This window comes from Canis aureus, chromosome 1, assembly GCF_053574225.1.
Source record: "Canis aureus isolate CA01 chromosome 1, VMU_Caureus_v.1.0, whole genome shotgun sequence".
In the NCBI taxonomy this organism is placed as follows: Eukaryota; Metazoa; Chordata; class Mammalia; order Carnivora; family Canidae; genus Canis; species Canis aureus.
Genome location: NC_135611.1, coordinates 35,857,795 through 37,011,227, shown reverse-complemented (window position 1 = coordinate 37,011,227; position 1,153,433 = coordinate 35,857,795). Strand labels below are relative to the sequence as shown.

General features: G+C 38.1%; 7 protein-coding genes, 4 long non-coding RNA genes, 2 other non-coding genes and 7 pseudogenes across 62 annotated transcripts; 8 read left to right on the top strand and 12 right to left on the bottom strand.

Annotated features, from left to right (window-relative positions):
• Positions 1 to 45,491: 45,491 nt before the first annotated feature.
• On the bottom strand, positions 45,492 to 47,394 carry LOC144283281 (aurora kinase A pseudogene; annotated as a pseudogene).
• A 95,127-nt stretch (positions 47,395 to 142,521) lies between these two features.
• LOC144312864 (uncharacterized) lies at positions 142,522 to 212,555 on the bottom strand. 8 transcript variants are annotated; one of them, XR_013378515.1, is made up of 7 exons: positions 212,280 to 212,555; positions 192,681 to 192,741; positions 188,180 to 188,364; positions 180,111 to 180,196; positions 176,297 to 176,418; positions 174,348 to 174,487; positions 142,522 to 144,774 (listed from the first exon to the last, which is right to left on the bottom strand). It is a non-coding gene; the product is annotated as an uncharacterized LOC144312864 (long non-coding RNA). The 8 variants fall into 8 exon arrangements; XR_013378493.1 differs by having other exon boundaries at positions 176,297 to 180,196; XR_013378503.1 differs by having other exon boundaries at positions 176,297 to 180,196; positions 188,180 to 188,287.
• A 66,629-nt stretch (positions 212,556 to 279,184) lies between these two features.
• UTRN (utrophin) lies at positions 279,185 to 784,605 on the bottom strand. Of its 11 annotated transcripts, XM_077895964.1 has the most exons (75): positions 784,135 to 784,604; positions 777,356 to 777,526; positions 679,183 to 679,244; positions 662,735 to 662,827; positions 661,217 to 661,294; positions 660,782 to 660,874; positions 660,298 to 660,470; positions 657,829 to 657,944; positions 656,583 to 656,743; positions 651,958 to 652,161; positions 650,858 to 651,039; positions 649,989 to 650,139; positions 648,624 to 648,743; positions 646,686 to 646,787; positions 643,142 to 643,249; positions 642,676 to 642,855; positions 641,634 to 641,803; positions 637,381 to 637,504; positions 634,160 to 634,247; positions 628,627 to 628,868; positions 628,284 to 628,464; positions 625,752 to 625,897; positions 624,871 to 625,083; positions 613,271 to 613,381; positions 612,450 to 612,605; positions 608,553 to 608,723; positions 606,542 to 606,721; positions 601,818 to 601,952; positions 600,061 to 600,210; positions 598,632 to 598,793; positions 598,046 to 598,174; positions 596,758 to 596,931; positions 594,906 to 595,061; positions 588,762 to 588,932; positions 581,720 to 581,899; positions 578,880 to 579,008; positions 578,401 to 578,571; positions 574,875 to 575,036; positions 574,372 to 574,509; positions 569,514 to 569,705; positions 568,479 to 568,651; positions 557,322 to 557,472; positions 555,877 to 556,052; positions 551,912 to 552,047; positions 549,810 to 549,959; positions 546,562 to 546,637; positions 538,481 to 538,695; positions 535,607 to 535,724; positions 532,198 to 532,403; positions 530,579 to 530,733; positions 517,970 to 518,159; positions 434,001 to 434,173; positions 422,271 to 422,427; positions 394,735 to 394,864; positions 374,006 to 374,274; positions 368,373 to 368,519; positions 365,810 to 365,888; positions 362,410 to 362,470; positions 348,420 to 348,481; positions 346,692 to 346,766; positions 339,818 to 340,019; positions 333,878 to 333,963; positions 329,093 to 329,250; positions 327,417 to 327,583; positions 326,390 to 326,501; positions 310,334 to 310,470; positions 305,140 to 305,178; positions 304,849 to 304,914; positions 303,723 to 303,788; positions 294,623 to 294,781; positions 293,993 to 294,233; positions 290,826 to 290,934; positions 289,521 to 289,613; positions 283,574 to 283,596; positions 279,185 to 281,205 (listed from the first exon to the last, which is right to left on the bottom strand). In XM_077895964.1, the coding sequence occupies exons 2-75, from the start codon at positions 777,432 to 777,434 to the stop codon at positions 281,197 to 281,199; spliced, it is 10,299 nt and encodes a 3,432-aa protein (XP_077752090.1). In that variant the 5' UTR covers positions 777,435 to 777,526; positions 784,135 to 784,604; the 3' UTR covers positions 279,185 to 281,196. The 11 variants fall into 11 exon arrangements, with proteins under 11 accessions (XP_077752090.1, XP_077752051.1, XP_077752060.1 ...); XM_077895925.1 differs by lacking the exon at positions 283,574 to 283,596 and having other exon boundaries at positions 784,135 to 784,605; XM_077895934.1 differs by lacking the exons at positions 283,574 to 283,596; positions 784,135 to 784,604 and adding an exon at positions 783,524 to 783,669.
• Positions 408,446 to 408,552, bottom strand: LOC144289315 (U6 spliceosomal RNA). The gene has a single exon (XR_013357264.1). It is a non-coding gene; the product is annotated as a U6 spliceosomal RNA (small nuclear RNA).
• On the top strand, positions 673,704 to 673,832 carry LOC144289592 (U4 spliceosomal RNA; annotated as a pseudogene).
• LOC144312813 (barrier-to-autointegration factor) lies at positions 722,998 to 723,768 on the top strand. The gene has a single exon (XM_077895904.1). It carries the CDS (start codon positions 723,086 to 723,088, stop codon positions 723,353 to 723,355), a length of 270 nt encoding a protein of 89 aa, XP_077752030.1. The 5' UTR covers positions 722,998 to 723,085; the 3' UTR covers positions 723,356 to 723,768.
• Positions 784,606 to 798,871: 14,266 nt separating the features above from the next.
• LOC144312804 (uncharacterized) lies at positions 798,872 to 839,503 on the bottom strand. 5 transcript variants are annotated; one of them, XR_013378441.1, is made up of 7 exons: positions 839,188 to 839,503; positions 834,021 to 834,080; positions 828,253 to 828,308; positions 819,943 to 820,128; positions 819,701 to 819,827; positions 804,450 to 804,506; positions 798,872 to 800,016 (listed from the first exon to the last, which is right to left on the bottom strand). It is a non-coding gene; the product is annotated as an uncharacterized LOC144312804 (long non-coding RNA). The 5 variants fall into 5 exon arrangements; XR_013378439.1 differs by lacking the exon at positions 819,943 to 820,128 and adding an exon at positions 834,890 to 835,010 and having other exon boundaries at positions 839,188 to 839,500; XR_013378434.1 differs by lacking the exons at positions 819,943 to 820,128; positions 828,253 to 828,308 and adding an exon at positions 834,890 to 835,010 and having other exon boundaries at positions 839,188 to 839,494.
• On the top strand, positions 801,642 to 802,331 carry LOC144312801 (glutathione S-transferase P pseudogene; annotated as a pseudogene).
• TRNAL-UAA (transfer RNA leucine (anticodon UAA)) lies at positions 839,185 to 839,266 on the bottom strand. Its single transcript has one exon. It is a non-coding gene; the product is annotated as a tRNA-Leu (tRNA).
• Positions 839,504 to 860,088: 20,585 nt separating the features above from the next.
• STX11 (syntaxin 11) lies at positions 860,089 to 904,973 on the bottom strand. 15 transcript variants are annotated; one of them, XM_077895795.1, is made up of 4 exons: positions 904,406 to 904,553; positions 886,049 to 886,157; positions 863,083 to 863,158; positions 860,089 to 862,088 (listed from the first exon to the last, which is right to left on the bottom strand). In XM_077895795.1, the coding sequence occupies exons 3-4, from the start codon at positions 863,084 to 863,086 to the stop codon at positions 861,220 to 861,222; spliced, it is 873 nt and encodes a 290-aa protein (XP_077751921.1). In that variant the 5' UTR covers positions 863,087 to 863,158; positions 886,049 to 886,157; positions 904,406 to 904,553; the 3' UTR covers positions 860,089 to 861,219. The 15 variants fall into 15 exon arrangements, with proteins under 15 accessions (XP_077751921.1, XP_077751913.1, XP_077751926.1 ...); XM_077895787.1 differs by lacking the exon at positions 904,406 to 904,553 and adding an exon at positions 895,424 to 895,622; XM_077895800.1 differs by lacking the exon at positions 904,406 to 904,553 and adding an exon at positions 894,792 to 895,382.
• Positions 904,974 to 912,619: 7,646 nt separating this feature from the next.
• Positions 912,620 to 913,059, top strand: LOC144283222 (large ribosomal subunit protein uL24 pseudogene; annotated as a pseudogene).
• A 31,202-nt stretch (positions 913,060 to 944,261) lies between these two features.
• On the top strand, positions 944,262 to 945,001 carry SF3B5 (splicing factor 3b subunit 5). The gene has a single exon (XM_077895753.1). It carries the CDS (start codon positions 944,391 to 944,393, stop codon positions 944,649 to 944,651), a length of 261 nt encoding a protein of 86 aa, XP_077751879.1. The 5' UTR covers positions 944,262 to 944,390; the 3' UTR covers positions 944,652 to 945,001.
• A 29,024-nt stretch (positions 945,002 to 974,025) lies between these two features.
• Positions 974,026 to 1,084,157, top strand: PLAGL1 (PLAG1 like zinc finger 1). Of its 9 annotated transcripts, none has more exons than XM_077895645.1 (5): positions 974,026 to 974,152; positions 1,035,653 to 1,035,689; positions 1,061,665 to 1,061,738; positions 1,076,947 to 1,077,431; positions 1,081,807 to 1,084,157. In XM_077895645.1, exons 4-5 carry the CDS (start codon positions 1,077,280 to 1,077,282, stop codon positions 1,083,044 to 1,083,046), a joined length of 1,392 nt encoding a protein of 463 aa, XP_077751771.1. In that variant the 5' UTR covers positions 974,026 to 974,152; positions 1,035,653 to 1,035,689; positions 1,061,665 to 1,061,738; positions 1,076,947 to 1,077,279; the 3' UTR covers positions 1,083,047 to 1,084,157. The 9 variants fall into 9 exon arrangements, with proteins under 9 accessions (XP_077751771.1, XP_077751786.1, XP_077751760.1 ...); XM_077895634.1 differs by lacking the exon at positions 974,026 to 974,152 and adding an exon at positions 1,011,423 to 1,011,759; XM_077895679.1 differs by lacking the exons at positions 974,026 to 974,152; positions 1,035,653 to 1,035,689 and adding exons at positions 1,078,934 to 1,079,124; positions 1,080,626 to 1,080,739 and having other exon boundaries at positions 1,059,653 to 1,061,738; positions 1,076,947 to 1,077,096.
• Positions 1,022,313 to 1,024,185, top strand: LOC144311847 (serine/threonine-protein phosphatase PGAM5, mitochondrial pseudogene; annotated as a pseudogene).
• On the bottom strand, positions 1,025,071 to 1,025,515 carry LOC144283167 (small EDRK-rich factor 2 pseudogene; annotated as a pseudogene).
• LOC144312746 (uncharacterized) lies at positions 1,060,872 to 1,069,536 on the bottom strand. The gene is made up of 3 exons (XR_013378327.1): positions 1,068,595 to 1,069,536; positions 1,068,079 to 1,068,244; positions 1,060,872 to 1,062,276 (listed from the first exon to the last, which is right to left on the bottom strand). It is a non-coding gene; the product is annotated as an uncharacterized LOC144312746 (long non-coding RNA).
• Positions 1,075,986 to 1,128,341, bottom strand: ZC2HC1B (zinc finger C2HC-type containing 1B). 7 transcript variants are annotated; one of them, XR_013378311.1, is made up of 12 exons: positions 1,128,146 to 1,128,290; positions 1,126,012 to 1,126,133; positions 1,118,472 to 1,118,533; positions 1,115,191 to 1,115,310; positions 1,114,533 to 1,114,671; positions 1,095,180 to 1,095,319; positions 1,092,713 to 1,092,809; positions 1,088,610 to 1,088,789; positions 1,086,414 to 1,086,498; positions 1,085,832 to 1,085,944; positions 1,084,867 to 1,084,948; positions 1,075,986 to 1,076,092 (listed from the first exon to the last, which is right to left on the bottom strand). XR_013378311.1 is itself a non-coding variant. In XM_077895713.1 (9 exons), the coding sequence occupies exons 2-8, from the start codon at positions 1,126,052 to 1,126,054 to the stop codon at positions 1,086,428 to 1,086,430; spliced, it is 672 nt and encodes a 223-aa protein (XP_077751839.1). In that variant the 5' UTR covers positions 1,126,055 to 1,126,133; positions 1,128,146 to 1,128,288; the 3' UTR covers positions 1,085,751 to 1,085,944; positions 1,086,414 to 1,086,427. The 7 variants fall into 7 exon arrangements, 2 of the variants coding, with proteins under 2 accessions (XP_077751839.1, XP_077751852.1); XR_013378321.1 differs by lacking the exon at positions 1,075,986 to 1,076,092 and adding an exon at positions 1,076,378 to 1,077,249; XR_013378325.1 differs by lacking the exon at positions 1,088,610 to 1,088,789 and having other exon boundaries at positions 1,076,012 to 1,076,092; positions 1,128,146 to 1,128,288.
• Positions 1,128,342 to 1,128,352: 11 nt separating this feature from the next.
• LOC144312749 (uncharacterized) lies at positions 1,128,353 to 1,132,170 on the top strand. Its single transcript, XR_013378328.1, has 2 exons — positions 1,128,353 to 1,128,597; positions 1,131,229 to 1,132,170. It is a non-coding gene; the product is annotated as an uncharacterized LOC144312749 (long non-coding RNA).
• On the bottom strand, positions 1,128,935 to 1,142,513 carry LTV1 (LTV1 ribosome biogenesis factor). The gene is made up of 11 exons (XM_077895622.1): positions 1,142,336 to 1,142,513; positions 1,141,186 to 1,141,317; positions 1,139,187 to 1,139,360; positions 1,134,593 to 1,134,680; positions 1,133,356 to 1,133,494; positions 1,132,740 to 1,132,995; positions 1,131,208 to 1,131,335; positions 1,130,106 to 1,130,245; positions 1,129,775 to 1,129,827; positions 1,129,406 to 1,129,606; positions 1,128,935 to 1,129,276 (listed from the first exon to the last, which is right to left on the bottom strand). Exons 1-11 carry the CDS (start codon positions 1,142,336 to 1,142,338, stop codon positions 1,129,166 to 1,129,168), a joined length of 1,425 nt encoding a protein of 474 aa, XP_077751748.1. The 5' UTR covers positions 1,142,339 to 1,142,513; the 3' UTR covers positions 1,128,935 to 1,129,165.
• A 1,560-nt stretch (positions 1,142,514 to 1,144,073) lies between these two features.
• On the bottom strand, positions 1,144,074 to 1,145,725 carry LOC144311207 (SWI/SNF-related matrix-associated actin-dependent regulator of chromatin subfamily D member 2 pseudogene; annotated as a pseudogene).
• Positions 1,145,726 to 1,153,433: the final 7,708 nt, after the last annotated feature.

The window sequence follows — 1,153,433 nt, the reverse complement described above, 5'->3', positions numbered from 1 at the left end:
TCTGGCCTTTGTGCTATTTTGTCATGATTTTACCTCTATTTATGTTATAAACTCCAAAATCTAGTTATTTTTGCTTCTAAAAGTCTATTATCTTCTAAATTTCTTCAAAATATATGTTTTCTCCTTCAAATGCTTTTCATTCCTTTGTGTAGATCAAACTTCTGGTAATATTTTTTTTTCCTCCTGAAAGATTTACTTTTTAACATTTTTCCCAGTGGACGTCTGATAGCAATAAATTCTCTTAGCACTTTTATGTCTGAAAAAGTCTTTGTTTTTATATTATTTTTAAAATATGTGTTAGCTGGATATAGAATCTTAGGTTGATTGTCTTTTCCCTTTCAGTACTTTAAAGATATTCCACTATTTTCTTCTGGCTTGAGTGGATTTCTGCTGACATTCATCTATACTTCACATATCTGTTTGTTAGTTTTTTCTCCCTGCCTGGCTAATTTTAACACTTTCTCTTCAGCACTGATTTAAATGATTTTATTATGACATATCTTGTGGTTTCTTTATGCTCCTTCTGCCTGGTGAAATTTGGTGGCTAATCTGGACCACTAAGACAAAAATTCCCAAAAAAAATCTATCCAGTGCCATGTGTATGAAGATATTTTTCCACTCTGGCTGCTGGAAACAGTGACTTTCCCTCATCCTATGTGATTTCTTAGGGAATTCCTTAAAAGCTTTTCCTGCTCCTCCTGTGACTTTTTCCCATTGACTCCTGTAGTCCCTTGCATGCAAACATATGTCAGAATTCTACCAACACTTGAGATGACCCCTTTGCAGACCTGCCTCACACTCTAGCTTCCTTAGATTTCCAAACTCTGAGCTCTTTCTTTTTCCTTCAGTTTAACTGCTGGGTTCCAGGCATACTTTAAAAATATATGTTAAAGTTTACCTTTGTCACTTTCCTGATTTATTTTTTCATCTACCTGATGTTTCCAAATCTTTCTTTGAGGCCTCTGGGCCCGTAGACTCCAATACCTTTCTCTTATGTCTTCAGTGTAGTGTGTGACTTCTTAAATATATATATCTGACAATATAGTATGATGAAATATAGTGGATTGGAAGAATTAATATTGTGAAAATGTCAATGCTACCCAGGGCAATTTACACATTTAATGCAATCTCTATCAAAATACCATGGACTTTCTTCAGAGAGTTGAAACATATTATCTTAAGATTTGTGTGGAATCACAAAAGACCCCAAATAGCCAGGGGAATTTTAAAAACAGAAAACCATAGCTGGGGGCATCACAATCCCAGATTTCAGGTTGTACTACAAACCTGTGCTCATCAAGACAGTGTGGTACTGGCACAAAAACAGACACATAGATCAATGGAACAGAATAAAGAATCCAGAAGTGGACCCTCAACTTTATGGTCAACTAATATTTGATAAAGGAGGAAAGACTATCCACTGGAAAAAAGACAGTCTCTTCAATAAATGGTGCTGGGAAAATTGGACATCCACATGCAGAAGAATGAAACTGGACCATTCTCTTACACCATACACAAAGATAAACTCAAAATGGATAAAAAGATCTAAATGTGAGACAAGATTCCATCAAAATCTTAGAGGAGAACTCAGGCAACGGCCTTTCTGAACTTGGCCACAGTAACTTCTTGCAAGATAAGTCCATGAAGGCAAGAGAAACAAAAGCAAAAATGAACTATGGACTTCATCAAGATAAGAGGCTTTTGCACAGCAAAGAAACATCAACAAAACTAAAAGACAACCTACAGAATGGGAGAAGATATTTGCAAATGACATAACAGATAAAGGACTAGTATCCAAGATCTGTAAAGAACTTATTAAACTCAACAGCAAAGAAACAAACAATCCAATCATGAAATGGGCAAAAGACATGAACAGAGATCTCACGGAGGAAGACATAGACATGGACAACAACTACATGAGAAAATGCTCCTCATCACTGGCCATCAGGGAAATACAAATCAAAACCACAATGAGATACCACCTCACACCAGTGAGAATGGGGAAAATTAACAAGGCGAGAAACAACAAATGTTTGAGAGGATGTGGAGAAGGGGGAACCCTCTTGCACTGTTGGTGGGAATGTGAGCTGGCGCAGCCACTCTGGAAAACTGTGTGGAGGTTCCTCAAAGAGTTAAAAATAGATCTGCCCTACGACCCAGCAATTGCACTGCTGGGGATTTACCCCAAAGATACAGATACAATGAAACGCCTGCACACCTGCACCCCGATGTTTATAGCAGCAATGTCCACAATAGCCAAACTGTGGAAGGAGCCTTGGTGTCCACTGAAAGATGAATGGATAAAGAAGATGTGGTATATGTATACAATGGACTGTTACTCAGCCATTAGAAACGATAAATACCATTTGCTTCGATGTGGATGGAACTGGAGGGTATTATCCTGAGTGAAATATGTCAATTAGAGAAGGACAAACATTATATGGTCTCATTCATTTGGGGAATATAAAAAATAGTGAAAGGGAATAAGGGTAAAGGAGAAAAAATGAGTGGGAAATATCAGAAAGGGAGACAGAACATGAGAGACTCCTAACTCTATGAAACAAACAAGGGGTGGTGGAAAGGGAGGCGGGCGGGGGTGGGGGTGACTGGGTGATGGGCACTTGGTGGAATGAGCACTTGGTGTTATGCTATATGTTGGCAAATTGAACTCCAATAATAAAAAAAAAGGAATCAAGTGTTCCATATTCCAAAATTACTCTTCTCTCCTTTCTGCAATCAAAAGTATCATTCTTTCTATGGGGATTGGAAAAAACAGATCCAGTCCAAATTCAAGATGGCAATAAAGATTGGTGATTAAGAGGATAGGCTTTGGAGTCAGACTCCCTATGTTGGCATCCTGACTCTGCTACTCACAGAAATGTGGCTAGGACAAGTTACTTAATCACTCTGAGCCTCAATCTGCATTTGTAAAGTAGCAATAATTATAGGTACTGTCATAAGGCAATGCAAGGGTTGAATAACAATCTATGTGAAGAATTTAGGACTATGCGTAGTATAACCATTACAGTGGTATCAAGTGTTAGTATTAATGCTCATGTAGTATGTAACTGATAACCCTTGGTAATTTTAAAAGACACTTACACTTTGAAAGGATGTTTATTAATTCAGATAAACCTCAAGTTAATCAAAGGCATGCCTCTTTTTCTTTTGTACTATTCCACTTTCAAGCAGCATGAATAAGGAACATCACATGGCAGTTCAATCTTCCCTGAACATTTATCCTGTGTGTTACTGTGTTTGGGGTCTTCAAGACCACCCTCAGAGCTGAAGATCTACTAGGAGGGCCAGTCCTACTCGTGGCTCTGACTTTTTATAGTGAAAGGATATAGAGAAAGATCAGCAAATAAAATGAAAAGGCAACTTACAGAATGGGACAAGATATTTGCAAATGTCTTATCAGATAAAGGGCTAGTATCCAAAATCTATAAAGAATTGAACAAATTCAACACAAAAATACAAAAAAATCTGGTCAGGGAATGGGCAGAAAAATGTGAACAGACATCTCTTCAAAGAAGACATACAAATGGCCAATAGATGAAAAAGTGGTCAACACCACTGGGCATCAGGGAAATACAAATCAAAACCACAATGAGATACCATCTCACACTGGTCAGAATTGCTAAAATAACAACTTGGTAAACAACGGATGGTGGTGAGGACATAGAGAAAGGGGAACCCTCACACTGTTGATGGGAATGCAAACTTGTATAGTCCACTCTGGAAATAGTATGGAATTTCTTCAAAAAATTAAAAAAGAGCTACTCTATGACCCAGCACTTGCACTACTAGGTATTTATCCAAAGTTAACTACAGGGAACAAATTGAGGGTTCCTGGAGGGGTGGTAGGTAGCTGAGGGATGGGCATTAAGGAAGGAACTTGAAGCCTGATGAATCACTGAATTCTACCTCTGAAACTAATAATACAGTATATGTTAATTAGATTGAATTTAAATAAAAAATTTCAAAACAAGGATCAAGAAAAAAAAATCAGCAAAGGGAAGAGTCAGACAGGCAAAGTCCAGATGAAACCACGTCTAAACTTCCACCACTAGAGTCACGCAGGATACTCTTAGTCCCCCCAGCTTTGAATTGTGACATCTTGTCTCCCAGAGAAGCTTGTTAGAGACTCAGTGCCCAAAGTTTTTATTGGAATCTGGTAACTATCAACCATGTACCCAAATTCCAAACTCCAGTAAGGAAAGCAAGCATTCGATATAAATCATATTGTTTGTACAAATAGTTTTAAGTAGAGTGAAGCAGGGCAGCCCGGGTGGCTCAGCGGTCCAGCACAGCCTTCAGCCGGGGGCATGATCCTGGAGACTTGGGATCGAGTCCCACGTTGGGCTCCCTGCATGGAGCCTGCTTCTCCCTCTGCCTGTGTGTCTGCCTTTCTCTCTCTCTGTGTCTTCATGAATAAATAAATAAAATCTTAAAAAAAAGAAAAAGTACAGTGAAGCATTGTCTTCACTTAGAGAAAGTTTTATAGCAGTCTAGAGAACTATTTACCAGCCAAGTTACCAAACGCCAGTCAAGACAAGTCTTGCAAGTAGACTGTGCGGGTAGATCTTTTTGAGAATAGCAATATCTCAGATCCTTCTGAGAATAATATGGCAATGCTATATTAATTCTTCTGCAAGTTCTTAAGTCAATTTTTTAAGGCTTTTGACCTTATCAAAGATCCTCCGAAATTCCCAACACCTGCAGTATCAGCAGGATTCTGGGGAAGGGCTGGTGAATGTATCTAGGATTATCAACATTTTTTCATTATAATTCCAACCTAACATGCTTATGAGTCATAAACTGCTGCAGATAGTTTTCTTCATGTATCACTGTGTTAGAGGCAAAATTTAAACAAAAATAAGGGCTACTACAATAGCATTACACTAGGTATTCAGAAATACTTTTGGCAATCTCTGTCTCAATTACTAATTATCAGCACTTGTTTGTTTTTATAATTGCGATTAGAAATAATGGTATTGTGCTGTTCATCTGAGGTTGAAGATTTATGCCAAAAATAATGCTTTTATTCATTTATTTATGAATATCAACTACTTTGAAAATAAGTTTTTTCTTTACCTATTGACATACAATGAAGAAAGATATTTATGTGATACATACCTATAGGATTGGATCTTTCTCCATAGCCCTGATAGCAATACATCTCTTTCTAATAATTGGGTGAGAAAACTTTATGGAGTCATCTCATTCATCACACTAAGATCTATGGCTTAACAATGTTCTTATTTGTCTGGTAACTGATTCCATGAAAATGCATTTCAAGAAAAAAAAATATATATATATTCTTGGATGCAGCTGAGATCATATTATGGTGGATTAGCATGTGTAACCAACCTTGGTCTGGATGTAGAAATCAATAACTATAATAAATCTTATTTTTTAAACTTCATATGTCTGGAAGTTTAAAACCTACATGTTTGAACAATTCATAGGTTCAATTCAAAGCTCAAATAATTAATAGCTCACATGTTTAAACAATTCATAAGTCAAAAATATACACACATGTCCATGCCCGTTTTTTAAATTTCTAAAAACATTGTAAATTGATACAATATTCCTATCCAGCTGTATTTGGACTCTGCTTTCAGTGGCTTCTATTTTAATTATTTCCTTCCATTTTAATGTTTAAACTTTCTGCTTATACATTAATTTTAAAGATTTATTTATTTTATTTATTTATTTGAGAGAGGGAGCACATGCAAGAGAGCACAAGTAGGGGAAGCAGTACAGGGAGAGTGAGAAACAGGTACCCCACTGAGCAGGGAGCCTAATGTGGGGCTCTGGAATCATTACCTGAGCTGAAGGCAGACACTTAATTACCTGAGCTACCCAGGTGCCCCTCAGCTTTCTTTTTTTAAGATTTATTTATTTGATGGGGGGGAAGGGCAGAAAGGAGAGGGGCAGAGAAAATTTTAAGCAAACTCCATACCCAGCACAGAGCCTGACAACAGTCTCAATCTCACCACCCTGAGATCATGACCTGAGCCCAAACCAGGATTTAAATGCTCAACTGACTGAGCCACCCAGATGCCCCACCTTCCTGCTTTTCAAATACATATCCTAAGGCTCTAATTTTTCCTCTAAATGCTATTTTAGCTAGATTGTTCTAGTTCCGATGTGTGGCATTTTTGTGAAAGTTCAGTTTTGTCATTGTTTATTTTTACAATTTCTTCTTTGACCTATGTATTATTTAACCATCTGGGTTTTACATTTCCAGACATAAGCAGATTTACACCAGTAAGTATAATAACTTACTGGTTTCTAAATGAATCACATTGTGATCAGAAAGCATTGTCCAAATTAGACTAATTCTCTGAAATTTGCCACCTGCTTTATATCTGAATATGTGGTCAATTTCATCCCCAAATTGTATCTCTCAGAAATACTGAACTACTTCCTATCCTCTCAAAGTGCCAAGTTCTCCCACCTGGAATTCTCATTCCTTTGCCTGGAATTCAAAACCTCTTCCTGGATTCAGTTCTTTCTTTCATTACTCCTAAAAAGCCTCCGTGAATCCTGCTAATTAAGTTAAACACTCCTTCCAGTTGTAATTTGTGTTTACCTTTCCTATAACATCCATCCCCCATATCAACTTTTCTTCTACTGTGTCCTACCACTTGCATCAGGACCACCTAAATTGCTTTTGAACTATACAGGCTTGTGGTTTTACCCAAGCATGTTCAATTAGAATCTCCAGGAGTAGGGCTCAGAAACCTTCAATTTTATCAATTTGACATTGAAGTTTATTTTTATGGATATTTAGGGTGATAACCACTTAGTATATTATAATCATTTGTTGATTTTTCTATCTTCCCCTAATGTTGTTTGCTTATTTGTTTATGACTAGGTCCCCAAACCTAATACAGACTCATTATGTCGATAAATAAAAATAATAATAAATGTGATACACATTTTAAGTAACAAACCAGGCAGTTATCCAAGTGGTATGATTTAAGGGAAGGTTACTTTCAGTCTTGCATTGAAGTCTGGGCCATTCTACCAGCTTTTACTACTCTGAGTGAAATGCTAACACCTCTATTGAATATAACTGGTCAAACCAATTTTAATGATTTGTTCATGACTTCATGGAGCCTCAGAACTGTAAGAGACCATTTAGTATAAACAAGTCAACCCCTGTCATTATATAGATATGTAATCTGAAAATGAAAGGTACAACTGCTTGTCTGAGATATTTAGCAAGAAGATGGGACTAGAGCTTTCACTATTTATTCATGAACAAAGGAGATGAATAATGAAGAATCCTTGGGAAGAAAGGGAAGAGTGTGAGGAAACACCAGTATAAAATCTGCCTGATTTTTATTTGTAAGGATGTTAAACAGGACAACCTGTGAAACTCAGATGAGAGTTTAAAAAAAAAGAAAAAAAAGTCCAAATGAAGCTAATCCACTAAGGAAATCAAACATTGATATATTAAGTCAAAAATTCAGAAAACTTAAGATATAAATCTTTTTGTTTAAGTTTTTCTGACTTTCACCTCCATTGTAAGCAACCAAAGTGAAATTACAATCTGAAGTATTGCTACACAGTTGGGATAGTAAAGTAACAGCTAGAAGAGAGAAAATTGAATACCACTTTTTTTCTTTGGTTTCAATTAGTGTAGGTTTCATGTGGACCTGAATTAATTTTCCACAAGTCCAGTTAAACAGGAATGCTGATTCAATGAAGTTTTACCTGGTTAGGTATTTTTAATGTTATACGTAATCTCGTTTCTATTTCTCTTTCCTATAAAATGTTCCACCAGATGGCAGTAAATGCACCGCCTATTCTTTTAAAAATGGAAACAACCTGCTGAATTAAAACAAATTTATCTCCATGTGTTTTGTAGAGTTAAATTTTCATTGGTGGGAGGAACAATGGCAGAAAAAAATAAGTAGATTGAATACTTTATATGTTAAATTAAAAATACAGTCATAAGCCCAATGACAAAAAATTAAAAAGAATCAAAGTAGAAAATACAAAACTTTGACCTTTGTAAGAAAAAATAAAAACTATAAACGGAACTAATAAAAGTGAAAAGGCCAAACTGAGGGTTGCTGGAAGGCAGGGGACCTCTGGGGAATGGGGTAACTGGGTTATGGGCAGTTGAAATGAGCACTGGGTGTTATATGCAACTGATGAATCACCAAATTCTACCCCTGAAACTAATCATACACTATATATTAAGTAAACTTAATTTAAATAAAAAAAAGTTTTTAAAAAGGGAAAAGGCCAAATCGGTCACATGTTGACTACATTTTAGTAAAGTGTTGCCTCGTTATACTTGGTAAATTCTGGTGTCTGAATTAATTTCACTTGTGAGAATTTTTGTTTCTCCTTAGCCCAACCAAAAACTTCAGATAATAGAAATCGCTGAGTCTTCCAAAGCCAATGCAATTAACGTATATCTTCAATCTCTTTTAATTGACTGAAATCGGTCAACAAAATTAAACTTCAATTCCACCCATTATTACAGCAGCACATAGAAGAGCTTTCTTCTCCAAACTGAATCTGAGTCAACACATTCCAGAATTGTCAGAGTGGACCAGTACAATCATAGATTGCTAATTAACAAGAATAGCATTTAGAGCAAAAGAGGGAATAGTGTAGTCTATTTACATAGGTTGAAATGCACCTGAGGCATTACTTTGGGCCTGCAATTTTAAGGCAAATTGAAAAAGTAAAGAGCATTTAAAGAACGCAGACCACAGTCTGTATATACTGAGCAATTGTGAATGTTATATCCACAGGAAGGAACTATCTGCAAATATACAAATGACTGTTGTGTGGAAAAAGAATAAGACCTTTTGGACGACATCAGAAGATAGCAAAAAAACCAGTAAGTGGAAAGGAAAATCTCCATGGGACAGAAATGAAGGAGAAAGAATGCCAACACAGATGGGATTAAGATGGGACGAGGAAGAAGACTGATTAGCCCCAGAAATTGGCCCTAATGACCAAAAGGACCTACTGGGACAAGGATGGAGTTTAAGATTCTTGGATCCCAGAGTGGAGTAGAGAGTTGGAATAGAAACCTGTGCATAAATCAGAAACTTGGAAGGATATACCCCCAATAAAAGAAAAAGAAAGAGAGAGAGAGAGAGAGAGAGAGAGAAAGAAGAAAGAAAGAAAGAAAGAAAGAAAGAAAGAAAGAAAGAAAGAAAGAAAGAAAGAAAGAAAGAAAAGAAAGAAAGAAAGAAAGAAAGAAAGAAAGAAAGAAAGAAAGAAAGAAAGAGGATATGCCCTAGAGAAAACTGCTCACCAATTCAGAGAGAAGTTTATCTCTGCTTTGGTAGAAGGAAACTTCCAGAGCTCAGGCTACTTAGACTTCTGCTGTAAGAGAGAATATTCTCTCATCTGATGCTTCCCAGAAATGTGGTTTGCTGCCTCAAGAGCTGGTGAGCTCCTCACCATTTGTACCATGGAAAACACTGATTTTGGCAGAATCTTAAAACACTAGTCAGCATCTGGCAAAGAGGCTCTTTCAGTGGAATCCTTGAAACACATTCATAAATACACTTTTTAGCTTTTGTTAAATGACAGATCGCATAACATAGAGAAGTTTCTCAAGCTGTATTGAGCCTATGCCATTGTTGGAGTCAAAGCCTAACCTCTAAGGAAGAGGAAACAAAGCCTTGAGTCAACTCTAACATTCGATTGCCTTCTATTTTGAGCTGCAGGTGTTGCTCTTTGTAAAAGGAGGGAGAAGGTACCTGATGCCCACATGCTCCTAACTTTGATGTTGAATAATTTATCCTCTTCAGCTACATTTAATTAATTCTAACATATTTATGACCATAATAATTGCTCCCAAGTATTGTATAAGAACTAAGTGTGTGCCATGAAACATACTATGCATTCTACTTTAAAAAATTCTTTTTTTCCTCAGAAAAACACTATGAGGAAGATTTTATTAAGTAGATGAAGAATTCAAAGTTTAGAAAGGTTAAAAAGTTTGTCCACAGCCACAAAGCAAGTAACAGGCAATTTGAGACTGAGTGAGGTCTACCACAAAGCCCCAGCTCCTAAGAGACAGGTCAAATAACCAACCAGGGGTCTTGTAGACTTGATGTCAGTGACAGAATGGCTGAATAGAAGACACTGAGAAACTTGAACTTGCAGATTTGAGGTCTCCACACTGGAAATTCTGATTCTGAGATAGGGTCCAAATATCTTATTTTATTATCTCCCTTGGTGATTCTGATGTACACCAGGCTTTGATAACTATTGCAGGAAATATGAATACATATTTCCCATGAATTGGCATAGACTTACTGTCACTTTTAGATCTGGGATTATTTTAAATGCTTGAGAAATTACTAAAAACTCTTAAGCCCAGAGAAGCTGGTGAGCCAAACTGAGGATAAGCTGATAGACACAAACTGCTCGCAAAAAACAGGATTTTAGGTTTAACGATGTTTTAAAACACTGTATTTTACACCTCCATTGGAGAATGACAGTCTACTGTAGGACCTGAAGACTGACATGTCCTGCATTAAAGAAAACTGTCTAATCTTATTTAATCCAGGATTTCCCCAACATAGTTTACCACTAATTTCTCTCTTATAGCACCTCTTAATTTCACACTTATCAAGGTTCAAGCACATATATTCAGGGAGCTAGGGAGTAACCACTGTCAGGATATTCTGACTTTCTGCTGTGTAAATCCTTTGCTCCTTTGACCTTCTCTTCTACTAGGCTTATACTTTTCTATCCTTGCCGAGCTACCAGATTTCACAATGACCATTCAGGTCTGCCACACTCTTGCCTTCCACATTGCCCCTAGCTGTTTATAAATGGAATTGGAAACCTCCAAGGTCTTTAAAGCCTTCTCAGTCAGCATTTCTGAATTCCAAATATGGGAAAAATGTAAATGGAGACAATAATAGGCTAGGAGTTTGATTCCACCTAATATTGTCGTCAAATATTTAAGAAACAGTTCTTTTTTCAAATATTTAAGAATCAGTTCTGAGAAAAAGGAAGATTTGTCCTTTGTTTTTTTGCAAGGCCCATAACTAGACCTTTGCAAAGGGACTTTGTACTGACCACCATTGGAATGGAATGCCCCACAAACTAGTAGTGAGTCACCCAATTCTTGACATAATCAAATGGTGTTTGGATGACCATCCCTCAAAGTTTCCTTAAAAGAGATTCTTGTAAAAGATTGGGCTAGATGATCTAATTCTAGAAGTCTAATCTTTTTTAAAAAAATGTTACATTTTAAAAATGTACATAGAGCATCTGCTGTGGGTGAACTGATTAAATCATGCATCCAGTGGTCTAACACAATTAGCATGGCCTAGCACGTAACTGAAGCAATGACATACCAGTATGACTGTTTAAATATTCAAAGCCAGAGTCAGTAAGGACCTCTGAGGCTGGGGAAATTGTGTGCTCCACTTAAACATATGCCCCATACTCAAATGAGTTTGCAAGTTTCAATAATTTAGCCATTTGACTAATGTATTGAAAAGGCATGATAGGAAAATTACATGAACAAGCTTGTACATGGGAAAAGGTAAACTATTTAAATGGTCTATTTTAAAAACAAGTAAAATAGAATGCTCGTTAATAAATTAGGTATTGTGTGATAGGGGAGGCACTGTCATACTTTGTTTCTCCTTCTGGGAAAGTATTCCTGTATACAATACAATAGTGGGAATAGGTAGTTTGCCGTAGAAATCAGAAATATCTCCTACTGTAAAAAGGAGATAAGCTATTGAGATCTTTTTGCCTATCATTTACGAAGGAATTAGCTATCGATTAGATTTTTGCAAAGTGAACGTTTTGTATCAGGTAATTTGAAAGAAGATAAAAATCACCCTGTGATAAACTTAGTTGTGCTACTTTGTTCAAAAGCTCAAAATTTTATGTCCGATTTAACTTTGGCAAATCATCAAGCAGCTCTTAGCAGACTTATTAATAGAATTTTGCTGTGGAAGAAATTGATGAGGTTATACAAAAAAAATTAGTAGCAGAAAAAGGAAAAAAGGAAAAAAATACGATTCTAGAGCCTTATTTCTGGAGAAAAACTGCCTATCATACCCTTAAAAAGTGATGGACCACCTTTGTTTAGAAAAAAAAATCTGGTTAATTCAGTAGTTAATTTTCAGTCAAAAAAGGGGAAAGAAGGCAACAACATGTCACCAGCAAGAGTTAAATGCCATAGGGATGAAGATAAAGGAAAATTAATAACTTGAATCTGTGACTAACTCGGATACTCTGAATGTGCTGGGTAAGTGTCCCTGGAATGCCTTGATAGGGAGAGATGATAAAGGTTAATGAGCTCCTTGCGTACAGAGGTAGATCTTACTCACGTTCATATTTTCATAACCTAGGGAAACAGTAAGCACTAGATAAATGCTTGTTGAATAAATAGATGGATGATTTATTATGCTTTAAAGTTTAAATATAGAAATAAAATACTGGACAAGATGCCTAGCCAACAGAGTAATTCAAGGGTTTATCAACAGAGCAAAAACTGAAGGGAAACAGTTTAAAACCTGAATGAGTATTTTTCATCATTGTGAGATCTTGTACAAGAGAAAGAGGATCCATGGAATGGGAGGAGACAGAAGAAATACATCAATTTCCTTATTTTTTCAGGAAAAAATAAGAAGTTTTAGAAGTGTTTGAGAAGTTAGGTTGAAGTTATCACTCTTCTTTCCTCTCAAATTAGAATAATCTTAAAAGAATTCAGTCATCTTTGTGAGTATCTCAAGTCTAAAACTCTTATTAAAGTTTGCTTTATTGGGGCATCTGAGTGGCTCAGTGGTTGAGCTCAGGTCGTAATCCTGGGGTCCTGGGATCAAGTCCCACATCAGGCTCCTTTTGGGAAGCCTGATTTTCCCTCTGTTTTTGTCTCTGCCTCTCTCAGTCTCTCATGAATGAATAAAATAAAATCTTTAAAAATTTTTTTGAAGTTTGCTTTATTAAAATACACTTTAATTTCCAAATTATTTTCAGAAAACTATGAATTCAGATTCTTTAATGAAAAAGTCTAGTTATTTCGTTTTGTTTTAAAATAATAATGTCTACCAATTTAAAATGAGTCAGATAAAACATATATTAATAAAATATGAAAAGGCAATTTATTAAAATTTAATAGATGGCAAAAGTTTTCATTATCTCTAGCTTGTTTTTTTCTTAAATATCCATTCTAATCAGCTAGGGTTTTTTTTACACAGCATTACATCTTATCTGTAGGCCATACAGCTAATAAGAGAAAGAGAGTCTTTTTATAGATTTTCTATACTTTTTCTTTGTGCCATTATCTAAGGCCAGGACTACACTGGCCAGACAATTCCAGAAATCAGTTAGTGATAATTCAGAAGCAAGAACTATAGCTACTCCAGGGACTGAGGTTAGGGACATTTGGAATCAAAAAGTGTTCCCTGAATTTAAATATCAGTTTAGGAAGCACTTAAACCAATCTAAATGAAAGTTTAATGAACCAAAAATGTTCTTAATATTCACCTCTAAAACTTTATCTAAAATGGGTATCTTGCTTCCTATTTGGAATAGCTCAAGTGTCTAAAGCTGACACCCTACAAAGTTAGAGATGGGCCAGTAAGCTGACCTGGAGCCTGACTCATTGTGTCCTCTAATCAAAGTAGTGAACACAGCACAAACTCACATCTGCACTTTATCTAATACAACCTGCAGATATTACCCTTCTTTCTTTTTATTACAAAATGAGATTTTTTTTTCTTTCTTCAAATTCTGATTTCGAGGGGAGGGGAAGAGTTTTCCGTTTTCAGTAGTACTTGCTATATGCCAGGCACTGTGCTAATACATTAAGTTCATGACCTCATCACACACTTTACCACTACTAATAGTTATTATCCCTGTTTTACAGAGGATATTGAGGCCTGATAAGATTGTCATTTGGTCAAATTATTGGAAAACAGATGTTTTCCCCTGAAAATAAGTTTTGGGAATTGATTTGAATTTTGGGAAATGTTCTGTATCTTTTTTTTAAGATTATTTATTTATTTATTCATGAGAGAGAGAGAGAGAGAGAAGCAGAGACACAGACAGAGGTAGAAGCAGGCTCCATGCAGGGAGCCCCATGCAGGACTTGATCCTGGGACTCCAGGATCACACCCTGAGCCAAAGGCAGACGCCCAACTGCCAAGCCACCCAGGCATCCCTCTCTCTCTCTCTTCTAATTGGTAACATTTCATACCTATCTAATGTGCTCGCATACAGAGTTTAAGCAGATCATATTGTAATGATTGTGCAGGGGTGGCTGACGGCTTGGATTAGATTTGAGGCTAAACCAGGTCTGTGACTACATCGCTGGGGAGACTTCGAGCAGGTTCCATATCATCTATGGACTTTACTTTCCCATAAATCAGAACACATTACACTTTAAAATCTTTTCCAGCTTTATGATTCTAGAACTCTGTGCTTGTTTTTTTTTTTATAATTAAGTTTTCTTTTTCTCAATTATTAGCTCATCCATTCCATACTCACATGGCATGTTTCTATCTGTACCTGTCACACTGCTAGTTTAGAAATGATCACATAGGTAGTACTCACAGACCTCAGACACATACTAATATACAATAATGAATTCTGCTACCTATAAATGTGACAAAATTAGACCATACAGATGCATAAATTGGGAGGAGGCTAACAATTATACACTCTGGAGTATTGGTTCATAAACCACATTTGATGATTTCTATAATCCTGTGGAGTACGTATCATCCTACTACCTAAATGAAGAAATGAGACTCACAGAGATTAAACATGCCAGGATGATTCAAACAATGAATCACTACTCCACTGGTTGGTCATGTTCTTCTAACTTAACAAATTAATTTCCTTTCAGTATATCATGTTTTCAGCAGCACAAACATATGGCACTTGTTGCAATTTGGATTCAAGAGTGAAAGACAGAAGCAAGAGTCATGAGAGGTGCATATCCAAGTTATATGAAGCCAGAAATGTCTGCAGCCGGTGGTAAGTGAAGGAAGCCATTGGGCTTACATGGTCATCAAAAGGGTTCCCAAAAAACATTTTCTGAAATAACATACAACCACCACTAGAAGAATTTAGGCTTCTTTCTAGCAGAGTCTAAATGATAGACATTTCTTCTTTTCCCTGCTAAGATCCCTAAGCAGATAGTGACAACTAGAAGATCTAAAGCCCTAATGTGGATGACACATTTATTAGGACCTCTTGAACTTCATCATGTCAGTTAGGTGGGATGCGGAGGAAGCAGAGGCTTGATGAAGAGCCAACCAGATGAGAGAGATGCTGACAGCTAGAAAAACATCAGGTGCCCAGGGAAAAGCACCTGCTGGATTTGAAAAATTCTCACTGCCACACCAAGCATTCTCCCTCCCATTAAAGACACAAACCAGCTTAGCAAACTTAAACCATTTAAGACAGTTGCATGTGCTTTCTCCTGTTAATGGCTATAAAGAAAAGTGTACTGCCAATCTTTAGAACTTTCTTTAAGGGCTACAAAATTTAAAGAGAAAGATTATCCCAGTGAAATCTCTTCTCTGATCATGGAGGATGTTTTGAAGCTGTCTTGGAAAGCCTTTGTGAACTAGACCCCAAAAGGGACACCCAAAATAAAGGTGGCCTGACGACAGCAGACATGTCTCTTGGTGTCACCTCAGCACAACCACCCTCTTGTTCTTCACCGGTTCAGATAGAACTCTGGCCAGAAGATTTATTTTACCCCCAGAAAAGGCAGAAAGACAACAAATCAAGTTAAGATGATTCAGTAAAAGCCCTTAAAGAGCCTCATTTATACTAAATTGGTGCTGAGGAAGAAAATGTTGCTTTCAAAGCCTTATAGAGAGCTTCTTACCCCCGGGCAGGCTCGTAGATGGAGATAATCACCTCCAGCTGACCTATAATTACCTAGTTTGGACTAAATCCACTCTGATTATGTACCACCAAATGGATTGAACTGAAATTCAGATTTCCTAAAAATAAAACAGCTAATGACCCAGAGCAAGTAATAGTCTATAGATGATTCATCATAAAGACTAAACTTAGCTAGATTACCATGTCTGCTTACCAGAGCAGTTGCTGTCTTGTTTTCATGGGTATGAAATTTCATCTTCCTCGAAAATGCTTGAAAATCAGCCATTTTGTTGAAAGCCACATGTATCTGAGAAACCAAAAGATGGCTTTCTGAACCAAAACTGGCCCTCTAGCCACAGGCTACTGCCACAATTACAGCAAGCAGTGCAGATAGCAGATGGGATTGCTCAGCCACAGTACACTGAGAAGGAAAATCACCATTCCACTAATGCACAAAATTTTATTACCCATCAGACAGATGACGGCTGTTACTGACTTACCACTGTGTGTGGACTCTGTATGCTTGGAGGGGAGGTGACACTATTAAAGACACAGTCCTAGCCCTGAGAGAGCTCCCGTTGTAATTAAACAGACAATGGAGAGGGAACAAAGTGTAGCAGGGAACTACAAGGAGGCTCTCCTCTCCAATTTACCTGCTGGGTGAATTAGAGTATCAGTAAAAAGGGAGTGATATTAGAATAATAACAATTATTCTTTAAAAAAAAGTTTTTAAGATTTTATTTTATTCATGAGAGACACACACACAGAGAGAGAGAGAGAGAGAGAGGCAGAGACACAGGCAGAGGGAGAAGCAGGCTCCTCACAGGAAGCCTGATGTGGGACTCAATCCCAGGACTCTGGGATCATGACCTGAGCCAAAGGCAGATGCTGAACCTGGGTGGATGCTGAGCCGCCCAGGCATGCCTCTTTTTAAAATTTTTATGGAGATATAATTAACACATAACATTGTATCAGTATCAGATGTTCAACATCATGATTCGATATTTGAGTATATTGCAAAATGGTCACCACAGTAAGTCTAATTGACATCTGATGCCAGACATAGTTACAATTTTTTTCTTGTGTTGAGAACTTGTAAGAATAATGTCCTATTTAAGATGTAATTTAAGATCAATATTTAATACAAATATTGGTTTCCACTTATCAGAAAAAATGATAAATGTTTACTGAGGGCTTAAAGTCTCTTGTGTTTGAATTCCTCTTTGCCCCGTCCTTTTTGCCCAGTTCCCTTTGTTGGCTTTTCCTCTGCCCACACAGGGTGGAAGCGTCAATAAAGGTGCTTGGTGGAGTATAATTACTAAAATCTTGTTCGTTCTAAAGCTAGGTCATAGAAACCTAAGGCAAGCAACATTTTAAAACACATTCCTAATGAGGAATGTTCTTCAAAAACATACACTGGCATTCTTTTGTTACTGGTCCCTTGTGTTAACTGCCAAAAGTAAGGAGAAATGAACAGATGTGATGAGCAGGTGTTTGCACAGGAGATGAAAAGAGAAGGATCTCCCTTTGGTACACTGCCATTCCATTAATTGAACATAGTACACCGTACCCACACTCGTTGACCGAGATCCCTCTTTCTAAGGATGGTCTTCCTCCATAAAAAAGTTCTGCTTTGCTGTTAAACCCTGTTGAGATTGGCCAACTAAGTGTCACAAGAAATGAGGTGACATCTTTAAAACTGGAGTGAAAAAAAAAATCTAAAATTTATAAGATAAGAGCCTAGAATAATGGGAAAAACAATATAAATATTTTCTGAGGTTGTTTGTAAACATGCCAGGAATATTTTTATATTACATTTCATTGTCAGTCTATTACATGTGACCAATGGTTGGTATCATTTCAAAAATGTATTGCAATGATTTCCAAAGGAAGAAGACACCTCCTACTTGGAGACACCTCCTACTCAAGTCTGGGAAGCTAAGTTCTGCATCAAGGACAATTCTCTTCCATAGTAGACATTTTTTGCGTCTGAGATCTTATGCACTCATGTGTTTACAAAGTACATTTTGTATCTGGTTATTTAAAAGGTAGTAGAAACCTAATTCAGTGGGAAAACGGAGGTAGAAAATCAAATTGTATTTTCAGCTCTGCCAACTACTCTATGACCAACAAATACTTTTTGACCCAACAAATAAACCCGCAAATGACCTTGAGCAAGACACCTAATCTTTGTGAGCCTCGGTTGCTACATCTGTATAAAGGGAACAGTAATATTTGCTCCATTATTTTACCTCTCTGGGCTGTTTTGGAGACAAATAGGGGAATAGTTGAGAACACAGTGTCCTTCAGAGTAAATGTTCCATCCAAATTTTTCATATTTCATATTTTTAATAATGAAAAATGTGTTGCTTATGACAAATAAAGGAAGCACCTTAGCCCATTCTCGCCTGATTTTTCCAATCTGACATGCATCTAATGTAGTGGGAGAAATGCTGTTAAAAAAATACTAACCCTTCTCTGAGAGCTCTGAATAATAAACCAAAGGCTATATGACCTTTCAGCCCTCATAACAGCATGAGGAAAGGCCATTTTATAACACAGAGGAAACAAAGTGTCACAAGTGTATGAGTAATGATAGAATCCAAGGACGTTTTATTTTCAGCGGCTCTGTGTACTCTCTCTCCTTTAGTAAAGGCCTACCACTTATCACTCTAATAGAGTAAGTGAATTATTCCCCAAAATGGAACTTTACTTTGGCATTTCAGGAGGCTACAAAATGCACAAGATAGTAAAACAAGTAAGAAAGATCCTACCATCTGAGGTGCTATGTCAACATAATTTACTATAAGACTTACACTTGCACCATTACCTTGACAATTACCAGGGTACGGAGCTATGTGTTAACCTTCTGTAGCTACCATGTTCCTTGCTCTGTTTGAAAATGCCCAGGACAGTGCTGGAACATAGTAGTTTTTTAATTAAAATTCATTGACAACTGAATCTAATATCTTATACTTTCCTCCTTAACACTCTTCTTGTGTTGAAAGTCAGCATTCTGAAAGATCAAATTTCAGTGCTCATTCAAAGAAATTTTCATACATGGAAAACCTTTGGAGAATTTAATATGTACAAAGGTCATGAAATTGATAGATTGAACAAAGAAATTATCTGTGTTGTGGGAAGGAGAGCTGCAAAGTAGATGACTTAATCACTCCTATGCTTTAACCTCACATGGAAGAACTCCTCCCATGGGTCTAAAAGAATGATGCAGAAACAGGGTAGCAGCCATCCCTGCTCAGAGCCCAGATGTTACAGACCCTGACCATCCAATGCTCAGCGATGACTAAGGAGCTGCTGGGATGACAGCCCACAATAAAGGAGGCAAGTGCCTCTGGCTGGAGGTAAAGGCTCTGTTTCTCCTTTAGCCCTTCCCAACAGATGCTCAGGTCTTTCATTTTGCTATAAACATCAGGTTTTTAAAATGTAGATTTATTTTATTTTGAGGTTTTAATATTTTGTTTAGTTGTATTTTAATCAGGTGACTTCTCTGATATTGATGATTTTTGAAATGTCCATTCCTGTTTTTACCATTGCCTTCTTTTTTATTAGCACATGTGGATTTTGTTATTTTAAGTGTTAAGACACTAAGAAACTCAAAAGTAGATCTGCATTAAAAAATCCCATGATAACCTCAAGTTCTTCATCTTTTTTTTTTTTAAGATTTTATTATTTATTCATGAGAGACAGAGAGAGAGAGAGAAGCAGAGACACAGACAAAGGGAGAAGCAGGCTCCATGCAGGGAGCCTGACGAGACAATTGATCCCCTGACTCAGGATCCCTGAGCTGAAGGCAGACGCTTAACTGCTGAGTCACTCTTGGTCAAGATCAAGAACAGGCGTCCCAAGTTCTTGATCTTGATATAAACAGAGGGGAGTGATCCCCCCAGATCCACCAAGACATGATGGAATTTGTAGGGTGAAATATGAGAGAATGATTTAAAACTTATGATAAATAAAGCACCAAAATGCAAGGGCACTACAGTCAGGATTCATTTGCAATACACCATGGGCTGAGCTGACATTAGATGAGCTTTCTGAACTGACCATCTACAATCCATGAATGTTTCTCAGAGTATCAAATGCAGATTAATAAAAATCACTGACAAAACAAGAAACAACTCACCACCACTTCTCAGTGCTTGCTAGCCCAAATAAATTAAACAATGACAGAGAGGACAATTTTAGTGGTTGCCTCATGTGAATCAGGGTGAGTAGCGACACTGAAATTATAGTTTTCATACCCATATAGGTTAAAATGGGAATATTCGGACCAATTACCATCAGTGTTTGGAAGGGTGGGGAAGTGAGGTTTAGTTTACAAACTTATTAAAAAAAAAAAAAAAAAAAAAGACTATCCCCAGTGTCCTTACTAACACTGTAAACTTTTATCCTGTGTTGGCAATTTAGGTCTTGGTGGACTTTAAAAAAAAAAAAAAACAGCAGAAGAGCCCCTCTGCAGTAGATAAGACAAGTAATGGGACAGGTGGCTCACGGATAGTTCACAGTTTTAACCTGAAGGTCCTCGTCAGCTCTCTATGCTTCACCATTTTTTTTTCTTTTTTCTTTCCATGTCTCCTCCTTTGTTTTCTATTATCTTCCCCACCCACTTCTTTAATACACTGCTCTTGTAGGCTCCTTGATCCCTCCTCCCTTCTGGCCAGATGTTTACTGAGCATCTACAGTATGCCAGCCCCATCTTAGATTCTGTGGCATAGAAAGGTACAGAAGACACATTTCCTGTACTCAGGGAGGCACTGTTGAGGGTGAACATGATCCCCTTTAATCCTCACAAAACCCTGTGAGGTACCTGATATCTTCCCATTTACATGTGAGGAAACTGGAAGTCAGAAACGGAGGGAATATGTCCAAAGTCACACAGTCAGGGTGAGGCACAGTGGACACTGAACCAAGGGGCAGCCCCTTAGCTTTTCCGCCAGGACTCAGCCTCATGGATTTCCTGCTTCACTCTGCCCTTGCTCCTCACTACTTCCCCAGTGGTCTTCCATTCTAACTTCTGAGCATTTTCCTTAGCTTTTCCCTTTGGAGAAGTCAGGCATTTTTAACTGATAAGAGTCAATTAGTTTTCAATCTAGTTGTTGAAAGCCCTATGAAAACAACAAAATTTGGTGTTGTTACAGCCTTCCACAGGTGATCATGAAAACCAGACCTTAAAGGGGCTTAGAGAAAATTATATCCATTTCTTGAAATTATACCCACTTCTTCAACCTGCCTAATTTTCCCTTGTCCTGTTTAATCTCTTTAACACTTATTGGCATGGGAATTGGACCCTGATTCTTTTTTTTTTTTTTTCTTTTTTTTCTTTTTTTTTTTGGACCCTGATTCTTAACTCAATATCTTCTGGTACTTTCTCTGATTCCATTTTTAAAAACTGAAGCAGATAACAGGTGAGGAAAAGAAAAGAAATGAAAAGAAAAAGAATGAGGAGGAGAGAGAGAGAGAAAGGGAGGGAGGACAGGAGAAAGGTAGAGACTACGTTTTCCACAGAAAGAATAGATCTATTCCCCTATCATGCAACTTTGCTGTTAACCAATCACAGGGTATGACCATTGAAATAACTTTCCACAAGAAAGCAGGGGGGGAAATTTTTTGCTAGCAAATTAATGAGGCAAATAAATAAATATAAATAATAAAGTAAAATAAGATCAAAAATACCATTCCAGAGGAAGGAGGGGGAAAATAAATCAATCTCTTTGAATCAAACTATATAGGAAAACAGTCCCATTGGAAACAAATAGGCCTGTTACAGAAATTGATCACTTGGGAAACAGGATAAGGGAAAAGAACAGAAACCAGCAAAGCTTACAAAGTAATGAAACTCAAGTGTAGGGTTAACATTTACCTAATCAATACCTAACACCTCAGATTAATGAGGACCTGGCAAGAGTCTTACTTTTCCATATCACAAACACCCAATTGGGAAGGATGTGAGCATCAGTCAAAAAATGATAACAACAGAAGAGAGTCAAACTGCACCAGGTTCTTAGTATTAAATAAAAGTAGTTTACAGAAAGCACTGCAGCCTGCCCACCTCCTTCCTCAGTAAGAAAAATAAAAAGGCATTAATATAAAAGTTCATCTGTGAAAACTTTCTATCAACAATCACAAACCACACTATAAACAAAACTTTCTATCAGTATAAGAGTCTAGAGGTGGATTAAAAACAAATAACAACAAAGCCTTATCTTGCATTCAATCTGCAACCAAATAAATGATATAAATAGGATGCTTTTAATAGCAGATTGCAAAGTTTTCCCCCTAATGCATAGCTTTTAAAAAATCATTACTTTTCTGGCAAGCACTCTAATCTGATTATGTCTTTTACCTTACTTCTATCTGGATTTATCCTAATGACATATATAAACAAATAAAAATCAATCCATTTTATAGCCTTAGATAATTAAACTATTTAAGACTTATGCAGAATTTTTATTAATTTTGGTTCTGAAATATATATTTGGTTAATAGAATTTGCAGCGAATTATATGTAGAGAGGAAGAAAGTACTTTATCTCCATCAAATAATAGAAGCACATCCATTTGTTATTTTTTAAATGGTGACAGCAAAATCAATTCTAAGGGGGGAAAAGGAAAATGAGATTCTGAATTTCTCACCATACCTTCTAGTTCTTCTTGACACACTAATTAGTCTCCCACCCTCTTTTCTTATGCCTTACAGGACATTTGCCTGGAGGAAAAAACGAAACTGGCAATACAGAAGAGTAGCAGTGACTAATGAAAAGGACAAGAGAGAAGTGACAATCCCTTCGAATGGAGCTATTATCTACTTGCTTGTTCAGGGCTCCAGGCCTTACTGTTCCTGCATTTTTAATTGTTTACGGAAATTCCTATGGAGAGCTATATACTTTCCATAGCTTCATCCTTGGAAGTTTGGTATTTGTACAATTAAGGATGGTGTGTGATTTCTGTATAGCATTTTAGGACTATAATTACTCATCTCTGAGACTCAAGAGAAGAGCTATTAGGTATCCTGCCTTCATCTTGTGGAGTAGAGAAGAGAATTTTTAGAAGTTTTGAATTTCAAGTATAAATGGCAATCAGATTTCCTGATAGCTTGGAAAAATAGTTACCTGTGCACTTTAGGACCAAAATGTGATAGTTTTAAAATAATATAAGGCATGAGTTTTCAACTAAGGGAACTATTTGAACATTTATATTTTTAGGGGTCTCTGAGACAGCACAGAACTAGAATTTGGATTTCACTAGAAATTACCCAACTCAGGAAAGCATGCAACTGAACCTATCATCATCAAGAACTGGTAACCAACTAACCATAAGAAATGTCTCCATTATTATATGTCTCAGACACATTTCTTCTCTACCATAATTTTTTTTCTACCATAATTTTTTATTCAAATGCCCTGTTACTCTCCTGAGGAAAAATAAAGCAGGTTTAAAATTTAAACAAATATGTAAAACAAAACAAACAAACAAAAAGAAATTCCTTCCAGCTATTTATTTTTATCTTATCTACATTTTCCAAAATTGACCAAAGAAGTAATCTTTTTTTTTTTTTTTTCCACTACAGTAAGGTCTGGAGTTATTTATGCCTGTTAGAATTCTGAAAAATTATAAATAGAATTAGCAGTAGCTAAGATATAGTTTTAAAATTTAGGGTAAAAGCATCAAAGTGACATTTAGGACCTAAAATCTGGGGGGAAAATCTCGTTGCTGTGGAAACGAGAATAGATGCAAAGCCTTAAACTTCTGTATCTAAGGACTGATTCTGACTTGAGATTAATTCTCTACACCCACTGTTGAACTTGAGAACACAAAGCATGAGCTTTACCAAATGAACATGCAATACACTAGAATATTATGAGAGATATTACAAAATATAGTAAAAATATTATAAGAAAATGAGGATGTTGGCCAGGAGTTAATTCTTAAATTTAGGCTACCATTTCTTAACAAACATCTCTCCCAGATGACTACATATTGTAAGATAAGTTGTTTCAGTAATTTTTTTTTTTTGTCGTTTAATTTTTCCAATATATTCTCTCACAACCCATTTTATTCTACCTTTCATTTAAGCATGGTCAGTATATTCATGCGGTCTTTTAAAAATATTGCTTCTTGATTATCTAAAACAAATGCTCTACATGTTTTAATCAAATAGTAATCTAAATAGAACAATTCCAGCACTTGATAGACATCAATAAATACACATTGAAAGGATTTATGAATGAATGAATAAATTAATTAAAAAATGAATGAAGGCTTTTTGGTAAAGATTTGTACTTTTCTAAATTGCAAATTTAGAATCACTAAATATATTTACCTAAACTGTTGGAGCATAGACATGTTAATCTGTTGTTTTTTTTTTTTTAAAGATTGTATTTATTTATTCATGAAAGACACAGAGAGAGAGGCAGCGACACAGGCAGAGGGGGAAGCAGGCTCCATGCAAGGAACCCAATATGGGACTCAATCCCGGGGCACCAGGATCACGCCCTGGGCAGAAGACGGTGCTAAACCACTGAGCCACCCGGGCTGCCCTTTTAATCTGTTTTAACCTAAAAATGAATTCTCCTTAATTTCTTCTCTATTGAAAAAAATTTTTTTAAATTTTTATATTATGAAAAATCATGTGAATAAAAGTCTACAAGAACATAAATGTGTAGTTTAAAGAATAATAATAAAATGAACACACATGAACTCAGCAGCAAGATTAATAGAATATTAGCAATATCTTTGAAACCCCTCTGTGGCTCGCCCCACTTAACTTCTCCCCTTCAAGTGATCACAATCTCAAATATGATTTATCATTCCATTATTTTTCTTCATGATTCTGCTATCCCAGACATTATATTGTAATTTATTTTCATGTTTAAATTCTAAGTATGTGAAATCACACTGTATGCAATCCACTCAGACCAGCCTCATTTACTTGCATTACATTTCTGAGATACATCCACATTAATATGTATAAATTTAATTCATTTACTTTTGCTGCTATACAATATTGTACAATTGTATGAAGGGAAAAGCCAACACTGTTTAACCATTCTTAAATCATGAGCGTTTGAATCATTTCCAAGTTTTTGCTTTATACACAATACTGCTGTGAAGATTTTATACAGGTCTCCAGATACTCATATGCAAGAATTTCATGAAGGTGTATATATCTAGGGGTAGAGTAATTAGATCACAGGATATGTGCATACTCATATTTATTAGGTAATGTCTAACTGTTTTTCTAAATTTACGCTACCTGTAGTGGGTGAGAATCTAACTGCTCCATATCCTCTCCATAAACTTGGAATAATCAACTTTTCATTGTCTAATATGATGGTATTGAAATATTATCTCATTATGGTTTTATTTCAGTTTCTTTTATTAATGAAGTTGAGCATCATTTTGTACATTTATAGGTTGTTGGTATTTCATTTAAGAGGTATTTCCTTTTATCTTCCTATTGTTGCTAAAACACATTACACAAATGTAGTAGCTTAAAAGAGCATAAATTTATTATCATAGAGTTCGTGGGGTCAGAAGTTTGAAATGAGCCTTGTGGGGCAGAAATCAAGGTGTTGCTAGGTCTGTGTTCCTTTCAAAGGCTCTAGGGCAGAATCCATTATCTTGTCTCTTTTCAGCTTTTAGATTAGACATATAAAATATGGAATTCTGGGGATCCCTGGGTGGCGCAGCGGTTTGGCGCCTGCCTTTGGCCCAGGGCGCGATCCTGGAGACCCGGGATCGAATCCCACATCGGGCTCCCGGTGCATGGAGCCTGCTTCTCCCTCTGCCTGTGTCTCTGCCTCTCTCTCTCTCTCTGTAACTATCATAAATAAATAAAAAAAAAATTTAAAAAAAATAAAAATAAAATAAAATATGGAATTCTTGCAACTTTCCATAAAAACATTTTTTGTGTGTACTGTGCTGAATCTTTCATTTTTTAATCACCATCTTTAATGAACATTTGCCCTAAAGTCTATTTTGTCTGATATTACTATAGTTCTACAACCTTACTATGGTAAGTATTTGCTTAGTGTCTTTTTCAAACTTTTACCACCAAACTGCCTGATTTCTAGTGTTTCCAATGAATATTTTGAATACTTGTTAGGTTTTTTTTTTTTTCATCTACTTGATATTCTTTGTCATTGTAACTGGATAGGTTGGACCATTTATATTTATTGTGATACCATGTTTGTCTTTATTTCTACCATTTAATCTTGTGGTACTGATCATTTTTTTTCTTTTTTCTGTGTGTGTATGTGCAAGTGCATATGCATGCATGCACACATACATGTATATATGTGTGTGTGCTATGTTCTTCCTCTGGATCAGTTGAGGTTTCTTTTTTTTCTTTTTTTTTCTTTTTCTTTTTTTTTTCTATCCATTTGTCCCCTCTATTTGTTTGGCTGTGTTTGCTATTTTTTGTAGTTACCCTAGATATTTTTTTAAATGAAGTTTTTATTTTGGGATAATTTTAGATTTACAAAGAAGTTGCAGAGGTATTACAGAAAGTTTTCACATAACCTTCACCCAGTTTCTCTTATTGTTAACATTTTATATTACCATAGTACTTTTATCAAACTAAGAAGCCAACATTGGGTGCATTACTATCAAATAAACTTCATGTTTTACTTTGATTTTACTAAAACCCTTTTTATATTGTTGTTCCAGTATCCAGTTAAGGCTTCATATTGTATTAAGACCCTGGCTCTTTTAATATGTATACTTAACAAAGTTTAAGCTTTATCAATATCCATATACACTTCTCAAACTATCTAAACAAATTTGAATATTTTAACTTACATCACTCACATTTCCAGTTAAATGTTATTATGGTTCCATATTTTAGTTCTAGCCTTTATTATGCCTACAAAGTAATAATTATTATAGCTATTATATATATCTCATGTTTGTTTCAATTTACCCATACATTCACCAATATATTTATTCACCTTTCATATACTCCTGTTAAACACTCTACCTATATTCCTTTAGAGTTTCCTGAACTTTGGCCGATAAATTAATCACTCTTTGTTTGCTTCTGAATGTCTTTATTTTACCCTCATTAATGAAAGATAGTTTTCCTGGGAATAAATACTAAGTCAGCAGTGATTTTTTTTTCTTAGCATGTTTGAAGATATTATTCTGCTGTCTTTTGGCATTTGTTGATGATTTTGAGAAATTAGAAATTCATGCAATTTTTGTTCTTCTTTAGGTGGCCTATTGTTTTCTCTGTCTTCTTTGAAGATATGTTTTTCTTTTATATTCAGTTACTTTATGATAATAAGTCCACATTTGGATTTTTTCCCTATTTGTAATATATCATATATATATATTTTTATCTTATCTATCACCTTCATAAGCATAGGAGTTAATCTGTCTTTCATAATTTACTTTACCTTGTCTTTTTAGATCTGTATGCTGGATTCTTCAGGTCTATTTTACAGTTTACTCAGTTTATCTTTAGCTATGTCTCATCTATTTAATCTAGCCATAGGATTTTAAATTTATTTTGCATATTTTTAATTTCTAGAAGTTCTATTTGATTCTTCTAATTTATTAGGTTTTTATAGTCTTGTCTGCTCCAATTTGAAAGCTTCTTTTCAATTTATTTAGATATATTCCATAGTCAGTTTACATTCAACTTATGATAATACCAGAAGTCCTTGGGGTTCTGTTCTTATGTCTCTTGTCTCACCTATTGTCATGGATCCTTGTGTGCTTTATGATTCTTGATTGTGGGCTGATACTTTCCTTAGAATTCTTTGAAGACTGGGTATTTTTTCCAGAGGTAATTTATATTTGCTTGTGTCACTAGCTTGGGATCACTTCCAAACATGGGCACCTTTAAACTTAAGGTTTTTCCAATCATATAGATAGAATAAGTTAAAATCATACATCTTAATGAGGGCTGGATTTAGTTACAAATTCTCAGATAAGATTATTTTTTCCTCTACCTCACATCACGATAAAGGTAGTTTTCTTGCCTTGTCCCTCTTCACACTGAGCTTTCTTTCTTACATTAAGATTATAATTCTCTAGGGTTTCCATCTTTATTAGTAAATCTTCTTAGGTTATCCAACTGACATAGTTCTGAGGCCTTGTATCCATCCTCTTTACTTGTATAGCCTTCAGATGGAAAGCTCAAAATCTCAGTGCAGATAATTTCAGAATAAAAGCTAGCATCAATACTTGCTTGCCCACCAGCATTCCTATTTAACTTTGGTTTTGCCTCTGCATATTGTTTCCTTATTACTAGTGTTTAAAAAGATTTTCAAAATATATTTTGTTCAGAATTTTACTTGGTTTAGTCATAAGAGTCCTTCAAGTTATCTATTTCATTATATTGACAGATATAGAAATCCTGGGATCCCTGGGTGGCTCAGTGGTTTAGCGCCTGCCTTTGGTCCAGGGCGTGATCCTGGAGTCCCACGTTGGGCTCCCTGCAAGGAACCTGCTTCTCCCTCTGCCTGTGTCTCTGCCTCTCTTTCTCTCTATATCTCTCATGAATAAATAAATATTTATTTTTAGACTCTGTTTTTACTTCATAGGGCAGTTTCCACAGCTCTGCTATGCAATTTGGAATAATACAATTTATGAATGTACCTTCCTCTCATTTTATTTGTATTGGATAATGTGTATTAATTGATGTTTAATAAACAATAACACACAAAGTGAAATATAGCCAACTTACCTAAGACCTGTCTAGAAGCACAGTATTTAATTTAGACAATTGGGGAAAACTGTGTCACTAATTTTTCATCAGTCATAGTGTAAGACCAGGACCAAACCTGATTCTAAGCACATCACTTATTTGTCAATCACAAATCATGTACAAATTGCTACAGCACTGACTAGCACAAAATGATGTAAGTAGAATAAGGGACAGAAATTGAAAGTAGAGTGGAAAGCTGAGTAGAAAGCTAACTATCAATAGTGTGTTTATATACTTTGGTTTACATTATATCCTTATACCTTTGGACATTTTACTTTTGACTATTATTTGTGAAATCAACCAAATAAGTTATCTTTTAGTTTCATAGTTTTTCTGAATCAATGATCAGTTTGGACTACAAAATTTAACTCTAACATTTTCTAAATCTATTTCTAAATATCATCGATCAAGAAGATTGCTGTTGCTTGTCAGAACTATCCTTTTCCAGTCTTTAAAGCTAACCTTATTTTGCCCAATTGTTGACAATTATTAAAAGCTTTCTTTCAAATATGAAGGTGACAAACTAAAATAAAAAAATGTTGTTGCTCCTTTAACACATACAAAAAATTAACACTCTGATTGCCTACTTGTAGATCTGCTCATAATTTTTGGATACAGCAGTAGCCCTAGAACTGTGTGTACTATGCTAAATACTCATAAAAGTAAAATTCTGGTCTTGTTGACCACAAATTTTGTCATCTACACAAACCACTAACAACATTCCAATATCTGCTCTCTACAAACTTTATTTGGCCTTAAATGTCTGTAACCAAATGACATTGGACATCTGGATTCCTTTTAGCAATTAAGCAATAGCTTATGTGAATGACCACAAACTTCCCACACAGAATCTTAAAACATCAAACAGTCTCAAAAATAAAATAAGCCTATTTATTGGGTGTTACAGGCAAAAAAAAAAGAAAGAAAAAAGAAAAACAGAAGTGACGACAATCACCAAGCCCTTATTCACGTACTCTTGGTCCAAACATTTTGCTCTTGTGGTGTTTTTCTACAAATTGGATGTAACTGTAAACAGATTTCACGCTGATAACTCCTATTAAGCTGTAATTTGGTAACTGTTGGACAATTTTTCTCAGGAATGTTTGATCTTAGACCAAACAAGATAAGCACTCAGTTGCCCCATCCCTGAGTTAACTGTTCTTTACAAGCAGGCATGGTCATGAGTGATCATCTTACCTAAGTTGTCAAAAAAAAAAAAAAAAAAGTTATTTCTCATTGATTAATTTTTTCTAAGATCTATTCAGAGAATTGAGGGTCTATTAATTATTTGTTTAACTGATTTATCAGACATAAAAATAAATATATCCTTCCAGTTAAATATTACTGACCAGTAACAAATAATAATATTAACAAATATTATATTTGATTTATTATACTTTTAAACCAAAATAGACTCAATATTTACTCCTAAGTCAGCCTAAATTTTATGACTCTTTTTCTATAATCTTAACAGTATTCTATGAAATTCTCTCCTACCAGGTAAGAAAAATTACAACCAGAATTTTAAGAAATCTATTCAGAGGTAAGAAGGGTAGGCAAGTAATCAAAAAGGAGTTGGACATTTGAGGTTCAAATGACAAGGAGATGAAGAGGAGTCATTAGTAGAAATAAGGAAGTCATGAGAAGAAAGTGAGGGTAGAGAGAAGGGGAAGAAAAGAAATTATTTTTTTGATATATTGATTTTGAATTCATAATGCTGAAGTGAAAGGAATCAGATCTAAAATTAAAAACGAAATGAGTACTGCTAAGCAACGCAGGTAATTCAAAATCCAAGAGCAAGTTGAAATATTAATAAATCTGACAATATAACCATGAAAACTTGTGAATGACAAGAAACACCATAAGCAAAGTCTAAAGACAAATGACATATTGTATATAACAATTTTGGAAACTTGTAGTAAAGAGCCAGTATCCTTAGTACATGAAGGACTCCTAAAAATTGAGAATTAAACACACACACACACACACACACACACACACACACACACACATGAAAAATAAGCAAAAAATATGAATAGGAAAGCCACAGAACAATCAATACAACTGGCCTTTACACACAGAAAACAATGATTAGCCTCACAATGAGAGAGATACAAATTTTAACTCACTAATAAACCATATTCTACCTATGAGATTGGCAAAATCCATAATCTCTTTTGATAAAACTGTGGGAGAAACAAGTACTGTAATGCATTGTTGGTGAGAATGCACAATTACATAACTCACATGGCACAAAATTTGACAAAATATAACCAAACTACATGCATATTAATTTCTCATTGACCTAGCAATCCCACTCCTCAGAATCTCTATCAAAGATATAGTAGAAAAACATGATATGAGGAATATATCATATAAATATAATATATGGAAATGTTATATATTAATACTCTCCATGTCAAATACAAAATATTAATATGGCATATCATACATAAATACCTAATTAATATTTAATATAAAATGCTAATATAGTATAACATTAAGCAGTTATACATAGAAATTTATGGTCTCCCTTTTGTTATGCAAAAGTTAGCAACCTATAAATACTGTTCTGCACTTGCAGGGACTATGGAAAGAATTTAACTTTTTTTTCACCTCTTTGCTCATCTAGTTGTTTTCAGAGGCAGGCCACATTTCCCCCAACACATTCCAGTTCTACAGTGTTTTATACTCAACCTCCCAGGAATAAAATCCAGGCTTCTTATTGCTGAAGCCTACAAGAAAAATTAATTCCTGACATATTGTCGTGTATAATACATCTGGAAAAGCAAGCTAATCATGGCCTCAATGAAATGTTGGCAGGATTTTTACTACCGCACCATTAATGCCTACAAGTGGGGAGAACATATGTATTAATAATTAGAGAAATCTCATATGGGATGACATCATCTACATATGAGCTGAAGTATATACCCCTATAAAATAAAACCAAGTATTTTTCTGGCAACAATCTAACTCATTAAGAATCCTAAATCATATTGCCTGGAAACCTGAAAAAAAAATCCAAAAAGTTGGCATACAGATCAGCTTCATTAGTTCCCACTTTACTCACATCCCTTGTGACACTTAAAGTATGGTAATATTTTTATATGCTACAAAGGAACCTGAGTGCCCAACGATATGATTTGTCTCTATTTGTGGTTGTGTTTAGTGGATTGTTTGGGGTGTTTGGTCAGCCAGTAAAGGTGGAGAAAATCATACTGGTAAAATATATTTTGATAGGTGATAATAATGAACTAAATCAGAGAGCTGTTTTATGGTGGCTATTAGACAGAACTAAGTTGGTATAATAGAGTGAAATATTTAAATACTACCAGTTTTCCCCAGTGGTGATCATATCCCAAACTTTGGGGTACCATCCAACTTCAAGCCAGGTAAAAAGAGGATACCCTTAGGCCATACTAGTCTCTCAATAAAAATTCAGTTACTTGGCTCAGCCCATCATTCGATCAGTAAGCAACCAGAGATGCTTGTGTTCCATTATACTGGTGGCTAAATCACATGACAACTCTGGAATTGGCCAAATACCTGAGTGCATTTCCTGCACCTATCACTGAGTAGCTAAATGACCTTTAGCAAGTTGGTGAACTTCTCCATACACCCTTTCTTCCTGCTCTAAAATAGGAAAATAGTAACTATCTCACAGGATGAAATTAGTGAATATATGCAAACATTCCCCTCTATTCTAAACCTGCCCTTGACCAGAATATCAGGCCTGAAAACACTTATTTTCCCTCCCAGGTGTTGACTTTCTTGGGTTTCATTTTCTTTCCATAGAATAAATAGCTAATTAACTTGGAAATAATTTTTTAAATCACATTTCATATTTTATTATCATTTTCAATTTCTGACAGATGCTTAAAAGTTGGTTCTAACTCTAAAAAGGATTTTAAACTCTTACCTCTCACACATTAAAAAAATAATAACTTTTAGCGCACCTGTATCGTATGATTGTTTACTCATGCTTCTTTTAGAGTGTTGAGATTTAAATAGATCTGTCTAGGGCTTAAGCCCAAGCATAATGGTAGGAATATAGTAGGCCAATGAATAAATGATTTGAGAACAGATGGGCTTTTCTAATGACCATAAAATAATTTTATCAAAGTTATAGCTGAAAATGCCTCTGAGCATGAAAGGCATGGATGCCTAGTTAGTATATCAAAGGAAAGTTCTCTATGAGGAAGCTCTCTTTAGCACTGTTCAGCAAAACTTGTTGGATAATAGATATTTCATGTCTGCACTATCCAATACATCAACCACATAATGACTATTGAGCACTTGAAATGTGTCTAGTGTTACTGAACAACTAAATTTTTTATTTAATTTTAATTAATTTTAATTTAAATATTCATATGTGGCTACTGGCTACTGTATCAGAAAACACAGTTCTATTTACTTCCCCCAAACCAGAACCCCTCCCACCTTCACAGGTTGTCTTCTGTCTCCTATGTTTATTCAGTTAACAAGTACTACCGATTTTTTATTCTGATGTATATCTGTAGCTATCTTTCTTTTTCAGTTTCCACTGTCACCAGCTTGTCTAGGATCCCTTCAATCTATGTCAGAGAAACTCAACAGTCTCCAAAAATGTTCTTGCTTCTAGACTTGCCAGAGTATCTTTATAAATTATCAAATTCATTACTGCTTAAAATCATCTTTTGCCAATAGGATGAAAATCCATGTTCTTAGCTCGGGCTTCAAGACTATAGAATAATCCAACTTTAAGGTCTAATTATGGCTTGGCTTGAGAATTCACTTCCAAGAAGATGAGTCTTACTAGCCTCCCAAGAAAATGCCATGTTTTATATCCTCTTATCTCCTGTTTATCCATAATTTTCCCTCTGTCCTTCCATTTTTCACATATTACTGTATTCCAGAGTCCTCTATGATAGTTTATATTATAAACTATTGTTTTTATTATAACCTGTAAAAAGAAATTATTTAACATGGCTCTATATGATATACATTGATATTTTCTATGCTACTGTACTTTATTTCTTTTATAATTCCAGTCTTAAATGGCTAAATTGATTTCAGAGTGATGGCTGTTCTGGAATGAATTGCGCCCATCCAAAATTCACATGTTGAAATCTTAATCCTTAGTAATGCAAAATGTAACTATTTTTAATGAAGTGATTAAAGTTAAATGAAGTTATTGAGGTGGACCCTAACCCAATATGACTGCTATCCCTACAAGAAGAGGACATTAGAACACACACACACATGGAGGGAAGATCATGTGATGACACCGAAGGATGATGACCACCTACAAGCCAAAGAGAGAGGCTTCAGAAGAAAGCAACCTGCCTACATCATGATCTTGGACTTCTAGCCTCCAGAACTATGAGAAAATAAATTTTTATTGTTTCAGCCACCCACCTATTGCTTTTTGTTATGACAGACCTAGCAAGTGAATACAATACCTTAATGGGTTGAGATCTGTAGTTCAAAAAACATTGCTCTATGAGCGTTTTCTCAACTCCTGCCACAGATTTTAATGACCCTACTTTGTAGCATTTACTTTCTCTACTGCTTAGGCATGTAATTATATACTACTATTTAGTTTTGTGTGTATGCCTTACTTCCCTATCTTTAAGTTCTTTCATGGGGGATCCCTGAGTGGCTCGGCGGTTTGGCGCCTGCCTTTGGCCCCGGGTGTAATTGTGGAGTCCCGGGATCGAGTCCCACGTCGGGCTCCCAGCATGGAGCCTGCTTCTCCCTCCTCCTGTGTCTCTGCCTCTCTCTCTCTCTCTCTCTGTCTATCATAAGTAAATAAATAAATCTTTTTTAAAAAAAGTTCTTTGATGGTATAATACCATCTTCTGTTTTGTTTCATAGTTATTCAACATATTTTTATTCAATTAATGAGATTGTTCTGGGTTTTTTCAGGCAACTGAGCAAATTCTAATCACTGAGGGGTACCTGGGTGGCTCAGTTGGTTAAGCATCTAACTCTTGGTTTCAGCCCAGGTCATGATCTCAGGGGCATGAGATCAAGCCCCATGTCAGGCTTCACACTCAGCACAGAGTCTGCCTAAGATTCATTCTTCCTCCCCCTTGGCTCTTCCCTCTGCTCAAGGGTGTGCTCTCTCTCTCTCTAAAATAAAGTGAATAAATAAAATATTTTTTAAAAAATCTAACCACTGAACACTGTCATTTTCCTTTAAAATCATTTTTTCATTTACCTGTCTTCCAACATCTCCATCTAAATCAAGGATAGCAATGTGCTACTAAACACAGCGTCCTATCTCTTCTCAATAGTGTGCTTCAGGCAGCCACTCCTAGTCCACCTACACTGCCCTCTGGTCTAAGTGAAGAAACCAATGATGGGGCTAGACTTAATAGAGTAGAGATGCAAGGATATTTTACATTCTCTCATATCTAAAAATAATTTTATTTAAATTATTATTATTTGATTTAAGATGAAACTATCTTGCAGCCTTTGCCCCTTTCAGTTTCAGCCTCTGCAGAGTCAAACCTGCTAAAGAATTACATATATATGCTCTCTGCAGTTTCTCACCTCCCATTCTATCAACCCACACCCATCTGGCATCTTTCCCACTATCCACTCAAAGAACTTTTGCCAAGGTCACCAATACTCTATGGGAAACAAATCTTATAGAGAGAGTTCTGCCCTCATCTGTCCCACCTCCTGGCAATACTAGACATAGCTGCTCTCTATACTTGAAACATTGTCCCTTGAATTCTATGATCCCTCTAGTTCCAGTTTTCCTTATACCAACACCAGCTAATCCATCTCAGTACTATTTCCCAATTCCTCATTTGCAAGACTTCTAAGCACTTAGTTCTGGGTTCTCTTCACTCTTTCCTTAATGATATGCATGTCAGATACATATATATATGTATATGTATGTATGTATTATATAGCTTATATGATTCATATATTGTAATTAATTGTTTTACAAAATAATCATTTAGGAGTCTATATGATTCTTTCTGATATTTTCTATTTTACTACACTATATCCTATTTTATTTCATTTTTTAAAAAAAATATTGGTCATAACCCACTAAATTGATGTAATACGATAATGAATTGTGACTCATAGCTCCAAAAACACTGCTTTTCCTGTGACTTTAAATACCATCTCTATGCTAAAGATTCCTAAATTCATCTCTCTCCTCTCACTTCCAGGTTTGTGAAACCAGCTGCCTACCTGCCATATCCGTTTGCCCATCTTGTAAGAAAATCAAATGTAACCTCGTGAAAATTGAGGTCCTTACTTTTCCAACAAATCTTTACTTTTCCCAATTAGCAAGTGACACTACTTTGAACCCAGCTGATCAAGCTTGAAAACTCTGGGTGGACCTTGTTTTCTCCTCTCCTTGGTTTCCCTGACTGACACACAAAACAGGATATATGATCAGGTCTGGTCAAGTCTGCAGAGTTTGAGATCATCATCAGGATCATTGTGACAACTGGGATCTAATGTCAAGCTATGACCTTTTCCCTGGAATTACTCAAGGCCACTCTCACTTCCCTGTGTTGCAACAGCTGTTTGTACCAGCCTGTCAGGGCAGGACAAATCCTTCATGGGTCATGAGTTGGTAGTTCCCTCTTTCTATGAGCCCCCTGGGTCTGTTTCTGCTCTCATTGTCTCATGGTGGGTGGAGCTGGAGCCGCTCAGCTAAGGCCTTGCTGACATGCAGTTCTTCAAGCCTGTGCATTTCACCCATTCCTTTCTTCTAGCTCCAAAGCCAGCCTTTAATTAGTAGCATAGCCTGGCTGTTATAAGAAGAGGCTACAGTGAACTACCTTCACCTGGAATCTGCAATCAGGGACTAACTGACAGAGACACACTGAAATGATTTATTTTCTACACTTACCTATTGACCAAAAATAGATTTTTAAAAATTGTTTATAATGCCTCTAGTATTAGCAGGGTCTCTGCAGGTTGGGTGAAGCGAGGCTCCTTCACACTCTCCCTGCCTCAGTGTCTTCCTCTCCCCTCAGGCTCTGCCTTCCCTGGGACTGATAGCTTCTGTTTCTCTTCCGCTAGTAGAAGGTTCCTCTACTTTGTTCAGCTTCAAGCTGCTGAGGTAGAAAGGAGGAGGAACAGAGGCAAACTGCACATTGGTTGGTTGGTTGGTTGGTTGTTTTCTTTGTTGTTGTTGTTGTTGTTGTTTCCACATTCTTTTAAAACCTGTGAAGGGCAGCCCAGGTGGCTCAGCGATTTAGTGCCGCCTTCAGCCCAGGGTGTGATCCTGGAGACTCGGGATCGAGTCCCACGTTGGGCTGCCTACATGGAGCCTGCCTCTTCCTCTGCCTGTGTCTCTGCCTCTCTCTCTCTCTCTGTGTCTTTCATGAATAAATAAATAAAATCTTTTTTTTTTTTTAATAAAATCTTTAAAAAGTAAAAAACCTGTATGAAAAGATGAAACTAATCTATGACAATAGAGGTCTTAATAGATATGGAGGGTTATGAACGAGAAAGGGGTTGCAGGGAGAGGGTTTTTTTGGATGCTGGAAGTGTTCTATATCTGGACCCTGTTGCACAGGTATGTGCATATATTAAAATTCACAGATCTATGTATCCTTAGCATTCAAGCATTTTGCTGTGACCTTGTTATACCTCAATACAGAGTAAAAACACCAAAATCCATGAAAACTGTTATAAATATTCCAGACCTGGGATGCCTGGGTGGGTGGCTCAGTGGTAAAGTGTCTGCCTTTGGCCCAGGGCGTGATCCTGGAGTCCTGGAACAGGCTCCCTCATGGAGCCTGCTTCTCTCTCTCTGCCTGTGTCTCTGCCTCTCTCCCTCTGTGTCTCTCATGAATAAATAAATAAAATCTTAAAAAAAAAATTCCAGGCCTAATTCCACACTAATTGTTATAAACTTTCTACATAGTTAAAAGAATTATCTTTTGTTAGTGTGGTAAATTTAGTCATTATTCATACAGCAAAGCTAAACCTAAAAATGCCAAAACGTTTATAAGATAGGAAGTGACTTCAAAGGGATTGGCAAAAAAAGAATAGGTTAAAATTTAAAAATTCAAAGTGAAATGCTGAAGCTCAGGATGGATTCATAAGAATAATGTATTTAATATATTCAAACATACATTGGAAAACAGTTTGGAGATTCCACAAAAAAATTAAAATTAGAACCACCATATGATCCGGCAATCCAACTTCTGGGTATATGTCCAAAGGAAATGAAAAACAGATATCGAAGACATGTCTGCACTTCCATGTTCATTGCAGCATTATTCACAATACTCAATATATGAGAACAACCAAATGGTCCATCCATAGATATAGATAAAGAAGATATGTGTGTGCACGTGTATGTAACAAATACTGTATGGTATCACTTATATGTGAAATCTTAAAAAAAAAAAAAGAAAGAAAAGAAACCAAGCCAAATTCATGGAAAGAGAGGTAGGAAAGTGGTTGTTAGAAGCTGCTGAGTAGGAGAAATAGGTAGAGGTTGGCAAAAGAGTACAAACTTCTAGTTATAAGATAAATAAGCCCTGAGGATCTAATATATAGCATGATGACTATAGTTGATAACAGTGTATTATATAATTGAAATTGCTAAGAGAGAACTTAAATGATCTCACACGCACAAAAAGGTAAATATATGAGATGATGGATGTGTTAATTAAGAAGATGGTGAAAATCCTTTTACAGTGTATGCACAATATATGTCAAATCACTACGATGTACACTTTAAATATCTTACAATTTTTGTCAATTTTATATCAATAAAGCTGAAGTTAATTCTTAAAAAATTATGTATATAAATTTTTAAAGCATATATTCAAAAGAAAGCTAAATTATCCTTAACTTTTATCAAATTAAGCATTCCTTAAAATTTAGCTAAAAACAATGTGTTCAATGTAATATTTTTTATTGAATATTCAAGAAGAATGCCATTATTAAAATATTCATGACAAGAATATTCTCATCATTGTATACATTTGAGAAAATTTCTTTCTTTTAAAAGATTTTATATAAACCTTGGGGCTCCTGGCTGGCTCAGTTGGTGGAGCATGCGACTCTTGATCTCGGGGCTGTGACTTCCAGCCCCAAGATGGATGTAGAGATTACTTTAAAATAAAATCTTTTTAAAAAGATTGTATATAGACCTTTTGTTTTGTATTTTTGTCTATTCAAAGAATTTCCATTCAACAAATGGATATTTCAGCAAGTTGGTTTTTGGTGAATTGTCTTCAAAAATTGGCCCGCTTTTGGTTGAAGCTTAAGACTGATTTTTAAAGCTGTTGAAATGACTTTCTAGTCCCCAGATGGAGCCACCCCTGCCCTGGTGCCATGTCAGCAAATTGAAATTTAAGTAACTTTGGTGTCCTGCTGGCTGTTCCACTTGTCCAGAAACACACCATATCTAGTCAGCCAATTCCCAAACATCTCGCCAGCTCTGGGCTCTATACTCACTTCTTTCTTCTTTATTCATTTTCTAATTTTCTCTTCTTGGTTCCTTATTCTTTATCCTAAAAAAGCTTCCTGCCTCCTGACCCATTTTGCAGTTCTCTGAACCTTTGGGAATGGAGACTGCCTGCTTCATGAAGTGTTAAATAAAGTGTGTATCACCTAAATTGTCTTCTTTAATCATTTTTAACAAAGTCAGAAACTGCTGTAGTTAAGCAAAAATTAAAAGTCAACTTAGATTAAGTTAAGCAACAACAGGTAACGCCAAAACCAAACAGGCAGCCTTCTAGAAGGAAATGAAATGTTTTGGAAAGAGAAGTGCAGGGAAAGACAAGAATAAGAAATAATGAGGAACTATGTAATTAATTGGGGGAAGGGGTAGGTGGTGAGCAGCAGGACCTAGACCAAACAGCAGACTTCTGGTTCCCAGTCAACTTTGATGGTTAGCGTAAAGTCTCTCCCCTCCACCCTGCGATAGAATTTCAGCTTCTAACAAACATCTTTTGTCAGCAGAGGAACTTCCACTGCAGCCAGGCATCGACCTGTTCCTATTGGGCAGGCCCAGGATTTGGTCTGTATTATTCCCATCAGAGAGGTATAAGGAGCCAGTGCTTCCCAAGGTTGGAGTCCTCTCTGTTTCCCTCCCTACACTTCCTCTGCTTTGTTTCCACTTGTTTTGGTAGCCCTTTGATTTATTTTTATCTGGCATTTGTGTTCCTGTTCTGTTCTCCTTGTAATGATGATGTGATCTCTAAGAAAACAAGAGGGAAAATAATGCTCCTTACAATCACTGTTTGGTCACTTTTAACAAAAGCATCAAGATCAAGGAAGGAGTTTTTATCTAAAATACTTCTTGGGTCTCCTGGGTGGCTCAGTCCGTTAAGCGTCTAGCTCTTGATTTTGGCTAAATTCATGATCTCAGGGTGGTGAGATTGAGCCCCATGTCGGGCTCCCCACTCCGTGGGGAGTGTGCTTGAGGATTCTCTCTCCCTGCCCCTCTCCTAGCTTTCACACAGGATCTCTCTCACTCTCTCTCAAATAATCTTTTAAAACAATAGTTCTTAATTATAATAAAATGGAATTCTGTGAGGGAAAAGCATCTTGTTTCAAAGTACTCAAACAAGCAAAAAGCCTTTTAAAGTTAGAGTAGAAAAGAAAGAAAGAAAGAAAGAAAGAAAGAAAGAAAGAAAGAAAGAAAGAAAGACTAGAGAAAAGCTGCAGGGAATAAATTTCTGGATGGGAGACAAGATCCCACCAAAGTGGGTCTCTCACTGATATGCCCTTCCACCAGACCTCAGGAGAGCACATCATCTCCCTTTAAAATTCTGCTTCTAATTCTCCTTCCCTCTTGTCAAATTAGAAAATTAAAAAAGTATTTCCTCCAAAGGAGTAAATGGTGTCTCATCAACTGAGACTAATGTCCATGGAAGGATAAACCCGAGGGGGGCCATCCTAAGAACGCTTCCTATGAGTGAGAACAAGAAGAAAGAGGAGGCCACACAATGTGGGCTCTCTGTGCTGTGCCAGTGATTCAGCACAAGGTAACTAGACTCATTCAGCCTATCAGGACAGATAAGTTAGTGAAGAGTAGGCTGACAGTTCAAGTCCTCCAAAGTTGTGCCCTGGACATTTTTCAAAGACCTTTGATGAATTCACACCAGGTATAGACTGATGAAGGTGACATATTATCCGTACAAGGACACTTGCCTGTATTTTCAATGGAAGTTGGGGGATCTGAAGGCTGGCCAGGCTGAAATGAAATCTCATTCTGGGAACACATGCAGTCCTCTGCAATCCCACAGCCCAGTAGTTCAATAGTGATTATTTCCATTTTTAACCAGACCTTGCTGTGTTCCTTTTTAAGGTTGCAGAGCCCAACAATATATAAAATGATTGATCAGTCAAGCGATAAAACAGTTTGCATGTCAACAAACCAATATTCTATCTTGCTTCCCTTAGCACACTTGAGATAAAAATTCCTCCCATGGGAATTTTAATTTAAAAATGAAAAGACCCATACATAAATTAAATGTACCCAAAAGCCCCCCAAAACATAAAACACCATGATTTTCAAAGTGCAATTTCCTAGTCCTATAGTAGTTAATGTCTATCAAAAATAATTTTAAAAAGACAAATCCAGTGATACAAACAAACTTTATTAACACTTCATGAAGCAGACAGTCTCCATTCCTAAAGTTCCAGAGAATTACAAAATGGGGCAGGAGCAAGAAACTTTTTCTGGATAAAGAATAAGGGATGAGGAAGAGAAAAATAGAGAATGAATGAAGAACAAGGAGGCAAGTATGGAGCCAGAGTTGGTGTGGTGTTTGAGGATTGGCTGACTGGACATAGTGTGTTTCTGGTCAAGTGGAACAGCAAGAGGGATGCCAAAGTTACTTAAACTTCAGTTTGCTGATGTGGCACTGGGGCAGGAGTGGCTCCACCTTGGGACTAGAAAGTTATTTCAACAGGAGGCAAGACTGAGATGAGGTTTCAAGGTAAACAAACAGGACACGGGATTTCCATAAGAGGCAACCGTATGTGCAAAAAGACAAAACCCTGAGTGGAATGTGTTTTGGGGAATTTATAAGTTTTTTCTTTTTTCTTTCCCCTTTGCTGAACTTAAAATGCAAAACTGGGAAAAGAGGTTGGCAGGCTAGGTAGTGGCAAGATCATGAGAAGATGGGTCAGACAATAAGACATGAGTTAGATAAAGGATCTAATAGAATCAGCAGGAGGAGAGCTGGTGAGTTGGTTGACTATGTCAAGGATGAGGGCCATGTCTCATTAGTCTCTATATCCCTAAAACTGAGCATGGCTTCTAGAATATAGATGCTCAATAAATATGTATTGAGATGTAGATTCTATCCCTGCTCTATTAAGCAATTCATTTAATAACTATATACTTTTAGCTTCTTCTTGTGAAAATGTGAGAACGGACTGTGTGTCCTCAAGATCAAAGGAGTAAAAAAGCGTGAGAACACTTCATAAACTAAAAGGAAAGAAACCAATACATTATTTTTTTTATGAGCTGGGGTCAGAATTGTTTGCAGAAGGGAACAGAACTGGAGATTGTCTGCAGAAAATATGAGGAGAATGCCTTCGTGTTTTTCTTATTTACATGCAATTCTCAAAGGCTTTCCTCTCTTTTTGGAAAGCATTTTTAAAAATCTCTGGGGTAGACAGAGGACAAATGGTAGACAGGACAAGAATCCTTTGTCCTGAGCTGTACAGTTAGTGTCCTTCTGAAAATGATTCTTCCCACACAGGAAGTGATCCAGCACATTGTGGCAGGTGCTGTGGATGTTCCGTCTCTCCCTTCCCAATACTCACTGCTCCCAAATACACCCACGGCTTCTTGCTGCCAACTTCTAACTTTTAGCTCAAGGGTTTTGTCTGGCTACAGAAGGGTGCTCAGTTTGGTTGAAACTCAGGCTCAAAGTTCCTTAGTGTTAATACTGCCTCTCTGGCAGTTACCCTCAACCAGTGATGGAGTAGATTTTGGTGGATGGGCACCTTAGCTTCCTCACTTTTTGGAAAGGAGAACTCTGTACCATGGTTTTTACAAAGTAGCTCAGAAGTTTCCTGAGGAACAGAGTTTCTACAGTCTCTGCTCATTACACACGGTATGTGTATTGACTTCCTTCCATCCCTGTTTTCTTTTCCCATGCTTTTGTCACTGCTTCCTAGCATCCTCTGGCAAAGAAATGTGTGTACCCAAATCCTTGCCTCTGGCTCTGCCTCCAGAAAACCCAGTGTAACATAACCCACCCTCCACAAAGTACCTCTTATGTTTTAATATATAATGTATTAATACATATATATTTATTGCATTATAATTATAAATAAGTATAAAAGATAAAATAAACATATACAAAATGAAACATATCAACTAATTAAAATAGTATAAAACTAAGTTCCTATTGACTCCTGCACAAATAGACATTTTTCAGATTCATAAAGATCCTTTAGTGCAAAGTTGTTTTACCAAAAGAGCCAATGTGCGTCACACCCTACTCCAGGTGCTCTCCATCATAGGAAATTATTTCAAGAGCATCCCTCCTCTCTACTTCCAGGGGGGCCACTGGGCATTAGGTCAATGTGCTGCTCCCTGGGAGGGTGTGCGGTGGTGGCAGCCAGGCTCCTATCTTCATGAGGATGCCAGTCCTGCAGACTCAAGCATGAGATTTATCACGAATGACACAGGTACTTACACCCTCAGCACCGGAACCTCAATCTGTCTCTTTCCTGGAGTTTCCTTTCAGTCACTGGAAAGCAAAGTACTGGTTCCTTGTCTTTCTCATTCTCCTGGCTTTGAAATGGCTGATTAAATGAAGAGAGACTGTCTTTTATCAACATTCTGACAGCCATGTCAGAATTGTTCCTCAAACCTTATTACTGTTTGATTTCTAGCTTCTTCCCCAATATTGTTTTCCACATTTCAGAGAATAAATTAGATACAATTTTCACTGTGGCTTGAATATACTCTGCGATGTCAGAGCTAAAGCTTGCCTCCTTACTGGGAAAGCAGGCCCTAGAGAAATGAAAGACAACCACAGAAATAATTTACCACAGAACTATGTCCAAGGGAGGAAAAATGCCATCGAGGGGATATTAGAACTTCAAAAAGTGGTGCTCATTTCAGCAAAGGGAATTAATTCTTTCGTGCACATGAAATCTCTCAAGTTATAATAATGGGTGATTATTAATAACGAATAAGCTCTAAGAGGTAGGTTGAGAGGGAAAATAGATGCAAACTTGGGCTGACCCCATGTATGTCTCCTGGTCATTTCAGCCACTTTCCCCATCAGCCCTGATGGCAGAGTAATTCGCACTGACTGGGAAGCAGTGGAAGTGATTGCATCACCTGCTGTGTGACAGTCCAGGCATTTGGGGTGAGAGTGCACTTGCTTTGTGTAAAGACCACTGGCAGCCTTTCAGAAATCCTAGCTCAATTTGAAAATGGGCATGGGAACAATATCAATGTAGGTCAAACCAATTCAATAACTGACCCTGGGTGAAGAAATTAGAAGGGAATCCGTTTTGGCAACAGAACATTTTCAAATTAGAGGGTTGACTTTCTCATGGCAGCCTCATTTGGGGTTCTTTTCCATTTGTGAATCATTTATTTTACTGTATGTTTCTGCATGATTAATATAGTCCTAGTAAATTGTCCACCAGGCATTTTACTTGTCATATATTCATTCATTCATTCTATAAATATTTATTGAGGGCATACTAGGCTCAAGGCACTATCTAAAATTTACCTAATAGAGAAAATTATTGAGGACATGGACTTTGTCAAATATAAGGTCATGGTAAGCACTGGGCTAAGTGATGAATAGCAGAACCCAATAAGCTTAGTATATACCACATACACTTGTGCTCTCTCTCTCTCTGTCTCTCTCTCTCTCTCACACACACACACACACACACACACACACTTGCAGAATCCTGCACATTCAAGGTCAACATTTAAGTAGCAAAACAGTAGAAAAACACCTCGGTGACTTCTGGGAGCTAAGAGGTCTGAGGGGCTAGCTAGCCTGATTCTGCCAGTGGATTTCCATTTACTTCAGAACATAAATTCACCTCTCCCCACCTCAATTTCCTAAGAAGGTGGAAACTTTGTTACTTTTACCACTTTATCCTCAGCTCCTAGAATAAGAGAGTAACACTGGAAGAGATCAATAAACATCTCTTGAATAAATAGATAAAACAGTTTGATTTCAAATGGCTAGGGTCTGGGCTAGGCCACAGCAGAACTGGAAAGACTTATTAACTGTCTCTGGCCTATGGCCTTCACTAAAAGTAGGCTTAGTGACCTCTGTTACCCTTCCCTTTATTCCCAGAAGCAAATCAAAGAGGTATCTTGTCACTCTGCAGTTAAGGATTCATGAGCCCAAGGAAAAGAAAAGGCATGGGGAGATATTTGCCCAAGTGCCTTGCACAGAACTGGTCCAAATGTTGTGTGTAGGGAGGATAGAGTGGGGTTGGTGTGGGGAACTGGTTTTGGTGGTGATAGAAAAAATATCAGTTCAGGTCAGTCTAAGTTGTTTCTTAGGATGTCAAAGGAATAAAGAAGCACTGAGTCAAAATATCCAGTGACATCTTTTCTGATTCCTTTGTGCCAACTTAAGTGTTATTTTCTCTGTGATTTTATTGCATTTTGTATGAACCTCTTTTATTGCCAATATTGTAGTTGATTATAAACATTTGTTTGCATACTTCCCTTAAGGTTACGTGTTCACAGGGACTAAAATGCTTAGCACACAGCAGATGCTTAATACATGTTTGTTGGTAAAATATACTACCTTTGCTCTTATGAACATTCGTAAATATGTTACTTCATCTCTACATTAACATTTAAAAGTTTAGTTTTATATTTGATAACCTTTCCTGCCAATGAATTTATTTATTTATTTATTTATTTATTTATTTATTTATTTTTAGAAGTCTTTATAAAAATCTTTATTTTAACATTTAAAAGAAAGAATCACATGTTCATCCTGACAGCTTTACCAGATTTGGCCACCCAATAAGTTACACACACGTAGGTACTTGGAAGGTTATTGCACGCCTCTTTCACTGATGGAGTCACGGGGAGGTAGCCACTCTCCCTGCAGTAAGACCCAGAGTGGGTCCTCCACAAGGAGGCCTGACTCGAAACAGGCTGTGGGGAGGTCCAGGTGAACCTCACCTCCAAATTGTGAAACTAGTGACACTCCCACAATTCCTGTGGATACTTTCACTCCAGAGCATACTGTTCACTTAAGTAGACTCGAGTGGGGAGGCTGAGGTGCTACCTGCACAGTAGGCCTTTGTCTGTAGTGCCCTCTGTCATGGGCAGGCCTGCCTCTCAGATTTCTCCCCCTGCACAATCCTTAAGACTGTTTGCTAGTTGAGTCTTTGCTTTTTTGGCTACTTGACGGTTTTGAGGAGTTAGCCGTGATCCATGGGTGTTCAAGTACATCTCTGAGAGTTGGCCTTTGGCTGGGATTATGTTTCAATAGTCTTGAAATGAGATCCCTGGCTCCCTCTGGCAGGAAGTCAGGGAATGTGAATTCAACCCGTGATATTCATTTGTAGGTCTCTTGGTATATGCTTGCCTCAAAAGGAGGCTTCCCAACTAGAAATTCATAACAAAGAACCCCAAGGCTCCAGAGATCCACCTTCTCATCATGCATTTGGCCTTCAATCATCTCTGGGGGCCAATAATCCAGGGTGCCATGCAGGATGGTTCTCCTGGAGGATGGAGCATGTACTGATCACCCAAAATCTGCAATCTTAAGCTCTCCAGCTGATCCAAGGAATAGGTTCTCTGGCTTAATGTCTCTGTGAATGACTCTCTTTGAGTGACAACAGTAAGACAGGGCATCTGCCAACTCTGTGATATAATAGCAGTTCTCTGCTCATCAAACTTTGACAGTTTCTGAAGTTCTCTGTAGACAGCTCCAAGAGATGCATATTCTAGAATTAGGTAAACTCTGGTAGCATCATGGAAATAACCATACAGCCAAAGAATATTTGGATGCCTAAGGTGGGACTGTATTTCTACTTCTCTTCTCAGCTGATGCTCAACTCCTGCTTTCTCCAGTTGAGCTTTAAGTAATACTTTAATAGCCAAGATAAACTTGCTTTGTTTTTCCCTTGCCAAGTAAACATTACCAAACTTTCCTTTACCCAGTGGACGACCAATTTCAAAATCTTCCAAAGCCCATTGCCTTTTTATTGATTCTTCATTTTTTCTGTTTTGTTGCCAGTTCCTTTTCAGAATTATTTCCAGGAGCTGATGACGAGGGTTGCTCATTCTTTTGGGTATTAGTCAGTGACCTAGAGACAGGACGAGGGACACCAGTTGCCTGCAATTGCTTCTGCTTCAGATTCTGAGCCGGTTTATGGCTGGAGATGAGCTTTTGGGTTTGTGGAGGAACTCTCTGGGAAGAATTTGAAGGACAAAAGGCCCACTGGGCCTGGCCACTATTTGCAGATGACGGATTCTGTGAAGGAACTTGCTGAGTCACCAGAACACGTTTTGGACCATCACCAAGTGCAATTGTAGTCTTAACAGGCCCTGCAACGCAGTTTTCTTTAGATTTGTCCATGATGCCCGTCAGCTGCCTCCGACCCAAGCCCTGCCAATGAATTTAATGCAACTTTTTTCACAAAGCAAGATAGGTATGGTATGTCCTCTGAGATATTTCTCAACTCACTCCTTCTTCCATTGAAATGACTAATTACTTCCCCTATACCTCTCAATAGTTGGTTCTTCAGGTCACCCACAAGACACACATCATGACTTAAAAACCCAAATACTGACTTACCACAAATGTAACTTGGATTTTTTTCTGTTGCAACAATACTGTATTTGCAATAAATAAAGTCAGAAGGAAAGAAAATGTTGTTTTCATTACAGAGAGTGTTTCCCCCACAGTCAGGAAGTGGTTATCAAGCTGGTTCATCAAGAATTGTCATTGAACAAAATGAATTGTAGGCAAGGAAACAAATCTGTAAAGCATAGCACAATTGGCCGTCTGCCAGTTTCTACAGAAATAGCCTCTTTGTACAGTACTTCAACTTATTTAAAATAAGTTTTATTTAAATGAATCTTAATACATTACAGGGCATTGTAAGCACGGAAGGGAGCACCAAATCAACCTGTTTGTTAATTTATTTGGCAGCAGGCACTATTACTAGCTAACGATCAGTTCCAATGTCATAAGATTTGATGCATTCTGTCCAAGTGTGATTTCCTAGACAGAAATTCTACCTGTTGAAGGTCATGCACCTGGATGAGAAAGCAGAGCAGAGGCTCTGCTTCCCTGCCAAAGGGTTAGGTCTCCTAACTCTGCCTACTTTACTTTAGGTCACTAGGGATTCTCTAACCTAATTTTCTACCCGAGTTCTCTGGACTAGTTCACTTGGTAACTACCAACTCCCCTGTCCTGTCTTCACTCCCTGGTGTCACAGAGAATGGCTCAAATACATGTTCTCTTTTATGAGCAGGGACCTCTGCAGAAGAAGTCAGAGAGTCTTTGGTCTTAGGACTTTGAACTTGACTAAAATGACAATAAATGAGCTATCTTTAAGGCTGGGCATTGCCAGATGACCACTTCTTTACTTTATATATGCAAATCATTTTAGACCCAGAATGAAGGCCTAATTTTACCATTTATTCATCAGTTTCATTTAAACAGCTAAATGTTCCAAATCTTAGATTTTTAAAAAATCTCATGAGAGGCAGAAGCAATATTATTTATTGTAAAAATTATATTCCATTTATCATTAGATTTTTTACTAGTAAAGAAATATTAAAATATTGGCAAACTATTCTATTCATTCAACAAATCTGTCTTGAAGACTTATCATGAGCTAGGCTACATGCTGGATTCTTTAAATACAAAGACTGTGCCCTAAAAAGAACTCACAATCTATTAGAGGCAGTATAAGCCAGAAAATATGTTATGGAGTAATAACTACTGTGGTAGAGTAAAGATGAGAACACTGAGAAGGGACCTTAAATAAGTTTCTCCTGAGTTTCTATCTTGTGACATGGTCTCCTGAATATTTTACATATATTATCTCACTGTTGAAAGACCTCACATCATTAAGGAATAACAGCTATTTTCAAAGCAGTTCAGGCCTTAAGAAAAATATTTCCATGCACTCATATAGAATATGCATAAGCAATTTAGAATTAGGTGATCCAGGTAAGAATATATACTTATTCTTTGTCCAAATGAAGAATAGAGTAAATGGGTAGAGAGATAGAGAGAGCTGGAGACAAAGAATTTGAGAAAGGGGTTGCTGACAACTCTGGGTAATGTAATAGCTAGAGCATTTTTATTTACATAAAAAGTATGTATGCCCTTCCCCTCATAAATAATAGTATTTATCTAAAAAGAAAGAGAGACCAAGCCAAGTAGAAACTAGTTAAAAATAAAAAACAAGGTAAATTTGTCTGGGGAAACAATCTGTTTCCACCTGTCCTTCACAGTCTACCATTAAAAGACATTATTATCTACTCATAACATATGAGGATGCTGGGCCTCTGAATATTACATGATTTATCTAAACTGACTCTCAGAACCAGAGCTAGAATGTGAATGCAGGTTGTCTGACCCAACTACCTATAATTTCCCTTGGTCTCTGAAACTGTTAAAGCCAAGATTATATTGGGAAAAGACAATTAGGGGTACCCTGGGAATAAGTCAGAAAAAAATATTCACCTGCAGCAGAGATGAGATAGACAAAAACCCCCAAATTGCTGCATTTCTGTTGGCTTGCTTTTGTGTGCTCATTTCTGGGCATATATTTGGTATTATAAAAACTGTTGATGCTATAACATAGAATTAATGAGACTGAAATGATAAAGTCTGGAAACAATTAAAAAGAGATGGATTTCATTTAATAGTAGCATGTGAAAATCTATAAAAAATAAAAGTGGCAGGTTTTTTAAAACCAAGTTTATGCAATAAGTAAAAGAAAAAATATTTTTCACATTCTACTGATTGTAGCAATTCTTTATGAGTAATCATGTAAATGTAAAATCACTCCATTTTTCCCCTCTGTTCCCTATCTTACAATCTGTTACATTGATTTTATAATCACTTTCTAATTGCTAGTTTTCTTTAATTGGCTGGTGAAATAACTAGTAAACTCAGCCCTTGTAGTGAAAGTCTTTAAAATTAGGAACTCTCTTCCCCTGGCAATGACATGATGTCAATTCAGACTTCTGAATTTTTGAGTTGTTGGCACAATAGTTGTTTGCTTTGTAATCTTTGTCAATAAGACAGCTCTTAACTTTCAATTAAAAAAAAATTTCTGACATCTTCCAAAGTATCTCCATAAGCTCCACATAGCTTGTGGATTATTTCCAAGATCCCTGCATTGGTATACAATTTTTGCCTTCTGTTGTATATTACCTTGTTTTTCCATTCAAAATGTAATTTCTTTGCAGAGAAGCAAAAGTCTTGAATAATCACTTGAAGGTGAGTAGTTTGACTAATTGTAATTATGTAGTATTGGGAGAGAAAAAACAAACAAACAGAAATTGAAATTTGGCTTCCTGTTTCCCAGACTAGGAATTTCCATATTTCAAGAAAGCCTTTTTACTTATTTGCTAGAATAGCTGACCAGGTCTTCAGAAAATGTGAATTATCAAAAAGATTTCTAGGATAGAAACTTGCAGCTTAAATTGAACTTCTCTATCTCTCCTTGAATGGATTGAATTTAAGAGGTCTCCCCTTCCAATGGTCTTGGAAATACTGAGTACAGGGCTTCCTAGGTGTGTGCCTTTAGTAGGTTGTTTAGATTTCAACTTAAATTGAGATATGCTTTGTGCTATTACTGCTCTCTGAAAGTCTTAGGTAATAATATCAAGGGCCTTTTAGTGCCTGATATGTGGAGACTGGAGGGTAAGTAAGACCTCATATCAACCTCCCAAGAAGAGAGTGGGAGATCTTTGGGGGTGGAACATTCAACTTTACCATACCTGGGAAGAAAAGACACTAGCTCTGAGGTTGCAGTTCAGATACAGTGAATAGCTGAACTCACCTACAACCCAGAAGAGAACTGCAGCTCCAAAGGTGATGTGATGTGGGCCAACCGTTGGCACACTTTGAGGTAAATCTTAGGGTACATAGAAGTGGTTAAATAATGAACAGTTTGGACATCTTTCTGATGTGTTTCTTAAGCTCTTACTGCAAGAGCTTCAGATGCCACTCTTGTGTTGAGATAGGTGAATTGTCTCCAGGAGCTCTTTGAGGATAGCTACAGAGGATGCACAGTGTGATCAACTCCCAGTGACTCTAATGGAGGCTGTCATGGTGGTCATGACTACACCTGTAAGGGCAACATCCAGGCTGAATAGATCCTCCATTCAAAAATGGAAAGATGATTCATCAAGGACTTTGCAATTGCTGTATAAATTTAGGGCCTTTATATATATCAGGAATTAATTGGGACAAGGGTTTGTCCATAAGACACTGGAATCTGTTAGAAATTTTCTAACTACATGCTCTTATAACAAGAAGAATACACACTAAGCAAAGAAGAGTAAAAGATGCTTAAAGAACCTAGGCCAAAGTCGGTATCAAGGACAGCAGTTGTTGTATATAAAGGTAACACTTAGCTCTCATTCTCTTGGGAATTAGAAGCGTGAGGGGGGGAAGATACATGTAGGGTATCAGAACCTTTATGTTAACCACAAAGTAAGGGCAATAACAAAAAAAATAACAGTTTAGCAAATATGCATGTTTCTCTAACAGTTAATTCAAGTGCATGGCAAATGAGAAACTTTGACTTTCATGAATGGTCTTCTAAGATATGAAGGAAACAATAATTTTTGAGAAGTTGCAATCGGTGGGAATAAAGGGATTAAGAGTTATCTGGGTGAAAATTGGAGGAGACTCTATGTCCTTTTTCTAATTCCCATCTACTTAAGTTTGCAATTCTGATAACCAAATACAATCAATACATACTTCAGGGAATAATCGTAAAATAATTTTACTCTGATTAATCAATTAATATGTCAATTAGAGACCTAAGTTTTAATAATTCAGAGCTCACAGTTTCTGTAGGAGTATTTGTTAGTAAATCACATGGAATGTCCCTAACCCAAATATTATATTATATATTTTGATGCTGGTGTGTGTGTGTGTGTGTGTGTGTGTGTATTTATATTGGTGTGAATCTTAGAAGATGGATAAATGAATTTTTAAAAGGCAGGTAGGTATGGATGAAAAAAAGAAGTGATTGAATGAGATCATACCACACAATGGCCTACTTTAACTTCTGATGCTAGTAAATAAAATATATTTGAAATATCTGGGAAACCAGCCAGATAAAAAAATATTGAATATATTTTCAAGGTTTTTTTTCCCCTTTTTTAAAGGTTAGTTTGAGGTTTATAACAAAACATCCACACAGAATAAGAAAAAAATCAATCAATCATACAGATGCTGTGTCTCTGGGATGCAAAGCATCTGGCCATGGCTGAATGACTAATTTTCACATCTCCTCCCTCTTGAAACATTTTACTCAATATTTGAAATCATGCAGATAGGGCTGAACTGATAAATTCCATAGGATTGCAACATAATCAAATGAAGGAAGAGATAATGTCAGCAAAAACATTTTGTAAATGGCAAACAGCCATATAAAGAGGGTTGTTTTTAATTAATGATCCTCTTTGCATTAACCATAAGCAGTAATAGAAACTAGGCACAGTTTTATCGGCAGCTTTCTAATAGATTCCATTCCTCTGTTCCGTCCTTACCTGCTGGCCCCATGGAAATGAAAACAAGGAAAAGTGCTGAAGATGAGACTGTCAGGCTGTTCCTGCCTTACAGGACTCCTACATTTCTGTAATAGCAGCATTGGAAACATGCTTCCTTTGTGCTATGTTTATTGAACAATTTTTGAGTACAGTAGTTTGAAGCCTGAGGTTTGGGATCAAACAGAACAGAAGTCGTCTCTTCTCAAAAGTGAGACCCAAGACAGGCTATTTAACTTCCCTAAGCTTTAGCTCTTCCCCTGTAAAATGTGGAGGGGAGAGGGGGATCAGTTGTTATCATGTATCCTCCTCCGTAGGGTGCTGTGGTAGAGCTTTTGTATGTGAATGCTGTTCTTCAGTAGTGAAGTGGAGCTCTGCAAAGCCCTCTGCGCCTTGAAGGCACACAGAGTCCTGTTATCCACACAACAATGATTACATTACTTTCAAATAATGTAATCATTATTTACATTATTTGGGGGTGGGGGGGTGGGGTGTAACTCTATTCAATACCTTTGCTGTTTCTTAAAATAGTCTAAATCAAGCAACATATAAAAAATTTTAAATTTAAGGGAAAAAAATATTCAAGGGAAGAATTCCTGTTCTGCTTTCAGGTCCATTTCTCCAACCGTCAGAGGAAATTATGGCAGAGCAAAAGGAGTAGAAAGGGAGCAAATCCATACATCTAGTACCTTGAAAGTGTCCACCTGAAAAATAGAGTCCTCAGTGTTCTGGGAATTCCATCAATATGGCCGTGTGTCTAGCTGCCAGGTGCCCTTTCCATTTCCCAGGGCTTAGGCTCTCCACCTCTCACACAGACATCATTCATTCTGCCTCCTTGCCTCAGGCTGTGGATGACTGCAGCTAATACACCACACCACCCACCACTGTGGTTACTTGCAAGTTCCCTTGAGGCACATTCTTGGTCCCTGCCTCATTCCTGAAGGCTTCCAGTGGGACAGGAAAATCCACCTCTATCTCCACCTCATGGGTTTCATATGACAAAATAAATACTTAATGATACATCAGAGGCCTTGCTTTTGGATTACATCATCCCTCTCCCAGCTTCCCCAACACTACTCTTCATACTCCTACAACTGGGGGTGACTGTGGGCCACCTCTAAAGAACAGAAGGCATTCTCCAAGAAAACTTGCAGTCTTGAATGTGCACCTAAGATTTCCCTCAATTCAAATGCAAGTATTTTAGGGAAAGTGATAGATAGCAAGGCAGATAGTTATAGACCTAGATCTAGAGCTGTACAGATGTGGATATATGGCTATAGATACTAAATACGGTTATGGCTAAAGTTTCGATTGTTTTCTGCCTTGCCAGTTATGAGCTAGGTCAGGGTGAAGAAGGCTGCTATGTGGATGAAGTGAGGGCATAGTGGCCTTTTCAACATGGTGCTGGGGTGGTTCTCTACATGCAGGCACGGAAACTTCATTCTTGTAGCCCAAAAGCTCTCTAGACTCACAAGAAACTGGGTTCACTGTTAGACTGTTAACCTATTACTCTGACTAGATAAGCCTTGGAAATAAGGTGCAGTGGCTACATGTTGAGGGCTACTAAGTGATACATGAAGGTGCATGGTAAGGAAACCACCAAAAGAATATTTGCCATAAAAATATTTGCACCAAGCCAATATATCCTGTTGTAGTTTACCCTTGTACTCTAAGGATACCTGTATCTCAAGGACAGGGTGGCTCAGTGTGAGACGACTCTGATGAGGCATTTTAGTTCCAGGACACGTCCTCTGCTCTATATGGCTCTTCTGTAAACTAGAGCTGGCCCCTGTATATTCCATTTGGTTTTCATATATATCTGTCTTTGTTGCTCTAGTCAACATGTATCCATCTTTTTCCCTTGTCCTTAACATTTTGTTCACTTTGAAACTGTATGTTAAAACAAGGAATATACACATTCATCACTCAAACCTGTGGCTCTCCACAGATTTCATCATAGAGTTTAAGAATCGATTATGATTGCACTAGTTAACCTGATTAGTGGGACTATTTTCATTACAAAGACTTGGACTTTTAACCTCTTAACTTGGTAGGCATATTTGAGCAAAATGATTTGTGTATTTTCTATTCTCCTTGGGAAATGAGAGCATGTTGGGAGATAGGACCATGGTGATGGCAATCTATGAAAAACAAAATAATCCAAATGTCAATGGAATACAGAGATTCTGAAAACAAAGGGTAGTTAAGATATTTACTCAAGGTCAGGAAGCATATTTATTGTAGAGCCAAGAATAGAATATCACCTAACTCCTTGGCCAGAGTCCTATGCAATACATCTCCCTGGTCAATATTTCTTATCTTGCCACGAAGGACAGTAGACAAACCTGTTAAACATAACAAATGTGGGTCCTGGTGCCTTGGCTGTTTACTTGAATTTACTTTCATCCTTAAAATCTCCTTGTCAATCCATTCTCAAGAGTACATCAGTCTTAAGGTTTTTGCTCCTTAAACTTCTATATATTTATGAAGTTAAAGGAAATAAAGGCAGGCAGATCTCATCTTACCAGTTAATTACATGTATGAAATTTTATGTAATTTCTATCCCACCTCCAAGGCACAGTTCAAATACTGAACAATTATTATTATTTTCTCTTCAAAATACCCAAATTAATTATTCTATTCTCCGTAATCCCATAATTCTTATATTTATTTTCATTATCTGTGTCTTTATCGAGTTTCTTTGAACACAGGTGATTTTTCTTATTCATATCCACATCCCTAGTTCTTAGTAATTTCTTGTCATAAGTATGACATTAATACACCCTAAGAGAAAAATGTCTATATATACTTTTAATATTTTTATTCTAGTTTCCATTATATTTCCAAAGAAGCATCATAGCAGACAGAAATGGAAATCCAGTGATGCAGCCCATAATAAATAGCACACTGAAGGCTTTCCAGTGTTCACTTCATGTGCCATTTGCTGTTGTAATTGTACATCAGGGAAGGAAAATCCCCTGGCTCTCCCAGTGGTAGGGTGGAAGGAGCTGGGGAGGGGGCATAGCAGAGGAAGGCAGAAGGCCTCTATGCCTTAACGGTTTATTCATAACAGATGGGGTAGAATGAATTATTCACTGGCTACCCATTGTTTTTTCCTGGGAATACAAAAAAAAAAAAATTCATAAGATTCAAAGGAAAAGATGAGATGGAGGGAGTGGAAAGGGCTTCACACAGTTACCAAAATTTCAGGATTGAGACTCACCGGCAGGGTCAACATGTGCTTAACTTACTTCCAGGGTTTTCAGGACAACTCCAGAACCACATGGACACCGCTGGGTGGTTCTTGGTGCTTTTGCGGACTTGAGGGAGCTGTTATGTGGAAATAAATTGTGACTCATGTCTGGGGAGGGAGCTAGAAGAGGTTGTCAATATCTAGCAGCAGGTCTGAGAGGTGAATGCAGAACTGAGGCAGGGGACAAACCAAGAGATCAAAAGTAGATTGCCAGCCTGAGTTCTACAGAAGAGAGTAATTTGGAACATGAAAGTGCACAAAGTTGGATGCATAGTTGTTAGTCTGTGTGTTGATCTGTTTATCTGTGTATGTGGGCAAGCTTTGTACACATACAACATGTGAGTATATATGTTAGGACATGTTAAAATGATTTTAAAAGACAGTTAGGTGTGAAAAAGAAACTTGAACACTTTGAGAAGTGGACAGTCTCCATTCCCAAGGGTCCAGATAACCACAAAATGTGGTAGGAAGTAAGAAGCTTTTATGGAATAAAGAATAAGGAATGGGGGGTGAGGAGGAAATCCCAGGTGGCTCAGTGGTTTAGCACCACCTTCAGCCCATGGTGTGATCCTGGAGACCTGGGATTTTTTTTTTTTTTTTTTTTTTTGAGACCTGGGATTGAGTCCCACATCAGGCTCCCTGCATGGAGCCTGCTTCTCCCTCTGCCTCTCTCTCTCTCTCTCTCCCTCTGTTTCTCAAGAATAAATAAATAAATCTTTTTTAAAAAGAGAATAAGGAATGGGGAAGAGAAAAATAGAAAATGAATAAGGAATAGGAAGTGAGCATAAGAAAATTAATAAGGAACAGGAAGTGAGTATAGAACCAGAGGTGGCTTGGCATTTGAGGACTGGATGACTGGCATTACTTTGTTTCTGGTCAAGCAGAGCAGATATCTACAGAGACACCGAAGTTACTGGTGTGGAACCTCTGGCAGGAGTGGCTCGGCTCCATCGTGGGCCTAGAAAGTTATTTCAACATTCATTCTTGAAGGCTTTCCTGACTCCGCAGGCAATTCTTTGCTCCTCAGCAGTGTTCCCATTGCACTGTATAAATCACATGAAAATTATTTTATTTATTTATTTATTTATTTATTTATTTATTTATTTATTTAAGAGAGAGAGAGCGATGGCACACCGCTCCCGCCCCTCCCCGACGGGGAGAGGAAGATACAGACTCCCCAGTGAGCAGGAAGCCCTCCTTGCAGCTTAATCCCAGGATCCCAAGATCATGACTTGAGTCGAAGTCAGACGCTTAACTGACTAAGCCACTCAGGTGCTCCCACATAAAAACCATTTTCTTATTGTTTGTTTGTCTCTTTCTTTTCCCCTGAGGGTTTGAGGAAAAACTTGTGCTTTTCATTCTTATACCCATGGTCTTAGTCCTAATACGTGTAAATGCAGGAACCACATTTCATACAATATCAACTGTCAACAGATGGTTTAGGGGCTTAGGAGCACAGTCTACTTTTTCTTGTATTCAAAACTATAATTCACATAGTTGGGACATTTGGGAGATCTTACAGGATTAGAAAATCCTTGTTCCTAAATCTGAGACTGTAGAGAAGAATGAGAAGTCCCAGCTGCCATGTGTGCATATCTGTGAACCCAGAGCCACATCCCCATGCTCTTTGTACTTTATAAGGAATAAAAAATTACACATTCTAGTGCTGCCTCTGTCACTAGGTAATGAAACCTAGGTAATGAAATTTGATCAGCCATGAAGCCTTAATCTCTAAGGTCTTCCCCAGCTCCAAAGTTATTTGCTGAGGCAATTTCTGGTTCTGCTTTGACAGAATATCTGATTCAGGGCAGCTTTCCTGCTGAGGAGATCTATAAAGACTGAATAAAACTTTTAAGAAAGAGCTGTTTGAAGAAAAATGGAACAGCAATGAAGGCAGTCAAGAGGTTAAGGTAAAAGATCTGGAAAGAAGGAAGGAAGTTGCTCCCACTATTCGTCACCATTTTCCCTGTCTAGCTATTTCCTGGTTCATGAATAGAGCAACAATCAGACTGAGCAGAAACTGGTGTTTTTGGCACCATGAAGGTTTTGGCAGCCATAAGATCAGGGGTTAAAAAAGTATTAAATACTTGAGAGGTCATGATCCCCAAGAAAAGATAACCTCAAAGAAATGAACTTGATATGATACATATGATGATATCCTACATCATATTCTTCCTCAAGGTATTTGCCTAATTTTGAGGGGCAAGAGTGGATATTAGGTAATACAACTGAATAATAATACAAAACGTGGTATAACATCATTTGTATGATGCAGCTAAAGCTATTCTTAGAGGAAAATTTATATCCTTAAAATGCATATATTAGAAAAGAAGAAAATCTGAAAATTATGTAAATGTCCATCTTAAGCTGTTACGAAAAGAATGGCAAATTAAATCTGAAGAAAGTAGAAGAAAATGATACAGATAATAATAGAATTAAATGAAAGAGAAACAAGTATATAGCAGAAAAAGAATTAACTAAATCCAGAGTTGGTTCTTGAGAAGAATAATAAAATGAGTAAACCCTAGTAAAATAGCTTAAGGAAAAAACGAGAGTAGGAACAAATTATAAATACTAGTAATAAAAGTAGTATATAATTACAAACCTTATGTATGTTAAAAATATGAGATTATGCTATAACTATATGGTAGTACATTTGAAATTTAAATAAAGTTTCTTGAAAAACATAAATATCAAAACTGACACAAGAAATCTGTACTATACATATACTATGTCTATATATAATATATATATCTTTAATACCTTCCAATAACAACAAAAAGTTCTGGGCTCAGATAGCATCTGTAGCAAATTACTTATCACATAGACAAAGTACAAAATTTAACAGAATAGAGAACCATGTATGGTTATTTAGGAGAACACTGACAATAAAGGGCAACCAGGTATCCATATTGTAAAATTAGAATCTTGATCTCTACCTCATATAACACAAAAATATCATTTTTCAGTGGCTTGAAGAATAAAATATGAAAGGTAAAACAATAAAATTTCTAGAAAAAAGACAGAAGAATATCTTCTTTATTTTGAGATAAGCAAAGTTTTCTTAGAGCATAGCAAGCACTAACTCTAAAGAAAAAGATGGATAAATGCAATGCTATTAAAGTCAAGTTCATCTGTTCATCAAAAAACATAATTAAGAGAATGAAATGGCAAGTTATAGAATGGCAGAAGGTATTTGTAATATGCATATCCTAAAAAGGCTTTGTATCTGAAGTATAAAAGAACTCTTATAGATAAATAAGAAAAAATAAACAATTTCAAAAGAGTTGCTAAAATTTTCTCACACAGCTGGTAGGGATGAATATTGGTGTAATTACTCTGGGAAACTATCACTACCTATGAATGCTGAATTTATGAATAACCTATGACTCAGCAACTCTACCCCTTGTACTATGAGATCCAAAAGACCAAAGAGATGTGAGTAAGCAGGTTCCTAGCAGCATTAGTTGTATTGGCCAACATCTAGAAACAATTCCACTTCTATCAACAGCAAAATAGATAAAGTGTGAAATATTCATATAATGGAATATTCTATAGCAATGACAATGAATAAATTACTGCCATACAAGCAATGTTTAAATCTTACCAACATAACATCAAACAAAAGAAGACACCAAAAAGTACACAGTATATAATTCTGATTATAACATTCCAAAGCAGGCAAAACTAATGCATGGAATAAAAGTGAACAGTAGTGGTTTCCTTTGTGGGGAAACAATTACTGGGACAGATGATGAGAGAGGCTGGTAGCAGTCTGGTATGCTTTGTTTATTGATTTACTGTATTTATTTAATAAAAATTCACTGATGTAGTAAACTTAGGATTGTGCATGTTTTTCTATAGAAATGTTAAGTTTCACTTTCTTTTTTTTAAGTAGGTTCCATGGCCAGTGTGGAATCCAACATGGGGCTTGAACTGACAACTCTGAGATCAAGACCTGATCTGCAATCAAAAGTCAGATGCTTAACAAATGAGCCACCCAGGCATTCCTTAAATTTCACTTTTAAAAAATGATTTTATCTATTTATTTATTTTTTAAGATTTTATTTATATTCATGAGAGACTCAGAGAGAGAGGCAGAAATATAGGCAGAGGGAGAAGCAGGCTCCATACAGGGAGCCTGATGTGGGACTCGATCCTAGGACTCTGGGATCATGCCCTGAGCCAAAGGCAGACGCTCAACCACTGAACCACCCAGATGTCCCTTAAAAAATGATTGTAAAGAATGATTTCATGTTGTTTTTCTATTTAATAATATATACAACCAAACTCAAGAAGTTGGAAAAGAAGGATGAGGGAAGTAAATTGGCATGCAGCTTCTGAAAGCACCAGAAGGCTCTAGGACTGATCACCTGGCAGTCCAGGATTTGCATAGTTTATGCCAATGTGTATTTGAACAAGTGGAGCAGCCGGGCAGGCCACCCAGTGTAGATAGAGCATAAGGTTATATTTTGAGGTCATGGAAGTTTCACTAACCACCCTTCTTTCCTCAAGAAAGCTTAGTTCCCAATAACTGGTTACAATCCCTAAAAGTCATACCAGGAGGTTAAAATAGTTATGAAATATGGGTCTGAGGATTCTTAACTCTAAAGAACAAACTCTAAATGGTTACCGGGGGGCGGGGTGGAAGATGGGTGAAATAGGTGATGGGACTTATGGAGGGCACTTGCCGTGATGAGCACCAAGTGATGTATGGAAGTGCTGAATCACTTTATTGCATATTTGAAACTAATATTACACTGGATATTAACTGGCTGGAATTTAAATAAAAGCCTAAAAAAGTGGGTCTGAAGTTTCCAGTAGAATTTTCTAATTTTGTTTGTTCTTTTATTTGCATGAAAATCTTTGAATACTCTGTCATTGTAAAAACTGAGTTTCTTTTTTGCATGGATGATCCACAGGTAAAAAATATTCTCAGAGAGTAAGACTTAATAATTTCTTAAAATAGTATTTGTGGGTCTCTTTAAATCAGGCTTCATATTCTCCAAGGACCAGAAGAAATTTTTTTCACCTATAGAAGGACTGTCTCCAGACTGCTGAAGCTAATATAAAAATTAAGCTACCCAAGAATACTATTTCCTTAACTATCATCATCAATTATCATGTTAGCCTAGGTAAAAGGTCAGCAAAATATTCTCCAAGGAACAAATTCTGGCCAGCGTCAGTTTTTGTAAATAAGGTTTTATTGAAAAACAACCATGTCTATTTGTTTACATATCATCTGTGATACTTTCAAGGTATAGCATCAGCACTGAATAGTTGAAATAGAGACCATTTTAAGTCCATAAAGCCTAAAATATTTACTATGTGGTCCTCTACATAACAGATTTGCCACTGGCCTAGATTTATGTGTTACCTTTTTATCTCAGGAGAAAGAATAGTCCCATGAGCATAAAATTTAAAATATGAACTTTTAAAAAATGTTGGCATCAATTAAGTTGATAGAGAGCTATCAGAAAAGTCTAGACAGAGTAAACAGCATAGAATCAGGCCCTTGTGCATGTGGAGAGCAAGCAAACCCAGCAACCATTCTTGATTTGGAAAAAAGGTGGTACCTTCGTAGGTTAAAAAAAAAAAAAAAAAAAAAAGTCTTATTGGATAGAAGTGTTTCAAAGGGTATGGTTTTCTTCTTGCCCTAAATGGTATATTGAACATGACAACTAAGTGAGATATATGATCCTTAATTGAATCTTGGATTTAAAAAATGGGTAAGGGATGTTATTGAGATGAATGTAGAAAGGTTAATATGGGCTATAGGCTATGTAATAATATAAAATCAAGGCTAAATTTACCAAGTTGATAATTGTTGTGTAGTTTTATAAGAAGTCCCTGTTCTTAGAGAATACTTGTTGAAATCTGTATTTCATGAACTGAAAGTTCATGATTATCTGCAACTGACATTAAAATAGATCATCAAATAATCAGAGAGTGAAAGAGAAATTGAATGTGACAAAATGCTAACAATTAGTGAATCAGAGTAAATGACATATGGGTGTTGATTGTACTATTCTTGCAAATTTTCTGTAGGTTTGACATTTTTCAAAATAGACCATCAGAAGAAAATCTTTTAAAAATAGACATTGAAAGATAGCTCCAATATTTCAGAAAAGAGTGAGAGAGCAAAGACAAAAAACCCTAATTTTTTTACTGGGAAGCTAAATTTGTTATCAGCAAATTTATTTGGATATTCACACATGATCATATTTCTATCTCTCTCCATCTTTTTTTTTTTTTAACTAAGTTTTAACTCAGGCTTCACTGCATCCCCAGTTGCTTCATCTGATTTCCTGAATACAAGAAAAAATTATGTTAAATATTTTCCCCAGGAAAACATTATACATGTCACACATGAATCTACCTAAAGTACTCATTATAGCCATATCCCTCAAATAAATATTTCTTTTAGTTACATCTCTGTTTTAAAGTCTTTTGAGGGGATGCCTAGGTGGCTCAGTGGTTAAGTGTTTGCCTTTGACTCCGGGCATCCTAAGATCAAGTCTCACATCGGCCTTCCTGCATAGAGCCTGCTTCTCCTTCTGCCTGTGTCTCTGCCTCTCTCTCTGTGTCTCTCATGAATAAATAAAATCTTAAAAAAAAAAAAAGTCTTTTGGGGATTTGTCACATTATGTGACACAAAAGAAAAGATTTACACACCAGATCCAAAGGAATCTTCAACACATGTCCCTCATTGCTTCTCAGAAATATAGTGCCATGTAACCTTGGAAGACTGACACATTTAGAGAATTTAGAGAATTACCAAGGGGAATACAGCTAAGTCTGGCATCAGAATATATGTTGTTGCCAACTGCTGACAGATATTCCACATGGGGTTCAGATACTGTGACTTTGGTATGAATCTTGAAGAGTATTTGAAAGCCTATAGTTTTGAGAAAAAGAGGATTTTTCCCAATGTCTTTCAAAGCAATCCTTACATGTTGGTGTGTCCACTTATAAAGAGAAATGTATTCGCCAGCCTCTCAGATGTCAATCATCCTGTTAGAGGAGGGCCCACTGCCCAGGTAGCTCAGACCTCACTCAGGTTGTTAAAGATAAAAAACAGGTGTACCTGGATGGCTCAGTTGATTGAGCATCCGACTCTTGATTTCAGCTCAGGTCATTGTCTCAAAGTTGTAGCTTCTGATTCGGGCTCTGAGCTGGGCGTAGAGCCTGCTTGCGATTCTCTTTCTCCCTCTCCCTCTGTCCCTCCACAACCCCACGCCCCCTTTAAAAAAACACACTCTAAAAAAATAATAATAATACAGGCCAAAATGAGTTCTTATTGGAGAAAGAGGAGCATTGGCAGAGAAGTTTTAAGTGGAGCTGAGTGAGTGTAAAAGCCCTGTGAGCATCTAATAAGGCTACGACTGATAGGTTGCTTAAACACACCAGGGAGCCAATACATCAGAAAGACAAATTCTAGCCTGCCCCTGGTATGATTATAGCATGGGCAAATGGGGCCACAGAGTCATAACATTAAACTAGCACCACAATAAAAAAAAAAAAAAAGTCAATGGTGTTGTGTTATTTCACAGCTCCTGTTCATGCTCCAAATGTGAAGTGAGCAATAATCCTAACGACAAACATTATTTTAATGAAGTGGTTGGCAATGTGTATCCTTTCTGGGTTAAACTAATGAGAGCATTTCAAGGCGATTTACTTCTTTTTAAGACAAAGGAAAGAATCTTTGATCTTAAATATGAAGTTTGTGGATTTGTTTTAAACCTCCAGAAATTATCTAGATAAGATCTAAGTTGTTTGGAAGTAGGTAGATAGAATAATTATAAAAGATGCCATCTGAACTCCTGCTCATTTGCCAGCTCCACTGTGGGATGAATAAATCATAATGTTTTTTGGTGGCTCAGAGCTAATTCAAACAAGCCAAAAAATTATGTGGCTTCTTCAAAGTCGACATAGATGTCAGAATAACAATATCACTCTTATTGAAGACTCAGTAAATCAGGTTGTGGGCACTAATTAAAAGGAAGCCATAGAAAATCATCATTTAAGTTTCCTTCCCTACTTCTTCAGTCATAACGTCTAAGTTCAAAACACTTCCTACCTCCCAATGCCCCTTCTTTTTTTAAAGAGCTTCCAAATCATAGATACTGTTTTTGACTTATATGGATAGGCAATGAGATTAGGAAATTAGTCTCAAAGTCTTGGGAAGTACAAAATACCAGTGAAGTCATTATTTGCTTTTCCAAAGTGAATCCTCAAGAACAATTATCACCTCAATCAAAGAAATAAATTTGAAATTCTAAACCCTTCATCAGAAGCCACCTACCTCTGAATGGCAGACTTTGTCAGCATCCAATGAAAGCACATACAGACCAAAGTCTATTTAGAATTGCTTGCCCTGGATAAATCTCTACCCCGAGCTAATTGTCCTCATTATTGGAGAGGAAATGAGAACTACTAAAAAAAGCAAGACTCCAGGGGTGGGCTGAGTGGCTGACTTCCTTAACAAAATAGTCTCTGTTTTGTTTACAGCTCAAGCTCAAGGCAAAGGCTTGATTCTGATGATTTACCATATCAATAGCCTTGACTGCAGAATTCACCCATTCAGGATATTCATACCCCATTCACCAAACCCTGTCCTATCTAGCTTGGAGCCTTGTACAGTACTGGCACTCATGACATGTTTAGAGAAATTATGGAAGGTGAGAAAGTGGGAGTGAATGCGTGAGTGAATAAGGAAATAAATGCTGAACTGATATGTAATACAGTGGCTTGAGAAAAATCATTCACATCAACAAGTATCAAGACTTCGTTATAAAAATCTAAGGACTGTATAGCCATTTGTAAAGGGAGATTAATTGTGGGTGGTATATTAAAAATACATATATTGTCTCTAGACATCAGAAAGACAAAGCCTAGAAAGCTGTGTCTGTCATTGTTGTCAGTTCAGACAGTGCCAGGAGCCGAACTAAGAAGAATTTTCATGACTTCCCATCATGAAAAATTTGGTTTGCATGACTAACTTATCTCACGAGGTCAGATCACTGCCCTTGACTTCTGAAGGAGATGCCATGTTCACCAAGCTCTAAATGGGTGGTAGGGAGGCTACTCAAATCAGAGAATGACCAAAAACCCTTCCCCTACATTCTTATTCGTGTTTGTTCTGGGTTGGTTTGTTTCTTGTTTGTTTGTTGTTTGTTTGTTTTACAGAGTCTTTCACTCCTTGGGTAGGCTGCTTTCTCATCAGATATGGTGTTGATGTTTTTGTCCAAAATATTTTATAAAGGTCTCCCATAATACTTCTGTGCAGCAATTTGCATTTTTCAGCCTGAGAGTTGTCTGATTTATTTTTCTTTGCTTGGTGTTTTGGGTTTCTTCTGTTTTATTGTCACACAGCACCTACACTATCTGGTAAGTCTCTTTAGAAAAGCCACAGAATCATCAGCATTTTCTTTTAGGGAACATACTGGTAATTGATCGAATATGGTTTTCTATGCAGTTGGGAACAGCAGAGAGAAGATTGAAGAATCCATACCTGAAGCTGCCACCTAATAGTTTTGGCCATGACTGATGACTTAAACTCTGAATCTCCTTCACCCTAAATGGTTGAGGGAGAGGAGGAGAGAGAAGAAGCATGAAGAGAAGGTGGAGGCTCCTTTCCTGTCTTACTCATTTTCAGGAACTATTATGGGGATCAACTAAACTGTGAAAGGATTTTGAAAACCAGAGAAAGGCCCTACCAGTCTTGATGGGTTTGCTGTAAATTTCCAGGCCTTACTCATTCCCAGCCATCCACGTCCTCCCCCCTGCTGGTGCCTACTGCTGACTTTTTTTTTTTTTTTTTTAATGTTTGGTCTATACAGATAACTGAAATTCCTCCCAAATTTACTTTGTCAGGCAGAAGGTCTGTAGCTTCTGAATTGGTCTATGTTCTTATTTGGGGACTGAAGTGGGACAGGGGAGAGGTGACCTATCCTTGGGGTACTTCAGATAGCTCTTAATTGAGCGTGGTGGGCAGAAACTCACCTGGATGTTTGGGTCAATACTTTTGTGGTAACAGAAAGACTTTATTTCAAGGATGCTTTTGACAAGTGACCCATACCCACATAGGACCAAGTGGCTTTTTTCCTCTCCAAGTACAAGTGGATAAGAACCTCAGCTCATCAATGTCCACAGCCATGTCCCCACTGCATGAAGACATCATTCTGAGGGAAAGAAGCTTGCCTGCAGAGAGAGTATATGGGACAGACTGAGAAAGAGTGGACTGGGGGTAGCATTACCTCTGTGTTTTTCCATTTAGTTTCACAGTTTAAAAAAAAAAAATAAAAAAAAAAAGCAGGTTTGATTTGGGCTTCTGTTATTTGCAACCAAGAAGCCTGGCTGGTGGAACATTTAAGTTTGCAACACTTAAGAATGGAGAGAGAGCACGTGGGTGACTCAATCAATTAAGCCTTAAGCTCAGGTCATGATCCTGGGGTCCTGGGATAGAGCCCCGCATCGGGCTCCCTGCTCAGCCAGGAGTCTGCTTCTCCTTTTGTCTCTGCCTCTTCCCTGGCTTATGCTCTCTCTCTCTCTTTCTCACTTACTCTCTCAAATAAATAGAATCTTTAAAAAAAAATAATAAAAGAATAGAAGGCTAACTGACCTCTCTCTTGTGCTCACAATCCAGATGCAATCCATCAGCAAATCGCATTGCCTCCTTCCTCAGTGGATGTTCGGGACCCCAGAACTTCTCACTACTTTGAGAACTACCCCATATTTCTCGTCACTGTCATCCCCTGGATTTTTGCCCCCTACCTGTTTCTACCCGTACTCCATTATGCTCTCCTCACCATGGCTAGAGTGAGCTTTCTTGGGACGCCTGGGTGGCTCAGCAGTCGGGCAGCTACCTTCAGCTCAGGTCATGATCCTGGGATCTGGGATCCAGTCCCCCATCAGGCTCCCTGTGAAAACCCTGCTTCTCCCTCTCCCTATGTCTTTGCCTCTCTCTCTCTCTCTGTCTCTCATGAATAAATAAATAAATCTTTAAAAAAAAGAATTAACTAAAAAATTAAATAAGATAGTCATTTCTCCAATCAAAATGCACCAATGACTTTTCATCTCACTCAGAATAAAATCCGAAGTCCTTATCATGACCTCTAAGGCTCTTCATAACTTAGCTTCTTCTGATCCTTCTGACTTCATCTCCATTATTCTGTCTCATACTCTCTGCACTTTATCCATACCAGCCTCTTTAATGTTCCTAGAATACACTGAATAACCCCCCCGCTTAGAGCCTAAGTGACCTCTGTAGGGTAGGCTTTTCTCCCAGACAGCTGCACACCTTACCCCTACCTTTCAGTTAGATCTCTGCTCCCATGTTACCTTACCAGAGAGGCCTTCACTGCCCATCCCAACTAAAATAACATAATCCCAATATCCCCTGCCACCATTTCAACCTCTACTCTCTTTACCCTGCTTCATTGTTTTATAACACTTACCACCATCTATCATATTAAACACAGACTTGTTTATTGTCTTTCTCCCACTGAAAAATTTGTGAACACAGGAACCTCAGCCATTCTGCTCACTGCTGGATCATCAGCATGTGGAACAGCTCTAGGAGGACTCTATGAATGCACTGCACAATGCAAATGTATGTGTGGGTGAGCAGATACCTGTCATCATTCCACAGATGAGTCAATCTAAAGGTAACTGGCTTAGGAAAGCAAGCAGGTGCAATCAGACATCCATCAGCTATTGCCCAGCCATCCTCCCGACTGGCCCTGGGGAACCCAGTCACTTTGTGGACAGCAGGAGTGATTCGGCTCTCAGGAGGTCTGTCCAAAGAGGATAGTGGCACTAAGACCACCAGCCTACCCAAGTGACAGTAATGACTGGAATAGTAACAATCAGAAGAGCCAATATCCCTGATTGAGCACTTTTTTTTTTTTTTTTTTTTTTTATGTCAGGCCTTTTTCCAGTGCTTTGCTTTTGTTAACTTATTTTATGGCAACAACAGCCCTGGGAGAAAGGCCCTTATACCTATCTACCGTTAGGAAATTCAGTTGCAAGCGGGCTAAATAACTTGCCCAAAGTCACAAAACTACTTAGTTGCATAGCGGGGGTTTGAACAATGACACGTGGGTTCACAAAACTGGGTTATTAACCACACTGCCACTGGCGTGCAACTTTTTTTTTTAAGATTTTATTTATTTATTCATGAGAGAGGCAGAGACATTGGCAGAGGGAGAAGCAGGTTCCCTGTGGGGAGCTCTATTGGGGACTCTACCCCAGGACCCCGAGATCATGACCTCAGCCAAAGACAGATGCTCAACCACTGAGCCACCCAGCTGCCCTGGAGTGCAAATGTTCTTTACCATGACTTATGGTTTGAAATGTAGTTCTCATTACCTCTTAGCACCCGTGTGCATGCCGTGCACGCACGCGCACACTATAATTAAAGTAAAAGCTTCACAAAACGATACATATGCTCTCATGGATTATGACAAGCGATACAAAAAGCAGTGCAACAGAACCCATGTGAGGACCTCTCCACGCCTCATCAGCCCTCCTTCACCTCCAATCCTGCTTTTAAACATGTTCCAGGGGTGAATGACCCTTAAATCCCCGTGGGCTCAGAATGAAGGGACTATTGGACAGTTCACTCTGTAAGGAAAAGGACAAGTCCAGGAGGACCTGCCTAGAGAGAGAGGAGGAAATATGAAAAAAAGAATAGGATAGAGAAATGCAGCTCACCTACTCCACCAATTGCCTAAGTCTGTCCCCATCCTGCACATTGGAGAACCTGCACATTGACATGCTTCAGAACCAGGAGTGAGCCACTGTTGTAAATACAAAGGTTGCTGCTGAGGCTTGTTACCATCCTGCCAGGTGGACTGCAGCCCGCTCCCTCTCTGCCATCCGCAGGGTGACGTTATCACAAACTGTGGTTCCTGCCGGGACAGGAGGTTTCAGCTACTTTGCGTCATACCAGTTAACTAATTCTGGTTTTGTCCTGCTGTACTTAGCATTCCTACTAGGTCTTTTAAATATCTTAACTATCTTTTTAATCTCTCGTATGTGTGTCTTAAACACTTTATAGATGGACACTTTAAAAATAACTAAATAAATGATGAACACCTAAATAGAGTAACCATTTGTTTTTTAAACAACCCTTGGCTTTCACTAGTATAGTCACTGTGTTCCCTAAGGTAGTTTAAAGGTTCTTTTTTGGATGTTCTAGAAAAAAAAAAAGATTAGTCCAGGTATTTTAAAAAATTTTTTATTTATGCATGAGAGGCACAAGCAGAGGGAGAAGCAGGCTTCCTGCAGGGAGCTTGACATGGGACTTGATCCTGGACTCCAGGATCACACCCTGAGCTGAAGGCAGATGTTCAACCACTGAGCCACCCAGGCATCCCCGGGTATTTCTTGATTTTGTTCTTTTTTTAAAAAAAGATTTTATTTATTTATTCATGAGAAACACACACACACACACAGAGAGAGAAAGAGAGAGAGAGGTAGAGACATAGGCAGAGAGAGAAGCAGGCTTCACGCAGGGAGCCTGATGTGGGACTTGATCCCAGGACTCTGGGATCCTGCCCTGGACCAAAGGCAACACTCAACTGCTGAGCCACTTAGGCGTCCCCTATTTCTTTATTTTGAAGTCACACTTTTGATGTGGATGGCCACGGACTAGCTAGAGTTACTAAACCAAACCAAGCTCGGACTTGTGTCCCTCATTTACTCCTAAGGCTCGGGAGCCCAAAGGGTAAATAATTGGTTGACGCTTGAGAAAGGGCTTGAGCAATGGTTTCCGGAGCTCGCTTTTACATGATCACCCACATAATACAATTGATATAATGTGTTCTAGCCTAGTGGTAAAGTTAAATACAGGTCTGTGCTATTCTTACTGGTCTGTTAATCATATCCATTGTCCTTTTGAAAGTGTATGCACCTAGAATAGCATGTTTATCTATTAACTAGGACCCTCCTGTGTCAGTAGGGTCTGTCACGCATGTGGGTATTCCTTTATTTTTGTTCTGCTTGTGCTATATAATACCGTAAGAACCCTGAATAAAGTTGACACTGCTTGGACATCATCCACTGTGTCCCTCCTGTCTCCATCTCTTTACTTTTATTTTCCTCATCCCCTTACCCTCGGGACCCTGATCGTGTTGCTGCAGAGCACGCAACAATTTGAATGACAGCTGTAAATGAAAATATTGGGATATATTAGTAGTCTTTAGAATTCACCTTCTTAAAGGTTGGCCCCCAAAATTAAATCTACTTGGAAAAGTTTTATCTATTTGTATCTATGGCTTTTGACCCATTTTCAGCTGATTTCATAAAAGCATTATGAGGGCTTCCAGAAACCCCAAATCCTGATTCTAGATACCATTCACAAGTACTGTTTTGTGCTGCCTCATCTTTTCCTTTTTTCCTAATACTTCACCACCCACTTTAAATTCCCAGGGGACCTTCTTAGAAAACCAGTCCAGCCTGATCCCCAACTCACAGCTTGCCTCTGAGTTTACTAGCACCCTGGGAATCTAGTCCCGAGTTTAACCTGATTTCTTTTGTAAATATGTAAAGTCTCTTGGAAAGATTATTTGAAAGCTCTAGAATTAGCTCTTAGGTTATTCTTCCAAAGTAGATCTTAGAGTGCACAGTGAAAACTTTAAACATCTTTGTTGCAATTCATCTTGGAGCAAAAATGTGTGGTCTTGGAAAGAATGAAGCTTATAACATCATAAGATCAGAGTTCATATCCCAGAGCTACTGCTTATGAGCCATGTGACCCATGGCAAGTTCTTCGGGTGTGGTGAGCCTTTTGTGTCTCATCTAGAAAATGGAAGGCAAAAATACCTACTTTACCATGGTGGCAGATATTAGCAATATTGCATGTCAGGTACCTGCCAAGCGGCACATATAGACAGTAGGGTGTAGCCTGGTGGTGAAGAGCACAGGTTCTATAACAAGCCCAAGTTGAACACTTTGTCCACTGCTTAATGATGTGGTTCCTTGAGTAGGTTATTTTTTTGAGATTTATTTATTTATTTTGGAGAGAGAGAGAGAGAGAGTGCAGGGGGAGGGGCAGAAGGAGAGAGCATCTCAGACAGATGCCCCACAGAGCACAGAACTGGGGCAATGGGGGAGGAGGGGTGTCTCAATCTCATGACCCTGAGATCACCACCTTAGCCAAAATCAACAGTCAGTCCTCAACCGACTGAGCTACCAGGCACTACTTGAATAAGTTATGTCATCCCTTTGTATCTCTATGTCTTCAACTATAAAATGAAGATTAAAACGATAAAAGCATCTAGATCCCAGAGCTTTCATTATGAGGATTCAAAACATTTTTAAACAACCAAAACATTTTTTAAAAAATTGTGTCATATAGTAAACGTTAAATAAATGCTAGCTATTACATTCTAATAATTAATAATACATATCCCTTGATATGCTCCAGGGATAACTTCAAGGATTTGAATATTTTCTTCAAAACATAGAAATTGGATTTTTTTTCCCTCCCCAAATAGGCATCAGAAAGGAAAACACTGAAGGAAAAATTCTTCTGCATCTTGTTTATGTGTTTGTTTCCTGAACATAAGACCATTAAAATCATTTAAGCTTATAGAACGTTAAAACATATATTAGGCCAAGGGAAATGCTGATGCTGAAAACATTTGCTTCCTTTATGTTGCTGGTTAAATAAAAGGAGCGTTTCCCTTGGCCAGTGAAATATGCTTCCTCAGAGAACTTGTGCAAGATTTATTACCCAAATGCCCTGGAATGTTGCCTCTGCATAAATCCAGTGTATCCTAGGGGCATAACTGACAGCAGGAAAAAAACGTTTTAGCAAAAGCTGAGCTTAACGTGTACTTTACCTTGTGATTAATAATTTAACTAGTCTCCCAATTTTTTTCCCCAATTTTTGAGAAACATGAGAAGAAAAGTTTTATTGTGGGTATGACAAGGTGTAGTTAAGCATGAGTAAAAGCCAAAAATATATTCGCCTTTTGGTAGTGATGACAATGTCCTAGGTTAACTGAGTTAGGACAACTAGGGAAAATTTTTCATATTTGTTTACTTCCATCACCATAGTATACATTTAGGATTTTAAAAAAATATTGTCCTCTGGTATGTTGTGAGTAGCAATAAATAGAAGAATCAAGTGAGGCTAAGAAGGAAAAACTAATCTTGTTAAAAGCTGAGAAACTAAGCTCATTAAAAATATAAACTATTATCTTTTGTGTTCTCAAATTACATGCTTAATGTTATCAGAGAATTATTACCATAAGTTGAAATGATTTAAAGCAGTGTTATAAGCCAATATGTTGTTTCACAGCTGTGTAGGTTTGACACTGCATTTGCTTCAATCCTATCTAGACCCTGGAGAATGGTCTGTATGATTTTGGAAGGTCCCTATCTGGCCTAAACAGCCATGGCTCTATTTATAATGAACCTGAAAAAGAGTCTTTACGTGGACGGTGGCCAACGAACTATGAAGTTCTATTCGGTACAGGCTTAGGATACACTGAACTGTATCATAAGACCCATTTACCTTTAGAAAAGCTCTCCTTATTTCCTTCTGGTGCTTCTACTCTGGTCTCAGAGAACCCTGCCACTTCTTCAAGTACCTAGCAGAAGCTCCAGACCTGACCTTGTGAATCTACTGGGATAGCTGATGCAAGCTTAAACATTTAGGTAAGACTTATTCTGTTTCAGCTGTAAAAAAAGGAAAAATTAAAAAAAAAATTCTAGAGAAACATGATTGTAGATATTTTGGCATAACAAATATCAGTTGCTTTCTGGGGCTCACAGTAACTAACTCATCCTCTTTCTGGGTCCATGTCCACAGAGTATGTACATGTACCATCACATCCTCCCAGTCTCCTGAGAACACAGAGCTAGATATTTATACTCTGTTTAGAACAAAGAGAACAAGACTCAGAGAGACAAAGGTAGTGCTCTCTCTGCCCTACCTAAGACCTATGTTCACAGTCTTCATTTTTTTCACCTGAGAACTTCTTTCTTCTCTGGTAATGGACATCAGGAATGACTATTCCCTTAAGAGGGGCCATAAACACTGCAAAGGGAAAAAGCCATATCCTTATGGACCTAACTGAACAGCCATAGCTCAACCCATTGTAACTCTTGCCCAAGAATGGGCATAGCATGCATATTTTATTTCATTTTTATACTGTCGCCTTTATTTGAATAATTGGCCTCTTCTAACTTATTGATTTTACCTTCTAGATGGTAATGCCTTGACTACTTTGGAAGGACCGAAAAAGTTTGGCAACTCTAGCCTGGGAAATAAATTTCAAAAACAACTTGTTATCAGGCAAATCTTTGTACCTATTACAACTTATTTGTTATTAAGTCATAGTGCTATGCATAGAACATTTAATATAAGCTAAACAAGTCAGTAAAAAAAAAAAAAATAAACTTATTTTTACCAAGCCATGACAGCATTGCATGCTGAAGGAAACTGGTATTTGGGTGGGAAATACCAAGTTTTGGATTTGCCTGTCATTTCAATGCCTCTAAACAGGCATATAAGGCAATATCGAAAAATCAAAAGACTGAAAGCCTTAGTATCTATAGTCTAGATTCCTATAATATTCAGATCTTAAGGACAAGTAAAAATGATGTATATAGAAGTAAATCATTTGTAGCTTACAAATTATGGCATGAATAGAGGAATATTATTTTAACTTGTGGCATTCTCTGTATTTTATTTTTTATATTTCATTATATACTACCCATCATTAAAATATAGGCATTAAGCCCTAGCAGTCAGAAAAACATGACTCAGAGAAATACACTTAAGACTACTTCATGAAACTTTGTGCTTTTTAATTTTTATTTTTTTAGGCTGGAGAAGTTTCTACTCTAGGTCTTGCCTGGGATGAAATGAAATTACACTGAAAATACCATTATATGATTATTTATACCACAGGGGAAACCTGGAGACAATTCATAAGAAAGAGGGAAAAAAGAAATTAATTCATAAAGTTTCTAGATGTACTTTATAATTGAGGTATATTATGAACTAAATTGTAGCTTGCCGTTGTTCCTTATTATGGTTTCTGATTCATTTACTTCTGGTTCATTTGCTTGTCATAAATTCTAGAGCCCCAGAGGTACTGCAAGTGCATTGCTGAATTGCTTTTTGCCACAGTAACCTTTTATTTAACTGCTTAAAGCATATATTTTTATGATGCTGGTTTATTTGGGGATAATACCAAGTAATTCAGACATAATGCAGACTCAATGGCAGCCAATGAACTTTGTAGAATTCAGATAACTACCTACTTCTTTAGCTCTACTTCCTCCCTAAATCTTCCATCTACCACTTCTCTTTACTGCCCTCACTGATCTTTATCACCAACACTTACCCCTGACCCCCTTTGGAGGCAATGAAACTTTACATAAAATGTTCAACCAGAGAGAATTCTTTCTTCATTCTTTCCTGCCCTCCTTCCTTCCTTTCTTCTTTTCCTTCTTCATGCAATAAATTTGGAGAACCAAACCAAATGTGACAGATACTATGCTACATCTAATGGGTACAGATATAAGTGTGACACAGTCTGTACCATAAAAGATTTTACAGTCTGAAGGAGAAGACTGACCTTACAACATATTATTATATCAAAATGGGAAGATGTGTGAATTCATTGCTGTGGGAGCAGACATGGGCCACATCACTCTGCTTGGAGATGAGGGGGACTGCCTCTCAAGATTTGGGGAGTTTGAGCCAGTACAAGAGCTGAAAAGGTTGACCAGGGAGAGGACCTTGGGAGATTCCCTGTAGCAAGGAAAATACAGTTCATCTTATGCACACTAGAGGTGGGCAAACATGGCCCTCAGGCCAAATCACCATCCTACAACCTATTTTTTTACAGTTTGGTTGGAACACAGCCACATCCATTTATTCAATTTTGACTTTGACTGCTCTCATGCTACATTGTCGAGTTTAGTTGAGACAGAGACCATATGGCCCCCAAAGCCTAATTATTTACCAGTTGCTTCTTTATAGAAAAAGTTTGCTGACTTCTGCAATAGAATAATGCTTTCAATTCTTTCTCCCCACATCATGGTGAACAAGGAAAATGATAATATTTGAACAGAAACTTAGGTTGAACAGAGACGCTGTTCCTTGCAGCCAGGCCAGAGCTCTGAGCTACTCAGAGCCCCCTGTGAATGGTCTCAGGCTGGAAGGATGGTCAGTATTTCAGCATGTTGGGATCTATTCTTGGCCATGCATTGGGAAAAACTGACCTTTGGAAAGAGAACTCACTAAAGAATATTCTAAACAAGAATTTACATATGTAATATTAAACCAGGAAAAAAGAAGATATTGGAAAATTCAAAAGTAACTTCTTTAGGGAAGCCCGGGGTTCAGGGGTTTACAGTTCTTACCAGCAAGTTGAAATCCACAAAGCAAAAAAAAAATAAATAAAAAAGTCTTCATTTAAAACCTTTTTATCTCATAGTATTTTACTAGGCTCTGGTGGAAAACAAAGACACAGATAGGCCTGACGTTACAAAGCTTGAGTTAATTGGTAGAACAGGTTATCTGGAGAAGAGAGGCAGCCGAACAGACAGGGCGATATCTGCAAAGGGACAAAGTATAGCTTGGACCATTCTAGCCCATGCTTCCCTCGGAAGACTGGCAAAAGAGTCTCTCATTTACATGGGAGAAGAGGACAGATGGCCTCCAACTCTGGAAGCCCTCTGTGACTGATGCTCCTGATGGGGATAGAACCCAGAATTCTGAGAAATGCCAGGAATTGCCTTTGCTGACAATCAGAAAAGGGCCATGACGTCATCTCCACTAGGCAAGACTAGCTGCTCATATTTGTGACTGCTGCCTATCACATTGCCAGAAATTTGGTCCTCAGAGGTTCTAGCTTTAAGAATCTCTTAATAAATTGTAAACACTCCCAGCCCCAGAAGTGTCAGAGCCACTTTCATCTAATGTCTTTTTGAAGTTTCATTCACTCATGAAAGATTTATTGGGCACCTTCACTAGTCCAGGTGGTGTGCTAAGCTCTGGGGACACAGAGCTAAATCCGGTGGCTCCAACTTCGTTGAGAAATAGCTAAATCAGGCTCTATAGGAATAAGACCCAGGATAACTGCTGGAGATGTGTGTGTGTGTGTGTGTGTGTGTGTGTGCATGGGTATGCACATGTGCACATGCGTTATGGGAATAGTGAGGACTTTAGACGAGGGGCAGAAACAGGTGCAGAAAGCATGTGTTCCAGTGACAACCTTCAGTCACTTCATACTTTTTCCTCAAGCTGTCCCTGTATGACAATTCTTTTTATAATATCACAAGAAGCAGCACCACTGTGCCTCACATGCCTGTATGACGTATTTACATATTTCCTTTAATTTTGTCTCTGATGCTCAGTGACTAATTTTCCATTTCAAAGATCTGCTCATTATGACAGCAAACCAGGAAAGCAACAGAAAGAAGAGCAAGATTCTTATCAGAACCAACTGATACATAAAGCCAAGCTGGCATTTTGAGCAATAGCTGATGCACTCCTTGGTGACACAATGGCCTTGGAGGTGCCATTCTGCATTTCCATGACCTTCATCATTCCATTCTCCCTTTATAGCTGCCCTGCTCCTGGTTTTCAGAAGATGAAAATGAACTGGCCCAAAACTGATTTCTCAAAGGGTAATATCTTGGTAACTTTTGAACAACCATTTCCGTGACTTCAAAAATAATGTGTCATATAAGCCAGGGTGTGCCTCACTTACAGGTCTTTTCAACTTTATTCATTTGCATTCTATCTTCACTGTCCTAAGACACATAAGATGCATTCTGATTCCCAGCTCATTTCTTTGTTGGGAGTAAATCTGGTGTCACATTCCTTGCAGATGTGGACCATTAAGGCTAGATTGTTTTCAGGATTATTTACCTGATAAATGACTTCCATCATAGCCCAGCAATATAACCAATCCTTTATATTATTGCATGGTTAAAAAGGGAGAAATTTAAAGTCTTCACCAGCATAGGTGATCATCCAGTTCAATGACTAAATTTATTCTATTAAGATATAGAGCAAAGCTTGGAAATGTCATCTGGTCTTGAACCTTAGAAGATATCATTGCATCTGATTGATTTGATGTAGTGCTTTTTCCTATACTCAAAAGATGATAGAAAACCATGGTGGTATTTACCTTTTTCTTGCAAATAGCTCTTGAGATATTGCTACTCCCCAGGGCCACCTCACTAAACACTTTTTTCTCTGAATTTGTTTTTATAACATTGAAGTCAATTCAGCCAACACTCTTGGGGAACCTACTACAGTATGTGCCAGGTATTAGACTAGGCACTAGGAACCCAGCAATGTACAAAGTGTTTCTACCTTCTACTTTCAGGAAGCCTGGCAGGCATTTCTATATACATGTATTGCCAAATAATCCCTGTTTGTGTCCATCTCTGCTCAGATCCTCTCTCCACCTTTCTCAATCTTCTGTACCCATAAAAGCTGACCTATAGGAGTACCATGATGGTTAATTATATGTATTCACTTGGATTGGTCCATTATTTGTTCGAATGCCAGTCTAGATATTGCTGTGAAGATTTTTTTAGAGAAGATTAACATTTAGATTTTTTGGAGAAGATTAACATTTAGATTAGTAGACTTTTAGTAAAGCAGATTATCCTCTATAATGGTGGTGGGCTTCATAATCAGTTGAAGGCCTACAAAGAAAGACTGAGGTCCTCTAAGAAGGAAGGAATTCTACCTTCAGACTGCCTTCAGACTCAAGACTTGCAATATCAGCTCTTCCCTGGTCTTCAGTCTGGCAGGCAACTCAATAGATTAATTAATTGTGATGAAAAATTCTTTAAAATATATTTCTCTCTCCTTTTCTCTTTCTCTCTCCCTCCTCTCTCCCTTCCCCCCATGTATATACATTGTGTATACATCCCTGGGCCCCCTATTCTCAGGCTTTGGATTTGATTTGGTCAATAGGAGACACGAATTAGAGGAAAGAAGGAGAGTGAGGTATTCCCTGGCTCTCTTCCTATAGGACCACAGGTTGGCAAGAACTGTATCCTTCCTACTTAAGATCATGGCACCTGTCTGATGGCCCTTTCCTACCCTAATGCTCTAGGTCTCTCTCTGGGTCCTGGAAACCACTCTGTTCTCTTACACCTTCAGGCCTAGAGGAAGAGATAGTTCTTACAGTTGTTTATTTGGGGTTATTCATTATACTTTGTTAGTATAGTTCAATCCCACTCATATATAAATAGTTCTTTCACCTAAATCCTCTTAAATGTGTCAATTTGAGTGTCCCAGCTATTTACTATTGAGACTGTGACTCTGATTCAAAAACATCCAACAAAATACTCTTTCTTCTTCTATATAAAAAAGTAGTTTTGGAACATATACTGGGATCCAATGAGTGGACCACTATTTACTGGTGTCTATGAATTATTTATGGGTAAATTCTCTTTGGTATGAAACTGTTTATAACCAAAGATTTTTTTCAAAAAGTTATAGAGCAGGAAGGAAATTTATTAAATATCTAGTACAATCCTGATTCCACCCCAATTGCCACATTGAGAAAATTAAACGTCAAAAGCTGAAAAACTGCACAAAAGTAGTCAGTGTTAGAACTGATTCTAAAACCCACTTAATTTTTTTTAAGATTTTATTTATTTATTCATTCATGAGAGACACAGAGAAGAGAGAGGCAGAGACATAGGCAGAGGAAGAAGCAGGCTCCATGCAGGGAACCCGATGTTGGACTCAATCTCGGGACTCCGGGATCATGCCCTGAGCCGAAGGCAGATGCTCAACCACTGAGCCACCCAGGAGTCCCTAAAACCCACTTTAAATATAAAATTGTTAAAGTAAATTCTATGTCTTAAAATCCATGACTTCAAAAGGTAACGAGGTAAGGAGACTTATTTAGAAGTCTTATTCAAAGTCATTCTGCACATAAAAGGTCTCACTGAAGAGCTCTTGCTCATTGGATGAGCCAACATGGTATGTTATTCTGTTTTCTCTAGTTACAAGTATTTAATCCCCAAAGTATTAGCAGCACACCCTCTGAACACAAGTTGCATATTTATCTGCACAAAGACCCATGACTGTCCCAATGCAGTGGTCTACACCTGCCATGATCAGTACAGTCAACAGATAATAACATACATTCTTTGGGTGGCAGGCTGGATGAGTCAGGAAAACCACACAATTATTTCTATCAGAGTAAAGGTCAGTGCCATTGATCTTGTTTATCAGTACCAGAAACTATCCTAACATTTATAATTTGGATAAAGCTATCCATTATGAACCAAATGTTTGTGCCTGGTCCCCTATTCATATTGAAATCCCAACCCCCCAGGGGATGGCATTAGGAGGCCTTTGGGAGGTGATCCTGTCATGAAGGAGGAGGCCTCATGAATGGGATTAGTGCCCTTTAGAGGGCTGAAATTCTTTTAAAAGCAGAGTTCAAATCTGCCAGTGCCTTGATCTTAGACTTCCTAGCCTTCAGAACTCTGAGAGATAAAGATTATTTAAGCCACCCAGTTTTGCTACAGAGCAGTTTGAGTGGACCAAGACAGCTGTCTAAAATAGAAATTGGTGGGGATCCCTGGGTGGCTCAGTGGTTTAGTGCCTGCCTTCAGCCCAGGGCATGATCCTGGAATCCCAGAATTGAGTCCCACATCAGGCTCCCTGCATGGACCCTGCTTCTCCCTCTGCCTGTGTCTCTGCCTCTCTCTCTCTCTCTCTCTGTGTGTCTCTCATGAATAAATAAATAGAACCTTTAAATAATAATAATAATAAAATAGAAATTGTTTCCGAGGCACCTGGATGACTCAGTCAGTTAAGTGTCTGCCTCTTGATTTCAGCTCAGGTCAGGACCTCAGGGTCATGAGATCAAGCCCAGTGTCAGGTTCAGGCTGGGTGTAGAGTCTGCTTAGGATTCTCTCTCTCCCTCTGCCTCTCCACCCTGCTCACACATCCTCTCTTTCTCTCAAAATAAATAAATAAAATTAAAATATAAATTGTTTCTGGATATGGATGTTACTATAGCTATAATAGTTTACATTTGGGCAATCTCCCTTGTCAATGTTTTCAGGAATTAGGAGTAAATACTCATTAAACTATAGCATAGTGAAGTAGGCTTTTCTGGAGGCTTATAAAAAATTTTGTCTAAAAGAACACAGCACTATCCACACGTAATTCTCATAAGGCACTGAGCAGCTCACAGGCAGCCCTGAGATATTCCTAACTATCTTGCCTGGATCAAAATCACTGAAGCTGAAGCTGCTGTACTATACTTGTTAATCCCCTGAACCAGGCCACTCTCCTTTACTGTAGAAGCAAGGACTTTTCTGGCTTCTCACTGGCTTGAGGGAAAAAGAGTTGATTTAGATTTAGATAAGGCTGAGAATCCACCTGAGCCCCAAACCCCACAGGAGGCTCTCCCAGCCATGGCTCAGGAACCTGCATTTCAAATGCCCTTTGGAAAAGGGGGGGAAACTCCAGCTGAGCTGGTAATATTGGCTCCTCGCCTTCCCTTTCTCCTCCAGGGCCTAACCATTCCCACCTCATACTTTTTCAGGAGAGATTAAATACTTATAACTCTATTTTTAGTTAAAATATATTTTGTTAGCTCCAATATGTTTCTTCCCAGACACCAATATGGAAGTGAGTTTGTGATTTATCCTTAGAGTCACAGGTTAGCAGGAATGAGAGTTTCTGAAGCTGACCCTCTTCAGTGCAATGTTTTATGTGTTTGGGGGAAATAAATGCATAGTCACCTAACATAGAGAAAATGGCCATTATCCTTTGCTTCTTCATCCCCAGGCTGCACAGGAAATTTACCACTATAGGTATGTGATTTTTGCATTGTGTGAAACCCAACACATGTTCCAGGAAGATAAGGACTATACCTATGTAGTTTCAAATGCTCTACTGAGGCAGGAAGGCAGGAAAGCAGTAAGGCAGGAAGGAGCTCATATTTCACATACAACTTTTTCATCTGACCTTTATAAAAATAAATGACCGTTGGAATGGGGCCAAACCAATGTAATTGTCCCACTTCATCTTACAGAAAGAGAAGGAGCTCACATGTGAGGAGTGCTTGTTATGTGCTGGATGTTTTCATATATTATCTAATAAAAATATTGGCTTACATTTATTAAACTCTTTTGTCAGGTATTATGGAAAACATTTTACATGTATTCTTTCATTTAATGCTTACAACATGCCAAGTACTATTTTTATGCCCATTTTAACAGAAAAAAAACCCTCACACTACCATCAGTGTGAGGGTGACAAAATCAATCACCATCAATTTATAGAACTACTCAGAGTTTTAAGACTATGTAGAACTGTTTTCAAACAGAACTAAACAAGAAAATAGAGATAGGTATTCTATTACTCATTCAAAATCAAGCTTCCATTTAGTGGTGGGGACAAGATGTGAACCCAGTTCTGCCCAAAGCCCAAAATCCATCTAGCGTACCATCTTACCTCTTGAATTCAGACTGAAATCTACATGTTTATATTATCTAAACAGTGCTGGATGGATGGAGCCTTGAATCGCAGTGTTCTCTGGTTAGCCATGCTCCTACCTCACTGGCTCCTGCCCTCATCCACATGCAACCAAGTCTATAGGAAGCTTAATTTTATCCTCATCTACACAGTCCCCTCATTGGCACCACTCACTTTGCCTGTCTTCTCACTATCTGCTTCAAGAGCGTGATGCCCAGGATCCAAGGAAGGAAGGTTCCCACAGATGGTTAGCATTATTGCTCTACGGTAGAACTCTAAATGTATAGCAATCTTGGCATTTCTCATGCATTTATTCCACAGACATTTATTGATATTCCAGTATGAACTGTGAAGGGTCCTAAGGCTACAGAAATGTGTGTACCCTGGTAAGACCTCTTCCCTACAAAAAACTCATTGTCCAGTGTAGAAATATACATGCCAAGCTAATATGTATGAGTAAGTAAATGCCATAGAGGCTTTAAGTAAGTCTAGGTGCTGGAAGTTAGAGCTAGACGGAAATAGACTGAAATGAACCCTCTAAACTTTCTTAGGGGGGGTCCCAGAGGAATTAGCAACTAACCTGAATCTTGAAGGAAAAAAAAAGTTTACCAAGCCTTAAAAAAAAAAAAGTATCACTCAGGCCCTAACATGTACAAAGGCAAAGATGCAAAAGCAGCCCAGCAGATTCTGAAAATTATCATAGTTCCATGACCATGACAGGACAAAGGGAGACTGTCAGGACCTTGTTATGTAAAAAGTTTTTGATGGTATTTTATAAGCTACAGAATCATTAAATTAAGAAACCAAACTCCTAGCTGCAGCTCAAGTGGATTGATCGATCAATCACTAGTTCTGCTTGAGAGTTTGATGTTGGGTCTAGGAGACTGAACTGCAGGACCTACTTCATCTCCCTCATCTAAACTTGATGGAAGGGGCCAGACTTTCCAAGGCTTCTCATCCTTTCAATCTGCCTACTCTCCCAGTTCAGGTGCTCACAGGCCACACAGCGTCACTGGCTAGGCTCTCCTTCCTCTCCCCTCCTCCCAGCAATGCTTTGAATCTAAAATAAAACCATCTCTGCCTACAGTGAATAATTACAATAATAATGGTATTTCTAAGAGTATTCTGTCTCTCTCCCTGCTACTGTCCTGTGGAGGCCCCAGGGGACTGATAAACTCAGCAAATGTTACATGATGTGAAAACTAAATCATATATCCCAAAGCTGCCTAATGAGGTTACTTTGGAAAGGAACACCAAAGAAAACAGAAATCAGAATGCCAAGAGGCAGAGAAAAGAATGTTTCATGAGTTACATTGCTGACACCCAAAGGCAAAGGAAATCCAGAAGGACAGCAGATGCTTAAAGTTATCAAAATCATAACAGTTACTTAAGGCAGATCATCCCATAGGTGAGAATATAAATCAGAATAACCTTTTACAGATGCAAAGCCACACAACACTGAACTTTTTCCAAATGTTTTCACAAATATCTTATCAGTTGAGACTCACAACAGTCTTGCAGAGAATACATGCTCCCAGCAAGTAGGGGTCAGGGGGTAGAAGAGTTGCTTATGGTCATGTGAACTATGAATGGTAAAGCCTGGACAGACACAGACCCTCTGCCTCATGATCAGCATTCGCATGATGAACTGAGTTTTGCTTTTCTCCCCTGGAAGAAGCTTCTATTATTTCATAAACATATGTTAGTGCTGATTATGTGCAAGCGTATAGAGATACTGACTTATTTAACCGGGATAACAACCCTGGAGGCACAGAGAGACTCAGTAACTTGCCTGAGTTGTCACAGCTGATAAATAGCAGAGCCAGGATTGGAACCTGCGCAGTCTGATTCCAGAGGCAGTGCTCTTAACCAATTGCATTATGCCGCTTCTCTGAGTCCATTGATACACCCTGTTCATAACCATGGTTTTTAAACAAAGAAAAATGGCTCATCTGTATTATTTGCTAACTTTCTAAAGTCAGATTCGCTTTTTAGAGGTTACATCTTTGAAGTTCTTCAAAGTCAGTGCATTTTAATGTCTTACACCAGAGGTCCTCAAAGCCTTTCCATGGGATATGTGACGTTAAACTATTTTTATAATCATATCAAAATATTAATTGCCCTTTTCACTCTAATTCTGTAAGCAAGTGCACAGAAGAGTTTTCCAGAGGTTACCTAATGAGTGATACTGCAATGATTGAATGCAAAGGCAGATATGATAATACAACTCTCATCCTTTAGGCCAGGCATTAAAGTAATTTGCAAAAATGTAAGCCAATGCCACTCTGCTCATTGTTATATTTAGGAAAACTGATTTTTTATAAGAAAATATGTTAACATGTAATAGGTTTATTGTTATTTTCAATATATTTTATTGAAATATATTTTCAATATATTTTAATTTTTTGTTTTAATTTCTAATAAGATAAATATCAAAAGACGTCACTCATATAAACTAAAGCTAGTTCCTCAGTGATTTAAAAAGCATAAGTAGCTTCTGAGAGCAGGAAGTGACAACTCCTGTCCTAGACTGTTTAAAATTTATCTTCTTAGAACCTAGTAGGATGAGCTTTAGGGTAGAGTTCATAAATTATGTAATATTTTGGAAGCGACACCTTTAATGTCAAATCCATGCCTACCCACATCTTTATTAATAAGAAAACTGAGGCCAAAGTTGGTTAAGAGCTTTCAATATTTTATTCTCTAGAAGCAAATACTTTTATCTCTTTGGATTGTTTCTTGTATTTATAATCACATTTCTAAACTAGATGTTTATACTTCTGTTTCTTGGCTTTTTTACTTTATACTCTCTTCTTTGACTTCCAACTACAGATAATAAGGATTGAGCCCTTGCTTCATTCAGCTATTTCTTTATAAAAATCTACCCCAAAACATAAAAGCTTAAAATGCCCATCAGTTATAATCATTCCTCATAGTTCTTTGGTTCTGTGAGGCTCAGATGGGCTCATCCAGGTGTCTCAGGGCCCTTCATGTGGCTGCAGTCAAACGGCACCTGAGGCTGGAGTCATTTTGAAGGAATCATCCTCAGCATTCACATAATCTGATTTTTGCTGCAATCGTTTACATGGCTGGAGGCTGCTGCATCTAAAGCTTGGGGCCCTCTATCTATCATTCTACATGATCTCTCCAGCATTGCAGTCTCAGGGAAAGCGGACTTCTTACATAGCAGGTGAAGGCTCTAAAAGCAAGAGTACCCAGAAAACCAGATATAAGTTATATGGCTTTTTCTGACTAGTGTCTGGAGTCATCTAGCATCTAGCACTGCTTTGACTGCATTCTGTTGGTAACAACTGGGTTATAAGGCCAGAGGGAGATTAGACTCTATCCCTGGATGGGAGATTGGCAAGATCACATAGTAGCAGAGCATTTGGATGGGAAGCATTGATAGGGCCATCCTGGAAGAATACAATCTGCCGCAGCACTTATTCCAATCTGCACATGCCTCCTCTGTCTTCTCAATATTCAGTGTTTGCATTGTTGTATATTATCACCATGTCGGTGTTCTCCATGCTTAGCCACACAGTATACAATGATTATGTCACTTTTCTTTTACATAATTTCACTTTTTTAGAAGTTAATTAAGTTAATGATTATACTTTCTCTCCCCCCTCTTTTTTTTTTTACTTAATATCTGCTTTCTCATCACTAATTCCTTCCCAAATTTTCAACAGAACTGGGAAAATCACCATTCAGTGTAGTCATTCACATCAGGGAATATTACAAGTCTATTTTTTCCCTTTCTGAGATTATTCCTAGAGCTTTGCTCCTTCTAATCCATTATATGCCAATTTCTCTCTCTGGTATTCTGTTGTCTTCAGAGGGACTTCCATTAATCATTAGCCTGTGCCCTTTCTCCTCTGTTGAATCCTCTGTTTTATGGATGATATGTCTTCTTTGTTGATTTATTTATCGCATAATTATTTCATTAGCTTGACCAGAAAGACTTTGTGAGAGGTAAAAGTTTTTGAGATCTTGCTTATATGAAAATGAGTTTATATACATTTATTCAAGGTTATCCGGATATAAAATTCCAAGTCAGAAAGAATTTTCCATTGGTGTTCTTAATGTCATTATTCCATTATCTTCTAGCTTCCAATATATTATTAAAAAGTTCAGTGTCAGTCTGATTCACAGTCCTTTGCATGAAACTTAAATTCCCCTCTTCTCTTCAGCTGTGTTCCAAAATAGCACGTGGTGGAAGACCCATCTTATTCATTCTGCTGGCCACGTAGTGGGCCCTTTTAACATGAAATCATGTTCTGTACTCTCTTTGATAACCACCTCCAATCACCACCACCACCATCTTATCTATTATTTATTTTTAAAAGTTCTACTCATCAGATATTATACCTTCTTGAATGCTCCTCTAACTTGTTCTTTCTCCTACTTTCCATCTCTTAATATTTTAGCCCCACTTTCTGGGAGAATTGACCAACTTTTGCATTCCATTCTTCTCTTGATCTCTTTGAAATTTCTACTATGGTATTTTTTATTTTCTAAGAACTTTTTCTTATCTCCATTACTTTTTAACAGTATCATCTTCTCAATTAAAGAAAATATCTTCTCTGAAGAATATTATTTATAGGTTTTTAAATGGCATTAGTTTTCTGTGGTTTTTTTCCTTTTCTTTTTTTATTTCTTTTTACTTTAGTGTCTTTCATGTTGAAATCTTTCCTGAAATCTCCAGTACCCTGGGTTGTTCATTCATCTTTGGGAATGGGGCACTATAAGTTTCATAACACTACTCTGCATAGTGATTATAAGGAAATCAGGATTTGGGAGGGAAGCAGCTACCCAAATGATATCTATTGCTCTTTTCTCCTTGGCTGGTCAGGAAAAGCTGAAAGTCATAAATATGGTTGCCAGCACTTTGGGAATAAGGTGGAGAAGAAAGGGTGGGGTATAAGGATCAACATAAATTTTGTAGGCTTTTGTTTAAACTCTAGTTTTTTAGCAAAACTTTACTCCTGCCCTTTAGTTTTCCAGGGGTTACATGCTACTGTTTCTTGTTTTGATTTTTTTTTTTTTTAATTTTAGCTTGCTTTTTTTGCAACTGGAAAAAAGTTTTAAGTTATACCAATTCAACGCACAGCAGTTTTGTGTAGAGACAAGAATATGTTTGAATGGACAAACCACCGATTTTCACCTGAATGATGCTTTGATAAAGTCATGATGATAGGTAGTCAAACTAATGAGAAAAACATCTCTTTCAGAAAAGGGTGCCTGTTGTTGACTATGGTAAATGCCACTCAGGAGGAATAAATGATATAATAGGAAAGGCTTTTGATGATACTAGATTTAAGGGATGGAAAATATAATAGTTACAAAAGATTTTCCCAACTAAGACTTAAAACAATCCAGCAGCTGAGCTGTAGTTAGAGAACCAATTAACCTTTGGCTCTATTTAATAATATCTGATAATATTGTTTGTTAAGCTGAAAGTAGTTGAGAAGTAAGGAAAAAAAGAAAGATATGATCAAGTATGATTTTTTCCTCTGAATACTGACTTTATTATGTTTTGAAAAGTTCCTTTATTGAGGTATAACATACACAAAAGCACACTAATTACAAGTGTACTTTTCATGTATATGTGCCTCTACAATCACCATCTTGTTAAGATAGAGAACATTCCCAGAACCTCAGAAATTTGCCATGTGCCCCTTCCCACTCAATACCTCACTCAGAGGTAGTCACTATTCTGACTTCTAAATCTATAGTTTAGTTTTGCCTGTTTTTGAACTTCACAAAAATATAATCACACAATTTGTACTCCTTTGTTTCTAACTTCTTTCACTCTTACATTATATTTATGAAATTTTTACCATCATGTGTGTCTGGAGTTTCTTCTTGATTTTTTCTATGTAGCATTCTGTTATATAGATATTCCACAATTTATTTATCCAGTCTTATTGATAGATATTTTGGTTATTATTTCCAGTTGGGTTATTATGAATAAAGCTGCTATGAACATTGCTGCACATGTATTTTTGTGAGTTCATGCATTCATTTTCTTGGATATATATCTAGCAGTAGAATTGTTAGGTCAGAGATTAGGCATCTGCTAAAGGAGATGCTGCCAAATTGTTTTCCAAATGTGATTGCCATGTTCTTTGTTCTTCACTAGCAATGTAAGAAGGTTTCAGTTATTCCACTGCTTCTCTGATATTTTCAAAAAATATCTATTTATTCCCTCAACTGATTTTGCTCCATCAAATTTAAATTAAGACCAATTGACTGAAGTGTCCTGATTTTAACGATTTATAGAAATCATTACACAAAGGACAACTTTGTGTAAAAGAACCATTTACTTTCTGATGGTTAGGTCACTTTAAATGCTTCCCATGCAACTTTTGTGCTTTATGTAGGTCAGGCACTTTCTACTCCCTCTAAAACCATTTTCAAGTTTACTGTTAATTCCCTGAAGTATCCTTGAATACTTTTACTTTATGCTTCTCACAGAAGAACTTTTTGAGACTAAATAATAATCATCACATCTAAATCACTATCTGTCAACAAGCTCCTTATTTAGTTGGTCACCAAGTCAATATTTTATGTTGATTCAATTACTTGAAAGAATATGGAAGAAATTGTGATATATTGACTGAAGGAGAGATTGTAACTCAGGTACCAAGAGTCTCATAAGACTTGATAAGATTGCTTAAATATTGAAGGGGAATCATTCCTATAAAAAGAATTCTGCAAAATGAAGATGTGTCCTATTATCTGAGAGAGATTATTGATTCCATATCCAAATTGACATGTTATTTTTATTGCTCTTCTTCCCCACTTTACATATAAAGCTGTAAACCTGAATTTAACTCCAATAAGAGTCTTATTCTTTTGTTTTTCATTTAGGTTGTATGGACTCATGAAGAAGAAGAAGCTACTTCGATCAAATTGAAACTTTATTTTTTTTAATTTTTTTTTAAGATTTATCTATTTATTCATGAGAGACACAGACTGAGACAGAGGCAGAGACATAGAGGGAGAAGCAGGTTTCTCACAGGGAGCCTGATGTGGGACTCGATCCTGGATCCCAGGATCATGACCTGAGCTGAAGGCAGGTGCCCAACCGCTGAGCCACCCAGGCGTCCCTGAAATTGAAACTTTATTTATTTATTTGTTTGTTTATTTATTTATCAATTTTAAAAAAGGTTTTATTTAAATACTAGTGAGTTAAGATATAGTGTAATATTGCTTTCAGGATGTGATTCATCACTTCATAAAACACCCAGTGCTCATTACAACAAGACTCTCCTTAATATCCATCACTCATTTGGCCCATCATCATCGCACCTCCCCTGGGGAAACCTTCATTTGTTCTCTATAGTTGAACTTCTATGGTTTGCCTCCCTCTCTTTCCTCCCCCTTCCCTTGTGTTCACCTGTTTTGTATCTTAAGTGCATGTAGGAATGAAATTACGGTGTTTGTCTTTCTCTGATTACTGTATGTTCGCTTAGCATAATACCCTCTAGTTCCATTCATGTTGTTGCAAATGCCAAGATCTCATTCTTTTTGATGGCAGAGTAATATTCCATTGTATATGCATAGCACATCTTCTTTTTTTAAAAATAAATTTATTTTTTATTGGTGTTCAATTTACCAACATACAGAATAACACCCAGTGCTCATCCTGTCAAGTGCCCCCCTCAGTGCCCGTCACCCATTCACCCCCACCCCTACCCTCCTCCCCTTCCACCACCCCTAGTTCGTTTCCCAGAGTTAGGAGTCTTTATGTTCTGTCTCCCTTTCTGATATTTCCCACACATTTTTCTCCCTTCCCTTACATTCCCTTTCACTATTATTTATATTCCCCAAATGAATGAGAACATACACTGTTTGTCTTTCTCCGATTGACTTACTTCACTCAGCATAATACCCTCCAGTTCCATCCACGTTGAATCAAATGGTGGGTATTTGTCGTTTAGAAACGACAAATGGCTGAGTAATATTCCATTGTATACATAAACCACATCTTCTTTATCCATTCATCTTCCGATGGACACCGAGGCTCCTTCCACAGTTTGGCTATTGTGCACATTGCTGCTCTAAACATCGGGGTGCAGGTGTCCCGGCGTTTCATTGCATCTGTACCTTTGGGGTAAATCCCCAGCAGTGCAATTGCTGGGTCGTAGGGCAGGTCTATTTTTAACTCTTTGAGGAACCTCCACACAGTTTTCCAGAGTGGCTGCACCAGTTCACATTCCCACCAACAGTGCAAGAGGGTTCCCTTTTCTCTGCATCCTTTCCAACATTTTTGGTTTCCTACCTTGTTAATTTTCCCCATTCTCACTGGTGTGAGGTGGTATCTCATTGTGGTTTTGATTTGTATTTCCCTGATGGCAAGTGATGCAGAGCATTTTCTCATGTGCATGTTGGCCATGTCTCTGTCTTCCTCTGTGAGATTTCTCTTCATGTCTTTTGCCCATTTCATGATTGGATTGTTTGTTTCTTTCCTGTTAAGTTTAAGAAGTTCTTTATAGATCTTGGAAACTAGCCCTTTATCTGATACGTCATTTGCAAATATATTCTCCCATTCTGTAGGTTGTCTTTTAGTTTTGTTTACTGTATCCTTTGCTGTGCAAAAACTTCTTATCTTGATGAAGTCCCAATAGTTCATTTTTGCTTTTGTTTCTTTGCCTTCATGGATGTATCTTGCAAGAAGTTACTGTGGCCAAGTTCAAAAAGGGTGTTGCCTGTGTTCTCCTCTAGGATTTTGATGGAATCTTGTCTCACATTTAGATCTTTCATCCATTTTGAGTTTATCTTTGTGTATGGTGAAAGAGAGTGGTCTAGTTTCATTCTTCTGCATGTGGATGTCCAATTTTCCCAGCACCATTTATTGAAGAGACTGTCTTTTTTCCAGTGGATAGTCTTTCTTCCTTTATCGAATATTAGTTGACCATAAAGTTGAGGGTCCACTTCTGGGTTCTCTATTCTGTTCTATTGATCTATGTGTCTCTTTTTGTGCCAGTACCACACTGTCTTGATGACCACAGCTTTGTAGTACAACCTGAAATCTGGCATTGTGATGCCCCCAGCTATGGTTTTCTTTTTTAAAATTCCCCTGGCTATTCGGGGTCTTTTCTGATTCCACACAAATCTTAAAATAATTTGTTCTAACTCTCTGAAGAAAGTCCATGGTATTTTGATAGGGATTGCATTAAATGTGTAAATTGCCCTGGGTAACATTGACATTTTCACAATATTAATTCTGCCAATCCATGAGCATGGACTATTTTTCCATCTCTTTGTGTCTTCCTCAATTTCTTTCAGAAGTGTTCTATAGTTTGTAGGGTATAGATCCTTTACCTCTTTGGTTAGGTTTATTCCTAGGTATCTTATGCTTTTGGGTGCAATTGTAAATGGGATTGACTCCTTAATTTCTCTTTCTTCAGTCTCATTGTTAGTGTATAGAAATGCCACTGATTTCTGGGCAATGATTTTGTATCCTGGCACGCTACCAAATTGCTCTATGAGTTCTAGCAATCTTGGGGTGGAGACTTTTGGGTTTTCCATGTAGAGTATCATGTCATCTGCGAAGAGGGAGAATTTGACTTCTTCTTTGCCAATTTGAATGCCTTTAATGTCTTTTTGTTGTCTGATTGCTGAGGCTAGGACTTCCAGTACTATGTTGAACAGCAGTGGTGAGAGTGGACATCCCTGTCTTGTTCCTGATCTTAGGGGAAAGGCTCCCAGTGCTTCCCTATTGAGAATGATATTTGCTGTGGGCTTTTCGTAGATGGCTTTTAAGATGTCGGGGAATGTTCCCTCTATCCCTACACTCTGAAGAGTTTTGATCAGGAATGGATGCTGTATTTTGTCAAATGCTTTCTCTGCATCTATTGAGAGGATCATATGGTTCTTGGTTTTTCTCTTGCTGATATGATGAATCACATTGATTGTTTTACGAGTGTTGAACCAGCCTTGTGTCCCGGGGATAAATCCTACTTGGTCATGGTGAATAATTTTCTTAATGTATTGTTGGATCCTATTGGCTAGTATCTTGTTGAGAATTTGTGCATCCATGTTCATCAGGGATATTGGTCTGTAATTCTCCTTTTTGGTGGGGTCTTTGTCTGGTTTTGGAATTTAGGTGATGCTGGCCTCATAGAATGAGTTTGGAAGTACTCCATCTCTTTCTATATTTCCAAAGAGCTTTAGGAGAATAAGTATGGTTTCTTCTTTAAACGTTTGATAGAATTCCCCAGGGAAGCCATCTGGCCCTGGACTCTTGTGTCTTGGGAGGTTTTTGATGACTACTTCAATTTCCTCCCTGGTTATTGGCCTGTTCAGGTTTTCTATTTCTTCCTGTTCCAGTTTTGGTAGTTTGTGGCTTTCCAGGAATGCGTCCATTTCTTCTAGATTGCCTAATTTATTGGCATATAGCTATTCATAATATGTTTTTAAAATCGTTTGTATTTCCTTGGTGTTGGTAGTGATCTCTCCTTTCTCATTCATGATTTTATTAATTTGAGTCTTCTCTCTCTCCTTTTTAATAAGGCTGGCTAATGGTTTATCTATCTTATTAATTCTTTCAAAGAACCAACTCCTGGTTTTGTTGATCTGTTCCAGTTCTTATGGTCTCGATTTCGTTGAGTTCTGCTCTAATCTTAATTAACTCTCTTCTTCTGCTAGGTGTAGGATCTATTTGCTCTCTTTTCTCTAGCTCCTTTATGTGTAAGGTTAGCTTTTGTATTTGAGTTCTTTCCAGTTTTTGAATGGATGCTTGTATTGCGATGTATTTCCCCCTTAGGACTGCTTTTGCTGCATCCCAAAGATATTGAAATGTTGTATCTTCATTCTCATTAGTTTCCATGAATCTTTTTAATTCTTCCTTAATTTCCTGGTTGACTCTTTCATCTTTTAGCAGGATGGTCCTTAACCTCCACGTGTTTGAGGTCCTTCCAAACTTCTTGTTGTGATTTAGTTCTAATTTCAAGGCATTATGGTCTGAGAATATGCAGGGGACGATCCCAATCTTTTGGTATCGGTTTAGACCCGATTTGTGACCCAGTGTGTGGTCTATTCTGGAGAAAGTTCCATGTGCACTTGAGAAGAATGTGTATTCAGTTGAGTTTGGATGTAAAGTTCTGTAGATATCTGTGAAATCCATCTGGTCCAGTGTATCATTTAAAGTTCTCGTTTCTTTGGAGATGTTGTGCTTAGAAGACCTATCGAGTATAGAAAGAGCTAGATTGAAGTCACCAAGTATAAGTGTATTATTATCTAAGTATTTCTTCACTTTGGTTATTAATTGATTTAAATTAATGATTTAAATAAATGATTTAAATAAATTGAATACATTGAAGTCACCAAGTATAAGTGTATTATACTTATACCAAGTATAAGTGTATTATACATTATAAATAAATTGAATACATTGAATACATAAATAAATTGAATACATTGAAGTCACCAAGTATAAGTGTATTATTATCTAAGTATTTCTTCACTTTGGTTATTAATTGATTTAAATTAATGATTTAAATAAATGATTTAAATTAATAAATTTTAGTTTATCTGATATAAGGATGGCTACTCCTGCTTTCTTTTGAGGACCATTTGAATGGTCAATGGTTCTCCAACCTTTTATTTTCAGGTTGTAGGTGTCCTTCTGTCTAAAATGAGTCTCTTGTAGACAGCATTAGATGGGTCCTGCTTTTTTATCCAGTCTGAAACCCTGCGCCTTTTGATGGGGTCATTAAGCCCGTTCACGTTCAGAGTTACTATTGAAAGACATGAGTTTAGTGTCATCATGATATCTATTCCGTCCTTGTTTTTGTGGATTGTTCCACTGAACTTCTTCTTAAAGGGGAATTTTAAGAGTCCCCCTTAAAATCTCTTGCAGAGCTGGTTTGGAGGTCACATATTCTTTCAGTTGCTGCCTGTCTTGGAAGCTCTTTGTCTCTCCTTCCATTTTGAATGAGAGCCTTGCTGGATAAAGTATTCTTGGTTGCATGTTCTTCTCATTTAGGACCCTGAATATATCCTGCCAGCCCTTTGTGGCCTGCCAGGTCTCTGTGGAGAGGTCTACTGTTACCCTAATACTCCTCCCCATAAAAGTCAGGGATTTCTTGTCTCTTGCTGCTTTAAGGATCATCTCTTTATCTTTGGAATTTGCAAGCTTCACTATTAAATGTCGAGGTGTTGAACGGTTTTATTGATTTTAGGGGGGGATCTCTCTATTTCCTGGATCTGAATGCCTGTTTCCCTTCCCAGATTAGGAAAGTTTTCAGCTAGAATTTGTTCAAATACATATTCTGGCCCTCTGGCCCTTTCGGCGCCTTCGGGAACCCCAATTAAATGTAGGTCTTTCTTCCTCAGGCTGTCGTTTATTTCCCTTATTCTATCTTCATGGTCTTTTAATTGTCTGTCTCTTTTTTCCTCAGTTTCCCTCTTTGCCATCAACTTGTCTTCTATGTCACTCACTTGTTCTTCCACTTTGTTAACCCTCATTGTTAGGACTTCTAGTTTGGATTGCATCTCATTCAATTGATTTTTAATTTCTCCCTGATTGGATCTAAATTCTGCAGTCATGAAGTCTCTTGAGTCCTTTATACTTTTTTCTAGAGCCACCAGTAGCTGTATAATAGTGCTTCTGAATTGGCTTTCTGACATTGAATTGTAATCCAGATTTTGTAACTCTGTGGGAGAGAGGACTGTTTCTGATTCTTTCTTTTGAGGTGAGGTTTTCCTTCTAGTCATTTTGCTCAGTGCAGAGTGGCCAAAAACAAGTTGTATTGGGAAAAGGAGAAAAAGAGAGGAGAGAAAGAAGGAAAGAAAAGAGGAAAAAAAAGAAAAAAAGAAAGAAAAAAGAAAAAAGGAAGAAAAAAAGAAAGAAAAAGAAAGAAAGGGAAAAAAAGGTTGGAGGGAAGCAAACAGAAATCAAAAAGCAAAAAAATAATAATAATAATAAGAAAAAAAAAAAAAAACCACGGGGGAGTATCTTCCGATTCTGTATACTTTAAGTCCCTTGTCTTCCCCTGGAACTTGTCCGTCTAGCTGGTCTTCTGGCGGAGGGGCCTGTTGTGCTGATTTTCAGGTGTTAGCACTTGGGGGAGCTGCTGTGCCCCCTGCCTGGTGTAGGGCTCAGTGGGGGTTGTTTACCCCGTGAGGCCCCAGGAGGAACAGCCCCAGTGGCGGGGCCAGCTCTGCAGCCCTGGATTCAGCCCCCGCAGTAACTCCAGAGCTCTCCGTCTGCAGGGCCTGGAGGCTCCGGGGCGGGGCCGCTGATCTGCTCAGCTGGGGCAGGAGCGTCCTTGCGGTCCTGTGCCCTCCCGGCCTCTGCCTGTCCCGGGGGGAGGTCGAATCCTGGGCTGTGTCCCGGCGCCCTGTGCTCCGCAGCCTGCGCTGTTGGATTCGTGCTCCTGCCCCGCAGCCCCTTCCGCGCGGAGCCTCTTCCTCTGCCTGAACCCCTCCGAGCTGTCCCGGGTCAATGCGTGTGCGCGCTGCAGCCCTTAGGGAGCTCGGCGCACTCTCCTGGGCCCGCAGGTGTCTGTTAGTGTCCCCGGGAGCCCGAGGGCATCCTCGCCCTCCTGGGTCCTGCTCCAACTCCCTGCGAGCCCCTTTCCGCCCGGGAAGGTCGGTGCAGCTCCTGCTCCTCCGGGACGGGGCTCGCCTGCTCGCCTGTGGACACTTGCCCCGGCCTCAGCCCGGCTCCTCGCGGGCCCCTCCCCCTTGGAGGCCTTTGGTTTCTTTATTTCTTTTTACCCCATCTTCCTACCTTGATAGAAGCGCAAACTCTTCTCACTGTAGCATTCCAGCTGTTCTGTCTTTAAATCTCAGGCCGAATTCGTAGATTTTCAGGATGATTTGAAGGTTATCTAGGTAATTTGTTGGGGACAGGTGACTTGGGGACCCTACTCTTCCACCATCTTGCCCCTCCGCATCTGAAATTGAAACTTTAAAGCATTACGTAGAAATTGCTGTTAAAGGTGAACTGCTCTATCCTTTTTAAAAGCATATTTTATTGATATATTCAACATGATCAGAAAAGGTCACACAAGTAATTCTTCTTGAGCTTGTATAAATAACTGTAAATATTGAAAGGAAAATCTCATGGCAATATCAAAGTGTCACCAAGAAATAAGCACGGTTGTGTCTTGACAAGAGGTCAACTAATTCAAAGAAAAAATATTACAAGGCCCAATTTGCAATCCTAGCTTTTAAATTTAGCAATTTGATTTTGTCAGCATACAGAGGCTAAATCTGTATCTTAGTACTAATTCGTAATAAAGCAAGCTCACAAAAGACTTGTGCTAAACCAGAATTATAATTTGTGAATTAAAAATGAGAAACATAACTGTTTTAATGCCTAGAACACATCAGCATTTTCTGTGCATTTTCTCCCAGCAGACACAAGTGATAATCATGAAACTGTCTCATGAGCAAGGGAGTTTGTTAAATGTTTCAATAGCACCAAGCTTTGGTAATTCAATGCATATGTTTCCATGGAGAGAAGAGTGAAGGATACTTTGTCCAGGGCATCCCCTCCTCTAGTTAAAAATAAAAGAATCTAATTTAGCTAGCTTAAGCAGTAGAACTACTTGTGAGATGACATGAGTTAGTTTATTCAATCTTCAAAAGGCCAGAGGCTTGGAGACTACAAGCCAAGGGCAATACCAATCACACCATGGGAGAGGATGATGCCTTGCTTCTGTCCCTGCTGGACACAGACACTGCTGCCCACACTGCTGATGCTGAGCACAGGAGACTCACCCACTGATTCTAGGGAAAACAAAACAATTCCACTACCTTTCATGCCAGAGTAATTGGAATTTGCTGAGGACTTGCTTCCTCAAATTACATTCTTCTAATGCAAGATTTCATATGGATGCATTTGATTGGTGAAGCTGAGGTCCCCTGACTGTACCCTAACTACAAGAAAGGCTGGGAAAGTGAATTTCACTGGGAAAGTGTTTATACCTTTCTCATATATCTTAATATGAGAAATTTTTAAAAGATTTTATTTATTTATACAGAGAGAGAGAGAGAGAGAGGCAGAGGGAGAAGCAGGCTCCATGCAGGGAGCCCAATGCGGGACTTGATGCCAGGTCTCCAGGATCACACTCCGGGCTGCAGGCAGTGCTAAACTGCTGCGCCACCAGGGCTGCCCTTAATATGAGAAATTTCTCAAACATTAGAAGTTAGGTAGCCATAAAATATGACAAATGCTGTTGCAGAGGACATTGCCACGTTTGGTTAACCCTCTCTTTGTTTCTATGTGTCCATACTTTGTATTTCATTCTCTTTTATTATTTTTAACTCATTTTTTATTTAAAAATTAACTAGTACTATTGCATAAAATCTGGAAAACATACTGAAGTGTCAACAGGAATCTCAAAAGTACAGTCTGAATATCACTTTATTCTTCTCCTTATTGCCTATGTAGGTTAATCTCTGTGCCTGCTTCCTCTCAACTCCCCTGGTGAAATTTAAGGCAGGTTTTATGATATTTATTTTCATTCTTAAATAATAAAAATGGGTCCTTGTCACTGTTAGTCATAAAAATCACCTCATTGCAGTAATTTAAGTGCATAGGTCTGTGTAATAATAAAAATCCTAAGGTTTTGAAATATATAAAGCTCCTTTCTTCTGCCTATAGTGATGGGAGAAGGTGGTTGACTCCTTTCTTTTGCTTCCAGCCCTCACATTCCCATCCTCCACTGGCTGCATTGTCTGGTGCCTCTAAAATCAGAGAGGCAGGGGCATCTGGGTGGCCAGTGGTTGAGCGTTTGTCTGCCTTTGGCTCAGGTCATGATCCCAGAGTCCTGGGATCCAGTCCTGCATCAGGCTCCCCACTGAGAGCCTGCTTCTTCCTGTGCTTTTGTCTCTACCTCCCTCTGTGTTTCTCTCATGAGTAAATAAAAACAAAAATCTTTAAAAATAATAATAAATAAAATAAAATCAGAGAAGCAGAAGGTGGGAGGAGAGTCCAGAAAAGCCTGCCCTGAGTGATCCCAGTGCCATTGGTGATGGTTTCTTCCACATCTGGTGGGTGAGGAAAGTTGATCTTTGCCTCAGCAGTACTCTTCATGGGTTCTAGTGAGGGGAGACCTCACTAGAATCACTAGACTGTGCTTTTTATACAGGCAATGAGTTTCCTTGAGCTGGCCACTAACTTTTCTTCCCATAACCTCTTAAGAATCCAGCAGTCTCCTCCTCCAGCTACCCTTCAAGTAGAGGATATAAGTCACCACCAATGTCCCCAGGGTAGCCCATTAAGCAAGATATAGGAGCATCCTTGCCCTGCCATTGGTACTTACGAACCCAACTCTCAGTGCAACCCTGTCCCTATCCCATGCCAACTCTGTCAATTTGAGCCACAGCTACTCACCTGTAGATTCCTTCAACTTCTGTCTGATACTGTCTGATACTGTCTGAAACAATGGTGATATGCAGGAGGTCTTTCAAGTGTTCTTTAATAATCTTCTATCTTGAGGTTTGAAGAAAAAACTCCTCTGCTGCAGGAAATTCCTCTCCCTGATCAAGTTCTCTTGCATATTTGCAAACTTCTAAGGCATTTCATCTTCAATACCTTAATAGCCAAAATGCAGGATACCAACAGCCCTGAATCCACCTGTACTCATATTTGGGGCACCTTTTCTCAAAACTGAAATAGAGTCCCATTTTAATATACTTTTCATGCACAATCCTATCTGTAGTAGTACTACCATTGGAATAAGCCACTGTCAATTATTTCCTGCATTTCTTTCTAATCTCTTTTTCTAAGCAGCTTAGTTTTTCAAACTGATACCAAATTTTATCAGATGCACATTTCCAAGTTTTTTAAAATTAACACTTTATGTTAACATCTTTTTTACATCATTACTCTTCAGAAATACAATTTGAAAAAAAAAAAAAAAGATGAAACTTCACTCACGATAACTCCAAACTGGAAACAACTCAAATATCCCTCAATAGGTTGGATGAACGATTTTTGATATATTCATAAAATGAAACAGTGTGCATCGATGAAAATGAGTGAACTATAATTACATTCAGCATCATAGAAAGGAGGCACAAAAGAGTGTGTAATGTACAACTCTCTACAAAAGTTAGAGAACAGGGAAATTGTAATCAATGTAAACAAAAATGGCAGCTACCTTTGAGGAGTGATACTAAGTAAGAGGCAATATGAGAGTTCTCTGATGTGCCAAGGGTACTCTCAATCAGGATGGTGGTTATGAATGTATATAAAAGTTATTGAATTTTGGATTTAAGATTGGTGCACTTCATATGTGTTAGAGCTCAATTTAAAAATTATACAATGTGCAGGAAAAATATGTTTTGATTTTTAAGGGCTTCATGTTATTTCCTAATGACCTTTTTCCCATTTAAAAATGTTTAATGTCTCTTTTTCCAGAGTTTTTGACTTTAATATGAGGAAAATAAGCCTTTGTCAATCTTTGAGTGTATATCCTATTCCATGGGAGACATTATTAGATGTGAAATTACTGGGGAACTTGGATGGCTCAGTTGGTGAGGTGTCTGCCTTTGGCTCAAGTCATGATCCCAGTTTCCTGTCCTGGAGCCCAAGCCCCCATTCCTCCCCCACATGTGAAGTCAGGCTTCTTGCTCAGTGGGGAGTCTCCTCTTCTCTCTCCTTCTGCCTCTCCTCACCATTTGTACTCTATTGCCCATTCTCTCTCTCTCTCTCTCAAATAAATAAAATATTTTTTTAGGAAAAAGAAGTGAAATTACTGGGGGAGACATGAACACTTTAAAATATCTTAATGTGTATTGTTGGATTGCTTATCAGAAAGGTTGCACCTTTGACTTCTTTTTTTTGCCTTATTGCTGAGGCTAGGACTTCTAGTACTATGTTGAATAGCAGTGGTGACAGTGGACATCCCTGTCTTGTTCCTGATCTTAGGGGAAAGGCTCCCAGTATTTCCCCATTGAGAATGATATTTTCTGTGGGCTTTTCATAGATGACTTTTAAGATGCTGAGGAATGTTCCCTCTATACACTTTGAAGTGTTTTGATCAGGAATGGATGTTGTATTTTGTCGAATGCTTTCTCTTCATCTATTGAGAGGATCATATGGTTCTTGTTTTTTCTCTTGTTGATATGATCAATCACATTGATTGCTTTACGAGTGTTGAACCAGGCTTGCATCCCGAGGATAAATCCCACTTGGTCATGGTGAATAATCTTCTTAAGGTATTGTTGGATCCTATTGGCTAGTATCTTGTTGAGAATTTTTGCATCCATGTTCATCAGGGATATTGGTCTGTAATTCTCCTTTTTGGTGGGGTCTTTGTCTGGTTTTGGAATTAAGGTGATGCTGGCCTCATAGAATGAGTTTGGAAGTATTCCATCTCTTTCTATCTTTCTGGACAGCTTTAGTAGAATAGGTATGGTTTCTTCTTTAAACGTTTGATAGAATTCCCCTGGCCCTGGACTTTTGTGTCTTGGGAGGTTTTTGATGACTGCTTCCATTTCCTCCCTGGTTGTCGGCTTGTTCAGGTTTTCTATTTCTTCCTGTTCCAGTTTTGGTAGTTTGTGGTTTTCCAGTAATGCGTCCATTTCTTCTAGATTGCCAAATTTATTGGTGTATAGCTGCTCATAATAAGTTTTTAAGATCATTTACATTTCTTTGGCATTGGTGGTGATCTCTACTTTCTCATTCATGATTTTATTAATTTGAGTCTTTTCTCTCTTCTTTTTAATAAGGTTGGCTAATGGTTTATCTATCTTATTAATTCTTTCAAAGAACCAACTCCTGGTTTTGTTAATCTGTTCCACAGTTCTTCTGATCTTTATTTCATTGAGTTCTGCTCAAGTCTTTATTAACTCTCTTCTTCTGCTGGGTGTAGGATCTATTTGCTGTTTTTCCCCCAGATCCTTTAGATGCAAAGTTAGCTTTTGTATTTGAGTTCTTTTGGCAAAGAAGAAGTCAAACTCTCACTTTTCTCAGATGACATGATACTGTACATAGAAAAATTAAAAGACTCCACCCCAAGATTCCTAGAACTCATAGAGCAATTTGGCAGTGTGGCAAGATACAAAATCAATGCCCAGAAGTGGCATTTCTATACACTAACAATGAGACTGAAGAAAGAGAAATTAAGGAGTCAGTCCCATTTACAATTGCACCCAAAAGCTTAAGATACCTAGGAATAAACCTAACCAAAGAGGTAAAGGATCTATACCCTAAAAACTATGGAACACTTCTGAAAGAAATTGAGGAAGACACAAAGAGATGGAAAAATATGCCATGCTCATGGATTGGAAGAATTAATATTGTGAAAATGTCAATGCTATTCAGGGCAACTTACACATTTAATGCAATCCCTATCAAAATACCATGGACTTTCTTCAGAGAGTTGGAACAAATCATCTTAAGATTTGTGTGGAATCAGAAAAGACCCCGAATAGCCAGGGGAATATTGAAAAAGAAAACCAGAGCTGGGGGCATCACAATGCCAGATTTCAGGTTGTACTACAGATTTCAGGTTGTACTCAGCTTTGTACCACAAAGCTGTGATCATCAAGACAGTGTGGTACTGGCACAGAAACAGACACATAGATCAATGGAACAGAATAGAGAGCCCAGAAATGGACCCTAAGCTCTATGGTCAACTAATATTAGACAAAGCAGCAAAGACTATCACTGGAAAAAATACAGTCTCTTCAATAAATGGTGCTGAGAAAACTGGACATGCAGAAGAGTGAAACTAGACCATTCTCTTATACCATACACAAAGATAAACTCAAAATGGATGAAAGATCTAAATGTAAGACAAGATTCCATCAAAATCCTAGAGGAGAACACAGGCAACACCCTTTGTGAACTTGGCCACAGCAACTTCTTGCAAGATACAACCATGAAGGCAAGAGAAACAAAAGCAAAAATGAATTATTTGGTACTTCATCAAGATAAGAAGCTTTTGCACAGCAAAAGAAACAGTCAACAAAACTAAAAGACAACCTACAGAATGGGAGAAGATATTTGCAAATGACATATCAGATAAAGGGCTAGTATCCAAGATCTATAAAGAACTTCTTAAACTTAACAGCAAAGAAACAAACAATCCAATCATGAAATGGGTAAAAGACATGAACAGAGATCTCACAGAGGAAGACATAGACATGGCCAACAAGCACATGAGAAAATGCTCCTCATCACTTGCCATTAGGGAAATACAAATCAAAACCACAATGAGATACCACCTCACACCCGTGAGAATGGGGAAAATTAACAAGGTGGGAAACAACAAATGTTTGAGAGGATGTGGAGGAAGGAGAACCCTCTTGCACTGTTGGTGGGAATGTGAACTGGTGCAGCCACTCTGGAAAACTGTGTGGAGGTTCCTCAAAGAGTTAAAAATAGATCTGTGCTTGGGATTTACCCCAAAATACAGATGCAGTGAAACGCCGGGACACCTGCACCCTGATGTTTATAGCAGCAATGTCCACAATAGCCAAACTGTGGAAGGAGCCATCGAAAGATGAAGGGATAAAGAAGATGTGGTCTATGTATACAATGGAATAGTACTCGGCCATTAGAAACGACAAATACCCACCATTTGCTTCGATGTGGATGGAACTGGAGGATATTATCCTGAGTGAAATAAGTCAATCAGAGAAGGACAAACATTATATGGTCTCATTCATTTGGGGAATATAAAAAATGTGAAAGGGAATAAAGGGGAAAGGAGAGAAAATGAGTGGGAAATATCAGAAAGGAAGACAGAACATGAAAGACTCCTAACTCTGGGAAATGAACAAGGGATGGTGGAAGGGAAGGTGGGCAGGGGGTGGGGGTGACTGAGTGACGGGCACTGAGGGGGACACTTGATGGGATGAGCACTGGGTGTTACGCTATATGTTGGCAAATCGAACTCCAATAAAAAAAAAATGAAAGGTTGCACCATTATGCATGCATACTTCCAGTATGAAGCTGTGATTCTTTCACTGATATGCATGTTCACTTTCTAGTATGTACCCATCAGCAACTTTAAAGCTTTCCAGTATGCACCACCTATCCTATCCAAAGCTGGTTGTCTCCTTGATTTAATTTGTACTTCTTTGATAATCGATGCTGTAAACATCTGCTGAATGAATATGAAGTGTGAACATGAATGTGAAAGTACCTTCTTTGCTTGTGACAGTATGTCACTCATGGAGCAGAATGCAGCCAGGCTGAGGCCATCATTCTATTCTCATGAGATGAATTATACAAATCTTAGTAAGAGAAACAGAGACAAAGTGTAATCTCTTCTCAGGCTGCATCTTTTCACAAAAATTTTGAGTCTGTGCAACTTCACCTTTCTTTTTTTGGAGGACTGAGGAATTGTACTTCAGTGTTCAAAAGAGAAAGAAACATTGTAATTGATGATATCACTAAATGCCTGTTTGGCCTCAAAAGAGATGGGTATGTCCCTCTGGAGGAAAGGCTGTGACCATTGTCCCACATAAGATGGAGGAATAAATCCCTAGTTCCTCTAGAACATTGAATGGGATTCCTAGAAACGGTTACCATCAATAGAGGACTGAGAAATCAATTCAGGTGATATTTTATTTTAACTTAATATTATATTGGGGAGAAAAATCAAATAACTTTGTTGAAAAACCCTTCAAACTGATGTCTATCTCAAAGTTCTGACATTTATACTTATAGCTCTATAAAAAGACTCAGTTAATGTGGGTCCAGGCAAGAAGAGACCCTCTTTGAGATTTAGACAAAAATAACAATTTCTAAAACACTTATTCTCACAAATAAATTCTTCCTAAAGACTTTAAAATCATTTAAGCTTTAAAAAATCATATAAATATAAATTGTAATAGTGTTACAATATTTATTTAAGAAGAATTGATACCTTTCCAATAGTGACTCCTTCCATCTAGCTAAAAGGTACCCCCAATGTTCTTTATGTCTTTCTCAAGCTTCTGTAATTTTCTTCATATAAAACCTTTTTATATTGGCTCATAATTAGTTAATGGGTTTGGGGTGCAATTATAAGTGGAATTTTTTTCCATTATATTTGCTTACCAGTTGTTCCTGGTATAGAGAAATATTGATTTTTGTGTATTTCTCTTAATTCAGGTGGTTTTGAACTATTGTTAATTGAGAATCTTTCACTTACTTCACTTGGATTTTCCAAGATAATTTTGGTATTTGGACCCTGATGGTAGGTCATTTTATTGCTTAAGATGACATAGACTCACTCTGTTCTGACCCATTCCATGCTCATTGTTACAATTGTCCTATTACAAAGTTGGTTAGCCCTTGCTGTGCTCACCCCCACATTCAATACACATGTGTGCATACACATACACATAATCATGCCAAAACAATAACTAGGAGACTTATAATATGACAGTGTCAGAATATTCTTCATCCCTATAGGGGCCAGCTTCAGGGTAAAGCTTGATCCAGTAGCCCTGACACTGTCATCAAGGGCCTGGTTTCTCCATCTCTGTATTCTGCTAGTATCTGTTTTATCACAGCCCACCCCTGACCCACCCTGAGGCATCCACTCTATCCTCCAAGAGCTCTAAGTTTTCTTCTTAGGAAGCCGAAGCAAATCAAAAGCAAATGAAAACAGAATAAACCACAAAAAGCAACAACAGAAGTCACAGTGTCAGTTCTGGACCCTACTTTCTTTTTTTTTTTTTTTTTTAAATAATTTATTTATTTATCTATTTATTTATTTATTTATTTATTTATTTATTTATTTATGATAGTCACAGAGAGAGAGAGAGAGAGAGAGAGAGGCAGAGACACAGGCAGAGGGAGAAGCAGGCTCCAGGCAGCGAGAGCCTGACGTGGGATTCGATCCCGGGTCTCCAGGATCGCGCCCCGGGCCAAAGGCAGGCGCCAAACCGCTGCCACCCAGGGATCCCTGGACCCTACTTCCTTACATTGTCCAAAGAAGAAAGAAAAGAAGCTTCTTTCTTTCCTGTAGAAATTTCTCCTTGGTGGCTTCCCCTATAAACATCTCACATTGAATTCTGTCCACTGGTATGACATGACTATCCTTGATCCAGTCAATCAACTGAAAGAAAGAAATACACTGATAAGACTCAAGACAGTCATGACCCATTGCTGGAGACAGCAGTGAGGTCAAAACCATACCCTTGATGGCTGAGAATGAGGGGTGTGACCAAAAGAAATTAAGGAGGGGGCAGTGAATGCTAGGCAGCAAACAACAGATATTCACCTCAGATAGTAGGTGCTAGCTATAATTTTGTTTAGTTCCTATACCCTAAAAATCTGTACTTACACACTCCATGCTGCCTTAAGGCAGAGTCCCTTGCAAGAATTTCAGTTCCCAAATGAATGCTTAATTAGTATTAGTTTTGATGTGTTTCTGACCCCATTTCCTATCTCCCCTCTTTCAAGGAACTGAAGACAGAAAGCTTCATAACAACAGGGCCTTTGAATTTTCTCTACATCGAAGCCTCAGATTAAAAGCACTATCTCTAATATGCTACAGTTCTCAAAGAACCACCTTAGTGCAAGCCATTCTCTACTACTGAATATCTAACTCCCAGATAGAATCACCCTCTCCCCTACTCCCATGGGAATACCTCTCCGTATAAAGAATAAATATGCCTTTAAATAAGAGGGCCAACTTGTTCATACCCATACCCAATTTCTACCTTTACCCTGAAGATGCCACCAATTCTTTCTAGGTGTTACTATTCCCTCTATGACACAGAACCCCACTCCTCTAGACTCCTGTACCTTGCTTATTTATAATCCTTTCCCATGGGTTTGTGCAGCTGATTTTGAACAGACCTTATCTCATTATTATTATCTGATCTGTCTACGTTGCCTCTACAATGCTCTTGACAGTGCTATAAACACTCTAGGCGCCCAATAAATACTTTTAATGACTTGAGAATTTTATTCCCTTGGAAGAATGGTATGCCCCTTGAAGAGGAAAAAAGCAAACTGAGATCTTATCATATATATTTCCACAGACTATATCCTATATTAGCCATTTCTTAGATTTTAATATGCAAACTTCATAAAACACATGTATCTTTAAATACAATGTTTTCCTGTCATTTCTGATAAAGGAAAAAAAATATACTTAGGTTGTTAAAACTCAGTACGGCATTATTAACGATAGGATGTGCAGATAAAAGTCTTAAATTACATCTAAAAAACAGGAATTTAAAGGTCATGGGAGTGTCCCTACTGTTGCCGATGCTGAAAGAGTAGATCCTAAGAGAGGACCATGGCGCAAGGAGTCATGCAGATGAGATGACAAACATGCTGGTATATAGTGGAATATGACAAGAATCCTGGTTAAAAACTTTTCCTCTTTTAAAAAAAGCAAAATTGGCTATTTATTTTAGTGTTTTTGCATCCTAAAGTCTCAGTGAGTTCCCTGAAGATTTATTTCAGTATCAGAAAGGTGGTGCCCCTTTACCAGTTTCCTCTGAGTCTGATATTTGCATAAAGTTGCCCCTTTGTCACCCAGTCACACCAATGCCTCACATTATCTCCTTCTGTAACTCTTGACAAAAAATGTCTTCAACTGTTCTTTCCAATTCTATTCTCAACTTTCTTCAAGCTGCAAATGACAAGTTCATTATAAGAAGTGAACTTTTTATTGTAAATTTGTATTTGGTTTTTTCCCTAACAACTATATTTATTGCTGTGTATCCATTTTATACCTTATCACAAACATAATATTTATGACATGGAATTAAAACTATACATGTTACTGCATACAAAACATTGTGCACAGCCTTACTAAGTGTCCAGTGATCAGGAAGAGATGGTTTAAGCTTTTTTTTTTTTTTTTGAGTATAGTGGAAACACAATGTTCGTTTCAAGTGTTCAGTATAGTGATTCTACAAGTTTAACACAAGTGTAGCTGCCACCTGTCCCAATCCATCACTATTATAATATGAAATGGCTAAGCTTTTTACTCCTAACCTGGTAGTTAATTCTAACTAGATATTTTACTGGGCTTTAATTACATTTTAGGAAACTGGTTGGTTGGTTTGTGTTGACATGTAATATATCATAATTGTTTTTTAATAATGAGCAACATGATTTGGTTAGCATTTTCATACAAAACAATTTCTCAGGGACAGATTCTTATAATCATCATTAAATCATGTTAGACTGGAAAACCTTTTTTCAGCATTTCTGAAGCTCTTACTATACTCAAAGCACAGAGCTAGGTGATATGGAGAAGTCAAGGTGATTATTATATGAATCCCTCACCCTCAAACAACCCCAGAATAATATGAGAGATAAACATCTATTCATCAAACCACAGTACAGGTCTGATTGTAGTAAGTAACAAAACTGGAGCAGAAACACAGCTGTTTTTGACCAGAGGGATGCAATAATTCTGATTGGGACCAAGGATAGAGGTTGGACGATGAAACCTGTAACTGTCAAGTTAAAAAAGAAAGTTTACAAGCATTGGCGAATGTGTTTGTGCATATTAACCACAGCATCAGAGCTGCAAAGAGAACTATCAAATATGCCAAATTTTCACTTACCCCAGCAGTATTGGGATGAGGTGAAATTTTGCATTGTCTGTGAAAAGGGAAGTCTGTTAGGAAAACAAACAGGGTAAGTAAGAATATGAATGAGACATCTACTGCCTAAGCAAATAAAGTGCTTGGATTATTTTTAAATTATACATTAGTCATATAACCTTGATCAAGAACATAACTTCTGTTGGATTCATTTTCCTCATCTACAAAACTGAGACTTGAATTAAATGATTTCTGAATGTCTCATAAGGTCAAAAATGCTATGATAACATTATTTGCACATAATTCAGCAAATTTTTATTGAGTGCCTGCCATGTATACAATGCCATGTGCCCTGGAAAATAAAAACTAACATAATGCACAGTCTCTGACCTCAATAAACTTATAATATTTATGGAGAAGTCCATCAGTGTCGGACTATATGTGCCTAAGTACCAAAAGGCAGCCTCCAAATAAACAGTTTGGGAATTGAGAGAACAGAGGGTCTAGGAACCAAAGAAAGCATTCTGGAAAGAAAGTCTTAAATATGTCTCAAAGGTAGTCTAGCATTTGAATAGGAAATTAGAAGGAAAAGGCATTCAACCACTATATCCACCTCCCACGTGTAACCAAAAGCAGCTCCAAAGGGAGTGTATAGAAATCATTAAAGCTCCACATCACTGTTTGGAAAATACTACCTAATTATTTCAGAAGTTAACCATTAAATGTAAATATCTATCCATTACAACAATTAGTAAGGATTGGCTTTCAAAGCTTCTGTAATATATTAACTTACATTTTGTTATTTCTGTGCATGGGTTCCTAGTTTTATATAGTCATCAATTCAAACTCTGAAAATAAATCTATAGTCTGAGCAGGAGCAGTCATGATGAAAACCTTAATGCCTTATTTCCAGTGTTTATTATTAATGACAATAATGTCTGTTCAATGATTCATACACCTTCTTCCCCCAGTGCTCATGGCTGCAATTATCACAGGTATTGTCATTGGGCATAGTATTCTATGAAGTGTAATGGTCTTCTGATTGTTATATTGTAACATGTGAATAATGTACTCCATCATATCATAGACTACCCTTTGTGAGAATATGTTACTATTACTTTGATTAGATTTCTTAGGACAAAAATGAAATTTTAATATCAGAAATTCTTTTAGTTTGACACAATGACTCATTCACAACACAATAATCATACATAGTCATTGTACATGGCAAGTTGAAAAACTGGAAAAAATGTAAAATTAACTACATTTCTTTTGTTTAAATGTGCATTTTTAAAATTCACCAAAAATGAAATCAAGTTATGCAAATATTCTGTAGGCTTTATACAAAATGACAAAGATGTCTACTTTATAACATACATACTCAGTGTTGTATTTCTTTAACTCACTGCCTGGATGGCCAAATCCTTTGTCTACCTTTCCCAAGTACTTTGTCGACTTAGGACCAATTACTTCTTATCAATCTGTCTTTTCCTATAACTTTGTAAATCATCACCGTTACATACACCTCTAGAGATTGTGAAACAAGGTAGTTTTTTAATCTATTTGAAAAAGGTCTGGGGGCACTTACCTGTTCATATTCATATAGATGTATCACTAGGTATTGTGTAGATCCAGCAAAGTTGATTAAATTCTACCTTAAGGGAATATGCACCATGAGGACAGGTCTAGCTAATGGCTGGATCACACTAATTATCACAACAGATTCCCTTCAAGCTCTGAATATATTTCAAGACTTGGCTCTAATTCTCAATTTCTGAACCATAAATCCACTTTAGAAAAGTTAAGTGGAAACTGAAGACCAAGATTTCAAAGGCAAAGATATTTAAAACCCCAATACATCATCTTTGATAGAATCCTTGGCCTCGTATCTAAAGAATCCTTGGCCATCATAATTTCTAATTGGAGAGGAAGCACCAAAACCCTTTTCTCTGGATAAAAGGGAATCTTGAGGATTAGAAAGAAATTTGAGAAAAGTGCCATTTATCTGAACTGTAGAAACATTGTCAATATATGGCTTCATCAAGAGGAGCGGTAAGGGGGAGAGACATCTAAAAAAAAAGAGAGAATCATGTACTTTTATATATTAAAAATTGATTTTTTATTTCATAAAAAGTATGACTAATATTTGTTAAAAGCAGGATTATAGAGTTCTTATGTAAATGAAATTTGGTAGAGTATTGAAAGAAAAAAATTAGTTCTCATTATTATCATACTGTTTGTGTCAAAAAATTCAGGAGCAAATAAGACCACAGATATGTTTTTGGACAGAGGTAGAACAAGAGTTGAAGAATCTTCCATCATCTCCACCCCATCTTACCTGGGATGAGAAGGCCCCATTCAGCCATGAGAAGACAGGACTTGTAAGAGCAGATAAAAGCTCACTGACATCCAACCAAGATACCCAAGGACTGGACTGAAAAGGCACATTAGGACTGAGTAAGGTCTTTGATCAGTTTGGTGTGTCCTGAGGGAGAGTGTGAAAACAGTGAGTAGCAAAGGGTTAACTCTGCATGGGAAGGGTTAGAATAGGATAGAGATTGTCAACAGAAGCCTAGCATTATGGAAGGAAGGAGCATTTATCTGAGTTACTTTCTAAAGAAAGGCTTACCAAAAAGACCCTGTGTTATACCAGCACTTATTCCAAATACTCTCTGTTCTGGTTCCAGACACTTAGGAAGGAATCAGTGAAAGGGCAATTCAAACCCTCTTTGAAGACTAGTGTGAGTTCAGCTGAGGAAGATGCACAAGGATGTAGCTCTTTGCTCCATGGACATCTGGAGGACATTGGCCAAGAAGAAGTGTGCCTGTCTGTATTCATCTACCCAGCCTGGTGGTTTCTATCTGATATCCCAGCGTCTTCACTATTCTCCTACACGGAGATCCCTAGGAATCATCCTCCATACCTTAAAAGCCTTAATGTATAGCCTACATTTCAGTCTATTTGGTATTGTTTAAGCAAATCTTAAAACAGCCAAATCTGAAGATATTTTAGAATAAATTCACATGTGATAGGAGTTTGAACTGGGTTGCTTCTTTGTTTGAGTAACTATCTTATAATTTTACTGGGTAAATTCAGGGTTCTTTTCAAGAGCTTTCTCATCTTGTGTAGGCATGAGGAAGAAGAAGTAACAGGAGGTTGAGGTTGAGGGAGGAAATCACAGCACAGGCCCATCAGAATACTTTAGCCTTAAAAATTCTAATGTTCCAAAGCCTGTACAAAATGGGGTTTTGCCCTCTCTAGGTAAGATGGTGCTCTAACTCTTACTTATTGCACTGAGCTGGAAAATCCAGAGCATCAAAAGATAGCCAGGAGGGTTTCACTGAGCCTTTATTTCTTATCAAATGTAAAACCAATTAATATCCAAAAATAACTTCCACTGCATCCCTCTGCCTGGAGATTGGATTCTTTATCCAGACCATCTTGAACACATGTAGGGAATTTTCCAATGTACTTCTTGACACAAGGGCTAGCACAACTGCCAACAGTCTTTTTCCAGAAACTTTTTCTAAGTCCAGCACATTCTTTCTGAACTGGCTTGCATGGCTTAGAGGGGTGGTAGTATCTTTTTCTTCCCCTCTATGCCACCCTTGACTGAGGATCCTGGATGTTGATGAGTCAAGTTAAAAAAAAAAAAAAAAGGAAAAGGTCTCATTCATCCAGTTCCACTGGAAAGATCACTTCAAAACAAGAATATCAGAAGAAAGAAAAGAAAAAAAAAGTAAAAGAGGGGAAAGGCCACAAAAGGAAAAAGAGAAGAGCAAAGAGGAAAAGCAGTCTTCCCCCCTAATACATTTAAGATCTCCAAAAAATAACTAAATCTTTGGCCCAGGCCATTAAATTTAAAATTTTGGTTTTGAAAATTATTTGGCCTTCCTTGAAATTGGCTATATAATTATGCTTTGCAACAAATCACAGCCTTTTCCATATAGAATGAATGAATGAATGAATTGAAAAACAAATGCCACATTTGGGTGCTGGTAAGTTTCAAAACAATGGCAAGTGATAAAATATGGAGTTGTTTGGAAGGTAAATGGCACAATCAATCAGCTTCCCAGGGGTCATTATCATCTAACATTCTTACATCAATGACTTAAACACAGGTTTTTACACTGAAGTCTCCAGTTTTCCAAAGCTGCCTCCCTTTCGGGTCATGATTCTTAACCTTGTCACAAATTTGATAGAATGCTCATGCTACCTAGAAAAAAATGAACAAATGCACAAATATCTAATACTTCAGAGGGTTTCTAGGCTCTCTGAAGCCCATACATTGATTCCCTAGGGGCCTGTAGACATTTAGCTATTGACACTTAGGCAGCCACATTACCTCTGGAGATACTTAACACCTTTAAGATTTCTGTAATGGAGACCTGAGTAATGAATTACTAGCTCTGATTCATTTGAAAAGCCTCAGTGACTTCCCTTGGTGCAAATGTGTCTTTGAGATAAGATGGTGGCATTCTCCTCGGGAATGGAGGGACATCACCCTAAATGCCAGTAACCAGATTTAAGAACTACATCTGGTATCACAATAAAATGAGTGGTAGGACTGCAAAAGGATGCACATCACAGATACTAAAGAATATTCTTCAAAGTCTATTGCCAATAGACTTCAAAGTCTATTGCCAACTTATGGACAGAGAGTTTCTATATACTTAACATCATTGGCATCATTGGAATTCTCAAGAGTTACAAATATTTTTCATTTTTTATTTTTTAAAAATTTTTATTTATTTATGATAGTCATACAGAGAGAGAGAGAGGTAGAGACATAGGCAGAGGGAGAAGCAGGCTCCATGCACCGGGAGCCCGATGTGGGATTCGATCCCGGGTCTCCAGGATCGCGCCCTGGGCCAAAAGAAGGCGCCAAACCGCTGCGCCACCCAGGGATCCCCATATTTGTCATATTTTAAACACTACAAATATGTATTATTACATAACCAATGCAGATAAGGTCTTAATAGAACTGTTTAACTTTAGCACCAAATCTCACTTTATAGTAAAAATACACTGCTCAACCGCCACGACAGGGTTTTAACTATATTCATGTATTATATTGACACTAAGCAATGAACTCAATAACATAATATCTTAAGTCACTGAAAGCAAGAGTACACACAATAAATAGGAAAAGAAAGGACAGGTAGTGAGCCCAGAAAAACATCAGAGGCAGAAAAATATGGAACTCTGACACTTTGGACCCTAGAAAAAATAGACAGTAAGACATGAAGCAAGATTTAATATCTAGATTACATAAACTAAAAGAAACATTGTTTAAAAAGAGAGAGTATGGATTTATTCTAGAGCTAGGAAAGTGTGATCTATATAAGGAAAATATCAGCTTAATCCCCCAAAACAAACTCAAAGTCATTATAAAGCACTCAACAATTTTTTGGAAGCATCAATTTAACTTGTACTCTAAGGTGAAGTTTAGAATTGAAGAGCTGACAACCAAAATTCTTTCTGCATGTTGGTTTCAGATTCCATATCTGAAGAAAACCATCTGGCTTTCTTTACTTATGTATGCAGTCTTTTCTGATGTGGCACAATTTACTTCTGCTTAATTTTGTAATATTCTTTTCTCCCTTTACAGCTTTCTTTTCAAGCATGCCTTAGAGAACAACATTCTCTAGAATATTGCTGAATTGCATGGCTTCTGAGATTCTTGGGGAAACATTTTGTTGTTCTTGCTATGAGAAAATCTTTGAGGAGAGCTATTAGCATAGTACATTAAAAATAATAAATATTTATTGACCCAAGTGAGTGGGAAGCTAGTCTAGATTTTTCCTAACATTTTATACAAGAATATACGGCTCTAACATCCATAGGTTAAAAACGTGTCCCTGGTTCTGGGGGCTTGCAAGCCAGCTGTCAGAACAAAGCAGATATTATATGTTGGGGAGTAGCTGATTAGTGTCAAGTAAGTAGTACATACAAGTGCAGAGAAATCAGGGGATCACACAGCGTTGGGTGATAACAAGAAGTTTCAAGGATCAGGTAAGAATTTGCTCTTTCTGCGTGAATACCTGAAAAAGATGGAGGTGGATGAAATACATTGATTATGATGACAGAGACCTTAAATCCCATTTCTTACTCAAATCAGCTTATACTCTTGGTGGCAAGTTCCACGCATCCACCCAGAGACCCAAATTCTAATCAAATTTTAGGAACTGAACAATCAAATTTACACTTCCTCACTCACTTGGTATAATAAACACAACATAAGAGGAAAAATAAAAAGACAGTGGGAAAAGATGTAAAGTGCATATTTAATTGTAATCTAGTAGCCATTTTTCCCTTCTCAGGTGATGCTAAGTAACTGGTAATACAAGGTGATAGTGACTTAGGTTTTTTGTTTAGAAGTTCAATAAATTTGGTGATTCATTAACATGCTATCCTACTATTAGTGTACTAGTATTTTGAGACTCAGTGAAAACAATGGTTTCACCACTTACTTTATGATAATAGATGCTAGCATTTTAATGCCAAGTTTTCTCACACAACCGTGACCATCTAATAAGTGAGTAATGAGTAGACATGGCTCTGGATAGAGGAATTTTCAGAAAATTCAACAATATTCATGAAGACTTAAAGAAGATAGGGAAATAAATACACATTTTCTGTGCCCTACTGCTACCTTTTGGAGTTTAAGTTCAGTCTGGTGATTTTTGGTTTTGACCCAGAATGAATACAGCTGGCCTATGGAGTAGGAGCAAACGGATTCAGAAAATTCAATGAGTCACAAAGATATACATAGACTCCATGTATTGGGTGTATATCCTAGTTAATTTCTAATAAGAAAGTGTTTAGAAAACAAACTTAGTTAAAAGACTATGTGATTATGTAATTAAAGTATTTGGCCCAGAAAGGTCTTTCACTACCATCATTAAGTAAAATTTATTATGTTTCAAAGGGGTGCATGTATAAACTAGAAGCAAGAGGGCAAAATACGATTCTAACTTACACTTCCTGCTCCCCTTCTCCTTTCTTGGTTTCCCATCTTCTACCATCTGAGTAGTGTAAACCTCAGACCCCATAAACTATAAACCCCCTGCAGCTGAGGCAACAAGGTGGCCTGGAAGCCACAGGCACTGAACTCTTATAATCTCTATTCTTAAAACCCAAGGCTAAAAGTTGTTCTAACGAAATCTCTTCAATCTGGGAAAACAAAATCAAATAACACTAGCTACTGACATCCAAAGTCAATGGGATTTACAGGATACTATTTTTAGGAGGTTATGATTTAGAGCATCTCCCACAGTGGGGAATGAGGTGATGGGCATTTCCAACTCGCTCCCAGGGGATGGTACTGCTGTTGGTCTGGGGCCCTAACTGTGAAAACCACTGGTCTGCCAATAAATTCCCTTCCTCCTCTCATGGCTACCTGCCCAGACATCTCCAGATGTCCTGAATTCAGGCACAGTGCTATCTCATCCCGTCCACAAAAACAGACTTGCATGGTGGTACATCTATAATAACTTCCCATATTTATTTTGATAACAGTACAATATATTTCCTCAAATCTCACTAATATTTTTCTCTATGATGATTAATTTTTGAAATTAGAAGTGACAAACTCATCAGAATTCTAATTATAAATTTATGCTTAGTAAATAATGTTAGTATGATTTCACTCTTATTCTCTCTGGCCCTCACTCCCAAACCTGCCTCTTTGTAAAATGTCTCAGTGGGGAAAATGAAGCAGCTTTTTCATTCTCATGGAATCCTCGCTATTCCAAAGACATTTGAATGCAAGGAAAACAATGATAATTCTGTCCTAGTTCTACTTCACTTGTAGACCAAGAGTTCATACAGTATTGGAATATTCTCGATGGGTCATTGTCTAATACAAATTTCAATTCATTTCCTTTCTGTGCATCTAAAACATTTGCTTAGATTCTTAATCTCCATATTAATTCAAAAATACATATAAAAACACTTTGGAAAGCTAATAATACGATATAATTTTCTAGTGGAGACTTGTTGAAAGAGAGTAACCACCTCAAGCTAACTTAGAGCAGTTCATTTGTTTGTGTATATCTGGAGATTCAGGAGGAGTAGGTCTCTGGTTCAGAGGCATGTCAGGGAGGTACATTGGGCTTCAACCAGAGCCAGGAAATGGAAAGTAGGCATATCAGAGACTCTCTCTTATTCTCTCTCTCTCTCAGCCTCTCATCATGTATGATGCATTTTCCCCTCCTTTCTTCACTAACCTTACCCCCAACTCCAACCAAACACTCATTCTACCCAACCTTCCCTCTTGGCTCCATATAGCTTAATTGTCCCTGTTTTTCAAGGTCCAAACTTTACCTTTACAGCAGGAAACAATATGACCCCAATAATCTCAGGCCCCCACTCCCCAACTAGATTTTCTTTCCTCAGTAGTGTCTGTTGCCATCCCCAGCAAAAATGTTAGGCTAGGCCAGTCTTGCACAGAACAGTGGGAGCTACACCAATGGAGGACAGAAAGTAGATTGTACAGAGAGAGAAATGGAATGCAATGCAAGGCTACCAGCAGCCTCAGTCAGAGCACGGCAACAGTCCAGAGTTGATCCAAGTGGGGCAAGATACAGGGTAATATGCCCCCATACTGTCAGTCCCTGAATACAGGCTGCCCCCGGAAAGAGGTGTGACTTTGGGTGAGCCCATTTCTTTCAGCTGAAACAACTCTCACACAAGGCTGACAGCTCAGGGCATCTCACAGCCTTCCCACCAGCTGGACACAAAGTCCTTTATTCTTGAAAGGCAATGGGGCAGCACAGCACATCATTCACCACAAGCTATTCTTGAACCATTTGAATCCATTTCTTCCTATAGGTTCTGGGAACAGCTCCTCCAAGATTTGTGCAGATATCTCTTAGAGGGAAGCTTGGAAGAGGAAGGCTAATGAGAAGAACTGGACCCTCCTCTGCTAGAGTTGGTCTCAATGCTGTGACAGATGGTCTTTGTCTCCCTCCTCTACTACACGGTCTAGATTCCTCTCAGCCTCAACCAGCACTCCTTCTGGTCTCCATAATTTTCTTGACGATATGACTTAGACCCTATCCCTGAGATCTTATCACTGTGTCTTTGCTTGATTGTGGGTTACTGTACTTCTCTATTTATAGTCAATGTAGGACAAAGAAGTACCAAGAAATACCCAAGTGAATCACTCAGGTGCAAGATGTATTCCTTCATGCTTCCATGTATAACAGCAGCCTCACTCTCCTCCTGATCAGCATCACTCTCTCTACTAAAATGGAAATTCATCTTCTTACCTACTATTCTTTGACACAAGGAGCCCAAACACTGAGATGACAGATTTAGCTTATGATTCAACGAGACTTTTGCTGGAAATGCTTTTTTTTCCCCCTTTGATGAAAATACTTCTCTTTTGGGATCCCTGGGTGGCTCAGTGGTTTAGCACCTGCCTTTGGCCCAGGGCATGATCCTGGAGTCCCGGGATCAATTCCCACATCAGGCTTCCTGCCTTGAGCCTGCTTCTCCCTCTGCCTGTGTTACTGCCTCTGTGTGTGTGTGTGTCTCTCATGAATAAATAAATAAAAAATCTTAAAAAAATACTTCTCTTTTGAGACAAGAATCTCTAAATTGACAGGATAGGAAGCACAAATTTCCCAAAAGGATCAATGGGAGTGATAGCTTGTGGGGTAACTCCTATTTCCTCCACACTTGGTCCTTGAACTATGTATTTCACTATTATGGACATAGCACCATCAAAAGGTCTTTGATTCAAAATATTTTGTCCTGGAGAATGAAGTCCCATCCTCCTAAAGTATTATTTTTGAGTTTTGTCTTCAGCTGGGCCTTTAACAGGCTGCCCCTCTATTCTACCAGGCTGGCAACTCCTGGGTAATGTAGTATGCATTATGAACAGTGAATTCGATGGTCATGGGCCCCCATCTGTACCTCCTTTTCTGTAAACTGTGTCTGTTGTTCTGATACAGAGGGATCCTTGCTTGGGAATCAAACATTCTATAAGCCCCCGAATAGTGGTGCTAGCCAAAGCCTTGCAGGCAGGAAAGGCAAACCATCCTTATCTGCAATATGTGTCTCTTCCTATGAAAGTGAATCACAGCTCTTTCCATAATAGAAGGGTTCAAATGTAGTCAGAATGTGCCACCCAGTAGATACCGGTCTTCCCAAGGAATGGTGCTATATTTGTAGCTTGGCTTTGGTCTCTGCTACTGGCAGTTGTCAGGGCTTCTTAAGAACTATTGGGCCTGTGTAGAACTTACATCCTTGCGATCATGGCTATTCATTTCATGCATCTATATATAACATTGGAGTGTATATGGACAAAAGCTGGCTTATTTCAAGGACAAAAGCTGGCTTATTTCAACACTCTCTCTTGTTGTCCAGTGCCTCTTCCATGGTAGATATGCTCTGGTGGGCATATTGGTGTACTTTGTATATCTTTATACTTTGTGTTCATACCATATGTCCATTCATGTGCCTCTACTCCAGATTTCCTTGCCCCTAGTCTTCTACTCTTTTGCCTTCCAGGGCCCAGGCAAGACAACTAAACCATTCACCACTGCTCATGTGTATATGTTTCATACATTAAGCCACAAAGTAGGAGACCAGATGTACTGCTTGAAACTCTACCCATTGAAAGGACTTTTTGTCACCACCCTGTTTCAAAAACATGTCTGAATAGTATGTTCTATACTCTGGTACTGTAGTGCAACTACTGTCTATTTTCAGCTGAACTTCCTACAAACCATACTTGGACTTTTTCTTCCTCTGTTTGCTGGTATAAAAGATGACCCGTGAGTCTGAATGAGAGACTGAATGAGAGATCTTGGGTCAATATGGGTAGAGAAAGTGGGTATCTGGCCTACATGCCCATCCAGATTGCTTGTGTCCTTGGTCCTGTTTATAATTGATTCAGATGAACATCTTCTATCCTATCATCTAGGTTAGTTGTTAGATGTGCTCTACTTTACAACACAGTGGGCCTGATGAAATTCAGCTTATCATGCACAGTTCTGTCCAAATGAGTACTTGGTGCCCCATGGTCAGATATTCTGTCTCTACTGGGGCCTGGTGATAGATGAGCAGCTGTTTTTCAAAAGGTGTATAATTCTCTGCTTCACATGACATATTCTTGCCCCAAAGTCCTGTGAACTTGCACTGTGGTTTCCCCTATTTGAGACTTACATAAACTCCACATGGTATATTTCTTCACCAGTGGTATCTCATACCACAGGGCCTGTAAGGTCATATGGCTCCAGTGGCAGAGTATTCACACTGCAGCCTTAATATTCTGCAGGACTCTTTCTTGTCCTGGGCCTAACTCAAAGTTGGTAGCCTTTTGCATCACTGAATATATAGGTCGGAGCTGTGTTTCCAGATGTGGGAAAGTCTGGAATAATAACTTGAAAAGACTTACAAAGGCATTGGGTTTTCTTCTTTATGGTAGAAATTGTAAAATAAATAATGTCACTTAATTTGGAGGAGGGGTATGTTGTGGAGAATGAAAAGTGTCCCTGAATGTTTGTTGGCCTTTTTATTTTTTATTTTTATTATTATTTTTTAAAGATTTTATTTATTCATTCATGAAAGACACAGAGAGAGGCAGAAAGAGAGGCAGGCTCCCTGCAGGGAGCCGATGCAGAACTTTATCTCAGGATTCCATGATCATGACCTGAGCCAAAGGCAGACGCTCAAACACTGAGGCACCCAGGTGCTCCTGTTTGTTGGCTTTCTTCTCCTTTCTCTAGAGTACATAAGTCTTTACCAATTTCTACAACCTGTTAGTCATTTCTTGCTTATTCATTCTGTTTAGCATGATATTATCAATACATTTGGCCAGTATAATGTTCTAGAAGATGTTCATCTAGTCTATATTATGACAGCTGAAGGGAAAGTCAACAGAACACTGGGAAAAAATGATTAACACTACCGTCCAGTCAAACAAATACAAGCTATTTCTGTTCCTTTTTGGATAGAAATGAAAAATAATATATCTGATTAATGGCCAAATATTATATACTTGGAACTACGTTAACACAGTTTGGCAAAGATGCCACTTCAAGTACAGTGGCTGCAACTGATCTATTACCTGGTTGAGTTTGCAGTGATCCATTGTCATCCTCTAGGACTCATCTAGTATTTGCAAGATCCAGATTGGTAACTTAAGTAGAGATATGGTGGAATCAACACAACTTAATTCTTTAGGGCTTTAAGAATGGCACTAACTGGGATCCCTGGGTGGTGCAGCGGTTTGGCGCCTGCCTTTGGCCCAGGGTGCGATCCTGGAGACCCGGGATCAAATCCTACTTCGGGCTCCTGGTGCATGGAGCCTGCTTCTCCTTCTGCCTATGTCTCTGCCTCTCTCTCTCTCTCTCTCTCTCTCTCTCTATCATAAATAAATAAAAATTAAAAAAAAAGAATGGCACTAACTTCTGCCATCTACCCAAGATATTTTTTTGGGGGGGGGTCATACTTATTAGTTTAATAATAAAATATAGAGGATAGGGGAAAGTTTCAGGGGCTCTCACTTGGCCATCCCTACTTCAATAATTTTTACCTCATAGGCTAAGAATCCAATGTGATCCTTGGGCAGGAAGGCAGTTGGGTATGGTAAGGGGTTGCGCCAATTACCAAATTTGTCTATTCCAGTTATACATTTTGGCGCCAAGTAAATGAGCACAAGTTGTTCTGTGGACCCGCAGGACCCAGGATAATCTGGGCAAGATCCCCATAATACTCCTACTCTAACAGAGAAGGAGGCATGATTATATTTCCAGTCTCCAGGAATCAATGCATATCTTTATCCAGTAGGCCTCAAAATGATTAGGCACTCCCTTTCCTCAATATACAATTAATTTCACAGGTGGGCATTAGGTGCCTTTGAGGGCATACTAGGGAAATTATTACTAGCTACATTTGGCCAGTATTATATGGCCTGTCCTCCTGGGGACCCAGCCCCTCTTTCAGTCGATGAATTCTGGATTTGAAAACTGTCTCAAGTCCAGAAACCAAGTAAGAAATTATGATATTTTATTGAATTATCTACTCACAATCTCCTGATCATCCAACCTGATTTCCTTTGCACAAATTTGAGAACACTTGTTGACTGCCCATCTATTTTGTCCCTAGGTATGCTATTTTCTCTTAACCATCTTGATAACTCTCTATGAGTTAGGCTCACTTGCTGGTTACTCCAATCTTATTCTTAATTATGATAACAGAGTCCACCTGACTTAAGATGGTTAAATATTGCTCTCTGGCTTCAATGTTGTTTTGGGATTCTGTGATTTTAAGTGCGCTTACAAAGTCCAGATCTGCCTATTGTCAGCCCTGGCTTTCTCTGTGATGCTACCTGTGTCCTCACCAGTGCATTCTTTATTGCTTTGGCAAATGGCATATTATTTAGGCCTTCCCATGACATATGGTCATCTAATAGAATTTCTAGAATTACATTGTATATCTGCTCTAAACAAGCCCACCTTTGTGAAGTTTTAATTCCTTCTTTCACTACTGGTTAGGACAATTCTGGCATTTCTACCTCATTTGGTGGGGGCCATAATTTTTCCACACTTCCAGGAGCCATCTTAGCAGAACATTCATGGCATCTCCCGGGTGCTTGCAGGGTATTAAATTACGTATTCTGGGAGAGTGCTCTCATTAAATTAACAAATTCTCCTAATCCAAATTTATGTCCTACCACCTCTTGTTCTATTACTCTTAGAATACAGTCTCACGGGGCACCTGGGTGGCTCAGTGGTTCAGTGTCTGCCTTTGGCTCAGGTCGTGATCCCAGGATCCCAGGATCCCAGAATCGAGTCCTGCATCAGGCTCCCCACAGGGAGCCTGCTTCTCTCTCTGTCTATGTCTCTGCCTTTTTCTATATGTCTCTCATGAATAAATAAATGAAATCTTAAAAAGAAAATACAGTCCCACATGTACTCTTCTAGCTCCTAATAGCCTGTATTGTCTCAGTCCTACAGTTCCTCTAGGGGATGTAGTCCCATTCCACCCCTAGAAGGCCTTGTATGTCCCCATCTTTGACTGTAATTACTGGCTTAGTAGTTCAGAGGGGCAGACTCTGAGGGGCATATATTATCTTGCAAGAGAGAGGCTTCTTCAAACAAGGAGAGAATGCTAGCTTCTCACCTCCATAGGCTCAGAGGAACCCAATGACGCAAGATTGAAAGTCACATTCAACTCAGATATTTCCCTTCCATATTGTGAGTCCCATTCTCTTCCAACCAGGGCTCTTACATTGGTATGACAGACCAGCCTTCATTTGGAGTTTACCCTTTTTGAATCTCAATTTCTTTTTGACTAAAGTCTGGAGTCAGACTTCTGCTTTCTCTGCATTTAAACTGAAGGAAATGAGAGCCTCTTTACACATTACCAAGGGATCCCCTGGCTTTTACGCTTGGCTTTTATTGCCAGTTAATCACTCTTAGCTTTCCATTATCTTTTTTCAGAGTGCAATCTTATCAATAGCTACCCAATTATACTGTCCTTACAGTTACTATTTCTCAAAAGCCTGATACATGACACCAACTAAAGGCACAATTCCCTTTCTTAAGCATATCATCCCAATTGACCACCAGTGAACATTTAAATATTCCCCTGTTATTGCCAAGGTCTCCCTGTATTCCACGGACAAACAGTTCCATATTCCAACTGGGTGGTAGGTGATCTAGCTTCAAAATTCCATCTTAGCATGTGCTGTCTTGGATCTGGCACCCAAATTCACACTTTGATATATCTGGAAAGTAGATTTTGACATGAAGATTAAAATGCAAGCTGTTTATTACAGAAGGGTTGTGTTTCAACACCTGTGCAAGGGAACAGAAAAAAACAGGATTGGCCCAAGGAAAGATTGAGCTGTGATGAAATCCCAATGAAAGCATTAGCTGACCTCAAGGGGAGACCTACAATTTGGATGGTTGAGTTGACCTGGTCAACTCTTTATAACACTGTATTAACTAGTCTTTGGATGTAGGCTGCCCCAGGAAAGAGGCATGATCTTGAGTAAGGTGTGACCTCAACTGAGACAATTCCTAAGAAAGTTTGACAACAGAGGGTCATCTTCTGTTAGCCTTTCTGCAAATAACTGCTCTGCTCTAGCCTGGATAAAGATTCTGGGCAAAACCATAAAACACGGGCTCTATACAAAATTAAGTAAGTAGCCTAAGAGTTGTTATGATTATTATTACTGTTTTTTATAAAATCATATGACTTTGGGATACTTTACTATTCATGAAGTATTTTGAAAAATTGTATTTTTCCTCACAACATCTTTGGGGTGGTTAGGTTAGATATTATTATCTTTAATTTATCTTTAATTTATATATTTGAAAAAAATCTAGGCTCAGGGAATTTAAACTAATTCCTTTATTAATAAAATTATTACCCATAATTTGATGTGGATGATTTCACAAATATCAAACATTTGATATTAGCATAATTATCAAATGATAAAAAAAACATAATATGAAGTCAAGAGTGCTTTCCACTTTCTCACTAAAGATTTTTATATAATAAATCAGATAGATTCAATAAGAGTATAACTTCAAATTTACCCTCTGGAATACGTGAGTGAATTTTTTAAGCTTTTCATTACAGCTCTGATCTTTTACACCAAGGAATAATTATAAGAATTGACACTCAAGAAACAGGCCAATCAGTGAATAAGAAAAGGGGTTATTTTTAAAGTAAGAATTCTTGATAGTTCTCATGGGCTACAGGGAGGCATCTCTTCAAACTCTGAAATAAATATCTTCTCTGAGAGCTTAAAAAATCAATGCTTAAAAAATTAGAAAAGAATTAAGCAAATTCATCTTCAAAAGGAAGACTTGTACTTAGGCCCACAAATGTTAACTATGATCAGAATGAAAATATAATTATATCTAAAGAAAAATAGTTTGCCATATAAAATAAGGTTAGTTAATCATAGAGGAGGAGAACAAGCAGCTTCAACAGCAACCATGGCATTATTGAGCCAACTTTGTCCCCACTAGAGTGTGTCCAGCCCAAGAATTGACTGTCCAGGCCCAGTGGCAGACATACTCAAATAGTGAAGATAGATGTATTAGGCCATTTTCTCTTGAAATTATCAAACATTTTTATAAAACTGAACCTCTGCTAATGTTGGTGATGATGGTGTTAAAATTCTACTACTAGTTATATTCTACTAGTAAAATTCTACTACGTGGGCTCCTTGTGCCTCCCTTGCTCCCCAAAACAGATTATCAAGCAATCATGCTTTTTTTTGTATGGCAGCCAGAACATTTGGTGAAACTCCCTAGCCACTGAAATTTTTAGACTCCCAGTTTTTACACTCAGTTTGTTCTTGGCACCTAGAAAGGAGGAGCAATAACTATCATGAGGCCCATATGGCAAGAGAAGGCCATTTGCTTTGCATGGACTGATGGATGGGCTTATTCCAGAAAGCTTCAATTTCCAGGTGGAATGACAAGCCAAAATCTGTCATTCTCTTCTGAGTAGCCAGAATTTTTTTCACAACATCCAACCATCACAAATATGTTCACCAATGGACTGAACCTAGGAAAAGTCTGCAGACAATCCTTTCCCTCAGAAAGCTCCCCTTTCATTGCAGCCTCATCAATGATTCTATTAACTAGAATCATAACTACAATATCCCAACTGTACGGCTCTTCCTCCAGCTCAGCCTCAATACAGTCAGATCATGCTGTATTATCAGCTAAGCCTTGGCAAGAACTATCCTACACAAGTTCTTTCACCATCATGTTGCCATAGATATTTTGGTGGCTGTAGTGTCCTTTACTGCCTTTAGTAGTAAGTAGTATCAGTGGCTGTGGTACAGAGTCAGCATCTCTAGCTAATGATGACTGGATATCATCCACAGTTCTTGGCTTTCTCAGCTACAACCTAAGTCTCCTGAGGAATTCACCAGAATCCTCGGGCTACTCTAACATTTTTCACCAAAAGTGAAGAAGAGTGATATAATAAAATAAGCCAATCAAAAAAGGAAATATTTATTGCTTTCTTTTTGCTGCCTCCTCTATACCTTTTGATTTATAATTCTATTGCTTTGTTTTTATTAGGGTGTGATAAATATACATTTAATACTGTCTCTTCGCTTTGGGTTGTGAGGTACTCAAAGAGCTATAGAAATAAAAACACACAAATGAAAACAAGGAAAGGTTATTTACTCAGAGCTTGCTATAACAAGGGAGTCACCAACCATCACTTGTATTTGGTAGAAACTCACTTGTGGGCAAGGGAGGTGGGAAAGCTTTATAATGCCAAAAATGGAAAGCTTCAGATATGCTCTGATTAAAGGTTGGCATAAGGAAGCAAGAGGTGAGCTAAATAGAAGTGGTGGATCTTATGTGATTGGTTTGTGGAGTATTGAGTCTTGAGTCTTGGTCTTGAGTTGGAAGCAGAGGGAAAAAAATAGGAGACTGGTAAGTCAATTACCATGTTCTGGGCATTCTGGACCAATCGCTGCAGAAATTGTAGGTCAAAATTCTATTATCATATGAAGACTTATCATTGTCATTTTTTTTAAATTTTTTAAAAAAATTTTTATGATAGTCACATAGAGAGAGAGAGACATAGGCAGAGGGAGAAGCAGGCTCCATGCAGCGGGAGCCCGACGTGGGATTCGATCCCGGGTCTCCAGGATCGCGCCCTGGGCCAAAGGCAGGCGTGAAACCGCTGTGCCACCCAGGGATCCCTCATTGTCAGTTTTTATATCAGTCTCTCAGTCTCCTGTTTTATCATCAACTCTCTTGCAGAAAGTTGACCAATTTAGTAGAAGATAGATGTCCATATCTTCATTATATAGGGATTGTTTCATCGTCTCCATACTCAATAGTATCACAAAATCTTCTTGATCTTTTTGTTATAACATCATAGCAATCATCTGACTAGGATATGCAGAAGCATTTAAGACTTGGTAAAATATAACAAACCAGTATCAACCACTATCACAAAAACGAGAATAACAAATTGTCCCTGAAAGATGATTCAGAACTAGGAATTCAGTTGCCTAACCACGGTTGAAAGAATAAATCCTATATTCTATGAAGATCAGCCTTAGAGAGCCAAGTAGATTTTTCCTTAAGGACTTTACTTATTTCTGTTCTACCTTCCTTTTTTAAAAAAGATTTATTTATTTATTTAGTTAGTTAGTTAGTTACTTATATATTTATTTGAAAGAGAGTATGTGAGTGGGGTGAAGGACAGAGGAAGAGGGAGGGGAAGAGAGAGAGAGAGAGAGAGAGAGAGAAGCTCCAGCAGACTCTCTGCTGAGTGCAAAGCCCGACTCGGGGCTCAATCTCATGAACCTGAGATCATGACCTGAGCCTAAATCAAGAATTGGATGCTAAACCAACTGAGGCACACAGGCGCCCCTATTACACCTTCCTTGTACCCATTTCATTGATCCAAATACAGCAAGGTGTATAAGCAATGTCACAGATGCCTCAGGAATTAGCAAGAAACAGCAATACAAACATGTATCACTACTTATGCCATCCATTTGTAACTGATCTGTTTTCCATCTAAGGCAGAGATAGTATCATTAATAACTTCTTTTATTTTTAAATTTAAATTCAATTAGCCAACAGATGTTTCAGCCATCCTTAGTTTCAGATGTAGTGTTCAATAATTTATCAGTTGAGCATAAAACCCAGTGCTCATCATATCACATGCCCTCCTTAATGCCCATCACTCAGTTATCCCATCCCCCACCTCCTCTCCAGCAACCCTCAGTTTGTTTCTTATAGTGAAGAGTCTCTCATGGTTTTTCCAAGTTTCCTGGAGTCTTTTCTGTTTGTCTAATTTCTATCATTGTGAATATTGCTCTGTTTGTATAAATAGTAATTCTTCCAGGTAGAGTGAATAATTCCTTATTTAGGAATTTTGCATTAGGAATTATGCAAAATGCATATTTTGCATCTAATTTATAAAATTATTACATATAGAATTTCATTTTTATTCAATTATAATTAAAATACTTGTCTTCAGCCTTAGTGACTTATATAATTAAGTTCTCAGTGTATAGAGAGTTCTCAGAGTACTATTCCTAAGGTAAATGAGGTGTTGGTGTGGTACAAACAAGATTAGTGTCTTGGCCACAAAAGAAGTATTATCCTGTTGGGACACATGGGGATCCAGGGAAAAAAGAGACATTTATGACACAAAGTTGGAACCAAGACATTACATCAACTGAATTATATATTTGAGTCTCTATTAGTCTTTTTCAGATGACAAGTATTTGGCCCATTGCCCTTCAAAGTTTGCTGAATTAAAATTTAGAATTACCTAGGATGTGATCAAGAGATTGTAATAATTGGTTCTTTTTCTGGAAGAGGACACTAGCAATGTCACAGGTTGATTTTTCTTAAGGTCATCTATTTATGTAGGTGCAAGTGAAAATGTGACCAGCTGTAACTGTCTATGGTCTCACTTGATGAGACCAGAATTGCCCAGAGGTTTTGATCATAGGGCTCTGGTGGCAGATGACATATCTAGCAGTCAGTAACATTGAGGGGAGTGGATAGCATTTGGGATAATTTAAAAATGGCATTAGAGTATGCTTTAACACTATTATTAGGAAGGAAGGGGAAAAAAGGGTCACAGGTAGTAAAAAACCAATGGCTTTTAGAAAATGAGAGAAAGAATGAATATATACAAGCACATCAAAAACAAAGTGAGAATTAGACAGATGTTTGGGTCCAATGTCTTGGGCACTGCTATCTGAGGTCATCTGCTTGTTCCAAACTTTTTGAGTTAGAGTTTGCTTCTGAAGATAAGCTGTTCTAGAGAATTTCTGAGAATTCTCACTTCAAGTTCCCCTATTTTTGTCCTACCCTTATGATTTTTCCAATTGTGTGGAATTCTGAATCATCTCTTTATTTGCAAAATGTGAACCCAAAATTGACTCCCTGGAGTTTCACTGCTGTATTTGTTGGTAACACTTCCTGATAAGGTTACTTCCAGGAAGGTTCAAGAGTAGGTTTTCTTTGGTGTGTCTTATAATATGTGAAATCTCCTGATTGATTACCATAAAGAGGCTACGTGGGAAGATGTTGTTGACAAAAGGGAACGTGTATAGCATATGAGTCCCTTGCAATATTTTGTCCTATCTGCATGTAGCAAGGAGGAATTTAGATTTGAAGATGTAATTACTAAATGCATGAGTCTTCCAGTTATTGATGTGTCCCTAAGGGAGTGGATCAAGTGAAGAACTAATGAGAATACCATTGGCCAAGGGAGCTCAGAGGTTTCTGAAGATTCTTCTAATTTTAATTTAAAGAAGCCTTTGGTTCTTTCAACTTTTCCAGAAGATTGAAGATGGTAAGGACAGAATAGCTTGTGGGAAAGGGGTAACACTTACAGAATTCTTTTATATTGCTTCCCATATAGTGTGTATCTTTGTCACTGGCATAAAAGTTGACATGTAACAGGTTGAAAACAAAATCAAGCAGCTTTTTAACAAGTTCTGTAGTTTTATATGAAGGAAATGCTTCAACTCTTCCTGAAAAGAGATATGCAACAACTAAAAAAAAAAAAAAAAAAAAAAAAAATCAAATCCCATGGAAGTAGAAGCTGGATAAAATGTATTTGAGGGTGTTCAAATGGACCTTGAAGCTTTGGTTTCTGACCGTGTCCTACCTTTATAATTTTCCCAAAATTATGTTTTTGTGTTTTTGACACTGGACCCAAAAATAACCTCAGCCACCTTTTTAAAATTTCCCACCAATGTTGATTTAGGATGGTAACCAGTTTGTACCATGATGAATGGCTTCAGTGGCTTCAGGCCATTTTAGGAGCACCAAATACTATCTGCACAAAGAGTGCAATTGGATTTTTCTTATTTTACTCTTACAAAAGTGGAGCCTTATATAGTATTTTATAACGGATTCTTTGAATCCCTCTAGAAATTAATCTCTTCAGGGATTAGATAGGATCATAACCTATCTATCATAATGCTAGAGCATTTCTTTTTTCTTCCATATTATGTCTTTTTGCATAGGCTGAACCCCTTAAAATAGTCAACCTCTCTAGGAAGTAGTAGTACATTTAAAATTCCCTCAACTTGTTTTTCATTTTTGATGGGGGTTCTTGCCAAAGTGAGAGACTCCTTTCGTTTTCAAAATATCGCAAAGTAATGTACTACTCCAAAACTATATATATCTATCTGACGTATGTTTACTCTCTGGTCTTTGGTTAGTTGACAAGCTCTAGTAAGTGGTGTAACCTCTTCATCTTGGCTGATTTTGCCCATGGTACAGAACTATATATATCTATGGTAGGGGACTGTAGTTTAAAGGAGAACTTAAATTAGGGATAGCATATGATATTCTATTTGATAATTTTCAGTTTCAGTTTTGATGGTATGACCCATCAATAATTAGGCCAGAGTTCTTAATGGGAGTTTCCATAAATCTGATCAGGGTACAAAGAGTTTTCCAACTGAGGTAAGACAATCATGAGTCTCCCCTTCTTTTGGAAGGAAGAAGAAAATGGTGGGATTCAGGGTGTTACAATGGAGAACAGTAATGTGAGAGGGAGAGAGCAAAAGAATTTCATAAGAAGCTAATTGGCTAGCTGAAAAATGCTGTGTCTATACACTGATGTCAGCACTGATGTCTATACTTCATGAGGAACCATGAGGCCACACAGAGAGCCTAGCCAGCACTGACAAGTTTTACAGAAGCAGCTACCATGTCAAGAGTGAGCTTATGGTAAACAATAGGTTTTCGGGATCCCTGGGTGGCACAGCGGTTTGGCGCCTGCCTTTGGCCCGGAGCGCGATCCTGGAGACCTGGGATCAAATCCCACGTCGGGCTCCCTGCATGGAGCCTGCTTCTCCCTCTGCCTGTGTCTCTGCTTCTCTGTCTCTCTCTGTGTGACTATCATGAAGAAATAAATAAAATCTTAAAAAAAAAAAATAGGTTTTTGCTGATTGCCATGAAGTTGAGTCAGAACTTCAAAAGAACTTTTTGCAGTTAGTGATGCCTAAGTACAGCTGTTAAGGAGCCCTCTTTTGGTTGCTGAAGGCCCATTAATGTTTGAGCTTCCTGAAGAGAGTCTCTTGCAGCAGACTTAGTCAATTCCTAAAGAGATGTTGCAATTTCAGTGAAATTTAGCACCCATTATCTACTATATCCAGCAAAATGTAGAAAATCAATAGTCATTTTTTGAAGCACCTAAAATAAGTTTAGGTTATCTTTACTGTATAAGGAGAGTGCTTTTTCTCTCATTATATAGATCATACTTTAAATAATGAATTGTATTTTAGAAAAATTCTAATTTGTCTTTTGAAATTTTATGTTCTTTTCCTGCTAAGACTAAGAGAAAGTAAATTGCATTCTCTTTACAGGCTTCCTTGTTCCAGAGAACTAAGTAAGAGGTCATCCACAAATTTTATCAGAACTGAGTCACAAGGGAAATTTAAGTGTTGATTTGAGGAAAAAACTATGGGGTATGATTGACCAAGTATATTGTTGTCCTTTTTCAGTAAAGACAAAATGGTACTGGTAATTCTAGTGTAAAGGCATACTGAAAAAGGTTGAACAAAGCTCCAATACAGTAGAGCAAGTAGCTTCAGCTAGAACTGATGACAGGATGGCATTCATATTAGGTATAACCAGGAAGTAAGGGATAACAATTTTATTGACAGCTCTGAAGTCTGACCAAATTGATATCCTCATCTGTTTGGTTTTTTTACTGGGAGGACAGGTGTATGTAGCATGTATGTAGGCTGGCATGTAAATGAGAAGGCCTGTATGTGTAAGACTTTTATTTACAAATTTGATCCCTTCTTTTGCTTCTGGCTTCAAGACATATTAGGGAAGTTTGGATAATTGAGGATCTACTTGAACTTTAGTAGGTTCTGCTCCTTTTATTTTTTTTATGTATGTCAGCTGAAGTTTTAGTTCAGAGTCAGTTATGATGTGAAGATCTTTTATCTGAGCTATGTATCAAATATAATGGAAAAGGTAAGACAATATCCAGAAAAAAAACATGACTTGATTAGAGGCAACCTCTGAAACATCAAGAAACGGTCCCTTTGGAGTGCATTTAATAGTACAATCTCATTTCTAAGTAAGTCTCTGTCTATTAAATTTGCATGGGTGGAGCATGTGGGTGGCTCAGTCAGTTAAGTGTCCAACTCTTGATTTTGGCTCAGGTCATGATCTCAGGGTTGTGAGAATAAGTAAGCCCTGAGTCAACCTCCATGCTCAGCAGGGAGTTTGCTTGAGGATTCTCTTTCTCCCTCTCCTTATGCCCCTCCCCCTGCTCCTGTTCCAACTCTTTCTCTCTTTTCAAAATAAATAAATCTTAAAAAAAAAAAGTGTGCAGGAGTGCTGTCATAGGTCAAGGAGGAATGTTTTACAGTCTAGGGCCCAAGGGTTACAGTTAAAGACTGGGAGATAGGGAACAGCTGTGGCTATTTGAAATACCTACCATTTGACTGGTATGTTTACTCCTTGGAGGAGGTTGAGCAAACATAGCATAGTTTAATGTAGAATGAGAAATATCTATATCTCCCAGTAATTGATGAAGTGGGCCATGCATATTTATATTTAGTTCACCTTGAGTGTTTATAGGTAAGGCAGGGTATTTGCTTTTTTCTTTCATTGAAGTATCCCTCAATCATCTAAATTAAAAGATTTTTCTTTACCTAGGTTTGTTTTTGTTTTCATTTTGTAAGATGGAACTGCCTTCTTTTCCAGTGTCATTTTTGTTTACATATATCTACAAGCATTCTTGTCAGTAGAGTGGGAAATGGGCACCTATTTGATCCATAGAGTCTTAAAATTATTTGGGGTTCCATCTCATTTTTGTTCTAATGCCCTTCAAAAATGTTTTCAGGTATAATTCAGGTAAAGGGACAATTTTCCATTCCAATTTCTGCTTTTCAATTAGATCTTCAATTTCATGCTGAACTCCATTGTCAAAATGAAATGAAAGGACTGCCTTTTATTAAATTCCCAAATAATTTTAGAAGGTATTCTCTAATTTTTCCAAAAATCTCCCCTGATTTCATCTCTTTACTGTTTGTGTGACTAAATTATAGTTCAATCAAGTCTTCAACTTAAAAAACAATTTTTTAATTGTGGTAAAAAAAACACACAACATAAAACTTAACCATCTCAGAGGGCCTGGGTGGCTTAGTCAGTTAAACATCCAACTCTTGAGGCACCTGGGTGGCTCAGTGGTTGAGCATCTGCCTTTGGCTCAGGTCATGATCCCGGGATGCTTCTTCCTCTACTTCTCTCTCTCTCTCTCTCTCTCTCATAAATAAATAAATAAAATCTTAACAACAATAGCATCCAACCCTTGATTCTGGCTCAGGTCATGATCTCAGGGTTGTGAGATCCAGCCCTTCATCAGGCTCCTCACTCAATGGCGAGTCTGTTTGAGACTCTCTCTCACTCTCCCTCTGTCTCTCCCCCCACTCACACACTCTCTCTCTAAAATAAATAAATAAATCTTAAATTTAACCATCTTAACCATTTCTTGATGTACAGTTCAGTAGTGTTAACTGCATTCACATTATCAGGCAATAGATCTTCAATTGATTCTTATTGGAAAAATTTTAGCTTTTAGAAGACTTTGCCCTATAGGGATGGGGGTGGGGGTTAGTCTCAAATTTATTGTGGGAGAAGAATCCTATAGTTCCCTTTAAATTAGTCCAAACACCTTTTGGCATTCAGAATTTAGCATCTGAATTTCCAACCACATGTGTACAATTTAACATAGATCAAGTAGTCCTGGGGCATATGCTCCCAAAGAATGTTAAGTTCTTCTATGACTACTTGTTGGTCTTGTCTGGGTTTAGGGAATCCTCAGTTATAACTCTTGATTTAGTTTAATCCCATGGTTTAAATTCAACAATGGCTTATATGCATAACTTGAAGAGAAATGGATATTTATAGGAAACTGGCATTTGGATTCTTAAGAGAATCAGTGGGATAAGATTGGTGAGCTAGATAAGAGGAAGAGAAGGAAAGAGTCAACAGAGGCGTAGAAGAAGAAATCAGAAAGGTAAAAGAGAAAAGGAAGTGTTGGAATAGAGAGGCAATTGGAGGACAAGGATAGGGAGAATTTATTTAGGAAATGAGCCTAATCTTTCATTACATGAGTTTATCAATTACTCATTATTGTTGGCCAAAGAACCTTATTGTTAAGCAATTTTTGATGAGAATTTTATATGGGAGCCTCTGTCAGCAAACAATAGGCTTATAGGTTTATGCCTATGTTCTATTTAGTGATTCTCATTCTGATTACAAAAAAATCTTTTAGACATACAACACAAAATGGAAGCACAAAAGAGAGCAAAACATATAAAAATGAATGGTCCGATTCCACCAAGGATGCCAAAAAACTGGGAATCAATAAAAAAAGTCAGGCACCAAAGTGGGAATAAATCACCAAGGAACTCAATGTAAATCAGACATAGGCTGACTTAACCACAGTGGCATGGGTTCAGTAAGCCTCAAGCAGCAAAGCACAGGGACCTCCATAAAATCACACCTGTTCAAACAATTGATGGGCAGTGCAAAGCAGATACCAGTGGAACCTCCAGGGAAACTGTGGATATAAACAAAGACCATCCAAATGAGAACAAATAGGCTTCTTAATCAGAGCTTACTATAGCAAAGGAGTCAGTCATCATCACTTATTTTTGGCAGAGTCTCAAAGGCTGGAAAGGAGTGGAAAATTTTATAAGCAAAAAAGGAAAGTTGCAAGTAGGCTTTGATTGGAAGTTTGATGACATGAAGAAGCAGGAGTTAGGCTATCTAAAAAGCAAGATGTCTTATGTGATTGGTTTGGGGAGTATAACTGGCTTTTTCTTGTTAGTCCTGAGTTAGAAGCAAGCACAAAAAAGTGGAAAGCTGTCATTCATAGACCAAGTTCTGACCATTCTTGGCTGATTGCTGCAGAGGCAGTGGTTTGACTTTTCAGGTCCATTGCTGTAGAGGCGGTGAGTCAAAGTCTTATTATTATATGGTCTTTCCACTGCCTGTTTGTATATATAGTTTCTCAGGGAAAATCCTGTTTTGTTTTAATTTTTCTCACTAAGTTCTAGCCCCTATCCTGGGAAAGAATAGAAGCTCCATAAATATTTGAGAAGAAGAAAAGGATTGAGGGAGGGAAGTAAAAAGCCCAAATGTCAGTAAACTCTAAGTATGGTTAGCAAAGAGAGGTATCCATGTGAGAAGAAATGCACTGAAGTCTCTCTACAAGGTCTTGGGTAACATGTTTTCTGGTGGCATCGCTTAGCAGTGGCTCACATTGAAACAGCAGGAGAAAACATCAATATCGTGTGCAGCAGTCCAAAAAGATGTCAGTTAGAGGAAGCTACTTGGCATCATGTGAAAATAAAAAAAAATCATAATGATTGGCAAAAATTTTATCCTCCAAGGCAAAGGGATGGTCTGGAAGGTGATGTCTTTTGGAACCACCTGCTCATGTGTCTTCTCAACCATTTATCCCTGAAGAGTAAGTACTGCCAGAAACTTGTAAAATTTAGGGATAGAGAAAAGTGACCATTTATTTCCAGATGAAATTTTGTATTGCTCTTATAGGTACTGGAGGCAGACAGGACGTTACAAGAAATTAGTCCAATTCTTAAGCTGTGGTCGTGTACCTACACATGTGTACAACCCGCAACACACATACACACTAGAGACAGAGAATTTTAAAAGGTTTCAAAATTACCTGAAGAAAAACGGTTATGGGCTCCTTAAAAAGGAATTAAATCAGTGCCTAAGGTATTTGTAAGAGGCCAAGTTAAGGAGTTGGAAGTTAGCCAGGAGAGGTTAGCAAAGAAATAAATTGTATGTTAATTTCAAATTAGTATTTATACCAGTTCCAGGCTTCAAAGGGCAAGAATCTGAGAAAAAGTAGTCAGAGGAGGAAAATTATTCATACTAATTGAAAAAGGACAGTCTTGAAAGATTCACAGCAGCATGGCAGGCTCCTGGGATTGTTGTAATCTGTCACCTGCTTTTAGCTGAGCTGTGTGGAGCAAAATGCCATTTATTTCTCCTGGGCAAAAAACTGAGGAGCTGGGGAGCACCTTGAAACAAGTGATGATCAAAGGCATTCAAGAAATTTTTGGTATCACTCAGAGCCAAAGGAAGTTTTGATACCTGGCATAGCCCAGAGCTATCTCAAGGTATTGGACCTATAAAGATCATGACAAAAGTCTTAAGAGACATGTAGAGTAGGAGAGGAAAAAAATTTTCCTCTATCCTCTTGAGTTCTGGGGGGAAACTTCTGTAATAAAAGATATTAACAAGAGAAAAATAAACAAGTTTATTGACAACTATGTTTCATGTACACATGGGAGACACCCAAGGAAAACTGAGTAACTCAAAGTGATGGCTTAAAACTCCAGCTTACAGAACATCTTCAACAAAGAACATAAATCTATAGAGAACTGACAGGAGGAAAGAAAGCAGTTTTTGGCTTCCAATGGTGGCAAACTATGGGAAAGGAGATATATGGGAGGAAATCAAAGGTAGATGAAGACTAGTTAGCAAAGTTACAGGTTTTTTGCTGTTTCCAACTCAATAGGGTCTAAAACTGTTTCCAGTAATTAACTTTAACCTTTGCTGGTACAGAGAAGAAGAGAGACACATCTAACTTCTGCAAAATATATTTGGGCAAATGAAGGGTGAGAGGACAGGGAACTTTCCTTACATCTGCTTCTTCTCAATTGCATTCAGCTCAAAATAATTCTTATGCCAAAGTGGCATATTTTGTGGTGACATAGTCTGCTACTCTTCTTAGGTAAAGGATTCTGCATTCTGGGTTAATCAGTAACCCCCAAAATTCATATCTACCCAGGACTTCTGAATATGACCTTATTTTGAAATCAGTTCTTTGCAGACATAATCAAATTAACATGAGTTCAAAGTGGATAAGGATGGGCCTTAATCCAATGACTGGCATTCTTTCAAGAAGAGAAAATTTGGTGCATGAGAAGGCCACGTAAAGGCAGAGGCAAGGATGGTAGTGATGTAAGCTAAATAATGACAAGGATTACCACAAACTCTAGAGGCTAGGAAAATAAATGGAAGGGCTCTCCTCTGGAGGCCTCTGAGAGCATGGCTCTGCCAACACAATGATTTCAGATGTTTAGTCTCCAGAGCTATGAGAATATAAATTTCTGTGGTTGTAAACCACCCATTTTGTGGTAATTTATCACAGCCACTCTAGGAAGCTCATATAGGCCTGAGAAGAAAAGTAAATCAAAATTCAAAAATGGATAGCAAGTCAATTCAATAGGTATTTATTGTGTATTTACTATGCCCTAAATCAAGGTTGCAAAAAATATGAATATACCTATGACCAGATCCTGGTTTTAAAGAGCTTAGAATCAGGGGTGTCTGCATAGCTCAGTTGGTTAAACATTTGCCTTTTGGCACAGGTCATAATTCCAGGGTCCTAGAATCACCCTGTATTGGGCTCCCTGCTCAGAAAGGAGTCTGTTTCTCCCTTTCCCTCTACTTCTCCTCCTGCTTGTACTCTTTCTCTCTCTCTCTTTCTCTCTCAAATAAATAAAATATTTTTTTTTAAAAAAAGAAGCTTAGAATTGAATAACTTCATAAAATAGATTTAAAATAAAATCATTTTATGATAGCAAATAGCCATTTTTCACCCATCAGGTTGGGGAAAACTTTATTGATAATAAACAGTACATGTGGCAATGCGTAAGATAAGGGGAATGTAAATTGGTACAGCTGATTTTTAGAACAACTTGGCAATAGCTTTTACATTTTTAAATCTACCTCCAGAAGTTCTTCCTACTAATAGTATTTTTATGAGTAGACAAGGATATTTACATTCACTGGCCATGTGCTTTTCATAGTGCTCTGCACTAGGATGACTATAACAAAAAAAGATAAATATCATCTTTAACATCAGGGACACTTATATTCTAATGGGAGACATGAACAAATAACAAACGAACAAATGTGAAACAAAGGGCTGAAAGATAAGATTAAAGCTTATTTGTACTACTGAAAATTTAGAGACAACCTAAACAATACTAAAAGAATTATTGTATAAACCATGTATATCCATATATGAAATACTGCTTAAAAAGAATGATGTACACTTCCCGTTGTGGATTGAATTATATTCCCCCCAAAATGTGTGTTGAGGTTCTAAGCCCTAGTACTTGTGACAATGATCTTATTTGGAAATAGAGTCTTTGAGGATGTAATTAAGATGAGTTAAGGTGAGGTCACACTGGAGTAAGGTGGGCCCTTAATCCAATATGACAATTGTCCTTATAAGAAGAGGAGGAGATTCAGAGACAGACATGTGCAGAGATGAGAGCACCTTGTACAAACACAGACACAGAGAGAAGACTGCTGTATGACCACATGAGGATGGAAGCACACACGAGAGATAAGAAGCTGCAGGCCAAGGAAGGCCAAGAAGGTTGGCAGCCTCCAGAAGCCAAGAGAGTGTGGTTCTGCCAACACCTCGATTTTAGTCTTATACTTTCCAGAACTGTGAGAGAAAAATGAATAAGAATAAGAAAATAAGAATAAGAATAAGAATAAGAATAAGAATAAGAATAAGAATAAGAATAAGAGCTGTGTTGTTTTAAGCCACTCAAAAAACAGTTCATGGTATTGTTATGGCAGCCTTAGCAAACTACTACACTAATATAACTATGGCAGTACCTGGCCAGCCTCATACATAGGCTCTGAAACAACAATAGAATCCCACTCAAACTATATTCTTAAGACATCCCCCTCCCTCCACTGGCACTAAGGATTAGCCTTTCCATTAACGTGAATGATGTGTTTTAGCAAATTTCAAGGCATTTCTATAGAAAACAATTGACTGGATTTTGTTCTATAATAAAAATGCAGTGGTGCCTGGGTGGCTCAGTCAATTAAGCATCTGGTTCTTGATTTTGGCTCAGGTCAGGATCTCAGGTCTATGAGATGGAGCTCCAAGTTGGGCTCCACCTAGTTGTGGAACCTGCTTGGGATTCTTTTCCTCTGCCCTCTCCACACTCCCCTTTCTCTCAAAAAAAAAAAAAAGAAGAAGAAGAAGAAAGAAGAAAGAAAGAAAGAAAAGAAAGAAAGAAAGAAAGAAAGAAAGAAAGAAAGAAGAAAAAGAAAGAAAGAAAGAAAGAAAGAAAGAAAGAAAAAGAAAGAAAAAGAAAGAAAAAGAAAAAAAATGCAGATTCAGCCCTTGACATTAAGAGGAGATGGGGGCCCAGAAAGAAGTTTATTGTTCAGACCTCAGAACTACGGTCCAGGCTCCCTTGTTCATCTGAGTTCAGTTTTCTCAAATGTAGGCACAGTCCTGCCCACTACAGAAATTAGCTCACCACAAGTCTCCAAAATGCCATTTAAATATCTCCATGTTTCATCCCTCTGATTCACCTCAACTTTCCATTTCTCAGACTTTGGTGTTACCTACAAGTTGCGAGCGTTTTTGGAGTCTTCTAGGTCCTTCTTACCACCACCGCCAGAAAGATGGCACTGTAAACAGGGCAGAGAGGCCCAGGTCAGAGGCCGTAAGGTGTGTAATGAGTGCCCAGAAAGCCCTTGCTCACACGAGCACACTCCAATGAGCTGATTGCCACATAGTCAAAATGCTCTTATGTCAGCACAATCCTGTCAGGTTAGCAACATAGGCCACAGAATGACACAAGGAAGAGGATGAAAGTTGTGAGCACTTGGCAGTGGGCTGCTTTATGAAATGACTTATAAACTATCACAGAAAAAAAAAAAAAAAGAACTTTAGGACAAAAAGGTACAGTGCAAATTATCTGGTTTCTTGAGCAGCTCTGGAAAGAAAAGTACTCTTTCTGAACTACTTTTTTCTCCGCCTTCCCTCAGGATTCCTTTCTCTTTCATAATTAAGAAGCCAACGTGAAGCAGCGGGAAGGACAAGCGTTGGTGGGGAGGTAATTACTAATAGCAGCATCAGTGCTGGACACTTGCTGGAGAAAAAAACCTCTGGCACTTTTACGTGTAACAAATCTGTCATCAGTGAAGCCTTCCTTGCTAGTCTTCCAAACACTAGAAAAATAATTATGGTAATGGAAAAAATTTCACAACCATTTCGTGAATGAAAAAGGAATGACTCTTCTTTTACCCAATATTTTCCCAAATTAGTAGTTTATCCCCTAGGGGTGGAAATTGACTTCTATTTTCTCCAAAATAATCAAATAAAACAATTTCATCTGGTTTTAACCCTTGAATTTTAATTTTTTAATAATTTATAAAGCCTGGAGCTGACTGTCCCTGAGGTTAATTCCTCATGTGGCTTCCACATTCACCTGTATAGGTCTCTTTCCAATACCGTGTGGGTATGTGGTATGACAAAGAAAAATTGCACTGGATGGAGTTAAATAGACAAGGAAAACTTTTTTCAGGGTTACCACAATAGGGTTCAATACTATCACATCAGGGGAGAGAGATTAAATGCAACTCTGAGTACAACCTGGGACAGATGAGGAGTTATAGCCAATGGACAGGGTAAGAGAGTGGGTAGAAAATGATTAAGAGGAATTTGGTTTGGTATCAAGGGTGGAGGGAATCCTGCTAAACTGACTTGGCAGGATTCTTGTTGAACCGGATTAGCAGGCCAAGGACAAGACCTAGTCGAGAAGAGGGCTTATGGGAGCTTGACTAAAGTTTGATCTAGGAATGAGAGCCCTTGTCAAATGATACACCCATGTAGCTTTCATATTAACAGACTGTACGTATTAGCCCGAGGTCTGAGAAATGAATCAGATTTCCCCACGTTTTTGTGTTTGTTTATTTACGTTAGGTTTATTTGCCAACTGTTCCAAAGGGTATAATTTAGGAATCATCCAAATCATTTTTACCAATTAGTATTTGTGAATTTATATAAAGGTGACACTTAAAATAACTGATATGCTTATATCAATAGTAACAACACCATTAACCAAACCATTAGCATTAGCTTCATGGTAAGGTTGCTTTGTTTCTTGTAATTCAATGGTTATGATACATCATGGAGGAAAGGAAGACAGAGCAGACGTCAATCAGGAACAGGCTTTTACCGGGTGCACACCTGGTGCCTGGTAAGACTACCTCCTGGAAGCCTCCAAAATCCTTCATAAGGAGAGTCTCAGACTCATCACTTGACTTGCTCAAGGTCAAGCGTAGAAGCTAGGATTTGAAGCCAGACCTGTCTGACTCCAAAACAAGATTCTTTCCATTATACCAGCACTTCCCAAATACCAGCCCTTGGACCTGGGCCAGCTCAAAATTAAGTTATAAGCTGTCAGAGGCAAAGTGAAAAATATTAGGACAATGTCACAAATTTTTTTATAAAAGAAAAATTCACTTTAAACTACTGTTCTTTTTTCTCAGATTATGGCCTACTTCTGCTGTGAGAAATGTTCTTTCTATTACAAAATGATAGAGGTTATGGTGATAATTATTTGCTTTGGGTTTCTTTAGCATCATTACTGGATAAAATTTAAACTTGGCCAGGCTTTAATGGAATCTGAATGTTTTCAATATTTTGGCCACTCATGGAATTCCAGAGCCTGGGAACCAGGACTGTAGGAAAGGGGATTTAACATGGAACATAGAGGAAGAGGGCGCCTTTGCATCTTTATAGGTTATTCCCCCCATTTATTCCATGTTCACATCAACATGTGAAATTTGGAGAGATCTCACTTCAACTTAAAGTTAGGCTCTCTAATTGTGACCAAGCCATCAAGGAACTAGAGACAGACAGCAAGGGAATCGTTCTGAAGAGAGTGAAAAATCAAGACCATACTAAAGATAGAAGAAAAACAGCAATTGGAGAGTCCAATGGTAGGAAGAGAAGTCAGATTGAGAAGAAATATGTACATTATTGCTCATGCAGAAAAGAAAAGGAAAATCCTTGTCCTCTGTGGGATTCATCTGGTATTATACCTCTGCAGGGTTTTACCCGCTGAAGGGACACTTGCATTCATTCGTGAAGGTACATCTTTAGTGAACAGGCAGCAGAAAAGCAACCAGAGTAGCATTTCTGTATGTGCAGAAAGGTCTTACTTCTCAGGTTTCTCACAGGCCCTTTTGAAGGGTACTGGACCTCTCTGACGTAAAAGGAAGTGTTCTATTTTTCACTTTTGCCCACTTGCTTACTTGAAGTAATAGAGGGAAAAAAAAGAAAAAGGTTCTGTTTCCTACCTAACCAAAAGGAGGCTTATTATAGTGTCATGTTTAAGAGCATTACAGTTCAGATATTTGAGTGTATGTAATGATCCACGTTCAGGGTGTAACTCAGGGCAACTCTCTAATCTCTTGGTGGCTTTGTTTCCTCACTTGTAAAATGTGAATAATCATATTCCCCACTTAAAAGAGTTGTGGGGAGAATTATGTTCAGTTCCACATGGACCTCCACATACACTCAACAGTCAGCTCTCAGTATGTGCATTATATTTACTACAAGTAAGATAGTTGAGCAGGTCCCAACTCTGAATAAATAATAAGCACATATCACTAAAGAGAGCCTATTAACTAAACTTGAATTTAAAAAGTGAAAAATCAGTGTTCACTTATATCAGCAACACATTAACGATATATGTAGTACTTCTAGCTATTGCTTTGACTCTCCCACTGATTGGCAGCTACCAAAGACTAGTGATGACTCCTACCCTCCCCTAGTTCTCCTCACTCCAGAGACTCAGTCAGACCTGTCTGACTCCAAAGACCCCCAGAGATTCCACATCAGAGGGGGCAGGGTGCAGTGGTTGGCAGTCTGTCTCATGAGCCCCAAGGATTTTGGGCAACTCTAGGCAGTGAAAGGCATTGTCCAAGGGTCAATAACCCTATACTTAAATTGACTCAGACTCTGAAAGAGGGAATATTATAATAAGATGAGGGCCAGGGCAGAAGTATCCTTGCTGAGGCTGGTCAGCTACCTCAATCCCTATCCTAAGTTTTGGGTGGACTTTTTTAAGGGAATCCACTTTCCAAAACGTTTTCAAATTCTGGATCATTCTTCCAAGTTGATTCCTAGTCATCCTTTCTTACAGCTACTGGATTATCTCATAAAAACATAACCTCTATTTCTTTTTAAAATTTCATATGAGTTTATTTTAAGCCAAGTTTTCTTTTTCTTATTAAATTTTTTCTTTCATTGTAAAGTTGATAATCCTATTAGTGTTAAGAGATTCCTGAAATGAAGTTGTATTACAACTGCAGGACATCTAAAGCTAGATCTCTGAAGTCAGTGGTCGGCAAATGATGGCCAGCTGGCCAAGAAGGCCTGCAGCCTGATTGTGTAAATATACATTTATTGGAACAATCATGCATTAATTTACATATTCTCTGTAGCTGCTTTCACACTAAAAGGGCATAATTAAATAGTGGGGATGGAGAATGTATTTCCTGCAAAGCTGAAATATTTACTACATGAGATGTCAGAGAAAGCTTTACTGTCAGACCACTATGACAAAAGTTGGTTGTCTCTGAGAAAAAGTTGCCTATTGTCATGATTATTAAGTAGTCAGTTTTGCCCAAAATTTTCCACCAAGATAGCAACATGTCTAAAGGAGATCTGACACTTGAAAATATTTTCTATTTTAATGGCTCAAAATGAAACCAAAGTTATGATCTTCCAATGGGAATCACCCAGGATCTTCTACTTAAGCATCCTCTCCCAGAAATGACCTTCAATTCATTAGAGTTGAACACCTGAAAAGCCATACTGGGGGTAATTTTGGTGGGAAAATAGGAAGATGTGACATTCATAAGTCTAGATTAAATTTAGTGACTGAAAAAAAGTCCTCCAAATTTGAAAATCTTTGAAAGAAAATATAAAGAACAAACTAGTTTAAAACAAGTAAATAAGGTTCCTATCCCCTTTCTCCTCACAAGAAGCTAACTGTACATCCAAGTGGATTCAACAGCAATATTTGTGAGCCAAATATGAAACCAAATAATAAACACTTGGTGTTAATTTGCATTAATAAAAGAAACAAATTCTTGACAGAGAAATAGGCAGAGGGAGAAGCAGGTTCCCTGCAGGGAACCCAATGTGGAAATCAGTCTCAGGATCCTGGGATCACGCCCTGAGCCCAAGGCAGATGCTCAACCATTGAGACACTCAGACATCCCAATAACAAATTCTTGATTGGTTTGCTCCAACTGAATAAGAGGCAAAGTTTGGGAAAATGAGAACACAAGACAGAAGGCTGGAGAAGCTGTTTCTGGCTCCTCACGCAAAGACTTCAAAATTTTTTTTAAAATTAATTAGATATATTTCATTTAAAGAATCAGAGAATATAATGTTTATTAAAAACAAAGCTTTCTCATATGTTTTTTGCTGGTTTCATACTCTCTGGCCACATGCTCCATGCATTTTCCCTTTCTGTGTGTGGATTGTGTATCGTCAGGCCATATACATTCTGAATGATGTTTAGCTTTCCCTGGCTTTCCTTAATTCAGTCATCAATAAAATTTGCCATCCAGTTAAAATTGTCACATCCCTTGCAGAAAGCAATTTGAAAAAGCTTTTTAAGAGACACAGAATGTTCACAGCCTTTTGACCCAGTTATTCCACTGCTGGGAATATATCTTAAGGAAATAATTCAGAAGAAGGGAAAAAAAAACCTCTTATTAATGAAAGAATTATTTATAATGACAAAAAAAACCCTTTATATCCAAAAATAAGAGAATAATTAAATTAACTGATACTTCAACTAGAAGAACTGTTAAATAGCCATTAAAACAATTATGCAAACTATGTAACAACACAGAAAGTATTTATGGTATAATGTTAACGCAGAAAAGTAGAATGTAAAATTATATTTGCATTGTGATTACAATGTGAGAAACAAGCTCTGCATATGAACTAATACTGGAAGAAACACAAAATGATTTTTTTTATGAATTGAAACATAGTATTATTTAGGATGGTAAAATGGAGGCTTTATTTCGCTTTTAGCAAATGTTTATTTTTATTGTGTTGTTTATAAGCTTAAAAATGGAGGAGAACATTTTATTCCTGCCCCGCTTCCTTTTGCCAGTTAAAATAATTTTGGAATTTATCAGTCATGGTCCAGTTACAAAGAAGAGAAACCATTCTGACCAAATGAAGCAGAATGGCATTTATTACAGAATCAAGGCAATGGTTAGAGAAATAGACAAGGCTGAGTTGCCAGGGATAATTCTCAAGGCTATACCATAGAACTGGGATCCCAAAAGGGCTGCTTCTCCTGCCATTACCAGCAAGCAACTTGCAAAACTGAAAAGCTCTGCTCATATCTGTTAGCTCCAGGAGGAGAACATTGCCTTTGTATGATCTGCACCAGTGAGATGGAGCTTCATGCCTTCTTCCTCTCACTGTGTAAGCCAGTTCTGAATTTAAGTCTTGGATAAGTGAGTCAGATTGATGGTACCTAAATCACATGCAAAATGCTTTACAGCTTCCATGGTATAGCGAAGCACTGAAAAGGGATTGACCTAGAGAGTGAATAAGCCAGTCTCTAGTATGTGCCACATAGATTCTCAGATAAAATAGAAGACTCACAGTTAAATTAAAATTTCAGATAAACAACAAATGATTCTTTGTATTTCCCAAATATTGCAAGGGACATACTGATACTAAAGTTATTATTTATTGCTTACTTGAAATTCAGACATAAATGGGCTTCCTGTAGCTTTAATTGCTAAGCATGGCAACCCTACTGCCATGGAAATCAATAAAAGCTGAAGTTATTCCCAATTCATTCAAAGCTTTGGTAATATTTATTCTCAGTTAAAGATTCCCTCAATAGAATGGCCCCAAATACTTAATGAAAACATTTTCTTTTTTAAACCAATAAACATTTTCTGGTTCTTTATAATTTCTCCCAAAATTGGAAGCACACAGGTGAATGTCAGTGAGACTCTTGTTACCAATAAGGTATATGTTAGATTCTTGTTATCAAAGAGTATCAGGGCTGAATGAAACCCTAGAGAGAATGCATTCCTTAGAGATAATTTTTCTACCTCTTTTATTAACACACAAGAAGTCAAGTTAGAACAGAGTCACAGTTAGGATCCAGGGCTCCCAGATACTACCTTTTTCAGTCAGGAGTCTCCAAAAAGATTTCAGCTGTGATTGAGATTCAAGTGAAAATTGCTCCCACAAAAACATAGAATTTGAATTAACCTTTCATGATCTTGAGTGCAAGAGAAAGCATGAGTTGCCACTTAAGAACTGTGGTAGTAAAACCCCTGGATCAGGGATGGCCTGGAATCTAACCATGATGTGTCACTACTCAACTTGGTAAGCTTAGGCATGTGATAATTCCTCCAAATCTCAGTACTCTCAATGCTAAAATGAGGCCATTAATATTTTTCCTGTTTCCTTTACAAGTTTGCCATGGGGATCAAACAATCTCATGTCTGCGAAATTTCCTGAAATGTAAGAAGAACCACAAAAGAAGCTTTGCTGAGTCTCACGATTGAAAATTTCTAAAGTTTAAAATATTCAATATTACAACCATTGTCCATCTCTGGGGGTGCTTATCATATGCAATAATTTCAATTCTTGCTTTTAAACTCTTGAGCAGAGTAGATCTCAGTAGTGACAGAAGCTTAAAGTAGAGCTGGAGTAGAAAGAAGATACATATTTATTTCTTGCTCAAGTAAATGAACTCTGGAGGTTAGTGGTCCATGGGACTCAATCATCCTTAGGGACTCTGGTTTCTTCTATTGTGGCTCTCTGTCATTATCATTGTAACAACATCCCACCTCATGGCTCAAGGTGGCTGGTCAGCCTTCAGCCATTACATCGTTTCAGCCATCAGAAGGGGAAAAATTTTTAAGAGGGCATTCGCCTTCCTTTGAGTTGAATACACTTCCTGGTGTGGAAATACCATTCTTACACCCCATTGCTGTAACTTCATCGAATGGCTGCTACTAATTACAAAAATAGAGAAATCAAGTTGTAATTTAATACAGCCATGTGCTCATCTACAAAACAATGCCTCTATAGCTCAGAGCAGTCAACATTCTCTGTCACATAGGTAAAAACCAAACATTTTCCCACCTTAGTTTGGAGTTATCTTGGTTTGGTTTGCTATAACAAGCTATTGTAGGCTGGATGGCGTATTGAAAATAGAAATTTATTTCTCACAGTTCTGGAGACTAGAAATCCAAGATGGGGCTGCCATCATGGCCAGGTTCTGGTAAGTATCTTCTTTCAGATCGCAGATTGCCTTCTTCCTTTTGTATTCTCTAATGGTAGAAAGAAATTGGAAAAGCTCTCTGAGGTCCCTTTCATAAAGGCACTAATTCCACTAATGAGGACTCCACTCTCATGTTCTAATTACTTTCCAAAGGCCCCACCTTTTAAGAGCATCACATTGAAGGTTAAGATTTCTGTATCTGAATTTTGAAGGAAACACAAACATTCAGTCCATTGCAGAGAGTAATTCAGTTAAAAAATAGAATCTTTTGGGACGCTTGGGTGGCTCAGTGGTTGAGCCTCTGCCTTTGGCTCGGGGTGTGATCCCGGAGTTCTGGGATTGAGTCCCAAGTGAGACCCCCTGCATGGAGCCTGCTTCTCCCTCTGCCTATGTCTCTGCCTCTCTCTCTCTCTCTCTCTCACGAATAAATAAATAAAATCTTAAAAAAAAAATAAGTAGAATCTTCCTTTAAAAAAAATTAGAATCATTCTTAATAATGCTGACTGGAAAAGTCAAATTAAAGCTCTAGTTGTAGGGCACCTGGCTGGCTCAGTTGGTAGAGCACGTGACTCTTGATCTCAGGGTTATGAGTTCAAACTCCATGTTGGGTATAGAGATGACTTACTTAAAAATAAAATCTTAAAAAGCAATAATAAAAATTAAATAAAGTTGTTCTAATCATATAATTAAATTATTGTCTAGCTAGATTATAAGCTCTATATAACAATAGCACAATGCTTGCCACATGTCTGATCATTTATAAATATTTGATTAACGAATGGAAAAAAATAGCTATTAGAGGGTAAGAGAGAGGAATCACAAATTTTATCTCTACAGAATCCAGGCTGCCAGCAATGAAATTATTTTAATACTGAAAACTGAAATAGAAAAAAAAAATTGCAAAACTGCTCTCTGACTCACAAAACAGATTAAACTATACCAAATCATGACATGCAAGCAAATTATCTAAACTCAAATTCCTACCTTATTCAGACCCATGTGTGCCATGACAAGCCACAGATAAACTGATCTAACTTTGTCTGGATTCATAAAACTTCTGACTGTTTGAAAAACTCTCTCAGTCACAAATTCTGACCAGTCCTTGAAAAGCTCAGCCTGTGATCAACTCCAGCCTGCAAGAATCTTTCCCTAACTCACTTTTTGGGGAAACATTCTACAGTAATCTTGCTAAATATCAATAATAACACTAATAAATTTAACTTTGTTTGATACAGGTGTGTTATTAGTGTTCTTTGATCCATAGCAATAGACCATGTTTATTAAATGTCATTGCATATTATAAATGTCTGCTTTCATAGATTTTTCTTGAGCAGTAGACATGTTTTCATGTTGTATACTGGACAAACTAAAATCCTTTCTGGAAGAAGATAGCATATAAATATGGATAAACAGTGTGAAAACTAGAAAAGCTTTTTCCCAACCGAAATTATACGTTCTTTGAATTCTCCCTGACAAAAGAGAAAAGAAATGAGCTAAGACACGGTATATGTTCAAACAGACAAGGTCAGGAGTGAGAGAGCAGGTACAAGGAAGAAATATTTTCAAATCACTAATCTAGTCAACAAATATTAGTGCAGAAAAATAGAAGTCAGATAAATTTTATCTTTTGAAAAAGTATTGTATGCCAGTGCATTTGGTATTTCTATAAGGCTTAAGGTCTTATAACTACACAGCAATTGGTCTCAGGTTTGGATTCAGAAAACATTCAATATTGTACAATTGAATTTTGCTTCTTATATGACTTGGAGTATATATTATCTGAGGTTTAATTATCTAGTTTGTAAAGATATAATGTTGCATTTAACTTTGGATATTCAACCATATGGCTGTCTTTTACATAACTCAAATATACCAGAAAGTTATAATTTGTATCTGTGCACTCTATTATGTATAATCACTGCATACATTGTGTACTGGTGATATACATATTACTATGTATGATTGTATACACAAAATCAAGTTTATTTTACTTTATGAGCAATTCACATGATTTTTCTCATATAGTTGTGACTACATGCAATATTCACTTGATGTGCTGATTCTACAAATGAATCATCAAGTATTTTTTTATTCTACTGCAATACCTACCGCACAGATGGGTTGTTTCGAACATCAAAAGAAAAAAATGACAAATCTGTTGGCACACAGTTGGTTCCCCATTTTGTTGACTAAATCTGAATTTTTATTCCTAATACCTAAGACAAGCATATTTTAATGATACAAACAGTAATAGAGTCACCTGGAGAGCAAAGAAAATGACAATATTAATGACAGTCACCTAACTACACTGAAGGCCACCAGAAGATGGCAGTCTCATTTCTTTAAGGCACAGGATGACACTAAAACAAATGGTTGGGACACAAGATGACAGATAGCGTGGAAGATGAAATTGTTCAGGTCACTGCTGGCTACTGCCTGTCAGCATAATTCTTTCTCCAGGTGAGGCCAATGAACTCTTTTTTGCAGAAAGTGCCAGAAACGGAAATGCCTGATTTTCAATGCTATGGATTTTTGCCATGAAAGATTACATACAGAGAGTAACAAAGAGTTCACCATTCATCTGAAGCTTCTTCACCACTGGATTTTTTCTCATGTTTCTTGGCATGTTCCTCTTTCATGCTGCATCAGTATACGGGAGTGCTAAGATAAAACTTAGGGCATTCCTCGGTTTGTTTTGTTTTGTTTTGTTTTGTTTTCCTAGACTCATTGACTTACAGAGAAAATACTGTGGTTAAGAGGTAACACTGAGGCCAATTATCCAGTCATATCTCCATTTTTCTTTTTTTTTTTTCTTTTTTTTTTTTTAAATATCTCCATTTTTCAAAGAAGGTACCCCAACCTGAAATACATGTAAATCAAAAAAATATATGTTGGTGAACTCCCTTGCCAGCCTGGAGGAGTTAGACACTAAAGCAGCAGATCAGGCCTGCATGCTATCTGTCTTCTAAAACTCTCTCAAATTGATCTTTGTGACTTTCAGATGCACCACCATGAGCAATAGGCTGAGCAGCACAAAGAATTCAAAAATTCTAAATTGAAGTTCTAGTGTAGTTACCCTGCTCTTTTATTTCCTGTCTTTTTGATAAGCTGCTTCTCTCCAACCTATGCATATAGAACAGGAACAATTTGATTTGCCCTTGAAGAATCCCTCCCCCACCATAAAAGAACATTGGCATTATCCACATTTTCCCAATGTGGATTCATGTAATGCCATTTTTTTTCAGTTCCATTTTGAAAGCTTAGAGAGTGGTGAAAGGTCACATTAATAAGCATAACTATTTAATTTCCAAAATTAATGAGTGGAGCTGAACATATTGAATGCATTGTGTTAGACTATCTGATTCTTTTGGAATTACTCTGAAACTCAGAGAGGGTATGATGACCAAATGGTGCTAACCTAATGATGTTTTCATAGGAGGCTATGAAAAGAAAGAAACAAATATTGCAGAATGCATAGACAATACTGTTTCAATTTGTTGATGACAAAACACATTTCATCTCTATTTGTGAGTAGACTTTGCTATGAAGTACTAGCCAGATTGCTAATAATTAAAAACTTAATGTGTCTTCAGTCATTACAATAGAACAGTGATGAGAGGTTGCAAAAAGTATGTGTATTCTGTTTTCTGTATTTATTTGGGGAAAGGAAAAATCCCTATAACAGTAAATTGAAAAACAGTGCATATGATTATGCTGGGTCTTGAGGGAAAGTTAAGATATTATTTCTCAGTGTTTGCCAATGATGTTCCCCAATAGAAAAATGGCCCCCAGAGGATCTCAGGCCAGTTCAGATACCCTCCACCAAACAAGTATATTCCTAGTGCTTATTCCAATTTCTTGTCTCCCCAATATCTTTATAATAAGCTCACTTCTTGGGATCCCTGGGTGGCGCAGCGGTTTGACGCCTGCCTTTGGCCCAGGGCGTGATCCTGGAGACCCGGGATCGAATCCCACGTCGGGCTCCCGGTGCATGGAGCCTGCTTCTCCCTCTGCCTGTGTCTCTGCGCCTCTCTCTCTCTCTCTGTGACTATCATAAATTAAAAAAAAAAAAAAAATAAGCTCACTTCTTAAAAAAATTAGTAATTAAGAGCTTACTTATCTATGTGCCCTTTCTCCTACTTGTTAGATTCTGGGTAACTGGCCCAAAGGGCCACTTGTAGCGTTTGGTTTGATTTAGGTGATCTAATTGCTTTGACATCCTGCATTGAGATTACTTTTGTCACCCATTTCCTCCTCCTATTGCTGCAGTCTAGGCACATGGGAATGATTTCATGCATTCAAATGATCACCAGCATCATTAAAAAAAAAAAAAAAAAAAACAAATCAGTTAATGGTCTAAAGATGTCCTTTTCTAATATATTTATGTCAATTGCTAATGATCCTTAGAATTTATTGAGAAGCTTCTTCCCTTAAGATTTTGAAATGATGAGCTTCTGCCCTGCAGCAATATTTGCCGCTTCAAAGTCCATATTGAGGTGTGGCTAATTCCTATCTTTGGATGGGCTTTTATTCGCCGCCATCTCTGCAACGGAGAATGGATCAGACCTACACCTGTTGCCCACCATGCATAAGATGTTAAAAGAGGTGCTCTTTAGCCCCTAAGGGCTTTCTTTTTGAGATGAATTAGATCTCACATAGGATTACGATATTCATTCATCCATCCCTGGCTGAAAAATGCAGACTGAATTTTCTGGCACAAATTCATCTTCAATTTACTTCATTTTATGCTAATCCGGAGCTCATCCTCTTATCCGAAAAATGAAGAGATCAGCAAATGTTAAAGATATTTTTTTATCAGAGGTAGACAGCCATTGTATTTAATTTTCCTTTACATTATACACACTGCATTATCCATTTAATCCCAGACACACAGAAGATTTGCCAATGAGTGATTCTAGCTGACAAGTATGGTAAGACTCGGTTTTCTCTACTTATTCTGTTATTTAACACAATTGGGTGAAGAACAAATTCAGATCATAAAACTTAAAACTATAATAACCATCACAGCTTAATTCATATAAGGTTTCATTTAAAGGATCATACATATTTTCCTATGTCCTCATTTATTTTCTCTAGTCCTCTAGAATGTAGACAGGAAAATGGAATTAATTTTGATTTCTATTTTTCTGATTGGCCTTCCATGGTGCCATTTAGTTTACTTGACTTGCAGTGGTCATTCATTCACAGTATGGTATTCAATCAATATTTATTGAGTACTCACTTCATGCCAGGAAGTGTGCTACATCCTGGGCATAGGAGCCTCAACAGAACAGACACAGTTCCTACTTCTGAGGAGCTTTTGGATGCTCTTCTAGTCAACTGGAAATAAATTCTAGAGGTTTAATTTCTTAATTTTTGGATCATTTCCTTGTCCAATAAGATGGGATTACCTAATGGACTTAATTATTGAATTAAGCTTAATTATTTGACGTTTACTCATCTCTCAGTAGGCTGTTTCGGCAGAAAATTTTCAGATATTATTAATGTAGAAGCAAAAACGCTATGAACTATGATCTTGTTGTAAAAGTACAGTTCATAATCTTGGTTACAGGGTTTTGTCATTTATTTATGGTTTTGTTACTTATTTAAATAAAAATGAGGAAGTTTTAATTTTAATTTTCTTACAGGAAAATTACAAAATATCCTTGGCTCAAAAACCTTTGTCTTTTTTTTTTTTAAATGCGATATCTTTTAAGAAATACCTTGTACATTATAGCCAGTTAGTGAATGGCTTTTTGAAAGAACGTAGGATCCATGACAACAGAGACTTCACCACATTTATTCACTTTGCTATCTCCAGCACATAAAATAAATAATGCCTGGAACATAGTAGGCATTATATGCCTACTAGATACTGGAAATAGCGAAGTGAATTTATTCATATTTAATGAATGAATGGCCTCATTGATAGCAAAAGACTAATTTGTGCTGCTTAGGGAAAATAATCACATAAAATTCTTCAGTGAAGAATGTTTTTGTAATAGTTTTAGTTCACTGATTTTATTGTAAATACTGGCTTATTTAGATTGATTCAAACCAGTTTGAGCTCTCTATTCTGCTTTTATGTTCCAAGCATTTTTTCCTCTTTTCTTTCTTACTATTGTAGAGAAAACCACTCAGAGTGATTTCATTGCAAGTAATCTGTCTTTTCTTTCTGGCAGCTTTTAAGGTCTTTGGTATTGTACAATTTCATTACAATGTGATTACGTGGAGATTTCTTTAAAAGGAATGCATCCTGCTTAGGTGCAGCTGACCCTTGAATAACATGGGTTTGAGCTGTTCAGGTCCACTTTTATGAGGATATTTCTTTTCAGTCAGTACAGCACTGATTGACTACTAAATATCATTTACACTACTGTAAATGCATTTTCTCTTCCTTATGATTTTTTAACAACATTTTCTTTTCTCTGGCTTACTTTATATTGTAAGAATACAGTATGGAATACATATAGCATTCAAAATATGTGTCGATTGACTGTTTATGTTATTGGTAAGGCTTCCAATCAACAGTAGGCTTTTGATGGGGATCGCTGAGTGCTCAGTGGTTAAGCACCTGCCTTACGCCCAGGGTGTGATTCTGGAGTCCCGGGATCGAGTCCCACGTCGGGCTCCCTCAATGTCACTCCGCCTGTGTCTCTGCCTCTCTCTCTCTCTGTCTCTCATGAATAAATAAAATCTTTAAAAAAAAAAAAACAGTAGGCTTTTGATAGTAGAGTTTTTAGAGAGTCAAGATTTCTATGTGGATTTCAAAGACACAAGGTGTCAGCACCCATAACCCAATCATTGTTCAAGGGTCAACTGTATTTTATAGATTCATATCTCTTTTCAATTCTGGAAATTCTCACTCATTGTCTCTTTGAATGTTGCCTCTCCATTTTTTCTATTTTGTCTTCTAGATACTAGTGGAATGTATGTGACAGCTTCTCATTCTGTTCTCCATCCTCTAACACCGCTTTCAGATTTCCGTTTTTACCTCTTTTTGCTGTATTCTGAAGAATTCCATTATGTCTAGCTTTTAGTTCATAAATTTTCTCTTCTGTCTATTCTTTAACTTATCTATGAAATGATTCATTGCAATTATATTTTTTATTTTCAGAAAGTATATTTTGATTCTTTTCTCAACCTGCCTGCTTTGTTCTACTATCTTATTAATTGATCATAGATTTATTTCATCTTTCTTTTTTAGAACTATTTGTATTATACCTTTAAGAAAGTCAGATGAATCTTGATGTTCCATTTATAGTTCTTGGGGGACCTAATTTCCTTTCTGTTAATTCCAATGACACCTACTCATGTCCTATGTAGAGAGCATGGCTCTACTGAGAGGATATGCATTTGCTTCATTCAGTGTTCCCTGGGGACTATGCTAACATGCACGATCACCTCCAGTGTTCTCAACAGGTAAACATTATCTCTTCAAAATACTGAATGAAATGGGGCCAGGCCTTGGGTTACAAACTCTCAAACAGGGCTTTTTTTTAATTCTACCACCACCAAAGCAAACATAGGTAGTTTTCCTCATAGTCTAGCTCAGCTAGTAAGTTATATACATATTTTTTCTTAGTTCACCCTTTCACCAAATGTGAGGATACTGGTTGTACATGGAAAAGTTCTTTGATTCCCCCACCTTCTGGAGTGCAAGTCTTTGTCTACCACTCCAAAGGGCAATTAAAATCTGTCACAAAATCCACCAAATGCCCCTGAGAGAGCTCAGTGCTTTGATTTTCACCTTCCTCTCAGGGATTTTCATTTTCTAGCTTCAAAACTCAGCCATACAATCCAAGTGTCTTGTTAAATTTTGCCTAGCAACATTTGGTGTGTATGTGGTGAGGAGTAGGGTAGTAGAATACTGGTAGGTCATAGTGCTAAAAATAAAAGGCTTACAAGCTATTTTTAACTCTCCTTTTTCATTTTGCTTTTGGTCTTGACTCACATTAATCGAAAGCTTACATTTGCATCTGAGTTGAAGATAAAGAAAAGATGGTAGGTAAACTTATCCCAGGAGCCTGGCAGGACATCTGTACTGCTTCCAGAAAAGACTGTAACTTCCAGACTCCCCTCCCAATGGCACTGCTGCTTGCATTGCAGGGAGTGACTGAATTCCAGTCTCTACATAAATGTGTGTGATGCCACTGTATCTTTATTTCCTCTTTTGTTATATTTCTGTTTACTCTTCCAGTGTCCCCTTGTCTTGCATTCCTCCTTGAGTCAAGGACTTTTTCTTGAGAAAAAGGATCAGATCTCATCCATTCTGAGTAGAATGAAACATTCATTATGGGACTGAGCCACTGATGAGGAGGGTAGACTTTGAAGTCTTTCAAAGAGACAAAACATTCCTGTTTTCAAGCACTTATTTTTCCCCTAACCAATTTCCAGTTAAAGAGCATGTTTTTGTTGTTTGAATGGAAGCTATGTGCTTTAAAGATAGAAATAGCAGTGAAAATGAGAAAAAACAGTCTTTAAAATCATCTTTCTGAATGGAAGTGGCCTAACTATTTTTGCAGAGGAAAGAGAAAAGGTGGCTCAGGAGGAATATGAAGAATGCGTAGAGAAATCTGCATATTTATCTTATTCTTAGACCACCTCTTTTCGACTCCAGCTCTCCTCATATTTATGGACAAAGGAAAGGGCGAAAAGAAAATTTAAAGTCCACATGATGTGCAGGCTGATTAAAAGTGAAAGCCAGATCTGCTGACAATTGACAAAAGATCAGGGAGTCATTTATTTAATTGGACTCCGAGTGACAAGAAGGTGAGATGATTATCGGAGAGATGAGTCTTTTGTTCCAGCCTAACAGTTTAAGTCATTTCAAATGGAAAGGGAACTTTTCCAATTTCTCTAGGACACCAGCCTGAAGAGGTTTTTCAATATTAATCCAGGTAATCAGGGTCAAAAATACTATTTGCCTCTCTCGCAGAAAGAAGAGATTATGGGCCACCGAGATGGAAGGGTTGGGAATGCTGAAGGTATTAACTCAGCTGCATGTCAATGAGATACGGAGAAATGAATACTCAGTCTTTGCAGTTGGCTCTTCTCGTTTTGTTCACTGATTTAAAAATATAGTTCAGAGGAGATACTCCCAACTTCCTCCCCATCATCAGCATAACCTGCAAAAGAATTTAATTTATACCTTATAACAGTGAGAATTCTGACCCAGGAGCATTAGGGTTCTGGTAGAGAAAAATTGGATACTGAAAGCAAGCATAAAAATGTATTTTCATTTTCTTTGTATTAGATTTATGAAAGAAAAAAAAAGAATTAAGTTTGACTGAGTATCTGATATGTGCCAGGCAATGTGCAAATCTCATTACATATTTCATTACATTTGCACAATAAACTTGTTGTAAGAAAATATCTCAACTCTTTATGGTGCTAAAACACCTTGAAGACACTATTATTCATGTCTCCAATAGTTTCGTGGTCAACTTAAAGATAAAGAAATAAAGAGTTTACTCCAAGTCAGAATGATGTAATGGTTTCTGAGCAAAAAATGGCTGCCTTCAAGAGAATGTTAATGTTTTTAAGGTAGATTGCAACACTAGCAATTCCTAATAGCTAAGGGACACTTTCAGAAAGGGGGAAGCAGTGACCCATAATATAACCCTCTTGGGACAGGTGGCACACGTAGCCATGCTAGACAAATTCATTTCTACAGTGTAGAATTGGAATACAACTGGATAGGCTAGAGTCAAGATAAGAGCAAATAGAAATTTTGAAACACACTGCTATTCAAATTAAATTTTAGTTATAAGTAATACATGAATCTGGGCTCCTCAAGGAAAGATGGGTGAGGATACCATCCTCAAGCCTTGGCAGATGAGGATAGTATTGCACAGGCTTAATGGAAGTGGCTAGTGTCTGGAAGGCTCCCTAACACTCACCAACTGCCCTGTTCCAAATGAGCATAGTTCTGGAAAGATGAGGACCTATAAAGTTATCCGATAAGACCTATATTACCGGGAGAAGGGAGAATGACCAGATGGTAGCCACACTGAGGCAAAGACACAAAGGAGTCCTCCTTTCTTCTTTATAAGTTGTCTATTTGACCATCTGCAGAGGTGGAAGGCCAGATGGACCCTTACCAGAGGTCTGTCCCCCTGTCATATCAGAGAATCTTACATTTTGACATGGAAATAAGAATACCCACTGGACAGAGACAAGGACTCTGAGCATGAATTGTCCAGGGGGTAGAAATCAGCTTCTCTTGATGTTAAAATATTTCTTACACTGCAGTGTATTAATATAGGATTCCTGGAGGGCAGGGGTAAGACCAGCAAACTACTTTCAAGAAAAAAGTGGCAAGTGTGATAAAAGGCTTTTCCAGGACAGAAAATCTCAGGAGGGTGAACCTTGGAGAACACAGGCAACAGCTCAGCAAGAAGAAGCAGGGCAAGAAGTTGATCATTTTCGATTCCTTCACAGGATGCAGAGGTCTATGCTGTGACTAGGAAGTTTCTTTACACAGAAGTCAAAGGCTGGAGGCACAACCTATTTGATCAGTTCATGTCCTAGTGCTTTCCTGAGGCCATCTTTGAATCAGATCCAGCTGTGCTAACTCTTGCAAACTGTTGGACAAGACTGCAAAATTTGGTTACCTGTCACTTAATATGTCCCACCTGCTAACAAAGTAAGCCAGCATTTTCTAAACCATACCCCTTGGAGGGTGTGTGTGTGTGTGTGTGTGTGTGCATGTGTGTCTACTAGAAGTTATATGTAAAATATATACATGTTATGGGAAATCCAGCAGTGAGGGAATCAGATTAAGTTCATTTAAGTCGATGATTACCAAACTTATTCAACTGTAGCACCCATTAAAAAACAACTAATAAAATCTCTTGAAACTTCATTGGTCATAATTTAATAAACATAGTCAAGTGGATAAGAGTATCATTTTTATTCTCTAGAACAACTAGAAACACTACTTTGTCTCTTTGTCTTATGCGTTTTGCTTATCCATTCAGTCATCAAATTTTTATTCAGAGCAAACTATATGTTGACATAATAATAGTTGCTAGATAACACATAGGTAAATAAAAAAATATGGGTCCTGCCATTTGGGAATAAAGAATAGGCATAAAAGATATCAATTGATTACTAATAGTATTAAGTGCTATGATGAGAATAAGCAAGATACAGAAAAGAAACAGGCTCAGAAAAATACTGGAATGGTGACTATTCTTGAAGAAGGTAATGGAGCCAACCATCAGAAAGCTAGGAGCAAAGGCTTATAGCAAAACAGCTAAAGCTGGATGACCCCAAGCAGGGTGCTATTTCTATTTTCCACACTGAAATTATAAAACTATATTTCTGTCTGTTGCAAAGGAGTCTCATTATTGAGAGAAACTTCCAAATTCAAGAAATTGTCTTCTTGTTATTCTACAATCCGGGAAGTAAAAAGTAGGATATTACTTTTTTTTTTTACGATTTTATTTACTTATTCATGAGAGACACACAGAGAGAGAAAGGCAGAGACTAAGCAGAGGGGGAAGCAGGCTCCATGCAGGGAGCCCGATGTGGGACTCAATCCTGGGACTCCAGGATCATGCCCTGGGCTGAAGGCAGGCGCTCAGCTGCTGAGCCACCCAGGCATCCCAGATATCACTTTTAATATAAGTTTCCCACATTATCTTGTGCTTCTTATCAAGTTAGTTATCAAATGTATTACTTGTCCCATATCCATTTACCTTGATAGATTCTATGTTAAAAGAGGATAAAGACCATGTCTGTCTTATTCAACATCCTACTATATAAAAGATGCTCAAAAATCATTTGTGAGATAATTAAAATAATTTATTTTTATAAATAAAAGTCTTGGTCCTTCAGCCACGTGCAGAAGAATGAAACTAGACCATTCTCTTACACCATACACAAAGATAAACTCAAAATGGATGAAAGATCTAAATGTAAGACACGAATCCATCAAAATCCTAGAGGAGAACACGGGCAACACCCTTTTTGAACTTGGCCAGAGCAACTTCTTGCAAGATACATACATGAAGGCAAGAGAAACACAAGCAAAAATGAACTATTGGGACTTCATCAAGATAAGAAGCTTTTGCACAGCAAAAGATACTGTCAACAAAACTCAAAGACAACCTACAGAATGGGAGAAGATATTTGCAAATGACATATCAGATAAAGGGCTAGAATCCAAGATCTATAAAGAACTTCTTAAACTCAACAGCAAAGAAACAAACAATCCAATCATGAAATGGGCAAAAGACATGAAGAGAAATCTCACAGAGGAAGACATAGACATGGCCAACAAGCACATGAGAAAATGCTCCTCATCACTGGCCATCAGGGAAATACAAATCAGAACCACAGTGAGATACCACCTCACACCAGTGAGAATGGCTAAAATTAACAAGACAGGAAACAACAAATGTTTGAGAGGATGTGGAGAAAGGGGAACCCTCTTGCACTGTTGGTGGGAATGTGAACTGGTGCAGCCACTCTGGAAAACTGTGTGGAGGTTCCTCAAAGAGTTAAAAATAGGGCTACCCTATGACCCAGCAATTGCACTGCTGGGGATTACCCCAAAGATACAGATGCAGTGAAACGCTGGGACACCTGCACCCCAATGTTTATAGCAGCAATGTTCACAATAGCCAAATTGTGGAAGGAGCCTCGGTGCTCATCGAAAGATGAATGGATAAAGAAGCTGTGGTCTGTGTATACAGTGGAATATTACTAAGTCATTAGAAACGATGAATACCCACCGTTTGTTTCAACATGAATGGAACTGGAGGGTGTTATGCTGAGAGAAGGAAGTCAATCAGAGAAGGACAAATATTATATGGTCTCATTCATACGGGGAATATAAAAAATAGTGAAAGGGATTATAGGGGAAAGGAGAGAAAATGAGTGGGAAATATCAGAAAGGAAGACAGAACATGAGAGACTCCTAACTCTGGGAAACGAACAAGGGGTAGTGGAAGGGGAGGTGGAAGGGGGGCTAGGGTGACTGGGTGATGGGCACTGAGGGGGGCACTTGACGAGATGAGCAGTGGGTGTTATACTACATGTTGGCAAATTGAACTCCAATAAAAAAATATACAAAAAAAACCTTGGTCCTCAACAAAGAATTTAGGTAAAATGCAACAAATAAAAAATACTACAAATTTACCACAAATATCTTCCTTTTGATTGATGTAATCTTTGTATTCAAAGTATTTGCTTTACTTTGTTTTTAATGATGTAACTTTTATGTGTCATTGATTTGGAACACAAAGTTCAAACAGATAAAACATGATTATTAATTTATTCAATATCTAACAACATCCTTAAAAATATGAGTTGATAAAGCCCATTTTCTTTATTTGGAAAACTATTTAAGGTGATTAATGTGCATCAATAATCTACAGTATAGGATTATAGTTGCATTTATGTTATATGCTGGGTTCTCTGTAAGTAAGAATATATGATATTTCAAAGAAGGACCAATGATTTGAATAAAAGTCACTTATATTTCAGAGTGAAAGTTTGGATAACAATAAAAATAACATAACGGCCTGATTTTTAAATTACTCTTTCTAGGGAAACTAAGACAAAGACAAAAAGGAACAATAAAGGAGGAAAGTTAAGAGTAATAACAGATAATTTAAGCTAAGAAATTGGTCTCTTTTGTGTTCAATGGCTCCCTAACAGAATACATGCTTCTGAGTCATCGTCAGACTATGCTGCACCACTGTCGAACAAGACATTTTTTCTGAAGACTCATTCGCACTTCATAGAGAGTAGCCCTCTCAGATCTTCCAGATAAAAGAAATCTGAGAAGGTCTTTTTGATTCCTTTGAACAGTCTGATATTTCCCTAGAAATGGTGTTTTGTGATACAATGATTCCTTCCAAATCTTTAACAAGCCTCCTAAATGAGGGCTTTGGGAAAATGAGGCATACAAGCAATGTATTTAAAGATGGCACCAGCTAAGCTCTGAACAGGAGAGGCTGATTTGGTACTTTTGGTATTTTGTCATGTTGCCTTCTTTCCAGATTTCCACACAATTCACTGCAATTCATAGGGTAGGAGAGCAGACTGGGATCTGGGGCCATGAATAAAGTATATGCAAACTGCTATACCTAGGCATGAGCAGATGGCAGGATGAGACACAAACACAGACAAGGCGAGGGAAACATTGACAGTGTTCATGTTGCCTTAAAAATGAAGCTGAGAAATCCACAGCCAATTATTGTGACATTTCTCCTCAGCCAAGTAACCAAGTGAGTAATAAGAGAATGAATGAACACTTAGGGGAAAAGATGTCTAATAATTAACAAGCCACTCTGCCATATTAGAATTGAACTATACTAACTGATTAAAAATACAGTCCTTTTGTAGAATCAAAAGTAAAGCAAACATATTTGGGGTTTCCAAAATTGCCATAAAATAAACAGAAATAATTCTGACAAATATCATAGGTCTGGAACTTACTTTTTTGATGATGCAATAGTATGTGCCTACATGTGAATGTGTATACACATTTATGCATAAATTATATATGTGTTGTATGTGTATATATATTTATAATCCCTCAGACTGTATTGTGATATCCCACCTGTCTAGACAAACATGTGGTCTGTATACACTTTTGCTACCATTTTTTCCCTTAATCTTATGAGATGCATGGTGTTAAAACTCAGATGTGGAATTTCAAATTCATTTGTGTCCTGGGAAGCTAGAAATGCCTGCGTACTCGCTCAACAATCATCTGTCCTCCCCACATATTTCTTTAGAGATATATCTATAAGAAAATAAATCTTAGAGTATGACTCATCCATTCCAGCAGTTGAGCTAATAACTCCCAGTAGTTGAAAAATATCCCCGATAGCAAAGCTGCCTGTCTAAAAACTGTGTTGAGCACAAAGCTCAGGCCTTGAGGGCCAAATGTGGTGTTTTACTAACTCCTCCCAAACCTGATTCTTAAAGCTACCACGTTTGTTTATTTCTGCAAAGAGAGAGACAGACAGAAGAGCCAGCCTGCCCCATAAGAGCCTGGCTCTGACTTTTCCTCTAACCTTTTCTGGAGAGGATGCAAAAGGTTCAGGCCCTGGAGAGAACTAGAAATCTTTCATGTATTTTTGAGCACATAATCATTCTGATCACCCATTGGAAGGTGGCTTGGAATGTTGGCCTTTTGCACATCTAGATGCTTTCCTTCATTAGGAAAGCTGTCAGAGTGTAGGTGATAACACAGAAAAAGGACAGGAGAGATTTACAAATAAAATATGAAAAGTGGCTTTCTTTTGGTGGTGAGATTATATTTATGTTCTGTATTTTTTTGTACTCTTTCTATATTTTTCATAGTGGACCTATGTAATTTCTATAAACAGGAAAAACATTTAAAATCAGATTTTTCATACTGGTTTTGATTTTTAGTTTATGGTCATGTTAAAATGATATTCTATGAATCTTAGGAAAGACATTAGGGCTTTTCGTTGGAGTTTTACTTTTGATCAGGCAGGGAAAGAGAGATTGATATATTCTTTAATTCAATAATATTAATAGGAATCTTTTGTAAGGAAAGGAGTTCTATGGGTTCAAAACTTGGCTTTGTCACTATTTACCTGCATACTTCTTAATCTCTTATGTAAAACAGGAATAATGGTATTTTACCCTCAAAAACATCATAATAATTATGATGCTTTATCAGCTGCTTAAGTGATTGTTTGGTGTCAAAATATATGTCCTCAATACATCTCCTGCTCAAAACTGTAATCATTATCAGCTCAAATCTAGATTCTGCCCTAGTGTTTAAAGTCTTATATAGCTGTACAAAATTTGTCACTTAGACCTTTCAAAATCTAAGCAGAAATTCTTGCTTTGTAGCCTCATTCTTTACCATCCATGGTGCACAGCACACCCACACCCAAGGAGCTCAAAGAGCTCCTGATCCACCTCTACTCACACCCAGGCCTACCTCAAGGTCAAACTCCTTGTCCAATCTCCTGCATCAGACCGGGATCCTCAAGGGCTGGCAAATTGTCATTGTATCCCCACCCTGTATCCTGCCCTTCGTGAAACAGACATTAGATGCTGACAACTTGTATTTACTTTGGTTTCCAATGTGTCTTTTTGCTGATGAGCCACTAAGTAGATCCTCAGTAAATAATTATTCAATGGAAAAAGAAAAGAGCTCTAATTTTGCAATCTTATCAGTGGTTATGTTAACTAAAAAAGCCTATTTAAGAAAATATTTTCCTGGAAAAAAGGAAATAATTCAAAATTCTTTTTTTTCATTGATTTCATCATTGGACTCATTCATTGACTTCTGCAGTTACAGAAATTTGTTCATAGCAAACAGCAAAGTATAGTTCCTGACATCAAGGAGTTCACAATCTAGTGGCTGAGATCGATAAACTGGCAATCATTAAAAAATTATATATATATGTATATATATATATACACACACACACACAATAGATATATATACTTATGTATGTGTATATACATATTGACATACCCACACACAGAAATACACACACAGATATAAGGTTAGGGACAAACTGAAAAAAAAAAAATTTCCAGAATAGATGATGTTTAAGTTGAGTCTTGAAGAAGAAGCATTAGCTTGGTATTCTAGAAAGGAGTAGAGAAAAAGATCTGTCCAACAAAAACGACAGTATTTGCAAGTCTACCAAGCTGTGAAACACTTTGGGGTATTCAAGAGCATTCCGCTAATTCAAAATAGTTGAAATATGGAGCATATGTGAGTGTGACAGAAGATGGATCTGGGATAAAGTCACAAAGATTTGAAATGTTCATTTTAAAGAGATTTAATTTAACTCTTTGGGCAATGGGAAGCCATTAAACACTTAGAAATCTCAAAGTCACTTTAAACTCAATGTATCTAAACTCAATACATCTAGTTTCCCTCCAAAACTTGCTCTCATCTGGTGTTCCATATTCCAGTGAATGTCACCATCATCTGTGCTGGTTCATAAGCCAGAAACATAAGTGGTATCCTTGATATTAAATTGTCTTCATTCCTGTATTCATCTTGTCCCCATATCACTATGAAAATCTCTCTTTGATCCATCAGTTATCTCCTCTTCCACTATCACCACCCTGGTCCAAGTTGTCATTATCTCTCATCTGGCCTATGGTGGTAAAGAACTGTCCAGACTTCCCAAATGTACTGATTCTCCTCCAACCTGATACAGCAAAGCCAGATCTGTTTAAAATGTAAATCTAATCCCACCTTGACCATTAAACATGGTCAAGCTACTACTTTGCAAAGCTCTTTGTGATGAAAACCAAAGACCCTAAAAGCACCCATAAGAATCTGCATATTTGGCCTTTGCTACCTTTCCCAACTCCTATTATCCTGCTCTCGGCTTCTCTCAGCGATTCAAACATACCACATCCTCCTACCCCTACCCCTGCTGCACATGCTGTTCCCTCCATCTGGATTAAGCTCTCTTTCCCCCTCCCTGTTTCTCGCCCCTCCTCCGTTATCAGGCTTCACTTTCCTGACATCACTGTGTAGGTCAGTTTCTTTTGTTATATATTCACGTTCTTGCATGTGAATACTTGATTGTTTTGGATTCTTTTTTTTTTTTATCACTATTCTATTTCTAGGATCAAAGATAGTGTCTGACAAATAGTTGGTGTTCAATCTTCAAAAATAATGAATGAATAACATTAACAACTTGTGTTCTAAAAAGTCTATGACAATCACAATGTGAGAAAACAAGTTTGCATGAACAAGATGAAAGGTAAGGAGAGGGTCAAGAAGTAAGTGTCATAATCAAGCCAGAGATGATGGTTGTTTGAGCTGCACATGACAGTCAAATGGAAAGGGGAGAGCAAATCTGAATCCTATCAAGTAGTTAGAATCCTCTTATGTGGGTAAGATTTTATGTTGAAACCAGGACATAATCTATAAGTTTGAAGGAATTCCTAGATGGCTGGCACAGAAATATTTAGATGCTTCTAGATCTTTGGATCAGGAATTTGGCCTCAAAGAAGAAAGTTTGATTTCTTTTAATGTATAAGTTTCTTTTAACAACTATGAGAAAGTATCCTAAAGTAAATTTAAGTTGGTTGTGTTTTGCCAGTATTGATATAACCCCTATTTCTGCCTCCATACACTTTATTGGCCCCTGATCTAAGTAATTCAGCTTGACCCCACTGGGAATGGGAAATGACTATTACCAGGATGTAGCCCACAGCTTCAAAAATATGTCAGCTCTGAGGACCTAGAGCTTTTTATGTCATAAACAGCTTACCCTAGATGAATAAAACGACATAAATGTGCCCAATGTCTTACAAAAGACAAAATTATCATAGCACAGTCTTTGGCCACAATGAATTCCTGAAAGAACATGGGAATAGTAGTCTATTTCAGAGACCTTGGAACAGAAAAGTCATCTTCCTAATTTTTAAGAAAGAATTCGATGGTTTGGCTATGACAGCTCCATGTTCTCACTCTCAACTATCCACACGCATGAGTTAAGCTTTTACACACACATCTCCAAGAACTGGCAGTGTGCTTTGTAGCCCAAGAATGTGCTATTTGCAGAAATTTCTCTTTCACTTCAAGTGCTTCTCTGTGAATGGGCTCATCTTCTTAAATGTGGAAAAACATTAAGGCCATTCAAAGCACTCTGCAAGATATCTATTAGGGATGCAAATGTGCAGGATATGGACAAAACCAGTAGCTCTACTTGTGAAACATTTGAGTTAGGGAAATTTAACTTAGAGAGAAGCGCTGCTACTTTCCACTTGAGAAAAGTTCTTAATTTTTCATATCTGCATATTCTTCTGGCTCCATTTCCTCTCTTATCCCCAGATGTGGTGATGCATTCAGTCCTTGGCATTCTAACTTTCTTATTTTACACTATGTACCTAAGAGCTCTTACTCCCTTTTTTGGCCTCCTTAACAACTCTTTCTCATTGACTTCAAATTTGCATCTGCTTGTCTGAGATTTAGTCCAAAATCTCTAACTGCATACTAGAGATTTCCAATTCAAACTAAAGATGCCATCCATCAAGCTCATTATCTTTTATCTACCCTCCCATACACAGAAACTTTTTTTATCATTGGCAATAAACTTAGTGCAGCCTTCACTTAACACTTTCTAGGCTGTCTCCTTCATATGATTACCAAGTGCTATTGACTCTCCTACCACACCCCACTTCTCTCTAACTGACCCTTGTCCACCAGCATTTCCTTAACCCAGCCTACCAATCACTTTCTCTGCTGACAGCCTTCAGGATTTCTTGCTCTTTGTCCTCAAACACTCTCTCCAAACTGCTCATCACTATGTGGGACCCTTCATTCTCACCAGGCTATCTACCACGAGCTCCTTAACTTCCCCAATCTCCACTCTCCCTGTAAGTATCTGTGACTTTCTATTTCCAAATAAGCAGTTCACATTTTCCCCAATGTGTTTCTTCCCCTGTGTCCTGAGTGATCTTTTTGCTCTTTTCCCCAGAATTTTATTCCATCATTTTTCCTCTTTGATTTCTTCATTTTCATTCATGTAATAACCATTGTTATTTTCCCCTTTGTCTACAAATATTTTTAGATTTTACTTATCTTAAAAGTAAGACAACAAAAAAGGACAACATGCTGCCTACCTTATCATTTTAACTGTTACCCTAGCTTTGTCTTTCATTTCATTTCTATAATCACATTCTCTGTTATTTTTAAACCACTTAACCACTTCGCAAGGGTAATCAGCCATCACATATTAATAAAACCACACTTTTCAAGATCAACAATGACCTCCTAATCACCAAACTCAGTAATCGTTTTTAGTCTTTCTTTTCCATGACTACCCTGTATTGCTTAGCATTTAGCTAATTTTTCCTTTTCTATTTTACCTGGTTTTCATGACATCATGCTCAATGCTAAGCAGACCCCTTCTATATCTTTATGGCTAACTTTTCTCATCCTTTATTGCTTCTCTCGTAGTCTGTCTCTTTGTGTCCCCAAGTTTTCCTCCATAATCTTTTATTGTTCTTCATCTTCTACAAATTCTCCCTTGTTCATGTTTTCTATTGCAATTGTTTCAACTTCAGAACTTAGTTCTATGGAAACAGAATATAGGGGTACTTAAGTTTTTGGTCCCCAGTCCCAGTGCTCTTCCCTCCTTTAATCAATGATTCATTACCACCTTATTCTCCCAAATTCTAAATGTCTAAAATCAAACTCATCTCCACCCAAATGTTTCCACGTCTTGCATTCCTTTTTGTTTGTAGCAGCCCCAGAATTTTTCTAGTTCCCCATTTACTAAGTGTACTAATTTAACAAATATTTATTAAGTTCATATTGTTTAAGTTTCCAAACACCAGAAAGTACTCAAAATGCTTTAAACAGATGGAATTTAGGACAGAAAATTGGTTGCACAGGTGATGGGAGAGCTGAGAAGCCAACCAAGGGATAGTGAGACAACACATAGAATAACACCAGCTAATCTCAGCTAGAAGACTGAAGAGAGGAGGTTTTGATAGAAAGCTCAAGATTTAAGGTCACTGGAGCAAAGCTGCAGCCAAGGCAAAAGCTACAGCAACAGAGAAGATGCAGCTGTTGCCAGAAATGCTGTTTAAAGCAGGAAGACAGAAAAATACCCTTGATTTCTTCTTGTCCTCCAACCAGCTAGTGCCTCCACTGGTCAAACCAATACCAGTAGCCATTATACCCTGAAAAATGCACTCCACAGACACAGGGTGGGTTATACAGAGCTAGTCAGAAAGGAACTGGGAATGTATCTAAAAACAAAACAAGCCAAAGATGTGTCATTCTGCATCCATTCTGGAATTCCATCGTATTTTACTCTCATAGAGCACTATCAAGGTTTTACCTAACATGTTGCAACTATTCTTTGTAGATAGTCATTCTCAACGCCGTCTCAAAGAAAGGAGACACGAGTACATCAGTCCTTACATTGTCTCAACAATTCAGGAACTCCAGGTAATATGCAGTCATCTACATCTATCATCTATTTTGGATATGGCTTCTCATTGGTCTGCCTAATGACTTGTGAACTAAATTGTGAAGTTAAGCACCACCAGCCTCCCTTTACAATAAAGAAGAGAAAGGAAAGGGTGGGGAGAAATGATATCCACAGCTCCTGAAGTCCCCATTTCTGTAACTGGTGCCAAGATCATAGCTGATTTTTTTTAATATAGCAACTTTATTGAGATATACTTCAGTCTAATACACAATTCACTCATTAGAAATGTATAATTCAATGATTTTTAGTGTATTCACAAGGATGTGAAACTGTTGGCACAATCAATTTTAGAACATTCTCATTACCCCCAAATAAACTTGTATGCATTAACAGTCATTCCCCACTTCTTCACACCCCTTGTTGAAGATCACTTCACTTTTGTGACGATCAATTCAAGTCCAGCCACCCCAGCTTTCAGGCCCTCCTCCGGATTCTGAAATTGGAAACATTTACTGTCTGGACTACTCATTTGGATTCCCTATAGTGCTATTCATGTTTTTATGTATATGCTCTGTCTCCCTAATTAGATTATAAGCCTCTTAAAAACAAGCCCCTTGTCTTGACTGAAGAGATGGAAAACATAGTTAGAAGTGTAGCTGCCTCGCTGAATTTAATCCTTTTTTTTTGTACTTTGATTAACTCAAGTTACTGAGAACTTTTCCCCTAACAGGGATTTTTTTCCCTTAATCATTTCCCCCAAGAAAATAATTCAAAACTGATGGAATAGATTTAACCGATAAATTTAAAGAGTTTTGTTAAAATACAAAAATGGGACAGATAAGGAAAACACATCAGAAATTATTTGTTATTCTCAAATATTGCCTATAGGCATTTAAGATGTGCTGGAAACAAAGTTTCTTCTACACCAGCATCATAGTGTCTCCTCATTGTAGTATATAACAAAAGGTGATATTAAACCTAATATCAGAGGGAACAAAACTTACTCATTTCTTCTAATAAATGTTAAATCTACAAGTTAAACATGATGTTAGATCTAGTGCACTTGTTAATTAATTCTTTAAAAATCTATGGGGCGCCTGGGTAGCTCAGTCAGTTGTGTATCCTACTCTTTTTTTTTTTTTAAGATTTTATTTATTTATTCATGAGACACAGAGAGAGGCAGAGACACAGGCTGAGAGAAAAGCAGGCTCCATGCAGGGACCCCCCCTGGGACCCTGGGGTCACGACCTGAGCCAAAGGCAGAGGCTCACACACTGAGTCACCCAGGTGTCCCTCCAATTCTTGATTTCAGCCCAGTTCATGACGTTGTGGTTGTGGGATCAAGCTCCAAGTCAGGCTCCATGCTCAACGGAGAGTCTGGGTAAGATTTTCTCTCTCTCCCTCTCCCTCACTCTCAAATAAATAAATTAAATATTTAAAAATAAATAAATAAAAATATATAAGTACTTTGGAGCATCTGGGTGGCTCAGTCAGTGAAGCATCTGACTCTTGATTTCAGCTCAGGTCATGATCTCAGGGTTGTGAGATCAAGCCCTTCATTGGGCTCCATGCTCAAGAGAGAGTCTACATAAGATCTTTCTTCCTCTTTTCTGCTCTACCCTCTCTCTTTCTTTCTAAAATAAATAAATAAATAAATAAATAAATAAATAAATAAATAAATAAATCTTTTAAAAAATGTATAAATATTTGTATGTGGTTTTAAATATATGTAAAGATAACTTTATATCTGTTTTATGGGGACTCCTGGGTGGCTCAGTGGTTGAGCATCTGACTTTAGCTGGGCGCATGATCCTGGGGTCCCAGGATTGGGCCCCATATCAGCTCCCTGCATGGTGCCTACTTCTCCCTCTGCCTGTGTCTCCGCCTCTGTGTGTGTGTGTGTGTGTGTGTGTGTGTGTGTGTGTCTCATGAATCAATGGACAAAATCTTTAAGAAAAAAATTGTCCTTATTTTTAAATAAACATCAGAACTCTGGATAAGAGGGCACCTGGGTGCCTCAATTGGTTAAACATCTGCCTTCAGCTCAGGTCATGATCCCAGGGTCCTAGGAGTAAGCCCCACATAGGGCTCCTTGCTCAGGAGGGAGCCTGGTTCTCCCTCTCCCTTGGCCTGCCACTCCCCCTGCTTGTGTGCTCTCTCTCCCACTCTCTCGCTATCTCTCTCTCTGTCAAAGAAATTAATAAAATCTTTTTTAAAAAAAGAACTCTGGATAAGTAAACTTTCTTATCTTTTTCTTTTCTTCCCCCTTTCCTTCTTTCCTTTATTCTTTGCTCATTTTTCCCCCTTCTATTCTTCCTTTCTTCTTATTCCTTCAAATTTCCTTAGGATGACTTTGTCCAATCTTATCCTAAGATTTTTGGGGACAATCTTGATAAACTAAGAGAATTAAAATAACTATAGAGGAGGAAAAAAGTCTAAATGAAATTGGCATCAGGTTTTCTCCATTTCTGTATCTTACAGTCACCATTAAAATAATAACAGTTCATATATCCTTCTTTATATTAAACTCTGAAATAAATCCTTATATTGAACAGTATTTTGAAATATAAAGAATTTCAAATTGGACAATATCAGGTAATATTTCTATAGTACTTTGTGTCTCGAATTGCATGCATATTAGGGATATTTCATGATTCAGTAGAGAAAGATATATAAATGAAATAATTACGAGGCACTGAGAAAATTGTTGGACAAAGTGCCATGGGATCACTAAACATGGTCCTTTATTTCGCAAGTATTTCTGAATGCCATGTTTGTGCCAGGTACTAGTCTAGGTGCTAGGGATACAAATAAAGTATTTTCCCTCAAGAGGGAATACAAAATGATTAATACAAAATTCCTTTATAGTTTGATAACCAATTGCCAGGTTAAAGGTGAATAAAGAATGTTATGGAAGCCAGAGAATGGACCTAGAACAGAGAGGGAGGTTTCAAGAGTGCTGGGAAAACTGTTATAAATAATTTACCCCAGAGTGGCATCTTAAATGATGAGTAGAATATACTTGACCTATAAGGAAACAGGTGTGTGGAGAGAGGAAGGGTAAGAGAAGAGCATCTCAGGCAGAAGGGACTGTGTATGATCTTTACAGAGAAATAAACAGTGTGGTACCTTACAAGACCAAAAACTGGCATCTTTGAATATCAAGGTGCTCCTGAGGAATTTGGAGGAGATAAGATGCAAGTAAAACTGAGAAGCAAATGAGAGCCAGGTTATGGAAACCTGTGCCATGCTCAAGACCTCAGATTTCATCCTGAAGTCAATAGAAAGCTGTTGAAGAAATAAAGGAGAATATTATGATCTGCTTTGGGTTTTAGAAGAATCAGTCTACTTCTGCAGTAGAGACAGGATATACTGGTGGATTGAGAATTGGGAGAAAGTTAAGGAGGTAGAGGGAGATACATGAAGAATCTTTGTTGCAGTTAGATGAGTGCCTGAATCAAGGCAGCGGCAATGGGGATGGGGAAGATAGTAAGAAGGTTGCAGGGAGTTAGCCTAGAAGCAAAAGTGCTTGTTCTAATTGTGCGTAGAGAGTAGAGAAGACAGGAAACTTAGGACTGTAGGACTGTTCTCGTATGTCTGGTTTGTGCAACCTGTAAAGAATTGAGCAGAAGAATACTGGTGGGGGGAGGAAATGAGCTAACTTTTCAACATACTATACTTTACATACTAAGAGAACATTAATAAAAAGGTTGTTGCTGGGTGTGGCAGGGGGACTGATGGTGAGATATGGATGAGATCACTAGAGAGAAGTTAAAGAGTAAGAGAGGAAGGAGGAAAGCTGAACCAAAATAGGGCCCCAAGGATTACCAATATTTAAGCACCCTGCAGAGGAAGAAAGGGCTAGTAAAGGGCAAATAGGCAAATAAGCAGTGAGCAGAAAACTAGAGAGTCTGATAGAACCATATGAGTAGTTTCAAAAAGGAGCAATTGATAATATCAAATGCCACAGGGAGACATGTACATTTGTTCCTTTATGTTTTTTCTGTTTTCTACAATTTTTCCACTCCCAGTCTGTATTTTAATAAATAAAAACTCTAGTACATAACCACATCACTCCATCTTTATCCAATCCTGATAATTATTTTATTATTTACAAAAATCTATTTTTAAAGCCATGAGGGATGACAAAATTTGTGTTTTAGAAGGTCATTCTGATCGAAAGCAGTTTGAAGGCTCTAATAATAGTCCCAGAGCTGATAGAGAGGAGGGAATGAATTTAGCAAATATGCTGCTAATTGAATTGATAGAATTTTATATTTAAATTAGAGGGAAAGAGTGAATGAGAGTAAAGAGTCACAGATGTTTAGAAGTATCAAGATGGAGGGGCATCTGGGTGGCTCAGTCAATTAAACTTCGACTTCTGATTTCAGCTCAGGTCATTGTCTCCGAATCCTGGGATCGAGCCTGGAGTCAGGGTCCATGCTCAGCAGGGAGTCTGCTGGAAATTCTATTTTGCCCTCTCCCTCTGCCCCTCCCCCGTGCTTCTCTTCCTCCTTCCCTCTCTCTAAAATAAATAGATAAATCTTTTTTATTTTTTTCAGATTTTATTTATTTATTTATTTATTTATTTATTTATTTATTTGAGAGAGAGAGAGAGTACAAGCCAGGGGAGGAGCAGAGAAGCAGACTCCCAAATGTGCAAGGAGCCCAATGTAGGAGTCTATGTCAGGACTCTGGGATCATGACCTGAGCTGAAGGCAGATGCTTAACTGACTGAGCCACTTATTTCTTAAAAAAAAAAAAAAAAAAAAAAAAAAAAGTATTAGGCTCGAGTATCTAGAAAAATGAGATTTGAAAAACAATGTAGGCAATGGGGTGGAGAAGGGAAATGTAGAAGGTAGTAAAAGACAATACAGCACGTTCTCTGAAGTATTCTCTTTGCTTTTCATTCTAGACATACTCTGGTAGTGATTGGTGCCCATGTTTATGGATGAGTGCACCTCATGATAAGCTTTACCCAATAAATTGTGAGCCAAAGAAATTTGCATCCCTAGTAGGCCAAAGTACTTCCTTGCTTATGTCAGATTATCTAGAGCTCTTTTTCCTCTTGTCCATATTTGAATCCACAGCTCTTCATGCAGTCTTAGTTCTTGAATGACAGCAATGAGAAAACTCCTCTGCAGACCAACAGTAGACACATAACAGGAGTGGAAACTAATCATTTGTTGCTGAAAGTCACTAAGTCTTGGGGATGTTACCTCAACTTAATTTAGCCTACCTTGGTGATGTGCTCCCTAGGTGAACTCATGGACTGCCATATCGTTAGCTGTCACATGTGCACTGATGAATCCAGATCCACAACCCCAGCTTTCACCCCTGAAATCAAGATCCTTATTTCTAGCTGACACATTCATTTCAAATCAACCAATCTAAAATTGAACTCAGTAATAGTGATTACATTTTTTCTAAGCGCTTACTCTGTCCCAAGTCGTTGTCATAACTTTTATATAAATTATATCATTTCATTCACACAATAATCTCAAGAGTAGATGCTATGTGAATCCCTGGTTTAAATGCTAAATCCCAAGGGAAACAGGATGTTTTGTTAAAGGAGATGGAGAATGTGCAGTTAGAAAGGTAGAAGGAGAACTGAGAGGGCCAAGGGAAAAGGAGAGTAATAACCAACATTGAATACTACAAAGAAGTCAAAGAAGGTAGGAATAAAATGATTCCAATGCTTTGTAATTAGGAAATTACTGATGACTTTTGGAGGACATCCATACTACAATGAGGTACAGAGCAAAGGAGAAATGACATGGAGAGAGCGAATATGAAAAACTCAAGAATTTTGGAGGACATCCATACTACAATGAGGTACAGAGCAAAGGAGAAATGACATGGAGAGAGCGAATATGAAAAACTCAAGAATTTTAGCCAAGGGAAAGAAGGAGATAAAGTATTAACTTTATTGTATTATTTTATTATTTAGGCTCAAGGCTGAAAGATTTAATTTGGGGATTGTTTTTAGAGACATAAACATGAATACAGGCTGAGACTTTAAACATATGAGACAGAGAATGAGAGAGTTGGTGATGGTGCAAACTTCAGGAAGCACTAGACAGAAATGGTACCAGGGGTCAGGTGAATGGTTCACTGTTAGATGGAAAGTGAAAGTTCCAGTCTTCTGAAGTTGGATAAGATAGTACAGCAGTAGAGGTAGATCTGGATGGAAGTCACAATTCAAAACAGCTCATTTGGGGCATCTGGGTGGCTCAGTTGGTTACGTGTCTGACTCCAGATTTCAGCTCAGTTCATAATCTCAGGGTCTTGGGACAGAGCCCCACATCCAGCTTCACAATCAGCACAAAGTCTACTTGTCCCTCTCCTGTGCTTGCTGCTCTCTCTCTTTCTCTCTCTCTCTCGAATAGATCAATAAAATCTTTAAAAAATAAAATAAAATAGCTCATGTTAATAGTACCCAAGATCCTTGTTAATATGGCAAGGCCATCTACTAGAATTTAAGAAGCAAGGAGCAGAAGATACACTTAAATACATTTTTGAACTTTGAGAAATAATGAAGTTAAAAAATAGAATATTGGGGCAGCCCAGGTGGCTCAGCGGTTTAGCGCTGCCTTCAGCCCAGGGCCTGATCCCTGAGACCCGGGACTGAGTTCCACGTCCTGCTTCCTACATGAGCCTGCTTCTCCCTCTGCCTGTGTCTCTGACACACTCACTCTCTCTCTCTCTCTCTCTCTCTCTCAAATAAAAAAATAAAAAAAAAAATAAATAAATAAATAAATAAATAAATAAATAAAATATTTAAAAAATAAAATATTAAGGATGCAAATTAGAAAATACTTTTTAAGAAAACAGTAAATCTCATAATGAGTGAAGAGTCAGTGCTGATTCTTGGCCATAACCACCTTCTTTTTTTTTTTTTAAAGGTTTTATTTATTTATTCATGAGAGACACACAGAGAGAGAGAGGCAGAGACACAGGCAGAGGGAGAAGCAAGCCTTATACAGGGAGCCTGATGTGGGACTCAATCCCAGGTCTCCAGGATCACACCCTGGGCCAAAGGCAGGCACTCAACTGCTGAGCCACCCAGGCATCCCCCATAACCACCTTCTATTTAATGTTTCATGAAGCTATGTAGAGCAGGATGATTGGAGCTTACAAGTAATCTTGAACTTTATTGTTGCCAATAGTTTTAATTTCCTCTAGGAATAAACCTTTTATTAGAGCTACTGATTTGTCCCCAACGTGTGACTTAAGTGGCTTCTGAAATTGGGAAGAAAACCAGTAAGGTAGAAAGACCACTGAACAAAGAACTAGCAGATACTACCCCTAAACCTAGTTCTACCACCAGCAAGTCATCATCTCCTGAAAACTGCCTCACTTCTTCACCTACGTAATTATCCATAAGTCCATTCCAGTTCTAGCTGCTTCTATTCCCTACCAGTTCATGTACCCATCTCCATGTATAGCGAAAGGCTTCCAGCCCTTTTAATAGAGATAAGACTCAAAGGAGCAATGCATTTTGGATAAATCCCAAACCACAGCATTAGTCTTTGCTAACCAAGAACTTGGTCTTTTAACTGTAAATATGTCCTCAATGGTCCCAAGAGATCATGGATCTGAGGACCTTCTGGCACATGTGCTGGCTGGCAGAAGCATTGAAGTCAGACAGGCTCCCGATGGAATATACAAAATTGAGTATGATCTATTTCTGTCTGTGTGGCTGTGAGTAGTATGTGGTATGTGTATGTCTGAGTGTGTGTGTGCATACGTGTGTGTGGTATAAATGTATACCGAGGCATACATTAGTATGACACAAAATGCTATAATAAATAAATCCTACAACTTAATATAAAAGCTGTTTCTTCTCTCTCGTGTAACAACCCAATTCAGGTGTTCCTAGTTAGTGAATGTTTTCACCTGTATTCAGGAACCTTCATTCCTGCCATCTCATGGCTCTGCCATTCCCTAAGGTCTCAGAGTTCACTGCATCCAGGCAGAAAGGGAAAGGGCAGAGAAGGCAAGCCCACTTCTTAAACCAGAAATTATACATATCTCTTTTTTTTTCAGTTTCTTGATGAGTACTGATCATATGACCTCACCCTGAAGCAATCAAGACTGGTAACAGCGACACTCAACAAGACACCATTGTTCAGCAGTATGATAGAAGGTGAAGCATAAATGTTTATGGGCAGTAACCACCTCTGCACAGTCTGACCCTCTGGTGCACCCTTTCCCTACAAGTAAAACACACTCACTGCTTCCCTAAATTGGTCATCTCAAAGTCCCATCCAGGCACCATGTCTGGGACAAAGGCCAGGATCCCTTGGTGACATATGGTGTTTGGGGATAGGTGTGTCTCCTATATACCAGTGACCCATAGTTCAATTAAAATTTCCTTGTGTAAAAGGGAGAATGGGAGATTTCACAGTAAAAAGCAACCATTCCAAGAGGAAATAAAGAATCTCTGCCTTAGCAATGGAAAAAAATTTGCACTTGGACTCTGCCTCTGTTTATTCTGAGGAGTTTCTTTCTATTATACTCTATGGTCACCTTTGAATTGGGCATTGGGAAGTGTTCCCTTTTGGGGGGCTACACAGTTTCTTTAGCCCATATCCTACAGGTAAATTAGTAGTCTTCTGGTTGACTTATAATCACAGGCTTTTTTTGAGTCCAGGCTTGTGATGACTTTAACAATACAATTCCCTCAAAAACTTACTGGGCTTCTGATCCACTTGTTTCTATTTAGCTCCATGTGCCAAGAATCTGTGACATTTTATCCAATACTGCTTAATTTCATGGTCTTCTTGCCACTATGTCTTTCTTTCAGCTCAATGGTAGTAGCCTCTGTGAAGTCACCTAAAAAAAAATAGATGTTGATGGGAAGTAAATGTTCTTAATAAGTTCTTAATTAGTCTTAATTATAAGGTTTCTGCTTTACTAAAAAAAAATCACGAGTCTTTGTTCAAACTTCTTTTCCTTTTCGTTACTCAGTAATGAGCACTAGATATTTCCAATCCAGAAAGTTTCCAAATTTTGACGATCTTTCCTGTTATTTCTGTTCAAAGTCTCCAACTCTTGCCTAAACTCATCTTCCAGTTTCTGGTGGTATTCCTTGGCATGTGGCTGCATCACTCCAGTCTCTGTCTCTGTGGTTATGCAGCTTCCTCCTCATTTGTGTGTGCATGTATGTGTGTGTAAAATTCCTCAGAGACTCCCTTCAGTATTTCTTTCACTTCCATCATGACTAATATTTGATCACAAAACTCCACCCAACTCAGAATTGTCCACAGCTGAAACTCACAACTTAAAATAATGAAACGTAGAGCATATTCAGGGCTTCCTGTGAGGCTACTAGTTCCAGAATCCATATTAGTTAAACAGTTTCTTATTTCCTTCTACTGAAGAAGGTGTCTTTCTACTCTTCCATGCCTCAATGCCCCCTTGCAGGCTTTGGGAATTTATCAGATAAAATTGCTCACCCTGGCCTCCCACTAAAAAATCAACAAGGAGAGGAGTTTTAGGGACAGACCTCTAAGCTGTGTCCTTGAGTGAAACAGAATGTCATTCCAACTCTGTGGCTGCCTTATTAAGGAGGTAAAATACAGGAGTGGGTTGAGACTCTGGGAAGAGAGAGAATGGAAAGAACACCTGCTTCTTGTTCTGTTGTCTCTATTTTGGCAAAGCAAACAAAAGCCCAAGACTTTCATATACATGAGGTTGCCTTTGTTGTAATATCTTGTAAAATAAATTGAATCTTTAATGTGCAGTATGCTTCCTGCCCCCTCCCAAACTTTCACTATCAAGAAGACACAGTATCAAAGGACTGTACACACTCAATTTCACGAACCAATAAACACAGCTTTTGCATTAATTACCATTTTCAGTTCCTTGGAAAGGAGTGACAGCAGTTATCAGGAAGATGTTTATTATTGCTAGGCTTTATCTGATGGAAATGAAGTCCTACCAGTCACAAATTGAAGATTCCCAAATAAGGACCAGCTATCAAATGAGAGAACAGGGCTGGCTGCTTCCAGATAGCTCGTCACATTTTTATTAGCAAGAACAGGCTACAAATAAAATTTCTTCTTTGTGTAGCTTTCTCTCCATTGGATGCTTAACTCAACAGGATGCCAGTATTTCTAGTTCTGACTCTGACTCTCAGTTCAGATGTCTGTTGGTAATGATCACACCCTGTGACCCATGCTCTGGGTCATCACTGAAGGATTCAGGCAAGGCTTAATCTTGCCCAGGCTGGATCAGTCAGAGGCTGTCTCCTATGCCTACTGGCAAGGCCTGGGGACTGACATTCACTTGCAGCTGAGTTGAGGTCATGGCACAGGTGAAAATAGAAATAGTATTTATTTCTGCTTCTGAAACTCCAGTGCTGCACTAGGACCTTCCCTTCCATATTTCAAGGGCCATTCAACCCTTCTTTTCATTTTTTGAGCTTCTCTAATATCTTTCCAATGAATTCTTTTTTTCTTTAAGCTAGAAATAATTTTTTTATGTTTCTTGCAACCTAAAGAAATCAAATTAATATTTCCTTTGGGATGTAGCTGAGAAACCACCAAGCTGATTATATTTTCAGCTAATTATATTTTCAGCAAAATAAGCCTTAAATCCTCCTGGAGAAAGGTCTCAACATTTTCAGTGTATGTATATTACCTTCTCACTCTCTCCTCACTTCCGGCTCAAAATTTATTTTTTTCAAAGGACTTGAAATTCATTATACTCTTTCCAGAGACTTGCCCTATTTCATATCAGAGTACAATTGGAGTCAGGGATACCTGGCAAGAGATAGAGTGTTAACTAGAGAACAGGGTTAAAGAGACTCCTGTGTTTTGGATGCTTATCCAGAAACTTCTGACACACCCCACCCAACACCCCCTACTCCCCAAGGCAGCTTCACAAAATATTCCACTGGCACCTCAGTGGAGTTCTGGCAAGAGCTACAAGCATGGTACCACAGTATCTTCTGTGCCATTCACTGAGCCATGGCCATGCCCTTTCCAATGAGGTCTGGATCTTAGTTCTGAAGGATCCTTTCCCTGGGGGCTCTATCTCAGCCATTACTTTCACTATTTTTATACTCTTTGGAGTTTTTTCCTTCCTAATAGCCAGTCCCTCATTACAGTAATCCTCTGTTATAGAGTACAGTTTTTTATATGAAACATCTTTAATAATTCCTGTGTAGTTTCTATATTCTAGTTAGACACTGACTGGCAGGTAGCATTAGCATCATATATTAATATGGTGGTTAGCTTTACACATCAACATGACTGAGCCATGAGATGCTCTGATATCTGATTAAACATTATTTTTGGGTGTCTATGAAAGTGTTTCTGGAAGAGATTAGCATTTAAAGTAGATGATCCTCCCCAGCGAGGGTGGACATGATATCTGTTGAGAGCCTGAATAGAACAAAGAGGCAGAGGAAGGATGAATTAGCTCTCTACCTGATTACTTGACCTGGGACATCAATCTTCTTCTGCCTTTGGTGCTTCTGGTTCTCAGCTATTGAGGATTTGGGCTGGAATCTACATCACTGAATCTGTCTCTCAGCCCTTCTAACTACACCACTGGCTTCCTGGGACTCTAGGTTATAGGTGGCAGATCATGAGATTTCTCAGCCTCCATAATCATGTGGGCTGATCCCTTATAATTAACCACATTATACATAAGTAAATATAATATAAATTCATCATTTACCATTATTTGTCATAAACCAATCATTATCAATAATATAAATAAATAAAAATCATTTTTATATATCTTATTGGTTCTACACTTCTGAAGAACACTGACTGATATACTCATTTTAGGGATGAAGAAGCTGAGATTCAAATAAGGTAAGACCAACCCATGTAATGACCTATATAATGAATTTCCTTTTTAACACATTTAAAAGAAAAAAATGTATGCATAATACATAGATCTCTGTCTTCTTACTTAAAAGATATAAAATATAATGTTACTTTTTTGGGGGGAAAGAATCAAGGAATACAAAGTTTATGCCCCTATACTCAGTGGAATGGATTGGAATTTTTACGTTTAAAAAAGTTCTTTTATGTTTAGATTCAGAATATTTTGCCACTTTTCATGCTGTCAGGATGTGTTTTCTTCTGAAATTATAACTGGTGCTTTTGCAACTGTAAATTCTTTTATCTTCTGCTGTTTACACTTTTTCCATTGATATAAGCTAATAACACAATAACTAACACATTAGAATGAGAGCAAATAGGCTTTGAATAAAAATATGAATTACTCCTTAAGAACTTTAGGTGTTTGGCATATAATACTTGACCTCTTATTTGAAAAAGCATAATGCTCTTTTTCAGAGATTATAAAAGTAACTTGTTTTCATTACAGGAAGTTGAAAAATCAATCAAAATAGAAAATTTAAATGATAACAATGCCATTTCTTGGTGAAATAACTTGATTTCTATATCCCAAGGAAGCTAAGGTGGACTCCTGGCCCTATCACCATTCTGTGTCTGTCTGTCACAGCCCACTTGAGACAGGCCTTAAGAAGACTCTCTGATTTGCAGGAAATGTGACTCTTCATTCCTGCAAGTTTGACATCTCTAGAAAAAAAAAAAAAAACTATTCATCAGTCAGCCTCTCAAAGCCCCAGAGAATCCAAGTCTATGGGGACAATCACAAGGCAGAGAGGTACACCCTTTCAATGTGCCAATCCCACACTAATTTGCTGTCCTTCAACTTGTGGCACTTTAAAAAGCATAAAGTCACCCTTTTATTAGATAAACATATTCTATCCTTATGAAAAGAAAAGTTGTTACTTTCAATCTTAAGAATTCAGTTGGATTATAGCTAATCCTGGATCAGTGGTTCCTATGCATATAAAACTATTAAGAAAAAAATTGTTCCGCCTTGGTGAAAATTAAATGAAAATGTTGCACATGGTGGTATCTGATAAGCCTTAGGAAGAAACATCCTGCTGACACAAGTCTATTATAGTTGTGTGCTGGAAAGATAAAGGATAGAAGGTGAGAAAATAGTAACATTCCTCAAAAACAGGATCACAGTGAACAAAGGGAAATTGATAAAAGATGATCCCGGTGAATAAAAGGTCTCTCAAGTTTAGGTCTATGGGTCCTGTCTCATTATCTCTACTGAGCATCAGCAGTGTGTTCCCTAAGATATTTAACTGTTAACCATGAAGTTTCTGTTTAAACTCTCAGGAATATAACCTTCAACCACAAAGCACATAAAATTCACAAAAAGCTCATACAAATTTTTGATTTATGAACTAAAATCCATTCCCATAATTTATCAAAGAACACTCCAAGCCTTCCCCTTGAAAGCCGTTTTTATTTAAACATCATTGACTACCTCTGTTAAAGGGATAACCTTACACCTCTGCATCTAGTTTTCTCCTTGAAGAGGTATGCAGTAAAAGGTGTCTGCAAAGTCTAATCTAAATACACGAAAAGAAGACCACTTTCTTCCATATTCCTAAGTACTGGTCTGCAAACAACGATTCACTGGTCTGTAGAGGCCTGAAGAAAATAAGGAAATGGTACGTTCATTCAACAAGAAATTATCAAGCATCTATTTTGGGCCAGGTTAATAGCTTTTTCTCCTAAATGCTAAATATATTTAATTTTATAGACATCTATTTTGATATCATATTCTTTCTACTGCTTTGGGGTTAAGATGTGGTGATGAAAATGAAAATGAAATTGGCTCTTTTAAGCACCCTGAATCGGCAAAGTAAAATGTTAGCAGCCCAGCGCCAGTAACCCAATGTGTATTTACAATGTTACTCCTCCATGAAATCCAAACTAGCTACAACCATTGATTGTTCTCCTACCCCAACTATGTCTATTCATCACTATACCTCTAACATCTAACCTGTGACTCCCAACTTATATTTATTCAATCAGTGATTACTGACTGGATGGATGGATGGATGGATGGATGGATGGATGGATTGATGGATGTGTCCATCTGTTTGAGCCAGACAATTCACTGATTAGAAAAACCCAGTGGGGCAGCCCCGGTGGCTCTGTGGTTTAGCGCCACCTTCAGCCCAGGGCGTGATCCTAGAGTCCTGGGATTGAGTCCCATGTCGGGCTCCCTGCATGGAGCCTGCTTCTCCCTCTGCCTGTGTCTCTGTCCCTCTCTCTTTGTGTGTCTCTCATGAATAAATAAATAAAATCTTAAAAAAAAAAAAAAAAGAAAAACCCAAAGTTGGACTAAATCCAACTTTGCTGAAGAAATTTAGTTTTCCTGACTGAATCAGGAAACCAGTTTGTGCCACATGTACCTAAGTGGTTCACTGTCCTTCACTCATCAACATCACCATCATCATAAGGTTGTCATTATTATTATTAATTGCTCAGCATATGCTGTCACTCCTCTATGTACTTTGTGTGTAGTAAGTCATTTATTCCTCAAAAGGAATCTCTAAAGAAAATAGTTTTATAACCTCATTTTACAGAAGAAACGGGCTCACCAGAGAAGATAAGAAATGTACTTAACTGAAGGAGTCCCAGATTCCATTCTTAATGACTTCATTATGCTGCCTCCCTTTTACAAGAACTGTAAGAAAATAAACCAGAAGGGAGTACAGAAAATTCAGCAGTGACTTCCAGTGCTCACACACCAACCTCTGTCTCATGTGGCATGATCTGCAAGTTCTAACTCATAGCAATATAATCATAACATTAAGTAATGTTTATATTTATTTCATAATGTTCTGATATTAATTATAACATCTCACCACATTTTATTTATTTTTTTTAAATTTTTTTCTCACCACATTTTATTTCCAAATTTCCTTCTGCATTTTTTAGGCACATGCCTCAGAATACATTCTATTCCCAAGCCTGGTATTATGTACTGTTCACAGTAGGCACTCAAAAATATTTTTTAATTCAATTAAATTATTTTAGAGTTGCTAAGATTCAGATCTCACAAACGCATTCTGTAAACCCACACGACCAAACTGGATGGATTGAGTATGAAGGTTTAAAGCACAAAGAAGCAAAGGGACAATTCCTGACATAATGGAACACCTTGAGGGATTAAAATAAACATGTATAGAAATCACCTGAGGCTCTCAAAACTTGATAAATTATGTCAGCAAAACCAGGAAATACACCATCTCTGACAAAGCATTGAGCAAATCCTCATTATACAATACTTTCTTGGTGCATTGAAAGCACACCATTAACAGCATTTAACCAATGGCTGTTCAAAGTTATGTAAATTATTGCCATGACAACTATTTCTTCAGCAATAAAATTATGGAAACCACAATTTCCCTGGCAGATAGAAGAGCTTTATCATTTGCTATTCAGAATGAGTTTAAATGTTCATTCCTCGCAGTCATCAGAGATAAGACACCTGTGTGGCAAGGCAGCCACCTTCTAACTTGGAAACGGGGGTGCTCCAGAAGAACACAGGAAGTAGGCTGTTTTAATTGCAGGAGGCTTTGTTTCCCAGAGGCAAACACAGAAAAGATGGTGGGAGTTCCATGCATCTCCACAAATGCCTAAATTACCCATAATTTGGCTAAAATGCACTACAGTTGGGAGGAAAAGAGGAGAAAATACTGTGTTTTATTCATAATTGAACAGCAGAAAGAAGCAAGAAAGCGGAGATAAGAAAGTCAGTCTGAAAAAGAACCTCTAGAAGTATCAGAGCTTCGAGGCTGACCACAATGGTTTGTTATTCTACTCTGTCCATGACATTCATCTCCAGCCACTCTCTCTAACCCTCTCTGCTCATGTCTCACAGACGTTTTCTCTCTTCCTCAATCTTTGCTGGCTCCTGTGAGCTCAGAATCTCTAGACATGCTGCTCCTTCTGTCCTTAAAGCTCCCCTCCTCCACCCATCTTCCCCACATCACACAGCTGCTCATCTTCAGATGTCAAACTAGAGGCCCATGCACCTGACAGTGGGCTCTTCTAAAGTAACATAGCATCCTGGGCTGGGCATTCATGCATTTGTCTCCATAATTACTAAAAATTATAATTTGTTACTGAGTATTCCTTTTATCCCATCTCCACAGCTAGACAACTAGCTCCACGGGGACCCTGTCTATCCTGGTCACCTCTATGACCGCTATTACATATTACATAGCATACCCTGTATTCAGTAAATATTTGTTGTCTTCATGTATTTTTAAAGGAACTTTCCCTTTTCTTGATAAAACTGTTATGTTCACATGATCCTACACCTTGCAGTGGTTTGAGGAGATTGTCTCAGAAATGCAAAAGAAGAGGAAAAGGATTTTCCTTAGATGCCTGAAAACAGAGACCTTAGATTTTTCACAGTGGAATAAGCAATGGAAAAAAATAGCTAAAAGCAATGGACAAACACATACCCTGCACTTTCTCCTTTCAAAGGAAAGAAGCAACTAATAGGGAAGAATCTGTTGATTTATACAATTCCTCGAACTGACCAGAAGGAAACATCATGTGGGGAGCCTAAGGCTGTGCGAATCAGAGAGGGGAAGAGGGAATACTGAGTAAAATGAAGGCAAGACATATCTGTCATTTCGTTTGTTTAGCACAAACACAAATTGGAAGCTTGTAGCTCAAGAAATGACTTCTCAGGGAAGTATTCCTTTGACTTGACAAACACTGTTTAGCTTATCTTATTTTTTAAATCTCATTCATTGAATACTTTTTTTTCCCCAAACACCTGCTATGTTACTAGGTCCTGAGCTAGGTCTCAAAGATACAAGATTAACATGATAAATTCTGTAGGAAAACTCATAATGAGTGAACAGGACAAATAATTATGAGGCAATGTCAAAGTCCTGTGCTGAAACTGAATCAATCAATAAATCATTGCCTGGGCTTGCCAGAGGGCAAGAGGAAATGAGAACAGGGTCAAGAGAGCCACCACTGAGCAGACATGGCTTTTAAGCTGGAAGTGAGAAGAAAAGAAGTTTGTGTCTGGGACAGGGAAGGAAGGCACTCCTGGATACAGGTGGGAAGAGTGTGTGCGAGGTGGGGCGGTCCCGAGCACCTGGCATGTTTGAGAAAAAAGAAGTGGTTCTCTGTGGCTGAAATAGAGAACATATATCATGGACCAGCAGTCAATGAGATTAGGCTGGATCTTGAGGAGACTTAACAAATCATGAATTTTAAATTGCATAAAGACTAATGATATTTGAAATCCTTTTAAACACAGACACATTCTTTCAGGAAATCTTATGCTGAAGTCCAGCATATCAATTAGAAAATGACAGCTCTTCTGGGCTCCTGAGTGGCTACCCACAACCTTATCTCCCACTACCATACAGGGTTATTCTTTAAAGCCCAAAATCTTTGAAAACAACACCAGTGGACAGCACAGAATCATTCAGGCAGAGCAGGTGCCCCATAAATAAACCAGTGAGAGTCACATGATCAGGTAAGGTCTTCATTTATTGCTTTAATTTTTGCTTTTGCCATGAAGAATGAACAGGAGACAGGAGAGGAGACTGGCATAGCAAGGGGAAGGCACGCTTATTAATAAGCTGAATGTGGCAGAGTGTTACCCAGAGGAAGAGCTTTTGTTCTGGTTGCTATTTCCCCCACTCTCCCTGACATTGCCTCTCTCTGGGAAGTAGGTGATTGCTCCTAAAGCAGAAGTCATCTTCTGATCTTCCCAGCTGAAGTGTGAAGCACAATGTGTTCTAGGCAAGAAGGGAGAGTGGTCCAAAAAGGGGAAAGGGAGAAACCTTCACATTGGAATGGAACTTAAAATGAGAGTGATAGACCAAGGGTTTCATGGATGTGAAGCTTATACAATTTAGTGAGTCTCCTTTAAAAAATAAAAAAATTATGGGTGTGCCTGAGTGGCGTAGTCAATGGAGCATCTGACTTGGTTTCTGCTGGGGTCACGATGTCATGGTCATGAGATAGAGCCCCCCCTCGGGCTCCACGCTCGGCAGGGGATCTCCTTCAGAATTCTTTCCTCTTCTTCCTCTGCCCTTCCTATTCATTCTCTCTCTTTCTTTCTTTCTCTCTCTCTCTCTCATATAAATAAATCTTTAAAAATTTTTGAATATACAATTAGATTTAAAAATAAATTTAGGAGGAGAAATCATAGCAGATTATAAATTTTAAAAGCATTTAAAAAAGGAAAACATTACAAATCCATAAATATAGTAGCTTTACTTGTACAACTACTTTTCTTAAAAGAATTGTCTCACACACCTATGTGAAACTGCTTTTGCTTACACTTTTCGGCCGCATACTCTTCAATGATTTTTTCATATGACATTTGTGTATTTTCAATATAAAAGGTGGATAATTCAGTATTTCTTCTAGCATGGTCCACTGAATTTTGCAGTATCATGATCTTTATTTAGGTTTAGAAGCATTTCTTGCAGCTCTACACTCCTTTTGGTAAGATCATGTAAATCTTTAGAATTGTCAAATTTAGGAAATCTCTATCAAGTCTATATTTTATATATGAGCTGGAGGATTTCAGGTCATTTCAAGCTTTGTTTTTGTTTGTTTTTTTTTGGGGTGACCAATTTTAAATACTCTTTCAGTGATGATTCCTACTGACCCATTTGGCACATCAATGTCTTCACTGTAGGGTTGCATTATGCATTTACAATACAGTCATCGAAGTCACTATTTTATGTCAAAATGGCAAGAAATTTATATATATTTTTTAGGTTTTTTTATTTATTCATGAGAGACACAGAGGCAGAGACATAGGCAGAGGGAGAAGTAGGCACCATGCAGGAAGTCCCATGTGGGACTCGATCCTGGGACTCTGGGATCATGCCCTGAGCCAAAGGCAGATGCTTAACCGCTGAGCCACCCAGGTATCCAAAATTGGCAACCAATTTAAATCTTTTTCCAATGTGTTCATATGAGTCACTCCTCTTCTCTAATTGGATTATCAAGCAAGCCAAGGGCATGTTCATTATCTCTGCTTATCACTTCCTCTCATAGAATCTTTGGTTGACAAAAGAATTAAAAGTATTCATAAGGTTTGAGAACTGTAGCATACAATAAGGTCACCCAATCACATTTGATGTAGACTCAACAATAAAGTAGTAATATTTGGTATTTTATCTAGATAACATTTCATATTTACACATTTTCCCATGATTTAATTCTGACAAATGATTTGCAATAATTGAGTCACATTTGCTTTTTCATTTTGACATTTTTCAGTGTGCTTATACAGAAGTAAATCAAATACAACAATTTGTTAAAAAAAAATTCCCATGATTTCAGTAATTATCATTATTTAAAGAACACTATTTTTCATTGTACCCTCTGAAGGGCAAATCCTATTCACTTTAAAATGTAATAGGCATAACTACTCTTTTGAATGCTTAAAAATAATACAAACTATTACCAATAAAAGTGACTCTTCTTTCTTCTCTGCTCTTCAAGGTGTTCATGTTGCACATTTGTATTTGATTGATGTGTCATTCAAGTACCTCCTTGTCTAGAAAGTCCTCCTGACTTTCAGGAAGTTATGTCTGACTCATTGAAATACTTTCTAAATTATACAATATATACAACATTGTATCTTGGATGCACTACCTGGGATTTTATAGCAGTTTGAACATTGTTCTTTTTGTTTTTGCTGTTGTTGTTCATATTTACTTAAAAAATATTTCTACTGTCTGTTGTACATTCTGTTTAATTCCCTATAAATATAATGAGGATCATGCTTTGGGGGGAAAAAAACAACTACTTTCTTTATAAAACAGTGCTAAAGTCAATTTACAAAGCCAAGTATGGAATTTATCAAAGTCAATGAATTCTCCCAATAAAGTTGTTGAAATCCCTGTGTGCTCTGATGGCCATACAAATTTTTAGTTTTGGTTGCAGTAAGAGAGGTTCAATATGCCAAATTTTGTCTTTTTGTACCAAATTGTCTTTTTTTTTTTTTTTTGGTAAGATTTATTCATTTATTTCAGAGAGAGTGACAGAGAGTATGTAAGTGTATGTGAGGTAGGGAAGGGTAGAGGGAGAGAGGGAGAGAAACTTCAGCAGACTCCATACTTAGTACAGAGCCCCATGCAGGGCTTGATCTCACAATCCTGAGTTCATGACATGAGCCAAAACCAAGAGTTAGACACTTAACTGACTGTGCCATCCAAGCATCCCTGAACCAAATTGTCTTTTGCCAGAATTGTCTCTGTTACATTTTTGGCTTCCACTAGAATATTCTCTTCCCATAGCATCCAGATTTATATATAATTAATAATTTTGGATAATAATGTATGAAATTATCCTAATCTGAAAGTAAGGCATATAAAAAATTTATTTTTAGTCTGCTGCCTTATTATAGTGAGCTAGCTAGTTATATGATATTTCCGTTAATTATCCAATTACATAGATTAAAACATTATTAAGTACACTGATAAAACTAATATATTAAACATTATAGCATTAATATAGTAATATATAATTACTATTAGTGACATATCAATGAATCTAGTTCTGTCACTAGACCATTTATTTCTTGAGGATTTCTGCTATGTTGGTAACAATTTTGTATGCCAGTTCCTCTGGAACCTCCAGGTTACTTCAGGGCAATGTACCTCAGATATACCAGGAAGTGAGCTAATATGTTGGGATGCATAAAACATGTGATTTCACATAGAGGAGTACTTAGTATTTAAAATTCTGCTATAGATTCATGCTCTACAAATGCAAAAATTCTGATAATGTTTTTCATTATTTTCAATTTAAAAAGAAAAATATATGTTACATTTATAATTATATAATGCATCAACAGATATTTCCTTTTAGAGAATGTCCTCAAGAGGCATCAGTAGGAATTACAACATTAAACACCTGATGACTGAGAGAATACCCCACGGACTAGCTTCTGGCTCTAAACATTTCAAACCTTATTTTTCCTCCAATACCCACATATTTCCAGTGTCTCAGGATAGGTTCATATATTACAACCAATCTCTGGTCCTATACCATTGTTTTACAATGCTGAATGAGTCATATATAGGGAGGGTCCCTGGAAGCCATTCCTACGCTCTACCTACAGCTGGCAATAACACAATCATATGTGGAAGGCACTGAACAGGATCTACCCTTTGACAGATGAATGGATAAAGAAGATGTGTTGTATATACATACAATGGAATATTACTCAGCCATCGGAAAGGACAAATACCCACCATTTGCCTCGACGTGGATGGAACCAGAGGGTATCATGCTGAGTGAAATAAGTCAATTGAGGACAGTCATCATATGGTTTCACTCATATGCAGAATATAAGAAATAGTGATGTGTGATGAAGCTGAATTCTTGGCATCGAAAAATATCTCTTGCCAAAATGAGGCATGGAAGCCACATAGACACTGACTTTTAAGGCCCTTAAAGGCTTGGAGTATTGCATTCTAACAGGAAACTAGAGGGGCCACCTTGAAGTTAGGGTTAGGTGTTGTTACTCTTCTCATTGTGGTTGCCACTGTTGTTCTAGAATAAACTGGAAAATTCCTAGTCACCAACAATGACCAGCTTCTCACCAGCTTGACAAGATGGAGGCTCAGGATAGACTTTATTTGACAACAGAGCAATATGACACATCTTGCATGCTCAGATTGAGACTGTGGTTGCAAGTCCACAACCATTATTATGTCAATAGTCCGTGAGAGACACTTATTTCTAAAAGCCATCCCAACCATCAGAGAGCCAGTAACAGACCTGTGTCATTATAGACGAGGTGTGATACTAGCTAAAGAATATATTAAGGGCTTTATTTTCATTGACAATAATTTCAAAGACAGTCCATGTCACCTAAAGATTGCAATTCCTATTCTCCTTTGCAGACACAGTGTAGAAAGTGAGTGGCTTTAAGTTCTGTAGAACATCTTATTTTCTTCATTATTTAGGCCAAAAATTGGGGTAGAAGCATGTCACGTTAGGGTACAGTATTCTGTCCTGATTGGTTTTTCTCTACTGCCCGCTTCTGCACAGTAATCAGCGACCCTAACTGGTCTTGGACCTACGTAAAAATTTCTAGGCATAATCACCATGTTTACAAAATGTCCTGGTTTCCAATCAGCACTCAGAGAACAGGGAGCATTGCATTCGTGACCTCTGCAAACTACTATTACAGAAACTAATGCCGGGTAAATAACCAGCTCTCTGAGAATGATCTCACTGAGCTGCGTTCCTAGCACTGAATAAAATAGAGGTGCTATCTTGCTGACCAACCTGAAACATGAACTCTCTTGAACTATTCCAGCACATGTAAAAATCATTTTGATCTGTGGCTTGTACGAGGCTGTGAATGAGTGTAAGAATGGTGAGGACTCGGAGAAGGAACAAAGGGGGTGACATGCACACTGCCACCCCTACTTCCTGGAGGAAAAACAAATTGTAACTGTCTGAATCAAAATAAACAGTGCATCAAAGAGGATGTCAGAGATGTTTATTTTGAAATATAAGTCTCAGTTCTCTTCTGCCACAGGGTAAAATTGTATTGATTTTTCATTCAGATTAAAAGGAAAGCTATGAGTGTTTTGTTAGAACTTAAAGAATGATGACATTGCAACCTTTTCATTTCCCAAGGGAGACCTACCTTTAGCACCTAGAAGAAGTTCTTGTCCTTGCAAATGTTTTGGTCACTCAGCCTATAATATTATGCTGCATAAACTGGCATCTGGAACTCACTGCAGGTCCTGAGCAGCTGAAGAAATAGATGGCTTGTGGTTAATCAGTCCATGGTTACTCTCACCTGGTGCCACAGATGCCTCAGGCTGGTACCTGAAAGAGCACGGCTCAACTGAGAACTATTTTTCTCAAAAAATAGCACTCTTCACTTCTGTGTGGACTTGCTGATTTGAGGTCAGGCGCCTCCATCAAGAAGGTAGGAGTGTGCACAGCTGGAGCTGTGTCATGTCAGAGCAATGGTGCTATTCCATTGCTCAAAGCACACCATTTCTCATGAGGCATCGTGGGCAAGAATGGCTTAATCAGAGATCAAACCTCAGCTTACATCTGAGCTCTGTTGCTTTGTGACTGTGCAAATGGCTTGTCCTTCTGATTCTCAAATTCTATTTTAGAAACAATCCCAGTGCTTTCCTTTTATATTAGATAAGATGATATATGCAGAATGCCTGGCTCATAAAAAAAAAAAAAAAACTCGAAAAATAGGGCTAATATTATCTTCCAATTCCAGATAGGAGTTGGTATGATTTTCAGCTTTGATTCATCCTTTCACCCATTCTGGCTAATAGTTACAACTTACTCATAAAATATACATTGAGCACAAACTCTGTGCCAGGTGCTATACACAGAGTTTATAGTGCCAGGGCACTAGGGATACAGCAATGGGCAAGACACAGTCCCTGCTTACTGCTCTGCCATGAAGAGCCAATTCAAGGCATGTCTGAGTAGGGCAAGCTCTTATATGGTGTGTGTTCCTCTTCTAGTGACAGAGACATCCTCACAGAGACCTAAACATAGTCATCAGAAACAAATCATCCACTTGAAATTATTTAGAGCCAAATAGAGCAAACAGCTTTGTAGATTAAAAAAAAAAACACACACACAGAAGACTGCAATTCAAATAAATACATAAACTCAGCTTTGCAGTCTTGAGGCATCTCTTCAGGAGTCCACATAAAGAGGTAAGATTTCTGCCTCCACATACTTTCCTCTCACATGGTTCAGAAGCCCTGCTAACATGCATCACGCCATGATGCCATTAAACACCCGATACCTCTGGATTTTGAATCCATGCTGCTCATTGTCATTCACTTTCCCATGAGGCTTAACTGCAGATGGAGAATTCCTCCTCACACAGACCTGAATGCTGCAGGCAGCATGATCAAGTTAGATTTCTTATCACAAATTCATAAATTACCATTTAGTTTCTTAAATGTGGACATTAGTCCATCATTGAACAAATTTTACTGAGTTCCTGCAGTGTACGAGGAGATGCAGGTGTGGGACATGAGAGCAAACAAAGCAGATCAACTGTAGAGATACAATCTCAGTTCCTCTCCTTCTCTGCAGGACTAGGGTCTTTACAGTAATATAGTGACAGGGATATTTTCAGCATTATGGGACAGTCCCACCATGTGATCTTATCAAATTTTAAAAGTTCAAGGTTTATGCCCCAAAAGTATAGCTATTTAAGCCTGCAACTCAATCATTCAACCAATAACAGTTACCTAGTAGGAGTCCAGTTTTCCTAAGATTCTCTCAAAGATACTGAAGAAATGAAGAACCAATCAGTGATATCTGAGAGCTAATAATATCATCACTGTTTAAAAACTGACCATCAGGGCAGCCCGGGTGGCTCAGCGGTTTAGCGTCTGCCTTCGGCCCAGGGCATGATCCTGGGGTCCTGGGATCAAGTCCCACGTCGGGCTCCCTGCATGGGGCCTGCTTCTCCCTCTGCCTGTGTCTGTCTCTCTGTGTCTTTCACGAATAAATAAATAAAATCTTTAAAAAAAAAAAAAAACTGACCATCAAGAAACAATAAGAAAACAATTAATTAAAGTGTGCAGTGTTGTCTCTAAGTAAAAATGGTGTTTAAAGAAGAACATAATTAGTTTGGGATGAGAGAATTTGTCATCCTTTCATGATTTCAAATGTGAGAAGGTTTGAGGTCTTCTAACCAGTGGGCTCAGAGTTAGCTTTATAGGTCAGCCCTCTCTCTTCTTTCCTCTCTCCCTTTTTGGCATACCTAAGAATATGAATTTCAAGATCTAGATAGAGAAGGAAATAGAATTCCCCACTCCAGCCTAGAGCTAATCCAGCCATTGGTCAGAGCTCTCCATTCATTGTAGCATCATTGCTTTCCATTACTGATAAAACTATACTTCATTTCTTACTCATTGTTTTGTACCTAAACTTAAGTGGCCAGAATATTAGCACCCCCAAACCCCTGAACATACTAACAAAAGTCTTCTTTCAAAAGATGTGATCTTGGGTTGTTTAACTAAGAATGTGAACAGTGAGAGAGGCAAAGAGAAGATATTCCAGAAAATGGGGAGAACATGCAGAACGGTTAGGAAGCAGGAGTGAGTGTGGTATACACAGGATGTGGCGGAGAGCCTTGACAGGGTGAAAAAAAGGTGCACTGTCCCTTTCACTGAGCTGCCTGGGCCCCTGAGAGAAGAGGCAGCAACTGCACTGTTAGCAAGAATCAGCCTCAGCCACAGGAAATCTACAAATCCTTGATCTTGTTTACCCCAGGCAGAAGTATGAAAAATAGCAAGTTTATCTAATATGTTACACTTGCTTGGTATATTGGGTTGTTAAATGCTTTTTCATATTTGCACTCTCATTCACTCCTCAAGATAAAGTTCTGGGATGGGTATTTTAGGCAAATAAGAGATGGAGACACAAAAGGGTTAGTTATTTGCCTGATTCTACATGGCTTGTAAGTAGGGTGACTATATCATTTACTTTCTAAACCAGAACACTTTTGAGAATGAGAAGGGGTACTCTTAATAGCTACACTGAATAGCAGGTGTAAATCAGGACAATCTTGGGAAAACTGTCATTTATTGTCCCTCTCCACATAGAGGGCAGAGTATGGACTTGAGTGTAGAGCTCCAGACCCCAAGTCTGAGGTTCTTTCCTCTCTACTGTATCTGGCCTTTTGATCTAGTTGAAACTAAGACATTCTTCTGGAAAACAGCACCTAGTCCATCCTAGAGTGTGTACTGTTTAAATTATATATGTTTGCAAAACGTAGTTAATTATAAATGTTTGCAAAATTTAAACCAATCCTAAATGATGTTCCATGAAAGTCATGGGTGTTTGATTCATACAAATGAAATAAACTGAGCCTTGATTGCAGGTAATTTGGTTTTATAGAGAAAAACCAAGGGGAATATAGATTTAATGGATTCCATTTTACACATGACAGAAGAAATTGGACACAAGATTTCATGCTATGGCCAGCAATTCATGTGCATGAAGGGAATCTATACCGAGGATGTATGTGTAGGTAGGGAGCTTGAATTTTTCTCTTAGACTTGTGAATAGAGTGACCATATAATTTATCATACAAACCAGAACACTTTTGAGAGTGTAAGGGGGTTCTAATAATAATTATATCAGGAGAGCAGATATAAAGTTGGACTGTTTCTAGAGCAAACTGAGATATATGGTCACCCCTTATAAGGGGAGGGAGAACATTTTCTGCCTCACTCAGACTGTAGAGCTCTAAATGGGGGAAAATAAACAGTGATGCCTACCTCACCAGTCCATCTTTATTTTTAGAGTAAAGTTATGGTTAATGAGAGTTTTTCCAGAATATACAATATTTCCTTTTCTTTCAAGTTAATATACTGGGGCAGCTCTGGTGGCGCAGTGGTTTAGCGCCGCCTGCAGCCCAGGGCGTGATCCTGGAGGCCCGGGATGGAGTCCCACGTCGGGCTCTCTGTATGGTGCCTGCTTCTCCCTCTGCCTGTGTTTCTGCCTCTCTCTCTCTGTCTCTATGAATAAATAAATAAAAATCTTAAAAAAAATAAATTTCCTTTAAAAAAAAAGTTAATATACTGCCCAGAAATCTGATTTCTGTAATTGTAGGAAGAACTTTGGATGTCAAAGCTACTATAATTCCTGGAAATGTTTTTGATTGCAGATAATGCAAATATTTAATTGGTACATTATTTAATATTTATTTACTTATATTATTAATAATGTCTGCCCTAGATCATAACAATGTTACATAAAAACAACTATTTCATTCAATAATACTGCTGAATGATTTTTAGGAAATACGCTACCAAAGATTGAGGGAAATGACAAATTGTTGGATTGAACAAGCAGATCTATCAACCCACAGATTAACCTAATTTGTATATAACAATACCTAAGTCAGTACCAATTTTTTCAGTTTTTCCATTCTTAAAAAAGTGAACTTTAACCCAGAAACCATTCAGTAAAATATCAACAGGAAACCATATTAAAAAGACAATTTTGATATTGATACAATTGTTGAAACTGGGCATCCTTTACACATTTCTTTTAATATGGAGCTCACTTTGGTTATATTATCTTGGAAGTATGGAAATAGGAATATTCTACCCCCAGAACAATTTTCAACGACAGCTCACCTGGGTCTGATCATCCCAGAACCTGGAGCAAGCATCTCACCAATTACATTCCTGGTAGCCTCTGGAGAGCAACAGAGACATGAGTCATTCAACTCCATATTTGATTTGGACCAAAGTATGATCATTGCCTGTGCTTCATGCTGCCACAGGGCACATAATACTGCTCTGAATGCTTGCTGCCAATGTGCACCCAAAACATGCAAGATTCAAGTATAAATAGAATAAGGAGAAGGAAATAGCCCCCAAACACTATGTACCCAAAATACTGAAGTGCAATAGAATAAGAAGATACAGAAATAGTCCCAAATCAGCGCCGCAGTGAAAATAGATGTCTAGTATAATTATTATAGGGATTATAATAACTGTCCTTATTCCTTTTTGTGTTTCTTCTATCAACTTTAGCTTGAAATACTCAGTCACTGCCAGTTTTCTTGAAAGTTGATGAGGGGTCTCTGACTCACAGAACCTCCACTATTCCAAGAGCCAAGAACCCAGGAAACTCTTGCCCCTGAAGCACACAACAATGTGATCCTGGTGTTTTCCTGGTGTTTCACATGTCAGATGCACTCTAATGTTTACGCTTGCAGAGATGTTTGTTAGTATGTGTTCTTGTTAACCTCTGAAAAAACAGCATTGTGAACTTAGTAACATATAACAATGACCATCCTACCATGCTTACAGATTCTGTAGGTCATGAATTAGGAAGGGGCACAGTTGGGACAGCTTTTTCTCTGCCCTCAATATCTGGGGACTTAGCCAGAAAGACTTACATGGCTGGAACAAGATATATCTGGAAGAAGGGGAGCCATTTATAAGATGGCTTCTTCACTCATTTGTCTGGCAGGCTGAGATGACTTTGTTCCACTAAACTGATGAACAGAGAATCTATCTGTCATTTTCCATGAGGCATATGCATCTCACACTATGCAGACTGGATTCTGAGTGGGAGTGTCCCAGAGAGTCCTAAGAAGACCAGGTAGGAGCTACACAGCACTTTCTGATGTGGGCTCAGAGATCACCACTTAGCTTCTAGCTGCAACTACTGAAAAGACATAGACTCTCACCTTGATATTTTGGGGTCATATTTTAAAACTGCCATGGATGATATTAGCAAGCATGTCCTTTTTCCTTCATCTTTGTCCTGACTTGCATTTGGGTCTAGCCATTGAAACCACCACAATAAAAGCTATAATAAGCCCTATCTTAAGACATTAAATGAGCTGAGAGATGATTTGTATAACAGAAAGAAAATTGTTGCCAGTAGTTTTGCCACCTTGAAGGTATGGAATTAAAACCATACTGAATCCAAATCACCAACTCAGAACTACAGTGGAGCAGATCCATGTAGGTTCTCCCACTTTGTCTTGTCTACTCCCACTACCAGCAGAGCTTCAGGCAGCTATAGACCAGCCTGTTGAGACATTACTCCAAATCCAGGGACAAATACAATTGCCACTTCTTAATTAATCCCTATCTTTAGTCTGACAGCCAGCAGGCATTTGCCTCTGTTTCTCTCAGGCCAGTTTTGGGATAAAGATTACATTCTATGAAGACAAATAGTTAAGTGGTTCCAGAAACTTACGTTGAGGGAACTATTACTACAGTCTTCATTCCTAGTTCAAGACCCTGGAATTTGACAATCTTTTGGTTACTCATAACACTTTGTTCTTGATGGTATTTGACCCCAGGTTTTAATGGTGGTAGAAATAGTCTATTTCCTTTTTCATCCTGGTCATAGATAAGAATTCCAGAAAACCATAAACAACTCTTTCCCCACTTCTCCCTTGTTTTTCTCTCCAATCTAACCAGTAGATTACTGGTTACTAACCCAACCCTATTATTCTTGGTCCCAATAAGTGGGCAGCTGATGGAGAAAATAAGACAACTGCATATATTCATGATTCAAAGGTTTGTGGTTCCTACCAATTCCAGCTCTTCCCATTTCTATCTGTATTGTTTTGTGCAACTACTTCATCCAATTTCCCTATCTGAAAAATGGCAAGAAAAATAATATCTATTTTCTATAGTCGTGGTGAAGTTTAAGTGAAATTATGCATGTAAAGCACTTAGCATATTATAAATATGCAGTGAAACAGTAAATGTTAACTGTTCTGAGCTATTATGATTCTAGAACCAGCTGGAGTTGATGATTTTAACTTTTCTGTCTCCCATTCTGCATAATCACAATATTGAAACTTCATTTCTCTCCTAAATCTTTACCATTTCCATGCTTACTCTCACTGATTGCTTCTGAACATAGAAAGAAAAATCTTTCTCCTCCTGGAACCCAGACATTCCCAAAGCTCCAGATTGCTTAGGGTTTAGAGTCCTGGGCAGTAGGATATGGCTTCCCAACATGTGCCTTTTTCTCTGCTGCACCTTTCCCCACATATATGTACAAAACATGTAGTATGACAAACAGACACAGAAATTGGCCTGGACTTTATTAAGAACTGCCACTCCCCTGCCAAGCTTCCCCATGAAAAGGGCCAACTCGTACTAGAGATGGTTTCTCAGTGATTCATACCACCAGGGATCTGGGAACCAGACCAGAACTTACTATGTTGATAGTCTTTTCCACAAACCATTACACGTCAGAGTCCACACTTACCAGGAACAATGGATAAGATTCATTCCAGCTCTAATTTCCTATTATTATAATGTTTTAATTCCTCTGAGCTATGATCCATGATATTCTGGAGCTCACTTGTGCTGGCTTACAAGGGCTAATAACTTTTCAGGGATTTTGTGAGCCAGTTGTTAAAGCCATTATTAAAAATTACATTATGCAAACTTACGTATTAAATGAATCATATTAAAAAGAAACATAACAAATATCCCAAACTCATCACATCCTCATTATTATACTACATTTTTCTATTATTTATGCCTTTGAGGTTATTACACATATTCCATTTTTATGGTAGGAAGAATATATGACGAGGTGCAGCTGTGCATCTCTTCAGCTCTGCAATCAGTAATATTATGTTGGTAGCTTTAAATTGATCATGGTAGCTACCAGTCAGAACCTGATTTATTCCTTTTTCCATTGTCTAGTCATGAGAAGTAATGAAGAAAAATGTTAATGTAGATTAAACTTGTATCTGTCACCATTACAATGCAAGTAGCACAAAAAAATTAAGGACTGTTCTCCCAAGATTTGAAGCAAAAAGGTGCTGACATCATTGATACACTAATGAAGTTTTGACATACATCTTCATTGTTTCACTTTCACTTTGGTCTTGCTCATTAATGTAAATAGAAATATCAATCATCACTCACTTCAGAACAATACTTATTCATTAATTACAACTGTAGGTTGGCTACATACTAAGAGTTTAGCAAAATTCAATCACATCAGTCTGTAAGAATCAATTGGCTATATGGAATTTATAATAAAGATTATTGTGTATTTTATTATTATTTGTCAGTTGTGTGCTACACATCGTTGTATCAGTAAAATTTATAATACACTTATATACATATATAAGTGCATAATTTTTTTTCGGAGAGCCTGTTGTTAAACACTCATTAGCACACCATTGGTGCTGTGACTGTTTCTACTACTTCCTTATAGAAGAGTCAGACAAAGTTCAGAGAATTAGGATCTATTTTCAAATGCCATATGTAGGGGATTCCAGAATTCCCAAGGTATTTATCTTTCTTTTTTCAAATATTTATGATGGCATCTTTTGCTTCATTCACCACCTGACTATGATATAATGAGGCTGCTGTGTAAACAAACAGACCAGAGCCCTCGATTTACCTAAGGAAGAAGCCCTGGATATAGGATAAAACTAAAGCTCTGGGAAGAATCAGTTTCTCAGCACCTGCCTTTCTTCTTGGTTGTTGGCGATGCATTAGAAGAAAGTTCCATGCTGGATGCCATGGGAGAGAAGGCACTGGATCTCTTCCTTCTCTGGTCTGAAAGGGCCACTGCCACATTAAGCCAAACCCAGTGATACAAGAAGCTCTTTCCACCCTTGCCCCACTATGAGGCGGCAGAGAGCCTAGTAGATTCCACCTAATCTGAGATTGTGTCTGGTTTATGCCCCAAGTATAAACGAAGATGCAGATTGGGACTGATTGTACAAAGGATCTCATGTGCATCTCAGCTCCCAACTACTTGGGCAACATGTATAATAACAACTCCATGGAGATGCAAAGGACAAGCTGGAATAACTCAGCCATTAGAGAAGACAACATATTAAGAGCCAAGGAAAGCTAAAGTTATGTAGTTGAAAAGAGAAAACTCAGAGGGACATAGTTATAGCCTATAGATTTTTCCAAGGTTACAATAAAAATACAAGAAGAAAATTGTTGGTAGTATGAATTGGGAAGAAATGGAGATTCAAAGGGAAAAAGCTTTGCGTTTGATTACAGAAAATCAAATCTTTTTTGAAGAAAAGCAATCCTATAATTTGTCTTCTAAGTTGAATGATTTTTCTTTTTAATAGGTATTAAATAATGCATTAAATGGTTGGATAATTCTAAGAAGATTATAATAAGGAACTTTCAAAATAAATGATGTTTTCACATGAGTATGTTTATCATGATTTTATGCCAATAGATTATATAAATATGTAGGCTAATATTGAAACTATAACTTTCACAGGTTCATTGAATCTGTCATCATTATTTTTCCTAAGGATTTTGCTTGCACAACAGTGATAGAAACTTGCATTTTTCTGCCTTCTATTTTTCAAGATCATAGACTTTTTGTGTATAATTTCATTGAGTCAATCAATTGGGAGCATAGATTAGATTTCACTAATCTACCACCAACCATACAACTTAATAGGAGTATCCTATTTGATGACATGGGCATTCACAACTTCTATAAGGATGGTTTCTGGTAGAATCTCTGAAAGGATATGCCTATTCCCAAGCTTTTTGGAAATAGGCGCCTTCCCACATGGAAATGAGTAAAAATGTTTGACGATTTTTAAATAGTTGGTTATAAATAAGATTCTTGATTTTATTTTTGAATGTCAAAGTTATAATTTTTTTTTTAGGAAAAGCAGTTCAGTTTGAAAACATTTAAGCCTAGGTTCTAGTTTAAATTTAAATGATATCTTTGTTTAATGTTCTGGAAACCCACAAGTGGAAGGCAACACAGGAGGCACCAAGCATTTCACAGACCTCTCTATATCCTAAACTGAAATGTTTGTGAAAACCGGGAACATGAGGAATGTACCTTAGGGCACTGGATGAACTTCTAGAGTTCAACCACTTGCCATCAGTGACATATATCTCAACAACAAAACCAGGGTACTGCCTTTACTATAGAACTGGTCCAAGGGATTCCACATTCTTTCTTAGCAATCCTTACTTAAAGTTTTTCTTATTTTGTCTAATCTAAATCTTAGATGTAATATTTTCTACTTAATTCTTTGGATATTCTTTAACCATATGGGATACGAAAAGAAAGAAGAAACCAATTACCCTTCACATACACATTTCTTACTGTATTTGGAGATTACAGTCTAATCTCTTCTGGAAAGAAAAATGCATTTAATTCTTGGCAATCACATGGGGTGAGTCTGACATTCTCAATGTGTGCACATTCTCGGTTTCATGACACTTCCATTGCTTTCACAGAAGCCCTAACATTTCATTGGTTGGGGTCTTAATTATTGCACAGGGGCCCAGCCTACATTTTGGCACAGTATAGAGCAAGAGGCAACAGTCTCCAAAGAGTAAATATCAAAATTATTATATAACTGGAAGAAATGGAATATCCATCCTCAAGAAATTATCCAATTCACCACCGTAAAATTTCCTCTAAGCCCGTGTGTACTAACTACACTCTGGCACATGGCCAGACCAAAGTTAGCTAGCCTAAGAGAACATTACACATTATCTAAGATAATACTTGGAATAAATAGTTCTCTTGCATTCTTATTCAAAGGAAGATTATGAACTTCTTCATAATTCCCCATAACGTGTTATGTGAAATAAGATTCTAGCAAGGACCAAGGCTATGAGCCATTATCTGAATTGCTCCAAGCTGTATTTCCAGTGTCAGAGAGCATTTTTATTTGAAGTACTGCCTAACTGAAAGGAGCTCATAAGCATCTTGAGCAAATGCTAGAAAAGCTTATAGAGGATATTTAAATCTTCATTATTTAAATGAGGAACGATTTCTTCTCACCCAAGTCATTCGGAGTTTCTTCGTTTATTTAAGGTTAACGTGCTGCAGGGGATCTGGTCATGTGGATTTCTCAACCAAAGTAAAATAAATTGATGTAAAGCTTTTGCCAAAAATTTATTCATGAAATATATCACTAATTTATTGAGTAAGTTGGGCACAGTTGTATATGAAGAGGGAAGAAAAATAAATCTTTATCCTTTCTCATGTATGCCTTTCTTCATTCTCTTGGGACATTTCTTAGAGAGATTTCATAGCATCTCTGATGGTTTTCAGGAAATAATAAACATATCATCTTTAGATATATAAAAAAAGCTAGTCGTATCTCATTTCAATCTCTCAACTGATACAAAGTTTTTCTGGATCCTCCGGCCTGAGCCTGATTCAGGTTCAAAAACCCATAGAGCAGCAGGAAGAGACTCCGTCTGGTTCCCATTTGCTCCGCTTCCCCACTCACTGTCCTCCAATTCACTATGCTGTCGTTGGTGTCGGTGGAAAGGGGAGTAGTGGCAGAAGGGTGGAAAAATAAGGAGTAAAAAGGCTCCCTTGACCATGACTGTAATAATCAGGTCTTATTCTAATAAGGTCTTACTGGGTTTATTTGACTTCCATTTTCCATCCCATGAAACATTTACTCAGTCTGCACTCTTGCTGTGTGGCACACCTTCATCTACAATTCCCTGAGCTTGAAAGTAATGCCTTTGAAGTCCATCACATTCTTTCATGGCTACTGGAAAGACCATGGGTCATACCCATCCTGTGGCATACTCACCAGTATGAAAAAAGAGGGCTCATTACTCTTAGCTTGAAAACAGGGCTTCTTTCCTTGAAAATCTGGAAATATGTTCCAGGGATGCTTAGGCTGCTGGCAGAAGTGAAAAGACCAATTCCTGGCACTTAAAGCAATTGTTAAAAACATATGTAACAAGCATTTACCAAAGGAAATTCCACTTTCTGCAGGTATATATTAGATATAGGAGAGACAGAGAGAGGGAGATAAAGAGAGATGGAGAGAAAAAGAGAAAGAGAGAGAAAGAAAAATATGGTGAAGAGAGGGGGCTTCACAAAGGTGAAATGAAATTTTTGGACAGAGGCAAAGTGAGGAAGAGCTGTGTTTGTTTAACTCCTGTCTTTAGGCTTGACCCAAAAAGCTGAGCGAGGAAGGGGGAGAAGTACACATCTCCTTAAGCAAGTCATTGCAAAGAAAATAATGGGCCAGAATTATTTTTCTGCCAGAAATGGAACTCTTCAAAATAAAGGGAAAAAATATTTTTCAGATCCTTCCATTTTGGTAAACACATTAACTTTCACAAAATTAAAAAAAAAGAGAGAGAACAATCTCAACAGCTGAGCAGAATTGGTTGGTAGGGAATTGACCTGGCATGAATTTTACTGGCAAGGATCAGACTTCCAGGATGATTTTACTTAAAAATTCTCAATATATCATACATGGAATTCTAAGAGATTCTCTTGAGTTCCTACTCTGTGTAAGGCAGAGGGTTGTTGGAGGGGATAATCAGAATATAAATGCTATGAACATTAACTCTGGGAATCTGTGAAGAAGTTATGACATAAAGAATATTTAACCTTTTCCTTCTTGTCTTCAGACATTTCCACTTTGTCAATGTAAGAGACAAAACTTTACATCTTGGATCATTCTAAATCAAAAGCTTTTGAATATATTTAACACTTAAAAAAAAAAGAAGGAGCTGGAAAGGAAATGAAAGAAATATGGAAAATGAGATCAACAAATAGATTCAATAATTTACCATCAGAAGTTTCCTCAGAGCTGCCAGTAAATCTCTACTTGCAAAGTAGACAATTAATATTTATGAGTGAGACATTGTAGTGTGTGCATCTGCCATTGCTTGGTAATTCACTTAATTTCTCTAAGGCTCCATTTTCTTACACTGTGCTGGAATCAATTAACCCCATTCCCTTGGGAAAGGGGAACTGAGTTTGTTGTGGAGAAAGAAAGGATTTGAAATTTTAAAAAATTAATCGGAAATGGTTTATCCTTCTTTGACAACAAAAAGAAACAGACTTGTACCTAGTAGAGGCTCTGGTAACCTGATCCAAGCTCAGAAAAGAGTCTAAGACCCTTACAATAATGCCAGAGTTTATTGTTCTCAAGGGGGTTAGGATGACTGCATAAGAAATTTGAGTGTATTATCACAGAGTAAGTTTGGGCTGTGGCAGTGTGAGCCAGTATCCCAGGTAAACTTGTGAGGAGATTGGCCTGGGTATCTCTGGTTGGGAGATTGCAGTGGATTTGGAAATTCTCAAACCATCATCATTTGCAGGACTATGGCCCATAGTCTCTCCTCTGAATAATGAATGATGGAGCAGACAAAAACTTCTTGAATTAATAATTGGACTAAGGTTTAGGAAGGTAGAAATGGTGGTGGGAGCATCTCTACATGGAGAGTAGTGGAAATTATCAAGGAAAGGTATGGAAGACCAGAGAAAAGGAATTGATGGGAAAGGCAGCATAGACAGGAGAAGGGCAGAGATGAAGGAGAACAGGAGAGAAAGTTTTCCATGGTTCACTTTCCTTAGAAAGAGATTCCATCCCCTCTGAAATTTGATCCTTAGAAAAACACTTCTTCAATCTCCATCACAGTTAGGTGTGTGATGGATTGGAGAAGACTGGCAGATTGGTGACAAGAGGAAGGGTGATACTCAGGGGACAAACCTTCACCTGCCCCCTCATTCTCAGAGGCTTAATCACAGAGGGAGCTGGGGAAGAACTCCTCCATCCTTACACCATCCCACCCCAATCCTGGGATTTTCTAGGCAATGACATTCAGGAGCTCAGAGTAGAGAGTCTCATAGAACTGCAGCAGCAGAGAAGACCCCACTGACCCACATGGCTGCCCGCCATGGTTTAGCACAGGCAAAGACTTCAAGACCAGAATAATAAATCTTCAAAGTACACTGTGAGCATGCAATGAGACCATAGAAATATGAATGCTTTTCATTCTATAAAGTGCTATACAAATAAAGTCTTATTTTTTTAATTATGTACTATTAACTCAGTTACCTATCTTAACACAAAATTATTGGTCTGGTCTTCTGTCTCTAATACCAAAGTAATTGTCTTAAATGCCTACGTATTACCATTCTGAGTTGAAAGCCACCTTGGATTAGGTATATATTCTCTATTGACCAAATAGGCTTGTCCCCAAGGTAGACTAGAACAGAGTGTGAATGAACATCTGAAGTCCAGAGTATAAATAAGGAGCCACTATGTTCATTTACTGACCTGTTTTGGAGTATTGTTGTCACAGACATTGCAAGACCTACTACAGACAAATAAAAAGAAAAGAACAATTAGTGCCTTCAGGAATTCACAGTCTCGGGGAGGAGACAGACTATAATTTAGCTGAGTTTAGGACAGGATGTGCTGTTTTAGAGGATCACTCTTCTTAGGAGCAGGTCAAAGAGAACATTATATTCCAAGGAGTTGTCCTGCTGTGTGCACAGCAGAATCAGAAAAAACAAAAACAAAAAACAAAAAAACCTCTGACTATATGCCCATGAAAAGAAAGCTAAAATTAATTGCCTGGTGATTGAAACGGCAGGTCTGTTGTTGCTGAGAATTACATTACTTAGAAACTCTAGGCTGCCAGGAACATAAACCTATTCGAGAATATGGCATGCAGGGGGTGAGCAGTAAAATAATAATAAATACAAGAAGACAGAAAACAAATCTGAAACATACAGAAGTGGTATTATGGTTGATTTGAGCTTAGGCTCTAAATCATGCTACCTACATTTGAATTCCAAGTTCTATTCCCCATAAGACCACTATGTGACCTAGGGCAACTGATTTAACATTTCTTGCCTTGGTTTTCTTATTTTTAAATGGGATTAGTGGAAATACTTCAAATCATTGTTCTGAGGGTAAAGCAAAAATTCTTGAAAAACTCTTAAAACAGCTCTGGTGAAAAGTGAGGGATCAGTAAATGTTATTCGTGATCAGTGTTTTGTTCCTAGGTTCCAGGAAAAGCTAAATGGAAGAATCCTTGGGGAGAACAAAATCAGTTTCAGTCAGGCAAGCCTCAGGACGTTTGGAGTATCTTGAACTGATAAGTCATTGGGAACCTGAGTGGTGCTAAGGACCAAGCTATTTTGCTTCCACCCCTGACCCAACCCCATCTGAGCCACAAATCTGTTTTCACCCAGTCTTTACCACATGATTCAGCTTTGCTCCTTGATTCTTTGTCTGTGGACTCTTTAGTTGACCTCAATGCTTCTACCCTTTCAGCTTCTGCTTACTCATGATGTTCCCATGCTGCTTTCTCTCTCTGTGGCATTCACTTTGCCTCCATACCTACTCCCAGTTTCCTCTCTATTTTACACTCAAATTTTCTAAGAGAGAATCTAACTAGTCACTAATACCCTTGTCAGGCAAAATAATCCTATCAGTTATTTACTAGGTGTTTGGTAAGTGGGCTCCCTTGAGTTGGGCGTCTGCTCCTGGTGCATTCAATAGTGGCCATGATGAAGGCATCAGGTGGAAGAGTATGGTCACCTGGATAGAAGGATCCGCTTAGGTCTGCTTCTTATTGAAGGACTTAGATCAGAACCTTCTAGAAGTGGGTAGGGGCTACCTGAAGAAGTATGAGGCTTGAATTCTAATTCACCAGTATACCTCCAACCACCACCCATCAGGAAAAGTTAATCAAACTTTTTTTTTTTTTTTAAGAGAGAAAGAGAAAAAGCAGGAGAAGGAAGCAGGGGCAGAGGGAAAGAATCTTTTTTTTTTTTTTTTTTTTAAGCAGATGCCTTTTTTAAATTTTTATTTATGATAGTCACAGAGAGAGAGAGAGAGAGAGGCAGAGACATAGGCAGAGGGAGAAGCAGGCTCCATGCACCGGGAGCCCGACGTGGGATTCGATCCCGGGTCTCCAGGATCGCGTCCTGGGCCAAAGGCAGGCGCCAAACCGCTGCGCCACCCAGGGATCCTCAAGAGGGAAAGAATCTTAAGCAAGCTCCACGCTAAGCACACAGGGCTCGACCTCTCAACCCTGAAATCATGAACCAAGCTGAAATCAAGAGTTGGACGCTTAGCCAACTGAGTCACCCAGGTGCCTCCAAACTTTTATAAGTGCACAAACACACCATAAAATATCAAAATCTTCTGATAAATTTAAAATACAATAACTAACAATGTTAAAACAATTCTTAACCACCATATCTACTGAATCATAGTACCTATGTTTTCTTTCCTCAAAGAATCTATAAAGCTGTAAATTTTTGTCAATCCCTGCACAATGTAATTTTGCTTCTAGTAAAATGAAATGATTGTACTATATTGATCTTGACAATTGCCAGCTCTGACATTCTATGATCTATGGCTCTCTGTACATGTCCTGTGCTGCAGCCTACTTCTGACTTTTGTGGGATCCAGAGCAAGAGTGCAAATGGAATTCCATGTCACATGACATAGCATACTATCACAGAACAAAAGTTATATAAATATGGGAAACAAAGAGCTAGATGAAGTATGTTTGATAACTTACCTTTCAAAGAAGTGGGAGACTAGATTTAAATTAAAATTCTTGCATTCCTTAGAGTTCTAGAATTCAGCAGCCCCTCCACACCCGGGCCCCTCAACCTACAACTGGTTTCCTCTTTCCTTGTCATACTAGGCTGTATCTTGCATGGTGAAGAGTTTTGTGTACAGGCATGCAGACATCCCAATTCACACATGCAGCTGCGTTTATATCCCCCACCACATCCCCTCATTTCCAAAACCATTGCTCGTTGGCCATGCCTGGGACACAGGTATGTGCACACTGTCAATAGTCTGCTTAAGGAAAACAAACTTGGAAATATGGGGGTCCTAGGTACTTCATGTATGGTCTAAAAGGGGGATAGACAGTTGGCCCCCTGAACTCCTCATTTGATAGGGAGGGAGTAGCACAAGGGAAGGCCAAAGGAGAGTCCTGTAAAGCATGACTTTCCAAGCAGGGATCCTCTTTTCTGTGTCAAAGAAAGGTACTGCACTGCCCATGACTCCAGAGCCTACAACTATCAAATTAAGGCAAACAAGTTACCAAATAACTGTTTTGTCCCTAATTTATTTTTCTGGCCTTGAAATTCTGCACATCTAGCACTGGGTGATATGCTATATGTTGGCAAATTGAACTTCAATAAATAAAAAATAAAAAAAAATAAAAAAAGAAATTCTGCACATCTAACCTAATAAAACAATAAATAGAAACATTTTAGAAAACAATAGGTTTATTTGGTAATCCCTTGTTTGCACTCTATTGTGTTCAAAGCTGTCAGAGAGAAACTTGCTTTGTCTCTACAGTAATAAAGATTCTTCAGGTTCTCAATTTTATTCCCTTACATCTAACTATGGAGATCTCATAAGGAAGGGAAAAGGTGGCCTGATTCATGAGATTTGACTTTTCTTAATGAAGGCCCCTCATTTGGGATGCCTGGGTGGCTCAGCAGTTGAGCATCTGCCTTCAGCTCAGGGTGTGATCCCAGAGTCCCGGGATCGAGTCCCACATCGGGCTTCCTGTATGGTGCCTGCTTCTTCCTCTGCCTGTGTCTCCGCCTCTCTCTGGTCTCTCACGAATAAGTAAATAAAATCTTTTTTTTAAAAAGGCCCTTCATTAAATAATCTTAAAAGGGGAGTACATTTTAAGATTATGGATTCTTTGTGTGTTATTATATTTTTAAAGAAACCTTCCTGTCAGTGTGAAAACTTAGAAAACCACAGAGGAAATAAGCATAAAAGTCAATGCATGAGATAATGACATTAATGATAGTTAACATTTATTACACATTTACTAGGTGTCTAAATACTTTATGTGCATTATCTCATCTAACCTTACATGAATTAAATGAGGTAAGTGTTATGATCCTCATTTACACATTTCTGAATTATGAATTCCACAAATGCAGAAAAGAGGTTACATGGTTTGACCACAGTAATTTGGAGGTGGTCACACGGGATTCAAACCAACTCTGAACAACTCCAAAGTCAAGATCCATAACTATTCTCAATGCCCATGAAATGAAATATATTCAAACCACTCCTGGCCACATTTCACCCTACTGGCAAAAGCCAAGTCATCTGAAAATATTTTGGTTTTGCTTATTTGTTTAAAGTAACATGTTTTACGCACAATTGAGTTCCTGTGTCATGCATGGGTGCAGAATGAAAGGAAGTATATCTTTAAACTCAAATCAGTGGAGACTATCCCAGGATGACAAATCCGTCTATTATTACAGAGCGCAATAAAAATTAGGAGAGCCCCGAGGGCCAAAAAGTCTGAAAGCCTGCTGTATTCACATTAAGACGTTTCAGTACAACTTTTTTTTTTTTAAGATTTTAAGTCACCTCTACACCTGGCGTGGGGCTCAAACTCACAACCTTGAGATCTAGAGTCACAACCTCCATTGACTGAGCTAGCCAGGTCCCCCCAAACATTTCAGTATCTTAACATTTAAATGAGTCCACCTATTAATTATTATTAATACACTTACACAAACAGGCTGAGTACCATTCTTTATAGTTTATATTATATATATTATATATATATTATATTATTAAACATCTATTCTCTAAACTAGATAAAGAAGTTCTACTTTCTTAAAAAAAATGGAAGTAGAAGAAACTACCCATTAAAAGAGAAAATTTTGTATCTGCTAATGCCACCCTGGATAAAAGGAAATCATTTTTTCCCTAGCTTTTGGAATTACTGACTGAATGTTGAAATCCTAGAGAAGTTCTACAAATGGTATGTTTACTTTGCTTTCTTGGTGAAATTATGATGAGTCCCATGCTTTTGCTCCATGAGCCCACCTGCCTCGTCAGGCCTTGGATCCCTTTGCCAGTGAGCTTGCTTTTCTCTGTAGGCAATGCCTGCCCTCTCCTTTAAAAATAAGTCATTTAAGCCTTTAATATTTGGATTACTGAGAATTTGCTAAAATGTATTTGATAATTGTTCATCACATCCCTACTTTGTGATAAGCACTATTCTATCTCTGAGAATAAAGGAGGAAATAAAAGAGACAAAGATCTTACCCAGTGGACATGCTCACATTCTAGTGACAGACACAGAGAACAATGAAATGGGTATGATATACAGGTGGCAGGTGGTAAGAAGTGCTGTGCAGAGAATAAAGCAGGGGAGGGGTAGAGTGAGTGTTGGGAGAGGCAGGTTTCACTTTTATATAGGGTACCAGGGAAGGACTCACTGAGAAGATATTGGTATAAAGGCATACCTGAAGTTAGTAAGAAAATGAGACCTGTGTGTATTTGTGGAAAGAGGGTTCTGGGCAAAGAGAACATGTTCAAATGCCCTGGGGTGACTTTGTATATACACTTGCTAGGGCTGCCAAAACAAAATACCACAGGCTGGGTGGTTAAACAGCAGAAATTTTTTTTCTTACAGTTCTGGAGCCTACATGGCCAAGATCAAGATATCAGTAGGGTTGGTTTCTTCTGAGGCCTCTATCCTTGGCTTGCATAGTGCTGCCTTCCTGCTCCCTCTTCACATGGCTGTCCCTCTGTGCATGGCATCTCTCTGTATCCTAATATTCTCTTCTTACAAAGACACCAGTCTAATTGAATCGGGGCTACTCTAACAGCCTCTGTTTAACTCAATCAGCTCTTCGAAGATTCTGTCCTCATATAAAATCACATTCTGATTTCAACATAACAATTTAGGAGAAGGAGGGGAAACTCAACTCAGTCCACAACAGTGTGTAAGCAATGTTTTCGAGGAAGAGTGAAGGACCGTATGATTGGAGAGACGTGACCTGGGAGCACAGTATTCAATTAGATCAGAAAGGTTAAGTGGGAGAAAAGTCAGATTGTACAAGGGCCTAATGGCCATTGTAAAGACATCTCCTTTTATTTTGAGTGATACGGGAAGTCACTGGAGTGTTTTGAGCAGAAGAGTAAAATTATTTCACATGTTAACTTTTGGTTATAAGAGGCGGACATGTCTCCTGAGAGAAGGAGAAATCTCATTCAAATTAGAATGCTCATCTTAAGGAAGTCTGGGGCAAAACCTGTGTTGATTTGGACCTGATCTATTTTTGCTGAAGAACCTGAAAATTTGGTTTTCACTGGGTAAACCCCTTCTCAGAAGCCCTGCTGATGGATTCTTGTTCTTCTCCTTCTCCTTGTAGACTGTCAGATTTTGCTCTGTTGATCTTAAGGCTATGCTACTGGGTGAATACAAATTTAGAATTGTTACAGCTTTGAGTGAATTGAATTCCTTTATCATTGTGAAGGGACTCTTTATCTCTAGGAATGTTTTTGTTTTGTTTTGTTTTTTTAAAGATTTTATTTATTTATTCATGAGACACACACACACACACACACACACACAGAGAGGCAGAGACACAGGCAGAGGGAGAAGTAGGCTCCATGCAGGAAGCCTGATGGGGGACGCGATCCTGGGTCTCCAGGATCAGGCCCTGGACCAAAGGCAGCACTAAACCGCTGAGCCACCCAGGCTCCCCTTCTAGGAATGCTTTTGTCTCAAAGTTGTTTCATTTGATGCTAATGTAGCTATGGTAGCCTTCTTTGGGTAATATGTGCCTGATGTGGTAGTCATACTTCTGGTTTGCCGAAGGCCTCTGTTCTCCTTCCTTTGGGTCACAGATTAAGACTGTACTTTGTGGACCCTTCGTGATTTGTTGAGCTATGGCACAAATTCCAGCAAGTGATCTGTAGATGGAAACAAAGTGCCTCACTTTCAAGAAGGAGATGTTAGACCCTCCTGCTATCATTATGATTAGCCCAATTCAAGGAAATGGCTGTTTGTCATCAGGGCTTTGAAGGCAGGAGACATAGGAACAGAGCCCTAAGTGATTGGCAATAGGCATGAGTGACAAATACATGCTTTTGTTTTTAGCCACCGAGATTCTGGAGTTGTTTGACACCACAACAAACCAGTCAAAACTGATATATCTGGATATCTTCTTTGATTCTTTTACTTCTGATCTTTCTCTATTCCAGAATTTCTGAATCTCAGTGCTATTGATATTTTGGGCTGGATAATTCTTTGTCATAGGGACCTGTCCTATGGCAACACTGGTCTCTGCTCACTAGATACCAGTGGTGTTCCCGTCCCCTACATGTGACAATCAAAAATGTCTCCAGACGTTGGCAAAACCACCCCTGGTTGAAAACCATTGCTCTAGCCTTATGTTTGAGGGATTAATTAGAGATCACTTTATAAATTTTCTTTATAAGTTACTTTCTAAATTTATATAAATTATACATTACTTTTAAAGTAACTGTTGTTTTCATTTTCTCACTCTTCTTTGTCCTATTAGTTTACAAATTATATATTCTCTATACTAGGTATCATAACATGCATTCTTGCTACATTTAAGGTCAAGCTTTTCCATTACCTAAAGAATACAAGCCTCTTTGAATGATGTAATTCTGGTCATCCCCTACTAATTTATATTTTAGTTTTGTCCAATATTTTGGTTTCATCTTGTTTTATAACACCACAAATTAGACGTTATTATTTTATGAAGTTAAAGTTTATTAGATTCACACCATATTTACCATTCCCCCCCCCCCCCCCCGCCCTTGCCATTCATGTCTAGATTTCAAACTTTCCATCTGGGATTATTTTCTTTCTACCTAAAGCACATTCTTTAGAATTTCCCTTCACACATATTTAGTGTGATAAACTCAATTTTTAATCTTATTGAAAATGTCTGTATTGTGCTCTTGTAATTGAAAAGTAGTTTCTTTCATTTAGAGTTCCAATTCTTAGAATTCTAAATTCAGGAGTTTTTATTTTCTCAGCATATTAAAGATAATATAAAAGTCATTTTTCATTTTTTTTTCTCGTCAGTGAGCCACTAACCCTCTGTCCAACTACTTTTCCGTTAAGGTGACCAACCTTTTCTCTCCACACATTTCAGATCTATTCTTTGTCATCTCACTCTCTACCACGATGTGGCTTTTTATTTTCCATTCTGGTAATTATGGATTTGAGATTTGATGTCTTTTGATAATTTTCTAAATTCTCAGATATCATCTCTTTAAATATTTATTTTTCTCCATTTTTCTATATTGTCTCCTTCTGGGATTAGATATATATTAGAAGTTACCACTCTCTGTTCCAAATGGATTAACAGCTTTCTTTTTCTTTCCAGGATCATATTCTTCAGAATCATATTCAATTTTCTTGATTCCTTCTCTAGCTCTGTTTCTAAACCTCTGTTTAGATCTAGCATTCCTTGAATTTTAATTACAATGTTTTTAGTCCTAGCATTTAATTTTAATTACAATGTTTTTATTCCTATAAATTCCAAAATTCTTTGACAGTATTTTTGTCATTTTTATAGTTTCTTGATCTTTGCACATATTTTGATAGGTCTCTTCAGAGTCTCAAATCATGCTGAAGATATTTATTTCATAGTCTCAGTCTGAAACTGTGCAGATCTGATACTGGTAATTCTTATTCTTGCTCATGGTGCCTTGCTTCCTTGTAGATTTTGTGGGGGGGGGGTCTTTTATTTATTTACTTAGCTGGAAGGTCAAACCTGAAACTACTTTAAATGAAATTTTTACTTAGCTGGAAGGTCAAATCTGAAACTACTATAAATGACATTTTTGGTTTGAGGTTTTTAAACCCACCTGTGGGCAGGATTGTGATGATCAATTCTCAGGAAGGGATACTTTTCCTTCATTGATAACCAAGGTCTAGACAAGCATTATCCCTAGATGTTTCACTTTTGAATATGCTCAAAAATCTCATTATTTTTATGTGATATATTATTAGTATAATAGGAAGATATCAAATTTGGAGTCAAAGAGAGCTGTTCCCTACTGTTCACATATACTATGGCAAAACTTAACTTCTATGAAATGTAGATGATAGCGGTTACTTCACAAGTCTACCATAAAGACTGAATGAAATACAGGTGTATGTAATATCAGGCACATAGTAGGCCCACAATGTTAGCTTCCTTATTTATGGAATGCTCATGTTTTGCATAGGTCATCATTTTTACACAACATTTACAAACAAATCTTTCTTTCCCAGTTAAGAAATAGGAGAAACTATCTTAGTCTCCCTTCTCTTTTATCACCTTTATTCATGCAACTTGCCTTCTATTTGTAATGCTCTAGTTACTGACTACAATTTTATCCTACAACTAGTTTTATCCTTCTAGAAGTACAATTTTATCCTTCTAGAAGTACAATTCCTACATTGGCATAAGCAATCAAAGTAAAACATTAATAAAATAAAAGTTATTCCTCCATAGGGAGTTGTGATGAAAGAATCACACACACAGGCACACACAGATCTATTTACAATTTGCCTATTAAACTCTGTAAAAACACTTGATTCCTAGACATCAAAAAATCAGATTAATTTGGTTTGGGGGTTTTTCTCCCCTAAGTGTAAATCAAACAAATATCATCCCTGTGGATTACTGTAGGAGACATAGTTAAAGATTTATTAATTATTACAACTCTTAAATTTATGACAAGTATTCCAAAAAATGGAACTCCTCAAATTAGATGACTTACTCAGAATTTTCCTTGGCATTTAATTTTAGAGGGCAGGATCAAGTAAGGAGAAAATAAACTCATATTAGTAATTTAAATTCCAAGAAACAAAATTTTCAGATTATGTCTTTGGGTCTATAAACATTATTCCAATCTTTCACAGTTTCTGTATTTGCAATTATAATTCTAGAAAATAAAAACTAATATTCATAGCATGGAGATATGGAGAATTCCACCAGTTCAAGGAAAAATGGATTATTTCCATGGCATTGAATTTACTAAATAAGAAGAACACACATGTTCATATTAGAAAGATCTCTACCTAATGTTAATGCATTAATAAACACTAATATATTGCATATTTATAAACACATAAAATACCATAATCTACATCATATCTTTTCATTTGCATTCAAGTTTCAGAAGAGCTAATCATGAAAATTGTCAAGATCCTGAATTCTACGATAATAAGAAAATTCTCTCCCTCTTTACAAAGAGGAGTTTTGAGCCTCTGAGCTGTGAGATGATAGAACATCTCTGAGATCTTCTTCAGGAGCTGGAACACAGCTGCCTTTATTTTAAGAACAGAAGCTCTCCTCTTCAGAACTCTAAAGGGCTTGGTCACCATAGCACTAGATATGAACCTAAATGAATTAACTTGCCACAAGCATCCTTCAGCTTTCAGGAGTAGTAGGCCAAACCTTCTTTGAGAAAGTGGTACCCTTTGGATATTCACCTTTTGCACTAAGCTGGGGACACAGTCAGCTCTGTTTTTGGAATGTACTGATGCTCTGCTTTGTAGTGTCGCTGAGAAATGTGCCAGGCCACATCCAAGATCATTCAGAGGAAGAAAAGTGAATTCATAAAGAAGTCTGCCAACTATAATACTTTGATGGATGAGGAAAAAAAAAATCTTTCAACTTACCCTGAAATGGTGATTGGTTTACTCTCTGAAGCATGAGGACCGAATTTTTCTTGCAATTTTATTTCTGCTAGAGTTCTGCTGTTGCCTTTTTACATTAAAAACAAATCCCCTTTGTTAAGCTTAAAATATTTGTCTTCAAGGATCTTCCAGCAATGCAGTTTCATCATAGAACTATCTCAGCATGAGACTAAAATGACTAAGCTCATGGTTACCAATCATTCAGTCATCAGAAAGTATTTCTTAGCCACCTAATTTGTGCCAAACCCTAAGCAAGGAATAAAGTTAGAGCAGTGTCTGGGACAGAGACAACTCCTAACCTCATGAAGTCTGTAGTCCAATAAAGACAAAAATAGCTAAATAATTACAATCATGATGATGGTTATAAAAATGTACCAGGTGCAGTAACAAAATCACAGGCCCCTACCTTTGGAGACTTCAGACAAGGAGTTTCCTCTTAAGTAACATTTAATCTAAGACTTGAATAAAGAGAGGAAATTGGTTGTATAAGTATAGAGGGAGAGGTGTGCCAAGGAAAGAAGCTCCAGAAAGGACGAGCAGCTTGTACAATTCAAGGAACATTGAGAAGGTCACTATGCCTGGCACACTGTGAGCAAAGCGTGGTGGCAGAAAACAAAGCTGGTGGATACATGTCATACACTGTATGACCTTGGAGGCTCTTTTAAAATGTTGAGCATTACTTTAAGAGCACTGGGAAGCTTTGACGGTTTTAAGCAGGAGAATTAAATGACCAGATTTTAATATTTTAAAAGATTGTTCTGTGCTCTGAGGTTTGTCCTCAATGCTTAGAAAGAACAAACAAGTCTCCTGTCTGGGCTTAAAATGCAGGCTCAACGCCAGCCTGCAAGGATAGATTGGGCAAATGTGGGTGCTTATCACAGGGCAACTCATCCTCACTCTTAGGAAAACAACTTTTAAACGTATGATGCTCTGACGGCACATAGAGTCATAGCCTGGCACAGCTGTTTCTCCCAAGAACAGAAATCTTACTTGCCCTTCACTGACATTGACCAGCACTGTGGATATAATAAAAATCTTCTTTTGAAGTTTTAATGGTCTGTTCTATAACTCAGGTCATAGCCCATCTTGCAAATAACTTTCTGTCAAAAATCAGGCACTAATACATCATTAAAGAGACTATATTCCTCTGCTTCAATATTTGGGCCAAGAAATATTTGGGCAACTGATCTTTGGTCCATATCCCAATCTAGTGCTGATTTCTTCCAGCCTCAGAAGCTGGTGTTTATTCTAACATTAATTAGAAAGTGTGATTTGGATCATGTTGGACTCTTTAATATACTGTTTGAGGAAAGAGGTGATATTTTGTCTTCCTTCCATTGATCCCCCCGCCCCCCGCCACCCCACTACCCTCTCTCATCTCTACTCCTGAGTCCAGTAGGATACCAAAGTTTTTTTTTTTAATAGACTTTATTTTTAGAGTAATTAAAGGTTTATGGAAAAATTGAACAAAATATACAGAGAGTTCCCTTAAGTCCTCAGTCCCCCGACCAAGTCTTCTCTATTATTAGATCTTACATTAGTTACTATTGATGAAACAATATTCCTATATTACTATTAAGTAAAGTCCATCCGTCACATTGAGATCCACTCTTCGTGTTGTATAGTTCTATGAGATTTGGCAAATGCATGTCATGTACCCACCATCACAGTAACATACAGAAGAGATTTATTGCTATAAAAATTCCTTGTTCTCCATTTATTCATACCTTCCCCACCCCACCCCCACCTTGAGTTGTGGCAACCACTGATCTTTTTTAGTGTCTGCAGTTTTGTCTTTTTCCAGAACATCATATAGATGGAATCTTATGTATGTAGTCTTTTCAGACAGGCTTCTTTCATTTAGCCATATGCACCTAAGTTTCCTCTGTGTCTTTCTGTGGCTTGATAGCTCTATTTTTTTGCTGTGTAATATCCCATTGTGTAGATGTATCAAAATTTGTTTATCCATTCACCTATTGAAGAACATTTCAGTTGCTTCCAAGTTTGGCAGTTATGAATAAAAACGCTATAAATATCCATATGCAGGTTTGTATGGATGTAAACTTTCAACTCATTGGGGTAGATACTTAGGATCATAAACACTGGATCATATGGTAAGACCATGTTTAGCTTTGAAAGAAACTGTCAAATTGTCTTCTGAAGAGGCCATGCCATTTTTAACTGGCACAAGGCAGGTACCATCAATTTCAGTCTAGAGATTCTCTGTGTCGGGGCTGGCATCCTGGGGAAAAAAACATGGGATTTCGAAAACATAATACTTATTCTACTCCCTAGAAAAGTGCATTCTCTGGATCCCTGGGAGAGTCAGGCACACTGTTTTTCATTTCTTCCTTTTTAATATAAAAAGGCCTTTGCTTTCTGTGGAGTCAATTTCCTTTATGTCTCATTCTCCTAGAAAATGCATTGCTCCAATTATGCCCACTTTTAAAAAGTCTCTTCTAAAAGTCAAAAGGCTGTTTTCTTTTTCTTTTTTTTCCCAGCCAGCTCAGACATAGAGTTTACTCTCACTGAAGCTCTGATGAGGTGGGAGGACTTTCTCCCATGTGCTGGGTTATGGAACACTCTCCCTGGTGGACTTAATCTAATCCAGTCCACTGAGGCCCTTAAACTGGCCAGCCGGTTGTCATCACTAATTAAAGAGAACATTTTAACGTCACTTCATGAATGATTCACAGACATATCACAGTGTCCTTTGTATTTGCAATGGCATTGGATAACAGAAGTGAATGTACTTGAAGAATGTCCCAAAGCTCATCAGTAACTACTTTAATCAATATTGCTTTTTTTTTTTTTTTTTGCTTGGCCTTGGCCTTATCAGGTCATCTTATCCTTGAATATGGAAGATTTTTGTCCCATTTTGCACTATTTACTTCTAAGTAAATCATCCTTTCACCATGCTTTCCCTAAATTTCATAATTTCTGCTTATTTCTATATTCCTAAATTCTATGATACATTTTTCCAAGCCATTTACCTAAATTATAATTGGCCATAATTAAAGATTTTTTTTCATAATTAAGGATTTTTAATGAATCTTCAATGAATCAAGTCCATGAGGATTTTTAGGGAGCTGAAGAGACATGCCTGAAAATCATCACCAACTAGGGTCTCACAAATTTTTCATAGCCATAATCCAGAAGGCAAAACAATTACTTGGCATCAAGAATAAGAGTTGTATTACTCTACTTTCTCCCAAGGATTATCTCAAGATTTTAGTCTCTTTATTTCTAATGCTAGAAGAAAGTAGTTGTTAAAAAGAACCTTTCTAGGGCACATGGGTGGCTCATTAGTTTAGCATCTGCGTTTGGCTCAGGTCATGATCCTGAGGTTCTGGGATAGAGCCCTGCATCAGGCTCCCTGCATCAGGCTCCCTGCATGGACCCTGCTTCTCCCTCTGCCTATGTATCTGCCTCTCTCTGTTTCTCATAACTAACTAACTAGCTAACAACTAACTAACTAACTAACTAACTAACTAAATAAATAAATAAATAAATATCTTTAAGAAAAAAAAGAACTTTGCTTGCTCAGAAATCCATGCCTCTCAACATGAGCACTATAGGGTAAGGAAGAGTGTCACCAACTCTTTTGTGATATCTTTTCTTAACTCACTTTTGCCTAGATTGACAGAGAGATTAGTGCTTGGACCACCCCTTCCATTTACCTGGTTTTCCCTGCTACTAAGAAAAAACAACCCAGGCGTTTGGTATATCCTGACTATACTTCAAATAAAGGGAAGCATTTGCTTCACAAATGGAGTATGACTTGCCCCTTGATGTTTGGGGTGGATGTTGGGGTCAGGAACAGAAGAAACCATGCAGGGGAAACTCAGATGTTTTGCTAAGCAGCCTTCCTTCATCAACATTATTTGTGTTGTAGCTATAGAATGTATCTCTCTTGACAATTTTCAAAGGTATGGTGGGACAAACAAAAAAGGAATCAATCCATAGAAGGGACTCTACTTTCAAAAGGTTGTTTTATTAATATGTGTTCAATACATAAACTATCTTGAATTATCAATACTTAAGCAGAGTATCTGACATCCATTCTTCAGGTTATACTTATATCGAATCTACAAAGTCAGTAAAACAAAATACAGTGATAACAGCTTCTTTCCCTGAGTTCACCATAGATTTTCTGTCCCGGGATTAGATCTCTAGAATTCTGGAGCTTCAAGCCATGGCTTTATCAACTAGACCAATGAGCTTTCCAAGTTCTAAAGAAGGAGAAGGTAGAAAATAAGCCTGCATGACAGGCTAATAGTTTGTGAAAAATAAGCACCATATAAAAGACTTGGGTTAAAGGAGGACAGCCACCACAGAGAGAGGCAATAGAGGAAAACAAGTGAGGATGGGAAGAGATTTAAAGAGGGCAATTTCTTCTACCATCACTGAGCCAAGAAGGCACTTAAAGTTTACAAAAAAGAAATCAGTGGCTTCTATTCACAACTTCACAATTTTGGGATTCCAGCTGACCCTTCCCTTCTCCTGTACCCTAACTACCTCACACGGAACTGCAGCCCAGCAATGATACCTTTATGCTATGGCATTGTTATTCTATGGATTACCATGCACATGCATCCAGTTAAAGAACAAATCTTTAGGGTCAGAGTCAATCACACTTTTTATAATTCCTCCAAACCCATTCTACTTGGTAGGAAAATGGGACTTAAGGAGGGTTACCAATTGGTCCAAGATCCCACAGCTTCTAGGTGGCAGGGTGAGATTTAAGATCAGCTCTGGGTGGCTGTAAGTCATCTGTAGCACCATGTCTTATGTAAAGGGTAGTTAGTCAGCCAATATTGTTTGATGGACTGGGTGATAAGAGAATGAATGAAGTAAAAAAAAATTAAATCTAAAAAACTAGCAATATGAGAAGAATGTTTCTATTACACCTCAATTTCATTTTCTGGTTCATTTAAAAAGGACATGGGAAGGGGTCCAGGCCTGGATATAAGAAAAGCGAGCATTTCTTTCTACTTCACCAAAAACTTAGAAACCTTCTTTGGCAAGTCATCGAACCCCACATGCCTTTGTTTTTCTAGAAAAAAATGAAGACATAGCCCTAGGCCAGTTAATTTAAGAAGCTTAGATGACCTGCACTGTGCCACACACTAAAATATTGACTGAGTTTATACAGCATGTATTCCAAAATTCTTGATTATTTATTTTTAAAATAGATACATAAATAAGAGAAACAATAATGGGGTATAACATGTTCCACTTTAACTGACTGCCTGAGTGCTCACTAAAGGATCTTAGTAGTAATCCAAAGAAAGATCTAGGAGTCCACCTGCAGCTTGGCTGCAAGTGATGAAATTGGACCTATTTAAATATGGGCTGTCAGTCCTGACCCCCACACAGAGCCTGAAAGAATATGACTGGTAAAAAAAAAAAAAGTGTGCTATATAGACACAGAGCAACTTATTGCTAGTACTCAGTTATGTTGAAGACATATTGATAAATGCCTACCATGTGCCAGGCACTATGCTCTGTGTTATATATACAATAATGTATGAGATGAGGTTCTGCCCCCAAGAACCTTACAGGAAACCCGCCTGAATCCCAGGTGACACAACAGTATTTTTATAGATTAGAGTGAAAACAGAAATAAGGGAGGAAGCAGAAATGAAGAAGAGAAAGTTTTGAGACTTGAAGCGTAAGGGGCCAATAGGGGAAGGCATAGGAGCAGTGGGGATAGCATGCTGTGGGGACTGAGGCATGAAACACATAGTAGATTTGAGTAAGAACAAATAGTTGAGTGAAGATAAAAAGACCTAAGCTATTTTGGGAAGGTAAGGAGCAAGGATTGCATCCAGGGAGGTAGGGAACAGTGTGTGAGAGAGAGGCAGAGACTATATTATGCAAGACCTTATAAATCTGATAAAAAATTTAGGCTTTAACTTGAAAGCCATGGAGATTAAAGACAGTGCATTTTAAAACATTTGTCTGGCAGAGTTGTAGAAACAGAATGTAGTAATTGCTCATTAGAGCTTTGAGGGTCTAGACTGAGACTTTTACAGAAGAGGTTAAGAACTATAGGCTAAATGCCAAGGTGGTAAAATCTATATGATATGAAAATCAATTGAATATGAGTAGATAAAAATAAGTAAATTACATAGGTGAGAATTCATCTCAGGTAAATGGTTTCAATAGTAAAATGATAGGGGATGCCATTTACCAAGATAAGCAAGGTACATGTGCTGGGATGAGATAAGATGACTGTTAGACACTTTGTAGTGCTTGGGAGATGGAAATCCAAGCAAAGAAGTCCAAGCACTTGGATACACAGCTCTCCGGTCCAGGGACCCAGGTTATACAAGTCCACAGTTAAAACTTTGAGATCAGATGCCATCATTTAGACAGAAAAAATAGAGTAAAAGAATAAAACTCTAATAACAGAACTCTCAGAAATAAGGGGGTGGGCAAAGGGAATGAAGCATCAGGGAGGAAGAAAGATAACCAGAAGAGAGTGGGGTCCCAGAAGGTCCTCACAGGAGGAGAGAGTCTACAGTAGGAAGAGTCATCAACAGTATCCAATCTCACAGGGCTAATGAGAAAATATATTTTATTTGTCAAATACAAGGTGTAAACATCTATTTTAAGGAGGAGAGTTATGGGTTCTAAAAAAATATAGACAGAAAATAGAGACCCCTTTTCAATAGGCTTGGTTGTAAAAGGGTGCCCTGATATAGGGCTTTATGTGAAGGAATACAGGGTCTGACAGAAGGGATAATTTTAAAGTGAGAACACCTTTAGCATGTGCATAAGATGCTCAGAAGACAGTGAAGAGAATAAGTTTAAAAATAGAGAAGAGGGGTAAATATAGAAGAGATGGAAAGGATGAATGAACTCAAAATCAGCCATAAATAGAAGCTTCTTTTCCTAAGGCTAGAGGGCAAGAAGCACAATGTGAGTGAGCATTAAATTTTTCCTCTTTATATCCCACTTCAACTTCAATTATCTTTGAAAGGTAGATAGCAGCTTCTTCACCAGCTAAAAGAGGAAAGAGCTGGTATAGAAAAAGAAATTTGAACAGTGTGGTTAACATCTGTGATAACCATGGAGTGAATGGGAAAGGAAACTGACTAGAGGCAGATGAAAGTCTTGATGAGTGTATAAATGGCCCATCTGAAACTGGAGGCCACTAAGTAATCCTGGTGCCAAGAACTCAGGTGGGGGATTTTCTCTAAGGCGAGATTGATTCAAGATTTGTGTGATGGACAAACAGAGGTAATCATTAAACACATAGGGAAGAGTTTGGTTGAAGTAACAAATTCTGAGAACTGCTTTGAATAGCTAAGAAAGTGAAAAATCATAGGAAGAATGAACAGGAAGAAAAAAAATGAATTGAGGTTTTGGAAATCTCAATGATGGCAAAGAACAAGCAAGGATACCATTTATGTGTAACACACGGGAAGGATGAGATGAATTTATAAAAGGAACATTACTTTTGGCTCCCATTTACTCTTTAAACCTGTGGGGTAAGGGCAAGGGGTAGAATGTCCTCTGCTCCTGGGTAAGCAGACTCGAAACTCTTCTGTCCTTTCTCAGGTAGTGAACAGCTCTATAGATCCTTTCATTCACAGACAAGCCAGTAATCAAAACTGTCCAGTTCTATATCAGTCCACAATTCAATTCCCATTAGAAGGCGAGGCTTGTCTCTCTCCTTGTCTTGAGTCAGAGCTTGTTATAGGTGGGCCGTCTACCACTTGGAAGGGGTGTGGTTGGCTTCTTCTCTCTTTCTCCCCACCCGCTAACTGCTTCTTCAACCCTTGCCAGAATGAAAGTAGAGCCAGGTGAAAGGAGGAGTAGGGGGGATTGGAAATTTCTGATTTGACTATTCCTGTCTAAAGCTGGCTTCATGCTCTCTAAATCTGGCAAGTATTTAAAGCTTATTCTTTTCTCAAGGGCACTTTTGTGCCTTCTTCACAGATCCTCCTTGTGGGCCCCTCTGATTGCAATCATCGTCATTCACAGGGTCCTGTGCCCAACTAACTACTCTTGATTCCCCTTGAGTTTACCATCCTGCCTTTTCACTGGCTGGCTCCTCACTGGCAGGCCAACATCTCTGTAAAAGAGAGGAATACACAAACACACACACACACACACACACACACATACACACACACATACATACATATAAATACACGCAATACAGTCTTATATATGCTCACATATTTATTGCATTTCTTCCTGTGAATTCAAGTCACTGTCTGATATTTCCTTTCAGCCTGAAGGAGTTCCTTTAGAATTTCTAGTACGACATGTCTGTCAACAACAAATTTCCCCAGTTTTTATCTGGAGATAGCTTTCTTTCACTTTTGAAAGAGAATTTCTTTGGATACAAAATTCTTAATGCACAGTTATTTTTCTCTTCATTTTCTCAACATTTTTTTTGGACTCCATTGTTTTGGATGAGAAGTCAACCATTCATTATATTGAAACTCCTCTACATGTAATGAGTCACCTTTTTCTTGATACTTTCAGTACTTTCTCTTTGTTTTTATCATCCATCAGTTGTACCATGAAGCCCCAGAATTAGGTCTTTTGTGATTATCTCACTTGACATCTGTTGAACTCTTTGGAATTGAAAATAACTGTTTTCTTCAGATGGGGAATTTTTCAGCCATTATTTCTTCAAATACTGTTTTCTCTTTCCTTTCTTTCTGGGAGGCCCATCACAAGTATATTAGTACACTGACATTATCCCACCAGATGCTAAGACTGTTCGTTTTTCTTCCATCTTTTTTCTCTCTGTTCTGCAGATTTATCCAATGTCAAGTTTACTAATAATTTATCTTGCCATCTCAAATCTGCTCTTGAGCCCACCTTGTGAATTCCTCATTTCAGTTTTTGCAATTTTTAATTCTAGAATTTTATTTGTTTTTTCTTTTTTAGAGTTTCTATTCTCATGTTTTCTGTTTGCTGAGTCATTGTTATAGTCTTTTTCCCTAGTTCTCTGAGCATATTTATAATATCTGCTTTGAAATCTGTCTATGAAAGCCCATAGATGGGCCTACTAAGGGTGGGTTTCTATTGTTTCTTGAGTGTCTTTCCTTGAGTAAAGTAAGGGTCACATTTTCCTATTTCTGTACATGTCTTATAATTTTTGGTTAAAAACAGGACAATTTAGATAACCAATTATAGCAACCATGGATTCTGTTTTATTTCTTTGAGATTTGTTTTCATTTGCCTGGATATAAATGGCAATGCTTGCCTGCCCACAATGTGCACCTACTGATGATTTGGTTCACTTTTCTCAATTTTTATTGTTATAGGTCATCTTTGTGGCTGCATAGCTTAGTGATAACCCAGTAATTTGGGTTGATGCCTTCTGCTTATTGATCTGTATATGGACTGGCAAGAGTAGTTCATTTATTCATTCTTTCTTTCTTCTTTCTTTTTAAAGATTTTATTTATTTATTTGAGATTGAGAAAGCCAGAGACAGAGCATGAATGGAGAGGGAGAGGCAGAGGGAGAAGGAGAAGCAGACTCCCCCACTGAGCAGGGAGCCCCATACAGAGATCAATCCCAGAGCACTGGGATCACAACCCAAGCCACAGGCAGATGCGCAATGGACTGAGCCACCCAGGAGCCCCTGGCAAGTACCTTTCAAGTTGCAGCAATTTCTCAGGTCTCTTGATTTACAGTTTCTACTGCAATAAAGCTGGGATAAATAGTTTCCTAGTAAATAAAGGAAGTATGGAGAGCTTTTCAGTCCTTTAATAGATCTTTCTTTTCCAGGACTTCCTCAGCTAGTCCACTGCTCACCTTAACTAGGACCACAAGCCTGGGCAAATAAATGTACAGTTCTTCTCTACTTATTTTCTGCCAAATTTTTCAGTTTTGTTTGACATGGCTATTGATTTTTGTCACCTTCCCCAAATAGATTCTGTCCCATCTGACAATAAAGCTGCTGGGTTTTTTGACCACCTCCTAGCTGGTAAAAAGAAAGAAAGAAAGAATTCTTTCAAATTCTGTCCGGCTTGTTTGAGAGGATTCACCAGTTTTTTTCGTACTACTGTAATTGGAAATCCCTTTAAAGCCCTTTAAAAAATTATCTCAGGCTGACATTACCTGTGTGGGCTCCACATTTGGTCCCTAGAATTCATGCTCTCTGATCTGCAGGAAGGCAGGTAGTACTTTACCAGATACAGTCCACTTCCATGCCACCAGCCACCTTAGCTTCCTCAAGCATGAACTAAACCTCATGCATCTGTGTCCTACACCTTCAAAGATTCCATACCAAGCTCTCAATGTAATCTCATTGGAGTTCCTCTCACTAGATTTGGGATTAGGAAGCACTGCCCCCTATACACACATGCTTTTCTCTTTTGATAGAACAATCTCAAAAGGGTGGATTTCTCCAAAGAAATCCTCTCCAATTCTCTTTACCTTCAATAACTGAACAAGTTTTAGAACTTCAGTGTGGTTTAAGAGTGAATTCAACCATAGTAGTTTGAGTTAAAATTCACGTTTGAAGGAGGCACCTAGCACTTACTGTCTTTGGCCTCAATTAACATTGAGATAGGAAGAGTCCAATTTGGCATCTTGTTACAAGAGTAGTCTGATGAAAGGTTTGCAAATTTATAGGTAAGATTAGGTGACAAAATATATTGTAACATGAGGGCTCTTGTATTTGGGGCTTGCTTAGCCCAAAAGGAAAGTGAGTCTTCTAATTTAGGTACCTTCAGTTTCATCCATTCTCAGAAATGAGTTGACATTTTCCTTTCCTTATTCATGCAGACTGCTAATTAAATGAAACAAAAGTGACCACAAACATGGGAAGTTTCATTAAGAGGCCCCTGTGAATACTCAATTATGCTAGTCAAAGGAAGATATTGTAGGAGGGATATTATGTTTAGAGAGATTACAGTGTTATTAGTATCTTATTTTGGCAGCCAGAGAAATGATAGCATCCCTTAATGTATCACTGTCCTTAAGAAGATCAAAGGAGAAGAGACCTCTCTGCTTGTCTTTTTCAGAACTTCAAAGAGATTTAAAAATGGAAGATCTTAGTTGTAATATAATAAACAACAGATTATAAGAATCTAATAATCCCTGTCCTCACTTTAATTTTACTCACTTAATAATTAATTATTAGGCAAAAGACAAGAGCCATATCTCTAAGGAAACAATGCCTCAATACTGCCAATGTTGATCAAGAAAGATTTGTTAGATGAATGCCATCTCTAGCTTCTCTAGGTGTATCTTCAATCAAAAAGAAATACTTCAAACGAGGAATCATCTATATGATCTGGACATAGGTTGTGGGGAGATATCAGGGAGATGACACACACATTCATAACAAGCACATTAATTTTACACAGGAATAGTAATGGAATCAACTATGTGCTTGGATAGTTTTAGCACCTACTGAAAACATTAAGCACTGTTGGACTAATTTTCAGTGTCTCAGTTTTTCCACATGAATAATGAGGGGCTTTAACTAAAATCACAGATGGGAAATGAAATTTACTCACTAAAACTGGATGGCAAGCTACATGAATACTACAAAGAAAAGGATTAAAGGATTTAAGAAAAGGATTTGAAGCTATGTAATAGTTTAGTAGAAAAGTGTACTCCAATGTCTTGGATAGGTGATGTTTTCCATCAAACATGGTCAAAGGATAGGGAAGCAGTGATTTAAATTGCAATTTTGCCATCCTTAGAAATACATATGAGGATTATTTTACTTTAACATTCTATGATTCTATAATTCTATGCTATGCTCTGTATTATATCTTCTAGAACAAGGCAGTCTATTTGTGCAAAGAAATAGACACATTCCAAAGAGAATTGAGGGCCATACTGGTTTCAGTTGTAAATAGATTAGTCACTTATTTATTTGAAGAGATTTAGGGAAAGCAAGTGAATAGAAGTTCTCTTGCACCATTAATTCCAGACATATTTTGCATGGGTCAAATATTTGTATGTGCAATCACCCCAAGGAAACTAACTCACCACACCAAAATGTAATTGAAAACTAATGAACCTACCTATGCATTTTTAGTGAAATTTTCGCTTTGTAAAATGCTTTCACATTCATTTTTCTCCTGCACTGTTGTTATTTCACAGTAACCGTCTAAGGCAAATATCTTTATTCTTATCCTTATTTGGGGAAGAAGCTTGGTGCCTAGTGAGGTAAGTATATTGGTTGCCCAAGACTTCCTGGCTAGAAATGATAAGCGATGGCACCTGAATGGAGCATATTTGATATCCAGTCCAGAGATTTTTATACTCCACCACAGCTAGTCTTTTTCACAAAGCAGTTTTCAGTAAGAAGATAAGAAATGGCATTAAAGCAACAAGTATTGGAGAAGGCAGGATGGGAAGCTGATGGTGATGATGGAGTCAGATGTTTAAGGAAGAACAGAAAAATAATCAAAGTCTCTGAGCCACCCAACTGACTCCATTACTATATCTTAACATTGTTTACCTTGATTTTAAGACTCATATAACCAACCACATCTCCACAAGAACTCTTGATTTTCAGCCCACCCTCCCATCCCAACAAATCTATTCTTTCCATAGTGTTCTATATACAGCGACAGGTTACTAGCCTGCTAGGGCTGCCATAACAGAATACCACAGACTGGGTGATTTAAACAACAGAAATGTATAATCTCACGGTTCTGGACGCCAGAAGTTAAGAACAAAGTGCCATCAGGGTTGGTGCTGGGGAGAGGTCTCTTTCTGTCTTACAGATGGCTACCTTCTTACTGTGTCCTAACATGGTCTATTTTCTGTATGAGCATAAAGAAAAAGAGATCTCCAGTGAATACTAGTCCAATAAGATTAGGGACCTACCTTTATGAACTCTTTTAACTTCAATTACCACCCAAAAGGCACTATCTCCAAATATAGTCACATTGGGAGTTAGTAATTCAACATATAAATTTGAGGAGAACACAATACAGTCTATAACCCATAGCGTAACTTTTCACCTAGTTGTTCAGGCCAAAATACTAGTAGTTACCCTTGGTTCCTCTTTTTTCCTCACGCCACACATCTACCCCATCTACCTTAAAATATATTGCTACATCAGTGACTTCTCACCTCCAGAACTACAACCAAGACCAAGCCACCTGATCTTTCACCTGGACAACTGTAATACCCTCCTTGCCAAAACTGGTATCCTGCCCAAGGAGTTCTTTAAACCTGTAAATTAGCTCACTCCTCTTTTTGAAAACCATTAATGACTTTCCATATTACTTAGAATTCAATCCAAACCCCTTCCTGGGGTTAAGATTGTCCTGAATAAGCTAGATTTTGACCATATCTCCAAAGTAGTATCTCCCTTGCTCACTAGGCTCCCCAGCCACACTGGTTCTCTCACTGGTCATTGAAAATTCAAAATCATTCCCATTCCAGAGCCTTGGTCCTTGTCTTTCTCTTCCCTGGAATGCTCTCTTCCAGCACTGCTCGTGGCTCACCCTTCATATCATTCAGGCCTCTACTTAGACGTCATCAACTTCAGAGGCCTTCCCTTACAACCCAAACCAAAACAGTACCTAGCCCTCAAATGATCTCAACCACACAGCTCACTATGTGCAGGAACAGGACTTTGCCATCTTAAGAAACTGTTGCTCAGAAACATTAATCTGTAGATAATGTTATTGCTTATTTTAGGAAATCCTCAATATCCATTTGTAAGCAACACCAGAATTAATTCAGGTAAATTCTTAGAGCAACAGACTGCTCATCTGGGCTTATCAGAGTTTCCTCTTCAAAGCTCTCTTCTAAACCCAAGCTTCTTTGTGTATACCAATCCCAACGAGGCCTGATATTGAAAAACCTGCCTTACACCAGACCCTCCAAACTCTCATGATCCCACTTCCTTTCTCCATGTTGGAGGCAGTTTCTGACATTGTCAAGGTACAGCTCTCCCTTTCAGCACTGAAATCACAGAGATGGTTACTCAGCTTTGCTTTATCAGGTTATTTTGATGATTTGGGAGAGAAATTGGCTCTTGAATCTGGACACTTTCTTTCTACTTATCATGTGTAATTTTTATTCATATCATTTACTGCTATCAGTTCATATATAGTCATTTATTTGTTGCCCATTTATCTTTCACCTAAAGTAGAGTATAAGATCCATAATGGCAGGGATCTTTTTTTTTTTGTCTTACTCTCAGCAATATTTCTAGCAACTGGAACAATGTCTGGCACACAGTAAAATCTCATTAAAATTGTTAAGAATGAGTGAGCTCTGTATATTTGCCGAGCCAGAATCAGGAGACAAGCAGACACAGAAATCTATCTAAATTCAGTGAGATGAACAGTATTTCTCAGTACCTGGAAAGATTACAGAGGCTATAGATTCTCCCTGGGAACCCTGCACAACACTGAACCACTAAGCACAGATGCTATAGGTGACACAGGGCTGCTCTCCTGGGGATTCCAACCACTCTGGTACCCTTGGCCCACCTGAGCAAATGTAAACTTCCCAGCCATCTGCTATATCTTCCTGTTTTACTGTCCTCTGACTCTTTCCTTCCACCTAAGAAAAGGGGGACATGACAAAGTTGGGTAACCAGAAACATTTCTGGTTCTGCCTATCCTGTCTCCTGAAGTTTCTTCCTATATCAAACATACCCAGCATGAGGCTGTATAAGAGATGGTCACACATTGAGAAGACCATGTATACTAATGCTACAAGATAAAATATAGGATGCCAACTTAAATTTTAACTTCAGGTAAACAATGAATCACTTTTTAAGAATAATAGGACAAATATTACATGTAAATAATAATATGAAAAATTAATTTGTTTTTTATCTAAAATTCAGATTTAACTGGGAATCCTATTTTTTCTTATGTTTTTATTTATTAGAGAGGAAGAGAGAGAGAAAGAGAGAAAATCTTTTTTTATTTAATTTGCCAACATATAACACCCAGTGCTTATCTCATCATGTGCCCTCCTTAATGCCCATCACCCAGTTACCCTATCCTCTCACCCACCTCCCCTTCTGCAACTCTCTGTTTTCCCAGAATTGGGAGTGAGAGAGAGTATCTTAAGCAGGGAGACACAGAGCCTGACACGGGGCTCAATCTCATAGCCCTGAGATCATAACCTGAGCCAAAATCAAGAGCAAGATGTTTAACCAACTGAGCCACCCAGGCACCCTGAGAATCCTATGTTTTTGTGTGCACTCTGGCCAACTTAAACTGTATGCTTATGAACAGGCACATGTAATAAATACACATAGACAACTGAATGCATGTCCTCATATTAAGGCTGATTTAGGTTATCATTTTTTAAAAAATATGGTTTCCCATTAGGATACCATGAGAATACAGCACGTAGAACCACATGCCAAACCAATTAAAGGCATGGTCATCTCTAACTCTCCACCTAGGTTCCTGTGAAAGAATAAAAGCATATCAAATCAATGCTATGTGGAAATAAACAAAGACCACACTAATGAGAACAAGCAAAGGCTATTTATTCACAGTTGCTACAGCAAGAAAGTCAACCATCATCACTTGCATTTTGGCAGAAACTCAAAGGCAGGCAGAGGAGTGGGAAAGCTTTATAGGGGAAGAAAGAGATAGCTTCAGGTGTGCCCAGATTGGACGCTGTTGGTATGAGGAAGCTGTAGCCAGCCAACTGGAAGTGGAGCATCCTTACGTGATTGGTCAGGGGTACATATTTGGCTTCTCCTAATTAATCCTAAGTTGGAAACATGGGGAAAAATTAGTGAAACTATCCATTACTGATCAAGTCCTGAACATTTGAGGCTGAATGTTACAGCAGTGGTTGATTGACTTCCTGGTTGTTACTACACATAATGGCCTACCTTCCTACAAGTCTGACATATAGCAGACTGGCCTCCCGGGCTGACTATTATAGATAAGCGGGTTGGTTTCCTTGGTAACTTGCTGTAAGTTGTGGGTTCTATTTTTATTTGTGGTAGTACCATTGTCTGCAGATTCAGTTCCTCAGTATGAGGCTGCACTATCCAATATGGTAGCCACATGTGTCTATTTCAATTTAATTAAAGTTAAATAAAATGTAAAATTCAGTTGCTCAGTCACATTAGCTACGTTCCAAGAGTTCAATAGCCACAGGTGGCTAATAGACTGCTGAATTGGGTAGTAAAGGTAAAGAACATTTCCACCATGGCAGAAAATTCTATTGAACAAAACACTTTCATAAATTTGTTTGTTAAACTTTCAAACACCTCTAGGAAAACATGAAGCATCATTGTCACCTTACTGGAAAATTTCCACCTTCTCCATTCTCCCTGAGTCTCATTTATTCTGTTTTCCCATAACTACAGTCTCCATTCTTTTCCTTAATTCCCAGACTGTGACTTTGCCCTCTCTTAGGCTTTCCCAATTTGCTGGGTTGATATTCTCCTTTTTCACAAATTGTTTTGAAAGTCACTCTAGTGAGTCCTTACGGAGTTTTCTGACTAACTCTACTTTTCTAGAAATTACCTTCTTCCCTGCTATCCACAAGGTCATGCCAGAAACCAACACATATCTGTATAGTGTGTCAGTCCATGCCCACACCCTCTGGTCTCATTGATTGGATACCTGACCCAGCTGGGTAATCAGTCTCTTTCCGGGGAATTGGAAAGCAATTGTTTAGTCTGAGTGAGCAAGAGATCTTTTCTCCTAGTGGGTCACCAGTCTGTAATAAGTAACTGTTACTTAGAAGTAGGAAGCACCAGCCATTTTCTACCAGGCCATGCAGCAAATAAGAAAGTGGTACGAGAGAGTAATGAAACATATGTCCAAAGAAAGTGACAGAAATGAGAGATGGAAAAAGGGCTCTCGGGGTTCCCTACAGCACTGCAATCTTTAGTTTTATTCCTAAGATTCAGATGCTTATTACCCTCAAATTCAATGACTTTGTCCATTATCCCTTCAATAAATTTTCTTTTTTTTTTTTTTGTTTAGAATAGTTTGAATTGATTTCCTGTTATTTGTAAGCAAAAGAGTCCTAATCAATATAAACTGCAATCAAAAGAATTTAGAACTTGCCTATTTAGGCCCTTTCTCCTTCTCAAAGCATCACATATGAGCATCGAGCCCTTCTCACTGCTAGCTGGTACAAGATATGTTATGTCTAAGGGCTAGTCTCTTGAAAAGAAGTGAAGGAACGCAGTACATAATGTGCAAAATGAGACAAACCTATTTTTAGAATAAAGTCAGTTCAATTAATAATACTTATTTCACAAGTCCTACCAGTAAAAAAAATGGAAAAGGGAAGGGAGGATAGGCATTTTCTGCAATATTGTTTAAGTCATTAAGGTTCTATACTCATTTTTGGAAAATAGAACAAATTAAATTCTTGCATTTTTAAATCTATTTACTATTTATTTATTCAATAAATATTTATTGAACCTCTCTTATTTTTGGATACTATGAAAGACATTGTGATTTCTCAAGAAAAATTTGCAGAAGTAAAATTCTGACTTTTGTATAATTACAAGGTGAATACATGTCAAAGATTTTATTCAACTTATTAATGAGGTAACTGTTAGCAACCAATCCATCTTATATTACTTCATATCTCTGCACAGTGTGGGCCTCCGAGCACTGAAATTGCCATGCTACAGTGAAAGGGAATATCTCCTTTTTCTCTGCCAGCAGCATTTGCTCTTTACATTTTAAGGATATTCCATTTTAATTTGTTTGCCTCTTTTAGAGATATCTGCTCCCATTCAGATGAATAAAATCATTCTTAACTCTCCCAGCACCCAACGACGTACTTTCCAGCATAATCTTCCCTCCCTTCAAAAAAGGATAGAATATGTTTACATTCTAAGTAAAAAATAATCTCTCTTACTTTAGGAGGAAGAGAGGTAGATACTCTAGCTCCTATGTAAGCTCTGAGAATAACAATTTTGGAATTTCTATCCTGTGGTATAACCCCCCTGTGCACTCTGGCTCTCATCACATCACCTACTGAGGTGTTGGGCATGAGGACCCAATGCCATGCTGCTATTGCTGTGAATAACAAAGGTGTGACATCCTATTCAGAGTATGATATTTCTGCAAGTTAAGAGAACATCTCAGATCCTTCACAGGTTCTTTTTTTTTTTTTTTTTTTTTTATCCTTCACAGGTTCTGACTTTGTGCTAAAATGTTAAAAAACCGGTTCAAAGAAGTGTATGTGTGTGTGTGTGTGTGTGTGTGTAATCCATGCTCATTTAGATTTTATAATCAAGCATTCTGTAATTAATTGATTAATAGATGCATAACTGGTCAGTATTCTATAAGGCAAAAAAAATGTCATGTTTGGGCTATTACCTTTTTAATAAGGCATACATAAGTTATCACAAATTTTTTGCAGTCCTGTGGACAAGAATAATTTTCATAGCTACCAGTTTTATGTAAGTTCTGCACATACAGAGCTCTCAAATAGCTTAGTAGAAAAACAATCAAAGATGCAGACCCTTAGAGAGTCAGATCATGTTTAGAGGATCCACTAGAAAAGGAAAGGACATCCAGTAACCTCTTTTTACACATTTTCAAGTCCTAGACAATTTTTCCCTATAAGAGCAAAAATAGGATCCTGATCTTCTGGAGCACAGTCTTGTGAAAGAGATTGATATTAATCAATTAATCACAAAATAGCTGAATAATGGCCAATTGATCAATAATTTAAAGACGTGGTATAGAGTGGCATGCGAACATATTATGGGGAACCTGATATGGTTGAGAGTCAGAAAGTAGCCCTTACTAAAAATGCATTGTCATAGGCCAAGTTTTTATATAAAATACTTTCTAATTGTGGTTAAATGCAGGTGATATAAATTCCAAATATACCATGATATAAGGCCAAAAGTAATTCTTCCTCCCACCCGGAGTCCCCAGTCATCCTGTCCCTCGTCTGGAAGGACTAGTGTCAATGTCTGGTATATCCTTCCATTATACTCTATTCATATACATATACATACATGCATACAAGAATACATGTATACATTTTTACACAAATGATAGCACATTAAAAACTATATGCAAGACACTGTTCTTATTTGCTTCCATTTAATAATAAAATTACTTTGTTTCAGTACATATAGAGTGCCTTATTCTTTTTAAGGACTGCAAAAGTGTCCATTGAAAGGATGTATCATAATTTATTTAATCCGTTGGATCAATTTTCAGTTGAAGAAAAATATTTATGTGTAAGATAACTTTAACTAAAATCTATGTATGGTTACTCATTTCACATGTAAGATTCATTTTTACCAAGGTTGTAATTACCCATCATTTTTGTGAAAAAATTACCAGGTTCCTTTGAAAAGATGTTGGCCGGAGCCTGGTAATCTTTCTTAGATTCCAAATTACTAGCAGAAGGTCTTGAGTGTTTGCTTAAATTCAGTTACTTGGAAAATTCGAATGAAAAATACAAGCCCAATCTGGTTTGAAGGATTGAGGTAATAATCATTTCAGTGGCTTTGTGGTTTTATTCCCCCAAGTGCTAGGAGCTCTTCAGAATCTGAGACACATCTTTCCTCCCACCTTCTACACAGAGTATGGTCATTTAATCTACTTATCTATGTTAAGTTTCTAAGTAAGATTTTATTTGAAGACAGGAATTTTTTTTATTTGAAAAAAAAAACAGAAAATTATAAACTATAAAACAGTGTAAAAATATAAACTATTGCTGTTTTTCTATTAGGACAAAAATGCAATCATAAAGAAAAACAGCAATGCACTTACAATACCAGCATAGCCACAGATGCTGCAGGGATAGGATAGGGCATGGAGTGCAGCAAAACAATCCTATATCCCTCTCTGAGATTGAGTCAGTTTGCAAAAGGTAATCTATCAGAAGCCACTAAAATAGATCATTTAATGGAGAAAGCAGGAATAAGAAATTTGATCCTGGTTTGATTACTTCAAAACAAAAACCTGAGTGGTAAATGCTCCAAATGAATGGCGTATGCAACTCCCAATCAAGTGGTAGGGGCCTACATAGAATCCTTGACAGGGTATATTTTCAGTAGCCTCTGGGCTTGACCTTATTTTGAAATACTGCCCTGCTTAACCTTTTCTTGGGAAAAGTGCACTTTATCACAAACACAAACTTGGCTTAAAGTTTCTATAGATGAGTCTCTTTTGACCAAGCATTATAAGATATCTAATTTTTAAGATATGGTATCATTATGTGATATGCAAGTTATAATATCAACCTTCCACATGTGGGCAGCACCACACAAAAACATTTCCAATCTATCAGATCAGGTGACCAAGCATGTAGAAAATGTATAAAAATATGTACACAAAAAAATCTCTTCTGCACGTCAGCCATTCAAGAAGCTATGTTGTGCCCTCCCCTGTGCCCAGCACTGTCAGGCACTAAAGATACAGAGGTGAAGGAGACACAGGCCCTCCAGGAGCTCAGTCTTTGGCAGAGTAACAAGCAGATGCTTAAGAAGGGCAACCATCCAGTGGGGAGAATTATTGGACTTAACACAACCAAAAACAGGAGTCTAGAGCACCGACATGTCATTGAAAACATTATACTGCTTGACTCTGCTCTATTCTGCTTCCACCTATCCCCTGAAATAACATTCATTCATCTTTTTAAACCCTCAGCCCAGCCATACTTTGGGCTAGCTCTCAAAAAGGACTTCCATATTTCTTCTAGTTTTGCAACTGGTGTTACTTTTTCTATTACATTCTTTCATTTGCTATGGGTGATGTAATGAAACATTACTGAATTTCGCATATGGTCAAGCTCCTTTTTAGCCCAGAGTTTGCCCACTTATTTTCTTAATTTGTTTCTTAAGAGATACTAAGAATTTGAAGCAATGACAGTTTCAGTTTTACCGTTGGCTTTCTGATCATCATATCTTCCCTTTTATTTCTTTTTCTTATTAAAATGACCAGGACTTACAGTCTCAGGGTAAGCAAGAGCGGGTGTAGCAGGCATGGTGTCTTATTCCTGAATTTAATGGGAATACACTCTAATAGTCGACCATTGAACATCATATTTACTTTTGATATTTTATATCCTTTACCAGGCTAAGGCAATTCCATTTTGCTCTTGGCTTGCTAAGAGTTTTTATTGCTACCAGATTTATCATTAGTTGATGTTGAACTTTATCAAATGCTTTTTTTCTGCAAGTGGTTCATTATTAATCTCCAGGTAATGTAGAGCATCATATTGACAGATATTCTAATGTTGAACTACCATTTCATTCTGCAATGGACCAACTTGGTTATGATGATTATTTGTAATACACTGTTAGGTTCAATTTCCTGGCCTACAATTTTATGTCTTGAACTGTTTTTTTCCAGTTTTTATATCAAGGTAATAAAAATAAGTCAGATAGTTTTATCTTTTAAAATATTTTTTAGGCACATTTTTTTAAAGATACGGTTTAACTACTCATTAAAAACTTGCAAAAATTTGCCTATAAACTTGGCATGGTATTTTTTTGGGTGGGTGAATAGGTAAAGGAATAAATTTTACTAGAATTTGATTTTTCTAATGGTTATTAGTCTATGCAGCCTTTCAGTTGCTTTTAAGTCAATTATGCTAATCTGTCATTTTCTTTTAAAAATGTTCATTTCATCCGTTTCCTATTTTTTCCATAAACAATCTTGTTTCTCTTGATCTTAAAAAAATCTGATCCTTATGTTAATGATTTGCTCTCAAGTTCTTATCGGATGGATAATAAATTCTTGACAACTGACCAGTTCAGTTATCTCTGTGGGTCCAGCCAATATTAACTAGCCTGTGTTTACTGCCCCCTACCGGTGCTAGGAAACACTGGCTCTTTCCAAACTTCTCAGTGAATGTTGTATGACCCAACTGCTGTCCTATGTTTTGGGACTATGATACCCAGAGCTTCTTTAAGGGGATTTTTAGTCTTCAGCTAGAAGAAGCAATGTGGCTTCAGCCCAGAGAGAAAACTGTTTCTTCCCACTTCTGTGTTTTGCATTTGCAATGGCTTATTGATTCTTGCGAAGCGGGTCAAAGGCAAATTCATACATTTTACCAACAATATGCAGATATGCAGCTAAACTGTGCTTTATGTGCTACATTTTGAATTTTAGTTTGAGTATTATGAAGAACAGGGAGCTCTTAAGTACTATTTGGGAGCTATTTGAAAGTCTAAGAAGGGCACTCCTTTGTGTGACACAGTTAAAAAGACTAGTGATCCTAATCGAAACATAATCAACAAGAAGGCAGTATAAAAGTTCTAAACTGGACCCAGAGAGAAGCATTTCAGTTAGAATATTTAATTCATGGAAACAGTCAATCGAAAACAAACAATAAATACCTGCCTAGATGTTGACGGGCCAGAATTTCTTTCTTCTTCTGGAAAACAAAGAAAACAAAACAAAATATTCCACCTGCTTTCTTGAATTGAGTATAGGCCAACTTCAAAACTCCTTCTTCAAAACCACTACTATTTCCTTCAAATACAGCCCCTTAATCTTTCCCCCTTACTCACTGGAGTCTTTGAGGACCTGAATGCTGGCCTCAATCTCCACCATTCCTGCTGGCTTGAATGATATCAACAAACATTGTTGACATTTCCTAGGTTCTTGCTGTTAGTTCCAATTCTTCTCTCAACCCTACCTTAGCCATGCAACTCAGGGCCACACCTCATCAACAGAGCTCACCATTTCTAATGTATCATCTCCTAACTTCTCTTTCAGACTCTCAACTTTGTATTTCAGGGTACGCTGGTAACTCCAATGCCATAATGTGTTGACTTTGCGGAGACCACCAGTAACGCCATGTTCTCACTGAATTATAAAATGCTAACATCCTCACTTCCTATAGCTATTTGGGGTTCAGGGCAGAACCAACACTGCTAATGCCTTTGCATCCCTCTCCTTCAACTTCCATCAGCAACACTCAGTTCTAGTGGTACCTGAGCAACTTCCTGCATCTCACCGGCACCCAGTCAGCTTGGATGAGCCTGGAGAAATTCACACAGCTGGTTTCGATGAACTCACCTTCATTTGCTTTTTTCTAATTTTTTTTTTCACCACAAATCTCAATTGGACAATTAACTTGGCAAAATAGTTCTACTATATAACCTTAATAAAGTTTATCCGGCTCACTTCAAAGCGATTATGCTACATCTTCTCTTCTCCTCTAACAAAGCCTCTCTTCTGACCAAACATTAGTCAGGCTCCTGAAACCCCCCTTCTCAAATAGGCCTACCTGGCCTGGTTTTAGCAAACACCCTGCTAAGTCAGTTTAGTGAGAATCTCTCATCTTTGATATCAGATCTCCCTCAATACCTGATCAAATTCCTTATCCTCCATCAACCCCCTCAGTGATGTATGATCCCTCTCACCTTCAGCAGGAATCCTGTTCACTCAGATGAGTGAGGACATCCCCCCTCCTCCACCCTTGATGTCTCCTCAGTAGTTTCTATCCACTGACCCCACCCCAAGCCTGCTTCTTGGTTTATCAATCCCACTTGTTGTTGTCGATTTGAAATTGAGTCCAGCTCTATACAGAAATCTCTTTTCCCTTATTGTAAGAGTTCCTGATTGAAATCTGTTTTTACCACTTTAACCACTGTGTGGCTTTGGTTTTCTTTAACACCTCTCATAATTTATCATCCCATACCCACATTCTCCGTGCTCTCAGATGATGGTGGCCCTGGTTCACACCTAATACTAAAATAGTTACAGTAAGTGCAGAGCAGACTTCTGCAAATTATAGCCCGCAGCTCAAATCTGGTCCCCAGCTTCCTCTCTCTACCTATGAGCTAAAAATGTGTTTTACATTATAAAATGACTGGGAAAGAAGAGAAAGAAAAATTATTTCATGACACATGAAAAATCAAATTTCAGTGTCCATAAAGTACTTTTCATGGAACACAGCCGTGCTCATTTGCTGATGTTGTGTCTGATTGATTTCATGAGGCAGCAGCAGAGCCGAGTGGTGGCAACTGAGACAGTCTGGCCTGAAAAGTCTCTAGTATTTACTATCTTGCCCTTGCAGAGAAACTTTGAAAACTTCTGGCCTAGAAGAAGTCCATTCTCTCACTAACCTCTTAGTGCTTGACTCATTCTTTGATTGCTTCACTATTACAACAAAAGAAATACTCCTCCTCCAGCCACCACTATCCCTCCACTTACTGTGTACAGTCTCCTTCTCAAGGATGTCATTTGTACAATTAACTAACTTTCTCTCTCTTGTTAATCTATTCTTCTCTGATGGGTTATTCCAACTGACATATAAACACACTTTAAATATCAACTAAACAAAAAGAAATCCTCCATGACTTCATGTCCCCTTTCAATTAAAAAAAGAAAATTAAAATTAAATTAAAACAAGAAATCCTCCATGACTTCATGTCCTCTTTGCATCTCTTCATGATGAAATTTCTCCAAAGGATTTCTGGCTTCACTGTCTCTAACTCCTTCCACCATTTTCTCTCTTCCATCCACTCCAATAAAGACTTTTATAGTTATCACTGTCCTAGAGCAAACCTTCTTAAAGTCAGCAGTGACCTACATCTTTCCAAAAGCCAAGGTGATATCTGCACTTTATTCCCACTGAAGTATCATGTCAATTCATCAAAACATAGATTTTTTTGTTTTTGCATTTTATTCTGTTCTGTAGCCAGTTTTAAGCTTTTCATAGCAACGATGCTTCATCCATATTTATATGTGAGTCTTGAAATTTAAATTAGGAAATGTCTTTAATGTCCTTTATTACAATGGTTTATCAAGTATTATAGTATTTCTTGAGTATGGTGATCGTTTTGTATTATGTTCCATTAGCCCAGGGAGATCACAATATCTCTTATCAGCCTAGGGATAGCATCTAGGTGAAAAGAGACAGTGCTTAGGCCTGTGTTCACACAAATTTCAAATTTGAATTTATACTATCTGTTATCTAAGAAATTCTAGGGTGAGAAATCAACAGGAAAATTATCACAAGATGGTGATAGTCCATATATGGGGAAGGTTACCTTCTCTGGAAGAAGTTACCTTCTTTAAGATACACAGGGCCCCACAAATCATGCCCCACCAAACATGAGCTCACACACAAGGAAGAAATTTTTCACAGGCCGAAGCCAGCAGGCAAACCAAAAACAAACTTAATGCCCTAAAAACCTAAGATAATAGAATTGTCAAAGATAGTTTCAAAATTAAAATGATTAAATACTTACAGTGGAATTTAAATTGGCTTATAATTTAAAATCTCAGTTGATAAGCTAAATACTAATTAGGCACTGCTAAAGAGATCATTAATAACATGGAAGAATGAGCTCAAGAAATTAACCCACATTCATCAGAAGAATTGAACAGTTAGAAAATATACAGAATGTGAAGATGCAACATACATTTCTTCCATTTAAACATTGTTTCAGAAGAGGAGATTAGAGAGATGGGGAAGAGATGAGAATTTTCCAGCATTGATCAAAGATATGAATAGCCAGAATAAGGAAGCTTTGGCTTCATTAATCCAAGGCAAGATAAATAAAATCTACAACTAGTAGAATGAATATATGGTATACCAAAATTGTTTTTTTAAAGAAAGAATATATTTTTTGTTAACACAGATTGAATTAGGGACACCTGGGTGGCTCAGCGGTAGAGCATCTGCCTTCAGCCCAAGGCCTGATCCTGGAGTCCCGGGATCGAGTCCCACATTGAGCTCCTTGCATGGAGCCTGCTTCTCTCTCTGCCTGTGTCTCTGCCTCTCTCTCTGTGTGTCTCTCATGAATAAATAAATAAAATCTTTTTAAAAAAACACAGAATGAATTAAACTAGAGATATATCAATGTGTATAACTGAAAGCAGAAAAGAATAATATCTTCAGATCATTGAGAGAAAATAATATTGTGTGTTTAAGATCTTATACAGACCAACAAAAAATGAAGGTGAACAAGAAGCCATTTGGATAGATATGCTCTAAATAAATTTACTTTAACTACTCCAGGAAAAAAAGTAAAGTGGAGCAAGCCTAATACAACCTATTCTAAGCTACACACTCTGTAGCTCTCCTTGTGTACATTCATAAGAATGTCTCCAAATTACATACCATACGTAGGATTGCTGGTCACAGCTTGTGTTCGTTTTCTATTTTATTACATACTAGAAAAGGAATTATGATCAAATTTCAGGTAAATGTGGATAAATCTACATAAGGATTAACTACATAAACTAATAATTTTTGTAATGATAAACAGCAACACGAGAATGGATAAATAAATAGCATTAAACTCTATACAATGGAATACTACAGAGACATTAAATAGAATGAAATGGATGCATAACATATCTACATGAATAAATCTCAAAACACCATGTTAAGTGAAAAAATCAGAATAAATATTAATACATATCATATTATACAAATTAAAACAAATGTGCCAAATATGTATTTTATTTGGATATATATATAATAGTAGCATTTGGTTATGTCCTATATATAGGAGGGGTGACAATGGAGAAAGGCCATTAAAAAGACCTTAACTGTATCTACACAATGCTCTTTTGCTGTTTAGTTTTGTTTTAAGGAAAAAAATAGAAGCATATGCTAACCATTATTAATTCAACATGGCAGGAATATGGGTACTTGAATTATTTTTACCATTCCAATTTTTAAAATTTCTTAAATATATATATATGTGTGTGTGTGTATATACATATATGTGTGTATAATATATAAAAATATATATTGCTGATATATATATATGATATGTATATATCAGCAATGAAGAATCCTCAATAAACTTTCATGAGAATCTCCTACAGCAAGGCTGACAATGTATCTTTGAACATTTTAGGGAATGAAATATGAAATAGTTTGAACTTTCATTTACTTAAATACACATTTCAAATTACATAAGAAATTATAAAAGGAATTGCAAAGGAAACATTATTGCTTGTGCATTCATACTTCATCTTTAAATTTGTTAGAAGTATTGGTGTTTGGGGCACCTGGGTGCTCAAACAGCTGACTCTTGGGGATCCCTGGGTGGCTCAGCGGTTTAGCGCCTGCCTTTGGCCCAGGGCGCCATCCTGGAGTCCCGGTATTGAGTCCCGCATCGGGCTCCTGGCATGGAGCCTGCTTCCCCCTCTGCCTGTGTCTCTGCCCCCCACCCCTCTCTTTCTATGTCTATCATGAATAAAAAAATAAAATAAAAATAAACAGCCGACTCTTAATTTTGGCTCAGGTCATGATCTCAGGTTCCTGGGGTCAAACCCCAAGTCTGACTCCATGCTCAGCATGTAGCCTGCTTGAGGATTGTCTCTCGCCCCACCCCCCTCTTCTCTCTCTCTCAAATAAATAAATAAATCTTTTTTTTTTCAATTTTTATTTATTTATGATAGTCACACTAGAGAGAGAGAGAGGCAGAGACACATGCAGAGGGAGAAGCAGGCTCCATGTACCGGGAGCCCTACGTGGGACTCGATCCCGGGTCTCCAGGATCATGCCCTGGGCCAGAGGCAGGCGCTAAAACACTGCGCTACCCAGGGTTCCCTGAATAAATCTTTTTTAAAAAAGAAATATTTGAAAAAAAAAAAAGAAATATTTGTAATTTTAAAATTTAGTTCACTGTTTCTGGCCAAAATACAATATTTAGTCCCAGAAAAATCACTGATAAATTATGAAAGTGAAACAACCTTGCTATTTAGATGCTGCTAGAAATTACTCAGTGTGCCGTTTTTTATAGGAAGGAAAATAGTATCTCCTTGCTTTCAGGCATACTTGTAAGATAACTGGAAATGAACCATTGACAAAAGCCAGAAGCTAATATTACTGTCAATTGGAAAAATAGGAGGAAAAGTGCATTTATTCGAATAGGGGCTCCAAATCTCATACTGCAAGTGATTTTTAGACAGACACAATTTGTTTTCTGTACCTAGAATGCTTTCTTTCAATCCAAAACTATTGCAAATATTTTCAAACTATACCTTACTGTTTCCACATTAAGTTTCAAGTAATAGGCAAAGGGACATAACCAGATCTTAATAGCCCTTAGAATACATACATGAATGTAGGCTTATATAGAGATTTCTTTAATTTTTATATTAACAAAAGGCACATTTTGGATGTTAAATACAATTTTAGTGAGTGTGATTATTGACCTGAGTATTTTAAAATTTGAATGTAGCCATGTGACTAATACATAGATTATCCATGCTGGAGCTGGAATCTCTAGTGTTTTACTATAATGAATCTCTGTGATTTTCCTGTAAGTATATTGTCATTGCTAAAGAGAATGAAGACCTTAGAGGAGTATTTGGGATCTGAACAGGATGAAGTCTCTGGAGGCATAAAGGAAACTATGCTGATTATGAGAATCCCTATATGTGAGAATCCCATCAGTGCTTTAGCAATAGAACCAAGTAGTGGTATTGGTCCAGTAGGGAATTGTTGCTGAGAGAAGCATGATGATCATCTCTCCACAGAATGCAAAATAAGAGATAAACAAGAGCCTGCGGTTTTGCTTCTTTTCCAAAATTTTCTGGTTTCAATATGATATAGTAGAAAGAAGTCTTCTGAATACATCAGATAGAAATTTAAATTCTAGCTCTGTCTGTCACATAGCCTGGGACTTTGGAAGTACTTTGTCTCATTGTATATTAGTTCCTAACTCAGTAAAATGATAATTAGAATCTCTTCCTTTTAGCATGGTTATGAAGACTAGCAGCATTACGAACAAGGTACCTAGCACATACTAGGCATGCAATATATGATGGATGTGATAATAAATTTTTGTTGAAACTGTTTTTCCAATTCTTTTGAAATTATAGTTCTTTTTTAAAGATTTTATTTATTTATTCATGAGATACACACAGAGAGAAAGAGGCAGAGACACAGGCAGAAGGAGAAGTAGGCTCCCTGTGGAGGAGCTTAATGTGGGACTAGATCCCCAGACCCAGGATCATGCCCTGAGCCAAAGGCAGATGCTCAACCACTGAGCCACCTAGACGTCCCAAAATTATACTTATTTTATTCTGCATTTGATGTGCTAAATCAAATCATACATGGTACTCTGCAAAAAGATACATGAAATATGAATGAGAGCAATATGGTGATGGCCACTGATGGTTTGCTGTTGGTGATAGTGATATTTCTTAGAATATTTAGGGCCAACACCTGCTCTTTGTGAACAGATGGGTTGGAAATCAAATGTGTTGTCAAGAGAACTAATCTCAGAATAAGAGACATTAATCCTATCCTACCTTTTCAAGACTTAGACCCTCACATAGATCATTGGACTTTTGGATTTGTTCAATGCAGTTGTTTTAGTCTAAATACCTACTTTCTGTTTCAAATATCTGGAGTCAAGATGACAGATCACTTGATTTATCAATCGTTTTAGTCAACCATTTGTAGGCATGCATATTGAGGTAACCAGTTTAAAAGGTGAAGTCAAACTATCATTTGGGCACTAAAATAAAGAAAAGTAATAAGAAAATTCTGCCTCTGGACATAATGGAGAAACTAATACCAAAAGTATTCTCCCCAACAATTAAAAACTGGAAGAAGTATATGAAATAGTTACCTTCACCAGACAACAAACAGCATTGAACTGTGATTCCTGAGAAAGGGAATCAAACAAGGTAAGCATTATAATTGCTCTGAATTTCCGCTTGGAAATACTTTCTCTACTGGAGTTCAGGAAAGAGAAAACAAAGAATAACACAGAAGTCTTGCTACTTTGAGAAGAATCAGTGCTTTAGAAAAAAATCTCAATGACTTGAAAACAGCAATATATACTCTGCAAACTGAAGCACAGAGAGAAAAAAGACCTAAAATAATTTTAAAAGACCTGCTCCTTAGTAAGTTCTGAGACAATATTCTAATCTGATAGACTGTAATTGAAGCTCCAGAGGAAAGGGATGGGCACAGAAAAACATTTGATTAAATAACATACGAAAAAAATTCCTGAATGCAATGGGAATCATTGATACACAAATCCAAGAAAATTAACAAGCTAGAAGTAGAAGAAACAAAGATAAACTATATCAAAACACATTTTAATAACACCACAAAAATCCAGTGATACAGAAACATTATAAAGCAGCCAGAGAAAAACTAACAAATGCAGATTTTATGTCAGAAAAAATGGCAAGCTAGAAAATAACAGTATATTTTTAATTCCTGAAAGAAAACACTGCCAATCTAGAATTCTATAACCAGCAAAAATGCCTTTCAAAGGTTAAGTGAATCATGTGGGATTTACCCCAGGAATGCAAGAGTAATTTGAAATGTAAAAATCAATCAACATTGTACTATACTGTATTAATATAATGAAGGAGGGGAAATGCATCAACTGAGGTTGATGCACAAAGAGCATCTGACACAAAACATTTGTTTAAAATGCTAAACAAACTGAGACTAGAAGGGAGTTTCCTCAAATGATAAAGCACATCTGTGAAAACTCATAGCCAACATCATACTAAATGGTAAAAGACTGAAATCTTGTTCTCTAAGATCAGAAATAAGACGAAGATGCTCTCTCTCACCACTTCTTTTCAACATTGTACTGGAAATTCTACAAAATTATAAAATGTTGTTGAAATAAATTAAGGAATATGTAAATAAATGGAAAGACATCTTGTCTTCCTGGATTGAAATACTTAAATATTAAGATGACAATACTTCTCAAAGTGATCTACAGATTCAATGCATTTGTTATGAAAATGCCAATGGCCTTTTTTAGCCATTAGGGAAATGCAAATAAAAAAACACAAAGAGGAGTACCTGGGTGGCTTAGTTCGTTAAGCATCAGATGAGGTCATGAGCTCCAGGTACTGGGATCAATCCCTGTGTTAGGCTCCCTGCTCAGTAGGGAATCTGCCTCTGCCTCTCCTTCTGCCCACCTCCCCCCTCATGCTCTCTCTATCAAATAAATAAATAAAATCATTTTTTAAAAACCACCATGAAATGCCATTTCACACCCACTATGGTGGCTATAATAATAATCTTTTTAAAAAGAAAAAAGAAAAATAACAAGTGTTGGCAAGGATATGGAAAAATTGGAATCCGCATGACATTCCTAGTAGAAATGTAAAATGCTGCAGCCACTGTGGAAAACAGTTTGGGGGTTCATCAAAAAGTTAACCATAGTAGTAGCATATGACCCAATAACTCAGTCCTTGCTATATATTCAAAAGAATTGAAAACAGAGACTCAAACAAGTATACAAGAATGTTCATACCAGATTGCTTATTACAGCCAAAAGATGGAAACAACCTGAGTGCCCATCAATGGCTGAATGAATAAACAGATTATGGGATGTCCATATACTAGAATATCATTCAGCTATAAAATAAAGTTCTGTGAAATTCTACAACATGGATCAGCCTCAAAAATATTATACAAAATGAAAGTCATGTGTTATAGGTCAATATATTGTAAGGTTCCATTTATATGAAATATCCAGAATAGGTAAATCCATATTTTTAGTGTTGCCAGGGGCTGAGGGTCAGAGGAAATGAGGGAATACTGCTTAATGGGTACAGGGTCTCCTTTGAGGGTAGTGAAAATATTTTGAATAAAATATCTGATGGTGAGATAGCATTGTGAATATGCTAAGTGCTACTGAATTGTACACTCTGAAATGATTAAATTTATGTTGTGTGAATTTATCTTAGTAAAAACAGGCAAAATTTGAAAAAGAAGAAAAAATTTTATCAAATACAAACTAAGATAATTCAAAAAACTCTAAGATATTACAAAACTCTCAAGTTATTACAAAAACTCTCAATAAACTAATATTAGGAAACCTATACAACTTGATACTGTGTGTGTATCTGTGTCTCTTTGTGAGTGTGTGTGTGTGTGTGTGTGCATGAAACCCAACAGTTGGCTTTATACATAGAAAAAGCCTGAACTTGTTTTACTTAAAATCAAGAATGAAGAGAGGCTTTTATTTTCATCATTTCGTATTCAACATAGTTCTAAAGAGCCTAGTCAGTGCAATAAGGTAAGAAAAAGAAAAAGCACATGTATTGGAAAGAAAGAAATAAAACTTCTCTTTTTACAGATACATAATCATGTGAGTAAAAACTCATAATGAAACCACAAATACAAAAAACTAATAAATGAATTTAGCAAGGCACTAGCATACGAGATATATATTGCATTTCTAAATACTATCAAAAAACAACTGGGAAATGAAATTTTTAAAAATATCAAGGTTCATTTCAGAAAAGCAGCAATAACATGAAATAGTTGGGGATAAATTTAACAAAATATGTACAAGCTTCCAAGAATGAGTGAGTACTTAATAAAACTGCAGGGGCAGAATATTTTTTCCACGATGTCTTTGTCATTTCAGAGAACCCAGGGCACATTTTTTCCTGGCAGACATACAGAAGCAAGAGGAAGGGAGGTTGTCTTTGTCATAAAGCCTTACATCACCTGATTCACAACTACCTCATCAATTAGGAGGAACTTTCAAGAAATCCCCAAGAACAGAAATCAAAGTCAGATCCAAGAGAAATTTCTAATTCATCATGAAAAAAGAAACTTCAGAGAATCAGTTTGGGCTGTGAACAACAGTGCACAGGACCCTAAATCATGCTTTTACTCAGACACACTCAGAGTATCTTTCTTGAGCATTATAAATAAAAAATGAGGGCTATGGCAATTCAGGAAGAAAAACCTCTGAGTCACTTGCAGAAATAAGAGATACTAACCGACAACAGGCTTTGACCTTCACTTAGTCTTGGAAACTTCAATGACTGAGCCCCACATTGCTTACAGCACCCCCTTGGCAAATAGAATTATAACTATATCAGGATGAAAATAGATTCCTGCCCAGTTCTTCTTAAAGGCAGTGAGGAATTTTTGTTACCCAGAGAAAGAATAAATTATTTTATCTCCAATTGAGAAATTAGTTGATTTAGGGCTTTATAGACATAGAGCTGATGAGGCTACTTATTTAGAATACATGTTTTAAAGACATGATGAGAGTCTTGAGGGTTCTAAACAGAGATGTTACTCATTCCAAATGATTCAAATCATTGCTTGAGGGCTACATGGGTAAAGAAGGCAGGGCTGGGCTTGACCCAGGGGTCAGAATCATGGCTCTGTCATACACTGGACCTTGGGGAGGTCACTGGATCTCTTTCATCTCATTTTTTCATCTACAAAGCACTCTTACTGGACTGGACTCAGTATAGAGGGAACTGGGAACCTGCAGGCTCTAGGCCACAACATGTAGGAGGGTTGCATGTATTGAACCTGAGATCATCGGTGAAAGATGGGGCTGCAGTTGTAGAGGGATAAAGAGGTATAGCTCACAATGGAGGTTGACTGCCAGGAAATTTCCATAGACAATTGTGTGGGTAATCTATGGAAGGTTGGAATGGTTTACAGGATCTGACCCAGTAGACAATTAATATTACCACTCAGGATCATGGTGAGGCTCAAACAAGAGCATAAGTGCTTATTACAATGGCTGTCACAAAAGAATATTCGGGAAAAATATTCAGGTGTTTTCTAATGGCTGAATTGTGTCACACACAAATGCATATATTGATACCCTGACCCGCTAATACTTCAAAATATGAATGTTTTTGAATATCAGTCCTTTAAAGAGGTAATTAAATGAAAACGAGGCCATTAGGTTGGGTCCTAATCCAATCTGACTTATATATGTATATATATATATATGTATATATGTATGTATACATATAATATATAAGTATTACTTATAAGAAGAGAAAATTTGGGCACACAGAGACACTAAGGATTCCCACCTATGAAGGAAAGGCCATGCGAGAACACCAGGAGACAGTAGCTGTCTGCAAGCCAAGCAGAGAGGCCTCAGAAGAACCAAACCTGCTGACAGCTTGTCTTGGATTTCATAGCTTCCAGGCTGTGAGAAATAAATTTCTGTTGGTTAACCCCCCCGCAGGGTGGGGCAATTCGTTATGAGCACCCTAGCAAGCTAATACAGTTTCAAGCCCATGTTCAAGAATATGAGCTACATGTTTAAGCTATGGGGAATACGTATTTGTAAGAAATGTAAGGAACCCAGAAGAGAGCCTTTCTCATTGGCATTGTGGATTCTCTATCAACAAGCAATAAAAAGAACATTTGCTAGTGCTTCTATCAATAATATACTACACAGCACATAAAATACCATACTCTTTAGAGAGTTGAAAGTAGTAAACTGAAGTTTGCCTTCTGGGGAGTTATCTAAGGCACAAAAGATAAGAATGGAGGACAAAATCCAGATATTGTTTCATGAAATGCTCATAATGGCCTAGAACATTAAAAGGGTCGGGATATGGGCAGCCTGGGTGGCTCAGCGGTTTAGCACCGCCTTCAGCCCAAGGTGTGATCCTGGAGACCCAGGATCGAGTCCCGCATTAGGTTTCCTGCATGGAGCTTGTTTCTCCCTCTGCCTGTGTCTCTGTGTCTCTCATGAATAAATAAATAACATCTTTTTAAAAATAAAATAAAAGGGTCGGGATATGAGCATATCCCCTGAGCCAATCTCCTGTCCCAGTGTGACCTAATGCTATGACCAGGCTTGCCCAGTGGCATTAGGAATGTGAGTGTCTTTTTCATCTTAATCGATGGAATGGTGGACACAGAGAGCTCTGATAAATCAAGACAAGAGAGGGAGGTATCAGAAGAACACATACCAACAAATGTCCTGCTTTTATTTAAACAGAGGAATAAAGTAGATTTTGGCATCCAAATGCAGGTAGGTTTCTGTTGCTCCCTTGCAACACATACTAGAATAGAATGATTTCTGCTTTGAATGCCAGGCTTTTAAAAGAGGACAGAAAGAGTAAATGGAACAATTAGACAGAGAAAGACCCCGCCGGGGAACCATGGAGATAAGAGGTTGGCAGCCTCCTTGCTCCAAGGTTGTAACTCTGTCAAGGTTCTCTTGGAGGAGAGCTGGGGAGAGGAGAGGACGTCACAGATGGTCCCAGCGCAAGGGCAGTCCTGGGTCACTTGAGACGGCTCCCTTAGGGGAGAAACGTCTGCTTCTTGTGCTCCTGCTCTGAGTGTGCCCCAGGCTCTCTAATCATGTGCACCAACAGCATAGGTGGAACACTGGAGGCATCTGGCATTTTCCAAACCAAGTGTGGCTCGTGGAAAAGCCACCTATCCATCATCTGTCCAGCCTGAGGGATAACTAATTTCTGTGAACCTGAGGGATGTTCCTTTAGAGGAATGTAGGTGACAGAAGCATACAAATGACCTGTTTACAGATGTCAGTGCCAAGCGGAGCAGGCGGCTAGGTGGACAGCATGAAAACGTTGACAGATTTTAATATCTTGGTGTCTAGCCATGGGAATGTGTACACAGACTCACAGACTCACCCGCGACCTTGGAGGGGCATTGTCTCTGTTCCTTGGTCTTCAAACAAAATAAACTGTTGTCTAGCTCTGTAGAACAGCACTTACCTATCATTTCTTCTTTCATTCTCCGCTTTAACAGATGTTTGTAAAGAGCCAACTATGTGCCAGGAGCTGGGTTAGGTGCACAGTATTCAGTCATGTACAACTCCAGCTCCTCCCCCAGGGTCACTGAGAAACAGCCAGAGTATCTAAGGGCCATGGGGTCTTCAAACAAAGTGGGAGCATCTTTCTTTGTCTGGGAGGAAGGGGGATTTTAATAGACCTGAAGTTTAATAGATTGAAGATTTAATAGATCTGAGACATCCAATTTTAAAACTTCCAGAATGGGAGAAATCACAATCTTCAACAAAACTGCAATAGCTGGCTCATCTGAGAAGCATAATCACTTTCCTTTTATTCTTTCTCCAGTGGGCCAATCCTCAGATTCAAGAACATCCGGTCTCTGTGCCTTGTAACAGGCATTATATTCCCCCTTATTGGTAAACCAGCTCATCTCTCTTCTCATCTCGTCCACCAGAATAGCTGCTGAGCAAGGAGGAGCATGTAGAGGAGGTTAGGGCTGATAGGGGAGAGAGGCTCATCATTTCTAGCCCTGTGGGATGGCGCATGGACAGTGGTGAAACAGAGCCAATGGCCCTGTTCCAGGCTTTGACCTAGAGGTGGAATGTAGTAATAAATAAACCAAGGGGAGTGATATGAGCCCACAGGATTTTGCACTTGTTCACATTTGGATTCTGGACAGATCATCTGGAGGCTGCCCTCACCTCATGGACAAGTGGCAGAGATCCTCCCCTCCCCCACCTTGAGTTACAATTCACAAAATTATAGATACTTAAAGTGTACCATGTAAGTGATTTGATATGCATATCCTTTATGAAATGAATACATCTGTCACTTTTTGGGGGGTGAGAACACTAATGATCTACTCTCAGCACATTTGAAGCAGTACAATACAGTATTATTAACTGGCTCACTATACTGTATTCCAACCCTGGAACTTATTCATCTTACCTCCCTGAAGTGGCCTCAGAAAATACCTCAGTTGACCATGAAAGGGCCTGCCATAGGCCTGTCTTGGTAGGAACAAGGGAGCCAAACAGAAGCTTGGCAGGCCTATAGTTTCAGCAGAAGCTGAGGGAAGACCAATTAAAGAGCCCTGACCAAGCCAAGAAAGATGTAACCATGACTTCTAGCAGCCTCCAACTTCCGACTATGAATGACAGGAGAGACTGTAGCAACAAACCGTGCTCTAGAAACCAGAGAAATCAAATATAAGAACCCTTTGCTCTGCTGGCAGGAAGTCACAGGAAGCCTCTTCACACAACCAGATGCTATCCTGGGAAAGGGAAGGGAGGGGAGGAGATGTGAAAGACCAAACATTTAACCCAGAAGGACTGCTTTAATTATTGAATCAGTGAAAGGATGCTTGCCAATATATTCAGGGGTGACAAAATTTCAAGTGATTTTCACTTTCTTCTTAGTTTTATGTACTGTTTGGATTTTCTTCAATGAGCCTGAATGATTTATCTAATCAGAAAAATATGCTATGTTTATCATATTAAGATTATTGGATTGGACAAATCAATTATTTCCCTCACACATACACACATACTATTTCTCCCACTATCTAGTGGGTGGTGGGTGTAAAAATGATCAGTAAGACAGGAGAACAAAAATTATAGTTTCCCTGAAGTCTCAATTTTGGGTGAATAAATTTGCACCACCTTCTGCCTCCTAATACCAATAGCCACACCTGGAATTCTGATCCTGTGCTGTCGCTTTGTTGACTTATAAAGACTCTGAGCCTTTATCCCTCAGAGACAAACAATCCTATGTGTCTTACTTTCCCACAGTTCTGACATATTTTCTATTTGGTCCTTATTTATCTTTCCCACCATTTATAGGTTCTCTTTGTTGAGATAAAGATTAATCATGTCTTTTCGAAAAGAGAGAGAGAAGGAGGGAGAGAGGGACCAGGTTCAACAACTGTTTCCTTTGCTTCCTTTGTCATCTTCGCATGAATTCAAATATAGTTCCTACTCAACCTGCCTAGTATCCTTTAACTAAATTGCCCATGACATTCAACAAGCAAAAGGCAGGACTCCAAACAAAGGGGTGGAGCAAATTAAACACAGAGGGTCTAATTTAAGTCTCTACAGAAACTCAATGACAGCAGTAAGTCAGCCCTTTAGGGCGAGCAGAATGAACAGGAGAAAGGAACAAAGTTTTAGTAGATCAAAGAGAGTTTGCAAAGTACAAATAAAAATAAGAAGAAATGGAAGGAAAAGAATACTTTTTCCCCTGGAGCAGTGGGATAGAGAGGGGAATACCAGAAACCCACACAAGAAGTGGACCCTGACTTCTCTGGCTGGATTTTGCAATCTATCCATAATGGACAATGGCAGCCACTCTTTCCACAGGCTGACCAGCCCTTCCTTATAAGTTCTCCAATTACCCCCCCCCCCAGTTCTCTAGGGCTGGGGGGCAGAAACCTGGGTAGCACAAGTTCATGACCAAGTGCAGCTAGTTTGGATCAAAGGAGAATGCTTTTCTTCCAGACTTTCATTTAAAATTACTTCTTCCACACCCCAAGTCACAAATGGCCCTTTTGCCATTGGTTTTATGCTATTGTTTTTTTTTTCCCTTGAGATCCAAATGTTCTTGCTTGTACTCTCACCCCCAGCCTGTTTTCCCATTTTATAGGAGCACACTTTGGTTCCTAGTCCCCAGTTTCTACTGGATCTGGTTGAGCACCAGCCTCTTTGCCTCTGTCTGATTCTTTTAAGTCCTCAAGATCCATTCAGATCCTGTTTACCACGGGGCTGAAACTACCTGCCTCATTACCTTCCTGAAAGCAGCTCCAGATTGAGCATTCCAGTTCATTGCAAAACCTAAAAAGGTTCTCAACTGGTAGTGATTTTTGACCCCAGGGGACATTTGTCTATGTTTGGAGACATTGTCAGTTGTCACAACTCAGGGGAGTTGGTTGCTAGTAGCATCAAATTGGTAGGGAATAGAGGTGCTACTAGACATCCTACAATGCTCAGGACAGCCCCACCACAGAGAATTATCCAGCCCCAAATGCCAGTAGTGCTGAGCCTGAGGGACTCTGCTCCAGAGGAATATTTAGCCCTCAAGGGCCTTGGTAAGGTCCCTCCAAAGAAAGCTTTCTAGAACCCACCCCTCCAACCCATCAGCCAGATATCCCCCTCCCTTTTTAAAAAATAAAATGAAATTATGGCATTGAAGAATGGAAATGTTGAGATGACCTCATTTTACAGATGCAGTGTTTGAGGGCCCAAGGGAAGATGCTGCTCTCCCAAGGTCAAACACTGAGGTTGGGCTGTCTGGAGCCTAGTGCTCTGTTATAGCAAAACTTGCCATTCATCTACCTGGCAGGCATTTTATTCTGAGAAAGAAATTAGGTTAGCTTGACAGTACCCACTCTCACTCTGAATAATTCTGCCCTATGTTCTGTTGTCTTCAAAAGACATACAACTCCATTCTTCTAGCAGATTTCTGAATTATTTCTAAATTATTTGACGTCTATATCTTCCTCTAATATAGAGAAAATACTACTGTCATTCCCTATACATCTGGATTGTACTTCATTTAATTGTACATTTCCCTCCGAGGCAACATTTCCACTGGATTGATTCTTGCACACTAAGACACTCACCGAGGTGGGGTAGCACCGCTGCTTTGAGTTTAGGCTGTAAGCTGTGACACAAATTTGGATTCAGCATTTTGCGAGTCATTCATCTTTTCAGTTGTGGTAATAGAAACTTAGACTATCTTAAGCCTGAAAGGGCATCATTTAGTTCACTTATTTGGGAAATCCAAGATTATCGCCGGCTTCAGGAATGGTTGGATTTAGGGATTGAAACAATGTCATCAGAGTTTATTTTCCCTTTCCCTGTTTTCTTCTGCAGACTTTATTTAAACCAAGACTCTCTCTCCATGTAGCAGAGGTGACCTTCCAAGCTGCACCTGCTCCAGGCATTCATGGTCCATACCCGAGGTTTCTTTGTTCCAGCCTACACATTAGTCTCTGCAAAGGTCTCTGTTTAACCTTACCTGGTAGAGAAGTTGGGTACTCGTTTGATAGTCAGGCTTATCAGAATCACATGGAGTAGGGAATGGGGAATTTAAGCAAAGGAAGCATTCAGAGGCAGAGCAAATATATTTTTTAAAAGATTTTATTTATTTATTTATTTATTTATTTATTTATTTATTTATTTATTTATTATTCATGAGAGACACAAAGAGACAGAGGCAGAGACACAGGCAGAGGGAGAAGCAGGTTCCAGGAAGGGATGTGGGACTCGATCCCAGGACTCCAGGATCATGCCCTGAGGCAAAAGCAGGCGCTAAACCGCTGAGCCACCCAGGGATTCCAAGACAGAGCAAATATTAACCACACCCCTAATTTGCTAAGTTTTGGCACAAATATATGCTGTGAAACCATCACTATAATCAAGATAATGAACATATGATTTTCCTCCAAAACGTTTTCTTTGTGTCCCTTTGTAACTTCCTGCCTCATCTCTTCCTACTCCTCCACCCCATCCCTCTCCATGGGTGAGAAATAATCAGCTTTCTGTTACTATAAGTTAGTTTCTAATTTCTAAATTTTAAAAAAGTTGGATCATACAGCATGCCTTCTCTTCTGACTTCTGTCAGTCACATAATTATATTGAAATTCATCCACATATGGCATGTATCAATAGTTCATTCCTTTTTATTATGAAGTGGTATTCCATTGTAAAAATGTCCTGTGATTTGTATATGCATTCCATATTGATGGAAGTTTGGATTGTTTCTAGTTTAGGGATATAAGTGAAGTAAATTGTGTCACCCAAAAAGATGCCGAGGTCTTCATCCCCAGTACATGTGAAGGTGACCTTATTTGGAAATAGGGTCTTCGCAGAGGTAACTAAGCTAAGGACTTGAGAACGTACTCCTTCATTGAGAGTGCATCCTAAATCCAATGACCAGTGTCTTTATAAGAAAAGAGAAGAAATATTTGAGGATATATAGAAGTACAGTGAAGAAGCCATGTGAAGACAGAAGCAGAGAACCAAGCTAAGCAGTCACAAGCCAAGGAATTCCAGGAACCATGACAACCTGGAAGAGGTAAGAAAGGACCCTCCCCTAGAGCTTTAAGAGGGAGTATGGCCCTGCTGCCATCTTGATTTCAGATGTGTGGCCTCCAGAACCATGAGACAATGCATTTCTGTTGTTTTAACCATCAAGTTTGTAATAATTTGTTGTGGCAACCCTAGGAAACTTATATGGGCCTATTACAAATAAAGCTTCTAAAGTTCTTGTACAGTTTTTTGTGTGAGTATATATGCTTTCATTTCTCTTGGATAAGTACTAGGATTGAAATGGCTGGGTGATATGGTAAGTGTATATATATAATATGCTAAAAAAAACCTGCCAAACTGTTTTTCAAAATGGTTGTATCATTTTATATTCTCAATAGTGTATAAGAGTTTCAGCTGCTCCCTACCTGTAGGAACACTTGGTACAGTCAGTCTTTAATTTTAGTCATTTGATAGCTTCGTAGTGGTATCTCATTGTGGTTTCAATTTGCATTGTCCTAATGATTAACAGTATTAAGCCTCTTGGACTAGCTCTCTATACATACACTTTTTTTTTTTTTTTTTTGCGAAGTGCTGTTTCAAATCTTTTGAAACTCACAAATGTTACATATAAGTAATTTATCAAAAATGTATTTTGCAAATAGTTCTATTCTGTGGCAAGTCTTTTTAGCCCCTTAACAGTGAGTTTATAAGAGCAGAGAGTCTTCATCTTGATAAAGGTTAAATTAGCAATATATTCTTTTGTAGATTGTGTTACTAGTGATGTCTAAAACATCATTGTCTAACTCAATGTCAAATATTTCTTGTATCTTCCTTCTAGAGGTTTTACATTCACAACTCTATTTCATTATGTGTTCACTTTGTTATATAGTTTCAGGTTTATTTCTTTTTTCAATATACATATCCAATTGTCCCAGCACTAGTTGTTGAAAGCCTATCTTTTCTCCTTTGAATTTTCAATTGACCACATATGTATGAATCTATTTCTGGATTCTATTCAGTTCTTTTGATCTATTGATCTATCACTATGCAATATCACACTGTCTTGATTATTATAGATTCATAATAACATTTGGAATAAAAAATAAGTCCTCTATTTTCCTTTTCAATGTTACTTGGACTATTCTAGATATCTTGCATTGATTTCCACATTAATTTTAGAATAAACGTATCAAATCTACAGAGAATCTAAGTTGATCTTGATTAAAATTACTTTGAAAATACAGATTAATTTAAGGACAGTGGACATCTGGAAAAATGAATCTTCTGATTCATGATCATACTATATATATCTTAATAGGTATAAAGCTTCCTTAATTTCTTTTTTCAAAGACATCTATTTATTTATTTATTTGACAGAGTGTGTTTTTAAGCTTCTTTAATTTCTCTCAGTAAAGCTTTATAGTTTTACATGCACAGATCTTACACAATATCTGTTAATTTGATCTCTAAGCATTTTATATTTCTTATGCCATGTTGAATGGTATTGTTTCTTAAATTTCAATTTCCAATTGTTATTTGTCTAGAAATACGGTTGATTTCTGTAAATTGATCTCATATCCTGCAACCTTGCTAAACTCACTTTTTATTTCTAGTAGCTTTTTTTGTAGATTTCATGTTTTCCTTACAAAAGATCATGACATCTATGAATAAAGACAATTCTCATCTAGTGGTTCAACTGGGGAAGAATTCACTTCCAAGAACACTTAGGTTCTTGAAAGAATTCATTTGGAGGTCACCTTCAGCTGCAAGAGGTGGCCTCTAATTTCTTTCTACACAGGTTTCCTCAACACGATTGCTTACTTTATAAAACTCACAAAAAGAACCTCTGGCGTGAGTCTTGGAAAACAGAAATTTATATGATGTAACACAACCACAGCAGTGACATCCTGCAGACTTTGTCATAGTCAGGTAGTTAGAAACTACATAGGTCCTGCCACATTCAGGGGGAAGGAATTCTACAAAGATATGAATACTGAAAGGTGCAGATCATTGGAGATCATTAAGGACCTGTCTTCTAAGTGTTTTGTTCTTAGGCACAAGAGCAGGTGCATGTATGTGTATGTGTATGTGTGTGTGTCTGTGTGTGTGTTTCCTAACTAGAAGGAGAATGATTAGCTCCTCTGTAGTCATTTCTGTTTACAAATCTCTTCTCCCTGTTTCATCAGTCCCCAGTTAGTTTTATTGGTCAATTTGACTAGGCTTACAATGCCCAATTATTTAATCAAACACTGATCCAGGTGATCCTGAGAAAGTATTTTGTAGGTGCAGTTAACATCTACAATCAGTTGACCTTAAATAAATGAGATTACCCTCTATAATGTGGGTGGACTTCACCCAACCACTAAGCCTTAAAAGAAAAACTGAGGTTTCCCAAGGAAGAAATTCTGCCTCAAGACAACAGCATCAGCTCCCGCCTAATTTCTAGCCTTCTGGTTTTCCCTACAGATTTCAAACTTGCCAGACCCCACAATTATATGAGCCAATTCCTTAAAATAAATATTTTAATATGTACAAAAATATTCTATTGGTTCTGTTTCTCTGAAGAACTGTGACTAAGACACCATATATTTGCTGCAATTTTAATCTACTGTTAGCTTCTTTTTCATTCTTTTCATGTTTGGGGGGTTTAAAACTCTAGTATTATTTCAGTGAAGGCTTTCAAAGTAAACTGTATGCCTCTCTGTGCTCAATCTTAAAGTGGACATCAAGATAAAGATTACTTGGTTAGTTAAGATTTGAACCTCTAATTACAAATGTATTACTCTCATGTTTTTAAAAATATTTCAAAAGTCTCTTTGGACTTTTCTTAAAATAATACTATTTATATGGAAAAATGTGAAAGAAAAAGGCAAAGGAAAACATTTATGAACAGATACAGCATTCTAATTTCCAAATAAATCTCTTTGACTTTTATATAGGAAAAGCAAGAGAGAAAGAAACACAGGTAGTTAATAGGTACCATAATTCATTCAGAATGGCCAGCGATAATCAGGGAGAAGCAGATGGCAGCTTTACTCTATTTGATGTGATACCCTGAGGAAATTTCATTTTCTTATTTTTTTAAATGAAAATCCAAGTTCATGCCAGTCTTTCTGCATATGTAATGTATTCATAGGTGAGTATGAAAGTGTTAAAAAGTGAAACATCTACTAGACTAGCAATTAGCCCAGTCACTGCTGCTAGTGAACAAACAGGGATAAGAAAGCACTTGCTGGTCAACATAACCAAATGAACATTACTAAAAAATGGCAAGATGACTTTAATATTTCAGTCAGGTATGGTTTTTCTCTACCACTGAAAAACAGAAATTAATATATATATATATATGCCTTTGTTAGAATTAAAACAGAAAAAAGAAAACCTTTTATTAAGGCTTCTCTGGGCATCCACAATGACTGTGTCAGGCATGTTTGCAGGCATAGAAGAAAGTCACACATCTGTCTATTCCAGTATTACATGGATTTGTGCAGTAGCGAACAGGAAAAAAAAAATAGCTACCCACGCAGAAGTCTGAAAATTTAACAATTAACTGAGATACAATTTTGTGCAATATTGATATTTACTAAGTTCTTAGCATATAGAAAGCACAGTTCTAAATTATTTTCATGTGTTATCATAGTGTCTTCTTATTTCTAATCTCTCTTGCTTCAGACTCTCCTTAGCATCGGTGATCTTAACAGAGTATGCTTATCAGATCATACCAGCTCCCACTTTATTGGTCCTGTTTCATTTCTGCTTCAACTCCAGGGACATTATGATATAACTGTCATTTTCCCATTGTGTTTCACTTTATCTTAACTTTCTATTAACTTTGTCTACTTGAGTTCACACACATGGACCCACATCTTTAACTCTCCTTTACTCACTCAGCTTCAGTACTATTCAACCTTCATTATAATCCATTTTGGACTGATCCCTTAACATCAAATTAAGCATTAGCTTTTTGCCACAACAATAACTTTTAACAATCATGATTGAACTGATTATTATAGCAATTGTCCTTATAATTTGGATTATGGCAGTTCACAGCCATTCCTTGGTTGGTGAACTTGACAAGGATTCCTTGATTGTTATGTGTTCAGAGTATTACTATTACATGGCATTCATGTGTAAGGCTTGTCTCTGTTAATAAGCCAGCCAGAAGAGAAGAGACATGAAACAATCAGAGCAAGTCATAAAACAATAAAATGTGCTGAGTTTAATAAAATTCTTCCCTTTGAAAATTTCCTACTGCTTCTTCCCCGCACACCTGCTCCCGAGTTCCCACAGACTATTTTTCTCCTCTTGCCCCATTCTCATCTATGCAGATTTCTCTGCAGGCATTTCCTTCATCTATTTATTCTGTCCAGTTATGAGATCTTGCCAAAGTGGATACTTGGGTAGCTCAGAACAGTAGCAGACTCTTAGTAAATATCTTAGAAACGACAGATGTAGAAGTAATGATGGAGGTATGTCCCTAGTTCCTCTTTTCTCTTTGGATGTTTCCAGGAGAGAAGGAGGGAAAAAGAGACAAAGAAAGAGAGAGAGACACAGACACACACACACACACAGAGAAGTTGCCTCTCATAGTCTTGGCTCCGGACAGTATGTAAGCTCTCCTGGGTGGTGGCTGAGTGTTTTATAGGAACAATATGTGGATCAGGATTTTTAAATTCATTTTTAAGTTCATACATCATTATTCCCTTCTTCTATGCTCCATGATGGCATTTGAGAGATGAACACTTATATAACATGAAAATAAAGGACTTGGGGACTTGTTTAACATCCTTATATACTCCAATATGGCTTAATATTGCAGTACCCAAAACTCTAATTTAGGTTTAACAAGTAAAATATAAACATAAATAATTATAGTCCCTGATCTTTTCTGTTTCTCTCTTTTTCTATGCTGAAGAAAATATGCTATGTTAGTTAAGAAGATAATGACATTAGGCTTTTATTTAATTTTGATTTGGACTATAACATAATTTTCTCTTTTGGTGTTGACATATTTAAGAAAATTTAAATATATATTTGCTCTTGGAGTCTGTAAGAGAGAGGTTGGTAACCATATCGAATATACCGAAATTCCTGCTCTGTCCCCAGATTCTTTCTGAAGGGAAGAAGTAGTCGTTGATGGGACCAGAGCTAGACCTCCACTTCAGGGCAACCTGGTCATAGGCTAGGCAGGTCCACTATGAGGTCAAGAACAAAAGGTGCTGCCAGGCAGACCACACAGCCTGTCTCTGTATGGGATTCGGATAGGGCACTAAGAGCAAATAGGCAGTGGGTAGATAAGGAAAGACATAAAAATAAAATACACGAAGATAAGCAGAAGCAAAAGAGTAGTACAGTCATAGGGGTAAATAAGTTAGGTTGGCCTGGAGGTGCCTTGAATCTTCGGGCACAGTTGTCTGGTGTCCCTTAGTCTAGTCTCTCCTCATGCCATTGATCTGATTGCAGCTCTGTTGATGGAGGAGGCTGTCAGTTAGCTCTGGACCATCAAATGGCCTAAACCAGTACACATTTTCCTATGCGTTCATTGTTGTGCTAGCCTCTCAAATCTGATAATTACTTTGGGTGTAATGCAGGAGTCACTACTGGATATCTATTCCCACCTGTGGCCTTCCGTATTTGGAGAAACCTGAGAAATGGAGAGAAATCCTCCAGGAGGCTCCTGGGAAGTGTTCTTATCCCAAGAAAAGGCTACAGGAAGATGTAGTCTCCTTTGCTTCTGGTTGCTGGCGTGTCCAAGAAGGAAGTGGACGCTGAGGAAAGCAGAGACAAAAAGGACAAACAGGGTCTTTGGAGATAGACCTGAGCCATTAAATCAACCTAAAGCCAATCTGACTCCTTGCCTTGCCATTAGTCAAAATGAGAAGTCTTCTACATTTAAACGTGTTTGAGTTGAGTTCCTATTACCATGTAGAAACTGTACTTGGAGTTTTGAGTTTCCCCTTCCTTTCAGTTGAAGATTTCTTACAATGAAGATGTTGGAGAAATCTGGTGAGCCATTGGGGTTTTCCTATGATAGGGGAAGATTTTAAACAGAAGTCCTGATATTTCAGGCCTGGTTCCCATTGCAGCAGGAAACACAAGTCAGCTTCTGGTCCATATCTTGACCATTGGCCTGAGGCTCCAGGAAATGAAAAAGAGTGAGAGGGTTGATGTCAATGGAACACTCGGAGAGGACCCTTGTCTGCCCATATCCCTCCTACTGCCCAGCCATTCACTTAGATCTTCCATCCCAGGATCCCGGTAGGGATTATGTTACATTCCAATGATATGACAGCCCCGAGATAAGGAACATTTCCAGGCATCTTTATGCAAATGAATTTGTGATGTTTTTCTTTAGATTGAGTTTTCAAATGGAAGAACAGAGAAGGGGAAGGAAACAAAAGTCCTGATAAAGAGAATGTCTTAGTTCGCTAGGGTGGCCATAAAGAAACATCACACACTGGGTGGCTTAACCACCCCAAACTTACTTTCTTATAGTTCTGGAGGCTGGATGTCCAAAATCAAGATGCCTGCAGGTTGGGTTCCTTCAGAGGCCTCTCTCCTTGGCTTGCAGATGGCTGCCTTCTCCATGTGGCCTCACACACCCTTCTCTCAGCATGCCCACACCTGGTGTCTCTTTATGTGCCCACATTTCCTCTTCCTAGAAGGATACCAATCACATTGGATTAGGACCTACCCCAACAGCATCATTTTATCTTGCTCACTTCTTTAAAAATCCAGTCTCCAAGTTCAGCCACATTTTGAGGTCCTGGGGATTAGAGTTTCAAACAATGAATTTCAGGGGACACAATCCAGCTCATTACAGGGAAGGAAAGGGTTTGTTGCACCACTGGAAAAAAATCCTCCATGGAATCCTTCTCTGCAACATTTAGGAAATTCATGCCCATTTGGTACATGAGAACCCAGGCTCAGCTCCAAGAATTCCTCATGGTCTGCACTCTTCCCCATGTGCTCAGCCTGCGTGATGCTTCCAAAGTGGAGTTGGCCTCTTGGCTCAAAAACACATGGGCCATTTTAAACTCATATTTTTAACAATAACCACTGACAGGCTTGCTGGATTTCCATCCCTGTTGAAAAGTCATGGGCTCATTCTCTGACTGATCAGGATGCTGAACTCCATTAAAAGTGTCAGACTCTGAGGACTCCCACAGTTCGAGTCAAGCAGGTATTAGCTCCACACACTGGATAGTGCTGTTCTTGTGAATATTTATCAAAGCAGATGAGCCATGTTTAACCACATGTCTGTTTGCTTGAAAATCTCTGTCTTCTGTGTCAGCTAACATGCAGGGATATCTACCAAGGATTCCCATGAACACAGCAGGCTGACCTTAAACTCTGTGAGTTTTAGGAAAGCAATGGGTATTTGCTGTTGGCCAACCAGAGTGAACATTTCCAAAACTGTCACTGTCAATCACACAATGAGACTCCTGGGGCTGTCTCATGTCATTTGTATCTGGGAAACAGGTAATTAGTCATATATGAGAGCAGAAAAGGAAGAGATGTTTTTATCAATTATTTTCCAATTTCCAAACACTTAATGTTGTTTCATCCATATTTGCAATGTTGTATTTTTCCTCTTGGGTTTACAGTGAAGTGTTTATACCCTGGCATAATTGGGCTTTGACATAACCAGGAAATCTCTGTCGTATCCATCTCAGGTGGTAGGGACGAGGAGATGCATTGCAAAGTTTCAGTGAGCAGGGCTCAAGGGCAGGCAGGCCATCTGTAGGCTTCCTCTAGTCTCTTTTCTTTCTCCATGTCTATCTCACCCAATGTTTTGGTGTCCTCCACTCCCCCATCCTTACCATTAAAACTGTGAGTCACATACAGCTTCCAGTCATACACCCATTCTGCTTTCTGCCATCATGAAATGTTTGAAAGCCTAGTGACACATTTACCATGAAACTGGGCTTTCTTTATTATTTTTTTAAATTTAAATTCAATTTCCTAACATATAGTATAATACCCAGTGCTCATCTCATTGTATACCCCTTTTAATGCCCATCACCCAGAAATTGGGTTTTCCAAATAACCAACAACTTCATTAGAAAAGCCAGTTTCTTTCCAGTTACCTCCACATTAACATCTCTAGGGGTTTCTACTGTATCCCCAGTGCATGTGCTGGCTGGAAGGATAAAACCTGAATGTATCAACTCTCTTCCAGGGAAGCATTCTGTCTCCTGCAACCCCTCTATCCTGCTGTGAGTGGACACCGTGATAAGGCTGTTCCACCCACATGATGGCCCTAGAGGGGGAGAAAGAACATCCTTATTCCCATAATGTAAATTCTAATTTCTGATTAAGTATATTTAGTGAAGAGTGGAGATGAGAATGTATGAGAGTGTATGAGACAAGAAGACTCCCTGAGTACCTCTTGTCTACTGAAACTGAATCATAACACTTCTATGGCAATGAACCTGAATTGCTTGATATCCGTTTCTGTCACAACGTGCCTTGGGTTTCTGCCTCCAAGGGAATGTGTTCATTACAGTGAATAAAAATGTGGAGCAGGGGAGGGGAAGTGATATTCTTGTTCAACCTCATGTCTTGCTCCATCAAGTTTTCATTTTTTCCCTGATCTATCTTTTTATGGAAAATTAATAGGGACTGTAATTACTGTTAGAAAGAAAGAGGTCAGAACCACTCTTTTGCTTGCAGAGAGAGCCTCAGAGGCCAAGGAGAGGCATCTGACCAGAGACACTGTTTGCCACTCTCTCCTCTGTTTTAGAGATTAAAAGCTGGTTAGCGCTATTCACCAAGAGAAGGCACAAAAAATGAAATTGGCCCCTTAACCGTCAGGAGTCAGAGAGGTGCCTCTTATCCTGGTAGGTAGTTCATTGCAAAACTGCCAGTCCTACATACCTTAGGCCTTTCTGTTTCTATTTTTCCAAAGTTTAAAATGATGCAACCATTTAAGATGCTATACAGAGGAAGAAACTGAGGACAAGCCTCAGGAAATTGCTGCAATTAAAAGATGAAGGAGGGTAGAAATATCTAGGAAAATGATGTGCCATCTCAGACTCACATTTGTGTCCAATCTGCTCCCTGTGTGTCAGAAAAAGTTATAGGATTCCATGCTTGCTGTAGCCATGGAGCAGAATGGCAGATGCACTAAGCTCAGGACCTACAAGCCAGCCAGCTCTTTCAAGGTACGTTGACTGGCCAACTGATGGTCCTCCCTGCAACCTGACCTGACTCTTGTTCTTCAGTCTGCCACTGCGGTCTCAAGCTTCCTGGGAAAGCCAACCAGGAGGAAGCATGAAGCTGAGGACGAGAGAGGGGGATTAGGTTGCAGTGACGATATTTTGGTAGGCACATACCTCCAAACTCCACTTGGATGTTTAAGAAATGTGGGGCAACTTGGCTCTCTTTCTTTTTTTTAATATTTTATTTATTATTATCATTTTTAAATTTATTCATGAGAGACAGAGAGAGACAGAGAGAGACAGAGAGAGACAGAGAGAGAGAGAGGGCAGAGACATAGGCAGAGGGAGAAGCAGGCTCCATACTGGGAGCCTGTCATGGGACTCAATCCCAGGTCTCCAGGATCACACCCTGGGCCAAAGGCAGGCGCTAAACTGCTGAGCCACCCAGGCATCCCTGGTTCTCTCCTTCAATTCATGTGGTTTGAATGTCTACCTTGGTTTTTGTAGGTCAGTTTAACTCACATACTTAATCTTAAGGCCTGTAAGAACCTAGAGCCCATACAGGATTTCTCCCAATTCTTGATGTTTATGCTGCCTTCTGCCTCCACCTTGTATCTAGGGGAGCCACTTATGTCACTGCCAAGGCAAAAAGCCTCACCTTCACCTAAGTCCATAATAGATGTCTTCATGTCACACCATGTGTGAGGATGTTAACTTTACTGGAGGTGTAGGGACTCAGGGAAGGGTCCTATCCCACAATAGGCAGCCTTCAGCAAATCCTCCTTGACCTCAATGACATTTTTCTGTCTCCTTCCTTCCAACCCCTTTTCCAGAATAAAAAGCACATTTCTCCTTTCATCTTGTATAGAACAGTTGTATTTCTTCCAGTAGACCATGAAACATCACTACATTATCCCCAAGCTCTGCCAGGGTATTGTTCCAAATACGGAAACAGTTCTCTTCTAAAGGGAAATTCTGATGTCAGATGTCTATCAGTTATATTGACCATCTCAGAAATGGCATTTGTGTTTCCTATTGCTAAAGAAGGGATAGAAAAATGAGGCACCAAAGTGGGGAGTCGGGGGATGGAAGTTAGTTAATTAAAGTTAGTTATCTGTTACCTAACCAGACTTTTCTCAGGTCTTATGTTTTCCTGTTCTAGGTGTTAGCAACAAATGGATTTTCTAGAATTTTGTGTTTTTATATTGAGACACAACCTTGGAGGAACAGTTGTTGGGTCACCAGGTCTTAAGCATGACCTCCCTTATGCGTGCCTTACCACTCTGCTCTCATTTGAAACAGTGCTGGATGATTTTGTGGCTCCCTTTCAAAAGTGCCATCTGTTGATTGCCATCTCTCAATGACTACTTTGTCAAGCTCATTTTCTGGTATAACAATGAATTTGGCTACTGCAACCAAGTGGTGGACCATATGGTCTACATGGCCTCCAAGGAGTAAGAGCAACCTAGATCACCAGCCCTAGTGACTGGTGGAAGAAGAAGCAAGAGGAAGAGACAGGCCCTCAGTTCTGGAGAGTATGTATCCCAACTCATCCCCCAACACCCTGAGAATCTCTCAACCTCCACAGTTTCCATCCCAGACCCCCTGAACAAGGGGAGGGGCTTGTGGAGCCCTGCCTAGTCATGCACCATCAATGAAGTATACTGTACCCAGCATCACCGCCCTAAAAGTGCCATCTATCACATATTATGTTAAGTAAAATGCAAATTAACTTCATATTGAGAAACTGTTGTCACTGCAGGGTCTGAGACATATCCAAGGGTTAGGAAACATACATTTAAATGTGTTCTCTTGCATTCAAACCATACATTTCTGAGAAGTGCCTCTCCATTAGTCTGCTCAGACTGGCATGACAAAATATCACAGACAGGGTAACTCAAACCACAGAAATTACTTTTCTCATAATTTTGGAGGTCAAAAATCTGAGGTCAAAGTGCTATCAGGGTTGTTTCTAGTAAGCCCTCTCTTCCTGCTTGTAAATGGCTGTCTCCCCCTCTGTATTCACATGGCTTCTTCTCTATGCATGCGTCGGGGGAGAGAGAGAGATCTTTGGTGTCTCTTCCTCCTCTTATAGAAAGGCACCAGGACCACCAGATTAAGACCACCAAATTAGGACCTCGTTTAACTTTAGCCCCTTATAAGCCCCTTATAAGCCCCATCCCCAAATACAATCACATTGCAAGTTAGTTCTTTAACATAATGTATTTTGGGGGAACACATATCAATCCATAATACCTTGGATCAAAGTTCTCCCAAATGGGACAACTTCAAAAAGTGGCCCTTTTGGTCAAAACAGCTACCACTATTCATAACACAGGTGATTTCTGAGATAAAATCATACATAAGAGTTTTACAGCTTTAAATGCTTTATAGATTTAACATGTTTTATAGCTTAAAAATATCTTTAGAATCATTATCTCATTTGGTCATTAGAACCATAAAAAAAAGGCAAGGCAGTAAGGTAGACTTATACTTACTTCAAGATGGAGGAACAGGCTCACAGAGGATAGCTGGTCTTGCTATCACCAGCCACCTCTGGCTGGTGAGGTATGGAGCTGGGTTGGAGTCCATATTCTTAGCTCTACGATGTTTCCAGCACAGGATTTATGCCTCACAGTGAGGCCCAACATGCACACATTTGCACAGAAACCAAAATAAGCATTTTCAAGAACATAGAAAATAAGAAGATAGCATCAGACACATTAAAATGTTTGCCTTGGTAGTAGGGGGAGGAGAGAAGGAAAGAAGGAGACTCCATGTCCAAAACGTCTCCAGTGTGAGGGAGTTGGGGAAGGCACCTGAAATATCCATCCAATCTGCCTTATCTGAGCCACCATCTTGTAATAAACATAAAGAAAAACTTGGAATTTTGCTGAGAGCGATTGGCATTTCCATACCTTATGTCACAGTGTCCTTGCCTCCTTGAAGTTTTACCGTGATTGATGCTGAATTATCTGTGGCAATCTTACTTTTTTGAGAGGCCGACTTCTGAGGTGAGAACACAACTTTGGACCAAGAGGCATGTTTAGGCTCAAGGCGCAGGCCCTCCTGTTACCTGAGAAGGAGCCATGATGAACAGGTTCTCTTGCCTATAAGATGGGACCAAATTACCCACCCTTAGGATTTTATGAGGGCCAGAGCAATGTGTGTCAGGACTCTATCATGAGTGTCTGACAACATAGACAATAAAGGCAGAGTTTGCTCTTTTAATTTCAAGTGAAATGTCAGGGAAGACTGGATTGATATGCTTAGAGGTGATGTATCTTCCCAAGGCCCACTGACAATTAAAAAGTGACCAGATTTAGTGACCAGTTTTACATTGGGGAAGCCCCATATGAAAGCATGAAGCCATGAAGTTCTGTGCTTATTAAATATTCTCCATGATTAAAGGTATTTAAAAGAGTTTAATAATAATAATAGCACATGTTCTTTCTCAGTTTTTTCAGAAATTATGTTGTCAAAGGAATTATCCCATGATTCACTGAAGAAAACAGCGAGTTCTTGTTAATCACAAAGAAAATGGTGACCTTGGAGCAAGAGATGGTCAAATATGTAAGTCCTGTACTGCTTGGAGACTTACTAACTTTTAAAGGTAGCTAGGTAGGAAAGACTCCTGTTCAAAGGATCACAGAGTGCTTGTTGTGGGCAACAGGAAAACTCCTATTTTTAAAAGAAAATTACTTTCTCAGCATTAGAAACCTCCATCTTTCCTTACTGCTTTCCACAAGACTTAATGGTAAATAGGAGTCCCCTTGAAATGATTGCAGCAAATGAGCATTATAACTTCTATGTGGAGTTTTTTTGTCAATGAAAGAATTAAATCAAACTCTCCTTTGCCTTTGAGTGTGTGTGTGTGTGTGTGTGTGTGAGAGAGAGAGAGAGAGAGAGAGAATGAAAGAGAGAGACAGAGAGACAGAGTTAGACAGTTACTAATAGAATGAATACAGGTCAACTCTATTCGAAAGAAGATCAGAGTCCCCAAAGTGAAGTTTCAGAGAGGCTTCCTCCTTTGTTAACTGTAAAGTAAGCAGATACAGAGCTTTCTTAAATTCCAGGCTCCTCATGAATTATGGAGATTGACTGAAAGAGACTATTAAGATTCCAGATGCACTCTCTCTTGCTCTGGGTTTAACTTCTTCTCTATCTTGGCACTCTGCCCTGCAGACCAGAACCCTCTGAAATGGACATCACATCTTAAAGGAACTTCCTGTGTCTCCACTGCTAATCTATGGTTCATATTACATTTTCCTTCCCTTTCACACTTCTTAAACGAGTTAATATGGGTCAGTTCCTATGATCCCCTTTTCCAATTAGTCCCCTGCAATCGGTATATACCCTCCAATAAAATGTACTTTTAAAGTTTCTAATGACCTCCACAACAATTTTCATATCTTTTCTTGATCTATAAGTTCCTTGAATGCATTGGAAATCTACTTTCTCATATCTACACTTCCTCCTTCAAAAAGTTTGTGGACTCACATATTCTCATTTGCAAATCCCAAGTCATAACCTTGTTGTTTTTGCTTCAGTCTCAAATATTCCATTGCATGGGTTCAACTTCTAGATCTTTTGATGTAATGAGTTATATAAAAATTTTGAAATGTGTTCATTTTATATTTTTCATGTTATGAGAGTCATAATTTTTCTTAAAAACAGAAACTCTCAAAAAAAAAAAAAAAAAACAGAAACTCTCCCAGCCTTAGTTGAGTTTCTGATTGGCTTCTTCAGTGCCTGTAATCTTTGGACCCCAAAACATCCAGAAGAAACATGGTGATCTGTTTCAGTGCAATTTGATTCCCCCCTACACGAGTGGCTCTCAAATTTGAACCTGTATCAGAACCAGCAAGATGGGTGGACTCAATCCCAGAGTTTTGAATCAATAGATCTGAGGTGGGACTCAGGAATTTGTAGTTCTTACAAGTTCCCTGGTGATGCTGATACTGATGATCCAGGGACAACACTTGAGAAGTGCTATCTGAAAAAAAGTAACTCTAAATATACGAACTATATTACTTAGAAGGATCATCTAATATTATTCCAAAGATGCTTTGGAGTTTATCAATAATAGCTTTTTTTCCCTCATAAATTTGACAACCATTTTCTCATTTGATTAAAGATTTCTGGGTTTTCTCTTAAATATATTAAGCCACTGTTCCCACTCCCTTCACCCAAAATCTTTTTATTCAAAAGTAAGTCAACAAATGTATGCATTGTGTTTCTAGTTTGAGTTGGTAAAGTCAGACAATCCCTTTTGTTCCCTACCTCATCATGCCTCATCCCTGGCAAAATAAATTCCCTATCCTGTTTCTTAACCCTTGTCATGAGGCTTCCTCAAGTTCAAAATGTAAAAATCACAATGTAACCTTGAATAAATGTTTTTATGATATAGAAGATGAAGGTAGAAGATGAAGATGTGTTATTTCAGCTCTATTAATCACATGATCACTGGTTGATTTTAATATCAACATTGCTAAGTTTGCAGTCTATTTTTATCAATGATATGATAGTTGCATATGCAGTCAATTTGGGGTATAACTGAAATGAAGTGTAAAAATATATCTCCAAGACCAATGCATGTACAGCTTACTGCTTATGTACTTTTGCTATTAGGCTATCCTCACTAACATAACTTCAGCATGCCACTATAGTTCTTTGTCAACATGGTTTTACTATTTCAGGAATTTCTTGCCCAGGAAGATAAATGTTGCAAATAACCCCATTTGCTTACTCCAGGAGGTTCCCAAAACACCATTTAAATGAACATCAAAGCATTCAACTCTTCAATAGATAGCATTAGACATCTGTTGTCTCCTCATTGTTCTTTAAAGCCTATGACTTAAAATCTTTGCTTTGCTGTGTCCACAAATCCTAAACTATGATATCATGATATTTATTCAGGCCTAATCAAATACCTGCACTGAACGATTCACTATAAACCAGGCTTCAGAACTTCATATACATGACTATCTAGGACTTTTCAAGGAGAGCTCTCATTCAAAAGAAATAAAAATAAAGTCAGCTTTGTATTCACAATAGATTATTTTAGTGGGTTGTTGTTTGTTATAGGGAGCCAGAATTTGACGATCTTGGAGTTCTCATCAACATTCTACTTAGACTTCCTTAGTGTAGCAGCCCTAGGCTTTTGACTAGGAGATTGCTACTCTGTTTTTGGCCTTCTGCTAGGAGAATTTGTTAGAAATATAAATTCTTAACCCTACCCCACCTCCATCCCCACCTCCATCCCCACCTCCATCCCCACCGTCAACCCCACCCCCAAACCTATTCAATCAAAAACTCTGGTGGTGAGCTTCCAAAATGCTGATTTAACTTTCAGGAAAATGAAACTCACTTTAGAAATGCTTTATTATCTGCATAAATTTGACCCAAAAAAAGTTTTATTCTTGTTGCAAACTGCTTTAGTACAACTCCTCATTTCTATCTGTCTTTGTCACTTTGGTTGTACATTTATAAGAGAAAGTATATAGAAAAAAGATACCAATAAATCCCTTCATCAAACTGGCCCTTGGACTGAGATGTTTAGAAATTTTCTTGTTAGAACTTAACCTTTGAACAAATTATCCTGATCACTTCTCACACCTAGAGAACTTTCTTCAGTCTTGATTTGCTTTGTCTATGGGAGTCCAGTTCTGTGAAAGATCCCTTCAAGCTTTCCTGTCTTCTGTGATTAATCAGAGATGGCCTGGGTTTCAGGCTGAGGGGTCAAACTATGAGGTACACAAGCCCCCCTTTGACTGACTGTTCCCACGGGTTTTTCTCCCTCCACGCATACAACTACACACCCTATGGCTGGGTGTCCAGTCCCCACATTTTTACACTCCAATTCCAAATCATGAGTTTTACTTTCTAAATGACATGGTTCACCAAGGATAATCTAGAATTACAGTAGTCACTTTGGGGGAACTTTCGGTATAATCAAAATTGTTCATTGGAGAAGCCCTGTAAAAACACAAAGGGAACATAGTGCAAACACATACCATCTGCAAACTTAGATTGATATAAGGAAATATCTCAAAGAAATTCCAATCCAAAATCATGTTTTTAAGAACACTTTCAACCAAAGCAAAAGAAAATGTGAAAAATGTAAAGTTCTCTCCCTCTTGGATTTCTTCAGATCACAAGATGAACTTAATCGCTTTTATTTCTTTTCCACCACAGTACACATCTCTCCTCTATGGGATCTCTCCCTCTGGCACTCTCCCCTTGTTGCCTGGCTGGTCAGAAACCCCCAAAGCTCAATTAACTCTTGAAATTAAAGTACACGCAGAGCAGGAAAAACCTCTTACACTTGGTTTTAAGTCCAGGTCTCACTCTGGGCTGAAAGCCATTGTCAAACAGTTTCCAAACCCTATATAACATAGAAGGAAATTTGCAGAGGAAGGCAGGAGAGCTTCAGAAACCAATAATCCAAGGCTTCCAGGTTTACAACAATTAATGGGTGCATTAGTGGGAACTCAGATGCAAAAAAATTAGGAGAATAAACCAGATTGGGAGGATCTCAAGAGCAGCTGAAAAGAGTCCTAATTACATAGGGATCTAGAGAGGGTTAGAAAAGATGGAAGCACAGGGCACAGCTGTCTGGTGGCTAGCTCCAGAGATTTTCCATTGAGAATGGATTGGGCTATGATACAGTCTCAAAGGCAAAGCAAGGATGAGTTTATCTGGTACTTCAGAAACAGGCTCTGTGCTACTTTTAGGCAAAATTTAGAAGTAGATCTTGAGGCAGATGTGACCCTGCCTTTCTCCTCACTTTTTGTTAATAGTCTTAAATGAGAAAGAGGGAATTTAATATGAGAGGAAAAACTAGAATGGTTAATAGCCCCATTTCCAGATCTTCAATACTTTGCCGAATATTTTGAAAAAGAACAAAACTAGAATAAGACTCAGGATGAGGTGGGTGGCCACCTGGGTGGCTCAGTGGTTGAACATCTGCCTTCAGCTCAAGGCGTGATTCTGGTCCGGGGATCAAGTCCCGCATCAGGCTCCCTCCGAGGACCCTGCTTCTCCCTCTGTCTATCTCTCTGCCTCTGTGTGTGTGTGTGTCTCATGAATAAATAATATTTTTAAAAAAGACTCAGGATGAATATGTGGTTTTACAGAAAGCAAAAACAAAAAATTAGCTAGATGATCCCATCCGTCTATGTGGGACAAGATCATCTTTTGTATAGACACAAAGCGTAAACAAAATGTTACTTAACAAAAATGCATTGGATAAAGAATTATCTTGTTAGCCAAGAATCTACAGGAACAAAATGTAGTAACTAATCAGTAGAGGTGGTCTGGGGGGGAACTGTGTTAGCCTCAAACTTACAGGGAGAAATTTCTCTAAATAATAGAGGGAAACCTTGCAAATTTTTTATTGATACAGGTGCTGCAATATCCACCTGAGGTTGTACCAGTTATACAACCTTGCCTTTGGAGTGAACTATTAGACTATATTAAAACAGAACACAGAACTATTCGAATACTCAGGTGGTGGGTGTCTGCTTCTAATATCTTCAGACACGCCCTGTGTCCCAGTCCATAACCATCGCCCTGGGGTCTCTAACCAAGGAACATGTTTTCCTCCTTAATGAACATGCACACCTGCTAGCTTCATAAAGAGTAGTTTACTGTGCAAATTGAATTGCCAGACTAAATATGCTAATAGTTCTTTTCTGAAATTCCTGAGGGCCCCCATTCATCCTAATGGCATAACGAATTTGGACAGTGATTTCCAATGTCTGTGTGTCTAAATCAAGCCCACATTGCAGATCTCAAGGAGATACTCGACTTCTTGTGAGCAAATATTCTACTCATATAGATAGCATTACTGGGGCTGGGCCCATCAGGGTTGAGACTGTCCTGTCTAAATGTCAACTCAAACTCACATGATAGTTTCTCAACCAGACTGAAAGATAGACTGCAGCTGATAGCCAAAAGTCTAATAATATGTCATTTGCAAATATCTTCTCCCATTCTGTAGGTTGTCTTTGAGTTTTGTTGACTGTCAGATAAAGGGCTAGTTTCCAAGATCTATAAAGAACTTATTAAACTCAACACCAAAGAAACAAACAATCCAATCATGAAATGGGCAAAAGACATGAAGAGAAATCTCACAGAGGAAGACATAGACATGGCCAACATGCATATGAGAAAATGCTCTGCATCACTTGCCATCAGGGAAATACAAATCAAAACCACAATGAGATACCACCTCACACCAGTGAGAATGGGGCAAATTAACAAGGCAGGAAACAACAAATGTTGGAGGGGATGCGGAGAAAAGGGAACCCTCTTACACTGTTGGTGGGAATGTGAACTGGTACAGCCACTCTGGAAAACTGTGTGGAGATTCCTCAAAGAGTTAAAAATAGACCTGCCCTACGACCCAGCAATTGCACTATTGGGGATTTACCCCAAAGATACAGATGCAGTGAAACGCCGGGACACCTGCACCCCGATGTTTATAGCAGCAATGGCCACGATAGCCAAACTGTGGAAGGAGCCAACGAAAGATGAATGGATAAAGAAGATGTGGTTTATGTATACAATGGAATATTACTCAGCTATTAGAAATGACAAATACCCACCATTTGCTTCAACGTGGATGGAACTGGAGGGTATTATGCTGAGTGAAGTAAGTCAGTCGGTGAAGGACAAACATTATATGTTCTCATTCATTTGGAGAATATAAATAATAGTGAAAGGGAATATAAGGGAAGGGAGAAGAAATGTGTGGGAAATATCAGAAAGGGAGACAGAACGTAAAGACTGCTAACTCTGGGAAACGAACTAGGGGTGGTAGAAGGGGAGGAGGGCGGGGGTGGGAGTGAATGGGTGACGGGCACTGGGGGTTATTCTGTATGTTAGTAAATTGAACACCAATAAAAAATTTAAAAAAAAGTCTAATAATAGACTCAGCGCCTTGGAGCATTCCTTTTAACACTGGTAGCATCACTGTTAATAACCCAGATGGAATATATATTTGTCCAGGCCATGAGTATTGTTACTCCCTGATGCCCTGTAGTTACCAAACCTAAATACTATTTCCTCTTAGGTGACTCCTAGAAGGCATCCACTGTACACCAGTACATCTGTGTTCTGCTTGTTTTGTGTCCCTTTAGGTCAAAATAATCAATAATTGTTGCCTTCTCCTAGAAAAATCCACAATATACCTGACTGCTGTGGCCAAAAGTACTATGAAATCTCCCTCCTATTTTTCAGAAGTTTTTCAACTGCCAATTCTATGATCTAAATTTCCTTGGGATTCTATTCTTATCCAGTGTGTGGACTACCATTTTTTGTGTTCTTGAGATGCGGTGAGCTCTAAGATTGATTCCATCCCTCTGCTTACTGTTTTAGCCCAGAGGCAGCATAAGATTTTGAAAGAAAACTTATAATTTTGTCAAAGTAAAGTTCATCACCTAGAACAAGGTTTATCCCAAGGAGGTAAATTTCTTTCTCTTAACAGGCTTGGCCTTGCCGAACCTTCCTAGCACAGGAACTGAGAGATGATGAAGAGGATTTTTGAACCTCACTGGCTACTGCAGTTCCTAGCTGTTCTGAAACTTCACATCACTGTGTGACTCAACCAAATCCTCGATAACCAACCCCTTCGGGATTCTAAGGACAAACATTCTTTTCTTGAGGTACAATTAACTCTTCAAAAACCTCCCACTCAAACAAAAACAAAAACAAAAACAAAAAACAAAAAAACAAAAAAACAAAAACAAAAAAACAAAACAAAAAAAAAACCTCCCACTCTGGGCCTTACCTAATTATCACATGTTTGTCTAATTATATATAATATGAGATATTTGAACAAGGCCTGGGTGTTCTGACCCAACTTTTTGTGAATCATCAGATCCCAACAGTGTACTACAGTTTCTCTCTTGACCTGGTGGCAAAAGTCTACTCCCCTTGCTTCGGGCACTAGCACAACAGCTAAACTAGTGGAGGCTCTATAACTTCCTTTTTTAGCATCTCCTTCAAATGGAAATCCCTCTGGGGGGCGGGATTCTTTGTTGCTCATTGAAAATAAACAACATCTCTCTGCAAGTAGGCTTATCTCCTACAAAATCCTATTCTTTTCTCCCTCACATATTTCTATACATCATTATAATGCTTTGAATCCTGCTACTCTTCTTCCATTATCTTAAAGAAGGAGGCACTTATGACTGTCTCGCATCTGTTTGCAACCTGTCTAGATCCTTGAATAGCTGCTAGGAATTACTTTAGAAAATCAAGACTTAGCTTTTAGCTTTGTTTGTTGATGGGATAGATCTTAAGACTGAAAAACTGAAGAAGAAAAAAAAAAGGATAAGTACAGATGGTTCAAAATAGAGTTGCCCTGTAATATCGACCTCTAAAGTGAACAGGTGCTATATTAGAGAAAGAATGTTGTGACTACAGCTCTGTAGACCTTTTTGGTATCTAAAACATAACTAACAAATCCCAGGATGCGAACAAAGAAATTGCAAATTTAAAGATTTTTTGCTAGTAACTCCATTTATCTAATTCTGTAGGCTTGTCAGATGGGTGATAGTACCCACTCTGTGAGTTTAGTTTGGGTACTCATGGTTCCTGGCTGAAAACTGGAATGCAAACTCTGATTACCAGCCTTTTCTTGCTATTTGTCTGGGTTACAATGTTCATATCTGTGATCTCCAGAGGTTTGCATACTGTGTGTAGCTGTGATCCCATCTAATGATCCAACAAATCCGGCAAAAAGAACGAGAAAACAGACACTCAATGGCAGTTGAAATGACCACACTGGAAACATGACCCTTGATTATGACACCTCAAATTGCGGTGAAGCTGTGGCTTGATGTTCTCAGAAACATGAAAACCATGATATCTAAGTCCACTTGGCTTTGTCTACAGGGTCATGAATTTAGAAATCCATTGTCTTCACTAACATAGTTTTGGTGTTCCTCTGCCTTCCTCATTATGATTTTATTAAAACTTCATTGTTTGTTCCAGAAACTTCCTGAAAAACTTAGTATGTGAACATCAAACTATTCAGTTCTTCAGCAGGCAGCATCAAACAACTGTATTCCCCTACATTCTTCAAAATTCTTCCCTGAGAATGTTCACCTTGTTATGCTTTCCAATCCTAAACTATTATATTATCCCTGTTCTGCAATCCTAACCAAGACCTTTCTTCTCAGAGACACTATGAGAATTCTGTCAAGTAGTATTTTTTCTCCCTTACTACTTTTACCAAAACAAACAAAAAATTACTTGACTTGGTCTTATCAACAGGTTATTTGAGGAAGCAGCAGGCCTGTATAATAGATTCCTGAGTATGGTCTAGAAAGTTCATTCAGTAGGTCTGCGAAGGGCCTAATCAGATTTCCAGTGATTCTGAAGAAGGTGATATAAGGACCACAGTTTAATACTCTAACATCTAGTTGCATTTATCCTTTCAAAAACTAATTAAGATTGACTTAGTCAACTCATTAATCTTTGACGCTAGACTAGTTGCAGTGGTATATACTTTAGTCCCTCTGTTCATGGGTTTGGCTCTAAACTGTTCTGGTTCAGGAACTCCACTTAAACAATTTATCCATGGGAGATAAAACCCAGGAGCTCTGATGCTTGATACCTAATCTCAAAAGGATCTGTTCACAACTAGTGAACGTTTCTAATAACCGTTATTTAGGACTCCTCTTCTTATTATGAATAAAATGTAGGAAATAAAATTAATAATCAGTACATGTTTACTTAATACATAAAATGAACAGATTTAAAGAATAATTCAAACAGTTTGTGACAATTTAGAGCATTGTGTGCTCAATACACTAAAGAAATAGAGTTGGAAAATAATTCAAATAGGTTGTGACAAACTAGCACTTTGTTTTGTTATATATATATTAAAAAAAAAAACGCTTATGAATAGGTCTGGGTGGAGGGAATGAAAGTTTTTACCTGCATGCAAAAGGATCCGGACTTCAAAAGGAAGGAACTATTGGAAGAGAGGAAACAAATGGTATTTATAACTCTACTTATTACAGGACAACCACATTGTGATTGGATAACATTCTGTTTTAGCATGAACCAGAAATTCCCCCACCCCCCCTTTTTTTTAAGATTTTTTATTTATTCATTTGAGAGAGAGAGAGAGAGAGAGAGGGTAAGAGCATGAGTAGGGGGAAGGGTTAGAGGGAGAGAGAGAAGCAGACTCCCCACTGAGCAGGGAGCCTGATGTGGGGCTTGATTCCAGGATTCCAGGATCATGACCGGAGCCAAAGGCAGAGGCTTAACTGACTGAGCCACTCAGGCACTCCAGAAATTCCCATTATTAATTAAGAAAATAAATAAAAAGTGGGATCTCAGGAAGCAGTATTTGGATACCCCAGCCATGCCTAAATCCTGTTGTTTTTATAATTCATACCTGGTTTAGCATGTGCATAGCTCATCTAGGAAGACATGGATTTTAGAAATAAAAATAATTTTCCTCCAGAAATAGGTTTTCTGAGCCCAAGATAGAGCTAAGCTAAGGGCAAACTGTCTTAATTCTTACCTATGCTTTAGCATATCTCTATAATGATAGGAATATGTTGGTTGTCATCCGAGGTTACTTTCTTGAATTAATATGATTATTTTACTATTCACTTACCACTTCTCTAGATTTCATGGGATCACCACCCATATGTAGTTGCAAGATTAAAACTTACACATCAATTCAGCATCCAAAGTGTACACTGGAGGATGTTAATAGGTAAGCAGCAAAAGGGTTCTGTTGTTAAGTGCTTTAGAAATGCAGAGTGACACATAGGCAGGTTTCTTCAGGATTTCTAAAAACTTGTAATATGTTCATGTGCACTGTGAATCTTTAAAGGGTGTTAGAGCATGCAGTGCTTCCCAAATTATTTAACTAGGGAATCTTTTTATTGGGGAAATGTTGCTATATCCAGTGCATTTTTAGTGGTCATTGTGGTATCTTCTTAGGACTCTAACATCACTAATATGTACATTGAGAACATCCCAGTGAAGTTAATATGGATCTCTATAAGTGGTGGTAAATTTCATGTTTTCCTGTGAGCTATATCTCTGTATTTGGATACGCATCCTGTGGGGTCCAGAGTACACTACATGTTTTTATAGGGACCTATCCAGCTCCTGTTACTATTATTGTAACTCCTTGCTTACTATGGGGCTTACCATCGGATTAGGAACTCCCTAAGGCAGGGATTTATTTCCTAATTCTGTCTGGCAACTTAAGCAGTGCCTCCTCACACATCCTAGGCGCATGGATATTTTGTTTTTAATGCAGTTATAGCCACATTTCAAGTCAAGGCAAAATTTTGATCCATGGTTGATCCTAAGACTCCTCTTTACACTTTTCACTTTATTAACTCATCATTGACATTTTGGGGGGATAGTATCAAGGCTGCATTTTGTTTGATACTAAGCAGCACCATATTTTAGGCATCACTGACAATATAAACCTGCATAGTGTGGGTGGAACTGAGAGAACAGGATACAGGAGGATCAGTGGTGGGGGGTGGGGTGGGTAGGGGTGAGTCTTTGAAAGTGAAGTGTACCCGTAGACATCTCCACTGGTATGTGTGGCTGTCCACAATTTGCCAGGTAGTAAACATGGCTCATGAGATTCACAGGGTAGAATAATCAGAATGTTCTAGATTTTGATAGGCTCACTTCGGTCAGATTTATACTAGAATGCCTCAATTCCAATAGTTTTAGAATGTCATTTTATTTTATGTAAATTAAAAAAATAATTGAAGTAAAAACTTAAAAATAAGTATTTTAATACTTTTGAAAAGTAGTCTTAAAAAAGTAGTATCAGGAACTGATTGTAATTATATCCTATGGCAGCCTGGGAACTCATCTCATTTAATTACAAATTCAACATTTGTGCTTTCTAGAAGAGGACAGAGCTAGGCTGAGGGCAAACTGTCAATTAATTTTTCCTAATTACTCACATACAAAATTCGAAAGAGTACCGAAAAAAATAAGCTGTCTGTAAAAGACTATCTGAAGCAGAGCATACACTGCAAATATTCTAAAATATGAGACTGTGTCACCAATTGGAATGCCTTCAAAATGAGATTAGTGCCAGGTTGGTTAACTTTATAAAAAGTGCAAATGAATTACATGTTTCTAAACAAATGCTTGGCAGGGGCACAGTATCACATGTGCCTACTCATTTGGTCAAAGTGAAGAATCTCCTATGTATTGTGTGCTCTTCCAATTTAACAATTCATTTTGAGCAAACCTTGTGAGCAGTTAAAATAGTATCGCTTCTATTTCATTTCTCATCTAGGTTTTTTTTCTTTGGTGTTATTTTTTCTAATTTTAATATCAGCCCCGAGGTCCCTTCCCACTCAGAGAGTTTTGGACACAGACATGCCAAGTTTTCCTACTTGTGTCTCTTTTTGAAATTGGATTGGTAGCCTGAGGAGGAGGGACTTATCTTGACCTTTGTTTTAAAAGAATGCTTCATACGAAGTCCACCCCCTTCTCATTCCACTGAGACAGTGTACATAATGCCCAAGGAAATGGACACTTTGATATTTTGGCCTAAGTCCCCTGCTTTACCTACCTCGAAGTTCATACAGTGAAACCTTTGGTTCACTGATGAACCGAAGTTCATACAGTGAAACCCTCTCTGTAGCCACACCCTCAGTGACTCTGTAGTTGCTCTCATAAAAGAAGTGGGATCTAGTCCCCAAACCTAACTTTGCAATTTGCTTTGACTAACAGGACTTAGGCGATGTGGTGGTGTGTCACTTCTCAGCAGAGCCCTCCATTTGCAGCTTGGGCCACTCTATGAGAACATACCCAGTTAGCCCACTAGTGAGTTAAAGAACCCAGACAGATTGCTGCAATCATCCAGTCTGGCCACACCACACCACACCACTCAATAGCCAGTCAACCCAAGACATATGGGCAAGTCCAGCTGTGAGCAGCAAAGTCCTGCTGAGGTCAGCTGAACCTCACATCCTATGAGCTAAAAACCTGCTGATTGCTGAGGTTTTATAGTTGCCATACTGATTATCATGCCCAACAGAAAACTCATACCCCAGGGAGTAGACAGCATGACTGAGATTGGCTCTTGGCCTCCATCAAGGGCTCACTCCTATCACTTATTTAATGTCACATCACAAAAACACTAGCTGATTTTGTATGGCAATGAAGTTTTTGGATCCTGCCTATAGTGCTGGGTGGTGTGGTGTTAGTGGTGTTTTACTGTATTTATATTAAATTTTCAACTAATGAACTCAGAAAAGTCCCTGAAAAAGCTGGTTAACTGAAACAGTTAATATGGGAGTGGGTAGGCAGGGAGATATCCAAGAGCAAACTACATTCTTTAGAAGTATTTGTAGAGGGACACCTGGGTGGCCCAGTCGATTGAGCATCCGACTCTTAGTTTTGGCTCAGGTCATGCTCTCAGGGAAATCGAGCCCTGCTTTGGGCTCGCTGATCAGTGGAGTCTGCTTGAAAGTCTTTCTCCCTCTCCCTCTACCCCTCGTCCCCCATATGCTCTCTCTCAAATAAATAAACCCTTTTAAAAAAATGCTCATATAATCTCAAAGGCAGAGAGAAGTAATAAGCTGAAGTCTTTGTGTAAAGACAAAACATTTTCTTCTGTCCTTATTTCCATTTTCAAGACTTACTCAATAGGTCACTAAAACTCAGCAACGGTCTCCTTAGGAATATTTAATGGGACTATTACTTTGGGGTAGACAGGATGTATAAAATTTATGTTCATTAGACTATATCCATTTTATTTTAACAAATTACACGTTTGGGGATTTTTCTATTTCATATATTGCTTTTACTTTTAGAATCAAGTAATACAGTTCTCACCACTATTTGCCATGGGATGGCTTTAGGAAGAGATTAAAGCTAGTACCAGAATGGTTAAAATTCAGTGCACATAGAAAAAGCACATTATTTAAGGGCAGGAGGCTAAAAGTGGATTTGGAAGAGTAATCAAGTAAATACCAACAGCACCTAGGTTATTAAAACAAAAGCCCAATAGGCTTCACGTACATGTTCTTAACAGCGACATTATTTCTTCCCTATCCATAAGCTTCCATTTGTAAAGGAAATTGAGAATTATATAAAGAAGAGAGAAAAGAGGGACACGGGAAAGAATGAGACAATGAGAACAAGAACAATGCAGTAGTGTGTATGACAGAAAGTAGAGGAAAACATGCAGATTTATCAGTATAAGGCTTTTTTGTATTTTATTTTCATGAATGTATGCTCAGAACTCATCTATCAATGAACACAGCTGAGGAATATCAAAGTCATCTTGTGTTAAAATTACTTTTATTCAGGATGAAAAATACAACATGTGACCAGATTAGATGATAGTCTATGATTAGTTCTTTACCACATATTTCAAAAGAACTACATACTTATTTCCCCTTGTTATTGTGATATATTTCTTTTTTATTTATTATTACTTAGAAGGTTACAATGTAGTGTTTTATGTAGTTTTTCCTTAATAGCAGAGAGAAGACATGTTACACACAATTACAAGCAGAAAAAAATTAATACATATCTTTTCAAAGTAAGAACAAGGAAGACACCAAATCTACAACTTGTAGTTCAGAGTTCAGGGAACGTTTTTTCTTTAAATAGGTGCTTTTCTTGGGTTTGATGTGGCCTGATAAAAGCTCTAGATTTCGCAGACTGCAGCGGCATAAAGCTATTTCCAACACAATGGATGAAGATGGATCTGAGGTAGAAAGGTGGTCATGGCTTTCCTCTTATATAAAACAATTTTCTTCTCAAAATATCTATGCTGCAAATAGACACCCTTGCCCCCCAACCCACCCAACCTATTCTAAAAGAATAGCAATTTCTAACTTTAAGCCTCCTTCTGGCCAAATCCCAGGTCAAGAGAACCCAAAGTTAAAATGTCCTGATGTTTTAAATACACATATGCTTGAATTAAAACACATTATTTTCATTTTTTTTTTTTTGGTTTCTCTACATTTGGTAATTACATGTTTCAACTGAATCAAGTAAATGTTAAATCAGAAGCTGAACCAAATAACTAACTGAATGTATTCAAAGGTACAGGCAAGGGTACCACCATCTAAGTATTAATTTCATTCCTCTGTGGAAGCAGTGACATAGGCGTTTGATAAACATCCTTTCCAAATATACTGATCAAATGAAAAGTAATAAAAAATGTAATCATTCACCCAAAAGGTAAAATGAAACATGCATTAAATTTGTGTTTGCTGTCAGAAAGAAAACAACTGGAAATTTCAAGGATTACAAATGGCTTGAGTATATATAAACAAAAATAGAAGTCTCTTCAAAGGGAATGAAAGACAAAGATGTGTCCTGGTAGCAGAAATAAGTAAAGGTCTGCTGGATATTTAATGGTGAAAATCAAGATCTAGCAACTAAGGAAATGTTATCCTATGTTTTGTTTCTGTGTCAAAATGAAAATATACTTAAATCCGGTAACCTTTGGTGAAATAATCTTTCAGATTATTATAATCCTGCTTTGAGTCTCCTCTATCATATATATTGGGACATGAAATAAATAAAGAAATCAAGACCTACTTACATAGAGCAGGGAAATAAAATGCAGGAAACAAGTCCTGATAGGAATACCAGGTAGGCCCCATAGGACTTTTATTGTGGTTATCCAAGTGGTTACTAAAGAAGTTAAGTATATGATGTCAAATAAAGTTTAGCAGTACACAGAGATGTAGCTTAATTCATATACATAAATATTTGATTGAAATATATAAACTTATTAATTTGGCCAAATCATGGAAACAAATACAAGGAAATCCATTTGGTCATGTGGCTGATGAATTATAAATAACCAAGACATAATGGTAAAAGAGTGGAAAAAAATAAATGAAGTTATTGTACAAGGTTAATATGAAGGAATGTAAAAATGTAACACGGTTTTCTAATTCTTATGCAATTTTTGTCATGGTTATTAAAAAGAAGGTATCATATTATAAAGCCCCCACCCACTTTCCCAATGCTGAATACAGTATACAAATCAGTGACAAATGTATTACCATTTCCAAATACCACTCTGTTCATTAATTTACAATTGCATAGAAAGGGAGGAAGAAAACAATAAACAATAATATATGGTTATTATAAAAACAAAATATCCTTTTCTCTTTGGATAGTCAGTGTTTTACTCCTTCAGTAGAAGACACAGCGCTCAACAGCATGTTTCAAGGAGCCATGGAGCTTCTGATTAAATGGAACTTGGAATTGGCATTTGCTGCAAAGGGCAATACTGTATGTCAGGAAATGTTGGTTGGCTAGATGAACACTTCACATTGCCTGCGGGAGGGGAAACAGTACTGTCAGAACAACATTTACATAGAACATTACACGTAGTGGAGACCTGTCAACTCTTCTGAAAGGGCTTCTTTCAGAACTAGTCAAATCCCATTTTGCTGTGTGTGAAGGGGACCCTCTACAGCTGTGTGACTTTTGCTCCCTGGGATGAGGTCTTTCTCTTTCATCCTGAAGGCATCTAGTCTGCTTTTTATCATTGCAGCTGATGTAGAGGACGTTTGGAAGACTTTTCTCTTGCCCAAATTGGAAACCAAGTTAAAATCGAAAGCACTTGGCTGTTTCTTGCTAGAGGTACCATGGGTGAATGAATTAGGCTGGTGCAAGCACCCTGTCTCTCCCTGGGGAACTGTGGGAGGTCTACTGCTGAGGGGGGATCCTTGACAATTTCAACTGGTCTCCAACTCATGCTGGGGTCCAGACAAGAGGAATGAAAGACAGGACTCATCGTCTAAAGGTGTGTAGTGGTGCCAGTTAATGGACCAGGGCCAATATCCATATAGGCCAGAGAGGATATAAATCTGGGCTGCACTTAGACAACTGGCATCAATCTTTTGAAGGAAATGTCAAAGAGCAGGATCCATCATCATTAAAATCATACCCTTCACTTCTGAATGCATCCTCCAGTTGCTTGCTCCCACCAATATCTGGATCTCTCCTGAAGATACAGCCTTCTCCACAACCTTCTTATACTTGACTATTTTTAATCTCCCATACTTTTTATATATTGGATAAGTGCTTTCTAGGTCCATATACTCTGTTTTTTTCAGGCCTTTCTCTCTCTTCCCTCTCCCCTACCCAACTTTGAATCTCACGCCATCAGACTATATCACCCACTGTGCAGTTATCTTCTGACCCCTTGGGTCACATTCCTCTACTTTTGAAGAATGGCTCACTGTCACCAAACAAAAACTATATTTAAATCTTAATGACTTCAATACCCACAGAGATTAAGTCTTCAGAACTCTAGCCTCTCAGTTCCTCGAGCTCCTCTCCTCCACCCTTGTCAGCCACTCAAACTTTCAAATGGACCTTGCCAATACCTCAACCCCTCCAACACTTCAATTTCAATCACCCTGTCTTCTGACAACTACCTCTACCTTCCCATTTACTTCCATTAGGACCCCAACTCCACCCACCCTTTGCTACCACAAGCCATTCCTCCTCCCCCATTTTCTTCTGTCTCCTGCAACTACAGTGTCATCACTTCTTGCCTTACAAGCTTAGATGCCTGCTTCAATCAGTATCAGCATGCCTCCCTTGAATTGTTATTGTACCCTCTCGGCCAAATCACAACTTCAACTCTGGTTAAAAGCAACCCTCAGCCAACCCTGGTGCTTGTGCTTATGAACTTGAATGTGGCCATGGGACAACACACAGCCCTGCAGACCGGCCTCACATTAAATTCATATGCAGGCACCATAAGTCATGCTGAATGCCACCTCACAGTCACACGACTTCCTTGCCGACCTCCTGGTCCCCAAGCAGGTAGGGCACATCCTCCAGTCTCTCCTCACACCTCTGACACCCCCTCCCATCCTCACTCTCTGCTGAAGCCCTGGCTTCCGAGTCACTGAGACAGCACAAGCAATTTTCCTCACTGAGGTGAAGTCCTGCCATCTCTGGAGTTCTCACCTCCCATCTGCTAATTGATTTGAGATTTCCTTTTTTCCCATCCAGGTTCTAAAGACCACTTGTCTGTGCTTCTTGTTAGGACCCTGGCCCCTCATGCCATGAAGACAAGAGCACAATCAGAAGGTTAAAGATTCATAAACAAGTTCATGAAAGAACATGTTCTCCAAAGATGTGCTGAGGTCCTGTGGCTCCCTAGTGCTAAGAGGACCAGATAAGGAAAACCCTGCAAGGTATAAAGGTACAGCTGCCCACCTTTCTCAGCAAATTCTTCCCCTCCCCTCCTCAGTCAACTTTTAAAAGAAAAATCAAAACCTGAGCCTCCTCCAAGTAACAAAACCACTTCGTGTACCGCTGCAGTCACAGTTTTTAAGTCGACGGTCTGTGACAGCTGCCTTAAGTACATATCTGGGAGAGCGGTGGTCCCCCAAATCTACCCAGGGCGACTCTGCACAGTATGCATGAGGCCAGTAAAATGCTGTTAGAACACAAAGGATCAGGCACCAGGTATTTTGGGGCATCTGGAAGAACTGGCATGGGAGGGGCTTCTCCCTCTCCAGACTGACCAACTGTTGTACGGAATTAACTAGCATTTAAAGGTCAAGCAAGTTTACTGTTTTACACGGGGAATAATGTCTGGCACTCAAATCAAAAGCAGAGAATCTGCTCCCTCTGGGTTATAATCAGCAGCACCTGAGCCCATCGACCCACTGACCCTTACCTGTGGCCTGCTGGGGAGATTGGCTGAAAGAGAAAACAAAAGAAATCAGTGGAAGGTGCTGTGGCTGCCTTGCTGGCTCCCCCTGTCAGGCATGCAAAAGTGGGGAATGCACAGCTCCCAGCTGTTAAGTGGGTGTTAATAAGAAAATACGAAACAGGGATGCCTGAGTGGCTCAGAGGTTGAGCGTCTGCCTTTCGCTCAGGGCATGATCCTGGGATCCAGGATCGAATCCCACATGGGCTCCCTGCATGGAGCCTGCTTCTCCTTCTGCCTATGTCTCTTCCTCTCTGTGTCTCTTGTGAATAAATAAATAAAATCTTTAAAAAAAAAAAAAAGGAAATACGAAACAGGTTTTGGTTTTTCTTTCTTTCCTTTTTTTTTTGGCTAGATTCTTTAACAAAGACTAGTTTCTTTTCCCTAGTTTCTCATATCCTATGTCCTTTAGGATATAAACATTCTACCAAAACATGCAAAACATATGCTGGCTCTCAAGTATGTACACCAAAGCCTTCACTGAATAACTAGTTTTAAAAAAAAAAAAAAATCTTAAAATTCCCTGTTGAAATCCTGCCCTGGATTTGGTTTATGTATCCACACACAGCAAGTTCTGCCTATTTTGCTGAAGAGCACAAATTCGGACTGACAGGTGATCAGGGAAATGAAGGGGCAAGCATCTTCAGTCTCTACCCCCTTGGCTCATCCTGGCCCCAAAGGCCTAGGAAGCTGGTGGCAATGTGCTTGCCTCAGACAAAGGGCTGGCTGGCCTCACCCCCATAGTCTTGTGGGCACCTAGGCTAATCACTGTGCTATGGAGGGGCCCAGTCAAGAGCACTGGAGAAGCTGGAATATGGTGGCCAATTCGCCTTTGTGGCTGAGTTGCTCCATTGCTTCCTGGTTACAGAAAGCACGGCCAGCATAGATGATTCAGTGGGCATTGTAGCGGGGGGCACAGGAAGTGGGTCTGGGGATGTTCTGCCTCTCAAGGATGGCAACATCTGCTCTGCGTCAAATAAGAATCGTCCCTCATTATCTACCATGTTGCACTCCTTCCATCTCTCATTTTTTTGTGTGCTGAGGGGGGGAAAAAAGACATCCATGACCACACAGTGGGTGCTCTGTGAGAACAACAGAATGAACAAGGGCCTATTTATGATGCTTGGAGGGAAAGTAGGAGCACCCATCATATCTGGGGAAGAATGAGGCTAAAATCCAGCCTAGTTCTACCAGATACATAAGTTACAGCAAGAAAACACAAGAGTAGACGTGCTTCCCACTAAGTTACACCTAGGGAGTGCTCCGTTGCATTACTATTAAGTACACCAGAGCTACTTACACTTCTCTTCAGCATAATGAACAGCCAAACCCAAACCAAAATTGAATCCATTTGCTCCAAATCAGCATCATTAACCCTACAGCTATTTATTTATTTGAAGTAGGCTCTACACCCAGTGTGGAGCCCAACATAGGCCTTGAACTCACAACCTAGAGATCAAAGCCTGAACTGAGATCAGGAGTTGGGAGTGTTAACCAACTGAGCCACCTAGGATCCCCTAACTCTACGGCTTTTTACCAAATAAAAGGCTATGAGTACTCCACCGAACAAACTGTACAATCTATTTCTAAGAAAAATCAGGAAATCCTTGTGTTTTAGTAGGTTTTGAGTTTATGATGAATGTCATTCAAGTTTAATAGACATGGGCAATTCACAGTGAAAATTTGCCTGTAGATAAAAAATAATTTTAAAAGCATTTGAGGTGCCTGGGTGGCTCACTGGTTGAGCATAAGCTTTCGGCTCAGGTCACGATCCTGAGGTCCTGGGATCAAGTCCTGCATTGGGCTCCCTGTAGGCAGCCTGCTTTTCCCTTTGCCTATGTCTCTGCCTCTCTCTGTGTGTCTCTCATGAATAAATAAATAAAATCTAAAATAATAATAATAATAATAATGGTCTGTCAGCCAAAAATACTCAGTATTAGTATCCTGTATATTTGGATGACATAAAATGAAAAAACTGAAAGGATTTCACATTAAAAAAATTAGGCAGTCTGAAAAGTTTGGTATGTGTATTAGTTAATGGGCAACACAGTGAAAATCCCTTCATTAACGCCTTGTCAGGAAAAGATGAAAATGCCTTCCTCTCTGCTCTGAAACTTATGTAAATAATTAAAAGAAGACTTTAAAAGGCCATAATTCAAGGATGCTATCAGGAACAACTGGGATATTAATTTGAGACAGAAATTCTAAAGTGTTATGTGCTATAGTATACAGACCCAGAAAAAAAAAATGCCATGTTTAAGTAGGCAATTCATGCAATTACGATTTATGAATACAGTTTCATTATAATTCCAGGATTGCCAGGAGTGTAAATTCACTTGTGACCATGCTAATTTTTAATCCACAAAGGATCAAAAGTCAAGATTAACATGCAGATCAATGCATTGTATGCTGGTGACAAGCAGTTTTAAAGTTCTCATTAGTAACAGGGGCTCAGGGGATTGGTTTGGCATTGGGAGAGTGCCAATCTGATTTGCTTAGAAAAATCCTCCAAAGGTGGTCAGGAAGCTTTGGGAACGCAAAGGTTTATTAAAAGATTTGCTAGCTGAGCAATTTAAAAGGGGCCACAAAGAAAATGAATCCTACAAACCTTCTATATACTACCCAGGGAAACTTTACCAATTAAACCTTCCAGGTTAGAAAATACAATTATTCATTCATTCAATTCAGAACATGAACAGGGCACAAAGTCTAAATCAGGTGCTATGTCTATTCTGTACCAATTTTTAAAAGGTTTAATAACTTTAGATGCAACTAAAAATATGTATCAATTTTATAAATAAGTAAACTAATCTTTTATTTTTAGGGAACACTGTTCCTTATCTTGGAGAGTTTTTTTATTACCAAAGCAAAATACAGGATATAGATATGAACAAAATCAGACTAAACTCAAATAGCAGAACTTCAGAAACCAAAAATAATAAGATTGAAAAGTCAGAGGATTCTTTTTTTTTTAATTATTTATTTATTTATTTATTTATTTATTTATTTATTTATGATAGTCACAGAGAGAGAGAGAGAGAGGCAGAGACACAGGCAGAGGGAGAAGCAGGCTCCATGCACTGGGAGCCTGATGTGGGATTCGATCCCGGGTCTCCAGGATCGCGCCCTGGGCCAAAGGCAGGCGCCAAACCGCTGCGCCACCCAGGGATCCCAAGTCAGAGGATTCTAAAATACCCCACTCATCGTTTCATATGTGGAAGGTACCTGAACTCTTCAAAATAACAGATGACCAGTAATGGTCATGCATAGAAAATTATAATTCTGTTAAGTATCTGTGAATATACAAACTTAAGACTATGAGAACATGGGGCCAGCGTCCCATGAAGAATTCTTAGTGCTCCACAATCCACCTTCACGACACAAAAGGGCACGGATGAAGAGGGCACCAGTGCAGAGTAAGAATTCAATCTGTCATGAAGGTACCACTGAAGGTATACACTCTGCTCAGGAACCAATAGCATCTGTTAATGAGATTCCAACCAAAAGGAATTTTATATGTACCTTTAAGGGAAGCCATGAAATTAGATGAACATAATTTTTTTTTTACTCGTTTTGCCTTATAATTATGATTATTATTTATATTCTCCTCTAAAATAAGACAGATTAATCTTTTATACTATCTAGATACAAGAATATACTAGGAAAAAGATTTACGTGTCACTGCTGTATGACAAACTTAAAAAAAGACACATCATGAATTTCTAACATAATGTTAATATGGAAATTCTACATCTATGGTCACTGTAAAGAATTTAATTAAATACACATAAACATAATTAAACATCCTAACTCTCACTGCCAACTGACTTTTACATTTGAATATGTCTATCACATTTAAATACAAACTTCTAAACAGACTTTGATTTACCAAATTTGTTCTTAACTGATAATTAATGTATTTGGATTTAAGCTGAACTAAAAAGTAATTTCATTTACCAATTCAATCTTGAAATTCTATCTTTTATCATGACCATGATGAGGTCTTATCTAGCCATTAAGTAACATACGACTCTGAATCAAAATCTCTAAAAAAAAAATCCAACTTTAATATAAAATATTTAATCTGCTCATCTACTGTGGGTATTAAGGGCCTAGAATATATGAAACAGTCTGATAGCAATATGGTCTTTGACCTCTTAAGCCTCTGTGAGACTTTAGATGGCACATACATCTGCACAAGTGGGCACATGTGTTTTGGGGAGTAGGGGGACTGACATACAGTAAATACAATTAAGGAAACTTTGAGAAGTATAATCACAGATAATAATTGGAAAATGACACATTCTCAAATATAAATATATTTATGTGCTTGTGGAAGCTGTACTATGTCCCTTAGGCAAATACTTCTGAAAATTCAGGGAAGACTATATTTCAAATAGCTATTTCCACTTCCTCCTAATGATGGCATTTTTATAAACTGTAGAGTTGTATAAGTTGAAGCATATTTTTTAATGAAGTCAATATATCTTATTTAAATACCTGCCTGGTAAAGCCTTTTTTCATCATTTAGGATGGTATTTTCTGGGACAGTATGAAAAAGAGTGACATAATATGCTGTTTTATATATGTACCACCATATATAAGATATATATGAGAAGTTGTTTCATATATATGGTACCAAATATAATATATATTATACATAACAGTAGTATATATACATGCTAAAATCTTAATTTAGTGGCTGTCTAGATTTAAAATAAATTTGAGAGGAAATCACCCTAAAATAAATGATATATTCATATTTCTTTAAAAGATTATTTAAAATAAACTGTGGCATCAAGTAGTATGCATACATACAAGTAAGCTGCTTCTGTTTGAAATAGCATAAGTGTTTCTGGTGAGAGCTCAGTAGAAACTGTGAGGTGACAAGAGGCTAAAGTCAAAAAGTTTGGGGGAAAAAATCAATAAATAACATTACATAATTTCCCCTGGGATTTCAGCTGCTTTCTTTTGATTATTTTCTGGCTCTTGATAGTTCATATAGAAAAGTCACAGGGTCATAATCTGTGATGCCTTCAATTATTTGGCCTTTATGCAGTGATTGTTTTATTCCACAAGGAAAGAAACCAGAAGAAAGAAAATCAAAGAGAAAAAAAATCCTGAAGATAATCCCCTTGCAGAACTGAATCTGATGACATCAGGGAACAATGTGTGAAGAAAAGAGAGTGAGGGGTAGCCCCGGTGGCGCAGCGGTTTAGCGCCGCCTGCAGCCTGCAGCCCGGGGTGTGATCCTGGAGACCCAGGATCGAGTCCAACATTGGGCTTCCTGCATGGAGCCTGCTTCTCCCTCTGCCTGTGTCTCTGCCTCTCTCTTTGCTCTCTCTGAATGAATAAATAAATAAATCTTAAAAAAAAAAAAAAAAGAAAAGAGAGTGAGGCCACCTGGCTAGCTTAGTCGGTGGAGATGCGACTCTTGATCTGGGGGTTGTGGGTTTGGGCCCCATGTTGGATGTAGAGATTAGTTAAAAATAACTTTTTTTTTTAAAGAGGGAATTACATCAGAAGAAGCTATTTTCATGCTTTGTTTGGTATGCTGCCGAAAGCTCTTTTTTGAAATAATAACACATTTCTTACTATAGTTTGTGCTGGAGAGGGGTAATTTCTTACAAAGGGGCTTGTTTCATTTGCCGTCAGGCTATATCATTCATAAGGGACAATGGAACCTCTCAAAGAACAGGACTATATCACTGCAGCCCAGTGATGTGATGGCATTAAGCTGAGCTTCATTTGCTTTGTCGACACATAGAAAGTTTGATTTATTTCCAAATAATATTCAATCCTCTTTCTAATACTGGTTTTTGCTATCCTACCAAAGAAGACAAAGGGCCCCAAGCAGGAAAAAAGAAATGGAAGGGAACGTCGTAGTGGTAGTGTTAGGATCTCTCATACTCACGGCAGCAAGATGGAAATGTACTATTGATCTGCTCCATAAACTCTGTGAGGTCCGTGCTGGTGTCATGTGGGGGAGCCAGCAGGTCCTCGGCCACTGCCACAGCAGAGGAAAAGAAGAACAAACAGTTTTGAAAGAAATGCCCAGCCATCTACCAAAACCCAATGTTGGGAGAAAATACTAACCCTAGCCTCTCAATATCAACATGAAAATCATTCTCCTTGAAGAGGACAATTTTAGGGAACACTACCAAAACCATTTTTGTATCACTTTGTTGGTAATTTCATATAAATAAAATGTATTAGATGTTTCTGTTGGAAGATTCCATGTGCCAGGGGAAAATTTAGGAGTGAAAAATAAGTAATGCAGTCCCATTACTTCAATTTATTAAATGGAATTCCATTATTTTGCATTCCAAGTGTTTTTTCAGAGAAAAAAAATATTCTATCAGTTTTTTTTTCCCCTTCTTTCTTTCTTCTTAAAGAGTGTGGCATGGGCTAGCTTATATTGCCACAAATCTAGAAGTATTTTATAAGATACTTTTTACTTTGCTGTTTTTTATTCTATAACCAATAGCAAACTAATTCACTTATTTAAAACAAGAGAATATTGATATTTTAGTTTTTTTCTGATTAATATAGTAAAAGATATAAACAAATTAATTTGGTTAAAATGTGTGGTCCTAAGGGGAATTTTAGAACTTAAATTTCATCAATAACAAAATGTCATTCCTGAATGCTGGTTGACAGAGTCCTTCCTAGCAGCAGTGGCAAGCCCCTTTTGGACCAAGGACGGGCCGAGTGAGTGAGACCTTGGTTTCAGATGGGGACAAGGAAGATGGCAATATCTATAGGATAGAAGCTAGCATGGAAAAAGCAGACTATTCAGTTTCCAGACCTGGGCAGAGAAACCCATCCTTGATATAATATACTTTAGGATTATATTCCAAATATGTACAAATATAAATTTTAGAGACAGAATATTTACTTTAAAAAAATCATTCTGAAGGCAGAGCAAAAATCAAATTATTGCTCATCTCAAAAGGAAAGAGCACTTTTTTTCATCTTTTGCCAAAATTCAATCCACTCTGACACATTATATAAGCAAATGTATTATAGATTATTATTCTAAAATGTTTGCTTTCTGGATGTTGTTAAAATGTCTTTGTATGCAGCTGCACACAAAGAGAATATGAAACTCCTTTATGCTCTAAGGCATGGGTGAGTAAGAAGACTATTTAAAATGAAATGGCAAAGTGCAGAGCAGAGCTGGGGAGGGGGCGGTTAGCCAGGTCCTGGGGACACCAACCTGCTTGGTGGAACTGTGGGTCAGGGTCAGGATCCAGCGAGTAGCTCAGAGCAGACTGCTGAGGTGAAGCCCAGGGGGAGACGCCGTTGATTCGGGAATCCGATTCAGGCTGCAATCACATTCAGAAGTTAAAGCAGGGAAGGATTCAAACAACTGCTAAAGAAAGCATTTTCGGTTCTTACATCTGTAGATAATTAAATCATGTGGGGTTCTTTGGCCACAGAAATTTAGAATACACGTTTTCATCAGTTTGGCGGGCTCCCTAGTACTTTACGTGAGTACTGAGTGATCTGTCTCCTTCAGTTTGGGCTCCTTGAAGAGCTCAGTGGGTTAGAATGTGACCTTTACCAGTGTCAGTTTCATCCCTCAATTTTTCTATGATTTTTATGTCAACCAAGTGAATTTAGAAACAGGTTGCATTCATCTTTTAAAAAGGAGCACTGGGATCCCTGGGTGGTGCAGCTGTTTGGCGCCTGCCTTTGGCCTAGGGCACGATCCTGGAGACCAGGGATCGAATCCCACGTCAGGCTCCCGGTGCATGGAGCCTGCTTCTCCCTCTGCCTGTGTCTCTGCCTCTTTCTCTCTCTCTGTGACTATCATAAAATAAAATTAAAAAAAAAAAAAAAAGGAGCACTGCTTCTCATACAGTAAATTTATCTAATTTCAAAATCAGCTAATTTCTTTATTTAAATTAATATTTGAAGGCAATACTGGAAAGGTAAGGACACAATTTTGGATTCACATGCTTGAATTCAAACTCCACCACTCAGAACCTACCTAAGTCTGAACAAATTTTATAACCTTGTGTGCCTTGGATTCTTTACTTAGAAACTGGGGATGGTAAAAAGAGTGCCTGTGCCAAAGGATTCTGTGAGGAGGATGATCGGTTAGTATTTCCACAGAGATTAGAATACAATCTTACACACAGTAAGCATTTTGTAAACATGCTCTGCACAAAGCTTTGAAATGGTGACAGACACACTGACAAGTATGTGTTCAAATTACAAAGTGTGATCCATTTTACAGAGAAGGCAGACATTACAACATTTTTGATGCCAGTCTTCCCATTCAATTTATATTCGTTGAAGTCTGGTGCTTTCGCCCGTTTTTTACTGTCAGGTGATTTTTCCATCTACTTCTGGCATTCATGCTAAATCATTAAGAAGAGATAAGAGGCCCACAGTCTGGGATATACAGAGCCATTTAGATATCAGCTATCTCTAAAAGCATTACTGTGCAATTCTGAAGGCACATGAGCCATTAGGCAGCTCTGTCTAATGGGATGGAGAGAGTCAGGGGGAGGGGAGTAGAGAAGCAGAAGAGCCGTTAGCTCTCCAACAGGCTATGGCAAATAAAGCTTTTGAGCACGGCTTCCCTCCGCAGTGATTCTATCGCTGCACTAGGTTAATAATAACACTTCATATTTTAAATCAGAGATTTCAAGGAAAAATTCATCCCTTCTACAGCCACCATGGGGAAACTTCAAAAACACGGGGCTTGCAATGTGGCTGTTCCAACGTATGTGACCAGCACCAGAGAAGACTCAAACATTCCAGAGGGCTTCAGGAAAGCTCGAGGGGAACTAGTGTTTTCTAATGATGCTCAGTTTGGAGGTCCAAAGCAAGCCTTCCTTAAAACATTCTGACACAAATCCTGAAACAGTGACAGATATATACAGAAAAGTATATGGTCAAAAGGGGTGATCTGTGGCCTGCTGTGTAGGTAATGCAGAAATCACGCTGTTCTGGATGAATCTGACAAGTTAAAAGATACTGACAGCAACTGTGACAAGATGGTTTTCTGACATTTGAGAAGATCACTGGAGGAAAAGTTGTTTCGGCCTCTGACTGGATAAATCCTTTCTGGAGAAAGGCATGGCCTATTCACTGCCTGGGGCCCCATGCTACACAGGCCAGAGGAAACGGCGAAAGACAACATGAATGGTGATGTCAGGGATTCTTCAAGAAAGATAAAGTCTAGCCCCATCTGTGGGGATTACCCAATATGCACCTGCTACCCAGGCATCTTCATGTCTAGTTCTCTGATACAACTCCTATTCTTTAACTGCTAGATTTAAGCAAGTAGCTAATTCTCCATAGTGTTGTGTCTTTATGTGTGATACTATCTTGCTGTATATTATACTGTCTTGTCTCCGTCTCTAATAGGACTGCAAAGCAACAAGAAGGAAAAAAACTACGTTTGATGCTTCTTTTATATCCCAAAGAAGAGTGTTTTTCAAAATTGTGGGCTATTATCCCCTGATGAGCTATAAAATTGATTTGGTAGGTACTGACCCAGCATGAAGAAAGAAAAGAGGGAGAGATGAAAAATGGGAATGAGGGAGGGAGAAAGAGAAACGAGAAACACAGGAAGGAAGAGAGGAAGGACAGACAGAAAGAGGAAGGAAAGAAACTTAAAAAGATAGAAAATAAGGGCAGCCCCGGTGGCTCAGCGGTTTAGCGCCGCCTTCAGCCCGGGGTGTGATCCTAGAGACCTGGGATCAAGTCTCACGTCGGGCTCCCTTCATGGAGCCTGCTTCTCCCTCTGCCTGTGTCTCTGCCTCTCTCTCTCTTTCTATGTCTCTCATGAATAAATAAATAAAATCTTAAAAAAAAGAAAATAAGAGACAGCATTTTTTATAATGGCAATTATTATGTTGTATTCATCATGCAGGTATACATTCATCATAATGTAAATTATATTTCTTACTGTCAGAAAAGTGTGCCAACAACTGCCATAAAACATGGCTCGATGTTAGGAAGTGATAGCTGCTCATTAATAAACATCTGTCACTGAATTTCTTGAAAAGACCTCACTGAAAGGAAGGCTGTAGTATGAAGAGCTCCAATGGCTTCCTTCCCCTTAGTCTCTACAGAGTTCCCACATGTCATTTATGCAGATGTATGTTACAGGGTCTTTTCCCTTTAAATATTCAGAACTGGGTTAGATTTCAGGGTTATACAAGAATGGGAAATTCCATTTTAAGTGGGGCAAGCCCACTTTTTGAGCCTGTGGAAAATATGATGCTTCCATCTGAAGAGCCTAAATTAAGCACGGAGGTGAGAGGCTGTAGGGGAGCCTCTCTGCTGAAGCTGGGACCACCCCCCGAGACAGACGGAGCTGAGGGTGGGGGGCACGGGTGCCACATTGAGTTCCACACACTCTACCTGCTCCAGCAGCTGTCGAAGGCGATGGAGTTGAGATTCCAGCTGCTTATTATGATCTTCTAAAATCTGCATCCGAGCCTCCAGCCGCCCTTTGTGCTGCCTAAGGAGTTTGGCTTCTGCGATGAGCTCCGAGTCTTCAGACGTGTGGTGAGGAGATACAACAGAGTCTGGAGGTGACCCGACAGGGAGACCCCTTCTCAGGTGTTGCTCCTTCAGCTGCTCATATTCCACCTGCAGGTTTCTAACGCAGAGAAGGAAAAATTGGAATTACCATTGGGTGCATCGTCTTCTCTCTGAAACTGCCCACGAGCTCCAGATTTAACTGAGGCTACTTCTTTCTTTCTAGAAACATTCTTTCTAAAAACATTTCTTGACAGTGAGATGAGTACGCATGAACAAAACTATAGCTTTAAGCAAGTGTTCTGACAGACACGGTCCAGGAACCCTCACATGTGTGATCACAGTGTCCCAGTTTATTAGTCTCCTCTAAAACCTGGACTCCACCTTGATTTCTTAGAAAACACCTCTGAAAAGAGAATGGGTAGGGATCATACTGAAGTTATTATTAAAGAATTTCCCTTCAGAAGTTTGCCCAGGGGGACTTAGCTTCTTCTCCCAGGTTGGGCGCACCTTTGTTCTTCCTCCAAGTCGGCAATGATCCGCTCCAGTTCTCCACGTTCTTCCCTTTCTACCGACTTCAGGATCTGAGCTGGACTCTGGGGCTGGCTGACTGGGGACTCCCCTCCAAGCGTCTGACAGTACTGCTGGATGAGGGCATGCTCGTCCTCCCTAGGGAGACAAAACACACACACACACACACACACACACACACACACACACACACACATATGGAGGCTCCCATGTGGGTATGGATGTCTTTGGATATTAGGGAAATAGAAATAATGATGATGGGGATGGCTGCTGGGCCAGGTTTGCCTTAAAGCTCAAAATCCCTCTAATGTACCTCTAAAACTCTAGGAAGATATTTATCTAAAAGGTACGTGTACTCTACATACCACCATTTCCTGTTTTGCCTTAGGCTAACATGTACATATGACAAACCTTAGAAGAGATTCTACTCAGCAGAAGTATCCAAGAAGGTACACTACTTAAACAGTTAATATAAAAGATATGTTAGGCATAATCAGTAATTGAATGCCAAAAGAGTAGATTAAAAGACTTAAAAATAAACTGTATATCACCAAAATTCATATGTGGAAACTTCACTTCCAGTGTGATGGCACCTGGAGGCAGGGCCTTTGGGAGGTGATCAGATCATGGGGGTGGAGCTTCACGAACAAGATTAGTGTCCTTAGAGAGTCTAGAGCGATGGCTTCCCCCTTTTGTCACATGACGACAAAGTGAGAAGAAAGCCATTTATGAACCAGGAAGAGGGCTCTCACTGGACCCCAAATCTGCTAGTATCTTGATCTTGAACTTCCAGCCTCCAACTCTGTGATAAATAAATGTCATTTCTAAGCTGCCCAGCCAATAATATTGTGTTAAAGCAGCACAAATGGACTAAGGCCTAAGCTGATTTCACCGTCTTTAGCATTTGGTTGAAAGCCATTTTGTCATGCTTTGTTAACCCACAGAATGGAAGAATATAATCCTCAGATTCTTTCATCCAAAGACATAGCAAAAATTATGATTGTAGATATTTATAAAATATCTGCAGATATTTTACTTGATTTATCAGCATGTCTTCACTAGGATCAATCATTTTGCATTAAAACAAGAAACTACAGTTACTTAGACTCTCCTACTTTTCTAACTACTTGTCTAATGAATCAGACATATCGATCATGTGGTCGAATGTAACAACTGACAGAAACAGAAGCATCATAAAATAGACAAAATTGATACAATCTTGAGAAGGAAATGTTCAGCAGCATGCCTGGAAGACCTTCTCTTTTTTTATGGGGAGATTCAGTTGGATCTCTCTATAGTCATGGAAAGGACAGACCTCCTGGCTAATGCTAGCTGGATGCTCTAGCTGTGGAATATATACTTTAGCAGATTGGACCTGGTCTGTTTTGATAGTGTTTGGTAAACAAATCCTAGAATCTATGGATTTATAGGATAGGGCTTCAGAAAAACATGTAAAACATGTAGCTCTTAGGGTATAAAATGGAGCTATCTCAAGATGAACCAGCTCCTCTGAAAGTGATGTAACTGCAAATGTCGCTTTAGAGACCTCGTCTTGTCACACTGGGGTCAGAGCATACCCTAACGCAGTCAGAAAGAACCTAGTGAGCTGTGAGGGCAGTCTGGGACCTCTTATTTGTGCCCTGTGCCTAATGAGCAACACTTGATACGAGGTAAGCTCTTTGATTCTTCTGAGTCTGATTTGAAATTGCAACACTGTGTGATCACAGTTTCCTATGTGATATAAAGGGGACTTGAAATTGCCTCTGAGAATTAGTGAACTCATAGAAAAGGTTTGTCCTGAGCATTGAGAGCAGAATGATATGATGAAGCAAAAGAGAAAGATGAGTGTTATGCCTGCAGAACAGCCAAAGCAAAGGTTCAGATAAACTACTGATTGATATCTTTTGCTTCCTTAATTGGTAGCCTCTCCTTCTCTCAAAGTTCTACATGGAGAGAGTGTGTGTGGACATATATTTAGCAAAAATAAAGGTCATACACTTTACTTAGGATCACAATATAAACATCAATATCTAACCTCACATCCTTCTACTATCAACTTCAGATGGGAAGGAGTAGGACCTTTACCACTCAGTGAGAAACTGGAAATAAGGAACATGGATGGGATAAAGACTGAAATAAGCTATGGCACCAACTTTTGATGACCTTTCCAGAGAAAATGCAGTGAGCTGAAAAACAAAGTAGCTTCTAGAAGAATCCCATGCTTATTCCTAACTTTAGAAGGATGAGGATAAGAGGAGGGAATAGGTATGGCATCACTGCAGAGCAGTAGCATTTAAAAGCCCCTGGGCTGCACATGTAGCTAAATCAGATAGAAATGTGGCAAGGGTATGTGTGACAGGTGGCCATTTTCCTGATGGGAAATATATGGTCAATAGCCTAAACTTAACTATTATATATTTATTTAACTAGGCTCCATACTCAGTGTAGAGCCCAACATGGGACTTGAACTCACAACCCTGAGATTAAGACCTGAGCAAAGGATCAAGAGTTGATGCTTAACTGACTGAGCCACCAGGCGCCTGGCTAACCCTAGCTGTTATGAAGGGCAGAAGCTGGCTACAGGCTAATGTATCAACATGATGCAACACCAATTAGCTGCTAAGGTTGGAAAGACTTTAAGTCTGTGATCTTTATCATTGCCAGTGTTTGGAGGCATTTTATCTAGTTCAGGTGGAGAGAGAAGGCAAAGTAAGAGAGGATTAAAAAATAGAGAACTAATACATAGAGAGGAACAATAAAAGTATAAAGATACAGTGGACATAAAGTAATAGCAAAGTAAGAGTATAACACAACATTTTGTAAATATTTCTCAGGCTGAGACAAAAAAAGTATGGAAACTAGAAAGACTGAGTATCCCCCCCCAAACAAAAACAAAAGAGAAACCCTCATGAAATTTCTATATTTTAAGGATAAAGCATCATAAGCAATCAACCAGAAATCAAACAAAACAGTCACTCTTGCAAAAGGTTTAGCCTCTCTATAATATCCAGTTTCAAAAGGCTAAGGAGCAATGTCTAGAGTCCTAACCCAGCCATGCATGTGACTAGCCAGATCATGCAAATGCGCAAAAAGAACAAGCAAGAATAATGCAAAATAAAACAAAAGGAGATACTAATCTCAGGTATTGCAATAAATAAGAGGTAAACTGATTTCACTATGGTTATTTATTTTTTTTTAAGATTTTATTTATTTATTCATGAGAGACACAGAGAGAGGCAGAGACACAGGCAGAGGGAGAAGCAGGCTTCTCACAGGGATCCTGATGTGGAACTTGATCCCTAAACTGGGATCATGCCCTGAGCCAAAAGCAGATGCTCAATCACTGAGCCACCCAGGCATCCCCTCACTTTGGTTAAAAACAGTCATATGATTCCTATAAACAATTCACGTAAGGGAAAATAAAGGACTAAAAGTAAAAGTTAAAAAAAATATTTAATGTGGACAGGAAGAGCTAAAGGAAAACTCAAGTCCCGTAAGCTCTCTGGTGGGTCTATGACTTGATAATGGATCCTAGCTAGACCTCCTCCCCTGTCACAAGACACCATCAGACCACTGATGCCCTTAGAACATTCATTCCAGCAACTATCTGACTCAGGTACTATACTCAGTGCTCGATATTAACACCAACTAAATTTTTGTTTTCAAGATTTGAGGACTAGCCACAGTGAAACAAATACACACACAAACAAGTCAAAATTAGATCTGAGATACATTCTATTGTAAACATTGACATGTTTACAAGCGTCATTTCTTCTGAGGAGCTGACGGTTTAATTTATTATTGTAATCACCATAATCACCACCATAATTACACTTTTTCATTAAGGCATCTGAAAGGGATATAAGGCAATTTCTAAAAAAAAAAAAAATCATTTATGTATAACATATAATTTTTGCCTTGTTTCTCAAGGTTATTAGGCCTAAAACTTAAATACAAAAATAAATACATTCAAGTTCTTAATTATATGTAGTAAAAACCAAGAGTATACCCTTTCAATACAGATTTCATATGAAGTACCAAATGAGGGCCTTTAAATGTCATTAGTACTAAAATAGAAAAGGTTGCAAAAATATAAGTCTGCACCACTGAAATACCATTAAATGGAATATAATTATATTATGTTTAAGTCACTCATAGTAAATACTATCTAGATGACAAAATTAGTACATATCAGATGACAAAAGAACTGTGAGTCATTCAATGACCTTTTGAAAGTAGGTAAGACATAAATAAAAATAACAATAATTTCCTTCCTTTCAAAGATTGTTCTGTTCCAGGATTCAGAGGTGCAAACAGCGATGCCAGTGCAAACCATACCCAAGTTTGATCTTTCCACATCAAATAGTGTCACTCAAGGGCAGATAGCAGATGGAGGGAGACATCCTGATGGCAGTGGCCTAAGGATCTATCCTTGAGTTCCTGCTACTGAGATTCCCCAGGACTATCCTGGCTCCTGTTTCTGTTTGAGTCATGGATGTTCAATTCCTCCTTCGAAGAAAATTAATATCCTCAAAATTGACACCTTTTTAAATCATCCAGAGTCAGACTTTCAGGAGGAAAGGGAGCACTGAGAATTGGGTCTGTGTGGGGGAAGAGCTGTGAAACTGACTCATGTCTAGGTTGGGGAGGCAGCAGCCTGTGATGCATGGGAACGAAGCAGCTAATTAACCAGCTTCACCGAAGATGAACACTGTCGGGAGCCAGGGAATTGGTTCCATAGACCAATCTGAGGAACAGAGAAAGGCTCAAACTGCAGGGTAGGATGACTGCTTTTGAAGACACAAATGACTAAAAGGACCTTGGGTAACTTAGAATCACAGGTTCAAATCTCAAAATTCACACCTGAAAGCATAAAGATTTCTTTTATTACCCACTGCTGACATCATCCCAAACCACATTTAGGAGATCAGCATTGGAGGTAGTGAATTACAAACTCTTTTAATTAGGTCTGCACTATGAAGCTGAAGTGTGGATAGAGAATGGACAAGTCTGGGCCAAGGAAAGTGATGAACTCAAAGACTGTGGATGCTCTGACCCTCTTCATCCCTGCCCCTATGGCAGTGCTCCTATCTGGGAAGCCCTCCCTTCCCACGCAGTGGAGGAGCAACAGGTCAGAGGTGGTCAGGAGTGGTCAGGAGGGCCTGTGTCTTGAACCAGGCTGCCTGGGTCTGAATCCCACTACTTACTGACAGCGAGACCCTAGGCAAGCTCCTTAACCTCACAGGGCCTCCTCAATGTACTCATCTGTAAAATGGCAGTCACAGAAACAAGAATAGCACCTCCAAGGGTCCTATGAGGATTAAATAAGCAAAGGTGGGCAAAGTGTTTAGAGCAGTGCCAGGCTCCTAATATGCTATTCATGGAGGGAGAGATGGTGGTTGTTTTTGAATCATACCTTTTGTTAAGAGAAACCTAATATTTTTATTACCTATTAGAATAACAAAACCACCATTCAAAAGAACTTGGAGGAAAGGTCGGGAATTCAGGAATGAGAAAAATTCTAAAATGTACTTTAGAAATTTGCTAATACTTTTTTTTTCTTTTGCTTAAGTCATTCTGGGTTAGTTTTTCATTTTAGCCAACAACAATACAAGTTGCTAATATTCTGAAGCTGGTTGCCTCAAGGCAGACCTCAGACTGGAGCAAAAGAGCCAAGGCTTCCTTAAGAAGCCACCGAACCCTTGCTCACAAGCTGATAATACTGTCAAGTGGTATAGAGAACTGTCTGTCATCTATAGTCGCAGGATTGTGTCATGACCATTTCAACACTGGAGCTTTACGAAATTTCCAAAGAAGGCCAAGGTTAGAGTATGTGGCATACTTCCTGCTTCCACAGTAAGATGGTGTAGGAAACAAGGTGAGAGCAAAGAAAGAACAGCACAGCATCCTGATAAGAGCAGTGAAGATGTCTTCATGTATCTTGTGATCCAAGGTATTCAATTATTAGATGAGAAACACAGAAGGGCAGTCAGAGAAAGAAACACTGGGGCTTGGTTGTTAACCCTCCCATCACAAATTCTGAGGAGTCATTAGCCCAAAGGAGGTAAGAAGCATCCTCATTGTAAGGTTCCATGCACTGGGAGAAAAGGTATTTATGGTAGGATGTGCAATACTTACTTTGTCAAGAGTACTGGCTAAAACGGAAATGCTTAAGGAAATATTATAATCTCCCCATCTCAAGATCCTTAACTTAATCACATGTGCAAAGTCCCTTTTGCCACATAAAGTGGCACATTGGGCAGCCCGGGTGGCTCAGCGGTTTGGCACTGCCTTCAGCCCAGGGCGTGATCCTGGCATCCCGGGATCGATTCCCACGTCAGGCTCCCTGCACGGAGTCTGCTTCTCCCTCTGTCTGTGTCTCTGCCTCTCTCTCTCTTTCTTCCATGAATAAATAAATTTAAAAAAATCTTAAAAAAAAATAAAATGAAAAAAAATAAAAATAAAAAAAATAAAGTGGCACATTCATAGCTTACAGGGATTAGGATGTGAAGTTATTTGGGGGGGTCATTAATCTGTCTATCAAGTCGGTTGAGTATTTGACTCTTGGTTTCGGCTCAGGTCCTGATGTCAGGGTCCAGGGCTTGAGCATTGGGCTCTCTGCTTAGTGGGGAGTCTGATTCTCTCTTCCTCCCCCTCTGCCCTTCCCTGTTTGTGTGCTTTCTCTCTCTCAAAATAAATAAATATATCTTTTTAAAAAAAATTCCCTTCCCATGTTCTTCCTCTATAGAAACATCAATGGACTCTCCTCTAGCCAGCACGATTCATAGAGACAGTACTTACATCAGTAAGTAGTTACAGTACTTACAGTCTTACTTGACAGTAGTTACAGTAGACTTTTACAGTACTGGGTGTGTAGCAGTGGCATGCTGATAGATTTAACAAGCTTTCCAGGGCAGCCCCGGTGGCTCAGCAGTTTAGCGCCTGCCTCCAGCCCAGGGCGTGATCCTGGGGTCCCTGGATCGAGTCCCACATCGGGCTTCTGGCATGGAGCCTGCTTCTCCCTCTGCCTGTGTCTTTGCCTCTCTCTCTCTGTGTCTCTCATGAATAAATAAATAAAATCTTAAAAAAAGATTTATTTATTTTTTTAAAAAAATAAATTTATTTAAAAAAAAAAAAACTTTCCAGAAAATAAATGAATAAAAAGGCCCTGAATTGTAGCTTTTGCAATTTCTATGGCTTAAATACTTTCACCAAGGCCAATTTCAAGCTAATGACTTTACTGAAAGTAGAGTTTGGAAAAGATACACAGTGGAACACCAACTGACAAATACAATAAATTACCCCAGAAAACATAGATAATAGTAAAATGAAGTAGATAACTAGGGCATGATGGGGTTTGTTTTTTTGTTATCATTTGAATCTAATTTATTTAATTGTAAGTGTATACAAATTAATTTCTATAAATGGCTGTGTTTAATGAACAGCTTACGAACTTTGGGAAAAAGGTAACAACTGGCTCTAGCACACCACTGCACTGTAGGTATATAATAAATATTTTTGAACAGATGAATGAGTTAATATAGCTAATGACAGTGTATTAAAATGTATTCAGCTGTTAGTCATCTGATTACTTTTTCTCAGACATCAGTGTTAAATTTTAAAATAGAGTTTAAAATCCTTGAAGTAGGATGTACTAAATTTGAGCATTACCTTTCCTCCATTCACAGGGCGTGACAAACTCATTTTAAATAATTTAAATTTGGTTTTAATTATTTTGGTTTTAATTATTATTTTTTATTTCATCGAATTCAACCTTGTGGAAATTACATTGATTTAGGGAATACTCAAGTCATCTAACTGCTTTTTATAAAATACATACTAGTAGCTAACTATGAAACAAGCATTATAAATATGCTATTATCTTGATTTGGGAATTGTTTCATATTCATAGCACATGAATAATAATGTATAAATCACTACTCTATTCTTGTAAAGTATTAACATGCTAATGTTTGAAATTTAAAATTGAAAAACCTCCAGACATTTTTATTTGTAAGCTTAATGGACAGTAAAACAGTTTTTGAAATATTGATAGGGAGTCTATAGTAGACTGCTTCAGGTACTGTTCCTTGGCTCTCTCCATGTCTTTTTTTTTTAGTATAAAACACCTGAGCACTATGTTCTGTAATTTCCTGGGTTGCCTTCCAGCTCCCACCAGATCCAAACAACAGTGAATTTACCTAAGTCAAGTAAACCTGACACTACTGAAATCTTTTAGACATCACACAAAATAAAAAATGTTAATTCCAAGGAGGGGGAGCAAAAGGGAAGAGTTCCAAAGCAAGATGACACATAGTAGTAGGATGATCAGAGATAAAATATTTGCCTCGTTGGGACCCTGGGTGATTCAGTGGTTGAGCATCTGCCTTTGGCTCAGGGCATGATCCCATAGTTCTGGGATCAAGTCACATCCAGCTTCCTGCGGAAAGCCTGCTTCTTCTTCCTATGTCCCTGTGTCTCCTTCTCTGTGTCTCTCATGAATAAATACATACAATCCTTAAAAAAAATTTGCCTAGAAAGTCTTTTTAAGTATTTTTCTAAAGTCAACGAGACTTTTCCTGGTTGCTAATATAATAAAATACTGGCAGAAGAAATAACACTTTTCCATGAAGCATGGGGAGAATATGTCCAAGCCTGTGTGGTTCAAAGTTGTTAAATGGCAGGGATTATAGAGAAAAAGTGAGCCAGCAGAAGGAAGAGGATTCTATAGAAGGGCATGTATTCTGTGGAAATACATTTGTTAAATCCACAAGAAATATACGACAAATGGAATTAATATCTATACCTGTAATTCTAAATAGAACAATCTAATCTTCCTGAGGCAAATTAGTTGGCAAATACAGGATTTTTTCATTAATTTCTATGAAACAAAATAAACATATCCCATTTATATTCTCATGGCTTGAAAGCATAAAATCTGTCTAGACATTTTTGTAACCACACTTATCAATTTTGATTGGGATCAAAATTCAGAGCCACCACCAATGAAGATTATTCCCGACAGCCGTGACACAAGAACTCACCTCCCCAGGCACCACTTATTTCATGATTTACTTACACACTTCCTGTGGTAGAGCTGCTGTCAGTGACGAAAGATCCATTAGTCCTTTCCATCTGGGCCAGCCTGAAAAATGAAAATAAAGACGTTCCCTCATGTGGTTCCACAGAGCATGGTCAACTGTGCTACAGTCTCTAGTTGTTCTCAAGTGGTCCTAATTGTGACAAAATATGAAAAGGTCTTTTTAGGTCTCCTAAAAAGATTGGGAACTTAAAAGAACATCTAATGTTGAGTTATGTTTCTATCACACCTGCCTTAAAGCTTGTAGGCTTTCATCTTTTACCATGTTACATAGACTTCTAATTAACTTAGGCTCCTCACTGATCTCCTGCACCCTGCAGTGGGTCTCCATTCTCATAAATCTGATTATGCTCCTCTCCTGTCTAAACACTCACTATGACTCCCCCTTTACCTGAGGACAGAATCCAACTCCTTAGCAAGTGGGCCTTCATTATTGGATTTTGGCTTCTGTTCCTTGACTCCTCACTCCTTTAAACAAACCATGTTCTTTCTCAGTTCATTGCTTTTAAGTATGCTTTTTCATTAGTCTAAGCCTACCTTTTTCCAGAAATTCTATCTGGCCAAGACTCAGCTCATATATTATTATTTATACAATACTTGAACTAACCTTTTTAGGAATAGCTAGTTGCTAGCACCATTGACACTTCTATACACTTCTGAAAGTTTGTACATGCCATCAAAACCTGCCTATACTCTATACTGTTTAAGGACTCTAAAATAAGCCTCTATTAAGAAAGCATTAGCATAAATTTAATTACATGTTTTAATTCACATGTGCACCATCTCCTGAGAACACTTTCTGTTCCTACTCTCATTCATCGAAATGAGTTACATTATCTAAATCCTGCTTGTCTAGCATATGGATTCTAATGAGGTCAATAATCACATCCCATGGAGATTTACTCTTCATAGAATGTACAGCAGGTGTTTGGTAGATTGGAAATCACAACATGGAAAGATGAGAGCCCAGATTCCAAATAAAATAGAGTCAAGACTCTTGCAAAACATCTCTCAAATCAAGGCATGTCGATGACATAGGATTCATACAGAAATAGATACATTTTGGGTGGCAGCGCAGCAGAGGACTCCTCTCAAAGCCTCTTACCGTGTGGCATACTGTTCTATTCTGGAATGGGTGTCATCGTGAAACAGCTGAGGAGACTGTGATGGGCTATAAAGGAAAAAGCAAAGAAATAGTTTTATGCCCAAATATTGATAGATGCTACTATTAGGAATGTTAGCTTAGTTAAATAGTGAATTTGCCATGCAAACAAACCATGAGGATTGTTACCCAGGAGGCAGACTATTCTTTTAGCTCAAGAGTTGCATAATCACCCCCATGCTAATGACACAGATCAGAGTACCAACTCCTGCAGATGGAGCTGTGAATACTCACTCATAGTGCTCCGGCCACATGCTGATGAGTGTGACAGGACTGCAGAGGGGGAGAGGGAAACAGAGGTCACAGAGCTAGCACTTGAGAGCGGTTTCAGACAAAAGCAGTGGGCGGGGGGTGGGGTGGGGAGGACATTCTCCACTGTCTTCCACTCTCACGTTTGGTTGCCCTGAGGTGCACCACGGGGAATCAAAAGTAGCAGAAGTCCCTGTTTATTCTAGAGAAGATGCTGTGTACTCAAGTGCCTGGAGGGGCTTTTCACAGATATTACAGGATATTTGTTACAGGATAGCAAACACATGTCTAAATAGTCTCATTGAAAAAAGGAAACAAAATGTGCTAAAATGGCTTGAAAACATGAAATAATTTTAAAGATAATGTTCCATAATATAGTGAGGGATGATGCAATCAGATCTTTATTTTTCCTGAAGAAACCTGGTCAGAAATTCCAAAGACTACATTAAACACTAATGGCAGAATTGCAATAAAATGAGATTTCTTTTCTGATTCTTTGTCCGGTTTTAAATGTAAAAATGCAAATCCGAGAGTGCACAAAGTATCCCCTCCTCCCAGAGACACTGCAAAAAGATTATTTTTTTGCAAAAAGATGCTACTTAGATTCTCTCTCCTACACCCAGCCAAAAAAACTTCAAATTATCAATAAAGCTGAAAGTGACTACATGATGCTATACTTTTTTCAAACATATTTTCTTCCAGAAGTTCAGTCAATGAAAATGATAAGGAAACATGTTCTGCCTGAGTTGGGCCTGACTCTGGAGATTGATCCTTCAGTATGGACTCCGAGCCCTGGGGACCCTCCAACCTCAACCACTGCCCAGAAATCCTCAAGTCTCCATGAAATATCTCTTGAAAACAACTGAACATAATGAAAAACCCTATTTTTTTTTTTTTAGGAGAGTGGGGGGAAGTACTGATGAATGTGGGAATTTAAAAGTCTAAGGAAAATTAGTTCTCTATTTAATTAAATAAATAAAAGTCTCCTATACAAGTTCATGTTGACAGAAACAAAGAAGGAATGTTTAAATTATTCTAGATCCACGTGATCCTGTATTTCTATTATACACAGAAACTTAAGAAAAAGTTAACGATCTCATTAGCTTCTACTGGGAAGTACAAGTTAATGTCTGAATAGCAAAGATTAAAAGGAGATGAAGGGAATTTTACTGGGCTGAAAAAGAAAATACAAAGCCCTACTTTCAAAAATAGGCATTTATCCAGACTGTGTTTGTCAGAATATCTGTAAATAGATTTAATCATCCACATACCTGCTAGTTACGACAATGAAACAACACAGCATTACTCAATAGTCATTACCTTTCCTTAACTCTGAGATGTGGATGTTAAATGTCAAGTGAATGACTGGTTATACACTTTCCAAAAAACAGTAGCTACTCAAGAGAGCATTTCTAAAATTCAAGTGTAACTACGACATCTGCAGCAAACATTAAGTCCAAAAAGAATATGTATTTTTGATCTTAATTGAACTCGGAAAGGCTTTGTGAAACTGCATGATTGGTTCTTGTGAAGTTATTCAGTTAGCACAAAAGTGATTCATTGAACTAAGATAAGAACGGCAGAGGTATAAAGCTGAACGGAAGTTCTCAAAAGAAAGTTTCTTACATATTGAGAACATTTCTAAGAAAAGAAATAAAGATTAAAAAAATCAAGCTTTAGGCTTCATTAACTTCAAAGTATTTTGATTTGTAGAAGACAAAGGCTAAGTGATAAATTTTCTCATTTAATTCTGGCAAAAACAAGGCAATATCCCCACTGCATAGAGTTTATAGTTAAAAGAGGGTTCAAAATAAGACACAGTCCATAATGTGGCCCATCCCTACTTTCCAGAAGCAGGGACTGAATGCGGTGTTTTACTTAATCGTACACTAATATGCAATGAATTAGACTCTACTAAATATACTTTTGAAATATAATCCACTCTTTCCTTGAAGAACTTCATGATTCTTTCAATGCTTTAGGCTTCCAAGCCTTTTGCCTTCTTCAACCCATTTGCACCATAGTAGGTGGGGTTCCCAGTGTGCTCTAACATATAAAACATTCAAAGGCTCCCTACTATTTTCAGGATAAAATCCAAACATCCTTGGCATGACTTACAAGGCCCTTCATTCTATGGGTCCTGCTTCCCTTTCCCTCTCATTTCTTGCCATGTTTCCCAGCTTCCCTCCAGTTTCCAAAAACGATCTTGGGTCTCTGGGCTTTTGAAAATACATCCCTTGCCTAGAAACTCTCCCTCTCCTTCTCCCACACGAAAAACCCTGAACGTCTGGCCCTATTAATCTTCTAGGTCTCAGCTTAGCTGTCATTGCCTCCCAGTCCAATGTTCCTACAATCACAGTTACACTTAACAACACTTGGACCATGAAACTTATCCATTCCACTTCAACCAATACGAGGCAGAAGTGTCCATTTTTACTTTTTTACTCTTTAGGGAAACCAACCTACCTTGCAGCCAATAATAATCTCTCCCAATTCTCAAATTACTTTTGCTTAGGTTTATTTTCAATGGTTAAGTCTTTAATCGAATTCTACTCATTTATTTTTATTTATTTTTTGAAAACTCTTGCACACAGTTACTAAATTAATTGAATAAACCTAAGCATGGGTTTGTTTAGCTCCTTTTAGTTATGACTCATTTTTCTCATAAATTCCCTTTATGTATGCACGTATAATTACTGGAGAGGGGATAAGATACTACATTTTGCAGGGATGAAAGAGAAAGATGCAAAAGGAAATTCTAATCAGCTTCATAAATAACTTCAACACATTTACCACTTGACTGGTTTTTCTCCAATGTTCTCCCACAAATAGGAGAATAAATGAAATCAAACTTTACTACCCACTCACATAAATTGTTACACCAGAAGATTAAGTGGCCCTATACTGGAAAGGGCTCAGCAGAAAAATGAACTATACTGACTTTAAGAATGCATTCTAGAATTAAAAAAAGAAGAAAGCCTACCCACTCTATCTCATAAATCTTTTTCAAAAAGCAACTTGTGGCATCTGATTTAACCTTATACTACTTCCATTCTTTCTCTTGTTTTCCTCTCCCTGGAAATGCTGGTAAGTTCATGATGAATATGAAGATGAAATGAAGCATATTCAGAATTACAGCCAAAAATCATAGCACAAAATTATTTGCTATGCTTTTCTGTTCTTTTTCACTTTAACTGTGTCACTCAGAATAGGATGATTGATGTCAATGATTATTTTGACATTAAAAGGCAAATTACCCAAAATGCTTAAAAGGAGTATAAAAGATCGATCTGCCTGCACGATTCATATGAAAGATGTAGACTTTTGGGACACAAAATGCCAATGGTTTATCCTAAGAATGAAAGGCACATCACTAGTACAAGCCTATCAAAAATATCTTGTAAATAAAAGCACTATGTGATAATTCTGTGCTTCAGGCAGCTAGCTATTCTGAAGGTTAATTAGATCTGATATCAAGGGAAGTAAAATTGTGCCTTTATCATGAGGTGTTCAGCAGTTAAACTATATGTTAGATAGTAAAATGAACAAGAGTGTAGCACCATATAACCATTTGAAGAAAAGGAAAAAAATATACCCACAAAACAAAGAGAGAACCAAAAATCGACTTTTTCTTATGGATTTAAAGTAAATGAATAGCTCTCCTTAAACTGAAATTTCTCCAATAAAATTTGTTCAGAAGTGTACTGTGCAAAAATAACCAGGAGGCATAATATTTTAAGTGTACACAGTTTGATATCAAGCAAAGTTATCAAAAGGAATTTTTTTTGTATGCTTTAAGTGTGTGTGGTATTTTGAGATCTATCAACATATACTGTTGTGGACTTATTCTCTATAGAGGGATCAAATATCTACTGTGCTTTGGCTGTGGTCTTTCTTCTTCTTAGAAGCTCCACAAATCAACAAAAAATACATACAATTGTACACAAATGCAGCAAAGTCAATGGTCTGCAAATCTATATGGAAAGAAAATCCAGCCCAAATAGTCTATCCCTCTATTTTGACATCGTTGAGTCGTGGACTGTTATAATACTAGACCATGACTGCTGTCTGCATCTCTTGTACACACAATAAAAGGAACTGAATTTTGAAGATTAAAGAAAGACGGATTTCACAAAGATTGCATTCAACACACATTTTATGTATCTCACTACAATTTTCTCTATTGGAGAATGTAGAAAGTTTCACACTTCACACCTCAACTTTTCTGTAGTCATTTGGGAGGGTATCTTTCTGTAACTAGAACATCACTATTTTTATGACTAGGCACTTTGCTAATGATTAGCAATAAAAGTTAATTTTTCCCAAGATTCAAGCATAAGAAAATTGCCTCAGCAGGTGTATTTAGGCTGAGATTTAAAAAAGTGATTCAAAGACTTAAAATCAGATCTGCTTTGATCCTGATATGTAATTGTTTAATAATTTAACGTTACTTCTTGCATTTCTTCTGGCTTGCTTTAAAAATTCTTTCTCTTTTCATTTCAGGTTATGAATTGTTATTTTTTCTTTTCCTTATAATGCTATCATAATTTTGTTACCTTGAGATTGTGTTTCATTTATGCTTATAAACTCAAGTTATATACTTAGAAGAAATTTTGTCTGTTTTATGTCTCATATAAAGCTATCTCATTTTGCTGACTTCATGTTCAAGACAAAAGTTAGAAATATAAGATTTTGATGAGATTTTAGCACAGAGGTATCTGAAATAAGAAATTCAAAATTATTAATAAATTTACATTAAAAACGTAAAATAAGTAAAACATACTACATGAAATAGCAAAATATCCTTACAGGAGGAAAAATGGAAAATAAATAAAATCATGAAACAGCATATAACACAATTTACTTTAAGTATTTTTAAGAGGAAAAGAGGTGACCAAGGCCAAGGTTGAACACACAGTAATACATACTTTTAAGATAGAGCAATACATGCAAAATTAAACCTAAAATTTTACCTGTGGTATTTTGTCAAAAGCAAGCAGTAAAAATTCATGTTATGAGGACTGATTCTAAGTTCAATTTACCTCCTTAAAAATGAAACATTTTACCAAAACACAAACTCTTTCTGGTATCAGATCATTTCTCTTGTGTCTCTGACATAATAACAGATGATGTCAGAGAAGAGAGTACAAAGAAGTTTTAATATTAAAATTAAACTTACGTCTCTAAGTTGTCACCTTCAAGTACTGTCTGGACAGGCAGGTAGCCAAGCCGAGGATGTTTGGCAAAGTATTTCTTTGATCTGAACTTATTCTTCAGCACCTTTGTGAAGTCTCGTACATCTTCCCCAGATGTTGTCTAGGAAGTTGAAAAAATTATACTTCTCTCATTAAAATGGAAGGAGAGATCTAGCTACAATAAAATTTGAGCAGATATAAATCAACAGTTTCAGTAGCTTTATGTATTTTTGGGATAACAAGTCATGTCACGAAATCACAACCAGGACTCATTATTATTAAATATATCCAGCAATCAGTTCATAATTTTTAAAATTTTCTGTTGAAAATAAACCGTAACTAGCTCATTTCCCCAATATTTAAAAAACTAGGCCAAAAAGTAAAATTAGTTTTGGTAATTTTACTGGTTGCTTCCTATTAATAAAAGAGTTGCAATTGCTATTAAGTGTTTAGGCATGATGAAAGATTCATATAATATGGTTTTAACTAAGGTGAGTAAGTAAGGGTGAGTATATAGCTCCTACTGACTTCACACGAGCCAGCATATGTTAATGTCTGGAAAATGAGAAAGTAATAAATAAAAGAGATGAACAGGGTGACAATATTGTAAGGAATATTGTCGAGTTTGTCTTTCCCAACTATACAAATATATAATTTTTTGAAACAGACTTAATTTGTCATGTTACTGTTTCCTTAACCATTTCATGATGATTTAGGGTTAGGTGGACCAAAACCTATCCCTATTTCATCCCTTATTCCCATCCCATGAACTGTTCCCAAAGCTTCAGTTTCTTACTATCACCAATTCTAATTTTTATTTGCAATATGTTATACAGACACCAACTTTAGTCTTTCTAAAGAGGAATATAAAATATTTATTATACCTGCAGAGAACTAAATTAAAACCTTGTTTGTCTGATTCCCAGTTGGCTATTCAGTCTAAAAACCTGGATAGACCTCACTCCTATCACTTTACAAAACCAAACGAAGAGAACGCTTCGATAATAACAAAACAAGTGCTAAATACACTCCCCAGTCAGTCTTTTCCTTCATGACAAGCATGCCCAGGACTCATACAAACTTGGTTTGCAAACAGAAGCTTAAAAAATATAATTATTTTTTAAAACAACTAAATTCTGAGTCAGCCCTTATGTGGTTTTGTTGCCTTCCATCTGCTCTCATTCTACCTACATGTGTCTGCTTCTAGCACACAATTAAGAGAACTTCTGATTCTCTAGGCTTGCAGAGAAGAGAGGAATAAGCCCAAGCTATTTATAATTAAAGTTCATCAATTTCCATTTTACTAAAAAAAATAAAAAAATAAAAAGCACAGCAAGGACCACTCACATTATCATTGGGCCTTACCATCAGACCCATGTCAAATCTTTTTCTGAATAACTCAAAATAAACTATATAATGTCCATAGTTATTTAGGTACAGATCCTTCCAAAGACAAAGAAGAAGTATAGAAAATAAGCTTTTAGCAAAAAGAAAAAGAATCCAAGGCGCTCCATAGGGGAAAGTGTTGCTAAGAGAGACAATGGCTTGGAGGTCCTAAGATCTAACCAGATAGAACAGGAAAAATAAGCAGAATAACATTTGGGAGTAAACAAGGAAATTTTTAGAGAAGGAATGTCTGGGACTGAGAATAAAGCCAAAAGGACACATCACCTACTGTAAAAGGACATTTGGACCTCTGGCAATGGGTTTCACAGCGGCAGATCATTACATTTATAGGTAAGTTCTCCCTGAATGTTTTGATAAAAAGAAAAAAAGGGAAGAAGCTTTCCATGATAGAAATAGAAAGAGAAGGCTCCTATGCAAAGATAAGCATTTATGACTCCATTTATTTTTATGTCTGCTCTTAACACATTGTTAATATACAGGGAGATAAGGAAGTACTGGCCTCCGGCTCCACATCCAGCTGTGAATAAAAAAGTTTTTACCACTTAGCCCTGTGGTTTTCAAATCGTACCCAGGCTTTCAATTCAGGCAGTCCTTGAGTGGGGTAGTGGGAGAAAAGGCCATGTGAGCAAGGTACCACGCTACTTGCCCTGCCTGCCTCCTCCAGGGCAGTCTACAATACAGTGCTTTTTATATATTCATGGGGTTAGGCAACCATCACCTCAAAAAAGAAACCCTGTACCCATTCGCAGTCACTCCCACTCCCACCTTAACCCTATCTCCTCTCCTTAGCTCCTGGCAACCACTAATCTACTTTCTGTTTCTATGGATTTGCCTATTCTGGACATTTCTTATAAATGGAATCATACAATATGTGGTCTTTTGTGACTGGCTTCTTTCACTTAGCATAATGTTCTTCTAGCTTATCTATATTTAGGTTTCAACATGAACTTTTGCTTGGGAAAAAAATGACACATCATCCAAAAGTACACGTCCAATTCCACATCTAACATTCTTTAACTAAATACATTCAAGACATGGAAGAACAAAGCAAAACCAACTGACCAACCGACCAACCAACCAACCAGCTACCACCAACAACAAAAAACTCATCTCCCACAAAACAAAAATACAAAGAAACAAATAAAAAGCACCTACTGGCCTCCCCAAAAGTTATAGCAGGGGCTGAAGTTATTATGCTGAGGGAAGTAAGTCAGTCGGAGAAGGACAAACATTATATGTTCTCATTCATTTGGGGAATATAAATAATAGTGAAAGGGAATATAAGGGAAGGGAGAAGAAATGTGTGGGAAATATCAGAAAGGGAGACAGAACGTAAAGACTGCTAACTCTGGGAAACGAACTAGGGGTGGTAGAAGGGGAGGAGGGCGGGGGGTGGGAGTGAATGGGTGACGGGCACTGGGGGTTATTCTGTATGTTAGTAAATTGAACACCAATAAAAAATAAATTAAAAAAAATTTGAATTTGTGATAATGTTCAAATTTAATATTTGAAAAAAAGAGTGCATTCTCATACAGAAAAAGCATATTTTTGTTTCCTCATCAATTTTCATATTGAAGAGAAAAAAAAGCTTTCACCAATAGTTATAATCTAAAGGCACTGAGTTCACTAATGCCATAAACTTTCTGCAATATTAAAAGAAAAAATGAAAGTAATTCATCCCACAAGAACTAGGTGTTCTATTCAGGTTAGCAAAATGTAATTCTTTAGTTGAAGGAGAGCTAAGAAAATGATTTAAACCTATTTCTCACCAAAAAAAAGTTAAAAGATATTTTTACATATTTGGTCTAATTTGCTATCTAATGACAGTAGCTAATATCTATCTATTTCAAAGCACTAGAGCAATAGTTTGGTAAAAAGCAAAAAGGAAGACCACCCACCTACCGTAATGAATATAATCAAATTCAACTCAATCTTCATGCTAGGTATAATGCTTTGTTCGTTTTCTTTTTTAAGCAAATAACTATTGATATTATGATCTGAGGATGAAATGGAATGAATCACTCATTACTACACAAATTATCCCACATTTTAAGTTAATCAAGTATTTCTTGAAAGACCAGGTTTTTATTTATTGCTATAAGAAAAGAAAGAAGGAGGACAAAAGATTTTGCACATCTCATCATATGAGACAAGGGTAACATAAAGGCATAGAACTCTGCACATTATAAACAGCTTTCCTTAATTCTCATTTTACCATCAAGAGTGGTGAGATTAGCATCACTTTTTTTGATCCCTCTGAAAGCTTGCAGGGATTCAGACCTACAAGTCAGTAATGAAAAAGCTGCTCTTGCACGCCTGGGTCTTTTTCACTATACCAGCACTATATCCCTTCTCCTAGAAAAACACAACAGTTCTAGGTTTTGTAAGAGAAAGAGCCCATAGCCATCTACTAAAATACTATTAATTACTACATTAAGCTACCCATTAAGCTGAGTTTTACCAAGTTTATATTGAAATGTCATTTTATGACTTTTTTTTTTTCATTTTATAACTTTTAAATTGCATGTCCAAGACATGTTAGTGTAAGCAGAATTAGGGGGAAAAATACAAGAGAGAGAAAAAAGAAAAATTAAAATCTCTTGCTCTTTGACCACCTAGCAATAACCTTGACTGTTCACCCTTCTGTTGTCTCCATAATAACCATTTTCCTCATTTTTTATAAGCAACAACTATCTTGTATTTAAAAAAATAAATTTTTCACCCCAAAGTCTATCCCTATGTGTTGTAGTTCATTTAAAAAAATCTGATATATTTTAACTCACTTTGTAGATTCTCCTCCATACTTGCCATTTCCTTATAGTTCATCTGTTGGAAAACACAGGCAAATTGACCTAGCTAGGCTTTGCGGATGGCATATGTTTGATGCAGTTCAGCATGCTCCTCAGTCCTTTGGATATCCTGCAAACTGGCAGCTGGATCCAGAGAATGCATCAACTTCAGGTGTGATCTGGCAAGACTATCAGTAGTGTCTGGTTATCACTCTTTTGTGATCCTAGCAGATTTCATGTGAAATGAAAATCTAATGGGGGCTTCAAAATGATGTCAAATGATGTCAAAATGATGACATCCTAATTCTATCATTCATTTTCATTTATTAATTGAAATAACTATATAAAGACATGTCCCCTTGTCTGCTATTTGGCACACTCAGGAATATAGTTTATTCAGGAAAGGCAGGATTACATGTTTGATTTTCCCTTTTATTGACCAATTTCTGCAGTAACACATTGGTTTCCTATTATCCCCCAAACATAACCAATTTTTAAAATTATTTTCACATGTTATTATGAGCTCATAGCTTTTTAACATATTTAATGGGTTTGGGTCTTGCAATTATTATCATTATTGGAGATCAAATTGTCTTACCTTTGGCCAGTAGAAGCCCCTTCCAGTTAGCCCCACTTTGTTTAAGCTCTACAGGTAACAATATATTTAATGGTCTCTACCTATTCTTAGGATGTTATTTCCTTGGTTATTTTGGTTGTCTGAAGCCTGGTCTCTAATAAATCTTCAAGAAGTGCTCATAGGACCAATATTACCTGAGTTCTTGTATGTTGATGATAATTTTCCTGTGTCCTACTAGACAGTAGAAGGCTGGTTTTTCTCAATATAAAATCCTTGGCTCACATGCTTTTTCCCTGAGTTTCTAAAAAAAAAAAGTCCTTTCATTTTCCTTTTCATATGAAGCTTTGCTATTATTTGATCTTCTTTCCTTTTTAAGTCATGTTGTTCCTTTTGTTTATGACTGGAAGATTTTTTTTCTTTGACTTTAAAATCCAGCAATTTTATCAGAACATATTATAGTATCAGTCATTCTGAGTCAATGTTCTCAGGCATGTGATATACTCTTGGTACATAGTTTTTCACCTTTTCCTTTCTGGTGGGGAATAAAGTTTTTCTTGAATTTTCATTTTTATTTTATTTTTTTAATAAATTTATTTTTTATTGGTGTTCAATTTACCAACATACAGAATAACACCCAGTGCTCATCCCGTCAAGTGCCCCCCTCAGTGCACATCACCCATTCACCCCCACCCCCGCCCTCCTCCCCTTCCACCATCCCTAGTTTGTTTCCCAGAGTTAGGAATCTTTATGTTCTGTCTCCCTTTCTGATATTTCCCACACATTTCTTCTCCCTTCCCTTATATTCCCTTTCACTATTATTTATATTCCCCAAATGAATGAGACCATATAATGTTTGTCTTTCTCTGACTGACTTACTTCACTCAGCATAATACCCTCCAGTTCCATCCACGTCGAAGCAAATGGTGGGTATTTGTCGTTTCTAATGGCTGAGGAATATTCCATTGTATACATAAACCACATCTTCTTTATCCATTCATCTTTCAATGGACACCGAGGCTCCTTCCACAGTTTGGCTATTGTGGACATTGCTGCTATAAACATCGGGGTGCAGGTGTCCCGGTGTTTCATTGCATCTGAATCTTTGGGGTAAATCCCCAGCAGTGCAATTGCTGGGTCGTAGGGCAGATCTATTTTTAACTCTTTGAGGAACCTCCACACAGTTTTCCAGAGTGGCTGCACCAGTTCACATTCCCACCAACAGTGTAAGAGGGTTCCCTTTTCTCTGCATCCTCTCCAACATTTGTGGTTTCCTGCCTTGTTAATTTGCCCCATTCTCACTGGTGTGAGGTGGTATCTCATTGTGGTTTTGATTTGTATTTCCCTGATGGCAAGTGATGCAGAGCATTTTCTCATGTGCATGTTGGCCATGTCTATGTCTTCCTCTGTGAGATTTCTCTTCATGTCTTTTGCCCATTTCATGATTGGATTGTTTGTTTCTTTGGTGTTGAGTTTAAGAAGTTCTTTATAGATCTTGGAAACTAGCCCTTTATCTGATCTGTCATTTGCAAATATCTTCTCCCATTCTGTAGGTTGTCTTTTAGTTTTGTTGACTGTATCCTTTGCTGTGCAAAAGCTTCTTATCTTGATGAAGTCCCAATAGTTCATTTTTGCTTTTGTTTCTTTTGCCTTCGTGGATGTATCTTGCAAGAAGTTACTGTGGCCAAGTTTAAAAAGGGTGTTGCCTGTGTTCTCCTCTAGGATTTTGATGGAATCTTGTCTCACATTTAGACTTTTCATCCATTTTGAGTTTATCTTTGTGTATGGTGAAAGAGAGTGGTCTAGTTTCATTCTTCTGCATGTGGATGTCCAATTTTCCCAGCATATCTTCAATTTTTTTCCTATCTTCAACATCTGTCATTTTCTCTTGGATATTTCATATTGCTCTCTTCATTTCTTGTTAACTTTCAGAGTTTGTCTCTTATCTACCTTCTATTTCTCTCAAAATATTTACCTCTCCTGTTTATTAAGACTACAATTAGTCTTAATTTTTGAAATGATTTTTCTTTTATTTCTAATTCTTCCCTGAGTTCTATCACATCGTTTCCAAGATTTTCCAGTTCTGATTTATGTGTGGGATCATTTTCTTAAGCTTATTTTGCAATGGTGGGTTATACCTTTGACCTGTTCAAGGAGCACATATTTCTGGTAGGCTTTACTACACTTATATTTTTTGGTTCTTCTATCTTTTTTTAATAATTGCTTTACATGAGATTTGATCTTGATACTTTCTGCTGCTGAATTTTGTCATTGTTGTGAAATTAATATTCCTAATTCAAGAAAGCTTTGTACAGTTCAGGAAACCTTCTCTAACTTCATAGGGTTCCTTCTTCTTTTGCTATCGTGGGGTATTCAAAAATAGGGCAGTTGAGTTTGGGGATTTCCTGGTCCTATTCCCTTGCCCTACTTTGGACTAGATCATTTCTTTCATCTCTGTTGACCTGCTATGTTAGTGTCATTCCTAGCAGTTTATCTAGTCTGAGGCTCTTTACCGGAAGGAAGCCCTAGTGGGTTGGGTCTAAGGGCTCCAGAAGCTCAGAGCACCCCCAGCACCTTCAGATCTTCCTCTCTGGGTGACTTCTAGGTTCACAGCTCTGCTCCCAAACCAGCTCTTTGAGCTTTCCACTAAATACCTGTTGTCTGTTTTAGGGTTCTCCAGTTCTCACGCACCTTGCATCCTTTCCCTTCCTTTTAGAGATAATAGTATCTTCATGCAGGTTTTGTGGCTGATGGTGGCTTGTCAGCACCAGATTTATTTTGCAGATATCTTATTACCTAGTTTTATTGTAAATGTTGCCCAGGGGTTTAGTTTTATTATCTAGTTGCTCTCTTTTTATGTAACTGATTTAGAAATGGGAAGAAAATGACAAGGACAAAAGTTTTTGAAAAATTCTAAAGCCACTTCTACTGCCATTTCCCCTAAATCCTTCTGGCTTGATTTTTAATAAGCACATAAGAACTCACTTATCCAAATGAGGACTGTCTTTCAAATTGTCATTTTTGGAAAGCTCATTGAAGCTGAGTCATTGTGAAAAACATTTTAAAACTAAACCTACATAGACAAGTGGGCATGTGAATACTCAAAATTATACTTCCCCCCACTATGCTGCTATTAAGTAGCACAGAGATTATGATGAAAACTTATTTGGATAATAAAAAGTAATTAGCTCTCAACTTGCATCACACCGACTAACACAAATGAATGCATAAAATATAAAAACATGTTGCTGAATTACAAAAGCTACCCTGGGGTAACTCTATGCATGTAACTCCTTACCAAAGTCTTAAAAATTTTTGTGCAAGCTGGTATCAGATGATTTTTCACTCAAGGTCTATTTTCTAAGCCAAAGTTGGGAGTATTTTAAATTTTCCTTCATTTTATTCCTTGATTGAGGACAAATATAGACATCATATAGACCAAATTTAGAGTTATCTTTCACTTGTGTTTGTATATCTACATATAAATCCATATGTATTATTATATATATCCCTGTTCATGTTTTAAACTGTATATTCTTATTGTAAATGCTGACATCTATGTATTATTGAACTTCAAAAACATGGATATGTGACTGAGAGTCTTGTCCTTCTCATTAATGTGAATTACAAGGAGCTACAAGGCTAAAGTACAAAAAAGTCTAGAAGTTAGGAATGTGAACTCTCATAGTATTATAGTCAACTAGATCCTTGAATACATTGCTTTACTACTTCAGCTCACAAAATTCCTCCTAATAACACAAAAGAGCCACAAAGCAAAACGTAAAAGGGACTATTCACAATGATGTCAAATAAGCCCGAGGCCAAAACATCCAACTTCTAATTACCTAGCAATTTTAGCAAAACACCAAAACAACTGCAAATAAATAAGCAAAATCATGTTTATCTAAAATCTTCCCCAAATTCCTCTAGTTAGCTCATAACTTGGGTGGCAATATTCTCTAATTCTTTAACAAATACTCCTAACATTAGAGCTTTAACTGTTAACTACAAAAATGAGTAACTTTTTGACCGAGAAAAACAAGGAGGAAAACCAAAAATATAAGAAACAACACAGTCATTGGGCACATGAGTAGAATAATTAAACACTACCATTTGGATTATGCACAAGTGCAAAAATCACTATTAAACAGCATCATCATTAGAAAGATTTATTTCTTAAACACAGAAGTCAATAATCCCAAGTGGTATATGCATACTTCTAAGGAGTATATCATTATCACAGGACTTATCTTAAAGATGTTCCAATATATTTTTTAATTGCAAAAAAAACTTCTCAGGATTGAGCTAAGTTTCACTGATGTCAAAAGTTGAAATTCAGATACACTGAACTCCATGAATGGATGAAATAAGTCAGACAAGCTTGGAGTCTTTCAAGTTCTAATGGAAAAACATGAAACTAAAAAATTAGCATTAACAGAATCACCATGGGGTCAAAAATAAGTAGGGTAATAAGGCAGCCAAAGGAAAATGGATATCGTCCAAACCTCAACTTAAGAGCCAATGACACTCTCTAAATTATTCAACTTACTGGGAACACAGGGTAAGGTGAGCAAGAACTGAAAAGCTACTTCAGCATGCTGAGGTCAGAGAAGTTGCAATGATGCTGCATCTTTAGTCTGCTGGCAAACATCCCAAGTCTCATCTGAAGAAGCAAGACTGCCAAAAACAAACTACACTAACACAATGTAGAGCTTTCCAAAGAATGAACCAGCATTTTCTTATTTTTGATTTTTATACTCTTACAAATACACTGATGCTGGGAACTGGACTGAACAACTAATTCTAGTTTTTCCCTTTGTTCATGCTTGATTCTTGCTAACAACATATAGTTTGGAAAGAAAAGACGTGATTTCACTTTTAACTTTAAAAGGAAACTTTTTGTTTTTTCTTGTAAGAAAATAGATTTTTCTACAGTTTCTAGAAATGCTGAAAATATGAAACTTTGGTTTATTTCCCCATATATTTAATCAATATTGGCAAGAATATGCTTGAATCTGTTGCTTGGAAAGTAACACGTACTTGCTTAAAAAATACAATACAAATGTGTTTTAAGTGTTATTAATGTAACAAGCTGCTTCCCACAGAGATACATTTTTTCCTGTCCTCCACTGTTCTTAACAAAATCTCAATGAAACTGTCAGCTGTAAACTAGTCCTGCCCAAACCTTGCATATAAGCAGAGAATTTTGTAATGATTCCACTCCATTAATTTGAATGCTGGGAATAGCTAACATTGCTGACTTTTTCAGCAATAAAATTTTGCAAACATCCCATCTCTTCTCCCTAAGCTAACACCTCTCAAACCATCTTCCTATTCCGGCTCACCCTTCCCGTTCCTTGTACCTGTATTTGCCAACAAGCGAGTATCCTATTACCTTTCCCCATTTCTTCTCTTCTCTCCTGGACCACTGTCCCTCACCAGATGCACACAGTCTCTGCTTAGTTACCTTTCTTTCCCCACTATCATGGACTCTGTGCCCTTTGATGTATAAACACACTCTACTACATCTTGTTCATAACTGTGGCTTCAAAACCTTCTCCTTTGACGAATCTGGATGCTCCTGTGATACCATATCTCCCCTACCTTCCTCTCCATGATGGGCTGTATAATCTCTTCCCCCACCAAGGCCAAGAATAAATGAGGTTTACAGCATTTTGCCCTGAGCCCTAGTCTTCTCATCAATGAAAACCAATGTGCCCATCCACTCTCCTCTTAGACTGTACGTGGCCAGACAAGCTATCACCTGTCATTTCTAGAGACATACTATGATCTTCTAAATGCCATCTCAGCTCAGAATTCTTCATGTTCCACATTAGCCACACACACAGGGGTAAGTTCAAACCTCAGACCTCATCTCAACTCAAAACATTATTCGGTTCCAAATTTCTAACTTGGAAAAAAGCCTGATCCTTACTCCTACTTCTTTAAAATGAACAAACCTCTTCAACTTCTTTTGGGATTTATACAGTATGGGGACAGTTCAAAGCAATCCTGGTATCCCAGTATCATTAATGCCTTTGTATCATTCATTCCCTTGGCCTTCAACTATATCCACCGTCTTTTAACTCCAAAGTGACTGAGCAAGTGCAAATCCCTGCCAGTTAACTTCAGATCCACCCCTGTGGCAATATAGCAATCAATTTACTCATGTCTTATTGACTCATGCTTGCCCCCAGTAGCAATTTGAAACATTTTCCATTCTCCTTAATATTTAACCCTATCCAGCTCTCTCTCACTGGTAGCAATTGCATAAACTCTTAAAATCATACATGAAACTCATCATCCTCTCGCTCTAGTTTAAAGGACTATCTTTCTTATGTGCCCTAACATAAAAAAAAAATGTGTCTAACATCAATTAAGTTTTGGTTATTTGCAACAGAGAATATAGGCAATTTTTAAAAAGATAAAATTAGGATAATTTTAATTATGAAATTTAATGATTACAAACTCTAATTCCAATAAAAAAGAAATTTAGGGGCACCTGGGAGGTGATTAAGCAGCTACCTTTAGCTCAGGTCATGATCTCAGAGTCCTGGGTTCAAGCTCCAAGCTGGGGCTCACTGATCAGCAAGGAGTCTGCTTCTCCCCCTCCCTCTGCGACTGCCTGGCTGCTCATTCTTTCTCTCTCTCTCTCTCAAATAAATAAATAAAATCTTTATGTAAAAAAAGAAACTTAAAATCTGTACAACTTTAATATAAAATGTCACTATTTTAAATAAATAATAAAGAATCCCCGAGTTCAAATGTAGAGGTCACAGGTAACAATATACATTTTTGACTGTTATTTTAATCCATAAATTCGGTCAATTTAAAAAATACATAGTCTTAAATTTCTCCACATAGAGGTCTTTTCTTTCCTTCATTATATTTTCACTGTACCTCCAGTCCCCAGCAAAATGCCTGTACAATTGGGTACTCAACAAACATAACACTCCAGCAAGCATACAGGAAACAGTCTGCTAATGCACCAAATTGTGTATATTTCCCCAAGGGAGTAAAATCATTAAATCCAGGCCACCAACTTTGAACAAATCACCTTTTTTCTAAGACTTGGTTTTCTCTTTAAAATGAGAATGAATTAGATGATTGCTTGATCTTTCCAGCTTTAATATTCTATAATTAGTGTTTATAATGTCAGATATGAATTCATTTACGTTTTATGAGCCAGGCTTTAACTAAGCATAGTAAAAAAAAAAAAAAAAGATAAAGAAAAAGAGTAAGATTCATTTCTGTCTTAAAGGAGTTAAAAAGAGAGTAAATGGGAAAAACACATGGAAAACAATATGAGATAATATACAATCCAGTGCTAACTGGTGCAACAGAGGCTATTGTTGGAGACCACATGGTGAAGAAGCACCCTTGGAAGGGAAGCCAGAGGACATTGGGAAGATTTTATACACACAGTAAGAGTCAAGCTGTTTTTGTGAAGGGGTGGGATTTGTAGGGACAAAGAGAGAGTGGTGACAGAGATTAAACAGAATCTATGTTATGTTGGCTGTTTTAGATGAACTCTTACTGAGTCCAATCATAAACTTCTTAAATGTACAAAGTTGGGTTATAGAATAATGGAATAAAATAGGAGCTTAAAAAAAGTCATTTTCGGGCAGCCCCAGTGGCTAAGTGGTTTAGCGCCGCCTTCAGCCCAGGGCCTGATCTTTGGAGACCCAGGATAGAGTCCCACGTCAGGCTCCCTGCATGGAGCTTCCTTCTCCCTCTGCCTGTGTCTCTACCTCTCTGTGTGTGTGTGTCTCATGAATAAATAAGTAAAATATTAAAAAAAAAAGATTCTTCTAGAGAAAGAAGAATTCACTTCTATGTATAAACGTTTTGCTATCAATTTCATAAAATGCCTTCATAAATTATGATCAAGAGTTCACACACCATTAGTCTGCTTACATCTAAAGACAAACATTGTCACAGCAAGCTGATATATTTGAAGAAATATTTCTGGAGCTTTCAGGGTTTAAAATAAGGCTTCAGAAAACCTTTAACAATAGACACATTGAGATTCAGCCGAAGAAGGAAGTGAAAGGGGAAAGAAATGAAGTCAGTAATATAATGAGAGAACCATCCCAGCCACAAATGGAGATCCCAGCACTATGAGAAATGCAAACACCAAGATCTGTATGGAAAGGTTTGATCCATTTACTTGCAAACGGTGCTTATTATCATTGTATTGAAAAACTCACGTTTGAGTTTCTCTTCTAGGGCAGACATCAAATGAGTTTAGGGAATATTGGGTAAAAGATGAAATATATATATATATATATATAGGATAAAAGATGAAAAAAATATATATATATATATAAAGTTTACTGAAAAGAGAGTAAAATCCAAAGAATGCTGATGAAAAGAAAGAAAATTGGAAACTCATCAATGTAGTAATTCGTTACTATTAAATTGGAGTGTACCATTCAAAAATTCAACTTACATATATTTCTAGCTACTTTATCAAAAGTTGTGAGGTCAAATGCAGAAAATAACCTGTCATAAGATGATTTATGAGTAGGTTGCTAATTAAGATCACTATACAAACTCCAGAAAGGGGCAAAGGACCTCCCAAAGAACATCTACAAAAAAGGAAGCCATCCCTTACAACGCAGGATCCCTTACAAAGCTGTGATCTTAGATATGACAACAATGACTCTGCAAAATCTATGTAACAAGAGGAGCTTTGGGTAACCTACAGATGTCATTTTAAAATGACAGTTTTTATGCATCAGTGAAATGCATCAACGTATCAGTGATTTGCAAGCATGTCCCAATTGGCCAATGACTAATGTTGAAGAGATGTATATTTTGAATTGTGTATTTTGCAAAATCATTAGGAATCATATTTAAGCGCAGGAAAAACCGTAATTTTAATTTTATACATCTTTAAACATATCGTCACATTTGTGTACATCTTTAACATATATTTACTTTGTGATTCTTCTGTTTTGACCTTAGCTCTTTATAATCAGTTTCCTAAATGCCTACTTCTAATCATGTAAATATTAATGCTATATTTCTCCCAAATTTCTTACATCATCCAGCAAGGTTCTGTACAATCTGTGCCGCCTTTATGTTTCATCTCATCTCCTACCACTCTCCCTTTTGCAGACAGAGAAATTCACCCATTTTTTTCTGTTCCCCCAACATTCCTACCTCTTTCTTTCCCATCTGCATGGGTGTGTGACCTGTGCAGTTACAGGGATCTCATACTAACAAGTTCCCTAAGTTTGGCTTAATGCTCTGCTGTTGTCATCTTAAAAGCTACAGACATTCCAAATAAGGGGTCCACCTCTTCCCTGTGCTCTGGGCACTTCAAATGACATAGCTGGTGCTACCTACTGCCCTCTCCTTGTGGAATCTGCTCCATTTTTTTCTGTGCTCCAACCATGCCAACCTCTTTCCCATGTCCAGACTTCTGTGTCTCTTTCTTCTCTGAAATACCTTCCTACTAACTTGTCACACAGTTGCTTCTTTCTCATCCTTCAATCTCAACTCAAATGTTAACTTCTCTGGCTGACCTTTCCTGATTTCTTTATCTAAAGCGCCTCCTCTAATCTTCTATCTCATTACCCATTTATTTCTTTTAAGGCGCTTACTATAATCTGTAATGATCTCATTTATTTGTTTCCTTGTTCCTTGTCACACTTTCCCTCCACCTAAATGGAAAGTAGCAGGAGAGACGGTAATCTTGTCTACCCTGGTAGTACACTGATGAATTAAAGCTGAGAATAGTGTCTGACATAAGCAAGTACTCAATACTTATTTGTTGAGTGAATAAATATGTTAATCATAGTAATAAATGGTGTTTCATAAATTTTCTTGGGGGATTTTTTTCCTAGTTATCATGCACTATTTCATCTATTATAATCTATTATAATCTCACAGCATTTTCTAGAGATTTCCTCTTCGCAAATGCAGCACCTATTTATTTGAGATAAGATACCTAAGATGGAGAGATTTATATGTGTATGTTTTATAAGTATTGCTGTTTTTCTGTCAATTTATAATCCCAAAAGTAACTCAATTGCTTAAACCTAAAGAAAATATACAACTCTATGAATAAATTTTGGTTCACTATTTGAAAGTAAGCTAGAAAATAGCTCTTTATAGCAAATGAAGATAACTTCAGAAAAAAATAGCTTTAAATCAAAGGAACAAGACTTGGTATCCAATGCTAGTGAGATTGTAATAGAATCAGGATATTAACAAAATGTGGTAATAATGTAAAGTAGTATAAGTATATTTTGGAAATAAGTTGACATGAAGAATTATGGCCATAAAAATACTCATATTCATTGACCCAGATAATTTATTTTCAGTGTTTTATTCTATGGAAACATAATTTATGCAATATAGAGAAAAAGCTATTTTCACAAAGATATTCATATGATTGCTGTCTGTAATATCCGAAAATTGAAAATAAACTTAAGTGTCCAAGTAAATTTGAGGGAGTGGTTGGATAAATTTTAGTAATTTACTCAGTTAACTAGGGGGAACATGTACTATACCACATGTTCAGTGATTAAAGCAGGATTGAAATAATGCAAATACAGAAATTAATCTTGACAAAATAAGAGATTTGATTTGATTTGATTTGATTCAGGAGTCAGATTTATGAATTTTTTACTTTCTCTGTTTTCTACTTTTTGCTAATATAAATATATTTAATTATGGAAATGTACTTTAACTGTCTAAAAGAGACGGTTTCTCGTCACACAGTATCATTTTCATTGCAGACCAGTGTAAGTTCCTAAAAAGAGTTTGCTACCAAGAAAGTTAAGTTTAAAATCAAAGCACAGATGTAAACAAAATGTAATAAATAATTTTTTCTGAAAAAAAGGATAATTAATTATTCTGTTAATGAATTCAACATAGAAGTATTTGTTTAAAAGAAAACAAAAACACAAAAAAATTAGTTAAATAATCTTAAAATTGATTTTTTCCATAAAAATTTAAGTCTAAATACACCAAATAATTTTGATGTTAATTAATACAAAAGCAATATGTCATTAAAAAAAAAAAACAAACAAGAAGGACACCTGGGTGGCTCAGTTGGTTAAGTATCCAACTCCTGATTTTGGCTCAGGTCATGTACGATCTCAGGGTGGTGAGATGGAGCCCTGAGTCAGGCTTCCCACTGGGCATGGAACCTGCTTAAGATTCTTTCTCTCCCTCTCTCTCTGTTCCCCACTTCTCTAAACAACCAAACAACCAATCAACCAACCAACCAACCAACCAAGTGGCTCAGTACTTACAGGTATACAATATTCCACCATTGGGTAATGTAATTTGTGACCTTTTGCCGTTCGACCCGAAAAAAAGCAACTCTGGCAGACATCATAGTTAAAATGCTTTAGGCTTCTATACCTAGAGGAAAGAAAAGAAAATTCATTAGCTTGCATGCCTAATTTTAGTCCAAATCATTCGGCTGTGGGCAGGAATGCCGTTTATCCAAATCACCATGGAAATAAAGGTAGATTGGTCACAAAATGTAGAATTTTCTTTGTATCTTAGCTCCAAATTAGGGCCAAGAAAATCTTGGATTTCACAAGGGAAATTAAGTAACCCACCTCCCAAGTGAAAAAAAAAAAAAAAAAAAAAGAAAAGCAAATTTTTGAAATCCAAGTCTCTAAAGCATTTTGCCATTATTTTCAACATTATGAGAAGACAAATATTCATGTCAGACATTTTTCTGTAATGTATGAAAGCGAATGCAAATGGCAGAGAAGGAGAGTCATGTTTATTAGCTTGACACATCAGATTTTTAAATTACACTGTCAATAAGAAATGAATCTCAAAATTCCCTGACAAAGCTTTCTCCAGTGAGAATGAATCAGGGTTAATTGATTTCACAGCAAACTTGGGCATAAGTAACATAAAGAAATCTAGTTACTTCTCACTATTTAAATGTTGCTCTCTGCTTACTAAGTTTGACCCCAAAGGCCTTACAACATCAGCAAATTCCATCAGAGCCATATATGTAAATTGCGTCATACAATTATTATGCATGAACATTTCTGGAATCTACGTAAATAGAAATTCAGAATAATCTCCGTTTCTGGAGCCAAGTGGTATAGATAACAATAATAATAAAATAAGCTTCATGTAGTAATTATAAGAAGGAATGCCATTTTCAGATAGATGGAATATGCTAAGATTCTCATTTATTGAGGATACAAACCCCCAATGGAATCAGTGGGAAGGGATGGTAAATGTATACTGAAATTATAACAACAGAACAGAAAATAGTCTCCTGCTGTCCCTGGCAACAGATCATCTTACCTGAACCCAACTATTGGACATTCTTTACAGATGTTGCATTTAGCTTGATGCTTTGCAGTCTCAGCTGCAGCCACTCGGTGTAAAACTGGCAGCCAAACCATGGACTGTGGTTCCAGACGCATCCAATCTATAAAATCTTTTACGCTTATCTCTGGCTTATTGTTATTCTGGTAAAAAAAAAAGTATATATATATATTAAAAGTGAAGAAAATCTCTTCATTGAAATTGCAGCAGGTATTGCTTTATAATCTTCTGAAAATCTGTATGAAGTGAAAGAAAAGTTATAGAACTCTTTCCAGGTCAGTTAAATCACAAAATATTTAAGGTTCTTAATGGAGAGAAAAATCTAGAATTTAAAATCAGAAAAAACAAATAATCTTATAAGGAAGAAGAAAAAAAAATCCCATTGCCCTCCCTAATAGACTCAGATTAAAAACAAAAACAAAAAACAAAACCCCAAACCACATAATTCAAGGTACTATTTTCGCATAAATATTTTAATCCTATAAAACTCGTTTATCTAAGTAAAAATTTGAGAAAAACTCATTGGTAACTTCCCAAACTTGAAGGTCATTACAGATGCTAAATAAAAACTATTATTTCTGTGTCCTGGTCCACCCATTACAACATCATACTAGGAATATATTACTATGAATATATTTGGCAACATTTCCAAATTTATTATGATTAACTGCATTAAAGTCTGAATCTCTCTTTAAACCTAATCCTAACTAATTTTCATATGTGCAAAGTTAAATTTGTAACATCTTTCTCCCACTTTTGTCAAGGTCACCCTATGAACCAGTACATGGTAGAACCATATTTAGAATTTTCATTTGGTATTTTTTGTATTTCTAAAACAAGTAAAAGGGCCATTATAAAATGTAATAACCCATAACATCAATTCTCCTTAAAGAGATGGTGTGAGCATTTTTTTTTCTCAGCAACAATAAATCACTGGATATGCTTTGGCAAAATATCTATAGCTTTTTCCTTTATGCATACATATAACATCAGTAGTAACATTTCCAGAATGCTTTTATATGCATTAAAAAGAATTTGGGGGTTTGTATGGAAGAAAAAACCCCAATCAATTATATAACTTGGTATGTGGTTATACTTTCATGAACATCATAAGAAGACAGAGGAGATTCAGGTGAATACAGTAGGAACACATACTGAAGCCCTTCACTTGAAGGGCTCAGAGAAGGATTTTCAGAGAATGTGAAATAAGCAAAGATCAAAAGAAAGAATAAGGATTAGCAGGAGAATAGAGTTTGTAGGTGAAGAGTAAGAAAGAATATACTAAACAAAAGGCACATGTCCAAAGGTGCTAGGGCAGGAATGAAGGAAGTAAAATTGCCACTGGAAACAGACAGGAAGGAGATGAGTGGTAAAAGGTGAGGCCCAGGGCAAAGTGAGGGTCAATCACAGCAATCTAGTAGCACATTTTAAAGATGTGGCGTTTTATCCATTTACAAACAGTAAGTCTCCTTGAGAAGGTTGCTATTCCTTGAATGAAATGTGTTTGAAAAAATTTAAAACACAAACTTACTGGGATGGTACCCAACATCTTCTACAATTCAGTTCTAGCACAAGTTCCCTGTTCCAATTCTCACAACATCCTCAACACCATTCCTGATACGTTCTACATACCAGCGATCCTTCTCGTTTACCTGTTGGAAGCAGCTGCGAACACTGGGTTCAATATTACTGCCCCCAAAAGCTGCTACTTCCCCCAGCTGCCGAGGGATCTGGATGGCATCATGAAGTAACAGGCCAAGCTGCCTCTGGTCACACATTTCTGTCGGACCTGCCACCTCCTTAAAGAGATCTACAAAGAAGAGAGCCCAGAGGTTAACTTCCATCTGCCTAGACTATTCTTTTATGTAAATGATATCTTTGGTTTTGTCAAGTGAATGATGTAGATTTAAAAAAAAAATTATGTGGACATGTATCACATGAGTTATTTAAATTTCATGTAAAAGCAATCCACTTTCTTATAGAAACAAATATTTTCTGGAAAGGAATTTCCAGGTTTTAAAAACTTAAAAAAAAATCACACAAATTCTAAATGCTTTTCATGTGAAGTTTAATGAGAACAGAAAAAAAGGAGAGTAAATATGTATTTGGTCCTAAAAATCATTCCTAAACAATACTTGGTAAATAGACATCAAATGAAAGTCTATCATTTTGATGTATTTTTCTTTTAAGGGAAATAAAGCTAAATCTAACACTGCCAACAGTGAATTTTCAAACAACTGAACCAAGCTCAGTGATACTGACATAGTAATCATAGTGAAATGTAACTTTAAGTTTACACAGAGAAAGTGAATCCAAGTAAGATAAATTTAATTTTTATTATCATTTGTTCACTTAGATTTGGTCAGAATTCTGTGTTTTTCTTTTTTCTTCCTTTCATAAAAATTTGAGTACAGTTGACACACAATGTTATATTAGTTGCAGGTGTACAACATAATGATTCAACATCTCTGTACGTTATGCTATGCTCACTACCACAAGTATAGTTACCATCTGTCACCATACAATGCTGTTACATTACCATTGACTATATTCCCTATGCCATACCTTTTATTACTGTGATTTACTCATTCCATAACTAAAAGCCTATATCTCCCACTCCCCTTCACTCACTCTGTCTACCCTTCACCCTTCTTCCCTTTGTTAAAAATAAGACTTTCAAAAAAAAAATAAAAAAAATAAGACTCTCATAGCCAGAAAATATTTATTTAGGACTCTTATGACTCTTGTTTTAAACCCACTGCTAGGAAGAGACCTTCTAAGTAATAATGCTCTCTATACAGAGAAGTACACATTTCAGTGACATGAATCATGTCAAATTTTCCTCTTTTGAGGAAGACAGCTATACCACTCTGCCACAGTTAAGGTAAAGCTACACATAAAACACAGAAGAAAAGATTCTTTAACATTTTGACATACTTCTGAATTCTGATAAAAGTTCTTATTTTCATATTATAGTCAGAAACAAAGAGGAGTATTAGGATGTAGGAACAGGTCACAATCTAAAAATCAAGTTCCAACAAATCAACACAGAAGAGATGCAAAATGCATTCTTGTAAATGCATTTTTTGATGAGGCAAGAAAGCCACTCAGCTATAAGCAAGAATGTCCAGCAGTTGGTAGAATGTAACTAAGGGATATTCTCAAGAAGGTGCTAAGAGAGAAGGAGGTGTCACCAGGGTCAAGACATTGACATTAGCCATTGCAAAATCACTGTGCAGATGGATACCAATTGAACCAGAATAGCACCTATGCCATTGAGTTTGGAGAGCAAATTGTCTTCAATATTAATCTAACAATGGAAATAATAATGAAGTGTTCTGATATCACTGGGGAAATCAAAACTAAAATCAGAGTTGCTAAGGACCTCAAAATAAAAAACAAAACAAAACTCCAGAACATTTCCGGAGTCTCAATACTTGCAGGAAAGTTTAAAGATTTTAACCCAAAGGATGTCTTATTTAATTAAGTACTAAAATGGCATACTTCATGGATTAAGATAAATATCAGAAATTCTCATTGCAGGGCTTCTGCTTTCTTTGCCATAATCTGAAAATTTATTGTTGAATTTGCTGGTATTTGTAGAAAGTATGTCCATTGTATTACGAGTGCGTGAATACTGGTATGCTGAAATATGCTCCTCATTTGAAAATTATACCTTTCAGACATATGTTTGAAGGTATGTATACAGATAAAAGAAATCTTTATATATTATATTTGGTTTTGCCCTATAACTACAGTCACCGTGTTATAACTCTTTCTTTTGGTCTTAGCTTGCATTTTGATAGCCAACTTGAAAAGGAAGGGAGGAGAAATCATTGATCTAGGAAAACAGAACATTCTTATATTTTAATATTTATGGTATACTTTGAGAGTGAATTTGTATTTGTTTCAGAGTAAGATGAGCATCATGATGTAACTGTTACCTTTAAGGAACCTACATTCTTTCAGAAGCACATGAAAACCCCAAACTATAAATGATAAAAAGTCCTTTTTAAAATAGTGCTACAGTGATGTTTTTATTAACATTTTTCTTTCCCACTCATTACAAAAAATAATCTTTTTAGCTTTGAAAATGATTATCTTTTGACAATTACGATGTTGTAGAGGATTTAAATTTTGGATAAAAACCAACCAAATAAAAGCCTTCTGCAAAGCTTCTACTAGGTTCTGACTCCCATCAAGGCACCTCACCTGATCTTACTATCAGCTTTTTGTTTCATACAAATCCCACATCTCTTATCACTGACATTCTTGTCAAACTGTTTAAGAAAAACAAGCCATCATGATCTAGACTTAAAATTCACAAATTACCTCACAGACATCCCAGAAAATAAGTTTTTAAAAACTTATGTCTGTTCACAGAAGACGCTAAACTTAACTAAGTTTATAGGACCTGGGATCAAATATCCTCTTGTGGCAAATTAACAAGGCAGGAAACAACAAATGTTGGAGGGGATGCGGAGAAAAGGGAACCCTCTTACACTGTTGGTGGGAATGTGAACTGGTGCAGCCACTCTGGAAAACTGTGTGGAGGTTCCTCAAAGAGTTAAAAATAGACCTGCCCTACGACCCAGCAATTGCACTGTTGGGGATTTACCCCAAAGATACAGATGCAGTGAAACGCCGGGACACCTGCACCCCGATGTTTATAGCAGCAATGGCCACGATAGCCAAACTGTGGAAGGAGCCTCGGTGTCCAACGAAAGATGAATGGATAAAGGAGATGTGGTTTATGTATACAATGGAATATTACTCAGCTATTAGAAATGACAAATACCCACCATTTGCTTCAACGTGGATGGAACTGGAGGGTATTATGCTGAGTGAAGTAAGTCAGTCGGAGAAGGACAAACATTATATGTTCTCATTCATTTGGGGAATATAAATAATAGTGAAAGGGAATATAAGGGAAGGGAAAAGAAATGTGTGGGAAATATCAGAAAGGGAGACAGAACGTAAAGACTCCTAACTCTGGGAAACGAACTAGGGGTGGTGGAAGGGGAGGAGGGCGGGGGGTGGGAGTGAATGGGTGACGGGCACTGGGGGTTATTCTGTATGTTAGTAAACTGAACACCAATAAAAAATAAATTAAAAAAAAAAACAAATATCCTCTTGTTTTTCGTCTCTCCACATTCATGAAATATCCCTACCACTCTCCCCAAAATGTTATGAATATATTTTGTGAAGAATCATCTGGTGAGGGATGCCTGAGTGGCTCAGAGGTTGGGCGTCTGCCTTCAGCCCAGGGTGTGATCCTGGTGTCCCGGGATGGAGTCCCACATCGGGCTCCTGGCATGGAGCCTGCTTCTCCCTCTGCCCATGTCTCTGCCTCTCTCTCTCTCTCTCTCATGAATAAATAAAATCTTTTTTTTTAAAAAAAGAATCATCTGGTGATACACATGATAGGACCAAGTTACCCAGACTTTATGAACAAATTAAATCAGAAAAACTTTACAGTAGTTAAAAGAGTTTAGAGGCACAGCAGCAACTGCTACCATTTATTCAACAGCTGTGATTTATAGGTACTTTTCACATATTATCTCTAATTGCTTTCAAAGCAAGAACTATTGGCTTCATTCTTCAGTTGAAGGAAATCCATTCTGGAGGCTGAAATGTGAAATGTGAGTAATATTGCCTTTTAGCTGGTGGTCTTTAGTGGGATCCTGTAATCCCTAAAGTCACTCAGCCACTAAGTGGCAAAGCTGAGATTTGAAGGCACGTCTCCTCGGCTCCTGAGCCTATCCCTTTCAAAATGTCAGGATGCCTGCCCTTTGTTAACTGAAAGCTAAAAGGATACCACTGATTTATTTGGTGAATAAGGACAAACAAAATTTATTATTTTCTCATGTTATAAAATATAATTCTTTGCCAAAGCCTGTAATAGTTCTAGTCCATCTCATTTTTTTTTTCCTGAGGGGGCATTAGAAGTACACAAGGTTCTATAATAAAGAATAATAGGAAAGTTCTAGTCCATCTTAATTTTTTTTCAAGCAGTAGAAGTACAGAGAGAAAGACTCTTGGGCTTTAGAGTCAGAAAAATCTGCATGATCTCATTCTACTCCCATAATTTATTGTCTCTGCAGCCATTGATGAGATTTTTAACCCATCTCAGAATTAATTTTTTTTAGCTGGAACACGAAAGTCACAATGCCTACATTCTGAAGTGATTATTCTAAGACTTAGATGAGATATAATGTGCAGTTGGTTTTCACTTCATTGAGGCACCTTGCCTCATTTCACACAAATCCACATCACTTCTCACTGAGACCCATTGTCTAGCCCAGGATGTGTCTAGTAAGGGGTAAAAAGAATAGAAATTGTTATTACAAGTAAATCATATAAAGGAAACCTCCAATCAATTGCTATTATCATTAATATTACTAAAAACACAATTGTACAGGAAAAGTCTTACATACATCTGTATTTTTCTTCTAAGAGACCTTTGGAAAGAGACATCAATCCAATCTTCAGACTCTGCACTCTTATTTTTCCAGTTCGACCCCTATAATTGTAAGAATTTCAACACGTTAGATGTATTTAAAGCTGTAGATAGGACAGTAATTGTTTCTGAATATCTGTTTTCTTGACGGTAAATTACTGAAAGATGATTGCACCTTAGAGATGCAAATTTTCTATTCACTTTGAACAATTAATTTTAAACCCATACCATAATTTCATGGCATGTTTTAATAGCATGTTTGACCCAATCTGAAGAATATAGAGCCTGAAGTCACTTTACATGCAATACATGAACTTGGAAGAACAAATAAAAGTAAAATGAAAATGATAATTCCAAAGCTGAAAAGATATTTTTGGAAATAGTATGAATTAAAATCTATCTGTTAATAATCATAAATGCAAAATTTAAAATAGATAGCAAAAGGTATATATAATATGCATGTGGCTTAATATAGCGAGAAAAATATGATGTATCTAAAAACAAAGGTACAAAATATACAAAAATTATAGAAAATTAATGTACAGAAACTATAGAATGTACCAGAACTACAAAAATGTACAAAACTACATGTACAAAAACTATATAAAATTAACTATATTGAGGGCTAATAACTTGTTAGATACTTTAAAGCTGTTGTCTTCATTGGTCTCTGTCAATTCAGTTTTCTCAGGTTACTATTTCAATTATAATAGATGGTGATCTTAGACAGGTGTGAAATTTCTATTTGGGGAAGACTCAAATTATAATTAAATACAAAATGTATTAATTAATCAACACTAGGAAACAGCTTTGTACTATGCCGACGAGAGACCATAAGTTGACTAGAAGAAAATTTTTATTTTTAAAAGCATAGAGCTGTCTTTATTCCTGTTATGTGTCAAAGTATTTCTAAGTTGTCTACCAAATGTCCTAATGTATTAGATCTTGGGGATGGAGAATGGGAAATGCAGAAACCACAAAAATTGATAACCTGATCTTTGCTAAGGAGCAACACACAATCTAGAAAAAAAGTCTTTCTTGCTATCTTTATTATTTCATAGTCAGAATCTGCTTTCAGTTTAGGTTTTTAACATTAATTTTTCTCAAGACATGTTTTCAATATATAAGTACAGTATACTTCATACCTGTATCTAATATCTACGTAACTTTATCATTAAAGTTGATAAATCATATCATTTAAAAGTTGATAAATATCATTAAAGTTGATAAATCATATCATTACATAAAATTTAGTAACTCATGCTATCTAAAAAACAGATAAATATTTGTGTCATGTCATTTTAATTTTAGGTGGTATTTTTGTCAAACTGTGTTTAAATCTTGTTCTTATTGATATTCCTACTATTAATACTAATGGATATCTTCTATTCTCAAATTATAAATATGCAGGTAAGTTTCTGTATATATACCATGACATATAAGTTATAAAATAAATAAAAGAGAAAAACATGCTGAGATCAGTAAAATGTATTTTCAAAACAGTCACTTAATAGCCTAGACTTTATAATCTATATGAAATCACATCCAATAAACTTATTAAACCATTAATATGCATGTGTGCAACATTCAAAAGTGACCAATGAAATAATTAATACTTAAATTTTTAAATACATATAGCCATTATAAGCAGAAATCTAAGTTAATGTACTCATTCCAGTTTCTTGCCATTATAAAAATATTTTCAAGTTAAACTGAGCCATGCTACAAATTGTTTTTCTAGTTTACATTTTTAAGTGTTTCCTAATTATCACCCCAAAATACACCATGTCTGTTTTTCTTCTCTCACGAATCAAGAAATTTTATTTTCTGGATAATCAGGCAATAGAGTTACAGAAGATAGCAAAAGGCTGGTAAATAGACTAGCACATGGACACAGGGAAAGACAAAGCAGTCCCTTAAGGGAAAAAAGATAAAAATGACATGTATTAGAGGATAACCTCCAGACTATGGTGACAATAGAAGAAAGGGGCATCATCAGGAAGGCTACTGAAAATGTCAATCATCCAATCATCACACCATTAGCAGTTATGAAGGTTTACTGTGGTCCCAGCATTATTCTGTGTACCAGAAGGACCAGCAGAAAAGTTAAGGCACAATTCCTACCCACGATAAGGTCACACACAGCTAGAGAGGAGGGACAAAAAAACAATGGGAAATGCACAAAAAACAGGAGAGCAACCTTTATGCATGGAAATAAACAAGCATAAGAAAGTTGTGGCTGACTTGTTATTAGTCTCATAACATTTGGTAGAGGAGATAAGTCTCAAATCAAACACTGAAGGCATGACATAGCTGGACTGTCCCTAGAAGAGAGTAGATTATTATAGGAAAAACATGGGCAAGGGGACAAAAGCAGGAGTGGAGCACCAGACACTAGATGCTTTCAGGTGCGGGAAAGACTTGTATTAAGGCTAAACAGTTGATAAAGTAGTCCAGGTTTTACCATCTGGAACCAGATGATAGAGAGCTCTGATGTTAAATAAGACATCTAGATTTGAAAAAGAAGAGGGAGGCAAAGAAATTTATTAGTGAGTGATATAACCCAATATTTAATATTTGGTCCCTGATTGTCTTCCAAAGTAACTCCTGAATTAGTTTAACTGGAAAAATATGTATCTTATAAAATTATATCCATCTTGGCATAGTGAAAAAAAAAACACTGCAGTAAATGAGGTTAATATTTTCTGTAGGGACAAAAATATTTAAACCAAGTGTTCCAGACTATTGCTTTAAATCATGATTTAAACATTTTTTATTTCTATTAAATTTAGAAGGAAGATCAGAAGTTAAGGCATTTTAACCTGGGAAGATGAAGACTGAGTGAGGCTGTGAACTCATAGATGGAATAAATTTTATCTTTATAGTTTAGAAAGCCCTTTCTACATATATTAGTTCATTTGCCCTTCACAAATATCTTATGTATGGTAAGCAGAGTAGATATCTTTACCTCAATTTTTCAGATGAGAAATTGAGATGCCAAAAGTTGAGTGGCTGCCAAGGTACAAAGCAACCAGAATCAAAAATTTGGATTCTCATCATTCACAACAGAATAGACTTTTTTTTTTTGGTAAAATTCAGAGTATTAGGAGTTGGATACATGTTAAAACTTGAAAAAAAATAGTAAGCTTAATATAACTTATAAAGTACTATGTTTCTTAGATATGGCAATATGGAAGAAATAATCAAGTGATTATTAAAGAAACCAGAGTATTAATTCCCTATCTACCACTAATGTGCAAGAAGTGGCTATGGATAAATTGTCTTATTTCACTGGGTCAATTTCTTAATCAGTAAAATGAAGAGAGCAGAGTAAAATGAAAAGGGCAGAATGGAAGATGGAAGGTCCTCAAAGTCTTCTCCTTTTAGAATTCTAAGATCTCCTGTGTATGCATCACTCATTATTTCAAGAGCTGTTTGAATATACTTCAAGAACTCAAAGTATCAGCTCTGGCTGTAGCATACTACACAAAGGCAGTCAAAAATATATAGTTAAATAGTGAATATCAAAAAAGCTGAATGAATGGAAAGGTAAGATCGTAGTACTATTTCCAAGGTTCAGAGACTTCTTAGGGTCCAAAATGTTCTAATGCTCAAAGAAAACTAGTAACTTGAATAAGTCTTGTTTAGATAAATTATGGTTGTTACAGAAATTTGGGTAATCAACTCTGGCTATCTGAGACTGCCATCATATGATTAGCTATATTTTTTCCCTTTACGTTAATGCATGATATTCCTCTCTAGGACAGAACACTAGACTGGATGCATACAGCATTCTGATCCAGCATGGTCTTCACTATATTTCTTTGGCATGGAAGGGAAATAAATCTTAAAAGCTATTTTTTTCCTTTAAAATGGAAAATTTCAAGAAACTGTCTAAATAAGAAACAGTACCTCAGTGTAGCATTTCCCATGTGTTCACATTTGATGATGGAAAGTGGAAATATGCCAACATTTGATTCCCTAAAATATGAATCACAACATTTCACATTCTGCTTCCTTCACAACTAAGTGGCACTATTCCCTTCGGGCTGTCCAGTGAAAACAACATATGTGTGTGTGACATGTTATGAGTTAGATTCTCCTAGAATTCATGTGTTGAAGGTCTAACCATTTGGTAACTCAGAATATGATTGTATTCAAAGACAGCGTCTTTAGAGAAGCAATTGACCCAAAATGAGATCATGGGGTAGGCCCCAATCCAATGCAACAGATATTTTTATAAGATAAGGACACAAACACACATAGAAGACAGACCATGTGAAGACACAGGGAGAAGATAACCATCTCTAAGCTGAGGAGAGAGGCCTCAGAAGAAACCAATCCTGTTGACACCTTGATCTTAGACTTCTAGTGAGAAAAATTCCTGTTATTTAAGTCGCCTAGTTTGTGGTACTTTGTTATGGCAGCCCTAGCAAACTAATGTAGGGTGTTTGAACTAGATGAGGGTGGTTTAACATCTTCTCCAGTTCTTCCTGAAATTATTGCTCAAAACATCCACCTCTACCATGCCCTTATAGAACTTAATGGAGTTCTCAACCAAGTAATCTATGAATGTAGCATTCTTCCTGGGCCCTCAAATTAAGTTATAGTTTTTGTAGTTAACACATTCAATTGACCAACTATCTTGGTGAATTTACTATATAGAAAATGTTTTTCTTTTTGAGGTATAAAAAATTGAAGATCAGCTAAATAGTGAATTAATGCCAAAGCCATATTTTATTCTAGAAGGATAAAAAAAGGATAAAATGAAATGTATTAAAAGATACCAGACAGGGATATAGTAAATCCCACATTCATTATTATAATTGAGATTTATGCTACCTATCTGTTCTTCAGTGACTTTCTTAAGAGTCCTCTAGCACATGGTGGCTATTTAATTATTTAAGAAAAAAAAAAAACAACTTTGTTGTGACATTTGTGAATATTGAAAGATAACAAACTTTCTAATCAAAAGAATAAACAATTTTAATTAAATCATCCCTAAAGCAATTGTCACCATTTACTTCTTATATGGAATCAATCCACTGCTAAATACATGTGCATGTATAAACTATCACCTATCTTCTTTCTCTCTAAATCAAATAAAAGGATGACAAACATAAATTTTCATGCAGCTAATTAATAGAAAATAACTTTTAGGTTCTGAAAGAAAATCAACAGTTCTCATTTTCTTATTTCATCTTTGCATACTTTAACCCCCTACCAGAAGAATGAATAATTCCTAATGTTTTAGAAATGTCAGCCCACAGCAGGTCTTTCTAGAATTGATTATTTCACAAATGCACTGTCACATTAAAAAAAGCCAAATTAATGGCGAATGAGTTACGTTGCAAGTTGAGAGTGCTCTTTATGTAACAGTGAGCATCTAATTAAATTACAGATATTACAGTGTCTTATAGCATAAATTATTTAAAACACCACACATACACATAACTGCTATTGCAATAAATAAAGATAATACCAAAAGATAAATTAAATCCCTTTAATTGCCATTCAAATTGCTCTTAAGTTGTCATACAAAAATTGCAGAGTGGATTATTAGGAGCCAGTCAATTATTGTAACCCATAACAACAAATATAAATTTTTGTCTTTCAAAAGAAGAGAGGAGAAAATAGGACTTATTCATATTAGGTTTCCCCTAGCCAGCGTGATGCTACAAATCTGACAACATTTATAAATTGAAGCAAAATCTTGAAGTAATAGGTGGACATGCTTTTTTGTTATGTTGTTGGTTAAGAGCTCAAATTTTGGAAAGTCCTTCTTTTCAACAATTAACGTAAATATTTCCACTATGAAAAGTACTTTGAAAGTACTTTTTTAAAAACTCATTTCAAAATTGAGACATTTTTGCATTATCAATATATTTCATTCAATGATTATAAAAATGCAACTTACGTGTCATACACATTGAGCAACCAGTTGAGACACATATCCACACAGAGTGGAACGTTGACCAGATCCTTATGCATTTGTTCAAGACCATCATAAGTTGTTGTCAGACAGTTGATGACATCTGGAACGCTAAGAAGCTGATCATTTTGGTTCAGTTTGTGCTGCTTGAAAACTTCATTTGTTGTATTCAACTCTAAGAGATCCACTAATCAGGTGAGAAAAAGGAATATGCACTGTCATTACATTACACAACAACACTGCAACAGAAACATTTCTAATCTTAAATCTTTAGCTTGATTCTTCAACTTAAGAATCTATCCTTTCAAGCTAATTTCAATTTTTAAAGAAATAAATAGCATTTCCATTCTTACATTTCTAAACACTTCTTTTATTTGTATCTCTTATTTTCATGCTTTTGCATCTAAACTCTGTTACTTTTCAATCTGATCCCATTTTTTTTTTTTCTCTTTGGAATATCAACTCTTTCCACTTTCCCTTTTTGGCTTTCCTCTCTTTAGGCTCTTTCTACTTTTAAATATAGGAAGGCATAAATAAATCTAGTCCAAATAGTAGAACATCTAAAATATGACACGGCTCTTCTCCTAACTCCTGAGAACAGCCTGCTCACCCCCTCCCAGTCATTCTTTATACCACTGCCAAACTAATCATTCTGTTTCTCAACATGTACATCATGGTATACAAAATTCGCTGAAAATGTTCAGTTAAAAAAATGGGTCCTGTCAAAGTAGTTCTCTATTGCTTGCCAAACAAACTTGATCTAGAATGCCTTCCCAGTCTGGCCCTAACCTGGTTTGCTGCCCATGATCCTTTGGCATAGGGGCCATTTAAATTACATGAGATTTGCAGCCGTCCACAGTATAGGCCCACATCCATGGGTCTTCATATATTTGCTCCCACTTTTACACTTCACATGCAGAACATTTATAGTGGGACTGGCTGGTACTAGAGCAGAGTGGGCACAGAAGGACAAGCTGGGGCTCCTGCTCACAAAGATGGCCAGTCAGAAGAAGAGGTTAAGCATACCACTGATAACTTTACTAAAAGGAGTGAAACTGCAACAAAAATACATAGATTTTTTTTAAAGTTTTATTTATTTGTTCATAAGAGACACAGAGAGAAAGGCAGAAAACATAGGCAGAGGGAGGAGCAGGCTCCATGAGGGGAGCCACATGCAGGACTTGATCCTAGGACCCTGGGATCACGATATCTTGAGCCGGAGGCAAGACACTTAACCACTGAGCCACCCAGGTGCTCCAGAATACACAGATTTCTATTGCCACAGGGGAGTAGAAGAAGCCCAGAAAAGGCTCCCTGGGCAGGTGGGGATTTGAAATGGGCCTTAAAGAAGAGAAGAGGGATGGCTTAGTAACTGAGTGTCTGCCTTTGGCTCAGGTCCTGATCCCAGGGTCCTGGGATCGAGTCCCACATCAGGTTCACTACAGGGAGGCTGCTTCTCACTCTATGTCTCTGCTTCTTTCGTGTGTGTTTCTCATGAATAAATAAATAAAATCTTTAAAACATAATAAAGAAGAGAAGATACAAGAGACCATATAAAGCAAGGAAAGAATTCCAGGAAAATAGAACTGCCTAGGAAAAGACAAGAATTCAAGGAAGTCTAGGAGGCTCTCAGAAATGACAATGGCAGTATGGACAATATGTGGCTTACACATGGGTGGCATTGGTTACAGTGAGGCAGACACTTGTCATGAAAGGGGAAGGCATGTGTTGCACTAGGGGAGATCCTCAAAAGCCAGAAGGAAAAGCTTAGACAAAAAAGAAAAAAACTCACATAACCTTTCTTTTTAATTAACTTTGAGTTATTCATTAGCTAATGGAAAACAGGGAAATAGTAGATGATCAAATCTAAAGATATGGGTTTGGAAAATTATAGAACCCATATGAATTTAAGTTCTGTTCACTGAAATTCCTGCTTTATAAAATGTTTTCCTTATCTCCACATTTAACTCTTTTTGAAGATTTATTTATTTTTATTTTAGAGAGAGAGAGAGAGAAAGTATGAACACAGGGAGGGGCAGAGGGAAAGGGAGAGAGAGATCCTCAAGCAGACTCCCTGCTAAGTGCAGAGCCTAACACGGGGCTCCATCCCAGCACCCTGAGATCACGATCTGAGCCAAATCAAGAGTCAGATGCTTAACTGATTGAGCCACCCAGGTGCCCCACCATACTTAACTTTTCAACATTAAAAGAAATAAGCTTAGGGGAACTTTTTAACATAACCAACTATTTCCTCCTTGACTGATATAAAACTATCCCCTCAAAAAAATATAAGAACATATTTTGACAGTTAAATAAAATGAATGGCTTCCTTTGTATTTCTCTATTTTTAACCACTGAATAACCACTCATTTTGAATTTTTAAAGATGCTTATGAAATGTGTCTACTCTTGCTACTTAAATACCATAGAATGATCTATTTTTTCAAGTGATCTGTAATGGAAAAGAACTGCTTTAAAGTTACACAGATTAAAATTATTTCTAAAACAACTCAATAGGGAAGACTTTATAAAAGAGAGAGAAAGAGACAAATTAAAACACAAGTCTGGATAATAGATCAATCCATTTACATCCAGTGTCAAATATATCATTGGTAAAATTTCAGCTAAGTATGAAAATAACTTGTGTAAGCTTCCCATGAGTTAGAGACAGTATCAGAAAAAGCTAAGAACCATCTGGATCTTCAATATCATTTTTACCCCACTTCTTGGCACTGTATACCATTTTAGATTACAAACTGCCAGAGGGCAGGAGCAAAATTCAAACTCATCCTTCACAGGAGAAGTGCTTCATGGTGGTAGCTACAGAACTATAATTCCACAGAGTCACAAAGAAACATATTCAACTACTGCCAAAATGCTCTAAGTTTTCTGAATTCCAACACTAATTATGCCAACAAATCAGCACTGCTATTGTATCCACACATGTCATAAAGAGACAAGAGACCAAATTCCAAAAAGACTGTTTCCTGAATCGTGCTTGCCCTTGCATTTCTTCTAGAACGGCCTCCTTTGTGATATACTTTGTAGCTGTGACAGTAATTTGCCATATCTCACAGACTATCATTTCTTTAGTTTTTAGTGATTTACTTTGACACTTTGCCTTAGTGCCTAAGCCAGGCATACATCCTTCCTGAAATGTGTCACATTTAGGTTCCTTTAAAAAACTGACTACATTTAAATCACACAAAATTATGATTTTCTCTTTTCAAGGGGAGACATATGACAGCTCAGTCATGTGGCAAATGAAACAAACAGCAGAATCATTTTCTAACTGACTTTCAGGCTTTCTCTTTAATCTCACATATGAGGCACAGGGGATCGAGTGGAAATGAATCATCATTCTCCTGTTCTGCAAAACCACACAGTTTAACACTTGACCTTGGGCTTCTAGAACCCTTATATTCTTGAATTGTTTGACCATTCCTTCTCAACACTCTCCTACTTCCTCTTCCCCAGACATGTCAGAAATACAGGTGGTGCTCAAGGTCTTGTATCAATGTCCCTTCACTCGGTACTACTGATACCCTCACTCTTTCAATATTTCAGTAATTCCTTCTTTCTGGATGGCTCCAGATTGTTTCCTCATCCCCCATCTCCCGTCTAAACACCCAATCCACATTCCTGCTGTTCTGTTCCCAAAAAGAACTATACTATTCTCTTCTGGGGACCTCCATCTTCATATGTTCCAAATAAAGGTCTTGACTTATTATGTTGCAATCCAGTAATGGTGTTACCATCTTCTATGGACCAGGAGTCTGCAAATCCTGAAGTGTGCTAACATTCTCCTTTCACCCTCTGCCAGTTATCAACTGGCAAATCCCCCTTAGTCATCAGTTCTCCCTCCTCCTTACAAATCCTTACTCTCTCCTCCCTGCTCCCACCATTTGCCAGCTTAGCCCCTGTGATTTTTTTTTACCTGAACTATGTATTTGTCCCTGTTCACTCGGTCCTTCCTTTTGCCTCAGGTATTGTCTAAAGGAAACATCTGCATCTGGGCCTATCTCTGAACTCCCACAAAACAGAAAATGAGTCTATGAAAAACACTGCAAATATTAAATGAAACATTTTGAGAGACTGAGGAACAAAAAATTAAAGGAATCAGAAAAGGTTTTGTGAAAGAAAGTACTGGCCTTCCAAGTGGATCTAAACTGATTTTGAGGACATTTCTGAATCCTGGACAGATAGCTCATAACCTACTCCATTCAGACTCCACTGCATTCCCTGAAAACCATCCACACCTCTGATGCTGATGTATAGAAGTCCCTTTCTTCTTACCCCTGGTTAATAGCCATGTGCCTAAATCCTGTGTGAATTTTAAAGCCTGGCTTGTGTGCTTCATACTCAAGGAAGCTTGCCTTGTTCGCGATGGCAAAGACCATTCCATTCTGAGGAATCCACTGAAAGCATGTCCATGTGTAACACGCTATCTCTAAATGGACGTTTCTCAAGTGTGGGAACCAAGCCTCTTTACACAGTCTTATCTCCTGCACAGTCGTGGCATCCAATAAATGAATGAACAACGACAGAGCAGTGACTGCACACCCTCTACACTAAGACCGTGTGCTGGGTGGGGGTTTAGACAAAATGAGACGACCCCTGACCTGAGCCGTTCGCAGTGGAGGTAGGGCACTCCTCCTGACATTATCTATCAAACAAAGGCAAGCATATGGCGCTTAGGTGAGAAACAGTCGTTACAGGCAATCATAAAGTTCTGGAACAATTGGAGGCAGGTGGGATTAGCTTGTAAACATTTCCAAAAGAAGTAAATTTTTAACAGTGTCTGGAAGGAATAAAGGGTTATGGACCTTTGCAGAGGAAGGGTCAGGGCATTTCAAGTAAACAGAAAGGGTGGAAGGAGGAGGAACAGATTAATCATGAACAGGTGAGTCAGCAAGTGATCCAGAGGCCTCAGGCTGATGGGCCAGAGGGGCCGAGGCAGAGGTGAGGTGAAAGTGAGGCCAGGTGGTTCCAAACACATCACCTCGAATATTTAAAACCCAATGCAACCCAGCCCTTTTCTTACAGTGCATTTCTTTCTTTTTTAAAATATTTTATTTATTTATTTATTTACTAGAGACACAGAGAGAGGCAGAGACATAGGTAGAGGGAGAAGCAGGTTCCCCACAGGGAGCCTGATGTGGGACACAATCCCAGGACTCTGGGATCATGACCTGAGCCAAAGGCAGATGCTCAACCACGAAGCCACCCAGGCGTCCTCTTAGCCCTCATTTCTAAATGTCATGGAGCTTGGAAGGAGGAGGTGTTCCTCTTCTGTTCCTTTCAGGTTTGAAGGATGGAGCCGAAGGAGGGAGTTCTTTCTTGAGAACTCAAAAGAACCAGTGGAGGAAAACACCAAATGTGTTAATATGTTTATCCAGCCAGAAGTGCTACAGAAGTTCATCACGACAAAAAGTGGTCTTCGGTCAATGGAGATTTGGGGCTGAGTCATTTGTCCTCATTTTATAGCTCATCAGGCCTCAGAAGACCTTCCAGATCTGTCAGCTGGATACTGGACATGCAGCTGAGCCTCTTTCAAAACTGCTGTCACCATGGACTCACTGAGCTCACTGAACATCCCTTTTGTGTGTTCCTAATTCACTTCCTATTCCCCTCTGGCTCAACATACAGATCACTGGCCAGAGTGTTGGCTTTACTGTGTTGAACTGGTAATTCTGCACCATTTGCTTCCAGTTATCTGGGGCTCTGGATTATGTGCATCAAAATCATCTCATTTTTCTTTCATCCATAAATCTGGAGGCATTTTTCTTTTTTTTTTTTAGCCCTTGAGACTTCTCTTCCACATGTAACTTAAGTTTCTCTCATTTTAAAGCTTTGCATTGCTGTGGGGTTTTTTTCTGAATGATTCTACACTTCTCTTTCCTTACCTCTCCTCATGTAACCAGCTCATAATGTAACTCTAATTTCTACTGACTTTTAAAGAGAAGATTTTTAACCTTAATATATCATTTTCCACAGAGTAATATTCAAAGCTTCATGAACTGTCTAGACATAATATAATTGTTAACAAAAGGTCGCAAGAATACTTGGAATTATTAAGATTATCCTGCCTTAAAAACATAGGCAGTTTCCATATTAACTATCTGATGAGACCTACATGTTCTTTGAATAGACTCGATCATTAAAACTATGACTACAAAGAGAATTCAGATAGGTTATATCTATACTTTATTATTACAAGTATTCATATTTCTATTTAAATTTAGGTTGTTTGGGCATTTGTATTGGGGGGAGGAATAACTCTTTGGTAAAAATGGCTATCACAGAACATTACTCTGAGAAAACGTTCTGCAGGAGAAATTCATGTTGATAATACCAAACATCTCAAGATATATTTAAATAAAAACGGAGCTTTTATCTAATTTTCTAGGTGCCAGTTCAAATTTGGATCAGGAAAGTTATTTTTTAGTATTTCTTTATTGTATTATTTCATTGAATCAAACTGTTTGGAATCCTATACTTCCAAATGAAGACAAAGTACTAAGAAGGCAATGATCTACTACTCTGATTTCCTAATTTAATCCTTTTAAATTGGGTGGCAGCATAATTTTTGAAAAAGCTTTTTATGTTACTCTTGTATTTTGGCTAATTTTGTTCTCCAACTGAGAATGGAATATGTTCATTTGTTTTACTACTGCATGCGTGCTGATGGGACAAATAATACAGCATTTATAGAAACACAGCCAATTCCTTGAGTGAGATACACTAAAAATGAGATTAACTCTACAAATACATCACCCTCTTCATTTATCTCTGCCTTAAAAAAAAAAAAAAAAAGCAATCCAAAGAAGAGAGTGATTAACTTTGGTAGAATAACTCACAACACAGTGCTTTTTGTAGTCTTCGGATTTTGATGGCTGTACGGTAGGCAGAGAAACGTACATTATTCAGGTCAGCTGAAATGGAAAAGGGAACACATTTGAAAGCATGTTTATTATTTAACTTCTACTGAGTGGCAAGAATATATTTGTTTACTTCAGATGATGGAAAGGTATTATGTCTGTTTTCATTAAGAAGTCTTCTCTCAAATTCCACAGCATTTATTTAAGAGAATAATTAAATGTTCACCAGGACCATAGTGAGATACATTCCAAAGCAGTGCTACACAGCTTTCAAGAGGGCGTTATCCAATAGGAAAAGGAGGGAAATGAGGAAAAGGAAACATGGCCTGTTAACTTCTGAATGCTTAATAAATCCATCACATTGTAGGCTCAGGGCTGTTTCTTCTCTACTGTTGGGAGGGACTCTCCTCCCAGGGAATCTTCCGCAAGGACAATTAGTTTTCTGTCGATGAGGCTGTCCTGTCCCTCTCACTACTCATAAAGCTAGTCTTATTTCTTCCATCCTGATCTGTTTACTTCTTCTGCCCTTTTATAGATATGGTTAAAATTATCTCATTATCTATATTCAGATCTTTAGAAACAAAAGGTTAAGTGTAGTTAATAATACTGTATTGTATATTTGAAAGTTGCTAGAAGAGTAGATCTTAAAAATTATCACAAAAATAAAACATGTTGTAGTGAGATGAGGTGATAGATGCTGACTAGACTTATTCTGGTGGACAGTTTCACAATACATTCAAATATTAAACCACTATATTGTACCTCTGTAACTAATATAATCTTGTATGCCAATTATATTGCAGTTTAAAAAAACAACTTTGGTATCAAAGTTTGGTACCAAATTTTTGGTACCTAAAAAGATTTGGTATCAAATTAAAAAAAAGATATCATAATTTCTTTCTCTGTTTCTTATAGACAGAGTATCTGTATTAGAGACTGGAACTTAAGCAAACTCAGAAATCATCAGTTTGTACCCTTATTTTACAAACAAAAGAAACCCATTGATTTTCTCCCACTTGTTCAATTCTTGGGGTCGCCATCAACTATCCACATGAAAGCTCAATAGAAGCCTGACATTTAAAGAGATTAATAAGGGGTGCTCCCTCCCTGTTGAAATGGGAGTGGGTGTGAGTCTTGGGGTGTTACTTGCCTCTCCAACAGTGCCTTATCTACCCAAAGAGAAAACTCTTTCAAAACCACTGGACCAACCTAAAGGAAACAGACTAGATCATCAATTCAAAGTCATATGCTACTAGAAATCTACAAGATCAGATTTCTCGTCTCATGTGTTTTCTTACATTTTTATATTAAAATGATTGTAGCTTTTCATGACAAAATGAAATTAGGTAAGCTAATTTAGTAAGATTAATTGAATAAAATGTGAGCTAACAGGAAATTTAAAGCAATGAATTGGAGGTTGCTGTGCCATAATTGTTTTGTTTTTAGGGAAAGCTGAAGTTTAAGATGACTCAATGTGAAGGAGCTTGTTTTTAAAATCAACCTCGTGCTATTTCAAACCACATGTTCCCTTGAGAAGAAAGGTAAAAACAGTTTCCTGCATTGCCCTCAGAAATTCTACTGCTTTTCTATGTCAGTGACACAAGCTTTTAAACATACTGTGTCATGGAGGAAAAACTGGTGGTTAGTTTCCATTTAAGAATATACAACTATCAGTTGTTTAGGCTAATTAAATAAAATAGCACTCACCAAGAGATTGAAAGAGTTCAGTCATTTTAGGATGGTCCCAACAAGTTGTCTGTGTTTGATGGCTGGGGGAAAAAGGTAATATATTAAAATTAAAGAGCATACAAATTAATGTATATCACACAGAACATATGCAAAGAGAGTATTTATCTTAAGGTTTTTTTTTTAAAGATTTTGTTTTATTTTATTTTATTTTTTTATTTTTTTAAAGATTTTATTTATTCATGAGAGACACAGAGAGGCAGAGACACAGGGAAAGGGAGAAGCAGGCTCCCTGTGGGGAGCCCATTGCGGGACTCAATCCCAGGACCTTGGGATGATGACTTGAGCCAAAGGCAGATGCTCAACCACTGAGCCACCCAGGCATCCCCTAAATTTTTAAAATACATGCAAAATGATCCCTATATTGGGTCATTCTGAATCCTGATGTCCAGTTATTACATAACATTTGAAACAACAGTAATAAATTTTTATTTGGGCAAATATATTGTGAAAATATAAGTAAAAAGTTTTTGTCTCTTTCAAAAAGATTTACAACTAAAAATTAGAACCGAGATAGGAAGTGTGACCCAGGGGCCTCAGGCTTGATGCAGCCAGATCAATGTAGTTTCCAGAATAATTCTGCTTGTGTTAGGCAGATATAGATCCCTATTCAGAATAAAATCCTCCGAGAGCAGAAGTGCTGTAAAGAGTTGCTAAACTTTAGAAGTCCTAATCAAATTTCCAAAGAACAGAGAAATGAAGAGTTTAACTCTGAATAACATCTTCACCTCACAATCAAGTAAGCCTCCCTCCTTGTTAACCTTGAGTCTCTCCTGCCTCAGTGTAAATTAGTCCTTTGCCCCTGTAGGGGCTCACTCAGAGCCCTAGACCTGATACAAAGATTATTTCAAGCTAAAGACATCTGAGATTGAACAGATGTGGAAAGAAGTCTTTTCAGAGCCTCCTTTATCTGACTAAAAGCAGAAACTTCTGGGAAGTGAGGCTTCCATAAATCCTTTTTCTGGGTGAGGTTTGTGGCTATGAAGAAGAAGAAAAACCACTTGCACCTGCATAAACAAACATTATCACAAACTTTCTTATCTTGTGTTTATTCTCCTAAAAAAACCATTTATCTTTCCTAAAGAAACCTATTGGGTCTTCACAAAGGAGCCTTTTCTCCCCAACTTCTTTCCCCTACTCAGTGAGGTCTATATGCCCCAAATTCTAACCACCCCTTTGAGTTACTCATCAGTGTATGTGTAAACAAATGCTCTTCTCTTGCTGATGTGTCTTTTGTCAACATAATTCACAGAACCCCAGAAACTAAACCTAAGAAAGTGGAAGAAAAGTTGTTTTTCCTCCCAACACACCCTTCTTGGTGTGTATCTGAATTCTCCGCTCCCCTTCTGCATGAATCTCTCTTGTCAATGTGACTTCATGCTTGTCTCAGCAATCAGCCTTCCTTGGTTAACCAGGACTTTTTAACAGGCATCAAACAGTTTTTCTCCTGGTACTTATTCTGCACTTGAGAAGTTAAGTTTTAAATTTTCTCTTTTTCTAAAAATTCTAAAACTAATTCACAGAATTTGAAGTCTTTCAGGAATAAGATGAAGGTAGAACAGATCCACATAGTGCTTAAATTAGGTTCCTGCCATTTGTGTATGTGTATGTGTGCGTGTGTGTATGTGGTCAACCGCTCTTAACTTCCATGGGTCAGTGTCCTTATATTTAAAAATAGTTTACTGTCCTTTTTCTAGGTCAGAATAGAGTAATAACATTTAATAGTACTCAAAAGACTTCTTGGATAACGCGCAGTTCTTACAAAACTGTTTAGTAAGCTAAGTGAAATGGCACAGTACACAAGAGAATGGTATTAAAATATTCATACAATCAAATAAAAGAGATTTTTAAAAATCTATGTTATATATCCAAAAGTGGGACATGTCACCAGGAAAAGGACATCATCACTGTTACACAGGCATATATAACAGAATTGTCCAAAAACCCATAATTTGTTTTGAAAAATATTTAAAGTTTAGGTATGAAATTGGGTAAGTAAAATGTCCTGAGAATTCTAAAATCTCACACAGATTAACATGCCTAAAATGTGAAGGTCTATCTCAGGAAGAGCTGGAAAGTTGTCTAGTTCTCCTACCTGGTTCTTGACACCAATGCAGAGGCAAAATGTTTCCGCTGTGTACTCTGCTCCTGAACACCAACCAAACCATTCTACCAGTTTACTCTGTAAGTTGCTCCAACAACCACAGAGAAAGTACTGAAGCTGTCTGACCTAAAATTCTTACAATTCAGTGTGGCCCAGAGCTTGATAAAAATGCAGAATCTTAGACCTCTACTCCTTCTATTGAACTGGATCTTCAATCTAACAAAATCCCATGGGATCAGTATGTACACTCATGTGTGAGAAGTAATTGACCTCAAAAGCTTCTAACGCATGAAGTAAAAAACAAAACAAAACAAAAAATAAAGACACCTCCAAGATTTGTTAATAAAACAACTTCCTCCCTACCATCAATAAGAATTAAAAAAGGATTTGCTGGAAATACACTGTAATTTTAAAAAAAAATCCATCAGGAGATCCAAATGTTAAGACAGCCAACTAGTATTCCCACAATGCTTATCTCTCTGAATTAATTAATTAATTAATTTTTAAAGAAGATTTTATTTATTTATTCATGAGAAACAGAGAGACAGAGAGGTAGAGACACAGGCAGAGGGAGAAGCAGGCTCCACGCAGGGAGCCTGACATGGGACTTGATCCCGGGTCTCCAGGATCATGCCCTGGGCCAAAGGCAGTGCTAAACCACTGAGCTACCCAGGCTGCCCTCTCTGAATTAATTTAAATCCCCATGGCAATTTGTCCAGAGGCAGACATCCCATCATGAAGGACCAGATCAAAGTCCAAGAACCAAACTAAAGCTCTGAGTAACTTGGAGCCAAACTTTATACTTAAATAACTAATGTAAGTACTCTTTCTCTAGAATCACAAGTGTGGAGCTTTGGCAAACAACTCCTATGGAGCCACAAGGGGGAAATACCACCATGCAGTGTGGCAGTGGCTAAGAATTCAATGAGAAGACCGGCTTGCTAATGGCTCTTCTGAGTGAAACCCCGGACAAGAAGCTGAGGGAACACACACATTTGGCAAACAGATGGAGGGAAACAGCATCTCCCTTTGTGAATTCAATACCAGTTGATTCATTAGGCAGAACTGCCAATGCTGAAAATAAACACAGCCTCTGGTTACAGAAGTATAACTGCAGCTTACCAAACAACAGTTAAAAAAAAAAGTAATATATAGTTGACTGTTGGATTTTCTTTTTTTTTTTTATCTCTCTCTCTCTCTCTCTCTCTCTTTTTCTAGTGGGGGCAAGGTTTTAAAGCAAAAATCCACCCCAAAGGCTCTAAGTATTTGAACAGCTGCAGATGGCTCAACTCATCCAGCCAAAATGCTTCCAAGTCCTCCCAGAGTAGGCAACCAAAACAGAATCAAAGTAGCGTTCCACCTTCCCTCAACCCCCGCCAAATAACAACAGTTTAGGTTCTGGCCTACCTCAAATCCGAAAGAAGACTCTTAGAACCTAATATTGCGCAGCTTGCTAAACTACTAAAAAAACTAACAAAGCAGCCATCAACAGGTAAGTCCAAAATCATATGAAGCGAGCGATAGTGAGAGCATATGACATATAAGTAGGGGCTGAGGGAGGCTAGGTTTACTTGTATAGGTAAAAACTGAGGCCTTTCATGTGGGCAAAGAGTTAGTGGTCTCTGAACTATTTTAAACTCAGCAAACTGAAGAAAACTCATAGCAATGCAAATATTTCTTATGCATAGAAATGTAAATCGTGTTCATTGGGATGCAAGTGATTACTACCTGTGGACTCTGACCGGTTTATCAGCTTTGCACCTGTGGGAAACTTCACTTCATCCCTTGTTTGACTATAAAGAAGGACTTCTTAGAACTTCTGATTCCATTAGTGAGTTAAATGAAATCTTTGACACATGTTCTTTTTATATTTATATGTGACTCAAGATTTTACCTAATTTTTATTTATTTATTTAATTTTTTAAAATTGAGATGTAACACTGTGTGAGTTTAAGGTATACAATGTGTTGGTTTGATACATTTATACACTGCAGTAGGATTACCACGGTTCTGTGAGCTAATACCTCTATCCCATCACATGATTATCATTTCTGTTTTATGGTGAAAATATTTAATATGTAGTCACCTAGCAACTTTGAAGTTTAAAACATAGTACTGTTTCGAGTAATCACTGTGCTGTGCATAAGATCTCTGTTAACTGTTTTTTTTTTTTTTTTAAATCATCCTTTAACACCCTGGATAGTTCTGGTTTATACCTGCTATCCTGTATACTTATTAAAAGAGGACTCCTTTACTCTTATATGTCCCAGCTGAGGTAACATGTGCTCCCTGTATTTTATGGATTTTGATGAAATAATGAACCAATAAGGTTAATAAGGCATACACATTTCTACCTATTATTATTCATATGTATTCTAATGAGCCATCAAAAGTAAAACACAAGCTTGTACATCAATGTATAGAACACAAAATGTTGTAAAACAACAGTCCAATATATGAGACAATGAACCAATGGCAAAGTAACTTTTATGATAGATTGGTAAGATATTGATTTCTGGGCAACAGACTGCTCTGAGGAAGATACTTTTTAAACCCATCTGTCCTCATTAGAGTGGTCTCATTTTTTTTCCATAAAACCTTAAATGATGACAAGAAAGCATACTGCTTACCCCAAAACTGACAAACACATTTACTTGTTACTTATCTACTCAATTTTATGCTTGAAACTGGATTTTTTGAGTTTTGCCATGTGTCCTTTTCATTTCAATTACCATTTGAAGGACATATAAGAGAAAAAATTAAAGGTGAGTCAGTTAATTGAAAATGCAAATGAGAGAAAAAGAATGACCCATATTGTTCAGGGATAAGACAATCTCAGAAAGAGAACTATTTCTTCTTTGCTGTGAATAGTGAAAGATAACACAGGTCAGGATGCATAATATTAATTACAATAATGACCTATTATTTGAGTGTCCAGTCTGTACCAGGTGTTCTTCCAAACACTTTCCTTGTGTAAACTCAATCCACATAAAAATTCAATGAATTAAGTGCCAATAGTAGCCCATTTTACGGATGAAGGAACTAGGGTAGGGAGAACACTTCGATAACTTGCTCAAAGTCTCAGAGTAAGTAGTAGAAATGGAATTTAAACCCAGATGGTCTTATTTCAAGCCTGAGTTCTTAATATGGAAGTATACTTGCATGACTGAGACTTTAACATCTTTCTGATGAATCTGTCTAAATCTGAGTCCATGGTCCATCATTATAATCATTGTAAACACTCTCATCTGCCTTGCTTCTCTCTCACTCCTGGCAAAACCCAAGCATGGATCAGCTCAATTACTTGCCTTCGCTGGACCTGAGCAGCTGTGCATGAATACAGCTGGAGAAAATCACTCAACAGACAGACTAATTTTACTTTAAATATTTAACTTCAAACCTCAAATGTCCAACTGCTGGCAACTACACAACATTCCCTAATAAACTTGCTTCCCAGACCCCAAGACAATTTACTACTGCCTTCTCCCTCCCAAACCTAAGTAAGTTACCCTCCCTGCCTTGTATCATTTCACTTGATCTCATACTTCATTGAAAAACTAGAAACCACCAGATTAGGACTCTTTCATTTTACCACCATCAAATCAATAAATTTCCTTCTATCTGCCAGACTGTCTTCTTCTCTCCTCCTTCCTGAGGAATTCCTCCCTATCAAAGGCTGATTCTTTCCAAAGATTTCTTTAAGAACTTGTTTTTAACTTCCTTCTCAGTAAGACCATTCTCTAAATTATAAATGTTGGAGTGTCTACCATCCTTACACAAACATACACATGCATACACACACACACACACACACACTCTCTCTCTCTCTCTCATCCCTACTTTGAATCTACATTTCCTGTTCTCTATTACCTTTTTCTCCTCTTGACAGACAAAATTCTCAAACAGTGTACAACCTCATGTCCTATTCACTACTAAATGCACATCTATTTAGTTTCCAACTTCACTCCTCTACCCAACTGGCCCTATTAAATTACAAGTGAACTGCATGTTGTCCAATGGAGTGGCTGCTTTTCTGTCTTCAATGCCCCAGACCAGTCCTCAGGATGGGGAGAAATAGGGAAGAAAAAAACCCCAAAAGTCACAAAGCAAAGGTGGAAGCGAAGAGATGCTGTGTAAAAGAGAATCTCCAGAATGAAGCTGACTTGGGCTTTTGCCTGCTCTGTTAATATCTGCTTTACATATGCTTCTGAAAGTTCATAGAAGAATATAGGAGTCAAGCAGGAGCTCCCAAATCATCAATCTGCACTCAGGTGAATAAAGTATAAAGAGTGAAAACAAATTCTGGCAATCTGATGCAATGTTGTTTATCTGAGTAGCATCTTCTTAAAGATCTAAGAGATGACATTCTCATTTTGGAATTTATAATCCCCCCAATCTTTAGTTCACTTGAGACCAGAAAATAGAAAAAAATAAAAAATAAAAAAAAAATAAAAAGAATAAAAAGAAAATAGGAAGAATCTGGAGTACTCCTGCCAGTATGCAGATTCTTACTGTTTGTGTGTAAGCTTGTGTGCATGACTGTATGGAGGGGCCCATGGGGGATGGCTTGGGCAGGAAATCAGGAGGCTCCTTCCTCCACTGGGGAGACTTAAGGGTTCAGGTTATATAGAACTTCCTGAACCCTCAACAAACACCTTCTGCCATCTTCGAGGCTTTTAAAGGCAGGAAAGACAAAGTTACATTTTTTTGAAATGTAAGAATCAATCTAAGGGAAAACCTAAGAAAGTTTGAATGCAACATTTCAAGAAAAAAACTTTTTTGTTTAAATTCCAAATAGGATACAGGATCCGATTTGGTAAGATACTGTAAATGCATAGTCTTCCTTAAAAAATGCCACTAGCGGGCAGCCCAGATGGCTCAGCGGTTTAGCGCCGCCTTCAACCCAGGGTATGATCCTGGAGTCCCAGGATCGAGTCCCACATCGGGCTCCCTGCACGGAGCCTGCTTCTCCCTCTGCCTGTGTCTCTGCCTCTCTCTCTCTCTCATAAATAAAATCTTAAAAAAAAATGCCACTAGCTTGTCATGATAATGAAGACACAAGGCAGGATCACTAAACAGTCAACAATGGATAACTCCAAACATATTGGGTTTAAGTCTAAAATGCACTTAAAATAATTTCAGGCTCAAGAGTAAGTTAAAAAACACAAACATGTGAAGGGCTATATAGAGATCAAGGCTACAGCACCTCAAAATACAAACGTCAATATTCCAGTCACAGTTGACAGAACAATTTGCTACAAAACAAAACGACAAAGTTTGCTTGTAGTTGTTTTTAAGTAAAGCAGTAGAATTCATGACCAAAATGGGTGTGCCTGGGTGTGCCAGGAGCTTCAGGTGATACCTGTATCACACTCCATAAACTCGGCCCAGAGCTCAGAAGGAGCCTCACCTCTGACCCAAACTCTACCCCCATGTCCCTATAAGTTCTCAAACTAGGGAGGGTCAGACCAGTAATGGACATTAATCAACATTCCTGCAGGTCATCTGTTGTTGAGTTGGCTCTGGGGAGTCCTCTATATCCATACCCGGTGTGTCAATTCCAGGATTATTTCTCACCAGAGTTGAGTTTATCATTGTATCCTTCTGGTTTGTTTTTTTTAAAGCTGAATTTATGTTATTTAGATTTTTTAAAATGTACTACTTTATTTCTCTCATATGTAACTTTTTAAAGGAGAAAGTGTTTCTATATGGTTGTATTGAATCTTACACTATCATTTTACTTTATAATCCACATAGAAAAAAGATGATCTATTTCACAATTTACTTGATCATTATCACTTTTGTACTTTTGCTAGTTTCAGTGACTATTTTAAAAATTTAATCTTTACAAATCAAAGCACGAAAATCTCCTCCTCTCCAGTGGCCCCATAGCGACCTTTCTGTTCTGTCGAGTAGACCTTTATTAATTGGATCCCTGACCCTAAAAGTCAAACTGTAGAGTAAGGCTGATGGTGCTACTATAATACAACGGAACCAAGTAATCTATAAGATGCCAAGCCCCAATTCCACTTCATGGTACCCCAGCAATGTATAGATGAATGACAGGAAAATAATAACTTCTTAAGTCCTGCATTAGTCAATATTCTTCCCAGTGTCAACTTCACCTGAATTATCTTAGTACATCAGGGCCCTGGTAAATATACTGGAAATTGTCCGGTTACCGTTTGCCAGCAAAAGGCTGTTGTAGGGCAGCTGGTCTGCTCCTAAGTTTTCTCATTAGCCAAGGTGTGTTCACTTGTCTGCAGCTGTCTCTAAATGCAGGAGGAGGCTTAGGGATCCCAAGATGCTTACATTCTTTCATGAAACAATTTTGTTTTTCCCTCATCAGCAGAGTTGGCCCAATGAGTTTGAAATATTTCTTTTCAACATAGATAAAGTCTCAGACTATTTCTTGTAAAAATGGACTCTCCAGTACATTCTCTTAGGCTTCTATTTCATTTCTTTATCATTAAAACCAAAACACAAGCTGTATTTTTGGAAAGAGACTCACGTGTGTCTCAAGTCGTCTCCACTTAAAAGTCTGGCACCAAAAGGATGCAATCTCTCATTTTGATTAAGGAGGAAGAGAGATGAAGACAGCTGAGGAGACCTTTCAGAGAGAACTGTATTTATCTTTCATTGTTAGTTACATCTTTGTTATGGATTTATTTTGTTTTGGGATGAGTTTTCTCCAATCTTTTTTTTTTTTTTTTTTTTTTAAGATTTTATTTATTTATTCATGATAGTCACACAGAGGGAGACAGAGAGGCAGAGACACAGGCAGAGAGAGAAGCAGGCTCCATGCATCGGGAGCCCGACGTGGGATTCGATCCTGGGTCTCCAGGATCATGCCCCGGGCCAAAGGCAGGCGCCAAACCGCTGCGCCACCCAGGGATCCCTTCTCCAATCTTTAAACATAAAACGCTTTATGTTGATTTCTTCTTTATTTTGTTATACACACACCTTTGTTAGCCTGGACTTTCTTGTTAGGCTGAATATTTGGATAGCCCATTGCTGCCACTCCTCTCTGCTCTTACTTAAGGAAGACATATTTTACCTACATCACTAAACAGGTCCACAATTTCTCTAAAGAAATAAGCATTAATTCTTTCCTTTAGATTGTACATATGTAATGAGACAAGTATATACAGTTTATGCAAATAAACTGCATGACTGCTATAAAAAACAGCAACTTGCTCTCCAAGATTTCATTTACAACTATAAACTTTGGTTGTTGTCCCCTGCCCCCCACCTCCCCGAGCAATTGATGGATTAGGGCAGCAGAGAATGCCCTTGGGAGGCAAGAAAGGAGAATTATCCTTAATGGACATGAGAAAAGAAAAGGAAAATATAAGGGAGATGTAATAAACTGAGCAAAATTTTGATTTAGGCCTATTCATCAAGAGGAGTGTGAATAAGACAGAGAATGCATAGTAGTGGTATCTGTATATATAGTTTATTCTGATGAATACATTGTAATATTGAGGAATGCCAGTTTTAGAAAATGTGATATGCATTATCTGTTAAGAAGAGATTACTAAATGTTCATATTAAAGCTGTGTGTATGAGCACACTTAAGACTCCATAAAGAATTTAGGTTTGCACCTCAGATTCTAGAGGAAAACCTGTTAAGATGCGAATGTGCAGCCCTGTCACAAGAGCTGCATAATCACTTCCATCCAAAGCTAATGCTTACCAAAAAGTCACACACTCTGGGTTTATAGATGACATCGTAGAGGGAGAAAGGAAAACCAAACCATTTCTCCTAACTTCACCTTACTAACTTCTATGAAAGAGTATGACTTACTAACAGCCTGGACATGTATTGAATCATATATGCTAAAAGCCCTATGGGACTTATGAGTCAGCCCTGCTGAGCATCCTAATCATCAATGGAAATCTGTCCAATGACAGAAATCTCTGACCTTGTAAATGAGGAAAGGTAACGGGGGCCACAGAGTTTCTTCCACTACCTCTGAACTCCTGTCAAGGTTGACTGGCAGGACTGTGGAGAATATTTTTCTACCTACAGATAAGCGCCTTTGTCTATTACTGTACTGCAGTGTGACATTTCCTTAAACATATAAACCATATATTACCGCACAGAATTAGCCTATGAAAATTAGCTCTGCACTCAATTGCTGGCACATAGTAGGTCCATCGTAAAAGGCAATCAGTCCACAGTATGTCTGCTCAAATTTTCTCCACCTGATTGCTCCTTCCTTAATATGTCTTCATCCTACCCAAATTTTCCATGTGACTAAAATTTATGTTCTCTACCTCAGGCAACACAGAGAACTGGAGGCATAGCAGTCAAGAGGGTAGGAGCTGGAGTCAGTCCCTGGGTTTCAACACTAGCTCTTCCACATACCGGTTGTGGAACTCAAGCAAGCTATGTGTGTACTTGTTATCTAAGTTGTTATCTAAGCCTTGCCTGTAAATGGGGGTAACGACAGTACCCACACTTCAACGAGAATGAAGACAGAATTCATGCACAGGATTAGCACAGCGTTGGCAAATGAATATTCAAAAAATATAATGATCATTATTATCACCCACTATGGCTATTTATTATTATTATTATTATTATTATTATTTCTGGGTCAAAATGAGAAGCAATGAGTTTTATATGGTTAATGTGACATTAGGAAAGTTCAACTCAAAACTTTTTTTTTTTTTTTTCAACTCAAAACTTTTACTCATCATTCCCTTGATGACTGAAACTCCCTGGATACTAACTTTTAGCTGAGGAAATGAAAAACGTGTGCGAAACACAAACACATAACTAAAAATTCACAGAGAAAGAAATCTGGCTTTTATGGTAGATTTTTGTATATTGTAAAGGCAGCAAGAGCCATTTTAGGTTTCCTTAAACTGATAGAACAATGGGCTGTCATTGGATTATACTAGAAAAAAAATAACTATATCAGCTTTGGAAAACCTACCTTAGAAGCACCAAATATAATTTAAAGATATGAGTTTCAACTTAAGATAGTAACATAGAGAGATTTATACTACACCGACTATTACAGTTCAGATCTGCATTCTGTCATTACAGAAACAAGTGAGTCCTGGAATCGCTGCAGCGCATTGCAAAATATTAATGAGAAAACACCTCTAGAGAAAGAAATGCATTGGGAAGCCATCAAAATATGTTTTAATCTATGAAATAAAAATATGAAATAAAGACAATTTGTTCTTCCCGTAACTTTCTCTCTATATTCTGGCATTAGAGTATACAAAACAGTGTATGTGCATATTGAATATAACTAAATTTCTGCCCGACTCATATTATTTTTTGGCCAAATTAATACATCCTAATATGCTCCAGGAAACTCTAGCTGCATGACAATCATGCTAAATTTGCTTTTAACATGCATTCTCTACTTACTTGCGCAGCCATGCAAAAGGAAGTGTATATTAAAAGCCCTTTCACTCATTTTTTTACTTGCTTATTAATTTACTTGGGAATTAAATTCTGTTTTCATAACAATTTTTCATCTGGAAATACTGGCTCACATTAACTCTCCCTCCAGAGATTGATGTACTTTATAATAAAGAAATAAACAGTTAAGTTACACAACAGAGCAGGTAATGAAAGAATCTGGCTAAAAAGTTTTCTAAAAATAAGAGAATTCATCTTATATACCTGGAGAGATTTCTAAATATTTCAAAATCCTAAAAGATACTGAACAGTAAAACTATATATATTCAAGACAATTCAATCTTTCACTAATGTGGAAGATGCTACAATCCTATGGGTCCCACTAAACATATTGGCCATCGTTGTATTATACATATTTTGAAGTGCTGGTCATGGTGCTCTAGCCAATGAGATGCCAGAGAAACCAGCTTTTAGTGTACTGGTCTGCCCCATCAGAACTCATAGTCTGAGCAAGAATATAATTCTGTGAGAACCTACCAAAAAAATTCTGAATCAGTGAAACTCTGACTTTTATAACATTGTTTTTAGTCATATATAACCAACTTGGACATAGAAATTCCTTTTCAATAGCAGTGCTAAAGTTAAAGATGGATTTTTAAAATGACAAATCAAATAGATAACCACTGTATGACATAATCAAACAAGAGAATTAATATTTTCTTTATCCAGTAAAGACAAAAATCTGCCTTGTTGGGTCCAATCTACATTTTTTAAAAAATCAGATAATGAGGATTCTTTGTCACTTATAGTAAAAACAATTTAATTTCAAATAATTTCATGGACTTCTTGATTTTGTATAATACATGTATCAGTTTTCTATTGCTGCTGTAACAAAGGACTCCAAAATAAACGTCTCTCTAAGCTAAAATTGAGGTTTGCAGGTCCATGTTCCTCCCTGGAGGTTCTGAAAGAGAATCCCATTTGCTTGCCTCCTCCAGTTTCTAGAGGCTTCAAGCATTTCTTGACTCATGCTCCCTTTTCCACCTGCTGCTATTATTGTTATTATAGCAATGAAAATATAAACATTTTAAAAATGGTTTAAACTTGAATGAGAGGATTACACCCTCTCTCAATAAAGACATGCCAATTTACCCAGCCTCCGACTTCTTTCCATTCATGCTTGCACAAATCTGACACCAGCCAACTGCTTTCCTACCTTATCCTTAAGTTTATCACAACCTAGTAAGGACAGACTGTACACTGCAAGAAGTAGTAAATTCCATTAAGACAATGTAACATATACTGTTTTTATATTTCATATATGGTATGGTGATTTTTTTACCCTGAGGACACATCTCAGACTACAATAAAACCTTCATAAGCATATACTATTTCACAAACATTGACTTCATTTACAAATTTTTCAGGAAGAGGGATATTGGAAGAGTAGACTATTAGTATCAACATGGATTTTGGAGATCTACATGCCATTTACGAAAGTTACAAAGGAAATTGACCCAGAGATCTTCATCTAACTCGCCTGAGGTCAGTTAGCTAATCTGAGACAGAGTTGACTCTAATAATAGTGATTATTTTTCCCATAATTATGATGCTATTCACCATACACATAAAACAGAGTCAGCTAGTCAGCTGTTGCCACTTTAACACATTGTAAAGAAACAGCTTTGCTAATTTACACCTCAAGGGACTGTATCATTCTGTCCTAGGATGATACTTAGGCTAAGCCAAAGATCAAATCCTACTCAGACCTTGTGTAAATGGTATAAAATGCATGAAATGTTACATAATAAGGAGAAACTTAGTATGTAAAAAGGAGAAATGTCAATTGACAATAAAAAGGGAAGGATGATAAACCTAAACTAATATTGCAGGTAATTTCCATAAGTCAAAAAAACCTGAAAATACTGAACATTTTTTGGATAAATACACTGCTTCTTTTTGATGGATTAAAATTAGAAGAGTACAGCACTTTTTACATGGATTTTTAGGGAGAAATAAAAATGGTTTAGAATCAGTACAGTCTGAGAAACATCATGTCAAGAGTTTGACAGATTTATTTACTTAAAGATTTATTTTTTTTTTGTAATCTCTACATCCAACAGGGGTATGAACTCATGATCCTGAGGTCGAGTCTCAAACTCCATTGACTGAGTTAGCCGGCACCCCAAGAGTCTGACATATTTAGAAATTTTGTCATTTTCCTCAAATACTTTAAAATCTGTTTTAAAAAATATATAATAAACATACCTATAGCCTAACCTAATAAACTACAAATATTACTCTGATTTTTAAACTAACTTCTTTTAAATATTAAATATATATAGTTTCCTTCAGATAATAGAATTGAATTCCATTTTCTAAACTTACAAGGGAAAGCCTCTTAAGTTATCAACATAACTTAGCTTTTTTGGTATCATAAAGGAGAATTAAAATCAACTTACTTGATGTAATAGGGCACTTTATTATGTGAAATGGATCTTTGCCATGGCAGCTGGACTGAAGCTGAAGAAACAAAGGGAGGTTATTGGAAACACTGCTCACCCAAAAGCCTCATGCCATAATGCAGAACAACTGAACACATTTTATAGCCAATTCAATGAGAACTGTTCTGGTTTTTGAGCTGGATTCCTATAATTATGAAATCTGTAGGCTAAACAAAGAGTGGCTTTTTTTTAAAGATTCATTTGAAGCCAGGAAAGAAACAACACAGGTTCAATTTCAAATGCCAACTCTAACTAATTGAACCTGTTGCTAAAAATACTGTTAAAAATCAAGTTTTATTGTTTATAACCACCACAATTGAAAACTTTGTGCTAACCAGAAAATGCACTCTGTATATACTTTTTGATTAAGCTAAAGCCAAAATTAATTTTACCTGGTATATCCAGATTATACACTAGATTTCGCACGACTGAATTTTCCAGATCATTAATAACGTACTTTACTTTGCTTCACAGGAATAACTATCTAGGACAGATGGCATTTAAACAAACTCATTTGTATGAATTTTTAAAAGGAAAGATTAAGATAAACACAGGCAAAGGGTTGTAAAAAACAACAACAACAACAACAACAAAAACCAAGGTAATTATTGGATAGAAGAATTCCAAATACTTACTTTCATCTGAAATGCCCAAAAAACACAGTTTCCTAATTTTACATTAGATATCACTATGATTGAGATTTCATACTTTGTTTTAGGTACTTATTTTTGTTGAGGTACTTATTTTTTACACTTCCAGTTATTCCTTATTTATAAAAACATATTATTCCTATATAAATCAATTATTTTAAGACTTATACATGCAAAGCTAGAGCAACTAAGGAATTTTGCTAATAAACAAGCAATTCAAACAAATCTTTGCAATTATCACTAGACCCTCATATAGCCAATTGTCGTCAATGATTTTTCCTGAATTCATGTCATATTAATATCTTACAAAAATAGAGCATTCTAAACTTAGCAAACCATTTTCAAATATATCCATTGATAAGGAAGCCAACAAAAACATATTAGAGCTCCACTTGATACATAAAGAATTTAATAAATACTCAGAAGTGAAATAACTTGCCTTAGAAATAAGGCGGAGCTCAGATATGATCTCAAGATTTCTGACCACTAGTTCAGCAACTTTTCTATTCAACAATTATCCTTCTCTTTGTAACATGTGAGCACTCCCTCCTCCAATTATGTCCATGAAAATAGAAAAGGATGATGAAAACGTGGAAGTAGGTATATTAAATTTCTCATTAGAGCCAACCTCATTTCAGTGTTGGCACCAGGCTAACAAGTCATTTTTATTTTGTGTCTAACTAAACAGACTACTTTTATAACCATGGCTGAAGTCCAAGAAATATTATAAGGTCAATGATTCCAAGCAGCAAGAGATAACAATTATTCAATTTATTAATTGGTATTTTGTTTATACTTCTCCATTTATGTTAATAATTGTTTTGATTCGAAAAACTCCGACCTCCTTGGAATATCAGTGCCATACACTAAAAGGCAACATACTTGAATTTCACAAAGTGCATGTGAATTTTACCATGTTTCCTTTCCTAAAGTGCATGAGTTGGATTTTTACTATGAAAGAATGGTTGTTGCTAGGGTAGGTGAAAGTGTAGGGTTTGGTTTCATCAATACTAATAGATAACTAATCCTAAAAACTGTAAATAGTGTCACAATTATTTATTTATTAAATTCCTCCTTATTTTGGCATTAGCACATAGCTTAAATTAAGATTAAGAAATCTGAAGTAGTTCATACCTAATGAGGATACTGCAAACTTAATGACTATCAATACTGATAGCATCCCAACTTTAGAAATGCATCCTTATACTCAGTATATTGCAGGAAGGTCTACAATCCTCAAAGACAGGCTATCTAAGGGTTCAGGTGTGTGAAACGGAAAACATGTGTGCCTGTGGGGAGGGGAAGGAGGGGAAGAGGGAGAGCATGACTCTCGAGGACAGGAAGGGCAGGAAATGACTAATTCAGATTCTTAAAACTGTGAAAATAGAAAAGCCTGACCTTGAATTGAGGTAAAGCAGATTACTGACCATGACAAATGATTAATGGAAAACCTAAATGAAATCAATTTAGTTGGAAGACATGGTATTACTTCAGTTTTTTCTATTATTATAGATACAAAGAAGTTGCCATATTGGGAAATAAGCTGAGCCTTAAGTTTTATTTTTTTTATTTTTTTGAGCCTTAAGTTTTAAACTTCACTTATATTGAACTAAACAAACCTTTCTGACATACGTTTGCCAGGAAAAACAAAAGTAAAGAAATTAATAGTGAAAGCACCAGTGCCAGGAACTGTGTTAGGTGCTGTGAAACTCATTGTGTTTTCTCACTTAATTTTCAAGGTGATCCGAAAAACATAAGTATTGTTATAGTAATTTTAAGATAAAGAAATTAACTTTCGGGGATCCCTGGGTGGCGCAGCGGTTTGGCGCCTGCCTTTGGCCCAGGGCGCGATCCTGGAGACCCGGGATCGAATCCCACGTCAGGCTCCCAGTGCATGGAGCCTGCTTCTCCCTCTGCCTGTGTCTCTGCCTCTCTCTCTCTCACTGTGTGCCTATCATAAATAAATAAAAAAATTTATAAAAAAAAAAAGAAATTAACTTTCAGGAATCAACAGGTCTAATGAAAGGCAGAATTAATATTTTAATCTTAATTTGGATGATTCTGAGTCCTACATTCTTGAGCTTCCCCAGCAGTGAATGATAAAGTAGGAGCTTAAATTACTTACATAAGATCTTATTAGCAGTCTGTAACATTTAACATTTCGATTGGAGAATATTACATAAAAATCTAAATATGTGGTTTGGCTACATCTGTAATACTTGACCAGAAGAAAAACTAAGTATGATTACAGTGAACCTAATAAAAATCTCAAAGATTCATGGGGAGCTATTTTTTTTTTTAATTTCTAAAGATACAGGTACATTTTAAATTAATAAACACTTTTTAAGAAGAAAAACTAATTAGAAATCTTAAAATATAAAAATGATCTCTTTATTGTGAAAAAGTTCATAACCTTTGCTGATGATATAGCAATGACAATATGATACTACATTAGTTATTATAGCTGATGGTCCAGTGAAAATCCATAGCTAAAGACAAATTGTTTTGCTCCATTTTAAAGACTGTGACAGATCATTACAAGTAATAACCAATAAACAATATTGTAATTAATCTTAATATTACTTCTTATACATTTATCTAATATAAGTAAATATATCTGTAGCAAAGAATATGGCTCCTTGAGGGAAAGTGAGAGAATATACTCATTCATTCAATTAATGAGAACAGTCAACTTTGTTGGTACTTACTAGAAAGAAAATGCTGAGAGGATGGCCCAAAATCTCTATGGGCTTCCTGAAGCTGTTTAAGGCGATCATCCACAGAAACCTACACATATAAATGCAAGAAATAATTTGTTTTGAAAACAATGACTTTAATAATATACTAGATTTAAGTATTTTTTTATTTAAATTCAGTTAGCCAACATATGGTACATCATTAACTTCAGATGTACACTTCAATAATTTATCATTTGTATGTAACACCCAGTGCTCATGACATCCGGTATCCTCCTTAATGGCCATCCCACAATTATCCCATCCCCCCACCCACCTCTCTCTCCAGCATCCCTCAGTTTACTAAATGATGCTACTGCCCAAGATAGGATTCCTGTAAAGACTCTTTATCTCTGGAATCAAAGTACTAGGATTAAAACAGACTTCTGGTACAAAGTGACAGACAGCAAACAGTACTCTTCTAAGCAGTTTATACAAATTAACTATTTTAACCCTCACAATAATCATATTGGGTTATCACCACTTTACAGATGAAGAAATTGGGACACAAAGACCTGTCCAAGGACAGAAAGTGAGTACAGGACAGTATTAATCTGGTGCCAGAATCTATTGCTTTACTGTTCCTCTACATTGCATTAAAAGCAGTAAAGCTCTAAAGCATCTAAAGTTAAGATGTGGCCTTGTGGCCAGGGGCCACTCATCTCTCTTTTACTCTTTTAAAAAGTGCCACAGGAAGCAAATGAAAAACAAGTCTAAAATACTCCCAGGGTTAAAACAAAACAAATCAAAACAAAACAAAACAAAAAACAAAAACAAAATAACAAAAAAAAACCCAGATAAATGCAGACAGACAGAAAGACTGGTAGATGACAGAGAGATAGTAGTATTAGATGATGGATTGATAGATAGAGGTAGACGGAGAGTACAAAGATTTATGAGAATGGAATCTCTTATTTGCCTTCATGTTTGTGTCCAATTATCTCGACTTGGGGGTATTCAAGTGTATACCAGTCAATTAGTGTAATCTCTAAATTTGTCCTCAAAACTTCCACTGTTAGCTCTCTACATTATGAAAATGCAGAGAGTTGGTATACCAAGAAACTAAATGCAAATTAGTAATGACTGCACATAGCCTACTGACACTTCCATCTTCTTTTTCCTGGTCCTGGTCTATGTAGTGCGAGTCAGATGTTCTGCTTAGATTGTCGATCTTATTTTCAGCTGCCTTTAAATGAAACATGTATACCTCTGGTTCACTGGGAAGTTCTAGTTTCTTCTGGTTAGCTATTTAAATTGCATTAGCAAGTGCTTCGTTCACTAAAGCCAAAAAGCACTCAAGTTCCATACTTTACATTAAGAAGAGAAGATACTAGTCCTGAAATGTAGTGACATTACTACCAGCATGGATTCTTTTCCCTCATATTCAACCAGCAACTAACATCTGTGCTCTAACAGTTACAACACTCAGAGATAAGGATAAGAGAATACATATCCTCTTTTAAGCATAATGTATTCCCTGACTTCTCATCTTTGGAGATAGTGATAATACAAGCAAAAGGCATCACGATGGGCCACAGGAATACCTACATGAAGGTAATGAATTAGGGAAATGGTGCAGAAGGAAAAAAGAGAAAGTCAAACCCATCTGTGTTCCACTCTTTAGAAAATTACATGAGTTTAACAGATCCTGCCTTATTAATACCAGATTATTAACACACTTTTCAAAGATAGAAAAGATTGTTTAACACTATGCAGTCATTTCTTACATTTTCAACTTCATGAAAAACATATGAACCACTAGGTATTCAGTGGTATTTTGAGTTATTTCAGGAAACCTAGTATGTTATATCTTTAAAATAAAATGCTTTTGTGTACCACCTCCAATTGCACATTTGTCTCATTAAATACTGCATTTTAGGCTCCAAATAGAGAAATAGGTAAGAATTATTTTTTCAATATTCCACTTAAGTTATCCTGCTAGTTTTCAGGGGGAAAAAATGATTATGATGACTCCAAGGAACTAGCCACTGAACATTTAGTCTGCAAAGACTAAAACCCAAAACTATTGACTCACATATGTGACTTGCAAATGCTAATATCTAGTAATACTCAACAGAGCTAAAGGTAAAAACACCACAACAGTACAACTGTGTTAACTGAAAAAAAAATGAATAAGATACCTAAATAGCAAACAATGGAAGAAGGGAGATTTCTTAACTTTTCAAAAGGAAAAAATAAATACATGATTAAAGTAAGAAAAATTACTCCTTCATGAACCATTATGGGAAAATGTTTCTGTGACCTATCACAGGTCTCAATTACCGTGATTTGACCCTGTGCAGTTTTCTACAAATATCATATGAATAGTATATCATAAAATTACACTAAAACCTAGATTCATAAATACATGAGGCCTCTGGGTTCAAGACATGAAAAGACAGATACTTGACGATATTATATGCTACACCTACCAGTAAAGAAGGAGAAAATGACAATGTGCAGTAAAATAATGAGGCAGGTTTTAAGGACCACCTGGGGTGTAAAAGTTGGATCATGAAGAGGGATAAACTGATACCTGCAGAAGTTTCCATCGCATATTAAGGTCATCTAGCTGGCGAGACATCTTTAGAGATGGATGCAGGTCAAGTGGAGACAGCTGACTGGATAAATCATTCACTGTTTTAACTTTTAGGTTGATTGGTGCAATTTCTTCTCTAAATGCCTGGAAGAATAAAAACAAAAATTACGACCTTGGAAAAGAACATAACAGAAAGTGGTACTTTGAACTTTCCTTCAATGAAAATGGCAAGACCAGCTGAGAGGCCATTGACAGCAGTTGTACACTCAATGACAGTTCAGTTCAGGTCTTTAGCAATGCGGACTACTGGCCACAGAGTCATCCTTCATTACATGGAGTATCTTTTTTTTAAATTTATTTATTTATTTATTCATGAGAGATACAGAGAGAGGTAGAGACACAGGCAGAAGGAGAAGCAGGTTCCTCACAGGGAGCCGGATGCGGGACTCGATCCCCCAACGTGGGATCACGCCCTGAGCTGAAGGCAGATGCTCAGCTGCTAAGCCACCCAGGCATCCCACATAACATGGAGAATCTAAATAGCTGCATGAAAAGAAAAATCATAATGCAAACTCATTGAAATGAATCTACCATTTTATATAATTTCATATGGAAAATGATGGCCATTATTATCCACTTCACTAGTTTCTACTCTTGACTCGATTTTTCATTTTCTTTCATATTTTCCTTCTTTTTTCTTTCTTAATATGGCTACCTTGCTACTTTTGCACCTGATGCAACAATTTGATTTGAACACATTTCCATTTAAAATAAGTTAGAAAGTGGCCAGTAAGAACAAGTTGTCTAGCCACAAAACCTATGACTATTATAAACTCAAGAGCTAAGTTTTCATCCTTTCCAAATCATTATGATCACATGGTTAGAGGAGGGTCAGGAAGAGTGAGGTCTATAAGAAAAGAGGTAAATGAGGCTTAGTGACAAATGCTATCTCTGGGCACAGGACAAAGAAATGGTACAAGTCAGGGTGGAGGATGTATGTAAAGAGGGAAAGAAAAAAACAAAAGATATTTTGGGCCAGTAACAGTAATATGTCCTGTAGAAGCAAACAGAATAATGAAAACACTAAGTTTTCTCCATTCTCCACATAATTCGCCCTGCCTCTATGTTCATGTTCCCTTTTTCCAAGAAAGTCTTTGCCTACATCCCATTGATACCCTACAAGACTCAACGCAGGTGCCCCATCCACCCTATTTCAGGGAAGATTTCCCTGAGGCCCTTCCCTCAGCATTCTTAGCTGAAGGCCCCTCTGCATGTTCCCCAGCATTCTCTCTGATTTCTTGAATCCAGGTAGGACTTTCAGCCAGCACATTTGCAGCCACACAAATGGGGCTTTACGGTGGAGGTCATACTGATTGTTTGGTGCCATACAAGCCAGTTGTTATATATTTTAAATATCATTCCTTATCAGAGCTCTTAGTACATGCATATTCTTGATGCCCCCAAAGAAGAACAGAAGCTTCTTGAGAACAGACACTCTCCAGTATTCAGCACAAAGTCTGTAATACAAGAGGGGAGAATTCACTTCTATTGATGAAGGCCCATAAAAATGATATCTGAGGCAAGATAATGCCAATGTATAATTGGGAACAGAATTGAGTTACTAAAAGAGAACAGTAGATTGTTATTTCTTTAGTGTAATACAAAATCAGAGCTAATCATGTACCAAACTGAACTTATATGTAATAGATGTTGTGAACACACAGCACCAGCCCTCAAATTACATTATTTCTACCATCCCACCCCTTAAGAGACAGAATATGTCTACAAACTTTCTTTCTTCCTTTTCACCATACCAAGTTCAGTTAATGAAATATTATACATCAGAGTGCTTTAACGAGCACGAATTTTCACTGGCACACTGCAATATTAATTTGGCTTCTTCATTACGCTAATAAAAAGAATGGCTCTTTAACCACTTCCTTTCTCCCTTCTCTCTCCAAAACCAGTTACTCTATATAGTTCCCCCTTATATAATATGCACAGGCTAAAAATAATCATTATGGTTGGCTAAAAATAATCATTATGGTTGATAAAAATCAAAATAGTATTATGAAAGTACTTGACTTTAAAAAGAAAATTAATTTTAGGTTAATCAGAGAATATGTTTTAGTGTTTCAAAATTCTTGAACATGCTCAAAAACCACAAGAAGAAACTCAAGATGGAAAGTCAGAAGAACAGACCTAGAGCCCAGAGTCAGAGTGAAAGTTACACATCTAGGAGGGAGCAGTGTATAAATAACATCTGGAACTGTGAACATGAAAATCAACGTGTGTAAAGTAAGAAACATTGCTAGAACCCTGAAAGCACCCATATTTCAAAGTCAGAAGAAGGGAAGCTCACAAAGGCATGTGAGTTGCTGGAAAATGGAAAGAAAAATCTTTTCAAGTTGTGATAGTTTTTCTCCCATGGCTGCAGATGTTGAGCTTTCACGGATGACAGACAGATGCACAAAAACAGTTCAATGAGAAAAGCAGTTATATGATAATAGGTGTTCTAAGCCTAAAGAATGAACCACTAACATGGAAGCATGGACAGAAGGGGGTTAGGGTGGGGAAGGAGAATTATTCAGTCTGGACTTGGAAGAAACCTGAGTTCCTTCAGATTCAGTCTAGAATAATGACAGAACTCAAATCCTTCCAGGTTTCCTCAGTTGCATTTTAACAGTATACATTAATATTCTCTCCTAGATTACTTGGGGGGACTCAAGAATTTTAATCGGCTTTTAAAATCAATGTCTTTGCGTTTTGCAGGTACCAAAGATGAAAAATGAAATGCTAGGAAGTGTTCTTGGGTTTCCATAATTTTAAATAATATGAGCTTGATTTCAAAAGATGGAGAAAGTTTTTCAAAATTAGAGAATAACTTCAAGACAGATTTTTAAAGTCTTATAGAACATTGAGGAGTTTTAATTCTTTCTCTGTAAAAATAATGTTTTTCTCTTATAAGCCACAGGTGAAAATATTAAAAGACCTTTGACCAAAAAGGTCGTTGGATTTTATTTTCACGGGTGTTTTATGGCAGTGTGGAATCTTTCTAATAAGAGAGCTTATCGGGCAGCCCAGGTGGCTCGGCGGTTTACCGCCGCCTCCAGCCCAGGGTGTGATCCTGGAGACCCAGGATCGAGTCCCACGTCGGGCTCCCTGCATGGAGCCTGCTTGTGTCTCTGCCTCTCTCTCTGTGTCTCTCATGAATAAATAAAATCTTAAAAAAAATAAGAGAGTTTATCTTTTGCTTTTTAAGAGCTTCCAAATTAAGAGGCTTGAAGTAAAGCAAATTTTAAAATGGTTTCAGATCCACTGTGTGTTTTAATATAAAGAACCAATTTATCACGTTTGGCTGCACTTTCCTATAGAAGAAGAAAAGTATGTGGTCTTCTTTGTTATAAAAACAGAAACATCTGCTATCATTAAAGGTGCTGACTGGCAGCCTGCTGGCAGATGTGGAAAAGAAAAAACCTTCTCCTGTTGGAAGGTGTGTATTCGGCAAATAAGAATGATTAAGGATAATTTTGGGGCCTTAAAATTATTTGATTGCCCCCGAAGCTTTTGTTTTCCAGTTGCTTTGACATATTTAATAATATTTAGCAATACAATAATCAGTGCTTACTTTCATTTGCCAACAGCTTCATTGGGATTTGGCATGTACTTTAGAGTACAGGTAAAACATCTCAGACTTTGAATCCATTTTATTTGGTTTAATGAGATGTGGGTTTTTATTTTCTTTTTTCCTAATAAGATGTTAAAATATTTTAATCCACAGTTTATTCCTTCCTCTTAAATACTAATTGTATTTTTCCTGGCTTTCCACTTAAGTAGAGATTTGAACAAAAGGATTTGGATGCAGAGGTGCGTAATTTCTTTAATCAAATGGAATTAACACCTCTCAGACTTTTAGGTCTTTAACAAGCCTACATATCACTTTTCATTTTTCCTTCAACACTAATCAGACTGCATTAAAAATTGATACTTTCAAATTCAAATGAATAAAGTCTTGCTCCGAGAGGCATCTTTGTAGTCCAAAAAAATATACTGTTTATAAACCAGTGACTTCAAGATTTCTGGTGTTTAAAAACCATCTTTTAAACTGCAAGAAGTGTGTAACTTTCAAATAATCTTTACTAAAAGGCTTTATTTTCAGTTTATTATTTTAAACTCAGATTCGTCCACAGAAATGGTTTTCAGGATGCCAGAGCTGTAGGAAGAGGCCCACTTAATTTATAGAGTTCTGCATATTTCTGTATATTTATAATGAAAGGTGGCAGACATCAACATTCTTTTAGTAATAAAATTTTTTAAGTTTAAAATTTAATAGGTGACTTTTAAAGCTTTGAATTCCAATAGTGGATAAAAGTTGTGCTTAATTACTTAGTATGAGTGAGGTCTCTACAATGAAAGAGAAGAGTAAGAAAGAAATTATGAAAACTCTACCACTTACCAGCTATGTGGGCTTGAGCAATACCTGCACTTTCACCATTTGTAAATGGGCATGATAATACCTACCTCATCGGGGTGGTGTGAGGATTAAAAGAGGTATCCATGTAAAGTGGGTACATAGCTTGTCACACAGTAATCCTCAATAAATGCTAGACATTATTATTCCTATATCTACACACATATATTTACTTATGTAATTTGCCTGTATATTCATTTCACTTCCTAGACCCTTCTCCTTCCTTTTCAGCCACATGCATCAAACAAAGGGAAAATGTTATCCAAGTCTGTGCACAAAACGTAGGTCTTTTGCAATAAAAATCCCATTCATGATATTGATATTGTTAATCTAATACCTTCTGATTTTTTTGTTGATTTATTCTTTGATTTGACTCATGGCTACCTTATAGTTTACTATGCTATCACAATATCACAAACCCTACTACTATGTCTCTTACTGCCTAAATTCTACTAAATTTTTTGGGGGTATGTTCTATAATATAGGAGCCAAAGGGGCTCTAGACCACAGATCTATCATCCTTAATTTTGGGCAATTCCTGACCGCAGACAAAATTTATAGCTAAGCTAATCCTTCCATAATATATTCAGACAGTGAGATGAAATTTTTACATGAAGATCTCAGTCTGAAACAGTATGTTTTTTATTAAATCCCTAAGTCCAACTACCAATTTTCAGGAAATACAGAGTAGAGAGGAACCTGCCCAACTGCACTATGTGGATGCCATTCTGCAAAACCCAGGCTATAAGAAATACTATAAAACAAACAATTCAGTTTCTTAAACAAACATATTGTAAAGAAAACCAAAAGGGTATAGAGGGAAATCTAGAGATTAAAAAGGACTTCGCATTATTTTTTTAAAGCAGTTAAGTGTTTAGGGACACAGAGTTGGGTAAAAAAGAAGTATAAGGAAAAATAAAAGTAAATTATTGTGAAAGTTTCATTAGTTGTTATTTTGGTGGGGAGGGGTTCTGATGGTGAGGGGCATATGGAAAACATCTGTTGTGTGTGGGAAATCTCTATCTCCTGATTTTGGTGGAGTTGTCACGGGGTTGGCTTCATAAAATCTCTTATGACAGTTTTTATATATGACTTTCTTTGTGTTATATTTAACAATAAAACATTTCTTAAAATCCTTATCTGAGGCAGTGGTGCTGACCATGGTTTTTTCAATGTGATCCTGCAGTGAGTCGATAAGTAAGTCTCCCACAGGCTTCCAGCCATTCCTCACAGCCTCCGCCTCCTTCATGTCAACATCCAGGTCATCCATGGCTCCCTGCAGGTCTCTGAGCTTCTCCAGTGCCTTGTCCACTTGCTTTTGCCAATTGCTAGTGACAGCATTTAGACTTTCCCACTTCTCTTTGACTTCAGAAGACTGTTTGCGCATGGCCTTGGCAATCTTTTGGGCTCTTTCCTCAGGAGTCAATTCTGTGATTTAAAAAAAAAAAAAAAAAAATTTGGAACCTGATCAACAGCCAGGTGTGAACACCACCTTTTGAAGGGTTGCCATCAGGTACATGGAGACATTGTTTACACAAATCAGGGGAAGAAAAAATTTCTCTCTACTCCCTTCACCTTCACCAATGGATTCCCTGCTATTTATCAAAAGAAGAAAATAGTTACACAGAGTAATAAGTGGCCCAGTGGCTTCAGTGACTTGAATTTTAATATATTTACAAACCTTGAAATGTAACACAATAACTCAAAAAACAAAAGAATTTTTCTTTAACATAAATTCAGTTATATAAAATCCAAAGACAGTCTTTTTCATTTCATTGTCCTCAATAAAAATGGGAAATATAGTTAGGAGAGAAACAGCTTTAAGTTACGAGGAAAGACTCTGAGAAAATAAGGTTGAATTATCATGTTCCTTAGAAAAAAATAACTGAAGACAAATAATATATCTTAGCTACTTCATCATTGCTGAATCTGTATGGCAGTTCACCTTTAATATAGGGTACTTTCTATAGTCCAGACATGTAGCACATTCACAAACACTTCAACAGGAATACAGCAAGATTTCAAGGACCATCCCAAATATTTCATAGATTTCAAAGATTCCAGGATATCTGAATTAAAGTCAGACTTTCAGACAGGAAAGGGTAGGCATAATGCAAGGCCCTGCAAAGGCTACAAGACGAGCAAAAGAAAGAGGCAGAAATGAAAGTCAAGTTCAAACCCAGCTGTCAGAAACACAGAGATGAGAAGCTGACAAGAAGACAAGGGCAAAGGAATTTGATGAAAATAAAGCAGACACCCTCAAAGCAGTTTAGGTAGATTGCCAACTGAACACTCCTGGTCTTCAGTTCTCTCCATATCCAAGGCAATCCCCTTTCCTATCTCACTGCTTTGATGGTTGTTCTGCTGGGTCCACTGAAAACAGAAGCAAGTCAGAAACATACAATCAAGGTAAACTTTGGATTAGTTTAAGATAGAAATAATTATTCTTCTCTGTGATAAGATCCCAACTTTTAGTATCAATCACAGTGAAGCAACTCCACTTCACTTCAAAATATTTCATAGCATTCGTAAACATGAACTGAAGTTCACTGAAGTTCCTGGTAAGAGGAACTAAATAAATAAAGCCAGCTCTCCCGAATCATAACTCATATTTAACATAAATTCGTCCCCCTGTCTTTCTTTAGTATTATAACAAGTCAAGTTGAAGGGGACAGAACACATATTCTTACCTACCTATATTTCCAGAACAATTCTAGACATCAATATTTAGACTTAAAAACAGCTGTAATGAATCTCTGCGAACCAAATGGACCATGAAGAGTTCAGAAGCTACAGAACTCCGAATTACACTGCTGAACTGCTAGAGGCTATAGAGAGTCATGAATAATCCCTTGGCAACTGAACTGATTACCAGGAGATTCCATGTTATGATAGGTAGATAAACTGATTCCACCAGGAAGTGATAAATAAGGAAAACAAGTGAATTAAACACCCAGCTTCTAGGAGTGTTTGAGCTGGGATACAGTCCAGGACAACAGTGCTGGAGGAAAAGTAGGTCATTAGGCAAACCTTATTTAAATCCCTAAGTTAAAAAATGAGAACTACATCACACTTATATACAATATATTTAATATAAATATAAAATGCCATATTTTATATGCTCTGTTTCTATAAATGCTTATCATGAATAATATAAAATATAGAAAATAAATAAATGTTATTTATGTGAGATGAAAAAAGTCACTCTTACTAGTCCCATGAGAAAGGGAGTGGTAATTTTTATGATGGCAGCACCTGTGTTTGTTAATAAGTCACTCAGGCTTTTCCAAAGATCTATTTTAAGCACTTGTGTTTCACTGGCTTTTGTAAAAGAAAAAGATACAGTACTAATTTCTGAACAGACAACTTAATTATGATGATTTTTCCCTGGATAAAGTAAAAAACTGTTTCTGAGTCAGTCACTGAATAACCTGGCAGGGAGACACACAGCTTCTTTGTCCTGTGACAAAACACTCAACATGGATGGGACATTTTTGTCTTCACTTAATGTAAAATCTTTTGATTGAGCAGTCCCTTTGTGTGGTATTTATTATATAATTCCTACACAAGCAGCTAGTCAAAAGAAAAGAAAAGCTCTGTGTTCAATTCCCCATCTGTTTGCCAGAAAGGATACCTATTAACTGATCACAGAGTCAGAATAAAAGTGCCTCCCTATTACAGTACCAATCTCAGTTTAATGCATACTTTAAACCAAGAACAGAGGGAAGCGTGAAACCAAACAAAAATTTTTCAGAACGTTTGTGAAACAGGTAACAGGTAGCAACAGATGAAATATCAAGTCATGATGATGTGGGGTTAAGAGAATAGAAAAACAAATGAAAGCAGCAAACACACACACACACACACACACACAGAGAGAGAGAGAAAACAAAAAAAGAGAAGAAACTAATAAAAGGATATAATTACATTTGTAAAATCCTCTAGTTGTTTGAAAATCAAAGGACTGTTTCCTTCAAAATTTCTGAAGAGATTTTTTTGCCATAAATTTTAAGACCCTCATGCAGGAAGTGGAGAATCTTTCAGACCCAGTGGTTCAGAATTCAGAGTACATATTAGAAACCCCTCTGAGAGTTTGTTTGCTTGCCTGTTTGTTTTTACATACAGATCCCCAGAGGCCCTACCCCCAAAAATTAAGAGATCAGATTTAGTTGGTCAACAGTGAAAGGCAAGATGGGTATATTTTAAAAGCTTCCCAGATGATTGTAATGTGTTGCCAGGACAGAGCACCGCCAGCTTCCTGGCTTACAAATTGATCTCTCTGGTCCCTGCTGCTGAAGCTGGAGTATTTCCACTCCGGTGAGTTGTGTCATTCCCACGCAACTGGCAGGGCCACTAAATACTGGAGACCACAGAGCAAATGAAGCTCAGAGATAAGAGGGTAATCTAATTTGCATTTGAAAAGGCAGTAATAGAGGCTAATCTGAGAGAAGGAGGAAACAGCAGGATAAAAACCAAATAAATTTACTGACAATTTTCAGACCAGAAGAGCTTTTTCTGTCACTTTCCTATTCCCTGAAGTGTGTGTGTGTGTGTGTGTGTGTGCACGTGCGTGTGTGTCCTTCTCTGGATATTTTTGAGGGGCAGCACTCTTTTTCCATTCTCGTCCGGAACTTCAGGCCTTCCCTTTTAACTGAACTTCAGGCCTTCCCTTTTTAACTTCAGGTGCAATTATATTTACTTTCTATATTTATATTATACATTTATACAAAACATGTAACAGGTTAATTTTTGTTAACCATATTGTTATATTAATTTCGTACTTATATAATTTAAAATAGTGATTTATTATGTTACAATAGATACCTATCTTTTAAGACAGATTTAGTAACAATCTTTTAGAAAGAAGAGAAGAAAAAGAAAACAAAAGAGGGAAGAAAGCAACAATCAGACCTAAATTTTCCTCTCTTGTTCAATTATTTTTATTCTTCAACTATGCAAATTAATTGGTGGTATTTATACCTTACTATGCCATGGAAAGAAAGACTGCCCCATGATTCCCTGGAGTGAGGTGGCAAACAAAACTGGACCAAGAGCAGAGTCTAGGGTTGGGGCCAGCCATGATTGTATCATGCCCTTTGCTCCTAGGAGAGCTAAATGATGCTCATCTCACTTTTATCAAGTGGGAACTCATATTTCTCAGTGGGAAAACTTTTTGTACAAAGGGCTTCATTTACCTCTAAAATTGAATTTTTTTTTTAAGATTTTATTTATTTATTCATGAGAGATGCAGAAAGAGAGGCAGAGACACATGCAGAGGGAGAAACAGGCTCCACACAGGGAGCCCAATGCAGGACTCGATCCTGGGACTCCAGGACCATGTCCCTGGCTGAAGGCAGATGCTTAACCACTGAGCCACCCAGGCATCCCTAAAATTGAATTCTATAAGAAAGCCAAAGCCAACATATATCTCAAAGAAATCTTAACAGTAGAGAGGAAAATAGTCTCCTTATGCATGCTTATACAAAAACATTTTACAATAAAAAAATTAAATTACATGTTTCTCCAATGAAATAATATAAAACTCTATTAGAATCAGCCCAATTGCTTTAAAGATCTTCCATATTTATTGCATCCTCTTTTTTTCAATAGGAAATTGACATTTATAACTTCACTGTGACTTTTTATTTATAGGTTCTAAAGTCTTATGTCATACATGTTTTCTTTCTTTCCATCTTGGTCTGGCAATATCCAGTCTAGAGACCAGTATGTCCTCAATATATAATTAGTGAATTGAGCTGGGCTCAATGGAACTTTTAGCTTAACTCTTTCCTGAGAATACTCAACTTTATAACTTCAAGTGGAAATCTTTCCATTTATTTTTCCTTCCTCCTCCCTACACTGATCTAAAGTGAGTTATAAAAAAGGTTTTTACCGTGAAAGAGAAGGATAAACCTTACAAAGTTATTTCAAGTATGGTAGTTCCAAATATCTTACTTGCACTGTTCTTTTTTTTTAACATGTATTTCACCAAGTGATGAAAAGGAAATATTAAGACAAGCAAACATAGGGAAAAAAAATTAAAACCTTCCAGAGTAGCATTTTCACTCCTGGACAATCTAGTGTATGGAAAGATTAGGAGATCATATGCCATTTCAAACACTAACAAATTATGTAATCATAAACATATTCCTTATCTCTTTGAACTTCAGTTAGTAACTATAAAGTAACTGGCACATGCCTGGCACACAGGAGGGCGTCAACAAAGGTTAATTTCTTTTATGATTCCTTTTATGATTTTATTACTAAGTCTGGGAGGTTTAGACATCTGTAAGGATTTTTAGACAAGCAAACCAATAGATTAGCTAACAAGAATTCATAGGAAAAAAACAAAGCACTCCCATGTCTAGAGACTCGACTTGCTCTTTCTCTCGTTCTCTAACTGCCCTCCATTTCTCTCTTTCCTTCATAACCAAAAGGTGATTAAAATAATGGGAAATATATTCTCTTCACGTTTTCTGATTACATGATTAAGATTAACTTAATCTCTCTGATGATCAGTGTTTAAGAGGACTCCACCCATTTCCTATTTTGTATGATGATAACAATCATTATGAACTAGATTACAAGTGCATCATCAAGGGCCATCAGCTGATTACTGTAATATTTCTAATTATGTTAATCTATATATTGTAAGAGTGACAATAGTAAGATGTTACCCAGACTAGATTAACCTGTTAATGTGAAGCCTAAATCTTTCAGTAGGAATATCATAAAGATGATATGGATTCATCCATGCTGCCAAGGGGTTTCTTAAATCCTTAAGTGGGGAAAAAAAGGACAGTGAACAGAGACATTTAGAGAAAAGCAAGAACTCCAAAGTAAAGAAATTTAGGGAGTATCTTCCACAAAAACCCACATGCAAAGTCTTAAGAGAGAGAAGGAAAATGGAGAGGAAGCTAGAAATGCAGAGCACACTGTGGAGGGAGATAAATGGTGCTTCTGTTCAGAGGTAAATGGAGGTAGAACCAAAGTCAAGACACTTCTAAGTTTTATTCTTCTTGTAAAGTGAGCCAAAGTAAATAAACCCAGCATTGAGTTGCGCAAGAAGTAAGGACAGATTGTTAAGAAAATTCACCTCTAAGGAAAGGAACAGGAATATAAGAGATGCCATGGAACAGAACTGGCTAAACCACCTGACATCCAGCTTTCAATCTTCTGTAACTTAGTATTCCCTGAATGTCCTCATCCTAATGGCCATTTTGTAATTTATTCAAGTCATTTATGAGTGCTAGAACAGCTGCAGACAGGTCACTGGGGGTTGAGGGATGGCACTGCAAAGAAAGAAGGGAAGCTGTGAATGTAAAATCCAGGAGGGAAAGGATATGTTTTGTTCACTATTGTATCTTCAGTATCTAGAATACTTAGCCATTCTTGCAGAAGAAGTGAAGTATGTCTTATGTTTATGTAATGCCATAATAAGTGAGGAGTTTAACTGAAGAGAAGATTTTACGTCTTTGCTAGCCTTAAACTTCTTTAAAAATGGCAACTCCTCTAATTCACTCTAGAAGATTACAGCTTTCCAGAGGGACAACAGAAACAACAACAAAATAAGTACACCAACCCATTAAAAGAGTTTAGTATCCCCCTATTCTTTATGTTTAAAAAAGTAACTTCCCAGATGTCTATTACAACAGAATACATACATGTAAAATACTGTCATCCTTTTTATGAGGCAAATGTAATTTATGGATGGTTGCAACAGTGATTAGAGAATATAACAGATGGTAAACAATTAATTTAAAATGTTGTGCCCATCAAACTAACCTTTGTTATTATATAATTCTTCATCAAGAATGTTGATATGTTTATTTAAATTGGATTTCATTACTATGGTACTCATTGTCATGCAAAAAAGTTTTAGAAATTTTTACCCAATCAGTAGGCTTAGTCAGCCAACACATATATTTTAGGAAAGCTGAAGACTAGATTCATTACACCCATACATACATTATAGAACTTTAATTTGGGAAGGATCACATTGCTGCTCTGTATTTAAGAATACTGAAAAAGAAAGCAACATTATATTTTTCTATGCTTTTTCATGCATTACAACATTACTAATCTAGTTTGGATTTGAGAAGCTAATTAAATTATTGTCTTGGTCTATAGGCCTGAAAGCTATGATTTATCCTTCAAGTTTTTATATGAAAATTAAAAAGACAAAGTCTAACATTGCCCAACCACCTTTTCTCCTGATGCTAGAAATTAGTGAACTGGTATGCCATTCTATTAAGCAGCCTGGTATTTCAGTAAAGAAAAAGCAACAGCAAAGGGAAAAGTCAAGAGTTACAAAATGTATTTAATTATTGTATGACATTTCTTTAAAGTCAAAAAATATAGAAAATTATTTCTACTGTATAGCTGGAAGTACTTATGATTACTGGGGTAATGAAGAGAGTATACTATGGTGGTTAAGAGCACTAAGTTTGACACTAAGCCAGACATGGGAGTTTCAGCTCTGTCATGAGTGACAGGAGCTTCCACACCTCTCAAAGACTTAATTTCCTTATCTCAAATGGGTGGTAACAGTATTCATACCTCAATGAGTCGTTACGAGGATTAAAGGTAACAAGGTATGTGAGGTACCTGGCATAGTGCCTGGCACACTGTAAGCACCTGATCAATGTTGCCTTGTGAACATCTATGTCTACTAACATTTCTCTCCCTTTCTTCTTGGGCATTGGCTCTTCCCCCATTTAATATTATTTTTGTAGCATGGGTGTGCCAAATCCCAGTAGACTCTGAGCTCCATGTTACTCAAGCTGAGTCCATAAGAGCCCTCTCCTGTAATGTGCTGGATTGAAAGAAGCGCTGTCTCTCCTTGGTGGTATGAGGTATGTGATCATAGGAAAGCTAAGAAAATCAAAACTTGTAGAGGGAGACAGGAAGACAAAGAAAAAAGGCTTCTGGGTGGCATTTCAGTCCCTGTGTCTGGCTGTGACCTTGCCCTTAATGTAATTTGGCTATGGGAGTTAATACATTTCCCCTTGTGCCTTTGCTTATGGATGTTGGGTGTCTGCCATTTACTATGACTAGGGTTCTAATTAATAAAGCTGTTACTAGGAAAACAAAAATGCCCTGAGAGAAAACACCCATCATTTTTACTAGCCTAATTATTTAGGCTATAATATGTAATTTGGTCTCATTTTATGAGATGCAAGGAAATAATTACTGCCATCTCTACCTGTAAACTTAAGTTATATTAAGAATCAGTATAGGGGGGAGGAGCAAGATGGCGGAGGAGTAGGGTCTCCAAATCACCTGTCTCCACCAAACTACCTAGAAAACCTTCAAATTATCCTGAAAATCTATGAATTCGGCCTGAGATTTAAAGAGAGACCAGCTGGAATGCTACAGTGAGAAGAGTTCGCGCTTCTATCAGGTGGAAGACGGGGAAAAAAGAAATAAAGGAACAAAGGCCTCCAAGGGGGAGGGGCCCCGCGAGGAGCCGGGCTGAGGCCGGGGCGAGTGTCCCCAGGACAGGAGAGCCCCGTCCCGGAGAAGCAGGAGCTGCACCGACCTTCCCGGGCGGAAAGGGGCTCGCGGGGAGGTGGAGCAGGACCCAGGAGGGCGGGGATGCCCTCGGGCTCCCGGGGACAGTAACAGCAACTGCGCGCCCAGGAGAGTGCGCCGAGCTCCCTAAGGGCTGCAGCGCGCACGGCGGGACCCGGAGCAGCTCTGGGGGGCTCGGGGGCGGCTCCGCGGAGGGGGCTGCGTGGCCCCGGGAGCAGCTCGGCCGGGCTCGGGCAGAGGAAGAGGCTCCGTGCGGAGGGGCCTGCGCGGTTCCAGGAGCAGCTCGGAGGGGCTCGGGCGGCGGCTCCACGGAGGGGGCTGCGCGGCCCGGGAGCGCGAATCCAACAGCGCAGGCTCCGGAGCACAGGGCGCCGGGACACAGCCCAGGATCCGGCCTCCCCCGGGACAGGCAGAGGCCGGGAGGGCCCAGGACAGCGAGGACGCTCCTGCCCCAGCTGAGCAGATCAGCGGCCCCGCCCCGGAGCCTCCAGGCCCTGCAGACGGAGTTCCTGCCGGAGCTGAATCCAGGTTTCCAGAGCTGCCCCGCCACTGGGGCTGTTCCTCCTGCGGCCTCACGGGGTAAACAACCCCCACTGAGCCCTGCACCAGGCAGGGGCACAGCAGCTCCCCCAACTGCTAACACCTGAAAATCAGCACAACAGGCCCCTCCCCCAGAACACCAGCTAGACTGACAACCTCCAGGAGAAGCCAAGGGACTTAAAGTACACAGAATCAGAAGATACTCCCCGGTGGTTCTTTTTTTGTTTGTTTGTTTTTGTTTTTGTTTTGTTTTGCTTTTTGATTTGTTTCCTTCCCCCACCCCCTTTTTTTCTCCTTTCTTTTTCTTTCTCTTTTTCTTCTTTTTTTTTTTTTCGTTTTTTTTTTTTCTTTTTCTTCCCCTTTTTTTTTTCTCTTTCTCTTTTCTTTCCTTCTTTCTCTCCTCTCTTTTTCTCTTTTTCCCAATACAACTTGCTTTTGGCCACTCTGCACTGAGCAAAATGACTAGAAGGAAAACCTCACCTCAAAAGAAAGAATCAGAAACAGTCCTCTCTCCCACAGAGTTACAAAATCTGGATTACAATTCAATGTCAGAAAGCCAATTCAGAAGCACTATTATACAGCTACTGGTGGCTCTACAAAAAAGCATAAAGGACTCAAGAGACTTCATGACTGCAGAATTTAGAGCTAATCAGGCAGAAATTAAAAATCAATTGAATGAGATGCAATCCAAACTAGAAGTCCTAACGACGAGGGTTAACGAGGTGGAAGAACGAGTGAGTGACCTAGAAGACAAGTTGATAGCAAAGAGGGAAACTGAGGAAAAAAGAGACAAACAATTAAAAGACCATGAAGATAGATTAAGGGAAATAAACGACAGCCTGAGGAAGAAAAACCTACGTTTAATTGGGGTTCCCGAGGGCGCCGAAAGGGCCAGAGGGCCAGAATATGTATTTGAACAAATTCTAGCTGAAAACTTTCCTAATCTGGGAAGGGAAACAGGCATTCAGATCCAGGAAATAGAGAGATCCCCCCCTAAAATCAATAAAAACCGTTCAACACCTCGACATTTAATTGTGAAGCTTGCAAATTCCAAAGATAAGGAGAAGATCCTTAAAGCAGCAAGAGACAAGAAATCCCTGACTTTTATGGGGAGGAGTATTAGGGTAACAGCAGACCTCTCCACAGAGACCTGGCAGGCCAGAAAGGGCTGGCAGGATATATTCAGGGTCCTAAATGAGAAGAACATGCAACCAAGAATACTTTATCCAGCAAGGCTCTCATTCAAAATGGAAGGAGAGATAAAGAGCTTCCAAGACAGGCAGCAACTAAAAGAATATGTGACCTCCAAACCAGCTCTGCAAGAAATTTTAAGGGGGCCTCTTAAAATTCCCCTTTAAGAAGAAGTTCAGTGGAACAGTCCACAAAAACAAAGACTGAATAGATATCATGATGACACTAAACTCATATCTCTCAATAGTAACTCTGAATGTGAACGGGCTTAATGACCCCATCAAAAGGCGCAGGGTTTCAGACTGGATAAAAAAGCAGGACCCATCTATTTGCTGTCTACAAGAGACTCATTTTAGACAGAAGGACACCTACAGCCTGAAAATAAAAGGTTGGAGAACCATTTACCATTCGAATGGTCCTCAAAAGAAAGCAGGGGTAGCCATCCTTATATCAGATAAACTAAAATTTACCCCAAAGACTGTAGTGAGAGATGAAGAGGGACACTATATCATACTTAAAGGATCTATTCAACAAGAGGACTTAACAATCCTCAATATATATGCTCCGAATGTGGGAGCTGCCAAATATATAAATCAATTATTAACCAAAGTGAAGAAATACTTAGATAATAATACACTTATACTTGGTGACTTCAATCTAGCTCTTTCTATACTCGATAGGTCTTCTAAGCAAAACATCTCCAAAGAAACGAGAGCTTTAAATGATACACTGGACCAGATGGATTTCACAGATATCTACAGAACTTTACATCCAAACTCAACTGAATACACATTCTTCTCAAGCGCACACGGAACTTTCTCCAGAATAGACCACATATTGGGTCACAAATCGGGTCTGAACCGATACCAAAAGATTGGGATTGTCCCCTGCATATTCTCGGACCATAATGCCTTGAAATTAGAACTAAATCACAACAAGAAGTTTGGAAGGACCTCAAACACATGGAGGTTAAGGACCATCCTGCTAAAAGATAAAAGGGTCAACCAGGAAATTAAGGAAGAATTAAAAAGATTCATGGAAACTAATGAGAATGAAGATACAACCGTTCAAAATCTTTGGGATGCAGCAAAAGCAGTCCTAAGGGGGAAATACATCGCAATACAAGCATCCATTCAAAAACTGGAAAGAACTCAAATACAAAAGCTAACCTTACACATAAAGGAGCTAGAGAAAAAACAGCAAATAGATCCTACACCCAAGAGAAGAAGGGAGTTAATAAAGATTCGAGCAGAACTCAACGAAATCGAGACCAGAAGAACTGTGGAACAGATCAACAGAACCAGGAGTTGGTTCTTTGAAAGAATTAATAAGATAGATAAACCATTAGCCAGCCTTATTAAAAAGAAGAGAGAGAAGACTCAAATTAATAAAATCATGAATGAGAAAGGAGAGATCACTACCAACACCAAGGAAATACAAACGATTTTAAAAACATATTATGAACAGCTATACGCCAATAAATTAGGCAATCTAGAAGAAATGGACGCATTCCTGGAAAGCCACAAACTACCAAAACTGGAACAGGAAGAAATAGAAAACCTGAACAGGCCAATAACCAGGGAGGAAATTGAAGCAGTCATCAAAAACCTCCCAAGACACAAGAGTCCAGGGCCAGATGGCTTCCCAGGAGAATTTTATCAAACGTTTAAAGAAGAAATCATACCTATTCTCCTAAAGCTGTTTGGAAAGATAGAAAGAGATGGAGTACTTCCAAATTCGTTCTATGAAGCCAGCATCACCTTAATTCCAAAGCCAGACAAAGACCCCGCCAAAAAGGAGAATTACAGACCAATATCCCTGATGAACATGGATGCAAAAATTCTCAACAAGATACTGGCCAATAGGATCCAACAGTACATTAAGAAAATTATTCACCATGACCAAGTAGGATTTATCCCTGGGACACAAGGCTGGTTCAACACCCGTAAAACAATCAATGTGATTCATCATATCAGCAAGAGAAAAACCAAGAACCATATGATCCTCTCATTGGATGCAGAGAAAGCATTTGACAAAATACAGCATCCATTCCTGATTAAAACTCTTCAGAGTGTAGGGATAGAGGGAACATTCCTCGACATCTTAAAAGCCATCTATGAAAAGCCCACAGCAAATATCATTCTCAATGGGGAAGCACTGGGAGCCTTTCCCCTAAGATCAGGAACAAGACAGGGATGTCCACTCTCACCACTGCTATTCAACATAGTACTGGAAGTCCTAGCCTCAGCAATCAGACAACAAAAAGACATTAAAGGCATTCAAATTGGCAAAGAAGAAGTCAAACTCTCTCTCTTCGCCGATGACATGATACTCTACATAGAAAACCCAAAAGTCTCCACCCCAAGATTGCTAGAACTCATACAGCAATTCGGTAGCGTGGCAGGATACAAAATCAATGCCCGGAAGTCAGTGGCATTTCTATACACTAACAATGAGACTGAAGAAAGAGAAATTAAGGAGTCAATCCCATTTACAATTGCACCCAAAAGCATAAGATACCTAGGAATAAACCTCACCAAAGATGTAAAGGATCTATACCCTCAAAACTATAGAACACTTCTGAAAGAAATTGAGGAAGACACAAAGAGATGGAAAAATATTCCATGCTCATGGATTGGCAGAATTAATATTGTGAAAATGTCAATGTTACCCAGGGCAATATACACGTTTAATGCAATCCCTATCAAAATACCATGGACTTTCTTCAGAGAGTTAGAACAAATTATTTTAAGATTTGTGTGGAATCAGAAAAGACCCCGAATAGCCAGGGGAATTTTAAAAAAGAAAACCATATCTGGGGGCATCACAATGCCAGATTTCAGGTTGTACTACAAAGCTGTGGTCATCAAGACAGTGTGGTACTGGCACAAAAACAGACACATAGATCAGTGGAACAGAATAGAGAATCCAGAAGTGGACCCTGAACTTTATGGGCAACTAATATTCGATAAAGGAGGAAAGACTATCCATTGGAAGAAAGACAGTCTCTTCAATAAATGGTGCTGGGAAAATTGGACATCCACATGCAGAAGAATGAAACTAGACCACTCTCTTTCACCATACACAAAGATAAACTCAAAATGGATGAAAGATCTAAATGTGAGACAAGATTCCATCAAAACCCTAGAGAAGAACACAGGCAACACCCTTTTTGAACTCGGCCATAGTAACTTCTTGCAAGATACATCCACAAAGGCAAAAGAAACAAAAGCAAAAATGAACTATTGGGACTTCATCAAGATAAGAAGCTTTTGTACAGCAAAGGATACAGTCAACAAAACTCAAAGACAACCTACAGAATGGGAGAAGATATTTGCAAATGACATATCAGATAAAGGGCTAGTTTCCAAGATCTATAAAGAACTTATTAAACTCAACACCAAAGAAACAAACAATCCAATCATGAAATGGGCAAAAGACATGAACAGAAATCTCACAGAGGAAGACATAGACATGGCCAACATGCATATGAGAAAATGCTCTGCATCACTTGCCATCAGGGAAATACAAATCAAAACTACAATGAGATACCACCTCACACCAGTGAGAATGGGGAAAATTAACAAGGCAGGAAACCACAAATGTTGGAGAGGATGCGGAGAAAAGGGAACCCTCTTACACTGTTGGTGGGAATGTGAACTGGTGCAGCCACTCTGGAAAACTGTGTGGAGGTTCCTCAAACAGTTAAAAATATACCTGCCCTACGACCCAGCAATTGCACTGTTGGGGATTTACCCCAAAGATACAAATGCAATGAAACGCCGGGACACCTGCACCCCGATGTTTCTAGCAGCAATGGCCACTATAGCCAAACTGTGGAAGGAGCCTCGGTGTCCAACGAAAGATGAATGGATAAAGAAGATGTGGTTTATGTATACAATGGAATATTACTCAGCTATTAGAAATGACAAATACCCACCATTTGCTTCAACGTGGATGGAACTGGAGGGTATTATGCTGAGTGAAGTAAGTCAGTCGGAGAAGGACAAACATTATATGTTCTCATTCATTTGGGGAATATAAATAATAGTGAAAGGGAAAATAAGGGAAGGGAGAATAAATGTGTGGGAAATATCAGAAAGGGAGACAGAACGTAAAGACTGCTAACTCTGGGAAACGAACTAGGGGTGGTAGAAGGGGAGGAGGGCGGGGGGTGGGAGTGAATGGGTGACGGGCACTGGGTATTATTCTGTATGTTAGTAAATTGAACACCAATAAAAAAAAAAAAAAAAAAAAAAAAAAAGAATCAGTATAAAAGTAACTTCTACTAAACTATATGATAATTCCACATTTTCATTCATTTAATGATCGTGAAATTTTATTCACACAAGTTTGCTAATATTGGCATAAAATGGACTCACACAGTGGACTGAAAATGTCATTTATTACTTCATTACATCATATATAAGATTTTGCATAAGAGAAAAATACTCCTAATAATTATCTTTTTAAAATACTATGAAACATTTAATATTTAAAAGAAAATAGTACACCGTGAGTTTAAATATTAACTACTAGTAAAGAAAAATAGCCAGCTGTCAAAGATCAAAGATGAAAAATATTAATCCATAATACTTTTGTATCTGAAAAATGATCAACCATTAATCAGAAGTACAGACATACATAATTATATGAAGTACACACACACACAATAATTTACAAAGTATAAAAAGAATAAATAAAATAATAGATGTCCTTTTTCCAGGACTAATCATTAAAAATGAAACAGAATCAACTCATCAAGTATAACAGGCTGAAAAAGAAATGATGTTCTAAGAGCCTGGAATAAAATAATAGTTATAGCAATAGTAATGCCTTAACTGGAATAGATTCTAAAGAGGACTCATGGGGGAATTGATAAATAAAATAATGCAATCTTTTTTATCTTAAAAATGAAAAGCTGAGAAGAGGAAAAGAGCTTGTCTATACCCACAGATACAATAAATTGTACAACTTTCTAAATACTTTTGGAGGTGATCTATCCTATAAAAGTGTTCGCAGGCTTATTTAGCAATTGATACCATAACCTCAAATCATAAAACATAGATGCACATTTGTGCACATGCACGCCGGCATCTCTATGCGGTGTGGAGACAGGGATGCTGATGTGAAATCACTAACTCCTCTGTGCAAATCCGACTTTTAACCTGAACTGCAGGTGACACAGAGGTGAGAAAGCACATGTTCTCCTTGATTATCTCGAGAGGTTTAGGGGCTGAAGTGGGCTAGGCTGACTATGGCTAAGTCCACAGGTGTCCTGTACGTCTACCTTCACCATGCAGCCAGGTGATTTTCAGAAGGAAGTGCAAGCTGGGCTGAGAACAGTCAGGGGTAAAAGAAGGCAGGGGAATTAAGGGAGAAACCAAGGAACAGCAGTGCAGGGTGAATAGGCTCCAGATTCCAAAAGTAGAGGAGTCAAGTCAGTGGCCAATAAGCAGAGACACAGAGGAGATAAAAAAGGAAGAGATGGTAAAAGTCAGCCAAAACACTGCAGGTTAAGAAAGGTCACCCACATAAAAGCTTTGAACTCTGTTCCTGGATCTACCCCGATGTTAGCTGGTGGCCTTGTTCCACATCACAGTATTTTCTTGGTAGAAAGAAAGAAAGAAGAAAGGAAGGAGGGAGGGAAGGAAGAAGAAAGAAAGGAAAGAAGGAAGGGAGAGAAAAAAAAAGAAAGAAGAAAGAACAAAAGAAAGAAAGAAAGAAGAAAGAAAGGAAGGAAAGGGGAAAGGGGGGAGGGGAGGGGGAAGGAGAAACAGAAAGGGGAAGGAAGACAGAGAGAGAAAGGAAAAAGCATCTTGCTTTATGTGCCTGACTCATTGGGATAGTTAGAGAGTGGTTTTAGAAGTACAAAGAACAAAAAAAAAAAAAAAAAAAAATAGAAGTACAAAGAACAATACAAAGATGATGAGAGATTTACTCTTCTTTCTACCTTTTCACAGATATAGACCAGGTGATTAAAATCAAATGAAAAACAATTCAATGTGTTAAATGACATGATACAGATGTAATCAAATTAAAAAGTTTCATATTGCTCAAACCAGATAAGGGAGGGCTACTGATAAAGCTGTGAACTCCACAAAATATCTGTAATTATTCAGACGATTTCAGTTCAATTAAAAATCATATTTACTTAAGAACCATTTATAAGTGGAATGAGTTATTCTGAGTTAGTGCTCCAGACAGCTACACCTTACCTATTTAGCCCTGTGTTTTTATGGCTGCCATTTAAAAAAGAAATATACTAAAATATAGTATAAATTCCTATGCCTTCTCATAGCTGATTTATGTTCTGTCTTCAAAAATAAACCATAATTCATAGCTCAGTTTTTCTTTTATTGTAAAAAACCCCAAAGACTCTCTGTTTTGTTTTATTTTAGAAGTCTCATATATCCTTTCTATAATTTCTTTCTCTTCCTTGCTGTCAAACTGCCAGCAGTCATCGCTCACTGCTACCCTTTTCCCTGTCCTGACATTTCCACTTTGCCACATATCCACAACTCACTGGGAATCAAGTTAAACTAGTTACAACAGTATCTAAAGTAGGAGTTAATACCTCTGAGAGAGCAGCTTTGCTATGAGTAAGGGGAGGATCTTCACTGTATTTGCTGTATAATATCTATTTTTGGCTGCCTAGATCATTTTTCCACACTCTTTCAGCTTCTCAATAAGTGAGAAAGGTCACTAAGCCAGGGAAGGGCTGAGCTCTGGATACAGATCTTGGCAACACAGCAGAGAGATGACAGGAAAGCATGGAGAAGAGATGAGAGAGAGAAGCATCAGGAAGACACTGAGCCTTCGACAGTTGGGACAGGATGAGCAGGGGCTGGGTGGGCAAACAAGGAAGGAGTCAGAAATCAGGTAAAATAGACCCACAGGCAGAAAAAAACAAACAAACAACAACAACAACAATAACAACAACAACAACAAAACAGGATAGGTGGCAACAGGATAAAGGCAAGGAAGACCATAACTGGCAGATCGTCCCTAGCAGTTTGGTGTCAAATGAACATCAGTTTGGGGAGGAGAGAGAGAGAGGAGAGACTGCTACCCAGTAAACTGAGGCCAAATCCCTGTGCAGCTTGTGTGCCAGGTGTAGGAGCTCAGGTGCCATCCTAGAGGCTATTGGTGGTTTTTAAACCAGGGGAGCAAATGCCAGTTCTGAGTTTCCAATTTATCATTGTACTGTCTATGTTGATGCAAAGATACCAACTGAGAAAGAACTGACAATACTCCTAACAAGAAATGGCAAGGGCTTAAAGCCAGGCAGTAATATTAGTGATTTTTATTTTTTTTAAAGATTTTATTTTTTCATGAAAGACACGAGAGAGGCAGAGACACAAACAGAGGGAGAAGCAGGCTCCATGCAGGGAGCCCAATGTGGGACTCCATCCCAGGACTCCGCGATCACACACACCCTGGGCCGAAGGTAGGTGCTCAACCACTGAGTCACCCAGTAGTGATTTTTAAATATTTAAAATATACATACTCAAAAGATGATAAGGGACTAGATCTTAAAAGTTCTCATCACAAGGAAATAGAATATGTAACTGTATATGGTGATGGATATTAGCTAGACTTATGGTGATTGGCTTATAATATATACATACATCAAATCGTTATGTTGTATCCCTTAAACATCTACAATGTGTCAATTATATCTCAAAAAAGGGGGTGGAGGGGAAATACCTAGCAGAGCATACCTTATGAGATTCTTTATCAGCAACTTATCATTTGGTTGAAATAATTAATTTGCTTCTTTTTAATAGCCTTTGTCAATTAACAGATGCCTGAGAGCAATTCATACCTATATTACTGGGCAGTAAAGTAAAATGCCACAGGTTGCCTTACACACACACACACACACACACACACAAACACATAACACTATAAGAATTGATAATTGAAAAAAACAAAAAAAAAAGGAGCTGGCAGAAAAAAGGCATTTAGAAACATGCAGAGAAGTACTTTCTGAAATAGTTACTTAAAAGTAAAGAGATGGATCCATTTGGTGTATACACAGCATATTCAATAAATAAATGCTTATTAAATAGAATAAAAAATCATATCATTTCTCCCCGCTCTATTCCCTTTAACAGTGAGTACTTCACGTAGCATCACACAAGATAACTAATGTTCAAATACTCTCTATTTCTGATAGCAGCTCTACATAATTCATGGTAAACAACAAAAGTATAAAAGCTATTACGGATAATTTTCTTTCATTTACTTTTAACAGCAGGTAAAATCAGCCACTATTGCAGAAAGCAATATCACAAAAGGAGGAAAGCATAAAAATTGCAAATCATAAAAAAAACAAAAAGAAAGAAAATCATAAAGTTACATTAATGACTTTTTCTCTTGCCCCCCCCCCAATAGAATATTTGAAAGAGGGCTTAGAAACATACCTAATGTAACAGCAAAATAAGAACTCAAAAAAGTGATATTATCTTACCCCTGAAATGGACTAACCAGGAGAAGGAAAATGTATAGCAAAGGGAAGCTTTAGTGATACAATAACACTTTTTTACTGCTATGAAGTAGATTATAAAATGCTTCCTCTATTCACTGGAAAGTACTGGGGAAGCAGGGAGACAAGAAACTCAGATTTAAGGTGAATTTCAAATTGGATAGGGTGAGATGAGTAAACTTATTTTTCTTCCACGCTTAACATCAGCAATTGTAATAGTGCCTTCTTTCTTGTATTGAGTTGAAATGTTCTGTCCGACTTTCCAGGTCCTCTGCAATCTGAACCAGACAGCACGTACAAGCCCCTCACTGCCACCTCCTGCCCAGGCACAGGGCCGCTTTGCTCCTCACTGCTGCACTGCTGCTTGTGATGATCCTGTCCCGGTGGGTCATTCCTCTTAACTGAGCCTGCTCACTGACCAAGCATCGTCACAGGTGCGCTCAGCTCATGCACGCGTTCATTCAGCAACTGTGCATTAAGCACCCAATTTGTGTGTATGTGTGTAAGCTGGGTGCATAGACGTGTGTGTGTGTGTGTGTGTGTGTGTGTATAGTACACATATAACAAAGAACATTGTGATCTTTTTTTTTTTTTTAGAAGATAGTGATCTTGATGGTAAATTTATTCAGTCTGAAGTAGAACTACTCTGACAAAGGCTGAGTAGGAAAATAGCTACTTGTCCAAAGGCCTGCTCCAGTTTCGGCCACAAAGAAAGCATTTTTCCAAATGTACTTTCCTTACAAGTAATAAATGTTCATGAATTATGCTGCTGGACACAGCATGAGGCAGTCTTTCAGATCTGCCTTCACTATGTGAAGTAAATGATGAAAAAATATTTTGAATGGCATGTTTGTTTTTAAAAATGCATCAGAATGCTTTTATTGCCAACAGTGAAAAATCACAATAAAGATCTATGTTGGCCTCCAAATTCATCTCTTAAATTTACTGTGTGACTGACTGCTATTTCCTACTAAGGCAGTTACTGTTTCCATTTTCAGCCAAAGTACATAAAGAGTGCATAAATAGGTTAACTTTTTTTTTTTAAGATTTATTTATTCATGAGAGACACAGGGAGAGGCAGAGACACAGGCAGAGGGAGAAGCAGGCTCCATGCAGGGAGTCTGATGCGGGACTCGATCCCAGAAGTCCGGGATCATGATCTGAGCCAAAGGCAGACGCTCAACCGCCAAGCTACCCAAGTGTCCCAGGTTAATTTTAAATTACCTAAATTCTGTTGTCTGCTTGGAAAAGAAAAGTGTTTACTTTGGAGTCTAATTTTAAAAAGGAATCTGTAAAAACAGAAGCTTAAAAAGATCTTTATGATTATTTAAATATTTCTATGTATTTTATTTTATTTTTTAATATATATTTTTTAATTTATTTATTGATGAGAGACACACAGAAAGAGAGAGAGTCAGAGACACAGGCAGAGGAAGAAGCAGACTCCATGTAGGGAGCCCGACATGGGACTTGATCTCGGGGCTCAAGGATCAGGCCCTGGGCTGAAGGCGGTGTTAAACTGCTGAGCCACTCGGGCTACCCTGAACTGTATTTTAAATATCACTCCTCCAGTTGCAATCATTTATCACGTAATGTGTTTGAATAGAAGAAATGTACATTTTTCTTTCTCAAAGAAATTACTTTTAGTTACAGCATGCCTTTTACCAAATCTATTTGCAGTTAATTTCCTTTTAAATTAAGAATATTGACGTATACATTTTATTTTTTAATATAAAAATCTGGATATTAAATAATGACATATTGGATTAAACTAACGAATACTTGGAAGAAATTTTTTTTATATCAGATCCTGAAATGCTGAGAGGAAATTTCCTACTTGATGTCAGGTTTTTGTTCTCCTCACATGTGTTTTTATGATGTATGAAAAAAAAGCTCACCTGTTTTTTTAGCTTGTTTTTTTTTTAAAGATTTTATTTATTTATTTGACAGAGAGAGAGAGAGAGATCGAGGGAACAAGCAGGGAGAAAGGCAGGGGCAGAGGCAGAGGGAGAAGCAGGCTTCCTGCCAAACCCAGATCCCAATGTAGGGCTCAATCCCAGGACCTTGGGATCATGACCTAAACCAAAGGCAGATGTATAACCCATTGAACCACCCAGGCGCCCCAATCTCACCTGTTTTTGATTGCAGGTCTCTTCTTGGTTCCTCTGGGGCCTCAATTGGCTGATCAGCCAGGAAAACTCGAGCTTGGTCTATAGCATTCAGGACAGAATACTCTTTCTCCTTTAACTCACGTCTCAGGGCCTTTGCAAAGAGAAGCAAAAGTTGAGTTTGTAACCTACTGTGTTCACCAAGTAATGAAACATCTTCAATTAGACTACTGACCATACTTGTCAAGGGAATGACTAATATACCCTTTAAGCAAAGTTCGAAGTGAAAATATAAATTTGACACATATGAATGATGAAACATGAATAAAAGCAAAGATGATAGGGCTTAAATATGCAAAACAAAAATCTTTAACGTGTTTACCTAAGGGAAACTGTTATAGTATATTTGAACTTACACAAAATGTAGTTTTAGGGTTATCACTACTGTCAGATTGCTAAAGTAAAATAGCCTGTTCAAAGATACCTTTGTCTTGTAAGACTGACAAAAAAAATTACATCCAATGGTACAGAAGAAGGCAATTTCACAAGTAGTAATGAGATCCTCGAAGTGTTTTACATTCTTTAGAATATATTAAGGAAAAAAACTAAGAGATGGAAACAAATTAAAGTACATGAAATCAAAACTAAACCAAAGAGAACACATAAAAGACAGTCTCCAATTATCTTCCAATACGTTCCATCTCTCATGCTGAGGCAATTATGATTTTTCCCTTGTGAGGTTTTTCATGCAAATTTATGATTCTCAGAACAGTCTGCCTTTAGTACTTTTGTTCTTTTAAGTGGGGTTAAACTTTCACCTCTGCTCCCATAAAATGTTTGATGATTAGGACTCTAATTGACTAGAGTTTAAAAACAAAGCTCACTCACTGACTACTGTAAGGTAAGAGGAAATGAAGATTTCCTCATGTACTATTTGAATGCTGGAGCCAAATCAGAATTGTTGCTAATATTATTGTTATCCTCTTAAAATTATGTACATAAACACCTGCTAGGTCTAATATTTTGCTTCTAGTGCACTTCTCTGACAATGCATTATGAAAACTGTTTTTTTTTTGTTTTCTAAAATATTGTATTCTAGTACTACTTTAAAATCAATACAGTTTTTGCCTCTAAATACAATTTTTTTAAAAAATATTTTATTTATTTATTCATGTGAGACACACACACACACACACAGAGGCAGAGACACAGGCAGAGGGAGAAGCAGGCTCCATGCAGGGAACGTGATGTGGGACTCGATCCCAGGTCTCCAGGATCACGCCCTGAGCTGAAGGCAGGTGCTAAACTACTGAGCCACCCAGGGATCCCACAACTGTTTTTTTAAGTAGCATTTAACATAACTATGTTGGAATGTCAGGATATTTGCAGGCTAAATCTTCATCTTCCATACTAAATAAAGGGAAAAAAAATCTAAAAAACACCAGAACAATCATCTGATGTGAAAACCAGAGCTAAACACCAGAAAAACATCAGTAATGAATTTATTTTTTAAAAGATTTTATTTATTTGAGAGAGAAAGAAAGCACACACAGGAGCGAGTGAAAGGGGGTAGGGGTAGAAGAGAAAGAAAATGGAGAGAATCTTAAGCAGCTCTCCACTGAGCATGGGCTCGATCCCATCACCCCTGAGATCATGACCTGAGTGGAAATCAAGTGTCGGACACTCAACAGACTGAGTCACCCAGGTGCCCCACCTATAATAAATTTAAAAGAGAACATTACTGGTGTGGAAGGGTGAAGGGAGATGAGTGACAGAACTTTGTTTTTTTGTGATAAGCAATGTAAATATTATCTGACTTTTAAGCTACTTATAATTATTACCTTGACAAAAAATTTAAATTAAAAGAGTAATGCGAACAACAGCAAAAAAGCACCATTCCCTAAAATCCATAGATACATTTATAGCATTTATATAACCAATGAAGCAAGCACAAGGCAGTAAATTCTCACATCAGTTAGCACCTGTGAGCATCAAATGACTATGTGACAAAACCTTCACCATCTCTATTGAGAAATGCAGCTCGTGAAGAAGTCCCAAGGTGTGACATTCAAGACTATCTTCTGACATTTAAAGTTTCTGATATGTGGAGATATAAGAAACGTAAGAGAAATGGGGAAAATACATTTTTTTTTTTGGAAAATACATTTTTAAAAAGATTTTATTTATTTATTTTGACAGAGAAAGAGAGCACAAGCAGGGGGAGGGGCAGAGGGAGAAGCAGACTCCCAACTGAGCACAGAGCCTCTTGTGGGGCTCCATCCCAGGACCCTGGGATCATGATGTGAGCTAAAGACAGATACATGCTTAACTGACTGAGCCACCCAGGTGCTCCAGCTGTGGGGAAAATACATTTTAATCTAGAAATATATATACACATACATTTTCAGGTCTTGAGCCTATTCTTTTTTTTTTTAAGATTTTTTAAATTTATTTATTCATGAGAGACACAGAGAGAAAGAGAGACAGACAGGCAGACAGGCAGGCTGGCAGAGGGAGAAGTAGGCTCCATGCAGGGAGCCCGACATGGGACTCAATCCCAGGTCTCCAGGATCACGCCCTGGGCTGAAGGTGGCGCTAAACCACTGAGCCACCTGGGCTGCCCGAGCCTATTTAAATTTAAATTATTGTGTTGTTACAGCAAGAAGCTCCAGATTACTGAAAATACTCCAATATTTACTTCCAAAACCACCTGGAAATATAAAATAATGATAGCAAAGAGCATGTTGCTTAAAAGACAGCAGTGAAAAACAGTGGGTAATGCAGCAGATTTACATAAAATTTAGTGATCCAGAGTATGTATTTCCTCCAAACCCAAATCTAACCAGTAAATGTGGGAGAAGTAAAGATTCTTCAATTAATGTGCAAGAGCTATGCTAGATTTCTTCTTTTTGAAAGTGACGTCCCAGACATGAACCTATTTAATGCAAGTTTCTAAAAGGAAACTGAAGGAACCAGAAGAATACTTCCCCCATCTTATTGATCAAATCGGATAAGGATGCACAGGCACAAAAGGGAAACCAGGAAACACCAACTGGGTGATGATGGGGACGGAAATTAAAAACTGAGAGAAGACAGAACATAAAGGAATGTGACTCAGTGAACAGAGCACAGAAACAGTCCTGGCCCTCTGGAAACATACAATGATTATGGGGCCTATATGTCACAGAGGGTGAATCCTGATCTCATGGTGGAGAGAGAAGATCATATGATCCATACGATTTAGGTGTACAGTAGCGCCCACCTGGAAGTTCTGGATTATTATTAGTCCACAATACGTGCACTGGCTACAGATCTGGGAAGGGGAAACAGTACAGGAGAGATTTGCATTAAAACTATTTTTAGAATTTCAAACATCCAAATGGAAATATATATTTGCCTAAAGAAAGGATACTTGGGAAAACTAGTCAGTCAACTTCCTTGATGACTGGAATTGTGCCAGTTTAACACAGATGCTCTCATGAAGGGAGATTTCACTGGCTGGTTGTGGACTCTGCCTGGAAGGCAATTTCCCTAGATAATCTACATGGCATATTCCTCATCCCAAGAGGCCTTCTCTATGAGGCCCACCCAACCATGCTATTTGGTGTAGAATTCCACCTCTCCCACCCGTTACATTTCCCATCACCTTCTACTAGGCAAACTAGGTCTTTCGTTATTATGGTTATTGTTTATCATCTGTTTCCCACAGATAAAATATAAGTTCCACAAGGCCAAGGATACCTTCTATTTTTTTGTTTGCCTTTTTTTTTTTTTTCACTGTGGTAAACAAGGCACCCACAGCAGTGCTTTAGGACCTAGTAGAGCTAGGGGGCTCAGAAACGCTTCCTGGTGGAAGTGGTGTCTAAACGGAGTCTCATAGAGAGAGAAGAGTACTTCCAAAAGAAGAAACAAAGCACGAGCAGAAGAACAAGGGAATATGGTAGTGTGTGCACTTAGGGAATTACAAACATTAAGTGCTGAAGAGCCGAGCAGATAGCAGGTCACAAAAACCACTGTATGAGGTCCTAATTAAGCATCTGAAGCAACCAATAACAGACAGTGGGAAACCACTAACTAGCCGGACAAGGTAGTAGGGGGCCATGACTGTCAAATTTACATTTCTGGTTTTTTTACAGTATCATTGTTGGGGCTCCCAGATGCATGAAAAACAAATCTTGATTCTGAGAATGCCCACAGGACTGGAGAATCCATTTTCTTTCCTAACATTAAACTTCAGCACTTTTTTAAAACAATCTCTTTGCATAGGGCGTTGGCAGGGGAATGTCTCATGTACTCCTTTGATATGCCAAGGGAGGGAAATAGAAGAGGCAAGTGTGGGCAGGTGGGAACCACGCCAAGCAAGCCCCACAAAAATGTGGGGCTCGAGTCCTATGTGCCAACTCACCACCCAAATATCTTAGGGAAGAACATACATTTAATAATACCTGTTCATATATTTTGCAAATTTAATTTTATTACTCAATTTGTCCTATTTCAATTACATTTAAATGCACATCAGAAATGGGTTTAACTTTCAACCGTATTATATATAATCATTTCACTACCTTTTACCTCTCAATTAGACATAAAAGAAAGTCAGAATTTCCTAACCACCTGGTGAACATTAATGATAAGATAATTAGACTCCGACAGGGCTGTTTTGTATACAGAGCTACAAAGTGGCATTCAGCTGCAGGTTCTAAAATCACATGACATATATAGAGTGCCTTAAGTGAGTATAACATAATCTAATAGGAATTTTTCTATTTAATGACTTTATATTTTCATTCAAAACAATTCTGTTCTCAGGCAATAATGAGTATTGGCAAAGATGTGAAGAAGTTGGGACCCTTATATACAGCTGGTAGAATGATAATGGTGCAGCCACTTTGGAAAGCAATTTGGCGGTTTCTTAAAATGTTAAATATAAAATCACCATATAACCCAGCAATTCTACTTTTGGGTACATACCCAAGAGAAATGAAAGTATATGTCTATATAAAGACTTATACATGAATATTCATAGCAATATTATTCATAGTCTCCAAAATGTGTACACAACCCAAACATTAACTGGTGAACAGATAAATAAAATGTTGTATATCCATATAATGAAAATCTTATTCAGCAATAAAAATGAATGGATGAATCCATGATACAACACGGATGAACTTTGAAAATGTTATGCTAAGTGAAAGAAGCCAGACACAGAAGCCCATTACTGTGAAATGTCCAAAGAGGCTAAGTGTATAAAGACATGTGGTAGAAGAGTGGTTGCTTAGGGCTGGATGTTTGGGGGAAAAATGGTGGAGTGACAGTTCATGGATGTGGGGTCTCCTTTTGGGATAATGCTCTAAATCTAGATAGTGATGATGGTTGTACAATTCTGTAAACATACTAACAACTGCTGAACTGGTCACTTGAATTTTATACTGTGTGAATAGTATCTCAATAAAGTTATGAAAATAATAATTGTTCTTTCTCCCAAAAAAGTTCTATAGATAATCTGTTTATTTCTAACCTCTATCCCCACCAATCTGCAAAGAAGTAGCTCATTCTATATGTTCAGTATGTTCCCATCTCAGAGTTTCCAGAGCACTTTCTATTTCTCTAGCACAGCTCATCCTGATATATTGTGACCATGCATTTGTCCTCTCCATTATATTGTCAGTTCTAGGATAAGGCTCACATCTTAATCATTCAAAATTCTCTTCAGTGTTTGCCTACACACATATAGAAAGTACTCAATAAATGCTTAGGAATAAGGAATGAAACAAGGAATGCTTTCAGATTAAATACTAGGTAGGATTCCAAAATATGGTGAAGCAAAATAAAACAAAGTCTCCCACATGTGATTAACCTAAATTAGATATCCTAAATTACTGGAGTCCAGTTAGCTCTGGATTATTTAAACTATATACTTTGCAAATGTTTAGTAAATATTTTTTGAGGCACAGTTAGATTTTCCTATCATCTAATTGTCAGAAGTATTTTTTAAAAGATTTTATTTTTAGAAATCTCTACATCTACATGGGGCTTAAATGTACAACCCAGAGACCAAGAGTCACATGCTCCACTGACTGAGCCAGCCAAGCACCCCTTCCTATCTTCTAATTATCAGCTAGTAAATACTAAGCATTTTACTTTATTATTGATTATCATTTAACTAATAGCAAAAGTCTTTTTTTCTCCCTAGATAAACAAGTAACAGATTTCAGTGAAAGGGGTGGTATGGGCTCACTCCATAATCCTGAGGTAACTGCATAGAACATAGTTTCAAAACTATTGTAGTCATTAGACTGAAGGCTGAATCTGTTATTACTATTGTGTATCAAATCCATTTGAAACATACTGGCTTAGGGGATCCCGGTGTGGCTCAGTGGTTTTAGCCCCTGCCTTTGGCCCAGTACATGATCCTGGAGTCCCAGGATTGGGTCCCGCATCGGGCTCTCTAGTAGAGCCTGCTTCTCCCCCTGCCTATGCCTCTGCTTCTCTCTCTCTCTCTGTGTGTCTCTGATGAATAAATGGATCAGATCTTAAAAAAAGAAAAGAAAAGAAAAGAAAGAAAAGAAAAGAAAGAAAAGAAGAAAAGAAAAGAAAAGAAAAAAGAAAAAAGAAAAGAAAGAAAAGAAAAGAAGAAAAGAAAAAAGAAAAGAAAAGAAAAAAAAGAAAAGAGAAGAGAAGAGAAGAGAAGAGAAGAGAAGAGAAGAGAAGAAAAGAAAAGAAGAAAAGAAAAGAAAAGAAAAGAAAAGAAAAGAAAAGAAAAGAAAAGAAAAGAAAAGAAAAGAAAAGAAAAGAAAAGAAACTTCAGCTCAGGGCATGATCCTGGGGTCCAGGGATCGAGTCCTGCATTGGGCTCCCCTCACAGAGCCTGCTTCTCCCTCTACCTATGTCTCTGCCTCTCTGTGTCTCTCATGAATAATAATAATGATGATGATAAAAATAATAAAATAATGCATTGGCTTAGAAGAATGACGATTTATTTTTTTTAATTTATTTTTTATTGGTGTTCAATTTACTAACATACAGAATAACCCCCAGTGCCCGTCACCCATTCACTCCCACCCCCCGCCCTCCTCCCCTTCCACCACCCCTAGTTCGTTTCCCAGAGTTAGCAGTTTTTACATTCTGTCTCCCTTTCTGATATTTCCCACACATTTCTTCTCCCTTCCCTTTTATTCCCTTTCACTATTATTTATATTCCCCAAATGAATGAGAACATATAATGTTTGTCCTTCACCGACTGACTTACTTCACTCAGCAGAATGACGATTTATTATTCAAGATTCTTTGGATTGGCAATTTGATCAGCTCCTCTGCTGGTGCCACCAAAGGTTACTCCTACAGCTATAGTCATCTACCCTTTAACTAGGATTGCAAATCCAACATGGGCTCATTCACATGTCTAGAAATTATTATAGGCTCCTGGCTGGAATACCTCAGCAGTTTCCCTGCATAGGGTCTCTAAATGCCCTGTAGGCTAGAATGGGCTCCTTAGAAGCCTGGTAATTAGTGTTTCCGAAGAGTAGAGTGAAAGCTACAAGATATCTTAAGACATAGGCTCTAGAACTTATCCAATAGAACTTTCTGCAATGATTAAAAATGTTTTAAAACCATGCTGTCTAGAATGGTAACCACTTGTTGCTTGCAACTATTTGGTACTTGGGGACACCTGGGTGGCTCAGTGGTTGAGCGTCTGCCTTCGGCTCAGGATGTGATCCTGGGGTCCTGGGATTGAGTCCCACGTCGGGCTCCCTGCATGGAGCCTGCTTCTCCCTCTGCCTATGTCTCTGCTGCTCTTTCTCTGCGTCTCTCATGAATAAATAAATAAAATCTTAAAAAAAAAAACTATTTGGTACTTGAAATATGACTAATTTAACTGAAGGACCAGATTTTAAATTTTATCTAATTGTAATTGTTTTAATTCAAATATAAGTGGTCACATACAGCTAAGGGTTACCAACATCACACAGTACAGCTCTGGAATCTGCACTTAGGCCACATTCTATTATTTAAAGCAAGTCACGAGGCTCAGCACAGATTCAAGAGAATGGAGAAGTACAATGCGTTGCTTGGTGAGGAGAACAGCAATGATCCTCAGCATAGGGCCTGAGATCTAGAGAATCACGATTCATTATTTTAAGAATCAATCACAGGATAAAGAGGACAGAGAGGGCTGGGGGAGGCACAGGGACTGGTAATATTTTATATAAGTAGTCATGGAAGGCATCTCAAAGACAGTCCCAGATATCAGTGGTGATATCTGGAGAGCTGAAGGAAGTGGGGAAGTCACCATGAGAATATCTGGCAAAAGAATTCCAGGCAGGGGAACAGCAAATACAAAAGTCCTGAGGGAAGTGCTTGCCTGGCTCAGCAGGCTGGCACTGTCAGAGCTGGGTAAACAAAGGATGAGGGTGGCTGCTTCTGTAAAAATGTTTCGAATCATGAATGTTAGAAGGAAATAAATCTTTCTAGCTGATAGGAAAGGCACCTAGTAACTACATCCTTCTTTATACAACAGACATCTAGCTACCTTACTGACTCAAGGCCTGGCCATTGACCTATGAAAGCCCTGTGTGACAACCTGAGCACAAAGCTTATGCATTTTCCATTCTAATAGTCCAAAGACTTCAATTCCCCTTCCAGGCAAGCACATGTGAAATCAAGCTCCAGCCTGTAGCAGTAGACCAGATCAGTTAAAAGAAGGAAGAGATATAAAATAATTTCAAAAACTGAAACTGTATTTTAAAAGTTGTATGCTCTGAAATTTTTAATATAAGGAAATATGGTATCAGATACCTCAGAAGTCAGGAATAATAATAAATGGAGAGCAAAATGATTGTCCCATGGCCGTAAGAAAATGTTCTACTCCTTTCCCACCCTAAGGTGGCATAAGAGTATATGATAGGATTTTTCAACAAAGATTTCCACCAAAATAAAAAATTTAAGACATATTAAATTCATATAATCTGAAGGAAATATGCCAGCACAAAGGGCACAGTAATTAATAAGCCAATATTCCAATCAGAGAAATACAGAGAAGATGGTGGGAGGTGGATGGGGCACAAGCAACCCTTCCAAAAATACATGAACTGTGTGTTGTAAAGGAAACTGAAATTAGATTAAAGGTAATTAAGAGAAAAGCAATTAAAGGAAACAGAATACACAGGTAAAGCCATCCAGTCTGTCCTTCTTTTCCCTGTTAAGCAGCTTCTGCATGCTCATTTAAACTAAAGGAAGCCCTGGAATGTCAGATTAATGAAGACCAGATTTGAATATTAGAACTCAACTAGTAAAATCTCAGTGTTTGCATTCCCAACAGAATTTCCCCAAGCCCCAAACCCCACTGAGCAGAGGCTACCTTTCCGGTCACTTCTCTGTCCTCTTTCAAACTCAAGCTACTGTTTGGCAGCAAAGTCGTATGAGTGTCAGGCAGCAGAGTCTATTGCTCCTTATTCAACTTTAAATGCCTAAAGAGAGATCCTCAATGATCCTCCTGTAATGTCTAGGAACACTTTTCCCCACTTGCTCTAATTGGGAAGGAGAGGGGATTAAAGGATAAGAAGGTACAGATCTTCCTTCACTGCCGATGGGGTTAAGACCCGATAAGCCCACTGTAAGCTGAAAATATCCTAAGTCAAGAATGCACTGAATATACCTAACTTACCAAACATCACAGGTTAGCTTAGCCTACCTTAAATGTGCTCAGAACACTTACATGAGCCTACCCCTGGGCAAAATCATCTTTAAAAAGCCTATTTTCAAATAAAGTTGGATAGTGCACGAAACTTCTTAAATTGCTGTGCTGAAAGTGGAAAAGCAGAACAGTTGCATGGAGACGGAATGGTTGTCAATAGGATCAGTCCTTGACCCTTGTGACTGTGTGGGGGTCTGGGATCTGAGGCTGCTGCTGCCCAGCATTATGAGAGAGGACATCCTGCATGACACTTGCCCAGGAAAAGATCCAAATTCGAAATTAGGAAGGACGGTTTCTACTGAATTCCTATGGCTTTGGCACCATCATAAAGTTGAAAAATTGCAAGTCTACCACCATTACATCAGGGACTGTTTGCATAAAGAAATGACTGGGGTGGCTTGAGTCTGAAAGTCTCTCAAGTCAATCAGCTGTCATTTTCATCAGAAACATGGCCCTTGCTCACTGGAGTGGCTGGGCTGCTGCCAAGCAAAGGGCAGTAATATCAGTTACTCATGGAGCAGTGACATGGGCAGTATCTTGCAAATCACTTGATATGAAAATAAGATCTGAGGAAACCTGGAGGGAGGAGAGGAATTCCTGGTATTCCCTTCGGTCCTAACCTGGCAATCTGTCCCACTGCGCTGAGACAAGCAGAGATGCACACATGTGAGTGTGAACTAAATCCTGGTGTCATCCCCTTTTCTGTAAGTAACAACTGTCTCCCCTTTCTTTAACCTAAAGCCATCATCCAAACTGTCTGTATATTACATGCCTCAATTCACTGAGATGCACTTTTCCTAAAATTTTCTAGACCATAATATTAAAATTATAGATAAAACAGATCCTTTGGCTTATTTGCTTTAAACCCTCCAATGGCTTCCTGTTGTACTTAGAGCAAATTCTAAACTTCATATCAGATCTGGGCCTTCTCTGCTCTCCAACTTCAACTACTAAATCCCCTAATTTCCAGTCTCAAAGTCTTTGTTTCTATTCCTAGAATATGCCAAGTGTTCACTCCTCATGTCCTGTGTAATCCTGAAAGTATTTGCTTCGAATCTTCAAAGGCTCCTTCTCATTATTTAGATCTCAGCAACCAGTACATCTATTGGATAAATAAATGAAAAAATGGGTAAACTGACTTGAAAGAAAATGTAGGAATCAAGGAAGGTGAACTCCTGAGAAATGAGAGTAGCTCTTACGAAGCTCGTCTGCAAAGAAAGCAGCACAGAATAACCAACTCTGAGCAGCAGAGGAGGGAAGGAGCCATCTCCTGTACCCTTCATAGAAAAAGTTATTTCTTGACACAAGACCTGTGTACTTTCTTAGCAATATCACTGACCCTTATTGGTCAAAGTCAAAGAGATTCACAAGGGTTGTCCCTCCTGACCCTTCAAGAACCCAGCACCGTTATCACCCTCTCCATTAATATAAATATCACCTGGTTCTCCAGAAGAGCCAGCCCTCTCGCCTCTGAGAACTGTCCAGATCTTGGCATCTGCTTTGCTGAATCATTTACCACACATACTATCCTGCTTTCTTTGCAGACCTGATTCCTACACCACCTGAGCCATCTATGAAGGCACATACCTATGCCACAGAGGATAGGTAGGAACTCAATGAATTTATGTATGAGAGAATAAGGAGATGTTTAAAAAACCTATTCTGTGGTATAATAAAATCAGAGATTTGAAGCTAAGGTTGTGTGACAGTCCAGTACACACCATGAAGGCACATCTTTACCCACCACCAGCCCTTGGGTTTATCCCAAAGCTTCTCTGCATGTTTATAACAAGATCTCCCATCCTACTAACTCCACAGGTGAAAGAGTGGATCTGAACATATCTCAAAACGGTTTAGTGTTCTAGAGTATCTAGTTACTATTAAAATGAAGCTAACCTGAAGTCTTACCAACATTCTCCCCTCTTTTCCAGGACAGAATTCTTCCCTCAGCCTCTATTCACCATTACTTGTGGAAGAAAGTTCTAGCTGTTTTATCTATAGCTTTCGATGACCAATACCAGTCTCCATCCCTCCATTAGCAGGAACAACTACATTTAACTCTTTTAAGGGATAAATTATTTAATTTTAAGAAAACTGGAATCATATGATCCTCCAAAATTAAGCAAAAATATTCGGAAAGTATAAAACTGGGTTGCAAGCTTCTTCTGTCACTTTAGATTTTTAGAAAACAAACATATAAATGTAATGTCTTTTTGTAAACCAATTTGTTCCAGACTAAAACAGCAAGGTAAAGCTCTGTGATGGCAAAAATGATTATCCAGGTTATATCACATACACTCATTTGATATAAATACCAAATTTCTTCAACTGATCATCCCAACAATGTGTATCTTTACCCCAATCTTTCCAGGTACAACAAAATCAAACACATCCAACCAATTATCTCCCTTCTCTTTGAGAGAAAATCAGAGTTGGACATCTGACATCTTAAAACTGCTTTCTAAATTCCCATCTTGGCATGGAGCACCAGCATTTTAATGTTAACAATACAAGATTCAAGGAAAGGGGGGAAGAACTAAGAAATCGCAAGCAAGGGTGCAGTGAAACTTCACTTTCATACATTGCTAGAGGCGGAAAATTGGTTCAATCACTTGGGAAAGTAGGTTGGCAATATATCAAGAGTCATTATTATGTTCATATTGTGTGAAACAAGAATTTCACCTTTGAGAGTACGTCCTAGGAAAATGTGCCAGAAAAAGCTACAAACACAAAAGTTTTCATTATAAAGTTATTTATGACCAAAAAATTTTGAAAGCAATTTAAATATCTAACACCTGGAAAATATTTAGGATCACTACAGTACAGCTACACTAGGGACCATTATGTAACCTTGAAAAATTACTGTGATAATGACTACAAAGCCACATGAAGGAATAGATAGGACATATATCTAAGTTAAAAAAAAAAAAGACAAGATAAAACTAAATACCCTCTTAGAACTCTGTGAAAGATAAATATGCAAAAAGGAAATATTCATGCAAAATGAAAATGGTCATGTTACAGTGGTAAACTTAAGGCCACATTTTGTTCTTGCTTTTATAAAATCTATAATGATATTATGTTCATAATTTAAAATTATACTTTTAAGAAAGGAATACAAAATGGAACCTAGCTCATTTATCATTGAACAAATAATTACTTTTATTTTTGGTTTTTTATTGAAATATAATTGACATAAAATATTCTATTAGTACAGGTATATCATAGTGATTTGATATTTTTATACATTACGAAATGATCCCCACAATAAGTCTACTTACCATGTATCATCATATAAAGCTATTACCATATTATTGACTATAATCCTTATGTTGTACATTATATACTCATGACTTAATTTCATAACACTGAGCTTGTGCCTCTTAATCCCCTTTACCTATTTCACTCATCCACCACCGCCTTCACACTCTGGTAACAGATTATTTACTGTATCTATGAGTCTGTTTCTGTTTTTTTTTTTTTATTCATTTATTTTGACTTTTAGACTTCACAGGTAAGTGAGATCATACAGTATTTGTCTTTCTCTGTCTTATTTCACTTAGCATATAATACCCTCTTGGTCCATTCATGTTGTCACAAATAGCAATATTTAATTTGTTTTTTTATGGGTGAGTGATATTCCAACGAATATATACCACATCTTCTTCATCTATTAATGGACACTTAGGTTGCTTCCATATCTTGGCTATTGTAAATAAATACAGGCATGCATATATGTCTTCAAACTGATGTTTTCTTTTTTTTTTTTTTAAAGATTTTATTTATTTATTCATGAGAGACAGAGAGAGAGAGAGAGAGAGAGACAGATACACAGGCAGAGGGAGAAGCAGGCTCTTCACAGGGAGCCCAACATGGGACTCGATCCCGGGACTCCAGGATCACACCCTGGGCGGAAGGCAGGCGCTAAACCCCTGAGCCACCCAGGGATCCCCTAAACTGATGTTTTCAATGTCTTCAGATAATTTTCCAGAAGTAGAATTGCTGGATCATACAGTGGTTCTACTTCTAATTTTTTGAAAAAATATGGAATGTTTCATGAATTTACATGTCTTCCTTGCATGAAGGCTTTGCCAATCTTCTGTGTATCATTCCCATTTTAGTATAGGTACTGCCCAAGCCAGCACAAATTACTACTTTTAAAGAATGGCATTATTAATAATTACAAAGGTATTTTAGAAGCATAGTTTTGTATCTATGACAACCATAAAACTTTCCCATTATGTTTTACTTCATAACCTCTCTGAAGCTAGACTTCTTTTAAACATGTAATACATGACAACAGAGTTACTGAATGGGGCATTCCCTATGTTATCGGTACTGCCTATGTCTATGAGGAATCTTAATCCATCCCACTTTCAGGAAGTCAAATTTCCACGAGAGAGAACCCAGCAACATTCAGTACATAAGGATAAAATAACATGCTATATTTTAAAGGCTATCTAAACAATTAGAGATATGTCAATTCTTTCTCCCTTATATAAAAATCTTTCCAATTTCTGATCTGAATAATTTAGGTAGTAAAACAGAAAGAAGGTAGCCTCTTACCTGGCTATAATATTAAACCATAAAGTATAATGGTGTTGATTAATTTTCTTACAAGTATGCATATAATTGAAATTATCTCTAGCTCTTGAGGAAATACTGTTACTTACATTTCTGTCAGCTAATCTTTATTAAAGATTCGGCTATTTAAAATAGAAATATTTTTAAAAAGGGAATATTCTTTTGAACACGAATAAGTAAAAAAGGATTACAGAGAGATAAAGAGAAAAAAAGGAACACTCATACCAAAGGACATGTTATCTTTGGATATATTCCATTCATTTAACATTCAACAAATACAGATTATCTAACATGTCAGATGTAGACAAAGAGACACAGAAAATAAGTAAGTAATTGTGTTAGAGGATGATAAATGTTATGAAAAAAGAAAAAAGCAGAACAGGGTAACAGAGATTAGGGGCACTGGGAAGGGGGTTGTGATTGGTGCAAAGAAGTCTGGGAGGCTTCACTGAGGAGGTGCTACAGAACAAACATTTGAAAATAGTGGAGTTAACCATTTGGATGCCAGGGAAAGAGCATTCTAGGTAAAAAAGACAACACGGTGATGTAATAAAGTTACAGCTAGGGGCCAGTGTGGTTAAAACCAGACTTTAAAGAGAGAATAGAAAGAATGAGGTGAGCAAGGTGTGAGTGGGAAATAGGGCACATCATGTTGGGTCTTGCGGACCATTCTGAGAATGGTGGCTTTTATTCTGAATTAAATAGAAAACCACTGTAGGATTTTGATTCATTGGAATAAGAACACTCTAGCCACTGTAGTAAGAATAAGAGATTGATCACTGTAGCTCCTAAGAGTTGGTAAAAGGTAACCAGATTCTGATTATATATTTTGAACATGGAACCAACAAGATTTTCTAACAAATGGAATATGAGAGAAAGATGGGATTGAAGGTGATTATTATTTTTTATATAAGCAACCAGAATAGATTTTTTTCCTCTGAAATGGGAGGAAAGTAGGTAGAATGATTTTGAGTAGCAAGTTCAAAAAATTCAGTTTAGACATACTAAGTTTAAGATGTCTCTTAGATACCCAATAGAGATGATCTGTAAAAAGATGTAAATTTGGCAGTGATTGGCATATAGATGGCATATAAAACCAAGGGACCTGATGAGTTCAGGAAGGAATGGGTATGGAGTAGTTGGAATCTCCTGATCCCTGGTGCATCCCAATTTTAGGAGGCTGAGGAAACAAGAAAGGGCCAGCAAAGAAGGGTGAGAAGGAACTACCAGTGAGGTGAGAAGAAAATCAGCACAGAGTGGTATCCTAAGAGTCAAGGAAAGAGGTCAAACAGAGCAACGGTTAGTAAGCTGACAGGAGAGGAAAGTTTGAGAATAGACCCCTGGTTATACTCCACTGACACTAACATATGGAGACAGTATAAGGTATAATGAGGAGCATATATGTGAGAGCAAAGGCTCAGGATGGCTTACTTGAGAAAGAGAATGCTTGAAATAAGTTTTAAGAGCTTTCATTACGGTAAAAGTGTCGTTTTATGTATGTCAAAACTTAAATGTTTTTCTTAATGCCAGCAGGTCTGACTATGTCATTCATGGAGCTCTTTCTTCAAATATTACTAAGAATTTCAAGATGGCAGCAGTAGAGCATTAAACCAAGTGCAGGGCCCTTCTAAGAGTGGACCTCATGTGACTGTAATTGCATGGGACACACACCCATGAAGCTGGCCCCAGAGGCAAAGCATCTCAACTATAACAAATACATGTACTGCTGGTACAGCAGGCTTCCCTAGCTTCTGGTTTCAAAAAAACATTTAACTACTTATCGGAGAATATAAGCAGAAAAAAATAAATGATACAAACGTAAGGAGAATCTGTTAGAATGTAATTTACTTTTTTTTCCCAACTTGCTTTCAAAGCTAAATCAGCATATATGGATCTGAAGTCATTATAGTATGACAGCAAAAAAGGGCAGAAGAGTCATTAAATTTGATAGCACTAATAAAACTACATGAGAAAAGGGAGAGAAAACAGGCTTACTTTTCATTAGTATGCCGACAAAATAAAAAAAAACCCTCCTTCATAGAGCTTTAAAAGTTTTGGTTAATGTTCCTAAATGAACATTTAATATATAAATTCATTTTGGTTCCACCCCATTGACATAAAAAGTGATGCCTGAGTCAGAACACCAAGTATGAATGTGAAAACTACGGCAGGAATCCTCCAGCTTCTCACAGTAATAAAAGAGTATTCTTCCTTAAGCTTCTCAAAATATACGCACACACAAATGTATTCCTCACTAGGCAAACATAGGCAATATCTACTCTTACCAGGCACCATATAGGGTGAACTTGTATTTTTTTTCTCTTTCAAGTATAACTGAAAAGGGAGGCAAGCAACACCTCTTGTTCTATTGAATACACCAAGTCATACCATGACTGCTTTGGAGTATTTTCCCTCCAGGAGTTTGGATAACATTCTTTAGTGAATTCTTATTCTGAGATCTCTTTTTAGCTCAAAGGCTACTCTCTCCTGTGAAGCCTTACCCAATCTTCCCAAGCACAGATAATCATGATTCATCTGTGCCTCCCTGGCTGTGTGCTCCTGTTCACATTACTGTGCTTTTGGTACCGAATGCGGTTAACTTTTTTCAGGCCTGTCCCTGCTGCCAGATGGTGAAATCTGTGACAGCAAAATGAGTCTTCTGAAGTGATACATGCCCAGTGCCTAACAAAGTATGGGAAAATAGCAGGAACATAGAAGTTTGTTGAATGGATACATAAATTGTCAGATAAATGAAACTGGGCTAAACCTATCTAGAGGCAGTTCATTGGAAATGGGCTATTATATTAACAGGGGGTGGACTGTAACTGCTTAGTTTCCCATACCTCTACTTCCTGCTACATTTGCTGTCCACTCTCAATTTCACCACTAGACAATGCCAGCTATTAGGCTATCTTACCTGTCCCTCTAAACTTGGATATTCCATTGCCCTTTGGGGTAAAGTCTCAATGACAGCCAGCAGGCATAGGAGATAAATCAACTGCAGACAGCTAAATGGATTACGGCAGTTCGGTGTAGCCTCATTTCCAGAACTGCTGCTTCAGGGATGAATACAAGTAACAGTCCTTGGTGGGCTATGCATTTAATAGGAAGAAAGTCAACAGAGGTGCCAAAGGCTGGAGGGGGAACTTGGAAATTAATTTAATCAATTTTAGAAAAAGGTCAATCTCCCACATTGGGTAACTTCATCACTCAGCAAGACCTTGAAGTTACAGATTTGCAGGTAGAATCTCAGATTACTTTAAGAGGGACAATGATCTTACACATACACAGCCTCAATTTCATGGTGGGGTGTTGCTGATTTAAAGACAATGTTTGAATTTGTTGTGTTAAGAAAACAACTTTGCAAATGTATTTCAGCAAGTCAGTTAAAGACCCAAATGTTCTGACTCTTATATAATGAGATTGTTTTTTAAAGACTTTATTTATTTATTCATGAGAGACAGAGGGGGGGGGGGCAGAGACACACAGGCAGAGGGAGAAGCAGGCTCCATGCAGGGAGCCCGATGTGGGACTGGATTCCGGGTCTCCAGGATCACACCCTGGGCTGCAGGCAGCGCTAAACTGCTGCACCACCGGGGCTGCCCATATAATGAGACTTGAATAGAGAAATTAAATTGAGTTAAGTAACGGATAGAAAGGCCTAAGGGAATGGACCTCAACCTATAAAACATTATACCAGAATTATACACTTTCAATTATTTTTGGTTTCCTTACTTATTTATTTATTTATTTATTTTTGAATATTTTATTTATTCATTCATGAGAGACCCAGAGAGAGGCAGAGACATGGGCAGAGGGAGAAGCAGGCTCCCTACAGGAAGCCCAATGTGGAACTCGATCCCAGGACCCTGAGATCACGTCCTGAGCCAAAGGCAGACGCTCAACCACTGAGCCATCCAGGTGCCCCTGGTTTCCTTGTCTAAAATCAATCACGCATTCTTTTGGAGAAAGGTGGTTACTGCTCCCTTTATAACTTAGAATTTGCATTGTGTAGAAAATGAAGTGTAGAGTGAGTAGTAAACACTGCATTTGCAATTTTATCCAATGTTAAAGTATGTGACTGAAATAAACCCACAAATCAATGCTACATGCACTGTAAGTACTTTCTAAGTAATTCTTGATTAAATGATAATCTCACGTTCTTGAAAGTGAAGCTGCATATGAGTGACCTCATTTTCTATAAAACTTTAAAAATGTACAAAAAATATGGGTCATTTGATGGGAAAATTCAACTCTATCCATTTGTTCTAAAAAAATTAAAAACACTTTTTTTAAAAAACATGTTTTAAAGTAGCAATATTTTGATATTTGAGGATATTAAATACGTACCCATATAAGAAAAAAAAATAATATGATTGTGTTGTTTACAAACTGATACTGGTAAGATTGGAAAGTGACTAATTTTACAAGTTAATCCTAGATAGTGAGGTGGGGGGATAGGGTTACTTCTGCTGGGCAGTATTACATGGTAAATAGTAGGTATTAATTTGGTTTTATTTAGATAACTCATATAGCCTAGACAATTTTAAACAAAATAAAAATGATCTAAACTGTCAAGACAGACTCACAGCAGTTATGTGAAGAAATATGCAGCACTGTTTACTGTGCACCAGACTCAGTGCCAAATGCTTTACTGTCAGAACCCTTAGACATATTACTAATTTTTATTATTATTTAATGGGTCTGCCTATGCACATATGTTGTTAAGGCACCGAACAAAGTATTTCTTATTGTTGTTGCTGAAAATTTATCAATGTTCTGACTCACTGGTTAAAATATCCAACATATCCAAAGTATAAGCAGAGTATTAATTAAGTATCCAAAATACACTGATGCTATATAATACTGGGTCCTGGGACATTCCTTTTTTATTTTACAGGAGAAAAGAATGCCAATCTGGGAGACACTCATTTCAATGTGTAAGAGAGAAATTTTAAACAGAGCCCGCACTATGGCTTCCTGCTTGCTCAGCATCCAAGACTCGTACTTTTCCCCAGCAGCATCAACCCTACTATTTTGCTTTTCTGCTCTGTTTCTGGTCTATGGAATGTCTGCTATGTTCTGGAGCCCATCTTTGCCATGCTTGGTTTCCTGGTTTTTTTTTTTTTTTTGTTACATTTTATCTATAATTGCTAGGTTTTAAGCAGACAAGGTGGTCTGAAGCATGACTTTACAGTACCATTCTAACTAAAAGTCTCAGAGCTGTCCCCTAAACATTTAAATATGTAATATTCCATCTGGATACAGCCACAAGCACAGAGCTTTTATGAATAGAAATTATTAAAATGTGCCACTGAAGTGCAAAGGCTGTGCCTTATTGCCCTTTGTATATTTAACATTGTTTTCAACACATAAGGCATTCGGTGAATAGTGTAGGTGGGTGGGAAAGTGATTAGCACTGCCATTTTTGAAGAATGGTTATATAAAAGCATCACTAAATCACTGATGCACATATAAAGATCTAGAATATAGAAATATAGATAGGAACCAGAAGACTTTGAGAGTATGTAAGTTCCCATAAGCCAACCTCCAAGTATCCAAGGTGACTGCACACATAAATCTGAGATACCAGGGTCTCTAACCATAGTCATTTGTGACCGTGAAAGCAGACTGGACTCAGGATAAGGTCATGCAAATGCAAATGTAAGATCATATATATATATTTTTTTTACTTAGAGATTATAGTAACATTCAAATATTGCTTTTTTAAAGATTTTATTTATTCATGAGAGACAGACAGAGAGAGAGAGAGAAAGAGAGAGAGAGAGAGAGAGAGAACAGAGACACAAGCAGAGGGAGAAGCAGGCTCCATGCAGGGAGCCTAACATGGGACTCGATCCCGGGTCTCCAGGATCAGGTCCTGGGCTAAAGGCAATGCTAAACCGCTGAGCCACCTGGGCTGCCCCTCAAATATTGCTTTTAAAGGTAGTTAGATTCATAGTTAAACATTTATCATTTGCCTATAAACCTTTGATAAGTTAATAAGAGTAGTGCATACAGACACATCTCATGAGCTTGGCCTTTCCATGATAAGCTGTTTTCTTTATTAAGAACAAGATATAAATTATCTTGCAGTCCCTAGACTCATATCTTATCCTATATAAATTCTCAAAAATGTCATTTCAATGACTTCATCCCATTTCCTGAGTAGTCTAAATTATCTCTGAAGCCACCAGTAGGCTAAAATAATAAGTGTAAGTTATGACATCAAAACTTATGGTTGCCCAAACATCATGAATCTGAGAAAAAATTTAAAATTTGGACATTTTGAACAACTAAATGAAAAATACACTAGAAAATATATAAGTCCTAGTTCAAAGAAGAACTCTAACAGCCATTGCTTATTGAGCACTTACTGAATTTACTATGCTAAGTGGTTTATACATACTGATGGTCAGAAACAGGACTGAAGAGATGGGACTATCGGCTACAGAGGCTAGATCACAGACCTAGTGATGCAGGAGAGGAGCACTAAAACCATGTCTACCTAAGCCCAGGTGCTAGTTCCCTAACTTTGTATAGGAAGTCCCAGCATAAGGTGCCTCAGAATAGTGGCTAATATGCCATTCTCCAGAGGGGAAGAGCCAAAAAAATTTTCACTCAACTTTATAAAGTGCTGAGGATAGAGGTTAGTCAGATTTCTTTTTTTTTATATTTTATTTATTTATTCATGAGAGAGACACACACAAACAGAGGCAGAGAAACAGGCAGAGGAGAAGCAGGTCCACGCTGGCAGCCTGATGTGGGACTCGTTACCAGGACTCCAGGATCATGCCCTGGGCCGAAGGCAGGCGCTAAACTGCTGAGCCACCCAGAGATACCCGGTTCGTCAGATTTCTACTTAGAATTATTTTATTCAAATTCTTAACGTAACTCTTTGACATCAGAGTTTGACATCTCTGGAAGTAGCTTTGAAATTACACGGTGGTCTTCTAGCATACAGTAATCCCCAATCCACCTAAGCTATAGCTTTGGTTTTTTACTTTGTATATGATGTCACTGGAAATTTTAATGTAGAATTTAAGTGCTAATTTGTGTGACATCAGCACAGGTGGTTTTTAATGCATCTTGTGAATGTGTATTCGTTTTGTCCACAACAGAAAGACATGTGGTATTGCTTTTTAAATTGATCTTTAAAAGACTTGAATACAATGACATTCAACACTTGCATTTATGAGATTGTATCTCCTAGAATGGTAAACAAATCAGTGTTAGATTTCTTTGTTTCATTTAAAAAAAAATTCCATCCGGGAATCTCTAGACATTCTAATTTAGTATTATTAGATTATGTCACATTATGTGACATTGTACTGTGTTATTCAAAATAAAGTAATTCAGACAACTATCAGCAAGAAGAGAAAGTCAGAAATCAAATATAAAATCTCATTCTTTCTATAGGGAAATTTCAAGATAACTTGCCTAATATTAGTATCAAGCCATTTAAGGCTTGATTCTAACTATATACTTTAAGTTATAAAGCAAGAGTTCTTTAGAATCAGAGATTTTTTTTAAAAACTTTATTATGACAATTAAAGACCAAATATAGCAAGAAGCTAGAAAAAATACAGTTTATAATATGGACAAAACTAAAAAGCACCTAAATTTAATGCTAAACATACCTATGAAAAAAGTTTTTAAAATTATTTTATTCTGTTTAAAGCTACATCATAAGTTATAATTGAAGACAGTTATAGAATCCCTTAAACAGAAAAGATCAGATATAAAAGTGTACAAGAACTGACAGCACGCTTGAATTATCACCAAGGGACTGAAGCTGGGGGTTAGAGAAATGGATAGTTAAGCATATAACCAGAGATTTGGGACAGCAATGTGCAGTTAGTTCACAGCTCAGCCCCACTGCTTGCTGGAAATGATTTCTCATAACACAGGGAAGAAACAGGCATTGTAAATTTGAGGAAGGGCAGGCACAGGCTCTCTCCTTACTACAAGCTCCATGCAGACAGGGACTGCATTTTTTCTGTGTATCTGTGTCTCTCTGGTGTCCCAGAAACTGTCCGACATGAGGGTAAATGATAAGGATTTGTTGGAAGTGAGAAAGGAAGAGAGGGATGAAAACTCAGATTCCATCAAAACACACCATGGCTCTCATTTTCTTCCACTATTAATAAGGGGATTGGACTAAACTATTTCATGGGCTTCTTTCAATTTTAATCATTCCTAATTCTAATTCTAAATAAGTATTTTTTTCCTGATAAAAAGAATCTGAAGGCAGGGGGATAAGACATCTCTAGGGACACAGGAAAGAAAAAGCTGCCCTGAAACACTGTAACCACATGTACATCCAAAAGGATTTTAAATTTAAGGAAAGATTAGAGACAAAATACAGAATTATAGTTAAGTTAGAACATTGGCAAGTCGGAGATTCAACTACAGTTAGACTACTCAATGATTATGATTGGCAAAGTTTAGTAAGAAAGGTAAATAATTGCAGATAGCGTCACATCTTTAAATATTGCTCTACTAGTACTGAGGCATAGTGATTTGCCCTCATGGTAATAATTTATAGTGATTAGAAACATGATACTTGACAGTTGGCAAAGAAGTTTGCTTTTGACAAAATGTGACTATATTTGGAAATGGGGTCTTTAAAGAAGTAGTTAAGTAAAAATGAGGTCACTAGGATGGGTCATTAAGACTGATGTCCTTATTAAAAGAGGGTATTTTGAGCGGCTTTAAAAACAGGTACAGAGGAAAGGCCATCTGAAGACACAGGGAAACGATAGCCACCCACAAGACAAGGAGAGAAGCCTCAGAAAAAAATCAACCCTGCAGACACCTTGATCTCGGACTTTGAACCTCCAGAACTGTGAGAAGATTTATTTCTTTTATGTCACTCAATCAATGGTGCTTTGTTATGGTGGCTCCCACAAACGATTACACACCTCCACAAACTCTACTTGGAAATCTCTTTCATGATTTATTTCTGGCGTAAGAGCCTGCTTAGTTTTCAGAGTTAAATATGAAACGGGTCAAAACATTAATAATATATGATTTTTTTTTCTTTTTCTTTTTTTTTAATTTATTTTTTATTGGTGTTCAATTTACTAACATACAGAATAACACCCAGTGCCCGTCACCCATTCACTCCCACCCCCCGCCCTCCTCCCCTTCTACCACCCCTAGTTCGTTTCCCAGAGTTAGCAGTCTATAAGGCAGCCTATAGTTTTAGTTTAGTTTTTATCACTGATAAATTAGAAGGCAGACCATAATAGATCACAATAAAGTATCATATTCTAGAACCTATAATCAATACGAAACTCCACAAAGGATTATTCTAACAATGAGGGTGTAACAATGAGGTGAGAAACCACCTGGCCCCATACTCAGAGACTCAATCCCTGCTATTCATATAAAACTCAAAGTACAGACTATTAAATGAAAACTATTGATAAGTCCTACTTACTGAACATCCTTCAGGATGAAGAACATCCTTCAACAGTAGTCAGGATTATGCACAATGTGCCAAGTGATGGCAACTGTGATAAAGATGTAACAGTAACCCAAAAGTCTACTAGAAGGCACTAAGACATTTAGAAATGTGCTCAACTATATCCAACTTACACTATTCCTCTCTCTCGGCCGCAACCAAGGGTATTGTGCATAGTTGTAAGACTCAAAAGATAAAAGGAATGTGAAGATATCATTTTTCCAACTATACTAATCCCAGCCTATACCACCATCACCCTTCCTCCTCATAATCCCCATTTTGCCATCAGGGTCTCTCTCCTGGTCATGGTGATTTTACTGTCCCTGTAGCTAACCCAGCCTCTCAGCTCCTTATCCACTCCTCCCAAAGAACTGTGTTCTCCACCCTACCTGTGCAACTCACTCTCACAAAAAGACATTAGAAGTTGTCATTAACAATAAATGCATCCCTCCACAAACTCAATTTCTAGTATCCCTTCTCTGGCCACAACCAGCTTTCTTTATAGTTTGTACCCCTCCCCAGTTCCCCAATATGAATGATTTCTTAGCTCCACTGCTGTATCCCATTCATTGACTTCTAACATCATTTTATTGTCTGTCCCTCATCTCTGAGATCCTCATATCTTCCTTTACCCGGTCTCAATGTCACATGCATTCATTATTATAGGTCTCTTTTATTTCTGTAACTCCCTTGCCTCTCTCTTACTCCATTATATATGCTTGGTTCAATTCAACTTTTCAATGCACTCCTCATCTTCAGTAAAGCAACTCAACATGGGTGAAGAAAAACATTCACATTGGCCTTTCTCACTTTAAATTTATGAGCAGTGACCTCAAGTGGGCTCTCCAGAATGTCCTGTGGTCTTCTGTACATTCCTAGTTTAACTCACCCATTTCTAGACTACATTTCCTGCCACTTCTCTCCCCCAAATCTCCAAATCGTCTTCCTTCTTCTCATCTTCAGTTGATGACCTTGCTCCTTATTTCATTGAGAAAGCAGAGGCAATCAAAAAGAGAATCTAATGATTGTCAAATGCAAATCTACAAACCTACCTTTCTGTTAGAACAGATGAACTCTTTATCCTCCTACCCAAGATCAACTGTTGCACTTTTACACTGGATCCCATCCCATCCCCTACGTGGTACTCTCCCACTTTACAAGATCATTCCCATTAGCAGAGAAACAAATTGAATTTGTCCTTCTCCTTATAAAACCATTATCTGATTCCACATTCTGTTTCCAGGTACTGGCCCCATTTGCTTAGTCCTAAAACCTTAGATTCCTGTCACTATAAGCCCTTCTCTTTCTCTTATATTCCACATATCCAATCCATTAGCACATCCTGTTGGTTCTTCCCAAATATATTCAGAAACCAGTTACTTCTACCTCCACCTTTATACCTTTGTTCAAGTCATCATTATCCCCCATTTAGATTACTGAAATACACTTCTGAACTCCTCTATAATTTATTCTTCATAATTTCACCTATAATTATTATATAATGTAAGTCATATCACAGCAGTATAATTATCAAAACCTTCAATGGTTTCCCATCTCACTTGGAGTAAAAGCCAAGTCCTTACAAAGGACTTTCAAGTATCTATGTGATTTAAGCCCCTTGCCCCTGCCTCTACCCCAACCTCACCTCCTACCTCTTATTTGGCTGAATTGTTTCAACAACACTGGTATCCATGCTATTCCTCAAATATGACTAGAACATGGAAATCTCTATAGCTCATGTGTTTCTGTCCCCTTTTCTGATGGTATCTTCCAAAGGGAGTAGCATTATTTACTGCATCACATTTACATTGGTTCTCTTCTCAAAAAACACCCCATTTATGGCACTTTTCTGACCTTCTCCACATAAAACATCACCTCTGCTGTTTATACTCTCCCATCCCTCTGTCTCCCCTTGACCTTGCTTTACCTTTTTCATGGCACTTATTACCATGGGACATATTATGTATTTATTGCTTGTCTAGTGTCTGTCTCTTACTACTTGCAATCTGGCAAGAGCTTTATTTTGTTCATTGACTCACCAATGCCTAGAATAGTGCCTGGTGCATATTACACACTCAATAAATATTTGCTGAATGAATGAACCAGTATTATCATCAGTATCATTATCAGCATTATCTTTATTATCTAAATGCCCAGGCCAAAATGGTTGGTGCAGAGCAACTGCATTCTAAGACTCTAAGTGAAACACGGTCTAAAATAGGCTGACCTTGCTGGTAGGAGGACTTAGAAAAACATAGCCAGCACTTACTGGAAACACTGATGTGCACTTTACTTGCTAAGGCCAGAAGAGGAAAATCATTTCATGCCTCAAGAATTGAGGTTTTAACCAAAACTAGTTGAAGATGGTCACAAGCAGATTTTATTCCTTAACAGAGCACTTCTATTAGAAGAGCTTTGTATTATTCTATTTCATCACTGAATCCACAAAAAAGGTCTATGAATAATCAATAGAAGAAAAAGCTGAAAAAAAGGGAGAACTGTGATTTTCCTAAATCAGTGATTTAAAATCTTCTATCATGGTTTGCTGTTGTTCTTTTGCATGTTATATTCCACAGGGTTTTCTTTTTTCTTATCTTAGAACTATTTCTCTATCAGTTTCTTCTCAAGTAGAAAGAGAAAATTTACCCAAATGATAATTTGAATAACCTAGTCAACAGGGATCCAAAGTAAAATAAATTTCAAACTCTTATCATTTTGAAGCAAACTTATTACCTAGATGACCTCTTCCTTTCTTCCTTTAGAAGATGCATGCATTAGTGTTCATCACTTTTCCAAAGGAAACAGAATTCTAACATCATATTAAAATGTACAGATTTAGAAAGAGAACATGCATGTGAAGAGTAAAAAGTTGTATAACAATACAAGCCAATGTGTAGTACATAAGAAAATGGGCATGAAGGAATATTAAATAAACGAATGTAAAATTAATAAGTCAGACTCTAAATAACACAAAGACCTAAGACTTAATGTGTCAGTTTGGTAACATTTCAGCATATCTACTTCTCAGAGTAAAAATACAAATTTGCATAGAGACAGAAATTTGAGCAGAATAAAAATGTAACTCAAAAAAAGGTCTAAGTCTAGAAAAATAAAACCTATAAAATGATCTAAATACTCACCCTCACTTGCTTTAAGACTTTATTCTATACTCTACTTCTATAGGTCCTTATTTTTTTTACTTCCATTTATTATGAACACAATAGTTTGTAATTCTTTTTAACTATGCCTTCTGAATTTAAGACTTACAGTAAAAAAATTCTGCAATAGAATATATTAATATTTTAAAATCTATTTAGAAAGTTAGATAAATGTCATGAAACATTAAAAGCAGTACAAGGCTTTAGAGATCTGTAATCTTTGGGAAAAAAATTAATTAAATACGAAGAGACTAATTAATTACAAACAAATGGAAGCAATGCATGCAACTTAAATTAAGTGTCTAAATACTGACAATTAGAAACAGCAGGTATAGGGACACCTGGGTTGGCTTCAGCTCAGGTTCAACTCTTGGTTTCAGCTCAGGACATGATCTCGGGGTCATGGGACCAAATCCTGCAACAGGCTCCATGCTCAGCAGAGGTCTGCTTAAGCATTCTCTCCCTCTCCTTCTGCCCTCCCCACCCCCTTTCAAATAAATAAATTAAATCTATAAATAAAAGAAATGGGGGGTTGGGAGTGAAATTCTGTGCTGATTGCTTCAACTCAGATATTAATCTTAAATTTTGAGTATTTACTTTGCCAAAATAAAAAAAAAATAGGAAAGGTCCCCACCATATGCAGTCAACTTACTTTACAGTGATCATACTGGAGCTGTAAGGCTGGGACATCCCCTCCAATGGGCATTTGATTTTGAAGCTCTTCATCTTTAATATTCAGCCATTTGATCAGTTCTTCTAAGGATGTCAGCAACCTGTTCCACTTCTCAGCACTGGCCTCCAAATGGGCCCTGTTGAGAGACAGCACTGACCACATTTAGAAACTTGAACTGTGTTAAAAAAAATTATGTATCTTCCCTTAGGCTCATAATCTTGTATGACCAACTAATGTTCACATCCAAGAGAGCCGGACTCTTTTTTAATAAAAAGAAATCAAGGCACCTGGGTGGCTTAGTGGTTGAGCATCTGCCTTTGTCTCAGGATGTGATCCCAGGATTCTGGGATCAAGTCCTACATCAGGCTCCCCGCAGGGACCTTGCTTCTCCCTCAGCATATGTCTCTGCCTCTCCCTCTGTGTCTCTCATGAATAAATAAATAAAATCTTTTAAAAAAATATAAAATAAATGAAAAAGAAAAGATCCCGTAAGAAACAGTTAATTTGAAGATGAAATATGCAGATATGCTGGTAATATCTATCAAAATTTACAATAGGTAACTACACTCCACAAAAGCATAAATATGAGGCTTTCAAGAATGTCTGTGATAAAATATAAAATTATAAAAGCAAATTTCAGTAGCTTATGTAAGTATATATACATACTCAAATATAATTTTTTCTCCTTTCATCCATATACATGAAGAAAGAGGGGTAGAGAGAGGAAAAGAAGCAACTATATGCATATAACATGTTTAGAAAGATACATACTAGATGGGGTAACTACAGAAAACACAGTAAATAATTACTAATATCTTAATTTCCCTTAGAACTCAATAAATTACTGAAAGCAGAATATCACCAGCATTCACCTCAAAGTTGGGAAGCAATCACCCATTGCTCAGCTAGAACGCTATTTGGCTTCAAGCTGATTGGTGTCCAGTGACAAATGTCTACTGGGAATACAAAACAACTGGGCAAAAACCATTGATTACAGTACTTCATACTCTGGTTTAAAGGTGAGGTCTTTTTCAGTAACAATTTCTGCTTTTAGAACAGAAAAGTATCTTCAGATTCTTAAATTATGAACTTTATAATCAGGAAACCATGCTTCAGAAATACAATTTTATCTGATGAAGATTCCAATAAGAGTAAAAGCTCTTGAGAATAGAAATGAAAATAAAAGCACAAATCTGGGGCCCTAAAGAAAGGGCACATACCCAGCCTCAAGCCTACACTTCATGGGCTGGAATTGAAAGGAGAGATCAGATCAATAACTCCATGCACTGCAAGAGTCAGTGTTTACCCAACCCTGTACCACCCCAGTGGGCAGATGGTGAATGTGGACTTAAGTGTGCTTGATCTTTCAGAATGAGAGGTGGAGGGATGATGGAAACAGATCTTAGGTTTGTTACACACTGGCTTCCAAAGACTAAAGCCAATGATGGCAAAAGATGATTCATTTGGGGCAACCTCAGGTGCAAGAAACCTCTGTTGTCCAGGCTTCACATCCTCTCAGTTAGCTGTGACCTTGACATTGGCATTAGGATCCCCTCTTCCACAAAACTGCTCCTCCTCTGAGTAATAGACGAATCAACAAGGGACAGCCACTACTGTCCCTCAGCCCTATCAGCGGAGCTGATAGCTCCACTATAGTTAATTCAAACAAGTATTTTTCCATTGAGCACATTAGGTGGTATTCCAGCAATAGACATTCAACAATATCCTAAGTCCTTGTTTAAGAGTTCATAATGCTCTCAGAGGAACGATTTGATCTCTAGTTCATAAAATAATGACCATGGTCTATCAGCCAATATTCTTGGCTAAAAAAAATAAATAAATAAAAATGGAGTTCTGCATATCTCTAAAATACCACATACTAGCATTTAGTCACATACAAAAGGCCAGTTGTCCTGCAATCTATTTATAGCTCCATTGTCAGCTGGCTAATATAAAACAAACTATTCAAACCCTAAAATTCTATGTCTTATTCAAAAGAACTCAATATGAAATAATAAAAAATAATTTGTAAATACAGAAAGAAGTTTGAGGTATTTTATAATTCTTTGAGAATTGTACAATTAAAAAGTTTGTTATATTCTCTAGCATTTATAATCTTTTCTATTCACTCTACAGGTGCTATGACTGACCTCACTTTACAAAATTTTGCTTTAATGAGATCCAGATTCTGCCTGAGTGCCAGCTTTTCTGTGTTCATATTGATTAATTTTAGGCCAAATATATAATTACCTATCTGTGATAAACAGTAATTTTACTTGTCACAGAGCAGAACCAAATAATTTCAATTATATTAACTGAAAACTCTGCCGGTTACAAATTATTTTGCCATAAATATATTCCACTAAGGTGCTGCAATTTCTCTCTAGTATTTTTTTAAATATTTTATTTATTTATTAATGAGAGACACACACAGAGAGAGAGAGAGAGAGAGAGAGAGGCAGCGACACAGGCAGAGGGAGAAACAGGCTCCATGCAGAAAGCCTGATGCAGGACTGGATCTCGGGTCTCCACAATCATGTCCTGGGGTGAAGGGGGCGCTAAACCGCTGAGCCACCTGGGCTGCCCTCTTTCTAATATTTTTAAATGCAAAAAAGAATGACATCAGAGGCCTTTAGTCGATCAAGATGCGCTTGAGTGTCTGTGTGCAAAACATTTAGGCATATACCCTGACCTCCTTTTTTAGATTATTTGATCCTGCTTCTTCAGTATCTGCAGTTTGACTCTAATCAATAACTAAATCGGACGTTACATTCCTTTGAAATCCAGTTACACACACTCATCCAGTGAAGAGCATGCAAATTTTTCCCCAATGTAATTAACTCTTTCGACTGCATAAAATAATGAAATTGATCACTGAAATCTACTGCATTCAGCACCTGAAGGACTCTATGTTCATAAAGATGAAGACAATGCTTTTTATAGAGAGTACTGAAGTGACTTGGAAATAAATGAGATAATACTAGTGTCCGTACTTCTCTGCATCTTCCTTCTTCCAACATAAAAAGCAAGCTGATGTGCCAGAGTCATTGCCTGGAAAATCTGTTCTGGTTATTCTCCAATAGATTCTGTGTGTTCAGTGGATTACTACCATATGCCCAAATACATGCATGCTTCCATAGTAGCCTTCAGTGTTCTCGTTTCAATTCAATTCTTTCATCTTTTAAGATGAAAGCCTTTTCTTGGGCACCGGGTTGAATGCTTTGCACGTAGAAAACTTAAAGTTGTTTTTGGTGTACTGTACTTTCTCAGTTTTACTCTAAACATTTTAAAGCTTTCCCTTCCCCACAACTACGGATGACCAGTCAGTCATCAAATTTTCAGAATCTTATAAACGTTTTTCTTTTTTTTTAAATATTTTATTTATTTATTCATGAGACACACAGACACAGAGGCAGAGACATAGGTTGAGGATCCTGGGATCATGACCTGGACTCAACAACTGGCCTTTTGTATGTGACTAAATGCTAGTATGTGGTATTTTAGAGATATGCAGAACTTCATTTTTATTTATTTATTTATTTTTAGCCAAGAATATTGGCTGATAGACCATGGTCATTATTTTATGAACTAGAGATCAAATCGTTCCTCTGAGAGCATTATGAACTCTTAAACAAGGACTTAGGATATTGTTGAATGTCTATTGCTGGAATACCACCTAATGTGCTCAATGGAAAAATACTTGTTGAGTGCAGACACTCAACCACTGAGCCACCCAGGTGCCCTACCTTAAAACATTTCTTTAACTCCTATCTGCGGGCACTCACATTCTGCATAACTGACTTATTAGCCTAATTCTCACTTGTTTCAGTTTATTCATTGGGTGCTTGACATGTGCAAAACTAGAGGTACCTTCACTGAATGTATCAACTTAGGATGATGTCTACTACAGAACAGGGTTTACACAAGTTAGCTCTCATTACACTGAATCGTTTATTTTACAAGTCTCTAAACATTTTTAAGTAACCAACTATTTTTAAAAATATATAATGTGGGGGATCCCTGGGTGGCGCAGCGGTTTAGCGCCTGCCTTTGGCCCAGGGCGCGATCCTGGAGACCCGGGATCGAATCCCACGTCGGGCTCCCGATGCATGGAGCCTGCTTCTCCCTCTGCCTGTGTCTCTGCCTCTCTCTCTCTCTCTCTCTCTGTGACTATCATAAGTAAATTAAAAATTTTTTAAAAATTAAAAAAATATATATAATGTGAAAACTTCTTAGAAGGTAAGGATCCACACAAATGATACTCTACCATTCAAATATAATATGGAGGAAACGCTAAATTAATATGTGTTTTTAAATCACAAAAGCCTTGGGGCACCTGGATGGCTCAGCAGGTTAAATGTCCCACTCTTGATTTCAGCTCAGGTCATGACTGATCTCAGGGCTATGAGATTGAGCCCTGAGTCAAGCTGAGAGTGGAGCCTGCTGGAGACTCTCTCTCACCCTCTCCTTCTGCCCTGTCCCTGCTCACAATCTCTATCTAAAATCAATCAATCACAAAATCCTCTACTTTTCAATGTTTCTTCAAAGAAGTCTTTATTCCTTCTCCCAATGTATAGATATGAAAACAGAGAACAAACAGTATGAGTAAGCAGGGGCATTTATAAAAATAAAATCTAGCTTTCCATTTATTCACTACAGACGTCTATGGAGCACTCGCACTGATACCAGGCACTACATGATTTCAGAAATAAAAAGTCCTGGGGTCAGATTAGGAGAAAGACAAGTTAGCCAAATATACTCTGATATAAGAAATTTAACAACAGTTCTCTGCAGGAACCACAATTCGGAGAAGAAAAAAACTTGCTCAAGGACAGAATTTGGGATTCAAACTGAAGTCTAAACTGTTTCCACTTCACTGCTTTCATTATGGACAGCATTTAAAGAGGCCAGAAAAAACTGCCCAGACATATTTATAGACAAGTGAAGATACATTTGCAAAGTAGGTCTACCAAAGAATACAATGACCCAAATTAAGGGGAACAAATACATACTATCCTCTATCATGTAAGGAACACACATAAGTAAATGTCCAATTTGGCATTTTTATGACAAATGAAATTTATTTTTAATTTGTGGTAAAACCCATAGATTATAAATCTAGTTATAATGAAAGACAATACCCTTATTAGTGCAAGAATAACCAGTTACAGTAGGAGTTATTCTTGCTCCGAGAAAGGGAGTTAAGATGACTAGGAGAAAAAGGGAATTCAGTCTGTGTTGAAAAGAACACCAAAGCTATGCTTCCAATATGGCAGCCACCAACAACATGTAGTGATTTCCATTTAAGCTGAAGTTAATTAAATAAAATTTGAAATTCACATTATCAGTTGCACTACCCACATTTCAAGCACTCAATATGCCACATGTGGCTAGTGGCCATCACACTGAACAGTATAGAGACAGAACACTTCCACTTTCTCAGAAAGTTCTATCAGAAAGTGCTGAACCAGATGGGAAAAAAGAAAGAAGAGAGGAACAGAATCTTTCTCTGTTCGACTTGAGATAAGGAAATTTTAGTAGTTTTACAATATGGTTAGCAAAATCAACTGGCTAAAGCTAAAAGTGGTGTCAATGACATTGTAAGATGTGATAACATTAGATGTAATCATGATGTTAAAGGTTAATCTTCTCTCAGGGCTCTTAAAAGGGTTCCCTGAATTTTTAAGAGGCTCATAAAAGAAAGGAAAGATAGAATTTTATCTTTGAACTCTGTTTTCATTAGAGTTGACAATTTCACTGGCCTTTGAAACCATATGTTAATAAGAATCTATATTAAACATCATTAAGCTGATAAGTGGATATTTAATTAACATAGTCCTAAATTAAATAAATCTAACATAAAAAGTTAAGCCATGTCATTCATATTACTGAATTTATTTCCGATCACATTTTTCCAGAGAGTAAAAAATATTGTCAAATTCCCTAAGAGGCTATCTTCTAGCTGACATTTCAAATCATTAGCTATTGTCTCTTCTATCAGTCTAAGTGAAATATATACTTGTGAGTATAATTTGTAGATTGCAAAGAATATTTTGCACACTGGACTTCAGTATTTAAAAGTCTAATCAAAGTTATCCAAAAGGAGTGCAAAAAAATATTTAAGATATGAACCCAAGGTACTGAGCCACAGATTATTACACAGTGGTCCAATGACCACACCATAGTCAAAGGAAGTAATGTCTGTAAAACACTTTGTGTAGGTCCGGCATATGAATATTCAATAAATCTGAAATACAGAATGCACGGAAGGGACATACAACCTGTCCATAGTGGCACAGCTGCTGAGTGGCAAAGCCGGTTTCTGAACCTAGGCAGTACAGCTCCATAGCATTAACACTACTAAACACCATCCTGTACCACTGCTCTTTGAGGTATGCTTCCTATATGAGGGCCTATTGCTGAGTATAATAAACTGTTTTATCTTTCTTTTAATTAAGATATTATTACCACATAATATTCTATCACTTTCAGGTGGACAACACAATGATTCAATATAGGTGTGTATTGCCAAATGATCACCACAATATGTCTAGTTAATATCCATCACCACATAGAGTTACAAATTGATATATATTTGTATAAAGAAGTATACATATTTTATAAATACCCAAATAAGAATGAATGTTAAGATAATTTGTTTTGCCCATTTTTTGAAGTTAATAATGAAGAATGTATCACTCACTTATTTAGTGAAGCATATCTGATCTATATGAAAACATACACAAGAGATGCCTGAGTGGCTCAGCGGTTTGGCACCTGCCTTTGGCCCAGGGTGTGATCCTGGAGTCCCAGGATTGAGTCCCACATCAGGCTCTCTGCATGGAGCCTGCTTCTCTCTCTGCCTGTGTCTCTGCCTCTCTCTCTCTCTCTCTCTCTCTCATGAATAAATAAATAAATCTTAAAAAAAAAAAACATACACAAGTCAATACAGGTATAGATCTAGGCTTCCAGTTCTTATACATTTATAATGCTGTTATGTGTCATAACATAGTTACAGCAATGTGTTGTCTCTCGCTTCTTCCCTTTATAACAGTTATTTGAGAAAATGAGACTATGTAGACTAGTTCTGTTTCCACTTCTCCACTTCCCATTCTGACCTTTGGTTCCTCTGAAATCAGATTTTCACCTCAACCAAATCTCTGTCCCAGCAGTCACCAAAGCTCTTCCCATTGCGCCTGGCCTCTGTCATCCTGATCTTGCTGTACCTCCTGAGGGGCTGGTACCACCAACCACACCTCTCCCTTGGAAAAACCTTCTTCTCTCAGCTCTTGACAACACTCCTGGTTCTCCTCTCCTCAGAGCCACCCACTTCTCAGGTTCCTTTGCTGGCTTTCCTTTCCTTCACCTATTCCTGATATAATAGGGTTTCCTGGGATTCTTTGCTGTGCCCTCTTGCCTACTCACAGTGCCTTGCCTGCCACCTCCATCTAGGTACTCCTCATCTCACCATTTCTTTATGTGGCCTACAGCTCTCTTTCAAAGAGATGTCCATCCAATGGCTACTGGCAATTTGTTTCTAGATATCTCACTTAGTGTCTCAATAACGTGAACTGAGTACTTATGTCTTTCCATTCCTGGATACTGAAGAGATCTGTTAGCAGCTCTCCTTGTCTTCGGAACTACACTATTGAATAAAGCATCCTCCATGGGCATGTGGGAGGGATCTTTCCAAAGCTCACATTTAATCATGTCACCTAAGAGTTTTCAAATTCTATTACTAGAGGAATTAACATGGTGCACACAGCTGTTCCATGAGTGTGTCTCACCTCTCCACCTTTTTTTCTGGCCACAATCTTTCCCCTCCATACCCACAGAAAACTCTAGTCTCAGACAGATTGAACTTCTTCACTATTCTGTGAAAACAGTATTATGTCAAGCCTCCTATTTACATGTCCTTCTCCAGGGTTTACAGTCCATCTGGAGAATATACACCCTTTGAGGCTCAGCTTAGTGAATGGCTCTTTCATGAAGCCTTTGATAATCATCTGAAGAGAAAGTAACCACCCTTCATTGAACCCACCTTAACCTGGATAGACCTGTGAGCCTGCTAGGACAGGCAGCATGTCTTGTTTATTATTTGCAATGCCTTAAACACAGAAGTTTGTTCTTATTAACTGCTTGAATAAATGCCTGAATCTCCAGAGGTCGGTAATGAGGCTAAAAATTCTTTTAATTCTAATCACATTAATAACACACTTTACGAACCAATTAACATTCAGGAAGGGGGAAAAGAGAGAGAGAGAGAGAGGGAAACAAATCATGAGAGACTCTTAACTCTAGAGAACAAATTGGGGATTGATGGAGCGAGGGAGGTGGGGGATGGGATAGGTTATGAGTACTAAGGGGAGCATGGGGAGCCCATGATGAGCACTGGGTGTTATATGTAAAGGATGAGCCACTGAACTCTACTTCTGAACCAAGACTGAATTGCATATGAACTAACTAGAATTTAAATTTAAAAAATTTTAAACTTAAAAAACACACACTTTGGGCAGCCCTGGTGGTGCAGCGGTTTGGTGCCGCCTGCAGCCTGGGGTGTGATCCTGGAGACCTGGGATCGAGTCCCAAGTCAGGCTCCCTGCATGGAGCGTGCTTCTCCCTCTGCCTGTGTCTCTGCCTCTCTCTCTGTGTCTCTCATGAATAAATAAATAAAATCTTAAACACACACACACACACACACACACACACACACACACACTTTACTGGAATATGTGATCTATCTTGATGTAGAAATCTACCAGCAAAAGTTTACTCTCCCATATTCTAAAAATAATATTAATTTATTTATTAGATAATATTGCAACAGGGTGCCTGGGTGGCTCAGTCAGGTAAGCATTTGCCTTGGGCTCAGGTCATGATTCCAGGGTCCTGGGATAGAGTCCAGTGTTGGCCTCCACACTCAGTGGGAGACCTGCTTCTCCTTCTCCCTCTGCTGCTTCCCCTGCTTGTGCTCTGTGTCAAATAAATGAATAAATCTTTTTTTTTTTAAAGATACTATTGCAAGTTTATGAGATTTTTCTTTTCAGGTCAGAAAAAAATGTGACTTGATTGGCTTAGGAATAGCATCTGTGGAAGATCAAAGATGTTTTTTGTCTGTAGCTTTCCATTTGGAATTATCTCTTTATGATGTAAGCCTTCAATAAACTCTCCTTCCTACAGAATTCATCCTCCAAAGTATCAAAATTCCAGCACCACACACACAATCCTTCCCAGGGCCAACACTGTAACTTTTTACTTGTTAGATCAGATGTTGGTTTTGCTAGGACCTCAGTGAATGTTTTTCACTGAATTAACATTTTAAATCACTTTATTTATTTTTATTTCTGAGGAACAGAAAGTTACAACTCAATGGGATTTGGCCAGTTGAAATTTCAATCCTTTAATTTTTTTAAGATTTTATTTATTTATTCATGAGACAGAGAGAGAGAAAGGCAGAGGGAGAAGCTGGCCCCCTGTGAGGAGCCTGTTGTGGACTTGATCCCAGGACCCCAGGATCACGACCTGAGCCAAAGGCAGATGCTCAACCACAGAACCACCCAGGCATCCCTTGATATTTCATTCTTAAAATAAGCATAAGTATATTCTCTCACTATGCAATACTCCCAAATTTTCCTCTCATCAAAAAAAGTAGTTGGCTGATGTTGACATAATTTCCAAGAGGATCTTTACAAAGGGGCTGCCATGGTCATGATAAATTACCCCCTTCCCTTAAGGGTAAAAAGAAGTGTGAATCTCCCTCTACGAGATGCCAAAGAATAAAACCTTTCAGGACACCTCTTTAGAAAGAAATTTTTTTTAAAGTTTATTCACAATAAATAATCACGAAAGATTTCTACTCTCTAGATGCTGATTCTACAAAATCCAGAAGCCAGATGAAGCAGATCCACTGAGCCCCTTTATATTTAAACAAAAACAAAAACAAACTAGATACTATATTAGACAACCTTTATGTAGGTGAAGGAACTACCAGATTATCCCATTCAATCTTCACAGCAATCCTATGGATTAAATATTTATATCTTGATTGTGTGAATGAGAAAGCTATAGCTCAGGGAAACTGAGGGACTTGTCTAAGATCAGTAAGTAAACAGCAAAGTCAAAGAATCCAACTTACGATCATTTTGTTTAAGGTTGTACACTTTTCAATACATCATACAGTTTCTGAACCTTAAAAGAAACTGACCCAGATGTAAGATCTGGGTCTTTCTTTGTGTTTTTGTTGCTTGTTTAGGTTTTATTTATTTGAGAGAAAGGGAAAGAGAGTCTGTGAGCAGAAGGAGGGAGAGGGACAAGCAAACTCTGAGCTGAGCACAGAACCCAATGCACAGCTCCATCTCACAACCCTGAGATCATGACCTGAGCTGAAATCAAGAGTCAGATGCTCAACCAACTGAACCACCCAGGTACTCCAAGATCTAGGTCTTTCTACCAGCATTCCTCTTTAGGATCTTTTTTTAAAAAATATATTCTATTTATTTATTCATGAGAGACCCAGAAAGAGGCAAAGACACAGGCAGAAGGAGAAGCATGCTCAGGACCCCGGGATCACGCCCTGAGCCAAAGGTAGATGCTCAACCACTGAGCCACCAAGGTGCCCCCCTCTTTTTGATCTTTGCTCAGTAGCACCTTCTCAGTTTCCTGTAAACTCATATCCATTGGGTACTGTTCACCATCTATTAAATGTAATTCTAAACTTTTAATAGCATTAATAATTGTCACCCTTGGTAGTTTTTCAGGGTCATTTCCTAGCCAGCACTCTGGTCCTCAAATTCACCCTGATTTAATTTTACTCTCTCCAAAGGGAGACATGAATCATACGTTTTCCATGTCAGTGTCCATGAACAATATTTAATCTCTATAAATATATTTACCAATTGATATACAAATAGCATGACGAAGCAAAACAACTACGGCCAAGAGTCAGAAAGATCTAGGTTCAAATCCTGGCTTGGCACTTGTTAGCTCAAAAACTTGGCAAGTTCCCATTATTCATTAAGCTTCTGTTTCCTCATGTAAGGAAGGATGTTACTATTCACCTAATGGGAGATTTTGAGTACTAAGTAATGTCTGTAAAGATGTTAACAGAGTACTTGGTCAAGGTAAACACTCAATAACCAGCAGGTGTTGGTAAAATTATTTTTCTTAGTTTCAGATTTAAAATAAGATGTGTGGGCACGTGGGTGGCTCAGTTGATTAAACATCTGCCTTCGGCTCAGGTCACGATCCTGGGGTCCTGGGATGGAGTCCTATTTAGGGCTCCCTGCTCAGTGGGGAGTCTGCCTCTCCCTCCCCATCTGCCTCTCCCGAGCTCATGTTCTCTTGAGGGCTCTCTTTCTCAAATAAATAAATACAATCTTAAAAAAATATATGATGTTTAAATTTGTGAACAGTCAATATTTGGCAGGAGGCCCCGTATATGAATGGAGCTAAAACTGCAGCTTTAAAAAAATTTTTGCATTTATATCTTTTTTGTTAAGGTTTTAAGTAATCTCTGCACCAATGTGAGGCTCGAACTCACAAGCCTGAGAGCTAGAGCTGCATGTTCTTTCAACTGAGCCAGGCAGGCACCTCTGCGTTTAAATTTCAGAAAGTAGCATGATGGTAAGACTTCCAGTTCTCTTTCCGATACACGAAAATCATAAAATATCCCTCCCCCACCAGTTTTATTTCACTATTGACTGTTCTGACCTGATGCTGGCAGATTTGGCTTTTAGGTCATTCCATCTTTGGTTCATATCATCCAGGCGATGCTGAAGCATAGTAGCCTCTTCAGAATTTCCCAAAGCTTTTACCATCTTCTGCCTATTTCCATCAATGCTTTTAAATATGTCATTATGTGCATCAATTTCTGCCTGGATGTCCTAAAGAGAAAAGAGCAGAGACAATGTAAATGTTAGATATTAGTACCAACACTACCTTGGGGTTGCTATCTAGAACTTTATTTTTTTCTATTCTACAAATGAGGTTTTTTGTTTTTATTTTTTATTTTTTTTTGGTTTTTTGTTTTTAAATCAAAACAGTTAAATTCATCTTAAATGATAACAAATTCAAGTGTGTCCACAATTCTTATGTTGAAAATAATAGTCTTCAAATCTTCAGTATATTGATTTTCCATTTCTTAAAAAGGGAATGTATTAGAATCTAAATTTAATGGGTCAGATGATGTTAGTATTTCATTTTTTTTTTAGAAGACTTTATTTAGTTATATGAGAGAGAGCATGAGCAGGGGTGAGAGGTGGGGAGTGGGCAGAGACAAAGAAAGAAGCAGGCTCCCCAGCTAAGCAGGGAGCTTGATATGGTGATTGACCCCAGGGCTCCAAGAACCTGACCTAAACTGAAGGCAGAATTAACCGACTGAGCCACATAGGCACCACAAATGTTAGTATTTCAGATTCATGAGAAATTTTTGAAATTTTACATAATTATTATTGCCAAATCACTGATTCCTGCTTAATACCCAGATTCTTTCTCCCCTTTGTAAGTGGGGAAAACTGCCCTCAAAGTATCAAAGTATGATGTTTTACAGGAATATTACATAATTTTACTTGTCGGGTTTGTTTTTCTTTTTTTTTTTACATTTGGACAAATTTAATAGTTTGTCCTTCCAATCTAATAAAATTTATTCCTAAACTTTTAAAAGAAATTATTTAACACTACATCTGAAACTAATGATGTACCACATGTTGGTTAACAGAATTCAAGTTAAAAAAAAAAGAACATTTTCATAAAAATGTTTACCCTCATTAAGAACTAAAAACTTATGACAAAATAATATTTGTCCTGTTAAATAGAAAAAAATTTTTTCTAAAGTGAATTTTACTATAAAATAAGACTTGTTATAAATTAAAAATAAAGAATGGTTTGGACTTTGAAGACGTATTTTGGCAATCTGTATCAAAAGCCTTAATATTGTTGAAATCACCTATCCTACAAGATTTATGTATAAACACATTTATCACATTAATTGTTTTTAAAGTAAAATACTAGAAACTATCATAATACTTTAATGGTATATAATATTAAGTTTAAAAGTGAAGGATACAAAACTATACATTATGATGTTTATTTAAGATAGGTGTTTAAATTAGCATATGTTTTTATATATCATTGTATATACATACATCCAAAAACTGTACAAAATATCAAAATAGTATAATATCTATACAAAAAAATTAAAGGACATTTTTGTTTCCTCTTAAGATTTTATTTATTTATTTGAGAGTGAGAGAGCATAAGCAGGGGGGAGCAGCAGAGGGAGAAGGAAAAGACTTCCCACTGAGCAGGGACCTCAGTCCCAGGACCCTGGGATCATGACCTGAGCCAAAGGTTTACCTGCAAAGTGTGATTTGGGTACACACATAATTGGTGTTCACCACCAAACAAAAACTCAGGAGTTTGATGACTCTTGTGCATTTCCCTAGCACCTCTATCCCACAGACTGCAAAGCAGACACCAACAGGGGAACAGGGGACAGAGCCAGGTCCTGATTCAAGGTACTCAGGCTGGACATTATGCATGGAAAATGGCAATCTCAATATAATTTCAGTTTGGGATGCTTCAAATAGAAATTCTCGGTGAAAAAGAAAAAGGTAAGTAAAATTGTATTGAAAGGTTCTTTGGTGTCATCATCTGAACCTAGTCCTTATTCTTTAGGATGTAACTGTTCTATTTTTGTGTTCTGAAATGCATTTTAAGACATCTAAAGAGATATATAAAAAGATCAATGATTTTAGGTTCATGTTGTACATATGCACGATAACCATCTTTCTTAAGAAGCTCAACAATAGGGGTGCTGGGTGGCTCAGTCGGTTAAGCATCTGCCTTCAACTCTGGTCATGATCCTAGAATCCTGGAATTGAGCCTTGCAAGTGGCTCCCTGCTCATAGGAGAGTCAGCTTCTTCCTATCTCTCTGCCCCTCCCCCCATCTGTGCTCCCGCATGCTCTAAAATAAAGAAATAAAATCTTAACAAAAAGAAGCTCAATGACACCATGAGCAAGGCATCTCTTTGCTCTCTAATGCCAACATGAATCTGCACTCAAATTTCCTGTACAGGTTCCTAATCATTATTAATGAACTACACCCCAAATCACAGGGAAACTTCCAACTACTACTTCCTGAAGTAGCCTGACATATTTGCTTCCTTTCATAGTCAAGAGAAGTAGGAAGACAGAAGTATATTAACATCCATAAACACTTTTTAAGCTTCATGGAAGTATCCTACAACATCAGGAAATCTGGTTACCAAGAGTATAGACCAAATTTGGCTCCTGATATCCAATCAAGTGATGCCTTTTCCAACCCGGCCACAAAGACAAATGGAGTACAACAGAGCACCATCACTGGCCAGTCATGATTGTAGGTATTTCTATCAGGACTTGGTTAAGAAAACTACCAAACATCATATATGCATATTTCAGTATGTGAAAAACCCTTTCACACATGAGCCTCCACAAAAGTTAGGAAGAAGATCAACAACCAGAAAATGATCAGAGAAAAGGAAATCAGCCTACATTATTTTGTTTTATGTAACTAAAATTGGGTGGCATATTTACTTGGCCAAATATATTAAAAGCTCCTAAAGTCAGAAAAATCATCTTAATATTTCTTCTGTATTCTTCACAGTCTCTGCTACACAGAATGAGCCTAGAGTAAAACAGATAGGTAGATAGATAAATGTATAAATGCATGAATGAAAATATCAAGTTCATCTTGACTGACATATTAACCACTATAATGCCAAGGAAAATCAGACAATTACACAATTGGAAGGGAGTGCAGTAATCATTTTGTTTAATCTCTTCATTAAAAAAATTTAATATGGGAACCTAAACCTACAATTATTTAGATGCTTGCAGTGCAAAACCCTGCCTAATCTTTCACTGGAAATTTAGAATTATATGGAGTTAATGAATTATGTTCCTTCATAGATGATTGTACAATGATACACTGGTTTTACAATCAAGATGCCAGCACAGGAGTCTGTTAGATCATGACCCTGATGTAGCACACCAAATGCTAAAATAAATTGAAATTCCATGAAGGAGAGTTTACTCTCACTGCATAGCTGAGGGACTTGCCCTAATAATGCTCACCTCTGTCACCTGTAACCCATTCTGAACATTAAGCAGCACAAAATAGTTATTGATAATTAGTTATGGGAATGTAATCCATGCAGAAGCACAAAGCAATGCTCTCCCAAGCATTTAACATAAGCCAGTCATGTGCAGAGAGAGGCCAAAGCAAAGTATTCAAGCAGTTGAACTAACATTTAAAAACAAGACAAAGGGGTATGTAAGGATTCAATTGAAATATACCTTCTAAGAATATAAGCATAATGTAGAAGGTTAGGAGAAGCCAGGGGTTAGGATAAAAGGACTACATAGGAAAACACCATCAAATGCATAAGCTGTACACTGTCAGCACAGCCTTCCAGAAGATAGCTACAAAGCTCACAGAGATTCACTGATAAGTCTCTTGTGCACAACACCCACTACCCAGGTCAAAATTAACCTCATAAATAAAGGAAAATATGTATTTGCTTGCTTATTTAATAACTGATATTTCCATACCAATTTTGCCCCTAACTGGACATTTCTCTAATTACCTAACCTACAGAGATATTATATGCTGACACTTTACAATGTAAATCACATACATTTTACTTTTTTTAAGACTTTATTTATTTATTTATTTATTTATTTATTTATTTATTTGAGAAAGAGAGTGGAGGGGGGGGCGCAGGGGGGACTACATGAGTGGGGAGAGAGAATGAGAGAAGCAGGCTCCTCCCTGAGTAGGGAGCCTGACATGGGGCTCAATCCCAGGACCCTGAGATCATGACCTGAGCTGAAGGGAGACATGTTAACTGACTGAACCACCCAGGTGCCCCAATTTTACTTCTTTCTAATGTTCTATAATCAATAGTGGCTATAACCATGTGAGCAAAAAAACTGGGTTATAATAAGCAGAACTGCTTGAACCCTCTGCTAGGAAACAGAGATTAAGAATATAGTACCATTAGAATTCAGCAACTGAATTGGTGCTGGAATATATTCAACCTCTTCAGAACTTGTTCACATAATTTTGGTTTATTTTTGCATGGCATATTTACCTAACCCTACATGGCCACAGCAATGTTTTCTCTGAAGGAGTCCTAACCCCTTTCCTGAAGGTGAAGAAGTAAGGTCAGCAACGACTTCCCTACCGTATCCAAAGGCTCGGGCTAAATCAACAAAGTTAACCATTAGGGGAAAAGAAATCCACTGTTCCTTTCAAAAACAAGACTGGAATTCAGAGACAGTATGGGATTGATTAACAGGAGCTCAGTGGGATTGTTGCCAGAGATTTAGGTTTTGAAAAGGAGGAATCATAACTTTTTTGTAACAAGTCAGATATTACCCAAAAATAATATAACAACCAAATAACATCATGAGAGGTCATAATATGATATGTAAATATGCTTTGGGGCTTTTGTGAAGCCTCTGGGATGGTAATTGCAATTAACTATTCAACTAATTATTATGATTAATTTCAATAAACTATTCAATTAATTATTTATAAGCTACATTTTCATTCAACAACTAATCGCATAGATTTTAATCACTCTATTAATAATTATGGAATCACATTTGACAGACAACAGAAAGTAATATTACCTGGTCTACAGCAGCATTTGTTAAATAAGAAACCAATGCCAGTAATGCCTTTTCCCATTACCTATGATTACAAAAATGTTAGACAACAGGGTCGAAAAAAAGTTAAATTACTAAGTGGAACAGGCTCACAATTAACTGCCCTTCCAAGATAATTTGAACAAGCCAACTTGCAATGATAAAGAATCAATAAACAAAATATGGTTTAAATTTCAACACACCAAACACTGCTCTTAATCAAAGTATCTTTCATAACCAAAAAGTGTTCCAAATCCTTGAATCTATACCAGTTGTTACTGAAACATATTAAAATCCTAGTGAATTAAAACACAATGGCCTCCCTCCTTAACTGAGCAGGTTTGATCGACATGAACACAAGTTTCTTAGGAGCAGTTATTAAATGCTTTGTGTAGCCATATTACTGCCCCACCTTAATTCCCCCAAATCAGACAACAGAATCAAAACTGAACAGGTCTGAAAACCCAAAGATAATGACATGTTAAATGTTTAAAACTATAATCCCAGAGCACCCAACTCTCACCTCCTGATCTGTCCTATTGCTCAGAAAGATGTTTCTTTCTCTATATGCATTCACCTCAAAACCATTAACCTCAAACCCATCTTTTAAGTCCCAGTTTAAATGTAATTTCTGCAGTATAGATTCTCTGCACCTGGGTTAGATTAGGGCTACCTGTTACCCTCATAGCTCCCTCTACATTTGCTGCATGACACACTTGTAGTAAGAGATTTTCCCTGTTTAAAGTCTGTATCTGCCCCTTACGCCATTAAGTTCAATGGGGGGAATGCCTATCTTATCCCCTACTCCATCCCTGAACTCAGCCCAATGCCTGGTACAAACTCTACACCTCATAAATATTTGCTAACTGTTGAACAAATGAATAGACCTTGAAATTGGAAGTTTACTGTGTCTTCAAGTACACATTTGTTTGAATATTAAACATTGCAAATTGGGCAGTAAAATATAGCTTCAAATTATAATTTTTAAAAGTACTCATCCTGAAGGAGGTAAATGCCATAAAGCAAATTTATCATTGAGTGCTTTCTTTCTATCACTATGGGAAGTCACCTTCCCCATAGGGTTCAGCAAGAGAGTAGTATTACTCAGACACAGACATATGCACATGCACACATATCCCCCCCAATTAAAAAACTGTCATTACCATTAATCACCTAGCAGCAGAACTGCATAAATTAATAAAAAGACATCAGTCTCTCAAAATGTCAACGAGCTACAACTGTCCATTACTCTATCCTCTGTGACTACTAAATAAATGGAATAGACAGTACACAATGCAAATGGCTCAAGTGTGACAGTATATTAGGCACTGAAGCCATCAGATACCTCCTTTTACTTAGTACTTTCAAGGAGAAAATTAATTCACTAAAATCAAGGTGACACTAACACCAACTCATAGGATTTCAGAGAGGTATGTTGGTACACCAGCTTTCTATGTCAAGTCAACTGTAAGTTTGGCCAGAGTAATCAATCATGCTGTGCACATGGTCACAGTGCTCACCCCTCATCACTTCGTTTAATGAAAAGGGTCTGCTTGCTGGCAGGCACATCTTGCCACAAGGTCATCCTCCCTTGGTAAGAAGTTCCAGTCTCAACCTCCTCTTTACCACCAGTCTGGGATACAGGTGGTTTCTGTCAGCTGGGATTTCCTGATCCTTGGTGAGCTGTCACCTTGAGGGAGTAGTAGAGAACATCTCTTGCCTTCTGGATTTCCAGGGATATTCAGCATTGCCTTTTCTGGCTCTAAGAGATTAGGAATGAGTACAAGTATAATTTGTCCACCCTGCCTATGCTGGAAAACCAATCCTGGTTATCATCCATTTTGAGACTAGATAACAAAATCACAGACTGCAATCATGTGCCAATCATTCATGTTTATACAGATTTCCAATATAAATCACAAAACCACTGGATGTCTCTGAAATTCAAAAATGTCAATCGGAATACTCCCTTTCAATTTGTCTCACAAGTCAATTGCTGTCTTGAAGTTATGGTGAAGGTCTGCAGTCATTTGGAAATTTCAATTACTGAGCAGTTTATAATTTTTCAGATTAACCATCACTGGAAGACCCACCATATCCCAACTTTGGACCCTTGTGTTCTTACAGCCTGAAGTGGCTTCAGGAGCACAGCAAAATTACCTTTTTTGCTATGACAACCTAAATCTCAGACTGCAGAATTTCAACTACTGACATGAGAAGTGTTAAATCACTCTGGTCAGTATTCTCTCAAGAAGCAGATCACTAATACTGAGGAAAAGACGGGTCTAAGGGAACTGAAAGTAAAAGAACTAAGGAAAAATCTGTTATTCAGCTTCTGAAGGTATCATATGGCTTTTGCATTACAGCAGAAGGCCTTGGTCCTTGCTTAAAAATGGCATTATTGCTTTCAGAGCTGGGGGAAGGTAGGCAGTTGTATTTGAGAAGTGTGAGGTAGTGGCACCTTTCCATAACACCAGTTTTCCTGGCAATGAATCAATGTAGCAAAGGCTATACTATATGGGACAGCTTTTGTGAAAATACACAAAGGATTTTTAAAAAATACCTGACGTGGAGAAAAAATATATTCATGTACGACAACTTCCTACAAAAGAAATATGGCAAAGAGAGTAACTCTCAAACAGATTTTTATAAAAGCGTCTCTAAAACATAAACATATACGGAGAACTTCAGATTGTGAATGGCAACAGGATTGTTTCTTTGAATTTGCCTCTGTCTCAAAAAAAAAAAAATCTCAAATCAAGCCTTTGATAGGAATAAGCCAGCAGACTTCTTTTACTGTCAATTCAACTACTAAAGTAAGAATAAGAAATAGGCAGATAGTAAGGTCTGGGAGTTAAAAGAGGAAATATATTAATATGACCAGAACTTGTAACTGCCAATAAAATGGCCAGAAGACCGGGCAGGTTAATAACCTCTGGTATCTGACCTAGGCTTTTAAGACTAATAGCAGCAATTACAATACAAAAGTCCAGCTATTGCCCACAATTACTGCCTCTTAGGGGGTCTAAGTAATGAATTATTCATGCAACATATGCCCTATACCTTTTTAGGAAGAAACAGACAAATCTATACAAACCAAGCTAACAGATCTCTTGATGGTCATAAAGTTTGTCACCTGCTGTTCCCAGATGCCATAAAAAAGATATTCTCTGCCTCCTCTGCCCCTTTTAAATGGTGACCAAGTGGGAACCATCCCCACTCTAAGGAATTTAGGTGCTTAACAACATATTAAAGTGAGAGATCAAAGTGCGTCCTGTGTTACAATCCTTATTACTACAGTTGGGGTGCAGGAGAGATGGGGGAGGGGGGAGCTTCCAGCCAGAAGAAGCTACATTCTTCTTTATCCATACTCTTCCCACTATACTGTTTCTATCACCAGGAGGGAAGCAATAAGTGGAATTGTTCTGGAAAAACTTCTAAATTTTTCAGATGACATGGTTTTATGCCTTTTTCCTCTGGCAATTGTAGTTTCGTAAGAAAAAGCCCATTATTCCTTTAATGACTCAATACAGTCTTGCTTACTTGTAACGAACCACAGGGTTTTCACGGTGAAGCCACCGAGCACAACTTTAACAACTGATAATTGATTTATGCACACAGTGCAATTACTTCACTTCTTTCTTTTTCTTTAAAGACTGGAAGTTGAAAGAAGATAAGTGCTTGGCATCCAAAGGCTAGGGAAGGGCAGGAGCCCATAAGCAGCACGTTGAGGTTTTCTGTTTTGTTTAACTATAAATGTAAGGTAGCTTTGGCAGGCTGGGCTCAATCCTAGAGTGTGCCAAGAACTTTCCTATGGAAAAAAAGAACTAAGTGCAAAATTAATGATCCAAGCGTTAAAGCTTCACAGTGCATGCAAGCACTCCACATATAAAACAAGACACTCATAAATGAAAAGAAAATGTTTAAGATCGGATGTGCCCTTGTCACTGGGAGGCATCTTCTTCCTACTCAGAACTGAATCTTCAGAAAGCAGGCTGGGAAAGGCAGAGCTCCTCCGACTGCAGGGAGAGAAGCCTGATGGGCTATGGAAAACAGAACCCATGCCTGATGAAGTCAGACTTTGGCATGAAAACCCAGTGTTGTTGCTGTTTTTTTTTTTTCTTTCCAAAATAACTTTCAATTAAATTACCAGTCGACTTGAGTACAAAGGATCACTTCTGATGTGGAATTCTAACATGACAGGCATCATGAGAAGCCCTCCTGACCAAAGGAAAGAATTGCGAATTTGCTCTTTAGTTGGGAAAAAAAAAAAAAAAGGTAAAAGAGGATATCAAATCAAATATGCCTTAGGAATTAAATAATCAAAGAGTCAAGAGAAGATCTGCCATGTAAATGCACAGTTAAAAAAAAAAACAGACAAGGAAGGGGGAAAAAAGTACATTCATGAAGTCCACTTTCTGCATACCTTTTCAAATTTTGTCAGCAATTCCCGTAAGCTGAAGTTCAAACCAATCATCGTCCAGTAGCCCTTGAAGCCTACATCTTTCCAGCGAACTTCCTTCAGATAACAGCTTTTAACTTCTAAAATCCGTATCTTTTCTGGCTATACTTTAAAATCCTTTGTAAAATCCTTGACAAGCCTTGCCTTTGAGCTATGGTCCATGAGCAGCAGCATTTGCGCGGGGACATGTTAGCCACCCCACCGTGGGTCCGTCTTCTCATGGACTTCGGGGTTCGCAAGGAATAGACCTGCTTCTATAATTCCAGGTAGCCGTGTTCCACGAGGCTGGCATGGTCTCCTGTTGCTCTGGGAAGTCCAGGATTCCCTCCTGCTCACCTCACTAATGACCTGCAGCCCACAACTGTTTTCTCCTGAGCCCCAAGCTTAAGAGTTTGGTCTCAATTACACAGAGCAAAAAAGAAGCTATATCCTGGAAACTTGCATGAGAGAAGGCAAAAAAAAAAAAAAAGAAAGAAAGAAAGAAAAGAAGGAAAAAAAAAAAGGCCAAGTATTACCAACTTCCTCCATTCAGACTGGTTTCAGAAAGAAAAAGGAGGAAAACAAAATCCTGGGTAAGAAGCCAGTTTGCAAAGAGCATGGCTTGTGTAGTAGTCCGAACAGCAAGGAGTGTACTCTTCTCGTCTGAAGAAACACCCAAACACGGGACAAGAGGCCACGGCTTGCTCTCCCAGACACCGCAGCCGGCGTCGCTATGGCAACCACCAAGCTAGTTTCACTCCATTTCCCTAGGTCAGGCTCTGCCTAAGGGATGCTGTCAGTGCAACAGAACTAAGTAGTTTGGAAAGTTGTTCTAGCTGTTCAGTCCGGAGAAAAGTTCCAGCGGCAGAGCTCACGGGCCCTTCTGCAGGGTCTGCAGGCCCGGGAGGGCGGCGGGAGGCGGCTCCCCTGCTCCCCTGCTCCCCTCGCTGATCTGACAGGAGTGTGGTAATCCCCTTCTCTTTCCAGCAGTTGTTTATTATTTTAATCAGCATCCTCCCTTCCACCACCCTTCACGCAGTTCGAAGTGAAGCTCACTCCCACTTCCTGGAGGCCTCCCTTCCCCAAACTGCCATGCGGTATCTCTCAGATGCTCTCAGTCCAGAATAGATGGTGGGATGCATGCTCCGCTTCGGAGCCCACCCATAAAAATCAAAGGGTGTGTGTGTGTGTGCAAACAGCACAAAACACCAAGAAAAATGTGTGTGATTGGTTGTACTATTTCTAAAAAGGTTTTATTGGTAAAGTGATGGGGAAAAGAACTTTAAAGGAAAGTTTATCTCACTGATACAATGAAAACACAGTCAGGCTCTTTTCATGTGGAACATCTGCTTATTTCTGAAATAAAACTTAAGTGAAAATACCCAAAACGTAAGAGCCAGTTACTTTTTAATATTAAATTTTGATGTTATATTATTACTGCCACTCACAGAAACACTTCCACGAACTTTTAAGTGTAATTGCTTTAAAGGGAAAAGTTCAATCCAAATGATATATTCTCGGCACTGATGTTATGGACATCATTCCAAGGCAAAAATGTGGTTTTGCTTTTGCGTTACATAGCTATTTAGTAGGCCAATAAAAGTCTGACAGATATGTCCATATGAAACATACTTCTCTAGCTGTGTGTAGAAATTTTCATAAATATATAATGCTCTTAAAGGTGACACGATCACACACAGAATGGTATTAATCTTAATATAACTAAGTTTACTTTTTGCATGGGGCAGAGAGCAAAGGAAAAAAAAAACCCTGAAATTAGAATACATATCTTCTAAAAGGCTACTTAAGTTAGTTAAATATCAAAATTGTTAGCACTCAATCACATGGAGAAAGCGATTCCATTAACAACAGAAAAAAAATACCTATCAGGGAACAATATACAATATGGTTATTATTTTTTGGATTTGCAAACCACTTTTCTTTCCATTTCATTCCCAGCTTATTTTCATATCAGTATTTCAATAGCATGTGTTTTACATATGCGGATCTACACAAAATTTAACAAGCTTTTAAAATATTTTCATCGTTTATTCATAAAACCAACATGTCTCTGGGGGAAAATGGCTTTATGAGATTTCTAGCAGAATGTATTTCACCTCAAAGTGCCCAATTCAGATTTATACACACACACATGATTAATTTCAAAAACAAGTATGGTAAATTAGTGATTATGCAGAAATTTATAAGCAAAATTAATCTGTGAAGTTTGTATCAAAAAGCACTGACATCAGCTTGAAGACCAATCATCAGAAACTGACCAAGATGACCCTGATCTGTGAGGGCTCTGGGGCCACATGCTGAGATCTTTCAGCAGCAACAAATAAACTTTTTACATAAATACAAAACAAAAGGAACCACCAGCCCCAGCACCAACACCACCAGCAGCAGCACCACCGCCACAAAAAAATAAATAAATAAAGGAGAGAGCAAAAAAGAACAATCTTTCTCAGCTGGGCAAACTTCCAACTACCACCCAGGGTGCTGGATGATTGTGATCAGAGACACGTGCAAACACGCAATCCCTCATGCACATATCAGAAGAATGAATTAAATAAAAACTCTGTGGAACAACAGAGTCTTTCTCTAAAGTAGAGTCTTATGTTTAAAAGGGCTCTTAGACCAGAGCAAGTATGATTGTTATTATTAGAGCTCCAAGTATCCTCTACCTTTAGACAAGGCTAATCTATGACGGAAAAGCAACATGATCCTGCATATTAGGGAATCTTCCCAGAAGCATGATAGGTACCTGTGTCCTAGAAGAGACAAACACAGGATAAATAAAGAGGGGAAGAGTATGTTCCCACCCGGAATTCTAAAGTGGAGTGTTCAGAAGTCAAGTCAATCTTTGTAACAACTACTAGTTTCTCTGACTGTCTTTGCAAATGCTTGACACCCATTCTCAGAACGGACATCCTCTGTCAGACAAATACTTGAATAAAGCTCCTGAGTTACAGTTATAAAATGCCAAAAACTAAGATATGGACAAACTTAGCTATGATGACATCCTTTTTAGAAGGAAAAGGGGAAAATATACTCAGTGGATCCATATGGAATCATTCCAAAGGGAAAAAAAAAATGTTAATTCTCACCTAATTTTAATAACGGGGTAATTATACTCTCCCTAAAACACTGAAAAGCAACTAAAATATTATTTTTGACATGTAATTTACATTAAAAATGTAAAGTTTGAAAGACAAATTATTTATGTAAAATCCAAAATATTCTATAAAATTAAAATAGCTAAATTTTAATATATTAGTCAGAAGTACTATGCTCTTTGATAACTGGCACATTAGAATGAGACTTGTAAAATATAAAAGTTAATTGCTTGTATAACTGTAAGCACATTTTACTATGTTATTTGTTTGATATCTATAAATAAAAACACTTTCTCAGTTTAAACTCTGTATACAAAATATCATCTTGGTAATACACCTTACATCTCCGTAGCCATTTCTATTTTTACCAAGCACCTCTTTGATACATTATCTCTTATAATCCTGCAATCATTAACACAAAAAATAAGAGGCCTCTGGTGAAAGCAGTACATCACCAGAGAGACTTAATAAATTGGATGATGAAATTTGAAGTAGTTGACATTTTGCCAGTCTAAACTAGTGTGCAAATAAATTTTGCACTAATCCTCAAGAGGTGAAAAAAACATAATACTGCCAATCCCTATAACAGATCAACACTGAATATGCATGATTCTCCAGCTAAATAAGCCATGTCTCAAACATGGACACATGATTCCATGAGGAAGTAAAAGTTATAGAACCAGAGAGAAGCAAAGAAAAATTCAATAATGGAATCAATAAAATCTAAATCTAAATTACTTAATAAAAACCACATTCCACTGCCAATATGAAAAGGGCTAAATGTATATATGGTTTTGGCAAAAACTTTCAAAAGCTAGGCTAATTAAAAACTTTTTATGTCTAAAAAACTATATTTCATTTAATTTATTAAAAGATGACTTATTTAGCCACTTCATCAAGGCAATAAAACATCCTCTAGGGTTCAAATATAAGCAAAAGGAGCAGCCTAAATGTTTTGGTGAAAAGCAATTTATGTCTTACTCATATAGTAGTCTATACACAGAATTCAGAGCTTTAAAAACTCTTTATATATTTTATATATTTAATGATATATAAAGTATGTTTTCTATGCAATGCCTAACAGGTTTCTTTTTACATTGGTCAATATAAAGAACAAAAAGAAAAGGAAAGAAAAGAAAAGAAAAGAGAAGAAAAAAAAAGCTTCTTGGGAACCTCTAAAGTGAAGCATATGGAGGTCAATAGGTGATTATAAATAAATCAGTACATCATGGCTTCATTCAAATCGAAGAGCTTCAAGAATGGGTACAAAAAATGTACTTGTTATAAACCCATTTGGACTTAAGGAAAGATCCAGATTATAATGCCTTTGAAAAGAATATACACAATTCTCCTTTTTCTAACCCTTCTAACTCAGGGTTTATAATTCAAAAATAAAATAGCTTCAAGGCCTAATCATGATCTGAGATTTCAATTCCTGCTCTGCTGCAGTTCTATGAAGAGGAGTCTACTCAACACATTACAGCTCTCTAGTTAACATCAGCCAGCAACCAAGTCTGTCAGCTGGTAGCCATTTAAAGTAATATACAGCCCTAAAGGGCAGGAGGTTCAATCTAAAATAGAGGCCCGAGCCCCCTGATGAAAGGCGGAACTCTCCTTTTATCCCAGAAAGTTCAAGCAATACGCTTTGTACACAAAGAATTATTTTTAACGTTCATCTGTTCAATAATGTCATCTATTCTGATAATTATACAGGTGGCAGTTGGAAAATAAAAATTACACTTCATAGGAAAAAGATTCAATACTTTTCTAATTTCCATAACCTACAGCCAGAAGATTCTACAAGACATTTTAAAAGGCACACAGAACTTTTTCTTTTTAAGAGGAGTCGATGGGTGGGGAAGAGAAATGCCAGCTGATGTGCTTCTGAATTAGCCAACCAGGTGCAGGGGTCAGACTTCAGCAAACTTCTAAATATTTAATGATTCAGAGACCACTTTATTAGGTGACTAAAAATAATGCCAAGACAAGTTAATGTTTCAAAACCATATCCTTCCTCAAAAAAAAAAATGCAGTATCAGACAAGAGTGAAATCATCCCAGGCAGCCAAGCCTCATAATTCCAGATGTCTATTGACAGCAGAAGCCTGTGGGACATACAACTAAATCACAGAGGGCTTTGGAGAAAGTTCTTACAGGTTTTTCTGAAGGTTTTGTGAAAGCTTTTGTAATTTTCTGCAGCTCTCCAGCTTTAGAAAATTAAAGCCGAAATTAAAATACAAATTTTAACAGTAACAGTGAACATGTCAAGATAAATCAAAATTGTAGGTACTGCTTTTAGTCACAAGTAAAGAAACAGATACTCTTCCCAGGAGGGCACTGTCCCTGGCATATACTGAAGGAGCTATACATTAAGTGAACCCAGAGGAAGTTCAAACTGACCCAGTGAGACCTGCTATGATTCTATGGATCATACTAAGCAGAGGAGCTTTACTGATGCCTGTAGGCCAATCCATATGGGGAATAGTTCCTGCTTCAATTCTGTTCCACGCTCCTGCCATCTCCCTGCTTAGCATCCATTCTGGAATTCTTTGCAAAATCATACCGCATAATTTCTTTGACTCCGTTATCACAATTCACCTGCACCAGTCTCACCGGTAACCAGTTAACGCATTTACCCCTTAAGCCACTTATACCTGCAAATATGGCTCCTCCAAAAGACTATCATCATCCTTTTTTTCTGAGTATCTTTACTTGTATTTCCTTTCCGCACTTTTATATCACTTCCTTCATATGTTTACTCTGAGTCCTATATTATGAGTTCTACATGATGTCTTTGTTTACTCCCCAAAAATTTTCAATAAAGCACTGGATCGACAGTGAGTCCAGACAATGTAGTACACAGCTCATAATAAAATCAATAGGCTGATCACAAAATGAAAAATTCTCGGGATCCCTGGGTGGCGCAGCGGCTTAGCGCCTGCCTTTGGCCCAGGGCGCGATCCTGGAGACCCGGGATCGAATCCCACGTCGGGCTCCCGGTGCATGGAGCCTGCTTCTCCCTCTGCCTGTGTCTCTGCCTCTCTCTCTCTCTCTCTCTCTGTGACTATCATAAATAATAAATAAAAATTAAAAAAAAAGAAAAATTCTCATGTTTGACAGAATTAAGTTGAGCCATTACATTTCCTGGAGAGTATCAGAAGCAGCAGAATTGATTTTTCAAAATCTGTCAAATTGGGGGTAGGGGATAATTTAGCAATATTCATCAAACATTAAAACGTATATAACCTGTGAGTCAGAAATTCTGTCCTTAGGAATCTAATTTGCAAACGTGGAAAGACATAGTTGTAAAAGGATGCTCAGTAAGTCCTGTCTGATACAGCAAAAAGCTGGAAACAATCTAAATGTCCATCAGTAGACAACTATGTAAATAAATTATGGCAGATTTCCCACAACAGAATGCTATGCCACTATGGAAAAGAGGGAGATGGCTTCTATGTGCTCATAAGAAATAATACCCAATATAGAGGTATGTATTATAGGATATATATATATATATATATATGCCAAAAGGTGGGGGGCTGACACAGTCACACAAAAGTATGTTATATGAAATACAGATAATATCTCTGGAAAGATGTGTTAAGAGGATAGCAATGACAGTCACCTCTGAGTGAGACTGGAGATCTGAGGGTCCTGAATAGACACTTACAGTCTTTATAGTGTGTAAAAATTTTACCACAAGCACATGATCCTTTTCCCACACAAAATTAAATCAAATAAACTAGAAATTCCCAACTAAAACACATTTGTCTTTCCAAGTAAGTATCTACTTTAATGGCATAATTAGATTTGAAAGTAAATGCCATCAGAGACCATCATTTTTGCCTCTGAAAGTTTCAGAAGTTTCGAGGTGCCAGATGGTCTGATATTCTAGCCAATCAGCCCTTAATAGAAATAAGCCTTCAACAGCAGTGGGCTGGTCAATGGTAAACTTTTCAAAGGGGGAAACAAAGCCTTTTTGTTCTTGTAAGTTACTCAATAACCAGTAACTCCAATTTACTTAAATGATAACTTTGTGTCTAAATAGGCGTTTATAATTCAAACTGTTCTCTTTCCAATGAAACTGGTATCTATCTCTGTTATCTAATACTTGATATTCTATGGTATATAATTTTTTGGAATGTTCATAAAATCAATTGACCTATACCCACAAAAGAATATCTAGCCTGTCTTGTTCAAGGCAACTGAAGCCTCCTTTCATCTTTCAAGTTGAGTTATGTAATCCAACCAAGGGAACTGCAAAGTGAGAGCCAGGGTTTACTACTGGCTATAGAGATGGTACACAACAGTTACAATTTTGTTCATGTAACAAGTTACAGAAGCTACAAGAAAATACTAGCTACAGGGCTGCTTCTTATGTCTGGAGAAGGTATGCTTCACTTATATTAAAGTCTCAGTTGTGCTATAATTAAAATTATCCAACTATCAATGAATTTAACATAATACTGAAGGAGATATGCCACTACCAGTGAAGCAGCCATCAGACACCGAGGTCAGGCACATTATTCTTTAGGACTAAATCAAGTAAGAGAGGGGCGTTTATAATCTCTAGCTTACTTTAAATTTGCCAAACCAAGGAATGTAAAGCACAATTCAAATTCAGAATTTGCATGTAATGAGCACTGTTATATGCAACTGATGAATCACTGAACTCTACCTCTGAAACTAGTAATACACTATATGTTAATTAATTGAATTGAAATAAATAAATCCAAAATTTTAAAATAAAAATATGGGATGATTACAATGTAATGTAATAGAGCCATTAAATGCACAATATTGAATTGATATTTATGCTTATAGAGCAGGTACTGGCATCAAAATCGTAAGCTCAAAAAGCTAAACAAATACCCAAATGATGTTGCTATTGCACAAATATTTTTTTAAAATATCACGTCAGAAATACCTTTACAATTAATGAGAGCCATATAATAAAATTGATTTCATTTTTCAGTTCTAATTCCTCCTTTACCAAACTTCTAATACCCATCTTGATGACTAGATTTATTGGTCACTAGAATGACTGTTGGTAATGTTCAAAAACCAAGTATACACTCCTAAGTCTAAAGTTTGCCATTAATTAGTAGATTCAAAACATGATCCATGTTATTAAGGATGCTACAAATATTGCACAACACTGGAAAATATTAAACAAATTTATAAAACTTAAATGCAATCTAAACATAACTACAAGATATTTTGAGAGAGTTCAACATTCTTTGATTCATCCCACTCCACCTCTATTCCCACTCCTACAGCCATTGTTTGTTCCTTCTTAGCTGGGCATATTTTTTTTAACTGTCTCTTAATTACCTTTCAGTCAACACCGCATATTCTTATAAAAATGATTATGGCTCAGAATGACAACATATCATTAGAACATAATTTTCTCACTAGAAATTATGAATCATATCATACTACTACTATAATAGTCTAAAATAGAACCATTTTATGGTTACATATGTTCAAATGTTACATATGAACTAGGTTGCTTATTTATATTACTACATCCCAGCCCTAGTATAATATATCTTTCATAGGATAAATAAGAAACAATAATACTCTTAAAGTCAAGAGATCCGGCTTGTGATTTGATCTGTAGTAACACTTACCTAGCCTGCTTGACCCAGAAAAAGATACTTGAACCCCTGTCTAGATTTTGATTTTTCTTTGTAAAATGAAGCTCTCATACTTAAACACTCACATACTCTTATCAAGAAAGACATTCACCAGCACTATATAGTTGATTGATCATTAGTTTCAACAAAAATTCAATGATAGTTGGATAATTTTAATTATAGCACAGCTGAGACTTTAATACAATTCTATCCATTACCAGGAATGTTTTCATATATTCCCCCTAAATTAATAAAAACTTTGAAAAATATATTATACAATAGATTATTTTAAGAAGCATATGTATGTTTTCTTAATATTCCTGTATATTTTCACTAAAATGTTCATACTTGTTAAGTGTTAACATCAGCTATTATGAGGAACAAAATAATTTTTTAAGATTTTATTTATTTATTCATGATAGACATAGAGAGATAGAGAAAGAGGCAGAGACACAGGCAGAGGGAGTAGCAGGCTCCATGCCAGGAGCCCGATGCGGGACTCGATCCCAGGACTCCAGGATCACGCCCTGGGCCAAAGGCAGGCGCTGAACTGCTGAGCCACCAAGGGATCCCGAGCAAAAAAATTTTAAAAACAAATATACACAAATTATTAAAAAGTTCATCACAGATTGCTAATTATTAAAAAGCAATATTAAGTAATAAAATATCCATTATATTAGTGAGGTGGTTCCTGAAATAGCTTTTTCCCTAATGTACCCCCCAGAGGTTACAACTCCCCGACATGTAGTAGATAACCAAAAAATAGTCATTGTATTACTGAATCAAAGTTATACATACAATCTCTAAGTAAGCTCATAAAATGTTGAGACTTCACAAACTTGAAATCACCAATATACTTCAATGACCAACTATTTAAATGTCTTAACATTGTTTGATACCCTCTTGCTGCAGTTGTCACTTACCTCCTAACAGAATTGATTCAAGCAATTGATTTCTTGATGCTCTTTCCTCAAATTCTCTTCTGTTATCATTTGGCATGACAAACCAAACTACATTCTCTTCAAACACTACTTCAATCAAAAAGTCACTTATTTTATCTCCCCCTCTACTGCTTCATCTATAAAACTAGTACATAACAGCTAATTTCAAACATAAATTAATAACCATGACTTTTTTCAAACATCCTTTATATCTGGCAAACTGTGTTTGATCCATAGAAAGCAGGCAATAATAATAAATAGAAGCCCATTCCCTGCTCACAGCTTTAAAATCCAAAAGTTTTTGATACTACCATATCAGCTTGCTTTCTTTCTTCTTTTTCTTTCTTTCTTTCTTTCTTTCTTTCTTTCTTTCTTTCTTTCTTTCTTTCTTTTTCTTTCTTTCTTTCTTTCTTTCTTTCTTTCTTTCTTTCTTTCTTTCTTTTTCTTTCTTTCTTTCTTTCTTTCTTTCAGTTCTCCATATCCCAACCCAAAAACATCTAAACTGTAATGTAGCACTATCTAACAGAACCTTCTGTGATGACAGAAATGTTCTCTATCTTTGATGCCCAATGGAGTGGTATGGCTACTGAATACTTGAAATGTAGCTAGTGTGAATGAGTGACTAAATTTTAATTATTTAATTTTAATTTTAATGTAGACAGTCACATATGGGTAGTGGCATCCCTAAACATATCAGGTATGATTTGTTCACAACATTCTCAAGGATGTGCTTTTCTAACTTTCTCCAATATACACTCTAATTTTTCTCCATTGATGGGATTCTCATCTCTTAACCAGTAGCCTCCCTCTTTTCTATCCATTGAAATTTTATCCAGTCAGCAAGGTCCAATTCACTTTCCATCTTCTGTTCAAAGCTTTATACCATAGCTTTATTTTATGGGTCTTTTTTTTTTTTTTATTGGTGTTCAATTTACTAACATACAGAATAACCCCCAGTGCCTGTCACCCATTCACTCCCACCCCCCGCCCTCCTCCCCTTCTACCACCCCTAGTTCGTTTCCCAGAGTTAGCAGTCTTTACGTTCTGTCTCCCTTTCTGATATTTCCCACACATTTCTTCCCCCTTCCCTTATATTCCCTTACACTATTATTTATATTCCCCAAAGGAATGAGAACATATAATGTTTGTCGTTCTCCGACTGGCTTACTTCACTCAGCATAATACCCTCCAGTTCCATCCACGTTGAAGCAAATGGTGGGTATTTGTCATTTCTAATAGCTGAGTAATATTCCATTGTATACATAAACCACATCTTCTTTATCCATTCATCTTTCGTTGGACACCGAGGCTCCTTCCACAGTTTGGCTATCGTGGCCATTGCTGCTATAAACATCGGGGTGCAGGTGTCCCGGCGTTTCACTGCATCTGTATACCATAGCTTTAATTCAAGAATTTCCTATGCATAGCACTCATCTCTATCAGGCTGCATGCTATCCTATACTTTTCTTACATATTGCTTTGCTTTGCTTGCAGGCTGTTTTGCCAATTTGTTTTATATTCCCTCCAACCCCAATAGGGAGTAGATTCTTTGAGAGGAAGAAGAAAAAAAAGTTGAATTTATTTGTCCCCCAAATAACCTATAGAATTCTAAACATAGAATCACTGTTCAACAGTTTTAATTAATAAGAATAAAACAATCATAATTTATTAAAATTTCACATCCTTAATGTGATTTTACAATTGAAGAGAAAGCCATGATCTTGGCAGACACATATATTTACAAAGGTACCAAAGTAGTTAATCTAATTCAACTTTCAGGTAAAAAATTCTAGGAGTTATTTTAATCTTTCCATTTTCTGAAAGGATCCCAAGTTACTCTAAAGATTTTATACTTTTCTTACTCATAAATTTCCAGAGATTCCAGTCCTTCTTCTGTAAACCACTCAAGCTTAACTTCTTGACAAAAAGTTAACTTGACTGTATTTTTTAAGAGTCATACTTTAAATTTTAAAAGAAAGTGCTGCCCTCTTGTGAAATGAGGTAGAAGATTTATCTTTTCATGGACAGTTGAGTAAATATTGCAAAGGTATTAAAAGTTAAATTTTAACATTGAAACAAAACAGAGCTTATCTCAAAGTTGTATCTATTTCCCCTGAGGTCTCTCCCTTCTGGTCTCAGTTAATTTTCCACCCAAATGATGAATGGGTCATCAGGTTAGACTCCTCACAAGTGTACTGTAACTGAAAAATAAAAAATGAATGATCTGAATATCTTCACTGTAACAGGAATGAATGAAAGACTGTAGTTTTTAAATACTCTATACCATGGAAGAGCCAGTGACAGAGAAAATGAGTCACTGATAACGTGGGAAGTTTTGAGTCAACTCATTAACCTTGGGCAAGAGTCTAATCTGTTTTAAATCCACTTATTTACATAGAAAGCATTTTAATAATACCTCAAACTACAAAGATTTGTATTGAGAAAAGTGAAATATCAGAGGTAAAATAATTAGCAAAATCTTTGTCATATGGTGAGTGTTTATTAAAGATTGTTGAGCCAACAGTAATAATATTACCATAAATAAGATTACATTCTTAACAGGTATTTAAGCAATAAAGTCCCTCAGAACGTCTAACAACTGCAATATATGTAATCTTTTATTTGGGCATCTATTAAACAGTTCAAGTACCAGGTGCCATAAAAAAGACATAAAAGTATTACTTTGAAGGAGCTCACATTGTGAGCTATCTATGAAATACGTGGAAAACCATTCCCTAATTTCATGAAGAACAAATGTGAGTAGACTCACAATTCACAGAAATGCCTGTTATAAAACCTATGGCCTTTAAGGATCCAATTAAACATGTCAGTTTACTTGGGTGACAATAGATCATCTCAATTTTAAAGGTATCAAGAACTAGGGTAGGAGAAAGAAAAATTAGTGTCAATCCCATAGTGTTTCCCTTTTTTCTAAGAAGTGAGCTTCTTTAGAATGAGATTTTGCTTCCCCTCCCATCCTGTTCTCTGGGCCTAGGATGGGAAGAGAATGAGAGGTTGGCTGGACAAAGAGTATATAGTAAGAGTAGAACTAACCATCTTGATCTCTCTCTAACATTACCCAAACATGAGTAATTCACAAACCAGTTTTCATTTACCCACCACATTGGGACACACATGTAAATAGTTACCATTAACATAGGAATATTAGGAACAGGTGTGCCCATAAAAGAACACATTTAAAATTTAGAATATTCTTTGATTTGATGCTCAGCACTCTAAGGGAGCTGTATATTTAAAGTAATCTTCAGGAAATTCTTTTGTAATGTAGAACTTTTTTTCAAATTAAAAGACATCTCCTGATTTATTTGCTTTAGCAGTTTGAATTTTTATGCATCAGAGGTTTTCTTAACTTAGGAAAACATTCCATTTCTTGATTAGTATTATGATAGAGAATAAAGGAGTGTCTGGATAATGAGGTGAAAAAGTGCCTTAAGGAAGAGTATGGGCCTAGTATTTACTAATATAATACATTTTTGGTACAGCTTCCTTAAAAAAATCTCTTTTTAAAACAACCCATATAAAACGCAGGAATGACAATTATGCTGTTCTATTATTCTAATTAGTTGCCTCTCTGTTCAAATACCAGACAGCCACAGAGGAACCTTGTAACATTTTGGTGAGCTAACTGAGAAAAAGTCTCCAATTAAATGTTAAGGAAAAGACATTAACATGAATATGATTTATAACATTTTAAATTAAGTAAGGCTTTGATTTTACTGGACTTTAGGCAAAAGAAATGTTGATTCATCATACACCTAAGGAATAACATTTCTAACAAATGAATGTTAAAAAGGCAGGGAAATATATGCCTCAGTAACATTTCAAACTAAACAGAATTACACGACACTGTAACCACTAATTTCCTTAATTTTGTCGAAAGGGTGGATGCTTGACAAAGTGAACGATTAAGTAAGTCCAGTAAAATAGAGGAAGTCAACCTAAGTCTCGTTACCATTTATTTAATCAGGTAAAACAGAATCTGTTCAGTGACCCATATCAAAGATCAACAAGAAAAGGTTTTCAAGTTCAAAGAATAAGAGAAATGTGCCACCACAGCGTGTGCTAAATAATAAGTTTTCAATAGAGGTGTGTTGATTCAATGTGATGGACCACTGAACACCATTTTGACATAAATTTTTTTAAAGATGTGCTTCCCCTCCCCTCCCTCCTTCCTCTACCTTCTCCCCACCTTACTAGCAGTCAGTATCACTCTGGCATCTCCTACAATCTGCCACTCAGAACCATGCTCTAAACACTCCATCCCCAACACAGCTTTCTGCAGGTCTCCCCAAACCTAGGCTGCCCCAGCCCCTCTGTTATGCAGAGATTTCTTGATCACCAACACCAAGGCTGCTTTCTCTGGCTCGTTTTATTTTACTTTTTTCAGATTTTTATGTATTTTCTTTAACCCTTAAGATTCTATCTCCTTTTATTAATCAAAGAGCTCAGTTCAAATTACCTTGCTGACTTGTATCAATGACCTTATTCATACTGCAAGCACCATTCTACTATGTGGATCATATTTCCATCATTTATACAGAAGCTGTCTCTGCAGCCATTACATCTATGTACATTTTCTTTTTTTTTAAGATTTTATTTATTTATTCATGAGAGACAGAGAGAGAGAGAGAGAGAGAGATTGAGAAGAGAGAGAGAACAGGCACAGGCAGAAGGAGCAGCAGGCGCCCTGCAGGGAGCCCAACGTGGGACTCGATCCCGGGTCTCCAGGATCACACCCTGGGCTGAAGGTGGGCCTAAACCGCTGGGCAACCGGGGCTGCCCACATCTATGTACGTTTTCAAAACAAAATAGAACTAAACAGTATCTAAGTTCTATGACTATTTTTAAAAAGGTAGACTATGATTCTATTACATTAAAAAAACAAAATTATTATTATTGTGGTTAGGACAGAAAAAATAATTCTTTAAACTATAATATTAATAAATAAATAAGTAAATAAATAAATAAATAAACAAACAAACAAACTATAGTATTCTCAAAAAAAGAAATCACATGAGAAGAATTCAATTTAGGGATGCCTGGGTGGCTCAGTGGTTGAGCGTCTGCCTTTGGCTCAGGTCATGATCCTGGGGTCCTGGAATGGAGTCCCACTCAGGCTCCCTGCAGGGAGCCTGCTTCTCCCTCTGCCTGTGTCTCTGGCTCTCACTCTGTGTCTCTCATGAATAAATAAATAAAATCTTAAAAAAAAAAAAAAAAAAAGAATTCAATTTAACAACTGGCATGGACATACTCACAGGCCTTTAGCTAATTCTATGCCAACATGATTTAAATTCATTAGCACTATATACTGAAATTAAGATGAAGTTAATTTCTCTGATAAGCTATGAACATTAAAATTTTTTTTAAATAAAACACTATGAAAAAATAAAACTAAAACTGCTAGGAAAAAATATAAATTAGGCCTTTAAAAATAAATGTATGACTAACATATAAGCAAATACATAATTATACATAAACCTAGTATCATAATTTTCTCTTCACTTCTATAGCTCCTTGGATTACTATTAGGATATTAACAGTTTATAAAACTAAATAATATTACGTGTTATAAAATATTTTCTTAAATTCTCAGTCACTGAGATGAGAGACCATTAATTTTAAATACCCTAGTATTCTACATATAAGCCTAATTCAGTTAGAAAATGACTGTACTTCTATGAAACTCTGTATTTTGGATCTCTGGATCCAAGTGACATATAAATATAAGCCATTTCAACTAGTCAAAGTTTTTCAGTACTAATTTTAGAGTTCATTTAAAATGGCATAATAGGATGATAAAGGTAATCTGTTATGAATCAGGACCTACCAAATGGAGGCTGCCCTAGTGGCCCAGCCCATGTCACAAATCTAAGCCAAAATCAGCCTGCATTGACAAAACACCCCATTGTCAAGCACACCCACCACACGCTAATCACCATCTTCCAGCTCAGCTCTAGCTAGCTCCCCTTATCCTAGAAAATAAGACTTTCTAGCCATATAAGGAAATCCCACTTCTCAGCCAAGCAAGCCCTATACCCACCTTGCCTTTTCTAAGGTTCTATAAAACTCACTCTTTACCCCAAATACTCCTGGAATAGTGCTCCACTGCTTGTGAAGCACTGTACTCCTCCCGCCCATGGACTGTGTTCCCTTGAATAAAGGATATCAAACTCCTTTACTAAATTGTTATAGTTCTGTCATTTGACAAAGATGAAGATTAGGAATATTTACTTAGTAACTACTGAGTTTTGTACATAGTTCCATAGGGTTTTGCTTTTCCTACATACGGACTGATTTAAGTACCTATGCAGCCATGCTTTTATTTACATATACCCATCCTTTGCAAATATAAAAATAAAGTCATATGTGACACAGTATTATGAAGTAAACTTCCCCAGTGATCTTGCCCTTTTTAGGAAGATGATGAAAATAATTCACAAAACAATAAATATAGCAAACCATAAATACCATGGACTCAACTGTACACAATTTTAGAAAGCATGAGTGTATGTATGCAGAAGTATGCAATAATATTTTTGATCCAGACATAGAATCACTTAAGCACAATTAACACAAATTTTAACAAAACCTAATTATTTACAAAATAAACAAAAACTTGCATATTTCCATGAAAACTATCCAATTCAACTTACTGTCTCACTAAACAAAGTTAAACTCATTTCATTTCTATTTCACCAACACACAATATTTTGAACCTTAACCTAGACTTTGGGTATTTGTAGTTCCCTTAAAATACATTATCTTCTAATCCCCTCTGATAAATCAAAATGTAAACTTCCACCTTTAAATCCTTATCTATGCTTCTTCTATGACATCTGCTCTAACTCTAAACTGGTCATCACTCATGTACTTTACATCCCAGACCCCATCATTCTCTGATGGAGACAAGAGCCTTTGATGACACAGTATCTTTAACTTTTTGCCTCCTACTTCTCTTCCATGCATCGGTAAACTTTCCAGGACAATCTTCTATTATTTTCCCTAAAGCTACATGATTATGTTGAATGAAAGGGGGCATGCAACAGAATGCTGTGGGTTCTGACATACTCCATTGGGAAAATTAAAAGTTTGCCTATGTAAACCCAGAAGGAGCACAAAAAGTATTAAATCGGGCTCAAGGTGAAAATTTTCCTGGTTATAGAATATCTATTTAAGAAGCATATCCCATAATACATTGCACATAATCTACATAAGTATAATCTATTCAGGGAAATCCATATAATAAAATCATACCCATATTATTCCTCTAGTTCTTATAATCAGAATTTTTAAAAATGTCCTCTTGGAAAAACATCTCTTTCTTCCTGGGCTGGACAGAGTATATCAGTGTTTGTTTGTTTGTTTTATTTTTTCCAAAACAAAGAAAGCATTTCCAGCTAAGAGAATAGGAAGTTATAGAGTTCTTTAAGATGGAGGAGGTGAGTAGATTTGTGACATTTTATCTCTAAATTGCCCTTCTGTCACTGGTGCACAAAACACTTGGCATTAAGCCATAAGCAGTACAGCTTGTCTGAAAGGGAGGAAAGCAAAGCAGAGAACTCAGAAATTAAGAAACATCCCTCTCTGATTACTCAAAATAGATCAATTTTGCCTCTTGGTATGATTAGAGTTAAAAAACAAAAAACTGCCTTAAAAAAAGAAATTTATGACAGTGAGAAGGATGTAGAATTAGCAGGAAGTTACAAAGAAATTACTAGAAAGAGTATCTAAATATGACTAGGGCATCAAAAAAGGAAACTACATACATATATACCACCTCTACGGACAACACTACATATACATATACCATATATACATATATACTACCTCTATGGACATACATATTTACCACCTCTTTTATACATATATACCACCTCTATGGACAACACTACAAATTAAATCCACACCTATAAAATTTCCTTTTATACATATATACCACCCCTATGGACAACACTACAAATTAAATCCACACCTATAAAATTTCCTGGCTCATATTACAGAGTATTTGTACAAGTAGTATAAATTTAAAGAAAAATTAGCCATAATACAAAGAAGTTCAGACCATACTTTTGCAGCTTCCTAAGTGAGTCAAAATGGGCTAACACACACAAAGTAATTAATATCATCATATTTCAAAAAGGGACATACATTCTATGCCCTGTTTGAGATCTCATTAACTTGGAAAAAGTTCCAGTCAAAGACAAACAGGTTTTACATACCATACTAGATTTTAATTATAGCTAAATATAGTTGCTAGTTTTATATTCATGTAAACACCTGCACTGCCTGTATCAAGATTCCTGAGCAATAAGATTTCTGTGAACCTAAAGCATAAAATCAACCAATCACAAATTAATTACCTTATTCAGGAAATATTATTCAAATCTTCAGTATTTTTTTAACTGAGTTGTGCTCAATTTGAACTGATTAAAAGTATAAGACAAACACATACTCTAAAATTAGCATTTTGCTCTATCACTTAATATAAGCATGGTATCCAGAATCTATAATTATCTGAGAGCCAAGGAATAATTTCAATAATGGGTTATTATCACTGGTGACAGTGGGTTAGGATCACTAAGATAATAACATTTAAGGGCAGAACTTTTATTTATTCCTCAGTTCCAGAAAAAGAAAAAAAGTTCTCTTATTTCATTTTATTTACTTATTAGTCTAAAATAGATATTCTTTGTCCAAGGACTTCTGGTCTTTAACTAAAAAGGGAAAAAACCTGGCAATAGAAACCATTTCAATTACATTAAATGAAAATAACTCCAGTACATTTAGAATTTCAAAACAATAAAGATCACAGTTGAGAATCAGCTCTATTCAAAACATTTTGATCTAGGATATAAATATTGGGACCACGTTGGCAGACTTTCATACAAACCCCTAATAACAACAGTTGTTAAAATAAGTATTTATATAGCAATTTTCATGAGACCAGAGCTTTGAACAAATAAATATAAACTGTACTCATGGTTATATATCTCCCTGACTCAAATCTGTATGTTGCAATATGATCTTGGGGACATAACAACTAATAAGACTTTTTTTCCTGGCAATTTCTCAAGAAATTATAAGCTAATTATCTTAATAAAGAAAAAATTTATAAATTTTACTTATGATAATTGTTGAGAAAACAGAAGTAAAAGGGGTTATATTCTGTGTATTCAGTAGTATATTCTTGCAAATATTTTCATGCTTAATGAATCATAAACTTTCTGAGTTTCTTTAGTATTATACGAAAAGATACACTCAACATATTATGTTTGGAGTAGCTTTTAGAGGTTCTCTAGAGTCTACCTTTAAACATTTCAATTAATATAATGATTCAACATCACTACATTACTGTCAATGTTTATTGTAATAATCAATATAATGATTCCATCTATAATATAATCGATAAGCATTTTCCAATTTCTATGTGAACATTGACACAATGGAGAACTGCTTTTCACTATGTCAGTTCCAAAGTTGCTTCTTTATATTAAAGTAGATAAAAAGAACTTTTATATGCCTCATTTTCCCACTTCTTCTTATATTATAGGAAAAGTTTCACAGTTTTAAAAGATAATCTTCCTCGACTTCAATGTAATTATCATGACTCACTCAGTTTTCTGTTTTGTTTTGCTTTATATACCCTAAAATGCTTTCTTTCACCAAGCCATTTTTCCCATGTTCCTTTCTGGTGCTAGATTGTATAGTTTTATTTTAATGTTGCCTACATGGTCTCTATCACATGCCAGAGCCTTTCTTGAAAATAGCCCCTCTCTCCTCCCACTGATAGTGCGTATATCCCTCTGGCCACAATAATGGCGACACATTCTTTGAACCTGACATCTTGAAAATTGATTAAGTATCCCCCACCCCTTCCACATAGAAACTCCCATAGCAGTATCCTGCAGCAACCCTGTTTACATGGCTTCATGATTCAAGAAATACTGACAGTAGAAGCAATAAGGTAAGAAAAAAATAAGCATCAATAGGACTTGGTATCTGATTAGATACGGGGAGTGATGGAAAGTATTTAAGAATGGTACCCAAATTTCTGGCTTGGGTAACTGGGCAAGATTAACCAAACAAAGTAATTCAGTAAGACAACTGGATATGAATTTAATGGGTCTGTGAAATCACCAACTGGACCTGAGAGTCACAAGAAAATACAGAAGTTACAGAACCCAGGAAGAATGCATCAAGTGAAAACAAAAGAGGTTTGAGGACAGAACTCTGGAAAACTACTTAAGTACTGAACAAAGGAAAGCCAATAAAGAATAAAGAGGGAAGGAATAGACAACTGCAGCAATAAAATTAATTAAGAGTATGTGAGAGGTGCCTGGGTGGCACAGTCAGTTCAGCATTTGCCTTAGGCTCAGGTCATGATCTTAGGGTCCTGGGTTGAGCCCTGAGTTGGGCTCCTTGCTCAGCAGGGAGTCTGCTTCTCCTCTCCCTCCGTGCTTACTCTCTAGAGTAAATAAGTAAAATATTAAAAAAAAAAAAAACAGTACATGATACACCAAGAGATGAGAACACATGAAGAAGAGTACCATCAGTTTAAAATGGTACAAAAGATAAAATCAGGGTGCACCCAGGTAGTACAGTTGGTTAAGCTTCTGACTCTTGTTTCACCTGAGATTGTGGTCTCAGGGTCTTGAGATGAAGCCTCGAGGGAAGCTCCACACTCAGCACAGAGTCGGCTTCAGATTCTATCTCCCTCTGCCCCTTTTGCTCATTCTCTCTCTCTCTCAAATACATAAATAAATCTTTCTTATTTATTTATTTATTTATTTATTTATTTATTTATTCCTGAGAGACACAGAGAGAGAGGCAGAGACATAGGCAGGGGGAGAAGCAGGCTCCCTACAGGAAGCCTGATGGGACACTTGATCCTAGGACCCCGGGATCATGACCTGAGCCGAAGGTAGGTGCTCAACCATTGAGCCACCCGGTTGCCCCATATCTTTTCTTTAAAAGAAAAGATAAAATCAGGTGAAACCTGGGAAGAGGTAAAGCAGTAAAGTTACCAATGATCCTGGCAATGGCAACATGTGGTTGAAGTAAAAGCTAGACTGCATTATATTGACAGCAAACGGGAAGTGACTGACTTCAAGACAATGTGAGTAGTAATTGTTTCAAAACGCTTGTAAAACAAATGATGACTTAATGAATGGTATAGAAAGCTTATTCTGACCCATCCAGAAAACACCAAAAAAGAAAGTTGCCTGAGTTAACCATGAGCAACTGGAAGAATGTAAGAACAGTAGCGGTAACAGTAACTTCTAGCTCTTTTAGTTAAATACTGGAATCCTACCCCTAAAGTTACTTGACAATGACAGATTAGCTAATTTACCTCATTGCTCTCTGAAAGGATCACAACCAAGAGCCATAATTTAATGTGTGGGCTTCTATCATCCAAAAAAAAGGAAACAAACAAGACACACATCTTTCAAAATTAATTTTTTAAACACCACCAGTAATCAGGAGCACTAATTAGTAATTCCAATGAATTGAAAATCAATTTTAATCTAATTTTCCAAACAGATATGTCCCAGAATCTCCTTGCTAAGCAAATGGATACTGTGCTACTAAGAAATTATATAAACAGTGGTAAACAAGATAGGCCTGTACTAAGTGACTTCTTTCGCTGTTGAACAAAAATTCTAGTGATTTACCGTCTGTGAATCCATGTTTAAGGGAAGGACCTAGTGTTTAGAGATAAGCAGTCCCAAGGGTAATAAAACCAATATTTACTACATTCAAAATAAAACACTGCAGACTGAGAGACCAACAACAACACAAAATATATTTTCTATTTAAATACAACACCAAAGAATAAAAACAGTGTAATTACATCAACAAGGATGATGACAGATGCACAAAACCTTATCTTAAGGATGAAATGGTCACTGCCTTTAAAAAATTAACCTGCATTTCAAAATTGTTTAGATGTTTCAACTAGAAAATCATTAGTGGGTCTTTCTTTCATAGTGTTCTGGTAAGATAAAAAGCTTTTCAGAGTTTGTGAACTACAGTAACCCTTTGAAGTACTTCAGTACCAACTATTACGTTGAAAAAGCAATTTCTTAAATATCACCTTGATAATTACAGCTTCCAAGGTACTAAAATAATACAAAGTAGCATGTAACAAAATCTGGTGCATAAGGTCAAATATATCTCTCCTATTAATCATAATTATTCAATTCTCCTATTCACTAAAATTGTTTAAATGGCTGACATATAGAAGCCATAATAAAACAAAAAAATTTTTTTTAAGATTTCATTTATTTATTCATGAGAGACACACGGAGAGAGGCAGAGACACAGGCAGAGGGAGAAGCAGGCTCCTAACAGGGAGCCCGATGCGGGATTCGATCCGAAACCCCAGGATCACGCCCTGAGCCAAAGACAGACGCTCAACCGCTGAGCCACCCAGGAGTACCCCCCACAAAAAAAAAAAAAAAAAAAAAAAAAAAAAAAAAAATTTTAAGGGAGGAGACCAATTAAATCAGAAAACTGGAGCTATAAATAGGCAAGTATTTTGAGTACAGTTCTCCTGGCAATTGTAAATGAGTGCAGAGTTCCCTGGCTGCCAAACCAAACAGAAAAGCAGAAATTAGTTACATTACTATCCAGTGTCAATTATAGATGGGGGGGAGGCAGGATGTGGAAACATATGTAATGTACAGAATAACACCATTTCTTTTAAAAAATATATATGTGAATATAAGTGCTTGTATATATATGAGAATTTCTAGGAAGGCTACATAGGAAACTGTTCGGAGCTGTGGTACTTGGGAGGTAGAGAATCATAGTGGGGAAGATATTTCATTTTATGTATTTATATGCTACCATATTCATGTATTTTTCACAAGAAACATGCAGTACTTTATAATATAAAAAAATCTAATATAAATAAATGCAAAACAGTAAAGAGGATAGTGAATGGCAATATAACTAGAGAACAAAATGAAAAAATAGGAGCCTGACCTATAAATAGGAGGGGCTAGCTGGTAATACTGAGAGGTCTCTCAACTCAGAAAACATTATTGCACCAAAATACATATATGTATAAAATATATATTAAACATATAATACATATACATAAAATCTATAAATATTATATAAAATATAATATAAAGCTTTTTAATGGAAACCACGAATAACTAGAGGTTTTATACTACTGATTGTATTCACAAACTATTTCACTCAGTTCCCAAATATACACAGAAAATTTAAAACACATTAACAGGCCTAGCAATCCTACTCCTAGGTAGAATATTCAAAAGAAATGAAAACATATCAACACAACAACTTGTGCACAATGTTTATAGCAGCATTATTCATAATATCTCAAAAGTGGAAATAACCCAAATGTCCATCAACTGATGAATGGATAAATAAAATGTGGTATAATCATACAATGGAATATTATTCAGCAATAAAAATAAAGGAAACACTAATACAAGCTATAGTATAGCCAAATCTTAAAGATATGATACTAAGTGAAAAAAGCCAATTGCAAAGGATTGCAGATTGTATGATTCTATATACATGAAATACCCAGAATGGCAAATCTACAGAAACAGAAAGCAGACTTTGTGGTTGACAGGGTCTGGGGGAATGTGGGGATTAATATGGCCTGCCAAGGGGGTAAGAAGTCTCTTTTGGGGGTGATGAAAATGTTCTAAAAATAGACTATGGTAATGATTATACAACTGTATGAATATACTTACTACCACTAAATTGTACAACTTAGAAGGGTTAAGTTACATGGTATATATGAACTACATTTCAAAGAAACTATTCAACAATCTAAAAAACAAATAAAAAATACTACCCAAAGCATTTACAGATTCAGTGCAATCCCTATCAAAATTCTAAGGGAACTTTTCGCAGAACCTTTTAGAAATAATTCTAAATTTTGTGTAGAATTACAGAAGATCCCAAACTATGAAAATACTTTTGGGAAAGAACAAAGCTGGAGGCATCATACTCCCTGATTTCAAACTGCATTACAAAGGTAAGCAATAAAAACAGTATGGTATTGGCATTAAAAAAAAAAAAGGCATATAGATCAATGAAGCAGAAAGGAGAGCCCAGAAACAAACCCATACATTAATTAACTTATCACAGAGAAGCCAGGAAAATACAATGGCAAAAGGACAGTCTCTTCAAAAAGTAGCATGGGGAAAATTGGACAGGCACATGCAAAAGTATGAAATAGGACTACTATCATACACCATACACAAAAATTAACTTAAAACAGATTAAAGACTTAAAAGTAAGACCCAAAAGCATAAAATTCCTAGAAGAAAACAGGCAGTAATCTCCTAGACACTGCTCTTGGCAGTGATTTTTTTGGATTTGACATCCCCAGCAAAGGCAACAAAAGCACAACTAAACAAATGAAACTACATCAAACTAAAAAGTTCCCATGTAGCACACTACCAATGAAATGAAAGGTAACCTATTGAATAGGAGAAAATATTTGCAAGTCATAAATCTAGTAAAAGGTTAATATTCAGGATATATAAGGAACTCATACAACTTAATAACAATCATTCTTTTTAAGGATTTTATTTATTTATTTATTTATTTATTCATCAGAGACACAGAAAGAGAGAGAGAGAGGCAGAGACACAGGCAGAGGGAGAAGCAGGCTTCGTGCAGGGAGCCCGATGTGGGACTCGATCCCCAGTCTCCAGGATCACACCCTGGACTGAAGGCAGCGCTAAACCGTTGAGCCACCGGGGCTGCCCACAAACAATCATTTTTATAAATGAGGCAGAGGATCTAAATAGACATTTCTCCAAAGACAAAAAGATGGCCAACATCAAGAATCATCAGGGAAATGCAAAGCAAAACCGCAATGAAACATCAACTCATACCTGTTAGAATGGCTATTACCCAAACGACAAGAAATAAGTGTTGAAGAGGATACAGAGAAAAGGTAACTCTTATGCACTGTTGTGTTTTGTTAGTGGGAATGTAAATTGGTACAATCACTGTGGAAAGCATTAAGAAAGTTCTTCAAAATATTAAAAAATAGAAGTACCATGTGATCCAGCAATTCCATGCCTGGCTATTTATCCAAACAAAATGAAAATACTAAAATAAAAAGGTATACGTGTTCATTACAGCATTAGTCATGATAGCGAAAACATGGAAATAGCCTAAGTATCATTGGTGGATGAATGGATAAAGAAAACATGGTAGGGGCATCTGGATGGTTCAGTCAGTTAAGCATCCAACTCTCCATTTTGGTTCAAGTCATGATCTCACAGTAGTGAAACCAAGCCCCATGTCAGGCTTCCACACTGAGCACAGAGTCCGCTTGAGATTCTCTCTCCTTCTCTGTCTTCCCCTCCCACCACTTGTGCAGCTGCACTCTATAAATAAATAAATAAATAAAACTTTAAAAATCTTACAAGCTAAACAAAGGGAAGACATGGTATATATACATGATGGAATATTATGCAGCTGTAAACAAGAATGGTATCTTGCCATTTACAACACAGATGGTCTTTGAGAGTATTATATTAAATAAGACAGGGAAAGACAAAAACTATATAACCTTATTTATATGTAGAATCTAAAACAAAACCCCCTCAAAATCCAAAAAAAAGCAAACCAAAAAACCAAGCTCAGAGAACTGATTGATGGTCACCAGAGGCAGGAGGTTAGGGGTGGATGAAATAGGTGAAAGCATTCAAAAGGTAAAGACTTCTAGTTACAAAATAAATAAGTCATGGCAATGTACAGCATGGCAACTAGGGTTAATAATATTGTATTTCATATTTGAAATTCTCTAAGAGAATTAATCTTAGAAGTTCTCAGCATAGAAAAAGAATCTGTAACTATGTATGGTGATGATTGCTAACTAGATTTATCATGGCAATCATTTTCCAATACATCCAAATATCTCACTGTCTTGTTGTACACCAAAACTAATATAATGCGGGCAGCCCGGGTGGCTCAGCGGTTTAGCGTCACCTTCAGCCCAGGGCCTGATCTTGGAGACCCAGGATCGAGTCCCACATCGGGCTCCCTGCATGGAGCCTGCTTCTCCCTCTGCCTGTCTCTCTCTCTCTCTCTCTCTCTCTCTCTCTCTGTGTGTCTCTCATGAATAAATAAATAAAATATTTTAAAAAAACTAATATAATGCTATGTCAATTATACCTCAATAAAAGAATTTTTAAAAATAATTTTAGGGCAGCCCGAGTGGCTCAGCGGTTTAGCGCCGCCTTCAGTCCAGGGCCTGATCCTGGGGACCCAGGATCAAGTCCCATGTTGGGCTTCTTTCATGGAGCCCGCTTCTCCCTCTGCCTGTATCTCTGCCTCTCTCTCTCTGTGTCTCTCATGAATAAATAAATAAAATCTTAAAAAATAATTATTATTTTAAAACTAAAATAAATAAGGTACATATTAATGAGTCAAGACCCTTCTCTATTGTCTTCATTGATCTCAACTTCACAAACCCTATTGCTGAGCCAACACTCGCAGGGGCAGCGAGAGTCTAAACCATCTCAGCCATGCATCTGTGGAGAATTAGTGCAAAGTCTTCCAAAAGTCACCCACATGGCAACCCCAACTGACCACCAGATTCCTCCAAAGGACAATTTCAAAGTGATAGGTATCTGAAGTGCTCCCAACTGATAACAGAGCTTCTGTGTCCAAATTTCACAACCCAAGACACTTCTTGGTATCCTAGCTATTACAATTTTTTTCTAAACCCCAGTTTTCTAACCTATTTACCCTATTTATGGACTCTAAGTTCCTGAGTTCTCAACCGCTGGAAAAACTACACATCAATAAATCTCATGTTCCTATTTGTCCTGCTTGAGCTCCACTTCCAGCCTGGACACTGGGCTACCACTGTGCAATGGTTTGCCTGGCTGGACCATGGGAATTCTCTTGGGCAACCTCAGCTAGCTGCCAGGTTGAGCCTCTGTCCAGCTGTGCAGGTGGACACCAACAGGCAGAGAGAATGTCTATCATAGCTCATCTAACCCCAGAACCTTGTACCTTGTACATACTATACTGACCACCCTTAAGATTATGACACTGTCATGTTCTGATGAAATCTCTTCTAAGAAACTGCAAAATAAGATTTTGTCATTTCTCTCAATGAATAAAATAAAATCATTTTGAAAGAATGTATCATACTGAAAGGAAGAGAGAAAAAGAAAACTATCCTAACAGATCACTGAAAATATCCAGTCAATTCCTCAAACAGAACTCTAAACAATATTCATGGAGTATAGCACCTTAGATGGTACTGCTTTTCCTTTTGATGTTTACTCTGGTAACTATCTGAAAGAAATTGTGCGTTCTCTGAGATAATGTCTTCATTATAAAACAATAGACACATTCAATGCTACACTTCTCAGGAAAAAATATTTTTGTGACCAAAATGAAGAACAGCAGGTTATGTCTCGAGTTTCTTTACTCCTTCAGAAATACACTGACTGAAAGGTCAAAGAATTATAATAAATACATACTTCCAACTTATTCTGTTAAATGCCTCATGGCAAAGATATAATAAAGTACTGGCCAAGTACTAAATTATACTATGTATTAATTACGTAAGAACCTTAAAAAGGTGAACATTTAGAATATAAAATGATGTGTATTCTTACACACCTCAAACACTTGTGAAAATTAATCACTGGTCTGTTCTCTGTCATCCAAGAGTGAAAAGAAATATGGAACACCAAATATTAGTGGCCATAAGAGAGGTGGATTTCCATGGTTCAATACTAAAAACATTTTACCAAACTATACACCTCTGTCATTATGAAAAACCACTTAAAGTTCTGAGGACAAGGGAGCCATGTTTACCATTACCTCATTCCTCGTATTTCTGGAATTTCTGAGGGAAAAGGCAGTTCAGATAAAAAACTGTAGCTTAATCTGCCTGCAAGTTTCTATTACTTCCTAGATCTGATATTTGGAGAGATGTCCTTCTCTTTCTGAGAAATGGCCACAAATGTCTCTCAATTCTTGATTTCTTTTTTTTCTTTTTTCTTTTTTTTTTAGTACTGTACTTATTTAACATAGAGAGAGAGAGAGAGAGAGATAACACAATCAGGGGGAGTGGCAGAGGGAGAGAGAGAAGCAGGCACTCTGTGAGCAGGGAACCGACATGGGGGTTCCCAGGACCCTAGGATCATGACCTGAGCTGAAGGCAGACGCTTAACTAATAGAGCCACCCAGGCGCCCCAATTCTTGATTTCTTTTTCAGTTTCAGTATATTCAGAAAAGATTTAACTATTGGATACAATTGTCAAATAGAATACAGAATATGAATAACAAACAAACAAATAAATAAATGAAAAACAAGTTCATTCATTTTCATATTCTTTAGAGCAGCTACAATTTAAGCTGTTTTCAAACAAGACTGAGTTAAGGGGAAATGGGTTTTTCACTATAACTCTCTCAAGATACTCTGAAGGCTGGGTGACCCCCAGGGTACTCAGACAGCTTATGGAGGTGCATGTTCTAATAAATTTTGTTACATTTTGATGGACCCTGGGGCCTCCTCAAGTCTCTCAGAAGCCAAAGAATCTGACTTTTTCCTTAACATCTGAATGTTGATCCTCTAGGATTACTAAGAAAAGTTCAGCATTACTTCACCATGGAAAATTTAGCTTCCATTTCTTCTAAATTCTTTTCTTTTCTTTCTTTTCAGAGCAATAGTATGCCACGGTGAAACAGAAGACATGTTATCTTCCCAAAGCCCACTGGAATATCAGTTAAAATAAAACAAAACAAAAAGTTTTATTTATATATACAAGGAAAAAAGAGCCCAAACCCCTCACAAACAAGAAGTGGGTGGGGGAAACTGGAAGAGAATCCATCCACAGTAGAGGAAATGAGAGAAAATAGTCTACACTCCTTTGAAATCATGACAAGCACTGCTCTCAATGTCTTTGATTACCTGCTAAATTACCATGATTTTCCAATACATGTGCCAACCTCTCCGTTTTCCCTGCTCCTCCTTTCCATCACAAAATCTTTTTTTTTCCTTAATTATTTGTCCCCACACATTACCCAGTTATTTCCGGAATTTAAGGAATGGCAAACTGTGACTATTTTACAACTTTTGTAAAATGAAATTTCTTTACAAGCTTCCTTTCTTTGCTTCAACATTTGGAATACAAGTTTATGGTATGATTTCCAAGGATCCGCAGAGCTGGAGTTTGCCAGGTGAAATGAGTGAATTCCAGACAGGATGTTACTGAGGCACAGTCCCATTACATCTTAACAATAGTTACACACCCACACACACACACACACACACACACACACTGGTTTTGCTTCTAGTAAAGCAGTATCAAAACCTTGTGCTCCATTTTCATCCAAGGAAGCAGAGCCAGTTATGAGGTTCAGCCAACAGACCAGGACTGAGAGTTTCCACTGCAGCACGGATACTACAGCCCCTGCTTCAGTTCAACCAGTCAGGGGACATCACTGCTAATACACCTACACGGACAAAAGGAAGAGAGAAAAAACCCAAACCAAAATAATACAATGATAATAATAATTACATCTTCTTTTCCTCTCTCTTGTCTCACACAGCTCAGAAGACACCCGAAGTCTTTTTAGGACGCTCATTGTGAGTAAGGGGCAAGGAGGGGTGACAACTGGAACACAGGATATGTAGTCAAGTTGATAAACACTGAACTCAAGCCAAATCTTCAAGCTACCAAACACAGCACAAAATGAGTGGTGTGCAGAATGACTTAAGTATGTATATGACAGAGGGTTCAATTCAAAACTAGTCAATAAACATTCAGTAATAACCTGCTATGTATCAAGCTCCCTGCAAATCATGAACATTAACAAGGCTGAGCTCTCCTTTTGAATGTTAATCCTTCCCATAATAAATAAATGCAGCTATTTCCAATCAGAACACTATTTTTGAATGCTCTAAAATTTTATAATTGTCTTCTATTTTCCAAATCACCATTCTACATGAGCAGGTGTGCAACATGCCTAAAATAACATGAATGTATTAAATTTTAAAGTGGTCTTATAAGTGGAAATGCCTTTCAAATATCTAAATCATGCTATGGCTAAGGGAGAAGCAGTCTTAGCTCAGAGGAGGAGTAGCACTGTGACCACATGGAAGTATCTGCAATGTGGTTAAAAAACACAATGAACAACTCATCCATGCTAAAAAGACTTTGTCTCTATATTTAGATACTATATGTAACAAGGACAGTTCTAATTCAGTGTCCCTGCATCCTTGCCAAAGTTAGAGAATGGTTATCACAATAGTCAGAATAGTGGTTACTTCTTAAGAGAAGAGAGGTCCACCAGGGAGACACAGGCAGACAGCGTCAAAAGACCAGCAATAACTTTTTCCTGAATGCTTGTTTTCATTATGATTCTTTATAGTTTCTGTATATGCTTTACACACCATTCTGTACATATGCTGTACTTGACAAAAAAAGCAATACAGCAAGTATCTCTAGAACACACAAAAAACTAGCATCAGTGGCTGTTGCCTGGGAGAAAATGCCTCACTACACATCCTTTCCACCTTTTTTTAACTAAATATATGTAATACCTTTGGAAAAATAAGTAGGAGAAATTAATAAGTAAATATGTAACAACTCTGCCCATATGTCACATTAAAATTAAAGATAAGCAATGAAGATTCACATCTCATGGTTAAAGGGAAATCTCTCCAAAAATAGAGAAGTAAATGCTGCTGGTGCCCATGCTCAGCATAAAAGAAAACTTCAAAAAGAGAGCTACATATTTATTCACCAGTTTTCCATATGCATGGTAATCAATCAAATTTAACAGGTACTGAGCCTTATTTATTTATTTACTACAAATTTTATTCATTCATTCATTCATTCATTCATGAGAGACACAAAGTGAGAGACAGAGACACAGGCAGAGAGAGAAGCAGGCTCCCGGTGAAGAGCTTGATGTGGGACTCGATCCCAGGACCCTGGGATCACGACCTGAACCAAAGGCAGACACTCAACCACGGATCCACCCAGGCATCCCCAGAGCCTTATTTATACAGCCCAAAGATTCACGATGTATTACAGGTAGAATGTCCAATGTTCTGATTAGCTGAACCAATTCTACTCCCAGATCTTCCTATCTCCCAGGCAGGCTGTGCTCCTCTATAAGATGGCTGATGGTCCCCGAAGAGATGAAGGTTGTGAATTATCCAATCTATAACATCTCAGAGCACTCAGGGTAGGAACACAGATCCATTACAGAGTAAGAATTCTCCATCTCAGCACACCAACTAAAATAAAACCAACTGAACATTTCTATGTCCTCTATTTAGATGACTCGACTTAGATAATGAGTTAGTAAGCTAGAAAATCCAGTTCAAACAGCAATGGATGGATAAGTGAGGGAGCCTTTCCCAAAGCAACTCTACCAGGGAAAAATTCAAAGAAAAGCTAAAAATGTTGGAAGTTCTAAAGAAACATGATTTAAACAGCTCAGCACAGCTTTAAAGATTAGAGCTCTGGTGGAATTCTTATGGGATAGGAACCAATGATTTTAGATGGAAGTTTCTAGCACTGTACACATTTCAAAGAAAAGGGCCACCAACCTCCTCCTAGTAATACAAATAATGAAAGAATGCTATATGCATACCGATTTCACAAGATACATAAATTGGAACAAGAGCTTTGGGAGATGAATAACATATCAGATGAAAAAGTCATGCATATATAAATACCCACAAGAATGGAAAGTAGGGACTTACTGTACACCCAAGTTCATAGCAGTATTATTCACAATAGCCAAAAGGTGGAAACAAGCCAAGTATACATTAATAGTAAACAAATAAACAAAATGTATTACAGATATACAATGGAATATTATTTACCCTCAAAAAGGAAGGAAATTCTGACAACCTGGATGAATCTTGAGGACACTATAAGCAAAATAAGCCAGTCATAAAAATACAAATACTGTATGATTCCACTTATGAGGTACCTAGAGTACTAAAAATCATAGAGACAGAGAGTAGAATGGTGATTGCCAGGGTCTAGGGGAAAGGGGGAATGGAGGGCAATCATTTAATAGGTACAGAGTTTCAGTTCTACAAGATGAAAAGAATTCTGGAGACAGATGCAGGTGATACTTGCAAAACAATGTAAATGTATTTAATATCACTGAGCCATATATTTAAAAATGGTTAAGACGATAAATTGTGTGATATATATACTATGCACAATTTTTTAAAAAGAGAAAAAAAATCAACCAATATGATACCAAAATTAGTTTATAGCATACCTGTTATTAAAACTATACAAGTATTTAACTTTATAAATTTATATATATAAATACATATGGTTCAAATACAATGGTTCAAAATAGCCTTTTCCCTACAATGGTTCAAAATAGCCTTTTCCCTCTAGTGGCTACATGCAAAATAAATATGAATATATTCTATACTTGAGGTTAAAAAAAGGAATGGGGGATCCCTGGGTGGCTCAGTGGTTTGGCGCCTGCCTTTGGCCCAGGGTATGATCCTGGAATCCCGGGATCGAGTCCCACGTTGGGCTTCCTGTATGGAGCCTGCTTCTCCTCTGTCTGTATCTCTGCCTCTCTCTCCCTGTCTGTGTCTCTCATAAATAAATAAATAAAATCTTTAAAAAAAAAAATAAATAAAATAAAAAAATAAAAAAAGGAATGAAATTCTGATACATGCTATAACATGGATGAACCTTGAAAACATTATGCTAAATTAGATAGTCCAGATATAAAAGGACAAACATTGCATAATTCCACTTATACTAGGTGCTTAGAGTAGTCAATTTCATAGATATAAAAGTAGAATGGTGGTTACCAGGCTGAGGTGGGATAGAAATGAAGAATTATTAAGGGGTAAGAGTTTCAGTTTGAAAGGATACAAAAATTCTGGAACTCACTAGTGGTGATAGTTGCACAAGACTGTCAATGTATTTCGTGTCACTAAATTGTATACTTAAAAATGGCTAATATGGTACATTTTATACAATATGTATGTTAGAACAATAAAATGGTCATGTTTACAGTCAAACTAACCAAATAGAGCTGCAAATCCAAAGACGGAAAGATAAAGGTTAACAATATTATTCAAAATATGGCTTTTATTTGAAACCATGTGAAGAAATAGAGAGTAAACTGACAAATTACTGTACCAGCTATCAGTCTAGACAAATCTCTGGTCTCTGCAGTGAGAATGACACCACTCAGACGTGATACTCTTGGCAAAACACATCTGCACCCAACAGCCCTTCTCTTGGGGATAAGCCAACATCAACCCCACCCCAGACTATCCCACCCCTCCACTTCCTCCCAGAATGCCATTGAGGCTGGTAAAGTGTCTCCTTTGTGTAGATCAAATCTTGATCCTCAGTGATCTACTCAGACATAAGCTATACACCAGAGGCTGCAAGCAGAAATACAGGTACCATATGCGCAAAGTTGATCTGTGTATAAGAAAAACAACAGCACACTCTTGATAGTACACAGGAGACAACCTCAGTGTTGGGAACAACGTGACAGCTGGCCAGGATCTTGGGGAGCAGCAGCACACTGCCAGGCTGTTGCTGCCATGTGCAAATCCATTGTTGCCAAAACTACCAATTTCCAAGATAAATTATTTTCAACTAAAGCCAATAAAACTTCTCATAAAATACAGTCCTTAAGTTTGTTCTTGAGGATAGAGAAGAAATGCAAAAAAAAACAAAAAAAAAATGGGGCAAGGGAGCAGATGACATGTTTGAGGTGGAGACACTGTGCTGGATACTTAACAGAGCCTGGTCCTTTAACAAGAGAGAGATCCAGACTCTGAAGATGTTGGAGGGGTACCGTATGAACAGAAAATCTGTAAATGTTTCTGAAAGCCATGCTAAGAATAATGGGTATTTATTACTGATGCTGGAATAAATAGGGTGTCTCAGATTTAGTGAAACGATTTCTGTAGTACCATGGAACACAAATTGAAAAGATGAGCAATAATAGGGAGGCCAGTTAAAAAAATGTAAAAATGCAAAATTAGTTTAAAAATGTAAATTAATTCTTTAAATAAACACCCAACACTTATATATATATATTTTAAAGAGTAATTTTCGAAGTCCATATTTGGTTTTAGTTGTTTTTTATTTTAAGCTTGAGCCAACGAAAATGAACTATTTCCTGGCCACTGTTGGGCGGTAATATCTGTGATACAGCTACAGAAATACTGTCTGTCTGAGAAGAAAATTGTTTACTCGGCTACAGTCAATAGAAAGTTTTTCAGCCAGAAGTGGATTTTCCCCCATTTTGGTTTTAGGACTTGGCTTTATAAAATGTCTGTGTTTATGGTTTCAGAGTCATGATGCACCACTCAATGCTGCCTAATCATTTTTGTCATATATGCATGCATAAAGCAGAGATGAGGTATATTCAGGTAATCCAGAGGGAGCCGAAAGAACCTTAGCTGGGGGGTGCATTTAGGCTTTGTTCATGCTGCGTAGGGTTGGTTCTAACAAGTAGCAAAGGAGTAAAGGGCACTAGGGAACATATTTAGATGAAATCAATTTATAAACATTTTATGATTGCACTTACTCATGAATTTGGTAGCTATTCACTGAACAAAGCATACCAACTTCTCTACCTGAATCCTCAAGCTTTTCAACCACCTCCCTTGAAAATCCAAGGGAATTTTATGGTAGTAACATTACATCAGGTATTATTTACAAACCAAAAAGAAACAAAATGCTTCGAACCAAGTTCGAGCTTTTGATTCTGTGAACTGACAAAGCAGAGAAGTCACAGATAGACTAAGGAATGAAATACACAAAGAAAACACCTCACCAACAAGTTATTTTATCAAATCTCTCCATGGAAAGTATAAACCACAAGAATGTAACTCACAATTGTATAATTACACAGCTTCTCATAAGCCAAGTATCCTATATGGGTACCAGAAATATCTGATGAACATAGGAGAGATGTTTTTGTAAGAAATCTACCCAGTTTGCATGAATTCATTGTTGACTGAGAATTATGGAAGTTTACCATGCCTGTTCTGTATTTAATACTCGGTTTGCTTATTTGCTCAAGCTCAGTTACAACCATTGGTTTCTTCCCAAGGGCACCTCAATTCTTCCATGTATATGGTCTAATGGTACAAATCCTAATACTTTCATTAGGCCTTTATCACCAATCCAGTAATTCAGTTTTGGTAGCCGTCTAAGTGTCTTTATTTTTTTTTTAAGATTTTATTTACTTATTCATGAGAGACACAGAGAGAGAGAGAGAGAGATGCAGAGACAGGCAGAGAGAGAAGCATGCTCCATGCAGGGAGCCCAATGTAGGACTCGATCCCGGGACTCCAGGATCACGCCCTGAGCCAAAAGGAGGTGCTCAACCGCTGAGCAACCTAGGCATCCCGCCATCTAAGTGTCTTAATTTCAATTTTCACCAATGTCATGGTAACTGACATGGAATTTCATTATTTCATCTCTCATATCTTTCACCTTGTCCTATGTCCTGGCTCTTCTCCCTCAGGGTGAGAACATGTTTGGCTATCTTACTTTCCTAAAAAGAAATCCCCTTAGTCACCTCACTCCCTCAATCTACTCATGGTATTTGGTTTACTTTCACTGCCCAAACACTGACTTTTAATCTAAGTTCCCAGGGTGATTTATTCTAATGCTATCCTAAAGGTCTGACTTCCTCTACTAGCTTATTCCCTATTGCCAGCTGTCAGCCGGGCATCTCTGGTGGGACAGCCAATGTGTTTGTCAAAATCTCAATGAATTCAGAACATGAATCCTCATCCTTTCCCACTTAACCAACTCTGCCCAGTCCCAGCCAACCTTAGCCTCATTTCCTCCTACAGGTAATGGTCCTCCCAGCCACCCCCTCCTATCCTCTGAGCTGAGTCTTGGAAGCTTCTCTACCATTTCTGTCTCCCTCTCTCATACAGCCCTGGTAACCAAGTACCAGTGACTATTTCCTGCTAGTTCTAACTACCCAAATTGACTACTGCTTGTTGATTTTCATTGACATTTCCATTCTTGTTTACTGACTCTTGTTTGAAGTATGAAAACATCCTTGTACTGTTCTCCCTCTTGTTTCTGCCTATTTTCTTTCTACGTTACACGGCTGTGGCCAGATTCGCCTTTCTAAAGCATAGTGATGTACCCCCATGCTCAAAAACCGTTAATAATTTCTTCAAATTTAGATATAATCAAGTTCAAACTCTTTGAAAGAAATCCAAGAAATCTGAAATCTGACTTAATTCTATCTCTCTATTCTTATTTTCCCATTATGCTGTTTTCTCTCCTGATTTTCTCACGATGCTCCTTTTAATAGGTACTCCTTAGCAACACTGGCTTCATCCCATTCCTAAGCCACCACTCAAACTGTCTGTCTCCCTCTGCTCCCAATGTCCTCCACCTCCTTCCTATCATTCCCATCCATCCAGAGAAACAGTCACCAGTTTGCCAATTTTCACAACCAGAAGTAACGTCTCCTGGGTCTGACTTACTGTAGGACTCTGTAGTTCTCTTTAGATAATAACTTCATTCTCCTTATTTTCTTTTATTGCCTCAGCAACATAACTTTATCTGCCCTCCAAAATTCCAGAGTTTTCTAAAGGCATCATATATCTTTCATCTTTACATCTTTCTTTCCCCTATCAATGCAGGATGATTTCCCCAAGATGTGTGCCATATAACCTGTGTCGAATAATGGAATAAATTCTATTTTTTCAAACCCACCTTGAAATCTGTAATACACTGATAAAATAAAGAAAGAGTTGGGAATATTGAAAGCAATTACATTTCCTATCTCCATAGCTGGCAAGGCCCTAGGACCTTTTACACCAAGGATTTCAAACAGCTGATTTAGTAATCTACTTCAAAGGGGGCGCTCTCTTTTCTTCATTAAATTCTGTGTGTCACAATGAAATGAAAAGAAACCTTCTCCAGTGTCCTAAAGGGGATCTATTTCCTATGAATGAAATAGAGTCTAGGTAATTAGAATCATTTAATGCCATCTGCAAAATAGCTTTCCATTCTAAACCTTACTATCACTGTTATTTACCAATGCAAAACTGTAGAGATTTCCAAAGATACATTTTATATCTGAATTCCTCAAGTTATTGAAATAATGATTTTATAAGCTTAAACTTTACAGATATTACTAATGTTCTATCGATGTTTTTCATATTGATAAAATGTAATACCATTTAAAACTTTCTCATCCTATAGATGAAGAAACTGAGTCTCAGAGAACAAATTACTTGACTCATTCAAATGGTTAGGCAAGTTGCAAAATCAAGACCCACACCCATGCATCCAGTTCTCTATTCAGTAGAACTACTACTTTGGGTGATAAAATACAGCCAGCAAGAAAATAAGTTTATATGGAAGATGCCTTATAAATTTCTGGAAGAATCCTGATTAATTGAAAGTACTACCTGATAAATTGTTTCTTTATAGTATCTCTCATAACTGGCATTCCAAACCAAGGACAGTTACCAGCACTGTCATTATATACTACTATCTATGGAGTTGCTAATACTTAGAGTTGCTAATACTCCTCATATTAATTAGTTTTACCTAATTTTTAAGTATAGGCGATTCAGAGTGAAATGGATATAATCTGTAACAATCACTGGTCCAGTATGAGAGCAAAAGTCATTTTCCAAAGCACATGGGAGTTTCTACAATTCTTTCCTGTTTTCTGTAGCTAAATTTCCTCTTTGAGAGGAAACATATCTAAATGATCCATTTATAAATAAAAGCCTATAAATGTCCATGCCTTATTTTCCTTTGGATTAGATGATACATTATAATACAGATGATTTCTAACATACTTATAAAGATATCAGAACAAAACATATATTATTAAGCCCTTTAAGAATAATAAACCAGTATAAATTTCTTATCCCACAAATTTGTATATGGCCATTATTCTTAAATTCAGTGTCATAATAACACTATTTTTTCTTAATTATAGGACATCATCTCTTATAAGATAAAACACTAATTTAATAACAGATTGGAAAGGAATTATTATAAGTATACAAAAGTAGTTTATAACAGAAAATATTCAACTGGTTATTACTTAAGATTTCATGAAAATGTGGTAACTACTTCATGAATAGAATGAAAATCTATTCATACTAAGATTAAGTAAATTTCTAAATAGATGAGCAAAATTCAACAAGAGCTTTAAATAAACTACCCTAAAAAAAGAAGAGGGGAAGAGAAAGAAGAGATGGAGGAGGAAGGGAAGGATGAGGGACAATAAAATAAACATTTTTCTTCCATAACCATCCAGATTAGCTTGCCAGTTCCTTTGAGCAGTTCCTAGGATCTGACGCAAGTACATTATACTCTCAAAATGGGATCCCATACACAGAGTGAAAGGCATAGAGGTGATACAGGTACTAGAATCCTACCCGAACACTACTAGAATACTATACTTTTCCTAACCAAATATCAACATCTACCTGTCTCGTATACATCAGCTACACATGCTGATTATTAAAATGATTGGAGTCTGCATTTGTCAGCAAGGAGAAAATACACAAATGTTAAAAAGATTATCTACTTTTAATGCGGTATCATATTGAAGATATTAACTAAGTGCCATGGGCAAACTTGGAGGTGTCAAAAGAATTCACTGAGAAGATGGCATTTGAGATGGCCCCTAAAGGATTAGTAAAAATTTCTAAGAGGAATATATTCTAGGCAAAAGGAGAGGCATGAAATCAGGAAACTACATGGTTTCTTTGGAGATCCACTATGGTCTGTTCACATCAGCAATGAAATCACTATTTCTCTAAAATGATCCACAATTCATGTTTTTAACTCATCCACATTGCTATTCCCCCCTAATAATTATTAAAAATGAATATTACAAAGAAATAAGCATTTTCTAAGCATTTTACTTATAGTTGCTCAGTTAATCCTTGCAACAACCCTAGGAAGTAATAAGCAAACACTATTATCAGTGTCCCCATTATACAGATAAAGAAACCAAGGACCAGAGAGGTTAACTAATTTGCCCAAGGTGACACAGTTCAACCTCAGGAGGCCCTTAGAGTCATGTTCTGCCCCACATACTGAAGTTTCAATCCTAATTACACAGCATCAGGGCTGCTCTTACTGTACATACATCTCCTCACATCTGCCCAAGCTAAGTATTTTCTGGACAAAAAGAAAGGGCATCCCAGACCTCAAGCTCACCTCCTGCCACCAGTTAGATTTTTCCACTCACTTTCCTTCTTTCCTCTTATCCTTTCAGGCCTCAAAACTGCCATTCTTCTCTACACTAATCCCTTATTTTCTCCTCATTCTCATGGTAATGTCACCAATAGGGCAGCAGGATTAAGAGCAAAAAGGTAGTCAGTCTGAGGCTGACAGGTTAATCCCCAAAACTGTCTTGTCCCCAGCTCACCAAACCTCTCTCAGAGAAGGCAGACTTTCATGAAATACAGAAACAGAAATGCACAAAGGATGGAAAAAAGTAATCAAGAAAAAAAAACCAAAACAGTATTGTTTTTGGATGCAATTTCTCATTCAGTACATTTCAGCACATGACAGCAGAAATTGAACATCTCCCAAATAATATGTTTTAAAGTGTTATGGTTCTTCTTGCCCTTTAGAAACTATGCTTTTACAAATTGATTTTTTAAAAAAGAAAGGCCTATGTGTCTACCCATCAAGCAGAGGGGGCCTTTATTAGAACAAGAACAGAAGCCGAAAGGGCAACAGCACATGCTCCCAGATTAACTTACCAAAGTAGAAGAGTTAAAGGAACCGAAATTGGAGCAAAAACATATTCGCCAATAAAATTCAAATGCAGAGTTCAGAGCACAGGTGGGTACTTAAAAATGATTTAAATGAACTGGCACGTAGTAGTGACATTTTCCATTCTGCAATCATGGCCATCACAATGTGTTATGATCTCATTAAATTCACAAGCTAACCCAAAATAAACCAGGCTCAATATAAGCAGAAGGAGACTAAGTAAATCAATGATACTAGAGGAATTCAATATACTCCACTCCTTTTGCATTCTTAGAAGAGTGAAGAAAGAAAGAAAGAAAGAAAGAAAGAAAGAAAGAAAGAAAGAAAGAAAGAAAGAGGCATTCATATAGGCGCACAGGATATCCAACATAGAGCTCTGGTTCAAGGAAGTCCGTAGTTACATAAGACATGTGGTAAACTAGCCCAGGTTTAAAGATCTTTGTTTTAGGACACAGAATGGCCTTTCTGGGTGGTCTAGTATTTCAATCAGACACAATGTTTTCAAATGCTTCCTTATTTCTAACCCAATTGTAATATAAACATTAATTCATAAAATCATATTCTCAGGATTGGGAGAGATCTCAAGAAATCATTTACATTTTCTTTGTACCTATAGAGTCCATCTAACTTTGTCTTCTCCAGATTATATGCAACAAGTAGTAAAGGTGAGATACTTTGCATTTTTGGTATATTTTGACAAACTCAACCAAATTTCAGGGCAACTTTACAAAGATGAAAGGAACTCTTCAGAAAGAAACCATGTAGAACAAGAAATGTATTAACCATTGCATACTTCTTGAGAAATTTTATGAGGCACATTAACACTTTTTGCCATACGGACACTAAACAGTTTTAAAGGTAAACTAGACTTCTCCCATTTTCTGGTTTAAGAGCTTGTAAAGTCATATTCTGTTTCATTAAGTAGTTATTCTACTTCATCCTATAATAAGTTGCATTTCTAGACTTACCAAATTGATAGGCAGAGTTCTCAAACGATAATTGCATCATTTAAAGTAGAAAAAAATTGCTTAAAGGCCTAATAATACTAATGGCTTAAAAAACAGTTGTACTTTACCAATGAATAAGAAATTGTAGTTATACTTCTATTTGCTGATTAAAAAAATAATAACCTGAAAGCTGGCAAGTCTACTGGCACAAAAATAAAATGTGTATAATGCTCAATTTGATAAGAATTTGCTGTGCTTATTTAATCATATAGATAGCAAATTTCTAATATGTCACACCAAGACCTTAAGAGAGTCATTTATGATTTTAAACTTCCTAAGATCACAAAGCAATTATACCTAATATCGTGGACTATTTGCTAAGTATCAAAATCAAATGTTTCAATTTTTAAAGATGAAATAGTTTAGTTTTATCAAGAGTTGTGCGTAGTCAATTTAATTTTCAACTCAAAAACGATTTTTCTTGAAAGAATATAAATTCTGATGGAACACATGCTTTATTAAATATTGCATCTAAATATATTAAATCTTTGAGTATAAATCAAATATTATTTGGTGCATCCCGACTTTGGGGTGAGGCTGTTATTATTGCTGTGTTTGGTGATACAGCATCATACTTAGTTCTAAATAATAGAACGCATAAACATAAAATATTTTAATATTCAAACATTAAATAATTGTAACAGAGGAAAAGAACAGAGCAAAGGTTTTCATAGTGCCAGGTACCTAAGAGGCACAAAAATAAATATTTATCAAAGGAATGAATAACTGAACAAATATTGAAAATTGAAATGGCATTTATATATTTTTAAAAGATTTTATTTATTTATTAATGAGAGACAAAGAGAGGCAGAGACACAGGCAGTGAGAGAAGCAGGCTCCATACAGGGAGCCTGATGTGGGACTCGATTCTGAGACTCCAGGATTACGCCCTGAGCTGAAGGCAGTGCTTAAGCACTGAGACACCCAGGCATCCCAGCGTTTATCTTTTTTTAACTTCATGGTTAACTGCTGACTAGTAAAATTACCTGAAGCATGATGGATTTTGAAATCAACTCTAAAGTTTTTTAGTCTGTAACTAAAGTGTATTTACTAATCTCCTGTGCTTTATATTTACTTAATACACAGAAGCATAAATTCAAATTTCAAATTGAAGACTTGTCACAGAGTATTCATATAATTGAAATATTTGGTAAGGAATATCACATGCAAGAAGACATTATTATGCCAGCAGTATCAACAATAAAAAATAAATATAATTTAAAAATTGAAAGAAAGATTTAAAGCCACTTCCAAATTTTGAACTAGTCTGGCCTTACAGAGAAGGGGAATGATCTCCAATTGATATCCTAAAGCTTTTCTTTTCCAATGTATGACAATGACATTAAAAATTATTATTCTAATTAGAATTTGCAAATACTGACAGATGGTTTCTCTGAATAGTCACTATACCTTTCAATTTAGCTTGCAAAAAAGATACATCTCCTGAATTGTAATGGAAGTATGTTAATACTCATGTGTATTCTCTTTTTAAAGTACTCAGGTGCAATTTAATCAAAGCAACTTTTTAGAGAACCAACACTTCTCAAAGTTAAGGGACTATCCAAAGGCCCGCTAAATCTGGGGATAGATTTTGGTTATCTGGAAGAATGGCTGGACCACTTAGGTCAGACAGTTCTCCTTAAATTCTCAAGCAAGCTCTGAATAGTACTGAGTGGGTGGCAATAAATTTCAGAGTATGCTCCTTGTAAGTATACTCCCCAGTAGAACAGTAACTAACTCCAAGTAGGTTATTAAATGCAAAGTGATTCTGCTTCAACAACCTGACTATGTAAAGCAGAGTTGATGGACGTGTATGAAGAGCTCAATTAAAGGAATGTATTTCTAAGGATAAGTCCAACTCAATTCTCCCAGGATGACCTGAAAAGTATTCAGGCTAAGTTCACTCTCACACAAACCGAAGGGTGATCAAAATTCCTGCAGTTCATCCATAAAGCATGGCCACGATGACTTTAGACTAGAAGATGTTCAAAGCAAACTAATGCAACACTCACAAAGCCCCAGCCTTCATAAACATTCCCTCACTAGGTCCAGCTTTAAGAAATATACCTTCCCAATGCCGGTATGAGGAATTAAGTCTAAAATGCAAACCTGGGTACCAAATTGAGACGACTGGCTTTTTCAGACTTCCAATTATACTAGTTTCAATGCAAGGAATATCAAGTGAAATCACAATGATGGTTTTAAAATAATTAACCAATGGCAGTACTGAATAGCTGGGTCAATGAGTGATTTTAAATATTGTTAGTTTCTGTTACTAAATATGTCATCTGCATACTAGAGAATGCTTCTCTTTCTATTTGCCAGAGTAGGGATATAGTAGATCTAATTCATCCAAAAGTGGAATTAAATCATTAAGAACTTAAAACTGGTGGACAGATGGAAGACAAAACACATTCCTGTCTAATCCCAATGAAAATTGCCCTCTGATTTCTCAAGAGACATTCCTATTGATCTTGAATGTAACCAACAGTGCAACAGTATTATGGCACTGGTTCTGCTTGAAAATCAATAATGCAGGGTCTGAATTGAATTCATGGAGCTTTATTCAATAGTGGATTTTTGTTCACAGATTCAAAGGCAAAAGAATAGCTGATAAAAACCACAAAGAGTCTCCCCATATTCCTAACAGATTTCTTCACCAGGTGGTACAGTGCCATGGTGGGTTGGCCGTGCAAAAGCCCACCTGCGCCTGGAGTGGAACCTGGCACAAGAAATGCAGGCTTGCAATTTACAAGAGCAGACCTGGCGTAGATTTCAGAGAGCCTGTCCAATGTGCCAGTGGGCATATAATCTGGGGAGATGAAAAAATTCTTCTCAAACACTGGATGAGACACGCTGGGTCTTTTTAAAGCATATTAAATAACTGTAGTGATATAGATGAGAATCAAAACTTAACATCTATTAGAGATGTTCAACTTGGTTAATTTTATGTAATGTGAATTTAACCTCTTTTTAAAATCCAAAAAAAAATTAAATTAAATTGAATTAAATTAAAAGGCTATCAAAGAAAAACTTGTCAGAGAAAATACAAACTTCCAAAGCAACCACTGAACCATGATTAAGTAAGAAACAAATATAAGTGATTCACAATTGTGATTAGTATTATAATGCTTGCTGCAGCAAATTATTATGGCTTATGGCTTAATCCAAAAAAATATGGCAATAGTTATTTCTCTCATTTGTGTGACTCATTTTTATTATTTGAAGATATCCAATAAATTGTCTTCTAGCCCTAAACCCTGCTTTATTAAGTAGTTTTTAAATAACAATGCTAATTATCATTAACTGCGAGAATTATTTAAGTGGTAGTTCAGAGTCAATAATTTCTCAAATGTTTCAAAATTTCACCATTATGTATTACATGGGCCTTTACTTATCTAGTTCAAAATAACTGAATTAAACACAGGATAAAATGGCATTCATCCTTAGAAACCCATGCCACTGCTAATAAGGAATTACCACATGGAGATCAGCAAAAACTGTTTCAGGATAAGGGGACAGTGGCACAAAGGTTCTGTGGTGGGAATGAGTTTGATGTGTACAAGAAAGAGGGAAGAGGTCAGTGTGGCTCAAATGTGGTGGGTCAGGGGAACAAGAATGATTTTTTAAAAAAAATATAAGGTTGTACAGACAAATGGAAGGCGATTATGCAGGGCCTGGTAGGGCAGGTTAAAAGGTCTGAATTTTATTCTAAGTGTGATTGGAAGCCTTTACTGTATTCTCAGCAGAGAACACACATGACTTGCTGACAGATCACTGGGGCTGCTGATCAGACTATAAGGGACATAATTACGGAAGCAATAAGAACAGTCAGTGGGTACTACATTTGTCAAGTTAAAATGGCACGGCATTGACTGATTAACAATGAAGATCAAGAGAAATGGCCTAATGGAGAATATACTTTGGGGGCAGAGACCAATATACCTGCTTGGACATGGTGTGAACATGGATGGAGCCTAAGATAGGTGGAAAAAAAGGAGCAAGCAAGAACTACTCAGAGGGTTTTGGTTTGAGTCAACAAAATTCAAGGAAACTAACCAGGATGACAGTGACAGGGGTGGGAAAAGGGCACAGTGTGGGCACAAAGAGACTCTGACTCTGAGGCGAGATGTCTACAGGGGGAAGCAGTTGGGACCAGCTTTCTATGAAGTACTATCTGAGTAAGCAACCGAAGGAATTAGACATGTGACTCCTAATGAGAACAGTCTACCTAATCAGAGGGAATAATACTTATAAAGCCTCCAAATTAAAAGATTACCTCCATACATTTGAAAATCTGAATTAATATATTTTACAGCCAAATAATAAAGAAAATGACTCCTGAAAGTAGACCCCTAGGAAGTGTGCAATTCTGTAAAATATATATTCTGACTCCTCACTGAAACTATAGATCTTCCAGTTTGGGACAATCCTTCAACAAACCATTTCTTTGTGATTACAAGTTTTTCACAAACTAAACCACTTAGAATTGCTTTTAACCATATTTTATAACAATATTATATTTTTCTGTATCTTCTCTATCAAATATTCTACACCCTTCTAAATAAACACCAGGAAAGAGAGGTCTGTTATTTATATCACCCAAGGCAAAGCTTTGATAAAAAGAAATAAAGTCCTCTAATTTGGAATGCCCTTAGAATGTTCAGGGTTTCTTAAAGATTCATATACTGAAGGCCAGAAATTATATTTGTTTAAGAGCTGAATTGCTTCCAAACTCCTATAATTATCATGGAAATAACTTCCCTGGGAGGGGAACAACTTAGGAAAAGTTTATTTTTCCAACCTGATGCAGATTCCATAGCCCAAAATACCAAAAACTGCTGCTGTAGAGAAGCACGTTCAACAATTTCATGTATGAGTTAATTACTAGGATTCATGCTGACAAATCTGCTGCTGGTGATGGAGCAGACCACAGACCAAAGGAAGATGACAACTAGGCTCCTTTTCTATTCATTTGCTCATTTGTTCATTCATTCAACCACCTGGTCTGAGGTATATGGAACTGGCCTGTAATCTATCTTAGATACCTAACAAAAGAATATAATTATTTAGAATTTCTACTCATTTTGAAAGACCAGTTGAGACTAAATATCTGACTTAATGGTTAGGTTCAAAACTTAGGAGTCCATCTTCAGGGAGCATCCTGAGAAACTTTTGTACATTTTGACTCCTCTTTCTCCTTCAATTGCTCTTCCTAGAATCTTGAACATTCCTGGATCTTTTCTCCAAGCTTTACTATTCTGTTTTAAGACAATATTTGAATTTATGCTCCTGTTTGCCACCAGGAATCTCAATTCAACACATTGAAAAACAGCATGTTTTGGAAGCAGGAGAAAGCATGATATATTGGCATTATATTATATACTACAGTAGTTCCTCCTTCATCTGTGGGGAATATGTTCCAAGACCCCGGTGGATGCTTGAAATCGCAGATATACTGACCCCTACACATACACTAAGTTTTTTCCTATATATATGTACCTATGATGAAGTTTAATTTATAAATTAGGCACAGTAAGAGATTAACAGCAATAATTAGTAACAAAATAGAACAATTATAACAACAGACTATAATCAAAGTTATGTGAATGTGGTCTCTCTCTCAAAATATCTTACTGTACTATACTCACCCTTCTTGCGATAATGAGAGATGACAAAACATCTGGATGAAAAAACAGTTCATGGACTCAACTGTGGAAAATATATGTTGTTTTCTTCATCTGATCATTAAACACTTTTAAATGCCATTAACAGAGCTATTCTGTTATTTTTTTTTTTAATTTAGTGATTTCCATAGAGAACTTTCAATCCATTTAAGGGCCACCAGGGAAAAGGACAGTATATAAAGCATACGGAAGTCACTCTTGTTACCATTTAGACAATGCAAGAGCCATTTCTGGACAATAATTTTATGACTGGACCTAGAGCTTTAAATGAGCTCTCACAAGTTTTTTTTTTTTTATAAAGTTCCAGTGATACTTTGGTGAAAATTCTCTGCAAACCTACATCCTTTATAAAACAGTTGGCCAAAATCAATATTCACAATACATGGGAAACTGATGTGGCCCTTGCTCCTATGCAGGGCAAAGATATCTCCCAAAGCAGCTGTTGTTATTCTTCCAAACACAACTGAGGGTAAATAGAACTGACTGCTCATGAACTTGCAAGTATGAAAAGTCTGTCCTCTGAGGACTCAAGAATGGAGTTCTCTCCCCATCACAACCCTTGCCCCAACTCCCCAGCAAGAGTGTGAACACCAGGAAGGCAGGGCCTTTTGGTTGAACTTGCCCATTGCTGTATCCTCAGCTCTAGGGTAGTGCCTGCACCACAGCAGGTACTCCAACTGATATTTGTGGATAAATCTGGAACTGGATGAATAAATAAATGAACGAAAAGGATGCACCTGCCTCCCTGATGGGGATCAATGATGAGACACTATCACAGATCAGGGCTGTTTACTAATATTCACTTTTCATAACTATGTTTATCTCATTCCTTGCAAATAATCCAGCCTAACTGCCCTTCTGTGTCATTATAAAATGCAAAGTCCTTCCCAAGAGTCATTACTAAGGTTGCTTCAGTAGCAAAATCATTCCCAAACTCTTCTCTCCTCCCTTGAAAATGTTTGCACATGTGTGTGAGTGTCCATCTGCCTGCCTGCCTATCTTCCTCCAAGAAGAAAGTCAAATCCAAAATTTGTCTTTTAAAAATACAATGATGTTCCTCTCCTAGGATGGGTTAGGGAAGAGGAAAAGGATGAGGCTCCAGTGAGAAGGGCAGCACTGGCTTCGTGCTCACTCAATAAGACCGAAACAGAAAAAGTTAAGTGTTTTCTCAAAACTTCTCTACTATACTGTGTTATGTGGACACCCTTTCAATTGAAATAAGCAAAAAATCAGTGAGTTCCCTCTATCCTATAATTCCACATGTTATTTTCTTAAAAGAGTGCAGGAATTTACTGAAATCTTTGCTCAATTCAATTTCACTGGGATTGAGCAAGATTTAGAATCCTAGAAGGCCATGCTAACTTTCAGTGCTGGCTTTGCCATACAACGTGATGGCCCCTTAATCTTCATGTACTTCATGTCCTTCAGAACGGTAATGTCTTGGATATTTGGGCGTATTACTTACAAAAAAGAGAGAGATCCTTAAATAAAATATAAAAATGAGTTTAATTACAAGATTGCTTGGATTCTGACAAAGAAAAAATGTTTGAGGGATCCCTGGGTGGCGCAGCAGTTTAGCGCCTGCCTTTGGCCCAGGGCGCGATCCTGGAGACCCGGGATCGAATCCCACGTCGGGCTCCCGGTGCATGGAGCCTGCTTCTCCCTCTGCCTATGTCTCTGCCTCTCTCTCTCTCTCTCTCTCTGTGACTATCATAAATAAATAAAAATTAAAAAAAAAGTTTAAAAAAAAAAAAAGAAAAAATGTTTGAGAGTAAAACTGATTATTAAATATCAGAAGGAACTACCAAACAGAGTTGCAGAATCATTCTCCTTGAACATTCCTTAAGAAAGTAAAACAGAATTTTAATATTTACTATCCTCTTTCTTTGTAAGACTATGACCTTAAGAGATGTCTGCCCAAGCTAGAGTCTATAATGTTATTGGGTGTCATGACTGCTAACAATTATATATCACAAATCCTTCTCTTAGGCAAAATTTGCTTAGTCACACTGTTGTGGATTTTCAGTATTAAAAAACTGGCACACAGTAGTGACAAAAGAGTTACCTCCCAGGAAAATTGCCCTCAAAAGTAAAGTTAATTACATTTGAATCATAATAAGAAGAAAGTGAATTCCTGTCCCTTGGGTCTGGTGGAAGTGAGAAGAGTTTAATCAAATTTACTAATGTGTCTAAAAAAACAAAAGTCTAAGAAAAAATGGTGGCCAACACAAGAAAAGAGCAGAACAAAATCTGGTAACCAGTCCTTAACATCTGTACTAAACAGGTTCTCCATAAAAACAAAACCAACAAAATGTGTTTTGTGTGTGTGTGTGTGTGTGTGTGAGAGAGAGAGAGAGAGACAGAGAGACAGAGAGACAGAGAGAGAGACAGAGAGAGTGTGTGTGTGTGTGTATACGTGTGGAGGGAGAGAGAGAAAGACAGACAGAAGGGGAAGGGAAGGAGGAGTGAGAGATTTATTTTAAGTAACTAGCTTGTATGATTGCAGAGACTTGGCAAGTCCAAAATCTATAGGACAGGCTATCAGGCTGGAGACCCATGGAAAAGTTGCAGTTCAAGTCTGCTAGCAGAACTCCATCTAGAAGGTCAGTCTTTCTCTCTTAAGCCCTTCAACTAATTGGATGAGGCCACCAACATTACGGAGAATAATCTGCTTTACTAAAAGTCTACCAACTATCATGTCATCTGCAAACCATTAAAGTTTGACTTTTTCCTTGCTTTTTGGGATGTTTTTTATTTCTTTTTGGTATGAAGGAGGGCATGTATTATGACGAGCACTGGATGTTATATGTAAGTGATAAATCACTAAAGTCTAATCCTGAAATCAATATTAGACTACATGCTAACTATAATTTAAATATAAATTTGGAAGAAAAAAAATCTAATTTAAATGTTCATCTCATCTAAAAAAATACCTTCACAGAAACATCCAGAATAATGTTTAACCAACTATCTGGGTACAATGGCCTGGGCAAACTGACATGTAACATTAACCATCACAAATTATGAGGGGAGAGAAAAATGAAATGTGGGGAACACAAGAAGCCACTGCAGATGTGCTTTGAGTTACTGCGCAGTGGAGTTACTAACAATCCTGGTTTGTTGGGAACTGTTAGGAACCTCAGAATGAGGGGAATACTTGTCTAAATCTTGCCAATAACTCTCTCAACTTATCTCTGACCTTCTAAGTTACATTTATTTAAGTTCATGGGCATCCCAGTCTTTGGGAGAGACACTGTCCGATACAAATGAATAAATTCATTGTGGTTTATACAGTTTTTTTTTATGAATTCTGACATCATCTGTGTCCATCTCTAATGATACTAATAAAGTCTAGGAGTCCATTCTGCCATGAAGATGTTGTCAGAATCACAAAGAGCCAAAAAGCCTGCTATAAGTCAGACAACTAACCTTTACCTAGAGGCCCTTTCTGCAACCTCCAACAAACATAAATGGCAAGTTAAACTATAGGAGGACTGGATGGGCATTTCTTAAACTGGTTTCCATAATAAAAACTGACTCAGGAAAAAAAAAGTTTGGAAAACACTGAGATGAGCAAAGTTCAGAATGTTTCTTTACTGCAGGAGTTTTCATTGCCTTGAATATATAATGTGCATCATGGGGCACCGAAGGAGGACATAATTTGCAGAATTTTCCAAACTAATTGGACCACAGAAACCACTTTCACAGTAGACATTTTAATATCTCCCAGACAAGGTTTGACAGATACTCAGTTTGGACTAACAAAATATAAATGGGAAATATTTCAGCTCATCAAAATATTTCCAGAAATGTAATTTCTGACTCTGTATTTATTTTCATAAACAATTATGCAGACTCCAAATTGGTTTGGTATATGATTCAAATGTTGATTCACTAGCGAGTTTTATCTTTGAAGAGAAAATAGACTCCTTTTCCTTTTTCACTTTGACATACTCCCAAACTAGCAAACAAGCGTAAAACAAAAGCTGCACAAAAAGATCAAGGACACCACATGGTAGAACAGAAGCCTCTCATTTTTCCTTCTCCTTCAGAGGGGTTCACCTGTGACTTGAAAGCAACACACCCATGTACAAGTGAGGAATCACAGGTTGGGAGTCAATGGGTTACCTGTCAAGTTAATCCAACTGACTTAAGCTTCACTAAATTTTTTAAGTTCAATAGACTTTACTTAAGCCTCAAATAAGAATTCCAGAATAAAATGTTAACAATGGTAAGAAGATAAGATTTGAGGAAAATGTGTGTTGCAGGTTGGGGGGGTACTTTCTCACTCAGAGAGGACCTCAATCGAGTAGGAGCAAACTCAGAGATCCATTCCAAGGTGTTGGATAATAAATGTCTACAATTTGGAACAATGCTACTTTGACCCACTGGAAATACAATCATTAGCCCCAGATCAATTTGGAGGGATATGAAGAACATTTTTAATATAATACAAGGCATTCAAACAAACTCAAAAACACAAATTTATTGGAATGAGAAAATGTAAAACCAGTAAAAATATTGAAAATGTCAGTACACTGTGTGGCACTTAAACTGAACATTAGCTAATTTTAATGACTGCTTTCTCCTACAATACTGCCAGCAATATTGCCAGCAACAGATGTTGTTACTAAAAATGCTAATTATTATATGCCCTAGACACCATCTAGCTAGCTCTTGCTCTGTCTCTCCCTCTTTTTTGGTTTGTATTAGCAATTACATCTGTGTATGTATAAACGGCACATGACTTAAAGTGTGTTTTGTGTAGGATGATGTCATCACACCAAAATAGCAAAGCAATCAGTTATTTTATTTCCCAATGTTGAACACTGTTTTATAAATAATACTGAATGAAACTAAGTTCATCTACGGTCTCTGATCATTGCCACATTTCAGGTTGAGAAGGTAAAATCAGAATTTATTTAGATTAGGTTCAGATAATCAAATACACTCAATTACAATGTTAAGACATGAAAAAAAAGAATTCAAAATATATTCCATGTTAGCTTTTCAAGAAAGAAACATTGCAGTGTGAACTTAAATACTACTAAAATAGGAATATAACTTCAAAATTATTCTTTTTAGCAACTCACAAAAGCAAACATTTACAAAGAAAAAAAAGGGGAGATCCAAAATGAGAATAAAACCTGTCTGAAATCGTCAAAATAATTTCTTCTGCTTAATGTCTAAATATCTATCCTACATATCAGGAAACTTATCTTAATCTGCATCTATACTAATGAAATCTGAAAATGAAGATTTATTACTTCATTCTTAATATGAAGTTTAGGAATTAGATATAAAAGATAGAAGGCAAATTGGTGCCCTCACTAAAATGAAAGAATTCAGGGATTAAGCACAAGAAACATGGGACTGTAGCCTTTTAAAGTAGAGGTGACACAATAAATAGAATATTGATTCATTTCTAAGTAATTTTCTACAAGTAATTGACAGGTTATCTCTTGCCAAATGGATGATAAGGCAAAAGTTATTTAGTGGTTAATAAAAGAAGAGTGGGAACAGATCTGAACATCAGAGTTTAACAATGAAACTGCATGAGAAGTTCTATTATCAATGCCCTGCCTAGCAAACTGATATTCTATTCTAATTCATTTCATCAAATATTTCTGATAATCTATTACATGCCAACTGTTGGATACCAAAGCTGTGATTTTCCATGTACAGCAAACCTTTGACAGATGTGCTACAGAACTTTGATGCATGGAAAATCCATTTTTGTTATAAAGTTTGCACTTTGCTGATTTGAATATAACTGTCAGAAATAAATGATGACTTGAGTAAGTCCTATGAGTTGGTATAGAGGCAATACAGTCCGGTCTGAGAACCAAAAGGTAATGTCAAGCCAGTGTCAAAGAGAAATCTTGTGTTCACTGGGAACTTGGGAAGACTTCATGGCACTGGAATTTCGCTCAACACCAAAAGAGCTATAGGGAAGGCAAGGTTGACAATGATGAGAGGGTCCTTCCATAAACATTACAAGAGGAGAGGATCAGACCAAATACTTGCAGACCTGAGTGATTTTATTTTTTACATAAGTAGATATTCATTCATATTCTGAAATCATTTAATTCAAACATATTTTTTAAATCTTAATGAGAATATGAATATTGAGATACTACTGCTATGTCACAAGTGGACTAGACCTTTCAGAATTAATTAAAACCATAAAAGTGAATTCTCTAGAAAATAACAATTATTTGGGGTCCCTGGATGGCTCAGCGGTTTAGCGCCTGCCTTCAGCCCCGGGCATGATCCTGGGGTTCTGGGATCCAGTCCCACGTCAGGCTCCCTGCTTGGAGCCTGCTTCTCCCTCTGCCTGTGTCTCTGCCTCTCTCTCTCTTTGTATGTGTCTCTCATGAATAAATAAGTAAATAATCTTTAAAAAAAAGAAAAATGAAATAATGATTATTCAAATAATGTAGACACTATCCTTGTAGCTTGTTTTCATTTTGGGAACTAAGAAACCTATGAATTGACATTTTCTTATAAACCATTGTAATGTCTGATTTTTTTTCTCACATCAAAAATTTTACTGTAGGGACTCACTTGCGATTTTGCACTGAAATACTTTGGAAACTATTTACTTAATGACTTGAATGACAGAATTCCTTCCTAAGTAATTTGAATTCCCTAACATCAAATAGATGTTGATCAGGTGTTGGAACATCAAACAGATGTAAACCAGTTCAAAGGAAATTAAAATTTTGTCAAAGGGCCAGTAAGAAAAAAATTCTTATTAGAGTAATAACAAGTAATCAGTGATGCAGTATAAAACCAGTAAATTGATAAATAGTTTAAAATTATAAAATTCAAGACTAACTAAAGTATGGTAGGACCAATATCCTCATACACTATTAAAGTATACTTTGGGGGGAGCCTGGAGGCTCAGTCTGTTAAGCGTCTGCTCAGGTCATGATCCCAGGATCCTGGGATAGAGCCCTGTATCAGGCTCCCTGCTCAGCAGGGAGTTGGCTTCTCCCTCCCCCTACTCTTGTGCTCTTGCTAGCTGTCACTTGCTCTCATTCTCTCTCCTCATCTCAAAGAAATAAAATCTTTATTTTATTTTAAAAACATTTTTTAAAGTATACTTTGGAACAGCCTTTCTCCAGAAAGCCACTTGGCAGTGTATAACCTTTGATCCAGCAAAGGTCCAAAAATTCCTTTACAGGAATTCATCCTAACAAAAAATATCAATTATAGTCAAAATTTATACACAAAGAATTCATTGCAGCATTATAAGGTCAAAATTGGAAAAAAGTTATTTGTCCAGTTCACAAAACATAATGGAATACCTAACACTGCCATAAAAAATCATGATTTTTTAAATAAAGAAATATAAAAATGTATATAGAATACTGTTATGAGAAGTAAAACACTAATATCCTTAAAGGCAAAAGTATTATATAAAACATGATTCCAAATTTGTATGAATATGCTTCATACAAATATATGTACACAAAGAAAGCAAGAGTGACATAAAATAGGAAAAGACAATAATATTCCCTTCTGAGTTGCAGAATTAATGGTTAAGTTTTATTTGCTTTTTCCTCTCCTCTACATTTTACAAAAGGAGCACTTCCTTTTTAATATATCCAGGAGTAAACCTGTAAATGCTATTTTTAAAACTAATGAAATATGCTTTAATTTGCCAAACAAAATTAAAAGTGATTTACTACACATGCATATTTAAGAGCAGTCATTATACTTCCTTGGCAGTGTTATTTCACAGAATTTTCTAAAAAACATTCTTCTATACCAACTTCAAGATGAAACCCCAAAATTCAGCAAAGGTCGGTAACCTACCTATTTCATTCAATACAGTAAAAAGCATGTCCAGAAAGCAAATCTCTCAGGCCCTCTGCAGGGGACCCTCCTCCCATGCCCCACACTGTTTCACAAGTACCTTAATTCTTTATTTATCCTCTTTATTTATCCAGATTTTCATCAATGTAAAATAGTATCATGGCAAGTCTTTAAATGAGTATCCTTCCTCCTTCCTCACTTCCTTCCAGACCAATCAACCACCCCATTTCCTGATATGCACTTGTCCTAAACAGGTATATATCAAGAAATGGGGAGATGGCTTCCTAGTCTTCACATTCTGGCTTTTATTAAAGAAAACATCCTACTGCTCTCCACGGTGCTTTAAGCCTTAAATGAGGTTTCTCTGAGACTGCAATAAATATTTGCTAATTTTGATTTAATTTAAAGAGCAGGGAGGTTAATCAAGAGCAATTAATCACAAGCACAAACTACAATATAAATAAATAATTTTGAAATCTCCCAACCACTCTCTGTTATTTATGCCCTCATTCCAATTTAATCCAAATATGCCATTCCAGTTCATTCTTGGAAAACAGCATAAAAATTGTTTCATACTATTTTTAGTAAATAAGGAACAACTCCAGGTTTCATATAGTATGGTTTCTATCATTCTTTCAACAGATGAGAAATTTTGGTTTATTTGGCAATGTGAAAGTGTTCTGTATACATACATATATATGTATGTGTATATATCGGATGGCGGGGCAGATAGAAAGCTTAAAAATAACATCATGAGTCCTGAAAGAACCATACCATGTATAATTAAATCAAATTATTATAAAGCAGCAACTTTAAGTAGGGACTCAGAAGAAATGAGAAAAGCAAAACAAAACGATACCAGTATAAATGCTTTTTGTAGTAATGTATTACAAGTAGATTGTTCCTTTGGTAAAACTGATGTGTCACTCCTAAATAGATGTAAGGATAGTTCTAGAATTTAAGGAGTTTAAGAATTGTGTCAATGAATTTCTAATCACTTTGATAAATATGAAAGATGAAGACATTATGTCAGTACCCCAAAAGAAAGACATTATGTCAAGCACTTCTAAGCCTGCCTGGACAAAAGCTATCAGTTCCAAACAGGACTTGCAAAGTCTTGTTAAATAGAGGTACAAACCAAACTTTCTTATTATATTACATTTCAAACACTGAATGCTTTCACAAAGACAATTTTCTTTCTAATCTCCACAAGAATGAGTAAACAATACTAAATGAGGGTATCAACACTACATATTTCATGCTTCAGGAATTCTCAAACTTGTAGTAGGCATGTGCAACTTTTGTAAAGGAAAAATGATCATTTTAAAATGACTTGTTCAAATTCAAATGAGTTAAAAGAATGAAAAGCTACAGACTCAATAAATATTTACTGTTGGGTAAGTTCAGACACTTTTAAACTATTTTGCATTTTGTCCTAGTCATAAGTTTTGAAAATGTGAAGAATATACATAAATGGCAACTGAAATTTTTTCGAGTCTCAATAGTTAAGTTTGCACAGCTTCAGGTAATCTCTCCAACCTTTATCATTTTAGAGTTGCTACTACTTTTGAAACATTTTATCATGATAATATTCAAGGATACAGAATAGTTGAAAGACAGCAAAGTAAGCACTGCTATATTGACAACCAAATTTAAAACTGTAAGAGGTTCCTATATGTGTTTAATCTAAACATAAAGTTTTATTCATTTATTTTCAGGGCTCATCAAGTAAATCATTTATATCAACTATTTGATTCATTTCGTGTCAATAACCTATCTCAGAAACTTATAAAATACATTTTTATCATATAGTCCCATGAAATCCAGAAATAGACTATATCCTTGTCAAAGCAATTCAATTATTGCGACTCAACATTAATATGTGAGTGGTATATGTAATTAACATATGTAATATGTTAATCAATTAACCTCCCTAAGCCTCTGTCTTCTCATCTGTAAAAAATGAAGAAAATAAGTTTTAAAATACCCAAAATCATCATTGGTTATTAATTTCTATGATTTCAGTACCCGCAAGAACACTAATATGCACTGCCTTGTTCAATATGCATATGAAATTCAGAGAAGCTGTAAGACACCTAAAAGTGCAAGACACTGACCCAGAAGCACCCCAGCTCTCTGTAGTATGGGCACATTTCAAGAAATCACTCCAGCTTTTAAAGTAAGGATGACATTTGGCACAAGTAAATTATTGAATTATTTAATTGTCATAAAGTACTGATTCTCAACCACATGAGACTTCCTGAGATTTTGCTTTACATTATCATTTCTTGAATCTTTCACTAGCTTCCTCTCAAGCTCTACTGCTTAGCTTTTAGAAATAAGCATAATAGGTCATTAGACTTCCATTAGACATAATTACTTCAAAAAGAGCAAATGTTTCCCTTTCTTTACCACCACACTATATAAGGATCTTCCATAATGACAGGCTATGTAATGAAGCAATCTAGGATTTGCTTCAAGAATTAGTTCAAAACAGCACTAGTCATTATAGTCATTAATTCAGGTTATTTAGTACCTATCAAAACCTCACTCTCAAAATAGAGATTATGCAAAATCATCTGACAATTACCAGAATATTTAATCATTATTGAAATTCAAGAAAGATCTTCCTTAAGTCAGATGCCCACCAGCATGTAAGACAAAAAATGTATAGATTATAAAAATTATAACTGCCCTAATTTTGGATTGCATAAAAATTTCAGAATATTTCTTTTGACTAGATACTGATGCACCAGTATCTTCTCTAAAGACATGGTCCCTTTCATGTAGCTTCAGTGTGAATCTAAGTTGTTTGGAAATAGTATGATTTTGCTGGCAGAGAATGAACCTTAATGGAAGCTGGCTTGATGCCATGGGAAAAAAGAAAAATTAGATGACCCCACACTGCAAAGACATGAGGTAGTTGGTTATTCAACATTCTGCCGCCTGAGTTGAGACAAATAGAAGCTTTAAGTTAGTATGTTCTTTCACTGTTTCAAAAATTATTCCAGCAGTGAGCCAAGGTAAAAGCACACATGGATAAATACTGTCATTGTTTTTGTTGGTTAGTTGGTTTATAAAAAATGAAATTACAGAAAATTTAGTATTTTAATTTTAGTAATACTCTAGCACTTATAGCAAATTCATAAACATTAACTTAGCAGTTCTGCAAAATCTTTCTAAAGTAACCAGAATGCATATTATTCCCACTGTCTATATGAAGAAATTGAGGACTGATGTATTACTTGAACATTACAAAAGATCAAGCAAGAGTCATCAAACCCAGATCTTTGGATTCCAAATTCAGCATTTTCCCCATTATACTCCACTTTGACAGTACGCTAAATAATTAATATGAAAATAACTACCATACTTTTTAATGCTATAAGGCTTACAAATTGTTTAACAAAAGCTATCCTGCTATTAATAATTAAAACTCCAAAACTAACAAAGTCTATAAGGTAGTAAATCTAAAAAAATAATCTAGGATTATTTTTCCAGCCCTTTTATTAACTAACACTTAAGGTTGCAAACTCTTAGTAACAAGCTTATGTTAAAAACAAAACAACAACAACAAAAACACAGAAAATAGATCAGTGGTTGGGTAGGGCAAGGAAAGTGGAGTTGGGGGAAATGGGGAGAGACTGCTTATGACTCCTTCAGGAGAGAGTATGTTCTAAAATTTAATCATGGTAATGGTTGCACAACCTGTGAACATGCTGAAAGAAAGAAAGAAAAGAAAAGGAAAAAAGAAAGAAAGAAAGAAAGAAAGAAAGAAAGAAAGAAAGAAAGAAAGAAAGAAAGAAAGAAAGAAAGCTACCAAATTGTATACTTTAAAAGAGTGCATTGTATTGTATATGAATTATGTCTCAAAAAAAACTCTTTAAAAAAGAAAAACATGGAGTCCAAGTACATTATTTCAACTATACTATAACAACATTGTAGATCTCAGGCAAAAATGAAAGTTGGCTTCTCTATTCAACATTTGCAAATACTTGTCCTATCAAAAAGACTCCTCTAAAATACGATATGGCCCTAAATTCAAGAAACTGACAATTTAAAAAGAGAAACACAGAAATAAACATCAAATTATAGTATTAGGCAAAGTTAAATACATATTCTATTAAAATAAGCACACATTAAGTATAAGGAACACTAGAGTAATCTCCTGGAAACTTAAATATGTAGCCAAGAATCACTTCGCTGTGTGATCCAGGGCAGCAAAAATATAGCAAAGAACATTAAGAGCAAAGCTCCACATAAATGTTAAGGCTTTGTTTCCTCATATATAAAACAAGGAAACTGGCCAAATAGTTTCATTTTTCAAAAACTAAAGTTCTATAAATCTATAATTTAATAGTGAATAGATTGACTTCCACTGTGAATTATCTTTTATTTTTGCTTGAAATATTGTGTCATTCTCTCATCAACTGAGTTACAATTAAAACTATAACTGTTTTTGTCACTCTCATACCAAAATGACTTACATCCAAAGGAAGGTTGCTCCATTTCAAGGAGACACTTGAAAGAACTATGTTATTTCAAACACATGAATATTATGCCATTTTTCATTTTAGAATTCCCTTTTGGAATGTCCTCTATGTCTGAATATTACCAATATTCACAAACATTTTTCCTTTAAAACTAGACTCAATTTTGGGACACTTGGGTAGGTCAGGTGGTTAAGCACCCGCCTTCTACTCAGGTCATGATTACAGGGTCCTGGGATCAAGCCCCACTAGGCTCCCTGCTTAGCGAGGAGTCTGATTTTTCCTCTCCCAAACCCTTATTCATGCTCTTGCTCTCTCTCTCTGGCTCATTCTCTCTCTCTCTCTCAAATAAATAAATAGAATCCTAAAAAAAAAAAAAAAAAAAAAAAAAACTAGGGATGCCTGGGTGGCTCAGCAGTTTAGTGACTGCCTTCAGCCCAGGGCGTGATCCTGGAGTCCCAGGATCAAGTCCCACATCAGGCTCCCTTCATGGAGCCTGCTTATCCCTCTGCCTGTGTCTCTGCCTCTCTCTCTCGCTCTATCTCTCATGAATGAATGAATGAATGAATGAATGAATGTTTTTTAAATTAAAAAAAAACTGGACTAAATTTGGAAACAATCAAAAGTCAATCTGACATGCACAGCTGGCCACCAAAAGAATAATTTTTTATGGAAATGAATATGTGAATGAGTTTCATAGCTATTTCTGATAAAAAGTACCCCAAGTTTTCTAACTATGGTGAACACACTTTTGTGTCCTGTGTGTTTGCTCATTCACTTGTCTATTCTCAGAATTCTCTACTCTGTTAAACTCAACCTACTCCTCAAGATCTCTATGAAGTACTACCTTTTCTCTAAATACTTCCCTGACATTTTCAAATCAGTTTACTTTCTCCCCTCTGTGTTTAAAAAACTGTTAGCTTTATTATATGGCATTTGTCATACCTGTTTTAGACATTACAGTGTTTGGGTTCCCAGCCCAGGATCTGGAATTCAGACAGACCTGGAATAGATTAGGTGTTCCCACCCTTAGGTGAATCAGGTGATTTTAGTTTACATTCTACAGCACAGCTACAGTTTTCTTCTAATGATTCATAAGGTACTTTTCAATTAATATTGCCTGTTTTGTGGGAGAGTAGACGAAATCAGGCATTTAAGCTGCCAATGGACATATAAACAGGTAACACTTCACAAGAGGATAATTTGGCAATATATAAACTGAAGCCATCAAATGTTAATTTGGTCCAGTCATTCCATTCCAAAAACACATTCTGGAAATAATCAGGATGTACTCAGTGATGTATAAGGATGTCCATCACAGAATTATTTATCATGAGAAAATTGGTAATAACCTAACTAACCATAGTTAATTCCTTAAATAAATTATCCTGCAGCCATTCAACAGAATTATATTTAACACTACTAAAAAAAAATCACAACATAAGAAAAGCTTAATGACATAGAAAACCACTCACAATATATAAAGTTGAAAAGAAAGTTTATTTAAAAGAAAAAAAAAACCCTAATCACAAACAACACTTCTTTTGCATGCATACTGCAAGCACTGGCACTAGGAATGACAGTCCCCTGGGAGCTCACACTGGATAGATGCACACACCTTGGTCATTTAAAATGCTGAACCTGGCATACATATAGCATCAGATAATGTTTATAAGCAAAAAAGTTTTCTTTCTGTCTTTAAACTCTTGCAAAGTGTGCCCTGAAAAAAAGTAAAACAACTTACTCTATATTGATTTTGAGCCACATGCCAAGAGCTTTCCACAAAAGGCTATAATTAATAGTATACCTATACGAAGAACAATTATTCAAATGCTTTGGAAGTAAACTTGGACTCAAAATTGATGGCACCCATACCCATGATTCTTAAGGATGATAAGAATACATTAAGAGGTTCAGCAATTTCTTTCCATTCTCCTCTAAGCAAACATACTTGTTTTTCCTCCTGTGTCAGTCATAGTAAAGATATGCTCTGTTCAATTTTTGGCAATGGAAAAGAACTTCTTCCAGATGTGATGTTTTTTGTATATTAAGATAACATCAATTTCACTGTGGATTATCTAGATTTTCAAGTGCTATCTGGGGCCAAATCAATAATCTAGAAGAGCTCCCATAAATTGAGGAATACTCCCTCCTACAGAGTTTCTGTCACAAGCTTAGTGGTCAAGGGAAACTTTTCCTTGCACTATTTCAAGCTGAGTCTTCAGAACAAGTTATTGGAACTTCTTTATTTTATTTGGAAACGCAATATTGTATTTTATGCTTATGCTGCTTAACATGTGCCTTGGCACATGACAGCCATTCAATACATGTCCTTTGAGTTAAATTGCGGAAAAAAAAATAATGACAAAAACCCCCCACAAATTTCTTATTAGAAAAGACTCAGTCTAGAAAATTAGTTGACTATTTTCAATTTACTCTTTTAACGAGCTATTATGTACTTTTAGATATAATGATAAAAAACTACATTTGAGTATAGAGAATAAGTTTCAGTGAATACATAATTCAATACTTGTGTATTGAGACTCAAACCAAATTATGAATCAAAATCCAGAACCAACTATATTAATTTGCATTAAAATGAACCAATCTATTTTTTATAAAACTGCAAAATAAGCTCATTAAAAGAGTATGCAATGTATAAGTTTAAACTAGAACAAAATCTTTGTTCTCTTAAAATTATATAGCCAGAATTCAAATATCAAAGTAGTTTTGAAAAGAATATATTTTGCTAGGTTTAAACTTCTAGGAGAAAACAAATACATTTCCCTCCAACAAAACTAAATAAAATATCCACTATAGACGATCTGTCTCCTCATCTGTGAAATGAAATAGTTCAATCAGAGAGTTTCCAACATCTCCTAGTGTTTTAAAGGATACCATAGGCTAAATTTCTTTAGAAAATGAAATGCATAGGAAGATAATGTAGAATAAAACAATATCTACTACTTAGTTAATTGTGATTTCTCTTTCTATACCTTCTATAGTGCATGGCTCATTTTAGCCCAGTATAATCCCTAAAACTATCTGAAATTAAATGTAAGGAGACACTAGATTTAGACAACATATGTTTAGTTCAGAGTGTGCCACATACCCTAAGCAATTTTTTAAAATTTATTTATTTGAGAGAGAGAGAGCATGAGCAGGGGGAGGGGCAATGGGAAAGGGAGAAATAAACTTCCCACTGACCTCGGAGCCAAGGACACAGGGCTTGATTCCAAGATCCTGAGATCATGACCTGAGCTCAAGTCAGACACTTAACCAACTGAGCCACCCAGGTGCCAATAGGTAAGCAATTATTGACATGCTTCTTAACCTGTCAATTTACCAATCCCATTTTTCCATTTGTTAAATAGGAAGAATGATGATTTCTTTCCTATCTCTTAAGGATAAGTAATAATATAATTATTAATTAACACCATATGTATTAATGATGCAATATGAGAAAACACTCTGTAAACTCTAAAAATGAAAGGAAATTAAATAAGTAGTAACAAGACTTTCTTCAGTCATGAAAGCTTGCTGTTATTTTATTGCTGTATTTGACTATTTTTCTTTCAATTTTCTTAAAGCAAAAGTAAAATAGTCTATTTTAGAGTACAATGCCTTCTTCCATTTGATGTTTTTCCAAAATTCTTGCTTAAGCTTTATCAAGCCATACTCTCATATCAGCCTGTTATTTATTAAACATTAAAAGGCTCTGTCTCCTTTTATAAGTGAGCTTTGTTATAAATTAATCTTCTATAATTCCCTAGAACTGAACAAAGTAGAAGACAAATGAAAAGAAACCGTCTGATGCACTTCATATGCTTTCCAATTTCAATTATTTGGGCTCATTTACCTTGCTCAGAAATGAATAAACTTTGTGAAACTGAGAAAGCTACCATAGCATGAAATTTTCTATATTCTTTTATCTCTATGGTAAGAGTTCTACTAATTGCTTATTTTAGAGAGCTAAAAATAAACTACCAAATATACCAAGAGAAGCTGGCAGTGTTCACAGTCCCTAGTAAGAGGGAGTGGATAATGTCTGTACATTTAAAATCTAGCAGTACATTTAGCTTGGAAATTTCCCCTTGAAATTTAATATACCTTACCCCTAGGTAAACACAGATTATCAACATTTTAGTTACAATTATCAAATGCTACTCTAAAAATAAAGAACTTTTATCCGTATCCATAATGCTATTCTAACTCTGTCAGATTGACTTTGTCCCTGATTTCTAGACTTACACAAATAATATCTTGGCTATTAAAGAACTATTTATTTTTAAAAATATTTTATTTATTTATTCATGAGAGATCCAGAGAGGCAGAGACAGAGGCAGGCTCCCTGTGGAGAGCCTGATGTGGGGCTTGATCTCAGGACCCAGGGATCACCACCTGAGCCATCCAGGTGCCCCTTTAGGAACTATTTAAAATACATCTTGTGATGTGGTTTATGTATACAATGGAATATTACTCAGCTATTAGAAATGACAAATACCCACCATTTGCTTCAACGTGGATGGAACTGGAGGGTATTATGCTGAGTGAAGTAAGCCAGTCGGAGAAGGACAAACATTATATGTTCTCATTCATTTGGGGAATATAAATAATAGTGAAAGGTAATATAAGGGAAGGGGGAAGAAATGTGTGGGAAATATCAGAAAGGGAGACAGAACGTAAAGACTGCTAACTCTGGGAAACGAACTAGGGGTGGTAGAAGGGGAGGAGGGCGGGGGGTGGGAATGAATGGGTGACGGGCACTGGGGGTTATTCTGTATGTTAGTAAATTGAACACCAATAAAAAATAAATTTAAAAAAAAATAAAAAATAAAATACATCTTGTAGAATGTTTTTAATTACTTTCTAGTTAATTGACAAAACATCATATCATAGCTAACTATACTACATCTAGCTAAAAGTCACTGGTAACACGAGTTTTCTGATTACCAAAACATTAGACAACTAGTTTTTAAAATGATTTTGATATACACCTTGACTTGGAGAGCTATGGCAACACAGAGATCAGAGAATCATCTAAAATCATGCTGCTGCTTTTAGAAGCCATGACAGGAAATATCCGATGACACGTAGAGATGTAAGTACTGTATCCCTTGGCCCACCTCATTTCATCTATTATCTCAGCCCCCTGAAAGAGCCCGGAAAAAGATGGAGAGTAAGACAAGTAGTCTGCCCGGGGTCCATACAGCTGTGAGGCAACATGTCTAATTCATTAATGGTGACTGGTTAGATGTATGCAAATCCTTCCACAGATGCATTTTTCTCCATTAAACCTCAGCCTTCACAAATTTTCTGAAGTAACCAAACTGAGAATTTCTCATAAAACTAAGAAGAGCCAAAGCTTAATTTATCAACTGGAGTTCTACCTCCAGGCTACAGACCATAACTAACCTTCTATCGACCAAACACTTATGTATATGATTTGATTGTGAAGACTGAGAGCTTCTTAAAATACCTACATCTCAACATTCAGATCATGACAAAGTAAAGCGCCAGCACCCTAAAACATGTTAAGATTTGATTACTCGAGGATAGGAGTTTTCCAGCAGGAAAACAAAGTGGGGAAATATTTGGGAATAAAAAACATAAAATTTAACTATGTGGGGTGTAAATCTTTTGAAAATATACCATTGCATTCTACATCTTCTTAAAAATACATAATCAACCTTAACTACCTCTACATAAAGGGAACCTACACATGTAGATAAAAAATGTGTGTCAATTGACTCTGTTCAGTGAATCTAAAGCTCTGTTCATAGTGGAAGAGGAGGCGGGCAGGGGGATGTGGTGACTGGGGGACAGGAACTGAGGAGGGCACCTGATGGGATGAGCACTGAGTGTTATACCGTATGTTGGGAAATCGAACTTCAATTAAAAAAATATATATATATATAAAGCTCTGTTCAGGGACTATGTGCCTTTGTGGTCAAACATCCTTGCCCCATGACAGCACAGTCTTCCACATGGCTCTATGTTGTCTACATGCAAACACACACATACACACATACATACATGGATGGCAAGCCTTCCATAGACATCACCAGTCCATCCATATTTGCAGGGCAAAATCTCAAGATCTTCCAGTTTCTATTTTTCAGAGTACTCATCGACAGCCACTCTGACATCACAGAAGATAACGGTTTTATAGGGATGACTTCAAGATCAGCACCATCATGAAAGTCTGAGTGCTCCATAAGCCAAGAGTAGGCATAGCCACGGTTTCACTGAATCAGTGGTCACCAAAATAGTGTGTGTATAACACAGAGAGAAAAGGACAACTAACTGGGGTATAAGAAGAGAACAGTAGATGTAAGAACAAAATTATGCTCTACTAATATTTAATATGTGATCTGCCCATAGTGTATGTGTATGCCTTTAAAATGAATACATGTTTATATGTGTATATATGCTTAAGATATTTTTACTAGTAGGACTACAAGATCAAAAAAGTTTGCATATGATTAAAGCCACATAAGCTAAAGTGATTTATATACACATGTAGGCAAATAGAAATTATATTACTTAAATCAAAAATTTTTAAATGCTTAAGTCATGAGGATTCCAATTTATTATAACACTAATTGTATATTTTTTTCTTATTTTGCCAAAATGGTTCATATCTTAATCTGCTTTACCAAAAAAAAGCTGCTTTTATCATGTCCTCAATTAATAAATATTTTATGAAAATTGACACTAAGGAAGAAAACAGGACTTAAAAAATTCCTTTCTGACTCAATATAAATTCAGTTTTTCATATCAAGATTTAATGATAAAATATCCCCAAATAATCACATAACAATGAAAGCAAATTAAAGTCAATTTTGTTTTTTTAATCACTTACATTCAGTTGTTTTGCTGTGCTTCATAAGAAGAAAATTGTTTTATAATCATTAATATTTTAAAGGAACTAAGCAATCAAAACCAAATCTGGAAAAATTAGCATCCAGCATGAGATGATTTTAGGTCATCAGGGCAATTTCACTGCTGCTAATTATATCTCCAAGTAAGCAGCACTTCTGTTTTAGTTTCCTGCCTAAATTTTATGGGATATATATAATAAGGAAGTAATATTTTTAAAAACAAAATGCCAGTGAATGTGTAAATAGGTGGAGAGGAAGAAAAGCATATTTTAACTCTGGGAGCCATGAATTCCAGGCTCTATCTACCCTCTGCCTTGAAAACATAGAGGAAACACAAAATGAGAATATTCAACATAAATTTCCAAATGTGTAACATATGGACTATCTTCTGACACCCAAGAGTAGTATGAAAATAAGCAAAGACAAGGTATCACAGAGGAAAGTCTGATAAAAGACTAAATTTTTATATGTATGTAAAGAGATCCTGAAACAATAAAAAAGAGGATAAGAATATTAACAGACATTAAATTTCAAATGCCAATATGAATTTAAAAGTTACATCTCCCTTAGATTATGCAACATTTTTTCACTTTGATCTGTAAATGTATTTACAAGAGACCTCTATATTTTTATGAAGAAACACTGAAATTTACAGCATTTCCTTTCTAAGACACTAAATTTAGAGAATGTAGGAGGTACACAGAGAGATAGTCATTATAACATTCACAATTTAAGGGGGAAAGACTTTATGGTATCTTAAAGCAAATCAACACCAAACTTGTTTAAACATTTAAATAGTACACTCAAACTATTGATAATTATAATACAATTATGTATTTTCATTTTCTACAGATAGATAGCTCCTATGTCAGTATTTGGGATAACTGTTAATATTTAATTCTGCAACTAAAACTTTTATTTATACCATATAAGTTAGCATAGCTCAGTAACTAAGATCAATTTTCAAAATACAACCAAGCAAATGAATAATATCTGTTACTAGCTGATTTATTTCATAGTAATTTTGCCACTTCCTATTCTAGACTTCCAGTTCCTCAGCCAAAATCTCATATATCACTGCCTTATATTGACACCTGCTGGAAAGTACTGGAATTGTATATTTCTCATTTGATTATCTGGGCAGCTAATTTTGCATCTGAGGAAAGAAATCTGGAAGACATTTCAACTGCAAATAATACAAGCTTTAATTTTTTAAAAGCCAAAGTACATTTGTTCTAAACATTTAAATTTTAATGGTTTCCTTAGGAAATTATAAGTCTCAAGAAATCTATTCAAAGAGTACTTCTGATAGTAATCAACTTACCCAATGACTTCAGTAGGTTGAACTTGTGCTTATTTGGGGCATAATTAAGAAACTACGTAACTTTCTCTACTATTTGAACTTCTACTGTTTCCGACCTCACAGTAATACTTTGGTCACATGACCTGAGAAAAAGACCTGATTTTGTGCAAGTATGCATATAGATGGGTGAGGAAAATAACCCAACTACTAAAAAAAGAATGCTTTATATATTCACAGTTGTAATTAAAGAGGTAAAATAACATGCATTAGTGAATGAGCTTTATTATCAAAGCTGCCTGTTTCTGAAATACATAAAATGTATAATACCAGAATAAGCTTGTTCTCTGAAGTGAAGCAAAACACAACACACTGAAATAATTAATTTATGGATTTTTGTTACTAAAGTGATTATTAAGTTGTCTTAAGTTTTAATCAACTTTTATGCAAATGAAAACACTTATAAGTATTTCTGCAAAGAATGCCCCACTAACGATGTCTCCTAAAACTTTTCCAAAATAAGTTTTAGACAGAAATACCTTTAATTGATCAAGCTGAAAAAATAAAAATTTATGATAAAGTTAATAGAATACTGCTTTACCCTCCTAATGCACTGCCACATAAGATGCGGTTTAGGTGCTCGAGCGTGTTATATTTTCTATCATCAGAAAAGTCATATTGTCCTAGAGACAGCTGTTCCAATTACAAATGAGTTTGAGCAGCTAATAGGGCAGCAAAATGCATTCTTGAAATTGGTACTATGAAGGCAGAACGTGGTACTGCGGTGCTGTGTAAATTGCTTTCACATTCCTATTGCAATTCCCCCCCTTCCTTTTTCATCAAATTGTTCCAATTTCTGACAAAGTAATGAGACAGTATGAACATGGTACAAATCAAAACTATGATCAAAAATACAAGAGCCAACTTTTCTTTAAAATACAGCAGCTTATTCAATGGGGTATGTTTAGGATGACGTAGTATCTGAAATTTGCAACTGTCAAACAAGTTGCCTCCTCAAAGTGTACTTAATCCACCTGCTCAAATAAAATTAAGTTCTTCAAGTTTTAACTATAATATATGAAGATTCAAGAAGAGAGGGGATATTTTATGATGCGATTCAGTCTAGTAGTTTCTAAAATATGCCTCAATTTTTTAATTGAAAAACAATTAGCTGTAAAGGGACAGATGATTATTAAGTAATCTACTGAATTATTTTAAACTCTTCTTTTAAATTTACTGAAATTTACACAAGATTAATATATCATTCAATATTAAGACACTCCAAAGTATCACAGAGGTAACAGGTCTTAATGAATGTAGTTTTGCCATATTTTCTCCAGTTTATCAGTCCTTCTCAGAAGATAAGATTTTGTCAAATGCAAAATAAAACATGCACTAAAACAATACTTGTTTCAGATACCCCAAACAAAATTTAATGAAGCAAATCCCTTTAAGAGCTTTCATAATCAGTCACTGAGAGAAGGGATCTTTCCTTGGTAAGAACGCTGAAAGGTTAGTTTTTAGAGCCTGAGAAACAGTATTGTCAGACACCCGAGATCCTCATTTCAATCACTCAGTTACCTTACAGAGCTTCTGATACCGAGGAGAAGAAACTGCCATCCTTTGTAAACGATGTAACAAAACCACAACTTTCTGCAGAGACGTTCTCACCACAGCCATCATTTTAAGTTTACCACACTTCTGGAGACACCTCAGAATTTGCATTATAAATGAAGAGCAATGATCATTTCCTCCCGGTCACTGGACAATGATTTGCCAGTTCTCTGAGCATGCTCGTTTCCAGGAATGCATTTGAAAGATACAGGGGTTTAGGTGCTAGGCAAAAGGAGACTGGTATTCCTTCAACTTCTTCTCAGTTTTAAAAAAAAAAAAAAAAAAAAAACACACACACACATACAAACGACACAAAGGAAGCCCCCCAGCAGATGCTCACAGCCGGTACTTGCTCAGCACGGCATGGCCAGACAATGAGCAAGTTGTTGAGCCAAACGCCTGCTGCCGGAGAGGAGTGCACTCCGTAGCCAAAAAGGATATTAAGTGAAACATTAAAGCTGCAGATACATGGCAGACATCCCCTGGGAACAAAGATTCAACACATCACCACCACGGTGCATGCCTCAAGACGAGTTTATATTAAGAGATCGAGTGGTGTTCATTCACTCACTCTTAAGAGAGATGCGTTCACTACCAGACTAAATGCAGCTCTGGCTGTGCTCTGTGGGATGAGTGAATAGACATTGTTATAAATCTTGAGAAGAGCAGAAGGGTACCTGGCTTAAATGATATCAGCCCATACATTAAGTGCTAATAAATCACCTCCAGACAGATCTCAGAACAAGTTCCTTAAAACAAAACAAGAAATACCTGCAGGGGGTATGTGGCTTTACCTAGGATACCCTAAAAGCAGCTTCGTCCATGGGCTTTCAGATGCCTGCCTGGGAGAAAAGTCGCAAGAAATCAAATTTCTAATGTTAGGTTGGGACTTCTCTAATTAAACAATGAAGTTAGTAAAATACAAAAATAAAAAAAAAAGTCTGTGACTATTAACATTCCAAATTACCACATTTCCCCTTAGCATCTTCATGATCTCATTTGATTTGCCATAATGCTGTTTTAATTTTATGAGTAAGAAACATAAAATAGGATTATATGATATAAAAACCCAGGACAGAATTTGGGGGTTTTATATGTATGTGTATATGTCAGATGTGTTTTCTACTGTGGCTTGGATACTATTACAAATACCAATTGAGGTAAAGTACTCTAAGGAAATGAGCAAAATAACCCAGAATGATTAAATGACTGGGTCAAAGGGCACAGCCAGAAATAGAAGCCAGACGTTTCTCATTATCAGTGTCCTGCTCAAACTAATAACCCAGGTAAGGCTGCTATTTCTCTACTACTGTCATGATTCTTTAAAAGAAATGCAATACTGAAAGTATTTGTTTCTCTTCTTTTACTTTCTCTTCTCTGTCCTTCATGTTAGTGTGATTGAAAGCCCTATACCAGCTCTCAGAGTTGTGTTTACCAAGCAGTGTTTTTGTATATTTTTCTGCTTCTGCTTATATATTTTTTCACTGTAGGTCTATACTGAGAACCTACACTGCCTCCCTCTGGACAGGCTAGCAACATCAAAATATCTACACAAAGCCAAAATTGGAAGAGGCAGTCAATGATGTAATTAAAAATATTAAAAGGCAAAAACAGAGAAACAAACAGTAGATTCATAATGATGTCAGTTTGGGGATTTGGGGAGTTGGTGAGGGGTATCAATAGCTGCTAAGCTTTATATGGTTTCTTCTAGGGAGGATGAAAATGTTCTATTTGATCATGGTGACTGTTGCTCAACTCTGTGAATACACTAAAAACAACTGAATTGTACAATTTCAATGGATGGCTTGTGTGGAATGTGAATTACATGTCAATAAAGCTGCAATTTAAAAAATATAGGAAGTTTTCATTCCTGTCCCTGAACCAGCTACATGATGAAGGTAGTACCCGTCAAACACTATGCTGGTTATGGAGCTGAGTACCGGGCATGATCAACAACCATCTAGACAATCAAATGCACCTATGGAATGGGAGGAGGAAAATTAGGCTGAAAGAGAACATGAGAGATGAAAATATAATAATCCCCAAACACATCCTGTGTGAGAGTAGAAACAGCTACCTCTTATAAGACCACCTCAGAAAGGCACAGGGCAGCAGATTTTCATCCAGGAAAGAATCAGATCATGTCAATTACCTGGTTACTGCTAAACTGCAAAACTTGTATTTTGAAATGTAATTAAAATGATAAAATATCCTAGAATGTAGACATGAAAATTCAGAATAAATGCATTTGAACCAACAGATAAATGTACAGAGAAGCCAATAATAGATTTTCATTCAAAAGTGTAAAAAAAAAAAAAAAAGTTTCTGCTCTTGAGTCAAATTGTTACCTAAATACAGATCCACAGTGACAACTGCATAGTGAAGCATCTCCTCTTGGATGTTACTCAAATGGCTTAGTTCACTGTAGTCAAAATGAAATTTATCATTCCTTCACACTCCACACTAACTTGCACCACCTCCCTGACTTATTCTTGCCCTATATTCCATCAACCTCTAATCCCAGCTGGCAGTCTTCTTAGTCTCTACCCTTCCCTTGTCTACCCATACTATCAAGTCATCAGGTCTTGTCATTCCCTGTGTGACTGCCTCATTTCTGGTCATTACCTCTCTGACCAGATGGCTGTAAGACTGTCATAGCAGACTGCACACACTACTGTCAGTTTTACCCAGCACAAATTCATTCCTCACAATGCCATCAGCTGGATCCCTATAAAATACAAATCCCATAGCATCACTCTCTTACTCACTATTCTTTAATGATTTCTCCCTGTTGCCATCAGGTTAAAATACAAAATCCTTAGCAAGTCAAACAAGACCCTCTATGATTTGGACCACTCAGAAATTCAGGAGCTTCTCTCTCCAAAGGATTGGGTTTTCTCTTGCCAACTGTGTGGAGGAGTAAAGCCTAACTGCCTTGCAGACAAGCAATGAGACATAAATATGTAAGTCCAAATGATCAACCAACCTTAATAGAAATGGTATGGATCATAGCATACTCCCAGCAGTTAATCTTCACTTTCTACTGTGCTTCTAAACTATCCCTTATCAAAACTTACCCAAATTCACCTTAAACTGAATACACAATAGCTTAATAATCTTCATGAAATGGTCCTATGACTCTGCATCCAGTTGTCATAAAGACATGAAGCAAGTACAACCCAGTGTCACATAAGCAGTTCTGCATACACCCCTTGTGCACAGAGCACACATGGGCTGAAATCCTTATTCCACCTCTCTCTCTTTTTTTTTAAGATTTTTATTTATTTATTCATGAGAGACACAGAAAGAGAGAGAGGCAGAGACACAGGCAGAGGGAGAAACGGGCTCCATGCAGGGAGCCCGACGTGGGACTTGATCCGGAGACTCCAGGTTCACACCCTGGGCTGAAGGCGGCGCTAAACCGCTGAGCCACCAGGGCTGCCCCTTATTCCATCTCTTTAGTGCACCCATAAATTCCCCCCACCACCACCACCACCACTACCACGTCACCAGAAAATTTCTTTTATAATTTCAGACACTTTTGTTTATATATTCATTTTCTTCAACAAACATCTTTCCACTCCCAAACAAGTTTGCATTTTAACTATCTGTTCAGTCACACAAATGGAGAAGTCATTAATACAAAAAGTCATAGCATAATTTAAATTCTCTTGTCTCAGGGCGCCTAGATGGCCCAGTCAGTTAAGTGTCTGCCTTTGGCTCAAGTCATGATCTCAGGATCCTGGGAGAGACCTGCATCAAGCTCCCTGCTCAGCAGGGAGTCTGCTTCTCCCTCTCCCTCTGCTCCTCTCTCTGACTAGTATGCTGTCTCTCTCTCTCTCTCTCTCTCTCAAATAAATACAATCTCTTAAAAAAATTCTCTTGTCTCAGAAATACTCAGCAAAAGGTACTAAGTCTCTAAATGCATCCACCTATAAAGTGCCAAAAATAAAGCCATAGGATTTTTAAAAATAAAACGGAGAGAATGTTTTAAAATGAAGATCATTTTTAAAAGGAGCAAGGCAGTGAAAAATCATGCAAATTACCATAACGGGAAATATTCTAAACAAAAAAAAAATACATGTGTTTATCTTTAGACAAAGAGACTGAAATAGGCTCTTAATAACTGTACTCTTTAATACTTCTTATGAGCCACAACATTAAATTTCAACAATATTAAACTATTTTTGAGAGGCATTTACTATACATGTCATAATGTGCTTTATTATTTTAGTCAGTAACCTTTCTTTCTTGGTGCCAGTTGCCATAAGACAAGAAATCTTGTGCTTAGTTATTTTTATTTAGAAAGATTTTAAACATCTTCATTTACATTTATTTCTACAGTTTGAGTATTCATTAAATATTAAGAATATATCCCAAGATAAAATGCGCTAGGAGACGTAAACTCTAAAACAGGTCCATGTTTTGCCAATGCTCATCATCTAGGTTCATTTCAAGCCTCTTTTGCTCATTGTCTAAAAACTGCTGCTTCCTTGTCAAGTGCACAACCTGCATATCTTTTGAGTTTAACACCATTACACAAAGTAAGCACCCATGAACATTTATAGGTCAGGCTTCCAATTGTCTAAATCATAAAAAATAATACATTCTAGCATCAGCACACATTTGGATCCCTCTTAAACCCCCTGAAAATGAGGTAATAGCTAAATCTTTTTTCAAATAACATGGATAGTGGCGTCCTGAAATTCTAGATGGTGACACAAAAGAACATATTTAACCTTGACACTTGCTGAGCCACCCTCATTACTAAGTCACAAATGTATAATGCAATGAATACAAAATAAGAAGTAATATAAGTAAACATAGGTTTCCGGTAAATTAGTCTTGAGAACTCCACCATAAAACACCCTAACAGTCCTTATGCATGGGAACAAGTTAAAGTAGGCCCATTCCCCAAAAGGTCCTTTTAAAAAAAATGTTTATTCTTTTTAGTGTAAACAATTTCAAACTTAGGAAAAATGTGTAAGAATAAGAATAGTTCTAAGAAGGCTATCCAGATCCACGTATTTGTGAACATTCTGAGTTTCAAGGGAAAAGAATTCTAAGAAAAGACTCAGAAAGGTCATCATGCTGAATTTCATAATGGTGAAGTCGGGGTCCATGGGCCACAGTCAGTATTTACCTAGAATGTGCACATTCTACAGTACCTAGAATACCGTAATCTCTACCCATGAGAAGTCATGTGATCAGCTGGGACCAGAGGAGACATGCCCCAGATGATACTGGTTCACAAGTTCACAGGCATATCAGGAATAATGATGGTCAAAATGATGTGAGGATGATATGGCATACAGAAGTAAGCAGATGTGAAACTGTAGTAGGCAAGGGAACTTCTCCATTAAAATTGGTTTGTTTGGGTTTTTTAAAGATTTTATTTATTTATGAGAGACACGGAAAGAGAGGCAGAGACAGAGGCAAAGGGAGAAGCAGGCTCCCTGCAGGGAGCCTGATGTGGGGCTCACTCCCAGGACCCTGAGATCACGATCTGAGCCAAAGGCAGATGCTCAACCACTGAGACCCCCAGGCGTCCCTCCATTAAAATCAGTTTTAAAACCAAGTTCTGAAGGAGATGGTCTGCAACTGGCAAGAGTAGGTCATTCAACACAAATATGGTAAATTCAAGGTCACTGAAGCAGTTGTACTTGGGGCAGAGAAAGATACAGACATGCTATGTGACATTCCTCAACAATTTTTTGTAAAGGGAAGATTCTGTGTTAGCACATTTTGGGAGGAGAGAACTTTGAACCTCAGACTGCATATACAATCATAGCCATCAAGCTAAAGACATAAAAGTAATACCTCCAAAGCCTAATGTTTGCAGTTGTAAATTAAGCCACAGAGCCTTTACAGCTTTATATTAAGTATGTTGTAATAAATGGAGAGAGAAACAACTACATATTAAAAAGAAATGCCCTTATAATTTAGGATTCAATAAGGCAAAGTGAAACACGGTTTAAAATGACAAAAACAGAACAGCTATAAACCTATGAGTCTAAATAAACAATTATTACTTCCATAAAACAAGGTGTTTTTTCTCTATTATTAAGTATAATATTTTAGAGATCTGATTTCCAGAAACCAATGATTCACACGGGAGCGTGGATCTCAGAATTAGGTAACTACCTCCCCCTTCCGCAGTAATGTTTGCATGTAGCTGGGTCAAACAACACAGGGAAAATAAAAATGCCGGGTGCAGGTTCCCATGCACTTGCCTGCATCTGCTGTGTGAGCTCCCTGGCCAACAGAGTGTCCTGAAGAGCATTCTCCCGCTGAGAGGCATCCGCAAGCACGTTAACTGTGGTTTCTGCTTCTTGTATCCACTTTAGGAAGTTCTCCAGGTCCCGACGAGAGGCCTGCACTGCCCTCAACTCTGCTTCCAAGGCACACTGTCTGTCAGTAATGCTGCAAGTCAAAGGATGACATTACTTACAGTGTGACAGTCCACATCATGCACACCCTAAAAAACAAATTAACAGCCAGCCTCCAAGGAACCTTTATTTGTTTAAGTACCTAATGTAACTCAGACATTTATTTCTATGGGTGTCTGGAATCATCCTTAATGGAAGGAGTAATGTAAATAGGGAGAAGAGGGAGAGGGAGAGAGACATATAAATATTAACAAAATCACATCCATATCATAAAATAATTATGACTCCATTTTGCAATTCCTAATTGTATATTAAGTTATCCTCCAATGTTTTCCTTTGATACCTTGGTATTATGCCTGACAGAGGAAATATCAATAAATATTCATGCAATGAGTGACTAAATGAGTTCTAAGAAGCAGTAACATCAGAATACTTAAGTAAAAGGAAAATAATTTAAAGGGCTTACTTTACGTATTTTAAAACAACTCAGGTCAATACAAATTGGTTCTTTAAGCTCATTTAATAATATTATATTTGGAAAATCAAGCTTTTATAAACCCTTCAGTAAATCTACATCAAAATTAATACACAGAAATGTAGAGTTGCATGATTTAAGGATTTTCAAACCAGTAAATCCAATCTTTAAATTTTTATAAACCTCAAGCTTCTTAAGAAGAAAACAAACAATTTTAGGGGCACCTGGGTAGCTCAGTCAGTTAAGCATCTGACTCTTGGCTTTTAGCTCATGATCTAAGGGTCATTAGATCAAGTCCCACACAGGGCTCTGTGCTGGGCATGGAGCCTGTTTAAGATTCTCTCTTACTCTCTCCTTCTACCCCTCTTTATGCCACTCACTCTCTCAAAAATAAATAATTAAATAAATAAATAAATAAATAAATAAATAAATAAATAAAATGGATACTAGCAATTACACCCTATGGGTTTAAACCCAAAGGAACTGAATACATATCTACACAAAAATTTGTATACAAATTTTCATATAACATCATTATTTATTATAGCCAAATAACAGAATCAACCCAAATGTCCATTGATAAAGAAATAGATAAAATGTAGTATACTCATATATGAATTATTCAACCATAAAAAGGATTGAAATGCTAATACTTGTCCTAACATGTATGAACCTTGAAATATCAAGTGAGAGAAGCCAGACACAAAAAGCCACATTTTGTGTGATTCCCTTCATATTATAAGAAATGTCTACACAGAGAGAAAAAGAGATTAGCTGTTGTCTAAGACTGGAGTGGAAGGCAACAGAACTGACTGCTAATTGGGTATTTGGTTTCTTTTGGTGTGATAGAATTTTTTGAAATTAAGAGCACTGTGGGGATCCTTGGGTGGCGCAGCAGTTTGACGCCTGCCTTTGGCCCAGGGCGCGATCCTGGAGATGTGGGATCGAATTCCACGTCAGGCTCCCGGTGCATGGAGCCTGCTTCTCCCTCTGCCTATGTCTCTGCCTCTCTCTCTCTCTCTGTGTGACTATCATAAATAAATTTAAAAAAAATTTTTTAAAAAAAGAGCACTGTGATGGTTGCACAACATAGTGAATAATACTAAAAACCTCTAAGATGTACACTTTAAAAGGGTTAATTTCATAGTAATATGAACTATATCACAATAAAAAGTCAGCATGTGTAATATGATCTCACATATATATGTTCTATCTCATCCACTCATCTATCCATACAACATGCATCTATCTACCTGTCCTATATACAGTATTATCTGTGTACATATAGATAAAAGGATAAATGTCCAGAATGTTAATATTAAAAATTATTTCTAGGTGCTGGGATTTAAGGTGGTTTACTTTCCTATTTGTACTTTTCCTGTATTCTATGAATTTATAATGAACAAGTATCTTCTACACACATCAATAAACAAATTCTTTAAATAAACGGGTAAGAGATTTAAACAGAGATCATCATAGAAGATATATGGATGGCAAATAAGCACAGGAAAAGATACTTGGCATCATTAATCATCAGAGAAATGTAAATTCAAACTACAATAAGATATCACTACCTATTAAACTGGCTTTAAGAAAATGAATATACCAAGTGCTAGTGACAATGCAGAGTAACTGCCAACTCTCATACATTGCAAGTGGGAGTATAAAATGGTACTGCCACTGAAAAACAGTTTGGCAGATTTTTTAAATAAAGTTAACCATGTACTCAAGAACAATCCAACAATCAATCCTATTCCTAAGTATTTACTCAAAAGAAATGAAAATATATACCCACACAAAACCTATACGCAAATCTTTATTCATAATGGCCCCACACAGGCAATAACCCAAATGTCATCAAGTAGAAAACAGATAAACTATGGTATATGCATACAATGAAATACTACTCTAAATACTGATAGATTCAACAACATGGATGAAATCTCAAATGCATTATGCTAGGTGAAAAATGCCAGACACAAAAGCTCTATGTTTCTACTCATAAGCCATTCTAGAAAATCATCAACCTCATCTGAGCATTTACCTACTAAGAAACCTCCAATAGTGTTTGGCTGCCTGCAGAATAAACCCAAATGCTTTTCCTGAAATTCAATGTCCTCCATAATTTATCGTTAATTCACTTTTCTAGCTTATCCCCCAGTTCTCGCCAATGCTCTGGTCAGATCCGGATACTATACTCTTTTTTTTCTCTAGGATATTCTTAATCCTGTGCTTACCCCAAAACTTCGCATACACATCAAAATGTCCTTCTGACACCTCCACTTACCTAAATCCCACTGATCCTTAAGGTTAAGGTCTACCTTCTTTAGAACATCCAGACCAATTAGATTTCCTTGCTCTGAGATTATAAAAGGTCATTACTCCTACTTATACAGAAATTTATCACATGTATCCTGGAAAAGCCTCTGGATTGTGATCTAGTTTCATGCTTTGAATGAATTTCAAATACTTTCAAATGAATTTAATACTTTGACAGCATTACATAGGTTTGTTTTTTGTTCTCCTGTTTTATAGACTTACTATGGGCAGAAACAGTCTTACGTATCTCCATATTTCTCAGAGTCCTTATTACAGTATTTTAATAAGTACTTATAGAATAATGACAGTCTATAATGTATTTAAACTTACCTCCCAATCACCAGTTTTCAAGAAGCTACTAAGAGAAGGCCTCCACAAAAATCAGTTTGTAAATCAAAAGAGAAAAAAAAGATAGGAAAAGCATAAAAACAAAAGATCTGAGGGAGAGAGAGAGACAGAGAATGCGAGAGAGCGCAAACAGGCTTTTGTGCTAATGGTGAAAAGAGATCTCAGAAGGGACAGTGATGAACTGGGCCAGATGAGGACTGTCATCACCATTCCAACTGCTATGATTTCTTATTTTAACTTGACAAAACCTTGACAAAACCAATGAAGGATACACTCTGACAAAACAAGGAAATAACCCAAAAGAGAAAAGAAACACACACACACACACACACACAAACCCACACATGAAATCCAGGAAATAGGGATTCCAAAATAGGAGAAAAGCACAGAAAATCTCTAGGATTATGGTTCTGCAGCAGGCCTAGAAAGTATGTCTAAAAAAAAAAAAAGAAAGAAAGAAAGAAAGAAAGAAAGAAAGAAAGAAAGAAAGAAAGAAAGAAAGAAAGAATGTCTACAGAAGAAATGTCTCTAAGAAAAGATATTAGAAGTGATAGACTGCTTACTATGATTGACTTTGTGGGAAATTGTACTGTCAGATCATTGGAAAATGAGGGAAGAATTCATAATAGGTGCAAAGAAATCTAAGCACATGAAAGCAAGGCAATTATTAATTTCAGGTGAAAAAAACAGAGAGGAAGCAAAATTAGAGTAAACTTTAGCGCCTGGCTGTTAATAATGTTTAGACACACCTAACAATGTCAACACTGAATATCTGTTTATTTAAAAATTCAGCAATGAGTTTATACAGCCACTGTGGAAAACAATATGGTGATCCCTCAAAAATTTAAAAATAGAATTAACATATGATCCACTTTTGGGTATACACCCCAAAAAACTAAAAACAGGATCTTGAAAAGATATCTATATGCCCACATTCATAGCAGCATTATTCATAACAAGGAAAACATGGAAGCAATCCAAGTGTGCATCAACAAATGTATGGATATGCCAAATGTAATACACATACAATGGAATATTATTCAGCCTTAAAGAGGAAAGAAATTCTGACATTTGTTATAACATGGAGGAACCCTGAGCACATTATACTAGGTGAAATAAGCTAGTCACAAAAATACAAATACTGGATGATTCCACTTATATGAGGTACTCAGAGTAGTCAAATCCATAAAGACAAAGATAAGAATGGTGGTTGCCAGGGGTGGGAAAAAGAAAGAATAGCGAGTTATTGTCTAATGAGACAAGAGTTTTTGTTCTGCAAAATGAAAAGAATCATGGGAATGGATGGTGGTGATGGTTGCACAACAGCATGAATATTTACTACCATTGAACTGTATACTTAAAAATGGTTAAGAAGGTAAATTTTATGTTACGTGTATTTTATCACAATAAAAAGTGAAAAAATTAAATGATGAGGAAGGGAAAACATGAGAAACTATACTTTATATATTTAGTAGAACAGGATACCAAATAAGTCTAATACTGATGTACTAGAAGGTAATGGTGTATGCATTTTATTTAGAATATAGAAATGTATAAATGATATACGGAAAAGCCAAAAGAAGAAAAAGCAGTTGCCCCCAGAGAATTGGACAGTGGTGAGTAGTGAGAGAACTGCTGTATTTTGTAATAAACCTTCTAATTTTTTTAAATCATACGTATGTATTTCTTTACTTTCTAAAATTTAGACGTTACCCACTAGAATTTGGGTGGTTGTTGGTGGTGCTGGTGTTTTATTTTCCACCTAACCCCAGCCACATTTTTAATTTTTAAAACAATAATAAAAAGACATTAAGAATATCCAAAAAAAAGGGTGTTCCCAAAAGGTACTGAAAAAGCAAAAAAATTAAAGGAGTACACACATGCAATTAATCGATCATGAACAGGCAGGCAATTCTTAACACTCACATAAAACTAATGACTATAAAATTTGATAAAGTCAAACACTTTAATTTTACAGAATATCACTTATTTTTAAGACTATTCATGTGAATAAAATAGGTTATGTGGCAAACAGCTAATGTAAAAGCAGATCATTATAGATTAGCTCTATTAAACCTTTAAGAATGCCCAGACTAGAAGAAAAGGATGCAATGTCTGAGAATTCTATGGGGTTATTTATTTACCTATAAAAATGAAGCAATTACTAATCCTCAGTCCAGAGTTTTACTTTTTACTTCTTTTATCTTAAATATCCTTCTACCCCATCTCCCCATTCCCACTAACCTTCCCCTTCTGACCTAATCAATTTCTACTTCCCCTCCAGAACTCAGTGCAGACACCTTCTATGGCACCTCACCCCACACATCGCATGACATCCCTTAACCTGGCTATCATGCCATGCTGCTGTGACAATCACCACAAACACAGTAGCTTAGAGCACCTGAAGGTTGTTATCATTTCATAGTTCTGTCAGTTAGTTTCTGAAATGGGGCTCACTGAACTAAAATCAAGTTGTCAGCAGGGCTGTGTCCCTTTGTGGAAGCTCTAGAGACAGTATTTTTTCCTCGTCATTTCCAGCTTCTGGCTGGAAGTCACTCATATTCCTTGGCTCCTGACTTCTGCCATCTTTACTTTTAAAGATGCATGTGATAGAACTGGGCCCACTCAGATGATCCAAGACAGACTCCCTACCTTTGGAATGGTAGGTGGGATGTGGGAGTCCATATCCCACCTCATATCTCTAATCATGACTGTAAGTGACTATTTTGTTGTCTGTTTAAAGCTTCTGTATCATCAGTGTCCCTGGTATCCCCAGGCCCCACACACAGTAGCAACTCAAGTATGTACTAAATAAACTAATACAAAAATAGGAATAGCACCTTCCTTCCTGCAATAATTTAAGGAAAAAATGAGGTATACATACATAAATGTATCAAGATGTAGTAAATACCCAAGAAATAATATTTTCCCTAATCTGTACATTAATTGAGTGAAATACTGGGAAATTCATTTTGCTTAGAGCGTGCAAATGTGCAGCTTAATAATAAAGATCTTGGAGATTTTTTTCAAGGTCACATATATCTGGGTGTCAGATATTTTTTATCATGAATGTAATCAGTTTTTAAAAATAATAACCAGGATCCCTGGGTGGCGCAGCGGTTTAGCGCCTGCCTTTGGCCCAGGGCGCGATCCTGGAGACCCAGGATCAAATCCCACGTCGGGCTCCCGGTGCATGGAGCCTGCTTCTCCCTCTGCCTATGTCTCCGCCTCTCTCTCTCCCTCAATGTATGACTATCATAAATAAATAAAAAAAATAAAAAAAAAAGAAATGTAAAATTTCTTAAAAAAATAAAAATAAAAAAATAAAAATAAAAATAATAACCATCCTAGAAACTAAGCACTATTTATAGCAGCCCAAACTGTCTTCATATTATTGTAATAAATAAATATTTTAAAACCTTTTAATAATAATGTATATTAATTTATAGGCTGATTTTTTCATGTAATTTCATATGTAATGTCAGTAGAATATAGCTCAGAGGTTAACATACTACCTATGTTAGTCTTCTTAAAATTAGATCCAATGCCAGAGCATGGTATATTAGACACTGCAAGAAACTTTTATCCATTTCCAAGGAACTTCACATGATTTATCATACTACCGTAAGGCCAAAAATAATTGGTAAAACGAGAGGTTCAGGAATGTGTATGCACAGTTTATCGCAAAGGCTAATAAATTACCTTTAATGCCATTTGTGCATTGCTCTCAGAAGAAAACGACCTACTTCTACCACCCCTGCCATTTACTAGCTATATGGCTTAGGATAAATCCTTCAAATCTCCAATTTGTTTTTTCCATCCTTAAAATAAGCTGCTTAGACTAAATGAGTAAAGGACCCATATCAGAGTCTCCAAGGGTCCTTTTAAATAAAACTACATAATCCATCACAGAGATTATAAAACCTGCTAGAAGAGATCCCTCCAATATCACCCCCGTCCCTATCTTCAAATTCAGCTTCATATAACTGCATATAAATGAAATGTTACCGATAGGGAAAGATGAGTGTTGTGCAGGCAGCAAAAAGGTTGGGAAATTCCTAAGATCCATATGCAAGTTCCTAAGAACACATCCAGCAGTGAACTCCCATTTGTCTCCAACTCTCAGGGAAGAGTTTATATTTGGCAGTTCAGGCTGCTACATCTCAAGATCAGAAGAACCAAAGGAGGTTCTAAGAAATTGAGAATATAGGAGAAGGAGCACTGTCACAGAAAAAAAAAAAAAAAAAAAGATTTCAAGTTTAGAGAATTGTGGCTACTAGACAGAAGATTTTTTTAAAATCTTTTTTAGCCTATAAATCATAAAGAGTAAGGATAGCCTGGAAGCCTAAAAGATAACAATATCTGAAGTATAGAAGGGCAACTTTAGCAGAAACAAGAGTTTTTACTTCAAACAGGAGTAATAGACTATAGAATTCTTTGGGACAGGAAATGGTGCACACTGAAAATATAAATAACTTCTCACAAAAGATTTGAGGAATCCATGGGTGACAAATTTATAATAGTTTATATTAAAGGGAACTGGGATTTTTTAAATGTAAACTCTTAGCTATAAAGCAGCTGATATTCTACAAATAGCTTATAGTTATTTTGTAGCATAAGAAAACATGGCCATCCACATAACTGACTTTTTAATGGCATTTTAAAGATGTCATATAGTACTTGGTATGTTAAGCTATAAGATATATTAATCAAATGTGCATGTGCTTATTATAATTGGTTAAGAGTGAACATAAATAGATATGCCTTTTTTATTATTCTAATGGAAAACCCACAGTTATGTGTTGCTAAATCTTGGTATACTTAAAAGGTGACCTTTACAGTTACATGAGATTTAAATATATTTATCTCTTTTGAGAGGAAAATAGTGGCATCAAAAATTGAGCAGCATATAGAAAACTTACAGTGAAACAATTCTTTAAGTTTTTCAATGGATACTTTCACAAGGTAATTTTAAAGTTCTTTGGTCAATAAAATAACATTTAGCTAAAAATATATATATTAAAGCACACTTTGGGGAAATGCAGTTGATTTAATGAAGAATTAGTCCCTGCAACTATACCCCACAATCTATGATCTTTTGGTGACCAGTCTTTGTTACACAGAGATCGGGTCAAACACCTTCCTCTCTCCCTTGCTCCCAATCTTCCATCTGCAATCTTTGTACGTGCCTCTGAGTAAACGAGCATTGCTAAAGAACACTGTCACAGGGCTATCTTCTCTTTACATTTATTATTATAAACCACAATTAGGAAGTCATCACTGCCTAGCAAAACTAAAGATCCCCCAGGAAGCTCTCTGCCCTGCCCACCGGGATTCTGATGTTATCTGTGATCCTACTCAAATTTCTCTAGGCCAGCCCCACCTCCAGCCTCACTGACCCCATATTCATGGAGCCTAAAGAGAGCAGACTCACTGCAGAGAATCTTCCATCTTCCTACCACATAGTGATTAATGATGTATAAGACATTCCTTATAGCACAAAATTATATTGTCTCATTTCCTCTACACTATTTCAACATATTAACTAAGTGTGTATATGTGTATGCATGTATGTGAGTATATGGGTATATATACATAGGCACTCTGGGCTAAACATTTCAGATCCAAATCAGGCATCCACACGTGAAAAGTTACTTTGAGCACTTTTCAACTTTCACTACACCTCAATTGACACTAAAAATTTTGTTAATTATCATTAAGAGATACAAGGGGGGAAACATTTCACAGATGAGAAACAGGAGTGGTCAATGTATATCAGTTAGTTACAAATGTTAGAGATGGGACTTTTGTTGGCAGAATCTGACATAGTGGGAGCTAGTTGTTTTACAGAATTAAGAATTTTCTGTATAATAAAGATTATTATAAATGTATTGGTATGACATATTACACCCAAGCAGGATCTGAGGCAGCAAAAACATTAATATTTCTACAGCTAGGAACAAGGCTATTTATACTAAGCAGGATAAATAAAGACTATGATAAACGTCCTCATGTCAATTCAAAGCTTTCTGTTATCAGAGCATATTGGTTTTTGGCATCAGAGATAAGGGAATGAGGCCCTGTAACTGTGAATAGCCAAATTACTTAGGCCAATTGCAATTCATACAAAACATTTCCTTTGAAAGCTGATATTAAACTTCACACATTATGCCTCAATGACAGTTTTCCATGAGCAAGTATAATAACCCTTCGCCACCACCACCCCGAATTTGGCTGACAATGACGCATATACAGAACACAGCTAGAAGATAAGACAGCCCTCATATAAGTCCTTTCAGAGACCACTGCAGAGGGCACAGTGGTCACATATTGGAGAATGTTACATTATTCATAGTAGAGGCCCCCATATCTGTAATCAGATCTGGTTTCTAAACTCGACATAGATAAGAAACAGTAAGTAGAATGACAGACAGATCTGAGAGGCGGGGGTACACAGAACAGTCACCAGCAATAGCTGACATTCTGATAACAAAGGAAGAAAACAAAATTATTTTTAAAGAATGTAAGAGCCTGACTGCACAGTCAAAAAGGTTTGGATATCAGTCTCAGCTTTGCTCTTATGAGCTGTGTGATCTCGGGTACTCCTTAATTTTCCTCTGCTTCAGTTTATTCACTGACACAGTGCTGATGAAAATGCTGCCTGTCTCTTATGGTTTGAGGATTAAATAAAATAATGCATGTGAAGAGATTAGCACAGAGTCTGACAATGGGAAGACACCCAATAAAATCCATACCCTAAAAATAAAGCAGAAAATCTCCAAAGCATAACAGCCTGAATAAATTTACTACCAATTCTTCAGAACTCAGAGCAGTAAGAGCATTATCATAACTTAGTATAGGAAAAAATCATCTTGGTTATGCTACGTGACTTTGAACATGTCATTCACCTTCTCTGAGCCCAAGAGCATTAATTACATTTAGACCACGCATTCTCAATGGAGGTGAGAAGTGGTTCTTTGGTGGAGCAAGTTGGGGAGAGGTGTGGAAAAATCTACTCTTTCTATGTATAAAGCACAACTATAAAGTACAGAAACAGATACACAGTATATCCATGGTATAAACATTTCATGGGAGTGGGGATCTAACAAGGCTCTTTGGGGATTGATAATGTAAAAATGTTGAGAAACACTGCCTTAAATGCACTGTAAGACTATGTAAAGCTCTTAGAGTTCCTTAATTCTATCCTCACAACAATAAAGCCAAAATTTTTTTTTAAATGTTACTCATAGGTTCATATATTTTGTTTAAGGCAAGGAAAGATTTGTATATTCTAGAAAAGTCTCCAATTTAAAGAGTTATAAATTGTAAACATCACTGTTAAAAAGACAAAATCCTCACAATACATAGAAACCCCAGCTGTCACTCATGAAAAGGATCATGTGAGCCACAGTTTTGCTTTATTTTCCTTGCTTTATAGATAGTAATATACCTAAATCATGTCTAAATATTAATGTTGATGTATTTCCCCAAAAAATGCAGTAAGAAAACAGAATAAGCACAACAACTTGTAACTACCATAAAAATGGAACACTGTGCTTGTCTTAGCTCTGATAAATGAAAGATCACCTTGGAATATAATTCATTTTTAATTGCCTCTTCCATCTAATCTAACTACTGCTGTAGGCTGTCTTAAAATATTTACAAAGTAAAAGCAAAAAAAGAATTGGAGGTGCTAAAATAAAGCAGCTTCACATTCCTAAGTGATCAGTTCTTCTGGTATCGTTTACAACAAAAACAAAGCCATAATTCTTACATACAGATTTTTGGAAATACGCAGTTAAAGTATACTTAAGAACTATCTTAGTATGAAATCTGTATTTCTTAATTGATATATAACTGACATATAACATTGTATTAGTTTTAGGTGTAGAACAGAATGATTTAAGTATGTGTATATATTGCAAAATGATTAAGAAAATAAGTTTAGTTATTATCTATCAACCACAATGGTTACACTTTTTTTTTTCTTGTGAGGTTTTCTTTCTTTAAGATCTACTAGGTAACATTCAAATATCCAATACAGTCTTGTTAACTATGGTCACCATGCTGTATGTTACAACCCTAGGACTTATTTATCCTGTAACAGGAAGTTTAAACTTTAAAGCCATTTTTAATTCACCTTCTTACCTGCCTTAGTTTTGGGATCCTTACTATATCCAAGTAACCTGTTACAACAAAGGAAAACCATAATACTAACATGCTAGAAAGAGCAGTATTATAGCTATTTTCTGTTTCAACTACTTTGAAGTTTTGAATTTGCTACCCTAGTCTTATTTCCTCCCGAATCCTAGGTATATGTAACAGCATGTATATACACATATTTATATATATTCACATTCATATGCTGCCTCGTAATTCTTCCAAACATCTACTTTATAGACTCTAACTAAAAATGACATCCTAAAAATGTATAAAAGACCTCCAAGTCAAACTGTGATTAAATGCTTGGCCATACTTTAATTCTAGTAACATGTATCATAAAGTATTCTAGTATTATCCATTTTATTCACTGCAAAATAAATGTGTTTTGATACAAATTAGCTTTCAGGTAGTTACATCTGAATATATAATGGTGCGTGTGAAACCATAATTTCATTAGACACACGCATTCCCCATACTATGCAGGAAGTAAACACTGTTTCCTGATGATGAATATAAATATTCTATCTTAAAGAGATGCTAACCACTGCTGATAGTTCCTTAGACCCTAGGTGTTCAAGTGACAGAAAAATCTCTCTTATAAACACATATTCTATTTTAGACTGTTCCAAATATACTGACTAGACAGGGTAATCGAAAGAAAACAAATTAGTTGAAGCCCTAAATATATGCAGTATATTTCAGAAGTCTGATGTTGGATCCATGTGTTCTCAGCTTCAACTAAGGATGACCTGGCCAAACAGCACACTATTTTAGTTATACTTAGGGATAATATTACCCTAATATTATCTGTAAATACCTAACCAGTCCTTACCCTCAGATTACTACAGGATGCCTTCTAGGTAATGCTGGGAGGTAGAGAAAAACCAGAACACATAAAATTATCTTTGTCAAGATTTAGACTCATTCAAGGAAAAACTCCATTGTAGAAATTCAAGTAGATAATGTACAAATACACCTTCTGTATTAAGTGTGATAATACTAACCTAGCACAGTACAAAAATTTTTAAAAAACCAATATAATAAGATGTACTTTTAGTAGTCCCATATTTGGCCAGTTTCCATGAGAAAGCCAAAGCAATCAAATTCTTGCCTTTACATTCACTCACCTACCAGGCCCTTCATGTTACCTTTGTTTGAGGTTGATCCATGATGTTTTTAAGTACTCTGTGGTTTCCTTCACATTCCTGGTGTCATCACTACCATATTCCTCCAACAGCTTCTGCAGGACGTTATCAAACGCCATTATGATACCATCGCCAGGACCCAGTTCTTGCAGCAATATCTAAGGTGTAATTGCAGGTGTAATTGTTATATTGGGTCGCTCAGTAACTACTTACCTAAATATTGGGTCTCCCCATTTTACATGTTTTAGACATAAGTATCAAAAGAAAAAAAGCTAATTATGGGACAAACTCTTGAACATGAGCTCAAATAAAAATAATTCTGGAAGTAAAAAGGCAAATGTCTAAGAAATGATCAGGTATACAGAAGATGCTATTAAAAGGCTACAGAAATGAAAAGGGCCAACAATACGGCAGTTTTCTGTGTCCCTGGATCACTGTGTCTGTTGACAAAGTTAACTGCTTGGGTGGATCAAGCAGCCAAACAAGCTTTTTCTTAGAGTTGTGTAAGTAACTAAACTGAAGCTGAGTGTGCCTACAGGCACTGGTTTTCTACTTCTCAGAGCCTCTGGATCAAGATACTCCCCATGAAATCTAAATAACAAATAAATGTTCCTATAATGCTTTTAATAGCAACTGGCAAAAAAAATCCATCCTAAAGTCTGAGTAGAAAAGAGGTACACTATTGTTTAGAAAGGAATATTCTGAATATCTGAGGATTGAAGTGTTGATCTCACTTTTAAGTATATTCTTCTGGTTAAGTATCCTGGGGCTTTGCTGATTATTATATTTGAGTCATTTGGTGAAAACAATCAGCAGATATCATAAACACAGAAAATGATCCACAAAACCAGGACAACTGGCCACACTTGGTTTTTAAATTGTAACCATGGAAAGTCTACATGTGTGAATTATAAAACCCTGTTCTCATGTTTTAGATTTTTTTTCCCATATATTCTTTACAAATGCACACAATCATCTTAGGCCTCTGAAGGGTAAATAAATGTTACACCAAAATATAACCTAAAAACTATGACCTCCAATTTGAGAACATTTTCTATAATTATAGCAAGAATTTAAAATAGCACTTTAAAAATACCATTAATGTTCAACATCATCTTTATATTTAAACCTATCCAAAAAAGTTACCTACTCTGACAGTAGAAATAAAACAGATTGGTTATAAAATTATTAAAAGAAACTAAACGGATTACCTGGTTCGTTCAGTACAGTAGCCTCAAATGAAAATCTCAGAAAACTTCATAAATAAAAATAACCTTCAGGGCAGACATGGAAGGTAGCAAAAAAAGGAGGGTTTCAAGGATCCTGAAAATATTCTTTTTCTAGATGCTGGCTCATGGTCATGTTCCATTTGCCAAGAGTCAGTGAGCAGTGAGCAATACATCTGGTATACAGGTATACATTTCTATTTGTTACACATCCTAAAATTTTTCAAAAACCTTCCTGGTCAAATTCTTTACATAAATTTCAATGTATATTCTCAGCACTTGAGGCAACATCATGACAAGGGTCCTAAAAATTACAGTTAACAATAGAACAAAAAAGTACATCCAACAAGCTGATAATGCCCCCCAAAATCCCTCCACAAATCAAATGAGTCTTACTTGATTATCAGAAATTTGCTTGATAAGAGGATCCCTTCGGGCTTGTTGGAGAATATAGAGCCGAGCCTCGTATTTTCTCATAAGTTCCTCAGTTTCCTCCTTGTGGTCATCCCACTGAATACTGTCTATAATCATATCTTCCAGCTGCTGCTGTCTTAACTCGACACCATGCTGAGTGCTGTCCCACTGGTTCTTCACCTTTTCCACTAGTGGAGGCATTATAAAAATAATCCCAGTAAAAGTAATGATTAGGAAAGGGAAAAAATACCTGATACCAAATTTATCACAAGTAAGGTTATAAATAGAAAAGAAAAAGGCAAGTTTGCATGTACCTTTTAAGGGAATTTAATACATATTGGCACACAATACAACTGATATATTTCTGAAACTCTTCTTTAAGAAGAATCCTGAATTAAATACTATTTTAAATCCACTGAAATATCTCACAATACAAATATCTACTATTTTAAATGAACAAACCAAAAATTATAAAGAAAGTAAATTCCTGTCTAATGTATTTTCACAGAACCTGGTTTGATGAAGGTAGAGTTTAACAATACTTCATAACAGAGCTTTAAGACACAGATGTAATCACTTGTCATCCTCAAAGGAGATACTCTAAGGTTGTCAAGATTTTAAAAGGAAATAATCTATATAAGAATATTTTTCATGTTTGTTTTACTCTAGCATGAAACCTCTCTAAAAGAAAGTATTTTTATACGCTTAAGAGAAACACTAAAAGCAAATCAGATTCAAGTTCTATGTACCCAGTAGCTCTTGATCATAAAAAAGTCCATATTAGCTCTTTTCCTCTTTCTTTTTTTATTGTTTCTATTTCTCATTCTTTCTTCCGTCTCCCTCTTTTTTTCCTCTCCCTTCTCTCCTCTTCTCATTTTTAACATGGGGCTAAAGAAAGAGTGATCTAAAGAAACTTAAGCTTTTGATTAATTACTTCATGGGCAGTTCAACATCTTGAACTGAAGCACTAATAAACAATAGCTTTGAATGACTTCAACAACCCACTGATGATAGGTAGCTAGGAAATGAAACTTCTAGAAGATGCTTTGGATGTCACACAGACTGGAGAGTGATAGTTAAATACCAGGCCAACGAGACGTTAACTATAAAAGAACATTGCAGCTAAGTCATATTGGGACCTATTGGTAAAATTCCTGGGATAACAAAAGGTTATAGCAAGCCATAAGAGTGATCAATTTAAGATTGTTCAGAACATTGAAAATTATACTTACATATAATAATTTTTTTAATTGTTCAATGAGATTATCTGTTTTAAGCTGTCTTAGGAGTTTAAACAGATTGCCTGTTTTTAATAATACTGTTCTACTTGTCAGTTAAAAAGTTACATAAAGTACTTATGACCAATTCTGTTACTAATAGAATCCTTTAATACTGAACAAATAAAATGAAAGACATCAAGTGAGAGCACCTATCATGGGTTTATCATTAAAAATAAGCAAATTGTTCTATTCTTTGTGAATAAGCGCTAAGAGCAGGTTATTATAGGCAGTACACTCCTGCTGAGAATTTTTTTTCATATAATGAATAATGACAAAGATTATGCAACCTCTATGCAGATAAAAAAAAATGGAGAGAAAACAGAGAGGGAGTTAAATTGGAAAGGGAAGATATTCAGAAGAAAGAAAAGTCTTGTCAAAAACCTTAAAAGAAACGATGAAAGGAACTCATTCCAGAGTTCCAAAGCAGGCACAAACAATCCATCAATTTAACAAAAACAAGGATGGGGTGTCTGGGTGGCATAGTCAGTTGAACATCTGACTCTTGGTTTGTTTTGGCTCAGGTCATGATCTCAGGGTCATGGGATCTAGTCCCACATCATACTCCATGCTCAGCACTCAGCAGGGAATTATTGATTCTCTCCCTCTCCTCTTACCCTTCCCCCCCTGCTCTATCCCTCTCAAATAAATAAATCCTTAAAAAAAAAGAGGGAGAAAGAAGAAAGATCGCTTATGTAGTAAAAATAAACCAACGTTGTAAGACACTAAAAGTTCTCTGCTAACTCATCTCTTGTAATAACATTGCTGCTGCCACATTTATTTTAAAATCGAAACACACTTTTAAGAGGAGGAAGAGGTGACTTTCTTCCTTTCAGAAATATTAGACGAGGTAATAAAATACCTTCCAGTTTATATTCTTCCAAAAATATTTACTAAGTACTTAATTTGTATTGGACACTGGGAGCCCAAGGGCCAGAAAGGTGAATGTTCACCAACTATGGGAGAAAAAATTAAAATAATTGTGAGATCTATAGTGACATTATGGAGGGAGAGGGCACAGCAGGAACTAAAGACAGAAAATCCTATTCACCAAGGACTATTCAAGGGTGGGAAAGACCTCACAAAGAGGGGTGACATTCTAGCTGCTGAGTAGAATTTCACCCAGGGAAAAAAAGGCCAAGAGGAAAAAAAACTATTGCAAATAATTAGGAACTTCCAGGACATTTTAAAGAATACCTACAATATAGAATGGCTACAGACAGATAGAGGGCTGTATGGGAGAGGGGATGATGAAAGCAGGCTGTGACCATCCCTACATGACATTCTTGAGAACTGAGACTTTGTTTTATTGTCATACAGATTTAACAGATGCTCTGAAGCCAGAAAGCAAATGAAACAAGGATCTTTGCTATGGTTGTTTTGTACATTTATTTATTTTGCTCTTAAATAAATTGTTCCCAAATTAGGACCAGGCCCAATGGTACAAGTGTGTTGCTCAATAAATTCTTTTTGGAATGAATTTGGAGAAGATGAGTTAAAAGACACAGCAAGATCTGGTTTTATTAATTACAATGGAAGTATGAGTTTGCATTCCAATGTTTTCTCTAACTTTTGTGTTTTGATTCCTTTAAAAGAAATTCTAACCTGGAGTGCTTGGGTGGTTCAGTAGGTTAAGCATCCCACTCTTGGTTTTGGCATAGGTTATGATCTCAGGGTCACAGGATGGAGCCCTGCCTGGGTCTCCGCACTCAGAGTTTGCTTGGGATTCTCTCTCCTAGTCTCCCTTTGCCCCTCTCCCAACTCATATTTGCACTCATATTTGCACGTGCACTCTCTCTCTCTCACTCTCTCCCCAAAATGAATCAATCTTTTTAAAAAATTAAAAATAAAAAGAAATCCTAACTTAAAAGAAAAAACATCCAATGTACCAGTAATTACTTAAGAGTAATAATGCTAGCACTTTAAGGAATTCATAAGGGAATAGTAACAAGGTTCACAAAAAATAAAAATCAAAGGAAAACTGTGGTCATTAATAGGGTACTAAATATCAAATAATATTAATTTCTGGTTGAATAATATGTGAAAATGTGTGTGTGTGTGTGTGTTACTATCTTCAGAGGAAGAGGAAGATATATAAATTTTTTTAAACTTACACTTTTCTGTGATTGCTGTTCTCACATCTGAACTGGAAGCTTTATTTTTCAAATTCTGTGCCAATGTAAAAACATAATCAAGCTGAGGATGGCGTTGTTCTAAGTCAGACTTTGTGATCTGTTAATAAAAAATGATAATTAAGATAGATTAATAAGCCTTACCCTAAGGATACTACTAACAAAACAGAACTGGTGTGCTGACATCAAAATTGCTGTTGTCCTTTTATACAAGATAGTGAGGCATCAGCAAGATAGCAGAAAAGAGCAAGGTTTGAAGTCAAAGGTCCTGGGTTTAAAATACAACTCTGCCACTTATCATCTGGGTCACCTGGCAAGGCACTTTACTGTTTTTGTTTTCAAGAAAAGAAATAATAGAAAACTTACAGCTCCGCCATATCAAGTTGGAGAAGATTTGATGAAGAAAATCCCTACGGGGGCAGCCTCAGTGGCTCAGCGGTTTAGCACTGCCTGCAGCCCGGAGTGTGATCCTGGGGAACCGGGATCGAGTCCCATGTCAGGCTCCCTGAATGGAGCCTGCTTCTCCCTCTGCCTGTGTCTCTGCCTCTCTCTCTCTCTCTCTCTCTCTCTGCATGTGTCTCTAATGAATAAATAAATAAAATATTTAAAAAAAAAAAAAGAAAAGAAAATCCCTTCGGAAAAATGGTCTGAAAACCTTGGCAGTGATTTCTTTTTTTTTTTTTTTTTTTATTTATTTATTTTTTATTGGTGTTCAATTTACTAACATACAGAATAACCCCCAGTGCCCATCACCCATTCACTTCCACCCCCCGCCCTCCTCCCCTTCCAACACCCCTAGTTCGTTTCCCAGAGTTAGCAGTCTTTACGTTCTGTCTCCCTTTCTGATATTTCCCACACATTTCTTCCCCCTTCCCTGAAAACCTTGGCAGTGATTTCTGATGACACCTCATGTATCTGCCCTACATGAGATACAAACACAAACAAAGTCACCTACAGGAATGGTAGTGAGGCATTCAAAAAATGCTTTGGAATAATTGCAAATTAAATAATCTCAGACATGAAAAACGCTGCGCTAGAGAGTTTGCCTCAGTACTAATTAACAGCGGCAAAGAGTTTTTAAAAATCAGAATATAGTGTGTTTTAAGCACAGAACTGGGGATTCCTGGGTGGCTCAGCAGTTTAGCACCTGTTTTTGGCCCAGGGCAAGATCCTGGAGTCCTGGGATCAAGTCCCACATCGGGCTCCCGGGTGTGGAGCCTGCTTCTCCCTCTGTCTGTGTCTGCCTCTCTCTCTTTCTCTCTCTCTCTCTCTGTGTCTCTCATGAATAAATAAATAAATAAATCTTTTTTTTTTAAAGCACAGAACTAATAAATAGCCATAAAGATTAGAAAATGCAATTCCCCATAAGTACAAACAGGGTAGCAAAGATTCTCTCTCAGCTCTTCCTCTTCATAAATTCACTAATTTTGCAGATTTCAATTAGCCCTGAAGTGTCAAATATTATTTCTAAATGGATTACTCACATCTTGTAATCCTGAATCCCAGAGAGACATTTCAATGAAGGCTGATTATTTCATTCTAAATGGCCCAAGAACCTCTCAACACAACATACCCAAAACTAAATCACTCAAAACCTCATCCACAGCCCATTTCTTCTATTCCTGATTTCTGCTAATTGCAACAGCATCATCTTAGTCACTCAGAAAGGGCTCTTTTGCTTGCTTTAAGCATCTCTCACCTCCGATTTATCCTCAGCACTAAAAAGCGTCCCAGTCTTCTCATCAAAGCAAAGCATTGTTTATCATCAGTCTGCCCCCACCATTAAAAAAAGGAAAAGAAAAGGGCGAAAAGATGCTTGCCAACCGCTTACAGACTAAAAGCCTAGACCTAGCAAGTCAACAAGTTTCTTTCCAAAGTGAACTTGGACCTGTCTTTGCTCTCTGACTTCCCACTACATTTCTTTATTGCACAAATGTTGACCCAACATCCTTCACACTCCCCTACCTCATGACTTCATTCACTCTGTTCCCTACATGCATTTATCTCCAGGGGTCAACATTCCACGGTCTGCCTTCCACCACTGTGAACTACCCTCCTTCCTCACCCTGGCTCCCCTAACAGGTGGCTTAGACCTATCCTCCGCTGCTCTTAGATTCTGCTTTGCTGCAGCCAACTTGTCTACCTATGTGCATTTGGTGCCTCTGCCTCACTTCAGGAATATTTGTAAACTGAGAATAAAATCAACACCCACCTCAAAAGACTGTCAAAAAAATAAATGAGATGATATATTTAAAACACTTAGAAAACCACCCAGTACAGATTCAACACCTAATAAAAGCAACAGCCGCTGTAACTATTGTACGACACATTCACAATTTCTATCTGGTATGTTCTTTTTAGAATCCCTACACGACACATAGCCTAGAACCTAGCACACAGTGAATATCAAACATTTCTATTAGATGGCATATGTATAGTGACAAAATTCTAATCAGGAAATGCTTATTTCTAAAGTCAGCAATTAAATAAGCTCATTATGAAATATAGGTTGAAAAGGTGCTATAGGAAAATATCCTACATCGCAGTAGGCATTAAATCTCACATGAATTTACATTTGTGTTAATGTGCCTCACTTGATGGTCTATCAGTTTTAGATTTTAAAATACACTGAATCTCTACTTCAAGTGGGTAAACTTCATTTCACGAAAATACTAGAAAGGCAAGAAAAGCTTTATTCTTCGGAACTAACCAAACATAGCATGGCTCTTTGACAGATAAAGAGTTTTTTAAAGCTCATTGTCCCAGAGTTTAAGACAAACAAAGGAGATCCAAACAGATCTTGTCTGTTTCTGTGTTGTGGTATTTCCCTGACAAGTCTCTACGCTATGTACTTACTTTCATTCGGGAAACTGTCTTATTGATCTCTTCTATATCCCCGACAGTGACAATGTTGGACTTCAACATCTGGTCGATCAGGACCAGCCAGTCAGCTAGCTCTGTGATCGTTTTATCCAGATCAGCAGGAATTGAAATTTCCGAAGTACGGGGAGACTGAACAGGAATATCTGACGCAGATGATACTAGCACCACCTTTTGGACACCAGGATGAGCTGAAATTTAGAAAACATGGCAAAGTATTAATACATCAACAGGATATTACTCTGATTGTGGTGGCCTAGGGGTGATATGTGTGTGTGTGTGTGTGTGTGTGTGTGTATTTAAATGAAATGCAGTTTAAGTTAAAAAAAATTGTAGAAAGTTTTTATTTCTTCATACTAAAATGACAATGGCATTTCCTGTAGTATCTACATATCCATGGTAGCCATAAAGCCAATTAAATCAATTAAATCATCCCACAAGATTCCAGGGCAGGAAAACTCAGAAGTAACGAACACTGACACCATGAGAAAATAAAATAAATAAAATAAAAAATAAATCAATCATAGGAAAATGAGGACCGCGCTTTTATTTTAAGATGCTTGACTTAATTATAATGTCAATTTATTCTTACTTTCTATTCTTTTCTAATTAACTTTTATAATATGAGTATGGGTCATTCTTAATAAAATTGAAAGGGGGCTTCAACTACCTCCATTTCAACCTCAAATTTTCTAATTAAGTTCTGCTTTCCAGTGTACGCTAAACTCAGGCAAAAGACCCTGAGGGCAAAGCATCCCCTGATAGCACCTGAAACAAACCTCTCAAGCAATAACAACCACCCTGACCCAGCAAGACCCCACCCACTTGATGACAGGGCATTCACTAACTTGACCTTCACCACCCACCTGCAGGTAACCCACCGACCTTTGTCCCACATTTTCCTAAAATAAATCTGGAAAGATTTTCAGCACCTTGGGGACAGTCTTTGAGACACTAGTCCACTGTCTTCCTGATGTTGGCCTCACTGAAATAAGTTCGTTTCTTATTTTACCACCACTGGTTTCCTCTGCTTTTGGATTTTTTCAGCGGCCAGTGGCTGAACTCATCTGTTTGGGAGCCTCCCGAGCCAGAGCCAGGTGCCCCTGCACCTCTGGGCCCCAGCTCCAAAATCATTGTGAATACTTCTGTTATAATCTACATATATACTAACTTTTAGCTAACCCCTATCCTGCACTGCAGCTACTTAAAGTGATTCTGAAATTCTACTTCAAAAAGAATGTGCAAGGATTATCTTACATATTTTGCACATTTTTGATTATCATCTTGGTATAAATTCCCAAAGTAGAATTACTAGATCAGAAAATGAAAAAGTTTGATGTATCTAATACTTATTGACAAATTGTTTTCCTTAACAATCGAACATTTAGACTTCCAGCAGCAGTGTGTGGAACAGATGAAATTCCTACATCCACATGGACAATATTCTAGTTCCGTGGATAAACACATCTTTCACCATTATCTTCATTTATTGTTTTTTTTGATTGTCAATGAACACAAATATTTTTATGTTTATTAACTAAATATGGTATAATTTATAACTGTGTTCTTATCAGTTGGGATGAATTCTTTTTACAGGAAAGATGAGCCTTTGCCATTGCTGAAAATAACATTTCTACTTTAGGATTTAAATTTTTTTTTCTTTTTAACATATAGATGATAACAAACGCAGTGATCAAACCCACAAATTTGTCTTGAGGGAATGTTTTCCTAGAACTTTTTAAGTTAGACTCTTGTCTTTTCTAAAGATGAGATAAATATTTTTTCTACTTTTTGTTTTTTCTCTGGTTTGTCTTGTTTTGTTTTTAAGAATGGAAGTTTGGTTATTGCTTTTCTTTAGCTTTGAAATGAGAGCATCAAATTAATTATTAGATCTATCTGGAATCCACTTTAGCATATGGTATATTAAGTGAGACAAATAATTTTCCAAAAATATAGTCAATCTGTAAAGTAAGTGCAATTCTAATAAAAATCCCAGCTAGTTTGTGTGTAACTTGACAAAATCATATATTCAAAGTCTGATTTTCAAATCAATATAGAAAAAAAAAGAGAAGAGAAAAGAGAAAAAACAAAAAACAAATCAATATAGAAAAGGACCACAAACAGCCAAAACAGTTGGAGGGTTATGCCCTATCCGATATTTAGTTGTATCACTTAGCTAATAACGAATGATTAACTCACTGTTTTATGGACCCAGACATTCAAAGAGACTACTGGAAGATAAGAGCCACAGTCCATAGGTGGCAGAGAAATCTGACCTTGGCACAGATTGCATTAAAGATCAATAAGGAGAAATTTACTGGTCAATAAATGATACTGGCAAGCGTGGACACCCAAAGCTGGAGCAGGAAGACGATGGTATGGAATTTGACCTCATATATGCCCTGAGAGAATTAGTTCTTGATGGATTAAGGACCTGAATATGAAAACTAAAACTGTACAACTGTTAGTTGAGAATATTTAAAAAAGAATCTTGGGCAGCCCTGGTGGCTCAGCGGTTTAGTGCCGCCTTCGGCCCAGGGTGTGATCCCGGGAACCTGGGATCAAGTCCCATATCGGGCTCCCTGCGTGAAGCCTGCTTCTCCCTCTGCCTGTGTCTCTGCCTCTCTCTCTCTCTCTCTCTCTCTCTCTGTGTGTGTGTCTCTCATGAATAAATAAAATCTTTAAAAAAATAAAAATAAATTAATTAATTTAAAAAAGAATATGAGTTGAAAGTATTAAAAATGCTCTAAAAACTCTCATAAAGGGGAAGCTATTAATAGACCATTAATGTTAAAGAATTCTGAAAATGGCAACATTAACAAAAATGTTAGAAGCCATAGACTAAGGAAGAAGGTATTTGCAATGTACACTCTAAACAAAGAATTTGAAATCAAAATAATTTTTTAAACTCCAAAAATATCAATGGGCAATCCATGAAAGAGGAAACAAGAAAGAAATAAACATGAAAAAAGGGCTCAATCACACAAGTATCTGAGAAAATGCTAATTGAAATGAAATGCCCTATCTCTATAGGTCACAGGCTCTCAAAGTAGGATCTAGGAAGCTCTAAGTACCCAGAAATCCTTCCAAGGGCTGTGGATGCCCAAATTATGATTATCATAATAAGTGATTTACATTTTCATGCTCATTCTTTTTTTTAATCATTCTCTTAATTTAAATTCAATTAACATAGAGTGTATTACTAGTTTCAGAGGTAGAGTTCAGTGATTCATCAGTCTTATAATACCCAGGGCTTATTACATTATGTGCCCTCCTTAATGTCCATCACCCAGTTATCCCATCCTCTTACCCCCTCCCCTGTAGCAAATCTCAGTTTGTTTCCTATGCCTAGGAGTCTTTTATGGTTTGTTTCTCTCTGATTTTGTCTTGTTTTATTCTTCCCTTCCTTCCCCTATGATCTTGCTTGTTTCTTAAATTCCACATATGAATGAGATCATATAATTGTCTTTTACCGATTATTTCACTTAGCATAGTACCCTCTTTTTTCCATCCATGTTGTTCCAAATGGCAATATTTCTTTTTTTTTTTTTTTTGATGTCTGAGTTATATTACATATCTTCTTTATCCATTTCTCTGTTGATAGATATCTGGCCTTTGTGTGTAGTTTGGCTATTGTGAACATTGCTGCTATAAACATTGAGGTGCAGGTGCCCCTTCGGATCACTCCATTTGTATCTTTGGTGTAAATACCTAGTAGTGCAATTGCTGGGTTGCAGGGTAGCTCTATTTTCAACTCTTTGAGGAACCCACATACTGTTTTCCAGAGTAGCTGCACCAGCTTACATTCCCACCAACAATGCAAGAGAGTTCCCCTTTCTTCACATCCTTGCCAACATCTGTTGTTTCTTGTGTTGTTAATTTTAGCCATTCTGACCAGCGTGAGGTGGTATTTCATTGTGGTTTTGAGTATTTTTTTTACTCAAGGCTACATGACATGTGATATCGTAACAGACTAAATGCAGAAGTGGAAATGAGAATCCAGGTGTCCTCTAATTTCCCAGACACGAAAAGATTTTCAAATATGTAAAGCAATGCCACTTTTCTAATTAAATTTGTTTTTGTCTTGAAAAAACTCATTTCTAACATTATATTTATAAAAAATATTATTTTTACTAACAATAAATGGATATTGCTGTTTTAAACAAATTAATACATAATTCTTCAAATTTGTTTTTTAATTAGGTAAATCTTTATAAACATAACTCACACAAGGAAAGCTCTTTGAGGGTCCTCAATAGTGTTTAAAAGTGTAAAGGGGTCCTGAGAACACAATGTTTAAGTTCTGATAACATGTAGAGCAATGAGAGCCCTCCCACAGCTGGTGGAAGTGTGAACTGGAACAAAGGGTCTAGACAGTATCTAGTCAAGTAGAAGTTATCCATATTCTATGATCCAGCAATTCTACTACTATATACCCTAAAGAATACCTCACATAACAGTCTGTCCAATCTTCACTGTAACTTTCTTTATAGTTTAAAAAACCCAAAACAACCTAAACATTCATTGTTTCAAGCCTTCAAAAATCTAGTAGGGGGCCTACTGTGTACAAGTTACTCTTCTAGATGCTGCAGGTATGGGAGTATGCAAGACGAAGAGCCCACCCTCACGGAGCCTGCATTCTGGTGGGGTAAATGGACAGAGGATATGTAGTAAAAGCAATCCAAGATGGAGAGAGACAGGATATATTTGAGATATGGTGGGCAAGGTCAGGAAAGGCCTATCTAAGGTGACATTTGAGGAGAGAACTGAATGAAGGGGAGTGTGCAGAACATGCAGAGATCTGAAAGGACATCTGAAGAAGAAAGAATAAACAGCAAGCACAGAAGCCATAAATGGAAACATCCTCAGCATGTTAGAAATAGCAAGTAGACCAATGCATTTGAAGTAGAATAAACAAAGGGAAAAGTGATAAGAAATGAAATTAGAGCTATGGGACAGCAGGCAAATCATAGTCTTCTGGCCCACAGTAAGACTTTAGCACTCACTATGGATGACGAAAGAGACAGCAAGATTGTGGTGAGCCAGGAGTGACACAATAAAATGTATGTTTATAAAGCGTGACTTAGCTGCTATCAGAATAGACTACGGAAGACTGGTAAGGCAAGAGTAGAATCAGGACAGTGAGAGACTATTCCAGAAACACAGATGAAACAGATGGTGTTCAAGACCATAGAAGTGGCTGGGATGAGACAAGGGACTAACAATTTGCTGATGGATTAGATGTTAAACACAGAGAAGTGTCAAGGGTGACTTCAAATGTATTGGCCTAAGAACTGGCTGAACCCTCTAAAGTTAAAACATGGCTAATGCCATGGGACTGGTAAGCATACTAGAAGAGAGAGCTCTGAGGACTGCTGTGGATCTGTGCGGTGGAACATTATACATCAGTTAAAATGCACAGATGAGAGCTGCATGCATCAAATATATGCCAGTGAGAATGATCCAGTAGGGAGGAGAGAAGGAGGGTAAGTAAAAAATCAAGAAAAGCTGTAATCCAAAGCACAAGTGGAGGAGATGATCTTAGAAAGAAAAGGAGATCATTCTTCCATGGCATAGGAAGGAAGTACGCATAGTTTGTGAGAACAGATGTAGGTAAACCTACTTATAGGGATTCTCTGATGGGAAAAATAAGATCTTGTTGGACAAAAAGTATTTTATCTTTTAAAAACGAAAAGAGGTCATTAGTTGAGAGATGGGTAACAAGGAGCACTCGGAAAAAAGTGCAGTAGGATTGTCTACCAGTGCTGAGCATCCATTCAAGGATGGTTAGCAAGAAGTTCGTCTGGATCAACCTCAAAAACAATATGCCAAGTGAAAGAAACACTGTATGAGAAATATCCAGACTAGGTGGTCCATGGAGACAGAACACAGGTTGGTGGTCACCACAAAATGGGGGTAGAGTGGAATGGGAAGAAAGTGCTAAATGAGTAAGAGGTTTTACTTTGGAATAATGGAAATATTTTAGAACTAGACAGAGGTTTGAAGTGCACAATACTGTGAATGTACTAAGTATCACTGGATTGTTCACTTAAAAAATGGTTAATTTTAGGGCAGCCCTGATGGCTTAGCAGTTTAGCGCCACCTTCAGCCCAGGGCGTGATCCTGGAGATCCGGGATCGAGTCCCATGTTGGGCTCTCTACATGGAGTCTGCTTCTCCCTCTGCCTGTGTCTCTGCCTCTCTTTATCTCTGTGACTCTCATGAATGAATAAATGAATGAATGAATGAATGAATAAATAAATAATCTTTTAAAAAATGGTTTTCTTTTTCTAACACAATAAAAAGAAGAATAAATTGAATTAGAACACTGTGTAGGAGGAGAAGGACATACTGAAATAAGTTTCAGGTCTCTTACCTGTCCCAGGGATGAATATCTTATTCATTACGATTTAACCTACTGGAAGGTATAGTTCTGCTGTTAGCTTTTCTATATTTCTAAATGTGTATTAAAATATTCTCTGTTACTTTGTCACAATGATGTTTAAAAAGGTACGATAACCTATTGCTCTTTCATAAAATGCATCAAGTCTGTTCCCTGTAGGTATAGAATGGAGCTGTGTTTGCAAGGCAACAGTGCCCACATGTTAATTCAAATAGTTTTAATATAATCAACCAACCAATCAGGCCCCAGGTATTTTTTTTGTGCAAGGTACTAAGAAATATAAGTAAAACAGAACACTAACTTGGCCCTTACCAAGCTTGCAACCTCAAAAAAGTTTTTTTTTTAAGATTTTATTTATTTATTCATGAGCGACACAGAGAGAGAGAGAGGCAGAGACACAGGCAGAGGGAGAAGCAGGCTCCATGCAGGGAGCCCGACGTGGGACTCGATCCCAGGTCTCCAGGATCATGCCCTGGGCTGCAGGCGGCGCTAAACTGCTGCGCCACTGGGCTGCTCTCAAAAAAGTTTTTTTTTTAAAAATCTTGTCACTCACCACTTTTTCAGAATCCTAATGAGAAACAGAAGGAGGAAGGGGAGGGAAAAGGGAAAGGGGAAGGAAGAGGGAAAAGGAGGGAAAGGATGGTGGGTGGAGGACAGGGAAGAGTGAGGCAAAGCAGAGGGAAGAAGGAGGAAAAGGAGGGGAGGGGAAGGAGAGGAAGAGGAGGAGGGAGAGAATCAGCTGGCACAGAGAAAGTGGAAAATTAGGGTTCATCACACTTGGGGGTTTGCCTGGTAACTCAACAGAAGGAGAGCAGGGCAAGGAGGTCTTGAGAGCCCACAAGGCAGTGATAAGCAGTGACCACAGTGGCTACTGGCTCAGTAGCCTGCCCTCTATTCCAGACAAAGAGATATGGAAATGAAAAAGTGAGAAAACTCTTCTTTCTCCCAATCTTAGTCATCATCATTTGTCAGTAAATACCTTCCCTGGGATGGAGAACTCTTCTAAATCCCCATCTCCCATCTGGTTCCAAGGATATCCATCTAAACTTTTTGTTTTCAGTCATGATCAGTGTCTAATTAACACAACACCAGAACACATTAACATAGCAGATTATAGCCAATGTCCTGAGAAACTGCAGGTCCCCAGAAGATCTTCCTCAATCCCCCATCTGACTTTCCCATTGCCTTCAGCGGCCTCTGCAAAGGAGGCCCAGGAAGGGTGAGAAGTCTTAGGTGCCATGGAAAGGAATGCCTTGCACACACCGGGCAGTGACATATGTCTTGTGTGTGTGTGTGTGTGTGTGTTTTTTTTTTATGATAGTCACACAGAGAAAGAGAGAGAGAGGCAGAGACACAGGCAGAGGGAGAAGCAGGCTCCATGCACCGGGAGCCCGACGTGGGATTCGATCCCGGGTCTCCAGGATCGCGCCCTGGGCCAAAGGCAGGCGCTAAACCGCTGCGCCACCCAGGGATCCCTGTCTTGTGTTCAAAAAAAAAAAAAAATTCTTTTCAAATAACTGAAAAGTAGAATAATAAATCACAATGGCATTGTGTTTTTAAATAAGTTTTTCTAACTCACATATGATACTTATAATCATAAAATTTTGTTATGCTTATAAAAAAACTTTTTGGTTAAGAAATAAACTGTATCTTACCAGCAATTCTTGTCTGAGACACAGAACAGGGTTCCTGGATGTGTTCCTTCAATGTGCTAGGCACTTCTCTGCATATCTACAGCATCAGGCCAAACAAAAAGAAGAATACTATATAAATAAAGATGATTATATTTTTGAAAGAGGAAGTGTTATTCTAAGTGATAGTTCTGCTGCTTTTCTTCCCCCTCAACGCCTGAGCTTCTGTCTCCACCTTCATATCCACTGCAGTCTTCCCAGAGCACCCTCCTCTCCCCTGCCACCCGCCGCCACTGACTTTACTGTGAAGAGTGCCATCCAGTCCTCAGTTGGCCGAGCCCTTTGGAATATTTAATGCTATCCCTCCCCCTCCTTGGGATACTGTTAATATTCTGCAATCCTGTCTTTATGCTTACCTCTCTGATGGATCTTCTAAGCATCCTTCACCAGCTCATTCTCCTCTGCCCATCCATTAAATACTGACATTCTACAGGGTAGGATTTTTGGTCTTCTTACCCTTGACCCTGGCTTTCTCTGTGTCCTGGTTTCTAATGGTTTCATTTATCATATGGAGTCTTAAGAGGCTGAAGACTCCAAAAAATACATCTTTTAGTCCAGCTCATTTGTCAACTGGATATTCAGACATGTCCAATACTGAATTCATCATCCATTTTCCTGATAACCCCCTTCACAAGGCTGTCTAATGACTCTAATTGACCATTTCAGATCAGTTTTCCTGATCTGGATAGTGGCCTTTGTTCAGAGGAGTTACCTCTGAACTGATGGTCCTAAGGCTATCTATCCTGATGTCCTAAGGCTATCTATCTTAGGATCGCTCCATCCACTCTACTGTACAGCTATAGTGATCTTTCAAAACGTAACCTTCTTCTGATTGAAACCCATCAGTAGCTGCCCACTGCTCTCCAGGTGGTAAACTGTTCTCAAGGTGGAGCTCAATTTCCTTGTGATGCATGTTGAGGCCATTAGGATCTGGTCTCTACAAGCATCTCTTGTCCATCCACTTCACACTAAGCTACTTCCAAGACCCAAATGCACCATGCTCATTCTCTGTCTCCTCTAGACCCTTTCACTTGCTGCTTCTCCTCCCTGCCATGCCCCTTCCCCCATTATTCATCTGACCCATACTCATTCATTCTTTATAAACTAACATGGATATGATCTCCTTCAGAAAATCTTCCATGATTACCACCCAAAGCCAGGTAAGTGCTCTATCTTTATGTCCCTATGGATATCTCTATGTTATAACTGCTTGCCTACTTGTCTCATCCACAATAAACTCTTTGGGTTAGAAGCAGTGTCATACTCTTTGCTGTATTCTTAATTCTTAAAAATGGTGCCTGGCATAAAGCAAGAGTCCCATCAAAAACTACTGAATGAATAAATGCATGCATGAATGAAATACCTTAGGTTAGTCTTTTCCAACAGGCATGTATCAAAATTTTCTGCACAATAAGCATTGTCTGACCTTGAACAGTCATAATTTACCTAAGTAGAGTAAATTCTACATGGAATCCTATGATAAAGGTAGTTCTGGCTTTGTCTAACACAGTGCCCCCAAATTAACCAGGGTGCCCTATTCTACACAATGTTCACTGTCATTCTTTATGTTAAAAATAGATGTGTGCTCTGATTGAATACGCACAAGCTGAGTCTGGCATGTTTGACAGAGAGCCAACATGTCTGGACAGGAGCGTAAGGCAGAGAGAAGAGAATACGAAGTTAGGGAGAAAACAGGAAGCCAGAACATCAGGGGCCTAATAAGTCACATTAAGGACTTTGGCCTTTATTCTGAGTGAGATGGAAAACACTTAGTGGGCTTTGCTCAGAGGAGTTACTTGAATTGAATTAAGTTTTAACAAATATTTTGGCTACTTCGACAAAGAGCCAAGGAAGAAGCAGGGACCAGTGAGAAAGCCATGGCAGTAATCAAGACAAGAGATGATGGCAGCTTAAAAACAAGTTAGTGGCAATGATGTTAGTGAAAAGCAGTCAAACTTCTGAAATTCCACAAACCTAAAAAAAAAAAAAAATGAAAAAAATATACAGAGAATACCAGTTGTACCACCCAACATTGACAGTTGTTAGAATTTCACTATATTTGTTTTATCATGTATCTAGCCATGTAGCCATTCATCAAATCATCCATTAAAGTTGATATGTATTTTGAAGAAGAAGCTGACAATGGTGACTCCAAGCTTTGGAGTTTTTTAAAATTGAGATATAACTCACATTAGATTGACTCTAAAGGTTTTGGCCAAAGAATAATGAGTAATTATCAACAACTGAGATGGGAGAAGTACAGTAAAGCACAAGGAAGAGGTGGAGGACAGGAACTCAATTTTGTATGTTTGAGATGCCTATTACGCATCCAAGCGGGCATGCTGAACAGGCCACTGTACATGCAAATCTAGAGTTTGGAGACAGGTCAAGGCCAGAGATATACATATCTGAGTCATCAGTAATAGTGAATCATCAAGGCAGTAATTCTCAATTAGAGAGTCTAGATCACTAAAGCATCTGCATCATTAGATACAGGATGATGGCTATCATTTCAAGAGGATCAAGAAGGGGGAAAAATGACTAATAAGGCATCTACCAAACCAGGGACAGAGACATATCCATTCAGTATTTCAGACAGACCTCACACTCTGAGATGGTGTGTACCAGCGCAAAAGAAATAGAAATCTATTACTTTATCTGCTTGTGATTGTCTTAACTGCAAATAATAATAATAATAATAATAATAATAATAATAATAATGGCATGAGGAAAAGGATCTTGTATTAGTCATATTCGTAGCACATGCTATTACATTCTACCTGGAACCTAGTAAATCAATGAATAAATGAATAAATCATTAAAAATAAATAATTAAATGAATAAAATCAATAAAAATAAACCTACATAGGTAAAAAGTCATGTGCAACATCAGAGAATTATTTTAATGCTCTTAATTTACAACTTTATAATTTTATTTGGCATTTTATTGCCTCATTCTAAAATATATTCTTTATGTAATATAGTATATAATATAAAAACCCCAGACCAAAATATCCCACTTAAAATAAAAAGTATTCTCTGAGAATATAAGTTTCTATGACAGATGAAAAAATAATAATCACAAACTAAAAAGCATTAGTAAACGTGCCCAAATTTGGATACACTTAAAAGCAAAAGTTACATGATCTCACTCCTTTGACAACAAAATCAATAACGATGAGAGAGTCATCACAGTAATCCTTAATGCACACCTTATTCCATGTTGAATTTACAATTCTTAAGCTTTCTGAAATTTTTTCTCTTTCATGTAAACTCAGACTTTTATCTGAAAGCATTTCCAATTCAGTTCTATTCAGCCATTTGAGTTTTTCAGCTTGTACATCCATCTCCTGGGTTAAGTCCTAAAAGAGTCAGAATAGAGTTGTGGTTATAAGGTCAAGAACTATATCAGAAATCTCTTTGGGGGGATCTCTGGGTAGCGCAGCGGTTTAGTGCCTGCCTTTGGCCCAGGGCTCGATCCTGGAGACCGGGGATCGAATCCCACGTCGGGCTCCCGGTGCATGGAGCCTGCTTCTCCCTCCGCCTATGTCTCTGCCTCTCTCTCTCTCTCTCTGTGACTATCATAAATAAATAAAAATTTAAAAAAAAATCTCTTTGGGAAGGACTGCCTGGGTAGCACAGTCAGTTAAGCATCTGCCTTCAGCTCAGGTCATGATCCTGCGATCCTGGTATGGAGCTCCGTGTCTAGGGCTCCCTGCGTCTGAGACTCCCCACAGTTGAGCTCCCCACATCTGGGGCTCCCTGCTCCAAGGGGAGTCTGCTTCTCCATCTCCCTCTGCTGCTCCCCCTGCTTGTTATCTCTTAAATAAATAAAATATTTTTTTTAAAAAAACCTCTCTTTAAAATATTTTTATGAATGTCTTCTATTGTCTTTAACTTCTCTTGGAAAATAAATTTGTAAGAAGCCTAAACTTATGTTAACAAACTGTAACTGATCCAGGAATGAACACACACTTTCAGGATGCATTTGTATGAAGTTGTGTTCTGGTCCCTCCTCGACCCCCATCTCTTAAACAGGGTCATATCATATCATACTTTCTTTGATACTTTAACATACTGTCCTTAGATAATGAAAATAATGTGTATTCTAATCAAAGGCAAAAAAAGAAGCACCAGGAACATTTTATGCATCCATCTCTATCTTCTCTTTACCTACCCTAATATACTGCCCCACTCTTTGTGACTGTCCCCAGATTGTTTACAAAATGGAATGTTCCAAGAAAACTATTGAAATTTTTAGATAAAATAGGAACAAGTGTGATCCCTGGGTGGCTCAGCGGTTTAGTGCCTGCCTTTGGCCCAGGGCATGATCCTGGAGTCCCAGGATAGAGTCCCACATCAGGCTCCCTGCATGGAGCCTGCTTCTTCCTCTGCCTGTGTCTCTGCCTCTCTCTCTGTGTCTCTCATGAATAAATACATAGAGTCTTTGAAAAAAAGAAAAAAAAGGAACAAGTTTGTTAGATATTTGTCACATTTTGAAAAGAACTCTTAGTCATCGTTTGCCATGTATTTTTCATCATTATGCAAAGTTTCTTTCCCAAAATGCCTCAATCATCCTCCTTAAAATCTTTAATCAAATTAGTGAGTATCCTTTCAGGCATACTTTAATGCATGCACATGTGCCTTCAGCACATGTATCAACACTCATACACAATTTCTTTTTTTTAGTAAAAATGTGAGCACATAAGTCTTATTGTTCTGCAATAAGTTTTAATTCTTAACACAAAAATTATGAAATTTATAGATATAAAAATGTATTTTAATGCATTTACATATATCCATAATTATGTATTTTTATATATTGTATACATATACAACTATAAACAATTCCTGTTGGTTGTGGATCAACAAAGGATATTTGATTCATAAAACCATCATGGTAAGCCTGAAGTACGCTGAGATGAGTTGCTCTCAAGTCACTTTGAGTTTTCTTGTAAAACTCAATTTTATAGTGAGTAATCAAGTAATTATTTTCTCAATCTAAAAGGAAAGAACTATACTTCACAATACTATTATATTCTAAAACAAACTCTCTTTAAAATATCCTAAAAATATTTGATCTAATACTGAGGATACATGATTTACCACTTTTCTGTGTGTGAAACCTTGCCTCTGCAAGAACAAAATTATATCAGCTCTTAAAAAAAAATTCCTCATGAAAGTTCACCACATTTACCACATAGTGCAAAGCTTCTTCCCATTTTCTTCTTCAGTCATGCAATATCTTATTTTTGGTGTGAGTGTTCATGCACCAAAAAACACTGGCAAATACGGAAACAAATAAACCACTTACTGTCAGTTCTTGAAAGTTTTCTTCCAGCTCAGCGGCTGATCTCTTTTGCATGGCATTCTCGGCCTCTGTTAACCAACACATAATCTCACCTAGTCTTCTTCTATATTCCATCACCTGCTTATTTTCTCCTTTTAGCCTAAAAGAATATATTATCGAAAAACATTGACAAAAATTATCCAACTAGGAAGAACATTATATATTTGCTTTGGATATCCTGACTAAATACACCACACATAAAAATTCTCAATAATTATCTTTAATATATATTTTAAGTGAGTGTTAATAGTAATGTATACTTGCTGCAATACTAAAGATTATTTGGTAATATGAGAATAAAAATTCTACCTTCATTAAATTAAAAAACACTGAAACTATGCATTATCTTCTCCCATTATGAAAAATTCTGCAGAAATTTAATACCAAAGATTTTTTTAAAAGATTTTATTTATTAATTCATGAGAGACACAAAAAAAGAGAGGCGGAGACATAGGCAGAGGGAGAAGTAGGCTCCCTGCAGGGAGCCCAATGTGGGCTCGTTTCCGGACTCCTGGATCACGCCCTGAGCCCAAGGCAGATGCTCAACCGCTGAGCCACCCAGGAGTCCCAATACCAAAGATTTTAAGCTACAGACCATTGTACAACATAATGGATGGTTAAAAAAAAAAAAAGAAGAAGAAGAAAGAAAATGTCTTTATCTCCAAAAAAAAAAGGAAAAACCTAATTTTCTTTGAGTAGTGCATGAAGATAAAAAGTCATCATTATATGACATATTATTCACATTAGGTGGCAACCATTACTCTACTTTATTCATAGGAAGAAAAGAATAAGAACAAGGCAAGATACTGAGAATGGAAAATTTTTACAAGTATTAGGAAAGTCTAAGAAAAAATGGAAATTTTGTTAGCTCGTTAAAATAAGTATTATATTTGAATATAGCACCAAGTTATAAAGAGAGATCTAGAAGAAACAAAGCAAAAGTTTTAAAGGATATAAGGAAACAAATAGTCATATGAATATAAAAAAGGAACTGCCTTAATTAGATCTTTTAAATGTTATAAGAATAACATTTATAAGTATATAAACCATCTGTCAGAAGATGAGAATATGACTAGAACTCATAAGATGAACAAGATTATATATTTTTCAGAGAGGGTTTGCAAGCTATTTACAGCTTGGTGGTGGTATCATCATTTTTATAGTTGTGGCTATTAGCTGCTGGTTTAAAAATTGAGTGCAATTTTTTAATTAATTGCATTGTGTCAACCTGAATAAAAATTTACATTTTTTATGGCTATGACTTTTTAATCACAAAATACCTAACACATGATGCAATATATAAATATAATCGAATGCTAAAGAAATATTTGTATATTTAACAGAGAGTAATACTTGAAGAAGAGTATTTTAATGTTAAAAACTAAAGAAAATCACTAAAAAATTACAAGTTTACATTTTTAAGTATCCTTCAAGAGGGAACATTACTTCAAAATAAAATCAATCAAGCAAGAAAGCAATGGTACTAATTGTTATACACTGACAATACCAAAACAGGTAATTTACCCTCTATATCGAAGATTAGTTAATGTAACAACTTTGTAAGCACCCAAACACTATTATAAACCTTGTATTTATTTATTTTTTTAAAGATTTATTTATTTATTTATGATAGACATAGAGAGAAAAAGAGAGGCAGAGACACAGGAGGAGGGAGAAGCAGGCTCCATGCCGGGAGCCCGACGTGGGACTCGATCCCGGGACTCCAGGATCGCGCCCTGGGTCAAAGGCAGGCGCTAAATTGCTGAGCCACCCAGGGATCCCCTTAAACCTTGTATTAAAAAAAAAAGGCTGGCATTTATATTTCCAATGTTGTGTGATCATGACTAACAGTATTTTGAAAATATATCTATGAAAAAAACTAACATCAAGTAATTTCAAGAAGATATACTTGAGTCACACAAAATTTTCATCTGCAAACCAGCAAAATATAATCTATTTTAAATGTTATCCCTAAGAGTAAAAACAAGTTATAAATTTATGTTCAAACAGGAGATAACAATTGCTCATTAAGGAATAACAGCATACGTTGATGAACTGTGCAAATATTTAACTACAAGCACTCAATATAAAAACAAATTACACTGTGTTATTCCTCAATGATTCTGATAACAGTACACATACAAGCTCTTAAAATTGCAAGGTGGCCCCAATTTAAGATAAGTTACAACCTGAAATGAATTTAAACATAAATTTATGAAAATAAATATTGCTCTAGTTAAAATACAAGAAGTTGGAGAAGAGATTCATTATTATCTTGTCCTCAAGATGAGTAAAATATGTATTAGCTTCACCTTGTTAGTTCCTAGAGCAATAATTACCATATTCCCCAGAGACCCACTTGAAAATCTTTAGGAGAATTTCTGCTATTATTGCTAATATCATGCCAGCAGGTACATCTTTTTCCTTAAGATGACCTGGGAGCTAGATGACTTACAAGCTAGGAGAACTCTCCATGCAAATGCGTTAGCAAGGCACATAAAACCCTTTGGGACCTCAGCTTCCAATCCCACCCAGGGTCCCTCGAACCCTCCTCATCATATAATTTTGCAGATCTCTCACCTGGCCATGCTATCTCATGCCTCCAACCTTTGCCTGTTCTACTCGTTTCCCTAAAACGCCCTCTCGAGGATGAATTTATGGGAAATTGTTACAAATGCTTCAACACTCAGCTTCAAGATCCCTCCCCTTGGAGAGTTCTATGGTCTTGCCGAATTTGTTCAAGCACAGTATTTGAGAGCCTAAATTCATGCCATCACTAACTTTCTGTATGAGACTTGGACAAGCTACTTAACCTCTTCTCTCTGAGCCTTAGTTTCAAAAGCTGCACAATAGGTCTAAGTCCTTTCAGAGGAGTTGAGAGGATAAAATGAAACAATGTGTGCCAGGTGCCAAACACAGTCTCTGCCACATGGCAATCTCTCCACCCAAATGCACAAGCCATCAGTTGCCTTTTACCAAAACACACAAAACAATAGATGATTTTATTTTATAAAAAGCTGCCATATGCCAAATATTCATAGTTCCATATTTTTTGTTGTATTTCACATTATGAAATAGGACTTAATAAAATATTAGGTTAGTTTTTTTTAACAAAAACGATAGCTTATTCCTCAACCAACACATCATCTACAGAGTTAAAATTAGCAGAAAAAAAAGAGGACTTTCCAACCCAAACTATCATCAACCTAAAAATAAGATCATTAATGGGGTGAAACATGTTAAGCAAAGTAGAAGTCCACCATTAAATCTTGAATCTCAAAAATAACTTCAAATAATTTTAAAGTAACATATAAAATAATTTGTAATGTTCAGTACTATATTCCCTGGTAATCAAACATGTTTGCAACCAGAAGACACTCAGTAAAAGCTGGGCATTATAACATAATCTGACATAAAAGCAAACAATAATTCATTATGTTTATTATATTACATAGATGAGGAATTATACTATTTACAAAGCACTGGCATATATGAATGTAACACACCCTTTGACTTTAAGAATAACCAAGTAAGAGGGATTTTAGAGGAAGATCCCAAGGCCCAATCAGGAAATGTGTAAGAAGTCTGACCCCAAACCCAGATCTTGAGACTGCAAGTCAAGACTGCTCTTCGCCTACTTCAAGTTCCTGCCACATAGTCACCACATGATACTAAAATGTCAAAAATGAGAAAAATAAATCTTTCACATTGTATGACTGAGTAGAAAAGTGAGGCTTTGCAGGTAGCCTAAAAATACAGTGAGACAAAATTCTAAAAATAGAGAACATCACAATAGAGGTAAATGTCAGTACAACTCCTATCGTGATATCAGACAATAGAAGATTTTTTTAATTCATCTGATTGCATCTTAAAAGGCTCTACCAAAATATCTTTACCCCTGTGCCCTCAAGTTACTACAGGTAAATCACCTTGGCCACCGGTCCTTCACTTCTGCAAAGATGGCATTCCAGCGCTGGTTTAAACCTGCCAGCTTGTCTTTCAAGAAGCTTCCATCCGTGGGGGAGAGTTTCTGTACAATCCCCTCCCCAGTTCTGTTTAGGGCTGCAAAACTGGGCTGATGGCTGCTGATCCCCTCTTCAAGTTCCTGTAACAGAGTACAACTCAGGATGAACTCCACTACTTAACTATGCAATGGATGCACAAAGCTACTATGTGTACCAGGTACAGTTTAAGTGTTAGAGAAAGTCCTAGAAGAATCTTTCTGCTCATGAAAAAGGCATTTTAAAACACTTTACTAACATCTCAATCAACACACTAAATGGAATAATCTATTTTGAAATCTAACCCATTCTCCTGAACGTCACCATGCAAAATACACTGGAAGAGGACAACCAATAATGTAAATAACAGCTAGTTTATATTGAAGCCTAAGCATCAATTATGTTTGAGTAAAGTGGACTGTTTCTCTTCTTCCAAATATGTGCTTGAAAGCATTTCTAAATGCATATATATGTATAGACCACTACAACTCCTATGTCCCAGCATATGTAAATAAACCTCAGTGTGTATTTTATTGAGATATTGCTTTATAAGTCTGTAAATTTTTAAGTAACAAACTAAAAAAGGATATTGTAAGGTCAAATTTAAGTTCTTATCTATAACTCTAAAAGTAAAATTCATGAAAATTAACATGCTCATGAAAAAAATAAAAGCATGTTCTAATTTCTTTTTTTTACATGTTCTAACTCCTTGCGAGACTTCTACATAAAGTAGATTTTAAGGATTTAATAAAAGAGAAAATATCTTTAACAATGTAAACTGAAATTTTGCTTGCTTTGACCATTATTTTTAAAGACCCAATATTAACAGAACTGATTTAGCTATTATGTTATATTTCCCTGAGACTGAATTAGATTCACATGAGCAGCGGCCCTGACTCAGCTCCAGAATAATTTCCTTGTATGAATATTACCAATTCTGCAAAGAAAAATAAGATGAAGAGTATTAAAGTACAGAAAACAGGTGAGATATGCAGATATCCTTCTGTCCTTAATAAAGTCTTATATACAAAATTTAACAAATGTTACATTGAACATAAAACCTTAAAGATAAAATTTTTTTCCATTAACCATTAAAGAGCACTTTTAACTTAAATTTTTAAAACCCTAATTAGAAATTGTAAACGCCAAAAAATAAAAAAATAAAAAATAAATAAAAAAAATTCTAAACGCCAATGTTTCTTAAATTTTGGAACTTGGAAAGGAGAACTGGAACAAATTTACAGGTTCTCTACATATTCCTGAAAAGTTAATATATTTAGTCCTTCCTTTCAAAATCAGCCTTAAATGGCACATCCTAAAAGAAATGTGCCACCTGTTGAGCAGACCCCTACCCTCTGATGGAGAGCACTCACCTGCTGGTGCATCCTAGCTTTCTCCAAGTCAAGGCCACCATCGGGAGCAAAGCTTTCAGCCAATAACTCTTCAGCCTCCGTTATCCACTGTGTGAGGTCATTAAGGTCACAGTGGAACTGTCTCCATTCTTCTACAGCCCTATCAAAATGACTAGAGAACAAAAAACAAAAGAGGTTTCCAAAGTTTCCAGGACTGTCTAGAGGCAATTTTTCCAACATGGAAATTCAAGTCTCATCGAAACTGAATGCCCCCAAACAAGTGAATTCACAGCTCACTGATCTCTAAGACCAGTTTTCATGAAAGATTATGGTTAATGATGCCTCTTAGAGAAACATGCATCATATCAAGAAGATTCCTGCCCTGCCCTGTCTTAACATGTGGGCATACATACACAAACACACTGGGCAGCTTTTTACCTGAAAAGACAGCCTGCTCCAGCTTGGAAAATCAAGATTGATTAGCTGCAGCCACACTAACCCACCCAACTTTCCATACTTAACATGCTAAATACCATGAAATGTAAAATATGATTAATTATTCTATTTTCTTATGGGGAAAAAAGAGGAGTTTTATTTCCAGAATACGTAGTTCCCAGCTAGAACAAAATCTAAAAGGCGAAAAACCCCCAAAGTTTCCTTGCGCTCTATTATCTCTGTGTTATGGACCCTATTGTGTCCCCCAAAATTCATATGTTGAAGCCCTCATCCCCCAATGTGACTATATTTGGAGAAAGATGGAATTTAAGGAGGTAATTAAGGTTAAGTGAAGTCATAAGAGGGGAGCCCTAATCCCAGGAGACGGGTGTCCTAATAGGAAGAGAAACAGACACACAAATGGATCATTTTCTCTCTCTCTCTCTCTCTCTCTCTCTCTCTCCCCCTGCAAGAACACAGAGGAAAGGCTACAATGTGTAGGCACACAGTGGGAAGGTGACCATCTGCAAGCCAGGAAGAAAGGCCTCATTAGAAACTAACCCTGCTGGCACCTTGACCTTAGACTTTAAGCTTCCAGAACTGAGAGAAATGTGTTTGCTGTTTAAGCCACCCCATCTGTGGATGGCATCTTAGGATGGCAGCCTCAGCCAGTCAATACCCTCTGTGCGATGGCTAATGTGGAGTGTCCCCTTTATCTGATAATAGAACAGTATGGAGGTGCTCACATAGCATAGAACTGTTCGTCAATGAAAGAGCTATCAAGATTTCTATTTAAACATAACTCCTTTAGAAAGGAGATAAAGTCACACTACACTTCTTGTCACATTTGGAACACATTAAGTATAGAAGAAAAATCTTTGTTGAATTAAGAAAAATCTTTGTTGAATTAGGATCCTAACAAATTTCCCTATGCCTTTTCTTTTAAAGTAGCACTGCTAGGAGAGGGTTAGATGGTATCCCTGAGATTTTAACAATATTTCAAAAAATAATGAAATGGTCCCTGGCATCACTAACTCCTAAAAATGTTCATGTTTCCTTCTTCCATGAAAATCACTTTGAAAATGCTGTTAATATTTTTTGAGTGCCCAGAGAGAAGCAGCATTCTATTGGGCACGACAAAAATAAGAGCACTTCTAACACATCACTAAGAGAAGATATAGAGGCAATTTTCATGACATTTCATAAAACTATGCAATAACTAAATAACAAACATAGATGCTAACTTTTCAAATGTTGCAATAGTGAATAGAAAATTGCTAAAAAAAAAAAAAAGGCTGCCTCAAAGATCTGAAGACCTTGAGAATACAAACATGACATTTAGTAACAATAAGTATCATTGTAATGGAACATAAATCTCAAACTAATGTAAGCAGCATAGCTATGGATTAAATAGGAAGTCAAAAGAAAGAAAGAAAGGAAAAAAGAAAAGAGAAGAGAAGAGAAGGGAAAGAAAGAAAAGAAAAGAAAAGAAAAGAAAAGAAAAGAAAAGAAAAGAAAAGAAAAGAAAAAAGAAAGAAAAGAAAAAAGAAAAAAGAAAAGAAAAGAAAAAAGAAGAAAGAAAAGAAAAGAAAAGAAAAAAGGAAAGAAAGAAAGAAAGAAAGAAAGAAGAAAGAAAGAAAGAAAGAAAGAAAGAAAGGAAAGGAAAGGAAAGGAAAGGAAAGGAAAGGAAAGGAAAGGAAAGGAAAGGAAAGGAGGAGATGCATGTTCAGGTAGGACTCACAAAGCCATCATCACCTCCTCTCTAACCCAACCAGCTTGTAGAGGAGGCAGCAGAGTATTGTGATGAGCTGTGGACCTCCAGAGAATCAGACTCCAAGTCCCAGCCTTACTGCAGCCTTGGTTTAGACCTGAACTATAAGCATATTTGTTTGTTCTCTCTAATATTTCAGGTGGTCTTGCCATCTTCCCCACAAATTCTTCTCACCACCGATGTACCCTATCTCTGGCAATGGTACCACCACCTACCTACATCCTCAAGCCCAAGACTTGGGATTCAGTTTTTACTTCTCCCTCTTCTTTACTCTGGACACCCCACCAATCACATTTTACTGATTCAACTATTTAATTCTCAATTTTTCCCTTAATCTCTACTTCCACAGTCACTATCCTAATCAAGTTATTATCATGTGAGCAGCACAGATAGGTCCCCTTAGCTCTCAGTCGTGTCTTCTACCGTGTATTCTACAATCAGCAAACTCTCATTCCCTTGGTATAAAATACTGTCATGGCTCCCTACAATTACACATGGATTTTTCTAATACTGTAAATATATTTCCTCTTCCTTATGATTTTAATAACATTTTCTTTTCCCTAGCTTACTGTATTATATGAATACAATATACAACACATATAATATACAAAATACATTAATAAACTATGTTACCAGTAAGGCTCTACTCAACAGTAAGCAGTAATAGTTAAGTTTTGGGGAAGTCAAAAGTTATACACAGACTTTTTAAAAAAATTTTATTTGCTTATTCATGGAAGACACAGATAGAAACATAGGCAGAAGGATAAGCAGACTCCCTTTGGGGATCTTGATGCAGGACTCGATCCCAGGACCCCAGGATTATGACCTGAGCCAAAGGCAGACACTCAACCACTGAGCCACCCAGGTTCCCCCACATACTTTTTATTACGTTGCAGGGGCAGTCAGTGCTCCTATCCCCATGTTGTTCAAGAGTCAACTGTACTTAACGTGATATATAAGGTCCTTCTAATAGAGTCCCTTCAGACCTTTCTAGTTTCATCTTTCTGCTATGAGTTCTAACTCTGTTGGACTATTTTCATTTCCTCAACAGCAGTGCACTCACACATGCTCTCTCTCTCTCTCATCTTTGAAGGTTCTTAGCACGGTCCTGTATTTTCCCCACCATAGCACTATTTAATAAGTGCCTGTCATTATTTTTCTACTATGTACATTTGGACCCTGAGACAGAGACTGTATCTATTAGTACATCTGCATTATAACCCTTTTATAACTACTTATTTGTAGCTACTTATATGAATGCCTTGAATTAGTCATTACTCAGTAAATATTGGTCAAACAGATGGTGCATGGACAGATGGATAGACAAGTATACAGAGGTAGGTGGATGGGTAAAGTCTTAAAATTGAATTTCAAAAACTTTTTAAATAATAGAAAAAGAATGACTGAGAAAATTAAGAAGGAAAACTACTCCTTGCAGAAGATGGAATTCTGAGTAAGAATCAGAAACTGGAAGGAAAAAAAAAAAAGAATCAGAAACTGGAAGGTAAAGAAAAATTTAATCAAGTTTGTGTGACATGAATGAAGGAAATTCTTTCTGAGCAATATGCACAAGGTATAAGAAATTAGGCCACCTGGAGAACACTGTTAAAAAGCTTCTAAGTTCAAGATGAGAGGTCTGAACTTTGTTCACCACCAAAGGAAATAAAGAGGATGAATACCTGAGAAGACATTCTTAGGAGAGAAGATACATGATGATCCAAGGAGCCATGATAAGAAGGAAGAAATAAGTGGCTCAAAGAAAGGGAAGAAATTCATCCAGAAAAAGGGGGTTTCATTATTTATCTAAGATGGTTGGAAAACTACTTATTTGGAAAAACATGAAAATTAATACCATGCACCAGTGTTAAAGAGGCATAAGACAGTTTTCAAAGAAAGATGATTGATTTATATTTTCATGGTATTTATCTTACTTTTACGACAGGTCAACAAAGATGAAAAGCTTTTTTCCCCATAGATTAGTTTTATTTCTTTTTCTGTTTGTTTCAAGTTTTTCTTTTTCTTTTTCTTTTTTTAATTTTTATTTATTTATGATAGTCACCCAGAGAGAGAGAGAGAGAGGCAGAGACACAGGCAGAGGGAGAAGCAGGCTCCATGCAGCGAGCCTGACGTGGGATTCGACCCCGGGTCTCCAGGATCGCGCCCTGGGCCAAAGGCAGGCGCCAAACCGCTGCGCCACCCAGGGATCCCTCAAGTTTTTATTTAAATTCTAGTTAGTTGACATAAAATGTAATAAGTCATTCACAGAAAAACACATACCATATGATTTCACTTATATGTGGAATTTAAGAAACAAAACAGATGAACATCAGGGAAAGAAAGAGAGAGAAAGGCAAACCATAAAACAGGCTCTTAACTATGGAGAACAAACTAAGGGTTGCTGAAGGTGAGGTGGGGGGAGGTATGGGCTAAATGGGTGATGGGTAGTAAGGAGGATACTTGTTGCAATGAACACTGGGTGTTGTACGTAAGTGATGAATCACTAAATTCTACTCCTGAAGAAGTTTGAAAAGTTTTATAGGTCAAATAGCACAGGGACCTGGTATAGACAAATGGACTTGGTGATCACCCTCATGTGATTATAACTGATAACTGAAACCATGAAAGTACAGGATGTTTTCCATTGCCTAGATGTTTTATGGAAAAAAAAAAACAGAATATACAAAAGTTCTCACTATTTGTGAAAGATGGATAAACATGGATAAAGAAAAATAAACATTTAGGATAGGGTACTAAAGTTGGGAGAGAATGAAAATTAAAAATAAGAACATAAGGCATCCAAGTGCTGGAATAAAATAAAAGAGATAACCCTCTAGCAAATGTAATCAAGTTAACAAAGGACAGAAGATAATAAAAGTTATGGTAGATGAGACTTTTCGAGCATAAGAAAATATTGTTTAGTGCTTAAAATTTTTGAAAATTCCCATGGAATAAACTCTTTTCTAAAAGGTAACATTTTTATAATCAAGAAAATGGCAGAATTTCTGCCATCAGTATTACTAGTCCACAATGTTCTTGACATTTTACCACATTAGCCAAATGCATATATACGAATAGGAAGATTTTTAAAAAGAAGTTATCATTATATACAACTGATGTGTCAATATATACAAAAGTCAACAAAATAAGTTTTATACTCACACACACACACATGCACACACACCCAGAGTGTAGAAGAAAGCTATCACACACCAACTCTATAGCAACAAACAAGAGAAACACAAAACTACCAGAAGACAGGGATCTGCAGGAACTTTCCTCAGGGACAAAAGTGCTAGCAGATGCCATTTTTTCTTGCCCTTGCCCAAAATAGATAGCCAGATGCTGCTGGAAGCTAATTCTGACACTCTGCATCCATTCACCTTGCTAGCACCATATGCCCTATCCTGGCATTCCCATGCAGACCCACACAGTCAACCAATTCACCTGGGCAGGCATCCCTCTAACGTGACTCCTGACCTGAGGAGAAGACACACACCAAAGTGCCCACACTTTCTGCACTTGGGCCTTTGAGGTGGCTATAAGGAACAAGCCCTGTCCTACTCTGCACCAGCAGCTGTTGCCACAGCTAATTGCAGAGAGCCAGGCTATGTGTTGGCCCCCCCACTAACAAACCCAAGGAGGCTGCACCCAGGTCTCTTCATGGGTACAAACCCTGCCCAGTGGGCCCATAGCAGGCAAAGTAGGTCACTGTAGCCAGCTGGGCTAAAGGCTAGCCTGACACACAAGCATGCCAAAGAAACCATAGCTCAGCCACAACAGGAGGGCTCATGCAGTAGTGTAGGACTGCATTACAGGGCAGTACACAAATCCAATGCTTTCAAGACTAGGAGATGTAACTGACCTACCGAATACACAGAAACAAACATAGAGAGGCAGACAAAATGAGGAAACAGAGGAATATGTCCCAAATGAAAGAACAAGACAAAATCCCAGGAAAAAATCTAAACAAAACTGATAAGCAATAGGACTTATAAAGATAGCAAAGTAATGGTCATAAATATACTCACCAGACTTGACAGAAGAATATTTGAACTCAGTAAAAACTTCAACAAGAAGATAGAAATTATAAAAAATAATCAGTCAGAAAACTAATGAATACCATAATTAAAATGAAAAATATACCAGAGGGAATCAACAGATTAGAGGATGCAGAAGAATGGACCAGCAATCTGGAAGCCAGCGGAATGGAAAGCAACCAAAATGAACAGCAAAAAGGAAAATAATAAAAATAAAATTGGGAATAGATTAGGGGAACTCTGAAAAATCATCAAATGTAATAACATTCGCATTATAGGGATCTCAAAAATAGAAGACAGAGGGGGCAGAAAATTATTTGAAGAAATAATAGCTGAAAATATCCCTAACAATGGGAAGGAAAAGACATCCAGGTCCAGGAAGCATAAAGAGTCCCAAACAAAATGAACTCAAGGAAGTGAACACCAAGACACATAATAATTAAAATGGCAAAACTAAAGATAAAGAAGAAATCTTAAAAGCAACAAGAAAAACAAACCATTACATAAAAGGGAAATTCCATGAGGCTATGAGGTGATTTTTCCACAGAAAATTTGCAAGCCAGAAGCGAGCGGCATAATATATTTTAAGTGCTGAGAGGAAGAAATCTATAATCAATACTCAACCTGGCAAAGTCATTCAGAATTGAAGAAGAGACAGAGTTGCCCAGACATACAAAAGTTAAAGGAGTTCATCACCATTCTTCAAAGTAAAAATAAAAGGCCACAACTAGAAAAGTAAGAGAATAATGAAAAAAAAAATCACTGGTAAAAGCAAATATACAGTCAAGACTTAAATGTGAAATCTGAAACCATAAAAATAACATAGGCAATCTCTTGGACATTGGCCATAAATATCCATATTTATGGATATGTTCCTCAGGCAACACACACACACACACACACACACACACACAGCTAAAATGGAACCACACCAAAATAAAAAGCTTTTGCACAGCAAAGAAAATCATCAAAAAAAGAAAAAGAAGAAAGAAAGAAAGAAAGAAAGAAAGAAAGAAAGAAAGAAAAAAAGAAAAAAGAAAAGAAGAAAAAAAGAAAAGAAAAAAGAAAAGAAAAGAAAAAAGAAAAGAAAAGAAAAGAAAAGAAAAGAAAAGAAAAGAAAAGAAAAGAAAAGAAAGCAACCTACTGAATGGGAGAAAATATCTGTAAATGATTTATCCAATAAAGGGTTGTTATCCAAAATCTATAGAGAACTTCTACAACTCAATCCAAAACAACAAGTAATCCCATTAAATTGAAGAGGATCTGAATAGACATTCTTGCAAAGAAGACATCAGACAGCCAACAAACACATGAAAAAATTGTTCAACATCACTAGTCATTAGGGAAATGTAAATCAAAACCACATGAGATATCATGTTACACCAGTCAGAATGCCTAGTATCAAAAAGATAAGAAATAACAAGTGTTGGAAAGAATGTAGAATGAAGGGAACCCTCATACACTGTTGGAGGGAGTGTAAATTGGGGCAGTTACCATGGAAAACAGTATGGAGGTTCCTCAAAACTTAAAACAGAAATACTACATGATCCAGGAATTCCACTATTGGATACTTACCCAAAGGAAATGAAAACACTAATTTGAAAAGATATATGCAACCCTATATTTGTTGCAGCATGATTTTAATAGCCAAGATATGGAAGTAACTTATATGACCATCAATAGATGAATAGAGATTTTATACACACACTCACACACACACACAATAGAACACTATTCGGCCACAAAAAAAGAATGAGATCTTGCTATCTGCAACAACATAGATGGACCTAGAGAGTATTATGTGAAGTGAAGTAAGTCAAGCAGAGAAAAGACAAACACTGATGATTTCACTTATATGTGGAATCTAAAAAACATAACAAATAAACAAAACAAAACAAAACAGACTCATAAACAGAGAGAACAAATTGGTGTTGCTGGACAGAAGAGGAGTAGGAGAAGGGATGGGCAAAATAGGTGAAAGGAATTAAGAAGAATAAACATCTAGTTATAAAATAAGTAAGTCATGGAGATGAAAAGTACAGCATAGGGTATATATTTAATAATACTGTAATAATAATGTTGTATGGGGCCAAACAGTGACTATATTTGTTGTGATGAGCACTGAATAATGTATGGAATTATAAAATCACCAGGTTGTACACCTCAAGTTGATATAACACTATATGTCAAAAATACTTCATTTATAAAAGAAAAAAGAGAAAAAAAGTAAAGCACAAAACTACCAATAATAGTCCTGGGGAGAGAGGTATAGATAAACCTTCAAATCTTTACTGAGAAGACAGAGAAGAATTCAAAAAATTAGAAAAAAAACTATATTTCAAATTGATCACGTTTTCACAAATTGGTTTGAAATGACAAAAATTTTACCAGAAGAAAAATATAGAAAAATAATATGAATTTAAAGTTAGAATAATTAGGGAAAGTACATTTTCTGGATATACTCAAAATAATTTCCTAGACATACTGGATAAAAAAATTTTCTGGATATGCTACTCAAAAATATTTTATAATGCTTTAAAAATGGAAGTATTATGGTATAAGAGTAAAAATGACAGTGTGATAAAGTAAATTAGAAAAATTAAATAAAAATGAGCTATGAGAATACACTTAAAATTTATAATAAAGAAATTATCACCAAAAATAAGGAAAAGCTAAATTATTCTACAAAAAGTATGAGAAAATTAGTTGTTCATATAAGAAAAATAAGACAAAGCAGATTAGTGTTTCTTAACCCAGATTATACCAAAAAAATGAACTGAGGAGTGTTTAAAAGGTAGGATGCATGAACTCTATCTACTCTTGTTACTAAAGAGGCAGTGTACAGAACCACCAATGTGGAGGCTTAACCCAAAATACATACCATAATAAAATTCAGATGGGTTAGCTATTTAATATAAACTTCAAGTCAAATAAAATTGTCCTTAAAATATACATACTTAATCTCATAATTAAAAGGTAATTTATATGCATATAAACAAAACAAAATCACAAAGGAAGACTTATGAGATATGATTATATAAAATTAGAACTTCCATATATAAAAAACACCACTAACAAAATTAAAGGGCCCATGAATAAACAAAAAAATATGAATAGTTAATATCCCTAACTTTTGCATATTAGTAAGTAAACAGTAATATCATGATAGAAAAACAAGCAAGGAGGATCACCTAACAATTGACAGAAGAAATAACACTGGGGTCAGTAAACATATATAAGAATATTGAAATCTCACTGATAACCAAAAAATGAAAATAGGAAAATAAAACTGAGATGCAATCCATCACAACACAACTATCAAAAGTTTGTCCAAAAAACAAAAACAAAAATAAACCGTTGATATTAACCAGATTCCATAAGATCCCTTTGACAAATATGGTTGGCAGATATATGACAACTAATTTCATGATGCAATCCAAATCCTCATTAAGTTAAAAGTTATGCTTTAAAAGCCTTGGGATGCCTGGGTGGCTCAGGGCGTGGTCCTGGAGTCCCAGGATAGAGTCCCCCATTAGGCTCCCTGCAGGGAGCCTGCTTCTCCCTCTGCCTATGTCTCTGCCCCCCACCCCTCTCTCATGAATAAACAAATAGAATCTTTTCAAAAAATAAACACATTTAAAAAACTAAAAGCCTTAAAAGTTATGCTTTGAGGCACCTGGGTAGCTTAGTCAGTTAAGTATTGGCCTTTGGCTCAGGACATGACCCCAGGATCCTGGGATCAAGCCCTCCATGGGGCTCCCTGTTCAGCAGGGAGTCGGCTTCTCCCTCACCCTCCACTTGTACACGCACATGCATACGTGTGCGCTACTTTTTCCCACTTTTTCAAATAAAATCCTTTTTAAAAAGTTGCTATCTTTTAACAAATTACTCATTTTCTAATAATCAAATCTAATGAAGCAAAACTATGCATAAAGATGTATGTAAAAAAATTCTCTAAACATACAGACATGATTTTAAAAATCCATAGAAAGGAATACACCCAAAGGCCATTAACAGTGATCCGTTCAAGGACTGTATACTCACTTGAAATATGAGGGCTAAAACAAACAAACAAAGACAAAGTACATGAGGCTTAGTTTTTGTGTGTGTGTCTCTTAAGTTTTCCAATACCTTTTTCTGGTTAACTTTCCTCTTACACACAGTACTTTATATTGGGCTATTTCACACCTCACTTGCCTTTCCACCACATACACAGCTACTGGCAAAAATCTTATCAGTTTTTATTTCTACTTGCTTTTTTTAAAAAGATTTTATCTATTTAAAATGAGAAACAGAGAGAGAGAGAGAGGCAGAGACACAGGCAGAGGGAGAAGCAGGTTCCATGCACGGAGCCCAACATGGGACTCAATCCTGGGTCTCCAGGATCACTCCCTGGGCTGAAGGTGTCGCTAAACTGCTGAGCCACCCGGGCTGCCCTTATTTCTACTTATTAATAGGCCTGGTCAAAATCTAGGAAGAAGAAGACTCAAAAAACATTAAGCAAAATTATTTTTAAAAAACAGTTTTGGGTTATACACAGATTCAAATTATCAATAGCTATTTCTGTTCTTCACTTGCATTAATCATCAAGTGTGTTTCAGAGATGTATTAATGAAAATCTTTTTTAAGTTTTTTAAAGAAAATGAACACCATTTAGATACTAAAAATTAAAGGTGTTTCCTTTAATTATCTAAATATTATGTTGCAAATGATCATCTATGTGTGATGCAATTCCTCTTTCTTTAAGGAACCACACTCATCACAATTTATTAAACAAGGCATAGGACAAGGATGTGAATCTTAGCTTATGTTATTATGTTATTATGTTATGTTACTAAGCTTACACTTAATCTTAGCATACATATGACCTTTGTCATGCCCATGAACCCATAGACCTTTTTAGGAAAAGTAGGTATTAATTTAATTTACACATACCTTTTACGATCATTGTACATTCTATTAATTCTGTCCCATTTTGCATTCAACTGAGTAAGTGTGTCCCGGATTTGAATGGCTTCAGGTCCAGAAGCTTCGAGGATAACATCTGGTTGCTTTTCATGAATAACTGCAATCTGTTCCCCAAGTTTGTCCAGTTGTTCTTTGATATTCTACAAATATATTATCACACATCAATAAAATTCAGCAAAGAGACATGAAGAATGAAATCCCAGATCAAAAATTTATCTTGCATAACATTTATTTAAAATATGAGACATAATAATTGTTGCTCATCAAAACTGAAAGCTTTTTAATGAAATAATACCCCATATTTGCCAAAGTGTGAGAAATACTACCTAATATCCTAATGGCAGAAAAGAAAATCCTCACAGTTGTTCAAAGCAGTATTTGTACAATATCAAAAGCCTCAATATTCTGTAAAGGTAATGAAATGTTTGAAGCTGGAATGATTTATATTTTCAAATAGCTAACAATGCCAATTTAAATGACAGAAATAAGCTATCAAACCTATCAAATCTAATAGTAATTTATTGGAAATGTATATGTAAGCGTAATCAAATTATATGAAAAGGCCTTGATGATATTTAAGAGTCTTATAAATAACTAAAAACTTCCCAAGTCTCTATTAACTTTAAGCAACATGCTATTCCATACCCTAAAAACTGGCCAATCTTAACTTGTTATAGATTACAACATAAATGCTGATATTGTACATCAACTGACAATCAAGTTTATAAGAAAGGTATATGGTTCATGCACGTGTTTGATTAAAGAAGTTTTTGATGTTGCCAGGAATTACTAACTGCATAGTTAAAAATCCATTAACTGCTCTTAAAAATTAAAAATTTGGTAATATTTTATTGGTGAATTGGGAAAGTTTTATTATTCATATACATTATTAATTCCTTGGCACAAATTTTAAATTATAGGCCATCTATAAAGGCACAAGGACAGATTTGCTTTATTCCTACATTAATGGTGGCTACTCAGATGAGGTGCCTGGAGATTTACCTTCAGAGAGTCTTCCTGAAAAGAGAAGTCTTCATAGACAACAGTGCTTAGTTCTGGAGCATTAAGTGATAATTCAGCATCATCCATGGAAAGTAAAACTTTGCTAATTTCAACTAGATAATCTGTGGGGAGAGGTGACAATCGAATTCCAGGAGCAAGCTGACCTGTTCTCCTCTGTTGATTAGGGACTGTCTATAAAAACAATAATAATAGGATACATCTCTTATAATATCCTCACAATAAATAGTAGCAAATAGAAGAAAACACCGTACTATTTTGTGGAGCAATTCAATACCATGAACACAAATAAAAAAAACTAAGTTTTATTTATTTATATTTTTGCCCTGTCTTGCTGTAGAAACTCTAACAATCTCTACTCTGATTTTCTTCTGTAGCCTGCAGTGAAAGAGTATAAAGAAGTTAAAGTTTGAAAGGTTTTTAAGACATGTGCTTACTAAACTTATTTAGTAAACAAGAAAATACAACAACTCCTTTCCTGACCTGTTGGGGAAATGAGAATATGCCACAAATCATAAAATCTTATATGAAATAAAACATTTTAATATCATTATCATTTTACCCATTTTGTAAAATGTCACAATTAGATTAAAAACTTCTGGGCCTCACTGTTGAAAACATAAATAAGTTAAACAAGTATTCATAACATAAGAAATGAAACAGTGGTTTTGATTAAAATAATATCCAGGTAATTCAGTATATGACCTTAATCTTTGAGAACAATATTACAGAACATGACTCCTATATAACACAATCAATTCAGACAGATCCTTAGGCGGGTGGACTACCTATTTGGGTACATTTATTCATATATCCTCCATCAGAGCTTTCTCAACAAAACAATGCTCTCTGGGATGGGCTACCAGCCTTGCAGGCATTCAAGTCCTTTACTCCAAATGGCTACAGTTCATTAAATGCCATCTACTACTTGTAAACAGCAAAGTGCATCTTCTCATGAATTAAGGTGGCTTCCCAGATGCTTTCACTATTTTCCTCTATTGAACCTCTAAAAAAATGGTATACCTTTGCATATTCAAATATGGCAGTGAAAATGATCATAAATACATGTTCAATGAGGTACTATCTTAAAGATGGTTATGTTTGGGCAGCCCGGGTGGCTCAGCGGTTTAACGCTGCCTTCAGCCCAGGGCCTGATCCTGGACACCCAGGATCGAGTCCCACATCGGGCTCCCTGTATGGAGCCTGCTTGTCCCTCTGCCTGTGTCTCTGCCTCTCTCTTTTTCTCTCTCTCTCTCTCAAACGAATAAATTAATAAAATCTTTCAAAAAAAAACCTTAAAAAATGGTTATGTTTATACTTCCTAAATGAAACCAAGATTCAAGACTAAAACCAGTGAATCAACAACATGGTGTTGAATATAGAGGTGTGCATTTATTTGTCTCCTAGAATGCGATAAAATACTTTTAGCAATTGGATAGTCTTGATTAGCAAGATAGAGGCAAGCCAAAGATTTCCTGATTTTATCCACAGGATTATTTATACTTGATTCTAATATTAGTTTTATTATCCCGATGCCACACATTCAAATTTTACTCAGAAAGCATTTCTAGATATTTACCCATGAGTCCAAGAAAGGAAATTATATTTTTTAAGCAAATATTAAAAAATGGGAAGGTCTGCAGGTATTGTAAATAGGAAGTTCCAAGTAAAAAAAAAAAAAAAAATCACATTCATTAAAGACTACCTTTTCCTATTCAGACTATAAAGATAACCTAGGATTTTCTGAGTCTCCACACTCTTGTAGAAGCAGCAAGGGCAGTTTGAAATTTAAACATGAGCTTTCTGTATTCCCAAAATAGATTTTATCCCAAGAGAGTAATCAATCAAAATGTCTTAGGAGAAGAAAAAAAAAAGTCCTCGAGATCTGACCCAGACTTTACTTCTGGATAATTTTATCTTTAAAAAATTCTGCAGGACACAGAAATGCAAATATACTGCAAGCTAATGCTAACATTAGACAGTGTTAAATGATGTTACTCATATAATATACAACCTAAATTCCAGATAAATAGATTAAAAAGTTCATTTTACATGAACATTTTATAAAAAGGTCATAGGTTTTGTTTTTATCAAACCATAGAGAAAAACCAGAACTAAACAGAACTGAATATTCATTATCTCTGTGGAAAATAAGTACTTTTCAGATCCTAAACAGGCTGAGGGAAAACACACACACACTCACACAGGACAAATACACTCATGCAGGGCTAAACAAAAATTTTAAATGGTTCCATGTTAAAGATAAAATAATTAGGAAAAAAAGTAGGAGCGCCTGGGTGGCTCATTTGGTTAAATGTCTGCCTTCAGCTCAGGTCATGATCCCAGGGTCCTGGGATGGAGCCCCACAAAGGGCTTCCTGCTCAGAGAGGAGTCTGCTTCTTCCCCTCCCTAGACCCCTCCCCTTGCTTATGAACTAACTCTTTCTCTCTCTCTCTCTCTCTCTCTCTCTCTCTCTCTCTCTCTCGCAAATAAACAAAGCCTTAAAAAATGATAAAATAATTAGAAGATGAAAATCAACAAGAAAATACTTTTATAGCAAATATGACAGGAGACTAATATCTTTATTTTATAAAGGGCTCACACATATTTTAAAAATAGTAACACATACTCTCAATAAACAAATGGAAAAGGTCATTTACACACATTTCAAGTAAGAAAATGAGTTCTTTAAATGTGGTTCTCAATTCTGACTGAACATTAGAATTGTGTTTGTTTCAAGAGAGTTCACATATAGGTCCAACCTAAGAGATTTTGTTTAACTGCTTTGGGGGTCAGATTTTTTTAATTCCCCAAGAGATTCTAATGTTTATACGTAAGACACGGTTTTAAAACTGCAAATTTAAAAAATTGCAAATTCGAAGAAGTATATTACCTAATGAAACAAGGACAAAAACATTTCAAATATTTTAAAAACATTTTAGTTACAATAACTAAACTACTGAATCCAAAACGAAATGAAGTTGTTGTAAAGTATATTAGTACTCTTAAGAAACATATTTATTCATTTGTTAAAAGTCCAAAAATTATTTCTATTTTAGACCAGTAATGATTGACGATTTGAAACCCAAAAATAAAGTTCTAGGAAAACAAGATATTTTTCAAAGTATCAATGAAGCAAAGAACTATAATATCATCTCAAAAATGTTAGAAATAAAAATGGAGCCACGCCTTAAAAAGATAACACATTTATCAGGTAAAATAAAGAGATAAAACCCACACCAGGGAATAGGAATAAAATTAGCAAGATCTCAAAGATGCAAAGGCACCTGTGTGTTTGGGAAAATGCACAGAAAGCCAGCATAGCTATACTCCTGGTGAGTGCCAGTGAGTCAAAGAGGTAGCTGGAAGCCAGACAGAAGAAGCCTTAGTGTATCATTATAGTGATGAACTTTGCACTTGTAGTTTCTTCTGTATTTTGCAGTATTTTCTTGAACACTTTCTTAGTTAAAGGAATGTCATGACCAGCCATAACTCTGGAGGGGAATAATTCTGAGGACCACTTGGAGGATGGGCTAGAGTTAAGAAAAACTAGACATAAGAAAACCCGGCTTGGGACACACTGCAGTGCCTAACAGGAGAAAAATCACAGGAGTCTGAATTATGGAAAGGAGAGAGGACAAAGAGATTCAGTCATTTCCCCAGGGTTGTAAAGCAAGTAGAGCTGTGTCTAATTTCAGGCTCAGCTGCATCTTACTTCCTTCGGAAGTGATGGTTTTAATACCTACTTGATGTGGTGTGAGGAACAAGAAATAGTTGAAAAGATTTTGAGGTTTCTATTTTGAGAATACATCGTTTTTGAGGAAATATAAGGAATACTAAGGGAATACATTAGGAAATATGGGTGGGAAGCGAGAGGACACGTTTAGGTTGGGACATGTTACAATATTGCATGCATAAGGCACATACAAACAGAGACATCTCACAGGCAGCAAGCTGAGAGGAGTAGAATCTTCTACTAGGTTCAACATCCTCAACTAAAAATGGTTCTGGAGACCCGGGATCGAATCCCACGTCGGGCTCCCGGTGCATGGAGCCTGCTTCTCCCTCTGCCTGTGTCTCTGCCTCTCTCTCTTTCTCTCTCTGTGACTATCATAAATAAATAAACATTTAAAAAAAATAAATAAAAATGGTTCTTAGAGGGATTACCTAAGAACAGACTTTTAGAGAACACCAACACACTTAACAATGCAGTTGGGAAGATGGCCACTGAAAAGGAAGTTAGTAGTGAATCTTTTTCTAGAATATAATCATAGTTCATCAATTCATAAATTTAGTTATTTGTAAACGAATATTTTTTGAGGTGATTAAGACCTCCATATATAAAATACAGAACTGAAGGAGAAAGTCACTTTTATTTTTTTTAAAGATTTTATTTATTTATTCATAGAGACACAGAGAGAGAGAGAAAGAGAGAGAGAGGGAGAGACACAGGCAGAGGGAGAAGCAGGCTCCATGCAGGGAGCCCGACGTGGGACTGGATTCCGGGTCTCCAGGATCACACCCCGCGCTGCAGGCAGCGCTAAACCGCTGCGCCACCGGGGCTGCCCAGGAAGTCACTTTTAAAAGGATAGATGCCTTTTAGATTTAATACATTATCAGAAGTCCAAAAGAGATCCCAAAAATAGGACTTTGTTTCTATTTTCTTTGAATCCTGTCCCATCTAAAAATACAAATGTTATTTAGTAATGCATACCAGGAAGGAGAAAGGGATACTATTCCACCTGTTTTTTAAGGTATCCATGAAACCAGCATCAAATATTGGAATGGCAAGAGCTAAATAAGTTATTTAAAGAATGCAGAGTCCCTTGGGAGATAATACCTTAGTTTTATTGTATCTTGTCCGCAAAAGTAGTAACTGCAAACGGATCTTTTCTTTTTTATTATCCTCCATAGGTTGATGTAACATTTGTTCTCCTCTTTGTAGAACTTCCTCAATTTGGGCTCTCTCCTCATCCACCTGAATGTTTAATAGGAAAAACAATTTACTCAAAAGAAAAAAATGCACAGCATCACTTACTAATCATTTCCCAAGAAGGAGAACTAACCTACAAAGTGTGAGATCAGTCAAGATCTGTTCATCTGAATAAGTAACAAAAATTCATGTTTTTTAAAAATATTTCAAATTTGAAGTTAAAATATCTTATAAAGAATGTTAGTTTAGCAGAAGTTAAAGAACATTTAGACAACACTTGGCAGAAAATCACATTTGGGTCTATTCTTTGGCATGATTTGGCAGATTCTTTGGCTAAACATCATTGATATAAAAATATAATTAACAGAAAAGTAAGAACACTGTGACTTTGAAAATCTCCTTGAACTAACCTTTTCATCTTCACCACTGAATTCCAAGTGTTTTTCCACAACTTTTAACATATTTTCTATGTCACTTTCTAATTTTTCCAGATCAGAGAAAAGTACATCAGCTTCAAATGCTTCAGTGGTAACCAGACGTTGGTACGATAATGGTTCCTGGCCAATTAGCAACTGCAGAAGTTAAAATATTCGTTGAAAAGATACATTCTTAACTAGACCATCATTAATTAGAGGGATAGAGTGTCAAGAGAGGAGCTAGCATTTATTTGAATTAACTTTAATTTCATTCATTCACAGAGCAATGAGTTTATCTATTTGGGCTTCTCAGAGCTATCCATTTTCTCCAAACTCCAGCCAGAGATGTGAGCTAGTGTGCAAACAACAGTAGCTCCCTGGAGTGCTGTGTGGAGGATTCTGAGATCCCATATGAGCACAACACAAAATAGGACCAAGGCCTAAAAACCATCCCTGCCCTGGCCACAGAAAGAAGAAGGGTGAAGCAGCTGTGCGGTTCAGTGGTTGAGTGCCTGCCTTCAGCTCAGGTCATGATCCCGGGGTCCTGGGATCAAGTCCTGCACTGGGTTCCCTGCATGGAGCCTGCTTCTCCTGCCTATGTCTCTACCTCTCTCTGTGTCTCTCATGAATGAATAAATAAAATCTGAAAGAAGAAAGAAAGAAAGAAAGAAAGAAAGAAAGAAAGAAAGAAAGAAAGAAAGAAGAAAGAAAGAGAAAAAGAAAGAAAAGAAAAGAAGAAAGAAAGAAAGAAAGAAAGAAAGAAAGAAAGAAGGAAGAAAGAAAGAGAAAGAAAGAAAGAAAGAAGAAAGAAAGAAAGAAAGAAAGAAAGAAAGAAAGAAAGAAGAAAGAAAGAAAGAAAGAAAGAAAGAAGAAGAAGAAGAAGAAGAAAGAAAGAAAGAAAGAAAGAAAGAAAGAAAGAAAGAAAGAAAGAAAGAAAGAAAGAAAGAAGAAAAGAAAAGAGAAAGGGCCACCACGGAGTATAGGTACATCCCATAGAATGTCTCCCAGGTAACCTTCCCCCATGGAATCCCCTTTGGATTTTGATATCCAAACTGAAAAAGTACATATTTCTCAATGTGGTATTTTCAGACAGTATCACTACAGAAAAACTTTATAATTATATGACTAAACTCAGTGTAACAACTTTAATAAAATTAACGTGCAGGAAAATAACAGGATGTTGGCTGAGCATAGGGAAACAAGGTTCTCACACTGATTATGGAAGTAGAAATTGGCACAAACTTTTGTAAGACTCTGGAAAATGTATTTAATGGCATTTATATGCACAACTTTTACAACAATTTCAAGGAATTCTAAGAATTGACCCTAAGGGCATGTTAACAAATGAGCAAAAAGACATGCATAAAAGGATTTTGACAATTCAGTATTATTAAAGCACACTGAAAGTGGAAAATTGACTTACAAAAGTATAACAGATCATATAATGGAAAACCTCATAGCTGCTAAAAATCATGTCAAAGGAGAACATATAAGACAATATAAAAATTTTGATATTTTAATATCACATACATAGGAGTTAAAGTAGACATGTGTGCCCAAATAGTAACAGAAGTTATTGATCAGAACAATAATAATTTTTCTTCTTTGTAGTTCCTCTCACTCCAACCCTATCTCATGCCTTCCTCTTTTATACCAGGAAAATCCTCCTAAATACCTTCTGAAAAGTACAAATGAGCTTAGATCAGAAGGTAGAGAAGTAACATCAAAGCTAAGGAAGAGAGAGTTAAAGCAGTTATTTATTTTCTTTATGTTGTGAATAATCTAAGTATATTCATAAGCTATGAAAGACAGTTTAGCCTATTATGTCAGCTATTTCAAATTATTTTTTTGTATATTTTTTATTGGAGTCCAATTTGCCAACATATAGCATAACACCCAGTGCTCATCCCATCAAATGGCCCTCTCAGGGCCCATCACCCAGTCACCCCATCCCCCCGCCCACCTCCCCTTCCACTACCCCTTGTTCATTTCCCAAAGTTAGGAGTCTCTCATGTTTTGTCACCCTCTCTGATATTTCCCACTCATTTTCTCTCCTTTCCCCTTTAATCCCTTTCACTATTTTTTATAGTCCCTGAATGAATGAAACCATATAATGTTTATCAGCTATTTCATTTTTTATATATTTATTTTTTATTGGTGTTCAATTTGCCAACATATAGAATAACACCCAGTGCTCATCCCATCAAGTGCCCCCTCAGTGCCCATCACCCAGTCACCCCTATCCCCCGCCCACCTCCCTTTCTATCACCCCTAGTTTGTTTCCCAGAGTTAGGAGTCTCTCATGTTCTGTCTCCCTTTCTTATCAGCTATTTCAAGTTAAAGCAGACTTAGACAATATTTACTTCCTGAAAAAAAAGAGGGTGCTTCCTCTTAGATAATTTCCACACACAACTCTCAAGAGGTAGAATTAACCAAATACTCAAAAATGTCAACCCACGGGCCCAGCTGGGATTCTGAAAACCTCATAATCCTCTGTCAGAATGAACACCTGGTTTGGGTGACCCCCAAAGTCAGCTATGCTGCTTTGTTTTTTGCCCTAGCAAACCATCAAAATGTTCTCATCTTTTCAATTTAACATTTACTGAGCACTCGGCACACTCCAGGACTTAAGAACACTACAGTAAAATGCTTCATTTCCTCCCCTCAGGAAACAGGGAAAGAAGAAAGGGAATTAGTAAGATACATACAAAGAGAAAAATTATAATACGGTAGCATAAATAACTTTTTTAAGGGAAATTTCTATTTATTATCCTCTTATTTAAATTTATAAAGCCCTTTTTCAAATTTATAAGCAGATAGCAGCTTTTCTGCATTAGGTTTAAATTGTGAAATTTCTTGTAACTTTTAGATGCAACAAAATAAAAACAAGTTCACAAGCATGTAGTATGCACAAATTTATAAAGTATGACTACACAATATTGGGTTTAATACACATGCCTGGTTTGAGAATGAATTTTATTTTTTTTTAAGACTGGTTGGTTGATTGATTGATTTGATAGAGAGACGAGGGGGAATAGCAAAGTGGGAAGAAGGAGAGAGAAACTTAAGCAGACTGTACTGATCACAGGGCCTGAAGCAGAGCTCAATCTCATGACCCTGAGATCATGACCTGAGCAGAAACCAAGAGTTGATCGCTTAACCAACTGGGCCACCCAGGCACCTCCCCACTTTTTAAAGATTTTTTTTTTTTTATTTCAGACAGACATACAGAGAGAGAGCTAGAACACGAGCACAGGGTGGGGAGGGGCAGGGGGTGGTCTTATAACCAATTTTAACTTTTCATTGACACTTCAAAAGCTTTTCTCAAATGGGTTATTTTCTTCAACACTAATTTCCTGTTGTCTCTCCTTTATACATAAAATCACAAATAGGGACCGATTCTCCCAAGTGATTAAAATCACTTTATTTCAAAAATTTTTGATGTATATACTATAAAATCATTTATGGAGATGCATGCCCACAGGAAAAAATAGTTTTATATTAAAATATAATTACTTACATTGGCACTCCTGATATGTTGAGACACCTTTTCAAAGTTTCTATTCAGTTCGGCTAATTTTGGTTCTACAAGCTCCCTGCTTGAGCCTCCACGAGCATTCATCAAAACAACAGCCTGATCACGGACATTTTCAACTTGGAGGTTGGCATCATCCAGCTCAGATATTAAACGCTAATTGTAAGAAAACACAGAATTATCACGTGGGAAATATCAAAACCAAACATGGGCATGACGCTAACTCAGAATTACAGGCAGTTTACATGAATTTCTTGGATCCCTGGAAAAGATTTTAGAACAATCAATTTAAGGAAGAGCTGTTCATATCGGACTCATCCAAGACCACAGTTTCTCCCACCAAAATAAAAACTAATGAATCTACTGCAAGGGAAGAATGAGTGCACCAGTAACTTGGAGCATTAAAGAAAAGACCACACCAAAACCTTCCACTCCCACTGTTATTGATGCTCTGTGCTTGGTACCTTCACGATTTCTTCCCGTTTACTCGCGGGTTTTTTTTCAATCTCATCCAAAAGAGCTTCAGCTTGATAAAGCCAGGTACTTATGTGAGCTACATTTCCATCAAATACTTCCAACTGGTTCTGATGATTCTAGAAAGGAATTAATAAAATACTTGCAATCAGATGCAGTATTTAAGACAATAAACTTAGATGACCTTTAAAAGACCTGCAAAAAGCCAAATACATGCTGAATTTCAAGACAGGATTCTGTTTTTCTGTGAAGTACCTTCCCAGTAAATAAATCTCATTCCTAAAAAAGCACAGTTATGGTTATGTACTTTGTAAATCTATTTGATTTAGGCCTCAATACAACAAAAATTTGAAGAAGGATAAAAGGTAAAACTTTTTCAATTTCATTTTGTTTGTCTCCCTTATTCTTCATTCTTCTAAGTAATTCCATTTACACCCCTTGATCATATTTTTTAATGAACTTAAAAAGTAATAATATAAAAGAATGCTTAAAGTATGGGTTGAAGAAGATTCCTTGCTCAGTGGACTATAACTGACTGGCAGGCCCGCGGCTTGTCAGCTCAGTGCCGCCAGCACTTAACAGCAGAGCTGGCACAGTCCTCACTAACATTTCCTGGAGTAGGACAGAAAAAGTGATTGAGGGAATAAATGTGAAAACCACCAGAAAACAGTTAAGCCAATTAAAACAAAGCAAAATAGCTGAGGCTAAGGCAAGAATTTAGGAGTTGACCAAAAAGAATAGGGAAGCCTTTTGATGAAATTAACAGCTTTTAAGAGCTGTGTTTTATAGAATAAAGGAAACTAGAAAAAAATCTTAGAAGTATTTAAAAGACAAGAAAACAAATTGTTAATCCATAATATGGAAGAATAGTTAAAAAAAGAAAAGGAGAACTCATAAATAAGAACAGTTTGGACAGTGATCTGGTGTCTAACAAAGAACCGATGACCACCACTTATTTAATGTTAAATGTTCTAGGGGTTCCTGGGTGGCTCATTGAGTTAAGCATCTGCTTTCTACTCAGGTCATGATCTCAGGGTCCAGGGATCAGGCCGCATTGGGCTCCCTGCTCAGCTAGGAGTCTGCTCCTCCCTCTCCCTCTGCCCTCCCCCAGGCTCATGCTCACTCCCTCTCTCTCCCTCTCTCAAATAAATAAATAAAATCTATTTAAAAAAATGTTCTAATAGGACTATAAAGGTATCATTTGAATTTGAAAGGAGAATTTGGAAGGTATAAATTTAAGAATATAGAAGTAAGGGTTGTGAGAACGTAGAACAAAGTTAGTTACAATAAAAATGAATATATAAAATATATAATGAACATATTCTACGAGCCAAGAGTCTCATATTCATTATTTAACATTTAAGAACTCTGTGAGATATGTTCTTTTATTCTAATTTTATATATACAGAAATTAAAATGTAACAATATTTAAGTAATTTACCCAAGTTTTGCAGATAAATTGTGTTTGCATAAGAAGCTGACAGATCAGGATGTGAGCCCATGAAAGAAACTCAATGCCCTACACATTCTGATTGATTTCAATAAATGCTCAAACGCAAAATAATTTATTTTTGTCTCTATTTATTATTATCCAATAATTCTATGAATTTGAAAAAGTCCTATCTCAGATACAACAAAACAATAATTTATAAATAAAACTTCTTCTAAGGGAAGAGAGAAGGGAAGTTGCCATATATTTATTGTTAATATAAGAGGGACAGAAAACCACTGTGAAATTTAAATGGTCATTACTAGTGGTATAATCAAAGACTAAAACCATACAACCTTTAATAAGTAGCATAAGCATCATCATGATATCTACAATTGATTATTTTAAGTATTAATTATAGATCATATATACATGTTTTATATCACATAATCATCACAAAAACTGTATGAGGTAGAAATTATAGTAATGTCCATTTTATATATGAGAAAACTGAGATTTATTTATTTTCTTTAAAGATTTTATTTATTTATTCATGAGAGAGATACACAGAGAGAGAGAGGCAGAGACGTAGGCAGAGGGAGAAGCAGGCTCCATGTAGGAGCCCGAGCCCGATATGGGACTCGATCCCAGGATCCCGGGATCACGCCCTGAGCCAAAGGCAGACGCTCAACCACTGAGCCACGCAGGCATCCCAAGAAAACTGAGATTTAGAGAGCATTCAAGTGATGACCAGTGTCATACAGCTCATAGTCAAAATTTTTACTTAGGCTACCAGATGCTAGTATGCCATTATTAGAACATTATACATATTATATATATATATATAGTTTATAATAGCATGAAAATTAAATATAAAATAAAATCAAAAAAAAATAAAATAAAATAAAATAAAATCATTAAAATATAACAAATGAGGTACACTTACTAGGATACTAAAGTACATGTTCCTATGTATGTCACAAATGGTTTTTCACTTAATAGAGACATTTTGAACTCTTTCTATTTACTATGTTTTCAAAGGAAAAAATAACATGTAACCAAATGAAACTAATTCACTTGAAGCAAAATATTATAGTGACACACAAAAAAGAGATTCCAATCAAAGCTGTATTGGCTTTTATTTTATTTTTTTTTTTTAAAGATTTTATTTATTTATTCATGATAGTCACAGAGAGAGAGAGAGAGGCAGAGACACAGGCAGAGGGAGAAGCAGGCTCCATGCACCGGGAGCCCGATGTGGGATTCGATCCCGGGTCTCCAGGATCGCGCCCTGGGCCAAAGGCAGGCGCCAAACCGCTGCGCCACCCAGGGATCCCTGTATTGGCTTTTAAATAATTAAAGGGGAAAAGGTTTCATCATTAAATTTTCTCTAAAACATACCATTAACGTATTGCACCAATCTTCTGTCCAGGTGCGGACACGGCTCCACCCAGCATTAAGGACACAGAGCCTCTCCTCTAAAATGGGCTCACTGCCCTCAATCAAGTTTTGAAGGGCAGCACTACTCTCTGTGATGGTATTTAAATCAGCTTTTCTCTTTTCCAGATCCTTCAGAACATTCTAGAAAAGAAAAATACCATGATCTACTTGATTTTTCAGAACATTGTATGAAGGTTATTTTGTTGCTGTTTTTATTTCAAGATTTTATTTAAATTCAAGCTCATTAACATATAGTGTAGTATTAGTTTCAGGGGTAGAATTTAGTGATTCAGCACTTGAATATAACACCCAGTTTATACAACTTAAATTTTTAAATGACTTTTTTTTTTACTTATGTATAGTAGTCCACAACTCCCCTATATAATTATTCACAACATGTCAAAGGCTTCCAAAACTCCACAACTTACTAATATGTTGAGGGTTCTGAAATTCCTAATAAAAAATAAAACATTTAATTATGCAAATACAAAAAATAAATTCAGTTGTGAAAAAGGATCATTTCATTAATTTTACATACAAATGCTATTTGCTACACACAAACACCAAATATCTTCATCATTCCTTTAGACATAAAAAATGAATTTTACTTTCAATAACTAAAAGCTGCCAAAACAGAACTATCCCAGAAGTCACAATTCTACAAATTTTATAATGAATTTATCTCCTAGACTACTACAGGAAACCAACACTGTGTACGACATTTATTTGGAAGGATAACACCACAAAAAATACCTCATCTTAACTAAATCATAGGAGAACTAGCATGTCTAAGCTGTAGTCATATAGTTGCCATATGCAAAGATAATACTCTGGGTAGTATAGTGACAACTTGATTTGTACATTTGTAAGTCTGACCAGGCAAGACATGTACTCAGAGAAATACAGCAAAAATGCTATCTTCCAAAATTAAAACTATGAAGTTATAAAATCAAAAGTAACGAGCATATCTACCCCACTGCTATTGTACCTTTTTAAACCAACATTTAAACAAATCATTTCAAGGAGCTCATTTATATTTAATCTCACATCATTAAATGACATTTTGGAAGATATAAAAATTGCAAATTCCCAGATGAGTCAAGGTTGAAACATTTACTTGGCCATATCAAACACTGGTATATTTATAAAGGCACTAAAATGTTTCCTTTAAATGTTCTTGTCCAGAAGGAAGAAAAAAAAAAAAAAGAAAAACAACCCACAGCCATGCTCTCTACAGTTAAGACTTTCTACATACATTTATTTCACTGGGAATGTACTGACTGACTAGAACAGTCCTTAAAAACTATATGAAATAATTATCTACAAGTAATTAAATGTAAATAACATGCTAATAGACTATACTGTAAAGAAAGTGACTACACTGAAAATAATATTTAAGCTATTGAATAAAAATGCTATTAAAGGTCAGGAATGAAAATGTCATTTAAATGTTTACAATGCGAATACACATTCTTCTCAAGTGCACATGGAACTTTCTCCAGAATAGACCACATATTGGGTCACAAATCAGGTCTTAACCGATACCAAAAGCCTGGGATCATCCCCTGCATATTTTCAGACCATAATGATTTGAAACTAGAACTAAACCACAAGAAGTTTGGATGGATTTCAAACACGTGGAGGTTAAAGATCATCCTGCTAAAAGATGAAAGGGTCAACCAGGAAATTAGAGAAGAATTAAAAAGTTCATGGAAACTAATGAGAATGAAGATACAACCATTCAAAATCTTTGGGATACAGCAAAAGCAGTCCTGAGGGGGAAATACATCGCAATACAAGCATCCATCCAAAAACTGGAAAGAACTCAAATACAAAAGCTAACCTTGCACCTAAAGGAGCTGGAGAAGGAACAGCAAATAAAACCTTCACCCAGCAGAAGAAGAGAATTAATAAAGATTCGAGCAGAACTCAATGAAATAGAGACCAGAAGAACTGTGGAACAGATCAACAAAACCAGGAGTTGGTTCTTTGAAAGAATTAATAAGATAGATAAACCATTATCCAGTCTTATTTAAAAAGAAGAGAGAAAAGACTCAAATTAATAAAATCATGAATGAGAAAGGAGAGATCACCACCAATACCAAGGAAATACAAATGATTTTTAAAATGTATTATGAAGAGTTATATGCCAATAAATTAGGCAATCTAGAAGAAATGGATGCATTTCTGGAAAACCACAAACTACCAAACCTGAACAGGAAGAAATAGAAAACCTGAACAGGCCGATAACCAGGGAGGAAATTGAAGCAGTCATTAAAAACCTCCCAAGACACAAAAGTTCAGGGCCAGATGGCTTCCCTGGGGAATTCTATCAAACTTTTTTTTTAAGATTTTATTTATTTATTCATAGAAACGAGAGAGAGAGAGAGAGAGAGAGAGGCAGAGACACAGTCAGAGGGAGAAGCAAGCTCCATGCAGGGAGACTGACATGGGACTTGATCCAGGGTCTGCAGGGAGACTGACATGGGACTTGATCCAGGGTCTCCAGGATCACGCCCTGGGCTGCAGGTGGTGCTAAACCGCTGCGCCACCTACCACTGTGCCACCGGGGCTGCCCTCTATCAAACGTTTAAAGAAGAAACCATACCTACTCTACTAAAGCTGTTCCAAAAGATAGAAAGAGATGGAGTACTTCCAAACTCATTCTATGAGGCCAGCATCACCTTAATTCCAAAACCAGACAAAGACCCCACCAAAAAGGAGAACTATAGACCAATATCCCTGATGAACACAGATGCACAAATTCTCAGCAAGATACTAGCCAATAGGATCCAACAGTACATTAAGAAGATTATTCACCATGACCAAGTGGGATTTATCCCTGGGATGCAAGGCTGGTTCAACATTCGTAAAGCAATCAATGTAATAGATCATATCAGCAAGAGAAAAAACAAGAACCATATGATCCTCTCATTAGATGCAGAGAAAACATTTGACAAAATACAGCATCCATTCCTGATCAAAACTCTTCAGAGTGTAGGGATAGAGGGCACATTCCTCAGCATCCTAAAAGCCATCTACGAAAAGCCCACAGCAAATATCCTTCTCAACGGGGAAACACTGGGAGCCTTTCCCCTAAGATCAGGAACAGGACAGGGATATCCACTCTCACCACTGCTATTCAACATAGTTATTAGATGTCCTAGCCTCAGCAACCAGGCAACAAAAAGAAATAAAAGGCATTCAAATTGGCAAAGAAGAAGTCAAACTCTCCCTCGTCGCCAATGACATGATACTGTACATAGAAAACCCAAAGACTCCCTCCTCAAGATTGCTAGAACTCATACAGCAATTTGGCAGTGTGGCAGGATACAAAATCAATGCCCAGAAATCAGTGGCATTTCTATACACTAACAATGAGACTGAAGAAAGAGAAATTAAGGAGTCAATCCCATTTACAATTGCACCCAAAAGCATAAGATACCTAGGAATAAACCTAACCAAAGAGATAAAGGACCTATACCCTCAAAACTACAGAACACTTCTGAAAAAAATTGAGGAAGACACAAAGAGGTGAAAAAATATTCCATGCTCATGGATTGGAAGAATTAATATAGTGAAAATGTCAATGTTACACAGGGCAATATACACATTTAATGCAATCCCTATCAAAATACCGTGGACTGTCTTCAGAGAGTTGGAACAAACCATCTTAGGATTTCTGTGGAATCAGAAAAGACCCCGAATAGCCAGGGGAATATTGAAAAAGAAAACCATAGCTGGGGGCATCACAATGCCAGATTTCAGGTTGTACTACAAAACTGTGATCATCAAGACAGTGTGGTACTGGCACAAAAACAGAAACATAGACCAATGGAACAGAATAGAGAATCCAGAAGTGGACCCTCAACTATGTGGTCAACAAATATTCAACAAAGCAGAAAATACTGTCCACTGGAAAAAAAAACAGTCTCTTCAATAAATGGTGCTGGGAAAATTGGACATCCACATGCAGAAGAATGAAACTAGACCACTCTCTTTCACCATACACAAAGATAAACTCAAAATGGATGAAAGATCTAAATGTGAGACAAGATTCCATCAAAATCCTAGAGGAGAACACAGGCAACACCCTTTTTGAACTTGGCCACAGCAACTTCTTGCAAGATACATCCACGAAGGCAAAAGAAACAAAAGCAAAAATGAACTATTGGGACTTCATCAAGATAAAAAGCTTCTGCACAGCAAAAGAAATAGTCAACAAAACTAAAAGACAACCCACAGAATGGGAGAAGATATTTGCAAATGGCCTATCAGATAAAGGGCTAGTATCCAAGATTTATAAAAAACTTATTAAACTCAACAGCAAAGAAACAAACAATCCAATCATGAACTGGCCAAAAGATGTGAACAGAAATTTCACAGAGGAAGACATAGACATGGCCAACAAGCACATGAGAAAATGCTCCGCATCACTGGCCATCAGGGAAATACAAATCAAAACCACAATAAGATAACCACCTTACACCCGTGAGAATGGTGAAAATTAACAAGACGGGAAACAACAAATGTTGGAGAGGATGTGGAAAAGGGGAACCCTCTTGCACTGTTGCTGGGAATGTGAACTGGTGCAGCCACTCTGGAAAACTGTGTGGAGGTTCCTCAAAGAGTTAAAAATAGATCTGCCCTACGACCCAGCAATTGCACTGCTGGGGATTTACAAATGCAGTGAAAGACCGACACACCTGCACCCCAATGTTTATAGTAGCAATGTCCACAACAGCCAAACTGTGGAAGGAGCCTTGGTGTCCATCGACAGATGAAGAGATAAAGAAGCTGTGGTCTATGTATAAAATGGAATGTTACTCAGCCATTAGAAACGACAAATACCCACCACTTGCTTTGACGTGGATGGAACTGGAGGGTATTATGCTGAGTGAAGTAAGTCAATCGGAGAAGGATAAATATTACATGGTCTCATTCATTTGGGGAATATAAAAATTAATGAAAAGGAATAAAGGGAAAGGAGAGAAAATGAGTGAAAATATCAGTGAAGGTGATAAAACATGAGAGACACCTAATTCTGAGAAACGAACAAGGGGTAGTGGAAAGGGAGGTGGGCGGGGGGTTGGGGTGACTTGGTGATGGGTACTGAGTACGGCACTTGACTGGATGAGCAGCACTGGGTGTTAATGCAATATGTTGGCAAATTGAACTCCAATTAATAAATAAATAATAAATAAATAAATAAATAAATATTTACAATGCAAAACTTTTACACAATTTTTAGGTGCAAATACATTAAAATGTTGTGAAATCTTAATGTTTCTTAAATCTAGAAACAATATTGAAAAAGTGGGTCCCCTACTGATGTTTCATCTGATTTACTCTAGTGCTGTGAATTCATGACTTGTATTTACCATCTTCATTATTTCAAACCTGAAATAAGATTAAATGGGAATTTTAAAATAAGTAGTACCAGAAGAGGCAAACTTACCACTGTTTTAGCTCTTTACCTTTAAAAATTATGAGAATCAATTAATTGAACTGAATTGAATTGATGTGAGTAAAAAACTAACTGAATTGATGTCAGTATACAAAGATGGATGATTAAAAATTAAAAATGCAAAAAATCAGTGTCACCTATGAACAAGCTACAAGTAATGAGTAAAAAAAGAAAAAAAGCATACTTTTTATATACCTATAAAAATAAGTATATAAGAATAAATATCCTTGCATATATATATAAAATGTCTTTGAGGCATTATGTAGTAATATAAAAAAATTGGGGAGGGGGAGTGAAACATACCATGTTACTAAGACAACTTATAGCAAAGATATTTATTCTCCTCAAAAAAAATCTATAAATAATGGCAATTCAAACCAAAATTTCCAATCAAATTTTTTAAATAATTTCAGACTAATATTTCTAAAGTTTATATGAGTATAAACACATACACACAAACAGAAGCATAAAGACAGGGAATCCACTAACTACATGTTGAAATATATTATGAAGCCATAGAGTTAAACAGCTGAAGAACAATTCAGAGGGTCAGATCAGTGAAGCAGAAAACAGAGAAAAGCAATAGGCAAAAAGAATACATGAATTTAGCATCTCAAATCAGTGGGGTTTCTCCTTTCCTTCCTTCATCCCTTTCTCCATCTCCTTGTCATGTCACATAGCCCATGGCATAATTATACTTCTCAGGAGCTATTGTAGTACCTCAGATCCTGATCTTCTTTCAACTGCTACCTCTACGAAGTGTTCAAATTTAAGAAATGGTTGTATCATTCATGATCTCAGAGCACCTGCTCTCCACTTTCCACAAGCAAAGTGGAGTGTTTAGATGTCAACACTGATACTTGTGGCTTTATATAAATTTCTGTCACAGTATTGATCATTTATATTCAGCACTTATCTCTAGTACATGCTCCTTTCTTAGGAAATAAATTTACGAAAAGAGAATGCCTTGGTTGAAAGAAAAAGTGCTTTGTGTTTAATTCTTTGTCCACCTTAAAAGAGAGAATTGGCAAATCTACTCTCTAATCTCTGTGATTTCAAAATAACTATGGAACTACAGAAAACTCTTGGACCTTTGCTTTTTTTTTTTTAATTCTGTTCCTATGCTCTTTATATCAGTTCATCTGCAATAGAATATTATTTACTGGCATAAAAGTTATTATAGAAGAATTAATGAATAAACTCAGTACACTACTTTGTGAAAAATGAATACTCAAAAAATGTCACCAGTTGTGAAGGTAATAATGATTAGAATGTTTTTAAGTATCACATAGGCACAATGCTTATAAAGCCCCTACTGATAATCCATGTGAGTTTAATGCTTTTGGAATCAATATAAAAATGTCTTCTTAAAATTGTTCTTTTAAAAGTCTTTTCTTTTTTCTTAAGACAGGGAAGTGGAAAAAAATCTTTAAAAAAATGCTATATTTAACATGAAATGGAGATAAATGACATCCCGAACAAAATGCCACAAGAAACCCTAGCGTAATATTGGCAGGTAACCGAACCACAACTTACTTTAGCCCAGGAGATTTCTACATCCAAGTCTCCAAGCAAGCCTTCTGAAGTGGATTTCTGTACCAATTCAGTTTCAGTAACAGAAAGCCATTCAGAGAGAGAAGCAGTGTCTTTCTTCATTTTCCGGGCCAACTGTGATGCTCTTTCTAGGTCCTGTTTTCCCTCTGTCACCTAAAAAGGAGAAAGAGAGAGAAAGAAGAGAGAGAGGAAGGGAGAGAGAGGGAAAGGGCAAGGAAGAGGGAAATGAATACAAAAAGAATGAATCCAAATAATAACTAAGGATCCAAACTATCCATCCTTAACCCCCAAGACATATATAACCTTTACCTCTCCCACCTGGAATCACTCCACTCTTGTAATTCCACAAGGAGACAATATACTGTGTAGAGGTTAATTGTCAGGCAACCCTGGGTTTTCATCTTATCTCTTCCCACTTACTTTCTAACTGACCTTGGTGGAGGCACTGCCCTTGAAAGGTTGTTCTGTATTAAATGAGAAAGATACACACACAGAGGGCTTGGCCCAGTCCTTGTAACAAAGTTACAGAATCAGTAAATGGTATCTTTTATCATTTTGAACAGAAAATGCCTTACAATCCTCTCAACGAAGAATTCTGTTTAAAAAACACACACATATACCCTATATTTTAGAAAGTTGAGGGGGAATAGTATGGTTTTCATAATTAAGTTTAGCAATTAAGTACTTAATTTAAAATATAAGAGATGACTATGCAACATAGACCTTTATCATTTTGTTTTTGTGGTTGACAGAAAAGCAAAATGGACTGAACTAACATTTACCAGGCTCTTTACATAGCTCCCATATCATGCTGAAGAATCTGATACATGCCATGCAAACAAGCACCACAACGGCATCTATAATGGGCCCTCTCCTTCCTATTTGCAGGTCAGGGCAGTGAAGCTTACAGGGTCTAAAGCCATGAGCAGGGGGGCACACGACCACTGGATTGAGCCTGGTCTGACCCTTCATGTTACAGGATGGTATTCTCAAACAAAACTATCATTCATAATCTAAAGTTGAGATAACATTTTTAAGGGCACCAAAACACAATACATAAATAAAAATGTGTCCCTCTTTTCATGAGCATGTATGTAGAGACAATTCGCATTACCTAAGTAGTAGAGTGATAAATAAGTCAGGTATGGGATGAAATTTTCTTAGATGATACAACGATTGAATTTTCTTAATAAGTAATGTGGAATTACATTTCTTTTTTCTGATCCCCTTGGTTCCATTTTACTCTTTGTTACCTCAAGGATGGATTTTTATTAAATTCCTTCTTAAAAGTGAAATATTTTTCTCTACAGAGTTTAATTAGAATTCATAACTTTAAATTAATAGCCCCTCAATGCAGACTTTAGGAGACAAATACATGAATTTTATTAAAAGATATTAGGTATTCAAGGGATCTTATTGGACTCTGACATGACTGGGAAGCTATACAATCATAAAATTTAATGCTACCAAAGATTTGTATTTACCAGGAAGAAAATAATTTACAGTTCCACTTATAACAATTCACTCTTCTCAGTCTAACCAATACATTATGAGCTATAGTGCATTCTGAATTAAGCAGTATCAACTTGGAAAGATTTTACCTAACCATTTATCCTTTCTTCTTCTTATGGAACTTCTTATGGAACCATTCTTTCTCAATAGGATCATCCCCATCAGCTATGAAACATACATAAGTCTCTTGCATTTAAAAAAAAATGTTTTTTTTTTCCTTCTTTGGCTCTATCTCTCCTAAGAACGTGCTCTCTCCCATCACCCCTTACCAACCTGAAAGCATTTTCTTATTTTCCTCACACTTCTTACCTCCTCCTGCTCTGCTTTCTGCCCCTATCACTTCACAGAAATTATCTTTGCTAAGTTCAATAATAACTCCAAGGGCAAAGATCTAATTTGACATCTTTAAGTGGACATTATATGTAATGTACAATAATTCAAAACTAGGGCCTACACTCTTTCCCAAAACACCCTTTTCTCCTGGCTTCCCCAACCCAGCACTCTCCTGGTGTCTACTACTTCTTGCTACTGTTTCATATACATACATGTAGTTTCTATCGTGATTTTTCAAGGTGTACAATGTGATCATTTTACGTATATATACAGAGTGAAATGATTACCACGATCAAGTTAATCAATGCATCCATCATCTCCCATAGTTACCTTTATTTTTTGGTGAAAACACTTAATATCTATTCTTTTAGTAGATTTCAAGTATATAATTATAGAAAACAGTATGGTGGTTCCTCAAAACATTAAAAATAAAACTATCATATGATCCAGTAATTCCACATTGGCATATATGTCCAAAGGAAACGAAATCAGTATTTAGAAAATATATTATATGCCCATGTTCATGGCAGCATTACACATAATAGCCAAGACATTGAAACAACTTAAATGTCCACTGATGAAAAAATAAATAAAATGTGGTACAGATATACTTTAGTTTCTTTTGCAAACACACCTTCTTCAAATGTCTTACTAAATGATCTAATTCCTCAAGACTTGCTCCAGACCCTTTTATTTTTCTTTTTTCTTAATTTACTTAAAAATTATTTTAATTAATTTTTCCAGTTTTATTGAGTTATAACACTGTATAAGTTTAAGGTGTATAGCACAATGACTTTACTCACATATATTACAAAATGAAAACCACAAAAACTTTAAACGTTTATCCATGATCTCATATAGATCCCCCCCAAAAAAACAAACAAACAAAAAAATAAAATAAAATAGCTTCTTGTTTGTGATGAGAACTCATAGGATTTATCCTCTTCACAACTTCCATATGTACATATACAGCAGTATTAGCTTTAATCTGCATGTTGTACATTACATCTCTAGAGCTTATGCACCCTGTAACTACAAGTTGGTACTTTTTGATCACCTTCATCCAATTCCCAGGCCCACCAGTCCCCCTCCTCTGGTAACCACAAATCTGATCTCTTTTTTTATGAGTTTAGCTGTTGCTGTTTTTTAGATTTCACATAAGTGAGATCATACATTATTTGTCTTTCTCTGTCAGCTTATCTCACTTAGCACAATGCCTTCAAAGTTGGTCTATATTGTTGTAAATGGCAAGATTTCCTTCATTTCGTGGCTGAATTATATGACATTATATATACACCATATCTTCTATATCCATTCTTCTATCAATGGACACTTAGGTTGTTTCCATGCCTTGCAATTCTAACTAGCACTACTATGAACATGAGGGTGCAGATATTTCTTCAATGTAGTATTTTTGTTTCTTTCAGATATATACCCAGATGTGAAATTACTGGAGTGTAGTGTAGTTCTACTTTTAACCTTTTGAGGAACCTCCATACTGTTTTCCACAGCAGCTGCACCAATTTACAGTCCTACCAACAGTGCACATCCTTGCCAGCATTATCTCTTTCTGATACTACCCATCTAACAGGTGTGAGGTAGTATCTCACTGTGGTTTTGATTAGCATTTCCTTGATGATTAGTCATGCTTGAGTACCTTTCTATGTACCTGTTTGTCATTCAACTATCTTCTTTAGAAAATGTCTATTCGGATCCTCTGCCCATTTTTAATTGGATTATTTGATTTCTTGCTATTGAGTTGTATGACTTCTTCATACACTTTTTTATATTAACCCATTATCATATATATGATATGCAAATTTTTCCCCTTCTGTAGGTTGTCCTTCCATCTTGTTGATGGGTTTTTGTTTTTTGGTGTTTTGTTTTGTTTTGTTTTGTTTGCTTTGCAGGAGCTCTTTAGTCTGATGTCATCCCACTCGTTTATTTTTTTATTTTGTGGCTTGTACAGGTTTCTCTTTTCTCATTATATCCTCTCCCAAGACAATCTCATCACCACTGAAAACTTTAATTACCATCTCTATGCAGATGACTCATAAATTTCCTAGCTTCAGCCCAGATATATTCTCCAGATTTGAATAACTTTGTGAGTACCTGACATATTCAATTCACTCTCACAAAGGCACTTAAAATGTGAACATGTCCAACTTATGACTTTTCCACATTTCTGCCTTTCTTTCCAGTGGCCCCTCCCAATGATGGCATCATGATCTTCCATGTAACCAAGCCAGAAACCCAAGGGTCATCTTTTATCTCCCTCCCTCCTGTACTCCCACATCCTAATCCATCACCAAGTCCTACTCACTTCACTTCTTAAATATGTCTAAGCCCATCTGCTCATGCCATCTCCACTGTTCCATTCTCGTTCATTTCATCTTCATTTCTCACTAAGAACACAATGACTTCCTAACTGCTCTCTTCACATCCAATGCTGCCTTTCTCCAATTCATCCTCCAAACTGCAGTGAGTGATCATTTAAAAAGCAAATACATGAGCTTGTTATCTCACTGCTAAAATCCTGCAATAACTGCTCATTGCTCTTAAGATTAAAATCTTTATCACAAATCCTAAGATACTACTCTGCTCTTGGTCTCAGCCCTCTCTCCAACACCATGTTCCCCACACTTGCTCTCTCTGAATCAGCCACACAAATGTACCATGCTTGCCTCCTGCCACAGGACCCTTACACATGCTGTTCCATCAACCTCAAAGTCTCCTCCACTGCTTTCACCCAGGCCATTCCTACTCATCCTTCAGATCTCAGCTTATGCATCACTTCTTCAAGGAAGCTTTTATAACCCAGACTGGGCCAAATTCTCCATTACATATACTCTTAAAGCACCACATACATTCCTTCATAACACTTCAGACTGCTAATGTGACATTACTTTGTCTGGCTACTTGATTAGTGTTTTCTTCTTTCATTATCCTAAGTTCTACTAGACAAGGATAAATTACGTTTTTGCTCACCTCTTGATCTATACTGCCTATATGATTCCTGTCACACAGCACAGTCTCAATTGTGTTGAATGAGAAAATTAACACTAAAACCAGTCTCAGTTGGAGAGTTGATATTAAAACCAGCAACATCATTCCCATCTGTAATATGCCCAGTTGATGAATAACTATAATATTTGATAAATAACTTCAACTGTATAATACCAAAAAGAAGCTTGACACTATATGTTCCAGATATACAATGTATAAAAATAATATAACATGTATCAGATTGTCAGTTTTATCTTGCAAAAGTAAGAAAGTCAAAATTTTCCAGGAAATGTAGGCACTGTTCATTCTTACTGACCCAAAAATGATAACAAAATTTCAGCTAGGTTTCTCTGGGCTTATGCAGAAACTTAGGTAATGTTTAATAACCCAAGAAGGATCTAAAATATTATCTAACACATCACAATATTGCCAAGAAGGTTTTATTTAAACATGTTTATTGTTATTTTGTTTTCTTTTGCTCTGCTTTCCTGGTTTCAGGGTAGAGTACTCAGTAAGATAAGACATTAAATCTGCTGAATATAGTCATCCATAATAAATGGCCAAAAATCCCCCTGCAGATTCACTAAGGCACTAAGATGCACAAATTATATGTTTCTTAAAAGGCTTTTAGATCCTGCTAGATTACTGTAAACTTGCTGACGCTTACCATTTATTAGAGTCCCAATGTTTTAACATTTCTCAGTAGACTATTCCATTTAAAAATCCAAGGACCAATAACTTGAGTTTATACAGAGGCTATTACTGGTAGAATTTTCTTAGAATAACTTAGGAAGTGTGACTAGCCATTGAAAATATAAAAATAAGGGCAGCCCAGGTGACTCAGCGGTTTAGCGCCACCTTCAGTCCAGGGCCTGATCCTGGAGACTGGGGATCAAGTCCGCATCGGGCTCCCTACATGGAGCCTGCTTCTCCCTCTGCCTGTGTCTCTGCCTCTCTCTCTCTCTCTGTCTCTTTCTGTGTGTGTGTGTGTGTCTCTCATGAAAAATAAAATCTTTAAAATGTATATATGTGTGTGTGTGTGTGTGTGTGTGTGTGTATAAATGAGTCTGGATTAAATATCAAAAGTAAATTTCTCTACAATTATTCATCATTGTAATGTTAACATACAGATGTAAAGAAATACAATAAAAAAATACTGGGATAATTGAGAAGACTATTATCAGTGCCATAAAATTCAAACATGCATTCTTCTAGGAGCAAAATTTTAAAATACATAAATGAGAGAGACACAGCGAGCAGTGGAGTTGCCCTTACCTGGGCACCCAGGTCATTGTAGAGAATCTTCAGAGAAGTCAGCTGCTCATCCATCCCCTTTGGGTTGTCAGTTTGTTGCTTCTGGACAATATGCCTTCCTGTTTTGATTACAGTCTCCACTTCAAGCTTGACTTCACTCAAAGTTTTATAGAGTTTCTTTAAAAGAAAGCAAAACACATTTTATACACTGTGGTGAAAAGTTGTTAATTGGAATCACTTCGGAACACAGCTTATACAGATTGACAGCTACAAAGTAACTCTGGAGATCAAAGGGCTTTATCTTCCTCGGCTTGGGCTCAAAGGATAAATGAAATGAAATCAAGGTTGCATTATCTTTTTAAAGTCAGATAAAAAAAATAAACTAACAGGAATTATACTTGTTTAAAAAACCCTCAAACATGTATTTTCAAGGTTTACGAACATACTTAGTAATAAAAACATTTTTCCTACATAAAATCGCAAAATATTAAGACTAAAAATTGAATGTCTACCATTTTTTAAATTACATTTTTTAAAAACCATAAATGCTATTACTAGAAAAAAAAGCCAACACTGACTCTATTTCCAGCTGTTGAAATTTGGAGTATTAACATTTGCTTTTTCTTAGAATTCTCTGAAGTACCAAGTCTACCTCAATGAGAATGTATACTCCATATATCAAGATGTATGTAACTATAAGAAATTGGAGTTATGTAGGTCAAATTCAGAGCTATCCTCATCCTAGTTACCTTGAAACCAAAAAGCTTTTATCTGGGTAACTTCTCTTGTTCTGTCTACCATGATCTTGACCTGAAACATCTCCTGTGGCGTTGTCACATAATAATGAATCAGTGGACTAAGTTACACAAGGTCAAGGATAGTGCTTACTCTGCTGATCTCTGTGTCTCATTAAATCAATAAATACTTACATCTACACTCACACACACATACATGCACACAAATGCAAACATACACACTTTCACAAACACATATACTTATACAGCCACAAATTTACCCTGTTTATTCTTCTACCCATTCCAGCTTTCGAGTACACAAAACTTCAGTGTGTAACAAAGAGACTGCAATTTTGAAAAGCATAAAAAACTCTCCCCAGACTTTCATCTTAACAAGTATCATGTTAAGTTTCTTCATGATTCTCCTCAAAAAGAAGACTAATTGTAAGATTGTGTATACTTAGCCACATTATTTTTAAATTTCTACTCAACTGCACTATAATGTTCAAGCCTAAAATAGTAATAAGGCCTTATAAATAACTTCTTCTTTCACATCTTAGGTTTAAACTTGAATTTAAAATCTTACTTTCCTAGAGAATGACTTTTTTATGTTATAATATTCCTGACATTCATTCTAAGTATAATTTCTGTCATTTTTAGGCTTAAACTTTTTTTAAGTTAAAATTCAAAGTTTTACTTTCTTTAAGAATGATTTTCTTTTACACTATAATATTCCTGACATCTATTCTCAGTATGGTTCTTCTAGGTGACTCAAACTTATCCTTTAAAGCTTAACTTATTAGTCACATTCTGTCAAAATCTTCCCTAACTTCATACTGTGATTAAGATGTGTTACCCTTGTTTTTTAAATCATGTTATATGCATGTCTATTCCAGCTTCCTTATCTTGTTACATTGTAATAATTGATTTTATTCTCTCCTACCTGTCTCTCTTTATCTCTTCTAATGTCCTTGAAGGACAGGACCACACTTCTTATTTTTAGCCTCTTCTTCACCATCAAACTCTATTCTTAGCTCACCATAGACTAGTAATTATTAAAGCATGTATGTAAGCACTAGATGAAGCCATATTAGCTGCTGAAAAACCCACTGAACACATTAGCCACCCAATGGCCTCACCATACACTTGTCCAGATGGTTCTGTATGATGTCAGGATCCACGTCCTTCACGTCCAGAACATGAAGTTCTGCTTTCACACAATCCAACACACGTTTGCAATCAAGCATGCGCTGTTCAAAGTTAGCGGGCTTCTGGAAAAGCTGGAACTTTGTGGACACCTCTCGAAGTTTCCTCTGTTTCCAGAAATGAACAAAAGAAGCAATTCACATCAGAATGATAATCTCTCTCAGCAGATGATATTAGTACAATACACACCACTAAAAAGCTACAAGATAAAGCAGCAATAAAAACATTCCTTAGGGATCCCTGGGTGGCGCAGCAGTTTAGCGCCTGCCTTTGGCCCAGGGCGCGATCCTGGAGACCCGGGATCGAATCCCACATCAGGCTCCCGGTGCATGGAGCCTGCTTCTCCCTCTGCCTGTGTCTCTGCCTCTCTCTCTCTCTCTCTCTCTCTCTCTCTCTGTGACTATCATAAATAAATAAAAATTAAAAAAAAAAAACATTCCTTAAAGGGACACCTGGGTGCCTCAGTGGTTGAGCATCTGTCTTCAGCTCAGGGCGTGATCCCAGGGTCCCAGGATCTAATCCTGCATTGGGCTCCTTGCAGGGAGCCTGCTTCTGCTTCTGCCTATGTCTCTGCCTTTCTCTGTGTCTCTCATGAATACATAGATAAATTTTTTTAATTCCTTAAAGAAACAGAGGCTACCCAATCACCTGAGTGAACTACACAGCACAATGTCATGAATTACTTGACAGAGTATCAGTCTAAGACATAATAAAAAGCTAAACTGGCCTCGCTGAAATTAAAACTTCGCAAAATTTCTCACCTGTTTGAAAGATATAGCTTAGGAACCTAAAACTCAAAATGCCCTTCCAAGCAAGCTCAGAGTCAAAGTCAATCTTGCATCCACCATGAAACAACTAGGTGGTCTGCGTCCCATGCTCTCAGGCTACCCCATGCACCAGTCACACCAGAACTGCCAGAGGCGCTGCATTAATGGAAATATCTATAGAAAGATAACTTCTAAATCTAGCTTGCTCTCTCTTCTCAATGCAATTATAAAATCAGATTCAATATTTTCCACCCATACAACAATTTGTTTCTGCTGCCTTGCCCAGGATGCAATGCACCTCCGATACATTATCTCCATCCCACTCTTTACATCATAAAGAAGAGCAAAAGCATACTAGTAATTGGCTTTTTCTCGTTTTTTTTTTTTTTTCTTGTTTTTTTTTTTTTACACCCAATGCATCAAAAAGTGAAAAGGAGCTGCTCTCCCTCTTCACCTGTAGCACATCCATCTGACTTCCTCCTCTGGCATTCCTGCTTTCTGGGGAAGTCGGAGGCTGGGAGCGTATGTTTCTTCTCAACTCCTCCAGAGTCAACTCGTGGGCAGAGATCTCTGCTTGGATTTTCTACAACAAAGAGATTAGAAAGGGGAGAACGTCTTCTTTATTAAAAGTTCCAGATAGTCACACAATACATAAGAATATGTTGACCAGTATACATTAGCATCTGTAACTGTAAACTTTTTAAGCTCTAAAAAGTTTAATAATAATACGGGCCACCTGTATTGCAGGACTACTATGTGAACATAAAATTAAGATCTTTGCGTTTGTCATTTCTAATGCTCACTGCTTATTTATAAAGAAGGAAATTTCCCAACTTCATAAATACTATTTTAACATTTGTCAGGTCTCACAGAGAAAGCAAAAGAACTCCAAAACCCATATGCTGCTCCATAAATGAGGTCAATCTTTCTCTCAATGACTCCGTTTGGAATGGCAAGAGGGGCCAGTTATCTTGTGGGTAAGGAAGCAATTAAATATGCTCTTTTTACAACTCAAAAGCCCTCAAAATCCATGGCAGTACCTGAGCTTCCTGTGGAACTTGGAAGGCATCTATTCTATCAGTCAAGTACGTTGTAAGCTGCTTGTCCAGCTCCCCTAAGCTCTCCTGCAAGACTTGAAGCATGTGGTCAGTTTCCCGTAGGACCTGGAGTTGCTTTTCCAAAGAAATCTGCTTGCTCTCTGCCTACACAGGGGAAAAATCAAATCATTAGCTGCTCAGCACAAATATAAAGAGCTGAATATAAGAAAACCCATATATTCTGGTCACCAAGAAAGAAACAGAATGTAAAAGCAGTATATTTGGCCTACACTGTAAATAAATAATAACTAGCAAAGATAACAGTGACAAGATTCTTCTAGTCTCTTATTTACCTTACAATGAATTACTAATTTTTACTTCTTTGTATATACAATGACAAAATAAGAATGCCCTTGAGGGCGTTATGCTAAGAGAAATGAGTCAGAGAAGAGCAAACAGCATATCATCTCATTTATATGTGGAATCTAAAACAAACAAAAAGAAAACCAAGCTCACAGATACAAGAACAAATTGATAGTACTAAGAGAGTAGATCTTAAAAGTCCTCATTAGAAGAAAAAAAAATTGTGACTATGTATGGTGAGGGATATTAGCTAAACCTACTGTGGTGATCATTTCACAATGTGTACAAATATCAAATCATTATGTTGTATACCTCAAAGTAATAAAATGTTGTATTTCAGTTATATCTCAATAAAAAAAGGAAACAGTAAAGTTTTCCCATATAACATTAAACAGAGACAATAAAAATGTCATTTATTACCAATTTAGACATTTTTAGGAGTCCACAATAAGCCTATCAATAACTATATAAAATATAACATAATTGCCCATCAGTAGAGTGAACATTTAAATCTCTTTTTTTTCCCCACAGTTTCAAATTCTACAGATTGGCATATGTATTGAACCACTATGTGCTGCACTTTTGGGGTAAGTTTGATACTATTCATGACTTAAACATCAATCATTATTTAATATGTGTTTGAAAACATGTAATATCCATCCAACCCTCCTATGAAGAATAATCTCTGTTCTATACTTACTGATATGAACGTGCATGTTGTGATACATTCTGGATGTGTGTCTAAGAGACAATGACATTTTATAACAGCAACTTATATGAAATTCAGGTGGCCCTAATATTTACTAGGATAATATGAGTTATTATTCTTATATACAGCTACAATATCCTTAAAGGAAATTACATAGTTCTTAAGTAGAAACAATCTCAAAGATAGAGTTTTTTAATCATCAAACTCCTGCTTGCTCTGTAAGTGTTAAGTTTACTCTCCCCCCTCCCCCCCAGTATTTCAATGTCCTCAACACCCCAACTCGTCCCCTCGGTAAAAGTTCTTGAGGTCAGCTCTATAACGTGAGACCTATCAACACCCCTGGTATCCCCCAATTCTTACCAGGTGACTCAGTTCTTCGTATCGATTATTAAAAGCCTCCAGTTTCTCACTGATTATATCATCAAGAATCCCCCCATCAATCAGAGTCTGGCCAAGTTCTCGAATCTGGGTGCGATTATCTGCTGGATGTCGCAAAACAGATTCCAGAGACTAGACAAGGAAAGGGGAAAAATATGCATTTACTGAGGCAAACTGTATCAAGGATCCTAAAAATGTCTACTTTTTTTAAATAAGTAATTCCATTCTCTAGAAATCTACCTAAAGAACAGGATCAGAAATGAGGTAGATGATTAATTTACAAAAATATCCATCATGGTATTAATAAATACCTAAAATCGAAAACTCATTATGAATGAAGATGATACATGTTACTAGAATTTCATAAAAATAACTTTAGTAATTATTAATTATATTATATATTATATATAATATATATATTATAGAGAAATTTATGGTTTGATGCACAGCAAAAACACATACAAGCAAAATTATCTCAAATTTTTATTGACTATATCACTAAACACAGGTACTCATTTTTCTACAACATACACAGAATGTTAGGCACTGTTTTATATATACACTTTTTATATTCATAAATCTAATTAGCTAGATGGGATAAATACTATTTCCATATTACAGATGGGAAAACTGAAGCTCACAGAGAATAAATACAAAAATACACAGTAAAAAGAAGATCTACAATTCCAACTTTATGACTCTAAAGGCTTTTTTCCATTACTATAATGTACTGCCTTCCAGTATGGATAGAAAATAATAATAATAATAATAATAATAATAATAATAATAATGAAAAAATATACCAAAATGTTTAAAAGTGTTTTACTTGCTTTTTACTTCTATTTTTCATATTTCTAGAAAGCACATATTTTAGTTCTCATAGAAAAATACGTTTTAAAGTAAGCGTTTCATACTTTTACGTATTCTCTCAACTTCTCTATCTTACTTTAGAAGCGACATCTTTTCTCTTAGTGTCTGGCTCTTAGACTTCAGTTATCACATTGGACTCGTTTCTGACCTTCAGTCCAGTGATCCACTCAGTCACCACACTGTGTCCTTTCTATTTTAAAAGCAAATATACCCTCTTCCTCCTCTTTTATTTTAAGCAAATCTACTCTCTTCACATTTTAATCCATTTAAGAAACAAGTATTAAGTTAATCGTGTGCCACATGCTGTGCTGGTAACTTAGAAACAATGAGATAGCAGGTCCATTTCTTAGCCTCGTGGAGCTCAAGCCCAGACCTGGACACAAGCTCCTAGGACAGAATCCTGGGCGTCAAATACTAACCACTCTAACCTGTCCCCATCTCTTCACATCGAAAGATAACAGAGCAAGAGCTATTGTAAACACAGCAGTTGCCATGAACAAGCAAAAATAACTTTATGAAGAAACAAGAGAGCAATTAAACTAAATAACAGAAGGCAGAGTTTTATCTGGGGAATGGTAAAAACAAGTTGGAAAACCACTAGAGTGCCTCACTAAGTGTACTAATGTCTAAAATGTACTAATTATCAAACAGCTAACCCAACCCACAAGGCTGATTATTTAGATTATTAGTGGGTCACCAATAATCTAAACATACATGACTGTATAAATACTTCAGGCAACGGAAGTTACGCTGAAAACTATGGAGAAAGCAAATGCGTTTGTCAACATCAAGCACCGTGTTCCTCATTGAATTACTCATTTGGCCTCACTGCAATGAAAAGAATCGCCACGCGCAACACAGATGCCCACCTCCAGGGCTTCATTGACAGCATCTGTCTTCTCAGGCAGGGCCTCAGTGCTCTTCATTCGCTCCTCCAAAGTGTTGAGCCAGGTGGTCTCAAGATCCAAATAGTGAAGCAGTTCAATCCAGCAAGACCATACTTCCTAAAGTGAGAAGAAGAAAGCTCTATTATATAAGAAGTCATTTCAGATGCAATGCAGCTCCAGTACTACACAGTCTCCCTAATCAATAACAATTTCATTCAAAGTATATTTGAAATTTTACAAACTGATGATGGTGGAATTTCAAATAAGTGGAAAAAACAAGGGGTGCCTGGGTGGCTCAGACAATTAAGTGTCTGCCTTCAGCTCAGGTCATGATTCCAGGATCCTGGGATCCAGCCCCACGCGGGCTCTTCTCCTCAGCAGGAGTCTGCTTCTCCCTCTCCTCCTGACTTGTGCTCTCTGTTGCGCTTTCTGTCTCCCTCACACAAATAAATAAATAAAATCCTTTTTTTTTTAAGTGACAAAAGTAAGAATCTTCAACAAATCAAATTAGACCAGTTGGTGGGGGATCAGGGGACAAAGAAAAACAAGTTGCCCCTCTCTGTACACTAAACTCCAAGGATCTGTTGAAATGCTGAAAACAAAACTATATATTTAGTAGAAAAAAAACAAGAGGGAAAACTATTAGTTTTTTTTTAATAGAAACATAAAATGTACTCAATACTGCAACACTTTTTAATAATTATATAGGAAATTAGAATTCCCTGGCGTCTACCCTATTCCAACTGAGAGCTTACCAATATAACAATTTGCTGTATACTCTCTCCAATTTTTTCCTAAATTCCTATGAATGTGTCTATATATGAAGAGAATCACAATCAACCAAATGGAGTTAGACCACGCTCACTCTATTAGTCCCAATCATTTATCTCCTATTCCTAAGAGGAGTTCTGTGGGAAGAGGGATAAATTTATACTGCACTTTCTAGAAGCAAAATTATGAGAGAGGCTGCCCCTTCCCATACAGGATGAGCTTATGTGATTGATAAATTTAGGAGAAAGAGTTCAGCACAGAGCCTTTTTCAGATCCATTTACTAAGAGAAGGCATATTCCAGGACTTCATAGGGAGTGTGTTTACCAGGTCAGGGGGCAGCAAATTTTTCTATAAAAGGCGAGACAGTAAATCTTTTAGGTTTCAGAGGCCATGTTCAGCCTCTGTCCCAGATTCTTTTTTGTTTATTGTGTATGTGTTTTGGTGTTTGAACCACCTTTTTAAAAAATATACAAACCACTTTTAGTTCACAAGTCATACAGAAACAGGCCATGAAGTGTATTTAATCATTGCTATAACCTGCCAATCCAGCTAAGACTTAACAGGGGAAAAGAGGTGTCTAGTCCTCCAAGTTTCTACAGACAGAAAGCAGACCAAGATCTACTCAGCTGCCAGCAGAACCTTATTTCCTACAGAGAAAAAAAGGATGGTTTCCAGAGAGGCACTCCCAAGAAACAAACTGGTCCCTAATCACACTAACAGCCCTACCTCTGGAGTAGGACACTGACCCCACACATGCACCTAGCTGGATTCCAGAATTACTATTATTAGATTTCAGAGTCACCATTACCAGTGATTGTTATTTGCCTTCTATTCTGCCAGCTTTTTTGAATGGAAGTGTCCACTGAGGTTTTCTTGTGCCCATCCCGCTACGGTATGTTGGGTCTATAAGGTGCAGCTAACCTATCTTTTTTATGTCAGGGTCACCAGATCCAGAGGCACTTCTCCCACACACCTGCACCTGAAGAAACTGCTTCAAGAAGCTACTTGCATCTGAACTTGATGCAGATCACAATACACTGGATTTTGAGCTTGATGCTGTACTGGATATGACCTTGGGCGTGCCTGGGAGAGCCTAAGTGCATTTTGCATGAGGGAACAACGTAACTGATTTATGGTCAGAGAGCAAAATATGGCAGACCAATAATAACCACAACACATTTTTGCCATTACTCCCATTAAGTGGCGAAATTGTTTTCTCCTCCCCTAGGATGTGGGCTGGCCTTGCAACCTGCTTAGAACAAAAGAATACTACGGAGGTGATGCTCTACCAAACTGTAGACCTAGCCTCTAAGGGGGCTGGCAGCCTCTGCTCTTTCCCTCCTAAAATCCAGCTGCCCTGCTGCAGAGAAGCCATAAAACAGAGAGCCTGTATGGACAAAGACCTGCGGCAGGAGAGACCATCGTGAATGCCCCAGCTGAACGCCCAGACAAATGCAGCTACCTGGGGATCCCTGGGTGGTGCAGCGGTTTGGCGCCTGCCTTTGGCCCAGGGCGCGATCCTGGAGACCCGGGATTGAATCCTACGTCAGGCTCCCGGTGCATGGAGCCTGCTTCTCCCTCTGCCTATGTCTCTGCCTCTCTCTCTCTCTCTGTGACTATCATAAATAAATAAATAAATTAAAAAAAAAAAAAAAGAATGCAGCTACCTGTGTGAGCTGTCCTATACCATATGGAGCAAAAGAGTCACTCAGCTGAGCCAAATCAGCCCACAGCATCATAAGAAATAATAAACGGCTATTTTTGTAAGCCACTATGTATGTTTCGGTGAGGTTTGCGTATTAGCAATTGGTATTACAATTGATAAACTGAAATATAAGTGCATATATTAAGTATATAAAAACATGGATGGGAAGAATATATACCAACTCTTGGATAATGATTACTTCGAGAAAGGGACTGAGAAAGATGGTATGAGATGGAAAAGGAGGAAACAGCCTGTAATGCCAATTTGTTTTATTTTGAAAACAAGATCTGGAAAAATAGGGCAAGATGTTAAGCTGTATCTGAAGGATACTTACACAGATGATACGTAGGTTATACAGACTATGTAGGTGATAGTAGTGCTATCTGTACTTTCCTAGAAGTTTGAAATATTTCATGATGTAAAAAAACATTTTTAAGGAATCCAAAAATAATCAAGGTAATAAATAAAGTTGGACACTGCCAAAAAAAAAAGCATTCTTACTCTAATTTAGGAATTTGGGCTATTTCTGCCCAAGATTCCTTAGTCATCTTGGACATCATTTAAGAGCATTTCAGTTTTTAAACTTCTTTTTTCATCTTTTCATTTCCCCCTTTAAAGATATCAAAGCTTCATCTCTCTTCTCATCATTTTTTATTGGCATTTTTCCTTTTCTCTCCAAGTAATTCTGCCAAATTAATTCCAAGGTAATTCTCAAAGCAATTCCAAATTTTCAACATGCATATTTTATTTCTCATCCTCAAATTTTCACCTCTGGGTCACAAACACAACTTGAAGAAATGACACAGAATACATACTGGTCTTTTATTAGCTTATGGCAACTTGGGGACTTTGTTCATTATTTACACATATTATGAGTCATTATTTTGGCTATAGATACATAGGAAAACAAAAATATGGGTAAAAAAACTACAGTAAAATTCAAGTCTAAGATCATTCACTAGGTCTCAAGATTAGGCATACATAATATTACATATTATGTTTACAGAATTTTAAATTTTAAATTCTCAATTGAGTAACCTCAGGTATTTTATGTTAGACAATACAGCTAACTTTTGAACAACAACACAGGTTTGAACTGTGTGGATACATCTATACATGGATTTTTTTTACAGTACAGTACTAGAAATGTATTTTCTCTTTCTTATAATCTTCTTAACATTTTCTTACCTTACATTATTACTATTGTAATAATACAGTATGATACAAGAAACATGCGTGTTAATCGACCACTGATGTTATCAATAAGCTTCTGGTCAACAGTAGGCTGTTAGTAGTTAAGTTTTAGGGGAGTCAAAAGTTATAAACAGATTTTCGACTGGGTGACATTAGACATTAGGTGTGGTCAGTGCTCCTACCCGCCTTCCCACCCATATTGTTCAAAGATCAGCCGTATGTTAACATTAAGGAATGAGGTTTTTTTGACTTACAGCTTTCTCATTAACCAGTCTGAATTATACATACTTATCTTAGCACAAAATAGATTCAGAACAAGCAAGTATTGAATGCATTTAAATATCACAGCTGTGATTGTTTACTATTTTAGGATTTACCACAATACATTCATTTTAGGCTGAACTGAATTTCAATTATATTGTTTATAAACTGAAATGCTTCTTAAATCTTTTCAGTAAGATGCAACAAAAGTCACAACAATGTCAAAACAAGCAAGTAAAAACTTAATTAAAAAAAAAAAAAAACTCCTAGAATCACATCTACATCTTCAACCAACAGCCTAGGAGAGAGAAAATGGTCCAGGAAAATACCAACACATGCAAGTTGTTCTTTCTTCTGTCAGGTGATTCTCTAATTTCAGACACCAATCATAATAAAAGAACCTCAATTCACCTCCATGTACTAACCAGGCAAAACAAAACGAAGGAGAGGCTCACATTACATTGTTCTAGTATTTTAGAATTGGAACGGATCCTACAGATCATCTGAAATATGAAAATCTTGACGTCGCATATAAAAAAAGTAAATTCTAAAGATACAAAACAGCTGTCCCAAGAACCTTCTACTAATTGAAGGCGGATCTTGGTTTCCAATTTTTTTATCCCAGTTTCTTTTTATACACCTGTTATCCAAGAACGACTTTTCCCTTATGATCTCATCCCAGAAAAGAAAAATCGAGTTTTTTCCAAGATATGGAAATGATCAATACTTTACAGAGTTGGGTCTCAGAAATATGTCACTAATAAAATAACATACCTCTAGCGTGTGGCACTTTCCTCGAATTCTGTTACACAGAAGTTGGTAATTCTCCAGCACAACATTCAGCTCAGACGTCAATTCCTGGCCACCAGAGGGCGCCTTTGCAGCTAGTAACATGATGTTGTCTTTGAGAATCTTCACTCTCACCTCCTTCTGCAACACGTCCTCTTTTGCCCTCTGTTCCAAGAAAGGATGAACTTGAAAACTGTCTCCCTTTCTCAGTAACCAATGTCTTTCTTTTTTTAAAAAGATAATTAAACCAAAATTAAAATGCCAACAAGATTCTAACTACCGAAATGGGACAGTGTTTAGATAATCACTACAGAGAGTACCTTTCAAATAAGAATGCTAACCATAACGTTTACATTTAATAACAAGCAATGTGAACACCTAAGTCACCCCTCCGTAACGGACATGAAGTATTTTCAAAATCTAGGCTCATGATAAGAATATAAGTGAGGTAATTTTAATTAAACAGGAGAGGTCTAAGCATATTAAACTTTAATAAATTCTCACAAAAACTGAAATGGAGTAGAGGTGTCATTTAAAAGTAATTTAAGTAATTTAAACATATCTTTTTTCTCCTGGAACATGGGTGTAGCTATGGTTCTGATAACTAATAGCATTTCTAAGATGATGAAGTTATACTAGGAAAATCTAATCTAGAAATAGCCTCTTTCTTGACTCTCCCTCTGTGCTAGGCATGAAGTCTCATTTTCAGGAAAATCAGTCCAAAACCGTTTTTCCCTTTTACTTTCAGCTTTCTTCACTACTTAATGGTTTTAAATTTCCCCTGGTTGTGGTATAGTAATTAAGTAGAGTGGTTTTTAAAATCATAATGGTTTGGAAGAATAAAAACAAATAAATAGAATGTTGCCCAATCAAGGTTTTTAAACTTATTTCTCCAAGCTCTCATCCCTAGTGACTTTAAGAAACCACAAAACTACAATGTCAATAATATAAGGGAAAAGAATAAATTAAATAAGATGGTTTTTAACATGGTAGGCTACCTTTAAAATACCTCATATTGAATATTTTAAAAGCTTTCCAAAAAACTACCCTAAAAAAAGATGTTTCAGTGAAAACACTACATACAAGTACAGTAAAAGTCCCCTAATCATATTTACTTGATTCATATTCAATAATGCGTTGATGAAATAATAATCCTTTTGTTAAATTGCTACACAGAGATTTTTGCTTTAATTATACTTTTAGGCAAGTTAAATTCAACATAAAACAGTCAATGTAAAAAAAAAAAAACAGTCAATGTGTGGCTTAATCTTATTTTTTTAAGAAAGAGCCTTTAAAACACTATCTCCTTTGGCATGAACACTGAAGGACACTTGAAGCAATGTCAGAAATTTGGGAATGATGCCCAGTTCTTTCACTATACAAAAAAAGAAAGCATTCAAGACTACTGACACAAGGATATAAGTTTATAGGAAATCCATCCTGTGGACCCAATTCCTATTAAATCCCTTGACAATATCCCTACTGCTACTCTTACCTGCTCTAAAAAAATTTTGATATTCATGGGTTTCCCATGAATTAACAGAAGAATACATTTGATTAAATGAAGACAAATCATAACTGAACTGGGATGTTGCCCTTGTTCCTAACAAAAGACAACTCTTCTTTAAAAATTCTGGAAACAGCGCTGATGGTTGCAAAACACTGAATATAAATGATAAAACTAAATTTTTGAGTCATTCTCTATGGCTCTCTGAGGTTCGAATGGAAGAGATGGTCTCAGGGGCCTTCATAGATTCAAGTCATGGGCCAAACTGAACAAGTGGAGTCTCGGCTTCCTTTTCCTCCTATGATCATAATACCTATCTTTCCATATTTTTTCCAATTTGAAATCCAACTACGAAAGATTATATGTACATATTGTGCTTTACAGAAGATAGATTGGTTCAATCACTCACTCATTCATTCATTCATTCATTCATTCATATTTAAGGGAGAAAGGGAGCTATAAAGCCTATTGACACTGGCCCAGACTCACCTTCATTTCTTCTACTGCGCTCTCTAGTTCTTCTGGTGACTTGTACTCAAAATCCCTCTCCAGATATTCCTCCTCTGCCTGGGTCATCCACTCCTGCATCTCTGCCAAGTCTTTCTTCAGGTTCACTGCTTTTTCCTGACTTTCAGACAACCTATTTTTTTGAATAGCAATCTGGAAAGGAAAAGCCATTCACTCGAATAGGCAAATGCTAAAACATGAAATGTCAAGTTCTAGTTTCTAATATCTAAGGACATGGTGATAACTTTCCACAAAGAGTCTTGTTTAAGAGTCTTGTTTCAGATAAAATCCTTTATACATTTTGTGCTGATGATGTGGAATATAAGCAACAATGAAAACAATAATTATAACTGGGATTCTGTACCACATTTCAGATATTTATCTAATCTGGAAATATCTACTATAATTTTTAAATGCATAACTTTTGATAGAGTAATCTCAAAGGAAGGAATCTAATCTATAGCAAAAAAAAAGCAGATATTTTAAGGAAATTTACTTTAACATTGTTTATAGTAAAAAAAAAAACCTGGAAGCAACTGAAATGCCCATTTTCTCCCATAAAACACTGCTGTACAAAATTTTAGTTTTTATAATCTACTATACTTCTGTACTGCACACAGACGCAAAAAAGTTACATTAGAAAAAGGTTTTGTCTGATTCTCCCTCCAACCACAAATGGACTTCTACTGTGAGAGTAGATACCATCCCACAGAGATCACCCAGTGCTGGCTTCATTATTCACTATTCCTCCCACTCAAATTGAGTCTCAGAGTTGTGGTCACCATGCCAGGGCTTGCTTGGCTGCAAAGCTGATAGTAACCAAAAGCCAGCACAGGAATAGGACGGCTCTCCTGAGAGAAAGGGTGAATCCTTAGAGGCTTTCTTGTTCCCACTCTCCAAACAGGATCACAGACATAAAAATAGAAAGAGACCAAAAAGAAGCTGCACGGTGCCCCAGAAGCCTCCTGCCAGCAGTCTCTGCAGCCGTGGTTCCCAAGTCCTGCTCATCAGCACTTTAAGTGGAGTGGCTGTTCTTAAATATATATATAAATACAGATCCCTTGGGTTCCACCTCCAGAATACTCTCCTCACTAGTAGTTTCTGGACACTAGTCAATTATATAATTCTCATAGATCCAGAAACAAATAAAGACACTGTAATGAACTCAAAAAAAGCAGGGGGGGGGGAGACTCAAAAACCATAATTAATTATCCTGAGATTATATACCTCATATTTTTTCACATTAAAATGTTCCATGTTTCATGATATTATGGATATGACATATGAGATTAGATTGTCTTATTTGGTGATTGACTTTATATGTCTATCCTTTCTTAGCAAAATAAAAATTTGGCCGCATTATATTTGTCCAAAACTTCTTCAACCTTTATATTCCTCAACGGAACACAACAGCTGGAACTGCTTTTAGATAATTGCTCACACAACACATGGTTTCCTTCTTGCTGAGGACACTTAAAATTTTCCCATATATTTACTCTCATACAATGAATTAATGGTAATTCATAATTATGTCTATGTTGTCATATCTGTATGTATGTATATATGTAGATAGATACATAGATCTAAATATCCATGTTTTTTTTTAAGATTTATTTATTCATGAGAGACACAGAGAGAGAAAGAGAGGCAGAGACACAGGCAGAGGGAGAAGCAGGACCCATGCAGGGAGTCCCACGTGGGACTCAATCCGGGGTCTCCAGGATCACACCCTGGGCTGAAGGTGGCGCTAAACAGCTGAGCCACCCAGGCTGCCTTAAATATCCATGTTTTTATGTATGTATGTACCTACCTATCTGTCACTTTCTTTGCTCCTTGCTGATACTCCCAAACCATTTTCCTTATTTACTTTCCCCAAAATATCAATAAACTCATGCACAAACCATCAGATTATAGCACACTTAGAGAAATCAGAATTTGGCCAGAATAGACGATATTATAAAATTATTTTCTTAAATGTGGCAATGGTATTGTAGTAGACAGAAGACTGTCTTTATTCATGACATAAGTACTTAGTATTTAATATTCATGATAAAGTATTTAGGGATGAAGCATAATGATAGTTTCAAATTCCTGTCAAAAGTACATCTAGGAAAAACGCGAGTGCGTGCGCGCGTTTGTGTGTGTGAAGAGAGTGAAGGAGAGAGAGAAAGCAAATGTGGTATAACATTAACAACTGGCAAACTAAGGAATGGGTATATGGCTGCTCCCTCTACCATTATTTCAAACTTCTTTTAAGTTTGAACATATTCAAAATATGAAATTTGGAGGAAAACAATGAAAACAAAATATTCAAGAATGCAAATATAAATTCTTCCTACATAAACATTAACCACAAAATATTGCACGAAGAGATGTAGACCATCTAAGGGCTGTCTGTGGAACATTCCTGTATTTCACCCTCTCCTCCCATTCTCCCCTTTCCTCACTCATGTCAGCTTTGTGTAACCTCACTAAGCGAAGCAGAGCAATCAGAAGAGAGCTACACCACATTCCTACTATATAGTTCGTTGTCTTCTTGCCATTACTTTGGAGAAACTATCCAACAGCAATTCTTTCACTGAGAGAGTGGACCTCATCACTCTGAAGCTGATGTGACATATACACATAGGGCAGACTTCCCTCTAGAAACTATCTTCTCTCAAACTCTTCTGCGTCATTATTTTCTCCTTTTAAGTGAGGTCCTTCTCTTTGGCATACAAATAACCTGTAATATCTCTTATTTCTAAAAATTACAAAAACACCTCTTTGGGTCCCCAGGTCCCCACACCCACCCCATTTCTCTGCTCCCTTGAATAGAGAAATTCCTCAAAGTTATTATACTTGTTGTCCCAGGTGTTCACTTCCCATTCTCTTCTCAAGACTCTCCAATGTGACTTTCTTCCCCCCATGCCACTGGAACTACTTTTCTCAAGGTCATTTAAAGCCTCCATCTTGTCAGATCTAAAGCCTGACTTTCAGTTCTCCCTGGCCTCAGCAATCCTCAAGATGGGCACCAGTGAGAGCTTTCTCCACCTGGCCCTGGGGTCTCACAGCCTCCTGGCATTTCTCTACTGGCTGACTCTAACTTCTCAACATCTTTGGACTTACCCTTTCCTCTTTTCAGCAGTCAGTCCTGAAGAGCCCCATCTGCAGGCCTCATAATCTCACTTAACTCTTCCAGTATGGAAATCACTGTTCCACCTGCTCTCACACAAAAGTTTCCCCTCCTTGAGTCTCCACCATTTCAGCAAATAGTACAACTCAAGTGGAAACTCTGAGCAAACCCTCAGCTGTCCTGGACTATTCATTCCCTTTCCAAGATCACATGTCCAATCCATTACAAGACTCCTATCTCTATTTTCAAAATAGTCCAAACCTAACATTCCTCATCACCTCCACTACTATCTCTCTAGTCTAAAGGACCAAGACAGCAATAACCTCTTAAATAAGTCTGTTTTCATTCTGGCTTTCCTAGAGCAAATTACTCATATGATAATGTCAATTCCTTGCTCAAAACCCTCTGCTTTGTGTGAATAAAATTTTGTTTCAAAGGCTATATACAATTTATCCCACCTACATTCTGACCTCAGACCTTACCCACCTGCTAATTGCTCTCTTCATTCTATTCCAGCTTCACTGCCTTTCTAGTTCTTTGTTGAACATGTCAAGCTCATTTGCCCCAAGGAGCCAAATTGGACAATTAGTACCCTCCCTTAATTAAAAGAAAAATCCATTTTTTGCCCCAACCTGGCATCCATGCTATAGTTATTCTAGGCCACTGTTTTTCAAACTGGATGGGCTATAAAATCAATTCAATCACTGAAGAGAAGGTACAATCTGCCTCTTAAAAACCACAGATAGCAAAGTTGAAAAACTTACCTCCTTGCTAAATTTCTCCAATTGGGTTTGGTAGTCAACTAGTTTTGTCTGCATCCAAGTTTTGATTCCAGCAACTGGATAGCTTCGAAGGTTAGTCTCTATTTCTTTCATGTCTTTCAGAGATGATTCCACTGTTTCTATTTCATTAACAAAGCCCTGAAATATAAAACAAGCCCATGTTGAGTTCATTCCTATATAAGTGGGTACCATAATTTTAATTTGTCTCTGCTTGCATCCCTGAAAATATTATAAAAACAGAATGCTTGGGAGTCAGGACCTTTAACTACTTAAGAAATAGTGTGCCCTGAGAAATTCATTTCACCTGGGTGCTTCATATAGCCATCTGCCAAATCAGATTGGAAATAGTTGACTCTCAGCAGGGAATAGTACTCCCAATTAATTTAGAGAAGCCTAATGATTTAACCAAATATAAATTGCATGCAGTATTATCAGCAATTTTACTCATTAAATATGTTTTTCTTTAAGTCTCACTGTATGGCATAGTAAGAGCAATATACAATTGGTAATATGACATTAAAATTATCATTGGAAAATGAAATAGCAGCTCCTAATGAATTAAAATTGCTCTTGTTCTCTCCATGCAAAATTCTATAACCCTAGCCAAAAATGAAAATGTGAATAACCAGTCATTCTTTTAATAACTATAAAGTCCAAAAAAAGGGTTTATGATGAGAGATATTTTATCTCGGTTTATTGTCATGTCATATTCTTGCAATTTTAATAATAGCAAATAACAAAGAAGAAGAAGAAGAAGGAAATGTTATTTATTACAGCAGCGTCCCTAAATCAGCAGAACTCACACAACACTGGTCAAGTTGACTTTGTAGCCCTTCAGCGTCTCGTTGGACAGCCTGCTCTTTCATGAAGTCTTTCACACCATCCATCCACTTCTCAATGACTTTTGAATCAGCCTAAGTAGAACACAATAAGAGAGGGGGAAATTACTCAGTGACACTCAACCTACTGCATCTCAAGATCTATTCCTACTGAAAGAAAGGCAACGTTTCACAACCTTGATAGCATCATTTTCATTTATTGTATTTCTTTTTTAAAAATCTTACAAATTTGAAAATAAAAAATCTTCCAAATTTGATTTTCTTGATGACTGACTCAAATCCTCAAGAGATGACAGTCGGGTGATGATTCTCAAAGTTTCAAAATGCTCTACAGTGAACCAAGCTACTTTGCTTAAACGCAAGCAATATCAATGATTAAAAATTCAAATTACAGGAAATGCTTTTCTAGATGTAACCAGCTACAAACCAGCTACAACTTCTCACAGAAGTTAGAACAGACTTTCTCCAAAACTTAGCTACTCAAAGCAGGAATAAATTAATAGCATCCTGGAGTAATAAATAAATACAATAGATTGCTTGCTCTTAGTTTTGCTGCTGGACACCTTGTTACCTAAGAACCCTGGATAGTCTACCACTCAGCTTCATCCTTTCCTCCAATATTTACTAGGCACCCACTACAATCTTAACTGTGTATGGTGCTGCAGCTCAAAAACAAGTGAGAAAGATAACACTGCAGAGAGAAGGAGAGACAGTAACATTGGAACTGGGCCACTAACACCAATAGGTATATCCAACTTGATCTCCAGTACTAGAGCAAAGCAATGGTCATTTCTTCCCAACGCCTCCCATTCTGTTACTGGTCAGTCTCACTTGTGAGTTTCCCTTAAATGGAGCTGAATCTGTTCCCTTATATCCTGTCAATTCTTTGCTTCTTGTTCAACCCTAAGAATGGGGATACATTTACAATCCTGCTCAAAAATGACCTTCAGCAACCATTGTTGTCTTCCATTAGTCTCCAATTGGCTAAGCATTCCGGATTCCTTCTAGGATGTCTCTAAGGCATGAGATCCAGGTATGGCACTCATCACACTCATCAACATGCTCAAGAAACTACACCAATGTTTTGAATGTCCTTATAACATACCACACAGAACCAATAATTCTTCTCCTTATAACACTGGAATAAATAGTAACAATACAACCTATTTCACATATGGCTATTACACTCATAAAATGCCATCTAAAACTGTTTAAGTTTTATTTTTCTTATTGTAGGGTTGTTTTTGTTTCTTCCTTTGTTTATAGGTATATTAGTCACAGTATTATTTATGGTTAGCCAGAATTCCAAAATTGCCATAACTACCTCAAAATTACATTTCCCTTATCTCATATTACTTAAATGACTTCTGGAATAAATTCAACACTTGATATTTATAAATATTATGTTTTCCCTTGTTATGTCAACAATAGTAGTTATAATAATAAAAAGCCAACAGAATGATTCAAATTTTTAGTCTCATCACTTTTGAACCAGCTCTTACTCCTGGCTTCCTCTTATCTGCAAATCTGACAGTGGGCTGTTCTTTTTCTGATTTTTTTGTTGTTGTTGGGTTTTTAGTTTTTTTCCTGGTGAAAACCAGGGCCAATGACAGTGACTACCTAAGCATTTCTACCAAGACGACTTGTGTCACTCATTAATTGCAAAGCTTTGGCTTAGTTTTCAAAATATGGTAATCTACATAACACATCTAACCAGCTTGCCACCTCCTTCTTAAAGGATTGGAAATGATTTCTCAAATACTTTACCAAAGAAGTCAAGACTTGCCAAAAATGAGTTTGGGACCCATTATATGAACCAAATGAGCACACGTGAAATGTGAGATTATGAATCTGTGTATCTAATAATGTAGTATCCCTCTTCCAAAAAATAAATACATGAACACAGTAATTAAAGGAAAGAAGTCTGGGCAAGGCTTTTCAGTGGTGTCCATGATGATTCCTAGCAACTGTCACTTTCTTTCCTAAGCACACATAAGATCTCTGGCTTGTCATTTACCTATAGCTCTGCCAGGAACTGGCATCAAGCTTACTTCAGATCTTAAACTTCTAGAAAATAATGTTCCCCACAAATCAGGACATTCATCCATCTTCATTTTTCTGGTAACTTCTCATAAGAGAAGAATGTGGCCAGGAGACGGAAAGTAAAATTCCCACCTTACTTGGGATGTAGATTTAGGCATCTGTAGGCCCTGGGGTGGTCTTCCTATCTAACTCCTAATCGAGGCACTTATACTCCATCAATAATGATCATCTGATACTTCCCAATTTACAGGGCTCTCTTCTAATGAAGACGGGGAGCAAAATGCACTTGTTTGGCCTTTTAGCCTCCCCTGTTGACAACTGTGCACTCTGAAAATGCTTCCAAATACAGCTTCAAAAACCCTTTCAGTCTCATTGTGTGCTTACCGCAAGCCTTTCCCTCTGTTCTTTAGCCTGTCACTGTTCTCACAGGCTCATGCACTCTTCCTCTAATGTATTATTTTCATTGGCGACATCTCTCTCTTTGTGTTTGCTCCTCGTCCTAAGATCTCACCACATTGGACTACTCAGTAAGACACACCCAGGGCAGGGGGCAGTGGGATACAAAAAGATAAAAGTACAAAATGAGAGAAAGTACAAATGTATCTATAGAGTTCACGGAGGACTTTTTTTTTAAACTGTCCATTTAACCTGGCACATCCTGCATGGTTACTCTCCATTCTAAACTACTTAAGAACTCAAAGCAGTGTTGCTGCTGTGTACCTTGGCAATTCATTAACTCTTAGTTGTGAATTAAAAAGCTGATGGTCTTCTGGGCCAAGGATTTTTGAAATTTGTAGGGAAGCATTACACTCTACAGAGGTTTTTTATCACAATCTGATTTGACTGAAGTGAGGAGCCTCAACAATCCATCATTGGCATGTGAGGAATGGTATCAACCCCCTTCCTTTCCTCCCTCTGCCAGATACAGACCCAGGGGAGCACACACAATTCGCACACACCTGTTCCTTCTCTCATACTTCAACACGAGAAAAAAGAAAGAGGAAAGCAACAGACACAGATAAGCCATGAAGTTCAATTGATCATCCCAACAGTAACAAAAGAAAGAGACAAGAATCTGACAATTTGTTTTCTACTAAAAATCCTTCACGTAATCCTGGCCACACTAACTTCTAAGAGAAGCAGTGGGACCCATGGAAAGAAAGACAAAAGTGTGAATATCAAGGTCAGCACCTCACCAGTCACAAGGTCTTGAGAAACTAATTTCTCTTCTTTGAGGCTCAGCAGCTCATCTATGAAATAGGAATAATAACAACCAGCTCGCCTGGTTGTTCTGAAAAACAAAGATAATGTTTGGACAGGGTCTGGTACAAAGCAGGCATGCAGTAAATGCTATTATTACTAAGATCTATAAAACCAAGTGCTTTATTATCAAGATGAACCCATAAAGAGCTACCACTTCCAAGTTTAGGAATGAGTGGCCAGGGAGAGTACATGCTGGCATGAATCAGTGTAATGTTTTTAACTGTTGCCAGCATTAATCCTTGTTCTATTCTATTGGTGTTTAAAAGCAACTGTTTGGAAGACCTACTAGATCTTCTGAATTCAGCTCAGCAGAAGGAAACCCAGTAAATGAGGGAAGGCCTGAACTTTAGAAATTCCTGGTGGCAGCAGATTCTCACAGGATCTCCACCCTGTGGCCACACCATATGGAAGGGTTAATAGATTAGTAAGATCAATACTAGCTACAGCTTGTGTGCAGGTAAGTGTGGGAGACAGGGAGCTCTGCTCCACCCTCCAATACCTCTTCTTCCCCAGAAAGACAATATTGTCTCAGTCTACCTGTGGCAAGTATTTCCTATGCTTTAAAAAAAAAATACCCAAAGTCTGCTCATCTTTAAATCAATCATACAAGAAAGAAATTCCAAAGAAAGTGCAAGAGCTCCCATGAAAAGTACCTCTCTGCACATTAAAAAATCACTCAGCTTACACACTTATGAGTTTCTATGTACAATAACAAGTATTTTTTCTCCACCTCCATCCATTTGCAGAATACACACATATACATTACATATATATATTACATGTTCTGAATAATATATTATATATTACATATATGTTCTGAATTATATATATGTCATATATATTCTAATATATATAAGAATTGGATAATTTCTAATGTTCTCTCTCCTTTAGGGGACCTCATCTCTTTTGAAGCAATGTAAAACATTTTAAAATCCCAGTAAACTTCTAAAATAAATATCTGCCATTATTTCATATGCACAAAGTAAATAAACTGTAAGTACTAACCTAGGGCAACCATTTCTCATTCTTATTTATATTCGCAAATTCTGATACAAATATAAAATGACTAAGGGTATTTTGAAAACCAAAGTATCAAAAATTTAAGTTTTAGAAGGGCCAAAATTGTACACTGACCATCACTGCTCAAAAGCACGGATTTGTACATATCTGAGATGGGCGATACAAGCTGCTGGTTACATAAATGGAATGCAGGGTCATGAAAATAACTCCTTGAACCCTAAAACTCCCAGCCTAGCCCCTGAGCTAGAGATGGAGGAAATCTGAAGCTTGGTAGCTCTGGATTTAAGACAATGAGATTCCAAAGTACACAACTACCTCCCAAGATTTTGTTGACGGCTAAATTCTTGGCATTTCATTTTGCTCCTTCCCCATCTGTTGGAATGTCCACAGCTTTTTAAGCAACTTCTAACCCAAGACAGAGGCAAGTGTGAAACCAGAATTAAAACAGTAATTTAACATAATGAGGTTTCTATTTCACTCATGCACCTCAAAAATACTCTTTAAAAAGTGTCCCTTCATTTAATAGGGAAGAGCCATGATGACATCACTACAACATTAATTACCTGAAACTAAGAAGAATTCTTAAATCTAAGGTTTAGAATGCACCAATACTCCCTTTTAAACTAAAATGCAAAAAAACCCAAAAAAATGCAAAAAAATAAAAATAAAAAATAAACTAAAATGCATTCAAAATGAGAAAGAAAAGAAAAAACTTTATAAGATCACTATATCAATCATATATTACCTAGAAAGAGTTAAATCAGCCTTATTTCAGGTCACTCTTAACAAGATATGACCAATGTGTGTTTACTCTGAAATTCTTTCTACAGTAATTTCAAAGCCAGATTCTGCATGTCTCAGAGGTCCGGCATAGCCTCTTCCACACCCTGGGTCAGAGCCCATCCAACTGGTCAGCGACTGACTACAGGGATCTGATGACATAGGGTCCTTCCATGTGTGGTCCATCTATACTTTACAGATCCAACCTCAGGAGAGAAATGCATCTGTAGAGATGTCTATAGGCACCTACAAAGCAATTACTTCACATCCACTTACTTGCTGTTGGCCACACAAGGCTCCTGTAGTCAAAGAACTCCATTCTGGGGGAGGAGAGACACACACAGGTCTCATTTTAATAAAAGCTGGTCTGAGATGAGGGTTTGGGAAGGTGTCAACAGTGTGTAGTAGAATCACAGAGGAGGGAATAATTAGCCGTGGGGATGGTGGTGAGCAAGACAGAACACTGTAGAACAAGCTTACTCTTAAAGGGTGAGCTCAGAAGATGTGAATTCCTAGCAAGGAAGTGACATTTCCGGAGAAATTGTCCAATGTGGTTTTGGTGATCCAAGACACTGTTTCCTCGCCAGACTCAGCTCATGAAGGAGGGGAGAGGCAGGGGGTGGCGCTGCAGGAAGGGCTTCAGGGCAAGGAGGAAGCAGGAGCTAGGAGACGATGTGAATGCACCCTATCACCACGGCAAAGACAACCAGATCCTTTCCAGAAGCAGAACTCTGGCACCACTGGGGAAGTCGAATTCGAGAGGGAAGAGACTGGAAATGAGAGCCAGCTTTAAAGTGCAATGGGATTATCAGGGCAAGGGACTCTATGGGAGTCTGAACACAGCAGGGAGAGGCTATCGAAACGGTGATAAACATAAGACAGAGTTTTGTGTGGGCCTCATGAATTGTTTCACAATTTGCAGTTATACCACATCACAGATCTTGAGGAAGAAAAAAGAAGCAACAAACAATACAAAACACCCATAGCTCCCAAATGCAAAGATACCATTACTGGTGATGAGAGATATACAACCAGCCTCCTAAAAGTTTATAATATTTAATCCCCATAATTCATAAAAAAAATCAAGTAAAATCAATAATGAAAATATTAATATTCATGTATTTTTAAATGTTTTGCTGCCTGGAAGGAGTGGGAGGATTTTCTGTGAAGTAGTTTTTAAAATACCAATTAACATTTTAATTCCTAAGTACAGGAACTGAGGTCATTACTTTGGCATGGTATAGATAAAAAAAGAATTTAAGAACTTATAACACTGAATATGAATACGCAGGCCAAATCTCCAACTGTACAGAGAAACCAGCCATGAAGACAAAGGAAATAGAGGCAGATGAAAAAAACCCTATTTGCCAACAAGTAACAGAAAACTAAAATTTGCACACCAACAAACAAAAATATGTTTTTATAAGTACCGTAGAATGGCAGGAAAAAGTAAGCACGTAGCTATGAAATACTTTCGAAGCTGAAGTATGCTGTGCCAATGAAAGGCACCATCATTAGCAGTACTGGGATTCACACTCCAAGCTCATATATTTGTGTGCTATTTAAATATCCCTCATGAAAATAAATAAATAAATAAATAAATAAATAAATAAATAACCAACCAACCCACCCTCATGGAGCTCCAACATCATTCATTTCTATTAGGTGAAAAAAATTATTAGAATTGGTAACATTCATGAGCTTTTCTATTGGACTGGAATCTGTTAACCCCCAGAAAGTTCCCCTTTTTTTAATCTAGTGATTCAACACTTCCATACATCACCCCCTGCTCATCCCAAGTGCCCTCCTTCATCCCTATCACCTATTTCACCCATCTCCTCACCCCTCTCCCCTCTGGTGGCCATCAGTTTGCACTCTACAATTGGTTTGTCTCTTTTTCTCTTTGCTCATTTGGTTTTTTTCTTAAATTCCAGTGAAATCATATGGTATTTGTCTTTCTCTGACTTATTTTGCTTAGCATTATACTCTCTCACTCCATCCATGTCATTGCAAATAGCAAGATTTCATTCTTTTTATGGCTATGTAATACTCCACTGTGTGTATGTGCGTGTGTGTGTGTATTTGTGTGTATTCACACATCTTCTTTACCCAGTTATCAGTCAATGGACACTTGGACTGCTTCCATATCTTGTCTATTGTAAATAATGCTACTATAAACACCAGAGTACATTATCTCTTTGCATTAGTATTTTTGTATTCTTTGGGTAAATACCCAGTAATGCAATTGCTGGATCATAGAGTAGTTTTACTTCTAACTTTTTAAGGAAACTCCCATTTTGTTTTCCACGGTGGCTGCACTGGTTTGCATTCCCACCAACAGTGCACAGTGCTCCCTTTTCTCTACATCATCTCATCACCTTGTGTTGTTGTGTTGTTGAGCACAGCCATTCTAACAGGTGTGTGAGGTGATATCTCATTGCAGTTTTCATTTGCATTTCCCTGATGTAAGTGATGTTAATAATCTGTTCATGTGTCTGTTGGCCATCTGGATGACTTCTTGGGAGAGAAGTCTGTTCATATATTCTTCCATTTTTAATTGGATTATTCATTTTTGGGGTGTTGAGTTTTTAAGTTTATGTATTTCCTATAATAACATTTTATCATATATGTCATTTGCAAACATCTTTTCCCATTCCATAGTTTGCCTTTTAGTTTTGTTGATGGTTTCCTTTGCTATGCAAAAAGCTCTTTATTTTGATGTAGTCTCAAAGTTTATTTTTGCTTTTGTTTCCCTAGAAACGTACCTAGAAAGAACTTGCTATACTGATGTCAAAGAGGTTACTGCCTATGTTCTCTTCTAGGATTTTTATGGTTTGAGACCTCACATTTAGGTCTTTAATCCATTTTGAATTTATTTTTGTGTATGGTGTAAGCAAGTGGTCCAGTTTCGTTCTTTTGCATGTTGTCCAGTTTTCCCAACACCGTTTGTTGAAGAAATGGTCTTTTTCCCATAGCATATTCTTTTCTGCCTTGTTGAGGATTAACTGATCATAAGTAATTGTGAGTTTATTTCTGGGCTTTCTACTCTGTGCCACTGATCTATGTGTCTATTTTCGTGTCACATGACGATATTTGTTATTTAACCTGAAGTCCAGAATTGTGATACCTTCAGCTTTGCTTTTCTTTTTTAAGATTGCTTTGCTATTCAGGGTCTTTTGTGATTCCATACAAATATTAGATTTGTTTGTTCTAGTTCTGTGAAAACCACTGTTGTAATTTTGATAGGGACCACATTAAATGTGTAGGTTGCTTTGGGCAGTATAGACATTTTGACAAAATTTTTCTTTAAATCCATGAGCATGGAACGTCTTCCCATTTCTTTGTGTCTTCTTGGGACCCATTATTAATATTAGATGCCTTCAGGAAAGGAAATGGTGGGATCCCTGGGTGGCGCAGCGGTTTAGCGCCTGCCTTTGGCCCAGGGCGCGATCCTGGAGACCCGGGATCGAGTCCCACGTCGGGCTCCTGGTGCATGGAGGCTGCTTCTCCCTCTGCCTATGTCTCTGCCTCTCTCTCTCTTTCTCTCTGTGTGACTATCATAAATAAATAAAAAAATTTAAAAAAAAAAAAAAAGGAAAGGAAATGGTATTGGGGGGAGGGGCAGGGAAGTCTAAATGTTCACTCTAATACTTCTCTATTATTCAATTTCTTCACAACAACCAGCCTCTATGTATTAGTTATATAGTTAAAAATGCATTTTAAAAATAAACAAATCAATCACTTTTCTCCTAAGAAACATCATCCTAAACCAACACACTGAATCAAAAACCTACTGTGGGGATCCCTGGGTGGCGCAGCGGTTTGGCGCCTGCCTTTGGCCCAGGGCGTGATCCTGGAGACCTGGGATCGAATCCCACGTCGGGCTACCGGTGCATGGAGCCTGCTTCTCCCTCTGCCTGTGTCTCTGTCTCTGTCTCTCTCTCTGTGTGACTATCATAAATAAATTAAAAAAAAAAAAACCTACTGTGCTTCATGCCTTAAAGACAAATAGAACTTAAATGGCTAGAAAACTGTACATCAGGTCACTGAAGGGAAACAATGCTAACCTCTAAAGAATATTTATTTGTAACTAGCTTTGGTGAAAAATTAAGGTTTCCTAAGTGAATTGTAAGTAGTTAAGTAACAAGCAATGCCTTCAAAGCAAAGCAAATAAAGGAGTAAAAGTTTTCTTTATAATAAAAAAAAACATATTTCAATAAAGAAGTTGCACAGTTAGGAAATACACACAGACTATCAACAATCTTGTAGTTAAAAAATAAAGAAAGAATAGCTGGACATTATCAATCTGCTACTGTGATTACAAAAAAATTTAAATATTGGTTATTTATCATGGAATGAATTTGGCATATATTCCAACTGGCCACTCTAAGTGCCTGGGTTTGCTACATTAGTATAACAACCCACTAAAGCCTAAGGCTGGATTACTATAGCCACAGGACTCTCTTTTGTGTTTTGGAACACTCTTTATTCTCTTTAAATTTCATATTTTAAAAAAATTCCATATTTAAATACTGGCACACACTTAGCTAACCCCAAAATACACTTCTGAGAGTCAAAAGATTAATAACCTTTGGGTTAATCTTCACCCGTAAATTTCTCTTAACTACATCTTAGATTTAAATTGAAAACAAAGCACTGCTCTTTTGAAAAGATGAGAAATATTTAATCGAATATTGCTCCACCTTCACACTATTGACATTTAGGGTCAGAAAAGTCTTTTGTTGTGGGGGAGGTCTTATGCATTAGCTGTGACTCTGGCCTCTACCCATGAGAAGCCAATAGCATACCCCCTTCCCTCCACAGTTGTGACAACCAAAAAACATCTCCGAACATTAACAAATGTCCTGGAGGGGGGTGTGGGGTGGGGTGGGGTGGAGGGGTAGGGGTGGCAAAATCACCCCTGGCTGAGAACCACTGGTAACAAGTGCTTGGACCATAACCACAAATTTTACGATCATGAATAAGAGTAATTATGGTTTTTGAAGTTGGGAAAAACTACACCTGAAGACACATAAGGGGAAGTGGATCGGCTCACACAAATTAAATGATTCAAAAATACTAAGCAACACATAACACACCCCTCTTCAAAAATCAAGCTTTATTCTAAGGAGATCTCAGTTTTGGTAGAGAACTGCAGTTGGCACTTAGGAAAAAAAAAGTTCCTTCTACTAGCACCACACACACACACACACACACACACACACACAGAAATGTCACCATCTTTATTTTCCTGGTCATTCACTACAACTGTCCAATGGGGCAAAAAGTCTCCCTCTAATTTTAGCAGTCACCATGCTCCACTTGTCTCATCTTTCTTGATATCTTCACACGGATCTGTACAGTCTACCCACCCCTCTCCTACCACATGTTCCCTGATTTTGATTTTTAAAACATCATTTTCATGAATTTTGTCTTCATTCTCAATCTTTTCACTTTTTTAACATCATCCTTTACACAAACTCTCATGTATATATGAAATACATATATCTATATAAAGTCTCATCTAATCTCTTAGAATCTAAATCCAAATATATACATAACATTATATTAGCTATTAATTAATGTTGGATATATATACATATCCAAATTTAAATCTCCTATTACTAATTTCATTTCATTCACTGAAAAATATTTCTTGAGTGCCTTCTCTTTGCCAGGCATGAAACCAAAAGTCTATCATGAGATACAACACAAAATACCAAAGTAAGGAGAGACCAGGAAAATAGGGCAAAGAGTCCGATTGATTCATTCTTCCTCCCAACCTTTCCTAGGAGAAAACCAGACAATTTGCTCAAGACCACTTCTCCATATTCCTCACAGGTGAAATGTTAAAATCCTAGCTTATCTGAAATTGACTTTTATTACTTTCTCCTTACTTTCTAACCTTTGTTCTTTCGTCTGGAACTTTATCACTGTTTCATCCGTGGGCATTTTCAGATGTAGCAAAGGATCCTACTTCTGACTTTCATGTTCCTCAAATGACCTGCTTTCCCAATTGGACACTGTTTATCGATGGTCTAGTTCAGATTTTTATCTCCAAATGTCTAAAGTCTTCAAACACCAGCTTCAAGGACTCAGCCGTCTGCTACTACCTGGGCAATTTTACCACTCCGACAAAGTTCCCCTGCAATCTAATCACCAGTCTGAATATCACGCAAACTCTGCATCCCTGAAACATTACTTTGACCAGTTTTAAGTAATTTTCTCTTATCTTCAAGATCCAGTTCACCTCTACAAATAAGCCCATTTGCAAAGAAAAAGCAAATAAGTGTGTTTTCCAGCACATCAAAAGCAAGTTAGAAATCCCAACTTACACACATAATAAATATGGGAAATGAAAGAATGAAAAATATCCAAATAATAGACACTAGAGTCTTATTTGATAAATTACCACTTTGTTCTCTAATAAACTTACACACCATTAGCTCTGGATTTACCTCAAAAGCTCTGAGTTTGGAGGTAATTTCTTCAAGCAAATGCAGATCTTTGGAAACCTTGACCTTTAGTTTATTCCACTTTCCCTGAACATCATCAAATTCTTGCTTATACATTTTTTCTACATCTGGAGAAACAGTTTTCTCCAAAGCCTTTGTTTCTTCTGCAAGTGTATATAATGTAGGTCTCTGATTCTCAAGGATTTCATCAAGGGCCTGGAAAAAAATTTTAAAGATTAAAAATATGCACAATAATTTGTCTGTACAGACGTAATAATATGGGCTATAAAAAGCCTGTCACTTTTTAAAAAGTATTCAATTAAAAAAGAATTGTACAAAAATCATGAAAAAAATACACATAACCAAAAAAAGTTAAAGCTTTCCCTTCATGAGTTGTGTGTGGGCCAGAAATAATATATTCTCTACACTAAAATCCAGTAAAACAATGCACTCAGTGAGGATCAAGTGTGTGCAGGGCTCAATGGCTGATCTGTTTTGTATGATGAAATAATGCAGAGTCATATATCCTAAATAACCAGATAAGCATTTTTATTCAACACAGAAGAAAGAACACATCAATTCCAGTGATATTCATTTTATTAAAGATATTTTAGCAGATTATGAACAGGTTGGGAATTCTAGACTAATTACAGTAGAAGGAGAAAATACACTTTTATTCTATTAGTGGTATTCAATAAGTATCTCTTCTTTTAGCCAAGGTACTACATTATTGTAACTAACCTTTAAACTATAAGGAACTTTTGACCAATTTTGACCAAAAATGACTACTATTTTTTAAATAGCTGGAAAAAAATATTTCAAAATAAGTGACAGGAGGTATTTAAAATGACACCAGACTTCTAAGACCTAAAAATATATATTACCTTTTTTTCCTGCAGGGCCTTCTCCACCTTTGTAAGATCATTCAAGACATTCAAAGATGTCTGGGCCTTACTTTCTGAATCATTCAGTGTATTTTTCAGTGTTTTCAATGTTTCCAAATATGCACGTCCAGGTTGGCTCTTCAGTTCTGTTTATTTAAAAATACTTACTTTTAGAAAATAATTTTAGGAACCTTATATTATTATATACATACCATTAATCTTCTCTATATAAGTGAATCTTAATACCTAATAAGTTAAACTCCACAATTAAAAGTTAGAAGGGCCTCTGTTAGCTGCTATGACAAATCATTCCATTGGCATTTCTGAGAGTCAGACAGTGACTTCATTCCTGGGGGTTGATGTTTGAAATATTAACTAACTCACTATCATTTTTTCTTTATTTGAAAAATGATGATGAGACATGATGAAATGTCTCTCTAAAAATCGTACTACAATGTTTCTTTTGTCTCATATAATCTCCTTTTCCCTAGTAGCTACACAAAGAATAAAAGAAAACCAGGATCCCCCCAACCAGTCTTCCTCTGAGCTCAAGTGGGTAGACAAACCGCCATTTACAGAGTGGTGGGCATTTCCAGAAAGCCACAGCCCAGCTATGGCAGGTCCTATGAGAGGTACTGACTGCAGAAGGCAGTTGGAATGTGTGTGTCTCTATCATTAAGGTAAAAATCACAAACAAGCAACACTTGTGTGGAAAGGAACTAAGATGATCTGGAATACAAAGATGTGAGACCAACGAGAAGCAAACGTTAAGAAATTAGCAGCATTAGTCACAACCACCAAATGCCCTCGACAAAGGGATGGAGAAATAAAATGCAGTAGACTACATACAATAGAATATTATTCATCCTTAAAAAGGAAGGAAATTCTGACAACATGCTGCCCACATAGATGAACTTTGAGGACGTTACACTAAGTCACAAATAAAAAGTGCTGCATGATTCCACCTATATGAGGTATCTAGAAGAGTCAAACTCATGGGAACAGAAAGTAGAATGGTGGTTGCCAAGGGCTGGAGGAAGGAGGAAGTGAAGAGCTGTTGTTTAATAGGTACAGAGTTTCACTTTCACAAGATGAAAAACTTCTGGAGAGCAGTTGCACATATATTTAACACTACTGCACTCTACACTTTAAAATGGTTACAATATGGGGTGCCTGGTGGGCTCAGCTGGAGAAGAATGCGACTCTTGATCTTGTGATCGTGAGTTTGAGCCTCCTGCTGGGTGTAGAGATTACTTAAGTAATAAACTTTAAAAAATAAATAAAGCAATGGTTAAAATAATAAATTTTATGTTATACATATTTTACCACAATTAAAAAAACAAAAAAAATAGATTTTGAACTTTTTTTTCAGTTTCAGGTTGGGAACTGTGTTGTAATGTTAAATAGATGTTTCAGTGTACTGCTTTTTCAATTTACTATTACAAAATATACTTTTGTTTTTGACAAGGATCGATATGAAGGCATGTTTTATAAGAGTAAATTTGAAAAGCAATACTCTCAAACATTTATTTTACACCTTAGGGTAACTAAATTCAATGAACAAAAAAGCATGGTGTCCAAAACCCTTTCCAGAAGAAAGACATGACATATTTGCTTATCACGTACGCATATAGATTCCTACAAGTTATTACACAATCTACATTTGTTACAAGAAGGGTATGGTTCAACATACAGCTTTTTAACATGCATTACCCATAACATTACATAATACAACACAATTCCTGACTTATATAATAGCTAAGGACAAAAAAAAAACCCCCAGAACATATGAGAAATGAGCTCTCAAAACAGTTAACAGTTAACTTGCCAAACTCAGGTTTATTCCAAAAGTAAAAACTCTTTAAAATTTTTCAGACATTGAGGGGCGCCTGGGTGGCTTAGTCAGTTAGGCATCCAAATCTTGATGTTAGCTCAGGTCATGATCTCAGGGTTGTAAGATCAAGCCCCACATTGAGCCCAGCATGGAACGTGCTTAAGATATTCTCTCTCTGTCTCCCCCCGCCAGCCCCTCCCTCCCTCTAATAAGTAAGTAAATAAATAAATACATAAATAATTTCAGACTCTGAAAGATAAACATAATTTCTTTTCTAAGAGGAAAAGGTATTGCCAAAACCTGAACCATTCTGAGCAAACAGAAGTGATCATTCTTTTTAGCCCTACTAGTATTGATATTAGCCGGCCTCCTTCAGTAAAAGGGAAGAACAGTACCCTCTAAAAAAACTCCTTAAAAATTATTATATCCTTTAAAAAAATTATTATGTCCTAGTAGCATGATTTTAGAGCAGGTGAAAGCTGTTTGTACTTTTCTAAATAAGTGTGAATCCAAGGAATATTAAGAATATACTTTAAGACCCCGAACAGTAGCAGGCACAGAGGAAAACAAAATGTGGCTGGTGCAAAACAAGCAAGTGTGCTCTTTGTCTAAATATCAAGGGTAATTTTTTAATTACAGCAAACTGAGAGAGAAGATAGTAGAGTCATCTAATAAGAAAGCCAAAAGAATGGGTTTACCATTCTCCAGCTGTTGCTGACGATGCTCTAACTCCTGTCGCACAGCTTGGTAACGGCCCAGAAGGCTCTCGAAGCCCTGCTGGACAAAATCTGGAGCCAAAGGCCGAGACTTCAGAGCTAAGCAATAGGCACGCGCCATTTCAATCTTGGGGTGGAGGCCCAGGAGATCTGTCAACTCCCGCTACAAAAGAGAAAATTGGGTCACGGAACTCATTGAAGATAACTATCCTCACAGAAAGTTAATCAGAGCAGCATTAACCTAAAGTTCATAATAAAAGTAGCATTCTTTAAATACAGGACTAGGCAGAGAATGCTTTCATGTTCTGGATGATTCTTTCTTTACCTGACAGGAGTCCTTCAAACTTGGCAAGGGCCGCTGAGGAGCTTCTAAAAAGGGAGTGTGTTTTACCCACTCCTCCTTTGTCTTTACGATCTTTTCGAGATCATCAAGCTGCTTAAAGTAAGCATTTATATCTTCCTGTAGCTGAATTTTTCTTGCCAGATCTTCCAAATGCTGTGATATATCCTTCCATTCTGAGAACACCTTCTCCAGAACATTTTTTATTTCTTCTGTAGGAATACCCTCTATGCAGACATAAAAAATAAGCAGACACTACATATGTTATTATAAAACTTGTTTTGAATTTGTTATAAACATTCTAGCCTATTCAAAATAATGAGGTGATGTCACATATAATGATCACTTCCTTAAGTCCCTTCTAACATAACAACAAAATTATAATGATGCCGTTAAGAATAACTACGCTTCATTCTCTGGCTGAGATGGGAGAGGGGGAGCTTGAAATAGCAATTCAGGAGTAGTACTGCCATCACAAAAGGCACATCAGTGGAGCTGCAACCATGGCTTCTTATATAGAGTATGTGCATTGTATCACTTTGCTAGCTTCTAGACAGAAGCAGGGAAATATAATGAATTATGTAGACTTGTCTGAAGTTCTGAGGTAAGAAGGTAAACCTTCTATCATCACAAAAAAAGACAGTTGGCTAAACAATTGAGGAGCTCAAAAGATTCTTTGGTGACCAAACCACAGTGTCATAAGAATTGCAAAATGGATGGCAAGAACTAGTGCATGGAGCAACCTGTTGAGTGTAGGAGCACCTAGCCAGCAGCCAGGCCCAAGAGGTATCAGCAAGCCTATTGGGCATGCCACACATTGACCAGAAAATACCAAAATATCAACACAGTGGTAAGACGATCTACTTCAGAAACACAACAGGGAAAAAAAATGCCATTATGTTTATTACTGAAATCTTACAATTTTGTCTCATATATTTGAAAGGTAAAAAATGGAGAAATAATAGTTATATGTAATAATAAGTTTTATCACAGTCCTTCCCTTAATATGAAATACACCAAATCACTGAAAATAACTATGAAAAAGTATAGAAAATCTACAAAGGAATCTTTATCTCCTTAGGAGGGCATGCATGTTGAAAGAATGGGCTTACCATCTTTATTATTTGAGTAGGAGGGGAAAAAAGAATGGTGCTTTGTAAATAGATGCGATTGAAATCAGGGTAATAAGAGCTCTAAGGAATAAAATGGCATGTAAAACAAAAGGTCACTTATGACTCACAGCCGATGCAATTTTTAAAATACTACAACACACTGTATCCACTGAAAATTAGAAATGCAAACATGACACGACATAATCTGAATACACCACCCATGTCAGTTGCTGAGGTTCACTAGCCAGCATCATACAGGTTATAGAATATTAGGCCCAAGCAAATCGTTCACACCACGTCCAAGTTCATTTATCTCTATTAATAGGGTCATAAACAAAACAATTCACCATTTTCCTAACAACCCAACTGAACAATGGTGATCCAGGCTCTGCTTCTGTCAGGTCATTTATATTCTAAGAGGGCAAAGGTATAACATCAGCCACTTTACATTCATGTCAGGGTAATTTGTGCTAAACAATAAAGAAGGATTAAACTGCTAAAATCTGGGGCCACCTGAGGGCCCAGCAGTTGAGCGTCTGCCTTTAGCTCAGGGTGTGATCCTGGGGTCCTGGGATCAAGTCCTGCATCAGGCTCCTTGCTGGGAGCCTGCTTCTCCCTCTGCCTATGTCTCTGCCTCTCTTTCTGTGTTTCTCATGAATAAATAAATAAAATCTTTAAAAAAAAATGAAAATAAACTGGTAAAATTTTGAGATGGAAAATATCACCACTCATCTAGAAAACAAGGAAGAGGTAGTTATTCACTGATAATACATCACAATTCATTCATTTTGCCTCTTCAAACCAATTCTCAAAATTTAAATCTTCCTTCCTCTAAGCTTAAGATATTGTAAGTTGGATAGACATCAAGTAGTAAGTAAAGCATAATTTTCACATCAAGCAAGGAAAACTATATATTGTCTTTTAAAATAATGGTTTTGCTCCCAGAGATCCTGAGTTATAAATTTTCTATTTCTACAGGATATTCAACTCTTAAATGACTAATCAAAAGCCCAAATCGATAGACTGTCATCTTATTACTAAAAGGAATAAAATATAACATACTCCTGCCACTTACTCTCACCTGACTATATTTTTCAATCTATCACTATTAGAATCTAGGGAAATTTGGGGCAGCCCGGGTAGCTCAGCGGTTTAGCGCCCCCTTCAGCCCAGGGCCTGATCCTGGACCCGGGATCGAGTCCCACATCAGGCTCCCGCATGGAGCCTGCTTCGCCCTCTGCCTGTGTCTCTGCCTCTCTCTCTCTCTCTCTCTCTTTCTCTTTCTCTCTCTCCCCCACCCTCTTTCTGTGTCTTAGGAATAAATAAAATCTTTAAAAAAAAAAAAAAAGAATCTAGGGAAATTTAAAAAACATAGGACCACTATCAAATTCCATAGGCTAGTCATAGTAAACATCAATTCATAAAGCCATATTATCCAAATGCCTAACTACTCTACTTTATTAGCTCACAATCTCTAGGAAAAAGATAAGGCTGAACCAAGAAAACCGAATAAAACAGCCACAAAAGATAAATGAAACAGAAAATTTCATTGTTTAAAATGTTTCTATGTTTTACAAGATACCACAAAGCAATTCAAATGCACTTGGCAGAAAAGTCCCATCAAATTTCAGTGTGGTATGACTTCTGATGAACTAGTTTGAGGAAATCAGTGACATGATTATTGGAACATTTGTTTTACCAAAGGACTGAGTCACTTATCTACATCCTGACCCAGGCAGGCTCTGGCCAAATTACACTCTTTTAAAAACACCCTCTATGCTAACTATCTGTGTTCTAGGATTTATTTCAAATTGCTTGGGGAAAATGGCCAAGATGAGGGGAGCAGCAAGAGGGACCCAATTGTGCTTTCATTTCTGTTCAACAGTTCTGGTTTATAAGAGCAGTAGGATTAAGAGCACTAAAACCATATGGAGAAAAATAATATACAATACTATAAAATTAGAATAATAGATAAAATGGGAAGACACTGGGGAAGATTTTTAAAATTCATTTTTATTCTCTAACACATAGACACTCTTCAAAAAGCAAGACATTAAACCCAGAACATAAACACCCTATTAAGATCAATACCCCATTGCCATTCCCACCTCATCTTAAATGTGTCTTTTAAAATAAATTAAATTAGGGAGTGCCGGAGTGGTTCAGTCAGTTAAGCAGCTGCCCCCCCCCCTTTTTTTTAAGATCTCATCTATTCATGAGAGACACAAGAAAGAGAGGCAGAGACATAGGCAGAGAGAGAAGCAGGCTCCCCATGGGGAGCCCAATGTGGGACTTGATCTCAGGACTCCGGAATCATGCCCTGAGCCAAAGGCAGACGCTCAACCACTGAGCCACCCAGATGCCCTGCAGCTGGCTCTTCATTTCAGCTCAGGTCATGGTCTTTGGGTCCTAGGATCAAGCCCCCTCTCTCCCACATCTGGCTGTGTACTCAGCAGGGAGTCTATTTCAGGATTGTCTTGTTCCCTCTACCTCTCCTTCTCCCTTCTCTCTCTCTAAAATAATTAAGTTAATCTTTAAAAAAATAAGTACATAAATAAAAATTAGTATCCTCTAATGAATGCATTTCCAGTCCTACCAATGTTCCAAAAACATACAAAATACAAAGGGTTTCCCATGAAATTAAACAAGTCTGCATTACATCACAAAATTCGTTCCTTTACAAAACCATCAATGACATATCCTCTGATATTGCACTTGATATTTTACAAGGAACATTTTCACATGAACTTAGTTTCCAGAGTATATATTTTAGGGGATGCCTTTTCACAATAAGAACACATGCAACAAAAGCTGTACTCTGCTAGTGAAAACCCACTCTATTTATTTAAAAAAAAAAAAAGAAAGAAAGAAAGAAAGAAAGAAAGAAAGAAAGAAAGAAAGAAAGAAATTAAGCTATACTAACATCTATGAATTGACACTGGTATTTTTGCATAATTTCCAAATAAATGGACATATATTAGACACACACATATTTTCGTGTATAAGTGTATGTGTGTCCATAGTTTGTATGTGTATATAATTAATTTACATTTTTTTAAATGCAGAGGCAAAAATAATCTAAAGTTTTTAAAAATGTTATTTTGAGGAGGGGTGACTGATCCATCAGACACCAGGGAACTTCCTGGACAGATAGAAATTTTCCATATATTGCTATATGCATACGGGCTGTCAAAACAGCACATTTAGGTTTCATGTATTTCAATGTAAGTAAAATTTACTTTTTATTTTTTTAAAGATTTAATTATTCATTTGAAAGAGAGAGAGAGCTGACAAGTAAGAGTGGGGAAGCAGAGAAAAAGGGTCAAGCAGACTCCCTGCTGAGGGCAGAGCCCAATGACCTGAGCTGAAATCAAGCGTCTGATGCTTAACTGACTGAGCCACCCAGGTGGCCTATAAATTTTATTTTAGAAAACTATAAACAACAATGATAATAATACCCAGAAAGTGGGAAATGAGTAGAAGTATAGATAATTCAAGAATGGCAGGATACCATTAATTACTGAAGCTGGGTAATTGGTACAAAGAGGTTCATTACACTATTCTGTTTGTGCTATATATATTTACATTTTCCAGAATGAAAAGTTAAAAAAAAAAAAAAGACTAAAAATCACTACACTGAAAATTCTTGTCAAACTAATATTCTGCCTTGGGTGTACATGGCTTTTGTCAAAGAATATTGCAGCAGTCTTCCAAAGCATTTACCATCACTGGAATAAGGAATAGGACTTACAAGAAAGGTCTTTCAGAGCTAGACCAAAGAAAGTTTCATATGTAAAGCTGATAGGAAAAATATTTATCTTTATACAACCCTGAGTAACTGAGGGCTAATGGTAAAGAAAAAAAAAAGTCCTTAAATACAGGTAAAAATTTCAAATACAAGTAACAACTTCATCAAGTTTAACTATAAAAAGATACCTGCACTAAATTAATATACTAATTTAAAAGTGATAAAAATTGAACAACCTTAATGAATTCACTTCAATACAACTTCATTTCCCAAATATTGCCAAAGTAAAATTTTCTGTTGCCACCCCTCTCCAAAAAAATTCCTAATATATAACCCCAAAGGAAGAGATTTTAAAATCTTCCACAACAGTGAATTTCAACTATTCAGCTAAGCTATCAGAGTTTTAGGTTGTCTGACTCTATAAAGCAGAACAACTTCCCTTTTATCTGTTTTATAAAAACTTTAGCATAGGATTTCATTTGAAAAAAAAAAAAACTGTTACCTAAAAAAAATTTTTGAAAACCACTTGTCTAAAAAAAAGTCTAAACCACTTGTAAAAAAAGAGGTTACAGTGTTAAATGTGTAATTTGTCAAACTGTAAATATTATTCAATGCTACCATCTAAAAAACATTTTTTTAAAAAAGATAAGGGTCTCACCTTTCCCCATTTGCTCCAAAAGGACTTGTCCAGTTTGGTTTAATTCATCCAGTCTGGGGCTTCTTTCTGTCTGTTCTTTTTCTAATCCCTGAAAATAAAATCCCAACATAAGAATACTGCAAACTTTCTTCTCAATGAATGCAATGTTCACGCTATTCTAAGTTTCATGGTTCATGCCTTCCTGCATTCCCTTTCAGTGTTATAGTCAAGGTTGACACAGGAGAAATACTACAAGACAAAACTATGCAATTCCAGGCTGCCTTACAAAATTTCAAAGCTGATTAAATTTCAAAAGGCAAATTTAAACAAATAACACAAACACACAAAATTTTGGTGACTTAAAAAAAAAACTTTGATTACTTTTATAAGAAAAAAATTGTACATTTATAGTTCCTATCAAGAGGGAACAATTAAAATTAGTGTTTTAGATCCAGGATATCTATTTACATACATAACCTCAATGTTTATGCCACACAATAAAAATAACAGTTTAGGCAAATTAACTGAATATTCTATAACAGAGATCACTGGACAAAAATTAACATGAAAAATAGAAATATTTTGAGCCTATTATTTGTTGATATTATATTAAGTTTAGGATCTACTGCAGACTTCAACCACAACCATAATTCTTATATAATTTCTAAACTATGACAATCTGCTTTGGGACCCAAACTAAAGCATTTTGTTCCTTATGTTTGAAGAATGGTACTTAATATTTATGTCTCTATAGTTTGATATTCTCAATGTCCCTATATCTCAAAGACAGGGAAGACAAAATCTTTCCAGAACTAGTAAGAAAGGGTTGAACAAAATCACACACACACACGTATGCATGAACACTCAATATCTGATATTTCTCCCATTCCTCAATCCACAACTGATAAAATTAACTACTCAAATAGTGCCCATAAGAGCACAATCAAAACTTCTAGGCATATTATTTCAACCAGACAATCCAGAGAAGAATCCTTCTAACTTCTGTACATAAAAGCACTAGCAAATAAACAATCCTACTTTGAGCTGCACAGCTTTAATGTGACTAATTCACAAAGATTAAGAAATAACAAGAGATTCAAAGAAACACCACTTGTTTTTGTTAAACCAAGTATCAATGCAAAAAGTCACCAACAAACTGAAGAATTATGACCTGTTTTATACAAATTGATTTTTTTGCTACTTTCTGTGGTGATAGATTGAACTATGGATCCTCCACCCAGGTGAGGCAGCAGTTGGAACAAGGCAGTTCTTCATTAAAACACAATTAAGCTGATCTTTCCCCAATTTGCAAGAAAAATTAGAGATTAAAGTGATAGTTAACTTCTCTTCATGTTACATTTTGCCAACTCTTTTGGCATCCATCTATCACTACTTGTCTAAAACAACAAAATAAATGAACCTACAAATATTAAAGGAAAACGAGTGAACTACCAATCATGCCTTCCAGTAACAAACACAGTGGTTATTTTCATCCCCTCCAATATTATAGTAACAATCTAGGAGTAAAATTGCTTGTAGATAGGATGGAATTTAACTTATTAATATTTTTTGGATAAAGATCACTGTAACTTCCAAATCCTCTGCTTTGAGAATAGGGTTGTTAAATGCTCATTATTATCATCTATTGGTTTTTCAGCACTGTAAGAAGCATATGAAATGATGCACCACAGCTGTCCTTTCTGACCTCCTGACTCCCTACTCAGAGGGCTCAGATAATGGTGCTTCCAGGCTAACAACCTCCCACATCCCCCTTTCCACAGCCATCATTCATTCCTTCCTTCCATCAGCCAACAACTTTGCTGAGTGCCGAAAATAGGGGGTTCGATGGGGAATTATCCTCACTTCTAAGCACTCACAGGCAGGCATAGAAACAAATAATGACATAAATGCAATAAGGGCTTTCACCAGGGTATGGTCAAAGCAACATGGAAGTCCAAAGATGAATCACTTAACTCTTCCTAATGAGGCTGAAAGAGGTTTATTGGAGTAGAAGGCTTTTCAACCACACAGCACAAAGGCTTAATAAGGGTCATTCTGAGCATGGAAAACAGCACGTGCTGAAGGTAGAGGATGAGAAAAGAGCAGGATTCAGGAGGGCTGTAAGCTCAGGGCGCATGTCAGGGACATATCGATTCTGTCCCCGTGGCAGTGGAAAGCCATTAGTTGCAACCACAGGAGCCACCTAATCAGATTTATATTTACAATGCAATGATAAGATAGAAGTCAGTCTGAACTTCTCACCTAAACATATGTCAACCAGGGTCTGACTCCAAACCGCCTCTCCAACCTTAACTCTCCACTACTTTTACACATACACCTAGCACTAAACAGAACAACAACAACAAAAACTATTACAACATACTTGTTCACCTTCATGCCTCTGCTGAGGGGCACCCCTGCCTGCTGTGCCTTCCCATCCAGCTCCAAGCATGTCCCTTCTGATTCTAGCATGATGCTACCTCCCCCTCTGGACTTCACCAGTGAACAGAGATAACTGCCATCCTGGCCTCCTCTCAACCACCATGGTACTACCACTTTCTGGCTTAGATCACTGATATTTATCTACATCTTGTTTTGGAAATGTTCTCCAAACTCTTCACAGACAAACTCCATCATCAACGTAGACCAGATGGACTACAGACGTGCACTAGGTGTTGAAACACTTCATGAAATGATGCACACACACTTAATGAACACCAAAGACATAAGTCACTACAATCTCCTGTCACAATTTACAATAACACACGTGAGGTTCAAAGTTGTAGAGTTAAGATCTCAGACATTTTAACAGTATTTATTTTTTGAATGTGTCTCTTCTCTAAAGAAAACATATCAAAGGGATTTTGAGAATTGAAATAATTTGTTATATTCAGAAAGCAAAATATCTTCAGCATACACAAAGTCATAAATTATTAGGGACTAGATTAAGGTAGATCTAATCAATGTAAAAAATACTAATAACTGGATCACCTTAGAAGTGTTCCTTCCTGTACATCTCAGAGGTTAAGAAAAAAGAGGCAAAAAAATTCTTCCCTCCACACAAGGATCTGAATGCCAGCCAGCTTGACTTATTCAAAATTTACTACAGTGTTCTAACAGCTACCTTCTGGCTACATTTATTTTACAGGAAGCCTTTGGATCCCATCACACCTTTATGTCAACAGCAAATCAAACCCGATGAAATATTTTATTCACTAGGATATTTTTGTTTTATGTTTTACCTTCAACTTCTTTTTCATTTCTGAAGTCTCTTGCATCTTCTTATACCCTTTTATCTCTGCAGCCTGAATGGCAGTCTTTGATTTCAAAATGCAGTTCAACAGTTCTGCACTTACAGCATCAAACCTGATTTAAGATTCAAATGTTACTATTTGTCATTCCTAACCTTCTATTGTTTCACCGGGTTCAAGATAGAGAGCATGCAAAATACCCACCAGGCACGTGTTCTAAATATTCCTCAAAAAAAGGCAACACAGACATAGAGTAACCACACAAAATAAAATCACACAATTACAATTAAAAGTTTGATAAGAGGAATCGTATTGTAACGTTAACAAATAGTTTTTTAAATACTTAAATAATTTTTAAACTTTGTAAGAAATCACTTGTATTTTAACAAATAGTTTTTTAAATACTTATATAATTTTTAAACTTTGTAAGAAATCACTTGTATTTTTATAAACTGTAGAAAAGGAAAAAGATTTGATTAGAAAATAACAGAAAAACAGCAGGTACAGATAGTCTTAAAGTTAATGCCTTCTTTACTTTAACATAGTAATTGAGTCCAGCATATGCCAGGCACTTTCTTTTTTTAAGATTTTATTTATTTATTTGAGAGGGGAAGAGATAATGAGAGCAAGCGACAGAGAGCAAGAGCACAACAGTAGTGTGAGGGAGAAGCAGACTCCCTGCTGAGCAGGGAGCCTGTATAGAGCTCCCATTCCAGGACCCTGGGATCATGGATCATGCCTTAAGCTGAAGGCAGACACTCAACCACTGAGCCACCCAGGTGCCCCTGGACCAGGCTCTTGAAACAAAGGTGAATCAGACACAATCCCAGCCCTTATGGAGCTTCTGATCTAGTAGGAGCAATGGAAAGTACCAAGCAATCACAAGAGGTGCTAATTCCAGGAATTCATAGTAATGGCTCCTAATTCAGTCAGGAAGGGATGGCCTCATGGAGCACAACAGCAGCATTATGCACAGGACTTTTCCTTGCAAAGGGAGAACAAAGAAAAGGAGGACCACTCTCTGCACACAGCAAGTGGCTAGGCATGGCTGGAATCGTGAGTACCCAGCAGGGAAGATCAACTGCCCATGTGGCAGAGAGCCACACCAGCCAGTTCCTGGAAGGCCCTGCAAGACTGATTAAGGAGTCTGGGCACAATCGAAGGGCAACAGAGAGCCAGTGAAGGCTTAAAAGCACAGGACTGGCATGATTGTATTTATCTTCTAGTGTTCACTGAGCAGAAAGAATAAAGAGAGGCTAGAACAGCAAATAATAGGCTGCGGTAGTACCAGCAGCCAGAACTGAAACATGACGATAGTAAGGAAAAAGCATGGACAAACCCAAGAAGGCCCTTGGAAACCAGTGAGGAGGGGCAAGAGAGAAGCACTCACAGGTTGTCGGCCACATGCCCGGCCCTTTGCTAAGGGCTTTGCGTGTATTATTAACTCAGGTAATCCTCTCAACAACCCTGAGATGCCTTTACTATTATTATCCCTTTAAATGCAAAAAAAAAAAACAAAACAAAACAAAAAAAAACAAAACTGAGCTCATGGAGGTTTGAAATGACTGCCCCGGACCATGAAGCTATAGATGGTGGAGCTTGGGTTCAAACCAGGCAATCCATCCTTCTCACCAGTATACTTCCCACAGGCCTTCTCAAAACAACTTCTGGGTAATTTTAGGTACTTTAAGGTAAGTACAGGTTGTCTGATTCTTTTTGGGTTACAGCTTAACGTGTTTCTAGTGAATTATGAATATTTGGCTTTTACAGAGCAGGAATGGTCTCAGGTCGTGTTAACAGAGATCTCAATTATATGAAAGAGTTGTCCCTCTGGACCTTGAGCTGGTAAAAAAAAAAAAAAAAAAAAGCCACCAGCAGCACCAAGAGAAGGGGAAATAAACTGCCATTTCTGAAACATGTATTAGAAACTATACTAAGCTGGCATCTGCTCTGACAGCCCATTTTAAGACCAGCCAATAGCTGTTCCTACAGCAGACTGAAACTATTAAAGGGTCTGGAAGACATCTAATACCCAGCATGGTTAAGGATACTCTACACTGTAGGCCAACATAAATGGAAACATGAAAACCCCTTCCGTACTGATGAGGCACCTACTGAAGAGGGCCCAAAAGCAGAACTAGTATACATGGGTAGATGTGGAGGGGGTGGACTTTGGCTGCCCATAAAACTAACCTTTCTTGGGGATCCCTGGTTGGCGCAGTGGTTTAGCGCCTGCCTTTGGCCCAGGGCGCGATCCTGAAGACCCGGGATCGAATCCCACATCGGGCTCCCAGTGCATGGAGCCTGCTTCTCCCTCTGCCTTTGTTTCTGCCTCTCTCTCTCTGTGTGTGACTATCATAAATAAATAAATTAAAAAAAAAAAACTAACCTTTCTAATAATGAGATCTCACTGCCTTTTATCATAATGATCTGCATATACACTAGCTCCTATTTGCCCAGGAATTAACTGAAGGAAGTTCTGCATCAATCAAATCATGGACTGGAAGACTGGTACTCACAGCTGGTTGCCCAATCAACACACACTCCCTTCCCCACACTTCTCTCTGCTGTCCAGTCCTCCAGAACACAATTACAGAAGCCAAAAAGGCCAGCCAGCGAGTCTCAACCTCCCATGCATCCAAAGGGCTGGGCAAGTGACTGACTAATGGCCAGTGAGACCACGGGGGAAGTTAGCCCATGTCTTCCAGGCAGAGTCTTTCTCCCTGATTTAAAAAAGGAGAGAGAGAGGGAGAGGGAGAGGGGGAGAGGGAGGTGGAGAGACGGAGAGGGAGAGGGAGAGAGGGAGAGGGAAGAAAAAAGACAAATAAGGGAAAACTGCCCTTCCTACACATATTTCAGGTTATACAAAGATGTTATACCCAGTGCTCCAGCAGGATCTTGGGACCATGAGAGGACAAGCCTGATGGTAAAAGCCAAAGGACCTGGAAAGGCAGGTGGCAGGAGGCCAAACCCCACCATCCCATCAAAATGCCCTGTCTCCAGATTTATTGTAATGTGACTTGATGACCTCACTGTTTAGGTCACTTTTGGTACAGCATTCTGTTTCTTGCAGCAGAACACACTCTCTACAACATGATGGTGTTTAAGGTATTAGAGTTATGCCGCCCCCTCCCAGTCTTTTACAACCTTCCCTGCTTCTGAATGCATGGAGTCAACACTGGAGGGACACCCCACCAGATCTACCTGGCAGAAAATAAACACTCAGATAAAAGATCTATGGCAATTTGAACATCAGAAGCATCTTCTTCCTGGGCTGCCTTGGCTCCAAAAGCAAAGGCCCCACTGCCGGCGCTTGCACCTTGGAGGTACTCTGGGGGTACAGGGAGATGCTGGTGGGAGACCGAAACACAGCCTTATGATCAAAATGAAAATCATCCAGTAAAATTGGAATCCCACTTCGCCTAACAAAAGCTACATTGGGGAAATCATATCATTTTTATTCGGGCCCAAAATAATTGCCCATTTAGCCAAGCACTGGGATTCTCCCATAAAAGGGAGAGAATAGAAGGGCTGATGTACGGCGCTGCTGCTATAGCCCATGTGAGGTACATTACCGGGCTGTCACACAGCACAGCTCAACAGAGTAGCTGCCATTAGGAAATGTTCAATTTCCATCAGCTGTGATTAGTCCTTTTCTAAAGAGCCTGAGTTTCCTCTGAATCAATAAGACACAAAAAAGACATTTTATGTCAAAGATGGATCTTTAAGCCGAACATAAAGAATGTGTTAGTGAATCTGACAAAAGAATTAACAAAGGAAGAAAGAAAATGTGGGTAAGTATGAGGGGGAGGGAGACTACAAAGGAATGACTACCCTGCATTAAGTATTTTTGAATGGCATGAAGAGGTGCAGAGAATAAGGAGCTCTGTCTAAAGCAAAACAGACAAGATTCTCACAGTGAAAGAAAGAATAAATGAGGAATCACAGACAGTCCCATCCTCCCAAGGTAGACAATGGAAAGGAAGAAGGAAGGGTTCTGTCACACAGAACCCAATATGTGTTCCAGATTGAATACAGGATAAATAAAATCACCTGAGACCATTTAGATGCCTAGCCAGAGTGGAGGAGAACACTCAAAAGACTCAGGGGTTTGTTACGGGTTGAATTTCCATAACAATTACATCTAAAAAAAAATTACATCTAAGACTGCATATGATTAGTGATCAGTACAAAAGACATGATGGGCAGTACAATATTTAGAAAATTCCTCTATCTGTTCTCACTTTTTCTTAGCTTCAATATCCACAGGAATCTGTCTCTTCTTTGGGGGAGGAGGAGGAGGCAGTTCTTGCTTAGACCTTTTTGTAGTTACTTGTTCTCTTATGCGAACAGTCTCCAGAAGATCTTTCTGAGGAATTTGGGACATCCCCAGCTTTGCCACAGCCTGAGTCACCTGAAGTATATAAATCAGCCAGATGTTTTAAGGTTTTGTCACAGCTTTATTGAGATATAATTCACATGCCATGTCATTCTCCCTTTGAAAATACACAGTTCAGTAGTTATCATTTTTTTCAGAGTTGTGCAACCATCCATACATTCTCACCACAGAACAGTTTTATCATTTCCTCAAAAGAAACTCCATACCTATTAATAGTCCACCACTCCATCCACTCTCCCCCACCAGGCTCTGGTGACTTCTAATCTACTTACTATCTCTACGGATATGCCTACTTGGGACATTTTGTATAGAAAGAGTTACAGTGCTTTTAATCTTGTGCATGGCTTCTTGTGGTTAATGTAACATTTTCCAGATTCATTCACATTGCAACATGTGTCAGTACTTCATGCTTTTTAACTGCCAAATAATATTCCATTGCATGAATATACCATATTTGTTTATCCATCCATCTATCTATGGGACATTTGGGCGGCTTCACTTTTGCACTATTATAAATGATACTGCTATGAACATCCACGTACAAACCAAAGTTGTACTTTCAATCAATTCACTAATATATTTTTTAAATTAATATGATTATTTATGATTTAAAGATGATTTAATGGATTCATGTCTAAGTGTCATCAGTTTACTAAGAGTTAAATTACTGGATATTAAGGAGTGTGTTGAAGATCTATTAAAATTTACTGCAGAACAGTAAAGATTTTTTATATGTCAATTTTCAATACTATGGTAAGAGAGGTGCAAGAAACCTTCTCTTTACTTTGCAGTTTACCTACTATTCTTTTATTTCATAAAAACTAAAACTAACCTGAATATTTAATTTCTACTTCATGGTACAACATACAATCCAAAGCAAAAAGTACCTGGTTAGAGGAATCTTCTAGTCTCTGAACCAAAGAATCCCATCTCTGAGTTAGTTCCTCTGAGTCACTGTTGATCTTCTTAGATGCCTTGGGATTATCAACTAATTGACCCACATCCTGGCCAATCTCACTTAGCTGATCCAATGCCTGACGTTTCATTTCCATGTCTTCCTTCAAAATCTAGGATTTCAAATATTTATTAGATGATTCCCTCTTAAAAGGACTCTCTCTATATTCCTGCTCCTCAGTCAGGAAATGTAAACATACATTTTATAGTAAAATGTATTGGCCATGCAGTTCACTAACACTAAAACAGAAGAGTCCCGGTTCTAGATCATTACTGGGCAGAATTCTAGTGTTGGGTAATGGGTCATAATCTGTATTCACTAAACTGCATTAACTAATGATATAACACATTAGAATATCACAGGCTGTCAAGACAGATGCTGACACTGACACCACTTACAGCCAATCGTCGGATGCTGACACTTAGTTCCTTTTGGTCTTTGAAGTTGCTCGTCTGGACTTTATTTAAAGCCTCTTCTTTTTCAGTTAGCCAAGCTTTCAACAAGCACTACAAGTAATAACAAAAGTTAGAAAGAAATATATTTGGAGAATCATTGGTAATTCAATTCAATCAAGTCCCCAAATCTCTAACTTTTATGCCAGTTGAGGCCTCACTCTTACCTAGGGTAGGAAGGACTTAAAATAACCAAGGTCGAGGCATGAATGGCCTAGAAATACATCTTTCTTGAATATATTATTCTTCTCAGATTTGCAACAGATCATCCTGACACTAGCCCCAGACCTGGGTAATTAAACCTTATTCTCAGGGAGGTAGGTGGATCTAAAAAGCTAAGTTCAACAACTGTCCAAATCTCCAAAAGAATCATACATCATAACTCTCTCGAGGCAGAAGGTAGCTTGGAAATCGTCCTGTCCCAGACCCTCATTTTAGGGACTACAGAGAGATAAGCCATTATATATCCAAGATCACTTGGCTAGTTAATGAGAGAATCAGATCAAAGACTCACATCCTAAAGCCAATGGTTTTTCCATAGAATCATTCAGGAAAACCACACTAATGTTCCAGATTCAGCAGCAATTGTGATGAGAAGATAAAGTTTAAGGATAGTCCAAAATCAACATAAAGATATTTAAACCTCACTGATCAGCATGCAGAAGATGTTTAACAATGTACAAAGATAAACATGAAAGAGGTATGGAAAACCATATGGCTACTTGGGATAATTCTTCCCAAAATATAATATCTGCTGCAAAAGCTCTTTTCTATATAGTTGGAGGGAAAAATCTTGGGTCTGTGTTAGCAGTGGAATCAATTCTTTCTCCAGCTGTTTTATTTATCATTTTATTTAACCACTATTCCTTTCCTGTATATTATGCCAAAAAAATGAAGATTAAGAAATTAAATAGCAAATACAGATCCTGTCCTCAATAGAGTGAAGCTGATAAAATATGTACAGAAATAACTGTGGCAAAAGAAAGTACAAATATCGCAAAACATGTATATAATAGCTTATTTTGTATTTATAATATATAAAAATATGTATTATATAATATAAAATATAGTATTATATAATGGTGTCTGCATTATATTTTAATCTGGTAATTAAATACATACAAACACACACACACACACACACACACACATTAAATGTTACAGCAATTCTAAAGAAGATGAGATGACTTCCAGTTTCAGGATAGTGGGGGAGAGAGAGGTAGTTTACAGATGATTTCATGTTCCTTGAGGAAGAAGAGAACTCAAAAATAAAATTTAAAATTAAAAAACTGGTAAAAAGACATTCCATAGCAGATATCACACCTTAAAAGCAGAGAGGCTATAAAACAAATGAAATACACTCTTTCAAAAACACGAGAACCAAACAATACCACAAACCACAAGGAATCTGTGATGTGCTGTGCACTGGGAATAGAACAGTGAAAAAAAGAAACAGCACTAATCTCATAGCATTGACAATCTAGGAATGGGTCACAAAGTGGGAATTCAGGGTTTGAACCTAGGTACATGGAAGGAAGGAGGGAAAATTAAAGTTGGAAAAGTAGGTTGGAATCTTTTATGGGATATCCTGCGTGCCACACTTAAAATCAGTCTATCTTGCATAAGGTTGGAACTAATTCTCAGAGCCCATTTCTATTTTTTTCTTAAGATTTTATTTATTTATCCATGAGAGACACAGAGAGAGACAGAGGCAGAGATACAGGCAGAGGAAGTAGCAGGCTCCATGCAGGGAGCCCAATGTGGGCCTTGATACCAGGACCCCAGGATCACGCCCTGGGCCAAAGGCAGACGTGCCTAACCACTGAGCCACCCGGGCATCCCCCAGAGCCCATTTCTAACTAACTTAAAGCCTCTGCAACCAAGTGAAAGATAGTCCTTGAAAGACTTCTTTAGTTCAGATTCCATTTTCTTTGGTCTCCTTCCATGCAAAAGCAAATTATCTCTGTATTAAGTGCCAATGTTGGCTCCAACTCTGCATCTTTTTTTTTTCCAATTCTACATCTAAACAAGCTTCTTCCATCCCTAACACTAGTAGAAAGCCATTCAAAGGTTAGTTTTAAATCTAAAGTAATACAAATGGCTAAAATACTAGTCAATCCCTAGTTTTAAAATATTTTTAATTGAAAAATTCAAAGTATTTTCAAATTTAAAATTATTTTCCTTGGTAGAAGAATAACACAATGGTTTTCTCTAGCAATCAATGTCTCCCATTGTCATTACTGAAGGAAAATTTAATTATTCTCTATGACTCTTTGAATAAAAGGGTCCAAGTAAATGTAAACATTTATGAAGTGAAATGTAAATATTTCAGAAGTTAGAATAAGATTCATCAAAGGATCCTTAATAAGAAAATTCTGGCCAAAGGTTGGGGGCAGGAGGTAGTGATTAACAATTTATACTGGGACAAATTTTGCAACCTACTCTTTAAGATGTTCTCTCTGCCACCATATTTAGTAAACCACAAAACATCATACACTTGTTTTTATCCCTTGAAAAGAATATAGTTGCTTTTTGTGGATAGAAATAAAATGCATTTAAAAGAATCTAAATGGACACTGAAATGTGGGAATAAAGTATCTGCTTATTTTCTAAAACCACAAATGTTTGACATTTTGGGAGAAAAGTTTTGCTTATTTGTATTCTGTTTTGATTGTTGCTCTTCTGGAAGGATGGAAGATGGGCAAAGGGCCACCAATCCCACTGAAAACTTAAATTGGCAGCTTTGTGCCAAAAGTTCATTTGCTATAGTAATCCTTATTAAAAAAAAAATACAGTATTGGCCCAGTATTAAATTAATAGTGTTGCTAAATAATATTTTCTTATTAATTTCAGTAGTTACTCTGGTTAAAAATCAAGAAAAATTGTGATTTAAAATTCACAAAGCATTGAATGGATTCATTTATGCATTATGCATTTTTTACTGAGCTAAACGTGATAGGCACTACTAGGTTGACAAGTTCAAACACAACACCCAACACAAATACAATAAAAAATCATCATCATGAAAGTAGAATGTCTAAATATATTCTAAATTCTAAATAATGAACACATCAAATTAAGTGTTACTACAATAAAGCCATATAATATGATTTCTATAAATAAGCTACTTAATCAGTTATAAAATGCACAGAAATCTGATTTTGAAAATAATAAACATTACTTGTATATTTTATTTTTTTTTTAAACTTTTATTTATTTATGATAGGCACACAGTGAAAGAGAGAGAGAGGCAGAGACACAGGCAGAGGGAGAAGCAGGCTCCATGCACCGGGAGCCCGACGTGGGATTCGATCCCAGGTCTCCAGGACCGCGCCCTGGGCCAAAGGCAGGCGCCAAACCGCTGCGCCACCCAGGGATCCCTGTATATTTTATTTTTAAAGGAAAATAAACAAGTTTATCATAATGCCATAATTAAAGAGAGGTTACTTTTCACCATCTGTCTTGCCCATTACGGATGACAGCTTCATACCTGTTCTTCTAATAATTCCTGCCACAATATATTAATTTCTTGTAGCCTACTCCAACGTTCCTCTGTCCAACGGCACACTGCTGTCCAGCGTTCACCAAGTTTCTAGGAAGGGAAGAAACCATCCTTGGTCAACAGAACCATAAAAAATAATGATCCTTAAAGAAATTCATGACATCTGTAGCTCTTTACAATACAGTAGAAATTTATGAATATTGTTAATAAAAATTGCTTTAAAATAATACAGACAAATCCTATAAATTTATAGATGAGAAAAACTGATTTCCAATAGAATTTAACTGTTCCTTATTACATAGCAAGAAAGTGGTACAACTAGAACTCTGCTCTTTAACTTTTGACTCTCAGTCCTTGCTCTTTCCGTATCAGTAGTTTTTATATGGAAGTTGACATTTTTCCACATACCTTCAAAACAGAGCATACTTATCTACTTTTTGTGCTTCAAATTTTTCAGGCTGTCATGATCTTTTCAAAAATTCATTGCATCAATTAACCACCTTTTACATGCCATGAAAATTTTCATATGTAACAGCAAAATTACGAAAAAAAAATTTAACCTTATAAAAATTGTTTTGAGTTTCTATAAGATTTTTTAAAATGCTTGATTTGTTCTATTCATGTTATGCAAAAATCAAGAACAGAATCTTAGAGGTGTTAGCAATGCTAAATAAATAAATTTCGTTGTTTAAAAATCATTATTCATGATGACTTTCCCAACAAATTATTTTATTACCATTTTATAAATAATGATTACCATTATGTTATATTTAATTTCTGTATTATTTATATGTTCAAAAAAATCATTTAATTCATATTGTACTGTTTCAATATTTAACACCAGAGTGAGCTTTGTAGAATACGAAGAGTAGCGAAGTTAGAGCCAAAAGACAGGTCTCTGGTCTTGCCATAAAAATTCATTGCCTGCTTAAAGCTCAGTGGCATCATGTGACCTTTCTGAATTTCAATCTCCCCACTACTAAACAGGCAAGACATGAATGCCTAGCTCTCAGGTTACTGTAATAACTAAGTACTACCACACCAAAAAGTCTCCCAACCAGTGGCCAACTCTAAATGTTACAAAAGAAAAAATTTCATATAAGATTATAGTCTGAAAGTGACTGAAAATCATTTGGTAATCATTTCAGGTAATCCAAATACTGTTCAAATAAAATGCCAATAAATCTCTTATTAAAGGCTTAGGGATGCCTGGGTGGCTCAGTGGTTTATCCTTTGCCTTCAGCTCAGGGAGTGATCCTGGGGTCCCAGGATTGAGTCTCACATCAGGCTCCTCACAGGGAGCTTGCTTCTCCCTCTGCCTATGCCTATGTCTCTGCCCCTCTCTCTCTCTGTGTCTCTCATGAATATATAAATAAAATCTTAAAAAAAAAGATTTATACACTAATGACTTTGTGCAAAAAGCAGCAATTTGTTGGGGTTCCCAAAATTACTGTACAAATAGTTTTACAAAGAATCAGGGATATTCAGTCCTACACAGCTGAAATCCTCAAACTTCAATACACCCAGAGGTGCAGACCCCCAGGCCCCTCTTCCAGTGATTTAGGTCTGTGTGGAGCCCAGGAATCTACATCCTAACGAAGTCTTCAAGCAATTCTGGGCAAGAAGTCTGTCTGCAGGGCACCCGTTGAAATAAGTTCTTATCCTTCCTGATCTTGTTTTCATTTTGCATGAGGAAGGTGGTGACCACAAGCAGCCCTGCCCATCCACCCCAAAGGCAGCAAGAAAAGAAAGATACCGAGGTATTCCTGTAAACCCACAGGCTGGCAGACCCCCACTGGGAAGTACAAACTAAAGGTTAGCGTACTCCCCAAAATGACCAGTGAGACAGGAGCTGAAGAACAGAAGTGCCATCTCAAGGTTTCAGACCACAGGTCCTTGCGAACATCCCATCTCCAGGTTCCATACCTGTAACTGATCTTCCAGAACAGCAGTGGCACTCTCACCACTGTTTTCATCAACAATCACCACCATGTGTGTTAGTGAATTTACCTTCACCTGTTCCGCCTCAAGATCATTTTGCAAATGCTGGATAAAAAAAAAAAAAAAAAAAAAAATTAAGGTACATGGTAATTTCTACTCTCTTCACATTTACCTATTTAAAATCCACTCAGCTGTCAATAGTAATTAAGGACAATTAATGAGGCATCGTGTTTAAATTTCTGATCATTACCCTAAGTGTTCTACTAATGAAACAAGGCCCTGATACATCTTTACATTTCATTATGAACCAAAGCAGGTTGAAAATGCAGTGCCATAACAGATCATAAACAGCATTCCATCACTCTTATTACAAGTTCTAACAAAAAAAAAAAACAAAAAAACAAAAAACAACAACAAAAAAAGTGGAATAGCCAAGCCATCACTTGAGTAAATATATTAGAAATTAAGATAAGTATGTAGAATTTGTAAGACAAAAAAAAAAAAAAACTTATACAGAGTCAGATCATTTAAGTGAAGCAAAATGTAAGGTGAGAGAGGTAAGGAGAATGCTACTGGAAAGTCAGAAGCTGTTCAGATTAGCTACCCAGGAAAGCAATTCAGGATATATGGACCTTCCATTCTCCCCTTTTCTGTAGGAAGAGCACAATAAGCCATAAGATGTCTGTATACAGGTGATCTATTTAAATGCTATCAACAGTGTTGGCAAATGCCTCTTGAGTTATGCTTAATCTATCTCTGAAGTTTTATCAGTTATCTAATCAGTTATCTTGATACTCCACTGAAAAATATAACTCATCAAATAATTTGCTGAGATGCTATTTCACTCTGCCTTTCCTTGACTATGAAAAGTTATCTTCTAAGTTGGTGACCAAATTAAGTTGCCTACCAAATTTCGATTTATCATCTAATGCTTGATGCCCTACTACATCACAGAATCAGATGTGCTCCTAAAGCACAGCTTTCATTAAAGGATTAGGTACAGACAAATCTAAGGGTTTGACTCTTTCCCCACACCCTGCATTAATGTCAACAGACTAGGGTCCTTAACCACTTACAGGTCCAAAACGAAAACCCTTGAGAGCTTTATGAATGCTAAGTACTTTCATAAGAAAACTACACATACCTCTATAACATTTTACCTGAACTTTCATCCATGACTTAAGAAAGTCACATCCCCACCGACTCCACCCTATCAGACACTGAATAGAAGAGAACACTGAACAAAGTGTCCCATCTCTGCACTAATGATAGAAGCCATCAGCCCCTGAGAAGGCTAAGTGCTGCCTTTTTATATCTGATACAGTATAAAGAAATATGAGCCAGATTTACTTTATGATCTTCTAGTAGCTTTTGTAGGGATTTTAAATCATCATCCAGGGGGCAGGTTTCCATCTTCTGAATGCGTTCTTCTGTGAGTGTTAACCAGGCAGAGAGCTGTTGCAACTGCTTCTTTTGTAGTTCCATCAACACATCATGCAGCCTGTCCAGAGACAAACACACATCAGCCCCACTCCTCTTTCCCTTTGCAAAAGCAAACACATGCTCCAGGCACCAAAGAAATGGGGCAGGAGAATGCAGTTTTGTCTAACCATTTGAAGTACCATTTAGTCTTTAAATAGAGAAACAAGAAAAAACTTTTACTTTCTTCCTAAATGGAGTCAATTAAATGCAGTCAAAGGATGCAAAAAACAGTCCCCTCTATTCATATCAGAATCATTGTTTCTTCAATCCGGAATTCCTGCTTATTAAATAGGTGGAAATGGCAATGGAATACAGCTTGCTCCTTAATATACAATCCATGAAATAAAATGAACCACGGGGGTGGGGGGGAGGCTGCTCTAAAAAGTGTTACAAGATGGGGTTGTAGATAAATACTACACAGCCCTGTCTTCATATTGAGTACATGGTTAGCCGATTCCCATTTTAATACTGGGAAGAGACAACTGTCCAGATGACACGTTTTCTCCTTTTTTTGCTAATTTCTGTATTCCAACCTTTACCTTTCTCATTCGGCTAACGTATCACAGGGGAAACAAAGATCACACAAAATCCAAATAATGTTACCAAAAGAACGGGGCAGATTTTACAAGGCAAGTTCTGAAATGATCTTGTCTTCACAGACACTCAGGCTTTCACTAAAGCTACAGTAGGCAAGTCAGTGGACAGAATAACGCATCGATTTCTTTGCTTCCACTCACCGGGACTGTCTGTTCATACTATCCACCCTGAGTGCCTCCCATCTAGCATTTAGCAGGGTCATTTGTTCCTGAATTTCAAATTCCTCTTCATCTGACAGAGTTCCTTGCGTTATCAGCTGGTTTCCTGCCTGCAGGACACTGCCCACACTGCTCTGGTGCGCTGTCAGCTCCATCATAAAAGCCTAGAAAGGTACATCATTATGATTTGTGAGCTGCTCACTGAAGAAAAAAATCTTAATAAATTGTTAATGCCTAATAGCAGTGCTGCAGAAAAAAGGAGCCATGTAGAGCAGAAATAAAATCGACTTTGATCCAATTGTTTAAGCTCTGAATGTAGGAAATAAGCAGCTGGCCGGAGTAAAAAGGGGAACAGATCTAAGGGGACAGTGTGATATCTGATAATACCAGCTATTTTTAAATAAAGGCTGATTGATTATGCTACTGATTGTGAACATGGGATTATGAAAAAATAGAATAAATAAAACACCATGTTCACCCAAGAGGAACTGCTTAAGAAATATTACCATTTTCTATTATTTTCAAATCAAAAGAGCAAATAAAACCTGTTAATATACCGACACAAAAAACTACTTAATCATAGGAAATCTCCACATATAATCAAATTGTTATACTATGATATGCATATTTCCTCAAAACAACAGGAAATTTTCATTATATAAGATTATATAGGAATACTGGATATGACGTTTGCTTATTGTGCAATAAATAAAAACAATCACTTTCTAGGGAGCACTCAAAATCTAAAGATTTGGTTTATTCATTAGCCATGCTGTGCTTTAACTATAACAATATAACTATAACTTCAGAAACAAGCAGTACTAGAAATTAATTTTTGTCAGTGGCTCCACAGAATATATATAAGTCATGATAAGATTAAAATCTGAAATCTAATTCCAAGGCACAGTTAATCACCCACACCAATTTTATAACAAAGCACTATTTAAATATCACAAGTCCTAAAATATGGCATGATCTTCCTGCAGAGAAGTCAGTAAACAACAAACATCAGGGTAGCTCCCCTGATTAAGGTACAGACACCGTGGTAGATATATCCTGTTCATCAGCTACAGATTATTTACTTCATGGGTAGTAAACTGCTCTTTGACTTCTTCTACATCATCAGAAATGTCATCCTGCTCCTGGAAAGTGTCCTCGGCAGAAAGCAACCAGGTCAGCACTTCCTCCAGTGCTATCTGATAGCTGTCCAGATCCGTGTCAACTTCAGTGACAGTGCTGGGGGTTTCAGCTCCGGGACACTCATGTTCCTCCTCTGGCGCTGAGCTCTGGAAAAACCAACCCAAGAAACATCCACAAGCATCATGAAAATGAGAAGGTGTTCAACAAAGACACACTGTATGGAGAACAGTAAGGGAGGTACTACCATGACTCGGGCATTCATCCAGTTCTCAGAAGCTGGGCAAGCAATGCCATGAGCTCAGCAGGAAGCATTTATTAAGAGTGCCAGGAAGGCAAAGAGTACAAAAGTAGAATGCACTCATGGATTCTGTACTCAAGGAAATTCTAACGTAGTTGAATCACTTCTGAACAAAAATAAAATGGCTATTAGCAAAGTGATACATTCCATGGATCCAACAAGGGATGCTATTTGAGTTCACTAAGGGCTATAACAGGAAAGTTATATAGTGAGTCTGGAACATGTTAGGCTTTGAAGGATGGATATAATTTAAAGAAAAATAGAGACTGGGACTCTGCTTTGACCCCCAGTTTTACTAAATAGCATTTAGCATTGCATTTTAGACACTGAAACACAGCCACACATTCAGGTGGGTGTATGCACTTTGTATTTCGAAGCCAACAGCCCTTGACTTTACTTACTGGCCTTTTTTTTGAGGACCCATTCAATAAAATTATCTCAAGCTCTTTCTAAGCAAAGCAGTATTTTCTCATATACCTTAGAATCTTATAACCAAACCAACTCTCTCTCTCTCACTCATCGGTTCCTATTCAGAACAAAACTTCTTTAAAATTTGTGTGCAGCCTGCCTCCACTTTATTACCTCTCATCCACAATTTGTACTTGTTTCACACATGCAAAATGTATAGAGAACAATATATGAAATCCTCATGTATTTTGCACCTATGTTTTGATAACATTTTCTTTTACTCCAGTTTGGTTTTGGTCCTCATTACTCACCTGAAAAGGCTTTGGCCAATGTCACCAATAACCTTCCCATTGAAAAATTAATTTTTCTAGCATCATCTTTAGAGTGACCATGTAATTAACCAACAAACAAGAACATTTTTGGTAATAATGGTGCTAGACTACCCACATAAGCCAGAACTATTCCCAGAGATCTGATCACCCTATGTTTCTCCCACATGGCTAACTACTCCCTATGGTCTTCAGGGTCTCTTTTCCCTGCATCAGTAACACTACATTGGCTTTCCTCCTGGTTAAATAGTATTTGTCAACCTCTAATACATCTCCTCAAAATTAAGTTCCGGGCCCCTTTTTCTTTTCTGTATACTTTGCCTCAGCAGTCTCCTTCATCCCCCTTGGAAGGGCACTTAATTCCTCCAGCTACAAACTAGGGAGCCTGCCTTGGTTTCTCTTTCTTTCACCTCCCATATTTAATGTACAAGCAATCCTTACCTTCAAAATCTACCTCAAATCCATCCAGAACCTTCCATCTCCACAAAAACCAATGTCTGTTATCAGAGCTCAACTGCCTGCTAACCACTGTTACCCACATTCCCATCTCTGCAATCCATTTGTCACAGAGGAGCAGAAGCATCTTTGGAAAACATAATCACATCAAAAGACTTCCCTGCTTAAAATCTTTTGTTGTTTTCCCAATGCGCTCAAGAAATAGTTTAAAATTCTTAACAGAGTTTACCAAAATACTGTGACAGCAAGAAATAGTGTGTGTGCATGTGTGTATATGTGTTGTGTGTATGGGAGTTGGATTTCAGGGAAGACTTCTCTGAAAAAGCCCCATTGAAATAGAAAAGACAGGAAAGCTTGCCACGTAAATAGTAGGTGGAAGAACATTTCATAGACAGAAACCCACATGAACAAAGTCTTGGGGAAGGAGAGACAATGTCCACCATGACTACAGTGCAGTGGCCTGAGATGAACTGCAGAGGTAGTCTGGGTCTTGTAAACGAAAAGAAAAAGATGAAGCCTTTAATTAGCATGAAGGCTGGAACAGAAAGAAAACATACACCAAAAACATTTTGGTGGAAGAGTCAAACAGACCTGGTAATCCATATACAGGAGTTAAAAAAATCAATCAGGGAGCAGACAGACAAAACACTGGATAATTAAGACACAGATGGTGCCAAAGACAGAGAAAGGAAAAATGAGGTAGGGTCTATGGAGATAAAATAACCCTGGATCATTTAGTACCAAACTTCTAGACTACAATGAGGACATCTGAGAACAAGGACAGTCAGTGACCAGCCAACAGTCACTTAGATAGGCACTAGGATCCATCAGAGGTAAGATGGAAGGTGACATTTAGCTGCAAATGTTCAGAGGGTATTAATTCAAACACGAGATGAGACTTTCAACTGAAATTTTCATCTACAGAGAAATGCAGGAAATATTTGCTGACCACCTAATGCTCTACAGCATATGTTTGTAGGAAGAGCCAGAGAGAGGAAGGCTGGCTATCAGTGATCACTGGGAAGTAGTGGGTGGCAAACTCTATCAAAGAGTAGATGATTAAAACTTGGTCACATTTTATTTTTTCAATTAACCTAATTCAGCCTCTACAGCATTAATGAAACTATGAAAATGAAGAGGTTAATGTTAATATACTTGCTCTTAATCAAACAGCAAATGGCTTCTGCAATTCTTCTCATGTAATCCTGAGCACCAAACAGAAATGATTATTTTATCTACATATCCTAAAAGGCAAATGAAATTTCCTTCCTTTTTAAGAATGGCCTTAATTGTACAAAGTAAAATATACTATCTTTCTAACAAAAGGAACCCTGATCCCATAACGAAATGATTTTAAAACCAAAAGGCAACCTTAGAAGATTATCTGAGTCACTTAGCAGCAGGGTACATCATTAATAAAGGATAATAGCTATGCTACTCAAGACAAATGCTTCTCAGCATTTTTTTCAGTCAATTATAAAACATTGGGGCTTTTCCTCAATATCACTGGACTTTTCAAAACTACTGAAGAGTCCTGGGTTCAGAATCTGGCCCATCTCAGGACACCTGAGCGGCTCAGTGGTTGAGCATCTGCCTTTGGGCTCAGGTAGTGATCCCGGAATCCTGGGATCAAGTCCTGCATCAGGCTCCCCACAGGGAGCCTGCTTCTCCCCCTATGTCTCTGCCTCTCTCCCTGTGTCTCTCATGAATAAATAAATAAAATCTTTTAGATAAAAATAAAAAAAATAATCTGCCATCTCTTGCCCTCTTTCCTTCAATAAGTTATTTTCTTTTTCTTTTTCAATATGCTATTTTTTTAAATGGAGAACATAAAAGGATTGGCACCTACTACCCAAAGAATATCTGAAATAATAAGTAAGTTCTCTGAGCCTTGGAATATGAAAAATAAGTGCTATGTCAATTCAAACCAATGTCATTATATGAGAATTAACTAACATTTTTTTAAAAAGAACTTGTTCAATGAGAATAAATGGCAATGCCAAAACAAATTTAGAAGGAAAAGTTACAATGATGATAGCTGCTGCCTATTGAGTGTCTATCAATATCACTGTTAGGTGCCTTGATTTACCTTTAAAAGTAGGTGGCTTTATCCAGATTTTTTAGCTAACGCTGTGGTTGAAAAGGTAAGTAAGCAACTCAAAACAAACAGTAACAGGAATAAATTTTGAGCTTCCAAGCCCATGCTTTCTGCCTTTCCTTTCTAAAATGTATTTCTTATCATTTTGAAATCCATGTGTATCCCTTAGTTGCTAGGTTGCTACACTGTTGGACCGAATGACATTTTTTTTTTTCCGAATGACTTTTTAAGGTCTCATTCAACTGTTAAGATTCTCTTATTATATGAATTGAGAGAACTAGTTAGACTAAAACAGAGTAAGAAAATACAGATTGATTCAAAACACAATATTTCAGGAAGAAAAATTCATGACTTTATATCTCCTCCCAAATATATTCTGATGAATAAAACTACTAGAAGCCTTTAATCGAAAACTTGCCTAGCAGCCAATTGTCAATTACTCCTCTTAAATATAAGAGGAAATAAAGCTTGTATTTTGATAGTCTTTGTGAGAATAATGATAAAAATCTTTTTTTTTTCCAGTGGCAAAAAAAAAAAAAAAGAAAAAGGAAGATCAGCAGTTAGAACAAAACTAGGCTAATGCAGGAAAACCATCTTCTTCGGCACATGACAACAAAGATAAAATGAACAGATGATAGGAAAATTTAGGTTCTTTTCTTTTTTTTTTTTTTTTTTTATAATTTAGGTTCTTAAGCCTATCATGCAGCAGCATGCTCATAGTCCTGGACTCTAACTCCAGCCTTACTATGTGAAATAATGTATGTTCCTTCTCAATAAAATCAGTTGAGCTACAGTTTTCCATTATATGCATGTGATAAATGACAGTGTGCTGATAAACAGAATTTCTTATACCTATGTAAGCTGAGAACCCAAGATGTTCTCAGTCAAGAAGAGAATCCTCTGACAGTGTTTTTATCTAATACCTAAGAGAAAACAAATATAGTAAGTCAAACTTTTTTAATAAAAATCGACCTGTACCTGTATACTAATCTCTCCTTCTTCACATTCTTTCTTATATTTCCGTGGGAGTGTCTCTACTTCACGGATGGCATCTAGAGTGACTTGCTGAGGAAGCACCTCAAACAAAGATGTTAAATACATAATTATGGATTTCTTGTCAGGAAGTTGAACGGCAACATCTAAAAGTGGAAGGAAAGAAGAAACAGCTTAAATTAGATGTCCAAAATAGGTGAATTGCTCAATATTAGCTATAAAAGAACTACCCTCAATACCCATAAATAATACCAGCATATAATCTTTCCAATACCAGAGCTCAGTAAATTTCTATTTCAAATAATAATAAAAGGGACAAAGGCAAAGATTATTTATTTCGTTCAGTAGCCCATTTCTTAAAAATCTTCCCTAAAAGCTTCCCCAAAATGTTCAGATTAGCTACCATTTAAGATGACACGGACATCATTTATAATATGAAAATAAGTCTAGGGCAGCCTGGGTGGCTCAGCGGTTTAGCGCCACCGTCAGTCCAGGGCGTGATCCGGGAGACCTGGGATGGAGTCCCAGGACGGCCTCCCTGCGTGGAGCCTGCTTCTCCCTCTGCCTGTGTCTCTGCCTCTCTCTCTGCGTCTCTGTGTCTCTCATAAATAAATGAAAATAAGTCTAGAATTCAACTCTGTAACATCTGTAACTAAAGTTTTCACATCGTATGCAAGAAGATCAGATAAAAATGCATTTTAATTAAATAACCCAAGATTGAACTGTTTCTCTAATAATTATGTTTTCCTAAACCTTTAAATCTTATGCTTATATCAAGTAACTATTTTCCAATGATGTAATTCAATTTCCTCCCAAACTATCCTACAAATTAAGTACAATAGTACTAATAGCTGGTCTGCAATAAAATGTCTTGCACCATAATCCAAAAGAAAAAACACTCCACAATCCTCATTATTTTTTCTAAAAAGGAAAAAAAAAAACTATTTTCCAAGTATTCAAAATTGCACAGCAAAATCAAGGTTGAAATTAAACACTGGGGCAGCCCGGGTGGCTAAGCGGTTTAGCGCCTGCCTTCAGCCCAGGGCATGATCCTGGAGACCAGGGATCAAGTCCCACGTTGGGCTCCCTGCATGGAGCCTGCTTCTCACTCTGCCTGTGTCTCTGCCTCTCTCTTTCTCTCTCTTTCTCTCTCTCTCTCTCTCTCTCATGAATAAATAAATAAAATCTTAAAAAAAGAAAAAAGAAAAATAAATTAAACACTGAACAGTACCTTCAGGATCTAACAGCTTTTCAATTCCCAAATAAGTTTGAGCTTTGCTGAAGGCATGTTCAAGTCTCTCAATTGGGGACATTTTGACAACTCTATCCCAGCTGAAGAGATCAGGTCTGAAATTATAACGCAAATAAAACTGAATGAAAATGAAATATGTGAACAAAAGTAGTCATTGTTATAATTTAATACATTTCAGTTTTAGGTTATTTTACTTTTACTTGTAAGTTTAAACAAAGAAATTTTTATCTTTTATATCTTAAAAGCTTGTTAAATATATTTTTTAAAGTAATTTACAATATGAAAACAATAGGTAAAACATTCTAAGTTTCTTGTGTTGGTTTGGTACACCTATTAAAATTTATGAAGTAAAAAAAATAAAATAAGATAAAATTTATGAAGTAACCACAGAAAGATTAAATATGGCCTAAATTATTCCCAAATAGAAAAAAAAAAAAAAGAACCTATCCATATAAGACAACAAAGAAAAAGGATACAGAAAAGTTGAAAGAAATGAGAAGCTTGAAACAAGAGGTACAAAATGAACCTAAATACATCAATTATTCCAATCAATGCTAATGGACTAAATTATCCAACTGAAAGACCAAGATTAGCAGAAAAGAAAATCCAGCTCTGATCTGCTTACATGATATTCCTACAACAAAGCCCTGAGAGAACTTCTCACCAATCATCCCCCTCCATACTACTATTATATAGTATTTCCTTTTTATCTTGATGTTCTTTTAATTCAGCAAACTGGATATTATTGTTGCTCTGACTTACCCAAAAGTTGATCATTTTCTTTGAACTCTATCTGTTCTTGCATCTTAGACCACTTAATTTCTGGGCTTTGCCTGCCCTACTCCCACACTCAGTTCCTCCTCTACTTCATCTCCATATTCCTCTTACTCATTCCACTGCACCCACTGACTTCCAACATGCCAGGTACCTCCTGCACTCTTACCTAATATATTTTTCTTCAGCATGTTTACCATTTCTATATGCTATATCACCTACATTATCTTTTTTTTAATTGTCTTCCTCCTTCTATTTGAATGGAAATTCCAGGAGGACTGGGATTTTTGCTTGTTTTGTTCTCTGCTGTGTGCTCTGTATCCAGCATATAGAAAGCACTCCACATATACTTGCTAAACCAATTAAGTAATAGGGAAAAGTTTTGGCTAAAATTCAAGTTCTTCAATAACATCTCTAAACCAGCTAGGAAGAGAGGCCAATCCTCTTAAACTGATAAGGGAAAAGTAGAAGATACTTGGGAGTGGGAATTCTTTAGTAGATAAAAAGTGTATGAAAAAAGCTACAGCAAATAGCAGTCTTGGGGTAAACAATGAAACCGCTCCATTATGTAAAACAAAACATTCAGCTCACTATCACTAATTCAAATCAATATTGTATTGAAGGACTAAGCATAAATGAGTGGGGAAGAGAAGAAAAAAGGACAGAAGAAACTATTATGATTCATAGATAATCTACAAAAAAACCCTTACAGAAACATTTTTGGAAAATTTGGAAAAATTTAAAAAGTATCTAGATCTAAGACATAGAAAAGTCCATTGCATTTTTTATATATCAGCAAAAAAGCCTCTAGGAAATAGAACTTGAAACAATAAATAATTTACATATAATAAATTTTGCCTTTCACATTTAAATCTTGATGCATCTAGAATTTACTTTTGGGTATAGTGAGGTAAGGATACAATTTACTTATTCACATATGAGTAACCAGTTGTCCCATACTATCTATTCATCTGCTCATCTGCAACATCAGCTCAGGGGTATATCAGGATGGAGTTATTTCTGAGTTCTTTACTCTGTTAGGCTGATCTATATGCAACTGCCATTCTTATTGTCAAAACGGTAAAATGTTGGCAATTTCACATGACTCAGACCATTATTATATTGTATTTATTTTTAGTACTACATATATAGTCTTAATAAATATAGCTTCATAAATAATTTTACATCTGTTCAGAAGGTACTTCAATCTGGTTCTTCTTCAGGAATGTCCTGGCTCTTCTTGGGCCTCTAGTCTTTTGAATAATTACGTGTTTCACACACACACACAAAAAAAAATCAATTGTCTTTATTTAACTGAGATTGCACTGAATCTCTAGTTTCCCTTCAGTATGAGAATGAAAACTTAACACAATTCATTGTATATATTACTGGTTCATGCTGAATAGTGGGACTGAACATGTGAATTATTTTACATTTTTTAAACGTATAAATATGTAGGAGAAACTGTGGACACTGCACTGTGGCATTTAAGTCCTATGGAAATAATGACTCAGTGGATATTTTCTTCCATAATGTTTCTTTTCTTAATGTTTAAGGGTGTTCAGAGAGAAGAGTGGTGGTAGTGGGGAGGGGGCTTTAGTCAGGGTAGTAAGGGAGAGACAGAGAGGAGATACAAATTTGTAAGGCCCACATCTAAGTAGGATCATATCTCACTTATGTCGGTGCAGCACAGCATTAAAGGCCAGTCCATCTGTCCAGCTGGTGGTGAAGTTGAGGACGTTGACCTGGCTGTACGGCCTAGTAGACTGGCGCACCCAGCTCAGTAGGATCTTCTCACTGTTTGTCTGCTGCAGGTCTGACATGACATCTTTCATGACATCTTTTACCTGTTCAAAGAAACCATGCTGTCTAGAACTTAAAACAGTTGCTGCTATCATGTCCTTAAATAAGGAATATTCCATTAATTAACCATTATAGATCAAGTAACTGATCCACAAACAAAGGAGGGAAGCCTCAAAAGAAACCAACCTTGCTAACACACTGATCTCAGATTTCTAGCCTCAAAAACTGTGAGAAAATTAATTTCTGTTGTTGAAGACACATGGGTTGTGGTACCTTGTGATGGCAACCCTAAGAAACTAACACACAAATGATACATTTTCAATTTCTATTAAGAAGTAATTGAAAATTTCCCCACCTGCCAGTGCAAAATGATGCTCCAAAGTAATCCCAAAGTCAGTTTGTGATTTCCATCTACAATGTCAGTTCCTCCTATATTCACTAAATCCACCTATTAAAATAAAAAAATGAAAAAATAAACTCATAAGACAATTTTCCCATAGAAGTCAAGATTTTGTTTTGGCACCTTTGGACAGCAATATAAGTGAATAAAAGAAATTTCACTTTAGAGAATCAGGTAAACCTAAATCTCAGAAATGTATTATTTATACAATAGATCAATAAAGTAATCAGAAAAAGGAGGACTATTCCTCCACTTACAGAAAAGGCTCAATACTTATAAGAAAAATGTTTCCAAAACTCAGTTGATGACAATGCACAGAGCAGGTGGCTGGTTTGACAATAAATAATACTGATCGCACCAAAGGCCCCCAAAGTCACAATGCACACTTACATTATTCTGATGCAAAACCTGCAGCACTCTGTTGACATTATTTAAAGCATGTACCCTTGTGGAACCACGTTCCTTTGGCTAGAAAACAAAACATGAAATCAAATGAGACAGAACTCTCCACGTTGCCAACAAATACAGACCCTGAGATGTACACAGAACAGCTCGGCGTGCAGAGCCCCTCTCTGCCAAGAGCTCTGGCTGGTTTCTTGGGCCACCAGGGAAGCTAATGTTGACAGAATGCAAATTATCCCACTAACATCCTGAGATGGCAGGGAGGATTCAGAGGCACTATCCCAGATTCCAGGTAGCATTACAAAAGCCCACTGGGAAGGCAGGAAGAGCCATCTGGGGCAAGGTGATCTGGGAGGTTCCTTTCTGCCTCACTGGCCAGGGAATCTTATCTGAGAGAGGGATCAGCCTCTCCAACAGGTACCTCCCCACCATCTGGAAGGCAAAATGCAGACTATAACACCTCACGCTTCGGCAAGAAAGGAATTCATCTTCAGGAGTGAATTTCTTTATACCTTTTATAGTAGTTCTACCTCTAGTATTAAAGTTTGTGGGCAGCCAAGGTGGCGCAGCGGTTTAGCACCACCTGCAGCCCAGGGTGTGATCCTGGAGACCCTGGATCGAGTCCCACGTCAGTCTCTCTGTATGATGCCTGCTTCTTTCTCTGCCTCTCTCTCTCTCTGTCTCTATGAATAAATAAATAAAATCTTTAAAAAAAAAAGTTTGTACCCATAAAATGCATCCTCTACATTAGTGGAGTTATTTCTGTGTGAGTACAAAGCACCTGCATGTAAAGTAATAGAGTTGGGTTTGATGAAAAAAATAAAAACAAAGAGAATACTGAAAAACTCAATAAAAATAAATGTCATAGCTTTTAACAACTCTCCAAGAGTTTATTAAATAACATTTTAGGGGTGCCTGAGTGGCTCAGTCAGTTAAGCAGCTGTCTTTAGCTCAGGTCATGATCTCAGGGTACCAGGATGAGCCCCATGTCTGGCTCCCTGCTCCAAGAGGAGCCTGCTTCTCCCTCTCCCTCTGCCTCTCCCCCAACTTGTGTGAATGTGTGCATGCTCTCTGTCAAATAAATAAATAAAATTTTTTAAAAATGAATAAATAACATTTGAATATGTTTTCTACAACATCTAAGAAAACAAAAAATTATTTTCTAATGTGATATCAACTAATATCATATCATATATGATATCATATATCAACATATCTAACTCATATCAAAACCATATGCCCATTTTCCATATCTATTCTTCTCTGTAATTCTCTCCTGTGCTTTCTGAGAGCAATAAGTATAATAAATAGTTTTACCTTTGATAAAAAATAGAGGCCTCTATAAAAGCTTCAATATTACACTATCAAAGACTCATTGAAACACCTTTTTTAAAAATGTTCCCATTTGGGCCTTTACATTGTAAGTAACCCCCAGAGAATCTTCAAGTATCAGTAATGATGAGAAGACACTCCATTAGCCTGGTTCTCAAAGAAGACTCCTCTCACCAGTGATGTTCCTGTGAGGCCTTCCAGAAGATCCAGGAGCTTCCTTCCATCTTTGAGGTCTGTGAACATATCATTGATGGGTGGTTTTCCACTCTATAAAAGAAAAAGTAAATTATCAGTTTCTTCAGCAGCAGAAATTCCATACATATGTGGCAAATAAATGAGTGGTTTTGGGTTTTTTTCCAATTAAAAGTCTGGATGGGCAGCAACTATTCAGCTTTGCCTTGTATGGAAAGAAATGTAATACAGAGAACTCTGAAATCCAACACGAATACTTTAAGCTGAATGCTATAAATTGCATTATTCCTTATATAAATTGCATTATTTCTTACAAAAGGAGTAAATAAACCTATAGTTAATGTCCATATGCCTTGACTATGGTGTATATTCCTGAGAAAGAATGATAAAAAGATGCACTGAAAATGTAAATGAGCATATAGCACCCGGGTGCAGAGGCCAATGAAAAGTGTGCAGATTCTCTCATTCCATTACTACACTTTGCATTCACAGTATGATGGCGTCTTGTGGCATTTCCATTACGGGAACAGGTTATTTTGTCCACAATTTCAGCTCTCTGGTGCTACACCTATACTTCTAGCTATAAATTCTAAACAATTATGACATATTAGGCTCTGTGTCTAAAGTGAGGTACCAGTCCAGTATTTTGAATCGCAAAGCTTATAGAATTCCTAAACTCTCATCCCCCGATTGATAAATAGCATCAATTTACACTGACCAACAGATCCTAGTGTCTGATGCCAGAAAATCATAGCCACTGACAGGCAGATCCTATGTAATATGATGGCTGTATGCAAAAGGATGATTACTACACAGAAAATCAGGAAGCCTCAGTTTTGATTCCAGTTTGATCATTAACTGGAATTAAACTGGTAAACCTAAATCAACTGCTTAACCTTCCTCTAAATCACAGGCTAAAAATCCAATAAATAAAATTATGTGAAAATGTCTAGACAACTATAAAGCACAATGTAATAAATGTGACATCACTATCAAATTATTCCTCTTTAATATGAAATCTCCACAGAGATTAATAGTTCTAGTTCTGTCAATTATAAAGATATTTTATAACTGACAACTATTTCATCGTCTTCACTTTTCACTTTAAAAAAACATAGGGGCACCTGGGTGGCTCAATTGTTTAAGCTTCTGATTCTTGGTTCAGATCATGATCTCAGGGCCATGGAATCCTGAGATGGAGCTGGTGTCAGGCTCCAAGTTCAGGGGAATCTGCTTGAGAGAAAATTTTCTCCCTCTCCCTCTGGCCCTTCCCCACAAGCTCATGCTTGAAATGGAGGATGGTAAAGGGAGCCATTCTGAGGTTTCCTAAAACTCAGTCTTTTCCATTCTTTCTCTTCTTCTGATTTTTTACATTTTTAATTCAGTATAAAGTATTGTCAACTAATGATGACTAGCATGGCTTTTCGATAGTTCACACGCTCTACATGAGGAGAAGTAGGGTAAAGTTTTCACCACAGAATCAGTCAAAAAATAAACTATGACTTATTTGTGTCTGAAACAAAGCTGCTTTTCTAGTCCCACCTGCCATTCTGGTGAGCAGTGACGGTGTCAGGGACACATGGATTATGTCCATCAATCATAATAAAAACTGATTTGCATGATGTGGGAGGTAGGGCCTAAGGGTCTGAAGGTGATACTTCAGGAGGCAGAGCAAGGAAGAGCTCTTTGTACACTGAGACATCCTACCTGCCATCAGTAAAAGCAAAGGGAAGAAACGGCCCTCATCATCTACTACCTCTACTTCTCTCTAAACCACCCGAATATACTTTAGAGAACTAACCACCAAATAATCAGATTCCCTTTCAGGGACAGATGAATAACTCTGCTCTGAGAGTGAAAAGACAAGAATATAGATAAAGCTCATGCAAGAAGCAAAGAGGGATATATCTAGGCATAAAAAGGATCTTAAAAATTACTGATAACAAGTGTTGCTAAATAATGTCTTCTCAAGTCCACTATCCATTTTCAAACAAATAAAAAAAAAACATAAACCAACATAATATAAATATAAATATTAGTCCATACAGCAAATAATTATGGGCAACTAGGTGGCTCAGTGGTTGAGCATCTGCCTTCGGCTCAGGGCGTGATCCCAGGGTCCTGGGATCGAGTCCCACATCAAGCTCCCCGCCTGCTTCTCCCTCCGCCTATGTCTCTGCCTCTATGTCTCTCATGAATGAATAAATATAATCTTTAAAAAAAAAAACAAATAATTATGAATGGCCATGAGCCATGTAACTTTGGGCAAGTTACTTGGCCCTTCCACATCTATTTGCTCATCTGTTAAGAACTAAAATGACAGATGTTCAATAAATGTTTGATATTATCATTCATTTTAGGAGTATAACTTCAGTGTTTCTACTGCCATAAATGTGCCATAAAATTTCAACAATATCTGAAGGGATGAAAAAAGCAAATAAGCACTTCATCCCAGGCAAGAATATAAAAGCGATTCTGAGCTGGAGTACACATTAGTGTCAATTCAAAGAGGAAGATCTTTTAAGTCCCAAATTCACTAATATGCTGACCTGGAGAGATATAGCCCATTCCAAAACCATGAACATGATAATACTGGAGCACACCACACTGTGCCATAGGTCTGTACCATGAGACAAGCCATAATTCAACAGCAAACTCACTAGATTCTTCCCTAAATTCCACTGTTTGTTGGACGGCAAAGTAGGAGGCCTTAAGAAGTAGCATCAATTTCTCTAGATGAGACACTCTTTTCCTCTCTCGCTTGTCTAGTTCTTAGTTTACTGAGCAACAAACCTTAAGAAAGGCTCCCTCGGAGCATTCTGTTGAAACAAACATGACCCAGGCAGGGTCCTGTCCTTCTAGAAGTCAATCATTCACACAGTATAACCAGTGCCCTTACTTTCTTTAAAAACATTAAACAAACAAAACCCTACAGTAACAGCAACACAATTTCTTTATTTTGTTTCCAAATTTCAGATGAATGTTGATGGCAATCAGGAAAAAAACGTGTTTTGTGCTATGTCCCTTTCTCCAACACTCTCTAACTCCATGCCAGTGATGGTGTTATCAGTATATATTCCTACTGAGAATCCTCAAAAGGACTGCACCTGCAGGATAGCCAAGGAGAGGAAAACACAGCCTGTGAATCTCCTCACTGGACAAAGTAAAAAAAAGGTACCTGGGCTCCTACGAACCCAAAACCGTGGTTCAAAGCTTACACAGAAAACACATACCCAAACTCACCACACACATGGCCAGTCACTGCAAAATATTATGTATTCCTGACAAATACAACTTAGGAATGTCCCATATACAGATGGAAAGAACCAGACTCTGCCAAAGAGCAAGTTCCACTTATCACCCAAGACAGTAACACCTGCACATACAATTATTCAGTGCTCTGTGCCCTATAAGGTGAGGTTGGAAAATTTCTGTTGTAAAGATCCAGAGAATGCCTAGTTTAGGCATTGCTGGCCAGGTGGTCTCTATCAAAACTACTCAATCCTATTGTCATATGAAAGCAGCCTAGACAATACAGAAACAAATGAGCCAATCATAATGATGACTATATTCCAATAAAACCTTATTTGTCGACTCTGAAATTTAAATCTCATATAATATCCATGTGTCATGAAATAATTCTATTCTTTATTATTTGCAACCACCTAAAAATGTCAAAACCATTCCTAGCTTGTGGACCATACAAAAACAGGCAGTGGAAACATGAAATGTTCTTAGGCAGAGTAATAGCAACCACTTAGATATGTTCTAAGAGATTTAGAGAGATTTAGATGTATTAGTTACATGTATTCATTATTTCTTGATAATAACATTTAAAAGTAGGGAAACGAGAGAGGTAACGTGACAAGTGAGAGGGGAAGAACCAGGATCTAATGCTACAGAATCTGGTTCCAAATGCATATTCTCAAAGTTTGTACTAAGCTGTCAATAAAATTACAAGGGGATGAGAGTGTGACATACAAGGAAGAAAATACTTAATTGATCAGGGATAGAATACAGGAAGTTATATTTAATGACTTCCCAAAGAAAGCAACAAAATATATATCAGATTTAAATGAACTCAAAATGAAGACAGTTTTTTTTCCCAAGCACACAGCTTTAACATGGGTCCCACCCTGGAAACTGTTTGGAAATGTCAGAGGTCATCATTGAATAAAATTAAAAACTGATTCATCCTGACAGTCAATCTCTTATTTAGATTTTTAATTTTTTTGCAAAGACATATTTGCAGAGACTTCTCTGACAGAGAAAATACAGTTTAATAATTCAATCAGACAAATATCTGGTAAATACCCCCTTTGTGCTTGGCCCTGCAGAAATGCCAAGTTCAGGCCACCCTCTTTATTCACAAGAGAGGGTTCTCATAGTTTTCCAATAAACACAAAATAGTACAAATGAACAATCTTGGAATATAGATAAGTTGTGGGTCACATTTAACCTTAAAAAATTGAAAAAGCAACATGATATGGGTCCAGATGACAGATGCTGCAAGTAACTAGCACTGGCAACTTCCTCCTCCAACCCTCTTGCCCTGTACTTCTGTGCACTCTCCTGACACTAGCTTTAACCCCACCATTATGACAAGAGGGACCAGCATTAATACCAGCAGCTGGGACACAGAAGCTTCTGGATTTAAGAGTGTCAGAGGATAGAAGCAAACTGTCATCACAATGCATGAGGAGCAGCCAGGGTCTGCTGGAGGACAGCGGCAGAGAATACTGATGGCAATATGTGACAGGACAACTGCATGAAGCAAACCCGATGGGCTCTATCACACCCAGAGAAATCAGCCCAAAGGCTGGCAGTAACAGCCAAGCTCACTTCCAGCCACCGGCAGCCATGCAGGAATCCCAGCTCATTGTTGGCAAGACTTCTGGTTTTCAAAAGAATCTGGAAATCTCGGGATCCCTGGATGGCGCAGCGGTTTGGCGCCTGCTTTTGGCCCAGGGCGCGATCCTGGAGACCCGGGATCGAATCCCACGTTGGGCTCCCGGTGCATGGAGCCTGCTTCTCCCTCTGCCTGTGTCTCTGCCTCTCTCTCTCTCTGTGACTATCATAAATAAATAAATAGATAGATAGATAGATAGATAGATAGATAGATAGATAGATAGATAGAAAGAATCTGGAAATCTCTATTTATCTGTGTAATCTCCTGATATTTGTAGTTTCCGAAAACATGGTGCCTATCAACAAATTGTGTCCACAGGCATACCAGATCATCTCCATGCAGGACATAACCACACAGAGGTGAGATGTAAGTTTATTCAACAGTGAGTCCTCTGAGGAATTGACAAACTCTGTGGAAAGGACAGACACACACATGCACACACACACAGACACCACACCATCCGAAGACTAGAGAACATGACTTAATACAAAACACCAGCAGTCATTAATGGCTCAAACCAAAACACAAAGTAGTTGCTTCATATCCTTTTTTTTCCCCACTCACTCCCCACCTCATGTTTCTACCTCCAAACACACATTTCAAACGTAACCACTTCCCCTTGTCATCATGGCTCCTGCAGGACTAGCCTAAATGATCCCTTTGCTTCTGCAGAAGAGCTAGAATAACTCTAATTATAGGCAAAGGACTCCCATGAAAGGTAAAGACTATCCAAACTCCCAAGTAAAAGATCCTCTGGGTTCAGGTCCCCACCCTGTCTCTAATCTGACACTGTCTTTTTTTCCTCCTTCTTCGATACTCCCAAATCACAGTTATTTCCGTCACAGAGGCCAAGGTTTTCAGCAACAGCACTAGTGCTAAAAGAAATTTTAAAAAATCTGCAGAAGATTGAATAAGAAAGTAAAATTTAGGAAGTGCAGTTTGGAGTTCTTAAAAGGGCAAAAGTGCTAATTATGTATATCAACAACCAATCAACCAGAGATAGAATTGAAACTTGGATTTTCCATCTGGAAGACTGATCAGTGCCTTCTCTCTGGGGTGCTGGGTTGACACTGACCACCGGAGGCTGACAAATGCAGGGCTTGCTTTCAAGGCCCTCAGAATGCAGACGTAAACAAAACCAGTATCAACACAGCATGCTGAGCACATTAAGAGGGACTCGTGAGCTAGTGTGCTTCTGCCAAATTTGTACCGACAGATACAGTACACAGACAGAATCTGTCCTATGATTTACCTAATCTCATCATAAATAATTAAGTTACAACTGAGCATAATAAGATGAGTGAAAACAAAAGTTTTTAAATGCTTTCACAACTAACATCTCATATGGTATCTTAGAAACAAATAATAAATTTGGGCTCTTTGACACTGTTGAGCTATTTCGTTATTTGTTTATGCTCTATTCTCAAAATAGGATTTGAGGCAGCCAATGCAATTCAGTTACTATTCCCACTGTTTACTGTGTGTGTGTGTGTGTGTGTGTGTGTGTGTGTGTGTTTGTGTGCACGCGTGCACCCGCACACGTGTGTATCGTATTCTTGGATATAAATGGCATATACATATATTAAACATATACTATATAGCATATATACCATATATACCATGACATATTTGCATTCTTCTCAGATTCATCTGAGATTAAGCCAATGTCCCCAGCCTCTGATAACATATTATAAGCTTTAGCATCCCTCTCTTTTATTCTTTTTGATTGTTTTTGGCAAAGGGTTGGTTATTTTCAAAATTCAAAAGAAAAAAGCAATTTAACTTAACATTTCTTTTAATATTTTTAAAAACAGAATCTTTCATTTATGAATCCCAAATCTTAGCACTGATGCAAATGTAGCATCCTTTTAGCTCTTGTAATTCTTCATTTTTTAAAGAGTCAGTAAATCTATCAGTAAGCACCATGAACAATGCCATTTTGGTTAATTATGTTTATGTATGAATGTATTTTTTAAAGTTTTTGTAACAAAAATGTTATGCTTTTTCTCGTGGTGTTGGGATTAAATGTAGTTGAAGAATATTTTCTTTGGATTTATTCTATCTGATTTTTTGTAATATGTATTATTGCATAAAATAAATAACAGATTACAACAAACAATAGTATCTCTAGCCAAGATTAAATAAGCAAACTGATAAAATTAGGCTCATCACAATTATAAAGTCATAGCTTCACCAATGAAATGAAGACCTCTGATGGTCAGTAACCATTTTATGATTCCACCCCATAGGGAAAGCATGAAAGCAGCATTTCTTTTCCACCGGAAGAGTGAGAGCAGAATGAGTGCAATGAAATGCCTAAGGAGGTCTTTAAATACCTTCCAAAGGAAAGCCAGCAAGATTGCTACAGTCAAAGAACCAGTGAGCATGTGGCTCTCGGCCATTCTTTTTAAGAATTCAAGGTGGTCAGCACAAGTTCTTAAGAACTGAAAACGATGCCATTTAGAAGCTTCCTTGGAGCTAGGAGGGAGGGAGGAAAGAAAAGGAAGGAGAGTAACTGGAGAAACATGGCTCAGGTCATCACACTAGCAACACATTACAGAGCAATGATTTATGCACTATTCACATAGGAATCAAATCAATGATTCCTTAAAAAAAAAAAATACTGTAAAACGCAAGTAGAACCGAATAGTATCTTTCTGAGAATCAAATTTTTTTTTTTTTAACTTTTTATTTATTTATGATAGTCACAGAGAGAGAGAGAGAGGCAGAGACACAGGCAGAGGGAGAAGCAGGCTCCATGCACTGGGAGCCCGACGTGGGATTCGATCCCGGGTCTCCAGGATCGTGCCCCGGGCCAAAGGCAGGCGCCAAACCGCTGCGACACCCAGGGATCCCTCTTTCTGAGAATCAAAAGTCGTACAGCATGTAAAAAGTTTTACCTTGATTTTGGGTAAGCGAAGTAACTGCGATAGGGCTGATAAATCCAGATGATAAGTAACCACACATGAAGCTCACACAGCTGGCAGCCAGAGGCAGGGCCAATTGCATTATCCAGGAACAAACAACCAGGTGAGGTCTACAGGCTGAATAAACCCGTCCCACTTGCCTACCAGGCAAGGTCTGTAACAATACAGCTCATTCCATATATGTACAACTGGCAAAGCAGTGGAAATGTTTGTAGAGTGCTGTTCCTCAAAAGATAGGCTACCATGGGGCCAGCACAAGGCATTCATTATGATACTGATAATGATAATATTAAGGTAAATAAAATGACACTGTATTTAATAAAGGAGAGGCAGCTGCCCTGCCCTTTCTTTCCCCTTACGGTCTTTCCTTAAAAACACAACAGGACCAACTTTTTGGTCAGGAGTTAAATAAACTCCCAACTCCAGCTTTCTAATTCAAGATAGCAAAGACTTCAGAGTAACTCTGGAGTCTCCCAAGAGAAAATACACAAGAGACCCAGGCAAGGTACATCCACTTGTTCTCTCCAAGAGATAAGTGTTCATCATTCTTTCTTCGACTTCACTGCATATTTGTGTGAAGTTCTGTCCAGACATTCTGTTTGCATTCACCCAATCTCATAGTAACAGTCAATAATAATAAATTATGTTTGCTCTGTAGTCTATCAAATAGAGGTTTTTTTTATTGGCAGGATTTTTTTTTTATTTCTGCAACAGATGATAAAAACAAAACTAACAGCATCAACTCTCCCACTTCCCCAACCAATCTGGCTCCACTCATGGTTGGCAGGTGACTACCACATGTAGCAATTGGAGCTAAAGGATTCCTAAGGTTAGGTACAGCTGAAAATGGGTCTACTGTCTCCTGGCTCTGTTTAACTGAAAAAGCTTCTTTCCCCCAAAACTGTCACCTCTTCAACAATGCTGTCCTTACAGCTCACTGATCCATACTGGCTTAGGCCTACCACCCCTGCAGCAACCAGAGCCCATTTCTGAATGTGGAACGGTAGGGTCGCTCAGGCTGAATGGAAAATCAAGGTACAGGTTGGCTCTGTTCACCCCTTTGAAGGGAGAAGGTGAAAAGGCATTTCCCCTCAGCAGGTCAATCTCAAAACTGAGCCTTAGTTACAAACACTCAGCAAATACTATCAAATTTGCTTAACAATTACAACTACTAATAGGCTCAGTCAAAATCATTTATTAAGTACTCAATACGTACAAAACACAGCATATTAATTTTTTTTACTGTAACCACAGTAACCAGATGAAAATGATTTTGCAAGTATAATATTTGGAACCAATACAAACAAAAGAAATCAAATTGAATGAAAACAAACAATAACAACAGAACCAAATTTACAGAATGTAGCCAAAACATAGCTTGGAACTGTTTAGGAATGCAGAGTGCATTTTATTGTTTGCTTTTTAGGGGTAATGGTGAGAAAACATACACTGAAACTTCTTAAGGAATCAGCTTCACAGTTAACAGTGTCTAAAACAATTAGTTGAGTTGCTGTCCTCATGTTCATGAAAATAAATCAACAGTGGACCCAATGTGTAACTCTCAAAGCTCAAATCTCTACTGTGGATGCTACAGATTGTCACACAGGAAGCCTGTGCTGTCTCCTTCACAAGACTAAAAGGAAGGATGAACATCTACAGGCTGCTTTTCTTGCCCCATCTTCCACAAAGCTCCCTACACATCTTCTGCTCTCATTTTCGGGACCATCAACTTCCAATGTAAAAAGAGAAGAAAACAATGAGACACTACAAGCACTGTCCTACTGTCTCCAAAAGGAACACCTTTGAATAGCTCTCCACATTGAAATCTATTTTTTTTTCTTAAAAAAAAAAAAAAAAGGCTTCATAGATTTCCTTTTCTGCTCCATCAATTCAAATTTCAAGTTTGGAATTTAGTAATTTATATGAAAACTTGGCTCATCTTTGTCTTCAAAAAGAGAAAGGCAGAAATCTGCCCAAACTGAAGTTCAGCATTTTTCAGTTTGCACATTCTCTGCCTAACCTTTATTTGTTAAACCTCTTTTGAGAATCGCCTCACCAAACTGATAAAAGAGCTTCTGCAATTTGTACATCTCAGCTCTGCCAGATGAGCAGCTCTGAAAGTCAGCCAAAGAAAATGCAGGCTGGGAGTCAGAAGAAAGTTCCCAACAGTGAAGCAATGAGGCCATCGCTGCCTCCCTTGGGAGACCAGCCCACTAAGAAACCAGACACTCTCAAAAATGAGAGGGAACCAAACACTCAAGCTTTACCCACTAGACAATGGAATAAAGTGGGTTTAATGAGCCAATGCTTTTTTTTGCAATTTCTGTTTAAAAATATATGTGTAGCACAGACCAGGGATACCCCAAGGTGGGGTTTACCTTGGACCCAATGGGTCCTAACTTAGCATTCCTAAGTAATTATAATCTTCCATAATGTTTCATAATAATGCCTCAATATCTCTTAGCAATATGAGGAGTAATTATGATCAAGTGTGCTTTATAGCTAAAGGAATAAAAATCAAGTGACCTGGAAAAATTGGCTAATAATTTGCCTGAGGTCATAAATAAATGAGCAGCACATCCAGGAATAAGTGTTAAATTTCCTAACTCTTAGCACCTTTAGATAATCACTTTCTCTGAGCTCTTCATAACTTTTTAAAATCCAGCAACCATAAGTTATTCTACACTGGGTGACTTCTCAGAATTCCCAAACTCCAAAGCATATTTCTATAAATATTAACAAGAATTTGCAGCAAAAAGAATATATATTTATAGTGAATGCTGTCTTAGCTATCATTTTTCTTGATATAGTGAAAAATCAAAAATGGTTTTAGATCCGTATTACTGAATATTCTCAAGTGCTTCAACAATCCCTTATCCAGGAGTGAATTGAGCCAATTTTAACTTTTAAATCTCATTTTTCAACACCAAATTTAATAGGAGGATCCTACTTGAAGAATCCTATGCAGCGAATGTGAGAATCATGAATTAAATCCAAAAGGTGATTTAACAATCTTTCCAATGCAACTCCAAATAAACAGGTAAATAGGGAAATTGCATAGTTAGACTTGTTTGTTCATTTTTTGTAAGTAATGCAGCAAAACATATTCATATATAGCTTTGCACAGTGGCAGTATCGTAGCCAATGAGGTTTATCCAAGGCGCAATTATTGCTAATTGAAAACTTTTCCCAAAACGTATTCATATCCATGAAGTAACACCATTTATGCCATTTTGCACTCAATTCTTTACTCCTACCTCTTTCCAATATAACCACTTCCAACTGGTTTATAGATATAAAGTATAAGGAACTTAAATATGTTTCTGTCACTATCATTCACTAATCTATCAAGTCTATAAATGCTCACTGGGGGCCTCCTAAATGCCAGAAGTGGTGCCAATGAACAAAATAAACAATCCTTGCACTCATGGAGCATCCCACTGTTTAGGAGAGGAGAGACAAATATTTTCAGGTGCAAATATTTCAAGTACAATTCTGATAAGTGCATCAGCAGATAATGCATTAGGAGTATGGAGTATAGAGCATATGCATATCTTACCCTAGTCTGGGAGCTCAGAAAAGGTATCTTGGGGAAATGACATTTAAGCTCAGGCAAGAAAGAGAAGGAGTTGGCCAAGAAAAGACGGAAGAAGGAGCAAGGGTAGAAGCCATGAGTAGGCTCATCGTGATGGCTAGAGCACCAAGAGGGAATAAGAGTAAAAGCAAAATGCAATCAGGAGTGGATTGGAGGTGGCAACAATTTAGAGCCTTAAAAGCCTGAACAGTGGGCAGTCACTGAAAGATTTAACTGAAGAGAAAGGTTATTGAGACTTACACTTTAAGATCACTCCGGCTACTCTGTAGAAAGTAGAAAAGAATAGGTAAGGGGAAGCATGGCATGACAGAACCAGCTGGTAGATTATCACAGTGGTCCACGTCTTCAGGGATAATTTTCAGTAAAAAAAAAAAAAAAAAAGGGGGCAGTAAAATCTTGACTCTCATACACATGTGACTTTAACTCATTAATTGACAAGAGAACCAGTGAGGTGTTAAACCGGTCCAAAGGAGAATTCAAAACACAACATGTTTATATGCAATAAAGGAAAGCAGAAATAAATTTACAACAGATGCAAAAATAGGTCTAGCCAAGGGACAGCAATCAATTGCACTCCACCTACTTTGCATTTTATGGATAAGAATCATTTGCATTATTATCTGTTTTCTAAAACTCTCAAAGTTGTAGAGCTGCTCAAAGATAAGAGAATGCCAATAACCCAGAGGTCTGAGTTTGACAGAATTCTCACTAATCTTTTTGCCTATCTTAAAGTCTTTCACATTTTTTTCCTATCTCAGATAATAGCATCTTGTCAAAAGGAGGTGTCAGAAAAGAGGGAGGGAAATAAACATTTTGAATATACACAGGTAGTGGAATCAACAAGATTTGCTGTTTGATTGCAATGTACTGGGGAGGGAACCCCCAATAAATGCCCAGGGATGGAATTCAAAATAAATTCCTAATCAATGAAAGATGCCATCCGTACCTATTGGCATTTTTCAGCACAAGGGCCCAAATGCTCTGGGGAGGGACTCATGCTGCAGGGAAGCATCAGACTCAATCAATAATTCTATTTTAAACTCTACCACAATATACCAAAAGACATGGGTAAAAAAAATAAATGAAATCAAATTCATTCTCTTCACCAGGATTTTTTTTTTCTCGTGCTAGCCTCTGGATTACCTACTGGCACCAAGCCCAAAAACTACCTTTTCCCAGCTGAGTAGAATTAAGCTGTATAGGGAATCTATGGAAATCTCCCAGCATAGAAATATGTATTCTCTTTCCTGGTCACCAGTGTGGAAGCAATCTGATTTATGGATTTAAGACAGCCAGAGGAAAGAAAAGAAAAAATGTGGATGAAGTTCAATGTCACTGCCATGAACCCTCCTCCATCTCTTTATATCCAAATAGTCATAATTTCTTTGATAAGTGTGTTCTAGAACCATCAAATTTTCCTTCTACTTTGATTTCTTACTAAAAGGATCTGAAAGGAAATGTTTCCAGGGTCAGTTCTACTTTTGATACTTTTTCTCCAAACAAAATAAGCTTTTAGCTTCTGTGTCAGTTTACATAACTGGAACTGTTAAAATGTTAAAAATGTTAAAAATGATAATATTACCTGGTCTTTTCACAGTGATTACAAGCTTCCTGGGGCAAATAATTTACATGGGACTTAAAACCCTCACTTCATTTAACAGAAGAATATGTACATTACAAATGTACAAATTTAAGTATCAAGTTCATTAAGTAAACTATCCTGGTAGTACTGGACTTGGTGTTATCTGAGGTCTTTTTAAAGATGTTAATAACCAGCAATAAATACTGAGCTATTTCTTTTTTTTTTCTTTTTTAAGATTTCTTTATTTATTGGGATGCCTGGGTGGCTCAGTGGTTGAGCATCCGCCTTTGACTCAGGGCACGATCCTGGCGTCTTGGGATCAAGTCCCAAACGGGACTCCCCGTAGGGAGCCTGCTTCTCCCTCTGCCTACGTCTCTGCCTCTCTCTGTGTGTCTCTCACAAATAAATAAATAAAATCTTAAAAAAAAAAACAAAAAGACAAAGTTGTCATTAAAAAAAGATGTATTTATTTATTTATTTATTTATTTATTTATTTGAGAGAGAGAGAGTGTGAAAGTGAGCAGAGGGGAGGACAGAGGGAGAGAGAGAGAGAATCCCAAGCAAACTCCCTGCTGAGCACTTAGCCCAACACAGTGCTCAATCTCACAACCCTGAGATCATGACTTGAGCCAAAATCAAGAGTCGGATGCTTATCTGATACCAAGCTATTTCTTGAGAGAATTCAGGTACGTGACCAAATCATCAACAGACACTGGGAACCATCCAATGGAAAAGAAGTAACTGTAGTGAGGATATTTTTAAAGCTCAACAAAGGAAGTACTTCAGCCATGCTGGGTATGAGCTAAAGCTTTGGTGCCAGGCTTGCATCCATCAGGACAAGGTTCTGGACCTGGAGATGAAGCAGACCTACTGGCTGATGCTCCAGTTCAACAGTCTGTCACAGACTGTCAAGGTGCTATCTTGTCTGAGCCAAATTCATGGTAATACTGATAAACATTTTCAATTATTCCTTCTCAGTTGTCTCCACCTTTCCTTGACCTATGGCACTACTTCTCTCCATTCTCATAAACACGGGTAAAAGTCATTGACTCAGTTTAAAATGTCCCTCAAACATAGATCTACCAAGATTATGATGCTTCCAAATGATCTGAGCCACCACTGAGCCACCCAGGCACTCCCCAAATGATCTTTTTTTTTTAAGCTTTTATTTATTTATTCACACACACAGAGAGAGAGAAAGAGAGAGAGAGAGAGAGAGGCAGAGGGAAAAGCAGGCTCCATTCAGGGAGCCCGAAGTGTAAGTCAATCCCAGGTCTCCAGGATCACGCCCTGGACTGAAGGTGGCGCTAAACCACTGAGCCACCCGGGCTGCCCCCAAATGATCTTTAACAGGAGTTCTAAGGCAATTCTTCCCCCCAAAACTAAATTGAGCTGCTAAAACGTAGGTCTGTTTAATTTGCTCTACCTAGAAATAACCATATCCTCCTCAATAAAAATCAGGAGGGATAATCTTAACACATCTCAGCACTCATAAAAACACTGGGATAGGGCAGCCTGGATGACTCAGTGGTTTGGCGCCGCCTCCAGTCCAGGGGCCTGATCCTGGAGATGGGATATTGAGTCCCACGTCAGGCTCCCTGCATAGAGCCTGCTTCTCCCTCTGCCTGTGTTTCTGCCTCTCTATCTGTCTCTCTCTGTCTCTGTCTCTCTCTCTCTCTCTCTCTCTCTGTGTATCATGAATAAATAAATAAAATCTTAAAAAAAAAGAAAAGAAAAGAAAACACTGGGAATAAAACATCTCATATCCAGACTCTTTCAGTTGCTATAACTATGTTGCACAGAATATGGTCACGTGCAGATGAATACTTCAAAAGTTTTACATAATGTCAAATCCAAAGAACCCAGATGTTACCTGTGCCTCTAAAATAAAACAAATTAAGAGACACCTGGGTGGCTCAGTGGTTGAGCGTCTGCCTTTGCCTCAGGATGTGATCCCAGAGTCCCAGGATCCAGTCCCACATTGGGCTCCCTGCATGGAATCTGCTTCTCCCTCTGCCTATGTCTCTGCCTCTCTGTGTGTGCCTCTCAGAAGAAATAAATAAAATATTTTTTAAAAAATTAAAATTTCCCCAGAAATACCTATATCTGCTCTAGAATAAATCCTACACATAAAACCACCAATTATGCAAGCACTTCTATATTTTTTACCCTTCTGTCAAGGTCAGTTTTCACATTCCTAACATTCTTAGAGGCAAGATAAAACATCCCTCCACAAAAACGTGCAAAACCTAAGAAAACACTGCAATCAAATAATCATATGTAAATACTGGGATATGAAGCAATTTTTAAACTGTGCTGCTAATCAAAGTAATCCTAAAACATTCTCAGGTTGCCTCAAAGAAATACTGATGTTTATTTTCCTGACCTTTGTAACCTTCCCAAACAGAAACTTTTGAAAAAAATAACTCTTAATTTAAGTAGCGTTCATGCTATTTAAAAGACTACGATGATATTTCTCCAAGAAAACTTTATTTCTCCTCTTTCTATCATGGAGTCCTAAAAATCTTCCTCCCACTTCAAACGTAAAGAACCAAATTCCAATGTCAATAACCAATGGATAATTATATAAGAACAAGTCTGAAAATAGCCCCGCCAATTACTCTTTTGGTTTTCCCTGCCCCTAAAAAGAATATTGCTCAAAACACTGATTACGTTCCAAGTGGTTTAGAAATGCTGAGAGAGATTAGATCCTTGGAGAAAGAAGTGAGGAAGTGCACAAAAAATAGAACCACAATGCAGATTAACATTATTAGCCAAATCCACAGGTAAGAAAATGCCTAAACATTTCTGCATGGGGTAGAAAGGCTGCCTGTATAACTTTGATTTTAACCAGGCAAAGTGAAATCATCATCTATCTAGCTACGGGAACACCAAATTTGCCTAGTGATATATTCACTTCTTAAATGTACCCAGGATTCACAGAGTCAAAAGCAGCCAACTGTTGTTTATCTGGAGAATGCCAGGTAAAAATTAAAAGCTGTTTATACCATGAACTGTTTGTACCAGGATTTCCACTTAAACATATTTGAGAATTTCTAAAAAGTATAAATGTATCTGCACACTCAGAAGATTTCTGCTAGGTTACCTGCCATGGGAAAATTCACTGCACTTCCAAACAAGCTCCATCAGTCAGAAAGAGAAAACTGGATCATCATAAAGTGTTTGAAAGTCTCCATTACCAGGACTCCTGGGGGTGGCTCAGCAGTTGGGCGTCTGCCTTTGGCTCAGGGAGTGATCCCGAGTTTGGGGATCGAGTCCCACATCAGGCTCCCTGCATTGAACCTGCTTGTCCCTCTGCCTGTGTCTCTGCCTCTCTCTCTATGTCTCTCATGAATAAATAAATAAAATCTTTAAAAAAAAAAAAAAAGAAGAAAAAGAAAATAAAGTCTCCATTACCTTTGAAAATCGCGCATTGATCCATTTGGTAAAGGTTTTCTTCTGCACGTCATTGTGTTCATCTGTGGGAGGGAAAGGGAGAGAAGGGAAAAAGTATGAAAGTCTGTACCTTTGGGAAGGATTCTAAATACAATCATCCCCATCATGGAGAGTTTAAAATAGTAGTCCTACTAGTAGTTCTTGAGGCTCAGATAGAACATGAAGCTCAGGCACCTTCCCCAGGGAGCCCCGTCCTGGGCCTCAGCCTGCTACCGTCAACCATTACATCTACGTGTGTGGGATAGAATTAGCACCTCACTTTCACACTCTTGCACATACTTCCTGTTGCAGTTTAAAATTTCAGCATGAGAGATGTTAGCATGTCCAAAACAAAAATCAAAGTTATCCACAAAAACCTAGGAAACTCACGATCTTCCTCCTTTTTCATACAAGTCCTATACCCTCCAGAACAAAAACTAGTATAACGGTATTCCACAACCTGTTTTCCTGTACTAAAATTGACAGGACGAGGTTTTAATGATCCTGAGCTATAAACATAATCTACAGGTTTTACAAGTGGAGAAACCAGAGTCGTTTAAAAAAAATTATCAACTTTGGTTTTGATTATAAATTCATGCTCCAAGCCACAGCCAGTAAAATTCGACTTTAAAAATTATAGCATCTTGAACTTCTGGAAGATAGGCAGAATGATTTAGTTAAGTACAAGGAAACCATGTGCTAAATCCAAAAGAACAAAAAGGCTTTAGAACAAAATAGACCGCACCCCAATCCACTTAGCTTGTGACCTCGGGTCAATCATTACAATGCCTCGTCACCCCAGATTCTCATCTGCCAAAGAGATAAATACACCCAGCTTGCAAGGGCATTGTGAGGATTAGTGAATATGAGTGGAAAACATTTGGCAAAGAGCTGGCATTGAGTTCTTCCTTATTGCTATAATTATTGCTACAGTATGTGTGTAAACATGGCAGATAAATACCCACTATACCCTTCCTGTTACTTCTAATGGTATCCTCTTCAGCAGCTCCCCAGTTCTCAATTACCACCAGCAAGAGTCACTGTTGGCTTAAAGCCTACAAAACAGCACATTAACAATCTCTAACTGGTTCTGAAAGCTGCCTCAGGAGTATTTGGAATCGTGCAGAAAGCTGAGGTTCTGTGTGTGTGGTGTGTATAAATACACTGTCTGCCCCGGTGCCATCCATCCTGCCAGGCTGCCTCCCACAGCACAACAGCAAAATAATAACAGAGAGGCCCAAGTGCTCTCTGCTCTCTGTGCATCAGTTTCAAAGGGCTGCCTTCAACACAGACCTCCTTGCTCATCTCTATCAGCAGAATTAGAAGTTCAGCCACCACTTCCCCAAGTTTGTGATATCTTTGGTCCTTAACTCCCTTCTGGAAGGAGAGTTTGTGATTAAAAGGTCATTCCTGAAATAAGTAGAATGGCAGCAGTTCCAGAAGAGTGCATGTTGACATGTCCATAAAGGTAACTAGAGACTGACTCAGACACAAAAGGGGCAATTGGATGAAAAGCAAAACTGTTGTCTAAGAACCGTCTTGATGTTAACTGTACTGGTGGCCTTCCCTTCAGAAAGGATAATGCAGTCAGCATCAGACCTGATTTCAGGCTTTCTACCATCGATCAATGCCACACATTGCCATTTATTAACCAAGAGGACTTGGTTACACACTCTTGAGTCCCCACCTTGCAATCACACCTAAGAGGGACGAAGCTGAGATTATACACAGAATAGATGTCAGTCACATATATCAACCTGCAGAGAGCACTAAAACAGCCCCACCGATATGAATATGATATGAAATATCAGTCTTCAGAGCTCTTAGAAAATCTAATTATTTGTCCCATTAACCTTAGAAAGAATTTATGTTTGTAAATTTTACCATACATATTATTCCATAATGCTATGAATAAAAATACATATAAAGGTCATAAATAGTATATTTTCCTAATTTCATAACATTCATACATCTTAAAGATTTTATCACCATAAAAATGGGAAAAATTCTTAGGGATTCATATTAATAAATTTTGCTTTTTTCTTATCTTTTCTGAGTATTTAACCTTATTTTCAAAAACATATTAAAATATTTAATAATTCATAGGTACCTCTCCAGATGTAGACTGGTCAAAGAAATGAGTGTCTGCACCTTACCAAATGATAAGTAAGGTTTTTCAACTGAACACATAAAAAAAGGTCTACAAACAGATTTCTGCCATACAGAGATGTTTATAAAACTTAATGTTTCTATAATAATATTTGTTCTTTTGGGGTCAAATCAAAGTTTGAATATGAATTTATGTAACCAATATGAAATAAAGTATGAGATTTTAAAGATAAGTTGTCCAACATCCAAATATTTCAAAAATACCCCCAAATTTATAAACATTCCCTGTATTCATTTTCCTGATACAGTTAAAAAAAAGAGGGAAGAGAGTTCATATTTCGATAAAGTTTTAGTTCACATTTCCTTTTGTTCAATTACACACACACACACACATACACACACACAGAGGAATTTAGTAAAAGAACTGGAATTAGCCTGTGGCTTTTCAATTATGAGATTAAAATGTAACAAATCTGGAACACTTACTAATAGAAAACTGCCCTCTGCACCACAACAATTGAGGTAACAACCCTGGCCCAGGTCCTGTTTCGGGAAGGTGAAAATATGATAGCTAAGTGGTGGGAAAACAACTGAAAATCTTAGTCATGCAATTCTGATCAATCATTCTGCCCTTCCTAGAAATTTATAGAGAACTTCAAAAGTCTCAAAGTCATTCCAGCTCTCCATTATCAAGCCAATCTGTCATTTAATTTCCCCAAAATAAAAATGTGCAGAAAACACCATCTTACACATAATTGGATTATTTTCTACAAATAAGTTACTATAATTTACACTTTAAATGTATTCATTCCAGTTTCCAAATAAGCATTTTCTTTAGATTTGGATTTTAGAAAAACCCTTTAGTTTCTGAAAGCCTTTCAGGGCTTAGTTAGCAAACCTTATTCCATTAATGACCTTTCTCCATTAGGGGGACAAACACGGGACTGAATTAGGAGAAGAAAAATGTGTTAAATCCCTTAAGGCTGATTTTCCAAATTCTTCCCCTAAATATTTTGCTCCTCTTAAAATGCTTTTGGCATGCTCACACAGATCCAAGGGCCTCTGCTGCTGTCTCGTCTGGAATTTTATTTCTGTGATGGGTAAGAGAAGTGAAGCAAGAAACATCAACAAAACTGCCTGATAAATCTTCCAGGAAATCGGCTTGCAATATTTTTCACTTCACCAGCTCAAATGCATACAAAAATTCTTTCACCAGAACGTAGCAACAAATCTCAATTTAAATCCTATACTGGAAATGTAGTAGAGAAATTAGGACCTGTTTCCCTTATGGAAAGTTACTAGTCCTAGGAACATGTATACTGCCTTTAAAACTGAACCACTATTAGAGAGAAAGCATTACTCGGCTCTACATCTTTCAAAACAACTGAAGAATGTCTAATTGGTTGGCAATAATCTGAGTTCCATGGAATACAACTATTCAGAGAAAAAGTCCCTATACTTTAAGCCAAAAAAGATTTGTCTTGTTGGATGATTTAAAACTTGGATTGGCTTTATTAAAGTCTCTCATGAAATGCAACTCACCCTAGAAAGCCAGTTTCTCATTAGCAAAAGAGATTATTTCAGAAGCAATGACAGCATTTCAGATGATACTCCCACTTCTTCTTTTTCTGGCTACTGTATTTAATCAAACCCAATGAAACCTACTACCACAGCTTAATGAGATCATTCTCCTCTCTTGTCTTGTACCCACTTGGTTGGCCTCTGAATGCCACCAATTCATTTACTGAAACAACATGCATTAAAATGGCACATAGAAATATGTAAATATTATGTACTAATCTGCCAAATGTTACAAATATGTAGTCAAAGACACAGAGACAAGAGGAGACAGACTGCTCTCAATTAGAGTGTATAAACTCCAAATTTGTTTCAAAATCTGACAATCCCAGAGGGCCTGGGAAAAAAAAAAAAAAAGAACTTTAAAATGTGCTTTTCAAAATTGTCAAAACTACCTAAGTATATGTGGAGTTTAGATGATTAGCATTTCAAATTTATCTTCGTAAGTTTATCGTATTTACATACACTTTGAAGTTATTAAGGGTAAAAACTGCATTTGCAACAGTCTTTCTGACTTCACTTTATAAAAAGCAAAAAACAATTCAATGGTCTCTTTGGGAGATGTGAAGGTGGGTGAAGTGACAAGAGGAAAACAACTTTACTTATCAACTAAGAAGCCTGAAATCCGGGGACAAAAGCTAAATGAATTGCCCAGCATCACCTACTGCGCAAGTGACAGTCACAGACAGAACCAGGTCCCACAGACTCCTGAGCTTGCCTTCAATGTATGCCAAGTACAAGAAGGTCAGAGTTTCATGGGGGGAAAAAAGGGCATCAAAAATATATCTTGAAGGACAGATGAAGTCTGATTCCTGCAAAGAAGGGCATTCTAGACAGAATAAGTGAAAGTAGAGTAATACCCTCTTCATTTCAGACTCAAAATCAATACTCACAAAAAAGAGCATATTTAAATAAAACATAATTGCATATCTATGAGAAAGCAGAGGATTTAACATATATTAAAATAATTCTAAAATACTCCAAACTTTAGAAAGTTTTTAATCCTGAAAAATGTTTATATCCATAAGAAGAAGATGAGTACAGAGTTACGAATATATGCTCAAAAATGTTTTCTTAAGAAAATATAGAGTCTTTGAAAAGCAACCTCTTTAAGTAAACACATGCTCTTCTAGTATGACCCATTCACTTTGCTCCCAAATTTATGGTAATTCTGCAACCCTTGGATTCCAAAGTCTACAGCCCCACTTGCACTGTATTTAGGATTTCTGTCATTTTTACTATTGGAGGAAAATGTTTCAGCAGAGAACCAACCTAACCCACCCAAACTACCCACCTTACTATCACAGAGTCAGTGAGTATGAGAGCAGGAAAGCATATAAAAAGAACATCTAATCAAACCTGAAAGTAGACATGTCAGAAGCTTATCCCATAAAATGAAGTTAGGTGAGCCAGAAATCAAATCAGAATCCATATGTCTTTATCCAGTACTCCTCCCATGATTGCAAAACTTTTTAACATCTTGATTCAGATACAATTCACATACCATACAATTTGTCCATGTAAAGTCTACGATTCAATTTTTTGGTATATTGCATTATTAAAATTTTTTAATTGTAGTGAAATACATATAACATAAAGTTTGCCAATTTAACCATATTAAAGTGCACAATCCAGTGATGTTAGTTACATTTACAGTGGTGTGCGACCATCACCACTTTGTCCAAAGCATTTTTCATCTGCCCAAATAAAAACTTTATAACTTGGGGTACCTGAGTGGCTAAGTGGTTGAGCATTTGCCTTCGGCTCAGGTCATGATCCCAGGGTCCTGGGATTGAGTCCCACATCGGGCTCCCCGCAAGGAGCCTGCTTCTCCTTCTGCCTGTGTCTCTGCCTCTCTGTGTTTCTCATGAATAAATAAATAAAATCTTTTAAAAAAAGCAAGAAACTTTTTAACTCTTAAGCAATAATTCTCCCACTCACAGGGGCATCTGGCTGGCTCAGTTCATAGAGCATGTGACTCTTGATCTTAGGGTTGTACATTCAAGCCCCACTGTTGGAAGTGGAGCCTACTTAAAAAAATAAAGTATGATAATTCTCCCATTCTCCCTCATCCCAGGTCCTAGTAGCCCTTAACCTACTTTCTATCTGTATGTATTTGCCTCTTCTAGATATTTTATATAAGTGGAATCATACAATATCTGTCCTTTTGCATCCAGCTTATTTCACCTAGCATCATGTTTTCTAGAATCATTCATGTTGTAGCACGTGTCAGAATTTCCTTCCTTATTATGGCTGAATAATATTTCATTGTACATATATGCCTCTTTTTTAAGTGATTTTCTGTATTTGTTTATTTGAGAGAGCAAGAGTGAGCGGGGGCGGGGGGCAGGAGCAGAGGGAGAAGGACCAACAGACTCCATGCTTAAGTGCAGAGCACAACACAGGGCTCAGTCTCACAACCCTGAGATCGGATCTGAGCCAAAATCAAGAGTCGGATGCTTACCTGACTAAGCCGCCCAGGTGTCCCATAGTGTCACATTCTATTCATCCATTCGTCTGTTGATAGACATTTGGGTTGTTTCTACCTCTTGGCTATTGAAAATACAGCCACAATGAAAATCGGCAGGCAAGTATCTGTTCGAATCCCTGTTTTCAGTCCCCTTGGGTATATAGAGTGAAATCACTAGGTCATGTGGTAATTCTATGTTTAGATTCTGAGAAACTGCCTTGCATGGAAACTGTTTTCCCTAGCGGCTGCACTCCTATCAGCAAAGCACACAGATTTCAATCTCCACATCCTTGCTAACGTTTATTTTCCTTTTTTAATTATAGTCATCCTGGTAGGTGTGAAGTGGTATGTCAGGGCTCAGATTTGCATTTCTATAATGATTCATGATGCTGACCATAAGACTGCATTTTGAAAATGCAAAAACTCAAGAACTACCAAGCAAAACCACCAAACTCTGAGATACCAGAAGACTTTCTGAACTAGTCCCAGTTCAACAGCATTTTACTCCAAAGTCACTGGGGTTCACAGATAGGTCTTTTGCATTTAATCTGCAAAATATTGCAAAACAATCTATTCCCTAAAGAATTACTTTCAAAATTAGATATAACCCATTAATTCCTGACCATCTTTAATTTGAGTGTTTATTCACTTCTCACCTATTTTCTACTTGATGAATTCAAGTTTTTTAAATACAGAAGGGAATGTTTTCCAACTTTCATTTTCTAGAGTTGCCAAACTCTGTCTAAAGACTGAGTCTGTGAGATTTACAGGCATTCAAAATTGTTTGAAACCTTCTCTTTGGAAATATCTTTTGGAAAAACTCTTCACATCTTAGATATAAACAGCAGTATATATGTTGCAAATGCAAAAGAACAAGCACCCAATTTACAGGAGCAAAAATTACAAATTTTACATACAAACACTTCACTTTGGACTTTTGTCCCAGGAGCGAAGGAGTTTTATTAAAATCAGTTGAGAGGGGCAGCCCGGGTGGCTCAGCGGTTTAGTGCTGCCTTCAGCTGGGGTTGTGATCCTGGAGACCCGGGATCGAGTCCCACATCAGGCTCCCTATGGGGAGCCTGCTTCTCCCTCTGCCTGTGTCTCTGCCTCTCTCTCTCATGCTCTGTGTCTCTCATGAATAAATAAATAATATTTAAAAAATAAAATAAAATAAAATAAAATCAGTTGAGAAGAGTCTGGGTGGTTCAGTAGGTCATGATCTCAGGGTCCTGGGATCCAGCCCTGCATCAGGTTCCCTGCTCAGCAAGGAGTCTGCTTCTCCCTCTCTCTCTGCCCCCTCTCCTCCCTACTCTCTCTCTCTCTCAAATAAATAAATAAGTAATCTTTTTTTTTTAAATCACTTGAAATGTCATAGCACAAGAAGAGGTTATTTAGGAAGAGCTGAATGAGTCATAATGATGATGAATCACTGTCATGAAAAGTCAATAAACTAATATTTTTTAGTGATTTTAGTGATAAAATAGCTAGAATGTTAAAAAGAAAATGTGAAATTCCTTTACTTTATTCTTATTAAAGATCTATTATGTTCTACAAACTGTCTACAGAAATCTTCATAAGCATATTATTTCCAGATGTATGAAAATTTATGCAAATGAGTTTTCATGAGAATAGGGAAAATTTTTTTGAATGGAATAAGCATTCCACTGATCTGACTTAAAACTTTGTCATGACAACTTCTACTTTCTAAAATAGGAGCAAAAACATGTCAAGACTGCTAAATATTCACACAGCAATTTTCTGATTTTAATTATTTAATTATTTTCCCCATGATGATGAGGAAATCTAGGGGATTCTTCTAGATTCTTTTAGATTCCTAATAAATCCATGTTATAAAACAAAAACATCCAACAAATAGCATTTCTCAAACAAAAAATCTTGGGAAAAAAATATCCAAAGAAAAAGAAAACAGTACTTTCAGTACCCAAATATCTCCTTGCACTCCTATGCAGGAATGCTATTATTTTCTATAGAACTGATGTAGGAAAACTACATGTCTTCTGTAATTACAGCTTTGGGTCATCAAAGTCAGATAAAAATATATACTGAAAAGCAGCAAGCAATTAATAATCAGTGAATGAGCATTGTAGACACCAGTGATAACTATCTGAAGCCACCAACCCCAATGAATTAAAGGGTGTGACAGTGCTGCTTAGTTTCCCTCTTTGGAACTATTTTCAAATAATTCTGTGTGTGTCATGGCCCACATAAATACCCTGGGACAGATGAAGACCCAGACAACAATTCATGCAAGTTCAAATACTGCCTGTCAATTCAGCTACTCAGGACAGTTCCCTGGTAGCCCCAAAGAGCAGTGTGACCCCCAAGGAATTTGAGAATCAAGGAAAAACTATCTTTAGCTCATCAAGACTAGACTTACAAAAGTCTACACAACCTTAGAGGCCAGAATGAACACTCCAAAATGTCCAGAGCTACAAGCTTCCTTGACTATAATCCATCATTTGGAGAATTCTTAGGGCTTAGATTCTTCCCTCCACCTCTCCTCTTAATTTTTATTACTCACCTCCTTCTTCCACTCATCTTGCTTTTTTAGACATCCAAATTTCCCTCCATCCTGCCTCTCTGATACTCTTTTCCAAAACCCTCCGTGGACCCGTCTTGGGTTAGGTCACCATTTTGGAATTCTCAGCCATAAAAGCTCACCTGGCTGCACGGGTGTGGTCACCCTCAAGCAATCCCAACACCATGTGAGTCTCTGTACCATTTCTCTCCTGGAGTGTCTTTCTGCACCTTTTCTTTCTCTACTTAAAACTTCCTGTATGGTGTCTGTAATATAAATTTTCAACATAGAAAGTGTGATGCTACGTTTGTGTTAAAAAGTCAGAGGCTTCAAACATTTTTGTTCACGAACCTCTAAAAGAACTCCCATGCACATTTGACAATATCTATAGTAAATCTAAATAGTTAAAAAGATATAACTTCTAGCACATTGTTAAGAAGCCACAAATTTGGGACATCTGAGTGGCTCAGCAGTTGAGCATCTGCCTTTGGCTCAGAGCGTGATCCCGGGTCCAGGGATCAAGTCCCACACTGAGCTCCCTGGAGGAGCCTGCTTCTCTCTCTCCCTATGTCTCTGCCTCTCTGTGTGTCTCTCATAAATAAATAAATAAATAAATAAATAAATAAATAAATAAATAAATAAATAATCTTTTTAAAAAGCCACAAATTCAGCTCAATTATTAGGAAATGTCTCTACTACCTAATTGGCAAAACTAGTCCTCATTGTCAAACTAACGAGCTAATCAGACTTATTTTTTGAAGAGGAAGTCTGACTTTAGTTTTCTACTTATAAACCATGTTCATATGTGTCTCCAGGGTAACTGGGCAACGGCTCACATCATAATTCTCATTCTGAGAGGGAGGGATGGAGAGAGGGACAGAGAGAGGATGGATGGATGGATGGATGGATGGATGGATGGATGGATGGTCAATGGATGGCAGGCACAAAGTCTTGCTCCTGGATGCAGTAAAGCACTAGCCATTTTAATAGTTCTTAAGAGAATGTTCTTTACTTTGCATTCTACTGTTGCTCCCTTGTTTGCCACCATACAGTAATGAAGCACAGCAAGATCTGGAGAGGGTGAGTGGTGTGTCTCTCTTTTGTAAAGTGGAGGAGAGGAATCCTGAGAGGAAAAGTTGAAAAGGAAAGGCAGGCTACTTAACCACTGGAAAGGCTGGACACAGAGGAACACATAAACTCCAGTACGCAAACCATTCCAGGGGCTTAATGTTATCCCAACCTAGGATTACAACTCCAGACAAGAAGTTGTAATTTAATTAGAAAGGCTAAACCCTAGAGGTGGCTTCTACAAAGATATGTTATCTTTGTTACCATTAACACCAGAGACTTTGTCAATTAATTTAATGAACGTGAGAAATGTGCTTTTACTGCACTCAGTAATTGGCATAATTAGAAGGTTAGAAACACTCTCCCAATGGTGAGTTTAGTGTTAGTCAATAAATGTGGATTGGCCAAAATATTTTACAGACAAGTCCCACCACTGACTATGAGGATAAAAATCTGACATAGGTAGGAGGTTCAATCCTGTGTTTAGCCATTGGCTGGGATGATCCTCATTGCCTGATACTGACCTCTAAGTCCTCTCTCTAAAACAGCATTGTTCTATAGCACAACACAAGCCAGATAATATAAAAATTTTTAATCTTCTAGTAGCCATGTTAAAAAAGGAGATTAAATCAATTTTAGAACTATGTGTCTTTTCCCCCCATATATATGCAAAATCTCATTTTGACAAATAATCAATATTTTAAAAACTATTACACTCTTTTTCTTAGTATACTTTTTGAAGTCTGGGGTGAATTTTACACTTATAGCTCATCCCAACGCACATAGGGCACAGTTCAGGTGCACAGTAGCCATTCCGCTGCATTGCATGGTTCTGGAATACTGCTGCATTGACTCCAACTAAAACCTACTTGTCCTTCAGGAGGACAGAGAACTGTAGCTTACGAAGCTTATGAAACAGGCTATATGAACTGTTTTTTAGCCTCCTTGTTAATAGTGATTATTTATTTTTTTTAAGATTTTGTTTATTTATTCATGAGACACACACAGAGAGAGAAAGAGAGGCAGAGACACAGGCAGAGGGAGAAGCAGGCTCCATGCAGGAAGCCTGACATGGGACTCGATCCCGGGTCTCCAGGATCACACCCTGGGCTGAAGACAGTGCTAAACCGCTGAGCCACTCAAGCTACCCACTAATAGTGATTATTTAATGAATGCCAATGTGCACAGCCAGTTTGAGAAGCCTGTCTTTATCACAGCCCTCACAGGCGGACAATTGATAGCCCCATAACCTACTTTTAAGCTCTGGGAGCTAAGAATACTGAGCAAAAAATAAAAAATTAGCAGTCATGCATGGACAAATTAGTTTAAGTTGTTTTTATAAGACTTCCTGTCCGATAAACAGACATACTAAGAATTGGAAAGGTTTCACCTCTTTGTTACAATCACCACTTAAAGTTTTATATTTCCTATTCTTTAATTTTTTATTTTTTTTAAAGATTTTATTTATTTATTCATGAGAGACACAGAGAGAGAGAGGCTGAGACACAGGCAGAGGGGGAAGCAGACTCCCTGCAGGAGCCTGATGCAGGACTCAATCCTGGGACCCTGGGATCATGCCCTGAGCTGAAGGCAGATGCTCAACCACTGAGCCACTCAGGTGTCCCTATTTTCTACTCTTTTAATGAAAATTAGTTATTTGTCTATTTTGTGGAAAACAAAGAAACAGAAAGTGACATTTACTGACCACCAGGTAGTATTTTACTGAGCATCTACTATGCTGGCCCCAAGAGAGATTCAGATGATGCTTTCAAGAAGCTATCATGGAGGTAAGCATGAGGGTGGGGAAAGGATAAGTACACAGATAACAGATGGACAATTATAATTAATATATTATGTACAGATACATTCATAAATGTAGAGGGAAATTATTTCTTTTTGATGGGGGTGAGGAGGGAATCAGAAGAGGATGCAAGGAATAAATTGCATTTGAACTGATTTATTTGAGGCATATAAAACTGTTAGGGCATTTGTGGAAGAGAGAACATGCAAAATCCTCGAGGCATAAAGAACAGGACACAGACAAAACTATGAGCTGTTTCTCTGGCTGGACGATTTTTGATCACAGCTGCGATATCATTGAATTATTTAAATGGACTGTGGCTAGATTGTGGAGGACTTATAAAATCAAGCTAAGAGTTCAAATGAACAAGCAATGTAGGCCACTGACTTTTTTCTAAGCAAAGGAGTAACACAAAGTATGCTGTAGTGAGTTTAATATGAAAAATGGATTCATAGAGGTGGGAGGCTAGAAGCAAGGAAGCCAATGTGAGGCTTATTACAGTCACCTGTGATGGACATCTCAAAGCCAGAAGCAGTGAGGTAGCAATGAAATTAGAAAGGAAGAGATAGCTGCAAGAAGAATTGACTATACAGGTGAGGTTCCCATGACTTGGCTACTGAATTACTGGAAGGGCAACGAAGAAGAGAAATCAGAATGTACTTTCAGGTAATGTGAAGGATAGCAGTGCCTCTCCATTTAAAAAAGGAAAAAGAAAAATAGCAGCTCAGGAAGAGAAACCATTTAAAAGAAAGAAAATTCTTTGTACCTAATGAGTCAGAGATTACCTGGATATTCAGGTGAAGATGTCAAGCAAGCCTATGACAACGCAAGACCGGGGCAGTAAAGAGAATGTCTTCACCAAATGGAGACCATCCGAGCATAACCGGTTCAGAAGAAAGGCATACTTAACAGCGTTAAAGCACCAGAGGAGCCAGGAAAAGGATGCCCAAAGGATAGTGAATCTGACCATCAAGAACCAGCTGACATCCAATGACACAAGGGAGCAAGGAAGTTGGCTTTGGGCTGGCAGACATAACTGCATATTATAAGTTTTCTGGAGCAATATGACAACATCTATACTAACATATTTAAGATTACATGACCATTGACCCACAAATTCTGGAAATTTATTTTAAGGAAATAATTAGACATACGTATTTAGATACATTTAAAAGAATGTACTTCCTCAAAGCACTCTTCATAATTGAAAAAAAAGCCTTAAACAATCTAAATATCCATCCATAGGGGTTATTTAAAAGTATATTTTCATGCATAAATGCAACGATTTAAAAAATGATATTTAAGAGGGTGCCTGACTGGCTTAGTCGGTAGATCACATGACTCTTGACCTCGAGGTTGTGAGCTTAAGCCCCACATTAGGTGTAGAAATTACTTAAAAATAAAATCTTACAAAAAATTATACTAAGAGAAAATGTACAGATATGGAAGGATTTCACCATATATTAAGGAATAAAAAAGCAGATTATTAAAGAGCACGGTGTTTCATTTATACACTGTGTGCATATATGACTAGAAAGAAAAAGCAAAACATTAGCACCATCTAGTTCTAAGATCCTGAGAGATTCTTATATTCTATTTTTGTGAGCTATATTTTCAAATTTCTATAACAAATAATACTTCTGTACCACTTTTTTTTCTTTAAAATACCCATTCTGCGGGATCCCTGGGTGGCGCAGCGGTTTGGCCCCTGCCTTTGGCCCAGGGCGCGATCCTGGAGACACGGGATCGAATCCCATGTCGGGCTCCCGGTGCATGGAGCCTGCTTCTCCCTCTGCCTGTGTCTCTGCCTCTCTCTCTCTCTGTGACTATCATAAATAAATAAAAATTAAAAAAAAAATAAAATAAAATACCCATTCTGCAAAAGGTGTGTTGTTTTCCACCTTACTGGAAATAAGTAGGAAGGGAAGAGAATGTGCAACTATAAAAATAACCTGGACTGAGCAGTCTGCCTCCCTGCCTTGGTGGGAAATGGTGAGAATAGGAGAGACATGGCCTGTCTGTAATTACAGGCAGACAGGAAGGATCTAGGATTTTATATGCCAACACTCAACACACAAGAAAGAGCTCCCTCAGAGACCAAACCTCAAGGTCCTCCACAAGGTGCAGTTAAGGTAACATATTTCTAAAAATGAAACTATCCAGGTTAAATTGCTTTTCCTTCTGTCTTTCCACTGACTTTCCCACTTCAGTCTGAGGAGATAATTGGGTACATGTAAAATAACTGTGCTTATGGAGGGTCATCTCCTCCCATCGTCTAGTCTATGTGTTATGTAAACGTTGAAAAGGGAGTTGCATCATTTAAAATACACCTTTTGCAATAAATCCAAGTATTTTAAGGTAAAATTATCAGGGTACTTATCAGTTATTAAGATGTTAAAACAAAAACAAAAAATTAATGTAAAAAACGTTACTGACAGATCACACTAAGCCACCAAGGCTTATTCAAGGGCATATATATGCACACACACCTGGAGAAAAATGGGGTATGATTGTCCTTTGTTCAGAGACTCTAATGAAATACAACTCTCTATAAATAGAGTTTTTAAAATAGAAAATAGAGTATTTCAGAAATACTTTTTGAGGGAACCCTGGGTGGCGCAGTGGGTTTAGCGCCTGCCTTTGGCCCAGGGCGCGATCCTGGAGATCCAGGATCAAATCCCACGTCGGGCTCCCGGTGCATGGAGCCTGCTTCTTCCTCTGCCTATGTCTCTGCCTCTCTCTCTCTCTCTCTCTCTCTCTGTGACTATCATAAATAAATAAAAAAATAAAGTTTAAAAAAAAATAAAGAAACAGCTATTCCATCCACTGTTGCTACATACATTTAAAAAAAAAAAAAAAAAAAAAGAAATACTTTTTGAATTCTCTATTTCAGAGTCTTCTAGTAGTAAGCCATAAAAAGTTGAAAACAAATGTAACATAATTTTAAAAGGGGGAAGAGTCATTTTAGCAATTATATTTTCAAAATTTCAAATGCATTAAAATGCAATCCTTTATCCAAGTAAAATATTTATAATAAGCCAGATGGACATGCCAGAAAGGAACACTATGTTTCCCCTTAAAAACTCAGGGGCAGGGCAGCCCGGGTGGCTCAGCGGTTTAGCACCGCCTTCGGCCCAGGGTGTGATCCTGGGGACCTGGGATCGAGTCCCACATCGGGCTCCCTGCATGGGGCCCGCTTCTCCCTCTGCCTGTGTCTCTGCCTCCTTTTCTCTCTCTGTGTCTCTCATGAATAAATAATAAAATCTTAAAAAAAAAAAGCTCAGGGGCAAAGATTTCTTCTGATGGACCTCACACTTAAGAATTCAGTCGATGAAGGACAGCACTCTGCTTCAAACTGTATAAACTGAAAGTTAATGAGTAAAATTTAAATAATTAGTCTCATATTGGAAAAGCATACTTCTTCATTTTCAATTTACATAGCTAATAACTATGTAAAAGTTCACATGAGCCATTAATACTTTTTTATTGAAAAGCTTATTCAGGTGGAGTTGGACAAGAGAAATAAAATCCACAGTATGAACCAAAAATGATAGAACCCTGATAATCAAGCCACTTCTCCAGCATGCTAATGTTATCCTTCATGATCATTCATCCTCTAAGCTGCTGTTGAAAATTAAGATCCTGACTCAAATCAGCACTATTTTTAATACTTTACTGGGGGTCTAGCATTTATTTGCCTTTTTTGAAAATTCGTAACTTCAGACTATACCATCTCTGAGTACAGTAAATGTGGAGATCAACTTCTGTGTAAAACAGCTCTTTCTTTTGTCTAAAATGTGCCTCTTTTAAGCATCAAAAAATCTAGATTAATTTAACTTAGTTGGAGATTAATTTAATTAATTCAGTTGAAGATCAGAAGAACATGTTCATGTTTGCTCTTCTGAAATAAATGACTTTATACCCAGTAATTACATCTCTTCACTATTTTCATCATTTTAGACTCAAGAGCCCTAATCAATTTAGTCAGTTGTACAAAAACACCAAATGGATTCACTCTAAGTTTCCTTCACTAGACTCCTCTCACTGTTAAATCATTTCTTAATTAGGAGACCAGAATCGCAGAGAGTAATCCATGTGTACAGTCAATGCAGCTTTGCAAAGGAAGGATAATGTTCTCGGTTTTCTTCTCTGTTTCCTTCCTAATGAAGCTTTAAAAACTAGGTCCTTTTAGAGTGCAACAAGACAACTGCCAGTGTCTTCTGAGAGGACTACCATGACTCTCTCCTTTCCATCATGCCAGACTACAGAAAATCTAATTCATGGTGACAAATTTTTCTTGAAGGTTTTAGCAAGAGAGTGAATCAAACAAAAAGATTTGGATAATTTTTCAACAAAGCTTTAGCACTGTTCTCAAGACACACACAAGCTAGCAAACCTGACTGAGTTTGAGGTACGAGCACGTGCAATAATATACCCAAAAGAACTGAAAGCAGGATCTTGAAGAAACATCTTGGGCAGCCTGGGTGGCTCAGCGGTTTAGCGCCACCTTCGGCCCAGGGCCTGATTCTGGAGGCCCGGGATGGAGTCCCACATCAGGCTCCCTGCATGGAGCCTGCTTGTGCCTCTGCCTCTCTCTCTCTCTCTCATGAATAAAAAAATAAAATCTTTAAAAAAAAAAGAAAAAGAAACATCTTCACACTCATACTCATCGAGTATGAGTGTGAAGATGCATTATTGCATTATTCGAAATAGCTAAACAGTGGAAACAATCTAAGTACACATACATGGATGAATGGTTAAACAAAATGTGCCATGTACACACACACACACACACACACACACACACACACAGGAATACAATTCAGCCTTTAAAAAGGAAGAAAACATAGATGCAGCTTAAGAACATTTTGCTAAGTGAAGAAGGCCAGTCACAAAAAGCAAAATACTATATGATTCCATTTACCTACAGTAGCTAAATTTATAGAGACAGAGAGTAAAATGGCAATTGCCAGAGGCTGGCAGGAGAAGGGAATTGGGAGTTATTGTTTAATGGGTACAGAGTTTCCATTCTGCAAGATGAAAAGAATTACGGAGATGGAGGGTGGCAAATGTAGTGAATACTACTGAACTGTTCACTTTAAAATGGTTAAAATGTTACATTTTATATGTTTTTCACCACAAAAAAAATTGGGAGAGAAACGTGTGTAATAAACATTTTTCATTCCAATTTCAACTTGACTTTCACAGAAGAGATACTCAGTATGCTTCACTTCATACATTCTCCAAGGAGACGAATGGGGAAATTTCACTTGGTTCCAATTTCATCTTACAAAACTTATATTGCAACATAATTATTCTTTTGATATACATGCAGATCTTCTGAATTCTAGAATCAAACTGTATTCACAATGGCCATTCCTCTAGGCCTCTTACTCAAGAGAGAAAACACTCGTTCAAATGTTTCTTGTGGTAGATACTTGCTGGTTACCCTCTCAATCACCTACCTCTCCCCTCTTCTTGCTTCAAATCTAATCTCATTTTTTTTTCCTAGAGACAAGGTGACCAATTACAATAATCACCTACCCTTGCAACTAGGGATAAACTATAGCCCCATTTTGGCCAATGATGAGCAAAAAGAGTGTTGAGTGGAACTTCCGGGTGAGCTATGAGCTCTCTGACAAAACTTAATACATGCAGCTGGCATAAACATTTTACCCTTGCCCCTCCATCTTTCTCCAGGAAGACAGGAGCAGCCAATTTCCCTGAGCAGGAAACAAGCCCTGGATTGCCTAACTACAGACTGAGGGTTTCTGAAGAAAAAGGAATTATTTCTTATAACCCAGAGTAGTAGGCTTTCTCCTCCTTGCAGTTCCACTCAATCCTACTTCAATCTGACACCACTGAGATTAAGTCTGAGGGAAGAAACTCAGGAATATTTTTGGTCTAGAAGATGGAGTTCTATATCCTACCTCTGCAAAAGGGACATGGGTCAGACTGAAATGTAACAGCCCCATTTATAAGGTAACACTAAAAGATGATTAGAATAGGGAGACAGTATACTGAGGATGCTGTCAGAGCCTCCCCCCACAATATGTTTTCATAATAAAATAAACGTAACATTTATTAAATGCTTGCTGTATGGCAGACACAAGCCAGATACTCTCTGTGCAATGCAAATCCCAACAACCTCACAAGGCGGAACTCACACTCCCAATCACTCCAACGACCTGCTTTTTGATAGCTTATGCCTTAAACAACTCATTCAGTCTCTCTGATTATCCTCCTGTGTAAAAGGGGGAGAAAAATGCAACATTCAAATGACTGTAGTAAGAATAAACATAATATGATCAAAGTATTTGTAGCATGGGGCTCAGGGCAACGCTCAATAAAAAGTGACAGGAATCCTCATCCAAAAAAAAGAAAGAACTGCAGACATTCCCAGATGTACCTAAACACCAGCCTCCCTTAGACAATTTCCTCAGAACACAGATTCCCTGACCCTAACCAGGCATACTGAGCCAGGAGGGTGCCCTGTCACACAGAGATGGGGGAGAGAGTGGGTAGATAGACTGGTCTAAGGGAATGCTGACTACTATATTCTCAAGAGACTACAAACTTTACCACTTTGGGGCAGTCCCAGTGGCTCAGCGGTTTAGCGCCACCTTCAGCCCAGGGTGTGATCCTAGAGACCCGGGATCGAGTCCCACGTCGGGCTCCCTGCATGGAGCCTGCTTCTCCCTCTGCCTGTGTCTCTGCCTACATCTCTGCATCTCTCTGTGTCTCTCATGAATAAATAAATAAAATAAATAAAAAAAGATTCAAATAAGCAAAAGGAAGAAAACTTAAATCACCCAATTCCCTCAATCCAGAGGCATTCACTATTAACATGTTTCTGTCCATCTTCCTAGACATTTTTGTCTTTTTTTTAAGAAAATAGAATGAAAAAAAACCCCACAGTATTTTATCACCTTACATAAAAGATACTATAAGCATGTTTCCATTACAGTACATATTCTTTTATAATGTTACCTTTAAAGCTCCATAGGTATTTTATTGACTGAGCATTCAATAGTTTCTTTCCTATTACCACCCTATTATTGTACATTCTTGATGTTATTTCCTGTTTTTTAAGCTTAAAAGCATTTCTATAACAAACATATTTAGAGATAAAATTTTGTACATATGCATGACTCATTTACTTACTCATTCATTCATTTAAAGAACAAACACTGAAAAGTGAAGTCAAATAGACATCTCAAGTAGCCTTCCACACAGTAGACTACTCCCCACCTCTCAAAAATCTCTTTTGTCTTTCCAGATTTGATTTCCTTCTTCTCCTCTACTCCTCTGCAGCAGGTCAGATTTCCTAAGAGATCAGTCCTGAGTCACATCTCAGTTTATTCACTCTTAGCAAGTAGTTTCTAATCCACTCTCATAGTTCTGAATATCATCTACGTGCAGAAGCCCCACTGATGTACTGCCAACCAAAACCTTTCTACTAAATTACAAAATTATGTGTATTGGTTTCAAAATATGTTCACAAACTACTTGTTAGTCCTGCATTCAAGAGGTAGGATATAATTCCCCTCCCCTTTAATGTGAGCTATATTTGGTAACTCACTTCTCATAAGTAGAATATGGCAGATGTAATGATGTAACATTTCTAAGACTATGTGTAACAGGCAATTGCCGTTTCTTCCTTGCACTCTTTCATATCACCCACTCTAAGAGAAGCCAGTTGCTATGTCATGAAGACACTCAAGCAACCCTATGGAGAGGTCTACATGGTGAGGAACTATATGCTGGACCACCAATAGCCAGCAAGGAACTGAGACCTTCTGCCAAAAGCCATGTGCATAAACTATCTTTGAATCATCCTTCAGCCTCAGTCAAGCCTTCATGATGATGATTGGAGCCCTGGCCAACAAACACCTTGATTACAACCTCCTAAGAGACTCTGGGCCAGAATCACCTAGCAAAGCCACTCTCAAATGCCTGACCCAGGAAACTATATGAAATAATAAATATTTGCTGTTTCAAGCTGCTAAAGATTGAGGTAATTTGTTATACAGCAATAGCTTATTAATGTAGGTTTGCTGCTAAGTTTCAGAGTAATTTGCTATGCGGCAAGAGATAAAAACAGCATGTATCCAACCATCTATCTGACTTCTCCACTGAGATATCTCATGGACTCATCTGAAACTGAACACATCTAAAACTGAACTGCTGGCCTTTTCTCCTAACAATTATGTCTCTAATCTTTCTTAATTCGGTACCCAGCACCTTCAACCACTCACTTGTTCATGCCAGGACTCTAAAACCAATCCTTAGCATTCCACAATCTACCTGATGCCACAATCCATCACCAATTCTCTTGGTTCCAATTCCTCAATATACCTTGAATCCAGTTACATACAGCTCTTCATCTCCTGGCCATCCTCCCACCTGAGCTACTGTCATCTCTTGCTTGGAATCCACTAACCTAAAGTCAAAAGCCTGACATTTCTGCTCCTGTTTCTTACTAATCCATTTTCAAAAGGTAGCCAGATTGATTAAATTAACATGGTTTACAAGAGACTCTGACTCATCTGATCCTTTCTTACCCAAGCCAAATCCTATCTTGCAACACTTTCCCTTCCTTTCAGTAGCTCCACTGTCCTTTGTGTCCTGTGTGTATGTTCCCAGCCCTTCCTACCCCAGGATGTTTGCTCATGCTGCTATGCCTGCCTACAGTAAGTACTCTTCACCCTATTCTCAACCTGCTTAATTCCTATGGCTATCTTAGGTATAATTTTAAACATCTTTTCTTCAGAACAGACTTTTAGGACTTTCACAGTCTCTCAAAGCATCTGTTTTCTTTTCCTTTGCTCCCTAGTACTTACCTCAATTTGATTACATATTATTTGTATAAGCTTATGAGGACAAGAAAAGTTTCCTTTGCTTGCCATACTACATGCAGCTTCCAAAACAGGTTTCCATAAAAAAACAAAATCATTGGATTAATTTATTTAATATATTCATTAGGCCTATCAAACTATGTATTGCCTTATAATTCAATCTAGACCTCTAACTTTTCCACTTCGATTAAAAAGAATAATTCTGTTATATCTGTGGCCTTTTCATCCTTCTACAAAATTTTAAAACGATGATTAAGATGATTCACAGATTTTCTTTCTCACTTCTCCTTTTTCATGTGTTTGGAGGTCCTTTTATATTATTTGCAAAGAATGAAAATTTGATTTCCAGGAACATTAAAAAGAAGAAACACTAGTATAAAAATAGTCCCTAAAGGCAGAGCAATTCTGAAGCTCATTAGCAAACTAAATTGACCCCTGATTCATCTAAATAGGAACATTTTATCCTGGTGTTTAGAGTTTTGATGAATAATCATTTCCCTTGCCAGAGCCTGGCTGATTTGTAAAGGCAGGAGGATCATGACTCTGCACAAGACTATTTGTGGATAAAGAAATCAGAGACCACTGATGAGAGAACCAAGAAATGCTAATAAGGGCAAGCCGAAGCACAGCGTAAAGCAGCAACGCCCAGTCACAATTCCAGGAAACACTACACTGACTTGCAACCAGAGATGGAGTGGGTCTGGAAACAGACAGTGTGGGTTATGAGGTGAAGCCACACACAGGGAGCAGCCCCACAGCAGTGTTGGCAGCAACTAACCAAAAAAGAAACTGCATGGCACTGAGGGAGGAAAGAAATCTAAACCACATTCACACACACACACCAAGACTAAATTCCAGCATCTTACAGGTTTATGGATAAACACGTAATTGTACTGAACTTTGATAAACGGCACATATTTTAACTTGATAGATTCATGTGAATACATAGAGATAAATTATGATAAGCTCAATGAAACCTATAAACACAGGTATATTATACACTTGCACAGAGAGAAATAAACGTCACTTGTTAGAGAAAAAGATATAATAGTCAATGAATTTAAAAAACTATCACTTTGGTCATTCCACTTGCTGTGACAAATAAGGGACACTTTTTTTTTTGTAGCTCACAGTATAATATCATTAATATTAATTACACTTATCCACTTTGTAAATCAAGTAATAAAGTTAGACCATTTTTACTGTGGTAAATTTTTCACTTCACTAAAAGTGAAATTTTAATAAAAGAATTTCACCACAGACCTATAGCAATTGTATACATAATTCTTTAATGTATAAATTACCAGACTGATTAAACTATTTTTTTCTCAATAATAATAAGAAAATAAATGATATAAATGTTTAGGACATAATATAAAATTTCAAATCAGAAGGACATAAGGTATCAAAACAATAACTATATATAATTTATTCACATATAAGTAAGATTTTACTATTAATACTCATGTTAAGCACACAATTCATTAAAAGATTGCTACTCTTTGGGGGTGGGGGAAGCATGCTTTAAAGCTGCCATGCAGAAGGTGGCAATTGCTGGAGACCAGTCTATGCACTAGAACAGAGGAGACTGCCCCTGGGCAGCACTCAGACAAGAGCTAGGAAATAAGAATGCCAACACATAAAGCCATTAAGAGACATAATCCAACCAGCAAGCAAGACCGAAGCGTCCAACTATCAGAACAACCAGATGGGTCCCCATTCAGAGAGAGTCAGTGTAAAAGCTCTATCAAAGGTCAAAGTCGCAAACTAGTAGCCAGGCAAAGGCAGACAGTGGGTAGAGATATATAATAACCAAAGACAAGTCTAATGTCCATACAAAGAGCAAGAGTGGGGGCTGGGGGATGGAGTGGTCACCATGATACTCAGAAAATGGAAATGATCTTCTTGTCCTAGTATTGACAACAATGAAATCAGAATACCCTTTAAGGTTGAAGGAGTAAATCCAGAAATGAAAATTAAAGCTCTGATCAACTTTAGACCCTAATATAGGCAGATAATATGCATCTCCCTAGCCATAATCAAATATTCTAACATGTTATAATTAAAGTTTATATACTTGTATAAATACCATTTAATCCTTAAAACCATGAAATGCCCCCAAATCTCACCTATTAATAGTTCTTTTTTTTTTAATTTTTATTTATTTATGATAGTCACACAGAGAGAGAGAGAGAGGCAGAGACACAGGCAGAGGGAGAAGCAGGCTCCATGCACTGGGAGCCTGATGTGGGATTCGATCCCGGGTCTCCAGGATCGCGCCCTGGGCCAAAGGCAGGTGCCAAACCGCTGCGCCACCCAGGGATCCCCATAGTTCTTAAAGGATCATAGGGTTTAGGATACAGTCAAGATATTCAGCAAACGTAGTCCAAACATTATTTCAGACTAAAGAAAGAATCGATTTTTACATATTATCTATATAAAATATTTTCAAAAATCATCCAAGTGTGATTATGTTAACATATTGTACTAACTGTAAATCTCTAGCTATATACCTATTGCGCAGAAGAAAAACCTCATTTAACTGAACAAGAAAAATCTAAAAGGGAAATTTCACCAAGATTGAGGAGTTCCTCTAGATTATCCTATTCCTGGTTTTTTTTGTTTGTTTGTTTGTTTGTTTGTTTTGCTTTCTCTCCTTCAAGAAGTTGAGTGTGTCCAATCAGATAAATCAAACAAAAAAAAAAGTAAAAAGAAAAAAAAAACTATAAATTCATAGGACCTGCCAAGAAGTACCATGTTTTATGCTAAGGTGTGGTACCAGCATATGGGAAAAACACTTACACCCACACAGTAACTCAAAGGCTCCCCATCACGAAACCTGTTCACAAATGCAGATCTTTACAAATATTTTGCAAGCACTAAATTGCTAGTATTTGTGTAATTTGAAAAAAAAGAACTAGAAATAACATACATAACCACATTAAAGCAATTATCTTTTTGCAATAATGATGATGATAATGATAGCAGTAGCAGAAGTAGCTACTACAAGCAGAGTAGTCCCTACCATGAAGGGATGGTACCACTTTCCATGCATTACCTTATTTTTTTTGTCAATTGAGATATAATTCACATTTGGTAACATGCACCCATTTAAAGTGCTCAATTCAGTGTTTTTTTTTAGTATATTCGCAAAGTTGCACATTGATCAACACTATCTAGTTCCAGGACATTTTCATTACTCCAAATACCCTGTATCCACGAGCAATCATCTCCCAACCCACCCTCCCCCCAGGCCTAGACAACCACAACTCGACCTTCTATGGCTCTTCCTATTCTAGACATTCCATGTGAATAGAATCATATGGTATGTGGCTTTCCGTGGCAGGCTTTTTCACTTAGCATTATGTTTTCAAAGTTCACGCATGCTGGAACTCATATAGATAGTGTGTTTTACTTACAGCTGAATAATGTTCCATTGTATGGAGAGACCGTATTTTGTTGATCTATTCATCAGCTGAGGGGCATTATGGCTGTCTCCATTTTTTGCTTGTTATGAATAATGATGCTATGAGCATCCATGTACAAGCTCTTGTATGGACATACTTTTCAATTCTCTTGGGGATACAATATAGAGGCAGATTCCAGGTTAGATAGTAAGTAAACACTTAGCTTTTTGAGGAACTGCCAAACTGTCTTCCAAAGCTACTGTACCTCTTTTACATTTACACCAGCAGCCTATGAGTGTTCCAATTTCTCCACATCCTCATCAACACTTGTTATTTTCCGTATTTTTTACTCTATCCATCCCAGTGGGTGTTACATAAAATCTTACTGTGATTTTGATTTACCTTTCCCTAAAGACTAATGATTTTGAACATCTTTTTACAGGTCTATTGGCCATACACTATATATACAATAGAGAAATGTCTATTCAAATCTTTGCCCTTTTTTTCATTTGGGCTATTTATCATTTTATTGTTGAGTTATAAGAATTCTTTATATATTCTGGACATTAGAACCTTCTCAGATACAATACTTTCCCCTTATCTGTGAGTGATACTTTCCAAGACCCCTAATAGATGCCTGAAACCACAGATAGTACTGAACCTCGTATATACTATATTTCTTCCTATATATACATATCCATCATAAAGTTAAATTTATAAATTAGGCACAGTAAGAAATTAACAAAAATAATCAATAATAACAGAACAATTATAACAATATACAGTAACAAAAGTTAAGTGAATGTGGTCTCCCTCTCAAAATATCTTCTTATACTGCACTCACCCTCCATCTCATGATGATATGAGATGATAAAATGTCTACATGAAATGAAGTGAGGGAAATGCCATAGTCATTGTGAATGTACCATTAGGCTACTACTGACCCTCCGACCATAAGTCAGAAGGAGGATCACCTGCCTCTGGACCATGGTTGATCATAGGTGACTAAAATCTCAGAAACAGAAACCATGGATAAGGGAGACCTACTGTATATGATTTGCAAATATTTTTCCCCATTCTTTGGGTTGTTTTCTCACTTGCCTTATCCTCCCAACAACATTTGAGAGTACTGCAAGTAGCCTCCATTTCACAGATGAGGAGACAAAGGTAATAAACTTGTGTGAGGTTTCCTAACTAGTAAGAGTTGAGGCAGAGCTTCCAACCCAGACAAGCTGTCTCCACTCATGCACAGGATGTACAGTCAAAAATACAGAGAGCTCCTCAGGTGCTGCAGCAATGGGTACTAAGTAGATAAACAGGAGTAAAATAGTTAATGTAAAAACAAATAGTATTGGGGTGCCTGAGTGGCTCAGTAGGTTAAGCATCCAACTCTTGATTTCAGCTCAGGGCATGATCTCGGGGTCGTGAGATTCAGCCCAGCGTTGGTTTCCATGCTGGGCGTGGAGCTGCTTAGGATTCTCTTTCGCCCTCTCTCTGTCCCTCCCCTCCCCCACTCACTCACAAGCACTCTTGCTCTCTCTCGTGCGCGCTCTCTCTCTCAAAAAAAAAAAAAAAAAAAAAATGAAAGAAAAAAACAGTATTACTGATGTTTTGCATAGAAATACCAGAAGGCCCTTCTCTTGTTTATACCAGTCTTCTTGAGAAGAAAGAGCAGCTTAAAATAAAGCACACTCAGCCTTAAAAGGCAAAACTTGGCCTCTAAACAGTGTCTATTCTTTTCAATTGTAGGAAACTTTCTTTCTATTGAGTTATGTAGTTGAAACAAAAGAATTCAGAATACAAATGGTATTTTTGCTGAGATTCAAACATTGTAAATCATCACAGTGGGTGTTCTGTTAGGTGGAGGCCTATTTCTTGGCCAACAACCCCCTGTTCAGAATGTATGCCTCCCCCAGCCATACCGTACACAACTACTCTCTGAAAAGAAGAACAAAGGGGAGTTTTAGCAACAGACATGTCATTCCAACCAGTTCCCCTTCTTTTCCTCTTATTTCTGCCACCAACCATGTTAACTATAAAAATTAATCCGTAAATTATTTTAGTATGTCTATAGAATTATACTAATGCTAAATGAAGGATAAAATAGTAGTTTAAAAGAATATGCTAGATCTATCAATGCTGTCATGGAAAAAGACTGAGTATGTATACCTAGGGAGAAAAAAAAAACCTATAAAACAATATAAATAATATGATCTTGTATTCGTTAAAAAAAACAGGCAATATGGAACATATTAATATATACACGAAATACACACACAAACAAAAAAAATTTTATTCCTCTAATGATGGAAATTATCCCCCCTGGGAGCAGGGCATAAATTTTAAACAAATTTTTAAAACATAAGTATATAATATTTTGTTTAAAACAAAAACAAAGGTAGCATTCTCTTAGATGATCCTATAAACCTATATAAAACTATGGAAATGAATGGACAAATATGAATAAAATGAATAAATGATCAAAAGTTTATATTTTGCTACATATCTGGGTTTTAGTGACTTGACAAACTTTTTTAAGTTCTGAGGAGAATTATGTGTTTGCATATATGATTTTGAGTGGGGGCAAGAAATTCCATAGTTTCTATTGATTTGTAAGTTCTCTCTGACCCAAAAACTTTAAGAATATCTTAAATGAATATTACATGGTCTCATTACAGGAAGGTCAAGAAAGAAATTTAAGGATCAAATAACAAAACAAAACCCCTTAAGCTAAACACAGATCAAATAACAAAACAAAACCCCTTAAGCTAAACACAGTAAAAAAGAAAAGACACCTTTTCTTTTTTTTTAATAAATTTATTTTTTATTGGTGTTCAATTTACCAACATACAGAATAACACCCAGTGCTCATCCCGTCAAGTGCCCCCCTCAGTGCCCGTCACCCATTCACCCCCACCCCCCACCCTCCTCCCCTTCCACCACCCCTAGTTCGTTTCCCAGAGTTAGGAGTCTTTATGTTCTGTCTCCCTTTCTGATATTTCCCACACATTTCTTCTCCCTTCCCTTATATTCCCTTTCACTATTATTTATATTCCCCAAATGAATGAGAACATATAATGTTTGTCCTTCTCCGATTGACTTACTTCACTCAGCATAATACCCTCCAGTTCCATCCACGTTGAAGCACCTTTTCAAATCATGAAAGAATAGGCACTGGATCTCTGGTCTTCTGTAGTTTTTAGGATAACACTGGGCTAATCTTATTTTTAAGCTGGAGATTTATAGTTCTATTAAAGATATGTTTCTCTTTCCTTTAAGACACAATACAAACAACTTACCTAAAAAGAGAGAAAGAAATCATCTGCCCTATAAAAACTAATTTTAACTACATAAGCAAGTTATTTGATTCATTTCTTTAAAAATGGTTTATTAAGCATCTATACATGCTAGAGTCATTGTTTCATTAATGTCATTCTACATGCAGCAGAATGAAGAAACTGAGTAATAAATGTCCAGCATTAGGCCATCTTAAATGTACATATGCCAACTGCCTGTACAATGACTCTTTAGGGACATGGAAAGGAAGAGCACTAACAAACCTATGGGACTCAGTCCTCAGATCAGTAAGGATTATCAGTAATAAAAGAAAGGCAAGCTTCCCCTTATATGGGGGATTAACCTTCCTAGACTTTTTCTCTTGGCCCTCATCCAACTCAACTGTCTCCATGAAGATAAGTTTCTCCTTGAAAATAAAAGCTAATCAAATTTATCAGAAGAAAATGAAAGATTTAGGCAGTAGCTAAGTTTGTAGGTTATTAAACTGACACCTTATTTGTCTATGACAAAACTCTAATTCTAATGGTAATTAGAGTATTTCAGAAATGCATATTTTCTAAAAATTATCCTAAATATTATCACTCTAAAAGTCTAAATATTATTCAATGACAATTGCATTGTCTATATAATGATCAGTAGAGAGGAGGTCAGAAAAAATCCTATCTATAAAATTAACACAGAAGTAGTGGTGGGTTTAAGTGACTTATTTATTATTGTGTTAGAAGTGTTTTCTTAAGAAATCCTTGACTCATGTATGACTCCTTTCTAAAAATTCAGGTAGAGATTTCATGGAGGTGACATCTCCCATAAGTAGACTCCCTAGTTCCAATTAAATGAACATGAATTGCATAATTATAATACATCAAATTTTTATTTCTGTGATAATTACGCTATCCAGGTTCTTATATCTGCAGTAGAACGCAATGAGCATTAAATCTAGAATCTGCTTTGATAATATTTGGCTTTCCTAAAATAAATTCCAAAGGCCAAACTATCACTGAACTCACAAATGAACAAAGAAACACTCTGTTAACTAACCTCTGATCACCTTTAGTCTCATAAAATAAAACTCTTTAAATTTCACTTTTAGTTTACCTACTCCCTGTTTTGTTCCCAAATACACTTCAACACCATGTTGGATGTTTTTCCTTAACAACATCCTGCCAAATAACACTGAGAGAACACCATTAAATCACATTTAATTGAAGTATATGGCTTCAGAACAAAGGGTGAAAAGTGGAGAATCATGAGTGATTTAGATGTTTTTGTCACAGCAAAGTTACTTCTACTCTTCATGACCCTTTCCAGAATTTCAATCCAATGCCTGACCATGCAGTTGAAAGCACCTGGTTCATTCCTTCCCTTTTCCCCATCACTGGACAAATGTATACATCATACATACACATACACAAAAAAAGAAAGGCCATTTTAACTACTTTTTAAAATTAATTATAAATCAGCTGCCCCCCCCAAAAATGTGATGACATTTATTCTGAACAAGCAGAAAGACTGGGTAATTAACCACTGTGCACACCTTTTGTACAGAGTTTCTAATTTTTTTAATGAAAAATTAAGGGTTATACACCACAATGTGAGAAAGACTTGGACCACAGCTGCTGGTTTTGAAGATGGGGTGGGCCATGAGCCAAGGAACGGAGGCAGCCTCTTCAAGCTGGAAAAGACAAGGAAATTGATTCTCCCCTAGAGTTTCCAGGAGAAATGCAATCCTGCCAATACTTTGATTTTAGTACAGTGAGACCTGTATCTGACTTCTGACCTCCAGAACTGTAAGATAATAACTTTGCATTGTTGTTTGAAGCCATCAAATTCATGCTAGTTTGCTACAGCAGTGATAGGAAAGAAACACACCCACTCATCTGCAACATTTCTCAGCCATTCATCTCTGCCTGTGAAGCACAAATTAGAATATAAAATCAAAAGCAGAAACAGAAAAGGGACAGGACAACTGTAAGTCCAAGCCTCTAGCCCTAACGGGGCAAAATACACAGATCACCAAATACAAACACAACTAAAGAGGAGCAATCCCACACAAACTGACCTAGAACAATGAAATGTGGCCTAAGTACTTCCTTTATCCTCCAAGGGAAAATAACTAAGAAAAGGCACCAAAAAGACAGCAGAGGGAAGCAAGTCACAATCCGAAACAATTTCTGCAGGTGTCAGTTGAGCTCTTAAACTAGAAACTGATACTGTAAATACGAGAGGAAAGAATCTTTCACACACATATTCTTTCGGCCATAGTTACACCCAAGAGAAGAGTGAGCTCAGCTTCTGGCAGCAGATTCTTAAATATTAAAAACATGAAGTGAGCTTTGACATAATTCAATTTAATTCTTCACCAGAGCCAAGATATTCCCAAGCTATCAGCCTCAATGTCCAGCTCCTGGGCATCCTCCCTTCAGTGTATTACAACAACCTCTCATACCATCCACCCTCTTATTTGCATCCTAAACCCCTTTGAAAGATTAATTTCAGTCCATTTCTGTTAGGAAGGACGTTAGGTTTGAGGAGAATAACGACCATGATTTCAAGTGCTTTGACAAAACCTTAGATGCAAGGCCTTCTGGCCAAGCGTCTGCAATTTCATATCGTTGGAGCCTTCGCTGTATCCCTGGGGGTTGCAGCTTTCTATAAGTTTGCTGTGGCTGAACCAAGAAAGAAGGCATATGCAGATTTCTACAGAAATTATGATTCCATGAAAGATTTTTGAGGAGATGAAGAAAGCTGGTATCTTTCAGAGTGCAAAGTGAATTTGGAATATAAAGAATTTCTTTGGGTTGTGTTTCATTGAAGCTTATCACTGACCTGTGTTCCTGAGCTATGAAACATGAACACTGGGTTATGGAATAGTTTCTCTTAATAAACAACTAAAAAATAAAAAATAAATAAAATAAATAAATTTTTTTTAAAAAGAAAGATTAATTTCCTGTGATCATGAAACTCTGCACACACCAAACCTACCAAACATCATCCACTGCCTCCAGTCAGGCACATCTATGTTACAGCGTGAAGTAACCTACTTTGCATGACATTCATCATGCTTCCCTATAGTCATCCCTTACTGATCAGTACCATCTTTCTGGAACATCTTCCTCTGGCTCCAGAGCTCCCACCAGTTTCTACATGGAATGACACCCTCTTTCATGAAGGCTTTAGAGTTTCCTCCCCAGCCCTATATCCACCCCACCCCCACTTTTTAAATTCACATATTTTGTTCCTTAATTATAACAAAATATTGGGGGAGTTAATTTTACATATATGCGTGCCCATGTTCATCTCCCCTCCTCATGAGAATCTTTTTTTTTTTTTTTAAGTAGGTTCCATGCACAACATGGGCTGAACTCACAACCCTGAGATTAAGAGCTGCATGCTAGTTCTACTGGCTGAGCCAGCCGGGCACCCCACCTCATGAGATTCTTCGTTCCCTCAAGCAAGAAACTATCTTAACCTCTGGCCTCTCTCACATAGTTTCTTACACATCATAACTATACAATAAATACTCAGGTATCAAAGAAACAACTTGATATATCCTTAGGAAAAAGAGTAAAATCCTAATTATTCAGAAGAAACTAAGAGTGAGCCATGTAAGAAAACTTCTTTGACAGGGATAATGCAACTCCAATAAAATTATAATGTTTTAGAGGATTTTGTTTGGTTTGGTTTGTTTGCTTTCAGCAGGGAAAAAATCTAATGGGAATGAAGTGAGTAGTTTGTATCTCCACCCATCTGCAGTTATTTCTACCACACAAATTCCTACCAGTTGACTTAGGGCCTAGAAGCTGTCCCAGGAGGAGAGATTTAAGACCCAGCTGGAAAGCAAGTAATAATAGAGGAAGGAACAGGACCCAGCCAGGCCCAGTCATCCCTTAACCATCCTACATCACACCAGTCCTGGGAAAGCCAGGCTTCCAGTATGTTGTTTTCAAAAACGATCTATCCTTAGGGTTTAGAAGTCATAGCTGGAAGATCTTGGGGCAACTCATCAAACAAATGGACATATGTTTACAAATACATAACTAAGAACTGGGGAAGTTCTTTCTCCAAACAGCGAAAGTAAAGATGATAGACTAGAAGAAAGTCTTTTCATCACTTTTAAATGCAAAAGCCTAGACAATACACAGGATAGAAAATAAGCAGAAAATATAGTTATTGAAGATGCTATGTGTCATGTGCAGGAGTCTCACTATTTTTAAACTTAAGTACCACTGTATTTTTATCAGTTATTATGTGTGACTCTTAAATTCTTCTGAAAACAATAAAATTCAAAGTGCCAAGGACTAAGAAATTTAATTCAAAATCATATTTCAAAAAGCAAACCAATACAATACAAAGCTTAACAATCAGGCTACTAAAGCAGTCATGCTTACAACTAACTCTTTGCCACATTTCTTGGCACAACAAACTCATTCTAAACAACTTGGCTCACAAGGTCCTCAGTACACCTTTGTTTTAAAGCATTTCTCCCAGTGCAAACTCAGGTTATATGGTAAGGATCCAACACATCATTTGATCTACTTGACATCAATTTTCACATTGTTGGTGTTTCACTGTTTTGTTTTTCTCTGCCTTGTTTCAAAAACTATCCAGGTGTTAATGCAAACCTTTTGCCCACATCTTGGCAAAGTTTAATTTGAACAGGCAGTTTCTCATGACCTTCAAGTCTGTGTTCAACAATGAAATCATTTGGCTTTATATCCTATTCAGTTATTAATCACAAACAACAAAGGAAGAACTTTCACACATAAAATGTGAAACCTATGCTGGCCAACATTCACTATGGTTCACTCTGGGTTACTTTCATGTACAGCTAAGGTCATTGAAAACCGTGTAATGACCTCTGCTTTTTAGAAACTACTTTCGATATTTTGCTAGAAAGGAACCAAAACACCAATGAGACTTTTATTCTGGTGCTCCTGGAAGTTTGCAGTTTGAAGAGGGGACACCAAAGGAAAGCAGCTGTATGGATGGCACAGGTGGAAAGGTATGGAATGGGTCCGAGAGACAGGTGCCCATGTAATATGCTGATCAATTACCCTCCCTGGGAGGGCTCTTTCAGGATGTGCCTGAGAGAGAACTCTCTATCTTAGCGTGGGATACCCACATAGTACCTCAGCATTCTGACTACACCACTAACATTGAGCTCTTCTAGCCACATTTGACTTTTTAGAAATCAGGTTGAATGAGTTGATTATTTTTAATTAACAAAGCAAATATTTACCTCATTTATTTTATAACTTTATTTCCTATTATTTTTACTATTATTAATTTGGCTTTTGTTTCTACTCTTTAAATCTGAGTAAGAAAGTGGCTGCATAATGACAGAAATCCCTGGAATCAACCAACCTGTGTCTCTCATTTTAAAAATTATTTATTTATTTTAGAGACAGAGAGGGAGAGAGAATGAGCACAGGGAGGTGCAGAGGGAGAAGGGAAAAAGAGAATCTCCAGCAGACTCCCTGCTGAGTGTGGAGCCCCACCTACAGCTTAATCTCAGGACTCTGAGATGATGACTTGAACAGAAATCAAGAGTCCAACACTCAACTACTGAGCCATCCAGGTGCCCCACTGTGCCTCTAATTTTAAAGGGACCACCCTTAACTGTCCTCCCAAGCCACTTTTAGCAACTAGAAATAGACCCATCAGGTCATCACTCAACTCCTAAATGGTTTTAATTCAAACAGCCCTCTGGTTTAAGTCTGCAATTGAAACTAATAATGCCCTGCCTGCCAAAGTAGCAGAGGTACAAGCCAGAAAATTTCCCAAAGCATTAATAATATCTCAAAAACAAGGACAAAATTAGGAAAGCAATAGAGAGGATTCTTTTTTCTTCCTAACATTAGTCAGCCCCCATGTAGAGAAAGCCACAAACTGAAAAACTAGGTTTTCTGACACTCAGTAAAGCCCCTGAGTCAGTCCAGGGTGTGAACGAAGTGGGCAGAAAGTCACATTAGGTGACGACACTAAAAGCCATCCAGCTGTGGCTTTAATCCCATCATACAGTCCAGCCACTCATTCTCGAAAACTTCCTGGGCAGCAGCAAAACTAGAATATTTACTTGTCCAGGTTGTCTCTTAAATTGGTGGAACGAAACTCATCTACTTTCTATAAAGCCAGGTCCTCAAAAGATTTCTATTCTCCTGGTCTGATTTTTCCTCTTCTTTCATCATAGTCAAACGAAAGGGTCAAGATCAAAGGAAAAGTCGGCTAACATCTTAGGTTCCTCCCAGAAGCAGACTCTGAGACAAGGATTCACGTATAAGTACAACTGACCCTTGAACAACTTGTGTTCAGGATGCCAACTCCCCACCCACCACAAACAGTCAAAACTCCGCATATAAGTTTTGACTCCCAAAAAAACTTAAAAGCCCACTGTTGATTGGAAGCCTCACAAATGACATAAAGTTGATTAACATGTTCTTTGTATGTCATATGTATTACATATGGTATTCTTAAAATAGAACAAGCTAGAGAAAAGAAAATGTTAAGAAAATCATAAAGAAGATACATTTATAATATTGTATTGTATGTACTGGAAAAAAATATGCATATAAGGGGATTCATACAGTTCAAACCTGTGTTGTTCAAGATCAACTGCAACTTATTTTGGAGGTGATCCCAAAAATCACTGGGTGGAGAACGAAGAAATGAGACAGTAAAAGAAACTTAGCTAATAAAAGGGTCATTTTCAAGCAAATGACCACCGAATCATAATCCAACTGGGAACTCTGAGAACCTCAGGGTAAAATGCTCCTCTCCAAAGGAGCTCACCTGAGATGCAAGAGAGCAAGGGATTCATTTATACTATAGCAGTCACTGGCTGTTGGCTGCTGGCAGCTCGGAAGGCACTTCCTGCCAACCCTGGGTGTGAGCTTTTCCAGCCAGAGAATGCCCTCAGGCAAAGGAATGAAAGTGACTGCAGCTGGAAAGGCAATGAAGGGCTAAATGTTGGGGAGGAGGAGGGGAGGTTGTTATGGATGGGGCACTAAACAGCTCTCCTACAGCAAGGATTAGGATTATTTCCAAAATTAGGTGACACATCACAGAATACAAAGTTGACTTCTCCACAAAATTATCCTTCAAAAAAGAGGATGCCACCTTATATTTAAACCCTGAAAGTTCTATGATTATGGGATACTGTCAATTACCGTGCTTTAATCTGAAATTGCCAAAGACTGTTTGGATAAAATACAGTAATCTGAAAGGATCTCAACAATGTTCAACTTGGATGCTACTAAAGATCAGGCAAAGAAATGTAATACAGACTTGGTTATTGAGGGTATGACTTTTCAACCTCAAGTGGTAGATGGTAAAGCAACTCAAAAAAGGGCAGGAGGGTGGTGTGGGGAGGCTGGGGGGAGGGATAAATCTACAAAACCACTACCAGAACCTGCAGATAAGGCAATACTAGTAAAGAAACAAAGGAAATGCTCTTTTTGACTAGTAATTATAGAAACTGAACGTAAAATAATATGTGGAATTCACAACTGAGTGCATACTGACTGGATCTCAAAGTTCCTGACATATTCATATTCAACTGACAGCATTAAACTTAACACAGTCCTTCTAGAAAGCATTTGGTAATATATGTCAGAAACCCTTGTCCCAGAAATTCTACTTCTAGGAACTTATCAGAAATAAATAACTGAAACAAAGAATGATATCAACAACAATTATAGTAATAGCAAATATTTACACAGTGCTCACTAGAGCCGTGCCAGGCTGTTCTAAGTGTTTTAAATCTGGTGTTCTCAAATGGGAATGGTTTTGCCTCCTAGGAGACACCTGACAATGTTTGGAGACATTTTTGTTTGTCAAAACTAGAGGATAGAGGCCAGGGATGCTATAGAACATCTACACTGCCCAAGACAGTTCCCCATAGCAAGGATTTATCTGCTCAAAATGGTAAGAGGACTGTGCCTGAGATACCCTCTTTTGTATCCATTTCTTTAATCTTCATGACAACCTTATGATACTTTTATTACCTCCATTTTACAGATCAATAAAGATAATTTTCACTCACCATTATCCATAATGTTGAAAAACTAGGAATACCAAAAAACAAGGAGAAAGTTAAATTATAGAACAACTTAAAGAAACTGAAAAATATCTATGAAATAATATAAAACTAAAATACCAGAATAAAAAATTAGGAGTATTATATAATTACAATAATTTTAACTATGAATATAGAGACTAAATGGGAAGATACTAAAGTTACTGTGTTAACGTGGTAGAAATAGGAATCAATTTTTGTCGTTTTTTTCTAACATTCTTTGACATTACTCTGATTTTTTTTAAGACTATTTATTTATTCATGAGAGACACAGAGACAGAGGCAGAGAGAGAAGCAGGGACTCCAGGATCACGCCCTGGGACAAAGGATCTCAACCACTGAGCCACCCAGGTGTCCCTACTCTGATTTTTTCAATGAAAAACACTCAAGACTAGAGATAAGAAATTTGAAATTCTCCTTAAAGATTTATTTTTGAGGACGCCTGGGTAGCTCAGCAGATGAGCATCTGTCTTCAGCTCAGGGCATTATCCTGGAGTCCCGGGATCATGGGATCAAGTCCCCTATCAGGCTCCCTGCAAGGAGCCTGCTTCTCCCTCTGCCTAGGTCTCTGCCTCTCCATCTGTGTCTCTCATGAATAAATAAATAAAATCTAAAGGAATACCTCATTTTATTTTAAGATTTTACTTTTAAGTAATCTCTACACCCAGCGTGGAGCTCAAACTTATAAGCCTGAGATCAAGAGCTGCATGCTCTACCGATTAGCCAGCCAGGCTAATTATTTTAATAACACAAGAATTAACAAGCTAAGAAGACAGTTACTATCAAGAAATTAGAAAGAAGGATTTCCACGGAATAGCAACAAATGTTAGTGCTTTAAATTCTGAAGTTATAATACAACAGTTCAGTGTAAGAATGATAACCTAGATTTTATATCTACCACTCTTTCAGTTATTTCATGGCTTATGATCACCTAAAGAGAATGAACAGAAAGAACCAAACTTTAATTCAGCGAAGTCTGATTCATTTTAGCAACTCTATTACATAAGGTAATTTCAAATATTTTTAATGTATCAATAGTTATAGCAAAATTAGTAGTAGTGACATTACTGTTGTTGCCATTATTAGCACAATATATTGAATGCCTCCTACATAGGATTACTATGTAATGTAATTCCACAACATCCATTTGAGGTGAATGCTTTCATGATCTCCACTTTTCAGCAGAGGTCAAAAACATTTAAAATTAAGCAACTTGCCCAGGGCTCACAGGGTTAGTAAGTGGAAGTCCCAGGATTGAAATTCAAAGCAGCCTGACTTCAAAGCCCCTAGTGTGCTTGGGGACAATGTGGGGGTGATAGAATGATAGGCTTTACCCGGGGACCTGGGTGACTCAGTAGTTGAATGTCTGCCTTTGGTTCAGGGCATGACCTCGGGGTCCTGGGATCAAGTCCTGCATCGGGCTCCCCGCAGGGAGCCTGCTTCTCCCTCTGCCCATGTCATGTCTCTGCCTCTCCGTGTCTCTCATGAATAAATAAATAAAATCTTTAAAAAAAAAGATAGGTTCTAACCTTCCTCCAGTCCATCAGCAATGAGCTGATTATAGTTGATGCCTGGCTGTAAAACCTACCCTCTGAAGTACAGCTACTAATTGTGTGAATAGATCTAACAATGATTTAACCAATAGTATCTCCTATCTTAAATAATCTTAAGTTACTAAAACTATCTTTTACCTCATATTTAGATATTTTTAAATTATGTTTTATAATAATCAATGGATACTGACAAATAAATGTTTACCAAAACTGCTGAGTGGATTCAAAGGAGAAAAATATAAGGTTATCAAGAGTTTCCACCAGAAGCCGCATGATCAATGATTCTAACATAGGAAGATCTCAGTTGATCCACAGATCCCACTGGATATTCAGTTCTTGCGGATTTGAGAATTTAAAAAATTAAGTCTATATCCCATCAATAGGAAAATGGATAATTTAGATAAGTAACAACAGGACTGTCTGTAAAACAACGTAAGCAACTGTTTCCAAGAATACTGAAGAGGAACAGATAGGAAGGTTGACTATAAAATATTATTTGTAGATTTTTTTTAACTTTTATTTATTTTATTTATTTATTTTTTTAATTTTTATTTATGATAGTCACAGAGAGAGAGAGAGAGAGAGAGAGAGAGGCAGAGACATAGGCAGAGGGAGAAGCAGACTCCATGCACCGGGAGCCCGATGTGGGATTCGATCCCGGGTCTCCAGGATCGCGCCCTGGGCCAAAGGCAGGCGCCAAACCGCTGCGCCACCCAGGGATCCCTATTTGTAGATATTAAACTGTTGAGCTTAAAAATAAATAAATAAATAAATAAATAAATAAATAAATAAATAAATAAACAAACAAACTGTTGAGCTTAAATGTCTTGTCTAGTCTCACCTACCCAGAGCATATATTATGACATGAAGTCACTGAAAATAAAATGCTGTGATCTGCTGAGATCCCTGAAGCACAGATTAACTTAACAAATAAGAGGGATCAGGATACTAATAACCTATCATCATGAGGAAATGAGGGGAATTTGGCATAAGCCAAAGTAACAGGCTCCTACCCTGGCTGAGCCATCGTCAAGGCAAGCAGGATACAAGGCGGTGGGAGGAAACCCAGAGGAACAACTGGTCTCCAATTCTACACCTATGCACTGTCCTGTCAGGCTCCGGTTTCAGGGCACTACCAGGAAAGAAGATGGTAGAGGAGGGCAGCGAAAAGTATCCTCCATGGAAGAGGCATTTCTTCCTACCATATGTACGTGCTCTGACAAACTGAGTAAATTTAATCACCAAGCAGAACCTTATTCTTAATACATGTGGTGACTGCACGAGGGAAAAGAATCCAGAGGTGTCTTTTTCTTAGCAGTATGTTTTTAAACATACCAGAAATAAATAACTGAAATGAAGGCAGATGCCAACAATTATAATGACAGCAAATATTTCTACAGCACTTAGGGAGGCCGTTCTAAGTGCTTTCTATCAGAGGCTTTCAATTGGAAGCTATCTTGCAAGACATTTGACAATGTTAAGAGACAATTTTAGGGTATTTCAGACATTAGTAGAACTGATGATCATATTCATCAGCCATCACCCCTTCTGATTATTTGGACAACTATCTGATTGGTTCAGGCCATTCTCTTATGGGCTGTTAAATATTTTGAATAGTAACTCTATCTGAATATACTGTAAATAGATAAAACAAAATATCCTAACAAAACCTGAGGTGTCAATAAATATTTTTATTAATATGGAGTACCTGAGATATATTAACCAAATGTTAGTCTTTGATAATAACTCTCTCCTCTTTTAGATCTCAAAAGACCTGCACCTGAAAAATCTGTTTCATAATCCGAGGAAATTTGCCTTCTTATTTTGTGAATATACTTGCAACTGGGATTACAGGTAGGAATTCAAAGGCAGGGTGCCTTGGTGGCTCAGTCAGTTAAGTGTCTGCCTTCAGCTCAGGTCATGATCCAGGGGTTCTGGGATCAAACCCTGCAGTGGGCTCCCTGCTCATTGGGGAGTAGCTTCCCTCTCTCCCTCTGCTTCTTTCCACCCCACTCATGAGTGTGCTCTCTCTCTCTCTCTCAAATAAATAAAATCTTTAAAAAAAAAAAAGAATTCAAGTGCAAAACCTCAACCTCAAGAAACACTTAGTACATGTTATAAACATTATTTCATCTCTTAATCCACAAACTTAATAATAACTCTTATGGAGGTCTTTGATTAATGAGATTACTAATAAGTTAATAACAATAAGGGATCAATATTGGTCCATTAATTGTGACACAGTGAATGTAACATAGTAACATGTTGATCAGGGAAGAAAGAAGAAACTGGGTGAGGAATATACGGGAACTCAGTATTTTTGCCTTTACATTTCTATAAATGTACAACTAGCCTAAAATAAAAGTTTATTTCAAACAAGGTAAAAATAAAAGTAATCACATACAGGATATTTTCTTGAGCAAGAAAATAGGAGAAGCTAATTCTGGTACATCCATATTACATCTTCAGTTTCACATTCTGTTGATTTATAAAGCAATAAGGAAAAGTGGTCGAGAATCACTTGCATGGTGTTGACTGTGCTGGATTCCACATGAACACTTGCTTTCCATACATTTTTTAATGAAATTCTTGCTCATTCATTAAACAATAGCAACAAAAATATGCCAAGCGCTGAGTTGGGTCTGAGGAGTCAAAGACAAAGAAGCATAGGGCCTGTCTTTCTTTCTTTCTTTTTTTTTTTTTTTAAGGGCCTGTCTTTCAAGGTCATAGTCTACAGTTGAGATTCTGAAGCATGCTCAGTGACTACTTGAAGAGAAAAAATGCAGGTTTCCAGGCCACACTCTACAGAGACAGACCACGCTTTAAAAAACAATGATCGATAAGATCTGTCGTAAATGCTGTGATAGATGAACACATCTAGGAATCACCGAATTTGCCAAGGAGGGAAGCTGTGGGAGCAGAAGAGAGTGACACCCAACCCATACCTGAAGGTCAGCAAAGAATTCCTGGAAAAGAAGTGAATTGTTGATCCCTTAACAGCAGAATAAACCTTGAGAATACACCCTGCCTACAGAAAGGATGGCAGAGTACCAAGAACATTTACACTGCTTCTGAGAGTCACTGAGCTCAGGCTACAAAGTACCAACCACAGCAGGGGGAAACCAGCAATGCAGGGGAGCCTAACCCTCTGCTAGGGCTGGAGAAAGGGGCTTTGTCTTAATTCAGTGGGGTCTGACAAAATATGCAAATGGGATTCTAGGGCCTGAACAGTTGCTGCAGCCCAGAAAAGCAGACTGCCTCCCCTCAACTGCATAGCCATTTCAAGGGAAAAGCTTTTTCACACGTTAATGGTTTTTCACTTTCAGCCTATTAGGGCTTGCAAAATCTAGTGCCATATTGACCCAGGTTGCTTGGCTTTGAGGCTTTTTTGCACTGCTCTTTTCTCTCTCTCTCTCTCTCTCTCTCTTTCTCTCTCTCTCTTCTGTATAATCAGCACATCTCATTATCGTCACTGTGTTGATACTTAGCAGCACTCCGGCCTGCTACCCTTCTGATTTACTGCCCAAGATCTAGAAACTAAATACCTAAGTGTGAATTAAGAAAACAGTCACTAAAAGAGGGCCTAATGTGTTTCACAGATGTTCCTGCACTGCACACTCCAAGGAACAAATGTCCACTGTCACCTCTGTGCAATCTGTGGGGTACATACAGTGGTCCTGGGCTACCAGTGAGGAGAATCATTAGGTTTAAAACCAGACTTTTAAAATGCCCCAGCAACGACAGGACCCAGAAAACAGCAAATCTCTATAATTGTTCTCTCAATTTTTGATTTGGGGCTCCTTTTTTTTTCCTTCTCACTTCTAATTCTTAGACATGTGGCTCACTTGAGGTTTGCAGAAAAGTAAGCACTACTTGATTTAAAAATATAAACAGATGAGAAATTTTAGAAAATTACAGAGAAATCAATGCTGACTTTCTTCTTACTACAAATCCACTATAAGAATTGTCCATCATAAAAAAAAAAAATTGTTCATTGTAAACACCAGGCGCGATTTCCAAGTTATAGGAAGTAAATGCCAATTCTTTATTTCAGTAACCAAGAGGTAGATATACCTTCAACACCATTTATTTTTATTTAGATTTTATTATTCTGAGAAATTTTGCAGTATAAGGCCCAGCAACAAAGTCAGTGAATACACAGAATAGAATCTCAAAGACTTTTTATTTTTTCAATAGTACACAGCTTATTTAGCCACAAAGCAACTTCTCATCTCAAAACAAAGATTCTTCTTGCAACAGTAGAAGAAATAGGTAGGAAGGAGGTGGATAGGTAAGAAGGATCCAGTAGGACTTGAGAACTGTTTTCTCAACCTACTTGCAAAATATCCATAACCTCCCAGCTTAAAATCCATCACTGTGAAATCCACCATTTTTTAAATCCACATGAGCAAAGATAGAATAGAATAATTGTTTTAAAGAATTTGCATGGGCAGAGATAAAATATAATAACTATTTTCATTTCATGATGTCTTTCTTATTTCCAAAAGTCCTATAAGTCACTGCACCACACACACACACACACACACACACACACACACACACACGCTATGCTTTTCCTTTTCAGGCTGTAACACTAGTTATTCAGAGTTAGCCATTAAATATTTATTAAAAACTAACTAAACCCTTCTCAGAGGAATGCCAGATACCAGATTGCATGGGTGGGTTGGAGTTATCTAGAGAGAAAGTGAACTTGCTGGGGAAACAGATTTCTTCTGTCAAACACAATCCAGGAGCTACTCACACCAGAAAGGGAGTTATTGTGTAAGAGTTAAAGCTAAAGGTACAAAATTCTGGAGTAGAACAAGAAAACAGGCCAGGTCAAAGCCAGGAGACTTACCCTGGCAGCAGGTTCCTAGCTCCTGGCTGGGCCAGGAGAAAAGGGTCAGTGTTGGTGTGACAGGCGGAACTGTCTCTCAGAGGGCCAAGAAGATTGCTATCTGATGAGGCATTTCCATTGATGATATGCAAGTGACCTGGAAGAATTTGTGCGAGATGCCTATCTTACAATCTCTGTGCATTCCAGCCTCTCACAGTATCTGGATCAGCAGCATTAAACTGAAATCTATCAAGTTTCCAGACCATTATGACAGCTCCCCTCTATTTGAAGAAGCAGTCCTCTCTGCAGACTAAATAAAGCTTTTTATATAAGGTACCAAAAGGCAAATAGGTCGTACAGCACAGAATCATATGGGAGGCTGTATGCCCTTTTCCTGTGCTTGCCTTGTTTGCCTGAAAACAATAAAAACCTTTCTGAACAAATGAAAGTGAACTTTGAAACCAAGAAAACATTTCGGGCACCCTGCCACAAAGATATTCTCCAAGCAACTGCAGGCCCTCTGCTGTCATGTATAGCTCTGTATCTCTTGCCATGTACTGGATCTGCAGTTAAATGAGTCCAGCACAGAACTACAGCCTTGACACTCTGATGTGGAAGATCACTAACAGATCTATATGAGGATGAGGACAAACGGGTCAGTTTTCAGTATGATGATGCATATGGGTCCTCATCTAAACTGTCTTATCTTTATTTAACATCTAGGATGCATCTGTTTTTCCTGGATTAACTTGAAAAGCCCTACTAGGGATCCCTGGGTGGCGCAGCGGTTTAGCACCTGCCTTTGGCCCAGGGTGCGATCCTGGAGACCCGGGATCGAGTCCCACGTCGGGCTCCCGGTGCATGGAGCCTACTTCTCCCTCTGCCTATGTCTCTGCCTCTCTCTCTCTCTCTCTCACACACACACTCTCTCCCTGTGTGTGACTATCATAAATAAATTTTAAAAATTTAAAAAAAAAGAAAAGAAAAGCTCTACTAACAAAACAGCCACCATTTACTATAATCCTCCCTGCCATTTGCCAAGTAATATGCAAGGGATTTTACACGGATACACCTTTAAAGACTCACAACACCACCATTATCACCATTTAGCAAGTGAAGAAGGAGACCCAGGATGCAGGATGGCTGAGATTCAACTTTAAATCCAACTACATGGCCTCTTCCCACGAACTGTATCATGCTCCACAAATTACATGGAAAATGGGCATCCTTTGGATACTCTGGGATTTGCCATCCCTATGAAAGTAACTTATCTGTATAGGGAAATGTAATAAAATAGGGAGGGCACCTAAAGAATCACCAGTCTCAGCACGGTCTCAGATGATGATGACAGCTGCCACATCAGTCAGAAGAGAGAGAGAAAATACAGAATCTAAATCTGAAACCTCTAGCCCAGAGATCCAGAAATCACCTCTGTCTTTTAAGTTGGAAGTCAACTGCCTTCAAACTCAAAATAAATTCAAGTTAGTTATTCAAAATCTACCATTTTGTAGGAATTTCCTTCAGAATCAGTTTAAAAGTCAGAAATCGGGATCCCTGGGTGGCTCAACGGTTTGGCGCCTGCCTTTGGCCCAGGGCGCAATCCTGGAGACGGGATCGAATCCCACGTCGGGCTCCCGGTGCATGGAGCCTGCTTCTCCCTCTGCCTGTGTCTCTGCCTCTCTCTCTCTCTCTCTCTCTCTCTGTGTGTGACTATCATAAATAAAAAATAAAAAATAATAATAAAAATAAAAGTCAGAAATCCAGGGCAGCCCTGGTAGCTAAGTTTAGTGCCGCCTTTGGCCCAGGGCCTGATGTTGGAATCCCGGGATGGAGTCCCACGTCAGGCTCCCTGCATGGAGCCTGCTTCTCCCTCTACCTGTATCTCTGCCTCTCTCTCTCTCTCTCTCTCTCTCTCTCTCATGAATAAATCAATAAAATCTTAAAAAAAAAAAGTTAGAAATCCAAACAACAAAAAAAAGGGTGGGGGTTGGGAGGTATTTAATGTATGAAAATGAAATCCACTGAAGAATTTGTCCAAAGAGCCATTAAACACATGCAGTTCAATTTCGAAAGAAAGAAGAAAGGAAAGAAAGAGAAGGGGAAAGAAGAAAGAAAGAAAGAAAGAAAGAAAGAAAGAAAGAAAGAAAGAAAGAAAGAAAGAAAGAAAGAAAGAAAGAAAGAAAAAGAAATGCAAGTCTGGAAAAAGTTCTAGTGAGTTTGAGATATCGGTGGGAGCAGCCGGGTGGCGGTAGGAGCCGTTACGGGAGCCGGAGCTGCTGATTAAGCTGATCAAGATGACAACCTCCCAAAAGCACCGAGACTTCGTGGCGGAGCCCATGGGGGAAAAGCCAGTGGGGAGCCTGGCTGGGATTGGTGAAGTCTTGGGCAAGAAGCTGGAGGAAAGGGGCTTTGACAAGGCCTATGTGGTCCTTGGCCAGTTTCTGGTGCTAAAGAAAGATGAAGATCTCTTCCGGGAATGGCTGAAGGACACATGTGGTGCCAATGCTAAGCAGTCCCGGGACTGCTTCGGGTGCCTTCGAGAGTGGTGCGATGCCTTCTTGTGAGGCTCTCTGGATAGCCCCCAGTCCCAAGCCCCAGCATGGAGTCTCCCGAGTTTGCAGCCGCGTGGGAACTCCTCCCCTGTCCTCTACAAAGGAAGAGATTGCTATTGTTGTACTCACTTCTGATGTACTTCAAGGTCTTTGGGAGTTCTCTTCCTCTCACCATTTCAACTTTTTTGAAATTCTCACTCTTGCATGCATCTCCCCACTCCTTCCCCCTGCCAGTTTCATGTCAACAATTATCAGCTTTACCGAGTGAGTTCCTGGCCCTTCCCTCACCCCCACCCCCACTAGTCTGGTCTGTTTTATGCTATTTGGCTCCTTTTTTGGCAGAACAGTCACTGTCCTTGTAAGGTTTTTTAAATCAATAAAGTCAGTGGCCTTCAAAAAAAAAAAAAAAAAAAAAAAAAAAGAAATGCAAGTCTGGGTCACTTGGGTGGCTCAGGTGGTTAAGCATCTGTCTCTTGATTTCGGCTCAGGTCATGATCTCAGGGTTCCGAGATCAAGCCCCAGGTCAGGCTTCCTGCTCAGTGTGGAGATTGCTTAAGATTCCCTCCTCTCTCCCTCTGCCCCTCTGTCACTCGTGTGTGCACTCTCTCTCTCAAAAAAAAAAAAAAAAGAAAAAAGAAAAGAAAAGAAACCAAATTCAAAACATTTATATACTACTCTTCATCTTTCTATACCTCATGGACAGCAAATTAACAGTAAACACTTACCTGATCCCACAATAACCCAAATGAACTAAGATATATGTACACGTTTCACTATTTCTAATAATTTTTTTAATGGAATGGCTATTAAAGCAGGATGGTTCTGACTTTGGTTCAAAAAGAGAAACCATTCTGTTTGTGGGAACTTAGATATAAAGCTGCACATTTGTATATTCATAGGAAAAGGTGTGGTGGACAAACAAAACTATTAACAATGGCTGTGAGGGGAAGAGAGAATGACAATTTTCTACTCTGTATAATGTTTATTCTGCAATGATTTTTTTTAAAAAAAGAGGTTGATTACTTAAGAGTTTTTTTTAAAGGTACTTAAACACATTATTAAAAATGTTTAGGGACGCCTGGGTGGCTCAGCGTTTGAGCACCTCCCTTCAGCCCAGGGTGTGATCCTAGAGTCCCAGGATCAAGTCCCACATTGGGCTCCCTGCATGAAGCCTGCTTCTCCCTCTGCCTATGTCTCTGCCTCTCTCTCTGTGTCTCTCATGAATAAATAAATAAAATATTTTTTAAAAATAAAAATTATGTTTAGGATCAAAAATTTCTTACAATAAAATACCTCTCTAACTTGACAGTCACCCTCACAGGGAGACACACTTACTTTTGCCCAGCTCACGATCCAAGTTTCAATCCTCTGGTTTAGACAGAAAGTTTGACCTGTGTTCCTTTAGTCCTAGACTAAAATTTCACTTTGACACAATGGTAAAACTAGGCTATGACTCATCTTCCTCTGCAGAACAATGAAAGTTCTAGTTCAGTGGGAAAAAAACTACTTGAGTTGCCAGTTCACTGAACTGTTCAAATCAAGGTCAAAATATTGGGGCAGGATCAAGGGAGTCACTGCACCCAGATCCTATCTAGTGTTCCTACCTGTCCTTGTTCCTACCAGTCTTTTCGCTGGCCCTCCAAACAAATCTGGAATTTGCAAATGGTTGTAATAGGAAGCACGTGGTGCCCTCTAAGGAAGAGTCAAAGAACCCAGCTGTAACATGAAACGGATCTGGGACCCAAGTCATGAGCACACCTTTCAAATATCGCCAAGGAAAAACACAACTAAAATGATGGCAGGGTGCACAGCTTCAGCTTATATGTATTTTAAGTACCATAATCAACATAGTATTTGTATTCCTATTCCTAGACTCTAGTACCAGGCAAAGCCCATTATCAACTGACTAGATTTTTATAATTTTTATAGATCTTACTCTTTTTATTTACCCTTGAATGTTACTATATCTTACAAGGTGCTTTAAAATGCCCCCTGGGGAATCTGACTGGTTGGGAGACCTACCTCAGAGTTTCAGTGGCTTACAGCTGATCATAGGGGGAACTGAGATCAAATCCAGGTCATCCCTTGAATGGCTGTCCAGTACCATGTTAATCATACACCTCATTTTCCCCCGAAATTCTTTTGTTTCAAAGAAGTCACTCTGTCTACCCTTCTCCCAATTTAATAATTTTCTCTCTAACCTCTGCAGATTATATGCCACCTGGTCTTCCTACCCACCAATGCATTTCCTTTTTAAGCATTAAGATCAGCTAAAAATTCACAAGCCCTGAGAAATTTTCCCAGACAAACCTCACTACACTCTGATGCAGTCAACTGGCAGGTCAGGAAGCCCCTAATATTGGCAAAGATAAACACACTCCTTCCTTTCAAACTAACCCTTACACGGGTCCTTGCAGAGAACCTCCTGGTAGTGCCCCCAGCTGGCCCCACCTCCCCATTCACACATACATAGACACCCCAGCCCCTGATGAAATTCTTATTCCAACATATTCAACCTGCCTTGCTTCACGAAGACACTACCAACCAGGAGGCTTGTCTCTTCTGAGATGGCCGTTCAGTATGCCCCAAGGTTAGCCTGTTCCCCTGTGATCTCTTCCCATATGACAGCTGATATTCAGAGGAGCCACTGTCTAATACAACATACTCTGCTACACCAGCACCAACCAGAAACAAAGATATCCCCTTCCTGTTGCTCAGAGGAATTTATTCATTCATTCATTCATTCCTCAAGGCGACACTGAGCCTTTTCTGCATGCCAGGCACACAGTTATTAGGAGCTGGATACAATGGTAATGAAGTTTCCTTCCTGTCCTCTTCATGGAGCTTTCGGTCTCGTAGGGAAGAAGTAACATTCCCTTGTGCCTCTCCACCTTGAATCTACAGTAGAAGCACTCAGAGAGTTTTTGAAAGGCTAGAAAGTCAAGGCCTCAGTCTGCTTAAATCAGAATCTCTGGCTGTTTCTCTGGTTCCAACACTGGTGATTCTAAAGTGGAGTCAAGGTTGAGGATATCTTAACCAACCCATCAAAAAAGGAAACGGCTGACACAGAATCCTGTCAGCCAACAAGCAAGCAGGAAGGATGGCAAGAAAAGCTGGGCCTCCCAGCAGTAGCTTCCTGGGCAGGGCAATTTCTAGACATAAATCATCATTAGTAGAGGCCTGCAAGTCCTAGAATGGTACCAAGTAATTTTTTATTTCACATTTTCAAGACTTTTTTATTAACTTTGGTCTCCCCCAATGAGATTATTTTTAACATTTGATCATTTGCACACAGACATCAAGATTAAGACAAGGAAAGGAATTATTTTATGAAAGTTTAGGGTTAATATTGTAAAATAAAAAGGGTCTCTATTAAAGAAAGATAGATGATAGATAGATATAGAAATTCAGATTTCAACTTACTCAGTTTTTCCCTATTGTATCTCAGTGGATGACTGGGAGGCAAATACACTGGAGTTCCCCAATCCAGATGACACCACAGAGCAAAGAATTGACAATTTCAAAAACAACACTGAATAGCTAATTTTGAGCAAATATATATCTAAAATTCACTCCACTTTATACCTCGTTTTTTATTATTCCCTTCCCTTTAGATTCTACAACGGTCTTCTGCATTATCAAAAGTTAAATGCAAAGCACTTAAGGTTTCATTCTTTCTACCTAAAGTAAGGTCCGTAAATAAAAGATTCATCCCCCCACCCCACAAAAAAGGATTCATCTCAAAGTTTAATCTGTTATGGAGACTGCTCTGAAAGCCAAAAAAGTCCATGTACTGCAAACATCCATTAAAAATGTATTTTGGAGGTGGCGTCTGGGTTGCTCAGCCAGTTAACTGTCTGCCTTTGGCTCAGATCATTATCCTGGAGTCCTGGTATCAAGTCCCACATCAAGCTCTCTTTTCAGTGAGGAGCCTGCTTCTCCCTCTTCCTGCACCCACTTCTGCTCATGCTCTCTTTATCTCTTTCTCTCAAATAAATAAATAAAAACCTTTAAAAAATAAAAATTAAAGTGTATTTCCTGTATCTTTATTTCTAATAAGATCACTAGAGATCTACCCAGCAAATACACAGAAATATTCAGTTCACAAAAATCCAGTGAGAAGAGAGCCTCAGTCTTTGTGGAATTTGAAATCATATACACATTGGTTTGCTACTTTTATTAAAAGAACATGCTCTGATTTTTTTTTTATTCATGAGAGACACAGAAAAAGGAGCAGAGACACAGGCAGAGGGAGAAGCAAGCTCAGTACGGGGAGCTCGATGCAGGACTCAATCCCAGGACCCCAGGATCACACCCTGAGCCAAAGGCAGCAGCTCAACCACCCAGGTGTCCCCTGCTCCAATTATTTTAGTTTAAATGTGCTCCATAGAAAACATGCCTACCAGCATTTACCACCTCATTCACATGGAGTTAGGAAGGGAAACGAGGTAAAGAGTAATTACAAAGGAAAGAAACACATATTGTAAAACTTCTAACCAGCCTGAAAGTTTTCCCACAATGACAACATCCAAGCATGATATGTGAGGTCAAGCAACACCCATCACTTGGGCTTTTGTTTTGTTTTGCTTACTCAGAAAGCTTATCTGACCAGTACACAAATATATACATTAATCAAGATACGGACATCTGACCTGATGAGAAAAACCAGGTGACCCTAGTTTTTCTAGGGAAACGTGCATGAGCACATCCAACGTGAAGTTCTGCATCTATGTTTCTCCTCAATAACACTGTACTGAAACGAAAACCCCTTCATTTATAGACCCCCCCAAAGTACAAATGTCCTATTTGCCCCTTTATCAGCTCTATACAATGTATTTTAAAAAGTAAAATATCTTTTTAGTGAGTACAATAAATCAAGTACACCATGGGATGAGCTCCATCACTATTCAACAGCACAGAGAACTGTCTATGACAATAAATAGTCAAAACATAATAAGCTACTTTGAAAAATGCAGGCAGATAAACTGAAGCACATCTGTCACAAGAGATTTATGGATCTTTGAGTGTTTCTTCCAAAGAAGCCAATAACCGGCTGTCACATTCTGAAGAGAAGGATGAAGCAGTGTTGGGTCTCCACTATCTGGAGTCTAGAAAGATGTGGCATCAGGAAGCACAAACCAGTATGTTTCCATCACCAGCCAGGTCCTGCCCTCCGTGCTTCTGTTACTTAACAAATTGGGTTCACTAAGCAACTAAGAGAGCCCTGTCTTGGCTGTCACCCCCTTTCCAAAACCTCACAGGCTTGGAGTCATGCAAGTTGACAAACTTACCTGGTAAGTGCTTGCAGGCCTGGCGAGCTCCTGGCCCCAGCAAGTCAAGTCTGCACTTTTTCCAACGAAACGGGGTGGCTGCCGGGCTGCTCATCACCTACAATTGCTTCAGTGACGAGGAAAAAGATGCAGAGGAAGTGGACAACAAAAGCAGCCTGCGAACTGCACACTGGGATGTCCTGTGTTGGGGTGGCTTTTATTTTTCCCATGAGAGGATCTGACTAAAACTAACCCAGCCTCCAGACAGGAAGTTACATTTAGCAGTCAGTGAAAACTCTTCATGTCGTTTTTATTATTGTTGTTGTTGTTGTTTTGAATGTGTGTGTATGTGTGTGTGTGTGTTTAGTCGTCACAAATAAGGGCCTTTGAATGTTTCTAATCTATTACAAAGAGATTATAACTCTGTTTCCTGTTTTGACAGTGTTGGCTGGTAAGGGACACCTCCACCCACCTTCCTACCCACTATGTATATAAATAGAGGCACTTGCCCTGGCTACAGATTGGGCTGAAGAGTTTCATTACATATTAACTATACTTCAAAGAGCAAATTGGACTTGTGATTTTACTTTCACATGCATATAGACCTTGGAGAAATGAAATTCCAAAGGATTTCTTCTCAGTTCCTTACACATTACTATGAGGGAAAAAATAAGCTTAACCACACAGAGTTATAAAATAAGAAGTAAAACTTTTGACTCAGATTTTCCAGCCTCTACTATTTTGTGTATGTGCTGTGCTCTCTTGCACAGTATCCACACACAACAGGCAAAGAAAATCCTTACGCAGAGAACCTCACCCTATTCTTTGTCTATTCTTTTTTCTCTCCTGCTCTGAAATAGAAACTTTTTCTCCTAAGCAAAGATTTTCATATTTCATAGAATAGGGACCCCTGTCAGGATATACACGGGCTTAAGGTAAAAGCCACTTCTTTCCCTGCTACTGGCTGAGGTATGATAAAGGGAACTTGCCTCCTCCTCATCATCTCTGTGTGTTTCCTAGACTAGAAACTGTAGAACTCTGGCAAAATACGTTCTAATACAATTGCCAAATCTGTAAAATGGGAGTAGTGGCCCCACCTCTTTCCTTGGATTGTTGTGAGGAATGAGACAGCGAAAAGTGCAGTGCTGCAGATTATACCACATGGTCAAAGCCCAATTTTTTTTATAAATATTTTATTTATTTGAGAGAGAGAGAGAGAGAGAGAATGAGTGAGGGAGAGGCACAGAGAGAAGTAGACTGTCTGCTGAGCAGGGAGCTTGATGCCGGGCTTGGTCTCAGGACCCTGGAATTGTGACCTGAGCCTGTCTCTAACCGAGACACCCAGGTGCCCCAAAGCATAACTTTTAAGGCTTTTACTTTTTTATTTATTTTTTAATTTTAAGATTTTATTCATTTATTCATGAGAGACATAGAGAGAGAGGCAGAGACATAGGCAGAGGGAGAAGCAGACTCCCCGCTGAGCAGGGAGCCCAATGCAGGACTCTATCACAGGACCCAGGGATCATGACCTGAGCCGAAGGCAGACACTTAACCAACTGAGCCACCCAGGTGCCCCCAATTCTTTTCTCTGAGAGCTTTATTAAGATATAATTCACATAGTATGTAATTAACTCATTTGAAGTATAGAATTCAGAGATCATATTCACAGTTACATGCATCCATCACCACAATCAATTTCAGAACACTCTCATCACCCCAAAAGGTAGCCTCTGTTTTCTTCCCTACTGGATAGCCCTAGACAACTATGAAAATCTACTTGCAGGTCTCTATAGGTTTGCCTTTCCTGCACATTTCATTTAAATAAAATTATAGAATTTGTGGTCTTTTGTGACAGGCTTCTTGGACAGTATAATGTTTTCACAGTTCATCCATGTAGCAGTGTACATCAGCACTTCACTTCCTTTTATGGTTGAATAACAGTCCATTGTATAAATACCCCACATTTTATTTATTCATTCATCAGCTGATGGACATTTATGTTGTTTTTAACTATTGGCTGATGTGAATAATGCTGCTATGAGCATTCAGAAACAAGTTTTTATGTTGACATGTTTTCATTTCTCTATACGATTGCTGAGTCATAGAGTAACTCTATGGTTAACCTTTGGAAGAACCATCAGACAGTTTTCCAAAGTGACTGTACCATCTTACATTCCCACCAGCAGTGTATAAAGGTTCCAATTTCCCCACATATTCACCAATACTTATGATTATCTGTCTTTTTAATTACAAACAAACAGTCAGTATGGACTGACATCTCATTGTGATTTGATATACATTTCTCTGGTGGTTATCAAAGCCTAATTTTATCAGTAGCCCCAAAATGCCTCCATTCTTGTAGGCAGGGCTCAATACTCAAAATACAGAACAACTAGTAAGACATGGAGATCACTTAATCAAAATGAAAACTGGCTACAGTTCCAAAACAAGATCTTAAAGATGTCTGGCTTTAACAGTGGATATTTTCCAACAGCTATGAAAAAATTTCAACATTTTGAACTGGTGTTGCTGTACAGGTTTCATGCCAGCTAAATAACTACTGACCTTTGAATTAGATCTCCAGTTACAGACTGCTAAAGCAGTTGGCCCTTCTTTCTCTACCAAAAGGCTGCTGAAGAAAACTTTTAAGATGAAATTCTCAATGTAAATATGATATTTTAACCATTTACAATCATTCCTTTCCCTCTGTGTTTCTATATAGGTTTTCCTCTTAAATACAAATAGGTTCTGGGGTTCCTGGGTAGCTCAGTCAGTTAAGCACCTGACTCTTGGTTTTGGCTCAGGTCATAATCTCAGGATCATGGAAGCGAGCCCCACCCCACGTGGAGCTCCTCACTCAGCAGAAGTCTGCTTGAGATTTTCTCTCTCTTTTCTTCTGCTCTTCCCCCCTTTCCCCACTTACAAACTCTCTCTCTAAAATAAAATAAATAAATAAAATTGAAAAACAACTACATAGGCTCAACTAAAGCAGCTTTCGGACAGCCACAGATATTTATAGGAAGAAATTTTAGACCAGATGTGACTTAAAAATCAAATAAATTTTGTAGATAGTCAAGAGGAACAAGTCAGGATCTAGACACTAGCAATATTTTCCCCTTACCTCTTAAAAATGTGATATTCGTTAAAAAGATATATGGACCCCTAAGATTATCACAGCATTATTTACAATAGCCAAATGTGGAAGCAATCAAAGGACCCCTTTGATAAATGAATGGATAAAAAAGCTATTATGTGTGTGTATGTATGTATGTGTGTATATGTATATTAGTCATAATGGAAAGGAATATTAGTCATAAAAAATAATGAAATCTTGCCATCCACAACAACACAGATGGAGCTAGAGGGTATTACACTAAGCAAAATAAATCAGACTGAGAAAAATACATTGCATATGATTCCATTTATATATGGAGCCTAAGAAACAAAACAAATAAACAAACAGAAACAGATTCATAAATACAGAATACAAACTTGTGATTGTCACAGGGGAGGCGGTGGGGTGATGGGCAAAACAGGTCAAGGGGACTAAGAAGTACAAACTTCCAGTTATAAAATAACAAATAAGTCACAGGAACGAAAAGTACAGCATAGGGAATATAGTCAATAGTTGTGTAATGACTTTGTATGGTGACTGATGGTAATTATACTTAAGTATAGTGAGCACTGTGTAACACACTCAACTGTGGGATCACTATGTTTTATATACCTGAAACTAATGTAACATTGTGTAACGTGTTACACATGTTACTTCAAGTAAAAAAGAAATGTGACATGAGGAGGACAGTAATTATTCTCATTCAAAGGGATTATCAATCTAATTCAAAGAATTATCTAATTTTAAATTCAAAAACTATAATCTAATTCAGAGATTATCTTTTTTAAAAAATGAGGGGATTATCTAATCTAATTCAATCTAATTTAGAGAAATTATAATTTTCTTCGGACTTTATGGTGTTTGAACAAATTCATGTATGATGTCAACTATCTCTTTCCTAAAGCAACCTATTTTAGGATTTTCATTTTCTTGATCCCTAAGAAAAGAAAAATAGAATAAAACCTATATAAAACATGACAAAGAAAACACAAAAATGCCATACACTTTTAAAAATAATATTTTTTTCCTTATTTTCCAAGATAAGGCCTCAAGCCTTACAACATGTAATAATAATATGATTCATCCCTCTTCTAAGAAATTTTCCATGTCCCAAGGCTGCACTATGTAATCCATTGTTTTAGTTATTTCTTGGCATACAGCTAACTATGAAACTGGCCGCTGAACTTTCCTATGTCAAATAGAACTTTCCATTGTGGGAAATTTCTAAAACATTCATATTAAGCTAAGTGGAAATGTCATCATAGCTCAGGAGCAAATATGGTCTGTGTCAACCAGTACAAATTCTAACATGGATTCTATACAGGAAAAGCAAACCATTGATCAAACACAAGTACAAAGGCTTTGTCAGAGTTGCTATAAATACTTGGTGGTGAAGAAAATCAGGAGCAACCATCAGCTTATCAAAGTTTTCTGAAAGTTCTTCTAAAAAGATCTAATAGAAGGGCACATTTTTAAATTGTTCTATAATATCAGAACCCACTCTATCCACAGACCCCTTCTTCTAGAATACATGTTGACCTCATTTCTAGTTGTTGGGAAACCAATAGACCATTTATGTTGCAAGTATCCATCTAGGGTACACGCTTTCTTCTTCAATCTGGTGTTGACAGCAATAATCAAATTTTGTACATACCACTAGCTCTATTATAGCTCAACAGCAACTGGCTGCCAGCCTAGGCCTACTGTCTCACCAAAAAGGAAAGAAAGGATTGGACTGGTGAGAGAATCACAGAAAAAATCAGCTGAAACTACAGGAGGTGTTGTAGAAGCAAGAAAGTGAAACAGAGCCCCTGGGAGACTAAGCTCTCTCCACTGGGGAGGCACACGCCCAGCAGCTTCAACACGGTCAGGCACAGGTGAGTTGACCTTGGCTGCTGAAGGCACGCATTTTCTTCATCCTTTCTGTTATCTACAAACCCTCTTGGCTTTGAACATCTCATTATAACTGTCAGACCTAACTAATGAACTTACATCTAACCCTGCAGAACAACAGACAAAAGCTAGCGACAAACCACACCTTCCAACATGAGGGAGGCCAAGTGCCAGTGAACACTGGACTTCAGGCGCTTCCTGCAAACTCTCTAGACATTAACTGGTTTCACTTTGTAATTCTTCTATGTGCACTTAGGCCAGAATCAAACATTTTTCTCAGATCACAAAATGCTAAATTAATCTTATGATAAAAACAAGGTCAGCTTTAAAAATAACTGGGGAAGGAGACCTGACTGAAATTTTACTGGACTTGCTGTTTTAGACTTTGAATCTCCAAGAAAACTGTGCTGCAGCTAATAGATATTCTCTACTTAAAGCAGCATGGATGATGCCATTTCCTGGTATGACAAGCAACCCTTTATCTCATATTTTAAAACTTGAAATAATTTTAGATTTACCAAAAAAGGTATGAAAACAGTATCCAGAGTTATCATATTCCCCTCACCTAGCTTCCCCAAACATTACCATATTACATAACCAGAGTACGACTGTCAAACTAGATAATTAGCACTGCTGCAATACTATGAACTACTCCACAGGTCATGTTAAAATTTCTCCACTTAAAAAAAAAAAATTCTCCACTTGTCTTTTCCAGGGATTCGTGATTCAGTCCAAGATTCTGCACATAAGCAACACTTCAAAAATCCAGGATGTGTCCTTTCCAATAAATCAGGCACTATCTAATGAACGTTTCTGATCCCTCCAAAAGTTCTGTTGCTTTTCACACTAATGAGTAAGTGTCATCATTAACCATGGAGTCTTCCAGGCTAGGAATGTGCTTTTCCTTCACAATTCTCTTCATATTTAATCTGTCAGTCTTATCAACCTTACCGCGTAAACAGGCCAAATAGAGCTTCACAATCCCTTGTCCAAAACCCCTGAACCAGCTGTTTTGCCAAATTAGAACCTTCCCCACTTAAGTAAAGTTAATAGAGCAAATTGGGTATATGTTACACTAAAACAAAACAAAACAAAAACAGCAAGATCCAGAGCAATTTCCCCTAATCAAATACATTAATAGTCCTGCAACAAATACGTGTGTGTCATGAATGGTAAGTGGGATAGATAAGAAGAACTTTTAAAAGCATCCTATCAGTAAAAGTCAGATTTCACCAACAAATGAATTCAAGTCAAGATCAGGTTTACTCTCAAATGAATTACAAAGAAAGTACCTTTTGGTTTTCAGAGTTCTTTCAAACTACTGTAACTGCAGATGAGGAATGCTGGAACTACCTATGAAATTCATGGCCTTGTTCATCTCACACCTGCCTCAACCACATCCTTTTTCATTCCGTCTCCTGGCAAGGCCATCTGTAGAGTCCTTCCTCCTCTCTGCCTCCTGGCTCTCTCCACTCCAATTCACCTTTCCACAGGTTCCCCAGAGGGATCTTTCTTAAATACCTACGATTCCCTAAACTCATAATCCTCAAAGATTTCCCATGCCAGAAAAAGAAGGTTTGGAGTCCAATCATCTTCATGAAGTTTACACAGGTCTTCACCATCTGAGCCAAGTCCCCTGACAGTCCAGACCATCTACACAGCATTACAAAAAAGGTATAGTCTCTATCCCTCAAGATTCTTAGTAATGAATCCAATCCCGTTCATATTTTCATGAGAGTAATTATTATTTAGAATACAACTTCTCTAATATATCAAAGACTGAGGGATGCCTTCGTGGCTCAGCAGTTTAGTGCCTGCCTTTGACCCAGGGCATGATCCTGGAGTCCCAGGATCGAGTCCCACATCAGGCTTCCTGCATGGAGCCTGCTTCTCCCTCTGCTTGTGTCTCTGCCTCTCTCTCTGTGTCTCTCATGAATAAATAAATAAAAATCTTTAAAAAAGAAAAATCAAAGACTGTATCAGGATACGTTTACTCATTTTTTTCCTAGCTAGGAAATTCTACCTTAGTTCTTGATCACATTAAAGATCACTAACAAAATTCCACATGTTGACATGAAAAAGATTTTTCACATGATTTTAATAACCTATCTAAAAATACTCACGACGCTACTGTTGGTATGGTTAAAACAATTACAAAGAGTAAAAGCCAGGAAAACTTTTCTAAAAACAAGCAAAACCAAAAAAGTAACATCAAGGATGGTATTTAATGGGCTCAGTGATTTCTCATGAGATTGTTTTCCCAAAGCATGAAGATATAAATAAAATCTGAAATCATGCCTTTGTTTCCATATTAGTATATTAATGGAATGGAATGACATTATAATCAACAAAATTACATTAGGGAGAGTTAAGCTAAAATCCTTACCATTGAAGAGCTTAGAATTTATCCCCAATCACATAGAGGCTGACCTCAGACACAGACTTTAAGAACATGCCAGTGAAGGAGGAAAGAAATCATATTTTAAGTATTATTAGTTTTATTCCCTAGCATGCAAATAGCCAAAGATACCTACTTGGAATAATGAATTAAAAGAAAAACTCCTAGAAGTTGTATTTCAAGATTAAATTATAAATGTCCTTGCCATTATCTCAGGAAAACTGCACAAAAGTAGTTGAGATTCAGAAGTAAGGAACAAGTACCATCAAATCCCTTAAGGAGATGGGTAGAGAGAGATGGTGGGTGCACACTTCCACTCCCTACATCCAGACAGGTGAGGAGGGCTTTGAGCAGGAACCTGGATTCCCTCCCAGGGCAGCCTTGGTGTGTGCATATGTGTGTGTGTCTGTGCACATGTATGTTTATTCATGTGTAGCAGGGTTTCTCACAAGCAATGCTACTTCCAAACAGAAATGGCCACAACCTGGAATCAACAGAGGTGAGGTCCCCAGGAACTGACATGATCCGCGTTAGAACAGGCGAACACTACATGGCTGTTTTGAGTGATGCCAAGACTTTGTAGAAGCCAGGATCCAGTCTGCCAGGCCAGTAGAAGGAGCCCCAAAGTACCGGCTGCTTAAGGCAGGGGTACATGGGACATCCACTCAAGAAACAAGCAACTCACTCTAGCAGAAGAAAGGAAGGTCACTGCTTGGGTTCTTCAGGGAGCAGAAATAGTTACTTAAGGGGACATAAAAAGAGTTGCATAAAATAACCACACAAATACTTTAAAAGGAAAGAGGAATTTTTAAACATTACTTAAAAGGGAAGAAAATGGAAGTGATTTTTCTGAAGTTTCTGCATGTTCTGTTTTTATAAATCAGGTGAAAAAGAAATATTGCCATCCCTTTAGCACAAGAAATTAATGAACACTCACTAAAAGAAGAGAGATGAGCTGATGTGGAAGACATCATCAGAGCAGAGGTTAACAGCGGAGCAGGACAGCGAGGGGAACCAGACCGGCTCTCACATCCAACGAGCACAGTCCGGGCGACAGGCCCAGCCGATGTAGAGGGAAGTGTCCCTGTCTACTATGGGGGCAGAATGAAAATCTGTGGCTCTGGGGCAGATCCCAAAGCTGGAGAAAGGAACTCCACAGGGGAGTAGACAGCTGTGGCCAGGTGAAAGGGGCTCTTTCAGATACAAAGGTGGACTCATTTTGAAAAGTAGAGGCAATAGCACTAACAACAGTGCAGAGCAGAGGTCAACAAGTGATTTTGCTTATAGTGCATCTGCTGGCATTGTGAGAAAAACTCTAGTTTCAGAGGGTTCTAGTAACACCAAGCTTCATGAGAAGGTATGAAGAAAAGCGTGGGAAAAGCACGCTTTCTTAGCAGAAAAAACATTTAGTGGGAGAAGTGACCTAAGTCACACACCCATAGGGCACACCAGCCTGTGGATCCAGATGCAAACTCTTAACACCTGGCCCCTCAGTCACTTGCAGTGACAATCTCAAGCCCATGTCTTCTGTTTGGAGCTCTGATGCCCTTATGTAAATCCGAGGATGCTGGCCACTCAGGAAGATATGGGTATTAACACATGTGAGTCATCTGTATATTCCTCCCAAAGCTGATACCACACCAAGATAGCCCTGTCTAATTATGGCCACGCCCACCCAAACTGCCACGGGTCCTCCCTCTCAACTTAGGAATGAGGTGCAATCATCTGCTTGTGACCACTTAGGGCTGAGCGTGGGGAGAAGACGAAGGAAGAATCCAGGTAATAACTAGGCAGAACCAGTGCTGAGGAACTGACCAGGAGTGTGTTCATCAGCTCCAGGATTTCTGAGATGATAGCGTTTCCAAGGGGTAACCAGGTAAGGGAGAGGAAAAGCAAGTACTGGCTATCAGTCAAGAATTTATGAGCCATGGGACGTAGCAACAAGGTCTCAAGGGGAAATGGGGGAGGGGGGCAAGCCAGGTTTACTGAGCGCCTACTCTGTTCCATGCATTGTGGCGAGAACCAGTTCCGAAGCCAGGCAGAGTGACGCAACACCAAGTGCCACAGAAGGGTGTGCTGGGGCACTCACGATCCCTGCGGGGATCCAGCTAAAGCACCGAGACAGGCTGGAGCCTGTAAAAAGGGAAAGGAGAGGGCAGAGGCTGAACAAACACGGTGGGAGTGATCACTTCGGAGGGCAAGAAATGTACAAGCAGCCTATTGTTAAAGTAGTCTAAGAAGTCACAAAGAACAGAGAGGAAGATCGGAGGGTGGAACTTGGAAACAATTCCAGAAGGTACAAAGGAGAAAACACTGATCTAGAAACAAAGCAAAAACAAAAAACAGGCCCTCTTATCCCAGGGCAGCCCCTGGTGGTGAACAGGCCATGCCCAACCTTGCAGCCTGGGATCACTTAGGTACCATTCCACACAAAGCTCAACTTTCCATAAAATGTTTCCCCTTGGGGAATGTCCATGAGTAAACCTGTCTATCTATGAAAGTATAAATAAAGTGAATATAACAGACTTGGTCTTAAATCGGAAACATTGGACTAAAATATCTTCCTGAAGGTTGCCAACTCAGTAGAGGGCTGGAGGCCCTTATGTCCCTACTGGAACAGGAATATGTAACTGTTCAGTAAAGACTCGCCGACACTGGGGACCCTAATCTTCACGGTTTCTTCACATTTATTGTTACTGATGCCTGCAAAGTTCCTACAAATTAAGCTGGGCCAGTATCTCAACTCCCATTTGAAAGATGAAATGACTGCATCTCATGACACCAAATGAAACCCAAGTTCGCTCTGGATGTTCTCAACCTCAGAATCAGAATCAGACAGCTCCCAGCCCCAGAGCTTTTCTGTTCACTGATCATGAGCCTCCCAAAGCAGCTCGCTGACGTTCAAGGGCAATGACCGAACCAGCATGGAGCCCAGGGAGTCCCAGGTCAGCTTCCTAAAAGTAAGTGATACTATACAATACTTCCTCTCTTCCTCAGAGTCATAGCCAAAAATCATATGAAACCAAGAGGGAAATTATGTTCCTCAACAGCAGGAAGGTTCCAAGTATCAGGTAGCAGCAATAGCTGCTGAAAGCCAGTCCTGCCCCACCCCAGTCCAAACTGGCATAAACATCAGCCTCCGAATCTTGTGGCCGCTCACAGGGGAGTCTTCCAGCCACAAAAGGACAAAAGGACCTAACACTGCTGCTCCAGAGGGCATCACAACCATACCCTGAAGGAAGAAGGTGCGGACTCTTCACAAGAGCTACTAATCTGACCCCCTCCACACCGGAAAGAGTGGGGAGGAAAAGGAAATGAAAGCAAGTGACTCTAGGTTCTGGATTTCATATGCAAGAATAGCCAGCAACAGGTGCAGCGTTCTGGTGAAATTAAGCCTCTCACATGCCTTTTGCCTCTGCAGCACAAAGAGCCAAGCCCAGAAACCTAACATTAGCAGTGATGTCAGAAGTGCAAATCATCATCATTTTCTCACCAGTAGCAATTTAAAAAAAAAAATTACCACACAGACCACAAAATATGTCTCTCTGCTGACACGTGAGTTCTTTCACATAGCCCTCTACCCCAGTTTACTCCAAAATAATTTAAATGTTGATCATACTAAAATTTTTTTCATGCCTAGTGACTAGCATGGCATCCGGTATATAGTAGGTGGGTAACATATACTTACCAAATGAATGAATGAAACAACAATAAAAAGTTGTCTCCACAAATAAAGATAAAGTCTTACCTTCAGAGTAGTATGCCAATGAGTTTTTTCCCCATTTCCTCAGAGAACAGAAAGTTGGAATCGAGAGCCAAGAGCAAGAGCTATCACTAAGAACAGATCAGGACTTGTCAACCATCCATCTCCTGGCTGATACCAAGAAGGCCTGTCGGCCACCCCTTGGCATTAAACAGACCTACACACAAGCAATCTCATTTGGAGGAGACCAAATAGGGAAAACAGTCATTATTATTTGAGCAATTCAGCCTTTAGATTTTCCCTTCTTCCAACATGCCATGTCACATAGCATTTTCCACCTGCCATTACTACAAAATATACAAAATAAACTTTGTTGTGTAATCTTTCTAATAAGATAAAAGTAACCCACCGGTAATATGTTACAGAAAATGTGCTAAATGTGACATGTATGAGATAAATAGGAGTGTGGATGAGATATCGTAGAGATGAAGCACTACAGACACAGTGGTGAACAAGAAAATCTTGGTCCCTGCCCTTGCGGAGATCACAGTCTGGGGGACTTATCAACAACCAAGTCAACAAAGCAATTGGTATTGTGCCTAGCATGCTAAAACAAACAACAGGACAAGTGGTAGGAGAAAAACAGGCTGAAAACTACTTTCAGACAGGCAGTCACGACAGGCATCTCCAAAGAGATGCAATTAATCCAGTGCCCAATTCCAGAAAGAATAGGAGGGTCTAGTCAAAAGCTGACGAGGAAAGAAGGCAGAGGAAAGAACCTATAAAGAGGCTGTACCCAGAGCTGCAAACTGGCCATGGATGGGGCCATGGATGGGGCCATGGGCAGTGAGAGAAGAGGTGCATCATAAATACGGAAATGGCATCTTACCACATGATTCACCCAAGATGCCTTTGAAATTACACACACTTTCCCTTGGCTGGGAATCTTTCTCTTCCACACTCTCCTCTGCCACCTCACAGGTTCCTCCTCTGGAAAACATTCCCTTATCCTCCAGGGAAAAGCAAAGGTGCCAGGACTTAATCCCTCCTGACTGTGGTCCCATGGCACCTAATATGTGACATTATTATACCTCTTACCACACTGTGCTGAATCACTGTGTTCGAGGACCCATAAAGCAGGGATCTTGCCTTATTTGCCTTTGTTTCCCAGCAGTCCATAAGGAACTTGGTCCCAACAGATAGGAAATGAAGTGAATGAATGAACAAACCAAAAGAGGAATGAACAAATAAATGAATGCAGGAGCACCACCAGCATTAATTCATTACCCAATGTTGGAAATTTGGAGCATCATCATGGATACAGTTCACAACCCTATGAATATGAGAGAATATGTTGGGGGCAGCATGATTTTTATCCCCCCATGACTGTCATACAACAAACACTTTTGGGCAAATCTTGCATCACAGAATAGAGATGGAATAATTTTCACAGAGTATCATTAGACACTGGCACTAATTCAAACACACTTATAAGCATGCTTCAAGTGCCAGGCCCTGCATGAGGCTGTCAGGTCAGCAGTGGCCCTATCCATGAAGATCTACAATGCCAGTAAGCAGAGCAAATCATACTTCTGAAACGCTGTTAATAACGGACATTGTAAGGTTCTTTACATGTAACTAACTTCCTTCATAATATTGAGAGAAGAAAATTTTAATTCCAAGATCATCCAGAGGAGAAAATAATTTAGAATCTGTTGCTCAGTAATATTCACACTAATTCTTGGCTCACTGAGTCATGCCTGGGCTTCCTGTCTACAACGACTGGGCAGAAATTCAAGCAACCATAACATTCTAAACAAGGGTTCATACCTGCCTGTGACTCTTTGTCGTCTCCATGTATAGAATCAGATGTCACTTCCATTTCTCGTTGATTCAGCACATCCTTCAAAGGTGGTTAAGATTCATAAACCAACCATGCATATTTTCTGAAGTCACAAAGATATATGGACCCCCTCCGCTAGAGAGTGTGCTTTGATGGAGTCAAATTGAAAAGCAGAAGCAAACAGCATGGGAACTGTGGAGAAAGGAGTCCCTCCCCAACTGCCCAGACCAGAATGGTCACATTCCTGACTCTGTGCACAGCCCAATCCCAGTCTACTCCATCTAAGCCTCTGCCAGGCTGTGGAGCCTGTGGCCTTAAAATCCACAGGTGTGACAGCACTTACCTGCCTAGGAACAGCAAGGTAAGGTATGCATTTCTACAAACATCACCATTCAAAATGCTCAAAATACACAGGAGCCAAGCACTTCCTCAACTGTCCTTAGGTTTTCCATAAATTAGATCATTAGGTTGTACACCTAAAACCAGTAGGATGTTATATGTCAATTATATCTCAAAAAAAAGAGTATGTCAAGAATATCTAATAGTTGAACTGTATAGTAACTATTAAACTTGTAAATGTCCCTTGATAATTTTTATAGTTGTTTTATATTGAAACTAATGAAATAAATATTTCTATTTATTATAAAAAATAACTTTTAATAATTCTGTTTATTTTGAATTGTCTTTTATTCCTTTTCCCCATGAGTAAAAATATGTTCAACCCATTGAAGAGAGAATATGAGCATTCTTTGGTATACCAAATGTTTATATCTCATGATAATGATATAGATTAGAGTTTTTATTCTTTATTCTTATCACCGCCCCCCCTACTTTTTTTTAATTCCCACTGTCCCCTTTGGCAGCGTGGTACACCAGACCAATGTTTTTAAATGCATAAAATAAAGCAGATGGCATTATAAAGGAAAACCAATTATATTGAAATTCACTTACAAAATAGTAAAAAGACCTGTGACAGAGTAATCTTTGTTTTTTATGATTACATTCAAAGTCATGATCCAACAGTTGGGTCCATACATGTTGTGCAGGGATGATGAGCCAGATGATTTTTCAGCCGTAATATGAAGTGAAAATGGCTGTGATTTTTGTTGGTGTTACAGCCAAAGTTACTACCAATCCTGTGTTTTATGATCTATGCTTGTAATAAAAGGAGATGCAAATTTTTGTTAGGAGTTAGCGAAATAGCTAATTGTTTTTCCTGTCCAAGTTCATGGACCCCTTGCATTGTAATAACCCGTGATGAAGCTGATGGTTTAAGATGTACATTTATATTCTTAGAGCTTTGGCAATGACAGCAGTATGTCATGAAGAATATTTTTATAGACAACAATTTGAAATGGAAATAAATTTCAAAAGAAAATTCTATTTCAAAAGGATCACCACAGTAAGTTTAGTTAACAGCCATCAACACACATAGTTAGAATTTTTTTTTCTTCTGATGAGAACTTTAAGACCTACTCTCTTAGTAACATTCAAATATGCAATACGGTATTGTCAACTATAGTCACCATGCTATATATTAATCCTCAAGACTTACTTATCTTAAAACTGGAAGTTTGAACTTTTTGATTACCTCCACCCATTCCCGCCCAATCCTACTCCCTGCCTCTGGCAACCACTGATCTTTTCTCTGTATCTATGAGTTTGGGTTTGTTTGGGTTTTTTTAGATTCCACATATAAATGAGATCATACAGTATTTGGCCTTTGTCTGGTATCTTTGTCTGACTTATTCCACTTAACAAAATGCCCTCAATGTTCATACACATTGTTGCGAATTTTTGCAGGATTTCCTTCTTCTATGGCTAAATAAGATTCCAGTGTGTATGTGCATGTGTGTACATCTTCTTTATCTATTCATCCACTGACAGAAACTTAGGTTGTTTCCATGTCTTTAATGACATCAAGCACTTTTTTGACATATTCTTAATAATGATGAAACTTGGGCAGCCCCGGTGGCTCAGCGGTTTAGCGCCGCCTTCAGCCCAGGGCCTGATCCTGGAGACCCGGGATCGAGTCCCACGTCAGGCTCCCTGCCTGGAGCCTGCTTCTCCCTCTGCCTCTGTGTGTGTGTGTGTGTGTGTGTGTGTGTGTGTGTGTGTGTGTCTCATGAATAAATAAATAAAACCCTTTAAAAAAATAATGATGAAACTTCTCTAACTTCTTTCCAGAAAGACACATCTTTGAGCCAATGAGCCCCTGGGATTTGTAAAATGAGGATATGAGCCAGACAAGGTTACAAAATATATTACACTCTTTTCTACCAGATGTTTCCATAGTTACAACCTATCAACTGAAGATTCACCCCATCTCATCTCTGTAACAGCTCTGTGAATATATGCACATACTCCCTGGAGGAGTAACAGAGTAATCATTAACATCTTACTATGAGTTTCTTTAATCAGCCAACCATTAATATCCACCTCACCAATTAAAAAAAAAAAAAAAAGGAGCTCTGGTAAGAAAGGAGAGTCCAGGCCTGGATGGAGTTAGAAGACCAGTGAACAGCATTCAGAGGCTGGGTCACCAGAAAAAAGTTCAGAGAAGGTACAAAAATCAAATTTTGCAGAACCTCAATGACAGCCAGCAGGCCCCAGCTGTGTGATGAGAACTGCTCTGGAAGATTAAATACCACAGCTTTTCTCTCACACAAATTAAGACAGTTTGGGGCCAGTTCAGTTCGGCAGCTCCAGTTATATTCAGTAACCTTCTCACTCTTACCAAAAGGAAAACAAACAAGATAGAAAAGATACTCCCAACCTTGCTCTCTTCTTCTTCCCACTTCCCTTCTGCCTACCCCTCTCCCGTTTTCTGCTGACACTCAGGACTTGGGAGCCCAAGGTCTGCCTGCTTTAATTCACAGGCAGGAGTCACATCTCTTTCAGCATATTAACAAAACCCCCTCAACCTCACACAGTAAATATAAACCTAAAGTTTTTCTATAAGTTCAGATGCCCCACCATTCCCACCAGAACATTTGCTGGAAATCTGTGAAAGCATTTCTTGCCAGGTACTTAGCCAGTAGAAAACCATCAACCACCAAATGAGATCTGAAGGAAAGTGAGCAAAAAGTTCTCCCTCAATGTCCCAGGTAGCCGAAGCATACTGAGTTTGGGACTGCTACTTAATCTTAAGAAAGTCATTTCCTTCCTCCTTGACTCCGTTTCCTCAATTACCAGGCAACAGAAGTGGAGAAGATGATCCCTTAAAACATCTTTCAGGGACGCCTGAGTGGCTCAGTGTTTGATTATCTGCCTTCGGCTCAGGGCATGATCCCAGGGTCCTGGGATCAAGTCCCACATCAGGCTCCCCATGGGGAGTCTACTTTTCCCTCTGCCTATGTCTCTGCCTCTCTGTCCTCTCATGAATAAATAAACAAGATCTAAAAAAAAATCTAGCTCTAAAATTCTGTGAAGGTCCATGTTGCCACAATAAGCCATCCATGGTGATACATGAGAGAGAAGAGCAGAAGAAGGCCATTTATTACCAAAAAAGAAGTTTATAAGTCAGGAAATGCTGGGAAGAGACCATTTCAGCTTGAAGGTCTGCTTGCTTCTAGGGCTCACTCAAAATGTTCAGTTCCTTACATTTGTATTTCATTACAAGCACAACATGTGAAATGTCTAAGAGAAAATATTCCCATAATCACTAGCAGTACAGAAAGTATGTGGCTGTAATGTGAGGAGAAGCTTGTCTCAGAATAATTGGGACATTTACAATTCACATGCACAATAAATGATTGTTAAAAGTTTGTCCCGCCCCAGCATAAGGAAGGTATACAAAACATTACAATAACCATACCTAAACTGCGGCTAGAAACCGGTGCTGAGAAAAGACAACTACTAAAAAAATTTAGGGGACCATATTATTCACAGAGGCTTATGTGACTGCCAAAGAAATGATATTGTGCAGAATTTTCTACACTGTCAGTAAGATTTTTCAGCAAAATGATCTCCAAAGTAAATATCTCATTACATGAGATTTTTCTATCTCAATTTTTATCGAAGTGATAGATACATATAGTTGGTCTTTTTTTTTTTTTTAATCAAATAGGATTATAATAAAATCCAGCAAACTGCCTCAGTCCTTCTTTCAAGGGCCTACCCCCTTCCATCTGTTAGCTATTTGTTCTGACATTTATGCATTTCTAAATATTGTACTTAGACTGCTATTTTCTGATTCTAAGTCAGACATTACTTACAAAATATTTGTTATGGTAATTCAAGATTTATCTCTGCTATATCTACTCTTACAGTCTCTATCCATTTTTTTATTTCTGGTATCATACAATTTCCAAGATTCCTTTCTTATTCTCAGAATCTGATTTTTTATAGCATTCATTTGTTTCAAAGATGCAATTATTGGGGATCCCTGGGTGGCTCAGCGGTTTAGCGCCTGCCTTTGGCCTTGGGGCGTGATCCTGGAGTCCTGGGATCAAGTCCCATATCGGGCTCTCTGCATGGGACCTGCTTCTCCCTCTGCCTGCGTCTCTGCCCCCCCCCCCCCCGCCATGAATAAATAAATAAAAAAATCTTTTTAAAAATGCAATTATTTTCCCACTTCTCTGAGGATATTTGTTATATTTTAGATCATTTCCCGCTCTTTCCCCTAAGTTTCTTCTTCCTGTTGGCTTGAGTAATGGAAGCTTTCCTCAAACCTCTGACTCCTGGCAGCACCTCACATTTCAAAATGAGACAGTCAAATGCTCAAGTTTTATGTACTTGGGTGTCACCTGGCAACTGTGGACTCAAGTAGGTAATCAAATTCCATCCTATAACTATACTATCCTCCCAATAAAAGCATCCTCTGACTTGAGGCTGGTATAGCTTCAGGACGTCTGGGATTTCCCAGTCTTGGTGTCCCTTCATCTTCTTGATGTCAAACCAGAACCTCGCCATTCTCTCTGGGCCAGGGATCCCAAGACAAGAGTTCAATTTCTCCAGAGAATATACAAATCCATATTCTCCTATGCAGGTAGGGAAGAAGAGAAAAGATCTGGGAGTCGAGGCACACTGTTTACAGATCTGAACCAAACTGCTAGTTTTTAGCCCCAATAAACTCCCATTTCCCCCTAACCCAACCTCAGGTAGTACTAGTTACTCCGAATTAGGGGGCTTACAATGTATGAAGGGTGCAACAGAAAGCCGCCTGTCACCACCCTTTTCCCTGGACCCCTCAGTAGTTACCACTCTGCTATCATCTTCCAACATGCCTTGCCCATTCAAAGCCACTTTGTCTCTACCTCCCTTTGACTGTATTTGTTTATTCCTCTTTTTTGTTATTTTGCTGTAATTATAGTGTCATTACAGCAGCAAGCAGTGACAAACGCATATCTACTCTTCCACTTTTAACTACAAGTTCTGTTCTCTTCAATTTATTCTTAGGAAGAGTCCGAAAATGGTCTTATTACTATAAGCCAGGCACTGGTTTCACATGGTGATAGTGTGCACGCAAGACTTGATTCTCACAGTCTCAAATTTCAGAAGACAATCTTGCTGAATATCTTATGATCAAAACCAGACTTTGCACAATAATATTCAAAACATCAGATGTAACTGTCAGCTAATTATTCTTTTCATGATTAGGTCCAACTTGGAATTTGAATTTAATATTTATAATATGATTCAGTCATTTCATATAGAGCAAAATTTTATAGATACAGCATCAAATTAAATTTTTTCCTTTATCTTTAAATGTGAGATTTTACTGTACATTCAGTAATTCAATCCAGCCAAATTACAGCTATTTGGGGACCTCAATTCACTTTACATACTGAAAATACTAAAATACATTAAAACTTTATTTGAAAATTCAAATAAGGGTAGCCCTGGTGGCTCAGTGGTTTAGTGCCACCTTCAGCCCAGGGCCTGATCCTGGAGACCCAGGATCAAGTCCCACATCAGGCTCCCTGCATGGAGCCTGCTTCTCCCTCTGCCTCTCTCTTTCTCTCTCTCTCTCTCTCTCTCTCTCTCTCTCTCGAATAAATAAATAAAGTCCTTTAAAAAAAACACACACACAGAAGTAATTCCCATCTGGGCTGAAAGGGAACATGCATGTTTTTAATAGTAACATTATGAAATACAGAAATAATTTTCCAAGACCTTCTTTTGAACCAGAAAGAACTTCACAGCTAAATGCCAATATTTCCCACAAAACCCAGTGAAACTGACTATGGGGACCTAAGGAGAATGGAAACTTCTCAGGTGAAGAAAGAAAAAGTTTGCCAGCAAATTCATAAAATTTCAAACTTTTGCCCAAATTACTTGGTTTGCAGCACCTGGGTGGCTCAGTCAGTTAAGCTACCAACTCTTGGTTTCAGCTCAGATCATGATCTCTGGTTCATGAGATGAGCCCTGTGTCCAGCTCCATACTCAATGCAGAGTCGGCTTGAGATTCTCTCTCCCTCTACCCCTCCCCCTGCTAGGTCTCAGTCTCTCTTCTCTTCTCTCTCTCTCTCTCTCCCCCTCCCCAATAAAGAAATAAATCTTTTCTTAAAAATTACTTGGTTTTGAAGCTCACATACAGCTTGTTTGATTAAGTCACTGGAAGTCCTAGAAGCCTTATTTTGCTCATATTGTGATATATCTTTAATGTATCACTAAAAGATAGAAAGCAAGAAATGCAATAAGGTCCTTCATTTTCTTAAATCTTTATATTTTGATTTAGCTGAAGTAAAAAAATAAAGGTAACTACTATTAGTAACTTCAAACATTAAAGCCAAATGAACATTAATGCTGTGCTCCATAGATTCTGATCCAGGAATACTTAGCAGTCCCTAACATTCAAAACAAAATATCCGAAAAATTTATTTCCTTGCTCTTTCCCACCATGTCATTAATTTGAGCTGTTCTGCTCTCATTCAAACAATAATAATTTTGTCAATTATAATAATCAATTGGTCTTAAGAGGAATAGAGATGAATGATGTTAAAATATTTACAAACAATATTTATGGCATTTAATCCACAATTTACCTTGTGGTCATGATAATTTAATAGCCTAGGAAAGGAAGTATAATCAATCCAATCACCAAATTTAAGAATTACCAAGTTTCCTGCATAACTACAAATCTCTTTTTGTTAATCAGACCTTGAATCTCTAGGCAAATCAAAATAGTGCCACTCTCTACATTTAAACAGAATGTGCCTGGGACGCCTGGGTGGCTTAGTGGTTGAGCATCTGCCTTTGGCTCAGGGCACGATCTTAGAGTTCCAGGATTGAGTCCTGCATTGGGCTCCTCACGGGGAGCCTGCTTCTCCCTCTGCCTATGTCTCTGCCTCTGTGTCTCTCATCAATAAGTAAATAAAAATAAACAAACAGAATGTGTCTTCTAAAAAAGTCAAAATCTAATCCTCCCTGTACATATTCTATGACTTAAGCCTAAAGTGTTCTATTTGGTAATCCTTGATACACATATCCAGTCCCTACATGTCAAACACTGTTCAATGGTGGTGACATGAAATGGTTCATGAAGTCTTTTAACTTTTTCTTCAACACTGTGCTCACCAAAGTATCAGTCTCATTTAACAGGTTCCTGAATGGAAAACATTTCTAAGTCAGTTTCTTTAATTCCCAATACCTACTAAGGAAAGACAGAAGCCCTAGATGGTAAGTCACAAGGGTGAGTTAAGTGGTTGAAATAAATCCCTGGCCCACAGAGTCACCTGCAGGACCACTGTGAAAGGCCACTCACAAACTTTTGGGAATCAGCTGATAAAGGTACCCTGATGAGAGATGGTAAATCAGTGCACACATTCAATGGACGCTCACTAACATAGGACATGCTGTGGGGAGTCATAAAGACTTTGCCACACAAACATCCAGACAACTAAAGTCTTTACTTAACACACAGAAACAGCCAAACCCCAAACAAAAACCATACATGCTAAGCAACAGAAACCAGGTTCCATTCTTAAAAACTATATAGCTTTTTAGATTTTCTTACAACAAAATAACTTTGGACTAATTAGCTATAGTTAGTATTTGCTTGGAGTTAAAGACTAGGCACTGAGAAGCACTGCAGGGTAGTGACAGAGAGTGTGGCACAGCTATGCAGATTTAAATTCTAGCCCTGGTACTCGCTACCTGTGCTAGACTGGGTAATGTTCTTAGCTACTCTGTGCCTTGGTTTCCTGTCTGTGACATGGGAATGATAATACAAGTGCCACTTTCATAGGGAGAATTAAATGAATTCATATGTGTATGTATATATGTATATATGCATATATGTGTGTACAAACACACATACACATATATGGATATGTAAGGAAGGTGTGGGATGTGTGTATAAATAATATTAAAACAGGGGCACCTGGGTGGCTCAGTAGGTTAAGCAGCTGCCATTGGTTCAGGCCATGATCCCAGGGTCCTGGGATTGAGCCCCACATAAGGCTCCCTGCTGGACGGGCAGCCTGCTTCTCCCTCTCCAACGCTTGTACTCTCCCACTCTCTCCCTCTCTCTCTCTCAAATAAGTAAATAAAAATCTAAAAAAAAAATAGTAAGGGCATACATAGTAAGCATGCAAAAACCTATTCAAGCTACTTTTGTTACTATAATGCTTCTTATACACCAAATTACTTCATGTAGTGTTCAGGTTAGAGCTAAGCAAACACTAAACATGTACAAACGTATTTAACAAGATGAGTTAGAGATTATTTAAAATTGTCAGTGGATTCCCAACACCTGTGCCCATATGGCCACTGATGAACAATCAGCTTATCTGAGTTATTTCCACAGTACCTGCCCCCCTCACCCACTCCAGGAAGAGCCCATAAGAGAATCTGGTACATAAAGCACAAATAGAATCTCAGAGTTGGAAAAGTAGTTAACAGAGTTTAAACAGCAGACTCGGGTAAATGTTCCCAGTATTAAATGAGGCTTATGTGAATCCATCATCAGCCCGAATTATAACATTTTACACCATGACTGAGAGGAAGGGGTGGAAAACAGAGAGAGTGGCACTAATTTCTCTGATTAATGTTTTTGCATTAATTTGTTTTGATCAATGCCTGTACCTCTCTAAGCCTTCCTATGAGAAACTGTCCTTTGCTCCTGAATGCCCCTCCTTGCCTGGGTTTATATCCTTCCTCCATCTCCTGCTGCACCCTCCCCGCAACTCCTGACCCTATGAAATCCAACCACAATGTCAAACTGTGTCTGCCTGAGCATCAGCCATGTGCCAGCAAATCAGAGGCTGGCATGGGTCAAAGTCCATGCAGCCAGACCAGGTGACTTGGCCCAAGAGATGTAGTGGCTATCTCCCTCAACAACCTGTAGAGAGTCAAGAGCAAATGATGCAAGGGGAAAGGATGGCCAAGAATGAAAGCAGGAAATAACAGTAATAATGACAAGGACAAAAGAGCCTCTCTATCTGTGCTAGCCCATTGCAGCAACTCTGCAGATCCATTCAAATGTAGCAGAACCATTAAGTTTCTTCTCCTTAGTGCCCAGAGGTTACATTTTTTTAAAACTGACTTTAAATAACTTGAGTCCAAAAACTGATGATAGATACAATGTCTCCAATAAATCTTACATAAAATTCTACAGGAAACCCTACTAGACTCCCTTACTCACAGAAAGGATGAAGACAAGAGAAAGGGGCACAAGGGTATTAGTAAACCAAATTACTCTTGGGGAGCAATAACCTAAATCCCCAGTCCAAGTAAACGTCTCATAAATAATTTAAAGCATTTAAGCAACCAATGTTTAAATGTCAAGGTCTCTGGCAAAAGGGAACATGAAAGTACAGAAACCCTGCACTGCATTTGGACATGCCCCAAAATAGCATTCCCTAGGGAAAGGCCTGATCAATGGACCTTTCACCTTGGGCCATGATGTTTAAAGGCTGAGATACATGTGGCTCAACTCAGAAAAATATGGAAGATTAATTTTTAAAAGCCCAATTAAGTATTATAAAAATTTACTTTAATTCAAACAAATTTTAAACAAATTTGTTTTCTATTTTTTTCCAGACATTGAAAGAATTATACAAAGCAACACTGTATTTCATGCTATCTTCTAAATAAACATAAAGGAGTAAGAAAGAATAGAATACAGTGAAGAAAGATTTTTCCTTAATAAACCAGGAGCGACAGAGAAGCCCAGAGCACTGTATCATTACCAGATTATTGTGCAGCCTCGTAATAGCTGCCAAGTATTTTCAGTATATATTACAAAGTATTAAAAAATACTAAAAGCAGAGTATCTAAGCCAAAAATGAAACTCAGAAAAGAGATAATAAGTCAGACAATGGTAAAACATAAGGACTTGAGGTTTGTCAAAAAAAAAAAAAAAAATCCCATCTGGAAGCTATTTCCAGGAAAAGAAAGGAGAGAATAAAATCCAGAAAGAAAGCTTCTATTAAGAATTACAAACCGTGAGAGTAGAAATACATACACAACAACAGGGGCAAGTTCCATGAGATATAATCAAGTAGCAAAGAATTTCTTAAAGGGAAGTCTGAGGACCACATTTTTAAAATTAATTTATGAAAACAAAGACAAGAGTAGGTATTACACTCAACAGTCTGATAACTGACTGAGATACCAGGATCATTTAAAGTTGTTGCTGATTTAAGGCAAATCACTGGATAATTTCCTCCCATCTCTATTTTCAAAAATGATTTTATAAATTTGTACTTGGCTTATCCAATAAAGGGTGCCACTTGCCAACGGACTGTTAGTCTAGGCATCACGTAGAGCTGAGGAGATAGCTTTCTCCCTATCATTCATGGTCCCATTATGACGTTCCAGAGAAAAAAGGGTTTTCAGGGCCTCAAGGCCATGGGGGAAAAAACTGTATTTCACATTAGTAAATGTGGTGTGAAACATTTATGGATAGGGGCGCCTGGCTGGCTCAGTCAGTAGAGCATGCAACTCTTGATCTCAGGGTGGTAAGTTCAAGCCCCATGCTGAGTGCAAAGCCCACTTTTAAAAAATTAATTTAAAAATTTAAAAATAAAAATTTATGAGTCATATCAATCTTGTAACGACCATTTTCCTCTCTGCAATACCTAATACAACATTCTGAGACAAATTTGCATCCAAGTTTAACAATGGGACATTGTTTTATATTAAAACAAGTAGAACTCTAACTCCCTTTGGCCTTATCTAACTAATCAACTCTTTCTTCCCCTCTTTGTATTTTGGCTGATTTTTTTTTTTCCAAATTCTACTCCTTATGTGACTTTCTGTAGGATTCTGGAATAAGATGGGGTGTAATCTTTTAAATACTGCAAAAAACTTATAAGACTTGATGAATAACTCAAGTATCCTCATATATGAAACAGAAAAATTACATCTGCCCCACAGAATTACTGTGAGGAAGAAATGAAATTATGTATTTGAAAAGTCCCAGCACATAAGCTTAGCTCTCAGGCTCCTGTAGAACGACTCCCAGGAACGACTTTGTCAATATAAAATTAATTTTCCTCGTGTGCTCTGGATTTAGCAAGCAACCAATTAGTTCACACACATTGCTAGTTTTTATGGTGTAACTAACTGGTTACAATTTTTAAAGGTTAATGTATATCCGGTACTTCACATAAAAATCACTGACTCTGGCTAAGACTCCTAGACCTATATATTACGTGAAGTAAAAGTTTAACAAATCATGTTGAATTTTAAGTAAGGGTCATGAAAATGAAGGTAACCCTAACAAAGGGATTGGTATACTAATATATTTACACAGACCTTCTAATTTCCGATGTTTTCTTTTAATATAACTGCATCTCCCAATCCAAATGACACACCAAGGAGCCCATTGTAACACAAACTACATGAATGAGAGCTAAGAGGCAAGTGCCAACCAGCCCCACTTATGGCCAAATAAGAATCAATATCGGCCTATGTGCTTTTTAATACAGTGATAAAACAAGAGTAGCAATGAAGGATGAAGTACTTGGAGGAGACGGATCCTGAAATCCTTCAGCTGTCTCTTCCATCTGGGAGGAGGGAGAGTGCAGGGAACTGTCCTGACCAGGATAACAAGGACCCATGAGGCATGAATTCCTGAGATGAGTTTAAGCAGCTTAAGTGAGTGTGAGTGTGCCATAGTGTCCTCACCTGCCAAAGGCAGTCACAGCTACTCATTCCACAGGATCATCACAAAACAGTTCCAAGGATTCTAACACGGCAGATCCCTACTAATGTCAAGCAGCCATATTCAAGCCACCACACTCAAAATACAGCCAAGTGACAGCCCTACCTAACAGATAATGCTAAACTCACTACCTCTCTGATACGTCCTTCTGGAATGTCTGGTGACTGCTATGAGAACAGGAACATTAGTGTGGAATGAAGCCCTGACCAAGTAGGGTCAGAACTTCAGCCAGTTTCCCCATCCCTGACCTCTCCTATCACACCAAAAACCCCAAACTTCCCCACTCCACCCTACATTGTGCCCATGTCCTGAGCACAATCCCATAGGTCCAAGAACAGTGTGCCCTGACCTACTACCCCTGCTAGGCCTGGAGGAGGACCCATGAAGCTCAGGAAGGTGGGTCATCTACAGACAAGGGCAAGTCCCAGGACTCCCACTTCCTGCCCCTGCTGGGTGAACTTAAAAGGCATTTTATCAAGAAACAATGTTGTAAGGGTTCATTACATCCAATGGCACTTTTAGTGCTGTATTGTCTTTCAGCTACCATTAAATGTGAAATCGGATTCTATAAGCCAACTACAATTCCAAAGTGCCAAACAAGCAAATTAGGAACTTTTTACAGCAGGTAAGTGTCCAGGCCTGGAGTCCTGGTCGCCTCCTCTTGATCTCACAGCAAGTCATTTGACCTCACTAAACCTCAGTTTCCAAGGATGGAAACAAAGGAGGAAGGGAGAAAAGAAGAAGGGATAATAAAATACCTTCTTCCTAGGTCTGTTGTGAACACTATAAAATTCGGTAGTGAGAGTATCTGGCACAGTGTAAACATTGAGAAAACAGTCCCCATCGCAGGTGCACAATCCCTGATTCACGATGCCAGCATCTGAAAAGTTCTGGAAACAAACAGTTTTGTCATAACCCATTTGGCAGCAAAACATGACCTGAACTGACCTGAGGATATTTATAACCTTGTTTGTGTCCCATTTACTATGAATATTCATACACTTTGCTACAGAAATATTAATATATTTAATTTTAGGGCTCTGTCCCAATCTCCCCCAGAGACACTGCATAATATGTGATATATGTACCAAAAGCTATCTGAAACCTTAAAAAAAAAAAAAAAAAAACAGTAATCCTGAAACACACCTGGTTCCAAGTGTTGGGGTAAGAGATTGAGCGTGTATCATACATAACCCATCCTGAAACTGAAGGAGGTAGTGGTTTGCTGCCTCTACCCAAGTGCAGTCTTATGTGCTAGATTGCAACGACATTTCCCCAGACAAGTGGTCAGGATGTCTGAGTGCAGCGGTGGCTCTGCCCTGGGACTGGTTAAATCAGTATCCTGGTCTCAGCTGGCTAGGCATGGAGCTTAGAGGGGGAAAGAGCAGAAGGCTGAGTGGAGGGGGGAATGTGGAAACCTAGCCTGCTGTAGTATACTGCGCTTGCTCTCAGAGGACCCAAGCCATCAAGCACATTCTTAAAACTTGTTCAGTCACTTTTTTTCTAGATTTTCAAAGTGAATCTAGTTTTCATTCCTAACACTGGCTCCCTCGAGTCTGGGCAAACTGCCACTGAATCACAAGAGCCACTCAAAGGGTTGTTTTTTTTTTTTAAGCTGTTGAAAACATTAAGCTAAATAAGTGAATATTGTCCAGCCTCCTTCACTGTGCCCTTAGCCATCCTTATCATCCATTAAAACGACACTCCATTCATGCCAAAAATATTCCGCTCTTAGTAGATTAAACATATAGCACGTACACTATAAATGATAAATATGGGTATTAATGAAGCAGTAGCATGGGGAAAGTGGAAAACTAAGAAGTAAATCAAATTACTGCTTCTCATTATAGTACCACCCTAAGCCCTAGACTACAGGGGTCCTGCCTGCAACACTGCCTTTTCCAAGGCTCTGACTGTGGTCCCCTCTTCTAGTCCCAACCATCCCTGGGGGACAGAGAGATCACAGGGCCAAGCAGATGAACACGTGCCCTGAAAGCCCATACAACCTCTTTCAAAACATACTCTAGGGACCCAGGCTCCCTGTAATCCCACCCAAATGAGCCCTGAGCTCCCTTCCCAAGGAGTTTGCTTCTCACACCACTGATTGCAAGTGGGATAGGAGGGAGACCACAGATGTTTAGCCAGGGTGACCACCGACTTGTATGCAAAGCTTTCCTCAGTGCAGAATGAAGCCCACATGGGAAAACACAGGATAAAGTCCACACCAACTCTCCCTGCCATCAGGTTCCAGCACAGAACTCTGAGGACTTGGAGAATTCTAAATTTGAACCTGGCTCACCAAGTTGTTAAAAAAGTATACTTAGCATTATCCATTCTCCCCTTCTTTTTGGTATCAGAAAGCCAGCCCTCGCCCCTCTCCTCTAGTAGTTTGAGCTCAGCACAGGGCAGCCTCACCACAAAACACATTACCCAAGCTCCAATGCAGCAAAATGAGGCCACATGACTTAGTTGCAGCCAGTTGGATGGTAAGAGATTGCTACGTCCCAGCCTTTACAAAGGAAATTGGTTTTTTTCCATCTTCTCTTCCCTTTTTTTGGACTAGAACATGGACATAGTATTGAGGGGTCAGCCACAACAAAGAAGATGAGACCACACTGTGGAACGGCAAACCATGAGAAAGAAGGGACCAGGACCATTGAAAGGCCATTCAGACCAGAGCCACCAAAGCCACCCACCAACTCTGAACTGTAAGGTGAGAGAGAAATAAACTTTGATTTTATTTGAGTAATTGAATTTTTTCTTTGGTACAGAAGTGTAGCCTATCACTAATACATTTGCAAATGTTCTAAATTAAACTGATTAAAAATTAGATATGGGGAATGTATGCTTAGGCAAAGCATGAGTCAACTACAGTGATCTCAGACAAGAGTACAATACTAAGCCTTTGAAGAAGGGGGAAAAAAGAAACGGGAAAAGAGATGAGGAAATATATATGGGTACAGAGTTATTTTTTTTAATCCTACCAGAAAATTTGTATGGTACACAAACAAGAAAAAGTAAATGAGTTCCATATGAAAAATAACCATAGCATCTAAAAGCATATAAAATGACCTGAAAATAAATGTTCAGTCTATCATAGAATGTCTTATTAAATAGAAAAAAGAAAATATTTAAAAGCAAAATTCTAGAAGCTCTTGGCTGGCTCAGTCAGTAGAACATGTGACTCTTGATCTCAGGGTCATGAGTTCAAGCTCCATGTTGGGCAAAGAGCTTACTTAAAAATAACACTAACAACAATAATAATAATAATAAAGCAAAATCCAAGATCTACTTAGGAAAGAAAAACACAAATTTCGCTTATGTGATGTGATTAAAACTATTTTTACATGCTTATTTTAAAAGGCTGAAAAGAATACACACAATTATACTAAGAATTTGCATTATGTTGGTAATAACATTTATTGAGTGCTTCTATGTACCATTTATTGAGTGCTTCTATGTACCAAAGTGTTTTACATATATCAGTTTCTTTAATTTTTATAATAACACAAGGAAGTAGGTACTATTACTATCCTCAATTTATGGATAAGGAAACTGAAGCACAGAGCAGCGAAGCAATTTGCCCAAGTTCACAGAGCCAATAATAGGTGGCTATGTTTAGATTCAAAGCCACATCAACTAATACAACTCTGAACCACTGTTCAGAGCTGTATTATAAGCTACAAGAGAGTGCTAATAAAATTTTTAAATACTACAGGATTTTCTTATATTGCTTTTTAAATCTTATAAAATAACAACATCATGCTATACTTGATACCTAACCCAATTTAGATATAACATGCTTCTCCCAAATGCTGTCATATAATTCCTTCTATAATCCCCAAAACAATATTGCTTGCAAGAATCCAAGTGTATACAATATTTGGGAAAGTCACAAGATCAGTACACACAGAACTGAAATTATAGCAACGAGGAAGAAAATAACAGAACACAACACTGCGCTAGCACCACTTCAACAATTAAGTCTTAACAATTTGGTTCTCTGGGGCTTATAAACTGATCAGTATGAGGTCATCTAGTCCACAATCCTAACTTTACAAACAAATCAATTAATTGCGCAGATCGAGAGATTTATTCAAGGTTATTTGCAGAACCAAAAGCAGAACCAAACTCCTCTTTGAGACTAAGGTAAGATCTTCATTTTTATGGGCATGCAAGTTTTCTAGAATTTATTAACCAAAACAGTGATTTTATTTTTAAGTAATCCCTGTAACTAATGTCGGGCTCAAACTCACAACCCCAAGATTAAGAGTCAAAGGCTCCACCACCGGAGCTAGTCAGGTGCCCCTCAACTGATGCAGTGATAGTAAATTATGTCCCAAAACCCATGAAGCCTGGGACGAGCTACCTACCACTCCTCCCATTCCCTAAAAACACTGCTTTATAGAAAGCTACATCTTGCCTGTCCACTCTACTCTAAAGAGAACAGCAATGCTTGTCACATTCCTAAAACGATCCTCCATCTAAAACATGTTTCCAGAAGGACTTCTGAGACAAAAGAAAGTAAGAAAGAAAAGAAGGGAAGGGCGGGAGGAATGTAGGGAGGGGAGAGAGAAGGGAGGAGAAAGGGAGGAGAGTGGGAGGGTGAAAATCACATAACAAAGGGAATATTAGCATCCTTACTTTCAAGAACCCTATTCCTGGGCTCTTTTGGGATGCTTAACCTAAAGAAGGCTTCCAACTGCCAAATAAATAGGTATTCTCATGCCAAATAAATTAACATATTCTCAAAATAATGAACAAACCTGAAAAACAAAGTGCAGTTGACAACCTTGCAGTTACACACATCTACATTACATTGGCCTTAGCCTTCTGATTTCACATTTAACTACTGAAAACATCAAGCGGTCTGCCAACCAGCATTTAGGAAAACAGTCATAGGCTAGCATGGAGCTAATCAATCAGTACAATAAACAAACAATAAAGACCAAAATGATATTTGTCTACATTTGTTGAAAGCAATAAAAAACTCAACCTGTTTAGTCACTCAACATGTATTTATTGGGCATATACTATGTGCCTGGTACTTTTCTAGACACTAGTGACTGAACCAAGACAACACTACCCTCTGGAATTCACATTCTAATGGAAAGAGACAGACATCGGCAGGCCAACAAGTAAACTGTCAAGTGTGCTAGTGGGTAATGAGCGCTATGGAACATAATAAAGCCAGGGAAAGTGGTGCAGAGTGCTGAAGGGAGGCTTTGTGGTTTTCACCCATGGTCAGGTAGGTCATGGAGAGGAGGGAGTCACCCAGATGGTCACCCTAGGGATGAGTGCTCCAGGCAGAGGTCTCCAGGGCAAATGCCCTGTACTGGGAGACCACTGGCTGTGAACAATGAGCAAAAGGGTAAGGGGAGGCGAAGTCAGGCAGGATCACTCAGGACCCTGTGAATCATGTAAGGTCTTTAGCTTTTATTGTGAGTAAATGGGAGGTCACGGCAGAATTGTGAACCCAGGGTGACAGGATCTATTTCCATTTTAAAAAGGCTCACTCTGCTGCTACCAGCTTCGGTGGGATAAAGGGGAAACAGGGAGACCAGTAGGGAGGCGACTGGAGAAATTCAGGCAGGAATGATGTTGGCCCGTCAGTAACTGTAAAGATGGTAGGTAATATAGGACAGGATTTGCTGACAGATTGGATATGGTTCTGAGAGAAAGAAAAGACTACAAAGATGCCTCCCAAATGTTCAACCTGGACAAATGGGAGAATCAGATTGCCTGTAGATTGCCTTTAAAAGGGATAGGCAAGAGTGTGCAACCAGGTTTGCCTCATGGGGAATGATCAGGAGTTCAGATTTGAAGAAACATGTGGAGATGTCAAGAGGACAACAGGAAATAGAAGTATACAATTTGGTGGGAGAGTGCTGGGCCAGAGCTAGAAATGTGAGTCCAATGTCAGATGGTTTTTCAAACCAGGAGATAGAAGATGACAAAGGGAGTGAGGAGGACAAAGAGGAGGTCCAAGGACTACGCCTTCCAATGTTAGGAAGAAGAATGAGCAAAGTAGAATGAGAGGGAAACCAGGAGAATGTGGGATATCCTAGAAGCCAAGTGAAGAAAGTATTTCATGGAGTACAGAATGATTAACGGTGTTGATGCTACCAAGAGCTAAGTAAAATAAGGACTGAAAACTGACTCTTAGATTTAGCGATAGGGAAGTCTATAGCATCTTCAGGGCACTTTTAATTGAATGGTAGGGACTATGCCTATTTAAAGTGGTTTTAAGAGGAATGAATGGAGAGGAATTGTAACCGTGGGCATATACAATTCTTGAGGAACTCCTTCATAAAGGACAACCAAAAAATGTGATAGCTGGATAGAGGGGTGGGATCAAAAGTACAGTTCTTTTAGAAGAGGAAACATAATACCTCATATGCCAATGGAAAGGATCCACTAGAGAGAGAAATAATAGGGATGTAGAGGAGAGAGAGATGATGTCCTTGAGTAAATAAGAAGATGTATGGTTGAGGTAGCCTTGGGAAGTTGCTAGTTGAGACAGATTGAGGATTCCTCTTCAGTTTGCTTCAATTTTCTTAGGACAAGAATAGGCAAACTCATTAGTTAAGCATCAGGATAGGGAAGAAGGGGTGAATGTTTCAGGAGAGAGGAAGTGTGAAATAATCACGTAGAACAGTGGTACAGTGATTGCCAAGCAGCCTTAAGGTCTCACATGTGATCATGAATTTCACTGAAGGCATCAGGGTTGTGTTTTTCTCCAGCCTCATTCCTCTGCATGGGGGCTGGTACAGAGTAAGTGAGGAGTCAGATTTAACCAGGGGTGGAGTTTGACACAGCTGTGATAAAGAAAGAACAGCAAGGAAAGTAAAGGAGTGATTGTAATTGTGATTGACCATGGAATCTCAGTAAAAAGCAAAGAGGGGATATAAAGGTACGGCCAACAGCACAATGGTGGCAGGAGCAATGGATTATAGACCCCCCTGGATCAGAGATTGCTGGAGTTGTGATATAAGAAGAAGTGAACCAGAAGTATATGACGCGGTGGGTAGCAAGTGTGACACTTAAAATTCATATTATGGAGGGGTCACAGTCATAAAATGATGACCTGGTTTTGCCAAGATATTATCATCGCAATGGAAGACAGGATCACTAGAAAGAGAAGTTCAAAAATTGAGACACAGCTATTGGAAGGATCAGCTATGCTTACACTGAAATCAAAGTACAAGAGTAACTTTTAGAGACTGTGACAGTGAACCAGGAGCTAAAGTCCCCAAGAAATAAGAGGGAATGATAGGGGACAGAGTGGTATCTCAACAACATCTTTAGTTCGTGACACAATTTGAAGACATGAGATTTAAGCTGGGGGCAAGGAGTCTGGTCCAAATGCAAAATGAGGAGCAATCAGGTAATAGAGTCCTTCAGTGAGAACTATTACTCTTACTCCATGAGTATGGGAGAGACAAATATAACAACATTTTTGAAAAAGAAATAACCTTTGATGTTAGAAAAAATAAAGCATTGTGATACCCCCTCCACCTCAGCTTGATGAAGCACAAGTTCCATTAATTAAAAAAAAAAATCTGAACCAGACTGTTAATTAGTAATTTATGTCTGATTATTTGCCACTTTTAGCAACAAAAGGGAAAGATTCATCAACAAATAAAAATTCATTATATGCAAAACTGGGTCAAACATTATCAGAAATCTTGCCCTTCAAACTTTGTGTCTAGTCAGCCTAATTCTACCAATCAGGTCCTTTGCTTGAATGGCTCTGAGACAACAGGGGCTATAGCATAAAGTCCAGAATCTGAGTGTGTCAATAGTGTAGGACCCCAACCTCACGCCAGAGTATCAACTGCCCATTTCATTTTCATCAGAAAAGAATGAAACCCCATGAGAGACACAACCTTAGTAAGACTCAACTTTTTAGGTGGGTCATAGGCATCCTTTAATAATATAATGAAAACCATGGACTGTGTACTTTAGCCCAGAAAATGTGTAGAGGCACATTTGTAAAAAAAAAAAAAAAAAAAAAAAAGTTATATATTGCAAGCATTTCTTAATAACCTCTCCCACTCCCTCCCCAAGCTGACCAGGTTAGGTAGAAAAACATCTGCAAGTAGGCTTCTTATAACCCTAGGAGTGAAATATATAGTCAATTCTCAAGGTGTCTAGTACCAATATCTGCTAAAATAATAAAAATCAAAAACCACTTCTTAATTTCTCATCTTCCATTGCTATCTACTATCTCTTAAATTCTTTCTCCAGATGCTCATTCTAGGGTCAGTCAAAAATGTCAGAAAATATAAAGTGAAATAAAACAGCTCTTGATGAAATTTTGAGAAATAAGAATATATTTAAAAGAGCTCCATGAACTACTGAAGAAAACAGTCAAGAGTCCAGCTGCCAATTTTCAAGGATGTGATTCCTGTCCAGGCCACTCTCCTGGGATAGATACATATCCTACATGTTAGATATATATTGAAATATATTCCCTTACCCACCTCCCTCACACCAAAATCTTAATATAAAAGTTTTACCTGCCAAGTGTTGAAGCCAGAAGGCAGACTTCTCCTATACCACTATGTCCCATTAAGTCTGTCTCCCACCTACAGCTTTCCATGTCATTCCTCTCCTCTATCCCAACTACCATGCCTTAGTTCAGGCCAACAATACTACTTATGGTTCACTTGTGATGGTCGGTCACACAGCAGTCCTCCAGGATTCCAGCCTGGCCCCATCCACCACTCCAACCCAAGGCATCTATTCTCCTAAACAGCAAATCTGACGAGATCAGCCCTCCCTAGGTGAAAAACAGTTGACAACTGGAACTGTGTCTTCATCACACAGTGCCAATCCAAGTGCTTGACACAGAGTACGAGCAAGGAAACAAAATGCCATTCAAGGTGTCTTTTACAGGGGTGCTTGGCTGGCTCAGTTGGTAGAACAATGCAACTCTTGCTCTCAGGGTTGTGAGTTGGAACCCCATGTTAGGTGTGCACATTACTTAAAAATGAAATCTTTAAAATAAAAACATTTTTAAAAACGACTAAAATTTTAAAAAACAAAATGTATTTTACAGATAGATAAGATAGATAAATATAGATACAAAAAGAATCAGACAAATCCTTCCCTAAAAAGCTCCATAACATAAGATAGAGCTGAATCTTAAAGAAAGCTAGATTCACAACCAAGCAGTTAAATTGGCCAAATCCAGACCTTACACACCACCAATGCCCAGCCCAACAATGCACTGTTTTCAAATGAGACCTTTTATTTTTGTCTACAAGGTCAAGAGAACCACCATTCTGAGATACCAAGTTACACACCAGAATTTAAAGTCAGCCCATTGAATATATGACTTTGGAGTATAGAACTCAAAAGAAAAACAATATGACAGTGACTGCCTTTTCTTTCTCCTATTACCTGAACCTCCAGAGCAAAACACCACTTTAAGAAAAGCATCTGTTACTTGAATAATTTTGAGTTCTGAGCATCCCAGCTTTATTGACTGAACTCCAATGAAGAGCTTTCCACTATTTAATCACTCCCTAAATGAAAGGTATTTCTCAACACCTTTTCTTAATTTATTTTTAATTTGCATTTACTCTAGCCTACCTGTTGGAGCTGAAATTAGTAATATCGGACGACGTTATCTTCACAGAGTCACATGAAACATTCTATTCTTCAATCAAAGTTCCTCTGAAATAGTTTTTCAGGCTCATTTTGCATATGGCTTTTCTTTTAGCTGTCCAAGACCATTATTTGTACTCTAAGATGAGATAAATACTACCTCTCTTTTGCTACCATTTCAAAGAACTTTTATATTATACTAAGTAAACATGAATAAACTTTCTCTTTCTTCTTATTTTAATTAATCTATTTTTTTCTGAAGCATGACATTTCTTTCCGAATATACTTATAGAAAAAAGTACAAATATGACTGAAATAATTCAATTCAAAGTTACTGAAACAAACTGACCGAGAGACAACACTTTAGAAAAACAGCAGTAGTCAATGTAACTGATGAGTAAACTACCTTTAAAATGTAGAAATTAGGGGCATCCGGATAGCTCAGGGTGTCTGACACTTGATTTCGGCTAAGGTCATGATCTCAGGGTCTTGAGATTGAGCCCCATGTTGGGCTTTGCACTGGGTGTAGAGCCTACTTCAGATCCTCTGCCTCACCTCCCCTTCTCCCTCTCTAAAAAATAATAATAATAATTAATTAAATAGAATGCAGAAATTAAGCACATTAAGAAAATTAATTCTGGAGGAAAAGCTAATACTTAAAAGTGCTGAGAACCTGAATTAAACATGATTTAAAAAAAACCATCCAAGCGACTGAAAAATATAAAACAAACCCCGTGAAGGTGAAGTTATATTGTGCCTTTACACAAGTTTTTACTAACTGCTAACCATCTTTCAGATCCTTTCCCCTACTCCCTCTCCACCTCTACCACTTTGGTTCAAGCCTCCATAATTTCTAACCTCAATTATTTTCACACCCCCGACCTGCTCTCTGCATCCCTCCAACTCTGCTCCCTCCTAAATTTACCTTTCACAAACTGCCAACTAAGTTATGGTTCTGAAAAATACTACCAGCCCATCATGAACTCACTTAAAATCCTGCAGTGGCTCCAGAGAACAAAACGATCAAACCCTTTAGCCTGCATCAAAAGACCTTTCAAAACATGGCCCCACCCTCTCTCACCATCCACAATGCCCAGCCACACTCACCTAGCAGATACAGCCTCAAAATGCACTCCTCTTTTCCATCAATCTGGCATGTCCTTCCCTCACTGTCCATATGTCTACCTCATAAGCAACCTTGAAGGCACACTCAAATTCCTTCCTATCACAGTGCTGTTACCAGCCGTACCCTCATTCCCACCAAGGCAAGAGCTTGTCCTCACTCCTTCCGTGTTCCCATGGCCTTCTGTGCTTTACACTGCTTTTTGTGCAAGATGTCTATTTATTCCTCTCCTCCCAACTAGCCTGAGAATATATGAAGAACAGACAAAGGTCTTGCTCACCTCTGAGCCCACCCTCTAGCAATAATGACTGAACAACAGATATTAACTGAATGAATAAGGTATGTATCTAAGCAAGTCTGAGTTTTTTTTAAACCATTAACTACACGGTAAGTCTTTATTGAGCACTTACTGTGTGTGGAGACTAAGCTAAAGGCTGGCATCAGAAAGTCAAATTAGGGAAGCATGGACCATACACAAGCAAGAAGAGCCAAAAATAGAAATAAAGACTGAACAAGAGAGAGAGATTGATTCTGCTTGGTGATGGAAAGTAGAATGCTTTGTGGCACTTACGCTGTTTGGAGGTCTCAAAACTGGGGGGCGGGGAAGGGGAATAAAACCAAGCACAGAAAACTAAGCAAGCCACCCTGCAAAGGCAAGAAAAGGACTGTGAGCAGTCCTCACATGGTGCCATTTGCCTCCTTCACAGGGTATTGTGGTAGCAGGGGGAAAGACAGGGCTGGTAGAAAGATAAGATGGTGGCAGACATCTCTAAATGTTTCATTTAAACATACATGCAAATGAGTTCCCCTCTCTGAGCAATCTGCCTCCATGCCAGGTCTCCAGAATAAGATCTGTCCCACACCAAATGCACAATAAAGCCAGTCCAAGAAAGAGAGCAAGTATATATGTCCATTCACCAAATATTAATACTGTCCTAACTTGTAACAGGTTACTTCTCTTGAAAAAGCACATATAAATTAAAAGAATTCAAGTTGCTCTGATTTTTCTCTATTCATGTGTTATTAAAATGGGATCTAATATATGAGTAAGGGTCTGATATGTTATAGAACTGGCCACTGATGCCACACATAAAAACACAAAAATAAGTATCTTTGCATTTTCAATATAACATTTTCTAACCACCTATGAAGGAACTACATAGGGTCACAGAGTAAACTAGAACACACTTATTTAAGAGCTCCCCAGCAGGTGGATTTTCAATAAGGCCAGGAGACTTCATCACAAAATAAGACTGATTCATTCTATCAGCTCTGAGTCAATTCTTGCAATACTTTTAAATTTTAAAAGATAATATATTGTAAATCATATGGTCTGATAAGGGCATATGTTGGCTTACAACCTTTAGAGTTCCCCAGGTGAAATTTGAAACTTGCCCCCACGTACAAAAGGCAAGGAGAACCCAAAGAGCAAGCTGACCATTCCAGGTTGGTAGGTAGCAAGTTCGATCAGTAAGGGAACTTACACATGAAGGTTGCCTTGTGGGGAGAGGGCAGCAGCAGGACAAGTAAGTCTCTGCACCTGCCCAACAGAATCCTAAAAGTTCATATAGAGGCTTTAACAAAGTTCAGTCACGTATATCATCCAAATGGTCTCAGGAGCACATCACTCTTTCAAGGCTGCTTCCTTGAAACAGCTCCTAGGGCAAGAACAGTGGGTACAATACACATTTCAAGGACATGAAGAAATGAGGAGCCTCCAACAGCCCAGGTCCAACTTCCAGGTCAACCAGTGGTCACATCTTATCAATACCCTCCTCCAACAGTTTAATATCCATAATACATATAGAACTAAAAAATTCAATAGCAAATAAGAAAGAAAGAAAGAAAGAAAGAAAGAAAGAAAGAAAGAAAGAAAGAAAGAAAGAGAAAGAAAAGAAAAAAAAGAAAAGAAAAGAACCAGACAAATCTGATTTAAAAATGGACACAGGATTGGGCAGCTTGGTGGCTCAGCAGTTTAGCACCACCTTTAGCCCAGGGCCTGATCTTGGAGACCTGGGATCGAGTCCCACATCAGGCTCCCTGCATGGAGCCTGCTTCTTCCTCTGCCTGGGTCTCTGCCTCTCTCTCTCGCTCTCTCTCTCTCTCTCTCTCTGTGTGTGTGTCTCATGAATAAATAAATTAAAACTTTAAAAAATAAAATAAAAATGGGCACAGAAAAAAAAAATGGGCACAGGATCTAAATAGGTATTTTTCAAAAGACAAATATATGGCCAACACATAGACAAAAAGGTGCTTAACATCATTAATCATCAGGGAAATGCAAATCAAAACCACACAATGTGATATCACCTAATACCTCTTAGAACAGTTATCATCAAAAAGACAGGAAAAAAATGTTGGCAAGGAAGTGGGAAAAAAGAAAATCCTGGTGCACTACTGGTAGGAGTATAAACTGGTACACCCACTACAGAAAACAATACGAAGATTTCTCAAAAATAGAACTAAATACAGAACAACCATAAGATCCAGCAATTCCACTTCTGTGTATTTATCCAAAGAAGACAAGAACATTATCTCGAAAAGATATATAAAGCCCTAAGTTCATTGCAACATTATCTACAATAGCCAAGATGTAGGAACAACCTGTATATTCACCAAGGGATGCATGGACCCCCACCCCTCAAAAAAATGTGATGTGTATATAGGACAATTATTATTATTTTTTATTGCCATAAAAAAGAAGGAAATCTCACCATTTGCAAAAACATGGATGCACCTTCATAAAGGGCATTATGCTAAGTGAAATAAGCCAAAACAAGACAAATGCCCTAGGATCCCTCTTCTACATGTAATGTGAACCACCACCACAACCAGAAAGCTCAAAGACACCCATAACAGATTGGTGGTTGCTGGAGGCAGGGGTGGGTGGGGTAATAGGAGAAATACATGAAGGGAGTCAAAAGGTATGAACTTCCAATTATCAAATAAATAAGTCATGGGGATGTAATGTACAGCATGGTGACTACAGTTAATAATACTGTATTGCATATTTGAAAGCTGCTAAGAGAAAAGATCTTAGAAGTTCTCATTGCAAGAAAAAAAAGTGACTATACATGGTAATGAATGTTAACTAGACTCATTGTGGTGATCATTTCAAAATAAATGCAAATATCAAATCGCTGTATTACATTTGAAACTAATAGAATGTTACATGTCAATTTTATCTCAATTTTAAAAAGACAGTATCTTTAAACTGGCAATACAACAATTCACTTTGGAAAATGGATTGTTTACAACTCAGAACCAAATGCTGTGTTTAAGTATGTATGTTTGGGGTAGATTCTGTTGGTTTTATTTTGTGGTCTGTTTGTTTCAAATAACTCTGAAGAGGATCCCTCCTAAGTAGTTCATTGAAACTTCCCCAATACTTCCCACATGGCCAAACGCTACACAAAAGTCTCTGTTCAAATATAAATTGTCATCCAGCTCAAGCCTCCCCAGATGCTCCCTTTTTAAGCCTCGATCTTAAAAATGTCTCAGGAACAAGTCCCATTAAATTCTGATACATGACCTTAAATTCTACATAGTGGCATATGTAAGAACAATTACATATTTTGATCTACTCTGAAACTTGTTTAATCAATGAAGAAATGAAAATCCCTTCCTATATCTTCAAAGAAGTTAAAGATTAGAGCTCATAAACACTACTGCGAATAACTCAAGGACTTTAAGAGTGAAAGTTTAGTGTTTGGCTTGGTTTAGTTAAATGAATAGAAGGACATCGTAAGACCTCTGGGGTATGTTTACAGATCCTCAAGGAACTTGCCATAGTGGCCAAAAGCCACTTAACTCCTATATCATCTTTGACATAAAAACAATTATTCATATTTTAAAATGCACTCATTTAAAAATGATAGGCAAATTACTTTGTATCAAAAGGAAGTCTAGTTATATTAAATATAAGTAATGGATGTCACCTATTTAAAATGACAAAACAGGGAAGGAAATATATAAGTAATATTGTCTCTAATCTTGAAGAACATAAGAAAACTAGCAAAATGTTATGTTTCCTACTTTATATCACATCTTAGAAATCCCCCTATATTGATTAAAAAAATACCTGGTGATTTTTTATCTCAAATTATTCCACTGTATCAATAAATTATAACTAAAAAAAAGAAAGAAAGAAAAGAAAAACTAGCATACAAGATTGGACGTGAGAATTTTTTTCCCCAACATGAGTCAAAAACATATCTGTCTTAGAAATAACTTCTTAGAAAATGTGCACAATAAGTTTTTTAAAAAGATTTTATTTATTTATTTATTTATTTATTTATTTATTTATTTGAGAGAGAGAGAGCATGTGTGGGCGAGGCACAGGTGGACCACACCAGGGCAGAAGGAGAAGCAGACACCACACTGAGCAGGGAACCAAACCAGCGGGTCAATCACGGACCCCCAGATCATGACCCCAGGATCACAACCCGAGGTGAAGGCAGACCCTTAAACAACTGAGCCACCCAGATGCCCCAAAAATATACACAATAAATTTTTACAATGAATTAATCAGAGGACTCCATGTAACACTTCAGGATGTGACTTCTAGCAGGAAGCAGTTAATTACACTGAGTTGAAGACCAAGTTCCTCAATGAAGAAATAATTTGCTGCTGAATATTTTGGTATGATCTAGTGTAAGGGGCCATGCTAAGAAATGCACCAAATTTCATCATTCTCCTGGCCCACTCTCCATGGTTCTACCTTTGCTCAACACAATCTTCAAGATACAAGGCAAAAGAAAAATTGTCCAATACGAAGAATCCATTATCCTTTTAAAATGTTCAAAGGGGGATCCCTGAGTGGTGCAGCGGTTTGGCGCCTGCCTTTGGCCCAGGGCGTGATCCTGGAGACCCGGGATCGAATCCCACGTCGGGCTCCCGGTGCATGGAGCCTGCTTCTCCCTCTGCCTATGTCTCTGCCTCTGTCTCTCTCTCTCTCTCTCTCTCTGTGACTATCATAAATAAATAAAAATTTAAAAAAGAAAAAAAAGAAAATGTTCAAAGGGAAGTGTTTATAAGTAGAAATAATCTTCAACATTTGACTCCAGCTCTCCTCACTCTTCTGAAATGCAGTTTTCACTTTAGCTGTAAAAGTCTTAAACCTGCCTTCTTTCTCCATAAAGCAATGGGGATGCCTGGATCCTACCCCACACGGCTGAATTAGAATCCACAAGGGCGGTTTTGATGTGCAGTATGAGTTAACAATACCACATGGGATGAGTCCAAAACCCAACTTTCAAAATAAAAACATACATATACATCTAGGTAATTATTGAATTAATGGTTTTTTTAAGATTTTATTTATTTATTCATGAGAGACACAAGAGAGAGGCAGAGACATAGGCAGAGGGAGAAGCAGGCTCCATGCAGGGAGCCCAACGCAGGACTCCCGGGTCTCCAGGATCACGCCCTGGGCCGAAGGCAAGCGCTAAACCGCTAAGCCACCCAGGGATCCCCCTGAATTAATGTTAAATAACATGACTCAGCTCATGAAGAGCAAGAGAACTAATAAGTGAGGATCAACCTCAAAATGCTATCCCCATTCCCCAGTATATATTATATATATCACATACCAAAATGAAAGAAATTCTCAATATTAAAACTGTGAGACTAAAAAATAATATCTAAACAGATAATACCTTTTAAACTATAGCAGATGTATTTATTTCAAAGTTGTACCACTTTAGAGACAAAGTCAATTTTTTTTAAAGATTTTATTTATTTATTCATGAGAGACACAGAGAGAAAGGCAGAGACATAGGTAGAGGGAGAAGCAGACTCCCTGTGGGGAGCCTGATGCAGGACTTGATCCCAGAACGTGGGGATCATGACTTGGGCCAAAGGCAGTCACTCAACCACTGAGCCACCCAGGTGCCCCACAAAGTCAATTTTTTTAAAGATCTATTTATTTATTCATGAGAGACATAGAGAGAGAGGCAGAGACACAGGCAGAGGGAGAAGCAGACTCCTTGTAAGGATCCCGATCCTGGGATCACACTGTGAGCCAAAGGCAGACGCTCAACCGCTGAGCCACCAGGCATCCCACAAAGTCAATTTGTAATTGGGTTTCTCTGATACATAAAAAATGTTATTATGTGCTTTTTCTGCTCCTTGAAAAACAATTTTTGTTACATAATTAAATGCTAAAATTACTGAACTGGGCAGAAATCATAATAATTAACCACCCAGCCTCCCAGCCCCCATCCCCAACATCAAAAAATTCATTTGAAAATATTCACCTATGAAATATTATTCTACTGCTTTATACTTCGAGTTCAACGGCTGTGATAGAACTGGTTTATTTTTAAAGAAACAAAGTTCTCAAAACCAATGTGAGACTGTACCAACCCCAAACCTTAATCTCAGGTGCCCCATGAGCAGGCACAAAAAAAGAAAAAAAAAAATCTCCTTCTTAACCAGGCCAGGAGTACAAGCTTCTGATGGAGAAGACCCTCAGGATTTAAATAAACCTTAGATAAGTGGCTGTTCAATGGCCCCAGTAAAAAAGCTACCTAGAAGCTCAAAACTACCTGCCTCCTATAGTTGACCTATGTAAATCCAAGGGCAGAGGAAACAAAAGTGAAAGAGCTAGACCTGGCTTAGACTTCTCAGTCCCCAAGCCACCATTTCAAGAGCAAATATATATTTAAAAAATCTCACAATGAGTCACATTTCAAATACTGAATTGAGTAGATTTATTTTTAAACAGCTGAGGCATTCCAAAAAAAATAAAAATAGTAATATAGTAAATATCTCTGCCTCCACACACAGCTTTAGGGAAAAACAGTCTTGCCAATCTATCTGAAACCACCTGAGTATCCTTTCACAATTAAATTTTAACTAATATTTACAACTGCTGCAATGATCGTGCATGTTCTCTTGTTCCCAGAAAACCATCATATCAGCATCTAGTTCAAACTTCTGGCCTCAAGTAAGGTTCAATAAAATTGAGTTTTCCATTCTGTCCATATAATTAATGTACTTCCATTGCTTACAACATTCTCAGCAATTCATGCTTCCTGATTGGGAATGGATCACCTCCAAAGCTTCTACAACCACAGTAATAGGTCACAAGAATTGCATTAATACTGAAAACTGTTCCACAATCACACTACTTCAGCATAATGAGGCGATAACACGGAGAATATTTTTACACGCATTATGAGAATAGCTGTTCTGCTCTGTCAGAGTTGGATTTCCATCGAGGTTACCATCCCTCACCACAAATCCCCAGGGCTCATGGAAAAAAACAAACCTACTCAAAGAGCTCCCTCCAAAGAACAGGTATTCCAGCCAAGTAAAGCTGGGGGGTAAAATTGTAAAAGACAATTTTTCAGTCTTTTAAGCTATTTAGAAAAATCCCCTCACAGGTATTTCTCTAAATGAAAGAGAAAGTAGATCAAGGACTCCCTAAACGCAACATAACCAGCGTCCTTCCTAAAGAAAGGCCACTGAATGATAAACAAATACAGTAATCTTCCTCATAATTTTTATAAAACTGAATCTTGTTAGGAAAGCTCACGTTATTGCAAACACAGCGTATTTTCAGGAGACCTGCTATAAATGTAACCAGTATAATATTCCATATTAAATAATTCATTTTTTTTTTATTTCACTGGTTTCTCTTTTCTTCCCTCCCCTCTCCCTACCTCTACCAACTCTTTCAATCCCAGAGATATCCATCTGGACATCAAACCAGGGCTTAAACTGAGCCAAATCGCAGTGCATCTGAAATCCACTACCTTTTTTTCACCAGCCAGTGAAAAGCCTCCAGCAGCAGGAGGCAAAAAGAACAGGGAATTCACGTCAGAAACAAATTACCAAATTTTCTGCCTTCCAACCAGAAGACTGCCTGTCCTTTGGTATTTTCCCCTTTGCTCACTCTTAGAAAAAGGGACAGAGACAGGAGCCAAGAAAGGCCAGGACAAGTCTGGGAGCAGCAGGCTGTATTTCCTACAATTGGCCTTCCTTTGGCAGAAGCCCAGAGAAGCTCCACCTCACAGCCCAAGGTTCCAACCTTGTTGGATAGGAGAAAAGAGGCAGAGGGATGTATAAGCTGAATTAATACTGTGCAAAATGTATAAGCGATAGATTCAGGCACAAATGAAGAATCATCCTGCAGCAATGGAATAAACTACCTTGTAAATTAGAAGACTTGGCAATATGTAGAGGTCAAATGCAGAGTTTCTAGAGTCAGAGCACCTGAGTTCTAATTCTAGCTCTGGCACTTTCCAGCTCTGTAGCCTTTCTCAATGAATAAGCATACATTGCTCACCTACTATGAGGTAGGCCCCAGGCATGATGCAAGGGATGTATCAGTTCCTGCTCCTGTGGAATTAAATTCTAGTGGGAAGGATATTAACACACACACACACACACACACACACACACACAGAAAAATGCCAGATAGCAATAAAAACATATAGGGAACTTAAATACAGTGATATAGTCAGGAGTGACTGGGAGATCTACTTTCTAAAGTCAGCAGGGAAGACCTTTCAGTGATGACATTTAAGCCTAGATCTAAATGACAAGAAGGAGGCTAGCAGGCAAAGATAAGGAAAAGAGGGATGTGTAGAGGCCCCTGGCCTTTGGAGAAATAGGAAGCAGGCTAATGTGTCAAATTACTTCTACATGATTCATTTCTGTCATCTATAAAATAGTGGTTGTTAGGATTAAACTCATAGCAGTCTATGTGCACACAGTCTATGTTCAATAAATGTAAACTGCTAGAATTATCATCATCATCATCACCAACGTGATCCCATCATTAGACATGTGAAAGCAGAGCCTGGGGAATCACTCCACAGGCAGGGCCAGGTTACATGGCCTCTGAGAGGCTCCTTCAATCATTAGACATTGATATTAGGCAAAAAGAGAAAATATTAAGGAGGAAAAGATAAAATTTGTTACACTCAGGCTTCCTACCCAAGGCCTTTTTAAAGAGCATACTGAATCATACAACAGTGTGTGGCTCACCCAATTCATTGAACAAACGGCCCTCTCCAATCTCAGAGTCTACTGATTCCAAACACCAAACTCTCAAAATCCTCACATGTAGCTAGCTGACACACTGCCTTCAGCCCTGAGGTCAACCCTTGTTAGGGAGCTCTGTGCTAAGAAAATTACAACAGCACTGAGGACAGAAAAGGATGATGAATTCTACATCACTGGCTTTAAAGTGTGTTAGCTACTGTAAGAATGAAATAGCAATGAGAATATTCTTGGACTTTATATGCATCTCAAACTATTTTATTATTTTATGTTTAAAATGTCCCATGCAGGGGCACCTGGGTAGCTCAGTCAGTTAAGCGTCTGCCTTCAGCTCAGGTCATGATCTCAGGGTCCTGGGATTGAGCCCTGCATCTGGCTCCCTGTTCAGCAGAAGTCTGCTTCTTCCTCTGCCCCTCCCCCTGCTCATGCAAGCACTCCAAGCACTGTCTCTCTCTCTCTCTCTCAAATAAACAAATAAAATCTTTAAAAAAAAAAAATGTCCCAAGCTGAAGCTTACACATCACAGACTCTACCGGCTATATATTTCATTAAAGAAAAAAAAAAAGAAAAAGAAAAACAAACCTCTAATTCTTGGCCCACTCTCTCAAAATATTTACTAACTTGTTAAGCCTTCTGAAGCCCACTAATTCAGGCCATCAGAGATGCAGTCACTGACAATGAACTTATGTGACTTTCAGTTAGGGACAGAAAGGTCTATTTTTACCCAACCCAACCCCTAACCATTAAAGGTCATATCCTTTCAAGTTCTTTTCTGAAATTCACTCAAATCCTAGACAAAAGTACTACAACCATAAAAAAATGTACGTTTTTTTACATTCATGACACTACTTTATCACCTACCCCTGATGATTTCATCCATCTGTTCAGATGGTGCAGATGATTTGAAAAAAATTTTAAACCTCACACAGAGCCTAAAACAAATTAATACTGAATAAGGGCAATATAAAGAATCCTAATAACTTAAATGCACAAACATTTCTATTATGCCAGGCTTTTAGACTGTCCAAATTCAAGGTTTGGAGAGGAAAGAGAAGAATTTTCATAAACCAAGAGATTAAGTTTATTAATATATTCTTAACAGTTTTTTTCCCACCCAAACTCTACCCCTACTCCACATCCAGTCCTCCAAAAGGAAGAAACCCAGAAGAACATGTAAGAATTAAAATTTTCCTATGGGAAAATATTCCTTTAAAAAGCTGAAAAGGCAGCAAATTCAGCATAGAACACATCCAAGGAGGATCTCTGTATGTAGATGATGCCTTGACTGTAAGATAAACTGAAACTCCTTTTTCAATATGTAAATTTTAGAGCACTATGAGACCTGACCATTGGATGCTAATATTCGCCTTAAAAGAATCAAAAAAGTACCTCCCAGAAAACAAGACTGGGACTAATAGGCCCATTCAAATCCAAGTTTATCTACCGGTTTTTGCAACATAATCCAGCCAAAAGAATGTGATTCGTATCTCAGCTATGCAACAGCTAGCTTTTCAATGTGTTTCGAAGTAGGTGTGTCCAAGGTAACAGTCATAGCCTTGGCATTAAAACACTCTAAGCAATTTGAGAGCCCTTAAAATTATAAAGACCAAGTAATACAGGCTCATTAAAGAACTTTAGAAAATAAGTATGAGCGAAAAAGAGAAAAATAATAATGCCACAATGCCAAGATGAGCACTATTAATATTTTAGCGTATGCTCTGTTAAATCTTCTTGAAAAAATATTTCCCATCTAGAAGACTTCATATTGTACATATATTTTACTTAACAATACCAAGAATGTATTACTCTACACATCCATAACATTTTTGTGAATGTACAATCTTCTACTTCATGGATACACCCTAATTTAAACAGCTCCACTGAGATTCTATATGATCTGTTCAGTTGCCCTACATTAAAGGAACAGAGTACGTTAACCAGCTATTTCCTAAAGTAATTGGCCCACAACATCCTTTTTTGAATTATACATCAGAACTTGTGCTCCTTCATAAATACTTTGTGAAATAATGGCTTAACCAATCTTTAATTCTGGGTTTTTATGGTGTTTTATTTATTTATTTATTCGTTATAAATATAATGTGATCAACTTGCTTGTACATGTCTGTGCATTCCCTCGGGGAAAACTCTTGAGCCAATTGGTATGTATATGACAAAACCATGTGATAAGTTCTGCCCCACTGACCCCCAAAAATATATGAGAATTGTCTTTTTAAATGATAATATTTAAAAAAGAGTTTAGAAGTTATGTGTACTCATCATATAAACCCAATATTTTCAAACTTATATAATAACCTTTCTATGAACATGGCTAAAATACATAGTTATAAATACCAAAGGTCTTACTGTTACGGACATGTCTCAGAAAACTATCCAAGAATATTCCACCTCACAATTTATAAAACATGACAAGGATGGGTATGTAGTGTCTTTTATTTTCCTCTTTGTTATATATACATATATACACTACTAAAACACTTGAACAAAAAAAAAATTTAGAGGAACAAAACATCCTAAGAGTGAACTTTAACACAGGATATTAAGCTGTGCCCTGAAAAGATCTTTAAAGTTACACAATAGAAGCTACATATTTAGAGCCAAGACTGTAATAACCAAAATCTTTACCAATCAACAAATACCAGTATCATGGAGGGAAAAGTATATCTTACATGTGTATCTCTAGGGGCACCTGGGTGGCTCAGTCAGTTAAGTGTCTGTCTTCGGCTCAGGTCATGATCCCAGGGTCCTGGATCCAGACCCCACATTGAGCCCGGCATTGGGCTCCCTGCTCAGCGGGGGAGTCTGCTTCTCCTTCTCCCTCTCCCTCTGTGCTCTCATTCCCTCTCTCTCTCTCTCAAATAAATAAAATCTTTTTTAAAAATGTGTATCTCTATTAACTTATAGCTTATTTTCAGTACATATTTTTGCAATTTCAAATAATTAAGAAATAGAATCCTAACATTCTATAAAGATGGTTCACACAGCAAACAGAGGGTTTAAGTTCCTTTTCCGTTTTTAAAGTGACACTGGACGTAACTTTATACCTCAAAGTTACTGTGAAAGTTACTTAAGTATAGTGTTCACACCCAGGGTGGAGTTCTATGTAATTTCCAAAGCTCAGAAAGGCCCTGCCTACTCAAAAATATCTCCCCTTAGAGCCTGTCTCAAAATCATATTTGAAGTTTTTAAAAAAATACAGAAATTATTCAACAGGTCTGGAGTACAGCCAGTGCATCTGTATTTTTTTTTTAAACTCCCCAGTTGATTCACTTGTACAGCCAGAGTCAAAAAGCACTCACTTATATAAAAGACTTAGGGAGGGAGTGGTAGCTTTAGGTCTCCAATTTAAATGTTCATATGAAAACCATCAATCTGTCTTAGGTGACACATGTGAAAACTGTACCTTCAGAACACTCACAAAAAGTTTCAAAAAGGACAGCAAAGGTAGGACACCTGCTGACCCAACCCTGCCACCAAAAAGGATAGGGGTGAGGATATACAGTAATGGAAGAAAAACTCATGAAAATCCACCTGGCCAGAAACTGCAACTTTGTATTTTGAGCATGCAATCCCTTCAACTTCATAAAAGAGACCAACAAGAAAAAACTGCTCAACTTCATGCCTGCGTGGAAAGGCACAGCTTCACTGAGCAAAAGCATTCAACTACAGGTAGGCGTTTCACCAAGCAGTGCCCATCAACAGACAACAAGACCAAAATGGATTAGCAATTAAGACAGGATACTCAGAGACAGTACATTACCTTTTACAATATAATAGTCATTTGTCAGAACTGTGTTTCTCAAAAGTTTGTCTCACAAGAACAGTGCAAAAACAAGCCAAAAAACTTATGTCTTCTAAGTAGTTCATATATAATAATCCATCATTTTCTTAAGCTTCCATGACCTACCAGATCTGGACTTAATGATGTCACTGAACTCATTCTGCCCATCATCAGGTCTGGCCTCGTGTTCTCCATACTTGGCCATCTTTGCGGAGTTTCAATTTAATCCAAAGACTCTATTAAATTCTCTTCTTAAGACTTCCAATTTTCTATGATGGTCCAGCTGGACATCAATACCTAAAGAGAAAAGGGAATATATTGACTTGGGGGGGGAAGTATACATATATATTATTTAATATATATAATCATATAGTTAAATATACTAACCATTCATTCAGCAGGTATTTATTCAGCACCTTCTATGTATAAGGCACTGATCTGGGCAATGGGTATATGACTAAAAAAGACTCTGCCATAATGAAGCATATAGACACTAAGCTGTTAATTATATAATGAATTATTTTATTATAATACTGATATGTTACAAATGTACAAATGAGAAGCACAGGGTAATATGAGCATACAGCAGAGGAATCTGACCTGCCCTGGGCAATTAAAGTTTTTCTTGAAGAAGTGACATTTGAGCCAAGCTTTCAATGATGAAAAAAATTTAATTGGCAAAAAAAAAAAAAAAAAAAGAGGTGGGAAGAGAAGTTGAAAGGATTACATGCAGGAAGAATCATGGAGCATTCTAGAAGCTGAACCACCGTCTTTAGAGAAAAAACAGCCAAGAGTAGAGAAATCTGGTGAAGTAGGTAGACAGAACCAATGACAGGGTGTTGAAGACCAGGCCAAGTCTTTTGATCTTTCTCTAAAGAGGAAGAGAGGATCCAATGGATGGTTTTAAGCTGGGAAGTAACATGACCAGATTTGCCTTCTGAAAAGATCATTCTGGTTTGTAGGAGGACCAGAATGATGAGTTAGGAGCCATAAAGACTATGGCAAAATAGAGCAAATGTTCATTCAAGTTCCTAGGCCAGGGGTACCTGGGTGGCTCAGTTAAGTGTCTGCCTTTGGTTCAGGTCATAATCCCAGGGTCCTGGGATTGAGTCCCACATTGGGCTCCTTGCTGGGCAAGGAGCCTGCTTCTCTGTCTCCCTCAGATCCTCCCAGCTTGTGCACTCTGTCTCTCTCTCACTGTCAAAGAAATAAATAAAATATTTAAAGGAAAAAATGTCCTAGGCCATGAACACATGGGTGTTGAATGAAAATTTCTTTCAATTCCTCTGTATTTTTGAAATTTTTTCATAACAGAATCTTAGGAAAAATAATTCCTAATTTTAACCAAGTGATGACCAATAATGGGGCATCATGTGACACAATGGGAAATATACTATACTGTCCATATAGTATCCTCCTGAAGCTTATCATAATCAAATCTAGACTGTAGATCATCTTCAAAATAAATTATCTGGACTGCTCAATATTATCAACATCGTGAAAAACAAAAACACCTGAAGGAGGGGGTAACTGTAGGTTGAAGAAGACTAAAGAAACATGACAATCAAGTGTAATCCTTGACTGAATTTAGAATTTCAAAAATAAACATTTGGGGGATAATGTGAAAAATGCGAATAGGGGCTATTTATCAAACAATGTTATTATATCAATAGTGAAGTTCTTTAGTACTGGTTAACGGTTTTGTCATTATGCAAGTGGGTATCTTTTATTATGGGAGACGCTTGACAAAATATTTTTTTTAAGATTTTTTATTTATTTATTTATAGAGATGCAGAGAGAGAGAGAGAGGCAGACACACAGGCAGAAGGAGAAGCAGACTCCATGCAGAGAGCCCGACATGGGACTCGATCCAGGGTCTCCAGGATCATGCCCTGGGCTGCAGGCGGCGCTAAACCGCTGTGCCACCGGGGCTGCCCCAAAATATTTAATCAATGAAGTGTGACAATAACTTCAACTTAAGTTCAAACAGGACAACGTAACATATACTTGTCTATCTATGTAAAAGTATCTCTCTATTCATATACATACATGCAGAGAGAGAGAGAGAGAGAGAGAGAGAGAAAGAAAGCAAACAAATGTTGGAAATGCAAAGAGAATGCAGAGAATGGGTGTTTACTCATCTTTCTAGTATAATATTACAGGCAGGAAATGACTGTGGTCTAAACAAGGATACATGGAAAGAAATGGGTAGATATGTGGGATATTTAAATATCAAATACAAAAGGTCAATAGCATTTGGGAACTGACTGGATATGAGATGGTCAGAATACTAAGGAGTAAAATGACTGCCCAGTTTTGGTTTGGGCAACTGAGTAGAAGGTGAGTCATTCACTGATCTGGGGAACACTGGCAGATAAGCCACTGGCGGAAGAAATCATGAATGTGGTTTGGACTTGCTGAGTTTGAGGTGCCTCCAAGTTATATAAGTGCAGAAAATAAAAAAGACAGTTGGATATATAGGTCCGATCTCAAAAATGGTCTGGATTCAATATAAATCTGGATAGTTACATGTTATACCCATCGACACAGATTTTATTCTAGAAAGTATATCACATGAATTCTGCTGAGTATAGGTATAACCTACCAATAATATAATTTTAGAGATTTTATTTCTCTGAAAAAGAGAGAGTACCTGAGCAGAGGGAGGAAGAGAAGAGGAAAGAGAAAGAGGAGGTAAGAATCTCAAGCTGCCTGTGGACTGAGCTCAGAACCCTACATGGGACTCCAGGCAGGGACGATGTGAAGACCCTGACATCATGACCCTGAGATCATGACCTGAGCAGAAACCAAGAGTCAACACTTAAAACGACTGAGCCACCCAGGTGCCCAGCAATAAAATAATTTTAATCTTTAGTGATTAATTAGAATCATCTTCAAGGGCAGCCCCGGTGGCTTAGCTGTTTAGCGCCACCTTCAGCCCAGGGCGTGATCCTGGAGACCTGGGATTGAGTCCCATGCCAAGGCTCCCTGCTTGGAGCCTGCTTCTCTTTCTGCCTGTCTGTGTGTGTGTGTGTGTGTGTGTGTGTGTGTAATAAATAAATAAAATCTTTAAAAAAAAAAGGATCATCTTCAAAGTTTAAAGAATTGAGGATTCTACTCGGCAGAACCACCTTTTCTCTAAGAATGTCAATGATGAGAGTTCTGCATTGCCCTAATACTTCCTGGAACATAGTGGCCCTACAACCCAGACAGAATCAGAATTCAATCTGAGGTTCAGCAACTTAGCTATAGTCAACACATCCAAATATTAATCTGCATGCAAATAATGGGCATTAATCCATATACTACAACAGATATCAAAACAAGAGTAAACTCTGCTAGCTACAATTAGGCAATTCAATCACTTAATTCAAGGACATACCATGTAGTATTATTATTGTATGATATGCTTCATTTGGCATACTTATGTAATATTTGTATTTTATATATTACGTTTAATTATATATAACATTCAAGGAAATACCATATTATTTTATATCAATACATATAAAAGACAATTATTATATTTTTTCCTGACCAGTCGAAAAAAGGGTGTGTTTTAATAATAAAGAGTTCAAAATTATCTTTAAAAAATATTTGAAGTATTTAACAGTCTGAGGCAGAAGAAAACTGGTGGACTACTAAAGCTTTAGGAAGAATCTCCTCTCCTGTTGAGAGGACCATGTGGACTGGATCATCAGTCTGTCAAATTTTGAGGATAAAAAACTTTTTCTCTTTTTTTAATATTGTTCTACTACCGTTAAGACCTTAGGGATTATTATGTGATTAAGTTCCTTTTGCGGGGTACATACCTGTAAAAGATTTGCTGAATTAAGAGTATTTTAATATATTCAAGACTTTAAAGCTTTATTCAGAAGAATATAAATAAAATTTTATTATGAAAAACCCGGTTTGCCCAGCAAAAATTCTCTCTACTGGAAAGCAACTAACTATTCCCTTTAAAAGATATTTCTGACACTCCTCTCCTTCATAACTAGTCTTAGCTAAAGGTCTTCACTTCAGCAATTGCCAAAGACCTTTCCCATTCCTTAAAGAAGAAAAGTAAACTGTTGACACAGGACTTTACTTCATTTGCACATAAATATTTGCCATATAATTTTTTTTATTTTGCCACTGTAAGATAATTTCTCAAATTTTCTCTTCCTGGTAATCAAAATCCCATATATGCTGCAAAGAGACAGCAGAAAGAGGATCACAGGACAAGGAAAGAATGGGGAAAAGGGAGAATCACAGAAGGCCATTTGTTGTGTTTTGGTTTTTGGGTTTTTTTTTTTTTTTAGATTTTTTTTTTTTTATTAGAGACAGAGAGAGAGAGAGAGAGAAAGAGAGAGGCAAGAGGGAAAAGCAGGCTCCATGCAGGGAGTCTGACATGTGACCTGATCCCAGGTCTCTAGGATCACACCCTGGGCTGAAGGCGGTGCTCAACCGCTGAGACACCCGGGCTGCCCACAAAAGGCCATTTGAACAGAGAGAGCCACTGACTGCCACTTGTTGGTAGGAATGGGCAGGGGACCCACCCTAGGTTGAGGAGCACACACAAAAAATGATACCTCCTTCTAAATCACTAAATGCTGCAGCTATTTATAATAGGTTGTCAGAGACAAAAATCCAAGTTTCCTCAAGAACAGGGATCCCTGGGTGGCTTAGCGGTTTAGCGCCTGCCTTTGGCCCAGGGCGCAATCCTGGAGTCCCAGGATCGAATCCCACGTCGGGCTCCCGGTGCATGGAGCCTGCTTCTCCCTCTGCCTGTGTCTCTGCCTCTCTCTCTCTCTCTCTCTCTCTCTGTGACTATCATAAATAAATAAAAATTAAAAAAAAAAAAGAGAACAATGTGCCTAGGTGTAGACCTACCACCTCTCTGGAGTGTGAGAGGCCATCTTCCACACAAAGCTGAGTGAAAAACTGAGAATAAATGGTATTGCCTTAGATATTGCCTTACAAGCTTTAAGCCCTATATAATTGTAATTCTTGTAATTTACTGTTACCACTACTCTAGGTTTCTGTTGCCTCAAAATTACGTTTTGCAAAGTTAGCCAGATCTTTCTCTCGGAAACCAATGCATTCAACTCTGCTACATTCAGCAACTCTTTCTTCAGAACACGTCTGGCTGTCATATGGAACAGAAGCCACCAGCGTGTGGCAATAAACTTGGGGGTCAAAGGGTGGGGTGGGGAGATGCCCTTAAAAGTAAAGCTAATGTTTCCAAATTAACCATTTGGCAATCAGACCACCTAAGAATACAAATACGTTCAACAATGTGTCATTAGGATGGAAATGCGGTATGGGTCCCAGGGCAGACACTATCCATGCATTTAAACTAGAAACCAAAACCTAGGAATGCTGAAGGTAGTGGAGAGGGAAGCCAAGGGGCCAAGAATCTGCCGCCCTTCTGGAAGCACAGGACAAGAAACCGCCGGTGCCAAGGACTGCCATTCCCTCTCGCAAACGCTCCAAGGGAAGGTTAGCACCACGGTGATTAATACTGTTTACAGGGGCAATAAATTTTAGGTAAACACCCAAAGGAGAGCTAAAGAGCGGTCTCCTGAGTCCCATAAACTCGGGCAGAGGGGGCGGGGAATGACTCCGCGTAAACCGCGGCCCGGGCCGCCCGGTACTCGGAAGCCCAAGCGCCCACGAGCTTCGCATTCCTGCAGCTCGCGCCCGCCCCGCTGCGCCCCGCGCAGGCTGCGGCCCCCACGCCCACCGGCCCCCGCCGCTTCCTGCGGCCCGTGCAACTTACACACGAGTGCAAGCGGCTGCGGCCCGGGTCGCCGAGGCCTCGAGACCCGGCCCCGGCCGGACCGGGGAACCGCGACTTCGGTGCGTTCCGGGAGGAGCAGCCCGGCCACTGACCCGCCCTCCGACCCCCCTCCGACCCCCCTCCGACCCCCCGCCCGGGCGCGGCTGGGGGAACTGCTCCGCGAGGCCCTGGTGACCCTGACGACCTGGAGGCTGGGAACGACGACGCTCTTCCTGGGACGGCCCAGAGCGCGCAGCGGAGAGCTCCAAGTTAGCCCCGGGGCTCTCCAGTTCGAAGCAAAACAGTGCGGGTCCCGCGTCTCTTGGAGGTCGGGCACGTCTTCTTCCCTTGGAACAACCGTGCACAGTAGCCCCTTTCGTAATCCGGGGCGGGGGGGGGGGGGCGGTTCTCCTGTAACGGCGTGCCTTCTAAAAGTTGCACAGCCTAAAATGAGGGCTTCCTTGGTTGTGCAAGTGGCCTTGGACAATCAGAACCTCGGACCCGGGGCCCGAAGGCGACACAAATGACCTTACCTGGTGCAGCAAGTGATGCCAAGAGTCCGGGAAAGAGGAGGCTACCGCGGGGACGAAGCACCGACTGGCCGCCTGCGGCCCCTCCCGGGAGCCCCACCCTCGGCAGCTGCCGCGGCTCGGAGGTCGAGCACGTTTCCTGCCCGGCGGACGGCACCCCCTTCCCACCCTCTCCTGGCGGACCCCTCGGGCCCCGCCCCCCCGGGCCGGGGCGTGTGCCACTGGCCATCCTAGGAAGCCACGTCCCCTCTCGGAGACCACAGCGCGGGGCACGGAGACGCGACCCTCCCTCCCAGCAGCGGGGGAGGAGCCGCGGGAGCCGGGCGGCCGCACGGAAGCCGCTGGGGGAGTTGGGGTCCTTCCCTACTAGGTCGAGTGTGCGGACCTCCTCGCCCGGGCTCTCCCCACGCTCCCCGCACTCCCTCTCCCGCCGAGGGGGGCTGGACTCAGGCTCCGGGGAAAGTGCACGCGAAAGTTGGTGACCTCTTACAGCCAGCCCTCGGGAGGGGCCCAGGACGCGGGGGCGCAGCCGCAGGAAGCCCGTGGTCCCCGCTGCCCCGGCGCTGCGGCCACATCCCCCGGCCTCCGCAGGCGGACACGCCGCACGGGCTTACCTGCTCCCGGGACCCGCGGGCCCGCGCCGCCTCCCAGCCGCCTCCCAGCCGCCTCCCAGCCGCGGCCGCCGCGCCCCGAGCCGGCAGAGGGCTCCTCCCGGCGCGTTGGGGTCGTCGTGATCGCGGGGGGCTGCGCGAGCCTGAGCGCTGCGGGGCGACGTGTTTGGAAAAGGAAATGTGAAAACCAGACAAATCCAAAAGAAAAAAAAAAATTGGGGGGGGGGGGGACACCCGATGGAAAACGCCCCCGACTTGTGCAATCTTCCTGCCCGGGTAGTTCCGCCAAAAACAAAAACAAAACAGTCCAAGTGCAAACCTGGAACGGGCGCGCAGGCAACCAAGTTTGCCAGACGCCGGCGAGTTTCCCGTCCGCAGCAGCGACCCCGAGGGGAGGAGGCGCCGCCGGCCGCGCCGCCCCAGCGGCTGCGGGAGCCAGAGGCCCCTCCTCGGCCCGCGGCCCGCGGCTGCCCGCTCCCCTCCTCCGAGGAAAGGCGACTCCACAACTTTGTGCGCGAGCGGCCGGCCCCCGCGGCTCCTCCTCCGCCGCCGCGGGCCTGCCCCTTTGTTGGAGAGCCGCGCGGGAGGCCGGGCGGGGGGGGGCGCCCTCGGGAGACGCGCTCGCGTGCGGGCGCCCGGGGCTGCTCTCTCCGGGGCGGGCGGCCGGGGCCCCGCCGCCGCAGGCCCAGCAACTTTGTTCGGGGACAGCGGCCCCTCTCGGCTCCGGTTCGGCCCCCGGCCCGGCCCAGGCGGCCCCCGCGGGCTGGGCTCCGGGAGCGCGGCGCCCCGGGTCACCTGACCGCGCGCCCTCCCCTCCCGCGGCGGCTCGGCGGGCGCAGACACCAGCGCCCGGACTCAGATTGCCCGAAAATGCGAGGCACGCCCCCACCCCGGGCACACCCCGGGCACACCCCGGGCACACCCCGCACACCCCGCGGCCCCGGTTTGGCTCCTCCGGAGGTGGATCTCCGCGGGCCTCCCGCTCGCCCGGCCGTTTGCTGCCGCTGCCGCTGTGTAGGTCCTAGTTCAAGGGTGCTTCGATCTTCGCTCTCTTAGTGTCGCTTTCAGATGTTAAGAAAAACTTGAAATTAAGTGGACATTCGGTCACGCCTGCAAACAGTGCTTATGCTGGCCTAATCTCTCACACACAGACACACACGTTGAGAATAGCGCCTGTCTCACGGTCGAGGCGTTGGTCAAAGAAAAATCTGGGGAGAAACGTGTGTGACGTGGGCATCTTGCCTATTTACATACTTCATCCCTCTTGTGTTCCTGTGATTCTGTTCCGTGACCATCACGCTCGGGGGTGGGGGTGGGGGTGGGGACAGCAACCCAAGTTCCTAGTTTGGGAAAAGGGAAAGGATGATTGATACACGAGCAGCTCTGGCTTATTGCTGGTTTAATATTTGAAAGTTAATTTATGAGTTAGTAAAGTTGAACCACTAGGGGACTCAAATGCTACCCCCCCCCACCCCCGCCCCGGCCGGGAAGAATTCACTCGTTTTTTATTAGTTATAAAGTGACAATTTTCCCCAGTCCCTAAATGCTGTTGGAGGGGGTGAGAGGTCCTGAAAGATAGTGTTCTTTATAAAGTCTCTAGCTTAGCTTCTTTCCTTTGGGAAATCTTCATACAAACCTCACAACATATCCGGATGATTAACTTGAAGTGGATATAATGTATTCATTCACTTTCGTTGGTTCATTCATTTGACAAATACCAGTTTGTGGCCTGCTGGTTCCATCAGCCCTGTGAATGATGCACATAACAATCGGATAGAGATCTTGCCTTAAAGAATGTCAAATCTAGCAAGTGAGATAAGGCATGTAAACAAGTAAGGATATGCAAGATCAGTGGTAAGTGCCATAAGAAAAGGACAGATCAAGTGCTATTTGAGTTTCTGTATCAAGGGAGTGAGATTTAACTGGTTATCCTAAAGACCCTTAAGCTGTTCATCGTCCACGGTATCCTCTTGGTTGAGTTGATGGAAACTCAGATTCCTCCTTTAAAATAAAACTACATCGGAGCCTGCTTCTCCGCCTCTCTCCTTCTCTCTCTGTGTGTCTCTCATGAATAAATAAATAAAATCTTTAAATAAAATAAAATAAAACTACATTGGGACGCCTGGGTGGCTCAGCGGTTGAGCGTCTGCCTTCGGCTCGGGGCATGATCCTGTAGTTCTAGGATGGAGTCCCACATGGGGCTCAAGTTCTTCATCAGGCTCTCTGCATGGAGCCTGCTTGTCCCTCTGTCTGTGTCTCTGCCTCTTTCCCTGTGTCTCTCATGAATAAATAAATAAAATCTTAATAAAATAAAATAAAACATTTAAGTATTTAAGGATTTCCTTGCCTGAAAGGCTGTAAGTGAAAAGCACTTTGTAAACTGCAAAGTGCTGGACAAATGTTACCTTATTTAACTCAGAATTTTTGAAAAACACGGTTGCTTGGGGACCTAGAATTTCTGAGTTTTTAAAACTCTGAGGGGATGTTTAGTTAAGCCTCCCTAAAAAGGCCATAAGGAAAGGTCATAAGAATACAGTCACCATCTGTACAGAAGTGACTCTACCCACACCCCTGGCTTTAGTGGATGATGGCACATTCCCTGGAACCTGTGACCTGTTTCTAACCCTTCTCCCAGGCTCTCCCCACACACAGAGACATATTCTCTGTAGGCCATGGGCAGAGACAAAACAAAAATTTCTTGCTGTTGGGATGACAAACAGGTCCCAAACTGGTCCCATTCCTGTTTCCCTTGCAAGTGAAGAAACCACAGTTAGTGGAAGATTTTAACCACAGAAGTCTTCCTTTCTGTACAGCAGGCAGTGTGACCTTCCTTCCAGCCCTGAGAATCAAGTTGTGGGGAAAGTGGAAAGAAACTGTCAGAAGCTGGGTAGTAGTTAGTGCACCTGCAACCAACATTCCATCCGCGGTCAGTGCACCAGGGGCATTGGCTTGTAATGACAGTACTCGGTGGGTTTTGTCTCCCCACCCCAAAGAGCAACGTAGAACATTCAGAGAAAGTGATAGGAATGTGGCCCAGAGTCTACCATTAACTCAAACTCTGAATTGCCCCACAGTCACCACAGAACAGTAAAGATTCAAGAAAACTGAACTGATGTCACTGTGACAAAGCCCTCAACATAAGAGAAAATATTGAGTAGTGTACTTATATTTTTTTTTAAAGATTTTATTTATTTATTCATGAGAGACACACAGAGGGAGAGAGAGAGAGGCAGAGACACAGGCAGAGGGAGAAGCAGGCTCCATGCAAGGAGCCCGACGTGGGACTCGATCCCGGGTCTCCAGGACCGATACTGGACCAGCTAAACCGCTGAGCCACCCAGGGATCCCCGAGTAGTGTACTTATAGATTCAGATATAGAAATATATGCGTATGTATGTATATGTAATATAGAGGGACATGATTCTACGTAGATACTGTTCATATCTATGTAGAATCGTGTGTTAGGATGTAGGGTGTAGGGAACTACATCCTAACATTAGAACTGAAAAGAAAATTTTCTTACCTAACTTTGTATATAATGAATTTGGTATATATAGCAAGAGTATATAAATGTAGTTTCTCTTTCAACAATAAAAACATAGAGGGGCACCTGGGTGGCTCAGTCAGTTAAGCATCTGCCTTCAACTCACGTCATGATCCCAGGATCCTGGGATGAAGCTCGCATTGAGCTCAAGCAGGACGCCCTGCTCAGTGAGGAACCTGCTTCTCCCTCTCTGCCCACCCCTCCTTGTGCTCTCCCTCTCTCTTTCTATCTCAAATAAATAAATAAAAACTTCTAAAAAGACAATATAAACAGGGAAATACATAATGGATAAAAAAGCAAGGCACTCCTTCAGCTTTACCCTTGGTGTTAACTATGAATAAAGCCCCACATGGAAGCATTTAAGGGAGACAAAGGTTAGGGAATTTATCTTTTCCAGGTCAAGAAAATAGCTTATTAGAATAGATACCAGAATATTTGCTAAATATTATTGCTGCATGCTTCAGTCAAATATCTAGTATTTATTGTGCAAGTTGAAAATAGATATAAATAAAATTCTTTGTGATACATTTAAGGAAACTAATAGTAATAACGCATAAAACTTTTAGAGAATAATTAAAACAAAAGCAGAGTTTCTTACAATTTAGTGAGCTTAAGAATCACCAAGAATAATATTTTAAATTCAGATTGCCTACTAACTCCCAGAAATTCTGATTTTCTTGGTCTGGTGAGGAAGCTGCAGTTTTAACAATGCTTGAAGTTAGATCAGGCCGGTTGGGGAATCTCACTTAGAGCCACTGTTCCCTAAGGAGCTGGCCTCAAATAGGCCACTTTGGATGATTGGAGGAGTCTAAAAATTGTGCTACAAGAAAAACATTGCCCACTGGATCGACCATAATTTCAAAATGCCCACAATTAGCCTTATCTCTTTGAATTCAAGTGTTTTGTTCAGTTGTGGTTCACCCTTGAGTTTGCCGAGCATCACGAACACCTCAGGAGCATCCTGGGCAAGTCAGCGGGCCCTAGGTAGGAAGCCAGGCCAGCTCTGACCAAGGGCTCTTCAGGAAGAGTCTGCCAGAAGGAAGACAGGGAGGAAAGGACTGATAAAGGCAAGGGAGGTGAAATGCAAGGTCCCAAAAAGTTATGGACAAAATAAAAAGACTAAGCGGTTGAGGAGAAAAGAGCAACTGTTAGAGCAAAAGGAGAGAATAAAGGAGTCCCCAGAAGTAAAGGAAGAGGCGAATTGAGAGTGGAACTGGACCCCCAGACCCACACCTTCACGGTGTGCTGCCCCTGAGAACCAAAAGCCTTCTGAGCAAAAGGAGTGTTCTATGTTGGGGTTGTCAAACTTGTTACTTTTACTTGGTTTTGTTTACTCTATATAATTTTGTGATGTTGGTACTGGAAGTGATTTTACGGTTTCTCCTTCAACCCTCTGTGTGGCTAAAGAAACAAATGACAAAGATGTAAAACAGGCTAGGGAGTGCATTTAGGTAAAATAAAAATCTATTGAGGGAAAAGGTCTGAATCACTAGGAAGTAAAGAGAGCATCCTTAGGTGATATAAGTTCATTGTTAACCTGCAGAAGGAACAGGAGGAGGAAACAGAAGACAGAGTTGTTGAAGGTAAAGAGGTTAGATTTAAGTTGCCTAAGTGCTGATTATTAAATTGACAGTTATTGGCTGTATGAGCTTGTGGAACTTGCTTAACCTTAGGCTTCCTGTCTATGAAATAGAAAGAAAACCCCCTCAAATGTTTTGAGAATCAAATGAGTTATTTGCTATGAAACATTTATCACAGTATCTGGTATTTTTTTATGATGATGTTCCTTCCTCTGTTTCCTAACTCAAGATGACTTGCTGCCATTTTGTGATCATCTTCACTTATTATTTTATTGAAAACATTTCTGGAACTCCCATTATCTGCTGAAGGGCTGGGTGTGCCAATGGGAATAAGCTACAGTGGTTGTCTTCAAAAGCTACTGTCTAGGGGATCCCTGGGTGGTGCAGCAGTTTGGCGCCTGCCTTTGGCCCAGGGCATGATCCTGGAGACCCGGGATCGAATCCCACGTCGGGCTCCCTGCATGGAGCCTGCTTCTCCCTCTGCCTGTGTCTCTGCCTCTCTCTCTCTCTCTCTCTCTCTCTGTGACTATTGTAAATAAATTAAAAAAAATTTTTTAAAAAGGTTTAAAAAGCTACTGTCTAATGAGAGACACCAACACATAACTAGACAATTTTAAGTTATTAGTGGGTACAGCAGTAGGCCAAGATGTAACATGACCCAGAAGAGGGATGTGTAACCCAATAGGAGAAAGACAGGGAGGGACAGAGGGTATCAAGAAGTGACACCTGAGTCAAGCCTTAACAGATGAATAGGAATCCTGAAGGACATCTGTTGTCTTGCCTCTGACCAGCATCTTTCCCTTCTTTGTAAAGGAACATTACCCCTTCCTTTGGATAATTTGCTCCTCCCCTGCTCCAATCAAATTTTGTGGGGCTGTCAGTCCCCTCTCCACCTAGCCTTGGGGTATGCTTATTACTCAAGAACCACTGACCACAGGCCTCAACCCCAGGCATAGTGATTTATCCAAGAGGGACAATGGGAGATCTAGCCTATACCCACATATGTCCTTCCAGAGAAATTTCCAGAATAACCCTAGAAGGGAAAATTCTCTTTTTTTCTCTTTGGAATGAATACACTAGAGTAGCATAAAATTGAGACTCTCCCTCCATCCCTCTCCTGCCCCTGCAACTAGCTGGAGTTCTATACCTGCAAAAGGAGAAAATGAAACCAATGCACAAGGAGCTAAAAAAAAAAAAAATACAGAGAAAGTCTTGAGGACCCAAGAGTCCCTGCTTTCCAGACACAGAGGCAGTTCCCTCTTTATAACCCCCCCTTTTTATTAATGTTAGTGCATGTTGGAATTCACTTGTAACTACCCAAACCCAGTCTAATTTAAAAAGTAACCAGGAAAAGAGGAGGCCTACATGAAGGCTTGAGGATAAAGAAGAACATAGGGTTTGTGTGTGTGGTGCTCAGTTTCAGGAGTAACATTTCCTTTTGTTGAAGTCCTACTTCATGTGCCCCCCACCCCCACCCACGCCCAATTCCCTAGGGACAATGCTAGATATGCTAACCCAAATTCATCCACTGCCTTCTTCTGGTAAGGTGGGGATCACTATTGAGATTTCCAGGCAGTTTGCATATATTTCATCTGCCTAGATTGTGCCCCATATTGGAACTGAAACATGTCCTAAATCACAACCCATTTTGGCAAGAGCCCTAACCCTTACCCAACTCTGCCTGCTTCTCTACCCAAGGCCAGGCTTCAGGCTCCTGGATGTATCCTCAGGTCCACTTGCAAATAGATACAGCCCTCTAGCATTCAGAATCCAGCCTGGGTTGTGCTCCTTCTGCTCCAACACAACTCTGAGACAGGATGGCTTGATTAGGTGAGGTCAGGGTTCCTGATGCCCCTCTGGAGGCCCAGCATTCCATTGTCCAGCTGACTGATTTGAAATGAACCAGCTTTACAGCCCAGACTGTCTCCATGGCCCCCCTTTCTTGGGCTCCTCCCTCTGGCAGCAGCCCCTCTATATTGTGAAGAGAGCCAGCATGACTTAAACCGGAGCCTAATCATGTGATGATATTAACCAACCGGCCCTCCATTTTTACATCTAGAAAACACTCTTACTGTTTTCAAATAGGTACCAAATTCTTCTGGGTTCTTACCCTGCCATTGCCACATAGTTTCACCATCGTATGTTATGTTTGCCTGGAGGGCAGTGGCCTCCTTCCCTTGAAGACCTAGTAAGGGGTCCCAGATGCACTGGTCAGTGCCTCCTTGGTGAGTATTGGGCATTTCTGGCCACGTGGCCCTAAGGAAAAGCCCAAGGATCCAATGACAGTAACAGGGTAAAATATTTGGGCAGATAATTTCAAGTATTGATTTTTTTAATAAATGCGACTGTTTTGTTTTACAAAGCTAGGGCAAACTGCTTTTTTGGCATAGTTTACAATCACCACAGATCTCAAACTAGTGGCTGCCTGCCACTAGAATGAAATCATGTCACCACGTCAAATGTACCGTTCTTACAATACGCATCTTCATTCAGATTTCTTCTCTTCGCAAAGAAAAGCAAAGAAAAAAGCATTTTCCATTTCTGTATTTGTCCTTAGATGCACACTGTGCTCCTGCTCTGACGCAGCAGTCCCCTCTACCCAGGAGGTGTCCCAGAAATCTGAGGACCTATGGGGTTGTCACTCAACTCAAGTGTGCAGCCAGAGCTTTCCTCAGAGGATACTTCTAAATTAAAATAAGGGCCAAATTCTTGTTTGCATTTATGATTGTCTTGGCATTATGAAGTGCTACTTTATTTGTTACACTAATATGAAAAGTACAGATGCAGGCTTAATAGGTTGAGGGTACATTCTTGCTAAATGATGCCCATATGACAAACCTTGCTATCTAAATAAAGGTTTCCCTGTACTTATTTCAAATTCGGAGAGATGGGTAGATTTGTTTCTCATGCAACACATGGTAGCACATGGACAATGGACTTAAAATAATGCATTACATTACAGAGCATTAAGTACCACATTTATATTTAGGGTAGCAATTTAGTTGCATTAAAATAACATCAGTTACATTAAATCTATATTGTTAATATGTAAATTTATATTGTTAATTTGAATTAAATATGTGATTTTCTTGTATTAAGTTTTTTGTTTTTGCTCATATAAATACACAAGAGCTATAAGTATAAATAATCTATACTTACACTTGTACACATTTAAGTAATAGATTTAATGTAACTCAGTGCCTGAAGTCCATAGATTTTATTTTTCCTTGAATAGGGTTAGAACATTACTAAAGTTTGCAAAGCGCTCGGCTAACACAATAGCTGTGTTAAGGCTGGTTGGTATGATCATAAATTTTTATAAAATATTATCAGAAACATCAAAAGCCTCAGAAGTCACTGTGTTTGTATAAAAGCTAAATACTTCAAACTATATAATCAAAAAGTGATTTGAAGTTACTTTCAGATAAAGATGGAGATTGAAAACATTTTCTAATATTGCTTCTTCCAAAATCCTACTGAAACTACACTAGAGAGGCTTATTTAAAGACATAAGACCACAAGGTGAAGAAGGCAATGACAGCAACACTTTTGAAGGATGTACATAGATGGTCAAGTAGAAATTATCTTGCAGGCCTGAATAGGCTTCACTCTAAGTCAGCAGCAATGGCTGCTAAGGATAAATCTAGTTTCCCCTGAAACCTCAGCCTGAATCCCAGGAAGTAAAAGCACTAGGTACCCTGGGAGAGGAGGGTGAAAGGAAGAAGATAAAAAGGATTGGTCTTAAGAAGTAGTAGTTAGGGGCAGCCCGGGTGGCTCAGCGGTTTAGCCCTGCCTTCAGCCCAGAGCATGATCCTGGAGACCCGGGATCAAGTCCAATGTCAGGCTTCAGGCATGGAGCCTGCTTCTCCCTCTGCCTGCTTCTCCCTCTGCCTGTGTCTCTGCCTCTGCCTCTCTCTGTTTAGAAAAAAAGTAGTAGTAGTTAGGTGTCTCAGGTCATTTGCCTTGTTTAAGACAGCAGGGCAACTGTCTCTCCCCCTCCCCCAGCAGAACATCAGAAATGTATTCTCTGGACCCAAGAAACCAGGGGATCCCTGGATTGGGAAATCAAGTGAAGGGCAGAAGAACTGTGCTCAGAACCAGGTGGATTGGGTATGCATATTCAAAGCTGCCAAACCCAGTCTCCCCTCTCACTCCCAGAACAATGGCAGATGGGCATTTATCCTCCACACAGGAGACTGGAAGCGCATTCTGCAGGGAATCTGAACAACCTAAGAAGACATTTAAAGATAGACAATAGAGGCTCCAAGACAAATAGCTATCTCACATCACCTACATCACAGCTTTTTATTTGAACACCCTTAATCGTGCTTCAGAATTAAAAATTATCAGACCTCTGGGGTACGTGGGTGGCTCATTTGGTTAAGTATCTGGCTCTTGATTTTGGCTCAGGTCATTATGTCAGTGTGATGAGATTGAACCCTGTACCAGGCTCTATGCTGGATGTGGAGCCTGCTTGGGATTCTTTCTCTCTTCCCCTGGCCCTCTCTCCTTCAATAAATAAATAAATAAATAAATAAATAAATAAATAAATAAATAAATAAATAATTTTTAAAAAGAATTATCAGTCATCTAAGGATATAAGCCCTTGCATACATGTTGGAAAAAAATACATAAAAAAAAAAAAAAAAAGCAACTTGAAGGAAACAATGAGGGCAGCCCCGGAGGCTCAGCGGTTTAGCGCCACCTTCAGCCCAGGGCATGATCCTGGAGACCCGGGATCCAGTCCCAGGTCAGGCTCCCTGCATGGAGCCTGCTTCTCCCTCTGCCTGTGTCTCTGCCCCCCTCTCTCTGTGTGCCTCTCATGAATAAATAAATAAAATCTTTAAAAAAAAAAAAAGGAAACAATGATTAGGCCGCCAAGGAAAGAAACATTTAACTTGTGTCTGCAGAAGATAATAGAAAGCTTTCAATTAATAAAATAATAATAGGAAGGACCAAAAAAAAAAAAAAAGACACAGAGAACAACAATAACAACAAATGTAAACATGGTTGTAGAAATGAAAACTCAATAGACAGACCAGAAGAGAAAGTAGAATAAATCTTGCAGAAAGAAAACAAAAAGAAAAAAACCATGAAAGGTAGGAGGGAAAGCATAAGCAGATTAAAAGACCAGTGCATGAGAAGTACCTCAAAGATAAACTAGGGAGAACAATGATTTCCTCAGTGAAATAATTTAAGATTTCTGAAAATTTCAGGATATATATTTCCAATGTGAAAGGGCTTACCAAGTGTCCAGTGATGAAAACAGACCCACACCAAGACACATCACAGAGATATTTTAGGACCTAGGGGACAATGGGAAGATGATGCTGTAAGTTTTTAGAAAGGTGGAGGGGAAAAGATCACACACAAAGTAACAGGAATCCATATAACTCCAAAGTTCTCAACAGCAACACAGGAAATTAGAAGAAAATGGAGAAATGCACTCAAAATTCTGAAGGGAAATTATTTCTAATATTAAATAACTAACTTCTCAACTAAATATGAGAGTAAAGATTTCTCAGAGAAAAACTTTACCCCCACTTCACACACGCACACACACACACACACACACAAACATGCACGTACACCTTTTCTAAGAGAGTTTCTAATGAATATGTGCAACCAAAACAAGGAGGTAAACCAAGAAAAAGGAAGATATGCTTTACAGGAAAAAGAGATCCAACACAGGAAAAAATACCAAGGCATTATCATATTTACCCAGGATGATGCATCAAGCATGGTGGCAACACATCTGGACTCATCTAGGCCTAAAGACTTCAGAAGAGATTTGAAAATACAAATTGATATAATACCTAACACATTTTAATGTATCAAGAAGATATTTCAACATCCAGTAGACATGTGTACACAGAAATAAATGTGTACATAGAAAACTAGGCAAATGAGAAAACAAGACAATTCTTAACTGAAGGAAAACTGTAAGTCGAGCAGTAAAGAAGTAATCATAGTTTTCTATATGACTCAACACCAAGTAGCCTACAGAGTCATAAAAATGTAACCCTGAACGTTGAGTCAATCAAAATTACAATCAGTCTCAATCAGCAGGATGAATAGCTGAGAAGTGTTTATGACTGGGTTTGGTAAGAGTGGAAGAGACAAGATATCTAAATCCTCATCTTCATGATAGGAAGTCAATAGGTAATATCCAAATCTGAAAAAAAAGTAATATCACAAGCTTCATACTTGGATATATCCAGGTAATAACAGAAGAAGTAGTGCTTTTCCCCTCTAATGCTGTGCCTTTTATCCCTGTAACTTTTTGATTCCATAACTGGAACCCTGTATCTCCCACTCCCCTTTACCAATTTTGCCCAACCTCCCACCCCCTTTCCTTTCTATCAGTTTGTCATCTATATGATTTGATTCTGCTTTTTGTTTATTTATTTTATTATTTTATTCCACTTATAAGTGGAATCATATGCAGTTTGTTTTTCTCAGTCTTATTTCACTTAGCAGTGAAATAAGAGAGTTTCACTTTGAAATAAGAGGATTTCACTTATTTCACTTTCTTATTTCACTTAGAAATACCTTCTAGATCCACTCATGTTGTCCCAAATGGCACCATCTCATCCTTTTTTGTTACTGTCTACTATTCCAGCATATATACACTACATTTTCCCTATCCATTGATCTATCGATCTAAATGACCATCAATAATATCTTTAAAAGATAAAAAAAAAAAAGAAGTGTCTTTAAAGGATCAAAGTAGATTAAATGCCTCTGGAAAAGGGGATATGGAGAAAAATGGTTAGAGACTATTTGTCTTTGCAAACTTTATGGAACTAGCTAATTGTTAAAATTTTGTGCACATTTCACTTTAATAAAAGTAACAAGCTCATGGAATTTGTAAGTTCATACAAAATAGTACAAAGAGCGGTGGATTATGGTTAGAACCAGAGACCCAGATCTAAGTACAGGAGGCAGGATATATTATGACTTACATGGGTCCTAGGCATTTCAGACTTTGTGGGCCCCTCCCACTATAATATGCATATTTAAAATTATTTTTTCATATAATTTAAAATACTTAAAGAGCTTTTTGTCTTCTTAGGCAAAATTCAATAAAATTTCACAGGGTCTTTAAAAATATCATTGACCCTAAGCACCAGGCCTCCTGGATAAATCCTCCCTGCAGGAAGAAGAAAGGAGGAAAACGCAGATTTCTGATTTCTCTCTAAGTAACAAAGCTCTTTTTGCTAGGAATCAAAATTTCTAGGTCAGAATGATGGCAAATTAGATGACTTTATAAACAATAAAGATTTATTTGCTGTGATCCCAATAGTGCTAATACAAAACCATCTTACACAATGTTTTTCTCTTAATTTTTCTAAACTTAATTCATAGCAATACCATCATGTTGAAACACTTAAACCCAGCAGCTTAAGGTAAATCAGTATTGAATTTGTATATATTTCCAATTTTCCATAGGGCTATTTTCAACTGAGTATAATTTAAAAGGTTTTTATGTCTCCAATTCTTTCTCCATTATTTTAAAGTGAACCTGACATTTGCCTTTGAGTTACAATCTTTATATGTCCATATGAAGATTATGTCATATATTGTGATCAGCTTAATCATTCCCATTTCAACTGGTTAAGCTAAGATCAATACTTTGTTCCCAAAGATGGAGGTGAAAACTAAGAGAATTGCTTTAAAAATCTTTTCAAAAATACCTCTCAGCTGTACAACTTTATACATTTCTCTGAGTACTTTATCTTTTTTACTTGGATGTCTTTCTATCATTCCATTTCAGCCTATCCAGAATGGAACTTCTGTTTAGTATTCTCTCCCTCTCTTGAGTTACTCACTCCATTCAATTGCTATAATTCTGGTCGCTCTAGCTTGATCTTAGCTTGAATTTAGTATTCTTGTTTCTCCTCCCTACTCTCAATATCTAATGGATTAGTAAGCTCTATTGACTTCCTCGAATTATTTCACACATTTGTATTACTCATTCTCAAACTGATTGCCCCTTCTCTTCTCTGTACTGAAACTTCTGTCATGGCCTCCTAATTGGCCTCACTCATCCAATTCTTCCTCCTTCAATCCATCCTACACTTTTCCCTCACAGCAACTTGTTAGTTTGATAATGACGCTGTTCAAGAGTCTCCAACAGCTTGCAGTTGCCTATGGGATAAAATCAGTCATTTGTGTCTAGTAGCAAACTACTCTTGTTATTCTCAGACTTCTTTATCCACTTTTTGTCAAAAAGTCCTTTGTAGAGCAACCCCATGCCTTTGGTCACTCTGTTCGTTCTTTTGGAATGGCTTCTCATGGCTTCTCCTTCCCTTTTATCAATGTGGCTCAGTCCATCTTCTCTTGGAAGCTTTTCCTAAGTATTCATCCCATAATGATTGTGTTCTTTGGATTCTTAACATTTTGTTGTCAGTATACCCATTTAAAACATATCATACACAGTTTTTTATGGTTAATTATAGCCTCTTATTTATGTACTTTGTTGCCTGAACAAATTAAAAGCTCCTTGAGGGTCTAGAATCTGTCTGATCCTAACATAGTGTTGATCACATGGTATGTGTCCATTCAATAATAGACTGATAAAGAGAAAATATTTTTGGTTGACTTCTTCCATTTCCATGTAGAAACAGGGCATGGTAAAAATGTGAATGTATTCAATACCACTGAACTGTACACTTAAAAATGCTTAAGATGCAAATTTCATGTTATGTATATTTTATAATTAAAATTATATACATACATATACACCCCAAAGTTCATGCTTTATATATCTTCAAATTATATCTGAAACTTGTAGTTTCTACTACTTAGTTTATCAAATATGAATGGTTTGGAAGAAAACACAGGATTCAAGTCCTAGCTCTATCAGAGATCACCTATGTAATGACTTGAGCACATTCCTAACTTTTTTTTTTTTTTAAGATTGATTGATTCACTAAGAGACAGAGAGAGCATGAGCTGAGGGAGGGAGGGGGGAGAAGCAGACTCTCTGCTGAGCCTGGACCAGAGGTTCCATTCCAGGACCCTGAGATCGTGACCTGAGCCAAAGTCAGACGCTTAACTGACTGAGTGACCCAGGGACCCTGAGTTCTTAACTTTTTATGCCTCCATTGCCTGGTCTGTAAAATGAGTAAATGGGTTCACAAGATAATCTCCAAAGGCCCAGTTCTATGAGTCCATGATTTTACATCTCTCTGGAGAGCACACATCATCTCCAGAATTATGGAAGAAAATGGTCTATTTGGCTCTCTTCCCAGATTTGCAAACCAAACCATCCTAAGTGAGCATAACCCAGTCTACCCAAGCCCTGAGGATTCTAAAAACAGTTTGGGAAACTCAAACAGCTGTGGATTTGAAGAACTGTGCTTCTGCCCCACCCTAGCTGTGCCTCTTTTTTGGGAATTCCAGCCAGACTTGTACTCAACCTGCATCCTGTCCTAGCGGGACTCACTGTACCCGGGCTCACTGGGAAGGAATAAACCCCTCCTTTAGGTGTGGCCTCTCAGCAAGCCTCTAGCTCCTGCTCTTCAGGATGGGGGAAGAGGTGGGAAAAGGAGGCTTTTCTTCCCTGAGATACAACGTATCAGGGACAGCTTGAGGAAACAGGTCTCATTCATTAACTTAGCAAGATTTCTAAACACTTTATTAACTTCAAATTTTAAGTGGGGAGATTTCTTTTTGTTTCACAGTTACAAAATCATTTAAAATACATATTTTTAAAACTTTCCCACTTTCTGGGAAAGGCTACCGTGTAGATGGTTGTCCTTTGAAATTAATTATGGAAGCAGAGTTATTTCATTTGTTTGGGTTTTGTTTTGCAAAGTAATACTAGTAGGTTTTGTTTGAATTTGCAAAAACCTCTAATTCATCTTTTGGCTCAGGTTGGTCACAAGAATTACAAAGCTGTTAACCAAAAAGACAATAATATCAACAGTCTTTAAAAGTGCAAGCACCTTGTAAAATCCCAAAGGCTTAATTTTTACGTGCAAAGCTTGGGGCAAAAGGCAAGGGAGGGGGATTGTCATCTTAATTGTAGATCACCAGGCCACCCCTGCTTACCAAGAGTCCTGAACAAAAGGGAAAGCCAAATACTTTAGGCCTGAGGTCACCAGATTCTCAAGGAATCTTTGTTTAAAAAATAGAGAGGAGAAAAAAAGAGAATTTCTTGCTGTCATTATCTTAACAAGTATTTAACTATTGAGTGACTTACCAATTTCTCTACAGGACTTAAGGTTATATAATGACTAAATAAAATTGAAACTAGAGGGGGAAAGTTGGACCAAATCAAAATTATAAGTTGGAAAATAAGGTCAGTAACAAAATTAGAACACAAAAACATATGAATAAATGTTGGCTCATTTCTTGGCATTATGCCACAATTTTTGTGAATAACAATCCTTGTTTAATTATCACAAAATGTTATTTATTATCAGGCCATTACTAGTAGAATCTTCCCTGAGAACTAGCCCCCAAAGTGGCTCAATCCAGCTGCACCAGAAACCTACATATTTTGCTTATCTTTCTTCGGCTAATGGTATGGTTTGTTCAATATTAACTTGAGAGGCCATTGTATCAATGGTACCAAGATTCCCAGGGTTAACTTCTTTAAACTCTAGAAGTCCTCATTGTTCATTTTTCTGTCTTTGTGATTGATTAACTGTCTGGGGTTGGCGAGATGAATCATGTGGTTACTCTGGCATTTCCCTGGACTTGACCTCTTGCCTCTCCAGTGGTTACCTTGAGTAGCCAAGTGTTTGGATCCTGCCAAAGAGAGATTTGGTGGTTATATTCATTTTTCCGGTTATGTTGGAAAAGAGGATTTTCTGTCAGTGCTTTTGTTTCTAATACCAATTGTGGGGTTTTATGATTACACTGCAGTTTCTTCAAAAAATTTCAATATTACTATGATATTTTTTCCAAGAATTTCATAACCAACACATTTTTTAAATATTAAAATTAATACTGATTTTTTTAAATCTAGAAGATTCTCCTAAAAAGGAAACTCAATCCCAGTTTATCGGTTTTTCTAAAAATTAAGTGTTTCTGTCTTTAACCAACACGTTCAGCCTGCAGGCTGGACTGGAGGTGGAAGAGGTCACAGAAGAATTCTTCCAAAGGAGAGAATATAAATGTTTCTACACTCCTTTGATGAGTCAGAAACAGAAAACTAGGGGCTGGGTGACAGCTCACACACAGAAGAAGTCTAGAAAAGAATGTTGCCCTCAGGCTAAATGATTTCAGAGCCATATTTCTCTCCTTAAAGTTGGCCTTTGGTAATAGATGTCAAGAGTGGAGGGTGGGAAGAGAGGGACAAAACAGAGATATGGGCTACTGTATTCCTTTTTGGACATTTTGTCCCATTGTAAGATTACATATCTTTATATGTATTTTTTGAGGTATGCTTGACATACAAATAAAGCTGTACATATTTAAAGTACATATCTTGGTGAGTTTGAAAATAAGCATACACCTCTGAAACTGTCACTATAAACAATGCAATAACCATAACCATCACCTCTGAAAGTTCCACCCTCCTTCTTTCTTATTTTTTAATTTTTTAATTTTTTTTCCTCCTTTTTTAAAAAGAAAATTTAACATAAGATCTACTCTCTTAAAGAGTTAAGTATATAATACAGTATTGTTAATTATATGCACTGTGCTATGCAGTGAATCTCTAGGACTTAGTCATCTTGTGTAACTGAAACTGTATGCCCTTTGACTAGTATCTCCCCAGTTCCCCCTCCCTGGGTATTCTTATTTTTAGTCAGCAAATAAAGCCATCATTAAGAGAAAGAGTTGAATTCTCTCCTTGTGAGGCTCATAGTAAACATTTCTTGCAAACTCAGAACTCTTAGGTAAAAATATTCATTTCTATTTATTTCATGACAATTTCAAATAATGAATTTCACATATTCCCAAATAAACAGAAGAAGCCATATATCATATATCTTAGCACTCTGAGCATACGATGTGTTTCCATTCCCAGTTCTGCTAGTCACCAGCTGTGACTTCAGGAAAATATTTAATCTCTCAGTTTCCCCATCTATAAAATAGTGACAGAAATACTAATAATGCTTTTCAGGTGTTATGAAGGATCCAGTGAATACAATGCATAAGTGCATGTAGCATAGTTCTGAAAGCATGGCATTCCACAAATCATTATTATTCTTTAGATTTTCTTTAACAGTACCTGCTACATAGTCAGGAAAGTTTTGAATACTTTACTTTGTTTTTATTATGAGACTGAGCTGAGACCTTATAAAAATCTTACTTCTTTGCTAAACCTTACAAATAAGTGTGATATGTCTGTCTGCTGCCGCCGCCGCCGCCACCACCACTGCCGCTGCCACTGCTACCACCACCGCCACCATCACCCACGCTGCACCATGCCACCCTACACCATCATCTACTTCCCTGTTCAAGGGTGCTGCGAGGCCATGCGCATGCTGCTGGCTGACCAGGGGCAGAGCTGGAAGGAGGAGGTGGTGACCATGGAGACCTGGATGAAGGGCTCACTCAAGGCCTCCTGTCTGTGTATGGGCAGCTCCCCAAGTTCCAGGATGGAGACCTCACCTGTACCAGTCCAATGCCATCCTGCGACACCTGGGCCTCTCCCTTGGGCTCTACGGGAAGGACCAGCAGGAGGCGGCCTTGCTGGACATAGTGAACGATGGTGTGGAGGATCTCCTCATCTACACTAACTATAAGGCAGGAAAGGAGGAGTATGTGAAGGCACTACCAGGTTACCTGAAGCCTTTTGAAATGCTGTTGTTCCAGAATGAGGGGGGCCAGGTCTTCATCGTGGGTAACCAGGTCTCCTTTGCGGACTACAACCTGCTGGACTTGCTGCTGATTCACCAGGTCCCGGCCCCCAGCTGCTGGACCCCTTCCTCCTACTCTCGGCCTATGTGGCACGCCTCAGCACCAGACTCAAGCTCAAGGCATTCCTGGTGTCCCCCGAGCTCATGAACCGCCCCGTCAATGGCAACGGGAAGCACTGAGAGCTTGTGGCACCCTGGGCGGGAAGCTAGGGGGCTGCCTGACTTCCTTTCTCCCTGACCAATAAAATTTTCAAGTGAGAAAAAAAAAAAAACAAGTGTGATATATATTTTGCAGAGAAAGAAACTGAACCTTAGCACTATGGACTGAATGCTTATTTCCTCCCAAAATTCATATGTTGAAGACCTAACTCCTGAAGCAACAGTATTTAAAGACAGAACCTTTGAATATTGATGAGATTTAGAAGAAGCCAAGAAGATGAAGCCCACATGGTAGAATTAGGGCCATTCTAAGAAGAGAGGGAGACCAGTACCCTCTCTCTGTGTAATGTGAGGATACAGCGAGGAGATGGCTTTCTGCAAATCAGGAAGAGGCCTCTCCCCAGGAAGAAAACCCACTGGCACCTTCATCTTGGACTCCCGAGTCTTCAGGTCTGTGAGAAATAAATCTTGTTGCAGCCACCCAGTCTAGGGTATTTTGTTACAGCAGTCTGAGCTGACTAAGGCACTTAGCAAGGCTAAGTAAGGTCACCCAAGATCATACAGCTAGTAAGTAATTGCATCAGAATTTGGTTAAGTATTTGCTGCCAAAGCCTGCACTTCTCCCACAAAACCCCACTGCCACCCAATGTGGAAGGAACACTACTTGGGTTTCTCCAGATAGAACGTTCCCCAGAGCCCACCTGAATCCAGCCAGTATACTTTGCTGTCTGTGTTACCACATGTAAGTCACTTGACTTTTCTGTTCCTTGCTTTCTTCACCTGCAAGGTGGGGATAATAGTAATAGTCTATCTCACAGCATTGTTGAGAGAATTTTATGGAAATAAATGAAATACTTAGAACAGTGGCTGGAGTGTAGTAAATTTTATATTACTGTTATTATTACTAATTATATAACCCTGGGATTAATCCAGATTCATCTTTGGGACAAGGGAGGAACGAGCAACAAATACTTTCTTTTCAGAGTAGATTGTGAGATTTATCTAGTACAATACTAGTGTATTACTTGTGGAATATTAACTTTGTGGTTTCCTGAAATCATCCCGGAGGATTTTAGAGCAGAACCATACCGGTCACCGGCAGAATCACTAGCAGAGCTTTTCAAAAACAGATCACAATCCATACTCCCAGCCCTCACCCCGCTCCTACCTCTTACCCCCGAGTCTGATTGCTAATCAGGTGGGTCAGAAATACTCACTTTTAACAAGTAGCCCACACGACTCAGCGGCACAGCTTTCTATCCGAGCCCATTTTAAAATGAGAAAAACCCAGAGAGGTTGCATGACTTTCCCAAAGTTCGGGACTCTTTCTACCACAGGGTGTTAACATTCACACCGATGTCCCGCCTGATTATCCCAGGTCTATCACCAGGACAGTATTTCACCCTTGCCAGCCAAAAGAATTAGACACTCACTAGAAATGCTGAACTAGTCTCACACATCCACACCCCTCCTCCTAAGTACCAGGGCTGTTAGAAAGCTGAGGGAAGGAGCAAGGCTAGTGTGGCAAGCGCCAGAGCTCACCTCCCTTCCTCTGTGAGCTAGGATGACACACGTGGAGAAAAGGTAACTCACTTGAACGGGCTTGCATTCTTGGCCTGGCATAAATTCTATAGGATTCTGCACGTAAACATGTCATTTATCTTCTATTTGGCTTAGTCTCGGTTTGAAAAATAATCCTAGGTTAGCCTTTTGAAAAGCATCTTATCTCTCTTTTGTATTCTTAACCAGACATGACCCTCTTTTTCTGTTGTTTTGGCCACTGCTGACACTGGGGTTGAGGCTGAACCCACTGATCCTGCAGAAGACCCAAGTTGTTCATTTACTTACTCTCCGATAAGAGTAAGTAACTCTTAACTGTGTATGGAGATCCACCAAATGGTTTTCATAGCAAAAATACTATTGACTTGTAAATGTAGCCTTAAAATCAGCAAAGGCTTTTTCTCTGAGAGCTCCCAGGTATTTCAAGAAATCTAAGACCGAAGGGGGAAACAAAAATCTCTTCAAGGCTCTCATGAAACCGATCTGTAGATACCGTCAAACAACTGCCTTCACCATTGTTTTAAAACATAGGAATGCAGCCTCTTTTTGAGGGTTGTTTCTAAGTATCTCCCAGGCAGGGATAGCTAATAAAATGGGAACAACTGGAGTCGCCAAGAGAAAACCAAGAGAATTGTTATAAATGTCTGGTCTTACCCAGTCAGCAGCTAAGCTGGAAATATGCCAGTTGCTAAGAAGGTTGCTTCTCCATTCCTAAAAAAGGAAGAAAAAAAAAAATAGTTATGGAGACTTGTTTCGAGTTCTTGATACAGATACTTTCTACATGAAATCTTTCCTTTGGATGGCCAGGAGCAGGGAGTTGGAGGAAAAACAGTCACTTTTTAACCTGTTGTTTTTTTTCTCCTGAAGCCCAGAGGAAAAAGAAATGTTCTCATAGTGAACATCTTGTACTTCCTTTATTATAACACTCATCAGTCTTATAATTGCTTGTTCAATATCTGTCCTCCAATTAGATTATAAATTCCCTGAGAGTGACTATGGAATCTGCTACTGCATCTCTGGTCTAGAGCCCTGTTCAATGCTCAATAAACATCTTTTGATCAAAATGCTTAATAAATCACATAGAAGCTATAGCCTTCAACAGAGGTGATTGGAACTAGTAAGATTTAAATTGCAGATGAACCCACCATGGGGAGTTGAAGTTGCTATATGTACCCAAGGTAGTAAAGTATATAGTGGAATTAATTGGATGAACAGGGTGAATTTCTAGTTTTGAAGACAAAAGCAGAGAAGAATCTTGCAATTGCATTGAACCTGGTGTGATGACATTGGTAATTATTAAGAATCAAAGAAAAAAATGCCAATTTCTCCTAGGTTTGGCTGCTTTAAAATATGTTTCATCTTGGGGTGCACGGGTGGCTCAGTTAGTTGAGCATCTGGCTCTTGATCTCAGCTCAGGTCTTGATCTCAAGGTCACGAGTTCGGGGGCCACCTCCCCCTGCCCCCCCTCCCCGCATTGGGTTCCATGCTGGATGTAGAGCCTACTTTAAAAAAAAAGTTCCATTTATTATATAGCACATATTAGTGTTTTAGGTTCAATTTGTTTTAACAAAGAGGAGTTTTAGATTTTTTTAAAGGCAATAGTGTAAAAGTAGTCACATCTGTGGTTTAAACTATATAAATTCTACAGCACTATTACATCCTAAAGCCATCTGTGATAGTGTAACATCATTGCTGGTTTTGTTGTTGATAAAGCTCTTGAAAAATAAACTTCAAAGTTAAACATATGAAATGTCTGCAATAATGTCATAAATGCTGTATGCTTTAAAAAATTAAGTGAACAATATCATCTCATCGATACAATCTTTTTTGATGGGATGAATATCTATCTGAAGACATGATGAAAGCTTAATTGAAAAATGGTTGAAAGTGTATCTCAGTTGAACTTCAATCCTTGGAGGTACTGCCTGTTCTGAAGAAAGCTGAGAGAAATGGACTCAGAATTGTAACAGCAGATCAAGATCAAAACTGGAGAGCTATGAACATGTAACATAAAGGAGACAAATATATTTGTAATAACTTTTTAGTTAAGAAATTTTGAATAGACTACACTTGGGGAAAAATCACCTGTAGTAATATATATCTAGAAATTTAAATATTTGACTGGTTTTTAGAAAATCTACAATTTGGCAGCTTTATTGAGGTATAATGACATACAATAAACAGCACATATGTAAAGTGTACAATTTGATGAGTTTTGACATATATTTAAATCTGTGAAACCATCACCACAATCAAGTAAAGCCATTAGCCTCAAAAGTTTCCTCATGACCCTTTATATTCTCTCCCTCCTGTTCCTTCCCCCAAGCAAACTGATCTGTTTTCTTCTTTCTTTCTTTCTTTCTTTCTTTCTTTCTTTCTTTCTTTCTTTCTTTCTTTCTTTCTTTCAGTAAGCTCCATATGGGACTTGAACTGATGACCCTGAGATCAACTGTTGTATGCTCTACTGACTGAACCAGTCAGGCACTCATCTTTCTTTTTTTAATTAAAAAAACTATTTTTTAATTGTAATAAAAGAAACACACGGCATAAAATTTATTATCTTAATGATATAACAAAGATCAAAGCAGAGATTAATGAAATTGAGAATAGAAAAAAATCAGCAAAGCTATGAGTTGCTTTTTGAAAAGGTCAACAAAATTGAGAAATCCTTAGATTAAATTAACTAAGAAAAAAAGAGAAAAAACTGAACTAAAATCAGAAATGAAAGAGGGGGCATTTCTAGCAGTGCTACAGAAATAAAAAGGATTATAAGAGACTACTACAACCAATTATATGCCAACAAACAGAATAACTTAAAAGAAATGGAACAACTCCTAGAAGCAGACAACCTACGGAGACTGAATCACTTAAAGAAAGAAAGTCTGAACAGACCATAACTCCTAAGAAGATTATATCAGTAAACAAAAACCTCCCAACAGATTCCTCTGGCTCATAGATGTCTGAGCTAGAGCATCAGGAAAAGACTAAAGATTAGATTGTAAGAAAATATAGAAGCCATTTTTCAAAGACCTGAATTACAAGTATTCATCATTTTTTAAGACATGAGTCTCAAATAGCTAGTAGTCTGGTTCTCAAAAGATCTCTAAATTGTGTGCAGTTATTTGAGAAAGTGGGTCAGGACTCTGTCATGATATAGGTGGAAGGAAAAAAATCCAGCAACAATATTTTCTCTAGCAGCAAATAAGATGTGGCAATCAGAGGAAAGTGCGGTATACCAAATGGGCAATGTCAGTCAAAACACAGCATGGCACAGAATATCAGTATTACGGCCAGGCCTCAGAGACTTGGTGTACCAGCAGATGAAAGGGCATCTTGAACTGATGTGGGATGGAAAGTAGATTCAAGTGAATGCACAGATAAAAATAATTCCAAGTGACAGGCAATGATCATTATAGCAGGTAACACATGTCTAGGTGACCAGACAAAAAAGAAGCCATAGAATTGATTATGCCTCTTTAGCCATTGTTTGGTAGTCTCATTTCCAAATCATATATAGTTTCTATAGTTTCTAAGGACAAAGACTAAAATATATACACAACCTAACAAAGAAGAGCCCAAGACCAGATGGTGTCACTGGAAAATTCTACCAAACATTTAAAGAAGAATTAACTCCAATCCTTCTCAAACTCTTGCAAAACACTGAAGAGGGAACACTTCCAAATTCGTTCTATGAGTATTAGGTTGATACCAAAGCTAGATAAAGACACTACAAGGAAACTCCAAACCAATATTCCCAATGAATTCTGTTGAAAAATCCTCAACAAAATACTAGCAAACGGAATTCAACAGAACATTGAAAGGATTGTACACCATGACCAAGTAGAATTTATTCCTAGAGGGTTCAACATATGGCAAACAAACATGCTCAATATCACTAATCATTAGAGAAATGCAAATTAAAACCGCAATGAGATATCATCACATACTCATTAGGATGACTACGAAAGAAAGAAAGAAAGAAAGAAAGAAAGAAAGAAAGAAAGAAAGAAAAGAAAGAAAGAAAGTCAAACAAGTGTTGACAGAGGTGTGAAGTTAGAGCATTGTTGGTGGGATTTTTAAATGTTGCAACCACCTTGGAATATAGTATGGCAGGTCCTCATACCATTTTAATTACTCATTAATTAATACCTTAAATTAACTACTAATTTAATTATTCATATTATTTTAATTTAAGTAGAACTACCATATGATTAGCAATCCCACTTCTAAATATATACCATAAAGAAATGAAAGAAGCACCATCTAAGAGATGTTTGTACATCCATCTTCACAGCGGTGCTATTCACAATAGCCAGAAGGGGAAGAAACACAAATGTCCATCGGCAGATGGCTGGATAAACAAAATGTGGTCTATACATACAAAGGAATACTATACCACCTTAAAAAGAAATTGGGGCACCTGGGTGGTTCAGTTGGTTAAGAGTCTGCCTTCGGCTCAGGTCATGATCTCGGGGTACTGAGATGGAACCCTGCATTGGGCTCCCTGCTCAATGGAGAGTCTGCTTCTCCCTCTCCTCTCTGTTCCTCCCCTTTCCACTCCCTCACTTGTGCACTCATGCTCTGTCTCTGTCTCAAATAAATAAATAAAATCTTAAAAAAAGAAAAGGAAAGAAATCTTATCACATGCTACAATGTGGGTGAATCTTGAGGACATCATGCTAAGTGAAATTATCCAGTCACCAAAGGACAAATACTACATGATTTCACTTATATGAGTATCTAAAGTAGTCAGGAACATAGAGATAGAAAGTAGAATGCTGGTTGGCAGGGGTGACCTGAGGGGTAGGGTGGAGTGGTTGTTTAATGAGTATAGCATTTCAGTTCTGCAAAATGAAAAGATTCTGAGGATGTTTCACAATACTATGCACACAATTTCACAACAATGCAAATATACTTAACACTACTGAACTGTACACTTAAAAATGGTGAAGATAGTAAATTTTTTTTACCATAGTAAAATAAATTCTACAAATACATAAATAAAACTGACCATACCAAGCACTGAATGTAGAGGAACTGGAATTCTCATACATGGCTAGTGGGAATATCAAGTGGTACAACTCCTTTGGAAAGTTTCTTAAATTCCTTTGGCAGTTGCTTAAAAATTGAATATGCTCCTGTTCCATGCTAGGAAATTTACCCAAGGGAAATTAAGGACTTGCAGAAGAATATTCATAGTAGTTTTACTTGTAATAGTTAAAAGCTAGAAACAATCCAAATATGTTTCAACAGTGAATAATCAAATATCCATACAATGAAAATACTGCTTGTAAATAGGTAAACATTTTAGATATTATTTATTGAGTTTTTATCATGTATCAAGCACTATGTCCAACACCTTAAACATGTAATCACAACTCTATTTTTAAAAATATTTTATTTATTTATTCATGAGAACCACAGAGAGAAAGAAAGAGAGAGAGAGGCAGAGACACAGGCAGAGGGAGAAGCAGGCTCCATGCAGGGAGCCTGACAAGGGACTCAATCCCAGGTCTCCAGGATCAGGCCCTGGACTGAAGGTGGCACCCTAAACTGCTGAGCCACCTGGGCTGCCCTCATCAGCCTATTTTAAAGATGATGAAATGGAGTCCTGGAAAAGTTTGTAACACAGGATTACAAAGACACGCTATGCCAAAGCCAGGACTTAAACTTAGGTCTAGAGAACCATCAAAGATGGAATGCTTAGTGACTACACTGAATTTGTGAAATTCAACGGGAGTAACACACTGATTAGCTGATAGTAAACATCTCAGTTAAAGAATTCTTTATGGAAAGAAAAAAATAAAAAGCTTTCTTTCTCTGGCTGCTCACCAGTGGTGCTTCAGAAGGTAGGCTTTCAATGTAAATAGTCTATGTGTGAATTCCATGGCTACCATTTCGTAGTTGTGTGAGCTATTTCATCTCTCTGTTCCCTTATCTTTAGGATGGAGATAATAGAGTCTACCTCATTTCTTGCTTGTACTTAAAATGGTTCCTGGAATATAGTAAAACAACCATCTTTATTTAACTTCTTCAGTGTAACTGTGAATGCTTCCTATCTCTATTAAGAAGGAAAAGATTTTAGAAAAACCAAAAAACACTTCATTCAACTTAATGTATTAAAAGTGATTCTATAAAAAAAAAAATAAAAAAATAAAAAAATAAAAATAAAATAAAAAAAAAAGTGATTCTATTATAGGAACACCTGGGTGGCTCAGTGGTATGCCGTCAGCTCAGGTCGTGATCCCAGGGTCCTGGGTTCAAGTCCCACATCAGGCTTCCCACGGGGAGCCTGTTTTCCCTCTGCCTATGTCTCTGCCTCTCTCTGTGTGTCTCTCATGAATAAATAAATAAAATCTTTTTTAAAAAGTGATTCTGTGTAATGCCCTGGGCTAGGCACTTTCGGGGAGCAAAGCTGAATCAGATGAGAGAGTCCCTGTCCTCAGGAATCCTGCAGTCTCTTAAGCAAAATTGGCTTCTTCAATATTCTTCACATTTACATGTCCATGCTTTGTGCTTGGTTGGACTTTACATTTTTGACTTTGCAACATTCTAACTTATTTTGCATTATGATATACTCTGTATAGGCCATTTCCCATTTAGGGATTCCTAAATTACCAGCCCTACTTCTTTCTTGGTGGGAAAATTTCCTGATATTAATATTTCATTTCTTTTACTGCTGAAACTTAGTGAAACCCACTAAACTAAACCAATTTTGAAATAAAATTTAAATATTTTAAGTACCATCAAATGTAACCTCTAGGTATTGTAACCTTATCCACAGAAATTGACTCACCCCTTTCATGAGAGGCAGAAGGAATCACAAGTTAGAGTAGCTTCAAGTAGACCAAGTTTTGGTACTAAGTAGATGACTTCATTTGCTTATGCTAAAAGTTAACTAATATTGATGTCAGATTGATGGAATCATTTGAAGACCAAAGCTAAATCCAGGTTCCATGTTAACATAATAAAATTTGTCTAAGTTGATCATGTGACCCCTCTATAACGTTGGTTTTAGGAGAAGACAACTAGAACAACTATGCCAGATTGTCTGGCTTAGGGGTCACCATTGTGATAGATGCTATGTGGTAGAACTGCATTGTAGGTTGAACTGAGTCCCTTAAAAGTTCATGCATTGAAATCTTAAGCCCCACTATCTCAAGATGTGCCCGTATTTGAAACAGGGATTGTTTGCATGTGCAATCAGTTAAGTTTAATCAAGGTCAGTAGGATGGGCCACTAATCCAATATGACTGGCATTCTTACAAAAAGGGGAAATTGGGGAACAGAGATTCACACACAGGGAAAACACTGTTCAGATTAGTTGGAGTTATGCTTCCATAAGCCAAGGAACTATGTCAGGTAGGAGAAAGACCCAGATCAAATACTCCCCAGGCACCTTCAGAGAGATTATAGTCCCATTGACCCCTTCATCTCAGACTTCTAGCCTCCATCTCAGACTGTCTAGCTGTGAGACAATAAATTTCTGTTGGTCGAGCCATTCAGTATCTGGTACTTTGTTACAGCATCCTAACTAATATAATTTGGGAGGGGAATTCTATTCTCTTTTTTTTTCCTCCTAGTGTTCCGCAAATGTTAGAGCTCTTCCGCAACTTGATTTTTTTGTTTGTTTGTTTAAGAATATAAAGACAAAGTAATCACTTCTCCCATGTTGCTTAAGATTTGCTACAGGAAATAAGACAGATCAACTGGGAGGGCATATTTGAATCTCAGCTCTGTCATTCATTTGTTGTGTGACTTTGGGCAGGTCATTTAGATTCTCCTGAGTTTCAGTTTCTTTATTATGACATGGAGATAATAGGATCACCTGCCACTGTTGTTGAATAATTTAGATAACGTATGTAAATTAATAGTGTGCTTTCAGGAAATGCAGCCACTATTATTACAAAACAACTACAATTTAAGGTAGAAAGATCAAGACAAAGTCAGGTGTAGCAGGTGCTTTGGGGGCTCAGAAGGGTGAGATCTCACATATGGCTGGGGAACCTGGATGTAGGGGGTGGCATTTAGGTTGGTTTTTAACTGGCTGATGGGACTCGTGAGAAGATATCCATGGTGAAATAAACAGCATGAACACACGCAATGCATCCCTAAAACACAGGCAGACGTTCAGCAAGTAGTATGGCTTAGATTGGAGGGTTGGATATGTATTTCAAATTAACTGTCTTCCTTAGAGAACATCTTTCACAACCTTGGCTTAAATGGTTTCCTACTTTGGCTTTACCCCTTTACATCATATCATCATATTTATTTCCTTTTAGCTTGTATCACAAGCTGTAATTCACCTATTTATTTATGTTTACTTGTCTATTGTCTGTAAAGGTAGAGTCTATCTCTATTTTTAAGATCTATATCCCAAGGAAATGCTCAACAAATATATGTGGAAAGAAAGGAGGGAGGGAAGAGAAAGAGACAGATTGAAAGGGTGGGAGGAAAATGAATAAATGGAACAGTAGAGGAGTCCTAGTAGATCAGGTGAAGAGGTAGTTTGGAACTACAGCATGAAGTGGCTCTTGAAAGGGGAGGCTAAAGATCCCAATGCAGACCCCTGAATCAATTTTTTTCTATTTCTCTCTATATATATCTTTTAAATATTTATTTTTTAAAAAAAGAGTTGAACACTTAACTGACTGAGCCACCTGGGTGCCCTTCTGTATCAATATCCTTTGTTTTTTTAAGATTTTATTTATTTATTCATAGAGGACACACACACACACAGAGGCAGAGACATAGGCAGAGAGAGAAGCAGGCTCCATGCAGGGAACCCAATTTGGGACTCGATCCCAGGGCTCCAGGATCACCCCCTGGGCCGAAGGCAGGTGCTCAACCACTGAGCCACCCAGGTGTCCCAATATTCTTTTTTTTTTTAAGATTTTATTTATTTATTTGACAGAAAGTGAGAGACAGAGCATGAGTGGAGGGGGAGGGGCAGAGGCAGAGGGAGAAGCAGACTCCCTGCTGAGCAAGGAGCAAGATGTGGGGTTTCATCCCAGGACCCTGGGATCATGACCTGAGCAGAAGGCAGATGCTTAACAGCTGAACCACCCAGGTGTCGATGAATCAATATTCTTAGGGTAAAGATTTAGTATTTTATATATCTAACAGCCACCTCTGGTGAGTCTTATCTTCAGGCAAATTTGGGAAATACTTAGACCATGGCTCTCAAAATACAGTGCTTACACCAGCAGCAGCACCAGCATCTGGGACTTTGTCAAAGAGGCAACTTCTCAGTCCCCACTACAGACCTCCTGATTCCGAATCTGTATTTTAGCAAGATCCCAGGATAATTGAAAAGCACTTAGAATTGAAATCCTGCCTCTTACTATATCATTTAGTCTAAATCTGTTTGGGCTGCTATAATAAAAATACTATAGCCTGAGTGGCTTAAACAACATGCACTTACTTCTTGTAGTTTCAGAGTCCGAAAAGGCCAAGATCGAGGTGTCGGCAGATTCACTATCTGGTTCACAGACAGTTGTCTTCTTGCTGTGTTTTCACATGGCAGAAGGGGAAAGGGAGCTCTCTGGGGCCTTTTCTATAAGGGTATTAATCCCATTCATGACCTACTTGCCTCCCCAAAACTCCACTTCCAAATATCATCACATCTGGGATTGAAGCTGAAACTTTGTCAGGTATTTCTGCTGTAAGTATCCTTGCTGTAAACATCTTCAATATAAGCATTTTCACTGCATAACTAATTGGCTATAAGGCAATTGTGCTGTAAATGATAAAAAATAATAACTTATTGATATTATCAATTCTCCGTTAATGCAGAGATCCATTTTTATATTGTATTATATATATTATATAAATCTTGGCCTTCATAATGGTCTACACAGTAGCACAGAGTTTTAACCCCCATTTCCCATGGGATTTTGGAACATCTATGAATGGGCATGTAACAATATGTCAAAAACAAACAACAGTGTGAAAGGCTTTCATAGGTCAATACAAAGCACATCTACAAATATGCATGCTAGTATTTAGAGACTGATACTTCTCTTAACGAAGGAAGAAATTTGTGAGAAAAGAGAAAGTATGAGGCTGAACACAGATGAATCAACAAGAATAAAAGTATAATGCTATGAATGAAAGATTTGTTTTTTTGGGGGGGGGTTAAATTAAAGATTGAAGACAAGTAATTAGGTACAATTCACAAAATAAAATCAGTTATTTGGGCAGTATTGCCATGAATCTGTGCTATATATTTCGGATATATTCCAATGTTTTGCATTTTGCAATACAGTCTTTAAAATTTTGTCATTCATTTTTCATGTTTCATTATATCCTTTTTAATGAAAGTCCCTCTCTTATTTTGCATGATTTTGTCTTTTATGGCAAAGTTGCCTGACAACCAATTAGTTATGTAGCAAAAACATTTGAGGCAAAGATGCTTACGGCAAGACTACCCCAAACCAGTTTCAACATAGGAATTTTAGGTGACACAGTCTATAGCACATTCTTCAATGTCCACTTACTGCTTTGTTTCCTCCAGGTCTCAGTAGAGATTTGGGCTAAATGTACTTTGAAGTGATTGGAGTCTTAGAACAGAAATCCCAAATATAAATATTCCCACTCTATTTGGTGTCTATAGATAGATCTCAGCCTCAACCATGAGAGTTACTTAAAATTGCAACACACAAGTAGCCTATTAAACAGCAGTTATTCTGGGACATTCCAGTCTGAAGCCAAAAATGACCTCCCACCCGGACTCAAAGAACTCAAATGAAAACACCAGTGACAGTAAATCACCACAATTAGAAAAAAAGACAATGCAGGAAAAACAGACAGAAATAAACTCGGAGAAATAATCTGTCCATTTAGAAAAATCCTAAAGTCTGTGAGGAAGTTCTAAAAGAGTAGGGAACAGACCAAAATCCTTTAATGAATCATGGAATCTGTAAACTGGTATCAGATGTTCTCCAGTCATAGAGCCACAGGGAGCGCTAGCAACATTTGAAATTCTTCCAAATAAGATAGCCCCAGCCAAAAGCTATTCTCTTAAAGACAACAATTTCCTCTTACCTGATTGTCTATATGTTTAGAATGAACTGTTGTCAGAACTGAAGTGCATTTGTACACCTAAGACTAGAAGGATTGTGGAGGTTTCTTTAAACACACACACACACACACACAAACACACACACACACCACATTTTTCCTGAGTCAGACTTTCCAGTGTATCAGTTGGAGAAAAGGGTAGTATAAATCCAAGAAGAGAAGTTGCCTGTGGTTTCCTTTGCTGGTCAGTGCTGCTCCTCTGTCATATGCACGAAAGGAGATGCCAAATATCCCACAAGAGAATTTTCCAGAAGGTGTAGAGATGGTCTTTACCCAGCCTCTGAGCTCTCAGACATACATAGAAAAAGTAACTAACTACTTCAAGCTGAATTTTTGGATTCCAGAAACTTGAAGAATAAATAGTATAGAATTATAGATTCTTGGCAAAAACTCTTAGTAGAATGCTAACTTCAAGAGTTATTTGTGTGTCAATATATTCATCTCCTCCACTCCAAGAATGGGGGTGGCAGGCCCCATGGACCACCGCCAGCTCCCCTGAGCTAGTCATCTCAGGTGGTGAGCAGCTGACTAAGCTTACCCCAGTGTGCCACATAATATTGTTCTTTGTGTGTGATGAGTTGTGAAAAGACTGAGAAGCACTGGTGTGAATTACACCCAGGCTGTAGGCTTTCCAAATGTATGACTAGATTGATGACTTTAGGTGGCACAGGCATGCCATTAAAAACACTAGATTGCTTAGTGAGAAAAAATTATCCTATTCAATTTTTGTTTAATCTTTCTGACTAGAGAAATATAAATGATCAGTTTGGTTTTATCTTCAACTATTAATCTTCCATTTAACAAAGAGATCACAGATACAGAGCTTTGGCTGTGCAAACTCTAGTTAGGATTTAATAACATCATTTTGTTTTTATTATATTTCCTTTTGGCCTCTGACTCTTTTTCATTTATTGTACTGATTTCAATTTTCATTCTAAAATAAACTTGTCTGGACAAGAAAAAAAACTGATGCAAAGAAAATATTGAACAATGAATGGTACAAGTTGTACCTTTCCAATAGGGCAAAAATTGTGAAGAAGAACTTTACTCAAATGACTAAAGTTCCAAAAAAAAAAAAAAAAAAACCATCCATTGGGTCACTTGAATTCACTCTCCAATATCTCTGATAAATAATTTAAAACCCTTCTAGATATAGCAAATATTATCAGTGCAATTCATTCCACTTACACACATTCAGCTGTTAAAATTTTAACACTTTGAGTTGAAATATGTTTCTCAGGACTTTCCTATCCATAATTCTAATTAAATATTTGAAGATACTTCCCTTTCTTTAGTTTACTCCCCATACTTTTAACACCCTTCTTCTCCTGCAACATGTACACACCAGACCTTCTTTCTTCAAGTCATACTCTTTCATTTCTTCCCCCTTGACACCGTTCTGGTCACACTCCCCACCCACTCCCTGCACCCCCCTTGCCGCCAGCAATTCTTCTCTGGGTTTGTTCTAAATTATTAGTGTCTCCCTTAAACTGAATCAATAAAAAGTTTGGTCGCATGTAGCAAAAACAGAAACAAAAACAAAACAAAACAAAAAACCCAGTTAGCTTAGTCAAAAAGACTTTATTGGCTCATGTAATTTAAAAAAATTCCAGATTAGGGGCATCTGGGTGACTCAGTGGTTGGGTGTCTGCCTTTGGCTCAGGTCCTGGGACTGAGTCCTGCATCAGGCTCCTCGCAGGGAGCCTGCTTCTCCCTCTGCCTATGTCTCTGCCTCCCTCTGTGTGTCTCTCATGAATAAATAAAATCTTAAAAAAAAAAAAAAGCTCCAGAGTTAGTTTCATTAAAGGCATGGTTTGAAACAGGAGCTCGCAGAAGATCACCAGAATCAGAATTCACTGTCTCTCACATTTCAAGGCCCCATTTCTCCAAGAAAGAAATCTAGGGAGTCTTTTCCCTCAGAATAGCAAAAAGGTTAAAAAGTACAGCCTTACATTTTTGTAATCTGAAGTCTAGTAGGGCAGAGTGGGAATCTTTCAGCAATCCAGAAAAGTCTCCTGGTATCTTAGCAGCTCTGAATGTGTTGCATGCTTTCTTCTGAGGCAACCACTATCACCAAAAGAGTGTAATATACTACTCAGTCAGAAGTAAGAAATAAAGACAACTTTACTGGAAGTGCATGGCCTTAGATGAGGAAAAAGTTGATGTCTCAGAGGGAAACCAAACTGTATTTACTTGAAAAACTCATATTGTGTGTCCAGATATGAACTCAGTTCTCTGGGTAAGGTAAAACCAGTAAATACAGTAGGACAGTTGCCTCCTTTATTATGAACTTCAAATGTCAATATAGGAGTGAGTGAGAGAGTGTTTTTCATTCTGAAACAATACCAGGGTCTATGATTTCTCTGTGTTGGTGACCCATGCATGTTGGGAGAAAGAGAAAGCATGGTATCAATATATGACAGTGTTCTTTGGTTTCCAGACCAAAGCATATAATTAACATGAGTGGTGAGAAGAACAAGAAGAAAAAAAAGAAGGAGGTGGGGGAGACTATTCTAGTATTAGACACCCTGAGAGCAACCAGGTGTGGGGACTGACAGCAGGAGAGGTGAAAGAAAAACCATAGTAAGTGGTGACTATAACTCAAAAAACAGAGTAGAATTGCCAAGAACAAATTTCCCAATTTCAAAACTCAGTATGGAACTACAGTAATCAAGACAGTGTGTTATTAATATAAAAAACATATCAATTGATGGAACAGAATTTAGAGTCTAGAAATATTTATGGTCAAGTGATTTTTGGAAAAGAGTCAAGAAAATTCAATGTGAATTATCTTTTCCACAAATAGTCTTAGAGTAATTCGATATACACATGCAGAAAGATGAATTTAGAGCTTCACCTCACATTGTATACACAAAAATAATTCAAAATAGATCACAGAGCAAGTTGTAAAAGGATGCTAAATTAGACTGCATCAAAATTAAAACCTTTTGTACTTCAAAAGATGCCATTCAAAAAATGAAAGGATAAGTGGTAGAGACTGTTTGTCAATCATATATCTGATAAAGGAGTAGTAGCTAGAATATATAAAGAACTCTTTCAAATCAATAATAAGACAACTGGATTTTAAAAAGAGATAAAAGTGGTGCCTGGGTGGCTTAGTTGATTAAGCATCTGGCTTCAGCTTGGGTCATGATCCCAAGGTCCTGGGATAGAGTCCTGCATTAGGCTCCCTGCGTTGTGGGGAGCTTGCTTCTCTCTCTCCCTCTGTCTGCCACTCTCCCTGCTTGTGTTCTCTGTCTCTGTGTCTCTGTTTGTCAAATAAATGAATAAAATCTTTAAAGAGAGAGAGAAAAGGCTTGATGAACATTTCACCAAAGAAGATATACCAGTAGCTAAAAAAGCACATGAAAAGATATCTAACATCATTAGTTATTAGGAAAATGCAAATTAATACCTATTAAAAGTGGCTATATTAAAAAAGTCAAACAATACCAAGTGTTAGCAATGATGTGAGCAAACTGGAAACTATATTTTGCTGGTGGGAATTCAAAATGGCATGATCACTTTAGAGAATTTGACAGACTCTTAAAATGTTAAACATAAATTTCCCATGTCGTACAGCAATTTCACTTCTAGGTATCTACCCAAGAGAAATGAAAACATATGTCCTGCAAAGACTTGCACATAAATATTCACAGTACCACCATCCATAATAAACAAAAAGTGGAAACCATTCAAACTTCCATCAAGCAGTGAAGGGATAAATAAAATGTGGTATATCCACACAATGGAAGCCTATTATGCAATAAAAAGGAACAAATTGCAAATACATGCTGCAACATCGATGAGCCTCAAAACCATTATGCTAAGTAACAAAAAGATCATATGATTCTATTTCTATGAAATGTCCAGATAGGCAAATCTATAGATTCAGAAAATAGATTAGTGGGTATTAGAACTGGAGGTCAGAATGGAAATTGTCTGCAAATGGGCACAAGGGATCGATTTGAACTGATGGAAATGTTCTAAAATTGGAATGTGATGATAGCTATACAGCTCCATATATTAACAATCATTGAATTGTACACTTAAAATAGGTGGATTTTATATGTAAATTATCTCTCAGTAGGTTAAATAAACAAATAAAACAATACTCAAAGCAACCCAGAAACAAATTTTATAGTAAAGAGAATATAATTATATTATATGTGGTGAAACTATGAATGATGTTTATATTTTTATGCATTTTCCAGTTTTTAAATCAGGAGAAAATTTGAAAAATTGTACTCTGAAAGGAATCAAACAACATCACTATATGATGGAGCAGCAGAGAGTTATGTAAAGTCACCTTGACAAAAAGACAAAAGCGCTCTCGGGCCTGCAAGATTTGGCAGTAGCCTGATTACAGTTAATAACACACCTAAAGAAAGATGAATCAATCAGCAGAGAACATCGATCAATAAAGAAAGCAAAGAAAAAGGACAGTCACAGAGGCAAGTGTTGCAGGGCCTAACCAATACCATGCAGTGAGGCTGAAGGCTAGTCCCAGAGTGGGTGTGCCCACGCCATGATAGAGATGGATGCTGTACATCTCACAGGACTTCAGAGCACTAGACAATTTAAGTTACAGTCTAATGGATTTGTCTTGTTTTAACTGCATGCTCACAATATAACATTTTTATAAATTTTTTCCCACTAATCTTGTGTACAGAGAAAGCCCATTCATATTGATAGATTATGAATTCACACACATTTGGGTTATTTGGGTTATATGCTTTGGACTGCTAAGGTCTACTTCAGTGTGAGTCAGCTTGTCCAAGTAGAATCAACTTTAGAGTGGCAGCAAGAGGAAAATGATGTACCTGGAAAGCTGAGGAAGACTCTGGACTGTGGCAAATTCTTCAGGATAAATGCCACCTCTTGGAAGCCAGCCAGTCAACTGACCTTGCTCAGTGACATCTCAACCTTGACAAGAGCTTCTCATTCAGCCTTCAATATCAAGAAATGCAAGACACAAGATATATTTAAATTATTGTATGTTCAGCATATTTTTTTAAGAAACCACTTATAGGAAGAATATAAATTATTAAAATCTTGTACTTACTGACTCCAGATCCATCCAGCCATAGCAACTATAACTCCAGCACTAGCTGTTTCAATTCCACCTTACTCATAAAACCGGTCCTGGTTAAATAGAGAGCTTCCTTCCAACAACTTTTGCTGGTGGTGGTGCTCCACCATCAAGAATTTGTGGCTGTGTCAAAGCCTCTGGGGGACCATGTGTCTGTCTCTGGGGACAATGGAGCTTATTTGTTTGAGCACTGAGCAATAGTATCCCACAACATATAGGTACTTTTCATGACTGAACTGTGTCCTGGTTCATAACTTCTACTCTCATTCCTATATGGAACTTTGGGCCAAGCACCTCTATCTCAGTCCTGCCTGTCCTCAACCTCCTTTCACACTATCCCATGCTAATTGGACCCTGATAGTGTCCCTGCCTTGACATGGATGGACATTTTGATTTTGGCACTCTCTCAATGCTCTAAAGCATCTTTTCTTAGGAGAGTGGTTCTCAACTTTATTGCTATAATACTACTTATTCAATTCTGATATTAATCACTTACAGTTAGCATCAGACTCCACAGGGAAGTCCCCAATAAGACTGCCCTCACTTCAGACCAGCTGCACGTTCAGAGTCCCCAGGTCATCTGCACTTCTGCTCAACTAGTTGCAAATTTTGGAGGTTGTACCCCCTTTCAGGTTTGATAATTTTCTAGAATGACTTACAGAACTCAGGAAAGTACTATACATATGACTGTCAGTTTTATTGCAAAGGATACAAATCTTTAATGAAGAGTCACATAGAGTAAGACCTGGGAGGTCCCACATACAGAGTTTCCATGTCTTCTCCCCATGGGATCAGGACCCATCATCCTCCTAGCACATCAATGTGTTCACCAAGCCGCGGTGTCCAGAGTTTTCATTGAAGTTTCATTATGTAAGCATAAATGATTGAATCATTGGTTACATGACTGAACTCAATCTCTAGCCTTTCTTCCCTCCTTGGAAGTTGAAAGTTTGTGCTTTTGCACTACTAGGTATCCACTCCAAAGACACAAATGTAGTGATCCGAAAGAGCACTTGCACCCCAATGTTCCTAGCAGCAGTGGAGAAAGGAAAACCCTCCTGCACTGTTGGTGGGAATGTGAACTGGTGCAGCCACTCTGGAAAACTGTGTGGAAGTTCCTCAAAGGGTTAATAATAGAGCTACCCTACGACCCAGCAATTGCACTGCTGGGGATTTGCCCCAAAGATACAGATGCAGTGAAATGGCAGAACACCTGCACCCCAATGTTTACCCAATGTTTATAGCAGCAATGTCCACAATAGCCAAACTGTGGAAGGAGCCTTGGTGTCCATCGACAGATGAATGGATAAAGAAGTTGTGGTATATGTATACAATGGAGTATTAGCCATTAGAAAGAACAAATACCCACCATTTGCTTCAATGTGGATGGAACTGGAGGGTGTTACGCTGAGTGAAATAAGTCAATTGGAGAAGGACAAACATTATATGGTCTCACTCATTTGGGGAATATAAAGAATAGTGAAAGGGAATAAAAGGGAAAGGAGAGAAAATGAGTGGGAAATATCAGAGAGGGTGACGGAACATGAGAGACTCCTAACTCTGGGAAACAAACAAGGGGTAGTGGAAGGGGAGGTGGGCAGGGGGCTGGGGTGACTGGGTGACGGGCACTGAGGGGGCACTTGACGGGATGAGCACTGGGTGTCATACTCTATGTTGGCAAATCAAACTCCAACAAAAAAATATACAAAAAAAAAAAAGACTGATGAATCATTGAGCTCTATCTCTGAAACTAATAATACACTATATATTAATTGAATTTAAATAAAAATGTGTTTTTAAAAAAGATAACAGCTTCCTCTTTTATGAGAGAGATTGATTCATCAGTTAAGGATAATAATGACAGAACTTTCAATGTCTGAAATACAGATTGGTCTAAAGTGGCTGTTATTAGGGTTCTCCAGAGAAACAGAACCAATTATGGAGAGAGAATGAGAGCAGAAGAGGAAGAGGGGAAGTAGCAGGAGGGAGGAAGTTTAGAAGGAAATGGCTCACTTTAGTATGGAAGTTGACAAATCTCAAGATCTGCAGCTGGCAAGCTAGAGAAGCAATAGTGTAAAGTCCAAAAGACAGCAGACTCCAGACTCAAAGAGTTGATTTGGGGCTGGCTGGCTGGCTTAGGAGGTAGAATGTAGGACTCTTGATCTCAGGATCATGAGTTCAAGCCCCACACTGGGTGTAGAGTCTACTTAACATTAAAAAAAAATTTTTTAAGTTGATTTTTTCAATTCAAGTCTAAGGTTAGGGCAGATGTGGGGGTGAGGGAATAGAAAGTGACTGCAAATGAATATAGGATTTCTTTTTGGAGTTATGAAAATGTTCTGGAATTAGTGATGATGGTTGCACAACTTTGTGAACATACTAAAAACCACTGAACTGTAGTTTATTTTTATTTTTTTAAACATTTATTTATTTATTTATTTATGAGAGAGAGAGAGAGAGAGAGAGGCAGAGACACAGGAGGAGGGAGAAGCAGGCTCCATGCCGGGAGCCCCACGTGGGACTCGATCCCGGGACTCCAGGATCATGCCCTGGGCCAAAGGCAGGCGCTAAACCGCTGAGCCACCCAGGGATACCCTAAATTGTAGTTTATGAACAAGCAAGTTGGATGATATATGAATTATATCTCAATAATACTGCTGTTAAAAAATAATAGGTAGAAGAGCATGACAGCCATTTAAAAAATAAAATGATGGAGATTGAGAAACAAACAAAAACAAAAACAAAAAAGAAAGTTTGTGCTAATATCATTATGGCTCAAGACGGAGTTTTCTAATCTAATGGTTGGTCTTTCAGGCAGGACCAGCCCTCAGTCTGAGTCATCTACTTAGCATAAACTCAGGTATGGTCCTAGGGCCCACTACCAAAAACAAAGACACTCCTAACACTGGGGAATTCCAAGAATTTGGAGTTTCCCTCCTCCTCAAGAACCAGGGACAAATGCCAATCAAATTATTTATTATATAACACTTGCATAATGCAATCACTCAGGAAATTCTTTATTCATTCCCGGGGCTCCTAGGTGGCTCAGTCAGTTAAAGGTCCAGCTCCTGATTTGCTCAGGTCATGATCTCAGTGTCATGAGGTACCGCCATGCGAAGGGCTTCACTTCCTGAGAGTCCCCTTGAGATTCTTCCTCTCCCTCTTCTCCCTCCCCGCACCCCTGCTCACATGTGTACCATGGGTGCATACGTGCTCTCTATCTCTCAAATAAATAAATAAATAAATAAATAAATAAATAAATAAATAAATAAAGTCTTAAAAATAAAAAAGTTCATGCCTGGATCCCACCAAGAACTAACTGGTCTGCAGCGCAACCTGGATATAAGAATTTTTAAAATTTCCTCCAGGTAATTCTAACATATAAAAGCTATGCTTCTGGCCTTGTTTTATCCTCTTAGTTTGAACTTCTAGGATATGTGTGTCCCTCCGAATTAGACTGGAACTGCTGGTCTGGTTAATGGAGCTGCCAACAAGCTACTTGGCCGGAGCCTGATGTCTTATGATCTATCTTAGGTTTAGGATCACTGTGGTATACAACTCAGAGTGGACCCATTCACAGGATAGTCTATGTGAATAATGTCCTAGATGTATGCAATGTACATACTGCACTATACAGGGTAGACATGTCTTAATCTAGTCACCACACACTAAATTAGCATCAAGCAAATTTACTCAACAACCACCTTAGCGGATTTATAGATATTTCTGACATATTTAACTTTAACAGAAATATTTTCACATCTTCATCAGCTTTAAATTTTTATTTCAAACTTTTAAAGAAGATTTTATTTATTTATTCACGAGAGACAGAGACAGAGAGAGATAGAGAAAAAGAGAGAGGCAGAGACACAGGCAGAGGGAGAAGCAGGCTCCATGCAGGGGTCTGATGTGGGTCTCGATTCCAGGACTCCAGGATCACGCCCTGGGCTGAAGGCAGGCACTAAACTGCAGAGCCACCCAGGAATCTCTCTTTATTTCAAATTTAAAACCATCTAAAAGGAATCAGAATTTACCTAAAATGATCCTGTATTCTAAGAAAAAAAGTATGATGGATTCTCACAGAACATGCTGAAATTTTGAGAAATTGAATTTTTTTTAATTTACAAAATTCCCATAAATGTGATAGATCAGAATATTCTATAAATCAGCTTTTGGAAAACTGGCCTTCAACAAATTGGAATTCTGCAAGTGATATTCTTGGCTTCTGCTTATGATTAGCTTCCATTATGTAAAAAAAATTTGCTTATGTGAGAAATTTTAAACTGGTATTTCCCATCAAGATTTCCTTGTATAGCATGTGATTAAGAGACTGCATTTTGAAAGTGTTTAAAATAAAAAAGGCAGGAGTAGAGAGAAGAAAACTATGAACCACTTCTGACCAGCCAAGGTTTTTCCCAAGAACCTGGGAGAAATTCCAACAATGAACCAAGAAATTTGTACAGCAAATTGAATTCTATCCAGCAAATAGATAAAAAAAGGAGTAGGACTTTTAACTATGTTGGTGTAAGAGGTTGTATTTGACATGAAGGCCCTGATAGTACATTTCCTGAATAAAAATAGTGATTGCCTTTATGCATATTATATTTCCAAAGTCAGGTTAAGTTATAATGTGGGCAATTTTTTGTTCATCCACTTAAGGTTAGAATTTTTCAGAAAATTCTTTCCATCTTAGAGTGGAATAGGAAATAAATTTTAGCAAACTTCATTTTCTGCCATCATGAAGGGAAGGAGACTCAAATTTGTGATAATGATTGCATTTTAAGTTATCTAGGAAAAGCGCTAGTGAGACAAGAATTGCCTTCTAAAAATAAACCAGAAGCAACCAAATAGAAACTTCTCGAGCACCCGCTTTGAAAGTGTTCACTCTGAATTCTAAACCTCTAGTTTTCAGGTTCTTTGTAAGGTTGTTGTTGAGCTAACCAACCCTGTGGACGGACACTGTAGGACTCAATGAGAATCCTAATAAATATGTAGCTATGGTTGGAAAAATAAGTAAAATTTCCCAACTCATGCCACAAACCACAATTATCTCATACTATTAGAGTATCTGGAAACAGAGTCAAAGTTAAATGTTCCAAGCAATTGGTTTTTTTCAAAGACTCATTCAAATGGGCTAAAGGTGCATATTAGTTTGGCTTTTAAACCTCCTGCTCCTTTTTAAGAGGATAAATAATTACAGTGATTTATCTTTGAAATGTGCAGCTCGGAGTTGGATGTGGAGAAGTCACATAATGGTGTCAGTGCTTCAGCCTCAAGTAAATAAAATGGTGAAATATATTTAGCACACGATAATACAAAGCACTGAGAAACAGAGATAAAAGAAGAAACTGTCTTTGCATGATTAAAGAACTTTACAAAATACTGAGATTTTACAAAAAAGAAATAATTGTAGAAAATAGAAACAGTGGGGGAAAAATAACAGAAAGTCTTCCAAGCTCCAAATTTCCACCCTAATTCTATCCCCCAAAAGGCAGGTCAGTTTCTCAGGCCTTTTGCCTGGATTTCTTCTTTCCAACTTCTCAGGCTCTGTCCATATGGTAATAGTGCTTAATTCTAGATGCAATGCAGCACTTGCTTAGATCTCTAAAGCCTTTCAAGGCTAATGTGAATATTCAAGCTAGTGGTGGCTTCCATTACCTTTCCAGATGCCAGTGAGAGGCACTTTGGCAGGACTGTGGTGCCATAAAGGAGATTTTACCCTCCAAGAAAGGCTGTTTGCCAGTTTTCTCTTTCTCTTAACAGAGACTAGGTTTGCACACAAATATTAATTTGTTTCACAGGATTCGAAAGGTCCAATCTATCAAACAAATGACTTTTTCACTGACTTTGCCAGCGAATGCAAACAAAAAGCAGCCCAATAGTTTATGTGCTGGAAATAGTCTTGGATGTGTTGATGCGCAGAATCTTGGCCTGCCCCAACTCTTGCCTGAACCTCTCCCCAAGCCCCATTCCTGCCACCTGAAACTGCTCTTGTGTTGGTCATCACTGTGGCCTCCTAGTTTCTAGATCCAAGTGACCATATATCAATTCATGTCTTATATTCCAGATCACAGAAAGTTGATGCTGTTTACCAGTTGATCAATAGAAGACATTGATAATGTTTTGCTTTTTCTTCAGCATCTCTGACTACTCCCTCATAGTCTTCATGAGGAAGGTCTCTTTCTCTATGGATTACTTAAATATGAGCTTTCTGCAGAAATCCATCAGGGACTCTCTTCTTACTCATCTCCTTACTCTTATGTAATTTTATTCATTCCTTTGCTTTCATTGTCACCTTTAGGTTGATGACTCCCATCTGGTATATCTAGCCTCTCTCCTGAACTTTTTTCTTTTTTAAAGATTTATTGATTTATTTGAGAGAGAGAACTTTTTTCTTTTTTAAAGATTTATTGATTTATTTGAGAGAGAGAAAGAGTGCATACTTGCATAGGGGGTAAGGAGTGAAGGGGTCAGAGGGGGAAGGAGAAGAGGAGGGAAAGAATTCCAAGCAGACTCCAAGTTAAGTGTGGAGCCCAGTGTGGGGCTGGATCTCATGACCTATGAGATCATGACTTGAGCCATAACCAAGAATCAGATTCTCAACCAACTGAGCCACCCATTTCCCTCCTCAGTTTTAATCTCATATAACTGAGAGTCCTTGGGGAGGCAGAGTATGGAGGGATCCAGAAAGGAGGAACACATAAATGAGACCAGAGCCTTCAGTTTCAGAAACTCTGTTGCTCCTTTAGTGTCCTAAAGAAACTTAAAAAGAAAAAAAAAAATTATGTAGAGGCTGCTATCTGCTTTTCCTGGCATCTTAATGTTGGTATCATTGGTTATAATTTCACTTAGAACCAAAAAAAATCAAGCATCTGACCATGTTTTTTCTATATTAATATTCAGGTAGACAGGTTGGAAATTTGACAATTCTCTTAAACTCTATTTCAGTATTTCAGGGCAAGACAGAGAGGACACATGATGAAAAGAAAGAGCTAAAATGTCAGTATAGAGCAATGGTCAGGGACTTCTTTCTTGTATTTCTTATACTAATATGATATTTATACTGATTTGTGCTACTATCAGGTAGGACTAGTGGAGTTCCTAGGTAACAGTCTATTTCAGTCTTCATGGGCATTTAAAGTTCGGTAGTCCTGAGTTGGGATGGTGGTTTTGCTTTACTAAGATAAGACCTCAGGAAAAAGCTCTTTTTAGCTTTCTTTTCTTCCAACCCCAGTATGTGGCCTCTCTCCTGTGATCCAGTATGACCACTCATCTTATCCATGTTCACAGGAGCAGACAAAGGGGATGTCACACAGTCCTTTAAGGATGTCTTCTTGGAAGTTTTCCAGTAGCACTTCTACCTATGTCACTGGCTTTTACACACATTGCTGCTTGCTGGTAAGAGAAAAGCTGTACAATGTGGTCTTTACTCCAGGCAGCTCTGTGTCCCTGTCAAACATTGTGCTTCAATTACTTTGGATGAATTGGAGAATAGATAGGGGAAGGTGGGTAACCAGAAGTCTCAACCATATTCTGTTCAAACAATGAATAAAACCAGGAGAAAATATCTAGATTTATTTGATGACAACAGGTGATGGAAATTCTACTTCTTTATGAAGATTTTGTAGAGAAAAAAAGATATCTGTATGGAAAAAAAAATCAATGAACTTGCAGAGTTCTTTTCAGGGGTACTCATGCTCACTCAGCTCAGGTGCATCACAGGATAGATGGGCTTTGGGGCCCACAGGCCATTTTCCTGAGAGGTGGTAGGCAGGGAGCCATTATCCCAGAAGCTTGGAAAGCCATAGAGCCATATGTTGCCAAGTCCTGGAGGGTGGACTTGTCTGAGCGGCTGCCAGCTTGGGAGTGTTCCCCACAGAAGTGCCTCTGTTGTTTTGTGCAGTTCATCTCTCAGCATTGAAATGATGACTCCCACCACTTCTCTTGAATTTACTGACTCCTATGTGGGGATTTTTCTCCCTGCTAGTTAACTTAAATATTCCTTTGTTCAGAATCTTTCCTCTTCCTGGGTTCTTGTCCCTTCAACACGACCACAACCACAAGAATGTGATCTTTGCATACAACATTCACCCACTCCAGAAAAACAGCTTCAATAGACCATTCCTAGTACTTAAGGAGATTTTTGCTTATTTCGTCTTCCTTCTTTGTCTAGCAAAGCTACCTTCATTGAGTGGTATACCTTTCATGGCTTTTGTAGCATTTCCAAGCTGTGGTGAGCATTAGATTATAGGGGTTAAAAAAAGAAGGAAACAACAAACTTACCTTTCCATGAACTCAAAGGCTGCAGAGTAACCCATCATATTTGAAATACTGATGTTCTGAGACATAAAATAATGTTGGATAAATATTTCACAGTACAAATAATGTAATTTCCTAATTGTGCTTTAGAAATGCTTTGCTCTTACTCTAAGAGACTCATGTCTGCTTTTCTAATCTAGGTATCAATCTATACATGGGCAATGTAGTAGGACATTGTGGGAAGGGATGGCCTGAATGCTGCCTGTATACCCCCAGAGAACTGAGGTAGTGATAACTCCTGGATCCTACCAGGGTAATGTTTATCTTACCCTCCAGCATACCTAAGTGCCAAGACTTGCACTGGCAATGTCTCAATAAAGTAACATAGAATGTAAAAACAGAAAGAGGAGAGATCTTTCTCCATCCCCATGTAAACTGATGGAGGCATTGTGAAAAAAGCAAAGCTTTAGAGACAGATACACCAGCCTGGGCTCAGATTCCAGATCTTCACTTAGTTATACTTAGAGCAAGTTACTTAACTCCTTTTATAAGAAGGCAATAAGCAATAAATGTCAGCATGGGTTCATTTACTACATCTTAGGTCAAACTAATATAATTGTATTTTTTAATAAGGTCACTACACTACACATAGACAGAATGCACTTTAATTTCAGCACACTATTAGAAAAAAAACTCAAGATACGCTTGTGGTCACAATGAACAAATGCAAACTGGATAGTCATTAAACATAAGTTTGGAGCTGGCTGAACAACAACATACAAAAAGTATGTATTAATGTATCAATTCCACCTGAAAAAAAGTATCTCTAAGAGCAGGAAAGTCTTAGCCCCTGTTGTATTCAAGATTTTATCATTGACTTGAATAAAAATGTATTAAAAACTTGGGTAGCTTAAAAGTTGGAGGGAAAGTGAATGCTTTGAGGAGAATCAAAGTTCAGAAATGATCTCAATAACCTAAAAGAACAGCTGAAATAAAGGCTATTAACAGCTGTGTTGAATTCAGCATTTAGAGTCATAGTTACCTGGGATATGGATATGGTGCGGGGTTGGGGATAATGTCAGGTCAGTATGACCAGTGGAAGTACACAGGACCTCTTGGCCGGTCTGCATGGAGAGAGTTAGGGAGAAGAGATGACCAACTTGAAAGGGGTTCCATTGGCCAAATCCAGGAAATTTTGAACAGCCAAATTTTAATGACTGTATGGATTATAACCAATTGAATAAAATAGGAATCTCTGAGCTTATATTGAGTAATTGAATTACTATGTGATGGAGAAGAGAAACGTCTATCTTACAGTAGAACACTAACTAAGAAACATAAAAGGAATGATGGACATAGAAAAAAACACCATTTGGCAAAAATCATAGTTATAATTGATTCAAATACAAATTATCAATGGAAGTTAATACTAGTGAGTGGAAGCACAAAATATTCAGTAATTAGCTTCACAGTTGAGAAAAACCTGGCCAAGATAATTTTATCTAAGTTTAAAAGTCAATATCACCAGAAATAGGACAAACTGACAGACTGGGGAGTCTGAGTAAGGGGTGCACTGTTTCTACAGCTTTTCAGAAAGTTTTAAATAATTTCAAATAAAAGTTTTTATTTTTACTTTTTTAAAGATTTCGTTTATTTATTCATGAGAGACACAGAGTGGGAGAGAGGCAGAGACACAGGCAGAGGGAGAAGCAGGCTCCATGTAGGGAGCCTGACATAGGACTCGATCCCGGGACTCCAGGATCACACCCTGGGCTGAAGGCAAGTGCTAAACCACTGAGCCACCCAGGGATCCCCCAAATAAAAGTTTTTAAAAAACAATTACATAAGTTCAACATAGAGACACGTGAATCAGCAGTGTTAGAGGGAGAAACTCAAACCTTAGAGTAGCTCAAGACTCATTCTATCTGACTTTCAGGTCTTAAAGAGTTGGTACACTGATATGACCAGGTCAAAGGCAACCTTTTGTGTCAGCGACCATTCGATCACAGGTACAAGCAGAAGAGTACTCATCCAGGCTTCCTGAAGTCACAAACTTGCATTAGGAAATGCACTGGGGACCAAAGCAGCTGCTCACTGGTGTTTTTTCCTCTCTTTGGACACATGGTCACTCATCTTTGCTTTTCTCTGCATGTGCTTCATCCATTTATCTCTTTACACATCAGATCGTGTTGCTTCTCTGTGCACATAGCAGAAAATGACCTTATGGATCCTTGCAAATGGTTGAAAGAGAACATAATTGGCCCTGTTGAGTCAACTGATGCAAGGAGGTTGAGGTGATGTAATCCTGCCCACGTGGCCTCAGTAAATGTGGGAAGCAGATGTTTCAAGAAGAGGCATGAGCAGGCAGGCTGTGCCTATGTCAACAAGAGAACAAATGAGCCAGGGCTGGATGAAAGGCCCAGCTTGATGAGTGAGGAGGTGGAAAACATCTGGTTCTATAGGATATCTCAATATGTAGGTGCTAGAGCATGGACATACCATAGAAGACAGAGCCCAACAAATCATGAAGAATACAACAGCAATACATGTATTCTGATGCAGGCATGTTGAGTTAGTGAATCAAATAACAGATACTCAAATAGTGCTGCTGCTATGAGTGATGTGTTTTCTAACATGGAAACCAGCTCTTGATGAAATTCTAAATAAAATGAAGTACCATTTTTCCTTGATTTACATGGTAGCTGGGTACTTGGAAAATTCACTGCATATTGAAAGCTTGTAAAAACATTTTGTGTTTAACATAGAAGATGCAGTTAGGTTATAGGTCCAGACAAACAGACTTTTAACCTACAGGAGTATTCTGATGGACAGTCCAAACTCCTGCAGGATGAAGGATAATTCTTTATTATGTGGGACTTCCACACACTGCAGCATGCCCAGCATCCCTTATCCTTCCCCAGTGACAGTAACCTCCCTCCAAATTAACATGACAAGCTCAGAGTGCCACCACATTCTTCCAGAAGCTCCCCAGGGTTAGTGCTATCACTATTAAGGACCACTGGTTTAGAGATTAGTTTACCTCTGCCAGGGAGTGGTCAGTGGGTTATTTCTGCTTCACTGGAAGCTTTGTCTAAGTAAATCCCTTCCAACTTTTATAGTCAACAAACCCATGATTAAATGTCATAAAGCCATCACTTGTTCCCCTTCTGAAATACTACAGTTTTTTAAAACTCCTTTGCTATTCAAGAAGGTACTCAACTTTATATCAATATTTAAAAGCTATGCTATTCAGGACAGGACTCTTTTAGCTTCAAATAGGAAGCCACACAAAAGAGGAATTCATAGTCTTAACTTGGAAATACAAGTGTGGAGCCGATTCTAGAACCACTGGCTCCAGGAAATTGGTTGAGGCCTTGGGTTTTTTGTCTGTCTGTTTCTCCTCCCTCTAGCTCATCCTCTGTCTTTATTTCTTCCTCCCCTCTTCTTTCCCTCCCTCTCTCATCTTTCTCTCACTTTCTTTGTCTGTGGGCTGAATTCAGGCTCTCTTCTGGCAAAGGGCAGATGGCTACTATCCATTCACATTTTTTCTGTTCTGTGAAAGGCCTTCGCTTCTCCTCTCCTGCTCCAAACTGTGCCCACACTTCTAGGAGGGAAACTATGACTGGGAAAACAATTAACATTATGATTAGTTGTTTGGTGCCTGTATTCCCTAAATGTAAGATCTATGAGGACAAGACCTTGTCTTTCTTATTCATAACCAATCTGAGCAACCAGCAGAGAATTGTCCATTCTAATCACTTAAAAAATACTGAATGAATGAATGAATGAATGAATGAATTGTTCAGTTAGAACTAGAGTTTGCCCATCTCTCAGTGCTGGTGTTTCTCTACAAGACTTTCCTAGACATTTTGAAAACATGGGCAAAAGGCAGCAGTAGCTGTGTGTTTTCTAAGCAGGCATTAGACTGGCTTATGGCACAGAGATGTAGAAGCAAAACAGAGAAATCCACTGGGAAACATCTGCTTCACTCCAAATCTACCCGAGGCTCTCTACCTCAAATTATCCAACTTCATCCTCATCCTACTTTGGTCTGAGGATACCTCCTCAGAGACTAAAGTCAGCATTAAAGAAATTGACTGATTCGGGCAGCACGGGTGGCTCAGCAGTTTAGCGCTGCCTTCGGTCCAGGGCATGATCCTGAGACTCGGGATCGAGTCCCATGTCGGGCTCCCTGTATGGAGCCTGCTTCTCCCTCTGCCTGTGTCTCTGCCTCTCTCTCTCTCTGTCTCTCATGAGTAAATAAATAAAATCTTTAAAAAAAGAAATTGATACAATTAGTATATAACTGTGTCATTTCAACTCATTAAGCCATTTAAAAATTTCATTTTGGTTCCATGTATCCTTCTATGTGTTGTTCTTTGTGGTGTACTAGTAGAATTAGGCATTGTACTGAATCATAGTAAAAGGATTCTTCTGCATAATCATAGACTCCAAGGTCAGTCTATATTGTATGAAGCACTTTGCCACACTTAAAAGCATGACATTACATATTCTTTTAAACATCTTCTGAGTAATAGGGGTCTTTATTTTTCTTTATGTGAAATTAAAAAAAAATAAGTCAGGTTGCATTGAAAATTGAAGCAGAACTGGGTGGGCCAGAATGTTAGCATTTAAAAAATGTGAACAACATCCTTAATATAGCTGTTTGTGACTAACCCAGTGGGTGTGACACCCAGGGGGAAACAATAAGCTCACTTATCATGAATTTGAAAAGTTAGAGTTTAGAACTCTGTGCTATTTTTTGAACATAAAATTTATTCAAGGCATTACCCATTTTTATTTAAGAAAAGATTGTTGATGGAAAGTTAGGCATTTAAAAAAGACTTTTAAATGGGAAAAAAAGTTTAGTGAACAAAATGAAAAATGCAATCTATGCCCTTCTCCCAAATTTCATGTCTTTTAAAAATAGCATTTTTTGAGATGCCTGGGTGGGCCAATTAAGCATCTGACTTGATTTTGGTTTGGGTTATGATCTCAGAGTCGTGAAATTAAGCCGAGTGCTGAGTCTGTGATGGGCACAGAGCCTGCTTAGGATTCTCTCTCTCCCTCACCCTCTGCCTCTCTGCACCTCATGCACATGTGCCTACACTCTATCTCCCTTAAAAAAAAAAAAATCGTGTCGTTTGCTAACAATCTCACTTTACTGCAACTGTTATGGCAAATACAATGTATTTCCAAAGCAGAATCAAACTGGTCTCATAGTCAATCTATAGGTACACTATATCAGAATCCCTAAAGTATAGCAATAGTTTATTCTAATTGATCATCCAAATGCCAGGCAATTTCTAAGCATTCTGTCAACAGCACATTTAACTCTCACAAGAAATCACTTGATAGGTACTTCTACTATCACCCCCATTTTACAGATGAGAAAACAAAGATGTGGCAAAGGTGAATAACCAGTCCAAAGTCACACTGCTCATCAGGGTTCGAGCTGGGGTTGAAACTTGGGCTGGCTGACTTCTAGTCACAGCTCTGCATTGCCTCTTAGGACCTATTCTGTGTAGTTCACAAATGCACATACTTCTGTATTTATGTACAAAGAAGATTATAGAATTGAGACAAATATTCAACACACTTCTTAATAATCCATCTTTTCAGTACAATTTAAAAAGTTACCTTTTTCAGTAATTTGTTAGCTTCACTATACTACAGCCATGAATAAAATGGCCGAAAAGATAATCTAAACCCAAAGATAAATTTGAGATGAGAATTGCACAAGTACAGTGTATACAGCCTACCCAGATAGGAATGATTCAAAAACCACTTACGTGTTTGCCTCTTTGGGCTTCTGGATCCTGATTCTTCTAATCAGATGAGACCCACTCTAGCTGCAAAAGAAGGAGAAAGAGAAGAAAAAGAAGTGTGAGAATGCCTGAACCCATACTCAATTAACTATATTTTCCTATTTTCCATATTCTGACATTCTGGCATCTAGGCCTTTGCTGATCAGGGAGGTACTGCCCCTCTCTGGGTTAGCTAATTCCTAGGGATGCTAGACAACTCAGAAAGTCCCTACACCGCAGAGCCTACTGAAATTATTCAAACTACCAAAACCTAAGCCGGCTTACCCTGCCTCACCCATTCCTTCTTGTGAAAACCACTATAAAAGGTTTTTGCCCATGCTTTGCCCTTTGCTTCCTCTGCTTCTTGACACATCCCTCATGTATGTGCCCCTACATGGCATGCCATGACTCTTGTTTCTAGAGATTTGTAAGTATAAAAAAGTGTTCCCTTATGTCAGTCATTTCTGTGTTTATGTGCCTTACACTTAACTAAAACAAATCCAGAATACATTTTAAAACACACATCCTAAATGAGAATTAATGTGTACAATAAACAGATGAAGTGTGAAGTATAGTCAGTGGATTTCAAAGTTGTTCATTTATTCCACAGGCATTTCTACAATGTATATGATTTGCTATAGACACTCTTTGAGGCAGTTTCCACCTGAGTAATGACCCAGTTAAATCACTGCTTCTCTGCCAGGTATTCCAATAAGTGGTTCAGAGACATCAAAATCTATTTAGATGAAAATGAGACCAAGTAGTTCACAAATCAACCATGTGGTTCACAATGACCTTCTTTCTGGCAATAGTGTAGATGTAAGGAACCTGGAATTATGTTCCCTGACTCCTACCTGGCATCTTTGTAACCCAACAGACTCATGAAGGCTAGAGGCATTATCATTTATCTCACTTGAACGATTAGCAAATGTGCGATGTGCATTCAAGTTGTTCATTAATTAGCTGCAATTGTACCTAAAAGCAAGATATAATACAAAATGACTAATTAAGATCTCCAAATTCCAACTTGGTACAAAGGACAAAGAAAGCTCCTTGTTCAGGATTTCTCAAACGGGGCGTGGTTTCTGTGTTTTCAAGTTAGTGGCTAACCCAAATCTCTATTCAACTTCACAGTTTCCGAGTTTGAAAAAAAAAATTGAAACAAAGATGATGGATATGATGAGATAAGGGCCCTGTTCATACAATTTAAATAACGGCCCGTGCAAATTGTGTCAGTGACTTAGTAATCTTTTCAATGGCAGATTTATCATCAATGACTAAAAGAGAAAAAAGAAAGTCAAAATAGTGGCTGCGTAAGACATAGCCTTGATGTGCTCCTACACATAGTTGACATAGGAACAACAATTTTTCAGGATTTTATAGTCCGTATAAGGCAATTTAACACATATATTTGCCTCAAATTAACCAGTAGGTGTCACTGTTTAAATGCATTCGCAACAGTCTTCCACAGAGTTCTCTGTAAAGAAGCCCAACAGAAAATAATCAAATAATTTTGAATGACTTACAACCAATTCAAACTCACAAAGAGAAGCCTTACAATCCATACTCATAATTTATAATTCTAATTAACTAGTGACTTAATTTCTTATTGTCCAAATAATTATTGGAAACTCAGTCTACGCTTAGTGGTGGTATACCTACAAATGATTCAAATTCAACATCTTCTAAGAATTTTTAAAAATAAAGAGTTTAATATAACAGGTCTACTTTCATGGGAAAGTAAAGATTCTGCTACGTTTTAGGACAGGATTTCAATCTTTAAGAACTACTGATGTTCCTAGCTCTCTATAATTTTGAGTGAAAGAAAACATTACTTTTTACATTTGTTGAAGAAGATGGTGTATAAGTGTATCTACCCCATAGGTACAATGGATCCTGCATAAAACTGCCTCTCAAGGAAGATTGTGAATGTAAGAGTGTTTTGAAAAATCGCGAAGTGATCTTTACGTGCAAGGTAAGATTTCTTCCGACTTGGACAGTGTAGTTATTCTGTATTTCCCACAGAGGGGACGAGAACTCCAGAGGTATGAAACATCTGCTTTTGTGAGGAGGCATTATTATGAGACCAATATTAGTTAATATTAATAATATTATTAATATTTCTTATTATCACAAAGAAGGCATTATCATAGTCGATTCAGCCTTACAAACATTCAGTGGGGTAAGTATTATTTTCCTCTTTATAACTGAGAAAAGGAAGACTAGTAACCTGAGAAAATTGGTAAACCTGTGTTGCCCAAAGCCTGGGTTCTTTCTACTCAGTCACCACATGATTTGAACTTTTATAAATTGAATCGGATCCTTAATGTTTGCTGCAGTAAATCAAAATTCAGTTAGGGAATCCTGCTGATCATAATACATTAGGTAGAGAAGGAAAGAGTAAAGCGAAAGATTCCACTTAATTTGGTGTGTGAAGACTGTGGTTAAGTAGTCCCTACATACTAATCAATAGAAAACTTGGAATTCAATGTCTATCTTAGAGATTCTCTTGTTTCTGAGCCAGCAGTCTTCAGACATCATTTCACCCCTCTTTGTGGCATCTCAGAGTAACCTGGCCGAATTTCAGCAATCTCAAGAATACTTATGAGTCTTTTACCATCTCTGCTAATGCACAGTAACTGGTTAATACAAACTAGAAGCTTAATTTACAATATAGTTTTTAAAGAAACAAAGTAAAACTCCACACTACTCTTTGCCTGTTCTTGGTAGTACTGTTCCACATTTGCACTTGGACATAGTAATAAGAATACTTAAATAGCACAAGCCCCTAAGTTCAGGCTGGAAAGGCTTCAAATCAATATGGTTTTTTCTCTTGCTTGGCCTTTAAGGAGAAAGAGGGAGGTACACTGAACTCGGTTGAACTGGCTATTGAGTGTATTAGATAGTCTTCACCCAAAAATATTTCCTTCTGATTCAATATTCCCCCTTCTTCCAAACCTATATAGATGGACCAAGAGTGTCTGTGTCGCTAGAGAAACTTCCAAATGCAACACTAATCAGGTTGCTTCTTGTTTTGAATCCTTTCGTGCAGAGACCATACTTAGCTTGGTTTCAAGATGGCTTACCCCACCTGTACCTCTCTCCCTCCCCTCCCAGAGCCCTACTTCCCTTTCTTTAGTTCCCAACTAAAGCTGCCTCTCTAGGAAAGACTTAGGACTTCTCACACTGGTCTTTTAGCCTCTTGGACATAATTCATATTTTGTCATTATGTGATTCATTGAAATCTATCCCTCACTGAGCTCCTTGAGACAGATGCTAGGTTATTTATCTGCACATCCCAAATGTCTAACAGTGACTGGCTCATAGCCAGTTCTCAGATGCTGGCAGGGTGCTCATTTCCAAACTACTCAGACACTCTTTCTTTTCCTCTTTTCTTCCCTTCCCTTCTTGAACAATTCAATTCTAAAGCCATTGTATAGGCTCAAGCAAGGTAAATAAATTTTACATTGGCAAATTTAGGGAATGACAATTATGGATAGAAAAACTAAAAATCTGTAGCGATGCATGAGAATTGGAGATATTGTTATAAATTCCTGGATATAAGTATAAATGGAGAGTAGATAAATATAGATATGTACAGGTCGACACAGGCTCCCTAATTCTGTCCACTCAGAGGGCCTGGGAACAATAACATATCAAAAGAATGATCACACCTAGCACTGAGGTCTAGGTTTCTAATGGCTGATTCTAGGGCTGGGTCACAGCAAATACAAGGTAAGCATGGAATATCTTGGTCTAGGAGGTAAGGAAGTGCTAAAAAATGATGGAGACACGTCAAAATTAAGCTTGAATGGATTCCCACTGGCCAATCTGGGACACTTTGAGCATCAAATACAGCATGGATTGTAACCATTTATTCAAATAGGATAGCATGAGTGCACACTTAGATTGCTTATGATCCCTTAAATAGCTGCATAAAATGGAAAGTTTGACTAGTAATAGGATATTTATATAGCCTCAAAGCACTTTCCCCCCAATTATGTATTAATCACAAAGGGAAAATGAGTGAATTTATCGTGGTGAAGACTCCGCAGAGGCTTAATCAGGTGAATTAAGTCCGTTAACAGGACACATCAAAACTACTCTACCTGAGAAGATGCAATGTGATACTTCTGTGATACTCTTGCTACAGAAGCTCAATCTGAATCACATCAAACAAACCCAAATTAACAATGGGACATCCTACAAAATGATTGGCCTATTTATCTTCGGAAGTGTCAAGATCATGAAAGTCAGGAGACACTGAGAAATTGTCAGAGATTGAAGAAGCCTAAAGACATGTGACAAGTAAATGCAACACATTATACTGAACAGGAGCTTTTTACTACAAACGACAACTGGTGATTGAATGCGGTTTAAACACTAGATGTAGTAAATTATCAACGTTAACTTCCTGATTTTAATAGTTTTATTGGAGCATCTAGTCGGCATCTTACTGTCAAATGATTTTTTTTTTAAAACTGTTCTTTGCACTGTAATTGCAACTTTTTCCTCTAGGTTTTAGATTATTTTCATATTGAAGAAATATATATATATAAAGACTAGACCATGCCATTAGTATTCTAAAATTGTAAACGGAATACAAGTTAGAGTCCATCTTAGAGCTGTGATGCATGCATACTGTCTCCGCCTTCAAGGAGCTAATGGAAGAACCGCGCGCGCACAATTAATTTTAGCGAAAAGGAAAAAGGTCGAGATTGATCTTTGCCTTTTCTGCAGGAGCAGCTTTCTAGGCCTGGAGCGAGGCTTGCAGCTCAGGGGCGCCCGCCCGGCCCGCCCGGCCCGGCGCCCGCTCGTCCGCGGGGAAGCCTGGCCGGGCCCGCGCGCCCCAGTCCCCACCCGGGCTCGGCCCCGGGAGCCGTTGGCGCCGCGCGGCCCTGGCCGGGGAGACGCCCGCCCGCCCCAGTCCGCGGCCCGCCCTCGCGCAACCCGACCGCCGCGTCGTCTCCCGCCCGCGGGAAGCGAGGCCGCGCGGCGTGTTCGCGCCGCGGGGGTGGGGGGACAGGGTGCGTCTCTGCCAGCAAGAAGGCGGAATCCTGGGGCCCGAGGCGTGGCGTGCCCGGTGAAATTGATGTTCAAAAAGCAAATGAGAAGTTTAGGTGAAAAAAAAAAAGCAAAACCAAACATCTACCAGGAGTGGGGTTCGAACCCACGCGGACATTGTCCATTGGATCTTAAGTCCAACGCCTTAACCACTCGGCCATCCTGGTACAGGCGAACGGTCTGCTTTTCGCTCTTCCTACAAGCTGTATCCCATCGTCCTCGCTCCCTCCCTCAAGAATTTCTGAGGATCCTTCGCTGCCGCCTCCCCGGTTTTCGCCTGCCGAGCTGGAGCGACCTCCCCGCCGGAGCCTCGGTTTCCCGCCGCCGTCGCCGCCGCCGCCGCCGCCGCAGCTCACTGTTGCCCCCGGCCCGCGGCGGCAGCGAGGGCAACTGCAGCCGGGGCCGGCGCTCCGAGGCTCGCGGCGAGGCTCGCTCCGATCCGGGCCGCACCCCCGCGCCGCCGCCCCTGCTTTCGGTTTCGGCGTGCGCGGGCGCGGGAAACAAACACGCGCGTCAACTTGGCGGCTGTTAGCGGCGCGTTTGGGAGGCGCGGGGGGCCCGGGGTGCAGGGCGGGGGCCCAGCGGGTGGGGTTTGGTTTGTTTTATTCGAAAGAGACTAAATCTCGGGGGAGTGAGTTGCGCGGGCAGCTGCCGGGTGCTTGGACCCGCGGGCCTGCGGGCCGCCCCTCCTCGCCAGCGGCGCGGGAAGGAAGCTTCGGAGAAAGCGGCGTGTGTCCGGCGCCGCGGCGGAGGCAGGGAGTGTGCAGCGGCCTCCCCGCCGGCTGCGCGCCCCGCACCTGCTGCTGCACCGCCTCCGAGGCACCGAGGGCCGCCGGCGTCCCCACGACCCGCCTGTGCTCCTGGACCTTTACCTTCTCTGCACTGTTGCTGCAACGCTCTCCCTCCATTCCGTGCACCGGAGACTCGGTTTGTCCCGTCACCTCCGGGCTGCCATTCCCCACCACGCGGGACCTCGAATCCTCCACAGAGCCAAGGCCTGGGCGTCCTGCAGCGTCGGGGAGCCTGGGGACAGCTCCACCTGGCAGCCACGTCCGTGCGCCTAGGGTGCAGGCGGCTGTCTCTGACCAAGAGCTTCCATCGTCCTGCGGACGGCTCGAGTGCACCTGACCGGGGGACCGCCCCGACCGGCTCCTCACCGGCCCCGCCGCCTCCTCCAACCCGGGTGGTCCCCGGGGGCCTGGCCCTGGCCTGGGGTCCAGCCCAGCGCATCGACCGACCCCGAGAGCCCCAGGCTGACAGCCGGTGGCTCGGCATCCTGCTCACGTGGCCACCTAACATCGGGAGGTCCCAGCCTCGCGGGGTCCCTCCTGCTGAGCACGAGGCCTGGCTCCCCGCAGGAGCACGACGGCCAGGCGCAGGCAGTGCCTCAGCTGCTGCCCGCTCAGGCGGGGAAAGAAGGGGAACTTCTCTTCTGCCGGATGTGGAGGCATCCGTGGGGCGATGACACAGGATCACTTCCTACTACTGCCATCTCCATCTTACTGCACCAGATTGTCAAGAGGCTTCAGATCTCATAAAATTGGGCTTTCAGAGTACTTAAAATGGTAATAAAATAATGCACTAGGTGGTCACTGTGGGGCAGTCATTGCTCTAAGCTCTTTACATATATTGTCTAACTTGACTTTTTAAACAACTCTGCATAGCAAGTGTTTACATCACCATTTTCAAGTATAGAAGCCCAGTTACAGACTCACTCAGATATAACAAGATGCCTCCTAGACCTGCTGGCGGCACCTCAAGGCCAATATACAGCTTCACCACCATGCAGCCGTCAAATCCTCAATCATCTTCTGGAACATGGGAATATACTATTTGAAGGATATTTTTATTTAACCCCAGACTTAGCTTCCAAGAAGCCTCTAGTATAAAACGGTTCTGAACAACACTGCTGCACTGTAGGGTACCCCTTAGAAGTGCCTCTCCTGCAGCCTTGAGATTATATTAAGTATCTTTGAGCCACTGCTTAAGGATGGCCTTGGAACACATGTCAGTCTAGTCAGAGTTACAGGTAACTCTGAGGTGTTGGAGAAGACAAGTTTCAATCTGCTATGTAGCGAATTGTCTTTTTCCAAAGAGGACCACAGTATCTCCCACTCCACATGTGACATCTTCTTCCACTGCGATGTTGACACATGTATCATCAAAACACAGTGTCTATGTTCTTCCCACTGAAACTGGGAAGCCTTGCGTCTGTGGCAGAATGGCACTATGTGATTTCTGAGGTCATTCACCTTGTTCTCTTGGGACGCTTGGAAACCAGTCACCATACTGTGACAAAGCCCAAGTAGCCACATGTAGGTTTTCCAACCAACAACCCTGACCAACAGTCAATATTAATTGCTGCAAATATAAATTAATGAGCCCTCAGGTGATGCCAGCACGCAGCCATCAAATGACCCAGCCATTGAATCTTAGCAACTAAGGACCCAGATCATGGGGCAGGGACAAGCTGTCCCTACTGGATCCTTTCCCAATTTCTGACTCACAGAATCTATGGGCAGCATAAAAATGTTATTGTTTTGTGCTACCAAGTTTTGTTTGTTTGTTTGTTTGTTTTAATGAAGCAATAGTTCATGAAAACTCTGAGATTGATAAACTGAGATAGTGTAGTGGAGCACTAGGAGTATTACATGGAGACCGGGATCTGGGAATAAAGCCAACCCGAGAAAGCAGAATCCCGAGATGAAAAAGCCAAGGTGTAAGTCCATCACTGGAGTCCTTTCCTTCCTCTTTACTGGAAACTGGTTTCTGGGCCATGCTGCCCTCGCCAAATTGACATTCTTCCTAGGACTCTCCGGTTGGAGGAACACAAGTCCCATCGCGAGGTCTTCGCCACAAGGAAGATTAGGAGGCAGAATTCTGGCTTCTACCTTAGGAAGCAGGCCTTAAAATGGAAGACATTCCCCAAACATAAGAAGGGTGTTCAAAAGATGCTGGCAACTGCAAGGCATGACAAATATCCACTTGAGTGTTGGAACAAAATGTGAAAAGCACTATGCAGTGACATTTGTTACAACTGACAATATTAGAAAGCAGGTGACAATATTAAGACAAATTTTGCAACATTGAAATGGCTTCCTGTTCAGGAAATTGCATTTGGCATACTTCTTATGGGCAAATGTTTTACTCTATTTAAAGTATTTTTCACTGTGCGCGTGTGTTTATTTGAGCCATGATGTGTTCCATGTATTTTTTTTGTGTGTGATTTAAAAATATGTTCACAAATGCTTTGACACTCTTCCCTTCAAGAGATGGAGCTTCCCTTTCAGAGGGCTGAATCTAGCAACTCGTTTCTAAAAAATAGAATAAAACAGAAGTGATATGCAACCTCAGAGACTAGGTAGGTCATCAAAAGGCAATGCTGCCAATGTCTTGGTTTCTCTCCCTTGGATCACTCCCTCTGGTGGAAACCAGCAGTCCTGTCATGAGCAGCCCCTTGAGAGGCCCACGGGGTAAAGAGCAGCCAGCAAGGAACTGAGATCCCACGTCAGCGAGCTTGGAAATGAATCCTCCCTCCCAGTTGAACCTTCTGATAACTGTAGCCCTGGCCAGCATCTTGACTACCACCCTGTAATTATGAGACCCTGAACCAGAACCACCAGCCAAGCTCTGATTTCCTGGCCCTCGGAAACTATGTAAGATAATATTTATTGTCTTAAGCTGCTAAGTTTTATGTTACTTTTATGCAGCTAATAGATGACTAATACACATATATATTAGCTAGTTTTTCTAGCTTTGATGATGTATTCATGAGCATATATTTTTTCATATATATATATTCTAAAAGAATCATCTTGTTGACCCCTTTGCAAACATTCAATGTTCTTCTTTCCATTTGCTCTCAAGCTGTTGAATGGATTACCCATACTTTCCAAGTACACCCATTCACTTTCAGTTTTCCCCCGGAATCCTTGGACCTGTGGCTTCTACCCTTCCTTCTCTCTCTGTCTTTATTTTTTCGGAATGAAAATATCTTTCCTAAAACAGATTCACATTTTTAAAAAGGTTTTATTTATTTATTTGACAGAGAGCACAAGCAGAGGGAGCAGTAGGCGGAGGGAGAAGCAGGATCCCTACGGAGCAGAGAGCCAGAGTGGGGCTCAATCTCAGGACCCTGGGATCATGACCTAAGTTGAAGGCAGCTGCTTAACAGACTGAGCCACACAGGTGGCCCCAGATTGACGTTGTAAAAGTTAAAGCAGCATGTGTAACCCCTTTCCACAACCCCTGAAATCCCTGTCATACAAGTTGGGACCTCTTGTCCCTTGAAGATGCTAAGCCATTTTCTCCCTCTCTCTCTCTCTCTCTCTCTCTCTCTCTCTCTCTCTCTCTCTCCTGCCTTTCCCATGATGCCTTTATCTGCCTAATCCTCCTCCACAGAAATCCTCCCTTCCCACCTCACATCTAATTGTAGGTGAAATGAAGAAGTGTAAGTTAGACTTTCCTGCAAATATGAGTGGGAAAAAAAAAACTTGGGAAGTTCCAAATTAGACTTTTAGAAGTATCCTTCTCACTCTGCTGGATCTTGTTTATTATCATAAAAATTAAGCTATGTCCTATCATTAGGGATACATTATTCTTGGTGACAGGATTTCCTGTTTAAGAACACAAAGATTTAAATTTTTGTCTCAAATCTTGTGAAATAGAGTACACATATATCCTATATAGTAAGCAAAATATAAATCAGCCTTTCTGCCCATAATCAAGGGTTGTCATTATGATAGCAACGATTTTTCTGAGCTATAGCTAAAACAAGAGGCAGCAGCACATCATAATGTAAAGGTACTGTTTAGACTATGGAATCGGTGGACCTTGTTCAAATTCTAAATTTTTCCTAGCCGTGTGAGCAAAATGCCTAACCCCTCCAGTTTCAGTTTCCTCACCTATAAAATGGGAATAAGAATGTCTACTTCAGAGAAATGTGAGAATTCAGTGAATTAATGTATGCAAAATATCCAGCTAGAAGGTTGGCTGGAGGTAGGTTCCTATGGGGTGCTAGTCAATGTTTGTTACGTTTTTAAAAGAGTTGATTGATTGATTGATTTCAGAGAAAGGGAGGGAGAGGAAGAGAGGGGGACACAGAGGGAGAAGGAGAGAGAATCTCAAGAAGACTCTGCTGAACTCAAAGCCTGACACCGACACTGAGCGGATCCCACGACCATGAGATCATGACCTGAGCCGAAATCAAGAGTCCAATACTCAACTGGCTGAGCCATCCAAGTGCCCTAATATTTGTTACTTTCTGAAGAGCCATTCCCACTTTTATTTCAGGCAATGTAAATGCCTCCCCCCCCCGTCTCAGGGGACAAATTGCTATTGGTCTAAGCCAGTGATTATTACGTCATCCATTCTACCAATAATGAATCTGTGGCAGGGTTAAGGGGGAAAGTGGGTAAGCGATCCAGTTCTGGCCAATGAGAGATAAGGGAAGTTGGCTGGGGATTCTGAAACAGATGTCCTTTCTGGAATAAAAAAACAAAGCCTGGGGAAGTAAAAGCTTGTGCCATTCCCTCTCTTTTTCTCTTTGCCTTCAATGAGCTGGTGTGAAGATGAAATAACTGGAGCCGTGTTAGCCATACTGTGACCATGAAGGTACAAGAAGTCAGAAGGGTAAATTAGAAAGAGTGCTTGCCCTTAAAGACCTTAGTAAGCCACAGCCAACCAGAAACCACACACCTCCAATCTGCTTCTTATACAAGAAAATGAACTTCATGTCTTTAAAAGTAAGCCAGTGGCTCTCAGAGTATCTGGACCACATGGGAAGTTGTTAGAAATGCAGATTCACGTGCCCACCCCAATTTCTTGAACGCACACTAGAGCTGCGTGATCTGAGGCAGGCTCGGGTTTTAGAGTCTCAGTTATCACAGTAGGGTTTCTGCCAAAGCATTCCTGAGCCAAAGCATTCCTGAGGGTTCCTACAGTATGTGTGGAATGCAGGAAGGGCTCTAAGTATTCTTTAGAAGCTGCTTCCTCAATTGATTCCCCACCTTTGGCTTGATTTCTTATCATTTACCTCTTTCTCTTAGATAAACCTCTCTCCTGAGGGCATACTTGTCTTCTTGTATTTAAATAGGTGTGTAAATTATTGTGTGTGCCTCCGCCTAAGGTCTGTCTTGTCCTTTTTTTTTTTTTATTTTTTATTTTTTATTGGTGTTCAATTTACTAACGTACAGAATAACCCCCAGTGCCCGTCACCCATTCACTCCCACCCCCCGCCCTCCTCCCCTTCTACCACCCCTAGTTCGTTTCCCAGAGTTAGCAGTCTTTACGTTCTGTCTCCCCTTCTGATATTTCCCACACATTTCTTCTCCCTTCCCTTATATTCCCTTTCACTATTATTTATATTCCCCAAATGAGTGAGAACATATAATGTTTGTCCTTCTCCGACTGACTTACTTCACTCAGCATAATACCCTCCAGTTCCATCCACGTTGAAGCAAATGGTGGGTATTTGTCATTTCTAATGGCTGAGGAATATTCCATTGTATACATAAACCACATCTCCTTTATCCATTCATCTTTCGTTGGACACCGAGGCTCCTTCCACAGTTTGGCTATCGTGGCCATTGCTGCTATATACATCGGGGTGCAGGTGTCCCGGCGTTTCATTGCATTTGTATCTTTGGGGTAAATCCCCAACAGTGCAATTGCTGGGTCGTAGGGCAGGTCTATTTTTAACTGTTTGAGGAACCTCCACACAGTTTTCCAGAGTGGCTGCACCAGTTCACATTCCCACCAACAGTGGAAGAGGGTTCCCTTTTCTCCGCATCCCCTCCAACATTTGTTGTTTCCTGCCTTGTTAATTTGCCCCATTCTCACTGGTGTGAGGTGGTATCTCATTGTGGTTTTGATTTGTATTTCCCTGATGGCAAGTGATGCAGAACATTTTCTCATGTGCATGTTGGCCATGTCTATGTCTTCCTCTGTGAGATTGGTCTGTCTTGTCCTTAAGAGAATCTTTACTTTCACTTTACCAGAAATCTTCGACTTCCTCGCATCATTCTAACACTCTTCTATTCAGTTGAGTGCTTCAAAGTCCAGGTTACTTTTAGACCTATTCTTTTTTTTCCCCCTTTCCTTTCCTTTTCTTTTATCTTATTTTATTTTTATTGAAATATTGAATTAACATGCAGTGATACTAATTTCAAGTATACAATATAATGAATCCACAATTCTGTACGTTACTCTGTGCTCATCATAAACGTACTCTTGATCTCCTTCATCTATTTTACTCATCCCCTGCGCACCGCCCCCCTCCCCCACCTCCCCTATGGCAATCATCAGTTTTTTTTCTCCATATTTAGGAGTCTGGTTTTTTGGTTGCCTCTTTTTAAATTTCTTTGTTAATTTGTTTTGTTTCTCAAATTCCACATATGAATGAAATCATATGATATTTGTCTTTCTCTGTCTGACTTATTTTACTTAGCATTATACTCTCTAGATCCATCTATGTTGTTGCAGATGGCAAGATCTTATTCTCTTTTATGACTGAGAAATATTCCATTGTATATATACTATGTCTTTTTTTAAAGATTTTATTTACTTTTTAATGAGAGATACAGAGAGAGGCAGAGAGAAGCAGGCTTCATGCAGGGAGCCTGATGTGAGATTCGATCCCGGGTCTCCAGGATCACGCCCTGGGCCGAAGGCAGCCCCGCCAAACCGCTGAGCCACCCAGAGTCACTCAGGCATCCCTATATACTACGGCTTTATCCATTCATCGATGGGTTGCTTCTGTATCTTGGCTATTGTAAATCATACTGCAATAAACATAAGGGTGTGTATATAACTTCAAATTCGTGTTTTCCTATTCTTTGAGTAACTATCCAGTAGTGAAATTACTGGATCATAGGGTAATTCTTTTTTTTTTTGGGGGGGGGGTAATTCTATTTTTAATTTTTTTGAGGAAACTCATCATGTTTTCCGCAGTGGCTGCACCAGTTTGCTTTCCCATTAATAGCACACAAGAAGTGTTCCTTTTTCTCCAGCAACATGTCATCTCTTATCTTTTTTATTTCAGCCATTCTGACAGATGTGAAGTCATGTCTCATAGTGCTTTGGATTTGCATTTCCCTGATGATTAGTGATATTGAGCAACTTTTCATTAGACTGTTGACCATTGGTACATCTTCCTTGGAAAAGTGTCTATTGAGATCTTCTGCCCAGTTTTCACCAGATTATTTGATTTTTTTTGGTGTTGAATCATACAAATTCTTTATATATTTTGGATATAACCCCTTCGTAACTATATCATTTGCAAATATCTTCTCCCATTCAGTAGATTGCCTCATCACTGTGCAAAAGCTTATAATTTTGGTATAGTCACAACAGTTTAATTCTGCTTTTGTTTTCCTTGCCTGAGGAGACATATCTAGAAAAATGTTTCTACTACCAATGTCAGAAAAATGATTGCCTATATTTTCTTCTAGGAGTTTTATAAATTCTAGTCTTGCACTTAGGTCTTTAATCTACTTTGACTTTATTTTTATGTATGGTATAATAAAGTGGTCCAATTTCATTCTTTTGCACACAGCTGTCCAGTTTTCCCAGCACCATTTATTGAAGATACTGTCTTTTCTCCATTGCATATTTTGCCTCCTTTATCATAGATTAATTGGCAGTAAAAGCATAGGTTTATTTCTGGGCTCTCTGTTCAGTTCATTGATCTATGTGTCTATCTTTGTGCCAATACCATATTGTTTTGATTGCTACAACATCAGTATAACACCCTCTTATTTCAATATCAGTTAAATGCTTCAACATCCAGGTTACTTTAAAACCCATTTTTTATCTCAATTATATTATGAAGAAATATAGCACAGATTTTCATTATTATTTAAATTAGTGATCATAACATGTTATCACTAAATAGCGTCAACACTAGGATATATCCACTCATCTGAAGGTGAGCATGCAAAGCCATCTGTTTGCTTACATTGGGGATTACCACATACTTGCCAGACACTTTTAGATACCTGAGCATGCTATTCTTCTGGATTTCAAAAACAGAGTTGGTGGCTAAGCATGTGTGAAGTTAACCAACCTTGACTCTCTCCCAAAATTGTGCCGAAGCTCTTTCAGACAGCTCTGGGCCATAGATACATAAAGACATGAGAGGAGACAGGGGACATGGGACAACGACCATGGGAAGAAAGCTTGTATCCCCTGTGCCTCCTATCTCCCAGCTATCCAGGAGTCAACTACTGAGAAGGCTCAGTGGGAATTTTGCCAGGCACTCAGCTTGTTTCACTGGGGCTCTTTACTCCCTTCTCCCCTCTTTTCCATCTCATCTTTTGTTTTCCAACTTTATTAGAGACTAATTTTGTTTGATGGAGCACTCCAACAGTGCTTCACTGTGAGAACCGTTGTACATGTGTTACTTCATTTCATTCATTTTATCTAATTTCCTTCATTCCTATTTTAGTTCTTGAGCCTTTAAGTGTTCAGCTTTTATCTTGTCTTCCCCACATTGTCTTTATATTTCCATTAAGAATATTATTGCATTTTCATTCTTTTGAATGTTTCCTTATTTCTAGTTTAGTTGAGAATTTTTTGACTCTATGTTTGTATTTTTATTTTATTTTACATATGGTAGCTTTAATTTTTTATTTTATAGTTAAATGTGACCATTGGATCTTTTAACAGCTTGTTTTCACTACATGTGTAGTTTAGCCCTTATATTTTAATTTCTACATTTTAGTTTTTCTTAATTTTCTCCCTTCCTTGTGTTATTTTACTTTAAAGTTTTCATTTGTCCTTAGGAATATTTCTTTTTTTTTACTCTTAATTTAAAAAAAATTTTTTTATTTATTCATGATAGAGAGAGAGAGAGAGAGGCAGAGACACAGGAGGATGGAGAAGCAGGCTCCATGCCTGGAGCCTGACGTGGAATGCGATCCTGGGACTCCAGGATCACGCCCTGGGCCAAAGGTAGGCGCTAAACTGCTGAGCCACCCAGGGATCCCAGGAATATTTCTTCTACTTTGTGTTTTTGGCTAGAGAAAAATAGCCTTGGGAAGAGGCAGTAAGGAAAGAAAGGCTACATCCTCAGTCTCCATGGGCTTCACACCAAGGAGAAGGTCAATCTAACAAAAGGCTGGGTCTTCCTGCACTTACTCAGAATGGGGGGCTCAGATTAAACTGGTTAGATTTAATTTTACTTTCTAAGACTTTATTTACTTGAGAGAGAGTGAGAACATGCACACAAGCAGGGAGAGGGGAAAGGAGGGGAAGTGGAAGAGGCAGAAGGAGAGACAGACAACCCCCTGAGCAGGGAGCCGATAGGAGGCTTGATCTCAGGATACTGAGATCATGACCTGAGCCGAAGGCAGACACTTAAGTGACTGAGCCACCCAGCTGCCCCTAAACTGGTTAGATGTTATAGGGCAGGGTCAGCTTAGAGAATGCCAAGCAAGGTGATACCCAGATTATATATCTGATAAATGTGGATGACCATATAATTTGTCATCCAAACCCAGACAACTTGTGAAAATGAAAAAAGGAGCTATTAAATATGATGCTGGGATACCAGGCTTGCAGAAACTGTCCTGGGTAGTTTATGTATGTAAAAGAAATATGTGTAAAAGTTCAAACCCAAATTAATTAATATCACATCTGCACCTGGTAGACTATTTAAGATTTATTTATTTATTTATTTATTTATTTATTTATTTATTTATTTGAGAGAGAGAGAGAGAGTGAGCATGCGAGTGAGTTGAAGGAGGGGCAGAGGGAGAGAATCTCAAGCAGACTCCCCACTGAGCACAGAGACAGAGACCGGCTGGGGCTCAATCTCTGGACCCCAAGATCACAACCTAAGTGGAAACCCAGAGTTGGATGCTTAACCAACTGCACCACCCAGGCGCCCCTAGGCATTTATTGAGTGATCAACTACGATAACATGAAGGATTATATCAATTTAAATATAAATAAAAATACAATTCCTGTATGTGAAACACTTTCATACTAGGTCAGTTAAGAAAGTCCAGACAGAAAAAAAAAAAAGAAAGAAAGAAAAGAAAAGAGAAAAGAAAAGAAAAGAAAAGAAAAGAAAAGAAAGAAAAGAAAAGAAAAGAAAAGAAAAGAAAAGAAAAGAAAAGAAAAGAAAAGAAAAGAAAAGAAAAGAAAAGAAAAGAAAATCCAGACAGGGGGCACCTGGGTGGCTCAGAGGTTGAGGTCATGAACCTGGGGTCCTGGGATCAAGTCCTGCATCGGGCTCCCGGTGAGGAACCTGCTTCTTCCTCTGCCTATGTCACTGTGTCTCTCATGAATAAATTAATAAAATCTTAAAAAAAAAAAAAGGAAAGTCCAGACAGGAAATTGTAGCAGCCTTCGCACCACACCTCAAGTACCTGGTGTGCATTTTGGATTACACAAATCACAAATATTATTCTCTCACTCTCTCTCTTTCTTTTTAGTATTGGCAACAATTTAAATTTCATTTCACATGGTTATAGAGAGTGAAGGTAATTCTGATGTTTTGCCTCTAGATCTGGGAAGATAATGATTCCATTAACCGAAGGAGGTCCATAGGGAAGGAGAGAATGCTGAGTCTCAGGAATCCGTGGAATATTCAAGAAGGGAAGGCAAGCAGACAGTAGGGTATTAAAATCTGGAGCTCAGGTGACAGATCTAGGCTACGGATAGAGATTGTTGAGTAAATGGCTTAGGCAAATACCACACTGTCATGGTACAGGCCAGAAGTGCAAGGAGAGGGGTAGCCCCACAATGATATCCATGTCGTCTTGCATCATCCCATGGTATCCTTTGCAGGACCAAACTGGATACATTATGAGGTGAGTCCCACTGCTCAAAAATAATACTTTTCAAAGGTGAGAATAAGAGCAGTCTTACAAGCAGAAGGAAGAGTCTAGCTTGGATGCCAATTGCTCAGGGAGGTTGCCTACTTAATGCTGACAGCGCTAGGGGCCCTTGGGTGAAGCTGAGACTGTGTATTTGCTCTTTGTTAGGCAAACTAAAGGGAGCTGCTGGAGCCGTCAGTGGTCAGTCTTCTCTCCACAAAGTTTTGGAAATCACCACTGTGAGACAGCAAGGCCTTGGGATGGATGATATTGCCCACAAAGGATGTATAGAGAAGAGAGAGTCAAGGGCAGATTTCTAGGCCATTTCTCATGTCAGTGTGGGGCTAACTCATTTGACCCAAGATCCTGAAACAGATATGAGATAACTGTGTTTTTATGCTACTAAGCACTGGGGAGCAACGATTGCCCTCCTCCTTTTTCTTAGTGGCCTTAACCACATGGGATGATTTATTAAGGTTGTGTGGTGTGCATGTGCAGCAGTGGAGAAGGCAAATACTGTCAACCAGTCCACACAGGGTATGCGGCCTTTGGCAAATTATTGCCTGTTTCTCCTGTCAAATAAATCAAAGGAGTTGGTAATATAAATCTAAATGCATGAATTTTTCCTTTTGTTTTTGCAATATAGTTTAAGGAGGTAATTCAGTTGTTCAATTGCTGTGTGAGATATCTTTAATTACATAAGTTTTCATTTGAGGTAGAGACTGCAAGTATCAACTTTGTTTTTCAGACCGTGAAAATTTCAGAACTGGAAATATATATTTTTACTTTTCTTCTGAATGAAAAAGCAGACCAAGCAAAGAAACAATAAATTAAATGGCTTTAATAGTATCCTTCTCTTTCAGTTTTATTTTTTGTTAAACAACGACACCATAGTAGGATGAAGAAAGGGTTGGAAATTATATTATATTCTATCAAACTGTGAGAATGGGCAGATATTTTTCTTTTTTTTTTTTACCAAAAAATAATAATAACAGGAAAAGAAATCAATATGCAAATTAATATAAAGGCATTGGTTTATCATAAATCTACAAAGACCTTGAGGTGTTGAGAAATTTCCAAAATTTTCATCCCACTTACCACATTGAATTTAAGCCCCCAAAAATTATATTAGAGAGTAAGTACACAATCTTACCAAGCTGTACTCATAAGGCCTACATGGAGGAAAAAAAGAAAGCCTACCCAACCTCTTGTTGTAACCATTGCCAACCAAGTAAGTCTTTGACTTGTAATTTCTCTTTTTTAGTACATCGATGAAGATTAACCGGGTTAGTTCACAGGAAAATCTACTTTTTTGTATTTTTAGTTTCCCCCTTCTAAATTTTGGTCCACTTTGACACGCCCCCCCAATTCCACTCTGCACTTTCGGATGTCCACAGTTCTCTTGCTTTCTGACTCACCTCCTATTAAGAAGGGGTCATCCTTTCTCCCTTTCTTTTTATTTTCAATCTAAAACTCATTCACCCTTCTAGATAATTCCTTCCAAAAATATTTCCTATAAACCTCTTTGTCTCTTGTCGAGAAGGGAAGGGTTGCTCTATACCACGTTCACATCCCCCAGAGCATGTTCTTCTGCTGGTCCGTTTTAGCACTGAAACTTAGCAGCATGAAGAAAGGCAACTTTTGCTAATTTAACTTTTTGGAAATGTGAACTTGTTGCAGAGTTACTTCAAATATTGATAATAGCCAACACGGGGTGCCAAGCCCCAGAAGCTCCCTTGATGATGAGTTATCACATTAAAAGAGCAGGCACTTTCTTCCATTTCCCAGACAGCTTTACTTTCTCCTAGGTGAGTACATGTTTTAACATCTTGCCACTTTGTAGCATTTCTGGTTTGACAGGTTTCTTCCATGAACCCCATTACAAAATAGGGATGTAGATTATGAAGACAAGTCGTGCTGCCTCAGGTCGGCCCCTTTAAGGGCGCATTAGACCAGGGCAAGCCACAGGGCAGGGCAAAAGAATGAACTAGTTAAACATTCCTAGCTGCAAGAGGAATTCCTGCCTGTGTCACAGAAGGGTAAATAATTTCTTTTTTATCTGGGGGTGACATTCCTTGTATATCCTGTCTACCCCTGGAGATTCTCTTCATGATTTGGTCCCCAACTGTGTTTAGAAAGAGCTGGAGCACCAGCTGCCGTCAGCTGGAAGGCACCTTGGGCCTGCAGCATTACATGTGCCAGGCCCACTTCAGTGGGGGCAGAGCTACAGATAAAAGGAAGGGCAGTTTAGGGTCATTGCAGTCTTTCCTTGGTCTTCAACTCTTGCAGGGAAAGGAGTGGCCTTGCTCTTATTTCTCTCATGGAACACGTGCAGTTGAACATTTTTGTACTGAATAAGCACTATCGGCCCCTAGGCAGTCTGTATGTATATGTTTCCTAAAATACTTGGGAGAATGGATGGAGGCCTCTCAGGGCATCCTCAGACATAGAGAGACCTCAGGGATTGAGGACAGTTCAGGACTGATGTCCAAAGCCATCACCCTGAAACAGCCTTTCATGCCTAGGAGCCAGGAACTAGGTATTTCACAGCAATTACCCTACTAGATGCCGCAGAAGAGAGGTATGTGTATAGTTGAAACTCAAACCGATACATTTTGTCCCCCAATTTAAAAAATAATCTTTGTTTTCTATGACTGGAAGAATAAAAAGAAAATAATTCCCTCCCAATGAAATGTAGTTTTACAAGTTTCTTTGCATCCAACTGGAGTCTGTACCTTTAATAAAACTCTGCCTGGAAACATTGATTCCTGTCTGGGGGTTTGCCCCTGGTTCTGCTGGCTTTGCTCAGTGACTCAGACCTTCATTGTCTCTCTGCACAGCCCTTTCAGATTGACCATTCTCTTGGAGAAGCTGTTTCTTCCTAATGCAGTTTTTTTTCCAATCTTATCTCTCGCCTTTGGCCAAGTTCTATCCCTACTCCCAGGACATTGCCCACCCCACCCCCCACCGGGGGCCCAGCACCTGTGCAGACCCTCCACTGGGCAGGGAGACTTGATATTGGGCTTTATGCCGTAAAATACATTTTTATTTAAAAACATTTTTTAAAAGATTTTATCTATTTATTCACGATAGATATATACAGAAAGAGAGGCAGAGACACAGGCAGAGGGAGAAGCAGGCTCCATGCCAGGAGCCTGATGCGGGACTCAATCCCAGGACTCCAGGATCGCGTCCTGAGCCAAAGGCAGGCGCCAAACCGCTGAGCCACCCAGGGATCCCCTAAAAACATTTTTTAAAATATTTATTTATTTGAGAGAGAGAGAGCGAGAGCTAGCGTAAGTGGGGGAGGGGCAGAGGGAGAGAAAAAAATCCTCAAGCAGACTTCCGCTGAGCATGGAGCCTGACTCAGGGCTTGATCCCAGGACCCTGAGATCATGACCTGAGTAGAAACAGAGTCCACCACTCAACCAACTGAGCCCCAATACATTTTTTAAAGGTATACACAAAGTCATCCATAACAGAAAGCAGACTGAATATTTCTGTTTCTGCATTTAGACCACAAATATTTGAATACTATGAAGCCAAAGATACCATACAACACACTAAGATCAAAGAATAATTAAGGTGCTATTGTCTGCCCTTAAAAATCAAAATGCAGCCTAGCAGAGGAAGCACAGGTAGCTGGGTGAAGAGAAGGGCAAACTGGCCGGAGGAATGCACTGCACAGATGCACCAGCGCAGCTGAGGGCTGGGTGCTAGAAGCCATGCATTTCTACCCAGGCCCTGGCCGCCCTCCACAATGCAGCGCTGCAGGGACCCGAAGGCAGGCGTGATTTTCTCTCCATTTCTCTCTAACACTTCTCCCTGAACAGAAGTTTTGCATGTTTCATCCCTTCCTGGAATCAGGCTTCTCAGAGCACCTGGACTAACACAGGAGACAAATCCTGGGAAGTTGTCCAGGTAGAGGAACAGCCCACAGGGATGGCAAGAGCTGGAGAAGAATGTGGATGGGACCAACAGTGGGAGGGGTGAGGCTGAAGAAGCTGGTGGGGCTGGAATCCTTAGGCCAACAGCAAGGGGCAACCGTCAGAAGCTAAGCCGACTAAGGACACGAACTGGTGAATGAAGAAACAAAATGCAGCCACATATCCAAGGGAGTATTATTCAGCCATAAAAAGGAAAAAAGTTCTGACACAGGTTACAACATGGATGAACCTTGAGGACATTACGCTAAGGGAAATTATCCAGTCACAAAAGGACAGATACTATATATGACTCCACTTACATGAGGCACATAGAGTAGTCGACTCATGGAGACAGAAGATAGAAGGGTTGTTGCCAGGGGCTGAGAGGAGGGGGCAATGGGGACATGTTGTGTAATGGGTACAAAGTTTCAATTTTGCCCGATGAGGAGAGTTCTGGAGATTGGGGGCACAACAACAACTTCATACTACTGAATTGGATACTTTAAAATGATTAAAAGGGTAAATATTATGCTATATATACTTTACCACAATTAAAAAATAATCCCAGCATAGCATAGTAATGACAAAAAGAAAGAAGAAAGAAAAGAAAGAAAGAAAGAAAGAAAGAAAGAAAGAAAGAAAGAAAGAAAGAAAGAAGAAAGAAAAAAGAAAAAGCGCTATGACTGTAATATAGAAATTGAATTAAGGCGGCAAAACTAGAAACCAGAGACTAGTTAGAAGCTCCTAAAGTAACTGAGGCAGGAAGGGATGATTGTCTGGCCTGGGCAGGTGGCCATGTGTGTAAGAGAAGTATGTGAATTCCAGGGGAGGCAAAGTGGGACAGAGACAGGGGCTGCAGCAGGGTGCCGGTTTGGTCTGTGGGGTAGAAAGTGATGGATGGTGTCACCTGCAGGATAGGATGAGCAGGAGGCACTGGGTACAGGGAAGATGGCAGGGACCCTAGCATTAGAAGCTCTGGTGGGACATCTAACTACAAATGTTTGCTGGTGGTTGGATGTACAGACTTCAGCCTCAGTTGAAAAATCAGGGCTGTAGGTACAGATCTGGAAACCATTAGCGTTTAGAAAGGTGGCATCTGAAAACTTCAGAGTGAAAGAAATAGCTCAGGGAAGTTGGCCTTGGATGAAGACTTCACAATGAAGGCTGGGAAGAGGGAGAGACACCTGTAAAGGAGATGAAGAAGAGGGAGCTAAAGGTAGGAGAAAAAAAATGCAGAGCCAGAAGCCAAGGGAAGAGCTGGTTTTGCTAATGTTACAGAGATCAGTCAAGGAAAATGCATATTCCCTTCATGCAATTTATGCTCCTAGATTGATGACAGTGTGAATGTGCAGAGAGAAGCTTAGCAATATGAGAGTAAGAAACAGACTCACAAATACATAACTTTGTCAACTATTAGAGGACTGCATTCTCAGTTCCCACCTCTTAGAAAAAATGAAACAGTAATACTACTTCACAGGATTACCATGGGGGGGGTGGGAAATGAGATCAAAGCACCCTCTAAACTGACAGGTGTTACACCAGTGGGTTTCATTGTCTACCTGTTGTGAGATGGGATGACTTTTGAGCGAAGTGTGGTCAGATTGAGGGTAGTGCCAGCAGTGTACAGAAGTGGAAGATCAGGGTGAAAAAAACAGCCAGAAAAACTTGCAGATGGACAGCAGTCAGGTTGCAGAATCAGAGCAAGCAAACAAACAGAAACAAGACCATCGGGTGGGAAGGTGTAAAATCCACACACGCAGTAAACAAAACAAAGAAGCAGAGAGGGGATGAGTATAGAACAGCTGTGAGGCACCATCCATCTGCAAGAACACTCAGAAAACAGGCACTACGCCGCAGCCAGTGAGCTTTGATAGGTGTGGATATTGACTCATTCCTTCTTCTTTCCCTGCCTCAGTCCATAACAGATTTATGGTGGCTTAGAACAAATCCCCAGGTGTGAATACAAGATCTGCAGGAGGTAACAGGAAAGGGGAGGGGGAGCATAACTGGAGACCACACTTACAAAGTGTAAAGATCCTGACATAGAAATTTCAAAACAAATGCATTGCATGTGTGTTCCTGTGAAATGGCTCTGAGAGCTTCTCTGTTTGGGAAGCAAATCGAAGTACATGCAAATAGCTGGGCCCATCTGAAAACAGAGAGATAAGGAGACAGATATTAATGTTCATGCTCTGTTATTTGTATCTACTACAGAATATTATGGGATACCTGGATTCAGAGGGAAGGATATGTCTAAAGAGGGGCTGTAAGTAAGACCCTGAATATGTAGAGATAGGTATAGATCAGGAAAAATGGAAGAGGTCAAGAAGTGGCTAAATGATGCTTATAATTAAAATGGGGGTATAAAAATACTTTCAAAATAAATATCAAGAATTAGAGGGGCACCTGTGTGGGTTGCTCAGTCGGTTAAGTGTCCGACTCTTGATCTCAGCTCAGGTCTTGATCACATGGTTGTGAGTTCAAGCCCTGTATCCACGCCCAGCGTGGAGCCTACTTAAAAAAAGAAAAAAAGAATTAGAAAATTATAGTGTTGGGGAGTTGTTTCTAACTTCTTAGTTTTTCGGGTATCACTGGTTTAAAAGCATCCTATGGAGTCTCACCCAGATCATCAGGTCAGAAAGCTTTCTTTCTTACCAGTATATATATATAATCTTCAAAACAAAAGCTTCCAGTATACAAGGCCATCTCATCCTTCCCCTATAACACATGTTGGTAATAAAGATGCTCAATATTTAATGATGGTGAGGTTGCATTCTAGATCCTATTAATTTTGTTTCTAATAGCCCCAATTTATTAATTGCAAGGATTTTCAATTCTGGCTATCAAAAGCAAGTCAACTGTTATTTCTATTGCAATTGGATGTTTCAGACTATCATCCTGATTACAAATGAGTGAACTGCATGCTCTATACCTTGTGTATTTCAGACAAGAGTGGAAATATGTCTGATGGTGGAAAATAGAATGGTGGGATTTATACATAAAATCCAAGACTACAGTTACCATATTTTATTATTTTTAAGCCATACACAATCTTCAGTAGTTTCTTGTCAAGATAGGAATTTATATCGTAGAGCCTGAAAAATATGTGCATGTGACATTCAGTTGTAAAGCACTGGGACTGTTTTTAAATAAATCTGAAACACAGGTGCAAGAAGAACACTGTTTTCTTTGGAAGATGTTATCTTGAAAGGCCATAAACTTACTCCTATGATGTCACAGTTCAAGCACTTGTGAATTATTGATCAGCTTTTTAAAAATTTGAACTCATTCTATCCTGGATACTGATGCATCCTAGGTGAGCATCTCTCTTGTTTCTGATATTTCTGGAGTTGTCACTGCATATAATCTGTGGCCGTGACTGTAAGGTTTGGCATTTAGCTAGTTAGAAAGAGTCACTGCATATGTCAAAATAGCATTAGAAAATGGATTTCCACCTCTAGCCCCTGAAGGATCTATTGTTCTTCATGACTGGTTCTTCCATTCTGTACATTAACTGATATTAGTGGATGAAATTAGTAGCTTTGCCACAAAATTTTCTTCTTGCCCAAGGTCAACTTTCAGAGTTTGCCAAGAGAGCATCGTGGGCTTGTAAAGCCAACTCTATAGCACCTCTTGGTGGCACTGGAGTACGCTTTCCAAAGAGAAAAGCCAGCATTTCACACACTGTCTGGCATGGCAGTCAGAGCCAGGAAGGGCCTCAGGGAAACAGGGCAGGATGTGGGAAAAGCCAACTGATCCCTTCCCTTTAGTCTGCTGTGACCTGGTCTCCAAACTGAACACTTTCTGGGACTTTCTGACTCACAGCTTGGGAAGATCAGAGGAAAATACTTGCCAAATTGAACAGAACAGCTGCTTCCTGTTTAACTGAGCGGAAAATCTAATACTTTTTCAGAACATGTTTGGATATAAAAAGAATAGAAATGCCACAGTGAAAATGTTTGTTGTTGTTGTTGTTGTAGAAAAATAAGCCCTAAAATTCAAAGAAGATAGGTCTTGGTTTCTTTATTCCATTTTATTAAAGACTATCAGCAGAAAAATAAGCATTTGTTTTTCCTCAGAAGTTAATAACTATGAACTTACTAAGTAACAGCTCAGTCTATCAAAAAGCTATGTAATAATAATAATAAACACAGGTGGCCTTTACTTCTTACAGCAACTAGATGAAGTAGGCCTTATTATGTCGATTTTACAGATAAGGAAATTGAGGCACAAACAGGTTAAGTACTGTGCCCAAATCATGCAGCTAGTATGTGGCAGAGTCAGGATTTAAACTGAACAGAGGTCATGAATTGGTGCTCTTAACTACTATGCAACACTCAAGAGAGTTACTAAAAAGCAGGAAGAAAAATTCTTACCTTGTCACAGGCAGCAGTTCACTAGTCTCTTACTAAATTAAAGTTGTCTTTACTTAATTGTCCAATGTGAAATGTGGAAAATTAAAAAATACACAGAGTGTGCAAACTCGTTTACTTTTATAACTGGTTCTAGGCAAAGAAAATGCTCTATGGGTTTAAAGACGTCAAATTCATGAACTCTTCTCTCTCAGGGAAACTAGCTCGTGGTCTATATTCGCAATATCACTTCTGTACAATGAAAGACCTAACAATGGAGCTGTGTGAAGACTTTTTCTTTTTAGGGTAAAGGAATTTGGTTAAAAGTGAAACATATCCATCGGGTTAGCTGAGAAAGAAATTGGGAGAAATCTGAGAGGAGCCAGGTGGAACTTGGCTTCCATAATTCTCATATTTAACCATGAAATTAAAATTAGGTGCAAGGCTAGATTTTCATGGCCACAAACAGGTTCATCAGTGAGTTTCAAAGAGTCCACATGCTCTTCTTTCCACTCCTTTTAAAATCTCACTGTTTGAAGGACTCAAGAACTTTGCTGAGTAAACTTGCTCATTTAGTAAATAATGACTGAAAATGGTTAACAGTTGACTCAGAAGGAAGACAGGAAATACGGTAATTGTGGGTAAGGGCGTCACAAAGTTTGCAAACAAAACCAAATCTCTAAAACCTGATGATTTGTGAACTACTGTAACTAACTCAGGAGAGAAAGCAGGACACCCACAAGTGAATTCTTTTTCATTTTTTCCCCTTCTATTCAGAGTTCCATCCAGATATTGCAGTCTCATGCAGCTAGTAGAAGAATTTTTAAGATTAATAACTGAAAAAGCAAATTAAGGTTTAAATGGTCAAGATATAAATACACAAAGGGGATATTATAATGTAATGTTTATTAGGCTGAATTGAAAAACATGATTATTTTATTTTAAATTACTCCATTTCAGTACATGAAAGGAATGGTCCCACAGTAAAACAAAAGTAGTATTTCCAAGAATGCTATTTTATTATCTCCAGTTCTTTATGCATTTTAGCCTTTAACATCTGTCTCTATCACCATAACCAACACAGAATGGTTCAAAATAGAACCGTGACTATGGAGATGGGAGTGAGATAAACTCAAAACAAGCAAACCAACACCAATGATCAGTAAAAAAGTGTTGCTGTTAATATTTATAGACCATAGTTACAAAAGTCCAGTCAAACCAATTGGTCATTATGTACATGTGTTAATATTAGTCCTTTACATTTATATAATTATGTGCATTTGTATTACATTTATGAAAAATATACAAAACATGGCTGACAATATACTTCAATTTGAATGGTTGCTCAAAACTCAGTGCTTAAAAGTATTTGGAAAAAATCCAAAATATACTGTGATGGGAGATACTAAAAGTGAAAGATATAAGGAAATAATGAGTTTGTTAAATGTGATTTTAGTAAGTAGGGGAGGTGAGCAGATAAAAGGTATACCTCTAGGCAGGAATCTCACAGGACAAGCCAGATGAAGAATCAGACATGGAAGAGGTACGGTTTTCTCCAAGATCAATGTCATGTGAACTTGAACAGAACCAAGGGACTTTCAGGATAAAGTAAATGAATTTAAGTCTTGATAATGCGTTCATACTATCCGCCAATACAGAACCGACTTCCTCCTAGAGTTTTGTTAGGAAGCAAGCCTTGGGCATCTAGCCTACAGCGAGCTTACAGCCTCAGGGTGCCGCGTGCCATATGACCTCGCACAACTCCGGCAGGTGTCTGTCCTCACTGAAGAGACACCGGATGGCATCCGCCACCTTCCCCAACACAAGCTGGGTTGGAATTCTCGCACCTCAAAATGCTTCTTGCTCTAAGGATAGAAGGCCCTAGACTTCTGGGGCAGCTCGCCCCTGTGCAGAGGTCCCCCAAATCCTCCCCGGTGCGCTTCCCGGCCACTCCCGTCAGGGGTGGGGTGGGGTGGGGTGGGGTGGGGTGCGGCGGGGTGCGGCGGCGGGGGCCCACCGGCTAGTTGAGGCAGGGGCAGCAGAAGCAGCAGAGGGTCCGGCAGGGGTTCTTCCTCGTGTACTGCACGGCCTTGCGCACCTGCACCTTGGCCTGGCCGGTGTAGTCGAGGGTCTTCTGCACGTTGAGCTCGATGACGTTCAAGGTGTCGGCCTGCTCCTCCACCAGCACCGCCATCTGCACGAAGAGCTTGCGCACCTCCTGGATGCGGCTCTCCAGGCGCAGCAGCTCGCGGTGGCGGCTCTCGATCTCGTTGAGGGCCGCCCGCGCCCCCTTCACGTCGGCCAGCAAATTCTCGGAGAACACGTCCCACTTGCCCTGCTCGATCATGTCCTCGATCTGGTCGTCCGAGACGTCCTTGCCCATGATCTCCAGCTGGCGCTGGATGCGGATCTTGCAGTTGTCGCGCTGCTTCACCTCGGCCTGGTTGTAGCCCTGCATGGCGTGCTGGAAGGTGCGCGTGAGCGCGTTGTACTGCGCCCGCGAGATGCGCGCCACCGCCGAGTGGGCGCCGTGCACCTCCTCGGCCTCCTCGCCCCGCGCCTTCAGGGCGCGCAGCTTGCGGTGGATGTTCTCGCTGCGGGCCTTGATGTCCTTGGCAATGGAGCTGGTGTCGTGCTTGATGCTGCTGAGGCGCCGAATGGACGTGAGGAAGCGGGTGTTCTGCTTTCCCAGCCGCTTCACGTCGGTCATCAGCTGCTGGTTTTCCTCCTGGAGGTCCTGGATGTCTCGGTACAAGGACTCCAGGATGTGGTCCGTCTCGAACACGACGTCCTCGTGGGGCGGGTCGAACTCCGCGTCCCTGGCTGGGAACTGCTGGTCATAGCTCTTGGTCAGCTCCAGCATCTCGGCCAGCCGGTCCTTCATCGTGCCTGCAAGGAGAGACCCGGTTAGACGCCTCCGGGGGCCAACTGCGGCGTAAAATAGAGAAACCTGTGCACGCGCTCCCGAGTCTTTGTTCTTTTTTTTTTTTTTTTTTTTTTTTAGGATTTTATTTATTTATTCATGAGAGACACAGAGAGAGAGGGGCAGAGACACAGGCAGAGGGAGAAGCAGGCTCCATGCAGGGAGCCCCACGTGGGACTCAATCCTGGGCCTCCAGGACCACACCCCGGGCTGAAGGCGGCGCTAAACCGCTGCGCCACCAGGGCTGCCCCCGAGTCTTTGTTCTTGGGTGCAGGCAACAATTCTAGGACATTTTGCTTACGAGAAAAGGACTAACGTGACCCAGGGGCGTGAACACAATTGTACTTCACAGCCCATAAGGCATCTGCAGCTCATTGTTACAGGCGCCCGGCACTCCATCAGCAATGTAAAATTTCAGATTGCATCAGGAACCAGTCACTCTTTCTTGCTTTATGCTTTGCAATAATCGCAAATCAAAAGAGGCACGTTAAAAGGAAAAAGGAGAAGACAATTTTTGGAAGGATAAAAATTTTTAAACGAGGACAGGACTGTGTGGGCCAGCTCTAACTGCTGTGTTTTTGTTTTGTTTTGTCTATTGCCGCAACTGGTGAGCATGCCCGGTCCCATGCAGTGTCACAGTTCTTAAAACAGTTACCATATATATCAATCATGGTTTAAAAATTCTTTCTCTCAAAAAGGTTATACAAGTAAAACATGCTTGAAGTTAAACAATGAAATAAAGACAAAAATCTAATGAGGAAGTATAATATTTGGACGTTGAAATTTCCTTGCTCTTCTGTTCATTATCTGTGATACAGACTTCAGTTTGAGTGCCTGTTTTGGGGGTGGGAGGAAATCTGAAAATATATTCTGACGGAAGATATTAAAAGTGAAAGAGATATAAAGTAGTTAAGTGTTTAATGTGATTTTAATAAGTAGGAGAAGTGAGCAGAAACATACCCATCTAGGCAGCAATCACATAGCAGAACCAGATGAAGAGTCAGAAATGAAAGGCGTTCAGTTTTTCCCAAGGTCCCTAGTGGCAAAAAGCATTAACTACTTAAGAAAAATTTTTAATAGAAAAAAAATTTTTAAAGATATTATTTATTTATTTGACAGAGAGAGAGAGAGAAAGCACAAGTACAGGGAGCAGCAGAGGGAGAGGGAGAAGCGGACTCCCGGCTGAGCAGGGAGCCTGACGCAAGGCTCAATTCCAGAACCCTGAGATTATGACCTGACCCGAAGGCAAACACTTAACCGACTGAGCCACCCAAGCACCCCTGGAAAATTTCAATTACACATAACCCTAGTAGCAGTAACAGAACATACTCCATTTAACCATCACACCGTAACAATAGTTGTACTTTTGTTGTTGTTGTTATGCACATGTTGGTATTTTATTCACATCTGAATGCTAAGCACCTTACTTAAATATACAATATTCATTTAAATGCATATGAAGGCTCTCAGATGCTGCCTAACCTCAGTTCCCAAGAAAGAGTCTGAAGCAAATTTTATGGGCCAACATATTATTACTAGTGATATAATCCCAGGGCCACCAAGGTGAGGCAGAAAACGGAAGTGAGGTGGGAAAGAATTGAGACAAGTACTAAGCAGGCTTCAGCGTCACAAGACAACAGTTGCTTAGTCTCACAAGAAGTCACCAGAAAGACCTGGAATAGTCCACAAGGATGAGAAAAAGGGAGTTATTTATTTATTGGTTCCTTCCTGTCTCCTGTCTTGTCAAATTTCATCCAATGGACATTAAAACCTCGGTACACTTTCAGGTTGTGTATTCCACATCCTCAGGGCAGCCACTGGGGAAACCAAGTCCTATGCCCATCGTGACCTGGTGCTTCTCTGAAACCAGACATAAAGGCACCTAAGCCTCTGTGGGTGCAGAGGTCACCCTGGAGCTGTGGCGGCCTCCAGCACAGCGGATGTTACGGAGGCCTTGCCAAAGTCTGGTCCTCACAGAAGGCTGAGAAAGATAGCAGTGTTAGGGGATGAGGTGACAGAGGAAGGAGCTGGGCTCTTGGTTCTTCTCTGATCAGACAGCCAAGAACTAGAGGGTAGTTGAGACTCAGCAAATCAGGGAGGAGTATAAACTGGAGGAGTATAAACTGGATCTGGATCAGATGTACACACCGATGAACACAGATACTACTTTTATAGTGGAATTGTGCATCTGTGTATACATTCAGGTGTTATCTGCAATATAGAATTCCCATGTTTTCATCAGGATGGTTCTTTTCTTTTCTTTTCTTTTTTAAGATTTTATTTATTTATTCATGAGAGACACAGAGAGAGGCAGAGACACAGACAGAGGAACAGGTTCCATGCAAGGATGCCCGACGTGGGATTCAATCCCGGGACTCCAGGATCACACCCTGGGCTGAAGGCAGGCGCTAAACCCTGAGCCATCCAGGGATCCCCCGATCAGGGTTGTTCTAATTTGTCTCTACATACGAAGTAAAATAATATTTTCTATGTCCACATTTTTTCCAGGGAAGTGAAAAACTTTCATTTTTAGTAGCATGTATATATGCCAAAATAATGAACATTTTCCCCTTACGCACAAGATTTTGTGGCTAGAAAGATTCTCTTTCTACTACATAATTTGTAGGAAAGAAGGAAAATATAGTAGCACTTAACGGATACTCAATCTATGAGGGATCTTAATCTCAAATTTAAAGCTTCTCTCAAGTTGAAGTAATTAATTTTATTTCACCATGAAATGCTGACAAGTTGGATTTAGTGATAAATGGCAAGTGGTGAAATATTAACCATGGCCTCTCATCTGCTATGATCATTATTTACATAAATTAAGCAGAGGTTTTATTCAAGATGATGATTTTTAACATCCTGCTTAAAATGCCATTTCTGCTCTGGTGACAAGAATCAATACCAGAACCTCTCAATGATAAGGAAGTGACTCTCCTAGAGGCAAGACAGAGCGGCAGAAAAAAAGATCCAGGCTGGACGACAACTATGCCATCCCCCAGCCTGAATTTCCTGATGCCCAAAAATGTTGTCACTTTGAACAAAATCTAAAGGCAAACCACAAATTGGGGGAAACTGCAACATAGGCAGGCAATGGGTTAACAGACTTAATTAATATACCAAAACCTCCTGCCAAAACAAAACTAAACAAAACCACTTGCCCAAAGACAATGAAAAGCCAATTCATATGTGAAGAAAGCTAAATGCTAGAGGAGTAGCTGATACATATCAGGTACTTACTGTAATACCAACTGCTTTCTAGGCACTTGTCATGTGATATCCTCTTTAATCTTCATACAGACTCCATGAAGTAAGTATTGTCATTATCAGAGCTGGTACGTGAGCAGAGGGAGATTAAAGAATTTACCCATGGTTGTCAGGAAGTGAACACTTGGGCCCCAGAGCAGCCCTACTTAGCCACTACACTAAACTTCTTCAATAAATATATAAAAGAGAGTCATGAAGGATTTCACTATTAAACAAGGAAATGCAAATTTAACCACTGCAATTTTTCCTCCTACCAAATTGCCAGGATTTAAAAAATAACAATACTGTTTAAAATTGGTGAGGATTCTGAGAACTCTGAAAAAATGCTGGTAGGACAGCAAATTGATAGAATCTTCCTGGAGGGGAGGTGAGCAACATGTATTTTTAAAATGTGTATTTGTTTTGCCCCATGTACATTTATTCTAAAATATATATGCAAATGTGTGTGAAGCCCATTGCTGTAAATAGTTCCATAGTCATGCTGTTTTTACAGAAATTCAGAAATGCTTTAAATGTAAAAAAATGAGGTACTGGCTGCTAAATCATCACAGTTTAGAAGGCTACCGAATGGTAGGAAAGTATAAATACCATCTTAGGTAGAAAAGCTAGGTAAGGAAAAGAGAACATGTAGCGGTACTACACATACATGCTGAAACAAAGACTTGAATAATATACATCAAAATGTTAATAGTTGTTTTCTTTGAATTGTGGAATTATAAATGGTTTTAATTACTTCCTTGTGCTTTTATGTATTTTCCAAAATTTTTATGATGCCCATGTAGATTTTATAATTAAATAAAATCTCACAAAGCTATAAATGTTATTCGCTTAAAGGACTAAACCCTTAACATCCTTCTTTAAGACATGCAACTGATTGCAATGCATATGTCTTAATGCCTTATGTGACGTGGACAAAATACATTAGTTAGCTGGTATGGAGTTGAGCTGTATCTATCTGGTTAGGTTAGTATCCAATATATTCTACTACACATCAGGTAAATAGTACAGAGAATGTATACATTTTGAGAACAAGGTAAGAACAGGTGTTATCCTTGCTTCTTGACCAAGACTTAGGAGGCACTACAAGGTAACAGGTGGTTAAGGTAAAGCACCACACACCACAACATTAGGAACCCATTTGTTGGTCTCTCACTAGTCCTAGACAGGTCCCATGCTCTGGGTTGCACTCCTAAAGCCATGAAAAAGCCATGGGGGAATCATCTCATTTATAATATCAGGAGAAAAACACACTTCAATCACACAGAAGATGGCCTTGGAAGATGTTCAGAAATAGTTATTCCTTCTCAAGACCTGAAAACCATAAAGGCATGGATCCTAAATCAAGTGCAGGCCTAAGCTCATTTGAAGGCTCAAGTCCATAATCAGGTAAGGGGAGTGAAAGGAACAGTGTAGGGAAGTGAAGATTCTCTATGGAGGTATAAACAAGAAGGTGGCCTTTACCTTGCCTTCCTACCAACCTTGCCTGACCCAGCCCAACCCAGATTAGTAGGTCCACTGACCCAGAGGTCTCCTGGTTGCCAGGGAGCATTCAGAAAACTACAACAGAAAGCCAGTCAAACAGGAAACCATCAAAATCTAGAGGAGAACCCAGGCAGTAAACTCTCTGACATGGGCCACAGCAACTTCTTACTACATATGTCTCCCAGGGCAAGGGAAACAAAAGCAAAAATAAACTACAGGGACTTGATCAAAATAAAAAGCTTCTGCACCGAGAAGGAAGCAATCAACAAAACTAAAAGGCAACCTATCGAATGGGAGAAGGTATTTGCAAATGACATATCTGATAAAGGGTTAGTATCCAAAATATATAAAGAATCATTTTTTAGGATTTTATTTATTTATGTGTGTGAGACAGAGAGAGGGCATGCAGGGGAGAGGAGCACAGGGAGAGGGAGAAGCAGAGTCCCCACTGAGCAGGAAGCTTGACACAGGGCTCAATGCAGGACTCAATCCCAGGACCCTGAGATCGTGACTTGATCCGAAATCAAGAGTCAGACACTCAACACAATGAGCCACCAGGCACCCCCAGGAAACAGACACTTAACTATAGAGAACAAACAGAGAGTTGTTGGTGGGTGGCAGGGTGGGTTAAGAGGGTCATGGGTATTAAGGAGGGCACTTGTGATGAGCACTGGGTGTTATATGTAAGTGATGACTCACTAAATTCTACATCTGAAACTAATTACACTTTATGTTAACTGACTGGAATTTAAATTAAAATTTGGGGAAAAACTTTAAAAATAAAATATAAATATAAAAAATAGAGGAAAAAAAGTCAACCAAGAAGCTGCTTATTTCTAAGAATCTCGCCTCAAAAGGTTAAAATGTATTCCTTGCTGTAGTTATACCAAAATACAGAAGTAGGCACCAAAAGAACATCAAATTAACCTATACCTCCAGTAGCTTGATTTTATACTGTGAAATACTAAGGAAGGAAACTACAATAAATGAGAAGGAAAAATTAAACAATTCTATTGACCATCCTGTCTCAGTATGGTAAAGAATAATCTAATACATTTTAGTAAATTATATTCATAAAGTTGCTAAAGTAAATCCTGCTTTGAGTTACATAAGATGAAAAATTCAAACTAAATTTTATGACCAACTACCAGAAATCTTGTGGCTTTTAATTTTTTTTTCAGGCATGCATATCATCTGTCCTGAGAACAAGGTCCCACAAGGAAGAAAGGGAAAATTGCATAAACCTTCTTTCATTGAGCAATTAGTTTATGTACAAAGAAAAATAGGAACAGAGAACTGATGGTAGCTCAGAGGTTCCCAGACTTTAGGAGGCAATAGAATCTTCTGGAGAGCTGCAAACACTAAAGATGCTTGGGTCCCTAGAGTTTTTGACTCAGTACTTCTAGGATGATCTTCAGGTGATTCCACTGTACACTCAAACTTGTGACCCATGCTATAGATAACTATCATGACAGCTTCTTATTTATAAACATAATGCAATTCTGGACAACTTATAAAAGTCCTCAGGTTGGGGGGCAGTCTTCATGAGCAAACTTGATAGGAAAAGATTCAGAAAGACAGGATAAGAAAGATTCAGAAGTCAGGTTTGCACATACTCAGAAGGTCAATGAGTGGGGGTCTGAATACATAAATAACCCATATGCCCGGTGCTACAAAGAACAACCACGAAAGCTCTTCTGTGCTTCTAAGGGAACTAGCTGTAAACAGAACACATGGTCATATCTCTGATTGTAAAAGAGAAACTTCATGCTTGCTTACTCTAAGAGAAACAAGAACAAAAATGCTCATACATTGTTATAGGCTAAATTGTATCACCCACCCAAATTCATATATTGAAGCTCTAACCACAACACCTAAGAATGCAAGACCTTATTTGGAGATAAGGTCTTTAAAGAGAGAATTTAAAAGGAGGTCTTTATATAATCTATGTATTATTATACACTAAGCAATACATACATTTTTAGAAAGATTTTATTTATTTTATTCATGAGAGACACACAGAGAGAGGCAGAGACATAGGCAGAGGGAGAAGCAGGCTCCCTGTGGGGCCCAATGTGGGACTCAATCCCAGGACCCCGGGATCACAACCTGAGCCAAAGGCAGCCGCTCAACCACTGAGCCACCCAGGGGTCCCTAAGCAATACATACATTAAGCAAATTTTACCTACTCCCAGAAAACAAAAACTTCCTTTGTTTCACAGCAATATGTTAAAGTATTTTTACAAGTAGTGAGAAGCTTCAGATGTGGGGATACACAATTCAATGCAGGGAAATGTGTCAACCATGTGAGGTTTATTACAAAGATCAACTTGTAGATTACAGGAGGTGAACAAATCCAAAAGCACGGAAGGACCTCCCTTTCTGTATTTATGACAAAGAAATGTTTTAGAAACTTTATTCCTGGGCAGCCTGGGTGGCTCAGTGGTTTAGCGCTGCCTTCAGCCCACGGCATGATCCTGGAGACCTGGGATCAAATCCCATGTCGGGCTCCCTGCATGGAGCCTGCTTCTCCCTCTGCCTGTGTTTCTGCCTCTCTCTTTCTCTGTCTCTCATGAATAAATAAATAAATAAAATCTTAAAAAAAAAAAAGAAAGAAACTTTATTCTTCTTTACTTGAGTTCAGAAAGTTTAGGATTCTTGCTTCAATGGGAACTAAAAAAACACATTTAGAGAGAGACACACACACACACACATATAGGCTTTGTATAAAGTCATCAGCCATTAATGAAACTAAAAAGATCCAGCCCCATAATAGATGCTCCAAATGAGGACTTTTGACTCCCTTACTTCAATAATGAAGTGTCCATATTCTCATTTTCTGATTGTATAATCTGTATCTCCTATGTCCTGATTCTACGGCAATACTTTAAGTCTTGTAAACATAAAATGATGATTACAAATCAGAATGTGTCTTTATGTCTAGGCCCACCACTGGTCCATATGGAACCTTAAGAGCCATTGTGTAGGGTCCATATGACATTCTTGTGAATGCTAGAAGGGTGCCCCTTTCTCTGAGTGATGCGGCCCTGCATCAGGGCACAGCATCTCCATCTGGAGAACTGGGTATGGGATGGGCTTCCAGTCGCTCTCATCTTCGTGGCGAGTGAACCCTTGTACTGGGCACAGTCTGCACAGCCCTGTGTGGTCACCCTGAGTACTCCCTTCTTGACTCTCCTGCCAGGAGAGTCTCATAGGGGCCAGGAAGTCCCATAGGTCCCATGTCATGGTAAGTTAGCAGTTAGTTACCTTCCAGGACACAGCATAGGAACACAACAAGTGTACTTTCACAAACGGGTTGATTCAGATCCACAAATAATAATTTCAGTCAAATGAGTAAAACCTGGCATTCTGCCCTGTTTCTTGATTTAAAAAATGACACATCGAAGAGGTAAAAATCCTTCTCTGAGCTTCTGAAAATTATAGGCTAAAATAGAAAGAGTTCCTAAAAAGATTTATCTTCTTACTGTTCTAAAGTTAATTTTAAAAAAAGTTGTATCGAATCCAAAGTGCACTGGCAAGAACACATTTAATTGTTTAATTTCTTGCGGTTCACTCAAGGCACAATCTGAAAGTCTGAGGAGTGTTAGTAGAGATGAATTATAATTATACAAGTCTGAGGCTAGAAATATTTCTTTTCCCCCTCTTCGCTAAAGCAAAACCAGAAGTTTTTCCAAAGCATTTTTCGGGGAATCTAATCTAAAAGAGCAGATAGCCTCCACTTTTTAGTCACTCTATTCATTTGATGCTTCCTGAAACTTTCACTTTTCAGTTCCCTCAATCAGATTTTTCAGCCAGTGTTTGAAGAGAAGGCAATCCCGTATGCATGGCCAGTAAACAGCCAGTGGGCAGTAGGAAGTAAGAACTTGACTTGCAGCAATATGCTTTCAGATGCATCCTGCAGATATGCACTGTAAATCAAAGTAGCTACTCCTCTACTCATCAGCCTATACATTCTGCTCTAGAGCTTACATTGATCAGCTATATCAGTACTTGTAGAGCATCCAACACAGTGCTAAGAATGTGCAGTCCCTATGAGGCCCTATTGTCATCCCTGTTTTACAGGAGAGGAAATTTGAAGCCTAATGAATTAAGCAACTTACCTAATGTCACACACTTAATAAATGTGGAGCTGAGGCCTGAATCCAGAAAAACTGACTTGAGCCCATCTGTAAACCATAAAGCTACATTAGATTCTTTTTCCAGTGATTCCCTGATAAAGGCTTTGAAATCTTTACTCTTCCTGTGACATACTCCATTATTATATTTATGTAATATATATTATATACCATTATAAAATGGAATATTACTCAGCCATCAAGAATAATTAAATCTTGCCATTTGCAACAATGTGGATGGACCTAGAGTGTATTATGTGCTAAGCAAAATAAGTCAATCAGAGAACGACAAATACCATATGATTTCACTCAGATGTGGAATTTAAGAAATAAAACAGATGAAGATGGCGGGGGGAGGAAAACAAAGCATAAGAGACTCTTAAAGATAGAGAACAAACTGAGGGATGATGGAGGGAGGTGTGTGGGGGATAGGCTAGATGGGTGATGGATATTAAGGAAGGTACATGTTCTGATGAGCACTGGGTATTGCATGTTAGCAATGAATTGCTAAATTCTACTCCTGAAACCATTATTGCACTGTAGCTACTAACTAGAATTTAAACCAAAATTTGAAGAAAAAAAAAGGGGGCGGGGAGAAATCTTTAATCTTCTAGCAAACCATTCCCTGTCTTAGTGCATTTGAGGTGCTATAACATACCACAAACAGGGTGGCTTATAAACAACAGAAATTTATTTCTCATAACTCTGGAGGCTGGAAATCTGAGATCAGGGTGCCAGCATGGTTAGGTTCTGCATCTGATAGTGGCCAGCTTCCTGGTTCATAAATGGCTGTCTCCTCTCTGTGTGCTCATAATGCAGTAAGAACAAGCAAGTTCTCCGGGGCATCTTTCATAAGGGTACTACCCCCATTCATGAGCACCCCACCCTCATGACTTAACTGCCTTCCAAAGACCTGTTGGGGGTTAGGATTTCAACATGTGAATTTTGAAGGACCCAAGCATTCAGACCATACTGTTCCCCAATCAAGGTTTTATATGTGCAACAATTATTAGCATCTAAAAACCTAGATCTGAATGAACTCATGGAAACTTTTGCAACATCAGAACCATTACCTTCTTTCTCATAAACTTCCTCACATCAGAATTTCCCCAACATTGCAAAGCTTTCATTATTAGAGCCTCTGTTACCCTATCAGACAAGAGTAACTCATCGCAATTTGCCAAAAGTCCACAGAATTAACAGTCATAGATAATTCTCTTATAACAAAGATTTACTGTAGTTAAGACTGACTCAACTGTTGAAATAACCTAGCACTGATCTTGGGAATAGAAATTTTACAGCCAGGAGCATGGAAGTGATAACAGAAGAAAGGCTAATGAATGAGGTTGGTAAGGGAAAGAGTAAAGGTAATAGAATTCCAGGGTCAAGGTTTGAATTGTCTATACAAGTTTTTCCACTCTTATCTGTATGAGGATTTACAAACAAGAACCAGTTACTGTATTCCACATCTGATTTGGCTTTGGCCCTGGAATGTGAAGCAAAATACAGAAGGAATCCAATGTAGAAAGAAAACATTGTGGGGAATAAATGTTTAGTCCAATATGTCTTTGATTAAACTTTCATATTTTATAAATATTCCACAGGGTATTTTGTTTAAAAAAAGGAAATCAGTAGAGTTTTCAAGAATCATTAATGGCCTTTTCTTTCCCAACTCATAATAGCAGCTGAGGACCATCCCACAGAATTTTTAGATTTTTTTTCCTCTTCCTCTTTCGCTGAGACAAAGTCTTGTGAGTCACTGATTCTCATCCTGTTGGCTGCTTACTCCTCTTCAGTTCTTCAAGGAAACAAATTATTATTTCTAGCTGATAATTTGTACATGATTGCAGAAAAATCTGTTACCCAACGTCATCAATGCAGGTTTTTCCCTGTAAATGACCTTTACTTAAGTGAGTCTTCTCCCTTCAAATATGAGAGGATGAGAGGTGTTCATTCATTTTTGTTGGAAATCCTCTTCTAAAATGCACTTACTCAGCCATTAGAAACGACAAATACCCACCATTTGCTTCAACGTGGATGGAACTGAAGGGTATTATGCTGAGTGAAGTAAGTCAGTCGGAGAAGGACAAACATTATATGTTCTCATTCATTTGGGGAATATAAATAATAGTGAAAGGGAATATAAGGGAAGGGAGAAGAAATGTGTGGGAAATATCAGAAAGGGAGACAGAACGTAAAGACTGCTAACTCTGGGAAACGAACTAGGGGTGGTAGAAGGGGAGAAGGGTGGGGAGTGGGAGTGAATGGGTGACGGGCACTGGGGGTTATTCTGTATGTTAGTAAATTGAACACCAATAAAAAAATAAATTAAAAAAAATAATAAAATAAAATAAAAAATAAAATGCACTGATGTACTTTTCTTCTTCAAAGAGGGGACTTTGGATACAATTTATTGGTGACTCAGTTTGTCATTATTAACATCACTGAACCATGTGGTACACTTGCATTTGTTTTCAAATGTTTCTCTTGCCTCAGGGTTAAAATGTCAAACCTTACCTTATAACTAAGGTTATATACTGCTACTGCTACGGATATTCCTCTCATTCCCTTTACATTGGTAACAGAAATTAGGTAAGAAATTACATGGGGATCCCTGGGTGGCTCAGCAGTTTAGCGCCTGCCTTTGGCCCAGGGCGTGATCTTGGGGTCCCAGGATCGAGTGCCGCATTGGGCTCCCGGCGGGGAGCCTGTTTCTCCCTCTGCCTGTGTCTCTGCCTCTCTCTCTCTCGCTCTATCATGAATAAATAAATAAAATCTTAAAAAAAGAAATTATATAAAAGCCAAACATTTAATACTGGAAAGCTACATGTAGGTCAGCAACCCTCTGGAATCAAACCTATGAAGTAAAGCAAGGAAGGAAAAACAAATGTCAGTGACAAACTGAGTGTCCAATACCAGCCAGTCCCTGTGCCAGACAACTGACAGACAATCCGTCAACAATCTCACAATAACTATGTGAGGAGGGTAACAAAATTTTCAATTAACTAATAACTGGATCCTGGAAAAGTTAAGTTCCTTATCCAAGCCATCTCATTAGCAAGTGAGAAGGCTGGGATGTAGCCTACATCTGTCCAGATCCTATGTTCATGTTCTGTCCACTCAATCCGACGTTGAAGCTGTGAGGAGAGTTCAGGGTATATGATGTAAGTGTTGTTAAGAACAAATATTTGTCACCACTCTGACATTTCCCTCCCTATAGACATCTCTCTCCACTTCCTCCTGCCAAAGGACATAGAGTTGCTTATCTGACTGGTGAATCTGGAAAGAGAAATTACTTGTGGCAGCCCAGCCTCTTTTTCCCTCTTCTTTTTGAAAGTTGGTTTGCCACCAAGAACCCGTGTTCTCCTCTGCTCTGCTCCTGGGTGCAAGTGGAGATGTCTGCTGCTGGAGAGGGCAAGTCCATCTAATTCTAGGTTCAGAGACATAAAGCACAGTCCCCCTTCAATGAAGCCACTTCCTCCAACCTTGTCTTTATTGGTAACAAAGGTAACAAACACTTTGGCCTCTGACTGCTTTTTCCTATTTCAATTGGTATGGAAATCAGATGAGTAAAGGGGAAGCTATTTATTGTGTTCCCTTTTCAATCAACCCAATAATTATGTCAAGTAAAATCAGAGAAGCAGAAAAAGACTTGAGTGATTCTCTTGTACCTATATGCCTTAATTTTAAAGATGAAGAAAGAGAAGCTCATTGTATTTAAGTAACCTACAAATAATGGTGAAGAGATGGCTATTAATAAGGGGGAAACTCTTATGAAAGATGTTTCCATTTATAGCAAAAAGATTCTAAAATAAGCCTGGCATATATTGGAACTTCAATAAAGGAACCTCAATAAATAATTGCTATTAATTTTACTATTTTAGTACCACATAGTCTCTGAACTATGAAAGCATCAAATTGTTAATTTCCATGATGTGATGACCATCAATTCACATCCTGTTTTCTTGACCTGACCTCCCAAGTGCCCTCACTCTTTCTCTCCAAATTTGTACATACTCTTTTGGGGAAAGTTGAAACAAAAATTCACTACACATTCTTTTCAGTTTTTTCAATCAAGAGGTATATATGACTATTCCTGAACTTCTTGAATTTGACTGTGGTCAATGGACTTGCTTTGGTCAATGGGACATCAGCAAATATGATGATGCAAGCAAGTCTCATAAGGCACTGTGCAAGAGGGCTCGCCACAGGGAGCTGCAGTACAACACAGCAAAAACTAACTGGTACAGAAATTAGTGACTACAAGTAGCACGCTGCCATAACAAAAACCTAAAACATTCATCAATGGCTTTGGGACCAGACAGCAGGTGAAAGCAGGGAGGTAGCTATTAGCAAAAATTGGGAACATGGCATTCAAAATGTTAGTGGAGGTAGGGAAGGTGATGAGAAAACCATGCAGCAGTTGGGGGAAAGGCAACACGTATTATGTAGCAGCAAGGCAGTATTTGTAGCAGCACAGAAAATTGAAAATGCACACAGTGAATGCTGGCTCCAGCTGCAAAGGTCTCCAGGCAGAAGGCTTGAAAGTGTTTGTTGAGTGCCTCTAGCTGCATATAAGGTTCTGCAAGAGACAGATGTGCTAAAACATGATCTAATTTATAAGCATTTTATAGAGCCAGTATTCACAAGATTGGAAAATAAAACCGTTTGCCTTCAGTCTCTTCAGTTGAAAGGAAATATTTTTTTATAAATTTATTTTTTATTGGTGTTCAATTTGCCAACATATAGAATAATACCCAGTGCTCATCTCATCAAGTGCCCCTCTCAGTGCCCGTCACCCAGTCACTCCCACCCCCCACCCACCTCCCTTTCTACCACCCCTAGTTCATTTCCCAGAGTTAGAAGTCTCTCATGTTGTCTCCCTTTCTGATATTTCCCACTCATTTTTTCTCCTTTCCCCTTTATTCCCTTTCATTATTTTTTATACTCCCCAAATGAATGAGACCATATAATGTTTGTCCTTCTCCGATTGACTTATTTCACTCAGCATAATGAAAGGAAAGATTTTTATAGGAAAAAGTGGCCTCAGAGTAAAGACCTTTGTGAAATTAATGTGATGCCTCATCGACCTTCTCAGCTGGATAAAAGGGGCTCTGAGATGCCTGAAGGGGCTCTCTCACAGCAGCGTGACACTCCGCCCAAAGTAGAGAGAGAGAGAGAGAGAAATCTGTCTTGGAAAAAAGAAATGTGGATGTGAGTTTTAGGGGCAGGGACTCTATGGGATTCTTAAGAATCCACAAGGTTTTAAAGAAAGTTTTCCTGATGAGGACAAAATCAAGACAGAAATTATTCAGAGGAAGAGAGGCCTCTGTGTGCCTGCTTTTCTAGGAGCAGGAAGTGGGCTAAAGAAGCTATTTAGAAGCAGAAATAAGGGATCCCTGGGTGGCGCAGCGGTTTGGCGCCTGCCTTTGGCCCAGGGCGCGATCCTGGAGACCTGGGATCGAATCCCACGTCGGGCTCTCGGTGCATGGAGCCTGCTTCTCCCTCTGCCTGTGTCTCTGCCTCTCTCTCTCTCTCTCTGTGTGACTATCATAAATAAATTAAAAAATTAAAAAAAAAATAGCAGAAATAAGCCACTTCATACAGGAAAAGAGGAACGTTTCAGAAGATGGAGCCAAGAGCATTGGAGAAATAGGTACCAGTGAACTAGTCCTGAGATGCATAACTGAGCCCTAACCAATCACCCCCTGGCCCAGGAGTGGAGTACCTAGCAACATGGACCTAGATAGAACTGCCATGGAACTGTGATGGTTATTTGTACCCTGTTAATGTGTTTTAGTTTTTGTTTTAATGGATTATGTCTTTTGGTTATACTTTCCCTATATTTTGTCATTATTTGTTGGGTGTGTATGGGGAGGTAACTAATTTTTTTTTTTTTTTTTACTTTATTGTCTCAGGATCAAGAGTATCCACATTCAAAGAGGTGTATCTGAGAAGTCCCAGAAGTGTCCAGATGTGATGTAGATCATGGATAAGCCTCTGGACTTAGAAGCTGATGCCATAATGAGACTTCTGGGAATCCTAGGATGGGGGGGAAGCATAGGAGAAATGTGAATACACTTTGCCAGAGGCAGACTATACTCAACTGCACAAAAAGGTCCACAAATTCTAGCTGTACCTCTAAGCAGGAAGTTGTGTCAACTTCTCCATCCTTTGAATCTGGGCTTGGCTGTAAGACTTGCTTTGACCAAGAAAACAATAGAAATCATGATGCAAACAGAGGCTTGAAAAACACAGCATACTGGGGCTTGCCCTCTCTTACTGCTGGGAATACTGAAACCACTACATGGAAGCTTAGGCTAGCATCCTGGAGGATGAGAACCCCAGGGAGACAAAGGCAGCTCCCAGGTCACCCACCACTAACCTGTGTGACTGAATTCAGGTGAGCCAAGCAGAAGAAATACCCAGTACTTACTTTCTGCCACATACTGTGGTAGAAGCTTTATATGAATGACCTCATTGAATCCTCCTGTGACAAATAACAGTATGATTTGTTATACTGACAAAGCTAATTGACATGCCCCACTTTAGATTTCTCTGTACTTCCTTCTTTAAAGAGGACCTAAGAGAATTACATGAATCATGGATAAACCACAATTTAAAAAAAAATAAATGCTCAGGCATTTAACATGAAAGTTTTTCGTTTGTATTTTAAAAACACAAACATAAGCAGCATGTACCAAATGATTCTCCTGATGCTCTATGTCACCTACTTGATGATCATGGTTCATTTACATACTTGAATTTTAATAGATTGTACATTTATAATATTCATTATATATAATAATGTTCATACTGCATGCAAACATTAATATAAAACGTAAACAAAAAAGAAGTATGTATTTCTTAACATGTTTGAGGACAGCCTTCCTTTCATTTGAAGATTGTGGTCATAATCAGAGTAAAGAGAAAGAAAAAAAAAAACGATGCTAAAAAAAGATGATCTCAGACACAAGCAGCCTCCACAAGAAAGGCCAGAAACTGTTTAGTAATGCAGTGTGCTAAGTAAGAGTTCTTGAGCAGCGGGGGCAGGACAGCACAAAGACACAGCACTTTTAACCTTGGCTTAATTTCAGTCTGGTAAGAGGTTCTGAGAACTTGAAGAGCAAGTTTTGAAATGGAGGTAGATGGTTTCAAGTGTGCCACAAGTCTGTTGTTCAGATTGCCAAAATTAAGAACACTGGGCAGACAAAATGCAACTTTCAAACATGACTCCACTGCCATATGCCACACCTTCCTCTGCCATCCAGGATGACCACAGAAGTTTCTTGCTATTGTACTAAAAAAAAAAAAAAAAAATAGTGGGACATGAACTAGGTTTATAAGAAACATCAGAAATTGATTATGGTCCTATTAATCTCTCCGAGTGTTAAAGGCAATCAGGATACTTCTTTTCAGAGTTGTAGAGTCTGCTTAGAATTCGGCATATGCTCAGGGAACTATAACAGAGTGGCTATAAGCACTGAGCCAGCTCTGCAACCACTGGGTCTATCCTGACTGCCTCCCTGCTTGCAGAGTTCCCAGCAGTAAGAGAGGGCAGTGCCTAATAGATGGGTGCTTTTCAAAGCTCTGTTTATATCACATTTCTTCTCTCTACTTTATCTTCCCCAAGTATAAATACCTTCTGCATGGGATGGTAGAGAAAATAAAATGGGATAATTCACATAAAGATCTTTGAAGAGTGCCTGGTGGAGTAAGCTCTCTGTATATACTATTGTCTCTTCTGTAATTTTTAATTCACTCAAACCAATGGATATTCAGCAACTAATATTATAAATAATGCATTTGCTAACATACTACTAACAGTTTATTGCCCATCTCACCTACAGTCGTAAGAGAACACTAATATTGGGGGTTTTAAATAATTTTTGTTTCAATTATTTTATTGTGAAATCTCTTCTTGAGTGAAAATGCAAAACATGCTCTTTTTTAAAGAAAAAGGAGGAGGAAGAGAAATCACATGATACAGAATTTTTTTACATGGAAAGAAAAAATTTCACATCACCTACTACTACTATATATAATATATATAACCATATAAAATAACCAATCCAGACTCTTTTTTTTATCTTATAAGGTCATGAACACTTAAGAGACAGCATTGAATTGATCCTGACACTGACATATGAAATGGTTCGACAGTAAACCACAGGAGTTCTCTGGAGTTTCTTCCTGCCAGAGGCATCCCTCAGCGATGCAGGTCCCTAGGGCTGGTGTCACTGCACTTTCTACCATCCACATTTTGGTGCAGGTGAAATCAGGAACAGTGAAAACAACTTGGAAATGGAAAGGGAGTTCTAAAAGGGAAGAGAATCCTTCTGTTTTGTTTTCATGTTTAAGAATCTCAAAATGGTGGGGCACCTTGGTGGGTCAGTGGTTGAGCATCTGCCTTTGGCTCAGGTTCTGATCCTGGGGTCCTGGGATGGAGTCCCACCTCAGGCTCCCTGCATGGAGCCTGCTTCTCCCTCTGCCTGTGTCTCTGCCTCTCTTTGTCTCTCATGAATTAATAAATAAAATCTTTAAAAAAAAGAATCTCAAAATGGTGACCCTAATTCCACACACCCCAGAGATGGTAGAAATGCTAAGTCAGTCTGAGGACCAGTATCTTCAAGATTGAGTGTTTATGAAGTCAGTGACCAGGTGTTCTTTGGGGAGCCGATTAACAATTTTAATTCCATAAACATCCACTGAACATCTCCCTCATACTTGTCTTGGGAAGGTAAGCCCGCCCTATTCCCCACCACATTAGTAAAGTTCTGTTGGTAGTAGTGGTGGGCTTTGTTTTGCTTTCCAGTAGGATACAGGAGCATGAAGATGTTTTGCTCCTCAGCTAACTGATATGAGTCCTGAAAGCAAATGTGGTATAGGAGAGAGGGTGCTCAGCTAGCCATCAGAGGTCTTAGCCCCACTTCCATCTTCAGCTATATAAAATCGAGCAAAACATCTCATGACTCTGAGTGGCAGGTTCCTCACCTGTAAAATGGTAGTAACACTACTTTTCTCACAATGATCTTTTTAGGGTGGGGGTGTGGGTGGGGATGAAGGAAACCATTAAATGCAAATAATGCATGTAAAAGCACTCTATATATTTTAAAGTATTTTACAAACATAGTATTAGGAATTATTATTTTATACCTTTGCTACCTATAATCACTTTACTTCATGAGGTAGTTTATTCAAAATACTACAAGTACTACCCCTTAAGAAACACGTATAGACCATGTGATCTAAAATGACCCTATAAAATACAAATCAAAACCACAATGAGAAACCATCTCACACCAGTGAGAATGGGGAAAATTAACAAAGCAGGAAACCACAAATGTTGGAAAGGATGTGGAAAAAGGGGAACCCTCCTGCACTGTTGGTGGGAATGTGAACTGGTGCAGCCACTCTGGAAAACTGTGTGGAGGTTCCTCAAAGAGTTAAAAATAGATCTGCCCTACAACCCAGCAATTGCACTGCTGGGGATTTACCCCAAAGATACAGATGCAATGAAACGCGGGGACGCCTGCACCCCGATGTTTATAGCAGCAATGTCCACAATAGCCAAACTGTGGAAGGAGCCTCGGTGTCCATCGAAAGATGAATGGATAAAGAAGATGTGGTCTATGTATACAATGGAATATTCCTCATCCATTAGAAACGACAAATACCCACCATTTGCTTCAATGTGGATGGAACTGGAGGGTATTATGCTGAGTGAAATAAGTCAACCGGAGAAGGACAAACATTATATGGTCTCATTCATTTGGGGAATATAAAAAATAGTGAAAGGGAATAAAGGGGGAAGGAGAAAAAATGAGTGAGAAATATCAGAAAGGGAGACAGAACATGAGAGACTCCTAACTCTGGGAAACGAACTAGGGGTGATGGAAGGGGAGGTGGGTGGGGGGTGGGGGTGACTGGGTGACGGGCACTGAGGTGGGCACTTGACAGGATGAGCACTGGGTGTTATATGTTGGTAAACTGAACACCAATAAAAAATAATTTATAAAAATAAAAAAATAAAATAAATTATGTAATGAAAAAAAATAAAATGACTCTATAAAACCACAGAACTATTCTAGTAGCAATTTCTATATTATTAAATTACTCAGGGGACAGAATATTAATGCCCTATATTCACTCAGAACCCCAGGAATGTGGATGTTTTTCATTTACTATATGAAGGAGGGCCAAGGGAATAAACTCATTTATAATGAAAACTTTTATTTCAAAGTGAATATCTCACATTATGCCTGTCAAAGAAGAAAACCAGCTCCTTGCAAAGCAAAACTAACAAACTAAAAAGCGGAGCTGACCAAATTTCTTACACGTTTACCCGAATATAAACATTCCATGCAGTAGTCATGCTGTTTAGTGCTATATAGAATCAACACCTTTAGATATTGAAAAGTAATCCTACAGACCTTTTAATATTAATAGAATTTACATATTCCCTTATTGGGGAGCTTCTATTTTGGTAACATTCATAATTGGAATCAATAAATAAATTCCTATCTATTCAAGATTGTAGAAAATTCTCTAAAGAATAGTTTTATCTATTCCCCCATGCACAGACTGTCAATATCCCCGTAGATTCATTCCAACTGTAAAATGCATAAATTTAAATACCATAACTTTCTGTTGAGCATTTATTAGATTTTAGCATCATATTAAAATATCTCTTTTATTAGCTAAACTATATATAACAGCATACAAATGATGGCATGTTAGATTTATTTTATTTTCATAAACCAAGTTGGGCACCCTGTTAACTAACCTTTAAGTCACATTCATAAAGTAGGCTATGGGGTTGCTGTTCTTGTGCACATCTTTCAGGACATATGTGTTTGCATGGACTACTATGACAGAGACTTTAATGCATTTATTCAACAAGTACTTAGTGAGTACCTACTGTGTGCCAGGCAATATGAGAGGATGAAGTTAGCTCAATGAGCAAAAGAAATGTGGTCTCAGTTCCTTAAAAGTGTTTTTTTTTTTAATAAGCAACAACAGCACAAAAAACTTATAGGAAGAAAGAAATGAAAATTCAGAAATGTGAAATAGGCTTCTGATATATTTAAAGTACAAAGATAGCTGAAACAAAACTGACTTATGTAACTTCCTGATTTTCAACACACTTAAAGACAGAACTACGAAGATAATGAAGGGAGATACATTTTTGGTTTTCTGTGCAAAGGCAAAAAGTTTCTTAGTTTCAGTAACTGGTGTCAGCTATGATACAAAGACATAATAGCTTAGTATTTAAAAGAGGGAGCAAAGTCTAATAAACCTGCGTTGGACTCCCAGCTCTGAGCAAACTGGAATAATACTACCAACCTCAAGGGGTCCTCACTAAGGTGCCTGATACACAGTGAGTGAATTCTCAACAAATGCAAGACCTATAGTTTTACTCCTGATGGTCAATATACACACTCTCCATGAACATCAACAGAGAATTTGTAGATTATAGTTATTTGCTTTTTACTTAACTGCCCTCAATCTGTCTTGGCCTATAGAAGCTTCGCTACCGCCATTTTATCCTGCCTTCCTTCTAGACATGCCTTCCAATCAGAGATGACTCTCACCCCGCCCCAACCCCATGCAAATCCAAACTTGTCCACTTAAACATCGCAGTCCTATGTTCCAGCCTCTGCTTTTTAAGGCAATAATAGCTATTTTTGATGAATATATCCATTCTTATGTGCTTGTAGCTTAATTTACCACGCTTATTCTAGAAAACACATTTGTATTTTTTTTAAGATTTTATTTATTCATCATAAGAGACAGAGAGAGAGAGGGAGAGAGAGAAAGAGAGAGAGAAAGAGAGAAAGAGAGAGAGAAAGGGGCGCAGAGACACAGGCAGAGGGAGAAGCAGGCTCCATTCAGGGAGCCCAACGTGGGACCTGATCTCGGGTCTCCAGGATCATACCCTGGGCTGAAGACAGGCGCCAAACCACTGAGCCACCCAGGGATCCCCGCACATTTGTATTTTTAAAGATGATCTTTGTATTCTGGATAAAATGGCAAAGTAAATAGTATTTCTGCTCCCTTCCAAGATCCTACTAAAAGAACTTTCACAAAGGCATACACCAACAGGGAGAAAGAGCAGAGAGAAGAGAGCAACAATAAAATTCTGAAAGTTGTAAAGCAAGTGGATGAGGGATAACTAACATAGTAGATATTTTAAAATTTGAATCCTAAGCTAAGAAACAAGCATAAGATAAATACCCAGGAATCCAAATTAGAAGGCCAAGTATCTATGAAAAAGGAGGTGATGGAGTAACAACTGAGTTTGGTTAAAGCCTTTTTAAGAAAAGGAAAGGATCTGTCATCCCTTATCCCATCTTGGCATGAGAGTGCAGGCTAGATTCTGAACCTATACCAAGGGAGAGGTACTTATCTGAAGAAAGGAGGATGAGAAGAATGTTTTTTAATATGAAATGTGGACCTTCAAGCCCTCTTCCTTCACCTACTGTCCAGCAAACCAACCCAGATCCTACAGACAGGACAATAAGAGATCTTTTCCATTAAGTACAAAGGAGAAATAAAGAGGTGAAAAATAATAGAGAAAATGAAGAATTTGGAGGTCCACTACTTTAAATTAAAATTCTGCGTAACAATAATTTCAGAGAGAAGACATCATATAGTGGTGGGGTAGGGGGAAAGCACAGAAACACACCTATGAAGCAACAAGAGTCAAAACGCTTTGGACTTCTAAACGGCAACATCGGAAACAACAAAATAATGAAACAATACCTTTAAATTTTTGAGGAAAATGTATTTTCAGCCCAGGATTCTATACTCAGCCAAACCATCAATCAAATATGAAGTAGAATAAATAATGTTCAGTTATACAAAGCATCAAAAAACATTTCCTATGCCCTTTCTCAGGAAGAGAGTGGAGAATGTGTTCCAACAAAACAAGGAAGTGAAGCAAAAAAGATAGACTATAGAATCCTAACATGAAATCCAGCAGAGGAGAGAGGCAGAGGGCATCCCAGGATGACGGCAATGGGAAATTCTAAGATAAGAGCTGGCACGTGACTGGAAAGCCCATCTGTCTAGATTAGGTGAGATGACAGGAGAGATCTCTTCAGAAAGATGAAACTCAAAATTCCTGATGGGTCAAAATTCCTTGGGAGGAGATGTAGACAATTTGGGGTTGAATAGATTATAACCATAAATAAAACTAAACTATTAACAACAACAAAAAACGCAGACAGTTAACCTCCAGGAAAGCTAAAACAGATTATGTAGTCAGAGGACAGTAATCCTGATATAAACCATGGATCTCTTGTGATTAGCATTTTCCTAATCATAAGCCTATAATTACTAAATACTGATCTAACTCAAATTGGGATTCTGCTGTATTGGAAGGATGGGGAAAGGAACAAGAGGGGTACGTGTCTCTAACAGAGAGGACTAAAATGAGCTAAATTATCTTCAGTAAGGAAAATCAATAGATAATGCCCAAAATGGAAAAATCAAGAAATAGTATGTTATTTCAAGATATAAATATAAAAACCAAAAGAATCAGTAAACATAGTAAACATAAAAGAAAATGTAAACAGAGTTAATACAGTTGACTTGGGGGATGGTGAGATGAAATAGAAAGGGACTGACCTTTTTCCATCAGACTTTCATTTTTCATTAGTTTTATAGAACTTTTTGACTCTTTAATTATGTATGTATGTTTGATAAAATTAAAAACTACAGAAAGAAGACAAGTGTAAGGAAAGCAAGGAAGGAAGGGAGGCAGGGAGAAAGAGAGAAACAAACAGGAAAAAAGAACAAAATGGGCTTTTTGGTAATGCTAACAGGGTAATGTTGTGAATTTTGGCTGGAGGGTAACCAGGAGTTCTCAATCCTGCCTGCTTACTACTTTCTCTCTCTCTCTCACATAACCATCTCTTCACAGATTCCACTTTAGAACGCACACCTAGACACATTTGTAAATGGAATCTGGAATTCTCCCCAAGTTAATTTTTTGACTGAACTAAATCCAAAATTCCCACCAGGATTTAAAAAAATTCTAAAAAAAGAAAATGATCCTTAAATAAAACTCAAATAATAAATGATTAAAGTTTTTTTTTTTTCTAAATTGAAAAGAAAATAGCACTGGTGGATTGAGGAAAGCCCTAGCAGATATTACCACTTGTCATAAGACAGTAATTAAAAGCATAATCTTTTTACAAACATAAAAATTAGATTAATGGATATGAGCACAACACTGAGAAACAGACCAATTATATATAAAATGTTAGTATATGAGGAAGCAACCACCAAAAAGTAATAGAGGGGAAAAAATGTAAACAACTAGGCTGGTAAAACTGAGCAGCAAGAATTTATTCCTCTCTAATCCTTACTGGAGACCCTATAATATGCCTCAGAGACATCAAAGACTTAAAAATGCAAAATTGTTATGTAACAGAAACACTAATGGAAAGAAAAGTTGAATATCAGTAATCTGGGAAAATAACTTTCTATGAGATGTGAGGCTATGGAAGAAATCTCAAAGAAAAAAGATAACCAAATTTGACTAAATAAAATGTGGAATCTCTCTGGAAAAAAAAAAGAATAACAAATATTAAGGATTCAAGCAAAAGACAGAAGAAAATATTCACACAAAATATAACAAACATTGTATAGGTACTCAATATTATATGCAGAGACAACTCCAACTGGCAAGAAAATAACATGACAAATTATCGAGCAAAGTATATAGAAAGGTATTTCACAGGAGACAAAATATTCTTAATAAAAATATGAAATTATTATCTACTGTTTAGCAAATAAATACAAATTAAAAATAATACATTAGTTTAGACTTATTATCTTAATAATCAGAATATAAGACTTATCCATGCTTTAGTTACTAAGACTATATGGAAAGAATACAAACTGAAAGCATATATTGTATACATGAATGGACACAGAAGGTATAATGCAAGCTAAGTGAAATAAGACAGACAAAGACAACCTGGGACAATTCTGGGACACCTGAGTGGCTCAGTTGGTTAAGCAACTACCTTCAGTTCAGGTCAGATCCCAGGGTGCTGGGATCGAGCCCCGCGTCAGACTCCTTGCTCCTTGCTCCTGCTTCTCCCTCGCCCTCTGCTGCTTCCCTTGCTTCTCTCTCTGTCAAATAAATCAATAAAATCTTTTTTAGAAAGTCAGACAAAGACAAATATCATATGATTTCACTTGCACATGGAATCTAAAAAAACAAAACAAATGAAAAAACAAAACAGCAACAGACTCATAAGTGCAGAGAGCAAACTGATGGTGCCAGAGGCATGGGAGGTGATGGGCTGGGAGAAGTAGGTGAAGGAGATGAAGAAGTACAAACTGGTTGTTATAAAATATATAAGTCACAGGAATATAAAGTACAGTCCAGGGAATACAGCCAATAATACTGCAATAATGTTGTACGGCGACAGATGGTAACTATACTTACTGTGGTGAGCATTTTGTAATGTATATAAATATCACATCACTATGTCATACACCTGAAGCTAATACAATATTCTATATACTATGCTTCAATTGAAAGTAAATTTTTAAAAAATCCTCATTCTGTGTTCATGCTGTTATCAGTGGTGGGTATAGGTAACCAGATGTCAACAGGAGAAAGTGTCTCTAGCATTCTGAGTTTCAGCAAGGGTAATTAATAACTCGACAAACTTTCCAATTAAACAACAAAAGTATACTGCCTAACTGGGGCTTTCTTCTTTTCAGATGAGTTGACACTACCAACATTTTGATTCTTTAGGAAACAAGCTCTATCTTCTAAAGAGTTTTCAAAAGGAAAAATATTTCATTTCACCAAGATAGTCTTTTTTATGAAAAAAAAAAAAAGATTTTATTTATTTATTTGAAAGAGAGCATACAAGACTGCGTTGAGGAGGAGCAGAGAGAGCACGGGAGAAGCAGACTCCCCACTGAGCAGGGAGCCTGATGTGGGACTGGATCCTGGGACGCTGGGATCACGACCTGAGCCACAGGCAGACACTTAACCAACTTAGCCATCCAGGCACCCCACCAACATAGCCTTGGAATTTAAAAATCCCAATCCTGGGCAGCCTGGGTGGCTCAGCAGTTTGGTGCCTGCCTTCGGCCTAGGGTATGATCCTGGATCCTGGAGACCCGGGATCGAGTCCCATGTCGGGCTCCCTGCATGGAGCCTGCTTCTCCGTCTGCCTGTGTCTCTGCCTCTCTTTCTCTCTCTGTGGGTCTCTCATGAATAAATAAATAAAATCTTTAAAAAAATAAAAATTCCAATTCTTAACGAAAATCTAAAAGTTGAGCTAATTTACAATTAAAGTATTCAACCGGGTTCAGAGTGGACTAACTCATAACCTGTACTTCAGCAATAAATCAAGTTTGAACTATACAAAATAGAAAGTGGAAGAACAAATGTTGAGAATGATTTCCTAACTATTCATATACTTCCTATATACAGCAAAAGTAAGACAAAACATTAGAACATAAATTGAGTCATACCTGAAATAAGCCAAGGAACATGCCAAAGCAGAGGAAGAAAGATGTAAGAAAACATGGTCAATGGTCATCATAAGACATCACATGTCTGTTCACTTGAAGTCACACTTCAAGCCTGAGTTATATTCTCATTTGCACTATGGTTTTAAATCCTAATCTTTAAATCAGTGTTATTCTAAGATGCTGGATGGTGTAGACATGTGTCTAAGCTGATTCAAGTGAGACCCGGCAGGACATTCTATACCACCATCTACATCTAATAAGTGCTGCTCCATGATGACTTAATGATCCCTTCCTTGCACTCAGCCAAGTGGATGGTATTTTTAGTAATTAACGTTGACATTCACAGGCTAAATATGCATGTTTGCACTTGGCATATCTGCTTTGTGATGTCAGGTTAAATAAGTATGTTCTTTTTTTTTTAATGATTTTTTCCCCATCTTCGAGACACATGATTTTTTTTTAAGATTTTTAAAATTTATTTATTCATCACACACACACACACACACACACACACACACACAGAGGCAGAGACACAGGCAGAGGGAGAAGCAGGCTCCACACAGGGAGCCCGATGTGGGACTCGATCCCAGGACTCCAGGATCACGCTCTGGGCCGAAGGCAGGTGCTAAACCGCTGAGCTACCCAGGGATCCCCAACAAGTATGTTCTTAATAGAGAACCCATTTGGTTACTTTCTCAACCCAAGGATCACCTCTTAACCCAGATATTACATTTTAGGTTATTTATTTAATGTAATAAAGTATAATAGAAGAGCTGCAGGAGATTCAAAGATTTAAAAATCCAGAAATCATAATCCCTGCCCTAGACTAAATTTATAATTTAAGGGGAGAAAAGAAGCAGATACAGAAATACTAAAAGAGCAGGGCAGCCTGGGTGGCTCAACGATTTAGCACCGCCTTCGGCCCAGGGCATGATCCTGGAGACCCGGGATTGAGTCCCACATCTGGCTCCCTGCGTGGAGCCTGCTTCTCCCTCTGCCTGTGTCTCTTCCTCTTTCTCTCTCTGTGTGTGTGTGTCTCTCATGAATAAATAGAGCAAATTAAAAAAAAAAAAAAAAAGAAATACTAAAAGAGCAAGAACTGGCCAGAAAAAAGGAACAAGAACTTAGCATGACCTGCCAAGCCAGGCGGAAGCTACAAACTTCAACAGCATTGCTGCATCTTCTCTCACCAGGGTCAAGAATGTGAAGCAGGAAGATGAGAAGCAAGAACACATGCTGACCTCTGAGGAAATGTGCTTCAAACTTGAACTGAAACAGAGCCCGAAGGCAAATCTGTCAAGTACCCTCCTAGGCCATAATCATCAGATTCTTAAAATTAACTTTTAAAAGTTGTCATACAAGTTCATGATTTTCAGACTTTAAATTTATTTTCTTTTTACCATATATTACATGTTAAAACATTAATCAACTTCAAGCAATGGTACATCGAATGAGTTACCAAGAGAGTTCCTTCTCTGTTCCTTGCTCTGTGTTTTACTCATTAAGTGAAGGAGTCATGTTCTTACCTCTCTTTACCAATGTGTGTGCTCACATACTGGACAGATACACACACACATGCAGGATCGGTCGATTTTAAACTAGATAGATCAAAAGATTTTCCTTTGTTACAAAGAGGCCCTTTGTGTTATAACCAAAGCCAGCCTCACAGCTTCTATTTTTATATGTTTCATGAGAATGGAAAACCCTCTGACCTTAGACTAAACTGGACTGGCTCTATGATCTCACACTTTGTGGTACTTCCTCTTTCCTGATATTTACTATATTCTATTGTTAATTTTTTTACTGCCCATCCTTTCTGCTTGCCTATAAGTTCCATGAGGGGCTGTACTTGTTGCATTTGGCATATACCCCAGAGCACCCAGCACAGAGCATCAAAATGCCCTAGGAGTTTATCAGACTCTTTAAGTGAGTCTGATACTTCCTGCAATGACCAGACTCAGAATTGGTAGTTTTAGAAGTGCTTTTCCCTTTGATGAACAATAATCATTCCCTATTTCAATGAAGAAGATAATATATTTTCTTGTCATAGTTCTCTCTCATCCTAGTGGATTTAGTTATAAGGCAGCACCTCAAAGCTTCATCTGAGATAAAATGTCTTGGAACTTTCTTATTCTCCTAGAAAGTTTACTGATTCCTATAAATTCACTGACTTCCCCCCTATGACTATTCAAAGAATTTGGCATCTCTCATTTAGCTACTAAAAAGCCAAATCAGACTCATCCCTCTCTCTTTCTAGAAATTTTGGGCAGAAGCCAACCAGGGAATTGGGGACAGTCTCTCATGGACACACCAAGAATTTGCTATGAAAGACAAGGGGTGAATTATTAAACCTGCTGGGATCAAGGCTCATGTGTTGCTCTGTTATCCCACTGTTTTTTGTAACTTCTTGCTAATTTGAAAAATCCCAATAGGCTTAGTCATCATCAAAAGCATAATAGTTTAGGTCAATGGTTCTCTAAGTAGAACACATATAAAAATCACCTGGGTAAATTTTTTTGAAAATATCAATTCATATGCGCCACTCTTAAAGATTCTGTCCCAATAGATATCAAATGTGGGCCTGGACTTTGTTTTCTTTTTTGTTGTTGTTTTGGGGAGTTTTTTTTTAGAGGCTCCAAGTAATTCTGATGATTACAATCTACAGGCTACATACTGAGAGTCACTGGACTGGTCTGAGGCTTTTCAAAGGCATAGAAAGATGAGGGGGGATGAAAGGAGAAAACAGGAAATGCAGGTCAATATCACAAAATTGTTTACCATTCAACAATGATAAAGCCCAAAATTACAGCAAAGACCACAATTCGTTACACTTTTGTTCTAGGTCTGGACAGCCAAGGGCCTTTTGTTAGCCATGGGCATCAGAAGTTAGTTTTCTACAAGGCACATCACTGCTTTCATCCCAGTCTTCCCTCACCGGGCTCCCCTTCTGCTCCTAATCTTCCTAGGATTAAGGCTACTTTGTCTTTTTGCTATCTGGTCAGCTATTCTAAACCTTTAAGGGCTTTGGATAAAATGACAACTTTCTGGGCTCCACTCAGCAGGGCAACAGTTTGGGTCAGAAAGACACAAACAAGGCTCTAGCGGAGGAGGATGCTCTCTTGCACACAAAGGTTGTAGATTATGTGGTATGCTGATCTCCTTCAGGACCAAGGCCCTCAGTCCCCCAGTTGCCAGAAACGTTGGCTTACTGAAGGCTCAGAGTTCCAGGAATTGCCTTTGACTGAAGGAAGCTGCTTAGTCCAAGAGTGCACCTCGTGCCTGGGTGTAGCCCATGGCCACTAACTAGTCCTTGCAGAGAATGCAGATGACTAGCTAGCTCCCTTACTTGCCGAACAATTCTGAGGGGGCCATTCCTCCTTCAAAGTTTCCTGCTGTTGAGGCCTCCATTGTACAGGCGCTAAAGTTCATTTTCTCCCTCTGCATAATCCTGCTGCTTTCTCCCTGACAAGTGTTATTCCCACGGCATCTCCCATAAACCTTCTGTATGCAAATCTCACCGTCTATTTGCAGGGAATGTGACCTAAGATGCTAAATTTGCCTTTTTCAGTTAAGCACTAACAGCACTGGGTCATGGGCCTCTGTACCTGACTTCTTGAGTAATCAAGGGGTCACTTAATTTCCCCAAGTGTGTCTTTCCTCAAGTATGGAATTCAAATACAGACGACAACAGCAACAATAATACCATTTCTGTTTTGCCAGGTTTTTATGGGAATTAAAAGAGAAAATATATATGAGAGTCCTTTGTAACTAATGAAGAAGAGCTGTATGATACTATCGGCTAACATCATTGCATCCTGGCTTACCATGTAGTAATCAAGGAAGAGGGAAGGAGGATGGAGGATATCTACCAATACGGTACAATTCAGCTTACACACTGTGTGTCACTTTCTCAAATCAACAGATTTGTGTCACTAATCAGTACAGCCGGACACATAATAAAAAAAATTAGAAATAGAGGCACCTGGGTGGCTCAGCTGCTTAACCATCTGCCTTCAGCCCAGGTCATGATTCCGGGGTCTTGGGATTGAGCTCTGCATTGGGCTCCCTGCACACTGGGGAGCCTGCTTCTCCCACTCCCCTCTGCTTGTGTGCTCTCTCTCTTTCTCTGTCAAATAAATAAATAAAATCTAAAAAAAAAAATTAAAATAAAAAATTAGAAATAAAACCAAGAGGTGAGTTGTGCATTGCTGCAATCCTGAAACTGAAACAGAAGACAGAACCATATTTGTTCACTCTGTTTCCATCTGAAGATAGCAAGAGAGCAATTTCCACTACTCTGTAAAGTCAGAATTCACATTTTTACCCAATAAGTTAGTTATGCAATGAGTAATGGAATAACATTTTACATCTCTGAATACAGAAACAAGTATACAAAATGATGAATATTTTCTTGGGCAGTTTAATATTTTCTGGATTACCCTGATACTGTATCCACTGAAAAGAAAAAAAAAAAAACACAACAATACAAAATCAAGTTGGAAGCACTCAGCTCAAGAAGGATAAGTGGAAGTTATCAATTCTAAAACTATGCTTTATATGAAAAATTACCAAATTATTGAGACTTACAAGAGGTTAAATGAATAATGTCTGCTATTCACAGACTCAGAAGGAGTGGCTAACAATGACTTAATCTGACCGATGGCTTTATTATTAGCAGAAGTCACAGAATGGAAGGAAGGAAGCTGAGAGAGCTATGAAAGCCCCCAACTTGAGTGATTCTCTGCTCTCAGAGAAACCACAGTTGAAATGAAGAGGCAAGACAAACAAACCCACATGAAATATTAACCAAAACCCTTCCTTATTATTTGAGCACTGAATGAATTACAGACAGGCATACAGGAATTCAGACAAAGGTGTGAACATGTGGGCTGGATCATTCTGGAAGGCTTCCTGTCAATCTCATATAATAGGAAGCTATAAATTCCTTGAATTCCTGTTAAATCTGAAGAAATGCTGAATGAAACATTCCTTCACACATGGAGAAAAAACTTTAAAACTTCTAACTTCAGGGGCACCTGGGTGGCTCAGTGGTTGAGCAGCTGCCTTTGGCTCAGGTTGTGATCCTGGGGTCCTGGGATCGAGTCCCACATCGGGCTCCCCACAGGGAGCCTGCTACTCCTTCTGCTTATGTCTCTGTCCCTTTCTCTGTGTCTCTCATGAAAAAGTAAATTCTTAAAAAAGCAAAAACAAAAAAACAAAAAAAACCTTCAAACTTAAAATGGTTTGCTGATTCGGTTTAGGTAGAACATTAACTCACTGTTCATAATCCTTAAATAGTTCAAAGTAGAGGCTTTTGAGGAAAAGATAATTTAGACCCTGCTTGGTGAACAATCAAAGTCTTAATCCAACTCATGAAACAATGAGAAGAGTGAAGAGCTGAGGCCAGATTCTGGGAGGAAGCGGGGGAGCTAGGCTTGTTTGTCAAAAATTTATAGGGACCAAAGGAATCTACCTGGATTCTGAAAATAGAAAACAGGCCCTAACCCCTAGAAATCTGAGTCATTTGCCCAGCTAAAATCAAGAGGACAGGGGATACTGCAGGCCAGTTTAATTAATAAGATTCTAGAAGTTAGAGGCAAGACAGGCAGGTAAACACCTGCTTAGGGTAAAACTAGAATAAAACAGGCCCCAGAAGGCACTGCTCTGTGGATTAATACCCCTGGCCAGCCTTTCTGTTTCCCCACAAGAGGGATACTACAGATTTCAGTGACAGATCACTGACCGCATCTAAGGAATGCAAAGCAGTCAACACTCAGTGTTCGGTGAGAGTCGTATCCTAAGCAGCTCTAAAGGCACATTTGTTGAAGCTCTGGGAACTCTCAGCCAAAGTGAGTCTCCATAAAAGTGTCTACAATTCACAGGAGAAATTTTCTGATTATTCTAGGCCTATTCCTAGATCAACCAAATATATTTTGGGGTGAAGGTAGGGGGATGGGTACCATGCAGCACAATGTGGCCACTCAGGGCCCATCTTATATATGAGGCCATTCCTGGATGAGAAAGAATTGTGGGCATCAAGACAGTGACTCCACTTTGAGTTTATCACAGTGTCGGAGATTTCATTCATTCATTCACTCATTCATTATCTATTCATTGTTAGAGATATCATACCAAAGCAATGTGGCTCAGAATGTAAGTTCTGGAACCAAGTGCGTGGGATCAGTTCCTAGCTCTATCAATTACTAACATAACACTTTTTTCACCTGTCAAAAGCAGTTGATTATAGTACCTAACCCACAGCAATGCAGTAAGGAGTTAAAGACTGAATTCACAATAATGAGTGCTCCTGAAAGTTTTTAAATAAATAATAATAATAGCTAAAATGTACACAGTGCCTAGTGCCAGGCACTATTCTAGACTCATCATGTGAATTCAGCCTAAGGTCCTCATGGTCCTTTACCACAAACCTATTCTTCTACTTGCATTCCAATCCTAGTCATTTACTAGGAATGTAGGAATCATCCTAAACTCCTTCCTCTCCCTCACTTCCCACCCCTAAAGATATGGTCAAGTTCTGCCTATTATCCATTCAGCTCCTTCCCTCTTTTCCACTCCTATCATGGCTTGACTCAAGCCTTTTCCAATTTCTCTTAAATATTACGGTAATCTCCTATGTGTCCCCCTAAGGCTAGGGTTGTCCTCATCCAATCTGTCCTCCATCTTAATTCTAAATGGTCTTTCCAAAACGCCTGTCTGACAATATCATTCACCTGCTGAAATCTTCTATAGGAAAAAGTCACAGGTCCAACATGGCACATGAGGGTTTGTGATTTGGCCCAATCTGTCTCCAATATGTGGATTCAGAGAGTGACAATCACTATGTAAGATGATATATTTCTACCATACCATACCAATTAACGTAATAACAGATGGTTATTGAATAACAAACTTAATTTTCTCTTGGGCCTCTGTAGCAAAGCACAGGATGTGAGTGATTATCTTATATCGGCTCAGTGACCCTAGCTGGTCGGCGGTACCATCTGTCGTTTTAGGAAACTGAAAGCTTGAACTGTTACTTCCTATACCACCCGGCCCAGTTTAGGCGTGCATGCATTTTACATCTTAATCTCACTTTACACACACCCAGGAAAAAACCTCACTTTTCAAAAGTTCATTAACAAAGTCTCACAATTAAAAGAGCAGCCCTGTGAGTCATTTCTGGATACCCGTGTGGAAATAACAACTCCTCCCTTTGCTGAGAAATGGCTCAACAAGTGCATGAGAACCACAGGAAGTAATAATACAGGCCTTAGCTATTGTCAGAGGAGTCCAGTATTCATTCCCTCCCAGGATGGCGTGGCTCTTGCTGTCACGTTGCCACTGCTGCTTGTCTTCATTCTTCTAAAAATAGAGCCTTTCTTATGTGGGCTTGGAAGGAACTATTTCAAGGCAGTATCAATTTATCCGTATTTCCTGGCTCCTGAGTCCTACTGTCAAGTTCAAGTCAAGAAGTACCCATTCTGGGGTTTTTAAGAAAGTGTAACCTAAAACAAGGGAGTGTACAGGTGATCACACCTAAGTGATATCCCCGGTAATTCGTCCAAAGAACTTCAGCTTCTTCTCGAATCAAAACAAAAGCAGTCTTAGGCGCACACTTTGCAAGGGAAGCCTCCCCACCGGTACCTGACATAGTTTCTACGAAGCCCTAAATGCGCAGTCCCTTGCCCACCAGGCGAAAAAAGGAGAAATCACTCCGCTGTGCAGGAGAAAGGCAAGGCCGAGTGCCCGGAGGCGCGAAGCGGGGGGTGAGCCCGGGGCCGGACCCCAAGTGCCCCCCAGACAGCGCTCGAAGCCCCAGCCCGCGAGGCCCCCGGCCCCCGGCGACCCTCGGCTCCCGGGGCAGTAAGGAGAGAGGAAGACGTAGAGGGGGAAAAACGAACCCGCAGGAGGACGGAGCGTGCGAGCCGAGAAGCCCCGTCCTGCGCGGGCGCCGGTCCCGCGCTGCGCGCCGCGAGGAGGAAGGAAACCTGTTGCGCGACTCCTGGCGGCGGGGCTCCCGGCGCCTCCCGCGACCCGGGCTGGGCTCCTCGTCGGCCGCCTGAGCTCCGCGCCGCCCGCCCGGCCCCGGCGTCGGGAGCGCCCACGGCCGCGGGAGCAGGCCCCGCCCCCGGACCGCAGCGCCCGCCCCCCCGGAGCCCCCGAGCTCCTGCGCCCCGAGAGCGAGAGCGAGAGCGAGAGCGGCCGCGCCTCCCCCGCCCGCAGGAGCGCCTCCCCGCCGTCCGCGTGCCGCGTGCCGCCCGCCGCCCGGCACCTGCCCCCATCCCCGCCCCGACAGGAGGCGCCGGACTTTCCCCGGGAATCCCCGGGCGCTGCTGACGCGGGGCGGCCCGGAGTGTGGGTGTGCCTGGGAGAGGCCGCTCGGGCGCAGCCCCGCCTTGCAGGGCCCGCAGACCCAGCCCTCCCCAGTGGCCTGAGCCCCAGCCGGGTCGTCCGTCTGTTCGTTCGCTCACTCACTCACTCACTCACTCATCCATCCATCCATCCATCCATTCATCCATCCATTCATTCATTCATTCCCAACTGAGCGTCCACTCGAGGGCTGAGGATACTTGCCCTGGTTAAAAATAGCTCCAAGACCCCGCCCTCAAAGACCTGGCGTTCCACTGCAGAACGATAAACAGATAAAGTGTGTATTATGCGAAATGGTATCTTGAAAAAAAAAAGACTGAAGCTCAAAATTAGGACTTGCTTAACCACACCCCCCCCCAAAAAAACAAAACAAAACAAAACAACCCCTCACTGATGGAAAATTTCAGAGAAACTCAGAAGCCAACTAAAAGAGTTCCCAAAAGGCCGAAGCTAGAACAATTTGAGCAACAAAATTAATAAAGTAGTATTAGACTACAAAGTAAGAAGAAAACCCATGAGTGCCTAATGATATAAGCAGTTTAATGAATAAATAAATGATGGAGAGGAGATAAATCTCCCCTGCAAAAGAATTTGTAAAAATTTACAGATATCCAACCTTAAGGAGGAGAAGCATAACTTCCCACTCCTTAAGTATGAGGTGCACCTAATGACTTCTCCCAAAAAGTAAGGTGTGGAAAGGAGGGAAAAGAGTAACTTCACAACCGAGACACCTAAAAACAAGAGGTTGGCCAAATGATCAAGGTCAACGGCAGCAGTTATAGATCATATTGATAGTATACACTCTTGATGTGTGATTAAAATGTCACTTTACCTCTGTGACCTCTTCCCCCAGCTTATCATAAGAAAAAAACATCAGACAAATTCCAAAAGAGGGACATCCTACGATACATGACCAATATTTCTCTAAGCTGTCAACGTCATCAAAAACAAGGAAAGTCTGAAAAACTGCCACAGCCTAGAGGAGTCTAAGGAGACATTACACCTGAATGTATGTGGTATACTGAATGGGATCCTGGAAAAGAAAAAGGCCATTAGGTAAAAAACTAAAGAGGGGACACCTGGGTGACTGAATGAGTTAAGAGTTTGCCTCTTGATTTCAGCTCAGGTCATGACCTCAGGGTTGAGAGATGGAACCTTAGAGTGCTCACCCCTCAGTGAGGAGTCTGCTTGAGATTCTCCCTCTCCCCCTGCCTTTCCCCCCACTCATACTCCTGCACTCTCTCTCTCTCTCTCTCTCTCTCTCGCAAATAAATAAATAAATCTTAAAAAAAAAAACTAAAGAACTCTGAATAAAGTATGGACTTTCATTGGTAGTATAGTATCAAGATTGGCTCATTAGTTATGATGATGTGCCATACTAATTGTAAGATGGTAATAATAGGGGAAAATGGGAACAAGGTTTATGAGAACCCTCTATACTACTCTTGCAATTTTTCTGTAAATCTTAAACTGTTAAAAAAATAAAGTTTATTTTAAAAGAAAATAAGAGATGAGGGGTGCTATAATAAACTAAAAACAAAACAAAAGGTTTATTTCAAAGACCTCTAAGATAAGAAAACAGTTTGAGGGAAGAAACAATATGGATTATGACCATTTCAAGCAGAGATCTGTAGATGTAAAGGCCCTGAGGCAGGAGCATGCTTGGAGTAGTAGCAGTGTGGCTGGAACAAAATGAGTGTGGGAAGAGCAATGGATCTTGGAGCTAGGGGTGGGGAACAGAGTATGTAGGGCCTTGGTGGTCATGACAGTTTTAATATTTTACCCTGATTGAAAAGAAGACGTCAAAGAATTTTTAGTACAGCAGTGACCTCATGGTTTTGAGTTTTTTGTTTGTTTGTGTTTTGTTTGTGTGTGTGTGGTTTTTTTTTTTTTTTTTTTTACTATTATGTTAACAAATTAGGAGAAACAATGGAGGAAGGCCAACCAGTTAGGAGGCTGTGCTGTTTAATTTTGTCTGTCAACTTGACTGGGCAATGGGGTGCCCAGGTATTTGGTTAAAGATTATCCTGGATGTGTCTGTATCTGTAAGGATATTTTAGATGAGATTAACATTTGAATCTATAGAATGAGTAAAGCAAATTGCCCTCCCCAGTATGGGTAAGCCTCATCCAGTCTTGAAGCAGTGAATAGAACACCAGACAGGCTGGGTAAGGGAGAATTTGTCCTCTCTGGACATGTCTTTGAGCTGGAACATCCATTTCTTCCTGCCTACAGACTTGCCCTCAAACTGAAAGTTATACCATTTACTTTCCTGCTTCTCAGGCCTTTGGACTCAGGAATTATACCACCAACTTTTCTGGGTCTCCATCTAGCAGACTACAGTTCTTGACAGTTCTCAGCCTCCATAATATATATGTTTAATTTATAAATACATGGTTCTGTTTCTCTGATTCACTGATTTAAAAACCCTAGCAGTAGAGCTGGTAAGAAGTGGGCAGGTTCTGGATATATTCCTAAGGAGAAGCTGACAGTACTGGCTGATTAATTGGATGTAGGACATAAGAGAGTAAAAAGAGTCAGGATGAGTCAAGGTTTTTACTTGGAACAATTAGAAGAAAAGAGGTTCCTTATGCTAATGGGGGAAGACTACTTGAGAAGCAAGTTGTAAGGTTGGGGGAGGGGAGGGAAGGATTGCTGGGGATTAAGAGCTCCATTTTGGACACTTTAAGTTTGGAGTTGTCAAGAAGGGCCCAGATCCTCTTTGGGTGCTAGCAGGATCTAGAAAGCACTGCCCAATATAGTAACCAAATAACTGGTAATGTTCATGGTACTTTGCCTGCTAGCACTCCGATTAGGCCCAGAGAGAATCAAAAAAGAGTAAATGGAGACAGAAGAATGTGACAATAGCTGGAAGGAAATATATGGTCAAGAGAGAGATTTTTATTTTTAATTGGATAATATGCCTATTTGTATGCTCATGGGCATGAGCCAAAGACAAGGAAAAAGTGATGATGTAAGAGAGCTAAAATCACTGTGTAGCAATGTTCTTGAGTAGATGAGCAGGGATAGAATCCAATGCAAAAGGAATGTTGGGGTTAAATTGGAGAAGGTAGAGAATTCTTTTCTGATAGCTGGAGGGGAGGCAGAACAAATGGGCACAGATGCTGATAAATGTGGAGGCAGAAACATGTTTTATCGATGAAGTTAACAAGGTTAGCAGCAGAAAGTGAAGAGGAGAGAGGAAGTTTGAGAAGAGGGTAGAAAGGATGAAATATCATTCAGGGACAGTGAGAATGTAAATAGATTTTGAAAATGTAGTCAGATTGCTGGATAATACTAAAGATTCACTTGGAGTCAGGGACCATGATATATGGGGGGGGGGAGGGGGCAGTTGGTATAGTTGTGTATTCTCACTAGCCTCATTTGCTTATTTGGGTACAAATAGTGCTAGGCAGAGATCCAGATACAGCCGGAGCCTGGAGTCTGAGCATCATGGAGGAGAGAGGAACAAGAGTGTGGAGCATCTGTGCAGGGGAATGATTACAAGGAACAACCATGGCATTTAAACCAAGGAAAGAGAGAAGAGAGGACATGAATGATGGTGTTGAGGCAAAGTGAAAAGGTGTTAGGTTAATGGATTAGAGGTTCTGGGGTGTCAAGGAATTACACGGTAGGGGATTAGGGAGATTCAGTTGGAAAAATGCAAATTGGTTATCAGAGAGTGAGATCTTTGAGACTTAGATGATGAAGGAATGAAGATACATAATGGCAGTCTAGATGGACCTGGGCTTTCTGCAATTGATGTGCACGACTCCTTCTAGGCTCCCAGGTGGGTGTCCTATGTTTTATACTTTTTTTTTTTTCTGAGAGGTTGGCTCTCACCTCCAGTTTGGATTTTTTGAACCATGAGTATGGATGAGGACTCAAGGATAAACCCAGATGAAGCAGGACAAGTACATGGAGAGGGGCACAGCTGCTGCATGAAGTCCTGTCCTATGTGTATACACCATCTTATATCCTACTGCCATCCCAAATTTGAAGTGCTCGTGAACCCACTGAATTTCATGATTGGAGGTCATCTAGCCCAGCCAACCCTCTCAAGTACAATTACTCCATAGCCCTCAGCTAGTCATATTTTATCCCCTCACTGTGTAGCATTCAGCAACCACCATTTCTCTTTGCCATGCTAGTTTTCAAAGTCCTTGAAGATATTTTGTGTGTGATACAATATATGTGGCATAAAATTTACCATTGTCATCTTTTAAAAGGGTAAAGTTCAGTTCCATAGGTACAATCACATTATTATGTAACCATCACCACCCTTTTCCAAAATTTTTTATCTACCCTAACTGACAACTCTGTACCTATTAAACACTAATTCTCCAATCCCCCTTTCCCTAGCCCCTGGCAACCACTGCTCTACTTTCTGCCTCTATGAAATTGATTAATCTAGACATGTCGTATAAGTGGAATGGTACAATATTTGTCCTTTTGCAACTGGCTTGTATCACTAGGCATAATGTCTTCAAGGTTTATCTATGTTATAGCATGTGTGTCCAAATCTTTTTCCTTTTAAAGGCTGAAAAATAGTTCTTTTTCAGTTGTTGCTTTCATTTTTCTGGTGTATATAACCATGAGTGGAATTGCTGAATCATATGGCAATTCTCTGTGTAATTTGTTGTGTGTGGTATCATCACACCATTTTTCACAGTAGTTGCACTGTTTTATATTCATACTAGTAATGCACAAGAGTTCTGATGTCTCCACCTCCTTGCCAACACTTGTTACTTCTTATAACCTATCTTTGACTTCCTCTCTGTGTGACATACTGCTAGGCACATGATGTTGTATGAGTCAACAAACAGTAATTGTTAACCCTGTTGGAAAGGGAAATGAGGTTAAATGAATCAGCAAGCCCTAACATGCACATCTTGTTGTAGATCTACGCTGCCCATTATTGTAGCCACAGGTAGTTATTTAAATTTAAATTAATTAAGATTAAGCAAAAATTTAAATTCAAGTCCTCAGTCTCAGTGACATTTTTGGTGCATAACAGCCACCATAACTAGTGGTTATTAGTGTCCACTACATTCGACTGTACAGAGTAGAACATCACCAGAACATCATCATGAATGCTACCAGTTCTTTTGTTACTATATATTGGGCAGTGCTTTCTAGATCCTGCTAGTACCCTGGGCTTTGTCTCACAAATCATATTTGGATAATCTTTTCCAGAATTGGCCAGCTTAAAATTTAAGATAAAAGTCTTTCTTTTAGGAGGGAGCACATATGCTGCCTAAAAAGTCTATGGCCCTTTGGCTCAGGGCATGATCCTGGGGTCCCGGAATTGAGTCCCACGTCAGGCTCCCTGCATGGAGCCTGCTTCTCCCTCTGCCTGTGTCTCTGCCTTTCTGTCTCTCTGTATCTCTCATGAGTAAATAAATAAAATCTTAAAAAGAAAGAAATTCTAGATTTTAATAATGCCAGCATGTGTGCAGACATCTTCTGTTTGCCCCTTCAGATCTACTTTCTACCTCCCTCCATTCTACTCTCTAGCCTGGATGGTTAATCCTAATGGATTATTGCAATAGGTTTCTATGCCCTTGGGCTTAGCCCATAGGGAGATCTAGCAGGAGAGTGGAAGCAGGGGATGAGGTATTCCAAGCCAAAAGGCTGTCTGTGTTCCTCAACAGAAGGTTCCTCTAAGATGGTCTGTTCTATATGATTCCCTCTCCTTCCTGGTTCTGAATACCTCTCCCTACTCATGGTTCTCAGGCCTGGGGTATGACAACCCAGGAGTCCCTATGGTTTCCACTCTGCCTATAGCTTTATAATATTACCTTTATTTATAAAGCTTCATTAAATTGTTCTAATTTGAATGTGCCATCTGTTTCATGTTGGAACACTGAACAGGATCCTTAATCAGTTAGAACATAGTGTCCAAATCCCTGCTTTGAATATTTTATACCTACAGTCCTACAAAAATATTCCCTGATAGGACAGGCCAGGTGGCTCAGCAGTTTAGTGCTGCCTTCAGTCCAGGGTGTGATCCTGGAGACCTGGGATTGAGTCCCATGTCAGACTCCCTGCGTGGAGCGTGCTTCTCTCTCTGCCTGTGTCTCTGCCTCTCTCTCTGTGTGTGTGTCTCTCATGAATGAATAAATAAATAAATAAATAAATAAATAAATAAATAAATAAATAAATAATCTTTTAAAAAAAATGTTCCCTGATAATGTTAGCATCTCTTTATCCCAATCCACCAGTTAGCTTTATGAAAAAACTATGTTGTAAGTCATACAATAAATAAATTTTTCTCCAGTAAACAGACTAGAAAAATATTCTGAATCACAGGCAAATCTTTTTGGATATAGCTTCTCTACATAAAATATTGTTTATGAAAATATATAAAGAAAACTATAAAATAAATAGGTTAAAGTTTAAAATATTAAATATTTTAATATCCAATAAGCTTTAAATTACTTCCAGATATGTGAGAAAATCTGTACCTCAGTACTGCAAACAAACCTTCATTACTCAGTATACACAACTTACCAGAGAACATGGTTTCTATCTATACACTGAATGTTTGCGTCTCCCAAAATTCATATCATAATCTAATACCCAATGTGATGATATTAGGAGGTGGGGCCTTGGAAGGTGATAAGGTCATAAAGATGAAGCCCTCAAGAATAGGATTCATGTTCTTATAAAAGAGGCCCCAGAGAACTCTCTTGCCACTTCTGTCATGTGAGAACACCAGCAAGTAGACAGCCATCTGTGAACCAGGAGGTAGGCTCTCACCAGACACCAAATCTATTGGCACCTTGATGTTAGACTTACCAGCCTCCAGAACTGTGACAAATAAATTTCTGCTATTTATAAGCCATAAGGTCTAGAGTATTTTTGCTATAGCATATAGCCTACATGGACTAAGACACCATTTGAAGCTCAATATATAAATATGCAATTAGTAGCAGCTCATTTAAAAATATATAAGCCCCATAATGCTAATTCCTATATTAGAGATAACTGAAACTTACTGCTCAGTTACAATGGGCCAACCACTATGCTAACACTTTCATATATTTATGAAATAAATATATTATTTCATATTCATATTTATGAAATATTATTCATATTTCATATTCATATATTTCATATGAGGTCATATATAACCTCATATATATATGAGGTGTATACAACTCAACTCCATTTGACAGAGGAGGAAATGAGCCTTAAAGTCTCCTGTCCACTGCACCAGTACCAGCAAGCAAAGGACCCTAGATTCAGATCCTCATGTCCAACACAAAAGTCCATTGTTTTAAAGATTTTATTTACTTACGAGAGACACACAGAGAGAGGCAGAGACACAGACAGAGGGAAAAGCAGGCTCCATGCAAGGAGCCTGAAGTGGGACTTGATTCCGGGTCTCCAGGATCACACCCCAGGATGAAGGCGGCACTAAACCGCTAAGCCACTGCAGCTGCCCATGTTCTTAACTGCCAATAAAGAATCCAAGAACAGCATCAAAGACCACAGAAGAACCAAAAAATAAGGACTATCCAAAGCAAATGATTTCTTTTATCCTCTTACCTATACTCAAAGAGCGATGTCTAAATCTAAATAAGCTTAGAAAAAATTAGAAAAAAATAAGAGAGAAAGAAAGAAAGAAAGAAAGAAAGAAAGAAAGAAAGAAAGAAGAAAAAAAGAAAGAAGGAAGGAAGGAAGGAAGGAAGGAAGGAAAAAGAAAGAAGAAAGAAAGAAAGAAAAGAAAAGAAAGAAAGAAAGAAAGAAAGAAAGAAAGAAAGAAAGAAAGAAAGAAAAGAATGCAACAGATAACTCATAGAAAAGCAAATTTCTTATTGTATAGGAAGCTTATTTTTCTGTGCATGGTACACAAGGAGGAGTAGAAAATTAGCAGTGAAAATGTACTATTTTGGTATTGTTAAATCTTATTCCTGCCAGCAATTCCTGAAATGACATGGTTGTATTTTTATTTTAGCCCAATTTACAATTAAGTGAAAACTTCCCTCTGATACATTGGCATACTTGCAAGAGGCTTGAAGGTGAGCATGTACTGGCTGTCCTATGCATGCAAATAGAACATTCTCTGTGAAAGAGAATGGGATAAAAAATACCAAGTTTAGAGATAGTATAATTGATCTGCTTAATGGCTCTTAATGATTTTTCTGCAACTGTGATTTTGCATAACAAGTTGCAAGACTATTTTAAGACGAGACTGTTGCTCAATACTCACTTCTGGTAAACTCATTTTGCACCATCACCCTGCCCTGCGGAACTGATAAAAGTGAAACAGAAAAAGCAAAAGCATAAACAGAATGTAACAAATAAGCCATGCCTATTACTAATAAAGTAATAGTTTCATTGTAAGCCTTTAAATATTGTTTTTGAATTGGAATAATTAAATTTGTTCTCAACAAGCATAATTTTCACAGACAGACTAAACATTTTTATAATCCATATTTTGGTCATTTAGATGAATTTGTGTCATCCATTTAGAAACTATGTCTTTCTAGACCAAAAAGCCTTACTTTGGGGATGAGACATGGTTTTTTTCTCTTTTTCTTCATCCATTTCATCCTCTTCTTGCAGCTCCATGATTTTGTCTTACTTTTCCCTTTAGCACAATCTTCAAGTAGACTGAATCCTTCAAAAATGGCTTATAATTTTTGTGAGTGCATGGACCATGGCCAGCAACCTCCCATAACTCTAAAGAAAATTTAAAAGTACAAATTGGCACTTCCAAAAGCAAACATATTTCAAATGACGAATATGTTTTAAAGATGAACTTACTAAAAGTGACACAGTGAAAACAGATCGAAGTCTCAGCAGTAAACTCACAGATTCAGTGGACAGCCTTCTTACAGGTACCTGCTCTTGGAATGATGATCATGTTGAAGAGACCTTGGGGAAGCTGACAGATGTACCTCTCAGTCCACAGCTCCTTTCCTTACTTATGTGCCTAGGGCGTAAATAGGAATCTTTGGTAGGAGCTGACATGGCTTTGCATCACTCAGTGTTGAAAGCAGGCCACTCTAGCCGATTTCTTTAAACCCTATTTTCTACAAGTTGGTGATGGGTAAAGATCAGTTATGAAACAGGAACTTTTACCACAACTCTACATCCCTAGTAACAAAGAAACATTTACAAAACAAATGCCCCCAGGCAAATCAGAATTCGTAATTGATTACAATGCAAATGTGGGTACTGCATATAATCCATTCATGCCTTATTTCTTTCAAGGGCCTAGGACATCAACTCTCCAACTTTAAGTAATGAGTAGACTTCTCTTCAGAGAAAAAGAATATTGTGGCACTCAGTGTTGACAAATTAATATAACATAAATACATAAACATGATATAAATTCCTTATGATTACAGCATCATTAGAAAACTATAAAATTCAAACAAATCATATGTGGAATTTAAGAAACAAACACACAAAGGGGGAAAAAAAAGAGACAAACCAAGAAACAGATGCTTTTATCTTACACTTGATCTTAGCCAAAAGGCTGAGAAGCAAAAATTAGTTGATCCTGAAGCAAGATCCCCACTGCGCAGGGAGCTATGCGGAGCTCAATCCCAGGATCCTGGAATTGATCCAAAGACAGACCGCTTAACCTACTGAGCCACCCAGGTGTCCCATAATTTTTTGAGTTTTCATGCTGTTTTCCATAGATGCTGCACCAATTTACATTCCCATCAATGATGCACAGGTGGTCTCTTTTCTTCATATCCTTTCCAACTTATTATCTCTTTTCTTTTTGATGACAGTCATTCTAACATTGTACTTTTGATTTGCATTTCCTTGATAATTAGTGATGTTGAGCACCTCTTCATTTACCTGTTGGCCATTTGTAGATCTTCTTTGAAGAAATGTCTGTTCAGTTCCTCTGTCCATTTTTAAAATGTTTTGTTTTGGGATGCCAGGTGGCTCAGCAATTGAATGTCTGCCTTGGGCCCAGGGCACTATCCTAGAGTCCTGGGATCAAGTCCCACATCGGGCTCCCTACATGGAGCCTGCTTCTTTCTCTGCCTATGTCTCTGACTCTCAGTCTGTGCCTCTCATGAATAAATAAATAAAATCTTTAAAAATAAATAGTTTTGTTTTGTTTTTGCTTGAGTTGTATGCATCCTTTATATTTCTTGAATATTAACCCCTTATAGGGTACATGATTTATAAATATGTTCTCCCATTTGGTACGTTGCTTTTTCATTTTGTTTATGGCTTTTATTTGATGTAGTTTCACTTGTTTATTTTTGCTTTTATTATCTTTGTTTTTGATGTCAAACAACAACAACAAAAAAAATCACTGCCAAGATTGAAGTCAAGGAGCTTACCCCCTATGTTTTCTTCTAAGAGTTTTATAATTTCAGGTCTTATATTCAAGTATTTAATCCATTTTGAGTTGAGTTGTGTATGGTGTAAGACAGAGGTCCAATTTCATTCTTTTGCATTTGACTGTCCAGTTTTCCCAACACCATTTAGTGAAGAGACTATTTTTTTCCATTGTATATTCTTGGTTTATTTATGGAAAATTAGTTGACCACATATACATGAGTTTATTTCTAGGCTCTTTATTATGTTCCATTGATTTATGTGTCTGTGTTTATGCCAATACCATACTGTTTCTGTGGAAAATACCATTGGAATTTTGATAGGAATTGTATTAAATCCCTATCAAATTGCTTTGGGTAGTATGACTATTTTAACAATATTAATTTTTCTAATTCCACAAGCACAGAAGAATATCTCTCCATTTATTATTGTCTTCTCCAATTTCTTTCATCAATATCTTACAATTTTCAGTGCATCTTTCTCCTCTTTGGTTAAATTTATTCTTTGTATATCATTCATTTTGATGTAATTGTAAATGGATTGTTTACTTGATTTCTCTTACTAATAGTTCATTGGCATGATATAGAAACACAACTGATTTTTGTATATTGATTTTGTATCCTTCAACTTTACTGATTTTTAAAATAATTTCTAACAATTTTTGGTGGAATTCTTAGGGTTTTCTATTATATTTAATCTGCAAATAGAGAAAGTTTTACTTCTTCCTTTTTGATTTGGATGACTTTTATTTCTTTTCCTACCTAATTGCTCTGGCTAGAACTTCTAGTACTAAACTGAATAAAAATGACAAGAGTGAGCATCCTTGTCTTGATCCTGATCTTAGAAGGAAAGTTTTCAGCTTTTCACCATTGAGTATGACAGGTGTGGGCTTGTCACTTGCAGCCTTTATTATGCTGAGGTAAATTCACTCTATACTCAGTTTATTACAAGATTTTATCATGAATCAATGTGGAAGTTTGTCAAATGCTTTTTCTGCATCTATTAAGATTATTGTGAGATTTTGATTCCTCACTTTTTTAATGTGGTGTATTGCATGCGTTGACTTGTGGATGTTGGATGTTGAACCATTCTTGCATCCCTGAAGTAAACTCCACTTGATCATGGTGTACGATCTTTTTAATATATTGTTGAATTCAGTTTGCTAATATTTTGTTGAGGATTTTTACATCTATGTTCATCAGAGATATTGGTCTGTAATTTTGTTTTCTTGTAGTTGTACTTGATTGGATTTGGTATCAGAGTAATGCTGACTTCGTAAAATGAGTTCAAAAGTGTTCTGTCCTCTTCTATTTTTTTGGAATAGTTTGAAAAGGATTAGTACTCATTATTAAAATACTTGGTAGAATACACCAATGAAGACATTTGGTCCTGGATTTTCTTTGTTTGGAGGGTTTTTTATTATTGATTTAATCACCCTATTTGTAATGGGTCTGTTCAGATTTTGTATTTCTTCATGATTTAGTCTTGGTAGGGTATATTTTCTAGGAATTTTCCATTTCTTCTAGGTTGTCCAATTTTTTTGCATATATTTATTTTTAGTCTCATGATCCTCTGTATTTCTGTGGTATCAGTTGTAACATCTCCTTTTTTGTTCTAACTTTGAGTCTTCTCTCTTTTTCTCTTGGTAAGTGACTCTAGATAAAGGTTTATCAATTTTGTTTACCTTTTCCAAAAAACTTCCTCTTAGTTTCATTGATCAATTGTCTATTAGTCTCTACCTCCTTTATTTCCACTCTCATCTTTGTTATTTCCTTTCTTCTGCTAACTTTAAGCTTGATTTATTCTTATTTTCCTATTTCTTTGAGGGGTAGAGTAAAATTGTTTGTTTAAGTAAAAGTGTTTGTTTAAGTGGTCTTTTTTTTATTATAGAGGCAATTATTGCTATGGACTTCCCTCTTAGAACTTCTTCTGCTCCATCACATTAGTTTTGGTAGCTTGTGCATCCATATTCATTTGTCTCAAGGAATTTTGAATTTTCTTTTGACTTATTCTTTAATACATTAGTTGTTCAGTAGCACATTGTTTGCTCTCCACATATTTGTGAATTTTCCAGTTTTCTTATTGTAACTGATTTCCAGTTTTATACCATTATGGTCGAAAAAGATACTTGATATGATTTCAATCTTTTAAAATTTAGTAAGAGATGTTTTGTGGCATAACAAATAATGTATCCTGGAGAACATCCAGGTGCACTTGATAAAATGTGTATTCTTCTGCTGTTGGATGGGATATTCTATAAATGTCCGTTAAGTCCATCTGTTCTAATACATAGTGTAAGTCCAATGGTTCTGTATTGATTTTCTGTGTGGATGATGTATTCATTGTTGAAAAGTTCAAAACAAGCTCTACTTTGCATTTATAATTATCTGGAAGAAAAGATACATAAATTTAAGGCAAACACAATATAAAGCTCCATTTGGAATTGGAAATAAAATTGAACTATTTCAAGATAGTTCTGTTTAATATTGCCTATTTTACTGCTGCTACTGCCATAGACAATCAAGATGCTAATCATGTATAGTGGAAAAAAATGTGTTGATAGAAACCGCTTTTAAAATCTGCTTCTAGGGATCCCTGGGTGGCGCAGCGGTTTGGCACCTGCCTTTGGCCCAGGGCGCGATCCTGGAGACCCAGGATCGAATCCCACATCAGGCTCCCGGTGCATGGAGCCTGCTTCTCCCTATGCCTGTGTCTCTGCCTCTCTCTCTCTCTCTGTGACTATCATAAATAAATAAAAATTAAAAAAAATAAATAAAATCTGCTTCTAATAAAATAAAATTTTAAAAATCTACTTCTAATCACACCAATTTTTATCCTTTGACAACTTCTCATTGCAGGCCCACCATCTTGTCTCAGTCCAGGTCCTATTTGTAATTCAATTTGACACTAGATGTAAGGGGGTAAAAATCTCCTCTGAGATTTGTATAAAGTTGGTAGTCATGGAAATTTTAAGTCTGAATTCATATTACCTGTATGGGACAAAGGGCCTCAAGCCTAATTTATAATGGACTGGTTTGATTATGCTACCAAATGACTGACTGAAACAAAGGCACACCCTCTCTGAAAATACTAAACTATCCAGATTAACAGTAACTCTACTATACCAACAGTCAAGAGACCCATCCTTGGAAATATCAAAATGTGAAAAAATATGAATTGCAGACTATCATATATATAAAAGTTATGAGAATTTAATGAGATAACTCATGCAAACTGCTCATAAACCATGCCTAGAAAGTAGTAAACTGCTATAATCATGATTATCATCATCACTTTTCAGCTCTATTTGCAACAATCACAAACTTTCATCACAATAAATCAGACCTACTCACCTTTCTGCAAACACTCATTGCTTCTTTTATTTCTTTGTTTTGTGCAGGATGAAATGATGATACTATTATCATCCTCATGCTAGTGCCAACAGAGCCACATACCTACCCTCTTTTACAGATCATACTCTCTTTTACCAAATCAAAGTAGGACTGGATAATTTTTAAAACTTTTTATTATAGCCAATGTTGGGCCTGTGCAAAAATCTCTAGAATAGTTAATCTCTAAGTTAAGATATTTATTAGTTCATGGTCAGTAAAACCCTTCATTCTTATGCCTTCTGCCCTAGACTATTCACAGGCATCATATCCTTTTAGGCCACATAATTTTTGTATATCTTTCTAGTTCTAAAAGTTTATACTAAATTCAGCAACTCATGGAATTACACTGTAAGTCTTGGTTATTAAGTCATTTTTCTGCCCCCAACTGAGTAAAATGAGCCTTGATACTGCTCTACTATTTAGTTAATACTTACACATTGACTTCTGCTTCCAAACATGATGGAGTAACAGAGACCAGATGTATCCTCCCAAATTAATAACAACAGCAAAGACAAAATATATAAACACCAATTTTCAAGATATTCAGCACTAAATAATGAAGGACTGTGATCTCCAAGATATGGAAAATACACAAGGTCAGCCCTTTCTGTCCCAGCTTGCTCCTTGAAGAGAGTTTCAAGTACATGGCCCAGAGAAGAAGCCAGGCAGATTCCCTGAGTTAAAGAGATGAAGCTGAATGTCCAGGGAGATCAAGGTGACTACAGCTCATAGGATCATGCCCTGGGCCAAAGGCAAACAAACACTCAACTGCTGGGCAACCCAGCCATCCTAGTTCTTAAACCATTTGTAAAGTGTTATGATATCTCTCAAAAGTAAACTGAGATAAGTGAATGAGGGATACTATAAACCCAAAGCAACTAAAATTTTAAAATAACAGGCTAGTAAAAGTGAAAAAAATGGAATCATTAAAATGCTCAATTGATAAAAAAATAACAGAAAAAGAGAGAAAAGAGAACAAATAACAGTTGGAAAACAACTAGCAAGATTAGATTTCAATATGACACATAATAATTACATTAAATGTAGGTGGTCTAATCTCCCCAGTTAAAAGGCAGAGATGGTCAGATTGGATGCAAACCACAATATGCTGCCTACAAGAAAATCACTTATTAACTATCAAGACTCAAAATGAGTAAAAGAATGGAAAGAAGATACAGCATGCTAACACAAACCAAAAGAAAGCAAAAGTGGTTCCATTAATGTCAGAGAAAATACATTTCAGAGCAGAAATACTAGTAGTATAAAGAAAGTAATTTCATAATGGTAAAGAAATCAATTAACTCGAAAGAAATAATCTTAGGTTTATGTACCAATATCAGCTTCCAAATGTATGAAGTGATAAATTAATAAATTCTAATCTATTTAAATAATTTTCAAGTTTTTATATCCATTATAATTTGCATTTTTCCTTTTACTTTTTTTTAAGATTTTATTTATTTATTCACAAGAGACACAGAGAGAGAGATAGAGGCAGAGACACAGGCAGAGGGGGAAGCAGGCTCCATGCACAGAGCCTGACATGGGACTCGATCCCAGGATCCAGGTCTCCAGGATCACACCCTAGGCTGAAGGTGGTGTTAAACCCCTGAGCCACCAGGGCTGCCCTCCTTTTAATTTTTTAATTAGTAGACTTTATTTTTACAGGGGTAGTTTTACATTTACAAGAAATATTGAGCAGAAAGTATAGAGTACTCCCCCCACCACCACCTTCCTTTTTCATTAGTGGGGTACATTTGTTACAATTGTTGAGCCACTGTTGATATATTATTAAAGCCCATAGTTTATATTAGGAATCACTCTTTGTGTTGTACATTCTCTGGAGTGTATGTGCATGTATGTGTGTGTATGTGTGATTTTTCTTTAATTGGGTTTTGACAAATGTATTCATATGTATCATAATAAATAGCTTCACTGCTTAAAAAATTCCTGTGTTCCACCTATTCATCCTATCTCCCTTACCCCCGGCAACCACTAATTTTTTTTTTTTATTATCTCCACAGTCTTGATATTTCCCAAAATGTCATATAGTTGGAATTGTTCAGTATATTCTTTTATAGAATGGCTTCTTCCACTAAGTAATGTGCATTAAAATTTCCTCTGTGCTGTAGGTGGATAATTCATTTCTTTTTTGTTGTTGAATAATATACCAGTGTTTGGATGTGCTCAGTTTGTTTATCCACTCACCAACTGAGGAGCAGGATTGTCAGATCATATGATAATAGTATGTTTAGTTTTGTAAAAAAACTGTCAAACTGTCTTCCAAAGTGGCGTTAGAATTCCCACCAGCAGTGAATGAGAGCTCCTGTTTCTCCACATCATCACCAGTATTTGGTGTTGTTGGTGTTTTGGATTTTAGTCATTCTAATAAGTGTGTAGTAGTATCTCATTTTTATGTTAATTGCTTTTTAGTTTTAATAGATAATTTTAATATATTGCTTAATATTTTGAGGTTTTGAATGTTTACATTAACTTACATTTTTGATAAAAGTAAATTCAAAGTAAAATTTGAATATCATTACTATACTATATGTTGTGAGATTATATTTGCTAAGATGGGATGAAGAACAGATTTTATTTAATGGTTTAAATTCATTTATAATCTTACGATATTTAAATATACAGAATGGTGGCATCTATTCAGAAGCTTGTCTTGGGGCAGTCCTGTTTGGGGCAGGGGGTCATAATTTTTGAAAATCATTAAGAGGTATAGCCTCAGTAGAAATGTGTGCATACATGAATACAGACAAAATTCTGTATGTCTATCAAGGATCCACAGACTTCCTAAGACTCATCCAGGTATTCATTCATTATAGGGCAGCAGCCCCTGCTCTGAATTTCTGACACATTTAGTTTCCCAAAAGCACAGTCTCAAAATTTTTATAGTCTTACTCCTCCAGAGGTGTCCAGTTCCTTAAGCAGTAATTCGTTCAGTCTATTTAAAACGTTCAGCACTTCTTTCCTTTTGCAACCATTGCTGAAGCGTTAGTGGCCAAAATGAAGTTTAATCCTTTTCTGACTTCTGAAGGAAGGAGCAAGAACCATAAAAGGCATTTCAATGAACCTTCCCACATTCACAGGAAGATTATGTCTTCCCTTCTTCCCAAAGAGCTGAGACAGAGGTACAATATTTGATCCATGCCCATCCAAAAGGATGATGAAGTACAGGTTGTGCAAGAATACCATAAAGGTCAGCAAATTGGCAAAATAGTCCAGGTTTACAAGAAGAAATCTGTCATCTACATTGAATGAGTACAGTGAGATAAGGCAAATGGCACAACTATCCATTTGGGCCTTCACCCTACAAGGTGGTTATCACTAGACTAACAGTGGACAAAGGCCACGAAAAGATCCTTGAATATAAAGCCAAATCTCGCCAAGTAGGAAAGGAAAAGGGCAGATATAAGGAGGAAACAATTGGGAAGATTCAGGAATAAAGTAATCTTACATACATTTTTAAATAAAAACTGCTAAGATGAAAAAAAAAAAAAACAAACCCAAAAACATTCAGCAAAATAACCTCAAGTTAACCTGATCAGACCTTTCCTTGCTTTACCTTCATTCATGTTAGCTGAAGACTAAGCCACTGCCAATTGGTACAACTTGCTATTCTCTGAATGTATCTCTAGGCTTTTCAATGTCTCTGAATTTGTATCATTTTTCCACCTGAAATTCCCTTTTCTTTATCTCTGCCTACAGAAATTCTACCATTATTCAAGGCTTCTTGATAGAAATTTTTCTTCCTACCCTACCTACTCTAAATGAATTTCTTCTTTTCCCAACTTCTCAGAACATGTTTGTATACTTCCTTCATTCCTCCTTCCTTCTCTCATTCATACAATAGAGTTTGCTGAGTATTCATGGTACTGGGTCCTCTACTGGTACAAATGGCTCCTGCTCTAGAAGGAGATATCAGGTGAACAGGACTGCATCTAAGGGACCTGATAAAGGCTAGGGCTGGAGGGCAATATGATGCAGAGATTAAGAGTAAGACCATCAGGGCTCAGAGTCTGGCTCTGCCCATAGTGGCTGGATGACCTGGGCCAAGTTACTTCACCTTCCTCTGCTTCCTTCATTATCTGAAAGTTGAAAGTCAAGGTAAAAAGGATACATATGTCATAGGGTCTACATGAGGATTAGTGAGTTTACTATGTAAAGATCTGAGAGTGCTTGACATGAAAGTAAGAACTCAGTAAATACTGTTAATATTATCATTGTGAATGGAGGGAAAGTGGAGAATCAGAGTAGACTTTCTTGAAAATACATGTCTGAGAAAACCCTCCCCAATACTCTTATTCTTCAATCCTTGTTGAAGAAGATTAAATAGACAAACACAAACTTTTGGAAGGGTTCCATCTTTGCGCTGACTTTGAGCTGGCTATTTGTGTTTCAAATGCATTTAATGACTTCTGTCTCTATAGTCAACTTATTGTCTCTTAACCTAAAGAGTGGCTTTCAAAGGTCACTACTACCACTTGAGTTGATTTCATTTGTTTCTTTATTCATTTTTAACTACTGTAGACCTGATGAGTTTGCAAAGAAGTTTTAAAATATTTAAATGGCTTTTCTATAAGGCTGGACTAATACTTCCTCCTCGCAAGGCAGCTCCTTCATAGGCGTGAAGTCAAAAGACTGATATTTTGGATGACAGGTCATAGAAAGTATAGGTTACAGAGTCAGCAAGCAGGTAAATGGTCTTTTAAAATATTATAAAGTATGTTATTGAAGTTGGAGTGTTGGGAAGCAAGTTACCTGCTTTCAATTTATAGGGCATTACCTTTTCTAGCTGCATAGAGTAAGCAAGTTATTTAAACTTCCTGAGTTTCAGTTTCATCATCTACATTGTGGGGATAATATCTCTATTCAGGAGTAGATAAGATGGTGTACATGGAAGTGCTTGGAAATAGAGAGGAGGAAAGAAAGAAGGGAGGGAAGGAGGGAGGGAGGGAGTACGAGAGGGAGGGTGAGCCCTGAATGTACTCCAAAGAAATAGCCAGAGATTTATGCTTGGCTTTTAAACTTATACTTAAAGTGAGAGTGCACTAGAGGAGTATTTTGTTATGGCATTGACTTTATGAGTTTACATCCACCTTAGTTCAACTTTTTGAACTAAGCTCATCGAGTGCTTTGACTTTGTTGAGCTGCTCGATTTCTCGTGTTATTACTTGAATGACATATCAACCCATTATTTGTGTTCACCTTTCAAATAGTTGAATTGCATTTCAGTGCCTGACCATGAGTTATTGTGACTCAGAACACTTAAAGAAGTTTGACTACATGAGGAAAATTTATGAATAGCAGAGTGAGAACATGGCAGATTTCCATAAATCACTTTTATCGAGAGTTGAGTCACTCTTTGCTATGAAAATAATTTATAGGGCAATGTTCCATTTGAGGAAAAATGAAAATTAATGGCATTTGTCAAAACGATGATGAATATGTTTCAACACCAGAGGAAAAGAACAAGTTTCACAAAACATGTAAACCCTACACCAGATTATTTATCATCATAACTATTTCAGGCTCTTTGGTAAATGTTAGGAAGTTTGGCTGAATTAGATATCATTCACTGAGCTAGCTGTTCTCTGTGTGCATCCCAGATCCATTTTGAGCTATTTTATCTCTACTCTGAGTCCCAAGAGGCTTTGGCAGGAGACCCAAAGGATGAGACTGGGTTAGGGTGTTTCTTTTTGTGTATGTTTTTAAGATTTTATTTATTTATTTATAACTTCTGTATTGTGAAAGGCTTTGCAAAGACAATGCAGGATTTGCAAGCCACAGATCTGACAAAGGCTTTATATCTACAATATATAAAAAAACTCTCAAAATCAATGGAAAACAATCCAATTATAAAACAGGCAAAAACATGAACAATATTTCACCAAAATGAAGAATTTGGGGGCGCCTGGGTAGCTCAGTCAGTTAGGCGTCTGACTCTTCATTTCCAATCTGGTGATGATCTTGGGTAGAGGGGAAGAGCCCCCCCATTGGGCCTCGTGCTCAGCAGAGTCTGCTTAGGACTCTCTCTTTCCTTCTCCCTCTGCCCTTCCCTCCCTTATGTGCTTGCACACAAGCACGCTCATGCATGTGCTCTCTCTCTCTCTCTCTCTCACTGTCTCTCTCTCTCTCTCTCTCAAAAAAAAGAAAAGAATTAAGATTTAACATAGGGACTTGGGGGGACACAAGCAGTCAGTCGATAGCACTATATTCTAACCATCAGAAAGAAGAAAAGATAAAGAGGAAAAACTCTTCCTTTGATATAAATTCCACAGAAGTTTCAGTTTCCTCTTCATTCATTGGCCAGAACCTAGACATATGGCCCCATCTAACTGCAAGAGAGGGAAGAATTAATCTTTATTTAAAGGAAGATGGGGAAAATGGATATTAGAAGGCAAAAAACGGCCCTTGTCACAGTTACCTAACATTTCAAGGCTCTCCCAAATGTGACCTCTCTTCCATCTTTTTTATATTGACCTAACTAGTCTATTGCAAAGTCTCCTAGGTTACTGTCATTAGTCATTAATTCAAAACACAGGTTTAATTACATTACTCTCTTGCCCTATAATCTTCATTGAGTCCCTACTATTTGTAGATTAAGTCCAAACTCTTTATTTAACGTGCGAGGTATTAATATCCTCCATAACACCATTTCAATTTGATCTCCCTCTTCTTTCCTACCCTTCTCTATCCTATCAAGTGGCCGTTCCCTGAATATACCATGAACTTTCAGTTCTCCATAACTTTGATCATGATAGACCCTCCACCAGAATGAGCTCCCTATAAGCCCATCAACAACTTCTGAAACACTGCACAGATTTCCAATTCTATCCCAAATGATATTATGTTTATAAACTCATTTTTCAAAAAAAATAAATAAAATAAATAAACTCATTTTTCATCACTTCTATTAAAAATAACCTACTTATTCTCAGAATAGCCTTATATTTATGCTGCCTTCCATTATAATGTTATAAATTTTCATATTTATAACTGTGATTATGTTATAAATTACATAGTATTCACTACATATTATTTACCTTTGCAGTCTGCCCTGTGCACCTAGTCTCTGAATTTTTACCTAACAGCTACACAACACATATTTATTAAGTGGAATTGGCATGTAACCACTAAATTTATAGAAGGAAAGAGAAAAACCTTAAGTCAATTCTCTTTGGATAAAATACTCAAACTGGATTAAATGCTTTATCAACAACCTAGTATTATTTATTACATAATTCTAAGCCTATATATACTTATTTTGAATTGTTTTGAGTGATTTGTGTTAATAGACAAAGCTTAATATAGATTTGCATCAGAAAGAACAACTTGTAAGAGCTATTTTCAGCTCTAACAAGGAAATGACAGTTTTTCAATTTTTAGCAGAAGTGTTATAACTTATCTCAGTCAAACACTTGCTGGGTCATTTAGTTTGTCACTTATGTTACTTTACTTTCTATTTTAACTCTTAGGCCTATTCAGAAATAATTTTAAAAAGAAAATTATAGTTTGATTGCTGCTAATTGTTTTGTGACAGCAAGTAGAAATGAAAATAATTTCCACATTGAATTGCTTGTGTCAAGTTTTACCACAAGACCTATTTAATATTAATCTTTTGTCCATGTTGGCCAATTTCTCTCAATTTCTCAATTAGCTCTCTGTGTATTAGATTCAGACAGGAAGATGTGGCTATAGAATTTGAAATAAATAATAAACTCCCAGTATTTATTTAGTAATAAATTATTTGAAAATCAACTCTACATTGGCCTTATAAGGACACTTATTCCTGAAAAATAGGATTTCATATTAACCTTCTTGTAATTTTATGTTATTTGTCCTTCTGTCTATTCCTTTTTGTGCCCTTTCTGACCTCTTTTTGTGTTGATAGTTCTTGTTTTTGGTCTTATTAAAACTATTTAATGCACATTGCATTAACCTTACTTGTACAGAAAGAGTTGGGGCACCAATCAGAGCTCAGGATCGCCTATTATGCCAGCTGAATCCTAAGTTAGAAAAAGGCTTAAGAAAGTATATGGATGGAAAGAAAATAAACTATAAGGTTAATATTTTTAGTTCTAATTCTTGGTTCAATTTTGAGTTGTTTTTTAATATAAGGAAAGTCAGGGCAAGGAAAACAAAAGAAAAGACATCATTCAGTCAGTGATTCATGGAATCATTCAGGTACAAAACAAAGCATGACAACAAGAACAACAAAAGAGTATCTTTTTTAAAAAGCTAATTTTGAATACTAGATTTTCTAGGTTATTGATTCCTCCACTCAGTTTGAAAGAATAATGGCCATTTTGGAATTTAATAAAAAGTAACAGATTTTCACAGATGTTGTCATTAAAAGCAGGAATATGGAGGGTGTATGGACACCATAGACAAAAGCAAGCATTCCTCAAACTGACAGTAATTAAAATGTGTATTCAGGGTGATCTCCTTGGTTACAGAAAGGCAGCGGGGTCAAGGCACTGAATTGGGGACAGATGGGTGGAGAAATGGATTGAGGATCTGCTAGATGTTTGCACTCTGCTGAGTATTCTAGGTATGGTAGCTATAACCAAGCTCTATAGAGCTATAACTAGAGCTATAACTAAGGCTCTATCAGCCTGGCACTAAGTAAGTGATTCTAGAGAATGTTTGAGAGTTCCCAGACAGTTCACACACGTACTCATGAATGTCTGCACCTGTTACTTGCTGCCACCATCCTGCAGAATCGCAGTATTATCTACTGATAGGCCTTCCCAGCATTGCTGTCTCTAACACAGTGGAAACAGTGAAGCCCTCAAAATGACAAAGCTGTTGATTTTCTGCTGTGAATTGGAAAGGAATTTTCCCACTCCCCACCCTCATTCATGTACAACTCTTGCTTAGATGAGTTTCTAAGTTGTGCTCCTCATTTCCAATATGTTAGAGTTTTTAGTAAAATATTATTTTTCGGTATGCCTGGGTGGCTCAGCAGTTGAGCGTCTGCCTTCAGCTCAGGGCATGATCCCAGAGCCCCAGGATTGAGTCCCACATTGGGCTCCTTGCATGGAGCCTGCTTCTCCCTCTATGTCTCTGCCCCTCTCTCTCTGTATCTCTCATGAATAAATAAATAAAATCTTTTTAAAAATTAAAAAAATTCTTTTTGTAGAGAAAGGACTCAAATAAACAAAATAAAAAATGAAAGAGGAGACATAACAACTAACACCACAGAAATACAAAGGATTATAAGAGAATATTATAAAAAATTATATACCAAAAATTGGACAACCTGGAAGAAGTGCATAAATCCCTAGAAATATATAGCCTTCCAAAATGGAATTGGGAAGAAATAGAAAATTTGAACAGACCAATTACCAGCAATGAAATTGAATCAGTAATCAAAATCCAGGATCAGATGACTTCACAGATTAATTCTACCAAACATTAAAAGAAGAGCTCATACCTATTCTTTTCAAACCATGAAAAAATAGAATAGGAAAGAAGAGGAAGGAAAGCTTCCAAATTCATTCTGTGAGGTCTATGAGCATTACCCTGATACCAAAACTAGATAAAAAGCACTGGGGCGGGGGGGGGGGGGGTAGAGAGAAAGAGAGAGAGAGAGAGAACTACAGGCCAATTATCTCTGATGAACATAGATGCAAATATCTTCAACAAGTATTAACAAACCAAATCCAACAATACATTAAAAAAAATCATTCACAGGATGCCTGAGTGGCTCAGTGGTTGAGGTGTCTGCCTCTGGCCCAGGGCATGATCCTGGGATCCAGGATCGAATCCCAGAACAGGCTCCTTGTAGGGAGCCTCCTTCTCCCTCTGCCTATGTCTCTGCCTCTCTTTCGCTGTGTCTCTCATGAATAAATAAATAAATTCTTTAAAAATTAATAAATAAAATTTAAAAATCATTCACCACAATCACATGGGATTATTTCTGGGATGCAAGGTGGTTCAATATTCACATAGCAATCAACATGATACATCACATCAAGAAGAGAAAAGATAAAACTCATATGATCATTTCAATAAATGCAGAAAAAGAATTTGACAAATACAACATCCATTCACAATAAAAACCCTCAAAAAGTAGGCTTACAGGGAACATGCCTCAACATAATTAAGGCCTTATATGAAGAACATACAGTGGACATCAAAAAGAGGAAAAATTGTGAGCTTTCCCACTAAGATCAGGACCAAGGCAAAGATGTCACTCTTACCTTTATTCAACATAGTACTGGAAGTCCTAGCCACAGCAATCAGACAAGAAAAAGAAATAAAAGCATCCAAATTGTTAAGTGAGAAGTAAAACTCTATTTACAGATGATATGATGCTATAATAGAAAATCCTAAAGACTCCACCAGAAAACTACTAGAACTGATAAATGAATTCAGTAAAGTCATAGGATACAGTCAATATACAGAAATTTGTTGAATTTCTATACACTAATAATAATGTAGAAAAGAAATTAAGAAAACAATCCCATTTACAATTGCAACAAAACCAATTAAATACATAGGAATAAACTTAACCAAGGAGGTAGAAGACCTGTACTCTGAAATCTATAAAACACTGATGAAAGAAATTGAAGATGATACAAACTTATGGAAAGATGTTCCATGCTAATGGATTAAAAAGTCCATTCTACCCATAAAAATATACACATTCAATGCAATCCCTATCAAAATAATACCAGCATGGAAGTAGATCAAATAATCTACTTTCCATCAAATGATCTACTTTGCATGGAAGTAGATCAAATAATCCTAAAAGTTGTATGGATCTACAAAAGACCCCAAATAGCCAGAGCAATCTTAAAAAAGAAAAGCAAAACTGGAGGTATCACAATCCCAGATTTCAAGATATACTACAAAACTGTAGTAATCAAAACAGTATGGTTTGGCACAAAAATAGACACATAGATCAACAGAACAGAATAGAAAACCTAGAAATAAACCCACAATTAAATTTTTTTTAATTTTTATTTATTTGTGATAGTCACACAGAGAGAGAGAGAGAATGAGGCAGAGACACAGGCAGAGGGAGAAGCAGGCTCCATGCACCGGGAGCCCGACGTGGGATTCGATCCCGGGTCTCCAGGATCGCGCCCTGGGCCAAAGGCAGGCGCCAAACCGCTGCGCCACCCAGGGATCCCTAAACCCACAATTATACGATTAATTAAACTTTGATAAAGAGGGAAAGATATCCAATGGAAAATGATAGTCTCTTCAACAAATGGTGTTGGGAAACCTGGACAGCCACATGCAAAAGAATGAAACTGGACCATTGTTTACACCATGAAAAAGAATAAACTCAGGATGCCTGAGTGAGCGTGTGTCTGCCCTAGGCTCAGGCCGTGATCCTGGAGTCCCAGGATTGAGTCCCACATTGGGCTCCCTACAGGGACCCTGCTTCTCTCTCTGCCTTTGTCTCTGTCTCTTTCTTTCTGTCTCCCCTTAATAAATAAATAAAATATTTTTTAAAAATTTAGGCTTGAAGACCTACATGTGAGACCTTAAACTATAGAAGTCCTAGAAGAGAAGTCCTAGAAGAGGCAGTAATTTCCCTGAAAGCAGCAGTAACATTTTTCTAGATGTCTCCTAAGGCAAGGGAAACAAAAGCAAAAATAAACAACTGGGAATACATCAAAGTAAAAAGCTTCTGCACAGCAAAGGAAACAACAAAACAAAAAATAACATTTAACTGGAGAAGATATTTGTAAATGATATATCCACTAAGGGTTAATATCCAGAATATTCTGGTTAATATCCATCATATATAAATATTATGGATATATATATATATATATATACAACTTAACACCTAAAAAATAAATAATCTAATTAAAATGGGCAGAAGACATGAACAGACATTTCTCTGAAGAAGACATACAGATGGCCAACAGACACATGAAAAGATGCTCAACATCACTAATCATCAGGGAAATGTGAATTAAAACCACAATGAGATAACACTTCACACCTGTCAGAATGGCTAAACTTGAAATCACAAGAAACAAATGTTGACAAGGATGTGGAGAAAGAAACTCTCATGCGCTGTTGATGGAAATGCAAAGTGGTGCAGCCACTATGGAAAATAGAATGGAGTTTCCTCAAAAACTTAAAAATAAAATTATCTTGCGGGGATCCCTGGGTGGTGCAGCGGTTTGGCGCCTGCCTTTGGCCCAGGGCGCGATCCTGGAGACCCGGGATCGAGTCCCACGTCGGGCTCCCGGTGCATGGAGCCTGCTTCTCCCTCTGCCTGTGTCTCTGCCTCTCTCTCTCTCTCTGTATGACTATCATAAATAAATTTAAAAAAAATTAAAAAAAAATTATCTTGCTATCCAGTAATTCTACTCCTGGGTAATTACCCAAAGAATATGAAAACACTAATTTGAAAAGATATATGCATCCCTATGTTTATTGCAGTATTATTTACAATAACCAAACTATGGAAGCAACCCATGTGTTGACATGGTTGACAACCATGTGTCTATCAATAGATGAATAAATGAAGAAGATATGATATATATATATATATATATATATATATATATATATATAATGTAATAATTCTCAGCCATAAAAAGAATGAGATCTTGGCATTTGCAACAACATGGACGGATCTTAAGGGTGTAATGTTAAGTGGAATAAGTCAGTCAGTGAAAGACAAATACCATATGATTTTGCTCATATGTGGAATTTCAGAAATAAAACAAAGAAAAAGGGGACGAACAATAAACCAGACTCTTAAACATAGAAAACAAATAGGTGGTTACTAGAGGGGAGGTGGGTGAGGCGATAGGTAGAATAGGTGAAGGGATTAGGAGTACACCTTTTGTAATGAGCACTTATAACGGATTATTGAGTCACTATGTTGTATACCTGAGATTAATATAACACTATGTTAACCTTACTAGAATTTTAAAAATTAATAATAATAATAATAATAATAATAATAATAATAATAATACAGGGATCCCTGGGTGGCACAGCGGTTTGGCGCCTGCCTTTGGCCCAGGACGCGATCCTGGAGACCCGGGATCGAATCCCACGTCGGGCTCCCGGTGCATGGAGCCTGCTTCTCCCTCTGCCTGTGTCTCTGCCTCTCTCTCTCTCTCTCTCTCTCTGTGTGACTATCATAAATAAATAAAAAAAATTTTTAAAAGCGTTAATAATAATAATAATAATAATAATAATAATAATAATATATTAAAAAAGAAAAAGAAAACTGCTGGGGTGCCTAGGTAGCTCAGTCGGTTAAATGTCTGACTCTTGGTTTCGGCTCAGGTCATGATCTCAGGGTGGTGAGGTCGGGCTCCCGCTTAATGCAGAGTCCACTTGTCCCTCTCCCTCTTCTGCCCCTACCCCTGCTCACATGCTTATACATACTTGTACATGCACCTGCTCTTTCTCTCTCAAATAAATCTTTATTTTTTAAAAAAGGAAACTGCTATGAACAACAACAAATATATTTTTCTTTTTTTCCTTTTTGTCTTCGGTCTTCCCGGGTCTCAGAGTTCATCAAGCTCAGCATGCCTGATTCATGTCCCAGTACTTCTTAGCTCCAAGACAGAGATGAAAGGACTTCTAATGGGTCACCTCCCCCAACTTCCACACATTTAAACCAGGCAAAACAGTCACAGCCTAGCAGAGTGCTGATGAATGAAAAGCACTAAATATTTATGAATGAATGAATAAATGAATGTTAACAACAACCAAAGTTTTAATCTCCTCCCAGGAAGCTCAATCTACATGCAAACAGGCAACCAGCAGGCTTAGTCAACCCATTTTTCCAGCATCATGGCTTATCCAAATTCCACTCAGATTAAAAAATCTACCATTTAATTTCATTGTACCTCTCAGATTAATACCTAAACTAGGTATTAATATTCCTTTGATAGATGAAGGAAACTAATGGTCAGAATAAGTTTCGGGATTTGCCCCACCCAGAGCCTTTTATCATACCCCTGTGTCCATCCTCCAGCTGCTCAGGGCATTGGCTGCTATCAGCTCTTGGAGAAGTACTTTCTTCTCCAGGGGATTGTCCCCAGTTGGATAGGAGCCATCTCAACACAAACACAGCCAGTGACTAATACTGGGATACTAAGGGCTGAGACCCTGGTCTTAGAATGGAACTAACTTCATGGTGCAGTGGATGTGCCAGAATTCCCACGGGGTCAGGCTGCAGTGCACCTCCAACTGAGATTCCATCTTTGCCGAGCCCTCCTTCTGCCCTCTCCTTTCCTCACTCCCTTTCTTCTGAGAGCACTCTTTCAATAAACCTGCACAAGATCTTAGTCTCAGGTTCTGCTACTTGGAATTTCAACCTAAGATAAGTTGATCTGAAAGTAATCCAAAGAAGTAGATTCTTTTTTTTTTTTTTCAAAGAAGTAGATTCTTAAATGTGGTTCTCTTTTTTTTTTAATTTATTTTTTTATTGGTGTTCAATTTACTAACATACAGAGTAACCCCCAGTGCCCGTCACCCATTCACTCCCACCCCCCGCCCTCCTCCCCTTCTACCACCCCTAGTTCGTTTCCCAGAGTTAGCAGTCTTTACGTTCTTTCTCCCTTTCTGATATTTCCCACACATTTCTTCTCCCTTCCCTTATTTTCCCTTTCACTATTATTTATATTCCCCAAATGAATGAGAACATATAATGTTTGTCCTTCTCCGACTGACTTACTTCACTCAGCATAATACCCTCCAGTTCCATCCACGTTGAAGCAAATGGTGGGTATTTGTCATTTCTAATAGCTGAGTAATATTCCATTGTATACATAAACCACATCTTCTTTATCCATTCATCTTTTGTTGGACACTGAGGCTCCTTCCACAGTTTGGCTATCGTGGCCATTGCTGCTAGAAACATCGGGGTGCAGGTGTCCCGGCGTTTCATTGCATTTGTATCTTTGGGGTAAATCCCCAACAGTGCAATTGCTGGGTCGTAGGGCAGGTATATTTTTAACTGTTTGAGGAACCTCCACACAGTTTTCCAGAGTGGCTGCACCAGTTCACATTCCCACCAACAGTGTAAGAGGGTTCCCTTTTCTCCGCATCCTCTCCAACATTTGTTGTTTCCTGCCTTGTTAATTTTCCCCATTCTCACTGGTGTGAGGTGGTATCTCATTGTAGTTTTCATTTGTATTTCCCTGATGGCAAGTGATGCAGAGCATTTTCTCATATGCATGTTGGCCATGTCTATGTCTTCCTCTGTGAGATTTCTGTTCATGTCTTTTGCCCATTTCATGATTGGATTGTTTGTTTCTTTGGTGTTGAGTTTAATAAGTTCTTTATAGATCTTGGAAACTAGCCCTTTATCTGATATGTCATTTGCAAATATATTCTCCCATTCTGTAGGTTGTCTTTGAGTTTTGTTGACTGTATCCTTTGCTGTGCAAAAACTTCTTATCTTGATGAAGTCCCAATAGTTCATTTTTGCTTTTGTTTCTTTTGCCTTCGTGGATGTATCTTGCAAGAAGTTACTATGGCCGAGTTCAAAAAGGGTGTTGCCTGTGTTCTTCTCTAGGATTTTGATGGAATCTTGTCTCACATTTAGATCTTTCATCCATTTTGAGTTTATCTTTGTGTATGGTGAAAGAGAGTGGTCTAGTTTCATTCTTCTGCATGTGGATGTCCAATTTTCCCAGCACCATTTATTGAAGAGACTGTCTTTCTTCCAATGGATAGTCTTTCCTCCTTTATCGAATATTAGTTGCCCATAAAGTTCAGGGTCCACTTCTGGATTCTCTATTCTGTTCCACTGATCTATGTGTCTGTTTTTGTGCCAGTACCACACTGTCTTGATGACCACAGCTTTGTAGTACAACCTGAAATCTGGCATTGTGATGCCCCCAGATATGGTTTTCTTTTTTAAAATTCCCCTGGCTATTCGGGGTCTTTTCTGATTCCACACAAATCTTAAAATAATTTGTTCTAACTCTCTGAAGAAAGTCCATGGTATTTTGATAGGGATTGCATTAAACGTGTATATTGCCCTGGGTAACATTGACATTTTCACAATATTAATTCTGCCAATCCATGAGCATGGAATATTTTTCCATCTCTTTGTGTCTTCCTCAATTTCTTTCAGAAGTGTTCTATAGTTTTGAGGGTATAGATCCTTTACATCTTTGGTGAGGTTTATTCCTAGGTATCTTATGCTTTTGGGTGCAATTGTAAATGGGATTGACTCCTTAATTTCTCTTTCTTCAGTCTCATTGTTAGTGTATAGAAATGCCACTGACTTCTGGGCATTGATTTTGTATCCTGCCACGCTACCGAATTGCTGTATGAGTTCTAGCAATCTTGAGGTGGAGACTTTTGGGTTTTCTATGTAGAGTATCATGTCATCGGCAAAGAGGGAGAGTTTGACTTCTTCTTTGCCAATTTGAATGCCTTTAATGTCTTTTTGTTGTCTGATTGCTGAGGCTAGGACTTCCAGTACTATGTTGAACAGCAGTGGTGAGAGTGGACATCCCTGTCTTGTTCCTGATCTTAGGGGAAAGGCTCCTAGTGCTTCCCCATTGAGAATGATATTTGCTGTGGGCTTTTCATAGATGGCTTTTAAGATGTTGAGGAATGTTCCCTCTATCCCTACACTCTGAAGAGTTTTGATCAGGAATGGATGCTGTATTTTGTCAAATGCTTTCTCTGCATCCAATGAGAGGATCATATGGTTCTTGGTTTTTCTCTTGCTGATATGATGAATCACATTGATTGTTTTACGGGTGTTGAACCAGCCTTGTGTCCCAGGGATAAATCCTACTTGGTCATGGTGAATAATTTTCTTAATGTACTGTTGGATCCTATTGGCCAGTATCTTGTTGAGAATTTTTGCATCCATGTTCATCAGGGATATTGGTCTGTAATTCTCCTTTTTGGCGGGGTCTTTGTCTGGCTTTGGAATTAAGGTGATGCTGGCTTCATAGAACGAATTTGGAAGTACTCCATCTCTTTGTATCTTTCCAAACAGCTTTAGGAGAATAGGTATGGTTTATTCTTTAAACGTTTGATAAAATTCCCCTGGGAAGCCATCTGGCCCTGGACTCTTGTGTCTTGGGAGGTTTTTGATGACTACTTCAATTTCCTCCCTGGTTATTGGCCTGTTCAGGTTTTCTATTTCTTCCTGTTCCAGTTTTGGTAGTTTGTGGCTTTCCAGGAATGCGTCCATTTCTTCTAGATTGCCTAATTTATTGGCGTATAGCTGTTCATAATATGTTTTTAAAATCGTTTGTATTTCCTTGGTGTTGGTAGTGATCTCTCCTTTCTCATTCATGATTTTATTAATTTGAGTCTTCTCTCTCTTCTTTTTAATAAGGCTGGCTAATGGTTTATCTATCTTATTAATTCTTTCAAAGAACCAACTCCTGGTTCTGTTGATCTGTTCCACAGTTCTTCTGGTCTCGATTTCGTTGAGTTCTGCTCGAATCTTTATTAACTCCCTTCTTCTCTTGGGTGTAGGATCTATTTGCTGTTTTTTCTCTAGCTCCTTTATGTGTAAGGTTAGCTTTTGTATTTGAGTTCTTTCCAGTTTTTGAATGGATGCTTGTATTGCGATGTATTTCCCCCTTAGGACTGCTTTTGCTGCATCCCAAAGATTTTGAATGGTTGTATCTTCATTCTCATTAGTTTCCATGAATCTTTTTAATTCTTCCTTAATTTCCTGGTTTTCCTTTTATCTTTTAGCAGGATGGTCCTTAACCTCCATGTGTTTGAGGTCCTTCCAAACTTCTTGTTGTGATTTAGTTCTAATTTCAAGGCATTATGGTCCGAGAATATGCAGGGGACAATCCCAATCTTTTGGTATCGGTTCAGACCCGATTTGTGACCCAATATGTGGTCTATTCTGGAGAAAGTTCCATGTGCGCTTGAGAAGAATGTGTATTCAGTTGAATTTGGATGTAAAGTTCTGTAGATATCTGTGAAATCCATCTGGTCCAGTGTATCATTTAAAGCTCTCGTTTCTTTGGAGATGTTGTGCTTAGAAGACCTATCGAGTATAGAAAGAGCTAGATTGAAGTCACCAAGTATAAGTGTATTATTATCTAAGTATTTCTTCACTTTGGTTAATAATTGATTTATATATTTGGCAGCTCCCACATTCGGAGCATATATATTGAGGATTGTTAAGTCCTCTTGTTGAATAGATCCTTTAAGTATGATATAGTGTCCCTCTTCATCTCTCACTACAGTCTTTGGGGTAAATTTTAGTTTATCTGATATAAGGATGGCTACCCCTGCTTTCTTTTGAGGACCATTCGAATGGTCAATGGTTCTCCAACCTTTTATTTTCAGGCTGTAGGTGTCCTTCTGTCTAAAATGAGTCTCTTGTAGACAGAAAATAGATGGGTCCTGCTTTTTTATCCAGTCTGAAACCCTGCGCCTTTTGATGGGGTCATTAAGCCCGTTCACATTCAGAGTTACTATTGAGAGATATGAGTTTAGTGTCATCATGATATCTATTCAGTCTTTGTTTTTGTGGACTGTTCCACTGAACTTCTTCTTAAAGGGGAATTTTAAGAGTCCCCCTTAAAATTTCTTGCAGAGCTGGTTTGGAGGTCACATATTCTTTTAGTTGCTGCCTGTCTTGGAAGCTCTTTATCTCTCCTTCCATTTTGAATGAGAGCCTTGCTGGATAAAGTATTCTTGGTTGCATGTTCTTCTCATTTAGGACCCTGAATATATCCTGCCAGCCCTTTCTGGCCTGCCAGGTCTCTGTGGAGAGGTCTGCTGTTACCCTAATACTCCTCCCCATAAAAGTCAGGGATTTCTTGTCTCTTGCTGCTTTAAGGATCTTCTCCTTATCTTTGGAATTTGCAAGCTTCACAATTAAATGTCGAGGTGTTGAACGGTTTTTATTGATTTTAGGGGGGGATCTCTCTATTTCCTGGATCTGAATGCCTGTTTCCCTTCCCAGATTAGGAAAGTTTTCAGCTAGAATTTGTTCAAATACATATTCTGGCCCTCTGTCCCTTTCGGCGCCCTCGGGAACCCCAATTAAACGTAGGTTTTTCTTCCTCAGGCTGTCGTTTATTTCCCTTAATCTATCTTCATGGTCTTTTAATTGTTTGTCTCTTTTTTCCTCAGTTTCCCTCTTTGCTATCAACTTGTCTTCTATGTCACTCAGTCGTTCTTCCACCTCGTTAACCCTCATCGTTAGGACTTCTAGTTTGGATTGCATCTCATTCAATTGATTTTTAATTTCTGCCTGATTAGCTCTAAATTCTGCAGTCATGAAGTCTCTTGAGTCCTTTATACTTTTTTCTAGAGCCACCAGTAGCTGTATAAGAGTGCTTCTGAATTGGCTTTCTGACATTGAATTGTAATCCAGATTTTGTAACTCTGTGGGAGCGAGGACTGTTTCTGATTCTTTCTTTTGAGGTGAGGTTTTCCTTCTAGTCATTTTGCTCAGTGCAGAGTGGCCAAAAGCAAATTGTATTGGGAAAAAGAGAAAAAGAGAGGAGAGAAAGAAGGAAAGAAAAGAGAAAGAGAAAAAAAAAGGGAAGAAAAAGAAAAAAAACGAAAAAAAAAAAGAAGAAAAAGAGAAAGAAAAAGAAAGGAGAAAAAAAGGGGGTGGGGGAAGGAAACAAATCAAAAAGCAAAACAAAACAAAAAAAAAAAAAAAAAAGAACCACAGGGGAGTATCTTCTGATTCTGTGTTCTTTAAGTCCCTTGGCTTCTCCTGGAAGTTGTCCGTCTAGCTGATCTTCTGGGGGAGGGGCCTGTTGTGCTGATTTTCAGGTGTTAGCAGTTGGGGGAGCTGCTGTGCCCCTGCCTGGTGCAGGGCTCAGTTGGGGTTGTTTACCCCTTGAGGCCGCAGGAGGAACAGCCCCAGTGGCGGGGCAGCTCTGGAAACCTGGATTCAGCTCCGGCAGGAACTCCGTCTGCAGGGCCTGGAGGCTCCGGGGCGGGGCCGCTGATCTGCTCAGCTGGGGCAGGAGCGTCCTCGCTGTCCTGGGCCCTCCCGGCCTCTGCCTGTCCCGGGGGAGGCGGGATCCTGGGCTGTGTCCCGGCGCCCTGTGCTCCGGAGCCTGCGCTGTTGGATTCGCGCTCCCGGGGCCGCGCAGCCCCCTCCGCGGAGCCGCCGCCCGAGCCCCCCGAGCTGCTCCAGGTCCCGCCGTGCGCGCTGCAGCCCTTAGGGAGCTCGGCGCACTCTCCTGGGCGCGCAGTTGCTGTTACTGTCCCCGGGAGCCCGAGGGCATCCCCGCCCTCCTGGGTCCTGCTCCACCTCCCCGCGAGCCCCTTTCCCCCGGGAAGGTCGGTGCAGCTCCTGCGTCTCCGGGACGGGGCTCTCCTGTCCTGGGGACACTCGCCCCGGCCTCAGCCCGGCTCCTCGCGGCCCCTCCCCCTTGGAGGCCTTTGTTCCTTTATTTCTTTTTCCCCGTCTTCCTACCTTGATAGAGAAGCGCGAACTCTTCTCACTGTAGCATTCCAGCTGGTCTCTCTTTAAATCTCAGGCCGAATTCATAGATTTTCAGGATAATTTGAAGGTTTTCTAGGTAGTTTGGTGGAGACAGGTGATTTGGAGACCCTGCTCTTCCGCCATCTTGCTCCTCCCTCTTAAATGTGGTTCTCGAGTTGATTCACTCACTGGTCAGCTGGCAGTCGCTAGTAGTAGGTAGAGTACTGGTAGCTCCAGGCATGCGATAGAGAGGAGAGTGCTAAGACTTTCACTTGTAGTGAATTTGGTGAGTGCTAAAGGGAAAGAGATACACCAGCTAGTGCACTCTCTCTGTAGTTAGAGAATTGTGGGGGAAAGAGTAACTATAAATTATAGATTTGGGAATCTTTACAGAACTTTCATATCAGTTCCTTGATTTGTAGAATGAGAGTTGTTGCAGTAAGATGGGCAAGTAGAAGTCCCTGAAAATACACCCTCAAGTCTCAGCCAAGACTGTAAATCAAAAACAATTTACATCTCAGGAGAGGAATGACAGAGTTTGAGATGTAGGAGTGATGGGTCTCACTGTATCCCCCACTTAATCCACCATTTTGTCTTAAGAGGTGAATCAAAAAGAATGACATTGAATTACCACAAACTTATCCAAGTAGTGACCTCATTTGCATCTGCTATATTAGACATAGTATATTTACTCTGACATTTTACCACAGCCTCTGATGTATGGTTAGCAGCTATATCTACATCCATTTATCTTACATCTACCAGAATGAGAATCAGAAACAGTTTGCCATCACACAGGATGGATATTAGTGTACATTCATGGTCTTGCCCCAAAGCTATATTAATTCTCTATTAATTCTTTGCCTTGATGATCCAAAAGGATCCAGGCCATCTGGAATTTCCACAGAACTTCCCTTTGGTTCTCTAAATCGATGACATATTACAGGCCCCTCACCTTTTTATCTTGAATGGGATTGACACTTATTCTAGATATGGATTTGCCTTTTCTGCCTGTTGTGCTTCAGTTATCTCACTATGTGAAGATATATGAACCTTCACTATGTGAAGGTTCATAAAGCATATATCCTGGCATGGGGTCACACCTAACATCATCTTTGGATCAAGGGACCTTCTTTTCAGTAAAGGAGGTATGGCATTAGGTACATGCTTATAGATCATATATATGCACCATCCAGAAACTGCCAGTCTGAAAGAACAGTGTAAGAGCATCTTGAGGGTACAGTCAAGGCACAAGCTTGGTCATGCCTGGTGAAGGACAGGGCACTATGCTTCAGGATGCAGAATATATCTTAAACCATCAGCCACTATATGGCTATATTCCCATTAAGAAGAATACATGGGTCTGAGTATCAACGAATAAAAGTCAGAATGGTCCCACCATTACTTCCTGTGACTCTTTGAGGAAATTATGTTTCTTATTCTCACAATTTTAGGCTCTGTGGTTCTAAAGGTCCTGGTTCCCAGAAGGGGATGCTTCTACCAAAGAACATAGTAAGAAAATCATTAAACTTATAGCTATGGATGCTGTAAATGAACCAGCAAAGAAAGGAGTTACCGTATTGTTAGGGTTACTTGATCCTTGTCACTATAAGAAGCTGATATATTTGACACTCACGTCATTTACTAGAGTGTCCCTCGGTTCTAATACCCAGAAGTACAGCACCACAGCCCAATAATAGTAGGGTAGCCTATAGGTAACCTGTGTGAGATGAGAGTCTACCTGAGTCTCCCAGGAAAGCCACCTGGACCAAATTTGGCGATAGCTGGAGGAGAAGAGAATCTGGAGTGTGTGGTGATGAAGGGAGATGATAAACATCAGCTACAATCTTGGGACCAACTGCAACAGTGAGAAACTATATTTGATCCACTAAACTTTTTCCTCTTAGTTTTCCCAGAAATTGTGATCAACCAAAAATCTGGTAAGAAAGTAGAGCTAAGTGGGTATAAGCAGTGGACTGTAGTGCATGCTGTTTTTCCCAGATGTCCTTAACCAGGTCAATGCACTAATCCCTAGTCTGCTGGGAAATTTGAGTTCTAAAGTTCCACAGCTGCCTCCTTTTCTAGAGAACTGACCTTGGCCAATTAGAAGTCCCTTAGCCTGGGAAGTTATCTCCCCTAGGGCAGATAGCCCATTCCGATAACTGAATGACTTGGAGGTACTGACTGTTGACATTCCTGCTTCAAGGTGAGAAGAGCTCTGTGGGCAATCTGAGCTCCATCACCTCCTATGGGATCAGCCGAAGCTGAATTTATTCCTCCTGCTTTAGCTTGCCTCTTTCTTCCCTTCTCCTGAGACGACTCCCTCAACCAATTACTTACCCAAGAATCCCCATGTCAGGCTGTGCTACTAGGGGACTTGTCCTGACAACTGCACATTTCCTAGAATCAGAATAGCTATTAAGTTGCAGAGTCACTATTATTTTAAAATATATGTATATTTTTGTTCATCTCCAAAGACTTTCCTCTTTCACTAAGCCATACTCTCACTGGTATGCTATCCATCACCATTTGCTAACCCTCCACCACTGATTTAATTTTTTTTATTGAGAAACTGTTACAGAATCTAACATTGTGTTAAGAGTGTTTGAGGGGCACCTGGGTGGCTCAGTCAGTTAAGCATCTGACTCTTGACTTTGGCTCAGGTCATGATCTCAGGATCATGAGATGGAGCCCTGCATCAGGCTCTGTGCTGGGTGTGGAGACCACTTGAGATTCTCTCTCTCTCCCTCTCACCTGTCTCTCTCCAGAAAAGAGAGAGAGAAAAAAAAGTGTTTAAGATGTGGCTTGCTTCTTCAAGAGAAGCGATTATTTGAAATAACTAGTTCACAAACATTGGATGAAGAATGTGAAGAAGTGCCAGAGAGATAACAGAAATGACCCATGTATAAGGCAGTTCTGTGCAATTTTATCATTCCTAGGCCCACTGTAACAAGTTCCAAATACACAGTTGGAACTGGGCTTCTCCACATCTGACCCCGGTGTGCTCCTAAGATATTTCAAACTTTCATAACTGTCCTCATTCCACCCATCCTGTCTTCTTCCCTCTCCATAGGACCCTGATTCCTAACAAAGAAAAAAAAATGTTCTCTTGGATGAAAAAACTTCAATTCCTCCTGTTCTCCCACTATCAGTAAAATCTCTGCATTCCTTCTTTTTCACCTCAGATAACCTCCTTAGTTAGATTTTATCTTATCTTCAACTTATTCCAACAAATTATTTTCTTCTTTCTGCCTTTACTCTCTCATTTGTTTCTCTCACTATATAAAGATACTTCCTTTGTTTCTAAATTAAAAATGAATTTACCTTTCTACTAACAATGGACATTTAGGCTGTTTCCTTTTAGGGATCTATTACGAAAAATGCTGCTACGAACTCTCTTGATATTGTATTGTTATATATACACGCACACAATGCATCAGACTCATCTAGAGAGCTTGTTAAAACATAGATGGCTGGGCCCCATCCCCAGTAGATCAGTAGGTTCCATAGACCTAGGGTAGGGCCCAAGAATTTGCATTTCTAAATGTTCCTAGATGATGCTAGTACTGCTGATCCAAGGACTCTACTTTGAGAACCACTTCTTTCAGGGATGTATCCACCAGGGGAAACTGCTTGAACATAGGGTATGAATGTCTTCAATTTTGATAATCCCAAACTGTTTTCCAAAGTGGTTGCACTACATTCCCACCAAAATTTAGAATTCCTCACCAATACTTGGCTATATAAAATTTTAAAGTTTGCTAATATGATAGGTGCACAGTGACATCTCATAGGCCTAATCAACCTTTCTCTGTTTATTAAACTTTTTAATGTTTGCTAGCCATTTGGATGTCCTTTATTGTGAAATGCATAATCAGGTTATTTATTTCTTTTTCTATTGGATCTTCTGCCTGTTTAAAAAAATCATATTTAAAGAGTCCTTTATGTATTTGGAAACAAGATTTTTATTGTTGGTGGTGGCGGTATTTGGTTACATAGACTGTGAATGTCTTCTCAGTTTGTGGTTTGTATTTTTATTCTTTTAATAGTATTTTTAGGACAGAAGTGTTCCATTTTTATGTAATTAAATGCACTAATCCTGACTCTTTTCTGAGTACGTGATTGCTAAGTTTAATTCAACTGTTAGAGCCAATTCCACTTTGTAAAAATAACAGAATGTTTCTATCAAAATTGTATTGTCTGATGCTTTGTTTTTGATACAGCTTTAGGAAAAATCTTGCACCAAATGCACTTTTTAAAAGTTTTAAGGCTTGGGACCCCTGGGTGGTGTAGGGTTTGGCGCCTGCCTTTGGCCCGGGGCGCGATGCTGGAGACCCGGGATCGAGTCCCACATCAGGCTCCCGGTGCATGGAGCCTGCTTCTCCCTCTGCCTATGTCTCTACCTCTCTCTCTCTCTGTGTGTGTGTGTGTGTGTGTGACTATCATAAATAAATAAAAATCAAAAAAAATTTAAAAAGTTTTAAGGCTTAATAAAAATGCAAAGACTAATAATTTCTCAATGCAGACTAGAGGTTGAGAAAAGGATGCTAAGAACTTTTCAATCTTCCAAATGCAGATAGCCCCCCATGTATAGAACATTTTCCAAATACAAATGCCCACTCCTATCAGACTCACATGTGTAGAAACTCCTCTTGTGTTTCTATTTGTGACAAGACTACCCAGGCACACTGAACCCACTCCTTCAGCCTCAGGGAGGGAAAGAAAGGGGGAGAAAGATGGGGAGGAAGGAACAGAGAGAGTTCTGTCCCTGCTGGTCAGAAGTTCTTGTTATAGTACATGCTTTCCTCCTTCCCCAAAGCTTCTATTCCTATCTCTTGTTTCCCCCAACTCCACCCCAAATATCCTTGTCAGTGGAGAGAACTAGAGAGCTTTTCTTCCCATTTGGCTCATGGCAATGGTGGAGGTAGGGAGCCAGCACACAAGCCAGCACTACAATGTCAAGTTTCTTCTTGGAAATCCAATTTGGAATTCACAATTTTTTTATGCATTAAAAAAAACATAATTATAAATGGCTCCATAGATGAGACTTTGGAAACACTTTTACTTTTAAAGATTTATTTATTTATTTATTTATTTATTTATTCATGAGAGACACAGAGAGAAGAAGGCCTATGTGAGACATAGGCCAAGGGAGAAGCAGGCTCCATGCATGCATGGAGCCTGATGTGGGACTGGATCTGGGAAGCCACCCAGCCGCCCCTGGAAACACCTTTATATCTCTACAGAACAAATCAGTTCCTCAAACAAATAAAGCATTTAACCTACTAAAGTATATTATTAGAGTAGTTCTCAGTGGCCTTATGTTAGAATTTAAAGGAGGTTAAGATGAGACTTAGAAGCAGATACCTAGTTGGAAGAGGAAAGATTTTAAACTGCCTTTGCACATGGTTTACATAAACTGAAGAAAAAGTGAGAAAAATGGGTAGGCAAATGGCACCATTGTTACTTTGCTATAGCTGTGTGTGCCAATCAGTTCCACCCTTAAATTCCTTTTTGGCCTTCAGCTACTATAAACAAATTAACAGCATTAAAAATATGAGGCTTACTTTCATGTCATTTTCTTTGGGGGGCATTGTATTAACACAGATCCTTTGGGACTTCTAAGTTAGGAAACACTCATACAGACATATGAAGCAGATATACTACAAATGAAATAAAATCACAAAAATTCATAGAAATTTGAAACATGATCTGTTTGATGAGTGAAAGTAAGTGTAGGGGTGCCTGGGTGGCTTAGTCAGTTGGGTGTCTGCCTTTGGCTCGGGCCATGATCCAGGGATCCCATGATCCGGGTCCTGGGATCGATTCCTGCATTAGGCTCCCTGCTCAGTGGGGAGCCTACTTCTCCCTCTCCCTCTGCCCTCCCCTTTCTTGTGCTCTCTGGCTCTCTCTCTCTGTCAAATAAGTAAATAAAATCTAAAAAAAAAAGAAGTGCGACTTGTGGGAAGTGGAAGAAATCATACTCTGATGAGGATGTCATCACTTCTTTTTTATATGTATACCTATTCTGAAAAGTCAAAATGAAACAACTTCCCTGTGTTGATTTAAAACTAAGAAGAAGCCTTGGGGGCACCTGGCTGGCTCAGACAGTAGAGCATGTGACTCTTAATCTCAGGATTGTGAGTTCAAGCCCCACCTTGGGCATGGAGCCTGCTTAAAACAAAACAATAAAACCAAGAGGCATTAAATCTTCCCTAGGAACTAGACAAACTTACATTTGCTCAAATTCAAACCAAATCAAAGTACAAGCTCGGCTCCTTTCTTGCACCTGCAACTTTTACTGTAGGTAGACCATAATGAACCACATGTTTAACTGGGTACGTGAAATGTCGCACAAAGGTCAGTCCCATTCATTACAATTCTTGTTCTCAGATTCCGCATTCTAATTTGTGAGTCCTGATGTTCAAGGACCTGGCTCTGCTATGAAAAACTGTTCCTCACAATCCTTTTGAATAATTCATTGAAGCAACTCTCTAACAGTTAAATTTTCATATATTCACAATTTTATAAAGCTTTATCATAGTTCTTTTTTTCTATCATTAACTTCATAGAAAAAAAATTGTTCCCCTCCAATCCATATCTTTTAAACTTAGGGTAAAGAATGGTGGCAACTTTATGGTGGCTGGTCCCAACTCCTGGGGGATGCTTTGAGATTTTGGGTATCTCCCTGACTAATCCAGCATGAGAACAATATTCTAATTCAACACATATTTATAGAGTGCCAGCAATGGGTAAATCATTATGCTATTATAACACAGAACAAAAGTAAGATATTTCTGGGCAGCCTGGGTGGCTCAGTGGTTTGGCACTGCTTTTGGCCCAGGGCCTGATCCTGGAGACCCGGGATCCAGTCCCACATCGGGCTCCCCGCATGGAGCCTGCTTCTCTCTCTGCCTGCGTCTCTGCCTCTCTCTCTCTCTCTCTCTCTCTCTGTGTCTCTCATGAATAAATAAATAAAATCTTTTTTAAAAAGTCAGATATTTCAAAGTAACTTACATTCAAGTAAGATATGTAATATGTACACAGATAACACCAAAATTTATGTAATTATTCCTTTATTGTTGGCAGTAAAGCTATTTCCAGTCCTTTGCCGTCACTCAAAATATTTTCATAAACATTCATTCATTCATTTATTCAATAAATATTAATTTAGTACCTATGATATGTCAGTCGTTAATCGTAGTGCTGCAAGATTTCATATCACTGCAATGAATGTAACTTCTATAAATACTTCAAAGTTCCTTTGTGAAATTTCTCCAGAGAAATTTTTGTTCAAAAATTGCACCAGCCTGTGTTTTAATGTAATCACTTAAGAATAGAGAGGGACAGTCTACTAAATCTCAAATGAAGAGTTATAGAACGCATACCCGTGGCAATCATATTTTATGATTACCTGAGTAATCATAAAAAAGATACAGAACATTTATCCTTTTGAAACATATGCTCAATTAGAGGCAAAACCCTTCAAAAATCAAGTTTTAGATCTACTCAGATATATGAAACCTGGTATATCCAGGAAAGAAAAGCTAAAGACACTTTTAATCACAGGTAAATAAGATTATGTCTAACAAACTTCTTTTAAAAAATTCCCTAAATCCTGTATCACTTAAATTCCATATCACTGTTTAATCCAACTATATATAAAACCCCAACGCAAAATTTGCATGATGAGAAGGGAAGGATTGCTTGTTTTCCTTCTAAATTAGCAGAGCCTAGTGTCTTTAAAAATATAGCAGACCAAAGTTTGTCTTCAGCATCTCCGTCACGGGTACAGTTCCTGCTTACTGTAATTGAGAAACTCCAGGTGCCTCGTTGTAAAAAGTTCTCAACTACCCGGCTATTTGTTGGCGTTAAATACTGTTTTGGCGACCTCTAGTGTGAAACATGGTATCAACACCCGCGAATGTTGAAAATCCTTATATATTAAGACTGGCTTACAGACCAAAAATGGTACCTGAAATAGTTTTTCACTAAAGGAAATGTGACTTTAGTTCATGTCAATTTGAAGTTCATATTTTTCTGCAATAACAAAATGTTAGAGAGTGGTTACTTAGAGTACAATACATCCATGCAAGGAATTATTATACAGCTATAAAACAAGACCAAAAAAAAAAAGAGAATAAGGAAGCTCTTCATGTACTCATCTGGGATGATCTCCATGATATGTCAAAGAAAATACAACAAAAAACAAACAATTCATTTGAGGACTTTGCTACTATCTACATTTTCTTTTTTTTTAAGATTTTATTTATTTATTCATGAGAGACACACACACACACCGAGAGAGAGAGAGAGAGAGAGAGAGAGAGGCAGAGACACAGGCAGAGAGAGAAGCAGGCTCCATGCGGGGAGCCCGATGTGGGACTCAATCCTGGGTCTCCAGGATCACGCCCTGGGCCAAAGGTAGCACTAAACCACTGAGCCAACCAGGCTGCCCCTACTATCCACATTTTAAAAGGAATAAAATATCATATATATTTGTGTTTGCCTATATATACAATCCTAAAAAAGTCTCTGGAAAGATAAACAAGATACATGTAGCCATGGTTACTTACTGAGGATGGGGGTAGGACAGATGTTAGAAACTGCATTCCTTTGTATACTTCTTTTGTTTTTAAAGGACACCTTGACTGTTCAAAATATTAAATGAGTTTTGGGGCGCCTGGGTGGCTCAGTCCGTTAAGCATCCTACTCTTTATCTCAGCTCAGGTCTTGATATCAGTGTTTTGAGTTCAAGCCCTACATTGGGCTCCACACTGGGCATGAAGCCTACTAAAAAAAAAAAAAAAAGACAAAATATTAAATGACCTTAAATAAATCTCAAATGAAGCCATTAGCACAAGACCAAGAATAATGAAAAGAGAAAATGTTACCTTGCATTTCCACACTTAAAAAATAAACAAGACAAAATATAATTTTCTGCTCAAAAATGTTTTTTCTTTTCCTTTTATGTTTTTAATTCTATATTTTTCCAATGGCATCTTTTCTTGCATATTTTTCTTACTCAAATGCCAAATTGTAAGATAGTATTTGATGGTTACATAGAAGAGACCTAACAGGCAGGATTGACATGAAGTAGTATCTTGAGTCAGGAATAGTAGAAGCTCTCCTGGTATGTCTTCCCATGTTTCTCTAAGATCTCTGGTTACAGACCAAAATGCTTTATTGGCAATAAGTGTAAGAAGTTGTGTTATTCCTTAGTAGGTCACAATATAAGACTCACAAGAAATATCTTTAAAAAATGGAAGATATTCCAGAATAAATCTAACCAAAGATGTGACAGATCTTTACCGAAAAAATTATACAGTTTTATTTAAATTCGAAATAGTAGACTTAAATAAATTGTAATGTTTCCTATGTGTATAGGTGAGAAAACTCAAAATAGTTAAGATGACAATTCTCCCCAGGACACATGGTTGGCTCAGTGATTGAGCATCTGCCTTTGGCTCAGGTCATGATCCTGGGGTCCTGGGATCAAGTACCACACCAGGCTCCCCACAGGGAGCTTGCTTCTCCCTCTGCCTATGTCTCTACCTCTTTCTCTGTTTCTCTCATAAATAAATAAATAAATAAATAAATAAAATCTTTAAAAAAATGACAATTCTCTCCAAATAAATCTCTTAAACCAATATAATTAAAATTAAAATTGAAGGTTTTTTTTTTAAAAGATTTTATTTATTTATCAATGAGAGACACAGAGCAACAGAGAGGCAGAGGGAGAAACAGGCTCCATGCAGGGAGCCCAACGCGGGACTCGATCCCGGGTCTCCAGCATCACGCCCCGGGCCTAAGGCAGGCACCAAACCGCTGAGCCACCCAGGGATCCCCAGAAGTAGGGTTTTTATGTTATTTGCAAGCTGGTCTTATTAAATGAAACTTTTTTGATGACTTTGAGGTTCACTCGGGGAAATGCACAAAATACCATTCAGAGATCTGTTTAGATTTTAGAAGTTAATTTATAAGTGTATTAAAGTTATATGAAAAAACTGCCTTTTTTCCTTAAGCTTGTAACTTCAGTTAAAAAATCCTAAACTATCCATAAACCTAGCAAAATTTCACACTCTTACAAGGCGTTTGGATAAAATTTAGTTTCACTCCAAATTTTTTTTTTAATTTTTTTTATTTTTTATTTATGATAGGCACACAGTGAGAGAGAGAGAGAGAGGCAGAGACACAGGCAGAAGGAGAAGCAGGCTCCATGCACCGGGAGCCCGACGTGGGATTCGATCCCAGGTCTCCAGGATCACGCCCTGGGCCAAAGGCAGGCGCTAAACCGCTGCACCACCCAGGGATCCCCTCACTCCAAATTTTTACTCAACATTTTAAACCACACTTATTAATGTAATATGTTGCATTTTCCTTGTAAGTATTACAATTGTCTGACTTAATAAATAAAGTTCTCTTATGTGGTTAAACTGTGTTCACAAATCTAATTAATTAAATTTATAAATATGTAAAAAGACACATTTTCTTATATAGTCCTCATTACTGTATAAAACCATTACCACTGACTGAATTGTGTCCCCCCAAAATTCACGATGAAGTCCTAACTCCCAGTAACTCAATGTGGCTGAATTTGAATGGAGGGCCTTTAGGTAAAATTAGGCCACATGAGTGGACCTTAATCCAATATGATTGGCCTTCTTATAAGAAGAGATTAAGACACAGCCATACAGAGGAACACAGAGGGAAGATGGCCATCAGCAAATCATGGAGGGAAGCCTCAGAATGAAACCAACACTGCCATCACTTTGATCTCTGACTTCTAGCCTCCAGACCTATGAGGGAATAATTTCTATTGTTTAAGGTACACAGTCTGTGGTACTTTGTTTGGGCAGCCCCAGCAAACTAATACACCTTAGCTCCTAATTACTATATGTAAATGTACTTTCTATCTAGTTCTAAGGGCCCTTTGAATTTGAGGAATTCTCTCATATCCTTAGAATCATTCTTACTGATATGGAAATAATATTAATTTCCCTGGCTTTGACTATGCAATCACAATTTCCATGAGGATTTTACTGACAACTCTAAATTCACGTGGAAAGGATCAAGCAAAGGATCAAGAATTGTTAAGACATTTCTAAAAAGGAAATTGTACGACTTTCAACCTGTCCGGACATCAAGATTTATTATAAAGATATAATAATTAACATCTTTTAAAAAATTTTAAAAACCCCACAATAACTAACATCTTGTGTTACCAATGTGCATATAGACAAAGAGACTAATGGAACAGAATGCCCAGAAACACATATATAAGAGAAGCATTAAAGATTAGTAGGGAAAGTTTGTATTATTTAATGAATGATCCTTATCACTGGGAACTAGTTAGCCATGTAGGAAAATGTTTGAAAATTAGATCCCTGAAGCCAAGCAAATCAAAAGAAAAACTTCCAGGTAGATTAAATTAAAAATCAAAATTTAAAAACTTTTAGAATGAAATAAAGGAAATTATTTTTTATAGCCCAAGGGTAAAAAGAGTTTTGCTTAATTCTGGGTTTTTAAAAAAGATTTTATTTATTTATTCATGAGAGACAGAGGGAGGCAGAGACATAGGCAGGGAGAGAAGCAGGCTCCCCGCAGATAACTTGATGCAGGGACTTTATCTTAGGATCCTGGGATCATGCCCTGAGCCAAAGGCAGACGCTCAACCACTGGGCCACCCATCCAGGTGTCCCTTAATTTCATTTTTTAATCCAATGACAAAAAAGCATGAAACATAAAGGAAGGCTGATACATTTCACTACTTTAAACTTAACTTCTGTACAAGATACCATAAAGAAGACTTGGAAAAAAAAATACTTTCATTGCATATAACTAGCAGGTCTGGTATTCTGAATATATAATGATCTCCTAAAAAATTAGTAAGAAAAAGACAAACATTGCAATTTAAAAAATTGTCAAAGTATGAATATGCAATTGACAAGTCAGAAATATAACAGACCAATAAACTCATAAAAAGCATGTCTTCCTAGTAAGCAGGGGATTGCAAATTATAGACACAGTGAAATTCCATTCCACCCACTGAATCTGAATAAATTTTTTAAATATCTGAGGATATTTTGAGATATTTTAAATATCTGATATTTTTTAAATATCAAGTTTTGGGAAGGATGTGGATCAAAAGGAATTCTCATTCTCTTGCTGGGAAAGCCAATTAGTATAAGCAGTTTGGAGAGCAATTTGGCAATAACTAGCAAAGCTTGAAGATACTCATCCCTATGTCTCAACAATTTTTTACCCATATATATGCCCTAGAGAAACTTCTTCATGTATATAAGAATATATATACAAGAATATTTATTGCAGCATTGTTTCTTATGCAAATATGTAAAATTAAATGTCTATCATTGAGTTAATGGACACATTATGGTATATTAATTCAACAACGTGTACACAACAGGAAAAATGAACTAAAACCGCGTATATTAACATGGATTCTGATGAGGGAAAAATACCCACAGGGTATCATTTATGTTAAACTTCAAATAACCCCTTAGATACACAAACTTTCAGCAATCAACAGCAAAAACAAAAAACCCCAACCAGACTGGGAAATGGTGACCTTTAAATTCAAGCTGGTTTCTTGAAGTAAATAGATTATGGAGGGGAACACAGAGAACTTCATTTTTTATATTTTATGTCTTTGAAAACCAAAACCAAAACAAATATAACCAAGTTGGAAGCAATGGCAAAATGGTAAGCTCTGATATATCTGGACAGTGAATCCTCAGGTATATCTTATAACAGTCTCCACATTTTAGGAATGAAATGTTATATAACATGGTTTAAACCAAAGAATAAGACTTTTATTTTTCCATTTTTGGTACAGGCATTTGTTCCCATAAAGAATGCTTTTTGTCATTTTCTTTCCTTTAAATATTTTTTTTTTTAGAAAATAAAAATTGCTTATGTTTTAGGTTTGCAAGATGATTTAATGGATATGCATAATGAAATGATCGCTACAGTTGAGCTAATCAACACGTCCTGAAATCCACTCTCTTGGCAAATTTCTAATATTCAATACAGGATTAACTTCAATCATCATGCTGTGTGTACATTAGATCTCTAGACTTACTCATCTGTACCTAACTGCAGAACAGAACTATTTTAAAGTCATCTTTCTCCCACTAAAGAGTCCCTTCTATTTGCTGCCACAGTTGTTCATCCATTCATCAAACGTGTTTTGAGAATGCGAGCTCTACCAGGCCAAGTATCGCAAGTGTGGTTATCACAAAAAAGATGCCACAAAAGAAGCTATGATAAATGATGGCATCAAAAAAAGTATACGCTACTTTCCCCCAAGTAGTTTGAATTCACACGAGGGAGTTCTCAAAAAAAAAAAAAGAACCCAAAGCGTAGGCTATAAAGCGATCATAATGAAGCGATGTACAGGAGACTTTACGTCTGTCTGGTGTGGCCAAAGCCGATTTCAAGGAGATGCTTTTGAGCTGACTTAAAGAGAGAAGTTGTTTGCCAAGGGAACAAAAGCATTCCAAGCGGAGGGAACATCTAGTACAAAGAACTGGAGAGGCGAGCGGCACGGAATGCTGAGACACACAGGCTGGGGTGCGTAGGGTGGGGCGAGCAGCTGGAGGCAGGACATCAAATGAAGCAGCTGGAGCGCCGAGGGGCGGGGGTGGGGGGGGCGGGGCTCGGTGTGGGAGCCCGAATGTGTCGGCGCCCGTAGGGTCCTCGGGCACCGGGCGGGAAACGGCGGCCCCGCCAGCGCTGAAGGAAGACGCACAGCTGGGAGCCGCAGTCGCGTCGACCGATTCTCAGGGTGACCCACCCCGGGCCGTGACGGGGCCCACCACGCCGCCACATTCGCTCCGAAACCAAAGTTACACCGAGGTTACTCTCACGGCGGCCTGTGGCAGCTCCCCATTTCTTCGCAGCTCCCAGCCGCCCAGGGATGCTCCCCGCCGCCCCGACACGACGCTCCACCAGGCGCCGGCGGGCTCTTAAACCGCGACGACCGCCCAGGGAGGCGGGCGCGCACGAACCCTCGGCGACCGCAGCTCCCGGCATGCAACGCTCCGCGCTAGAGCAAGGGCCACTGAATGAACCATGATGCAACGCTCTACGGAGGGGGCGGAGCTCTCCATGGCGGGGGCGGGGGGTGGGCGGCCGACTGGTAGCGTCGCCTAGGCAACTCCAATTCCCTGACGGAATACACTTCCGCTTCCTCCTCTGAGCGCTAGGACCGCGAGTCCTCGCGGCTCCGTGGCTGTGACGTCATTCTCCTGCGACTGAGCCGGCCGGGAGGTGCCGTGTCGTGGGCTCTCTCCCGCGTGGAAGTCTAGAGCAGCTTCTCCTCTGCGGCGTCTGACCTGGGCGCGAAGGGAAAGCGGCGAGATGACTGACCGCTACACTATCCACAGCCAGCTGGAGCACCTGCAGTCCAAGTACATCGGCACGGGCCACGCCGACACCACCAAGTGGGAGTGGCTGGTAAACCAGCACCGCGACTCCTACTGCTCCTACATGGGCCACTTCGACCTTCTCAACTACTTCGCCATTGCGGAGAATGAGAGCAAAGCGCGAGTCCGCTTCAACTTGATGGAGAAGATGCTGCAGCCTTGCGGACCGCCAGCCGACAAGCCGGAGGAGAACTGACACCCCCGTCTCGTCACTGCCACGCGGGAGCGTGTCCCGAGTTCCTCCCGTTTGCCGTTTCTCCCGCGTGTTCCTGCCCCGAAGTGGACCGGTTCTCCATTGCTCCTGTTTCTCGCGCCTTCCTCGTGCACAAGTGCTTAGCTGAGGCCGTCCCGCCTGACCTGCTTTCCTGTGGACCCTTAGGAACAGCGTTGGGAGACTGTCAGGACCCGTGAGAACTGAGACGGTGGAGAGGTCCTAAACCAGCAAGAGAGGGGGGAAGGAACTGGGATCAGACGGGATTTGGAGGCTCTTTTTTGGCTAGTTGATTGTCGTTTCTTTTTCCATAAAGTCTAGAAGTTTTTCAATCACTTGGTGTGGACCACTTGCGTTTGAGTGGAAGGGGGTCCAAGGAGGGCTTTGGGGACTTTAGTTTCTTGGGAGACCGAAGAGGCGGGAGATGGGTGGAGGAGTTGAGCACAGGGCCAGCGTTCATTGGCATACAGTTAAATCCGCCTTGCACGATCTTTATAATATTCCCCAACCCAGACTTCTCCCAAGAGCTTTTTTCAGGCCCATAATGCCTTCAGGACTGAGGATTAAGGTTTATGATCACTGTATCCCTCTTTCATGTTCTTGCATTCAGAAAAATCTTTACTAGCATTGCCCACTCCTCTATGTAAGTTGCATCGTCTCTTTCTCTTGGGATTCTGGACACATCCTGAAAAACGACAGGCTGTCAGACGAGTTCTTTCATTCATTCGGCATTCAACAAATACTTGTTGAGTCAGTTCTATGTGGTGGGCATTTTGCCTCGCTTTTGGAGCTTATGTTATACTTGGGGGGGCACACAAATTGTAGGCATAAACAAGTTTATTAGGTGTTGTGCAGGATGGGAGTAGCAGTACGTTTGCACTTTCAAACAAGATGCTTATGTTAGACTATAGAGATGGTTACACTTGAGCAAGACTAAGGAAGGGAGGGAAATAGTCACACAGAAAACAGGGAATTGCTTTCCAGGCAGAGGGAACTGCTAGTGCAATGGTGGTAATACTGAAATTATCTGGCTTTTTGGAGGAACATCAAAGAGGCAAATGTGGCTGGAGGGAGTGAGCAAGGGGAGGAGTAGAGGGATGGGTGATGGAGGAGGAACAGGTAAGAGTAGAGCCTGCTAGGCCAGTGCAAGAACTTGTGACTTTATCCTGAGGGGAATGAGGAGCCATTGGGACTAATGGTTTTAAGTAATGTGAGCTGACATATTTTAGATCAGTAATTCTCAAACCTTTTGGCCTTGGGACTTCATTACGTTCTTAAAAATTCTTGAATACCACAGAGTCTGTTAATGAGGGTTCTAGCTGTTGATATTCATCAAATTGGAAATTAAAACAAAATTGTAAAATATTTAGTAATTCGTGTAGATAACAATAAAACCATTACATGTTAGCAAACACACTTTATGAAAAATAACTTTTTCCAAAAGCAATTCAGTGAGAATTAAAAAAAAAAAAAAACAGTTTTGCAAATGTCTTCAATGTCAATGTCAGGTTTAACAGAAAAGAGCTGGACTCTCCTGTCTGCTTCTGTATTTGAACTATTGTGATACGAAGTTTTGGTTGAAGTCTGAAAAGTCCACAAAAATATGTGGTAAGGGAGAAATATTCTAATAACCTTTTCAAGTAATTGTGGATAATTGTTAATTCTCTAGCAAAACTCCCAAGTAGTAATTTCTTAAGTTATTTCTTAAGTAATTTCTTAAGTTATAACATGAACTCTGATCAATGAACTTTTCATTCTGTTACATTAGAATTCATTCCTCTATCTTGAACTTAGAAAGAATCCTTTACCCATACATGATTTTGTAACCTCATACATCCTTCATTTGGAAAGTATTGGCTCACAGTGATAGAGACCTTACAATGTTGACACATCTCATTATACATATCAAGAGATTACATTCATTCATATTACTACTGATCTCATCAGAGAAGTCTTACAGTATTGGGAAGCTGAAAAACTGAGAGCGATGGTATAAGTTTTCCACAATTTTAAGTTGGTCTTGATAGCTTCAATTAGGTCGGCCAGTGGCAAATACTGTCTTTTGTTTTCCTTGAAGTGACAGGCCCACTTGGTTCATTTTCAAGGAAATGTCTTCCAAATACCCATTTCCAAGTAACTATAGTTTGTCAATCGTTCAAGTAAAAAATGGTATTCCTTGAGGCTTAAAAAAAAAAAAAAAAAAAAGCTGGTTCAGTTTGCAACCGAAATAATAAGTGCTTTTCCTTAAAACCATCGTACTTTGGCAGCAGCAGAAATGCTTTATGCTTACTACCAATTTTGTCACATGAAATATTTAAAAAGATGTCCCCTCAAGAGCTAGGATTTCATAAAATTACTACTTTCTACTGCATAAAGAACATTTTTAAGTGAAACTGAGTTGACTTTTTGGTTTTGTTTGTTTTCATTGAGAGTACATGGCAGTGGAAAATACAAAGACTGCTAGTACTTTTTGGTGCCACTACCTTGATTCATGCTAAGTGCTTGTTTACTCTCCGTTGCTTTTCTATCATCTGTACAAATGCTGAAGCAGCTAAGAATGGCAAATCTTAGTATTATGAAAATAATGTTAACTTCACAGATTTCCTGAAATTCCTTTCCCATCATCTTTGCTTGAAAAATACTGATAGATGGTAGATTAAACTATGGTTATTTAGACTTGAGTATTTGGTAGGCATTTGATAAAAGTAATGAACGGAAATGTATATCAAGGATGCCTGGGTGGCTCAGCGGTTGAGTCTGTCTTTGGCTCAGGGTGTGCTGGGGTCCTGGGATCAAGTCCTGCATTAGGCTCCCTGGGGGTAGCCTGCTTCTCCCTCTGCCTGTGTCTCTCCCTATCTCTGTGTCTCTCATGAATAAATAAATAACATCTTGAAAGAAAGAAAAGGATGTCACTTCAAGGTAAACAACTGACCAGTTTCAGAGGATCCCTCTGGCTGCTATGTTGAGAATAGACTGAGGTGGTGTAACAGAACAGACTGTTATTGTTAACCATTAAGTGAAAATATTAACACTAATGCTTTCTCCTCCCTTAATGTTAATGAGTAGGAGAGATTCAAGCTGTAAATCTCCATCCTTAAAAAACTTAAAGGCATACAAAGTGGCATGAGACTGGGCCCCCATCTCTAACTAGAGGCTGTAGCAGTAGACCAAGAGAGATGACAACCTACCCTGGGATAGACAGGAAGGGACTGGATACCTAGTATGGGGTAGCTTGTATAAAGAATCAAATAAGTAATGTAGACAATGAGACCTGCAAGAATTTAAAGGGAAGTTAGTAACTTAGAGAAAGACTTCATGAGGTGGCTAGGATTTATATTGTTAGGTTGCACAAGCCCAAGTGTTTAGAATAGTGCCTGGCACATCACAAGTGTTCAATAAATATTGAGTGTTGAATATGGAAAGACAGAACTTAATCCTGATAATATACTGGGTCATTCTAATTCATATCCTTATGCAGTCTTCAACTTACTCAAAATAGGTAATACCAAAGAAAAAATATATTTGAAAACATGCCTCCTAAATAGTAAGAATAGCTAACATATCGATAGCTTTTATAGTGCACAAAGGGTTTTATGTGATCTTTGGGGAGGTATTTGTTTTACAGATGAAAAATTTCAGACAAGTAATTTGCCCCAGGTTATACAATTACTATGTGGTTAAGCCAGGATTTGAAATGGGCCTTTCTAGCTCCAAAGTACAGTCTTTTTTTTTTTAATTTTTATTTATTTATGATAGTCACAGAGAGAGAGAGAGAGAGAGGCAGAGACACAGGCAGAGGGAGAAGCAGGCTCCATGCACCGGGAGCCCGATGTGGGATTCGATCCTGGGCCTCCAGGATCGCGCCCTGGGCCAAAGGCAGGCGCCAAACCGCTGTGCCACCCAGGGATCCCAAAGTACAGTCTTATATATACTGTTACCCAAGCAAGTCTAATACATAAAGGTCATATTAGGATATTTTGAAATTAGTTATTGTCTCATAAAAAAATGAAAATTAACAAATTAAGTAGTGTACTGAAAGAGTATCAGACCAGTATGAAAAGTTCTTATATACTATATAACTCTAAGTAAAAAATGTAGCTTGAAATGTATTAAAGATAATTTTTTAAAGAAAAATAAATAAATAAATAAATAAATAAATATAATTTTAATGGGAAAAGGAAAACTAATTTGTATGGGAAAAATTGATTCAAAGATCTGAAAGTAAACAAAGTGCAGCTGAAATAAATTTAATTGAGCCAGTTATTTTTTTTTTTGTTCTGGTATAAAATAATATTCGTATCAAACACAGGAGGGCAGCAGATGATGCTCTGATAGAAAAGACTTTTGGAAAGAGCTCCAAACCTGTGGATTTCTGCTAATTGGAGAAAATCAACTTTTTCTATATTTATTGACACTGATGTTGTAATTAGAAAGCTACTCAGTGAACCATAAAGAGATAGCATGTTTTTAATAAATACATAGTGAATACTACAAATCCCTGTATTATACTTACAAACATGGGACAAGATGTGGCCCTGCCCTTATTTTCTTTTTTTTTTTTTAAGATTTTATTTATTCATGAGAGACACAGAGAGAGAGGCAGAGGCAGAGGCAGGCTTCATGCAGGGAGCCTGATGTGGGACTCGACCCCAAGACTCCAGGATCACACCCTGAGCTGAAGGCAGATGCTTAACCGCTGAGCCACCCAGGCGTCCCATGGCCCTGCCCTTAAAAGGGAAATATATACACTTAGGGAAATAAATACAGCAGCACATAAATAACTTGATTCATAAAAGCAAGTGGTAAGTGCTAACGAAAGACAGAGAAAAAAGGCTATAAAATTTACAAGAAGAGATTATTGCAAACTGCCAGTGAGGGAGTGAATGAGGACATTGTTGAGAAAGGGCTCAAGTGATAAGGAGGGACCTTGAGTGATAAGTAGGATGTATATGTGTTAAGACAATGGCAAAGCAGAATGAGCCTCTGGAGATAATACCAGCTGTCCCAGGGGGGTTAGAATTCAAACCACTCCTTCCCATTTAAAACCTTTCCATTACTTTCATTAACTTATGGTGCGTTATAAGAGTCCCTACTCACTGGCTCTTGTTTTTTTCATAAGGCTGGAAAAGCAAGTTAAGGTTCAAAGCCTAGAATAACAATGAGATAACAGCTACTATTTACTGAGCACTCATTACATGCCAAAAACTTTCATAAATTATCTCAATTAGTCTTCACACCAACCCTGGGAAGGTTATTATCCCATTCTACCAGTAAGCAAACAGAGATAGGAAAACTTCTATTGTTTGCCTAGTACCACTCAGCTGGTAAGTGTTAAGGCAGGAATTTACACTCAGATCTGATTTCCAGCATCCAGGCTCTTAGAGGTTGGGTCAAAGTTTCCAAAACTGTTTCACAGAATTCTGATTCCATGAAAAGGTATAGATTGGGGTTGGGGAGGGGGGAATAAAAAGAGAGGAATATCTTGGTCATATAAGTTTCAAAAATGCCCCTATGGTTTGGAGTTCATGCTTCAGGTTAGTTTTTTAAAATTCTGGAGTAAGAAATTTTTCTTAACTCATCACTTCCTAAACTTACTTGATCTTGTAGTTTCTTTTCTCAAGAAACACTTATCAAGATGATTTTGAGAAATACCTTTGGGGGATACTGCTTTTGGCAAGGAAAGAAATTTGAATAGAAAAATGTATTCAACTTTGAGCTTGGGGGAAATTAATCTGGTGGCAATGTGTAGGTGGAGCCCATAACCACAGACAACTTCCCTTTCCTCTTCGATTGTAATTCCCTCACCTTTGTGAGTGAAGCGTTCTTTGTTCTCAGCTCGGATTCTTTTCATCTCTCTGAGACTAGCAAGATATTAGAAAGAAAAGAGACTTAGATTGAACAAATTAGTGACAAAGCTATTAAGGTTATTTTTCAGGGCAAGGGCATTAAAAAAAAACAGTGTTATTGAGGAATTTGGATATTTTTGTTCACTAATTTTATTAGTTCTGGAAGATGTATACCTACAAGAAATCAGTAGTGAATGATCTTACACCTAACAGTTGTTCTACTTCAGAGGGATGATCATTTGTTCTTAATTTAACTGGCTTTTAATCTCACATCCCACATTTCCTTCAGGCTCCCCATCCTTCATTTTCCTTACCTGCAGTACTCACATCACACATAACTGCCCGCTCCAGTCACTTAGGACAGAAATAGTGAAAACTGGGAAGGGGCGAGGGGGTGCTGGTAGGACACCAGGACACGCAAGAAGACTCCATCTCATCTCTCACATGGCACAAATGGTCTGCTACAAATGGCCCTTTGAACCTCTATCTCTTTGATCTGCATGACCTCAGAATCCCTCCTCTTCTCCCCTCCCCTCATTTCCTAGCCACAGTTCTGAGTTGTTATCTTGTCCCCCAGCCTTTCCTCTTATCATGCTATCCTCCTGCTTTAATGAACCTTATTCTTTTTTTTCTCCACACTCCCTACAAAAGTAGCAGTTTTCAAAACAGAAATGTCATCATACTGTGAAGAAAGAGGAAAATTTTAAGTAGGTACCTGGAGGGGTTGTGGTACACAGCATCAAAGAGGTTAGGATGCCCACCTCCTCAGCCCCCTCTCCTCACCAAGTCTCCCGACTAGCAGCTCAGAGCCCGAGTCTCTGCTTCTGGTCCATCACTCTCCATTTCAGAATTCTGCTTTTACAGTGAGGATAATATCACAGTCCTCTCTCCTTCATCAATTTCCATATGAGGATCAAGTGATAGGTACTTTTTAGAAAAATTTGGCTTTTTCTAATTAGAAAAATAAGAAAGGTACAAAGAATAACATGGATATTCCTTCTACCTCAAATTAACAACTGTTGATATTGTATCAAATGTTCTTTCCTCTTAATGATTTTTAGGATAATTCTGCAAATAATGTACATATATGTAGCCCTTCTAAAAAGTAAAAAGAAGCGTTGCAGATAAGACTTTCCTTTGACCACTCCTAACCTAGTTTTTCCTTTCTCCATATGTGCATGCCATCCCTACCACCAAATAATAACTTCTGTGAGTGTTCTCCCAGTAAATTCATTAGCTCAAACATACATCACTATCTTGAAGTATTTAGTGTTTTAAAAATATATACCCATGAAAAGATTTGGCAATTCCTCAAAAGCTAAACATAATTACATAAGATCCAGCAATTCCATTTCTGGTTATATACCTATAAGAATTGAAAGCAAGAACTTGAATAGATATTTATACACCAATTTCGATGCATCATTGTCAGAATAGCCAAAAGGTAAAAACAATCTAAGTGTCCATCAACAGATGAATGAATTAGACAAACTATGGTATATAACACATACAATGGAAAATTATTCAACCATAAAAAGTAACAAAGTTATCGTACATACTGCAACATAAATGAATCTTGAAGACATTACATTAAATGAAATAAGCAAGACACAAAAAGACAAATATTGTATGATTCCATTTATTCAAGGTATCTAGACTACGTAAATTCATGGAGACTAAAAGTTGATTAGTGATTACCAGAGGTTGTGGAGGGGCACAAAAGTGAGTTATTGCTTGAGAATTACAGAATTTTTGTTTAGAGCAATGAAACAGTTTTGGAAAACATAGTGCTGGTGGCTGCACTATACTGTGAATGTAATTAATGCCATTGAACTGTATACTTAAAAATTATTTTAAAAATTATTAAAAGTTATAGGTGTTTTACTATAATTTAAAAAATTATTAACGTCAAAACTATTGAATTGTACATTTTAATTTTTTAAGATCTATTTATTTATTTTAGAGAGATGGGGAGGAGAGCAAGCGCAGGAATGGACAGAGGGAAAGAGAGAGAGAAACTTTAGCAGACTCTTTGCTGAGCTCAGAGCCTGACACAGGGCTTGATCCCATGACCCTGAGATCATGACCTCAGCCAAAACCAAGAATCAGAGGCCCAATTGACTGCACCACCCAAGGGTCCCTAAGTTGTACACTGTAAGTGACTGAATTGTATGGTATGTGAATTACACCTTGATAAAGTTCTATCTGTACATATGCTGTGTGTGTGCAGGTAGTAAATGTTCTGAACATGAGAACTGTACACTTACATAATACCTTTTCAAACACATAACACACATTTTTGCCCTGAGTAGGACATGTTGCCCACACCTGAGGGGACATATGTGAGGATATTCCACTGTTTGAAATAGTGAAATGCTGGAAACAGTCTAAGTGTCCTTAATTAGGGAATAGATACATAAATCGTGGTATATTCCCATCATGTAGCATTAAAAACAGCATATCTATATCTCTCAATCAGGGCAGATCTCAAAAATATAATGTGTGAAAAAAGCATCAAATTATGTGTGCAATATAATATGTGTGATTATATATACAATATATATTATAGGGATCCCTGGGTGGCGCAGCGGTTTAGCGCCTGCCTTTGGCCCAAGGCGTGATCCTGGAGACCCGGGATTGAATCCCACATCGGGCTCCTGGTGCATGGAGCCTGCTTCTCCCTCTGCCTATGTCTCTGCCTCTCTCTCTCTCTGTGTGACTATCATAAATAAATAAAAAATTAAAAAAATATATATATATTATATGTGTGATATATATAATGTGTGATTATATATATATATATATATATATATTCAGAACCTTTATTACTAGCTATTCATTTAATGAATGTTTATTGCATATGTACCAAGGCAAACAGGGTCACAGCCTTTATGGCTCTTACAGCCTGTGGGGAAGAAGCAGCCCATTGGTTAGAATAAAGAGTGACAGACTCTGGAACATGTCTCTCTTTTCTTCTCTGTAGCTGTCATCTGGGTCCACCTAGGCTTCTCCCTCTTTCTTCCTCCATGCACCCCCATTCCCTCCCACTGTATTCGTTTGTTATCTAAGCCCCCTACACAGCATTTTTATTTATTATTATTTTTTATTTTTTTTTACACAGCATTTTTAATCATCCCAACCTCTTGAAAGAGAATTTCTTTAATTATATTTTTGTTTAAACTTTAATAGTGAAATATAAACTATATTTCATCAGGGCTCCTAGGTGGCTCGGTTGGTTAAGCGATGGACTCTTGGTTTTTGACTCAGGTCATGACCTCAGGATCATGAGGGCCCTGCAATGACTCAGCAGGGAGTCTGCTTGAAATTCTCTCTCCCTCTCCTTCTGCCCCTCCCCTATCCACTGTATGCTGTCTCTCTAATGAATAAATAAAATCTTTAAAAATCTTTAAAAAAATAAAAAATAAAATAAATCCCATCGCTTTTTATTATTATTATTTTTTATTTTAATCTATGGGATTCTTTTTTTAAAAAAAAATATTTTATTTATTCATTCATGAGAGACACAGAGAGAGGCAGTCAGAGATACAGGCAGAGGGAGAAGCAGGCCCCATGCAGGGAGCCCAATGTGGGACTTGATTCTGGCTCTAGGATCACGCCCTGGGCCAAAGGCAGGCGCTAAACCACGAGCCACCCAGGGATCCCCTCATCACTTTTTATTAAAGTGAAATTGACATATAGTGTCTTACTAGCTTCAGGTGTACATCATGGTGATTTGATAGGTTTACACATTACAAAGCAATCCCTGATCTCTGTGATCCCCACGATGCATCTAGTTACTACCATCTGTGACCAAAGGGATTATTACAATATTATTGACTATATTCCTTATGTGAAGATCCTTTCCTTTATCCTTACCTACTTCATCCCATCTTGCAAAAAAGGAAAAAAAAAAGTATAGCCTTGGAAGAAATTTTTCTAAAACTGAGTTCAAAAGAACACAGTGTACATTTCATATGGAATTTAGGATTTGATCTTCTCTTATAACTTGTATCTTCCTACTAGGTTAACTTGAAGTTTAGGTGATAAGGTATTAAGCATGGACAAAGATTTTAGCTGATATTGTTCACCGTGGAGCTTAGCATCTAACACACTATAGATGCTTTAATAATATTTGTTGGCCATCAACATTAGTAGAGTCTATCATCGGACTATGTAAAGCACAGTCCTAAGCACTGAAGAGATATAAAAGATGATAAAAAATAAGGTCACAATTAACGAGTAAAACATAGTGCACCCAGGGATCTCCAGGTTCTGAAACTGTGGGCACTCAATAACTTTATTTGTTGAATGATGAGTAAGTGAATGAATGAACAAATACTCAAAAAGCAATGGGGATTGGGTAAAATTGAAATGGACTTAAACATTGATTATGGATCTTGTCACCCTTTAGGCTCAAAATAGAACTCTGATGTATTGTAATGTGTTAAAAATCTCACCTAAATGATTTTAGTCCTATCAAGTATGATAAGCAAGATAGGGTTTTTTCCCCCCAGTCTCAACATCTTTCAAAGAAATGCACACCTGTTCCTACCACTTAACATATGAATAAGTGATGTAAAAAATATCAAATACTCAACTCCACAATTTCACATAAAATGAAAGCCTTAAGCAAAGTTAATCTTAAAATAAATTTTTGATTAAATAAGCAATTTTACAATATCCATTTTTTAAAAAAATATTTTATTTATTTACTCATGAGAGACACAGAAAGAGAAGCAGAGACACAGGCAGAAGGAGAAGCAGGTGTCCTGCAGGGAGCCCAATGTGGGACTTGATCCTGGATCCAGGATCATGCCCTGAGCCAAAGGCAGACGCTTGACCACTGAGCCACTCAGGTACCCCTCACAATATCTGTTTTTATAGAATTACATGGGAATTCATGCTCTTAGTTTCTTGGGGAAGGGATATTTTGCTAAGGATAAAATATCTTCAATATGTAGCAGAAAATAGCTATTGATTTATGGAAAATGAAATCTGAGATAAATACATCTCAGTAAGGACCCACTTTGGGATTGATGAATATGATGGTGTAGCACAGACTAAATAGGTGCCTCATCTTCCAGTTAATTTAAATGGACCTGTAATTATTAGAGTCTGAATTATGAAAAGTTAATATATTTACGCTCGAGGTTGTAAGCTGATTTGACATTCATTTTTTCTCTCTCTCTCTTCAGTATTTTCTCTGGCTTTTGTTCTGCCTCCCGTCCCACTTATCTCCTCTTGATTCTTGCTGTTCTGTGATAAAATAATTAACAGATAATTAGTGTAGTGAAGCCAATACATCTTTAACCTTTTCTCTCAGCCATAGAACTTCTTTAGACTTCACATATTAAAACAAGTAGTGCTAATTAAATTTCACACACTCTGAAGTTTGTGTCATAGAGGCACAATTTTTTAAGATAGTAAATAAGACATATTTCTGTGAAGAATTCCATAGTTTGATGACAGACATTAACTTTTATAAAATAAGCATTATTAATGGAAATTAGAGTGTTAAATAATATTCATATACTTTTATGTGCCCATACAGTAGAAGATTGGATTTGTATTTGTATTAGGAGCACTTGAGTATATTTAAGTGCTAATTGTATTGGAGCTGTTCTTCATGCTTCCATATCAAATCTCTGAAAAAAAATTGAAGGGTGATGAATTTATTTGACAAAAATATTTTTTAAATGAGAGCATGTTCACTAATTAAGCCAGTAAATTTGCCCATTACAAATACAATAATGAGAAACAGACTACACTGCTACTCAGGCCAGGACTATTGGAAATATTTCCTAGTGGGAAAACAGATGCAACTGTCTAGATGCTGTTACCAGAGAACCATCTAAAGGGGATGTCTTTGCCATAGTATCTTGTATGCAGTAAAAGATCAGTGTTTCTCCCAACAGCCACTTTTTAGAGAGCCAATGTTTGGAGATAATAATCATTATAATTATTGTGGATTCTGTATTTCTGGAAGAATTATTTTTAGGAGAGAGAGAGAGAGAAAGAGAGAGAGAGAGAGAAAGAGAGAGAGAGATGTAGATATAGATTTTACCAAACAGAAAGTTTCTTTGCTATTCAAAGCCTGATGCCTCAAACTTGTTCTTTGTCAAACTAGGGCTGCCTCATGCCTTCTTGAAAATTACATGAAAATTACATTTGTATGTACTCAATTTACCCTTCCTCTCTAAATGAGGAGTTTGCTCTACATCTAGGTAACATTAAAGACTTTTAAGTTCTCTTTCAATTCTAAAGTGTCATTTTTCATTTATATTAAAGCTTACTTGTCTCAAACACAAGGCCCTAGGCAATTATCAAGGTAAAAACTGGCACTCATTGTGTGTGCATGTCCATTTTAAAGTTTCAAATAGTGATATATGTATAGATTTCTTCAGAAACTCTTTTCACTTAGGCTTTGAGTTTTAAAATTCCAATTAGTAGTAATAATAACTACCTTATTTTTTAAGTATGCATGTGATAATATTGATCTTTATGAAATTTAAGTGGTGTAATTTCTTCTGATTATCTCTGAATGGCTGAAATCTTTGGTGTTAGACTATTTGTGGGAATACTAAAATTTTATATGCAATTTTATATGCCTGGCATATTAATAATAAACATCAGTTGGCTTCGGTCTGCCATATTAAGCCTTGAAATAAATATGACATTTATTTGTACACTAAGTGCTGTACCCAGAATGGCACACCTTCTCTTTGTTCTTCAGCCTAATCTGTTCACTGTTTTCTCTTCCAAATTTCCACCAAGTAACTGAACCTCAAATGTCAGTAGTGCATGGCACATAAACTTTAAAGAATTAATTCAAACTACCCTCTAATTTCTATGAGAATATCTTTAGTAACAGCTTCCTTGAGACAGTACTGCTGGTCTTAAGAGATAATGTTATAATCCATATCTTAAATTGGTATCATGCCTTAATTTTTTGTAATGAGAGATTATGGTTTTCAAAAGGATAGAGTTTACCACAAATATGTGGTTTATAAAGTCCAAATTTTATCTGTTATATGGTATTCTTGCAGAAAATTTTCCTGATTAAGCCACTTACATGAAATCGTATTTATTCTGTTCAGGGTGTGCAAAGAATCCAAGTAGAATGCCACACTGACTGAGTAAAGATTAGTGGAGGATTTTCCCTTCCTACCTAAAAGGAGCTTAAATAGAGAGACATTTTACTTATTAGCACAGTGCTAGTTTATGATAGACATGCAATAAATATTTGTTTAATGTGTCTTTATACTAAGGATTTGCCTTTATTCATAATTGGGATTGTTTTAATTGGAAAAGAACGTGTTGAGATCCACTGTCTGAAGCAAAAAGAGAATATAGGGGCTCATGTCATCAACCAGTCCAGGAGCTTCTGCTTGTTGCTTAATGATTCAAGACTCGAACATGTGATCAGAACTTTCTTTCTCTCATTTCTTAGTTCTGATTCTTTGGTGCTAGCTCCATTTCCTGAAGGCTGCCAGTAGCTCCAGGAGCTATATACTTCCAGGTTCAAATCCCAGATTTTCCCTAAACTAATCACTCTGGTCAGGGGTATTAATACACTGATTAATTTAGCCTTGTTCATGTGTTCCATCCCTAGGATATATGTGGATTTGTTACTTCCAGAAGTATCTGTTCTCGAAGTAGGCAAGGGGTGGACCCACTGAGAGAAATAGAGGGACAGTTATGGAGAGAAGATTGAATGGATGCTGAACAAAAATAAACCACAGTTATCCTCTATAGTTGCTTACACTAAGGCTGTTATATATTCAGTAAGTCAACTACATGCTACATATTATTTTATTTATTTTTAAATGTACATTTTATCACATTTTTACGCCTCTTGGATTGTATCATGTAATCAGAGATGCTCTTCTGAAAAAATGGGTCTTGAACTTGGCATTTCAGTAAGGATGTGCCTCAGGTAAGCAAAAATGAAGAAGAAAGAGGTTGTTCAAGAGGGAATATAATAGATGGCAAGAAAAAAATTGGAGGTAAAAATATGTTTATTTTAAGAGGAAAGATGCCCCTGTCAGAATGAGTCATTCAGGGAAAATCAAGAGTGTAAGATTTTCACTATCCCTACATCCCAAACAAAGGAATCTGGACTCCATACTATGAGTATTGGGGCAATGGGGATTTCTGAGCAGAGATTTACCTGTTCAAAGTGTTATGCTTTTAGAAGATGAGCCTGGAATCACTATGAAGAAAGAGAGAAAATGAGTGAAGGAGATAGAAGGGGCAGGATACAAAATGGAGAAGGAGAAAGTTCTGTCGTCTATCACTGGAGAATGAAGACAGAGAAAATATTCTGAGAAAGAAGTAGAAATGAAAATAATAAAAGAAGAGCAGGTCCATTTCAAGATGGCAGTGTAGGAGGATTTTTGAATTTACCTCCTCACAGGCACACTGAAACTACAGTTACATATGGAAAAATTTCCTTTGGAAAAAAAAAAACCCACAACAAAACAAAAAGTAACTATGTAACACCTACAGATTGGATGAACAAGAGAAAAAAACCACATTGAAATAGGTAGGAGAGTCTGAGACACAATCTTACCACATACCTTACCCCCTGGTACCTCAACACACAATCAGGAACTCACAATCCCGAGCTTCTCCCTGAGGAGTGAAAGGTTTGACTCTACATCTGGAACCCCAAGTTTTAAGACCTGCATGTGAGGGCCAAGTGCCCCAAATATGTAGCTTTGAAAGTCAATAGGATTCATATCCACAGGATCCACAGACCATAGTGAACTGAAAAATAGTCCTTAATGGGCCCTCACAGACATCCCAACCTGAGGCCCACCACAAAGGCAGCTGACTGAAAAGCATCCCTGGGTGGCGCAGCGGTTTGGCGCCTGCCTTTGGCCCAGGGCGCGATCCTGGAGACCCGGGATCGAATCCCACATCGGGCTCCCGGTGCATGGAGCCTGCTTCTCCCTCTGCCTGTGTCTCTGCCTCTCTCTCTCTCTCTCTCTCTCTGTGACTATCATAAATAAATTTAAAAAAAATTAAAATTGAAAAGCATCCAAACTTTCCATGAAAGAGACTTATTTGCTTATCTTAAAGTATCTGCCTGCAGGCCATGCTTGTAATTTAGCACACCTCGAGGGGCCTACTGATATACTCTCCAAAGATAGAAGCCAGTTGGTGCCATCTTTACTCTCTCCCTTGGCCTCACTCCAGCTCACCAGTATCTCCCAGAAAAGAGCTTATACATTTGTCTGGTGCCCTGATTTTTGTGGCTGCAGCCAGGGGACACCTCTAGATTGCTACGGTCTAATGGCTGCAGAGTTTTTTTGTCATGGATCCCACAGGACTCTAACAAACTGAGAAAGAATTCTTAAACAGCTATCACCCTTAGGGCACAGCAGAGAGGCAACCGCAAACTGAGGCGCCCAGTCTTGCTTTGATAGAGGCCTATTAGCTTATCTTCATAGCTATGGCCTAAAGGGCAGGCTTTTAATTAAACACACATCTAAGAGCCGACTTAATGCTTTCCAGAGAACTCAGAGGGCTGGTGCTAGCTTTGAATTTTCCTTCTGCCATGCTCCAGAGCAGTGATATCTGCCAGAGTAGAGCTTCTACATGTATCTAGTGCCCTGGTTTTATGGCTTCCACTTAGGAGACTCCCCTTTATTGCCTGGATCTGGTGGCTATTGTGGCAAGCATTTGGGGATCCCATGGAACTGTAACAAGTGGATGGATAGTTCTTGGCTGGTTCCCACCCACAGGACACAGTGCAGAGACAGCAAACTGAAACACACGTGGTCTTTCTTTGTCTTGGAGCTTCAGCATGAGGGGCAGGCTTCTGGTTTGGCATATATCAAGAAACCTATTGAGGTGCTCTCTTGGGATGAAGGTTGGTGGTGCCATCTTTGTGCGCTCCCTCTACCTCACTCTTGGATGCTAGTCTCTTCCAGGGCTGAGCTTGCCCACTCATTTGGCACCCCAATTTTTGTGCCTGCTGCTCAGGGGACACTTCTTAATCACATGGCCTTGGTGGCCAGCAGGGCTTATGCTTTTGGGTTTTGTGGGACTGTTACAAATGGAGAAATACTTCTCAACCAGCTACCAGAGCACAGCAATGAGACATTAAATTAAAACACATCTGTAGTCTTTCTGTAAAAGAGGTCTATTAACTTGTCTTCATGGCTGTAGCCTGAAGGGAAGGCTTCTAGTTAGACACACATCCAGGGCTGATTACAATCAAATCCAGAGACCAGGGAGGCCTGTGAAGCCATCATGCTATTTCTCTGCTGTGCCCCAGGTGATCAGTGTCTCCAAGAGAAGAGCTTATGTGCAAGTCTGATGCCCCAAATTTTGGCTATGGCACCCAGAGTACACATTCCTTGGGACCCTGGCTCTGGTGCTAGTGAAGCTTGTGTTCATGGGTACAGTAGGACAGTAGCAAAAAAAGAAATGGTTCTTAACTGGTTATTACCCCCAGGGCTCCATGCAAAGAGAGCAGACAGAAATACTCATGTTCCAATCTTCCTCTTGAAGAGGTGTATTTGCATGCTTTAAAAGCTGCTGATAGAGAGTCTGGATTCTAATGAGCCTGAATCTAGTTGCTGACTGAGCTCTTCACATTTGGGACACTAACAGGTCTTGGTGCATTTTCAAATACTGGGAGCCACTAAAAATAAAGTAGGCTACTTAGACAATCACAAAGGTTTGAGAGACAACCAAGAACTAGGACAGGGTTGAACAATAAGGCTTATCTCCTACATGAGGCCACTCCTTCAAGACTGGGAAAAGTGGCTATTTTATCTAATGCATAGTAACCAACAAAAGGAGCCAAGGAATATGAGTAAATGGAGGAATATGTTCCAGATGAAAAGACAAGATAAAACTTCAGATAAAGACCTTATGAAATGGAGGTAAGTGATTTATGTGATAAAGAGTTCAATGGGCGCCTGGGTGGCTCAGTCAGTTAAGCATCAGACTCTTGATTTCAGCTCAGGTCATGATCTCAGGGTCATGAGGTTGAGTACCATGTCGGGCTCTGCATGGGACATGGAGCCTGATTAAGATTTTCTCTCTCCCTGTCTCTCTCTGCTCCCCTATCCTCCATCTCTCTCTCTCCCTCTCTCTCTCTCTCAGGGGAAAAATTAAAGTGCTCAAAATAATGGTCATCAACACACACACTAAGCTTAAAAGAAGGATGAATGAACAAAGTAAGAATTTCAACAGAGATAAAAAGTATAAGAAAGTACCAAAGAGAAGTCACAGAGCTGAAAAATCCAGTAACTAACCTGAAAAATACATGAGAGGGGTTCAATAGTCCACTAGATGTAAATTTTAGAGAGGAGAATGGAATTCACCCAATCAGAGCAGCAAAAGGCAAAAAGCATGATAAAAGAATGAAGATAGCCAATGAGACTTAAAGGATGACATCAAGCAGAATGACATTAGCCTTAAAGGGTTCCAGAGGAGAAGAGAAAGAGGAAGGGGCTGAAAACTTATTTGATGAAATAATGGCTGAAAACTTTCCTAACCTAGAGAAGAAAACAGACATCCAGACCCAGGAAGCCCAGACAGTGCCAAACAACATAAACTCAAAAAAACCACGCCAAGACATGTTACAATTAGGGCAGCCCGGGTGGCTCAGTGGTTTAGCGCTGCCTTCAGCAAGCGTGATCCTGGAGACCTGGGATCAAGTCCCACGTCAGGCTCCCTGCATGGAGCCTGCTTCTCCCTCTGCTTGTGCCTTTGCCTCTCTCTCTCTTTCTGTGTCTGTCATGAATAAATAAATAAAATCTTTAAAATAAAAAAAGATACAAAGAAAAGACATGTTGCAATTAAAGTGTCAAAAATTAAAGACAAGGAAAGAATCTTAACAGCAATAGGAGGAAAAGAATGTAAGTACAAAGGAACCCCTGTGAGACTGAGCAGATTTTTCAGCAGAAACATAGCAGGCCAGAAGAGAGTAGCATGAAATACTAAAATAGCTGAAAAAAGAAATGGCCAACCAAGAATACTCTACCAAGCAAAGTTATCACTTGGAATTGAAGGAGAGATAAAGGGTTTTCCAGACAAGTAAAAGCTAAAGGAGTTTATTACCACTAAACTGGCTTTACAGTAAATGTTAAAGGAACTTCTTTGAGCTGAAATGAAAGGGCATTAATTAGTAACAGGAAAACATATGAAAGTATAAATCTCCCTGGTAAAGGCCAATATATAATAAAATTCAAAATAATCTAATTTTGTTGAGGTAATGGGCTAATATATCACTTTTAAAGCTAGTATGTTGGTTAAAACAAAAGTGGGGCAGCCCAGGTGGCTCAGAGGTTTGGCACTGCCTTCAGCCTGCAGGTGTGGTCCTGGAGACCCGGGGTCAAGTCTCACATCAGGCTCCCTGCATGGAATGGAGCCTGCTTCTCCCTCTGCCTGTGTCTATGCCTCTCTCTTTCTCTGTGTGTCTCTCATGAATAAATAAATAAAATCTTTAAAAAATAATAAAACAAAAGTGGTAAAAATAACTATATATTTTTGAAAGATTTTATTTATTTATCTGACAGAGAGAGAGAGAGAGAGAGAGAACATGAGTGAGGCCAGGGGAGGAGCAGAGGGAGAAGCAGACTCCTCGCTGAGCAGGAAGCCCAATGTGGGGCTCGGTCATGGGACTTCAGAATCATGACCTGAGCCCAAGGCAGACGTTTAACTGACTGAGCCACCCAGGTGCCCCCAAATAACTATATTAATTTGTTAAGGGATACACAAGATAAAAAGATATAAATTGTGACATCAAAAACATAAAATGTGTGTGGGGGGGAGTAAAACCATAAAGCTTTAGAATGTGTTCAAACTTCAGTTTCAGATATACAGAGGGATCCTTGTAACAAAAGAAAATAGTACCCTACCAAATCAATTGCATTTTAATACAATGTCTTTTTACTCTAGAAAGGTTTTCTTTACAGAAGTGTTTGAAGTTCTAAAGTGAGGTATTCGGCATGAAGGATAAAAAGGCAAGTATGGCAAGCAACTTTTTACCTAAGTCAGTTCCCTCAGAACTGATCTTCAAAATGCAAACTTCATCCTTCTGCATATTCTTGGAAGTCACGCTGGATCTAGGCCACGTGGTCTACAAAGACTAGACCTTCATTCTCCCAACAGCACTTTTTTCTTGACCTGCTGGAGTCTCTGTATATGAACTCTGGCTACTTCTGTAGAAGTAGAAGAGACAGGGAGGGAAATTGCTAGGCTCTTTCAAGTCTCTCAGTGGCTGGGGCTTTCCATTGCTCTTCAAGAGTGTTCTCAGATCTATCCCACACTGCTTAATTTGGATGGGGATTCCCTGAAGCCCCTCTGAACTGGAGAAATCCCCCAGAGCATGAGGAAATTGGGCATTGGCCAGTATAGGCTGAGAACTAATTAGTGACTTCCTCCTCCTCCCTGCTTAGACCACTTGAATACAGGCTTTGCACAGCATGGAGGGTAAGGATCTAAGGCTCAGGATCATGTCTCTAAGGATCAGGGGGCTAAGCCGCCTAGATTCAAATCCTGTCTCTGCCACTTACTGGCTACGAGAAGAAAGTTGGAAAGAAACCTAATTGATTTAGGACTGATCCCTCAACAATTAAATATGAATAATTCTAAAATCTGTTTATAGGATTGTTGTGAAGTCTAAATGTTTTATTATACATAATTATCACGTGCTAGGTAAACTAATACCTAGCACGTGATAGATACCCAATAAATGTAATTATAATTGTGCCATTGTATCTTTTATAAAATTACCATAACACTGAAAAATTATCAAATCTAGAGAAAATATTTAAAATCTATATACATATTAAAAAGTTATACATATATGATTAAATACTTAACTGTAATATCTGTATTTACTTGGGAAAGGCACTGAAATTCATTGAGCTCTGGTTTTTGCTCCACAAAACACAAGAATCCCCATATACACTATTAAAAATAGCATGTCTGCACACATGTGAGCCGAATCTCTCCCCTCTAGTAATTTAAAAATAATTGCATCTACACGTCTAAAAAATGTAGCCCTCATAATCAAGAAAGATAATTGATATATGGGAACATTTTATTTCTTTTAAAATAGGTACATTTTTAAAGAGAGAATATTCTCAAGGTGGAGCATACTGAATCAATGAACATAGGAGTATAAAACAATGATGGCTGTTTCTGGAATTTCTTCTAAAATAATTTTCTTGGGATCCCTGGGTGGCGCAGCGGTTTGGCGCCTGCCTTTGGCCCAGGGCGTGATCCTGGAGACCCGGGATCGAATCCCACGTCGGGCTCCCGGTGCATGGAGCCTGCTTCTCCCTCTGCCTGTGTCTCTGCCTCTCTCTCTCTCTCTCTCTCTATCATAAATAAATAAAAATTTAAAAAAAAATAAAATAATTTTCTTTTATTTAACTCCTATTGATATATCTTCAAACCCTACATTCTATCATCATTCTAATCTTAGAGAAACAACTAAAATATGACTAGCTCATCACAATTGGTGCCTGTTGAATGAAACATTAGAAACCAACTGAAATGAATTCCAAAAAAAAGGCACCACTGAAAGACATGTGTGTTTGTGAATTACCTATAAGGTAGAGAAAAAAATACAAACTGTAAAAAACAAAGAGAGTGGCATAGGTTTACAGGAAATATGGGGAGAGAGGAATGAGTACCACCAGGAAGGAAGTAAACATACAGATGCAGAATGTGGAACATTCAGACATTATGGACCTGGTTTCTCCCACAAATCAACGACATGGAAAGTAAAAAGATTAAACAGAACTCAGGAGACATTATAATCAAATGTAATGGGTGGAACTTGTGTAGATCCTGATGAAAATGAAACAGAACAATACAAGAAACAGTTGTGAAAACACATTTTTGAGACATTTGAGGGTTTGAATATGACCTTGGTTTTATACAATTCCAAATTATTGTTGATTATGTTGGTGTGATAATGTCATTGATATTGTGTCAGAAGTACATAATGAAGTGAGAAGGGATGAAATAAGCTGATGTCTGGGGTTTGCTTTACATACATCAGTATGTCAGTGAATGAAAGAAAAGAAAACATATATATGGTATACATGTGGCCAAATCTTGGTAATTACTAAGTTTTAGCAATAGTTTTCAAGAGGGTGGCTCATTTTACCATCTTCTGTTCCTTGTATATTTAAAATTTTCATAATATACTAGTCTGCTAGGGCTGCCATAATGAAAACATTCAGATTGGGTGGCTTAAGCAACAGAAATTTATTTATTTGTTTGTTTGTTTAAGTTTTATTGATTAACATATAGTATATTATTAGCTATAGAGATAGAGTTCAGTGATTCATCAGTCTCATATAATACCCAGTGATTATCACATCACATACCCTCCTTAATGCCCATCACACAGCTGCCCCAGTCCCCAACCTCTATTTTTTCTAGCAATCCTCAGTTTGTTTCCTATGATTAAGAATCTATTCATGAGGGATCCCTGGGTGGCGCAGCAGTTTGGCGCCTGCCTTTGGCCCAGGGCGCGATCCTGAAGATCCGGGATCAAATCCCACGTTGGGCTCTCGGTGCATGGAGCCTGCTTCTCCCTCTGCCACTCTCTCTCTCTCTCTCTCTCTGTGTGTGACTATCATAAATAAATAAAAATTTAAAAAAAAGAATCTATTCATGTTGTCTTATTTTTCCCTACCTTCTCATATGATCCTCCAGAAATTTATTTTCTTACTGTTCTGGAGGCTGGAAATCCAAGATCAAAGTGTCAACAGGGTTGGTTTCTGGTGAGGGTTCCTTCCTGGCTTGCAGATAGTACCTTCTCCCTATGTCCTCAAATGGCTTTCTCTCTGTGCACATGCATCTCTGGTGTCTCTTCTTTTTTTGATTAAGACACCTGTCATATTGGATTAGAGCCCCATGTTCATGACTTCATTTTACTTTACCTCTTTAAAGGCCCTATTTCCAAATACAGTCACTTTAGGGGTTAGGGCTCTAACATACGAATTTTTGGTAAACATAATTCAGTCCTTACCACATAATGAAATTAAGTTACCTTGTAAAATGACTGATACGTAGTTTTAAAATATTACTAATTTTTTCTAGTATGTAAGAATATTTCAACCGCATGCAATTTTAGCCCATTAAACTTTAATTTTAAAGGTAGAAGTTAAGTGTTATATCTGGTATTTGCCATAAATAACTTTTTTGGAGAGTGACTATCACTGATATTAACTTAAGTATCTGAATAATACTATTTACATTTCTTTCTCCAGATTTTTCACTTATAATTGTCACATACTGTAATTTGAGACAATAGATATCATAAGGCTATAGACACCAAGCTTATTCTAAGTGTACTTTTGATAGAGTTTAGGAAGTATGAAATGGGAGAGAAGGAACAGGGAAGAAACAAAAGACGCACTGAAGTTTCAAATCGGGTTGTATAGGAGAATGGAAGTGCTATTATTACAAACATTGACGTATGAAGCAAGTTATAGTGACACGATACTGAGTTCAGGTTGGAATCTTGAGTTAGAGGGATGGGTGCAATCTGAGGGGAAGATGACTCAGGATCTTTCAGGGCCAGAGATTTGGAATTTGTGTGCCTACAAGTGGTTTATAATAAGCTTATTCAGAACATGAGTAGAGAGGAGAGTAAGAGAAGACAGAAAAAGATCTAAAGCTAGAACATTGGAGGACTACCTAAATTTAGGAAAAAGGAAGAGAAAAGGATGGAGATAAATATTTTGAATGTTTGGAGAACCAGGAGATATAGAATCACAGAAGTTGAGTGAGGAATTTTTTTCTTCCAGAGTTGACATTATTTCCTCAATATGGAGATGATAGCTTTGGACGGACAGGTTATTTCATGTAGGATTTCCTTTAGCTTCTTGATAATTGCTCTGCCTCTACTTACAGCTGTAAGCTATTTCCTTGGGCCTATTAACAATTCCTCCTCCCTCTCCCCACAAAGTCTGTAGGTAGAGGATATTGAAAGAGCATATAAATCTAGGTATATACAATCGACATAATTTTGGATTATTGATACGTGGCATGGGAGGCCCAGGAGTTTGGCTTTTTAAAAATGTTCAACCTGATGGACTACCAAAGGAACCAAGATCTCCAAGTAAGGGTAACATCAAGTAGTTGTTATGTAGCCAATAAAAAAATTCTCTAAATTTATTTCTTTTCTTTTTCTTTTTTTTTTAAGGATTTTATTTATCTATTTATGAGAGACACACAAAGAGAGGCAGAGACATAGGCAGAGGGGGAAGGAGGCTCCCCATGGGGAGCCCGATGCAGGACTCAATGCCAGGACCCTGGGATCACATCCTGAGCCAAAGACAGATGCTCAACCACTGAGCCACCCACGTGCCCCCTTCTAAATTTCTTAGGGAAAAAAAAAGCTTTTGGGAAGAAAGTCTGAAGGAGGAAGGACAGGTCAACCTGGTAAACAGAGAAGTGAATGATGCTAACCCTGAGCCCAGTGGATGTGACTATTGATTTCTATGGAAGGAGGTAAAGTAGAATAGTTGAGAAACCTAGATTCCGGGGGATAGGCTTTGTGTTTGTGCTGTTCTAAGGTGTTCTGCAAAGGGTAAGGGTCAGAATCTGGAGGAATGAGAATAGATACTCATTCACAACGTTTGATGGTTAGGGAATATAGATTATAGGTCAATAGTTTAAAGGAATAGCAGAGCTGTTGGGAAATTTTATATTAGTATAAATAATTATATTTAAATATAATAATTATAAAATAATTATTATTGAGTCATCAAGGCCTCAGCTTGCAATCAGAGACCCAGGAGACAACAGAGTGGAGAACTTTGAAAACACAAGTAAAAGGTGACAATGGATAAGTCCAATCCTGGAGAAGTTGAGGGTTTGGGGACTTAAGGCACAGGGGTTAGCATTTGCAAGAAGGAACTGTTTCTCAGAAAGAAGAAAGATAGAGAATGGAAAGATGCAAAAATATCTGTGGAAGATCCAGGGGAAAGTGCTTTTCTACTTGGATGCAATCCTGTCTTTTAAAATTTCTTTTAAAGATTTTAATTATTTATTAATGAGAGAGAGAGAGAGAGAGAGAGAGAGAGAGAGATGCAGGCAGAGGGAGAAGCAGGCTCCATGCAGGGAGCCCGAGGTGGGACTCAATCCCAGGTCTCCAGGACCAGGCCCTGGGCCGAAGGTGGTGCTAAACGGCTGAGCCACCTGGGCCACCCCCAGGATGCAGTCCTGTCTTTTGACATGAGGAGGGTCATCAACTGAGGTCTTGGATGGAATATGTTTAGGATTCAGGAAGAGCATGCATTGGAAAGAGGATGAAAAGGATGCTAACGGGATAAATGCTCTTCTCATATGGTATGAATTCATGGTGGATCCAATGGACATACTCCTCTGATGCTCTAGTAACATGTAACAATTTGGGAAACTAACCATGAAAGTAGATGGCCAGAGACTCCTGACAGGCAATGGAGGGAGGTCTAGGGAATGAAGAGTCTCAGCCTAGTAAGGAAACGTGCACATAAAATATTTAAAAGCACAACACAAAACACTAATTGACCTCTACTGGGGAGGGAGATAAGAAAGTTGGAATGGAGATAATGAATTGAGAAAATAGGAAGGGGTTCTAGGGATTAAAAATCATAAAGAAATTGAGGGAAAAAAAGAGGAAGCAAGACAGGGAGGGGCAGAACAGGAGGCTGTGGTGTGAGAAATCTATATCCTTGGAGTAGTGTATTGGCTAAGACAGTCCCTTGTATTGGTAACAAATGAGTTCCTGGAAATGTGTTCAAAAGGCAAATGTATAAGGAAAGAAAACCATAAATTTTATAAATGGCTCTCATCACTACAACAAAGAAATGATTACAAAATTCCTTATTATGATTTCAGTTAGCCCTGGCTCCTTCAAGCCTGAGCAACCTGGGAGGCAAGTTGGAGTTATAGCCTCCCCACCTCCAACCTGCAGTGCCAAGTAGAGAGAAAGACAGGTTGCTGGTGTCAGGCTACTCCTGTCCTGGAGAAGGCAGAGGTTAAGAACACTGTAATTCAGTATAGGAGAGTGGGCATTGGGGCCACAAGCCCCCAGCACTACTCAGGCTTCCCCAAAAGACTGACCTTTTGGTAAGCAGGTGATAGTGCCACCCATCACTCAGTAGCTACTGTCATCTCTCAGCAGATGATGCCCTTGAATGGAATTTGGTATATGAAAGGTAGTTGGGGGTGGGGGGGAATTGGTATAATGTAAAGTGTACAACTGGGCCAATCGTACATAACTAAGAAACTGTATTTGAAAGTTAAGGACTGCTGGATATGCCAGTGAAATTTGATGAGGAGATGAGGGTTGTCCTACCTAGATATGTAACTAAGAGAGCTCTTCTCTCAATTTGGGTTTAGGAAGTAAATTTGCTTTATTTATTATTATTATTTTTTAATGTGTGTGTGGCAGATCAAGACTGTTAATTACGTTTTTCAAAACTCCTATATCCTTACTGTTATTGTTTGCTTAACATGATAATAATTCAGAGAGATTCTGTTAAAATTCAAGCTATGGTAGTGTTAGTTCACAAACTGGCCCCTATATTTGGAGGGCAAGGAACAAACCAAGGAGGCAGACCACTCCAGATTTGTAGGTAGCAGATTTAATAAGCAAAGGGAACTTACTTACAAGGCTTGCCTTTGGGTCGCTGCAAGATGAGTGGATCTCCACATCTGCCTACCAGAATCTTAAAAGTTCACATGGAGGCCTTAACTGGGTTCAGTCACCTGCACAGTCTAGATGGTCTCAGTAACACCTTACTCTCTCAAGGCTGTGTCCTTGAAAATGGCTCTCACTGTTAGAACAGTGGGCAGAGCAGCCATTTCAAGGACGGGGAGGTGGTAGGGAGTCTTCAATTGCCCAGGGCAGGCTCCCAGGTTAACTTAGGGTTCCATCCTCTTGATGACCTCCTCCAACGAGTAGTGGATTTGTCATCTTTTCTTGAAATTTCCACCATTTTTTTTTGCATTTTATATTTTGGTGTAATTTTAAGAGATGTTTTAGAGTTTTAATGCAGTAAAAAAGTAATACTACTTCAGACTATATTATATTATGAACCTCACTCTTGAAATCAGTGAGTAGAGACAAGTATCCTTAATTGCTGTATGTATGTATGTATGTACTTATAGTTTTTAGTTATACATTTCTTTTTGGCCTTATTAGAAAATTATATAATAAGCAAGTGACTTGCTTTTAATTTAGGAAAAATAGAGGTGGTTATTTAAAAAATATTATGCTACTTCGATTTCTGAGCATCAGAGCTGATCTTTCATTCAACAGAAAAAAAATGTAGAATGGGAGTTATCATTTTCTCTCAATATGTTTAATTTTACTCACTTAAGAGCTGTATGTATACATTATGATAAAAATACTAGATTAAAATACTAAATAATATTTATGATTAAAAAAAGGCAATTTTATATTCTTGCTTTATATGAGATGATTCAGATTTCAGTTCAGCCTACATATTCATTCACTCAGCAGATTTTTGTTTGTTGTTGTTTTACCCTTTGACTCCCTTTACTCATTTCTTTAAATTTGGCTTTAAACTTCAGGCTCAGGAGCCTCATATTTTCTGCAGATCACTTAAGAAAGCACCCAGAGTTCCTTTCCCTTCATCTTCTGTTCTCCAAGCCTGCCGTATTTAGATCGGGTGGTCTAACCTCCTCTACATCTGAGTGCTTAGCAGCATGGGCTAGAGAACATAGACTCTGGAGTCAGCTTGCCTGATAACATTAAAACACTAGCTGTAATTCCCTTCATCAGAATCACCATTTCACTCCCTCCTTGGAATTTCTGAAAAATCATCTATTCCTTGAAAGTTGCATGTATGCTCCCTCTCTCACTTCCTTTATTGAATTTGTTTTTGAAAGTCTTTGAATGTTCACTTCCTGCAAGAATGCTTCCCTGCTTGAGGGAGAGGTAGTGAACTTGCCTTCTTTATCTAAATGTGTGACCTCCCATCCTCCACCTTATCCAAAGCCACTCCAGAACTAACTGTGGTGGTTGGTGTTGGGTGGGAGGAGGGGGGACGGTGCACAGATTGTTTAGATGCAGGTTTTGTTATCTGTCTTCACAAAATATTGCTGTTTTTTACACTAATATAATAAAAATAAAACTATGGCTTCATTTTCACAATTTAGAGGATTTAACATAGTTTTGATTTTTTTTTTCATATTTCTTATAGATGAAAGATCTTTTCCCTCTGAGCATCAAGCAAAGGAAAGGATGTCCCTCCTCCTTCTCTCTCTACTCTTGCCTACGGTCCTTTTATTTTTCTCTGTTCTTTCCTTCTTCCTTTTGCTCTCTCTTAATACTTGACTTGCCCATTTTACTGGTTAATAGTGACCTGAAATTAGATGCAGTGAAAAAAATTAGAGGGGAGGGGGTACAGACACCTCTCTGTTACACTGTTTTAATTAATTAATTTATAAAAGATTTTATTTAGTTGTTTATTTGAGGGAGACAGAGAGCATGAGCAGGGAGGAGAGGGAGAAGCAGGCTCCCCGCTGAGCTCGGGGCTTGATCCCAGGACCCCTGAGCCAAAGGCAAGACACCCAGCCGACCGAGCCACCCAGGCACCCCAGTTATTCTCTCATTCTACAAGAATCACATCTATTGAAAGGTTGTGACTTAATAAGCACCACCAAGTACCGTTTCACTAATTCTTTCATGAATTAGTTCATTCAACAAATATACTGTTTGTTACATGCCTGATGCTCTACTTGTCACTCTTCTTCATTCTAGAAAAGCAAATTAAGCTATGTGTTTTAGTTTTCTGCTATAGAAACTTAATTTGGGAATATAACTACTAGAATCTGACATCTTCTTTTCCCTCACTTTACAAGATATAAATGACTTCATGTATTTTTGCTAGTTTCTTCTCTTTTCTCCAAGGTGAAGGAAAAAAGCCAAGATTTAGGTCCCAAGCAACACTAGATTCAAATTTTGTGTATCCACGTAAACTCAGAGACAATATACTTCTAAGTTCACATTGGCTAATGGAGGGAAATATCTATATCTATAAATCTATATCTATAGCAATGACATGTGGAGTTTCGATGAGAAAGGTATGTAAAGTGCCTTCCACAAGGAGAGTTCCTTTCATTAGGTTATTGTCTTAGTTTATAAGCCCTTTGGGAATAGATTATAAACCCATCAATCTGAATTGCAGTAGTATTAATAATCAATAGAAAAAGTAAACAGTGCTAATAGAGCAAGCAAATGTGTAACCTGAACACATTCTAGCAAAGCCATTTATTGATTTTGCAACAGGGTACTTCACACTCAGAGGGTGTGCTTTCAAGGGCAATCCATTTGCTGTTGTATTGAATGAGGGAAATTTTGCCGTGAAAAATTCAGAAATACAGGTATTTCTGAGGCACTTTGTCCTCTCATGGTGGCATGTCTTCTTTCTTTTCTCCTTCAAACAGTTACAGAAGATATTTACATATCCGTATTGGTGAGGTAAAATTGTGGAAAAATCAGGTATTTGCAATGTGACAAAGTTGGGTTCTATGTGACCACAAGCAAGTAATAGGACTTCTCTGAACTTTAGGGTTTAAAATTTTTTAAAAAAAATTTACATTCAATTAATTAACAAGATTTTTTTTTTTTTGATTGCCGAGTAGTAGTCCATTGTATGTATATATCGCATCCTCTTTTTCCATTCATCTGTCAATGGACATCTGGGCTCTTTCAGTTTGGCTATTGTGAATATTGCTGCTGCAAACATTGCAGTGAAGGTGCCCCTCCGGATCACTACATTAGTATCTTTGGGGTCAATATCTAGTAGTGCAATTGCTGGGTGGTAGGGCAGCTCTATTTTCAATTTTCTTAGGAACCTCCATACTGTTTTCCAGAACCGCTGCACCAGCTATGAGCCTTAGGTTTTTGAACTGTACAACTGGCATTCGGTTTGTGCATGAATTAAGTACCATATGTATTCAAAACACCTGGCACATAACCGACAGCGTTATTTCTTCCCCTCCCAGGTCCACCTTACCCGCTACAAGGAAATCATCCTCATAAACAACACCTGCCCAGTGTGCTAGGACCCACTCTAGGGTTATCCAGTGGTTCCCTTGATTTAGCGTGTAAAGCTAGTGAAGGTTCGGGCCTCATCTCGCGTCCAAAGCCCTGAGTCTAATTTTGTATCTCCCCTTGAAGAAGCCCCACGGAAGCTGGATTTGCCCTGGATGGGCGCTATTGTTTTCCTCATTTTGCCAAGAAGGTGAACTGCCCGAGACGACACACTTGCTAGCGGAGCAAGGTTTAAAACCGCCCGACCCCGGAGCCCAAGCTCTGCGCCGCTGCAGGGGAGGCCGCGGGGGGAGAGCCAGGGCGGCCCGCGGCGGGGCAGGCAGAGAATCAGCGCTGCAGTCCCCGCGAGCGGCCAACGCGGGCCGCCCGGGGTCGGAGGGGATCACCCCGCCGAGGCTCCCCGCCCCTTCCTCCCCTTCCCCTTCTCCTTTTCCGCGCCGCCGAGTCGGAGCCGCGCTGCTCGCCCGGCGGCCGCCCAGACCGCCCGCTCCCCCCCGGCTGCCCGCGCGGGGCCCCGGGAGCGGCCCCAGAACTTTCCAGGGAGGAGAGGCTCGCGGGCGAGGCGGGAGGACTGGAAGGTGAGGCGCGCGGCGGCGGCGGCGGCGGGAGGGGGGCGGGGGGCGGGGCGCGCGCGCAGGTGCACGCGGGGCGGCGGCCGCGGGGCTGCAGGTGCGGGAGGCCGGCGGGGCGCGGCGGGGCGCGGCGGGGCCCGAGGCCGAGGGCCTGGCGGTTCCCGCGTGCTGCGGGGCGCGCTGGCCGCGGGCGGCGCCTCCGTGCGGCTCGGGGCGCGCTTCCCCTTTCTCCGGGGCCGGCGGCGCTCGCTCCTGCGCGGGGCGGGGCGGGGCCGGTGACGCGGGAGCCGAGGGGCCGCCACCTACCGCCCGCCCCGCGGTGCCCGGGCGGGGGCGCGCCGAGGCCGGGAGCGGGGGGTGCGGGGATGTCGGCGATCACCGCAGGGAATTTCTCAGCCACCCCAAACGCGAGAATCTCCAGTTCAACCGTAGCTTGTCCCCTGAGGGACCGAGGTGATGGGAAGAACATGACGGAGTGGCGGCGGGGGAGCCCCCCAGACTTCGGGAGAAAGGGGCCCGGGGCCGTGGCGCTCGCCGACAGCCTGGACGAGGCCCGGGGGGGGGGGGGCGCAGCCTGTGCAGGTGCGCGGCGGTGCTCTGGCCGGCGACGGCGCCCCTGCTTCGCGGCCCGAGCTGGGGGCGGGCGGAGCCAGGGACAGTGACCCCTCGGTGCCGGTTTCGCCTACTTAAGTGTGAAGAGGTCCACAGAAGCCCGTCCTTCTGCCGAGAAAGAGGTGACCACTACCGACCGCACTTACTCCACTGTGGTATCACTGAGCGTCTGTCTGGCCCCTTTGAATGAAACAGAAATAACTGAGCTATTCGGGGAATGCGTAGACAGCTCACGGTTTGTGTCGCCTGCTGCGGGACTGCCTGACCCGAGGCACCTCCCGGAGGCGCCTGGAGAGTTTTTCAAAGTACGACCTTTGGGCCCACCTCAGAGATCCCGAATCAGAAGTGATGGGGTGGAAGCTCCGGCCTGTGCTGCTGTTGCAAAAGCTTCGCCAGGGATTTTGCTGTGGGCGCTTGGTCAGGAATTAGGAAGTGGAGGAACTGGGTTCTACTCGGTGTGACCGTTGGACGAGTCTTAAGCACTGGGGTGCCTCACCTGTAAAGCAAGTAACCTGTAGCCTGGTTAAGAGGATAAAGGTACAGAATGAACAAAGTGTTGAAAAGCGAGAAATCGGAATAATGATCCGAAGTTCTGGTCTGGTGGCAACAAAGGACACATGCTTTGGTTCTGGAAGTGATGTTTGGATTAAGTGGGAGGGGGATGGGAGAATTATCCCGCTGGGGAAAGAGGGGGTATTTTCAGGTAGTCTTATCTCTAACAGTGTTGGTGTAAACTGTAACTCAGAAAAATCAGAATCACCTGGAAGAAATGCAAGCAAGCTCCAGCCTGCCCCATCTCTGGGTGATGGCTTGGAAAATGCACCACGTATATTTCCTCTTCTAAAAAACCAGAGGCTTTAGATTATTTTCATCTAGGCAAACCAACAGCCAGCCAGTAATTGCCAATGTGCCCTGCCCTGTGGTAACCCCAGTTAGGCTAAAGGCTGCATGTTTCCCTGCTAGATGTGAATTTTGGTTCCATTACTCAACAAATCTATGTGGAGAATCTTGATGTGCCAGGCATTTTAGAAAAATACAAAGATGAATAAAATGCTGTTCTTTGTTCTAGCTATCTCTTGCTAGTGCAGGAGACTAATGTGTAAAAACAGGCCACAATATAACCGGGTTAAGATAATAATAAAGGTATAGAATGAACAAAGTGTGGCCCAGGAGAAAGAGCAGCCCCATCAGCCTCAGGGGAAGGGCATGAGTAAGAAGTGACACTGGAGCTGGGTAAACAGCACCCTTCTGTAAAAGCTTTGAGAAGTGAGGATTCTATGGGTAGTCAAATCTGTGTTCTTATTTTTCAATCTGATGAAATTCTAGTGTAATCATATGCTGACAATCTAAAGTAGAAATGACTTTTGGTTTCATGATGACTCTCTTTAAAATTTACTAGGCTTTCTATCGTTTTATCTCTGTAAAAGTCTCAGCTGTGTCTAAAGTTAATCCAAGAAAGGAATTGTTAAAAAAAAAAAAAACACAACTTTTCAATGGGTCCTGCATTCTTACTAAATATTTAGCTCCACTTAAAAATAATATTCAGGCTAAAGTCTCTTAGTTATATGTACTTTCAAAAATGTGCTTTTTGGGGGGGTAAATTCTCACTGTTCATTAGGAAAGCTTAAAATGGTTCAGTAGAGGAGAGAGCATAAAAGGAAAGCTGCAAGAAGAATAAAAGGAATAATTAGGAGGAGGAGGAGGTCTAGAAGAGAAAGGACTTTGATAGAACTGGTGGTGGGGAGGGGAGTACTTGTTGGGAGGGAAGAGTACAAAAGAAATAGGTAAATCAAACCTGGCCACCAGCGTCTTCAGGCCTCCATTAGATATGTATGGACTCTTAGTTTTCAAAGTTATTTCAAAACATAGAGGGAGGCAGTATGATGTAGGAGTTAAAGCATAAGACTCAACAGTTCTGAGTTTGGCTGGTGACTTTAACTACCTGTGTCTGCTCATTTGTAAAATGAGGATAATGTGATCTACAGGAGACTTGTGAGGATTAACAGCTATGATGCTTAGGAGGCACCTGGCTGTGATAAGGCCTCAATCAGCAATGGCCTCTGCTCTTGCTGTTCTTATCTCCCCTCACTTGATCCTAGTGGAAGCACCAGTGAGCTGGACAGATAGCTCTGTCCTCCTTTTCCAGTTGGAGTTGGGCCAGGCTGGTTTGCAAAAGTCATCTAGGTAAAAGGGTAGCTGAACTGAAGGGAGAAACTCCATCTTTTGCAATTTTGTGTCTGTTTCCCTGGTTCCACACTGTTGCTGATGGGGTTATGGCCAGAGTGACCCCTCCCTGGTGTTTAAAGGAGCAAAGGCTATAATTGTGGGTGTCTGTTACAACTACCCCACTAACACCAACACCCAGTGACTCTCCACTTCTCATTGTTCATTGTTGATGTCTATGAAAATTTATATTTTTCTTAAGCTTATGGATGGGATTGGGAGAGGGAGACCGTGGGAAAGCAGTAAGGAAGTCCTGTATGGAAGGGCTCTAAAAGGGGGAGCCCCTCTCTCCAACTTCCAGTAATGTGTTGTAATATTACTAGAAAAGTAGCCTTATTGCTCAGCGACTTAACTGCTTTCATCTGCAGCTGGTGGTTCTGGTGCAAAAATATTTCCTTGCACATCCCCTGTCACACATGTCTGGTTCCTGGAGAGGTGGGGGAGGGGATCATGGCTATGTAGAGACCTTATGGATGTGGGTCTGATTTTAATTAGAATGTTAATTGGTAATTTGCAATGGAAAAGTATGACCAAGAATCTCTTCGATGTAAAACAAGGATGCAGAAAAGCATAAAAAAAAAAATGTTTTGGAGAGTAACCCCCAGCTTTGGTTCATTTTTCTTTTTACTTGTTGAAGGTGTGCTTTAACCTTCATGGATCATCTTTCTCCTTTTACATGCAAAGGATTATCAACTTTATAACACTCAGTTTAGCATTTTCACCATCTCAATGAAGCAATCAAAAACATACATGCCTAGGATAGTGTTGGGTGCTGTGGGTGACCCTATAAAAATCAACAGTCCAAGAAGCAATGAAGAAATGAGTGGTGGGGTGAAGATAAATAGCAAACTGGTATAGCACCATCTCCCAAAAGGAGGGGACCAGAGTGCTCTCAAAAGGTTTGAGAAAGCTTCCTGGAGGACTGTAGCCTCCCTGCAAGGGTCAGAATGACATTTCAAACTCTGGTCACGTGAGGCTGCAGGAACAGTGGGTGGCATTAGGGATAGCTGAAGGAGTAAGAGTACAGATAACTGGGACCTTGAGGCTCATCCCCCACAACTAGTCACCGGTGTCCCGAAAGACTAAAGCGGGTTTATTTGCTGGGCAGCTCTATGGGAGAATCCTGGTGGAAGGCAAAGGTTCCTCTACCAATTACAAGGCTCCCTGAAATTCACCAGGTGTCTTAACAGATTTAACGATTAGTTATGATAGGCCTTACCTGTTGAATACGTTTGCTAGGTATATTGAAAACACCTAAGAGGAAGTTTGGATTGGGGCTGTGAAGAGCATTTAACAAAGTATAAATGATTCTTCCCTATTCTTGGAGAGGAGTTTAGACATCAGGAAGTCATAGGATCCCTAGGAAAGGAAAGTAGAGGGGAGGTGTCTGGAGAGGACTTTGGGACCTTTGTTATCAGACACAAAGGCCCTTGAATTCTGCCCAGATGTTAGCCGGACCTGTGGGGTCTGAGTCACACTAAGTAAACAAATCAGAATCTGTCTAAAGCATCCCATTTTTAGATTATTAATTTACATCTGAAAGATGAAAGTGACTTGCAGGACGATTTGCTTTTTCAAAGCAGGCTTAGGCGTTCACGTTATGGCAGAGGAAACTAGTTAAAGGCTGGAGGGCTACTTGTTGAGAGAACAGAAGAGTTGATTGATCTCCAGGATAGTGTCATGAAGCCTGTGATCCACCCTTCGCCAGTTAGGGAACCGACGGCTCGGCTCAGCTCGGCTCTCCTTTGCAGTGGTAGAGATGCATTGACTGCAATGGTCCTCTTCAAGTCTCCCTTTCCAGGACTCCCAGATGACCAGTCTTTGCCTAGATTTGTCAACTACCTGTCAGGTATTCATGATTTTGATTTAGTTATTACAATCTCTCTTAAATTGGAGGTCATTTTTCTTAGGAGAAATTCTAGTATGTGCAAATTTACTTTTGAGGACTATTTTGGCAACTACACCAATTCTAACTTCAGTATGTGTATGAATTTTGAGTCACTCTAATTAGAGATAACCAAGTATTGACTGAGCCGAAACTTAAATTGAGACCGAGCTGAAGGCACAACTACAATACTCAATAGGTTCTGAATTGGCCATCAATTTGCACAAGTCCACAAACTTGAAGACTAGGTTAAAGGAAGATAGGAGCAAAATCTAGAGGTAAGAGAAATGGAGGTAGGTGGTGTGGAAGAAATGGGATGGCCTATGGCATCCCCCCCCAACACACACACACACACACACACACACAACAACCCCTGACCCCAGGGGCCCAATTACTTTGAGTTTGGGAGGAGGGGGCCCAGAAGTGAAACTGATGAAGCTAATTTCTGTGTCATTTTTGCAAGAGAATCAAAGGGAATATAGTGTCTTTAGCAGCTTGACGGTTTGGAATTTGGAGGTACATTGGAAGGTGGCACCCAGGGCAGTTCTCTGGAGCATTGTGAGCAGTGTGCCTGCATGAAGTTGGTATTGGGCTTGTATCCCTCTTACCACTGATGGATCCCTTGGCTGGGGACACGGATGGGGTGGGTCTGTGATCAGAAGAAAAATTGTTTAATCCACATATTATCTGATACAGAACAAGATATTTATAATTTGTTAATGTTTGAGAAAAATAAGAGTAGAAAGTTTTTAGCAAGCAAGAGGTGAATAGAACACTACCGTTATTATCAATTTGCAATGTGTAAAATGTTATGTACTTTGTATAGGTGTTGACATTGCTTGGTAAATGTAAATGTGTCAAAATGTATTAAGTTGTTCAAACTGATTCTCTGGAGCCCAAGGGATGCCCAAGAGTGGACGTGGGTTAGAAGGAGTGAGGGAAAAGTAAAGTGAAATCTCTTTTACGTGCTGCTGCTTCAACTCCTCTGTTTTACTTCTGTATGTTTTATAAGTTGAGCTGCTGCTGTATCATTATGAAAAAGTATATCTGCTTTCAGAAGCAAGAGTGCTACTATTATAAGAACTTTCAAATGTTGCATTTTAGCCCAAATTATAGGGCTACCATTTATTTGGAACATGAATCTATCTCTGTGAATACAGAATCCAAATCAAGACATTGGTTATATAATTGTTCAGGGGGATCAGATTTTTTTCTCTTTGGCCTTGTCACCATTAATCATCAAAATGTACCTTTGGCTTTCCTAAAGTCACCTGTACTCATGATTTATCTCTCTGGCAACTGTGGTTCTGTATCTGGAGACGAGCAGGTCACATTTCTCTCCTTGGAGCCTTAGGACTTTGCTAAGGGTGAATGTGAAGAACAGAGTTCTGGGCAGAGTGGGGATGCACCAGCCAGAGGGTCTCAGATAGAAGAGACTAGAGAACCCAGCCTGCAGTGAGGAGAAAGGATTGCAGGCTTCAGAGTAGGTGGAGGTCCTGGGAGAGAAGGATGCAGGAGAAAGAGGGATCCTAAGGAGCAAGGTTTGGGGACAAAGGCAATTGTATTTAAACCATACAACTCTCAATCCATATAAACACAACTCCTCACATTAAAGAATGCTGAGGCCATGTGGTTTTGTACAGTGAACCCAGCAGGAGATGGTGGGTTGTGATTCGCGTGCTTCTGTTCTTGGCTTTGTGACCTTTGAATCTGCTTCCTTATATGTAAAATGAAAGTGTTAAACTAAGCACTTGGCGAGCTTCCTTCTCTGCTGAATACCTTGTGTCTTGGCAAGTGTGTTTTCATGAATAACTATGGATATGAAGGTCTGTGGATGTGCTTCTCAGTGCTCATTTCTCGTATTTCATATTTTTCCTAAAAAGAAATGAGACAGTCCTTTTTCTGTGTATGTGATACCACTATATAGAGAGGATATTTTTCAATAGAAAGTTCCATTTTTTTTTTTGAATGGAATCTTTCATTATGACATCATGTTGTGAAAAAGTGCTGGGTTAATGCATTTTCCCAATGTTTTATTTCAAACACTGAGCTATATTAGATACAAGATAGAACATTAAATTTGCATTATAATTCATCTATTAAACACTGCAGTTCATTTACAAATTTAAAATTTGCTGGAAATATTTTAATAAAGAAAATAGCTCTGGTATAACTCAGACATGAATACAAATGCACATTTTTTCCTTATATAAATATGAAGGAAGCTTGAAAGGATGTTCACCAAACTTAATCCTTGCTACCTCTAGGAAATGGACTATTAAAGAGGCCAATAAACTTTTTAATTTTTATGTAGGTCCTTTTGTATTGTTACAATGAACACATATTTTTATAGTTTAATGTGTGATTTGTTATGAAATGAGCCTTCATGATCATAAAGTGTCTTCCTTTATTGGATTTGCAGACCATGGTCACCAATTGACATAAGTAATTTAAAACATAAGGTTAAATAGTATTTTGTTAGACCACGTAGGAAAATAGATACCTCTTCCATTAGAAGAGTAGATTCTGGGGTTAAAAGTGTTGTTTTTGGTGTATATTTGGACACAATTCATGTGATAGTTAATATAAGCAAAGACTTTTCTCCAACCACTTAGACTCTTAAACCTAGAGATGACAAATGAATTTCATCATATTTGGTTGTGGCTGCCTAGAGGGAAGAATCCAGAGGTCCTGTCTATGTTCACTGGGCAAAAATACCATGATCAATAACTGATCTGTGTATTTTTCTGATTTATCAGAAAACTGATATGCAAAATACTATCTCAGGGTTGTGAGATTGAGCCCCACCTCAGGCTTCTCACTCGCCTGGAGCCTGCTTGAGATTCTCTCTTTTCTTCCTTCCCTCCCTTCCCCTGTATATCACCCCGTACCCATGCTCAATCGCTTGCTTGTCCTCTCTCTCAAAAAACAAAACCAAACCATGGCAGTAAAATAAGTGAAGCAGTATTTTTTCAGACTCTTGTTTTAATTTGTTAGAATGAAATCAGTATTTTAAAAAAGGTTAGAGTGCACCACTATTAGTAAGATAAATATTACGTGAACTACATGAATATGTTTGTATTAGGTTGCAACATGAAATTTTTCTTACTGTTGGTTGTGGTCAAAAACATTTGAAACATTGGCTTAACATTACCTTACCTAGGTACTGTTTGTGACAAAAATAAAAGTAGATGATTATCCTTAGCAATCATTTGAGTGTGTGTGTTGATTACCTAAAGGGATCACAGCAATTAAGTAGAATTTTTGTGATGAAAATCCTAGTGGAAGTTATTTGGTATCTGAATATATGCCTGAACAGATTTTTTTTTTTTCATTAAAGAAACACATGTTGCAGTTACTGGTTTCCCTGTGTCCTATTCTTTTGTTTATTGCGGTTTCCTGTATTGAGTGGTTTCGTTATTTTTTGAAATACATTTTGCAATTTAATTGCATGATATATAGAGAAATTTGGGGAAATAAATTACCTATTTGAGGCAATAGCCTATAATCTGATTATGCTAACGTCTATAGCTGATTAGACTTTAATGTAAGTTGTTTAATATAACCTACTAAATTGTTTTAAAATTATTTTTTCTACTTAATTTCTGAATGTTTGCCAGTGGATTTTGCCTGAGGATATTATTTGTAATAAAAGAATAACAGATATAGTTCCCTAACTTGGGGGATTTCATAGACAGTAGGAAAACGTTGTTAATTTGGACAATTGGACTGATGCTTTGGAAAGATAAGAGCTTATTGCTACAATAGTTGTGAAAAGAGATTTTAAGAGTTTTAAATCTATGTAAAAATACATAGATTTTGGTAGCACTTAAGAAGTCTATTTTTGGGCAGCTCGGGTGGCTCAGCGGTTTAGCGCCGCCTTCAGCCCAGGTCGTGATCGCGGAGACCCGGGATCGAGTCCCACGTCAGGCTCCCTGCATGGAGCCTGCTTCTCCCTCTGCCTGTGTCTTTGCCTCTCTCTGTGTATCTCTTAGGAATAAATACATAAAATCTTTAAAAAAAAAAAAAAAGAAGTCTATTTTTCTGTGTTGTAGTTTGTTTCAGAGATATGTATAGAAATTCAATTATTGAATTAGCCAGGACAGAGATTTAAATATCATATGCTTGCTCTTTGCAAAGCATGTTCTTATTCCCTTGAATAAGTTTATGATCTAATTATGGAGACAGAAACGTAAAAGAAAACTAGCTTCAAAAGAGGGTAAAGACAAAAAGTATAAAGAGAAAAACTCTCCTCGGAGGATAGAGAACAACATACAAAAGATAAAATTTAGGGATTCCAAGCAGGAAAGCTAAGTGAGCTCTGGTTACTGGTATCAAAGACTTTACAGCAGGATTGCATTATAGGTCCATTTAATTTACTTGAGTTCAACCAGTCAGGATCAAGAGAAAGAAAGAACAAATCAATCAGTGCAGGGGGTTGTACCCAGTTTTCCAGGCAGTAGGTGTATGTGATGAGAAATGTGAATCTCACGTCCCCTTAATTGGTCTTCATTCCACTCAACTCTCATCAGAACCACAAATATTTTTAATTCAACCTAGATCCCACCCCACTTTCAACGATCTGACCTCCTACCTCATTAAAAAAAGGTGGGGGTGTGGACTATAAATTGTGAACTTGTGAACTGCTTTCTTCCTGAGTCTCCTTCTCCACCCCTGCATTTATCCTCCTCATCTCCAGCCTCAGAAGTATCTTTCATAGTCAGGACCTGTCTTCACTGCTGTAGGACTTGACTCTCACGTAAACCCCCCACCCTTATTGTCAGAGGATAGCAGCTCAGAGGATAAAAATTCCTGGCTTTGGGGGGCACCTGAGTTGGTTCAGTCGTCGAGCCATCTGCCTTCGGCGCAGGTCGTGATCCCTAGGTCCTGGGATCAAGTCCCATGTCGGGCTCCCTGTATGGAGCCTGCTTCTCCTTCTGCCTGTGTCTCTGCCTCTCTGTCTCTCATGAATAAATAAATAAAATCTTAAAGGAAAAAAAAATCCTGGCTTTGGGGCCAGAGTCTGCCAGGCTGGAATTTGAGTTCGTACTTTTTAAATATCTGATCCTGGACATGTTACTTAACTTCTCTAAGATTCAGTTTTTCCATTGGGAAAATGGGACTAGTACTAGAACCACCATGACACAAGGCAGGTAAAGGGCTTGGAGCAGTATCTGGCTAAGGCTTTCAGTGACTGTTTCTATCCTTCCCACCACTACTATCATCAACCTACTAATCTCTAAGTCTCTACTGGTTTTCATTCCCTAGCCCATATGTTTGTGGGAACCATGTCCTATTCTGGAAAAGAATAAAGCCAAACCTCTTTACCCTGGGCCCTTTCCAACCACCATCATCTCTCCTCTTCTTGCCCAAATTTTTTTTTTTTTTAAGATTTTATGTATTATTTCATGAGAGACACAGGGAGAGAGGCAGGGAGGAAGGCAGAGGAAGAAGCAGGCTTCCTGCAGGAAGCCCGATGTGGGACTCGATCCTGGATCCCGGGATCATGCCCTCAGCCAAAGGCAGACATGCAACCACTGAGCCACCCAGGCATCCCTTACCCAAGTGTTCTAAAACATATTTAAGGTTAGCTGTCTCTAGTTCTTCACCTCCTTTTCTTTTCAGATATGGTTTTTAATGAAATAATGACAAGATACACAAATTATACAGTATTTTCTATTTTTTAAAAAAGATTTTCTCTTTAAGTAAGATAAGGGGATCCCTGGGTGGCTCAGCAATTCGGCACCTGCCTTTGGCCCAGGGCATGATCCTGGGGTCCCGGGATGGGGTCCTGGGATCGAGTCCCACATCGGGCTCCCTGCGTGGAGCCTGCTTCTCCCTCTGCCTGTGTCTCTGCCTCTCTCTCTCTATCATGAATAAATAAATAAAATCTTTAAAAAAAAGTAAGACAAAAGATTTTAAGTAATCTCTACACGGGGGGCTCGCACTCACAATCCCAAGATCAAGAGTCGCATGCTCCATTGACTGAGCCATCCAAAATTTTCTATTTTGAGTACTCTGAAACCCTCTGTCTTTACTACTTCCTGTTAACTTTGGCGTTCTCGTGAGTTCCTCTCTAAATCCTTACCTCCTCATTTCCCTTTGAGTATTACCACTAGGCAAATTTTTATATTTATCATTCCCTTCACAGTTTACCTTTTTGTGAATATTGTTTAGCTTTATAAGTAGAATTATGATCTATATTATCTAGAGGCTGACTTTTTTGAACATAACTGTAATTATGTCCATAGTTTTTAAAGATTTATTTATTTGAGAGAGAAAGAAGGGAGGGAAGGGGTGAGGGAGAGAGAGAGAATCTTAAAATTTTTAAATTTAAATTCAATTTAATCAACAGTATTGTATTATTAATTTCAGCAGTAGAGTTCAGTGATTGACCAGTTGCATGCAACATCCACTGCACATTACTTCAAGTGCCCTCCTTAATGCCCATCAATTAGTTGCCCCATCTCTTGACCCCCTTCCGCCCCCAGCGGCCCTCAGTTTGTTCCCTGTCATTAAGAGTCCTATGGTTTGCCTCTCTCTCTGATTTCATCTTTTTATTTTTCTTCCCTTCCCCATGTTCATCTGTTTTGTTTCTTAAATTCCACATATGAGTGAAATCATATGGTATTTGTCTTTCTCTGAAGGACTTATTTCTGTTAGCATAATACCCTCTAGTTCCATCTACATTGTTGTGAATGACAAGATTTCATTCTTTTTGATGGCTGAGTAGTATTCCATTATATGAATACTACTTTCTATTTTTTATATGTATTATATATATATAATGGAATACTACTTTCCATTTTTTTCTTTATATATATATATATATATATATAGTATATATAGTAGTATTCCATATATATAAAATGATCTCAGAGTCGTGAGATCAAGCCCTGGGTCAGGCTCCACACTGGGTATGGAGATGTGGTATGTGTGTGTGTGTGTGTGTGTGAGATATATATAGATATATATCTCACATATTCTTTGAGAGAGAGAGACTCTCAAGCAGGCTCCATACCCAATTTTTGGTCAAAGTGGTTGTGCTATTGGATACTTCCATCAGAAGTATAAATGTTCTTGGCAGACTTTTTAATTTTGCAGTGGGAAATGAAACCTGATTTTTTTTTCTTTCTTCTTTTAAAGTAAGCTCTACCCTAACTGGGGCTCAAACTCATGACCCTGAGATCAAGAGCTGAAAGCTCTACTGACTAAGCCAGCCAGGTGCCCCTGGTATCTGACATTTTAAAATCTATGTTATCTGATTACTAAGGAAGTCAACCATCCTTTCATTTGTTTCTCAATCATTTCAGTTTATTTTTTAGTTAACTGCCTATTTGTATGTTTTTCCCAGTGTTATTTCCGGTGGTTTCTCTTTTATTTATAGTAGTTCTTTATAATTCTAGGATAAGAAGCTTACCTCCAAATTTGTGATTTGTCTTTTTATTTTATGTCCTTTTCCCCTCCTCCAGCTGCTTTGAAATTTTTTCTTTGTCATTAGTTTCCACCAATTTGATTATGATGTGCCTTGATGTGGTTTTCTTTCTTAAAAATTATATCTCTTACTGAGATATAATTCATATGCCATACAATTAGTCATTTAAAGTATATAGTTCTATGGCTTTTGGTATATTCATGTAGTTGTACATCTATCATTGTAATCAGTTCTAGAACATTTTCATTATCTAAAAAAGAAACCTGTTTCCACCAATCCTTCCATCTCCCCAGCCCTAGGCAATTGCTAATCTGCTTTCTGTCTCTATATTTGCTTGTCCTGTGCATTCCATATACATGGAATCATACAATATGTGGCCCTTTGTTGGTTGTTTTTTTCACATAGCATAATATTTTCAAAGGCCATCCAGGTTGTAGCATCTATCAATTCGTTTCTTTTTACTGCTAAATCTTTGTATGGATCCATTTGTCAAAAAAGACTATTCTTTCCTCATTGAAGGGTCTTGGCACTCTCATAAAAAAAAATTACCTGGCCATATGTATATGGGTTTGTTTTGGGACTTTCTATTCTATTCCATTGATTTATATCTAGTCTTATGCAAGTACAATATTGTCCTAATTACTGAAGCTCTATAGTAAGTTTTGAATTAGGGATGGGTGAGCCCTCCAACTTTGATCTTGGTTTTCAAGATTGTTTTGCTTATTCCTGTTCCCTGGAATTTCCATAAGAATTTAGGAGCAGCTTTTCAATTTCTGCATAGAAGTTAGCACAATTTTTGTAGAGATTGTGTTACACTTGTAGATCATTTTCAGGTGTGCCATTCTTTATTTCTAGTAACATGTTCTCATTTCCTTCTGATCTGCACTGGTAGTGCCTTTAATGATCATATTTCAGCTTCAGTTTAGTGAAGACTTTTTTCCTTTCTTGTTTTTCAAATTAATTATTTGAGGGAGAGCAGGGAAGGAGGAGGGCAGAGAGAGAGAGAGAATCTCAAGCAGACTCTCTACTGAACAAGGACTGCAATATGGGGCTTGATCTCAGGACCCTGAGATCATGACCTGAGCTGAGATCAAGAATTGGATGCTTAACTGACTGAGCCACCAGGTGCCCCAGTGAAGATTTTCTCTATCATATTTGTCAAAATTCTTTTGTCTCTGCCTACTGCCTGATTCTAGGGCTCTTCCATATTTGTATTTGTTATAATAGCATACCATTTCCAGACACCAAAGTCTATATTAGTTTTCTATTGCTGCCATAACAAATTAACATAAACTGAGTGGCTTAAAACACCTATTTTGTTACCTCGCAGTTCTGTAAGTCACAAGTCTGAGCTGACCCTTCACTAGCCCTTTAGCTTTACTTCTCACAACTCTGTGTGTCTTCTAGGCTCTGGTGATAACAAGCGGCTGGTAGTTCCCAGTGTAGGTCATTTACATGTCCATGCACTGCTTCTGGTCTTGCCTTTACCTAGTGTCTTAGTTCAAGCTGTTATAATAATTACCATAGACTGGGTGACTTAAACAGCAAACATTTATTTCTCACAGTTCTGGAGGCTGGGAGTCCAAAATCAGGGTGCCAGCCGGATTGGGCTTTTGATGTGAACCTTCTTCCTGGTTATGTCCTTACATGGTCTTTCCTTAGTATTGCCATCCCAGGCAGCTAGTGAGCTCTGGTCTCATCATCCCCCATATAAGTTTTTGAGAATCCCATCATTGGGGCTCTACCTTCATGACCTCCATGACCTCATCTAAACCTACTAATCTGAAGATCCCACCCATAAATACCATAATATTTGGGGATGAGACCCTTAACATGAGTTTTAGGAAGATACAAACATTCAGTCCACAGCATTACACTCCTTGCTTCCCAATTCCTGACACATAAAATACATCTGTTGCATCCCAGTTGCTCCAAAAGTCTAAACTCATTCCAGCATCAATTCTAAGGTCCAAAGTGTCATTTAAACCAGCTATGGGTAAGTCCTATATGATTTAGCATGAGGCAGAATTTCACCCCAGCTATAAACCTGTGAAACCAAACAAGCTCTGTGGTTCTAGCCTATGATGATGGGACAGGCATGAGATAGACCTTCCCATTCCAAAAGGGAGAAATAGGAAAGAAGGAAGGGATAGTGAGTCTCAGGTCCATAACCAGGAGTGCATACTCCCTCAGACCTTAAGGTTTGAGAATAATCCTCTTTGGCTAGACAGTCTACCCTTAAGAATCACTAGGGCAACAATTCTGACTCTGAGATTCTGCAAGGGGATGGTGGTTTGTGTCCCCACTTCTGGGAAGCCCCACTTATACAGCTCTGCTGGGCAGTGTTCCCACCCTTTGAAACCAAGGTAGAGGTAGCCTTGCTCCCTGGGTCCATGTATTCCAGGTCTGTGGTGGGAGTAGCTGCCCTGATTATCTCTGAATCCCCTTCGGTGTGCTGCTTCCTTTGTTTTGAAGAATAGTGCGTGTTCACTGCCAAATAATTCTAAGGTCCTGTGAGCTCTGAGAAGTCTGACAAAATGAAGTCTGCCTTCATTTTGTCCCACCGCTGTTGAAACTGGCGGTGCTCCTGCTGGAGTGGCTGATTAGGTCACTAATCATGGTTCACACCCATGCCCTAATCTTATCAAATGGTCAGTCAGACACACACTACGTGTTCTCTTCCAAATGTGCTTTCTCATTTTTTGCAAGATGGATAAGATGAGAATTTTCCAAATATTTAAGTTCTCCTTCCTTTTTGCTTAACACTTCCTTCTTCAATTTATTTCTCTCTTCTCACATTTTACTATAAGCTATCAGGAGGAACCAAGCTGCTCCTTCCAAACTTTGCTTAGAAATCTCTTTGGCTAAATATCCAGTTTCATTGCTTACAAGTTCTTCTTCCACAAAACACTGGTATTTGTCCATGGTCCAAAAGCACGTTCCTCATTTGTGTCTCATCCTTATCAGAATGGCCTTTACCATCCATATTTCTACCAAGATTCTGTATGTGATTACAGACGGGTTCTCTAAGAAGCTGGAAGCTTTTTCTATGGCTCTCCTCTCATTCTGTGCTCTCACCAGAATCTCTTTTAAAAGTCTCTACAAGGGATGCCTGGGTGGCTCAGCAATTGAGGATCTGCCTTCAGTTCAAGGGTGTGTTCTGGGGGTTTGGGGCATTGGGCTCCCTGAGAGGAGAGCCTGTGTCTCTGCCTCTCTCTGTATGTCTCTTATGAATAAATAAATAAAATCTTAAAAAAAAATAAGTCTCTACAAGCAATCTTGGCTTTTTCTAGCATATACCTCAAAATCTTTTGCAGCCTCTACCTGGTTCCAAAGTCTCATCCATATTCTTAGGTATTTGCCAAAGCACCGCCCACTTCTTGGTACCAATTTCTTAGTTCAGGACACTATAACAGATAGCTATTGTCTGGGTGGTTTAAACAATGAACACTTCTCCTGGTTCTGGAGGCTGGAAGTCTAAGATCAGGGTGCCAACATGGTTGGGTTGCTGGTGAAGACCTTTTTTCCCAATTATATCCTGACCTAGCCATTCTTGCTTTGGGCATGTAGACAGAGAACTCTGGTCTCATCATCTCCTTATAAGGGCACTAATACCATCATTGGGACTCTACTCTCATGACCTCATCTAAACCAGAGTATCTTCCAGAGTCTCCAGCTCCAAGTACTATCACATTGGGGATTAGGACTTCAACATATGAATTTGCATGGAACATAGACACTCAATCCATTGTATCTTCTGTCCTTGCCCTATTCAAATGTCTTTATCTTCTAAATGTATAGAATAATTTCTTTTAGAAAATTGGCCTCTGCTGCTGAGTTGAGCTAAGTGCCCCAATGCTGTGTGTCCATAATAGCGTGTAGTTCTTCACCTTCACTTACCATGCTGTATAAGAATTAGCTTTCACGTGTCAGTCACCTTTATAGACTGTGCCTCTCAACAACTCCCAGGGCTTAGTGATTGCCTGGTATGTAGAAGCAACAAAAGAATGTTTGGACTGAACTAGACAGAGGAAATGAGGACTATATTTGACCATAGGAGAGGCTAAAACTTCTGTCAAATACAAACTAAAAGCTTCAAAATGATTTTTAAAAAGTTGCAGTAAGTGACAGAGAGAAGGTTGATATATGGTATAATATATTTTAGAAAAAAATATATATATTTTAGAAAAAACATTCTCTCCAATGCGTAAAGGAGAAAAGTGATGACTGGTAAGTCACAAAAGAACAAATATAAAGAGCTAACAAAAGGTAGAAAATGCTCAGACTCACTAGTAATCGAGGTAGACAAATCAAAATGATGCCATTTTTTTTCCTAATCACTTTCTCAAATATAAAGATCTTGGGGTGGCAGGGTAGTTTGCTTGGTCAGTAGAGAGCATGTGACATCTTGATCTTGGGGTCATTAGTTGGAGCCCCACATTGAGTGTAGTATTACTTAAAAAAAAAAAAGTGTTGCCTATAATGCCTGCAAAATATCCTTACATATTGCTACCAGAAAGAGTTTAAGCCCTTTGGGAAAGCAGTTCCACAATCAATAGTCCTAATGCTTAGACTCCTTGGCTGGAAGATTCTACTTTTAGATATCTATCCTAAAGAAATTATTTAAACTTTATTTAAACTTTAAAACTGGACTTTTATTTTTCCAATAGGAATATGCTAAAATGTTTTTCAATTCAAAAGTCACCAAAGAGTGGACAGTGAAGAAGTGTGCTTGCTCCTGTGAATCCCTGACACTAAGGTGTATGAAAAAGAACTTGTGTTTCTTTTCAGAGTAATATTGTTCGTTATTCAACCAAATGCCTGTGTATATGTAAGGGGAGGGCGTATTATCCCCTCTCCACACTCCATTTTTACAGAAATGTTAACACACTATCTAAACTGGTCAGTATTTCCATGTTTTACTTACTTAATACCTTGGCAATTTGTTACATGTCAGTACATGAAGAGCTTCTTCTTGGGGAAAGGTAACAGTCCCTTTCTCTAAACCCTTGACAGCACAATATGTGTTAAAATCTTGGAATCTTTGCCAATGCGATAAGTGAAAAATCTCAGCATAGTTTTAATTTGCATTTCTCTTAAGATTAAAAGGAGTGTCTTTTTTTTTAAAGGAGTGTCTTTTAATAGATTTAAGAATTATCTGCATACTCTTCACTAAATGAATTGTCTCTTCCTATCCTTTGCTCATTTTTCTATTGTGTTGTTCTTTTCCTTAGTGATCTGTAGACATGCTCTCTACGTATATAGGAAATTAGTCCTTTATCATGCATCATAGCCCCCCACCTCCCAGTTTGTTGTCTTGTAACTGTGCTCATGGTGTCTTTTGTCAGGCCAAAAATTTGATTTTGTTATATAGTTGAATTTATCAATGTTTTTCATGGCTTTTCGAGTTTGTGTCAAACTTAGGAAGGCATTCCTTACCTCAAAAAGTAACTTTTAAGTATACTGAACACTTTATATGAAAAGGGGTTTACTGCATTGATTGTGATTTTTCAAACTGATAATATAGAGGTACAATAATTGAAGAATGGTTGCTAATTTAATATTGCTATACAGCAATATATATTATCAGTTGCAACCTGTATAAATAATATTTACAGGAAGCTCCTCATATGCCTATAAATGAATGTCTTAGGAAGATGTTTATGTTCAGATTGAGGCCAGAATCACTGTATCTATTCCAGATCCTTTCAATAATATAAAAAAATGGAAAGGAATAAATGGAAGCCATATTAATAATTGTAATTAGATGGTAGGATGATGTTTATTATTACTACCATTTAAAATGTCTTCTGGTTCTTCTTAAACTTCTAAAACAAGCCTGTCTTTTTCTAGTAATGAACATACAATATGGGTGATACTGATGGTACATGCATCATATACTATGTACTTTGTAGGGTCCGTTGGCTTTGACTACTTGACATTCTTCACGCCTTCAGCAGCCCATAAGTGGAGCAAAAGAAAACCATGGTTGTTTGTCTAGAATAGAGCTAGTTTATCCAGATTTTCTTCTTTTCTTCCATTGTCAGATATCAGGATCTTAGGGAATGTTCTCTTTTATGTATTTCACCATTGACAAAGTGCAGCTCAAGTTACAATGGAACCCTAAAATTAGCACGTAATAGTGATTTTTTAAAAAAAATTTCTCTCTTAAATTCTTCCTCCTAATAGTAGCATGGCTTTTTCTTTTCTTTTCTTTTCTTTTTTATTTATGATAGGCACGCAGTGAGAAAGAGAGAGAGAGAGGCAGAGACACAGGCAGAGGGAGAAGCAGGCTTCATGCACGGGGAGCATTAGGATCGAATCCTAATTCGATCTCCGGTCTCCAGGATTGCGCCCTGGGCCAAAGGCCGGCGCCAAACCGCTGCGCCACCCAGGGATCCCGCTTTCTTTTTAACTTAAGCCTTTTCCCCCCCTTTTTTGGTTTCTATGTCCTCATAACCCTTGGTAGAGACTTTTTTTCTTAGCTCTACTGATGTATAACTTACAAACAATAAAATGTAACCAATCTCACTATACAGCTTGAGTTTTGATAAATGTGTTTATCTTTGGAGCTGCCACCACAATTAAGATAAACATTTGTATTAGATGACAGAGATTCAACTTTTTTTTAAATTAATTTATTTGAGAGAGAAGTGGGGGTGGAGGGGGAGAGGGAGAGAATCTCTCCAGCAGACTCCCTGCAGGGGGGAGGAACCAGATGTGGGGCTCCATCTCACCACCCTGAGATCATGACCTGAGCCAAAATCAAGAATTGGACACTTAATCGAACTGAGCTACCCAGGTGCCCCCAGAGATCTGACTTTTAAGAATATAGCTTAAAAGGTCTAATGTGTTTTATGCTAATATATTCTGGAGCACTTATAAGAGAAAGTTATTTTTAGAGTATTCAAAAGAGAGATGCTTCAAAAGTTAATGGCTTATACAGTAACTGTATATAGTTAAATAATTAACTGCACAAAAGACCTCTGCTTTGGTTATAGAATAAAATTGTAATAAGTAAACTTGATAAAGACCTATATGTACCCTCAGTTAAATTCTTAGAAGGACTGCAACTCCAAAGGGCCAGTTCAATGCATTTGGGGAGTTTTGATTTCTTTATATTTCCTTGACCTTGTTTTTTCCTTAAAATTCTATAAGGTACTTGTTTTATTCCAGAAAATGAATGATACTCTAAGGCAATTGAGAACATCCAAATCCTTTCTTTGGGATCTCATTATATGTGGGTCTGTACCCGTATCAGCAAGATTGGATAAATTGAGATAATTAGAAAGGAAATATGATAGTTTAGTAGACATGATTAAGATTTCCCCAACAGAGCCAAGTGTTTCCCAGTAAAGAGACTGTTTCAAAGATCTAACCTCATTTCAAAAGAGGAACACTTAAACACGCTTTCACTGTGGCACAGTCTCAGAATCTGAATGTACTGGTACCTTTCTAGGTCCTTTGCAGTATGGTTTGGTGGATGGTGGAGCTCAGGGGGAGTGAGGATCAGTGCTGTCATTTTGGCTGTTGCCATTTTATTCCCTCAGATTTCAGTATTTTATGCACCCTCTCATCTGCGCATTTGCTCCTTCTCCCCTGTCCCTTCCTACTATTCTTTTGTTCTGTTTTCTCTTCCTCCTTAGCCTCTTTTCTGGGAATTGTGAAAGCAACAAAAAGAAGGCTCTTACTTGCAATTTCACTTTTTACTCTGAATACTTAGATTTAACTTCTTAATCACTTTATACTTCAGACAAAATGTCAATGCTAGGTTGTATTAATAGGCTTAATTTGCATTTGAGAAACCTAAGGTGAATTGGTCCAACCTGGAAATCTTCAATTGAAAAGTTACTTTTTCTTGCCTTTAAATAGAAAATTTTCCACCTGCTTGCTAGTAGTTGTGATGATTTACAGGTCATCGTAGGATTAAACACTAAATGATTTTTTTTTAATACTAATTGATCTTAAGCATCATTGAGTGCTTATGGAAGTGACCTAGAGATTAGAAATGTGTATATATTGTAACTTAAAATAACATTAAATCAGTAAACAAATCAGAAACTTATGTATAATTGAATTAATGGAAAATCATGGATGTACGCATTTCTATAGAAAAATGCCATCAGTAATTTGTTAGGTAATTTGTAAAGAAAATGTGCACAGCAACTGAGTGCCAGGTCTTTAAATTTGATAGCTTGGTGACTATCTTAGTTGGCTGCTTGAATTCCTTCTGAAGGTATAGTAGTATTAGTCTGCTGGGGCTACTGTCACAAAATACCACATACCAGGTGGTTTAAACAACAGAGATTTATTCTCTCATAGTTCAGGAAGCTAGCAGTTGAAAATCAAAGTGCCATCAGTGTTAATGTCTGGTGAGACCTTTCTTCTGCACTTGTAGATGGCCACTTTCTTTCTTTTCTTTCTTTTTTTTTTTTAAATACTTTAGTCCTAGTTTTTTTTTTTTTTTTTAAGATTTTATTTATTCATGAGAGATACAGAGAGAGAGAAGCAGACACAGGCAGAGGGAGAAGCAGGCTCCATGAAGAGAGCCCGACATGGGACTCAATCCCAGGACTCCAGGATCACACCCTGGGCCAAAAGCAGGCGCTGAACCACTGAGCCACCCAGGGATCCCAGATGGCCACTTTCTCACTGCGTCCTCACTTGCTCTTCTCTATGGTCATGGAGAGGGAGCTCCAGTGTCTCCTCATCCTTTAGAGATACCACTTACCATCAGATTAAGAGCCCACCCTAATGCCCGCATTTAACCTTAGTATCTCCCTAAAGGCTCTATTTCCAAATTCAGTTACATTTGGAGTTAAGGCTTCAATATATGAATTTGGGAAGGAGACCTAATTCTGTCCATACAGATAGGATAAATTATAAGTAAATCACCATAAATATGCAATGTTACTGCTTAGGCTAAGATTGTGTGGACTGGTTGGCATTGTACTTTTTTTTGTCTGAATCATAGAAAACCATTTTGTTATGCTATAGTTAAAAAAATCTTCTAAAATTTACTTGTATCTTTTCTCCTACTAAATTTAAGCAATTTGCAGCCAGGGACATAATTTATTGTGTATTTTCAAGTTTCTTTTGACTTTAACCTATGTTAAGAAGTACATTTTACATCATCATCCAGGACACACACACACACATCCCCAAAATAATTCCACCAAAGCAAAATATTTTTGTGGAAACTGCATTCTGATTTTGAGGGGGTGAGGGGCAGAGGAAGAGGAAGGGAGAGAATCCTAAGCAGGCTCTGTTCTTAGATCATATGCGATCTCACAACTCTGAGATCATGACCCAAGCTGAAATAAAGAGTTGAATACCACCCAGATGCCCCTGCATCCATATTTTTTAATTCTTTCATTTCATTAGGGAAAAAAATGCTAGGTGTGATACACTGTATTGGCTCTATGACACACTAATGGTTTGTGGCTCATTATTTGGAAAACAGCGGCTTATTAGGTTTTGATTCACAGTACTTTGCAGAGCTCCTGGCACACAGTCCACTTTCTATAAGTATGGAATATATGAATGAATGAGTTGGGTAAGTAATCAGGTGCTGGGGTAAATTGGAGAAATTCTTCAGAGGTAGGTTGTGTCCATTTGCTATCCATTACTTAGTATTCCTGTCAGACCAGGATTTCTTTTTCTTTTAAATACATTTATTATTTTAGAGTATTTTTAGATTTACAAAAAAAGTTGCAAAGGCAATGGAGAGTTCCCAGATACCCAGCACCCAGTTTCCCCCATTATTAACATCCTAACATTTCTGTGGTATATTTGTCACAATGAATGGGCTAACAATTATATATATTATTATTAAGGCAACTCCATACTTTATTCAGCTTTTTAGCTCTTCCTTGATTTTCTTTTTCAGGATCCCATCCAGGAGAACACATTAAATTTAATCCTCATGTCTCTTTAGGGACCTGTTGGGAATGACAGTATCTCATTGTCCTTTTTTTTTTTTTTTTTTTTTTTTTTATGACCTTGACAGTTTTCAGAAGTATTGCTCAGGTATTTTGTGGAAAGTCCCTTAATTTGGGTTTGTTTGATGGTTTTTCTTTTGGTTAACAGGCATTTTGGAGATGAAGACCATAGAGGTAAAGGAATAGGGCCTATGCTATGAGTATGATGTGTCACAGCCGATGTTTACCTAGATCCCCTGGCTGAGGTACTGTCCGTCAGTGCTCCAGTGCTACCCTTTATTCCCCTTTCCATACTGTACACTTTGGAAGAACATCACTGTGTGCAGCCCACTACCTAGGGAGGGAGGAATTATGCTCCCTTCCTTGAAGGCAGGATATCTACATAAATTATTTGGAATTCTTCTACATGGGATTTGTCAGTACTGATATAAACGAGTATTTATTTTGGACCTTGGGTTGTAATTCAGTACTCTATGAATTATTTTGTTGCTCAAATTATTCCAATTTTGGTCACAGGGAACTCTTTTAGGTTGGCTTCTTTGTCTCTCCGACATACTGCCATTATCATTTTGTTTTTGAGCACTTTGTTGTTTTCTGGCAATACAGGATGCTGGAGGTTTGTCTTGTGTTATTTCCTGCTCCAGCCCTAAAACCAGCGATTTTTTTCCCAAGGGAGCTGGTTCCTTTTATTGGAGGATTGTATTCGAAACAAAGATTTGAGTGTTGGGTGTGCTCATGGTTACTGGGTGTTACTGCATCTGGGTCTTCTCAATAGGCAGAAGTAGGAAATGTTAACCTGTGTATCACAAATACCTGTAACCATTTCTACATCTGTCCATATCTTTATTACGGTAAACATGAGTTCATAATGTTATCTCTGACTCTAATCCAGGACTACATGGCTTATTCTAGCCTTCCCCTCTCCTATCTATAACCTCTCCACTCCAACAGTGAGAAAATCTTGGCTTCCATTATCACCATCTGTTTACTAATTTTTCATTCCCAGTATGCATGTACAGTGGTTTCAGAACTGTTAACTTGTACCCTCTCGGGAAATAACTTTACTGACTGGAGTTCAGTGCTTATGTACAGTTTCTTTTGTCTTTAGTCATTTCTAAAGTTACTTAGGTCAACACCTTTTTTTTTCTCCAATTCCCTACAGTGAGTTTATACATTAGTAATACAGTTAGATTATTTGTCACAGTCTGCATTCATGAGTACCTGGCTGATTTTTTAAAAAAGTATTTATGCATACAATAAGGTTTACTTTTCATGCTGTATAATTCTATGGACTTTGTTAAATGCATAGTGTTCTGTATTCACTACTGTGTCACCATCCAGAATTGCTTCACCATCCTTAAACAACAACTCCTGTGCTTCACCAAGAGTAGTTGGTATTCTTCCCTCCCAAAATTTCTGGTGAGTTTAATCTGCTTTTCATCTCTTCAGCATCCCCTTTTCCAAAAATTAGGGGAATGGAAGCATATGGTATGTAGTCTTTTGAAACTAGATCCTTTTCTTTAGCAATATGCATTTAAGATTCTTCTATGTTGCATGAATTAATAGCTCATTCCTTTTGACTGTGGAAGACTATTTTATAATATGGTTGTATCATAGTTTGTTTATCCATTCATATGAAGGACATCTTAGTTGCTCCCAGTTTTTGGCAATTATGAATAAAGCTGCTATAAACATTATGTGCAGATTTTTGTGTAGACATACGTTTTTCAATCAGTTGAGTAAATACCAAGGAGAGCAATGGCTGGATGGTATGGGTTGTTTATGTTTAGCTTTGTAATAAACTGCCAATCTGTCTTCCAAAGTAGCTATGCTATTTTGTATCCCCACAAACAATGATGGATTATTGCCCTGCATGCTTGCTAGCATTTGGTATTGTCAGATTTTTGGATTTTAGCCATTCTTATAAATGTGTAGTGGTATCTTGTCTTAATTTGCATTTCCCTAATGACTAACGATGTTGAGTATCTTTTCATATGCATATATGCCATCTGTATATTTCCTCTGGTAAATGGTCTGTTTGAGTCTTTTGCCCATTTTTAAATTGGTTTTGTTGTTGACGTTTTAAACACTCTTTGTATATCCAAATATAAATATTAGATTTGTGGTTTGCAAATATTTTCTCCCAGTCTGTGGCTTGTCCTTAGCATATGGGTTTTGAAAGTTCTTTGGGTGATTCTGAACCTCTAGCTCAAAGACCCAGATCTGATTGAGACAAGAGCACTAGATCATCTCTTCTGCAGCTACCTTCTCTCTCTTTCCATTTCTTACCGGTAAGCCTCTCTGGGTCTCGATCCAAGCCTCATCTGTAAAATGAGGAATATTAAGTTATCGTCCAGAGAGCAGGTATCTTTCAATTTTCGGTTCTATGATTCCATGACTACCTGACCTTTTGATACCCTCCTGGAATGCTACCAATATACAGTTAGATCTCCTTTCCTTTCTAATTGCTTTCACAAAGGAAAAGAACTGCATGATCCAGACATTGAGAGTCTTTAATTTCTTTGTGGAATTTTATTACTCCCACTGCCTAAAAGCTCAACTGATGGCATGCCAGAGTGAAATAAATCTGTCAGTGACTTTAAAATGACAATAGGACAAAAATCTACTGGATCATGTCTCAGAGGCACTGCTCACAAAAATGACCTCCATGTTTACCATGTATTACAAATTTTGTATGTTTGTAGGCAGGTGGGGAAACAATGGCAGTTTAGAATTTCTCTATATCCTTTCTCTATGTAATTATTCGATTATGAAAGAACAAACCTCTTTTTTCTTTTTTAAAAATATTTTATTTATTTATTCATGAGAGACACAGAGAAAAAGAGAGGCAGAGACATAGGCAAAGGGAAAAGCTGGCTCCATGCAGGGAGCCCAACGTGGGACTCGATCCCAGGTCTTCAGGATCACGCCCCAGGCTGAAGTCGGCGCTAAACTACTGAGCTACCCAGGGTGCCCACAAGCCTCTTTTTCTATGAAAGTTTATTTTTCCTGCAAAAATGTCCCCTGAAGGACAGAATAAGAAAGCAACTATAAGAAAAGACTCACAAAAAGTAGGGGTACAGTATCTTCAAGATTATCAACAGATGAAATAATCTTAGAAAAGATATTAATAAACTTTAGTGACACAAAAGTACAGTAATAATTGCTAAAATTTCCTAACAAAATAGAACTTGTAGGGCCTCTTAACCCCATCCCATGGTATTATTAAATACAGAATGTAAAATCCTTTTTCCTTTTATTTTAGTATCCTGCATATGGACTAATTCAGATCCTATAGAATGCCCTATTATCTGTTTAGTTTCTATTTTGGTCATGTGCTATTATGCCCATGCTGTCTTATCTAAATGGTTTTGTGAGAGTTACCAGTACAGCCTCTGGAATCAGAGTTTTAAACCTTTTTACATATTAGCCGAGAAATTTTTTGGCAAATTCTTTACCCTCCCTAAATTTTTTAACTTGTGTGTACTATGTAGGTGATAATAGTACCTGCTTGGATTACTATGTCAAAGAAACTAATGAAACATAAAGGTGCTTAGTGTATGTAGTATCTGGCATGTATTTGTTGCTGCTACTACTAGTGGTTTAGATAAGGTCACTTATGTATTAATATTTCAAGTAACAAGACTAGAGGGCCAAAGACATTTCAGGAGCCTGTGAAAGAGAATGTTGTTGGAATTCCCTGGCAAAATATTCTGGTAGAGTCTCCTATCCTTCCCAGGAAGCTTAGGAAGAATGGTCACAGTAATAAGAGAGAAGCCTAAAGAGAAAGGTGCCATTGACATTGGGAGAGAGGGTCCTTCCAAGCAGGAAGGAGTAACACCCAATGCTGCAGAGAGATACCAGATGATGGACTCTCTATTGGCTTTCCAATTACAGAAGGGCATTGATAGAGTAGTGGGGGAGACAGAGGAGACCTGACAACTGGGGACCCCAAGTCTGAAGCATGAATGATGCTAAAGAAGTAAAGAGTCCAAGCAAGGTTTACTCTCAAGATTTGTAGGGGGGAACCAGGACATAAAGTATAGCTAGAGGAGATTTGGGGCTTGGGTATAATTTTTTTCTCAAGTTGGGAGAAACTTTAACATGTTTACAGAGGAGAAAGAGCCAATGGAGAATTAAAGATGGGCATTGGATGTTGAATGACAGCATGAGTTTTGTTTTTGTTTTTGTTTGTTTTTGGAAGTATTTGGAGGACACAAGAATTCACATGGGGAATTAGCTCTGAACAAAACAAAGGGTGGGATGGTTGATAAAGACAAGCTCATAGGTGCTGTGAGAAAGAGGAAGTTAGGGGTTTGTTCTTGATAATCACAGCTTTCCAGGAAGTAGGAAGATGGTGAGGGCGTTTGAAATGTTTTGAGGAGAGGAGAAAGATTTCAAAAAGCTATCCAGCAAATAGGTGGCAAGCTGAATAAGCAATATTGGGCATAGCTCAGTCTTCAAACATATATTCATTCATGGGGATTTTTCCAGCAGTTCTCAACAACTTGACTGTGAGAGCATCCATAGATGGTTGGACATGAGCTGGAGATTATGAAAATTTGTTGTGGTTCTGAAGCTTTTCAAAATACAAAGTTGAAAGAATAAACTCCCCTATACCCTTAGTGTAAATTCACCAATTATTAATATTTACACATTTGCTTTATCATTTTTATGCATGTAATATGTATGTTGTTGAACCATTGGAAAGTAAGTTAGACTTTGATTGTTAAACATTCTAGGATTTATCTCCTGGAAACCATGATGTTCTTCTACATAACAGTACAATTATTACTCAAGAAATTTAACATCAGAACAATACTATTGAATGTATAGTCCATATTCAGGTTTTTCCAATTGTCTCAATATTTTTAAAAAAGATTTTTAAGTAATCTCTATACCCAGCGTGGGGCTTGAACTCAAAAATCCCGAGATCAAGAATCACATGCTCTACTGATTGAGATAGTCAGGTACCTCTTTATAGCTATATATTTATTTATAGCTTTAAAAAAACCCCAAAACTCTCCAGGATTCATTAGACATTGCATTCAGTGGGATTTTTAATCTCCCTTAATTTGGAAGAATTTGTTAGCACTGTCTTTTGTAACATTGATGTTTTTGAAACCTATAGTCTAGCTGTTTTTTGAATAACCCTCAACTTTTGGTTTGTTTCCTTATTATAAACTTGGGTTCTGTGTTTCCAGCAGGAATACTATATATGTGATGTTGTGTCCTTATTTATGCCTTGTATCAAGAAGCATATGCCAATCTACCCTATTACTGGTGATATGAACTATCATCACTTGGTTAAGGTGGTATTTGCTAGGTTTCTCTGCTGTCAACTTATGGTTTCCCCCCTTTTTAATTAATAAGAAATGTGTGGGGAGATAAATGCTTGGGACTACATGGACTGGAAATATCCTATTCCTCTCCAATTTTCACCCAGTAGTTTTAGCATTCATTAAGATTCTTGCATGTATCAATTTTTATGATAGTTATAAATATTACTTTTCTAAATTACTCCTTCTATGCTTATTAGCTGATTAGGCTGTAACTTTGGAGTTTGATTTAATGCAAAGGCAGGGTGTCAAGATGAAGAAGACCATGGAGAGAAAATAGTTGTACAGTCTGGGCTGGCTAATGAAGAAACTAAAACCAGCGAAGCACACACATATGTATCAGTGTATGTGTGTTGCTGCAGAGTAAATATGCTGGGAGAACAGAGAAAGCTGAAAGCATCAGAAATTGTGATCAGAGATGGGGATGCTGGAGTTTAAAGTTTCTTAGGGTGGAGCTGTTCCAAGCTGTTGAAGGTCTAGGAGGTTGCCATGGATTCAGAAGATAGCTTGAGTGGAGAGATTTTTTTCATTAGGAGTAAGCAAAAGAATTCTAAGAACAAAGTATTGCATAAATCACCCACATAGATGTTGAATTGGCCCAAGAAGATGGGGCAACTAGAGGGAAAATTATATGAGCCGAGTGCCAAAGCCCTTCATTGTTCAAAATCTATAGTGAATCAGTCTATGGATGATGGTGTTGGGGGTGGGAAGAGAGTAGAGGAGCCAGATGTCCTGGGTCCCAAAGGAGATGTTTTAATATGTGAGTAAAAGAGCAATGATGTAGCAGTGGGGATAGGGTTAAGTATCATGCTGTCTTTTTAACCTTTTTCAGTGTGGCATAGCCATTGGCAAGTATACCTCCTCCAACCAAGAGGCCCTTGGTGTGGGGTATCTTTGAGGAGAGCAAGGCCTTTGAGTAAAGGTGGAGAGCTGGAGAGAGCTTTGTAGAGGAGGAGAGAGAAGCAGGCAGGACCTTGCTACAGTGGAGAAGATCAGAGTGCACAGGGGAAAGGGCAATAGGATAGATAGCCATAGGAATAGAGACTAAGAGGAGATGGGGAAGCTCAGGGTAATCTGAGAGGAGATTACTTTTCAGGATAATTAAGGATTGGAGGGCAAAAGATGAAAACAAGATACAGGGGGGTTTGAGTTTAAGTCAGGATTGTTCCTAGACCTTTAGGGCATCTGTGAGCCCTTTTTCTGTAAAGGACTGGCAAGCAAATATTTTCAGCTTTGTGGGCCAAACAGATTGCTGCTGTTGTAGCATGAAAGCAGCCATTGGCAATATGTAAATGAATGACAGTGACTAGTTTCCAATAAAACTTTATGGCCACTGAAATTTAATTTCGCATAATATTCACATGCCACCAAATATTCTTGTTTTATTTCTCCCAAACATCTAAAAAATGTAAAACCTTTTGCCCACAGGCTGTACAAAAGGAGACATAAAGACTCATTTGGCCGGTAGGCTGTAGTTGGCTAACCCCTTTTGTAGGGTAAAGGTATAGGAATTTATGTTAAAGCAGAGACTTAGGAGTCACTAGGGACATTTTGGGAGGGGAAGTAAAATATATCTTCTGATAATCACGAGTAATAGTTGGTAAAGTCCATGGACCAAGAGTTTAGGCTATCACGCTGCTAACTCCCAAAAGGAAAGGGAAAATGTAAGATGAACAATAAACAATATGATGATGCAGTTATGCAATTAGTACAGAGTTCATTGTTTTAATTCTTTAAATGCTTTTTAAAAATCTGAATAAAAAGCAGATGAAGGATTGAAAGCCAAATAATATATGGTGCCCTAGTTCAGTTTTCAGATAATCAGTATTTCTTCTGTTTTAATCCTCTTACCTTATGGATCTCTACATCTTCCTCAGTTCAGTTTATCCAGATAATCACTCTGGTTTCCTCTGGGGTCAGGGAAGTAGGGTTGCCAAACTACCCCGGGGGTTCAAGAAGGGACCTGGTCACCTAATTGCCCTGTATGCAAAATGAAGGCTTTCAACCAGTGCTTTCTGGACATCCCCACATTCCACTTCTCGCTCTCTGGTACCACCGAGTGTCCAGACTCTCAAGACATATTTCTCTACTCTTAAGTCAGTTACCACTCCTGCATTTGCTTTTTGTCTTTGAAAATCTATTGACCTCTTTCAACTGTGACTCCTGTCTCTCTCTGATGCCCTTGTTTTGGCAGAGCTCTGGGAGGGAGAAAATAAATGAGTATAGTCAGCCTGACGTATCCTTTTACTTTAAATGAGTGGCTGGTATTCCTAAATTATGAAAAAAAGCCTCTACCACTTTCTCTTTTTCTTGTAATTTCTTGCCTATTGCTGTCAAATTTTGTGATTAAAATTTTGATCATAGTAGGAAAAAATAGATACCAGTATCTGGCATTTGTATACTACATTATTTTTTCACTCCAAAGGTCAGCATTTGGTCATTGCCAACTTGGTTTTTTTTCATGCCACATGAAACAGGAATGAAAATCTATGCCATTGATTATATTTTAAATCACTTCTGAATGATTCTGGTTGCTTACTAATAAAAGGTGAATGGGTTTTTCCCTCCCGATCTTTAATTGTGCTATTTTCATTTCAGTTAGGCACTAGACACTGAATTTTCCTACTTAAAAATTAGAAATTCTTCTTTACACTTCATATAGTTTGAATTATATCCATACATTTTATTATAAAAATAGGAAACACATAGCTGCTTAAATGAAAGGACCATCCTCGCTTACTTCTTTGGAAGCCAGAAGCAGCCATGTTCTCCTGTCTTTTGTTCTCTTGATCCTTGATATACGGTGAAGCAACATGATTATTTTGTTGCACTTTCTAAAATGCGTGTAACAGGAAAACTTTACCACATAATGTAAAATATGTCAGTAGAGGAACTACATATACCAAACATTGCCTTGTGAGCTTACTATGTTCACCAAATGTCAGTCAGTTGAAGATAGAAGTGGACAGTTTTGCTTTGGGAGAAATAATTTTCTCATGGAAGTCCTGTTTGAGGAAGTGATACCTGGATAGAGAAGTCATTGCAAATGGTGACAAGTGTAGGGGAGGGGGGAGAGCCCTGTGAACCAAAGATTACAGCCTCTAAAAATGAAGGGACTCTGGGGGTGCCTGTGCGGCTTGGTTGGTTGAGCATCTGACTCTTGATTTCCGCTCAGGTCATGATCTTAGGGTTGTGGGATTGAACCCCTGCATGGGGCTCCGCTCTGGGCGTAGAGCCTGCTTAAGGATTCTCTCTCTCTCTCTCTCTCTCTCTCTCTCTCTCTCTCACCTTCTGCCCCTCCTCCACCTGTGCACACATGCACACACCCACACACCCTCTCTCTCTCTCTCTCTCTCTCTCGAGAGAGAGAGAGAAGGGACTTGGAGATTGAGGGAAGGCCAGCATAAGGCCAGTGAGAGAGAGGTTTGGCCAGAAGCCACGGACCTCGAAAGAATCAAAGGTTTATTTATGTTTTAAGGTGTTACTTATATTTTGGTTAGAGAAAATGAAATCTAAACACTTATTGAATATTTGCTGAGTTGAATTCACTAGAATATTTTTTCAAATTGTATGGTTTAAGTCTGTTAAGCAGAATGTAAACTGTATAATGTGATTGCTTCTTTTGGCTGCTTGCATCATGAAAGAACACTGGCTTAGGAGTCTGAGGGAAGATGTGGGTTGGAGTTTTGTCTCTACCACTTCAACCTTCACAGGTGAGAAAATGAACTGATAATGTATAAGGGAGAAGTGACAAAAAGAGTTAACAAAAAAGCAGAAGGTAAATACTAAGACAAACTATGGTGATAAAGATAAAAACATTCTCATGATTTCTTTCTCCTCATTCCATGCGAGTAAGAATAGAAAAATTTTAACCAACTTCATTGAGGTTTACTTTACATATAACAAAATGTACGTATTAGAAGTGTTAGTATTTGGTGAAGTATGACAAATATTTGGATCCATGTAATCATCTCCCTGATCAAGATATGGAACATTTCTATTACCTTACAGCATTCTCTCATGCCTCATCTCCATACGTTCTAGGAAACTACTGATCTGTTTTTTATTACTATAGATTAGTTTTTGTCCCCCTAAAGTTTCCTATCAATGGAATCATATAGCATTTTATGTATGCTTTTTAAACTCAGTGTAACATTTTTTAGATTCATCTATGAGATAATCATCAGTTTGCTCATTTTTAACAATTTATTTGTTTCCAGACTGGGGCTTAATGTGAATCTTTGTGTATAAGTCTTTGTACAGATAAATTATTATTTCTTTTTGATAAATACCTAGGGATTGCTGGGCATATAATAAGTATATGTTTAACATTAAAAGAAAAAAAACATTAAAAGAAAGATATTTTGTTTAAAAATTTTATTTATTCATGAGAGACACAGAGAGAGAGGCAGAGACATAGGCAGAGGGAGAAACAGACTCTCTGCGGGGAGCCCAATGTGGGACTCGATCCCAGGACCCAAGCATCACGCCCTGAGCCAAACACAGATGCTCAACCTGAGCCACTCAGGTGCCCCCGTAAGAAACTTTTAAACAGTTTTTCAGAGTGGCTGTACTATTTGACATTCCCACCATTAATGTATGAGAGTTCTAGATTTCTCATATCCTTGAGAATGCTTGACATTGTCAGTCTTTTAAATATTAGCCATTTCAGTGGGTATATAGTGGTATTTCATTGTGATTTTAATTTGTACCAGTCATTGGTGAAATGACATAGAGAGTCATTCATGTACTTACTGGTCATTCGAATATCTTCTTTGGTGAAGTATCTTTTCAAGTCTTTGCCCACTTTTATGGCATTATTTATTGTATTATTGAGTTGTATGCCTTTTTAAAATATTCTGATACAAGTCCTTTGTCAGATATATGTATTACAAATAGTTTTCTCCCAGTATGTGACTTGGCTTTTCAATTTCTTCATAGTTTCTTTTGAAGATCCCACGAAGATCTTATTTTTGGTAAAATCCAGTTACTAATTTATTCTTCCATGATTGTTGCTTTTTGTGTCCTTACCCAAGCAGTCTTTGCTATTCCTAGGTTTTCTTCTAGAAGAGTGCCATCAAATGAAACTATTATGTGAGCCACATATATAACTTTAAGTTTTAAGTAGCCACATTAAAAAAGTAAAAAAGAAAACAGTTCAAGTTAATTTTGATCACATATTCTATTTAAACCAGTATATCCAAAATATTATTTCAACAAGTAATCAATATAAAACCACTGAGATATTTTCATTCTCCTTTTATCCTAAGTCTTCAAAAGCTAGACTATAGTTTATCCTTATAGCACATTTCAGTTTGGACTAGTCACATTTTAAGTGTTCAATAGCATAGCTACTAACTACTTTATTGGACAGGGCAGTTCTAAAAGTTTTTTTCTTATTTTTTATTTAGGTCTGTGCTCTAATTTGATTTGATTTTTGTGTATGATGTGAAGTATAAGTTTAAGGTCTTTTTTTCTCCATACAGATAACCAGTTCTCACATCAGTTATCTTTTCCACCGAAATTATGTTGTACCTTTGTCCAAGATCGGTAGATCACATGTGTGGGACCATTTCTGGACCTCATATACTGTTCCATTTATCCATACGCCAGTACCATTCTGATTTCATTATTATGGCTCTATAGGTCTTAAAATTAGGTAGTGTAATTCTTCCAAATTTGTTCCTATTTTCCCTTTTTGCTACTCTAGGTTCTTTTCATTTCTATATGAAGTTTAGAATCAGCTTGTCAATTTCTACAGCAAAACTGACTGGGATTTGTCCATTATAGAAGGTTGAGAGATGCCCCCCCCCCCCCAAGATATGCCCATGTCCTAATCCCCCAAACTGAGAATGTTATTTCATTTGGAAAGAAACGTTTTTTTGTAGATGTAATTAAATTAAAGATCTTGAGATAAGATCATTCCAAGTAATTCAGGTGCATCCTAAATCCAATGGCAAGTATCTGCTAAGACAGACACACAGAAGAGAAAACACATCACACACAGAGGAGTGGGCAATGTGACAACAGTGGCGGAAGTTGGAGTGATGTGGCCAGAAGCCAAGGAAGCCAAGGAAACCAGAGAATGCCAAGGGTCTCCAAAAGCTGGAAGAGGCAAGGAAGGATTCTCCTCTATAGCCACTAGGGGGAGTGAAGCCCCGCTGACACCTTGATTTTGGACTTCTGGCCTCCAGGACCGTGAGAATAAATTTCTTGTTTTAGCCACAAACTTGTGGTAATCTATTGCAGCAGCTCTAGGAAACAAAGATGTCCATTATCAGGCTGAGGAAGTTTCTTTTCTCTCCTGGTTTATTCCCCCCCCCCCCCCAAGAATGGGTGTTGGATTTTGTCAAATGCCATTTCTGCATCAATTGAAAATATTATTTTTTCTTACAATTTTTTAACATTGTCATAAGCTATATACTCTGCTCATATGGTATTGATTTTAGCCCAATCATAACTGTTACCCCTAGTAACATCTGTTCCTAAAAGTACTGGAGTCTGACATGTTATATCAAACTGTAAATATGTCAGCATGAATCTTCTTGCTTTATATATTCTAAAGACATTTTAAGTCATTGAAGAGTCTGCTTTCAAGAATCTTATTCAAGCCTCTATCTCAAAATGCTTAGAAGAATACAACAGAGATCATGGAATTTATGCTGAGTGGTTTACTGTAACTGGGACCACACTCGTAACCCTTGAGTCCAGTTTGGCCGTGAGAGAGAGTTCATTTGGCCTTTGTACTGTTTTCAAAATTAGGAAATTTTATATTAAAACACTAGATATCGTGCTTGTCTGAATTATACAGATTTGGCAACAGTGCCCTGAATTCCAACATGGCAGTGATTGGCCTGAGCTATATAGCATCTGCCCCTTACACAAAGAATGTTCTTCTCACTTTACTATAATCCCATTCTTCATTGTTTTAAACTTCATAGAGATTTGAGTTTGCAATCACTCCCCAGAACCTTTTTTGGGGCACATCATACGTAATACAGAGGCATGTGTCATTGAAGGAAGGCTTGGGGAAGAAGAAGATGGTATTACAGTTACCAAGTAAACATACAGATCTTTAAAGAACTTTGTGGGAATGACTTGAAGATAAAAAAAGATTTTCATATAATTCATTACCGAGACAGACACTCTGATCAACTGACTTATGGATAAATATGGCACAAACACTTAAATCAAAATTAAAATTCTAAACCATGAGATGAGAAAGTAAACTCATCTGCTGCAACCAAAGAAGGAAGTACTGTACAGCCATATATATGACATATGATTTATTTATATTTTTATGATTTTATTTATTCATGAAAGACACAGAGGCAGAGACCTAGGCAGAGGGAGAAGCAGGATCTCTGACGGGAGCCCGATGTGGACTCGATCCTAGGACTCACGACCTGAGCCAAAGGCAGTCGCTCAACAGCTGAGCCACCCAGGTATCCTGCTGTACAACCTTGTAATGTAAACTGTGAGAAGGGATGGCAAAGCAAAGATATCAGAGATCCTGTTAATTTGTTGTGACTATAACCTATGCAAGACATACTGAGGAAAAAGATGATCAGACCAAATTTTCACAAATGTCCTCCAGTTGGGAGAGAAGTCAGCGGCATCCTTGTAAAACATCAAGGAATCTTTATGTACCACTGTTGGATTTTGCCAGAAGCAAGAACGTTTGCCACCTCCTGGGGTACCATGTTAAAATGGGCAAATGAACCAAAGTTCACAGATAGGGGATACTCCTGGGCTGGTTTGAAGGAGGGCTGCTGAGGATTTAAAGAAATTTCAGAAGTGATGACTGGCTTCCCCCAGCAAGGTCTATGCTCTGTTTCAGGCTGAGTTCTACAACCTTCCATCATCCCTCTCCTCATCCTAAAACAGGTCACAGAAAAGTAGATAGCACCAACACTCAGCCCTAAAACTGAAGCTCAGGATAGAGAAGACAGACACATCTCAAGCGAAGAGGAAAGTGTACCAGGAATTCACTCCTAGCATATTAGTGCAAATACAAGGTCTGGTATTAACTTGTAAGGATAAACAAGATAAAAGATATGACATAGCTGTTATGCAAATATGCTATATAACATGGGAGTGGGAAGCAAGGAAAACAGCATATAGAAGACAGACCAAAAACCAAGGCTGGAAGAAAACAACCAATGAGCAGAAATTTGTATTCCTTATTTGTGTTTCACATTACAGAAAAAAAAAAAAAAAAAGATACAGATTACTTACAACAGCTCAAGGACAATAAAAGATGAGAATGTGATGAAAAGGAAATTGCATGGCTAAGAAAATTGAGGATCAAAACAACATGATTTTAAAATGAAGTAAACTAGAAAAAATGAACAGAATATTTTTGAGAGAATCAGAGTGAGTGCAAATCACAAGAAAATGAATGCGGAAGGATAAAAAATCAAGTATAACTAGTGACTGAAGTAAAAAAAAAAAAAAAACCCAATTGATGAAAGATAAACTAAGATGTATGATAGGGATGGGACAGTATATCAAGAAAAGGAGAATGGATTCCATAAACTGGAAGATCATACTATATACGGGGGGGGGGGGGGAAGGGGGGGACTGATATTGAATAATTGACAGAGACATAGCGCGGATAAGGCTGTAAAGAGTTTTAATGATAAAAAAAAATTCTTAGGCATCCAAGTAGAAAAATCAAATCACGTCCCAGAGAAGTATTGCATAGGATTCAGATCTCTCCACAAAATCTGATTCTCAAAAATCAATGAAGCAATTGCCTCTTTGTCCTTTTAGGTATTAAAGAAAGGTGCGAATCCAAAATATTTACCCTTCTCAGTTTATGTGTAGAGCTTAAAAAAAAAAACAAAAAACAAAACCCAGATAAAACATTAGGGTGCTCTCTGACCTCTCCTTAAGAAGAACTACTTTGAAAAAGAGCAGGCCATTAAATAAAAATCAAGAATTTAGGAATGCGTAAGTTCTGATGACTACTGAATGCATTTAGATACAGAATCAAGACTGAACATCTGGGAGAATAAGGTGGGAGAACACTTGTAAACGTTCTGAGGGCGAGTCAGCCAGAGTCATATAAGCAGTGGAAGTTGGAAGATCGCAGTGAAGGCGGGTGGAATTGTTAGGATGCTATTAACCTTGTATTATTTCGGAGCTCTGGGACTCTCTGAAATATGTAGCGAGTTCTTGTTGCCTTTCACTTAACGTTTTCATAGGTCTTTTTTAGGAACGTGTAGCTTGTAGGGAAGGAAGCGACCGCTGGAGATCTGCGTCAGTTTCTTTTCCTTAAATTCAAGTAACATGAAAAATCGCAAATTACTTAGCGCGTACGTAGGGTCTGACTCCCTAACTGCAAAAGGATTCCCGTCCGATGTCTGTGTGCCTCCGCGTCTCGCTCTGAAAGACGGGGCGTAGGCACTCCTGCCGGGCTCGTCCCGAGGACCGCGCTTCTTCACCTGCGGAGGGCTCCCCACGGTGCCCGGCTCCCTCTCAGTGGCCACGGCGAGGCTGCCATGGCTCCAGCGCTGCCCGGGGAGGAGGAGGTGAGCGAGTCTGGCTCATGGCAGCGTGCTCCTAGCATCTGTCGTGTTTCTCCTCTACGGGCTGGCTCGGGGCGGCTCATCCCGGCGGGGCCCCGGGCGGGCAGCCTTCGGGGCCGCGCGGGTCTACCTGCGCCAGCCCCGCACCTGGGCGACCCCGGCGGAGCCCACACGGACGACGCCATGGGCCGGGCGTCCGGGCGCCGGTCCTCTTCCTCCGCCCAGGCCGCCGACCCCCCGGCTCCCCAGCGGGGCCTCCTCCTGCCACGTGACGCCCCCGCCAGGGGCCCCAGCGCCCTCCTCGCGGACGCGCCGTTCCGGCTCCCGGGCTCCGCCTGTGCGCGGCCTCCTCGGCGCAGCCATCCTCGCGGCTGCCGAGGGCGGCAAAGCCCACGGCATCTGCCATTTGTCATTCAGCCCGTCGGGACCGCCCCGAGCCTTGATTTAGACACGTCTGGGGCGTCTTCTGGCCTCAGTCTCCTGGCGGGCGGACGGAAGGACGGACGGACGGGGCGGCTCTCCTCCCAGCCCGGCGGACCGCGGGCCTTGGCGCGCGGGGTGCTTCCCCGGGTCGCCGTCATGGCCGCGGAGGCGGCGCGCCCGAGCTGCCGCGCCTGAGTTCCGGGGGGCCCGTGACCCCGCAGGGTAGGTGGCGGGGTGCTCGCGGCCCGGCTGTGGGGGCGGCGGGGCCCGCGGCGGGCCTGGGGGCGGCGGGGCGGCGGGGCGGCGGCGTTGCCGCGGCGCGAGGACCGTCCCGGGCTGCGTGCCGCGCCGGGGAGGGTGTGCCGGTGCCGCCGCCGCCGCCGCGCCGCGTACGTGACGGGGTCCGGGCGCCTCAGGACCGAGTGTGAGACTCCGGCGGTGTCACCGGCCGAGCCAACTTGACTCGAACAAAACATTCTTTCAGCCGGTCGCTTCTCGTGCCGCTTTCTGAAGCGTCTGCGTGTATATCTGGTGTGCGGCAGATAGGCTTGATTTTTGAAGACTGGCACTCTCGCCTTGCCAAGAGGCCAAAAAAAAAAAAAAAAAAAGTCTCTTAAAAGTAATAATGTGACTAAACACGGAATGTTTGCATTTACCTTCATTATGGGAAATGGGATTCGTGTTATGCTTTAATATGATGGGCTCTGTCAGAGGTACCCTTGAAACTATTTAAAAATGTGGGCTTCCCCCCCTCCCCCCCCCCACCAATTTCCTAGATTAGAATAACTAACTGATCATGCAACTTTGGTTGTTTGGTCTCAAGCATCAAACTTTAAGGACAGCGGTGGTGGGAAGGGAGGGGGGATTTTTACTCCTTAATAAATACACTGCTGTAATTTGGACTCCCACCGCCCCCCAACAAATGTGTTACTTTTATGTTTTAGGAAACCAATAAAAATTAAAAATAGAAGCACTCAGCTTAGGTCCTCCTTCTTCCAGGAATCCTTCCCTAACCCCTCCCTCCCCAGGCAGGATCGGAGGCCCCTCCTGTGAGCTTTCTGGGGCCTCGCTGAGGTCCGGGTCCCTTGTGTCCTCCCCACCCCCCTGCGTATTAACCCATCCGTCTCGCGGAGTCCAGTGGATACATAGCACATGGTAAGTGATTAATGCTGTTCTATGACCGAAGGAGAAGATAAAACCATCTTTAAAATGACAGAGTGGTAAATTTGTAGGCACTCAGATAAGCACATTTTTTTTTTTTTTTTTTTAAAGTTTAAGGATCTAGAAAAGTTGACCACGTCCGATGTTCGTGTTCCTTCCACGCTCTGGCAGTTCCACCCCTAGGTATTTATCCTCTGGAGCGATGTTTTTCGGAGTTAGAAGCCCATCCTAGTTGTGAAATCAGTTAAGTGGATAACGATCAGAATTGGTAAAAACACGAAATAACAGAGAATAGAAAATAGCAGAATGTGTCTCAGGTCATTGGGTATTTGCTTCATGAATTTTTTTCTTTTTTTCCCCCTCTCGGTTTTATACACACACAGATGTGTGTCATGATGTAAAACGTCATTCCTTAGTATGAGTCATGGTCAAAAAAGTTTGAAAGCCACTGCCCTAGATAAATTTTTATACATATACACAATCAGATGTGTACAAGAAGGTTTACCGTAGTGTTACTTGTAATACCTCAAAGCTGGAAGCAACCTTCATGTCTGTCTGAAGGAGAAAGGTAAATTATATTCATAAGGTGGGAACTATGCAGAACAGTGGTGAATGAAGTAGTTTTGTGTCTCAACATAAATGCGTCTCAATAATCTGGAGCCAAAAACAAAAAACAAACCCCCAAAACCAACCAACCAACCAAACAAGTTGTTGAAGATGATATCATTCAGTATTCTATGAGAAATTCAGAACATGGTAAAATAAAGCTGTTGTTTTAGAGATGCGTATATAGGCATTAAAAGTGGTAAAGAGAAATTGTGAATAAATTGATACCCCTAAAAGTCAAGCTGATGATCTCTTAGGGGGTGAAAGGGCGGTTGCGATTCAGAAGGGACATACTGAAGACTTCTGGGATGCTGGAAATGCTTTATCTCCTGACCTGGGCAATGGTTACATGAGTGTTTGCTTTATAACTCTTTGTTAAGTGATACATGTAATGTCTGTATATTAAGTTTTCTCCAAAACCTGTTAAAATGTGGGTGTTGTGAAATGAAGAAGTCTGAAGACAGGACTCTATAGTCTATTACTCATATTTGCTAGCTTTTCTTTAAAAAGAGAAAAGTTGTGATCAGGAAAGGTACCTAGGGAATTTACACAGGAGCCGTAATGTTTTATTTCATAAACTCCGGAGTGGATGCACTTGTGTTCATTAAATCCTTTATGGGTTTTTATATCTTAATTTTTTTTAAATAGAAGAAAAATAAAATCAATCACAGACAATATTGTGAACTTTTGGTATGTTTGCTTTCTGAAAAGCGACTGTTAACGTATTTTTTACAGAATTGAAATTATATTTTCTGTAGTAATATAAGCTGGAATAAAGTGCTTTTAATGAAAAATGTAAATACTAAAAAGCGTATAAGGACCTGGTGGACCTTCATGGACCTTCACAAAGGATTTTTAAATGTTAACATGCTGTCATATTGACTTCAACAGTTTCAATTCCTTGGTCACTCTAGGCCACATTCCAAGTGCTCAGTAGCCACACATGACTAGTGGCTATTATATTTTACTGTATTATTTTATATTACACTGTACTATATTATATAACAAAACACTTGCATCATTGCAGCAATTTCTGTTGGAAAACATTGTTCAAGGTACAAATCCTTTGTTGGTTATATAAACTGCAGACAATCTTTTCTTTGTGCTTTTGTATCTTAAGATATTCTTCTCTATTATTAGGGAAATGTGTTTTGAAATTTTTTTAAGTTTTAAAGTTTCCATTTTTTTATACATGTAGTTCTTTAATTTACCTGACTTGTATATGTATAGATACCTATTTTTTAAATTTATGTTGTGAGATCAAGAAGAATTTGTTTTCTTTTTCCCATGTGGAGTGGCATTTATCCCCGTACGAGTGGTTGCAGTGCCATCTCCGTCCTATACATATTCCTAGATATGCTTGGGCTCATTTCTGGGTTCTTTACTCTGGTCATAGCTTGGCCTCCACAAATACTACACATTTTTATTTAGTGTTGCTATTTCTATATATTTTTTCAGTCCTAAGAATTAAAAAGTTTTTCATTATAATTTTTTTCTTTCCCCACAAGATTTTAGAAGCATTTTCTAGTTCCAAATGTGGAAGGTTTTGTGAGTTATCCTTTTGTTATTGATTTCTAACTTACACTGTAGTCAGCAAATGAGGGCTCTATGCTACCGATTCTTTGAAATTTGAGAATTGCTTTGTGGCCTCATGGTTAGTTTTTCAACTGCGCCTTGAATGATTGAGAAGAATATGTACTCACAGACTTTTGGGGCAAGGTAGGTATAAAAAAATATACACGGGCACACACATCTTGGATCAAGCATAAGACTTGTGCTGCTCAAATCTTTTTAGCCTTACTAATTTTTTGGTTTGTTTGCGTTATCAATTACTGAGAAGTGTAACAAAAAAGATCACAATAAAATAATGAATTTTCTCATTTCTTGTAATTCTGTCACTTTGTATATACTGTACTTTCAGCTTTTATAAAGCAAGTGTGGAATTGCTCTATTTTCTCCATAAAATGAACTTTTTGTCATTCTACAGCAATGTTTTCTGCCTCACCACCCAACACCTATTACCTTAAAATCAATTTTGTTTTAGAATACTCTAGTCACACCTTTTAGCATTTGTTTAGAATGTGTCCTTCGCACAGATGAAACCTGATTGTTATTTCTGTTCTTTTCTGATAGTCTTTGTCTTTTAATGGAGCTCTCAGTCCAATTAGGTAAAATATAATTAATGATATATTTAAGATTAAAGTTAACATTCTGTCTTATGGCTGTTTTCTATTTTCTGTGTGTGTATGTGTGTGTTCTCTTTGCTATCCTTTGGATTTTTTCTTACTCTGTTTTCCTTGTAACTAGTATGAAAATTGTTTTTTATTTCTTTTAGGAATTTTCTTTAAAATTTTAATGTAAACTTCATCTAAAGTTTATTAATTCTACTTGAAAATAATTCAAGAAACCTAGGTTGCTTTGACATCAGTTAATTACATGTTTTGGTCATCTAGAGTTTTAATTACACCTTGATTTTTTTTTCTCCTGTAAATTCAACATCTTGTGTGTGTGTGTGTGTGTGTGTGTGTGTGTGTGTGTGTATCCTTTGTCATTTCTTCTTGATCTCAGATCCTTTTCCTTTGTCAAGTATATTTTAGAAGCTTGTTTATTAAAGGAATGTTGATGGCAAACTTTATCTGGAAATGTCTTTTACTCATTTGAATGATGGTATTTGTTTGCCATACAATTCCAGGCTGGCAGTTTCTTTCTCTGTTCTTTAGAGGTCTCTTTGCATTGACTTCTGCTTTCCATGTTACAGTTATCTCAAATAACTTATTTGTTGTTAATCTTTTTTTTTTTTTTCCCCTGCTTTTAAGATCTTTTCTCTTCTGTTTTACTGTTTAATGACAGTGTGTCAGGTGTGGATGTTTCATTTATCCTGGTTTTATTGTTCCCTGTCTCTAAGGTTTGTGTTTCACCAATTCTCAAAAGTTTCATCTTTTTTCTTTCTATGTAGCTTTCCCTCCATTTTTTTCCTATTCTTTTCTCAAAACTCTGATTAGACTTATGTTAGACTTACTGCTCAGTCTCCCCATTTCTTTTAATCTAGCTTTTATATATTTTTTGTTCATGTTGAATTCTATAGAATTTCTTCAGATCTGTATTCTGATTTTTGTCCAGTTTTGTTTTCTCCAAAATGAGCTATAGTTTATGTATAATAAAGGCACAAAAATAAAGTATACAGCTTAATGAAATTTACATTTGTGTGTGCTTGTGTGATCACCACCTAGATAAAGATAGAATACATTTTATCCCTTCAACAATTCCCTTCTGTCTCTTCTACTCAGTGTAACCACTCCTCTCCCCAAGTAAACTACTGTCCTGACTTCTATCACTATGAATTATTTTCACATGTTCTTGAACTTCATTCATATAAATGGAATCCTATGGTGTTTGTGTGTGTGTGTGCGTGCATGTGTGCATGTGCGTTTGTCTTTTGTTCACAGGATATTTTTGAGATCAGGTTGCATGTCTAAGTAGTTTTTTGTTGTTCGATTTCTAACAAGGGGTGGCAAACTATGACCTGTGGGCCAGTGTTAGCCCACAAGATATTTTGGTATATAAAATTTTATTGGATATGAACATGTCTATTCATCAGGGTTGAATAGTTAAAACAGAGACTGTATAACCTATAAAGCCTAAACTGTTTACTATTTGGCCCTTCAGAGGGCCAAAGAAAAAGTTTGGTGACCTTCTTCTATAGTATTGCATTATGTGGGTGGACCACAATTCATTTATCCATTCTCTTGTTGATGACCATTTGAGGAGTTTGCTGTTTGGGGTCATTATAAATACAGTTTCTGCAGATGTTCTTGAAATTGACATTGGCAAACATATACTCATATTTTATGGATATTTACCAAGGAGCTAAATTGATGGTCTTAGGGTAAGTTGATTGCATTCCTGTGAATATTAATAATGTTGAACATCTTTGTATATCTTTATTGGCCATTCAGATTCCCTTTGTGAAGTACTGTTCAAATCTTTTGACTACTTTTTTTTAGCAAGTTATCTTTTGTCAATGATTTTAGTTCCTTACATATTCTGGATAGGAAATCTTTATCTGGTATGTGTTTGGAGATATTTTCTACCTGCCTAAAGTTTGAATATTTATTCTCTTAATGTTACCTTGGGATGAGCAAACTTACTCTTATGAAGTCTAATATATCAGTGTTATGGGTGGGGGTGGAGAACTAGTGTTTTTTTGCACTCTGCCCACAGATTTTTTTTTCCCCACCCTCATTTTTGCCTACCCTGAAGGTCCTAAATACATTTGTCTATGATTTCCTCCAGAAACTACAGTTTAGTTCTCACAGTTGGGTCTTTGATTTATTTCTAATTGATTTTTGTGTGTGGTTTAAGATGAGGGGTGTCAAGATTTTCCATATGGACTTTGATCTGCTCTTTATTTATTGAAAAGCCCTGTCTTTTTCCATTGTATTGCAGCGGTCCCTTTGTTGAAAATGAATGATCATACATTTGGGTCTGTTTCTGAGCTCCATTCTTTTCCACTTGGACTATTTATCAATTCTTCTATCTATATCAAACTTTCTTGATTGTAGTATATAGTAAGTCTTGACGTACAGTGGTGTAAACCCTCTAATTTTTTTTCTTTTTAAGAATTGTTTTGGCTATTTAAATGCTATTAATTTCCATATAAATTTTGGAATCAGCTTGTCAACATCTATTTAAAAAAAAAAAAAGTCTACCACACTTTTGAATGGGGTTGCTTTGCCTCTACAGAACAATTTTAGGAGGATGGAGATCTTAAGAGAATCTTCCAATTTATAAGCATAATATATCTCTCCATCGAATAAGCTCAATTATTCTCACCATTGTTTCAGTTTTTAGTATAGGGGACTTCTGCATTATTAAACTTATTCTGATGCATTTGAGGTTTTGTTTTTATGCTATTGTAAAAGGTATCTTTTTTCAGTTTTGTTTCCAGCCATCTTGCTAGTATATAAAAATATAGTAGATTTTTGTATATTGAGCTTGTATTCTGATTTCACTAAATTCATTTTTCAATTCTAGTAGTTTGTAGATTGTTGATTTCCTAAATGCATAATATCATCTGAAAAAAAAAAAAACAAACCTTTAACTTTTCCTTTCTAATCTCTATACCTTTTTCTTTTTCCTGCCTTATTGCACTGACTGGGAACACCAGAACAGTATTTAACAGAAGCAATAAAATAGGCAGCTTTGGAGGATAACCTCAGTGTTTCACTATTAAGAATGATGTTTACTGGGCAGCCCCCGTGGCTCAGCAGTTTAGCGCTGCCTTCAGCTCAGGGCATGATCCTGAAGACCCTGGATTGAGTCCCACGTCAGGCTCCCTGCATGAGGCCTGCTTCTCCCTTTGCCTGTGTCTCTGCCTCTCACTCTCTCTCCCTGTCTCTCTCATGAATAAATAAATAAATTTTTTTAAAGAGTGATGTTTACTGTACTTTTTCTTTTTCTTTTTTTATAGATGTCTTTTACTGGATTGAGAATACTTTCTTCTATTCCTGGCTTATTGACATTTGTTTTCACAAATGGATATTGAATTTTTAAAAACTTTTAATTATAAAATGATTTTAGATTTACAAAAGATTTGCAAAGATAGTATATACCCTTCACCCAGCTTCCTCTAATGTTAACATTTTACATAACCAGGATACATTTACCAAAGTTAAGAAACCTTGGCACAATCCTATTTACTAAATGATTTGCTTTATTCAGATTTCCTTAGTTTTTCCAACTAGTGTCCTTTTCCTTTTGCAGGATCTAATCCATATTCCATATTGTATTCAGTTGTCATGTCTTTCTAGCCTGTTCCAATCTGTGAAAATCTTTTCATTTTGGACATTGCCTTTTTCGTATTTTGTAGAGCATCCTTCATTTTGGGTTTTCCAATGTATTCTCACAATTAGGCTGAGGTTTTGGACTTTAGGGGAAGAGTACCACAGGAATGTTGTACTCTTCATTGCATCCTTATCTGGAGGCATAGGATAGCCACATCAACATGTTAACCTAAATCACATAGTTTAGACAGTGTCTGCCGAGTTTCTCCATTGTAACACATTACTACTTTTCCCTTGTATTCAATTTTGTTAGAAGTCCACACTCAAAGGGGCGAGAGGGAAAAGTATCAAGTGATTTGTGGATATATGTTAAAACTACCATGAGTAATCAATAAATACTCTGAGGGAGATATTTTGAGGTTGTACAAATGTCCTATTTCTCAAAGTTTAGCCCACTAATTTTAGCATTCAACTGATTTTGCCTGCAATAATTATTATTGTGGTATTCTAATGGTGATTTTTTATTTCCTTCATTCTTTCTACATTTATTAACTGGAATTCTGACTCTGGAGCTAGACTGCCTGGGTTCAGTTCCTAGTCCTACCTTTTCCTTGTCATATAGTGTAATCTTGGACACTACTATATATTTGGATTTTCTCATCCATAAAATCTGTAGATGATAAGTGTCTACTGTGGAAGGTTGTTGAGAGGATTAAATGAGCTCTTACACAGAAAGAGCTAGGCCGGGATCCCTGGGTGGTGCAGCGGTTTGGCGCCTGCCTTTGGCCCAGGGCGCGACCCTGGAGACCCGGGATCAAGTCCCACGTCGGGCTCCCGGTGCATGGAGCCTGCTCCTCCCTCTGCCTGTGTCTCTGCCTCTCTCTCTCTCTCTGTGACTATCATAAATAAATAAAAATTTATTAAAAAAAAAAAAAGAGCTAGGCCTTGTGCTTAGCCCCTAGGAAGCACTCATTTTTTTCCTTTATTAATGTAGTAGGTTATTCTCATTTTAATTATTTTACTATTTATATAAATTATTAAATTATATACTCCTGGGTGAACCTTACATATATTTATATGATATAGATTTAGCTTTTTAATTTTTTTTCATGTAATATTCATGAGTCCTACACTGGTGGAGTGTTTTATTTTTTTTTTTTTTTGGTTTTTCGCTTTTTTGCTATAGCAAAAGACATAATGAATGATAGATTCCTTAAAAACAAAAATTACACAAGAGCTTGGCAACTAAAGTGGCAGTATTCTCAACTTTCTAGAATGATTTGTATCCAAGTCTTTTGGTAGAGATACAGATAGCTTTTGCAAATAAGTCTTCTAAAATATTGAACTTGAGCAAATCTAATACTCGACATGTATTATTTAAAAATCACTCAATAGGAATGAAAAAATGAATTTAGCTTTTCTGCGTGTTTTACCATGCACATTGTATTATCCTAGAGGTTTCAATATTTGGAATATTTAAAAGGATTCTTCTGCAAGCAGTATATATTGAGTGCTTTCAGTGTGCCTGGCAATATATTTTGCTGCTTTTGGATATTTCTTTGCTCTTGAGGAGCTTATGAGTCAGTCAGTCATTTTAAAAGTTGAAGGCAGGCCCACTTGAATAATCAGGGAAACTCTGTGTCTGTTCATTTTTTTAAAGTTGATAAAATTAAGCTCTAATTTTTTTTCCCATTCCTCTCAACATGTTGGTTTAGGCCCTTATCATCCTTTGCTATTTTTCCCTGTATTGATATTTTCCTTCCCTACTTTTGTGTAGAATGACCACTAGGAGAGTCAATTCCTGAAAAAAACCCTTTAGTGATATCCCAGGACTTGAGAAAACAGGTCCTTGACTTAGTATGATTGGTCCCTTTCTATCTGGTCCCAGGTTGCTTTACTAGCCTTGTATGTAGTTTTACTCCTTAGAATTAGTCCAGTGGCACAGTTTGTCTTAACTAATCAGAACCTGCAGTCACTGCACTGTTTATGAGGTTATGGCTTATTCATACAGTTTCCTCTGCCTTAAGTGGATTTTCCAAAACTTTTCCAGGTTTTGTTCAGTGGATACTCATTCCACAATCCTCCTAGCTGGATAGGAACCCTATAATTTGTAATCTATAGCCCTTGTTAAATTCTTACCTTTCATTGCCAATCTTTATATCTAAATGTCATTTCCAGTTGGTCAGGTTCTTAGAGATAGGGTTCCAGTACCTAGCATGATACTTTGCATACAAAGAGCTATTGCTAAATAGCTACCACTCTTAAATACCTACTGTAATTGTGCTACAATTTTGCAAAGTAAGTATTATTGTCTCTGCTTTAAATTGTGAAGGAACTTAGTATCAAAGAGATTAAGAAACTTGCCCAACATTGTCTAGTTAGTAAGTGGCAAAACTGGTTTGTCTGATTTAAAAACTCTTGCTATTTTATGCCATAGTGCCTTCCTACTAAAAATAGTTAAAATTATTAAATAGGTATATTTATGGTAAAACACACTACTAACATTGCTTCATATACATTGCCAGTATGCTACATGGAGTCTTCACTTGAGCAACCAACTTAGCTCCTGTGGACTAACTGATATGCTCCTACCTTCTTCAAATTTTCCTTCTAAGTTTTTATTGATATTAATGCAGAAGGTTTGAACGTCTAATTTTGACTTATGGGGTCAGTGAAACAGAAACATAGCACAATTTGCTTGGTCTTTGTTTTGTTTTTAAGTAGATAATTTTGCTTTTACCTAATGATCTTTACTAGGCAACTGATAAGGTAAAAATAATCTGCTTATCTTTTATGAAGTACTTTTTCTGTTTCTACTGAGGTATAAAATGCATGGGGGGGGGAAGCACATAAAATGTGCCAATCATAAATTTATGACTTGATGAATATATGTATACCTGTATAGCCACATGTCAAGAAAGACATCCAGAAGGAGAAAATTCTCGCACCTCCCAGCTAGTACCTCTGTTAGAAGTACTGATTTCCATGTCTACGGATATCTATTGTTGGACTTTAAGGGTAGCCAAATATTGAGCATTCCTTTGTCTGACTTTTTTCATTCAGTATAGTTTTTTTAAAATTCATACATATGAATGCATGTGTATGTATTTTTTTCTTTTTTTTTTCCTGTAGTAGTCCATTATATTAATATTACCACAGTCTATCCATTCTGTTAACAGATGTATGTTTTTTTTTCTAATTTGGACTATTACAAATAAAGCTGCTATGGGTGTGGGTCTGGTGCAGATCAGGTGGACTTGGCATTCCAATAGGCATGGCAGCTGGTGGCTTGTGCCCAGGTGAGGGGCTCAGCTGTTGTGGTCTCCTTGGCAGTGGTATTGGGGAAGCCCAGCATAGGTGGGGACAAAAAGCTGTGCATACTCAAGGCATCGGCTTGGGTGGAGGCCACCTGCCATGGGCCAGGTGTTTATGACCCCAACTGGGCCAGGCAACAACCACAGTCCCTGGTCAACCTATAGAAGAGGAACCTGGACTCTAGAGAAGAACTAATATCTAGGCTGGACCACTATGAGGCCAAGACTACATGACCCATCTTTCTATTTAGGCACTCCCAGAACCATGTGGATGCCTCCCAGGAAAATGACTTACTCTGGATCATGAAAAGGCTGAACTAACCCAGCTCTGACTTGCAGTCTTAGGGTTGAAGTTTAATAAAATTGTCCAATTGTCGATGAGCCATGCAATAGAAACCACTGATATCATCAGCAAACACCTTCCAGGAATCTGCAGTGTCAGCACAGACCTGCTAAGGGAAGGTACCTTCATCAAGCCCAACTTAATCATGTCCCTCCCGCTGGAAGCCAGTAGCTGTGTATCACAGAGATGGAGCCTGGGTCGAGGCTGCGTATCACAGTGAATGGAGCCTGGATCGAGGCTGTGTATCACAGCGATGGAGCCTGGATTGAATTGTAGCTGTGTAACACAGAGCTGGAGCCTGGATTGAATTGTGGCTGTGTATCACAGAGATGGGGCCTGGATTGCGGCCATCTTCCGGAACTATATCCACCCAGCAGACTGCCATGCCAATGTCATCTGCTACATCGTGTGCTGGGTGCTTCAGTTCCCTCCATAAGGCTGGCTCTGTCTCTCTCTCACCAATGGCAGCATCACTCACTTGATGGTCTGGCCTGATGGCTGAGTGGCACTTGGGATCCTTGGGGACATGGGGTTCATACCTCTGGGTAAGATCTCCTAATCCTAAGGGCTGCCTGAAGTGACCACTCTCCTCAACCCCTGGCCTGGCTCCCACAGATGCCACCAAGGACACAGCTCCTTCCCTGTCTTCCCTCCGCAGATTATTTACATTGCATTTCTCCAGGAGGAGAGAGAAGTACAAATACCTAAAGTATTTAAAATGTCCGTACTTCGTGCCCCAATGGAAAAGGAAATCATTCTGAGCAGGTCAGCCTGTTTCTTGTGATTTTTTTTTTGCATTATAAACCAGGAGGAGGCCTCATTGATGCCATCTGCAGAGACCACGGCCGGTCCATGTGAGAGTCTTTGGTTGTGAGCCCCTCAAGGCTCCTCTGCAAAGCCCATCAGTCATGAAGGGCTCCAAAGTGGAGGGGCCACCATCTCTTCTATTCAGATATATGTTTTTTAAGATTTTATTTATTTATTCATGAGAGACAGAGAGAGAGAGAGAGAGAGAGAGAGGCAGAAACACAGGCAGAGAGAGAAGCAGGCTCCATACAGGGAGCCTGACTTGGGACTCGATCCCGGGTCTCCAGGATCATACCCTGGGCTGAAGGCGGCACTAAACCGCTGGGCCACCCGGGCTGCCCTCTTCTATTCAGATCTTCTTGTACATTCTTCTCATTTCTTAAAACTCGTTTTATCACTTAAATATTTATCAACTAAAGAGTCTCCTCAACTGGGTTCTTGCTTTGATAACTAGTGTCTGAGTCCAGAGTCCTGCACCTCTGAGACTGTTGGATCTGAGCTCACCCACTGCTTTAGGCCTTTCCTGCCACCCAGCAGCACCTTGGCATGTGAGGGAGGTGACTGGGCTGTGATAGTGCTTTGGGCATCCTGTTTCAATAAAATACTCAACAGCTTAATTTTTGTCTCTGTATGTTAATCCTTTATGCTTACAGGTTGAACTATTTAGACATGACATTTCCATCCTAAGTATTCTGTTAAGAGAAACTTGGTCATGAACATTTTCTGCAATCAGTGCAATCAATTAATTGGGCAATTTAATCCATTTGTCTTGGAAATAACTACAAAATAAAATTTTACTTTACTGAAATAAGAGAGCTGCTATGAATAGTCATACACAGATCTTTTAGTGACATTTGCAGTATTTTACTTAGGAGTATATATATCTAAGACTAGAATTTTAAAGCTATGGCATAGCCATTTATTAGTTTTAGTAAATCCTGCCAGGTAACCAACAGCAAAGGAGTTAAGTGTACACTCTCACCAGCAGTGGGAGTTGTAGTTCACATTTTCACCAGCACTTGATATTATTTTTTCTTTTCATTTTAAGTCCTTTGGTGGATGTGAGATGGTAGCTCATGGTTTTCTTTTCCATTCCTTCATTATTAATGTTGAGCACCCTTTCATATGTTTTATGCAGTACTTGTTCAAGTCTTGATATTTTTATTGGATTGTCATCTTATTGATCTGTAGGAATTCTTTATATATTAGATTAGAATCCTTTGTTGGATCTATGTATTGCAAATAGCTTCTCAGTCTGTGACTTTTTTTTTTTTTACATTAATGATGTCTTTTGATAAACAGAATTTCCTGAATCCAGTTCATCAATTTTTTTAATACCATGTTTTGTGTCCTGTTTAAGAAATCTTTGCTTATTTCACAGTCATGAAGATCTTCATTTTTGTTTCATAGTTAGGTCTGTGTTCCATTCTGTGATTTATCTGCATACTTTTTTGAATAATGCAAAATCAGAATCTAGGTTACTTTTTCATTTCACTGTGGAAATCCAGTTGCTCTAGAATTATTTTTTTTTTTTCAAGAAATTACAAAGCTACTTTTAATACTTTGGGGTGAGCCCCACAGGAATAAAGAACACTGGGAAGTGGTAACCCCCTCACCCCCAGGCGTGGCCCAGGGGGAGAGAGGCTACCTGAGGGGAAGGAAGCACAAAAGGGACCCGCTGCAGACTCAGGGCAAAGGGAATGCCATCGGTGCTGGGACCTGTGAGCACTACAGGAGAAAACGCGAGCGTGGTGGGACTGGCTCCAGGCACACAGGCGAAGGGCAAGAGGGTTGGACACGAAGCCACAAAGCTACTTGGGTTCCTCCTCCTTCTCGTTTGCCTTTTTCTGCTTCTGCTGCATGATCTCCGAGTCCCTCTGCTTGCGGGTGGCAGCAGAAAGCCCGTCATCTCAGCTCTTTACCTTAACCGAGTTGCTCTGCTTTTTCATATTCTTCTGGCGGGTGAGCTCGTGCTGGTTACCGCGGGTTATGGCGACGGCAGCGGCTCGGGCCTGCCTCCGTTGCTAGAATTATTTTTTGAAAAGAATTTCATTTTACTCTTCAAGTTACAGTGGTGAAAATCTGGTTTCCATCCATCCATGTGTATCTTTTTCTAAACTTCCTTTCCTGGCTTATAGACAACCACCTTCTTGCTGTGTCCTACTGTGCCCTCTCTGTGCATGTGTGGAGAAAGAATAGTATCTGATATCTCTTCTTCTTGAAAGACACAGGTCCTGCCCTTATTTGATCTTAGTTACTTCTTTTTTAAAGGCACTGTCACCAAATATAATCATCTTGGAGATTAGGGTTTAGACATAAGAATTTTGGAAGGACACAGTTCATTCTATAACATTCTGCTCTCTAACCTTCTAAATTCATGTCCTTTTTGCATGCAAAATACATTTATTTCATTCCAACAGCTCCAAGAGTCTTAACCCATTCCAGCATCAACTCATAAGTCTATAGTCCAAAGTCTTATCTAAATACGTTGGGTGCCTGCTTGGTTCAGTCAGTAGATCATGTGACTCTTGATCTAGAGTCATGAGTTTGAGCCCCACAGTGGCTGTGGAGCCTATTTAAGAAATTTTTTTTAGAATATTGTCTAAATCAGATATGGATGAAACTTGAGGTAAAATTCATCCTGAAGCAGAATTCCTTTCTCATCAGTGAACCTGTAAAATCAAACAGGTTAGGTGGTTCCAAAATAAAATGGTGGGACAGAATAGGATAGATATTCCCATTCCAAAAGGGGAAAAACCAGAAAGAAGAAAGGGGTTGGTAGGTCCCAAACAAGGCCAACATCTAGCAAGGCAAACTCTATTTGATTTTAAAACTCAAGAATAATCCTCTCTGGCTTCACAGTCTGCCCTCTGGCCCCATAGCCCTAGGCGATGGCCCCAACCCTAAGGCACTGGGTGGGGGCCGCCTGACCCATTGAAACCAAGGATGGGAGCCCCACCCTCTTAAACCAAGGAGGAAACAGCCTTGCCCTCTGGGGCTGAATTCAGAGTGGAAGGATGTCTGAATTGCCCTAGGGTCATTCTTTCCTTTTCATGAGGAATAAAGCATCTTTGCAACCAAATAGTTCTAGTCTAGACCTATTCAGTTTCAGAAGTCCAAAAGCCTTCCTTTATTTCATCCTGACTGTGTTCTGTTTGGTCCCAACTGTCAGAATCTCTGCTGATATAATCCCATCTCTATTCCTGGCTTCTGCTTTAGTTGATTAATAACTCCAAGGGTTGTCTTCTCTTGGAGTCACTGGCCCGCACCCTTGGTGTTTTCTTCAGGGCATGCTTTGTCACTTTTTGCAATATGGACAGACTGAGAATTTTTCCACATCTTCAAGTTCTCTCTCTCTCTCTTTGTCTAATTTTTTTTTTAACTTATCTCTCTCTTCTCAAATTCTATTCAAGTAATAAGGAGAAGCCAGGCCACATCCTCAGTAGTTTGATTAGAAATTTCTTCAGCTAAATATTCATCACTTGCAAGCTCTTCCAATAAACACTACAACACATTTCAGCCAAATTCTTTGCTACTTTGTAAGAACGACCGTCTTTACACTATTTCCAATAGCATATTCTTCACTTACATCTGAGTTCTTGCCACAGTTACCTTTAACTTCCTATTTCTTCAAGTCAGTCTTGGATTTTTCTAGAATGTGCCTTAAAACTCTTCCAGCCTCTATTCCATTCCAAAGCCACTTCCACATGGTTACTGCAACATTCCAGTTCATGGTACCAGATCTGTATTATTCTGTTCAGACTGCCGTAACAAATTAGGTGGCTTGAACAACAGAAATTTGTTTTCTCACAGTTCTGGAAACTAGATGTCCAAGCACCAGCAAATTCAGTTTCTGAGGAGGCCTCTCTTCCTGGCTTGGAGATGGCTGCCCTCTTGCTGTGTCCTCACATGGCCTTCCCCCTTTGTGTCTGTGTGTGTGTGTGTGTGCACGCACACCTCTTACATATACCTAATTTATAATGATAAAAATGAGGCAATTAAATACTAAAAGTATCTTGTCTAGGAAAGGGGAACATAGGAGATACACTGGAGTCATTGGTCCATAGCAGTTCTGAAATCCTCATGACAGATATTGGGACACCCTGGTGGAACAAAATGTTTTCTGATTGGGGCCTGATTCTGTCTTCTTGTTTATTGTTTTCAGAGGCTCTGGTACTTCCCTCTAGAGAGTTCTTCTTTTATCTTCCTTAGTTCCATATGAAATGGAGAGTAGAGAATTTGCTCCACTTGGAACTGAGCAGCCCTTTCTTCTCACTGCTTCCATATAGGACAAGCCAAAGGGTCATTTTCAGACACCAGCTGATAGATTGGTTCTCTTTGGCAACACAATTCTCTCCAAAATCTGGAAGATTTCATGTCTCTGCTTCTGATTAATTCTCAGTGCTGGTAAGCATGTTTCTGGGGTGGGGTTTTTTTCCCTCTTTGTTTTGAAACCTGGTTCTCAAATCTGCATTGATTTGCTTTCTTACCTATATAGTTCTTTCTAGACCAAAAGAAAGTTATTTGGCAACTGACTGGCTTCTATTGGAAAATTTTTCCTTAATCTGATTTTTTTTCCCCTCATCTTGCCCAAATAAAGTGATTTAATGGCTATGTTATCTATTCTTGCCCTGAAGCAGTTTAATTTTTTTTTTTTTAAGAGTTTTCCGGGGACAATGACCTTTATTCATTGTGTCTGTTGTTAGCATGGGAGTTGAGAAGCTGTTCAAGTAATATTGCAAGATTGGAAATGTCTGGAATCTCTCTGTTCTTTTTCACTTCTTACTGTAAACTGGATAGTTCCTCTCTCAGCTCATCCCTTTCTTAAATACCTTCTTAAATGCAGCCAAAAATAACCAATGCACACTTCAAATTTTTTTCTTCTTTTGTTAAAGATTTTATTAATGAGAGATAGAGAGAGAGAGAGGCAGAGACACACAAGCAGAGAGAGAGGCAGAGAGAAGCAGGCTCCAGGCAGGGAGCCCGATGTGGGACTCGATCCCAGGTCTCCAGGATCACGCCCTGGGCCAAAGGCAGGCGCCAAATTGCTGAGCCATCCAGGTTTCCCAATGTTTTGTTTTCTTACCTCTTCTAGAGCTTCTGTGAACTGCCTCCAGAGGTACCAGAAACAAATGCTTTATCAAATATTTTGTCACTATATAAAACACCTGTCTTTCCAACCTTAAGATCTGTTTCCTTACTGCTTCTTGAACCCTAAATATATTTCTAGTTTTTCTAGGGAAACATCCTGCTTTTGGTACCAATTTCTTTGTAGCCATAATAGGCTAAAGTTATGGCATGCTGACAAGTCATCCCCAAACCTCTGGCTTTAGTGAAGAACATTTTATTTTTCTCATGCTAAACATTCATTGTGGATTTCTGGGAGACTGCCCCACATACTCAATCTCAGGCCTGTGGATATACCTCCATCTTATATGCTTTCTGTAATAATTGATTTTTTTTTTAGATTTATTTATTTATTCATGAGAGACACAGAGGCAGAGACATAGGTAGAGGAAGAAGCAGGCTCCTCACAGGGAGCCTGATGCGGAACTTGATCCTAGGTCCCAGGATCATGCGCTGAGCCGAAGGCAGATGCTCAACTGCTGAGCCACCCAGGCGTCCCAATACTTTATCTTGATTGTCATGGGTGGGAAAGAGAATGTTAAATGGTCTTGTAACTGTTTATTAGTAGCCTAGAACTAGTCACATGGCTATGCCTAACTTATAATGAGGTAGAGAAGTTAAAGCAGGAATATAAACAGAAGGAACTGAATTGTATCCTATATGTGAATAGCTAAAAGTTATAAGTTAGGCTGATAGAGTATGTTTTACAGTTAACTTGTCATTCTTGGGCAAATTTATCTTTTTTAAAGTTTTTTTTTAAAGATTTTATTCATGAGAGAGACACAGAGAGAGGTGGAGACATAGGCAGAGGTAGAAGCAGGCTTCATGCAGGGAGCCTGATGCAGGACTTGATCCCAGGACTCCGGGATCATGTTGGGCAGATTTATCTTATGTGACCTGGAAAGCTATGTTCGAATGTGGAATTTCTGGAGTCTTGAGATTTCTGTACCTCTAGAGCATGGCAGTGTAGGACTGCTGGCCCATCTTCCCTTCTCTTCATGTTCCAGGCCTCATTGTGCACCACAGAGGGCACACATTTAAGCTATGTCTATACCCTTGCAAATAGCCACCCCTTGGCTACCTCTTGGACCTAGGGCTGCATACACAATGGCACAATCGGTCTTCATAAACATAGGTCTAGGAAAGAGGGCTGCACAGTTCCTAGTAGCAGGCTTGAAGTTCTTTGGACAAGGAATCCTATGGTTACAGGAACTTAGAGCTTGGCCTAGGAGGGGAGTCTGGGCAGTCCCCTTAAATCCTTGTCCTTCTTACTCTATAGGGAAGGATTTGCTATGAGCCCCTCATGCCCAGGTTTAAGGGCAATACTGAGCAAGTATAATGTCTGTGTGCTTAGAAAAAAAGAATAGGATCTGGGTGGACATACAAATCTCTGTCATACTTCATGCTTACTAATTTAGCTTCCTACATAGTGCTAGGTCTGGTCATCAAAGTTGAGTATCATGTCTTAACAACTGTAATTCTCATTACAAAGTCCCGTTATGATAAATAAATCAGTTTCCTTTATGTTTGCTCATAGCAAATTTGTATCATCCCTACGTTTTCTGACGTTATGGAAGTATTGGGATTGTGTCACATTTCTGAGTGATGCTCTTACCTTGTTACCATGTAATTAGGAACAACTGAGAAGCTGTGAGATCTAGCCATCATGAAGGCAGGCAGTCTAGGGTGTAGAATCCAGATGATCAGATCAAATGCTGGCTCTGATACTTCTCAAATGTCTGATACTGACATTTCAAAAGTTTTCTGTTTCAAAGTTTTCTTATTTGTGCAATGGGAGTAAAACCACCTATTTTCAGTTAAATGACCTATAGAAAATATTTATAGATCAAGCAAAATTCTTTCTCAATGAAAAAATGGTGAAAACCAATGACATATTTGGGGAGTAAGTCTGAGATTTAATGTAAGGAAGATGACCTAAGGGAAGAAGGAGGTAGAGTCACTGGGATATGAAGTCCTTAGTCAGATATCCTGAAAAGAGAGCTGTGAGGCATCCCTGGGCTCTGGTTTATCTCTAAGGGAAGGTATGTCTTTACTATCTCAACCTAGTAATCTCTCTTGAGCTTCAGTGCCCTGATTTTTAAAATGAGGATAATAAGAATTGCTTTGATGATCTTGATAACAATCTTTTGATAGAGTGGTGGAGATAAGAGCCAGGGGAATGGGTTGGAAAGTAAATAAGTGAGGAAATGGGAATTATCTACATTTTCAGTCTTTTTCAGAAATTTGAGAAAGATAGTCTGGGACTATAGTGGGAGCAGGAGGGCAGAGCAAGGTTAATGAAGCTTTTATTTGTTAAAGGTTGGGAAATAACAGATCATGGTTATATGTTGCAGAGAAATCTCTAGTAAAAAGGGAGACCGTGATAATGTAGAGAGACTTTGAATAGAGAGGTAGAGTTGACTTTTGTGCTAGGAAGGGAAGTTTGTAGGGTTAGCATTGAAAAGATGAAATACTGTATCCAATAGCTTTTAAGTCTTTTTTTTTTTTTTTCCTCCTCAGTAGAGTAAAATGTGGTGTTGTTTGCAGAGACATATGTATAGGTACAAGTGTTGGGAGTGAGGACACCAACTGGAAGACAGAAGAGAAAGCAAGAAATAACAGGAGTGGGGAAATGTTCCAGAGTCATGGGCAGGCTTTAGAACTCAACTGTGTTGGAGTTGACGGAGTTAGAGAATGAAGTTACTCTTCTTGACTGTGAGACCACCATCTCTGAACCCTCCATCTCCATTTCTACTGCAGTAGCTTTTCCACTGTACTGTTTTTGTACATTTTTAATATCCCCTGAGGCATTCTCCAGTTACACAGATATCTACCTGGGCCGTCCAAATTACTGCAAGATACCATTATTTGTCTAGCTCTCTGATTACAGAATTGCATAGGTTTTTAGTAGCATATCCTTATTTTTTCCCCTAGGTGTGAGATTTTTGTAGAGAGGTTTTTCAGAGATGACTGTATTATCTTCATCTCCATGGAAAGTCATTGCAATTGTCCCCTCAAATACATATGTTGAAATCTTAAACACACACACACACACACACACACACACACACACCCCGCCCAGTGTGATGATATTTGAAGGTGTGGCCTTTGGAAGGTAGTTAGATAATGAAGGTGGAAACTTTGTGAATGAAATCAGTGCCCTTGTAGGAAGTGTCCAAAGAGCTAGCTAGCTCTTTTTCCACCATGTGAGGATACAATGAGAAGTTGGCAGTCTAAAACCCTATGGAGGATTTTCCCCAGAACCCATCCATGCTGGCACCATGATCTTGGACTTCCAGCCTCCAGAACAGGGAGAAATAAATGTTTATTGTTTAAGCCATCAAGTCTATGGTACTTTGTTACCTGAACTAAGAATGGCAAGGTTAGTTTTTTACATTCTAGAATTTTAAAAACTTGAATGTAGGTTAATAAGTTAATATCATCTTCCTGGTGGGTAAATGAAGTTTAAAGGAAAGTGCTCACAATATTCTTTGATGCTGAGTCCTACCTTCTTCCAGTGAAGGTCTTGATTCCCTTACCATGTTAGAATCCAGGTACCTGGAAACAACAAACTCTGGTGAAGTAAGGCCATCCTGCTACTGTTTTTGTGCTCGTGACTATGCTCATGAAAGGCATTTCTTGCATGTTCATGTATAGTTATTTACAAACCTAGTTGCACAGGTAGTTTCTATCCATTAAGAATTTAACAATTTAAGAAAACAGTGAACATGAACATAAGTGTTTTAGCTGTGGTAACATGCAAACACAAACATGAAAAAAAATTTAGTTTTGTGGAATGTTTTAGAATGAAGAACCATAGAAGGACCGTACAAGTATTGTGGTTATACTCTATCTGCCCAGGTATCTGTGTTTAGCAACCGTAAGTAAAAGGGAAATTAGCCCTTAGGAGTAATTACTATTACTTACCAAGACTTGGAAAATTTTCACTGTTCATCATAGAAATTAATGATAACACAAAATAACTTGATTTCATCATCCTAGGTTTCTTTGAGGGACCATATAGCCTAGATGCTAAAAGCCTGGACCCAGGTGTCAGGACCAATCATTTGCTAATTGTGTGATCTTGGGCAACTTACTAAAACATTTGGTGCCTGAGTTTCCTCATGGGCCAAAAAGAGATAATATGGTGCATCCCCTATAGGGTTGTTATGAGGAGTAAATGAGATGTTATATATAAAATACCTAGGTTGTGCCATAGTAAGCTCTTAGAGGTTTCTGGTTAGAAAGATATTATATACATTCTCTCAAAAATGGATAGACATTGTAGGTTGAAAATCAGTAAAGACATGGTTGAACATAATGTATTATCATCAACCAAATAGACGTAATTGATATCTTCAGACTACTTTATTCAACAATAGAATATATATTCTTCTCAAGCTCACATGGAACATTCACCAAGATAGACCGCATTCTGGGATGTAACACTCAACAAATTTAAAAGAATAGAGGTCATAAATTGTTTGCTCTCAGGCCACAGTAGAATTTAACTTGGAGATCAATAATATAAAGATAAGTAGGAAATTTCAAAATACAGAGGTTAAACACAGTTTATAAATAATAGGTCAAAAAAGTATGTCAAGATAAATTTTAAAATATTTTGAACAAAATGAAAACATGGCTTATCAAAATATCAGATGCAGAGAAAGTGTCAGAGAAAAATGTATATAGCATTATAATGCATATAGTAGAAAAGAAGAAAGCCCTGTAATCAGTAATCTAAATTTCCACCTTAGGAAACTAGGAAAAAACCTAAATCTGGAAGTAAGCAGAAGAAAAAAAGTAATAAGAATTGGAGCAGAAATCAGGGCACCTAGCTGGCCTCAGTTGGTGGAGTGTGCAACTCTTGATTTCAGGATTGCTGGGTATAGAGAGTAAACTCTTTAAAAAAAAAAAAAAAAAAAAAAAGAAAAGAAAAAGAAAGAAAGAAAAATTAAAAATGAAATATCAGAGAAAAGCAATGATATAAAAATCTGGTTTGTTAGATCAATAAAATTGATAAACCTCTAGTGAGGCTGAGAAAAGTAGGATATACACTATTAATATCACAAAGGAGATTATATCACTTCACATCCACTGGACATTTAAAGAGTAACAACAATGCTATGAACAGCTCATTGCCCACACCTATATCTGTTAAAGAAATCAAATAATTGCCTTGCAAAACAGAAAGCACCCTGCCCAGGTAGGTTTACTGGTGAATTCTACCAAATATTTAAGGAGGAAATTATGCCAGTTCTCTGTAATCACTTTCAGAGGATGGAAGTAGAGGGAATACTTTGTAACTTATTCTGTGAGGCCAGCATTGCCCTAATGTCTAAACCAGAGAAGGACATTAAAGATACAAATCAGTATCTTTCATGAGCATAGATTAAAAAATCCTCACAAAATATTAGCAAATCAAATCTAACAATTTATAGAAAGAATTATACACCATGACCAAAAGGGGATCAAGTATGCAAAATTAGTTCAACATTCAAAAAAATCAGTTAATGTAATCTTCACATCAGGCTAAAATAAAATCAGATAATTGTATCAGTAGATGTAGAAAAAGCATTTGGAGCATCTCAAACCCATTCGCGATTTTAAAAAAACCTTTCAGTAAGCTAGAAATAGAGGGGAACTTCCTCAGCTTGATAAAGGATATCTACAAAAGCCTACAGCTAACATTATACTTTATGGCAAGAAAGTAAAAGTTTTCTCATTAAGATCAGAAACAAGGCAAGATGATCTCTTGTTCCTTTCCAACAACCTACTGGAATTCCTAGCTAATGCACTAAGACAAGGAAATAAAATATATACAGATTGTTGAGGAAATAAAGTTATCTTTGTTCACAGTCGATACAATCATCTGTGTAGAAAATCCAAAAGAATTGACAAACAAAAAACCTGGAACCAATAAGTAAGTAATAACAAGGTGGCAGGATATTAGGCTAATATATGACAGTCAATTGCTTTCTTATATAACAGTTGTTGAATAAATTGAATTTGAATCTAAAAATACTTTTTCCTCAATTTTGCTGTGAACTTAAAACTGCCCTAAAAGAATGAAGTCTTTTTAAAAAAATTTTTTAAAGATTTTATTTATTTATTCATGAGAGACACAGGCAGAGAGAGAAGCAGGCTCCATGCAAGGAGCCCGACGCGGGACTTGATCCCCAGTCTCTAGGATCACGCCCTGGGCTGAAGGCAGCACTAAACCGCTAAGCCACCCGGGCTGCCCAAATGAAGTCTTTTAAAATATATGTTGAAAATATGGAATCTGAGTTCAGACAATACTCTTAAGCTTACCTTTCACCTTTTGACTTTTGAAGTGAATAGTTTGTTATGGTGACAATGAGAAAAAACAGTTTCTCTCCAGAGACTGTTCCTTTAGCTAACATGTATTCTTCAATGTAGAAAAATGGAATTCTTTGCTCACGATTTGACATATACTAGGTAGTAGTCTTTTATGTCCAATGAGTAAAATAATTATTGCTCACAAATGGATGTTGTTGCTTTAAGGTTAAAAATAGATGTATAAGAGGTTAGGGACAGGAGGGGGTTGTGGAGGGAGGTAGGTGTGCTTATAAAAAGGCAACTTTGAGGAATCCTTACAGTGATGGAACTGTTTCATATCATGGTATGGTGGTAGATATGTAAGCCGTAAAGTAGTAAAGTTCTGTAGAACTAAATGCATACACCAAGAAGTATAGTGAAACTGGGAAATCTCAAAAGACTAGTGGATTGTATTAATATAAATATGTTTACTGTGATATTCCACTTAAGTTTTGTGAAATGTTATCATTTGGGGAAACTGAGTAAAGGGTACTCAAGATCTTTCTTAAAATCATATATGAATCCATAGTTATAGTAAAATTTAAAAAGCATGTTTATATACTATTATATAAACTATATAAACTACTATTATATAAACTATTATATAAACTAAATTATTTTTTGTTTGTTTTTAGGTTGCTTCTGCCTCATTGACAAGTCATCATTGGCTTTGTAAGTTGACATTTTCATTTTTTTATTCTTTACCCCCAACATTTTAGATTTTCTGATCACATAAGAGTACTTTTTTAGAAAACCTGGAGCAAAAATTGGAGCAAAACTCCATTATTTGGTTCTTACATTATTTTAAGGTCTGTTTCACTTTTTCTGATACTATTAGGTGATAGTTATTTTGAGTAAGTTGAATTTCACATCTTAGCCTAGTGCCATCTGTTTCTTTGGAGTGACTTCCTATCAAGGTTATGATTAGGAGAGAAGTGTCATCTGTGGAGCTGAGATTGTATATACATCCATCCTGTTGGATATCACAGTCTTTACACAGAACATCTTCGTGGCTGATGATAACAGGGACACAACACCCTGGGAGAAAGCCACAGTGTAAGTGGTTTGACCAGTGAGATAAAATGAATTCTGCTTTATATACATTTGAAAATCTGGCAATTAGATGGAATGAGGGCAGGATTCCAGACTGGGAGAATTTAACTTTATTTTCATTTTATCATTTAAAGTAGATATTTTGCTATTTTGTAACTTTTTCTCTGTCGTATTTGGGGGAAAAATTAGAACTGATTTAATAATGGGTAGGGTTTTTTTTTTTAATGCCATGAAATGCAAACACTTGAAATGAAAGGAAAATTTACACAAGCATTTTTAACCTGAGAAAATAAATTATTCTTTGTATCACTGAAAACATATTACATTATTAAGTGGATTTCACTTGGCCAGGTTCTGAGAAAAGAGACTGTGTTGCCGGTTATGGAAAAATAAGGTCATGAACTATAATGTGCAATCACTATTTTTGATTTATATATATTGTCATTTTGATGAACTGAAATATGCTAAACTAATCTTAAGGACATCTTTGAGAAATGTCTGAAAATGGCTTTGTTTTTCATCATGTTAGCAATGGAGGATAATATTGTTACAAAGTAACATCTGGGGGAGTTGCATTCTCTGACAGTGTATCAGTTTGAATCTTGTTCTTTTTTTAAAATTTTATTTATTTTTATTTTTTTTAAGATTTATTTTTATTTATTCATGATAGACATAGAGAGAGAGAGAGGCAGAGACACAGGCAGAGGGAGAAGCAGGCTCCATGCCGGGAGCCCGATGCGGGACTCGATCCCGGGACTCCAGGATCACGCCCTGGGCCAAAGGCAGGCGCGAAACCGCTGAGCCACCCAGGGATCCCCTTGAATCTTGTTCTAACAGGTTTTGTTTCACCATTTTGAGGCCACTAGGAAGACACCTCTAATACAGTCTTCCCCAAAGTATATGTCTTAGAATACTTACTCCTTTGGATGTTAACTGATATTATATGGGAAAGGGACCTAAGGTCATGCTGCCTTTTTATAAGTTAAAATTAGACTTACTTCCAACAACTGATTGTCTAAGAGAGCCTATGGTTTATGGTGTTTCTCAAACATATTTTCCAATTTAACCCCAGTGTCCTCAAATATGCCATAAATGCTTTTGCTCCATGAAATGTTTTTGGGGAAATAGTGCCTTAAAATTTGGGAAGTTGATAAAAATGACAGGATCTCTTGTACATTTTTTACAATGATGGCAAAAGAAAATAAGCACAAATGCTAGAATGGAAGAAGTATAACATAAAAAGACTGTTGAAGTATATTAAAAATAGTTGATGTCCAGTTAAGGATTAATAATTATTATAGCTATAAAGTGATTTTTTAAATGTATTTTTATATGTATTTTTCCTTGTTCTAGTCACTTACTAATTCCCACATCACTCTCTTTTCTTGAAGATTTAGCTTCTGACTCATTGTCCTTCTCTCCAAGACTAATGTGTTCTAAGTTTTGGTAATTTTATGGCCCCCTTGGGGTGCTTCTGTTATCCTGATTTCTCACTTCCTTCCTTTCTTTCAATCATCTTGCTTCCCAAACTACTTCAGGCATGTCCTCTCATGGTCATATTGTGGATTTAGTCATTAGCAGTAACTGTTTCCCTCCATGATCTTGATCTTATGCATCCCATTCTCCACCAATCCCCACTCCCACCAACAGATTTTTAACTCCACTTACTCAAGTAAATAGCCTCTACCCTATCATTAAAAATCACCCATTTATCCTCCTCTCTGATTCCTCCTGCTTGCCTTGTTGTACTTGGATATCACATATATGAATCCATAGTTATAGTAAAAATCCCAAAGACACAGTCTGTCTCTCACCCATGCCTGTAGCTGCCCGGCTGAACACCACTGGAGAAAGGTACCCAGCCATGTTCACTAGTCTTACTTTAACGATTTCAACTACTAATCTTAGTGGGCACCTAATGTTTTCTAGTAATTTGGACAATTCCAAAAGGAAAGTGTTTAAAACCTATTTCTCTGTAAACTTCCAGTTCCTCTTCTCCTATTCTCCCTTTCACCTGATGACACGGTTTTATTTTTCACTGATAAAATAGAATTACTTATGGAAGAAAGAGAACTTCCATAAGCACCCATCATCCCATCTACCCAACCATCTGCTCCTGTACCTTACGTTCTGTCTTTCCTTTTTCCTTCCTGGGTGAACTGCCCAAATATTGCTGTGACCCAGGAGGCAATTCCCGCAGTTTCTCCGCCTATACTCACTCTCTAGCTAAGCTGATTCCATCTCATGGCTTTAACTACATGTATATGCTGGTAACTACCAAGTTTATATCTTCAGTGTGAACCTCTCTCCTGAACTCCAAATTTGAATATCCAACTGCTGAACATCTGATAGGCATATCAGAGCTAACATGTCCACAATTAGGTTCCTCTCCATACTCAGCCAGACTGTCTTCTTCTTTAGTCTTCCTAATCTCTGTAAATGGTAACTCTCTTCCTCCATGGTCTCAGGCCATATTCTTTGGCATCATTATCATTTCTTCTTTTTCTCACCTTCTATTTTTCTAGCTGTCAGGAAATAACTACCTTAGTATATCCAGAAGAGGGCTGCTTCTTACTACCTCTTTCACTATCATACTGACCCAAACCTTATTATCTTTTTATTAGAATAGTCTTCTTACTGGTCTCCTTGTTTTTATATTTTCTCCCCTATAATCTATTTTCTGAACAGCAGCCAGATGAATTATTTAAAACTTTCACTCTGATCAGATTACTCTTCTGCTCTAATGACTCCAGCCAGTGCCTCTCTTTGTAGAGGTTAATCAACTTAATATGGGCCGCCATTACTTCTGACCTAACCTTTTACTGCTCACCCTCACTCACTGCTTTAGCCATACCAACATGCTTGTTCCAGGTCTGGGTTTTGCAGTTATTGTTGCCACAGAATGCCATAAGGCTTGCTTCTTACCTCCTTCAGACCTTTGCTAAATTGTCAACACACCTAAGCCTTCCCTGACCAGCCTATTTTGAATTGCCACTACTTCTTCCTGCCTTACCCTCTTTAGTGCTCCCTATCTCTTCAGTACTTTAAATCACCATCTGATATATATTTTGTTTGTCTTCCCTTTATTCAAAGATGAAGTCCACAAGGAAGGGAACTTTGTGTGTTTAATTCAGAAAGAAGAAAGTGGGATAGGGGAAAGGGATTGTATAGTAGTTACTGACTTTGCCTAACACACCCTTCTCTTGTTGCCTCCTGATCACAAAAATGGGTAAGTGACTCACATTTGGGCAGTCTTTGTATCTTGTCCTTCTGAAATCCTTGACCTGGGGCAGCCCTGTGATCCAAGCCAGGCCAACAGGAGTTTTCCATGGGATTTAGGTTTTTCTGACTGGAGGTGGCAATAAAGAAATAATTCCTATCTTGTCATGGGTCCTTTTAAGTATTAACAGACCATTAGACAAAAGATAAATACAGCCATACACTATAATGCTTTTGGAACACTTAAAAAATTGCCCATATACTAGGTGTCCAAAAAAATACAAAAAGAATATTAGAGCAGATACAAGGGAGAATAAGAAAAATTCAAGTGAATACTATATAAAGTTCTATTTAAATAAACTTTAAAATTTTCAGTGTATAATACACCAAAGGTTATCTTGACCTAGTTTGCCTGTCAAATTGATAAATTCTTCCTAATGTTCGTGTAATAGTTACTTACATGCTACATGACTTCCAGAGCTCAGAAAGATAAAATAGATATATTCAAAAGACTTATATGACCCTCATTAGAACATAATAGCCAATAAAAATTTTTTTAAATATTGTCAGTTATGAGAATAAGTGTAAAAATATGCAAATAAGATTTTATTTTTTTTAAAGATTTTATTTATTTATTCAGAGACAGAGAGAGAGGCAGAGACACAGGCAGAGGGAGAAGCAGGCCCCATGCAGAGAGCCTGACGTGGGACTTGATCCAGGGTCTCCAGGATCACGCCCTGGGCTACAGGCGGTGCTAAACCACAGCGGTGCTAAACCACTGCACCACCGGGGCTGCCCACAGATAAGATTTTAAAAAGAAATATCTACTGTGACTAAATAGGACTTACCCTGAGAGTACAAAAATTATTCAATATTTGGGAATCTTATGCATATATACACAATAATTTTTTTATTTTTTATTTATTCTTTTCACAATTTTTTTAAAGTGTGAACTTAGTCTTATGGGACATTTAATAATATTTAACACCCACTTCTGGTCATCTTTTAGGAATAGTACTTATGGATACCAAACTTTTGTATTTACACATTTATTTAACACATTTAACACATTTATTAATACTAAATCCCACAAACATTTCCATCAAAATCAAGAGTAGTGACATGATTCTGCTAACATGGTTGTTTAAGTTCTAGCCAGGCAGTGAGACTGAAAAGTAACATGTATAGTTATTAGAGGAGGAGATAATGCTAAAATCTTATAGACAATATGGTGGAGATAGACCATACAGTTCTGAAAGTCAATAATAAAACTCTTAGAATTAATGCAATTCCATAAAATAGAGAAATGGCAAATACATGTTTACTGGCAATAATTGGAAGCTTAAGACAATAGGTTAATTTCTTATGGCTAGCAAGAAACTAACATACTAAGAATAACTCACATAAAAAATGTGTATTTTCAGAATTTTCTGCAGTAAGTATGTATAGCTTTATTACCAGAAAATAAATAATAAGATCTTAAGAATATGCTTTCAATACTTGGAAGTAAGAAAATTCTAGAGCCAGAGCTCAAGCTCAGCTGAGTTTTGTCAGTTGTAGGTTTTCCCAGATAATTCAGTAAGAAGTTTGAATTTGAGAATGTTAGTTAGATTACACATGATTAAAAAGCAGTTCAAATCTCAATCCTCTATATATTTCCAAGTATTCCTGGAGAAAAACTAGCTTTGAAGTTTTTCTAAGAATTTTCATTTTCTTTTTCAGTGCTTGTTTGATTAGAAGTTCTTTGGTAAAAAAGTGAATAGGTCTTGATAATTTTAGTAAATGGCTCCTAATACCATTTTGTTACTAAGGACTTGGAGTGTTCTGTCATAATTTAGTTCCAAAAGCTCTCTTTTTAAGAGCTATAAATTAAGGAGCAGACAGAATGGTGGAGAGCACAAGTTTTAGAATGAGTGGAGCCTGGCTTGAATTCTAACTGTGATGCCAATAAGAACATGGCTGTGATCAAGTTAATAAACCTTTCTTAGCCACAGGTTGTCTTATAAAACAAATAATAATACCTATGAGGATTATAAGGATTAATTGAAGTTTTAGACCTGGTCATTAGCAATATTCAGTAACAATCCTTTAATTCTATATTACTCAGTATTATAATTTTAAATGCTAGTAATAAATTATTTTACAGAGTACTTCATAGAGAAGACTGTCTCTTACTATTTATATTATACATCCCAAATCTTGAAAAATTATATACTGTTATGGTAGAGAAAATGACTAAGAGGCATGGGCAGCTCTGCAGTGTGACCCCAGACAAGTTACTTTTTATATTATTTAAGCTTTCAGATAATCTCTACATCTTAATGATGTAGAAAAGATGAAATGTGAGATAATGCAAATTTTTCAGTACTTGAAAATATAAAGCACTAATGCAAATGTAAGGAATTGGAGTTTCATACTAAGGGGACATCCATGATTTTCTAGCATGGTGTAGTAACAAGAACTGGGTTTGTTCTCCTGCCTTAAACAACCAAAACCAAAATGAAACAAACAAAAAACAAACAAAAAAGCTCATAAAATATATAAAACAGGTTTTCAGACATTGGGCAACAAGTGGCATAAGACTATGAACCCTGAGAGAAGACTGTGAACCCTGAGAGAACCCTGAGAAATGATGTGCCCAAGGCCACAGTGTAAGAAGGGGAACCCAAACACAGCTCAGTGGTCACCCTGAATTGAGGTGATAGTGTTGGGAACTCATGGAAGCAAGTACAGCTAGAATTTGTAGGACAGCATTGCATAGAAGAAAGAGTTGCACAAAGAGAACACTTTGGAGGTCATCAGAGGGTCCCCTGGAGTCTTCAGGTGAGTGCTGATTAGTGCATGCATATGAGAAAACTAACCAAGGCTAGGAAAAGAACCACTAGGAAGGAAAATGTAGATCACAGGCAGAGAAGATGTGTCCCACCAAACTAGAAAAACTTTGTAATACAGATGGCATAAAATGGAGTATTGCCTCAGTAGTGAGGAAAAATTAGCCCTAGCCTAAATATTGCTCTGATGCTTCAAAAAAAAAAAAAAAAAAAAAAATCCTAAAAGTAAGCCATTGAAAAAGGGATATAAATTTTTTTTTTGTAAAGAGTAAAATAGAAATTATTTTAGGTTTTATAGGCCATATGATATCTGTTGCAGCTACTAACCTCTGCCACTGTAATGTTAAAGCAGCTGTAGATAATATGTAAATGAATGAGGATGGCCAAATTCTAATAAAACTTCATTTACAGAAACAGGCTATGGGCCAGACTTGGCTAGTGGGCCACAATTTGCAGACTTCCTGGTTTAAAGGTCAGATGGTTTCTAGTAGTTTAACTTCTTCCCAAAACAAAGCTCAAGAATATTTAAAGAACTACAAAATACCTGGTACCTAATAAGGTAAAGTATGCAATATCTAGCATTCAATCAAAATTTTCCAGGTCTCCCAAGAAACAGGAAAATTCAATGGTGAAGAGAAGAATCAACCAATACAAACAGACTTGCAGATGATAGATTTAGTAAATATATTAACAAATAAACAGATTTTTTAAAAGATTTAGTAAGCACCTTTAGTAAGCAAAGATAATAAAAGTTATTTTTTCATGCATATGCCCAAGATTGTAGAGTAGTAAGTTTAAGGAGAGACATGAAAGCTATAAAAAAATCCAAGTTGAACTTTTAGAGGGAACATAAACATCTGAAATGGAACATACACTGTTTAGGATGAACAACTGACTAGATGTTGCAGAAAGACTTTGTGAATTTGAAATATGGCAATAGAAATTATACAAAATAAAACACAAACATACAGTGCAAAACCAAAACAGTCCATCAGTGAGCTATGGGACAACTTTGAACAGCCAAATGTATGTATAAGTGTAATCTCCAAAGAGGAAGGTAACAGAAAAAGTATTTAAAGAAATAATGGCTGAAAATTTGCAAAATTTAATGGAAACCATAAGTTCACATATCTTAAAGGCTTAATGAATACCAGCAAGTACACCAAAAAATGAAGAAAATTATACCAACGTACATCACAGTTTAAAACCAGTAATAAAGATTTTATTTTTTTTATTTTTATAAGATTTTATTTATTTATTCATGACAGACAGAGAGAGAGAGAGGCAGAGACACAGGGAGAGAAGCAGGCTCCATGCATGGAGCCCAACGCGGGACTCAATCCTGGGTCTCCAGGATTACACCCCAGGCCGAAGGCGGCGCCAAACCGCTGGGCCACGGGGGCTGCCCAGTAATAAAGATTTTAAAACAGAAAACAAAGACACTATAAACTTAGAGGAACAAAGAATGACAATAGACTTTTCACCAAAAGCAATGCAATCCAAAAGACAGTGAAACTACTTCTTTAAAATAATGAAGGAAAAAACTGTCAACCTAGAAGATGTATAGCTAATAAAAATATCTTTCAAAAAAGATAGTAAAATACTTTTTTTACTAGCTTAATCTAAAATCATGACCTGAGATGAAGGCAGACATTTAACCAACTGAGCCACCCAGTTGCCCCCAGAATTTTTATACCACATGTGAAGAGGTGTAATATCCCTTGAGGGTACATTGTGTTAAGAATGTAACAAGAAGGGATGCCTGGGTGGCTCAGTGGTTAAGTGTCTGCCTTCGGCTCAGAGTGTGATCCTGGAGTTCCGAGATCAAGTCCCACATCAGGCTTCCTGCATGGAGCCTGCTTCTCCCTCTGCCTGTGTCTCTGCCTCTGTGTTTGTGTCTCTCATGAATAAATAAATAAAATCTTAAAAAAAAAAAAAAAAAGAATATAACAAGAAACCCTAAGTCAACCACTAAGACCTCAAAAGAAAGAGTTCTAAGCCAAAGGAGATAAAATTAAATCAGAAAAAGTCCAAAAAGAAGGCAAAGAAAAAAAAAAAAAGGAAAAGGGAAATGGAGTACAGATTAGTAGCAAGATGTACATTTCAACTTAACTATCAATAGTCCTATTAAGTATAAATGGTGTAAACATTCTAAGAAAGTCAATGAATGTCAGCTTAGACTTTTCAAAAAAGAAAATGAGTTAGCTATGTGGTGCCTACAGAAATGTACTTTATGTATCTAAAGACACGATTAGATTATAAAGTAAGGGATGGAAAACAATATTTTTGTATTAATTTTTTTAAGCTTGGGGTGGCTAATCCATGGCTCAAAGAAGTCTCATGAAAAACTAAAATATTTTAAACTAATGTTTAAAACAAGCTTATATATAAATAAGTGTGTGGGGGCAGGCAGCTAAAACAATGCTTAGGGGGAAATTTATAGCAACAAATGCATATATTAGCATATCTAAAATCTGTAACCTAAATTTCTACCTCATTAACCTAGCAAAAGAAAAGCAAATTAGGCCTAAAGCAAGTAGAAGAAAATAAATAAAAATCAGGGAAGTTAACAAAATTGAAAATAGGAAAACAAGAGAAAATCAAAACAACAAGTGGTTCTTTGAACAAGATAAAAAAATCAAATAAAAATAGAACTATGGCCAGTTCAACCAAAGAAAAAGAAGGTGTGAATTACCAATGTCAGGAACAGAAGAGAGCTCATAACTACTCACCTCATGGTACTGATCTCATGGATATTACAGGGGAAATAAGAGAATACTACAGGCCCACAGATTTGAAAGCAGATGAAATGGAACTATGTCTAGAAAGATGTATACAAACCACTGAAACTGTCTCAAGGAGAAATAGGTAACTCAAATTGCCCTCTATTAAATCAAGTTAATAGTAAAAACAAAACAAAAATAAAAACCAAACAACAACTTTCCAGAAAAGAATACTCCTACCAGGCCTACCTGGTTGTGCTGGTAAATTTTACCAAATAACCCACGTGACAAAAAAATGAAAAGGGAAATTGGAAAGTACTGTCAACTGAATGAAAATAAAAACTTATTTCCAAATAATGAGGATGCAACTATAGCAGGCCTTTTAGAGAAGTTTATAGCACCAAGTGCCTATATTAGGAAAGCTCAACAGCCTGAAAATAATGGCTCTAGGTAATAGATCATCAAAATCATCTTTAAACATCTGGATAAAAAAATGTTTATTTCATGTTGGAGAAGATAGTACAGATGGTTATAAAAAGGCAACTCTTAGACCTTCATAGGAAAGAAATAACCATCAGACTTTCCCTGCTGTGGGTGACGTTCTTTAGTGAGGCACATTCCCTTAGATATTCTTTGATTATTTTTTAAATAATCTCTACAGCTAAGGTGAGGCTTAAATTGACCATCCCGAGATTGAGAGTCACATGCTCTACTAGCTGAGTCAGCCAGGCATCCCTCCCTGAGATAGTCTTAAGGGTTCTTCCCAACTATTAACTTCTGAGATAAATGGTAGTGAAGGAAAAAACATTTTTTCAATGTTAATAGGCTGTAAATTAACATGCAGATTTAAACTGAGTCTTATATAGTGGGTAATACAATATAAGAATGAGCAGTAATTTTTAAAAATCCTGGAACTGTAGAATTAGAAGGAGCTATAAGTGGTGTTTAGTCAAACAACAGTGGCTTCAGCTTTCTAGTTCTTTTAATATCAAAGCCTTGGGTAAACAAAAAATTAAGGGAGATCCATTTAAGTTTGCAATTCAACAAAAACAGTGCATGAGAAGTAAGCCACTGAAAGATGTATTCAGAGTTCAGAGAAAATTGCATCAAGCTCAGAGACAATCACCAACATTCTAGATGTGATTTTGTATTAAGTCTAAAAGGTTGGATATTATGTCACCTTCTCTCCAAATCCTTTTCTGGCTTTTTCAGACTTAGTGGCCTCTGTCTTTTCACAGTATTGTACACTCTGTACTGTAACATCTACATACTACCAACTATTGTTAAGGTGTTATGAAAAATGAGACCAGGAGTAAAAAAAAAAAAAAAAAAAAAAAAAAAAATTTAAGTTTGCCCTTTCGATTACCACTGGCCGTCTTTGTGCTAGAAAAAGTTCATCTGTTTTCTCCTAGTAAGTAGTGTGAGGGTCAAATGAAATAACATATGTAGTCTTTGAAAACTTTAAAGCACTAACTCCATGCAACAAATATTCCTATTCTATATTTTCATTTTCATGTGGCAACTGTCTGTGAATTTCTGCCTTTCACAAATATATTCCTGCTTAAAGTAGTTAAATGGCAAGAAGCAAAGCTGATTGCACAGAAAAACCATATCGCTGCTTTGTAACAACCAAGGATTTTCCTCAATCAGATTTTTAAAAGACAATTCAGTTGGTGTTTCTATTTTGTGTAATAGCTTATCTTTTATGACAGTTTTATCTGGGTTTATTAGTTAGCTACCTTAAAATATTAGACTCAAGTGGTAAATTTTTAGTACTAGAGAGAACCATATAATCCAGAGGCTGAAAGTTAAATTTTATATCTTTTTATTTAAAAGGAAACATTTTTCTCCTTTACGTTTTATATTGGTCTGATTTTCAACACCAATGATAATAGCTAGCATGATTAAGCATTTATTATGTGCTAATGCTACTGTGGGTGCTTTATACAAGTTATCTAACTTGATTCTTTACAGACACTATCAGAGAAGATATTATTCCTCTTCTGCAGTTGAGAAACTGAGAATCCGAAAATTATATTATTTGCTTAATTTACAAAATTACCAAAAGGTGACACTAAAATTTCAATGTGGATCGGACACCAGACTCCATACTCAAGCACTGCCTCCTTGGATGAGTGGTACATTGCATCGGGCTTAGGAGTAGATTGATTATTCAATGTAGTTATGGTGAGAGAAGTTCAGTGAATAATTGTATGTATACATGGCAGCAAGGTATTACATGGGGTTGAAAAACAGAATACTTCAAGTTGTGTTTCTGATACATATTTGTTACCTTTCTTAAAGTCTGTTTTCCTCATTCAAAAATAGAAACTAGTAAAATCACCTATCTTAGGTGGTTGTGGTGAAGATCAAATTGATGTTTCTAAATGCTTTAAATGCTTTTGAAAGGGTATATAAATGAGTTGATGAGTGTATTTTGTCATTTGCCATAGCCTTTGTTAACTAGTAAATTATCTGAGACCTTTTAAAAAAATGATTTGATTTATAGAAACTGAGTTTCCAGAGCAGCTCTGTTGAATTAGAGTGATCTATTATGTAAGGAAGTTCTACTCAAGAGACTAGCGTTCTCCAATGAGATACTTTGTATTTAGGATCGGTTATTTCACAATACCTGAATTCTTGACAGATATTTGTCTCCATTTTGAAAGAGTAGAAAGACAGAGAGGCCCAAAATGGATCAGTGCCAGAGTCAGCTTTGAGACTCCTAATATAACTGTCACGCCGCATCTACTAGGAAGCCATCTTTTGTGTGCTGTTGAGACCTTTGTATTTTCTAAGCTCACTTCTGTCTCATCCTGAGAATAAGTGAAAGTCTTCTTGAAGACTGTTCAGTACCATGTACAAAATGGCATCTTTGGTGATCAGTGAATAATCAGTGAATGGATCTCCCAGGTCATACTGAAGCTCATAAGATGGGCATGTGAGAAGTTGTGTTCTGTGTCAAGGAATGACTTCTCCATACCTTTCATTCCAACATTGTTTATTTTCTTTTTGGTGTAGGAATTTTCAGATTTAACCCATCCACTCCCATGCTTCCTCAGGATTAGTGGCAGAAATGGAATGGAGCACGATAAAATAATGCATTATTTTACAGGCTTTCTTGAAGGTTGCGTCAAACAAGCAGGTTAGAATTCAGGGGAGACTTTAGAAACCTTTTAATCAAATCTGTTCAGGGTAGGTAACCAATCAGGAGAATCCATCTTCTTTCCTAGCCCCTAGTGCTCCCCCTGCCCCTGGCTAACCCCCCTCACTCCCGCAAAGCTGCACATGGCTCATGCACACACAGACTGTCATTTAGGGGTCTCGATTACCAGTTTGGGTGAATACCTCGCTCACATCAAAAGCTAACCAACCATTCTATCTATGTTCACATTTTTGTTTTGCAAACAGAATTTACGCAAACCGAACTCTCTTTAGGTTGTGTGGCCTTCCCTGGAAATCAGGCCTTGGAGGAAGCTCCTAGCAATTACAGCTGTAAATTCATCCGATAGTGGTAGTTTACTGAGTGTGAACTGATTAGAGCTGCCCACATAACCATGCTTAATATCATCATTAGAACTATCAGATTGAGAATAAAGTGTCCCAGTAGTTTGGGTAGGGTGACACGAAAGAAATTGCAGATTGAATGAGACAATTGCTTGCAGGATTGCAGGATGGAAAAAGAAAGGGAGAGTGAGCAGGCGAAGTTTATTTATGGAATGTCAGGGGGCCATTGAGGCTCAGCAGGCCCTAGAAGTGGAGGACTTCCCTGGGTGCTTGTTTTCTCCCTCTGACCTTGGATGAACTAGTGAGCAGTATATTATGCCGGGCGATTGTGCTGGTTTGTCATGGTTAGCATTCTGGACTGTCACTGGAATGTAGGAAACGGATGAATTTGAATTGAACCATGAGGTGGTCTGCTGGGCCCTCTCCTTGTCTCAAGGAAACCTGTCGCTGTTTGTCTGGGCCTGGCCTGATGGAAGCAGTGGAGGGAAAGAGAGGTGGGCCTTTGATCTCTTTGTTGCAGCTGCTCCCTGGGAACTCGCTGAAATCAATGCCCTGTTTTCCTGAAGGAATGAATGGCTCTGCCTAACTAGCTTTGTGAAGCTGTGGGGGAATTCACTGCCTCTGTTTATTGACAGCTGAAAAGGAGCACATGGGGTGGAATGGACCTTCTTGTGAAAACCAGGCACAGGGAAAATTAGACCTCAATTTAACACAGAGGAATTTGGAAATTCACCCCAAAGGAGACGGTGGTTTCTCATGCTTACATTAGAATTACTCAAGTTTGGGGCTAGTGTGTAATGAACAATGGACGTTCTGTCACAACTGTGTTATAAGTAGGAATATGGTATGCATAATAAATGATGCTAAGTAGAAGTTGATTCAACACCCTCCTTCTATTTTAAACACAGAAGTAGAGGAAGACAAATATTAACCATGATATAATCAAGTGATTCTTCTATTTTTGCCTGAAGAAGAATCAGAAAAAAAATTCATATTTAAAATAAGCATCATTAATGTAATAGGACTAAGTGTCAAGAATGTCATTCATGTCTGTCTCCAAACACATCTCTGAACTTTGTATCTAAATTTTACTCCTGCTACTAACTAGTCCTGCTGCTCTGGATAGTGTGTGTCATGTAGGAATATTATGATAATATGTTTATTTTTAATTAAACGTAGGATATTCGTAGGATATTGTGACCAAAAGGCTATGCCAAGTATATTCGTAGGATATTGTGACCAAAAGGCTATGCCACGTATAAATGAAACTGGGGAAAGACTGATATAGCACTTGCCATTAACACAGTTCATAAATCCTAAAATTACCACCTTACTTTTGAGAACACAGTAAGGAAAAAAGTCTTGAGTTTATCACCAGGAAGCATCACCGTATACCTTCTTTCACATCTCCCCTCACTTGCTTGATTTCCCAGGAAGAATTTATAGCTTCTTCCTTTGGCCCCAAGCCCTTTGTGCATACCTCTATTATAGCACTTAACACACTGCCCTGTAGCTCTTTGTTTAGGTGTATTCTTTTAGCTGGAAGTAAAGCAGCTGTGGCGGATTCATTTTTATATCTCCAAGCCCAGCAAAGCTCTTGGCTCCGTGAATGCGAGCTGCATGAATGGGGATTGATAGCTCCCTGTACATTACTTTGAATGTAATTACTTATCCAGGCTTCAACTGCAAATACTACATTTTAGGAAAACCTGATTGATCTATTGTTACCTGATTGGTGCTATAGCTTTTTAAAATCTATTCTTTATGGAGAATTATTAAACACTCTTTTTGATTTGGCAAGTTTGTTGGGCAGTCCATCAGCCTCTGAACAGGAAGCATAAAAAAAGTGGATTGCATTGTCCTTTTCAAATCTAAACTCTGTTCTCCAATATTCTTTCCTAAAATTAAATCTCAACCCAGTGTTTAGATATTTTCAGTACAAAGAGAAAGCTTTTCATTTAGAGTATTGTAGACTTTTACTTGACTAGATTTAGCGATTGAGATGGATAAAGCTTCCATTTTACATGATTTATTTCTATGATGTAATGTTAAATAATGCAAAACAAAGCACCCTTTGACAATTTCTTTAACCAGATTTACCACTACTGTTTGTTATGAGCCCCTTATCAAAGGAAGCAAACACCTTCACTTGTCAGTGAAAAAGTATAAGGGAAATTTTGAGTCTAAAGGACTAACTACTATGATTTCATAGGACCCTAGAACAAGCCCAGTTCAGGGCTATTCTCAAGTTAAAACCTATTTCTTTTAAACCACAGCTTTAAGTGGGAAATGGTTGTCAACATTCTTTGGGAAACAACATCTTAAAATCATAACGGAAAATTTTAGTAAATGGAGGGGTAGGTAAGCACAGAAATACAGTAGCTAGCTAATATTTTACTCTCCATGATATTTTTGTTTTTACCACCAAGATTATTTTTAAAGAGATCTATTTGGTCGTCTGTTTTTGATCAAAGGTAAGGGTGAAGTTTAAAATCCAGGTTTGCAAATGTGTGAGTTTTGGTAGGAATTTTGTAGAGGCATGGAGTGTTTGTATGGGTCACACAAATGTGGTAGATTCAGCAGTTTGCAATTCTGCTGAGACTTCAGATTTCTTATGAAATAGGAAAATTACCATGGCCTTGATCATCGATAGACTCTCGCCCCCATAAGAATTAACTTGGAGATAAGAAAGCAGTAAGCATAGCACTTAGGTTTTATAACTTGGCTGCTCTACCCTCTGTTTCTGGAAGTAATTTCATGTGACATCATACTGAAGTAGGGAGGGGTGAAGGGTGGAAGGAAGTGTAGGAAATCAAACCACACTTTTTCATTTTAGCAGTAAGGCATATCTTTGTCTACATTGATAGAACTACATACAGACCACGGAAGTAACTTCAGTTAAAAATCGGTGTTCTTGCTGTGTCTGTAGAAATCAGAGCACTCCAGCTCCATGATCATCCATAAAAGAGCCTTTTCTCAGGACCAAAGACCACTATAATATCTAAGGAGAATCATTTCAAATGGTTTAAGAGTCAAACCTTCAAAATAGGTTTGAAGATCAACATATATTAGGTGTTTGTACTTGTGTGTGTGTTTATCTCCATCAGCAAACTTCCTAGTAGAAAGACACCAGATATTTCCCTCTCAGATGGCTTCCCGTCCATCCAGACTAACCAAATAAAGCAGCCCTACTACAGGCTTATCTAGTCATTGAAAGGGAAACATCCTCCTTATTCATTAGATTGAATTACAGGAAAGACTGTTCTGAAATATAGATTTAAAATTACCTTCATTGGATGTGCTTACTGTCAACAAGTTCTGCCTTTCAGGCCTCTTTTCTCACAGTAGCCTTGTCTTTGGGGGGAAAAAAATCCCAGGAGTGGAGCAAAGGAGTTTTGTTTGTTTGGTTTGGTTGGTTTTTGGGGTTTTTTGGTTGTTTTGTTTTTTGTTTTGTTTTTTTGGTGTTTTTGGTTTTTGTTTGCCTCTGTTTGGGGCCTTTTAATGATCTTTCTTGCTCCTTAAAGATCCTCTCCTCCCCCACTTCACTCTCAACCCTGCTTGGACACTGTTTCCTAAAGGATAGTGTTTGTGTTTGACTCTTTTTAAAAGGTTCTGATTATCACTGCATTTCTGCTTGAGGCTGTGAGGTATTTGTACTTGAATTGGGTATCTGGGAAATAATTGCAAATACGGGAGTGCTCCTTGCTTCCCAGGTACCTGTATAAAGCTCTTTCCTCAGTTCAGCTCATTTAGCCGCAAAAGGCTCCTCTGCTGTAGGTACCATTTTGTCTTTGTGTTGTAGATGAGGAAGCTGAGGCAGAGAGAGACCAAACCAATTGTGTGAGGTTTCTTTTTCCTTTTTTTTAAAGATTTTATTTAAGAGAGAAAGAGCAGACAGGGAGAGGGAGAGGGGGAGCAGGCTCCCTGTTGAGTAGAGCGCCTGATGCGGGGCTCAATCCCAGGACCCCAGGTTCATGACTTGAGTGGAAAACGCTTAACCAGCTGAGCCACCCAGGTGCCCTTTGTGTGAGGTTTCTAAGTGGGCTCCAGGTGACAACTAGATTTGACTCTGGGCCTTCTGACACATGGCCCATGCTCTTAACCATGTGACTGCACTGCTTCTCTAAGAGGAAGACTGCTGTCAGAACTTAAAGGCATGTCTCTGGAATGTAGGGATATGGCACTGTGGTATGTTGACGAAGAGAAATTTTTGATCTTGACATTCCTATTCTTTGTATCTGTGTCTGAACCTCCTATCCTGTGTATCAGTGTCTACTTGTAGAGCACCGATGTAGCTTTTCCCCCAATGCCTCCCCCCCCTTTTATTTTAACCTTTTGCTTTTTCCCCCCTCACTCTAGGATTGCTCTCACATCTGATGTGGCCTTGGTTTCACATCACAGTTAAAACTCTCCATACCTCAGACTGAAAAAGGTAAGTATGTCTATGCTGCGCCGTCAGACTTCTGCCCAGGCAGCTCTCTTGGGGCCAGTTGTGAGTTTGTATTCTTGTTCTTTCCTATGGTACGGCACACACCAAAGCCTTCTACCTTTTCCACAGTAGAGGGGGTTATGTTCCAGAAAATGCTTGCTCTCAAGAGAAGTTGCACTGAAGGAACTTCAGGCTTTGAAGGAAAAACAGGGTTAAGGGATATGAAAGCCCATTTTTCACTCTTGAGAAAAAAATCAAGAGAATATGCAAAGAACTGTCACTGATATTTATATGCATTTAGAAATAAGGGATATTATACAACTGATTTTTAGTTATCATGACTTGCTTACTGAAAATTTGTGATCTCCCTATCTTACATTCTAAAATGATGTTTTAAAATGATCTTAAAAACAAATACTAGAGGGGAATTTGGGGGCATTATCCTCCATTTAGAATTATAGTGAGTCTGTTGCATATGTTACAATTCAGTTTCTAAATCACGATCTTAAAAACCATAATATGAACTGATTCTCAATTTGCATCTGTTCTGTCCAAATTTCCTAAAGTTATGAAATGAGGAAATAAGTGGGCTTCTAAATCCAGTGTTTATCTGGGAGACCTTATGGTTGGCAGGATCCTCAATATTTATCAGAAGTTTTTGTTTCTGATCATTTTCCACTATACATATGGAAATTATAATTTGTTCTAACCACCTATTTCAAAATAACAATCTCTAATTCCAGCCTTAAATTTCATATCCAACATTTTGGTGTTTTTTTTCCCTGTAACATGTATTAGTCCTCTGTTTAAGAAGCCTATACCTTCCTCACCTAACGATACCCTCCCCCTGTTTTTTGGAGCTTTAGTGCTAACAGTGTTGTTGTTTAACCATAATTCTTGGCCTCTCTGCACACATTTTTTTTTTCAAAATGTCCTTGACTGTAATATGCCGTTTTTTAAAAAAAATCCAGTGTTCTGTGTAAGTTTCCTTATATTACATCTTACCCTTGAAATTTTTTCCCTAAGCCTCTCACTAGATAAGTCACTTCCCAATTTATTTTGCTCTGGGGGCTGACTTCCAGGAGGTTATCCACAGCTGCCTGCGGTGGAAAGCCAGAGTGAAGAGAATATTAGAAATATAGGGGTGTGTGTTTGAATTCCTGTTCTCCAAGTGATTCTAACTGAAACTTGCCCACCAACACATTCGAAAAGAAAAATTTAGCAAAATCCAAAAATGCCAGAATCACTTCTGTATGTCATTTAGGTCACTTTATGTTACCTGTGAGACCAATCAATTCATGCCAGGCACAATTGTTTTCTCTAGTTAAACATGATATTGCCATGTAAGGCAAAACAGTGTGTGTGTGTGTGTGTGTGTGTGTGTGTGTGTGTAGCGATAGAAGTAGGAGATCCCTGGGTGGCTCGGCGGTCTGGTGCCTGCCTTTGGCCCGGGGCGCAGTCCTGGGGTCCCGGGATCGAGTCCCGCGTCGGGCTCCCAGCATGGAGCCTGCTTCTCCCTCTGCCTGTGTCTCTGCCTCTCTCTCTCTCTATGTCTATCATGAATAAATAAATAAATAAAATCTTTTAAAAAGCGATGGAAGTTTATTAAGTGAGGATACAGAGAAAGCTCTCAGAAGTGAGAGGGGTCCCAACAGGTTTGCCCGGCACTGTTTAAGAATTTAGGAATCTTTCAAATACATGACACATGAAACTTGGAGGTATGCAGGAAATAATAGAAATTTCTTTTGCAAGCACATGTTAGGAAATGAAATCGCACCATGATCCATATTAAAGAAAGATTATGGAAGTGAATCAATAACTTATATCCTGTCACAGATATGGTATTCTGAAACAGGTTACTAGTGTTTCCTACTGTGAACTTATACAGCCTATAAAGTCGTTGATACTTAACAGGTCACATCTACTTTGCATGTATACTTTAGACTCTATACCATCCTGCTTCTATGTGTACATATATAATGTATAATCTTGTAACAGCTCTGCAAAGTAGATAGATGTCACCACAGGGAATTTAGAGAACTTGCCTAAGATGGCCTACCTGGGAAGTAGCAGAGCCAATATTCAAACCTGGAACCATTTGACTCAACACCAGTGGTCTTTCTGCTATACCACACCATTTTTCTAGATTGTATTTAGAATACTCTGTATAAATGATAGAATATTATCATTTGGTTGATTTTTTTTTTTTAAATAACCTAGGAACACAACCTAGTGTTAAGTAGAGTGTGTTGCTGACACAGTAGAATAATGGAGAGTAAAACACATTGTTGTATCACTTTTAGGTAAGAAAAGTTATTATCTAAGAATTCTCATTAAAATTTCTTTATTTTCTGACTCCCGGAACAAACAAAAGACTAAAATTAAGATCATTTAGAGATGAAGGGAGTTGGGGGGTTGTTCATAATATAGGATAGTATTAAATATTGTTAAAAATAAAGCACATTTCTCTACCAGTGTGTTTAAAATACCACCAGGAGTTAGTTATACATGTTTATACTATAACAAAGTGTACTTTATTTGGGGAATAATTTAATTGATCCATTATGTGGCATTTACTAAGGTAATTTTTTCCTTTTTGTTTGAGCACAGGAATTAAAAGTGATTCATAAAACAGACACACAATCAACATGTAAATTAGAACCACATTAAGATGATCATCATTTTATGTTGTTTCCCTAGAATGGTTCTCATTTGCCCTGTATATTCAACTCTAAGTGCTGTTAAGAGTGTTGTGAGTTCTGGTTCAGGGAAGATTTAGAACTCCCCGAGAACTTTTATGGAGAAACTTCAGTGTGCAGTTATTGCATTTATTTTTTTGTGCACATTTTTTTTTGTTTTCACCAAGGGAATTACCATTATATTGATTTTAATGTATACAATGGATAAATCCAGTAGCATAATCTGTACATGTGCTGTCTGAAATCTCTTTCAATAACATAAGCCTGAGCATGTTGCTCTCCTGATTAAAAACTTGCAGTGGTTCTTATTAGTCAGGACTCTTGGTTGCAACTGACAGAAACTAATGGGCCTACTGAAGAATTCCCAGCAGCTAAGTGACAGGAATGTATTTGCATGTTAGAAGAATCATTCTGAAAGCAGCATTGTGATTAGAAAGAAGGGGAGCCACTCCAAAAACAGAGACCTAGGAACCAGAATGGACCTCTGTCTCCAGTATGTAGAAATGTCCCTTTGCACTGACCTGATTCAAGCTCTTTCCTCAGCAGACTGTTAGTAAGTTTAAGGGAAGCCATACGCAAATTGAGTTTTGGCCAATGAAATGGACCAGTCTCCCATTCTCCAGTATATCTCTCCACCATTCTCCTACCAAGTTTTTAGGCACCACAGATTGGAGAACAGTCTCCGACACATGGTTGCCCTTCTTGGGTGATGGGTGTAGGGGATAAGCCACGTTAATGTTCTTGAATTGCTTGCTTTTCTTTTCCTTTCTGAGCCTCACCTATATCTGGTGTGAGAAAGGAAGCAAGTGTCAACAGGGGCCAGACCCTTGTGAGGCCAGAGTGGCCTCACACTGTGGTTGCTTTGCTTTTCCAAACCTCTGCCTGTTTGCTCAACAAAAGCCCTAGCTTCCATGTTTGTTGTCTGTGAGTTCCCATCTCAGGTACAATTTAATATAAAATACTCTGTCCGATAACCCAAATCAGGGAAAGGGCACTGCCTTGGCACACTCTGCCTCTGTGACAGGGCATTTGCTCCCCAGACAACTCCTCTTCTCCCATTTCCATCTTCCCACTGGACATGCCTCCATGGATGGGGCAGACTAAGTGGGTGCCTGGGTAGCAACGAAATGGGGTTCCCTGTTGCTGAGTCTTACACATCTGAAGTTCTTCCAGCCAGGGCTCTCTGTTCTGAAGATTCTAAGCTCTGTAGGATGGCTGGTATATCTTGGTTATGTGGAATCCTCTCCAGTGTTCAGTCAGGGCTTTCGGGAGCCTCTTCTGAAGACCTGCGATATTCAGCCATAGAACTGAAATGAAATTTGCTTTAAGGATGTGTGAGTGGCCTCAAAGTCCAAAACCCCTCTTCAGTGTTGATGCCACAAGTACCTACCGTTACTGCAATATTTCGGGATGAACAAATTGGAAACATTAAGGGCTTATATTCTCTCTCCTGGGGTAGGAACCTCCTCTCCCCCAGCTTCTTGGTTTGCTGCACAGCTTGTTTCCTCTGTATGGAAATGAACCGTCCCTCTCCCAGTCCCCACCTGCTGCCCTGGGAGGCAGGGCCCAGCTTAGGAAGCAGGGGTGTCCTGTGCCTGAGACCAGCGACGCAGGCCTCCCTCTTTCCTCTTCCTGGTCCACATCATTACTTCCTTTGGTTTTTAAGCAATTCAGAGTTTAAGATAAAGGCCTTAAAGACAACTTTCTCTGCCTCTCCCTTTCTAGGTATTTGCATAGGAATCAGAGGAGTTAATCTTGTGAGTAAACTCTCCACATCTGCACGGGTTTCCTTCCTTCCTCCTCTATCTGCCCCAGGGTTGTAAGCACAGGACTGCCCCCAGGTCACAGCGCCTTTGCAGAGACCACACTCCTACAGAGGATGGCTCTTTTTTGAAAAACAATATGGCTCCAGTTGTAGCAATTGAGGCGTCGACAGCAGGAGTCTAAGATTCTCAGCCCCTCATGGAGGCACACCGAAAGTTCCAGTCCCACTGCACAACTTTTTTAAGTATGCAGGAAGTCTTCCCTGTTTTCGTCCCTGTAACTGATTCAGAGTCCAGCCCCCATCCTGCTAACATACAGGGAAATGTCATCTCTGGCATTTTTAGGTGTCTCCCTTCCCCCCATGGGGTGTATCCCAGAACCCAGAGATTTCCATGGCACCTGTGGGGTGAGGGACCAGCCCCTGACCTTGTGAGGGTCACAGCAGTAGTCTCTGGAGCTCTCTGCCTCAAGTCCATGAGCAGAGGCTGGAAACCTGCCCTGGGTCAGGTCTCCCTGAGCACACCCTACTCCCTGTCCTCTCGAGGGCTCTGCGCATTGGCCCAGAGAACAGAGCTGGGCAAGGGCCACTGATGGGAGAGGGTCTTTCTCTCACCTTTGCATGTGCCCTCTCCTTCCATCTCAGGAGTTGGACATAATTGCCTTCTTGGGTTTAGATGTTAACAAAGACAGACTGCCTCTGCTGTCATCTGGGCTAAAATACAAGGAATTGCAAAGCCCACCACCTGTTTTAAATGAGCTAGAAAGAAAAGCTGTTGGGAGGACAAAGCAAAATTCCAGAGTTGTCCTGCCGTGCTGATTTGGAGGCTGTAGTGAAGGCAAAACATTTTCCAAACAGTGGTAACTATGGAAATTCCGAGAAGGAAACAGATTTGAGAGCTCCCAGAATCTGGATAGCTTAGTGAGAAAAATCTAGTATGACTCCAGGGTTTCCGACTTTGGAGTCTGGGAACTGACACAGTAAAGAGACTGACCTGTTGACAATGTGGACTCTCACACTACACGCTCTGGATGCCAGCTCTGCTGCCTGCCAGTCATGTGAGCATGGGCAAATTCATGCAACTTCTGAGTTTCAGTTTCCCCATAAGTAAAATGGGACTAATATCTCACATGGTTGTTGAGTATTACATGATTAAAATGGCCATGACCTGTGAGCATCCAGCAAGTGCTAGCTATTATTACAGAGTGGTGCCAGTAGCTAATTCGCTAATGCTGGAGGAGGAGCCCCTGCTTCAGAACAGGTGACCTTCAGGGCTGTGAGATATCCAGGCTGAAAGGGGGTATAGATGGATTCATGTGGGATTTGAAAGAAAGTTCAAGATTGAAGACAGATTTGGGAGGCCTCTGACTTCAAGGAGCAGTTGAAATCTTGGGTTGTGAGTGCAGCCCCCCAGGGCTATTGCAAGAAGATAGAGGGCCAGGTGTCAGGCCCACAGATCTATTCAAATTTTGGGTGACCCTTTGCAACTCGCTCCCCTCTGTCATCTTTAAGCTGACTTTGTTGTTTTGAGATAAATAGGAATATCCCGTTTAGAGTCTCTACTTCAGAGGTATAATCTCATTGTTTGCTCAGTGAAATAAAAGTTAGTTGTCTATTATCTCCCATATCAGGTGAGAGCTCCTTTCCATCTGGAATTACAGTCTTTAGAAAAAAAAAAAAAAAAAAAACCTATTTGAAAAGCTTTTCAAAAACAAACCTTGCACATCTTCAATCTAGAGGAGTCTTTCACTGAAAACTGAGGCAGAATTCCCAGCGTTTGGGGCTTGCCCAATTCTTTCCTGCTAGGATGATTAGAAATAAAAAAGTCAGTTTGAAGAATTGACTTAAGAAAAATTGGAAGTAGCCAGAAGTGAATGAGCTGAAACTGGAGGGAAGTCCCTTTGTTTAATTTGGGTCTCAGTGCATACTCAGCAGGCAGCTAAACCAGGACATTCATAGAGCAAAGGGCATGTTCTTAAATGCGGCTCTCAGAAGCAAATGCCTAGAAAGACATACCATGCCAGCAAAAATGCATTCTAGAAACCATACGCTCTAGACTCAGGAGATCTTACTTTTTGTCATCAGTGAGTAAGCAGATACAAACAGATCATCTTCCAAGAGACATTTTCCCTTTTATTTAAAGCAATTAACTATAATTTGTTTACCATGTGCCAATCCCCATTTCTAGAAAAATGTGACTTTTCTTCTTTGGAGCTCAGAAACATATTTAGGAGTGTTTAATGTTACAGGGTCATTTTTACCATATATATATATATATATATACACACACACACATATATATGGTAAAAATATATATATAAAAGATTTGTATAAGATATATTTGAAAGATTATATGTGTATATATGCTTGAAAGATTGGATGTTATATACATATATATGAAAGATTAAAAACTTTCTCTGATTTTGAAATCTGAATTCTGACCTGAAAAGCAGTCTGCAAGTAGTCTCCTGTCAAACTTAGATGTATTATTTTTCCTGTCTCTTCTCTGCTTTATTAATTGTCGCACACTGCACACGGTTTTCCCCCAGGGCCACGCATGCTTTCAGGTTCTCTATTGCATTGTTAGCTATGTAAGCGTTACTGGTCCGAGATGGCAGGTGGGAGAGGCGGAGGAACTTGGCCTCCTCCCTGCCAGAGTTCTCCTCTTTCACTGGTGCTGCTTATATTGAACAGCTTAAGAATAAGCTCCTGTGTGAGCCCTCGGAGGCCAAGTAGTATTGTTAGATTCAGAAAGGAATCGCTTTCTTTTAGTGATAATTTGAATATTTTGACAATGAAGCTAAGCTACTCCACTGCCTGGTTTGCGTACTTCATGTCATGTGTACCCTTTCTCGTGAAGCAGAAGAGAGCCCCTGCCTCTCTGAATTCATAAATTGGTATTGTCTGTTGGTGAGATGGGTAGGAGCAAAGGAAGAATCATCCAGAAGAATTATACTCTCTTGCCTCAATGTTTTTAAAAGTTCATTAAAAAAAAATTTAATACAGGCCTTTGGAGAGCACCCAATTAAAGAACCATGATAAATGTTCGGTATTATGAGGAGAGAGAGAGAGGGGCCATGAGATGATTTGTGAAGTGTTTATACATGCAAAACAAATTCTCTGGATGATTCAAAGATCCTATTTACCTCTAGTTTTACCTTCCAGGCTTTTTCCTGAATTTTGATGGGTGATTTAAAAAATTTAGTTGTCTAAGAATTATCTTAATTTTTCCATTTTTAACTTAAAAGGATGTTCTCATACAAAATAAATGGGCATTGCCTTTTTTTTTTTTTTTAATCAAACTAAGAGAAGAAAACAGGCAACCAAGTGAATAAGTCATGTAGGTGAGATAGGATTGGCTTTGTTTCATAATAGATTTATCTTTGTGCTAGTTAAGAAAATCCTAAAAAGCTCCCCCCCCTCCCCATGAGGACTGACTGGTTGGAACAGTCCTAAATTGGAAGAAGCCAGGTTTTAGTAATCGGTGAGCAGAGATACTGGTTTCCAAATGGTCACCAGGGATCAGTGGTGCAAAGCTGGCTGCAGACTTGGCTCCAGGAGACTTGAAACTAGACTCCCAGGGCCAAAGTGATGTGGTGTCAGTCTGTGCTGCTTTGCACTGTGGCCTAGGAATCTGTATTTTTAAAAGATTTATCTGGCAATTCTAGTGCATAGCCAACTTCGAATTGTGTAACCACTGAATCGTGTGTTCAGTGTAGAGACAACAGCCTTTTTGGCCTGTACATCTGGTGAACCTGTATGCTTCTTTGAAGCTTTTGTTGAAAACAAATGCCTACTGGTTATTGCTGACTTTTTTCAATTCATGATTTGTTTCCGGTTCTGTCATTGCCTAGATTTGCATACTTGTTTTATGGTATTCTAATACTGTTGATTTAAAAAAAATACCATTTCCTCTGCATGGTATTTTGAATATTTTATGTAAACAAGTTCACGGTTTTTTGTTTTTGTTTTGTTTTATTTTTTCCTACTTGCAGAAAGCAGGGGAAAACTTCAGGGTTTTTCTAATCCAGTTGCCATTAGGACATAAGATGTAATATAAATACTTAAAGATCTTCTTGGGCAACATGACAACAGATTGCAAATCCTTTAAGTTGCAGCATTATGAACTTTATCATACCTGTGAAATATATCAGATTTTCTAAATGTTTAAGACTTTTGCCATCTGGTAGATCTGAGACATTTAAAAATTAATGGTGCTGTGTCTATTGAGGTGTGATACTACAGGATCTTAAAGTTTAAAATTGGTCTGTCATCTCTGAAAATGCATGAAAGGGCAGTCAGAAATCTGTAGACATTACCAGTTGTGTATATGTGGTGTTGAAGTGAAGCTCAGGCTGCAACATGGTGGGGGGAATGTTCTCCTAGCTTCATTCACTGAAGATGTGCAAGATCTCTTCTTACAGGTTTGAATCCTCACACAAGCTTCTGAGAGGACTGCGTGACCGGCTGGAAGCTGATGTTTCCTGTCGCCGAGTAGGTACGCAAACTGTGGTGGTTTCTTCAAATTATTTCTCTTGGGGTATGTTTACAGAGCAATTACTTGGAAATACAGAGTAAAAGTCAAGACCCAAGGTTCCAGGTCTTTCAAAAAGGTTCTAGTAGAGGATAAATACATTTCCCCCTTAAACTGCCAAATATAACAGCATTCTCCTTACCGTTTCTTTTTTAAAAGCATTAGTAGACCACATAATCCAGGGACTCCGATGCTGCTGTTGATAGCCTTTCCTGTTCTCTGCCGCCCTCGCCCTCACCCCCAGCCTCATCGTGGTAATTCCTTCAGGTCTGTGGAGTTTTCTGCAGACATCCCTGTCAGTTCCAGAGTTTTAAAGCTGCCCTGACCTAACTTGGGTACCTGAGATATGGGAAAGGGTGTCTTCCTCTTTGTGGCACATGTCAACTTACTGGCCAGAGGAAGAAGCTGGTCACGGGCCGGTGGCACCAGGGAATCCAGCTCCAGATTCTGGCCTTTATTTGGAGGAAAAGCCGAAGTCTGCTGCTCATGTAGACAGTGTAACCTGGAAGGATGACAGGGTATGAGTGGGAAGAACACTCAGCTTAGCTCAGACCACCTGGGTTTGGTCTCTGGTTCTCATCATCATTATCTGCAGTAGTGATGTCAGTGGAAGCTAGCACCTGTGGGGCACTCGTGTTCAGGCACTCTGCTGTGTACAGAACATCACTTGCAGGATCTTATCAGGCAGTGCCTGTGGGCAGGTGTCAGTTTCTAAACCTTAGTCTTCTCATCTGTGAGATGGGGGATAAAGATGCCCTTTTCTCTAATGGGGCTGCAGAAGACTTTATGAGTCCAACTAAAATAGACCATCATTTTGCTAACTGTGATTGTGGTTCCCTTTAAATATGATCTGACTAAAAAGTAGTTTGATTCATTGGCCAAGACATTAACATTTATCCCAACATGGCCAATGTATCTACTAGGAACATAGCAAGGCACTACCAGTTCCAGTTAGGCAGGGGAGGGGTTTACTGAGTGATTGACATTGGAAAGGGTAGGCATGATTACCAGGAAGACCCTGGAGTGGGTCAGCTCCGTGTCGGTGGTGAATCTGTGGGCTGAAAGACAGGTAGGGGGTGGCCGCCACACCAGGCAGCTTCGGGCTCAGGAGCAGAACTGGACAAGCCCAGGCAGGAGGGCCAGTGCAGTAGCGAGGCAAGCCAGGAAGGAGGAGCAACTTGGGACATCGCTATAGGCTACTGGGAAGGAGCAGCAAGCATGCGGCAGGGGAAATTGGGCTCATTGTGAGCAAGGTGCCTGGCCTCTGGGGCACTGGGAGCACAGAGGCGCACAGGGAAGCCGCCCGGGGATGGGCTGTGGGGTGGACCACACATGTGGATTGCCAGGACAGCTACTTAGAGAGTTCACATTCCTCCCCATTGAACTGGGTATGATTGTAATGGTTTGTTAAACAAACAAAGAACCTAAAGCTGTGAATGGGGGGAGAGAAAAGACTTAAGGTGAAAAGGAGAGGCGGCCCAGCTTGCCAGTGTTCCTCTCTTCTGAAGCTTTCGCCCCCATTTCCCCCGACATTCCTTTCTCCCTTTCAGAGAAGCCAGTGCAGGAACTGGGACAAGTTGCCCTATCTTTCCAGTGCCCTTGCCTTTTAAAATGGAAACCTGATGAAATGTGTAACATCTTATAAAGAAAAAAAATGAACAACTTGGAGTCATTTTAAAGGACTGGTGATACATTTTTTTTAATATTTCAATTTAAGTATTTCTGGGTGAAGAGCTTTGCTCTGCATCATTTGAATCTATTGGATGTGGCATAGAAAGGCAAAGAGAACATTCTCCCTCCCACATTGTGTAGTCATTTTGTCTGATAAACAGGACGTGTGCCCTCAGAGGTGGGCAGACATGCTCCCGGAAGAAGGGAAGTGAGCGATGGAATGGGTGCAGTGTGTCTACCTTTTTTTCTCTCTCTTTTTAAAGATTTTATTTATTCATGAGAGACTCAGAGAGAGAGAGAAAGAGAGAAAGAGACACAGGCAGAGGGAGAAGCAGGTTCCACACAGGGAGCCTGACGCGGGACTCCATCCAGGTCTCCAGGATCACGCCCTGGGCCGAAGGCAGGTGCTAAACTGCTGAGCCACCCAGGGATCCCATTCTCTTAAATAGTTCATAGTAAACTGAATTCTGGATGCTTATTTGTTGGAAAAATTTAGAGAAGAAAAGAATGTAAGTTGTCATATACCAATTGCCAATTATATTCGGGTCCATTTGGGTAATGAGATTTGGTATCAGGCTCATCATGTGAAAAAGAACCATGTAGAGTTTCAGAACAGTACTTCTGAATCTGCTGTTCCCTCAGGGTCAGGAGGTTGTCCAGTGAGGAGGGATAAGTGAATACTTGTAACTTTGCTCCTGTGTAAAGGAATCTGTTGATGGAAGCGTCCTCACTTTCACTGGCCCCCTGCAACCTGCAGGACAGCCCAGATTCCTCTGCCTGCTGCTCAGGCACCGCCTCCTTCCCAGGTCCATCTCCCGCTCCTCCCCTGGCCTCACACCTGCCTTCCTGCTGGCTTTGCCCATAGGACGTCTCCTGGTGCCCTGCATTGCCCTGAGCCCCCCTGCGTCCCCCTGCACCACCCTGTGCCACCTGTACTGCTGCGGGGTCGCTGCTTTCACCTGTTCTTCTCTCTGCCTGAAGTACACCTCACCCACCTGGTGTGCCGAGACTCACCTCGGTGGCCAGTATCACAATTTAGAAAGTACAGCCTTTCAGAAGTCCTCTCTCATTCTGCCACCCAGAGATACTTTACTGACATAGTGTTACCTGTTTGTGGGCCTTTTTCTATTTATTTGGAGATGCTGTTGTTTCAGAATCAGTCTGTCCAAGTCTTGGGCATCTTTTCTAGACCTTCTGTAGCTTTTATGTTTCCCTCAAGAGATTTTTAACTCATGAAATCTGGCTTCCCGTCACCAGTGTGACTCGTATGCTTTTTTTCTTTCTTTCCTTAGTACGAGCCTTTACCCTCACACACTTCCTGGGAAGGAACCAGGCTTTTCTTTTCCCTAGAATGGTAACTGTATTAGGACAATAGGCCCAGCCACTAATTAGGTGAGTTTGGGCCCTCCAAGCCCTACTCTCCGAGACCCAGGAAAAGAGATCACTGGCTGTCAGCTATAGAAGCATAGCCTAGAAGGGCCGAAAGGCCAGTTGCAGAGGGCTTGTTGGGAGGGAGGAGGGGGATCTATTTTCAGCTGTCACAAAAGAATAGTCCCCATCACTGACTTTAATGACTAGAAAATCTTCTCCTAATACCAGAAGCTCTCGTGTGGATTTCAGGACTGCTGTCTGCCCCACATGCCCACCATGCTACCTGCAGTCCATTAATGGTCTTCATGAGACCAGGTCTGTCTGTCTCAGCGTGAGAACCAGCCCTGGACTTCACACTTGCCTCTCTGGAAGCACATGTCTATTTTGCTTATTTGTGGACATTGGATATTCTTCCTAAATGTCTGTATTTAAATATATCGCATAGGTGGTGGGAAGAGGAAGGGAGCGGAAGATTTCAGCATCATGCTGTGTGACCCGTTTTGGGGCGGTGCTGTGGCCCTGTCTGGGGAACCTCTCTGCTTTACTCTGTGCAGGTTGGGGTGCTTACAGATCTGCATCAGGGAGGAGCCTCCACTGTGATGGAGACTGGCTCCCTTGTCAGCAGTCTTTCCCCCTGCGTAGTGGCTTCTCTTAGTTTTCCGTGGCTCTTTGAGGCTCATGTTCCTGGTCTTCTGCCTTTTTCATTGCTCCTTAAAGCTTCCTCCCGTTCCAGTTGAGACAGCGCTCTAGAAGTGCTGTCTCCTACCTCTTCTCTTCCCACCTTTCTCACCCCTGTCCATGTAGAGTCACAGTGGTTCACCTAGACTCTTAAATAGATTAGATAGCTCTTCAGTCTGCTAAAGACATTGTAACAAAGAAAGGTTCCCACGGTAAAAAGCCTACTTTTTCCCACTAGACTGGGAACCAAACAGGGATATTGAGGTGTTGGGGTCCTGTTTTATACTGTAACCATCTAGAAATTATTTTGAAACATCAAGTTTTTTCATGCAAATTTAATTCTCATTTTGCTTATTTTTATCGTAGACTTGTCACTATACTCCCTTATCCTAGAGGAAGTGGGGGAATTTAGCAGCAGAAGGCTTCTTCTGCCCTTGGAACATCTAAGAATTACATGTCCCCACAAGCCTGCTTCCGCCCTGTTCTGCAGTGCAGAATAGATATCCTAAGGGAAGATCAGTCTAGCTACAACTTGCCATAAAGAAAAAAAAAGTCCTCCTTGCCCCCAGGACAACCTACTTTACCAAATGACACTGGGAAGGACAAACATTGGTGATCAAGGTTGAGTAAGTGGGCTTAATGACAGGATCTGAGGCCACCCATGTAGAGCTCTGAGTAACTTACAAAGTCCTCACAGAAGCCAAATTCAGAATGGTATCCACTTTCCTCCAGCCAAAGGGTTCATAGCTGTACTTGGTCTAGAAAAGAGCCTCAGTATCTCCTTCATGCATAGGTCTCCTCACTGACTTCAGTGTCGATGAGGCACCATTAGGTTGAACATGTCTAAAACTAGTGCTTGCCTTGGCAGAGCACATCTACTAAAATCGAGCGACAGGGAGAGCGGTAGTGGTAGCATGACCCCTGTGCTAGGATAACGGGCCTAAGACTAAGCTCCTCATGCATATGTTTGGCTGGACTTTTCTTCTGGGACTCCACCTTCCTTTCCTTCTCTGCCACCATAGTCAACTCTTTTCTATGACCTAACCTGAATCCTAATCTAACTAGTCTGTTTACAAAGTATCATTTCAACCTGCCCTCTCTTCTTTCCAGGTCACCGTTACCTCTTCTGAGAAGTGGCAGAAGCCAAAGTGGTCTCACTACCTCTAGTCTTACCACTCTCCAGTATATCTTACATATCTCTGCCATAATTACTATCACAAAGTATGATCTGATGACAAACCCATTGCTTATAATGGATTCCTGTTCCCCAGCTCTTTGGTATCAGTCCTGGGTTGTCCTTGCTTCTTGAGACTTAGATCCCTATACATATGCCCTTCCCATCATTTCTTCCCATTCCTGTGGAGAAGACCATGTTTTGTTGTCTTCTTCCTTCTACCCCTTTCTTTCTACCTCCTTCACTTGCACTGACAAATAAACCCAGTTAATGGCAAGCCTTAACTAGGTTAGTCAATCTACTAAAGTATTACAACAACAAAACCCACCTTACCATGGTAGGATGAAGCAGTATATCCTTGAACCTTCATGATATGGCCTTTGCCTCCCTCTCTGGCCTGTTTATCCACAGTGCCCCCGTATTTGCATCATGTTCCAGTCCTACTGTGCTACATATTTTCAAGTATTCTATGCTGTTTCATTCCCTTGGTCTGAAATAGACCACCTCCCCACTTAAACACCAGGTAGTCCTGTAGGCTCAGCTTTAACTTTGACTTCTCCATGAAACCTCTCAATCTCTCAAGCAAGAGATGATCACACCTTAAACATCTGTATTCCTTACCCACCTTGAATTTTGATAATTATTTTCACTTTTTCCCCATTCATAAATCTTTGTAGAGCGATTTAATTATATCTGATAAATCCTAAGGAAGAGCATCTTTGAAAGCACATAACCTGTCCATGGCTCCAGGCTTGTATATTGTCTTCTTCACTTTCATGAGGTATTACTCAGTTTTGCTCGATTTTCTAATTTTTTGCCAACAGGATTGGTTTAAAAATTGAATTTCATTCCAGTGTGTTTTTGTGGGTGGGTGGGTGGGTGGGTATTAAAAAATAAAACAGAGGGCCGCCCCGGTGGCCCAGTGGTTTAGCGCCACCTTCAGCCCGGGGTGTGATCCTGGAGACCCGGGATGGAGTCCCACATCAGGCTCCCTGCATGGAGCCTGCTTCTCCCTCTGCCTGTGTCTCTGCCTGTGTCTCTGCCTCTCTCTCTCTCTGTCTGTCATGAATAAATAAATAAAATCTTAAAAAAAATAAAAAAAAAAAACAGAAAATGTCAGATGTGGTAAGTATGTTACCAAAAGGGGGGGGGGGCAGGGAAAGGGGGCATAAGACGTGCCAAGAGTTAAGGTGGGGTTGGTCAGGGATTAAATAGGTTAATCAGGATTGTGGCTTTGCCAGCCAAGTAGAATGAAGAGGGAAGGAAGGCCCATTGAGTAGAAGAGTATAGGGAAATTGTTTTAATGATGGACCAAGAAATCTCACCTGGATAAAATTGTGCATATTTTCATTTGTGTATTAATTATCTGAGTTTCCCCTTCTATGAAATGCCTTTTTAAAAAATTCTTACCTGGGGACGCCTGGGTGGCTCAGTGGTTGAGCGTCTGCCTTTGGCTCAGGGCATGATCCTGGAGTCCTGGGATCAAGTCCCACATCAGGCTCTCTGCATAGGGCCTGCTTCTCCCTCTGTCTGTGTCTCTGCCTCTCTCTCTGTGTCTCTCATAAATAAATAAAATCTTTAAAAAAAATTTAAAAAAATTAAAAATTCTTGCCTGAAGTTTTAAAGTTTTGTTTTAAACATTAAGCCTGTAATCTGGCTAGAATTTTTATATAAGATGCATGATGGGAATCCAATTTCCTTATTTTCTTAATAATTAGGTAATCAATTATTAAGTACTTTATTCTCTCCCCAGTGATTGCTGTCCAAGCCCCATCATATATTGTTTCCATACAAGGGTGGGTCTGTTTCTTGGCTATTCATTCTACTCTATTGGTCCACTTGTCTAATCCTGAGCCTCAGTATGTCATACTGCCTGAATTACAGTAGCTTTAAAATAAAACAAAACTTTTATCTATTATCTCTTACCTTTTTCTTCTTTGGGAGATACCATGGTCTTTTTGTATGATGATGAATATGATCCAATAGGACTGGGAAGTTCTTGGCTATCCTTGGACTTTTTCTTCTCCATGTAAAATTTAGAATGATTAGGGTTCTATCAAAGAACCCTGTTGAATTTTTATTAGTACTTCATTGAATTAATATATAAATATGGAAACAACGGTCGATGTTAAAATAATTCTATCTGTATTTCCCTATTCATGAACATGGTATATTTCTCCATTTATTTAGGCCTTCTGTACTGTCTTTCAGTATAGTTTAAAAATTCCTCTGTAAGTGTATGGTAACTTTGTGTTAGATTTATTTCTAGATATCTTTATTTGTGACAAATGTATATGGTATTTTTAATTACATTTCTCTATTGGCATTTAGAAATAGTTATTTTGTATTTTGATTTTTAGAACTATCTTGCCAAACTTTCTAATTTTGTTATTCTGTGTGTGGATTCTTTGGAGTTTTCTGTGTAGACAATCATGTATAAATAATGAAAGATTAATTCCCTTCCAATTTTGTATCTTTCATCTCTTTTTATAGCTTTATTTTAGGTCTATTCTAGTACAAATATTTAACAAGGTGCTGTGTTTAATAGATACCTTTATCATATAATGAAGATAGCTGTTTCATTAACTTAAAAAATTACCTCTTCTCTGTTTTTTTGTTTAGCAGTACATTTTTGACCATTTAACCTATGAATGATTTTATTGTTAGTCTCTGGGTTATATTAGCTGGTTTATAAAAGGTTGCTTCATGATGTTAATCACTAGGGAGCATTAGGAGGAGCAAACATGTAAAAATAGCAGGTTCCCTCAAAAGAAGCCACATTGGCAAACAAAGGTGCCTTAGAATCATCAGCAGAGTTTCCAAAGATTCTCAGATGCTCATGCTCCCTTAGGGAGTTTGACTCAGATCCCTGCCCCTGCCCCTGCCCCTGCTCCTGAGGTCTTGCCCTTGCTACTGCCTTTTCTGTTGTTTTCTTGTTTTTTTGTTTTTTTTTTTTTTAAGATTTTATTTATTTATTCATGAGAGAGACACAGAGCGAGGCAGAGACACATAGACAGAGGGAGAAGCAGGCTCCATGATATGGGACTCAATCCCAGGACCCTGGGATCACACCCTGAGCCAAAGGCAGACACTCAACCACTGAGCTACCCAGACTCCCCCCTCCCCCCTTTTTTTCCTGTTTTCTTAAAAAAATCTTCGTGTGTGTGTGTGTGTGTGTGTGTGTGTGTGTGTGTGTGTGTTTACAGTTCTTTTAGGGATCTCTCTTAGGGTATTTACAGTTGTTTCTGAAGTTTTCTTTTCCCCGTAGAGTCGTCATCTTTGTTCTGGCTGCTTTTTTCTATTTATTCTGTTTTTCTTATTAGATGCTTTCTTCTGATTTCTGGTGATCCTCAACAGTCAGCTGACTTATGAGTGGAGCCATTAAAAAGCTGTTGGAAGCTTTCTGTACTGAAATAGGGCTTGTTGTGAGTTAATGCAGATAAACCCAGGTACTGCCATTTGCCCTTATAATTAGCTCTTTTCTCTTGGGCTGGAGGTCGGCTTTACCAGAGGAGACTCCATTCTCCTGTAGGGGCTAGGCCTGATTGCCCGTGTTCCGATGGCCAGATAGGGCAAGTATACAAACTTCACTGAAGACCCTGGTTTCAGCAGGGTGCCCCACCCCCATACTCTCTACCGGGAGGGGTCAGAGGGCCGAATGCTTCACCAACAAACCTTTCCACTCTTTTCTGTTCTCACTCCCCCGTCCAGAGTTACTTAGTGCCCATATTTCTCAGACTCTGATGGGTTCTGCAGGGTAAATCAGATTGCTTCATAGCTTTTCATTACTGGCTTAGATTTGAGCTTTCTGAGGACTGCAAAGCCAGTTACTGCTTGTTTACCTGCTTTCCAGCTCCCAACATTTTATTGCAGTTTTTTTCCTCTCCTGTTATCTTAGGCTGTGTTTTTGAAAAATCGAATTAATACTCTTTTAGTAGGGTTTTGGGAGAGATTGGAGCTACACACTTTTATTCAATTTGCCATCTTTAACTAGATTTTACTCAATTGTCTGTAAATAGAAAGTTCGCACCCTGTCCTTATTGACATTTTCTGTCTAGTGCATAGATTTGATGTTCTAAAGCTGTGGTCTAATCAACCAGAGAGCTTTCTCATTAATTTTCTCTCTGAATATTAGATAAATAAGTCACTTCAGCTTTGTGTATTTTAGGCCTTGTTTTGAGGAAAATAAGAGCTTAGTCATTGACTTAACAAAGTTAAGTCTCTTACGATAACAATTTAAAAGTCAGTAGGCAGCAAACCCTGTGGTTCAGCAGGTGGTGGTTCTCCGCAGAGCAGAGCCCAGGCCAGGGGAGTCAGTGCTGCCCATCGGAGGAGGCCAGTGGTTTCAGGCACTAAGCTGGAGATGACTCATAGTCTGTAGAGGAGTAGCTCTGGAGGAACCCAGGAGGACTTTGGTGGAGGTAGAATCTCCCCCAAACAAATCTAGTTTGGTTTTCTGTGAGCTACTTTTTCCTCCTCCACCGCGTCTTTAGCCCAAGCCCCCAAGGTTTCAGCTGGACTTCTAATCCCTTGTCCCACACTCACCATCTCCCCAAGCAGGGAAGGAACTCAGTCCTCTGCCAGGGAGTGAGAGAGCGAAGCAGGAGTTTGCCAGGTGGGCAGTGGGCATCAGGCTATCCTAGGACGGTGCATGATGGGGAAGCATGGGCTTGACAGAACGTAGCTCCTTAAGGAACTAGCCGGTGGCCTGCCCTCGGGCCTTGGTAGGAAGGAGGTGTGCAGCCATGGCAAGGGGCTGGTTTCACCGGCTGCCAGTTGGGCGTTAGTGGATTTTAGTGATGCTGTCTTAATACTTTATTGAGGATAAATATACACACACACACACAGACATTTTTCATATAAAAGATTTTAAAGGTGCCGACAAATGAACTCCCATGATCTTGGGGGCAGCCTGCCCTCTTCTAGGCAGCAGGTAGGCTTGTCTTACGTGATAGTTGAGTTCTCTTCTGTAGCCATATTTTTAAAATCTATTTTTAATTTTTAAAAAATTTTAAGTCACCTCTGCACCTAACGTGGGTCTCATATTCATGAACCTCGAGACCAACAGTCACATGTTCTACCAAAATGAGCCAGCCAGCCACTCCCCCCCCCCCCGCATAGCCATATTTGAAATGAAATTTGTTAACTGCTTGAATTTCTAGAAGGACATTATTAATAAAACTTTTTCAGTTTTTCTTTTGCTTTAATCTGATAAGATGCAGTGATTGAAACACAAAATATATGGCCCATGGATTAGGAAATATCAATGACTTTGTGAACACAGAGTTGATAGCACAAAGGGATTTTTTTTTCCTGTTTTCATCTAAGTCAATGCCTTTAACCTGTTTGAATCTTGGAATCTTTAGCAAATCTGAAGAAAGTTTGGTCCCTCTCCCCATAAGAACTCCAGTATACATGCCTCCTCGTCTTATACAGAATTTCAGAGAATTCACAGCCACTTACGAACCCCTGTTCTAAGTTAAGAGTGAAAACCCAGCCACGGCCATCTGGTAAGGTACTTATCAAGGCCTCACATCTGTTATCCTCAACCAAGTTAGTCCTGCCCCATGAGCACCTGTTTTGCTGATTAGACCATATACTGAGCCCCCACTCTTCTGCCATACTTGCACAGATACAATACCTACCAAATTTTATAATGCATGTGTGTAATAAGAAATAATAACCTAGAGGTTCTGAGAATCTTCTTCATCTTGTTGATGTTTCTGGATAGTTTTTTTGTTGATTTTAGAAACTTGCTACCAAAGTCCTTCAAAGAACTGATACTAAGAGAAGGACCCTCTCTAAGGGCTCCTAGAGACAAATAAGCAATGAATTTCCACCCACCCCGCTCCATGATTGTCTATTTCATATTTTGTGAGTGTAAGAAGAAGATAGAAACTTGATGCCCTTTTAAAACTGGTTTTGACACATTTATGTGAAAACAGTCCCAAGTTATGGGAATATGAGGCACAGGAGAAGGTTTGGAGCAGAACCTTCTTACCCACAAGGAATGGTGATGAATGGAGTAAAAAAAAAAAAAAAAAAAAAGCTTAGAGTACCCATGCTGGAAGATTAAAAATGGAAATTCAGTTTCCTCTCAAAAATGGGCTTTGCATTGTGTCACTGGGCACAATGGAAATAGAAGCCAGAAGTCATAGTTTATTTTGAGAATGTTGTAGAACATTTGTCGTCCCCCATTAGATGATTGTGTTACGCAGCACTAGGGACATCCTAGAACTACACTTGTGCTCTGACCTCTACCATCATCTACCACCCGCTCTCAGGGAACACAGTCTTTCCTCGCTGTTGCCATATATATATATGTTCTTATTCCAATCTGATCCTCCCTCATCCCCAAAATAATCAGCATGAACAGAATGAAGCAGATGGCACAAGCCTTCTTTGGCATACTGGCAGATCTGTATCACTCACTCAGTATTTTTAGAATCAAGGGGATTGAAAATTATGTCCTGAGATGTTTTGGGGGAAGACTTACTATCTCTCCAGGGTGACAGGTGTTGAGATATTACCATATTTAAGACTCAAATGCAATCTATATGTCAAGTCACAGAATAGACGGATTATCATCGGGACCATCCCTTTGTCAGTTCTCTGTTAGGATTGTTGATGGTTTGCCAGATAATAGAAAGTTAATCACAAGTCTGTTTTAAGGATGTGGCCAGAAAGCGCATCAGGTTTCAACCAAAGATTGGAATCAGCGGCAACCAGCCAGTACTGGTCATGTACATGGTGATGGGGGACGTTGTATTATCCACACGGTTTATTTTTTTAAAAATAGCTGAGCTTTGATCCTCAGCCACAATGAATTTGTAGTCTGTTGAGAAAGACTATTTTTATAGGAGTTTGTGATAACATCATGAAAACAGTGTAAATATTTATATTTGAAGGTCCACATTAATGAAATACACAGTCATGGTGAATGAAATATTAAAACCATTTGTGAATTTGAATTCATCATTAAAAACTTTCTGAAGAAATTAAAGAATGTTCATTATCATATAATTAATTCAGCTCAACATTTGAGGACCAACTTTGCACTTAGTGTTAGGCTAGGTGTATTTAACACATAGACCTAAAACATACAAAGTCTTGGGAAAAGACATTCATGAATGAACTATGGATAAAAATGTTTAAGTGACATTTTTTTCTTTAAAAGTTCCATAGGAACACAGAGAGGAAATAGGTGTCACGTTTAAATAAAATATGCCAAGTCTAAAAATCGCTGATTATATACCTACCATCTTTGAAGGGTCAAGGAAAATGTAGGTAATGATGTTCATGACTGTTGAACTTTGGTAGCTGGAAAAAGGATCTGGGAAAAATTTATTTAGTGCTTTTTTTTTTTTTTTTTTTTTAAGTTTCAGTTGAATAGATCTTACTTTTTCCTTTGTAATCTTGGTGTGTTGGTAAGCTATCAGCCAAAGTTGATACCTGTTGAGAAACAAAGAATGCTAGTTTTTACTTGCAATGTCATAGGTCTTTTCTGCATGTGTGAGCATATGTGTTTTCCAGACTACTATGAATTATTCCCACTGTGAAAAACGGATGGTGGGTTATGTAGAGGGGGGGAACATGTGTGTTGTTTGCCTCGTATCCATAGCTGAGTGGCTAGAACCCTGTGCCAGTTGTGCAGCTGATGGCTTCTACTTTTAATCTCAGTGTTTCATAAACAACCTATATTTGTGTGGTGTGTTTTTAGATTACCCGCGTATTTCACATCCCTGCTGTTCCAGCTGGTTGCCCCCAACAGCCCATTATATGCATCAGGTGGTGTCACAAATGAGGAAACACACTCAAGATGTAGCTAACAAATGGGCAAACTAGAATTTGAACTGGGGCATCTTTCCACGGTATTCAAAGAACAACTGACCTGTTCTACGTAAACCCCTCCCACGCTTCAGGGAAACACCTGAGAGTGAATCAGCAGTGCAGTTGTGTCTGAAGGAAAGCAGAACCTTGCCCTCCTCTCTCTTGAGTGTGAAACTGAGCTGTGCTACCTAGTATAGCAGCCACTAGCCACATGGGGCTATTTTAACAATAATTTCAGTTTCTCAGGGTCACACTTTGAGTGTTCAGTTGCCGTCATGTGTGTGACATTTCCATCATCACAGAAAGTTCTCTTGGACATACTGCTCATCTCTCCTAAAGCAAGAGTGGGGAGAATGAATTTAGTGAGCAGAGTTGAAAGAAGTGTATGCAGGGGGTTGGTGGAAGGGAAAGAAATCCCCCACCACCACACCAGTTCTCCTGAGGGCCTGGTGTTATTCTGAGTTCAGCTATAATGAGAACAAGGAAAAGATAAATTTCAAATTTCATACTGTGTGTACATTTTCAGCTTTTTGGATAGACCTGGAAAGAACACAAATTTCAAGTGAATGCATTTAATGACAATGATAAATTGTGGGACTTTTATAGCTGGACCAGTATTACGGCCAGACTTAAGCTGGATGAGAAGTAGGACACATCATGAGACCTGGCAGCAGAAACTCGGCCACACAGAATAGCATTCCTGGAAGGAGTCATTTGGTCTATGGCCACAGTTGTTGGGGATGTCTCAGAGGAGGGCCTCGGGCATGAACTGCAGTACTAGGAGGGAACGAGGAGTTGGGGATGATGATCTCGGTTCAAGTCACACTTGGTGACAGAGGAACAAGGGATGTGTGTGCTGCCATCAGAAGGAAAGTTTGGTGCCAAGATGCTGGCTGAGAACACCCATGTTGCCAGCCTTGGATCAGAGCTGAAGCTGCAGGTCAGAGTGCGCACATCGGCTCTGAGAGTTCCAGGCAGGTGGGGCAGGATAGTGAGGGCTGTCTGCCTGCTGCTGGCTCCTTAACTCTGACTGGACGCTAAACACATCTGAGCTAGTTGATGAGGAGCACAAGAAGTTTGCTGCAGTTTTTGCCCACTCCAAAAGGAATGTCTGTTTTCCTGTGTACATGTGCTGTGAGGGGGTATGTTTAAAGATGCTTAAGCTATTGTGACAGTAAAATTTCACCTAGCGTAGACTCCAGCTTTCTGATCTGAAAGTAACCGTGAAAAGGTAAGTAAAAATGAACTTTTAACAATAAAGAGCACCTCTAAAGACTGGACAGTAAATGAATGTCTGCAGGAAACAAGCACTTGAAGACCTGCTGTGATTTCTCCCTTTACCCGTGAGTGCTCTGCTTACTTGGCAAGGCTCAGAAAAGGCTGGCCTGAGTACAGAAGCTACTCTAGTGTGTTTAATGTAAATATATAGTACTCTTTTTTTTTTTTTTTTTTGAGTATTGGCACTTGAAAGGTTAGCATCCACTTGCCTGAGAATTACTCTCTCTAGAAAAGTCCAGGATTCTAGGGAGTCACAGGGTTTTCTGCATTGTTCAGGACTGCCAGAGACTCTTCAGCCTCTTCACAAGATGGTTCACTGGTAGAAAAAGAAGAGCCTGGGTTTGGGTGACTTGCCTGGGTTGGAAGTGTGGTGGCAGTTTTGGTTTGAGACAGGTTGAGGCTGGAGGAAAAAGCAGGCCCACCTCCTCGAAGTGGCCCTCCAGGGTGGGGCTGCGGAATGAGGAAATGTCCCCATAAACAAAGGAGAAGAGATTAGGAGAACAATTCACTAGAGGATGCTATACCTACACCTCTGACCACAGCCCAGCCACCATTGTTTCCGTGGGAATATTTTGTCTCCCCTCCAAAGGCACTGCATCAGTGAACTAAACTGGCTTTATTCACATTTTGTTGACACCAGAGAGTTGAGACCTTCAGCATGGTAACCTTACAAACAAATTAACTTGGATGTATACAAATTATTTCATCTCATCCCGTGGAAGTTTAAACAGGTGTGATAACAACGTATGCTCTGCTAACAATGAGCAAAGAGGAATAACCCACAGTTTGAATAAGCAGAGATGACTTTTGTTTCTGTAGCAGTAAACCACTAATGCATGAGGGAGATTTTTTTCTTCTTCTTTGAATTGGTTGAATGAACCTCACACTGACCTGAAGTCATGATCTGAAGTAGATAATGCTGTGTCTATGGAAATAGCTGTCTCTGTCAAAAGGAAAGCGTGCTTCATGTACCATCAAAACACTGTGCTGGCCTCCTCGCCACTTAGGACTCACATGCAGAAGGACCTCTGGAGGAGGGAGACTTGTGTCCTACACTGGAACCATTTAAAGAACCATGTTGATTGGGTAGTTGATGCTGAACTGGTAGGGGAGGAAGAGCATTGTTTCCAAGTGGCTAATCCAAAAAAACTGTTCCTTTTCTTTCCACAGATGGTCTGGTGATCCAGAACATGTGCCAGCTCTAGTGATGCAGATTACCTTTCTGCTCCTGGAACCTCATCTGTGCCTCCGACATTCTCCTCCCAGCCTGAGACTGCATATATAAATTGGGATGTGGGAAAGCAGGAAGCAAAGCTCATGGTAACTGAGAGGCCCATATCTGGGTAGAACCAGGCCCAGGACCACGACACTGCCTCTCCCCTGGTCTGGAGTTCAGGCTGCCGTGGCTCCGCTGATGTGCTCAGCACCATCCTTCCATTTGTGCTTAAATGGCACAGCATTTGGTCAGCGCATCTGAAAAGGAAGGTGTGAGAAGTAAAGCCCATGGCCACCTATCCCTGCCAATTATGTGGCAAGACGTTCCTCACCCTGGAGAAGTTCACTATCCACAATTATTCCCACTCCAGGGAGCGACCTTACAAGTGCTTGCAGCCAGACTGTGGCAAAGCCTTCATTTCCAGATATAAATTAATGAGGTGAGAGGCTCTAGAAAAGGTATGCACTTTTACACATACCTTTAAATGGCTTAGCTAGCCCTCTGACCAGACACTGCAAGGGAAAGTGGATGCAGGATGCGGATGCACTTTAGCCCTTAACACTCCACTGTTTAATGTGGTTTTCTGGGAGAGTTTTTGCATGTAGCGTCAGTTCATTCTTTAAACAAGTATTTCCTGTGATCCTATGATATGCCAGGCATAAAAACAGAGAGATGAAAAGACCCATGCTAGAGAGATAGTCAGGCAAACACAACTAAAATGCAATGTAAGTTCTTTGACAGAGCTATGCAGGTGGAGGGAGCTGTTCTCCACAGCTTGATGAGAGCTGGTGAGGCTTCTCAGAAAGGTAGTCTAGGCTGTGACATAAAGAATGACCAGGAGGTGGACAGAGAGGAGGTTCTGGGGAAGCCTGAAACCTTGCCCTCAAAGCACACAAGTAGAGAGGGTAGCAGTGGAAGAGGAACGGGTGAGGCTCAAAATGGAGGCAAAAAAGGAAGCAACTCCTAACAGGCCTTATCCGCTGTGCCAGATGGTTTATTCTACTGAGTCCAAGTAGTGAAAAATGATTTTGACTGGGATATTGGGAAGATGGTTCATAGTAATTTGGAGGAGAGAAAGGTGGCAAGTTGATGGATATGAAGTATGATGTAACAGTCCAGATCCTGACAGTGAGGTTGGAGAGGAGGCAACGTCTCCCAAGTGTCAGCGTTTGGAGCCTTTTCTTAACTTAGCGGCAGTTTACAAGTGGAATTCTGTTGGGTGTACAGGTGCTGAATATATGCATTTAATTGATTTTCAGAGGTGTCCATGATATGTAGATGGATAAAAACCATGGTTTTAGCACATCAGTCCTTTAAAAAAAAGGTACATTTAGTCTGAATTATTTCTTGAATGACTGTTAGTTGCTCACTTCCATGAGAGAAATGAATATATGAGCTGTAGCTTCTACCTCCAAAGGTTTTTATATCCTAGAAAAGACAAAGCATACATAGCACTGCTCAGTTGTGTGACAGTCTTGAGAACAGTGGTTGAATCTGAATGCTGTGTGCTGTGTGTGAGGTACACGTGCAGAATCCTCACGAGCGTGTGCTGCTTTTGACACCTGATTAAAAGAAATGTGTCATTTGCCTTTAATCTTCATGGTGTGAATTTCAGAGCTTCAACTTTCAGACTACCACGGGTGAGAGTCAAAATCTGGCCAGAGAGGATTCCCCTATGAGTGGTATTAACATGGACCACATTATTAAATCCTGGAGTGCCCTTGGAGGAAGGCACCTGAAGGTTTTAAAAACATATAAATTAGGCTCCTGGCCCTTTAGAATACCATTGTCCTGATGATGTGATAGGATCTAGTTTTAAAAATAAGCCTATAAATGCATAGGTATTTTAAGATTCCAGTGGGTTCTGTACAGAGGCCAGTATGTAGTTGCCATAAATGTATAAGTATTGAGTGCCTACTGTGTGCACCGATTTTGTTGCAGAGCCTTCCTGTTTTGCAACGAGCCTCTTGTATGTACGCGGTAATTCTTCTTACCCGAGCACTGAAAGCAGCGTTTGCTGAAGTTCCCCCACAGTGAGGCTGTGATGACAGTGAATGCAAACCGAGACACATACAGCAGATGAGTATTTGAAGACAGTGGAGCTACCAGATGATTGAAATGACAGGAATTAGGTGGGATTACTGTGGTGGACCACACTGAAGATGTCTTAAGCAATTAATTTAGGAGCTGGTGGTTCTGAGCAAGGGAAACAACTTGCCCAGTGAACAGTGTGAAGTGAGGCCTAAACGGGAAGCAGTGTGCTTTTGCAAGAACTGCCTGCCCCACCACGGCCGCCAGCTTGTGGCGCCTCTCTGGCTTGAAGCAGAGGTCTAAAACGGAATGGAAGGGTGGCTAGATGGTGGGGGATGCTTTCGGCTCTTTGTCTATAATTTTCACAACAGGCAGCATTCCCTTCCATGTCCCTCCGTTGCAACACAAGCGCCGTTTTATTGGCAGAGGTCGGAGAAAATAACTTGCTTAACTAGAAAAGAGAATGTGGGTCCCAGTACGGCAGGCAGGGGAAACAGGTGGAAACAGCAGAAGGCTAGAAAAGATGATTTGGCCAGGCTTGATGTGCGCAGTGACCCCTGAGGGATTCTGAGATCATGGCCATGACCCAGGTGCCACCCTTGGCGCTGCCTGAAGCACAGACTGAAAACCTGTGGTTTCATGGCTTGTGAGGCAAGAGGAGAAGTTGAGGGGAGGAAACCAGTTGTTGAAGTAATTTCAGCTATAAGCTGATCATGTTCTAGATCAGGACTGTTGCATGAGTGAGGGATCGATTAAAAGGGGAAGAATTGGGTGCCAGATAAAGGAGAGTCAGAAAATTCAGAGGAACAGCAGCTGGTAAAATGTGAAAAGTGGTATTATTGCTCAAGGAGAGGTTGGTTGACCTGTGCCTTTCTCCTGGGTAGTCAGGAGTAGGACCCTCCAGAGTTGTTAACTTGGCATTGATCTGTCCATGGGTGATAAATGGAATTGAATCAGATCACAATCTTCCACAAAGAAAAAGAGAGAGGCATGAATAGAAAATCCAGGGCACAACTCCAGGGTGTATTCACTAGCACCGGACCGAATAGAAAATAGCTTAAATGCCACGTCTATAAATCGTTCCCCCTCACATTTATTCCTGATGATGTATCTGTGGATATCTGGTATTAGAATGGGGTGGTTTGCCCTCTAATGAGGGTTGGAAACCCCGTCTGCAATGTATTTCAATACAGTGGAACCTGGGGCCACCGTATCCTCTCCCATCTCAGATGCCCACGTACTGGCTCCTGGCCCTCCACATTGTACCATTTTACATATCCCTGTGCATGTTAGCTCTCATGTCCTGGAGGGAAAGGGCGGAGCTTCCTTTTCTTTCTATCCCCTGCATGTAGTCAGCTAATTTATATATATATTTTTAAGGGAGCAAACCAGGAGATACAAGGTTTTGCTTTATTTTTAAGAAGATGGCAGTTTGGCTCAAATCATCTTTGTATTTTTGAACTGGCTTCTAAAACAGCTGCTACTGTGTAGACCCCTTACCAATTCTAACTCTAGAAAGGGATCTGGAATGGACAATATAGGGTAGATGTTTGGGTGAAAGGTATGATTAGTACACTTTTGACTTAAATCCTTTTCTTACAGAATGAGTTGTTAGAAATTCTTTTGTATCCAAAGCCACAAGTTCAATTGCATCTCAGAGGCGTGCAGCCCTGTCTCCAGTTCTTCATGATCCAGCCTACTTCCTGGAGGTCACTGGTAATTTCATTGGCAATTCAAAAGGACTTTTTCTAGAAGGGCTAAGCTGCTTCAACAGTTGAGAGTTTTTCTTTGAGCTTCCAGGATAAGCCTTTGTCGTCTTGTTGATTTGAAATTTCAAAATACCTGTTTTATAATTGTAAAGCACAAATCAGTCTGGAAAACCATCAGAGTTCCATTTCTGTTTTAGTTCCACTGATTTCCTAAAATCTAAACTCTGTGGGTTTTTAAAGATGCAGTGATATGAGGAGATCCTAAGTTCATCATCCTTAAAACTTTAAAAAGGTTCATTTTAATAAGTGAGCGCATCATATACAACGCCAAGTCCTGCATGTTTCCTTCCAAAACAACATCCATAATTACAGCTTGTGGCTTGCAAGTACAACATAGTTTGCTTCACGTCCACTTTGACAGTTAACTCTTTTAGGTATTCTGTCTTCGGGGCCTCTGGAGCCAGGGGCTGCACACCTCTGAGATAACTGATAGAAAAGCACTAAATAGAAGAATCAAGACTTCAGCATGAGGCTCAGACTTGGGGCACAGATGGTGGCTGACGTTCTGGGTCCAACTGAAGATAGACTTCAGTGTTCTTTATGTGGCCTAAACTCTTTGCCTCAGTCAATAAAGACCAAGCAGGAATTGTACTTAGGAACAATAACCTAAAATCTGGGAAGGGGACACAAGGTGGGTAAGGGGTTGTGTGTAGAAGGTAAATTGGGTCACTTTTGGGAGAGCACTGAATTTTCAAGACTATAGAATACCCATTTTGACCCCTTCTTGAAAAATCACATATTTTTAAATGTATTTGTTTAGAAATCTTCGTGTAGATGAGGAAAATACATTTTTTCGGATATGAAAATTGTACTAGACCTTTAGTAGTGCCTATTTTTTTTAAATTATAAAGTTACATATTTGTAGAATGTGGAAAATACAGAAAAGCTATTTTTAAATGAAAATCTTTTATGCCAGCATCTAGAGAAAACTTTTAACATTTTCCTATCATTCCTACACATTTGACTATTAAAAAAAAATTGAGTCTATTATGAAATGTTTCCTTCTGCTCCTAGGCACATGGCTACCCATTCGCCCCAGAAATCTCACCAGTGTGCTCACTGTGAGAAGACATTCAACCGGAAAGACCACCTAAAAAACCACCTCCAAACTCATGACCCCAACAAAATGGCCTTTGGGTGTGAGGAGTGTGGGAAGAAGTACAACACCATGCTGGGCTACAAGAGGCACCTGGCCCTCCATGCGGCCAGCAGCGGCGACCTCACCTGTGGGGTCTGTGCCCTGGAGCTAGGGAGCACGGAGGTGCTGCTGGACCACCTCAAAGCCCATGCTGAAGAGAAGCCCCCCAGCGGAACCAAGGAAAAGAAGCACCAGTGCGACCACTGTGAGAGATGCTTCTACACCCGGAAAGACGTGCGGCGCCACCTGGTGGTCCACACAGGCTGCAAGGACTTCCTGTGCCAGTTCTGTGCCCAGCGATTTGGGCGCAAAGACCACCTCACACGACATACCAAGAAGACACACTCACAGGAGCTGATGAAAGAGAGTCTTCAGTCTGGAGACCTTCTGAGCACCTTCCACTCCATCTCTCCCCAATTTCAATTGAAGGCTGCCCCGTTGTCTCCTTACCCTTTAGGAGCTCCTGCACAGAACGGGCTTGCAAGTAGCTTGCCAGCTGAGGTACACAGCCACCCCCACAACCCCTCGGATCAAACCTCCCAGCCTGTACAACCGCTGCCAGAGCCCCTCGCCCCCCTCCACCCCGTAACATCTCCCAGCTCTCCTCCCCCGCCCCTCCAGAATCACAAGTACAACACCAGTTCTACCTCATACTCTCCACTTGCAAGCCTGCCCCTCAAAACAGATACTAAAGGATTTTGCAATATCAATTTGCTTGAGGACTTGCCTCTGCAAGAGCCTCAGTCACCTCACAAGCTCACCCCAGGTTTTGATCTGGCTAAGGGAAGTGCTGGTAAAGTAAACCTGCCCAAGGAGCTACCTGCGGATGCTGTGAACCTAACAATACCTGCCTCTTTGGACATTTCCCCCCTCTTGGGCTTCTGGCAGCTGCCCCCACCTGCTACCCAAAATGCTTTTGGGAATAGCACTCTCACCCTGGGGCCTGGGGAGTCTCTGCCCCACAGGTTAGGCTGTCTGGGGCAACAACAACAAGACCCCTCACTAGCCATGAGCACCATGAGCCTGGGCCAGCTTCCTCTTCCTCCCATCCCCCATGTTTTCCCAGCTGGCACTGGCTCTGCCATCCTGCCTCATTTCCATCATGCATTCAGATGACTGGTTTTTAAAGCATACTTTTCTTATTCTGGAAGGTGTTTTAAGAAGCATTTTAAACATCAATTATACTACAAGGAAAGATACAGAAAGCAGGACTGGGAATATGGATTATTCAGTGATGATGACTGGCTTGAGACGAGAGAGTTCTCGAACTGCATGTATTGTGCCAATCTGTCCTGAGTGTTCATGCTTTGTACCAAATTTAATAAGCAAGTATTCTTTAATGGAACTGCAAATATCGTCATAACCGACATCCAAACGAGGGCTGCTATATATAGGTGTTTGTCAAATTGAATTTAATCGTAAGCCATGATCATAATAATGTTAACTAATTTTATGTGGCACTGCCTAGTAAGGGAACTATGGAAAGTTTGGATTTCTCCAAGATGGGAGAATTTTTAAAATAAGAAAATAACCTTTATATTGCATATTATAACTAGGCTGTGTATTTCTTTTCAGGGATTTTTCTACCTTCAGGGTTGGATGTAGTTTAGTTACTATTGCCATAGCCAACCTGTAGTTTTACAGAAACAATTTCTTGTGGAATAATAGACGTCTCCATTTTAAAAAAGCATTTTAAATGTAGTTTGAATATTTTCCACAAGATGCTACAATGTGAGTTATCACTTCATTTATCTTAAAGACTAAACTGGCTGTCAGTTACATCTGACAGAAAAAAAAATCACTGTGTAACCAGGTTAAGTGGTAAAATAATCCAGGCGTCAGTCAAAAAAAGCATTTTGCTGACTTTAATATTGATTATATTTTTTAACAGGAATTTAAGAAAATATTACTGGAATTTTAAAATATATATATATATATTAAACAAGAATTTCTTTGCTCTGTCTGGCTTAAAATACTACTCTGCTTAAGTATTATTTTTAATCACCAATAAATGCATTTTAAATTCATCATTTAAGTCAAATATTAGTTTTATTCAAAAAGGTTAACATTTGCAATGTAACTATAATCTATGTCTTGAATTTGGTATCTAATGAGTTTTAAAAATATAAAACCTAACCTTTTTTTTAAGCTCCTTTGTCTTTTGTGTTTAGAGGCTTTCTATATGAAGATATATCTTACATATAATAAACTCTACAAATCCTGCATACTTGACTTGACTGATTTTTGCGTACAACTGCACCTGAGTGACCTTGCAGATGGAGATCTAAAACATTGCCTGCTCCCTCCCCAGCTCCCTCATGCCCCCTCCTGGTCATTACTTCCCCCACAGAAACTACTGTTCTGACTTCTATTCAGCCTCTATTAGGAACTACCTTTTTGAGTAAATTAAGATTTAAGGCGGAAGCTCATACACTTAAGTTCCTAGCACTATTTATTTCTAAAACTTACTTACTGATACAACTCTTGGATCTTCCCATAATAGTATGTCATTTATTTCTGATGTATGTGTCAGACTACTGGCCACTGGCGTTTAGTCTACCCTGGACTACGATGTTCCAGTTTTACAGTGGTCCTTACCATTAATTTCTAGTGCAAATTAGAAATTTATCTATTCCTTATTGGGATTTCTTCAGGAAGTAGTATGAGCCCTTGAATCTGACCATCCTGTTTGTTTTACCTCTTATAAGGGTGGGGTAGTTGGTGAGAAGGAAGCTTGGAGTACCTCTGCCCATCAAAGAAGCCTATTGGCCAGTGTGAGAAACCCTGACCCACAGCCCTTACCAATGAGCTCAGGACCATGAAGGGCAGCAACAAGTGGCCCGGGGCTTGGCTGTAGTATATGAAACTGACCTGGGAGAGCCTTAAAGTACAATTTAACCTGGGAGCAGGAAATGAGACCAAGGAATAAAGTTTACCTCTTCAGTAGCAATCCACTGGGATGCTGACCTCCATTCCTATATCCGCTGTCACCCCTCAGAGAAGGCCATCTGCCAGAGCCTGGAGAGAGAGAGTACTAGCTCACCTTAGCAGATCTCCCAAGATCCATAATAGAAGTTCCCACAAATACTTTTATATGGCTTAGTAGTCTTCAGTCCGTTGCAGGACTGATTTCCCTGAGCATAAAACAGCTTTAGGTCCCAAAAATGTTGATCATATGGGTTTCAGGTGCTGTGTTTGCTGCACTACAAGTGGGAGTAGGTTGGGATTCTCCTACTTGAATTTAGACAGGAAAAATAGCTTAACTCATGAAATTCCCTGAGGTCAAGAAAAAACTAGAAGTTCATACATGAAAAAGCATGAATTAAGTATAAAGAACTCCACAAAAAGAGTTTATTCACCCTGAGGAAGGCAACCAGAAAGAAGGAACACCTCCCAACAGAGCCATATAAACCAATGGTGGGATGAGCAGCTGACTTCTGATTTGGCCGTGATAAATAAATAGCCTGAGTCCTCTTAAGAATATCCTTCCCACAGGATAGAAAGGTTATTGGAACTTGTCCCTCCATGGCAGTGTTTCCCCCAAAACTGTGTGCACTGGTGTGAGACCATTCTTCATGGCATACAGATGGACACTTAACCTAGGAGTACTTACTGATTAATTAGAAGCAAATAGCAAAACAAAGATTTCAGATTATGCAGACTGAAGCTAGGTAAAACACGATTTTCCTAGTAAGCAAATAATGCTACTAAATAAAACGTTTCCAAAGACTGTTTTACTAAAAGGTTCTAACATCAAAGCGACATTTCTTTAAAAACCTATTAAATGTAATTAAAAATTTAAAAAAGTCAGCCACTGTCATACAGGTTGATGTGTTGTTTAATATCGTTTTGAAAATTTTAAAAGGAATATTGAAGAAGAAAAGGTGAATCTCATTTTTACTTGTTCTCCATGATGTCTCAAGAATAATCATGGGCTTATTCCACCTTCCTCTCCCCTTAGGTGGCGTTCCTGGGTGCACAGCTGTCCAGGTTGATGAGTTAAAGGGAGACAGTCTGAAAACAAACAAAAGGGCATTTACTTTAGAACTTCACCTTTTCCACACTGAGAATGTTAAATAAATATAGGCATCTTTACATTTTTAATTGTTCTAACAAATTCACAGTATCAAGAAAAAAGTCTCCATAACAGCCCTATTCATTATCAATCTCAGGGAACTGTCGCTTTTGGGGGAAATGTGTTTGGGAAAAGGGACTCGGTGGTAGCCTTCCAGGGGAAAATGAGGACTTATTCCCCTTTCCTGTTACGTCGAGTCAGAAGCTGAATATCATTTTCAGACTATATGTTTAACAAAAGAGTATGTTTCAAGAGCACACATTCTATTAAACCAACTGAAGGATCACCCAAATTTCTCTTTGGTTTGCCTGCTATGGATTTGTTCTCTTAAAGGCTTACTAACTGTATCTTGCACATTCAATGGTCAGGAACACCTGGATTTGAAGTTAATTTTTGTTTTTTTCTTACCTGGACTCTAGGAGTTAATCTTTTTTAGAAGATTTAGTAAATCCTTGTCTGAGTTTTGCTCCAGAAGCAGGGTCCACTGCTAATCCTTTGCAGACATAAACAGATTTGTTATTATGTGAAAGCAAACATTAGCAAGAAAAAAAAAAAGGAATGATTATGAAATCCTCACACTGGATTCAAAAGTCTCTCTTCCTTTTTGTTTTGTTCTGTTTTGTTTTGTAGCTATAGACAAGTACTCAGTCTCCTATCCTGGGCCAAATAATAAGGAAAATAGTGACCATCTCAGGCATCTTCTCTCCTCTGCCCCTAGCCCTTCGCGTACTCAAGGATGAGCCCTTTGGACCAGCAGCTCGAGTGGCCCACCATTTAAACAATTTGACTCTCACCACCTCTCCCCACTGCTGTCCTGGCTTTTGAAATGTTCCCTAAGTATATCATGTCTTTACAGTTCTTTGCCTGCTCTCATTCCAGAAAGGGTTTGATAAGCCTTATAGAAGCATGAGATGCCTTTCCTCCCAGGAGTTATTTACATAGCGATGGACTCATTCCACAAACAGGATTCTTTTCCTTTGTGCCCAGCAGCAGTATTAGATATGAGGATGAAGGAGTTTATAGATATAAGCATGCCATGCCACAATCTGTTTTGTACCATGTGGTATGGGACAGGAGTCTCAGAGAAATCTTTTTTTTTTATTTTTTATTTTTTTTGGTAAAATGAAACAATTGCCCTCTGTTCTAGAGCTTGCCATTCTATTTAGTGTTTTATGAAGGGGGGAGTGACCAAACATCCCAAGGAAATTGTCAATCAAACTATCAAAAGACACAGGAATAGAATTTTCAGTGTTCATTTTACCAAAAGATCTATAAGTTTTATGTCTTCCAAAGAATCAGCAACTGACCCTTTGATAGTCTTTACATTTGTTACATAATTAAACTAGCCAAGAAGGCGATGCTAGTATGGGCAAGATGCTTAGCTTCATCAGATCTACTGGCTCCAGAAATAAAAGCAGAGCCCACCTCAATAAAGTTGTACAATGCACTTCACTAAACACATAATTCAACATAGCTCTAGAACCCAGAACTAGATTTTTGTAGGGCTCTTAGTCTTTCTGTATAAAAGTACTGCAGGAGCTGCTGCTCGGCAGGGCCTTCTCGGGAGACCAGTTGCTTTGCTATCCAAACCCTGGAGAACATGGCCACTAGTTAGAGAGACCTACTGACTAGGTTATAAACTCACTTTCCAACTGAACATCAGAATCTTTGTGAGAATGAAGGAAGATCTAACCTTACTCCAAAACAACTTCCACACATAAATATATATAAAAATTACATATTACATATTAAATGTATTTATAGGTCATGAATATTATAGATAATTATTACATTATAAATGCATATCTCCTTAATGTTTACATTTCTGGTCCAGTTTTTCCAAAGCAGAAAAGGATCTGGTCGGTTCCACCCCTTTCTACGGCGCTACTTGAGCAAATTGCTTAGACTCTCTGAGCTTCCCTTGCCTGTAAACCAGGAATCTGAACAGCACATTTACCCCTGTGCTATTGTGAGGATTAAATGAGTTAATATATGTAGTGCTTAGAAGAGTGTCTGATGTAAGTTTCTGCTATTATTCATGAAGAAGGGAGTTATTTGGCATAGCAAAAAAGTAGAAGCAATCTACCTTCCCGACACAAGGAAATGAGCTAATAAGTAATCTTGTGATACTATGTTTTAACAAAAACAACACCTCTTGTGCCATAGGGAAATCTTCAGAGAATACAAATAGAAAAAATGGGAAAAAATATTGGTGTTAACAGTGATCATGGCAGGATGTAGAATTGTGACTTATCTTCTTCACACTTTTTCTCCATTTTCCAATTATTTTCTACACTGAGCATTAATTTCCTACATGATACTTTTTAGAAATGTTCTTTCTCTAAAGCATTTTTTTTGCAGACAAACAACATAGCTAGAAATGAGAAGTTCCCAGGTCATCACGATTGCCTAACTTACACAGGCACGAGTGCCGGAGGATACATAACCAGCGTCTGCTTTTATCACAGATAGTCTGGGCGCCTCACTAGTGTTTATGGCCCTTGTTGCTGTAGGGCTAGCCTTCCAGGGTCCTAGGATTGAGTCTTGCATCGGTTCCCTGCTCAGCAGGGAGTCTGCTTCTCCCTCTCCCTCTGTTCCTCCTACCTGCTCATTCTCTCTTTCTCTCTCTCTAGATAGATAGATAGATAGACCATGCATAATAATTATGTGATGAATGAATGAATCCTCTGAACATCCATGGCATCTGTGAATCAACTTCATAAAACATCACATGCTTTCTTGTATTAGAGATCTTCCTGCACATGCTTATCTTCTCATTAGATTCTAGAATGGATAAGAATTGTGATTTACACACGTGTCTCCCCTGACTGTGAATTTATTTATTTATTTATTTTTTTTTTTTTTCTGACTGTGAATTTAGAACAAAATGCTGTACATGGAAGGTACTACATGTTTCTTTTACTCAAGAGAGTTTAAGAATGAAAGCCAGAGTTTTAGGGAGTTAACTACCAGCTAGATGAAAGACAATAATAGGATTTACGTGGAAGGCGAGTGACACCAAGTGGCCTAAACTACTGATTATCAATCTAGAAATAGCAAAGCCCAGCAACTACAATTTTTAAAAGACTCTCATATTACAAATAGATTAAGACTGAGCAGAAGAGAAACAATGGAGAGTAAGATGCAAATCTGGTTCACACATGAGCCTGTTCATATTAGTGAAAGGAAGTGCTTTTCTCCAAGCCTTAAATATTTTGGAGAATTCACCTCTCCTCGATTTGCTTCTTATATGTTCAATATACTTTCTCCTCAGAATGATTCCAAATGAAATATGACTAATTTAAAGACACATCAACACTGGAGACTATTTAAATGTAAGAAGGTGAGGGGCACCTGCTGTCTGACTCTTGACTTTGGGTTGTGATATCAAGCCCTGAATCAGGCTCCACACTGAGCAGGTAACCTGCTTAGAACTCTCTCTCTCTCTCCCTCCGTTTCTGCCTTTCCCCACCTGCTCTTACACATGCTCTCTCTCTCTAAAATAAATAATCTCTAGAAAAATATAAACGTAAGCAGGTAAGGCTACAGGAAAACACAAAAAATTAAATTTTCAAAGCATCTTAAACCTGAAATAAAACAAAAATGATTTCTTAAAGCTAATTAATATGAAAATTCTAATTCACATAACCAATAATTCAGTGGGAAACTATAGAATCAAGATACCTACTTTCTCCCATATATTTCAAGTATCCACTGAACATCTCACATGTGCCACAAACAATTCTAGCCAGTACAATTAAAAATAGGCAAAGTAGACAGATCTCAAACTTTTTGAAACTTACATTCTTTTTCGGTGGTAGGAGACAAATATGCATTGGATATTAGATGGTGATAAATGCTATTAAATGAAGCTACAAAGGGAATTATGGAGTGTTTGATTCAGTTTAAATGGAGAGATTGGGGGGCCTCAATCTCTGAGGATGCCACTCAGCAAAGAACTGAAGGGAGCAAGTAGAGAAGATTAGTGGGGACTGGTTTGGTTTCTCACTGAAGGAGCAATCAGAGAGTATGGGCCCTAAGCCCACAAGTGGCAGGCCTGTTATGGTCAAGGAACAACACTGAGGCAGTGGTGGTATAGAATGTGCATTTTACTTAGCAACATCCCAGTGGTCCTAAACCACCATTCCTAGTCAAGAGCACACATAATACTATTTTACTTAGACCCACTAGCTGCTAATCTATTTTCTAACGTATCAAAATGATGTCTTTACAATGGTCTGCCTAATGTCACATACCAGGACATGTCAGAGGATGTGTCACATATACAGGAATACATCACATACTAGAACATAAGACTTCTGAATTCTTGTTCTTATGCTTTGCTGCTACTTTAAAGAAATTACTTAGTCCAAGGAAGAAACCTTCCTTTATTTTCAACACTATACCTGACACACTGTCTCCTTCCATTTCTAATCTTTTTGTGAGTTTACTAGGCCAGGGTATGAAGGTCCTAGATTCCACTGCTGTTCTCTGATAGAACTTTGCACACTGTCAGAGTTCTCTAATCACAATTAATTCCCTCCAGGGGCACCTAGGTGGCACAGTTGGTTAAGCATCCTACTCTTGATTTTGGTTTAGGTCATGATCTCAGGGTCATGGGATGGAGCCCCACATCAGGCTCCGCGCTCAGCATGGTGCCTACTTGAGATTCTCTCCCTCTGTCCATCCACCCCCTGCTTGCTCTATCTCTCTCTCTCTCTTTCTCAATCTCTCAGATATATAAATAAATCTTAAACAAAAACAAAAAAAAAAAAAAAAGAAAGAAAGAAATATTCCCTCCTGGCAAGTAAGCTTTAACTTCAAGCTTAAAGGAGGGCTTTTCACTGGAAGGGAAGCATTATAATACAAGCTTTGGAGAAATAAGAAAAGAAACCATAATATAATTTGTCTTTTCTGAAGGACACTAGTCTTTATATGTTAGAAAAATAGCTTAGTGAAAGTTTTACCAAATAAACTCATATATGATTTGAATTTATTTTTTTCAAAGTTAAAACTAAAACTCCATTTTTAAGTTTTCACAGATCAGGGAAAAACTAATGACGGGTTTACAGGGCTATAGGGAATCTTTTTAAATGCCCCATTCCACTTTTAACCCATGATAAACAACTCATGAGGAATTTAAAAACTAATAATAAAGCCTTCTGGTGACTTTATAGACTACTCTGTTCCTACTCTGGTTCTGATAACACTTTCAAAATAAGACTCCTGATCAGAGGCGCCAATATGGTCATGAGTTAATTTACGTTGCCTTCATGACAGAATGTTGATCGTAAAGAAGAATGCTTATTGATTAAAGCAGCTCAGTGAGGACAGATAGTGCAATAGAGATCTCATTCAGCTCTGCTGTTTACCAGTTGCGTGCCTTGAACAAATAACTTATCCTCTCTGAGTCTATTTGCCTTCCCACAGATTAAAACATCTGAAGCTTGGGCAGCCCGGGGGGCTCAGTGGTTTAGCACCGCCTTCAGCCCAGGGCCTGATCCTGGAGACCCGGGGTTGAGTCCCGCGTCCAGCTCCCTGTGTGGAGCCTGCTTCTCCCACTGCCTGTGTCCCTGCCTCTCTCTCTGTATGTCTCTCATTAATAAATAAATAAAATCCTAAAAACAAAACATCTGAAGCTTACCAGGAGGATAAAATGAAATGGGTCTAGCACATGGTTAAGTACTGTAATGGTGGTTAGGTATTTCTGCTACTTGGAAGAAATTACTTAGTTCAGCAAGGAAACCTTTTCTTTTCTTTTTCTTCCCCAGCTTTACTGAGATATAATGATTAGAACATTGTGTAAGTTTAAGGTGTACAATATGATGATTTGATTCACATATATATTATTGCAAAACGACTTACCACCACAAAAATGTTAAGAAATCCATTACCTCACATGGTTACCTCTGGTGTGTGTTTGTGTGTTTGTGTGTATAGTGAGAACATTTAAGATCTACTTTCTTAGCAACTTCCAAATATATAACACAATATTGCTAACTATTGTCACCATGTGTACAGATACCCAGCACTTCTACTTGGGAGTCTGTATACTTAGACCATCATTTCCCCCTCCCCACCCTCATCTCTGGCAACCACCATTGCACTTCCTGTTTTTATGAGTTCAACTTTTTAAAGATTCTATATGTAAGTGTGATCACATAGTATTTATCTTTCACTGAATACCTCACTCAGCAATATGACCTCAACGTCCATCCATGTTGTCACAGAAGGCAGAATTTCCTTCTTTTTTTTATGGCTGAGTAATATTCAATTGTGTATACAGCCAATATCTTTAACCTTTCACCCATCAGCAGACACTCAGATTGATTACATATCTTGGCTGTTTGTTTTCTTCTCTTATTTTCCACACAATATCTGACACACTGTTATCTCCCATTCTTAATCTTGTTTCAATTTCACTAGACTAGAGAATGATGGTTTAGACCATGCTGCTGTAATAGTATCTGACTCTCTATACTGACAGAGTTATCGAATCTTGATAAATTAGGAAACTCTCTTTGGCAAATAAGCTTTAACCTTGAACAAACTCATATATCTTTATATCCAAAAGCAACATGTGAAAAAAAAAACAAAAAACAAAACAAAACAAAAAAAACAAAAGCAACATTTGACGTCAACCTTTGCTGGCTGCCAACAAATCTCAAAGCTGACATGTGATAGCTGACATGCTCACTCCAACTCACCTGGCCTAGCTGGGGCCATATTTGGGGTCTCCAGAGCCCTGTTTTGCAGCAGGGCTCCCACGGCACTGGTTACAGTTGGCTCTTTTTTTGCCCTTGCCTACAGAAAGAGCAAGAGAGACAGGGAACAATTCTGTGACCTCAGGTAGCACACAGGAGGTAAATCTGCTTCCACTTGACCAGCAGCAGACTGGAGTCATCTCTGGGACCTGCTGCCCCCACGGGAAGGGGGCCTGCACAACCTGTACCCTAGTTTGTCTGCCCTTCTGCTTTTCTCAGAGCCATGTCTGGGTTTTGGCACTTTCATTCCATAATCAGCCCCTCAGGGGAGTGGTGATATGTTAATCCTGTAAAATTAGTTGTATGGAGACATAAGAAATCACTTAATGTCAATAAGGATAGTTATGGAACATTTTAGTTTTTCATTTTACTTAAAGATGATTTTGTTTTTAAATACATGAACAGAGAAGAAAAACAGACATTGGCAGGCAGCAAATGTTTTAAACATGGAATTCCATCATCCCCATACCACACCCCAGCCTGCCGAGTAGCAGTAGCAGCAGAACAGTTACATTAATACAGAATAAGGATCAAAAGGTCCTTTGGGAGCTTCTTACCTGGCTACCGGTCCCCACATTTCCATGGCAACTACTGTATAAAGATAACCTGTTACTCCCTGGGAGAATTCTCACTTGAGCAAGGACAGCTATTAGATTACAGCAGGTAGCTCATCCCCATCCAAAGACAGCTATTTTCGGAGGCCCATATTGGTCTCTTTTGGTTAAGGGTATACACATTTTTAAAGTTGATTATGTTTAACATAGAGACACATTTCAGCTGTGTTATTAACAGTCCTTCAGAAGTAAAACAACCTCTCCCTTTTTTTTCCACTCTGAATAAGTCTCAGTATTAGCCAGAGCCTGAGTGGTGAAGCTGGTGAAGCTGGCATAAGAGAAACAAGTACTGCTGTTCAGATACAGGCTACAGTGAATTTCCTCAGAAAGCAACTAATTTTTCTTCTGTGTTCCCCATCACCACTTAGTTCTGGAAAACAAGGAGAGGAACAGGGCCAAGTCACTGGTTACACTCAGGATGGCCAGCTGGCCTTCGTCAGGAATAATAAGCACTTCCGTTTGCTGCTTCCCTGGGCTCTCTTTGGCTACACTAATGTTGACTTACTTTGTGGACTCATTAGAATCATTTGAAGAAATGTAATGTATCCTTTACTGCTTTAAAAGATATAGGTAGAGGTTTACTTAGAAAACTTCCAAAATTCGGTTGAATTCAAGCCCAAAGCAATCATATACACCACAAATTATGGTGCCTATCCTACCAAGAAGAAAGGACCATCATCTCCATCACATCCCACAGACACTCCATGTTTTAGCCCCACATGGTGAGCTCCTCAGGCCACAACTGGACATTTTGTGTATAATGTCCTCCCTAATTCCCACTCTAGGCCGGTGAACCTATCTGATACTCAAGGGGGAAATGCTGCTCCTCTGTGAAGCCTTCAAAGGCTCACAATGTCCTCTTCTTCCATAGTGCTCTGTACATGTCAACTACCACAGCTTCCCACTGCCCCATTTCCAAGTCTTTCTCTTTTGCTGAGTTACAAATGCTGATCAATCAGCACCCATCATGTCTGGGACAGAGCAGCAGTTACCGAATGTATGTGAAGATAGAACTTAGCGTCCACAGTTCGTGGGATATGCTACTGTTGGAGAGGCTCCCACCCCTATTACATACTGGATTTCATGGAAATCTTTCTAAATATGTTTCATACCCTCAAGTATTCAGACCAAGTTAATCTTTCCTTGGTGACTGAGCCATGTTTTGAAACTAACAGCTTTGGCAGTATACTGTAAGTTATATCCCTGGGACCTCTGATGTTTATGAACTGTTTGCTGGACTCCAGTTCTATTTTCATAAATCTACTGTCTTCCTGGTCAGATTGTCATTTTACTTATCTGTACCTATTTATAACAGTTGCTTCCATTCATTTACTTTAACTTGCTGACTCTGTGGGTTTAAATAAAAGGCTACAGACCCCTCTTCTATTATAGAGCAAAACCCACGACCTATAGAACAGTCTTCCTTGTGATACCTTCCCCACTCAGGCAGCTTCACTTCAAGTTTGCAATGCTTTCCTGGATGGTTAAGGCTGATAACTACCATTGTATAAGACAGAGTTTTACCACAATACCATAGAAACACTATTTACATATTCAAGGCTTCATCCTAAGAACCTTCAAACACTGTAGAAATATCTTTTCTACAACACCCAAAGGTGCTGTTAGCTACAAAGCATCCTCAAAAGAAGTCAGCTTTCATGAGGGTGAGTGACAATGCTCATCTATCTTGATCTTTACATTTCTTGGGATGCAGAACTTAGTTTCCTTAGCAAATTCTACCTGCTTGCCCCGAGCACACGAAGGCACAGAGCCAACACTTGGGGAGAGATACTTACCTGCACTCTGGATGCCAATTTGCCTGCTGTTTGGGCTGGATCAAAGACTCGGCGAGAAGACTGATCCTTGCAGAAGTTAATATGTCGGTTGGCTGCAGTTTCATTAAACCTCCTCATGCAATATGGACATTGAATATAATCTAAATGCAAAAATAACAACAGGAGGCAATGCACATTTCAAAAAAACCTCTGGAATGAACTATTTCATTTTATATGAAATAAATGGGATATGAACTCTGCTCCAACATAAAAGAACAAAGTCCCAGGCTCTGGTTTGAGAAAGCATATGCCAGAGGCCAGAGGGGAAGGTATGCAAGGGCTCAAAGAAAGGACATAGCACGGGGGACATTTTTCTGTCTGTACACTTATTTCAATTAAGAGTATACCCTTAAAATGTTTACTTGATATATATTTTAGAAAATAGATTCATTATACTTAGGAAACTTCCCAATTAAATGATACAGTGACTTCTTATGTAAAAAAGGAGTCCTAGAACCAAAGAATGTTAATATTGATGATACTGAGGGACCCAGAAGACTCAGAGGCCCAGACTGTGGTACCGAGTAGGACAGGTCACACAGAACTTACGGAGCTACTCTCCTTCTCTGTGGAGGGAGAAAGATGTTGCAAATTTATGAGTCTGGGGGATGGGATTTGAAGCCAGTGTCACTGGCAGAAAAACATACTGCTTCTGCAGGGGTTGATTCTTTTCACTGAACTCCTAAGTAAGGAGGCAAATAATAAGTTCAGGGAGGAGGTGAAGTAAAAGGGAAAAGGTGATTAAACAGGTTCAGCTTCCAGGGTTAGAACCTCCCAAGCAGCTCTGTGGGTACTAGACCACCAGTGCTTCTGTGGAATACCCACTGGTCTCCGTTTGGTTCTCAAATTTGCAATTGCTATACAGTGAGAGAAATAAATATGAAAGATCCACGGTCATTTTAGAATGAAGAGATGCTCACAGCAAAGCCAGTTTGGAGCCTACCCCTGTAAAGTAAGCAGGAGTGTGAGATGTATTTTCATTTTGTTTTGTCTTAGGTACCTTTAAGGGATGACAAAGTGGATATAAGCAACATAAGAGAGTAACATTTCCTCCCTGCAGGAAAGATCTGAGACAGCACCATCCTCAGACTCTGTATGGAAGTTTAGGTTAGTGTAGGGTCAAAATTCCTACATGTGTGGATGAATATTTGAAGCAGTGTTATCTTCAAGATTAAGAGTTTTTTGAAGGTATCTTTTTAAACAATTTGAGTTTTCTGTTTGAACAAATCATTTCCTAAAATGAATATTCATAGAATTAACAATTGGAATATGTAAGAAATTGGAATATAGTAAAAAATGAGCACTTAGCCTAATCTTATTTCACATTCTGGAAGGCAGTACTTAATATATATATTAAGAATATATATATAGAATTGGGTCAAAATTCCTACATGTGTGGATGAATATTTGAAGCAGTGATGTCTTCAAGATTAAGAGTTTTTTGAAGGTATCTTTTTGAACAATTTGAGTTTTCTGTTTGAACAAATCATTTCCTAAAATGAATATTCATAGAATTAACAATTGGAATATGTAAGAAATTGGAATATAGTAAAAAATGAGCACTTAGCCTAATCTTTTATTTCACATTCTGGAAGGCAGTACTTAATATATATATTAAGAATATATATATAGAATTAATCTTAATTCTATTAAGATTGAACACCTATTAATGCAGGCACTGGTTTATACTTGGGGGTACAAGGTCTCTGCAATCAAAGACTAAACGTTCTAATACAGAAACAAAGTTTTCCTATGGTGATAAATTCCTTGAACAAAAATAAAATAGGACAGCATTGGGAAATGATGAAGGCCCTACAGCCTGCCTGACTGGTTTTGAGCCTGAGCTCTTCACTTGCTGTATGTATGAACTTCAGCAAGTTACTTAATCACCCTAAGCTTCAATTTCCCCAGTCCCTACATATCACCTATTTCACCAGGCTGCTGTGAAAGTTAACTTAGATAATCCACACTAGGGTTCAGTATAGTAGGTGGGTAGAACATCCTATTACTCTGAGGAAATAGACCCAGAAAGATTGTGTTTCCAACTACCAAACAGGAATGAAACTGCTTATAAAAGTAAAATTGAAAGTGCCATTATTGTGCAGAACTCATTTACAATAATGTAGAAAACAATCTACAGCTCCGCTCTTGGTTTGGTGGTTTCTTCAGTTCTACCAGCTGAGAGTCAAGGCTCATATCAGAAATGCTGCTACCCTTAAACACACTCAGGGTTAATGTGCAAAGACAATGATTATAGCAGTGACTGCATGGCTTCCTCACTCCACCTGTTCGTTCATTGATTCATTGCCACCGTTCTGTGTGTTTGGCCACTATGGAGACAACAAAGCTGAACTGTATTTCCCTGCCAACAGAAATCTCAGAGACAACTAGAAGGCTAGGCGAAGAAGCAAACAATTACGACTCATGATATAAGCTTTAAAAGGAGAAAGCACTAGGTCCTCCAGGAGCCCAGAAGAGGGACATGAAGCCCAGACTTAAAGGGGCAGAGGAAACTTCAAAAAAAAATTTTTTTGCAATGATAATCTGAACACTGCATAACTGAGTTGTATGTTCTACCCTCATCTCAATCTGAGTCACCTCTTCCCCTATCAATAATGGTGTCATAAACATCACTATGTGCTATTTATTTCAATGCACAATGATTCTGACTACAAATGGATTCTTATGATGACAGTGGGGAAGGTGGCCAGACCTCAAAAACATTAAACTAGAAACACAAGGATCATTTTAAACACAAGCATTTTGTCAAGTACCCATGTCTATGTAGCCTGTGAAATGGGGACCAAATGTCCCAGGCCTCACTGAGAATCTCAATTACAAATATTCTATATTATTCTTATAAAGTATCCCAACATCCTAGAAAGTTGAATGATTGGCATACTTACTTAAGTCAGTAGGAATTAGAGTAAATAAATGCATGTCACAAAAACTGAGTCATGAAGTAAGGAACCATGCTGAGAAAAAAAGGAAATGACCTGCAAACTCATGCATAATAGGCCACATTATATATCACCCCAGTTATGTCTGTATAAATTTTCTAGTATTTAAGCCTGAGAATATATGGAGTAATATAAAATCCCCACACAATCTAACTAATGGAGCAGTAATGAAAATATGCTATTTTAGATAGTCATTTTGTTTGATACATAAGATTATAATAAGGGCACAGGGGAAGAATTTAATTATAAAGCTATATTTTAATATAAGAATGTAAGGGCAAAAAAAATTGTACACTTGATGAAGTCTTACAGAGGGAATTATTTATTTTAAGGAAACAATAATCCCCACATTTTAAATCCAATGTGGAAATTAGAGAAATCCACACATCGGGACAGCTGACATAGTTTCATTTGTTTGACTCAAGAACTATAAAGTAGATATCAACTCTGTAGCTTCTGCTATTAAAAGGAAGTATTGCTCATAAAAGATTTTTTTGTTGTATAAGGTTTATTGCCAAAGTTTTATCAAAATCACAGCCACAGATCTTTCTACTTTTATATTATTTTAAGCTACTTTTTCATTAGCACCCAGCAAAAGTGAAGCAATTATTAACATTATTTTCTGGCACACTAGAATGCCCACAACAGTTGTGGCCAGGCCTCTCAGCCAGCTGCGCTGGGAGCTAATCCCACCCACTAGCACACCCACAGCAGCTGCAGCCAGGCCTCTCAGCCAGCTATGCCAAGGGCCAGCCCCACCCACCAGTGCACTCACAGCAATTATGGCCCAGTCACAACAAGAAAGCACAAGCAGCCCACATAGAGCACACTCCTGGAGCTCCTGGTTCTGGTGACCAGGGTGGGATTGCAATACTCGGTACCACAGGATATGTTCTACATAAGGCCATTACCTTCAAGATCAGGAAACATAACTGATCTACCAAGTACATTGAAACAAACAGAGAATAATAAAAAAAGAGAGAAATATGTTCCCAGCCAAAGAATGAAAGAAAACCTAAACAAACAACAAAAAACAGCTAAATAAAATGGAGATAAGCAATCTACCTGATAAAGGGTTTAAAGCAATGGTAATAAAGATGCTCACTGGACTTGAGAGAAGAATGAATGAAGTCAATGATAACCTCAACAAAGACAGAAAATATAAGAACCAATCAGAGCTGAAGAATACAATAACAATGGAAAATGCACTAGGGAATCAACATAGATTAGAGGATGCAGAAGAATGGATCAGCGATCTGCAAGACAGGGTAGTAGAAATCCAAATTGAATAGTAACAATAAAAAATAATTTTTAACAATGAGGATAGGTTAAGGTACCTCTGGGGACAATGTCAAGCATATTAACATTTGTATCATAGGGGTCCCAGAATGAGGAGAGCAGGAGAAAAAGGCAGAAAATTTATTTGAAAAAATAATAGCTAAAAACTTTCCCAACCTGGGGAAGGAAACAGACATCCAGGGCCAAGAATCAAACAGAGTTCCAAATAAAATGAACCCAAAGAAAGAATTCTACTAAGACACATAACTAAAATGTCAAAAATCACAGATAAAGATTCTTAAGAGCAGGAAGAGAAAAGCAACTAGTTACATTCAAGGCAATCCCCACATAAGGCCATCTGGTCATTTTTTTTTTGGCAGAAACTTTTTTTTTTAAGATTTTATTTATTTATTCATGAGACAGAGAGAGAGAGAGAGAGAGGCAGAGACACAGGCAGAGGGAGAAGCAGGTTCCATGCAGGGAGCCCAACATGGGACTCGATCCTGGGACTCTGGATCATGCCCTGGGCCGGAGGCAGGCACTAAACTGCTGAGCCACCCAGGTGTCCCATAGAAACTTTGAAGGCTAAAAAGGAGTAGCATGATCTATATTTAAAGGGCTGAAAGGAAATCACCTACAACTAAGAATATTCTACCTGACAAGGTGATCATTCAGAATTGAAGGACTGATAAACAGTTTCCCAGTTATGGCCCAGTCACAAGAAAGCACAAGCAGCCCACATAGAGCCCACTCTAACAAAAGTTAGAGTTCATTACCACTAAACCAGCCTTACAAAAAATGTTAAAGGGATTCATTTAAGTGGAAAATAAAAACCCATAACCAGAGGTAAGAAAATTATGAAAGAAACAGTTTTACTGGTTAAAGAAAACATATAGTAAAGGTCAATCACTTACAAAGCTAGTATGAAAATTAAGACACAAAAGTAGTAAAATCAGTTATATCTACAACAATTAGTTAAGGGATACACAAAATAAAAAGACATAAATCATGGAGAAGGGGAGTAAAAATGTAGTACTTTTAGAATGAGTTCAAACATAAGAGACTATCAATTTAACAAGACTGCTATATACTGAGGATGTTATATATGAACCTTAATGTAACCACAAACCAAAAACCTCTAATAGATACCCAAAAAATAAGGAAAAAGGAATCCAAGCATAACATTCAAGAAAGTCATCAAATTGACAAGAGAGTAAAAGAAGAAAATAACAGAGAAGTACAAAAACAACCAAAAAATAACGAACAAAATGGCGGTAAGTATGTATCTGTTAATTACTTTAAATGTAAATGAACTAAAGTGCTCAAGGGAGCCTGGGTGGCACAGTTGGTTGGGTGTTTGACTCTTGGTTTTGGCTCAGGTAGTGATCTCAGGGTCATGGGATCAAGCCTCATGTTAGGCTCTGTGCTCAGTGAGGAGTCTGCTTGGGATTCTCTTTTCCTGTTCCTTCCCCCTCTCCACCCACGATCTCTCTTTTTAAAATGAATAAATAAATATTTTTAAAAAGAGGGCACCTAGGTGGCACAGTCAGTTAAGCATTGGACTTTCTCTAAAATAAATAAATCTTAAAAAAAAAGAAATGGATTAAGTACTCCAATCAAAAGACATACAGTGACTGAATGGATACAAAAACAAAACCCACCTATATGCTGCCTGTAAGAGATTCACTTCAGACCTAAAGACACAAAGAGACTGAAATGAAGCAATGGAAAAAGATATTTCATGTGAATAGAAAAAAAAGTGGGAGTAGCAATACTTAATATCAAACAAAATGGCTTTAAAACAAAGATTGAAATTAGAGACACAGAAGGGCATTACATAGTGATTAAAGGATCAATCCAACAGGAGGATATAACAGTCATAAATAACTATGTACTGAACATACGAGCACTTATAATAGACAGGTAGAGAGAAGATGACAGTAATACAATATTTGTAGGGGACTTTAATACTTCCCTTACATCAATGGATAGATAATCCAGACAGGAAATCAATAAGGAATCAATAGCTTTAAATGATATATCAGACCAGAGGACTTAACAGATAGATACAGGATATTTCATCCCAAAATAGCAGAAAATATATTCTTTTCAAGTGCCCACATAACATTTTCCAAAAGAGATCACATGTTAGGCCACAAAACAAGTTCCAACAAATTTAATGAGACCAAAATCATATAAATCATCTTTCCAATCACAACAGTATTAAACCAGAAATTAATTACAAGAAAAAATTTTGAAAAAAAAAAAAACATACCTACAGGCTAAACAACATGCTACTAAACAACCAAAGAGTGAACAAAGAAATCAAAAAGGAAATAAAAAAAACATCAAAACAAATGAATTTGAAAATATAATGTTTCAAAATCCCTGAGACAGAACAAAAGTAGCTCAAAGAAGAAAGTTAAGAGCAATACAGTTTTATCTCAAGAAGCAAGAAAAATATCAAATAAATTATCTAACTCTATACCTAAAGAAATGACAAAAAGAACAAAGCCCAAAGTTAGTAGAAGGAAATAATAAAAATCAGAGCAGAAATAAATAAAATAAAGACTAAAAAAGCAAAAGATAAGATCAATGAAATTAAGAGCTGATTCTTTGGAAGGATAAACAAAACTGATAAATCTTTAGCCAGACTCATCAAGGAAAAAAGGGAACTCAAATAAATAAAATCAGAAATGAAAGAGGAGAAAATATAATCAATAATACAGAAATGCAAAGAATTATAAGGGACTACTATGAAAAACTATAGTCCAACAAACTGGACAACATAAAAGAAATGAATAAATTCCTAGAAGCATGAAATCTTCCAAGACTGAGTCAGGAAGATACAGAAAATCTGAACAGACCATTTACTAGTAATGAAATTGAATCAGTAATCCAAAAACTCCAAACAAATAAAAGTCCAGGAGATGGATTAGCATGTAAATTCTACTAAACATTTAAAGAAGATTTAATATCTATCTTTCTCAAACCATTCAAATATATTAAAGAGGAAGGCATACTTCCAAATTCATTCTATGAGCTAGCATTACCCTGATACCAAAAACCAAACAGACACTACAAAAAAAAAAAAAAAAAAAAAATTACAGGCCAATATCTCTGATGAACATAGATGCAAAAATCTTCAACAAAATATTAGCAAACCAAATTCAAATTCAAATTCACATTAAAATAAATAAGTCAGAGAGATGAGAAATACAGCACAGAGAATAGTCAATAACACCAATAATTTTGTATGGTGACAGATGGTGACTACACTTACCATGGTAAGCAATGAGTAATGTATAGAATTCTTGAACCTATATGCTGTACACCTGAAACTAATATAACATTGTATGTTAACTGTACATCAATAAAAATAAATTAAATAAAAATTAATAAAAATAAGATAAATAAAAATTAAATTTAAAAAATCATATATCATGATGAAGCAGGACTTATTCCTGGGGTGCAAGGATAGTTCAATATCTACAAATCAATCAATGTGATATAACACACTAAAATAAAATGAAGGATAGGATGCCTGGCTGGCTCAGTCAGTTAAGTGTGACTCTTGATCTCAGCTCAGGTCTCCATCAGTCATGAGTTCAAGACCCACATTGGATTCCATGCTGGGTGTAGGGCCTACTTAAAAAAAAAGGAGGGGGATAATAATAGTATAATCATTTCAAAAAATAATATAATCATTTTAATAGATGCAGAAAAAGCATTTGACAAAATTCAACATCCATTCATAACGAAAACTCTCAACAGAGTGGGTATAAAAGGAATGTACCTCAACATAATAAATGCTATCTGACAAGCACAAAGCTAATATCAGACTCAATGATGAAAGGCTGAAAGCTTTTCCCCTTAAACCAGGAAGAAGACAAGGATGTCTACTCTTAGAATTTTTCTTCAACATAGTACTAGAAGTCCTCGCCATAGAAAACAGAAAGAAATAAAAGGCATCTAACTTGGTAAGGAGGAAATAAAATTCACTATTTGCAGTGACATGATACTATATGTCTAGAAAACCTTAAGATTCCAACAAAAAACTATTAGAACTAGTATATTAATTGAGTAAAGTTTCAGGATACAAAATTAACATACAGGAATCTGTTGCATTTCTATACACTAATAATGACCTAACAGAGAAATTAAGAAAACAATCCCATTTTCAATTGCATCAAAAAGAGGAATGCCTAGGTGGCATAGTCAGGTAAGCATCGAACTCTTGGTTTCACCTTGGGCCATTATCTCAGGGTTGTGAGATTGAGCCCTGCATTGGGCTCCATACTCAGTGAGGAACCTGCTTGGGACTTTCTCTCCCTCTCCTTCTAGCCCTCCTCCACTCCCTGTGTGTTCTCTCTCTCTCTCTCTCTCTCAAATAAATAAATAAATCTGTAAAAGCAACAACAACAAAAAAACCAATTGCATCAAAAAGAATAAAGTAAATAAGAATAAATTTAACCAAGAAAGTGAAAGACCTATGCTCTGAAAACTATAAAATACTGATTAAATAAATTGAAAACAACACAAATAAATGGAAAGATACACCACACTCACAGACTGAAAGAATTAATACTGTTAAAGTCCATACTTTAACATCCAAACCAATCTACAGATTCAATGTAATCCCTATCAAAATACCAATAGCATTTTTCACAAAACTAGAACAAATAATCTTGGAATGTCGATGAAACCACTTATGACCCTGAATAAGGATGCCTGGGTGGCTCAGCAGTTGAGCACCTGCCCCTGGCTCAGGGTGTGATCCGTGATCTCAGGATCCAGTCCCACATCAGGCTCCCTGCCTGGAGCCTACTTCTCCCTCTGCCTACGTCTCTGCCTTTCTCTCTCTGTGTGTCTTTCATGAATAAATAAATAAAATCTAAAAAAAAAAAAAAAAAAAGACCCTGAATAGCCAAAGAAATTTTGAGAAAGAAGAATAAAGTTGGAGATTTCAATAGCAGATTTCAAATTATAGTGCAAAGCTATAGTAATCAAAACAGTATAGTTCCAGCACAAAAACAGACACATAGATCAAAGGAACAGAACAGAGTCCAGAAAAAAAAAATTTATATAGTGAATCAATGACAAAGAAGGCAAAAATATCCAATAAGGAAAAGACAATCTCTTCAATAAACGGTATTGGGAAAACTGGGCAGATATATGAAAAGAATGAAACTAGGCCCATTTTTTTACACCATATACAAAAATAAAAGCTCAAAATGGATTAAAAATCTAAATGTAAGACCCAAAATCATAAAACTCCTAAAAGAAAATATAGGCAATAAACTTTTGGACATAGAAGTCACTATATTTTTTTGAATCTGTCTGCTTAGGGCAACAAAAGCAAAAATAAACTGGACTACATCAAAATAAACTGGGACTACTTTTGCACAGTGAAAGAAACCATCAACAAAAGAAAAATGCAACCTACTGAGAAAGATATTTACAAATGATATGTCTGATAAGGAGTTAATATCCAAAATATATAAAGAACTCATACAACTCAACACCAAAAAAATCCAATCAAAAAATGGGCAGAGGACCTGAACTGACATTTTTCCAAAGAAGACATACGAAAAGTCTTCAGGCACACATGAAAAGATGTTCAACACTACCAATCATCAGGGAAATGCAAATCAAAACCACAATGAGATGATACTTTACACTTGTCAGGATGGCTAGAATAAAAGACAGGAAATGACAAGTGTTGGTAAGGATGAGTAGAAAGGTAACCCTCATGCACTGTTAGTGGAATAGAAATTGGTGCAGCCACTGTGGAAAACACTATGGAGGTTCCTCAAAAAATAAAAAATATAAGTACCATATAATCCAGTAATTCCATTTCTGGACATTTACTCAAAGAAATGAAAACACTAATTCAAAAATATATATGGACCCCTGTGTTTACTGCCAGCACTATTTATAATAACCAAGATATAATACCCAAGATATGGAAGCAACATAAATGTCTACTGACAAGTGGATAAAGAAGATATGGTATACATATACAGTGGAATATTACTCAAACATAAAAAAAAAACAATGAAATCTTGCCATTTGCAACAACATGGATGGACCTAAATAGGGTATTATGTTAAGTGAAACAGTCTGAGAAAGTCTGAGAAAGATAAATAGCATGTGATTTCACTTATGTGTGGATGAACAAAAAACAGAAACAAATTTATAAATACAGAAAGCAAACTGGTGGTTGTCAATTGGGGGTGTGTGTGTGTGAGGATGGGCAAAACAGGTGAAAGATATTAAGAGGTACAAACTTCCAGTTACAAAATAAGTAAGGCATCATTTCAATAAAGGATGAATCTTAAACAATAATCCTAAACAAAGGATAAAGAAAGAAGGTCATCTCTCCAAAAAGATACTTTCTGAATTAAAAAAAAAAAAAAGGGAATCTGTCATTTTCTTCTCATTAGAGAACAAAACAAAAACAAACACCAAATGCAACACAAAAGCATTATCAAAAGCCTCCTAGTCTATGGCTTTTCTGCTTCCTCAAATTAAAAAGAAGAAAGCATATAAAATTAATCAAGGAAGGGCAGCTGGGTGGCTCAGTCGGTTAAGTGTCTGTCTTGGGACTGAGCCCTGTGTCGGGCTCCCTGCTGAGCAGGGAGCCTGCTTCTACCTCTCCTTCTGCTGCTCCCCCTGCTTGTGCTCTTTCACTCTCACTCTCTCAAATAAGTAAGTAAGTAAGTAAGTAAGTAAGTAAGTAAGTAAGTAAATAAATAAATAAATAAATAAATAAATAAATAAAATCTAAAGTAATCAAGGAAAACGATACAAGAATAGCAGGAAATCAGGACAAACTCTGTCAGTGGGCGAAAGACCAATGACACCCACAATGATCAATCTCAACACTATTATAGTGGCCCAACTAAAATATACTTTATTTTCACATTGAGCTCTAAAATTAAAATCATCCAGCAATTGAAATAATCTTCTGTATTAAGGATAGTCAAAGTAAAGCTCTTTTCACATTGGAAAATTATTACAGACAATATAATCTGTTTTTTTTTCCTCCCTCCCTCCCTCCCTCCCTCCCTCCCTCCCTCCCTCCCTCCCTCCCTCCCTTCCTTCCTTCCTTCCTTCCTTCCTTCCTTCCTTCCTTCCTTCTTTCCCTCTCTTTCTGAGAGAGGCACTCATGAGTGAGAGTAAGGACAGAGAAAGAGAATCTTCAAGCAGACTCCCTGCCAAGCTCAGAGCCTGACATGGGGCTTGACCCCACAACCCATGAGATCATGATCTGAGCCGAAACCAAAAGCCGGATGCTTAATTGACTGAGTCACCCAGGTACCCCAGCCGATATAATCTTATATTTCACATTCTTGTGCACCTTCCTTCAGTACTAAATATTTTCATCTTCCTCTCAAAACTTAAAAGTAAGTAGGTAAATAAGCAAGTCACTCATGGGGATGAAAAGTATAGCATAGGGAATACAATTAATGATACTGTAATAAATTTGTATGGTGACAGATGGTAACTATACTTAACATGGTGAGCACTTTGTAATGCATATAAATGTCGAATCACTAACATTGTGCCCCAGAAACTAATATAGTATTGTATGTCACCTGTACATAATTAAAAATAAAGTTATATTTTTAAAGATTATTTTCTGGTATAGAAGTTCAGATTATTTTTCAGATTATTTTATAGTATGAGTCCACTGTGGCTTTGGGGATTGGTTCTGGTGTTTTACTTTTTAAAATAAACTTTGAGAAATAATTTACATGCAGGAAGATCCAACCATTTAAGCACACAGGCCAATGAGTTTTGATTAATGTAACATTTGTGCAACCACTCCAACTAAAACATAGGACAGTTTCATCACCCTCAAAAGTTTCTTTTCAGTCAATATTCCCCCAAACCTAACCTCAATCAATCAAAACTCTTTTTCCTGTCACTAAAAATACCTGTTTTATAATTTCATATAATGGAATAGCCATATTGTTGCATGTATGGTAGCGCTTTCTTCACTGTGAAATATTATTCTGTTTTGCTTATACATTCACTTGTTGATGACTATTTTTTCAGTTTATGCTATAACATTGTTATGAATATTAACATATAAGTCTTTTCTAAGGACATGTTACCAGTTTTTCACATAAATACCTAGGTATAGAATTGCTCTATAAATAAGTATATGTTTACCTTAAGAAAATACCAGTGCAAAGTAGCTGTACTATTTTATACCCCCATCAGCAGTAAATGAAACTTCCAGCTGTTCTACATCCTAGCTATCATATGTATTGTCAGTCTTTAATTTTAGCTATTCAAGTGGGTATGTGGTGGTATCTCATCATGGTTGTAATTCACATTTCTCTGATAAAAACGATGCTGAATATCTTAAGTGCTTATTGGCTATTATTTTGTGATGTGTCCAAATATATCTCTTGCCTTTTTTCTTAAAGGTTTTATTTATTTATTCATGAGAGGCAGAGAGAGAGAGAGAGGCAGAGACACAGGCAGAAAAGGAGTAGCAAGCTCCCTGATTCAGGATTCGATCCCAGGGCCCTGGGATCACAACCTGAGCCAAAGGCAGACCCTCAACCACTGAGCCACCCAGCCGCCCTCTCTTCCTTTTTCTTATTGGGTTGTCTTATTATTGAGTCGTAAGAGTTCTTTGTATATTCTTGGTATGAGTCCTTTGTCAGATATGTATTATAAATATTTTCTCCCAGACTGTGGCTTGCCTTTGCACTCTCCTAAGGTGTCTATCAAAACTAAAATTTTTAGCTTTAGTGAAGCCCAATTTATCAATTTCCTTTTTAAAAATCATTAGAATTAGAACATTTTGCTTCTTGTTTAAGAAATCTTTGTTGACTCATATCAAAGATTTTTGTTTTTTCTAGAAATCTTAGAGTTGTAGTACTTATATTAGGTTAACGTTCCATTGCAAATTAATTTTTGTTGTCAATTTTTATATAAGGATCACAGCTCATTTGTTCCAAACTGATGTTTAGTTGCCTCTGTTGCATTTGTTTTTTGTTTTTTAAGATTTTATTTATTTATGAGAGAGAGAGAGAGAGGCAGAGGGAGAAGCAGGCTCCATGCAGGGAGCCCAACGTGGGACTCAATCCCTGGTCTGCAGGATCAGGCCCTGGGCTGAATGCGGTGCTAAACCACTGAGCCACCTGGGCTGCCCCTGTTGTATTTGTTAATAAGATTATCCTTTCCCTTTGTCAAAAATCACCCACACATACGTGGGAGATCTACAAAAATCAATCACCCATACACGAGTGGGAGGTCTATATCTAGTCTCTTTTCTGCTCAACTGATATGCCAATATCAAAGTATTTTATTACTGTAACATCATAGTAAGTGTTGATAACAGGTAGTATAAGTCCTCTGCTTTTTTCCTTTTTTTCAAAACTATCTTGGCTATTCCAGATCATTTGAATTTCCATATAATTTTAGAATCAACTGATGAATTCTTATTTGGCAAAGAAAACTTGCAGGGATTTTGGGAAATCCCAAAATTTGGGAAGAACTGACATGACAACATAATATGGATTCCTCCAAATCTTGAAAATGGTAAACCTCTCCATTTTTTGGGGTCCTCTCTTTAATTTGTCTAACTACAATGTTTTGTAGTTTTCATTTTTCAAGTCTTACACATGTTTTGTTAAAGATATACCTAAGTATTTAATGTGTTTTCATAATTGTAAATTGTATTTTTTAATTTAAGAACAATTTTTCAATTGTTTATGCTAGTATATAGAAATAAAATTTACTTGTGTACATTGACTTTACATCCTTGTTTTTTGAGAGAGAGAAGAGTGCACACGAGCGGGGGGGGCGGTGGGCGGGTAGGTGCGCAGAGGGAGAGGGAGAAAGAATCTTAAGCAGGCTCCATACTCATTGCAGAACCTGACAGGGGTTTGATCTCACAACCCTGAGATCATGACCTGAGCCAAAATCAAGAGTTGGATGCTTAATTGACTGAGCCACACAGGCACCCCTTGACTTTATATCCTGAAAACATTTTAAATAAATTTTTAATTTGAGTAGATTTCTTACAGTTTACTAAGATTTTCTATTTATTCATTCATGATTATGTTGTCTGTGAATAAAGATAGTTTTGCTTCTTCTGCTCTGATAATTTATTTCCTTATTTCCTTATTACACTGGGTACTCTTTTTTTTTTTTTTTAATTCATGAGAAACAGAGAAACAGAGAGGCAGAGACACAGGCAGAGGGAGAAGCAGGCTCTACGCAGGGAGCCTGATGTGGAACTCGATCCTGGGACTCCAGGATTATGCCCTGGGCCGAAGGCAGGCATTAAACCACTGAGCCACCCAGGGATCCCACACTGGGTACTCTATCTCCAGTACAGTGTTGAACAGGAGTGGTCAGAAAGGACATCCTTGAATTTTATTTTTTTTTCATGATCTCAGTGGAAACGTGCCCAGTTTTACACCAAGTGTAATGTTAAGTGTAGGTTGTTGAAAGATATCTTTTACTGAGGTGTTCCCTTCTATTTCTACCTTTCTAGGAGTTTTTGTTTTGTTTTGTTTTGTTTTAAACATGTATGGGTATTGCATTTTTTCACAGCCTTTTCCTGTATCTACTGGGATGATCATCTGCTCTTAAAAATATTTTGTTAATATGGTGAACTACATTCACTATTTTCTTCCTTCAACTTAATTTAGGTTTAATTTGTTCATCTAACTTTTTAAAGAGTAAGAATAAAGTAATTGGTTTAAACCTTTCTTCTTTTTTTTTTTTAAATTTTTTATTCATTTATGATAGTCACAGAGAGAGAGCGAGAGAGAGAGGCAGAGAGAGAAGCAGGCTCCATGCACCGGGAGCCCGACGTGGGATTCGATCCCGGATCTCCAGGATCGCGCCCTGGGCCAAAGGCAGGCGCCAAACCGCTGCGCCACCCAGGGATCCCACCTTTCTTCTTTTCTAATATAAGCATTTAAAACTATAAATCTCCCTCTAGACACTGTTTTAGCTGAATCCCACAAATTTTGATGTTTTCATGACCATTCAGTTCAAAATTTTTTCTGATATCTTTTATGATTTTTTCTTAAATCCATCCATTATTTAGAAATGAGTTGATTAAAAAAAAAGAAAGAAAAAAAAAAAAAAGAAATGAGTTGATAGGGCAGCCCCGGTGGCGCAGCAGTTTAGCGCCGCCTGCAGCCCGGGGTGTGATCCTGGAGTCCCCAGATCGAGTCCCACATGGGGCTCCCTCCATGGAGCCTGCTTCTCCCTCTGCCTGTGTCTCTGCCTCTCTTTCTCTGTGTCTCTCATGAATAAATAAAACATCTTAAAAAAAAAGAAATGAGTTGATAAAATCCAAATATTAGGAAATTTTCTAGATATGTTTTCATCATTAATTTCTGACTTAATTCTACTGTGTCAAGTAACATAATCTGTATGATTTCAATCCTTTTTATATTTATTGAGACTCACTTTGTGGTCCTGAACATGGTCTTCCTTGGACAAATACTCCATGCGTACTTAAAAAGAATTATATTCTGCTGTTGCTGCATGTCACATTATAGCAATAGGTATCAACTAGGTCAAACTGGTTGATATTGTTGTTCAAACTTTTCTATATCCCTACTGATTCTCCTGCTGCTTATTTTACCAGCTATACTAAGAGAAAATGATAAAATGTCCAAATATAATTTGAACTTTCTACTTCTTCCAATTTTTGTCAGTTTTTGTCTCATGGTCTTTAAGTCTCTGTTACTAGGCACATAAACATTTAAGACTGATAGTTCTTGATGAATGTTATTTTTAATCTTTACCCTGTTAAATAGCATTGATGTTTGCCTGATACTAATATTAGTCACTCCATTTTTATGATTGTTCGCACATATATCTTTCCCTATGTTTTTAACATGTCAGCCTATAGTTGTTTTGACACTGCTAGTGTTTATTTCTTCTTTTACCTTTTTATCCAGGACAAAAGACAAATCATAAGTGTATGTCTCCACGAAATATTCACAAGCTGTACACATCTATGTAACCAGCCCAGATCAAGACACAGAACATTCCTAGCAATACTCCTCATGTCCATTCCTGGTCATTCCCACCTCACCAAGGAAAACCATTGCCTGAGTTCCAACCTCAGATTCAAACCTAAAGTTTCTAAAATACTGAGTTTCTGATATTTATAAATCAGGAAATCTGCAGTTTTTGCTATCCTTTGAGAAATTAGATCTGGCAATCCTGGTGTGTGTTTCTTTGAGGCAGCAGCCCTGCTAACACAGGATCAGCCATCTGCTAGTGAGGGGTGACCTCTTTGGACCTACCTGCATTACCTCCTTATTTTGTCACCTCCCTGGCACACTTATTTGTCTTCACATTTAAAGTGTGTTTCTTGTGGAAAGCATATAATTGGACCTTGCTAAACTAAATTATAAATTTAGTTTGATAATCTGCCTTTTATCTGAAGGGTTTAGGTCATTTATATGCAACTGTCCATATAGTTAGGTTTAAGTTTACCATATTGCTATTTGTCTTTATCCCATCTTTTCTTTGTTTTTTTCCCCTTCTCCTGTCTTCCCTTAGATTAAATTTTTTTCCCATTTTATCTCAATTCCACTTATTGTCTTATTAGCTACATGTCAATATTTTTATGTGTTTACTCTAGAGTTTATAATAGGCATCTTTAAGATATAAAACTCTACCTTCAAACAATACTATATGTATTCATGTGTGATAAGTACAAACTTATTTGTGTATAATGTACAGAAACCTTTCAACAATATATGTTCCTTTTCCTTACCTAACTTTGTTGTAGTGTTTTCATACATTTCACTTTCCACATAATTCTCATAATATGCTATTATTTATGCTTTGAATAGCCAATTATAACCCTCAGATAATATTTACTCAATGGAAAACAAGACAAGAATGTCTGCTTTCATCACTGCTATTCAATATAGTATTGGAAGTTCTAGCAAGAGGATTTAGACATGAAAAAGAAATAATAGGCAAATTGGAGAGGAAGAAAAAAATTGTATCTGTTCAGAAATGACATAATTGTATATGTAGAAGACCCTAAAAATTTCACACCAAAAAACAGTTGTTAGAGCTAACAAAATTCAATAAAGTTGCAGGATACAAAATTATTACACAAAAATCAGTCATATTTCTATACACTAGCAATGAACAATCTGAAAACAAGGTTAACAATTCCACTTACAATAACATCAAAAAGAATAAAATACTTAGGAATAAATCTAACCAAGGTGGTAAAAAAAACTTGTATATTCCTACATCTATTCAATAAAATATTGATGGCAGAAATCAAAGAGAAGCAAATTAAAAGACTTCCTATGTTCATAGACTGGAAAACATTATTGTTAAGATGACAACACTACCCAAGGCTATACACAGATTAAGTGTAAACCCTATCAAAATTCTAATGGCATTTTCAGAAATAGGAAAAAAAAAACTCACCCTGAAAATTCATATGAAATCTCAAAGGTCCCCTAATTACCAAAACAAATCTTGGACAACTTTCAAAACGTACTACAAGTTTACTAGAGTAATTTAAACAGGGTGGTACTGGCATAAGGACAAGACATCTAGAAAAACAGCCTAGAACAGACAACCCAGAAGTAAATCTTATCATATATGGTCAACTGGCTTTCAATAATAGTGTCAAGATCATTCAAGTCTTTTTGACAAACAGTGCTGAGAAAACTAGATATCCACATATAAAACTAGATATCCAACTTCCAATGTAGTTGAGATCTTACCTTATACTACATAGAGAATTAGTTCCACCTGGATCAAAGACAAAACTGTAAGAGCCAAAACTATGAAACTCTTAGAAGAAAGCATATGGGAAAGGCTTCATGACATGGATTTTGCAATGAATTTTTGGATTTAACATCAAGATCAAGGTAACAAAAGTAAAATAAACTGGACTTCTTCAAAATTAAAAATTTTTCTGCATCAAAGGATACCATCAAGAAAGTGACAAGACAGTCCACAGAATGGGAGAAAATAGTTGAGAATCTTATATCTGGTAGGGATTAATATTATTAATCTAATAGAGCCTCTACCCCTAATTTCCAGTTTACAAAAAAAAAAAAAAAAAAAAAGAAAGAAAGAAAAAAAAAAACAGGATAGAGGAAAAAGTTAAGCATTAACTTGGGCCAAAAACCAGACATATCTAGCATAAGAGATATTCTCAAAGATAATTGGCCCAATAGGGGTGTTGTGCAAGATTAAAGAAAAGAGACAACAATAAAAATGCATGAACCTTGACTGAATCCTAGATTGTGACTAGGGGGCAAGGAGAGAGCTTTAAAAGACATTCTTAAGATAACTGGGAAAATATGAGTCTATATGTTATGCAAGGAAATGCACTCATGCTTAAGAAATGCATACTGACATAGTTAAGGGTAAAGTGTTGTGATGTTTGAAATTTAGTTTTAAATAGTTCTGCCCCCACTCCAAAAATAAAAAGACAGAAAATATGACAATGTCAACAACTCAAATTTCAGTGGAAGGTGTGAGTGATCACTTTTTTCCTGAAAATTTGTAATTTTTCTGTAAATTCTGTAAATTTCTTTTTTTTTTCTGTAAACTTGAAAACTTTCAAAATAAAGTTTCTGGCAAAAAACCTTTAGGCCATGAAATTGCACAACTTAAAATGGCTAAAATGGTAAATTTTGTATCGTCGGATTTTATCTCAGAACAACCCCCCCACCCCCACCCCAAAACAACCCAGAGCTATGGGTATCTGGCATTGTGAAGCTATTGTAGAACTGCCCTGCATAGCCCCATTCTCATTGACCATGATGTAAATGGCATCCCCTGGAGTTATGTAGTGCCATGACACTGGGTACAGTGGTGTTCTCATGTGAGTTGGAAGGAAACACAGACTCTTTATGCAGAATTAAAAAGAAATTAGGATAAGATATATTCAATATAAGTAGTTTTATATAATTTAATTGCTATCATTTATTTTAGAATGTATAGGAGGAAGCAAGTCAGGATTATCTGGCCCCAAATCAGGCACAACTGGTTAAGAGTAAAATGCCAAAAGCAAACCAAACTAGCCACACACCTGGGTTGACAGATGGAGGAGGTGGAGGGGGGAGAGGTCGGCCTTCTTTAATGGCTAGTGTACACTGCTTTGCCGATCGGATGGCATTAATGAGGTCTTCATGTTGTTGTCTCCAGTTAGATCTTCTCACAGATTGAGGCTATAAAAAGCAAAACCAACATATACTAACTTAGACTATACATCTCTCCATTGCAATTTTAAGCTGAGATTTAAATTTACAGAAAATCAGACTGACATTTGGAGGGAAAAGAGAACTTGTTTTCAAAAGTACAAAAAAGAAGTTTGGGAAATACAGTAATAAAATTTGCAAGTCACAATAGTGAGGGAAAACACAAAATAACAATCAAAAACAAACTACAAAATTTTAAGGAATGACTTAAATGTAAGATTAAAAGGGACTCTCTTCCAAGTTAATTGCTAGATTTAACGTTACACTAATGAAAACATAAACGAGATTCTTTTTTGCCACATCTGGAAAGTATCTGAAATACATTTCGAAATCTAAGTGAGCATGATTAAAAAGAAAACAGTAAAGGTGGATTATACTTACATGACATTATACTGCACTATCAAGCAAAAATGAAGCCAGAGAGCCAAAAAGAGGATTTAATGTACTTAAGGATGTAATCAAGAACAATAAGCCAGATATTGATAGTACCTTGGACTGAGGAGCTTTTTTCACAATGGGGATGTCAGTGCCCTGTAATCTTTGTTTCAGGGAATTGAAAGGTTTGCGTTTTTTGTTGAAGAGTTTCCTACATATTGGTCCATGCCTTTCCTAGAAAAAAAAAAACCAGTGGGGATTAAAATTTTTAACATGTATAGTCACAAGGTTTGTACTGAGGCAGCCCCCACTGGAGTGACAGGGTTCACCTTCAGAGCCAAGTTCATTCTCCAACTCTCAAATCACAGCAGAGCAAATCCATCTGGCTCTCTCCACCCATGTTACACATCACTAGATATTGAGTGAGGGTAAGGTCAAGAAGAGGCCTTCGCAGCTACAGAGACTTACTTCAAATTTGGTTTTATATATTGAATTCTACCATTTGGGCTGTGTGAGCAGCTCCAGGCATTCAATACTGTTGAAAAGGCAAACTTTCTAGTTTAAATTGAAATAAATATTTCTGATACTGAGCTAGGTACTCATGGAAGCCAAGGAAAGTTTTCCCGGTTATATCTTCTGTTCGGTTTCCTGCCTCCACAGATTCCCAAATTCCATGAGCAAGTCATCCAGTAACCTAGCAGGGAATCTGAGTCCCAACAATCCTAACATTGTTTTACCATCCTTTTGAAACAGCCCTTTGCATACAGCAGGGGGAAACTTTGTTCCTACCAGTGGAACCTTCTCAGGGAAACTCTTCTTACCACTTGGCAATTTCAAAATTGAATTTAACGGAGTCACTTTTCTACATACAGCAAATTAAACTACTTAACTTCCTCAAGGAGTGGGGAGGTTTCAAAGAAATATTTGAGAACATCTGCAAAAGACAACTGGGACAACCATGCAAATAAATGAAGGGTACACCAATTCCATTTACATTATGAAGAGATTTTCCTTTAATTTATCCAAACATTTCACATCCATGAAGTCATTTATTTCAGAGCAAATCTGAGTATTTAATATTAAGTTTTAAAATGTTACAATATTTAACATTTAACAGACGATCAGCAGGGAAAACTTTCTTCACTCCAGCCAAGAAGTTCTTTAAGTACTCAGAATTTCTAGTACATAAGACAAGGAGGCCAACATGCAGCCTGTGTACCACCCTTACAAAGTCTGTGACAGCAACATCATAGGATTATGCCAACAACTTCCAACTAGATGTCCTCTTCCTTGGTGGGCAGGTAACTCATAATAGTTAACACACAATTCTTTCATCCAACAAAATACAAGGCTCTATAAAAATCTCTGTACTGGTTACAAACAAGGCCTATCATTTATTTATTTTATTTATTTTATTTTATTTTATTTTATTTTATTTTATTTTATTTTGTTTTATTTTATTTTATTTTATTTTATTTTATTTTATTTTATTTTATTTTATTTATTTTTCTCCCATATCATTATTTTTAATGTCCAGCATTTATGATATGAGGGACAGAGCTTTCTCCTCAACTCAAGTTTATAAATTTTCCATGGCTTGTGAGGCCAGTAAGGCATTATGTTCATGTTCTCCAGCTCTTTTTCATATTCCTCAATCCTGGCTTTTGAGAGAGACAAACACTCAGCACAACTTTTCACCTCTTCTTTTTCCTCAGCATCCACCCAGACTGTATATTTATTCTCTGGCATGGGAACCTTCAGGGCATTAAACTTCTCAAAGTAATCTACAAGCCAAACTTCACCAAACAGGCCTTGTAGTCAGCCCAGTCGATAGTAGGTGGTTTCTCAGGGAGAGTAGCCAACATGGAGGTACGCATCTCATTCCAGGATTGTACTGTAGGGAGCTAGCAATGGCCTTCTGGTTTTGGGGTATGATTTCCCCAAAAGCTACCCAGTCAATGGCTTTTAGAGCAAGTTCTTGCCCAGCCATCTTGAGATCTTTCACTGACCCAAGCAGCCCATGGTCCACAGCAGCAAAGAACAGATATTTTATTTTTAAAGGTTTATTTATTTTATGGAGAGAAAGAGAAAGACAGAGGAGGGGAAGGGCAGTGGGAGAAGAAGGGGGAGAAAATCTTTAGCAGACTCCCTCCTGAGTGCAGAGCCCGACACTGGGTTCCGTCCTGTGACCCTGAGATCATGACTTGAGCTGAAATCAAAAGAGTCCGACACTCAACTGACAGAGCCACCCAGGTGCCCCAAGCCATATCATTTTAAATTAGAGAGAGGTATCCTATCATTTGATCAAATGCTCTTTGTAGCCTGGAGATAGGCCTAGAAGTAAAACCCAAGAAGACCCAAGACATACTTGACATTTAGTAATCTCACTTCAAATGAATGGTATCTTCTAGGTCTCGAATTCCTTCTTATGGGGTGCAGGCCTAGTTTGGCAAAAGCAGCACACTGGTGGATTCCTGGGCCACAAAAGGCCTATTAGCTCCTGCTTCTAAATTCAGGAAGCTCTAGCTGCAGTTAATTACAACAGATATTTCATTTTTAAAATTCCCCAGAGAAAGAAAACTTACAAGCACGTTGTATAGTCTTTCACCCCAAATGCAGTCAGGTGTATAGTCCAAATCCTTTAAGTTTGGTTATGTCTCCTTGATTAAAATGTTCAAACTCAGAGTTGCATTATCACCTTAAGTTTTTTTTTATTATTATTATCATTTTTCTTGGGACTCTTTAGAATATTGGAATCTCATACCTGATTCCCTAACTTTGAAATAAATTAAGCTTTTATTCCACTTTATAGGTATCATTCAGAGGACTTGACATGCAGTTAGTTTGAATCTGATGAACAATTAGATCTTGGAACAGGCCTTACATCCATTTTGTTCAAATTACATAAAGTCCCTGAAATTGAAAGATTCTGTCTTTATACGTGGCAAAGCAGGAAACAGAGGGAGGTTAAAGGACTTGTCAGAATTAGTGACAAATTTGAGGCTAAAAGCCAAGTTTCCAGATGCTCCAAATTCAATGTTCATTCCTCTTGACTAGCTAATTTCCCTGGTGCTTTGGCCTTAAAATTTGAATTTTTGATGCTTATAGAAAAGGCAAAAGAGCCAAAACCTCTCAAGAGACAATTAGCTGTGCCAAAACGCTTTCATCTGGCATCCTTTTTGTAAGAGTACCATGTTTAACTAAGCTCCCTTTTGAATGGGGTGGTATCTTTGTGCCTTGGTGTCCTCTGGGCCTGCCAGCCATAGGTTATGGACCTCTCTTCTCTTGCTTTCCCTCCACATCTGTCTTTAATCTTTGCCGCTGCAGCCTCCTCACTGACTTGACAGTTCATTTAACTCCAACAAAACACATCTACAAAATGTCTTTATGTTTACCAGAACATCTGCTGCAAAGCGTCTTCCACAGACTTCACAGGGAAGTAACTCCTGATTGCCATCTGTATAAGATCCAAAAGCACATTATGTTAGTTTCGTGGAACTGCCTGCCTGAGAAATGACTAACTGGAGGGGACCTCGATAGCTTGATCTCCTCACTCCTTTTTCCCTCCTCAACCAACTTCCTTCTCTTAGTAAGATATTTCATAAACTTACCCATCTTCCTCTTCTAATATAGACTTCTCAAATCACTAAACAGGTAAATTGCATGTCCTTCAGGCAACCAGAGTACAATTCTTTAATATATTCCTAAACTAAGTGCCTAATGGCTTTGCTTTAGATAGAAGTACAAAGTTAATACTTTAGTATAAAATTGTAAATTATCTAATGGTAACATTTTTAGGATTCCTACTAGAATGTAAGGTCTATGTGTGTGCTAGATGAAGGCATGGGAATTTATCACAGGATATATGAAAAGAGTCACCTAATCATCAAACTTAAACTTTCCTGAGAGTGGCTCTCTCTCAATAAATGCTTTTTGTTGGAAAAACAAACAAACAAACACCTCCTGAGAGGAAGGGAGTATAAGATACTGATGAAATGGACCATGAAGTATTATTGGGACTTCTATCCAAATCAGGAAAGATGGCACCATTACAATGCAGAAGCATGTAAGGATGAGTATCCTATCCTAAGAAGGGCTATTTGGTCAGATCTCTTAATGAGGTCAATGAGTAACACTCACTGCCGGTATTTTACATACAGTCTTGAATGAGTGAAGGACTGTAATCACAATATGGTCACTACTTGCTTTTGTTTTTAATATTCAACTATAGTGTTTTTAAAAGTTAAATGAAGAATAAAGTCAATAAAAAAAAAAAAAAAGGCTGAGACTGAACCCACATGTGCCTCATGTCTCAAAGTACCTGACCCTAGTAATTAAAGTGCTCAATACTTATTGAATGTGTGGGCCAAACACTAGTTGAGTTTCCACCATAGGACCAATCCTTCATTCTATAAATATCTGCTACATGCAACTCTGTGGAAATATTGAGAGAAACCACAAAACGGGTCCAGCAGAGAAAAGGAGAGTGTACATTAAATGAAGTTAGGTAAGTGTCACAGGAAAAGGAAAACATTGTGGAATTCTGTAAAGGTTTCGCCTCATTACTTGAAGCTCCTCTGGAGTCGAGTATATAGATTAGAAAAGCCGGTCCGAGGAGCAATCAGGGATCCTGAGTAGGGAGAATCTGAAGAGAGCTGTGGAAGGTTGAATGGATGGTTGTGGGGAGGGGAGATGAGATTTCATTTACAAAGCTGAAGGTGCAGGCCTGAAATGGAAAGAGAGGGAAGAGGAGACACTGCTCAAAGAATTGACAACATGACTAGATGTGCAGGGATTGAGGAGGTGGCAAAGAGAGAACAGTGCAGAGGGACTGAGAAGAGGGTCGGGCTGTGGACAGAAACAGAATTTGAAAAGAAGGGCCATCTTAGTAAGAAAAATTACCTCAGCTTTGGAAATACTGAGTTTGAGAGAGTCATCCAGCCAGCAGGATGGAAATGAGGGAGGTCAGGGCTAGAGACACAGATGTAGGCTTTGTTTGGAGAGTGATGTAAAGGCATGATATTGCCAGGGAAGAGGTCATGGAAAGAGAAGTACAGGGATGATCCCTAGGGAACTCCGTATTTAAGGGCCAAGAAGATGAGGATGATAAGCCAGGAGGAGAAACAGGAGAGAACAGGGTCATGGAAACCAAGAGGAGACGGTTTGAAAAAGGAAGGACTGATTAACAGAAATCAGATGGTAGCTCATTACAGACATTGTTGATTTAAATGATTTCTTCTCACATCTGCCAGATGGTATTGTATTTACAACACAGGTCATCCATTACAGCATACAGAAATATTACTCTTCCTCTCCCTTCTTTTGGCCTTCTAAGTCTGTAAAACTGAGTCTTACATTATTTTTTTTTTCAGCAAGGACATATTTACTAGTTAAAAAATATAAGGTATTCAAATAATAAATCTGCTTTTCCTAAACCACTAATGATGATTTTTATTTTTATAGAGTACTGTAACATTTATAGTGTTTTCCTGTTTCCCAAACACTTTTCCTATATATAATCCCATTTACTCCTGAGTTGGCATTATTATTTTTTTAACAGGTAAGAAAATAAAGGTTCAAAGTTAGGGGACTTCTCAAACACCACAGGTAGTAAGTGGTAACATGGAGACTCAAACTTGAGTCTCTAACTCTACAAGTAGTAAGACTATGTATTCAACCATCACCATAAATATAGGTATGTTGGTACTAACCTGCAAAATAAATGGAAGCCTCTGAAGGATAAATACCCTCTGATTTAAATCAGTGATTTTTTTTTTTTTAAATCTACGATAGTCACACACACACACACACACAGAGAGAGAGGCAGAGACATAGGCAGACGGAGAAGCAGGCTCCATGCACTGGGAGCCTGACGTGGGATTCGATCCTGGGTCTCCAGGATCACGCCCTGGGCCAAAGGCAGGCACCAAACCACTGCGCCACCCAGGGATCCCTAAATCAGTGAGTTTTAATTAGTTCAATGAGTTTAAAAGAATGGCAGACAAAATAGGATTCAACTGAACACCTGAAATTGAAGGACCACCAAATTCTGAACCACATTCAGTTCTGAAGCTTGATTATAATGAAACACCTGCCTAGTCAGTCAAACTAAACATGAAGATCAAGGTCATCTACGCTGTTGGTGATAGAATGCTGAGTCACATGGAATATGTGATCACTAGAACCTTAGAAGAATCATTTAAAACAACCAAAATGCCTTGCAATAAGTGGTTATACTGTTACATCTAAATCCTGGAATGCTGTTCAACAACAGAATACTACTGATACATACAACACCTGGATGGATCTCAATGCTGAGAAAAGCCAATCTCAAAAGGTTATGTACTGTATGATTCCATTTGTAGAACAATTTCAAAATGACAAAATTAGAGAGACAGAGAATAGATTAATGACTGCCAACAGGGAGGGATCATTGGAGAAGGAGGTGGTTGTGACTATCCAGGATAGAATGAGGGAAACCTCTGAGAAGTGGGATAATTCTAGGAGTTAAGAGCATGGGACCGTTGGTCTCAGGATCGTAAATCTGAACCCCATGTTGGATGTAGAGATTCATAAAATAAAATTTGAAAAAGTAGTTCTGTATTATCGTGGTGGGTGGTTGTTATATATGTAATAGAATGGTATGGAACTATAAATACACACTGTATCATGTATATTTCCTGGGTTTGATATTGTACTATAGTCATTTAAGCTATAACTTAAACTGAGGAAACTAGGTAAAAGATGAATGGGATCTCTACTATTTTGCAATTCTTGTGCACTATTGTCCAAATAAGCTTAAAGAAACATCCAGGGGTGAGCAAATTGAGACCAGTGGGTCAAATGTGAAGCTATTATGTTTTTGTAAATAAAGTTTTATTGGTAAACAATCATACCCATTTGTTTGTTTAATGTCTATTGCTGCTTTCACACTACAATAGTAGAGTAGTTATTAATAGAGACCATATGGCCTGCAAAGCCAAAAATCATACTAGGAAATAGGTTACCAACCAGTAAAGGAGAATGTAATGATTAAAAATGACTTGTGGGAGAAAAACATGGAAAATGTTAATGATACATTTTTATTAACATATTTACAAATAAGGACTAGGAGTTATATGGATATTTACAGGGTGTGTGTCTGTGTGTGTGTATGAATACTCATACCTCTGAGTGGTTAAGAATAAAGGTGATTAGTTTCCTGCATTTTCAATTTTTCTACAAACATTATTCATTATTGTTTTAAAGATTAAAACAATGACATTTTAAAAAAGGAACACTTTGATAGAAAAGATTATAAAACAATTAGTATCAATTCAGCTATTTCTGTATATCCTCTCTTACTTAGTAGACTGTATCAACGTGGCCATTATTTTTATACATTTGCTATTATTTTTACACATTGGTTTAAAATCTTAGACAATTTTTAAAATGAGGAAAAGAAAGTGATCTGGAGGGATCCCTGGGTGGCTCAGCAGTTTCGCGCCTGCCTTTGGCCTGGGGCGCGATCCTGGGGTCCCAGGATCGAGTCCCGTGTTGAGCTCCCGGCATGGAGCCTGCTTCTCCCTCTGCCTGTGTCTCTGCCTCTCTCTCTCTCTCTCTCTGTGTCTATCATAAATAAATAAAAATAAATTAAAAAAAAAAGAAAGTGATCTGGAAGCCATCAACAGTTTTGTTTAGCATGTTAACAATGAAAAATAAGCATTACAAAGATCTCAGTTCAAAAATTTTATAAGAAGCCTGGAGAGGATTATGACTATAATGAAATTGGAAAAAATTCTACTTTGGACTAGACATTTTCTTTCTGAGCTGGAAGTTAAGAACGCTTTGTACAGACACCTACCAATTCACATTTCCTTATAAAGGCATGGTGAAGAAGAGAAAAGGAAGACATTTTCTCATTCAGTTGTGAGTCAAAAAACTTAATTTCTTTGCAATCCAGAACATACAAACATTAGCAATATCAACATCTTCCATGGCCCTATGGTAAAGAGGGTAGCATAGTGGCCTCTACCTTTTCACTTACCCCAGGAACATGAGTTATTAAAGAAGAGGAGGAATTAAGACAGGAAGGTAGAAAGAACACTCCATCAAATTTTGCTTTCCTTCAAAGCTCTAAAAAAAACTACAGTAAAGGAAAATAGAGACGCAGAAAACCGTAAGGTCAGGGAGGAAAGGAGACAGCAATAAAAAAATCTGATTCTGGAAAAATGAGACATAGTGACTTGGAGGACTTAAAACTAAGTCATAATCCACTTCCCAAGCTGACAGAAGGGAGAACCAACCATCCAGATTTTTATTGCAGAACCCTTCAAAGTTGTAGGAATCCCCAGAACAGCATGTCCCTATGGGATTGGGATGAGATAAATGAGGAAGAGCCTGCTAAAATATGGAGGGCCAAGATGAAAGTTTACTGATTCAAAGAAGTTGATTCCCGGATCCCCTCCCTCCCTCTAAACCCTTGGGTGACTGCCCTCCCTAACTCTAGCATAAGTCTACTCTCCAAAAATGACAAAGAGATCTGTGCAGGAGTGAACATGAGGCACTGCTGAAGGCATGGGTAGGCAGATATAGATGTATACATATATTTATGGTTGACTCATTATTTGTGGCAGGTGCATTCCATAAAGTCTCTTCCAACACTGAATGACCTTATTACTCCCAAGGGGAATACAGGGTTAGGTTCCTGTGAGCCTTTGGTCACACTATTTTTAATCCACATATCAATGTACAACTTCGTTTTGTTTTTCCATTTATTTTTTTTAGAGATTTTATTTATTTATTCATGACTGACAGAGAGAGAGAGAGAGAGAGAGAGAGAGAGAGTTAGAGACACAGGCAGAGGGAGAAGCAGGCTCCATGCAGGGAGCCCGATGTGGGATTTGATCCCAGGTCTCCAGGATCACACCCCATGCTGAAGGTGCTGCCCTTGTTTTTCTATTTAAGACACTTTGTGTTGGGCAGCCTGGGTAGCTCAGTGGTTCAGTGCCGCCTTCAGCCTGGGGTGTGATCCTGGAGACCTGGGATCAAGTCCCACGTCGGGCTCCCTGCATGGAACCTGCTTCTCCCTCTGCCTGTGTCTCTACCTCTCTGTTTCTCATGAATAAAGAAAGAAAGAAAGAAAGAAAGGAAAGAAAGAAAGAAAGAAAGAAAGAAAGAAAGAAAGAAAGAAAGAAAGAAAGAAAGAAAGAAAAGAAAGAGAGAAAGAAAGAAACAGACATCTGGTGTAAATATATAGTTGATTCAGTCCTAGTTGGCAACACTGTAACTCATGCCTGGATGGGGCTTATCCAAGAAAAATGGCAAAACTATGGAAAATGTGGCATAGACTGCGAAAAGGACATGTGTTTACAGTATGAGAGCTGAAACAAGAAGGCAGGGCATCACCTTGTTCCACCTTTGCTGAGAACATGCCATGTCCGGTGACTCAACTTTTTAACTGCTATGTGCAGGTCTGTGAATGGCTATGAAAGCACCATGCACATTGATTTTAGAATTTCAAGTTTTAGAAAATAGACAAATTTGCAAATAAGGATTCAATTAATGAGGTTGATGGTATGTGTGTATGGTGATTTGTCTAGTGACTCCTCTTATGAATAATGATGCTGAAGGCAGAGAATATACCTCAAACTCTGTTCCTCTATTTGGCTCAGAGAACTCTGCCTTACTCTCAAGATAAAATTAAAACTTCCCTAAGAATATAACCATTCCCTGACAAAATGCATAAAGACATCGACACTGGAAAGATTCCCAAACAGCTTACCGAGACCATTCTACAATAAAGCTCAAAATCATCAAATGCCACTTATCCATTAAGAATTTCCAGTGTTGGGGAGCCGTGGTGGCTCGGCGGTTTAGTGCCGCCTTCAGCCGGGGTATGGTCCTGGAGACCTGGGATCGAGTCCCGCATCAGGCTCCCAGCATGGAGCCTGCTTCTCCCTCTGCCTGTGTCTCTGCCTCTCTCTCCTTCTGTGTCTCTCATGAATAAATAAATAAAATCTTAAAAAAAAAAAAAGAAAAAAGAATTTCCAGTGTCTCCTTCCTCCAGTCTTAATCATGAGCCAAAAGACAGGAATTTCCAGATCTGTGGAAAAGCTCTAGCAGGTAAGTCCAAAATGAATTAAAAAGCAATTTGAATAAAAATGAACTCTTAGAAATTAAAAGTCTTATTGGAGAAATGAAAGACTCGGAAGACTGGAAGACAAAATTAGGGAAATCTCTCAGAAAGTAGAGTAAAATGGCATAGAGATGGGAGAAAAACATAAGCAATTCAAGTACCACTGGTCCAGAAGGTCTTACCTCAAGTAACAGCTGAAGAGAGAAAAAGAGAAAACACAAGAAAATAAAAAATTTTAACTTCCAGAAGTGAAAGGACATGAGCCTCCACTGAAAAGATAAAACACAATGGATGAAAATAGATCCATAACATCATCACTGTGAAATTTCAGAACTTTGGAGACAGAGATTCTACAGATATGAAAAAAAATTACATGCAAAATATCAGGAATCAGAATGGCTTCAGATTCCCATAAACTTGGAAATGAATGAGGAAAAATCCTTTAAACTTCTGAGGAAGAATAATCTAAACCTCTAATTTTATACCCAGCCAAGCTATTGATCAAATATGGGGGTTGAGTACATTTCTCAACATGGAGAGTTTCAAGAAGTTGACATCCCATCACCCTAACTCAAGAATTACAAGAGGATGTGCTTCACAATGTAAAACATACTGCAAATAGACAATTTAACATATGAAGGAGAGAAAGTAATTCCTAGGATAACAGCTGGGCACCAGAACCAGAGAGTGACTAGTCCACACTAAAGGTATATAATGAAAAACAGGTTGATGGTTGTGATAAGCATGATATTCACTGCCTTCATAATCTGAGGTTAGTATGTCCTAGTGTATCTGGCTCCCACTGTTCTATACTTGGCTTGTTTGACCCTGTTCCATTGGAGTGCTTGTTCTTTCCTTCATATTCTGACATCTAGATGAGCTGAGGACAATCACTGCACTCCAGAGGAAGGCTCTGCATTGATCTTGAGATCATGGCGACCTTAAAAAGCAGAAAAATGTAAAACAAGTATACAACCACTAAACATCTCCACTACAGGAGATCCAGGATGCTCCAGCTGTGGTGACTTGTGTTCCCTAGAACTTACTCATCACCTGGCTCAATGCCATCTCTGCTTGGGACTCTTATAAATTCTAGAAACTGAACTCAAGCTCAGAGAATATTCATTCAGTTCAAAGATGCCTTCATCAACTGTTGGTAAATACTGCCCTCATAAAGCCAGATTTGTGTTCCAAAACTAAACTAAGTAAGATATTGTGTTTAGAAATACCATACAGCTGATAATGTAATCTAGATAGTATTTAGGAGTTCCTGAAGGAAAAGAGTGGGATGAAATTGATGATGGAACCACAGGCTTCTATGTTCTATTTCTCAACTTGAATAGTGCAATGTTTTATTATACGTTATTATAGAAGTTCAACAATTAAAACGTTAAGGCCATTAGAATTTTTACCTTCTCTTGACCCTTCTCTGTAATAAGCTAGATAAAACATACTAATATCAAAACACAGGAAAAAGAACATAATGCACTGATAACAGTAAAGTTACAAGATGACTGTAGTAGTCCTTCACCTGAGATTGATGATGTCATAATGAAGATGTGGATACAACGGAGCAGCTTATATACACAAATAGCTTTTGATACTTAAGACTTAAGTGATTTAATAACAAGCATTAAATACTCATGCAAAAGAGGTGCTTAAGGCACAGCAGGCAAATTCTTCATTACTTTGCCCCTATCAGGAAGGCCTTGGGCCTTCTTTCTCCAAGCTAACATTGAGTCTAGGTCCAATTATTCCAAACATAAGCAATCTTTTGGTGAAATGGCTTTCCTATCCATTCATTTATATACTACCTAGTGATCATTTACCAAATGTCAGAAGCTGTTCTAGGCCATGGGGATAACACAGTAAATAAAAATTCCCTGCTGTTTGTACTACTGAGAGGAAACTGAAAAACTAAGATAGAGCTCAGATGCTGAGATGCCATGGAGACCATAAAACAGGGAAGAAGCCTAAAAAATGCAAGGGAAGGATGTTGCTATCTTTAAATACATGGTTGGATCAAAGTTTATAGTGGAGATAACTGAACACCAACCTTGAGGAAGCTTTATTTGCAGTAAGAGCACTTCAGGGGGAATAGCAAGTACCTGGATCATTTTAAGTGGTACTTATCAGAAAGTTGGTGTTGCTAGTTAGATTTTGCTGCACACACCCTGCCTCCTAGGAAGATGCAGTCCTTGACGGCAAAAACCTTCTCTAGACTTCCAACATTCACCAGGACCTTATGTTAAGTTTGTAATCATTGTTAAAGACAACTCAAATTGTAAAGATTCCAAAATTTCCCAAAATAATTCTGAGTATGTAAGGTTTGTTCTCTAGAATAAAATTAAGATCTTTAAATCTGGAGGATAATCAGTATACATCACAATATTGCTTCAGCAAGATTCATGGCTTATAGTCACCTTTCCTTAACTGCAAAATATATATAATGGCTGACTTAAACCCTTTGGATAGGTGAAGTGATATTAAGCTCCTAAGAAGGAATCTGAATAGCATTGAGTTAAAATAATATTCCAAGTCTTTAAGATTCTTGCTGATTTTAAGAACCTTCAATGGAGACAGCTACCAAAATAAACGGTCAATCTTGTTAGGATTTAATACATTCACAATACTAACATAAACCATCATCTGACCCTTTGCTTGCAGAATGGCATTTAAATACATACTCCCCAGTTAGATTCCACTTCTATAATGACAAGCTCTTCAGCTGAGTTTTTTGTATCAATGTCGGTTGAATACCTAATGCTACTGTATTTTACAGCTCTTAAAAATCCTAGAATACTTAGATTTACAATTTAAAACAAACAGAACAAAAAAAAATAAAAACAAAACAAACAGAACAAGATAACACCCACCAACTTTGGAAAAGCCAGAATCAAATTAATTATAGAAAACACTTTCTAATAAATTTAGTTATCAAATGCAGCTCACCAGCTAAAAATGGTTCTGCCTCAGCCATCCTGTTCCCAATTCAGATTAACAGTGTCCACAGATTTTTTTTTTCCCCCAGAACAGTCCAGATAGCAACACATTAGTCATGGATACATGAACAAGGGTCACTAACAACTTGTCTATTGCAAGGGAGTCACAGTTTACCAAATAATTAACAATTGTGATGGTGTCATTGCTTGGGCTCTGAGAAAGCTTACAGGAAAAAAGAAAACAACATCAGACAAACCTCACCAAAAAACTAAGGAAAATTTTCAACTACATCTTTTAATCAAATATGAATGGTTCCAAGCCATTAAATAATGTTGAAAAGACAAACTTTCTAGTTTAAACTCAACTAAATATTCCTGATTTTAAGCCAGTACTCACTGAAGCCAAGGACGTTTTCTTGATTTGTTTCTGCTTCCTGTCTTCACTGCTCCTAAATTCCAAAAGTAAGTCATCCAGTAACTGAGTTCCAACAATCCTAGCACTCAAGTTTTACCATCCTTTTGAAACAGTCCTTTGCATATATAGCGGGGGAAACTTAGTTCCTACAGCAGAACCTTCTCAGGAAAACTCTTAACCACTCAGCATTTCAAACCGGAGTTTAACAGGGTGACTTTTCTACATACAGCAAATTACACCACTTAACTCCTGAAAAGAGTGGAAAGGTTTCAGAAATATTTGAGAACATCTGCGAAAGACAGCTGGGACAAACATACAAATAAATGAAGAATACACCAATTCCATTTATGTTATGAAGATGTTTTCCTTCAACTCATCCAGTCATTTCACATTTGTGAAATCATTTTATTTCAGAGCAAATTCTAAGCTTATAATATTAAGTCTTAAAATGTTACAATATTTACAAGAAAGACGGCAGAGAAAACTTGGTGGTATAAATACCTGCCATTAAAAATGGCAAATTAAATTGTTTTGTCTCTTTGAAGATCCTTGTTCAATACCGAACATAACAAGGAGCCCCAATGGAGAAGGCTCCTTATCCTAAATGCTCTACTGTCATAGCTTTAGCCCCTCAACGTTCTTCTTCAAGTTCAGCTGCTCCTTTTCTTGTCTTCTTTTCTCCAGTTTGAAGGCTAATTTGTTAGCTTTCTTCTCCATTCTTCGTTCCTGTAGAAGAATACCGTTATGTTATTCAAATCTTTAAACTGATGAAGAATAATTTTACAGAAGACAATTTCCACAATCATCCCTCCACCACAAGCTCTTTATACATCTCCCATTTGAGAAAAGCTTTACCTTGCGCTCCTCTTTTATAGCTTGCTTTCTTGCTTTTTTATCTTCTTTGCTTTCATTTTTAGATCGAGGTTGGGTTGACACCTTTGGCAGATCACTGCCATTAATCATCTGCATTCGTTCAACTTGCTTTGCTGTGAGTCCTTTCTTAGGTAAGACATTGAGAGGTATTCCTGTTTTAGAAGATATTTGGATTTGTTTGGGCTGAAATAAAAATAAAATCATACTAAGGTCACTTCCCATTCCTATTAAAAAACAGTTCACTGTTGCCTTTCCCTGTGCTGCTAGCCACAAAGGGGTAAAGCCACTGTGAGAAAAACATTCTATTTTCTGCACTTTATACTTTAGATAGCTCAGGACCCTAGGACTTACCTTTGGTTGATACTTGATAAGCTGTGGATGGTTATATAAATTTGAGTATGTACCTTTAAAAACAAACAAACATGTACCAATAAGGACATTTTCAATTCAGCAAAACATTACTGAGTTCCTACTATATTACCAACTTTGATGTTTTCATATTTCAAAATAACAATGGAGTCTCTCTTCTAAGTATCTTTAAATTGTTTGCAACTTAGTAATGGGAATATTGCTTTTTCCAAATCATTTTCACAAAATAGTACTTTTTCAATAAATTGATGAACTTAATACTTTGAAATTACTATCATACCTTTAGCAGTAAAATGAACACTAAAATACTTACTACAAAGAGATTCACAATCCCACTTCTCTTTGGCTTCTTCAAGAACTACGGTAACAATCTCTTCCTCCTCAGACCCTTCGGGTTCATTCATTAGCAAGTCCTGATCCTCCAGAGGTTCAAGAGTATTCAGTTTTACACAACTTGTAGTTGTTTTTTTGAAAATGAAGAGGCAGGAGGGGAAAAAATAACACCACCCATTATTATACTATGTTACTAAAACTGCACTTCAAGAGCTGTGGAAACAATAGCATTAAAAAAAAAAAATCCTAAAAAAAAATAAATTAAATAAATTAAAAAAAAAAAAAAATCCTAGCTCTCCCCACCCACAACTCTCTCCTCCAGCAGGTTTTGAACATTCATTCCACTGACAGAAGAGATCTTTGCAGGGTTATAACACAATGAACGAGTGTTTTAGGAAACCCATGTTTCCTAAAACATGGTTTTTTTTAAAAGCCTCGAAAAGTATTACCCCATTTGTCTCTCCAAAATCACATAATCCACTCAAAATATGTAGCCCTTGTCCTACTATAGGATCTGCAAATGATAGTGATCATGGAGTATCAGACCTATCCAGCAAATGTAAACACCTCATTAGTTTCTTGCAGAAAAATTACCTCAATATGGATGCTGAGCTGAATCACCAAATATCTGGCTGTAAAGTTATGCTAATATGGCTGGAGAGACAAACTCTTTATCTTTCTATGAGCCATAACTATCAACTTCTCAGAATACTTGGCATTTTAGGAAGATGAAAAAAGAAGAGTATATATAATTAGAGGTCAGATTAACTTTCAGCCAAAGAGGCTAACAGCACCACCTCATTCTCCAAGTCTAATGTGACCTCGCACTCCAACTCTAACCCTCAGCTCTTCTATCATGACTCTTAGGTCAAAGCCATAAAGAAAGTGGTTCTCAGTAGGTTTCCACTCAATGTTATAGTCAGCTTCAGAAGCTTAATATCAAAATGTGAATCAAAGTTTATGGAAAACATACCATTTTCTTAATATAGTTTCTGACTGGGTGATTTTCTAGATTCAGATATTCAGTTACAAACTTTATTTAAAAATGCAAAACAAGTAAAAATAAGGAAAAGTCCATGTACTTCTCTGCCTTCTCTTTGTAGTAGTCATTCAAGACTTCCTCTAAGCGGCTGCTGTCTACTTGAATGGAACCTTCCAATTCAGCATTATCCAGAGCTCCAATTTCATCATCATCATATTGCTCATAAAACTGGAGTAGAGAGAGAAAAGATGCCATGAAAAATAATGTATTAAGACTGTAACATTTAAAATGTTATTTTTACATTACTCTTTTTTTAAGATGTTATTTTTTTAAGTGATCTCTATACCCAAAGTGGGGCTCAACTACCAACTCCAAGATCAAGTCACATGCTCCATCAACTGAGCCAGCCAAACACCCTGATTTTAAATTAATTTTATTTCTACACAATATCTAAGCACTACCATGAGATCATAACTACCATTACAATATTGCCAGCGATTAGCACCATGACAACACAATGTGGCAGACATTCGATCCAGTACTTTAAGACTTACACTTAGATTGAAAATAGGATGCCATTTTTTCTTTAAAGATCTTAGAGAGAGAAAAAGAGTACAGGCGAGGTGAGGGGGCAAGGGAGAGAATCTCAAGCAGACTTCTTGCTGAGGGCAGAGCCCGATGCAGGGCTCAATCCAATCCTGGGATGATGACCTGAGCCAAAATCAAAACTTGGACACTTAAGCAACTGAGCCACCCAGCTGCCCTGTAAATAGGCTGCCATTTAATATCAAAGTGAAAGGCAATTCTGTTCAGCTTGGAGAGCACATGGTAGGTAGAAATCTTTACTTCGGAATATTTTATGAGTGTTTTCAAATTTGTTGATTATGCAAAGTAAAAGACCATTTAACTAAACAATCTCCTTTAACCATACAAATTTCAGGGGTGCCTGCCTGGTTCAGTAGGTAGAACACACAACTCTTGATCTCAGTGTCGTTGAGTTCAAGCCCCACACTGGGCATGGAGCTTACTTAAATAAAAAATAAAAATAAATGTACGAATTTCATTCTTGTTTAAATGATGTTTACTGTATTACTCAAACACCGTTAAGACTAAATAGCAGGTGATGTTGACTCCTGAAGAGTAAAGTTGTTTGTAATAGTTTGCCTACTAGTACTCAGTGAAAAGGTAGAAGTTAGAATCTATTAGATTTACCTTGAATGACACCATTCGCTCGTTCATCATTTACTGAATAGCATGAATTCCTACCATATGCCAGACACCATATTAGACCTTGGGATATGTCAGTGAACAGACACACACACAAAACTGAAAGCAATGGAATTTTGTTTATGCTCAGGCCAATGCTTGAGGAAAACAGCATAATCTTAGGGACTGGAGTCAGAGGTTCAGAATCAAAATGTCAAACCTCTCTAAGGAAGTCCACAGATTCCATCAGCTATCTCTGACCTATATGCATTCTTTCTAGAATTAAAACTGGATGGTTTTATAGTCTGTTTTAATAAGACATAAGCTATTTCTAATGCTTAAAGTTCTGGCTTTGAGTTCTAAGGTCATATGAAATTTACCAGGAATTAGTATTAAAAGGGTCCCTTATTTGGAGACCGACCTTACCTTCTCAAATCTCTCATCATGAAGAGTCAGCTGCTCATTTCTCCTCATGACTGAGGATGTTATAGAATATTCAGTAAAGCGACTTTTCGTTTCCTCTTCCCAGAACAAGTGATTTTCTACAGCCCCAGGAGATTTTCCAGGGACAGACATGGCCTCATCTGATGAGCCCACAGAGCCATAGTTATCGTCATCACTACCTCTTTCCTTCTCATCATCCATATCTTCCCACTCACTGTCATCTTCGGCCTCAGATTTCCTAAAGCCAGAGTCATAAATTAACTGTCAAAACAACTTGAGAAACAACAGAACCAAATGACTTTACACAAGTAAAATTTGAGGGTATTTCAGGGAGGATTTCTGTTTAGGCAGGAACAGCTGTGCTGCTTGACCTGTCTGGTATGGCTGGAAAAGTAATGAACCAGCAATCAGGCAACTTGGACTTTAGCCCCACCTATCGTTGGTTTATAAAGACCTCAAGTCTCACATCTTTTGCTCTAAAATACAAAAATCTAAAACTAAATTCTCTCAAAGGTCTGTTCCAGTTATAACATTCTATAGGTTCCAACTGAAGCAGCAATGGTCAGGTCATCCCTGATTCAAAAGAAACAACACATACTGTATATCTGTTCCCTCTTCTTCTGTTGGCTTATTGGCCTGAAGAATAAAATCATCTTCAAGCAGATTGTCTGGATTATCAAAGTCAAAATCATCATCAAGAGCCGCGATAATGTCAGGATCAAAATCCAGCCGAGGTCCTGGAAGGAAAACAAAAATTGAGCAGTAATTCCCGAGAAAACGTGATTCTTTTATGTAACATAATCTAAATGCCTATTATATGACACATTCTACTTATGTATGGAGGATTAAAAAAAATGATTAAAAACTTCAAGTTTGGTCTAGTGAGGAACAGATAGAGAGGGATAACTATAAGAAAATAATATAGGAAGAAAAATACCTCTGGTATCAGTATCCAATTGTAAAAACTGTTGCACTGCAGATCTGCAACATTAAATTCTATTTACTAAAATTCAAGGTTTTTACCTTGAACATGGCCACTGCTTGATTCACCAGCCTCATTTCATATTAATTCTTACCATTCATTCTAGGCATGCTAAAATGTGGTTTCCTATTCACTTTCTCTCAATTCTGCACATACAGTTTCCTGTTTGGAATATTCTCTCCTCCCTACCCCACCCTCCTCCATCCACCTGCCTAACTTCTACCTAAGAAATCAGCTTAGACATCATTTTCTCCAGGGCACCCTGTCCACTTATTAACTAAAGCATTATTTAATCATTTGTACTTCTTTGTAATTTCTTATTTATTGTCCGCCCTTCCCAACTGATGATATATTCCGAGGTAAGAGATTATACTTTATTCTGGTTTAACCCAAGACCTTATCATCTAGTGGCAACCTAAAAATCTACTGAATGAATTCATGAATGAACACTGGTGGCAAACGTTGGTCAATAATTAAGGCAATTTAAGAGAAAATACCAAACAACACTTCTGTGTCTGTTCTAAAATACAATGTTGATATTGCAAAAAACAAAAAACCCCAAACAATTTTCCAGTGTATCTGAAAACAGATGGTAAAATGGACTTCTATAAAATACATATGCTCTTAGAAGAAATTCTGAAAGCAGATTAAATCTATATGTATGTTAAGACTAGGTATCATCATTTCCTCTGCAAGAGGTTAGGTCAAGGTTAAAAATTCCCCTAGTAGATTTTCAAAACCAACTTTCTTCTCCAAATAGGAACTCCAAAGACTAAAACTCTATCATTACTATGCTTTCCTTTTTGTAAAACACAGATCAAGTCAGTTGAAAAGTTCAAGAAATCAAGCACACCTGAAACAGGAGCTGCTTTATTCAATAATCCAACATCTTCCTCAAACTCTGATGCAAATACTGATGAGGGCAACTTAATTCCCGTGGTCTTGAAAGAGAAATTACACAATGGTTAGATTGAAAAATACTTCTGAATTACTATCCTGGGTTGAAGTATGCCTTCCCGCCCCCCCATTCATGTCTACCCAGAAGCTTAGAATGTGACCTTATTTAGGAACAGAATCCTTGCTGATGTAATTAGTTAAAATGAGGTGACAGTGGATTATGGTGGGCCCAAATTCACAGAGGTGTGTCCCTGTAAGAAAGCTACGTGATGACACAAAGACAGGGGGAGAATGACAAGTGAAGCTGAGAGCAGACTGGAATGACAGATCTACAAGCCAAGGAACACAAGTATTGCTGGCAACCACCAAAAACAAGGAGATACGTGAGAACAATGTTCTTGCTCTGAGCCCCCACAATGGAAGCAACACTACTGAAGGCACACTTTCAGACTTCTGGCCTCCAGAGCTGTGAGAGAATAAATTTGTTGTTTTAAGCCACCCAGTGGTAAGGTGTGGTAATTTGTTATGGCAGTCCTAGGAAAACTAATACAACGACGTCCTGCCTTCTGGCTCACTTGTACTCCAGTTAAATATTTGAAACCTGTATATTCTATCGTCCTCTCACAAGCAGCTTCTTAAGAATACTTCACAAAGCCTCCTCCAGCATATTATTCCATTTAATCTTCGTGAGATATCAGCAAACTGTAGTCAACAAAAGCTAAGAAAGGTCAAATGCCATACCGGCTTCCAACTAGTCTTTAAGTGAGGTTCTGGGATTCAAATCCAGGTTTGGTAATGCCACTCTCAAGTTTCAAAATTTAATCTTTCCTTTCTTAAACTGAGATAACATGCCAATCTCTGATAATGGCACAGCATGCCTCTGAACTGGCTATCTTAAATCTTGGGGTGGTCATAAATCACTTCTTTCCATCCCTATAGCTCTTTGAACTCTCTTGTATACTGTGATTTCACATCAGTCTTTTGGGCACCATCTTACGGTTAACCAAGACACATTACCACTGCTTAGGTAGTACACACTTAACCCAACCTTCATATCACTTCCAAGTTAAAACTCCTTTAGTATTTCATAATGTGACTTTCCTGAACTTAGAAGAGGTTTTGATTTTTCACTCCTGATTTACAAGGTAAGATCAAAGCCTACTACTCTATATATCCAAATTCATTACTTAATAATATGACCTCTTTGTAAATCATATCCCATTCCTCACATCATGGAATAATTCAAAGTAATTTATGAAGTACACACATGCCAGACACTATGATCCATACTACTACCTATGTCCCTTCTGACTGGAATGCTTCCTTCCTCTATCTTCAATACAACCCACCCTTCAGTGCCCAGTTCAGTTCCTCCCTCCTCCATGAAGCTCTTCTGGAACTTTCCTTGGGTGAAATCTCTATTCTTCACACCATACACAATATATCTCAACATGTGCTGGCACATATTATCTAACCGGTCCTTATGCTTTAGTTTGAGCTTTTTGACCAATTACCAATGTGAGGGTCACCACATGCTATCTGTCTCTTGTACCTCACCAACTACCTCTTCCCTAGTCTAGCAGCAGGCACAAAGCTGAGATGTATGTGCTTGTTGGCTCGTGGAGTATGCGGAATTGGAAGCCTCTGGGAAGTATGAGTCAAAAGCTACACAGAGGAGCACACACCAGCCAACTTAGCTTCCAAAGTGTTCCTGGTGGCATAAGCAAAGGAAAAAAACTACTTTTCTGCCATACTGTCCTTTTTTAAAATAAAAAACGAAACGAAACAAAAAACAAAACTTTATTGAGACAGAATGAACGTACAATTCAGCCACGTAAAGTGCACAATTTAATGATTTGGGGTATATTATGCTACTTATTAAAAATTATAAAATACACACGTGATTTTGTTTTTTGAGACAATAAGAGAACACGAGCGGGGAGGGAAGCAGCAGAGGAAGAGACAGAATCCCAAGCAGCTCCATGCTCAGTGAGTAGCTTAATGTGGGCTTTATCTCACAACCTTGAGATCATGCCCCGAGCCTGAGCCGACATCAAGTTAGACACTTAACTGACTGCGCCACCCAGGCACCCCACTGTTTTGCTTTGTTTTAAAGAAACTCTGTGATGGGACCCCTGGGTAGCTCAGTGGTTGAGCATCTGCCTTCCGGCTCAGGGCATGTTCCCAGGATCTGGGATCAAGTCCCGCATCGGGGTCCTTATGGAGCCTGCTTCTCCCTCTGCCTATGTCTCTGCATCTCTCTGTGTGTCTCTTGTGAATAAATGAACAAAATCCTTAAAACAAACTAACTCTGTGATTATTTAACCGCGGAATGTGGTTAAAAAAAAGGGAGGATCAGCTTGTGTTCAGTGAATTTACCTTTGGAGAGCTTTTAAATCTTGAAAAACAGTCAAAGAATCACACAATTAGGTTAGATAGTAACTTTTTAAAAAAAGAAATGTGTATGTATACTTCTTCTGCAGTAGCTCTGAACTCTGTTGAGTTTGCCCAGCTGCTTTCTACCATGGCAATATCTGCTTTCTTTCAAGTGACAATTGGGCTGCTTAAGCAGAACTACTCTGTAGTGCTTTTGTTTCTAGGGTTTATTCAATTATTTCTAGTTTACTCAATTTCAGTGGTTTTAAAGTCAAAAAAGCACATGGGACTTATCCATATTTTTGCATCATGCTACAGAAAGCAGATGGCATTTTTGTTTTTAAACATAATAACATAATTCACTCACCCTTACAAACATCACTGAAGTGTCCATTTAAGAGCCTTATTCTATCAAAAAGCCAATTAGATAGATTACTTTTGCCCAAAATAAATTAAGGATTAAGAGCTAAGTTTTCAAAAACTAATCTCTCTCTTTTTTTTTTAAGATTTTATTTATTTATTCATGAGAGAGAGAGAGAGAGGGGCAGAGACACAGGCAGAGGGAGAAGCAGGCTCCATACAGGGAGCCCGACGCGGGACTCGACCCCAGGTCTCCAGGATCAGGCCCTGGGCCAAAGGCAGTGCTAAACCGCTGAGCCATCCAGGTTGCCCAAAAACTAATCTCTTAAAAGCCAATACAATTCAGCCAGAAGAATCTGAGAACCTTATTAAGACTCTTCTCCCTAAGATAAAGCTGAATAACTACCGGAACCCCCTCGCTCTCTCCCTGAGAAATGGAAGGAGCTGAGGCACTAAGATACATACCTTACTCCAGATAGTATTGCCTTGGGAAAGAAGAGTAGAAGAGCACCTGGGTGGCTCAGTGGTTGAGCATCTGCTTCTGGCTCAGGTCGTGATCCTCAGGTTCTGGGATGGAGTCCTGGGATAAGTTCCCCACAGGGAGCCTGCCTCTCTCTCTGCCTATGTCTCTTGTCTCTCTCATGAATAAATTAAAAAATGTTAAAAAAAAAAAAAAGTAAAAGTAGAGTACAGAAGCTGGTTGTTATGACAGAGATGTAGGAGTGGGGTATGCAGCCTTACAAGAGAGCTACAATCTAGGAAATGAATGAACAGCTCCACTCACTACCTTCCTTTGGGATAATACCTTAAAGCTAACCCTTCTGACTCTCCTTAAGCAACAAACTATAGACTGGAGGAGCTATGATTACACTTCCCCAAGGAAAAGAATGCCTAGACCATGAGAGGAGTAGAGAATGAGAAGGAGAAATTGGCATCCTTTTTAGCTCTTCTTATTTGTTAATAAACCCAATAAATGAGTGTCATTTTTTAAAGTGCCAGGTGATATCAAGTTCACAGGAAAACTTACTGTATACTAATACTAAATAAAATGAAAAAGGCATAAGACACGGGCATCTTTAATATAAATGGGGAAAATTAAATTAGTGGTGCTAATTTCATGTAAGTATGTACTCTCATTTACACTTAAAAAATTAAAGTGGACTGCATTTGTTGAGAAGAGTAACAGGAACTTCATTACAATCTACTGCTTCGCTTCTCTTATGTTAGCCTGCAGCTTTTTACAACTGTTAAAGATCTGAACATTCTGCAAAGATTAAGTTCTACCTTAGAAGACAGTTTATGACATTGAATAGTTGCTAACATATATGATGTGAGCCACTTTTCTTCTATTGAAAGATGTTATCTAGCACGACTACAACTATTAATCAAAGTTCTAACCCCATCAAAGGTGGTTATTTTTTTAAAGACTTATTTGAGAGAGAGCATGCATGAGCACATGCACATGAGCAGGAGGAGGAGACGGAGAGAGAGTACTAAGCAGGTTCTAGAGCCTGACTTGAGGCTTGATCTCACAACCCTGGGATCACGACTTGAGCTGAAACCAAGAGTCAAGACGCTTAACCAACTGAACTACCTAGACACCCCAAAAGCACCTATTTTTGACAGATTCCACCAAAAAAAACAGGCAGCCTACCCTCTCCTGATGGACATACCTGCACACACATATATAATTTTAAGTAGGGCATGGCTTATTTTTGTGTTCTTAAGACTGATACCATTTCTTGCCTCAGTTATCTTGATTTATAAGTGATTTCTTCACTTGCTCCCAAATACATTGATAAAAAAAGTCTTACTGAAATTACTAAAGTTTCCTCTTTTTCGTCTCTTCTGTTGGGTGCACTGATGGTACTTGTGGGAATAAGCTCTGAGGGCCCAGATGGTTCCTTAAGGTGCTGCAGATAGTCATAGTCATCATCAAAGAACACGCCATACTTCCTCTGTTCTGCTCGCCTTTCTTCATCATTTACCTAGGATGATATACAAAATGGAATTAGTACCTCTTCCAAGCATAAGCCACAGGAACCTTCTAGTGAACACAGCTTTCAGAATAGGACACAGATGTCATGTGAACATTTGGCTGACAAGAATGAGACAAAGAATTCTTGACAAACTCAAACAAAACACCCCAAAGCCCCACAGCTTCTAACCCTGAGTGCTATATAAAATTTAAATGGAATGAAAACAATTCCTGATTCTATTAGACAGTTCCGTGCAACAATTCAAGCAAAGATAGGAAAAAAAGAAAAGTGTTGGTGAGGATGTGGAAAAAAAGGAACCCATGTGCACTAATGCTAGGAATATAAACTGGTGAAGTCACTGTGGATAACAGAACGGAAGTTCCTCAAAAAACTAAAAATAGGAATAACATACAATCCAATAACTATTCATCCAAAGAAAATGAAAACACTGATTTATAAAATATATAGATTCCTATGTTTACTGCAGCATTACTTACAACAGCCAAGATATGAAAGCAACCCAGGTATCCAATGACAGATGAATGAATAAAGAAGATGCAGTACACACATGATGGAATATTACTCAGCCATCAAAGAGTGAGATCTTGCCATTTGCAACATAGATGGACCTAGAGGGTGCTATGCTCATTAAAGTAAGTCGGAGAAAAACAAATACCATATAATTTCATTCATATGTGGAATCTAAAAAAGGAAGAAACAAGCAGAAACATCTGCAAATACAGAAAACAAAACTGATGGCTGCCAGAGGGGAGATGGTGGGGATAGGCAAAATGAGTGGAAGGGAGTAGGAGATACAGGCTTCCAGTTATGGAAAGAATAAGTCATGAAAATAAGAGGTATAGCATAGGGAATATAGCCAATGGTATTATAATAGCATTGCAGAGTGACAGTAACTACAGTTGCAGTGAGCACAATGTAACACACAGACTTGTCAAATCACTACACTGTTCACCTGAAATTAGTGTAACACTGTATATCTAGCTCTTCTTCAATTAAAAAAAATTCAAGCCAAGAAATACACATTGTTTCATCATGTACTTAGGAGGGTTAACAGACTAAAGGGCCTTGAAAATCAAGTACAATTTCTTGTATTTATATGCCAAAAAACTTCTCAACATACAACACAAACAGGCTTTCCTAAAAAGCTAACAATGGTTAAAGTTCCCCAAGACTTCCTTTAAAATTTGCCCATACTTACACTCTGACAATTATCAAATCAACATTTTCAAGGCTTCCTGGCATTTTCTTTCTTTTTTTTTTAAAGATGTTATTTATTCATGAGAGACACAGGCAGAGGGAGAAGCAGGCTCCATGCAGGGAGCCTGATGTGGGACTCGATCCTGGGACCACGGGATCACGCCCTGAGCCAAAGGCAGAGGCTCAACCACTGAGCCACCCAGCGTCCCGCTTCCTGGCATTTTCTAAAGCTAATTCATGAGTTCTAATGTTTTACACTTCGTGAGATGCGTGCTGAGGAGGCAAAACAGGAGTTTGTGGTTTTGAAATGATAGGATCTTAGGGAAAGAAAGCAGAGATATGTCCTAAATAATATCATGCAGCACTGTAGCTGGTTTAGTAAATATTTACTGTTACTGTTACAAGATTTGCTCATTAAAATACCTCAAAAAAGGTGTTCTTCCCTCTCAATCCAATATACAAGACAAAAAAATCAGCACATTTACTGAAAATTAAGTCATCAATTTTGTTTCCCAGAAAAATCACAGTTGTTGGATAAACAGCAGCTGTCCAACAATTTATTTAGAAGCTATGCACAGTCCACCTGCAAACTTATCGGCTGAAGAACAGAACCTACTTTCTGTGTGGGTAACAGAACTCTCTGGGGTGCAGTCTCATCTGCTGCTAAAGGATCTCGTTGACTCCGGTGGACCAGGTGAAAAGATACAGCTTTCTTCTTTTCTATAAAAGGCTTTTTCTTCCTGTGAGGCTTCAAAGGAACAGAATGAGAACAAGCCATGAGAACAAAAATAAACAAACAAAAGGCAGCAACAAAACCATACTCCATATACGAACCTTCAGTAAGTTATGTGAAGGATCAAAAGGTTTTTAAAACTTCTATCTCTGTAGTAGGCAACATCAACAGTGTTCAACAAAACCTGTACTTACCTTCCTGCAATGTACATTTGAAGGCACTTTTACTCTGTGCCAAACTTCGTTATGGCCGCTGAGAATACAGCAATGAGAAGGTCAGAGTCCCTCCCTATTCTTACCAAGCAAATCATCCAAAACAAAAGGTTTTAAGAAAATAAAACGGTGATATGCAAATGACTGAAAATTACTTTAGTCTGCAGGGTCAGAGGAGGTCCCTGACAGGTTGAACCAGAATGACAAACAGCCTGCCACAGGAAAATCTGGGAAAAGACCGTTTCAAGCAAGTTACGCACCTGTTGCACCTATTAAATGAAACCTGGACTACACAGCTCAAGTTAAGTAAGATCCATCATCTCTTTCTACACTCTTACTACCCTCCCCAACCTTGGCTTTCCAACCTGAGAAAGCATCATCCCAGGTTTTGGCCCAACCTTAGGCTCTCCCTCAAGCTCCCTATGCCCAGAGCAAACACAAGATGAGCAGACAGACAACTGCCACTCCAACATCTTTAGAACCCAGCCAACTCTCCCTCCTCCCGATTGCAAGAAGCCCAGGAGGGAGTGTCTGTGTCCAGCGCTGACATGGTTTCTAGGCCCCTCCGGAGAAAGGGAAAGCCACTCTCTCTTCTTCCCACTCCCCAGCGACGCTCGGCTGTGGGAGACGCCTTCTGAACTGCAAAGGATGCCCAGAGGGGAGAGGGCGATCAGCCCGGGGCCCTGGGCCGCAAGCCGCCTCCCGCACCTTCGGGCCAGCCCTCCCGGTTCCTGCCCTCAGTCGCCACTGGCACTCGAGCAACCAGCCTGGCGCCGCCAAAACCAGAGCGCCCCGTCCCCGAGACAACGAGGCCTGCTCACCATGTTGCAGCCGCGCGGCGCTCACCCGGAGGAGGAGGATGACAGCACTCTCCGAGCCCCGGGGAAGCGACTCCGCAGCACACGGAAGCCGGCGAGGCCCCGCTCCCAGCCGCGTCCCCAGGCCGCTCCACACGTGCAACCCCGGAATCCGGACCGGAAGTAAGGCGCGGACCGTGGAAAGGGGCCAATCGCCGAAGAGCTGAAGGGGCCGCGGCCGGAAGTTACCAGAGCTCGCTCGGCCCAACGATCGCGAGAAGCTGTCGGGAGGCGGGGCTGTTGTCCCCGGGAGGGCGGGGCTTTTCCGGCCAAAATTAAGCGAACTGGGAAAGCGAGTCGTAGGCGCGTTTGTGGCCGTGAGGCGCGAAAGAGGGGTTGGTGTTCCTGGGGGAACTTGCTTTTGTAGCGCCCTCTACTGAGAACAGACGTGACATCTAGTTATCCCCAGGACAGTTGTATCCCCTGCCTATTCCCGAGCGCGACTCACACGCCCACACACCTTAGGACGGTGTCCACCCTCCCGCGTCCCTGGGGTTTCCGGTTCCGTGTCTGAGGGGCTGGCGCGGAGTTGGTTGCCTTAGCAACGGAAGGTCGGGCCCCCGCTCTTCGGGGCTGCCTCCTGCCTGATCAGGTCTTCGTTCCAAGGTCCGGTGAACAAAACCCTTGACAATCTGTTGACAGTAGAAGCATTTGAACTGATAGATTTGGAATCTCTTCGGTGTTTACATACCTTGTAAGGAGGTTATGTGAAATGTTTATTTTCTTCCAAGTCGTCCGTCAAATGTTTTAACGTGTAAACAGAGAGGCTATCATCACACCTGCTTGGGAGGATTTCAGGCAGGTGCTGGCACATTCTCACAGCTTTTCCTGGGAACGCACTCATGGTTTTATCCGCAGATCTTTCCTCAAATTGGTGTTTCCCCTTCCCAATCTCTGGCGTCTTTACAACGTCTGAGTTATCTTGGATTGTCTTTATGTCCCCCTATTACCTCTATAAATATTTGTGGAATATCACTCCTTTATTACAATAAAACTTAAACGACCAATTTAGAGGAGGGCCACAGAAATTGTCTTGGGATAATGCTTCGTAACACAGGATACTTAACACTCCTACGTGCAGGACGTTCAATATAAGCTTCAAGAGGGCAGGTTTTGTTTTGTTTTGATCTGTTTTATTTACTACTGTGTCTCTCTTTCTTCAGGTCCTAGAACAGTGCCTGGCACATATACTCAATAAATATTTGTTTCAATGAATTAATGTGCTGGCTCTTTACTTGAATTATTCCACGTCTTCCTTACCAAACACTATGAGAGGCACTATTATTATTTTCATTATCTTACAAATACTAAAACCGAGGTACAGGAAAGTTGAGTAACATTCTCAAGTTCACACAGATATTCAACGGCAGAGAATGGATTCATTTATTTTATTTATTTTTTATTTTTTTTTTACCACCAATAAACAAGGATTTATTTGGAAATTTCCAACCTGCCAGAAGTGGCACTTGCCAAGCCCTGGGGTCCACCCTCCTACCAAGCTCCAAGGGGCAACACGGTCCTCCCCACCTCCCCCCTCACACCCCCCGCCCTCCACCGTGTGGAGCACACACCCGTGTACCTCAGGCCATGCCAGAGAACTGCAGTCCCCTCCGAGGAGGCTCCACCACCTTGGGCTCCTGAGCTAGGGTGACAGCCCTCTGGCATCCGAGGAGATGATGGTGGCCAGAGCCGCTTGCATAGATTGAGGAAAGAAAATACGGAAGGAGGCACCAAACAGGACTCCCTGAAAACCCCAACTTACCCCTGTACAAAAAAGTGGCTCCCGCATAGAAAAACCTGCTTCCCACATAGTGCAAATACCCAAAGGAAAGGAAAAAACCGGCAGCAAGGCTGGGCTGGTAGGAATGGCGAAGAACTTTGGTTTAGAAAGGCTAGGAAGAGTGTGAGCTGTGCTCCTCTTCCTCACCCAGCTCCCCAGAGCCAGCTCTCACACTGGCCCCAAGGAGGTCTGTAAACAAGCAAAGCCAGCAGGCCTGGTTCTGAAATGTCTCCATGCCAATGTCAAAGTACAGCCTCCAGCGGACCTACTTGGGCCTGCCTGCCTGCAGGGAGCAGAGGAGGCATCTCTTGTGAACCCATTTAAAGCCAAAGTATGAAGTAAGTATAAGGCTTTGGGGACCAAAGCAACAAAGAATCCTATCACTACATTTATGAAACTATAGCTGGGGAGCATGGGGTAACAGGACAGAGCCCTCACCCCATACTTAGCCTATGTGTCTGTGGTCCCAGAGAGTGGTCCCCTTCCAGGCAGAGGAGGAGTTCCCTGAGCGGTTAGGTCAAGCGGATTCCCAGCACCTGTTCCAGTTCTTGCCTTTGCTGCTGCACCTTGGCAAAGATGTGCTTCCCCACTGCTTCCTGGGCCCAGGGCTGGTGGTAGAAAGCAGCTCGTCTCTCCTCCTCAGGATTCCCAATCACATCAGTGATGATCTTGAGGTCTCGGCGCTGAGAACAGAGCCATTCCTGGATGAAGTCCTGAGGGTTCGTGCTAAAGCTGAGCATGAAATCCCTCTGGGTCTTCAGCTGGTTGATGGACTCAATGGTCTCATGGATCTCGACATCGAGGGAGGCAATCTCCTGCTGATTGGTGGTAGAGGCCAGAAAATTGCTCATCTGGGCCTTGAGTGGGTCGTCTACCTCCACATCAATGTCGTAGCATGCTGTCTTCTTCTGGTTGTTAGGGTCTACGCTAATGACATGGTTGATGACAATGGGGTCTGGATGCTGCAGCAACCCAGCCAGCTTCATGGGAATCTCAGAGAAACGAAGTCGGCCACAACTGAAGATCTGGCGGAAGTAACGGTTGCAATTGATGTACTCGTGCTCGTGCCCGTCCTGCAGTTGGTTGTGTTTGATATAAAGCCAAAGAGCCTGCATGATGGCCGCCCTTGTCTGTGTGTGCACCCCCAGCAGCCTTGCCAGTCGGGGGTCCAACTTGTACTGGGGAGGCTGATGATCTAGCATGAGCAGGAGGGTGCACTTGACGTTGAGGTCTCCAGGCCGTTTGACCTGGAGGCCATCAGTCTCCTGGGTGGTGGGCATCCAGTGCCACTCTACCAGGTGGTTGTCAGGCCCGTATAACTCTTTGTCCAGCTCAATGACGAGGCTCTTAAAGAATGAAGAAAACTTCCTCTTCTGTTTGCCAGGATCATCCAGCAGTTTTCCCTCCACTCGGAGTTCCCAGGAAGCCACCTTGTCCCCTGCAGGGGTTCCCCCAGGGGGCCCCGCGGTGCCCGCAGTATTGCCTTCTGCCTTGCTGGGACTGAACGTATTGGAAGTATAGATGCGCAGCTTCCGTTTTTGCGTCAGAGGCTTTTTGATGGCCAGAGAATGGATTTAAACGTGAGTCTGACTAGAGCCTGACCACTTAACCATATTGCTTGTTTTTTTTTTTTAAGTTTAAGCAATATTCTTTTACTATATATATTTACTGATCTAATACTAACATTAACACACTGTATTCACTGTATTTGTTACGTCATTTAATTCCTTTGATAAACGTGTACTTAGATGACAATTAGCCTATCTTATAGAGGCTGAAGTTCAGAGTATTGAAGTGGCTTGCCTAAGATCACACAATAAAAGGAAAGTTTAGATGTGTAGCCCATCAGTCTGGTTAGGAAGGCTATATCCTTAACCATGTGCTGCACTGCCTCCATATGGCAGGGAACCAGCCAGAAAATTCTATCCATCCCACCTTTTTAAATATCCAAAGGTATCGCCTCATTAACGCTTTTATCAAATTTATCATTTTTAGTACTCCTATCCAATCATATCATTTCTCTGTATAAAACCTTGAAATGTCTACCTTCTGGCCTCAGGATAAAGTCCAAACTCATTTGCATGGCCCCAACAGTTTCTATCATTTGGCCTGTATCCACCAACTTAGCATCATATCTCCTTATCCCCCACCATTCTGATAGGGCACCATTCTGACTCAGCCCTATCAGAATGCAGTTCCCTAATATACCTAAAAGAGATCGACTTTGCAATGCTCATCTAAAAATCTCTTGCTCTTGCCTCCCTGTTCTTCAAGTGTTAGCCTAGCCATTTCTGCCTCTAGGAAACTTACGCTCCTCAAAACTAGGGCCCAACCCAGATGCTCTCGCTGTATGCTGTAATTAGCCTACGCAGTTATACCAATTGTAAAGCCATACTATTTTCATCTGTCTTTAGACTCAAACTGAAATAACCAACTTGAGGTCAAGAATTTTTGTCTTGCCTAATTTACTTCCCTTAGGGCATAGCATAGCAAGGACTTATTAATAATTGTACTGTTCAAAGCACTTTACATATATTTACTCTTTAAATTCCTAAAGAAGGATTTAAGAGATTTACTACCGTTATCCTTTTGTTATATATAGATCAGAGACTGAGGAACAGTTAAGTGGAGTTTTGCCCGAGAGCACAAAGCCATTAAGGGATGCAGCCAAAATGTGAACTCAGGTGTAGTTTGAGAGTCACACCCTTAACCATTACAATATACCCCATCTCAAAAAGCCAACACATATGGTGAGCTAACATGTGTTTGAGCCTGTTCTGAATACTTGATATATATTAACTCATTTAATATGTGTTGAATACAGTCTCTAGAACAATGCATTCATTAAAATGGTATATATACAAAACCCTGGCTCGTCTTAACATAGAAAAACATTTCCTAGAATTAAAATCACCCATAACTGGAATATTATAGTAATGATAATTAATTGAAACCATACTTCTAGAATATTATTAGTATGTTCTAATAAATGGCATCCATTTCAAAATGATTAAACAGAATTTTAATAAATTCATTTTAATTAAGTTGATTTTAATTCCCGATTTAGTCTAGGCTTTGAAAACTTTTGTATTTTCCGTGTGAAATGAATTTGCCTTTTGAAACCATGTTTACCATCTTAGCACCATTTATGTCACATTCAGCAGTGGTTCTCCATCAGTATTGCTCAAGGACCCCCAGACCAGGAAACCAATGTACACAAAAGTGGAGTAAACTTGCTTAAATATAGCCAAGCTAACTAGACACTAAAGCAGTAACTCTAGAAATTATAAATTATATGCTTGACAATATTAATAGAGCTTATGGAGCTAGTTAATTTATAAAAAGGGAAAGAGCATCAAGATGGATGTAGCAGGATGTTCAATCGAGAATAATAAAGCAATTACAATTCCACTAGTAAGGGATTAGTTGAAAAAAATTTATACTGTGGTCTATTGTGAAGTTGTTCTAAGGAAGAGGCAGTTTGACACACACAGTCCCTTAGCCAGAAAAAAAAGCAGACCATAGAACACCGTGAAAATGGCATTATTTTGTTAGTAATTATAAATAGAAAAACATTTTACAAAGAAATATCCTAGTGCAAGCACTGGAAAATACCAGTCAACTATGCACCAAACTGCCCATAGCAATTTTCCATGAGGAGTAGAGACAATAGGAGCTTTAGATGTCCATTATGTATAATCATAAACAATGGAAAAATATACAGCTATTTACATTGTTTTATATATTTTATTGTTTATATGTTTTTAGTGAGGATTTAAAAAATTTTACATTTGGTAAAAAAAGTAAAGATACTTAAAAACCAAAATGTGTGCACCTGGCTGGCTTGGTCTATAGAGCATGAGTCTCTTGATCTCTGGATTGTGAGTTCGAACCAGCCATGTGGAGTGTAGAGATTAAAATAAAATCTTAAAAGACACCAAAAATAAAAACAAAGATGGGACAGATTAGATACTAATATCAGTTCAGTACACATTGTTAAAGGATACTTTTTAAATGATAAATCCATGACTCCCATATATATGCACAAACTGAGCACATATAAAGATTTTATTTAAAACATCATAATGAGGGTTACATAGCATGTTACAATTAGCTCAGAGGACCATCTAAAGAAGAGACACATTTACAGAGAAGGAATATTGAGAAGAATGTGCAAATGGAGACAAAACTGGCTTCTTTCCCAGTGACCCAGGGAAGACAGCTGAACCTTTACTAGACAGAAATGTATGTGTCTGGAGACAAGAATTATTCGACATTACTGTCAGCTTTCTACAACTTACAAAGTTGTAAAATAGCTCAAAGGCAAGGAAAGGTGCATGGTCCTCATAAATCCAGAATTAGAAGGGTGTACTTGTCTGAAAATGAATCATTTTCCAATGAAACACAAATTTCCCCCTCTAATATTAAACAACAGCAGTAGTATGCTTGGTACACTAACCAAAATCAGACGGTGGTTTGTTCCACTTTCATGGTGTAACCTGAGGCAAATGGACTTCCACTTACCAGAATGTAAACTGGGAATGATAATATTATGAATGCTGACCTTTTAGGAATTATTGTTGGATTCAATGAGACAATATGTTTTAAATGCTGGGACCTGTGCCTGGCCTGTGTTTGTGCTCAGGGAAGGTTAGCTGTTGTCCACTTCCCAGGTAAGTATTGACCTAATTTCTTTGTTGCCTCAGGTTGGCCATCTCCTGAAAGTAGGGCTCCCAGCACCTGGGGTTTGTCAGAGAATATGTGCTTTGGTTCAGATCAGATTCACATCATGGAATCTGTTAGCTTGCATTTTGACCCAACTTGTCAGCTTCTTCAATCTTAATCCTTCTGCTTTCCCTCAAATCCTGGTATCCTTTAGGTCCTTTATATTACATACTTAGATTATTTTACGAGCTTCTGGTCCCTGGTAATTGTACATTCTTTAAAGTTCCTTTTAGCAGCACAAACTCTTCATATTGCCGGGCCTTTTGTTTACTAACTCCTGTTCTTTGAGTCAAAAGTACATACATTTCATTGTTGAATACGCTTAGGAAATGTTAATCCAAATTATTTTTTTACTGTGCCTTTCTAGTTAAAACATGAATTTTGAGTTTTCTTTGGTATGTTTCAGTCATGCTCATTCTAGCTTTGGGCTATTAAAAGCTCACAAGTCATTATTAGTCTCCTTTCTTTTGAGTGACAATGACACTATTGAAACCGTTGACAACTTTGGTAATTAGATCATGATGAATTTAACTCTATGCTTTCAGTTACATGAGAAATGAGACTAACACCATTATATTTTTTACAGTTTTATTTATTTGAGAGAAAGAGAGAGCATATGGGGTACAGAGGGTCAGAGGGAGAGGGAGAATCTCAAGCAGACCGCCACCCCCACCTCGACCCGAGTGTGGAGCCTTTGGCAGGGCTCAATCTTACAACCCTGAGATTGTGACCCTGAGATCATGACCTGAGCTGAAATCAAGAGTCAGATGCTGAACTGACTGAACCACCCAGGCACCCCAAATTATCACTATTACTACTGAGTGATTATCCCTGCCATTCCATCAATGAAGTCATACTGGAAACGTGGGTGAGACATGGACCTCTAATTCCTCCATTACTGTGTTCCCTATGCTTGTGGTATGAGCATCTCATTGTGCTGAGTGTAAGTCTTATGCTTAAAGGTAAGTTTTCTTTTCTTTTGTTTTGTTTTTTAACACCGCATAGCACTTAAATGTAAACTAACTTCTTCATCCATGGCTGAATTAAAGAACCAGCCACATATTTCACTGTTGAAGTAAAAGTAGGTATTTGAGGCAATATATTTTCAAATATAATTTTTGCTTTACAATTTAAACCTCTAAATGAAGCACTACTCCATTTTACTTAAAATTGCTCCAGTAAAACCTAGTTAAATTAAAAAATATATACATCTTTCAAAGCACTCAGATGATGTGCAAATGAAATGATTTTACAGCCTTAAAGACAAAGTCAAGTAAAGAAAAAATAGTTTATTAAATTTTCATTGTAGTAATTAATTTAGTCATAATCTACATTATCTGTTGGGAGGTTTATTCATTTCCACAGCTTGTTACCTGTGCTAATGATCCTCAACTTCCTCTGTGTAGGCCAGACCTTTTACCTGACCTTTAGACTCATATATCCAACTGAATACTATACATCTGTCTACATGTGGATGTCCCGACAGGCAGGCAACTCAAACCGACTTTCAAAATTAAATGCCTCACGTCTCCATACCTCTTACCTTCTCCTTCCTGGGATCCCTGCCTTCCACCCCCCAATCCTAAAACCTCACCTTCCTTCTTTCTATTTCAGTACATGGCATTGCCACCACCCACCAAGTTGCCTAAGTGAAAAGCAAAGATATAGTCTTTACTTTTCCATAGCCCTCATTTCCCATATGCAACAATCACTTTTGCCCTTCAGCTGCCCCTTGAATTTGTTGTTTCTTCATTCCCATAGTTAAATACCTTGGTTGAGGTCACCATTATCTTCTAAAGAGATTATGGTAAAAGTGATGGTCTTCACACTTTGAATATTGCCTCTTCCAATCCAGTCTTGACATTGTGGCCAGTGTAATTAGGGCAAATCTGAGGATGTTCCCCCTGCACGTAAAATACTCTTAAGGATAAATTCCAACTCCTGTAGAAAGTTTACAAGGACCTTCAACTTTAGCCATTGTTAAGTTCCCTAGTCTTCCATCCCTTTATCTTCTACCATCAGCTCAGTTTTCAGACTTAATTGGACCATCCTCAGCACAGAGCTCTGGCCTTAGGGACAAACAGGACCAGATAGATGTATGGGATAAGTACAGAATCTAATTGGATATTATTTAAATGAGTTGTGTCTAGTCAAAGTCAAAGAATGAAAAAAATGCAAAATTTCAATAAGCCAGTGATCGTTGAAGAGAGCTAACTGCAACACAGGACTTCCTTCTACCTATCAGACAAGAACTGTTTAGGATGTAGCTCAAATCTGTTTGAATAAGACAATCCTCTCTGAAGACTGGATTTGGAAACTCCTAAAGTTATGGGAGTGAAAAGTGGTTCTAAACATGTCTCTGTGGTTCAAGTAGATTTTTCTCAGAAGTAAGAAGCTCATATGATGCCTTCCTCAGTCATGGATTTGTGGCCATTAAGCAAATGGTGAATCATCAATCCAGTAATTTCAGTTTATCTATGGTTTTAAAATCTGCTTTTCCCAGTGTCTAAATGTTTTTACAAGCTTGGCAAGGCTTAGAATTAAAGTTGGAAATTAGATGAAAGGCAAAAATATTTTTATGTTCCATATAGGTTTTTTGACTATTGGGACAATCTGTATATAATTGGTATTAAATTATTTGTAATTTTTGGGATGCCAGGGTGGCTTAGTGGTTAAGCATCTGCCTTAGGCTCAGGGCATGATCCTGGAGTCCTGGGATCGAGTCCCACAGTTGGGCTCCCTGCATGGAGCCTGCTTCTCCCTCTGCCTATGTCTCTGCCTTTCTCTCTCTGTGTCTTTCATGAATAAATAAAGAAAATCTTTAATTTTTAAAAATTGGAATATTGTAGAATCAGATCAATTAGCCACACAATTCCGATTTAAACTATATAACTAATTTTAGACTTGTAAAACTGAAAAGCATAAGACTATTTTTACATCTATAAATAATATTGAAATGTTTAAGAAAATTTTACTACATTTATAATGTATTCACCTTAAAAGTGTTGTTAAAGTGCCTGTTATAGTGACATTTGGGCCTTTGAAGTTCTAATAAAAGGAATCAAATCTGTTGAATTTATTTATGATGTTGAACACTTTAGAGAAACTATAATATAATAGCTGGAGAAGATATTGCAACCATTCCTAAAAGGATGTTAATTCACATAGGAGAATTCTAGCTGGAGGGAACGGCATAAACAAAGCTATAACATTGGGAGAGTGTGTAGAGTATATGGAGAACAAGGAGTTTCATTCGATTTAGCCTAAATGAGGAATAAAAGGAGAGTAATCTGGAACTTTGGTCTGTGGTGAAGCTGCAGAAGATCTTGAGGGTGAGATTGAAGCACCTTTAAGGTATTTATTCAGTAGGGGACTCACTAGAAAGTTCTAAGAAGGGATAATATGAGGGTTATCTTTTAGGAAGAATAATGTGGTGGCAGGATTAAGAACAAATCCACTGGGGGAAGACTCAGAGAGGCAATGACCAAGATTTCAGAGGTAATCAAGGGACTGAATGTAAAGGGGTAACAAACTTAAATTGGCCATAGAAAAGATGACTTATAACTTAAGGTCAAGCTACTGAGTACGCCTACATGATAATTAGTGACAAATTTTTCCCAATGTTGAGTGCTTCCTATTCTAGGCTGTTGGACCTCGGCCAATTGAAGTCAAAAGTCCATCCAGAAACAAATCCTTGGGTCACAAAGCTTTGAAGTGCTAGTTCTGTCTGCCTTAGGGTGTTTATCTAACTATAAAGTTAGTATCTATAGCTTTTCTCCCCTAAAAACGTTAGAAATAGTACCCGTTTTTGGCAAAAGAGCAAAAAAACCCTCACACAAACTTTAGGTTCTTAGCTTTCTCTAGAGTTTCATGTGTTCTACTATTAGTGACCACCTGTTAGAGAGCAAAGAGTTCAAAACTCATCAACTGAGCAAGGACTTGGCCTGTGTGTGGACAGCAGCATGGTAACAACCACTCCATACAGATGCCTGAGTTGAGGTCTAGCAATGAATTCAATCACAATAGTCTTATGTAAATGGATGCCATCAAAGTGTTATGTAAAATGGGAAAAAAAATTTGTCTCTTTCTTGCCTCTACTCGGTTTTAGAAATTAATGTTTCAATGCAGAACCTAGTTTAGTGTGAGCAAAAATGGAAAGCAGTTGTTGAACTATGACACTCACCTTGGGGATGTACAGCTAATTTTTAATTAGCATACTGAGGTCAATTTTTCAAATCTACTTTTAAAATTTGTAGTTCCAATCCTCTCTATTATATGTCTTTTATCTAAGATTATGGTACACAAATTGCTTTTCATACCTTTCTCTCATACCTTTGCCCTTGTCTCAGAGTTGAGGGAGGCTAATAAGTTATAATTTGTAACTGCTGTTGAAAAAATGAAAAGTATATTCCAATTTCTTTTCTGGCCAAAATATGCTCCCCACCTCTCTTTGCTTATGATACATTAAATAATAAGAATAATGAGGAACTTTATTATTTTCTGTATTATAAATTCTAAAGGGACTAGCTTTTATTTTTACACAGTATAATGTCAATA

Coding starts and splice junctions, on each gene's coding strand:
- LOC144312813 (XM_077895904.1), top strand. CDS start 723,086: ATGACAACCTCCCAAAAGCACCGAGACTTCGTGGCGGAGCCCATGGGG.
- UTRN (XM_077895917.1), bottom strand. CDS start 728,728: ATGAGCAGCCCGGCAGCCACCCCGTTTCGTTGGAAAAAGTGCAGACTT. Junction 648,744..649,988: donor AGCTACTAGAAGATCATAAA/GTAAATCTGGCT, acceptor TTTTTTATCCAG/CATTTGCAAAATGATCTTGA. Junction 588,933..594,905: donor ACAATGACCTGGGTGCCCAG/GTAAGGGCAACT, acceptor TCTCCTTTTTAG/GTGACAGAGGGAAAACAGGA.
- STX11 (XM_077895768.1), bottom strand. CDS start 904,472: ATGGAGCTGCAAGAAGAGGATGAAATGGATGAAGAAAAAGAGAAAAAA. Junction 862,089..904,405: donor AACCATGTCTCATCCCCAAA/GTAAGGCTTTTT, acceptor CTCTCCTTGCAG/GCACGATGAAGGACCGGCTG.
- SF3B5 (XM_077895753.1), top strand. CDS start 944,391: ATGACTGACCGCTACACTATCCACAGCCAGCTGGAGCACCTGCAGTCC.
- PLAGL1 (XM_077895645.1), top strand. CDS start 1,077,280: ATGGCCACCTATCCCTGCCAATTATGTGGCAAGACGTTCCTCACCCTG. Junction 1,077,432..1,081,806: donor TCCAGATATAAATTAATGAG/GTGAGAGGCTCT, acceptor TTCTGCTCCTAG/GCACATGGCTACCCATTCGC.
- ZC2HC1B (XM_077895713.1), bottom strand. CDS start 1,126,054: ATGAAGGAAAGAACAAGCACTCCAATGGAACAGGGTCAAACAA. Junction 1,095,320..1,114,532: donor TCCTCCATCTGTCAACCCAG/GTGTGTGGCTAG, acceptor TTTTGCATTTAG/ATTATATTCAATGTCCATAT. Junction 1,092,810..1,095,179: donor AATTGGCATCCAGAGTGCAG/GTAAGTATCTCT, acceptor CTCTTTCTGTAG/GCAAGGGCAAAAAAAGAGCC.
- LTV1 (XM_077895622.1), bottom strand. Junction 1,132,996..1,133,355: donor GAAGAGGGAACAGATATACA/GTATGTGTTGTT, acceptor CTCTGGCTTTAG/GAAATCTGAGGCCGAAGATG. Junction 1,129,828..1,130,105: donor GGATTGTGAATCTCTTTGTA/GTAAGTATTTTA, acceptor TTGTTTTTAAAG/GTACATACTCAAATTTATAT.